Source organism: Pongo abelii, chromosome 5 (assembly GCF_028885655.2).
Source record: "Pongo abelii isolate AG06213 chromosome 5, NHGRI_mPonAbe1-v2.0_pri, whole genome shotgun sequence".
NCBI classification, from domain to species: domain Eukaryota; kingdom Metazoa; phylum Chordata; class Mammalia; order Primates; family Hominidae; genus Pongo; species Pongo abelii.
In genome coordinates, this window is record NC_071990.2 from 12,614,393 (window position 1) to 13,767,825 (window position 1,153,433).

Genomic DNA, 1,153,433 nt, shown 5'->3' on the forward strand with positions numbered 1-1,153,433 from the left:
ATGTCCAGCCTGTTTTTATTTGATAATGTAAATATTAAAACAGAGAGAGGTGGGAGAAGTTGTTATCAAAAAGAATGTTTCTATATCTACTCAACTAGTGACTGAGTGGTCATTTTTTTTCATGGTTTTGATCAGTTTTGGTTTTGGTGATTTTGATCAGTTTTGGTGGAGCAATATAGCTGTAAAACAGACATAAGTAGGGTGAAGTGTGAATGGGAAAGGAGAAAGAGGAAAGCACAAGTATAGATAACTCTTTCAAGAAATAGAGGCCGGGCGCGGTGGCTCACGCCTGTAATCCCAGCACTTTGGGAGGCCGAGGCAGGTGGATCACGAGGTCAGGAGATCAAGACCATCCTGGCTAACACGGTGAAACCCCGTCTCTACTAAAAATACAAGAAATTAGCCTGGCATAGTGGAGGGCGCCTGTAGTCCCAGCTACTTGGGAGGCTGAGGCAGGAGAATGGCGTGAACCCAGGAGGCGGAGCTTGCAGTGAGCCGAGATTACACCACTGCACTCCAGCCTGGACGACAGAGTGAGACTCCGTCTCAAAAAAAAAAAAAAAAAAAAGAAATAGAGCTGTGAAGGAAACTGAGAGATATGGCAATACATAGAGAGTTACTTCTAGAAAGGAGAGAGAAGTGTTTAAATGCTGCGGGAAGCAGCCAGCAGAGAGAGGTAAAAGGATATAGGGGAGAGACTCAACGGCCAAAACTTAAGAAATTTGACAACTAAAATTAATTATCATAGAACTAGATAATCCATTTTTAAAAAAAGTAAAACCCATGAGTCTATGGTAATATCATTCATTCATTCACTCAATAGAGGAGGAGAAGGGAAAGCTCTTCCTTCTAGTAAAATGTCAACTAATAAATGTGGAAGGAATGGTAGAGTTGGAAGGTAGTGAGTGAAAGATTAATGCAGAACAGAATATTAATATAGTCTCAAATTATCCCCCAACAAATACCTTATTAATTACAATGGGAAAAATAATAACTTTACAGTGTAGTAATATGGCAGACATCACTTTAACCAAGTGAATATTACCAATATTGGACTGGAGCAATCCAGTATCAAGTATCTTCTGTAAAATATAGTGAAAGAGACACAAAATCATACTGGTGATATCCCTGCCAAAAATGAAAAACTTAAATTCACATCATGAAGAAGCCACAGACAAACCCAAATTAAAGGACATTCTAAAAATTAATTGGTATTTACTCTATAAAATTGTTAAAGTCAAGAAAGACAGAGGAAAAGATGAAGAACTATTGAGGAACTATTTCAGATTAAGGAAACTAAAGCTATATTAGACAATTAAATGCAAGAGTCCTCCCAGACTGGATCCTACAGCAAGAAAAGGAAATAACTATAAAGGTGTGGTAATTCCTCAAAGAGCTAAAAGCAGAACTACCATTCAACCCAGCAATCCCGTTACTGGGTATATACCCAAAGGAATATAAATCATTTTATCATAAAGACACATGCATATGTATATGCATTGCAGCACTATTCACAATAGCAAAGACATGGAATCAACTTAAATGCTCATCAATGGCAGATTTGATAAAGAAAATGTGGTACATATACACCATGGAATACTATGCAGCCATAAGAAAGAATGAGATCATGTCCTTTGCAGGGACATGAGTGGAGCTGGACGCCATCATCCTTAGCAAACTAACATAGAAAGATAAAACCAAATACCTAATGTTCTCACTTATAAATGTGAACTAAATGATGATAACTCATAGACACAAAGTGAGACGCAAAGTGAGACATAAACAGGCACTCTGGCCTACTTGAGGCTGGAGGGTAGGAGGAGAGAGAGGAGCAGAAAAAAATAACTGTTGGGTATTCAGCTTAGCGCCTGAGTGATAAAATAATCTGTACAACAAATCCCCATGGCATGACTTTACCTATATAACAAACCTTCACATGTATCCCTAAACCTAAAATAAATGTTTTCTTTAATAAAGAAAATAACTATAAAGGACAGTAACAGGAAAACTGATGGAATTTGAACATGAACCCTGGATTAAGTAATAGCATTATGTCAATGTTAAACTTTGTGATTTTGATCATTGCCCTATGGTTATGGAGAAGAATTTCATTGTTCTTAGAAAAGAAACCTGAAGTATTTAGGAGTTAAGAGCTAAGCTGTCTCTCGCCAATGGATCTGAAATAATTCCTCATGGAGAGAGGGGGGTGCTAAAGTAGATGAGGCAAAATGAAAATAATTGGTGAATTTGGGTAAACGAGATTTTCTTGTACTATGGCTGCACCAGTTTTATAGGTTTGAAATAACATCAAAATAGAAAGTTAAGGGAGAGAAGAGGGATGACTGATGGACTGCGGTCAGTGAGGAGATGAAAGATAATAGGATTTAGAGTTCATGCAGAAGGAAAAACCTGAGATTGGAGGAGAATTCCTTTGACCATTGTAAAAGGAGGAAAGGGAGGTAGATGGGTTTTGATGTCCATTTTCTGTATTGGTTGAGTTGGGGGAAGAAAGGCTTGGTTTTATCATTTTATCAGCAAGGAAATTAATCTCTATATTGGTCACTTCCACTTCTGAAAATCAATGAAAAAAGGAGTAAGCACAAGCTTGGAGCATATGGAACACTGAGTCTTAGGATATGCAAAGGAGAGGTTTAAGTGGACTGTGTGAGCCCATAAGCCTCCTCCTTTGTATGTGGGGAGAGAGACTGGGAGGAGAAGGAGAGCATCAATCATGCAGGAGAGTCCCCCCACTCACTGTTATTGGGGAGAGAGTGGTTCAGAACATAGTAAGGCACTTAATGTCCATTAATGCCTAAGTGAGCATGCCCAGTTTTGGTACTGCTTCTGAGTTTCCCTTGTCAGTTTGCATAGAATGAACTTTTGGGCTCTTTTGAAACTAAGGCATAAAACGTGTTTCACCTGCAAATTGTTTGTAAAACTGCTTAGTCATTGCTCAAATTTAAAACCTGTTTGTGGAAAGATGAAATCTTACAACAAATGGTGAAATATTCAGGTTATAAACCTGGCCTCTGTAAGTACAGAACAGCATTGCTTTCATGGTTTTCTATCACAATGCCCCAAAGAGACCAATAACCAAGATAGATGCAATGCTCTTTCATTGAAAAGTGGGCTTTTCTTCCTTCTGATCGCTCAAAATTTTCACTGTTACCTCTTTACAGCTTGTTATAGCAATGATTCGATCAATGGCAAGATGCACTATAAAGGCTTAAAAATATGACCACCAGAGACATCTTTATCCTTACAGTGGTAAGACCTTTCAAATACAAAGTTTAAATATACTGTTCTCTACACATGGGAAAAGATAATGCTATCAGGTTTTTTTTTTTTTAAATAAATGAGAGTGTCTACCCATTTAAATGAAGTAAAAACCTGTTCCTTTAATTTTAGAAGTTAGAAAATTTATTAACTGGATATTTCTAGATCCTGTTCCTCTCAAAAAATTTTACTGAAACAGATGGGTAGATTCACCCCGGAATCCATAAGAGAAAGAGGTTTGTACAAGTTCTTCCCAGGCTAGGGTCTAGACTAACATTTTCAAAATTGCATATTTGGTGGGTCTTTCTGAGGGGAAACAAAATAATCATCATATTGTTCAAAGAATTATGATGACATATATATTTGAAATAACGCTTTCGGGAGAAATAAATGTGTGGAGAAGAATCGCATATATGTCCTCTCTCAGTCATGAACTCAACCATCAGAAAATATAGAGAAGCCATCAACTTTAAAGCACAGTTTTGTAGGGTTACTCATGGAATTAACAAGTAAAAACCTCTCAGCAGCTTATGTTAATTTTTCAAACCAAAAAAAATCATTTATTCACAAGTTACCCAAAATACTTGTTTTTACTGTTTACCTGACATCTAAAGTAAAATACAGAATAAAATAAATTTCTCACCAATCGTTCATTAGTTTCCTCCTGATGTCTCTTAGCACTCTTTAAAGATTTTGAATAACTTGATTTTATGGCTTAAAATATCTTAAGATGTACTGGACCAGAATGGCTAACTCTCTCATTACCTTGCCCTTCAAGGAGAGTTTTTTTTAAGCTCGGGATGAAGAGATGAACAGGAGAGGGGGCTTAGTGAGCCTCAGAAAGGGGCAGGCTACATCCACCGCTTGGAAGTTCAAGTTTATTATGTGATGCTACACCTGTGAATATGTTTCTTAACTTTCTATTAAAAGTTAAAAACAACCAACTTAAAAAATATTGTTTTACAGTAAGCTATATATAAATAACTTATAACTCTGTCATTGTGGCATGGCTGTTTTCCTTTATGTATATATTCTTCTTCATGAAAATATATTTTTCATATAGTTATAATAACATCACAAGCATCATATTTTTCAATATTTTTTTTCCTGCTTGTATCAGTCATATTAGGATAGAGGAGTCTAGGAATCCTGGCTTGGGAGGCAGTCCATGAGTCCTTCTTACTTTCAGTCCTCTGATGAGATTACTCAGAAAGTTGGACAAGTGACATTGACTACTAGAAGGACTGCTGGCCCCAAATAGCTGGACCTTGGGCTTCCCAAAGATGGCGCAGGCAGCAGGCTGAGGAGGGAAAGTTATGTATGCATTCTTGTATAAAATGCTGGTGGAGAGATGGGGAAGGACTCACAAAGCACAGGAAAATCTGCACCAAGATCTGGGATAAATGAATTTATATTTGACATGGGCTAAAGGCAAATGGGTTTATGCATGACTGTAAAAACTATTAAGACAGTCACTGGAAAAAGAGGAAGAGAGGCATAGAGTAGAGATTTCCATTTGTTAAAATCACTTCTATTAGCCACTTACATTTTTCATACAGTTATAACATTATATGCACTGATATAAAAAATTTCATATATTATAACTTCATGTAGTTATAATAACATTATATGCAATGATGAAAAAATATTCCATTTTTTTCTGCTTAGATAAGTCACATTAGGACAGAGGAATCTAGGAATCCTGGCTTAGGTGGCAGTCCTTGAGTACCAGTTCTGTTAGTCACTTAGTAGCCACTTACTAATTGGCTACTAGTCATTTGTATTTCTGCTTGTTTCATGCCCTTTGCCAATTCTTCTATTGAGTTACAATTGTTCTTATACAGAAGGGATGTTAATCCTTACTGTCCCACTCTAAAATGTTTCCTGTTTATAGAAGTTTTTGTTTTTTATATAGCCCCAAATATTCTAGCATTGTCATTAGTTGTTATTTCGGTTGTTTTGACGTATCAAAAGTTTTCACCACCTACAGATTTATTAAATTGTCTCATAAAATTTTCTGTTGTTTTTGGTGGTTTCATTTTTTTACATTCATTTTTCTTTTTTTAATTTTTAATTTTATTTTTTTATTATGCTTTAAGTTCTGGGATACTTATGCAGAATGTGCAAGTTTGTTAAGTCCATGCAGAGTTTTTTATTTTATAGATAGATAGGTAGATAGATAGATAGATAGATAGATAGATAGATGTAGAGAAAGGGTACATCAGCCTCTTATTATAAATAATAAAGTAATAAAGACCATTAGCATATTTTTGCTACTGCTGAAAAGGTTCCTTCTGATGAATTCTTAGTTACACTAGTCAAAGATGTCTTTGGCTCTTAACTCTATTTTCTAGAAGAATTATATTAACTGAAATGTAACTTGTAATGAATGTTGTTGGCAGGTAGTTCTGTAACGCTTTGTTTTGTATACCTTTTCACTCCCTATTCTGAGATCCACTATGAGAGATGGATATGATTTTATTCATGGGAACCAAGACTGTTTTGATAGGGTCATGATGTCACATGAAATACTTCTATATGCCAGGTTCCTAATGGGAGCCACCCAAAACTAACAGAAAGCATGAACTCGTCTCTCTGGGAGCTCTATAAATACTACATGTATAAATTTTTTGATCAGAACTATGGTAAATTAAATAAAAGGTTAACTAGTATAATGACTTTAATAATATGGAACATACTAATAAAAACTAGAAAAGCAGAATGCTATGTTCACTGAGCTATATACATAGATGTACATATATAAAAGGTAGTAAGGTAATGAGGGATACCAGGTTGGACAACTCCAGATGTTGAATTCTATGTAAACAGTGAATTCACATTGAATTCTATGTAAATGGTGCATCCTGGTGTTTTACAAAACTGTAGATCTGCAGGTAATATACACATCACTGAAATTCAAACATTGCTTTTGGGTGATAGAACTGTGTCTTTTTTTTTTTTTAACTTTTTCTATACAATCTTCTGTATTTTAACTACATCTGAAAATAAAGTTCTGGTGCTTTAAAAACATATTTGAAAGCCATCAACCTAATTATATGGCCCCTTATCATCTCAGATAATGTGTAAACAGAGAATTTGAATTGGAAAATAAATCTAAGCTACCTATTGAGTTTGATAATTAAATATGGAATTTAAACTAGTGAATAGATAACCAAATTTAGCCATTGGATTATGAATTGTTCAATTTAATTATTCACCTAACATTTATTGAATGCCTGTATATCAGGAACTGTACCGGAGGACAAAAGCAAAAACATTCACAAATAAGTATAATATAATATCACATAAGAAAATGTAATACAACACGTAATCAGAACACAATTGATTTTAGAATTGGTGCCCAATTCTAAAAGAAAGTGCCCGATAAATATGTATGAGTGAATGATGGATGATGAATAAATGGATATTATACCAATTTAGATGTCAAAGCAAAAGTGACATTTGGAGTTCACATACAGTTCATTTTATCCACAGGGCATGGGCTAGATGAAAGGTGGAGGAGAGGAGGTTTACTCAAAACCTGATATCGAGCACAAATTGCATACGACAGATACAAAACAATGTGTCAGACATATTGTAGATTTATGACAATTATAACTGGACCATCTTAAAAGCCAGCCATACATTTAGACAGTTCTTAGTAGGAGCCATTCAACTAAATGTCAAATACCTAGCAAGTACTGTGATGCTTTACTCATTCATTCTATAGATAGCACTTACTACGAACAGCCTAAAAGTCAACCAGCAAATACTATGACACTTTATTCATTTTATCTATAAACAGTATTATGTTTGAGGCCCTGTGTTAGAAACTGGGGATAAGGAAAAGAAGCTCATAGCCTAGAAGGAAATACTTGTTATCATCATCGTGATTACAATGGAAGCGTGGACTTGGCATTATGGGAGTGTCAGGGAAAGAAATATAACAAGGCTATGAAGTCAGTCTTTAGGAGTTCGTGTGAGAATATTGAAGGATAAAAGAGACATACAGGGAAAAAAGAACTTACTAGGCAGAAAGAAGAGTATGCACAAGGATGAGGAGGTGACAGAAAGCAAAATGTCATTAGAGGCCAGCAAGTGTGGTCTGACTAGAAGGGGTGATGTTTGTGGAAACGGGATGATGGAGGGCAATTGCTGAATGGGAAAAATCTGGGGCCTCTGAATGTCATGCTAGGGAATCTGAACTGCATCACAGAGAAATAAGAAATCACCAAAGACCACTGTTGCTAGGCAGAGCAAACATCTGCCTGTTTTGAAGGTTTTAGGCTGATTTTTAAATTTAGGATAGAAGATTCTAAAAGGAAATACATTTTAAATGACCTAAGTTTTTACATTGACAAGCTGTGTGTAAAAGACAGTCAGCTTGACCCAAGGAAAATGACTTGCAGAATTTTAGTGTGCAAAATATTTATCTTAACCACTTACTGAAAAGCTTCTTCTCTTCCTTGAAATTGTTGGCATAGTTATCCCTTTCCAGATTACTAAACAATTAATCTTTTTTCTGTTGATGTATTAACTGCCATTTTTCTCTAATAGTCCCATTTAGGATCAAATCCAAGTCATCCATCCCTCTCCGGGTACCAGGAGATAAGTTCCCAGGTCAGGTGGTGCACAGAGGCCTTTGTAGTTTGAAACAATGCCAGTAAGCAGTGTGAAAACTGACACCTCGCCCCGTTAAGACACCTAAGCCATAGAAAGAGACTGATTCATTTCAATTACGTATGAATCTCTCTCCTTCTCCATGGTGGTAGCACCAGCAATGTCTGAAGTTTGGTTTTGTCTTTGGTTTGTAAGTCCAGATTACAGCTTCCTTAGCATCCAAAAGATTATACTAGTTTCTACACAGAAAACTGTTAGTAATAACAGTTTCTACCCTAACAATTTTTGTAAAACTTCTCTTCTGGGCATTCTGTGTATTCACTAATTGGCAATTATTTAGCTCCCCCCAAAAATCATTCTCCTAATTTAATTTCATATACTTGGCATTTTTTAAATGTGTCAAATAATCATGGTGTTTCCCAATTTTTCAGATGAAAATGTTTCTTTACAGAGATGGAAAAAACCATTCCAGATCTGAAAAAGAGTGTAAGCAATGACTCTCAGGAATGAGAGTGTACAGAAAATTCCAGAAGGCCACTGTGGCCACAACGACTGGTACATCTGAGAGGTAAGCCTCCAGCAGGAGGTGGTCTCATACACCACAGAAAGACAGGACTGAGGGGCACTTCCTGGAAGCAGATGGGTGTGAATGAAGGACTTCAGGGTAAGTCAATGACGTGCTCAATTTGAATTTTAAGGATTCATTCCTGTATTATTGAAGAGAATGGATTGAAGAGAGCATTCCTTGGATTCTGGAGACCATGAGAAGCCTATTCAAACACCCAGAACAAAAAACGATGAGGCAGTGGGAATCGAAGGTACAGAAGATACTTACGAGGAGGAAAAAGTGACTAGACTTGATTATTGGCTGGATCTTGCAAAATAGAGAAAATTCAGGAATTTAGGATGACCCCAAGCTTCCTTCATTGTATCCTCTGGGTAATAAAGCGGATTCTACAAAAAAAGAATACAGGAGAAAGAACAGTTTCGAAATCTATAGTGATAACAGCTAAATTTATTGCATGCTTCTTGATCATTCACTGTGCTAAATGCTTTGTATTATCTTATATCCAAATCGACTTTGATTTGGGGCATGATGAGTTTGAGAGGCCCACAACTATCCAGGTCAATATCCTCACCATCGGCACATAGGATATATGAGCCTGCAGCTTAGAAGAGCTGGTTGGTTTGGAATCAAACTTTTAGAGTCCTGACGATAAGAATAGCTAACATGTATTGAATGCTTACCACATGCCTGGCACTGTTCTAAGAACTTATGTAATTTACCCGTTTAATTCTCACAAGACCCATAGGAGGTAGGAATGAATTCATTATGAATCATGAATTCTTTTTCATGAAATAGGAAAAAGAGGTTCAATAATGAATGTTAACTGGCTTGCCAAGGTCACAGGGCTAGTATACAGCTGAGCCGGGATCTGAATCAGGGATCATATTCTTAATTCCTCAACCTTGAGGTTGAAGACTCAAAGAAAGTAGCCAAAGTAAGAACCCTGGACCACACCAGTGCTCCTTTAACAGTAGGTTCACTCTGTGGCATTTTCAATTGTGTACTGATATTCTACAACCCAGGGAGCAAATGTCATGTCCTGTAGGGAATTTAGTTTTAAAAACTGGGTTTGAAATTTTCCTTTGTGTGATTTTAGACAAGTAAATTTATCTTTGTGAGCTTCCATTTTTCCTCTTCCTCTGTCAAAGTTGCATAATATCACCCAAAAGAACTTTTCAAGAATGAAATAAAATGAATTTATTTGAAAGTGCAGCACATAGTGAGCACTCTCTAAAAGTCTATCATAAATTCAACTCTCCTCAGTCTCCAATAGCCTATTCACTTCTGAAAGTAACCACCGTCTCAGAATACAGAGAACAGAAAGTGGGGGAAAGATGGGATTGCAAACTGCTCTCCTTTTACGTCTTTTTTTTTTTTTCATTTTCAAAATTAACACGTTCAGGTAAGAAAGTAAGGCAAGAATATTTTTATCCACCGTATTTCAAGAATTGGAATGAGTAGGTGATTATGTCTCTATCTTAGAGAAAGGAGAATTATGAAGTGTTACAACTTCTCAGGCCAGTACTGACTCTGTGTACTATAGCTACATAATATAGTCATCCCTCAGTATCCACCAGGATTGGTTCCAGGACCCCTGCAGGTACCAAAATCCAGGATGCTCAACCCCTTAATATAAAATAGTATGGTATTTGTATATAACCTACATACATACTCCCTTATATTTTGAATCATCTTTAGATTACTTATAATACCTAATACAATACAAATGCTGTGGAAGTAGCTGTTATACTGTATTGATATTTTATTTGCATTATTTTTATTGTTGTATTATTACTTTTTGGTTTTCTTTTCAAATATTTTTGATCTGCAGTCGGTTGAATCTACTGATTCAGAACCCCTGGATATGGAGAGCTAAGTGTAATTTCTTTAAAATGGTGTATATTAAAACATCTACAGCTGTTTTGTGTTCTCATATCATCAAGAGTATTATTGCTGTCATTTAATCTGTAAAACCTTGAGCTTTCTGACTTTACAGTTTTTCTCAATTTAAGTGCAGCTTTATTGTATCTTGAAAATAGAATATTTTCCCTAAATACACAACTCTCTAATTGTTTTTATTGAACAAAGGCTTAAGTCTCTCAAGTACAGAGAGAATGTCTTGCAATTATTTAATACCATCCTTAGGTACCCAGGACAGTTTGGAAAACTTAACAAGTAGTTATTGAATACAAAAATACATTCTATACACATTTCATAAAGAATCATTCTGCTAGAAGGTCACTTTTGGGATCTCTGCTGTACTTAAATTGTAGCACGATTTGGGCATTTGGGAAAACTTTCCAGTGAACAAGCTTTGAGAAATTTGGCAGAACTATTTTTAAATAGTTTAAAATTTTAAACTATTTTTAAATGCATGGCTTCAGTCTTTCTCCATTCTTGAAGTTGGTTATAATCCACTTGATTAAACTATAATACGTAGTATGTTGATTCTTGAACAACAGTTTAAACTCCCAGGGTCCTTTTATGTATGGAGTTTCCTCTGCCTCTGTCACCCTTGAGACAGCAAGACCAATCCCTCCTTTTTCTCCTTCCTCCTCAGCCACTCAATGTGAAGATGATAAAGATGAAGAACTTCATGGTGATACTTTTCTACTTAATGAATAGTAAATATATTTTATCTCCCTTAAGATTTTTAAAATAAAATTTTCTTTCTCTAGCTTACTTTATTGTAAGAATAGAGTACATAATACACATAACAGGAAATATGTATTAACTGACTGTTTATGTTATTGATAAGGCTTCTGGTCAACAGTAGGCTATTAGTAATTACGTTCTGGGGGATTCAAAAGTTATACACAGATTTTCAACTTCACAGGGGGTTGGTGCCCCTAAGTTGCTCAATGGTCAACTGTACTTTAGAATCCATCAATATTTCCTTCTTTCCAACTTTCCAAGTCAGAGGCATAAAATTCCCATTTCATACTCTATAATTTAGGTATTAATCTTTGACTCATCCTTGACATTCTGCATACACCTACACAAAGTCTTTCAGTCTTGCAAAATGCCACTGTTTCAGGGTTTAGCAAATGTAGGCCTACAGATCTTTCCCACTAGGAGAAAAGTACCTCTTCCGACTTCTTGCTCTTTCCTGCTCCTTCAAACTACTTTAACATAAGATAAGTTTTTATCCTAGTGCTATCTCTACTAACTTTTAAAAATTGTTGTTATAAGTGTTTTAAGTTAATTGATTGAAACTCGCAAGAGCTTACTAAAAACTTGAATGTTTCTTTTTTTTTTTTTTTTTTTTTTTTGAGATGGAGTCTTGCTCTGTCGCCCAGGCTGGAGTGTAGTGGCGTGATCTCGGCTCACTGCAACCTCCACCTGCCAGGTTCAAGCGATTCTCCTGCCTCAGCCTCCAGAGTAGCTGGGATTACAGGTGTGTACCACCACGTGTGGCTAATTTTTTGTATTTTTAGTACAGACGGGGTTTCACTGTGTTAGCCAGGATGGTCTCAATCTCCTGACCTCGTGATCTGCCTGCCTCGGCCTCCCAAAGTGCTGGGATTACAGGAGTGAGCCTCTGCGCCCGGCCTCGAATGTTTCTTAAAGAATATGCCATCATTCATTCATCAGTGAGACCTTCAGAAATTGCCCTCATACCATCCTGCTGCACAGCAGCTGAGGATCCAATTATGAATACACTCCTAGCATTATGCTCTCATTATATTAAAAAATTCTATTCTATTTAAATTGAATTTAGATTTCTGCTTCCCTTTAGGACTTCTTAGTACAATGAATTTTTTTCCCTAGCTATACAATAGAATCCATCTGGGGGAGCTTTTAAAATACTAATGCTTGTTCCTCACCCCTGAACAAATAAATCAGAATCTCTAGGGGAAAAGTCTGAGCTTCAATATATCGTTAAAGGTCTGAAGGTGCTTGGAAGGTGCAGCAAGGGTTTAAACTAGTGTTTTAGCAATTTAGAGGGTACTTAAGTTGAGTCTAGCCAGGTCTGCCCAATTATTTTCAGGGCAATACAAAGGCAAGACTTTGGTCAAGTCTAACATACAATGCAGGATTTTAAACTTTGTTTAAATCTTAGACCAGCCAGGCAACATAGCCAGATCTCATCTTTACAAAAACTGTTTCTAAAAAATTAGCTGAGAATAGTAGTACACGACTGTAGTCTCAGCTCCTCAGGAGGGTGAGGCAGGAAGACTTCTTGAGCCCATGAGTTTGAGGCTCCAGTGAGCCATGATTGCACCATTGCACTCCAGCCTGGGCAACAGAGCAAGACCCCCTCCCTAAAAATTTTTTTTAATAGAAAACAATTACAAAATTTTTTAAAATTTCATTAAAATGCAGATTTAGATTCAGTAGGTCCAGGTGGTGCCTGGGATTCTGCATGTCTAACAAGCTGCAGGTGAATGATACAAATTATGCTGTGTGGATCACTTTGACTACCAAGGATATAATGCATTCGAATATTCCACTTACTGGTTCTTAACTCCTTCTGTATTCTGAGATCCTAAAAAATAATGATGACTGAGCCTAACCCCTGTGCAAATTTAACTGGACTGATTAGTCAGAATCAGAATCTCTGGGGCAGGGCATAGGCTCAAGAAGCTCCTCAGCTAAGTCCAAAGGACAACAAGTGACTGAAACCAGAATGTTCTAGCCTACCTTATGTAACCCTATCTTGGGTAAACGAATTGCATTTGCTGCTATAAAATACTCAATTGCTAGAATTTGGAAGCTTAGACTGTGGCATACAGGCTAATTGGGTGAGTTCCCCTAAGGTTTCATTTCAGATCAAAAGGTGGGAGAAATTCAGGAAGAAGACATTGAAGAATGCTTCACTGACTACTGGCATTAAAAAAATAATCATCATCAAAGTATTTTTACATGGTAGGATAACCCTAGCTACTAATGTAGTCATACCCAAACCAGAACCCTGTCAAGAGATTCTGAATTTGGTAGGCAGAGACTGACCACGCTGATTTGTCTCTGGCTCCTCTGATCATCTGTGAATCCTCAATTGCCCAATCCAATAAAGAATTCTTAGATATGTGACATCTTCCATTCTCCTCTTTGATTCTTCCTTGGTTTCCAGAGCAACCAACCTCTTTCTCCTTGTTCCTCTCAATTTATGTCAAACCCTTCTCTTTCCTCCTTCGTTGTTTTCTTCCTTCAAGGGTCCATCTGTAAACGATTAAAGAAGAGATCAAGAGATCACATTCATTCTCAGTGCTTTGACTTCCAAATATGCTGATTGAGAATCCATATCTTTAGGTATGACCTCTCCCTTTACACCCAAATTTCCTACTGTCTTTAAAACATCTACTCTAGAATGTTTCTGAGGGACTTGAAATTAAAAGTGATTCAAATTGGATTTCACCGTCTTAGTCAAATCCTCCTCATATTATGCCTGGACTCTGTCAGTTGCCTCTTAACAAGATTACCTGCCTCAGTCTTGACTCTAGAGAAGGAAGCCAGACTATATCCTTCACAGCGTGATTCCTGCTTACCTTTTTATCCTCCTCTGCCAATATCTGAACCTCTCCTGTACAAGAATCAGTCCAACTTCTTATTCCTCCTGAGATAAGCTGGACTCTCCCTAGCTTCCACAACTTTACTCAGGATGCCCTATCTGTCAAAGATTCTCTTCCCCACTTTATCTTCCTGTTAAACTCAGTTCCTCAAAATTTAAGTCAAACACTCTCTGAAGTCCAAGATGAGTGGGTTAAATTCCCTCCTCCACGCCTCTGTTAAAAACAGCACTTTAAACTGAGTTGCAATTATTTGTCTTACAAGTCTCTCCTTCCACAGAACTAAAACCCCCCCTTGCCCTCCCCTAGAAGAGGAACTCTATTATTTCTTTTTTGTTTTGATTGTTAGCATCACTAAAGGAATTGCAGAATGAATGGCTTGCACTGAATGATCCCTAATGTTGCCATCTTTGACTCTCTGTAAGAATTCAGCTTGCTCAATAAACATTTATTTGTTTAAGCTCAAATTGATTGCTTAGCTGCCCTAGAGAGCAACAGAATTAAGAGATGTCGATTTAGCAAACAGAAAAAACAAACAGTCATGTATTAGGATGAATTCAAATGTATAAATGATAGTTTTTATTAAGCAATGTGGTAGCTGTTTCTGTATCCTTCATTCCACAGTTTAGTCCTAGGGGGGAAAAAAAAGCATCGTGTTCACCATTATAAAACCAACTGGAGATTTGTCTAAAAAAGGTGTGGCAGTTTCAGGCGTATTTTTATTGTACCATGTTTTACATGGCTTTGCAGCCATTGAAGTTTGAACAATGCCAAATTTCCAAGCTAAATGCTATAAGTGGAAATTGGAGGCTACAGTTAAGTGAACAGAAATAGAACTGACAACCTAAATGCGTCAACATCCATGGAAAGTGACATCAGAAGTTTTGGTGTGCTATTACTTTTTTTTTTTTTTTAAGGTGAGTGGGTGTTTTAAAACTTTTAAATGTTTAGAAAGTGGTTCAGCTTGGTTTTTTTTTTAATATAATGTTTTTAACATGAAAGAAGTTCTCTACAAGGATTAAAAGCCATGTGAGTGCCAATGAATTTAAAATGTGTTTATGGCTAAAAACAGGGATATCAAGAAAGATGGTAGCTATCTCCCAAAAGATCTTATAAGTTGGGGATTATGATAATAATCCCAAGTGTACAGAGGAGGCCCCTGGAGTGTTGATCTCTTCATGACTATCAACAAAACGGACTGCCAGGGAACTGCATCACTGCTCAGTTCTGCATAAATCATTTGATGACAGTCTCCTTGCTGATGTCCAAAAATTTTCCAAATGGATTTGTTAAGAGGACAGAAGAACAGATCAATTTAAAGTTTTTGAGCACAAAAGCTGAAAACATTCCCAGGCAATTATTCTCTATCATTCTACATACAGTTGTTGGTGTCATTACCTTCAGAATGAATTTATGAGTCCAGAAAAGAACATGTAGATTATTCTATTAAAATATTGTACCATTACTGGTGAATAGCAGTTAGTAAAATGTCTGCTGAAGCAAGGTTAGTTTTTCCACCTTCCCTGCCTCTACGCACACACCTGTCTTATAGAACACTCACACTTACCAGATTTTGAGTCTGTTTTCTTCAGTAGACTGAGTTCTTTGAATGCAATAATTTTATTTTTAATCATATTTTAACGTTTAGCACCTCACCAGTGCCTGATGCTTTTGTAGGCCAAGAGTGGTTTAATACCAGTGATTTCATATTGTTTAATCTAATAACTGTTCAATATTTAATAAACAATGCTCAATTACTTCATTCCATTTATCAGAATTGAACTTTTCAAGAAAAAAAGTCATTTATTCCATGACTTTTGTGTTTTATGATGTTTATGACTCGATAACAAACGTCAATTAGTCAATTAATCAAATCTAGCCAGCTTGATACTATAGCGATTGGCCCAGTTTTTATGGCATAAACAATTCAGTTCTCATAGATATCAAATAAGAACTCTGTGCTTCATTTTTTCTGATAAATTAAATTTTTATATCTCTTTTGAATATGAAAATGTTTGTTCTAAGAACAGTTTTTCACTGTGTGTTCATGTTTGTATGTTATATATATACATAGCTTTTGGCTTTTCTCAATATTTCTTAAAGATAAACAAGAAACTAAAATGGATAAACATGTAATTCTGCCGATCTCTAAAAGATATGAGATTTTCTTCTATGTTTAAGTGAGCTTTGGAGAAGATGCCTCCTTCTGAAGACAACTTCAGAGAAGTTCAGACCAGCCAGTAAGCTAAAGGATACTGGAGTCAAAATCAAACTGGATAGAGATATATTTTTTAATTGTGTTGCTCAAGTGATCATATGAGAAATTCTTACTACCATTCAACAACTTGTTTCAACAATAGCTCATTCGGTGACACAAAATAACCGTATAACCATTCCAAAGACCCATTTTCCCTTTTTGATGTATGCGTCTATCTCATTTCAATAAAATTTGGCTTTGAAACCACTATATTTTAATCTAAAATCTCAAAAATGTACTTTCCTTGTTATATTTCCCTCTCTCTGAGAAATACCTTATTTGAGTTTGCTTAGTGCTAAGCCACTCGTGGGTGTACTATTTGACTTCCACTACTACACTAAGGCCAGTTTACTTCTAGCATCAGTGGTCAAGATGGCTTGATGCTATGAAAAATAATAATTACAGCAAGAATTGTTTCATGTCTAATGCAGAAGCTTCACAATCATTTGTACATGTTTAAAAATGAGAAATATATGGTATAACTACTTTCTGAATGGAGAAAATACTTGTAGGCTGAATTAAATCTTCAAAAATCACCTTTCCAATTTCTTATAACATTAACTCAAAGAAATAAAATAGAAAAATGGACATTAAGATAAATTATGGGGCAGTCCCAGTCAAGCAATCAGGCAAAAGAAAGAAATCAAAGGCATCCAAATAGGAAAAGAAGAAGTCTATTTTTCTTTGTAGACAATATGATTCTATATATAGAGAACTCTAAGGACTCTGCCAAAAGGCTCTTGGAATTGATAAATGACTTCAATGAAGTTTCAGGATACAATATCAAAGTATCTATTTCTATACACTAATAATATTCAAGCTGAGAGTCAAGTCAATAATGCAATCCCATTTACAATAACTGCAAAAAATAAAATAAAATAAATACTTGGGAATACATTTAACCAAGGCAATAAAAGATCTCCATAAGGAGAACAACAAAACACTGCTGAGAGAAATCATAGATGACACAAACAAATGGAAAAATATTTCATACACATAGATTAAAAGAATCAATATCATTAAAATGGCCATACTGCCCAAAGCAATTTACAGTTTCAATGCTATTCCTATCAAACTACCAATGTCATTTTTCACAGAACTAAAAAAGCTATTCTAAAATTCATAAGGAATCAAAAAGGAGCCCAAATAGCCAAAGCAATCATAAGCAAAAAGCACAAAGTTGGAGACATCAAATTACCAGACTTAAAACCATACTAAAAGGCTGTAATAACCAAAAGAGCATGGTACCAGTACAAAAACAGACACATAGACCAATGAAACAGAATAGAGAACCCAGAAATAAACCCACACATCTACAACCATCTTATCTCAGACAAAGTTGACAAAAATAAGCAATGGGGAAAGTACTCCATATTCAATAAATGGTGCTGTGATAGACGGCTAGTCATACGCAGAAGAAGGAAACTGGACCCCTACCGTTCACCATATACAAAAATTAACTCAAGATGGGTTAAAGATTTAAATGTAAGACTTCAAACTATAAGAACCTTTGAGGAAAGCCTAGGAAACACCATTCTGAATATCAGCCTTGGGAAATAATTTATGACTAAGTCCTCAAAAGCAATTGCAACAGAAATAAAAATTGACAGATTGGAAATAATTAAACTAAAGAGCTTCTGCACAGCAAAAGAAACTATCTCCCATCTCTACAAAAGATAAAAAAAAATTAGCCGGGTATAGTGGTGCATCTGTAGTCCCAGCTACTTGGGAAGCTGAGGCAGGAGGATTGCTTGATCCCAGGAGGGTCCAGGCTGCAGTGAGCCATGTTTGCACCACTGCATTCCAGCCTGGGTGACACAGAGTGAGATCCTGCTGAAAGAAAGAAAGGAGGAAAAAGAAAGAGAAAGGAAGGAAGGAAGGAAGGAAGAGGGAGGGAGGGAGGAAAGGAAAGGAAAGGAAAGGAAAGGAGGAGAAAAGGGAGGGAGGGCAGGAGGAAGGGAAGAAAAGGAAGGAAGGAAGGAGGGAGGGAGGGAGGGAAGGAGGGAGGGAGGGAAGGAAGGAGTAAATAAACAACCAACAGAGAAACAGAATAAACAGACGACCTATAGAATGACAGAAAATATTTGCCAACTATGCCTCCAACTAAGGTCTAATACCCAGAATCTATAAGAAACTTAAAAACTGAAGAAACAAAAAACAAATAACCCCATTAAAAAATGGGCAAAAGACATTAATAGACACTTCTCAAATGAAGACATACAAGCAGTCAACAAACAGGAAAAAATGTTCAACATCACTAATCATCAGAGAAATGCAAATCAAAATCACAATGAGATACCATCTCACACCAGTCAGAATAGCTACTATTAAAAGTCAAAAAACAACAGATACTATTAAGGCTGCAGAGAATAGGGAACGCTTATACACCATTGGTGGGAATGTAAATTAATTTAGCCACTGTGGAATGCAGTTTGGAGATTTCTCAAATAACTTAGAACTATTATTTGATCCAGCAATCCCATTACTGAGTATTTATCCAAAAGAAATTGTTCCACCAAAAAGATACATGCACTCATATATTCATTGGAGCACTATTCACAATAGCAAAGACATGGAATCAACATAGGTGACCATCAATGGTGGACTGGATAAAGAAAATGTGGTGTATGGAATACTACATGGAATACTACACAGCCATAAACTGTGGCTGCATCCAACATGGATGCTGCTGGAGGCCATTATCCTAAGCCAGTTAACACAGCAACAAAACCAAATATGACATGTTCTTACTTATGAGTGAGAGCTAAATATTGAGAACATATAGACAACAAGATGGCAACAACAGACACGGGACAAATGGGTGGAAGAGGCTGAAAAACTAACTATTGGGTACTATGCTTAGTACCTGGGTGACAGGGTCAATCATACCCCAAACCTCAACATCATGCAATATATCCTTGTAACAAACCTGCACATGTACCTCCTGAATCTAAAATAAAAGTTGAAATAATAAAAGAGAAAACATCCACTATGGTATTACAGTTTCCTTCAATTCTTAAAAATAGCTTTTCTGGAAGCATAACTGACTTACAACAAATGCTATATATTTAAAGTGTGTAATATGGTTAATTCACTCTTGAACTACATACACTGTTGAGACCATCACCACAATCAAGATCATGAACACATCCATTATCCCCCAAAATTTCCTTATGCCCTTTATAATCTCATCTCCCCTGTTCTACCCAACTTCATTCTCAGGCAGCCACTAATCTGTCAGTATGTATTAGTTTGCATTTTCTACAGTTTTATATACACTGAATCACACAGTATGTACTCCTTTTTTTTTGTCTGGCTTCTTTCAATCAGCAAAATGTTTCTGAGATTCATCTGTGTTGTTGCAGGTATCAGTGGTCCATTCCCTATTATTGCTGAGTAGTATCTCATTGTATGAATATACCACAATTATTTTATCCATTCACCTGTTGAGAGACATTTGCCTTATTTCCAGTTAGGGACTGTTAAAAATACAGCTGCTATGAACAATCTTTTTACAAGACATGTGCCTTCATTTCTCTTAGGTAACCTCTAGGAGTTGAGTGGCTGGATCATATGGTAGATGAACATTTATTCAAGAGGCTGTCAAAATGTTTCCAACATACTTGTAATAATTTTACTTTTCCACAAGCAATGTAAGAATCCCAGTTGCTCTACATCCTTGCCAGCACCCAGTATGGTCACCCTTTTTTGCCTTAGATATTCTAATACATTTTAATTTGTACTTCCCTAATGGGTGATGATGTTGGACATCTTTTTATGTGCTTATTTGTCATCATGTGTCTCCTTTGGCAATGTGTCTATTCAAATGTCTTGCCCATAGTTTTATTGCATTTTTGTATTCTTATTTTTAAGGCTTGAGAGTTTTTCTTACCAGATACAATCCCTTTCTCAAATATATGATTTGCAAACATTTTCTCCTAGTATGTGGCTTGTCTTTTCACTCTCTTAACAGCATGCTTGTGATCTTGACTCTATAACAAGCTCAAATCAAAGTGCTTTGGCCTTTGTGTCAGACACCCATTGGCCTACCCAGTGTGCAAGTGGGGCCATTCAAAGAGCAATGCTCCTTCAAGAATCACAAAGAACTTCATACCCATTTGGATTTTTTTAAAAAAAGAGAAAATAGCAAGTGTTGGCAAAGATGTAGAAAAACTGGAACACTTCTGCACTCTTGGTAGAGATGTAAAATGGTGCAGCCTCTGTGGAAAACAGTATGACAGTTTCTCAAAAAATTAAAAGCACAATTGCCATATGGTTCAGCAATTCCACTTCTGGACTACTCAAAAGAATGGAGAGCAGAGTCTCAAAGAGATATTTGTACACTCATGTGTAGTACTTAATACCATTGATCCATACACTAAAAAATGGTTACGATGGTAAGTTTTGTATTATGTGTGTTTTACCACAATAAAATTTTTGTAATAAAAAAATGAAAAAGAATCACCAAGAAGAATCACCAAGAAGGCATCACCAGTTGTCCTGGTCTTTAAGGTAAGCGTGGGCACAGAGCAGCCAGCAGGATAAACACTCTGAATGAGATACAATGTGGAGATGGTGCTGTCACAATGGGCTTGACTCCAAAACATCTGGGCTTCAGCTTTTGTTCTGACACTTACCAGCTCCAACTAGTCCATTAGGTTCTCTAGACTTTCTGTCCTCTTCTGTAGAATGAAGCAGAATTGAGTAAAATGGAGAATCCCTCCCTCGATTTTCATGTGAGGCTGTCTTGAGAATCCAATGATCATTTTTAGATTGAAAAGTACAATGTCAAGTTGGGGGGCAGGTGGGGAAGGCTAGATAAAGGGTTTTATACCAGGAGATGCTATTGTCAATAAACAAGGGAGGTTTATGGTGGACATTCTGAAGAAGACCTGGTTTCTTCTCCCTCATAGCTAATTGGCCACACAAGGAAGTCTATCTTAAATCCACCTCAGCCCAACATCTAATAATCTATTGTGTGACTATAGGCAAGTTACCTAATCTCTATGAGTTTAGGTTTTCTCACCTGTTAGATGGGAAAAAATGATCAGTAATAACATCACCAGGGATATGGGGAAAGTAAGTTAGGGTGCTTGAAACAGTTGACCTTGGTGCCAACAAATTTAGAGAAACACAGCCTCTGTAAGAACTCTCTGTCAGTAGTTTTCACATTTTAATGTGCCCATGAATTTCCTGAAGATCTTATTAAAATGCAGATTCTGAAACAGGAGGTCTGGACTAGGGCTCAAGCTTCTGCAGTTCCCAAGCTCCCGGGTCCCAGTGATGCTGCCCATGTAGGGACACATTTTGAGCAGCAAGACCCCGCACCGTGTGTCTCACGGTACAGTCTGCTTGTACATATCTTAGTCTCGTTTTATAAAAAGAAAGAAATAGAAAGTTTTAATCAGGTCTCAATTCTATTAACTTCAGTTCTAAACTTTTTGAGCAACAGATACCTTAGACTTGGACTTACTTTAAACTTATAAGAGTTTAACATCACTGTCCTACAAATGACAGGAGAAAAGCCCAGAGCTGGGAAGCACTGTGCCTATAGTCACAGAGCAACAGACCTCTCAGTCCTTACACTTGCCACAAATACAATGATTGAGGACAGTCTTCACCCAATTTCCTCTCAAACATACACCCTCATTGAGGAAACCCAGGGACAGAAGGACAGGGATTGGAGTCCAAAGAGAAGCCAATGGGGGTATGATGCTTCTCTGTGATTCAGAATGTTCCTCTGAACCTCTCCAAAGAACCAGAAGCAAACGACTAGTCCATCCACATTGGAATCTATGCAAGACTTTATGTAAAGCATCCCTGGCCATCTCCACCCTGAAAATTATTTTCTTTCTTGTAAATTTCAAAAACAGCCAGAATTTAGACTCTGCTTGTCCTTGATTTTGGGGTCTTTGAATCTCAGGCTTCAGCTTCTGACTAAAAAAAGGAGCCCTCTAGGACAGCATAAAGCCACTGGAGTCCTCCTCGAAATGTAGGTAGTAATGGTGGCAGCCAACCCCCACCACCCATGAGACATGGGTGGGTATTTCTCTATAAGCATGAGTAACCACTCCAGCTTCCTGGGAATGTGTGATAAATGTTCCCATGGCTGTGCTGCAGCACAGTGGGTGCTGTTGGCTCTGTCTCACCACATATGTTATCTTCATGGTAGCTGCTCCCAAAAAGGGTTGTAACTCAAGGGAATCTCTTCACAGATTTGTGTCTGGCTTTAAAACAAGGAGCTCTCAAACATGTCAAATGAGGGAAGCAGACGGTGTCTCTATTTTGGGGTGCTTTTTCCCTTTGGGTTTGTAAAGGTTTCCTCTGGGAGGACTCTTCCCTTTTACATTCATGGGTTTGATGGCTTGCATGTTGCAAGCCAATTCTGCATCTGGAAAAGAGCCTTTTTCCAGGTATACAGTTTAGTGAGGTTCAAGTTGATCCAGAGAGAGGGAGGCAGCAGAAGGTGGGGGAGGAACACAGCACTTAATGGACACAGCATGTTACATTAGTTGAATACTTCTTTGGTTGCCATAGGAATGAGAAGACTTTTGATTTTAAATCATAGTTCCTCCAGAGCTATGTTAAAAATGTGGTGGTAGATTCTTGCCGTTTCCCACTACCAGCTTTTTAAATCAAGGGCTCTTTAAAAAAATGCAGCCCAAATGTTTACCCTGCCAGAGGAGTTTATACTAACCTGAAAAATGTTACTCCCAACGCTCTAAGGGCTAAAGAACATGAACTTCTCCCAAGTACCTTGGGTCCCACAATTCCCAGGCTAGTGAAATACAATGCAGTTCTATTATTTTTCCTCCCAGGAGAGATCTGTGAAATATACAAAAGAGCCTGTGACGGATGGTAACTCACTCAAGGCAATTATCATCGTAGTACTGTGAAAGCACATTTAAAAATCAATTGGTTTAAAACCAACAGCTCTTGAAACCATTTTTAAAGATTATTCGTTTAAAACATGGTGATACATGTTTTTGTTTTGTTTTGTTTTGTTTTCTTCCATCAGTCAGCCCGCTAATCCTTTTTGTTGCTATTCAAAGTTCAGACATGAGAATGCCACCCTGCAATTTCAGCATTAAACATAGTACCAGGTTTGAGTGTCTACTCCTTCCTCCCCTACCATCAACTAAGTACTGTATTCCCATTTAATTTGAAAAGCTAAGGAGAAATTAAACACATTAAAGGTTGAACACTACACAAAGGTTCCCAACCAGCATACCAAAATGCCACTCTCTTGGTCGTTGGTGGCTGAGACCCTGGAGCTGACTGCTTCTAGACATCTCTGCTCATTTACAGATAGGATTGTTTTCAGTGTATGCTTTCACATGAAAAAAACTCAAGAGAATCAAAGTTCAGGCTAAACTGTAATCTCCTGAGGAAGGAATCAAACTAGCTTATTGTATTCCCAGCAACAATTTACAGTGTCTGGCATATATTGAGTGATAAACTATCATCTGCTAACGAAACAATGATGAATAAATGAATAATACCTGAACATTTACAGTGGGCAAGATCTGTGGACCAATCCCTGGAAGAATAGAAACTTCAGTTGTTTTGTTTGTTCATTTTGAGACACGGTCTTGCTCTGTTGCCCAGGCTAAAGTGCAGTGGCGCGATCACAGCTCACTGCAGCCCCAACCTCCTGGGCTTAATCGATCCTCTCACCTCTCACCTCAGTCTCCCAAAGTGCTGGAATTACAGCCATGAGCCACTGCACCCTGCTGGAACATCAGTTGTTGAGCAATTACCCAGTGTATAAAGTGCCCACTCTGTGCCAAGCATCTACATATATCGTGTCATTTAATTTGGCTGAGGAAAGAGAAGATGAACTCATGAAAATTCTGCTCTAGTTTGTCATTCACTGTTGCAAACTTCTCTCAGGAAAGCAGGGTAGTAAAAAGAATAACAGATGTCCTTTTGGTGAAGATGTCTTGGCATGGGTCCTCAATGCTTTCCTACTTTATATGGCCCACCAGGAAAAAAAAAATGTGCCTTGAAGCACTCTCTGTGAAGAAAAATAATGATAATATCTAACACTCCTTGGGTGTATACGAGGAGCCAGGCACCACTCCAGCTGCTTCACACATATTAACTCATTTAATCTTCATGTACATATACATAGTTAACTACAACATACGTTACAGATATAGACAAAATACTACCAAATTTCAGAGGACTAAGAGCTTATTTGCAATTGGAGTGATGGAGGCAATGTCTCAACATATTAGATGGATACAGTTGGGGTGGATAGGAAGGGGTGCTCTGTTCCCTCCACTCCTTGCATACATGTAGGCTGTTCAAAAAATATTGTTAAATACTACCTAACCTATATATTTCCTGTGTTCAGGCTCTGCGTTGTCCCATTTGGCCCTGTTTTTATTCCTCTGCTAGAGATGGAAACTGAGACCCAAGGAGATTAGCGTGCAAGGTTCTGCTACAGAACTAGGATCCTCTAGATGATATTTTTAACTACTTCACTGCATTGTCTCCTGAATGATTAGCTAACATTTCTTTGGTGCTCATTACACAGCAATGAGTGTTTTGAGGCTAAATATGACAGATTATTTTTCTTTCATTTACTGACAATGTTTACGATATATTAAAATGCAGTGAATACCAACAAGGTTCTCTCTGTTTCAGAAAAGACAAATAAAGGCATTCCTCTTACGAGAGAGGAGTTGAGTCTTCTGTTATCTTTAATCCACGAGGAGCAGAGTATTATTATTTGGAAACGTAATGCCTGTGATATGATACCCTTCAATGCCTTCAGGTGACAGATCCTAAAAGCATTTACCTTTGAACAACAAATTAAACTAGGGACTATGTCATGAATATAATAATTGTTTGTTATACAAAGATATGCATCAAATGTCCTTGCACATATACATAAGAAAAACATTGTGTTAATATTTAAGCATACAGACTTTGCTGTAGAATGTGTCAGTGCATTTTAAAGCTAAAAGAATGAGTCACCTATGTCCATTACTATTTAGATACGACCCACACTGCTTCCCTCCCTGTGAGCTCTCACTGCTATGTTCAGTCCTATTTGTTCAATGTGCTTTGGAGGCTCAAGGGCCATATCATTAACGTAGGGTCTATTAGACTTGTGGCTCTTAGAGATTGTTGTTCTTTCTTTCTTGAATATGTATTTGGATATTTTCAGGGTTGCTATCTGGATTTTTAGGGGGACTAGGAAAGGGCTAGTCCTCCCACTAGGGAACTTGTGACTAATTTGTCAGCCTTCTCCAGGAGAGTTGAAAATAAATCACACACACACAGAGAGGGGGAGAGTAAGAGAAAGAGAGAGAGAGAGAGAGAATGAAAGAATTGAGGGCAATGTGATTTTCTTGCCAGAGGGAATAAGTCAAATATCATTATTATGTATCCTAAAATTCATGTAAAAAAATTACTATTGTCAATGTACTTCTCCATCATTAGGTGGTCATTTTAACGTCTTCATATTTAGATATTTGACAATTATAGTAAGTAGAGAGTTGCTAGGGAACTTCTTGTTTCCTTACTCAACATTTCCCCTTTCCCCTGTTTCCAGATGAATGACCTGGGCACTGAGATGGGGACTGAATCTGACTATTTTTTCTTTGAAACAAAAAGATTTTCATATTATAAGTAAGATCAACTTACTAGAATCCAGTTGGCAGAAGGGTAAGATGACATGTGAACTCTTGTTCTTTCCTCTCTCAACTGACCTTTCTAAAAAGTATTAACAGAAGGGAAAGGATATTTTCAGAAGTGGGCAGCGAGTGAAGCCAATGGATGTCCTCTGCCTGGCCCTGGCCCCACCATATTGTCCAGTGTGCACCTCATCCAGCGTGGCTGTCTCCAGGGCAGTTTCAAGAGCAGAGGGCTTTGTGGTTTTGGTGTGAAGACTTTTCCTGCTAACTGAGGATGGCCCAAGGGGAAACTCATTCAGCACAACGTTCTTGAATAGAATTAATGAATCCACCTCTGAATCTATAAGGCAGCTTTGGCCCTGGTTCAAATGAATATGCTAACAAATTTAATGCCCTTTTCTAACAGCAGAGTACCAGGTATCTTAAACTTAAGGAAGCCCTCAAAACATGACTGTAGGCTTACACGGAATAGAATTAAGGTCTCTTCCCTGAGACTTCTTTCTCCACACACTTTCCCAATCTTCCCAGCCTTCTTTAGCTTTCTAAGCATCATCAAAACATTCACAAGAAAGAACTGGAAGTTCAATTACTCTAAAGCAAAAAGAACTGATGATGGCTTAACATGTTTTCTCTGCCATCAAGATTTCAATATGAATAAAGCCTTAGATAAAATACTTGCAGTACCCCTATCAATTAATGACAAGCTTTAAAAGGAAAGGAGGCCACACCTGTAATCCCAGCACTTTGGGAGGCTGAGATAGGAGAATCAATTGAGGTCAGGGGTTCTAGACAAGCCTGGGCAATATAGCAAGACCCCATCACTATTAATTTTTTTAATGAAAGAAAAAAAAAGGAAAGAAATTTCTTTCGAGGGAGGGGTTGGGAGGTAAAGTGACTTATCAAGCAGAGGGAGCCACTGCTATTGAAACATTCTGGGGTCAGGTCTTGGCAAAAATGAATGAATATTGTTTTCTGTGGTTGTCTAGCATGCTGGCACTTCAACAAAGATTATTAATCTAGGTACCAAACCAACAGGTCCAAAATATCATCACACTTTAAGGAAGTCTCTAATATTTTAAAGTTAAAGTTAGTTGGGTTTATTAGCAGGAAAAGAATCTTCTCCAGGATGTCATTTAGGTAGAAGGCCAGACCTCAATAGTCCAACACAAATATAAAACATGGTCTTCTAGGGAGCTCTGGAATATAAGGCAATTAAACAAGGAAAATTCATTGTAAAATTATAAATAAGAAGAACTGCTTTATCTCTTAGCAAAGAGGATAAACCCAGGCTGGTTCCAATGGAAGTCAACAGCATAATATAAAAAGAGCAAGTTACCTACTTACAAATCATGTGATTTCTCCCAGAATGTTTGGGTCTTTTGCCATCTAACACAATAAATAAGCACACCACCAAAATAAACACAAGCTTATATCTTTATTTGCCTCTAGATTCCATCATGAAGCATACCTCTATTTTGAATTAATTGAATATGTCTGCTTGTGTATAGAATATTCACATACGTATCCTGTTCCAACCAAACTAAAAACAGAAAAGTATGTATCTCTCTACCATCTCACGTATTTTTAATAATTCTAGATTATTTGTTTCAACCTTACAGTTCTACACTTTCATATTTTAATGCTATCAATGTAAAACATATGACTCGATTTTGGAATTTTTCAAAATAATATTTTATTTCTAGGTCATAAAGATATGTTAACACTGAATTAAGTTTTGCAGAGCTGAAATCTTGAGGATGTTTTGGGTTGAATTGTTCAGTGCCGAATACGTGTTAGTTTGAATACTTGATGTAACCTTGCCTTCCTCTCTGATTATTTCTCAGAACAATAGACCACTATAAGTGTTGTTTTGGAGCAGTTTAAAGTTACAAAACAGAATTGAGCTAATCAGATTTTGACATTGGCTTTTGAACATTACTATGCTTTACCATCTTTAAAAATAATTTTCGAACACACACACACACTTATATGTAATCTATAGCTATATTCCCCAGAGAGTGAGATCATTTTTTGAAAATCTATTTCAGAAGTTGGTCATATGATGCTACAGAACACAGTGATAATTATTTAGTAAAAGTAAGTCCCTGTTGGCAAATGAATAATCATCACCTTCCCAAATATGTTTCTTTTTCTTTCTTTCTTTCTTTTTTTTTTTTTTTTTTTTTGAGATAGAGTCTTGCTCTGTCACCCAGGCATGATCTCAGCTCACCACAACCTCCACCTCCCAGGTTCAAGCAATTCTCCTGCTCAGCCTCCCAAGTAGCTGGAATTACAGGTGCCCACCACCACGCCTGGCTAACTTTTTGTATTTTTAGTAGAGATGGGGTTTCACCATGTTGGCCAGGCTGGTCTTGAACTCCTAACCTCAGGTGATCCACCCACCTTGACCTCCCATAGTGCTGGGATTACAGACATGAGCCTCTGCACCCAGCCCCAAATACATTTCTTTAAGTTGAAATTTTCCCTCCTGAATTTTCTTAAATTATGACCCTTTCATATTATTTGTTCACTTTGTAAAGTATTTTAAATTTCCCTTTCTTGGTCAACTCTCCAGAAATGACTGACTTCCAAATCCACCACCTGCCCCCTGGGAATCAACTCTATTTTTCACATTTGCAGTTTAGCATCTCTTTCTTCAATCACACATTCATTTGCACTCACCTAAAGGTTTGGTCAGCAGCATAGACTTATACTCTCTCTCTCTCTGTCTCTCTCTTTCTCTCACCTATGAGTCATTACAATTTCAGTAGAATTACAATAACGAGTTCAGAACCTGTCGCCCACAACTCACAGTAAGTAAAAGGAACCAGAAGACAGTTTTCTCCTCTTATAAATGTCAAGTGTTCAGCATGTCTCCAGTGGGTGCTGAATAGAAAAGTAACCTTAAAGAAGTCAGTCCTTGGGTTGGAGCAAAGCTTTGAGAATTCAGAGTCCATAGTTGACTTTCCTACAAGGGCATGTGATTGGTAGTTTCAGCGTCCTTTTTCATGAGGCTTAATTGTCTGCAGCACCAGCTTGGTGTCTGATTTGTTCTGATCGGATGGGAGAGGGAGACCCCACAAAACAAACAGCAGAGGATTTTCAGGTTTGTTTCAAGGGCAGCCAGCCGAGCTGTGTATAGGGAGTCGGGGGTCAGGGGTGGTGTTGATGGTCTTCCTTCCGAGGCTTCTCAAATGTAAATGCTCTTTTCTTAACAAGCTGACCCACTGCACACCACACCATACTAATGAGCAATTCTGCTTGGTCAACAAAGGGTGCAAGAGGTTGTGGAAAACCCACAGTAGGGTTTGCATTTGGCTATCACTATGCCCTGCATGAAGATCTCAAAGTATTGTGCCTAAAAGTCATTACTGAGGTTTGGTAGGAAGGATATTAAACCAGAATAACTTGAGATACTAGCCAAAGTTTATTTTTGTTGTTGGGATTATTTTGTTACATTCAGACAGAGAGAAATGCATTTAGGCAGACTGGCATGATCTGCGCTGGATATTTGACCAGGCAATCAGAAGCAAGGAAAGGAAGAAAGCCAGGCAAGAGGAAAGGGGTGACATCAAACGTGCCCTCTGTATTTCACTCCAGAAAACAGCTCACAATTATGACTACCTGCCTTGTTTTGCAGCTCAGAATAAAAGTGGTGTTGCACCAAACCCTACTGGAGCAGCCTTCGTGATTAGAAAGTATTCCACACCTTGGAGAGCCGAGGAGACAAGAGAATAATTTTAAATGCAAATTAAATTGAGGGGGTGGCAGAGAAGAACACATAAAAGACAGTAAAACAAAACCTTTCAATTTTCTTAAATTAGCAGTCTAATGTGTTCTAAAGAGCAGCTCCACTCAGATCTCTTCTTAAGGGTTGCATTTCATCACAGTATAAATGGGCAAATCCATCACTTCCCTCTGCTCAGTGTTCTTGATGCAAGATTGAAGGGAAAATTAGAAGCTGTTCATTTGGGCTTGTGGGCTCAGAAGCGTCGCACTGCTTTGTTTTGTACTCTACCGTGTCCTGTTGAAAGGGGTCAACAAGTGCCGGTGAGTATCCGCTAACTTCCAGACTCTTCCTTTCAAATATCTTTTTGGCTAATTTTCCTTTGCCGCCGGGGATGGGGGTTGTTGGGGGTGGGGGGTGGATCTCCCACAAAATCTATGCTATAATGCATCTTTCAGAATCTGGGAAATTTCAGACAGCTTTTTAAGCTTCTTCCAGTGACTGATTTGCAGAAGGGAAGAGTTATTTTCAGCCTAGATGCCGGTGGCTCTTCTGTGTATTAATTATACACAGAATATTATGTGTATAATATTATGTGTATAAAATATGTTAGACAGGGGAATGTCTAACATATGCTAAGCTAAAATGGCCTTTCCCTAAACTCCCCCATTCCCTGCCACTCTTAGGCCAGCATTAGGGTAATAACTGGTGCCCCCACAAAAATTTCTAGACAACTTTTCTATATATTAAATTTTTAATCATTTCATATTCTATTCTTTTGTAGCTGCAAATCAAACTAATATTTGGGATTATGAAAATAAACAATGAAGACATAAATCTGTTTTGTTTTTTTTTTAATGACTATGACACTTCTCTGCCTAAGAGATAGGGGGCTGGGGAATAGCCCTGCATGATGTATGCATGTGGATTTGATGATTTTCTGCCAAAGTTTTACACGGGAAACTGGTAATTTTCTTCCTTCGCAGGGGAGGGTGCAGAGGCTGAGGCTGGCGTCACCTTCCGTTGCTAAGGTAACGTGCTCTGGCCATTTTATCTGATAAAGGAAGTCCAGTGGACTGTATGCATTATTCATCACTGTTCTAATCAAACAATCAAAATCGTTCACTTTCACCGGGAATATTTAGCAAGATCAAAGACACTCTGGCTGGAACAGCTCTTGTTTTACCGCTGACAGATAGCCTTTGATTTTTATTTTTTGCAGTAAGTATATTTGCTATTGGGGTACCTTTGGGTATTTTTAAAAGTTTTGTCTTACCGGACTTGGTTTCTTAAATTAAAATACATACTGTTAGAAAGAGAAACCAATTGGATTAGCCTTCCCAGCTTGGTTTTAATGACTTTGTCTTGTTAATTCTTTCCAAAAAAATATTCTGCAGAAATAGAGATAATTCATTTGTGCAAGTATCAGGGAAAGGCTACATAGGCTTGAAAAAAGAACCCAACAGGCTGAATGTTTTCTGGGGAAGTATATTAGCTTTGTGACAGGCTAGTGTATGATAATATCATAGGGATCATTGCAATGCTGCAATCATTGTTGCTGCTCTACCAACCACAATTGTTTCTCAAAAATCAGCCCCTGCCAGGCACAGGCAGGTGACGATCCTCTAGCACTTTATAAAATGTGCTGAAGGGAATCGCCGGGAATGAAGGAATTTAAAGCATTTGTACAGCAAATATGTCAGTGTGTGTCATAAAAGCAAGGCATCTATGAGTGGAGGCTCCGATTCCCAGGCAATCTTCCCTGCTCCAGGGAAATCCGAAAGTCCCAGGATCAGCGGAGGATCAATACACACAACGGCTGACACTTAATGATGCTATTTATCAAATAGACCTTCTGAAAACTGATAGCATGTGAATTTAACAGTATATGTTCCAGAGAATATAAAGCAAGGAAAGGCTGGTATGTTATCTCTCTTTAGATCAGATCATCTGTTTTTCCTGGGTAGAATATATTACTTTTAATGAACGTTGGCTAAATGCTGCATTTTCTCATATGGTGGGAGAGCTATGCTGAGGGGTGGCTTTAGAATTGGAAATGTCAATCCAGTAGTAGAATATTATAATGGGATATTCTTATTCAAACATTTTAAAGTACATCTATATATACACTTTATACTTGACATCTAAAATATTGTGGATTTTTTTTCCTCTTTATAGGTGTTCCAGTGAACATTTTCTCTCAAAACTCTGTGTTTGGAACATCAAGGATGGATTATCCCAAAATGGATTATTTTCTGGATGTAGAGTCTGCTCATAGACTCCTGGATGTTGAGTCAGCTCAAAGATTCTTCTACAGTCAAGGAGCTCAAGGTAATAAAATAAGAAAAAGAAATTCCTCTTATTTGCACGTCGGTTTTATATGAACAGCCATGCAGGCTGTAGCTGTTAAAGCTTTGCTCTGAAAGTTTAATAACCGGTATTTCTAAGTTGATAACCTCTACCAAACTGCTGCTGGAACTGAGGCAGGTATATAACAGAATAAATAAATCCACACTTCTTGGATGTGGTTAAAAAAATGCCCAACTTTTGGTGCAAGTGCCCCTCAGAAAGCTATGTTAGAAATGATTTCTTACTGCCTTGTATCCAACACTTACGTCCAAAAAGAATCAAGAATGCTCTTCCCCTTGGAGAATTTCCAGTTTGCAGCCACTGCACTTGAAATCTTAGGGCATCATGACCCAGTGGACTGGAATTCAGCAGGCTTAGGGGCTCCTGAGAGAAGCACTGAGCTTCTCTGTAGCTGCCTTCTCTATTTTAGCTGAATTCAGTTACTGCCTCAGATAATTACTAGTGTACATTCAGGGAGCAAGCCTGTTGGGAAGTGTGGCTGATGTGTCTGTTTTTATTACATGTTTCAAGATGGTCAGTTAGATTCCAGTTTTCTTGCCCTTCTGTTGGAGTATTTAGAATGTTTTTCCACCACATTAAAGAAGAAGCTGGAGTGTTATATGGGATCTTGTGACAAGGAGGAGATTTTTTTTTCCACATATTTTCTGTTTTCCATGAAATGTTTAAGGTGTTCTGTCAAAGCAACTTGATGATGGGCATGTCCCAAATGATACAGGTGATGCATTGAGGAGGAGGACAATGTCCCTATTTTAAAATAGAAAAGCAGTTGAATTCTTAGAAGTCACAAAGCAGAGCTGAGAAGAGAATGCAGTCAGTTTTTATAATTCTGGCATCTTTCACTTTAGATGGTGACGGGAACTTCACACAGGCCACTGATAATATCCCGTCTGGGCTTTCCCAAGTGGTCCTCTGAATTGCTTTTACCTCCCTCTCAAGCCAACTTATCGTGGTAACCTCACGGGGCTTGCAAGCCGTCTCCTTCTCTGCTTTCATTTCCTAGAGCATGACCCAGTCTTCTTAAAGTCAAGAGGGGTTGGAAATGGTCTGGTTGATTTGCTGAGGTCTGGGTGCTCATCAGCAGAGCTGAAATTAGCAAAAGTGATGTAATAGCAAACTCTCCTCAACCTTCTGGGTGTATGGAGTCAACATGGCTGTTCTCAGCCACTTAAAGAGACATAAAAATGTGAGTGAAGAAGGAAAAGAGTGAGAGACTGGCCAGGACCTCCAACCTCTTCCGGGTCTGCAAGTAAGAAAATGCTGGAAGTACAGGTAGAATGGAGGCTGGAAGGGGGTGGGGGATGAAGTTAGGCTCAATCCTTTCTCCAGTCTCAAGGTCACACATTGCTACATCATTGGTCCATTCGACTGGAATGAGACAATAATGCTCTGTAGCGGGGTCATCCCGCTGAACGGCATAGCTGTTGGCAAAACAGAAAGGGGGGCAGCAGTTAATTATAGAGAATAAAGATGCCCACTTTGTATTGCTGTGGGGATGGTTTAAGCCTTTAAGAAGACCGTGGGCTCCAAGCTCTTACGGAAGGAAAGCAGGCAGGGTGTGGGAGGCTCGGAGGACTCAAGGCAGCCTTCTGGTTTTCAGCAGATGGAGCTGGGGGTGGAGTGGTCAGAATTGTCACCATCAGTGACTGTGGTTTAGACACCGGAGCTGGAAGGACTAGAAGATGCATGGGAGGTGGCAGCATAAGCTACTGTTGCTCCCTGGAGTCATGTTCATATTAGAGTAATCAGATGATGTTTCAATCAAGGATTCCTGGATTTGCAGGAGGGGCGGGGGTTCCCGCACACATTGTCTATGTCAGTGTTTCAAAACCCCCAGTCTTCCTGAATCAGATATCTGGGTGTAAGGCCTGCGAATTTGCATTTTAAGCAAGAGCTCCAGGGATGGCTACCTAGCCAGTTCATCAGTCTAGGGACAGCATTTACGAACCAGTCCACCTAATCCCGTTTTCTCCTCTTCCACCTCAGAACAGGAACATTGTCCTCAACACTAGAGGCAGGATGACATAGTGGTTGCAGGCTCCTCTGCAAAATGAAAACAGTAATAGTTCCTAATTCATAGGTTGTTAAGAGCATTAATGAGGTAAGATTTTAAAGTGATCAAAACAGTGTCTGCCACATAAGAAATGCTACACACGAGCAAATCAATAAAGTAAAAATCCCAGGCAAAAGGCCATCCTCTTTTGTTTAAAACTTCATAATGGGCCGGGCACAGTGGCTCACACCTGTAATCTCAACACTTTGGGAAGCCAAGGCGGGTGGATCACTGGAGGTCAGGAGTTCGAGACCAGCCTGACCAACATGTTGAAACCCTGTCTCTACTAAAAATACAAAAATTAGCCAGGCGCAGTGGCATGCCTGTAATCCCAGCTACTCGGGAAGCTAAGGTAGGAGAATCGCTTGAACCAGGGAGGCGGAGGTTGCAGTGAGTGTGGGTGGCACCACTGCACTCCAGCCTGGGTGACAGAGTGAGATTCTGTAAAAAAAAAAAAAAAAAACTTCACAATGAAGCCACTGCCTTGCAAACAAGAAATGTGGCCTGATAAAAAGTTAAACCTATTTCTAGCAACAACAAAAAAAAATAGAAATTTTAAATTCATTTTAAAATGCAGTGATTCATTTCTTGTCCTGTCAAAACCCAACTCAGGGCAAAACTGAAAAATAGCTCATCTTGCTGCTCCCCATCTGTCTTGTCCTTCATTTCACTTTAAAGATGACAGTCCCTCTCCCTCCAACACCTTCCCTAGATCCCCAGCACACAGGACCTATCACCTTGGAAGGCTCCTTTCTCAAGTTCTGCTTTTACCATTACTTGGGGCTTGGCACTGCATTGCATGGGTTCCTCCACTGTAGCCTCCCTCCCTTTTGCACAGACCCCACAGTCTGCCCTGGACAACCAGCACCCCTTAGGCCTAATAAAGGAACAGAGAATGGGTGAAGGCCTGAGTACCATGGCCGGCACCCTTCCCATCCAAACCAGATGCACACATTGGCCTGACTCAAGCTTCTATCTAACCAACGGCAAGGCTCCGAGGACCAGTGAAGGAGGGCAAGTTGGTGGCCAGCTCTTGAGAAACACATTTGACACAATTAGGGTCTCATGCTATTGCTGAATCACTCCACCACATGGCAGTTCTCTATTCAGCCAGTCCAGCCAGTGCAGAGGATATTAGTAAGGCCGAGTAGCCCCAATTTGATAACTTCTAAAAAGAAGGCCAACTTGAAAGTACAGTATGGGGTTAAGTATCTAAAACTTGGGTGACCTAAGGCTTGGTTGGCTAAACTGTTGTGTGATTATTGCATTTTTGAGTAGTCTATTCTCACTGTCATGCAGATATTTCTATAGATTGATCAAGTGTTCTTACAGATGTAAATGTTTCTAAAGGGGAAAGCAAGAAAATCTGAGTTCCCCTCTCTCATTTCCCACATGACAGCCTCAAATCAATTTATTTACAAACTCATAAAGTTCCAGGAAGATAACACCTTCTGTATTAGTCATGTGCAAAATATTTATCTGAAGCAACAATGCCAGAATTATGTTTTTGATTCCCACAAAGTTGTTTTTTTAGATTTTTCTTGGAAAGTGGCAATAGCCTTCCCTTGAATAGAGAATGTTTTAGCTAGTTAAAGCAAGAGGAATCCAGGAAAGTGAGAAGAAAAAGAAGGAAAAAGGCAATTTATCATGAGACTAATTCTTTTGGAAGTCCCTGAGATTTTCAAAGGTGCCTGATCTATACTTCTGAATAAAGAACCTGTTATCTTCTCCCACCTCCATTTTCCCCTGGTTGGACCTCAAGGTGGGGGAGATCAGCTGCCTCTCTCATGATTCTGCTTTAGAAGGTATGATATGTTGCAGAGAGCAGAAAACATACAGGGTCCTCCTGTTTGCCTCCTGTCAGTGAAGGAGGCTCTCTTGATTAACTAGTGAGTCGTTTGCCAATGGTAAATCCTAGCATGAAGGGAGTTCTGCAAAAGTCCCCTTTAACTGAAAAAGAGAACTCCAGAGGTTAGAGATACACATGGCTTCAAATATCAACATGTCTTGGCATCACATAATTTGAGCTCATCTGTGTTTCAGGTTTCTGACAATGCTACCCCACACACTCCACTTCAGACTCTGTAATTTTGTAGTGAACAATTGAATTTGAAGAGAAGACATATTATAAAATCACAAAATTAATATCATGAGATGTTTAGGTTAAAATGGACATTATAGACCAGGGACTGTCTTAGGTCTCTTCCTAAACCAAGAGAAACAGACCCTGGGAGGGCCAGCCCCAGGCTCCAGTGCTATTTTTTCAACTAGCCCATGGGTTTTTATGATGAATACTGGAGCTTGAGAACCACCGTTATGGATCATCAGTCACTTGCTACCCAGAGTGTGATCCCAGACTGACAGCACCAGCTTCATTCATCTGGGGCTTGTTAGGAATGTAGAATCTCAGGCCCCGCACTTGACCTAGAGAATCAGAATTTGCATTTTAACAAAATCTCCAGGTAATTTATATTAAAGTTTGAGAAGCAACAATTGAATTTAGTGCACGTTACAAACACCACCTGGAATACTTGTTTTGGTCTTTTTTTTTTTTTTGAGAGAGAGGGGATCTGGCTCTGTCATCTCAGCTAAAGTACAGTGACAGGATCATAGCTCACTGCAGCCTCAAATCCTGGGCTCAAGCAATCCCCCAGCCTTATTCTCCCAAGTACCTGTAGGCACATGCCACCATGTCTGGCTGATTTCTTAAGTTTTACAGACAGAATCTTGCTATGTTTCCCAGGCTGGTCTTAAACTCCTGGCCTCAAGCAGTCCTCCTACCTCAGCCTCCCAAAATGCCAGGATTATAGGCCACACCTGGGAGCTTTCACCATCTAAATGCTAGAGTCCACTATGGACCAATTAAATCAGAATCTCTGGGGATAAGCCCCACACATGGTAATATTTTAAATTGCCCCCACAAGATTCAAATATGGAGCCAGGGCTCAGAACTACTGACCTTTGTTTCATAGTAAAAGGTTTTAGCATCATGCAGCTATTCTTCCCCGAATAACTTTCTCTATCTAGGTCTTCCCCTTTAAATGAATTTGAACCATGGGGAAGATGCAAATGGACTTTTAAAAAGGACTATGGGCTGGCGCAGTGGCTCACGCCTGTAATCCCAGCACTTTGGGAGGCCAAGGCAGGCGGATCGCCTGAGATCAGGAGTTTGAGACCAGTCTAGCCAACATGGTGAAACCTGTTCCTACTAAAAATACGAAAGTTAGCTGGGCATGGTGGTGGGTACCTGTAATCCCAGCTACTCAGGAGACTGAGGCAGGAGAATCACTTGGACCCAGGAGGTGGAGGTTGCAGTGAACCAAGATCGCACCATTGCACTCCAGCCTGGGTGACAGAGCGAGACTCCATCTCAAAAAATAAATAAATAAATAAATAAAAATAAAAATAAAAAGGACTATGTATCAAGGGCTTCCCCTTGTATATTCATTGTATCTGTTAATCCTCAAAGGAACTTTGGGAAGCAGGAATCCTATGCTCATGTTGCAGACTAGAAAACTGAAGACTGATGAGGTGAAGTATCTTGAAAGGGCTGTACATTCAGACAACAGCAGAGTCAGAGTTTTCATTCAAATATATCCGTCTCCAAAGCCCAAGCTATTTTGTTTAAGCTATCTCATGCTGCTTGCCAGGCAGAGGCAACCTCTCATCTAGTTAGACTGATCAAATCAACCCCGCAGATCAGCGAAGGTAACTTCCCTGACCAAACCACACTTCCAGGGATGGTCAAGCTGTGGCTCAGAGTCATTCTGCTGGGAACTCAAATCACACAGCTTAAAAGAAGACAGCAGAGACAGAATCAGATCTCATTTTACCACATCCACGCCCTGTCCACTGTGTGAGGTTTCTTTTCTCAAAAACCATCAATATCCTTGGACATTTAAATTACCTTCTAAAGGGAAAATACATTAAAAGGCATACAAATGACAAAAGTCACTCGGCAATCCTAGTGACTCCTGCTAATCATTTCCCCTCTTTTGTCATTTAAAATAACACTCGGCATTAGAACCAGGCGCAGTCGTCACTGTTACTTGTCATAATGCACCTTTTCTGTCATCTACATTGTCTTGTTCAACAAAGGGAAATGCCAGTTTTGACAACTGATGAATGCCACAGTGAGCAGCTAAGAGTCCCTTTAAGTTGTTTTTGGAAATAGAGAGGAATTCATCCAAACCCCCTTCTCCCCTCTCACCTCCACCCACTTCCACTCTTTGCCCACTCTGTGAAATCGGTCAGAACAGCTGACTTTTGAGTCTTTAGCTTTGAGTTAAATATACTCTAAACCTTACTCTAAACCTCTAGGACTTCAAACATGGCCCCAAGAGACAAAGACATTTGGTAGCACTCCATTAGTTCAAAATCAGGAACAGTAGTAACAAACACAGAACGTGCTCATACTATTTCCTTTGCTGTGCTTACAGAGAGACCCAGCCCCATTGTCACCTCCCCTGTGAAGCTTTGCTTAACTTTCCCAGGCCTTCCTCCCATTGTCTATACTACAGCTGTTCACGCCTACACTACAGCCATTGCCATCATCTATGATTCTGCCTCCACCACCTGCTAGATACATGAGCTCATATAAATGGCTTTACTTCTTTAAACCTCAGATTCCTCATCAAAATAGATATAATGCTAGCTCTGAATCTGTAGGAGACTTTGGGAATTAAGTGAGGTATGCCTATAAAGTGTCTAGTACCTTGCCTATTGTTATTGATTAGTTATTGATATTCTTGTTTTATGATTACTTAAGTGTCTGTGACTTACCTCAATCACAGTGATCTCCTTAAATAGCATCTTCTTGGTGCTTAATATCATCCTTCTTATACAGTAGAAGCATTAACATTTATTAAATGTCTCTATTGAAGTGATGGGGTGAGAACGCTTAAATCTACACTATAAAAAGAATTTTTTAAAAAATTGTTATTTTTTAACATTTTTATGGGTACATAGTATAAAGATACATTTTAGACTCCAGGAAAGGGTGTGATTATTCAAGATTTAGAAAATAGAACCTCCTAACACTTTTAAAGAATTAAAATCTTTAGTTGAAAATGGAGCCTGCATAAGACTGAAGGGAAGGACATGCAAAAATAATACTCAAATACATAGAGATATAGGCAATGGAAGCAAGTCATCAACTCTGCTGCATCTCGTATAAGACAGAAGAAATTAAACAAAAGTAAGAATATACAGCAGGGAAATTTAGGTCTATTATTGAAAAAAATCAATCTTTTAAAACAGACTTCCAGGGATCCCTGAGTAGTATTCTTCTGAAAAGGGCTTTTTGATATAGAATAGTCTGGGACGATGGAGTTTTCATTCTGCCTAAAAGCAGAATTATGGAATAGGCAAACACCCAACTCTTACTGCGGTGAGCTTAATTGAGTTGAGTTTAAAAGCTGCTCTGAACATGTCCAGAAAGCCAGCTCTGAGCTGCACCTTGAGATCCCCTTTTCCCTTCCTTCTTAGATGTTTACTGTCCTGTTTTTATACTTTTTGGCTGATTAATCCTCAAACTAGTTACCATCCCACTCATGCTTCTAACCAGACTCGAAGGAAGGCGGGTGTAGACACCCACCTAAACCACACACTGGAAACACACACGTTGAGAACCACTCACTGGAAGCCTGGCCATGGTGTTTTAGGAGTCTTGCATAGTGGAAGTCAGGTTGTCTTCTTCCTCCATGCCTGTCTCCTGAGCCCTTCATGTCATGACCTTACATATGGCTCATATCTGGACCTACAGGTCTGATTTGCCTCAGAAGGTCTGGGGCAGGAACAGTGCTTGCAAGTCAACCCAATCCTCATCTGGACACGATTAAACAACTAGGTTATAACTTTTTCCATTCTCCCTTCTAATGTCCTCCCACCTGCCCCTCAGAGTCCTGCTAGGTAATATCCTATATTTTTGTTGGTTTGCTATCCAAATAGTTGATATGTAATCATACTGTTTTCCGGACCTTTGTCTCTGAGAAGTGCTTCAGATGAGAATTTATTTTTTTTTGTTTCCAGTCTTGGTGCTTGAGCCATCACCCTCAACAAATACTTGTTGTTTTATTTTGTTTTTGTTTTTATTTGTTGTTGTTGTTTTTCTCCATCACTCTAGTCAGGAAGCAGTATATGGCACTTCACACACAACTGACAAACTAACTACCAAGCCTACCCTCCTAACTGCCCACTCATTCCATTTCAGACCTCTAATTGCTCACACCCAGGCTTTCCAAACCTGTGTTTAATACAGGGAACATGATGTGTGAAAAAGACAGTGAAGGCAGATCAAGAGAAAAAATATCGTGGAGCTAGCCAACCTGTCAACTCCAACAGATACATAGATGACCATTGAATCCAACCCTCCTGTTCTGCAGTGTGCCCTGGGAACAGGACAATTCTCTGTACGCAAAGTCTCATTCTTGGTGCTCACAGTTTAACTGTACACAGCCTTTCGATGCTCTTAGTGCCTTTGCCCCCAGCAAGGATCTGCTTTGCCATGTATTGTGATCCAGGACTCATACATAAAGTAGGGCATGGGGATGAGAGGAAGAGGGAGAGAAAATGAGAGAATGAGAGCCAGAGAAGAAGAAAATGATGTGAAAATACAATGAACTAATTTCAATCAATTAATCATTCCTGCTGTCACATACCACACATGAGAGGCAGCCCACACTCACCCAGTGCCAGCCATGACCCAGTTAGCATAAACAATTCACCAGGTGCTGGGGAAATCATTCTCACTCCTCATTTGCCCAAACAAATCTGTTTTCTCAAAAATGTTGGTACCATCCTTTATGCCTGTGCTAGCAGAAGAAAGGATAGGGAGCCTAACACTTCAAAATCAGCCCATGCCAACATCATTTTTAATATTTTTAAGAATTTCTCAGTAAGCAGTTGGACATACACACTTATGCAAAACCACGGAATGAATATTTGTCTTAAATTGGACTTCTGAAATACTAGGACTCAACAAAGTTATCTTCAAGATCTATATATCCTTTTTCAATCATAAAAGCAAAGCAAGGGGAGTGTTAATGCCTTTGGCCAAAAGGGGGAAAAAAGGGAGAGGGCCAGGCACAGTGGCTCACACCTGTAATTCCAGCACTTTGGGAGGCCGAGGCTGGTGGATGGTTTGAGGACAGGAGTTAGAGACTAGCCTGGGCAAAATAACAAGATGCCATCTCTACAAAAAATATATATTTTTTTAATTAGCTAGGCATGGTAGTGGACACCTGTAGTCTCAGCTACTCAGGAGGCTGAGGCGGGCGGATTGCTTGAACCCTGGACTTCCGGGTTGTAGTGAGCTGTGATCACGCCACTGTACCAGCCTGGGCAATGGAGCGAGATTCTGTCTTTAAAAAAATCAAGAAGAATAAAATCAACCCTACACAACTATTTAATTTTTTTGTATTTACTTTTAATTTCTTTCACATACCTTTGGAATTTTACAAGGTTATATTTATATTTATATTTATAAAACTGGGGGTATGAATAAGATAGTTTCCCATATTAGCTTAAAAATATCATAGTGTTTAGGACTTGAGCTTTAGAATTGCACAGCTCTGAGTTCAAAGGATGATTTTCACTTCCTAGCTTGTGACTTTAGGCAAGTTATTTAATCTCTCTCTGCCTCACCTTTCCCTTTTGAATGCAAATGACAGTAATAAGAATTCTTAACCCGACAGGTTATTTTGAGGATTAAATGAACCATAGTTTCACAAACTGTGGTACGATATATAATTTTCAGGTAATACGTAACTCTTTCATAATAATCATGTATTTATTTTATGGTGTTTTAGAAAAACATAAATAGAAAAACTAATTAAAATATAAGAATATATAGCCAGCACTGCACACTTACAGACCACTGCTTAGAGCAAGCAGTACAAGAAAAATAGGCTGATTAAGTCCATTTAAGTAGTAATATTAAGTAAATAATAGGCTAGATGGCACTCAGCTACAGCAAAATACATAAAAAGTCATATAGGAATGACTAAAGTTTAGAAACAGACAAATATAAAGCACGAAGCAAGACGCCAAGCACCTGATACATGTTTAATAAATGTCTGCTCTTATGTTAATTATGCTTTAGTTTTGTCAAGCCTCAGAGGAAATAGGCAGGGCTTCTGCTTGCCAAGAGAGACCCCCACCCGCCCCATCACTTCTTTTCTCTGATGCCATTTCTTTCCGATTCAAATTTCTAAGCCCTTTGGAGACACGAAACAGCCTTAAAACACAAGAACAAGAACAAGCAGCACAACTTTGATTTTAAAATAAAATTACTAACAAATTTCAAAAGTATCCTCTGTATCATTCTGCCTCTGGGTAACATTAGCTAAACTGATTGATTTTCTCTGAAATCAGAGCAAACTCTATAGTTTATCACCGATGCAGCTTTGTTTCTAAGTTGGCTTCAAGGTGAGATGACAATTCGCTTGCATTTGAGGGAAGATAAAAAAGAATACTCTGGGCTGTGTGAAGTGGCCTGTGATAAGGCACGAACAGGCATGGGAAGAGGGTGATCCATCTGGGGAACTGCACGTGTTAGACTCTGCCTAGGCTGACAGGTTATATTGTAGAAGTGGAGAATGGCATAAGAGAAGACTAGAACAGCAGGCAGGGGTCATGGCACGTGAGGCTGTTCCATGCCAGACCAAGGAATCCCAAAGCTGATACTGAATCCACTAAAGCAGCGAATACAGAGGAGATATTATCAGGTCTGCTTTTATAGAGATCATTAATATAGAGGACACACTGGGGAGGAAGACCAGAGGCTAGGAGAGGCATAAGGAGGCTGTTGCAGTGACTCAAACAAGAAGAAAGCCTAAAGAGGGAACTGACTGACAGAATTCAAAAGGGGAGAGGATTCTAGAGATATTAAGAAGATTTTTTTCCTGATTATGTGGTGACAAAGTAGGTAGACAGAAAGTGAGAGAGAGGTTCTTTGAATGCCCCCCACATCCCGATGTTACCTTTGGGCCTGCTGGGTGAATGATGCAGCCCTTCCCTGAGAAGAATGCAGGAGGATGACCAAGAAGAAGGTAGGAAAAAGAAATTCCATTTAAAGCATATTGAGTTTGGAGATCCTATGGAATAGCCAAGCGTAGATTACCAGTATGGAATAAGTTCCGTGGATCTAAAGCTTGGTATGGAGATCTTGGAAAACCATCCAAAATATTCTATATTCCTCGGCAACTCCTAAAATAATTTCACTAACATGTTTTACATTGGCCTCTGAATATGTGGTTTTACTGGGCCTTTTATTTTCCTTTCACATTATTTAGAAGATTGGGAGATTGTTTATAAAAACATATTTTCTAAATGAAAAGTTTCTTCTATAAATACAAAATTTTCTTCCTAGCACCAGTACTTACAATTAATACTCTATTTGAAATATTTATATGAGCCAAATGTTTGAATTCACTAAGATTATTGCAAATTCTGGCTTGTATTTTTATAATAAGCAAAATTCTCAGTTAACACTTATAAGGTCATTAAAAAACACACACGATTTAAAAAAAAAAAAAAAACTCAATGCAGCTCAATCATTGTATATAACTATAGCTTGTTCCAAAATGCTGTAAAGGAAGAGGAAAAAGGGAATTCAGCTAGAGCTGGTTAAAAATAGACCTTCCTTTTTAAAAACATTTATTTTAAGTTCAGGGATACATGTGCAGGTTTGTTACATAGGTAAACTTGTGTCATGAGGGTTTGTTGTACAGATTATTTCATTACCCAGGTATTAAGCCAAGTATCCACTTGTTATTTTTCCTGACGCTCTCCGTCCTCCCACCCTCCAGCCTCCAATAGGCCCCAGTGTGTGTTGCTCCCCTTTATGTGTCCATGTGTTCTCATCATTTAGCTCCCACTTAAAAGTGATAAAATGCGGTATTTGTTGCTGCATTAGTTTGGTAAGGATAATGGCCTCTAGCTCCATCTATGTCCTTGCAAAGGACATGATCTTGTTCTTTCTTATGGCTGTGGTGCGTATACACCATGGAATACTATGCAGAATATTACCTTTTTAAAATTAATTAATTAATTAATTAATTTGAGATGGAGTCTTGCTGTGTTGCCCAGGCTGGAGTGCAGTGGCACAATATTGTCTCACTGCAATCTCTGCCTCTCGGGTTCAAGCAATTCTCCTGCCTCAGCCTCCCAAGTAGCTGGGATTACAGGTGCCCGCCACCATGGCTGGCTAATTTTTGTATTTTCAGTAGAGATGGGGATTCACCATGTTGGCCAGGCTGGTCTTGAACTCCTGACCTTGTGATCTGCCCGCCTTGGCCTCCCAAAGTGCTGGGATTACAGGTGTGAGCCACCATGCCCGGCCATATTACCATTTTAAAACCCAAGCAGTAATATATTCTGTTTCATTTAGTTGATTATGCACTGTTTTGTGACTAAATTTGATAGGTGACAGGCAGAGAAGAAACTACTTGGCTTAGCCCAATTGAATTCTTGTCTCTGAAAAGCAAAACCACATTCCAAACATCACACTGCAAGAGACATTTTTGCATTAGCCTTATATCTGATGCTAGCTTAATAATCTGGATATGTACACTGAAATTGCAAAAGAAAATGAGAGTAAGCAGACTCAGACCATGTGCCAAGGGCTTTGTATTTATTGTCTCATTTTATCTATAAAAAGGAAATTTATTTGGCACATGATTTTGACCCCATTTTACAGATGAAGCCATCTATATTTCTAACAATCAAGTGACTTCCCAAGGTCACAGCTATTAGTAATGGAGCCAGAATTATAATCTTGAGCTTTTGGATTCTTCCTACTGCAACTGGTGGTCCTATGTTATTCTGGACACCATGGAAATACTAGCAAAGACATCCACATACAGGCATGTGGGGACGGACAGATGCTCACATGTCGCCACACATTCAAAGGAAGAATGTCTCAATGTTGTGTGATACAAATGTGGCAATGGAGACATTTTATGTTATTATACTCAGGTTCAACTTTTTAAAGGAAAGTTTTACCTTTTTTTTTTTTTATTTGGGAAACTATCAAAATGGAATGATGGGGCCTCTAACCCTTATACTGAGTTGCAGAATATGTGATTTGCTTGCAGTTCCTGGGAGATGGGGGAGGAGGGAAACCTGCCCGAGTCTCCATGGGAGTTTCTTACGATACACATAACTTGTTTTTCCCTCTCACTAGCAATGCAACATATAGTAATTATAGAAAATTTTAAAATATATAGGCAAACAACAAAACAAAACTCAACTAGCCCCATCATCTAAAAGTAGGTATTCTTTACAACCTGGTGAATATTCTTATATTCTTTTTACACACATGGGCACGCACAGATTTTTGTGTGTGTGTGTTGTTTATTTTAAGACATTTTCATTATTTATTTATTTTTCTTTAGTTCTAAAAAAAATGGGGTACATGTGCAGAACATGCAGGTTTGTTACACAGGTATACATGTGTCATGGTGGTTTGCTGCACCTATTGACCCATCCTGTAAGTTCCCTTCCCTCACCCCTCACCCCAAAACAGGCCCTGGTGTGTGTTGTTCCCCTCCCTGTGTCCATGCGTTCTCATTGTTCAACTCTCACTTATGAGTGAGAACATACAGTGTTTGGTTTTCTGTTCCTGTGTTAGTTTGCTGAGGATGATGGCTTCCAGCTTCATCCATGTCCCTGCAAAGGACATGATATCATTCCTTTTCACGGCTGTGTAGTATTCCATGGCACACACAGATTTTTCAAACTTAAATCAAGCTCCTCAGATTTATTGCTTTTAATTTTTCTATATCTTAATTTAAACAATAAAATAATTCTTTTTACCTTGAAGTAGTTCATTCTAACTGAATTATGAAATAATCAGACACAGTTTGGGCTATGATGGAAAGGTCAACCATGCTTTGCTTTTTCCCAACGGGTGACTTTGCCAGCTGGGTTGATGTCCCTGGATCTGTTCTGCCATTATTTACTAGACAGAGTCTCTGACTAATACCTCATGATCTAATCACTGTCATCAGCCCATCTGTAGACACAACAGAATGCAAATAAAATATCTATGTAATCTATATTGGATGGTTCTTCCTTCTTAGACTCATACATTTAGAAATTTTTATGTTCTTTCCCCTCCACAAGCACAATATGTCTTCTCCTTATTATAGACAGATGCATTTTATTATGTATCACGAGCAAATGCCAGATATTTGTTATGTTTCATTTAATAGGATATTTGTAATGTTTCCTTTAACAGTATAATTACTACAATAATAGGACATCAGAGCTGGAAGGGACTTAATTTAATTAGCTCATTTTACAGGTGGTAAAACTGAGGCTTAGGGAAGACAGGAAAAGCAAATGCTGTTTATTAAATACCTAACATATAACAGAAACTATGCATACTTCTTTCATTTGAAACTACAAACCTATGAGTTAGATATTATTGCCCCCAATTTATAAGAAATTAAACCTCAGAATGATCAAAAACTGACCGAATACCACAAAACTATGAAGAGGTAAAGCCAGGATTCAAACATGAGTCTTTCTGGCTTCACAGCTTTCCCCTGCAATATCCTGCCTTTCTGGAGAGAAATAGCTTAGCTAAACCAGATGGAGGTAGATGGTAGCAGAGCAGGAGCCAGAACCCAGTTTCTCAATGTCTCATCTGTGCCCATATTTCTGCATCCTGTTGTCTTCTTGTATATGGGGCTCAAATAGGATTAAAGCCCCTGCAGCCTTTGCCTCTGAAGTTATTTTGCAAGTAACCAAGCCCAGGAGTTTGCCACGCAAAGATATGTCCAAGTATATATCACTTGTGTGTACACTGAATATGAATTAGAAATACTAGAACCTTTAGATTTCAAATGATGTCATTAATTACAGCAACTATATTGAAAATTAGCCACGTGGAAGACATAAAATCAAAATATATGAATCTTAATGCTACCTGTACTATCAAATAAGATTGGAAAAGTGCCTTCTATATCTAAACGAGGAATGCTCAACATTTAAATAATAGAAATCTTCTTGGGTCTCTGCCCAACTCAGTTCAACATACAAAGCCTGAAGCACATTTTCTTTTTCTGCATCTAGCATGATTTAGCAGCCAGCCCCCAGCCCCTCTGCACAGTGTCTACTTTAAGAAACTGGGAGGAAAGGAAGCAATGAACATTTGTTTCCCGCCTACCATTTGTCAGGCTCTATGTTAGGTGTTTTGCATTTATTACATAATGTTTTATCCTCCCAAGGCCCAGTGAGAGAGTTTATTTTATTTCTAGTTTACATATAAGGAAACCAAAGCTTGGAGAGCTCACTAACTTTTTTACAAGGTCTAATAAGCTTGGGAATTATGCCAAGGTTTAATTTCTCAGCCACAGCCTTGCTTGGAGCTGGCTAGTAATAATAGTCTTAACATAATAAATGTTTATCAGGAATTTCCTTTGCCAAAGACTGCTTGAATTATATGTCTGAATTCTTGTAATGGCCCCAAGTTGTGGGTACTATGTTAGTCCCATCTTATAGATGCATAAGAGGTAAGTGACCTGCATGGAATCATCTAACTATTAAGTATGACATTTGGACACAAACTCAGGAAGGCTAACCTCAAAGATTGTACTGTGAACCATTACTTCCTATTGTTTGGAAGAAAAATAATATCCACATTATTTTGTTAATATATTCATACAAGTGAAAATTATAAAGTGCCACAAGGTCAGCAGAGACAAAGGAAGAGAAAGTTACTGTAGTCTTATGGTGGTACTAGAGACAGGAATAAAAACATTTCAGCCATAGAGGATGGGCGGAGTTTAGATATGTTAAGATGGGGAGAAGGAAAAGAAAGGTTTTTCACTGGAAGGATTTGTGCTGTCATTTAATTTTTGTTTTCTGTCTTAAAATTTGCTAATAGTTCAATCAAACTGGTTAAGATTTCAGTTTTCTGATAGACATAGATAGTATTAGGCATTAACAATTGATGCTCTGAGTCCATTGTGAACCCACAGTTAGTACTTTTCTATTGCTGTGTATCAAATTATCCCAAAATTTAGTGACTTAAAACAACAAACACACTATCTGACAGTTTCTGTGGGTCAAGAATTAAGGAGAGTCTTAGCCGGGCTGTTCGGGTTTAGGGTCTGAGGTGACAGTCACGAGGTTGGCTGGGGCTGTAGTTAGCTGAAAATTTAACTGAGGCTTTCAAGGTGGCTCATGCCCATGACATCTAGCAGGAGGCTTTGAGGCCTTGCTGCATGAGCCTCTCCATAGGCTGCTGGTGTGTCTCATCACGTTGCAACTGACCTTCCCCAAAGCAAGATCCCAAAAAGGAAGCAAGGCAGAAGCCACAAGACATTTTATGACCTAACCTCAGAAGTGATATACTATCACTTATAGCATATTCTTGTGGTCACAGAGACCAAGACTAATTCAGTGTAGGAAGAGACTACACAAGGGCATGAGTGCCAAGAGTCGGGGTTCATCAAGGGCCATTTTGGAAGCTGGCTACCGCAATACACATGTTTTTACAGGGGCAGGACAATTTCAAAAGAAAGAGGGAACATAGCTCATACCCTTAAACAGTTTTTGTTAATATGTCTCACATCATCAAGTGGTTTCAAAATTAGGCACAATATTGCATAATTATGTAGGCTCTCTGGGAGAGAAGTCACCATACCAATGTTAGGTAGCGATTGAATTGTCTTGCATTCATCTATATACAGGCAACAAAAGCTAGGTATTCACACTTTAAAGAAGAGTTAGAGCAAAGTCAATATTTGACCCATATTGTTATAGGAAACAGGGCTGGCTTCCATCTCTTTGGGAGCTATGTCGTTCAACATATGGCTGCACAAGTTGTAGACCTGATTCTTCCTATGAAGTGAATGATGTATCCCTGAAGCTGTGCAACATTAAAGACCTAAGTTGGGGCCCAGAGGAACACAGTAGAGCTGGAACCCTGAGCTGCAATAGTAGAAACAAGGCAGCCACCTCCTCTCCCTGTGTAGCCCACAGAATCAGCCACATATAAAAGGGAACAAATATCAGAACTTTGTGTAGTGCACAGCTCCTTTAATGACAAGTTTAAGCAGAGAGAACTGAGATGTACCAATAACATTTCCTCAGATGTTTTGTTTTCTAGCAAAGTATTCATATGCATAGAAAAAGAAAAACGTTCCAGGATCTATGTACTAAATTTAGTTGTAATAAAAAGTCCAAAAAACTTTTTGGTATATTTTTGTGAAACCTATTTAAGATTAGCAAGTTATTACTGAAAGTTGGGTTATTATAGTTAATGATATTCATCCCCATCATTTGCATTTTGTAGCTTTTCATGAATGATTTTCAATATTGCCACTATAATTAGTGATATTGTACTGGGTTTAATTGTGAGGTGTGAAAGTTCTTATATTTCTAACTCATGTTAGATGTGCAAAATGGTGAGATATAATTTATCTATACAGCCCAGATTCTAAATCTGCCTGACTATAATATACCAGAATCAATACAAAAATTCAAAGACTGCCAGTAAGTCTAGGACATATTACCCTTAATATCAATATTGTCCACAGTATTATCAATCTGCGGGCAATATCTGTGGGCAAATATTAATATCAATATTTGTCCACAGCCTGTGGGACTATCTGACAATTATAATATTTCAGAAAAACTTAAAAGTAAGGATGGGGCATCATCTCTAACCTTTGGAAACTCTCCTAAATAGAAAAGAATAAACATTTTTTTACAATCACTTTTTAACTTAAAAAATAATAATTTAAAAATACAAAAATTTGAAAAAACGATATAGTACAAAGAATAGATATGTACTCTTTTCTCAGATTCACCTATTAAAAAATTGCTTCTCGGCCTTTTGGCTAAGATCAAGTGTAGATTCACCTATTAATAACGTTTTACTCCATTTGCTCTCTCTTGTCTCTATTGATCTATTCATCTAGAGAGGAGTGTAAAATGTGTCTGTGTGCGTATCTGTGTGTACATACACACATAAAATATATACACACATACACACTCATTTTTACACTGTGTATATATGTATATGTATATACATATACACATATATACTTTACACATATATACACACACATTCACATGTTTCTTAACAATGGGGATATATTCTGCAAAATGTGTCATTAGACAATTTTGTCATTGTATGAACATCACAGTGTACTTAAACAAACCTAGATGATATAGACTACTACACACCTAGGCTATATGGTACAGCCTATTGCTCTAGGCTACTAACTTGCACAGCACGTTTTTGTATTGAATAGTTTAGACAACTGCAGCACAATGGTATTTGTGTATCTAAATATAGAAAAGGTACTGTAAAACTATGGTATAGTTATAGGACCACCATTGTATATGTGATCCACCATTGACCAAAATGCCATTATGTGGCACATGATTGTATATATAGAGAGGAGATATTGTTTTATACACACACACACATGCACACATATGTGTCGAGAGAGATGAGGGAGGAAACATATATGTATGATTGTGTGTATTTTTATATGTGATTTTATATATGACTATATATATATATATATATATATACATCTGATTTTTTCTGAACCATCATAATCCTTTATTCCTAATACTTTACTGTGTATTTCTTTCTTTCCTTTTTTTTTTTAAGAGACAGGGTCTCTCTCTGTCACTCAGGCTGGAGTGCAGTGGTATGATGATGGCTCACTGCAGCCTCAAAGTTCTGGGCTCAAGCGATCCTCTTGCCTCAGTTTCCTAAGTAGCTGGGACTACAGGCGTGTGCCACCAAGCCCAGCTAATTTTTTAAATTTTTTTTATAGAAACAAAGTTTCATTATGTTATACAGGCTGGTCTCAAACTCCTGGCCTTAAGTGATCCTCCCTCAAAATGCTGAGATTATAGGCATGAATCACCATGCCTGGCCCATTTCTTAAGAATGGGAATAGTGTCTTGCATAACCACGGCGCATCTATCACCTGAAATAAATTTCACATTGATACTTTAATTTAATCTGCTCCTTGTATTTCAATTTTGTCAGTTGACCCAAAAATGTCCTTTAAAGCACTTTCCTCCTCCAGGACAGGAAGTAGTCTAGGGTCAATTCAGTCTAAGGTTAGAATCCAGTACTGGTCTAGGGGCAGTCTTCTTTTGCCTTCTTTAATCTGGAATACTTTCACACCCTTAATTTGTCTTTAAAAACATTGGCATTTGTGAGAAAAATATGGTTTCCTTTCCCTTTAATTTTGTCTAACATTTTCTCATGATTAGACTTATGTTTATGCATTCTAATCTGGGGTGCTCCAAAGGTGGTTATATATTTCCCTAGACATCACTTCTGGAGGCATCCAATGTCCATTCATCCCTCAGTGGTGATGATAATTTTAATTGCTCAGTGAAGGTGCTGTCCCGTTTCTACTTTGAAACTAATAAGTGTATGGGGGGAAACTTTAAGGCCATGAAAATATCCCGCCCATCATTAAAAATTTTCACCTAGAGTTAGCATCCCTTATCGGTTCGTGCTTGATCTTTACTATGATGGCTGCAAAATGATGATTTTTCAACTTCTGGCACTTCCTCCACGTTGACGAGCCAGCTCTCAGCGTTCTAGTATAAGCGGGAGCCAGGCTGGGTGCAGTGGCTCACTCCTGTAATCCTAGCACTTTGGGAGGCCGAGGCAGGCTGATCACTTGAGGTCAGGAGTTGGAGACCAGCCTGGCCAACATGGCGAAACCCTGTCTCTACCAAAAATACAAAAATTTGCCAGATGTCATGGTGTGTGCTTGTAGTCCCAGCTACTCAAGTGGGCTGAGGCAGGAGAATCCCCTTGAACCTGGGAGGCGGAAGTTGCAGTGAGCCGAGATCACGCCACTACACTCCAGCCTGGGCGACAAGAGTGAAACTCCATCTCAAAAACAAAAAGAAACAAACAAAACCAAGAGCCTTCCCCTATCCTGAATTTATTATATTATTTATGTTTTTTTAAACCAGTTTTAATCTATCCATTTATTATCAAAACTAATGAGTACCCATATATAATGGTTTATTATTCACTAGTGGACTTCATTGTTTTTGTGTTCAAATTGTCACAGATTTGGCCCATATAAGCCCCTTCAAGCTGAGTGCTGCGTTCTTGTGACATGTCCTCTGCATTTCGGGGAATGCTGTTTTAACAAGACATAGTAAGGCTTAACTGTCCACAGCAAGAAGCCCACCGTCATCATTCTTTTCTTATGCCTTACATATACTTCCAATTCAGTTATCTGCTGTTCTGTTATTTTTAATGCAGCACAAAATGCTGGGACCTGAATCTTTAAAAGATCATCATTATCAGAAATAGATATGATGATAGCCTAAAAATGAGGGTGAGACACACCAAAAAAAGACAGAATTTTGAAATAGTGAAATGCTGATATGTATAAAGATAGCCCAAGTCATCAATAGATTATTTTAATTGATTAATTAAATTACATATTTATTAATACTGTGGTTTTCTAAGTATTAGTACTTACCTTAAATGCAGTAATTCTCAAACTGATTTCTGCATCTTAATAAGCTAGAAGCTTTTTATAAATAAATTAATTTATTTATTTATTTTTGAGACAGGGTCTCACTCTGTTGCCCAGGCTAGAGTGCAGTGGCACGAAAATGGCTCACTGCAGACTCAGCCTCTTGGTACAAGTGATCCTCCTGTCTCAGCCTCACCAGTAACTTGACCACAGGCACGTACCACCATGCCCAGCTAATGTTTAAATTTTGTAGAGATGGAGTGTTGCAATGTTGCCCAAGCAGGTCTCAAACTCCTGGGCTCAAGCAATCATCCTGCCATAGCCTCCCAAAGTAAATCCAAAGGGATTACAGGCATGGGCCACTTTACCGTGCCTTATTTTTTAGTGATATATAACATGTGTAGAGCAACATGCACAAATATAAAATATGTGACTTGAACTTTTACAAAAGTTATCACCTTTTCTAAAAAGTACAACCACGACCCAAATCAACATACAATTCCCTACATTTCCAAAGATTTCTTTGTGCTCCTTCCAAGACATCTCTCTCATCAACCTTCTATTATGGTATATGAGATTTGCTTATTCTTGAACTTCATGTAAATGGAATCATGTGGTATGTAGTCTTTCAGGGCTTGCATCTTTTGTTCGACATCATATCTAAGAGATTCGTCCTTGTTGCTGCATGTAGCAGTAGTTTTTTTTTTTTATGTCTGACACTGTATGAAGACATTACAATTATGTTTATACATTTTCTTGTTGATGGATTGTTCCCAGTTTGGGGTCATTATGAATAAATCTGCTGTGGACATGCTGGTCCATGTCATGGGTCTAGTATGTTTACCCATGTTTATGTAAACAAAGTCTTCCAAGGTGATCTTTACAAGTGATGTTCCCGTCAGCATTGCGTGGGTGCTCCAGTTCCTCCTTATTCTCACCAATACTGGCATTAAGTGATTTTAAAATTTTAGCCAGATTATAGCCTCATTGAGGCTATAATTTGAATCTACCTCTAAGTAATGTCGCTGAGTATCTTTTCATATGCTTATTTGAACATTTGAAAATCATTTTTTGTATGAAGTGTCTGTTCAAGTTTTTGGTCCATTTAAAAAAAATTGAGTTGAGCTATCTTTTTGTTGCTGTTTAAGGAGATCTTTTACATATTCTGGTTATAAGTCCTTTGTTAAATATGTATTGAAAATATCTTCTCCCAGTCTGTGGCTTGCTTTTCCAATCTCCTAATGGTGTCTTTCTCATTTTTTTTCTTTTTTTTAAGTAGGCATGTAGTTTATTTTTACCGAGTTCTTGAATATATAAACAGAAAGATGCTTGTAATATTCTCTTATTCTCTTATGTCCTTTTAATTGTTTTAGGATCCATAGTAATAACTCCTATTTAATTCCTGATATTGATGATTCATATCTTTTTTTAATTTTACAAGTCTTGCTGGAGTTTAATTAATCATTGATTTTTTTCTTTGGAAAAGTGATATTTTTGTTTCATTTATTTTTCAACTCCTAAAATTTTTAATTTCCTTTACCTGCTTTTATCTTTATTAACTCTTACCTCCTGTTTGCTTTAGATTTATTTTTTCTTCTTCTTTTAAGTTTCTAAGATAGAAACTTACATTATTGATTTGAAATATTTTATCTTATCTAAATAAACATTTAGTGCAATAAATGTCCCAACCAGCACTGTTTATCTCACATACTTTAATATGTTACATTTTTAGTGGTGTCTTATGATGAACAGAGGTTCTTAATTTTAATGGCATCAGCATGTCTATCTATTCTTTTGTGATTAGTGATTTTTATGCCCTGCTTAAAAATTTTTTGAAGGTCATAAAAATACTCTTTTATGAAAATTTTTCTTTTAGAAATGTTATTATTATTAACCTTTAATTATATTTTATTATTAACCTTTAATTATATTTTATTATTAACCTTTAATTTTACTATTAACCTTTCATATTTAAGTCCATGATCCATTTGGAATTTAATTTTGTGTGAGGCAGGGATCAAGGTTTATTTTCTTCCACCATATATATACTTGCGTAACCACAAACTATTTCTTGAAAAGTCCATCCTTTCCCCACTATCTTGTAGTGGGACCCTTGTCATAGCCAAGTGACTGTTCATATCTAGGTCTGTTTGTAGGTTCTGTATGCTTTTCTGTTGATCTGTTTATCTTACTTTCTTTTTGTGTTCTATGTCTTTATAATAAGTCTTGATATCTTCTACTGTAATCCTCCAACTTTACTCTTATTTGTCAAGATTGTGCTGGTCTTCTCCCTCTGCATTTTCATATACATGTTAGAATCTGCTTGTCAAATTCCAAAAAAAAAAACCCACTGAGATTTCGATTGGAATTACATTGAACCCATAGGTCAATTTGACAAGATTGATGCCTTGATAATATTGTGTCTTTCAATCCATGAGCATGATTATTGCATATTATCTCACTTTTCACTTACTTAGGTCTTCTTAGTTTTTTTCAGTAATGTTTTATAGTTTTTCATGCAGAGGACTTGCTTATCTTTTTAAAAATTTATTGATAGATATTTGATGGTTTTGATGCTATTGTAAATGGTACTTTAAATTTTTCATTTTCTAATTTTGCTAATATATAGAGAAAATGATTTTGGGGGGATTTTTTGTCTGTTTTTATAAAGGGAAAGCAAGTTTGTTAAGAAAGCAAAGGAATAAAAGAATGGCTACTGTATTGGCAGAGGCATGGGCCACTCAGCTGCTTATACTTACTGTTAGTTCTTAATTATATGCTAAACAAAGGGTGGATTATTCATGAGTTTTCCAGGAAAGGGGTGGGCGGTTCCCAGAGCTTAGGGTTCCTCCCCTTTTTAGACCATATAGGATGACTTCTGGATGTTGGTATGGCATCTGTAAACTGTCATGGCTCTGATGGGAGTGTCTTTTAGCATGCTAATTCATTATAATTAGCGTATAATCAGCAGTGAGGACGACCAGAGGTCAATCTGGTTGCCATCTTGGTTTCGGTGGGTTCTGGCTGACTTCTTTACCACAACCTGTTTTAGCAGCAAGGTCTTTGTGACCTGTATCTTGTGCCAGCCTCATATCTCTTCCTGTGACTTAGAATGCCTAACTTTCTGGGAATGCAGCCTGGTAGGTCTCAGCCTTATTTTACCCAGCCCTTATTCCAGATGGATTTGCTCTGGTTCAAATGCCTCTGACATTTCCCCCTCCCTTTTTACAAGGGAACCCTTAATCCTAAGGGTTGTAGAAGGACAAAGATCCAGCTTCCATAACTGCTTCAGGTTGAATAGGGGTGATGATATTCCTAATTATTAGGGTCTCTGGTACTCAGGGTAGAGAGGAGCTCAGTTAGAAAGCATACATATGGCAAGGGTCATTCATAACTCTCAGATCTGGCAAAAGATGATATCTGGAAGAATAATAAGTGTTCAATTTAAGAAAATATTCAGTAAGCTTATCCGGCATTCCTACACAAAGAGTACAACAGCAAATATATTCCACAACAGTAAAGGAAAATTATTCCAAGTAAACTAAATAAGAAGGCTTTCCATGAACTGGGCAATTGTTGGAACCAACCTGATATGGAGTCACTAGCTGATTCCAATATGTGCCCAGAATTAAAAGTATTAATCCAGATTGTTGCATTACCCATTCCCTTTTGTTTCTTCTGAGCAGCACCCAGAGATTACTTGTTAGTTCACAAGCATAAGCAGGGTTAGTCTAAATTGCAGGAAAAAAAAAAAAAAAAACAAACGTAAAAACAACTGATGAGACTAGAATCTAATAACAGGTGAACCACAGTTCTTGAAACATAATTTTTCTCTCTCCAGTCTCCCACTTTTGCTAAAGACAAATCATAATAGAACCAATTTGTTTGCAAAAGTAAACCTTAGTCTTATACTTGCCCTGATTATTTGTATAAAGTGCAGCAAGAATAATTACTTTTCACATAGGCTTTTAAATTGGCTTTGATGGAACTTTATTCCATAAAGAAACTCAGATAAGAGTTTTCTAAAGCCAAGCCCAGCCATGGCTTTGTATCATTAAATATCTATATGATTCCTCTCCTCTTGAGGTCCCTAGATAACCTGGGGTTGCTGGGCCTGTCAGAAAGTGTTATTCTTAGGGATCAATGCAATAAGAAGAGCTAACTATCTTAAATATATATGCACCCAATACGGGAGCACCCAGATTCATAAAGCAAGTCCTTAGAGACCTACAGAGATTTAGACTACCACACAATAATAATGGGAGACTTTAACACCCCACTGTCAACATTAGACAGATCAACGAGACAGAAAGTTAACAAGGATACCCAGGAATTGAACTCAGCTCTGCACCAAGTGGACCTAATAGACATCTACAGAACTCTCCACCCCAAATCAACAGAATATACATTCTTCTCAGCACATCGCACTTATTCCAAAATTGACCACATAGTTGGAAGTAAAGCACTCCTCAGCAAATGTAAAAGAACAGAAATTATAACAAACTGTCTCTCAGACCACAGTGCAATCAAACTAGAACTCAGGATTAAGAAACTCACTCAAAACCGCTCAACTACATGGAAACTGAACAACCTGCTCCTGAATGACTACTGGGTACACAACGAAATGAAGGCAGAAATAAAGATGTTCTTTGAAAGAAAATGTTATTCTTTACTTACCATAGGTCAGGAGCCCTGTACAGGTACTGTGTAGACAAGGTATGAGGCCAGTTTTCCCAAGGGGCTTTTATTGGCTCTATAAGTCAAATTTGCTTCCTTAAAGGGAACCACGCCAATCCCATCAAAGCCTTGGTAAAATAACCAATTTCTCCAATTGTGTCCTGTTGCAAAAGAATGCAGATTCTTATTGCACTTATGCAAACAACTATATTGCCATAAGTTAAGAATATTCACAAATAGTTTCCAAATTTTGGAGAAATCAGGAAGAGAGAAAGAAATGTGCTCCAAATTTTGTTCACAGGAGTACACTTTACTCAATTGTTAAAAGTTGTCAATAAAAACAAAAGTTTCCTTGACTCCAAAATCGGCCAATCAGTGCTGCAATCTATTTCCTTTGGGTCTGGAGTCTCCTCAATATCATCCTTTCACGGTTCATAAGGAAGACGTTACTAGAAAGGGGTCCCGATCCAGACCCCAAGAGAGGGTTCTTGGATTTCACCCAAGAAAGAATTTGAGGCAAATCCATAGAGTAAAGTTAAAGCAAGTTTATTAAGAATCCAAAGGAATAAAAGAATGGCTACTCCATAGGCAGAGCAGCAAAAAAATGATGATTTATACTGACATTATATCCAGTGACATTGTGAAAATTACTTATTTCTAACAGTCTGTGGATTCTTGTGAATTCCATAGGTATAAAATCATAACATATATGACTAACAACAATTTTATTCTTGCCTTCCAATCATTATATCTCTGGAAATTTTTTTTACTTGCCTTACTTCCCTGGCCAGGACCTCCAGTATAATGTTAAATAGAAGTGATGAGAGTGGATAGAGTTGAGAGTCTTTTGAAAATCTAGGTATACAGGTCTCATCTCCTCAAATTCTGATTCAGTAGGTTCAGATTGGGGGCCTGAAAAACAGACATTTTAACAAGTATGACAAGTTATTCTGATGTAGGGGTGTCCTAGAAACACATTTTGAGTAATATTTTTAAAGGGTAAGGTTTACTTACTTGAAAAATTTTCTTAATGGGGATGGGATATCACATCCTTCTTTCTCCCTCCCCTTCTCACCTCCATCCTCTTCCATAGCAGATGGATGTATGAAGTGTAATTTTCCTGAGCACTCTGTTGGGCTGCTTCTTTTTCTTTGGCTGTAGTTCTGGATATAACACACATTTAAGAGTCTACAGTGTTAAAATGTTGACTGGTTTTCGGAAAAGAAAAAGAGAAAATGCCTTCTTCCTAAGTCAGGAGTCATATTTAGAAAGAAGCAATCATGGGTGGCAGTGGGGTGGGGAGGGTGCATAAAAACTACATTTAGAAGTCATTGAGGTCACAGTTGAATTCAATGCTTCTGTACAGATGCCTATATCCACATATGCACACATATAAACAATCATGTGGGTGTTGTCACATGATGGAAACAGCATGAGGGGGAAAAATAGATTCTAAAGGATGCAGAGTTATATCAAATAGACTTAAAAAATAGGAAATCACCTGGGTAGAAGTATGGATGTCATGTGGTTTTCTAAATATAATTCATTACAAAGGACCGATGTATTTTCTTAGATTAAGAGACAAAATACACCACAGATATTTATGGAAAGCAGAGATACAAGAATAGCTACAAATAACGCTTGAGTATTGGAGTTAGGCAGCGCCTTTAAGATCATGATATCTGACCCTTGCATTTTTATAGCGGAGGTGACTGGGACCCATGCTGGTGACTTGCCCAGTGTCACTTGTGTGGGGTAGTAGCACTACTGGCAGTGGCATCCACCATCTTGATGCCTACCCCTAGCGTTCTTCCACTGATGTCACGCAGCCGGATGTTTTATGAAAAGAGGTCATGAATATGAAAGGAGTCCCAGAGATTAAAGAATGTGGAAATTTTGGGACAAGCCCATAAAAATGAGTCCTTTGTATAGGGTAGCAGGGGATACATGAAAAGGGACTGACTGTGTGGAACTGTTATGAAGACTAAGGAAGGGTGTGAGAAAAGAAAGGCAAAGTAAAAAGAGAATAGAAAAAATTAGATGAAAGACAAAGAAAAAGAAAGTAAATCACAGAAGTCAAGAAATGGAAGATAACAACTAGAAATAAAAATGTGATAAAAGAATTCAAGGCTGGACACAATGGCTCAGGCCTGTAATGCCAACACTTTGGGAGGCTGAGTTGGGCGGAATGCTTGAAACCAGGAGTTTGAGACCAGCTACGTCAACATAGTGAAACTCTATCTCTACAAAAAATATAAAAATTAGCCAGGCTTGGTGGAGGCATGTAGCTGTGGTCCCAGCTACTTAGAAGGTTGAGGTGGAAGGATTGCTTGAGCCTGGGGAGGTGGAGTCTGCAGTGAGTTGAGACTGCATCACTGCACTCCAACCTGGGTGACAGAGTGAGAGCCTGTCTCAAAAAGAATACAACAACACAGAGATAAATGTAGTATTTCTATGCCCATTTTTGTCAAAAGTTTAGCTATCTGGAATTATTTCAATAATAAAATAGCCTATAATGAAATAATACAAAAGTGCATTTAAACTCCTTTGAAGAAGGATAAAGCTAAAGTGGTAGCAATATTGAGTTCCTAATCCTCTAAAATGTTAAATGAATAAGAAACAGAAATTCAAAGATGTACTTCTCTGAAATGGCAGAGCTAAGTGTAGATATTCCTCCAGATGACTTTATCATTTTTCCAGAGACATGGCTGATGAATGAGAATACAAAGGAATGGGGAATTCCAAATTCTGAACAATCAAATAGATTGCATTAATTCACAGGAGGCACCATTTATACAGTATTTAGAATTGTTTATTTCCTTACATTTTGCACTTCCTTAAGAACCTGAACCCGAAAGTTGTAACCAATAGATTGGTTTACAGCCTGTTAGTCCTTTAAAAGTATTAACTTTCATAATTCATTTGATGAGCCATAGGACTCCGTTGCACCCTTGGAAGAGGAGGCCTTCACTTTAAAACTATGTTTAACAGTGATAAATGGGACATAATAATGAGGCATATGTCATAGAAAAGTGAATCTGAAAGGTGGCTAATCAGTCAAATATACATACTTAGCAAATCCAAATACTAGTTAAGGGCATAGGATTTGAAATCAGGCATACATGGATTTGGTCCCCAGTTCAGCCACTCATTAGTTATGAGTACTCACAACCCTCCTTCACTTCTTTTCTTTTTTTTCTTCTTCCTTCTTCTCTCCCTCCCTCTCTTCCTTTACTTTATTCAAAAATAAATGTTGGTCAGCTGTGGCGGCTCATGCTTGTATTCCCAGCACTTTGAGAGACCCAGGCAGGAGGATCCTTTGAGGCCAAGGATGTGAGATCAGCTTGGACAACATATTGAGACTGCATCTCTACAAAAAAGAAAAAAAAATTAGTTGGGCTTGGTGGTGCATGCCTGTAGTCCTAGGTACTCAGGAGGCTTGGGTGGAAGGATTGCTTGAGCCCAAGGAGGTCAGGGCTGTAGTGAGTTAAGGTCATGCCATTGCACTCCAGCCTGGGAGACAGAGAGAGACCTTGTCTCAAAACAAACAAAAAAGACTTGCCGAAAATTTAATTACTATATGCTGGGTTCATGCCATAAACTAATGAGCTAGTCCTTCACATTTCTGAGAGAGAACAGGAAATGTTTATAGTTAAGAAATTTGTGGTGTGTCACTTAAGCAAAGGTGCAGATACAAAAATGAGCCAGATTTGTTGGGGTGGCTCCAAGCAGACTGGAGGTAAATAATGGGAGATGAGGATGGGAAAGACAGGTTGCAGAGGGCTCTGAATGCCGGAATAACCAGTTTCAGATTAACATAGAGAACTGGCCAACAATTAGAAATCAGATTAGGGAGATAGCCTAGCAAAGGATGGGATTATTTCAAGAATGATGGATTACTAAGTATTTCAGACAAGCCAAGAAAGAATTAATTTTGACTATTAGAAGGACATGGATAGAAGGCTTTTAAAACAACAGAAACCAATGACGGGGATGAAAGGACGAGATTGGAGTGTAAAAACAGAGACTGATGGCCAGGAGTTCCATGGGAAGGTTAAACAGAATGGGAAGGAAACATTATGGTACAGATAGAGGAAGCAGCAAGGCCAAAGGCAGGTATATTTTTCCTAAAATGAGTAGTTACTATGCATGTGTGAAAGTAAAAGACCAATGAAGAGAGAAGATTCTAGAATGAGAAAAGGCAAGTGGAGAGTTAGAAGTGACCGCTGAAGTGGAGAGGGAGGGCTTGCACAGTCAGATCAGCACTTCCCCTGAGTCCACACTGAGATGCCCTTTGTAGCAGGGAGGGAGCCAAGGTACGATTTAATCTGTGTACTCCAGGTGGGCACTTATTAGATAGAAGAGTGGTAAACTCAGGCCACAAAAAGACTAAGTACCTACAGCTGCAGAAAGACAAACATTAAAGGGTTTAGCCCATCAATAGGTTCAGCAGGAGCATCAAACCATTCTTATTCACACCCTAGAAACCTTTCTAGGTTCTTCTGCTGTGTTACAGGGAGGGTTGCAGGGGGCAGTGCAGGCGTTCAAAGAAATGTAAAGTCCCCTTGATCATCTCTCCTGCAGAAACAATGGTGCCAGGTTGTAGAGGCTACAAGTCCAACCCAAACACTATTATTTGTGCTCTAAGTGACCAAATAAAGAGGAATTCGGTTAAAATGAATGAGTACTTATGTAGAGATAACACATCCCAGAAGTTAGTGGTTAGAAAAGGCCACTCAATTCTGCATGCATATGCCTACTTTACATTCAAAATACCAACTCTAGAAACCTTACTGCCAAACTGCTCCCAAACTTGTAGACATTTTTCCTCCACTCCCCACCTCTAAGTTGTAAGGGGGCAGATAAGAAAACTTCTGAGGATTTCAGATCTAGTTCTCTTTCTGTTTGAGCTCTTGGCTGACAGTAAGGGAGTAGAGAGGGCTGGGCTGGGCACAATGCCCTCCTCCATGACCAGCGGGACCAGGGCTTGCACCCCAGGAGTGGTAACTCCACGCAGGGAGCTGGGACCGCTGGCGCGGCACGCTCACATAGAGCAGCCTGTGGGTGAAGGAGACCGTAGTGTGCACTTGGGCAGAGTAAGCGCGTTTGGCGGGAGAGGGCACAGTGCTGACTGGGCATCTCTGCGTTGGAGTCGTCCCTTTCGCATGAGCCTATCTGTGCCAAGGGCTGGAAACTGGGGCCGCAGACGGGAGGCGGGGTGTCAGCCGAGAGCACTGGCCCCTCGGCCCTGTGGCTAGGAGAGGAGTTTAGGGGAGCCCCGGGCGCCAGCCAGGGATAGCCTGATCTCTGCTCCAGTCCACAGATCCTTAACGGATTTTCTTTCTCTCCCTTCACCCCTTTCTCTCCTTTGCTCTCTTTCTTTCTCTCTCCCTCTTTTTTTTCCTTTTTCCCTCTCTTTCCCACTCCCTCCCCACCCCTTCCCTTCCTCTCCCCTCCCCCTTCCCCTCCCCCTCCCCCGTGTGCGAGCCTCTTCCTCTCCCCTCCTCCCCCTTCCGCCTCTCTCCCTCTCCCTCCGTCTCCTTCTCCCTCTCAGCTCGCCGGGCGACCCTGCTCCTGCCTCCCACATTAATGGCGGCATCCTCGGAGGATGATATAGACCGGCGGCCCATCCGGAGAGTGCGCTCCAAGAGCGACACGCCGTACCTCGCGGAGGCCAGGATCTCCTTTAACCTGGGGGCAGGTAAGAACGCTCTCGGCGCCGCGCCCCCGCCCCCGCCCTGCTCCCTCCCTCCCTGGCTGCTGCGCCCCCGCCCCTCCCGGGCGCCCTCCCCGCCGCCCCCCGCAGTCGGGCGCTCAACACTCGCGCTCTTTGTGTCTCCGGTGCGCAGAGGGCGTGTGTGCGAGCTACGGGGTGGGGGAGGGCGGCGCGTGCAGCCCCGCATCCGCCTGAGTCCCACGCGGGCTTCCCCGGCACGGGGAGGAGGAAGTGCTGTCAGTGACCACAGTGATCCCCGGAATAACCCGGAGCCCGGGCCGCGCGCCCATGCGCAGGCTGCGGGCGCGGGGTCTGGCGAGGCTCCCCAGGCGAGGTTGGCTGGCGCGGCTACTACGGGGTGGAACTTGTTGGTGACATTCAGACTCTGTTGGCTTTGACGGGTTGACGCCGCCGCTGCGGTGTTGGAGTGGGGAGAGGGGGCGGGGCTGGCCGCCAGGAACGGAACCTTTTCCTTGCACCAAGCAGCTGGGAAGCTACCGTGCTGGTCATAATAGCATGGTCTGGAGAATGCACATTAGGTGACTTGATGCTGTCCCTGGAACTAGTGCCCAAAGTGGCCCAGATCGAATTAAGTGAAAAGGGTAACTGAGGTACATGAAGGAGAGAAGAAATGAGAAAGGAAGATAGGGAGGAAAGGAAGGAAACAAGGAGGGAAGGCAGTGGGGTGCCAGGGAAGAAAAGAAGGGAGGGAAGGAAGGAAGGAAAGAAGGGGGGAAGGAAGGGAGGAGGGAGGGGGAAGGAAAGCAACAGAAGGAGGACTGAGGGATTCAGAGTCAAAAAATGCCTCAGTTGAGTCCACTGACGGTTACTCAATGAGAAAAGTCCAGCGTCTACTGTTCCCTCTGTTGCCGCTGCTCCCAACTCGCCTCTAGAGTGCCTTACTCGTGTGTGGTCACTATCACTGGGAAGAAGTTGTTCACTACTAACTTCATAGCTCTGCCTTTTCTGAATGACTCCTAAGCTTCCATCCTAGTTTGTTTTCTCTTCCTGTCCAAGGTCACTTATTATTCTAGCAACTACAATAAAAGTGAGGGCATTTTCCTGAAGACTGCCTTTCAAAATAAGTTTAAAAAGCAGATGATACCTTTTACTTTAGGAAACTAAACTCTTGGAAATGGGACTAAATCAAACAAAATGTGTGTGTGCGTGTGCGTGTGCGTGCATGGTGCATGTGTTGGAGCAAAGAGAACCTTCAGATGATGGGTATTTATGCCCTGTTGAGAAGTTTCGACAAAAGAGAAAACTGCGTAGAAAAACAAGATGCACTGACTAAGCAACCATACCCTTATGGCTGGAAGAATGGTAACTGAATGTGCCAGAGTGGCCAACTGCCTTGGAATATAATTTTCCTGTCTTGATGATTTGTTGTTTTAATCATGTATATCTTGTCACTTCTTAAATGTTTGCCTCTAACTTTGGAGCTGAAGACAAGACAAGTTTATTTAGAAAGCTTTGGCATTTTCTATGGCATGCTGTAGTAGTCCATGGCTCCCACTTTGCAATTGTTAATCCCCTACTTCTGTGTTCCAGATTCAGCATATGGTTGTGAGGGGTCTCACAAAGGACCGATAACAGTTTCTTTTAGGAGCAATATTGTTTTCCCAACCAAGTGATATTAGAAATTATTAGTCTGTCGACCCCTTTGCTTAGCCCAGGAGGAACAGAGCCAAAGCAGCAGTTAGTAAGTGTTGTTTACCTTCTACTAGTACTTTTCTCACAAAACAGTAAAATAAAGTGCTAAACAAGAGTTTCAAGTTTCAGCTGCTACTTAATTACATTGAGCCACTTTGTCACCAGATTAAACCTAGTGACTTGCAATCTTTTATTCTGGTTAAATTGCTCTGGAGTCCAATTTAAAGATTGGCTCAGACAGGACTTTTCTCTGTTTCATCTGGAAATAAATAAGCCAGACAAGCACTCAGTCCCTTCTATATGTCCCTTAAAATACTCCTAATGTAAAGTGTCAAGAAAGACACCAGTAAGAGAAATGCAGAGAGGATATTGTTAAAGGAGGAAGGGCGTTAGCAGCCTGCTCTGTACTGCACTCAGGGGAGCTGTCCTCCCTTGGTAGTGCTGAAGCGACACAGAGAAGTGACTGTAAGGTGGACAGTGGAGGGATGGGTACCCTTTCCCTCCTGTGATGGAATCCCAAAGAAAATGCATAAGATCAGGCTACCAAAAACTTTTTCATCCCTCTCCACCTACATTTGCTGCCTATTTACTACGCATCACGCCTACTGCTCCGCTGCTCAAATCGGGTGTTTATGCTCTAATTTTGCGCCAACTGCTCACTCCTGGGGCTTGTTTATTTCCAGCTGGTTTCTGGTTGCTTCCCTAACAAAGTAAGATCCACTCACAGATGTGCCTTTCTCCCGCATTTAAGAGTAATTGTAACTCCTGGTTTTAAAAGCAAACAGCCTTGTTTATCTCCTTAAGCAGCAAGTTGTAATTAAACTATTAGTGTTGTTATCAGCATTGCTGAACAGAGAAGCATGCACACTCCCAATAAATTACATAATCTGGGCATAGAGATAATTTTGTTATATCTTAACCACAATTTATGAACACTTAAGCAAGGAAGCAGTCCTGTGCCCTTTCTTTCCACTCCTGCCCCCAAACAATTACTTATTGTTTATTCTTTCCAGAGAAAATTTTTATTGGCTTAAACTATTTATGTTTAATATTTGCTTTCCCACACCACTAATTATACATAAACCCATGTCTGATATTTTAGAGGTTTAGCAATGCTTCAAGGAATATACATATATTCCTTTTACTTGGCTATCACTAAATCTTTAAACTAATCGTCCAGTTGCCAAATAAAGTGGACTGGGCATTTTGAATACTAATTAAACACTTAAGGATTTTTCAACTGCACCCTATCTCCAACAGTACTTAATAATATCATTTCAGAAATAACTCCACAGCTTGAGTGAAGGATATACTTCTTCACCTACAGTGGCAAATCAGTCAAAGAATAGCACCAAAATGTGGGTCTTTCATCAATGTATGAAGATGCTAATTTCAAGTTTCAGCTAAAATGGAGAGCATAGATAACAGAAATTTTCTGAACCATGACTTTTATTTTTCTAAGAGTCCTTTTTCTAGGTTTTTAACTTCTGTTCAGCGTTTAGTAGACACAAACATTGATAGATGATTGAAGATGGTATGAGTGCAAAAGAAAATTAAGTCAATATATCTGTTGAAGGTTACCCAGACACATCAAAGATTAAAACATTCAAAAAGGGATTTTTCCCCTAAGGAATTCAAATGTGTTAAAAGGACATCCTGGAACAGAAGAGTCTGTTCACACTATTAGTAGCAAGTGTTTCTAATTGTATTCTCACTTAGCGTGAACCCATCACTGACATTTATCTTGTAAGAGTGTAGCCTGCCTTATGAGGTCATTCATTCACTGCATTGCAGTCAGTGCAATGAAGAGTTGCAGCTCATCTGGCAGGTACTTTCACATGGGCTAGTGTATTCTATTTATCTTTATATTGACAGTATATGGAGGATTACCTGATACATAGAAGTTGCTGAAACTGAAAAAATCTATAATTACACACTAAAGTGAATGAAAGTAAGTAGAAAAATTAAGCACATCTTATATTTCTTAAAGGGGTGTCAAAAGAAGGAAAGAAAGTCATCCTGATGATTTAGGATAGTTTAAAACACAAAACCAATATTAGGCACTATTGAGAAAAATGTGTCCTTTTCTAATCATGAGGAGGTTTAACTACTGTTGATATATCAGAATTGCTTTGTATGGGGGAGAATTTAAATTAACAGTATGGTCAACACCAGCATAATTATTATCTTTGGAAAGCTGAGATCTGTTTTGGTTCTGGATGTCCACCAAGGATAGCTGTTTCTGGCCTTCACTGGTCTCTTTCACCCTTTCAGGCCCAGAGGACAATGGCAGTCAGAACTGGCTTGGTATGGTTTCCTATAAGGATGGATGGGTCTACAAAAAGAAGTTATAAACTAGGTCCCAGGGTACCTCTCTTCCACCCTTATCGCTTAGCTAAATAATGGAGGCCCATGATATAGAGAAGTGGCAGCTCAGAATGTGCCATCGTCACTTAGCAATGAGAACTGTCCCTAGGCAAATTGTAAATATATATATATATATTTTTTTTTTTTTTGAGACAGAGTCTCACTCTGTCACCCAGGCTGGAGTGCAGTGGTGCCATCTTGGCTCACTGCAAGTTCGCCTCCCAGGTTCGCGCCATTCTCCTGTCTCAGCCTCCTGAGTAGCTGGGACTACAGGCACTCGCCACCACTCCTGGCTATTTTTTTTTCTTGTATTTTTAGTGGAGACGGGGTTTCGCTTTATTAGCCAAGATGGTCTCGATCTCCTGACCTCCTGACCCACCCACCTTGGCCTCCCAAAGTGCTGGGATTACAGGCATGAGCTACTGCACCCGGCCTGGCAAATTGTAAATATTATTGCCATCCTGATCTGAGATTGCTTCACCAACCTAAAGGTTTTGATAGGCATCCTCCTTCACTCTTTTGCTGAAGAATGCCAGTGTGTTCCTCACTATATTTTTTGTTACTGATTGTAAATTGAAGGCAGACCATGTGGGTCTGGCTTTTATTTGGTGGCCCAAACTCTTAAGTATTGCTTCCTGTATTTGGTAGGCAGAATTCAAATGGTGGATCTCACAGCTCACCAGGAGCCTCTAGTGTGGAAGCCTTCCCTCCTTCTGTGCTATATATAGTTAGAACTAGCTAACCTGATAATCTCATTATGTCATACATTAAGATGGTACCAGTGAAGATCACCCCAGATAGTGTAATGAATATTTAAAAGGTACAAGAAAGTAAGTACAGTTGGCCTTCGGCATTCATGGGTTCCACATCTGTGGATTCAACCAACCAGGGATGGGACATATTTTTAGAAAATGAATGGCTGCGTCTGTACTGAACATGTAAAGAGTTATCTCATTATTTCCTAAATGATACAATATAACAACTATTTACATAACATTTACACTGTATTAGGTATTATAAGTAATCTAGAGATAATTTAAAGTATACAGGAGGATGTGCGTAGGTTATATGCAAATACTACACCATTTTATATAAGGGATTTGAGTATCCACGCATTTTGTTATTCGCAGGGGATCTTGGAACCAATCTCATGATTACCAAGGGATGGCTGCAATTAACACTATGAGTAAATGGGAAGCCCTTTCCCATAAATATTTAATTTGTGAAACAACTTGAATACAGAATCTATGTTGGGTAATTAAATTTTCTTAGAATCTTTGGTCTGAGCATCATTATTATTTTTAAACATGTAAGTATGGTATTTGCAATTATCTTGTGGCTACATGGTAAATTACTTTTTTGGTTTGTCTATATATGTCTATATAATTTAATTCTGTAAAATCCCACAGAGGCGTGTTTTATAGGAAATATGTGAGGCAAGAGTCAGAAGAATTTGATTCTAATGCATCACTTTCCTAAGACCATGGGCAAACCATTTAACCTTTTGGGGTTTGATTCACTCAGCTCTAAGATGAGGGTTTTAGATTTAAAGTCTCTGAAGTCCCATTCAATCAAAAAATAACTGATACTTCTAACTCTAGCTGTATTACTGGATACATACTATACCTGATTTTATAGACAGTCTTATTTGTTGTATAAAACATATAAAATAGCCTCATTACAATAAGAATGAAAATATTTGATCACAGCAAAGTTATGGAAATTTTTGAGTTAAAAGAAGAATGAATCTCTATTATATAGGCACATTTATATACAAAATATTAGTTAACATATTTTTAATTTGAATATTCAGGGATTAGAGTCTTAATACAGTTGATGATCTCTAGATATTTGTTGTATAATAGAATAAGATATTAAAGAAATTTTAGCAATAAATGGAGAGTGGGGAAACTAAATACTAATTCGGCTCCTAATTGGCATTTCAAGTCTTTTAACCTGTTCTCCTTTATAATTAAAATTAAACGGGTATGTAAGATCTATATTTCCCCTTTACCCTTTTAGATTACCAGGGAAGGTAAACATGTGGGCAGACCAGCTAAATGGCAGAATCCTACAAAGCAACAAAGTATCTCTTTGGAATTCACTGAAAGAAGGATCCTAACCTCTAAGCACCGACCTAGCCATGAACTACAAAGAAACTTCTTTCCCTTTTTCTTCACGGGCATATAAACTGACAGGTTCATCACCTACTGGTCATAATAAATGCAGCAGAGGCACATTAATACATTTTCATACATAGATTCTAACACTAAAGCAAAAAAAATGTAAAGTTATTTATGGAGTTGCTTTTTGACATATGCAACTTGAATTCATGATCATTATTTAGTGTACAAGAATTAAAATTCAGGTGGGAACAGAAGACTATTTGTAGAGCTTTGTTTCTCCTTGAGTTCATGGGGTGAAAAAGGGGACATACATTACAGCCAATGTCTTGTAAGGGCCTGAAAGAACAGTTGATTAACATTTTCTTCATTGTATGGTACAAGAGAAACTCTAGTATTTCATATTTTGTTCCTCACTTTCCTTACCCACTTTGGTAGGTGCTAAAGTGGATGTGATTTCGGGGTGGGGGAGTGGGCAGTGTTGACATTTTAATTGCTTTAATTTACAAGTCTTCTATATAATGAAGGGTAGTTAAATAAAAGACAATCAATTTTATGGCCTTGTTGAATGATGACAGATTAGCATGACTTTCTACACAGTTACTGAAGGACAATAGGAATAATATCACACTAGTAGTTGTTTAACATTTGTGAATGTAAGTGCGGTGTAAAAGCCTGTAGGCTTTCTATTGATCCTTTTTGCCACATTTGTATACATTAAACTAGCAATTGAGCAGCAGAATCTTTGATAGCAAATACTTGGGCTGTAACTGTAGATGAGACTTTAATATACATCTTGGTTTTGAGATAATTCTGAACTTTATCAATATGTTCATTTGCCATTTGTAGACATGGAAAGGCCATTAGTGCCAGATCTCTATCAACCAAACACTAGGTGGTCGAATATTAAATCATGGTTTAATCAAAGGTACAGAAAAACCTGTATTATTCATGAGTTTCTCTCTTATTCCACCTGGGCCCTTTTTTAGACCATTTTTTAAACACTTGAGATACATCAGTGATCAAAACAAATAGCATCTTACTTTCATGAATTTTTACTACCAAAAGTGGATTATGAGCAAGAAACATTAGAATATATCAGTAAATTGTATTGTATGTTATAAGTCAATGTGTTAAGACAAAAATGAATAAGGCAGGCTAAGAGGGTACGGCATATGGGAGCAGGAAGAGGAGAGGATTTCGAGATAGGCAACGTGGAGGAGAAGGGCTTTGAACACAGTTCTTCAGTGCAGGTAAAAGAATGAACAATGCCAATATGGGGTGGGGAGCAGAGTGAGAGAGAGCTGAGGACAAGCAAGTGAGAAGAACCTAAACCAGAGTGTTCCTGGCATGGCAAGGAGACCAGTGTGGCTGGAGAGGAGTAAGGAAGGGAGACGAAGAGGGGGATTAAGAAGGAATGGGGACCAGACAAAATTTGGTGGACCTTGCAAAGACTTTGACTTTACTCTCATTGAAGTGTGGAGCACTGCAGGGATTTGCGCATAGGAGTAACACCATCTGACAGACTTTTTAAAGGATCACTGGGGCTGTTGAGTTCAGAACAGACTAGAGAGGGGCACTGAAGAAGTAGAGAAGCCAGTTTGGAGGCTATGAACGGTTGTGGCTCATCAGTGTGGTACAGCAGAAACAGTGAAAAATGGTAAAGGTCCTTGTGTATTTGAAGATACAGCCAGTATGCGTTCATGATGGATTGAATGTAGGTTGTGAGAGGAGAAGAGCAAGCAGTAATTCATAGGTTTCACCTGAGCAATAGGAGGGATAGAACGATCATTTGGGGGCACGGAGGATTGGTCAGGAGCTCAGAGACAGACATGTCAAGTGTAAGACCTCTATCAGACATCCAAGTGGCTACATTTAAAAAGCAGTTATGGCCAGGTGTGGTGGTTTACACCTCTAATTCTAGCACTTTGGGAGGCCGAGGTGGGCGGATCACCTGAGGTCAGGAGTTCGAGACCAGCCTGGCCAACATGGTGAAACCCCGTCTCTACTAAAATACAAAAAATCAGTCTGATGTGGTGGTGTGTACCTGCAGCCCCAGCTCCTCTGGAGGCTGAGGCAGGATAACTGCTTGAACCCGAGAGGCAGAGGTTACAGTGAGCCAAGTTCAAGCCACTGCACTCTAGCCTGGGAGGCAAAGCGAAACTCTGTCTCAAAAAAAAATTAAAAAGCAGTTATGCAAGTCACAGGTTAAAAATGAGGTCTGGGCTAGGGGCAGTGGCTCACGCCTGTAATCCAAGCACTTTGGGAGGCTGAGGCAGGCAGATTACAAGGCCAGGAATTCGAGACCAGCCTGACCAACATGGTGAAACTCAGTTTCTACTAAAAATCCAAAAGTTAGCCAGTGTGGTGGCACACACCTGTAGTCACAGCTACCTGGGAGGCTGAGGCAGGAGAATTGCTTGAACCTGGGAGGCGGAGGTTGCGGTGAGCATAGACCATGCCATTGCACTCCAGCCTGGGTGAAAAAGCGAGACTCTCTCTCTCAAAAAAAAAAGGCCCAGAAATAAATATTTAAGTTGACATTATAAGCATTTTCTCATTTATTTCTCACAATGACCCCATGAGATTGACATTATTATTATTATCCTAATTTTATCTACGTGTAAATAAATCACAGAGAAGTTACATGACGTAATGAAGGTACTACAGCTCATAAGAGAAAGAACTGGAATTTGGATTCTGTTTCATATGACTTCAAAACCTGTATACTTAATAGACATGATTTACCACAAGACAGCAAGCTTACATTACTAGCTTTTCTGTGGGGTCACATTTAAAGCTGGGCATTGCTAAAGGAAAGAAGAGATGGAACTAGGAATGTATCCCACCCTAGTATTAAAAAAAGAAAATTGGGGCCGGGCGCAGTGGCTCACGCCTGTGATCCCTGCATTTTGGGAGGCTGAGGTGGGTGGATCACTTGAGGTCAGGAGTTCGAGACCAGCCTAGCCAACATGGTGAAACCCTGTCTCTACTAAAAATACAAAAAATTAGCCAGGCATGGTGGCACGTGCCTGTAATCCCAGCTACTGGGGAGGCTGAGGCAGGAGAATCGCTTGAACCTGGGAGGCAGAGGTTGCAGTGAGCCAAGATCACGCCATTGCACTCCAGGCTGGTGAAGAAGTGAGACTCCATCTCAAAAAAAAAAAAAAAAAAAAAGGATGGCTGGAACTCACTGTGAGAAATGCACTTTATGGCACCCCACATAACACACATACATATTTATTATAATTGAAATAAAATTTTCTCCAAAATACCCTTAAGGTGCAAATTACTCTGATGTTTTCTATGTTATCCTATCTCATCCCTTGCCACTCCACTCCACTCTAATATATTTTTATTACAAAAATGTTAATTATGATCTACCTAAATGACTTTACAACCTACAATTTGAAAAACATTTACTTAATTGGTGGATTTCTCGGGGCTAATTCTAAACTCAGAAAAGGCATTTGCAAAAAAAAAAAAAAAAAAAATCCTACTTTGGTACTGAATGGCTGGGAGTGTGGTAAATTTATTCTCTTACCTAGACATGAGTCAAGGTGAAAAAGAAAAATCCCAAAGAGTAAGTACCGACCTAGCTCTTGGGCACAGTGGGCATGGGGCCACACTGATGATAAGTTTAGGGGCCAAGAAAAACGTTTTAATTTCTTTTACAGTCAGAAGGGAAAAAATGAATATAATCCAACCCATGGATTATATTTGTCTTTTTACCCACACAGTCATAAAATATAGTTTTTGATACTTTGTGTAGTGAAAGGGGCCCACAAAGGCAAAAGGACCTAGGACCATGGAAGTCATCATGGGCCCTGCAAAGAGGGAAAGAGGAGCAGTGACAAAGACCATTCTTTTCCGAGGTAGCACAGTGGTTATGAGGATATACCCTAGAGTCAGACTTCCTGGGTTCTGATCCTCACTCTGCCACTTACTGGCTGTATGACCTTGAGCAAGGCATTTAACCTCTCCCTTCCTCAGTTCTCTCACTTGTAAAATAGGACTAGTGATAGTAATCATCTTAGAGAGTTGTTCTAAAGAGCAAATAATTAAATAAGTGTAAAGCACTTAGAATAATGCCTGACACATAGTGAGTGTTTGTTAGCACAAAGTGGAGAATGAGGTCCATTATGTTTCTCCTTCTGCTTCATGCTTGTTCTGTTCCTCCAGGAGTCTACCAAAATTTTAAAAAGTGATTCTTTTCTGATGACCACATCTTACTCTTCGGAGCAGACCAAATGAGTTACAAATTCAGAAACACTCACAGAAGGAGAAAATTTTCCTGCCGTTATATTTTACCCCTATTCAATCCTTCTTACTTAGACAACAGAATGAATATGAGTAGCCCCAAATGAGAAAGGAAGTCACCCCCAGACTTAGAAAGTTAGGAAAATTTACATTAAGAATAGGTCATCCTCTGAGTAAAGTTGAATGAATCAACCTTGAAATACCTCTTACAAATGGCCACGTGGAAATGAGAAAGACCTACTGGAAATTCCAATAATCCTCTGAACTTAGAGGAAGTGTTGTGTGGGGAGGGAAACAAAAGAAGAGCAGAGAAAGAGATACAGGGAGAAGAAAAGAGGGAGGCGAAGAAAAAAGGGAGGAGAAATAGAACACAACCTTCCAGTTTGGGAGGCCATACATATTGGTCAGAAGATCACATCAAAAACCACAGAGGCCAGGTGCGGTGGCTCACGTCTATAATCCCAGCACTTTGGGAGGCTGAGGCGGGTGGATCACCTGAGGTCAGCAGTTCGAGACCAGCCTGCCCAACATGGTGAAACCCCATCTCTACTAAAAACACAAAAATTAGCTGGACGTGAGGGTGCACACCTGTAATCCCAACTACTCGGGAGGCTGAGGCAGGAGAATCACTTGATTCCGGGAGGCGGAAGTTGCAGTGAGCTGAGATCGTGCTATTGCACTCCAGCCTGGGCAATAAGAGTGAAACTCCATCTCGAAACAAACAAACAAAACAACAGAATCGTAGCTTTCTGAAGTCCAGTGGAGCATCTTCTCTTGTCTGAATAACGGACAAAAGCGTTCTGTGAATGGGTTTGGAGACCTGCTGGTTCCAAAACCCAAGTCTGCTGCTTGTGAGCTGAATCATCTCTCTGAACCTCTGAAACTTGTAACGTGTGGATAACACTTTCTGCCTAATTTTCATTGCTACTTTGAAAACCAAATGTGAAAATGCTTTGCCAACAGCCAAGTGCCATACAAAGGCAAGAAACAGATGTGGTCTGGGTGAATGGGACAGCTTTAGATGTCTAGCTCTGGCAAAACTAAGGCACTAAAATAAAAATGCGAAACATAGACTGATTTCCCCTAAAGTGTTGCCTTTGCCATGGCCAAAAACTCAATACAGCCTAGTAGACCAGAAACACTGACTCCAGCATTTAACAATTTGTACATTTAAGCCATTTCCATGCTTCCACTGTCAACTCTCATCATTATATGAAATGTGGTCTCAGAATATTATGTTCCATTAGTAAGAGACAAAGTGCTTGAATTTTACAAGTGTTTTTGAGTCACAGACATTTTTAACTTCTTAGTGTGGTCCTGACCTCACTTCATCTTTTTACTTGATAACAGTCATCAAAAAGGCACTTGGCATGAAGCAACCGTAGAAGCAACTGTACTTCCTACTAGGACCATGTGATTTGCCACGTAGGCTGCTAGTCCAGCTTAGCCCAAGGCAGACACTCAGCCAAGTAACCAGGGAGCATCCTTCTTTTTCAATCACCTCTCCCTTTTTCTTCACCCTCTCCCTGTTTCCCCAACTGAATGCCCTAATTATTTGTTTTGACATTGCAAAAACACAACCCAAGGTTCAAGGCAAACCTTCCTTTCTGAAGTGGGGAGACTTAAAGATCCCCTGTGGATCTGCAGAAGTCTAGGGCCGTTCACTACCTCCCACTCAAACCATAGAATGACACAGTTCGCACAGCTGTGAAGCCAGCTGCCCTGCATTTCTTCCACCAAACCTCGCGCCACGCTGCCTTCCAGCAACATCCTTGCTCTAGCAGCTCGTGACCCTGGCTGTAATCAGTGAAGAAGCAACTCTTTCAATAACAAAAGTGATTTCTCCCAACAGTTTTGGTGCGGGACCTATAAATGCCTTCCGGGTGTAAGGAGACTTAGTTCTTGAAACAGTTTCTCCAGGTTAAAGTTATTCAATTGGAATAGAACAGGCAGAAGCAAATTTATGACTGACTGGGTTTTTACGTATTTATTTATGTATTTATTTATTTATTTGGTCTTTGAGTTTTACAGTTTAGAAGACCCTCCTAAACTATGAATTTTATTCATTAAAAAAAGCAAAATGTTTCAGCCAATTGTCTGGGGCTGGCGCTGTGATGGATAATGCAGACCATACCAAATTTTGGTTAGTCACTGCTTCTCTGTTATCCATGATTTGTGATTCCACATGATTTTCATGGCTGTATTTTACTGCATTTGACATAAATAACACTTGGTTAATAGGCTTTGAGCAAATTAGATGCTTGATACATTATTACAATTGTGCAAAATTTCACAATGGCTAAATCTTTTTTCAAGCTGTAAAATGCCTGAGGTAGTTTTCTTTTAACGTATCATGTAAGAAGTTCATTTTAAATATGCAGGAATAAATCATTAGTGTAGTTTCTGAAATCTTAGCCAAAGATGGTCCCTACACTCTAGATACCACTCTATCCTCACCTCAGAACTCCTCCCTGTGCCATGAAGCAACCAGGCAGCCTTGACAACAATTACTGTAAATGACACTTGGTTTGCTGTCTAGTGGATTAGAAAATTCTTCTTTGTTTTTAAAAGTTGATATATATGTTTGCATCTATAGGTCAGGTCCTTTCAGGTATCTTAAGAACATTTAAATTTCTAGAAATAAAAGATTTGCCCTTGTTTTTCTTGACTGCCAAAATCTGAGTCAAACCATGTCACCACTTGTTTCATAGAACAGCAGTCAGGCCGGGCGCGATGACTCACGCCTGTAATCCCAGCACTTTGGGAGACTGAGGTGGGAGGATCACCTGAGGTCAGGAGTTCGAGACCAGCCTGACCAACATGGAGAAACCCCGTCTCTACTAAAAATACAAAATTAGCTGGACGTGGTGGCGCATGCCTGTAATCCCAGCTACTTGGGAGACTGAGGCAGGAGAATCGCTTGAACCTGGGAGGCAGAGGTTGCAGTGAGCTAAGATCGTGCCATTGCACTCCAGCCTGGGCAACAAGATGAAACTCCATCTCAAAAACAACAACAACAACAACAACAAAAAACAGCAGCCAAATAAATGGCAACATATATTAAGTCTAAGACCAAGTGAAACCATCCACAAAAATAATACCAGGTCAACACAAAGTAAGCTCAAATCAGCCTTAAACTCACTTCATTGAAGGCCTCTGGGTTATGGCTCATATAATATGATCTGTATGAACAATTTCTGTTGTAAAGCTACCTCGTAAAGAAATATATCATCTATGGAGTCCTTTCATAAACCCAATTATAGGAACAATTCAGCAGAGTTATAGCTACTGGGATCTGTGTTCTGTCTCCTCCATGGTTCTGCTTATTAAGGACAGTGAAGTGAAAATATTGAGGTGGGAAAGAAACAATGACTGAATTTAGCCAACACAGAAAAGGCTGGCATAATTACTCAATCAGGCATAACTTTAGTTCTCTCCTATTGCTGTGTTGCCAGATTCATTTATTATAGATGTTTCATCCTAAGTAAAAGCTATAAGCAGCCCCTTTATACACAAATATGAATGTAATGTCAATATCTCACCAATTTATTTGCACAAAATTATGCATGATTCATTAACAAATCAACTGATTATTTAGTTTAAATTTAACCATCACAGTACTTTGTTAACTAAGACCTTTGGTGGCAAGGGGCAGAAGGAAAATAAGAATAGTGATTAATAAAACATATTATTAATTAATAATTAATAAAAATATATTGTTTGAAAAAAAGCCCAACTGAGAAATATGTGATTTCTTTTAACCTTATACCAAAGCTCAAAGCAGAAGGTATTCATACCAAATTTGTTGTTCCACACAGAGTTGAAATGGTAACACTAATTTGGAGAAGAAATCACATGTTATAATAAAAAGGCACAGAAGGGGCCCAAGTAGAGAAGTAGATGTTAATGTACAAATGAAAACTTTTCTGCTACCAAGACTCATCATTCAGAACTAGAAGGAAATGAGAATCTTGCTATGAATGCTAGTGCATTGATTCAAGTTTTTAATGCATTTGCTGCACACAAAGTATTGTGGAGCAAATGTGTATTAAAGCTAGTATTACTGTGTATTAAGGCTAGTGCAATTTTCTTTCTAGTTGCTGGTTGCCACAGGTCTTTATTCTCTGTCAGCTTCTGAAAAGCTCAAATAGAACCCAATAGTCACAATGAATCTTGAGCACAGTCTTGTGTCTTTTCTAAATTATAGCTAGTTTCATTTATCTTGTGGTTTTTCTTGGTGACTTGAGAGAAAATAATGATGTTATTTATGTGGGTTCATAAAAACATTATTATTTTTTCCCTGAAGTCCTTCATTTCTGTAAACCTCTTGCTGAGGTTCAATTATTTTTCTCCCCTGAGTGGGAGAACATGGTTTCAAGGCTTGGGTTCTCGTAACTTCTTTCATTAATTTCATGGCCCTGCCTAGGATATGGATAAAATTCCTTATGGTGGTGAAGGGTTAGAGGCTGTACTGTCAGAAGCAGATGAAAATAGTGGTGTTGAAAGTAAAAGGTAGAGCTCTAACCTTCCTTGGGAAGTGGGGCTCGCACCAATTTGCAATCTATCATCATGCATAGAAGGAGAAAATGTCTAGAGTTCATGGATACATATGGGAGGTGCTCTGGTCAGGTAAAGATGAAATGATGGTCTGAGTGCTCTTGGTGGTGCTGGGAAGCATTGCAGTAGCAGAAGAAGATAAGTGTGGATTTGAGGCACAGATGTGGGTTTGAATTCTGACACTGTTAGGCAATTTTAGAGCAAGTTTATTATCTTTCTGAATGTTAGCTTGCTTACTTGTATGATGGAAATACTCATATTTCAGAGTTATGAGAATTTAGTTAAAGGGGGATAGGAAGTGAAGTACCTGGCATAGTCAGTGCTTTATAAGCAGCTTTCAAACAACTCAGGCAAGAAGGAGGCTCAGTTTTGTTTATCAATATAAAACCTTGATATTGTATCACCGTGATAAGGAAAGATGACTTGCTATCTTTTATTTTGACTTATGGCATGAAATATTAATCGAACAAACATTCATCAGAAGCTTGCTATGTACGCAATACAAGTTAACAATTTCATCAACAACTAAGTCTATCAGTAGAAATATCAACATCCGTGAGAGAGATTTCCTTTCCGAGGCAAGGGACAACGTCTGCCTAATTCACCTGTAAATCCTCAGTGGCTAGCAGAGGGCATGGCCTGTAATAGATGCTCAAAGATTCATTGAATGAAGGAATGCATAAGGGTATTGACCACTTCCCCTTGAGTCCATCTTTCGACCAGACTTATTGGATTTCTTTTTCATTATCTAGTAATATCTACAAACATCTTCATATATCTGGTCCTTGATTTATTCTGGCAATTTCTGTATGCAGAAGCTCTAGAGCAAAGAGACAAACTTTTCCCCTCAGAGCTGCCTACAAGCCCGTCAGGCCTCTTAGCATTTCTGTTTCCACTCCTTCAGCCCCTGGAATAATGTAGACACCTGATGTTCTCTATGGAGTTTGTGTTTAGGTCATATGGAAAGAAAGGGTTATTTTGATTTTTACTCATGTTATATTATGGTTGCAATATCACTCGCAATGATACGTACCATTAGCTTTTCCTCATCAATATTCAACTCATGGCCTCCTCCCAAGTGACTTCCTAGACATGAAGAAAAATTTAACATGCAATTCTTGCAAAGAATACTAGATGTTACTTCCCCTACACTTCAAAAATAAGGATGCCTTTGAGTTTGCCAGTTTTGAAAATGCAGAAGTTGAAATGAAGCAGGTACAGCCTGACCATAGTGTGTTTCTCCTCATTGACTCAGAAATTTTTTTCTTTTTGACCTGGACCCTAGGAACTATCATCACTGTGACAAAAATCATGGGTGCCTCCCATTTTATATATTTCTGAAAACGATACCTGAACTTTTAAAAATAAACCTTACTGAAATGGAAATGATGTGCTCCACCTCAGAGGCTGTCCTTTAACTCCATGTACTGAGAATATAAACTTGGATGAAATGGAATTTTTCTTTCATTCTGTCGTCATGCTCAGGCTGCCTTACAATGAATAGAAGGAAAATTATTATTAAGATATTTAAAGAATTGAGCAGAAAGAAAGCTGAGAGATTACCTATTCCAGTGAACACACCTTGCAGGTGAGGAAGTTGTGGCCTACAGAACTCTGAGGTCCATAAGAAGAGAAAAACAAAGTGAAAAGGAAAAACCCCTGGAATCTAGAAATTTCATAGTAACTTAGTTCCAGGGATATGTTGGGCTGACTCTCTAGGTTCATGAGAGCTGACTGTGCATATCTCTTCCCAATTTCAAGATTAGTGATGTCATATTGGTAGCTTGAAATCAGTCATGGAGGCAACACGTACACTGTGGAAGTCAGCAAAAACAGTTATAAATTAGAGAGTTGGTTGTTAAACATTTACCAGCATACCAGTGCTCAGTTCACAGAGTTGAGTATGATATTTAATAGACATACTGTCAGCACTGTCTAAGTACACGTACAAATAGTTTAGGCATGTTTTATTTGCTGCTAAAAATATTGAAAGAAAAGTATCAGAATGGTTTTGCTCAACCAATTTAATGTGGCAACTTAATGTTCAAATGTTTATTTCAAAGGATCTAGAAGCGTGTTGATGGGTAACTTTATTATTGCTTTACTGCTATTTTAATATGGAAAAATCAGTATGGCTAAGGGGAAAGACTGTAAGCATGTCTATTGAAAATAGGCTTCCATCTTTAGAATACATATAAATCTGTATGATATAGGCATATTCAAACAATTTTTCATAGGAGATATTTTATCCCCTCACGTTGTATTTTGGTCATGTATGAAGATGAAAATGGATGGCCTTTTGCAGTCCATTCAATGATACGTCAGATGGGTCAGTGTCCCAACGTATTACACAGCATTTCCACATTTCCCAGCTAATGTGACTGTAATACATTAACTCTGTTTGCAATCCAGTTTCAATCAAATAAATGGTGAGTCATTTGCAGCGCCCCCACACAAGGCTTGCCAGCTGGCAAGGTGCATCTGGAAGCAAGAAGTCAACAACTGTTCAGAATTCCCCCAGCCTCGCTTTCCTCAGCACCATTACTTGACTAGATCAGAACTTTAAGAAAGTCATTATATGTAGGCCTTCCAAAAGAAGCCTCTATAAATCGTATTTCAGTTTCTGCAAGACACATGTGTTTTTTAAGCAATGGAGAGAAAGGTTTCCTTCATTCATTTGCTTTCCAAATAGTTGCTAACTTAGAGTAAATGCAGGTGTAGATGAAATGGGGGTTCCAGGTGAGCACCTGACTTGCTGCAAGGAAGGAGACGTGAGAAATCTCCTTTACACTTTCTTTTTTAAAAAAATGTGACTTGATGATGACCATAAAGGACTACCTGTGCATACACTAAGAAACCAGATTGGAATTTTACATTTATGCACAAAGATGGTGTAGGTAATACATGAGACTATTTGCCCTCTTGGTGTGTTTTAAAGCTCTCCAGGACATTTTCGGGCATTCTGACATACAGAGGAAAATGGTTCAGAGTGGAAGATCGTTGATGAAGAAAATATTCACAGGATGGAGAATTCCAGGAAAAATGACAAGCCAAACTTAAAAGACATGGATAAATCGTGTTTAAATTACTGTAGCATATTCTACCTGAACAAATGAATCAAGCAGAAATTTTTAGTGGTACTTGGCTTAAATATGATTGCATAATGGGCTTGGCATTTTTCTTTGATGTAGAAAGTGAGACCTGGCGCATTAGGATAATTAGGTTTGTCAACTGGGAACTACAATTACCTGATTTTGACAAGTTTGATATGACTAGGTACAATAGCATCTCTATGGGGACAATCTCTTAGAACACTATCAAATCCTTTTTTTTTTTTTTGAGATGGAGTCTTGCTCCATTGCCCAGGCTGGAGTGCAGTGGTGCAATCTTGGCTTACTGCAAGCTCTGCCTCCCAGGTTCACACCATTCTCCTGCCTCAGCCTCCCGAGTAGCTGGGACTTCAGGCGCCCGCCACCACGCCCGGCTAATTTTTTGTATTTTTAGTAGAGACGGGGTTTCACTGTGTTAGCCAGGATGCTCTCGATCTCCTGACCTCGTGATCCACCCTCCTCAGCCTTCCAAAGTACTGGGATTACAGGCGTGAGCCACCGCGCCCAGCCGAAATCCTTTTTAAGAAACAGATCCTGGAAGAAACAGTTATCACCATCAAACCCCTATGGTGTAACAGATCCTGCGAAGAGAGACCTTTAGAATGGAGATTGGATTTTACTTTCCTTAGGGATTTGGGTGGGTGGATTAGTATGAAGGGGCAACATTTTTTTTCATCTGTAGCTGGGCATTTAGGTTGACTCCATATCTCAGCTATTGTGGTTACCACTGCAGGAAACATGGGGTACAGATATTTATTTCACATATTGATTTTATTTCTTTGGTATATACCCAGAAGGGGAATGCTGAATCCTATGGTAGTTATATTTTTAATTTTTAAAGGAACCTCCATACTGTTTTCCATAATGGCCCACCTACAGATGAATGGATAAAGAAAATGTGCTATCTACACACGCACACACACACACACACACAATGGAATACTGTTGAGTCATAAAAGGGAATGAAATCCTGCCATTTGCAGCAAGATGGGCAAACTCGGAGGACATTATATTAAGTGAAATAAACCAGGCACAGAAGACAAGTATCAACATCATCTCACTCATATACAGAGTCTTAAAAAGTTGACTTCGTATTAGCAGAGAGTGGAATGGTGGTTACTAGAGGCTGAGGAGCATAGATGAGATGAGGATTGTCATTGGGAAGGACTGGGAGAGGTTGGTCAATTGGTACAGTTACAGTTAAACAGGAGGATATACACAGTAGGGTGACGATAGCAAATAACAGTGTATTGTGTATTTTAAGACAGCTGAAAGAGAAGATTTTGAATGTTGTCACCACAAAAAAATAAGTGTTTAAAGTGGTGTATATGGTAGTTGCCCTATTTGATCATTCATGCTATGTATACATGCATTGAAACATAACATCTCATAAATATGCACAATTATTATGTGTCAAGTATAAATTTAAATGTTAAATTAAAACATTTTCACCTTCTTTCTCTTTTTGAGGAAGGAATGAATTCCAGTCTTGATTTGAGTTGGGGTCTGTGGGTTTTACAGAGTCTAGCCCACTGGGTTTGAATCCCACCTACAGCCTCACTATGTATGGGACCTTGAGTTAATTGATGAACCCTCTGTGTCTTACTTCTTCTGGGATAAACTGGGGATAATATTGGAATAGCATCTATTTCACAGTTGTGAGGATTATAAGGCAATATGAATAAAGGTCTTAGAACGGTCGTGGGTACATAGTGAGCACTGAGGAAATGTTCACTGGCCCAGTCAGCCCAGGATGCTAATAAGCTTTAGAGACTCAGCACCTGCTGGGAGAAGAGTCACAGACAGACTCGGGCTGTGCAGAGCCAGCTGGCTCAGCTGTGAGATCCCTCTGTGAGGCGATGTTTTTGCGTTGCTTCTCCTTCTGTACAGATCTGTGTACAGGCTCAGAGGAAAATATCTTTAACCCCCCAAGTCGAGCCTTGGCTGAAGCAATTTGTCCCATGCCATAGTTCAGGCTGTGTTTGGGAAGACTCAAATCTCTTTTAGGTAACTCAACTTAGTGGGTAAATCATTTAACTCAGGAGGCACATAAAAGATGTGATATACCAGTGTTTAGTCACTTATAATTCTGTTTGGGATGCTGATGCGATTTGAAATGTCACAGGATGTGAGAAGCAGGGTATGAGTCAGTGAAGACTTCGGGTCCTCTTGCCCTTTCCTTTGGAAAGCCTCCTTGCTGTGCCCTCCCATTATGGGGACTCTTAAACTGATTTTACAATTATTCCTGAGTGGGGATAGCAGGACTAGCATTCCAGGTATTAATACATCTGTTTTCACAACAGTCATCTATTTAGCATCTCCTATGCCCAGACCCTGTGTAGACACTATGGGCACAAAGATAGGTAAGCATGCCCCTCGTTTTTGGGAACATGAGTCTGGCTGGGTAGAGGGATTGTAAACAGATGGTGACATAGTTGAGACATAGACAAAGCATCACTGGACACAGGAAATGAAGAGGCTGGCCCTGTCTGGGAGAGTGAGGGATCTTTAGAGAGGAAAGCACTGAAGTTGGTCCTCAAAGGATGAGTAGGATATTTCCCAGGGATGAAGCCATGTGTGGAGGGACATGGAGGAGGAGCTTCAAGAGTTGAGGGGCATTCTAATCAGAGAAGACAGTCTGCACAAAACTCATTTGGCATTTAAGTCCCCCTGGTTCACAAGATTGTATATGTATTCCTTCAAAAATATTCATAGATGATGTGCAGTGCACCGAACTGGCCGTGGCAAGACAAAGACATCTCTGCCGTTGAGGAGCACACATGAGAGGAAAGACAGGTGTGGAAGGTGATTGTGATGTAGCATAAGAGCTTGAGCAGCCTCTGTACTGGGGGGTTAGAGGGAGCGATAGAAAACGGGGAGCCTGTCCAGCAGAGCCTGGGGACCCAGTGTGGCTTCTCGGTGAAGGCTGTGCTTGAGCAGGGCTTCAGGAAAGAGCAGTTTCCCCCAGAAAGGCAGAGGAGAGAGTGTGTGTAAAGGCATGAGTGCAAATCACATGCACACATTGCAAAGAACAAGAAAGCTGGTAGGACTGGAACCTGTCGTGGGACCAAGGACATGCAGAGGATGAGACTGGAGAGGGAGCTGGACAAGGCAGGGCCCCAGAGGCTTTTGCTCCAAAAAGCTCATGATAGCAACATGAGGAAGATGGATCAGAGCAGCCCGAAACTAGAGGCAGGGAGGTACTGGGTTGATTTTAACATTTGGCAAGACATGATAAAGGCTTGAGTTAGAGCAGTAATAGGAACGGAAAATTAATTTAGGATTAAGACATTTTTAAGAGGTGAGATACCCAGGACCTAGTAAACAATGACCATGAAGGATTAAGGAGAGGGGTAGATGACCTCTCAGTTTCCACCTTAGGTAGACTAGTGGTTCTACTTACCAGTTCAGAAATCAGAGAAGGGGGCAGATGCTCACAGGATTGGTTAATGAGCTCACACTTACACAGGGGAGTCTTGGGGTGACATCGTTGTGAAGGATTCAAGCAGGCAGTGAATACATGGATTGGGAACTCAGGAGAAATATTCATCCTCACTAAAATCATAAGCAGATAAGATCTCGGTCAAAGATTCTTGGTCAGTGGATTGAATTGTGTCATCCCTTCAAAGTCTGGATCCCTTTGTGTCATCCTTTCAAAGTGGAAAAGTGTGCATCCCTTCAAAGTCTGGATCTGGGATGCTCCAGTAGGACCAGCTCAAGTTCCCATATCAGGGTCTGCCATATACAATCAGGCAATGCTTTACCCTACTGTACCTTAAAAATACCACCCTTTCCTATATTTGCCATGACATGGCAAAAAGTTAAGGAAGCTCTATGCTAAGGAAACCATGGGGAGAGATGGAAGGGAATTGGGATCAGACTCCCACGGAACATCAATTTTAGAGGACTGCAGAAAAATAGCAGCCACTACAACTGCTGGGGAGGGATAGAAGTTGGACAAGGGCAAGGCTAGGGGAAGGGGTGTTCTGGGGAAATGGAAGAAACAGCAGGTTCAAATGCAGCAGAGAGACCAGGGAGACCATGTTCTTGTCCCTTGGCAGAGAGAAAATGGCTAGTGACTCCATCAGATGTTCTTTCAGCCAAGCCGTAGACGCCTAGTTTCAGTGGGTAGAAGAATCAAGAGAGGCGAGAAAGTAGAGGCACTAAAAGTTGATTTCCCATTCCAGGACATCGGCTGTGAGTGAAAGGTGAGAACAAGTGCCCTAGTTAGAGGGAGACAGATGTCAAGAGAGGTTTGATTTCGTTTTTCTGTTTTCACAGAGGTGTGGCTAATCTGATTTCCCCACTTAGGTTACATGCTTTCCAAATGAGATCCTGTTTTCTAAGGTTCTGGGCATATTCAGATGCTAATTCAGGATATGCAGGTTCACATACTGATTTTTGTCACAGAATTATTCAAACAGCATTAATTATGTGTGCACCATTCCAAATGTAATTTCTTGATATGTTTGTACATATGTTACATATACACATTTCATAAGGGGAGAGAACAGATTTGATTATTTTAGATAGCAATAAGGAATCTATTAAAAATACTGAGATTCAATGGACAATTATCCTCTTTCTGTGGAGATTTTCTTTTGCCTAGATTTATTTTAAAGATATTTTGTGCCTACTTTACTCTGCACAATGGCCTTTCTCCTGCATTCATCTGTTAAGTAACATTTTCTCTCCCATAGTACTCAGACCATATGGTCCCCTTCTGTAGTGTTTTTGACTTTTTTTGTGAGATAAATGGTACTTGGGGGTGGGTCTCATCATTCTCAAATACTGAGCAAATATACTAATTGAGCTTAAGTGTAAGATCAGCTCTTCCGACAACTTATTGATCAAAAATACCACCCTTACCATTGCATTTAAATGGAAAGGTCTATGTTAATTTATATTGCGTAAAGCATGCCAAATAAAACATGATAGTCCATGTTTAAAGTTTCTGTTTGCACTAGGATGTGTCGTTGAATCGCAGAAAAGTGTTAGAAGTGATTACAGATCATAACAAATGGACTCTATTTTCAACTCCCATTTTTAATTTAAACTTCTAGCAAATCCAGAAGGATTTCCAGACATTTATATGAAGATACAATATGGATGTGATAATAACAAGACCTTTAAATAAGAAAATATGCCCTTTAAAATAATGAAAGGAATAAAATAATTCTGGTGAATTGATTGAGCACACAGCAGAGGTATCTCTTTTGTAGAAGTGGCAGCCAGTCATTGGTGTTCAATGATTTCTGTTCGCATTTTTCTGAAATAAAATTTTGCACAGAGTTTTTTTTTTAAAAAGTTTGTATCTCCAGATAAAAAAAAACTGGTAATTTCAGCTTAATTTTATTTGATGCCAGGATTTCTTAATGGACACGCAAGAACTGAAGTTTCACATTTGGGAGTTGCCCCTTGTGTGAACCAAGGGATGTTCACACCCTGCGTCAACTCAATATTTTAACAATAATGTGACAAATGGTATATTTTCCCCAATTAACTTCCAGTTACTATAACTTGTACCATCTAGCCTCACCTGATTCACTAGTGTATTTTTCAGAGTTTAAACAATTTATCGCTTTCCTGAAGGTATAAGAAATGCAATTTTACTTATTCTGTTACTTAGTTTTAAGTCATACTTGAAAAACACACTTTAAACTATCCCCAGTAATCATATATAATAGAACCAGAAGGCTGTCAGTTAATCTCACGGCCCAATTCTAATATAAAACCTAAGATTTCAAAGATCTCATAATATCTGAGCTGTGAATATTTGCTTCAGGCAACAACTTGGCATTTAAAAAAAATATTTGAAACCACATGGATGTTTCACTTTGCCAGAATATCTACTTCCCATATTATGCTTAAAAATACCAAACTTTGACAGAAATACCTAATTTTTTTTTCCCATTCTACAAGTCAGAAATCACTTCTTGTTTGGTGAGCTCATCTTTTCTTTTTTTTCATTTCTAGGGTAGAACATAGTTGTCACTCACTTTGGATTGATTGGTTAATCGATTTGGTAATTAAAATTATTGCCCAGAAAGTATATTCTAAACTCCAACAACAGTTTCCTCTTAGGATTTGTGCGTAAGGGTTTCACTCTGGGAATATAAAGAGTACATCTGGAAGGAAAAAGAACAAGAGAGAGTAAGATGGGTAAAAATAAAGGTGTTCAACTGGAAGGTCAAAGGGTTAATAAAATTTAAAATATTGGTAGTAGTGTTTTGTCCAGATGAGACAGATACATAGTTTGTATTGGAAATATTCTTTATTTTAGCCTTTCATATATTTTTGGTATTAGTAGCTATCTTTGTGTATAATATTCATGATTAATGTTTGCTTAACCCTCTACAGTTTGTAAAGTGCTCTCAGATCTTGTCTTCTGAACAGCAGAGTAAACTCCTTGAAACCTAGAGGCGTGTATTTCATTTCCCCAGTACTTCAAAGGAAATATGTTCAAATCTATAATTTGAACCCTTATATATTAGTGAAACCCTTAAGCTCAAATCCTAAGAGGAAACTGTTGTTGGAGTTTAGAAAATACTTTCTGGGCAATAATTTTAATTACCAAATCGATTAACCAAACCAAATCTATAATTTGAACATATTTGGTTTTTTTGTTGTTGTTTGTTTTTTTTTTGAGATGGCATTTTGCCCTTGTTGCCCAGGCTGGAGTGCAACGCTGCAATCTTGGCTCACTGCACCCCCCGCCTCCAGGGTTCAAGCAATTCTCATGCTTCAGCCTCCCAAGTAGCTGGCATTACAGGTGCCCACCACCACACCTGGCTAATTCTTTTGTATTTTTAGCAGAGACGGGGTTTCACCATGTTAGCCAGGCTGGTCTCGAACTCCTGACCTCCTGACCTCCTGATCCATCTGTCTCGTCCACCCAAAGTGCTGGGGTTACAGATGTGAGCCACCGTGCCTGACCAATATTTGAATATATTCAACGTATTTGAATATATTCAAAGCAATACTTCGTCAAGGCTTTAAGTATCTGTAGGATGTTTAAATGAAGTATCACATCCACAGACACAGACACATTACTTCTGATAGTCAGTTTTCAGGAAAGGGTATAGAAGCAAGAAGTGCAGGCCTTGGTGTCAGATCCAGTTAAGTTTTTAAAAGGCAAAGCCATTTCCAAATAAAGTGAAGTAAGGTGTTCCTATGAAGTTCCTGAGTCACTTCTAGAACATGGCTAGAACTGAGGGACCAGAAACATTTTATTTTCTTTCCAAGGAGGTGTCCAACTTGTGAAGTGTCCAGGGGATGAGGGTGTTGGGCAGGAGCCTCTCAGGGCCTCACTAGCTGGAGTGGCCTGTGAAGAGGGTGAGCAGGGAAAGTTTCAGTGCCCTCACTGTGTCATCCTTCCAGGATGAACCTAGTCTTCCTTCATCTTTTTGACACATTAATTTATCACTCAGAGACACACATGCTGTACCATATTTTATTCACTTTTTCAAGTAAAGAGGTCCTTAATACTTGTAACCCTATGATAAATCAATGTTCTACTCTCAAAAAATACCCCTAATGAAATAACACTTCTTATTTTTAAAAGTTAAAATAAATATCTTAATTGTTTTTAAAAAATATTTATTTAGACAAAGTTGGATCTGGCCATCTGTTGCCACATAGTTAACTAGTAATGTAGTAAATACAGTATGAGAACATACATCTGTTTCCACTCACTGAACTCATTAATCATGTGGCCTAATGTGACTGCACAGTGCCACTCACATTTTAAATTTGTACCATGGTGGCAAAGGCTAATCCTGGGATATTTCATTTATTTGTGATTGCCAAGCAATAAATGAAAATAAAATTTAATATTGTGCTTTATAGAAAACCCATTGTGGTGGAGAAAATATGCAAATTTATATGAGATACAAAATGGGATGAAATGCAATTGGTACATATGGGAATCTCAGAGCAGGTGGTCTTCTTTTGCTCTAACTCTAGTATATTTTTTAGAAGCTTGGTATTTGAGGATTTCACATTCCAAGATTCTCTCCTGCCAATAGCTTTGCCTGGAACATACTGTACAACCAGGCTTACCTACCTCCAGACAGAAGACAAATTATCAACCATTTTCATTGATTCTATGGATGAGAAACCATTCATTAATTATATACATAAATTAATAAAAATAATTACTTTATTTAATGATTTATTAAATGCTTACTTTATACCAGGCATTCTGCCAGGAAATGTAAAGATAATGGTGAACGATGTAGTCATGTTCTTTGTTCTAAGAGATCTTCCAGTCTTAAGAGTCCCCTCAGTCTGAACGCTTAAGTGATGTTTGAAAATTTAAAGAAATAAACAAACTACTGTCTAAAGATGTTTTCTCTTTAAAATGCATATAATATTTAAGCAAACCTGAATTCATTTCTGTATCTTTTGGCTTTAAATGGGATATTTTTAAAAATATACAAATCCACATCAGCCTAGAAAGTGCTGATTATGTAGCCAACACTGTCTTTATTTTCCTTTTCCTTGTTGATAGAAGAAAAACATGAGAATTTTTTTCTGTTGTCTTAACACCCTCCTCATTACCATTTACAATTTAATTTGGTCCAAAATAAGAAAATAATCTTTCTACTTCTGCTGAAAAAGCTTACTCTGGAGAGTTGGAATCAGTAGTTTCAGCAGCCTCTGATAAACCAGAAACTTAATCACTCGCAGCAGCTGACACTCCTGTCCCTGGTGATCTGAATGCCACCATCCTGCAAAGACTTCCACTTGGCTTTGCAGAGCGTTCCACAGCCATTGTCATTGAGCAGATGTGAGCTCAGCTTCTAAGGGGAACTCAGAAATGGCTTGTGTTGCTTAGCATCAGTTCTAGTACTCCATTTTAATATTTGGAATTTCACATATCCTAAGTAAAATCCCACTTAACGATTAAGCAGAATGGATGTATTATTTTAAAGTTTGTTTTTATCTTCATTAATCATTTATACGTCTCTTCCCTAACTTAAGAATATAAGAAACCTCAAGTACTAGTTATGTAACCAAATGGATCCTTACGTTCTTCTTACTGCTCACTTATAGATTGAGGAAATAAGACGTTCAATGATAGAATAACATGGAAGAGTCTTAAATTCTTTAGCAAACGTAGAAAACTAGTTAGGACTCTTTACATGATATAGCTCGTTACAAAATACCACCTTTAATACAATCCTTTTTCCGTTGAGTCAAAATAATAGTGGTGTATAGAAGCCTACAACAGCAGTAATTTTCATTCATTTTAAAATACACTCATGTTCAAGGTTAGAAATTTTCAATTGTCCCACAAAAATGTCTGTGGTGTGCTCATAGCATCTATGTTTAATATCCATTGATTGCTGGAAATGATGAAGAATTGGGTAATATGCAAACATTTTGTACTTTATTCAATACGTCAGCACTTGCATACTTCTGAAGAATTATAGTGTAGACACATTTGAGGTTTATTCAGACTACAGTTATATATATATTTTTTAATTTTTATTTTAGGTTCAGGGGTACATGTGCAGGTTTGTTATATAGGTACATTGTGTGTCACAGGGGTGTACAGATTATTTCATCACCCAGGTAATAAGTATAGTACCCAATAGGTAGTTTTTCAATCCTCAGCCTCCTCTCAACCTCAGCTCTCAAGTAGGCCCAGGTGTCTTTCTTTGTGTCCATGTGTACTCAGTGTTTAGCTCTTACTTACAAGTGAGAACATGTGTATTTGGTTTTCTGTTCCTGAGTTAGTTTGCTGAGGATGATGGCCTTCATCTTTATCCATGTTGCTGCAAAGGACATAACTTCATTTTTTTTATGGGTGCATAATATTCCATGGTGTATATATACCACCTTTTCTTCTTTTTCTTTTCTTTTTTTTTTTTTTTTTTTTGTGAGACAGAGTCTTGCTCTGTCACCCAGGCTGGAGTACAGTGGTATGATCTCAGCTCACTGCAACCTCTGCCTCCCAGGTTCAAGCGATTCTCCTGCCTCAGCCTCCCAGGTAGCTGGGATTACAGGTGCCTGCCACCATGCCCAGCTAATTTTTCTAGTTTTAGTAGAGACGGGGTTTCGCCATGTTGGTCAGGCTGGTCTCAAACTCCTGACCTCAGGTGATCCACCTGCCTTAGCCTCCCAAAGTGCTGGGATCACAGGCGTGAGCCACCCCACCCAGCCCCACCTTTTCTTTATCTAGACTACAGTTGTTAACTGGTATGGGCATATGAACGGGATGACTTCTCTCAGTGACTGTGTTAGCCCCACAGCAGCTCACAAGCTGCAGGTGTGGTGCGGGAGGTACAAGGGGAAGTCTCAAGGTTGAGTCAGGTGTGGATCCTTTTAAAAGAAAAAAAAAAGAATTATTGTATCTCTGGCGTTGACTTAATTATTTTTGTTACACACATATGTGACATAACAAACATGTTAAGCATGTACATATACAAACCTGGTTATAAACTGATTCTGAGAGCCCTTGTGAAACCATAAAATTCAAACAAATTAAAATCAAATATAGGCTACAAAATCACTTAAAATCAAGTGAACAAAAGTAATTTAATGTGGCGGAAGATGTTGTTTGGCTGAATTAAATTAATGCTTAAAATGTGAATATGGTACTAGACTGCTGTGGGAACAGTGCTTTTGAGCTCAGCGTGCCTATATATTTCAAGTTTGGGGTGATAGTTTTCTGGAAGAACACAGTAAAGTCTTCATTTATTCTTTAGATTTACTTGGTGCAAATCAATCATTTATTTATTACGTCCACTTTTTAATTCTTGCCTGTACTACTTGTTGCTGTTACACACAAAAGGGTTTTTTAGTTTATCATCAAAATAAAATCATAAAGGTATTATAAATCAAATCCCTTAGATAATGTGAAGAATCTTAAAAACATGTCCAAGCACTTCCTCTTTCCCATTTCTGATGACCGTGGACACCAGTTTGAAAAGAGTACCTTGGAAGATAGTAAAACTTATTATGAACCTGTACTATATGAAAGAATAGTCTCTACATAATGGCACAAATTTTTGAAATTCAATGCCATAAAACACTTAACCGCAGTTTGATTTTTCTATATAGTATATTACAGGGTCACTACTAACCTACATTGTGCCTTTGTGCAAATTAGAAAAGGGTCCCCCCTCCCCTGCAGACACAGCCCCACGCCAGGGCTCATGGCTTAAGCCACAGGGGCCAGGTAGGATTTCAGCCCTACTTGCCCTTGGCTCAGTGCCCTCGTGGTATGACATCCTGCATAACTGTACATGGAAGACACTTTATATTAAAAAGTCAGAGAAGTGGTCGGGCACGGTGGCTTATGCCTGTAATCCCAGCACTTTGAGGGGCCGAGGCTGGCGGGTCACCTGAGGTCAGGAGTTCGAGACCAGCCTGACCAACATGGAGAAACCCCATCTCTACTAAAAATACAAAATTAGCCGGGTGTGGTAGCACATGCCTGTAATCCCAGCTACTTGCGAGGCTGAGGCAGGAGAATCGCTTGAACCTGGGAGACAGAGGTTGCCCTGAGCTGAGATCGCGCCATTGCACTCTAGCCTGGGCATCAAGAGCAAAACTCCGTCTCAAAAATAAAAAAGTCAGAGAAGCAAGTTTCCTCTTTTTTCATTTGATTTTTCAAAAAAAGAAATCCAGACTCTCAAATTGACTCATTAGCTAAGTTAAACTTTTTTGTAATGTCGTATTTACTTCTGTTAATTACAGCAAAAGCTTTGGGAGGTATTTCCCTTGGGAAAATATTCCTGGTGACCTCTTCTTAGATAAATAAATAAAAAACACCTTCTAACCTATTCGTTCCATTTCCACTTATTTCCCTAACTTCATGGCAATCTTCCAATTTTAACCCATTTGGTGTAATTGATCAAGTAATCAAACCCTAATTTCAAGTTTCCTGACCCCTTCTTGATCAGTTTCTGTTTATTGAAAAGGCTATTTTCTTGTTATGCCATAGGGTCTAGAAAGAAATATTTTTGGCATCTTCTATGGCAGAGTTGCCCAGCAGCAATGCAGCTATATATACTCACATTCTCATTTGCTTACTATATATATATATATGTAGCTTAATTTAAGCAAAGCCCTTTCCATATAGATAGACCATCTCAAGTAGGAATACGTGATGGTGAATTATGTAATGCTGTTTTCATGAATATTACTCACTGAGCTTTAAATGCTATTTAGAGGTTATTTCTGAATATGCAAGTCCTTGATGAGGTCCATGTGTATGCCCACCCTGCTCTAGCCTAGACAAAAGGAAAGAGAAGAGAAATGTATTAAGAACCTGTGGCAGGAAACTGGATGATGCTGGAGGTGGAAACCAGGAAGTTTAGGAGAATTTAGGGACTCAAGAACCTGATTATATTTTAGGATTATTGTTATTGTTGTTTAAAATTTCAAATCTTTGGCAGGTATGTGCTTAATAAAAGCCCAATATCTAGAAGATAGCGTAGTGGAAACATATCTCTCCCTCTCTCTCTCTCTTTTCTGTCTCTGTCTCTCTGTGTGTGTGTGTGTGTGTGTGTGTGTGTGTGACAGAGAGAGAGAGAGAAGCCATTCCATTGTGTGTGTGTGTGCATGTACATACCTAAGTATTCTGCAGACACAGCTTCATATAAAAGAATCAGGGCCTGACATACAGAAACAACTAATTACTGTTAAGCAATTATGAGCTTAAATTGTAAATCCACTCTCCTCTAAACTTCATACCCAGCAAAATTATGCAGAGGCAATTTTACTTGGTGGATTAAAGCCATTTATCACAGAATAAATCTTTGCCAGATCCTTGTGAAAGGAATAGAGCACTAGGGGCTGCCATCTACCTAAAGAATCAAAGCCTAGTACACATCCCTAATACCTCTCTCAATTTGCATGCATAATGACCAACTCTGAGCATAAACAGCGACATGCTCAAACCAGGTGCTTTTGTAAGCTGCCTGCCCTGTATTTAAGGGCATGCATTCAAGCTGCCTGACGGTCACCTGAAAAAGGCATCCAGGTACTGTTTTGGAATGTGATCCCAAAACTCTAAAAACATACACAAAGCTTAAATGGACAATTTCTGAAATACTAGAGTGCAAACTGACCTCACTCATGCTTCATCTCTGTCAGCCCCTCTGTGCTAGATGGCTTTGGAGGACAGATGAAGTGGGGGAAGGAATGGGGAGAGACATGTTAGTGCTTCCCCCTCAGCTCTCCTTTCCTCTCTCTTTCCCCTTCAGCTACCAGAAGAGGCTGCTGAAGGACCTTTTGCACAATTTGGCAGTCATACTATTCTCAGGCAAATTACTAGTAGTCATTTGTGAAAAACTGAAATTCTTCTTCTCAACTCAGGATGCAGAGCCTGCCCATTCCTTGTCACTCCTCACTCTGGTCCTGTGGAACTTGAAGAATGAAAAATCAATAAATTCTTTAAGTGGTTTTGAGTCCCTACTGTGTTCTGTGCACAGACCTAGAGGCATCCCCTGCTGAGCTTCTCCTTTCGCCCACATACTGGATCTGGGATGATTCTGGCTTCACTGTGAGTCCCCTGTTCTGCGATAACTTTGCAGTACAGAATCCAGACCACTTGTGCACCTGCTGTCAGTGATAAGGTCTGTGATTGCTCCTTCACTACTAAATACTCGTTCCACCCAGGATGTGAATCTCTAGCACTGGAGCCATTTTCAAATCAATGCCTGTGGTCATAAGGAAGTGTTTGCTGCCCTCAAATGCTTAGCGAACTATTTTCCAAATGGGCCTACACGGGCTCTAGGGTTTTCCACTTTGAAAGAATATTTTCATTAAGCATGTCCACTGTTAGATAGGCTTTCCACTGGGAAGGAACAGAGGCTCAATGTTGTCATCCTAATCCACGGGGGCTTGAAAAGTCTAGCCACAGGGAGGGAGATGTCACATGGCAGAGATCAGCCACTGTCTACACATCTTTAACGTGGGCTCCAGGACCCATCACATCACCACGTTAGAGGCAAGAGTGTTCCCGAATCTTTTCTTTGGTGTTCTGCTTCTGACTGTCTTGACCTCCTCCTGGAGGGAGGGAGGGTGGCAAATGTGTACTCTTCTCTCACTACCAGCCGACTGCTTATTTTAAAATTTTCCTTTCAAAATCCCAAGTGAAAGAATGCCTTTAGCCACACCATGACACAGTGACGGAGAAGAAGCTGGAAACGTGATGTGGCAAGGATCTCTGTCACTCAAACGACGGCCTATCTGGCCAAGTCACCCATTTGACACTCATTCCCAAATGCCCATGGCAATGGAATTGTGCTGTCTCCTGCCTGGGCTCTGGCCTCTGCTCTGTGCTCCCTCTTGCTCTGTCTGCCATGTTTCTGAGGGGCCTAGATGCTTCTTGGTCTGGCTCAATGTTTTCAACAAAGAACATTTCCTAGTCCATCAGGGATAAACTTTTAAAAAATTGAGGCTGAGCTTTTGTATCAAGGCATCTCATAGGTTTCTGGTCAACCCAAGGGTTGGCAGTCAGGTGCCACTTCTTGATCAAATTCATTAGATCTGTGGGTTTAAAACATAACACGGAACATGACGCCTTACATAGCATACTAGCTCTGGCTACTTTCTTCAGCAGGACAAGCAGGTTGGGCCGGTGTCTAGAGAGGACACATTCAGCATGTCAGTTACCTTAACTGACCCTTCCAGTATAATGTCAGGCCATAAGGAGGCAGTATTCACAGGGACAAGCTGTAATCAGCTTGCGTTTCTCATGTTTGCATATAGATCTGCAATACTGGGGATATGATTAATGTTTTCCATAGAAATATTGGCTGGAAAATGTAAATTTTCCCACCTAAGTCTTTAAATCTATTATTTTACATTTTATGAGCTTGGATTGTGGTGGTACATGGGATAATTATAGGAAAAGAACTAATAACAACTTACAAGAAATAAAACGAGATGTGTTTAGGCTTTAGGGAATGTTAGATAAGGCTGGATAATGGCCAGCCATAGAATTAAAAAAGAGGACTACTATTAATTAGACAGGCAAAGTAACAGAGAAACAGAAAATATAGGTTCTGGATGGCACCCTGATTACGGGAAATGAGGGGCCATGTAGCTATCAAAAAGAATTATTCAAGTAGACACAGTAATTACCTTATTGCCTATCCTGTTATGAAATATATAGCCACTGGAAACTCAGTTGGGAAATTTAGAGGGGAGAAAAAAGGATAAATATTTGTGTTCAACCTATATTATTCCTGGACTCAAACATTTACCATGTTCGGTTATGAATCTTCCTTGTGAACTATGGCCCTGTATGTTTAGTTTAATCGTGATTTAAGCAAGACAAATGGAACACTTTCAGTTTACATGAGTTAGGAGAACGTCTGAGCTGTTAACAGAAAATGAAAGGCTGTCAACAGCCTGTTGCTTTGCTTGTATATGACTTGCTTAATGTCAGAACCCTGTTTTCAAGTCACAAGTCATCATGTTGTATTGTCATCTCCCTGCATCCATTGCCCAGGTAGATTGCCCGACAGGCACATACTCTTTTTGTTGTGCAAAGGTACATACTGTGTTTGCTGTGCATCCTAGCAGATATACAGGAATACACTGATCAGAATCTATATGAGGGTCAAATGCCTTTCATTGAAAAAAATTGGATTAATGTTGGTTCGAAGTATAATAACAACATTTAATAACACTCATTTATTAATTTGCTCTTTTAAAGACACATTTCTTTGCTCTTTTGTGCATAGCAATACATGGGGCTCAATGACAGCTGAGGTGCAATGTTTAGGTGACAAGGGCACAAGGAACATGAATGGGTTTCACTTATGTCCTTATGAGATAACTGTTTACCTCAACTTTAAACTTACTTAGTTCCAGTCCAAACAATATGGATTTTTCAAGGCAAGTAAACATATATTTCTAGAGGGCCATCAGGTGCTTGCTGCTCTGATGAGCAAATTCATGGTGGACTCCAAATTAGCAGTTTTCAGCCTCAGGGAGCTTTTGATCACATTGTGAAGAAAGACAATAATAAAACCACAGCAGTTTCTGTAACAGTTAACATTTATTGCATGGTAGATATTTTACATATATTTCAAACATTATACAAAAATCTTGGAAATTATTACCTCCTTTTCACAAAGGAAGAAATTAAAGGTTAGCAGGCTTAAGTGCAAGTAACTAGACATAGCACTCAAATTTAGGTAATTGACTTCAAATCCACATTTTTCTATTATATCATGTTAAATAAATAAAATAGTGAAATAATAAATATCAGCACTGTAGGTAATTGCTGTAGAAATTCAGAGAAAGGGAAGATCAACACAAGAGACCAATTAGTTTTATGCTTGTTTGGTAGACACATGCACTCACATGCATACATGATGATATATACATATACACACATATATCTATACACATACATATACATGATGATATGTACATATGCACACACGTATCTATACACATATGTGCATATACATGATATATGCATACACATACACATATATCTCTACACATACATGATGATATGTACATATACACACATACATATGTATCTATACACATATACTTGATGAATATACATATACACACAGATATATATACATACCTATACATGATGATATATACATATACACATACATATGTATCTTTACACACTCACAGATACATAATATATACATGCACACACAGATATACATATATATCTATACACACATATACACGATGATATATACATATATGCATACATATATATCTATACACACTCACAGATACATGATGATATATACATATACACACATATCTACACACATACACATATACATATACATATATACATATGTATCTAGACACACATATACATGATATGTACATATACACATGTATATCTATACACATATACATGATGATATATACATACACACACTTACATGTATATACAAATATATGATGATAAACATGCATATATACATAATGATATATACATATATGTAATGATATATACATACACATCCACACGTGTATATATGTATATTTATACATATTTTATTTTTATTTTATTTTATTTTTTGAGACAGAGTTTCGCTCTTGTTGCCCAGGCGGGAGTGCAATGGCACGATCTAGGCTCACTGCAACCTCCACCTCCCGGATTCAAGCGATTCTCCTGCCCCAGCCTCCTGAGTAGCTGGGATTACAGGCATGCACCACCATGCCCAGCTAATTTTTTTTAGTAGAGACGGGGTTTCTCCATGTTGGTCAGGCCGGTCTCAAACTCCCAACCTCAGATGATCCGCCCACCTCAGCCTCCCAAAGTGCTGGGATTATAGGCGTCAGCCACCGCGCCAGGCCATATTTTATATTATACATATATATTTATACATATATATCTATACACATGTACACATATATATTATGCTTATATATTTATACACATACATACACACATATACTACAGCAAAAGAAAGAGAAAAGGAAGATTGAACTCCCCATAGGAGTGTATAGTCTAAGAAGAAATGTAGAACATACCTATGTGAAAAATGCAATTCATCAGAGCTGCCATATAGACAAATACTGAACCTCACCAACAATAACTGTCATTGTAGTTTTTATTTTGTATTGTTATAGAAAAGGTGGCTGTATCCACCACCAGTCTGATTTCCACTCCATGGTAGAGCTGTGATGGAAGATAATAAATGGAGGTACATGTATTAGGTTGACACATATGGATAGGCAGAGCTTTTTCCCGTTTTGCTCAGGAAGGAAACCTTAGACATAGTTATGTCTTATGCCTGGATGTCTTGAAGCAACATACTGAAGTAGTGCAAAGGTTGACTAATCACTACAAACCTGCCAGGCCAGTTGCTGAAGGGAGCAGAAAACCAGAAGGAAAATTCAGATTTCTTCTCTTGTGTTGAAGCAAAAGTAGTTTTGCAATGTGTTGGGTCAAGGCTCTCTGGCATTCCAAAACTAGTTAGAGGTTTTTTAGAAACTGGACATCGTAGAAAATAGATCCTTAAAGCAGGCCTGATCTCCCAGGTAAAAGGTGCCCTCTAACACATTCTGTTAGAATAAACTGTTTTTGCTTTGCTAATATGGTTTCTTCATTTGTTTATGTTATGTGTACCATATACAATATGTATTACATTACTCACATTATATTCATTATATTATTCACTCATCATAGCTTTATTTATTTATTTAGTGAGGTGTGTCCACTGAATGTACTCACCCTCTTGCTGAGATTTATTCTGACATTCCTCAAGGGAATTCTTTCTTGAAAAGCCGACCTGTCAAATTTCAAGGGTTATATTGTGCTAATAACATCATTTTGAGTTGTTAAACCCATTAGTCAAAGGGAAAATAAAAACTTCTTCCCAATGCGTTTTCTCCCTCTGCCCTTGGATACTCAAAAATATCAACATAGTAATTAGAAAGACTGCATGTTCTTCCCCAGTGAATGGGACCTTTGTAGTAATGGCCTGGCTAGATAGCTTTTTGTGTATTTAAACATAATACAATGTTCAATTTTAAAAGAATGTAACTGGGTTTCTTGTGCTATTCATGAACTGATGGCAACCCCACACCAGGAGCTTCTCTTTCATCTTGTGTTTCTTGCACATTCATGCATGTGTGTGTATACATCCAGCATTACAAATTCATAGCTTTCTAAGATGACTCTTGAATAGGAAAATAATTAATACAAATTCTGATCTTTTGTTAACAATCAATTTCAAAGCATCAAATATGCAGATTAATACAGTCCAGAGTGGAATGTCTGCCTGAGATTCAGAAATCAGTACTCAAGTAAGAGGAAGCAGAAGGGGAAAAATTGAACTCTCTGAGTTTCTGGAAAGTGCGAATTGTTAATGGTTGTGCGTGTGTGCTTCAGGTTTTCTTGTAATCAGAATTAACTGACAGGTTCTTCCCACACTCTTTGAAGAATTTAAGTATCACAGAAGCTAGAGACCTGGAAATTGTTGTTCTAAAGTTGAGTTCAAAATGACAGCTGGTTCAGGCGTACAAGAGCAAAGCTCTTCAAGGTCCATCATCATCAGCCTTGGTAAAAGCAGTCATTTTGTTTGTTTCTTCTACTTCAAAACCACTTAACTGAACTCTTATGGCAGAACAAGGCATGCTCGAAACCATAGTCACGTATAAAAATATTCCATCTGTAAAATTACATATTTTATAACTCCTGGTTAAATCACTGATAGTAGTGAATTTTGGGAAACAGAGAGCAGCAAGGACACTATGCCCTACCTTCTATTACTGAGGGAAAATTATAAGTTTTGTATAAATTCAGAGCGGCTAGGAAAGACACTGTTAAAGCAGGAGCAAAATACTGCCAAGGAAAATATTTTAATCACTGAAGCAATGGAATGTCAGGACCATTTTCCAACCGACTGAAAAAGAGATGATTTGAATGGAAAGTTCTTATAAAATATTAGAATCGAAGGGAGTTTAGAGAGCATCCCATCCTGAAACAGCTGGTGAAATTAGGACAGTGTGTGAGGCTGAATCAGGGTTTGCTGCTAACCTTTAATGCCAGTTTCTTTCTACTAATAAAGTTATCATTTTAAAGTTAGAACTTATTACTGTTATTTCAGGTTAGAGCCAAGTAGGTATGAGATTAAAAGCAAGTGTAAAGCATAGGCATTTTGAATATTTACTTCAGTGCTACACAGTTAAACTTTACCCATAGAAAAATACTTCCTTAGAAAAAGACAACAATATCTTCCCATGACTTGAGTGTGAAAGGCAGAAGGCTCTTTTGTGCGGCAAATCTTATATCTTGGAGGCCAGCGTTGGAAAAGTTCTGATGTGTCCTGAGCAAATGGTTTCCCAGGATGCTGATCAAAAGAACAGTCAGAGATAGATTCTGGGAGTTTATTCCAACTTGCCTTTTAACAAAAGTTAGGGAGACTATGAGGGAAAGCTCAGCGTGGCTCTAATTTGCAGTTCGGCTCCTGCTCTTGGAGGGATTCTGGAAGGCCAAAGCTGGTGTGCTGACCCAACGGGTTCCCGGGACCTTTCTTAATTGTGCTACCTGTCCAGAGTGACCCTCCTAGATTCTGAACCAGCCTTTCAGGATGAGTATGGTGGCAAATTGTAGAGACCATGGCAGCAACTTCTGCCCCAACCCAAGCTCTGGCATTCAAGAGGGCACTTGGGGCCATGCCCAACAGCCTTAGGCAAACTCAACAAAGAAGGCCAGGCACGGTGGCTCATGCCTATAATCCCAGCACTTTGGGAGGATGAGGCAGGCAGATCACCTGAGGTCAGGAGTTCAAGACCAGCCTGGCCAACATGGTGAAACCCTGTCTCTAGTAAAAAATAGAAAAATCAGCCAGGCGTTGAAGCACTCACCTGTAGTCTCAGCTACTCGGTAGGCTGAGGCAGGAGGATAACGTGAGCCTGGGCAGCGGAGGTTGCAGTGAGCCAAGATCATGCCACTGCACTCCAGCCTGGGTGACAGAATGAGACTCCATCTCAAATTAAAAAAACAAAAAAATGAACAAAAAAAACCCCAAAAAACCCTAAACAAAGGAAACTGAGCACCACAGACCCACGCTCCCCTCCCCAAGTTCCCTACCTCATCAGCTGATGTAACTAGTGGTGATATTTCCAGTTTGTACCACTTAGCAAGATGAAGGCTTTGCTTTGCAGAAATGAAAATCTAGAGGCCATGCTCAGGAGAGAAATATTATCTTATCAGAGTTATTTCTGAGGATTTTGAATGACTTAGTGATGATATACAAAATCATCTATTTTTAATGAGGACCTCATAGGTGATGGAGGGGAAAGAAATATAATAAATGAGAATAAATTCATCAGGACACTGAGAATATATTGGGCTGTAAAATGTTATTTCACCTTGATTCACTGTTCTGATTTTTAGATGGAAAAAGATTCCAACATTAATTTTGCAATGGTTGTTATTATCCTTACCTATCAAAATATTAATGAAGTGAGAAATTAATTAATTTATTTAAGGATATCAATAAATCTGACAGAGAAAAGTGGCAAGGCCTTGTCTGGGTGCCCATTGTGCCCATAATATTCTAGTGATCATTTCTAAGAACACAAAAGAAATCTAAATCATTGCCTCTGCCTTCTAGGAGCTAATAATTCTGGAGGGAGATAAGACACGTAAGAGAACAGTAGAGTAACAAGAGGAGGCAGATTTGATTAAATTCTGCATTGAAGACTTGAAGGCATAGGAAATAAATGCCAATGCAAACATTGCAAGATGAGAGGAATAATGTGAGTTAGACTTTGAAAGGAAGGTAGGAGCTGAAGTAGAGAGAGTATTTGGAGAAGAAAGGAAGAAATCATTCAAGGAGAAATGAATGTATGGCATTTGCGTCAGCTGAGGTCATTTGGAAGATATAACCACCATTTCTTTGTTCTTCTTTTGTATGTCAGTTTTGCGCACAATGCCTCTGCTCTCGTTTCCTCTTGAATTACCCAGGTTTAGGTTTTTGTCTTCCTGCTTCCCTGACACTGATTTTGCCGAGATCACTAATGACTTACTTCCATGCTATTAAATCTAAAGTGAAATTTTCACACCTCATCTTACTTGACTGGTCAGCAACATTTTGTACTACAGACCCTCCCTCTACCCCATTGGTAAACCTTCCTCATGTGCCTGGTTTCCAGGACAGCCCCCTCTGTCAGATTCTCTCAAGCTATCGATTACATATTCCAAGTCCCCTCTCACAGTCCTCATTCCTATCCCTGATTTTTTTTTAACATTGGATTATCTCAAGGCCAGGTCCGTGGTTCTCTCATCTCCTCCATCCACACCAACTCCCTTGATGATCTCAATTGCTATTATGATTTTTAAATACTATATATGAAGAGACAACTCCAAAATTTATATTCTGAGCCCATAACACTCTTCCAGACTCTATACTCACACATCTGACTCCTTTTTGACATCCTCACTCAAATGGCCAACATTCATCCTAACCTGGACTCTTCATTCCCACCAAAATTTGCCCCACCCTTAGGTTTCCCATCCCAGTCAATGGCTACTCCATCTTTCTGCGTACTTGGACTACAAACTTGGAATCTTTCCCTACTATTCTTCTTCTTTCACTGCCTACATGTGGAAATTCTGTTGGCTATTCCTTAAGAATATTTCCAGTATCTGACCACATCTTACCACCTCCATTGCCACTAACCTGGTTTACTCTGATAACCTCTGAATAAGTCCCTGTTTCTACTTTTTTCCATTCCATTTTTTTTCTCAACATCTATTCTCAAAACAGAAACCAGAGCTGTCCTTTTTAAATGAAAGGCGGGTCATATCACTCCTCTGTGCAAAACCCCTTGGTCAATTCCTACTTTCACTTAGAGTAAAAGCCAAAATCCTGACATGACCTCAAGGCCCTTCATAATCTAGGAGCTTATTAACCTCTCTGATGGCATTCCCTGGAATTGCCCTGCTCGCTCACCCTGTTGGGCCACAATGACCTGTTTCCTTTTCTCCAGCACATCAGGGACACTGGTGCCTTAGAGGCTTTTCACTTTTGTTCCTTCTGCCTGGAATGCCCTTTTCCAGGTATCATGTATCTCACTCCTTCTCCTCCCTCAAGTTCTTGCTGAAGTAAGACCTCCTCTGACCACCCTATTTAAAATTGCAGACTGACCCATTCCCAGCCCTCTTGCTTTTGCATTGTTCATTGTCTATCTCCCTAATAAAATGTAAGCTCCTTTAGACCAGTGATCCTTGTCTGTTTTGTTCGGTAACCAAGATGACATAGTGTGTGCTCAGTAAATATTTGCTGGTGAATGGAGAGAGACTGATCATGGCCAATTTATGGAAAAGAGGATATTATTGGAAGTACATAGGATGGATCAGAGAATCTTAAGGAAAATGAAGAACTAGGTTTGGGAAAGGATTAGAATCCATCTCTGTAGGTCCCTGCCATCAGGCTAAATCAGGAGGTTTATCCAGCTCAATGTTGAAATTCCAGGAAGAGAGCCTTGCTGGTCTAGCTTGGTCACCTGCCTGATCCTTGGCCGTGGGTGGGTGGAACAACTTGATTGACAGTTCTGTCAAGGTTGGATCAAATGAGGAAAGACTAATTCCCCCCTTTAAAATCAGTGTGCTGTTATTAAAAGAAGGCAGAATGAATAATGAGAAGGCAAACACAATAGACAGCCTATTCAGTCATCATGCAACCCACATTCATTGAGCACTAATTATATGTCATACATTGGGATACACAGAGGAGGTGGCAGGATAAGGACAGTCATGTAAGCAATTTTGTATAATAGAAAAGACAAATGTCCCAGAGGTGTATACAAAATGCTATGGGAACACAGAAAAGTGCGTGACTGCTTCCATCTGCAGAAGGAGAAGGAAGCAGGTAGAAGTTTTTAGAGGACATGGAGATGTTTTTTGAATGAGGATCTTAGCAATCTCAACCTTTAGCCTTCTCATCTATAGTTGCTGAGGAGCCCATCTGAGGTCCTTGCTACTATTTCCTGCCCTGGGTTGGAGGAATATACTAGAGGAAATAGATCAGCCCAATTGTTCAGAGATGAATAATACCCCAGGAACTCATCACTGATCCCACTCCACAATGAAGCGACCGGAACAAAGCCTTACAGTGAAGTATGACCATGGTATCCTCAGAGTGAAGAAGCCAGTCCTTCAGCAAAAGGAGATGCACACTCAGTAACCCTAGCAAAGGACAGAGAAATGAGGCAGAAATTATGCGTGGTGAAATGCACTGGCAGGCTGGCTTTGAAGCCTTATGCTTGAGAGAGTTTCTTCACTGCTCTACAACTCACCTCTAAAAAGGATACAGTAATGCACCAACTTTTATTCAGAAGATTATATGAGACCATGAATTACTGTGTGTAGAATAAATAGCACAGTTCCACCACAAAATAAACAGCCGTTAAGTGTTTGTTCTTTCAGTGAATTCTTGCTGATCACCTCTGCGTCCAGATCTTGTTCTAGGTGTAGCAATGAATAAGACAGAAAAAAATCCCTGCTTGCCTGAGGGTTGCACCATAGTGGGGAAAGCAGACAGTAAATACATAATGTGTTTCATAATATGCAGTTGGTGTTAAGAGTCATGGAGGAAAATAAAGCAAAGCAAGAGGGATATAAAGTAAATGGGTGATATCTAATAAATGGTGTCAAGGAAGGCAGCCCTGACAATGTGACATTTGAACAGGGTCCCAAAGAAGATGTTAGTATACATGCAGGTATATATGTATGGATATGAAAGTAGACATAAGCATATGTGTGTGTGTTTTCATATGTATATGATTATATATCAATGCAATTGCACCATAATTTGTGGTTAGAAATAAGAAAATGGGCTGGGCGCGGTGGCTCACGCCTGTAATCCCACCACTTTGGGAGGCCGAGGAGGGCAGATCACCTGAGGTTGGGAGTTTGAGACCAGCCTGACCAACGTGGAGAAACCCCGTCTCTACTAAAAATACAAAATTAGCCGGGCGTGGTGGTGCATGCCTGTAATCCCAGCTACTTGGGAGGCTGAGACAGGAGAATCACTTGAACCTGGGAGGTGGAGGTTGCAGTGAGTGGAGATCACGCCATTGCACTCCAGCCTGGGCAACAAGAGCAAAACTCCATGTCAAAAAAAAAAAAAAAAAAAACAAGAAGAAGAAGAAGAAGATTTCTGACATCATCCTGAAAAAATAAAAATATATAGAGTGGTTTTATTACTAAAAACTCAAATGCAATGCTATAGACCTCACAATCATGCCCATGCATTTCAAGCTGTCCAGAGTTGCGAAAATTTCAGTGCTATTGGTGTCTTAGAAACTACTCCACTGTGATCATGATCTTCCAATTTTTGTCCAAAATCCTGGAAATTTAACTTGCCCTAGTATGTCTTTTGGACTCTGAGGCTTTTTACATTTCATTAAAATGAAATTCAAGATTAAGTGATATTAAATAGAGCTGTAGATTCTTCAAGCTTGATGTTTCCCACTATGTTTGTGCTTTAAAGAGAAGCTTTTTTTTTTTTGGAATAATCATCAAAGGAATTCTGAAGCATTTCTGTCTTGACTACACCTACAGGCTTGCTATTTTCAGCAAGCTCTCTCCTAGTCAGAGACATTGCTTAGATTTTACATTTTGCTTGCTCCCAGTCAAGTTCGTGAGATTTGCCATTTTAATTTTATCTTCAAAGCTATATTTTCCCCTAAAGACATGATCAACCCTCACCACCTGTTAGAATTAAATAAAAGAACAATTATTAGTAGCGTTCACATTAATGTTTTTATTCTTTGCTGTGGTATTTCTCAAGTGCTCTGAATGGGAAGTTATTAAGTCAGTATTTTATGAGTGTTTCAGAATTAAAGTTGAGCAAATGTCGAGTGTTTCCCTTATGTGAGAGTTGGCAACCACTCCCGCTAGTAGCAATTCTTGAATTTTATTGGGTTATAAAATCTTGTAACTGCAAAGCTTTGCATATTTTTTCTTTATTCAGATTTGTTATTTTTTTCCCAATTGGCATTTTTTGAAGAACGCTATTTGGCAAGGAACAAGTCTTAACTGAATGGGATATTGCAAGATTTCTGTCCTAGTGCTTTTTTCTCCATCTTTTTGTATATCAAGTGAACGAAAGGAAAATTTAATAAATGATGTTGTTCTTTATGCTTCAAGATTTGAAAGGAAATGCAAAATCACAGAGAAAATAAAATTTTTGTGAAATTCTGAATTGGAAGATACCTAGTGCTGTAAGCTCTGATTATGTTAAGAAACCAAACTCAGAAAAGAAGAATGACTTTTAAGTTACTGGTGGAATTTAGTGGGGGGATGCACATCAGAATCCAGGATTTATGATTCTCAAATCATAACACTCTGTTTTCCAAAGGCTATAGATAAATATATGATCTGAATCAGCCTTTTGAAATAGACTCATGTTTCTGTTTTCTTTAATGAGTCATCAGATTTCCAATGTAATCAATGTCACTTTCCAAAAGCATCCTCTCAAACTACCCAATGGCAGCTAGTAATCTGAGTGAGAGTATAGTGTGAATTCATGTGAACTAGAAAGAAATTTAATCCAAAAAGCATTTATTATGCACCAACAAAATGCCAGGCACTCTGCTAAGTTCTGGAGCTATAAAGAGAAATAAAATGCAATGGGTGCAGAGTTTAAAGTCAGAGAGCTTTCAGTTGAAATCCTGGTTCAATCACTTAGCAGCTGGGTGACCTTAGAAAAATAAGTTAATCTTTCTGAGCCTCAACCCATTTGGCCTACTTATGAGAACAAAACGGAACATAATCCATTGTAAAATTCTTAGCACTTTGCACACATAGTAGTTGCTCAAATATGAGACCCCTTCTTCTTCCTTTAAGTCATAGATAATTAATCTAGTAAGAGAGATCAAACTATGAACAGGTGACTATGATACCATTTTATAAAAATATAGTGGAGTTACTGCTGAAGTGTTAAGGGTATCCTTGCTTTCTCCTGAAAGGAGGTGCCAGGGAAAGCAGAGGAAGTACTTGGATGGGGAAGAAATTTGCCAGGCAGACAGGGTAAGGAGGATAATTCCAAACCAAGGGAACTGCCCAAGCAGATCACGAGCCGAGCCGGAATATGCTGGGCATAGAGCAGCCCTATGCAATACAAATTCATGAAACTTTATCTTTTTGACTAGCTACATTAGAAAAAGTAAAAGAGAACAGTTGGAATTAATTTTGATACTACATTTTACTTAGCCTGATATATATGTAAAATAGTATCATTTCAACATGTCATCAGCATAAAAACTTCAAGAGGTATTTTACATTCTTTTCCCCATACTAAGTCTTTGAAATCCGATGTGTGTCTTCCACCTCCAGCATGTCTCAATTCATGCTAGCCCCCTTTCAAGTGCTCAGCAGACACATGTGGTGTCTACTGTTTGTCTGGTAGCTGCCGTATTGCTCAGCACAGGCAGAGTAAGTGGTGAGAGTGTGAGCAGCATAGGGATTAGAGAGAGTGGGGAATGTAGAGGGGAGAAGGGGGCCAGATGACAGAGGGCATTGTAGGAAGAGTTATGGATGACCAGATCTGTTTTTGACAGAGATCACTCTAAGGGGCTGTGAAGAGAGAAGGGGGCCATCACTCAGGAGGTTGTCACAAATGACCTAGACAGACTCTTGCTTCTTCTTAAACTATACTGTGTTCATCACTCATCTGAGGATCTTGTTAAAATGCAGATTCTGATTTTCTAGGCCTGGGGTGGAGCCAGGGGTTCTATATACCTAACAAGCTCCTGGGTGATGCTCATGCCACTGGCCCATGGACCACACACTTAGAGTAGCAAGGATCTAAAATAAAAACCAAGAAATAATTTACAAGATGATATTTCCTAGAGAGAGAAGAGAGAAATTCTAGTTGATAATCCCACTGAAAACAAATGACATATGTACTTTGCAGTCTAGAGGTAAACTACTCTTGGCAATGAGCCCTGCATTGAAGTTGCCCTTCTCAGGTAACTAGCTGTGTCAATTAAGGATGTGAATGACAACCATTATCTTGCATTGTAATTTTTTTAACCTTTCCAGGAAACTCATTAATTTATGTTAAAAGGATAAAGACATTTTGAGCACAAAGTGCCTGTGATTTAATGCTCCTGGGGAAGAATTTTTTGATTCACAAATGAGTTGGGAACCATAGGACTGTAACAAAATTGGCCATCTGAAGGTTGGATGTATGATTAATAGGTGCTACTGTTTGAGTCAGGTAACATCCAACCAAACAATGTGGGAAGAAGAGAGGGCGAGAAGGGTATGGAAATAGAATCAGTGAACTTTTCATTGTACCCATACATATTAAACAATTTGAGAGAAGTCAGTTGATCTATATAAGGAACAACATCATGGTTTTATTGGGGTGTTTTTTTTAATTCTTCCTCTTTTTAAATACTTAGGTAACTTAGCCAAATGTATTAACCTTTTTTTGGAACAGAGTGAAAATTTTCTTCAGGGGAAGTCTTGATAGAATACTGTCTCCTCTTAGCCAGACCTTACATTTTAAGAAAAGAATCAATTCCTTTTCTTAAAATTTATTGAAGACTCTTGGCCATTCAATAAATTTAAGTAAATAAAGAATTAATATTCTAAGTTAGAAAATTTTCAACATATACATCTGTGTTTCTTTAGAATCCAAAGATTTTAACTCTGTAGCATGCTGAAACTTTGCCAAAACCAATGAAGTTGATTTATTTTTTTCTAGGTTAAGTTGAAAGGACTTGGGAAAGAAGGAAAAAGAATAACATTTGGGGGTATATAGGGTAGGGAGATTTAATTGCTGTCATCTCTAAATATGCATTTGCCTTTACAATATTTGAGTGCCCTTTGACTTATGTAAGCATGGGCATGCTGTTTGTTTTATAGCAATTATGTATAATGCCCAATTTGAATGAAAACGATTTGAGAAATAAAACATAATATTTCTCCCAGGGCATGCTACTTGGAAGACTGCTTGATGCCTCAGACTGTCTGCTATGTTGCTATGTATTTCATGAGACCTTGTTCCCAGTACAGACTCTGAACCAGCAGCAGTATTTATCCTGACTGTTAACTGAGTATCAGCATAGTAATGCTATGCACAGCAAGATGGATCTTTAAGATGCCTCTGCAAAATGAACACTTGAGTTTGGATGTCTTGATTTTTTGACTTGCGGTCTTTAATTGATAACCAATTTGATTTCTAATCTTTGATTTTAAGGTCGGATTCCCCACATATCTGCTAGGCATTGGTGTGCAGAGTCTCTGCAGACACTTAAGGAGAGAAGTAAGGTGGGAGGTGTGGTTTGCAGTAAATGAAGGTAGCATCACACAGAAAAGAGCTTTTGTTGGACCACACGGCAGATGAACAATGGAGAACCCCAAAGCTAGAGTCCATAGCAACGGATAAGCAGATACACAAAGTGGCAACTAACATCCATCTTTTCCCATTAATTTCCAGATGCCATGCTGGACACTTTTGTAAAATTCTCACTTACTCTGTGTGCTGACACTGAAGAGCAGTTATTATTGCTCCATTTTACAGAAGAGAAAATTGAGACTCAGAAATGTGCTAACAAACTTGCTTAAGGACACAAAGTTTGTCAGTGGAAGAGCCAGACATTAGGCCCAGGGTGTCCAACTCCAAAGCCTAGGAGTGTGTGTGTGTGTGTGTGTGTGTGTGTGTGTGTGTGTGTATGAGAGAGAGAGAGAGAGAGAGAGAGATGTGAATAATGTAGGACTCCAGTTGGAGAGAAGAGAACTGATCCTGCAAAACCTGAGGCCTTCCAGGAGCAATGGAGATGCCTAGTCTAGGTGTCCACAATAGATGAAGCAGGACAGATTGATAATGTGAAAACCCCACTGCAAATTCTGTAGCAGTCCACTTGCAAGCAGCTAAAGGGCAACCAAGTGCTTCCAGTGGCTCCAGGGAAAAGTCTCTATAACAAAGATCAACAACCAAAAGGCATACATTCATGGGCTGCATATTGTGCAGTGATTCAAAGGCAAGTACTTCCACTGAGTTTTCAATCTGGTCATCAGTACATTTGTCACTGACTGACCCTGCAGAGTTTGATAATTGCAGTGGCTCTACCTATGGGACATGCAAGTGGAAGGTAACTCATCCATTACTTCTTTCTAGCAGTCATTCCTGTGCACCTTCTCCATAGTATTTTGGAGCCTACAGACTAGGAGGAAAAGGAAATAAACAATAATGCAGGAGGATAGCTGCTTTGCTGGAGGAGGTAGCCAGTACAGTGGGAGCATAGGGGAAAGCACGTGTAAGCTGCACCCTCCCATGGCCGGTGGAGACTCTGGACTGCCTCACCCACCTGCCACACCAACCTATTCCTGGACCCCTCTCTTCCTCACTCGTCACACTCCAGCCACACTGTCTTTTTTGCCTGTCAACTCATCAAGCTCATTCTTCCTTGGGGATTTTGTGCCACCTGTTCCCTCTACATAGAACACTTCTTCCTTGGATGATCACAGGAGTTGGAGTGGCTTCTTTCTGTGATTTAGGTCTCATCTCAAATGTCACTTCATCAAAGAGGCCATTTCAAACCACCATATTGAAAGTAGCCTCTCTCTCTTCTCAGTTTGCATTACATATTTATGATACCTACCGCTATTTAACATAGTATCATTTCTTTATATGTCCATGGTTATTTTCTTGGACTGTCAATGTCTCACCATTTCCTAGACACACACACACACACACACACACACACACACACACACACACCCCTACATAAGCTCTATAAGGGTAGGGACTTTGGTTAATTACTGTATCTTCAGTGTCTGGTACCATACTGTGGTTAGCACAGAGTCACCCATCAATAACTATTCACTAAATGAATGAGGGAAGGAGAAAGGAAAGGAGAAAGGAAGGGAGGGAAGGAAGAAAGAAAAAGAAAGGAAGCTTTCACTCCAGAAATCTGGAGGTTTGAGTGGATGTTTGTTTAATTACATGAGCACAGGGGGAGAGCTGTCCAATATGATGGATGGCAGTGATAGAATAGTGTAGGTGAAATTGAACTTGAGGGGTGGAGATTACAACTGCATGAGATGGTAGGAGAAACCTAGGGAAAGAGGTAGGAAGTGATTTAAGATTTCAAGGGATTAATGACTCAAAAAGGTGTGGATATTGGTAAGGCATTCCAGACTCAAGGAACAGCCTAGACAGCACTACTTAAGTCTTAAGTAAATAAAGCATGATAGAACAATGAACGGACTGAGTAACGAATGACCAATTTAAAGTCAGTGCCAGGGTGATGCCACCAGCTTTTTACTTCTGAAGGTTTGTCAGAAAGAGTGCACATCCTGCTTTCTAAGTGGGGGTGTGGTGACTTGTCCTGTATGCTTTGGATGGTCACTGAAGAGGTCAGGGAATCACAAAGGAAGCTGTTTGTCATGCTGGATTATCTTTCAAAGTATAGCTTTCAATTGGCTTTTAATTTTTGATGCATAATCAAGATGCATACCATGATGTGGTATTTAGAATAAATTCATATGGTTTCAAAATGCAAACAGCTTATGGCCCTTGCCTGAATCTATATAGTAGAAGGGAACATTCTCTCTATTCTTTCATTATAGTTGATTGTGTTTCTCCAAGAACCAAATTCCACCAGTTGCACCCAAAAGTATATTCAGATTCTTTCTTCTCTGAAGTTGTTCTCTTTTCTTTCCTTTGTGAAGATCTCTAGGTAGCAAATGAAAGCATTTCACTGACTTAAGACTATGTCAAATAGTGAAAAGGCTAAGTGACAACTTCTAAATGTCATATTCTACCTTAGTCACTTTTGGGAAAAGGAATATCTATTTTTTAATTTGACCTTTCTGTGGAGCGTGTTTGGTACATGTGATTCAAATCAGTTTTGCTCAAGTCATAAGATTCATAAAAGGATCTTTACCCATCGGATATGTCATCATGATCTACGGATAGGATGGATGCAAGGCGAGGTCATACATCAAGCTGGGTCACAATAGGTGGTCAGGAACCAGCTGGGCTCTGGTGTGTAATGCGACCAGAATCAAGATGAATATGTCAATGAGACATTGTTGGCTTTCAAAGCTAGAGCCAGTTACTAGGTTTTTAAAATATTAGATTTTTTTCAAATTACTTTTCTTCATGAAAAAGGACTACATTGTCTTCCTGCTAAAATGAAAAAAAAAAAAGGCATTCACGATACCAGGTGCTCTGATACTTACCAACATTCAAAGTAATTTCACAGGAAATGAAAAAACTAATTACATTTCTTTTGGGTTGGACAAGAGATCAGTGAGAAGGGCACCTGCCTCACCTAACCCAGACACCATTGCTAGAAACTGACATATTACAAATTTCTGATGTGTCAATAACTTTGGTAGTCTGGCCAAGCTGTACAGCCATGTGGTTAGACTTTATGATAATCCAGTGTCATTGATGTTTTAACCTGAATTTAGTATGACCTTGAATATAATGAAATAAAGGTGGATTCTTATAGAATTTTTGCTAGGCAAACTGTTGCAGATATATTCACAACTATGAATAGACATAGAAAAAATGTGGTAAAAGATGACGCTGGTATAACCCAGAACTCAGAACTAATTTTGCACTAACGCTATAGCATGTTACACTCTTTTGCAATTACAAAAAATTTTGACAGACATTATTTACTTTAATTTTTCCATCAACACTGTGTGATAGCTTTTCATTATTCTTATTATTTCCATTATATTGCTAAAAACGTTGAAACACAAATAAATAAATGACAGGCACAGCAAACCCAGGTCTTCTTATCTCAAACTCCATGTGTATTTCATTACCCCATAGAAAAATGAAATAGAACAGTCATATAAGCAAGAAGCAATGGCAAAGAAAAATCTCAAATCCAACCATTTTCTAGGCTAGATGTTTAGTCTTTTCTTTGGTTAGAATGAGTTTCAAAGGATGTAAATCTCTGGAGTTCATTTTTAAAATATAAAGATTATCATTCCATATGTGCAAGAGAAAAATCTCCAAGTCTGGGCACTTCACCAAAAGGCTACAACGCAAGAAGATGAAGAGTGAGTGGGCAACACATGCAGGGAGACTAACTTTATTTTTTCAGTATTTTCTCCCTATTACAAACTTTTTCCTAGACTTCAGTTAAACGAATTGATTTTATGTCTCATTGTATGCCATTGTTTTTTCTCTTAAAGTTAGCAGAGTGACTCCTAATGTTAATATGTGTAGAGTTCATTAGGGAAGTCATAATGAAGAGAGTGAGCTATTCAATCTAGAAAATATTGAGTTAAGAGAGGTTGGAAGTTGAAGCCAGGTGCCGTGCCTCATACCTGTAATCCCAGTACTTTGGGAGGCCAAGGAGGACAGATTGCCTGAGGCCAAGAGTTCAAGACCATCCTGGGCAACATAGTGAAACCCCAGCTCTACAAAAGTAAAATAACATTTAGCACAGCCTGGTAGCATGTGCCTGTAGTCCCAGCTCTTTGGGAGGCTGAGGTCAGAGGATCACCTGAGCCCTAGAGATCCAAGGCTGCAGTGAGCCCTGATCATGCCACCGTACTCCAGCCTGGGTGTCAGAGTGAGACCCTGTCTCAAAAGAAAAAAAAAAAAAAAAAAAAAGGAAGGAAGGTAAAAAGCCAATTTGATTAGTTCATTTTCTAAATGGTGAATTATGCCAATACATTTTTGAGTTTAATAATTTTTTAAATAACATGAAGTTATTGGGAAAACAGTACAATATATGGTAATTATTTACTGGGATTCTTTAGGGCCTTTGATTTTTGTTCTCAAGATACTAACGCTGAAAATAGATGTAATGATATGTGCCTTAAATTAATCATTTGTATTGGTGAAGTAACTTGGACAAAGATTTAGAGCATGTTAATATATTTTGATAATAATGTAGAAGGGGGAATGTATTATAAAAAGGCTGAAGAGGTCATTGCAAATGAATCGTAGAAGAACACAATCTAACTTGCTGATAAAGCCTCATTGTGCATGTTAAGTTAGTGAGATGGTCAACAGTGGCCACGTGCCTCCTAGTCTGCCCAGCAGTGTTGTTGCCACATACTCTCTTGAGCAAAATGTTGTCAGTACTTCACTACCCAACTATGTATGGCTTGGCCATCTCATTATCAAAAGAATGTAGACAAACTAGAGCAAGTTCAGAAGGGGCCATGAAAGTGATTATAAGGGTTCACGCATAAGAATAAAAATAAAAAAGAACAGAATATTCTCACTGCTTGGCTGATAGACTATGACGGGGTATGGATGGCAGAAGGGGGAGGAATTAATTGCAGAGAAGGAGCTAAGAAGTCAGTAGAAGTTTAGGAAGGAAGCATTTAGTAGAATCTTGGGATTTTAAAGCTGTAAGGCATCTTAGAGATCATCTGGAGATTTGGTTGGAATTAATGAGGCTAAATTAAGCTGAGAAAGCTTGACATAAAAAGCAAGAAAAACTGTCTGCAAACGAGAATTATTTAATATAGCCTTACTGAGCAAAGAAGAATCTCTGCCTCAGTTCTTCTCCAATATGTTAGATTCCTAGAATTTGAGGTCCTCTTGCAACATTTCAGCTAATGCCTTTACTCATAGGAATCAGGAATTAGGTTTCCGAGGAGTGACTAAATAAATTGTCACACATTGTCTTTTGATGACCTTGTTTACCATTACTTATATTGGTGGCCTCATCTGATTCAAATTTAGAAAATTGCATAGGTTTGGTGTGATAATTAAACCTTACAGAACCCTTTGAATTTATATGCCCTTTAAGTCATAGGAAAACTGAGCTACATATAAAACTGAGCTACATATTTTATTATATAAAATAAAATTATTTTATATAATAAATGTACTTTATTATATAAAATAATATGTAGCTCAATTTTCCTATGACTTAAAGGGCATATAAATATAACTGGCATTAATAGCCAGTTAATGCCAAAGGTGATGAGTAGATCTGACTTCCACCTATGCTTTTCTTTTTCCAACACAATAACTTATTGAATAAAACAATTATTTCTTAGTTCTTATAAGTTCATACTCCTCATTAGCAATTTACCATAACATAAAAGAAAAAGGAACAGTCTTAGGAACAAAAAGCTACACACAAAATTAGTCATTTTTGTGTGCAGGCAAATGGAATATATAATTAGGCTAAAATAAAAGCAGAACAGGAACAAATTAAAACAAGAAAAATGATGTATATACAAGTATCAGAAGAGGAGCAATTAGAGATGACCTGCCAGATCAGAGTGATTCTAAGAAATGTGGAATGCATTTTCTTTATCACACTGAATCTAAAATGCCATCAACTGTAGGATGTACCATTATTTTCTCTGCCACCAAAAAATAGAAAACCAATTAAACTATGCCGCAATGCTTTTTCATCCCATCAAATACAAGATACATTCTGATTTCTTAAATGCTAAAATGTTTTTACAACTGTGAATTTGGAATCTATAAAATATAAAATTTTAAGCTTAACTCCATTGGAATGGATTACCTCTCTAAGCTCAGTGTTTACGATCTTGATGGAAAGCCCCTTGACACCCGAGATTCTCATCTCTATCATTTTATTCCTAGAGAAGACGTTTTAAAAATGACTGCAAGTTTTGAGTTTGGTTTCCCATTTTAAAAGAAAATCAATTCAGTGTATTCCTTACTCTTGAATGACAGAAGTGGCAAGATAAAAACCCTATGTGAAGATAGCTAATGTATGTGACTTTGTAGAGGAGCCACCTTCCATATGAAGAAGGGGAACACGTGTGTTAAAATTCCAGGCTTCCATAACTTTTCCCCTTTCAAAGTTTGTGTGTTAAACTGTGATCTGATGACAAGCCACACTGTCTTATCTGTGCACTGCTTAAGCACTGCACACTGCTTCTACTTGGTCCTATTATTGTGTCGCTTCTCGACAGGTTCTCTTGTTTGAAAGTTCTATGTGTCAACCCCACTGCATTCAATAATTTACAGATCTCTGGCACCCTTGAGCCAAAAGCTGAGAGGAGGCTGTGGCAGGACTGAGATTGGTGGTGTCTCTTTTTCACTTCTTCCCCTCTCATCCTTGCACCTGCTCCATTCCTCTGACTGAGTCCACAGCCCCTCACAGAAAAGGAGGAGGAGACACATTAGGGAAGGTGAGGAAGACTAAAGAACACTCTACAGCAGGTTGGGCCTCCCCAAACGAAGAAGAGGAAATTAAGGGTCACAAAAATGGGTCAAAATCATGCTACTCTCAAGCAGCCTCACCTTACACTATACTTCTTGCACTCTTAGAGTGTAAAATGTGCTTGAATAAATAGGACAAAGAAATATTCCTGTTTATTCGTACCAAACAAAGCCACACATATCAGGAATGCAACTATTTCTTTTTTCTAAATTCCTCTGAACTGTGCTGCAATCTAGAGTTTCTCAACTTTGGCACTGTTGACATTTTGGGTGGGATAATTATTTGGTGAAGGAGTGGAGCTGCCTCGTGCCTTGCAGGTTATTTAGCAGCATCTCTGGCCTTTACAGACCAGATGCCAGTAGCAGGGCTTTCCCAGTTGTGACAAACAAAAAAATTTCTTCAGACATTGACAAGTGTCCCTGGGAGACAAAGCTGCTCCTCAACCCCACCCCATTTGAGAACCCGTGCTTTAATCTCTTCAGAAAGAAAATCTCCAGGGAAAAGAACAAAATTCAAAATAGTAACAAATTATCAATTGGTCCTCGGCAAAGGGCTAAATAGGATTCATTTTTCTAGAATTCTCCAAGGCCATGCATAGAGAGAAAAATTCGGCTTAGAGGTGTTTTATACCATTCATCTGACCTTAGCATGACTAAATTCACTCTATTTCAGAGAAGATCAACACCACCTACAAAACATTATCTGGTACCATCTTGTGGCTATTAGACTTCTTTTGCCTTTTTAGTTTAAAACCAAATGCCCATGGAATTATCTGCTCATTGAATCATCTAATCATAATTATATTTGGATCGAAGACAACAATTCTGCCTCTTGTTCAGTGACTTGTGGGAGGCTCTTTTCATTGTTGACTTATGTTAGATGGCTTTTGTCCCATAAATTTTTCTGATTTCTTCTCATATGTTCTTTCTTACTTGGAATGGCCCAGCAGGTGATAACCTCAGAGATGTGGTAAAACAGAGTGTTTGGGCTTAACTACTTGAAAGGGAACAATTCACTGAAAGAAGATGGCTGGTCCCATTACAGAATGATTATTTGAAATATAAAACATTTTCTTATAGGAATTTTATTAAATATTATTTTATCAGGCTGGGCCCAGTGGCTCACGCCTGTAACCCCAGCACGTTGGGAGGTGGGTGGATCCCTTGCGCCAAGGAGTTCGAGATGAGCCTGGGCAACATGGTGAAACCCCGTCTCTACAAAAAGTACAAAAATTAGCCACATGGTGGCATGTGCCTGTAGTCCCAGCTACTGCTGGAGCCTGGGAGGGTGAGGTTGCAGTGAGCTGAAATCATACCACTGCAATCCAGCCTGGGTGACAGTGTGGCACCCTGTTTCAAAATAAATAAATCAATATTTTATTAAATCATTTTGTGAAACTTTGAATAGACCTCAACTGAGCATACTAGTAACTTACGTATATGAAAATAAATACTCCAAAAATGGACAATAATTAATCTATAGACATATATTCAAAAAATTGTATACTAGTGATTACCACTACAAAATTGTACAAAACAGCAATCACTGCTTCATATGCTGTTCAGAATTTTACCCCTCTTTTATCCTCAATGTATGCGTTACAAAGGAATTTGCCTTTTGGGTTATACGTGGGTTGCTGGGATTTGGCTTTTTAACATTTTTTGGTGAAGTTTGGGGCTAAAACCTATCAAGTTATCTTGTTAGCTGAGTTAGAAATTCTTACCACGAAGGAAATGACTCATCTGTGCGTTGAAAATATCACACTTGAAATTCATCAATTAACACATTGTATGGAATTTATTTAACAATACATTTTTAGGTGCCAAACTCTTTAACTTCTCCTTAAAATAATTGTCTTCTAAAATAATCTGGTTTACTTGAGGTCATAATTCTTCAAATAATTGTCAGTTCCCTATCTCACTTTTCTAGAAGTGCGACACATTTGTGTAGCTTTAAATTCTGTCTCACTTCTCCCGTCTCAAACAATCCTCGTCACCACTCAGCAGCCTCCACTTAGTCACCTCCCTTTCGTTGTACTTCCATTTCTGACGTCTGCCCCACAATATTCCTGGAATGGGTATTCTCTGAAAGATACGGATGACCTACTAATTGTCAACTTGAATCGCCTCTTTCTTTCTTTCTTTCTTTCCTTCCTTCCTTCCTTCCTTCCTTCTTTCTTTCTTTCCTTCTTTCTTTCTTTCTTTCTTTCCTTCCTTCCTTCCTTCCTTCTTTCTTTCCCTCTCTCTCTCTTTCTTTCTTTCTCTCTCTCTTTCTGTCTTTCTTTTTTTTTTGGATGGAGTTTCACTCTTGTTGCCCAGGCTGTAGTGCAATGGCAGGATCTCGGCTCACTGCAACCTCCACCTTCTAGCCTCAAGCAATTCTCCTGCCTCAGTTTCCTGAGTAGCTGGGATTACAGGCACCCACCACCACTCCTAGCTAATTTTTGTATTTTTAGTAGGGACGGGGTTTCACTATGTTGGCAAAGATGGTCTCGAACTCCTGACTTCAGGTAATCTGCCTGCCTCAGGTTCCCAAAGTGCTGGGACTACAGGCGTGAGCCACCTCGCCCGGCCTATTTTCTTATCTTCAAATTTCTAGCAGCATTTGCCAATGTTGACTACAACTTCTATCATGAAGCTTTCATTCCTTGGTGTCATAATGCTGCATTCTTGTTATTCCCCCGCTTCCCAAATCCCAATTTTACACTCTCCTACCCCTTTTTCCCAAATATAGCTCAGTATTCTGTATTTGATTCAGTTCTCTCTCTACACTGTCTTTTGTAGAAATCCTCTCCAGTCTCAAGGATTTAATACCTGCCTCCAAAATCTATACCTTCTGCGATCCTCATCTGCATTTCATATCCTAGATGGGACTCCATTTTCAACCGCAGTGTCTGCCAGTCTACCATCCTCTCATTTAAATATGTGTATTTTCCCTCTATTCTGGTCCCATGACATCAGCACCGTCTTTGTCATCACACGGACTTTCAATCTGGAAGAAAACGTTCATTTCTCTTTTTCTCTCCTACTGTACATTGTATCAGTTGCCAATCATGTATGAGGCACTTTTGTAAAGACTCTAATTTCACTTCCCTTCCTTTTAGGTCACAGAATCCTAATTCAGGCCCTTATTCCCTCTTTTATGGACTAAGCACCTCCCTAATTTTCTCTTTTATAATCTGTTAGAGAGGGGGTCTTGTTATGTTGCCCAGGCTGGCCTCAAAATCCTGAGATCAAATGATCTCCTGCCTCAGCCTCCCTCCTAGCTGGGATTACAGGCTCAGCCACCTCGCCCAGCTATAATCAAATGTTTTAAAGCCTTTTTTTAGAGAGTATAACTTCTGCCATTCCTAGCATGCTTTAATACTAGAAAATTATCTTTTATACAGTATTATTTAGTGAAGCAATAATTTTTTTATAAAACAGATCTGCATTATACATTTTCACCAGTAATAGCTATAAATTTCAATCTTTAGGATGATTAAAATACTTTACATCAAAATCCCTGGGCAAAATGGCTGTCCTTAAAAAACACAGCCAGCAGGACATATATTTTCAGAATTGTGAATTTGTTTGCATGATAGCTGCAATTACAAATCTGGAGTTTTTAATCTAGCAATCAGATGACAAGTTGAGCAATTACCATTTCATGCATAACTATTTTTATGATGACATTTTTTTCAAAGCAGCTGTTGTGGTTAAAAACACAAAGATTCTTATTTTTTCCTTCCATGCTACAGTATTTTGGCAAACAAATCTCTGTTTCCCAAAACATAAAGAGCCTGATTCTGAAAGATGATGTTGTAACACATGTGTACTTTCATAGATTTTTTCAGTGCTTAATTATCTCATAGAGATGGGCTTTTAAAAAAAATCTCACACAGTACTTAGTACAGAGTGGGTACCCGATGAGTAGTTCATAAATGGATGTGGGAATGAATATTATTTGGATTATTTAATCATATCTTTCTAAAATGGATTTTTTGTTTATGTTGGTATCAACTGGAAGAGAAAAAATAAAATATTTAATTATTCCATTTTCTTTTATTCCCCAACAGGCTGATGGCATTGAAGAGGTAGATAGTGCTACTTTGGAGAATTTTTCACCAAGAGGGATGCTAGTGTACATTGAGAAGTTGATTCTCCATGTTAATTATTGTGCCAACCCCAGGAAATATAAGGACCTGAGAAAGATAGGGCAGAGAGTAGATAGAAGGATCCTGCTGATCAGTGCTTATTTCAGATATTTTAGTTTGTCAGCAGACTGTTTTGTTCAGAACGGAAGCATGTGAAATTCTTACAAAGAGCGGATAAGAACTCTAATCAAAACTCTCGTACCACCCAGTCTGCCCAATGAACCCATCTTAAATTGTCCTTCCTTTGTAAACCTTCACTGAGCATCACAGGCATAGCTTGTTGCTTCCTCTTCTCCCTAGATCTTGAGCTTCCTTACATCCATTCTAGTATTTGTTACCCTGAACACCCAATAGCATTGTGATAGCTTTAAAGGCTGAAAGCACATTTCAATATTCTTTGCATCACTGTGTCTTGTAAAATGTTGCCCAATAAAGTGTTTTGAATTTGCTTTGAGGAGAGTAAAGATTTAGATACTCACACCTCAGCTTTGGTTATTTTAGGCAGATTTACAGTCAACAAGTGTAATCTAGAGATTGAATTTTCCACTTAGTCTACTGGACCTAATGAGTCCACCTAATGAGTCAGGATACTCATGACAAGCAGGTAACTTTTCCATTATATCTTCATGTTTAAAAAAGTATTTTGTCACCTATATAGTTCTTAATATAACATTAATATGATTCATTGTAAGCACATGAACAGAAACCAGTTTTTGGAGCACTGATTACTAATCTATACAACGGGATTCTTTATCAGTCTCTTAAATCTTATTCAGTCTTTGGGCACTATTTTTCAGTCTTTGATAGATTTAAAAGTATATATTTTAGCTTTTAAAAAGTTAGTAGAGAATAAATTTTTGAAACATTTCAGAAGAGCTATTCATCAGTACATATTGAAAGTAATTTGCATTCACTTTGTTCCAACAAATCCACCCATAAAAATTTATCCCAATTTAAAAATGTTGCCGGAAGATTTGGCTACAGATGTTTTATGGAATTGGGGTAATTAAAAGAGTAAAAATTAGAACCCATCATAATGTACGAGAATAGTGGTAAAACTACATAAAACTTATACAAAGGAATACAAGGAAGATATTGTAAGTGACATAGAAAGGTTTTCATGAGATAAGGTGAAGATTTAAAAAATCAGGTTATAAAACTACATGAGTATCCCACTTCTAGAAAATAATAATTCAGTGAGAAAAGAGAATACCCATCAGTGTTGTTTCCACATCTCTAGGTGATAAAATAGTAGTGATTTTTAGTTTCTTCCTCCTCCTCCTCTTCCTCTTCCTCTTCTTCTTCTTCTCCTTCTTCTTCTCCTCCTCCTCCTTCTTCTCCTTCTTCTCCTCTTTCTCCTCCCCTTTCCCCCTCCCCCTCCTCCTCGTCCTCCTCCTCCTTCTTCTTCTTCTTCTTTTCTTTTTTCTTTGGGGGCAGGGGGGTGACAGGGTCTCTCTCTCACTCTGTTGCCCAGGCTGGAGTGCAGTGATGCAATCTTGGCTCACTGCAACCTTCACTTCCCGGGCTCAAGTGATCCTCCCACTTCAGCCTCCTGAGTAGCTGGGACTATAGGCATGTGCCACCACTCCCAGCTAAGTTTTTTTTCGTGTGTATTTTTTTGTAGATGTGGAGTTACACTGTGTTGCCCAGGCTGGTCTCAAACTCCCGGGGTGAAGCCATCCTCTTGCCTCAGCATCCCAAAGTGCTGATGTTACAGGAGTGAGCCACCATGCCCAGCCATCTACTGTCTTATTTTTAAGCTATCTGTGTTTTCTAACTTTCTACAGTGAAAGTTATTGCTTTGATAATATGGAAAATAAAGCTATTGTTGATATTTACATAGGTGCTTTTATTATGACGTTGAAAAAATCAATCACCCTAGTGCAGAAATATAGATATTCCACACCCAGCCCCACTCCTGTGCCCACAACAGATATCACTCATCAATCCTAGTACTCTGCCCTGAGAGGCCCCAGTGAAACCTCAGTTATTCACAGCATTGCTCTTGGCAGCCACTATCTGTTTATCCAAACTGGCGTGAGAGATGAAACCTATTTATCAACCCTACTCTATCAGATAAAACAAAACAAAACACAACTCTGTTCCCAGGAATTTAGATTTAAGGATCTTCTTTCATTCAGCTTTTCCTCTAACAAGCATTTCAGTTTCTCCATTTATAAAAACTTCTATTTACTTCTAGGGAATATTATGCCCACTAATAAAATGGTAGATGTGAGCACAGGTGTCTTACTTAGAGAAAAAAAATGATGCTTTAAGTAAGCTCTATAGTTCAATTGTCCTTACGAGATCAGATACATACGGAAGGCCTATGGATTGGAACTTTCCCTCCATCCAAAACAATAAAAAATAAATTGTATCAAAAATTATCTTTTTTGGACAGCAAAATGTATGATTCTGTTATTCTAACTAATGGCTAAAACAATAAATGCATTTTAAAATAATTCTTATCATCTTGATATTAAAGTCTAAGGCCTCATACTCAAAAGGAAGGTGTCCAGGACTCTAATACTAGGAGATGAAACTACGGAATAAATGAACCAAATTTTCTTAAAATCTGTGTGTAGATAGATCCATTGCCTGGACAGTTACATTTGCTTCCCAACAAGTCTTTTAGGTCTTATTCACATTCAGTTTTGGTGGTTACAGAATGAAATTAATCAAATGAAATCTATATAGGTTGAAAATGAAATGTCACCTTCAGATTATTTTTCTTTTCATATAATACACACATTTCAAAGTTAGGTATTTTTAAACTCATTTTTTTCTCACTGACAATAAGAGACAAAGGGGCCAAAATTGCTTCTGGCTTCATGCCAAGGTATTCTTGTTTCTGCATTGTGGTTGGTTGGTTTGTTGTTTGTTTGTTTGTTTGTTTGTTTTTGCCTAAGATGAATTATGCTGCTCTTCCATCCCTCCACATCCCCTGGCATCTAGAAAAATGCTCTCTTTGAATTGTAGATAAGGCAGAATTGTGTGAAGCTCTTCAGTTTTCCAGATGCAGAGATGCACTGTGTTCTCTCAGTGGATGGGGTTTCTGGTACCCTATCCTTGGACTCTAACATGAGACCCCATCCTGAGACTCCATACCTGGGAGGTCTCAGCAGCTGCAGGACAGGGAGGCCGTTCCACCTGCCAGAAAGTGACAACAAAGGCTTGTGTTCCGGCATCCTCCCCATAGTGACCAGGTAGTGACTGCCGTGGTGTGCCTTGCTCATAGCTGGGGTGGTTGACTCTGCTCTTCTCATCACTCATGCATCTTCTTCCTCCTCTCCCACCAACTACCTCCATGTATCTAACTCCTTTCTCCTGCTCCTTTCTGCTCACTTCCTTTTCTCTGTGCTTCTTTGCCCCTGCACTATACTATTGTATGTCTTCTCCCTATGTTTCTCACATTCTAACTCCTCAACAAAGAGCCTGCTTGGTCACCCAGTTGCCCGTGAGTATCAGGCAGGGCACACTTGGGGAGCAGTCCATTTCTTCATAGGCGGGCTTTGTGTCAGTTGCCTGTCTTCACTCCTCTTAGATGTTTCTTTGCCTCATGTGTAGATTCAGTGGGTGCTCTGAGGACTTCTTCCATAGCCTGTCCAATACAAGATTGATTTCTTAGGTTATTTCGTGGGCTTTAAAGTGACATGGGATTTAGCATGATAGAGGAAGATGTTCCGTTAGCTTGTTTTATTATCAGTCATAGATTACATGAGGGAGTTTCAGAAATCACAGGAGGAAGGAAGTGTGATAGTTTGAAGACAACATTGAAAAATGTAGTAGATTACAATTTTCCTGGTCACGTAAACCTCCTAAATAAATGCAATTGAAATTGGGCAAGATGTAGCACTGGGTTTATTTAAAACCATTACGTAAAATGAATCCTTGATTATATAAGGCTACACTGGAGAATATAGTTTCATTGCTGAAAATAACTTGTGGGTTTTAGTAATTTGACTTGTTGAAAGTATACACGTTTTCTTACTGGAAATGCTGTATATCTTGACACGGTGGTGGTTACTAGGGTATATAAAAATGTAAAACCATTGAACTGTGCACTTAAGATTAGTGTACTTGATGTATTTTATTTTATGTTTGCTATCTTTCAATTTAGAAAGATATGGTTTGATTTATTTCTTAGTTTCTATTCTTATCTTGACCAAACCTTCTCCAGTTTGAGGCTGTTAGCCCAAATACATCCCACGCTGTGTTGTTTTTTGCCTTTTTATTCTACCCCACACGGATCACCCTTTCTGAAGCAGCTCTGGTCTGGGCCTGTCTTCATCAGGTACCGTTGTTTAAATAACTCGGTGTTCTGCCTCTGACTGCCTACTTAGTAGTAGACTTTCTGAAGGCAGGCACCATACTCCGTTTCCTTTATGTCTCCATGGCAGCCGACACAGGGCTTAGCTCGTGGTAAGATTTCATTAAGGATGTCAAAGAGATTCATGGTCCTTTGTTTTTTTCTGAAAGGGGAAGTTGATCTACAGGGTGCCTGGGGAAGAGACAAGCAAGAGCTACTTTTTTTTTTAATGAGGCAAATGCACATAACATAAAATTAACCATTTTAAACTGTGCAATTCAATAGCATTTTGTCCATTCACAGTGTTGTGCAGACACCATCTCTGTCTAGTCCCAAAATGTTTCCATTACCCCAAAAGAAAACCGTGTGTCCACTTAGCAGTCACTGCCTGTTGTCCCTCACCCCAGTCCTAGCAACGACCACTCCCCTTTCTGTCTCTGCAGATTACCTATTCTGGATATTTTATATAAATGGAATCATACAGTATGTGACTTTTGTGTCTGACTTCTCTCACTTAGCATAATGTTTCCTAGGTTCATCCACATCGTAGCATGTTCTCAGTGCTTCATTTCTTTTTGTGGCTAAAGTGCCAACATTTTTTAAATCCCAACAAAGCACCAGGTTTGATATTTTAAGTGTGTCATCACATGGAATCCTTGTAACAGCACTAAGATAAAGGAATTATTAACCCTATGTTACTGATCTGAAAACTAAGGTTAAAAGAAGCGAAGTGTCTAGCCTAAGTTTATAAAGCAAATAAACCACCCAACAAGGTCTAGGATCCAAATTCCTGACCCCAAGCCCAGTGTTTCTGCACTACACTGAGTTGTCTCTCACAAAGCTTGTGAACGCCTGTAGCTTATTCAGTCCTGCTGTCTATAGGCTCCTTATTTCCCATCCTCATGCCTTTCTCCATTCTTTGCTGATATGTTAGTGATTCGAGCACAACATTTCAGAGTAGTCCAAACAGACCCTTGCTTGTGGTTTCCTGTGTTTGCAGTCGCATGTTTGTTAGGACTCAAAAGAGAGACTTATTACAGAAATAAGCTTTGCACTTCAGCGGTGTGTAATTGGACTTTCATCAAATTGAAGCCCATAAGCAATTTTCTTTCATGGCCTGACAATCCTCAGAGAAGAAGCTGTGTTGAAACCATTGAGGAGAGGGAGTACCTTGAATATGCATGAGCATGACCGAGGCAGCAACAGCAGAGGTGGATTTTAATAATTAATTCATTAGGCCAATTTATTTCTCTAATTGGTTGTGAAGCTTTGTCAACTAGGAGATAGTAAAAACAATTAAAAATTCAAATTATTTTTTACAACCTGGTGGATCTTAGGTATTAAGGATGCACAGAGAGAGAAAAAGACAGGAAGCCGCAATCATCTCTTCAATAAGTGTTTAAATATTTACAAATTGCCCTTCACTGAAACTCATTTTTATGTTTATAAATGTGTGTTGTCTAAATGTGTGCTAGGATATCGGTTTCACACACAAGTTCTGAGAGCCCTTTTAGAGTTGAAGGGCCTTGTACTTAACCTCAGCTTCATGAACCAGCTTCAGGGGGGTCTATGAACGCCTTGAAATTACCTGGAAAACTTTACACATGTGTGCAGTTTTCTAGGCTAAGCGGGCAGAGCTTTTGCCAGATTCTCATGGGTTAGGAACCACTACTCTACTGCATTATTTCCAATTATCTGAGTCATCAGCAGACCACAGTCTAACAGTTTAGAGACACCAAGTCCCTCTGCCATTAGAGAAGGTTGCATCCAGAGTGTGTGAGTGTGCTCCTGCCATCCCAAACCGCTAATGACCAACCAGCCCCTTAGCAGAGGCTCAGAGCCCTTCCTGTGATAATAGCCTTGGAAAAGTCACTCTGTAGTTTCTGCCTGTCCCTCTCTTACTAGTAAACTAAACTGTACAATCAGGCCAGAGACTGCATCAAAAACTAAGAGCAGCTAGATGAAGGCCAACACTAGGCTCAAGTCACCACTGGAACTAGTGCTCTAGAGGTTCAGAAGAAGAAAATTATGAGAGCGTTGCCACTCCGAGTGTGGCCCACAGGTCAGCAGCATCAGCATCCTTGCAGAGCTTGCTAGGAACACAGGATCTCAGGCCCTCACCCCAGACCTACTGAATCAGAATCTGCATTTTGACAAGCTGCCCAGGGGATTCATAAACACCTTAGTTAAAGAAGCATCGGTTCAGTAGTTCTGAGCACCGCTATTCATTCTCAGTTCAGCTCCTTCTGTTCCATCTCCCCTGTGAAGACACATCCCTCCTTTAACTTTACCCTGGTTTTAGCTCCTGGGTGTCAGGTGGAATTTCTGTTCTCTCGTGTTCCCTAAGGAAGCGGCAATTTCTAGTGCATGTTTCCTGTTTGGCCCCATGATCTGACCTCCAGCCCATTTCTGGAGTACGAACTCCTCTTGCTGCACTATGTTGATGGTGTTGTGATGAAACAGGAAGGAATCCAAAGATCAGGGTTCTCCAGTCACCTTCCTCGTGAGCCATACAGTCATGAGCAAGTTACCGCCTCCTGTGCCTCAATGTCCCGCTCTTCATTAGCTTGTGGCAAGAATTAAACAAAGACATTTATGAAAAGTGCTGTGTGCCTGGCACAGAATAGAGGCTCCAAAAATGTCTCTTTGCTGTTTTAGTCATTTGGCAAAGGCCACAGATACTCTCTGGAAAGCGCTCTGAATTAGGAGCTAGCCAATCTGCTCTTGCACCTGATCAGACTTTGCCTAGTTTTGTGTGAACTTGAGTAAGTCCCTTGCCCCTCAGTTTCCCAACCTGTAAAGTGAGGCTTTGACCACAGGACTTGCTAAGATTCTGTATTATACCTCTACCATATTTTATATATATATATATATATTGCCTTCTAGAGAAAGCCATCACCCACCAGATGTTCTACAGATGGAAGAAAAAAAAAAAGCTATACTCAATACAGTTAGTCTAACACTTGAAGGTATCCCTTGAGACAATGTGTTTTAATTGTTCCACTTCCATGGACATTAATCCCCCACCATTAGTGATTCTGCGTTGCTGGGGGAGGCTGCTTTATGCAACCAAGAGCCCAAATCCTTGGTCCTTTGTGAGAGATCCTCCATTAAGTCTGTCTCAAAACACAACATGCTTCAAGTGAATTGAGCGCAGTTGCAAATTCCTCTGTGACAAAATGAAGATTAATTTTGAGCTTCAGTACTTTGTGTTTATCCATCATGGTGCCAACTGTCATTGTAATGATACAGTCTCCCATGCAGACAATTAAAAATCATGCTCAAAGAATCTGTTCTAATTGCTTTGCTTTGAGTTACAGTTCAATGTAGAAACACCCCCATGCCATAAGGAGGGCCACCACACTGTTTGCAGTTTCGGAAAAAATTTTAACAACCTGTAGATACTGCTTTTTCACGCTAAAACATCTCAAGAGGCCTCTTAAAACTGAAGCAATACAAATGGTTGTTTTGTTTTGATAGTGCCTGTATTTCTTTTCCCTGTATTTCTAGACCCTGGAACTGCCCCTCCCCACTACCAAATATGCTACCCAAGATTTGTATCTCTGTTGAGAACCTCATACTCTGGAAGTTTCTCTATTTGCATCCCCCTGCACCAAACTTACCTGTTTTGATCATTCCCTCTGAAGCCAGATCACTGCGACTAAACAGAAAAGGTGACAAATTAATCTGTTTCCGTGCACTCAGTGGTTGCTAATGAAGCTTACTCTTACTTTGTCCTTTAGAAATGGGAAAGGAAGAAAATAATCATCCTCCCCTTTTTACTGAGTGTGAGTTGGCAGGGCGTGATGCTACTTAACTCTTTCACCTTCTCTCAAATTAAGTCACATTTGTGAAACTACAGCTCACATCCAAAACGGGGAAAATGCAGTTCTCTGGGAAAAGCAGTAAAGGATGGATCTGTTTCCTTGTCTTCAGTTATTTTCTTCTTCTCTCTGTATAAACCCTTTGTCCTTTTCCCCAGTCTAGCTTGCTTTTATTACTTAACTGAACACCAAATAGTAGGTAGTGCCTTTCCACAAGAAACTAGAGGTTTTCATGAAAAAAAGTCCTTTTTCTTCTTCTGGTGTATGTCCATCTTCTAGGGAGCAAGGCAGGTTGCTGTGGGCTTATGCTTCGTTTCCAAGTGAAAGAATCAATATTTCCTGGGCATGTACTCAGCTTCCAAAGAGAAGGATCCCTCCAATATGGGCAAGGCAAGAGAAAGTTAACTCACCACACCTCTTCACCCCTGCAGGTGGATCATATTGGAGAAGCAAACAACAGTTGCACAATATTACCAGATTCTGGAACTGTCCACCAATGCTACCTTAAATGGCTCTGAATTGGAACTGCATAAAAGGCTCTTAATTTAGAGATTCACGAACATTGGCATTAATGTAAAGAAGCTGTTAATGTATCTCCTTAATGTACTTGATGATACCTGATATATGCAAAAGAGATGTGAACCCCTTACCCTCTTGTGGGAAGCCCCATGCTTTTTGAGTTTCAAAGAATGATGTCATCTCTTAAACATTTTATCCGTCTCTTAATCTGAAGTTCTCTCTAAGGTAAATTCAGTTATTCCCCTTAGTCTTTTAGTCTTATGTAATTAAACTCTGTGGGTGTGTATCTAGGGTTTCATGTCAGGGAGAGATAAAGTCTGATTAGGTTTGCTCCCTAGGGGGAAGAATCATTACTCTGAGACATGTTACTCTTTGTTCTTGAGGGCCCTGCATTACACTGCATCATGGATGGGAGACATTTGTCAGTGTGTCATTGTCCAGTGAAATTGCAGCTTATACCTTTCTTCTATTCTCACAACTTTAGGGTATCATACAGTTTTTCAGAAGCAATAAATCTTGTTTTTGTCTATAAAAATGGCAATAGACACAGCCTGGAAGACAGGCTTTGATTTTTGTTTCCTTTGTTTTAAAAATCTTCCCTATCCCAGTAACAAGCTAGAAGGGGTCAGAAAGATGTGTTGACAAGTGTCAAAAGAATTTAGGAGTCCCATTTTGAGGAAGATGACCAAATTATCAGGACAATATTTAGATTAAAGAAGGATGTGCAGTAGAATTATGGCTTGTCTTTGCTGTGAGCATCCACACTGGGTCTAACCACAAAGAAAGGAAAAAAACACTTTGCCAACCCGGAAGGACACTTATAATTTTTACTACAGAAGGGAGAGGAAGAAGACACAGAGTTGTGTGTGGGGGAGTGTGTGTGTGTGCCTGCCTCTGTGTGAATCTATTAAATATATGTGCATGCATGTAACGACAGGATTTTTATGGTGGTAATATGGCTTCTTTGATTGTTGGGAAGATAGGATTAGGATCATACTTGTGAAGTTGCCTAAAGATGATGATCATTTATAAACCTTGGCTGCCTTTTCTTATTTTTAGTGAATTTTGGGAGAGTGGACTTTTTTTCAAAGGGGACTTTAACCAAGGAAAGTGATAGAAGGTAAAATTACGAAGCAGGTGAAATTTATCATCACATCCTATGTATCCCTCTTCTGGTAACTTTTACTCCTCTCTGTACCTTTTCCAGACCTTTCTACCCATCAAAACCAAGGAAAGTTATAAACATATTCATAGCAATAATAAATGGCTTGGGAAACCATAAGTTAAACTGGTTGAGAGTCAGATCTGAGATTGAAACCGGGCTCTGCCATATACTGTGGGACCTTGGACAATTTTATCTTTCTGATCCTCAGTTTTTTAAACTGGAAAATGGAAATAATGAAATCATCTTAGTGCTATTGCTACAGTTGAGTGAGTTAATGCATCTAAAACACTGAGCACAGTAGCTGGGATGGAGTAACTGCTTATATAAATGATAGTGTTTATTACTGATATATCCTCCTGAAGTGAGAGAAAAGAGCTCAAAATCTTTGGACTTTTTCTAACAGTAAGGTGGAAGATGTGGGTTATATTTTTCAGGAAAGATGGGTACTGAAATCATTCTACCCTCTATTAGTAAGGTAAACTATATATTGTGGAAGATCCCCACCAATTAAAGGTAAGCACTTGTTTACTTTAATTTTTTTTTTTTTTTTTTTTTTTTTTTTTGAGACGAAGTCTTGCACTATCACCCAGCCTGGAGTGCAGTGGCACCATCTCAGCTCACTGCATGCTCTGCCTCCCGGGTTCACGCCATTCTCCTGCCTCAGCCTCCTGAGTAGCTGGGACTACAGGCGCCCGACACCATGCCGGGCTAATTTTTTGTATTTTTAGTAGAGATGGGGTTTCACCGTGTTAGCCAGGATGATCTCGATCTCCTGACCTCGTGATCCACCTGCCTCGGCCTCTCAAAGTGCTGGGATTACAGATGTGTGCCACTGCGCCCAGCCTTAAATTGTAATTTTTAGGGGAGCCAGGTGTGTATCAGTTAGTGTTTGCTATGTAACAAACCTAACCAGAAGTTAGCCTAAAACAATATTTATTATTTCTCAGGAATCTGTGACTTGGCTGGGTGGTTCTTCCAGTCTAGGACAGTCCTTTTTGGGCTTGATGGTCAAGGATGGCCTCACTCATGTGTCTGGGGACTCTGCTGGGTCAGCTGAGATGTCTGGGCTAGCTTGGGCCTGTATCCAGGTAGTATTTCATCTTCCAGGAGGCCAACCCAGGCTTGTTCATATGATGGCAAAAGAGTTCTAGCAGCTACAGAGGGCAAACTCCAGCAGGTAAGTACATTTCAAGTCTTGGTTTGCTAATCAGCCAAAGTCAGTCACATGACCAACCCAGATACAAGGAGTGGGAAGTAGATTTCACGTGATAGGAGTTGCTGCAAAGAATTTGTGGTCACTCAGATTCTACAATATGAGGAGTTTACATTGGCCAGTCTTCCTCATGTTCATACACAGCTATGAAAAGAATTCTTTAGTATATTTTCTAATGAGTTGACAGCTTTGTTCCAATAAAAAAATCAAAACCTTTAGGAAAAAGTACATCACTTCTTAGAATACAGAGTCATCATCTGCATCTGATTCTTGGCCTCTCACCCTTACCAACATAGGTATAAAATTTCCAAGGTGATTGTAGCCAAAACAGATTGGTCCAGAACTCTCCATACAAGTCAGCTTCCTTTTTACTGTTTGGAAATCTGTTGGAAAGTACAGCAGTTCTGTATTTCCATGTTTATTCAAGAAAATGCAGGCATAGGAAATGCCAGAAATGTCTTTGCAGGAGATATGAGCTGGAAATAAAGCACAGAGTTTGGAAAACATTTGAAGCAAACAAAACAACACTACAACTGCACCTTTTGCAACTTCTCAGTCAAAGCATTGACTCATGGTGACTTGAAGACCATGAACACGGGGCATGTCACCGCCAAAACCTCGGCATCTTCCAACTGATTAGTGTGTCTCATCTGCCACTCTATTTCCATACCATAATCCTTTTCTTTTGTTGAATTTTGTGGATTTTTATAGGTCTTTTGGGGCTTCTCATTTAATATCCTAGAGTGACAATGAGATAATGGGCATTATGTAATTTTGAAAGGGAAATTCTCTGCAATTACAATGTATTGCTTTATTTTCTGCAAGCAAAATATTTCATGGAGTTACTCGGTTTGCTCTTTTGTTCTACAGTAGCTCTTGTGGTGAACACTAGAGCAGCTCAAACAGCTGGTCTGAGTCTCTCATATATTTCAACCACACAGGATGTTTATTTGATATAGGTGATAACATCACACTTAACGCGGTAAGATAGGAGTTAAGAAAAGCCGTGGGTTCTTCTTCTCAATGCACCCCTTATTTGTTGTGAATTTGGGCAATAAAAACAACTTCACTGTGTCTCAATTTTTTCTTCCATAAAATGGAAATATGAATTCTTGTCTATCCCAAGAAGTGTTGTTTTGATGACCAAATAAAATCATTGTCTATCCCAAGAAGTGTTGTTTTGATGACCAAATAAAATCATGTTTGGGAAAGTGATTTGTAATTTAAAAAATCTGTATAGAGATGATATTATTATTATTTTTAGCCTCAAAAACGCCATGTCCATAATCATTCAAAGCAGTGAGGGACGCAGCTCTGTTTCACTGATTTGATTTTAGGATGAGTAATTACTCTAACATCAAATGCGAGCAGAAAGCCACTTCTATAGGTCAGGTATCCTCGATTCCAGTTCAGTAACCATCCTCATTCTAGCTTATTCTTGGGATTATCAAGGTACCAGAATTTACAGTTATTTAGAGACTAATCACCCCAAGCATGGATTACTTCCTTTCTGCTGCTGCCTAAATACGTAGCAACTCATTTCCTAGGAAACAACTCTACACCCTAGCAGCACTTGATTCAAGCATGGGAGAGAAAGTAAAAACTGAGAACTTAACGATTTGGAGGAATGGGATGGGGGTGATTATTGCATACAAGTGTAAGTCATTTATTACTTCCCTAACCTCTTCTGCATAAATATTGAGTATTCACTCATCAGTAAACAAGTTTTTTTGTTGTTGTTGTTTCGTTTTGTTTTTTGAGATAGAGTCTCGCTCTGTTGCCCAGGCTGGAGTGCGGTGGTGGGATCTCGGTTCACTGCACCCCCTGCCTCCAGGTTCAAGTGATTCTTCTGCCTCAGCCTCCCAAGGAGCTGGGACTACAGGCGCACGCCACCACGTCTGGCTAATTTTTTGTATTTTTAGTAGAGACAGGGTTTCACCGTGTTAACCAGGATGGTCTCAATCTCCTGACTTCATGATTCGCCCGCCTCGGCCTCCCAAAATTCTAGGATTACAGGTGTGAGCCACCGCACCTAGCCAACTAGTGTTTCTAATGGTCTAAGTACAATGAAAACTTGTTTCAGAGCAAAGAGATGCTTTATATAACATCCCTCTCCTCCTGCTCTCCTCTCTTCTCGCTTTCTCCTCTCATCCTCTCTTATCTTGGAGTGCCTTGTATACTTTGAGTGTCTTTACATAAGGGTTACTCAACCAGGAGATTTACAAATGCACAGGTTCTACTTTTGGAAGAGAAAACAGAAATTAATTGGAAATCAAAGCATGAGACATTTAATTGAAAACTTGAATTTGTTATTGTTTCAAACTTAACATATTCAAGTGTACCTCTTGTGATTGAGAAAAGAAGCTGAGTTGCTAAGATATGAGAACTCTTTATATAAACTCTTTATTAACAAAAAATCATCATTACCATCACCAAAACCGAGCCCCCCAGGAAAGGAAAAAATAGACAAAAAGAAACCTGCCCTATGTGCTGTTGAGAAATGAGAACAATGCCTTTACTTTTGTTTGTCACTTTCACCTTTTCAAACTACTTCCAAATATTTTCTTACTGAAAAACCTGGTATGGAGATCTAAGATTTTCAGGAAGGACCTTTAGTTTACTTGTATTTGTGTAGGCTAGACACAAAATCTTTCTGAGGCCTACCAATGTGGTTATTCAATGTATTTGTGTCTTCAATACTCAAATATAAAGGAGAAGTGCATAAGAAGCTGACCACTGGTCAGGCACGCTGGCTGACACCTGTAATCCTAGCACTTTGTGAGGCCAAGGCAGTTGGATGACCTGAGGTCAGGAGTTTGAGACCATCCTGGCCAACATGGTGAAACCCCGTCTCTACTAAAAAATACAAAGATTAGCCAGGCTTAGTAGCACATGTCTGTAATTCTAACTTTTCAGGAGACTGAGGCAGGAGAATTGCTTGAACTTGGGAGGCGGAGGTTGCAGTGAGCTGAGATTGCACCACTGCAATCCAGCCTGGGTGACAGAGTGAGATTTCACATCAAAAAAAAAAAAAAAGAGAGAGAGAGAGAGAGAAGTTAAGCATCAGTGAATGTGGCTCAGCTCCTAAACCACAGGCTGAAACCCCAGGAAGTTTCATACCTCTATCATCCTACAATCCATTGTGTAGTCAGTCATTTAGTCTTTCAATGTCTCTGTATGAACAGAAGGGACTCACAGGATATTTTCTGGGGAAAAAAATCAAGGTTTTTTAAAACGATAATATATGTTATCTGTTGACTGCCTATTCTGGGCCAGGGTATTGGGTTAAGGGCTTTATAAATGTTTTTGTCAACTTCTAAAACATCTCTAGATATTATTGGCACATTGGATTTAGAAATAAGAAGGGAGGCTAAATAAGTTGTCAAAGGTCACACAAACTGGTCCAGATTCCAGCCCAGATATGTGAGCAAATGACTTTGGGTCACAGGCTTGACTGCGTCTTTGTAAATATTGTTCGGTATTCTGAAAACTCCTTGAAAGGAAACTTTGGGGAAAATCATTTTAATTGTAAGCCCTATGAGGAGACCATAGTTCAAACACATCCCCTCAGCCTGGGGCCAAGTAAGAGGAGATTTAAGAAACCCCCAGGGGAGTTTATCATGTGACCTGTAGTGTTGGTAGAACACTCTGGGTTGCTGGAGGACACAGGTCTGGAAATATAAGGGACAAGAACCTGGCTGTGGCAGCATGACAGAGGTTTTGGAGTCACTGGACTCCTGTTGACTAAAGGTCAAAGGCATGTGTTTTGAGAGGAGGAGATGTTGGCAGAAATAGAAACTGGCCTGGAGCTGTTCTACGTGGTCTTTGCTACAGAGAGCCACCTGGAAGGACAGAGTCCCCAACAGGGAGAACCTGTGTGACAATGGACTTCTAAGAACCAGAGACCTAAGGGGAGGCCATGAGGAGCCATCCAGACATTCTAGTCAGGGAGGTACAAGGGAGCGATACCACATGAATGAGGGTTGGGAGCCAGCCAGGTGCTAGGGGACGCCTGACAATCCACCAAGCCCTCCATGAGACAGAGTTGACTATAAGTATTTGCCACGGTCAGAAGAAACCACAGCCGGCTCCTAAAAGTTCTAAGCAACTAATACGTTCCTCACCCCAGGTCTCCTCTCCCTTCCCTGCTCTTCCAAGTGTTAGAGGAGCCGGGGCATCTAGCGAGGGTATGGCTGGAGGTTGAGGGCAAGGGCAGGACAGAGGGACAGAAGCCCATCAGGAAAGAACAGAACCAGACCTGCTTTCTTTCCCAGAATAGGCTTCTAGCCAGCAGCAGCCCAAAACCACAGCTTTAACATCATTTAACATGCATGGATTCTGAGGCAAAAGTGAGAGAAGGATTTTTGCTTTGTTTCGTTACCTCTGAGAAGGTAGATGAGCCGTAAGGCCACAGAGAAAGTTTGCAAGAGAGGTTAGGGCAGCAGACAATGCCTTTTGATTTTACTCTTCAAGTCCTCCTTTAACAATAACATCTGGGTCAGGGATATGAGTGGGCTTAGCAGTAACAACAGATAAACCCCATGGTGCCTCATTAATAGATTTACTGAACAATATTGTGGTAATGGGGCTTCTGATTAGAAAAGGATTATATATCGAAGCAAAATTGTAAAACCTAATTTTCTGCAGACATCACCTAATTATGGGGCCTCTGTCACCTACCACTCATGTAAACAGGGGCAAGTTACTTACATTCTACATGCTTAGATTTCTACATCTGCAAAATGGGAAGAATAAGTCACTTTGTCCTAAGATTTTGGGAAGGAAGTAAATAAGTCAATATATTTAAAGTGTTTAGAAGAAGAAATGACACATGGTGAGTGCTTAATTTGATATTTTAAATGAGCTTTATTAAAATCAACACACAGTGAATTCAAGCAGTTAATTTGAAAGCACCCATTCATTAAGTGAATAGTGAGTTTTAAAACAATAAAATACAAGAAATGTTCCAATAGTTCAAAAACTAATAAGACTCGTGGAATTTTTTCAGTGAAGTGAAAAAAATTAAAGGTTAACTGTATTTTCTTGGTTATTACAAACATAGCAAGCCCATCTCTGGACTTGGACAGATCTGTCTTGTAGATTTTCATAGCAATTGGAGATCCATATGGAACATGAAAGTCCTGGAACCAAATGACCCTGTTACAGTTTCAGAACACAGTTTTGTATTGAATTATGCTAACTGATTTTTATAAAATCCCTTTATCAGTTGGAGCTTCAGGTTCACTCTACATTTTGATTCTGTCGGTTGGTCTGTTTTTATAATGGGGCAGAAGTCATTTGCTGCCATTTTAGAAGCTTCTACTTAGTGTTAATTCATCATATTCATTTCCTTTATTCTGCAAACAAATATAAACTCAAGTTCATTAGCTACTGGGGTCATTCACTGCTTCATTGGGGTGTGACTACATATTGATTTCATACATTCCTGAATTACATTTTTCCTTCCTTTAGAAGGAAAATTCTATTGCCTGCCTCAGAGGTCCCCAGCCCCCGGGCCAGGGACTGGTACTGGTCTGTGATGTGTTAGGAAGTGAGCTGCACAGCAGGAGGTAAGCAGTGGGCAAGCAGGCGGAACTTCATCTGTGTTCACAGCCGCTCCCCATCACTGGCATTACTGCCTGAGCTCCACCTCCTGTCAGATCAGTGGCAGCATTTGATTTTCATAGAAGTGAGAATCCTATCATGAATGGCACGTGCAAGGGATCTAGGTTGCATGCTTCTAATGAGAATCTAATGCGTGATGAGCTGTCACTGTCTCCCATCACCCCTAGATGGGACCATCTCGTTTCAAGAAAGCAAGCTGAGCACCCTCACTGATTCTGCATTATGATGAGCTGTATAATTATTTCATTATATATTACAACATAATAATAATAGAAATAAAATGCACAATAGATGTAATGCACTTGAATCATCCCAAAGTCATCCCCCCACCCTGGTCCATGGAAAAATTGTCTTCCACGAAACTGGTCCCTGGTGCCAAAAAGGTTGGGGACTGCTGGCCTACCTAATGTCCCTAATGACATTATAAATCTGCATACTATTAAAGAAAAGAAAAGCCATATAAAGACTTTTTAGTTTACCTTTCTGAAAGAAGATGACCTAAGAATGGAATTCAGAAAGTTTAGAGCGGGATAGTGAAGAAAGGCATGGAAGCTAGAAATAAAGTAGATAATGTTGTTCTTTTCCCAGGACTATTTTTATTGCACACTTCATTTCTTCTCAACCATGTCACAATGGGATCTATTAATATATTAGTTGGGTCCTAACATTTCAGGAAATTAACTTTAGTATCTGTAGTTCTGTCCATGTATGTTTCAGTCTAACACAGAGTGTAGTGGTGAACAGCAAGGATCCTGCAACCAAAGTACTTGGGTCTGAAAGGGGCTCTATCCTGGCTCACCACCTTGGTGACCTTGGGCAGTTGACTTGTGCTCTCTGTGCTGGGGTTTCCACATCTGTAAAATCAATGGAAAAGGTATTAAGTTCATATATTTAAAGTGCTTAGAAAAGGGCAAGGAGCAGTAGCTCACACCTGTAATCCCAGCACTTTGAGGGGCCAAGGCAGGAGGATAACTTGAGGTCAGAAGTTCGAGACCAGCCTGGGCAACATAGCAAGACTCCCATCTCCACACACACGCATGCACACACACACACACACACATTTAATTTAATTTAATTTAAATGTTAGCTGAGTGTGGTGGTGTGCACCTGTACTCCTAGCTACTCAAGAGGCTGAATCAGGAGGATTGCTTGAGCTCCAGAGTTCAGGGCTGCAGAGGGCTATGAGTGTGCCTCTGCACTCCAGCCTGGGCAACAGAACAAAACCCTGTCTCAAAAAAAAAAAAAAGTGTTTAGAAGAGTAAGGGGCACATGGTGACACTTAATAAATCTTAGCTCTTACTATTTCTTTTATTTTTCTGCTCATTTCTGAATGAAAGGACAGCTTCTTGTTTAGTGTGGTTTCTCCATGTTATTTGGAGACATATCAGCATATTACAAAGGAACAGAATAAGTTAATTTAAAAACCTAAGTTTGTGTTAATACAGCCAATTTGTATTTTGAAGGTCAAGTGCTGGTTGTGATGATCAATCTCATCATTCTTGTTTTTATGTTCGGATTGTGGAAGTTGTACCCAAAGAAGCAGTGAATCTCAAAGGCCTGTTTCCTGCCTTTTTCCTTTCCCAGTCATTTGCCTCTACCACATTCTCCTATACAATTTCTTTCTAGAGTGTCCTTCTGTCTCCATTTTTGCTTTTTCCTTCACCATCAGTTCCTCTGCAGGTCTGGTTGTCTCATTCTTCATCTCATGAAATTCAGGTTTCCCAAACTCACCTTTACTCTTGGTAAACTCTCCACTCACAAGGAGATAAACATTACAAATAACACAGAAAAGAAAAGAAAAGAAACATTTAGGAGGACACTTTTAACAACTCCATGTGTTTTTCCTAGATTACGGTTTTGTTTGTATTTTAATTAATCATTTTAGTAGATTGGGAGTGTTTCTCAGTATGATTTTGTGTATGCACATAGATGACAAGGTTCTGTATTGTAGAGACTGAAAGTAATTTTTCCCCGTGGCTAACTCCAAAAATGCAGACATTTTGCTGAGTGACTTAGAACCAAGAAAGCCAATAGAGGGTATATTTAATGCAGTATTTCCATTCATGTACTTACCACTTTTTTTCTGGAAAGGAATTGAGAGCTTACAAGGATATATACTCCCTAATAAGATAATGTGAATTTAAAGTGTGTCTCCCCCTACACAAAAAAGTAAAAATAAAGTATTGGGCAAAGTAGAGCCAGGGAGACTAAACATTTATATCATGATGACCCACATGTCTTTTTTAGATGCAGTTACATAATTGGCTAGGAAAATTTAAAACTCGATCAAATTTAGCAACAATTCCCAATGTTTTCCCTACTTCAACTTGTAGAACAGATGATTTTTGCCTGTGAGATTATCATCTCCATGGGGAAATAGCTGTAGCCAGTTTGCCTCTTGTTATTCTATTTTTTCTGCCTCTCAGGAAGAAAGCATACAGGAGTTCAAATTACTGTGACATTGTTATATGGTGTCCTTGAATCTTTTCTAATTTATGTCTTAAGTAGGTAATTTACAAACTTCATTACTTTAATAGTAATAATAAAAATCCCTTACAGTGCATCTGAAATATACTGTGCTAGAGAACTTCTAGGTTTACACAATTCACAATGTCCATAAATCAATATAAAGGAAATAATAACTCAGGTTAAGGACAATTAATCTTGAAATGAAGATCAAGCAGGGATTTCTCCTGGGACTCATTATGGGCACTCTTTGTTCAATGAATCACTTTCTCCATGACACCCTGACTGCCTGTAAAAGGACCAATGAGTTCCATTGGACTAATTTTAACAGTCTTAAGAATTGAATGCTAAGAACATCCTAATAACCACCTAAATTTTATTTATTCTGTGGGATACCCACTTTCCCTCACTCGTTATTGTCCTTCTTGGTTGTTTCTGTGCATAAAGCTGATAGTCATTATGCTATTGATTATTTAAGAAAACAACCCATCTTGAAATAATGTTGTTGGCTAACATTCCCGGAGTTTTCTTGAAAGGAATTTTTCTATCTTTTACTTAATTACTTTAGAGATAAGAACTTCCCAAATAGCTGCTATAACTTCACCACATAGATAAGAAGGCAAATTCGCTCAATTGTATTTAATGTAGGGCAAGTATTCTTAGACATTTTGGGGTCACAAATCCATTGCGAAAATGATGAAAGCTATAGACTCTATCCCTAGAAAAATGCACTGATTCATAACATTACATTTTATGTACCATTTCAAAGATTTTGTAGACCTCTTAGAGCTTACACAAAGGCCTTCTAATCCAAAGATGCCATTCATTCTAACTTAAATAATACAGCTCTGCTTATTTTAAGATATATCCATGTGAATGAAAGCCTGTGTATGGAGAATCTACCTCTGGAAGATAATTTGAAATGACCACCACATCAGTGCCCATAGACAGAGTCAAGAGAGGTATTTCATTCATGAAAAAGGCAACATAAATCCTCACACAGATGCAAATCCAATTTACTAGGATTGGCAGAACCTGATGTTTATGACAGATATTCTTGGAGCTGACAAAATCTAGTATTTTTGTGGAAGCACATACCAGCTTCAACTTGTCCACTTTTCTTGAAAAGACTGGCCCTTGGCAAGCATACTGATGATATAAAGAAAGCAGAAGTAAATTTTAATGTAATTTCCTTCAACCACATTACATGATAATATGAAAATAACAAGAAGAGTTTTCTTTTCTGTCTTATGTGAGGGTGAGGGGGGTGGGGCTTGCAATAAATAGAATATTTGGATAAATTATGGCTTGTTAGTTGGGCTTTTTTGATACTCATTAGTCACTTTGGTTTTCAGCAATTGTTTAACATCCTTCTTTTTCAGTAAAAAACTTAATTTTGGAATGTGATTGTCAGGTTAATCAGAGCTAGAATTATCTATACAAAGAAGTAGCTGTGGGCTTTGATTACCTACCTAACCTTAACCAATCCCAGTTGGCTGAGTGGGTAGGCAATAGAGTTGTCACTCTGTGATTTTGCTGCGTATGATGCCAATGCGTCAAAAGGATTTATTTATAGATCATAAAATTCTCAGCTTAAAGTGGGACATTTTGCTTCTCTATTCTTCCCACTAATTATGAATTGTCACTGACTTTTGCAGTTACCTACTTAAATAGCATTGATTCTTATACAGTACATTTCCTATAGCATGTTTATATGTATTCAACATAAAAAAACTACACATGAAAATGCAGAGATTAAAGTAAATTTTGATTTTGTATAGAAGGATGTAAAATTATGTAGATGTGTTCTTTTTATAAGAAAATCATCAGAAGTAGATATCAAGTATACTCTATGGTGGAATTTCTATTCTTTTTGTTTCTTTTATTTGTAATATTGAGTGACTTGTAGTATTTTAAATCCACACTAGAGACCTTTGTAGGGTATAATATGCTTGCCAAAAGAGAAGGAGTTACATGAGAATTTTACTGTAGCTGTCTTTGAAGGAGTAGGATTATGGATGATTTCTGTTTCTCTCTGTTTCTTTATCTTTGTTTTCTTTTTCTGGAATGAAAATGTATTGCTTTTGTAATAAACAAAAACCGACCAAACAATTATTTTGGGGGAAAAATAATGCTTCTTTGTAAAAAAAAAAAACACAAGCTCTTTTAGAAAGCAATTTGTATGGTTTTTAGAGGCTAGGAAGTGGGGTGGGGTGGATACGGAGAGATTGGTTAATGAATACAAAATTACAGCTGGATAGGAGGAATAAGTTTTAGGGTTGTATAGTACTGTAGAGTGAATATAGCAAACAATAATTTATTGTATATGTTCAAAAATCTAGAAGAGAGGATTTTGAAAGAAATCGTGAATGTTTGAGGTGATGGATATCCTAGTTGCCCTGTTTGTTCATTTACACATTATACACATGTATTGAAATATCACTCCGTACCCCATAAATGTGTGCCATTATTATGTGCCAACTAAAAATAAAAGGAAAATAATGAAACCGAAACAAAACAAAACAACAACAAGAAAGCAATTTGGAATAGAAGCAAGACATACGTTGTAGCTCTTGGCCCAGGGGAGTTATTATCATAGCAAGGCAATGCCTGATCACAGTGCGCACGAGTGGGATTTCTGTAAAGGAAAAAGAGAAAAACAACAGTATAGAGGCTAGGGAAAAAGCTCTTTCTAGTAGCAGAAACAACTGTTTACATGAAGTTGTACCTCAGCCTAGCATAGCCTTGAGGAACTCTTAGGTTTCATAGAGGAGCAGTTTGGAACCAAATTGTTGCCTCGAGTACAAGACAAAGGAGTTTTGTGCTTGACTTAGGAGGTGATGAAAACTCCTTTGACGGTATTTGAGGAAGTGAGTGATCAGATTACTACTATGCTTTAGAAACGTTGACTGGCAACCTGGATTAGTGGCTTGGAGTATGGAATAAGAGTAGAAAGGGTTTAGTAGTTGAAACTCTTTAAAATAGCCCAGAAGAGATCTTAAATTAGGCTCCAATTTTATGAGTGGAGTGGGTAAGATGAAGAAAAGATAATAAAAGAAAATGAGGCCAGGCGTGGTGGCTCATGCCTGTAATCCCAGCACTTTGGGAGGCCGAGATGGGAGGATCACTTGAGGCCTGGAGTTCAAGATCAGGCTGGCCAACCTGGTGAAACCCTGTCTCTACTAAAAATACAAAAAAAAAAAAAAAAAAGCCAGGTGTGGTGACTGGCACCTGTAATCCCAGCTACTGGGGAAGCAGAGACAGGAGAATCGCTTGAACCCAGGAGGCGGAGGTTGCAGTGAGCCAAGATCGTGCCACTGCACTCCAGTCTGGGAAACAGAGCAAGACTCCGTCTAAAAAAAAAGAAAGAAAGAAAGAAAGACATCTTCACTTACTTAAGACACTCCATGTATTTAATTCACAACTAAGTGAAGGCTGAAAATTGAAAATGAACTAAAAACTCCAGTCAAGTTTGCTACGCAGTGGATCTGAGTTCCCAGACTCTTACTCTACTCCCTTAGTGGATTGCCCTTAAGATAAGATTCAAGGGCTTTAGAAAAAAAAAAAAAAAAATCTGTGAAAAAGGCATTGATGGCAAGGTACTTGTTTCTTTCAATTTCTGCTTTATGGAATCCACATATTTAAGCTCACCTTGATGAATTCTATATTGAACATGTTAATAGAAATAATGACTAGAGGGAGAGAGGGGGAGGGAAACCAAAGAGCCTTCCCACCAGTCTATTATCACCTAGGGTCAGAATATGCTAACTGAAGACTCATTTCTTCTGAGTAATACATATTTTTAATTAAAAAAAAAATTTTTTTTTTGAGACAGAGTTTCACTCTTGTTGCCCAGGCTGGAGTGCAGTGGCACAATCTCGGCTCACTGCAACCTCCACCTCCTGGGTTCAAGCGATTCTCCTTCCTCAGCCTCCCGAGTAGCTGGGATTACAGGTGCCAGCCACCATGCCCAGCTCATTTTTTTGTATTTTTTTTTTTTAGTACAGATGGGGTTTCATCACGTTGGCCAGGCTGGTCTCAAACTCCCAACCCCAGGTGATCCACCCGTCTCGGCCTCCCAAAGTGCTGGGATTACAGGCATGAACCACCATACCTGGCCTCAAAAAATTTTTTTATTTTGAAAAAAATGTTTATGGATTTAGGGGGTACAAGTATACTTTTGTTACATGGATATATTGCGTAGTGGTGAAGTCTCGGGTTTTAGTGTTACTATCAACTGAACTGTGTACATAACTTTAAAAAGTTGAATTCCGGAAACCTAAAACATACAAAGTTATCAAAGAACTACTGTATTTGAGCTTCTTCTAGAAAAAGAAAATAAAGATGAAATATTTCTCTATGTTTTCTTATTAAAAATCATTGCTCTGTGCATAGTAGTTGCTCAAGAAATATCCATTGATAACTGGCTACATGAACAAATACATGAATGAACATTGAAATTACGATGCATTTCTGAAATCTATGTGAACACTGGAGTCTATAGTCTTTGCACTTTATAGACATTAGGTTTGTCAGAAAATAGAAAGGATCATGGTACCCAAATGAGAAAAATCATCCAGACAAGAACCCGTCACTCAGGACCTCAGGTACACATTGATTACAGTTTGCACTTCAGTGACCTAAGAGCAAGGGATGGGCTTAAAATAGAAGAAAATGTCATCTATTATTTCATAACTCAGTAGCTGAAATGTAGGCCCTACTTGGATAGAAAGACCTACAGCCTGGGTCAGAAGTCTGCCCCCTTGTTTAAATTCACATTGCACTATTGCACACTCCAAGTGTGCCTTCTCTCGAAGTGTTTCTTACCTCATAGGAGGCCTTGGCCAGTCTGAAATTGTTCTGTGTTTCATCGGATTCCTTGACAGACACAACAAGAATGACAGCTGTGATGTGATTTGGAACCACCTATGTTAATGCTCATACAGTAATGACTTTTCTTCTTCTTAGCTATTTGGAGATATAAGGGAAGAGAAGATTAAATCTAAGAGTTGGAAAATACGCTTCTCATTAATATGGTCTCAGTCTTTGCAGACACACACACAATTTTTAATAAGTTCTTAAATAGTTACTGTGTATTTTGACTTGGGAGAAGGAAGAAAGGGATCTTAGATTGTGTGATCTGAACACCCTCCTCATTTTATGGAGGAGGAAATAAAAAAACAAAATTTTAGCCAGGCTTGATGGTACATCCATCTGTAGTCACAGTGACTCAGGAGGCCGAGGTGGAAGGATCACTTGAGCCCAAGAGTTTAAGGCTGCAGGGAGCCATGATTGTGCCAATACACTCCAGCCTGGGTGACAGAACAAGACCCGGGCTCATAAAAATTATGAAAAGTAGACATTGAAAAGGTTTAATGAGTGTGCCAACTAAGGTGATGCTCATCTCTATCAGAACTATGGTGAAATCTAGGGGTTCTCTCCCACGTTCTCAAGATAGCAGTCTGAAATTCCAGGGTACAGCACTTATTATAAGCAGAACACTTGGAAAGAACATCTTATGTTAGCTAAGAGTCTGAAATGGAATTCATTTCATATACCGTAAAACTGAGCTGAACGTTCTGATACATTTAGCTTTAGAATGCTGCTGTCCTTGCTAGGTCAGCATATTTGTCACACTGTAACATGAAAATAAAAAACAAAAAATAAGCCACTCTAGAACTGTAGGCATTACAAAATAATTTATGGCCTAACATGTCTCATATAATCAGACAATTCATCTCTTGTCAACAGGAAGCACTTTGGGGTTTTTTTTTCAACCTGGCCTTGGTAACTGGGACACAAATACTAAGCTCTTTAGGGAGTCAAGAACTTCTCATATGAAAGCCAATGAAGTCTCACAGCAAGCAAAACTGGAATGTTTTTATTAAATATGGTGTAATGCTCAAGATTTCACTTACCCCATTGCTTGTTTCAAAGCCCTTTGCCTCAATAAATAATTTAGTTTCAGACCTTTAAGCTGGTATTTGGAAGAGAACAGCCCCCACCCCCCATCTTTTGTTCCTCTTATGTTGTCAGGCACACAGATATATCAGTAATAGACACAGGGGTGTAGAATAATATGCTAAATGCTAAAATGCCTTCTCTGAGCCAAGACATTTGACTTCTTTTCCATCACAATCAGTCTTAGGACACATGAGATAAGCAACCTGCAGCTTTAGACTATCAACAGTAATGTGATCAAAAGAGCAAATTCCAAATTAGCAATGGTTCCAAATATGATGAGGTAGATAGAATATAAGGAGACGGTCTCAATTGTGGAGCCAATTGATTGTGTGTCCATGAAGAAGTCACTTCATCTATGAGGTTCACTGTCTTCCCACTGTGAGGTGCCTCCTACCTCTGGAATGCTATTATGTAGAGGAACTATCCATGTGCTACTTGGGTTTTGGCTTCCTTTTCGTGTTAAACCTGGGCACATCTAAGGAATCTTTGATATACTAGATAATCTGTGCTCCAAAAACCTGTAGTTCTTTTTTTGTTTTTGCTTTTGAGATGGAGTCCTGCTCTGTCACGCAGGCTAGAGTGCAGTGGTGTGATCTCAGCTCACTGCAACCTCCGCCTCCCAGGTTCACGCCATTCTCCTGCCTCATCCTCCTGAGTAGCTGGGATTACAGGTGCCCGCCACCACACCCGGCTAATTTTTGTATTTTTAGTTGAGACGGGGTTTCGCCATGTTGGCCAGGCTGGTCTCAAACTCCTGACTTCAGGTGATCCGCCCGCCTCAGCCTCCCAAAGTGCTGGGATTACAGGCGTGAGCCACCACGCCCAGCCAAACCTGCAATTCTTGAATGACATCTGAATATCTGCTTCTGTCCATGTTCATCACCACGTTCATTGTATTTGAAAACATCACCTTTCTCATCCCAGTTATTTACTGGTCTCCTGCTTCCGCTCTTGCATATACACACATGGACATGCACATGCATATGGACACAGTTTATTCTTCATAGGGCAGCTGGGGCGAACACTTTTAAGTATAAATCCTCTAATGGCCTCCTACTACATTGGAATAAAATCCCATCCCCTAGCCTGCCGTGGACAGTGCCTGGGCTGGCCCAGCCTCCCTCTCCTTCTACTTCTGCCCGTACTTACCATGCTTGGGCACTCTGATGTTTGCACCAATAACTCCCTCCAGCTGGAATGGTCTTCCCTGATTATCCTGTAGCTGGGTCATTTTTGTCACTCAAGGTCTCAGTTTGGAGCTGCCCCCCTTAGAGAGACCTTCCTGAACCCCATCCTGACAGTAGGCTGTGGTCACTCTTGGCTCTGATCAACCAGCTATAATTCTGCAATAGCACTTATTGTTCTCTGAAATCATAATTTTATACTTGTCCACTGCTTTTATTCTCACCCATTCCCCTAAAATATTTGACAAGACTTTGCTTATTCTTTCCATTGATGTGTATCACTAGAACAATGTCTAGCATATGGGTACTCAATAACTATTTTTCAAAAGATTCTGGAAGATAATAAAAATACGTTCCCTTTGGCTGAAGTAATTGGATTTTGTCAACCTTGGGACCTGATTGGCATAATACATCTATAGATATGAGTAGAAATGTCTCAACCTTCTTCCCTGGGGAGTTTGAGCTTGTGAAGTCTGATTCTCTAGGTTGACATTTCTGCAGATTGGGTAGAGTTAAGTAGGTTTAAATTGATAAAGTGAAATGGCAGTGTTATCCAAGAAGTTAAAATAGAGAATGAAGGGTATCAGCACATAACTTACATTTTTAAATTACACAAAGGTATATGCAAAATGTGCACCCATGAATAAAATTTATATAGATGTAGCTATGGCCAGGTGCACACACAAGTCCAGATAACTATAGCAGTGGGTGGAAACAAAAACTTGAGTAATACAAGCAAAACCTAATACCAAAAATAGTTTACCCTATTTTAGAGATGTAGTAGTCAGAGTCATAAGGTAATGAGATAAAAACAAAACTCAGAGTGTGTACATCCAAATAAATATTTCTCTCAATATTATCTTCAGAACACCATACAATATATTCTGCTTAAATACGCACATGGATTGATTCAAGTGACTTGTTTTTGATAGGTTGCTAGAACAATGTAGAACATTCTAGAACCTCCTAGAACAGAATGATTACTATCAGTGGTGGAAGCATCTGTACCTCTTCAAATACCCACTTCGTAAAAATGTATGCTTGAAAGGCAAAATGATTTATTTGTGCCTCACAACCAATTAGTAATGAAGATAATTCAGAAAAAGGGACCAATGAGCTTAGGATGAAAAGCTAGAGAAGAGATAATAGTTGACCTGGATGGGATGTGAAGAGCTGGCAGAGCAAAGGCAGGCATCCCAAATGGAGAGAACCTGAGGAGAGTGCAGACCTCTTGTGGAACGTAGAACTGAATGTGGACAAGCCTGGAGTAAGAGGTGAGAAGTCAGGTGGGGAACCTTGGGTGAGGTCACATTATAAAGACATTTCTTCCTTTCCAGCAGTGAGAAAAATGTGGGCAGAGGAAAATGAGGTATTTCTGGGGACACCTGTGTCAGAGTGTGAGGCTTGGGGAGCAGTTGTGGATAGGACAGAGGAGGGTTGGACTGCTCCCTGGCCTAACCCTTAATCAAGGAGACGACTGTTGCAGTGCGACAGGCCTGAAGGATTTGACCTTGAGAAGAAAGGCCAGTTGAGGAAATACTTTTAAGCACTTATTTATTGGCTTTAATTTTCTTTCCTTATTTTTAATAGACTGTACATTATCATTCGAAATTCAATAGTTTTAAAAGGGTATTCAGGAGAAATAAGCCTCCCACCAACTAATATCACACATTTTTTTGGATACCCATTTTAAGACATATTTTAGAGAAGAAAGTATGAATAGGGATGGACTAAATATTAATAATTTGCTATGTTTTATATAATAGTTTATTCTTCACCATAGTTTTATGTTATCAACACCCTTTAAGGTAGATAGGACAGATGTTTTATTTCTATTTTGCTGACAAGGAAAGAAGATCAGAAAAGTTAAGTAACATAAAAAGTTAGTAGCTTTTTAGTGGAAATATCTAAATTAAGATTCAGGTTTTTGGGACACACACAAAAGAAAATACTTAAAGATAACTGCAAATGAAATTTCACATATACTAATTTCATCCTCAGTTTTTGAATAGCTACAAAGCACAAAGTTTTAAATTCTTTTTGAAACAAAAATAAAAAAATTTAAATCCTCAGTGTGCCCACATTGTTTCCTTATAAAATCCTGTAAAACATAATGGCCTTTTATTTAAAACCACAAAAGCAACAATAATAATGGTTGCAATGCTTTTGAATTAAGTACCGAGGACTTTGTTTCAGCTGGAATTACTTTCTGAAACCTGTAAGGAAGCCATCAGCCTCACCTGACTTCTAAAGGCATCAGAAAGTGCACCCACAGAGCCTTAAAATATGAAGTATCAGCCTGGTACTGAGTTTCAACTGCTGTCTCCCTCTTCTCTCTCCTGCCAACTCTGTTTCTTTTTTCAGTTTCAATTTCAGGACAAATGATGGAATAAGATTTTCTTTTTCCATTGGACAAGCAATTTACCTGAATTCTTTTGGTGGCACCGTTTGGTAAACCTAAAGAAATCAAAGTCAAAAACTTGGATTCTTTTGAGTATTTGTTATCAGGATTATTCCCTTGTTGTATCCTTTTATTGATGTCAATAGCACAAACGATACTAGGCTAAATAGATGAATGGAACACCTCCAGCAATATTTAGAGAACTGGAAAGTGAAGAGGCATCTTCAAGTATTAATCAGACTATCATTGAAACTGACCCTGTAAACTTCATTAAATTAATCAGGGAAGAAGAGAGAAAGAAAAAATAAAAATAATCCAAGCCTGCAGCACATTCAGCATTAATTACTAGGTCAGCTGCTCCCTGACCTGCGTCCTCACAGTTGTTTGGTGCCTGTTGTCCTAGCATCATGTAGACCCAGCTACAAAATTATAGTTTCCTTTAACTGCTCCATAGATAACAACCTGAACATCACGAAATGTTAAGTTTTCCCTTTGAGATGTTCTTTCAGGTCCTATATGCCAGTAAAACTACTGACATCAGCTGGTTTAAAGGACCCCACCAGAAGCTGGCTCATCAAAGAATGCAGTTTCCACATTCTGGTGATTCCATCCCTCTTACCCCAACCAATCAATGACCTCAATTTTCCAGCCCCTCCCCCTCTATGTTCCTCTTTAAAACACCAGCCCAGAACTCCTTGAGGAGATGGATTTGAGAGCTTCCTCCCATCTCTTTGCTCAGTGTCCTGCAATCATTAAAGTCTTTCTCTGCTACAAACCCTGCTGTCTCAGTGTAATTGGTCTGTTACAGTGCAGCAGGCACACAAACCTGTTGGTCCTGTAATAGTGTCTGCAGATTTTCCAGAACCAATGCAGTAAAGAATGATAATAAAAAATTACAAATACCAGAGTTGGACTCATTTAGCTTAAAGGTCCATTTCTAGAAATGATAGTTGAAATACTATCTGTGTAATATTGCTAGAGATATAAATTATATACTTTTAAAATTACTGTCTTTTAGTTACAAAGAGGAAAGAATTGTTCTAAGAAAGCAAGCACCTCCTCAGTAATTCACTTTATAATTTAAATCTTCAAAATTATTTCAAATATTAACTGCATTAACAAGCCTTTCTCCAGGGAGCCAGGAGTTTCTTAAAGGCATTGTCTCATCAGTCCTATTAGTTCCAATGTAATGAAAAAATGAAGCAGATATTTAGCATCTTTTCCATTCTACTTCTGAAAAATAAAGATAAGGAAGAGATATCATTTGTCCAACTTAACACAGTTTACCTAAATGAGACAAACAAACCACAAAAATCTCTTTTTCTCTATGAATTGCAGCCCTACCCCAAAGTAGCTATGTGGCCCTGGGCAAGTTTTAACAACCTAAGCAGCAACATTCTATATAAAATGTGGATAAAACCTTCACAAAATTATTGGGAGTACTACAGAGATATATATGTTAAAGTAACAAGCCAGTGATGACAGTAATAGGTGTGTGTTTTAGTCTTCCAGTGCTGCACAGCAATGTGGCCTCAAACTTAGTGGCTTAAAACAACGTATTTATCACTTCACAGGCTTAGCTGGATCCTCTGCTTCAGTGTCTCACAAAGCTGCAAAGGTGTTGGCCAGGGCTACATTCTCATCTGAAGGCCCAACTGGGGAAGGAGCCATTTCCAAGCTCATGTCATTGTCAGCAGAATTCAGTTCCTTGCAGTTGTAAGACTGAGGGACTTGGTTTCTCACCTGCTGTCAGCTGAAGATCCTCAGTGGCAAGAGGCCACCCTCAATTCTTCACCAAGTAGGCCACCCCAACATGGCTACTAGCTGCATTAACCAGCAAGTGAAAGTGTCTTCCTATATTGTATAATTGCAGAAGTGACAGCCCATCCCCCTGGCTAAAACATACTGAGTAAAAACAAGTCACAGTTTCTGCTCACATACAAGAGTTAAGGGTCACATGAGGGTGTGAAAATCGGAAGGCAGGGATCACAGAAGCCACCCTGGAGCCTGGTTGTGTCTGATGCCTGGTTCCTCCAGGCACTGTGTCTGTGTTTAATGCCACTGTATCTGATGCCTGTTTCCTCCTTTCCTATCTCACCACCCTTCCTTGTTTCGATTCCTAGATTGAAAGGCCATACATAACCCCTGCTGTCCAGCAAAATCTTGTCTATTCAGTTAAAGGCAGTACTTTAGAATTTCATAGAAATAAAATAGGAGAAGAAAATTCATGCTGGAAAATATTAAAAGTAGTAGTTTATAGCAAGTTAAGTTGTCTTTGGTAAAATAAACAAGTAAAATTTCATAAAATGGGAGGCTCTCATGTTCTCTTGTTTGTGCTTTTAATGCCATTTTGTTGGATGTGTTTGGAAAATGATTGCAACTCTAAATCAGTGAGTACAAAAGCACTCATGAAATATGGGCAATACAAAATAATTTCATTCCATAGCCTCAAAATGGTTGTGAATTTGTGTTCCCCTGAGTATGGTTGAAAATAACGCCAACCCCCACATGAAGCAGAATGACATTAATGCAGGTGTGAGTCAGCCTGGGCAGTTTGGCCATGTTTGATAAGCCTTATCTGCATCTCAGGTCTCTGGTCTCTGGGGTCTTCAGAAAATGTTGGGGTCTTTAAATTATTAAGGCTGTTGCTGCTGCTGCTGCTGCTGCCAACGATGATGGTACTAGCTAATATTTACTGTGTACTTACTGCATGTCATTTACTCTAAATGGTTCATATATGCAATTTAATACAACCCTGGAAGAAAGGAACTGTTATTATTTCTATTTCACGAATGTAGAAACAGCCTTAGAGAGAATTAGGTCACATGGCTAGCAAGTAACAGGGCCTGGATTCTAACCATAGAAAAGTTCAACCTCAGAACCTCAGAATTTGCTTTGAGGAACAGGGAACTTGAAGATGCAAATAAGAAGGCTAACAGTGGGTCTAAATACTCTTTTCAAAATGTCACAGGACTGCATGTTGAAGATGCATACATTGTATCTGTGACCAAGGAATGGTGTCAGCCCTTGCTCCTGTACTTGCCCCATCCTTGCTGCTGCCCAGGTATCAAGCAAGCTATCATTCCTTCCCTTCAAGTCAGTCAGCAGGGAGTAATCAGGATATTTTTCATCCCCCTCCACCCCACAGCAAGTCCTTTGTAGGGACTGACTGATCAAGGGGATCTGATTACAGATCACTGACTTTAAAAATTATTTTCAAAAATATAAACCATTTTTATTTTATACTTTTTTTGATCCTAATTCATTCAAGAATGCGTGGTATGGATCTTTATAGAAATTCATCTAAAAATGCAAAGCAACTGGCTTTAGTCAAGCCATTATCTTGGCATATCTAGCTTATTATCTTTAAATACTGCCCATTTGTTCTGTTAACTTGCTCCATCATGCTAACAACCTAAACATATCAGAAAAGAAGATTGTGTCCATGAGAAAGGGGCTAGTGGAGCCTGTGTCCAGGGATCGACTTGTAGAAAAAGAGTCCAGACAGGAGAGCCTGCCAGAAGCTCTTTTCTGTATTGCTGCCTGGACCCACTCTCTCATCCAGGAAGAGCAACAGCAATGTATCACAGCAGTGGAACTTTCTGGGACCTTATGATGCAGCTCTCAGTAAAATCCTAGATAGAAAAAGGGTAATTTAGACATAGGTTTCCTATACCCATACATCAGCACAATTCTCACTATCTCTACCAAAAGGAAGGTACATAGGTCTACACCTCCACCCCCAAATTTATGTCTATTCAAAGGTAGTGACCATTTTCTCTTGCTCTTTATCTTCAAATTTCCAGGGATATTATCACTGCTTTAAAGGAGAGTACTATGCATAAAGGAAGTATTTAAGCGATGCTTGTTGCATTGAGCTGATAAGGACGTACTGCTACAGACTCAGCAGTTGAGTTGATTTTGTGGATGGCACGGTCACTCTGTCAGCCATGCTGAGGCACAACCTTAAATAGGATTCTAAGTGGGAACATGGAACTCACAAAAGTGACACTCCTCAGGACAGGGTCTCCTGGCTGCGTTAAAACAGGGTCTCCTGGCTGCATTAAAGCAGTGAGAAATACAAGAACTAACTGCGTTTTTTTACTGTCTGTTGCATAGTAGGCACTGCATTAAGCTCTTTGGATAGAGTTACTTTACTTAATCCTCACAGCAATTCCTTATGGTATGAGATAAGAAAACTGAGGTTTGGAGAAGTTAAATGACACATCCAAGGTCACACATTTAATAAGTTGTCAGATGAAGCCCTGACCAAGACCGTTTCTTCCATTAGACCAATGTGTTGCTTCCTCCTTTTTGTTGTTTGCTGTGCAGAATCACATCATTCTACTTAAAGAGTGTGCCCCTACCATAGTTGCACTAGGATGATTTGAGAGGCCACCAGCTTGAACCTGTTAAATTCTAGGAAACTCTCATTAAGATTAAAATGAGTGGGGCTTCACAATATCTCAGCTCCATGTACTTCTAATGCACAGGATAAGAGCATTATACAAATGAATTGAGCATCAGATACAAAGATTTTCTTTTTTGTTACATCACTAGGAAGATAAGAATTATTTTTTAAATGCTGATGACTAAATGGAAAATCAAATTTCCAGCATGCTCAGGGAGAAATATTAGTCAAACGGAATAATTCAGCATTTCAATGTTTACTGTAGCTCTCTAGCTATCAAAAAGGGAGACTAGAAATGATAGTTTTAAAAATCAGTGTTCTATTTAAAGAATTGAAAGAGTTGGCCAAGAACAAGTACAGTAAACATTTCAAGTTTATACCAAAAATCATTCTGATAATTATCCTGCTTTATCTGCAGTATCTGTTGTGGGAATCTTAACCCCTGGCAATGTTCTTTTCTATGATATTATCATTTAATTAAGCAGCTTATTTCAGTTGTCCAAGGGCTTCTTACACCTTTATTTAAAAAAAAGTAAAGAATGCCCTTTAGAATCTTTTGATCTCATCTTGAATCTATACAAGATTGTGGCATCACTCAAAACAATCATGTTATTTTTATGCCACTAGTAATAAGTAGATTCATTCTAAGACAACTGTTTTTCTACCTTTTAATATAAGGCATATATAAATAAAATAAATAAAAATAAATCTGTAAAATAACATTGGAAAAAAATCTATATTTAATGAGAACAAATGATGCCTGTTTTATGTTCTACCCTTAAAAATTCTATTGAAAAATCTCTGAAAACATCCCGATGAGTAATTTGTATTATTCAGATACAGTTAACTTGATTATTTAAAGCATAATTTCATGACTCATGAGTACCACTTCTCTCAATGTGACACACTACATAGACAGTCTTCAACTTTGCCAATGTTACTGGGGAAAACATACGATAGTAACGGTGTCATATTTTCCTGTAAGGACAATGTTGTAAGTAGGAGGCTGTGTAATTTTGCCCAATGGGTCAATGTCATAAATTACTGATGAACTGTTGAAATGATGTAATTTATAATTTTGAAATTATTTCAAATAGTAAAACACTGTTTAATCGATGCATTTAAACAGTAAAGGTTTTTTGTTTTTTTTTTATTTTGAGACGCGGTCTCACTCTTACTCAGGCTGGAGTGCAGTGGTGTGATCAAGGCTCACTGCAGCCTCCACCTCCTGGGCCCAGGTGATCCTCCCACCTCAGCTCCCTGAGTAACTGGGACTGTAGGCAAATACTATCATGCCCAGCTGATTTTTTGTTGCTGTTGTTAGAGACAGGGTCTCACTCTGTTGTCAAGGCTGGTCTCAAACTCTTGGCCTCAAGCAATCCCAGGCCTTGGCCTTCCAAAGTGCTGAGATTACAGGTGTGAGCTACCACACCTGGCCTGAAGGTGTTTTTTTCTAAATCTTGCAAAATCAACATTAATGTAATGTACCTATTGATTATTTAAAGAATGTCAGTGTAACCATTAGGTGGACATCTAGCACATAATTATAATTGTTTTGGAGGTCGCAATTTGACTTATCTCCCCTTTATATGCTAGCTAAATTAAACATTTTCTTAGCAGTTTCTTTTTGTGATTGGAATGTAGGAAGACTTTGAGTTGATGTTTTGAAGGTCCAAGTATCTTAATGTGGGAACTAGGACTCTTTTCTCTTGTTAAAATTCCCTATAGCAAGGAGAATATTCAAAACTTTTCTATTATTACTTAAGAGCAATAATCACTTTGAGATGATCTTTGAAGACATGAAAATAAAAGTTATTTCTGTAGCTCCAATAAGGACTTTAGCTCTGGAGGTTTGGACAGCGGTGCCTGAACTGTCTAGTCTTTTGGTTCACTTTCTTTTCATTGTTTCCCATTTCAGTGACAATTTTATGACAGCCTAGAAGGAAAAAAGGAGACACAAATGAGGAGGTCTAGAATCTGGTGTAGAAGCTTGAAGGTTGGGGGTGGCAGGTCAGGAGAGCAGATCCCAGAGAGTGGAAAATAGCAGTTATGCACGTGTGTGTGTATATAGACAGATAAATAGATAAACAGATAGAAAGATGGCTTTACCTAGAAATACCTATTTCTTTTGAAGCTGATGAGCAAAACAGTTGCTTGGAAACCATTGATTCCTCATAAATAATGTGTTAAACCATGCATCATAAATTGACAACTTCTTCTCAATGCCATTGAGAATAAGATGAAGGATTTCAGACCCACATGGGCAACTTGAGCTTTGCAGATATTCAAAGATGGTAAACTGACATTAAATGCAGGAGATGGTATGAGTAACAGACTTCATAGTAGGTATGACATGTGGTAGACTATCAATCAATAAAGTTCCCTTTACTCTTCACTGAAAACAGGCCAAGTCTGCATTAATATTTGTATACAATGTTTTAGCTGGTCATAAAAGTCATTTGTTTCTTTGCATTGATGGAGTGCAGTAGAAACAAAGTAAGTTTTAAAGTCAAACAGACATAGGTGTGAATTTCAGCTCTATCCTCACTTGCTACGTGACCTTGAGAAATAATCACTTTGAGTCAATCTTTGAAGACATGAAAACAAAAGTTATTTCTCAGTTGGTGTCTCTGATCCCCAGGTTCCTCTTACATGAAATGAGATTGAAAATTTAACAAGAATCAGGCCAAGCACAGTGGCTCGTACCTGTAATCCCAGCACACTGAGAGGCTGAGGCAGGATAATCACTGAGGCCAGGAGTTTGAGATCAGCCTGGGCAACATAGCAAGAATCCATCTCTACAAAAAATTTTAAAACGTTAGCTGGGTGTAGCAGTACACACCTGTCCTCCCAGCTACTTGGGAGGCTGAAGCAGGAGAACCCCTTGAGTCCAGGAAGTTGAGACTGCAATGAGCTGTGATCACACCACTGCACTCCAGCCTGAGTGACAGAGCAAGACCATATCACCCCCAAAAAAATAAACAAATAAAACATTAACAAGAAGCAACTATTGCACTGTGAGGCTCAGAGAAAATGTAGGTTAAGGCGCCCAGGTCCTGATGCCTTTTATGATGTACTGGGCAAGGTTCTATGCGTACGGGACACTGAGGTAAAGCATACAAACCAGTTCCTTGCTCTAGGGAGTTTATATTTTGGTAGGCAAGTGTTCAATAACTGTTAGAGTTTATTGCTATCTGCAAACACTGCATTATAAAGCATGGAGAAATACTAGATGGAACATCCGCTTTCTGGAGCCTGCAATGTTTCAAGAAGTATTTGAGGTAGGAAGGAAAGAATTAAAGGTGAAAGAAAAAAAGAAAAGCAAGCAAGCCAGCAGCAGAAGGTACCACTAAAGAAACGATGGGAAAGTGGCTTGGGGAGGAAATTGGGCTACTGTTAAAAGCAATCCGTGGGCCTAGAAGAAAAACCTGTCCCCTCTGCTTAGCCCTCTAGTGGTGGGAACAAATAACAACATAAATACTTGAGCAGCAACAGACAACCACAAATTAACTGGTTACAGAAAGGCCACCTATTATGTTTCCATTCTCCCCTGGTATAAGATTTTGAAGGAAAAAAATTAAATAAAACCATAATGGTATACATGTAACATGTGTGTGTTTTTGTGATTATTTATGCACATCTGCATCTGAGTGTTGGATAGACATTTTTCAAAATTGTGGGTTTTTAATAAATTTACAGCGTGATTATGTGTTTGGGCTGCTTATACATCAATGCATGATTTATAAGAGGGAAAGTGGAGAAGTGCCCTCAGTTATTTCGGTCTCTTTTCTTCTTCACCAGATCTCTTGATGCATAAGTGTTACCCATCAAATAGGCCAGCAATCTTTTGTAAATCCTTCCCCACTCTCTCCTTTGCATTTCAGTCTCCACTGCCAGGTGCTTGCTCATTCTTTTGCAGAGAGAAAGGAGAAGAGTGTCAAGATGTCATTGTGAAAACCCCCCCTCCATGCTGGGCAGTCTTTCTGCTGCTTTGCAGCATCAGATGGCAGCATTATCATCCATAGCACGGCAGGTATTTCCCCTCAGGGATTACTATTTCTGTTCAGCATCGAGACAGTCTAATGTGCTGAGATTATTATCATATAGAAGGCATTTGTGTACTGTTTACCAAAAAAATACCTCCAAAAGGAAGATAGACTGAGGTTAATGCATCTCTTTAGTGTGCTCCCTGTACATCTGAGTGCCAGAATTCTGTGCTTTACTAAGTTCCTTTTGTGGGCTCTGATACGGAATTGTGCACATGCGTCCCTGCAATGTACGTTATCTTATTCCTTTTAAAAGGTGATTTGTCTCACCAGAAGGCAGTATTTTCTTAGGCTCGGCAAGAGTAACTTTGACTTCTTTGTTTAAAATAGCTCCCTTATTGTCCTTAACATTTCATCTGACAAAGTAAGCAATTTAATTAGGTGCAGATTTCATGCACCTGCTGAAAGTATGCATCTCTTCCCTGCCAATTCCTAAAGCCAGCCGGCAAGGTAAATAGTTTAAATGTAATTTGTTTGCAGTTAGCAAAACTGTGGAGAGGAGGGAACTGATAATGATACTGAAGCCATTTCTTTAAAAACAAACAAACAAACAAACTGAGTTCCAAAAACATAACATGAAGACTTTCACTCTCCACTTGGAAGGATGACTTTAGCCACATGTTGATATTTAATTGTTGGTCAGTGTGCCCAGTGGACTGCTTGGCACATAATGAGAGCTTAGTAAGAATGTGCATTTATCAATAGTTATCAATGAATGGATTGATAAATGTTGATGGCTGATATAGAGAATATAATCTTAACTATTCTGTAAATGGAAAATTTTAAGTTGGTACCAACACATGTCAGATACTTTTCTTGAGACAATACTGCAAATTTCCTTCAAAATAGTGACAGTTTTAAGGTCTCTGTGTACTAATAAGCCGAATTTCCTTTCAGCATCTTAAGGATCCTTACTGTTAGGTAATAAACTTTATGGGCAGATGTTTCCTAACAAAACTGAGTAGACCTTGAGTCTAAGATTCAGAGCCGCAAGGCATGCGCTGATGTTACTTACAAACCAAACCAGATTTCTTACATGTAAGGTGTGGTAGGAACATTTGGCTGTTGTTGAGCTTTTTAGTCATATATTTGCTTGTTAATTTTTGAAGTAATATTAATCTTACAGGAATTTTGGAAATATAGGAATGTATAACATCATCACCTTAATAATTAATGCTTCTTTCATCCTTTTTTTTTTGTAGCCTTAGGAGATATGTGGTAATTGCAACTACAGTTTATATACCACTTAGCAACTTACTTTTTTATTTTTATTTTTATTTTTATTGAGACAGGGTCTCACTCTGCCACCCAGGCTGGAGTGCAGTGGCCCAATCTCAGCTCACTGCAGCTTCTGCCTCCCAAGCTCAAGCAGTCCTCCCACCTCAGCCTCCTGAGTAGCTAGGACCACAGCTAGGACGCACTCCACCACACCCTGCTAATTTTTTTCTTTGTTTTTTTTATTTTTTATTTTTGGAGAGATGGGGTTTCACCGTGTAACCCAGGCTGGTCTGAAACTCCTGAGCTCAAGGGATCTGCCTGCATTGGCCTCCCAAACTGCTGGGATTATAGGCGTGAGCCACCGCACCCAGCAGCAACTTGCTTTATTATTATTATTATTATTATTATACTTTAAGTTTTAGGGTACATGTGCACCATGTGCAGGTTAGTTACATATGTATACATGTGCCATGCTGGTGTGCTGCACCCATTAACTCGTCATTTAGCATTAGGTATATCTCCTAATGCTATCCCTCCCCCCTCCCCCCACCCCACAACAGTCCCCAGAGTGTGATGTTCCCCTTCCTGTGTCCATGTGTTCTCATTGTTCAATTCTCATCTATGAGTGAGAACATGCGGTGTTTGGTTTTTTGCCCTTGCAACTTGCTTTTTTTTCTTTTGTTAAAGATAATGTTCTCTTATAAGCATTTTATGTTGCTGCATGGTCTTCATAGTTGTAGGTAATTCGACCACACCTGGCATAATCACATTCATAGATGTCATTTTTAACACCAGCATTATATACATATATGTATAAATATACAGATATAGATAGGTAGGTAGGTAGATAGATACAGATAAATAATAGCCACTCACTATTTGTAAACTAAAGATTCAGCAATCTCATCTATGACAAAAGAGATGAGTCAAAAAACCAAGAAACAAACTCTAAAGGTCTTTGAGTAGTCAACTTATATGACACAAAGCTCATTAATCTTAAGCATAGTACTTCTCAATACTTACTGAGAATCTATGAATGTTAATTTACATATAAATCCAACACATTTGGTTATTAGTATTGATTTTAGTATTAGTATTAATATTTGCAGTGGTTAGAAACTGTTAGCCCAAAGAAAACAGAAAAACTATGAAAACAATTATACTACCTCAATGAGAACAGCAGCTTGCAGCCATCTAGTATAAGAAAAAAATTGCTGAATACATCCCAAGATGTTTCAGTGGCACGGTATCCTAATTAAGATTCATGGTAATAAACTATTTAAAAAGTGCTACTTTACATTCAAGATGCTGTGTTTCCAAAGGCAGGAAAACAGCTAATATATCTTGAGATGTTTCCATCCAAAATTAATTTTAAAAAATTAAAGCTAAGACTTAAAGGAACAAAACTCCTCAAAATTTGCCCCTTTGAAACAATTTCTATCTCATTGATACCAGTTAACTGAGGTTTTGAAAATATTCACTATTTCCTGTATATTATCTTTTATTTGAACTTTGATATATTTCACCATCTCGATGTGGTTAGAAGAACAGCCTTTCCTGAGACAACAGCTGATCATTGGGCAGTGCTAGAATTGAACATCATAAAGAAGAAAAGGATAATAAGTGATCCATGATAACCAAATATTATCCTCGATGCAATGCACCAAGATTTTCATTAATCCATCCATAACTAGGCTAGATCAATAGCACATATTGGTTATAAACAGAGTAACTAACCAACCCACACAAGAAATCAAACCTGTGTGCTAACATTTTTATCTTAACCATCAGAAATGATCACTCGCTAATGGAAGATCAAGATTTGTCCATTTTCTCTGACATACTCTTACCAATATACATATATGTGCATATACCTATGTTAAACTATAAGATTTTCTATAAACACAAATACACATAAGGGTACTTGCTCATTTTTCTTTTCTCCTACTATCATTTTTTCCCAAGCTTCTTTAGGCTCCATTAGACTGAATCAAGGCGCCAATCTCATTTCTATTAAAAATCTAATGTAACTCGTAGAGACTTTTATTTGGAAATTTAATAGCATTTCATTTAGAAAGGGCGGGAGGGGCATTTGATAAAAGGTTTCTCAAGACAATTGGTTTGCAACATGCCTGAAGATTATGTCACTTTAAATGACATTTAATAGGTTTTTCTTCCACATCCTGATAAACATTTCAGTGTTACTGATCACTTTGAAAATAAGACTTGGGAACTTGAGCAAAAATGAGGAAAATAGCTAGGTTTCTGGTTCTGAATGTTTTTTCAAATGGCTTTCTGCTGTCAAGAGAACACTAAATGAACTCCCCTGAGAAAGAAATCTACCTCAATTTAAAGGAAGCAAAATTTTTTTTCTTTTTTTAAGAAAGGGTTGTAAATTCTTAGATTAATGGCTGACAATCAAAGGACATTCATTAGAACTACTAAAATGCCAAGGAAATCAGACTTTTTTTTTTTCATTTCTCAAAGCACATTTAATCTTATTGCCTCCCAGTATCAATGATTGTTCTTTCTTGAATTTCAAAGACAGGCACTATTCTTCTTAAACAGAAGTCAAATGACTTTGCAGATGGCACCTGATTCATCTCACAGTGCAAGTTCTCTAAAGGTGACATGGATGCCCCCTCTCCGCAGCAGGAAGTCTCCAGTGTGGCATAAGGAGACTGCTCTGAGTTAGACACTGCAGTTTTCCCAACGTAAGAGCAATGACAGAAGCTCCCTAGGAGCGTGTGAAAGAATGAGCCAATTAGGAAGGCCTTGCCACATCTCCAGTAGTTCTGGAAGACTTAACAACAGAGCCCTCACAATGAACAATAAAGCGCTTAGGCTTCAGTGTGGTGAGGTCCCACGTCAGTGATTCGGTCAGCCAGACCTTCATTTCCTTGTATGAACACGTATAGTTGCCAGGAAGAGAAGGTACCCTATGTCGGGGAATGAGGGGATGCTGAGAGGTCTGCAACCCCCTGTGGAAAGGAGCTTCAGGCTGAACTCTTTGGAGACATGTATGATGGGTCTGACTGGAAGAGAAAAAATAGTCTAGATAGCATACAGTAATGGTAGTGGACAGACTGTGAGCATGTAGGTCAGACAGCCTGGGGCTGGCACAGAGTCCATTTGGGCAGGAAGTGCAAGAGCTAGGGAATTTTGAGATTTTGCTGATGTTATGATTTCATTGCTTTGCAGAACCGATGAGGCCTGGCATAGTTCAGGTCCCATGAACTATGATGTCATAAACCATCGTCTGTGCAACATTTAGTAGTTTTCCCACCCTCCAGATAATGAAATAATAATGAGGGAAATGTCTGTCTTCTTTTCCCCCTGGAATTCCTAGGAATATTTGAAATATAAAACAAAAGTACACAATTCATACCCCCAAGAATTATATTAATTAAACCATTAATTAATTATTTATTAAACCTTACAGTAGGAGGTTTTAATTTCCAGAAAATAAATAAAGCCATATTTATTCAAAATTAGGTGAGTCATACATTGCTTCGTCACTGAGATTTCCTGGGTGACTCCACGCTACAAAAATTAATGCCTGCTTCTTTTCCCTGCTCTGGCTTTGAGATCTTATAGGATTTCTTGTCTTCTACGTCCTTTGTCCTGTCATGTCATGGTATTTCACTGCATGGACTGAAACTTGGAATCGTCATGAATTCTTTTTTCCCTCTTGCCCCAGGCAAATTTTACCTCTTCATCTCTACTCCCTATTCTTATCCCAAAGCCTATGCCAGATATTGGATCTCCTTCTTCCGTCACAACTTCCAAGAAGCCACCAGAATAGCAATGGTTACTGCTGCCCTAGCCTACAGTCTAACTCCTACCTCATCTACATTCACCACAGATACTGCTGATCGATGCCTGCACTCTTGCCCACCAGGCCCATGTGCAGGTGCAAAGTCCTCCTTCACTCTTGCTCTAGGGAGCCACTGCTAGTTAATCAACTTTGCAAACAAGGTGAAATTTTTTGCCATCCCTTCTGTATGGCATTGCCTGGGGAAGGGAAACTTTACTTCTTCATCATTTGTTCTCACTTTAGCAGAAAATCACTCTTTCCCAGTTGGGTCTCCAGTAGCCTTTGGCCTCATTCAGTCTTGGTATTTGTTTCCCAGGACTGCTGTAGCAAAGTACCAAAATCTGAGTGGCTTAAAATCATAGAAATGTATTGTCTCAGTCTGAAACCAAGGTGTCAGCACGGCCATGCTCTATCTAATGGCTCTAGAGGAGGAGCCTCCCTTGCCTCTTCCAGCTTCTGATGTTTGGCAGTCCTTGGCATTTCTTGGCTTGTAAATGCATCATCCCAGTTACATGGCTTTCTTTTCCCTGTGTGTCTTCACGCCCTCTTCCTGCACGTGCCTCTGTGCCTCTTCTTCTCTCCTTATAAGAACACCAATTGTATTGGATCAGGTCCCACCTTCATGACCTCAACTTAACTCCCTTAAGTCTGCCAAGACCCTGTTTCCAAATAAGATCACATTCCAAGGTACTGGAATTCAGGACTTCAATATGTCTTCTTGGGGTGGGGGACATAATTAAACCCGTAACTATATTCCAATGTTTTCATACACCTATGTAGTATATCTAAATCTTCCCAATTTTAAGAGAGTTCATGTGTTCACACATCTGAAAAATTCTGCCTCACTCTGATTCCACAAACTGGACATAATTATTGCAAACTCATACAAAGGCAATAGATTTAGAAAATCGGACATGTCCTTGGCCAGACTGATCAAAAAGAATTGTACCAGGGAAGTGGGTGCTTAGCAACAAGTATAAAGTGAGGAACAAGTATAAAGTATAAAGGATTCAACAAGTATAAAGTGAGGCTTTGAACTTTAAATAACCTAGTTCAAGAGAGGCTTGGGAAACAATACACAGGTGAACATTTAAATAACAATCTAGGACATTAATAAGGGAATGCAAGGAAATGCAGTGCTATTGAGAATAGCAGTGGGTTTTGATGACATTAGAAAATGTTACCACAAGGGAATCCAACAATACTCAGATTTTGCCTTTCAATCAGCCAACAGCCTACAAAATTTCCTGAGTAACAGACATGAGTAATAACAATCTAATGCAATAAAAGGTTCCATTTTATCCTTAATTACACAAGCACCCAGTAACTCATCATGCACAGCAACAGGAAAGCTGGGTTGGAATAGAGTCCGGCATATATGTAATTACACAGACTTCACATGCTTCTACTTTGATTTCCCAAATCCTCAATAATCTAATAGATTCTACATATTCTAAAGCGGGTGGAATTTTAAACTCTGAATTTTCCTTTAAAAAATAAAAATCTTAAACAATCAGGCATTGCTCTGATGAATGTTTTCTTTTGTCATGTATTCTATGATCTTTGGTATTACCACTGAAAAACAGCATTTTTATTTTATTATTTTATTGTTTGATTTTATTTATTATTATTATTTTAGACAGAGTCTCACTCTGTTACTCAGACTGGAGCTCAGTGGTGTGACTTCGACTCACTGCAGCCTCCGCCTCCTGGGTTCAAGCGATTCTCCTACCTCAGCCTCGTGAGTAGCTGAGATTACAGGTATGCGCTAACACGCCCAGCTAACTTTTGTATTTTTAGTAGAGACAGCGTTTTGCCATGTTGGCCAGGCTGGTCTCAAACTCCTGACCTCAGGCGATTCCCCCTCCTCAGCCTCCCAAAGTGCTAGGATTACAGGCGTGAGCCACCGTGCTAGGCCGAAAAACATTTTTATTATGTTCTAATATGTGGTAAGAGATATTGAGGCCCTAAGAGAAATAATTGTGAAGCCAATTTAAAGTACCAGTAAATTGACGAGGGCCAAGCAACGGCCCAGAGCTGGGGTGACCCATGCCTTTCTCCTTTTCTTCCTCCCTATCCTGTAAAAACAAACACATCTAACAACAGAAAACAACAAAAATCTTACCAAAGAAAGTCATAGTCTCAATCAGAAGAATCCAACTTAAGAAATAATAATACCAGACATAGAAATATGGAGGAAGGCAGAATGGGATGGTACAGCAGAAGTCAGGAACCAGATTCTGAATCTGCCATTACTCAAAGTGGCAGAATTGAGCAAGACAGCTCGCTTTCCTGGGACGCTGTTTCCTTCACCTGTCAAACAACAGAGTCAGACCAGACAATTTCTGAAATCTCTTTATATTTATATTTTCTGATATATTTCTAGGCAGCATACAAAAAGCCTGAAAAGCCCCCTAGGTCTGTGGCCTAAAGCCTTCCAATATCCTGCAAAGCTTTCTGTGATATATGCTTCTCAATGGATCACAAAAGCACACAATCATTGCTGGTAGGAAATGAAAAAAGTAAATGTTGCTCAGAAAGTATTCAAAGAGGGCACTGATGTTACAAAAAAACCATTCCTCACTCTGATAGTTTATGACAGCAAAGCTTATAGAACTTGCTTTTAGGATACAAACTCCTTATCCAAGCATGCTGAAATCATGGCAATCTCTGGAAGTCATTGACTCTCGGATCTGGTGAGTACCCAAATTCATCACCTTCCTTTCTCAGCACTGGGTATAATGCATCCTATGTGAAGAAATTGTAACCTAGGTCGTAAAATATCTAGGTGCCTTCGCTCCTGTGAGAATCTTTGCTATCTTATTGCAACCTGAAACATCAATAATCCAGCCTTACTTCTAACCTAAGTCTCCAGCACTGCCTATTTCAATTCAATTTATTCAAAAGGCACATATTAAGTACCTACTGTCAAGAAACATTGTAAAATGTATAAAATTGAATAAAAAACAATCCTGGGCTCAAAAAGTGTAGTCTCTTGCAGAAATGGTAAACCTGCGTCACATGTGCTGCCACTGCCCTGCTCCAGTGTCCCTTGCAGACTTCTTTTTCTTTCCTATTGATGGACGCAGCTTCAGAATCTCCAACGAAACACCTAGACAGGCAAAAGAAGCTGATCAGATTTGGCACAGGAGATAAGATTTATTTGTTAACTCTGGTTGGCGTGTCATGTCGTGAGTCAAGATAATTTTTTAAATGCTAAGTAGGGATTCAAATAATGTGCTGAGAGAGTGAAAATGAAGGACAATTTATTCTGAATGAAAGGAACAGAGAACTTGTATTAGTCCGTTCTCACACTGCTAATAAAGACATACCCAAGACTGGGTAATTTATAAAGGAAAGAGGTTTGATTTACTCATGGTTCCTCTTTGCTGGGGAAGCCTCAGGAAACTTACAATCATGCTGAAAGGCACCTCTTCACAGGGTGGCAGGAGGGAGAATAAGTCCCAGTAAAGGCGGAAGCTCCTTATAAAACCATCAGATCTTGTGAGAACTAACTCACTATCATGAGAACAGGATGGGGGAAACTGCCCCCCTGATTCAGTTATCTCTACCTGGTCCCTCCCACGACATGTGGGGATTATGGGAGCTGTATACGATTCAAGATGAGATTTGGGTGGGGACACAGCCAAACCATATCAGAGGGCTTCATGGATGAGAAGGTACTTACAAGAGACTTTACAAAATTAGTATGATGTCAATAGGTAGATGTTTAGGGCCTGAGTATTCCTGACTGGGACAACAGCAGGAACAAAGACATATAGGAGTTGTCAATATGTATAGGTGGAACTACATGTATTGACAACCCCAGGTGACCGGGTTATGGGTGTATATAAGGCTATAGTGGGAAACAAAACGTAACCTAGAGTTATGCCATGAAAAACCTTCAATGTCTTAGGAAATTTAACTTTTTATTCTGAGATGATGGAAATCCTTTTGAGAGAAAGTAGCAATGTACTACTTTGATCAATTCACTTAAAATGGAAAAATAAATGCCCAAAGTACCCATTTCTCCAAAGAGTTGCCAAGCACAAGGTTTCTCCAAAATCTGCTTAAAGCTTTGTCATGGAAATGTGTATGTTTCTTTTTTATTTCATTCCCTCAGATGTAGGGTAGTAGGCCAGGCTAATAGGATGTATTTTTGGTTGAACAATTTGTCTCAGAGGATGTTTGTACCTTGTTAGCATTTTCCCTTATTTCTATCAAATCAGGATAGAATGCTTTGTTGTGTACCTGAGGAAATATCACTGTTAGATGGATGAATTTTTGTCCAGGGACTTCCTGAATACCTAATTTTAAAAATTTTGCTCAGTTTCTACACAGCAAAAGAAACTCAACAGAGTAAACAGACAACCTACAGAATGGGAGAAAATATTTGCAAATTATGCATCCAACAAGGGTCTAATATCCAGAACCTGTAAGGAACTTAAACTAATCAACAAGAGAAAAACAAACAAGCCCATTAAAAAGTGGGCAAAGGATGGGAACAAAGACTTCTCAAAAGACATACAAGAGACCAAGAAACATATGAAACAGTGCTCAACATTTTGACTTGCATCAGAGAGATGCAAGCCAAAACTACAATGGGATAGTATCTCACACCAGTCAGAATGGCTATTATTAAAAAGTCAAAAAATACCAGCCGTTGGCAAGGTTGTAGAGAAAAGGGAATATACATTGTTGGTGGGAATGCAAATTAGTACAGCCCCTGTGGAAAGCAGTTTGCAGATTTCTCAAAGAACTAAAAATACGTAGAACTACCATTCGACCCAGCAATCCCGTTACTGGGTATACACTCAAAGGAAATTAATCATTCTACCAAAAAGACACATGTACTCATGCTTATCGCAACATTACTCACAGTAGTAAAGACATGTAGTCAACCTAGGTGCCTATCAATGGTGGACTCGATAAAGAAAATGTGGTATACATACACCATGGAATACTACACAGCCATAAAAAACAAAATTGGCCGGGTGCCATAGCCCACGCCTGTAATCCCAGCATGCTGGGAGGTCTAGGCAGGAGGATGGCTTGACTCCAGGAGTTTGAGACTTGCTGGGTGTGGTGGTGCATGTCTGTAGCTCCAGCTTTGCAGGAGGCTGAGGCCAGAGGATCTCTTCAGCCCAGAAGTTTGAGGCTGCAGTGAGTTATGATTATACCAATGCACCCTAGCCTGGGAGACAGGAAAAGACCCTGTCTCTATGAGACAAAAAACAAACCCTAAAAGTGTGTCTTTTGCAGCAATATTGATGCAATTAGAGGCCATTATCCTAAGCAAATTAACACAGAAACAGAAAATAAAATATCGCATGTTCTCATTTATAAGTAGGAGCTAAATTTTGAGTTCACAGGGTCATAAAGATGGGAACAATAGACACTGGGAACTCCAGAAGAAGGGAGGGAGGAAGAGAGGTAGCAGCTGAAAAGCTTCCTATTGGGTACTATGTTCACTATCTGGATGGTGGGATTAATAGAAGCCCAAACCTCAGCATAATGCAATGTACCCTTGTAACAAGCCTGGACATGTACCTCCTGAATCTAAAATAAAATGGAAATTAAAAATAAATTAAAATAAAAAAATTGGCTCTGAATCTGAAAATGTCGTAAGAACAGTATTACATGAGAATAAAAACATTAATTAAAGATTTATTATTTGGTTACTTCCTGGCAAAATGGCTTAGAGTGAATCCTGGTTCTTTTAATTCCAGAGCCTTACAGCCCGGGGTATGTAAACTTTAAAATTAATAGTCACAAACAAAAGCTGCTAAATTAGAAGATTGTGACTAAAGGTAACATATATCCTTAATAATGATGGTTTTAAGAGAGGCAAGCAGTGGAAAAGCTCAGTGAATTTAAATTCAACTACAGCCCTATCTTCTTGGGACCCTAGGGGAATAGAATTGTTTGGTCCATTCAATTCATTAAGTCACTGTCTGCTTAAGCTTAAATCTAAAATTCACCCTTTCTTTTTTTTTTTTTCTTTTCTTTTTCTTTCTTTCTTTCTTTTTTTTTTTTTTTTTTTTTTTTTTTTTTTTCTGAGACAGGAGTCTCTCTCTGTCGCCCAGGCTGGAGTGCAGTGGCGCGATCTCGGCTCACTGCAAGCTCCGCCTCCTGGGTTCAAGCGATTCTCTTGCCTCAGCCTGCCGAGTAGCTGGGACTACAGGCGCCCGCCACCACGCTCGGCTAATTTTTTGTGTTTTTAGTAGACGCGATGTTTCACCATGTTAGTCAGAATGGTCTTCTCGATCTCCTGACCTGGTGATCCGCCCGCCTCGGCCTCCCAAAGTTCTGGGATTACAGGCGTGAGCCACTGTGCCCTGCCCAAATTCATCCTTTCTTAAATTATCTGAAAAATAATTGCAGGACCAAATGCAAATCTATGATCAACCAAATATACAGGAGTCCTGTGATTACAGCGAATCCCACTTTCTGCTGGTTTTTACTATAACCATCACCAGCACTAAGGCTGTCAAGATCCTACGTTCCCCGATCGGCTGTTCACTTCAACCAACTCTCAGCAGCTGTGGTGAAAGAACAGTGATATGCCCTTGGCCAATCTAAACAAAATGCTGGTTTTTATTTGAGAAATAAGCCAGAAGTACCCAGAGGATTGTCATCTTCACTAATGACCAGAGACAGAGACCTTGCTTTCCTGAACAATTTGCCTGCAGAAAAGGACCCTGCAGCGGCAAGGAAAATCTCAGAATTCCAGCCTTTGAAAATTGAGGCCTCCGGGCCGGGTGCGGTGGCTCACGCCTGTAATCCCAGCACTTTGGGAGGCCGAGGCGGGCGGATCACGAGGTCAGGAGATCGAGACCATCCTGGCTAACACGGTGAAACCCCGTCTCTACTAAAAATACAAAAAATTAGCCGGGCGTGGTGGCGGGCGCCTGTAGTCCCAGCTACTCGCGAGGCTGAGGCAGGAGAATGGCGTGAACCCGGGAGGTGGAGCTTGCAGTGAGCCGAGATCGCGCCACTGCACTCCAGCCCCAGCCTGGGCGACAGAGCGAGACTCCGTCTCAAAAAAAAAAAAAGGAAAAAGAAAATTGAGGCCTCGGTCATTTCCATTCTCTTTTGAAAAGGAGTGTTGTTCTGTTTGAGGAATACTGTGTTTCAGATAGATTCAAACAACCAACTAAAAAAAGTATGACTCCTGAACACAGAACCTGGAAAAAACAATTTCCTCTTCTCAATAAGGACCTCTGTGTATGTAGTAGATCAAATGCTCGTTTTCTTCACAGGTTTGTTTGTCTTTATTTTTCCTATGAGCTATTTTCCGCCTGCAGGCCACAGTGCGATGGGAATTCATTCCTTAGATAAAAATTAGGTCAAATGTTATTCTACAAGAAGGATCTAAAATTTACACTTAAAGTGAGATTAATATACGTGCATGCTCATTAGAAAAAGATCAACATTCTCGCCGGGCGCCGTGGTTCATGCCTGTAGTTCCGACACTTTGGGAGGCCGAGGCCAGAGGATCACGAGGTCAAGAGATGGAGACCATCCTGGCCAACATGGCCGTCTCTACTAAAAATACAAAAATTAGCTGTGTGTGGTGGCGTGTGCCCGTAGTCCTATCTACTCGGGAGACTGAGGCAAGAGAATTGCCTGAACCCCGGAGGCGGATGTTGCAGTGAGCTGAGATCATGCCAATGCACTCCAGCCTGGCAACAGAGTGAGACTCCATCTCAAAAAAAAAAAAAAAAAAAAAAAAAAAAAAAAAAAAAATCATTCTCCCAGGCAGAAATAGAACTCATTGGTGATGAAGACGATCTTGCTGAATGAACTAATAGTATGAATTTGGGTTATTTTGTTGTTGCTGCTGTTGTTGTTGTTTTCTGTCACCAAAGTCTTGGACTGTACTTTTCAGCACTTCATCAGGATTAATGTCTCCCAGGACTAGTAATGATTCTCCCACCCTTAGGTAAAGAAACGAGACTCAATCGCCTTGCTTCAACCAAAGTCTACAGAAACGAAACAAGGGATTTGTAGTCACAAGATCTGGGTTTAGAGTCGGGAATTTACCACTTATTCACAGTCACCTTAGTGAGGTCATTTCAGTCATTCAGCAGACATGTATTGAATGCTTCATCTATGCCAGATACTGTTCCAGGCATTTGAGAGGTAAAGATTAACAGATATAGCCTGTTCTCAGTAAGTTTACAGTAGAGCGGAGAAACAGATATGTAATCTCCCTGCAATATGAAAGTTAAAATAATGTAAATTGCAGAAGTTGGAGTGCAAGGCACACAATGAGTTTGGCAGAAGGCTGGGAAGGCCGTTAAGGGACCTCACGAGGTGACATTTATATTGACAAAGTCTCCGGCAGTCTGCATCTGACCCTTATTGTTAGAGGCACAGAAATTCTTTCTGGTCAGGGTCCCAGTGCACGTCAGGCTTGCGGAGGCTGACGCTTGCTGATTATACTCTCAAAAGGCTGAAATATACAAATCATAAAACCAATTTGTTAATTTAGAGGTAAATATATAACTGTCCAGTGCCCTAGTTATTTATACTTCCAGCTTTAATTTCTCATCTGTCAACATAGCAATAATGATAATAATGGCACATTTGCTGTATACTTCATAAGAATGTGGCTAAGTTTGGAGATAAAGTCTAGCTATAGGCTGGGGTGCAGTGGCTCACACCTGTAATCCCCACACTTTGGAAGGCCTAGGTGGGAGGATTGCTTGAGGCCAGGAGTTCAAGACCAGCCTAGGTAACATAGTGAGACCCCCATCTCTACAAAAAAATTTTAAAAATTGCAGGACATGGTGGTGTGTGCCTATCGTCCCAGCTGCTTGGTAGGCTGAGGTGGGATGATCCCTTTTGCCCAAGAGTTTCAGTATGCAGTGAGTTATGATCATGCCACTGTACTCGACTGTTTTTATTTTTCTTTAAAAAAAGAGCCAACACATACATACACACACACACACACCACACACACACACCACACACACACACACACACACGAAGTGCAGCTATCAAAACATCAACTATTCATTGAGTGTTTAATTTGCATTTTTTCTATTGTTAAGATGTTCAGTGTTCTTCTTCAATATTAAGATGTAGATATTACGATGTCAGTTTCATAAGAGAGAAAACTAAAGCTTGGATAATTTAAATAACTTAATCAAGACCAGACAATTAAGATTCACATCCAAGATTTGAACCTGGCTGCATTATTCCGAAACCTGTGTTGTTGGACCCTAAATATACAATTTCTCATGAAATCATAAAAATAAATCTGAAAGAACTTTAGGAGCTGCAAAGATCTTTACAAACATGACTTAATAGGATATGTCAAGAAACAAGGGTAAGCCAATGAAAATAACGGCTGGTTTTAAACCCTACTATCACAAGTTACTAGCCGTTCTTTTTTAATACCTTACACATACTTTTTTTCCTAATGAAATGTACAGCACTTGGGATATAACCATAAAAGAGCTGGCCAACATGCTCCACATCAGCGAATGATACTTACAGCTAATGTGTGTATTATAAATATAGTATATGTACATCATGTATATGTAGCAATTTATAGTTTTTCTTTCCTATACATATTGGTAATTTTCACCATGGCTTGAATGTTTCAAGCATATTTCATGAACTGAATATTGTACCAATGATGCTATGCTAAGTGATATCTAAATTTGACACTTATGATGGGTTTTATGAAGGTAAAAGTCCAGAGGCAATGAGAAAAGATAGCAGTTGAGGATTTGAAGGGTTTTTTAAGTAGCAGCAGCAAACACATCTCAAGAACCAAATGTGCAAGGTTGAGTCTTTGAGAGCAGGGCTATGAACTAGGCCATTACCAAGTAGCCTGCCTGTCCCTCAAATGCTCACTGAGCTCTCTTCTTGGTTAGGGATGATACCTCATCTTTGTACCCTTGCCAAAAACCAGTGTTTTCAACATCATTAACTAACATGGGCTCTAATACATGAGGACAACAGATGTTAATTCCAAATACACAAGAAATTCTCCAGAGAAAACCTGTAAAATGGTGCTGATATTCTGCAGAGGGTTTTTAGAGCTAGGCAGCACCAACCCCACTAAGGTACCATTGCGCTTCCTGTAAAAATTCTTAACTAATGGCTTAAGAAGGACATCTTCATTATTATTATTATTATTATTATATTATTAAGTTCTGGGACACATGTGCAGAACGTGCAGGTTTGTTACATAGGTATACATGTGCCATGGTGGTTTGCTACACCCATCAACCCGTCATCTACATTAGGTTATTCTCCTATTGCTATCCCTCCCCTTATCCCCCACTCCCTGATAGGCCCTGATGTGTGATATTCCCCTCTGTGCCCGTATGTTCCCATTGATCAACTGCCATTTATGAACATTTATGTGGTGTTTCGTTTTCTCTTCCTATGTTAGTTTGCTGAGAATTATGGTTTCCAGCTTCATCCATGACCCTGCAAAGGACATGAACTCATTCTTTTTTATGGTTGCATAGTATTCCATGGTGTATTTGCCACATTTTCTTTATCCATTCTATCATTGATGGGCATTTGGGATGGTTCTAAGTCTTTGCTATTGTGAATGGTGCTGCAGTAAACATACATGTGCATGTGTCTTTATAGTAGAATGATTTATAATCCTTTGGGTATATACCCAGTAATGGAATTGCTGGGTCAAATGGTATTTCTGGTGCTAGATCCTTGAGGAATTGCCACACTGTCTTCCACAGTGGCTGAACTAATTTACACTCCCACCAACAGTGTAAAAGCATTCCTCTTTCTCTACATCCTTTCCAGCATCTGTTGTTTCCTGACTTTTTAATGATCACCATTCTAACTGGTATGAGATGGTATCTCATTATGGTTTTGATCTGAATTTCTCTAATGACCAGTGATGATGAGCTTTTTTTTCATATGTTCGTTGGCCACATAAATGTCTTCTTTTGAAAGGTGTCTGTTCATATAACAAGGATATCTTTAGTGTACTGTTCTTCCAAGGTTATGATATAAGGATTGCTTGACAATTACAAAATTCATTGATGATGTATTATACAAACTCTACTAATTTTTATGGGCAAGTAAGGCAACACTATAAATTGGTTTTATAATTTCAGACCATCCTCAAAATGTCATTGCCCTGGACATGTGGTCCATAGACAGTGCCATCATAGTGGCCACGCCTTTCTTCCCAAAACACTCACATACAATTTTTGATGTGTTATTGACTGATCAGTATTTCCTAAATAGATTAGTAATGAACTACCAAAATGTAAACATTTTTGGTTGTGTTGACATTTAATAGAGAACACACTTTGTTTGTTCAGGGACTTCACTTGAGCTGCAGGGACTTGCCTGTTAGGCAATTGTGATGGTTCTAATTTCTTAAAAGGAAGATTCCATAAAAAGGCTTAGCAAGTCACTCAACACTACTATTCAGAAGACAAAAGGGAGTTTTCTCTGTGGTTTGCCAATCTGGATATTCTTTAGACTACACACAGGTCCTGTTAACCAAACAACAACAAAAAAATAATGCTAACTCCATAGTCTTCCTTAGACTAGGACATCCCATGCATAAACCTCAAGTTAAAACAGGCATTTTGGCCATGTGTTGTAATGAAATATATACTGAATTGAAAAGAGGAAACAGAGAAACTAAACTCCTTTACCAATGATTTCCCATCACTGTATTGCTCTTCTGCTGTTAGAAGAATAATAGCTCATTGAAACAGGATAGGGGCTCTGTGCTGTAAGTAAAGGAGGAGCAATTGTCCTCTTTGTTTTAAGTAAGTCAGTTATGAACATGTAATTTACAAAAGCTTCTCTTTTCAGCTCTTGTCTTTAGACTGCAATTAACCATACTCTCCAATGTATAAATAATATGTAGGACATGTAACCGTATCATTTCTGGCAAGAAGTACACATTCTGACCAGAGCCAAAAACTTGGCTCTATACCAGAATAGCTCATTTTAATCAGTTCGTTTTTTTAAAAAAATTAACATTGGAAATAAATACATATATGTACACAAAAACACACCTATATGTAAATATATATGAATGGATGTGGGCATATATATTAGTATATGTAAAGTACCGTGTATGTATTACAAAATGTGTATGTGTGTGTGTGTGTGTGTTTCATAAAACAATGATTACTATGTGTAAGGTGCTATGCCAATAATTTATGTTAGTGGAAGTAAAGGTGAGTGATCTACAGATAAATCTTATATGTGCTTTCAAAGAAGCTTATATTCTAGGAAGAGAGACTCAACATGAATTCTAATATAATATGGAAATGTGAAAGGAGAGAGCAGATGGAAGGAGAAAGACTTGTGTGTGGACTGACTATAAAGCAGCCAACCTCAATATTCCAGATGAAAATACCAGTATTGGGGTATAGGCAGCGAGAACACTTGTAAATTCAGCACGAGTTGCATGGTTGGCCAATGTTGGTGAGTCCTGTGGAGATCTGGAGCCAGAATGGTCTGACCTTGAGCACAGGGGATCCTACTGAGACATCAGGAAGAAATAATGCCCCTGGAGTCACAGTCTAGGTCAACTAGAAAGCACTAGATCTGGGGGACTATGAGGAAGGAGGAAACACATCTCTACTGTCCATCTCAGGGTCACCGGCATACACTGAGGGATGGCTCTTATCACAGAGATCCTTACTGTTTAGGGTCACATCCCTCTCCCTTACAAGCCCGAGACAAGAGGAGAATGATCAGTGGTAACTTACTACTCATGCAGCCATTAAAAAGTCCAGCAGAGTTTCAGCGAATACTTCTGCTTTTTCATACACCACAGGGATCGTGATGCACCATGCTTTTCGTGGTCAGCAGGGTCTAGGACAAGGAATAAAGGAAACTGAAAAAAAAAAAAACACATCTTCTCTGCTGTGTGTGCACAACTGAGAAACTTTTGGAACCAAAAATATATCTCCATGCACCTTCTACTACTAATTAATTAGAGCAACCTACAATATATAAATAACCTTGTACCAGATTTTATATGTAAGAGTCTAGAAGTGGCCAGGAAGACCCCTGTGCAATTGAAGCAACTGTGTTGCATGGACAGAACAGTGACCTCTGCTTTGGAAGACATGGGTTCCACCCCAGAGCTACCCCTTACCACCTGTGTCCTTGAGCAAGTCATTGAAACTCTCAGAACCATAGTTTTTCACCTTTAAATGGGGACTCTGATAAATACGTCACAATAATCCATTAAAGGGCTTTATGAACTCTACAGCTGTATGATTGTCAGCAGCATTTGCTAACATATACAGTATGTAGAGAAGTTATGAAGTTGGAGTCTTTACTGTATGGATTAGTCTGCTCAGGCTGCTGCAACGAAGTACCACAGACTGGGTAACTCAAAGAACAGATATTTATTTCTCACAGTTCTAAAGGCTGGATGTCTAAGATCAAGGTGCCAGCCCCCTTGAGGGCCCTCTTCCTGGCTTGCAGACAGCTGCCTTCTCATTGTATCCTCATGTGATGGAGACTGAGTAAGCTCTGTTCTCTCTTTCTCTTTCTATAAGGCACCAATACCATCAGGGGGATTCCACTTTCATGACCTCCTATAAACCTGATTACTTCCCAAAGGCCCCACCTCTAAATATTGTCATATTGGGGTTAGGACTTTTGAGGGAGACACAAACGTTCAGTCCATAATACTGTAATATCGAGATGACCATTGTTTTTATTAAATCAGCAGAAAACAGATAAAGAGGTGAGATTATGAAATGCCCTGAATGAGCTTTTCCCATTCAAAGGCCAGGATCTGATCACAGAAGTGCAGTCCTGGGAGAACATTCTCAGGAAATAAATGTGTTTTTCAAAAGTTAAGAAAATCAGGTTTGGGTAATCAAAATTTCATGCTACAAAATAGGATGATAATTGATTTGATGCTTACCTTCTCCATAAAATGTATTTGTTATGTTTGACCAGCATTTCAAGTAATAAAACATCTTTGAAAATAAAATAAAAAGGCCCAGGTGATTTTTTTTTTGTAGAGCCACAGGAGCAACAATTCCTGAGGGTCAGTTCAGTGAAGGTAAATTCTGTAGCAATTCATGATTCATGAGATTAACTTACAGCAGACGTAGGAAAGGTAAATGGGTAGTAGAGAGGATACTGTTGTTCGAGTTTCATGCACCGACGCTAAGGTGTTGTGAATCTGGTACCATGTGAAATAGTTACCATTGCTGTTTAATTTCCTGATCTGGCATAGAGTGGTAATAGAAAAGCTAGACTCAACACCCGATTTATTGGACTGTCTTAGTAATCCACTGAGTGTCAATCACAAATAAGGAAGTGAGGATGTGGATACACAAATTCAGTGGTTCTCAAACTTTTACTGCATGTATGTGAATTGCCTGAAGGGGTTGTACAAACAGATTGCTGGGCCCCATCCCCACAGTGTCGGGTTCAGTTGATTGATGTGGGGCCTGGGAATTTCCATTTTTAATGTGCTCCCAGGTGATATTGATGCTGATGATTCAAAAGGGTGTTGCTGTTTGCGAACTCCATGTAATTAAGAGGGGAATCAGGCCAGGCGCGGTGGCTCATGCCTGTAATCCCAGCACTTTGGGAGGCCGAAGCGGGAGGATCACGAGGTCAGGAGATCAAGACCATCCTGTCTAACACGGTGAAACCCCTTCTCTACTAAAAATACAAAAAATTAGCCGGGCATGGTGGCGGGCACCTGTAGTCCCAGCTACTCGGGAGGCTGAGGCAAGAGAATGGTGTGAACCCAGGAGGCGAAGCTTGCAGTGAGCCGAGATTGCGCCACTGCACTCCAGCCTGGGCAACAGAGCGAGACTCTGTCTCATAAAAAAAAAAAAAAAAGGAAATCACACCCCCACAGTCTTAAATTCTAAGAAATAGTTCCTTCAGTTAATTTGTCCTTTTGAAGAGATTCAGTGAAAATCCATGAGACAAACATGGAGACCTCCATGGACTGGAGCATAGGACTTAGTTTCCAGTGTGGATTTCTTCAGTAGCTTAAAGGATTTCATGGTTGACTTATACAGCCCAGCATTTATAATCCACTTCATTCTCTTCTTGATTTTCTTGTTTGTGGCCCTAATCGACTGTTCTTCATCTCTATCTACACAACTAAGTGTGGAGTGTTAGTGCCACTGTGTTGGTGCTGGTTAGCGCTAGCCAAGGGCAAGAAGTGGAGGGTAGGGAAGAAAAGGCAAGAGACAGGGTGACCAATCCTTCCTGGTTTTCCTGGGACTATCCCAACTTTTAACATGGGAAGTTCCTCATCCCAGGAAAACCCCTAGTCACGGACAAATATGATGGATAGCCACAGTAGCAGAGGCACAGCTTCTGTGGCACTGGGAGGACACTGTGGGCACTGGGAGGACTAGGCAGAGGGAGGAAGGATAAAGGCCACTGATAATGTTATTTATACTGACATCTTGACATCACTGCTTCAGACTAGCGAAATGCCTTAACAATGATGGTATCATGGGAGCAGAAAAATATCCTTCAATACTGATGCACTAATTTGACAAATACCAGCAAGGTCATACCTGCTGCCTTCTGTCTAGATTCCAATATGAGGCTATTGCTGAGATACCATGTAATTGTTTAATGGGTGTGTGTGTGTGTGCGTGTGTGTGTGTAGACAATCTTTCATCCCCAGGCTCTTTTAATCTTCGATTCTCTGGTCTTTTCACTCTCTTTAATGGGCACCTTTGTACACTATTCCTATAGGCAGTGGCGTGCTCAGTAGTCTGAAGCTGTAACAAAGCTTCACCATTGTGAAAGCTCTGTCATCCTCTGCTTATTAGAACCATTCAAATATAATAGTTTGCAAAGCTGTAAAATGACAGGTTTGAACTTCTGGATGTTCCAGGACAGTCCCACTTCTAGACAGCCTGCTATGTTGTTCCCACAAATGTCCTTGATCTTGTTGGATGTGGGGGATTCATTTCTTGCATGAGGAGTTTGGTATGTTTTCTTCCAGCTATAAAACCTAATGATTCTCTTCCCGTAGGGAATGCAGATGGCTCAGTGATGAAGTTCAGTGGGAGAGCACTGCTTGGCCCTAGGTTCCATCCTTTGCTTTTTATCTTTTCCCTCCTCCCTCCCCACCCTAAGAAAGGCACCACCCCCAACAGGAACAGCTGAGGGAGCCTCAGAGTCATCCCCTTTCTGCCTGAGAGAGTGATTCTGGAGGGAGATTTACAACTCTTTCAATTATGTTTTATGTTGTATGGGGATAGGCATGGTACTCAGCAAATTTCAGCCCAAGCAACAGTTTTGGGGAAGAACCATAATGATAATAATGCCAGAATTTATTCTTTCCCTGTGCCTAAGTAATTCAAGCTGATGGTGGTGTTTGTGATTACAGACTGAAAGCTTTTCGCTTACTCTCATCCAGAACAAATGGTATATCAAGCCAGCAGATTGCACATATTATAGGACCTGAGCTTTTCCTGGTAAAGAAAAAGAGAGAAAAATATTTGGGTTGCATTTTAAACTTAACCTATGGGCTATTTTAACCTCTTCCTCTCTCCCCACCGTTCCACCCACATCCCTGGTAGAGGACTGATTCCCGGCAACTCTGAAATTCTCTCATCGATTTCTCTCTCCCTGAAAAAGAATGGAAAAGTTTCAAGAATTTTCCCCCTGCACCCCAGGACTGCTATTTTTTTTTATGTCAGAAAGAATTGGTACCTACAAGGCTCTGCCCACTCAATCTTCTTTCCTCCCACACACATGCCATGTCTTTGTAGGCTGATTTGGGGTAATTGAGAAGTCATATTCACAACGTACCATTTATATTCACAATGGTTAAGGAGGCTCTGCAGGGTGCCCAACTTCCCTCTGCAAATAAAATGTTATGCAAGTTGCCTTGCTGAGAAGAGACTTTGTGCGTGCTTTGGTGACAGAAAAGAAATACCAACAATAGATGGGAGGTGTTTTCAGCAGGCTTGTATGCTAGGAAACCAAGTGGCCCGTAGGTGCTAAACTAGCATTCTGTTTGTCACTGCTGTTGAACTGAAACAAAGCTTTCAAAGGAAATATGTGGTACCCTTATGGATTTCAGGGCTATAATGCCATTTTGCAAAATGCTTTTTTATCCTCCTCTCTCCTTCCCCCCAGCTGCCTGTTGTGTTTGCTAAGTTTTAAGCTTAGCTAATAGTTTGGAACTTGTAGTGAAGAGAGAGAGAGAGAGAGAAGAAATAGAGATACAGAGAGTTGTGGAGAGACAGACAGAGATATAGATATAAAGAAGAGAGGTAGACATAGAGATAGATACAGGGTGAGAGAAGAGAGAAAGAGAACTAGGGAAACAGAAAGAATAGACAGAGGGAAAGTGAGAGAGATAGGAGATAAAGATATAGAAAGATAGAAGTAGCGATGAGAGAGAGATAGAGATAAGATACAGAGACAGAGACATAGAGGCAGAGGTAGAGGTGGAGATAGGGAGGTGGAGGAGAACTGGACATGAGTTTCTTCTGTCCTGGGGATGAGGGCTGACGTCTATGGGAACAGTCTTCTAGGGAGAGTAGGTGGGAAGTCAACCAGGCAGCACTGAATCTGACTTATGTAAATACTAGACTAAAGAACCACAGAACTGGCGGGGCGTGGTGGCTCATGCCTGTAATCCCAGCACTTTGGGAGGCCAAGGTGGGTGGATCACAAGGTCAGGAGATCGAGACCATCCTGGCTACCACGGTAAAACCCCATCTCTACTAAAAATACAAAAAATTAGCCAGGCGTGGTGGCACGCACCTGTAGTCGCAGCTACTCAGGAGGCTGAGGCGGGAGAATCGCTTGAACCCGGGAGGCAGAGGTTGCAATAAGCCAAGATTATGCCACTGCACTCCAGCCCGGGCAACAAAGTGAGACTCCGTCTCAAAAAAAAAAAAAAAAAAAAAAAAAAAAAGAACCACAGAATTTACAGGTCAGTAATCCAGTTTAACAATGGCTTTTAAATCTGAAATGAGAAGATATCTTGGAGAGATTTCATGGTTTGTCTGGGGTCACACAGCTAATTGAGAGAGGAGTTCACCAGGCTACAAGCTGCATCAGGCACTGGTGAAAGGAAAAAAAATCAGGCCTCCAGCAAAGGGGGGTTTGCAACATACTTAGGCAAAGGCTCAGTTTTGGACCTCCAGCCTGGGTATTTGTACTGGTCTCTTCAGTTCAGAGGTCAAGACCAAAACCCAGGTCACTTGATCCCCATCCTGGCACTCTAGCCTTCACAGTAGGCACTTGACTGTCTTCTGCATTTTCTGTGGTGGCTGCTTCTAGGAGGCAAGGGAGAGTTGATCCTTACTAGGCTCATTGCAAACTGGATATAACAATACCTAAATGATCAAGTTCTTCCAACAATTGAATTACATAATGTACAAGTTATTCCTATTTGTTATGCTCTTTTCTAAATTCTTAACATGCACCAATTCCTTTATTAGTAACCATAATGAATTCCAGCTCAGTTATTATCCCCACTTCATTGAAAGGGAGAATGAGGTACAGAGACGGCAACTGACTTGCCCCAGAGGTTAATTAATTCGATGTTTGACAAGGCACTAATGAATGGAGGAATTAGAATTTTAACACTAGCCCTCTTGCTGGAGAAACCCAGTTCATTATCAGAGCCCTCTCCCAATGCCTAATACATAGCAGCACTTCACAAAATACAAATTCACTGTCATTATCAGTATTAAGAATTTTAAAGTCGGGTGACTACATTGCAAGATGGTGAAATATCAAGAGTTATTTGTTGGGTTTTTTTCCTCCTTTTGTTTCTTGCATAATTTAACTAGATTACCAGAGGAATGAAGTAAGGGGAAGGGAGGAACTGGCCTATTGTCTGTGTGTGGGTAGACATATAAGACAGTCTGCCTAGACCCCTCTATTTTTAGACTAACATTGCCACAGTTCCACATCAATCCATAGATACATTTGCTGGGAATAAGAAGTTCAGGTGCTAAGGCCAGGTGTGGTGGCTCACGCCTGTAATCTCAGCACTTTGGGAGGCCAAGGCAGGCAGATCACAAGGTCAGGAGATGGAGACCATCCTGGCCAAATGGCGAAACCCCGTCTCTACTAAAAATACAAAAATTAGCTAGGCGTGGTGGCACATACCTACAATCCTAGCTACTCAGGAGGCTGAAGCAGGAGAATCGCTTGAACCAGGGAGTCGGAGGTTGCAGTGAACCAAGATCGTGCCACTACACTCCAGCCTGGCAACAGGGCGAGACTCCATCTCAAAAAGAAAAAAAAAAAAAGTTCAGGTGCTGACCAGTGCACATGTCAACCCTTCTAACCCTTCCATATTTCTGAAGTTCCTTAAAGAATGATAACCATCTTTTTTTTCTTGTTGTTCATGATGAGATGATATGCATTTCTAAAGATGCATTTGGCATGAAAATACATATTCTGGAGATGTCAACCCCAGTAGAGAAAGGGGAGAGGAAACGTGAAGCCAGGATTGGGTGGGAGACAGTCCACAGTCTTATCAAGATGAGTGAATCAAGACTCTTTCATCGATTTCACCAAAATAGCACTTGGGGAAGAAGATGGAGATATTGCAGAGAAACACATAATAGCAGACAGAGAAAGAAAGGAGCAATGGGAAAGGGTGAGGAGAGGGGAAAGAGAAGAAAGTTGTCAAATTCTTTCTCACTACTCTGAAAATAGCAAAAGGCATATGTCCTGGCCTTTTCCCAGAGGATCATAGAGAGAGTGTAGCAACAGTTTATGAAAACTTAAGGACAGTTTAAAACATGGCCAGGACCTAGACCCCAGGCAGGCATTCTATTCATTTAGAACAAAAAGAAATTAATTGCTTCATATTGTCTTTTCAGCAAAAGCCAGGAAAATATAAGAACCTCAATTCTGCTTGGAGTCTCCATTTTAGAGAACCCCTTTTAGGTAAGAATATCCTAAAACTTGCCCAGTAGTCAGTTCCAGGTCTTGGGTAGCAGGTCCTTGTGAATTCTGCTTTACAATCAGTAGCAAAGTTCAACATACTCTTCTCTTCATCCAAGCCCCTTTCTACTGCCACCCACATCCTCTTCCTAATCTGCATGCCCCTCAGAGCTGACTGTGCTTCAGGTAGAACAACCCTGGGCCACGAGAGACTCACAGGGCATTGATATATTCCCAGCCTGTGGCTGACGGTGGTTCCCCAAGATATACAGAATGAGGGACAAATTTAGAACATGTAGATTCCTCTATCACCCACCTCCACTTCATAGTCCAACCCTATTTCCCACCCCTAGCACCACCTGCCTACTAATCCAGTCCTGTCTCACACTCCATGCACCTCTACCTAAGAGTCCAGCCCTATCCCAATCCCTTGCACCTCCTCCTGATGATCGAGTCCTAGCCTCAACCACCTGTGCCTCTTCCTAATACTCCATGTTCTGCACCTCCACCTTCCTGTCTAGCCCTAGGCCCCACTTTGTACCACAATACTGGTCCTCCTGCAGCTTTCCCTGATGGACCAGCCCTATCTACCACCCCCTGCACCTCCCCCTGATGATCCAGCCCTATGCTTGACACTCCAACTAAACTGGGCTCTTTACCACATTGCAAACCGGTCCTCCTCCTTCCTGCTGACCATAGTGCTTTTGTTAATCACGTTCACTCTGCCTGAATGTCCTTCACAGTCTCTATTCTTGAAATCTCCCCACCTACATGAGATTCTTTTGGATCAGAATTTCTCTATCTTCTCTGTCTGTGGCTGTTTTTAGCCACCTCTCTTTGAGTACTTAGCACGTTCTATTTTGTAGTTCTATACATTTGAGTGTATCTTTCACATATACGAGAGTGTAAAGTCAATGAACTTGAGTACAGTGCCACAGATCTTTTTAGCAATAGTTCCTGAGCTCTTCCTCTGTGTCAGGCATCGTCCCTGGTGCTAGGGTTATAAGGTGACTAAACCGTGACCTTAGATGACCTTATGTGATAGTCTGATTATTTATATCCCCCTGCAGCACCTCGCTAAGTGCCTGTAACAAGCCCTCATACATTTTGTTGGATTCAATGAAAGAGGAGAAGCAAATTAGCTGGCTGAATGATCACTGTGGCTGAATAAGGGCATGGAAGAAAAAGAAAAAACTCCAATGCTTCCCCTGTATCAACAACATCTCTAATTGGCTCAAGGCAAACATGCACATTTTCTTCAATAAGATGTCAGAGAATGCAGCAGTACATGTAGGTGTAATAACACAGTGCTCTGTCATTCAAAGACATTCTTTGACACCCTCATTTCAGGCAAAGAAATGTGTATCTTGCTTAGAATGCTTTTCTTTTTCTTCTTTTTTTTTTTAGACTATTGCTATGTAATCTAATTCAATTCTTTTAAATGGAAGATTCATTAATGTATGATTACATGTTTCATCAAGGAGATTTTATCAACTCCCCATTTGGAGAGGGATTTGGTAGAATGATTTTTACTAGAAAATGTCAGCCTGTGAAACGTTTAAAATTACAGTCATCTAGAAAACACACTGGAGCCTGATTCCTTGGGAATTTTATTTGAAGGGTCTGTGTCTCTACATCAGGCACATCTATAATTGCACATATACATATAATTGCACATCTGTAATTGCACATATACAGATACACAGGTACACACAACCACATGCATTTTTCTCTTCCTCCACCTTTGCATGCTGAAGTACATTAAGCCTCTCCTTCTGGGTACATCAAAACCTCCTAAGCCCATCCTCATACTTCCATTTCCAGCTAGGAGTCAACAGCCACATACACTCAGTGACAGGATTGCCTTGGACTGGTGAGTTGGGAAGCTGACTTTTATCAGCTTCTAAAAGGTTTCACCAAAGCAGCTTTGTTTTTGTTTTTTATAAATTAGCTCTACAAAAACAAGAGCTAATATCGTACATGGGGAAAGTAGTTAATCCTCATACTCAGGAAATAAAATGACTGTCTTGGGACTAAGACTCGAGTAATCATCTGTAATCAATGAGTTTAGGCTTGTGTAGAAGTAATCTAAGAGACTTTTAGCAAATATGTGGCTGCAACTTTATGGAAAGACCCAAATCTAATCTATCTAGGAAGGGATGAAAGGTATATGATAGCATTTAAGAAAGTTGAAAACTGATGAAGAAGAAAGACTTCCTAACAGAAAATGGACTTCATAGATTCAAGGAAAGGGGGCCAGATGAAAAGAATGTGTTGGTATTTGCTCACCACTATGTGCTATTGGACTTTGGGACATAAGTATGGATCACACACCTGATTCACTAGACATTTACATGTCCCATCCCCACCCTAAAAATGCCTCAAAACCCTTTCCTGTGTCCAAATGTTCTAATAATCTTACAAATGGCTTTTTACAATTGGTTTCTCATAATCATGATCCTAAAAGAGATGCTCACAGTGTGTTTGACTTACAAGCTTTTTAAGTCTCAATGTATGAGAGTTCCGCCTTTGATTATGTGGTTTATTATGGAAAAATTGGATCCTTTAATCTGCAGCATTTCCTGCATTCTAGATTTAGCTTGTTTCATCCCCATAGTGTCATTTACCATGCTTCTCTGTACCCGATATTTTCTGAAAACTGGCCTAATAAGATTCAGGTTCAGTTATTTGCCAAGAATACTTCATGGGTAGTCATCTAAGGTCTGATTGCCCCGTTTGGTGATGTGAAGGTTGATTAATGGGCTTAGTTAGGTAGTGTCAGCCCGATCCATCCATTCTGAAGTTCCTCACCATTCTTTCACCTAAGCATTTTCACAGCTGTTGATGATTGTCACCTAGATTCACTATTTTATTAGCAGTTAGAAATGGTCATTTAATAATTCTCCCATTTCCTCTGCATTGATTAGCTGGTATTGTTCTACAAAGAAAAATATTCCCTCATCAAACATTTGGTTAACCTGAAATAGTTTGTATGTGAAAGAGAGGACATGTGATGGATTTTTTTTTCCTTTTATCTACCAATTTTCAGAATGAGTTAGTGACCAATGAGTTTTTTACCATTATGAACATGAGTTTTATTTATTTGTTTAGTTATTTATTTTGAGACAGAATCTCACTCTGTTGCCCATATTCTAGATGCTAAGGGTTCTGATTGCTACTGGATTTCCATTGCCTCTAAGCTTTATCAGCTAGGTCTAAGCTAGAAATACATAAGTGTATTGTGGCTACATTAAAAGAAGACTTATCTGTTAGCAGTACATACTGCAATAACTATTAGTGATACACGGAACAAGAGCATGGATTTGTTTTTAAATACTCTAACTAAAAACTAGAAGTAGAAGAATGAAAAAAAATAAACTTGGAAAATGTTAGAGATGGATGATGGATGCATGGAAGTTTATTATACTATTAACTCTACTCTTACTGGATGTTTGAAAATCTCCATGATAAAAAGCTTAAGAAAGGGATAATATCTCACAAACACACAGACACACACACACACATATATGCAAATATACACCTGCCTTTTCACTTCTTTGCTCTTTGATTTTATGTACGTATGTACATAACCACTTAATTACTGAACTCTCCATGTATGTTGATACAAGAAAGAATATAGAGGATATAGGATGTGACTATTTAAATTTCAAAAAGGAGAAATCCCTATTATACGGTAATCAATTGTGAGCCTGGTTCCTTTCAGTCCTGTAGTTTGTAGTTCAACTTCTTTCCCCGATAACATCAAATGCCCCCCGAAGTTTCTCATCATTCGTGTTCATCACCACAGTCCTTTAGACATGCTGCATCCAGGTACATCCTCCTCAAGAGGGCAGGACCCAAATCCTTGTGCCATCAACCCCTGGCACTCCTGTGGTTGTACAGCTCTTCCAGGTCCATTTTTCTCTTTATTTCTAAATATATATTTTTAGTTCCTGCCTTACATCAATTCTTTCTTTCCTTCCTCCCTTCTTTCTTTCTTTTCTTTCTTTCTCTTTCTCCTTCCTTCCTTCCTCTTTCTCCTTCCTTCTTTCCTTGCTTCCTTCCTTCCTTCCTTTTTCTTTCTTTCTTTACTTTCAATGGGATCTTGTTTTGTCACCTAGGCTGGAGTGCAGTGTGGTACAGTCATGTCTCACTGCAGCCTCAACTCCTGGGCTCAAGTGATCCTCTTACCTCAGCATCCTGAGTAGCTGGGACTATAGGTGCACACCACCACACCCAGCTAACTTTTTTGAAAATTCTTTTGTAGACATAGGATCTTGCCATGTTGCCCAGGCTGGTCTCGAACTCCTGGGCTCAAGTGATCTTCCCACATTAGCCTCCCAAAATGCTGGGAATACAGTCATAAGCCAACTTGCCTGGCCTAATATCTTTCTTAAGATAAGACCAGTCTGGATCAGAGATGAAAAATGCAATAAACATTTATCAATATATGCTGTGTCACTGTGCTGGCCACTAGATATGCAAACATAAATAAAACTCAATGCCTGCTCTCAAGGACATTATAGTGGGAGAGAACGATATAAACACAAAAGTGCATTACTGAGCCTTTAAGTCCCTCAGAAGTTAGTGGAAGAGAAAAAAAGTTTCAATGCAGGTAAGTATACGTTTTACATCAGAAGTTCATGTACAGGGATTTCAAGCCACAAAAAAGGAGCAATCAATTCTGGGGAAACCCAGAAGAGGAAGCCTAGAGAGAAGAGGTAGCAAGTGAATTCCCCAGAAAATGAAGGGGCCTGGAGTCAAGGGAAGAGGGAGGAGATATTTAGGGACAGGAAAAAGTAGATGTACAAAGGCCAAACAGTGTGAATGGGCAGAGAAGGATGTAAGGGAGAGGACTTGGTTTTCTGCTTTGTACAGTAACAACATATGTGTGTAACTCTGGGCCCTGCAGGCCAAATGCAGCCTCTACTTGGTTTTTGTAAATAACACTTACTGGAACACTGCCATGCCTGTGGGTGTGCAGATCGTTCATGGCTACTTTTGCACTAAAAGGCAGAGTTGCGTGGTTGCAACAGAGACCTTTTGGTCTTACGAGCCTGGTATATGTACTGTCTAGCACTTTACAGGAAATGTTTGCCAACTCTCTCTCTCTCTACAGCAATAGTTCTCAAACTTTAATGTGCATATAAATCACTTAGGAATCTTGTCTAAATGCAGATTGTGATTCAGTAGGACTGGGTGGGCCTAAAGTTCTGAAGTTCTAAGAGTTCTGAAGTTCTAAGATTCCTCCTTCTGTCACCTTTTGTGATGAACCAGGTGATGTCAGTGTTGCTAGATGGCTTGACACACTTTCAGTAGCAAGGATCTAGAGAAACTCTGGATCCTCAGGGCTTGTTCCTCCAGAATGGCAATCCAGTAAGGGCATCTGGGAATTGAGAATAAGGGGAGAGCTGAACTCATGGCTAGACACAACTTGGCTTACTAAAGTTCAGAGATGAAAAGCCTCATTTCAGTAATTACAGTTTCGTTTTTTAGAACAGCTGTGTAAATACCAAATGGCTATTCATCATATCTTTCTTCTTCCTCAAAACAAGGGTTATACCGTAGACACCCTAGGACTTGCCTCTATTCTTTGCGTCTCCATTTCTATTCCTTTTAGCTAAAGATCTAATTGGTAGGCTACATAAGGCTCCCACAAGTTCCTAATCCCCATCGAGCCACCACCATCTACGTCCTCCTCCTATCTGCAATTAAATGTGATCAAACACATTTCCAAATGTGGTATCAAACTGAAAGAACCTCTCGCAAAACACAAGAAGAGCAAATTCAGTGGGTCTTTGCCTTGAACCAACAATTATAAGAATAATGTCAGTTTCCTCCTCCCCCTCCCCAAATCCTTATAACATTGCTGGAAAATAAGAAAACTCACTTGAATGACTTAAGGTATGCTTTGCTTATGTCAGCTTGTCATTTTGAAGGTTGGAGTTGGGAATACCCCCACCCCTCCTTTTATTAATTATTTAGAGGATTAGAACTAATTCATCTGGCAGACTTTGAGTTTCAGAGAAAATTTTGAATCATCTGGTATTCAAATGTGTTTATCCTTGGCAAAGAAGAATTTCCTGATTTTGCACCAAATAAATAAATGAACGAATAAATAAATGAGGCTTATGTAAAAAGAACCAAGTTTACAGGGCACATTGGACATCAAATAGCTCTCAAAAGAGTAACATTTACGTGAATTAACGCCAAATGACTCAGAAACATAAGGATTGAATTCCCACAGGAACTTTACACATGGACATTGTACTTAATGTATTCAATGGCGTACATGTTACAATTTATCTGGAAAAATCATTTATTACTCATCGTGACTCCACAGGGTTCTTCGTGCTCCATGAGCCCTGGGCCAGGAGTCAAGACTGAAAGTCCCTGCTCTGCTAACTCAGCGACATTTCTCAAGTCACTTAAACTCGTCACCTCAATATTTGCGTTGTGCCCAGTAAGGCTCTTGCTAGCTCTGAAAAGCAGAATTAGGTGAATTTGCCCAAGATCACCCAGAGCCGAACAGAACCAAGAGTCAGCCTTGGCCTTTTGATCCCAAGTGAAAGGCTTTTTGCAATTTTTTGAGCTGCCCCTCTAAGTAAAAACCATGTCTTTATTATCTTGTTCTTGAAAGACCAGTAAAAAAAGGTACCCAGTCCAATTTGACCTAAACCTATAACCCCAAACATTGTTCAGTTGCTATGCTGTTTTCTGCCGTAACATTTGGAAATCACTGTTGTGGAGATTTGTGTGAGCTCCCAGGCAGCGCTGAAGATTTGTAGTTCCTTCGAGTTAATGGAGAATCTGCTAGATAAACCTGGCTTGTGTTGTCAATCTTTTTCGAGCTTTTCTGAGAGGGACTGCAGAAACTAAATGTGACCATGTGACAACACATGCCTTCTGTGTTGCTTATGAATCTCCACCATGCTGTTTACAAGTGTGTGAAGAGGAGGACCAGGGGCGCTGTGTGGAAAAACCAAGTCTGCAGAAGGCATGACTGAAAGGTCTGCTCCAGCATTCTTGGCCCGATGTTATAATAAAGCTAGGGAGGTTAGGAACACGAACGGGAAGATGGGGACACTATAATCAATCTATTGAAGCTTTTACAAATATTTCTCGATTAACTCAAAGAAAACAAAAGGCTGTGAGCAGGTAAGGGCAGATTCATCTCCTCTAGAAGAAGGGCTACTGTAGCCTATCGAACACCTTTGTACCACTTAGGAAAAGGTGCCTCACTGCAGGACACAGGGCTTAGTGAGCAAAGCATAGGCGGATTTCAGTCATGCCTTCTGCAGAGCCTCCTGATACAAGGAACAAATATTTATACCCTGCTTACGATGTGCCTGAGACTGTTCTAAATGTAAGCATATATATTAATTATGTAATCTTCATAATGATCCAATGACCTGATTATTAAGTACAATAGTAACAATACTCAAGTTAATATCATTATCATTCCCAGTTTACTGATAAAGAAGCTGAGACTAGAAACAGTTAAGAGACTTACCAAGGTCACGCAGCTAGTAAACTGCAGAGTCAGAAATCTGCTCTAATGAGAAATTGATCTTCTAAACTTCAGCTTACTTCTGCCTTTGGAGCATTAAAAACATATCACTGTCTTCTCAGGGAGGACTTCTCCTGCAAGGCCAAGCATGCAGATATTTAATCTGCATTATCTGACTTAAAAGACTCTACACAGACTAAGAAGCACTGATTCCAAAATACACATCAACAACAAAGGAAGTCCTAAACTTGCATCATCCTTAGGTAAGTATATTAGTCAAAGTTCTCCAGAGAAACAGAACCAGTAGGATATATATAGATATAGATTAGATATAGGTAGGTTTATTATGAGGAATTGGCTCATAGGATATGGAAGCTGAGAAGTCCCGTAATTTGCATCTGTAAGCTGGAGACACAGGAAAGCTGGTGGCGTAATTCAGTCTGAGCCTAAAGGCCTGAGAACCAAAGGTGCTGGTGGTATAAATCCCAGTACAAAATCAAGAGAAGATGAGATGAGATGTTTCTAGCAGTTGTGCAGGAAATAAAGAGGGGATGCAAGTTCCTCCTTCCTTCACCTTTTCTTCTTCTCAGCCCCAAACAGATTGGATGATACTCTTCCACATTGAGGAAAGAAATCTACTTTACAGAATCCACTCAAATGCTAATCTTGTTCCAATGCACCCTCACAGACACATGTAGAAACAGTGTTTAATCTGGGCGCCCTGTGGCCCAGTCAAGTTGACACACAGAATCAACCATCATGATAAGGTTCACAAGAAAGCAAAGCCATTGGGGTGACCACTGAAAGAATTGCGGTAGAATGACTTGTATGTATGCTTTTTGTGTGATTGTCACACCTGTAACGTGGATGCTTCAGGGTATATGAAGCCATCGCCTTCTGAAGGTCAGTATATGATCAACAAAGGCTTTGATGGCCATTTAGGGTGACAGTACAGTAGTTTTTGAGATAATGCATCTCCTTGAAGAAAATACTGGTAAACACTATGTCAGTGAACTGGATGCACATCATCCAGCCCTAATCAACTAAGAATAGAGACTGCCTACTGTGTACCGGAGCATCCAGCATACAGAACTGGAATGTGCCCAATCACAGCCGTCTGTTTACTCCTGAGCCTGTTCCACCCCCATCATCCTGCCCTTGCCTGCAGAACTCTGAAGGGTCCCCAGGTGTGCCCCGGGCTTCCCCATTTGCATGGCTCTGCGTTTGCTCCCACCTCTTCTTGGAATGATCTTCTTGATTGTCTATCTGGCAAGCTACTCCTCCTTTATCAGAGGACTCATGTCCCCATGCTGTGACACTTTCTGTAATTCCCCCAAGATCTTCCTTCCAACATAAGTTCTCAACTGCACTGTGTGCTCACCTTCATAACAGCAATTTAGGCTCAGTGTCCACAATTCAGGCTTTGGAGTTTAATGGAATTTTCTCCCTCCTGGGCTTCTTGACTCTCTGGCATCAGCTGACTCTTCCTCAGATGAAGATGATCAGAGTCCCCCTCTCACAGTGGGGAAGATCAAATGATACACTCACTTAAAAGCTCAGAAAGGCTCCAATATGCGTTTCCCACTCATATCATGCTGAGTTGCAGTTGTCAGCTAAGTGTTAGTTGCTCTTTGAGGCCAAAATCATACTTTTTCCACCTCAGATTCCAGCGCACTTAGCAAAGTACCTGATTAGGAGAAGCCTTCAGTGAATATGTATTAAACAAAGGAATGAATAAACATTAGAGCAGCCAAGAACCTTACAGGGGCTCTTAGCTGATGTTTTGCCATGAGTACAAGGACGCATTTCAAAAATATAATTTGATGGTCCCCACAAAATCATAGCTATTTTTAATGTGTGCGGATTGAGAATATAATAAGCTGCTATGGATTTGATGAGCTTTTGAAAAAAATCTCTGCTACCCACCAGGGGCTTACAATCCCCAGCTTGGGGCCACACATCTAATTCAACTCCTGTACTTTAAAGATAGAAAAATGTAAACATTGCAATTGAGTATTTCTTAGGTCACAGAACCAAGTGACTGTAGAGTCAGAACAAGAAAGTCAGTCTCTTGAAGCCCTCGCCTTTGCTCCCAAGGAGCTTATTATCTTACAGGGGAACCCCAGCTAGCTCATATATCAGATACCTTGGAAGAAACATAAAGCTGTCTGTTACCAAGAGCTGAGTGGTGAGCCAAAAATCGACAAATGAAGTTGGAGCTCAGGCTGGTAATATAGTGGTTGCTCTGGGGATTTTTTAGTGGGCTTCTGACAAATATTGAAAAGTGAATATTTCACTTTTGAAATATTTAGAGCACCAGTGAGCAGCTCAGTGTCACTAAGTTGCCTTGTCTCCCTTTAAACTTCCTTGGGTCCTGAAAGTATTTATATTATACTTTGAAACTGTTGTCTAAAACAGGAGGAGGTAGATAAAGAGGCGTGAGACAGATTTAGTTGCACTCTTTTCAGTGGACTCATTTGGAATTTATGACTCCATGCAATCATCACCCGTTTAAAATTTCACCTCTGCCTCTGCTTGTATCAACAGCATTGAAATGGCACGTGGAGCACTGGGGGTTGTTAATAGTCTGGAGATGTAGTGTGATGGCTCACCATTTCAATATTTTAATACAGTTCTTGCTCACAGTCATGTTTCTCAAGCAGGTTGGTTTTGCTCCTGTGGAGTGTGTTACAGAGGCTATTGCTGGAGGCGATGAAAATTTTAGGAGGCTATGACAATCACCTGAGCAAGAAATGTGAACCTTAAGTGTGACCCAAGGGAGAGACGTGCAGTGGTGCACACGGGGAAAGGATAGACCTGAGAGAAGATTAATCTCTCTGAAGAAAGAACATGGGTCTGTCTTGCCCAGTTGAGTGTGGAAACTGAGAACGAGGGTGGAATAAAAAATAATACCATTGCCCAAGACCACTCAACCCATTTAAATGTCACCCTAAGTAGGGAAGCCTTGTAGGTCAGGCAACTGGGGGACCCTCGGAGACCCCTTGGCTTTTTTTCTGCATTTACACTCACCTTCCCCAGGTACCCAGTATTTTCTAGGAGCCATCAAAAGTAGCAGGTCTTGTCTTCTTATTCTTTTTCTCTCTGGCTTTCTTAGACCTGACTTGTGACCTTTTTCTCAGGAGCTTTGTGTCCCTGTTAGAGACTTGATGCAGGGCTAGGTCAACACTAACTCGTGATTATATCAATAGCCAACATATACTGAGTATTAAGTATTTTCCATTTATTTTCCTATTTGGTCCTTAACAAGAACTCTCTGAAACAGATAAAAAACATCCCATTTTTTCAGATGGTAAAATCAGCAACACAGAAATGAAGTGTCAAGATTTGAACCTAGACAGTTTGACTTCATAACCTTTACTTCTCTACCTCACCTCTTCCACAAACAACAAGGGATGAATCAGATCCACAATGGCCATTATCCTACTCTCATATGGGCACTTTCCTCTATCCTTGTAGTAGCTAGGACACTGTTATACACATATCTAATAATTTGAATAGATCACTAGTAAAAGGATACTCATTAAGGCCACGTTATTCCCAGAATATGAGGTGCAAAGAGCTAACATCTATTGAGTGTTTATTATGCTCCAGGATCACCACATGCTTATGTGCATGCATTCACCTAAACTTCACAGCAACCCTTTGAGGTAGGTACTATGATCACCAACTCTATTTCATAAATGAGGAAATGGAACTCCAGAGATCACATGCCAATTCAGGGACAGATTTGGGGATTCATACTCTCAGATTGTCTCTAGAACTCATGCTTTTTTTTCTTTTTTTTTTTTTTTTTGACAGGATCTCACTCTGTCACTTAGGCTAGAGTGCAGAGATGTGATCTCAGCTTACTGCAGCCTTGACCTTCCTGGCTCAAACGATCCTCCCACTTCAGCCTCCTGAGTAGCTAGAACTACAGGACCATTGTGTCCCTGTCAGAGACTTGATACGGGCACACACTACCTGGCTAATTCTTGTATTTTTTGTAGAGAAGGGGTTTCGCCATGTTACTCAGGCTCATCTGGAACTTCTCAGCTCAAGTGATCTGTCCACATTGGCATCCCAAAATGCTGGGATTACAGGTGTGAGCCACTGCACCAGGCCTAGAATTCTTACTTTTAACCACCATTCTCTGCTGTAATACAGGTGTGCCCACAAAGAGTTCATAGTCATATAAAGGAAATGTATGCATAAATAAGAGCCCCAGAATGGATCCCAAAATATATAATACGGGTTTTTATGACCTAAGCAAATGTGGAATGAAGTGCAAAGATTAGGCAAGATTTGAACAAAGGAAAAGAAAAAAAAGAAAAGCACTCCAGGTATGGAGGTCAGCATGAGAAAAGACAATGGGTAAAAGCAAATTGATTCATTTATTGGCAGGGTCAGAGGTTTCCTGTTGGTGGAACAGGTAAGCTGTGGCTCAAAAGGAAATTTGGAGCTTTTGATTATCAGGCTACGAAATGTGATCTTTTATCATGTAGATTTTTAAAAAAGAAATGAAATGGCCTAGTGAAGGTCATTATCTAAGGGGGATATTGAGCCTCAGTTTCTTCTCTGTAAAATGGAGCTATTAAGAGTACCTGACAGGTAGTCTGGGCAAAGGTGTGTAAAGTACCAAGCACAGTGCCAGGAATAGTGTAAGTCTGCAATAAATGGTAGTTATCTGACTGTGGACTAAGAGCTGAATTGTGTAGGGAAGAACTTGACAACAGGGAGCTGCGTGAAAGGCGGCAGATGTAAAAAAGGAAGGACAGTGGGGGCTCTTGTTGCCGTGGTGAATATTAAGGAAGAGGGCGATGCTATATGCTGAGTGACTCTTAAGTTTCCAGCCTAACTGGCACTCATGGAAGAGGTGGAGAATTTAAGATAGAGTGAGCCGATTTTTGTGGAAGGGTTGCATTTGGCGCTGAACCTGCAGGGACAATGGTGATAGCTAGGAGGCGAGTGGAGATAAGAAGAGCTCTTTAAAATGTCACTACGCGTGGTCCTGAGTTTGGAGTCATCTATATAGATGTCACGTATCTCCTTGCTCCACTCCCTGGAATACTCTTCCCCCCAGACATGCCCATGATTGGCTCTTCTTATCATTCAGGGATTAGCTCTAATGTCACCTCTTAAGAGGGAACGACCTTCTTCCCTCTCCATTTCATCACCCCAATTTGTTTACTTCATAACATCATCACTCTTCTTCCCCCAGGAGAGTGTGAGCTGCAAGCAGGCAGGAGCTTGGTCCTGTTCCCCACTGAATCTCTAGGGCCCAGAAAAGTGTCTGGAACACAGTAGGACTTGTGATATCCTAAGTAAATGGTACTAAACACTATTAAACTCAGTAAATAGACATACTCTTGAATGCGTGAATAAATAAAGCTATGATGTCACATGTAGGCAGAGAGTGAGAAAGAAGGGCAAAAGGTCAGGATCCAACCCCTTGGAAATCTCCACAATGCAGGAGGCAGGAGTGGGATAAAGGAAGAGTAAAAATGAAGTCAGAGAGGTGGGAAATGAACTAGGGTACAGAAGTGTCCTGAAGACCAAGGGCAGAAGGTATGTTAAAGACAAATTCAATATGGTCAAATGCTGCAGGAGAATTAAAGAGAATGAACGATAAGAACAGGGCATTTGACTAGGGGCCGGGGCTTCGTTGACTGTGAGGATGAACCCGAGGCTGAGAGGGACAGGGGGATGGAGGGAAGCAGGTGCTACTACCCACCTATCGCCCATTGTTAGGAGTCTTCACATGGGAAACGGTGAAAAATAAGATAGTAGCTTAAGAAAGGAAGAATGAAGGTGAAAGTGGCTCCTCGATTGGAGAGAACTTGGCCTGAGAAGGGAGAGATTGGAGATGATTAAGAAATAGGGACGATGATAATAAGAAGACAACTTTGCCCCCAAGAAGAGGGAAGGCAGATTGAGCAGATCCATGAAATTGACTCCCAGATCCACATAGTGACTTTTTATGACTTGTGGCAATTTATCTCATTACCATACAGTCACAACTTCAAACCTATGAAATGAAATATAAAAATACAAAAAAAAAAAGAAGAATGCTAACTAATACCTTGGCAGTGTGGAAAGAAATGTTTTCATCTGTTTAAAATCAATTTAGGGGCAAAATAAGAGCATCTGAGGCAGAATGTGAAAATAATCGGAGAGATGAAAATGGTTAAAATTTTTAAAAATAAAATAAAAACAAAAAAAGAATAGCAATGTATGAGTACTGGCATCACCATGGAGACTAGCCCCCAGGTTGGAGCAAACCCTATCTCCCTTCTGGAAGGGTGGCTGTCTACTCTGGAAAATTGGATGGTTTCCTGGCTTCTTACCCTCCTTGTGAGGTAGTTGTGTGGGTTCAATAGAAAAAATAATATTCTGTAAAGCACTTAGAAGTATGTTATAAATGAGTGTGAGCTGGTGTAGTAATGCTTGAAAGTGATTTTATTATCCCAGATATAACACGACAGCTTTATGTGCACCCATGGAGAAGTGATTAATGGGGCCCCAGCACCCTCCTGCAAAGGTCTTTAAAAGCACCTGTTTGAAGGAGGTGTTAGGCCAGCAGGAAGTTTAATGATGCTAGTGATGCTGCTGCCCTGGGGGAAGTAATCAGAGGCTGCCAGCAGCATGGTCCCCACAGGTAGGCTGAGATAAGTCAGAGTTATGGAGTTGGGAGCTTGACAAGAGGACCCCCCACCCCACCCCAGCCCCTGCCTGAGGGAGAGCCAGCTGGATTGTAGCATTCTCAGGTATATCAAAACAAGAATGTCAGGCTTTTTTTTTTTTTTTTTTTTTTTTTGAGACAGAGTCTCGTTCTGTCACCCAGGCTGGAGTGCAGTGGTGCCATCTCGGCTCACTGCAACCTCCACCTCCTGGATTCAAGCAATTCTCCCTGCCTCAGCCTCCCAAGTACCTAGGATTATAGGCGCTCACCACCACACCCAGCTAATTTTTGTATTTGCAGCAGAGAGAGGGTTTTGCCATATATGCCAGGCAGGTCTCGAACTCCTGACCTCAGGTGATCTGTCCTCCTCGGGCTCCCAAAGCGCTAGGATTACAGGTGTGAGCTACCGCACCCGGCCAACCCTTTTTTTTATTTTATTTTTTTAAAGGTAGAAAGTCTGAAAAAATAAAACCACACAGAAGAGAAAAAGAAATACCCCAACTCCAGGCCCCAGGAGACCTGAGTCCTGAGTCCTGTGCTGTCTGGGGATGGCTCAGGTCCTGTTTTCTCCTTCTCCCTGCAGGTCTGAGAGCTGGAACAAGTTGATAAGATCTGGCTCTGGGACTGAAGGATACTGGCATCTTGATAGTGCTCACATTCCATTCTTTATCTTCTCCTACTCTTTTTCCTTTCCTCCTGCATACATATCATCATTCTCTTTTCACTAGTACCAGTCTTTGGCCTTATTAGGTATTGTCTTATAAGATTCCAGTATATGTATTTCTTCATCTGCCCACTCACATGCACACACACGCACATGCACATACATACACATACATGTACACACACGCACATACATACACATACATGTACACACATACATACACACATATACATACACATACATGCACACACGTGCACATACATACACATACATGTACACACACGCACATACACCTACATGTACACACGCACATGCATACACATACATGTACACACACGCACATACATACACCTACATGTACACACGCACATACATACACATACATGTACACATATACATACACATACATGCACACACGTGCACATACATACATATGCATGCACACACATGCACATACATACACATACATGTACACACATACATACACATACATGCACACACATATACACATACATGCACACACGTGCACATACATACACATACATGTACACACATGCACATACATACACATACATGTACACACACAACTACCCACATACACATACATAAACAAATATACACACATAACCACACACATGTACCCACATACACACATGCATATATATCTATGCAAGCACATATACATACATGCATACATGTTCTCCAGCGTATCATAAGCACTTAAGGGCAGGGACCTGACCCATACATTTTTATTTCCCAATACCTGTCCCACTACTATGCTCAGTCAATATTTATGGTTTTTATTTCATTTTTCATGTCTCTCTGTACATTTGTAACTTAGCACAAACTTTGGTTAAAGGGATCATATACACACAGAGATGGGCATCATGGTTCAGTCCAGACAAGTACAGAATTGGTTTACTGAATTTTTTGAATTCTTTTTTTTTTTTTTTTTTTTTTAGACGGAGTCTCGCTCTGTCGCCCAGGCTGGAGGCTGGAGTACAGTGGTGCAATCTCGGCTCACTGCAAGCTCTGCCTCCCGGGTTCATGCCACTCCCTTGCCTCAGCCTCCTAAGTAGCTGGGACTGCAGGCGCCCACCACCACACCCAGCTAATTTTTTTGTATTTTTAGTAGAGACAGGGTTTCACCATGTTAGCCAGGATGGTCTCAATCTCCTGACCTTGTGATCCGCCTGCCTCAGCCTCCCAAAGTGCTGGGGTTACAAGCGTGAGCCACCACACCCAGCCTTTGGAATGTTGTATACGTCAAAATCATCACAGGCATCAATGCATCATTCATTCATTCACTCATTAAACACCACTGAATACCTGGTACTGTGTACACTGTACACACACACTCACAAACACACACAAACACTTACACACACACAAATCCTTGCTCTCTAGTAACTCAATTTTGAAAAAGACTAATCATAAATAAACACTTACAAGATGGCTTACTTTAATAGGAGAGCTGGATAAAGGAACCACTGGCGTTGTCTCGATAATTTAGCAATCTACTAAATTATTGGAGTAGAGTTCTAGAGGATGAACAGGACCATCTACCTTGTGGAAAGCCTTCTTTGTGCCTAGTAATGCTAACACCATCCCTCTTCAACCCACTCAGAGACAGTGCAGAGCTGAGGGCACCACTGATGCTTGCTTCTGCCTGCAGCCTAGAGTGAGGTTGCCACACATCCCTGCGGAATGCAGGGAAGGTCCCGTGGAACTGCCTTGCATCGGACCCAGACAGCCCCATGATAAAGAAATGCTTTCATCCAGCTCCAGAGTGGCCTTTCCATGTGCATCTGGTACTGTTGGAGAAAACTTCTGGGGGAAGGCTGTCCTCAAGCATCTGTCCACATCCCTTGCAGGCTGTCAGAATACTGATGAATTTATTAACGTGGGTGTTCCTGTAGGCAATTATCATTTGACCCACTTAAAGGGAAATGCCTGCATGCCTTTGATCAAAGAATCCCTATTATCTGGAAAATTGGTTTTCTAGTAAGCAGGGATAGAGGATGTTTGAGGCTTTGGCTATTTTTTCCCCCTTTGAAGTTGGAAATTGCAGTCTGGCTTTAGAAATAGCAAGGATGCATTTTCTTTCTGTCTTTCTGGCCGTTCCCTTACAGGGTTTGTTTAATGAACCATTTCACCAGGAGGATTATAGTTTGAAAGTATCCTCACAAGGACACAGCCACTGCGTGTAGCTTTATTCCTAGAAAAAATACTGTTCTTTATTTACACCCTTACAAACGTGGAAATCAAGGGGGCAGTTCTCATCTGATGCTGGCGATGGCAGGCACAGGGAATAAGATCTGGGAACACAACTGGCCATTTAAAATCCTGTCCAAGAGGCCGGACACAGTGGCCCACGCCTGTAATCCTGGCACTTTGGGAGGCCGAGGCGGGCTTATCACCTGAGGTCAGGAGTTCAAGACCAGCCTGGCCAACATGGTGAAACCCTGTCTCTACTAAAAATACAAAAATTAGCCAGGCCTGGTGGATGGCGCTTGTAATCCCAGCTACTCGGGAGGCTGAGGCAGGAGAATGGCTTGAACCCGGGAGGCGGAGGTTTCAGTGAGCTGAGATCACACCATTGCACTCCAGCATGGGCGAAAGGGCGAGACTCCATCTCAAGAAAACAAACAAACAAAAAAACAAAACAAAACAAAAAACCCTGTCCAAGGAAGCTTCATAACTGACTCTACCTTTACCTCAATATATTGGCTCATTGTTGCCTTGTTATGAAGCAAACCACAAGTGCATATAATCCTCATGTTAAAGTTGTTGTCTGATTGTTAAAAAAAAGAGCAACTTAAGAAAAAACATTCAAAGGTCACAGACTTACACTTTCCTGACAATGAAGGAAAACTTTTAAAAGTTAAAAGGTCACTCTCAATGAGAGCAATTCCCATATCAGAGAAAAGCATTTCCATCTTACTTTTTGTTATTATACACATTCTTACTTGTTTCTACTAACCGCTTTTAATATTTTTTTCATATTAAATGTTCGAAACAACTCTTTGGAGTCATATTTTATGCCCATTTTACAGAAGAGTTACTTGAGACAAGTAGAGAGATTAGATAAGTTCCCCAAGGACATGCACCCAAAGGATTAGCTGAACTTGAACTCTCAAATGTCACATCTGCTATTCCCACATCGGTACATGGTTGGGGAAGAAAAGGAAACACCACAATCCAACAACACAGGACCCAACAGAGAACCTTCCGAAGGAAACCCATTCACAGCTCATGGAGACACCTGATGCTGAAAGGAGAGAAGACTGCGGAGAAGTGCTCTTTCATTTTTTGTGTCTGGTACTTCCTTTCTGGAGGGACTTTCATGATTAGGCGGCAGGTGGAATCTTAAGGAATGCAGATCCAAAAAAAAAAATGCCTTAGCTGTCACTTCAAAAAACAGTAGCAAGAGGGATGGGAGGTGTGAATCATGAAGCAAAAAAGTTTGATTCCAAGCATGGGATCCCAACAGAAGGTGGTGGTCGGTTTCAGAGCAGCAGCGTGCAGCTCCAATGTGATAAAATGGCTCCTCCTCCCCCTCTTCCTCCTCTTCCCCTTGTCCTCCGCCCCCTCCTCCTCCTTTTCTTTTTAATGAGCTGGAGACTTTCCCAGCCAGCCATGTGCTGTTCCACTCAGTTGGCCAGCACCAAGGGGCCTCCTTTTACTTTGCTTCAGCCAGACCCTCCCAAGTTTGGGAGAATCAAGGCCCCTTCCTGTGCTCCTCAGGTTCCACTCCAATTGTTCTTCTCCTTGGGCAATCCTCTGCTCCTTTGAACATGCACCAAAAGGAAGAATGGAGGGACTTTCATGCTAAAATGCCAGGCACCCGAAGACAGTAAAGGGAGGCTTAACTTTATAACAGGCTTAATGCATTGCAGCTTTCTGCTGAGTCCTTATAGGCATGGAATGCAGCTCACGTGCACCTGTTCTTCGTTTCTCCAAATCTTCCTGGTGAACAGAAAACCTGCCGGCTAAGCTAAGCACTCATAGCCTCCTTCCTCCATCCTATCACTGACCCTTGTTATCTAGCAGCGTCTATCCACGGAACATCACCTTCTCAGTCAGAAAAGTTGGAAACCCCAAACACAGAGCATGATATTCGCTCTTTGTTGTTTTCTCACTCATGCCCTCATTTGCCAAATGCTTTCAACAAACATTTATAGAGTCCACTATGTGCCAGGCATTACTCTAGGTGCTCAGGATACACAGATGGGTACAACACTGTCTCTAATCTCAAGAAGCATATTGTTATGGTCTGAATGTCCCCCCAAAGTTATGGGTTGAAACTTAATCTCTATCATAGTAGTATTAAGAGGTGGTGTCTTGGCCAGGCACAGTGGCTCACACCTGTAATCCCAGCACTTTGGGAGGCCAAGGCGGGTGGATTGCCTGAGCTCAGGAGTTTGAGACCAGCCTGGGCAACATGATGAAACCCTGTCTCTACTAAAATACAAAAAAAATTAGCCAGGCATGGTGATGGGCACCTGTAGTCCCAGCTACTCGGGAGGCTGAAGCAGGAGAATTGCTTGAACCCAGGAAGCAGAAGTTGCAGTGAGCCAAGATTGAGCTACTGCACTCCAGCCTGGGCAACAAAGTGAGACTCCATCTCAAAAAAAAAAAAAAAAAAAAAAAATGGCTGGGTGGGGTCTTTGGGGAAGTGATTAAGTCATGAGGGCTCTGCTTCCATAAATGGATTAGTGCCTTAGAATGGGGCTGGAGGGAAGCAGCTGAGGCCGTTTTTGCTCTTCTGCCATATGGGGATACAGCATTCATTCATCCTCTTTTGCCCTTTTGTTCCTTCTACGACAAGAGCATGCCTTGCTGGTGCCATCTATTAGGAATGGGCCCTCACCAGACACCAAACCTGTGGGTGCCTTGATTTTGGACTTCCCAGCCTCCAGAACACTGAGAAATATATTTATATTCTTTATAAATTACCTAGTTTCAGGTATTTTGTTACAGCAGCACAAATAGACTAAGAAATGTATCATTTAACAGAAAAGTTTTGAATGGAAATCCAAATTTTAATAAACTATGCCTATGTTAGCATTTATAATTAATCATAATTTTTTAAAACCTCAAGTCATGAAAATTAGTTTTATTTAACTCTTTTAAATGCCCATTAATGGAGCAACTTTTGGATTTTCTAAATAAAATGTGTTTTTTTAAATGTTTTGTACTCTAAGAAAGAAGCCATTCAGCTACCTAGAGAATGCACCCATCAAAAATGACTTCATATTAGTCAGTTTTGCTGCAGTAAGAACAACTCCAAAATTTCAGTAATTTGCAATATGTATTTCTCTCTCATGTTATATGTGGGCTTGCTGGTCACCTATGGCTCAGTCCCATGGGTCTTCTGATTTCAGAACGGCTGCCAAAGGTATCTGAGAGGGAAAGAATAAGAAAACTGATGGAAATGTACAATGCTTCTTGAAGTTTCTTCTTGATGAAATGTATGTCATACCCAATTATGTTTCATTGCCCAAAGCAGGTTACAAGATCAAGGTCAAAGTTAATGGGGTAAGGCCAGGCATGGTGGCTCACACCTGTAATCCTAGCACTTTGGGAGGCCAAGGTGGAAGGATAACTTGAACTCAGAAGTTCAAGACCAGTCTGGGCAACATAATGAGACCCTGTCTCTATAAAAAATCAAAATAATTAGCCAGGCATGGTGGCTTGAGCATTGGGAGGCTGAGGTGGGAGGCTGAGGCAGGAGGATGGTTTCAGCCAGGAGATCAAAGCTGCAATTAGCTGTGTTTATGCCACTGCACTCCAGCCAGGGCTACAGAGCGAGACCCAATCTCAAAAACATACAAATAAAATCAGTGGGATGGAGTACACTCTTCCCACAGACAAGGGTGAGAGAGGAAAGCGAATGTTTACTTCAGTAAGATGAATGAGCCTCTATCTCTGCCTGTCTCAAAGACATAGAATGATTCAACATGTCCTAATCAATGTGTGCTGGGAGAATTACAAATGTAAAGAAAACATGTTATTTGGGAATGTATAGGCTTGGAAAGGAATTAAAATGATTTTGTCGGCCTTCTCTCAAATTTCAGTGACATTTGGGAGTAGTTTGGCAGCAAGAAAGATCTACCAATGAGCTAACCAATCTTTCTTTAGCTAGTGTTTCAGTGTGTTTTTTTTTTTTTTTTGCCATTTTGATGCATTTCAAGTTTTTATGTTCATAGATTCACTCATTTAACAAATGATGTAACTGAAAGATGGACTTGAAATTTGATTAGAGCAAAAATCTTCCAAGGTTCAATTTTCTTCTTTCTTCTTTTCTTCTTTCTTCTTTCTTTTTCTTCTTCTTCTTCTTCTTCTTTCTTCTTCTTCTTCTTCTGCTTCTGCTTCTGCTTCTGCTTCTCCTTCTCCTCCTCCTCCTCCTCCTCCTCCTTCTTCTTCTTCCTTTTTTTTTTTTTTTTTAACTACTCCCAAACTGGCAGAGATAGATTGGAGTCAAGCTGTCTGGGGGCTTGTAAACATGTAGTCCCACCTGGGAAACCACATCCTGCCAGTTTACCTTCACTGCTACTACCTGGTCCAGGGCACCCTCAAATCACCTGTGTTCTTCCATGATCCCCTAACACATGGGTCCCCAACCCCCAGGTCGTGGACCGGTACTGGGCCACGGCCTGTTAGGAAGTGGGTGGGGCAGCAGGAGGTGAGCAAGGTCAAGTGAGCATTCCCGCCTGAGCTCCACCTCCTGTCACATCAGCAGCAGCATTAGATTCTCATACGAACGTGAACCCTATTGTGAACTGTGCATGTGAGGGATCTAGGTTGCGCTCTCCTTATGAGAATTTGACTAATGCCTGATGATCTGAGGTGGAGCAGTTTCATGCCGAAAACATCCCCGCCCCTAAGTCCATGGAAAAATTGTCTTCCAGGAAACCGGTCCCTGGTGCCAAAAAGGTTGGGGCTCGCTGTGCTAACAGGCCTCCTACTATGCTTTCCTTCCCTGCAGTCCCCAGTACTACAGCCAGAGGGAGCCTTTTCAGTTGCAAGGTGGACTATGAGCCTCCTCTCCTCAAAACCCTGAAATGGCTTCCATTTCACTCAGAGAAAAGCCAACCCGCCCCCATTATGTGCAGGTAATACCTGTTCTGGGTCCTGATTCCCCATATTTCTGTCCTTTGTCCACCCCGACTCGCTTGACCCGGGCTCATGGGCCACCTGGTTCCTGAACACAAACACATCAAACACATTCCCTTCTTAGGGCCTTTGCTCTAGGCGTTCGGTTTCCCTTTGCCTGGAGTGATCTTCCTTCAGATATCTGCTTGGTTAAATCCCTCACTTCATTTAAGTGTTTACTCAGATCTCCCCTTCTCAGGGATATACATGTGGATCACCATTTTTAAAAACGAACACTTCCCCACCATGCTTCTGGTCCTTCCAACTCTGTTTTACTTGTTCTTTTTTCAGTATCTCTATATTACCTTTTAACCTTCCTAATAATTTGCCTATTATATTTACTGTGTAATATCTATTTTCCCCTCACTGATGTAAGTTTGATGAGACCAGATACCTTTGCCTATTTTGTTCACTGATGTATCCCAATTGCTGATAATAATGCTTGGGACAAAGTAATGCTCAATAATCATTCCTTAAATGACCAGTTGAGCCCTGATCTTCATTCCTTGAAATACAAACTTGTAAAAAAAGATTTTTTAGGTCACTAGGCTGCTTCCTTTATCATTTTACTTGCATTTCAAATGAACATTAATTTTTTTTTTCTCATTCATCATGTTTGAGGAGGTAGTAATTTGCAAAGTAGTATCAATTTTTCTTGGGGGGATAATATCACCATTTTTAATATGATCATGTAACATTTGGGTGATCAGTGTGAAAAGCTAGTCAGTACTCCTACCATTTTTTTTTACAAATTATGTTAACATGCTAAAGTGGGTAACATGATGTTGTAGTTTAATCCATATCTTGTCCCTGACAGCCCCCTTTCCATGAGTTATTCAAATGTGAGTTGGAAGTCAAACGTACAAAGGAGACCTCCCTAAATGTTCTGACTTCCTTATAAATATAGTGCTGTCATTACTTAGATTGAGACATGTTTGCATTTTTATCATGAGGAAACAAAGAAATGAAGTTTGAAGATGCTATGTGAATCAAAGCCTCAAGTTGGATAAACCTTACCAATGGCTACTCCAGGTTACTCCTGGTTTTCATGACCTCACTTATGCTCCTGTCAAAAAGCCTTTATGATCCCCCTCCTCCTCTGACCAAGTTCCACAATGCTTGGTGCTTCCATTAGAGTATTTGTGCCCTGTGGCAGCATTTTTCAGAGTCTGTGTTTTATGAACATGTAACCTATCCTTGTTTACATTATGAACAGCAAACCAGAATAACTCAGCTTTACTAACAGCCTGACAAGGTTTTGTACATAGTAACAGTTTACTCTGAGGTCAAACCAGCCTTGAATTCATTTCACCTACATTCTGTGTAACTCTCAGCAAGTCTTTTAAACTCCCAAGCTCCAGTTTCCTTATCTGTAAAACAGGGATAATAATAGGGCCACCATAGAGGGTGCTCAGGATGATTGAATGAGATAATACTTGTAAGGCTGCTAGTAGCAATTCCATCAATCATTCCCAAGTAAAATGTAAAGGTTCTATATTAAAGAGACATGCATTCCCTAGGAAGCTACTAGCTTATGCTAAAAATCCATATTTCATACATTAGTGATATTGTGCTCCTCATGAACTCTCAGCCTTTCCAAATATGTTACTAAAGCTTTGAGATCCTCTTGTCTTGGGAGACCCAATGATATGAGACAGCAAGCAGTTTCACTCAGTTTGAATTTTCTTGTCAAAATTAGTAGTCTTTGCCAAAGGAGGACATTAAAGAAAATTATCCTCTTTGTAAAAACTGAAAGGCCTGGGGCAGTGTCCAGCTCATTTATCATACAATGCATTTAGTGAAGAAGAGTTTCACTTTATGTAAGTAGTAAGCTACACATGCATAACTTCTTTTGCTTGGATAGTGGCTCTTCAGACCTGGATTTAATTAATACAGAGCTGCATCTGGGTCTGTCAGAGGGAAGTGATGAAACATACGCTCCCATATGGATTTATACCTAGTTAGAGTTTTTGCAGACTCAACTGCAAAATCTTCAAGTGAAGGACCGTGTTTGGTTGTTGACATAATAATATGGTCTTATCTAAATGTTTTGTTTTCTTTGACCATAACTTGAGTTAATGGTCAAGCACAGCAAAAACATTGGCAGTTACTGTTTCAGACACATTTATAGACATCTTTTCTCCCCCCATGGAAGAAAGGGAACAGAACAGTGCAACTGAAGTTCATTCTTCCATTTATTCAGAGATATGAAGAGATGTAAGACATTGTCATAGCTCATGCTACGGGAACACATAATGTGGAGTAAAGGAGGATGGCAGACATGGAAACTATTATCTCTGATTAAGCAGCATAAGTTCCACAAGAGATATCATCACTGATAGGGAGAATAGACTTCATCAGAATGCTCTTTGGCACTGGGGCAGTGGGGCTCTGAGGAACACCTTTACTTGAACCAGACCTTGAAGTAATGGTGGGATTTCCAGGACAAAGAGGAAGATAGAGACCTCCAGAGAAGGAAGAGAGAGAGAAAGCACACAATCTTGGCAATATAGTGTCCAGGCAACACTCAAAAGTAAAGTGGCTGAAGGTGAGATTGGAAAGAAAGAAAAATCATTTTATTTGAACCCCTACTATGTGCTGGGCCATGTCAGACACTTTACAAACATGATTCTGTGATTCTTCCTGTAAGCCATATCTTACAGGCATGAACACCAGGGCTCTGGAGGTCAAAAGGGTCACATAGACAGACGCATACAAAGCTGAAGCCAAACACAGCTGTGCGGCTCCAGGGCCTATGCACTTCACATCAGGCACACAAACGCTAGGTAGACTGGGGCACAGAAATCCAAAAAAGAAAGTTAACAAGAGCAAGATTTTTGTATTTATATCTTCTAGTAAGCCTTCATCCATCAACAATGTTTTAAAATGCTGCTTTAAGGTTCACTTGCTTTCATTCATAAACTGGAAAGCGAATCCCTGGACAGGTTTTAGATATATGCAAGATGACCCTGTGAATCCTTCATTATTACATACTTTATGATTTTTTTACAACTTGTATTTTTGGGGGGCCCTTCTTCCTCCTCCCTTGGACCTGCTGTACCCCCAGCCTCTGAAGCCTGCAGGCTGATCACACTATTATTATCTTTCAACTAGTCTGTCAACCCCTCTTTTCCAGCCCTCAGACTGACCAAAGGCAAGAAAAACTATATATATATATATATATATACAGTTTGGTTTCCTTTTCTCTTCTTCCAGCATGACTGCAGATGCTACTTCTCCCTCAGGGACAAGCAGCTCTCCATACAGGCAGTTCATGCAAGGCTAAAGCCTTTTGCTAAGTCAAGTGTCACATGGGCTTCCATATTTAGCAAAGCAGCCCTGTTGCTGCAAGGAGAGAAGATTCTGGAACCCCTCTATTTAACTGATGTCAGGTGCACTCTCTGCTGAGCAGGGGCAAAGGAGACAAGACACCTTAGGCTGATGATTACATGTCTGTCGGTGAGCTCACGTTAATGGCAATTTGCAAGGGAACACATCACCCACTGGCTGTCTGTGGGATTTTTGTCTCTTTACTTTTTAAGCGTTCTCGCCATCTTGTGGCTACTTTCAATATTGCAGTTGAATGATTGGGCACAGGTTCAACCACCTTGCAAATCATTAACTTATCTATTCAAGTACTTTTTGAGACTCTAATATCTCAAGTACTTACACAGAAAAGCAAGCAGATAAAAGCAAATAATTAAAAAAAAAAGCCTAGGAGAATTAATGAAATTATTTTTCACTACACTTTAAACCTCAGTAGCCAGGCTTGTCGCTGCCAGAGGCCATCAAAACTTTTCATTTGGGCGGGGCACAGTGACTGACGCCTATAATCCCAGCAGTTTGGGAGGCCAAGGCAGGCAGATGACTTGAGGTCAGGAGTTCGAGACCAGCCTGGCCAACATGGTGATACCCCATCTCTACTAAAAACACAAAAATTAGCTGGGTGTGGTGGCACACGCCTATAATCCCACCTACTTGGGAGGCTGAGGCATGAGAATCGTTTGAACTCGCGAGGCGGATGTTGCAGTGAGCCGAGGTCACACCACTGCACTCCAGCCTGGGTGACAGAGCGAGACTACTTCTGAAAAAAGAAACAAAAAAACTTTTCATTGACTTTTCTGCCCAGCCATGCTGTCACCCCTAACCACATACTAGAGTTAGACAGGTCCTGCTACATGATAAGTCACTTAACATGTTTCCATTAGAGCTATAAGATATCTGAGAAATGGAATCGAATGTCTATTTTATATACCTAGAATTACATGAGGAATAAATGCCCAGCATAGAAAAAAATATCCAAAAAGGAAAAAATTAAAATCATTTTAATTTCATCACAGAGATCTTGATTAATATTTTAATGTAGATCCTTCCATATTTTTATGCTTATATGTTATAAAATAATATGCATGCTGTTTTTAAACCTTCTCTTTAAAAAATGTGAGTGTCTCTTTCTTGTTCACTACTATATCCCTAGAGTCTAGAACACTGTTTGGCACACCAGGGTTTCTCCGTAAATACTTGTTAAATGAATGAATGAATGTAAATAAACCAACCTGCAGAATTGCTTTAATATCTGTATAATATTCTACTCTTAGGATATTCTATATATATTTAACTAATCTACTCTTGTCTGATATTATGACTCTTTCTTTCTTTTTTTTTTTTGAGACGAAGTTTCCCTCTTGTTGCCCAGGCTGGAGTGCAATGGCATGATCTCGGCTTACTGCAATCTCCACCTCCCAGGTTCCAGCGATTCTTCTCCCTCAGCTTCCCAAGGAGCTGGGATTACAGGTGCCCGCAACCACACCTGGCTAATTTTTTGTATTTGTAGTAGAGATGGGGTTTTGCCATGTTGGCCAGGCTGGTCTCGAACTCCTGACCTCAGGTGATCCACCTGCCTCAGCCTCCCAAAGTGCTGGGATTACAGGCATGAGCCACCGTGCCCAGCTGATTCTTTCTATTTTTACTGTGAACAAAACTATAATAAGCAAAGGTAGTGGAGTTTGATGAATTTTACTAGATAGTAGCATGGTAAAGGGGTCCCTCAGTCAACCCTGTGATTATGAGACCAGGTGCAGCAATGGTGGTAGCTGCTTTCTAAACAAAATACAAGCTCTGCTACAGAGGATTACATACTCCACACCTTTTATCCAACAAAATCAAACCAAAGTGACACCATCTTCATCAGAACTCTACATATTGATTCTTGAGCCTAGCTGCAAATTAGCATTGCCTGCGGGAATTTCAGAACTAGGGATGCCCCAGAGATTCTGCCTTCATTGGTCTGGGTAGGTCTCACCCACAAGGATTTTCCAGAACTCCTGGGTAACTCTAATGTGCAGCCAGGACTGAGAAACTCTGCTTTAAATAGAATGATCCACAGGGATCATATCAGGGAGACCTCATTAAAGTACTTGTTTCCTAGTGAAGAAGCCTTCTGAGTGTGTGCAGCTCAAGATAAACACATGATGCCATGTGTATTGTAGCTTCTCAGATCCAGTGCTGCAAGTTCTGCATGCTAATACTGACTGGAACCCTTCAAATCTACTTTAGGGAATTAACAACAGAATTACTGCAAATGGAGCAAACACCTAATAGATAACATGCCAATACCACAATGACTTTATGTACATCAGGCATAGCCCTTGTGTACGTAAAGACATAAACTACACATTGCTATTGTAATACAGTAAACCCATTAGCAGGCATTACCCTTGTAACTCAACATGAGTATCAGAATAGGCTTCAATTGTAGGGTAGGAGAAATTAACTTGGGAACTGCAAATGCATGCTGTAATCGATTTAGCACCATTTGATAGATTTGTTAGGGTGTTTCTTCTCACAGATTCTTCAGAAATATAGACCACATATTCTCTTGACAATTCCCGTCACCTGCTTACTCTCAGCTCTCATTTTATGTTTATCAGATTTCTGAGCTATCCCCTCTGAACTGAGCATGTCCGGATCACAAAACCCCAACCCAACCCTAAGGTACAATCAAGTGCTTCACAGGGGATTGAAATGCCAGACAGTCCCATGGGACAGAAAACACCATAGGGCATTGGATGGGATCCCTGTTCCCTGGGAGATTCTAGTTAATAATAAAAGTAAACAGCAGAGAAACATTCTCCAGTGCCGAAAGCCGTTCTAAACATATTTCTTTAGGGAATAAAGTGTCTCCTTTAGAAAACTACCGTGAATTGACAGTTCGTTATATGTTTTTCTTCCCACACAACTGGTTTTGATCCGTGTGGTTCTTTCTTGCCTTTTAAGTGTCCTTCTTGTATTTTTTTGGAGGGTCAGTGGGTCTCTCTAGAGAACTGGAAAGGTCAGTTATCTCCAATGTACTAGGGGTAGAATTCAAAGTAAGGTAGCTGGAAATTCTATTGATCCCTTCTTGATAGTGAAGTTTAAGCTCCCAGTATGCCTCCTTGAGCAGTTCACTGTCACAAAGAGTTCCACCTAAATCCATCACTTGGATCAAGGGCAGACGTGGAAATGTTGGACCAAAATAAAAGTTCCCTAACAGGGATGATCACACACGTCCTTTTTAAAGGGGCCATTTCTGAAAACAACACGTAATTAAACTGGATAATAATGAGACTCCTCACCACCCTTGGCTTCTGTGTCCCTCTGTTGCATAGTGGACGTGGAAATATGTCATAACCTTGTCTCTTATTTTCACTTCATCTCCATGTGAGGAGGAGATTTAGCGGTGTCTATAAGTCAAATAAGCCCGTAGAAAATACTCATTCCTGCAGTGCAAGAGGTTCATCCTCCTGCTTTAAGCCAATCCCACCCCTCTGGCCACAGACTCCACCCATCCGGCCTTTCTTGGGGACCTCCTCTATCATCCCTCTGCTTCTACTAGTGTTTTCCATTGACATGAAACATGCCCAGTCTCTCCCATGCTACAAAATAAAGCCTCCACCAATCCTGCATCCTCTCATTAATGCCATAGGCTATCACCCTAACTCCCCCTACTCTGGCACACACAGACTTCGCCTAATTTATAGCGTCCACTTCCTCTCTTTTATTTATATCCTGAATTTGGCTGTAGCCTCTCCCATTCCACTAAGCCCTCTCCAGCCAAAATGACTTATTGTGTCTTTGTTCTAACATGCAACAGGCACTTTGTAATCTTTCATTATTATTATTATTATTATTATTATTATTATTATACTTTAAGTTCTGGGGTACATGTGCAGAACATGCAGTTTTGTTACATAGGTATACACGTGCCATGGTGGTTTGCTGCACTCATCAACCCATCACCTACATTAGATATTTCTCCTAATGTGGTCCCTCCCCTAGCTCCCCACCCTCTGACAGGCCCTGGTGCGTGATGTTCCCCTCCTTGTGTCCATGTGTTCTCATTGTTCAACTCCCATTTATAAGTGAGAACATGTGGTGTTTGGTTTTCTGTTCTTGTGTTAGTTTGCTGAGAATAATGGTTTCCAGCTTCATCCGTGTGCCTGCAAAGGACATGAACTGAAATCTTTATTCTACTGAACATCCAGAGCAGCATTTAGCACTGTGGACCACTGTCTCCTTGAATCACTCATTTTATTTGACCTCAGGCCACCTCATTCTCTTAGGATTTCTCTTTTTCCTACCTCTCTGTCCATTTTTGCCACTTCTCCTTCCTTTTGTTCTCCTAAACCTTATGTTTACACACTGTCCTGCCCTCTACCATTTTCTCTTCTCCGGAAAGCCTCTCTGCCCGAGAGGGATCCGTCCACTCCTTCATCTCCAAATACTGACTGGGAGCTGATGACTCTAAAAGCTCCACTTCATTCGAGAGCGCCCTCCTCAATTCTAAAACCATGTGTCCAACAGACCCCACAACCCCAGCATGTCCCCAGCTCAGCCTCCACTCGCCCTCAGCCCACTTCTATAGATCCTGTCTCCATCAGCAGCAATGCCAAGAGCCTATTTACCAAACCAGAAACCTGGCAATCCTCCTTCACGACCAAATGGCCAACTCCTGTCAAGTCGACTTCCTAAATGTCTCAGACATATCTGCCTCCTTTTATCTTGGCTGCTGCTACTTTTAATCCAGGCTACTGAAATTGACTCGTGCTGGGACCACCTTGGCCAGCTCCTGGCAGGACTCATTGCTTCCATTCTTTCAGATCCAGTCTCGTGCTGCAGCCAGAGCACTCTTTCTCTCTCTCTCTCTCGGCCGCAATCTGTCCTTGTTGTCAGGACTTCCCCATCAATGTCAGAATGCAAATTCCTTAGCTTATGCTCTGTGAGGTTCTCTGTAATCTACTGCTTGCCTTCCACCCTTCTATATGTTGATCAGCTCCCCTGCACCGCACTGTAGCCCTGTTCCCAGTACTTGCGGTTCCTTCAACTTGCCTCGCTGTATCTCACCCCTTGCCCTTTGCACATGCTGTTCCCCCAGGCCTGTCTGAAATGTGCTTCCACGAGCAAAGCTACCCCACTCCACTTCTGGCCTATGCCTCCTCATATGCAGCTTCCCTGGTAAAGCCTCCTTTGGTCCCCAATATCTGTGACAGTGGCCTCCCTGCATTCTCCCAGAGCACCTGTGCGTGCTTCCCTCACATCACTTCTTACATTGGACTGAAATTGCTGCTTGTCTGTGGTCTCCCCACTTTAATAGGGCTGTACCTTCCTTACAGTAGGGGCCAAATCTTATTCATGATTTGCCCACACCTATCGCATGCCTGACATGCAGTAAGGGATCAAGAAATATTCATTGCAGCAAGGTTTTACTTTCCTAATGCAGGGTTGTTATGGGGAATAGTGATGGAAATAATCACTTTAAAGGCATTAAAGTAATAAAAGCACCCCCAGAGAAAGACAATAGATCAGCCTTTTACCTGTTAATATAATTTTTAGACATATCTGTATGCCATAAACTGTTAAAATAGCCCAGCTAATATGGTTCCTTTAATTTGTCTGAGTGAATGAATAAAACTATAATTAAAAAGGTGTGCCTTGTAGTTACTTGCAAGTATTCATAAAAATCAGACACTAAAGTAATAAAGCAGCCAGCAACAAGAGAGGCAAGCTGCAATTTCCAGGTACTGGGGTCACTGTGTGTTTGCCTGCACCCTCTTCTGGGTTGACTGAGAATAGCTTAAGCATTGAAAAGACTCCCAAAGGACAGCTTTATGCTTAGGATAAACCCTGCAGTGTGGTTTCACATTCAGATCAACTCTGTCTTTCTAAATGAGAAGGAATCGTTGAGGAAAGTGTATGACATTACAATTGATCAGGAAACTGCTTTTTTCAAGTACGGCATGAACTCACTGCACAGGAGACTGCACACCCCGGTCTGTGCTGTGTGGTGCCTCCCTGTGTCCATCCCACTGAGAGGGATGGGTTCCGTGGTGGTCAGAAGAGGGCCATCATCACTGGGGACACAGCTTGCCCCCTTATACCACCAGTGGCCCCTGCCCTGGCAGCCAGAAAACCAAGCTAGGGGACCTCCTCTGTCTAATGGACCCTCCCTGAAGCACATTGGCCAGATTTAGCAAATATTTAACAAATATTTTATCTGGCAACCCTGTCTCTGACATACCTCACCCCACTGTATCGCCTTCTGGTCTCCTTGCTTCACTTCTTCAAACCACTTGTTCTTCCTCTTAAAGATTGGCCTCCTAAATTGCTTGAACTTAAGATTTTTTACTTTATTATTTTTAACTTGTCTGAATCCCTCCTTCCTCCTCTTTCTGTTGTTTTTAAACAACTTCCATTTAGCTCATCATTTTTTTTTTCTAAGCGGATACCTTTATCTTGTGATTTATTATTACTTTCATCTTACTTTAACTCCCACTCATCTTGTGCTGAGAGGCTTTCAAGCTTTACATTTTCTGGTCTCTAAAATTGTTTGTTCTTTTGCATTGTCTTGGCTTATTTTAATATTTTATCATGGGAAGCTGAGGTGAGTGGATTGCTTAAATCCAGGAGTTTGAGACCAGCCTGGGTAACATGGTGAAACCCTGTCTCTACAAAAAATACAAAAATTAGCCAGGCGTAGTGGTGCGCACCTGTAGTCCCAGCTACTCGGGCGGCTGACGGGGGAGGATTATCTGAGCCGAGGAGGTAGAGGCTGCAGTGAGCAGAGATTGTGCCATTGTACTCCAGCCTGGGCAACACAGTGAGACCCTATCTCAAAATATATATATATCAATTTTTATATTAAAGTTCATGTTCAGTGTCTGACTTGTATATGAATTATTCTTTGCCTCATTTTTACTTTATCTACTTTTCACTAATCATTCCTAACTCTTGTGTGTGTGTTTTCGTTTTAACTCGATGTTTCGCTTGATGTTTAAACCTCTTTGGCTTGTTTTTTCTTTCATTGCTCAGGTAAGTGTTACCTTCCATTTTTGTGTTTAAATGTTATCTTTTTCTTTTTTTACGAAGGGCAGTTGAGGAAGCATGTTGATAAAGGGACAATCTGAAGGCGGCCCTGCTCTTGGGAGGAATGTGTGTTTTCTTGCTGAGGGTACCTCCTAGGGGAGAGGGTAAGGGGATCAGGAGCCCATTCCAGGCACGTTCCTTCACTTTGTTCCTTTGTAAGTAAAGAAATAAGAAGCACTGAGTCAGGAAGTGAGGCAAACCATGGGCTGATGGAGGCCCTGTTGGGCTACTGGAGAATAAGGATTCTATTTTCTGCTTATAACAGTGATTTTGCAACAGTATCTACACACCAGTACCAAAAACATTACTACAGCCTATTTCTGCATAGACAGCTGCTTCTTGGCCTTCATTGTAAGTGAAGAAAGTAGAGGAGACCTAAGAACAAGAGGCTCGTCTTGTAATCCTCCCCGAAGATGGTAATGTGATCCAAAAAGCTAATGCAAAGGAAGAAAGCAGAGAGAAAGGAAGGAAGGAAAGGTTGGAGGAAAGGAGGAAAGAGGGAGGGAGAGAGGGCAGAGAAAATAAAATGGATTTCACGCATTTTTTGGTTTGTTTGTTTTGAGACAGAGTCCTGCTCTGTCGCCCAGGCTGGAGTGCAATGGCATGATCTTGGCTCACTACAACCTCCACCTCTGGGTTCAAGCGATTCTCCTGCCTCAGCCTCCCGAGTAGCTGGGATTACCAGCACCCGCCACCATGCCTGGCTAATTTTTGTATTTTTTAGTAGAAACGGGGTTTCACCATGTTGGTCAGGCTGGTCTCGAACTCCTGACATCAGGTGATCTACCCGCCTTAGCCTCTCAAAGTGCTGAGATTACAGGGGTGAGCCACCGCACCTGGCCCAAGCGTTTTTATATAAGCTTTCTTATTGTACAGACTAAGACAGAAAAAAGAATCAACCACCTTAGACAGCCTGGAATCCCTGAAAAATAAACTCCAGTGTCTATGCTTGACAGTGGTTTCTCAACAAAGGAAGTGGGGGGAATTTTGCTCTCCAAGGGACATTTGGCAATGTCTGGGACGTTTTTGGTTGTCATAACTTGGGAGGGGCTGGAGAATGCTACTGGCATCTAATGGTGTAGCCAGGGAGTTGCTAAGCCCCCTACATGCACAGGACAGCCCCTTGCAGACGATGCAAACGATCCAGCCCTCAAGGTCAGTAGAACTGAGATTAAGAACCTGCTGTAGGCCAGGCACGGAGGCTCATGCCTATAATCCCAGCACTTTGGGGGACGGAGGCGGGGGTGGATCACCTGAGGTCAGGAGTTCGAGACCAGCCTGGCCAAAATGGTGAAACCCTGTCTCTATTAAAAATACAAAAATTAGCTGGATATGGTGGCACGTACCTGTAATCCCAGCTACTCAAGAGGCTGAGGCAGGAGAGTCACTTGAACTCGGGAGGCAGAAGTTGCAGTGACCTGAGAGCACACCACTGCACTCCAGCCTGGGCAACAGAGCAAGATCCTGTCTCCAAAAATAAAGAACCTACTATAATGAGTTTTCCCAACAATCTTCCCCTTACCTTCCAATACTTCTAGGCTCTTCCATTGGATGAACATACAACATCTCCTCAGGTAAACATAGTGTCAACTCCATCAACCAACAGTGTCCCAGTTCATCTCTGTGGTATCACTTTTCTCCACATCTTTCCTAGGCTGAGGGGCATAGACCTAGATTTTCTTTTCCCAGCATTCATTTTCTTCCTCTTGAAAGTTCGATCGCTCCATCAATCAACTGTCATGAAGAACATATAACTGGCCTGGAGAATGTGCAGATTCGCTCACTACTCTCTCAAAGCAGGATGAACTATCCATATTTTGATAAAGCTGAACAAACCCACACTGTCCATCTCAACAGGCCACTTAGGCCCCCAGCAGCCAGGTCCCCAGAAGACACTCAGCTTCCTTAGGGCAATGACACCATTTGTCCAGACCCAACAGGCCCCTTGTGACTGCCTTCCTCCATGAGTTCCAAACATCCCTGGTGGCTCTTTCAACTTATGAATTTGAGGTGAAGGAAGAAGAGAAGCAAACCTCTTCATGGGAGGTGACAAAGTGTGGTGGTGAAGAGCGAGGGTCCTGCAGCCAGACACCTGCATTCAGCTCCCAGCTCTGCCGTGCATTACCTGGGAGACTTGGCCACCTTCCTTAACTAGTATGTTCCTCAATTTCCTTATTTATAAGGTGGGAATGCCGTCAAGGGTTCCTGAGAGGATCAAATGAATAAGGATAAGGAAAGCACTTAGAACAGTATAAGGCACAAAGCAACTGTGTGGTAAAGGGTGGATATTATTAAAGGGAGACATGTCTTCAAGTAGGAGCCAAGAAGTGAATGTTCCCATCACTAATACCAACCTAAAATAGCATTAGTCCAAATGTATCATGCACGTGGTCAGCATAGCCAAAGGTTGCCTCACAGCAAGGTTAAAGAAGAAGCTAAACAAATTTCACTTCCTTACAAGGGCAACAGGACCGGACTCCATCCTTCTTGACATGTGTTGTTTCCTCTTTCCTATTTAAGAATGAGCACATTGGGTGCAGTTCTCCAAGGCTCCCCACTGGTTTATTCTGCCCTCCTGGTCTTTGCCCTTAGAAAGGTTTATAGCCTTCTCGCTAATGACTCAGTGCATAATCATTAAGAGGCATGAGTAAAATGGGATTTTCATTACTTTATTAAAGGTAATAAATATGTCTATGCCTTTGAGGTCATATGAAACAAAATAGTTTAAAAATCATTGGCCATAGTTACATTTTTCCACAAGCTGAGTTTTAAAATATGTGTAAAGTCTGTGGTAAATTAAGAGAGATTTCAGCCTACTAACAATTCCTAAACCATTCTAAATGGGTCAGGAATTCAACTGGAATATCTATGGTTTTTTTGTTTCTTCTTATTTCCTGATAATGCCATATGTTTTATAATTTAGCACATTATTAAGGAGGTAAGAGCCTTAAAACTTTTAAAGTCATTTCCTGTTTTTAACTATGAAAAATAGTTTTTAGTGGAGAGTTTGCTTATTATTATTTTGACAGAATGCCTACATTCATTTTAAGATTTAGGGGATTATTGAGCTATTCTTTTACATATCTGCAGCATATCATGCAGCATCTGGAACAGAGAGGACATTTTCATTTATGTTTATTAAATAACCAAAACATACATATGAATTAACAAATAAACTATATATAAAGGCAATAGTTAGGGCTTTCTTTTTAACATTTCCTTTTGTCTTTAAACTAGTCTCTTTTGTAGAAACTACTCATTACGGCTGGGTGCAGTGGCTCACGCCTGTAATCCCAGCAATTTGGGAGGCCCTGAGGTCAGGAGTTCAAGACCAGCCTGCCCAACGTGGTGAAACCCCATCTCTACTAAAAATACAAAAAAAAATAGCCAGGCATGGTGGCAGGTGCCTGTAATCCCAGCTACTTGGGAGCCTGAGGCAGGAGAATTGCTTGAACTGGGGAGGCGGAGGTTGCAGTGAGCTGAGATCTTGCCACTGCACTCCAGCCTGGGCAGCAAGAGCGAAACTCCATCTCAAAAAAAAAAAAAGTGAAGAAAGAAAAGAAACTACTCATTATAGTAGTTTACCTGCCATAAGAATCACATCGAACATTAAACCTTTCCACCTTCATTTTCCTAACACCTCTTTGACTTGGGGAAGGATAAATGACTCTTCATCTGCAGGGTGAACCAGCTACATGCCCCGAGGCACTGACCAGGACTCAGTCTAGCATAATCAGAACCCCATCCAACCAGCCTAATACATCATGTAAAGGGTACGGTCTGGCTTCTGAGAGCGATGGATCTCAATCTCATCGCTGCTGCTTCTTAACCCCTTTGAGCCTCAATTTCTTTTTGTATAAAAGGGGAACAATAGTGATTTTGTTGAGATGAGGTATGCAAAGTTCCTGGCATGCAGTGAGCACTCAGCAACAAGTGCTGTTTATTGGGCCAGGATTCCAACTACTTTCATAAAAATAGCAGGAAAGTCAAATGGAAAGCAGACTTGATGGTAGGGGAGGCTTCTACCCACCAACTAATTCCACGTTTCTCAACCCTGCACTGAATGTCAAAATCACCTGGGGAACTTTTGAAAAATTATAATGCCTGGTCCCAACCCCATGGAGCCTGGTTTAAATGGGGAAAAGATAGCTATAGATTTTTAAAGTTTCTCCAGGGGATTCTAATGACCACCCAGGGTAGAAAAGCATGGAGCTAATGGGGTGCAGGACCAGTGTCCTCATAGGAAGTCAAAGGTTTGGTGGTAAACAACCACTGAAGCACATTTTCAAGGTGAGATCCATTGGAATGTATATTCCTGTCCTTAAACTCAATCTAGTTTAAAGTGATGGGTATCTTTTAATAAGACCTTCAGCGCTGGTTCTAGAGCCACCTGTTCCCATACTATGTGTCTAATCAGCAGCCATATATTCATTTAAGTACAAAATTTGTCGAACACATCCTATATGCTAGGAACTGTGCTATTCTTCTGGGGTCCAGAACTGAGGGTAACACAGTCTTTGCCATCATTTCCGGTCTAGTGAAGGAGATAGAGGAGAGTGACAGTTCTATGTGACAGACAGCAGGAGAGGGATAACTAAAACAGGCTCAAGAGGGAAAGGGCATGACAGCACATCCAGAGAAGGTGATGACAAGGAATTAAGCAGGCAGAGAAGAGAGGTCCAAAGACAGGATTTTGGTGGCTTGAGTGAGGAGGAGTGTTTGCCAGTTTCATATAACAACCATAAATTCATATTGCTTTATATTTAACTTATTAGTTTAAGTCAGTGGGCACCTTTTGTACATTTAAGATGATATTAGCATAATGGGGCTTAGAATATTCCTACATGGCAACATCTCATTAATTAAATTTCCTGGGATGCATGTGTGACAATGTCCCAACATAGCATATTAAAGGGGTTGAATGAATAACTTTTAGTATTGCTTCTAGCTATTTTAAAGTTCTAGAACAGAAGTGGAATGGTTTTGCAAGTTGCCTTTCTCTCACTTTATTTCTGCTTTTCTATTTATATAATAGACTAATTAAGGCACATTTTGTCTGTCTGTCATTGTCTATATATGAGATAGTCAGATTCATGGAAATGTCACTTGTGGTCTGAGTGTAAAATTAAATCTCTGGCCTATTGACAGCTCTGGTTTTAACCAGTTAGACAGAATGACTTAAAAATATATTACTTCTTATGCTCAGTGGCATTCGACTATAGAATTATTGCAATCTAGGGATTTGGGAGGGATAGCAAAACATTTCAGAATTGATACTTGGCTTACAATACACATAAATTATGTGTTTCTATTTTCTCATTTCCTATGATCATAGAGCTAGAGTGCTCAAGGGGTCAGCCTTTTCTCCCTCCAAAAACCTCACGTTTAAAGATGCTTTCAGAGCTTTCAGTGAAAAGTGCTCTTGATAATAAACTAAAATATTTCCTTCTCTCAGATCATCTGTATGTTTTTAGCTTTGAGAACTAAAAAGCACTATTCAATGCAGGGTTTGAAATCAGTCAGTATTCTCTCCTTTAAAATCCAAAATTAACTAAAAATAAATAAATACATAAAAGGAGAATTTTTTGGCTCTAGGGATAGTACTAGCTCAGGCAAGAATGAACACAGACCCTCAAATGTCATCATGACCGTTTCTGTGTGTCTCTATCTCTTGGTTCTGTTGTCTTCGTTTTCTAGCAGGATCTTTCTACACAGAAGAAAATGAATACATTTCATGACCTTTGAATGGGAAACCCACTCTCAGTGAAGCTTTCCAGTCCCCCAAAAGAACTCCAGTTGGCTCTGGTTGGGTCACGTGCCCACTCTGGATCAATGATTACATTTAGATAAATTAGGCTTTCTGATTGACACTTGGCTCGACCACCATGGTTGGACAGCACACTTGAAGGATGGACCCATCAGAACCACATGAAGAGGCACAGAGTAGTTCCCTGAGAAAAGAATTGAGGCAGATAAACTAAGAGTTGGCCAATACTGGTAATCATGTTATTATAAGGTTTCTCTATTTCCTCCTTCAAATTTTTAATATTTCCACTAGATGAAAATGAAGATCTAATTTAAAATATTAACTAGATTCTATAGTTGGCATTTCCTCCTTTTAAAGTCCTTTCAGCTACTGACATATTTCCCTTCAATGAACAATTGGCTTTTCCTATTACATTACAAAATTCTCTTTGGTTAGTCAACTGTCTGGGCAACTCTTAGAAGCTCATATTACTAGTGCATCAGAAAAATAATTATAGTTTGAAGTAGAAATAAGTTAACCAAACCTAATCAGCTTGAGTTTTTTATTTCTCCAGAGAACCAGATAGGGGAAGAAGAAGAGAAATTTGAAAATCATGAGCAATTTCACTTACGTGCTCTCCACTATATAAGACTTCTATGAATAGTTGCTAGTGTCTTTTATTTCTATGTAGTTATTGCAATTTGAAAGCATTCATTTCCAGTTAAGGAGCCTCTAACAAGGTAGAACTACTTGTGGAGGTCATTTTGATCCAAGGTTGGTCCTCAGTTTTGAAGATCTAGAAATTTCATTGATTTTTCCCCAGTACATTCAAACATGATCACTATCTCCAAATCGGCCTGGTGCAAACTCACAGAAGGAAACTGGACATCTTTCTTGAAGAAGAAGGAGTGGGTACTCATTTAGAATATTAGAAGAGTAGAACCACAGTCTAGGTTGGAGATTGCGAGGGCCTCTATACACCAGAGGTAAAGGGGTTAAATAAGAGAGGATGAAAATGGAAGGTGTTAAGAAGATAGAATTGGGAGGGCTTGGTCACTATTAAAGTTTGTGAGCTTTCAAGAAAGACATCCAGGTTCCTTCTATGAGTTTTCTCTTCTACCTTGTTAGAAGCTCCTTGAGGACTTTTCTTATGATGCAGAGAAGTAGTATAATGGAACATCAATGTCGTGTTTTAATTATTATTTCACAATATAAAAAGACAACCTGTGTGTCCATCTATGTGATTCTTGAATAATTCCCACAAAATCTCCAGCTTAGCCTATGTAGCTATGAGATATTCACCAACTAACTCAAGAGACAGCTGATTCTTTTTTTGAACAGTTGACATTTAGGATGTTCTTCTTTATATTGATTTAATATCTATCTCACTATGCCTTCCATCCATCCACCAAGAATCGCACCTGGGCCTGGTAGAACAAGCCCAAATCCTTTCTCATATGACAACCCTTCAAATTCTTCAAGATCGTTATCTAGTTCCCCTTCATCTTTGCTTCTCCAGACCAAACTTTTCCTGTTTTACTTTATGAGTTTATGTAAAGAAAATAAACCAAAATTAAAAATAGAATTGGACAATAATATGGAGACTGCCTATTATAGATGAAGCAGTGAGCTCAGTTCCGGGGATAAATAGGACAGAAAGTTTGGTGGCTGTCTTTAACGCATTCACAGTCTAGTGAAGAAGCCAGTGCATAAGTGGAAAGAATAATAAAATGTGCTAAGTTCAGTTGCAGAGATTTAAAAAAAAAAAGGATGCTGTGCAAATATGATGGAGGAGACAATTCTGCCTTCAGCAGTCAAGGAATGTCTGGCAAAGGAGGTGAAGTGTGAGCTGAATCTTGAAAGGCAGATAAGAATGGGGCAGGTGACTATGGCATGGAGCTGGGTGGGGAAGTGGGGCCAGTCTCTGTGTGGTCCTCCACAAAGAGGGAGCACAGGCACATGCAAAGGTTAAGAACAGTGTGCTCACGGAACTGCAGGTCAGCCAGGTGCTGGATGCCCAAGTGGTAGGAGGAACAGGAGGAAGGAGATGACCTATGGCAGGCAGGAAGCCGCACATCTCTTTGTAGGTCCTTGCAGGTTTGCTTGACAACATGAAAACCGCTATCCTGCTAGCCATAAAGAGCCACTGGATGATTTTAAGCCTGGAAATGACACCGTCAAATTTCAATTTAGTAAAATGCATCAGGTGGCTGCATAGAGAGAAGAAGATGGCATGAGGAGACGGAGAAAAACAGAAATGATCAGTGCATAGCAGTACTTAGGCAATGGAGGTGGAGAGGCAAGGTGAGGACCCACACTGTCACAGAGGTGAAGTCTCCAGGACTCCTGTACTTGAGTGGATGTGAGTGAAACAAATGGTCAGGAAGATTAAAAAAAAAAATTTTTTTTTCTTCAAGACTCCAACTTTTTCAGTCATTTCATGTCATACTCTTGCCCATCTCCTCACCATTTGGTTACATATTGATGGAAACTAGTGACCCTTCCCCCACAATTTCACTGCAACCTATTCTTCCTCGTGGTACAGTGATCTTGCAATAATAACGATGTCACTATTTACATTGTGGTGCCATCTTAAACTGCAATTAATTCACAGTTCCAGGCTATTAGGAAGTATTGTCATAACAGCTATGGTTTCCTTTATCTGCAAATGCTGAGTTGTGAGATATATAATGATATGCGGGAGTAATTAGTTTTAAATTTATTTTTGTAATTATACTAATGGAACATGGATGTGAATTTAAAAATATGAAGGGCATGGCATCGAGCCTGATGCAATGTCTTCATAAGAGGTAGATGAAAGAAATGATTGTTATGAGTAGGTGAAAACGAACCTTGCTCATTTGTAAAAGTGCAGTGTAAATACAATGACCCATGTATCCCCTCCAGGTTGAATGCCAGTGTAGTACGGTTGCCATGTGGAGTCTTCATGAGAGTTCATTTGAAACTGGACCAATGCCCAAATCAAGGGGAGAGCATCCTGGCTGCTGCTGTGACTTAAGATCGACAGCATTCCCTTGGACCTGCCCCATGAATATTTGAAATTTCCCTAGAAGACATGCCCAGTAGCATCTAAGCTCACCACTCTTGCATACCCAGGGCTTACGATTCCCACTATTCTTCAACTTCTAACAAACAACCATTGGTGATCTCTCCAAGCCCCACACCTAAGATCCCAGTTGCCTTCAGTATCTGTCCAGCCCTGCCCTGGCAAACTCCGCAGTCTTCGCCTGGTGGTGGCAGTGAGTTTTAGAGAACAGAGCTGCTTAATCTCCCTTGGCTCAGCTCCTTTATATGAGCCCATCTGCTCTTCAATTCTGTGTAGATCAGAGCCAATTCCAGGCTTTGTGTAAAACACTTGGTGCCCCAGACCAGCCAAGAGGGAAGAGTAGGCAGGTTTTCTGCTGCACATCTTCCTAGACGAGCTCTACTGTATAAGCTGATAGACCAAGGATTATATCAGGCCCTTTAGTGTATCCATCAGCAGCAACGTGCCATAACCACTGAAACTCTATTAATGGCCCCCCAGGATGCATTTGTCTCCCACTTACCAGTTCATGTCTTATAAAACCTTAGGTGTCTAGTGATAGGTGCCTAAGTATAATCATAGGAGGATACCAGGCCAATGAGAATTGGCAGACTCATGCACTAACAAAATGGGTATAGTACTTGTTTTGAAAAATAGGAAAAGAAAATCTGCTTGATCAAATTCTTTTTTTCTCTGGGAAAATGTATTGCTAAGAAAAACAAACAGGCTTTACCACGTGAAAATAAATACCTTCAACTTTTTCCTCTTTAAGTAAATTAGGAAACAGTAACCAAGAATCCAGTTTCAGCTTTGTTCATCAGCACCATGAGCACGTACATATTATTATTGACAGAAATCCCCTTTTGTCAGTAATACCCGTCGTCTACTGGATGCCCACTATGAGCAGGCCATTCTCTAATCTTCCACATAGTCATGAAGATGGGCATTTTCCCATTTTGCAGATGAGAAAACTAAGATGCAAAGACAGGTTAAGTGGCAAAGCCTGGATCTGAATCAGATCTGGCTGGCTCTGCTGCACTATGGCAGTTCAGCAAGTGAGTCTCTGGGAACCTTAGAGATGGGAAGATGGGACATGTACACATAAAACTGTGGCGCATGGTGTCATGTGGCAGGCATCCCAAGGGTGGCAAAGTGGCATAGGAGCTCAGAGGGAAACACCATTTCTGACTGGCATGAAAGCTCAGTTTGGCTGGCAAAGGGGCTGCATGGAGATGGTGAGGAACAGTCCCCAAGGTGTCCAATCACAATCTCACAAACGGTTTGCAAGCCAATCCCCTACAACACTTAACAAAGCTGTGCAAAACTGGTGCTCAGGAAATCCCTGTTGACTTAGAAGGCTCACTACCTTTCATTTCCTAACTTCCCATGTTGTGGATTCTGCCTAGCCATAGATCTCATGGCCATATGTGATTTCCAGACTCTTTGTAGGTTCGTTTCAATTTTCTGTGTTTCTTCTAGTTTCTGCAGAAATCGACACTGGGGACTTTGTGTCTCAGAAATCAACATTGGGGCTTTGTGTCTTCCAAAAAGAAAGAAAGAAAGAAAGAGAATTAGAATATATATCACACCATATCTTACTTTGGAAAAGAATCCCCAGAGGAAAACACACTTTTAAAAATATTGCATATCCTTACTCTTAGTTGGTGAGAAAGTCTAGCCTTTCCGTGAACTTGCCAGAGAGCTGGTAAGTAAAAACAATTTCTGAATAAAATGCTTGCAATACTGAGGTGTCTGCTAGAGGGCAACATATGTTAAATAATAATGTGGCTGTTTTTCTGCAGGATGGCACAAAGTTTATCTAGTTCAAAAGCAAAGTCCAGAGCCTATGATACTCAAATGATTTTTTGTTTAAAAAAAAAAAAATCCAGGGTGACCACTGGCGTCTCAGCTGAAAACCAGCAGCCTTTGCAGTTTTGCTACCTTTCAAGGGGTTTATAATGGATATCTTTATAAGTGCCTTTGTACCCTTTCCAAACAGCTTTACAAAATAATCTCCTTTTCATTAAAAGTAGCTAAGTCTTCTCCACCACCAACTGTGAAATCCTCTCCAGAAAGCTCTATTAACTTTATTACCTGAAAACAAACCAATCAAAGAGGAAGGTGAAAGGAAAATACATCATCTAGGACAGAGAGACATGTGATGAGTTGTTGTACCTCAAAACAGCATTTTATTTATTTATTTATTTATTTATTTATTTATTTGAGACAGAATCTCGCTCTGTCGCCCAGGCTGGAGTGCAGTGGCGAGATCTAGTCTCACCGCAACCTCCGCCTCCCGGGTTCAAGCGATTCTCCAGCCTCAGCCTCTCGAGTAGCTGGAATTACAGGCATGCACCATCACGCCTGGCTAAATTTTTTGTATTTTTAATAGAGACGGGATTTCGCCATGTTGGCCAGGCTGGTCTTGAACTCCTGACCTCAGGTGATCCACCCACCTTGGCCTCCCAAAGTGCTGGGATTACAGGCATGAGCCACCGTGCTTGGCCCAAAACAGCATTTAATCTCAAGAGCAGACAAGGGTAGGCTTCCAGGGGACCCCATTTGTAACACTAATCAGAGGGCCTATGTTGGTAATTTTTTCCATTATCTGTGGTGCCCACATTGTGTTATCCAAAGAGAGACTCCGTTGTCCAGTTTTGAAAGGTTTTTCTGGCTGGTAATTTTAGTGTATACCTCTAAAGCGAGGCTATGCCTGGTATAAAAGTAAACATGCAGGGGATGTAGATGTTACTCACGTTGGGCCTGTCTCCCCTACGCCTTCCACTCCCCCACCCTGATAGCATACCTTCGCTAAAGAATAGGTTTGTTTCATCCTCATTTATCTAAGAAATGAAGGTTCTAAAAAATTGGCTTTTAGGCAGGGCACAATGGCTCACGCCTGTAACCCCATCACTTTGGGAGGCTGAGGCGGGCAGACTGCTTGAGCCCAGGAGTTCGAAACTAGCCCGGGCAACATGGCAAAACCCTATCTCTACTAAAAATACAAGAAATTAGCCAGGCGTGGTGGTGCATGCCTGTAGCCCCAGTTACTCAAGAGGCTGAGGTGGGAGGATCACCTGAGCCCCAGAGGCAAAGGCTGCAGTGAGCTGAGATTATGCCACTGCACTCCAGCCTGGGCAACTGGAATAAGACCCTGTCTCAAAACAAACAAACAAAAACCTGGCTTTTAAAGCCATCATAAACATATTTTGTAGGAGGGATTTGTCATGCCTGAAAAAGCTTCATACCTGTTCCCCTGTCTCCCAGCATGCATACTTTAGCAACATCAGATCAGAAACCAAATTTCCTACAGAAAAACCCAAGGCAGACATACAACCAAAACATTCTAAATTGTTCCCATCTGATAAAAGCACAAAGGATGATGTCTCCTTGGAAAGAGATCTTGCAGAATATGTAACAGCACTGGCTCCAGAGGTCATCAGGTGACTAGCCTGTGAGGCTAGGCTGTCAGGCAAATTGGCCGTGAGCTCTCACTGTGTCCCAGGAGCACTTAAAATGTCAAAACCTTCACTCAAATTTTAGCACACAAAGTCCCACGACCCCGTTGCTGCAAATCCAAAGAGGCTTACGGCAGTTAGGCACTGAGCAACCTTGAACTTGGTAGGACTGATTAAACGCTAACAGCTTCCATTTGAGACCATGTCTCCCCAGGAAATGCCTGAATGGATAAAACTGTTCTCAAATCATATCGGGGCTCCCAGCTGACTCCAGAGGCCCACCCTGCATGCCCTCTAGTAGGAGAGAACTCCTTAGAGGTGGGATGATTTTTCTGGTATCCTTATCAAACTCCAGCTCTGGAGTAGCATAATGCATCGCACGTTTATCTCAGCCCGTCTCAGAATCAGAGAGGATCTCAGGGCCTTAAAGCCTGAGGGGGCTGATGATTTTTGTGGCCCAGAATCATCAGTAGCTTTGCTGCAAACCTTTGGGCATGTTTCATGATGAAGAAGAGGAAGCGATATCTCAGGTGTTCCTGAATAACACGTCACTGTTCACACACAGGAGGTGGTCACAGAGGTGACCTGTTTACACCCTACTCATTTTTGACACTTTTGAAGATGTTGTTTCTGGGAACAACCTGAAGCAGACTCTGAAGACACTCGATTCCACTGAGTGGTCTGAGACAACTTCTTTTCTTTTCTTTTTCTTTTTTTTTTTTTTTTTGTTTTGTTTTTGTTTTTTGTTTTTTGTTTTTTGATAAGGAGTCTTGCTGTATTGCCAGGCTGGAGTGCAGTGGTGCAATTTCAGCTTACTGCTACTTCCGTCTCCTAGATTCAAGCAATTCTCCTGCCTCAGCCTTCCAGGTAGCTGGGATTACAGGCACAAGCCTCCCAGGTAGCTGGGATTACAAGCACATGCCACCACGCCTGGCTAATTTTTCTATTTGTAGTAGAGACGGGGTTTCACCATGTTGGCCAGGATGGTCTCAATCTCTTGATCTTGTGATCTGCCTGCCTCAGCCTCCCAAAGTGCTGGGATTACAGGTATGAGCCACTGCGCCCGACGGAGACAACTTCTTCTTCCAGCTTCTGCTAGGTCTCCTCCTACCTCTGAAACTGCTCCTTCTCACCTCTTTTGCTCACTCCTTCACTCTGCCTAGTCCTTAAACTTGGGGAATCCTAAGGATTCCATTCTTGACCTTACTTAGCTCTGAATCTCTATATGTCCGCACTTAACTTCAACTACTACACATGTGTTCAAGATATCTGTATCACTAACCTGAGTTCTACATTCTTGCCCTAATCACTTATTTGATTTCTCTGCCTGGAGGTCCCCCACACACCTTAAATGTAGCAATTGCAAATATGAATTCATTCTCTTTACCACCAAAAGGTTTTCCTCCTTCTCAGTCTCAGTAAGGACCACCATCCACTCAGTTGCTCTCTCAGGGGGAGCAATTAGGAGACAGAAATCACACGGTCAATTGAAAAAAAGAAACAATATTAAAAAATCATTAAACTATGACAGTGGAGTAACTATGAAGAGGACTTTCAAGGGCAGTCTAGAGCTAAGGAAAAGTACGCAAGTCAGGACAAATTTGGAACTGAGCCCCTCCTAAGGACTGAGGTTCAGGTCCACTGGAGAAAGTGTTCTTGAAGTCCACTGGATGATGGAGAATTTGGCTGGGTTGTCCACACCAGAGCTGATCAACAGTCACTAGGCAGCAGGAACTGGCCCTCTGTGATGAAGGTGAGCCTAGGTTGATGGGCAGTTCACAAGGGAGTTGGAGCTCAAGTCCTGGAGTATGTCTTGTCTGCATAAAGACAGCTTCAGCAATGTGATGTGATGCCAAGCCAAGCCAGAGCAGCGAGGTGACCAAGGGACTGCATATTCTGGGTGTGCAGCTGGGGTAGGGAGCCTTTGGATGTCCACACACACACATCTGCACCACCAGAGCAAGAGCAAGAAAATGCAGAACTCAGCATCAAAACCAGGAGGAGCCAGGGGCAGTGGCTTACGCCTGTAATCCCAGCACTTTGGGAGGCCAAGGCAGGTGGATCACTTTGAGCTCAGGAGTTCAAGATTAGCCTGGGCAACATGGCAAAACCCTGTCTCTACTAAAAATACAAAAATTAGTAGGGCGAGGTGATGCGCACCTGTCATCTCAGATACTTGGGAGGCTGAGGCAGGAGAATCGCTTGAACCCAGGAGGCAGAGGTTGCATTGGGCTAAGATCACTCTGCTGCTCTCCAGCCTGGGCGATAGAGTGAAACTCTCTCTCAAAAAAACAAACAAACAAACGAAAAAAACAGGAGGAGAAGTGCCCTTCTTCCTGCAATGTCCCTCCAGTACCCTCCATGGACACAGTAGAAGAGAAATGCTTAGAGTCCAGTTTATTATCACAGAGCAGGTACTAAAAGGTGAATCTGGAGCTGAGCTATAATAAATCTGACCAGCACAGTTGCCCAAACTAAATTCCTTCCTACTCACTTCTCACAGTTAGTTGCCAAATCTTGCTAACAACTTAGCAGATAACTGTCTCTAGAATTGAACCCATCTGCTTCGTCACCCCTACCACCTCTGAGTTAGTTCATCCTCTTCTTTGCTGTCATGTGGACTTTGACCACAGCCTCATGACTGGTTGTCCTGCCACCAGTACATTCTTATTCCAGCCCCATACCTGCATGACTACCAGGTAGCTTCCTAAAATAGGAAAATTATCTTTATTATGCCCTTGATTGAAAACCTCTGGTACCTGATCGGCTAGTGCGAGATGTTAATACCAGGAAAAACTGTGCATGGAGAAAAGGGTAATACATGGGTATCTCTGTAATGCATGGGGAAAAGGGTAATACATCAGTATCTCTGCCTGCTTAGTTTTCCATAAGCCTAAAACTGCTCCAAAAACTAGTTTACTAACTTAAAACAAAACAAAACCACCCTCCCTCTATGACTTCCCTTTTCCAAACTCCTCATCTTCGCAGCAGGTTACTCACAATCTTCATGTCTGTGCAGCCTCATCTTTCAGTTCCCATCACACTGAATTTCTCATACAAAACCCTGAATTTCCACAGCTCTACTTCAAACCAAGTCACCCCCCTTGTGTGGAATACCCTTCCTTGCTTTTCTCCAGTGGAAAACTTCTATTTATCCTTCAAGTTCCAGCTCAGATGTCAATTCTTATTAAAGTCTTTCCAGCCAGCTAGTTATTTTTCTCTCTCTGCTCCCATTTTATGTCTTAACATGCAATATTTTAAATGACTTGTTTATATGTCAGGCTTTGTCATGTGTTTATACACTAGAGGGCACAGACTGTTTCTTTTTTGACAATTTATCCCCAGCACCTGGTACTGAGTAGGCACGCTGTATATGTTTGTTGAATGATGAATGGATGAATGATGAAAAGAGCACCAGCAGCTCTTATGACAAATTTATTGCCATGTCTCTGCAGCTGGGAGAGCAATATCATTTAGATCTGGTCAGGATACCTATCTTGTAGGAGACAAAAATAGATCAAAATTAAAGTGCTAGATCTTCCAATGTATGCACCCTTAATATAAAGCACAATGTTGACACTCACTAAATTTTCATTTGCTAACTCAAAATGATTAATAAATCTCAGGAGAATTGGATATTCCTGGGCCTGGGCTCTTGAGTAGAATAAATTGTCGAAGTGATGAATGACTAATGTTTTTTTATTTTCAACATATCAGCATTCAAGGATACTGTAGTGCTTCACTCATGCTCACTCAGAAATCCAAACGACTTCTAGTTGAAGGATACTATTACCTTTCTAAGGTTGGTTGTAGCAGAGGTGAGCTGTGATTATAATTGTGGCTTCCAAAGCAAGTGTGCCAGGCTCCAAGTTCAATGCTGCACTTGGATTCTTCACTTAATCTTCATGTTGGCTTAATCAATTCTGTTTTCCATGGCTGGGGACAGTTTTTTAAGTTGTACACCAGTTTATGTTTTTCAGATCAGCATGTCTATTAGTGAGGGTGCTAATAAGTGTTGTTGAGTGAAGTTGTCGCAAGACCTGTAGCATAGCCTGGATTTTTCTCTAGCCAGTCAACATCTCATGATGGCCTTGCTTGGGATGGGTTGGAGCCTAGCTCCAGACCTTCAGTTCAGGTTGACCCTCAAGAGGGATCATGCCATCCCGGCAGCATTCATGTTCATGTTGTGCTTGCTCCCTTTGGTCAACCCCAAGTAGAGTCATAAATGACAAGCAGGCCAGGCGCAGTGGCTCACACCTATAATCCCAGTGCTTTGGGAGTCTGAGGTGGGAGGATTACTTGAAGCCAGGAGTTTGAGACAAACCTAGGCAACAAAGTGAGGCCCTGTCTGTAAACAAATTAAAAATAAAAATTAGCCAGGTGACATCATGAGCCTATTGTCCCAGCTATTCAGGAGACAGAGGTAGGAGGTTTGCTTTAGCCCAGGAGTTTGAGATTACAGTGAATTACAACTGTGCCACTACACTCCAGCCTGGGCAACAGCAAGACCCCATCCATAACTAAATAAAAATGAACAAATGAAAAAACAAAGGAAAAGCAGCTCAAACCGGGAGGTGGATATTTCCCCTCATGTCAATAGTGACCCTCACTGAGTTGTACTCAGGAACTCAGAACTCAGGAATTTAGGGTGACTGGTAATTCAGGCACCACTATTCTGATGGTGCACTAAACATAGAATGCAATTTGTGTTCAACGGTAACTAAAAAGAACCACAAAAACGCTATCCTGCCTTCTGTGATGTGGAGCTTTGGCACCATTCATAGTGATACAAAACAGATGCAATGACAACAGGAATGGCGTGTCACTCTTAGCTTTCATCCTGTGCTCTCCCACGCTGTGTTATTCCCAGGCAAACAAAAGCATTGCATCATGGATCACCTTTATAAGTCATTCCAGGTAACCATCCCTATAAAGAGCCACAAATATATTTCCACCAGACAGGACTTGCTTAGTTAGGTTGAGGGCTGGCTATTTGGCCCATTTGCAAATCTCCTTGACACTTTCCTCCTCATCTAGGAATCATCAGAGAGTTCTGGGGAAACACTAGGCTGACATTTTAAAATTTCCATTACTCTTTTTGAACAGTCTAGAGTTAATTTTTATGCTGTAGCCATTGTAATCATGCACACATATCTGTACTTCAAATTGCAAACACAATTTTGTTTTATACTTAATTGCATCTCTACCTAGTGAAAGGACTTGAGCACAAATTTTGGCAGTGCATTTATAATCGTATTTGTTGACATTACTCCTGTTGTCGTACGTAAAATTAGCCATGTGTTGTGAGAGATGCCATCGTTATCATTGTTTCATTAGCATATAGAGTATTTTTAAACATTCATTAATTTGAAGTGATGTCATTCTGAGCATAAAACAATGTGTTATATGTCATAGGTGATTAAGCTCCCTAAATCTGCCTCATCATATAAAATCACTAGCCAATGCCTAAAACCATTGCAACACATTATAAATCTAAAGATAGAAGCAAAAAGCACAATCCCAGTCAGACCCCTAGAAGTGGACCCGGTGTCTATTGGTGAAAGAGACCATTTGAATATAATTTGCACTCAGGATGGAAACAACCATTCGTTCAGATCACCTGAGCTTTAACTTTGACCTTTTAGTGGTAGTCCAGGAACAAGAAAAAGTTGCAAAATTTCTTTGATTTTTAAAATGCCATTGTTTTATAGGGCTCACCACTGGCTTTGTAAAGCCTTTTTATTTTTAATTTTTTTGAAATAGAGACAGAGACAGAGTTTTGCCATGTTGCCCAGGCTGGTCTCGAACTCCTGAGCTCAAGTGATCCACTTGCCTCAGCCTCCCAAAGTGTTGGGATTACAGGCGTGAGCTACTGCACGCACCCAGCCTGTAAAGACTTTTTTTTATTTTTATTTTTTGAGATGGAGTCTCACTCTATTGCCCAGGCTGGAGTGCAATGGTACAATCTTGGCTCACTGCAACCTCTGCCTCCCAGGTTCAAGTGATTCTCCTGCCTCAGCCTCCCGAGTAGCTGGGACTACAGGTACGCAACACCATGTCCAGCTAATTTTTGTAGTTTTAGTAGAGACAGGGTTTCACCATGTTGGCCAGGCTAGTCTCAAACTCCTGATCTCGTGATCTGCTTGCCTCGGTCTCCCAAAGTGCTGGGATTACAGGCATGAGCCACTGTGCCCGGCCTGTAAAGACTTTTAAGGAAAAAAAGAAACACAATCACATTGGATGTGCACACTGGTACTAAGATCCTACAGGATCCCTACAATCTAGAAGTCGTGTTTCAGAATCAAGGAAACATGATCAATATTTTACCCAAGTGCCTTCCAAAACTTAGAATTAATTTTCTCATGCAGAAGGTTCTGGAGAGTTTTTCCACTGTGATGCTTCCCATGACTTTGGGCTCTGGTGCACTTGGCATTCCTCGCTGCAATCTAATTCCAAAGTCAAGTTAAGCCATCATTTTATGTGTAGAGAGTTAAATATGTATTATGCCTATAGTCAGTGTTTTTGTCCCTGCTGGTCCCTGATCTTAAGGAGAGAGCCCTACATCTTTTGCATCTTTTGTTTTTATTCCTGGAATCCAGCACTGTGCCTGGGACTCTAGGAGCCCTGGAGTACAATGGAAAGAGCAATGGTTTTATTGTCATAGGGGCCTAAATTCAATTCACACCCATCACTGCCTGTGTAACATTGACAAAATCACTTTTTGACCTCAGTCTATATTGTTTTTTCCGTCTTCAAAACATTGTAATATCTACCTTGAAGGATAATTATCAAAAAGAGACAGAGAAACTAATATGTAAATATTTTGCCTGAAATACATTATTTGCTCAAGAAATATTGGTATTATTATTGCTGTTGTTACTATTAACAGATAAATATGTGCTCAAATTTGCTGAAAGTTTCCAAATAAACTTAATGGATGGTGAACAAAGAGAGCAGAGATTAAGAGAAAAACTAAACTTGTTTTTGTCCTGCCTCCAATTTACCTGACAATGAGTACAGTGAAGCATAAAGTGTTTTAGTCTCATAAACCTGTGAAAATTTCCAATAAATTGTAGAAGGCTCAAAATCCACATGGATGGAACATTTCATACCATTAGCATTGTGAAACTTAAGCTGCTTCTTTCTTCCCCAGTGTGAATCACTCATCAGTTTAACAGAGCAGATTAAGAACTTTTAAAAATCTGTCATCTGAAACAAACTGTCAAAGCGTCTGACTTTGCAGTGATGTTAATGAATGTTTTTCATTATCTCTTCATTAATGGTAATCCATTCATTATTAAGTTTTTGCTTCTCTTCCTGTTCCTATTTTCCCTGCCAGGCACTATAAGGAGTGAGGCAGAATGCAATATTGAAATAAATTTGTATCTACATTATAATCAATAAATTGTAGAATTATGGTGAATGTAAAAGTACTGTCATTATCAAAGTGCCCCTTTGAACAAGCCCAAGGCCAGGCCAAGGTGAAGCAGGAGCAAAATAAACAAAAGAAAGAAAGTAGCTGTAAGAAGGTGTGTATTTCTATGTCAAGCAGCTTTTGGGGATGGGTGGGGATTATGCTGTAAAATTCAAGGGACTGGAAAATAGAACCCCTAATAATAACTGCTACCACTTTTGAGTGATTAATCATGTTTCAAACACTGTACAAAACATCTCATTTAGCTATAAGTCAGCCTTTTGAGTTGGACACTGGGTTTGGCATTTGAGTTTGGTACTACTATCCTTGCTTGATACATGAAGTTTAGACAAATTAAGGCACTTGTCCCCAGTTCTGGGTGAGACAAATGAGGCACTTGGGGTGCAGACTTTCAGGATGTGCCCGTTCTCAGGTTGGTGCAGTGCACCTGGGAATGGGCACCTCCTTAAACCAAGCACCCTAAGCTTGTCACTTGCTTCACTCTATCCCTGCCCTGCCACGATCACACAACTAGAAAGAAAATGACCAAGTAATTTTTTAGATCAGATCCAAAGTGCATGTTCTTGACCACTTTGTTAGGAACCAGCACAGGCATTCACACCCAGCTTTCTGGATAATAAATTCGATAACTAATGAGTATCTACCAATGCTGGGCACAGGGCTGGGTGTGCAGGGCACACAGAAAAGAAAAAGACAGTCCTTGTCTTCAAGACTAAAATGCTAGTGCACTGTGAATCACTGACATCCTACCCATGCTGGAGGGAAGGAGGGAAGGAAGGAAAGAAGGAAGGAAGGAAGGAAGGAAGAAGGAAGGAAGGAAGGAAGGAAGGGGAGGGAGGGAGGGAGGGAGGAGGGAAAGGAGGAAGGAGGAAGGAAGGAAGGAAGGAGGGAAGGAAGGAGAAGAAGGAAGGGAGGGAGGAAGGGAGGAAGGAAGGGAGGAAGGGAGGAAGGAAGGAAGGAGAGGGAGGGAGAGAGGGAAGAAGGGAGGGAGGGAGGAGGGAAAGGAGGAAGGAGGAAGGAAGGAAAGAAGGAAGGAGGAAGGAAGGAAAGAAGGAAGGAGAAGGAATGAAGGAGGGAAGGAAGGAAGGAGAGGGAGGGAGGAGGAAAGGAAGGAAGGAAGGAAGAAGGAAGGGAGAGAAAGAGGGAGGGAGGGAAGAAGGAAGGGAGGGAGGGAGCAAGGGAGAAAGAAGGAAGGAAGGAAGGAAAGAAGGAAGGGAGGGAGAGAGCAAGGGGGAAGGAAGGAAGGGAGGGAGAGAGGGAGGGAGGGAGGGACAAAGGGAGGGAGGGAGGGAGGGAGGGAGGTAGGCAGGCAGGCAAGCAGGCTGGTCCATGCATTGCTGTGTATTGCATCTCAGTGTTGTCTGGCTCTAGTGCCAGCAGGCCTTGTGAAAAGGGCCCTTACTCTCTCTCAGATTCATTCTCCACATCTGCAAATAAGAATGGTGGTGCCTGTGCTATCCACATCACAAAGTCACAGTAAAAACAAGTATCAAAAGGAGATGATCACTTTGCTTTGTGGCACTATAAAGCAGAGAACATCTGTGAGCTACTTTTATAAGGAATACCCCATGTCATTTGCAGAACATTGAATGGGGAGTTGAGATCCCTGGGTTCTAATTTCTGGGTTGCCTTTTATTGGCAGTATGACCTCACAAAGGACTCTTCTCCTTGCAAGATCTTGCTTCCTCATTCATTAAATGGGAAAATTGGAATAAAAAATGACTCTAACACTTCAGAATTGTGACTGAAGTATTGAGGGTAATGTTTAGTAAAAGCATGTAAAATTGTTCATAGCTCTGTCTTATTTTACGTAGATCAGTACACATTAATAATATTGGCTTTAGAGAACTGCATGCAGTGTATGGTGCTGGAGCCCAGGGAAAATAAAGCAAGGGCATGTGAGTTAGCTTGTGCAAAGCCATCAGCATCCATAAAGGAATAAAGCAAAGTTCTCATCCTAACCTAAAATAAGAGTTTGAATATGCATGGAACAGCTAGATCGTGTTTAGAAGTCACATCCATAAACATGGAGATGGAAACAAGAATATATATCTCCTAGCTGATTCTCCATGCATTGATTTCAACTTTCCGTTTCACTCCTCCTACTATCCTTTACCCATTCATTTTCAATAATGTGCATTCCTAGTCAGTGGGTGGTATAAAGGAGTATGGAAGTAAATACCTTCTAAGTAGATCTGATGGACCTACTAGTTGCTTACTAATTCACTAATTCTATGAAGAAATTATCTGCAGCTCTGACGAGGTATACATTATCCACTGAGACCATTGTCTATTAAGATTGGCATTGCCTTTGCAGTCAGGGTACAGGAATTAAAAGGAATAGCACCTCCTCCCACAACCCACCCTATTCCTAGAACTCTGCATCAGACCCTGGAGTAAATTGAAAGAACTATATTCCTTTAGTAAATACTTACTGAATGTTTTCTACAAGACACTATGTCAAGAGATATGTAATCTGCCATAATTCTGATTGCAAAAATCCCGCATGCAATTTTGATTACAAAAATAGAATCAGAAACAGAGCCTTCCTCCATAAATCTATTGCCTGTGCAGCTAGGAATAGTTACAGAGACTTCCAGTAACTCAAAAGTTAATGCAAAGGAGACTAAGGATGTGCCCAAACTAGAAGAGAGGAGAGGGGACAGGGGTCTAGATATGACAGACAAGTCCTTATCAAAGGTCATGGAAATGAATCTACTCCAAAGGACCTATGCTTTAATAATAAATAGTAAAAAAGATGTATGATTGAGAATTTGCTTTGAAAAATGAATCTATGTAAGTTAATCTCATCCTCTATTTAATGAAATTTAGGATAAAATATTACTATGCTATAATTCATAGAATACAAAATAATATTCACTAAAAATAATTTTGCAGCAAATATTATGATAGCACAATGCAATATCCTTGAAACATATATGACTTCTGCAGCATGATCCAAATGAGAATCACATTTGCTAAATTTTTTGAGAACCCCCTCCATTTTCTTAATACCAATACTTTGATATTGAAATTATTTCCATGGAAGCATCAATCTTATCATTATCCTTGCCAATTCTTTTTTTCCTTCTCAGTTACAAAGGAATCTCTTTCAGAAGCTCATGATTAACTAGTTTTGCAGTTCTCCCCCATCATTTTCACTAACTTCAAGAAACCGTGCATTCTTCACCAGATTCGCTCTTTCCCTTTGCAATTGATTTTAATTGTGTTGTCAGGTAACATTAGACATGAATGAGAAAATGATCTTCAAAGACAGGATAGGCCTGAAGAGGCAGTAGTGTAAGGAAATGAGAGAGATGATGACTAATTTTATAAGCAGTAGGTTCATGTGTCACATGTTGATATTACAATGATTGTTTGCCTCTCTAAACACCACCATAAAGGTGGAGGTTTGGATAATGAAGAGCTTCTGTTCGTGGTAATAAGGTAACATTCTAAAGTAAACTGAGCATCAAACACTTTAATTTACTAATTCAATCTTGAAAGACATGATCTCCAAATACAAACTGTGCTTTTTGTTGCTGTTGTATTGGGGTAAGTTTTGGAGGCAGTAGTTTAGATGATATAAAATATTTGCCCTTAAGGCTAAATTGACCTACTTTACAAACTGCTGAGACTATGTGTTTCTAGATAATACATGTGTATGTATGTAAATAGATATATACATAAATATATTTACATATAGGTACAGATAAACATGTGTGTCCACATATAGGCCAACATGTGTTAATTTGTAATTATATTTAGGTTATTTAAAGTAAATGCAAACAACAATTCAAGCTTTAATATTGGTCTTATGTGTGTTTCTCCAAGCAACCATCCCAAACTGGTTAAATTTTCTATTGACACTGATTTGCCAATCTTTTGGCAATACACTAATTTCCATGAACTCTTAATGAGATATACAATGAGATTTAAAATTTTAAACTATAGGCCGGGCGCAGTGGCTTACGCCTGTAATCCCAGCACTTTGGGAGGCCGAGGTGGGCAGATCACAAGGTCAGGAGATTGAGACCATCCTGGCTAACATGGTGAAACCCCGTCTCTACTAAAAATACAAAAAATTAGCCGGGCATGGGTGGCGGGCACCTGTAGTCCCAGCTACTCAGGAGGCTGAGGTAAGAGAATGGCGTGAACCCGGGAGGCAGAGCTTACAGTCAGCCGAGATCGCACCACTGCACTCCAGCCTGGGTGACAGAGCGAGACTCTGTCCCCAAAAAAAATAAAAATAAAAATTTAAACTATAGTAAGTAATCATTTTTGGCAGTTGCTTACACTCATTTGGACCCATCTTTAAAATGAAGAAGTGGTTTTTCTTATGTATTTGTATTGCAAATTGATGATCATAATGAAAATAGACATATTTTCAACTCATTTCATTAGCATTACCCCTCAATACATACCATTTATGACAGAAATCATCTGTGAGAAGCTCATTATGCCAGCATGGATTGTTTTTCTGGTTTTGATTCACATTCAGATCCATCACCTAAGTTTCTTATTTATCTTGGCATATGCTTTCCTGGCAGTAGCTGCTAAAATGCACACACAGCAGATGTCATTTGTATTTTATATACAATCAAATATCTCATAGGAAATGTGCAATGCAAACTTCAAGAACAAATGTCTCCCAACAACTCCAACAACTTTATCACCTTTCTGTTGAGGGCTCAACTGACTTGTTGATTCAACATGGTTATGTTGTGATATTAGCTATAGGTTCAAAGTAAATTTTTTTCTGCCATCTTTTTCCTCTAGGTTATAAATATATTGGTCATCTAGGTCAACAAGTCTTAATATTTTGGACCCTATTCATCATCTCATTAAACCTATGAACACTCTTTCATATGACATACACACAAAAAGTTGGATAAAATTTTAATAACTTAATGTCTTTCTAAGGTAAGAAACTGTTCTAAGAATACTTTCTATATCATATAGCAATTGTGAAGATTATGTTAGATGATGTACATAGAAATTCTAGCCCATAGAGTGGGATTTAGCAGGTTTGCAATAAATATTGGTACATTTTCCCCATTCCTCTTGTTATTCAGAATTCATATTTTATTTCAAAGGTCCTGGATTTGACTGGTAACTAAATGCAATTCCACTAGTAAAACTTAAAAATAGTTTCCCGTCTTGCGATTTACACTGATATTACAGACAGCCCAGAATTCAACTCCAAAGGTGAATAACATCAAGTATCAGAGAATTAAATGGCCTGGGATCTCCCGTTTCTCTGCTCCCCCAAAAACAGTCTCCCATTTTCTTGCAACTCAAAGCAGAAATAGGAAAAAAAAAATTTCAGGGGCCTCTCTTATGTATCTTCAAACTCCGCCACTCCACTGTCCATCCTAACATCAACCCTGCCTGGCCCTCAAGCCATTATCACCTATCTCTTTTCCTTTCTTCACTAATATCTTTGAAAATAGGCTATATTCCTTCTTCCACGTTCTTCCTTTAAATTCACGTGCCATACTCTCTGCAGTGTGGCTTTTGCCTTTACCTTGCTACTGAAGCTTCTTTGGTTATGTCCCCTCTGAACTCCTAAATGCTGCCTCTCAGACCTCTTACTACTAGATAGAACTCTGTGCAGCTAATGGCCCAATGCCCTGACTTCTTCCTCTTCTAGAATTATGGCTACCATTGATGCCTTCATTCTTTCCAGTCTCTCCCTTGGATCTTCTCCACCATTTGGGTTTTACATTTTTTTCCCTTTGACTCTTGTCTTTTCTCTCAGCCCTTTGTTTATGTTTCCTGAGATTTTGTCTTAGATCCTCTTCTCTTTTGGTTACATACCCTCTCTGGGGAATGTAGTCAATTCCCATGGCTTCAGTTCTACCTTGTTAACCAATGACTTCCAAATCTATAACTTGATTCCTCACATGAATTCTAGATCCATATCTATGTTTGGATACCCTACAGGTACTTCGAATTCCTTATTCTCCCAACTTGTGTTACTTGTCCACAGTCCAGGCTCCACCTGCTCCACCCTGTCTCACAATATCAACATTCACCAAGCCTCCTGACTCATATCCTTGTCCGCATAGAAAGCTGCCCACCAAGTCCTGAAGATTCTGCCTTTGTAGCATTTCTGGCTTTGGCAGCTTCTCCATCACAATCTGGTGTGGACCCTCATTCCTCCCAACAGGATTTATAGAGTGACTTTCTCTTCTGATTCTCTGTTTACAAATCCATCTTACAAATATCTAGCAGATGCTGTGCTCCAGCAGAGCTGATCATGAGCTCACAGTACTTACAGACAAAAGACCAATCTCTTTTGTGCAGCATTTAAGTCCCTACATGCGCTGGTCCTGCCTGGCCTTCTCATCTTTGAAGTCACCAAGTCTTTTCATGCCTCTGTGCCTTTGTTTAGCTCTCATTTCGGCCAGCTCCTGCAAGCCTTGTTAAATCTAGTCAATTGCTTAAGCTCCAGCTCGGATGTCACCTTCTCTGTAAAGATTTATTTCACTTTTCCACAAGCAATACAGTAATCACAACTTTGCTAATGCTGCTGGTATAGCACATATCACATTGGGTCATCATGCAGTTATTCGGATTGTTTGCTGAACAAGGACACCTAGCCTAGAGGGCAAGGGTCTAAAATCCAGGCCAGTGGCAGAAGGGAGTATCTATTTTTCTAATTCACATAAAAGTGCAATATAGAGTATGGTGACCCAGTGCCAAAAGGGACTTCAGTTTAGTGCTCCTTGAGGACATCTGTCTCTCTAGACCATAAACTCTTTGGGGCTAGGTCTTCTTTGTCTTTATATCTTCAATGTCTAGCACACTTTCTTGCATAGGCTTGCAAAGATGATCAATTTTGGAAGATCAACAACAACAACAATAATAATACTGTATAAGCATGAAAAAATCTCTTATATTGTAGGAACAACTCTAAGTGTTTTGCATGGATCATCTCAGTTGCCACATTAAGCCTATCAAGAAGGTACTATTAGTATTCCCATTTTGTGGATTATAAAACTGGCTTGAGGAAACTCAGTTATTTGCTTAAAGTCACACAGCCAGGATTTGAATCCAAGCCTGTCTAATTCCGGAATCTGGGCCTTTAAACACTATAGCAAACAGCGTAGGTACCATACATGCATACACCAAAAAAGAATTCACATGCCTGTGATGACAATGCCTGGGGCTCAGGACGATTTGAGAATCTAAAGTGTTTTTATAGAATCCAGTCTGCCGAAGAGCAAACCAAGAGGCATCCTGATGTCCACCTATAAAAAGACAGACATAACCGTTCTGCACAGGAACAGGGCGAGCTCAGCCCCTGCTGTCTCATGAGAGTCTAAGAGGAATTATCCTCCCGGCAGGTTAGCACTGCACAGAGTTAAGAGGGCTGCACCTCCGACTGCCGACCGTGGGTGTCTCTTGCTCTGCCACCAGCATCGTTTCTCTCTCACCTGTTTTGAACGGCAGCCAGGTTGTCGGCTCACATTCAATTTCTGGCATAGCCACTGTGAATAAGCCATGGAGCCCCTCTGTCAGACTCAGAATAGGAGGGGCAGCACAGCTATCCATCATCCCAGGGTGATCATGCCAGTCCCAGCATGCCCCCCGATTTCACCCAGGGCTCATTAACACATAGAACAGGAGATGCGGCAGACACCTCCTGAGAGAAAGGCCTGCTGAAGGATGAGCAATCATCTTCAAACAACCATAGGAGAAGGGCAAGATCTCTTTCCAAAGCTGTTTCGCTACGTGTGTTAGAAGCCATGGTTGGTCCTTATGGCAGGCTGCCCCCTCAAGATGCCCGGCGCGTTCAACATTCATCCCACTACCTATGAACGGAACTGGCTTGAAATTAACCTCTAGGGTTCTAGGTAGTCCTAGAAACTAGGGCATGATGGGATTTGTCTTTCTTTTATCTTCAGAATCCTGGTTTAATTTCTACCTTTTCCTCAAAGCCTGCTCCAGCCCTGAAGGATTGCTTCCACTTCCGAGTTCACAGAGTATTTGCATCTGTGCAACTTACTTGAAAATTGCAATTCATTCCATCTGTCCATCCATGCACCCACCATCCATCCATCCATCCATCCATCCATCCATCCATCCATTCATGTGATGAGCCCTGAAGTTGTCCTATGTGGCAGGCATCGTGGTAGGGGGCAGGACAGAGAGAAAATTAAAGCTCTATTCATATTCTCAAAGGGAGAGCCCAGCCCCTAGGCAAGGCAGATGGGTAGACAGGAATATTCAACAGAGGGTGTTTGATTCTATAACAAAGACAGGCAAAGGTGCTATGTTCATCGCCCAAGGCAGGACTAAAGAAAGGTTACACTGAGGAAGGATACGTGAGTCTCAAAGGAGAAGAGAGGGAAGTGAGGTGGTTCAGGCAAAAGCTCCTTAAATCAGAATGTCTGAGTGTCAGAGCAAGGCATTGGTGTTTTTTCAAAGATCTCCAGGCAATTCCAAAGTGCAGCAAAGTTTGAGAAATACTGCTTTAGAGAACTATGCTAAGCAAAGCAGGATCAGCTCCATTTGGGAGTTCATGTTCCACCCTTTACCTCCAATCCCCCTCACCCGGGATGGCTCACAGCCAATGCATGATCAACTGGCACAGAGGAGCAAAAGGAGGGACCCCTTGCCTAAAGCTGGGATCAACTCTGAGAGGCAATTGGTGCTTCAGAGCTTCCCCACGTGGTTAGGCTGCAGCTAGAATCCAGCTAAGATCTCATCCTTGGTGTAGCCCCTTCTCCTGCCCTAACCTACTCCTCCTACCTACTCCCTTGCTTTCAGAGCGTTTATCTAGTAAGTCACATTCACCCGAATCTCTGTTCTGTCCTCTGCTTTGGAGCACCTGACTCCAGAGACCGCAGTCCTTCAAACTGTTCATTGCAGAAATCTGATGTGGATTTATTGGCAGTGATGGTTAAATTTCCCAGAGAGAGGAACTATAAGCTCTCAAATGTTATCCTCAGATGATGCATTGGCCCTTTATTGGAAGAACTTGAAGGACCATGGTTTAATCCAAGGAAGACACAACAACAAGGTGACTCTCAGGCTTGAAACAGACAAATGCAAAGAACAAATGACTCATTGTTCCTCAGTCACACCACTTCAATAGCTGCCAATCTCACCTCTTTTGAGGACTATTTATTCACAGCCAAAGCCTGGAACTTCTTCACTGTGTTATCTTGGTTTAGAAAAATACACCCAGCATCCCCAGATAATATTTTGGAATAGTTTCTAACTAATCAGCCTCTACTGAGATTGCTCCTTCATTCAAGCTTGTCAGAAATAATCATTTTAATTTTCTGTGAATGCCTCATGGCACTTCCTGCTTGTGTAACCATTGTTTTAAGATGTTATTGCAAATGACAGTCTTTTGAGACACCAGCATGGCTATTGTCTACACAATTTTTTTGCACCACTTTTTAAAAAAATAAAATATTTTATCCCCTAAATACCACAATATCTTAATTAATCTCCAAACACTGCCTGTAAACAGAAAGAACTTTTTTTTTTTTTTTTTTTTATATGGGGATCTTGCTCTGTCACCCAGGCTGGAGTGAACCTGGTGCAATCATGGTGCACTGCAGCCTTGACCTCCTTGGCTCAAGCGATCCTCCCACCCAGGCCTTCTGAGTAGCTGAGACTATAGGTGTGTGCCCCAACACCTGGCTGATTTGGGAGGATTATTGTGGAGATGGGGTCTTACTCTGTTACCCAGGCTGGTCTCCAACTCCTGGGCTCAAGCAGTCCTCCCACCTTGGCCTCCTGAAATGCTGCAATTAGAGGTGTGAGCCACTGCACTGGCCAAGAGAATTTTTTGGGGTGTGTAGAGAACCTCTTTGGGGATACATGGAAAGAAAGAGAAGTTCCTAAGAGCTGAGGCCAGGTCCTCAAACAATTACACCAGTACTTGGATAATCATTGTCTTTGTGCTGTTATAACAGAATTGTGTACAGTGTTGCCAGCCACATCTGCCCCCCAGTGTTAACTTGTTCCCCAGAAAGTTATTGCATCTTATCCTAGGTGGTGAGTCACTGCAGAAGAGAGCACAGGAGCCTGAATCCAAGACTCTAACTGGTTGGAAGGGGTGGAAATAAACATCAATTCAAGGCCAGTTGGCAAGTAATTCAGTAGGAGAAAGGGTGTATGGGTACCATCAATCTAAAAGGGTGTATTAATACCATGAATCTAGACGTTTCAGCTGAATCTTGAGTCCAGAAATGTGACAAATGAGCCGGGTGCAGTGGCTCATGCCTGTAATCCCAACACTTGGGAGGCCCAGGTGGGCAGATCACCTGAGGTTAGGAGTTCAAGACCAGCCTGACCAACATGGTGAAACCCCATCTCTACTAAAAATACAAAAATTAGCTGGGCATGGTGGCACATGCCTGTAATCCCAGCTACTCAGGGAAGCTGAGGCAGGAGAATCACTTGAACCTGGGGCAACAAGAGCAAAACTCTGTCTCAAAAAAAAAAAGAAGGTTCAAATGCACAGGACAGCCATGTAGGCAATTTTAGTGGTCAAGGTAAAGGCTAAGCTTCTATAACAAAGACGCTTTAAAATATAGTGACTTAAGATCGAAATTTGCTTTTCTGTCACATAATAGCCTGGAAGAGAGTGGTCCGGTGCCATCCTTAACAAGTGGCTTCTGGTATTTCTCCAACTATTGTGACTTTTCAGAGAGTGAGAAGGAGGTAAAGGAAGTTTGGGGAAGTATCTTTCTCCTTCAAGAAGATAACCCAAAAGTTACATACATTATTTTGGTTCATCTCCTTTTAGCCTAAGTTTAGTCTCAGGGTCATACCTACCTGCAGGGAAAGTTGGCAACTGTAGTTATAAGCACAATAGCTATGTGTCCAGCTAAATTCAGGGGACTCTGTTATGCAAAGAAAGAGGTCAGCGGTCGCTACCATGGCAAGTTAATATAAATGTCCAGAGACCCAAAATAAATCCAGGAGAAAACTGGAGGTGCAGTGTAAGTGAGCTCATACTGTGGGGCATTGCATATGTAAGTAGCAAATACATTTTTTAAGTCTGGATTGATGGGTGAATGAGTAGATGATAAATGGGATGACTGCTCACGTCAGCATCTGGGGACTTTAATTAAACAGCGGTGATAGTCACAAAGCAGAATCACACAAACATTCACATAAGTAAAAAAGGAGGGGAGTGTATGCCCTGAATTGCCCTCGTATTCTTTCTGTTAGTGCAGGCAAGCAGAGGATGGCAAATGTGTGCTGAGGAAAGGGCTTAACATGCATTTCAATTGTGGTCTCAACATCTCACAGCTGAGAGGTTCAGCCAGCTGAGACCCAGGCCAATACCTTGGTACTCAGATTTCACTCAGATAGTAAGAGTCTTCCACTCTCAGTATCTCTTCCTCTATAGACCGGTGGTTCCAAGACTATGGTCCCAGACCAGCTGTATCAGCATCATCTAGTAATATATTAGAAAAGCAGATTCTCAGGCCCACCCAAGACCTACTGAATCAGAAACGCTGGAGGTAGGACCCGAAATCTGCGTTAAATAAGTCTTACAGATTATTCTGATGCACATTCAGTTCTGAGGACCACAACTCTGGACAGTGACTTTGCTTCAATAACCTGTTTCTCCTGCCTGCTACTGAGGCCATTACCACTTTATATCTTCGGAGAGAAACAGTGAAGCCCATGAATGTAGCTTGGTTTCTCCTGGATCTCACAAGAAGAGACTGACAGATCCAGTCCTAGAATCCTAGTCTAGGAAGGAATTTGGAAAAAAAAATTTCTCATTCATCAGCCTGTCGCTAGGCCAGTAAATATGTAAGCCCTCCAAGATAGCAAGTATGGCCAATGCTATTCCCAAATATCTCCAAGGATAAAAATCATTAAGTGTTCCTTGTTATCTACTTCCAATGTGTAGTCAATATATAGGCCTTTTTAAAAAATAACCAAACTCCTTCTACTTATAATATAAGTCTACTTATTCTTGAATAATCTTGTCAAGAAATCCTCAATCTTAGATCATTCTGGTTATTGTTTCTATACACAAAGATGCATTAAATCATTGTCATATACACAAAGACACATTAAATCATTGTCATATACACAAAGACACATTAAATCATTGTCTATTCTTCTCTCTTAAGCTAAACAATTCTGACCCCTTAAACAATATCTTTCTTTTAATTCCGAATGATCCCAGTGGTTTCCTAAGCTTTTGTCTGCATTATCTCATTAATCCATAGAGTAACCCTAAGAAGTAGAAGCTGCTACTTTACCCCATTTTATACATGAAGAAACTGAGGTTCAGTAAGTTAAACAACTGACCTTGGTTATGGAGCTTAGAAATGACTGGGCCAAAATTCACAAGCAGAGAGTCTCTACCTTTGCTATTATGTATCTAACTATACAGCCAGCATTTAATTTATTCCAAATCTTTTTTTTTTTTTTTTTTTTTGAGATTGAGTCTCACTGCGTCATGTAAGCTGGAGTGCAGTGGCACCATCTTGGCTTACTGCAATGGCCGCCTCCCGAGTTCAAGTGATTCTACTGCCTCAGCCTCCCAAGTAGCTAGGATTACAGCATGCGCCACCAAGCCTGGCTAATTTTTGTATTTTTAGTAGATATGGGGTTTAGCCATGTTGGCCGGGCTGGTCTTGAACCCCAGACCTCAGGTTATTCCCCTGCCTTGCCCTCCCAAAGTGCTGGGATTACAGGCATGAGCCACTGTACCCAGCCTTATTCCAAATCTTGGTGAAGTAATGGTTTCATATTTTTCTTAGTGTAGGAAATTCAATGGTAAGTTATATGCTTTAAATATCCTACAAATAACTGCATACAGAAGAATAATTATATAAATTGAAATGTTCATGGAAAATGACATATTTAATAAACTAGATGTTTAAAGGGATAATGTTAAAAACAATCTCCATATAATCATAACATGAGGATCCAAATGACACCAAAACGAGGAGAAACTAGAAGACGGACACAAAGGCAGCAAACAGATCGGTTAGAACTGATGGCTATTTAATATAATGGATCTCACCAGGATGATTCTTCTTATCTCTTTGCTATCTGACCTGGGCTCACACCTTAATGTCTTCGTGTTCCCACAATGTCTAGGCGTTTCCCTTTTTGGGGATATGGATGAAGCAAGAATGGGACCAGCAGTGCCAATTCTTGGGCATCCTCTTGGGCTCGAGCTGTGTTCCCTGGAAAACCACAGCCTCCTGAAGACAGCCCCTACATACACTACATCAGCCCACATCTGCTTAGGCCCCAGTACAGGTGGACAATTCTCTACTCAGGGTATGAGCCCTGTTCAAGGAGCTAAGAGAAGGAGGGTGGTTTGGCTGCCTTTAGAGGGGGAAGAGTTTGGCTGAGAGGACATTTACTCTTTGGTCCATATGGGAAGGGAAAATGCGGGTTGGTGTGTTTATTCATTTCCTAGAGTTGCTGTAACAAAGTACCACAAACTACATGACATAAAACAATATCAATTTGTTCTCTGATGGTTCTGGAGTCTTGAAGTCCCAAATCAAGGTGTTGGTGGGGCCATGCTCCTTTTGCAAGCTCTAGAGAAGAACCTTCCTTGTGTCTTCCAGCTTCTGGCAGCAGTTGGCAATCCTTGGTGTTAACTGGGCTCAAAAATGCATCACTCCAATCTCTGACCCCATCATCCCATGGCTGTCTCTCTCTATGTGTTCACATTGTCTTTCCTTTGTCCAGGTCAGTCTCTGGGGCTCTTCTCTTCTTATAAAATCACCAGTCAAATTATATTAGGACCTAACCTAATGACCTTGTTTTAACTTGACTATATCTATAAAGATGCTATTTCCAAATAAAGTCACATTCACAAGTACCGGATGTTAGAATGTCAACATATCTTTTAGGAGAACACAATTCAACCCATGTCAGTGTATAAAATTTACTCCATGGCTCTGGAGTAATGGTTTTGAGGAGCTATCAGATCTGCATCAACTCTCTCAGGACCGTAACAGAGCATGCATTTACTCACTAGATCTGTTAAAACTCCAGTTAGTAGAGCTGGGTATGGTGGCTCACACCTGTAATCCCAGCACTTTGGGAGGCCGAGGCAGGTGGATCATTTGAGGTCAGGAGTTCGAGAATAGCCTGACCAACATGGTGAAACCCCGTCTCTACTAAAAATACAAAAATTAGTCAGGTGTGGTAGCACGCGCCTGTAATCCTAGCTATTCAGGAGACTGAGGCAGGAGAATCGCTTGAGCCTGGGAAGCAGAGGTTGTGGTGAGCCAAGATCATGCCACTACACTCTAGTCTAGGTGACAGAATGAGACCCTCTCTCAAAAAAAAAAAAAAAAAAAAAAACTTTAATGAGTACTTACCAGCTGATAACTGGGTACATGTTTGTACTGCACTATAAGAGATTGCTCAAGATGTACAAGATCCTGTCTCTATATTCAATCCCAGCTCTATCCCTCACCAGGTCATGTACCATCAACTCTCTGTGCCTCACTTTCTCTATCTTTAAAATGGGGATAGCTGTGGCACTTTCTTCGTGTGGTTGCTGTGAGGATTAAATGAGATAATAGACACTGTGGGGGGCCATAGCAAAGCTCAATAAATATTACCAGTTGCTATTACTATATTCTAAGAGCCTATAATTTAATGTGTGAACCAAACACCTCCACGGTTTGAAGAACAAACAAGGACCAAAAGTATGGTGTAACTTATACACTGATGTTATTTTATTTTTATTTTTATTTTTTTAAGACTGAGTCTCACTCTGTCGCCCAGGCTGGAGTGCAGTAGTACAGTCTTGGCTCACTGCAACATCTCCCTCCCTGGTTCAAGTGATTCTCCTGCCTCAGCCTCCCGAGTAGCTGGGATTATAGGCGCCCAACACCACACCCAGCTAATTTTTGTATTTTTAGTAGAAATGGGGTTTCACCATGTTGACCAGGCGGGTCTCAAACTTTTGACCTCAAGTGATCTGCCTGCCTCAGCCTCCCAAAGTGCTGGGATTATAGGCATGAGCTATTGCACCTGGCCTACAGTGATGTTATAACAAAGAAGTTCAGACAAAGAAAATAGCATCTCAGACAGTGACATAGTATGTTATTTATGGTATGCCCACGTGTGTGTGTGTATGTGTGTGTGTAAATGTATGTTTTGGGGTTTTGGGGTAGTGTGGTAGGGGAGCAGTAACCTGGAGGAAGGGATTCTTTCCTGAGACTGATGAAGAACCTAGGGCCCTTTCTTTCTTATTGTATTTCCATCTAACCACATGGTTTTTGCAAAGCCCCAAGGACTAGCTCGGTTCTGTGTTTGGTCCTTCACTCATGGGAGCTGTGAGCCTGTGTGCATTGCATGCATAGACTCCTGAAAAATCTGTTAGTCCTGTGCATTGAACCGGGAAGTCATCTCATGGCTGGGAGGTATGTTTTCTCATTTTGTCTGAAACCTAATGTTCTCACAACCTACTAAAATTCCCTGCTCACCTAGAGCTTTTGATCAAGGCTACTGCCTAATGATTTCAGCTTGAGTGTCATTAAAAAAAAAACAGATAATCTTGTTGCCCTCTCGAAGATATATACATATTTGCAACAAACAATGAGTGTTGATATAGCACCAAAACAAACAAAATCCATCCAAATCCCTTATGTTACTTTAGGATTTTAGGAAGAGTCTCATTTTTCACTTCAAAGTAGTCTAAAGTAATTTTCCACAGCTAGAATTTCTTTATTCAGAATCAAACATGGATCTGGAGTTGTGCTAGCCACCTATCCACTTATCTATACCAGTATAATAATAATTTTAATATTAATTGATCAATCTAGCCTGAGGCACTGAAGTGTCTGCACACAAAATTAGAATGTAACTGCAACAATAAAGAAATGAAATGAGATAATTAAAACATAAAAGATGACAAATGCTAACTCAGGAAGTCTTTTGTACGCACTGAAACATTTGCCACTCATTTATATGGCGTTGTTTGCAGATTGCTAAGGAGAAGGTTCAAGATAGAATAATTTAAGTGACTGTTTACATCTGAGTGTGTTACACTCACATGAGGATTGATGGCAGTACAATTTTAGATCCAAGCACATGTGCCATAGAATATTGTTTTGATGCATTAATGCACTTTTCACATTTTTCCTAAAGCAACAAACTTGAAGAAATAGCATCTATAGGAAACGCGGCAGCAGGAGGACAAGGCAGGCGACTGGAAGCAGGTCAATAATTAGCTCCTTTGAGATTTAGGCATGTAATTTGCATTCACAAAATTAAAAAGAAGGAAAAAAGACAGCTGTGGTAAGTCTTGAGTAACCCAAAACAGAACAAATTGGCTGCAGTTTCGAGGGCCACTGGAGGCCTGGGATGACTTTTTGCCCTGAACTTAACTTCCTTTCAGTCTTTTTTCTCATTGACTATTTCTTTAAAGGGTCCGAGGATGAGTCACATCAGAGCCAACATGTTTCCAAGTTTCCAGCGTAAGATTTCTGTTCTTTGTTTATCATTTAAGGAACAGTTTCAGGCCCCGATCTTATTTTCTCAAATATCTTATTCAGCCTATGCAGTCTCTTACTCCCACAGAGCCAGGAATAAAATGAGATTAGGACTTCACTGATTTAACTGATTTCAGGTCTTTTTTTCTGCCCAGCCACCTTTCTGTGTTAGGCTAGCTGCATGGAATCATAGGGGTGCATAAACACATGGATACCTTCAGCAACAGCACCACACAAAGACAATAATAAAAATGGCCACAACCACACTGCCACCATCTCAAAGGAAGGCCCTTGAAGATAATGCAGTCATTCATTTATTCAACACCCAACACATACTAATGGAGTGGATTTTTTTTTTTTTTTTTTTTTTTGACGAAGTTTCACTTTTGTTGCCCAGGCTGGAGTGCAATGGTGCAATCTCAGCTCACTGCAGCCTCCACCTCCTGGGTTCAAGCGATTCTCCTGCCTCTAATTGAGTGAATTTTATATTTCAGTGAGCCAAACAGACAAAGTCCCTAGCCTCAGAGGGCTTATGTTCCAGTGGAGGGGTATAGAGAGTAAACAAATAAGCAAATATATAATATGTCAGGTGGTGGTAAGTGTTATGAAGAAAGATAAAACAGGGGCAAGGTCTAAAGAGTGACTGGGAAAGGGCTACTAGTTTAGAGAGTGTGGGTAGAACAAAAGCTCCCAGAGAGGTGCTGAGTAGCAATCTGGAAACCTGTATGAATTGCTTTATGTTAATATTCTTTAAATAGACTGATAAACTTAAATTTTATGAAAACATAATGCAATGCAAAAGATAAAACAGAATCCTGGCTGGGCTCCGTGGCTCATGCCTATAATCCCAGCACTTTGGGAGGCAGAGGCATGCTGATCACTTGAGGTCAGGAGTTCAAGACCAGCATGGCCAACACGTGAAATCCCATCCCTACTAAAAATACAAAAAGTAGCCAGGCGTGGTAGCACATGCCTGTAATCCCAGCTACTCGGGAGGCTGATGCGTGAGAATTGCTTGAACCTAGGAGGTGGAGGTTGCAGTGGGCTGAGGTCACGCCACTGCACTCCAGCCTGGGAAACAGAGTGAGACTCAGTCTAAAAAACAAACAAACAAACAAAACAGAATCCTTTCTCGGTGTTCTGGGAAAATAATAATATAAGTTAACTTTTATTAAGCACCTAACAAACATTAACTTATTTCATCCTCTAGGCAACTTCATGAGGTAAGAATTGTTATTTCCCGTCCTACTGTTTTTCAGATGATGTTTATAACTCACCAAAGGTTACACAGATAGTGCATGGTGAAACCTACAGAACCAGGAAAAAATGAGATTTGCCTTCACTAAGCTAACTGATTCCAGGTCTTCTTTCTGCCCAGCCACCTCTCCATATTAGGCTAGCTGCATGGAATCATAGGGGAGCATGAACCCGTGCACACCATCAGCAATAGCACCACACGATGACAATAATAACAACGACAATAACACGGCATGGCCCCATCTGGTTTTTCAACACCAAGCCCTATCTAGTGTTTCTAGTTTTTATTTTTTGGAACAGCTAAAATAAGGTATAATTTGGTATATAATAAACTGCACATATTTCAGGCATATAATTTGAAAGCTTTTAACATATATATACACCCATGAAACCATCACAATCAAGATAATGAACATATCCCTCACTCCCAAAACTTCCTCCTGCTTCTTTTTCATCCCTCCCCAGACTCCCATCTCCAAGCAACAAGGATCTGCATTCTGTTGCTATCGACTAGCCTACATTTTCTACAATTTTATGTAAATGGAACACTAAAGGATGAACTTTTTTTGTTGTTTGGCTTCTTTCACTTGGCATAATTATTTTCTGATTTATTCACGTTGTTGCAGATCTCAACAGTTCATGTGTTTTTAATCACTGAGTAGTGTTTCATTGTATGGATATATCACAATTTGTCCATTTACTTGTTAATGAACAGTGGGGAAGTTTCCAGTTTTTGACTATTACAGATTAAGCTGCTATGAACAGTCATATACAAATCTTGGTATTAAGCCCATACTCTTAATTATTACATAATACAGCTTTTCTGAACAAAGATAAACCTAGGACATATAGATGCTGTATTGTGTGGCAAAATCATGCTGAACCAGAACTGAGACTGCTGGATTCCAGATGCTGTCCCCTAGTCTAAGAATAATGAGTAGCCATTGGAAAATACAATGGTAAAGCCTTTAATTTAGATGTCACTTGGTCTCTCTATAATCGAAGGAAAGATTGCCTTAGGTAACTGATGCCTTAGGTAAGTGATGCCTTAGCATCAATTAATTCAGTACATTTGCTTGTTATAAAACTTGAACAATCAACAAGAAGCAGTTTGGCATAGGAGGAAGAGTTCTGGACTGGATGTCAGAAAACCTGGATTTGAGCCCACCTAACATAGAAATCCCTGGTTTGTACTCTGTCTCCCACATTTACCAACAGTGTGACTGTTAACCAGTCACTTCTCGTATCTAGAACTCTTTCCTCATCAGTCAAAATCCCAGCCAAGTCTAAGGCTGACGCATGGCTCGTACTAATTGGAGAAAAGCAGTAGATTATACAAGTAGCTGTATATTCATGATATTCACACCATTCCACTCTTCTTTATTGATGTAGAATTCTACATCTCAGAGCTGTAAGCAACCTAAGCGAGCATAAAAGAGAACCGAGACCCCGGGAGCTAGGGGGTGCCAGAGGTGCCCCACTAGTCACTGGCAAAGGGGCTCAAATCCAGGTTTTCTGACATCCAGTCCAGAACTCTACCTCTAATGCCAAACTGTTTCTTGTTGATTGTTCAAGTTTTATATCCAGCAAATGTACTGAATTAATTGAGTGCATTTTTTCCACTTTATAATGAATTTGGGTGGCAGTCACCTGTCTCAGAATGTTTACTATACAATTTGTGATCAAATCCCAGATGCTTCTGTCCTCAGGACCCAGAGTAACACCTGGCCAGCTAGGTAAATGCAGCAAGAAAGGAAACACTTTTGGGGAGAGAAGCTGTAATAAGAGAGACAAATACATGATTCATTTCCCTCCTGCTGTTAGTTTAAGTTATAATTACCCAAACTTTAAAAATAAAACCTGAACACCATCACAGCCTCTGCCACACAATGGCAAAAGCACACCCTCTTGCAGCAGCACCAATCACACATTTAACAACTGCTGTTTTAGATTTAAGCTAATTAGGGAATGATTTTTGGTACATGTATTCCTATTGCAATTAAATAACTCACAGTGTGGGATGGCATTGTGAAGAGTTCTTAAAACTGCTTTTCAGCTTTTTGTGTTAAAAGATGAATTTCGTATATATAACACGGTTGTAAGGGGTTTATGTTTTAACTCTTGAGAGCCTGCATATGTTGGTTTAGAGTTACTTTTCTTTAGGGCAACTTCAGCAACAGGATAAGAGGTGGAAGAGTTTCTATTTAGAATGGTGAAATATTCAGTGGACATAAAATTGCTTTATGATATTTGCCCTAGAAGTCAGTTGAGAATTCGTAATAGATGAAAAGCCTTGACTTTAAGAAGGTGGAATTCCTCACAGAACTTTTTGCTAGGAAGTTGCTCAGACGTGATGGAAATATACATTCTCGCCTCTGTGTGTCATGTCCTACATACATCTCATCCTGGCTTTGACATGGATAAAGCAAGCAGGTTGGAGATTTTTATGTTGATCTTCATGTTTAATGACTCTCTGAGTGCTGTGGTGCTCATCTGTGCCATCTATGTTTCTCAGACTCCCATTAGTGGGACTATTCTAATGTTTGAACACACTTGTCCCTTAATATGTATCATTTGGACAGAGACACTTACTGTCTGCTCATGACAGATGCTAAGACAGAAAAATCGGGACAGACAGAAATGATTCTTACTACTGTCACCCCATGTAGCAATGGCTTCAAGCTGTCTGTATAGATTGTCCTTAGTAATTACCAATATTATTGGAAGGAGAGCCTGGGGGCTTGGCCTTGAAGAGGTGCTTGCAGAGTAAGCATGTGATTTTCACTTGGACGTTATGTTTCCTGAGCTTTTTATGGCATCAATCTCATATGAGCAATCCTTTTCTACCTACCAGTGAGGCTCAGGGTCAAGGGCACTCACCCTTGTAGTTCACCTACAGAAAACCCTTGAGTCCCAATACAGTTGGGTAAACTTTCTTCATCTGGTGAAAGGCTAAACCAGACCAGCAGTAAAGTCCTCTTTAAGAAGTATCCTCAGAGTCGTAGCAAATTACTGACAGGTACTTGATATTTAACCTACATCACATATTCTGTGTCACATCTGGTGCTTGGCCCACTGCAGTTGTGGCACTCTTTATGGCCATTTGTTATGGCATAAATCACCTCTGTAAAATGATGAAGGATCTTTCTTACAAGTCACAACTGTGAAGAGAAGCAAGCAGAAAGCCACAGTAGTACCAGGCTGATTGTAAGTAAAGAAGAGGTGGAGGGGTCTCATCACTCAGCACATTGCTCTAAGACCTTTCCTCAGCGGGGAGAGTTCATGACCAGATGTCACTACCTCTCACTCGCCACTTCCTGCCTCTCCACTTGAATCTGCTCCTACCTTCAGTGAGTAGGAGCCAAACGTCCTTGAAGTGTAGCATTGGGGTTCTGGGAAGCTGCAGAGTTGTGAATTATGGGCGTACGTCAGGACAGGCAAGCCTCGAAGCAGCATGAGTCAGGGATACAGCACAGTCAGAGCCCAGGGCAGATTCTCAGCCAGAAGCAAGCATACAAGCAAAAGTATATGCAACCTGATGTTTGTAACGCTGAAGGCTTGCACTGGCATAGAAAAATATGTAAAGTGAACTCAAAGGTCATTATATGGGGCTTGCAATGAAAACATCATGAGTGGACCTGAATTAACTAAAATGCATTTTCTAATACAGACAGAGAGTTCTTTGATATTTCCTTTTGGAGAAGCTCCTCCCCAAGGTATGAAAAACTTTGAGCAGGAAATAAATGGCTCATCAATTCCCCCATTCTGCCAACAACTGACCTCATCCAGAGTGGGATTAAAGGAAAGGTACCCATAAGAAAATCTCTGCCTACATTCATTGATGTTGACTTTCCAATGCCACATCCCATCTTTTGCCCACCCTTCAGGAATAGAATATTCCAATAGACATGCAACAACAAAAAAGAAGGAAAAAAGAGAAAAAATTGATAATCCTCAAAATGATCTAAGTCATTTCCCATTAAATATGCCGTTATTTCCATATGATTACATGCCTTTTAGTGTGCCTAGCACTGTGCTACTTAAACACCACAAGGATATCAAGTAGTAGAAACACAATACGAGCTAATACTTTTTGAGTATTTATTGCCAAGTGATATACTACACTTTTGAAATACCCTGCCCTGTTTAAAGTAACCACAACTTCATGTTGTAGTTAGAGCTAGTTCTTTGTTTTACAAGTGATGAAACTAAGTCTTAGAAGTCAAACAACTAGTTTAAGGTCACACAGTGGCCAGGCTCGGTGGTTTACACCTGTAATCCCAGTCACTTGGGAGGCCGAGACAGGAGAATCGCTTGAACCCAGGAGGCGGCAGGTGCAGTGAGCCAAGATCATACCACTGCACTCCAGCCTGGGCGACAGAACGAGACTCTGTCTCAAATAAATAAATAAATAAATAAATAAATGTAAATAAGGTCACACTGATACATGAAAAGCCTGGGATTGGAATTCATACAGTTCAACTCCAATGCCCTAGTGTTTGACAACGCAGTTCACTGAAGAAAGTAGCTTATGAGCTAGTGGAGAAATGAATCATCCAAGTCAATCTTCCCGACCCATGCTGATACAAGCACATATATTCCAAAGCTCCATAGCTCTTTCACCCAGGCATTTCAGCAGGTATAGATCTGCCCTACCAACCACATTGAATCTTTAGAGAATCCTGGTAATATTCAATAAAAAAGTATTATTCATTCCTCAGTAGGTTAAACATAGAATTACCATATGACCCAGCAATTCCACTCCTAGACAGATAACCTAAAGAATTAGAAACAGATGTTCAAACAAAAACTTGTACAGGAATGTTCATAGCAGCATTACTCACAATAGCCAAAAGGTAGAAACACCCACAAATGTTCATCGATAAACAAAGTGTGGACAAACAATATGTGGCATATCCATATAATGAAATATTATTCAGCCATAGAAAGAAAGAAAGTACTGACATGTGTACTTTATGGATGAACCTTGAAAATACTATGCCAAGAGAAAGAAGCCACGTATGTCTGATTCCATTTACATGAAATGTCCAGAATAGGCAAATTCACAGAGACAGAAGGCAGGTTGGTTTTACCAGGGGCTAAGGAAAATGGGAGAATGAGGTATGATTGTTTCTTGCCTACAGGGTTTCCTTTTGGGTTGATGAAAATATTATAGCACCATGTACTGTTGATGGCTGTACAACACTGTGAATGTACTAAATGGCACTGAATTATACACCTTAAAATGGTTACAATGGTGAATTTTACATATGTGTATTCTGCCACAATGGAAAGAAAAGGTTGTTATGGACCTGGAATAGTATGTTCCATGTGGCATTTTTAGGAGTTCATAGATGTGAAAGACACATTCTCTATCCTCAAATAATTTAGAAATACACTGATGATGAAATTAAAATGCAAATGTCCTTCTCGCTTTTATATGAATGGGAAGGTAGCGTTGCTTTGGTGACAAATGGTATATCCAAGTAAATAATTGCTTCACTGTGGTTGAATTGACACCTGTCAACATGTAATGATGTATAAAGCTTGTAAAACATTTAGAAATTCATAAGATCGGAATGGCACACGTAAATTTATTTTATATTTGAGATAATACTTAAGAATTTATGATGTTCTAAATCTGTAGGCCTTGCATCTAGTCTTGGAATTTTCTTGCTTTTGCTGGAACAATAGAAAAATAATGGACAAAAGATGACTCTTCTGCATATTTAGGTCTCAGGTCATTTTATGGATTATTAACTTTGCCAAACTGTGTGTGGGATTAATTGGAAACAATTGCAATGTTCTTACTACATTGCACCACTTCCTTTTGTTAATTAAGAGACATTACCCTCTGTTCTACTGATAACAAAAGGGATGACTCTTTTATTACCCGACAGCAGACATGGAAGGAAAGGCAGGAGGCACAGTGTGTCTGAGAATTAAGGCAATGATCGAGGGCATGCATCTCAGTATGGTGGCTACCAAGAGAGACGCTGAGTCCAACTCCTGGGCTGTTAAGTATGCTTAATTCTAAGCTTCTAGTTCAATCTGCCCAATTACAATTTGGCCTGTCTGTTTGCTAGTTGACAAAAGCAAGCTGCCTAAAAATGCAAAACATACTAAGGAGGATAAAATAACAATGGGGTTGATTAAGAAAATCCCTCACCATCCACAATTACATACCTCTGCTAATCCTTTCATTTAAAAAATAAATTAGAAACAAAATTTATACAACATCTATAAGTGCCTTTTAACAGTAAACATTTTACAAAATAAACCCTTATTCTGACTTTACTGAAAGAGTTGGGAAGTGGGTATGTGTGTAGCTCTGTGCTCCAAAAGATCATATCTGTCCCCCTAAAATAATTGTTTGATCAGATTACTGTAATGCCCAAGCGTGTTCTGAACACCCACTTTGCAAGCTTGATAACATAGAGAAGACAGAGGAAGTTCCCGTGAATGGGGATGAAAGGAGCAGTGAAGACGTCGTCACCTTTTGAATTAAGATTTTTTTTTTTTTTTTTTTTTGAGACGAGCCCAGTCTGGAGTGCAGTGGCACGATCTCGGCTCACTGTAAGCTCCACCTCCCGGGTTCACGCCATTCTCCTGCCTCAGCCTCCTGAGTAGCTGGGACTACAGACACCCGCCACCATGCCCGGCTAATTTTTTGTATTTTTAGTAGAGACGGGGTTTCACCGTGTTAGCCAGGATGGTCTCGATCTCCTGACCTCGTGATCCACCCGCCTCGGCCTCTCGAAGTGCTGGGATTACAGGTGTGAGAGTTAAGATTTCTTTCAGTCCCTCAGACATGCCATGCTCTCTGGTTTTAGCAGCTTCATACGAGCAGTTGCCCCTGATTACACTCTTCCCCTTTTGCCCCCCTTATTCCCATCTGACTAACTCCTACTTCTCTTTTAGGTCCCCATATAAAACCACTTCCTCCAGGAAGCCCTCCCTAATCACTCCCCCAGATTCATTGTCTTTCTGCTATGCGCTGCCACAGCTGTCTCTGTTTCCCCTATGATAGCTCTTACCGCATTTTGTGGTCATTGCACGTTTACTTATCCACTGTTCAGTCAAAACTGTAAGTTTCATGAAAGCAGGAATTATGTTCATCTTGCTGTCAAGAGAATATTTTCTCAGTACATTGTCCAGTGCCTGGCATGGTGCTCAATAAATATTTTCCAAGTCAATGAATAAGGACAGTTGAAATAAAATGTGAATGAATGAAGAAGATTTGAATAAATCAGGGATTCCCAGAGTACGGTCATTAAATGCTAGTTCTTACGGGTTTCTAGAAAAAGAGGAATCTGGTGTTTAGGAAACACTGGGTAGCAAAGCCAACCTGATTTACTTGCTGCAGGACTTCTCAGAGCATTTTAAATGCTGAAGTTCAGCTGGGTACAGTGGCTCATGACTGGAATCCCAGCATTTTGGGAGGCAGAGGCGGACAGTTCACCTGAAGTCAGGAGTTCGAGACCAGCCGGGCCAACATGGCAAAACCCCAACTCTACTAAAAATACAAAAACTAGCCAGGCGTAGTGGTGGGTGCCTGGAGTCCCAGCTACTCAGGAGGTTGAGGCAGGAGAATTGCTTGAACCCAGGAGGTGGAGGTTGCAGTGGCCAAGATTGTGCCATCGCACTCCAGCCTGGGTAACAGAGCATGACTCTGTCTCAAAAATAAATAAATAAATAAATGCTAAAGTTCATGAAACCTCCAAGGCGGGGGTGGAAGTGGATCTAGTATACAGTATTACAGCAGATTACCAGATTCCTTTTCTTCAGTAGACATCTCACAAGACCAGTATTCTGAGGAGCATATATTGGGAAATGCCACAAAAGATAAAGAATGAAGAAATGCATTGTCCAGTGAGAAGGTGGGTAGGGAAAGATGAAAAGTGTGTAGAATACTAAGTAGACTATCATAGCAGAAAATGTCGCATCAGGGAGGGATGGAGTGAAAAATGAACAGGAATGTAGTGAAGGAAGTTGGGTGCCACGCTAAACAACTTGAACATTACGCTGTCAAGGGAGTGATATTAACCTTTGAGAAAGGGTGTCATGTACTAACCTGGTTTTAGGAAGCCAATTCTGGTGGCAGTGTGAAAAACAAAGCTCCGATATATGAGCAATTTGCAAACGGGAAACCAGTTAGATTATTGCAGCAGACCTGGTAAGAGAGGGTAAGGATGTGAATTAGGAAAATGGCAAGTGGTGTAGAAGAGAAGGCTCTAGAAAAATAGATTAAAAGATCAGAAGTGAGATCATCCAGGGAAAAGTAAGGCCTAAAAATGGCTTGAGAGAGAACCCAACGTTTAAGAAGTAGATACATGGAGAAAAAACAAAGAAGTACAGTTTAAGCAAACAAATGAAAAAGTAGCTTAGAGTAGTAAGTGGTATTGCAGAAAGCGAGAAAAGAATTGCAGTGTGGTATCCAATATGGTAGAGGGCTCAGAGTCGAGAAAAGCATTACCCATACAATGCAATGATGGTGCTGGATTTTTTTTTTTTTTTGAGACGGAGTGTTTCTCCGTCACTCAGGCTGAAGTGCAGTGGCACGATCTCGGCTCACTGCAACCTCCACCTCCCCGGTCCAAGCAATTCTCCTGCCTCAGCCTCCTGAGTAGATGGGATTAAAGGCACCCGCCACCATGCCTGACTAATTTTTGTATTTTTAGTAGAGATGGGGTTTCAACATGTTGGTCAGGCTGGTCTCAAACTCCTGATGTTGTGATCCGCCCACCTCGGCCTCCGAGAGTGCCGGGATTACAGGCATGAGGTACCACACCCGGCCGATGGTGCTGGATTTTTAGTGGAAGTCCCCTAGATCATTCATATAATTTTGTAACATTCCAATTTCTAGATTAAAAAAAGGAATACCCATAAATTACTGCGTGGCAAGCCAAGTTCTTTCTGCTAGATGCTTGCTATGCCTCTTTCTACTGCACTGTTGAGATAGGATGGTCTGCATAACCCAGCACTTTATCTGGCTTCCCAAGTATAACCTGAAGAAACATAACTATTCTGCTTTTTTTCTTTTTTCTGCGATGACAACAGTTGCCTCATGATTTTCACATCAGTTAATGTAGAGGGAAGTGGTTTACTGCAGAGGGTTCAGTGAGAAATAAAGAAGACATGGGAAAAACATCTGAAAAAACAACGTTCTTATTTTTGAATGGATGATGAATTGAATTAGTGACTTGGGAGGAAAAAACTAAATCAAAAGTAGTGAGACTTAAAGGAAATATTTAGAACATTTCTTTGAAAGCATAAATGTGGGAGCCAGACGCTCCTGGGTTTGCATCCTGACTCTAGTGGCTACAAATTATATGACCTTTGGGGAAAGAAATGGTAGATCTTGCCAGAGGCTGTGGTAAGCAGTAGACTTCTGTGAATTATTTAATCCTCACAATCACCCTAAGGAAAAGTGAGGATCAGAAAGGTCTAAGCAATTTAAATATGTAGTAAGTGACAGAGTCAGATTCAAACCCAGGGTCATTTGATGACAAAGCGGTTATTTTCCACCAGTCTGAAAACTTTATGAGGCAGAAATCACTTCTGTTTTCTTCACATTTGTATATCCTACAGATCCATAGCAGGCTGCTAATAACTATTTGTTGAATGGATGAATTAATATATAAATGAATAAGTGAATGAACAACTAATCTATAATGTTATTTGCAATAGACTTTATCTTTTTCAACCCTAATGTTCTCCTCTGTTGGCTCATTGTAGGTGCACCATGAACCTTTCCATATCCCTAAAGGAAAGGCCAAGCTGATTGGCAACAGACTTAGGAGCTGGATGGTTCTGCGTCATTAGTCAAAACAGACTTCCTGTTCTAGGGTAATCTGGCCAGTAGGTGATGCTGACTGAGACAGTTGAAAACACCTAGTGTCAAGTCATGGCTGGGTGTTGGTAAGCTGTACAGAGCCCCTGAGATTATTTGGATTGTTTGAAACAATCATGATCATGACATTAACAGAAAAGCTGAGAAATATAGTTGAGTTCAAGGGAAAATGTCTCAGTGGAAGGAAAGGTGATTAAATAAAGAAAGAGGTATATCCCAGCCAGCTCTAAGGCCTTAAGAGCAAAACCCATCATGGTGACTAGGATAGGGTTGTTGGTGGTGGTCATTCATGGTGGTGATGCTGATGATGACAGTAAACTATAAGATGTATACCTTCTCCGTGCCAATTATGATGCTAAGTATTTAACACAAACCACATTTATCTTGACAATAATCCTATGATCTAGGCTTTATTTTTATCCCCCTTCAAGACTTGTGAACTTGTCAAAGGTCACACAGTTAAAGTAATAATGGTCAAGATTTAAACCCTGACCCTGCCTGATTCCGGTACCTAAGCTTTGAATACCATGTTATTTTCCTCTAGGAGGAGGTAATTGAGGCCATATTTATCTTTCAATTAGGTTTTTTTATGTGTTCATCATCTACATTTCATTCACGTGCCCTTACTCAAAGTTGCTCTCACATTCTGAAATATTTGAATATTCGACAATTTAGTAATACATTAAATTTTACTTCCAAGCAATTTCTATCTGTTTTTCTTTGTTTGCATGGCAAGTCATAAAAGCATTTCAAAATAAATTTTTATAACAAACATGCTTGAAGGTCAGATCAAGGAATCCTTGTGACAATGGGGTACAAAGAAATAGAAAAATTGGGCTGGGCGCAATGTTTCACGCCTGTAATCCCAGCACTTTGGAAGGCCGAGGAGGGCAGATCACCCGAAGTCGGGAGTGCGAGGCCAGTCTGACCAACATGGAGACCCCATATCTACTAAAAAATACAAAATTAGTCTGGCATAGCGGTGCATGCCTGTAATCCCAGCTACTTGGGAGACTGAGGCAGGAGAATCGCTTGAACCCAAGAGGCGGAGATTGCGGTGACCCAGATCGTGCCATTGCACTCCAGCCTGGGCAACAAGAGAAAAACTTCATCTCAAAAGAAAAGAAAAGAAAAATGGTCCACATTCTCCAGGAATTTTCACCACAGTGGAGATACAACCTATGTCAATGAAACACCTAGGAAAGCCCAGTAAACAGTAACTCAAGGGCAACATCTTCCAGCACAGACACCAATCTCTTAGCATAAGTGCTCATTGGGAGGAAAGACTAAGTAAATAACCCAAATCCACTGTGGTTGTTTGGGGAGCTTCCTGGAGGAGGTGAGTCTTTGGAGGCAAATGTGGTATAGACATACATTGGCCAAAAAGGCATGGGAGTTGGAGAGGATATTCCAACCAGGAAGGGGGTCTGAATATAGTGCTGTGGTGGTTTATTTAAAATAAATTTAAAGAATATATAAACCCTAATATAAAACACTTTGAAAACTGTTTAGTATTAACGTCCTTTTAAATCAAAAATGGTTTGGTAATGTTAAGATTTAGTATAAAAGTAAACAGCTTCTGTGGTTTGAAAAAAAATCACGAATCAATCTGGATCAATGGTTGGATTTTCTCATACCACTACACACACACAAGTACACAGTGCTCTGAGGAAGAGAAGGATTAGATTACTACTTGAAAATGGAGTTTCCCATCCCCACAGCTGATAGAATGACTAAGAGGCCAAGCTTTATATAAGAGGCCTGCTGTCTCACACCTAATGCTCCAATCCTGGGCTGCTTAGGATTTTTATTAAATAGCTACTGGAGTGTCCCAAGTCTCTTTCACTCCATAGCAAATCACCCCAGCATTTAGCTGTTTAAAACAATAATCATTTTGATAATTTCTCATGTTTCTGTGAGCCAGGATTTGGAAGGACTCACCTGAGTGGTTCTTGTTTCAGTCTCTCATGAGGTTGCAGTTCAGGCAGCAACTGTTGAAGGGTGGGGCTGGAGCATCTGGGAACTCTCTGGTCCCTCCATGCGGCTAAGTTGGGCTTCCTTATAGCATGGCGGCCTCAAAGCAGTTAACTGCTTACCTGTCATCTGAAGGCTTCAAAAGCAAGAATCCCAACTAATTGGAGAGAAGCTACATTGCCTTTTATGATGGCATCTCTGCAGTCCCACAGAATTACTTCTACCATACTGTGTGTAAGCAAGTTCCCAGCCTACTCAGATTCAGAGAGAGAGGAATTAGATTCCACCACTTGATGGGGGAGTGGTAGGATTCTAGAAGACCACGTAGGATTGGAGATATGATTGTGTTCATCTTTGGAAAATACAATCTGCAACTTGGAGGTTTTCCGGGAGAAGGGAGGAGGAGAGGCACACACATGTGGTACTCACCATTTGCTGGAGAGCTCATTTAATTTCCCCCAAATAACTCCACAAAAGGGGCGTTGTTGTCCTTCTCCGTTTTATACATGAGAAAAAGGAGGCTAAGAAACCAACCTGGCTAGGATCATTCAGCTCCTGCTCTGCCCTAGGCCCCTGACAGGTGCTTTACAAACATCACCTTAGAACTTCCCCCCAGTTTACGAAACAGAGGCTAACTCACCTGCCCCCAGTGAGCAAGTGGCAGAACTGGAATTCCATCCCAGGCCTCTTCCTACTGCAGTTACTACCTTGTAACACCTCATTCATTTGCGTCGTTACCTAGGCCTCTGAGTTCTTGTATCTTCCCTGGCCTTGGTCCTATTTGGGCACAAGTCATGACAAAAATTCCACATGGTGCCTTGGAGAGAATTAGAGGGAACAACAAAAGGGCCTGATCCTGCAGGAAACTGCCTTTTTCTGTTGCTCTCCCTAAGTAAAGCTGTCGTGTAGATTTTGTGCTGAGCTGGCCAAAAAGCAATTTGAAAAATGGCTTCCGAGATTGGCAGTGGCATTGACTTGGCAGGGTGGAAGGTAATAACTGCTCTGTTATAGATTATGCCAGAGGCCTCCAGTCTCATTCCGGTCAGGCCCTGCCTTCATTCTGGGAAGCTCTATGTGAAACTGTCCCCTTTGCTCAGAACAAGAATCCTTTGACCTCAGACCTTTCTTGTTTATGGTATCGCAGACCTTCCAAGGGAGAGCAGAAACGGGCTAGTCTAAGTTTAGCAACCTGGTGAGTTTAATATGGCCTTGGCAAAAAGATCTCCATACAAAGACCCTTAGTTAGTCGGCCAGGGATAGCAAGGAGACAAAATAAACTCATTTTTAAGATAATAAAAGAAAAGGGGGGAGTTAAGGAAAAAGAGAGAGGTAAAGGAAAATAAAGAAGAGGGGAGAAAGAGGTAGAATGAAGAAAGAGGGAAAGAAGGAAGACAAGTTGTAGAAGTCAATAAATTCACCGTCTTAATATGTGCCAACAGCAGGTGGGATAGAGAGAAGGTGGGGTGAGATAGGAGGAGTTCACACCCTAATTCCATCTCCAACACTTTATTATGATCATGAAATGTCTCCTAATATTTAATATTGAGAATAAACAATTTCCGTTCATTGACACTCACAATAGCCAAGCACTTTATAGACATGATCTCATGTAATGCCCAGAGTAATCTGCAATATCCTCATTCCCTTTTTACAGATGAGAAAACTGAGGCTCTCAGAGGGTAAAGTACTTTGCCCAACAGAGACAGCTCTGCTCTGTGCAATGTGTTGTAAAGCCAGGCAGTGATGGCCAAGGGCTGACCCTTGGAGCACACAGAGCAAAAAGCCTCTTCCTGGATCAAGTCCCTGAGGGAGTTAGGCTTTTTCAGAACTCAGCTTCTCCTTTAGCCCTGAGCGTGGCCTCTGAGCACCATGCCCTGTGCATGTCTGAGGCTATCCCAGGCTCCAGAGCCTCCAGAAACCCCTTTGGTAATAGTTTTCTGTTGACATCAAGGCTATGATACTGTTTAAGTAGGTGAAAATACGTATTTATTATGTGAAGCACCAAGTGTATTTTCTCTTCATTTCATTTCAACAAGAGTTTGTTAAACCTTTAGTACATGCACTGCCGTTTATGTAGTGGCATTGTGGAAACAAAATGCAGAAAGCAATGAATACTCTTGAGTAACTGACGATCCAGTGAAAAACAATTGGTGCATTGCACTCGAGCCAGTGAGCACAGCCCTGGGCACCCGTGAGCAAGACGTTCTCTGGTCCCTTCATATTTTAAAAAAACAGGCATATGCTTTAGAGCAGTTTTAGGTTCACAGCAAAGTTGAGAAGAAGGAACAGAGATTTCTCATATACCTCCTACCCTAGGAGTGCACAGCCTCCCTGTCGATAGCCCCCAGCAGAGTGGTCCCTTGGTTACAATCAATGAACCTACATCATCATCACCCAGAGTCCACAGCCTGCATTAGGGTTCACTCTTGGTGCTGAACATTCTGTGGGTTTGGATAAATGTTTAATGACATGTTCTCACCACTATAGTATCATCTGAGCAGAGTAGTTTCCCTGCCCTGAAAATCCTCTGTGCTCCACTCATTCATCACTCCCTCCCCCAACCCCGATCTTTTCATTGTCTCCCTAGTGTTTACCTTTTCCAGAATATCATGTAGTCAGACTCAAACAGTGTGTGGCCTTTCCAGGCTGGCTTTTTTCCATGGAGGCATTTCGATTTCCTCCATGCCTTTTCACAGCTTGAGAGCTCATTTGCTTTTAATGCTAAATAATACTCTATTGTCCAGATGTACCAGTTTATTTATCCATACGCCTCCTGAAGGACATCTTGATTGCTTCCAACTTTTGGCAATTATGCATAAAGCTGCTATCCTTGTGCAGATTTTTGTGTGGACATGAAGTTTTCAACTCCTTTGTGTAGATACCAAGGAGCAGGATGTCTGGATCATATGATAAGAATATGTTTAGTTTTGTAAGAAATTTCCAAATTGTCTTCCAAAGTGTCTGTACCATTTTGAGTCCCCACCAGCAATAAATGAGGGTTCCTTCCTGTCCTTGCCAGCATTGGATGGTTGGTCTGTCCATTTTTTAAAGCACCAATAAACTGAATTATGGTAGAAACTACTAGAGAGCCAAAAATAGTGCCAAAAATGACTCTGAGAAAAAGGCTGAATGTCAGGTCCTGTGACATCCACATGGCAGTGCCCCTTGTGCCCTTACTCAAAGCTACAATATTCTTGCTGGGTGTGGTGGCTCATGCCTGTAATCCCAGCACTTTGGGAGGCTGAGGCACGTGGATCACCTGAGGTCAGGAGGCAGAGATTAGCCTGGCCAATGTGGTGAAACCCCGTCTCTACAAAAAACATAAAAATTAGCCGGGCTTGGTGGATTGCACCTGTAATCCCAGCTACTTGAGAGGCTGTGGGAGGAGAATCTCTTGAACCTGGGAGGTGAAGATTGCAGTGAGCCGAGACTGTGGCACTGCACTCCAGCCTGGGCAACAGAGCAAGACTCCATCTCAAAAATAAATAAATACATAAAAATAAAATCAAAGCTACAATATTCTCATTCTACACAAAATGCTAGTAAGCTAGTTTTCTATTTTCCCAGCCCACTAAAATTTGGAAGCTTTAAAGAGTCAGAGACACTAAAAATATAAAACAAAAACACATGCCTTAGGCTGTTTACAAATAAGTTAACAAATATGTAACCCTGTGCACTTTGGAGACATAACTACACATCAACTTGTCTAAACAGGTGTTTATAAGAATGACCTAAAAACACTGGCTGAAAGAATGAAACTATATTCAAGATGCCACAGCTATTAGAAATTGGGGATATTATAGGACCCTGCCTTACAGATTTTTTGTTAGAATTAAATGAAATCTGTGTACAATGCTTAGCACAGTGTTTGATACCTAGTAAGTGCTGATCATATTGGCTGCTGTGTAATGACGAGAATGATGATGGTGATAATGATGATACACCAAGGGATTAAAGAATCAGAAGGAGGAGTAGAAAGGAAGAGTATTGGAATTCCTCAGACATTTATTGAAATACTCTTATGTCCCAAGGTGAATTCACAGGTAAATGACACACACAATTCCTATTCTTGGAAAGGTCCTTGTATAGCATATTATAAGATTATAGTTGAATGTGATAAAAGTTATAATACATTGACTAATAAAAGTGGCATGATGACATAGATGAGGAAGCTGTTAATTTTGACTATAAGATTAGGAAAAACTGCAGGAAACAGTTGAGGTAGCCTTGAAAGATTTTGCTATTTGGTAAGGGGTAGGCATTTCAAGGAAGAACATTCCAGGCAGACGAAACAGACTTTAAACAAAGGCAGGGAGACCAAAAAGCCATGCCAGTTAAGCATGTAGACTAGGGTAAATTCAAAGAATGTGCAGCAAAGAGCTGAGCTGGAAATGCTCCCAGGGCCGGTTTATGATTGCCTAGCATATCACTGCAAGGAGTGTGGATTTCATTTGAAAGGCGGTAGGTTGCTATTAAAAGTTTTAAGCTGAGAAGCTATATGATTAAATGTCTGCTTTGACACATGCTTACACTGAAGGCAGGGTAGAAAATGAACTCAAGTGGTCAGAAAGTGGAGTCAGGAGGGCCAGGCAGGGGTGCTCGTGATAGTTTGGGTACGGGCTGAGGCCCTGCCACTTGAGAAAAGGTGACAGGTAGACTTCGTAAGATTGAGGGGTCTATTAGGAGGGCTAGGGGAAATGGGCAGAGAGATAGGATGTGTAGAAAGTAGAGTCAAGTCAAGACTTTGGGGGCCTGAGCTTGGGCAACTGGGGCAACACAAGGAAAGAACTTTTTACAAACCTGAGATTGATGTTTTAATCTTCATGATCCTCTAGTGGCAAGAAAGAAGTTGAATCTTTAATACTATTTCAATTCCAGACTTATTTGATGTTCTCTTGTTCCACCCAAGAGATTACCACTTGAATTATGCCATAGGGCTAGAATCAAATTAATGCAATTTATTTTTCTAAAATGTGCAAGTAGGGATAGACAAATTGATTCCCCTAAAATAAATTCTAACCTCAAAATGGCCGTATATAATCCAGGGCTTGGCCATCTAATGTGATAACCACTAACCTCATGTGGCTACTGGGCACTTGAAATGTGGCTAGTCTTATTTGAGATGTGATGAGGGTATAAAACACTTACCAATATTCAGATATTCAGTATGAATAGAATATGTAATATTTCATTAATTTTTATATTGATTACATATTGAAATAATGTTTTGGGTATATGGGATTAAATAAGCTATATTACAAAAATAATTTCCCTTAAAAAATTTTAATATGACTACTAGAAAATTGAAAATTACATCTATGGATCTATGGCTCACGTTGTACTTCCTTTTTTTTTTTTTTTTTTTGAGACAAAGATAGCGTCTTGCTTTGTTGCCCAGACTGGAGTGCAGTAGTACAGTCGTGGCTCACCGTAGCTTTGACCTCCTGGGCTCAAGGGATCCTCCCACCTCAACCTCCCCAGTAGCTGGAATTACAAATGCACACAACCAGCTAATCTTTTAATTTAAAAAAAATTTTTTTGTAGCAATGGGGTCTTGCTATGTTGCCCAGACCGGTCTCAAACTCCTATTCTCGCCTGGCCTCCCAAAGCGCGGGGATTACAGGATTGAGCCACCATGCCTGGCCCCACATTATATTTCTATTGAACAGTGCTGGTCTAAGAAATTTGAGTTTTGCAGTGCCAGTATTTAATGACTATGTACAGGCCAAGGGTATGTTTTTTATTGCTGCATCCTCCTCCCATTACTGAGGAATGTCTCATCATCTGATGTTTTCTAACACCTTCGTATGTGTCTTTATTCTTATTAAGAAAGAAGTTACTATAGCAACTGCCACAATACCTTGTATTTACTACACCTGGAGGGAGAGACATAAACAGACATCAATCTGTCATTCAGGTTTTCAGGTTTACACATTTATATTTTTCTCATGTCTATCTGGGTTTTCCTCTGCAAAGCGGAACACCAAGAGTAGGAGACCCGTCTTCTGACTCCTGCCTGTGACACTGGCTTCTCTGGGTCTCCATAAGAAAAGTCATTATCCCATGCTGACCTCAGGGGGGTATGTGGATAGATAGTTACAAAGTATTTTGAAAGTGATTCTTAGGGTACAGTATCTGTCTAATGTCACATATTTTAACATGAAAATAGTATCTAACATTACTTACAATAATGGAGGAAGCAGGAGGGAGAAAGCAGTCTCTTCTGGTGATTACGGGTTGGGAAGATCCACGAGAGAGAAAAGGAGTGAGATTAGAAAAACCCATAGAAGGCTGACCAACATTAGCATTTGTTCTCATCAACATAAATAGTTCTTTTCCTGTATTCAGCAACAAGGCTCCACTGGCTGGGAGAAGATTGGGAGCCCAGAGCTATGCAGATAGTTCATCTTGGCTTTGACATGGAAAAAGCAAATGGATTGGAGTGTTTTTTAACTTGATAATCATATTGTGTGATGCTTTAGGTGTTACCCTCATTGACTGCCACTGAAGTTCCACTCATGGGTCGATTCTGTTTGAACATGCTTGCTCCTTAGTGGGTATCATCTGGACAGAGGTAACAGATGCTAAGACAGGGACTGGGGGCATTGAGGAATTATTACTATTACCTTCACCTAGGACAGGCGTGGCTTCAAAATGTCTATATAGAGTGGCCTTATGGGTTGCAATACAGTTGAAAGTGGAGACTGGGGGCTTGCCCTTTCAGAAGTGTTTGCCTAGCAAAGCAAGATGTTGTCCCTTGGGCATTATGCTTATTTGAGGTGGCTGGAGAGGGTTTATGAGGATCGAGGTCAGGGCAGGGGTTTTGGCTCAAGACCCCTCAATCCAAGCCACCCCTTTGGCATTTCACGGAAATGTGGCAAAAAATAATAAAAGATTCTCGGTTTTAGGTTTTATTTGCACATGTTTTAAAAATCTACCGGAAGCTTTTCAACTGATGATGCACTTGATCATTTGAAAATCCATTCAGCGACTTATCCCACCTACAGAGAACCATCCTAAAAGAAAATCAAGAAAGCTGCTACCGTCCCATCCTGAGAAATTCCCACTCACTCCTCATGGGCATTTGGGAGGTCCTCTACTCAAGAATTGAACCGAAGGGAACTAAAGTGCATTGCAAAAATGCAGTCCTTCCGGGGAAGGTTCAAGGAAAGTTAATTGTCATTGTGTCATGTTTTGAGGTCTGCCTCCCTCTTCCCTTCCTAGGGGGCGGGGTGGGGTGGATGATGCTGGGGAGTGGGGGAAAGGGGAGGCAAGTGTGGTTTTCCGATCAGAGATCTAATAGCAGTTAGAATTATATAATGGAACTGCCCTGAGTCAGGTGACGGGATCACTGAGTAATTCCCTGCAGAAGGAGACAAACTGCATGTTAAAAAGCTCAACAAATACTCAAAAAAAAAAAAAAAAAAAAAAAAAAAAAAGCCCAGGCTGTGAGTTCCAGACTTCCAAGCTGCATTTCCTCTGAATCCTCTCCAGGCTGAAACAGCTGTACGGGCTTGCTGAGTCAGAAGACTCCCAGAGATTGGGGACGGCCGAGGCAGGTCGGGGGTCTGGTTTGGATCCCCGGGTTACTTTCTGTTTCATTTTGAAATGTTCCCTGTTTCTGAAACCGGTTGCCTCCGATGTCAAGTAAAACGCAGGACTCCTTGGAGACGCCAGCTGGGCTTCTAAGGACTGGGGCTCTGTGAAGGTAAGAGGCAGTCTGTGCCCCACCGGCTGCCACTTTAGAGAGGTCTGAGTATCCGCAGGTCACACCCAGGAGGAGTTGGTGTGCCTGCCAACTGTTCTGGGCTCTGAATGAGGCTGGAGAGACCATCGTGGAGGCGGTTTCAGGTTAGAAAAGGGATAAAATGGACCCTTCATGCCAGATGGGTGGCCACCTAGTCCACGGTGAGTTGAATCCATCCCCCGACTTTGGTTGACACCCTCCCCTTCTCCATTCCATCCCACGTGGGAGCTGGTCAGCGGCCAGGGAATTGGCACGGCTGGGAAGGAAGGCGAAGGGGCTGCCTGGCACCGAGAGGCTGCATGGGCGTGTGTAGCATGTGTATTTTCAGAGCCCAACACTTGAGGAGACTGTTGCTCAATTTAAGAAAGCACAGCTATTGGAAAGCCAGGAAACAGACTCAGAGAGGTGGATGCATGTGGGAGTAAAGAGCTTTGGGCAGCCTTTAAGGTAGGCATTGGCATCTGAAATCATGTTATTGCCTTTTGTTTATTTGTTAGATGGATTTTGTATTGATTTTATGCTTTGTTCGGTTTAGAGAATTTTCCTTTGATGGATCTGCCAATATCAATAGATTTGGTTTTTGAAATCCTCAGACCGGGTTCATAGGATATCTTGGAGCCAACGGTTTTAGTGTAGATGCCTCAAAGTCAGAGGAAATGGATACAAAACTGGTGATGATTTTCAAAGGAGATTCACTTGCAAATCTCACTGCAATGGAGACTTGCTGGGAGTCCTGGTGCCTGCTGAGGCAGGCAGCTCTTAGGAACCTCAGGAAGTTTCTGACTTAAAGAGACAGGAAAGGAAAAATTGAATCCGCAGCTGTTATTTTGGGGAAAGTGGGTTCAGGGAGAATTTGTGGCTGAAGAAAAAGGAAAGAAGACTTGGAAAATAAACGGAAACATAAGGGATAGGCTTGGTGGGATTCCAGCTTGGGGCAGTGGCATTTTGAGGTTTGCTGCGTGGAGATAAAAATCAATACGGGAACTGATAACTCACTCAGCATGAATAAGAAATGCTACATGGATTCTTTTAACACTGACTTCTAAAGAGCCTGAGAAATAGACAAGATGTTGGTTTGAAAGAGTTCATTTCTAATTGTTATTTGTTTTTTATTGTTTGGCCCCATGAGCTGCTCTAAACAAAATATGGCGATGTTAGAACCAAAAGGAAAGTGTCCTTAGAATAATATCTACAAAGAGGCATTCAAGTTTTCACTGCCTTTCCTTCTTTTTCTGCCTTTCTCTCAGTTTGGGCAAATTATATGAGTTGAATGTATCTGATAGAAACGACTCTTTAAAGAGGGGTCGGGCGCGGTGGCTCACGCCTATAATCCCAGCACTGTGGGAGGCCAAGGCGGGTGGATCACTTGAGGTCAAGAGTTCAAGACCAGCCTGGCCAACATGGTGAAACCCTGTCTCTACTAACAATACAAAAATTAGCTGGGTGTGGTGGTACACCTGTAGTCTCAGCTACTGGGGAGGCTGTGGCATGAGAATAGCTTGAACCCAGGAGGCGGAGGCTGCAGTGAGCCCAGATCTCACCACTGTACTCTTGCCTGGGTGATGGAGTGAGACTTTATCTTAAAAAAAAGAAAAAGAGAAAGAAAGAAAAGAAAACAGAAACAACTCTTTAAAGTGGTACAATTATCTTTTAAGAGGATATTTGAATATCGGAATTAAAAAATGATCTTAAAGCTGTGGTTCTTAAATCTTCAAAACCATGGTCCACATTTGGGAAGCAAAAAGACTGTGGATCATGAATTTCTAGTTTTTTCTCTACTGTGGCCCTATGACTCCCGTCTCTTCTGATGTTCAACAAACAAAACTAAACAACAAAGCTAAAAAAGCATAACAAAGTTTTTCACTAAAGCCCATACTTGAAATGTAGATGCTATAGTATTACAAATATTCATAATGTAAAAGAACAGCTCATAGAGCCCCTTTTTAAGGCCATGGCAGTCCCTGGAGAAAACATTGCTGAAATAATTAATATCAGCAGAGTGAGTTCCTTTTATCTGGATTTCCATCTGTTGAAACTTGCTGGAAACCTACCTTTCTACACTTCAATAATATCATGAGGACTGAGATTCATGAGGATGACCTCCAGGTACTACAAGGCTCTTTGGTGCCTCCCAAATCACAGAAGATAACAAGATGCTCAAAATAGTTTTGGTTTTGAGTGCATTGCCTTCCACTCTAATTCTCTAAAATTTGCTCCTCTGCATAGATCATGGTGCCCACATTTTCTATATCAAGGACCAGGACTTGTGATCTTACAGAGGACTTTTATGTTGCTTTCAGCATGAGAAACAGTCTGAGAAATGCAGTTTGGGTGCCAGGTTTTGTTCATTTCTGGGATAGTCCAACAGTTTATGGGACAACTGGTGAAATAGGACAGATTTTGAAAATTCAGTCTTTATGGAAATCAAGTTGCTTTGATTAAAAACTTAAGTTTTTTTTAGTTAGGTTGACTGAGGTTTCCATTCCAATTCTGCTACCTTTTCAGTGAGTGACATTGAGCAAGTTTGTTGACCTTTCTAAGGCTCAGTTTCCTCATCCATAAAATTGGAGAGTAACATTGCTTTACCTCGCAGGCTGTATGGGAAGTAAATTATATAGAACATCGCGTAGTGCTGTGCCTGGCACACTTAGTGCCTGAAAAAGTACCTGCTATTATATTTGTTATCATTTATGGTGTCTAGTGACCACAAACTACTTGATAAACCAGGTCACTTTTTCCCTTGAATGTGCCAGTGAGTAAAGAATATGTGTGAAATTTTAGCTCACATTTGTTCTCCTACAAATATTTTGGAATTAATTCAATAACACTTGTATTTCTCTAGATGAGAAGGCACGAGTGTCTGCGTGTTTTGGACAGAAGGGTCAATTGAACTGGTTTAAGCCATGGAGGGCATCAGTGGCAGCACCAGATAAACAACATTTGTCCCCAGACTCCCTGCACTCTACCACTGGGTCACAGCGACCCCACACCAGGGAGGGTCCAACAAGGACAAAGTAGCCCTTGTCTCCGGACAGCCCCAAACACCTTCTAATGGATGTAGTGGGTTTGATTTTTTCCTGCCTCAGCCATGCTATAAGTTGTGATTCTTCTCTTTTCTCATCCTGAATCTGATGGGCTCAGGGCTTCTGTAGGCTTTTACCCCACTTGGAAAATTCCCGCAGATGGGCTATAGTGATCCATGACTATACAATTCCAAGCCTCCACTAGGGACAACACAGAATCTGCTACCCTTATATGGCCCCTTAATGACTGTGTTTTTATTTTCTTTTTGCAGTCTCCTAACATGGGGATTTAATGCCTCCCATAAAGCAAACTCCTGATCGTATACTGTAAAGTCCAAAGACAGTAGCATAATTACTCTAAAGGGTAAAGATGCCAAAGGCCCTTAAGTTTGGCATTCTATGAGTATTCACCTTCCTACAAAGTTCAGGATCCATGGTTGCAGGGAAAGGGTTCCATAAAAGGTTCTCTAGGTATAGCTTGAGCTTCTCTAGGAAACTAACTGGATTAAAAAAATCTCTCCTGGAACTTGTCCTAAAGAAGGCAGAGTGAAAAATAGTGTAGGGTGTCTTCTTCTTCTAAGAAATCCATGACAAAGATAACACAAATGTCTAAAATTAAGAGAAACAGAAAAAAATAATCCAACAGAATACAGAAAGATGAGACACAAGTTTCAAAAACAATTGAGATGGAAAAACACCCAAACTTGGGTATATTCTAATGCTAGGGAAAAAGAAGAAGGAGTGGAATGTTGGAGAAGCAGCAGAGAACATGGTATTGAAAGACTTGGTTATAAATTCATGTGCCCTGGGTAAATCATGCCATTGAGTCAGTTTCTTCACTTATAAAATAGTAAAAATAATTCCTACCCTACTGTCAGAGTATCAAAGAGGAACATATGATATCCTGTGTCCAAACTGAAAGGAAGACAAGAACCTAAAGTACAAACTTGTGTTAATAACTATTTGGGATTAAAGAAATTGACCTCCCAAAAAAGGAATATGTGTGTTACTGAAAACCAGGATTTTCTTATAGATAGTAATGAAGAAAATCACCTTGGATAGTCCATAGCTAATGTATTAGTTGGCTAAGGCTGCCATAACAAAATACTACTGGGTAGCTTAAACAATAGAAATTTATTTTCTCACAGTTTTGGAGGCTGGAGGTCCAAGATTGAGGTACTGGTAAGGTTGCTTTTTCCTGAAGTCTTGCTCCTTGGCTTGTAGATGGCCACGTTCTCACCTCATCCTCCCACATAGTTGCCCCTTGGTCTGTGGGTGTCTGTGCCATAATCTCCTTCTCTTTTTTTGTTGTTTTTGTTTTTGGTTTTGAGTCAGGATCTGTCTCTGTCACCCGGGCTTGGGTGCAGTGGTGTGATCTCAGCTCTCTGCAGCCTTGAGTGAACCTCCCACCTCAGCCTTCTGTGTAGCTGGGACCACAGGGGTGTGACACCACCTTAGCTAATTTCTTTATTTTTTAATTTTTTGTAGTGACAGAGTCTTGCTATGTTATCCAGGCTGGTCTCAAACTCCTGGGCTCAAGTGATCTTCCTCCTTGGCCTCCCAAAATGCTGGGATGAGCCACTGTGCCTGGCCCTAATCTCTTCTATAAAGATACCAGTCATATTGGATTAGTCCCCATCCTTATGACCCCATTTAACCTTAATCATCTCTTTCAAGGCCCTTTCTCCAAATACAGTCACATTCTGAGGTCACATACTAGGGGTCAGTGCCTCAACATATGAATTTAGGAGGGAGCACAATTTGGCCCCCAACAGCTATCAAGTTAATGAAGAAAACTCATTAAAAATGCATTCTTCTTGTTTTAGGAATTGATCAGATCCATTAGGGAACATGGTACCGCCTTAAAAGAAAATGGTATCGCCAAACTGCTGTGAGGAGACTCCAGGAAAGGCAGCCTGGTAGACCTGGGCCAAGCTTCCAGAGAAGCTTAACTCTCTAGAATATATTAATCTCAAGGGAAAGGGAGGACCTTGTTTTATTGACTTCCACCTGGGCATTCTGTCAAAGCACTGGTAGATTGTACCTAACAAGTTTTGCAGCTCTGTGGTGACAGCTGTTCTTGGAGAATGGATTGAACATAGTTTTGAATTAGATGTTCCTTTGAGGTCAAAAGGATTACGGCATGTCTCTGGATAATTTCCCACTTCCTTTCACTGTTTCATCACTTAAAGGAAGATTAATCCTGTCATCCAGGTTCCTGCCATGTTCTGCAGAATCATGCATGGCCTTCTCCATTTCTTCAGTCAGTCCCCAGCTCTCCCTGTCTCCATTCAGCATGAACAGTGATATTCAAGGATATGGTTACTTGAAATACACACACCTCAGCACATGCATGCACACACACACATACACACTGATTTATATATTTTTGAAACAGAATTGGTCAGTACAGAGGAAGATGATTTGCAAGTGGTATTTACAAGTCACTTCCTTTCTAAATGTTGGGTCTCAGAATTCAGAGAAAGAGACAGGAAGTCCAGCTCATAACTGAGGTATTCTCACAAATATGGGAAGTGCAGGGGAACTGACACCTCTTCCAAATTAACAGACATGAAAAGGCATGGACGAGAAAGTAATAACAAGAGTAGAGCAGGTGATTTGCAGGCGCCCACAGATGAGGGTGAGCCTGCTCACTGCTTCCTCTTCCCCTCCACAGCTGCACCGTTACCGGGACCATTTGCACACTTTGGTAAGGCATAGACCAGTTCCCTGGTAGCAGCCTGGATCCTCCATTCAAATAGGAAAATGCAACATAAAGGGGGAAATCATTCAGGCAAGACATGTACTTTGATTTTCTTTAAAAAAAAAAAAAAAACTGATGAGGGTGAAAAAATATATTAGGAGGAACAAAGGAGCACACATTTAGTAACTTGTAAAATGCCCTGCCATGTCTTTCTTCATTAAAAATACGATATGCCTCCAGTGCCCGAGAAGGATTTGTTCCCTGGGCGTTATGATCCGGGCGTTTTGATTCCCACTTCCTGATTCTCACAAACAGGAACACACTCAGTCATGAGTAGACAGACTTACCCTCTACCAGGCTCCATTTCAGAGGCAGAGAAGCAACAGGTTAGTGTACAAAATTAGTTTGCCCAAGCTTCAAGCTATTTAGATGCAGTGAACTCGCCAAGTGTGAAGTGCTCTTGTTGTTATTAGAATGAGGCTGTTGAAAGACCCTGTGATGTAATTCGGAGTATGTTGGCACCTGTATTATTTAGCTCTGATTTCACGGTTCATGACTTGCCCAAAAAAGGGCCTGGAGGCTGAAAATGTTTAGGACAAACGTTCAGAAACAAGTCACCAGACTTTAAGAAAACTAGTTAGTATTGGCTCCCTTTGGCTTTCATACAAATCACGAACTCTCTTTTTAATTTAAAGTTGGTTTGTTCATATGTAGCATTTCTCAGGTAAAAAAAAATGTGTTTTTATAAATATCATGTCTTTCTCAGTAAAGCAAAACCAACTACCTTGTGAGTATTTTTGTTATTGTATTTAATCAGTAAGCATTTATTATCTACTGTTCTAAAGACAAGGTATTGTGCAAAGAGTTCCGCAGTATATGAGAAAAGGAATCAAATCTACCCAAAGCTATTCAGGGAAATAAAACATGTACATAAAAGTTTTAACAAAATATAGAAAATGAAAGCTTCCATAAGAACAGAAAAAAAAGATTATTGAGGATGATAAGAGGGAGATATTAATTCTGGCTAGAAAAGGCTTTAGAGGTGTTTTTAACCTAAGAGTCTTGAGAGCTGAATAGATATATTTTAATATAGGTGAATGGGGGAGGGAAGGAGGGAGCAGGAGACATTTTCAACAAAGGAGGGAGAGTAAGTGGAATGCCAGTTCATAAGGGAAGGCACGCCTGGAGTGTACATGATGCATGGTGGCCAGGCCAGTTTTGTTGAACGAGAGGGTAGAGAGAAAGGGACCGATGGTAGATGCATTGAAAAGAATTTGAATACCAAGCCCAGAAGTGACATGGTCAGAGTTAAGTCTATGTGTTAGGTGGAGTGAATGGAAGTTGATGGGGGCACCATCAGTTACAAATGCAACTGCAGCAGTGGGGAATATATTGGTAATAAATAATAATGATAATAAATAATAATAATAGCTCTCACTTGTTAATTGCCTAGTAGTTATTTCTTAGATTATGTCCTTTAATCTGCACAGCAAGCCTGCATGGTAGGTACAAATACAGCTGTTCCTCATTTTTCCAAGATCTGTTTAGGTACAAACACAGTCGTCCCTTGATATCCACAGGGAACCACAGTGCAGGTTCCCGGACACCTCCAATCTGTCCCGCAGCTCCCCTACCCCCGCCATGCCCAAGTTCCTGATATAAAATAGCATAGTATTTGCATATAATCTATGCACATCCTCACACATAGTTTAAATCATCTCTAGCTTACGTATAATAACTAATAGAATGTAAATGCTATGTAAATAGTTGTTATACTGTATTGTTTATTACATTTGTGTTATTTTTACTGCTGTATTGTTATTTTTTATTTTTTCCTCACATTTTTAACCCCCCCATGGATTGAACAGAGGGCTGACTGTACAGTCAATCCTCATTTTTCTTGGAGTCTGCTTTTGCAAAATTTGCCTACTCACTAGAATGTATTTGTAACCCCAAAAATCAGTCCTTGTGGCATTTTCACAGCCATTCACAGACATGTGCAGAGCAGCGAAAATTTGAGCTGAGATGGAACAAAGTGAGGCTCTGCCTCCCTGTTTGAGCTCTCATCCTGTTGATGTGTCTTTTTTGCAGTCTATTTTGTGCCATATTTTTTTTTTGCATTTTGGTGCTTTTTGTTGGTGGTTTTGCTGTTTAGAATGGCCCCAAGCATCATGCTGAAATGAGATGCAGTGCTTCTAGCTTCAGGGAAGCTGTGACGAGCTTTATGGAGAGCATACAGTGAGCATGGCTCAGGCGTGAGTGATAGTGCTGTTGGCCGTGTGGCTTCAATGTTGATGAATAAACAGTATGTGTTAAATCCGTCATGGTTCAACAGAAACAAACAGAAAACCAAAGGTATGTACAGGTGGGCTGAAGAAAACGTGCTCACGGAGACGTCACCTTGCATTTCCTCCAGTAGCAATGGTTCAGTATTCACTAATTCAGTGTTCACAGAGACTCTATGAGACAAAACTGCCATAAATAGTGAGAATCCGTTAGTTATTTGCTTCCCACAGAAAAGTAAACTGAGGCTTGGAGAAATAAGAAACTTGTCGGAAGCTGCACAGCTAGCGTGAACTCAGACTGGAATGTCATAAATGGCACACATTTCTAAAGACATTAAAGGGCCCGGACATGGCGATGGCAAGGAATGGAAGAGAGGAGGCAAAGTATAAATGACTGAGGGAGTAGAATCAATAGGCTTTGGCCACTGACTGCACAAGTGGAGGCCTACGAGGAGGAAGGGGTGCAGGAGGACCCTGAAGTCAGGTGAAGGTGATGGAAGGTCGAGTCTGGAGGTCCTGAGAGTCAAGGTGGCCGGGAGGGTAGGAAGCAGCTCCAGCAGCAAGTAAGGACTCAGGCTGGGGGCAGACGGGCCAGCTGTTACTTCCTGAGCATTCACTATGTTCTAGATGCTGCTGAGAGACTCTTGCTAAATGATGTCATTGAATCATCACAACCCTATAAGAGAGACAGAGGGACTATTATACCCATGTTACAGATGAGGACAGTGAGGCTCAAAGAAGTAAAGTAACTTGTCCCTGGACATCCTGCTGATAAAGCGCAGAACAGGGAATGCAAACCCAGGCAAGGGGACCCTGGCTGGTTGTGATCACAGTGAGACATTTTGGAGTTTCAGATCTTGGAGGAAGAGAAGCACTAATGTTAATGATACCTGACCTTGTTCTCTAGTTTCTTGTTTTTATTTTTACTTTTTCCAACATTCTCCTTACACCACATATTTTTCTACCTTCATGTTTTTGTTCAAATTCTTTTCTCCCACAGGAAGGTTGTTGTTCTCTCCTGGCCTTTAGGTTTTCCTGTTTTGTTTTGTTGATATTGCAAAAGGGTGGTTAAAATTATTTGGTAGCTAAAAAAATTGGACATTTTATTTGTGTTATGTTATATTGTGCTGTTTAGTAAAAATATGTGAATATTTCAGTGTTTCCTAGAATATAATATATATTACTGAGAAGTTACTCTTGCATTTCACATTAATGGAGCTACAGGTGACTTACAGATGTGCTCATGAACAGAGGAGAAGCATGGTTATGCTATTTTTCTACTAGATTTGGATAATCTGGAATAAAAAGATACAGTCCTCATTTTACATTTCATCTCTGATATGAATTATCTCTGAACCTTTTTAAAGACCTGAAGTCTTTCTTTACGTTTCCCAGATTCGTATTGCTGAGAATTATTTGCCTATGTTCCTGAGATATTACAAAATTAAATAATCCTCAATACTTAGGTATTAAGGGCTGTTCCCACAGCCCTCTTAGTACTGTTCTTATGGATAAAAGTGTTTCCAAATACAGCAAATGTTTCATCTTCGTATATTAAAAAATGTGGACAATACATAATAGGGAAAAACTCTTATCAGAATATTGGGCTCCTTCCTTGTTCTCAAATGGCCCTCCAAGATGTCCAAGGAGGTGAGGATTCTTTCTGACCACATGGAAGGTGCTCTCTCCAGCGCTGTGGCACTCCATTAAAACAACTCTGCCCACAGAGTTCAAATGCTGAGGGCTGCAAGAAGAAAAGTAAGCTTGAATCTTTGTAGGTAAGTGGAAAAGAGTTCTCCTACAAGGGAGTCTCTATTCTTTGAAATAACCCAAGTCTGAAACGCTTCATTTATAAATTAAAGAAGAAACCTGCTGAACTATACTGAAACAAGGGAGAGAGAGAAAAGCAATGTTGCTGGCAACTGTGCTATCTACTCAGTCAACTGTAACTCGTAACTCTTAGGTGAGTAAATTCTGCATGTGTGTAGAGATCAGGTAGTGTAAAAACAAAGGCTATGACAAAGAAACCTAAGAAATCTTTGATCTCTTCTTAAACTTCCATTCCCTAGAAATGGAACTGGGAAAAGTGAAGCCGCATTTGATTCCACAAACACTTGCAACCATCTTTCAAGTATCCTGGATGAAATCAAGTCCAAAGTGTGCTTTGCCAAACCCAAGGGAAATTCACTCCATATGTTTCTGATTCATTTATAGTTTAATCATCAAAATATTGTTTTGCAAGGACTAGTTTTGTCCAAGAAAGCTTTTATGAGCCATTTTAAAACACTATCTTGAAAACAGGAAGTTCCGTTTTGCCAAGAGCTAACAGACGCCTGAGCAGAGGCTCTGGATTTGGTTGTTGGGGCAGAAGCCCTGGATACCGAGGTTTCCAATATGGCAGAGCTGGCTTTATAATTCCTTCAGGGAGTCTGTGTTGTGTGCCCTCTGCACTCACCAGAATTATAGAACTCTTTCAGGGAAAAGAACCCAAGGGAAGGGTGATCACCGGCTTCCATGATTTCCACTCAAACTCATCGCCCTTCATGGAATCACATGCCCCCTTCCCCACATTCCATTTGCTAAATGATGGTTCAGAGATAACTTCTCCACTGAAATCATGTTGGCATTGTAGCCGTTAAAAGCCTAAGGTAAAATTTCACAAAGGAGCTTGGAAAACGGCAGCTTCAAAGGAGCTATTGACTCCAGGAAAAGGAAAAGCAAAATTCTCTTTCTTCCTGAGTTTCTTTAATTTTTTTTCATGGCAAAATACACATAACATGGAAATTTAGCATCGTGACTATATTAAGTCTTCAGGCTTGTGACATAAAGTACATTCACAGTATTGTACAACCATCACCACCATCCATTCCTCTCCAGAACTCTTCATTTGCAAGAGTGAAACATTTGCCTGTTAAACAATAACTTTTCATTCCCCCTCCCCTAAGCCCCTTGAAAACATCATTCTACTTTCTGTCTGAATTAAGGAGTAACTAAATTCATCTGGTGACGTGAGCTTTTTTTGTCACTAAAATGCTAAAGGACTTTTGTTGCGTGGATTCTTGTACAAGGGATATTGGATATATAGTAGGAAAATGTCTTTGATGATTTGATGAGAATTGTATAATTGGCACAAATGGTCTCCACTGATCCCCAGGCAAATCATGAAACTAGAGTTCAATGAAGGCATTTCGCCAGGGAGTTCTGCCGCTGTGCTTCTTTTTGATGATCTGATAGTAAAAATGTATAGACTCTTCTTTAAAAAAAAAAAAGAAAGTGGTTGTCAAACTTTCAAATGCATTAGAATCTCCCAGGGATCCTGTTAATCCACAGATTCTGATTCAGCAGGTCTGAAGTGGGGCTCAAGATATTACATTTCTAACAACCTCCCAGGTGATGGTAATGCTGCTAGTCCATGCACCACACTTGGAGAAACAAGGTTCTAGAAGAGTGATTCATGACCCTTGACAGCCTTTTAAAAATTCTAACTCAGATATTCTGGGTGGGACTTGGGCACAGGTATTTTTAAAGTACCTCAAGCAATCCCAAAATATAGCTAGCACTGAGAACCTCTGACCTGGAGAAATTGAGCTAATATTTTTAGTCTGCCTCTCTTAAAATCAGATCTCTCATCTGAGTCACTGAGTATTAGATTGCAGGGAATTCATACTTGACTTCTCTAGTAAGAGCCTTAAGTGGCTATTTCTGTCTTCCTGATAAAAGAAAGAGCCAAATGCCTTAGATTCCAAATACACTAACTACAGAGTGGACATTCAGCTATGAAAATCTAGCAACCTGCCTTGTATTTTCACCCCTGCAGAGGGTATTCCTAGGCCGGATATGGTGACTCATGCCTGTAATCCCAGCACTTCGGGAAGCCGAGGTGGGAGGATCACTTGAGCCCAGGAGTTTGAGACCAGCCTAGGCAATGTGGTGAAACCCCATCTCTATATGTATTGAGCATATATAAAAATATATGCTCAAATACTTAGACACATAATTGAGAACTCAGAATCTTGCACCAAAAAAAAAAAAATCAAGAGAAAAAGTTATCTTAAAAATGTTAAGAACAGGACAGGTGCAGTGGCTCATGCCTGTAATCCCAGCACTTGGGGAGGCCAAGACAGGCGGATCACTTGAGGTCAGGAATTGGAAACCAGCCTGACCAACATGGTGAAACCCCGTCTCTACTAAAAATACAAAAAATTAGCTGGGCATGGTGGCATGCACCTGTAATCCCAGCTACTCAGGAGGCTGAGGCAGGAGAATTACTTGAACTCGGGAGGTGGAGGTTGCAGTGAGCCGAGATCATGCCACTGCACTCCAGCCTGGGTGATAGAGTGAGACTCCATCTCAAAACACACACACACACACACACACACACACACACACACACACGCACAAATGTTAAGAACAAATGTTACAATCCACTTGCCTCTAGCATAAAATAAATGTAATATTGCTTCTGCGGAACATCTGATTCTGCTTTTAACTGCATCCTGATGGATCTTCTTGGATGAGTCACCTGCAAAGTGCACCTCTAAGAAGCTGAATGTGCTGTCTGTGGTTGGGGTAATTAAATACTGTGGACTTAAACATTAGAGAATGCCTGCCAAAGACAATTATGTCAGTTTAGCTTAATTGAGACTAAACTTCTCTTCCTAACAATAATTAACTAACAGGAGTAGTTATTTTAAGGCCATTCCTAATTTCTGATAATAAAACTATGGCAACATAGAAAAGAATGTGTCCCTGTTTATTCTGGCAGATGGATGCAGACCCAATTTAGCTAATAAACACATCAACTTATTTAAATATTAAACCCAAAGGGAGAAGACTTCAGTGCACAGCAGTATTTTAGAATTTAAATTTAATCCACCAAAAAGCCATTCTTGACTGGGCATGGTGGCTCACACCTGTAATCCCAGCACTTTGTGAGGCCGAGGCGGAAGGTCAGGAGATCGAGACCATCCTGGCCAACATGGTGAAACCCTGTCTCTACTAAAAATACAAAAATTAGCCAGGCATGGTGGTGTTTGCCTATAGTCCCAGCTACTCGGGAGGCTGAGGCACGAGCATCGTTTGAACCCGGGAAGTGGAGGTGGCAGTGAGCCGAGATCTCGCCACTGCACTCCAGCCTGGGCGACTGAGCAAGACTCTGTCTCAAACAAACAAACAAACAAAAAGCCATTCTTATTTACCCCATCTTTTTACCAGTAGTATTATGATGACAGGCTTTAATTAAACATTACAATTAATTAAAAATAAGAATGAAAGAGGTTGATGCCACATGAACATTTCCCATTTTATGCCATGGGTAGCTCATGTGCATGAACCGAAGGCTGGCCAAAAACAATCATCATTGCCAATGTCTTCTTAACCATTTTCTCCATAAGCTGAAACTGTGTAGTAGTGATAAGCAGTAGAATGATCATTAATAGAATAGACATGGCCAGGATAGTCATGAAGAAGTGTTTCCTGTTATTCATTGCAGTACCCTGTTTTGAGACCCTGTGTGCTCTGACCTGGCCCTTTGAATTAATGTAACCCACTCATGTCCCAGGGCTGAGCAGCACAAACCAGCTAGGGCTGGAAGAAACAAATCAGGGTCCCTCTTGTTAGTTTCTTCTCCGATTCCATCTTCACCCAACACTAGCCCTAGGGTTAGTCTTTCTTTGTTGTCCTCTTTGCACCATCTTTCTTGGGCTCTTTGCACATCATACTTAGCTGTCTTGTTTGATACCTGAAGGATGCAAAGGTTGTTCCAGGCAAAGGCACATGCACGTAGATAGGGCTGAAGGCAGAAGGGTGGGAACTGTGAAAACTCAAACGACTAAAAGTAATTACAGTTTTGCTGCCCTATCATTGAGGGATGGGAAATTGGTAAGGTAAGCCTGGAAAGGTAAATATGACCCAGGACAAAAGTCCGCATATTGTATGATTCCATGTATATGAAATGTCCAAAAAGACAAATCCACAGGGACAGAACATGGATGAGTAGTTACTGAGGGGTAGGATGGGAATAAAGAATGGTGGTAAATCACCACCCGATTCCTTTTTAGGATGATGGAACTGTTCTAAAATTAGACTGTAGTGATGGCAATTCTGCACTATACATAATACAATTTTGCAAATATGCTAAAAAAACCCATGAAATTATTGTGAATCACATACAGGTGAATTTTATGATATGTAAATTATGTCTTAATAAGCTGTTAAAATACAAAAAGCATTTCACAAACCCTGCTAAGGAGTTTTGTTGTTATCCCAGTTGAGGCAGGAAGGTATTAATGATGCAGATACAAGCCTTTACATTTTAGAAAGCTCCCTGGGGTATTACACACAGCCCCTGCTATGTAAGGTTGAGGTGAGAGGAGGAGAACTGACTTCTCTTGAGCACCTACTGTATAAGAAACACTGTGTAGAGACTCCTTACACAAATTATCTCATTTAAACTTCACAACAACCTACTGATACCTTTTACTGTATCTGGATGGTTTGTTGCCATTGCAGTAGGGTTGTGATTCTATTGGATGTGATATAGTATAAACAACTACTGCTTTACCTGTGAGGTAATTAGGACTCAGAGAGGTAAGTAGCCCAGAGGCACGCAGACCAGACGGGAAGTGGCAGAACCAGGACTGGAACTCAGGGGATGTCTCATCTAAAGCTTTGCTCTTTCTACTCCACTCTGCTGCCTTGAAATTGGGTGAATTCACGTGCATAGCATGATGTTGAACTGTTTGATAGATTGTCCGGCATTAATTCCTACACATACCCCTTGTGTTAGTTTTCTGTTGCTGTTATAATAAATTACCACAAGCTTGGTGGCCTAAAGCAACACTAGATTTATTCACAGTTCTGGAGGTCAGAAGACCAAAATCAATCTCACTGGAATTAAGTCAAGGTATAGGCATAGCTGGATCATCTTGGAGGCTCTAGAAGAGAATCCATTTCTGTGTCTTTTTCAGCTTCTCTGGCCTGCCTGCGTTCCGTGACTCATGGCCCTTTCCTTGCACTGGTATCACTCTAATCCTTTCTCTTTTTTTTTTTTTTGAGACAGAGTCTCTCTCTGTCGCCCAGGCTGGAGTGCAGTGGTGCAATCTTGGCTCACCACAACCTCTACCTCCCGGGTTCAAGCGATTCTCCTGTCTCAGCCTCCCAAGTTGCTGAGACTACAGGCACACGCCACCACACCCAGCTAATTTTTGTATTTTCAGTAGAGACAGGGTTTCACCATATTGATCAGGCTGGTCTCGAACTCCTGACCTCAGGTGATCCACCTGCCTCGGCCTCCCAAAATGTTGGGATTACAGACGTGAGCCACCACGGCTGGCCTATATCACTCTAACTTCTGCTTCTGCCATCACAACTCCTTTTTCTCTGACTTTGGGCCTCTTGCATTCCTCTTATAGGGACCATTGTGATTACATTGGGCCCATTTGGATGATCCAGGATAACCTTTTCTCAGGACCTTTAATTTAATTACAGCTGCAAAGTCCCTCTGCCATGTAAGGTACCATATTCACAAGGTCGGGATTAGGCCACCACCCTGCTCTAGAAACCCTTTGTTTAAAAGGAGTCTGAGAATAAATGTAGTCTTCCACATTTTGACCTTGAACATAAGCTCAAAACTTTTTCTTTATTTATAACAACAAAAGCAAGACTAGATTAAATAATACTATTATTTATTTGCCTCCAATTTTAAATCTCCTCCACTCAAAATTTTAGAGGAATAAAATAAAGACTTGATCATGTGCCATGAAGAATATCATTTTCCTTGGAAAGTATTATTATTATTAGTTAATAAATTACAGGATAACTTTCATATGTTCAGCCCTCAGAGAGGTCTCATGACAAAGGAATGTGGAAATGTGGACAAATGAGAACAAACAGGCATGTAGAATAATGTTTACATTGCATCATAAACTGTTTTGAGGCATACTTTCTCTTCTGCCATTTCATTCGAGACAAATATAAGCTTCATAAAGCTCTTTTTCAACAGGTCAGTGTGTTGTTTTTTAAAGGATCTGTGTTATCTATTTTGCTCTAGGGTTGCTTGCTTACTGCCAGAGCTGTAAATTGTCAATGTCAAGGCACTAACAGAAGAGGAACAAAACCAGAGGCCATGAGACAGCCTTGACTGTTCTGACCAAAGGCACGCTGCAAAGAAAGGAGCTTATTGTTATTTAAGGGTCCTGGGTTCTAAGGGGTTGTTTTTTCAAGGTGGGAGAACTAACCATCTTTAAACAAACAAACAAACAAACATATATATTAGGGGTTGAAGAGGCTGGGATTTTTTTTTTTTTTTTTGAGTTGGAGTCTCGCTCTCTCACCCAGGCTGGAGTGCAGTGGCACGATCTCAGCTCACTGCAACCTCCACCTCCAGGGTTCAAGCGATTCTCCTGCCTCAGCCTCCCGAGTAACTGGAACAACAGGCATGCGCCACCATGCCCGGCTAATTTTTGTATTTTTAGTAGAGACGGGGTTTCACCATATTGGCCAGGCTGGTCTCAAACTCCTGACATTGTGATCCACCCACCTCAGCCTCGCAAAGTGCTGGGATTACAGGTGTGAGCCACCGTGCCCGGCCAGGAGTGTGAGATTTTTTAAGCTCCTTTTCAGAGTTTCCCTATATATTCTCATTTCTCCTTGACCAATGGAAGCAATGCCATTCTCTGTAACTCCCGTCACCTTCACATACTGTATCATCCTCTTAATCTTTTGTTCTCTTCTTACACTCAGCATATCACCATGGACTTTTTCTATCCTTCAATTCAAATCTCATGACAGGCTTCTGCTAGAAGTAGTATTTTAGCTCACAAATGTCCCGGGCCGTTAACCAGATTTGTCTCACTCACAGTAAAAAACTGGTGGACTCAGGATATCTGCTCTCTGACATTAACTACTCATGTGACCTTGAGATCAGTTTGTCAAGATCTCAGTTTTTCCAAATAAAAATCAATTCACCAACATTATCTAACTGGGTGACAACTCAATTGCGGTGCCTTTCAATTCCAATCTCATAAACTCAGAACATTTGGTGGATACAGGAAGTATGTGCTGGGTCTTGGGGTTTGGGGTTTCCAAAAGGCTGACCCAGAGGTAAGATTTTGAGTACAAGCAATATTTTCAGAGGTGCACACAGAAAATCCCAGCAGGGATTTGGGGAAGTACGACAGAAAAGAGAAGAAAGTCAGCAAAAGGTGTTTTCAAGCCACTGACCACTGTGTGAAACATGCCTCCAAGTTATTCCGATTTAAGTGTGTAGAAATTGGGGTGTGTATTTACTTACTTCCTCTCCATCACTGGATGATCACTGCTTCATTGAGCATTGTCTCCCATACTCCTACGGTCAGGGAAAAAAGCCCTCTGTATGGTTGTAGACGTTCCCAGTAAGCTTCTAATTAGAAAAGTAAGTGCTACTGGGTTATGGACCGAGGGAGTGCTGACTCTATCTGTTACAATGAGTGTGAGAGGTGTGGGGGAAGTATGGGAAATGAATAATAAATTAGGAAATAGGAAAGCCCATGGCCTGTGTTTTGCATTCTTTTAAACTTGCTATGACATTTCTAGAGATTACAAGGCATTGTTCTGCAATGTTTAGCAGCATAAACATGCTACCTCCATCAGGGACATGGACCAGAAAATTAATTTGCAGCTACACGTTAAAGAAGAGCTCACTAAGATCCTGACCAGAGTGAAAAGGGTGATATGTTAATAAATTATGGCTGCTCTGTATTATTTATATGAAAATACTCTTAAAACTTTGTAAAAATCTGCAATGAATTTCTTTCTCTATATCCATTCTTCAGAAATGACATTAAAATGTTATAGCGCTAAGACATTTTAACTGTTAAGGAGCTCATTTTCAATTGCTTGGTACAGAAGGTTCAGTTTGGCCAAAAGCCTTTCTTTATGTATTTTGGGTCTTTCTTTTCTTTTATGAGACAGGGTCTCACTCTGTCACCCAGGCTGGAGTGCAGTGGTGTGCTCAACTGCTCACTGCAACCTTGACCTGCCAGGCTCAAGCAACCCTCCCACCCCAGCCTCCTGAGTAGCCGGGACTATAAGAACACACCAAAATGCCTGGCTATTTGTAAATTTTTTTGTAAAGACAGAATCTCACTAAACGCTGTTGCCCAGGTTGGTCTAATTTCTGGGCTCAAGTAATCCTCCTGCCTCAGCCTCCCAAAGTGCTGGGATTACAGGCATGAGCTACCTTGGTAGGCTGAATCTTTCTTTAAATGCACAGCCAGTGCTATAGGTAAAATGGGCCGATTGGTCTTATGATCATCCATTGAAAAGATTTGGCATTTAGATATGCTTTTAGAAATATATGGGGTGGGAGGAATGGGATAATTCAATTCCTTTTCCCCCTTCTGAACTTTATTTCTGAGAACTCAACTTGCCAACATCTATGAAAAATAGAAGAGGCTTAGCAATCAATCACTGGGGGAGGGGATGATGGAAGGGGAAGGAGACAGCTGGCCAAGGAATTCTAAGCTTCAATCATTTTGTAGTTCAGAACAAGAGAGCAGGATTGCTGACTTTTAGATTTCTTTTGAGAGGTGGTGCGTGAGCGGCATATGAAATATTCTAATAAAGTCAAGTATAGGTTTAACTCCTTTAGGAAACAATCAAACAGGTAAAACCTGAGTCTTTGGGTGAATTTTAAATAAGGTTTGACTCATGTGTAACCTGGGATCTTAGAATAAAAAGGGACTTTGTAGAGCATCTGATTCAACCCTTCCATTTGACTCAAGAAGAAACCAGGACCTTGAAAGTTTCAGAGATTTGGCCACCAGGACTCCAGAACTTGTGGACTAAAGTGTTCTCATACATGTCCAGGGCTCCTTCTGCCCTACCCCATTGCTATAGTCTTTCCTGCTTATCAGCAATTTTACTTTCTGTGGTTTTAGTTACTCATAGTCAACCATGATCTGAAAATATTAAATGGGAAATTCCAGAAATGAACAATTCATAAGTTTTAAATTTCACATCATTCTGATATTGTGATGAAATCTTGCTCCGTCTACTCTGTCCTGCCTGGGTTGTGGATCATTCCTTTATCTGGTGTCTCGCCTGAAGATGCTTCCCACCTGTGAGCCATTTAGTAGCCATCTCAGTCATCAGATCAACTGTCCTGGTGTCACAGTGCTTGTGTTCACCTAACTGATTTTACTTAATTGCTGTATTTTATTATAAGTAATTATTGCTAATCTCTTACTGTGTATAATTTATAAGTTAAATTTTATTATAGATATGTATGTATAGGAAAAAATGTAGTATGTATAGGGTTCGCTGTGATCTGCAGTGTTTGTTTGTTTGTTTGTTTGTTTGTTTTGAGACAGAGTCTCGCTTTGTTGCCCAGGCTGGAGTGCAATGGTGCAATCTCGGCTCACTGCAACCTCTGCCTCCTGAGCACGAGAATAGGTTCAAGCTATTCTCCTGCTTCAGCCTCCTGAGTAGCTGGGATTAGAGGCTCCCATCTAATTTTGTATTTTAGTAGAGATGGGGTTTCACCAAGTTGGCCAGGCTGGTCTTGAACCCTTGACCTCAGGTGATCCACCTGTCTCGGCCTCCCAAAGTTCTAGGATTACAGGCTTGAGCTACCGTGCCCGGCCAAAAATGATCTGCAGTTTTAGACATCCATTGAGGGTGTTGGAATGTACCTCCCTGCAGATAAGGGGGGACTGCCATATATTGCTGCTGTTCCTCTTCCTCCTCTTCCTTCTACTTCTCTCTCTCTCTCTCTTTCACACACACACACACAACACATTTAAACAAGACATTCAACTTGAAAGGACAACTATCTAGGACCCATTTCTTTTAGCTTATCCCTATATGTAATAGCTTCACACACTCTCTCCCCGTAAAACTTATAAAGTTATCCTTGGCTTTACAAGGATGGGAGTAAAACACTGGAATCCTCCATTCAAACAAGGCCTGCAAGGATTTGTGTGAATCATTTGTTTAGCATTGAGAGCTCAGTAATTAGTGTAATGTAAGGATCGAAGTTAAATGAGCATGCCACTAATGGGGAAAGGTGATGTTTTCATGGAAAGTCTTTCTCTAGACCTTTTTCTAGATCTCCATCTTGAGAAACACAGTGGGCCATTTAGCTTTTAAAAGTGAGGCTTTTAAAAGTGTGGCTCTGTCCTGTTTCTCTCAGCTTCTCTTCGCCTGATCTGTTCCAATGTCTTTGTCATTTAACATCTCTGAACCTCAGCCTCCCCCTGTTGAAATAACATTTCTTGGCTGGGGTAGATCTTGTTTTGGAGGAGGTCTTCCTAAGGAAAAATATAGAAATATCTGATTTTGAAAATTTAGGAAAAACATATGTGCATGTGAACACATGGCTAGGTCCTCTCCCAAGGCCTTTGGAAAGGGGCCCAGGCCTAATTTCAGCTCCCATATCTTCAAGGCAAATCTGCCTGTATGTTTCAGCATCCTGCATGATATTTCCTTCCATCTCTAGAAATCCAACCGCATCCTGCCTGGCCTGGTTTGCAGCAGCGCTCTTGGCTAGGCCCCTGAGTCCGATCCACTCCACTGCTCCATCTCCCACTGGCCGCCAGAGTCAGTGTTCAAAATCTGAATCTCATCATGTCACCCCCCGACCTTGGGCAAATCCTCTGTCCCTGATTTTCCATCATCTTAAGAATAATCACTAATTCCTTAGAAAGGCATCCAAGGCCTTCCAGAAGGGTCCAGTCCTTACCCTTCCAATACTTGTTCTTGCCAGGCTCTCAGGACCACGTCCACACCCCAGCCACTCATGCTGTCTGCTGTTCCACGCAGTCAGGGCTCGCCTACCTCCATGCCTGCTGTCCTGCTCTGCCTCCTCAGCACTCTGGCTGCCATATCTCTCTTTTAAGACTTTGCTCCCAAGACACCCAATATGATGTCTCTCTGGGCTCCCCAATAAAAATAAGCATTCTTTCCCTCCCTGCACCCTATGTCTTAACATCTGGGATACGTTGTTACTCTGATGAGCTTCTCCCGCCTACAAAGCTTGACAATAGTCTTATATGTCTTCTTTGTATTTGCAGTGCCTGCTAGGACGGTGCTGGCTCATAGTTGATGACACGTGTTTGCTGCATGGGGTCGACTTCATATTAACTCCTTACTTACCACAGCAGTATCAAGTCTCAAGGGAAAGAAGTGTTTTCCAGCTTTTCAGACTGAAATTAAGTACTAACAAGTTATGAAACTCAAAATGCCTCCATCTGAGTTGTTTGACCACCAGGATCATTATAGATTTTAACTAGAATATTCCTAGTGATTACTGGGCTTGGTCTTCTGCTTTTGTAGACCTTTGCAGCAGGAATAAGAAAGGGCAGGTGGTGAAAAGAGGAAGGAGATGCTCCTAGCACTGTTTTGTCCTTAATATGCTCAAAATCATTGTCGATTTTAAGGCCCTTTCTTTAGAAGAAGCTGAAGAGAGTGGCCAGGAGACCACTCCCCTCCCACCTCCAAGCCAGCCACTGAGCGCATTGGCCCTGGTGGACCAGGGTCTGTGTTGGCCAGAGACTGTCATATTTAACGTTTCTTCAGGTGGAGGAGGCGGAAGAGTGAATTCTGCCTTCTTTTTGCTGCTTGAAAAGTTCACCTGGCCCCTTATTCTTCACTTTGGGCAGATTCCCTCTAATGGTTATCATAATCATTAAGCATGTCTCTGAATCCATTAGGTGCATCTCTAAACATGGCACTGCTGCACCAGGCATTGAACAAAGGATGCAAGTCAGCCAGAAGATTCTACCTTCAGGAGTTCGCAGTGCACTTGTAGCTATGAGAGAATAGTTGGCGAGGTCCAGAGACCCCTCCTGAGCTCTGTTTTGCAGTTGCAGTGGGTCTCTGGTGGTCTGACATTCTGAAGAGACCCTACTGTCATCTACAGAATGGTGGCATACCCAATTAGAATGCACCTGCACATTTTCATTGCTTGCATTGTGTTGTTTTGGTGTAACTTTGTAGCATTGTGGGCCTCACACACAGGCATTATTGTTTAGAGAAACATTCCCTTTCTATGTTTGTATGCGGAGGACCTCCAATGCAGTGAGTTTTCCTTTAAAGAAAATGACCCACCCTCCAAAAAAAAAAAAAAAAAACCCCACACAACAAGTGTTACAGTGTATTTGGGGAATTCTGTAAGTCACTGTGATTCTTTCTAGAACAAAATCAAACACTAAAAGGTTGTTTCATCCTTTCGTTGTTGAATACCTGGTAAATAACAGTTTATTTGTAATGACTGATTTAAGAAGACCTGCTTTTCATCCAGAAAATGGCTCTCCAAAATGTTCTTTTTTGTTTGCATAAGGATGAAATCACTTTCACAATTAGCATGCTTTGTTAGCCACAAGTGGAGATAGTTCTCTTCATGGTATATAGAAATGTTCAATCTACTGATGGAAAAGCTGATGACATAATTATGAGATCCTGGTCAAATTATTTTGTTTTGTGTCATAGCAAAAGGAGGGTGGCGTAAGTCCTCAAGATAACAGTTTTTATCTAATAGTGAAAACTTGTTATTCTAAGTGCATACAGAAAAAGAAGCATGGAGTATGTGTGTATGTATGTGTGTATACGTGTGCATGTGTGGACGTGTGTGACAAATGACAGATGCTAAAAGGTTTATTATTTGGCCTGTTCATTTCTATTTGCTCTTGCAAATCCAGCTGCCCACTACCCTTAAAGAGACCAGGATGAGAGAAGGATTCATTATCTCCCCTCGTCACCATTCCAGACCTAGACTCAGGGCACCAGGATCTGGCGTGTCAAGCATGTCCCATACAAGTGACATTATATGCTCCCAGAGAGCCAAGTATGTTTTGTCAAATAGCACGGTGACTCGCACTTACCCAATAGTGCCCAATAGACATTGGAATGAATCCATAGGAGAGTTAGGGTTTAAGATTGTGGTGAGTTTAGATTCACTATTTTTGAGTCACAAACAGAATGACTTCTATGTGTGATTGTGGCAAGGAGGATAGGATGAAGTGGGCAGTTTTTTAAAAAGTCTATGAAAACTATTTGAGACTCCCATGTCCTAAGACTTAGAAAAATTCTTTTTACTCCATTCTAGAGACACTGGTGCAGACCAAAGACAAAGACAGCCCGGAAGAGATATATCCTTGCTGTTATTTATATATTTTTATGAAGTCTTTAATTAGTCATATTTTCATTTTTCAGAAATCCCCAAGTAGGACTGAATCTGCCTACACGATGTCTTTAAAATTAAACTTGTGCATCAGTATTCATAGCTCCGCCTACTCTTCCTCCCATTTTTGAGGTGTGTGCGGGTTATACAGATGCCTGGGAATGTGCTTCCATTCTCCTTGACATAAACCTGGTCAGCTTCCCTCAGGATAACTGGTGGGAATGCTCGCCAAACAGGATTACAAATCGGAAGTCCTCAGCTATGCAGCCTGCAACAGTCGGCTTATTCCTGCAACATTGCATTTAATCTATCTTCTTGCATGAGTGCTGCATTTAGGAAACTGGCCTTTTCAATAGATAAGTGTGACTAGAATCGTCAAGAACTTCATAATTTTTTCAGAGCTGATTTCATAAATATAATAGTATAAAATACTGGTGAAAAAAGTAATCCAAAAAAGGATGCTAAAGACAATAGCATAAAAACTGTTCACCATCCCTGCCTCCCTTGCAAACCAAGCTAATCGGAACTGTCCAGCCAAATGTCTTGTTACTGATATGATTGCGTGCCTTGGCATTTTCTGATTACTACCATGAATAGGAAGAAAACCTTTAAATTAAATGAAATAGTATTTCCCTTCTTTCTCCTATTAGAATGTGAACAATCTGAGAAGATCTCACATTGGAAAGATTTTTATCATGCTTATGTAGGAAAAATTCCACAAAGCATCCCCAGATGTAGGCACTTTTCTTTACCTGTTATTTGAATTGCCAAATCTTTTTTCCAGGTTAAGAGGTTAGGCGTTCTCCCATTCAGAATTTTATCATGGGATCACTGTCTTGACTCATATTCATTTCCCATCCTCGATTGGGCATGACATGACCAGCAAACTGGTTGAACCAGGAAGTATCTGAACTACAAGGAAGAAAACTTCAGGGTACAAACCATGTATAAGTGGGCAGTTTGTAGTAGGTAGCTTAAATGTATGCCTCAGCGTATCTTGGCATATATATTTTTATAATGTATTTTCAATATTTTCTGCTTTATTCCCAGGTTCTAGATCAGGTCCAAACGAGTTGGCAGTTACTTGAACTCCATCAAATTATTTGTATCTCCCGAATCCACCTGGGCTTGCTTTCTTTCTCTAAGCCCCTCTCTGTCACCAGTTTTATTTCTTATTAGACGTTTCTACATCTTTTTTGCTTACTCTCTCCCTTCCCAAATCCCAGTGAGCCTCTTTTACTAATGATCTTTGAGAGGAGATTAGATGTTTGCATATTGACTTTAAATTCCAGAACTGAAACAGGTAACTTGTAAGGTTGCTTTTCACCTAATCAACAGGTCTTAACATCCTCGTTCTTAGGCTTTCCTCATGTGACTTCCCCCAAGTTAACTGGCCCCTCCTGGCAGCTCTCTGTAGCTCCCGACAACCCTAATAGTCCTCTAGCTAGAACTGCCTAGGTTCTAGTCCCCAAAGCAACTTTTTCCAGCTACTGCTTAAAACTCTGTTTAGTCCTTTCCTCTGAGACATGAATGACTTTTCTACTACTTGTCAGTTGTTTACTCACTGTTAAAATTAACCTATCAGCCAGGCACGGTGGCTCACGCCTGTAATCCCAATACTTTGGGAGGCCGAGGCGGGTGGATCACGAGGTCAGGAGTTCAAAACCAGCCTGGCCAACATGGTCAAACCCCATCTCTATTAAAAATACAAAAATTAGCCAGGCGTGGTGGTGAGCCCCTGTAATCCCAGCTACTCGGGAGGCTGAGGCAGAGAATTGCTTGAACCCAGGAGGTGGAGGTTGCAGTGAGCCTAGATTGCACCACTGCACTCCAGCCTGGGTAACAGAGCAAGACTATGTCTCAAAATAAATACATAAATAAACAAACAAACCTATCTAAAGTTCCCTTTCCAGGCTTGCTCTCAAGAGTCAGTTTACTTTCCCAAAAATCGCTAGACTCGAAATTGAACAACTGGGGTCCAAACTCCCAGCAAACACTTTTAGAGCCTCTGTTTTCTCATCCATCCAGTGGATCGGTTCCTGACTCTCAAAAAATGCTCTACTTTTCTAGCTATAATTAATGAGATGTATATTCACAATAACTATGCAATTAGAGATGTTACATCTGGTGTAAATGAGAGAATTTTTGAATTTCTTCTTTGATCATTAAGGCTAAGACCCCTAAAGATATGAAGAACAATTTCTTGATTTTACATATGAAGAAAGTGCTCCTCCATACCACAGCCATTTAGTTAGTAGAAAAGCTGAGAACAAAACCAATGCTTGAGATTTCCATTCCCTTGATTTGTTTTTCCTGTATAACATGTTGAATTTGCAAATTCAAGTAAATACAAATTAATTTCGTGCTTGCTGCAAGGAACTGTGGATAGCACTGAAAATACAAAAAGAAAGCCTAGTTTCTATTCTCAAAAAGATTATGAACAAGTAGAGAATAAAGATAGGTCACTAACTAATTAATACAGGGCAGAGTGAAGTAAATGCTAAATAAAGCAAAATCTGATTGTAATTTAGCTCATTCAAAAGAGGAGGTGGCATTTAACCTGGGTTTTGACAATTATGAAAGATTTAAAGACATGGAGAAGTAGAGGGCAGGAAGAGCACTCCAGACAAAAATAATTACAAAAGTAAAACCAAAGAGTCTTGAAGGTACATGGTGAGGACTTGGAATATAGAAGAGGATAATGTTAAGTGAAGGGTAGGAATTCTAAGGAGATGTATTTATTATTTATTTATTTATTTATTTTTGTTGTTATACTTTAAGTTCTAGGGTACATGTGCACAATGTGCAGGTTTGTTACATATGTATCCATGTGCCATGTTGGTGTGCTGCACCCATTAACTCGTCATTTACATTAGGTATATCTCCTAATGCTACCCCTCCCCACTCCCGCCACTCCACGACAGGCCCCGATGTGTGACGTTCCCCTTCCTGTGTCCAAGTGTTCTCATTGTTCAATTCCCACCTATGAGTGAGAACATGCAGTGTTTGGTTTTCTGTCCTTGTGATAGTTTGCTGAGAATGATGGTTTCCAGCTTCATCCATGCCCCTACAAAGGACATAAAATCATCCTTTTTTATGGCTGCATAGTATTCCATGGTGTATACATGCCACATTTTTCTTAATCCAGTCTATCACTGATGGACATTTGAGTTGGTTCCAAGCGTTTGCTATTGTGAATAGTGCCGCAATAAACATACGTGTGCATGTGTCTTTATAGCAGCATGATTTATAATCCTTTGGGTATATACCCAGTAATGAGATGGCTGGGTCAAATGGTATTTCTAGTTCTAGATCCTTGAGGAATCGCCACACTGTCTTCCACAATGGTTGGACTAGTTTACAGTCCCACCAACAGTATAAAAGTGTTCCTATTTCTCCACATCCTCTCCAGCTCCTGTTGTTTCCTGACTTTTTAATGATCACCATTCTAACTGGTATGAGATGGCAAGGAGATGTATTTAGAATTTAGATTAAAACATAACTAGTCTGGGGCCATATAGTCAAGAGTATGGCCTTTTTTTTTTTTTTTTTTTTTTTAAATTGATAGCCATTGGAGGTAGTTAAGGAGGCAGGCGACGTGAGATAATTTAATCTTTCAACAAAGTAGCTCCTTCCAGAACTGACGTTTGGATAAATTGAAGAGCCAGAGGGAATGGATAGTGGGAACAGAAAGAAGGGCTGGTTCTAGAAACATGCCATGTCAGGGCTGGATTTAAATCAACAATTCTAACCTTAGGAACTTATATCATTGTTCATTTCTAAGTTATCCCTTCTGGTGTTCCAAGAAAGAATCCCTTTTAATATGGTCACCACTTTCGATTTTGTCATTCCATGGGTACTAACCTGGTTACACCTTTCATTTATAGGGTATTAGCTAAAACTAGCTTTAAAATAATTTTGGGATCATTACTGGGGAGAGGATGGGTCATGTTGTCTACACCTTCCCCAACTGAGCAGTTGGTTTCATAAGGAAAAAGCAAACCGTCTAATGATGAATCTATAATACTGGAGTATTCATCAATCACAGTTTCAGAACATGCTCTTAATAAACAGGAAGCCCAGGAGATTTTTATAGCACATTCATGGAAATGTAAGAACAAAATTTGAGCAAGACCAAATGACTAAAATAGTTATTTTGAGTTTGAAACTTCTCACTTACAAGTTTTGGAACTGCTTCTATACTTGGCAAAAGCCGGGTTGTCCCTTAAGTTAAAATCATCTAAACCACAATATTCCACTAGTATATATGGATACAATTTCATCCAACTGAAACCAACTAAAATTTATTTTTATTAATAGAATATGAGGTTCATAGGCATCATCATCATTCTAAGTTGATACTTTAGGATGCACTTTGAAAAGTACTGTTTATAATTTCTCTATTTCACACCTCATCTCCATAAATTATCTCAATAATCCAAATTTTCTATGGTTCAATTTTCTTGAACCATAGGAAAAAGATAAGCCTAAGGTCTTACTCCAATTGAGAAATTAACCTGTAGAGACTAGATTTTGCATGGGCTCAAATAGCAGGCATACGTTTAAAATTGATTGAAGATAGATGCAGTTGGATCTCCTGTATTCCAGTAAGTACCTCCTGTAATTTTCTTCCCAGTGAAAAACAAATTCTTTTGTACTGTAATGTATTTAAATGTGGCTACTGTTTATATTGACCATACTACATCATCAGAGGTTTGTAAAGTACTACAAATTAAGATATATATATATATATATACAGAGAGAGAGAGAGAGAGTTACACACACACTTACACAAACACAAATATGAAAGTTATGGTATTTTTTATAAAGGCTAAAACCTGGAAACAACTCAAGGTCCATTAAGAGTAGAATGGATAAATTAATTATGGTGTAATCATGCAATGGTATAGTTCAAAGAAGTAGAAGTAACAAAATCACAATTATATAGATGAATCCATAAACATAATATTAAAAGAAAGAAGCTAGAATATGTATTGTATAATTCAATTTATATTGAGTTCAAAAACATGCTATTTTTTTTTTTTTTGAGATGGAGTTTCACTCTTGTTGCCCAGGCTGGAGTGCAATGGCACTATCTCGGCCCACTGCAACCTCCGCCTCCCAGGTTCAAGTGATTCTCCTGTCTCGGCCTCCTGAGTAGCTGGGATTACAGGCACCTGCCACCAGGCCTGGCTAATTTTTGTATTTCTAGTAGAGAGGGATTTCACCATGTTAGCCAGGCTGGTCTCAAACTCCTGATCTCAGGTGATCCACCTGCCTCGGCCTCTCAAAGTGCTGGGATTGCAGTCATGAGCCACTGCGCCTGGCCTAAAAACATGCTAAATTAAACTGTAATGTTAGAAACAACTTGCCCTGAGCTTTCAGGAGCAGGGGTGGGTAGAGATTGGCATGAGGCATCAGTGGGGGCTTCAGTGACGCTGGCAAAGTTTGTTTTCTTGATCTGGGTGATGTCTGCATGGGCATCCCAGGACCTTGCACTGGTGAGGCACATAGTTGTGTATTGTGGAGCTGAAAAAGTATTGCCTAGAGTCTTTTCAGACCGTTCATTCCTAAATAGACAATAGTTCTAACATAAAAGATCTGATGTGCTAGAAACACAGCTGACAACTATTCACGGAGTGCTATGGGCCTACTACTGTATGGTTTCAGTCTTCAGCTTACTGGATGAGTAGCCATACGTAGTGCTCTTGTGTTCATTATTCCCCCAGTGTTTGTTTGATGCCAGTTCTATGCTAGGTAGCATGCTAAAGAAAGGGGTGGATAAAACACGCTTTGCCATCAGAGAGCTTCCAGTCCTGTTTGGGCAACAGATATGTGTGCATGCCAGATAGAAGTGCATATGCATGCCAGACCCCACGATGCCAGCATAGAAGACACCTATGGAAGATTGGTGGGGAGGAGGATCCGTCTTACTTGTGAGGACAGGTGTATGGAGAGCTTCGAAGGGGAGGCAGTATTTGAGCAGTCCTTGATCCATTAGTATGCTTATCAGAGAGGACTCAGAAGGGCAATATAGTTCAGAGAGAACAAGGTAAGCAAAGGTTTAGAGAAGTGAAAGCCTATGGTTTGCTAAGAAACGCATCTTAAAGACACCTATCAAGATGCTAATAGGGGCTGCCTCAGAGTGGTTGATTTGTAAATGATTTTTCCTACTTTATATAAGACTGTCATTTGTGCATTTTTTACAATAGAAATGTACTGTATTCACAATTGGAATATATATATCCACACATCTATATATGTATACACATATAAGTGCATATAATTTTAAAAGAAATGTAATATGGACAATTATGATTATAGCCAATAATCTATTATGACTAGGTTTAGAAAGATACAGAATATTAAGGATTTTTATTTTATTCTGCAGGTGAGTGGGAGACAAGAAAGGCCTTTTTACAGCAGAATGACTTAGAGAACAGCTCAAAAGAGTATTTGATTCAGCTCCAAAATATGTTACATCAACATACGCAACAAGTTAGAGAAGAAAATAGCATTGCGGACCAGAACGTTAATGAAAGGCTTTGTAGAAAGACATGAGATCAGAGCTCAACTTGGAACAATTTGTAATAGTTAGATAGAAGGAGAAGGCATTTTAGCTGAAGCAAAGCATGAGCAAAAGCAAAGTGCTGAAGACAAATGTTTCTGTTTAGAAATGAGATCTGGGGATGCACGGGTGAAACCATGGGAGATTAAGGAAGCTTCTAGTTCCAAAAGGATGGCTTTGGACTTGATTGTGTAAGCCAGTGGAGATCTTCAAGCAGAATGATGGGATAAAGATAGTTCTTGAGCAAATAAAGCTCATTCAGCAGCAGTGTTTAGGGAGATGCAGCAGGAGAGGCACTTGTCTGTATGTGGGGTGCTGACAGTGGAAGCAGTAGAAATAGAACAGCAGAGTAACCCATTTTAAAATTTAAAAATCAGTAGAAGGGTGAAGATTTGCTAGAATAAGAGGGAAGGGTTAATGGTGTTTCTACTGTAGAGCAGAATTCTACAGTCCTGATGATAACTATAAATTGCCAGAGAATCTCACTCACATGAAAATGGCAACACCAGTCCCCACTATGACTGCATGGATGTTGTGAATTTTCCAGCACTTGTGCTAGATGGGACTAACCACTTACACTCTCCTGCTGGGGCCCCTTGGCAGCCACTGGTGCACATTTCTAAGAGGGTTGGCTAGCCTGTGGCCATGGGAACAGTCAACTTAGCTGATCACCGGGGTGGGCCTTCAACTCTAATCTTAAACATATCATGTGGCAGCCAACTAAGGTCATCAATGTGAATTAATATTGGAAATTGAATGCCTTAGGGTCCATTTGCAGTACATATTGGCAGGTAAAAGACATAGAGGAATAAGAGTACCATTTCCGTCAGAGCTTTTTAAAAGATGGAAGAATTGTCATAAGCAATTACAAATTAAATAGTCTTCATCCAGACTGATTGCTGGAGCTGACCTAGAAATCATCTCAAAGTATTATGTGGCACGAAGCCACATCACACTGATCACCAATTACCATGGGTAGGTAGCAGAAGTGTGTGAAAACTGTCTGGATGCCATGCTAAATATTCATAATGAAGTATTGAAGCAGAGGCTCCCCTTTGATCCTTGGCTACAAAGTTATCAGTGATGCTAATAGAGGTGATGCATTATGAATGAAGATATGTCCATCAGGCAATCATGGAAAACCACCAAGATGCAAAAGTATAATGTTCGCAAAGTACCTAAGCATCTTTTAAATTCCTTGATCTTACCTCCCCAGTGTGTAGAGCATATTATTCCTCTTTCAGATAAGAAACCTGAGGCTGAGAGGTTAAGCAATTTGGCCAGCATCATGGTGGTGAATAGATAGTGGGAAAAACACTGGTTGGCCAAGACAGTCATGTTCGAATTTCAGCACCGCCCTTATATGTGGAACCAGAGATGCATCACTTCACCAGTCCACCTTGCTGTCTCCTGCTGTAAAATGGTGATCACAGTAAGAGCTTACTCATCTCACAGGGGTTTTGAGAGGATCAAAGAGATAATAGACGTGAAAGCAGGATTTAGGTGCAAGGTACCGTCAGTGTGACCAGAAGGTAAAGCGCCTATACATTTTTGAACTTGGCAGAGTCCTCCAAGGAATACAGATCTCCTAGAACAATGTGTGTCTCACTCTGCCTGTTGCTGCAACAAAGATTCAAGAAGGAAATTACTGTATTAACCACTCAAGGTGAATATTTACCCTGGCATCATAATGCCTATCTTATAACTTTGAATCTCATACATGGTAATTAGTAATCTGCCTATGAAATACTAATACAAAAGGTGACTTTCAGGTAGGCGAACCATCTATTCACTAATTTTCCAAACATCACTGCTATTCATGTGTCCAGGAGCTAAAGGCACAAATATAAAGAAGATATAATTGCTTTCCACAGAGTCTGAAAGTCTACAGGGGGAGACAGAGATATAAACGTATATTCACAAAGCCAAGTGAGAGGTGAGGCATGAAGAAAATGCTTCAGGGTCACTGAGGGTAGAATGAATAACTTTGTCTGGGTAGTCAAGAAAGTCATCATCAGGAGGTGCTATCTGAGTTGCAGGTTATACCAACATATAGTCTGGGAGGCCAGCAAGATAGATGTTGGGTTTGTTGCTCATTCCAATGCAACTTCAGAGTTTCTGACCCAGGCCAGAAGCACCTCAACCCTGCAACTCCCATTTTGGAGAGTTTCTCTTGATGTTTTCTACTGGGGACCAGTCTAAACACCGCCCGTAGGGTATCCAAAGTCCGGTGGCAACAAAGGATTGAGAAGAGACAAGTTAAGAGTTTATAAAGGTGGGAGCCAGGGGGCCAGTTGCAAAATGGAGGCTGCAAAAGGCCCAGAGTTTTGGTCTCCACAGTATTTATTGAGTACAGTCACTTAGATCTAAGAAGCAGATGTTCAGGATGAAACAGTGAAAGAGAGGCAATGTGTCATAGGCGTAATCTATAGCAATAGTGGTTTCAATGAATCTCCTTTGTGCTCAAACAGCATGTCTTTAACTTATCGGAGAGTAGCTAGTAGCTGGTGGGAGCAGGCTTAACTGGGAGCCTGTACGTCTGTCCACATTTCAGTGTTTTAAAGGAGTGTCTTTCTCCTTGAACACAGTGTTTGCAGGTAAGAGAGCGGGTCTCGCTCTGAGCATGGGAACATGATGGCAATTAGGAGGCTTTCCTCCACAGAGGACTCTTGTGGCTTTCCACAACTTATTGTCCCATATTTTTATGGCCAGTTTATACAGGCACCCCACAAGCCCTTTTCCCAACAGTTTTCTAAGGTCTTATGAGATGCCTGGATGGCAAAGCAGTAGTTGTCTTAGCTAGGAGCCCTGGGCCACCCTTACACCCCTGTTTCTTCTTTTTGGGATACTCTTCAACCTTCCAATTCCATTCCACCCACCCCCAGGCTTGAGAGTTGATCAGATGTCCCAAGGAGCTCAGCACTCCCACCTGTGGTTGGCCTTGGGCCCTGTTGAGACTGAAGAGTACCCTTGACCTTTTCGTGGGTGGGAACTGGAGTGCACTAGCTCTGGGACCAGCCGACCACTTCAACACCAACAGGAATGAATTTCACTCACTTGAACTCGCTAGGCTGAAACCCTCACAAGAGGGAGCACACAGGAGAGTGGGTGCCAGGGCCGGGCCAAGCACTTTTGGGCTCCAGCCCCATGGCAGCATTCTATGGGTGTGTTACAGTTTTAGCTACAATTTTAGCTTTGCTATCTATGGATGGCTAAGTGTTGACAGCTCAGTGGTAGGTCAGGGTGACAGCCTTCTGCACCTGCCCCTTTGATACCCAAGTTCTTGTTTGCCATCCAGAAGAATCAGATCACATGAACTATTTGAAAGGTGATGAATGCAGAGGATTTTATTAAGCAGTGGAAGTGGCTCTCAGAGAATCAGGAGCTGGAAAGGGGATGGTGTAGGATGAAGGTGATCTTTCCCAGAGACGACCGGGCTCCTCTCTGAAGTCATGTCATCTAAAGTTAAGCTACATCTATCTTAGTCTCCAATGCTCTGTTGCTTCTTCTCTTGATGTTCAGCCACTTTTCTCTTTGCCAGCTGGGGTCTGGGGTTTATATGGGCACAGGATAGCAGGGTGAGGCAGGCCAAAAAGGCAACATTTGGGCTGGAAAACAGGGATAACTGTTCTCATTTAGGGCCATAGTTTCCAGGCTTGAGGGTGGGGCCTTTGCCAGGGAACAACCCTCTTCTTCCCAGTATTTCCCTGCCTCCTGTCCATATCGCTATTACCAGTCCCTTGTTCCAGGAGAGTAGCCTGCCAAGCAGTTTATCCCTGCTGACCAGGATGCCATTTCTTTTATAAATCAGGTGAGATCAGTGCTAACACACTGACCCAGGGTGACACAAATTGCTTCTATAGACAAGGACCCTGGCACCCAAGGGGTGGCCCTAGTTTTCAGGGCAGTAGATGGGCATGTTTAGCTTGTATCTCCACAGGACTGCCCCATACTGGAAAATTTTCCCCTTACAGAGCTGATCAATATGTCAGTGCTCAGTGATTACAACAGGTCATTCCGTTACCTGCCAACTGAATACTTTCTAAAGAGGCCAGCAATACAGAAAAGTGATCTTATGCAGTTTCTCTGATGTCATTAAAAATATTCCCTTCTACTTTTTGGTTTGTTCTTCTCTTACAAAGTCCTGTCCTACATCATTTTCTTCTTAAGAAAACAATGACTATAACTGAACTGAAACTTCCTCATCAGCATTTTGTTGCCATATGGAGAAATAAGCTGGATGATGAGGACCACTGTTGACAGAGGCCAGCGCTCTTATGGTAGGCACTGAGGAAGAAACGGAAGTAGTTTAATTAGATAAAACTATAATGGTTTTGTATTTGTGGAGGAGGAGATCACGTGCACAGTACTTTCTAAACACACTTTATTTAAAGCTTGCTCAAGACCTCAGATAATGAAAATGTCAACTATTCAATGTGATAAGCCTTGCAAATTTCCAATCAGAATACACAGCCTTACTCAATTGTGGCACTGACTTAAGTATGTTTCTGTGTCTTTTTTTTTTTAACATTATGAAAGGTCTTTCAAAATCCTAATTAGTATCTGCTATTTTCTCACACCCCAAATCCACTGACAACACACACATTGTTATTTTACCATGTCCCGAAGTTAAACCACTGACTTAAAGGAAGCTGCAGAGAAGGATGAGCTCTAGGTTAATAGAAGACAAGGCCTTTCTTCCTTCTTTCTCCCTTCTCCAATCCCCTGGCCAAATCCCCAGTGATAAATGTTGAAGGAGAAATCAGAGTTTCCTCCTCTTACACTGTCAATAAATTGAAAATGAAGCCCCTTCATGGGGCTTCATATTTTAAAAACTGAAAATCTAGAAAGATGTTAATTAAATTGTCAAAAAGCTTCTTGCCTCATTTCACTGCAAGGCATAACCAGGTAGCCAGAAGCTAAATATAGCCTCTGAATGCTATTCTTGGCTCTTAATATAGTGTTAATTATTTAGTTTAAACAATATTTCAAACAGTGAGGAAGAAAACCAGTTGAAGAAGAGGTCAGAGCAATCAGGTTCCATAGACATCTCCCAATTATTGCTATCCAATTCTCTTTATTCTCTGACGTATCTCTTATCTGTGTCTTGGACACCATGTTGCAAGTGACAAGTTGTACAGAACTTTTTAGTAGATGTCAAACTCACCTAAATTAAATTCATTCATTTACCAAATATTGAAGCAGTGCTGTTTTTCATTGCCTTATGCCAAGGAAATTGAGGACACAGATGCACACAAGGAATGCATTTAAGAGCAGAGGTTTGATAGGCAAAACAAAGAGAAAAGAAAAAAGCTTTCTCTCCTACAGAGAGAGGGGAGCTCCCAAGTGGGTCTTCCTGTTCTGTGGTGAAATGCATGGGTGAGGGGGGAGAAGGCAGCTTCTGATTTACATAGGGCACAAAATATTGGTCAGACCAGGTATGCCATTTACATAGTGCGTGAAGAAGCTGGCCTCCTTAATCTTTTATTCTGCAAATGGGTTCTTTACCTGGCTGGCGCCACGTTGCCTGCTTCTTTACTGCACACATGGTTGACAAAGAAAAAGGAGGATAGAGCCTCCATGTTGAACATGCCTAGCCTCCAGGTGGCCTTTTCTTATTGGTACAGCTGCCAGCATTCACCTGTGTAAGCTTCAGGCTTGCTTATCTATGCTTGCAGCTTGATTTTTCAGGCTGTTTTTTCTTAGAAAAGAAATGATTTTGGGGCTGCTTTTTATTAAAAGGGAATCTTACTGAGGACTCTCTTACCCTCACTATCTGCCTAAATAATTTATTTCTAGCTCTTCTATCAATATTAGCCATGCTCTTGTTTACTGTCTGCCAGGTTTTTTGCTAGGAGTTGGGATAGTAGAGCAGAGAGAAATAATGGTTAATAAGTTGGTTCTTGCCTTTGAAATGCTCATTCATTAGTTAAGAGAGACAAACACGTAAAGAAATAATCAGAAGAACTTTCAGCAGCATAATAGACTGAACTGACTTTACTGTGGGGTGTCTGACCTGGATACATACCTAAGACATGGAGGGCTGGAGTTTCAATTCTCAATTTAAGGGCAGAGATGTAACAGGCTTGCATTTGCTTAAGGCCAGATCTAAGACTCTGATTAAGGGAAGCCTCCTCGAAGCCCTGCCCATAGATAAACCTGGAAATTGGGAAAAAAGACAAAACAATCACTTTGCCTATAAAGTCAGGAAAATAGGAAGGAGCTGTAAGCCCAGAGGATCTCTGTAGAGGCAGGAAAGTCCCTATGAGAAATTGAAACTGAAAGCCTATGTGATCCAAATTTTTAGTACCCAGAGGATTTGGGAATCCTGGAGCTAAAAGTGAACATATTTTTCCCTCTCCAGGCCATTAGAGTCATTGGAATATTGATAGAAGCAAATAAAAAATCACTCTATAAGGAGTGGAAAAGCATCCTGTTAAGTATAAACTCACAATGAAAAAACTCCAAATCACATGAAGAAATAGATTAGAATAAAGTCAGCAGATTCAACAAATGAAGAACTAGAAATAAGATATAAATATAAAGGTTTCTATCAAATACATATGCTTACAATAAGAAAAGATAGAGAATAAACAGGAACCATAGCGAAAAAGAAACCACTATGAAAAACAACAGTAAAAAAAGACAGACTAGAAATGAAAAATATAGGCTTTGAAATTAATCACTAATTAAATAGCACAGTGGACACAGCCAAAGAAAGAATTAATAAACTGGAAGATCAAAGAAAATCAGTCAGAATGAAGCCCTGAGAAATGAGATGAAAAATATGATATATTAGGTGACACAAAAGATAGTAAAAGAGGGTGGTGTAAAGCAACTTCTCTGTCCCTCCCTCAAGAGATGGTATTTTTCCCCCCCTTGGAGAAGTTAAATCCAAAAGCATCTGGATTTAGGCACATAATCATAGCTCCAAAATGAGGCACCCTGTCTGAAATATTTGGCTGACTGGGGTGTTACACTGAGAAGCTATTGAAGGGTGTGGAAAAAATTAGAGATCAGTTCAAAGAAGACTCAGGAAAAAAATTAAGTGATTACTAACTCCAGGAAAACTGAAAAGTTGTTTAAAATAGGAAGTGTAATCATAGAATTCCAAAGAACCATTTTTAACAAAATTGAGGTATGTAAAAATTGAATATTTTACACAACATGATATAAAAATGGAGGAGGAAAAGGGGAATGGGAAGGCTTAAGAGAGCTCAGTCTGCTACTATAATATACAGTTAATAAATAGTATTGTAAATTAATGAATTAAGAGAGTATTATAAGCATACTATTTATAAACTTAGAGCTAAATACCATATGGAATAGCTCAGAAAGAAAAAACAGTTGGAAATTGTTATGTCTGGGGAAGTGATGAACAGGAGACTACTACTTTTAGTACTATTTAAATTTTTAACTACTTACATACATTTATTAGATAATAATAATTAAAATATATAAAGATTCATGCTAGTAAACTCAGGGTCTGAGTTTGTTAATCATAGACCTTCACTAAACAAAGGAATTGCCTGCTCTTCAGAAAGAAGAAAATTGAACCAAGAAGGAAGGAGTGACATTGAAGAAGCAGATGTGAAGTTGGTAAATATGTTTGTAAAAGTAAAACAACATAAAACAATGATGGAATGTTTTCTAAAGGAGTGGGATTACAGACAAGGTAGAATTGAAAGCAAACCTAAGTAACAGAGAGGGGTGATCAGATTTCAGCATTCTGGGCTTGTTCAGGATATACTGGCCAGAAACATAAGAATATGTTAAAGTTGTAATGACAACTATTTAAAAAAAAAAAAAAACAGAAACAAAATATATAACTTCCAAATTAGAGGAAAGGAAAAGAAAGAATAAAGAAAACCCCATCAGTCAGAGATCAAGAGGTGCAAAGACAAATGGAAAACCAAAATAATATGAAACAAATCAGTCACAACAACTATAAATAGATTAAACTTCTCTGCTAAAAGTAGAAAAAAAAACATGATGCACCAATGAAACAATAGGCAAATATTAACCGAAAGTAAACCAAACTAGCATACCAATATCACTATTAAATAAAATAGATTTTAAAGCTAATAACATTATTAAAGATAAGGAAAATTGTTACTTAATGATACTCGTTAATACTTAATTATGTATTAATACTTAATGGTAAATGATTATAGATAAATAATTATGTATTAATACTTAATGGTAAATGATTAATACTTAATGATTTCCTTAATACTTAATGATAAAGGTAATATTTCATAGGAAGATGTAAAAATTTAACAAAATAGCCTCCAAATATAAAATGCATAAAAGATTAAAATTACAAGGGAAAACTAATCCAAAATTATAAATGAATATTTTTTAAAACACATTTTTCACAGTAACTTATATATTAGTTAGCTTAGTAACTTTAGTGGCGATTTGAACAACTCAAACTATTAATATACAAAGTATTTTCTCTAAAATGCAATAAAGCTATATATATGTCAAAGATATTGCTTAAAACATATGTTTGGAATTAAATAAATACCTAAGAAATTCATACATCAAAAGTAAATCATTTCTAAATATGAAATATTTTGAACTGAACAATAATTTAAAACTACTTACAAAATACATGAGATTTGCAAATAGTACTTTGAGGGAAATCTGTAGCCTTGCATTAGGAAATAGATAATATTGGAGAGGAGCCAAGATGGCCGAATAGGAACAGCTCCGGTCTACAGCTCCCAGCGCGAGCCACGCAGAAGACGGGTGATTTCTGCATTTCCATCTGAGGTACCGTGTTCATCTCACTAGGGAGTGCCAGACAGTGGGCGCAGGTCAGTGGGTGAGCGCACTGTGCGTCAGCTGAAGCAGGGGCGAGGCATTGCCTCACTCGGGAAGCGCAAGGGGTCAGGGAGTTCCCCTTCCAGGGGTGACAGACGGCACCTGGAAAATCGGGCCACTCCCACCCGAATACTGTGCTTTTCCGACGGGCTTAGGAACCGGTGCCCCAGGAGAGTATAGCCCGCACCTGGCTCAGAGGGTCCTACGCCCACGGAGTCTCGCTGATTGCTAACACAGCAGTCTGAGATCAAACAGCAAGTTGGCAGCGAGGCTGGGGGAGGGGCGCCCGCCATTGCCCAGGCTCGCTTAGGTAAACAAAGCAGCCTGGAAGCTTGAACTGGGTGGAGCCCACCACAGCTCAAGGAGGCCTGCCTGCCTCTGTAGGCTCCACCTCTGGGGGCAGGGCACAGACAAACAAAAAGACAGCAGTAACCTCTGCAGACTTAAATGTCCCTGTCTGACAGCTGTGAGGAGAGCAGTGGTTCTCCCAGCACGCAGCTGGAGATCTGAGAACCGGCTGACTGCCTCCTCAAGTGGGTTCCTGACCCCTGACCCCCGAGCAGCCTAACTGGGAGGCACCCCCCAGCAGGGGCAGACTGACACCTCACACGGCCGGCCAGGTACTCCAGCAGACCTGCAGCTGAGGGTTCTGTCTGTTAGAAGGAAAACTAACAGAAAGGACATCCACACCAAAAACCCATCTGTACATCACCATCATCAAAGACCAAAAGTAGATAAAACCACAAAGATGGGGAAAAAACAGAGCAGAAAAACTGGAAACTCTAAAAACCAGACTACCTCTCCTCCTCCAAAGGAACGCAGTTCCTCACCAGCAACGGAACAAAGCTGGACGGAGAATGACTTTGACGAGCTGAGAGAAGAAGGCTTCAGACAATCAAATTACTCTGAGCTACGGGAGGATATTCAAACCAAAGGCAAAGAAGTTGAAAACTTTGAAAAAAATTTAGAGGAATGTATAACTAGAATAACCAATACAGAGAAGTGCTTAAAGGAGCTGATGGAGCTGAAAACCAAGGCTCGAGAACTACGTGAAGAATGCAGAAGCCTCAGGAGCCGATGCGATCAAATGGAAGAAAGGGTATCAGCCCTGGAAGATGAAATGAATGAAATGAAGCGAGAAGGGAAGTTTAGAGAAAAAAGAATAAAAAGAAACGAGCAAAGCCTCCAAGAAATGTGGGACTATGTGAAAAGACCAAATCTACGTCTGATTGGTGTACCTGAAAGTGACGGGGAGAATGGAAACAAGTTGGAAAACACTCTGCAGGATATTATCCAGGAGAACTTCCCCAATCTAGCAAGGCAGGCCAACATTCAGATTCAGGAAATACAGAGAACGCCACAAAGATACTCCTCGAGAACAGCAACTCCAAGACACATAATTGTCAGATTCACCAAAGTTGAAATGAAGGAAAAAATGTTAAGGGCAGCCAGAGAGAAAGGTCAGGTTACCATCAAAGGGAAGCCCATCAGACTAACAGCGGATCTCTCGGCAGAAACCCTACAAGCCAGAAGAGAGTGGGGGCCAATATTCAACATTCTTAAAGAAAAGAATTTTCAACCCAGAATTTCATATCCTGCCAAACTAAGCTTCATAAGTGAAGGAGAAATAAAATACTTTACAGACAAGCAAATGCTGAGAGATTTTGTCACCACCAGGCCTGCCCTAAAAGAGCTCCTGAAGGAAGCGCTAAACATGGAAAGGCACAACTGGTACCAGCCACTGCAAAATCATAACGAAATGTAAAGACCATCGAGACTAGGAAGAGACTGCATCAACTAACGAGAAAAATATCCAGCTAACATCATAATGACAGGATCAGATTCACACATAACAATATTAACTTTAAATGTAAATGGACTAAATGCTCCAATTAAAAGACACAGACTGGCAAATTGGATAAAGACTCAAGACCCATCAGTGTGCTGTATTCAGGAAACCCATCTCACGTGCAGAGACACACATAGGCTCAAAATAAAAGGATTGAGGAAGATCTACCAAGCAAATGGAAAACAAAAAAAGGCAGGGGTTGCAATCCTAGTCTCTGATAAAACAGACTTTAAACCAACAAAGATCAAAAGAGACAAAGAAGGCCATTACATAATGGTAAAGGGACTAATTCAACAAGAAGAGCTAACTATCCTAAATATATATGCACCCAATACAGGAGCACCCAGATTCATAAAGCAAGTCCTGAGTGACCTACAAAGAGACTTAGACTCCCACACATTAATAATGGGAGACTTTAACACCCCACTGTCAACATTAGACAGATCAACGAGACAGAAAGTCAACAAGGATACCCAGGAATTGAACTCAGCTCTGCACCAAGCAGACCTAATAGACATCTACAGAACTCTCCACCCCAAATCAACAGAATATACATTTTTTTCACCACCACACCACACCTATTCCAAAATTGACCATATACTTGGAAGTAAAGCTCTCCTCAATAAATGTAAAAGAACAGAAATTGTAACAAACTGTCTCTCAGATCACAGTGCAATCAAGCTAGAACTCAGGATTAAGAATCTCACTCAAAACCGCTCAACTACATGGAAACTGAACAACCTGCTCCTGAATGACTACTGGGTAAATAATGAAATGAAGGCAGAAATAAAGATGTTCTTTGAAACCAACGAGAACCAAGACACAACATACCAGAATCTCTGGGATGCATTCAAAGCAGTGTGTAGAGGGAAATTTACAGCACTAAATGCCCACAAGAGAAAGCAGGAAAGATCCAAAATTGACACCCTAACATCACAATTAAAAGAACTAGAAAAGCAAGAGCAAACACATTCAAAAGCTAGCAGAAGGCAAGAAATAACTAAAATCAGAGCAGAACTGAAGGAAATAGAGACACAAAAAACCCTTCAAAAAATAAATGAATCCAGGAGCTGGTTTTTTGAAAGGATCAACAAAATTGATAGACCGCTAGCAAGATTAATAAAGAAAAAAAGAGAGAAGAATCAAATAGATGCAATAAAAAATGATAAAGGGGATATCACCACCGATCCCACAGAAATACAAACTACCATCAGAGAATATTACAAACACCTCTATGCAAATAAACTAGAAAATCTAGAAGAAATGGATAAATTCCTCAACACATACACCCTCCCAAGACTAAACCAGGAAGAAGTTGAATCTCTGAATAGACCAATAACAGGAGCTGAAATTGTGGCAATAATCAATAGTTTACCAACCAAAAAAAGTCCAGGACCAGATGGGTTCACAGCCGAATTCTACCAGAGGTACAAGGAGGAGCTGATACCATTCCTTCTGAAACTATTCCAATCAATAGAAAAAGAGGGAATCCTCCCTAACTCATTTTATGAGGCCAGCATCATCCTGATACCAAAGCCTGGCAGAGACACAACAAAAAAAGAGAATTTTAGACCAATATCCTTGATGAACATTGATGCAAAAATCCTCAATAAGATACTGGCAAACAGAATCCAGCAGCACATCAAAAAGCTTATCCACCATGATCAAGTGGGCTTCATCCCTGGGATGCAAGGCTGGTTCAATATACGCAAATCAGTAAATGTAATCCAGCATATAAACAGAATCAAAGACAAAAACCACATGATTATCTCAATAGATGCAGAAAAGGCCTTTGACAAAATTCAACAACCCTTCATGCTAAAAACTCTCAATAAATTAGGAATTGATGGGACGTATCTCAAAATAATAAGAGCTATTTATGACAAACCCACAGCCAATATCGTACTGAATGGGCAAAAACTGGAAGCATTCCCTTTGAAAACTGGCACAAGACAGGGATGCCCTCTCTCGCCACTTCTATTCAACATAGTGTTGGAAGTTCTGGCCAGGGCAATTAGGCAGGAGAAGGAAATCAAGGGTATTCAATTAGGAAAAGAGGAAGTCAAATTGTCCCTGTTTGCAGATGACATGATAGTATATCTAGAAAACCCCATTGTCTCAGCCCAAAATCTCCTTAAGCTGATAAGCAACTTCAGCAAAGTCTCAGGATACAAAATCAATGTGCAAAAATCACAAGCATTCTTATACATCAATAACAGACAAACAGAGAGCCAAATCATGAGTGAACTCCCATTCACAATTGCTTCAAAGAGAATAAAATACCTAGGAATCCAACTTACAAGGGATGTGAAAGACCTCTTCAAGGAGAACTACAAACCACTGCTCAAGGAAATAAAAGAGGATACAAACAAATGGAAGAACATTCCATGCTCATGGGTAGGAAGAATCAATATCATGAAAATGGCCATCCTTCCCAAGGTAATTTACAGATTCAATGCCATCCCCATCAAGCTACCAATGACTTTCTTCACAGAATTGGAAAAAACTACTTTAAAGTTCATATGGAACCAAAAAAGAGCCCGCATCGCCAAGTCAATCCTAAGCCAAAAGAACAAAGCTGGAGGCATCACGCTACCTGACTTCAAACTATACTACAAGGCTACAGTAACCAAAACAGCATGGTACTGGTACCAAAACAGAGATATAGATCAATGGAACAGAACAGAGCCGTCAGAAATAATGCCACATATCTACAAGTATCTGATCTTTGACAAACCTGACAAAAACAAGAAATGGGGAAAGGATTCCCTATTTAATAAATGGTGCTGGGAAAACTGGCTAGCCATATGTAGAAAGCTGAAACTGGATCCCTTCCTTACACCTTATACAAAAATCAATTCAAGATGGATTAAAGACTTAAATGTTAGACCTAAAACCATAAAAACCCTAGAAGAAAACCTAGGCATTACCATTCAGGACATAGGCATGGGCAAGGACTTCATGTCTAAAACACCAAAAGCAATGGCAACAAAAGCCAAAATTGACAAATGGGATCTAATTAAACTAAAGAGCTTCTGCACGGCAAAGGAAACTACCATCAGAGTGAACAGGCAACCTACAAAATGGGAGAAAATTTTCGCAACCTACTCATCTGACAAAGGGCTAATATCCAGAATCTACAATGAACTCCAACAAATTTACAAGAAAAAAACAAACAACCCCATCAAAAAGTGGGCGAAGGACATGAACAGACACTTCTCAAAAGAAGACATTTATGCAGCCAAAAAACACATGAAAAAATGCTCACCATCACTGGCCATCAGAGAAATGCAAATCAAAACCACAATGAGATACCATCTCACACCAGTTAGAATGGCAATCATTAAAAAGTCAGGAAACAACAGGTGCTGGAGAGGATGTGGAGAAATAGGAACACTTTTACACTGTTGGTGGGACTGTAAACTAGTTCAACCCTTGTGGAAGTCAGTGTGGCGATTCCTCAGGGATCTAGAACTAGAAATTCCATTCGACCCAGCCATCCCATTACTGGGTATATACCCAAAGGACTATAAATCATGCTGCTATAAAGACACATGCACGCGTATGTTTATTGCCGCATTATTCACAATAGCAAAGACTTGGAACCAACCCAAATGTCCAACAATGATAGACTGGATTAAGAAAATGTGGCACATATACACCATGGAATACTATGCAGCCATAAAAAATGATGAGTTCACGTCCTTTGTAGGGACATGGATGAAACTGGAAATCATCATTCTCAGTAAACTATCGCAAGAACAAAAAACCAAACACCGCATATTCTCACTCATAGGTGGGAATTGAACAATGAGAACACATGGACACAGGAAGGGGAACATCAGACTTCGGGGACGGTTGTGGGGTGGGGGGAGGGGGGAGGGATAGCATTGGGAGATATACCTAATGCTAGATGACGAGTTGGTGGGTGCAGCGCACCAGCATGGCACATGTATACATATGTAACTTACCTGCACATTGTGCACATGTACCATAAAACCTAAAGTATAATAATGATAATAATAATAATAATAATAAAAGAAAAAAAAATAAAAAAATAAAAAAAAGGAAATAGATAATATTTAAAGTGAATTAGCCACGCAGTCAACTCAATAAATAAGAAAAGATACAGCAGCACTATCCCAAAGACTGAAAAAAGAAATTATAGAAATAAGAGGTGAAATTCATGGAAAGAAAATCCAAGATACAATGGACACTCAAAAATCAAAGAAAACAAAAAGTTTCTTGTTTTGAAAATGTTAATAAAATAGGCAAATCTCTGGCAAGAGCCATCAAAAACAAAACAAAAGAAGGCACAAACATAGACTATTAGAAGGACACAGTTAACAGATAATTTTAAAATAACTGAAGGAAATATGATCAACTTCATGCAAGTAAATTGGAACACTTAAATAAAATGGAAAATTTTCTAGATAAACTATAAACTACCAATATTGACTGAAGAAGCAATAGAAAATAAATCACTACAATCACTGAAGAAATCAGATCTACAGTAAAAATCAATTAGGCTGATGAGTTTTAATAAACATTTAAGAAGGGTTACCCTTAACTTATATAAGCTATTCCAGAGACTAAATATGTGACCTCTACTTTATATAAACTTTTGAAGACAATAGAAAGAGGAGGAATGTTTAACAAATCTTTTTATTAGAGTGATACAACCCTTGATCTAAAAACTGGAGAAGGACCATATAAGAGAGAAAACGTACAGATCAATCTAATTTATGAACGTAAATTAAATGCAGAAATGCTAAATATAATATTTTAACCCAAGCCAGCAAACTATTTGATAAATTTTTAAAATTTATAAATGTGTGGCCAGGTGCGATGGCTCACCCCTGTAATCCCAGCACTTTGGGAGGCCAAGGCAGGCAAATCACGTGAGGTCAGGAGTTTGAGACCAGCCTGACCAACATGGAGAAACCTCATCTCTACCAAAAGCACAAAATTAGCCACGCGTGGTGGCGCATGCCTGTAATCCCAGCTACTCGGGAGGCTGAGGCAGGAGAATCGCTTGAACCTGGGAGGTGGAAATTGCAGTGGGCTGAGATCGCCCACCATTGCACTCCAGCCTGGGCAACAAGAGCGAAATTCCATCTCAAAAAAAAAATTATAAAAGTATTATAAACTTATAATACATGTATATATGATTTATTATATAATAAATATATATTACATATTTATATAGAAGTAAATATGTATTAGTATATAAGTAAATCTATATATAAGTAAATGTATATTATATATTTATATATAAGTAAATATATTTTATGTATAAGTAAATCTGTATTATATATAAGTAAATATATATTTAAAGTAAATATATAGTATATATTTATATATAAGTAAATATATAGTATATATTTATATATAAGTAAATATATACTATATATTTACATATAAGTAAATATATACTATATATTTATATATAAGTAAATATATAGTATATATTTATATATAAGTAAATATATAGTATATATTTATATATAAATAAATATATGGGGGATGGGGAAAAAAGACTCTTTTTATTCTTCTGCCTGCTATTTATTCAAGTTTTATTCTATTTTTAATTGACACATAATCATAGCATATATTTATGGGGTACAAATGAGATGTTTCAATACATTTATACATTGCGTGATGATTAAATCAGGATAGTTAGCATATCCATCACCTCAAACATTTATCACTTTTTGTGTCGAGAATATTCAAAATCCTCTCTTCTAGCTATTTTGAAATATACAACACATTGGCCGGGAACGGTGGCTCACGCCTGCAATCTCAGCACTTCGAGAGGCCGAGGTGGGCGGATCACAAGGTCAGGAGATGGAGACCATCCTGGCTAACAAGGTGAAACCCTGTCTCTACTAAAAATAGAAAAATTAGCCAGGCATGGTGGCGGGCGCCTGTAGTCCCCCAGCTACTCAGGAGGCTGAGGCAGGAGAATGGCGTGAACCCGGGAGGCAGAGCTTGCAGTGAGCCGAGATCGCGCCACTGCACTCCAGCCTGGGCGACAGAGCCAGACTCCATCTCAAAAAAAAAAGAAAAAAAGAAATATACAACACATGATTATTAACTACAGTTACCTTAGTGTGCAAAGAACACCAGGACTTATACATAAAAATATATTTAAAATATTCAGTATAACTCAGTCCATTGGTACATCACAAAAGTAGCTTTATAAATCAGTATAGGAAAAATCAACTATGCAATATGCAGTACTCAGGAAAAAAAAATTATTCTCCATATTGTAAAAAATAAATTGGCTTCCTGGCTCACATCATATATAAAAACAAATTCCAGATGGATTAACAACCTAAATATGTAAAGCAAAGCACTGAAACTTTAAAAAGAGAATATAGGTGAAGACTGCATAACCTCATCATAGAAAAGAATTTATTTAAAAGTCCAAAAATAGGCTAGGCACAGTGGCTCATGCCTGTAATCTCAGCACTTTGGGAGGCTGAGGCAGAAGAATCCCTTGAGCTCAGGAGTTAGAGACCAGCCTGGACAACATAGTGAGATCTCATCTCTACTTAAAGAAAAATTAGCCAGGCGTGGTGGTGCACACCTCTGGTCCCCACTTACTCAAGAGGCTGAGGCAAGAGGATTGTCTGAACCCTGGAGTTCAGGGCTGCCATGAGCTATGATATTGCCACTGCACTCTGGCCTGGGCGACAGAGCAAGACCTGGTCAAAAAAAAAAAAGAAAAGAAAAGAAAAAGTAAAAGTCCCAAGACAGCACAAAACATCGAGTCAACAACTGATAAGTTTAACTTTAAAAAAAATCTATATGACAAAGGATTCACAAACAAAATTATGACTGAAAGACTGGTACTACACATAAAGCCAAAAACAATGGTTATACTAGAAGAAAAAAGAGTCTATATAAATCAATGAGAAAAAAAAAACTCAATAAACAAGTGGACAAAATATGAGCAAGTAATTTGTAGACACAGAAACCTGAATACCTAAAAGGTAATCAAGATATAGCAATTAAATCACCCAGCATTCTGAAAACCCAAATGAAATAATGGTAATACCAAGTAATGATGAAGTGGAAAGAGAAACTTTCATACACTGCTGATGAGAGGGTAATTGTTACCATCACTTTAAGAGCTATCTGTCAACATCTAGTTAAGGTAAAGTTGCGCATACCCCATGACACAGCAGTTCTACTTATATTCTTTAGAGAAACCTTTGCACAAGGGTACAAAAGAGAATTGATTAGGATGCTCACTGGAGGATTGTCATTGCTAAAAATTTACATGCCAACTAAATAACCCTCTGTAAGGGTTGAAGAATCTTGTGATATAATCATCTGTTGGAATACTAATGCAACAGGAAATATGAATGAACTAGATTTACATGAACCAACATGCAATAATCTTAAAATACGTTGAGGCCGGGCGCGGTGGCTCACGCCTGTAATCCCAGCACTTTGGGAGGCCAAGGTGGGTGGATCACAAGATCAGGAGTTCAAGACCAGCCTGGCCAAGATGGTGAAACCCTGTCTCTACTAACAAAATACAAAAATTAGCCCTGCGTGGTGGTGGGCCCCTGTAATCCCAGCTACTCAGGAGGCTGAGACAGAGAATTGCTTGAACCAGGGAGGCAGAGGTTGCAGAGAGCTGAGATCGCGCCACTGCACTCCAGCCTAGGTGACAGGGCGACACTCTGTCTCAGAAAACAAAAAACAAAAACATAGTGTTGAATTAAATATAGAATGTTACAAATGATTCTTAAAGTGTGATACCATGTATGGACATTGGAAGCTTATGAAGCAATATTTTATATTAATGCTTGCATTAATATAAGGTGAAAGTACAACAGGACACACAAACATTAACTTCAGGGTAGTAGTCGCCTCCAGGAAAAGGTGTGGGAAAAGGGAGCATCCATGATGTTTGGCTATATCTGTAATTTGTATTCCTTTACATTATTTTTGAAACACTAAAGCAGCTAGGACACAGTGTTAACATTTCTAAACCTAAATAATGCCCAGGTGGAGAGTATTATATTCATCATTTTTTGTCTTGTATTTGAAATATTTCATGAAGAAAAACTTAAATACTTACAGGATGTTACAATAAATGTTCAGTTAGTAGTACGTTCCAAGGTGGCACAAGGACTGAGCAGGGAACTCTGTCGGTCAGGGTGTGCTGCAGGTGTCTTCCAAAATGGCACTCTCACTGCTATGATCAGAAGAACAAGAAAGAGGCTCCAGAAAGATATGAAGAAAGGGCATGTGGGAATCCACGACAAGGCATGGTGTTGTTGAGGAACTGTAAGTCATCTGGAGCAGCTAAGCTTGAAGCGGTGGCAGGTACCAAAGGCGCCGGATGGTCCTGTGCTGTGGCTCACACCTGGAATCCCAGCACTTTGGGAGGCCAAGGCCAGAGGATCCCTTGAGCCCAGGAGTTCAAGACTAGCCTGGGCAACATCGTGAGACCCGTCTCTATAAAAAATTTAAAACTTAGCTAGGTGTGGTGGTGCACATCTGTGGTCCCAGCTACACAGGAGGCTGAGGTGAGAGGATGTCTCGAGCTCAGGAGGTCCAGGATGCAGTGAGCCAAGATTGCACCACTGCACTCCAGCCTCAGCGACTGAGTCTCCAAAAAAAAAAAAGTAGGGGAGAGATAGACAAAGAGAGAGGGGGAAGGGGAGAAAGAGAAGAGAGGGAAGAAAGGCAGGAAGGAAAGAGGAAAGGAAGGAAGGAACAGGAGGAGGGAGGAAGGAAGGAAGGAGAGAAAAACAAAGGTGGTGGAAGATGCAGCTATAGAGGAAGATTAAGCCTGTCTTGGCTGCAGGTCACCATTTGATATCTTAGAAAGGTAAATGCTCACGGCAAGCTCTCACTTCAATCTAGAGTGTCATTTTTCCTTTTCCAACAAGGTTATTTATGTTTCTTTCTTCCCCAAGATAATCTTCCAGTTGCAATTTAGCATCTATTACAGTAAAAGAATTACATTTTTGGAAAGCCCTTAGCAATCTTCTACTAGTCCAATGCCCTCATTTTACCAACCGAAGAATGCATTGATCACTGGAGTATGGAGTATATAGACTATATAGAGTATAGACATATACTGTCTCTATACATACAGTATATATCTCTCTATATATATCCACGTGCATCTATACAACATACATACAACATGCATATATTGCTATCCTACCCTTAAGCTCCCTTTATATGAGCTCCCTTTAGACTCCTCTTAGTTTTTGATTTACCCTTTGATTCTTGCAGACAACATTGCTTTTACAAGTAAAATGGCTACAAACTGTTATATTAACTTGTGTGGGTATAATATGTATCACGGAGGAAGAGCTCTATTGAAATATAATGTATAAATATAAATATCCTTTCTCTTCAGCATGGCTTCTGTACTGTAAAAAATTGGTTTGAAAGCTCAGGGATCACAGGACCCTGGAGTGCTGGAATCAAAATACAACCTGCCTTGTTAGAAGTAGAGGTGTTCCTTTGATCATTCACTTCACAAGTCTTAGAGCATATTCCATTGCTTTCCTTGGTGAATTAGACGTCATATTTTCCATGGAAGAAATCAATTGTATGTCTCACTTTAATACACCAGTGACATCCACTTAAAATCTTCCCAGAGCTGACTACCTACAACTCCCTGCCCCACCCCACCCCCCACAATTATGTTGCATGTGTAACTAAAGTTCTCACACTTGGAAAAAGGGCCACTCCACTCTCCATTTCTCACCAGTGTTACATTATCCTATTACCTTGTTCCAGCACCTGCTCAGTACAAACAATTAGGATTCTGTCCTAAAGGCCAATTATCATTAGCTGATGGTGAGCTTTTGTTAAACAGCCCTGAGGGACTCACCACAATGTAGATACAATCCCAGCCCTAAAAGGATCACATCGGCCAGTACACAACTGCAGTGTGTTTTAAAGATTAAAAGAGCAGGATCTGCCAATATAGATGATAGATAAGAACCTATGCATCCTATTTTTATCCCTGTTCTATTTACTACCAGCAGCGATGCTCGGCATGGCAGCCAAGGTTTCTGTGTCCTGTGCCTGTAGTCCGATAACCTTTCTTGGTTGTGTTTTATGATGCCATATGCTCTATCCTAAAATAGTGCTGAGGGTCCTCTGAAGAAAAACTACCTAGCCGCTTTCTGAATGTCAGTGGAATGTTTAGAGACAGAAAGGTGAGCTTTGCCATAAACTCATTTTGACTCAGAGTTCTACTTGGCCAAATGCTAATTGTGTGACCTGGGAAATTCATTTAATCTCACCGAACTTCTGTTTTGTGAAGTATAAAAAATGGAAATACTACTTCTATCTTATGATGTTAGTATGATGTTTAAATAAGGTGACACATGCACACCTTATATTAAATAAGGTGATATATACACAACTTATATTAAATAAGGTGATACATACACAACTTATATTAAATAAGGTGATATATGATACACACACACACACTTCTCATTGTTTTATTAGTCTCGATAGGCTAGATTGTGTGGCAGTGAAAACAACTCCCAAATTTCAGCAGCATGACACAACACAAGTTCGTATCTCATAGTGCAGGACTGCTGTGGGTCGTTAGATAGGCTGAGCTCATCACTGCGTCACTTCACAACCCAAAGGGAAGCCGTAGCTGCTATCTTGAACTTCAGTTATCTTTTATAGGTCAGAATGGCCCCACTCACAAAGGGTTCTGGCTGTGCCAACTGCAATCCTACCATGTGCCTGAAGACAGCAAGTTAGAAATATTTGGAGAGCACTAGTAATGTCTACAATATTTGTTTCACAAAAATGAGATCATATTATAGTCAGTTTTGTGAACTTTAATTTTCTCATTTAACAATATATTGTGGAAATCCTTCCAGGTCCACTTATTCAGGTCTGACTCATTCTTTTTAGTGGCATCATGCTATAAATATACCACAATTTATGCAGTCATTCCTTTATTGCTGGACTTCCCCGCTGGTTTATTTTATTTTATTGTAATGTAAACACACTTAATAGCACCTTTATGTTCTGGTACTTTTATGTCTATAAGACAAATATCTAGAAATGTCTAAATCTGCCAAAAAGAAGAATGATTTTAAAAAGAAAACATAAGGCTATGTTTATCAGTCTATAAATCTCATTTAGAATGGGATTTATAGTTTGGAACAAAATGTAAAGAAACTGAATACTTTGGAACAACTAGAAGTCTCACTAATCTCTGATAATTTTCAGCCTCTACCTAATCTATCCCCTATTTATCCCCAGACATGAGCAGCAATACCTGATCCTAAATTTTTTTAACTTAGAATAAGAGTCTTCCTTGGATATTAGCAATACAGGTTTTAGAAATGCTTAATGTTACAAGACTTTGCAGAAAAATTTCCACCAGACCTGATCTTCTTTCTGTCATGTCCACAACAATGATATTCACTTTGAAAACACAGCCTATTTTGGAGATCCTTTTTTTTTTTTTTTTTTTTAACTTAAGAGGTAAACTACCCCAGCCCTCTTCTCATCAATGGTAATGCAGAAAGAGAAAGCAGTCTTGCAAAATAATGCTGTAATCAAAAAACTACAGGAATCATATTCTGGATAGTTCTCCTTCAATCACCTCTTTCTCCACCTGTTTTATCTAAAATGATTCCAATCTTCCTTCTCATCATGTTGCTATCTGCTAAGTGTTCACAGAATAATTTTCACAGAGCAATCCCCTTAGTAAGCATAATTATCACAAGCCTAGAAGTAAAACTACTTTCCATTCAAAGTTTTAGGGAAACAACCCTCAGCTAAAATAAACAAATAAAAAATAAAAAACAAAACCCCACAAAACACAAAAAAAAACTGCTCACACATTTAGATGTTTCAACTAGATTGTTTTACGGAATTGTTTCTGTAAACTCCTTGTCCACTAACCTCTCCCTGGAGCTTATATCAAAAGTCTGCCAGATTTGATCAAGAGATAATAAGGGAAAAGCTAAAGCCAAAGGAACTTTTGCTTTAGGCTTCAAAACACAGTTGGCAGAAAAACACTGTGGTAGAAAAGCCTCACTTGCTTGTCAATCATATGCAGGAGTGACATTCAAGGTATAACTAGACGTGCAAGAGTCAGAATATTCAATCTATTAGAACAGATGCCAGCCATAAACAATTCATCCAGCTGGACCATTGCTCAGGCCCTGAATATGACCTCCACTAACATACCCCTAAATTTCCTAAAGAATTTTCAGTAGCCATTCACAGCAAGCTCTGATCACATCTCCTTGCTCGAAACATAAATGTATTATATCAAATATGAGACAGCCTGGAAGCTATATCTCCTCTTAATCAGTCTTCTCTTCCATTCCATTCCATACTTCCAGTCTAGCGTTTGCAAAAAACAAACAAAAAACTCAAACCGAAAAATACCCCCAAAACAACAACAACAACACACACACACACACACACACACATAGCAGCAGTGCTGCACCATTCTGTCCATGAACCATTTAGAAGTACTTTTTAACCTTGTTCTTAATCTACACTTTGTAGATGAGCTTGCAGTTCTGGTTTTAACGTACTGCACATTTACAGCAAACCTGGAAAAAAATAGATGCTATTCTTGTAATAAGAATATCACATATTGTTGATGTTTAGGGAGTGTATTGTTTCCTAGGGATGGTGTAACAAATTATCACAAAGTTAGCAGCTTAAAACAACAGATATTTATTCTCTCACTCAGTTCTGGAGACCAGAAGTTCAAGTTCAAGGTGGGCCAAGATCCCTTCAGAGGCTCTAGGGGAGAGTCCGTTCTCCCCTTCCTCCAGCTTCTGGTGACCGTTGGCATTCCTGTGGCAGTGGTGTCACTCCCATCTCCAAGTCCACCTTCACATTGTCTTCTCCTCCTCTGTCTGTGTCTCTCCTCTGCATGCCTTTTATAAAAAGCACTTCTCACTGGATTTAGAACCCATGCAGAGAATCTAGGATGATCTCCTCATCTCAAGATCCTTAACTTAATTAAACCTGCAAAGACACTTTTTCCAAATAAGGTCACACTCACGTGTTCCAGGGATTTGACAGGGACATATCAATGGGAGAGGTGGACACCATTCAACCCACTGCAGGGTGGATAGGAACACGAAAGGAGACATAGAAGCAGGGCAGAAATTGAATGAATAGCTTGAGTTCAAATCAAAGAAAAAATACTGGGGGAGGAAAAGAAGATTTTTATAAAAATCTTTTCTTACATTAAATATGAGTAGTAATTTCTATTTGAGTACACTTCCATTGCTTTGCCCTGTGTTGACCTTAATATTTTGTATTTCTACTGTGTCTTTTTCCATAAGAGTTAAAGCACTTTTGTGAGCATTTTTAAATTTCTACCCTTAATTTTGATTGTAGGTTTCTTTAAAGTCTTATAACAGCTGGGCTTTAAAAATGGGGAGGAGCATAGGCAAGCAGAAAGCAGAACAAAGCCTCAGTTCACAGGAGATCACACACTACCTCTCACATTCAGACTTGGGGGATTTCAAGGTCTGCAGTTGCCCTCACATCACCCTAATGGTGGGATCTTCTGGAAAACTCCATTTGCTGGCTATAACAGGCCCTGCCAGGCCAATGGCTGCCCATCCTTGACCTCCCCACCCCATGAACTCCTAGTCTGCGAGCTTGCAGTCTCCCTACACTGCCACCACCACCATCACCACCACCCTCTGCCCCCTACTGCTTCAGATCAACTTTCCCGGGGGACTCCTCCTGCATATACACCATCTCTTCCACAATAATCACTGCAGAACTCCCTTTAAACATGGCCCACCCCACCCCACACCCCCAACGTTAAATGCATAGATCTCTGTGGCTACTCTTGGTTACAAACTTCCACACATGTTTTCAGCTGGCTGTCTTCTGTTATTCTTATATGTCCTTGTATTGAGTGCACCCTCTTTCCCATTAATTTTTTCTTTTTGAGACGGTGTTTTGCTCTTGTTGCCCAGGCAGGAATGCAATGGCGTGATCTCGGCTCACTGCAACATCTGCCTCCCGGGTTCAAGCGATTCTCCTGCCTCAACCTCTCGAGTAGCTGGGATTACAGGTGCGCGCCACCACACCCGGCTAATTTTTGTATTTTTAGTAGACACAGGGTTTCACCATGTTGGCCAGGCTGGTCTCAAACTCCTGAGCTCAGGTGATCCACCAGCCTCAGTGCCCCAAAGTGCTGGGATTACAGGCATGAGCCATCACACCCGGCCCTTCCCATTAAGTTTCAAGTTCCACGAGATCAAGAGTCCTATCCATGACTTACTTTGGAATGAAAATATGTGTTCCTCTGGTAGGCTGATTTCTAGAGTGTGCATCTGAAACCTCAATATGCATCCAAATCACCGGAGGTCTTGTTAAAATGCAGATTCTGGGCAAGAGCTTGAAGTGCTGCATTTCTAACAAGCTCTCAGGTACCTGGGATCTGCTGGTCCTTGGGGTCATATTTTGGGTAGTGGGGTCTTAGGGCACCAAACAAGTTTCAGAAGGGGATCTGCAAGTTAAATGTATCCTGAATAAGGGATGGGAAGAAGACTGTCATACAGCTAAGTGACACTAAGCATAATCACAGGAACTCGTCGTCATTTAGATCAACTTGGTTAAAAAAAAAAAAGCTACAAGGAAATAATAATAATGGACACCAGTAGTAATTCTTCACTGAGGCAACATTCAGGGTATGGAGCAGGGTCAAGAGGAAAAGCGGGACAGTGTGCACATCAGCCCTGCTGCCTGCTGAGGCAAGGAGGTGGTGCTGGAAGCTGCCAGATTCAGCCGTCTTCCAAACTGCTGCCCATACTAAGCTATATTCCTTCCTGGGCCCCTCACACACCTTCTGTTGTGACAATAAGAGATGGCACTTCTTAGCTTCTGAAACTTAAACTAATAATTCTCAAATTCAGTCTGAGACACTAAAATGCACACATCTGCTAAGAACAGCATGGTCTCATACAGCTTTCAATGGTGATGGAAATATTCTATAATCTGCCTTACCCAATGCAGTAGCCACTAGCCACATGCGGCCATTGAGCATGTGAATTGTGGTTAGTGCAACTGAGGAACTGAATTTGAATTTTATTGAATTTTAATTCATTTAAATGTAAACAGCCACATGTTGCTAGTAGATACTATATTGCACAGCACCATCAGAGGCTGCAAACTCAGGGAGGACAGTTCAGAAAGATGGATCCTCAAACAAGAGAAATGACTCTCCCAGGTAAACTTTATGCCTTTTATACACTTAACTTGAACAAAGGGCCCCTACAGCCCAGGGCACATCCTTTAATATTTGAGGCTAAGCTGGTGGCTGTGTCAGTGTTTGGTATGATACAATCACAATGCCCGTTGGCCAATTAAGATAGAAACATACAGAGCCCTTTAGTATTCTGCAAGGGAATAAAAGATTGCTTCAGTCTTAGTTGCTTTAATGAGGTCAGATGGGGTTTCTGCAGGTCCACTGTTCTAACCTGTGGGGCAGAGAGTAAGGCGGAAAAGGCATGCAATTTAAAATACACATTTAAGGAAACATGTAATTTGCTGGTAAATACACAACCTCCTCTTTTCAGAAGGGAGTTAAGGGGTGATAGTTTGGAGAAGGGACCCAAGGAATTACAAAAGAGAATAACAGATGTTTGCTCAGAACACAATGCAGTAAATTCCCTGGTGCACTCAATCAATATAACAAACAGGTCCTTTGTAATCTCTAAGATAAGGCTTATAATTAGCCAGGGACCGAGTGACACGAATCTGACATGAGCAGACATAGTGGATTCACCTGTGGTTGGCCTGGCTGGTAATTCAGCAAAAGGGGGGTGGTTGCTGAAGCCCTCAGTTGGTACCAAGAGGGATCGAGATCTAATTACAGAGACCTGCATTCTACATCCATCCCCCTCTAGGGGAGGCAGTGGCAGCTGGACACCTGACTTTCCTAACTCCAGAATGAAGATGAAGCTCTTATTGTGCTGATTTGTGCAGACTATTTGCAGATGAGAAGTAGTAGAAATGATAGAGCGGTAGAATTGGAGTGATCAGAAGCCTATTGTAATACAGTAATTTAATATCCTCAGTGGATCGTTGACCCTGTTACCTGTGAGGCAACTGTATGTGTAGAATTCACCCAGTTGGAGGAGAGACTAGCAAAGACCTGCCTTTTGTGGAAGAGGCAGTGACAGGGAATTGTGAAATAAGCTTTGAGGAAGTTCCTAGAAACAACTGGTAGTGACAGTGCATTCTTTAACTGACACTATTCCAGTAGGTTGGAAAAGAGGACAAGGGTGTGACTCAGAGTAAATGCAGTAGGGTGGAAAGAACACAGGCTTGGGGGCAGACACACCTGGCTATAAACACCTGTTTCTCCATTTATGCTTTGCATCAAAGTCACCTGGGGAGCTTGTTAAAGGTACAGATTCCTGGACCCTGCACTGACCTACTAAACCAGAATATCTGGATTTGGGGCTCTGTAATCCCTATTTTTAAAATAAGCACACAAGGTGATTGTGATATAGGGCTTCTCTAAGCCTTAGTTCTCTAAAAGGTGATATAGGACTAGCGATATCTGAGTCTTGGGATTGTTGTGTGAATTGGTGGTTTATTAGAAATAGCATGATTTTAATAAGGCAAATCCATGGCTGAAGAATAATAATTACAAGTTATTGAGCTTTGATTTGTTCTGCATGGTTTGTTAAAGGCACCATTCTCCCTGCAATGCCAGCTACTCAGGAAACTGAGGCAGGAGGATCGCTTGGGCCCGGGAGTTCGAGGCTGCAGTGAATTGTGATTGTGCCACGACACTCTAGCGATAGAGTGACAGCCCATCTCTAAAAACAATTTTTTGTTTTGTTTTGTTTTGTTTTTTAAAGAAAAGACCCTGTTCTCCCTTTGGAAATCCTGGTAGATGTCACTCGCTTTGCTAAGCCTTAGTCACTGTGCTAAAACAGCTGGAGAGTTATTTGGCCAAATTAGCTGACAATCCCAAAGTCGCAAATTGTTTCTGAGTTTTGATAAAATCAGCGTTTTCTTTTCCTTTTTAATGACCCTGGCGTTAAACAATCTCCTTCGGGTCGGAGAATTTCTATGGGAGGTGAAAACATCAATTATGTTGTAACAGGTTGTCTGCTCCAGTGAAAGTCAAGGGCTACGGGTTGGACCCGCCGGAGAGGGTAATTTGCTGTGGCCCTGGAGGGGCGCTTGCACCCGAGGGTTCCCAGCGCAGCGCTTTCCGTGTGAAACATTTTGCTTTCATTCGGCAGCTTTAGGCGTGAAGAAAAGGGGGAGGGGGTTGGCGTTCCGCCCTGGAGCTCTTGAGAGTGAAGGTAGCTGCAAACCCAGCAGGCTCTCAGCAGCTGCTGCTGAGATTTCCGGAGGGGTGGGGCTGCCGGAGGAGGATGTGCACGTGAGACGCCGAGAGAGGTGGGAGTGGAGCTTCTCAGGTAGGACCGAGCAGCGCCCTGCCTACCCCCTCCTCCGGCTTCGGGATCCGGATTGGCTCGGGCAGCGAGGTCGGCGAGGTCAAGACCCTTTCGGCGCCCTCCCCGACCCGCCCCGCCGCGGCGGTGCTTATGTAGAGCGCCCGGCGCGGGCGGGGCGGGGGCATGCTGGCGAGGCCGAGGGGCGCGAGTGGCAGCGCGCGGGGGCCGGAGCAGCGCCCGGCCCCGGGCGCCCGGGGGCCGGATGGCGGAGCCCACGCGCTCAGCGAAGCCGGGGAGGTTTGCGCTCCGTTCGCCGCGCTGCAGGGAGGGCGCGGTGCCAGGCGCGAGCGCCGAGAAACCCAAAAAGAAAGCTTTTTATTTGCTGAGGTTGAAGCCCCTGAAGGAGCCCGCCCCCAACAACAACAACAACGTGTCCTTTGTGATCCACTGTCAACTAGGCAAGGAGATCAAACACATTTGCAGCAACTGCAGCCGGGGGGAGGACGCCCGGGACGGTGAGTGCCGGGGCCCGTCGGGGCGGCGGCGGCGAGCGCGGGAGGCGGGGTGGTGGCTCGGGCTGTCTCAGTTTGGGGGCACCGCCGGCGTCTGTCGCCTGGAGAACTGCGGGGACATCCGCACTCCACCCAGACATGACAGCCGCCCGCCGGGCACTTTGCAGAGTGCCACCCACAGCCCAACCCGGGCTCGCAACCCTGCACATCCCATTGACGTATATGGTCCCCAAAATGAGGGTTTTGAAACAGTTAAAAGAGCAAGTCTGGGATTTTCATTTGGGAAGCCGAGGCTTAGGGGATTTGTCGGTGGCAAAAGCGCTGACTCCTGCTTTTTCCTTCCATGGGCTTCTTAACTGTTGCCCCGTCCTGGTATTATGATGGGATACAGGGTTTGCTGGACTGCGTTATGGATATGGGCTTCCTTCGGGTGGCATCAGTTTGGAGAGGCGGTTTGGCGGCGGCGCCCAGAGCCCTAGAGACTTGTGGAGTTGTTGAATGACGCCTGTTTAGAGTAAAACATGGCTGTGATTTTTGGAGTGCGGCTGCTGGTCCCTGCTGGAATGATGCCCAAAGGCCAAAATGTGGAGAGGTGGGGGAGGGGGCGCGCAGCGGCATCTTCCAGGTGAGCCTGGGCGTGTGCGAGCCAGAGTTCCCGCAATCCAATCTGAAGCAGAGCAGTGAAGGGGTGCCGGGCTGCCAGCGACTCTGGACAGGAGGAGCCCAGAGCGAGGGACCGCCGGCGCGGATCAGGCAGAAGCCTCTGCAGCTGTGGACGCCCCTGTGTGGCTGTGCATTCGCGCGAGCCTCCAGGCGGTTCCCGAGCAGCTCACCGAACAGGCTCTGCAGGGCCGCTGGAGGTCATGGAAAAGTTTTAGGCAGCAGATTTTACATTGAAAGCCTTAGCTACTGGCCGGCCTGAAGCTCATCTCCATGCCTGACACGCACACCTGCTTGGGCAGGCAGATTTTCCTATCAGCTAGTCAGGTTTTGCTGTTCCTTTTGGAAGAACAAACATTACTTAGGATCCCTCCCGTTCTTAGTCGGCCTCTGAAGTGCAGAGTAATGAAATGACTCTGGCTTGGCTAATGTCTTTTCAAAATTAGAGTCCTGCTAGCGTCATTATCGTTTTCTTTGATTAAACTGCAAGAGAGGCTGTGCAGGACAACACCAGGCATCCAAGAGGAAAACTGGGACGGCACTGGAGGAAGGCGCACACACAAAACACATGAACGCCCCTGCTGTTAGGTGTAGGGGGGATATACGTTTCTGAGAAGCACACACTGACTGACATGTGTTGGTTACTACATCAGCTGATAACATCGAGACCTGTGGAATACAAATGGATTAATCAGATGACCCAAAGCCAGAGCTTTCCCATGTAACGCAACAGAGCTTGAGACGCAGGCTAAAATGGTTGTTAAATGTCAGTTGCTCTCTTGACTGAATTGCTACCCAGATGGGCTGCTTCCACAACACTGGGAGTTTATTTAAATTAGTGTCTGTAAATGCTGCTACAGTAAGGAAAGGTATATGTCCATACTCAAGGATGTGTGTTTACAAATGTCATTATGAGTGCTGTCACTGGTAAATGCGGTATACCCTGTCAATGGAGACAGGTACATATTTTAACCTACAGCACGTAGTTCTTCTTGAAACGTGCGTCATCTCCACAGCCTCACATACTTCCAAGGAGCTATGTATGGATGCTCACATATCACCTGATAGGATTATTTACCCTCAAAGGATTCTTAAATAGGGGAGACCGAATGTTATAGTGCCTAATTTTTGCCTAATTTTGTGCTGCTAATCCTGCCAATCTATTGTGTGGTGCACTCATTTAATCACCAAAATGGAACGAGGTCAGGAGTTTAACCCTTCTTCTTTTACTGCCAGAAACCAAAGCAGCACTGCCCACTGTGGAAGTTCCAATAAAATTTCACTTTGGGCAAGATTGCCCTCCCATGATAGTCTGTAGGGAGTGGATGTTCTTTTAGATAAATTCTCTGGAAGCGATTTGCAATTTGAGTCATATTTTCTACATACCAGGAGCACCAGCTATTTTAAAACATTTGTATGCTCAAGATCATAATGAGCCAAACAGATTTCCCCAATGTCCTGTTTGGTCAGGCTCTATAGAGGAAGGTGCTTCTTAAGGTGGGGCACACCTGTATTATGTTCAGTACCATAAGTGTGCCTGGTTCCTCATTCATCACTGAAGAGGCCACTTGGTGGCACCCACAGAAAATTCTGATACAGCTTGAAAGACCTTCTAGAAATTTTACACAGATTAAATTTTACAAAGGTATTGTTCACTGAGTTTCTTTCACACTTAATTTCTTTGCATATGAAATAGTTATTTAAAGCATATTTTAATAACTTGCAGTTTCAAGACAATCTATAACTAAATAAACTTTAAAGGATAAAATATTTCTGGTTATTGAGAGGTACGTAAAAGGTGAAATTACATTTTAGCAATTATCTTTTTACTCAAGAGTTTTTTTTTTCCTGGTATCTACTAACTAGTATTAAAGATGTTTTGCTAAACTTATTTTAAGTAATTCTCTGTTGTTAAGAAACCATAGAACACAATTCACCATTAATGGCCAAAGACAGTTTTTGTTTCCTTCCATCTTTGCTGTTTTGGTTCAATACTAAAGCTATTTTCAGGTGAGGAAACAAGCTTACATAGGAAAGCCACAGAGTAAATACAGGGGAAAACAAAGACTCACACCCTCATCTATTTCACTTTAAAACCAAGATGCGGCTGGGCGCAGTGGCTCACGCCTGTAATCCCAGCACTTTGGGAGGCCAAAGCCTGTGGATCACTTGAGGTCAAGAGTTTGAGACCAGCATGGCCAACAGGGTGAAACCCTGTCTCTACTACAAATACAAAAATTAGCCAGCATGGTGGCACATACCTGTAATCCCAGCTACTGGGGAGGCTGAGGCAGGAGAATTGCTTGAACCCCAGGAGGCGGAGGTTGTAGTGAGCCAAGATCACGCCATTGTACTCCAGCCTGGGTGAAGAAGTGAGACTCTGTCTCAAAAAAAAAAAAAAAAAAAAAAAAAAGCAACAACCACCACCAAGACGCTTTCCACTATACCATCAAGTTGATTTTTTTTAATGGCCATTTATCTCTGCCACCTACACTGAATGTGGAACATTAGGTATTGTGGTGTCTGTTTATATCTGTGTGCGTGTGTGATGTATACATGTGCAGTCTCAATAAGCTAGGTTTATTATGGTAAAGAATGAGAAGGAATTGCAGAATTTTCTGCTGCATTTAATTTTTTTTTCCCTTCTTACCTACTTGATAGAGAGGCTGACTTTAGTGGGGATAGAGGGAGAGTAATTTACAACCAGGTAGATTAGAAGTTATGGACATCGTAAAGCCATAAGAAACACAGCTAAGTCATCGCTGAACTTATATTAGAAGTTAATAGGAGAATATGATTTAATTTACAAACAGTTAAAAATCAAATTTAGAGAAAATCTATTCTAGAAAGTGAAGTATTTTCTATATTTAATTTCAAACATTTCTATTTTCATTTGAACTCCTTTTGAGTCCATTAATAGTGAAGAATAATTTTAGGAATTATAATATATTTAATAATTATGTATTAAGATGTAATTTCAATATAAATAAAATATTTTAACAGTTTTTAAAAATATCTTGAAGCCTCTCAGTCTTATTTTATAGTGACACTTAAAAAGTAATAAAATGATGGATTTAGAAACAAGATGTATTGATTGCAACTGCTACTCAGTGCCTTTTACATGTAATTAATCAGTAGATCACAGTTGTCTTCATTTTACTGTATATGATTCCTATTTTTTAAACATTTATATAGAAATTTACTAATCCATGGACTTGCTAGATGTTTTCCCAAGTTTTGTTTTAGGGATTAGAAATATTTAGCATATTTTCTAATGGATTCCAATGTGAACTTTAGGAATAACGATTTGTCATACTAATTCTCTGCTGTACTGACTGTAGAGTTCATCCATCGAGACAGCCTTTTAGGAGAGAATGCCCTGTGAGTTTCTGTGGATCACATCCCTCATTTTGCAGGTGAGAAAATGAAGATGCATAAGGATTAAGCGAGCAGTCTACTGAGGTCAAACCACCATTTGGTGTCAGGGCTGCTAACAGAACCTGTCCTTGAAGAGGGAAGCAGTTTTCACTTGGGGTTCAGAGCTGGATTCTGGAAACGTACTGCCTGTTTTCAGTGTCTCCTCTGCTTGCTGACTGGGTGATTTGGGATTACTATATTAGTTGTGAGGATTAAATGAGATATTTGGTACAAAGCATTTAGCATGGTGCCTTGCAAGAGAAAGTGCTTGAGAAATATTAGCTGGGATTGCTAGCGTTTGTATTGTTACCCCCCAAGTCCAATTTTGCCTTGGGCATTTCCCCCTGCTATACTGTGCTGCTCTGCCTCTTCTGTAATTAAACTTCCTTGGATTGAGTCCAAGATGAGAGCACCCACTTCTTCTCTATATTTAAACATATATTTCTAACAAGACAAATAAGGTAAGGGTCAGACTGAGGACAGAGTGGTAGGTTCCACCTCGGGCAAGAGAAGGAAGGTCAGGAAAAGCCTCTTTCAGTTTCAGAAGCAGTTCAGATTGCATCCACTTCCACAGGAATTCAGATTGCAAGTACCAAAGATGGCACAGGGTTTTTAAGCAGAGGCGATGTGACCAACTCATCTATCTGTTTGTTTGTTTATTTATTTATTTGAGATAGGGCCTCACTCTGTTGCCCAGGTTGGCGTGCAGAGGCAAAATCATGGTTCAGGCTATCTTCCCACCTGGTAGCTGGGACTACAGGCATGTACCATCACATCTAGCTAATTTGTGTGTGTGTGTGTATATATATATATATATATTTTTTTTTTTCTTTTTGTAGAGACAGGATTTCCCCCACATTGCCCAGGCTGATCTTGAACTCCTGGGCTCAAGCAGTCCACCCACCTCAGCCTCCCAAAGTGCTGGGATTACAAGCGTGAGCCGCAGTGCCTGGCCCAAGATGCCCTTTAAAAAAAGTTTATTATGAAAAATTGTACACATATGCAAAAGTAGACATAATAGGATAATTAATCCCCATAGACATATCACTCAGATTTCCCTACTCTTGTATTATGTTACAGCAAAATTGAGTGAGTTTTTACAATGCTGTTGCTGTTAGTGCCTAGGCAAGGACCAGACAAGACAAGGACCCAGGTCCATGCTGCTCATAGCTCAACAAAGGATGTTTCAAGACCTTGAGCAGCCAAAGACCAAGATTCTGCAATATTTGTTTCAGGCTCAGAGTGTGTCCAATAATACACTTTCAATCACCAGCAATTCAAAGTCAGCTTGTCTTATTTTTAACATAACTTTGAGCTCATATATAATTGTACTAATAATTTCCCCTCTGTTCTAATATTGCTCTGACACTTTATAGACATCTGTAAATAGTCACTTAGTTTAGGAGAAGACATATTTAAACAATTTGTGAAATCTATAGCTTGAAATATCCTAATTTGTCTAAAGGAGATAAAAACACTCACATTGAAAATGGTAATAGATAAAATATATCCATAAAACTTTAATGGGGGTGGGTGGAAAGGATCAGTACTTGTTTCCTAGCCCTAAACTTCAGTTTCTTTGGTTCACTAACTTATATATGAATGGTGAGAACTTTTTGGACTTGACTAGGCTTTGGGGCCTTCTAGAAGTGTCTAAAAGCCTGAAGGGTGGTGGTCCATTGAGCCAGTTAGGAGCCACCATTGATGATGTTCAATGTGGTACTGCCGGTGGACAGGCTACCTGTGCCGGGGGACAGCTGAGCTGAAAGCCAAGAGATAAAGGTGAGTTTGTTGAAGGCCAGGTAGCCAGAGAGAGGGACAGAGGTGACCTTACTTCACCCCACAGGTTGTAAGGGAGAAAAGGTAAGTCCAAGGAGGCAAAAGTTGCAATAGAACCAGGAACTAAACAAGAATCCAGTTGTTGGTTTGGAAAAGAAGAAATGAATTATAGAGATTTTCAGCCCAGGGAAAAAAATCAGCCAGAAGGTTAGCAGTACACCATTCAAGAGAAGTCATATGATGATTGTTTTTAGTGTTGTATTGTTTTTATACCCAATGCCAGAGGAAGGATAGAACATGGTCTTTTGTTTATTCATGTATCAAGCATTGATGCCTACAGTGAACTTACGTGTGAGTAGAGAGGTAAAGAATGAGTTTCTGCCCTGAGAGAAACAGTCCAGCGAGGGACGTTGCTGTGACAGGTAGACTCAGGATGTCACGGACGTGTAGGTAGGGAACCCATCTCCTCCCTGGGGGAGAAGGCCAGCAGGTCATGTAGGAGAAGATGGTACTTGGGCTGAATTGAGTGGGATGAATAGGGTTGGGCTGGCAGATACCTGAAGGAAAGAGTCACTGGAAGCAGGACAAAGAGCAAGGGTAGAGAAAGGTCAAGAGGCCAGAGGAGGGCATTGAATGCTGCTTTTCCAGCGAGGTCTGTCCTATCTCCTCATGACTGCTATGTTTCTAGTGCTGAGAACAGTGCACAGGTATTATCCACTAAAGATATGTTCAATACATGAATGTACATGTTCGTTTATTATGGATCTAGTCGATGAATGTGTGTCCCTTTATTACAGTGGCTGTAAGGACAGTGGTGTGATGTGGCTGGGGGATGGTGAGAAGGGCGCCTGGGGAAATGGACAGAGGCCACATACCAAGGGCCTGGGATACCACACTAAGGAGCTGGGACTTGCTCCATGACGGGTTGTAGTATTCCCTGGAGGATTTTTTAAAAAGCATTTTTATTGAGATATAATTCATGCACCATAGAGTTCACTAATTAAAGGTATGTAATTTAATAGCATTTAAGTCATAGAATTGTCATCCATCACCACAATCAATTTTAGAACATTTTCATTACACCTAAAAAGCAACTGTTCCCCTTAACCTATCCATTCATTATTCCATTCCCTACACCCCATCCCCAAATCCCAGGCAGCCACTAATCTATAGGTTTCCCTATTCTGGACATTTCACATAAATGGAACCATGTAATATATGGTACCTTATATATGGTAGCCATGCAATATATGGCTTCTTTCACTTAGCACAGTGTTTTCAAAATGTATTCATGCTGTAGCATGTATCAGAATTTCATTGCTTTTTATGGCTGAATAATATTTCATTGTATGGATATATCACATTTATTCACCCATTCTGTTGATAGACATTTGGGTTGTTTCCACTCTTTGGCTTTGCTGAATATGCCACTATAAACATTCATGCGCGAGCTTTAGCATGGACACAGGTTTTCATCTCTCTTATGTATGTACCTGGGAGTGGAATTGCTAGATCACATTGTAACCCCATGTTTAACCATTTGAGGGTCTGCCAGACTCTTTTCCAAACTGGCTGCCCCATTTTATATCCCCCCAGCAATGAATAGTATATAAAAGTTCAGTTTCTCTACAATTTTCCCGACACTTGTTACTATCTCTTATGGATGATAGCCACCCTGCAGGACTTTTAAGAAAGAAAGTCAGAAGGTTCTAACTGAGTTGGTGGTCAAGAAAAAGAGTTAATTCAGTCCACTTAAGAAAACTAGTGATTTTAGACACCTTACATAAATGTATTTATATTACACTTTATAGCTTGTGTATCTTATTTCCTTGCGGTCATCAGAACCACCTTTTACAGTTGGAATTACTCTTGTGACCATTTAAGAGAAGAGGGTCAGAGAGTCAGAGTAGCTCATGGCTTCCTAAATGTCACCTGCCCATGCTGCTGCAGCTGAGCTGTCTCTCCGGCTCTGGCTGCCACCTTCGGGCCATCAAGCCACTTTCACCTGCCTGGAGATTCACACTTTACTGAACCTCTGAGGAGGAACTGTTTATTTTGGCCAATGAGGTTTAACTTCTTAAAGCAATTAATTAAATGTGAATATGATCATTCAGGGAAATTTGGGCAAAGATGAACACACAAAGCAAACCGTCAATTCATTGAAAAGTTGAAGTGGAAATTATCTGATGAAGAGGGTGGTTGGTTAGAATGAGGAGGCCGAGGGGACCTCCAATGCCTCTATCTGCTTTTGAGTTTTTTCCACCTGTTAAATGAATTTACTTCCATTCTGCTGGAGGTGATAGAACCTATCTAGATCAGGGGTTAGTAAACTATGGCCCATGGGCCCTCTGCCTATGTTTGTAGGTTGAGAATGTTGTTTGTGATTTTAAATGGCTGGAGAAAAATCAAAAGAAGAATAATAATTCATGACACAAGATATTTATAAGAAATTCAGCTTTTAGTGTCCGTAAATACAGCCTTATTGGGAAACAACCATGCACAATTGTTTGCACACTGTCTATGGCAACTTTCAAGTTACAACTGCAGACTTAAGTTGTCACAGAGACTCTCAAAGCTTAAGATATTTATTCTCTGGCCTTAAAACAAAACAAAACAAAAGAACTTTGCCAACTCCTGGTGACATCAAAGTTGCTGTAAATAGAAAGTATCTCTCCTGGCTGGGTGCGGTGGCTCACACCTGTAATCTAGCACCTTGGGAGGCTGAGTTAGGTGGATCGCTTGAGCCCAGGAGTTCGAGACCAGCCTGGGCAACATGGCAAAACCCTGTCTCTACAAAAAATACTAAAATTAGCCAGGCGTGGTGGTGCATGCCTGTAATCCCAGCTACTTGGGTGACTGAGGTGGGAGGATCACCTGAGCCCAGGAGGCAAGAGTTGCAGTGAGCTGAGATCACACCACTGCACTCCAGGCTGGGCCATAGAGGGAGATTCTGTCTCAATAATAATAATAATAATAAAAAATAAACAAAGTACCACTCCTGACCATTTTAGCATCATAGTCTGATTTTAGAATTGAAAAGGACCCTGTAGATTATCCAGTGTCCAATTACATATCTGTGTCGTTCACCTGAATTGCAGCGTTGGTCTTTTCAAAAGCTATTTGATATTGTGGTGTACTCAGAGGCACAGGTTTAAAATTATAATCAGCCTACAAAGAAATAACTGATCTGAATTCAGTTTGTGGAGTATCTTTAGTGTTCCCACTCCCAGCCTGACCTTTATGTGGGCTTCAGGCTGGCACATGTTACAAAGAGGGATGGGTTTTCTAATCCCCACCTAAGAGTTAACCAACTTGACTCTGTTATTGTTTCAGTGTGAACTTTAGAACAATTGCCTCTGCTATTTTGGCACATGGAGATTTGCCTCCACAGTAATTATTCTGCAACCCACAAAAGTAATTATAAAATCAAATAATTATCTTCTAAACAAGCTGTAACCTCAGCAGAGGCTCTTGGGGGGAAAAAGTTCCCGTTCTTTCATTCTCATTTTTAGGGCTGTAACATTCTGCTTCCCTTGTCCCCTTACCTCAGTTCTGAGGTTACTTCAAGTACAATAGCAATCTGTAGTGAAGCACCATCTTCTTTTGATGCAGTCTCCTCGAAACAGTAGCACTGCTCCATGTCTATGAGTGGAAGGAGTGAGGAACAAGTAACAGAAGGGGAAAGCAAAAGTGAATGGAATTCTTCTGGCCACAGAAAGTAAAAGAAAAACATGGGGCTGGGCATGATGGCTCATGCCTGTAATCCCAGCACTTTGAGAGGCTGAGGCAGGCAGATTACTTGAGGCCAGGAGTCGAGACCAGCCTGGCCAAGATGGCAAAACCCTGTCTCTACTAAAAATACAAAAATTAGCCGGGTGTGGTGGCACTTGCCTATGATTCCAGCTACTTGGGAGGCTGAGGCTGGAGAATCACTTGAACCCCGGAGGCAGAGGTTGGAGTGAGCTGAGATCAAGCCACTGCACTCCAGCCTGGGTGACAGAGCGAGACTCTGTCTCAAAGAAAAAAAATGGGAATAACAGCCTACCAGACTCAATTGCATATTAGTTTGAATTATTGAGAGATGCATTATAGGGAGATGTTGCTGATTCTGAAGGGTTCTCAGTAAGATTTGGCACCAGTATGTCCTCGCACAACTTGAAGGCTGAAATCTGCCGCACAATTAGGGACCATCCCTCTCTGACAGGTTAGGCATCTACCAGAATTAGGTTCTTTCTTGAAAGACTTGAAGTCTGCTTATGGGCAACTGTTTGTCTGACATATCCAGTGGAAACTATAGATTGTGTTTATTTATGTTTGGAAACTGTCACCGGTCTGATGAGCTGACCCAATCCACATGATGAGAGGATGTGTAGAGAAGCAGATCTTGGCCGCAGGGACATTGCTGATCTGCTACATTTTCAAGAATCACATCAGCAAATTTCAGTAACTCACTGATTTATGCATCCCTTTACCATCCCCCTGAAAAGTCAAACAGGCCACCAGACAGGAGCTCATCATCCTCAAAATGAACATACAGTGAACCTTTTTTGCCTGCCCAAAGCCTTAATGTGCTCATATCCAGAACAAATAGTATGTGGCTGTTTTCTACTAGTCATGATATGAATTATTCATGCACTATTAAGCAGCCTGTGGTCGGAACACCACTACCCAAAGTAAAACTGAATACAAAAGAAGAGGCTTTAATATCTGCAGCTGAAAATGCCCTTTGCCGTGGGAGTAGAAATGATGGGCTACTGGACCCCTCCCATGCTTGTCCCAGGTCTTTGAGGTTGAATCTGTGAATATCAATGCAGATTCCTGTGGTAAGACACTAGAAATGGCTTGGAATACCTGAAAAGTGTAGTAGTCATTGGGCTGCATGCCTAGGTTAATTATTTTAGTTTTTCTAGAGGGCAAAAGAAGGAGAACTTATACAAAAAGGAGTATCAGGCCAGGCCCAAGCTGGTAGACTGCTTGAGCCCAGGAGTTCAAGACGAGCCTGGGCAACACAGCGAAACCCCATCACTACAAAAATACAAAAATTAGCCGGGCATGGTGGTGCGTGCCTATAGTCCCAGCTGCTTGGGAGGCTGAGGTAGGAGGATTGCTTGAGCTGGGGAGGTTGAGGCTGCAGTGAGCCAAGATTGTGCCACTACACTCTAGCCTGGGTGACAGAGCAACACTCCATCTCACAAACAAAACAAAACAAAAAGCAAAAAAGAGTATCTATAGTCAAGAAATAAAAAGTAAAGAAACGTATAATAGAAGAGTTATTCTTTGGAAAAAGAAAACTTCACAAGCATCTTGGAAGACGCCCATATACAAACCAGATAAAAGGGAGATTGCTCTAGTTTAGGCCAGATTGGTGGGCCTGCCCTGACATAGTGCCATAGAGTCCTGGAATTTTTCAGAACTATAGTTTAAAAGTTGTTCCCTGCTGTCCTCCATTTCGATGAGATATACTGTATTGTAGGGTGACACTTGCATCTCTAGAATATAAGCATCACCTCATAACAGTGGACATTATATCCCAAATTTAATTCTAGGAAGACGACATCTAATAGAATAACCTGTGATGTAAGTCAGGTATAACCAGATAAGTCATATGTTATTCATGTGTGTGCGTGTGTGTGTGTGTGTGTGTCTGTGTGTATGGGTGTGTATGGAATGTCCTAGGGCAGAGTTAGTTTTGGAAACATGTATGTATTGGCTAAAGAATTACATTACGTCATATAGAAATTGGTAGGAATATAACATTTTTAGATTCAAATTATTTCCAGAAGAATGTTTAATCTCATGCCAACATGAATAATCACCTCTTTAAAAAAAGCAACTGCTCAGAATGAAGTTGGAGCAGTTGTATAGTCCCTGTGCTCTCCTCTTAACATTGTTGATGGTTCCAAAATGCACCACTGGTTTTATAAACAAGAGTTGAGGACCAGACAGGAATGACATTTCGCTTTTAAGCCATAATTATGACAGATGGGTCAGTGTGCATTGCTAACTCCAAATGCATAATTAGCCATAATAAAATGGTACAAATTTACTTTGAAAATATCAGAGCCTAAATCGCAGTCAGATTTAACTGGGAGAATTTCCACCATGATTTTAGAAAGCAAGTATGGCTTATTTTTATTGCAGAAATCTAAGAGTGCAATTCCTGGCAGTGTTTACCAGAGAGAAGGAATTAGCAGCCTCTGGGGAGGGTTAGGTAAACAGAGCGCCCCTGGGAATCAGGCTCTTAAGTTTCAGTTCCAGTAGCCTCCAAACCAACTGGGCTCAGACAGGTCATTCAGTCTCCCTGAATTTTAAAATTCTGTGATATTTTAAAATTCTCTGTTTTCCTTCTTGCAAACAGGGCCCAGGTACAGGAGGGTCAAGCTTTTTTTCCAGAGGGTCTTGAAAATATGTAGGAGGTATCTGGAGACTTTTCACAAACAAAAAACACAGGGAGTCTTGTGCTTTTATATCCATAGTGCTGGCTTGTAGAGAGGGAGGAAGGAGATGGATGTCTCTTTTCTTCCCATCTTCTCCTCTCTGTTCATGGTGGTGGTGGGTGGGAGAATGGAGGGCCAAACAGGCATGTGTGTGTGATCACAGGGCGGGAGGATGATAGTCCTTTCATCTCAAGGTGAAAGCGCAGAGGGAGCCCCAGAGCTAGAGGAACAGATGGCAGCGTTGTTGCTGCTACATTGCTTCTGGCTGTGCATGTCCTCACCCCGTGCCCAGCCAAGCCTCTTCAGATTGTGCAGGTCACAGAGTAATGGCCAACTCTAAAGATCAATGTCCTGAAGGCTGCTCTAGACACCAGAGTACCTTGCTGATGACCAGTCCCCTGTCAAACAAACAAACAAACAAAAAAAACCCAAAATAACAAGTCTGCACGGTCTTAAGCAAAGGTGGTTGGGCTGAGGTCTTCTAGGAAGTACAGATCCTCTTCAGAATTCAGTCCTCTGCAGTACAGCTAAATCCATAGATATCACAGAATTTTAAAAATGAACAACTGGGTCTATGACTTAGGGATATAAGGGATTAGAGAGGATTAGGGACTGGTTGGGAAGTGGGTGGGGAGAAACAGGGTACCGAGTACCTGCTCCTTTGGTCTCTTGCAAATGCTCTCTTACTTTGCTTGCTTAAGGATATTCAGAGTCACTATTTGTCGGGGTTTTTTCTTTCTTTGTCCTGCAAAAGTTTAAATTAGCCTTATTGCTTGGGAGAAAATAATAATTTTCTGTCTAGTGTTTAAATATATTGAGGTCAGTACTGTTGTATCCAGTCCAAGGTGATAAGGCAGAAAAGACAAGTTCCTTCATTTGTCTTTTATGCCAACGGGAAGTGTGGTCTGGCTAGTCCTCGGGTCCATGTTACTGCAACAGAAACCAGCAGAAGCAGTGCTCTTCCTACCAACACTTCTGAAGTTAAGGGGGCTATGTTATGCTTCTTTGCTATTTAGTGTCCCAGAGCAGCTCTGATTACACTGTGAGAATCTATAATTCAAGTTCTATGGTTCAATGTTGAGGTTTTTGCCAACTTCAATGAGATGTTTTTCAAAATGTGTTCCACCTAACACTTGCTGCACGGGATGGTAACAATAATATGTGGAAATTTTCTTTTTTTTTTTTTTTGAGACCGAGTCTCACTCTGCCACCCAGGCTGGAGTGCAGTGGTGCAATCTAGGCTCCCTGCAACCTCCGCCTCCTGGGTTCAAACGATTCTCCTTCCTCAGTCTCCCAAGCACCTGGGATTACAGGTGCCTGCCACCACACCCAGCTAATTTTTTGTATTTTTAATAGAGACGGGGTTTCGCCATGTTGGCCAGGCTGGTCTCGAACTCCTGACCTCAGGTGATCCACCCGTCTCGGCGTCCCAAAGTGCTGGGATTACAGGTGTGAGCCACCACACCCGGCCTGATATATGGAAAATTTCAAGATCACACTAGGGTGGAAAACTGAGTGGAACAAAGTTAAGCAAATGTTTTTATCTCAGAGCCCCTGGTGTGAAAATGTGCATTGTACATCTCTAAGAACAGGGTATAGATGCTTCTTTACCCAAATGCATTTTATCACACATATGTCTTGTTTTTTGTTTGTTTGTTTGTTTTGCAGAGTGCCACAGGTGACTAATGTCCTAGAGGAAAATTAATGTGCTGCGTTAGAATCTTCCAATAGAAAGTACTGTATTGATTGACTACATTCCCACTTGTGAGAGATAAAGAAACACACACAACGCTGAGATTCTTTTGTGATTTGTTCTTTTCTACCAGAAGCTATTAGCTTGAAACTATAGCATAGTAATTGAGAAGAAATGTTTCCACTGATGCTGGACATACTTATTCAGTGATTTTTAGTTAACAGAGATATACATGCAAATTAAATTATTATATCAATCATACTTTTGCTTCAATCAATCCAGGAATCAGGAGCTTCCTCTTTGCCATAGCAGGCAGTATGACAGAATGATAGGGCAGGGTTGATGCTTCTGAAGACCTTGTGATTGCAATGCGTGAAATATTTCGGGTCAGGGTTTTTCAGGCTGAGGACTGTTGACATTTTATGCTGGATAATTCTTTACTATTGGGGAGTGTCAGGTGCGTCCTATGCATCGTAGGATGTTTAGCAGCATCCCCGGACTCTACCCACTAGATGCCAGTAGCACCCACCTCCCATTTGTGGCAACCATAAGTATCTCTAGACCTTGCCAAATGTCACCTTGGAGACAGGATTGCTCCTGAGTTGAGAGCCACTGAATAAGGAGCAAGGTGGGTACTGCTGACCACGAGTGAGTTCACCAAAGCAAGAGATCAGTGTGGACTAGTGCCTAGGAGGAGGCTTTGTGTGAAGAGGCTGGTTTGGATTAGCAGGATGAGGAAGGGAGAAATGCTAAGTGGGGGGAATAACATGAACACTGGCAGAGGGAAGGAAGGAAGAGTAAGTGTACTGGCTTTTTGGATATTAGCAGTAATAACATTGCTTATTCACTTATTATATGCCAATTATGAGAATTAATCTAATCTTCCCGGGATAGATACTATTTATCTCAATTTGGTAGAAAAGGAAAATGAAGCTCAGTGGAACTAGAGAGTATGCCTAAGTCTCACTGGTAGTAAGTGTTGGGATTAGAGTTTGAAACCAGGTTTCTTTTAATTACAAGATTGTATTAAAATGATATGAATTTGAAAGAACATCAGGTAAAATTAAAGAATGTTAAATTACAGACAGACATGTCTGGACTTCAGGGGATGCGCTGCATAAAGTAATGGCAGAGTCTTCAGCAGAGGAATGGTTTGGTGAAAAGGGCATATTGGATTCATCTCACAGCATCAACAGTGCAGAAGGGATGGGGAATTGATTGGAAGTGGGCTGAGATGATGTGGGGCTGAGCAAGCTATAGTACAGGTGTGGAGGAGTGGGGCTTGGCATGGCTAGTGACGGCAGAATTTAATGGGCTTCACTCATATAGTATTGCCATCATTCAGCAGGCAAAATACAAAGAAAAGGTAATTACTAGCTCTCAAGATGGCTACAAAAATAGATGGAGGAGCATACTGAAATGAAATGAAGCTACATAGCTAGGAGTACAGTGTTGAGTTGACATTACGTATTATTGAAGAGTTTCAACAGGTGTTGTCAAACTTTTTCTGTAAAGGTCAGATAGTAAATATTTTAGGCTTTCACCATATGATCTCTGTTGCAATGACTCTACTCTGCTGTTCTAGTGCAAATGCAGTGAGAAGCAGTGCATATGTAAATAAGAATGGCTGTGTTCCAATAAAACTTTATTTATAAGGAGAGGCAGCAGGCCAGATTTGAACTGAAGGTCACTATCAAGTGTGACAGACAGAACAGGCACAGACCCCAGATGTGCCACTTGCTAGTTGTGTGACCTTCTCAGACTAAGCCTCAGTTTCTGCGTCTGTAAAATGGTGAATCTGATAGCGTCCACATTTAGAGTTGGTGGTAGGATTAAGTGAGATAATGTGAAGTGCTTGGCACTGACCCTAGCATATAGTAAGTGCTGAATAAATGCTGGCTTTTATTGTTATTGTGGTTACAAGTATTATTTTTATACTCCTGGCCTTTTTTCCTTCTTGATTTTCATTGTATTAAATGAATTCACACTGAATTCATGCTTGTGAGTGCAACAGACATTTTGTTTGCACTTGTTATCTCTAGATTTCTTGAGTTTGAAGAATAATATGGAAAATATCTGTAGTTCCTACCAATAGGATTGTTATATAATTCATGTGAAGAAACTTACACAGAGTTTCCTGTCACTTAGCACTCAATATATTATAGCTAATGGGGAGGAAGAGAAGACGTTGAAAAATAAAGTATTAAAATGCAGAACATAAAAAAATTAATTACTTACAAATCTTGTGGAATTTCAATTAAATAGGAAATCTGATGGGGGAGATTTTAGCATTCAGTGTACATAAACAGTTTAGTTTTTCATGTTTGGAATCAATTAATTGCTTGGCTTTGTTAATTAGGGATTCCCTGAAGTAGAATCCATTGCTCATAAACTAGGAATGTTAAAGCCAGTCAAGGCATTTGCTTTTCAAAATGATCTGTTTGTATTATAGCCGAAACAAGATAAATCACACATGTGAAACAGCTGTCTGTTGGTAGTGAAGAATAGTTTCTGTTCTACACCTTGAGAATACTCATTACAAACACTCATTCATGTGCTGAGACAATGATCATTCAGTAATGTATAGAAGAGGTGAAAGCAGAACTCACTCAACTAGGTCTAGTTTCCTTAGAATCATGTGTTCGGAGGATACAGAAAGCAGGATTTATTAGCCTGAGCACTATTGACATTTTGGGCCAGATCATTCTTTATTATGGAAGACTGTCTGGTGCATTGCAGGATGTTCAGCAGCATCCTGGCCTCCACCCACTAGATGCCAGTAGCAGATGTCCCCCACCCCACCCCAGTGGTGGCAATCAAAAATATTCCCAGATATTTGGCCAAATGTCTCATGGGAGGCGAGATTACCCCTGGTCCAGAACCACTGATGTAGATTGATGTTTAACAGTGCCTGGAGACATTATGTCCCAACATATCCAAGCAATAACAATTTATTCATATTGGAATATATGCCTGATTTCTCAGTATAGTCTTAATTTTGGGTATTCTGCCCCACTGATCTAATGTAATTGGAACCCCATGTATTCTGATATTTTTTCAACTTGAAAATAGAGTGACCATCCCTATGCAGTGTTTGTCTATTTTAGGACTTAGTTGGAATACTTAGTTGGAATATGTTTATTGTGCCACCATTCACTTTTAGACTTTGTGAATTTTTCTTAGACAGATAGTTGATGTACTTCATACTGGTTAGCAACACTGAATGTGGTTATATCCCAAGAGTGATGTAAGTCTACCACTAGTTTAATTGAAATGAATTCTATTAAAACTTTAAGATGCGGGGTGATACAATTTTTTGGTCTGATTCTTCTCATATGAAAACATGGTCATTGATTGTTTTTAGTAATATGCCACATTACATGTGGCTGGGAAGGGATGACTTTTTAGGTGCATGAGGGAGGTACTGTTCTACCTGTCTACCGGGACACCTTTCCAGGTAAATTCTGGCACGTTGGTTATATTCCCTGAAACAAGTTCATTTATTTTTAGGATGCATTTCATTTGTAAAATAAGATTGACATTACTCATGTCTTTAAAACAAGTATTAAAAATTGCCACTTTTCTTTTTGACTCACCTTTGCCCAAGGAATACAATAGTAGTAAGAAAAATGAAATCAAAGTTTGCATTTCTTACTAGATTGACACCAAGTGCTAAATGGAAATGTTTGTTTAACCTGTATTAAGATGGTCACTTACAGAGGATATGGAGAAAGATGTCAGTATTTAAATTATCTTGAAAATATTTACAGTAAGAACATATGTAGTTTTCTATATCACTATTCTGACCCTTATGGAATTTACTAGTGTAATGAAACACCCGAATTTCAGCATCAGGAAAAGCAATTCTAGAATATAATATTTTACCTAATGCTGCAGAATAATTAGCCATAGAGATATATTTCAGATATTATATAGCCTGTGAATAACTTTGCCAACTTATTCCTTAGTCTAGTCTATATTTACCATTTGTTAAAGAGACACATTATATACTGAACATCAGTACCTTGAAAAATAATTGTGGCCCATAGTATTTTAAATGTTGGCTATCCTAAAACATTAAGTTCAGCTTATTTATTTTATTCGGAGTCTGTTTATATGTAATAATGTGCTTTCATTCTCCTCTCCATTTTATTTTATAGCATTTTACTGTAACAGAAGACCTATATAAACAAATGACAAAGCATCTCTGTTAGCTTTGAGCCCTTAGTCCTTGTGAGGTCATGATTATGCAGTAGAATAAATCCTATTGTTGCTATGTTTACAGCAGTGTTTTCTAGATTCTTTTTATTTGTGCATACAGGATATCCCTGTGCCTTATATATTTATGTGATATTTACTTTGTCATAAAATTTTTATTGTTTGAGAATATGGAAGATGTTATGAAAGTTTTTTTTTTTTTGACATGGGGTCTAGCTCTGTTGCCAGGCTGGAATGCAGTGGCACCAACATGGCTCACTGCAGCCTTGAACTCTGGGCTTAGGTGATCCTCCCGCCTCAGCCTCATGAGGACTGTAGGCATGCACCACCATGCCCTGCCTAATTTTTATTTTTTTGTAGAGACAAGGTCTCACCATATTACCCAGGTTGGTCTTGAACTCTTGGGCTCACGCAATCCACTCGCCATGGCCTCCCAAAGTGCTGGGATTACCGGTATGAGCTACTGTGCCCAGTGATATGAGAGATGTTTTGTTATTCTTTTATGTTGTTATTTTTAGTTTTGGTCAAAACTTCCCGTTAGAGGAAGTCTCAATTTTGTGAAATTAAAAAAAGTTCTGCCTCTATTTCTGAAAGTCATAAAAATGAACCTGACTTCTCTTTTCCCACTCTGGTGATTTCATTGTTTTTCCAGAGTGCTAAGGCATTCATCCTAACTTGGAACTACATATATAAGGAGGAAACTCTATGAAGAATACCCCAGCCAGACCCCCCAAAATCAGGAATTATACAAAATTGCCTTTAAACTCTCTTATTTAAACTTTAGATTTTTAATGTCAACAAAATTCTCCTCATTGCTTTTTGGCAGGGCTATGATTTGGAAGAATGAAATGAGACTATTTTCCCCTCTGTACCTGTTTCCAGCCCTAACCAAACTGTAGACATGCAACTGTTTGAAGTGACTTTTCATTTTCACTGTGCAATGACTGCATACACTTGACATATTCTAGCTACCAGGTTATCATCATACTATTATACATGAGAGTATTACTGCCTGTTTTATGGACAAGCTGTCTTATATGGCCATGCTCTGTTAAAATGCACCATTACATCTTGATTCCTTCGATAAACAGCCATACTTAGCAGTTATTGGCAATTAGATAAAGAAAAAAGAATTTAGGCAACTGTATAATGCTGTTTATTTCTAGCCGTTTATCCTAGCTGGTCAGCCTGAGAACCAGAAAGGAAAATGCTATATACAGGATTGATTCAATCTGTCAGAATTTTGAAGCTTAATTCATGCAAACATGGCTACTGGCATAAAAGTTGTTTCAACTTTTATAGTATGAACTATTCTAGAAAAGAACTTTCTCAGTGCTATAAAGATAGAACTGACTTACTTTCTTCCTGTCCCATAGAATTCCCTAAACAAAGAGCTAGTTTATGACTTTTAATAAAATTGTTCATACTTTACACCAAATATAATAAAGCAAAATGGTCCTAAGAAATAATTCTTTTAAAAACCTCCGTATGAACTTATCTTCAAGAAAATCTGAAATTGTTGTCTTGCTAAGCCAATAGATGAGTGTGTGTCCCACAGTATTTTGAGTACTTGTGAAGGACAGGACTTTTCTTTTTCTTTTTTCTTTTTTTTTTTTGAGACGGAGTCTCGCTGTCGCCCAGACTGGAGTGCAGTGGTGCGATCTCGGCTCACTGCAGGCTCCGCCCCCCGGGGTTCATGCCATTCTCCTGCCTCAGCCTCCCGAGTAGCTGGAACTACAGGCGCCCACCACCTCGAGCGGCTAATTTTTTGTATTTTTAGTAAAGACGGAGTTTCACCGTGTTAGCCAGGATGGTCTCGATCTCCTGACCTCGTGATCCGCCCGCCTCGGCCTCCCAAAGTGCTGGGATTGCAGGCGTGAGCCATCGTGCCCGGCCAGGACTTTTCTTTTTCTAATCCACAAAGCTGTACACAGAGCAGATGCTCAATAAATGGTTGTTGAATTAAATTCATAAAAGGCAGTTTGTTGGAGAAACCAACTTTTGTTAAAGTACTTAATATAGATTTTTCCCCTCCAAACCACTTCCTCTCATATTTTATCTTGGAGGTTCAGTTATTACTCTCTTGGTGAGCTGAGAAAGAGCTCAAGATGAAAAGCTACTGTTTCTCCCCCAGTGGATATGTGGCTGAGTTCTGCAGATAATTAAAAGAAAAATTCCTGTTATTGGTATTAGGGTTGGGACTGGGTTGTTATCTGAGTGTTATAGAGAGGACTTGTTTGCCAGACTTAAATTTTCTGACTATGGCTTCTGTATTTGCAAATAAAGATTTCCTTAGCCTGGCTCGTCTTCCTGAATTGAATCTTTCTTGAATCAGCTCAATCCTGTAGGTGCAACTAATTTTTATAAGTATCAAAGTGAACAATTGTATTTGCATTTGAGGCAGTATAAATGGCACACAGAAAAAGTCCTTTTCTGGTAGTGAAAAGCCAGGAAATAGATAAATTACTTTCAATGTTTCTTGTAGGATAGTTCAACAAATATCAAATGCTGTTAGAAGACCTATGAAAATATTGACTTCATGTTGTCTAATTTCTTTCTGCTTAGTGGATCTACACCAGATCTCAGGCAATTTCTATTTAAATAAATGCCTTAAAACCTTCAAAGTATTCATGGGGTGTTTGCTTTGTGCCTGGCATGATAATATTGTGAATGTATTTGAGTTACTCTTGGCTTTGTTAGTCAATTTAGCTATAAGATTAAAACCTAAATTATTTTATATTCCCAAGACAAAAATTAATCATAGATATGTCTTATTACACCAGCTAATGGGCTCTGTTGTTGTTATTAATCTACAAATACTTCCATTTTTCATTAGAGTGCCATTTTCACATAAATTAAATCCTAACAGATAAAAATGAATTTGGCATCCAATTAAGCCTGAACTTGTTTTATTATACCCTCCTCTCAGAATCTCCTTATTCCCCCCTCCCATTTTTTAGGTAGGGGTTTATCTTTTCAAAATATAAATATTCCAGAAAAGTTCTATATGATTTTTTTTAACCTAACAACCCATTTTACTGCATTGTTCTAGTTTCTGTTTAAATAATTCCTGCAACCTTATTTTAAAATGCAAGCAATTCTCTAGGTAAAAATAAAACTAGTGGAATGTCAAGGCAAAATTTATTATACTTAAAGGATTATTTTATGATGAATTATAATACTAATATTTGCTGGGCACTTAACTATGTCCAGGAACTGTGTTCAGTATTTAAGTACATTATCTTTTGGAATACAAGAGCCCTATGAAGAGACTATTATTATTCTCATTGTAAAGTGACGAAATTTGCCTTAGGTCATGGGACTCATGACTCTCCATGCTGAAGCCATGCTTTCACATGCTGCATTGCACATACTTCAGTGATAGCCTCGGGGAGGAAAGGTCATATTCAAGGTCATCGGTCATTCCTTTATGCCCTGCACATTCAAACACAACTTCCACTAAGTACCATCTGTAGATTTGTTAGGCTTAAACACAAACGTAATATTTATATTACAATGATGATATATACTTTTCATATAGTTAATATTTATTAGTGCCTACCACATGCTAAATCCATTGCTAAATGTTTACATATATTCATTTCTCATAGCAATTTAAGAGATAGGTTCTCATATTTTCTCTATTATACAAAGGTGGCTACTGAGGCTTAGCATATGGCTAGTAGCTGACAGTGATGGGATTAAATCCACCCCCTCATTCCAAAAAAAAAAGAAGACTGAAGAAAAGAAAATTATAGAGAAGCTTAAAATTGTCTATAACTTTATCACCCAAATAGAACCACTGTCAGCTGAGTTTCTTCTTCCAAATCCTATCCCTATGCATAAATAGATATGAAGATAGGCAAGTAAGCCATTCTTGTAGAAAAATAGAATTATACATAATATTTGGCAAAACTAAGCAACAAACTATGGCAATTTTTCATGCCAATGATGAGAGCTGTTTACAATTTTTAATGGCTGCATAGACACGCATTAAATGGTTGTTCATTAATTTAATCAATCTGTCATGGTTGAACATAGGGGTCATTATCTTTTTACAGTATTAAATACAAATAGAGCTTAAGTTGTGATGTCACTCTTCAATAATATGTCAAACTTAACGAAAATTAGCAAATCCTCTTGTGGCATATGGGACAAACTCATGTGAAAAGCCAATGGTCACCTTGAAACAACAGCCTCAGTTCAAACTTGAGATAAACTTACAACCAAGACAAATTTCTAAGGAAACATGGTAGCCTCTAATCTTACCCTGTCATGCGAGAAAATTCTCCACATGTCATTTCTTGCCTGTGGTTTGGAGGTAGATGCTGTCTCTTATTCCATAGCCCCACCTCCAGCCATGGCTCTGCCTGGAAGTAAATAAAGGATAAATCTTAACTACAGTGGTTTGTCCTAACCATGAATATTCCAGGAGATGGGAAATATTATACATACTGAAACCAGAGCCTATCCTTTCTCTGAGAGACATTCATTCATTTATCAATTCAAAAAATAATCACTGATTACTTCCGATGTGTCATAAACGGTCCCTGCCCTCCACAGCAAATGTGGAGGGTAGGGTCATGTCAATTAGGATGCCTTTGGCTGCAGTCACAGAAGTTCTCCTGCATCTTGGTCCAAAAAGTAAGGTCACTTATTATCTTATACAGCAAATGTGTCAATGAGGCAGGCTCCAGGCCTGATTACCCCATGATTCTCTGCTCTGCCCACCTTTGCTTCAGCTTCAGGACTCTATCCTCAGGCCAGTTGCAAGGTGGCTACAATAGTTCAGGCCTCACATCCTGACACCATAGTGATCAGAAGCAGAAGTAGGACTTAGAGATACAGAATAGGTGTCTCTCTAAGTGTGAGGAAGCCATTCTTGGAAGCCTCACTACCTACAGGCACCCCCCCCAATCCCCTGTTAACCTACCCATTAACCAATTCCTAACCAGAGATCCACCCACTAGAGCTTGGGTGGGATCAACCTCTAGGAAGCTCATGGTTTGGTGAAGAAGCTAAATGTTGGAGCACAGTCTGGGTTATATTAAAAAGGAAGATGGACAGATAAGGGTGCAGCATTGTCTTTTACAGAGGAAACTAGCATGCATCAGTGACTGGCTAATTAATTAGCCAGGCAGACCGAATGGCCTTGAGGCAGAAATGATGGGTTTCTTGTGTCTGAAGACTAGAGTGAGGAGTAGAATTGGAGCCAGTGAGTGATTGGAGATGGGACAGAACATGTCCTTCTAAGCGATGAGGAGACTCCAGGGCCTTAAGAGCAAGGAGGAGCTATTGGGGGAATCATAGAGGAACCATGGCATGCTTTGATTCATCTTTAGAAGAGATGTTCCTGGCTGCTGTGTGGAAGACTTGAGGGCAAGTAACAAAAGTCAGAACACAGAAACTTATGATATGGATAACCGGTCTACATGAAGAGAGAAGTGGGAAGAGTTGGCAAATAGTTAAGAGTTACCTTTGACCAGTTTTGATGATGAGTTAGAGCTGGTGGCCATAAGGGAAAAGGTGGTATCAAGGACAACTCGTTTGTTTCTCTCTGAGCAATTACATCACTGGCATTGCCATTACCGAAGAATGATCCAGTTAAGGGTAAGAATAATTCACTTTAGATAAAGTGAAGATGAGGTGCCTATGAAATGTTATTTGGAGATGCAGAGTCATGATGAGACTAGCAGTAATTGAGATATTTTTCCAAATATTATTTTGTATGAAATAATATAATTCTCACAATAACCCATGAAGCAGATGCTGTTATTATCCCCATATTCCAGATGTGGTAACTGAGAGCTAGAGAAGTTAAAAACTTGGCTGGTGTTACCCAGCTAATAAGAACTGTGTCAATGAGAAGAGCCTTCTGGGCTGGAAATATAAATTTAAAAATATTAAGATTAACAATGGTAATGAGAGCCATGGGTGCAAATGAAATGGTCTAGGGAGAACTGAACCATGGGAAATTCCATAATTTAACTCAAAGCCTGAGAGGTACAAAAGTACTCTAGAGGAAAAGGAAAGGGAGGAAGCCTCCCTGGGGATCAGCTTCTTTTGCATGAGTGTTCAAGTGTTAAAAAAAAAAAAATGGAAGGACTTGGCTCCTTTACAAACTAAAAAGCAGCTTATAAAAGGTTCTGAAATTCTGCCAGAGAGAGAGTGTGAAATATGGACATGTATGTTAGCACTTGATGTTCTGCCACTTACAAACTATAGAGTTTGTATAAACTCAGGCAACTTACTTCTTTGCATTAGGATTAGGTTCAGCTGCATAAAACCAACTCAAAATAGTAGTAACTAACGCAAGATAGGGATGAATTTTTCTCTCATATAAAAGAAGCACAGAGGCGGTCAGTTTAAGGCTGCTATGTCTGATGGCTCCACAAAGTTCTTAAAGACCAAGATGCCTCCTAGCTTACAACTCCATTATTACTATGAAGTGGCCCTTGTCCTCACAGTGCCTGCCATGTTCCAGCCATCACTTCTCTGATCTAGAAAACTGGATTAAGGGAAAAGCAAACCAAAGAAAGGGCACATCTCTTATCTTTAAGCAGATTTCCCAGAAGTCACTTGGAACACTTTAGTTCATATCTCATTGGTAAAAGCTTTATAATAGGCCACACCTACCCTCAGAGGAGGCTGGGAAACATTCTTTTAGTAGGGCAAAAAATCAAGATGTATTCACTAAATAGAAGAATGGATTTGGCAGGCGGCCAGTTTTCTCTGCCATTGTCAATTTGCTCTTTTGTAAAATAGGATTTAAAATATTCACTTCACCTTTCTTATTGGTTTGTTGTAGGGATCAAATGATATAATAACTAGGCAAATGCTTGATAAATGATAGAACACTATTCAAATAGTTGCTGTGAGGATGACCATTTACTCCTCTTGCACACAGTAAGCACTTAAATATGTTTTCAGTGAGAAAAACCTTAAAAATATTTTTTATTTGTAGGGTCTAAAGCAGGAAATGTGGATTGATAAGAGAGAATTGTTTTCTGCAAATCTTGCATTTCAGTGACAAAGCCTTTCTTTGCCTTCAGAATCAATTTCAGGACAGCCAAGATTGATATTTGATTAGCTCTGCAGTAAAGTTCCCATCAATATTGCCTACTCTCTGCTGAACACAGGCACTCTCCTGAGTTTTTCTGGTAGATAAAGTAGAAGAATTATTTGTGGGGATTGCAGCTCATGTCATTAACCCACCTGGTCCTCACAATTCTGACTTACTGGCAACATAACAAGGATTCCAGACCAAGGTCCCCTGTGGTGACTGTTTTTAAGGGAATGGCTCTTTAATTCAGAAACCAGTTGAAATGATCATTAAGAAACAGAATGCAAAGATAGCAGGGCACTCTGGAAACTGTAGCTACTTATTGTGCTTAGAGATTCCCAAGCATGGATAAAAGTAAATGAAGTTTCTTTTCCTATTAAAATAAATCTGGGGTAGTCGGGAATTATCTGTGAATACTGATAATCTTTTTAACTTTTGAGCTTGACCCCAGAAACAGATGATGCTTTTGCATTAAATAATGACCTTTAAGATTATTTCACCACACAGGGCAGTTTCTATTATCTTTCATTATATACATGCTTTATATGTTAATTCCTCTAAAAATAAAATAACATTTTCCTTTGTATGGTACTTTGCATTTTAAGATTTTAAAGAGTAGAAATTTCCTCTTCTCTTTCTTCAAAATCCCTACCCTCATAATTTGAGTTGTATGTACAATAAATGCTTAACTAATTTTTGCCACATCAATACATCATAACCTCCTGCACTCATGGGCCTTAGTATTTCCCAAAAGGTCCTGAAGGGACAGGGCTGAGAGCAAGACCTTGACATCAGCCTATTTCTCTATTTCTGTATTTCTTGTGACTTCCCTTTTTTCTTTCCTTGACCTGTTGCCTTATAATTTAATGCTTCAATTTTGGAAAGGGAAAAAGGAACAAGCACAAATAGAGCTAATTTAGTTAAGATGAGTTTCATTATGTGGCCTAAAGGAAAACTGAAAAGATGCTATATACTTTAAAAAACCATATTGCAAGTAATGCAGGAAAACATATTTGACAGATGATAAGCCCAAATTGTAGCCAACAATTCAACTTGGGGAAAATTCCCACTGAGATCTGGTGTGGCTTGGTTAGTTTCATTGATGAGTCTGATTGGATAGTCATTAGCTGCTCTTTCTCATACCCTCCAGCTGAGACACAGGACCCTGCCCACTAGCCACCACCTTCCTGTGAGATTCAAGGAAAATCAAGAGTGTATACAGACTGAAGCAGTTATAAGCAATCAACACTCTAAATTTGGAGTCAGGAAATCTTTAATGAGCACCCACAAAATGCCACTTATTATACTAGAGTTTCCATGTATTAATATAATGGTTATATATGCAATCAGAGAGCTAGATATTGCTATTCCCATTTTTTATAGTTAAGGAAATATAGTTTTGAGAGGCCGATTAACTTGCCTGTGGTTACATAGCAAGTCATGATTAAATGCACTTAAACCTGATGTTCAGAGTCCCAATTCTAGGCTCTGAGGTCATTATATCCAGACATTTGGAAGAAAGAACTTAAAAATAAGGAAAATAATAATTTAAAAATAAACACTAAATCAAATGTGAATTCAGAGCTTCCTATGTGGCAAAATTAATAGGTGACTTTCTCTGTTGAGACCTCTTTAAAAATTTAACATCTTTCATGCAGAAGAATAATAAAAAGTCCCCAAAGGAATTAAGAGGACAAAAATAATACGACATTTACCTCTGAAAAAAGACTAATGGAAGTCAATTTCTGTGTTCTGAGACAAGGAAAATTAAGAATTCCTTGTGAAAGTCTTGACAAAGATATGAGCAGGGTTCCTTACTTTCTGAGTAATAATCAAAACAGGTCCAAGTTAGAGCCACTGGTGGTAATTAAAATACACACACACACACACACACACACGCACAGAAGAGAAGAAGAAAAGAATGTTTTAGCAAGGATCAACACCCTTGCAAAAATATTCACTTCAGAAGTACTATTTGGATTTCACCTCGTCACTACACAAATGATAAATGGCACTGAAAAACTCATCTGGGAGGTAATGGGAGCTACATAAGGAAACAGGGTAATGTCATCAGAGAGAGAAAATGAGAAATCTGAGCTTAAAAGGAAGTAGACTCAAGAAATGATTGTCAAATGGAATGTAAAGTTTCATCAGGTTCTCTATCATCCTACACTTAATAGGTAACAGAGTGGCTGTTATCATGAGATTTTGGAATGAGTTCAAGAGAGAAAAAATGTCCAGGAGTGTATTAACCTTGACAGTATTAATGGAAGGAAAGATTTTGCAAAGGTTGAATCAAAAAGCCTGCACTGCCTGGTCTTGAGCATCCTCAAACCATTCACAGGAAAAGATGCGTGAATGACATGTCTCTAGACTCAGTCCTGGACCATGGCAACTTTGTGTGACTTGCCACATTCTAGGCAAATCCCTTGACTCCTCTGTGTCTCGGTTCCTTTAACTATAGAAGGGTACAAAAAGATACTCAACATTTGATAAATTGTGTTTCATGGAACACAAGTCTATGAGACCTTAATGGTGTCCCACAAAAAAACACCATCCAACCATATTTGTGATTAAATTAAGTTTGGAAAATCAAGGGTTCAACAGAGTTTAAAAGGTTTATTGTAGACCTTCTCAGAGCCATTAAAAGGCTAAATTGTAATTCGATTCTTTGAGAAAATAGTACCATAGTCATATATAGAGAAACAAATGAAATGTTATACCCCACCTACATAATGGGGGTGTTGTGAAGATCTAATGAGATAATAGATCTAACAGCACTTAGAATAAAGCACTACATGAACATTAGGCATTTTAAAATTATTCCCAGTGATTTCACGTTTTAGGGACTGGCAGGCAGCACTGAAGTATGATGGAATTTTCTACACTAAGGATCTTTCTTCTTAGCCAGCCACCTGAAGGCAATGGATATAGCTGGGAAGTAGGGAGTAGGATCCTAGGGTTCATTAGGAATGCTGCAGTTCTCAAAGAGTGATTCTCAGAACACTGCCATCAAAATTACCTGGGCTGCTTATTTATGCATTCATATTCCTGGTTCAGTAGGTCTGAGATGGATTAAAATTCTTAACAGGTACTTCAGTTGATTCTTATATGCACTAAATTTTGAGATCCACTAGTCTGAAGAGACAGCACAGTTGAAAGCCTCCAAAACTGTTTAAATTCATGTAAGTCCTTAAGGGATATTCTAGTGGTGACGTGGTAACGAATTTCACCCCTAGTGGAACGCTTATTAGCCAGGTGGTAATAAGCTGATACCAGAGGAGACTTTTCACTTTTGGATAACTTTAGTTGAGCCCATGTTCTGTGCCCCAAAAGAATGCTTTTAGTATATGCCTATTAATCTTTATAAGTCTGTATTATCCCCATTTCACAGAGAGGAAGCTGATGGGACTTTCCTAAGGTCACACAGTGAATTTGTTAGAACGCTTTTAGTTGCAAGTAAAAGAGAACCCCACTCAACCTAGTGTAAGTAAAAAAGAGAATTTATTACTTCGTGTAAGGAAAATATTCAGGGTTATAATGGTTTCAGGCAGGGCTGGATCCAGAAGACCAAGTGATGTAATGAGGTTTCAGTTTCATTGAGTCATCTGTGTTCTCTTTGTCCCTGTTGTGGCTCAATTCTCAGGCAGCCTCTGCCATTAAAGTGGCTGAAAGGGCTGGGCATGGTGGCTCACGCCTGTAATCCCAGCACTTTGAGAGGCCGAGGTGGGTGGATCACTTGAGGTCAGGGGTTCGAGACCAGCCTGGCCAACATGGCAAAACACTGTCTCTACTAAAAATACAGAAATTAGCTGGGTGTGGTGGTGTGCGCCTGTAATCCCAGCTACTTGGGAGGTGGAGGCACAAGAACCGCTTGAACCTGGGAGGTGGAGGTTGCAGTGAACGGAGATAGAGCCACTGCACTCCAGCCTGGGTGACAAAGTGAGATTATGTCTCAAAAAAAAAAAAAAAGGGGCAGGGGGTGTTGGGGAGGCTGAAAGATTATCCACAGCTCTATAGGACAAGGTTGACAAGCTATGGCCATGTAGGCCAGATGCTTGTTTTTATAAATAAAGTTTTATTGGAATACAGACATGCCCATTTGGACATATTAGTCTACTGCTGCTTTTACAGTGCATCAGCAGAGTAGAGTACTTCAACAGACTCTATATGGTCCATAAAGCCTAAAGTACTTACTATTTGGCTTAACAGAAAGAGTTTGCTTACCCCTGCAGGGGAAACCAGGCTTTGTTGAGGTGGGATTTGAGTCTGTAAAAGGCACTATTTATTTAACTGCAAGAAGAATATCAGACCCTAGGGTCTAAGGATTTAAGATGAAAAAAGGGTCTACGTTATTTAAAGATTGTTGCTTTGGATTAACACAAGATTTGGGAGTTTATTTACAATTTAAATAAGTTCTGTTGCCAACACAAATGTATTCTATAGATTAAATGAACAACAGAATGTTTTATAAGTTTTTGTAGTCATTATATATGTTAGTGGTTGAAGGATACATTCCTGGGAGATAAAACAAGAATTTTGTGCTGAATATCTAAGGAGGAATTTTGATAATAACATCTATTAGCTCAATAAGTCTAACAGTATAGAACCTGTATAATTTTAAATTTGAATATTTTAAATTTTATAATTTTAAATTTAAATATTTTAAATTTTATAATTTTAAATTTAAATAGGAACTTTCCCCCCTACCTGTCTGGTCCGTTCACAATGTGCTCTCTTCATTGCCTTGTGTTCATGGAATAGAAGTATCTTCATCCTTCCAACATAGTTCTTAGGAAATATGAAGTATTTGACATAATAGCACTGTTTCTTCTCAATGCTTATGAATCATCATTGTGACGTGGAGATTCTTTTAATATTAACCAAGGCTAAATGAAGATGTTTTAGTTTGTGACTCCTACTTTGACTAGGCTTAGAGCCTATGTAATCTGCAATCCCAGTTGAAAGAGCATGTTTATCAGTAGTTCCAACAAATTCCAGCATTGAGTCTCATTGCCTGGCCAAGCTCAATGACTCATCCCTGAATTAATTACTGTGGGTGGAGGGTGGAGATGCAATGCTCTGATTGGCCAGCACTGGGTCACATGCCCACCTCTAGCGTCAGGACGGAGATGAACTTCCTGAACCACCCAGAGTGCGAGGAGAGGAGGAGTGACTCTCCAGAGGAGAATTGGGAAGCCCTTGTCACCTGGTAGGGGCCAGAAAGAACTCACCTCCACCAGCAGCTATTAGGTGGTAGATTCCGGATCTGGACCCACATCCTCCTGGTTTCATAATATTTTTCCCCTATACACCATGGTTAGCATTTTCTAAGTGAAGCAGATCTGAGCCTATTCCAGGCCTGACTGGCACCCACTGAGTTCATAACTGTAGCTTGAGCACAGGTCCTTAGTAGATAATGTCCTACCGGTTCTTCTTGTCCGAGTGATCTAGGGCGGGTATTCTCCAGGTCACCTACAGGCAGGTGTACATCTATATTATGACATTTTATGGTAAGACAGCTCCTCTTTTCTCTTGATACAGTAGGATCAATTTATAATTGGCATCTGTTTTGCAGCCTTTTCAAAAAAGCGGCTCATCTCCTCCCTCATCCCTGAAGCCCTCCTATGACTTTAGTGAGTAATACAAAGATTCAAAAAGCCAGACTCTCACACATTGAGGAGACATTCTTGCAAATAGGCAAATCTTAATTAAAAGCATGTGTTTCTCTTCTTTCGAGAATCACTTTTTCGTATTCATTAGTCCCTTCTCAATTTCTCCAACTCCAAAATGGGGATAATATATAGCCCTAGCTCACAAGTTTAATTTGAGGATTATATAAGGTAACACATTTTAAGTGCTTAGGTCAGTGTCTGGAATAGACTTAGTGACTGAAAAATGTTAGCTGTTATGAATGCTGTTATCATCAATGATCATCTTTACCGTCCTAATAGTCATCAGCACCGATACCTAAGGAAGCATTGTACCGTTTACAATCCCCGCTCCTGTTAGGAGGAAACGAAGAGTCCCATAAACCACATTAGTCATATGGCCTCTTTCTGATACAGTGGCCTACGATTCCAAAACCAGTAGAGCTACCCTCTTGCTTTCTTTAAAATTAGTACATCTTAGGGCACCAGGATTTATGGATGTTCTTGTATTCTTCTTGGCTGTCAATTCATGCTTCAGGAGCAAATTAACAGAAACATGACTTGGGCCATCTTTGGACCTATTGATCCCTGAATTTCCCTTCCTTCCCATCTCCCCGCATTGTGTGTCAGCACAGTGTTTTCCCAGGGGGCCACCAAAGGGCAGCTCTGCCTGTTCACAGTGCAGGAGGCAGCAGTACACCTATGATGAAAGCATCCCTAGGGACTTGCCCCCCGGCGGTGAGGAGAGCTGCCTTTACCAGGCAGAACTCTGTAGAAGCCAGAGACAAAGGAGGAAGTTGGCCAAGAGCCTGAGCAAATCTGCTGAGAAGTTTGGGTCCAGGTATATGCAGCCTCCCTCCTTTCTCCCACCGCTCCCAGCCCACAGGACTCTGTCATATAGGCATGCACACACTATTGGTTCTTCCCCCATGAGGACTACCATTCTTATAAGCAATAAGATTGATAAGCAACTCTCTCAATGTAAACGTTGACCTCTCCCTCCAGAGATGTAGTGGGGAAGACTGCCAGATGTCATGATGTGGCGTAATGGTTGCGTCTGGGGTGTGAGTGTTGTTTTGTGTGGAATGTAAGTGGCATTTCCTCTGATGGTTCCTAGGTAGAAAAGATAGCCACCTGTGTGTCCAAGCAGCTGAGGAGCACCAGAGCTCCCTCCTCCTACCCATCCCCACCGGGACTTGCATTACTCAAGTCATCCAGTCTTTGGATTCAGACAAATAAACCCTTAGTTAAATGTTGCTGTCTCATTACCATATGCTCAGCCAGTATCAGTGTCCACAGCCTGGTGCTAATACATAAATTGGATCCCTCTTTGACTGGATGCTAAGGGATGGGGTGGAGGAGGGTGGTGCACAGAGGCGCAGAAGAGCCTGAAAGGAGGAAGTGAGGGCAGTGAAGGTCAGTGATCCTCGTACTCACTGATGTTAACATGAGTACTCTCTCAGGCATCGTGTCTGTGTTTAATAGCTCTTGGACAACACGGCCTTGTTGATTTATCTCCCAACTCCTTCATGGTGTATATTTTTCCTTTAACCAGGCAACCTCTCTGTGCTAAAAGAGTCTCTGTTGTCCCCATCATTTTCCCTCTTTAATGCCCAATCTTTGTCCCATCCACTCCCCACTTTACGTCCCCATCCCATTCCTAATGAAACCAGGTAGGCACTCTGGATTTTTAGAATAAACATGTTTTACTCTTCAAAAAAAAAATCAAAAAACAACAACAAAAAATCTTCTAGTTAATCAATTCTAGGTTGTCAGAAACTCTTCCAAGAGATCCAGCCTCTATAAGTGTATGGCATGACTTATTCTAGAATGAAAAAGGAAAAATCGTGTCCTCATATGCCTGATAATTCATATCAACCCTTCATTTATTTATGATAAGGTAGCTCTGAAAGTGACAGTACATTTATAAAAGGGACCTTTCTGAATGGTTGGGCACCTGTGTGGCATCATTTTGCAGGGCAGGAAAAGGCAGCGCAGGCTGGCCGTGGTGGCTCACACCTGTAGTCCCAGCACTTTGGGAGGCCAAGGTGGGCAGATCACATGAGGCCAGGAGTTCAAGACCAGCCTGGACAACATGATGAAACCTTGTCTCTGCTAAAAATACAAAAATTAGCCGAGTGTGGTAGTGCACGCCTGTAGTCCCGGCTACTCGAGAGGCTGAGGCATGAGAATGGCTTGAACCTGGGAGGTGGAGGTTGCAGTGAACTGAGATCACGTCACTGCAATCCAGCCTGGGTGACAGAGCAAAACCCTGTCTCAAAAAAAAAAAAAAAAAAAGGCAGTGCTGCTTCAGCGTAGTAAGCTGACAGCCTACCTTACCTCCACTCTGGTTCCCATTCCTAGAGTGGTGAAATAAGTGGGGTATATAACCCCTTCTAATTGCAAGCAAAAGTGAAGGTTATCAGATCCTGCAACATAAACGTTCTGTTATTGAGTTCACTTAGGGTTAAGAAACAAGAATCCAATCTATGAGAATCTTAGGTCCTCCAAAAACCCTAGGAGCATTTAGCACATGGAGAGATCTCCACTGGGGTCCCAAATGGGCTGCCCTCCTGCCTCTGGTGCTGACTCTGACTAGACATCAGATGGCACAGACACCATGCTTCCTTCATTCCAGGTTGCTCCCTGGGATACTGTGTGACGAGCACTTTCTAGGCCAGCAGGAAGCCAAGGTGGTGCCATCCGTGCACGTGCCTTTTGAAAGCCAAACCACCGTGAGAAATATGGTGTACTTGAGGAGCGCCCCAAGCCCCAGCCCAGCTCCTCCCACTGCATGCCCTAGGAGCCCACTAAGAGTAATCCCAGGTTGCCACAAGGGCTGAGGTTCAGAACACCATCCGGCCTAAGTACTTTGGTTCTTGTTCATTAAAATCATGCATACATCAAATATTTTCTTTCTGGCCTTTCTAAGGAGAAGGAAAAATCATCTCCCAATCATTTCGACCCTATGGATAAAACAAAACCCAGTTTTGTCATAAGTGGGAGCTGAAACTGTGTGGTCCTTTAAAGAGTGTTCTCTTGGATGGTAGAGCAGGAACGACCCCAGGAGTTTGCTTGCCCATGGCTCGCTACTCACTTCAGCCTTCTGAAGGAGCTCAGCTGCCCAACTTCCAACATTTTGATTCAACATGCTCAGTCCTGGCAGTTGACATTCAAGCTGATTCATGTGTGGCTCAGCATTTTCTCCAGACAACATGAGGTAGCCACCTTTGAGCAGGCCAAAGTGAAGCTGTCTTTACACGCTCCATTTCCAAAAAAGGCTGTTTATGATTCCAAAACATGGCAGGCCACGCCCTGCTCTCCCACTTGCCTTCATCCCTTTCTTTCTCTGGTTCCTGCAGTGGGAAACCACTTTATTCTGAGCACTGTTTTTTTGTTTCCCTTCCTTTTTTTTTTTTTTTTTTTTTTTTTTTTGTGTGTGTGTGTGTGTGTGTGTGTGTGATGGAGTTTCATTCACTTTTGTCACCTAGGCTGGAGTGTAATGGTGCAATCTTGGCTCACTGCAATCTCTGCCTCCTGGGTTCAAGCGATTCTCCTGCCTCAGCCTCAGTAGCTGGGATTACAGGCACATGCCACCACACCCAGCTTATTTTTGTATTTTAAGTAGAGACAGGGTTTCAGCATGTTGGCCAGGCTGGTCTTGAACTCCTGACCTCAGGTGATCCACCTGCCTTGGCCTCCCAAAGTGCTGGGATTATAGGCGTGAGCGACCGCACCAAGCCTTCCCTTCCTTTTCAAACTGTGTTCATAAGTTGGCTCACTCTTGAGCCATCCTCACACTGAAGCCTTCCAATATCATTATCTGATGGCAAAGCTAGCCCCCATCATCAAATGAATTGGAGAAAAATGTAATGGGGTGATTAAAATATAAATCAACTAAACCTAATATGATCCAGTCTGCTCAATAATCTACTGAATTTAAGAGCTAAACATCATGAATTTCATAATAATACTTATTAAGGATTCATTTAACTATTGAGTTATAATTATACCTTTATAATACCCTCTGTTCGTTGCCACTCTCGGTTTTTCAAAGGCACTTCTAATTCCATATCATTATTTTAATGGGGCAATTTCAGAATAATTTGTATCCATTTCTTAAAGATGTGATTATGGAAAAGGCTTTTGGTTCTCATGGCACTTTTTTTTTTAAGACAAATAACGATACATATTTTCATACCTCTGAAGATGTGAGTGAATGAACTGAATCAAATGCAGTTATCCAGTTATCTATTTAATAAGTCATTATTGAGTGTCAACTATGAGAAGCAAACTCAGTATCAACCCTGAATAATTACTATCTTGATTTTTTAAAGGATTCTGTATATAATTTCTCTTTAACCTTTAGCAGATGTTTTATGTTGGCTGAACTCAGAGAATTCTCAAACTGAATATTTTTAAAACTTCACTTTTGTGTCTTAGGCTGTTTTGAGAATCAAAGAATGATAGAAAATCTTGCAACCAAATGTGGATACCCATCCCCTTGAAGCCCACTGGGATCCAGAGATCCTGGGATGAGTGCTTCTACAGGGAGTATTTCATTTTGGCTATAACACGTGTTTAGAGAAGTACTAGAAGATCATTCTGAGCAGCTTACTCAGGTTGAGAGTAATAAGTCAGGTTGTTTTAATATAAAAAACAGGTTATTTCATGGAGGAAAAATCTTGAATAAGTGATTCTTGGCCTTGTCTGAAGGCCAATACAGGAAATTAGAACTTCCTACTGTATGCTGTGGGGAGGCACCTGCAGTTCCTACAAGGAACAGGCTTCTAGTAAAAGTATCCAATACAGGTTTGAAGGCAAGAGAGTAAGTCTGGGAATATAGGTTTGGAGATTTGTAAAATCTGGACAAAAGCAACAAGACTATACATCAAGATAAGGGATGAGGGGAAAGTACTGAGTATGAAAGAGGAAGTGACCTGTGAGAATCAGACCTCTGGACTATGGTGACTTTGCTTCTCTCCTGGACTCAACACCTCTTTGCTGTGGTTTCCCGCAGTTATCACTACTTGTGTGGCTCTGCTGACATTGTTGAAGAAGTACCAATTCAAGAAGCTGATGCCATTTAAAAAGCAGAATGCTCATATTCAGTGTTACTTCTGAGGCTCTTTACTTGCCTGATTTCATTTCTTTTTTTATTCCTTGTCGTAGCTGTGTTGTGTTATTGTTACCACTCTCCTCAGCCATTCCACAACCCGTACTTAAAACCTTCTGAATCTTTTATCTTCCTCCTTTAGCCTCCAATAATCTGTTATTTTACCACTGCTGCTAAATTAATCTCCCTGAGGCCCACATCTGATCTATGCCATTTGTGATCAGAGACCTCAGTTCAAACTTTCAATCACTCAGCATAAAATCTCCTGATCAGTAATACTTTTGTGCACTTTTGATCCCACTTCTTCTCCTTCCTAAGAACCATGTTTCATACATTTCTCAGCATTTTTTCTACATCTTCGATGTCTCACTTTTCCCTGGCTCTGGCAGCTCAGCCTACTGACCCCCAAATCAAGTCTCTCCTTCCTACCTTGGCAAATTTCCTCTCAATAGTTCTTCATTACCTCAGGAAATAAAGTTCTAACCCCTAAAAAGCCTTTGCAAAATTACTGAATTATCTGGCTGCAAAGTTCTTGTCCCCATTGAGCTGCCATCCTATTCTGCTTCTTCCTTTATCATCAAATTCTTTAAAACATGTAAAATCATCACATTGGCCTAGTCACGAAAACTAAAAATGTTAGCCATTCTTGCTTCCTGGTACTTTTTCATGTTTATCCAGAGAGTTACCAAATCTGCTGATTCTCCCACCTGGCTGAATCCCATCTTTTCTTCCTGTCCTTCTGTCATGCCTCTGCTTGCAGTGTCCTCCTGATTGTTCTCGCTGTCAAGGATTTCCCCATATTCTGAGTCAGGTTACCTTTGCTGCTGCAACGATATTCCTAAGAAACAGATCTAATTGCATCCTGATCACGTACCGTCTCGATCAGGCCGACCCCCCCATTCTACCCAAAGTACTCTTGATCTATTTTACCAGGTTCCACTCATTATTTTTTTCCCCAAAGCAAGTATCTTCTGGCATACTCTATAATTTATTTGGTTTCAGTGTTTGCTGTCTGCCCTTCACCCTACCTCTGCATGTGAGCTGTATGAGTTCGTATTTTTATCTGTTTTGTTTACCGTCATAGCCTAAGCATCTGTACAGAGTGGGCATGCAATACATTTTGGTTGAATGTGATAATACCAGTTTCCCATTTTCAAATTTTCCTTGTCCCTCTGCTCAGAGGATGAACCCCAAATGCCAATTCATTTCAAGAGCTTATGTGATCTTGTTCTGGACCCTCCAACCCCTGTATTCTCCACTAGTGCTTCATCTCACCTAACGTCACTGAGGCTGACAGTTGACTGAGTTCCTTGAAGTCCCTAGACGTTCCGTGCCTTCAGCCCTCTCTGTTCCTGTTGGGTCTGTTTCTCCTCCCAGGGATCCACTTCTCCCTCTTCTCCTTGCCAGGAGAACAGCCCCTCCTCTTTCAAAACTTAAGCCCAAAGTGACCTCCCTCGAGGTCTTCTCCAATGCTGTGAAGCAGAATTAGTTGCTCTCTCCTCTTCACTTACATTGAGTTTTACATTGTAGCTCTGTTGTGGTATGTTCTTACACACTGATCTCTCTATCTCCTCCTTGGGACTCTGTGCTCAAGACCAGTTTTCCTGTGTGTCTTCCCCAGAAGTGATCATCGTATCTGGCAGAGATTTAAGTGGCCACTTAATTAAATGATTGAAAAGAGGAGCTCCCAGTGCATTGAACCAGGTAGTAAAGGTTTAAGTGCCGTCTTCATTGCAGCATGTCCAAATCATCACTGCCCTCACCCCTAAACCTGTGCCCTCCCCTGTCTTCCTTATCTCTATGAATGAAGGGTACCACTCTGCTGACCTGAATCTGGGAATTGCCAATGATCTGCCACCACTCCTTCTGGTCACTCAATCAGTCACTAAGTTCTTTTGACTTTACTTCTGACATGTCTCTCAATTCCATGTACTTTCTTTCAGTCCTGCTGTGGGGAGCTCTTACTAGCTTATCACATCTGTCACCAATACAACTGCCACAGCACACACTCAATATTCCATATGTATTGAATGAATGGATCTCCTCCGTTAAAACTATGTTGAGACAACAACAAGCTGACTATCATTTTTATATGGTCATTGGCAGGTTGAACTTGCAAGGAATGCATAGGTTGCAGAAGTCTGGATGATTTTTTTGAGGGAAGAAAGTGGTTTGGGATTTGCCACAGCTTCAGATATCGTTTTGCTTTCTGGGAAGTTGAATTCCTTCCACGCCCTCAATTTTGCCAAAGAGCTTATTTTCTCTGATTATTCCTTTCTTAAAAATTCAAGTTGGGGTATTGGAATCTGTAAATTTGGAAAAGAGTTTGTTTTATTTCATGTGGTAAAAAGAGGTTGGGATGACTGTGGCCTTTAAGGAAGGGTCCACTAGGCATTATGATATTGAAAGTCTGAATATGTTCAAGTGTTCCATTATTGGGATTAGGATAGATTTTCCCTAAAGATACCCCCAGCTCTCAATTTCTGAGAAGTTTTTTTTTTAAGCAAGACTCCAGGAAAAGAAAAACTAGTGGAATTAAGACAATTGTAAAATCTAATGGAAGTGTGAGTGATTCCAACATCGATCAGTAATCCTAAAGTACAGTCACTTGCTTAACATATTTCAGTGCTGCTGAAGGTCTAGGTAAAGCCAGGTAGTAGGAAGTAGAGAGCAGTGGGTATTGGAGACATTGGCTTTGGAATAGACAGTTGATAAATGTTTTCTCCCTTCTTTTTTCTCAGTAGACAGTGCTGTAGTGATTACGTCTGCCAAGTCTTATTTGAGAAATTGCTGGACCAGTAGTTGCACTGACTCTCATTTGAATCTTCTGGTGGCCTCTCCCTGTTTTGGGTGGTAGTCCCTGGCTTGTCCAGAGAGCTCTCCTCCTCTTTCTCTTCCTCCTCCAGCCTATGTAGAAGTTGAGCAAATTTGGTTGGGGTGTTTTGAATCTCTAGGGGTTGGCCAACTGTCCTCAGCCTTCAGAACACACTGGTATGACTTCCATTCCAAAAGGCAAAGAGAAACTCTAGTCACGTGGTTTCTGTTATCTGTAACCATGGAAAACATTGGCCATCTGTGAGGCTCCCATTTTAACACTTTTTTTCTCTCTTTATTTTCATCTCTTTCTTGGAAATAACAAGCTGAGGAAGTGGAGAGGCTGGCGGCGATGCGTTCTGACTCCCTCGTCCCAGGCACCCACACCCCACCCATCCGCAGGAGAAGTAAGTTTGCCAACCTGGGAAGGATTTTCAAGCCTTGGAAATGGAGGAAGAAGAAAAGCGAAAAGTTCAAACACACGTCAGCAGGTAAGATGCTTTGTTCTTTCATTTCCCATTTGGTGTTTGTTGCCTTCAACTCTATTATCTTAACAGAATTTGATTGCAATAGGCTGTTTGAACCAAAGGAGAAAAAATATCAAGCCTTGGAATTGTTCTTGTCTTTAAAATTTTTTCAGTGTGATCAAGAATGACTTTTATATCCTATGTGTTTTCTCCTATCTCATGGTTTTTTGTTTGTTTTTAAATTAAAGAACCACCCTTTTAATTTGATCTATGAATAATCTGAATTTAGACCTCCGCCTTTTCTATAATTGAATGCTTTCATTCTGGCATTGATGATGCATTTATTATATTCATTGTTGTCTTTTTTTTTTTTTTTTTTTTTTTAATTGTTCATTAAAGTTTATTTCAATTATGCCAGAGAAAGGCCTGTCTTCACTATTCCAGTAAAAGTGAACACATAGCAGAAAACAAGTTATATGGTTACTGGCAGATAAGAATAGGTTATTTCATGAAGGAAAAACCTTGAATAAGTGATTCTTGGACATAGAGGAAAACAAAGAATACAAATGAATCATTGTAGTGGCAAAGATAACTGTATGGTTTGTGGCTCAATGGACAGCAAAGAAATGTGGGGGAAATGAGCACAGCTGAGGGGTTAAGAGCACAGATCCTGGAGCCAGACTTCCTGGGTTTGAATCCCAAATCTGATACTTGCTGGTTATATGATCTTGCTCAGTTTATTAATGCTGTGCCTCAGCCTCCTCATCTGTAAAATAGAAGTAAGAATAATACCTTACATAAGTTAATATTTGTGGAGAGTTTGTATGGCATCTTAGGTGGATATTTTTTAAATAAGTAAGGGTGTGCAGAGGGAAATGTGCTACAGGGAAAGACACAGAGTTTTGACTTTGCCCCGTTGGGTCGTGATCAGATAGTGGAAGAGCTATACAGATTCTCTTTGATTTTGGTCTGTTTGGGCTGCCATAACAAAATACCACAGACTGGGTGGCTTAAACAACAGAAATGTGTTTCTCACAGTTCTGGAGGCTGGAAGTCCAAGATCAAGTTGCTGGCAAGATAGGTTTTCTTCTGAGGACTCTTCTCTTGGCTTGTAGGCAGCAGCCATCTTGCTGTACACTCACATCACCTCTTCATTTTTGTGTGCGCAGAGAGAGCATGTACGTAAGCAAGTGTGAGCAGGCTGTCGAGAGTCTCTCCTTATAAAGACACTAATTCCATCATGAATGCCCTACCTGCATGACCTCATCTAATCCTAATCACCTCCCAAAGTCCCCTTTCTCCAAATACCAGCACATGGGGAGTGAGGGTTTCAACATGTGAATTTGGGAGAGACACAACTAAGTCCATGGCACTTTGTTTTGATTTTTCTAATCACGTGTCCAGTCATTGCCAGGGCTACCCCAAGGTTTTCGTTTCCTTCTTCCCTCTACATCCTCAAAAACTCAACCTGCCTTCTCGCCTGCTCAGAATCATCACCTCTTCCATTTCTTGGGTTTCCTCCTCTTTGCCTCACCCCCAAATTAACCTTGAAATAGGAGATGTGCTTCTTGTACCTGAATATCAGTCCACAGATCTGAGAATCTTAATGCTAATCACTTTTGGGAAAGAAAGAGAATAACATAGAAAAGCTGCAGAGTCTTGAAATCTTAACTCTCATGATAGCCGTGTTTTCTGACTAGCTCATGTTTTCTGACTCTGTTTCTTAGATGGAAGCCCCACCATCCTGATGTTATATTTGTTAATTCCTGAGATAAGAATGAATCTCTGAATTTCATAAATTTCTAAATCATTACCCATATAAGTCCCACCACTCTGACTCTGCCTTCTCCACTCTCTCAGTCATTGTGCTGGTTCCTTAAGGTGTCGCAAAACCTGTAGGTCATTTGTGCATCCTTAAAAACAACTGAGTGATTTACAAGTTAGCAAAACTCCAAATGTGTATCCTCCACTGAGACAGAAAAGGGTACTTAGGTCATTGTCTCAGAGAGAAGAAATCTAAATGAAATATATTCTTTAGGCAAAGTAAGATGTAAGACACTGAAACAAGAAAGAAAATGGGAGTGTTTTGTAAGCATTGAAAAAAAATATATATATATATATAAAACAAAGATGCCATAAGGTCTCTTCCTGACTTTGCTAAGCAAAATGGTTTGTACACACATTTTGGTAATTGTCATTTGTCACCACGAATCCCTGAATGATGGAGTGGTGGATGCATTTCCTCCTGGCAAGTCAAGGGCTTTGTTTAGTTCATTTGACAAGGCCACAAGGCAAAGCCCTGAGGCTTCTCACATGACCCATTATGCCAACTTCTTCAAGACATTGGAAAACATATCCCCTGATAGGTGCAAATACAATGGCATCAGATTACTCATGAATTATTAAACATCTTCAAAAATTTCATTTTAAGCTCATTTGGGAGAAAGAATGGAAACATATGACAAGCAGAGTTGCTAACCTTAAATCATTCTTATCATTAACGATCGTAGCAAGTTCTTCTGACCTCTATGGCCAGATTGATTAACGTGGCAGTTGAATGTGATATTTGTATGCAGTTTTGTTTTGTTTTCTTAGAGACATTCCACTCCTGAATTAGAGAAAGTAGAGAATACACTACAGAATATCTTTATATCATGATAGATGGATGGGTGCATGATATAACTAAAGGTATGCTAGTTTTAAAAAGTTGGCCAGGCACAGTAGCTCACTCTTGCAATCTCAACATTTTGGGCAGCCCAGGTAAGAGGATCCCTTGAGCCCAGGAGTTAACAACCAGCCTGGGCAACATAGTGAGACCTCATCTCTACAAAACATAAAATTAACATGGGGACACATGTCTATAGTCCCAGGTACTTAGGAAGCTGAGGTGAGAGGATTGCTTGAACCCAGGAGTTTTAAGACTTCAGTGAGCTGTGATCGTGCCACTGTACTCCAGCTTGGGTGACCAGCTGAGACCCAATCTCACACAAATGCAAAGCAAACTTTTCCGTGTGTGTAAGAGTCATATCTAAGTAAATATACATGAGAATTGGTTGATTGAGGGAATGTTCATTGGTTAGCCAATTTTAGCTAGTATACCTATCTTTGTCTTGTATGTATGTGTTATTAAAGGAAAAGTTATTCATTGACACTTGTTGAAGATAAGGCAATCTTTATTCAACACCACTGAGAGAAGTATAGGGACCACTGCAATAGGGTCTTGCAGTGGGAGAAATGGTCAGGACTCAACTCTGATACAGCATGGGCAAGTGGGAATTTACAACCAAGGAGCAGAGTGAGGGTCCCTAGGTAGAAAATTACTAAAAGGAAACATCAGGAGTAAGGGGGATTCTGGCTAAGCCAAGCTAACAGGATTCTTGCTGAAGACAGGCCAGGGTGATCAGATATCACCTGGGAGATGGTGGGGCCTGAGGAACCTAATGATTAGATAATGAGAATTATCTGATATTGAGGATGGGGAGATTCTGGTTAAACTGACTTACCAGGATCCTTGCTAAAATTGGACAAGGGAAAGAAGAACATGGAAGGCCAAAGTCAGGCTCAGTTGAAAAGGAGTTCAGGGTGGGGGAAGGGAGAACGAAGAGAAGTTGGTTAATGAGTACAAAACTACAGTTAGATAGAAGGAATAAAGTATAATATTTGATAATAGAGTAGACTATAGTTAAGAATTTTTTATACATTTCCAATAGCTAGAAGAGAAGAATTGGAATGTTCCAACAAAGAAAAGATAACTGAGATGACGGATATTCCCAATTACCCTGATTTGATCACTACACATTGTATACCTGCATCAAAATATCACATGTACCCCCAAAATATATACAACTATTGTGTATTAATTTTTAGAAAAAGGAAAAAGGAGTTCAGGGGAGCCTGAGTAGAGCTTGGTTAATGAGAAAATCTTGCTCAGTCTATATCATATCCTTTCATATGTACAATATTATCCACCATTTTAAAAAGAAAGAATAAGTCCATATATTCATATTATTTATTTGTATTTAAAATTATATCCTTCTTTGAACACACAAAAAGACATCAATACAATGTTTACTTTGCTTGTTATTGTTTACAGACTGGGTTACATTTATAATTTGCCACGATTAGGTATACTGTGGTTTAACTGTAACTTGTTACAGGGGCTTATGTGTCTCTTTGTAATTAAATTTCTGGGTGTACCTTTATACAAGGAATAAATTACAGTATTTGATAGTAGATAGTGTACCTTATACAAGGGGACACTCAGAAATTTTATTTACCAGTTGTATAGCAATAAGAAAACTACATTGGAAAATTATGATTTCAACGTTTCCCTCAATTTTGACATCAATGATTACATGGATGTTTTGAACGTAGACCTCCACTTCGAATGCTACTCTTACATCCTTCCTGTTCTAAGCTGAAGGCTGCCATCCTTAAAAGGCTCTGAGCATTAAGACCCAGGGGCTGAGCTCCAAATGGTGGTAAAAGCACTATTAAGACACGGAGTAGCTCTCAGCAGAAGTCCTGCATCACAGGATGGCAGGAGGAAAACAGGAATGGATGGAACATAAAATAATGGGTCCTCAGGGAAGACGATCCTCACATGCCTTTCAGTTTGCCCTCCGAGGCCCTGCCCAGGGCTTGTGAACCTACGAGCCTGATACATTCAGCTTCTTATGTGAATCTGCAATGGGGTCCACAATGCATCTCCACACCTGCCCCAGGAATGAAGACAGATGATAACATCCCCTCTGAAATAGAATAGGCAGTGCCTCCCCAAAATAGTCAACTGCAGCGATCTTATCCAAATTCCTTGAAAATGAGGACTGTATTTATAGAAAAGTAGAACTGGCAGGGAGAAACTGTGAAGACACCACTGAGTTATGCTTTTATTTCCTCTTGACAGAAAATCATAAGCTGCAGGGATTGGCCGTGGAAATCTACAATGTGTCAGAATTCCCTTTGTGCTTCTAAGATTTTCCGCACACCTAGGGTCTTGGTTGTCGCTGGGGAGAGAAAAACATGAAAAACTTTTAGTGAGTGTCTACCACATGCCGGAATGTCACCTGGCTCTGGGTATATAGCCGTGAGCCAAACCAGACCTAGTCGCTGACCTCCTGGCATACATGATATAATGGAGAGACAGCTGGTCAAATGTTGAAATTACAAAAATAAAGGTAAAGTCTCATCTGTGATAAGGGCAATGAAGGAAAGGTACTTGCAAGAAGGAGAGGGGGGACTTCACTTAGTCTTGAGGGGTCAGGGAAACTTTCCTAAGGAAGAGAGGCTTGGGCTAGAGTCTGAGGAAAGTGTAGAAATGTAGAAAATGAGCAGCAGAAAGAGCTTGTGCAAAGGTCCTGTGGTAGAAGGAGGAGAGGTGAGCAGTCTAGGAGAGCGAGAAAGACTAGTGGCTGGAGAACGGAGAGCTGAGTGTGGTGTGGGTTGAGGCTGGAGAGGTAACCAAAGACCAGCTCCCCACTGATTCTGCCTCATTTAGAGCAAATTCAGGAGTGTGAGTGGCTGCAGACAGACCAGTGGGAGGCATTATGCAGATGATAGTAGCCTGAACTAATGTCTGGTGGTAGAAAAGGATGGATTTGGGAGAATTTATAAGGAACAAATGACTTAGAAATGGGCCAAACATGAGAAGGAGAGATAGAAGCAGTGTCGCCTTTGGCATGGAATGTTCCATTTTGACATTTGGAGGCAATATTATTTAGTCTTAAAAAAGAAGGAAATCCTACCATTTGTGACAAAATGGGTGAACCTGGAGGGCACCATGCCAAGTGAAACATACCAGGTACAGATGGACAAATGTGGCATGAGCCCACTTCCATGAGGTATCTGAAGAGTCAAGTAGAAGGGTGGTGGCCAGGGGAGGGGGAAATGGGGAGTTGTTTCTTAATGGCCATAAAAGCTCAGTTATGCAAGATGAATAAGTTCTAGAGATCTACTGCATAATACAGTGCCTCTAATTAACAATCCAGTATTGTGCACTTAAAAATTTAAGACGGTAGATTTTATGTTAAATGTTCTTATCATACACACACACACACACACACACACACACACACACACACACAAAACCCACAGAGGAACACAAGGAAACTTTTGAAGGTGGTGGATGTGTTTATTACCTTGATTGTGGTGATGATATCATGGTTGTATGCATATGTCCAAACTCATCTACTTGTATATTTACATATGCAGTTTGTACATAATTATACCTCAATAAAGTTGACAATTTTTAAAATAAAAAAAATTGGTTTTAAAGTGTAAAGTTTGACACCCTAATGTTGGTTTATTGTGGTGGCTTTACCTGAGATGAGTGCTTTGGAAGAGTGACAGGTTTGGGGGTAAGATTCCAATTTTAGATGTGTAGATATGTATTTGAGTCAACTTTGTGATATCCAGAGTTGGCAGTTGAATATGTGGAACAAAAAAGAGAGGTCTGGGCTGGCTATGTAAATTTCAGGTCGTTTGCATATATATAATAATTAGAGTGATGACTACATATAGGATTGGCTAGGAAACAAGAACAGAATGGAAAGAAAAGAGGGCCAAGGACGGTCTTATAGACAAGAGAATATTATTGTCCCTAAGACTCAATAGAGGAGGAGGAGCCTGTAAAGGAGATGGAGAGGCAGTGGCCAGAAAGGTAGCAGGAGAACCAGAAGCCTAAGACGTGGTGGACACCAAGAACAGAAGGCATCCGGGAGGCCACAGTTACCCGTGTTTAATACCATGAAGTCAAGTGGAAGAAGTACAGAAAAATGTCCATTGACACTAGTAGCTCCACTCAACCAGAGATCATTGGTGACTTAGCAAGAGCTGCCTGGGTGGATTGTTTGGGGCAGATGTCAGATTAGTGTAGAGTGAGAAGTTAGTGGGAACTGGGGTTAAATTTTTGAGAAGTTTGGCAGCTAAGTGGGTAAGAGATAGGACAAGATGGGTGATGGAGGAAATCTATGTGTGTCTATAGGGGGTCGTATGTGTGCCTTCTGATTTGTCACCATTGTTTTTTGATGCACGAGAGATAATAGGAAAAGCAAATGTGAAAGAGGCAGTAGAAGGAGTTAGAAAATATGAGATGGAAGAGATAGGGTGAGGGTGCTGAGAAGTGAGGAGTAGGTGGGTTACAAGGCACAGAAAGAAGGGCTAGTATCAGAAAAGGAATGAACTCCACTGCAATCAGAGGGAAGCTGCAGCAGTACATAGAATAATACATTTGGTGACCTCATCCAATGGTGACTGAGTTTGTCTAGGTAATAAGCGAGGTTATCTCCTAATAGGGAGAGGAGGAGAAGAACGTACAGGGTGAAGCATTCTAGATTGATGATTATGACTCTGCATGGTACTAGTGACTTTTTTTCATTGGCTTTCGGCTGTCCTGGTACAGCTAATAGTTGGGTCCATCCAGAACTGGAGTTTTTCCAAATGAGTAGAAAGAAACGGAGGGCAAGGGAGATTGGGTTCGTTTCCTAAGCTGCTATAACAAATTGCTGTAAACTTGGTGGCTTAAAACAACAGAGCTTCTCCTGCAGTTCCGGAAATCTGAAGTCAAGGTATTGGCAGGGTGGGTTCCTTCTGGAGACTGAGGGAGAATCTGTTCATGACTCTCTCCTCCCTACCAGTGGCCACTGGCAATCCTTGGTGTTCCTTGGCTGGCAGCTGTATAATTTGAATCTCTGCCAGCACCTTCACATGGCATCTCTGTGTGTCTCAAGTCTCTCTCTTTCTCCTTTTCTCTTATAAGGGTACCAGACATTGGATTTAGGGACCAGCTATATATCCAGGATAATCTATTTCAGATATCCTTCAATTTGTTGTATCTGCAAAGACCTTATTTCCAAATAAGATCACATTCATGGGAACCAAGGATTGGGACTTGGATGTATCTTTTGGGGGACACAGTTTGGCAGGGGACCCACTGCAGTACTGAATTTTAGATAGGAAAGGAAAGGTCCAGGGGGTTCAGAGGAATTAGAAAAATCAATAAGTATTAAGTTCCAAAGAGGTCAAAGAAGTTTAAATTGGTCAGTGGGAGCAATTACAGAAGCAATACAGAAGATCACGAGCTTGTGGGTAAGCAGCTGCATTCTTAAATTAGTGGTTTTTAAGGCGGTACAGTTATGGAGACAAGATACAAACTCAAACCATGGGAGTGGACAGCTGAGGTGGAGGAATAAGTTAGGAAACTGGAAATTGCCTTATTCAAAACATGGTAAATGATCCTACTTACTAGTAGACTAACAACTATATATCTTATTTGCTGAGTTTTGTGCTGACTTAATTTGCCATTTTCAATCGAGGAAAAAAAGGAAATTTCCTGTTTGGTTTTTGCATTAAACTAATTTTGAATTGATATTTTCTTGGAAAAATTTTGTTTTTCCTTTTCCAAATTGAGATGTTTTGGTCCATCATATTTCTAAGCAATAAAGTACTGCAGTTCAATTGATTCATAGAAAATCAAAACCAAAATTTGCTTTTGAATGTTTTGCTCCAGCTATTAGCAGACCCACCTAATATAGGTAAAGTAGTACGATAATCAGGCAGCAGCTTCAGATACAAATAATTGATTGCTTGTTCATCTTCCATGCAGCCGGGAACCTGTGAAACATAGCCTTAGTCTGCTTGTGTCAGCCTCACCTAAATGATGATAATGATGAAGCGCTGGGCAGGAAATACGTTGGGAACTCTCCCGATACTCGTGACAGCATCCAGAAACAGTCTCCTTGCTTTTGCCCTGTATTTTATTTGCAACACAAGACTGATGTAATAGTATGTATGCACAGGACAGTCTTAGGTACTCAGGTGAGCATAGATCTCCAGCCCTCTCCCTAAGCCGCTTCTGCCTAATTGTCATTCTGCTATAGGTTCCACTTATCCTGAAATCCCCCAATCAAACAAGAACCAGCCCTTAACCCTGGGCTGTTAGCCAACCACTTCGCCTAGTTTCCTGGCTTCCCCTTTCCTACAGGGCTAGACTCTGCTTCCTTTATTTGTTCCATCAATTCACCCAGAGTTGCTTATGACTTTAACAACCACTATGTCCCAGGAATCACTTCCATGGAAGCCCGTGTTCCTAGAATTATTCTTCTTTAAATAAAACTCCTTGGATAGTCAAGGCAGTCTACATTGGATTCTGCCTTTGGACCTGATGGTGATAGGCTTCTGGGCTGTTCTGGAAGAGTCTGTCCCTGGTGTCCAAGATGGTTGCCTTCCATGCTAGCCCCAGATTTCTCATTCCTCTATCAGGAAACCCTAGCATGCCATGTCATTGACAGAGTACATTTGCAATTCTTGGAGTAGAGGAATAAACCCTTAGTTACATCACATTTTGTCTTGACATCTTTGTAGTGTGGGATGGAAGATCATTGTTAGTAAAGGGAAACATGGCCTCTTATCCAGCATAAGACTAGCTGTGTCCACCATGAAGACTCTATGGCCCATCGCTGGCATAGCTCTTGAGCTGGAAGCTTAAAGCAAAGAGACAAAATTGATAGGTTGAAAAAATGGATGATTTTGAATAGGCCCTTATGGGCTTGAAAGATGGAGGGTTACAGGCCTTGCACTCTAACTTAAGTGCTCCCTTGGTGTTCCTATTTCTCATTCTAACAGAGTAATATAGTCTACTTGTTCAGAGTCTAGGCTGTTGGACTTCTATAAACTATAGGAAATTCATAAAGGATACCAGCTTACCATATTGAATGTATTTATGTGCCAGATGCTGCCATTGTTCATAGGAAATCCATACCATTGCAACAGTGAGGACGGACATGGCCCCTACCTCCCAAAGGTTATGTCTTCAAGGGAAAACAGACAATAAAGCCAGTAATTACAATAAAGTAGAAGTGAAGTGATAAGAGATGCAAAGGGGCTTTGAGAGCTTGAAGGAGACAAACCCAACTGAGTGGCAAGTTACCGGGAAAGGTTTGCTAGAGAAGGGGATGTTTAACCAACGGGTTAGCAATGCATGTGAGGAAATCTCTCCTGGTGGGCAGAACAGAATGTAGGAGAGCCAGGGAAGAGAGGAGAAGTTAACAGTCTACAGCTTAAAAAGAAATTATGGCCGGTCACGGTGACTCATGCCTGTAATCCCAGCACTTTGGGAGGCCAAAGCAGGAGAATTACTTGGGCCCAGGAGTTTGAGACCAGCCTTGGCAACACGGCAAGACCCCATTACCACACACACAAAAAAATAATAATAAAAATTAGCTGAGTGTGATGGCGCATGCCTGTAGTCCCAGCTACTGGGGAGGCTAAAGTGGGAGGATCACATGAGCCCAGGAGATCAAGGCTGCAGTGAGTCATGTTTGCACTACTGTACTCCAGCCTGGGCAATGTAGTGAGACCCTGTCTCAAAAAAAAAAAAAATTACGACTTGAAAAGGATTATTGTGGGAAGGGACAGAGAGTAGTGAGAGATGGGGCTGAAGAGATGGACAAGAATCTGCTCATGAAGGGTCTTATGAGGTATGTTAAGGAGTCTGCGTGTTATCCTAACGCAATAGGAAATTATGAGAGGACTTGCATTTTAGAAAGATTATTCTCTATATTATGGGAAAAGCTTGGAGTGGCACCAAGTGGTGTTTACAAGTTTATAATATAACAACTTCTATAAATGTGGTGTTGGTAATGAGAGAAAATTTACTTGTGATAGAATTAAGATGATACCTCATTCCTATCACATCAAATGGAATATTGTGTCCTTATCAATTCTGGTAACAAGGAGACTGGTTAGCAGGTGGTTGATTATAATGTTGGGGGGAGAGGGAGATAGCCTAGACTAAAATAGTGACATTAGGAACTGAAGACTGTGAACAGATCCAAGAGATATTTAGGAGACAGAATGAGCAAGACTTGATTACAGATTGGATGTGGAAGTAGGGAGAAGAATAAAAAACCACTCTTGGATTTCTCACTGAGCAATTAAATGGATGGAGGTAGGTTCTGTGCAGGAGATGCATGAGGGGAGAAGAAAAGACACACACACAATACCTTTAAGGGTAAACAAGCTTTATCCCACATAAATGGCAATGCAGATATAATAAGCAAATGATATAATAAGCAAATGGTATAATAAGCAAATTAATATAATAAATTGCAACCGGAAGGGGAGAAGGGAAAAGATATATATATATATATCCACACTTGCCAGACTATGGAGGATTCACCACCAGACCGGGAAGCAACAGCCTGGGCTCCAGAGTCAGCCACTTGTCTCTGCACAGACGAGGAGAGGTCTCATGAAGCTTCAGCATGGTCCAGGACCCTAGGTCTTTTTGTAACAAGTTGTTTGGCATGAGGCCCAGTCACGAAGGCCCTTCGCGACTGGGCTCAAGGAACACAAAAAGTCAACTTGATTTTTGCGATTGTCAATTGTTTTTCAATAACTAATATATAGGAATAGATTGAAATACAAATTTCTTCAAAACAGTGCTGGATGAACGCATCAACTCATCTGTTCCGGGACTTGGTTACCATTGTTTGTGTCCATGTTCAATTGAGTTCAAATTTAATATTTAACTTTTCCTCCACATTGTACCATTGACTAAGTCAGGGACACTGAAGAGGAGCAGATTTGTGAGGGGAAAAGATGAATTTATTTGGGGGCGTGCCAGCTTTCATGTGCTTCTGAGACATTCAGATGGAGGGCTCCTTGGGTATAGATAACTGGTGTCAGGAGAGGTCTAAGAAACGCAGATTGGAAGTCATCAGCACCTGGATGATCGTGGAAGCCCTGGGATGAAAACTCCAAAGAGAGAAAGTAAAGTGTGAAGCAAAGTCGAGGGTACAGTAACACCCTGAGGGCCACCAGCCTGTGAGTTCTGAACAGGGGCAGCAGAGCCTACAGAGAAGACAGATGGCCCACTAGAGTTTGGAGGAAAACCAGGAGGAACTGGTGGTCTCGGTGAACCAGAGGAGGAGAGAGTTCCAGAAAGAAGAGTCCACCCTGGCAGATCTTGACAAGATGGTGTCCAGTGGGCATAGAAAATTCATCATTGGTGTCCTTTGGGATTATGACTTTAGGGAAGCCACGTGGCTGGGATTTAGATAGCATATGGTTGAGGAGTAAATGAGAGGAGAGGAAGTAGTCGTCTTCTTTTAAGATGTTTGGTTGAGAGGGAAAATGAGAACTATATAGTAAACACGAAAAGGGGATGTGAGCTTGAGGGGGATGTTTTTTTAAGATTGATTAGATTGTGTCAAGCAGCAAAAGTTGCCTTAACATGGCTGTGGCATTCTCAGGGAAATTGAAACATCAGCAAAGTGACTGTTAAGCCAAATAAATATATTTGCACACATTTTTCAGCAATGACAATTCTCGTGACTAGGAAAAACAAACATGCAAATAATCAGAGCACTAGTTAGCATCTGATTTTAATAAGAAACTATCAAACCAAGTTGAATAGCCTTCAGCATCTGGCCAGATCACATATTCGCTTTGGGTGAATGATTAGAGCATTTCATTTCTTCTTTAAAAAAAAAAAAAAAGATCCAGCATAGATAAGCATGGAATATTCTTAGTTGTGTATTCATCATGACCCACAAAGGGAACATCTAGTGGTTAGAAAGCAAAGCAGACTTAACGGTCCTGTTTTATGTTTTTAAAAAATCTCTAACAGGTACAGACTAAAGACTATGGAAATCTGTTACCTTCTAGGGCTGGATAAAAGATGTAATTGTTTCTTCTCAAAGTGAACTTTATCCAGCACTCTCTGCGTGTAAGTCCAGGCTATGAAATCCTTAATAGCATTGACTCTGCTGATATCCTTTTGTCTTCTAGTGTTGAGCAGAGCACCTGGTACAGAATAGGTACCGGATAAGTACATATTGAACTGAAAGTCAATAAGACAGCCAGCCATATATTAATATATTTTTAAGTTTCTCTGCTTACTAAGATCTGAAAGAGGAGAGGAGGTAGGGTACTTATGGATGCATAAGATGGAAGGTCCCAGACTTTGAAGAATTTGCCATCATTCATGATTGTTTTTCAGTTTTTCATAGTTGTGCACAGTTAGGCTAAATGACAGCGTGTGTTAAAAGCTCAGGTTGTTTGGACAGCATTATTGTTTGGGTTATCTATTGCTGTCTTACAAAACCCCCTAAAACATAATGGCTTAAAAACAGCAACCTCTGTATTATCTCTTATGGCTTGGGGATTGACTGGACTCAGTGAGATTGTTCTTCTACTGGTCTTTCTTGGGGTCTGTCTTGCATTTTCAGGTAGATTGCACTGAAGTCATCTGGAGGCTCAGTAAAGTACGAGGAAAGCTGGGCCCCTTTCCCTGTTTATGTTGTCTCAGGGCTTTTCCATGTGGTTTCTTCCTGTGGTCTCTCCAGCCAGGGAGCTGAGGGCCCCTAAAAGCACAAAAGAAGATGCTTCCACGCCTTTTAAAAGCTTACGTGCAACATGGGCTTAGTATTACAGTCACATTATTCTAATGGTTAAAGCAAGCCATGGGACCAGCCCAGATTCATTGTTGGGTGGACTAAACAAGGGTGTGGATGCCAGAACAAGGTTCAGTGGGGCTCATCTTTGGAAGCCAGCTACTACCATTGTTCAAAGTGTGGCAAGACAACAGCTGCTCCTTGTTTCCTTCTTCCCAGGTAGAATGTGCTTCAACAATGTTATACCTATGACAACAGCAGGAGCAATCTTCTGTTGTGCTCTGCTCGTATTACTATGTAATATGAAATATACTTGACCCTTTCCTTTCCTTATGGACTTGAATCTTGCATCACACCCATATAGTATTATTAACTTCACTTGACAGGCAAGGAAACTGAAGCTTAGGTAGACTCAATAATTGCCAGTTAGAAATAACAGAGCTGGAATTTGAACTTAGCCTGCAGTCTTCTCAACTATATTGCATTTCAGATCCATGAGGGTGGAAATCGATAATTCAGATGCTTTAAAACATTATTCTTCTACACATAACAGTGATATGACAAGATACTTTCCTTTTTTGACATATCTCTATAAAGAAATGTGAAGGAAGAGAAGCTCATAAATAAAAACTGACACTGGAAGCCATGATACGAGTCTTTACTGAAAGCCTTTAAAGAGGAAAGTCAAGGTGTAGCACACTCATCTTTGTATGAACCCCACAGTATCTAGTTCAATGCCATGTACTTGGAGGATGCACTCTATTTGTTGAATGGCTAAGAAAGAGTAAATTGATACTGGCATGAAACAAACCTTTAAAATCATTCCATTTATGTTTTCAATATAACTATCTCTTTCTGCTGTATGATATATAGGAACAAAATATGCATTGATTAGGTAATCAGACAGTAATCACACAGGCCTCAGTAGTTGCTAGATTTGGGGCTAGATAGGCACAGAAATATTTCTATAAAAAGATACAAACTTTTTATTGTATGATGTATGTGTAGCTACTTACTTCTAAGATAAGAAGTTTTATGGGAGAGGTGGTATAGACTAGTGGTTAGGGGTCAAACTCTGGAACCTGACTGCTGAGTTACCTTGGCCAAGTTTTTTGTATTCTCTCTGCCTCAGTTCCTTCATCTTTAACATAGGGATAAAACTGGCACCTTAGGCCATGCACGGTGGCTCACGCCTGTAATCCCATCACTTTGGGAGGCCGAGGCAGGCAGATTACTTGAGGTCAGGAGTTTGAGACCAGCCTGACCAACACGGCGAAACCCCACCTCTATTAAAAATACAAAAATTAGCTGAGCATAGTGGCGTGCACCTGTAGTCCCACCTACTCCAGAGGCTGAGGTGTGAGAATTGCTTGAACCTGGGGGACGGAGGTTGCAGTGAGCTGAGACGGCACCACTGCACTCCAGCCTGGGTGACAGAGACTCCGCCTCAAAAACAAACAAAAAACAACAAAAAACTGGCATTCTATAAATTTTTTTTAAGGATTCAGAAAGAAGTTAATTGATGGGAAGCTCTTAGAATAGTACCTTGCGCTAAGTTTTATCTATGATTATTTTTTCTTCTATAAATGCATTTGAAAAACACAACAGACATCTAAGAGTAAGGAAAGGTTTATTTCCTATTTTCAGTCTGTGGATGGTGTATGGATAACTTCATGATTCTGATAAGCTTCTCTTAGATCTAGGCAGTGTTCATTTCAGTGCTGAGTTTAGGAGCCTGCCTTTAGACACATTGTACAATTCCACAAAGCTGGAGTTTTGTTCCGTATTTTTCTGGGTACCAGCAAGTTTCTTCACTAAAGTATTTCCTTTTCTCTGTGAATTTACAATTAAGTGAACAAACACAATGGCCACTGAGGAAGTGCTTTATCCTGTTTCTCCTTTGCTATGTCATGGGCAGAAATATGCACGATAGAGGAAGAGATGTTCTTGGGAGGGAAGGTGAGCACAGTATCCTTTCGGAAAGCAGAAATTGGTGGCAAGTCAGAAGGCTCGAAAATAGAAGGTACTTAAATGAAGCAACCTTCTACTTTACGTTCCAAACCTGGGCATTTCCGAGAGTGAAATGGGGTGCTATAACTACTTAGGCTGAACGATAGTCTAAACCAGGCCTGAGCTAAGCAAAGCAGGGAGAATATGGTCACCCTGTACAAAACCACAGAGACAGATGTGCAGGCCCCGAGGCCAGTGCTGTTTTACAAACAGAAAAGAAGTGCCAGTTAACTTTCAAAAGAAAACAAGGGATCACTGGATCCCAGACACAGAGGAACATTAACATGGCCCTCCACCGTCTACCATCTCAGTTAAATTAATTAATGGAGGTCGAGTATCTTTGCTTCTGTACAGAATTGAATTTCTTTGTTCCCAGTCCTCACACTGTTTCTGCCACCTCTCTTGCACCTCTTCTGCTGAATGTCTTGTCTGGAAATTCTGTCCCAGTGCGATTTCTTTACCAATAATTTATTTTCTATTCCTTTAACACTTCTTTTTCTCTCTAAAGTTCTGACGGCTCCTGTCATCAGCTCCCATGCCACCAGGTCTAGTGCTTCTGCTCCACTTCCAGGCCCTCTAGACCTGCATGACACACACGTCTTACCACTGCCTCTCCTTGGACCAGGCCTGGGAGTCATGCCTGACTCTCCTGGAGTACTTCTCTTCATGTTCAACACATTGTTCTTTCTTTCTTCCTCTTCCTCGGCTCTGATTTTCTTTCCATTCTTTCCCTCTCCTTTTCTTCTTGGAACACTCATTTATTCCACCTAAAGCTTAGATGTCTCCTAAGTTCATTTGGTTTCCTTCTTCCCAGGTAGAATGTGCTTCAACAATGTCATATCGATTGACTGTAGCAGAAGCAATCTTCTATTGTGCTCTGCTCGTATTACCATGTATTAATAATATGAAATACACGTGACCCTTTCCATGCCTTATGGACTTGAATGTTACAACAGACCTATGTAGTATTATTAACTTCATTTGACAAGTGAGGAAACTGAAGCTTAGGGAGACTAAATAATTGCCAGTTAGAAATGACCAAGCTGGAATTTGAACTTAGCCCGTAGTCTAAGGCTACAGTGCTGGCTTCCGACTCCATGGTCGCACTGGACTCAGATCTCTGTTGGCAGGTCCAACTTCTGCCCTGAGACCAGCCCTCTGCAGAACCTCAAATAAGTACGTGTACACCAAATGCCTCATTTTCACCCTAGCAGGCTTCCCCTCCAATAGCACCCTGACTCTATGAAATGATTATCATTGCCTTTGAGGACACTTCTGAATTAAGCCTCAATTTCATTTCCTTATCTAGTCGAATTACAGATGTGCCCTTTCATTTCTTCACTGTCACTTTAATCTAGATATTCATTGGTGTCTTTTGGGTTTCCCCGGAATTATTTGACCTTTTCCCTTTGACTTTTATTCACTAAAAACTTAATAATTATGTTATTAATATACATTAGCACTATGGTAGCAATGGTAGTAGCTAGTGCTTGAGTGCCCACCTGACAAGTGTGAACTAGCTGCAGTCTGGCTCTCAGTGCCCCAGCAGTCCTCTGAGGCAGTTACTTAGTTATGCCTAATACCTGTTTGATAGGTGAGGGTAATGAGGCTTAGGAGGGGCCAGTAACTTGCCCAGGATCACAGGGCTGGTTAATGATATAGCCTTAGAGGATTGGAATTGCAAGGCTGTCTCACCCCAAAGTCTTCTGGGCTTTACTTGGAAATATCACAGTTATCCATGACTTGAAAACATACAGAGTGAAAAGGTTAAGATGTATGCATATCTGGGTAGGTAAGTTTTAAACATATTTGAATTCAGAAATCTAATCTCATTAAGAAAACAGAAACTATTGGAAGTAGGACTTGGCGATTTTGGTGACTAATTCCGGATTCCCAAGGCAGAGAAAGATACCTATATGATGAATATGAATTTGCCTGCTTAAAAAAAAAAAAAAAAACAGCAGCAACCAAAAAAAACAAGGTTTTGGTTGGTTGGTTGGTTTTGTTGATGGTGGTTTCTTTGTTAAGTTGAAGGAGATAGAGAAATAACATTAGGCAATGAATTAATGAGGATTTGGAACTTGTTTGACTAAAACAAATATAAAGTAACCTTAATAATTAAAAAAAAGACTGAATCAAATAGTTCTGGAAGGTCAGGTTTAAAGGTCTTTCTTCTTTTTGTTACCCTGAAGGAGAGTTGGGTGAGGGCAATTTGTGAATCTAAAACGTGTAGAATATTAATGACATCATATGAATGAAAGAAAGTTGTGCCAGGCACAGTGGCTCGTGCCTGTAATCCCAGCACTTTGGGAGGTCGAGGCAAGCAGATCACCTGAGGTCAGGAGTTCAAGACCAGCCTGACCAATATGGCAAAACCCCGTCTCTACTAAAAATGCAAGAAATTAGCCAGGCATGGCAGTGTGCGCCTGTAATCCCAGCTACACGGGAGGCTGAGGCAGGAGAATTGCTTGAACCTGGGAGGCGGAGGTTGCAGTGAGCCAAGATCACGCTACTGCACTCCCGCCTGGGCGACAGAGTGAGACTCCATCTCAAAAAGAAAAGAAAGTTGTATACCAAGAACCCACATTGCGTGGTATTCTGACCTGAGTTAGGAGGATGGGGTGATAACCTCAAATGCCTCTGAGGACTTTTCCTGTCAAATCAAATTAGCACAAAGCTGGGAGAGGTCTGTGTGGAGTAGAAGTCAGAGCGCTAATGATGTTCAGATGCAGATGTAATTTGGCCGTAGAAGACTATTGTAATGTTCGGTCTATTTTGGTCCTCAAATTAACCAAATGGGAGTTTCTAAAATAAAAAATCTCTTCTATGGCATAGCAGCATTTTTAGGTCCTCTAAATAGTGGTTTTGTTCCATATTGCTGGGGTTTACCTTCTCTGAAAACCTCTGTTAAAATGTAGGAAGCTTCCTGCTACCACTGCATGCGATTGTGGGGAAAAGGGGCTTCTAAATGCTTCCCAGCATACAGGAAGGAGTTGTTTAATGCTGTAGTTTGAGCCTCATGTTAATTATATTTCCAGATGTTTCTAAGAAGATTATACGAAGCAACTATGAACTGTAATTCAGCAGCATCATTTTATAATAATATGTTTATAAAAAAAATGTTATACAATTTATCCGTTGTAGCACAAAACTCTATTTCATCCATGGACAACTGAAAAGATTCATTAGCAAATCTGTTGTTACAACAAGGATGATCTTTGTTTTCCTGATGAATGGCTGAAACATCACTTGACAGAAGTAGGTCAGATATTTACAAGGATACCCATAATAACGTGCCATTCCCCAGTGCCCATTATCACATCTGTTTCCAGTAGTTCTGAAAAGACTGGGCTCTTGTAATGTTGAATCCTAATCGTGGATACATTAATTAAATGCCTTTAAATCAGTCATTTAACTTGTTTGTCACCAACAGCATGCCTATGGAAGGTCTTTACTGTCATAATTTGGTATGTAGATTCTGACTAGAAGAAAACTTGAGAATTTTTTAAAAATATAAATAATCGATACTGAAGTTTGAAAGCAGAGACAAAAATGCACCCTTAATTCTGACAGTCTTATACATTATGATCATTTATACATACTTGCTTTCATTTTTTCATAATAATTCCACATAGTTGAAATCAAAATATAGATCTAATTTTACCTCTCTCTTTTTTGTTTTTTAACAAAAAAGAAACTCTAGCTCACTGTCGAGTAGTCACCCTCCTAACTCTAAAACATTTCCTTGGTTGTGTGCCATTATAAATAACCTTGCCACAAATATGTATGTGTTTCTTTTCTTTATTTTTTCTTTATGCATTTCTCCTTTATTTGTATTTTTTCCTTTAGGGTAGAGATCTGGTTCTGGAGTGCATTGGGTGTGAATAGTTTTGTGGTTTTATGGGCCCTTGCTTTCCAAAAAGGTTGTAACAATTTACACCTCCTGCGATATAGAGAGTAATGACTTCACACTCAGCAGGGCTGGAAGATAGAGATGTATAATGGTGTGAAGTTAAGGTGGTTAGTGAGAAATCAAGTAGGGAAGTAGGATGTTCCAGCATTAGACAGTCTGTCTGGAGTGGCCTCAGGGAAGCCGTGATCATTGGCCTTTATTTAGACTGATTTCGTCTTTTGTAGTTTATTATACTCCTGCTGTGAATGTTGCAAAGGACCAATCCACTGTAGTCCCACATTTTCCCTATCAGAATAACTGAAGTTTAGTGTGTGAGAACTTTAGTAAGAGCCAGCTGGAAGATCTCTGGATCATAAACAAGCAGAAACCAGAAAAGACATAATATTTACAAATGGTATCTGATAACGGAATTAACAAAAAAAAGAAAATACTTGAGGAAAATAGTTGAATGTTTCTTAGGTGGTTCCTTAAGATGAATTATATGAAAATTGGAATTCCTTCAATGAATCATTCCATGAATTTTTTTTTTTTTTTTTTTTTTTTTTGAGACAGAGTCTCACTCTGTCACCCAGGCTAGAGTGCAGTGGTACAATCTTGGCTCACTGCAATCTCCACCTCTTGGGTCCAAGTGATTCTTCTGCCTTAGCCTCCCAAGTAACTGAGACTACAGGTGCAGGCCACCACACCTGGCCAATTTTTGTATTTTTGGGAGAGAAGGGGTTTCACCATGTTGTCCAGGCTAGTCTCGAACTCCTGACCTTGTGATCTGCCCGCCTCAGCCTCCCAAAGTGCTGGGATTACTCGCATAAGCCACCACGCCTGACCCATTCTATGAATTTTTATTGACAAAGAGATCTGGGACCACAAGTGGCCAGGTGTTTCTGTGCCAGCAAGCTTGAGACAAGAGGAATAAACCATTGAGAGAAGTGGCATAGAGGGGACCAGATCACACACAAGCCCCATTTTTTCGTATTAGGGATTCCAGACTATCCCATAGGCAGTAGGTCACTGTGAAAGGCTTTAAGCAGGGAAGTAGTAGAGTTCATATTTTCTTTTTCTTTTTTTCTTTTTTTTCTTTTTCTGAGATGGAGTCTTGCTGTGTCACCCAGGCTGGAGTGAAGTGGTATGATCTTGGCTCACTGCAACCTCAGCCTCCCAGGTTCAAGTGATTCTCCTGCCTCAGCCTCCCGAGTAGCTGGGATTACAGGCATACACCACCATGCCCGGCTAATTTTTGTATTTTTGGTAGAGACAAGGTTTCACCATGTTGGTCAGGCTGGTCTCAAACTCCTGACCTCATGATCCACCCGCCTTGGCTTCCCAAAGTGCTGGGATTACAGGCGTGAGCCACTGCACCTGGCCCATATTTTCAATTCAAGACAAATTGTCTGGGCAAAGGATATGAACCAGCAAGTCAAAGAAAAATGCAAATGTCCCATAAACATAGAAAAGATCTTACCCTCACTCATACTATAATTAAGGAAATACAAATTGAAACTGCTGAGATACCATTTGTCACTTATGACTTTGGCAAAGATAAGAAATTGATAACAACACTCTGTCAGCTGGTGTTAAAGTAGAGTGGGAAACAGCTACCCATACAGCACTGGTGGAAAGAGGAGTCAGTGCAAGATTTTTGGAATACAACGTGGCAAAAATAATCAAAATTTTAGATGCATTTACCCTTGACCTTGTAATTCATCAACCCGGCAAAGGATAGTAAGACAGGAAGAGCATTCCACATGCAGGAAAAAGAGATGCTGCAAAGTTTCAGATTTGAGGAAGGCCATGCCAGAAGAAATGGTAAATTGCCAGGAATTTAACCTACATATATATACTTGCAGAAATATAATAAGAAGGATGTACAAGGTTGTTTGTTACAGAATGTTTATAATCACACACAAAAAAGCTGGAAACAAGGTAAATGCCATCAATGGGGGCTGGTTATACAAATCATGATCTTTCTACACAGTGGAGTACCAATGAGTCATAGAAAAGTACGAAGAAGACGTATATCTTCAGATACGGAGAGGACTTTAAGATACACAGTTAATGGAAAAAAGCAAGATGAGGTGGAGAACAGTATGAATATTGTGATCCTATTCATTTGAAGGGACAGATTGTATATATCCACCTGTTGATTTCTGAATAATTTTTTCTGCAAAAACATGAAAGAAACATTTAAGAGTGTGGTGATCATTGGGAAATAGAATTGGGTATTGAGATTAGAATTATTTGAATCATTGTCATATGTATGCGTTGCTTTTATAAAAAGTAATTACAAAAGACGTTTTCACTGACTATTAGCCACACATCACCTTTGCCTAATTTAATCTTGGTTTATCAACATATATATTACTTATGTGTCATTCACTCTTCCAAGTTCGTCACATATATTAACTCCTATTATCACAAACCCATATGAGATAAGAACTATTCATATAGTCTCATTTTGCAGAAGAAGGAACTGAGACACAGAGAGGTTAAGCAACTTGCCCCAAGGTCACGTGGCTCTTAAAGAACAAATCCAGGATTTGAACTCTAGTAGCCAGGCACCCCAGCCCACTATAGCTTCCCTCAATGATTTTGATTTGCCGCCGTTGAAACAGGAAGCTGATCCCTTGAGTAAGGTCTTCGTAATGACCCTGGTACTGTTACTTGTTACTGACTTGAGGTTCTTTTAGTTCAGTCAGTGTGTAGTTGTATTTAGTAAGGGGTTAAAGTTGCTTCTGGCACCTGCTCCAACAAGTGCCTCTTTTCTCCATGCAGAATTTGCTCAGCTTTCATCTGAAGACAATGAATCCAATACATAAAGGCCACAGGTGCCCCTTGCAGCCCTCCTTCTTTCTCAGTCCTAGTTTTCCTTTCTGAAAGGGAAATACACAGAGGATTTATCCCTTTCAGGCATGCTGAGAGCCAGCAGTTGGCCAGGCTATGTTCAAGTTTTCTAGACTCCCAGCCTGGGTTCCCTGAATACCCCCTTAGCAGAATGCTTTATAGCTCAAGGTCATATGCCAAAGGATCTTTCTGCCCTCCGACTCCCTGCAGCAAGCTTGGAAAACAAAATACTGTAAGTCAAGCTAGATCCAAAGCCAGGATAACTAGATTAATACAGCTAAGAATTTTTCTCTTTTCAGAGTTATGTCATGGAAATGACAATAGGATTTGATCAGAAATACCTTCTCAGCAATGAATTATTTGAAAAAAACAATGCAAGGGAGCATCTTTTTTTTTTTTTTTTTTTTTCCTGATTGGCTGATGTTACTTAATGGCTCATAGTGCCCCATTGTTTGGCTCAGTTTTCTGAGCAAATTCCTTTGTTCAACAAACACTTACCTAAGATCTCCTTAATGCCAGGTACAAAAAATAGAGAGCTAAATAAGACACAGTCACCCACACTGAGCACACACTAATGGAAGAAATAGAACTGGCAGCCAATAATTACAAGGCTGCAAGATAAGTGATTATGAAGCATATAAAAAGTGCTCTGGAAGCACAAAGTAAGTAATCCTTTAATTGTCTTAATTTAGTCCCAATTGATAATTATTTCCCAGGGAAATGGCCTCAGTCTCCACTGGGAAATACGAATGCCTTGGGTTATTTCAGCCCTTCACCTGTTCATGCATGCATGCAACAAACACAGAACACCTAGCAACACTGGCCCTGGTGGCTGCATAGAGAAAAATGTGATAGAGTTACGTTCATTGGGGTATTCACACCAACATTTAGTCTTCTGCATGTTTTGCAAGCATTCATTTTGTACATACTAAGTGCTAAACCCTGAATTAGGCCCTTGGTTACAAATATGACAAAATGCAATTCCTTCCTCTGAGAGACTTGAGCGTGGCCCAGTTGGAGCTGGAATGGAGATGGCAACAGAGCACTGAGAAGCAAAGAAGACGGAGTGAGGTTCCCTGGGGCTTTTGAAGCTGGTGTTCAAGGTTGGAAAGAGAGAAGGGACATTCCAGATGCAGGAAGAAATGCTGCAAAGTCATAGAGTTAAGGAGAAGCATGTCCAAAAGGAATGATAGAAGGAACTTAAGTGCCAAAAGAGCAGATTAGTTGGAACGCTCTGAGAGGTCAGGGCAGAGGGTCATTGCTTTCAATAATAATAGTTGAAAGTGATTTCATGCTTGTGTGTCTAAGTGTGGTTTATGCATTCACTTGTTTAATTCTCACCCTAGCCCGATGAGGTATTATGTACTCCCATCTTGCATTTGTGGAAACAAACACAGGAAAGTTTGATAACTTGCCAAGCTCGTATCTCAGTGAGTTGATCTGGTTCATTGCACTCCAGGGCCTGCACACCTAACCGTGGCACCACCACAGCTACAGTCCTTGCAGAATGGCCAGGATTTTGAACAGCAGGATTAGGGAAGAGGATATTCAAACACAACAAGTGGCATAAACAAAGGCACAGATCAGAAGTGTGTTTTGGAAGTTTGACTCAGTTGGATCAGGGGTTATAACAGGAAACTGCTGGGAGATATAAGTTGGGTTTAGATCATGGAAAGCAGTAACAGCTACAGAGTTGGGCTTTCATTCCACTGGAGGCTTTTAAGCAAGGAGGTGACATGATCACAGCTGGCCTTTGGGTGACTCACTGGCAGTTAGAGATACAACCAACAGAAACAGCAGGAGCCTGGCCAGGGAGGCTAGTTAGGGGGCTATCGTAATAGTCTAGGCAAGAGACATTGGAGCCAGCATGAGGTGGTGGCATCTGGAATGAAAGGAAGCCAAGAAATAGAGGCACAGAGGAGGAGAAATAACAAGACTTGCGAGACAAAATGTCGGGGTGAGAGAGAAGGAGAAATCAAAGATAGCCCAGAGGTTGTGACCCTGGGTGACTGGGTGCTTTTTTAACAGCCATGGATAAGAGTTGAATTAAGATGAGAAAAGAAGGGGAATCTGCTTATGACAAGGAACCCTCAAGGCCAAAGAGGATCCAGGGGTCCCCCATCACACAATGAAGGAGAGGTCATCTACTGGGAGTATAGGATGCCAAGGCTGGATTCTACCATGTCTCAGAAAGGACGGGAACACTCTTAACCCTATGGGGCAGTTGTATCAGTTTCCTAGAGCTGTTTTTTTTTGTTTTGTTTTGTTTTGTTTTTTAGGGCTGTGAGGAAGAATCTGTTCCATGTATCTCCCCTAGCTTCTGGTGGTTTGCTCACCATCTTGGTCATTCCTTGGCTTGTAGAAGCATCACCCTGACCTCTGCCTTCGGCTCCACATGGCATTCTCCCTGTGTGCCTGTCTGTCTTCAAATTTCCCTTTTTTGTAAAGACACCAGTCATATTGGATTAGGGACTTATACTATTCCAACATGACCTTATCTTAATCCAACTGGTGACATCTTCAACAACCCTATTCCAAATAAGGTTGCATTCTAAACACTAGGGATTAAGGCATCAACATGTGAATTTTGGAGGAATGTAGTTCTAACCATAACAGCAGTGAATGAGATGACGGACTATTGCTCTCAAAAGATAGCCAGGTTTCTAATTTCCTTAGGCATTTTCTGGAGGTTTGCGAGCAATTCATTATTATCTTAAAAATATTATCAAGAGCTGTGGTCTATTAGCAACTCATTACCAGACTGGCAGATACGTTTAATCAGCAAAAGAATTGTTCCTGTGATTAGCATCCTCCTGGTTTCCCAGCTCAAGAGTTCTTCTGAGTAATAGTAATCCTTCCCCCAGAGATCATATTCCAGAATAGTTGTATAGCCGGGAGCACATGCCCAGTGGCCAGAGAACTGCTTAAGAGAAAGAACAAGTAAAGGCGAACACCTGAGCTGTGGGTAACCGGGCCATTCAGGTGCAAATAAAGTCCCACCACATTCAGTTCCTATTAGGAATAGATCTGTGCCCATTTTGCTGTTTGGGGGGTGTCTAGCTTTGTCAATAAAATAGTTTACAGTCTTTAACCCAAACTCAATTTTTTTCTTCTTGGAAAATGAATTTTATCGCCTTGTTGAAAAGAAAAAAAGTTTTCCAAGAGCAAATTTTTTTAGGATATTTGATTTTTCCAGATCCACCTTCATCCTCACAAGGCGTATAGGCTGTTGTGCCCAAGCAGGATCAGAGAAAATCACATTTGAATCATGATCACGGCCCGTTCTCATGAAGAGGCAATGCCAACTCATGGAAACACGGACCTTACTGCTTACATGCGATGGCTGGAGGTTTGGGCATCACAGAGATGGACAGATACCCATGAGTGAATCACAAGGAGCTCTGCCCTGGGTGTTTATAATTCAGATCCGGCCCTTCCCTAAATAGCTCTTAGGTGACATTCCATTTCCATGTGGGCATATTTACGTTTACACTCCATTTATGTGATTTGTCAGAGCTTGAGGCTGATAGCTTAAAACCTTTCCCTTCCCTTCCAGTTTTCATTGCCCTCCCAATCTCTATAGCCTTGAAAATGAGCTTTTCTGAGCTTCTCATTAATTTTTCACTCCTCTCGCTGCAGGAGACACGCAGATATACGGCACTGGGATTGCAGGCCAAAGAATGCTTGGCAAGCCACAGCTGCATCCAGCAATAAGTTTCAGAAACATACCTCAAGGGATTTTGACAAGTAAAATGCCCAGTACCTGCTTGCATTCTAATTATGGGGTTCCCATGAGACCCTGAGAAGGTTGCATTATGTACCAGTCTCAGGGTGTGCAGTGATTTGTTCATTCTTTTTTAATTGGATGTTAAATTAAAAGTAGCAGTATGATATACTAGCAAGATCACCACTCTGGCTATAACTAGCCATATGACCTTGAACAAGTGAGTTCACCTCTTTGAAACTTCTCACTTCATCTTCAAAATATGTATCCTAGGCTAGACCACCTCCAAGATTTTATCACATCTAACCTTCCTCTCGTTTTGACAGCCACCGAGCATTCTTTTCTACAAATACAGAGAAACGGCATGTAACCAGTCTCCCTTGATGTCTGTTTCTCTAGCCATGAACAGGATTTGTGTGTTGGAAGGCTCAAAAATTCACCCACACCCAGTTTTGTATAAGAAACATGCCACACAGGACATGTGTCTTCCACTTAGGGTAACCCTGTCATCCAATGTTGTGACATCGGATGCTGTCTCTGAACTTCACTGCCCCTCCTTTCCACCTGACCCCTGACCCTCACCCAGCACAACTATCCTGATTTAGAAGATTTGAATGCATTTCTTTAGGAGCCTTTAAAAAAGTCATTTCAAGTGGTGGAGTTTAGAATTTTGTAGGACGAGTCTATCTAGAGAGCTCTGTAATAAGCCTAGAGTCTTGGTGAGCATGAACTTATTCAGCTGGCAAAATTAACCCTATCGAAGTTTTTACCCAGCTGGTTTAATTGGAACTGGGGTGTGTAAGGGTCAAAATGGATAAGACTTTTCATTGATTTGTTCATTAACCAACTAAACCCATGGTGCATGTGATTTGCTTCGGCAAAGTCTTCTAAAATGAAATAACCTTCTGAATGTATAGATGGTCTTCCAAGAACTAATAATTCAAATAACCAGTGAGCAAAATAGGATAAAAGCCGGGTTTTGTCACCTTCTGTGGCCTGTATTTGCTGTCTACAAGTAATTATCTTGGGAATGAACTCATTTGATCAGCAGCCAGGAATGCTGTCTGTGACAAATAAATTCCCTTACATTGTCCTTGAGGATAATAAATGATGTCACAAGAAGGAAAATATAAAAAGAAAACCTGGTAGAAAGGACAATAAATATGTGTTAGGAATTAAGTACTACAGTAATGATAGAGCTTTCTCCACCTAAATTTTATGTCATCCTATGAAAGAACTTTTTGTAAAAGAAAAAAAAAGTTTTTAATGGCTTGCTTCCATGACTAATAGAAAACCAGAGGAATTTTCAGGCTAAGCTAAAAAGGAGAATATTTTTGGAAAAATACAGCAAGCACTTGGAGTACAGACAATTTGCTACATCAACATTAAATCAGAACATGTTGAATAACCAATGGATTGTTTTCTTCATAAGAATAGAGAGTAGTCCAGAGCGCAGTATTTAAAACACCAAGCATAAAAACCCTAAAAGTGTCAGTCTTTTCATGTACCCCAAAAGTTGAAAAATAAAACAGTGGGTTATAGTAGTAATTACTTTGAGCAGGGCTCTGCCAGTATTTGAAGTTCTTGGCGTAACTCCATTGTACTTTCTGAACTGGGTTCTACTAGAAGATGAACTCCCCTAGAGCAGTTTCCTCATGCATGAAGTGATGGGTTTAGAATAGATGGTTTCTGAGGCTCCTGACAATCCTAATATTCTTGGATTTTAAAACAACGAATTTAAGAAAAACAGGTCAAATTTTATGTTTTCAGTTGCATTTAAATATAGTAGCAGCAGAAATGATAGACGCAACATGTATCTGTTCTGTTAGCAAAATCTCTTTGCACAATGCCCTTCCGAATCAGTGCTCCTGGTTACAACTATTTGAAAGCACTGTGTGATGTTATCTAAAAGTTTACTGAAAGAAGCAGCCAGGCTGGGGTCATGCCTGTAATCCCAGCTCTTTGGGAGGCCAGAGCAGGAGGATCACTTTAGGCCAGAAGTTTGAGACTAGCCTGGGCAACATAGTGAGACCCCATCTCTAAAAAAAAAAAAAATTAATTAATTAGCCAGGTGTGCAGATGTGCACCTGTAATCTCAGCCACTTGGGAAGCTGACGCAGGAGGATCACTTCAGCCCGGGAGTTTGAGACTGTAGTAGGCTATGATTGTACCATTGCACTTCAGCCTAGGTGATGGAGTAAGACCCTGTCTCTAAAACAACAAAAATAAGAAGTCAAAGGGAAGCGTGGTTTGTCCTGTTTAAATGCTACAGCAATATACTTCATTTACGGGAATTTAGGAATACTAGAACAAGTGTTGTCTCTTTCATCATTGCTGTTTCTTTCTTAGGTTAACAATTCACAAAGAATTGCAGGTAAGATCAATCTGGCCACACTTTCTTTTCAGCAAGAACAGATGTTAATACTTAAAGGAAAGAACAATTAAGGGCCTAGGTGGGATCATTTGGTCTAGGTGCAGACTTTGAGGATTTCGCTGATGGCCCCCTCTCTCTCATTCACTCCATGTCATTCTGCCTCCTACTTCCACTCATCACGATGCCTTCATCCTTTTTCCTTCCACCGTTAGGAATGTATGCTGGTCTCTGTATGTTTCCTTCTCCTCCACTGAGTCACCAATGGCTCCAAAGGGTATCACTTTGCTCAAAGTCAACACACTGGAGATGGCTGGCCATAAATATTATTATATCTTCAGTGTGCAGAAGGCAAATACCATTAGCCAACAGTTTTGTGCCTAGGTAAACAAGCATTCAGGTAAAATAAAGATGTGTTAGCCATAGGAATCTGAAAGAGCTGACCATGAAGAGATAGTCCCCAAAAGAAATGTGGAAGAAACAGTTCAGGAAGAAGAAAAATGGTATTTCTAGTTCTAGATCCCTGAGGAATCACCACACCGACTTCCACAATGGTTGAACTAGTTTAGAGTCCCACCAACAGTGTAAAAGTGTTTCTTTTTCTCCACATCCTCTCCAGCACCTGTTGTTTCCTGACTTTTTAATGATCGCCATTCTAACTGGTGTGAGATGGTATCTCATTGTGGTTTTGATTTGCATTTCTCTGATGGCCAGTGATGGTGAGCATTTTTTCATGTTTTTTGGCTGCGTAAATGTCTTGTTTTGAGAAGTGTCTGTTCATATCCTTCGCCCACTTTTTGATGGGTTTGTTTTTTTCTTGTAAATTTCTTTGAGTTCATTGTAGATTCTGGATAGTAGCCCTTTGTCAGATGAGTAGGTTGCAAAAATTTTCTCCCATTCTGTAGGTTACCTGTTCACTCTGATGGTGGTTTCTTTTGCTGTGCAGAAGCCCTTTAGTTTAATTAGATCTCATTTGTCAATTTTGGCTTTTGTTGCCATTGCTTTTGGTGTTTTAGACATGAAGTCCTTGCCCATGCCTGTGTCCTGAATGGTATTGCCTAGGTTTTCTTCTAGGGTTTTTATGGTTTTAGGTCTAACATGTAAGTCTTTAATCCATCTTGAATTAATTTTTGTGTAAGGTGTAAGGAAGGGATCCAGTTTCAGCTTTCTACATACGGCTAGCCAGTTTTCCCAGCACCATTTATTAAATAGGGAATCCTTTCCCCATTTCTTCTTTTTGTCAGGTTTGTCAAAGATCAGATAGTTGTAGATATGCGGCATTATTTCTGAGGGCTCTGTTCTGTTGCATTGATCTATATCTCTGTTTTGGTACCAGTACCATGCTGTTTTGGTTACTGTAGACTTGTAGTATAGCTTGAAGTCAGGTAGTGTGATGCTTCCAGCTTTGTTCTTTTGGCTTAGGATTGACTTGGCAATGCGGGCTCTTTTTTGGTTCCATATGAACTTTAAAGTAGTTTTTTCCAATTCTGTGAAGAAAGTCATTGGTAGCTTGATGGGGATGGCATTGAATCTATAAATTACCTTGGGCAGTATGGCCATTTTCATGATATTGATTCTTCCTACCCATAAGCATGGAATGTTCTTCCATTTGTTTGTATCCTCTTTTATTTCCTTGAGCAGTGGTTTGTAGTTCTCCTTGAAGAGGTCCTTCACATCCCTTGTAAGTTGGATTCCTAGGTATTTTATTCTCTTTGAAGCAATTGTGAATGGGAGTTCATTCATGATTTGGCTCTCTGTTTGTCTGTTATTGGTGTTTAAGAATGCTTGTGATTTTTGCACATTGATTTTGTATCCTGAGACTTTGCTGAAGTTGCTTATCAGCTTAAGGAGATTTTGGGCTGAGACGATGGGGTTTTCTAAATATACAATCATGTCATCTGCAAACAGGGACAATTTGACTTCCTCTTTTCCTAATTGAATGCCCTTTATTCCCTTCTCCTGCCTGATTGCCCTGGCCAGAACTAGAAATACCATTTGACCCAGCCATCCCATTAGACCCAGCCATTCCGTTACTGGGTATATACCCAAAGGATTATAAATCATGCTGCTATAAAGACACATGCACAAGTATGTTTATTGCAGCACTATTCACAATAGCAAAGAGTTGGAACCAACCCAAATGTCCAACAATGATAGACTGGATTAAGAAAATGTGGCACATATACACCATGGAATACTATGCAGCCATAAAAAATGATGAGTTCATGTCCTTTGTAGGGACACGGATGAAGCTGGAAACCATCATTCTCAGCAAACTATTGCAAGGACAAAAAACCAAACACCGCATGTTCTCACTCATAGGTGGGAATTGAACAATGAGAACACATGGACACAGGAAGGGGAACATCACACACCGGGGACTGTTGTGGGGTGGGGGGAGGGAGGAGGGATAGCATTAGGAGATATACCTAATGCTAAATGACCAGTTAATGGGTGCAGCACACCAGCATGGCACATGTATACATATGTAACAAACCTGCACATTGTGCACATGTACCCTAAAAGTTAAAATATATAAAAAAAAGAATTAACATAAATTAAGAAAAAAAGAAAAATGAACCCATAATAAAGGACTTGAATGGAGGAAGCAATAATGAGCAAATAAATTGGCAACATTCTTTTATCAATATAAATAAGTGCCCCTTATTTAAAAATAGTAAAAATAATTATTATGAGCAATTTTAAAAGGAAGAACCAGTATCCTACATAACAACGTATAAGAAGAGGGGGTGGCGAGAATAATGACATTCTAAGCTCATTGTATTATTCTGGAGGAAGGTGGTGATAGGGATTCATTTTGAACTTTCTGAGTCAAGTAAGCATATTAAACATTTAAGGCTAACTAGTAAAAGAATAGAAGTAGAGCATGTAACTTAAACCAGTGAAGAGGGAACAGGATAAAGAAAACTTTATCATTCTAATAGAAAGTAATGAAAACACTAAGAAAATTATGGCAATTAGCATAGAATAAAAGGGTAGAAATATTAATAAATCCAAATATGTCAGCAATTACAATACATGTAAGTGTTCAATATATACCAATTAAAAGATGGATGTTAAAAAGTATACAACAAAATTCAAATATATCCTGTTTATAAAACATACTTTAAACATAAGGACATAGAAAAGTTTAGAAGGTCATAAAAGGATAGACTAATATTTTTTAGAAGAATGCTAACTTATCTATGTAAATATTAATCAAATATATTTTCAGGCCAAAAGCAGCTATAAAGTTGATAAAAGGAACAGTTTATTAGGAAGATGCAGCAATTCAAAATATGTATGTATCTAACTTTATAGTCTTAAAATATATACAGCATAAATTGGCAGGATACAAAGATAAATGAACAAATCTATTAACTTATACCTCTCAAGAATTAGCAGATCAGGCAGACAAAAAGAAGTGAGGATATAGAAAGCTAAAATGCGTGATTAACAAGCTGTAAGACAGCCAAAACCTATCGTAGGTTTGGAAATTTAAAAATGAACATTAAAATGTTTCATGGATTAAAGAATAAATTATACATTCAGCATTAAACAAATATTTAGAACTGACTGAAAATAAATATATTATGTGTCAAACATATGTGAGATATAGCATAAAGCAGTATGTAGAGGTAAATTTATCACCTTAAATGTATACCTTAGAAAAGAAGAAAGATTGAAAAGAGCCAAAATTAATGAATCAAAAACAATTAAAAAAATAAGATCCATAAAGCCTAAAAACAGTTATTTGAAAATATTTCTAAATTGGATAAAAATCTAGGAAAAGTAATTGCCTAAAAATAAAGAAGATACAAATTTCTAAAAAAAAAACAAAACAGAAAACTAGAAGGAAAAGAACATAGCTACAGATAGAACTCAGAGTTTTTAATCAAAAGGAAAAACTGAGAACAATTTATGCCAAAATTGAAAACCTAGTTTAAAAAGAGTTTCTATAACATAATATAAATTGCCTAAATGCATACTAGTAGAAATAGAAAAGGCAACTAAACTCTAGCCAGTGTGCAATTAAATTAGTAGTTTAAAAATCTTTATCTTGTTTTAAAACATTTTTTATTGAGATGTAATTTACATTCAGCAAAATTAACCCGTTTTCATGTACAGTTTTAGGAGTTTGGCAGATATATACAGACATGTAACCCCCTCCACAATCAAGATACAGAACAGTTTTATTGCCCTAAAAAATTCCTTCATTTCACTTTGTAGACAACTTTTCTTCACCCTTAGGCCCCAGTAACCAGTGCTCTCTTTTCTGCCACTATGATTTTGTGCTTTCCAGAATGTGGTAAGAATGGAATTATATAGTATGTAGCATTTTGAGAATGCATTACAGATTCATTTGTGTTATGGTGTGTATCTGTCGTTTATTCCTTTTTCTTGCTGAGTAGTATTTCATTACATGGATATCCCATAGTTTACCCATTTGACCAGTTGAAAGACTTTTGGGTTGTTTCTAGGTTTAGGCTATTATGTACATACATGTTTTTATTTCACCTAGGTAAATAACTAAGAGTAAGATTTCAGGGTTATGTGGTAAGGGTATGTTTAACTTTATAAGAAATTGTCACACTGTGTTTGTACCACTTTGCATTCCCATTAACAAGGTGATAGAGTTTCAGTGGCTCTGTATTCTTGTCAACACTTGGTATTATCCATTCATTTATTTTAGCCATTCTAATAGGTATGAGTCTCACTGTAATTCAAATTTGCATTTTCATAATGACTAATGAGCATCTTTTCATGTTCTTATTTGCCATTTTTGTATCTTTGTTTAAGTATTTTGACCATTTTTTAAACTGGGTTGTTCATTTTCTTATTGAGTTTTCACACTGTTTTTTTAATATATATGTATATATGTTATATATATATGTTATATATAACATATGTTTTATATATAACATATGTATAAAATATATGAATATATATATATTTTAGATATCTAAAATATATTCATATTCTGGGTAAAAATTACATACAGTAGCTTAAAATCATCCTTCTTTTTAAAAAATGAAGCCTTAGGTGGTGATGATTTAACCATTCTACCAAATCATCATGGAAAAACTACAAATTATTCTAGAAAATGAAATAAAGCTCCTCAATCATTCTATTGTATAACCATGGTACCAAAGCACATAGTATGAGAAAGGAAAATTTGTAGAGCAATTTTACTTGCAACATAGATGAAATATTATCAAACTACATTCATGTTCAAGTGAGTTTTTTGCATCCAATGATAGGTTAACATTAGACAATTTATTAATGTAACTTACTGCCTGACCATATTAAGAAGAAAATCATATAATTATCTCAAAAGAAGAAAAAGCACTGAGGATATCTAATATTCATGATTTAAAGAAAGAAACAATATTAGCAAATTACAAATAAAAGCATACTTTTTTTTTTTTTTGAAACAGGGGTTCACCCTGTTGCACAGGTGGTGTGCAGTAGTGTGATCACAGCTCACTGCAGCTTTGACCTCCTGGGCTCAGGCGATCCTCCCACCTGAGCCTCCCTAGTAGCTGGGACTATAGGTGCATGCCACCACGCCTGGCTAATATTTTGTATTTTTTGTAGAGATGGGATTTCACCATGCTGCTCAGGCTAATCTTGAAGTCCTGGGCTCAAGCAGTCCTCCCACCTTGGCCTCCCAAGGTGCTAGGATTACAGGCATGAGCCACTGCACCCAGCCAAAAGCAGACATCTTTAACCTGGTAATGTGTCCCTACAAAAAGCACCATATTGAAGGGCGAAACACTAGAAACCTTCTCTTTGATGACAGGTAAAAGAGAAGAGTGTCCATCCTTACCACCTCTATTTAACATAGTTCTTGAGGTCCGACCCAGAAAAATGAGACACAATTCCTGCACAGAGAGTGCAAGAGAATCTAAACAAACTTAGAACTAATATGTAGGACTTGGCAAGTTTGCTGTGAATAAAATATAATAGATTTTAAAAACAATTGAATTCATATATAACAGCTACAAGTAATAATGAAACATAATATTTTTTAAAAGATTCTATTCTTGACAGTTCTATTTCCCCCCAACATGCCCCACCCCACCACAAAAAAAAAAAAAAAAAAAAAACCCTCAGTACTCAGAGCTGTGCTTCTGGTTTCTGTAGCTGATTCTCCATTTCACGCTGGACCTGGCTCTTTATCTTGCCACCTGGGAGAAATTTGATTCTCCCTATACTTTCTAACTTCAAATATCTACCTAGGTGGTTCTGTACTCCGAGTGTTTATTGATCCATTTAATTATATTCCCAAACTTTTTTGAGTAACGACTATATTTCAGGCATTTTCTCTTGGCCAGCATCTATTTAGCAGGTTTTCTTTTTTAGATCTGGGAAATTTGCTCCCAATAGCTGCTCTCCAGAGCCCCCTAAACACGGCTCAGATAGGCTTTGTTTTGACCCTAGTTTCTGTATAAGATGTTCCTTTCTCCTTATTTTTGCTCACCTTTGATTCTCAGCCTTTTGGATGTCACAAACTTGTCCCCATAGTCACCTTGAAGAGCCCTTCTAAGGTCAGCTTTGACATTTAAATGACCCTTGTCTGTAGGAAAACAGGGATACAATGCAATGCACATGGAAATATTTCCTCCTGGGCTCTCAAGAGTACGAACAATCTGCTGTTCAGTTTTGTATCCTCTGAGCCTAATAGACAGTCTTGCAAAAAGAGGGTGCCAGTTATATTTAGAAATGGATTATACAAAACTTCAAACATCCAGAAAACAGAAAAATTTATTTTAGATTTGCCAAGAGGTGATAGGAAGGGGCTGCTTCATCTACTCTGTCTCCTTTACCTTCTCTGTCACTGTGCAATCATACAGGGACCTTCTACAGGTCCTCCACTAACAAGAGGACAAACTGGACAAGATTACAAACACAGTCCCCTCCCCTTTAGCTCTTGATTTGCCCCCATCTCTTCCTGCCCTGGGCCCATCCCTCCACCGCAAGAAGCCCCTGGGGCACAGGTAGGGACACTTACCAGTACATCTGCTCAAGCTCCATCCCCTGGAAGCTCTTGGCCATCTGGGCAGAGAACCCGGGGGTCCCGAGTACACAGAGTGGGATTTCTGAGAGGGTGCAGGCTCCTGGGGGGTGCACTCCATTGGCCCAGACATCTCACTTTGTATAGAAGGGCAGGTCTGGGGAGAGGTCTTCTTAGGTGCCTGGCTCAGGGCAGGCTTTCTTGGGTCTCAAGACAGGAACGTGTGCAGACAGGAACACGTCAGCTTGTTTCCTGAAGAATTCTGACTCGATATGCTATCATCACTTTTTAGGTAGAATTGTAGCATTTGAGAACTTGAAGAGACTTTAGAAATTGCCTCATCCAAAGTGTTCATTAAGTGGGGAAACCAAGGCCAAAAAATAACGAACTCATTTACTAATGGTCATGTGACAGGGTCAGCATTAGACAATTAATAGAAAACCAGATTTCTGGAGTCCGGATGATGCTTCTGGTTCGTGTCCTACTAGCTGTATATTCACAGCACCTATCACTGGAGTTCCTGAATGGGTTGACAAATTTATGTTGCAAATTTTGTTGCTAGTGAATAAAACTGACAAACGGTAACCACAGTGGAACAAACTGGTGAGAGGAGGCCAGAGGAAAATGCAGCCACATGCCCCGTAGCATCTGCATCACTTGGATTTGTCCTCCTTGTGACATAATAATTTTCCTGAAATGAATAGGAAATGTCATTTAGAATCAGAAGTGGACAACAGCGGGCTATCAGGTAAGCCGAAATGCCAGAAGCTAGGTAATATAATAGAAGGGAACAACAGCACTGCATTGTTTTGTGGTTTTTTTGTTTTGTTTTTTGAGACGGAGTTTTGCTCTTGTTGCCTAGGCTGGAGTGTAATGGCGCGATCTTGGCTCACTGCAACCTCCGCCTCCTGTGTTCAAGCAATTCTCCTGCCTCAGCCTCCTGAGTAACTGGGATTACAGGTGCATGCCACCATGCCTGGCTAGTGTTTTGTATTTTTAGTAGAGATGGGGTTTCACCATGTTGTCTCGAACTCCTGACCTCAGATGATCCGCCTGCCTCGGCCTCCCAAAGTGTTAGGATTACAGGTGTGAGCCACCCCACCCCACACAGCCAGCACTGCATTGTTGACTTCTACTGAAGTTGTTCTTTAGTAGTTGACTCAACTGCAACCTCTGCCTCCCGGGTTCATGCCATTCTCCTGCCTCAGCCTCCCGAGTAGCTGGGACTATAGGTGCCCACCACCATGACTGGCTAATTTTTGTATGTTTAGTAGACAGGGGGTTTCACTATGTTGGTCAGGCTGGTCTCGAACTCCTGACCTCTTGATCCACCTACCTCGGCCTCCCAAAGTGCTGGGATTACACGCGTGAGCCATCATGCCCGGCCTAAAGTTGTTCATTTTTATCCCTGCAAGTTTCCCTTCAGAGTAACTTCCCCAAGACGACTATACAGGACCAAACCTGGCCTCTTAGGTCAGCCAGCAATTGGCCTTGAATACTGCAGCTGTAATTCACTGAGTTTGTTTTTTAGTAAAGTGAGATGAAAATAAGAACACAGCCTAGGGCAGCGGTCCCCAGCCTTTTGTTGTTTGGAAGACAACATTTCTGCAGTCTGGGGGCAGCAGATGATTTTAGGATGATTTAAGCACATTACATTTATTGTACACTTTATTTCTATTATTATTACATTGTAATATATAATGAAATAATTATACAACTCACCATAATGTAGAATCAGTGGGAGCCCTGAGCTTGTTTTTATTTTCTTTTTTTTTTTGCGGGGCAGGGGGGGTGGGGTGCAGAATTTCGCTCTGTTGCCCAGGCTGGAGTGCAATGGCGCATCTTGGCTCACTGCAACCTCTGCCTCCTGGGTTCAAGCAGTTTTCCTGCCTCAGCCTCCCAAGTAGCTGGGATTACAGGCATCCAGCTAATTTTTGTATTTTTAGTAGAGACGGGTTTTCACCACATTGTCCAGGCTGGTCTTGAACTCCTGACCTCGGGTGATCCACCCACCTCAGCCTCCCAAAGTGTTGGGATTACAGGCATGAGCCACTGTGCCTGGCCAGCACTGCGTTGTCGACTTCTACTAAAGTTGTTGAGTAACGTCCCCAAGATGACTATATTGGACCAAACTTGGCCTCTTAGGTCAGCCAGCATTTGGTCTTGAATACTACAGCTGTCATTCACTGAGTTTGTTCTTTAGTGACGTGAGACAAGAATGAGAACATAGCTTAGGGCAGCGGTCCCCAGCTTTTTTGGCATCAGGAACCAGTTGTGTGGAAGACAATTTTTCTGCCAACTGGGGGTAGCAGATGGTTTTAGAATGATTTAAGCACATTACATCTATTGTACACTTTATTTCTATTATTATTACGTTGTAATATATAATGAAATAATTATACAATTCACCATAATGTAGAATCAGTGGGAGCCCTGAGCTTGTTTTTCTACAACTAGTCACTCCCATCTGGCGGTAATGGGAGACTGTGACAGACCATCAAGAATTAGATTCTCATAAGAAGTGGGCAACCTAGATCCGTTGCATGTGCAGTTCACAATAGGGTTCACACTTCTTTTTTTCGAGATGGAGTCTCCCTCTGTCACCCAGGCTGGGGTGCAATGGCGCAATCTCGGCTCACTGCAACCTCTGCCTCCTGAGTTCAAGCTGTTCTCCTGCCTCAGCCTCCCAAGTAGCTGGGACTACAGGTGCATATGACCACGCCTGGCTAATTTTTTTTCATCTTTAGTAGAAACCAGGTTTCACTGTGTTACCCAGGATAGTCTCGATCTCCTGACCTCATGATCCGCCCGTCTCAGCCTCCCAAATTGTTGAGATTACAGGCATGAGCTACCGTGCCCAGCCGTTTCGCACTTCTGTGAGAATCTAATGCCACTGTTCTGACAGGAGACGGAGCTCAGGTGGTAATGCAAGTGATGGGCAGTGGCTGTAAATATAGATGACGCTTCACTCAACTGCCGCTCATCTCCAGCTCTGTGGCACAGTTCCTAACAGGCCACGGACCAGTCCTGGGGCCTGGGGGTTAGGGACCCCTGGCTTAGGGCCTCCCAATTTTCATTCTTTTGTATACGATTTGTTCTTTTAACAAGTATTTCTTGAACAGTTGTCATTTACTAAGTCCTGTGCTGGGTACTAAAAATATAGAGGTGAACCAGGCAGATGTCATTCCTGCTGTTAAGTAGCTTCCAGTCTAATGGTAAAGAATCAATTGAGAGCGTCAAGATCTCAATGTCAGAAGCCAGACAATTCTTCTGTGGACTGGGGACAGCAGGTGGCTTTAGGATGATTTAAGCACATTAAGTTTATTGTACACTTTATTGCTATTATTATTACATTTCTATATATAATGAAATAGTTATACAACTCACCATAATATGGAATCAGTGGGAGTCCTGAGCTTGTTTACCTACAACTACTCAGTCCCATCTGGCGGTGATGGGAGACAGTGAGGGAATGGGAACATGGAAAAGAGCTAAACCAAGAATGTAGGAAGCCCCTGATGGAGTAAAAAAGCAGAAGGGAACTCTACCCATTAGCACAGTGTGGCAGAGATGCCAGAATACATGCTTTGCTATAGAACATGGATGAAGACTGATGCTTTTTGCCTTCACTGAGAACAAAGTAACTCCAGCCTGAGGGATTCAGGCAGGAAAGCAACATTTCCATGTTTTTGAAAGTTTTTATAATAGAAAATAGGCATCTAGAGGAGATTATGGAATATTGTCTGAGGATCTTTACAATAGACCCGCAGGCCTAGGGTGGTCTAGCGATGATCTTGTTTGTGTCTGTGAGTGACAAATTGGGAAACTCTTCAGGGTCAGTCCAAGCGTGATTTGCATTCATATGGTTGACAGAATTCTTAGTGATCTTGGGCAATATGTATCTACTTTGTTATTTAGAAACAGGTATTACAATATTTGAAACTGATACTAGGTTTTATGAACTATAGGCAAGATACAAGTAAGTCAAATTTTATTGAATTTAGTTTTTAATGCATTAATATGAATTACAAAGAGGCATCTTCTGAGCCAGCCATGCAGTTTTGCATATATTGCAACAACTTAAAAATATGTTAGCATTCAGCTGTATTTAGCCAGAAGAATACCAAATGTATCCAAGTCCATAAATTGAGAGTTGAGCCAAATGTTCTGTAAGAAAGATCATTCCGATTATTCGAAACGATCAGCCTCCCACAGCCATCATCATTCTCCTTATCACAGTTGTTACGGTTCCATCCAGCATGCTACTCTAACACTGGGTCAGCAAAATCGCAGTTGTATTACACATTTCAGGCCAATTTAGTTAGTGGTTATACCCTCCGCACTAACATAGACAACTCAGTACAAATAAGGTATTCGGGAGACTGATAACTGGGCCTCCTTGCCTCAAGTGAATTCCTTGTAGGTTTTGAATAAAATGTGTTCCAGTCCTTATCCTCCATATTGGGTTTTAGTGCAGTTCTTTATTAAGATTATATTTATTCACTTCTGTTCAGCAAAGACAAAAGGTATCAAGAATGGGCTAAACACTAGGAGTGAAAGTTACAGTAGTCCAGTAAGTAGATAGCCTTGAATGCTGGACAGAATCTGATTTTGAAGAGCCATTCTTTCACCAAGGTCAGATATTATGATTTTCTTTTTATTTTGAGACAGGGTTTTGCTCTGTCACCCGGGCTGGGGTGCAGTGGTGCAATCACAACTCACGGAAGCCTTAAACTCCCAGGTTCAAGTGATTCTCCCTCCTCAGCCTTCCGAGTAGCTGGGGCCTCAGATGCGTGCCACCACACCTGGTTAATTTATTTTTGTTTTTATAAAGACAGGGTCTCAGTATGTTGCCCAGGCTGGTCTCAAACTCCTGGGCTCAAGGGCTCAAGCAGTCCTCCCACCTCCCCTCCCAAAGTGCTGGGATTACAGGTGTGAGCCACCACACATGGCCAGCTGTTTTTTATTTTAGGTTAAAATTAGCTAAACAGATTTCTATTTTAAAATCAAAATATATTACCTGTATTATACTTTTTCCGTGGTTCTATTATTTTTTAAAAATGATAAAGTATCTCTTTTTTTTTGAGATGTAATCTCACTCTGTTGCCCAGGCTGGAGTACAGTGGCACGATCTCGGCTCACTGCAACCTCTGCCTCCCCGGTTCAGGCAATTCTCCTGCTTCAGCTCCCGAGTAGCTGGGATTACAGGTGCCTGCCACCACACCTGGCTAATTTTTGTATTTTTAGTAGAGAGGGGGTTTCACCATATTAGCCATGCTGGTCTTGAACTCCTGACCTCAGGTGATCTGCCCACCTCGGCCTCCCAATGTGCTGAGATTACAGGCATGAGCCACCACACCCAGTGATAAAGTATCTTTCTGGTTTAGAGAAGGAAGCAGGAGACAGCTAAGGAGCCCAGGAACGAGGCTGAAGGCGACAGAGATGGGAGCATAAAGTTGATAGGTGTGTTTGACAGCACAATTATACTACAATCTTTTGATGCAGAAGAGAGCATAAGATTAAGTACATTTGATTATTAGCTATATATATTACACTAACATAATACAAAGTTTGGAGAAAAAAATATGCAGCATTATTTCATCACTCACCCCTTCTTTCTCCCTTTTATGGACTGAGCGTTTGTGTCTTCCCACAAATTCATACGTGGAAGCCCTTACTACCAGCGTAGCTGTGTTTGGACATGGTACCTCTAAAGAGGTTATTAAGGCTAAATGAGGTCAAAGCAGGGCCCCAATGTGGAAAGGATTAGATAAGAAGAGTCACCAGAGAGCTTGCTAGCCTAGTGTCTCTCTCTCTTAAAAAAGAGGTCATGTGAACACACAGCACGGTGGCTGCTACCTGCAAGCCAAGAGAAGATGCCTCAGAATGAAACTTACCTTGCCAGCAACTTGATCTTGGAATTCCCAGTCTCCAGAACTGTGAGAAATAAATTTCTGTTTTTGAAGCAGCCTAATCTGTGGTGTTTTGTTACAGCAGCTTGAGCAGACTGATACACTATTTCCAATGTCACTGCTAAGAGAGGAAGCCCTGTAGAAGATGTGGCACTGTTAATGGGCTATTAATTTATAAAATAAGCAAAGAGAGAACAGAGCAGATTACTTTTCAGGGTGAGTGATTTAAATTTTGAGTAAATGGCAGCCTGCGTCACCATCCTCAGCACTCACTTTTGTTCACTTTTGGGTGATCTTCTGCTAGGTCTGCAGGATGCAAGTAAAATAGACATGGTCTCTGCCTTGCAGAGTATTCTGTTGATTCATTTTAGGTTTGATAGTTTCTGTTTTAACCAGAAAAAAAAAATGTGTATTGTAGGATCCTCCCACTATCCTAACTTTACTCTGGCATGCCTAAATAGGAATAGGCAGACTCAAAACATAAATCTGCTCACAGCTGGAAGGTCATACAAAGATTGAAGCGAATGGAGGATGCAGGCAAAGGGTGGAGGAAGGGACATCACCTTGAACTTTAGAAATGTAAATTGATACTAAACTTTAAAGTGAATTATTGTGAAGGGTTTTTTTTGTTAGACCAGGCTTGTAAAGCTTACTGGGTAACCTATCAGGAGGAAGAACTGGGCTTTGACCCATTGGCTTATCACATTTCACGTTTTATGTGTTAAGTCATGAAGTACAAGAAAATAAGTGGATTGGAACAATTGCAGGTTTTGAAACCCAAAAGGTAGCAGGGTGGTCCCTTTTGATCTGTGTGCCGTTTCTTTTAACTGTGTGCTTTCCAGTAGTTAGAGTCTGAAATTATTACAACTGGGAATGACCTTCTTCTCCTTTGAGCTCCCCTGTTTTTTTAACCACATCCCCACAAATGTTAACTTTTGAGTTTTATGTCAGTCTACATAGACAGCCTACAGAGGTTAAAATGAGAATCTTTCCAAACCACAGTTCCCCTCACCCCTCCTTTTTTAAGCAACAGACTTTTCTGGATAGAAATCAAATTGATAGCTAAAGGAAATAAATTTGATCATTTCTTTTCCAACCCCTGGTGTTAGTTCTGGTATCCTAGGAGCCAAACAAGCGATTGGCTCATTCACAAGCCTCTCTAAAGGTACAAGAGAAATTCCTTCTCTGATTAGAGATTAAACCAATGCTTCAGATCTTTCAAATACACATGCTAATTAGAAATCGTTGGGCAGCCATAGCGGGCAAAGCTTCTTACATTTGTGTCTTCTTTTCCACTCTTTAACCTTGGGGAAATCATACTTGGGAAGCTTCTTAGGAAAGCAAATCAAGTGTTGGTGACACTGTGAGTACAGATTAATATAATATTAGTAATTACACTCGGGAGGCTGTGGACACTTGAAAAATATGTCATTTTGTCCTATAGGGAAAAGAACAAGTGCAAAGACTGAGGATGTGATGAGACTCAGGGAATTGAAACTCGTGAAGAAACGCCAATGGTCTTAGTTTTCTGTTTGTCTTTAAAGCATTCTGATTTGGATATGTCAGCATAGTGACAAATTTATTTATTAAGCATAGCTTTTGCAAGTGTTATTTTTAAGGAAGGTCTGTGTGTCTAGAGATGCCAGGAAAAATAACAAGGAGAGATTGGATCTATTCTATGAATAGTTTCAAGAGGCATGTAGCTTCTCCCTCCTATCATGCGTGACTTCTGGAATACAGAAAGGGCCTTTAATTGCATCTGTGTACAATAAGAAAAACCAAAGGTGACATAGAAAGGCAGCATAGTATAAGTTTTTAAATGTGTAGTGAATAATTAATCTGATATTAAAAAAGAAGAGGACTCAAGTTCTCTGTTACTATAAAAATAAGGTAGAGGATAAATAATTGGAAACATAAATGCAGATTTTGACAAGTCAGGTTTACACTCTTGTTCCAGAACAAAGTTAACTCCTTGTAACCCACACAGTTATAGACAGGGTCAGTTTGAATTCCCTTGAGGCTCTGGCATTCTAGCTAAGGAATACTATTTCTAGATCTTCAAATGGTCTACTGGTTTTATGTTTTCTATGGAAAATGGAAAGCATTGTGCTTATTTAAGGTGGATATATTTCTTAAAAAAACATTATTCTTGTCAATGCAAATCAATTCATGTCTTGGCCTCCTGCCCCCACCCCTCTTCACCTCCTGCCCCTAGTTCCACCAGAAATAGTATAAAGCAATTCTTGTATTCTAAAATAATTCATTGTGGTAATTTATTTTTGTTGTTACACTGATCGTGAGTGATTTGTAGTAGTATTCTGACATTTTCTTGATTGTAAGAGCACAGGAAAAGTTATTTTACTTTTGAGCCTTACAAAGCCATTTAACTTCATGCAAGGAAACTAATTTAAAGCTGAAGAATGCCCCTTTTGCCCTGGCTAACCATCTAGCCTGTCATAGAGTAGTTAATAACCAGATTCCCATTCAACCATGGTACATTGCCCTACTGCAAACTTGGCAGCCTCAGTGGGGCCTCCATACCACTTTAGCCATCCTACTATGTTTGTCTAGAATATTCACTTTCCTTTTGTACCCAGAGACTTATTCCTCCTCTAGTATCCTCAGATCTCCTCCTTTCCATTTTCAATTTCCTACTCCCATCCCCACTATATGATTTGGCCTTAGGAGCCTAATATAGAAAACAGCAGTCCTCAGACAGGAATGCCCCCAACTTCCCACCATCTAATCTACCTTTTCTCTGGGTCGCTCCTCCTGTTGCAATAGAAGAAATGTCCCTCTGCTTTTTAAAGATTAGCATGCGTCCTGTTCTCCCACCTACTCAGAATCCCACATCCTCTCCTCTCGTCTCTCTTATGGATCTCAGTTTTCATTACTGGATCCTTCCTCTACTCAGTCAAGCATACTGAAGCACCTCCCATGTTAGAAAACACTCCTTTGACTTTATGTTTTCCTCTGGCTACTAGTAGTTTCACCTCTCATCATGGAACTTCTCAAGTTGCTCACTGCTTTACTGAAACTGCTCTTGTAAGGCCCACACTCTCCATGTTGCTACTTGAAAGACTTCCTCTTACTTAGCATCACAGGAATATTTACCCAATTGAACAGTCCTTCTTATTTAAGGCCCTCTTCTCTTGGCTTCTGTTTCACTGTGCCTTCCTGTTTTTCCTTCTCTCTCCCTTGCTACTCCTCCACCTCTCCCAAACCTCTACCTGTTACATCCCTGTGGGTTGCTTTCTAGGCCTTCACTTTGGGACTCCCTCTTTTGAGGATTTTCATCACACATTTGGCTTCAACTATCATCTACCTGCTGATACAACCCAAGTTTGTATTTCCAACAGGATTTCCTTCTAAGCACCAGACCCCTACTTGATATCCCTAGTCTGTGTTGTGAGGACCTCAGATTCAAGATGGCCAAAAGTAAACTCATCATTCACTTCCCAGACCTGATCCACCTTCTGTGTCTCCTTCCTCCATAAATGGCCTGACGTCCACTCTTTACTCAGGATGAAAACAGTAATTCTGTACACCTCCCTGTCTACCATCTCTCACATCCAGTCAGTCTCTAAATCCTGCTGATCATAGCTCTTAATTATTTCTGGGATGTGTTCACTTTTTTCTAATTCCAGTGACTCCTTCCTAGGCTATCCACTAAGGTCTCTTGCCTGAGCCATCACAACAGCCTCCTGTCATCTTCCTACATCCACGTGGGCAACCTGCAATCAAGTCTCTGCCCTGTAGCCATGGTAGTGGATGAAGGCAAAAACATAGTCATATCATTTCCTCTTTAATACACTTTAGTAACTTACAACACATGAAGTCCTTGATGTGGCCTATGAGGCCCTGCCTGCTTCCCTGGCTTGGTCACTCCAGCCACACAGCCACCTCAATGCTCTGTGTTTCCGGCTCTGTGGCCTCTGCACATGAGCTCCCAGTCTTCACCTGGGTAAAGTCTTAGTTATCCCTTCCATCTCTGTCTAAATGTAACTTGCTCAGACATCCTCTGAATTAAATCAGGCACAATTATCACAGTTGTTCATCATGCCTTTTAGTTTCCCTCGAACTTTTCTCCATTCACCATCATATGTCTCCTCTTCTGATGATCTAACATTTGTCACCTCCAGCAGACTGCAAGTTGTAGGCTGTCTGTCTGTTCAGTCTTACACATTCCTGGCATGTGGTGGATGCCCACTGATAGTGGTCAAGTAATCAGTGAGTGAGTGATGAATAGGAACATCCTCTGGAATGGACTGAATTCTCTGGTCACTCAGACTGGATCTTTTAGAGCCACTGGTGATGGGACAGGCTCCCATTCCCATGGGGTGCAGCTTGCTCATGAGGAAGAGTGTTCCTGTTTTCCATCAAAAATCACTCCTAGTGGAGTTACTCTGTGGGTGTGGGTGTGGATGTGGGTGTATACCCTTTTACCTCTAAAGAGTGTTTAATCTTGAAGAATTCTACATGAACATGAAAGATAACTTAGGTAGAATCCAAACATAACTACATTGACCCAATAAAATGACATTAACTTGGAATGTTTCAACAAGAGATATTAATGCATAAACACACTTTTCAGCTTTCTCTTTACCAAGATTGTTTATAGTTTGTTTGCTTGTTTTTTAAATTGAGAAACAAGACACACATTTAAAAATTAGCACTTGCCTCAGTCAAAGTCTTCTGTAATTTGTAAGCCTTATGGATGATAGTAAATCAGGAAGGGTTGTTGATTTAATGTCACAACAAGGGCTAGTTTTAGTCTGCTTGACTGCATAATAATCAACAATATTCAAACAAGCAAATATTGAGTGTGTTATGAAACCCTGGTGGTGAGGGAAAGAATAACAATAAAACTAGAAAAGGAAGCCAAGTACTGTAGGAGAGGAAAATATCTAGTCCTCAACCATCACTAGGTTTATGGCTGATGCCCCTATATCAATCAAAAGATAGATTCACAAGCAAAAGAACATACAAATTTATTTAATGTTAAGTTTAGTATAAGCTTTGGGGGATAAAGACCCCAAAAAACAGGTAAACTTGTTATTTTTATGCTTAGGTTTGATGAAGAAGTGGATAGCTATAGGGAAATATGATTGGAGGCAAAAGGATCTGTAGTGATTTTTTCTAGTATTTGCAAGAAAGAACTATTTATACATGTGTATAAACCCCAACCCTTAAACTTGATAAATTGTCTGCCTGTAGTAGGTATGTCACAAAACTACGAAGACACACCATTCAGTAAAGGAGTGGAGGAAAAATTTTCTTTTTTCAGCTCTCCACTCACTCACCTCCAAAATTCTCTGTCTCCATACCTGAGTACCACACTGTTGTACGTTATATTTATTCAGTTATTCCTCTCTTACCTTGCAATGGAAGTCTTGGTATTTCCATCTCTTGGCTTCTTAAATTCCCAAATTGTAAGCTAGCTGGATGGTTGTGTTTTAGCATGATTACCCTCACCAAATTGTGTGATTATTAACTTTAGGAAATCCTCTGTGGAGTTGAATTAATCAATCAACAAGCATTTATTTAACTATGAATTAGAGGAAGGATTCTGCGGAATGTAAGACGATTGATGCTTGTGCCCTGTTTATACCTCCTCAGTTACTTAAGGAGGCTAAGATAATGCTGATAATAAGGAAAGGGTAAAGAGAAGAGGTGACCAGGTGTTCCAGATTGCAATTTCAATGACTAGCTTGTTTAAGCTAGTTCTCAGATAGTAGTATACGGTACATTAGAATTTCTTAAAGATTTTGTTAAAACTGATGTTCCTGGGCTCAACTCCCCCAACCCTCCAGAGATCCTGATTTAGTAAATCTTGAATAGTCCCATAAACTTTCATTTTTATAAGTGTCTTAGTCCATTTTATGTTGTTATAACAGAATACCAGAATACCACAGACTGTAAGTGATTTATAATGAACAAAAATGTATTTGGCTTATGGTTCTAGAGGCTGGGAATTTCAAGAGCAAGCTGCTGGCATCTTTTGAGGGCCTTCATGCTGTGTCAGCCCATGATGAAAGGCCAAAGGGCGAGTAAGGGCAAGAGCAAGAGAGGGCAGAACTCACTTCTATAACAGTCCACTCTCACAATAACCACATCAGTCCATTCGTGAGAGCAGAGTCCTCATGACCTGATCACTTCTTATTAACCCCACTTCCCAAGACCATTGCACTAGGGATTAAGTTCCCAACACATGAACTTTGGGGGACACATTTAGACCATAGCAGTATGCTTCCAAGAGATATAGATGTTGCTGGTCTGACCACACCAAGTAGACCTGGTTTAATCTAGCCAACAACAGGAGCAGCTGACTCATATGATTTCCGTCTACCACTTTTGCAATAAACCTGTGTTGTAAGAAATGAAAGAATAGCTGAAAAAATATAGAAGAACCTCTAGTTATGTAACTCACAGAGTGATGTGGTCAGAACGTGGTGGTTATAGTACTCAAAACAGTATATTGAGTGGTGGACAGTATTTCACCATTGGTACAAGCAGCACGTGGGCTGACCAGATGCAAAAAGTATGTTGCCAGAATCTGAATAAGTAGGAAAGGACAAGACATTACTGAAAAGATAAAAAGGAGCTTAACTTTTGCAATAAGAATGCCAATCACAAACTCAATGGTACGTCTCAGTGGTGCTGCTTATAATCAATCAGTGAAGAGCTCTTAACTCAGGAGAGACCCACCTATTCATAGAGGGAGCCTCGTGGATAAAGCCAGATGCATAGAATACTGGGTTTCCCTACAGCATGCTTACTGCTCAAGGGTTAATACCACTAGGTTTCAAAGAGGTCTTGCTGAACATCCATTCTCTAGATACCCCAAAAATTATCTGAAAAGGCTTTCCTCCCTAGCCAGAGGATGCTTGTCAAAATTTGGCTAACTTAAAAAACACTTGCATTGCTTACTGACCCAGAGCTTCACCTCTGTAATTAGAATAGCACTTTTCTTTGTTTTCCCAGAGGGCAAAGGAGTTGCCAAGTATTTAGCAATCAGCATCTAACAAGCCCCATGGAAGGAACTATTGATTGGGCTAGAGGAAAAACAAGTACAATCAAGTTTCAGACTAATCATCAGAATTCAACATTGACCAAGTTGTCCTGGAGACTCATTAAAACCCCTCTCTTTGGCTCGGAGTAAGGGAGTTTCTGGGTTTTTGGAGAAGGTCATTGGCCTTATGAAAAACCATGGTTCTGAAATTTGGAATATTTTCTTACTCTCAAGGAACCAAAAACACAATGAATAAAAATTGTAAATCCCCACAGTAGGTTTTATAATTATAAATGAAAGACACGGAGAACTTTAGCATTTAACGTCATAGCCAGTCCATTCACAGCAATTCCACTATGAATTGTGCATATTTTGGTGTCAATTTTGGTATGGTTTCTTTTGGCTTGGTAACATTACAGAGCAACCAAGCCTGTTGCCACATCTCTTTTAGGTACCTAGGTGGACTGTGTGGGACCTCAAGAATGTACAAAATCACCCCAGAAGAAAAAAAATGTTGCCATTGTTTCCAGTTTCTAAATGTCTACATTAGTAGTGAAAACTGTTCTTATTTTGAAAAGCTCACAAAACATCCTGGTGTGATAGCAGTGTGTACTATTTTGAAAATGTAGTTGATGTTGCATTATGTTATTCATATGCAAATCACACCTTTAAAAATAATCTCTAACGTGACAGACAGACCCCCATTGCTTCCTTTATGGCCAGCCAACCTTGGTCCAAGAAGCCAGCTTGTAAAAGGAGCTCACAACCTTTGCTTCGTTCTTTGTAGTGTGAGGCTAGAAAGCCTCATTTTATGATACCATCAAAACAAAAGGGAGAAATTTTTCTACTTATTTCCACCTATTAAGGTTTGTCGCAAATGTGGCTTGGAAACATGCAAAATAAATTACTTCGTCCTGTTGGAAAAAAATGCCATACTGTTAATTGCATTGCTTTTCTGGCAAGCATATTAGTGTTCAGCAGTAGATATAATTGGAGGCACATTATAAATTAGAGATGAGATGACCACTACTAAGCATGAGATCTCTAATAGCTTTGGATACTGGGTGGTATCTGAATTCTTTTCCAAGGAGAAACAGGAAAGTTGCTAAAAAATGCTGACTGTGGTTTGTTATTGTTGTGAAAATTTGCAAATACTTTCTTAGTGTTTGCATGGTGATTATGTTACTTTTATGAAAAGAAATTATTCTTGAAATAACAGGTGTTGAAATCTTCAGGACTACTATTATTTCAGTTCATCTCCCAGTACCTGTAGTAGCTTCTTGAGATGAGCTTTTCTCTTTCCAAAACAAAAAGTATATATAATTGTTAATATGGGGTAGAAGTGTTTCTTTGTTCTGAACTTTTAATTTTGAACTAATTTTAAACTTACAGAAAAGTTGTGAAAATAGCACATAGCATCCTTATACCCCATACCTTGTGACACCCATTGTTGGCATTTGACAAAACCATAGTAAAGTGATCAAGAGCAGGATCTTAACAATGGTGCCGTATTATCAACTACAGCATTCATTAAAATGTCACCTATATTGGCAGGGTGCAGTGGCGCATGCCTGTAATCCCAGCACTTTGGGAGGCCAAGGTGGGTAGATCACTTGAGGTCAGGAGGCCAAAACCAGCCTGGCCAACATGGCAAAGCCACATCTCTACTAAAAATACAAAAATTAGTTGGGCCTGGTGGCAGGCACCTGTAGTCTCAGCTGCTCGGGAGGTTGAGGCAGGAAAATCGCCTGAACCCGGGAGGTGAAGGTTGCAGTGAGCTGAGATCACACTACTGCACTCCAGCCTGGGAAACAGAGTGAGACTCTGTCTCAAAAAAATAAAAAATAAAGAAAATTTCTTTCGAAAAGAATTTCACCTATTTTTTCCATTAAATTTTATTCTCTTTCTTGGATCCTATCTAGGACTTCAAATTGAATTTAGTTACTATTTCTCTTTCTCTTTAGTCTCCTGTAGTCTGTAACAACTTACCAGTCTGTTTCATTAAAATATTTCCTTCAGCACCATAGGAAAGGTAAAAAAGAAAAAAAAATTTATTAAAGCAAATGTTTTATGTAATCTGGTGAAATATATGCAAGATCATACCTCTGTGTGTGTTGAGGGGTACACATGGTGACTGAACAGGAAACATCTGAACTCCTTGTTTGCTTTAAGAGAAATAAGACAGGGACCTTGCCAATATGTTAATGATATATGACAACTTAGCCTAATTCATCAGACTTTACTAATTCAGGTTACTCGAAAAAAGCCACTAAATTTAGTTTTTTTAAAAGAGTCTGAATTTTACTTTAAATTATATTTTGCAAATAGATCAAGTTTTATTCCATTAACTTATAAAACTCTTAATTGATATAGCCTTTCATTCTCATTGTTGTCTAGGAGATCCCATTGAATATATAAGGCCAATTTAGAATTAGCGTAAGTATTAGTTGTATGTGGTAGATTATGTCCACTTCAAAAAGTAATTTTCTTCCTTAAATATTCTCCCTAAGAAGGATCTTATCTTTTTTATTCCACTATAAAAAGGTATTGGCTATGCAAAGATAAACCAAAGCCTGAATCTTACCTATATTCTATAAATTTCAAATTAATATCATTCAAATTAACAGGTTTTTATTGTATCAGAATCTTAAAGTTTTGTTACCAGAATATGATTTTGGAGAGCATTTGAACTATTTATAAACTAATCTACTCTTAGGACATTATCCTCTGTCCTTTTTCCACCACAGTCATGTGTATGCAAGAGGATCGTGAGCATGGTCTGGTAGGTAAATGTGGCAGTAATTCTCAACACTTCACCTGTCTTTAAGAATGACTGTTGGTGCAGCATGGTGGCTCACACCTGTAATTCAACCACTTTGAGAGGCCAAGGAGGGAAGATTGCTTGAGCCCAGGAGTTTGAGACCAGCCTGGGCAACATAGGGAGACCTTGACTCTACAAAAAAAATTTTAAAAATTAGCCGAGCATGGTGGTGCACACCTGTAGTCCCAAGTACTGTGGTGGCTGAGTTGGGGGCATCACTTGTGCCCAGAGGGTTGAGGCACAGTGAGCCATGATTATGCCACTGCATTCCACCCTGGGTGACAGAGTGAGACACTGTCTCTGGCATGTGTGTTGGGGGCAGGTGGCGGGGGGCGGTGTGGAGGGAAGTATGCCTATTAAATGGAGATACACATGCCCCAGTTCCAAAAAGGTTTTTTCCCCCCTTTAATTCTGTTTCAACAGTTCTGGCACTGAGTATACAGCAGTTCAAGTCTGACACTAACCATCCAGTTAGTGCAAACCCCACAAGTTGTAAGGTATGGTTGTGGTCCCTAACAAGACTGCCCTTACTGAACATGCTGGCCACAAGTGGTCCCCCAGCCACCCATGCTTCTGACTGACGGCCTACAAATCTAAGGGTTTCTACCTTTGGCTCAGTAATTCTCCAGAAGGACTCACAGAACTCAGGGAAGCACTTACACCTAATTAAAGGAAAAAGCTGAGACAAAATTAATGTAAGTAGAGAGTTTATTTGGGCCAAGCTTGAGGATTGCAAGAAGGAGCATAGATTCAAGTTGCTCTGAATATAGACTCCATTAGCAGCAGTTACAAGTGGATTTTTAAAGAATAAAAGGGTAACAGGGAGTGGGCTGATATAAAGTTGTTTATCAGAAATTCTCAATGGTTTACAGAAATAACATTGATTAGTGATTGGCTATCTGTTGTTAAGCTATAGGGTGTGAGTTGTAGTGTCTGGTGCAGCATTAGTAGGTTGATTTATGACTACTTGTGGCAACAGCAAACAGTTTTAAGGATGAATATATAGTTAAAGGAGGAAGTAGGATATGATTGCTGTCTCATTTTAACATTTCTATGGGCCTGATAATTTAGAAGGTCTCACATTCCTCAGATAAAAGTTCTTTTCTTTTCTCATTGACATTGTTTTTAGGATATTCTATATAAACAATCATATTGCCTTATATGATTTCTTTCTTCCTTTCCAATCTGGATTCCTTTTATTTATTTATTTTTATCTTGCTTGATTGTGCTGGCTACTGAGGATATTTTTAAGAGCATTTTATAATACAGCACAGTGTTAAATAGAAGTAGTGAGTGGGGACATCCTTGCCCTGTTGCTGTTCTTAGAGGAGAGTTGTTCAGTCTTTCATCATTAAGTATGATGTTAGCTACAGGTTATTCGCAGGTGCCCTTTGTTTATTTTTTATTCTTTTATTTCTTAAAAAACAAGGTCTTGCTCTGTCACCTGGGCTGGAGTGCAATGGTGCAATCATAGCTCACTGCAGCCTTGACCTCCAGGCTCAAGCAATCCTCCCACCTCAGCCTCCTGAGGAGCTGGGACTACAGGCATGTACCACCATGCCTGGCTAATTATTTTATTTCTGTAGAGATGGGGTCTCACTTTGTTGCTCAGGCTGCCTTTGTTAAGTTCAGGGATTTTTTTCATCTCTAGTTTTCTTTAAAAATCATGAATGGATGTTGAATATTGTCCAATTTTTTCATCTTTTGGGATGATCAGATGATTTTTCTCCTTTTTTCTATCAAAAAGACGAATTGCAATTCAATGCCTTTTGAATGTTTCACCAACCCTGCATGACCGAGATAAACATCAGTCAGTTTAAATATTTTGGTTTATACTGTATTATACTTTCTTTATATATTACTGGATTAAATTTGATAATATTTTGTTAAGGATTTTCATGTTTATGTTCATGAGAGATAAGGCCTGTAGTTTTCTTGTAATGTCTTTGTTAGGTTTTGTTATCAGAGGAAAGTTGACATTATAAAATGAGTTAGGAGATGTTTCCTTCTCTCTCTCTCTCTTTTACTCTCTCGCCCCTCTCTCGCTCTTTCCAGACAGACTCTTGCTCTGTTGCCCAGGCTGGAGTGCAGTAGTACACTCACAGCTCACTACAGCCCTGACCTCTGAGGTTCAAGCAAGCCTTAGTCTCCTGAGTAGCTGGGATTATAGGCACATGCAACCATGCCTGGCTAATTTTTAAAGATTTTGGTAGAGACAGGGTCTCATTATGTTGTCAGGACTGGGCTCGAACTCTTGGGCTCAAGGAATCCTCCCACCTTGGCCTTCCAAAGTGCTGGGATTATAGGTGTGAGCCACCATGCTTGGTCTCTTTCTCTTTGTATCTAAATAAGTTTGTGTAAATTTGTTGTTATTTATTCTTTAATGTAGAATTCAGCAAAGAAGCCATCTGGACCTGGAGTATTCTTTGTGGGAAGGGTTTCAATTTCAATGTCACTGTCTTCAGTAGCTATAGAACTATTTGCTCTCTTTCTTCTTACGTTGCTTTTGATAATTTATGTCTTTCAAACAATCTCTTCATCTCATGTTAGTTGTTGGGTTCATTAACCAAAAGTTGTTCACAATATTCCATTATTATCCTTTTAATGTCTATAGTATCTGTAGTGATGTCCCTTAGGTCTTCTTCCATTCCTGATATTCATAATTTTTAAAATTATCTTTTATTCATAATCAGTTTTCCTAGAGGTTATCACTTTTTCTCATCTTTTCAAAGACACAGCCTTTAGTTTCATTCATTTTTCTTTCTAGTGGTTGTTCATTTCCTTTCTCATTGATTTACAGTCTTTATTATTTCCTTTTCCTCTATTGGAATTCAATTTGATTTCACCTCTTCCATTTCTTTAAAGTGGGATGTTTGTATCATTGATTTTCTTTATTATAAAAGGATTTAAGGTTTTCAGATTTTCACTTTAAAGCACTGCTTCAGCTGCATCTCATAAATTTGGTAGTTTACATTTTCATTATTATCCACTTCTGAATATTTTCCAGTTTCTTTTATGATTTCTTCTTGGACTCATTGATTATGTATGTTAGTGTTGTTTAATTTTGTAATACATAACTATTTTTCAAATATTTTTGGTTTTGATTTCTAAGGTAATTTCATTGTAGTCATAGAACGTATTCCATATGATTGCAAACATTTTAAATTTAACGAGACTGTTTTTATGGCCCAGTGTATAAAATAACTTGGTGAATGTTTTATGTGTCCTTAAAAAGAATGTGCATGTTTGCAATTTGGAGTAAAGTATCTGATAAATGACAATTAGATCAAGCTGGTTTAAAGTATTCTTCAAGTTTTCCATGTCATTACTGTGTTTTTGTCTACGTTCCTAGAAAATACTGAAAATTTCTCAGTATAATTATGGACTGTGTTTTTTCCTCCTTTCATGCTGTCAGTTTTTGATTAATGTATTTTCAAATTCTGTTGTTTAGGATTATTATATATGTTGTCTTTAAAAATTGACTCACATTATTATGTAATGATATTATTTATATCTGGCACTATTTCTTGTCATGAAGGTTATTTTATCTGACATTAATATAGCATTCCAGCTTTCTCCTATTAGTGTCTAAATAGTATATCTTTATTCCATTCTTTTACTTTTAACCAATCTGTATCTTTACATTTAAATTATGTTTGGTTTCCAGTAGATAGCATATAGTGATCAGGATTTTATTTTTTTGCAATTATCAATATGGTTGGATCTCATCTACCATTCTTGCTACTTATTTTCCATTTGTCTCATCTGTTCTTTGTTCCTTTTCCCCCATTTTGCCATCTTTTGATTTGAGTTTTATTTTTAGTTCTTTTAAAGAACATTTTATGTACTCTATTTGCTTAGTAGCTCTATTCCTTTGTTATATTATTGATTGCTCTGGGATTTACTACATTCATCTTAATTTTATTGCAGCCTACCTTCAGATAATATACTACTGTATGTGTAATATCAGTGCCTTAAAACAGTAAACCTCCATTTTCCTCCTCACTCCTTGTGCTATTGTGGAAATGCACTTTATTTCAACATGTAAACCTCACAATGCGTTATTACTTTTTTTATACAGGTAATTATCTTTTAAATAAATGTAAAACTGAGTAAAAGGTATTTTTTCCATCCTGCTTTTTATTTTTATGTAAATCTGAGTTTCATCTGATATTATTTTCTTCAGCCCTAAAAAACTTCCTCTAATATGTCTTATAGTGCAGACCTACTAATGATAAATTTTTGTAACTTTTGTTTATCTGAAAAGTTCTTGATTTTACTTTAATTTTGTGGGATATTTTCTCTGAGTATAGAATTATAGGTGATGTTTTTTTTCTATAATATAAACTTATTCACTTATTGCCTTCTGGATTACATTATTTCAAATAAGAAGTCAAAGATGATTCTTATCTTTTTTCACCTGTATCTAATATTTTTTCTCTCTGGCTACTCTTAAAATTTTCTTCTTATCACTAATTTGGAATAGTTTGATTAAGGTATGCATTGGAGTCATTTTCTTTACATTTATCCTGCTTTAGGTTTGTTATGCTTTTTGGATATGTAGATTTATACTTACATAGTTTTTATCAAATTTTATAAATTTTAACCATTATTTTTACTAGTTTTCTGTTCCTCCCTGTCTCTCCTTTTCTTTTGGAATGAAAATCGTATGTATGTGATGACCATTCATATTGTTTCAGAGATCACTTAGCCTCTGTTCAATTTTTTCAGCGTGTGTGTGTGTGTGTGTGTCTGTGTGTTTCGGTTTGGATAGTTTCTATTCTTGTGTCTTCAAGTTCGCTGATCTTTTCTTTCATATTGTCTAATCTGTTATTCTCATCCAGAGAAACTTTTAATTTAGATACAGTATTTTTCAGTTCTATATTTCTTTGTTGATTTTTTTAATCTCTTAAGCTTCTCTCAGTTTCTCTTATGTTCATATTTTAAATCCTTGGGCATAAATAAAACAGCTGTTTTTAAGTCCTCATCTGCAGATTTCATTATCTCTGTTATTTCTGCATCTGTTTCTATTGACTGAATTTTTTCCTGGTTATGGTTCACATTTTCTTGTTTTTCTGCATATCTTGTAATTTTTTATTAAATACCAAGCATTTATTTTAGTTCTGCATAGAGTATTAAGTTTTGTTCTGGCTAGCAGTAATTTGCATGATCCCTCCAAAGCTTGCTTTTAAGTTTGTTTTGGATGGATGTAAGGTAGCTTTTCCTCTATGTGTAGTTTAACCCTTCTATTAAGGCATTCTGGGGTCTGTGCACAATGCTGCATGTGTTCACTGAGTTTTCCTCACTTTTAATGGTCAGAATTTGAATGACTTCAGCTTTCTGGTAGTTTTTCTTTCCCCAAAGGTTGTGATGTGCTCAACAGTTTTGAATCTCAGCTAAAAACTCAGGAGGATTTCTGTAGTTCTGCTCCGTGCAGCTGTCTCCTCTCTAGTACTCTGTTTCTCATATTCCAGTTACCTTGGTCTCCTTGTGAACTACAACCTCCATCTCTTCAACTCAGTAGGACTGCTAAGCTCTTTGGTATTCCCGTTCCTGTACCACAGACCGGAAAGTGTCTCCAGACAGGAAACTGGGGAGATCATAGGGCTCACTTCATTTGTTTTCTTTTCTTATGTCTCACAGAACTGCTCTGTGTGTCTGAACTATCTGAAAATAGTTGGTTTTTAAGTTTTGTCCAGGTTCCTACTTTTTTTACAGTCGAAGGTCAGATCTGGCTACTGTATCATGGCTGGAAGCTGAAATTCTGTTCTTCCTGCAGAGTTTTGTGCCCTGGGTTTTTGTTTTTTGTTTTTTGTTTTTTGTTTTTTTTCCTTTTCCCTCTCTCTTTTATATTTTAAGTCTTTTCTATAATATTCAGGAATTCTCATGTTAATGACTGGAGAATAGTCCTTTGAATGGATATACCACAATTTACATAAGAATCCCCACAATTCAAATAAGAACATAGACCCTCAGTTACACTGCATTAGTATTAATGTACATTTTTGTTATATCCATAGGATAAAATGAAATTACTGTGTCAAAGGAAGGAGATATTTGACTAGCTCTTTGTACAAATTACCATATTGCCATCTAGATAGATTATTTTAAACTCAGAGGGTCACTATATGACAGTGTGCATACCACAGTGATCTCTTTAGTAGTGGATACTCAATTTTTTTTTTAATTCACAATTTAAGTAAAAATTTGTGTCTTATTGTTGGAACTTTATTTGGAACTCCATTTATTTTATTATTGCTATGCTTGAATTTGCATGTGTCTTCTGGTTATTTGCATTTGTTAATTTAAATTCTGTCAAGTTAAAATATGTATGTGTTTTATAATATCAAATAGTAGAGAAAATCTTACAATGAAAACAGCCATTCCCTATCGCACACCTCATTATTTTAGTCCTATTGCTCAAAGGAAACCAATTTTAACTCTTTAGATTTCTAAATTAGATCTTATAATGTCACAACCTCGGTTATTAATTTGAAATGTTTACTTCCTACTCTTAGGTTAGACTCTTACTCCAACTCTCTGTGTTCCTTCTCCCATCCTCTCAATATAGGTATATAGTTAAATCAATAATGCGTGTTCACATCACTGTGCCTGTGATATTCTCTACAGAGCTAATAATCATCTCATTACAGTTCTATTCTTGCATGGTTTTTTCTTTCCAGAAGCGTTTAATAGTTTTTCTTTTCTTCCTGCAATATTTCCCTTTGATTTTCTTTTTTAGCTCTAGGATATTTACTAAGTGCCTTCATTTTTTTTAACTGTTAAGTTCAGGGCATATGTACAGATTTGTTATATAGGTAAATTTGTGTCATGGGGGTTCTTTGTACAGATTATTTCATCACCCAGGTATTAAGCCTAGTACGTGTTAGTTACTTTTCCTGATCCTCTCCCACTTCCCATCCTTCACCCTCCAATAGGCCCCAGTGTGTGTTGCTCCCCTCTGTGTGTCCATGTATTCTCATCATTTAGCTCCCACTTATAAGTGAGAACATGCCATATTTGGTTTTCAGTTCCTGCATTAGTTTGCTAAGGATAATGGCCTCCACTTCCATCCATGTTCCTGCAAAAGACATGATCTCATTCTGTTTTGTGGCTGCATAGTATTCCACGGTATATATGTATCATGTTTTTATCCAGTCTATCATTGATGAGCATTTAGGTTGATTCCATGTCTTTGCTATTGTGAATAGTGCTGCAGTGAACATACGTGTACATATGTCTTTATAATAAAATGATTTAAATTCCTTTGGGTATACACCCACAAATCGGATTGAGTCAAATGGTAGTTCTGCTTTTAGGTCTTTGAGGAATTGCCACACTGTCTCCCACAATGGTTGAACTATTAAACAATTTACATTCCCACCAGTAGTGTATAAATGTTTCATTTTCTCCGCAACCTCACCAGCATCTGATATTTTTTGACTTTTTAATGATAGTCAGTCTGACTGGTGTGAGATGGTATCTCATTGTGGTTTTGATTTGCATTTCTCTAATCAGTGATGTTGAGCTTTTTTCATATAAAAAATATGTTGGCCACTTGTCATTTTTTGAAGTGTCTTTTCATGTCCTTTGTCCACTTTTTAATGGGGTTGTTTTGTTTTTTCCTTGTAAATTTAAGTTTCTTATAGTTGCTGTATATTAGACCTTTGTCGGATGCATAGTTGCAAAATTTTTCTCCCATTCTGTAGGTTTTCTGTTCATTCTGTTGATAGTTTCTTTTGCTGTGCAGAAGCTCTTAAGTATAATTAGATCCCATTTGTCAATTTTTACATGTGTTGCAATTGTTTATGGCATCTTCTTCATGAAATCTTTGCCCATTCTTGTATCGAGAATGGTATTGCCTAGGTTGCCTTCCTGGGTTTTTATAGTCTTGGATTTTACATTTAAGTCTTTAATCCATCTTGAGTTAATTTTTGTATATGGTGTAAGAAAGGGGTCCAATTTCAATCTTCTGCATATGAAGTGTCTTGAAGTGTGAGGATCACTTGAGCCCAAGAGTTTGAGGGTGCGGCAAGCTATGATCGTGTCACTGCACTCCAGCCTGAGTGGCAGAGCAAGATCCTGTCTCAAAACAAAACAAAAAAACTTAGATGAAATAAATTTTTAGTAAAAGATAACTGGTCAAAACTGATCCAAGAAGAAATAGGAATCTAAGTAAGTCTGTAACCATTAAATAAATTGAATCATTGGATAAAATTCTTTCAAGGGAGAATACATCAAAGATTTTAAAACAAGTTTTACCAGACTTCCAAGAAACAGATCATTACAATTTCAACCAATCTCTTCCAGAGAAAGGAAAAGCAAGGGATGCACCCTGCCTCATTCCATTAGACTCCATTAATAATTCACATTAACAAAAGAGAACATAGATATGATCATTTCAGTAGACACAGAAAAATTATATTACAGAATTTAACACCTGCTCATGATTAACAACCAATGCAGCAGAAGTAGAAAGGGAGATTCCTTATCTTAATAAAGGGTCCTGATAACAATAGAAACAAAACCAGATACCACACAAAATGGGAGGAAGCATCATTTTTAATGCTTTTCAGCATTTAAAACAAGACAAGGCTCCCAACTAATCAGGCTTCTATCTCACCGACGTACCCATGGCCCTGTCCGGTGTAGTAAGTCAAGAAAACTATTTTACAATTATGAGGACTGGAAAGGAAGGAACCAACTACTATTATTCGCAGACTCTATGATATTTCTAAGACTAAAGTTGTAAGGCTGGTTGTTAGAAATATTGAAAGTATTGAGCAAGGTAACCTGCAAGTATCAAAAACCAGGTTCCAACTGGAGAAAAAGCAATAAAACTGTATTAATTTTAGAAACATAAAATGCTAAGAAAATCCAAAAAGAAAATATAAAGGTCTGCAAAAATATTTCACTAACAGCCATGCACAGGGCAGATTTCTGGTCCTAAAAGTAGCTGAATGCACACAGGTTCCTGGTGCTCCTTCATCCGTGGCTTCCCTGCCCCCCAGTTCCCAGCCTCCCAGAAGCGGACTCGCTCTGATGGCTTTACTTTCCCTCCCTGTCCTCTGCCAAGACCTGCTCTAGCTGCTCTCACTAGTTGGCTCAAGATCAGAAAAGAATACAGTTATTTTTTTTTTCCTTTCTAAAAACTCCATGTTTCCTGGAGACCTCTCAGAGTTTAAGTCTCTGGAGTGGAGAGAGAAGTCATCTGGTCTGAGTTCATCCCTAGTGCTCATATTCTTGGTACAGACTCAGGAATAACGGATAGTCTCTCCAGGCTCAGGTGATCCTGTCTGACTTGATCTGCAGCATCGAGTCAACCCTGCTTTCCCCCAGGGAAATGTTCTATTAGAGGATGAGAGCTTCAACATAGCATAAATGTAAAGTAACAAATATACATATATACCATGTGATAAGTTAAATTTCAAAACAATCAGTAATCAACAGATTTAGAGTTAAAACGTAATTTCTCTAGCTCAGCAGTTCTCAATCCAGGGCATTTTTGCCACCTACTCCCCCGCCCCGCCAGACATTTGCCAATATCTGGAGGTACTACTTGTTGTCACTACTTGTAGGGGATGTGCTACTGGCAAATAGTAGATAGAAGCCAGGGATACAGCTCAACAGCGTACACTACATGGGAGAGACCTGCCCCCCAACAACAAAGAAATATCTGGCCCAAAACGTCAATAGTGCTGAGACTGAAAAGCCCTGGTTTAAAAGTTATAAATCTAATACATCATCACAATAATAACAGTGCACATTTTTTGAGCACTTACTATATCCCAGACTTGGTGTTAAGTAAACTGCATGCATATTCTCACAGAGCTAGTCTTATACCAATTTTACGTATAAGAAAACAGCCTTAGGGAGGTTAAAAAAGTTATGTAAGGTCGCTTAGTGACTGATGCATAAAGCTGGAATTCAAACTGGTCTGACTCCAGGACCTGAAATTTTAACTAGGCTAAACTGCCTCCCAAGTTGGGATCAATGCCGTCATTTTATAGATAAGAGAACTGTATGAGATCTTAACATAGGTTTGTTTCTCTTTCCGTCCTTATAGTTAAATGCTATAATGACTTGGGACAGGCTCAGCCCAGAATTATTTTTACACTGCCAGAGAACTGTTTGGTTGAAGACTTGCATATCTCTTATTTTACTGCAATCCAACTCAACATAAAATGACCAACCTACGGCTACACAGTACATTCAGGAAGAACTGAGAAAAACCCCCTTTCTCAAACCTTCAACACAAACACTCTCTCTCTCCCTTTCTCTCTCTCTCTCACCAGTTATCGGTCTTCATTGCACTTGATTCTGCCTCCTAAAGGGGTTCTTTTTAAGCTACACCTTCTTCTCCCTTCTACCCATGTCTTACTTAGCATTGGCCTGAAAACAGAGCCTGAGATGAGGGTTTGTATGCAGATAGTTTATTTGGGAGGTGGTCTCAGGAAACAGGAATGAGGCAAAGTCAGAGAGGGAGAAAAGCCAGTATCAAGATGCGTTTAGTTACTAAGGTTGCCATGGTCGAAGCTCCCATCCTCATGGCTTTAAACCCAGGCATTTCCAGGTTCCACTTAGGCTGTGTAAAGGGCTTGGGGTCGATAATGGAAAGATGCATGTGAGTACTGCATGCTTGAGAAGGGGTGCTTTCAGTGAGATTGTGTCTGTGCTCATGCAGAACTGTCCACCACAGCTCCAGCTGAATTCAGAGTTAAGCCTAAGGGATGAGAACCTATTTCTTCTAAAAAGGTTCCCCAAGCCCAGTGACAGAACAGCAGGTGCATAGGGGATTTCTCAACTAAGCTGTCAATCTTCTGCTTCAGATGACTAGAGAAAGATGTGCTGGTGTGACAGGGATCTGCCATGTATGTGAACAAGTGGCCCTGGGATGCTTAGTGTGCTGCAGACTGACTCTTGACACACTGGTTCTCTACTTTTTTCTTCCAAAATTATACTGGAACTATCTGGTTTTTCTGTAAAAGTTCTAGATGAATTCAATCAACAAGATGCAATCGTTATGGCTCCAGTCCTCATGGACACTATTGAGGAGGCTACCAATAGGCAGTTAACTGAACCGAAATTGGAGGAACATGCATTAAATTAACAAAAGCCAGCATTACAAATCCAGCATGGTGTGAAGTCCCACAGCCGTGTGTGTGGAGTGATAAATGCAAACTGCTTATGCCCTGAGACAGGCTAAAAGTGAGAAGCGTTGCATGTAAGTGCGATTATGAAGTGAGAGCAATGTCAAATGAGAAAGTGGTAAACTTCTTGAGTGTACCTTATATTGTCTTTTTAAAAAAGTAGCCGACATTTATTGAGCACTTACCATTCCCATGCATTAAGTCATTTAAGGCTGCCTTGAAAAACTATTGAAGTATTTTAGAAGACATAACAGTGTTTACTTTTCGGGAGGATGGAGGAAATTGGTGGGGATGTGAGGCTCTTCTGGGGAACTGGCAGGGTTCTATTTCTTATTTCCAGGTGATGGATACGGAGGTATGCCCTTTTAAATAAACATACATCCGCTTGCTATATACTTTTTTGTAAGTGTGTAATATTTTGCAATTTAAAAAAGGTTAAATTATTAAGTTTAATGACTAAGTGGAAAAATAACTGCTGGAGAGAGAATAATAATGGTGAGAAATTTTTGAGCCTTTTATTTAAGAGTGATCACATTTCATCTTCACAGTACCCTGTGAAGTACATGACAGTATTATTATCCTCGTCAGATGAGGAAATTGAGGCATATAGATTAAATTACTTGTCCCAGGTGACACTGCTAGTAGGTGGTAAGGCTTGATATGTAGACATGTTATTTTCACTTTTTAAAGTGTCAGAGCTTGCCTATTGAAGTGAGGTGCTCAATAGCATCTTGGTTTATTCAAAACCTGAGTGAGGTCTGAGCTGACTTAGTCACTGAGACCGAGCCTTAGATCTGCAGAACATTGAAGCCCAGAAATGCCAAGGACAAGGTGTCCCATGGGAAGAAGTCAGCCACCATGTTGTTTCAGAGCTGCTGACACTTTTCTTTGGAAACCTGCCTCTTTTCCCCAGTCTCTTGGATTCTCCTTTAAATTAAAAGTCACTGGTTATTTGTAGCAGTAAAGACAAGAGACCACTTGGTTTCGTTTCTGCAGGCTTGACCTAGGCAAGATGCCATGTTTAGTGAGTTTAGGGTTTGGTTTCAGTTGATATCCTTTTCATTGTATGTCATATCTGGTCGTTTTTTGAAACTTGGTCTCTTTTTCAGTATTGATGTCGTATGGATTTGTTTGGGAAATGGGTATCTATGAATAATCTCAGTGGGCTATTAATAAAGGGCATGAAATGTCAAATTAAAATACACCCTTGGCTAGTAAAGGGCTAAAATTTGAATTCCCATCACCATCTGACCTGCTTAATTCAACCAAACAAGTTTTTATTTCGCACCTGTTGTGTAACCAGTTAGTACACACTGTAAGTTTCACAAAAAATGTGGTCTCTAGTTAAGGAGCTGGACTATATGTGAATGTGTACATATTTTAAATCCCACTGAGACAGGCTTTTAAAATGGCATGTAACATAATTTGCAGTAATTCACCTTATAATTTTAGCCTGCACAGATCACATCACTTTCTCTCTCCATTATGTTCATCAGCGATAGTAGCACCATATCTATCCATCGTCCCCCAGCGATTGTAATCTCCTTCCTTAGCCATCTCCTTTCCTATGCTTTTATCCCACCTAACATAGAGCTCTGCATGTGCTAAGCATGCAACAGATGTCTCAAATAAATTAGTGCAACCATACCCTCTCCACTCAACTTTTGATTTTTACAAGCCGGAGCATAATTTTAAATATTCATGTTGCACACAGAATCTCATATTACTTTCCTCCTTAAACCAATATTTAGTGCTCAATGCTGGTCCTAGAAGCTAGATGGAATCAAATAAGAAATTCAACATTTGGTCTGTTTCTACCGATGAATTAAAGCTTCCGAGAAATATTTTAAGCTTTTCTAAAATGGAAATGGATTGTAAGCTGGATGTGTTGATGGGTCTTCTGCTTCCTCCATCGTTCCTGCCAGAAGCACCTAGGCTTGAACATGCGCTATTGTTCACATACATCCAGAAGCACCTAGGTTTCATGGATGTATGTGAAGATGGCACTTGTTCCCCAGTTATGCTTGGGACCCGTTCACGTCCTCAGAAAGGCCAGAACTGTACTGGCCTCAGGGAAAGGAATCAAGAAGCCACTTGCCTGGGAGTTTTACCCAAGTCCCGCTGGCTTATCAGATAACATCCTCGTGAAGCTTCTCTATGAGTTCATTACTCTGAAGCTTGCCCAACCAGGGCCCCCTTTTTTTTTTTTTTTTTTTTTTTTTTTTTTTTGAGATGGAGTCTCGCTCTGTCGCCCAGGCTGGAGTGTAGTGGCATGATCTTGGCTCACTGCAACCTCCACCTCCCAGGTTCAAGCTATTCTTCTGCCTCAGCTTCCCAAGTAGCTGAGACTACAGGCATGCACCACCATGCCCAGCTAATTTTTGTATTTTTAGTAGAGACGGGATTTCACCATGTTGGCCAGGTTGGTCTCGAACTCCTGATCTGGTGATCCGCCCTCCTCGGCTTCCCAAAGTGCTGGGATTACAGGTATGAGCCACTGTGCCTGGCCCAGGGCCCTTTCTAAGAAGGGCAGTATGGCACAGTGGAAAGAGCCCAGGCACTGCAGCTAGAACTACCTGGGTTTGCAACTCTACTTAGCTACATACTAGACTCACTTTTGGATGATTCTTGCGGTGCTCTGAGCCTCAGTTGCCTCATCTGTAAAATGGGAATGATACTACTTCTAATGCTAGGTACTACTGAGAGTTTCTATGAGTCAAAAAGCACCTAGCACATAATAGACCCTGAACAAAGGTTTCATCTCGCCTTATTAGAGGGCTTACGAAAAACCTCCTTTCCTTGTCTTCTCTTTTCAACCTCTCTCTTTCTCTACCTCATAAAAAAATAGTTTTTTTAAACTTCATTTCTGTTTCTCCCCAAGCATATTTCTCACATGGTGGAAGATAGCAAATTAGGCCTTGTGCATGGTAAGAAAAGCTTCTCTTCCAGAGCAATATCCAAAAGAGACTAGCGTCATGTAATACACTTTGGAAAACCCACTGGGATTAATTTAAACTTCTAACACTAGTTGGAAAACAGCATTTGGTTTCAGAATTGACTTGAGATTTTTCATGTATAAAGTTTACCAATTTCATGATAATTTGGTCACTTTTCTCATAATATCAGAAAGCTACCATATAGTCCTACACATACTGACCTCACTAGTGGGAAAATGAATTTTCTCCACATTAGAGGAAGGTGAGGCTCTGTGATGTATGGGGAGTGCTGAGGGTGTTCCCTAAGAAGGCCTCTCAGGGACCCACTAGCCCAGAACAGACGCTGGGGGAAGAGGCCCCCAGAGCTCCCAGCCCCTGCAGCTACAACTCACATCCCAGGTTTGTTGCTTTTGCATTTCTCCTTCCTACTGAGGAGGAGATTCAGACCTCTGCCTGTGCTCCAGCAGGTCATCCCTGAAGGGCAGGGCCTGAGAGAGGCTGAGCGGATAAATGCTTCCGCTAAAGCTTTAGTGCCTGGGGTCTCAACAGCTCACCTTCAGCTCCGGGAACACTTCCAGCAGAACAGATGTTTCCATGAGAAGCCGACGGGTGTTCTTTTTCCCACTCACCCTTCCCTGTGTCATTTCCCAGGAATCCAAACTTGTAGAGACAAAGTCTGAGTGGTAAAAGCATGTGCCACAGTTTTTTCCTTGTATGGAAACATCCAACTCAAACCCATCTTTATTTATTAGGGAGTTGCTTCCTGGAGATGCACCCTGCCTGTCACATCAAATCGACCTGCTGGGTGAAATACGTGGTGAAGGGGCCCACGGACACATGGTCCGTTAGTTCTGGAAATGCCTCTCCTGGTGCCTCCTCTTCTCTGTGGAGAAAACACTTTCCCTTGCCGGTGTCTCAAGAGTTTACAAATATTTTATTCATTCTTGCCACATATGAAGGACTTCCCTCCTGGTCTGCAATCCAGCTTTGCAAACTAACTTTTCCTTTCCTCCTTCTTCCTTTGTTCTCCCACCCTGCTCCTCCCTCTCTCCTTCTCTTCCTCCTCTCCTTTTTTTTCCTGGAGAAAAACATTCCATTTAAACAAAGTAGGAAAACAGAAGACCCAGTGAAATTGAACAACAAGGGGCCCCACTGTGGCATCCTAAACCCACACTGCTAAGATAGGACATCTTGGCCTGGAGAGTTAATAGGAAAATGATGATCTTAAATGAGTTAAGGATAGAGTCCAGGAAGGCTGACTTTCGAAGCAGGCTGCTGGCCACTTCTGTCTTCACAGGTTGGGGAGGAGAAAGTGTGGGAGTGGTTTGGGATGGTAGCAATTTAGAGGAGGCCGAAGGTGGGGATGGCTGGTTTTCTCTTTTCTTCTCGCTAGCCCTTGAGTGTGGGACCTCCTTGCTTCCTTGACAGATTGTTAGGCTCATTTCTTTTATGTAATCCTGCAAGCCGGGATGGCTGTGGCTGCAGAGGGCACGCTGCCCTTCCTCTCTTCTCTTCCCTGCCCCCACTTGTAGGAAAAACAGGGGGCATGGGGAAAGGCAAGACATCATCTGCAAGGACTCCATGCAGTCCTCATTATTGTTGTCATTTTAAAGCATATGTTTGCCTCTTGTAGAGAAAACTTTTACCCAGCATTGCAGTGTGTGATGCCTCTGTATTTCTTCACATTTGTATCATTAAACTCAGTGACAGGGTGATTGGGAGCTCTGTGCCAACCCCCAGATGACAAAGAACAAGCCTGGCACCCTAGTCTAAAGAACATGAGGTCTGCCGGGCATTCAGATAGGTGCAGCTGACAGCCAGCTACACAAGACAGAACCAGATAAGGGTGTAAAGGAGGCGTGGGCACCCACCATGTGGAGGGAGTGATGTTAACTTAGGTCTTGGGTGGTCTGCAGAAGGAACTTTCACTAGCTGGAGATGGATGCGTTTTCCAGGTAAGGGAAGCGATGCCAGCAAAGAAGTACAGTGTGCCTGGAGAGAATCACTAGAATGTGGATGGGCTGGGGATGGAGGCACTTAGAAGGGAGGTCTGGCAGGGGATGGAATGGTGAGAGGCACAGACTCCAGAGCCAGGCTGCCTGGTTCCAACTCCCAATCCTGTCACTTAATAGCTAGGTGACCTTGGGAAAGCTACCCAATCACTTTCTGCCTCAGTTTTCCCCTCTGTAAAATGGTAATATAGTACTTCCTTCAGATAGGTCATGTCTTCTCATATTATTGACCATATATACTAGTTATATAATTATAACATATAAGTCTATATAGTTAACTATTAAACAGGAGTTAATGATTACACTATACTATGCAGGATATTATCGTAGCTATTATTATTTGATACATTGTTTGCATGGGGTCTCATGTGCCAATTTGATGAATGTGAATTTATTCTATAAGCAACGGAGAGACATGAAAGGGACTCAAGATACATTTTATATGATCTGACATGGTTTCCAGCAAATAGATCTGGCAGCTGTATGAAGGCTAGGTGGGAACAGGTAAGGCTGGCTGCAGGAAGACACATCAGATGTCTCTTTCAATCTAGACAGGGCCTCGCCCAGGGCTGCAGCAATCTTCATGGAAAGCAGGCTATGCATGAAATGATGGTGATCATATGAGCAAGGCTTCACAGTGAATCAGTTTGGGAATCTTGGGAAGAGGGACTTACTGAGTTCAGAAAGTGCGTCATGCAATGTGAAGTTCAGGACTGCATGAGTTTTAAATATATATGTATATATGCATATATAAGTATGTGTAAATATATACATAAAGTCTTGTAATAAATATTATAGGCAGTATTATGACATGCCACACATTTATAGTGTGACTGCCTTTGCTTCTGTGTGATACTGAGGCAGTCTGTTCCTGAGCCCAACAGCCACCACTCTTCAATAAAGACTCATCCTCTGTAATAGAATACTTGCCCTCACTTTCCAAATGGTAGCCAATCCAATGAGGATTGAAATAAGTGTTGTAAAAAAACATTTTTAAGAGTTTCAGTATGTAAGGACTTTGTTTTTTACATCTAGGTATTTTCAAAGGTTATTTTTAATTGGTATTGCATAACCTGCTACTGATTAATTCCCCAAATTCATATTCAGCTTATGTCTGTAATTAGGTGAAGTTGAACCCTCCCAAGGGAAGGGATGTGGTGAGCTTCCTCCACACCTGATCTCAGAAGAGCTTCGTAACTGCCAGAAGAAGTAAAGCTTTAAAAATATGTGTGCACATCAGCATGGTGCTTGTAGGTTAATGTGTCCTGACAATATCAAGCTATTGATATATTGTCTTACCCAATACAGGACTTTCCCGCTAGAACGAGGGCAATTTGTTTGTCAAACTTGTAAGAATTTTAGTGACAGTTGTTGAAATGGGGGATGAGTAGATGGGGGTTCATTGTACTGATCTCTCTACTTTTAAATACTTAAATCTTTTGTATGTGTACTTTTTTTAAAGAGAATTCAACTTTTGGAAATTGGAAGATACTGTTAGGTATAATTCCCTTAGAGAGTACATGGCATGATTTTAGGGCCATCGGAAGGACCACTTATCCAGTCTAGCCTGATGCTCTCAGCATGAGATCAACTCTGTTAGTTAAAGTCACTGTCTTGAGTTATTTTAAAGACAAACAAGGGTTACTACCTATGAGCTTGCACAGTGCCATACAAATTCATTCGAGGCAGCACATATTCAGTGTTTTTTGTTTCTTTCATTTTGTTTAATTACCTGGCTTCTTAGAAACCAGGGAGGAAGTGTCTCAGGAAGTGCTCACAAGATGAATTTGGAAGTAACATAAACAAAAGTCAAGAACGTAGCAAACTTCCCAGAGTGTGGCTCTCAGAACTTGGGAGGAGAAAAGGGCCCCCCGAAAAAGAGTGAAAGAATAAATAGCTTGGATATGAAGATAAACATTTCTTATATGATTTCACCTAAAGCCAGCTCAGCCTGTATCCAGCTCCTGGGTGTAGGTAATGACTTAGGAGAGAATCCCATTGCCTTTCTCCCCTCTGTATGGGGAAATCGCAGCTGAGCTCCCCAGGGATCAGATTTAGTAGTGGGAACATTTTAAAGGTTTTGAGGGAATCTCCAAATCTGTATATTCTTATAGTGAGGAGCAGAGTTAGCATTGAATTGGGGCTGTCATAGGAGTATAAATGAAGGACAAGAAGGAGAGCAAGAAGCTTAACAGCTTGGCCCTTTCTCTCACCCAGGTGCAAAGCATTAAACATTTAAAGGCTTATAATGGGTGTGTATATTAAAATGGGAACAGGAAGGCCACCTAAATTTAGGTCCTACAGCCAGCTTTGATGAGGGAAAATGAAAGTCATTAATATCCTCCATGAAATTAGAAGCTATCTTTCATTCTTGCTGATTTGAGGGTGGAGGGGTATAGTTCGGGTGTTTTGTTGTTGTTGTGAATCACTGAAATTTTGACAAGAGTGCCAATGTGCATAACCATTCTTCTGAAACAGAAAAAAGAACAGCAGGTTGAAATCAAAACCATGATGAATTGTGTTTGTATATGTTGTGACTCACACACACTAGAGGCTCCCATCACATCCCTTGTGTTACCTGTGGCCCGGGCCAGGTAGGAGTTACATGCTTTCAGGCTTCACAGTGGTGTGTGGTCTGAGGCAGAGGCTGGGGACACAGGCAGTCCCAAGGTGCAGTGTTTCAAATGGCAGGTCTGAAGATGAAGAACCCTGCACCTGAAGTCAGACAGCCCAAGTCTCAAAGGAGTCAGGGAGCTTGCCATCTTAGCTGGGCGAGGGATGCAGTTCCTCCCATGTGCAGATGATCCAAGGAAATAGAATGCCCCCACTATCCAAAAGGCGGAGCCAAGATCCTCATCAAAAGAATCCAAGGGACATGGGAGTATGAACTGCAGAGAGCTGGGTTATGAGCACTGCTCCAAAATCTAAGCAGGTATCCCTCCCCACAGCGTTTTAACCAGAAGCTACCATTGGGACCTCTTGGTGCTAGGAGAGCGATGCATCCCACCCAAATTGGCATGCCACAGAGCACAGCTTCCCATACCATGGAGTTCCCAATAAATTGTGTTCCTGGGGCTCATGTCACTGAAGGCTATAATAACATCCGTTTCCATTTATTTTCTGAAATGAGTCAATAAAATAACTATGTATGTTCCCTATAATACAAAATCATCTGAGAGCATTTAGGTGTGCACATGCAGTAGTTGGTGTCCAATGAACAGGCTCACATGACTCAGTCATTTGGTCATTTTATTGTTCCTTTGTAACCCCCTCACCTGTGGACATTTTGGCCACTAAGACAGTTCAAAATTGCCTTTATCCTTAGTCAAATATTGTTTCATTCATATCTCTAAAGGTCTTTTGATTAAAGACACAAACCCATGTTGGTTAGCTTGCGCTGCCATAACAAAATACCACAGTCTAGGAGGCTTAAACAACAGAAATTTATTTTTCACAGCTTTAGAGGCTGGAAGTCTGAAATAAGGGTGCTCGCATGGTGGGCTTCTGGTGAGGGCTGTCTCTTTGGCTTGCAAACGGCCGCCTTCTCACTGTGTGCTCACGTGGTGGAGAAAGCCAGCACGCTCTCTGGTGTCTCTTCTTATAAGTATCTCTATGTCTCTTATGGTGTCTTTTCCTATAATCCCATCTCCCATTGGAGATTAGATCTTAAATATAGGAATTTGAGAGGACACAAATGGCCAGTCCTTAATATGACCCAAATCTTGAGATTCAAGCTAAAGATGTCCAGGTAGGGTGTTGAACACAGAACTTTGTCTCCATCTACTCCTGAAGCATCAGTAAAATGATAAAGGGGGATAGAGGCATGAATCCACAGGACAATGAGAACAGTGGAAGAGGCAAAAGGAAAGAGAAAAGTCTTCAAACTTTCATGGCTGGGAAGCAGGTGAATTGACTGAGCAAACCAGAGAAAGTTGAAAACCAACTGCTGAGGAGTGGAGAAGCCAGGGACAGATGAAGAGTAACAAGAATCAACTGTAATAATTTCCTGCTATAGTGGCAGTCTTAGATGGTTTTAGAAGGGATTTTTCCTGAAAATTCTCAAATGTCTGCTCTGCTCTAATTTGTATTTGCATTCTGATTTGTAAATACAATGGTAGTCTTTCTGTTGCGCTGGATTTTTTTTGTATGTAGCTAGATTTTATCTGTTTTTAAGACCAGCAGCTTTTTGAAGTTGTTCTCATTTACCTTTTAGTCATTTTTTATGCTAGCTTCAATGGAAGAAACCTATTGAAAAGTAATTTATAGTTTCTACTCCTATGACTTTATCTTCTCTCTCCCTCCAGCAAAGGAAAAAATATGTCACTCTTAAAAATTCATAAAAAATTAAAGAATTTAAATTAAAAATCCCCAATATCTAGTGGTATATTTCTTGTGCTTTAAAAAATATTATGTTTCTGGGCATGGCAGCTCATGCCTGTAATCCTAGCACTTTGGGAGGCCAATGCAGGCAAATCACTTGAGCCCAGGAGTTTGAGACCAGCCTGGGCAACATGGCAAGACCCCATCTTTACTAAAAATACAAAAAATTAGCCAGACTTGGTGGTGCACACCTATAGTCCCAGCTACTTGGGAGGCTGAGGTGGGAGGATTGCCTGAGCCTGGGAAGTTGAGGCTGCAGTGAGCCATGATCATGCCACTACGCTCCATCCTGGGCAGCAGGAGTGAGACCCTGTCTCAAAAAAAAATAATGTTAAACATAGTCCAAATTAAATAAATGCCTTTTGTATGAAGATATTTCCACATGGAAGATGTCCAGATTGTGCATCTGTGCTTGGTTAATATTTGATATTAAGAATTTAATAATATTTAAAAACATTTATGTTATTCAAGTAAGATTTCCTTCTCGGGACTCAGACCAAATAATGGTGCAAGAAGAAAGAAAAATGGTTCAAATCATACAACTGAATTGGCTGTGTGTGAGTGTGTGTAAATTAGAATTTAGTCAGTTCACTAATTGGCAAAAGTACTGCATTTACATTTAAGTAACAATAAGCATCAGTGTATCTGGAACCTAGTAAGTGCCAAATAAATGTCTGGAGGGGCAGGGAGAAAGAGAAGGGGAGGAAAGGAAGGAAGAAAGAATTTCACTATTTACTTCTTACAGTTTGCAAGAAGGACAAACCCAGATGCCCATAAAATATTACTTGCTATTGAAAGTGTACTAAATGCTAGCTGAACCTCTGCAAGTTAGCAGAATGGAGAGATGGTTTGCATCAAGAAACCAAACTCTTCCCACTAAAGAATGGCCTTGAACAAGCCTCTTAGCCCTAGAACCAAAAAGGTGGCCCACAATGGTATCCAGGCTAAATATCTACCACATATTAAGTGCATTTCTTGGCGCATTTAAAAAGGTGACCCACCATGGTATCCAAGCTAAACATCCACCATGTGTTAAATGCATATCTGGGCTCATTTAAACATCACACCACCTTATGTGATAAATATTTTTTCTACTCTACAAACAAGGAAACCAAAATGCAAAGAGGTTCAGTAACTTTCCCAGGATCACACAGTTAGTAAATGGTAGATATGGAATTTGTGCTCAGGTCTATTGGACTACAGAAATCTGTACTTCTAACCAATTGTCAAAACTTTACTATATACATCGTAGGAGAGGCAAATTTTTACCTCTATTCTTTTCAAGTTTTTTGGCTGGGCCTGTGAGTTACATTGATATAAGACAGAATCAACAGGAGGAAAGCATACAAATGTATTTAATGCAAGTTTTACAGTGGGAACCTTTGTGAAGAAATGAAAATTAAGACACAGAAATCAACGCTTATATGCTGAATTGGACAGAGCAGTAAATTATGAAAATATAACAAGGTAAAGCGGTTTGGGCTAAGGTAGTTAATTGGGTAGACAAGTGGCTAGGAAGATAAGGGTTCATTTAACAAGGCTGGTTTAAATAGATTTCTCTGGGCCTCGATCTCCTTTGCTTGACGATAAGAATACTTTCCTTCTGGTGTAAGAAGGACATCTTTCACGTGGAAATTATCACCCGCTTTTAAGAAACAGAAGGAAGAAGCCTGGAGTGGTAGCTCACGCCTGTAATCCCAACACTTTGGGAGGCAGAGGTGGGAGAATTGCTTGAGGCCAGGGGCTTGAGACCAGCCTGGGCAACAGAGTGAGACCCCATCTCTACCAAAAAAAAAAAAAAAAAAAATTAGCTGGGTATGATGGCACATGCCTGTAGTCTCAGCTACTCAGGAGGCCGAGGCAGGAGGATCACTTGAGCCCAGGAGGTTGAGGTTGCAGTGAGCTATGGTCATGCCACTGCACTCTGGGCTGCGTGACAGACAGAGACCCTGTAAAAAAGAAAGACAGGAAAATAGAAGGAAGGTCACCAATGGTCTTTGTGTACCTACTGGTTTTTAAGTGCCTTTAACTCAAAATAGTCAATATGTCAGAGTGGCATATTTTGGGGGTGATATATTCTCAACCCCTTCAGCACCCACACGTTTTTCTAGATGCCCATTTGATTCACAGTGCTTCAGTATTGTTTGCCCTTTCTATCTGTAGTGGAAGCTATAGTTGGCAGCATAGCATAATGTATTTTTTCAGTGTTTCAAACATATGCATTGTATTAGTCCATTCTCACGCAGCTATAAAGGACTGCCTGAGACTGGGTAATTTATAAAGGAAAGAAGTTTAATTAACTCAGTTCCACATGGCTAGGGAGGCCTCAGCAAACTTACAATCATGGCGGAAGGGGAAGCAAACACATCCTTCTTCACATGGCAGCCGGAAGGAGAAGTATGAGCAAAAGGAGGAAAAGCCCCTTATAAAACCATCAGATCTTGTGAAAAGTCACTCACTATCATGAGAACAGCAGCATGGGGGTAATTATGGGAATTACAATTCAAGAAGAGATTTGGGTGGGGACACAACCAAACCATATCATGAAAACAACTGACACTATTTCTAATGAATCGTATGGAAGTTGGCTGTAGAAGTAAAGCATCTAACTAGAGGTTTTTTAGGTTTTGGCAATACTGACTACCTGGAGAAATTTTTAACCATTGACTATCGGAAAGTTCCTTTTCCCTTTTCCATTTCTCCCACCTGACTCCGTGATGTAAGGTCCATATGAAATATCTATGAGGTTATTTTGAGGGAATAAGATTCAAAGAATAAAATGCAAAGTGAGAGAATTTTGTGTCCAGCATGTTAGTGTGCATCTGACATTGACAGGATTGATTCACAGTGTGGTTACTAGAGTTTAGCTTTTGGTCTTAGTTGCACACTTTGCTAAGTGTTAACCTTAAGCGTGTGCTTTACTGAATGAAACCTCTCACAGCCTCTGTGGCTCAGAAGATTGGAATAGAAAATCCTTGATTTCTCACTTATTCAAAAAACATTTGATTTCATATCTCATTAATATTTACCATATATTCATATAGTGTGAAGATGTGCACTATATAATGTACAGAAAGAATTTAGAGTGACTTTTTTATACAAGAATATAAACATATATGTTTCTCTAATGCTGTATTGTGGGTAGATGATATATTATGCTTGAAAGCCATGACATTTTTTTCTGTACTAGATTTTGCCCTGTCTTTGGGTTGGATGGTTTATACAAATCTTGGCTTAATTGGAGCCATATTTATATCCTCTCGTGTTAGACCAAAGAAGATATGACTAAGAATTAAGAGACCATGTGGGACCCGCCAGAGTATCCTCTTCTTCTCTAAATAGTAGAATGCTCTAATGACAGCAGCCAGAAATTTTAGACACGGGCCTTTAGAAATCTAGATTTAAATGAAGTAGGTTTGAAGGACATAATGTTATAAAATTAAGAGAACTGTGTTCTGGCCTCATCACTTTGAAAAAGTCATCATTCTGAATTTCTGAGAATATGTGTTAAAATTGTTGAAGTGCTTTGAAAATAGTAGCATAAATCCGCCTTTATTAAATGTTTAATTTCTTTGATGTCTTAAGCACAGTTTTATAGCTTTATGGATAATCATGTCTCCCTATGATTTATGTCAGTTTACGTCATTATGGAAATATAATGCTTCATTAAGCATTAGGAAATTAGATGTTCTGTTTTTACCAAAGGACTATCTTTTTTAGATGCGTTAAAGAATTTTTAAATTTCCAATCTTCAATAGACATCTCTTTAAAATATGGAATTTCCCATTTCTCCTTAGTGTAAAGTAAACCTAGTTTTATATTTTCCTAATGCTTCAGGGTCCTTATTAAAATGTTTCTTACCATGCCATGCCCAGAATAATGATGCTCACAGGGGCTAATAAATGGTGTAGGAGGATTTTGTCTTTTTTGCTTTAAAAGCCCCTCACCCGTTTTCATATCTGCAAGCTGCTGCTTCTCCTTTCAGCCAGCCTCTTGCTTTCTAATTTATGTTTCTAAGTAGATATGGGCTGGGAAACCAGACTACAAAGCCTATTTAAATTGCACCTAAAATTAAAATAAACTAGCTAAGAGTGGGAGCTGGGGGAATGCTCAGAATGCTTTAACTAGGTGAATTTTAATGCATAATTTGTGCTGCCAGCTCCTTTGCTTCTTGGCTTTCTGCTAGCTAGAAACTTGACTATGTGATTAGATAAGTGAATGCTACGGTGACTTAAAACTCCTGAAAGCATTTTGAAGTAATTCCTGGGTTCACATAGAGGAAGAAAATTTGTTAAATCCATTTCAAATTATTAATAACAATGAAATCCCTCTAATTTAAAATACAACAATAAAAAAGAAAAAATATTAACTGAGTTTCAAAATCATTCTCAAAATTAATTGGATCACCTATTCCAGTGGTTTCTTTGAATTGGGAAAAAATGGACTCAGTGGGGAAGAGTTTTTCTTCCATTCGCTTCAGCTCACATTCTGGAGGATTTTTTTTTCTTGCATATTTTTGTTAAGCAATTATGAGCTCAGTATACATTTTGTAACTCCATTGAGGCAAATTAAAATTTTAACTGAACTTTCTCATAAACTAACAATATGAGGCTTGAAAATAGTTTCATGACCTCATTTAAAAACTCATCAAACCTGTAGTTTTGCACAGGTGCATTTTAAAATAAGTTTTTAGGTGCATTCTAAATTAACAAAGACTGATATGCCTTAAAATAAAGCCAGTTCTGTCAAATCCCCACCTCAAGTTTATAACCTGAGACTTAAAGTTCTTTAACCCCTTTTTCTTCTACAAATCTGTTTCTTATCTTTGGAGTCTTGGTGGTAGAAGAAAATTGTGTTTTCCCTATATCAGAGTAAGTTTGTTGCAGGCAGTTTTCGTAAATGGAGTCTCCATACATGTTTTTGAATGTGAAAATTCCTTACTTGGAAAATTAAAATGCCTTTTCTTAACTACACAAATTAGGAAATAACAGTAACTTTAAAATGAACATTTAAAAATCTAAAAATTATACTTTTACTGGTGATATAGTAAATCCCACTAAAGGTGTTCAAAATAGTTACACAACCCTTATTACTAGTATTCCTTACATATAACATTCTAACCTAAAATATGTTAAAGCAACAACTTTTTCCCCTGTACTTTCTGCCGAATGTTTTTCAACCAGCCTCATCACTATGGTTGCCTCTAAGACTCAGTCATTGCCCATTGGTTGTTTCTCATCTAATTTCTTTCTCTAATTTCCTTCTCCTGATTTGATACTGAACTCTGTTTGGTTGTCTCTTTTCTTCTGATTTCTTGCTGTTTCTTCAAATATATTCAGTTGACCATAAAAAATTTTCATTTGAAAATCCCAATTCATCCAAAAGATAATATGACCTCCTTCATCCCACCTCCAGCCCAAAGCAGACCTCTTTTCAACCTCCCCATCATGGTTGGGGCATCACTCAATGTCAGTGCAGTAAGGGATTGAAATATAGAAAATTATGTGCTTATGTGATTAGGGGAATGGAAAAATTATAGACAGTTGCCTGAATGCAAACAATTAGAGTATAATATAGGTGGGTGGGTAGTCAGGGTTGGGGAGATACCCAGTAGAGACTCAGCCACAGGCCTTTAGCTTCAAGTACATGATTGCATTCTCAAGCAAAATCCTCAGGAAAAAATACTCTCTGGCAAACATAGAAGAAATAGGAGGATCTTAGTCCCTAAGAATAGAGAGTTCAAGAATGAAACTAAGGAAGACACTGAGTTACTGAAACTGAGGTACCAGAATCAGAATACTTGAAATATTAGTCCTGATTTGCTCTGCATTTTAAATGCCAGAATAGGTGTCTTATTCACCACTCAAGCTCCAGGACTAGGTCTGTGCTAGGACATGGGATGTGCTAAAAACAAGACAAAAATTGTTGAAAGAATGAATGAAATGGCAACTCATTCAAAATGTGCTCACTGACTTCAAACAGAATGGAGAGTTGAGGTCTGGTTGCCCTTCCTGGGTGATGTGAAGTCCTGGAACCAGGGCAGGATCAGCCTCCTGTTTGGGCTGAATCTTATGGAAGTAAAGCAAAACTAGTGAGACCAACCCCCGATATTCCTGTAAAATTAACTTAAGTCACAAGAGAAGAGATGTGGGTACTGCATTTAATTTCTGTGACTCTTAGGAGGGGGAAGATGGCAGATAGGAAACAGGGCTAACGTGTAGCTCCCACATGAATAGACAGAACAGCGTGTGGAGACTCACACGTCATCTTTTGCTCCAAGAACCACTGCAGGAATGTACTAGGAAAACCAAAATAATTCACAGAACCTTTGAAAGAAATGGCACAGCACAGTGCCAAGGGAATACTGTGGGAGCGAGACCAGCCTCACCAACTGCATGGGAGCTGAATGAGGCTTCTTGATGCCTCTTGCTACCGGCTATCCCCTGTGCCCCTGGCAAACTGTATGACACAGCAGAGGTGGCCAAGATCCCCTCTGGAACGTAACCCCATTGGCCTGAGAACCACTCCGCTATCCCCCACAGTGGCCTTGGCAAGCCCCACCCAAGAAGAGTTTGAGCCAAGACTCGCCTAACCCTGCCCCTACCTGATGGTATTTCCCTACTGGCCCTGGTAGCTGAACACAAAGCAAGAAAACTCTTGGGAGCTTTATGGCCCCACCCATCATCTGAGAAACCAAAATACTTACCCTGGCCATCTTAGGGCAAGCTTAGAGCCCCCTACTACTACTGCAGGTGATAGTCTTTTGAAAGTGCCACCTCCTGACTAGAGGCCAACCAACTTAGGCCATTACAGCAACTCAGAACAAAATTACTCTGATTCCAGGAAGGAGAAGACAACATCTAATTCCACTGCCTGCAATATCCTGGCTAACTAGAGGTCCTGCGGGTGTACACTTGACAACTTCACCACTAGCATAACCAGCATTCAAGAAAGCCAGCACACCAGACATGTTTATAACCAAAGACTCTCATAGAGTCTAATTTACTTCCCTGCCACCTCTACCAGAGCAGGTGCTGGGAGACCTGAAGAAAAATCACATCACAGGACTCTTTGCAGACATCCCCCAGCATCAGCCTGTTGCCCTGCTGAGTGGCTAGACCCAGAAGAGCAATAACAGTCATTGCAGTCCAGGTCTCTGGAAGCCCCATCCCTAGGGGAAGGGGGAGAGCAGAACATCAAGGGATCACCCCTTGGGACAAGAAAATCTGAACAGCAGCCCTTGAGTTTCAGACTTCTCCATGGAATTAGTCTACCCAAATGAGAAGAAGCCAGAAAAGTAGTTCCGGTAGTATGATAAAACAGGGTTCTGTAATACCCCCTGATCATACCAGCTTCCCAGCAATGGATCCAAACCAAAAAAAATCTGAATTGTCAGATAAATAATTTAGAAATTTAATTATTAATATGAAGCTACTCAAGGAGATAACAGAGAATGGTGAAAACCAACTTAAATAAATATTTTTTTAAATGTAGCATATGGATGAAAAATGCCCCAGAGAAACAGATATCACAAAGAAAAAACAATCACAACTTCTGGAAGTGAAAGATACACTTAGATAGATACAAAATGCAGTGGAAAGTGTCAAAAATAGTCTAGAAGAAGTAGAAGAAAGTACTTCTGAGCTTGAAGACAAGGCTTTTGAATTAACCCAATCAGACAAAGACAATGAAAAGAAATTTTAAAAGAACAAAGCCTCCAAGAAAATTGAGATTATGTTAAATCACCAAACCTAAGAATAATTGGCGTTCATGAGGAAGAAGAGAAATCTAAAAGTCTGCAAAACTTATTTGAGAGAATAATTGAGGAAAACTTCCCTGGCCTTGCTAGAGATCTAGACATCCAAATACAAAAAGCTCAAAGAACACCTGGAAAATTCATTGCAAAAAGATTATCACCTAGGCACATATTCATCAAGTTATCTAAAGTCAAGATGAAAGGCAGAATCTTAAGAGCTGTGAGACAAAAGTATCAGGTAGCCTATAAAGGAAAAACCCATCAGATTAACAGCAGATTTCTCAACAGAAACCTTACAAGTCATTAGAGATCAGGGTCCCATCTCCTGAAACAAAATAATTGTCAGCCCAGGATTTTGTATTCAGTGAAACTAAGCTTCATAAATGAAGGAGAGATAAAGCCTTTTTCAGACAAACAAATGCTGAGAGAATTTGCCACTACTAAGCCAGCACTACGAGACATGCTAAAAATAGTTCTAAATCTTGAAACAAAACCTCAAAATACAGCAAAAAAGAACCTCCTTAAAGCACAAATCTCATAGGGCCTATAAAACAATAACACAGTGGAAAAAAAACACAAGGTATTAAGGCACCAACTAACATGATGAATAGAACAGTACCTCACATCTTAATACTAACATTGAATGTAAATGGCCTAAATGCTCCACTTAAAATATAATGGCAGAATGAATAAAAATCCACCAACCAAATATCTGCTGTCTTCAAGAGACTTATCTAACACATAAGGACTTATGTAAACTTAAGGTAAAGGAGTAGAAAAAGATATTCCATGCAAATGGAAATCAAAAGTGATCAGGAGTAGCTATTCTTGTATCAGACAAAACAGACTTTAAAGCAACAACAGTTAAAAAAAATAAGGACTTACATATGATAAAAGGAATAGTCCAGCAGGAAAGTATCACAATCCTAAATATATATGCACCTAACACTGGAGCTCCCAAATTTATAAAATAATTACTACTAGACCTAAGAAATGAGTTAGACAGCAACACAATAATAGTGGAGGGGCTTCAGTACTCCACTGACAACACTAGACAGGTCATCACAACAGAAAGTCAACAAAGAAGCAATGGACTTAAATTATACACTAAAACAAGTGGACTTAACATATTTACAGAACATTCTACCCAACAACTGTAGAATATACATTTTTTTAATACATGTAGCATTCTCCAAGATAGACCATATGATAGGTCACAACACAAGTCTCAATAAATTTAAGAAAATTGAAAGTACCCCAAGTATCCTCTCAAACCACAATGGAATAAAGCTGGAAATTAACTCCAAATGGAACCCCTAAAACTATACAAATACATGGAAATTAAATAATCTGCTCTTAAATGCTCTTTGGGTCAACAATGAAATCAAGATGGAAATTTAAAAATTCTTTGAGCTGAACGATAATAGTGACACAATTTACCAAAACCTCTAGGCTTCAGCAAAGGTGGTACAAAGAGGACAGTTCATAGCCTACGTCAAAAAGTCTGAAAGAGTGCAAATAGACAATCTAATGTCACACAAGGAACTAGAAAAACAAGAACAAACCAAACCCAAACCCAGCAGAAAAACAAAAACAAAAACAAAAAAAACAAATAAAGGTCAGAGCGGAACTAAATGAAATTGAAACAAAAAAATTACAAAGGATAAATGAAACCAAAAAAAACTGGTTCTTTGAAAAGATAAACAAATTTGATAGACCTCTAGTGAGATTAACCAAGAAAAGAAAAGATCCAAGATCCAAATAAGCTCAATTAGAAATTAAACAGGAGATATTACAACCAATACCACAGAAATACAAAAGATTATTCAAGGCTGCTATGAACACCTTTACACACACAAACTAGAAAATTTAGAGGAGATGGGCAAATTCCTGGAAATATACAACCCTCCCAGATTAAATTAGAAAGAAATAGAAACTCTGAACAGACCAATAACAAGCAGTGAGATTGAAAAAGTAATTTAAAAATTGCCAATAAAAAAGGTCCAGGACCAGATGGATTCACAGCTGAATTCTATCAGACATTCAAAGGAGAATTGGTACCAATCTTACTGAAACTATTCCAAAAGATAGAGAAAGAGGGAATCCTCCCTAAATCATTCTGTGAAGCCAGTATCACTCTAATTCCAAAACCAGGAAAGGACATAACAAAAAAAGAAAACTACAGACCAATATCCCTGATGAATATAGATGCAAAAATCCTTAAGAAAATACTAGCTAACTGAATCCAATTGCATATCAAAAAGATAATACACCATGATCAAGTGGGTTTCATACCAGGGATGTGAGGTTGGTTTAACATATACAAGTGAATAAATGTGATACAGCACATCAACAGAATTAAAAACAAAAATCATACGATCATCTCAATAGGTTCAGAAAAAAGCATTTGACAAATTCCAGCATCCCTTTATGATTAAAACTACCATATATATACACGTATATACGTGTATATATATGCACACACACACATATATATACACATATATATACACACACACACACACACCATGGAATACTACTCAGCCATAAAAAGGAATGAAATAATGGCATTCACAATTACCTGGATGGAGTTGGAGACCATTATTCTAAGTGATTTAACTCAGGAATGGAAAACCAAATACTGTATGTTCTTATTTATAAGTGGGAGCTAAGCTATGAGGATGCAAAGGCATAAGAATGATATAATGGACTTTGGGGACTTGCGGGGAAGGGTTGGAGGGGGATGAGGGGTAAAAAACTACACATTGAGTACAGCATACACTGCTCGGATGAATGGGGGCACCAAAATCTCAATAATTATCACTAAAGAACTTATCCATGTAACCAAAAGCCACCTGTTCCCCAAAAACAATTGAAATAAAAAAATTTCTGTAACTCTCAATAAGTTAAGAGCAATGTTTATTTTTAAATTCCTTCAGTTCAAAATCCTGTTTAAATTTTTGAGAGATTTTATCTTCCTTTAATTTGATAACGTGGCATTCTGCTTTGAAAATGGTTAAAATATTTTTAAAGCTTGCTCAGAATGGTTGGCTAGACCTGTTAAATATTTTAGAGGATGCATTTCAATCATTTGACCGTACCTCAAACACAAACATAACCTCTCTTAATCCTTTCCTGTTATTTTATTAATGTAGAAAGGGAATTCACAAAGCTGGAAGTTTAGAAAAAGAAGCTGAACTCAGCTGTCATTCAAAATCTGACCTTCATATTTCCTAATCTCCTTTTTTCCAGCATCCTTTCCAAGAACCACTGTAAGTAAAACAGCGCACTAGACCCCTTTAAATTTGAAGAAATTCAAATAGTCACCCACTCCATGACTGTAAACAATTGACTCTCATCTCAGGCATCAAATTCATCTATTACAGTAGAGGTTTAAGTACTAACCCATTCAAAAGAATCTTTCAGATTTAGTAACTCAGAGGAGTTACAGTAAGTCAGTGGGAGAACTGGTTGAGGTCTTTGTTCTAGTTCTGATGAACTAGTGGAACTTCCTGGCTCAGGTCATCATGGAGCCAAACTCTTTCCCTTCCAGTTCCAGCGCAAGTCTCACCTACTGGCACCTGCCTGTGGGGACTGCTGTCTCCTCTAAGCCTATAGCAGCCCCTAGTCTCTCTCCTCATCACATGGCCCTCAGCTTATCAGCTTTCTCTAGAGACTGTGCCCTAGTTAGATTGCGTGTTCCGCAGACACCCGTGCTCTCCCACTGTCCTCCAATGTCTTGCCCATAGCAGATGCTTAGCAAGTGTCTATTCACGATGTCATGGTTTGTGACATAGTGATGGTGATTACTATTTTTAGAGAGACCACTGAGATGTTGCAGGCTTGGTTCCAGACCACTGAAATAAAGTGAGTATTTCAGTAAAGCAAGTCACACGAACTTTGGTGTTTCTCAGTGAATATAACAGTTATGTTTATGCTATACTGTAGCCATTAAGCATTATGTCCAAAAAACAATGTACATACCTTAAGTTAAAAATACCATATTGCTAAAAAAAAATGCTAATGATCATCTGAGCCTTCAGCAAGTCATAATCTTCTTGCTGATGGAGGGCCTTGCTTCTATGTTGATGGCTGCTGACTGATCAGGGTTGCTAAAGGTTGGGGTGGCTGTGGCAATTTCTTGAAATAAGACAACAATGGAGCTTGTAGCATTGATTGACTCTTCCTTTCATGAAAGATTTTTTGGCACTATGTGATGCTGTTTGATAGCATTTTACCCACAATAGAACTTTCAAAATTGGAGTCAGTCCTCTCAAACCCTGCTGCTGCTTTCTCAACTAAGTTAATATAATATTCTCAATCCTTTTTGGTGATTTTAAGAATGTTCACAGGATCTTTATCAGAAGTAGACTCCCATCTCAAGAAACTACTTTCTTTGCTCCCCCGTAAGAAATCCTAGATGGCATCTTCCAATAGAAGGTTATTTCGTCTCCATTGAAAATCTATTGGTGTAGCCACCTCAATGCTCTTAGCTAGGTCTTCTGAATAACTTGCTGCAGCTTCTCCATCAGCACTTGCTGCTTCACCTTCCACTTTTATGTTATGGAGACAGCTTCTTTCCTTAAACCTCATGGACCAAACTCTGCTGGTTTTAGACTTTTCTTCCACAGCTTCCTGACCTCTCTCAGCCTTCATAGAATTGAAGAGAGTTAGGCTTTGCTCCGGATTAGTCTTTGGCTTAAGGGAATATTGTGGCTGGGTTTGATCTTCTATCCAAACTATTTAGACTTTCTCCATATCAGCAACAAGGCTGTTTCACTTGTTTATCATTCATGTATTCACCGAAGTAGCACTTTGGCCAGTTAGCCAACTGGCGAAAGAAGCCCTGGCTTTTGGCCTGTCTCAACTTTCGACATGCCTTCCTCACTAAGCTTAATCATTTCTAGCTTTTGATTTAATATGAAAGATATGCGACTTCTCCTTTCAGTTGAACATTTAGAGATCTTTGTAGGGTTGTTAATTGGCCCAGTTTCAATATTGTTGTGTCTCAGGGAATAGGGAGGCCTGAGGACAGGGAGAAAGACGGGAAATGGCTGCTCAATGGAACAGTCAGAGCACACACTTCATTTATCAATTAAGTTCACTGTCTTATATGGCTGTGATTTGTGGCACCTCAAAATAATTACAATAGTAACGTCAAAAGATCAGATCGTCATAATCACAGATCACCATAACAGACCTAATGATGATGAAAAGTGTGAAAAATTGCAAGAATTACCAAAATGTGACACAGAGACCCAAAGTAAGCACATGCTGTTGAACAAATAGCGCCGATAGACTTGCTCAATCCAGAGTTGTCACCAGCTTTCAGCTTTCAATTTGTATAAAATGCTGTCTTCTAAGCACTAAGACAAGGTATGCTTGTATTTTGTTACAGGGGAAAGCTATGTTTGGAGAGCATTGGGGCAAATTAGTCACTAAGGCAGCTTGAGTTAATCAATGAACAGTCTTTTCTTCCCAGAATATGCAAGGATCTTTTCAAAGCCTAGAAACAGGAGGCGTTTGATTTTGGTTTGGTTGTTTCTGCTCTGTTGTTCTTTTTATAGAACATAAAAAGTAATTTTTCAAGATGTACCTAGGCATTGAGTTAATGGAAAGTGCCTATTACCTAAACCTATTCCAATGTCTTAACTATGAAGAAACTCGGTATGTGGTGATGGAATAAATGAATAACTGAACTGGTTTTGGAAATGTCAACTTAATTCAGAAATTCTACATTCAAAATGGAATTTTTGAAAGTTAAACTATTTGAATTAATTCATCTATGTACCGTTTTCTGTCCTCTGTTATCTAAAATAAAGATTAAATAACATTCCAGTTTCTATGTTTAGCAGTTCCTGTTGTTTGAATCCCATGCAACTGTTTTCATGCTAAGATGTGTTTATGCTTCACAGATGACCTGTGCATTTGTGCGCTGGAAGGTGGAAATGATTGAGGCCATTGCTGGCATCATTCACTAGGGAGAGAGTCTTGTTTCTCCAGAAATACAAAACTGAGAGGACCAGCTCTTGGTAGAAGAGAAAAATATGTCTGTTGGGCTCACCTGTAAAACCTCATTCAGAAAGTCAGCTTGGGCCTTCTGGAATAGGAATGGTGCTATAACTCAAGACATGCTAAGGAAAATAGGGGAGGGAATTCTCACCCTCTTGTGTCCTGAGCATTAAAGATAGAGCAGTTTCCCCTGAAGGCAGAATGGAGCAGCAACCACTGTCAAAGGGAAAGAAAGCCAGATGATAATTAAAGGCAGTGAGATGGATTTTCTCCAGTACTACTGCAGTAGGAGAGAGACCCCAGTGTATACTGAGCTCAACTCCATGGAAACTAAAATGTAGGAGTCCTCATAAGCACTGGGAGCTACTAAAGGAAACATACTGAATGGCCTTAAGGGATGTGATGAGGCCATCTGTGTGTGCTAACTGGTGCTTATTGAAATTAGGTTCCTAGCCTCCCCCAAAGACTGGAAGATGGGGGCTTAATACTTCTCGATGATTACATGTCAAAGAGATAGCTTCCAGGTCTCTGGAACGACATTCGTGGGTTGTGGAAGATACATGTACATCTCAAAGGCACAGAGAAACGATTTACAATTGTAAGCTTTCTAAAGTAAATGCTCCAAGAAAAGGGAATTTAGGGGTCTATTTTCAAGTGTTGATTAGAACAAACAGCAAATATTTTTGGTGGTATTGAACCTTCTCAGGCAGGCATTTTAAGGTTACTGGGATTATCTTCCTAGGGACATGGCTTTGAGCTGCTAGAAACTGTGGTAGTGTTTGTTCAAGTCCCTTAGTGTTGAAAAGTGGGTGAAATCATTTGTACTGAATATTGTAGTTCTTACAGGCCAAGGTTGAAGCCTAGTTGGAAAGAGACCTCAGAGGAACTGACTCAAGTTTGTTCAAGGAGAGAGTCTTTGTCATCACCTTGGGAGAAACTCAAAGGGGAAAATGAGATGGTTGTCAGAGGCACCTTGGCCCAGCCACCCACTAACTAGGTTCGTTTCCTTCCAGTGGTGACCTTGGAGCCTTCGATTGTATGTTTATGAGGAAAATATTGTTTCCTTATATACCAAAAAGCATTCATTGAGTGACTTCTGTTCAAGGATGCACTTCCTGGCTGTCCCCTGACATTTTCTTGTTTGTCAAGTTAAATATGATCTTGCAAGGAAGAGTTAGGACTTAGGGTTTCACATATAAGCTTATGTTGATTTTGATCCATCTTGAGCTTCTTTAGATCAAGGATCAGAAGCTTGAACATGACATGGAGCCATGAAATTTTTTTTTTTACGTGAAAGCCACAGTTTTATACTTAGTTAAAGAAATCATATCAAGAGGGTTAATTTTGCCATTTGCCTTTTTTTTTTTTTTTGCCACAGAGTTTGAAAGCTTGTTCCTCTTCCTTCTACTTTTGAAAAAAGACCCCAATTTTCAAAGTTCTTTCCTTTGGGTCTTCTACAACAGGGGTTAACAAACTATGACCCATAGGCCAAATCCATCCCACCACCTATTTTTGTAAATAAAGTTTTATTGGAACACAGCCACATACATCCATTTGCATACTGTCTGTAGCTGCTACAGATGAAGTGAATCATTTCCACAGAGACAGTGTGACCCGCAAAGCCTTAAGTATCAGCTATTTGGTCCTCTTCACAAAAAGTTTATCTACACCTGCTGTATTTATTCACAGACAAATTGTTTTTTCCATTATATTTATATTTTCTATTTGAATCTGCTTGAACTAGAAGGCTTACAGAACCCGTATTGCTACCTTTGTATTCCCAAAAAACTTTCATTTGAGGAACTGAACTTGAAGAACAGCATTGTTTCAAGCCCCAGTGAAGCTTCAAAGACAGAGGTCAAGTCAAGTTACATACCAAGCTAAGCTAAGCAGGTTTCCTCATAAACTAGAAACTTTGATTGGCTCACATAATTAAAGACTTTCATCACACACAACAGAGGAAGATATAAATAATTTCAGCAAAGCTACTGTTCTTCATTAATTATAAAGAAATTTGTGGCTGAGTCTCTATTTTGAAATTAAAAATAAAACCACGATAATAAAAACCTTCATTTCCTTTTCTGGAAAAAAAAATGTAACTCTTCCTCCTAACTTACTCATGCTTTTGACAAGATTCATCTCCACTTTCCCTCTGCAGAGAATTCAAAAGTCTTATAATCCAAAAGGGTCAAAGGAGGACTTTAGTATGTAATATTATTGTTTCTGTGCTCTGAGATGAAGAAAGGGCAACTTTTAAAAGTATTTAAGCTCACAGCCAAATATATATAATGTTAGATTCTCATGATCTTTCTCTCTCTGAATTTTGACATATTAAAACTAAGTGATCACTTCATATCCCCAGGATGGTTAAAAACACAGATAAAACAAATATTGATGAGGATGTGGAGAAATTTGAACCCTTGTATACTGTTGCTAATCAAAATAAAATGGTGCAGCTGCTCTGGAAAGCAGTGTGGCATTTCCTCAAAAAATTAAAAATGGAATTAGCATGTAACCCAGCAATTCCACTTCTGGGTATATATCCAAAATAATTGAAAACAGTATCTCGGAGAGAGAGTTGCGTATCCATGTACATAGCAGCGTTGTTCACAAAAGCCAAGAGGTGGAAGCAACCCAAGTGTCTATTGACAGATGAATGGATTTTAAAAATTGGTCTATACATACAGTGGAGTATTACTCATCATTAAAAAAGAAAGGAAATTCTGACACATTGTATAGCATGGATGAACCTCGAGGACATTGTATTAAATGAAATAAGCCAGTCACAAAAAAAGACAAATACTGTATGATTCCACTTAATGAGATACCTAGCATAGCTAAGCTCATGGAGACAGGAAGTAGAATGGTGGTTGCCAGGGACTGGGTTGTAGGGGAATGAGGAGTTACTGTTTGGTGAATACAAAGTTTTCGTTTTACAAGTTGAAAAAGTTCTGTAGATAGTTGCACAATGATGTGAATCTATTTAACACTACTGAACTGTGCACTTATAAATGATTAAGATGATAAATTTTGTTATTTATAGTCTACCAAAATGTTTGTAAAAAATGAAGCTGTCAGTACCACGGAACTAATAGTTTTGATATAATGCATGACAGAGTCCAGACAAACTTTCTATTTAGCCTCTATCTTCATGATTTCACAGAAATTAATTTGTCTGTTTAGCTCTGTCAGGTGACAGGATGTTTTAATGAGGGGAGAAATCAAATCAAGTTGATTGATCTGTTTTCATCACTTGTTCCTGTAATATTGTGTAGAATATAACCTTGGGCAAGAGTTTCTAGTAACCCAATGGTGAGGACCAGCAGAGTCCCTTTTATGAGTATGCCAGGAAGAAAAAGAAAATGGGTTTGACAGTTTGCATTTGCCTTTGGAACACCATTGAGATCAGCTGGGTTCCCGTCAGCCCCATGGCGAAATCCATTATCCCCTCCCTAACTCCAGCCAAGATTGTACTAAGAAGCAGAATTTGAATTCTAAATTGCTGCCTTGGCTCAGACCTTTACTCAGATCAACCCAACTCAAATCAACTGGGGGTCAGTCTCTAGAACTAAGAAACTGCTGGACAATATTATGGAACAAAGCTCCATTCATGATGTCCTAAAGAACCTGACTCAAGCAAATGAAAGAAAATGATGTCTGCTATTTTTATTTGTGAATTAAGGATTGTCTGTTCGTCAGCTTCCACTATGCATGTGACATTTATTTCAAAATAAGTGTAAAAATACTTGTCAAAAACAAAATCAGAAGTTGCAGTCACAAAAAATGAGCGGAGAAGTCTGGATGCTCATTTAAGGGAGCGGTGTGCTTCCTGCCCTGTCTTGCTGCCTTGTCATTACCGTGAGGATGATGGCGTTCTGTAAGATCAAGAACGCCTCAACCAGAGCTTTGAGTAGCACTGTGCTTTTAGACCTTTCTTCTCTATTTTCTTTATTCCACACATTTTTAGATTTCTTCTTTCTTTTTTTTTGTTGTGCTTGTTTTTCAGTTTTTTTCAATTGCAGTTAGGGTAAACATTTGATTCTCAAACCTGCCACTTAAATATTCTGGGATTGTTTTTTTCCATAATAGTATGCAGTTACTAAAGGTTGATTTTTCCCAAATACGGAAGAATAATTCATTGTCCCTGTTTGAAGATAATGGATATTTTCCACACTATTTTTATCATTAGGTGACAAATGCTTGGGTGCAATCCAGCTAAACCTAGACCCTGCTTCTTGTTGAAACGTCTTGCCATGCAAGGGGAGAGGGCTGAGGCGGAACAAAACACGATATGCTTAGTGTGCAGAATGGGAAAGCACATTTCTAAATTACTTGGACATTAAGGTTGAAGGTTTCATTATTCAATTAAAATAAAAGCAGTTTAAGGAAATTTAAGAAGAAATAGAAAACATGACCACTCTCTGCCTCCTGGGTTCAAGCGATTCTCCTGACTCAGCCTCCCCAGTAGCTGAGACTACAGGCATGCGCCACCCACACCTGGCTAATTTTTGTATTTTTTGGTACAGACAGGGTTTCACCAAGTTGGCCAGGCTGGTCTTGAACTCCTGACCTCAAGTGATCCACCCGCCTCGGCCTCCCAAAGTACTAAGATTACAGGTGTGAGCCACTGCATCTGGCCGAGAATCCAATAGTTTTACTTTGGGTATGTGTATGTACTTGTCCTTTAGGTGTCGTATCTAAAAAGCCATTGCCTAATCCAGGGTCATGAAGATTTACACCTGTTTCTTGTGAGAAGTTTATGGTTTTTGCTCTACTGTTTAGGTCTGTGATTCATTTTCACTTGATTTTTTAATATAATGTAAGGTAGGGGTCCAATTTCATTATTTTGCATGAGGATATTCAGTTGTCCTGGTACCATTTGTTTAAAAAGTTCTATTTTTCCTCTTTGAATTTTCTCAGTACCCTTGTCAAAAATCAATTGACTGTAATATGAGAGTTTATTTCTGGATTCTCAATTCTATTCCATTCATCTCTATGCCTGTTTTTATGCCAGTACCGTACTGTGTTGATTACTGTGGCTTTCTAGTAAATATTAAAATTGAGAAGTGTGAAAAAAAAAAAAAAGAAAACACAACTACTATACCTATTGAACAAATTGTATTGGTAATTAAAAACCTTGCCAAAAGAAAACTTTAGGCCCAGCTTGCTTCATTAATGAAGTCTCCCGGATATTTAATAACGAAATAATATTAGTTTTACACAAACTGACTCTAGATAATATAAAAAGAGGAAAGTGCCTGGCACAGAAAGACACACTACACATGTTCTCACTTATTTTGGAGAGCTACAAATTTCAACAATTGAACTCATGGAGTTAGATAATAGAATGATGGTTACCAGAGGCTGGGAAGGGTAGTTGAGGGTAGAAAGGAAGGGAAGTGGAGATGGTTAATGGGTACAAAAAAATAGTTGAAAATAAATAAGAACTAGCATTTGGTAGCACAACAAGGTGACTATAGTCAATAATAATTTAATCATACATTTTAAAATAACTAAAAGTATAATTGGATGGTTTGTAACTCAGAGGATAAATGCTTGAGGTGACAGATACCCATTTACTCTGATGTGATCATTACATATTGCATGCCTATATCAAAACATCCCACATACCCCATAAATATATACACCTACTACTTATCCACAAAAACTTAAAATTTAAAAAGATGTATAAATCCTTTTCTTCTCAAACTACGTGTGCAGATATCTCCTGGGGATCTTGTTGAAACACAGATACTGATTCAGTAGTTCTGGGCTGGGGCCTGAGATTCTGCATTTTAAAAAATGTTTTTACGTTTTCAATTGTGGAAATTTGCATTTTAAAATAAACTATCAAGTGATACTGATACCCCTGGTGCTCAAACACTTGAGTGATAAAAATAAATATAAATTAAAAAATAAAATGAGGAAAGACTTCTCAACTTGTTTTAAAAGACTAGCATAAATTGGATTCCATAACATGGCAATGATACCATAAGACAGAAAAATTGTACGCCAATATCTCTCATTATATAAACATAAAAAATTTATATAAAATATTAGGAAATTGAATCTGATGATATATTTAAAAGGATAATATGTCACAGTTAAAGTTGGATTGGTCCTGTGAATGCATAGTTTTTTTAATATTCAAACTCAACCAATATTATTTGTACTGTTAGCAGAATAAAGGAGAATATCTATGATCAACTCATAGGTGCAGATAAAATTTAATAAAATTTTACATTCATTCTTAAAACTTTAAGCAAGGTAGAAATAGAAGGGAACTTCTAAATTCTGTTATAAGTTATTTGCAAAAACTAAGAAGAAAACTCACAGTAGATAACAAACTTAATTGTGAAATAGTGAAGGATATTCTCCTGAAATTAGAATAAGAAAAGATGGACTGTTTTCACCTCTTCTGTTCAGCATGACACTAGAGGACCTAGCCAGAGCAATAAAGGACGAGCAGGTAATAAAGGTTTAAAGATTGAAAGCAATAAATAAAACCATTATCTGTGAATGACATAATTATGTACCCACAAGATACAATAAAATCTACTCATAAACTATTAGAACTAAATGAATTTAGCAAGATCTCTGGATACAAGGTCAATATATAAAAATAAATTGTATTGCTATATACCAGCAACACATATTGAAAATAACTTTTAAATCTTATTTTTAGCCACATAAAAATAAAATGAAGAGATGGAGCATGTTCATAGACTAGAAGACTCAATATTGTAAAGACGCCAGTCCTCCCTAAATTGATCTCAAGATTCAGTGTAATTCTAATAAAAACCCCAATAGGTTTTTTTATGGAAATTGACAAACTGATTCTAAAATATGTGTGAATTAGCCAAATGTGGTGGCACATGCCTGTAGTCCCAGCTGCTCTGGAGGCTGAGGTGGGAAGATTGCCTGAGCCCGGGAAGTGGAGGCTGCAGTGAGCCGTGATCATGCCACTGTACTCCAGCCTGGGCAACAGAGTGAGACCCTGTCTCCAAAAAAAAAAAAAAGTGTGTGTGGAAATTCAAAGGACCAAGAATAGTAAGAGCAATTGAAGAACCAAGTTAAAGGATGTATACTACTAGATGTTCAGTCTAATGATGAGGCTACAGTGATTAGAACAATGTAGTACAGGTGCAGGATAGACAAAGATACCAGTAGAAAATAAGAAAGTGCCTAGATTTCGATTCAAACATATATAACCATCTAATTCAAGGGAAAATTACTGTTGCAATGAAATAGGCTCTGTAAAATAAATGATGCTTAATCAATTGGTTATCTATTTTTAAGAAGCAGTTATTATGCATATCCTCCATGAGCATGTCTATTCTGCTTTGGTATAAAAGTCTTGTTATAGCTCAGTATTTCAAGGATAGGCATCAGAATCAACAGAAAATCTGCATATTTCTTTCCTGTGTAGTTCTCACCACCTGAAATGACTCTTGAGAAGTAGCTGAGCAAATATTTGCCTTCCTAAATATGGATATTACCTTATCATGTACATATACAAGAAGAAAGTTAAATTATACGTTTGTCACTTATTTCCTCTGAATAGTTTAATTTTTTCCTAAAGTAGGAGAGTGTTAATAATAACAGTCACAGCTGATTAAGTTTTATGTTTAAGGCGCTGTGCTTGGTCTTCATATGTGAAATCTCGTTCAATGACAATTAACTGCTAAACTTAATAAAAATGATTTAAGAAGTGATCACAGTTTATAAATGTTATAGACTGAATGTTTGTGCCCGCCCCACCACCAAATTCATATGTTGGAGCCCTAACCCACACGTGGCTGTATTTGGTGTAAGGAAGTAACTAAAGTTAAATGAAGTTATAAATGTGGATCTCTGATCTGATAGAATTAATGCCTTTGCAAGAAGAGACACCAGAGCGCTCTCTTTCTCTGAGCACACGAACCAAGGAAAGGCCTCGTGAGCACACAGCAAGAAGGCAGCCATCTGCAAGCCAGGAAGTGAGACCTCATCAGAAGCCAAAAGGGTCAAGATCTTTATCTTGGACCTCTGGTCTTTAAAACTGTGAGAAAATAAATTCCTGTTGCTTAAGCCAGTCTATAGTATTTTGTCATGGCAGCCCTAGCAGACTAATATATCAAGCCAAAATTCTGCCTAGGAGAGAGAAAAATATTGTATCTTTAGTTCTTCTGTATATACATGAAAGCCTGTCTGTACAAGTTTGTTTGTTTGCAGATCAGCTTGACAAACTGTGGGCCATATCCCTAGCTTGTAAGGCTTAAAAAGGCAGTGATAATGTCATCCTTAAGTGTTCTCACACTGGAATCTCATGGCTTGGGTTCAAGTGCAGCCCTGCACCTTGGGCAGGTCATGTAACATCTTCTTTATCTGTCATGTGTAGATAATACTGCCAACCTCTCAGAGTTGTTGTAAGACTTACATAAAGTACTATGTGGAAAGCACAGAGTGCATGGTTCCTAATACATAATAAGTGTTACCATGGTGATGATGGGGGAGAAATCAAGTCTTCACACAAAATGTCCCCTTCAGGCAAAATATTTGTCTGGATAGACATCTGACATAGCTATGCATAGTTAGGATTTTTTAAATTTTGGTTCAAAATTATTAGCTAACTGTCTTCTAACCATAGATGATAAGAACAACCAAAAACCCTCAATCTAACACTGCTTTCTCTGTCTGATAAAAAGTCAAAGCAGTAAGAATGTAAAACCTGACTATCTTAACACTGTCTTCTGAAGACTTCATTGCAGCAGGGTTGATCCAACCATGAGTCGAAAAGCAAGCCGCCAAGCAGGCAAGCTTATTTCCATTAACTTGGCACCACAAAACACTTTGAACAAGGGCACTATTATCTTTTAGGTAACAGGTGGTAGCTGGGGTATTAAGCCGTTCTGGGCAGGATTTCAGATTTCCATTCTTCAGTGCTTTGGGCAATACACTTCTATCATAAAGCGATCAATAATAATTAGGTGTCTGGAATGAAATACAGTACACCATTATACTTCCTACATCTGGAAGGAGAAACCCACTTCACTAGCTCTGAATCAATGAATTTTCTTTTTATTCCTGTGGGGAGTGTTAAAGGCAGCAGAGAACAGGGTGGAAATGTGAATTGTGGATCTGAGCGCAATCACAAAAAAATTAGATGTTATGATACACCCTTTTACAAGTAATAGAAGCAAGCCCCAGAGCATCGAGTGTTTGTGTCTAACATCAACACCTTAATCACATGGCATTCTCTTTCACTACAGGGTCACCTGTTTCACATTTAATGAAAAAGTCTGTCCTAATACGTGATAAATAGGTGAAAGGACAAAGCGAAGGTTGTACGTGGGGCTTAACATAGTTTATTTTTCAGATCTTAGTTTTATCAAGTCATGTTTTACCACGTTCCCGTAACAAGGGACCAATAAATGGAAAAGGAATTATTTCTCTTGTGTCTCATCGTTCTCAGAAAAGACAACTGATATTTATTCTGTTCGAATTTGATTTGAAGTTCTCTGTATAGGTTGGTGCAGAGAGATAGAAAATGGAATCTGTAAGTTGTAACATAAATTTTCCTCAGTGCACTCCCAAGAATGTGCAGCCTGATCCTTGCAAAGCTATCTTCTCTCAGTGGCTTCTGACTTGTCACTTTAAGCATGGTCTTCAAGGATAGTCAATCCTATTTTCCAAATTCAGAATCCTTACTTCTGTAAAATTACTCACCTCTAAAACTTTCTGCTGGCTTTCTTCCCCCAATACTTCAAGTTTCTGTCTTGCTCTCTGGAGACTTGGAAAGAGACTAAGCAAGTGTTTGTTAAGAGCAACCCTTCTACCCTCTTGTCTGACCTATTTGAAGAAATGACCAGGAAAAGACTTATTGTGGCATTTATTGCCTTATAACCACCCTTTCTTTCATTAACAGGAGTTAGTTTACTGGCCAGCTGCATGATTTTATTATATGATGACTGAGTGTTTTATTCCCCCTCAGAAACTATTGCAATAGTACAAAGAAGCAGAATTAGTAACAATGTCGTTTATTTTTTTTTATGTGGGAAATAAAATATAAATTGAGAAAATGGGTTAGGCATCAATATACAGTTTAACAGTTGGTCGTAAAGTGAACACCGTATAACCACTGCCCAAGTCAAAAAAATTAAATATTGCCAGCACCTGGAAGCCCCTTAATGTACCTTTCTAATTGTAATTCCCCTCCCCACCAGAGGTAGCCACTGTCCTGATATTTTATTGTAATCATAGCCTTCCTTTTCTTTGTAGTTCTAAAGCTTAGAGATACATTTCTCTAAACCATATATTGAGTTTTTCTGGTTTTTGAACTTTATATAAATGGAACCATACTATATGTGTTCTTTTGCCTTTTTTTCACTCAACATGGCTTGTAAGATTCATTTGTGTGTTTACTGGTTTTTTTTTTTTTAATTTGCAAACATAAGAGAAGTTGAGAGAATTGTATAATGATATAACTATATATTCTATAATTGCATTGCCATCACATAACTAAGATTTGCCTATATCTATTGCTTTTTCCTTCTGAAGTGTTTTAATGTAAATTACAGACATCTGTAATCATACGTCTCCAAAAAAAATAAGGAAAGTGTTCTGTATAATCCAAGACCGTTATCATATGTAACAAAACTAATTATAATTCCCTAATATGATCTAATACCCAGTTCATATTCATATTTACCTAGCTGACCCCAAAATACTTCAACAGCTGGTTTGTTCAAACCTAAGATCCAATCAAAATTCATGAAGAATGCACTTTTGACAGCATGCTGAAAATGAGGCTGTTTCCCTTGCTTTTTTTTCACATATACCTACTCAGTTAACAGAGCTCCCATAGGACCTGGCTTCAGGTACTTATCCCGTAGTCAAGAGGAAAACAAGTAGCCTCTTCTACGTTAATGACGTGGTCTACCTCATACTCTATCACTCCAGAGGAAAGTATGCTATCTGAATTACTGTCAGAAGACAAGCCTAATAGAAATGAAATCAAAACCAAAATTGTTATCTTGAGGAGATACTCCGTAGTACTGGGCTACTTGAGCTTCTTCAGGAAGTCTATAGCTTTCTTTATTAGGGGAATGCACATGAGGGCCGGCCCAGCCAAGGGAGCTCATTGGAATGCAGGTCTCTACTGACTGAAGTTTCTACTGAGACCACAGGAGTGCAGGTAGATAGATGGTTGGTCATTCTGATCTATTAGGATCTTCCAGGTCATCGTGTCTTCCTAACTTGATATTGCTGGACTTACGGTTTTCGGTTGTGTTTGTTTCAAATGTTTACCAGAAAGCTCTTGATGAAAGAGCACGGCCCCTGCTGAGCGAGCTGACCTCCCTGGTGCCTTTTTACAACAGAACACCTCATTTGCTTTCTGCAATCTGGTATTTAGATCAGCATCTCCCAGAGGCTTTTTCTCAGAGTACCAGCCCCATGGTGCTCCATGAAAGGGTCATATTGTCCAACGAACTGGGGAGAAACGGTGAAACTGAGTTACACTGCTTCCTTTATTCCAAGTCTTCTCGGGGCCTTCAGTGTGCTAATGAACACGGTGATTCTCCAGCAGTACATGGCATTTCCCAAAATTATTTGTGTGCAGAAGCCTTTTCTCAGAGCATCTCTGTGGGTTACTATTCTGCAAAAACAGACTTTAGAAAGTGCTGATGTAGATGACTTGGATATAATTGCAAACCATAGTAAATAAAGTCTCATCTCCTACCTCATGGGCCATGAAGAATTTATCCAGGCTCACTATGTAGCTTTCCACAAGTAGAGTGGTTGGGCATCTGTGTTGGAAATGAGGAATTTCGTTCACGTAGACTCTGCTAAAGTTCCTGCTGTGATCATGGGGGAGGGGCTAACATAGAGCAGCGATCAGAATCTATGCTTATTGTCTTGCAACAAGGACAGTGAGCCCTCAGATTTCAAGCTTGTCCAACCGGCAGCCCCTGGGCCACAGGCCGCCCAGGACAGCTTTGAATGCAGCCCAACACAAATCCGTAAACTTTCTTTAAAAGTTACGAGATTTTTTTTTCGCGATTTTTTTTTTTTTTTAAGCTCATCAACTATTGTTAGTGTTAGTGTACTTTCTGTGTGGCTCAAGACAATTCTTGTAATGTGGTCCAGGGAGGCCAAAAGATTGGACATCCCTGATTTAGATAGAAGTTCCATGTGGTTTGGATTTTTAGAGGGCAAAAACGTTCTAAACTGACCTGCCTCTCTGCTTTCGAGGATCACTTGGCCTTAGTTGCCAAATACAAAAAGAATTTTCTGGCTGGGCATAGTGACTCACACCTGTAATCCCAACGGTTTGGAAGGCCGAGGCGGGCAGATCATTTGAGCCCGGGAGTTCGAGACCAGCCTGGGCATCATGGTGAAACCCCACCTCTACAGAAAATACAAAAGTTAGCGCGGTGTGGTACTGCACGCCTGTCCCAGAAACTTGAGAGGCTGAGGTGGGAGGATCACTTAAGCCTGGCAGGTGGAGTTTCCAGTGAGCCAAGATTGCACCACTGCATTCCAGCCTTGGCAACAGCGTGAGACTCTGCCTCAGAAAATAATAATAATAGTGATAATAATAATAATAATACATTTTCTTTCATTTTGAATTAGTGATTCGGTAAGTTTCCTTGGATTATCAAGTAATGGAAAACCTTCTTACCTAGTAATAACTGAGTTACTGGCAAAATGTTTAGATATTCATGGTACCTGAGGTAATGAAAGACCCAATATGTGGTACTCATACAAATTGCCTCTAGATTAAACTGACTTTTTATTGAATATGTTTAGCATATCATGTTGTCTAAAATTAGACATTCAGAGTTGCATTCTTTTTTCTTTTTTACATTCCTTTCCATTTTCAACATATCATTAGATTGACAACCTTATTTCTTTTCTCATTAACTTCATTATGAAATAAAAGATCAACTGATATTTGCCACCTGGTCTTTTGAAATGGAAGACTACTAGGTTTTTCTCATTGCTCCCCTTTCTCCTCTTTTATATATTGTTTATATAAACTTAATTTTGAAACATCTCTTTATCTTAAGAAAGCATTTTTCTCTAGAGATAGCGTAAATGTGGATTGATTGTTTCATTTGGAATCCTTCTAGGCTATAGGTGTTGCATCATACTAATATGTGGGTTGATTATTATGTTTTGAGTCTTTCTAGGCTGCAGTTATTGTATCATATAAATAATTCTCATTACTCATGAAGCCAGCTGGGAAGTGGAGGCATGTTCTAGGTTCTGAAGTCTCATTGCATTTCTCACTTGTAGATTTCTAGCCTAAAAAGTTCCTTTCACTGGAGTTGTAAGATTTACAAAGGATAAAAGCTATAGATTTTACTTGCAAGTAAACTACTCAGCAGTAAGCTACCACAAATTTCATCATTTCTCAATTGCTTTTCCCCCTTCAACTTTCTATTCCCTTCAGAATGTAATTTAAAGGCAATTGAGCAGAGAATTCAACAGAGATAGATTATTCTGGAGAGAAATCTAAATAAGTTTCTGCTCTGGTAATCTGAGCAGGACCAAATGACTTGTTCTGACATCAATATTGCTTTTTCTCCACGTCTTCATCTTTTTTTTTTTAATGAAAAAAGCAATACTTAAAAGTTATAGAACATAAGAGTTTCTTTCTTCCATCAGTACTGGGAGCACATAGAAAATACCCGGCCCAGAAATTCTACATCTAGCTATATATTCTAGAAAAATCTTTATACATGTTTACATGAGAGCCTGAACAAGTATGAACACAGTAGCGATGTTTGTATGCCACAATGTAGGAACAACTTAACTTGCCTTCAGCTGCAGGCTGGTTAAATAAATCATAGTATCTACATCCCATGAAATGGCATGCAGTACTCAAAAAGAATGAGGTGGGAAGAGCTATGGAACCATTTGATAAGTTAGAGGAAGAAAAAGACTTGTAGAACAACATGCATAGAATGATTTCATTTATGTTTTTAAAATGGTATTTGTGTATGGTGTGGGAAGGTATGACTGTTGCAGGGGAGAGGCGGGGAAAAAGATGGAGGCAGTAGTGGATTTGATGAGTTAGGCTATGGAGGGAGAGAGAGTGAAAAGGACTGTTTTCTCTTTATTTCTTGAATTTTTTACAGTAAAATATTTTCATGTATTATTTTTATAAATTAAGTGTGTGCGTATGTGTGTATGTGCAGGAAATTTTTTAAAATGCCCTATTTTTAACAAATTCATCTAACCTAGGTATTCCACCAAGGAGAATGAGTCCATCCAAGAAGCTTATTTTAAATTCATCAATGTCAGGCTGGGCGCAGTGGCTCACACCTGTAATCCCAGCACTCTGGGAGGTAGAGGTGGGCGGATCACCTGAAGTCAGGAGTTGGAGACCAGCCTAGCCAACATGGTGAAACCATGTCTCTACTAAAAATACAAAAAATTAGCCAGGCATGGTGGCAGGCGCCTGTAGTCCCAGCTACTTGGGAGGCTGAGGCAGGAGAAAGGCTTAAACCTGGGAGGCGGAGGTGGCAATGTGTCAAGATTGAGCCATTGCACTCCAGCCTGGGCAACAGAGCAAGACTCCATCTCAAAAAAAAAAAAAAAATTCATCAATGTCAAAGAGGCATAGGATTCCCTGGCTCATCACAAATTCATGTGGAGAGGGAGACTGGGAAAATACATTAAGGAGGTATCATGGGGAACTGGCTTTCAGTAAACACAGCATAGACTGACATGGTGGCTCAGAAGAGGAGTTTAAAAAATGACTAAACTAGAACTACTGTCACTATTATTAGAGGTGGTCTTTGGTCTTTTATCTCCAGACTGCTCATTTCTAAAGTACTGGCTCACATGCAGACAGATTTCACAACAACAAAGCGGAACAGAAAGCTATGAGAATTTCCCTAGTTTTCCTGTTTTTTTCCTTCCTTTACAAACCAGTGCAAAGATGGGTGTGTTTTAAACTGGATATTTGATTATTCTTCAGGTATGATGAGGCCAACAGATAAGAAGACAACTGCCATTGAAAAGATTGTTTTACTCCAAAATCCCAAGAGCAAGGGGCATGCCACCCAAGCAGGGCCACACAGGGGGAGGTATGGGAGGAAAATGTGGGCATGAGCCTTTTTTGTGGGTTCCATGGGAAGGAACAGGCAAGACAGAATAAGCAGGCTTAGGATTGGCCAGTGGGAATACTGTCAGTGGGCTCTGTCACATAGGGGTGGTCTCTAGTCATCTAGTACCGGCCCTGGAGTGCTGAGGACAGGTGCACAGTGGCTGGGAATGTACTAGCTCATTAAAGGACGTGGTCAGGACTGTGGGCTCTGAATAGATTCATTTGGATGTGAAAGGCACATTCAAAGAATTCCATTCACTCTCTCTGGGAATCAGCCAGCCACAGGAGAGGCAGTCCATCCAGGGTCGGCAAGGCTCCGAGATGTCAGAGCATCGGTAATACAGAATAAAAGTGCATGGTGAATACACAGTGGTAAAGATGCAAGAATAGTCATGCATTTTGAGGTTTCATGCCTAGTTTTTATATTAAGGCAGAGTTTGAAGGCAAGTTTAGAGAGCCTTCCTTGGACATGCCAACCTTTAAATACAGTTTCTTGGGGCCATTTTTGGCTATGTTTGGCACTCTAATTGAGAAATCATTCTCCCAGTCATATTTCAGGCAAGGGAGATATGCGAAATCTCTTTTTTTACATGTCTGGATGTTCTCAGCTAACGTTGTTGGTCTATAAAAGCAAAGCACAATTTGCTTTTTTCCTTTCTCTCTTCAGGCTATTTCATATGTTGGTTTTGAATTGTAAACTAGATGTTTCTAGAAGTAGTCTTTGCACCTTTGCTGGTTTATGTAGTTTTGTTTTGGTGTTCCAGTTGCCAGCATCACATTGTAAAGCCTCTGATGGTTTTCTGCATTGACTGCAGGCTGGAAATTTGGTTATTTTCTAAAGATCAGGGAGTTGCATTGGCCACCTTCTAAGCCATGTATTCATTTTGGGGAGAACCAGACTCCTGATTTTTCTATTTTGGTTCTACTGATCAATTAGGTGTTAAAGGTTTAAAACATTGCTGAAAAGAAATTTACCTTTATATGCTATATTTCTAGTTTTTAAATTTTAATGTTGGCCTCGTAGCTTTCTGTGGCCTAAAGTTTATTAATTTCTTAATTGTCTGCTTAGATTTACTATTTTCATTTTTTTAACTAATGCTTTTGCTATTACATGCATTTTTCTTTAACAACTTTATTGAGGTGTAATTTACATACCATAAAATGAACCCATTGTAAGTATACAACTCAATGATTTCAGTAAATTTAAAGGGTTGTGCAGCTATCACCGCAATCCAGTTTTATAACCAAATGGTTTACACTGAAACTTCCCCTATGTGGACACTTGGATTTTATACTGCCCTGTATTTTATTTTTTATTTTATTTTATTTTATTTTGTTTTTTGAGATGGAGTCTCACTCTGTTGCCCAGGCTGGAGTGTAGTGGTGCAATCTCAGCTCACAGCAACCTCCACCTCCTGGGTTCAAGCAATTTTCCTGCCTCACCCTCCTGAGTAAGCTGTGATTACAGGCCACCATGCCTGGCTAATTTTTGTATTTTTAGTAGAAATGGGGTTTCACCATGTTGGCCAGGCTGGTCTTGAGCTCCTGACCTCAAGTGAGGCCCACCTCAACCTCCCAAAGTGCCGAGATTACAAGCTTGAGCCATCGTGCCCAGCCTGCCGTGTGTTTTAATAGCTGTATAATATCAGAGTGATTTTTGGATTTCAGAATAGGTTTTCTTGTTTTAAAATAAGTCCTTCTGACTTTATTTTTTTATATAAAAATAATATCTGCTCTCATGCTTTTCCAGCACCTCTAGCAATACAGATTTTTGCATAAAGGGATGGATTGCTTTGTTCTGTTCACTTTCATTTTCTACCTCCCAAAGACCAAACACTCCCAGGCAGTCAGCTCACCCTCACACCTCGGTTCTCATTTAGCTGATTTATCTTATCCCTGCCATCCATCGGGCTGGTGCACGACACACCACACCTTCTCTCTTTCTCAGTGGCTCAGTCGTCTTCTAAATTCTTTAACTTGTCATAATTCCTTCTTTTTTCTTCCTTTTTCGTGTTTGTTCTACCCAAAGCCAAAATTATTGAAGAAGGAGGTTCAGACCATACCTGGTTTGTGAAGACAGAAACCATTGTATTTTCTTTTTTCCACATATTAACCCCATTTTCCCCTGTGTTTTACGGGTTAGTCATAAACCAGGTCCAATGGTTGTCCCTTTGCAACAGACAGCCCACAGTATTTTACTTCCTGGAGCAGTGGTGAGCTTGTCGTAGTTTAAAAGTTAAAGCAGCTTCATCTTGGATGTTAATCCACCATGTTGGCTTCTGATTAACCCCAGGTCTTAGAAGGCCTCTGAGATTTCCAATTTATCTACTGTTCTTTGTGCAAGAGCATGTACTTACCGTAAGTGCTGCCCTTAGGTCAAAACAACCTTGATGTTACCATGCTTTGATTGTCCTACACTTTCTTTTCAATCATGCAGACCCTTTCTGTATGGTATATAAGCCCTGGGTCTGGGAGAATAATGGCCTGGGGATCTACTATCTCATCTCACTGCTGCCCAAGACCCAGCCATGGCTTCTGTTTGTGAGTCCCTACTACAAATTCAGAAGATGAATTTGTCAGCGTTTCTTTGTCCTCTCAGCTTCCTCAGACATGGGGGGTAGGTGTGCATACACCTGCCTGCTGCAGAACACTTTGACCCCACTTAAACTTAGCTCTGACTTTGGAAGAGCTGCTGAAGGTAAGACCAGAAGAGAGGCATTGTGAATACCTTGTTAAGAGAGATGGTAAGAAGAGAAGAGTTCCTGGCTGGGCACAGTGGCTCACGCCTGTAATCCCAGCACTTTGGGAGGCCAAGGCGGGCGGATCATGAGGTCAGGAGTTCGAGACCAGCCTGGCCAACATGGTGAAACCCCATCTCTACTAAAAATACAAAAATTAGCCAGGCGTGGTGGCAGGTGCCTGTAATCCCAGCTACTGGAGAGGCTGAGGCAGGAGAATCGCTTGAACCCAGGAGGCAGAGGTTGGAGTGAGCGAGACCATGCCATTGCACTCCAGCCTGGGTGACAGAGCAGGACTCCCTCTCAAAAAAAAAACCAAAAAAACCCAAAAAACTGAAGATTTCCTTACAAGGAAGAAACTCCTGAGAGTAAAGTGGAATTATGTCACTTTACTATGACTTTCAACCCAAGTAAACTAAAATCAGATTGCCTTCGGTTTTTAGAGCCTTGCTGTTTTCCTATACATTATAATCATTCTTACAACGATGTTGCATCATGGAGAAAAAGGGAAGAGCATTAAAATCTCTGTCTGCCCTTCCGCTTACTGCTGTGGACGCTGAGCAAGTTCATTTTGCTAGGCCTCAGGTACCTCATTGTAAAATGGGAATGATTATACTTTACAGGATTGTGGTGAAGATTAAGTTAAGTAACAATTTTTCACGCTTCTCAAAATGATCTGTGCATTCGCTGTGGGCTCAGGGTTCTATACCACAAATGGACAAAGCCATAGAAGAAATAAGGCATCTCTTTCCAGCATGTCACTTTAACTTGGAAATTGGTGGTGATGGAGCGGGAGTATTTTCTTATTTAAATTAAAACAGATATATTATGTGATTTCTACATTTACTTTTAAAGGAAACTTAGTACATTAAAGAAATGTACTTTCTTTAATGCTTGGCATGGGCAACTTTGAGTCATACCCTTGGAGCCCCTAGTATTCTCCCTTTGTTATAAGGAATGTTTCCATGGAAAAGTTTGAGAAGCATTGGTGCATGAAAGCATCTGGCGTAGTCTGTGCCACGTAGTACATTCTCATTTAACTTCCCATGTCTGTTTTATAAAGTATCCAACTGTATTTCCCTAGCACATGCTTGATAACGTCTCTTGGATGTGGCTAGCATTGAACTTGTCATGCATCCTCCAACCCCGATTCTCACCCCATATTCCCTGCCTTAGTCATGGACAGCACTGTCCATTGAGTTATGCAGATCAAGAACCAAGGCATCCTCCTTGGCCTTTCTCTTTCCTGCATATCCCTGTCCAAGCCTTAACATCTAGTAGTGTCTACATTGCCACCTTCACATGTCTTGGGTGCAGCTTTTGTCACTGTCAACAGCATCTTCGTCTCAGCTACCATCATCCCCTGCCTAGATGCCTGTAATCACCTAGTCATTGGCCTCTTTCCAATCCCTTCTCTATATTAAAGTGAATGTTCATCTTTCATGTCCTCAAAGCTGATCATTTCTTCCCATTGCTCTTAGAATAACATGGTCCATGAGGCTTTTCGTGGCCCAGCCTCCTACCCCATCTCAAACATTCTTCATCTGATGCTGGCAGCTGCAGCCACACCAGCTTGCTTTCTGTTCCTTCCTGGTACCATGATTTCTCCATCTGGAGCAGGCTGCTCTATCTGGAGCATTTCCCTCGGCCCCTGCCCAGCCCCTCTCAGCTCAAACATCTCTTCTTCAGAAAAGCCTTTTCCAACACCCCAATCAGGGACAATATGTACCATATGCTCTGATAGGAACTTGTCCCTTTCCTTAAGGAGGACTGATCTCAACTTGTGATCACACAGTAAGTAATATCATCATTTGATGATGGTCTGAATGTCACATGAGTCTGTAAACTCTATCACGGCAACGGCTGTCTCTTTGGTCACCATTATTTCCAGCTCCAGCCGGTGCCTATGACTGCGGACAGCGGATCCACAGTTGTTGAGTGACAGCTGATGTCCAGACGGCTGAGTGCTTAGCCTGAGAACATCCACGTTTCTCTTAATAGCTCAGGATCTTGGACCTCCAAGTCCAGGGTTCTGCTCACCTCATTGCAGATCTTCCTTTAGTGCTGTAGACCAGGTCTCTCCACTTTAGTCTGTGGTTTACAACACCTAGGAAACCTCATTTTGTTTAAGAGAAATCTGTTTTATTTATGTGGTTAAGTACAGAAGGGGAAAGCATCTCTTTATATTCGGATGGCTTTTTGTCACCCAAACATCTGTAACAAACCCCATACTTAAAGCCCCCCGCTTCACCTTACCTGTCCAGTCTTCTTCCATTGTGCTACTGTGCTGCTTTTCTTTTCTTTTTTTTTTTGAGACAGAGTCTCCGTGGGTTGCCCAGGCTGGAGTGCAGTGGCGCAATCTCGCTCACTGCAACCTCTGCCTCCCGGGTTCAAGCAATCCTCCTGTCTCAGCCTCCCAAGTAGCTGGGACTACAAGCATGTGCCACCACGCCCAACTAATTTTTGTATTTGTAGTAGAGATGGGGTTTCACCATGTTGACCAGGCTGGTCTCAAACTCCTGACCTCAAATGATCCACCTACCTCAGCCTCCCAAACTGCTGGGATTTTAGGTGTGAACCACCACGCCTGGCTGCTTAGCAGATCTTTTCAAATCAGGCAGAACTTTCTAACCTAACCTAACTGCATGCAATTCCCTGTCCCTTCTCCAGCCCTTCCCCAAGCTCTGAATAGAACATCTTTCTGCCTTCCTGCCACCATATAATGTCATCTGGTTTGACAAATAAAACTCTTGAACCCCACACAAACACTGTTTCCGTGTTTCCTGCACCCAGCTTTCCCCCTTGTCCTCCCATACAGCCCTCCTGCCGTCTCTTCTGTGGGTACAGATTTATGTCTCTATTTTAGGATTAATATGTTCTCCGTCAGCTCTATGTGAGTGCATCCTAACCTAACATTTATTTTTCTCCCTCATACCACTTAGTTCATTATAATTTAAGAGAGGGAGCTAGAACGTAACATTTTTAAAATAGTAAGTTCCAAAATATATAATTAGTGATTCTCAGCCGAGTCATGCCTGAAAATAACCCAGAGAGCTTTTTTATCACAATGGAGATGTCCTGGTCCCACCCTGGACCTATGAAATTGGAATGGCTGGGCTGAGGCATCAGTGTTTTCCCAGTGTGGCAAAGTGACTTGACTAAGGTCACTCGACTCATGTCCCATAGCTTAGAGGGTGGCAGAGTTAGAACCACAATCCTTGTTTGGTTGCTTTCTTTCTAGTTCTTCTTCATATTCTTTGGACTAAATTCCGCTGAGGGCAGTGTGTGTTTAATTAATCTGTATCTGAATTTGTCTGCATAAAGTAGTTTCCTTATTTTATAGCTGATGATTTTCCCCTGAATATGTTTTCAAAGGCTGTGGAGGTTGAGTCAGTGTGTACCAGAGACTGTGCCAGCTGCTGGAATAGCCTTCTTTCCTCCCCATGTTCGCCCGTGTCCCTCCTTTGAGCCACAGGCCTGCTTCTTGGGCAGCCCCTGACTTCCTCACTCCTGGGCTGTTTCTACTTGATTTGCCCCCCAGCACACCCACTGTTACCTCTTCCTTCCTCCAGCCCCGCTGCCACCTTCCCAAGCACTTGACCTAGGTGCATGGTGGCGCCATGGTGGAGGTGCACTGGGTAACTGAATAGTTCCTTCTCCACTTGGCTGTTGCAGCTTGGAACCTAAGAGAAGAAGGCAGTGGAGGGGCCGTGCCATGGAAGCCACCCCTACCTTTAGACAGTGTCACCTCCGGACCTTGGGAGGCCACACCAGAGAGCTTCTCAGAAGATATTTTCACTCCATTTTTTAAAATAGTTGGAAAGCAACGGAATCCTCAGTGAGGCATGATCTGTATAAACTAGATCATTGAAACAGGAGTCCCTCCTGGGAGGAAGTACCATGTTCAGGAAAGTTCAGTAAGACATGAGGTTCGGCTGACATCCAAGGTGGCATTTCTAGCATTGAATCCCAGTTCCTTTACTCAATAGCGATGTGACTCTGACAAGTTGTTGAGCTTTTCTGTGCTACAGGTTCAACCATAAATTGGGGTTCAATTAAATAAGAACGCCTACTTTGGCTGGGCACAGTGGCTTACGCCTGTAATCCCAACACTTTGGGAGGCCACGGCAAGTGGATCACGAGGTCAGGAGATCGAGACCATGCTGGCTAAAACCATGAAACCCCGTCTTTACTAAAAATACAAAAATTAGCTGGGCGTGGTGGCATGCGCCTGTAGTCCCAGCTACTCAAGAAGCTAAGGCAGGAGAATCGCTTGAACCTGGGAGGCAGGGGTTGCAGTGAGCTGAGATCGCGCCATCGTACTCCAGCCTGGGCAACAGAGTGAGACTCTGTCTCAAAAAAAAAAAAAAAAAAAAAAATGCCTACTCTGTCATAGGTGGTAATTTGAAGATTATTTGGAAGCTTAAATGACATAATCTGATTAAAAGGCTTATTATGATAGTATCAAAACATATTAACTCGTATGTCTCATTAGCTCACATTAGCAAAGCACAATTTACAGAAGCTTTCTCGTACATTACATTGCCATATGTGTTAACATAGGATCCTTTAGAAGACAGCTTTGTTACCTACTCACATCTGCCTCCCTGTTTGTCTTTTGTCTGTAGCCCTGGAAAGGAAAATATCTATGAGGCAAAGCAGAGAAGAGCTGATAAAGCGAGGAGTCCTGAAGGAAATCTATGATAAAGGTAAGGAGGATTGGTCTGCCGTCTCCGGGCCAAAGATTCGTGCGTGGAATCTGCATGCATATTGCTTGGAGTTCCATTTCGTTTTCTGCATCACCAGATATCAAGATTTGAACCATTAAAACTCCAGACAGTTCTGGAGAGAAAAGAGAACATAGCAGACAGTGCTGAAGCTGTCAGCATCATATGAGACGAAGGAAATAAAACTCCCTTTTCTGAGCATTGGAATCAAACCACAGGAGGCTAAGCAAAATGATGTGGCCCCAGGAATGATGCAGGCGCTGGTTGTGAGTCTGTCGGTGTGCAAATACACACAACCAGGGTACAGTCAACTGTTTAGGCCCTTTCAGCAACTAGGGATTCCCAAGACAAATGTGAGAAATCCATACTCATCTAGGATTTTCTTAACATGTTTTTTTTTTTTTTGGTGGTCCATCTCGCCTCAATAGAATAAATTGAAGGAGATAAATTTGTGATATGTGACTGTACATTTAAGATATTGTAAATGATAATATTATGGTGCTTCAAATGCTCTGTGAATGTGTCCACAGATATTTGCTGGTGAATACCACGTGTCCTTTGCTTATTGAATTATTGCCTTTGAATATGAATGTATGCAGTGATCTACATGGCATATCAAGTATCCTTCACTCCTCTTTTCTAAGAGCTTTGTGGTATTTTATTTTATTATATATATATTTTGGAGACAGGTTCTTGCTCTGTTGCCCAGGCTGGAGTGCAGTGATGCGATCACAGCTCACAGCAGCCTTGACCTCCCAGGCTTAAGGGATCCTCTCGCCTCAGCCTCCTGAGTAGCTGAGACCACAGGTGTGCATCACCACACCTGGCCAATTTTTGTATTTTTGTGCAGACAGGGTCCCACTGTGTTGCCCAGGCTGGTCTCAAACTCCTGAGCTCAACAATCTTCCCACCTCAGCCTCCCAAAGTGCTGGGATTACAGGCGTGAGCCACCGCTCCTGGCCTTTGCAATTTTCAATTGAACTTGCATGCATGCACCTTCTCTTCTTGCTCCTCCCTCGTCTTCTTCCTCCTCCCTTCTCTCTATCTTATCTCTCTCTCTCACTCTGAGGACCACGTTCCCTCTGTTAGCGCTTTAAGTGAAATAACAGACTGTCACTTCCAATCTTGTTACAGTCATCAACAGTGATTGTCTATGTCAGGTTTTCTGATTGTTTCAGGCAGGTGTTACCTGGTGGGCCAGATTATTAAATAACATAATATTCTACTTTCATGATCCATCCTGATAGTCAAAATGCTCCTGTAATCTGCCGATGCAGTCCATTTGCTGTGTTTTTGTAGGTCTTCTACATGCCGCATGTGTGTTCTACTACAACAAGGGCTGGTGGTATTTCTGGGTTCTGGCGCATCTTTCAGACTCTACTGTTTTGTGGGTTGGTTCTTATTCCTCTGGTGAATCTGACCTCCTTCATTCTTGTCATGGGCCTTCCCCGTGGTACTTTTGAAATATTTTCTCTTAGCACAAATTACTAGCCTGAAATACAAGAGAAAAGTGGCCTAGCTCTTGCCTTGCCTTGGTGGCAAGGCATAATGGAGGCAGAATGTGAAGGTGCATGATTCCAAACTACGTTCTGTCATTTATCAGAACCTCCTGGGGTCAAGCAAGCCCTATGGTAAGCCAGCTTTATCCATTGACTTCTGTGTACGACCATACCAGCATACCACTTTTTTGATGGATTAAGCTCTCCAGGAAAAGAATCCATACTTTTGTTGCATTTCTTCAATGTCTTGCTGCCTGTCTGATCCTCCAGCCCTCCCTTGTTTTGTTGTTGTTGTTGTTTTGAGACAGAGCCTCCCTCTGTTGCCCAGGCTGGAGTGCAATGGCACAATCTCGGCTCACTGCAACCTCCACCTCCTGGGTTCCAGTGGTTCTCCTGCCTCAGCCTCCTGAGTCGCTGGGACCACAGGTGCGCACCACTACGCACGGCTACTTTTGTTTGTTTGTTTGTTTGTTTGTTTTTTTAGTAGAGATGGGGTTTCTCCATGTTGGCCAGGCTGGTCTCAAACTACTGACCTCAGGTGATCCACCTGCCTCGGCCTCCCAAAGTGCTGGGATTACAGGTGCAAGCTACTGCACCAGGCCCCTCCCTTGTTCTGACTTTAAATCTCCATGCTTCATCGTAAGCTCCTTTCCCCATATTCACCCCCCAGGAGTGATGGAAAATGTTTAACTAAAGGTATAATATTATATAATAAGCACCCGAGTGCTTAAATAAATATTATTGTTACAGCCAAAACTTGTTCAGATCCAGTTAAACAATCCCTTTTCTCCCTCAGGAATATTCTGAAGTAGAGAATACATGTACTGTAGCATTTATTATTTCTGTTACATCTAATAACTGGGTTAAGATAAGAATTGCCTAAGTGGCTTCCTGACTTATAAAAAGAAGTCACAAACTGTTGGAGCAAAAGCCTCATTTGATAGGGAAAGAAACAGAGGATCCCTGAGACTGGAGGGTCCCTGAGGCTGCTCTCAAGCAACTCCTGACTGTTGGCGCCCCAAGTCCTCACCAACAGTTAGGAGTTCCCTGAGAGCAGGTGCTGTGCCTCTGTCACACTTGCTTCTTTCTCCATCAGCACACATGGAGCTGACACAGGACCTGCACTCAGTAAGTGGCTGCAGGCCAGGCGCGGTGTCTCACGCCTGTAATCCCAGCACTTTGGGAGGCCAAGGTGGTGGATCACTTGAGGTCAGGAGTTTGAGACCAGCCTGGCCAACATGGTGAAACCCCGTCTCTACTAAAAGTACAAAAATTTGTCGGGTGTGGTGGCATGCGCCTGTAGCCCCAGCTACTTGGGAGGCTGAGGCAGGAGAATCACTTTAACCCAGGAGGTGGAGGTTGCAGTGAGCCAAGATTGCGCACTGTACTCTGGCCTGGACAACAGAGCAAGACTCTGTCTCAAAAAAGGAAATAAATAAGTAAATCTGTACATACATACATAAATAAGTGATTGCAGAGAGAAGGACCAGTCTAGTCCCCACCTGTCACTTGTCACCACAACTTCCTGTTTTACTTTGATCCTTGCACTTATCACTGTCTGTTCTTTCTGTTGTTTGTTGACTGATTTTGCTCACTAGCACATAAAGTGTAGGAGAGCAGGGACCTCAGAGGCTGCGATTCCCCAAGCCCCAAATCATGTCTGATATAGTTTAGATGCTCAAAAATGTTTACTGTTTGGATGATGGGAAAAGGAGAAGAAGAGACAGGCTAAAATGAAAACTTCATTGCACATAGTAGTGTATAGGTTTGTGTTTTCTATGGGATTTTCTGATAAAAGCATTCATTTTGTATCTCTGTGGATATTAATCTCATTGCCTCATATTATAGTATATCTACAGTTAGGAGCATGAGCCCTGGAATCAGTTTCAATTCTAGTTCCACTGTTGACTAGCTGTGTAACTTTAGTCAAATTGCTTAACTTCTCTGTGCTTCTCTTTCTTTATCTGAAAGTATGGGTGATGTGATGAGGATTACAGGAGATAGCACATATGAAATAGAACAGTGACTTTTTTGTAACAGTGACTTTATAGCAATCTATAAATTCTCAATAAGGGTCAACATGCTGTGATTGTTATTACTCTCATCATCATCATCATTGTCCTTTATATTTTCTTCAAACCCTTTATGTGCCTCACCCTAGGTGACCCTATCAACAGGCCCAAGAATTCAGAAGGGTAGACATCACTGTCCCCTGTTGTCTGAGGATTAAAAAGGTACAAAGATGTATGACCTCCTCAGAATGGCCTTCGTGTCAGTGTCCACCGAGAACCCAGTCTTCTGTATCTGAATTCGGTTCCACCTGGCTTTCCTCTTAGCCTCTAAGCAAGTCATTTTCCTGTCATTTGTTCTTTCCTTTCTATAATATCATTCTTTTTCCTGTATCTGAGATTCTGGGGGGAGTAAAGCAAATAAAATTGTATTGCCACAACCTGATGAACAGCAAATGGCAAAGAGACTTTGTTTTTTTAAGTTGTTCATTTCAAGGATAAATCTCACAGATTTGGAGCAATCATTCCACATTGCCTGGCTGGTAATTCCTCATTTTGCACCATCTCCTTGTGTTAGCGCACATGACTCTATCTAGCTACTGGCAGCAAAATGGTTTCCACCAGCGATGCATGGACCCTGACAGCTGCCGCACTGATTTGTAATGATTATGTCAGCCCGTCCACCAGCATGCAGCCTGCAGGCCCCACCTCTGTTTGTGCTGCAGTTATGCTGTTTGTGTGCACGATACTACTAATGTGGTGGAAGATCATTTGTCTTTAGTAGGTAGAATTTTCCCTTCCAGTGCTTTTTTCATTATTGATTTTGACTGATAATGCCCCACTTGTTCATAGAAACCATGAAAATAAACTAGTGATTAGAGAGTCATAATTATTTGGACAGAGTACACACAAAATTAATGAGGTTTTATTACTCTGACAGTTCTCAAAATTCTTTCCATTTTTCTTCGTGGGTTAAAATCCCAAACTGGTCAATGAATTTAATTCAGGCAAAATGCGAGCTTGGGTCTAAGAAAAATAATCTCAAATGTCAACTGAACCAGCACAGAGATTCCTCATTTAACAGAGTTTGTTAGACAAGAAGAGCATAGTTATTCAACAGCTTTTTTTGTTTATTATTGGCTTCCATATTGAATCACATAATTTTACAATCCAGAGATTTAGATAAAAGTTTTAAAATCAGAGGAAATAGTTTGATCTCTAGAAATATTGAGGCCAGGTAAGAATGCAGCACACTTTGAAAACCACATACAAAGAAATTTTAAATTATGTTAGTTGTGATGGTAGCACGGACAGAAAATTGTAGGTTATTTTCTCTCATTTTCCTGATTTTCTACAATATGATTGTTTTATAAAGAACACAACTTAAACGTTAAGATGAACTGCCAACACTATAAATAGTAAAAATGTTAAACCAATTAATGGTGTAAAATAATCTATAGTTTATTTTTATTTATTCCTCAATCTTACGACCTATTTGCTTAAATTTGAACTTAATTTAAATGAACTAAACAAAGTTTAATTAAACAAAGTTCTCCTTGGCTCCCGGGCTATGCATGTATTTATTCATTCAACAAATTGGCACCAGGTGCTCCCTCTGTGCCAAGGAGTTGCCTTGGTATGGAGCTACAGTGATAACCAAAATTGCAAAATCTTACCATTTCAGAGTTTACCTTCAACTCAGAAATAGGAAATAATACATATAGTATCTGTTGCCAAGGAGTGATGAGCGCTCTGAAGAAAAACGAAGCAGCAGGATAAGGAAATAAAGTCAAACGAAGGGGAGGGGGTTGTGATTTTAGGTCAATGCAATCATGGAGGACCTCTTGTGGGAGGTGATATTTTCACAGAGACCTAAATGAAGTGACCGAGTGGCTCAAACAGGGGCATGGGCACCCAGATTCTGAAACTTGGTCCTACTATGACTTTAAGGCAACTTGTAACTTCATTCATGAGCCCTTAAGTTCTTCAGATTGCCCTGGGATATTTCTTTTCAATGAAGGCCTCTCTGTGGCATTTGCTTCTCTCTCATTACCCGGTAAATCAGAGCATGTCACTCCCTGCTCAAAGCCTGCAGTGGCTCCATATTTCACTCAGAAATTCCAGGTTTCTACAACAGCGTAAAGCCCTGCATGATCTGCCCTCCAACCCCTAACTTTTGTTTTCACTCTCTTCATCCCTCCTACAAACTCCCTTTCCCTGGTGCCACTTCAGCCCTGCTTCCTGGCCCTTGAGGTTTGCGCTGGCTGCACCCTCTTCCAGAAGCCTCTTCCCCCAGATATCCAGATGGCTGGCTCCTCTTTCCAGCCTTGGCTGAGGTGTCACCTTCCCAGTGAAGCTTACTCTGCGACCACCAAGTTTAAAATTGCTGCTGCCTTCTCTAAGTTCTTAGACCCCTTACCCTCCTTCTTCCTTTTTTCTTCTACCTCTTATCACCTTCCACCTTCAGACGCCTGTAAATTATGTATTTATCATGTTAATTTTTTCTTGCCTATCTCTCTTCACTTCATAAGCTCCACCAAGCAGGGCAGGGGTCTTCATCTAATTTGTTCCCTGTTGTAGCCCAAGTGTCTATAGCAGTGCCTGGGACAAATTTGATGTTCAGCAAATGCTAATAGAAAGCAACGAATGCAGGCATGAGGTAATTTCTGCATGTTCACATGACTTGGTTTATTCACTGCACCGGCGAAATCCAGAATACTAAGAATACTGATCCCCCTTATTTATTCAGTTTTATGGTCCATAAAACTTTATTGCCAGTTATTTAAATAGGTAATATTATATTATGTATATATTTGTATACATGGATGGCAAATGCCCTACTTTCAGATAGTGTCTTTAAGTGGTATGGGAAAAGTATAGCAATGTCAGTCAATAGTATAGTCATCCCGAGGTATACGCAAGGGATTGGTTCCAGAACCACCTCCCGTACCAAATTTCGCACATCCTCCAGTCCCATAGTCAGCCCTGTGAAACACATGTATACAGAACATCAGCCCTCCAAACACAGGTTTTTCATTCTGTGTTTGGTTGAAAAAAATTCACATGTGAATGGACCTATGCAGCTCAAACCCGTGTCATTCAAGGAGCAACTGTATATTGTTTGGCCATTAGTAAAATAGTGATAATATTTCTCACACTTGGCGAGGATCTCAAGAAGTCACCTGGCTAGCTACTGATTATTCCAATGTAGGCAGGAAGCAGCTGAAGCCCAGAATGGTTATTGATGTAACCTAAGTCACAGCCAGTGAGTGTGAACTCTTAAAACCCCTGCTGAGATCATATGTTCTTCATGTGGGATTTATAGGGACACAGGAAAGCTATGCACATTGGTTGTCTGAGAATCTTAATAAATATTGCTATTACTGGCTGTTGCAAGTAATCTCTACAAATAAACATGATGCTGTATTTGTAGAATGTTATGGATAACAGTGGTGATTGTGCTATTTCCATCACTGAATTTCTCTATGAAGCCTCCATTCTGTCACAATGTCACTCGCTTTGTATGGTATGGGTATGTTTAATTCACATGGATGTATCTTTTATTGGGAGGATGGGGAGGGAAAAGAAGACCACTTCTCTATCGTCCGATGAAATGACATTTTCCCTGCATGTTAGACAATTCCACACCCTAAATGTGGCAGCCTGCCGTGAGATCATTGAAGCTGCCGCAGCTCACCTAGTAGTTTCCACTGCAGTCCTACCTAGACCTGGGGGAAGAGGTAATCCCACAGGGAGGGGAAAAGAGATAAGGAGGGCATGTATCCTGCAAGGAAAGAATAAAAGTGACAGTATGCCAGTGAGCAACTTTGCTTTCCATTGTGTTCTGGAAATTAGAGATAACATGCCACAGCAAGTAATAAAGTGCATTGAGGTATGTTTTTTTCCTTAATCAGGTTGGAGCAACCTTAATCAGGTTGGAAGGTGTTATTTTTAATTACAAACACAAACAGAAGCTTCCTGAAATGGACAACTCTTTTACACAGGGATCGCATTTTTCCTCTTCTGACATTCAAGATGAAAAAGCCCAATATTTAAATTAAAAGGTCATCATATTTTAAAAATAAAAATAAAACTTCTCCTCTGTATTAGAGGAGACAAATGTAGACTCGAGCCTTCTTAAATCCCATAGTTTATCTGGTATTCCAGGTGCATAGACTTTTAAGTCTTGACGTTTATAAGAAATGCTTTTCACAGCCTTTACCAGGCACTGTTGTTTGTCACGTTTTTAGCTGTTTTTGATGTCTCACCTAGAAATGGCATTTTCTGAAAGCTGTGATTTGGAGTAACCATGTGAAAATGAAAAGAGTGTTTACTTTCAGCATCAACAACCTACAATCATTTGTGTAGCACCTAAGCACTTAATACAATAGGTTTACTTGGACTTGCTTTTTAAACAAAATCCACCTTTTAAAATGTAAAGGTGTTAAATTAAGACAGATGGAAAGTGGTTTAAACAATAAGAATAAAGAACAATTGTGATAACAATTCTCTTAAAGAACACTGTTCTCTCAGAAAACCACTGTCCCAAACCTAAAGAATTAATGAAATAATAATTATTATTGTAATGAGTAAGCATTCCACATAAATGTATTCATTCATTATATATCTGTGAGTACCTGTTGGGTTTCAGGCACCATCCCGGGCACCAGGAATACTAGGAAGGCCAAGCCAGGCATCTCTGGCTAATAGAACTTACAGTCCTGGTGACGGGTTTAGGCTGCTTGGCAGTTACAATAGAGAAAGGATAGGATTTTCAGGTGCATGTGGAAGCATCACCCACCCAGGTCTGGGGACTTAGGGAAGGCATCTTGGAAGGAGCGGTATCTTAGAGGAACCCTGCGGGGTGAGTAAGAATCATGCTAGAGAAGATAGGAGGGGTAAGGGAATGTTACAAGCCGAAGGACCAGTACAGTTGGAGGCACGGAGTCAGAAATAAATGAAGAGAAGGGGTAAGATTGCCCAGCATGTCTGTAAGGAAAGGGGGAGTCAGGACAGCTCATGCAGGCTGGAAAATTATGTTCATTGTTTATTCTTCATCTTGAGAACAGTGAGGTGCTTTGGGAAGGTTTTCCGCATAATCAGATTTGCAGCCTCATCACACTGCCTGCAGGGAGACTGACTTGCAAGGAGAGCAAGACATGAATCAGGGATACCAGCTAGCTGACTGTTGCTGGGATTCAGATGATGTGACGGTGGGTGGTGGGGAAAAGGGTAGTAAGCATGGGGAAAAAGAGAGGACAGACTGGAGAGTTCTAGGAGGTGAGGTCTAAAGGGCCCTGTGACCACTTAGATTTGGGGAGGTGAGGAAAGGGAGTAGGCAGTGCTGAGACTCAGGATTTGGGCGTGGGCAACTGGGTAGACCATTCCCTGAGCTGGGATCCCAAGAGAAGTGAGTTTAGGTGGTGATTTGTCCCCACTGAGTCTCAGATATCCAAATATGTAAGTAGACCACTAAATATACAGACATGAAACTCAAGGGAGATCTGGGCTGGGCTGGGCTGGAGATGGTTTGGACTGGTCAGTGTATACATCCTGTAGTCATGTAAATTGATGGTCTTTCTCAGAGAGAACGTAGAGTAGGAAAATGAGGTGGCCCTGATAGAAAACTCCATGGAACCCCAACATTTAATGTTTGGGGAGTAAAAAAATGATCTAGGAGTAAGAAGGACCCTCAGAAACTAACAAGTGGTCAAAAAATAGGAGGTCAACCAAAAATGTGTAGCATTATGGAAGCCAAGGCAAGAGACTGTTGCTCAGCTGGGGACAAAATGGCCCACACTGTCAAATGCAGACACATCAAATAAGACAAGGAATGAGAAAAAGATCGGGAATAAAAGTGACCTTTTGATTACATTTATGCTATTATATAGATTTTTCAGTTACCTGTGAAGCCAATATGCAGGCAGCAGGGTGTAAGTTAAGATGCTCTGGATGCAGGTAATAAAAAGGGTAAAGAGACTGAAACAATAAGCAAATTTAGAAAGTCCTCAGGCTAATAATTTTTGTATGTTTGTCCTCTAAGGTGTCCCAAATGCCTCAAACAATCTTAGCGTTTGTTGGTGCTCATTTCATATTTATTGCGTGAAAGAATGAAACTCACATAATAAAGTCCAATGGTAGGGCAGCTCCAGGGCTGGTTCATTCATCAGCTGTATACCATGGCTAATGGATGCCATCCTCTGGCTGTAACTCCTCATGGTGACAAGATGGCTGCAGTAATTCCTGCATCACATGCGTATACCACAGTGTACAGGGAAAAAACGAAGGCTATATCTTCTTGGTATCTTGATGACAGCAAGAAAATTTTGCACCAAAGGTTTTTCAGGATTACCCTCATGTCTCATAGATGAAAATTTGGGCAGATAACCATCAGATATTTTCCCCTAATTTTGACAAATGTTTCCATAAACTTAAGTATCGCAAGTACAGTCAACTCCCTCAGTGCTGCTGCATAATGTAAATTCATATTGGAATATCCACCATGAAACCACCCTTTCTAACTGCTTACCTGGACTCCTCCTGTGAACTCATGGCAGGGCAGGGTACGTGCGGCATGGTAGGCATCAATGCCTCATCCACGTGTCCCCGGCCTTCCAATGCTCTATTACTCCCCAGCCACTGACATGCATTGACCTTTATAACTGGAAAGCCAGTCAAACTTTGGGAGTCTAGTAGCTGATGAAGGAAAAGCTGGAAATAGCTTAAAAAATGTTCCAGATTTCATACTTTTGCCCAAGACTTGTGTAAAGTTAGACAAGTCAATGGGGCATGCCACCCCATTAATAATATCTAAAAGAACAGTACTCTTGAAGGAGTCCTGAGCCAGGCGTTTCGGTTCTGGCTCCCTCGTGTTCTGTCTATGGAAGATACAGAGCATCTTTTCATCCCTCTAGACTCTGGTTTCTGATTGGATATAACCCCAGGACCCTAGACTGCTGCTGCCAGCAAGGCCATGCTTTCCTTTGATCTCCTCTCGCTATTCCCAGGCCCCAGCCTGCTTGATTGAAGGCAGTCTGTTACCAACCGGGTGATCCTCCTAGAGTCTCTGGGAATCATTCCATCCTCCCATGGAATGATGAACTCTTCAACTCCATTCTGGCCCTTGCCTGTTATCTCATAAAGGACATAATCCCGTTTGGGCTTAAAGGACATAATCCAGTGTGGGAAGTTAGGTCATCACCTGCTTAGAGCAGGTACTCAATTAAGGTTAGCTATGGTCTCCACCAGCCACCTGCTCTCCCTGCTCTTCTGCTCTCCTTTCATGCTTTTCTCAAGTCCTCTTCACAGTCCCCACCCCCCCCCCCCACTTCCACCCAGGTAGAGCCGAGATCCACTGAAGGCTCAGGACTCCTCCAAGGGCCATGTCTGCCTCTGTAATTCCGCCTCACTGCTCTCAGGGCTCCCACTGTCCATGTGTGCCCTGGAGCTCATCCCCCATCCCAGCACTCCAGGTTTCCCACAACTGCAATTTCTCCAATAGGACTACAGTACACTGAGCCAGACACTCATTATGGTGGAGATCAGTGTAGCAGCATCATTTTACCCTCTCTGTTCCAGAAATGGATTGACTTTTGCATACATGTAAGGCCCGCGGTTGTGATTTTCAAGTCTACCTTGAGCAGTGCTCTCCCGTAGAACTTTCAACAGTAACAGAAATGTTCTGTCATCTGTGTCGGCCAATGCAGTAGCCTCTAGCTACGTGTGGCGGTGAAGCACTTAAAACGTGGTTACTCTGATTGAGGAACTGCTTTGTGAATTTTATTCAGTTTTAACGAACTTGAACACCACTACATGTGTCTAGTGAATGCCCTATTTGAGAGGCCAGCTAGAGAAACAGAGCTGTGCAAATTTTGAAATGGCCATCCCCTATAACTTCCCTCCCCCAACTCTAGCCATTTTTTTTTTTTTTAGATGGAGTTTCACTCTTGTTGCCCAGGCTGGAATGCAATGGCACAATCTCAGCTCACTGCAACCTCTGCCTCCAGGATTCAAGTGATTCTCCTGCCTCAGCTCCCAAGTAGCTGGGATTACAGGCATGCGCCACCACGCCTGGCTAATTTTTTGTATTTTTTGTAGAGACGGTTTTTCACCATGTTGGCCAGGCTGGTCTTGAACTCCTGACCTCAGGTGATCCACTCACCTCGGCCTCCCAAAATGCTAGGGTTACAGGTGTGAGCCACAACGCCCGGCCAACTCTAGCCTCTTCTACAATCTTGGATGCTAGGCTCAGTTGGGCTACCCTATTAATGATGAAAGAGGCCCCTTGCACAATGATTGATTCTGTGAGATTCAGACTATCAGATTCCATAGGAGAGAAACTGTGACATTCTGTTCATTTATATTCAATCTCTGTCCCAGTTGCTTTTTTATATCAAAATGCCCAGAAATAGCAAGATGGTAACTCCTCTTTCAGCTACAAACCTTGGAGCCAGAGTCATTATTTGGAAATAGTGGTCAGAGCCCTAATAGTTCATGAGGATACATCATCTGAGAACCAATGCACTTGGCGTGCAGACTGCTGAGGAGGTATAACCATACCCAGGAGACAGGCACCACACAATTCCATGTAATGAGGCGCTCAGGTTACCAGGAGGCTGAAGGCAGGGGAAGCAGCCCAGACTCCACGTGAGCCATGGTTTATTGACCATGAGGTGCAGTCAGAGGCAGCAAATACTAATAAATCCAGCAGGAAACAGCTCCAGGGAAGTGCAGCTGAAACAAGCTACCCAGGGTCAATGTCTTTGCCACTCTTGTGATGGAAAGTCATTGCATCTCACCTATTTCATGTTTTAGGCAAAGGCTTCTCGGCAAGAAGGAAAAGTCTATTAAAATCAAAATAGGATAATACACTCAGAACAGTAACCACAAGAACAAAAAGCAAGATGATTCTTTGAGTACAAAAACAGGTACCATTTCATTCCTTGTGTGAAAATATCCACTCCAAGTAACACAGAATCAATTAAATTCTGAGAATGAAAATACATTTTGCACAGATTTTCAAGGTAGTTGGATTCAGAAGGATTTTGTGAGATGCCTGCGTGAGACAGAAAAGAACATCACGGCTCTTGCCAGATTGTTCTTGCATATATATACTGGTCAGAATAATCCAAAGACTTCGCTGCAGGTAGGGGTAAAAAAACTGGAAGATTCTCTGACTTGTGGATTCTGAAAATATAGGTTCCCTGGTCCTACAGACCCCTGTAAGTGTCTGCCTCAAATCCTGACAGTGCACAGGGACTTTTAAATACACACACACAAACAAAATGACTTTTCCTCACTTGGAAAAGTCCAAAAGTGCCAAAGAACCAATGTATTCAGTTGGTACAAATGTAATTGCAGCTTTAATGAAAAGTCATGACAAAAATTGCAATTACTTTTGCACCAACTTAAATAGTTTTTTGTTTTTTTCTTCTTCCAAGTAAGACTATCGAGTCTTTTTAAACGCCCAAGCATCAAATGATAGTAACACTCATTAGTAAATAGGCAACATTTAATAAGAATATATTGCTTTCTATGCTCTACGTTTAAAATTCTTTAAAATGACAACTATGGCACCATGTAATCACACCAACTCCCTAAACTCAGGCAAACTGGAGAAAATATCTCCAACAGAGATTGACAAATGCCACAGAAACATTTCCAGCTTCTTAGGCTTAGAGTTTTTAATCCATCGAGGAAATCCTTAGATAAATTATTACTTAGTTAACTGTTACTCAACACATCATTTTACATCATTTTACTGACTATCAGGGCAACTGGCAGCTTCGATTGCAGTAATTTAAAAGGTTGTTGGGATTAACAGAAGCTTTTTCAAAGCTCTGCATCTTGTTGCTAAAACGACACCTCTCTGAGATACAAAACAATGGCTATGCCCCCTTAATGAGTGGATTTTTTTTTCTATTCACATAGAAAACATATATCAATGTCAAAAAAGTACATAAGACGAAGTCTCTATTTCAGCCTCACTAATGTTAGGACCACTAACACCAGAATGACACTTGTGTGGGAAGCACCTTAGACTCTCCATTTGAGATGCACAAAGGGCATGTCTGGGAAGCTAAAATGGGAACACAAAACATGCTGAACAGCAGCTCTTGTCTCAGAGAGAAAAGGCAATTAGCAAATGCTTGTGTTAGGCTCCTCTTCTGTGTCTTCACAAGGATGATTATTTGCTTTAACACAGGGTGGCTCGACTTCTTTATTTTGCTAACTATAGCCACAGGTGATCATCAGTAAATTAAAATGTGTTTGAATTTTTGCAAGCATGCATGTGTAAATTCAACACATTTGCATTACCAACAAAGATGCAGTGTAGTTAATTCTTCTTATGATTTTTGGTCTAAAATTGTCTCATGGCACTTCACTTACATAATGTTTCTTTACAATGGAAGCATAAATGCAGCCATGGTTTCATGATGTTCATTATTCTCTTCTACAAGGACTAACAGTTAAGAGAGTTTGAGTTTTGTTAATGACAACTACATGTCTTATTTATAAAAGATTCTATATTGTTCTTGCCATCCTTAAGGAATTAAAATTTCCAAATAAGCTATTTTAAATTAAATCACATACTCTCTCTCTCTCCACCGCGCCCCACCCCCACCCCCACCCCCACCCCCCCGCCCGCCCCGCTTAACATATAGTACTAGCTCAGCATCTACTGAGCTAGGGACTTCACACGAGTTATTTAACTTTCTAATGCTCACTTTTCTCTAAACAATGAGAGTGATTTTGGTACTAACTTCATAGGATGGATGGATGGAAGGAAGGAAGGAAGGAAGAAAGGAAGGAAAAAATAAACACAGCCTGGCACATAGTAAGTTCTCTGAAATATTGTTTCAGAGGTTGTTATTATTACTATCATATATAAAAAGTCCAACATAATGCTGGACACCGAAGACACTCCAGAAATGTTTCTTTCTCCTTTCATTTCTTCCTCCCTGTCTCTCTGCTGTGTACAGAGACTTTTTGTGCAGAGCACAGATTTCTAGATCTATGTGAAAACTTTACTTACAAGTTTTTAAAAAATAAAAATATAAAACTTTATTTAGCCAACAATAAAGCAGAAATTCATTCATTTACTTTCTAGTTCTTGCTGTAATAGGTCTAAACAGTATGTCAGACAAGAAAAAGAAAACCTGAATATAAAATGCTGTGCTGTGTTAGCTCATCTGATATTTCAAGATGATTTGCAAGTTTGGGTGGGGGCGCTTTTTCTCATCTCTTCCAGCCCTCAGGCAGAGAATACTTTGATCTGCAAGGAAGTCAGGCATCATCCAACACAGTCCTTTTCTTTTCAAGGGGCAGACACTAAGGTCCCCAGAAGCTAAGTGGCTTGTTGCTAGCTAGTGATGGCCAGGATAACAGGGCTCTCCCTGTGCTCTGAGTCAGGGCTTCTTTCCACTGCAGCTGCGCTTCACCCCACCTGTCTCTCCTGAGAATAAATTAGAGGTGCTCACCAGCACACCTCTGTTAACTGAGGTTAGCAGGTCCCCCAGGAGAGCATGGTTCCTAACACCATCCTTTCTATCACCTGTCAATGCCTCTTTCGATTTCTTTTTACCTGAGGCGGAGAAAGCATTCTCTTCCCTTGAGTCTCCGGACTGTTAAGGATTTGAGAGGCCCTCTATTAGCACTCTTCTTCTGTCTCTGAGTTTCTGAACCATCTTCTATCTCTGAGTTTCTGAACCATGTGAGAAATAAGACAAATGGGAGATCAAAGGAGGGGATCTCCTTTATCACTGGCAAAAGCTGGGCTGGAGGAAGTCATTGATGGGTCTGATCATGCTCCTCCCCTAGCCTTGACCTCAAATCAGCCCACCAACTGGGAAAGTCTGAGTCTGGAATCAACACGGGTCCAGAGCAGAATGGAAAGGATGGATTGGCTCCCCCAGTGGAGACAGAGGGGCCAGTGCTTATACCCCAGCAATGAGGCAGCAGTGGAGAGGAGCAAGAGGGTAGGCAAGCAGGAGCCCTGGAGAAAATGTCTCCATGTAGAAACCAGAGGAATGAGGAATGGGTTTCCCCTCTAACCAAACTATGATTGTTTTAATGTAACATGGCAGCATGCAATTTTTTGGTATTTTTAAAGATAAATGTAAGCATCTTGCAGGGGAAAAAAAGTGAATGATCATTAAGTTGTATATCATGCCAGATTCACTTCAGAGCTTTGCCAACCTGCACACCTATTTCATTTTCATGTCATTGTAATCCACATGTGCATACTGTCCTCCATTCCTGCTTTTGTACTTGATATTATTTCAAACACATTTCATGCATCCACATCACTCACATGGTCATTTCACTTGCATGTCTCTAATTCCTAGCAAGGTTATGCATTTTACATGTGGCACCTGGGACTTGATTTTTTATTTACCAAAACAAACACTCTTCCTACTTGGAAGAGTTTGTTCTTTTATTAGATCTGTGTAGCACATATGTTTCCATTATGCTGCTTTTGTTCTTCTGTTTGGTGTACAACATTTCCTTTTGCAAATTAAAAATCAGAAAGTTTTATAAGGAAGTCAGAACTATCCATCTGGCTTCCCTCTTGAACAACCTGAATAAATAAATAAATATATATTTGTTTCTACTATTCTATTTTTCATACATTTTTATTCTGGTTTTAAAGTTTTATTTTTAGTTTTTGGATCTGTGTGAAATGTATTGCCATATTGGTTCAATATATAGATATAAAGCAATTCTTCATAGTCATATTCAATGGTTATTTATTAAATAAGGATTTCTTAGCTCACTAGAGATACATTTTAAACATGGGTTTTCAAAAATATGAACCATAATTCATATCATAGAAAATCAGATTTAGTGGTGAGCTTACATTTATTAATGTACTTTTGTGTTTCAGAATTAGAGTTGACACTTTTAAAAATCCTAAACTCCAGAGAGTCCTGAACCCTGAGCCTTTTCAGAATAAAATGTCCTTCCTTCATACAATATTTTACCAGATATGGTGGCTCATTCCTGTAATTTCAGCACTTTGGGAGGCCGAGGCAGGAGGATCACTTGAGCCCAGGAGTTCAAGACCAGCCTTGGCAAAATAGCGAGACCCCATCTCTAAAAAAAAAAAAAAAAGCCAGGCATGTTAGTGTGTACCTGTAGTCCCAGCTACTTGGTAGGCTGAAGTGAGAGGATCACTTGAACCTAGGAGGTAAAGTCTGCACTCCAGCCTGGGTGATGGAGCAAGACTCTGAGAGCAAGACACTCTCTGTCTGTCTGTCTGTCTCTCTCTCTTGCTCTCTCTCTCTCTCTCTCTCTCTATATATATATATATACACACACACAGACATGCACACACATATATGTATATATATGTGTGTGTATATATATATTCATATCAGATTTTTATATCTATTTCTAAATAGAAACTCTTGTTACATAGGTACCCATGAGAGCCTGAAAGAATTCCTGTCACCCATTCTCCATAATGACAGTCATCTACAAAAAACAACTTTGGTTAACCATGAGCTTTGAGAAAATGTAATTGAGCAGAAGTTGATATTGATCACCCCAAAACCAGGGGGTGTCCCTAAAGCCAAACAAAGAACAATAATGTAGCAACAAACCATTTTTTTAAGCCACTTGGACAAGATCCATTTGAGGTGTTTGGCTCATGCCTCACTTATGGGAGGAGAGGCAGGCTGGGGTGTGGGTAAGCTCCAGGGGCCTGGCAGCAGCCTACTGGGCAGTTGTTTCTACGAGTATCATAATGAGCTAACAGCAAACCTCTGGCTTCTCCATGAGGTCGTTGTCGGGGGGTTGGAGGTTTCTGGTAGATGATGCATGTTGTCATCAACAGGTGTTTGTCTATTGAATGAGTTTATTCATTCTCTCTGATTTGGTGTTAACTTTGAATCTCCTAACATCTTTGTTTCTTATGCATCGCCAGAAGAGGCAAGTAAGGCTGGCACAATCTTGGTGGCCAGCTCTATATCTTAGATCCATTGCTTTCTATGTCTCATGATTTAAGACTTACGACATTGACCTACACTGACGTCTGCATACTATTCTCTGCTGCTTCTGTAACCTGCTTCTACCTTGTTAGACCTGTCTGCCTCTGAAACACATTTTTCTTTTCCACTTCATCCTTCTGCTCTCTCCAGCCCCATTGTCCTTTGTGTCAGATTCATATTCATGATCCATGGTTAGACAATGCAACTTCCTGCTTCCGCATGCTGTCTGTCCCATGTTAGCCACACAGCCAGCATTTCCTGCCCTAAACCTCATCAGGATGAGGCACAATTACACTGCAGTTTCTCTTGGCTCCTTTACTCTTTATCCTTAATTCAGTGTTTTCTCAAAGCGTGGTACCCTGACCAGCAAAAGGAGCACTAACATCACCCAAGGACTTGTTAGATGTGCACATTCTTGGGTCTCACCCAGAAACTACTGGGTCAGAAGCTCTGGGGGTGGAGCCCAGCAATCTGTGTTTTAATAGCTTCCAGCGGGTTGCTATGCCAGCTATAGTTTGAGAACCACTGTCTTAACCCATGTCTCATCCTGCCGTCTTTCTTCCTGCTGTTTGCATTTTATTAATTCTAATAGGAAGCAGCTCATGATTGGAGGTTATTGTGTACCATTTTTCAAAGCCATTATCACAGATGACTTTAGAAGTTTATGTAAAACGTCAGCATAATTTCCAACACTCAGTGAACACTGTCTCATCCACACTAACAAGGTGGCGATGACCTAGCTAGATGGGGATACAGGTAATGCCTAAGCCTCACCTTAGTGAGGCAAGTTACATTCTTTCTGGGGAGAATTTTTTAATAATGTGAATTTTTTAATGCTGGTAAGGATGCTAATAAACATTATCGATAGGCTGGGCGCGGTGGCTCCTACCTGTAATCCCAGCACTTTGGGAGGCTGAGGTGGGTGGATCACTTGAGTCAAGGAGTTCCAGACCAGGCTGGGCAACTTGGCAAAACCCTGTCTCTACAAAAAATATAAAAATTAGTGGGACACGGTGGTGTGGGCCTGTGGTCCCAGCTACTCTGGGGGCTGAGGTGAGAGTATCACTTGAGGCTGGGAGATGGAAGCTGCAGTGAGCCATGTTCATGCCACTGCACTCCAGCCTGGACAACAGAGTGAGACCCTGCCTCAAACAAACAGCAACAACAACAACAAAAAACCCAGTACTGATAAATACTAGCAGGACATGGAGAGACTAGTCTTCAAATTCATAACACTTGGAATTACCAAGCATTAGGAATTCCCAGATAATTCCTTAGCTTAATGATGGGTGTATACAGCCCATTACATTAATGTTTCGTGTGTGTGTGTGTGTGTGTGTGTGGTGTAAAAATGTCATAATAAAAAATTTAAAATATTACTTAAAAGTGGCAGTATTATTCCATCCTTAAATGAATCCAGGTAAAATAGTTTTTACTTTTGTTGCTACCCATCTTGGTCATAAATGATATTAATAATGAATTTGTACTTATTGAATGGTTTTCATTTCTTTCTACTATATATGTATATACATATATGGACGGATGGGTGGTTGGTAGATAGGTAGGAAGATAGGTAGGTAGGTAGATAGATAAGTAGATAGAGATAGATAGATAGATAGATAGATAGATAGATAGATAGATAGACAGAACAAGGTTATCCATATTAATGTTGAAGAAATTGCCAAAAGCTAAAATATGTGTATGGTCTGTACATTTCTTCTAATTGTGTAAATTGGAAAATCCTTTAATAAAACAATTTCACAGGATCCATGTATGTATCAGTGGACATTGGAATATTAATACATGAAAATTTCATTTACTGGAATTTATCCTAAAGGGGGAGAATTCTAATTGCAGAAAAATTGTATGCAAGACAATGGTCCTCACTGCATTTTTTTCACAATAGCATAAGTCTATCCCTTTGTAACCAACCAAATGGGAGCTAGCCAAGTAAATATTGATATATAGTCATCCAGTATAATCATTAAGATGATAGTTATGCTTATAATAGTAAGGGGGAAGCAAGACACAAAATTTGGCACACAGTAAGATTACAATCTTGAAAAAACGTGTTCAAAAAGAGGAAACTGTTTCTGTTAGGTAGGGTGGTGATATGATCAGTGTCTTACACCTTCTTCTCCTGTTTTTACTTTTTCAAAGGAAATGTGTATTTAGCAATTATAACAATGGAGTTCCCAAGATTATTTCCTCTCCAAAGTGGTTTGGGCCTTTGTGATTTAGCCACATTACTTTTAATCTATAGAGAGCCCAATTTTTCAAGAGTTAGTATGTCCCAAGAGGAGCAAGCAATATTGCTTTTCTGTTACCAGCCAAGCCCAGGATTCATGGAGAGAGTCTAGAGTCGTCCAACCACAGTTACATCTCTTTTTTCTAATGTTGCTTCTATGGTACTTTTTAACTGTTAAAATGTATGGCAATCATTTGATTGCATCCTTCCCCCAAAGAAGCAGAACTTGGCAAGAGCCCTGAGACCTCCATCCCCTCTGGTTGTCTCGTCCAGCACTTTTATTATACTTTGGAACATCAAGAATCAAAGTGGTTTCCTAGAGATGTGTTAGGCTGAATGGCAGCTGCATCATTATTCCACCAACTGGGAAATTGAAGCAGAGCTACTTCCCACGGCATCTGTTTGAACGTGCTAAATAAAGGCACGTTAAGAAGACTGGGGAGCATCCATGATGTGATAGCGACATACTGACGCTCAGCCCTTCCCATCCCAAAGACTCCCAGTTCAACTGTGTGATTTCCATTGCATGGGCTTACAGTCTGCACTGCTTTTGCTTTCTTATTAATGAGTAATCATCATATTATTGATCCCAATTATAATAACTTTTACTACCATTTTGGGCATATAAAAAAGCAGAATTAAAAAAAGAAAAAAAAAACAACACACTCTTCAAATGCTGGTGCTTTACACTGTCTGCTTCAGATGATTTTTTTTTGGCATTCATTATATTTTTTTCTACGCTTATAGAAGATTCAGGTCAAACACCATATGCCCTTGAATCATATGCTGTTTCAGGCCTGTTGGTTTGTTGATTATTCTGTTAAACAGATATTCACTGGACGGACTCTAATTGGGGGTGGGCCATGGAGGGGTTCTGTGCCACCATAGATCACTGATTTATAAAATTAAACTAGAGGTGGAACATAGCAAAAGGAAAGGATTATTTACCCAAAAATCACCCTGGAGTCACTTCACTGTTTCTTTTCTACGAGTCGTCATCTTGCTTCTGGTTTTAAGTCGGGTAATTGCTCTGCTGGTTTCTGTTTCTGACTCCGCAGAACTTAGTCTTTCATCTGGTGTTTATTCATCTCGCTGGAACAGCTTTCAGTCCTCTTTAAAAATTAATTTGACTTTAATGTCTAGTTATCTAAGACTCCCCTGGGCTAGGATGAAATCACACAGGGGGAATTTTGATTTGACAAATGGCCATTGTATGGGAGCCTTTGATCCTGCACCGTGGTCCTTGTTTTGCTGAGCTTTAAGCAACATCAAAGTCTGCACTATGCGGCGTGGTTGGTGGTCGGCACCGGGAGAATTCTGGCACTTCCCAGCATTGCTGAGTGGCTGCAGCCTGTTAGGTGCAGATGAGAGCTGTCCTAATCCTTTATCCAAGTAGAGAAATTGGACGAGGGTGGAGGCAAACAGAAGACAGGACCTTGGTGCCTGTTGAGTGACATGAAGCCCTTTGCTCCTTGAAGTAGGAATTCCCAATCCTGGTCTTCCAATCTCTGAGGCTTGCTGAGTTTTTTCCCAAGTTTTTAGAAATTATGAGAAAAAAATAATTTTAATTTACTTTTTATTTTTAAAAATACATAGAAAATGGCCGGGCGCGGTGGCCTATGCCTGTAATCCCAGCACTTTGGGAGGCCCAGGTGGGCAGATCACCTGAGATTGGGAGTTTGAGACCAGCCTGACCAACACGGAGAAACTCCATCTCTAATAAAAATACAAAATCAGCCAGGCATGGTGGCACGTGCCTGTAATCCCAGCTACTTGGGAGGCTGAGGCAGGAGAATCACTTGAACCCGGGAGGCGGAGGTTGCCGTGAGCCAAGATCATGCCATTGCACTCCAGCCTGGGCAACAAGAGTGAAACTCTGTCTCAAAAAAAGTAATAATAATAATACATAGAAAATGTGATGGATTCGGATTAGAAAGGCACAGAGAAAACAGGCAAAATGCTGAAGATCATTGGAAATTGTTGCCCTGATGATTAGACAACATATCTCTAACAATGAAATAAATGTCTTAAAAGCAAAAGAACAGATGTTAGTTTTAGAGGCTGACCTTGATAAAGATTGTTCAGCAGCATCTAGACTCAGCAGGCAGTAAGTGCCACTCTTTCTTGAAAGGCAGACATTGTCTAACTCTGCAATCTCCTTTTCTCTCTGACAGATGGGGAACTCTCTATATCCAATGAAGAGGACTCCCTAGAAAATGGGCAGTCCCTGAGCTCCAGCCAGCTGTCTCTGCCTGCCCTGTCCGAAATGGAGCCAGTCCCAATGCCCAGGGATCCCTGCTCATATGAGGTGCTCCAACCGTCAGACATCATGGATGGGCCAGGTAATGCCCTGGCAGGATTGTAGAGCAGGTCTCAGACACCAAGTCCAGCCAGGCACCAGAGATCTTTGGCCTGGCTGGACTTGGAATTCTATTTTGGACTATCCTGAGCATGAGGATCTGGAAATTTAGTGAAACAGATTAGTTTTTAGTACATACTGAGTATTTTTAAAAATGGAATATACTTACACTTATTATCCTACAGTGTTTAAAAAACTCTTTACTACCTTAATCTCTTTAAAGGCAATATGGCTTATTTGTATAACATTGATGATTTAAAATATTATTATTTTGTTTTTTTAACATTCATCTCTGTGAAGATAAAGCTGAGGAATCCTACATTTCTATATGATACCTATCAAATTCGTCTGTCTGAAAGGTCCTTTAGTCTTAGTTCCAGTATGCCAGTTAATACTTGTATCAATTTACTGGATATAGTCAATTAATTTAATTGTCTATGAAACTGTATATAATTTACTGATTGAATTGTATCCTGCTGATAGCTGATTTTTGATGCCCTCTGACTGTCATCTCCTTCTTTGGTCCAAAGGTGGCTGAGTGGCCAACACTCATCCTCTCAGAAGGTTTGCAGAGTGGTCCTAATTTGCCCCAAAATAGGTCCCTCCTGACAGCTAGTGAGCAGTGGTACTCATCAGGAGATGAGTCTGGGAGAAGGAACCTCTTGCAATATCCAGAGTATAGATAGAGAGGCCTTTGTCCCCATCATGTGCAAAATCCACATCCACAGGCAGTCACGTGGGAGGGTGGGAGGGATGGGGTTTCACAGGGTTAATTCCCATGCTTCGTTATGGGACCTGGTGCGTCATTGCTCCATCACTGTGTGCCACACTGACAATAATAGTGTCCCTGAGGCAGGAGAATGTAGTGCTCATGAGGATTTTCTGCAGGGCTTTGGTGCTGCACAGAACACCTGATCAGGCAGGAGGAAGGAGGGTGGGGAGGGGAGGAGTCCCTTACAGGCTTTCTCACTGAGGCAGTGGCGGAAGGTGAGAGGAGATGCAGTGGAGTTACACCCTCCAACCTCAGGGAGGGTTTCCCAATGAAAGCAGTGCTTTTTTAAAAAAAGAATCCAGACTTCCTTGTGACATTGAAGTCAGATAGATTTGATTGTTATAGTAAAAATCTGTCATTCCAGCAGAATCAACAGAGTTTCAATCTGTCATCAGCAAGCTACCAGCATGGCAGGAAGGTGTGTGCCACCACCCAATGACAGCTCTTCATGAAAGCCAGTCAGGGGTTGCCCCATGAAGGAAAGGAAGAGACGGGTCCCGACGGGTCCAATGCAGTGCAAAGAGCAATGGAGGAACTGACAAAAGAAAACTATAATTGTGGTGAGCAAGAAGAGAGAGGAAAGGGGAAGATTAAAAGGTTGATTTAAAGCATCCTTCGCCTCGTCAAAGTTTACAGGAGCTGGTGGGGGCAGGATGCTGTTGCTAAAACTACAGAATTTGGGCTGAGAGGCTGCTGCTCAGCGCCGGGCACTCCAGAACCTGGAGGAGCAGCCGTCCAGTGCCTGGGGGGGCAGCCTACGTGGTGTCAGCGTTCCAGGCTGTCATCTGTACCCAGTGTCGCAGATCTGACAGCAGAGACAGAGCGGACCCAGTGGACAAAACTGAGCCCCTCCACTTGTTTGAATCCACTCCCTCTTGCCCCTCAGCAAAGGGCAAGCAGGCCCCAGCGAGGCTGCTGGCATTCAGCAGTTCTGGTTTGGCTTAGAGGGGCTCTGCACCCTGAGCCTTCTGTACTGGCCATCCTGGTGATTCCTGCTGTGCCCCATGAGTCACATCTTAGAGCATGCGTAGGGTTTGTATGACCAAAGCTGAGTTTGAAATGGTCAAGTGTTTGATGGTTTTGAGAAAACGTCCTCCTCCTCTTTCTCCCTGTTGCTCTTCCCGCCTCCACTCTCTCTCTTCCTCTGCCTCCTCTCTCTGTCCCTCCTGCTTCACTGGATTTCTGGTGTCCTCGCTATAGCTCTCTACACATGCGTGGCAGCCTGAAGCATCGGTGCTCCGCTGTGTTGCCAACCCGAGTCCCTGTCCTGTGTTCCCCGCTGGCCCCGCCTGCACTGCGTTTGTGTAATGTCTCCTGTGTATCATGTGGTTGTCCCCTCAGTGTCTGAAGAGAGTCCCTCTGCCAGTGAGTCTGGAGTCCTCCTGTCCCAAGATCCTTCAGCCAAACCAGTCCTGCTACTGCCCCCCAAAAAACCTGCTGCTTTCCCTGGAGACCATGAAGAGACCCCAGTGAAGCAGCTGCCCCTTCTCAAGCAGCCCCCGGCCCTGCCTCCCAAACCCTCTACCAGGATTGCCAACCACTTAACAGGTGAGTGCAGACGTCTTCTGGGGCAAGCAGTCCCTCCTTCCCTTCAAGGGATTTTCTTTTTCTCTTGTTTTTTTAACTGAGGCCTAAAGGCAGCTCTCTGGGGAGGTTGCCCTGTGGGATGTTTGGGTGTTTCTGTGTGTGTCTTGATATCTGCAGTCATGACCAGGGTTTGTGTTTTTGTGTCAAGCAGCATTTGATATCCACCTACCAGCCATATGCCAAGAGCTTTCAGTCATGTGTATCTGTAAATGTGTACATTGTATTTAAGTGACTAATTCAAGATTATTTGCTCATCTAGGCGAAATCGATTCAATGTCAACATTTTTGCAACGATAAGGAATAGTGCCTTCTTCATATGAGTCTGTCAAGGTTTTAAATTTTTTGTCTTTAAGTTATTGATCTGAAGCCCAGTGTATTTCACCTATTAAAATTCATGTCAGTGCTGTCTGTTCTCTTAGGGGGAAAAAAAAAAAGACAATCTGCAAATTATGTGGTAAATACTTTTAAAAGAAGAGTAAGCTTAGCAATGTTGTCCTAAAATGATTGCGCACGTACTTTGCAGTGTTTCTGAAGTGTTACTTAATGAATGTATCCACAGGTATTAAATTGAGCACTCGGTGAAATTGTACTTCACTGCACTTTGGCACATGAATTAGATACCACTTTGTGATTTAAGGCTGTGGTATAATCAGAGATTAAAATATTTCAGAGGGTCATTTCTCCAACTTTGATAATAGTTTCACCTGATGCTGATCGACTGCCTTTTTAAAAAGCACTCGGTATTTTGACAAATACTACCTAGGTAATCATTATAACATTTTGTAACATGTAATGGGGGTGGAATTAGGGAAAAATATTCACCTATCTTATAGGAGAAACACTGAGGTTCAAGAAAAGTAAGTGACTTCCAGGGCTGACAGGAATTCTGTAATAGAGGCACAATCGATGCTATATTTCTCAACTCCGAGTTCAGCTAATGTTGTTTCCAGAGCAGGCTGTCTTTCACGTGATACTGAGTTCCATAAGAGTCCATCTTAGACATGGGCTCATGTCAAACTAATCTATTAATGTGTGTGTCCATCCAAGTCAGATGTGTATGGCTTGAAAGAGCAAATTTCCATCAACGGAACCATCTAACATATCAATAACACTTTTGTTCGATGTCCAAAAATTGAAATTCACAGAAAACTACAAAGGAGAAAAGGTCCCATAAGCCTCCTTCTAGGCAATATCCACTGTCCATCTGTCTGTCTATTGAATAAAAATTGAATGTTGCTGTACGTATTGTTTTGTCACCTGCTTTTTGCACTTGGTGATATGTTGTAAACTGATTTTCATGTTAGTAACAATTCCACAACATGATTTTATTAGCTGCTTGGATGGATCAGGGTTTAATTGACTGACCCCTTAAAGTTTTTCCATCTTCCTTATTGTTAAATCACAACAGCAAACAACTGCAACAGCCTGCATATGTCTTCATAAGCACTTCTGAGTTTTCTGTAATTTATTTCTAAAATTAGAACTGTTGAGTCAAAGATTATGCACCCTTTAAGGTTTTGATGTCAAATTTCCCTTAAGAAAGATTAAACATTGTACAAAATAAACCCCTACATGTAGTACGTATTTATTCAACACATCTACAATAGGCAGAATACTGTACTAAGTATCAAAGTAGATAGGAATATATAACAGTTTAATGCAGCTATCCTCAACCTTTCTGGCGCCAAGGACCAGTTTTGTGGAAGACCATTTTTCCACAGACCGGAGGTGGGGTGGGAGAGATTATTTCGGGATGATTCAAGTGCATTACATTCGTTGTGCACTTTATTTCTATTATTATTACATTGTAAAATATAATTAAATCATTATACAGCTCACCATAATGTAGAATCTGTGGGAGCCCTGAGCTTGTTTTCCTGCAACTAGACAGTCCATCTAAGGGTGGTAGGAGACAGTGACCCATCGTCAGGCAGTGGATTTTCATAAGGAACACGCAACCTGGACTCCTCACATGCGCAGTTCACAATAGGGTTCGCGCTCATCTAATGCTGCTGTTGATTTGACAGGAGGCAGAGCTCAGGAGGTAATGGTGAGCAATGGGGAGTGGCTGTAAATACAAATGAAGGTTTGCTCACTCACCTGCCACTCACCTCCTGCTGTGCAGCCTGGTTCCTAATAGGCCGCGGACCAGTACAGGTTCATGGCCCTGGTGGTTGGGGACCCCTGGTTTAATGAATGCATATATATACGTAGAGAGAGAGTACTAACATAACTACTGTTAGCAGTAACACTTACAGTTCAATGCAGTCTGATAAAGAGAAGGCTGAAGCTTGAACTGACTTTTCAAGCATGAAGGACATTTATAGAAAATGAGGGAAGAGTATTCCAGGAAAGAAGACCCTAGACAAAGCCTCAGAGGTGGCAACATTTTCGGTCATTGAGGAGTTGGCTGAGTAGGGGTGGAAGCTTCATTCTGAGGTATACTGAGAGACAGGACTCACTAGAAAAAGGCATAAAAAGATTTAGATTTTAATCCCTAGGTGGTGAAAAGACTTTGGAGGTTTTTAAGCAGAGGAGTGATATGATGAAAACTAGCCTTTAAGAGATTGTCTTGGATCACCATGTAGAAGGAGCAGAAAGAGGAGCAGGTTGAAGGCCTATCAGAGAAGCCACCACCGAGGCTAGCTCTAGGCCACGCACTCCAAAGTCAGATCAGTTAAATGGACTGAGCCATGGGATACCATTGGGCCAGGGATACCCTGAGCCACGGATACCATTGAAGAGGCTTCTCCAGTCATTGAAATATGGGCTAACAAGTATCTGACCGATATCAGTGAGAAGAGAGAGAGCAAACCAGTAGATAAGACATTGTAAAAAGAAGAGTCAGCAGAATTTCTTAACTAACGACACCTCCGATTTATCTAGTTATCTCATTAATGGAGGCAAACTTGAGTTTCATCTATGAGCCCAGGAGCTCAGGTGGCCTTGTATCCACAGGGTTCTTTACATATGAGAGACCGAAGATATCTCAATTGGCCCCATCTCTCTGGCTTCCCTGGTCCTTTCCTGAGAGAGTAGACTCTATTATCTATATGCCTTACCTCTATACAGCTTGGATCAAATGAATAAAAATACACAAAAAGCTAATATCCTTACTATGTAGTACCTGGTAACCTCTTAAACATGATAAAGCAAGACAGGTGGAGAAGTCTGTGGACTGCAATCTAGCGCTATCCTTTTGGGCTTAAACTCAATTAGACTTGCTTAATTTTTATAAGTGAGCAATCAGTTATAATGAATCTGCATCACCATGAGGTAGCTACATTAACCCTGTTCTGTTACTAATTGCTCTGAAGACATCTGGGCCATGTCAGAAGGAATTAATAAACTAAGAATTCCAGAACTCTAAATTGAGACTCATGAGTTTTAGTCTGTTGTCAGTGTCTGCTGCTCTGTTGACATGTTTGAAAGGAAACACAGGACAATTGAAAGACACCAAACATGATTAATGGGGAGTGACAGTGGCTAATGATCTGGTAGAATGCTGGAGGAAATGTGAGGCTGAACTGGAACTACTTCCAAATTCACAGTCAAGGAAAGTCATGCAGAAATACCTCTACTGTGGCATTTGCTTCCACTTTATCAGGAAAATGTAATTAATTTGGAGAGTATTTGTCTTACAAATTTCTTCTGTTCATCAGCCAGGTGGGGAGAAGTTCTCTCATTCTCCCTGTCTGTCTTGCTTCGTTTCTTGTTAAAATCTCTTTCCATCTCACCTCCTCCAGCATCAACCATGCAACAGCATGTGATACAGGGCCAGGGGTTGTTGGCATCAGTTTCCTTTGTTTCCAGAAGTACAGTGTCCGACAGAGCTTGTTGTGTAATGAATGTGATCTGAAGTGAAATGCATCCTTCTTGGAATCCTTGGAGTGATGGGTGACCCCAAAAGGGTGATGAAGGCAAAAGCCACTCTCTCCTGCCTCTCTAAGTCATCATCAGTCACTTCTCCGTGGCATTCTGGCTCCAGAAGTCAGATGTTCTACGCCGCATGAATAACCTATGCCTTCTGTGTAAGGTACCTGTGGCAGGTGCCCCTGGCATGCCAGTTGAATGAAGGATAAATCAATTTAGCTGGACTTCACAGTCAGATGTTCACATTTGGGTAATAATAATGTCGTTAGCCTTTTTTGAGAACTTTACCACATACTCTTTGATATTGTTATCATTATTACCTCTTTTCACAGATGAACATGAAATTTGGAGAAATTAAAGGACTTGGTCGTAGTTACTTAGCTAGTAAGTGACAGATAAGCATGAACCTATTTTGTTTGACTCCAGAATTCTCATTTATAACCATTTGTTTATACTATCTCCACCAAGATTCCCCGCCCCCCCCACTTTTTTTTTTCTTTTTTTGAAACAGGGTCTCACTGTGTCTTCCAGGCTGGAGTGCAGTAGCGCAATCACGGCTCACTGCAGCCTCCACCTCCCAGGCACAAGTGATCCTCCCACCTCAGCCTCCTGAGTAGCTGGAACTACAAACACATGCCACCACGCCTGGCTAATTTTTGTATATTTTGTAGAGAAGGAATTTCACCAAGTTGCCCAGGCTGGTCTGAAACTCCTGGGCTCAAGTGATCCGCCCACCTCTGCCTCCCAAAGTGCTGGGATTACAGGAATGAGCCACCTTGCCCGGCCTATTCCCAAATCTTAAAAAAAATCAGCTTTCTTTGTGTTTTAGCATTGTATGTTTTAATCTGCTTAAGAAGGTAGAAAATCGGCCCCTTTGTTTTATAAGTTGTGTTATTCTGCTTGGGCTGCCACAACAAAAGAATGTAGATTGGGTAGTTTACACAACAGAAATATATTTCTCTTAGTTCTGGAGGCTGCAAAGTCCAAGATCAAGGTCCATAGGGTTTGGTTTCTAGTGACATCTCTTTTGCTGGCTTGTAGACTGCTGCCTTCTCTCTATGTTCTCACATAACAGGGAGAGAGAAAGAGATCTCTGATATCTCTTCTGCTTTTTTTTTTTTTAAAAAAAAAAAAACAGTTTCTGCTCTGTTGCCCAGGCTGGAGGGCAGTGGCATGATCCTGCAACCTCCACCTCCTGGGTTCAAGCGATTCTCCTGCCTCAGCCTCCTGAGTAGCTAGAATTACAGGCTTGTGCCACCATGCTCAGCTAAGTTTTGTATTTTTTTTTTTTAGTAGAGGTGGGGTTTCACCATGTTGGCCAGGCTGGTCTTGAACTCCTGGCCTGAAGTGATCTGCCCGCCTCGGCCTCCCAAAATGCTGGGATTACAGGCGTGAGCCACTGAGCCCCGCCTGATGTCTCTTCTTATAAGGACATTAATCTTATATTAGGGTTCCATCGTCATGACCTCATCTGACCTTGATTACTTCCTTACTCCAAATACAGTCACATTGGGGGTGAGGGTTTCAACAGATGAATTGGGGGGGGGGACACAATTCAGTTCACAGCGTGACTCAAGGACAAAAATTATCTAGTTCTTCAAAAATTAGTCATATACTCAAGGCAGTTGGTTATAAAGAGGAGGATCTGAGTTCAGTTGGGTCGGGTTTCAAAGAACAGACCCAAAGGAGACAGCTTGTGTAAGAGTCAGGAGGAGGGGCAAACCACATAGGAAGCATCTGACCACACTTACAGATTACTGACACTTCAGCAAAGAAAGGAAACTGAGGCTTATCCTTAAAGACAAGTCCCACTGATAATACACACCTACCCAGGACTTATTTGCACAGTGGTTAGAATTCAAAATACAAGGAAACTTAATATAGTCTCAGAGCTTAGTTGACTGCTCGTTTCAATGTTACCAAAGTATTTGCTACTACAACTTTGCTTGATGAATGGTGTCCATGCCCTGTGTTATTCTCAGCCCTAGCATGTGTACCTATGTAATGAGAATCCTCTCTCCACGCTTGACCAATATTCCTGGTTATAGCTGTCTCTCTAGTTTTGCAGACTTTTTCACGGTTCTACAGTCACATGCTGCTGCATGATTTCATTATGTGTCTCTGTTTTTCTCCGATGTTCTCTCTCTCCCATTGATCCCCACATTCCCCACCCTCCATGTCCTCGTCTCCAACCCTCCAGAACCACCTGGCTACTTCTGCCTCTGTCCCTGCCTTCCCTCCCAGTAATCCCAGTGCAATGAAACCAAAGATTAGACCACTGTGAACTTGGACTTTATCTATGCCTTTAAATGGAAAAAATGAATGTTTGCATAGAAGTCTCAGAGGTTTAAGATTTACACTCCCTTGGTAACCGATACTTTGAAGGTGTTCTGTGTTCTTTATGAAATGGTCAGTCAAGTGCAGCCGTAAGGTTTATTATACTCACGGGCCCTGGAGACGGGAGGCACGGCTCACCACACAGGGCATGTGGGGAAGCCTCAGGGTGGTCAGGAGGCAGAAAGCAAGGAGAGGGGAAAGCCGAGGCTAGAGAGTTTATTGGGGTTTCTGCAGAAAGGCAAAGCAGGGCAGACAGAGCACTTTAGGACTGGCTAGTTTGCATGGTGTCAGCAGGCTCTAAGCTCTACAAATGTTCTATAGTTGCCTGGTACCTGGCCATGGGATGATTAAGGCAGAGGAATAATGCATCCTGGGGTGGACAGGCCTGATAGAGGAAGTCTGGCTCTGGACTGGTTTGTTTCCATATCAAAGGGCTGCTCCTGGCTTGGCCCTTGCTAACTCTGAGAATTGGCCAGCCCCAGGAGGGACAGTCTCCCCAGCCAGAAAGGTTTTTAAGATGTCAAAACTCAAACAAAAAATAAGAAATGGAAACAACACAGAACGAATGGGGGAGTTAGCTGAATTTACTTTTTATACTCACTTTTCTACCCATTTCTCCATGTTTTTCCACTCTTGTTTCTATTCTCAAAATGCAGAAGTTTTTTTCTGTAGTGCATACAAGGACTATCTGTTGATTAAAACAGTTTTTAAAGGATGCTTTCTGCTCTGATTTCTATAACCAGGGCAAAGATCGTAGCAAAATACCTGTCTTTTTTGTAGCACTGTTAGGTTGGAGATTTAATTCACTCAGCACTTATGTTTTCAATGCCTGCTATGTGCAAGGTGTTCTGCCAGCCCTCATACAATGTACAAAAATGGTTAAGGCCATCAGCGGGAGGAGCTGCAGGCTGTGATAAGCTACAGAAAATGTTTAATAGGAGGAGATGTAAACATGCCTCTAAATAAATTCAAGTATAACAAGTCAAATCCTTTTGGAGGAATCAAGAAAAAGCATTATTGAGGAGGATTTATTTAAGACAAGCCTTAAAGATGAGTAGGATTTTGACAGGTAGGATTCGAGGAGGAGGTTGTTCTTAAACAAGACGCAAAGGACACACAGGCACATGGGTACAAGGCTTATTATGTTCAAGAAATAGCAAATAGTCCAGTCAGCAGGGATGTAGGATTCTTGTGGTGTAGTAAGGAAAATTGGGGCTGAAAGTGGATTGTGGTGAAACTGTGGAGTGCTGTGAATGTCACGAGGAAGGATTTAACTTTGTAGGAGGAAGTTAGCATCTTTTGTGCACTTTTTAGCAGCAATTGCTTGATTTCAGCTAAGCATGTCTCCTCAATTGTTCTTGTGAATAAGATGGACAGTAATGCTGTTCGATGGATTTATAACTGGATGTATAAATAAACTGGGGCATGTCCAACATCAACATGAAATTGCAAAAGGCACCAAGCTTCCTTCCTTTTGGATATTTTCTAAACATCCCAGGGGTAAGTTTCATGAGGGCAGGGATTTAATCTGATGTGTTCCCTGCTGAGTCCTTAGCTAATGCTGAACAGGAGGCTTTGTGAGGGAGAGAAGCCCTGTTGCTGAAGGAGGAGTTTGATGATCTTTTGCCTGTATCTTCATAACAGGATACTTACATTTTAGGGAAGTTAGCAAAATGTTCTCCAGTTCTAAGTTCTGCCATAAATGAACCCTGATTCCCCTGTATTCTGTAGTGTTTGAAGGAAACATGATAACCTAGATGTAAAAGCAACCCCTTTAAAGAGTAGCAGTTAGAACATGACAGTCACCCATATTGATCAAACTCATGGTCCAGCCGTAGGTCTCAGGCCATGCACTAAGAATTTTGGAAGGAAACAGGCATACTTTTACACACACCAACTACAGACAGTTAGACCAGCCATTAACATCATTGTAAATGCAAAAAATACGAGTGTGACCTCCAACAGTGAATAAATATCATCGTGCATCCAAGGTAAGAGATGAGCTGCAGTTGTCCTTGTTTTTTCTTTGAAGTATTTATGGATCTAGCTTGAACTTACACTGTCACCATGAATATTCTACCTCTTAATAGCTCTGTGTGTATATATATATATATATAGTTTTGGGGAGTGTATGTTGAGATGCGGTCTCACTATGTTGTCCAGCTTGGGGTGCAGTGGCACGATCATAGCTCACTGCATCCTCAAATTCCTGGGCTCAAATGATCATCCCACCTCAGCCTCCCAAGTAGCTGGGACTATAGGCATGCACCACGACTGCCAGCTAATTTTTAAAAACGTTTTTAGAGACAAGGTCTCTCCATGTTGCCCAGGCTGATCTCCAACTCCTGGGCTCAAGCAATCCTCCTGCCTCAGCATCCCAAGTAACTGGGACTACAGGCGAGATCTGCCACATCCAGCTCAGTATTTTCTTTTATATGATCTCAATTTACTTTCAAACTTCATACGTATATCTCCTATTTTGCGTGTTTTGAGAGCAGATGAATGTGTTGATGCTCACCCTGATGACGTGGTGACTTTGATTTGATTCCCTATCCGCTTGGATGAATGAATGCTCCTTTCATCTCTCCATCTCTGCATTTCTCACCCTCCTTTATGCCTGTCCTGCAGAAGGTCCAGGTTCAACAGCACAGTGATCAATTGAAGGGCATTCTTCTCTTCCGTTCTCCCTAGGAACAGCAGCACTAGTTCGTGGCTGCAGACGTAAACAATATGATGTGTTTTTATGTAGGTGATTTATAATTTCTCACAAAATACTTACCGATCCTCTCAACAGGTGTTTGTTCCATGATTGGAAGGACATCTACCATTTTAACTATCTGAGAACAGTTCCCTGGGCTGGGTGCGGTGTCTCACGCCTGTAATCCCAGCACTTTGGGAGGCCCAGGTGGGCAGATCACGAGGTCAAGAGATCGAGACCATCCTGGCCAACGTAGTGAAACCCCGTCTTTACTAAAAATACAAAAATAAGCTGGGCGTGGTGGTGCGTGCCTGTAGTCCCAGCTGCTCAGGAGGCTGAGGCAGGAGAATTGCTTGAACCCAGGAGGTGGAGGTTGCAGTGAGCCGAGATCACACCACTGCACTCCAGCCTGGTGACAGAGCAAGACTCCGTCTCAAAAAAAAAAAGAAAGAAAAAAGAAAAGAGAGCAGTTCTCTGGCAATGAATGAATAACGTGTAATTTTATCGAAGAAAAAAAAACACTAACTGAATTACATGCCCTGCAAGGTGGACGTGCCTAAGTGACTCAGTTAGCTGGAGAGTGACTCTCATCTCCAGTCCTTCCCTACTCATGGCCATCTTCCCAGGGTACATTTAATAATGCATTGTATATTTCAAAATTGCCAAGACAGAAGATTTTAAATGTTTTCACCGCCAAAACATGATAAGTATGTAAGGTGATGGATTTGTTAATTAGCCAGATTTAATCATCCCACATTACAAATATGTATCAAAATGTCATCCCATGAATATCTACAATTATTATTTGCCTAGTAATTTTTTTTTTTTAATTTAATGTTTCTTTATGGAAAGTGGCTCTGAAACTAAGTCAGCTGAGGATGCCAGGGTTGTGTATGTTATCATCGCCCTTGAGGTTACGATTCCAGATCTGAGGATGGTCCTCACAGAGGCCAGATATCTGCTGTGGTTTTCACATGCTGACCTGGCTTGGAAGGGAAAGCCAGGTTTGGGGCATTTCACAAAAATAACATTTTTTCCATTACTCTTGTTTCCCTCAACATCATCCCTCTCACCACAAGGGGTCAGTCAGCACATTTTGCCTTTGACCAAGGCAAAACTCCAGGCGAGTGATCATCCCTAGGCGGGCCTGGTGTTCTGAAGGAACTGATGGAGCTCCTGTTGACCTCTTTCTTGCAGCCAAGGGGAATCTGATTTAGTAGATTAGCGATGCTGGACTCTCATTTCTGTTCCAAATATACTGCCAATAGGCCATTTATTATAGTCCACCATCTTCAGATGGAGTGCCTATATCTAAGGTTAAGTAATTAAAGGAGATAAGTAATTCCAGCTCACTGCAACCAGTTGGCAAATGACTGAGAAAATTTTGCAACACCTTTATTCATTGGGCACTAAGTGCTGTGCTCATTGACAAGTAACTGCCGATACAGCAGCAGTTACAAATGGGCCTCTATAGCAGGTGCTGATTAAAAAGTTCATTTGTGGCCTGGTGCGGTGGCTCATGCCTGTAATCCCAGCACTTCGGGAGGCCGAGATGAATGGATCACTTGAGATTGGGAGTTTGAGACCAGCCTGGCCAACATGGTGAAACCCCCATCTCTACTGAAACTACAAAAATTAGCTGGGCGTGGTGGTGAGCACCTGTAATCCCAGCTACTCAGGAGGCTGAAGCATGAAAATTGCTTGAACCCAGAAGGCGGACATTGCAGTGAGCCCAGATCGCGCCACTGCACTCCAGCCTGGGTGACAAAGAGAGACACCGTCTCAAAAAAAAAAAAAAAAAAAGTTCATTTGTGGTGGTAAGAAGAGAGGCTAGAGGTGTATTTATTTAGCCCACACTTATTCCATGTGTAGGCTACAGCCATACGGCACGAGGACCAACTTTAGAAGTCATCTTTGCTTTTTCTTTCCTTGTCTGAAGTCATAAGCCAGGGCTGTGTCGTGTTTGGAAATACAGCCCTCTTGGGTTTTATGGCTCTGTGACATTCACGGTTTGGGTTTATTTTCCTGTTCTCTGGAACTGGTCATTTTGGCTTCTTCTACTCCATCAACAGAGACAGTTTTATGAATACACTGCTTCTCAATCAGTCTGGCTGCAGAAATAAGTCAGCAAGCAGAGAGCTCTGTGTGTGTCCCAGCAGGAGCAGCCACCATCATCATTAGAAAGGCAAGAGGTAGCGTGTATCCTCCAACAATTAATAAATATCATGCATCAGATAGATGCAAAACCATTTATTCAGTGAGGTGCTGTCAACGGAAAGGAGGCATTTTTATCCCAGGAATCAAGGGAAAGGAGGCATTTTTATTCCAGGATATTTAGAGGTAAAGAGACGAAATCCCAGGAAGGTTAGATGTCTTCCTCAGGCAGTTAAAAGCAAAGCACGCAGGTTTTCAGACTCCTAGGTCATCCACTGGTTTTCTTTCTTTTTCTTTCTTTTTTTTTTTGAGACAGAGTCTTACTCTGTTGCCCAGGGTGGAGTGCAGTGGTACAATCTTGGCCCACTGCAACCTCCACTTCCCAGGTTCAGGCAATTCTCCTGCCTCAGCTTCCCGAGTAGCTGGGACTACAGGCACGCACCACTGCGCCCAGCTAATTTTTGTACTTTTTTAGAGACAAGGTTTCACCATGTTGGTCAGGCTGGTCTCGAACTCCTAACCTCGTGATCCGCCCGCCTTGGCCTCCCAAAGTACTGGGATTACAGGCTTGACCCACTGCACCCGACCCCATCCACTAGTTTTCAATACTGATGTAGTGCGGTGTGCATCAGAACAATACACTGAAACCTATAAACCTCTCCTGGAGCGTTTTGTGGTGGTGTTTTGTTGCAAGCATGGAGAACTGCCATGGAAGTCTTTTGCAAGCCTCTCTGCTCTATTACTTGATTCACTTTCCAATCACCTCTGCTCTTTTCCACTGCTTACTTATGATAGTACCACCACATATTAAACACTCTCTGTTGTTTTTTTGGCTTCTACCTTCCCACCCAAGGCTGGAAAGCATCAGGATAGGTGGATTTTCAGAAGTGTGGTGAAAGCCCTATTAGCAACACTGCAGCTATATAAGGTACTTTGCAATTTACAAAGCATGTTCACGTGATCCTGTCTGACCCTCCAAACAACCTATGGCAGAGGCGGGGAATGTATTATGATGTTTGTCTGAGAATCAAGACTGCATTTGTTGATCTCCTGTGATGCATCAAGGACTGTACTAGGGGTATTTTATACTCAGGCCTTCTGCTAACCTATATGGAGACTTTGTAAAATTAGAAAAAGTGCCCTGTAGAGGATGCCCCTTCCTCTAGAGTGAATCAGCCCCACACCAGGGCAGGCCTCAGGTTAGATTTCAACCCTAAGTTCCCCTCAGCACCTTGCATGGAGCTGTGTAGTTATTAATCTATTTACTTCTCATTACAGATCTATACTCTGGGCAATACTCCCTTTCTATAGATGAGAAAACTGAGGCTCAGGAAAGCTAAATGTCTTAGGAAGAGTAGCAAAGTTTCTTGGTCTTGGAGCTGTACTTCAACCCCATCTCTTCTGAGTTCCTTTTTTTTTTTCTTTTTTTTATTATACTTTAAGTTCTAGGGTACATGTGCACAATGTGCAGGTTTGTTACATATGTATACATGTGCCATGTTGGTGTGCTGCACCCATTAACTCGTCATTTACATTAGGTATGTCTCCTAATGCTATCCCTCAAGGATCTAGAATCATTCTTCTGAGTTATAAGCCAGTGGTGGTATCACCAGGACATTCTGCCCTCGGCCCACAGCAGAAGCCTCTGCACCTCCTTCCCAGCCCTCCCAGAGCAGTGCTGGGATAATCTCCTCCTCCAGAAGGCTCTGGGCATTTGTCATTTTGCCTATGGAGGGAGTAGCCTCTTAGGAAAGGAATGCCTCTTTCAGGGGTGCTTCTCAGACTTGATAGATCAGAGTCCCCTGGAGATCTTGCCAGAGGGCCTGGGCTGGGCCCTGAGCATCTGCCTTTCTGATACAGTCCCAGGCCATGTGGCTCCTGCTAGTCCATTGACCACACTTTGACTAGCAGACCCTTAATATAGCAGAAACCAGTCACTGAGTTCCACCTTTTCCCGTTGCTCTGAAGACACGATGAAAAGGTAAACAAATGTTTATTGGGCATCTACTATGCTCTAGGCTCAGTTCATTCTAGCAGGTAAAATGGGAGGAAATAGCCACGCTCACTGAAATTTAATAATTACTACATCACACATAGCCCTTGCAAGGAAAAATCAGCAACAAGTTAAGAAAAATGAAAGGGATTGAATTGACTCAATAGGCAATGCTGTGACACAGGGAAGCACGAAGCCTTGGGGGTCCCATGGGCAGGCGCCTCAGCCAGCCTCGGGAGGATGGGCTTCCTGAAGGAGGCAATTAATAATGAGGATGGTGATAGCATCAAGAATTATGGTTACTCTCTGTGGAATAACTGTCTGGAGTGTCTGGAGTGTCAGACGCTATGCCACACAGTTTATGTACTTTATTTAATTTTACAATTGTCCTGTAACACAGGGGTGTCCAACTTTTTGGCTTCCCTGGCCCACATTGGAAGAAGAAGAATTGTCTTGGGCTACACATAAAATACACAAACACTAACGATACCTGATGAGCAAAAAAGAAAAAAAAAAAAAAAGAAAGAAAAGAAAAAAAAAAGATCCGTGCATAAATCTCGTCATGTTTTAAGAAAGTTTGCGATTTTGTGTCGGGCCACATTCAAAGCCGTCCTGGATGGCATGCAGGCCGCCGGTTGGACAGGCTTGCCATAACACATGATTTCACAGACTGGAAAACTGAACATCAAAGAGATTAAGCAATTTGCTGACGCCAACAGAACTGAATCAGTGCATGATTTTATAGTTTATCTTATACTTTTTAGACCAACAAATGTTGGTAATGATTTTGTGCCTCTTTGCCCAATAAGAACTTGCAGCAGCAGGTGTCATTTCCATCCAGGTAGATCGGAGTGATCTGGGAGTTTGTTTACAAAGTCCTGGGCACCACTGTGGACTTACTGAATCTGAACTCTGAAGGTGAGGCCCGGGAATCTGCCTCTCCCAAGCTTCCCTAATGAGGCTGATGGAAACACTACTTTAAGAAGTTGGCTGCTGGGAGCAGTGGCTCACACCTGTAATCCCAGCACTTTGGGAGGCCGAGGCAGGTGGATCACAAGGTCAGGAGTTCGAGACCAGCCTGGCCAGCATGGTGAAACCCCATCTCTACTAAAAATACAAAAAATTAGCTGGGCATGGTGGCGTGCGCCTATAATCCCAGCTACTCGGGAGGCTGAAGCAGAATTGCTTGAACCCGGGAGGCGGAGGTTGCAGTGAGCCAAGATCACACCACTGCACTCCAGCCTGGGCGACAAAGTGAGACTCCATCTCAAAAAAAAAAAAACTGGCATCTTGAAAAGTGGATGCCATGCAGTAGAATCCTGATTTACCCAATTCCCTTTGTCATCCTCGCTATACAAATGTAATTGCCTCACTAAACCGAAATGGGTGCTAGATATATATTTCTTGGTTTGTTTAGTAAATTTACAGAGTGCACATAGGGTAAATAAAAAATCAGCAAGAAGGCAGAAGAACCTAAATGCTTTGAATCAACTATGTAGGAAAAGCTAATCGTTTGATGAAGTACTTATTGCTTGACACAAAGTTTTGAAGAAAGGCTCTTTACGCAAACTTGTCTAAAACATCCTTAAAAGTTTAGACAAGATATAGATAGAAATAGAATAAAAGATTTTATTTCTATAGATAGAAATAAAATAGAAAAATTCACCTACAAGGATATAAGACATCTTATCATTTACAAAAGGCTCAATGACAAATGATTTTTATAAAACTCAATTGGAAGTGCCATTAGACAAATTGGTTTAAGAAGTATCCTTTAATTGCACATTCTAAATGTGGACAGGATAATCATTAGGTGAATAGATTTTAGGCAAATTAGCTTTTGGTAAATTGGTTTAGGGAAAATTGGTCTTTTACTTTTTACATGTTGGGGGCATAGAAATAGAATCTGGAAATTATCCCAATGACCGCCCCCCCCAGGATGGACATTGGTCCAGATGCTGGATGGAAATGATGCATCCTGGCCTCAAGTGCTGCAGTATCCCTGCCTCAGGCAGCACCATACACCAAGCGATCTAGCACCCCAAGCCAGTGATTCTCAGCTCCCTGCATATGCTGAGCATTTGGGAAGAATTTTTTTTTTTTTTTTTTTTTTTTTGAGATGGAGTCTCACTCTGTCACCCAGAATGGAGTGTAGTGGCACAATCTCGGCTCACTGCAACCTCCACCTCCCGGGTTCAAGTGATTCTCCTGCCTCAGCCTCCTGAGTAGCTGGGATTGCAGGCACGCACCACCACGCCCAGCTAATTTTTATATTTTCAGTAGAGACGGGGTCAAAGTGCTGGGATTACAGGCATGTGACACTGCACCCGGCCAGGAAGCATCTTAAATCCAAATGTCTGGCCCAAAGATTCTGTTTCAGCAGGTCCAAAGTAAAGCCCAGGAACATGAAATTGCATCAGGCAACTATTGCAGGTGTTCCAAGGACTCTGCTCTAAGAAATGGTGCCCTTTTGTTCAGAGAAAAGGACAAAAGTAAGAGGCCAAGAATTACTTTTGACTGTGGCTTTTTAGAAATGCAATGCTGGGCCAGGTGGCCAGCACTGGGTGGCCACCCATTTTGGGAGGCCGAGGTGGGTGGATCACCTGAGGTCAGGAGTTTGAGACCAGCCTGGCCAACATGGTGAAACCCCATCTCTACTAAAAATACAAAAAAAAAGAAATTAGCCAGGCATCATGGTGGGCACCTGTAGTCCCAGCTACTCGGAGGCTGAGGCAGAAAATCACTTGAACAACCCGGGAGGGGGAGGTTGCAGTGAGCCAAGGTCGCACCATTGCACTCTTGCCTGGACAACAAGAGTGAAACTCTGTCTCAAAAAAAAAAAAAGAAAAAAATTTAAAAAAGAAAGAAATATAATGCTGGACCCCAGCCTAGAATCCCTGAGAAGAGGAATGAGCATCATTGTGATTCTGATGCACCCCCAGTCCTGGGCCTGAGGACCACAGGGCAGTGAGCACATTCCATCACTGCCCAGCCTCAGAGTCCTGCTGCAGCACGTATAGGAGGAGCCATCCGGTAACTAGTTGGTAAGACAGGGCTCACCCAAATGGAGCCAGCAGTAACCAGCACAAAACAGAGCCAAATCCACTGGCACTGCTGCCTGGTTGTAACTCCTACAACCAGGGTTGTAGGAGTTAAAGGAGGAAAGGCTGCCAGAGGAAAGTGGGTCTTCATTTGCCGCTTGAAGGGCGAATGCAATTTTTATTATCAAGGAACAGGAAGGCATTTCAGGAGGTGAGTACAACAAAGGCCCTGAAGAGGAGAGAAGGAGCGTGGTTATCGGGAAACCCAGAGGCCAGAGTGGACGAGAGATGTAAGTGGGAGACTCGTAGTAGAGTCCAGACAGAGTCACACTTGGACTTGCAGCATGGACTGAGCATGGAGCCATCATGGACCTCACGCATGCCCAGCAGGTGCTGTAGGGAGATAGATATCTGGTACAGAGTGGGGACAGATCAGAGGGCCGGGACCCCATTATCCACACGATAAGAGGAGATGAGTGTCCCAGGCTGGTGTAGTGGTCAAGCAGCCGGAGAATACAGAAGTTTGAGTGGGAAAAGGAAGATTAAAAGCTTAGATGGAAGTTCAGAATGACAGATAATATGCAGCTGGTTCCAAATCGTGCCTCTAGTTATGTTATGGGGAATGACTTGGTGTTAAGATTTGTAAAAATATACAAATAGACATTGCCACTCTAACAAAGACATGAGCTGCCCAGCCTCTCCTCAGTTATCCACAATGTTGGGGAAAGATAGAGACTGCATGGCTAATTCAAAGAAAGCAGGTAATTCTACCTGATTTTAGCCCTTTTCTTACTTTTGTTCATTTTTATGAAATCCACTGAGCCAAAAATGATTTTAAATGATTCACTTCTATTCATTGCCCTTCTTTAATTCATAGCTATGTGCATCACAACAACCAGAAAGGAGATGCAGCAGGAAAGAAGGAGGGGGGTTCCCCACGGCCCCAGCATGCCTTTCCTGGAACAATAAGAATAACCGTCTCCACTAACTTGGTCCGGCTGGCCTCTTCTTCCTTGCCTGTTTTCATAGAATTTCTGGGCTCACTTGGCCAGTTTTCTAGTGATGAAACCAAGTAGGTTTTGCTATGGAAGTAGTCACAAGAAGTGGTGGAATGTTACAAGAAGCTATTGATTAACAAGATGGGCAGAACTCAATATAATCACTGCCCCTTCCTAGGCAGAGAATTCCATTTTGCCCTCCTGGTTCTTTCTCCTGACCAAGCAAATGAGCACCTACTTGCCTTAGAGAACCAGAGTCTTCAAATGAAAATACGGGTTAAGGGTCCTGGAGCAAAATGCTTGACACCTCAGGACATATTGCATTTGCTAGGTTTGCACTGAAGCTTTTTGTTTGTTTGTTTGTTTTTTATTTTTTGTTTTTTGTTTTTGAGACAGAGTTTCAGTCGCTCAGGCTAGAGTGCAATGGTGCAATCTCAGCTCACTGCAAAGTCCACCTCTCGAGTTTAAGTGATTCTCCTGCCTCAGCCTCCCAAGTAGCTGGGATTACAGGCTCCTGCCACTACACCCGGCTAATTTTGTATTTTTAGTAGAGACAGGTTTCACCATGTTGGTCAGGCTGGTCTCGAACTCCTGACCTCAAGTAATCCACCTGCCTCGGCCTCCCACAGTGCTGGGATTACGGGCGTGGGCCACCGCACCCGCCTGCACTGAAGCTTCTAAGAGCTGGACCCTTCACTAAGAGGAACTGGACAATGCTGTTGAGTTTTTCTGTATCTCAGCACTTTGGAACTAGCTAGCACTGCCTGTTAAGTTCCTGAATGTGGTGACCTTGCACCATGTGCATGAGGGGTCACAATGAACAGGACAAGCCCTCAGGAACGAACATGCGGAAGCCTGTGGTTAGGACTGGTTTGCATTCTGGTGTTGGGGAGCAATCTTATCAGGCCCCCTGAAATGATTAGAATTTTCTGTGTCTTAGCAGTAGGATCAGAAGTTTAGTGTCCATATGCCACAACTGCGTGATCCTAAAATTGTAATCCATTTCAGGCTCACATCTCCCTCCTAGAGTATCTATTTCTGGGGAAGGTGTGAATTCATCCCACAGCAGATCATCATAACTTTGGCTCATCCTGTAAACACGATTTGCATCTCTTGTGATGTGAGCTGGGCACTGAACAAGATGCTGAGGTTTGAGGTACGATAATAAATTACACACTGTCACTCTTCTCCGGGAGAGGAGACAGTTATGTAAACAGGAAGCGCAGCATAGTGTCTTCAGAGACCCTGTTTCGTCATCTGTAAACATGAGATAATAATGGTATCTACCTCAGACTTGTTGTAAGGATTAAACTGGTTAGAATACAAAGAGCCCTTAGAACAGTATCTGGCACATAGTAAGCATGATAGAAGTCTTGATTATCACAACTGTCGTCATTCCTGCTATCATCATTAACACGGACATAATATGCATCCACGTTCCCACTCTCTTTCCACAGAGTGGGAAGAGGGATGTAATGATCAAGGAAGGCTTTTCAGGGGTGATTGTTTGTGAGCTGGATCTTGAAGGGCGACTAGTAATTGACCAAGAAGACAAAACAGAGGAGAATATTCCAAACTGAGGGAAAGTGACATGCAAAAGCCTAGGGTTATGGAAACATCAGGCAGTTTAGGAAACTCAGCAGTTCAGGAGTGAGGGTGGATGGTCTGGGTAATGGTGAGAAAAGTGGGCTGGAACAAAACAGAAGGTGGGGAAGCCGTGAGTGCCCCTCTTCAGTTCCTTACTGGGATAGGGAGAGGCATCTGTGGAAGGTGAGGATCCTGGAGGAGGCTGGGGAGGATTGCAGCAGCTCTTGGGAGAATGGCCAAGGCCACCTGGTCAACTTTGTTGAGGATGGAGACCCTGAATCCTTGGGCCACCAAATAGGTAGAATCCACAGGAGAAAAATGATCTGGGCCATAGGAGAGATTCTGCTCCAGCTTTTCAGGTGCCATAGGTAAGGTTATTTCCAACTAGGGGAACCAGAGCAGACTTCATAGAGGTACAATGTGGACATGAAGAGATGAACCAAGCAGCAGCCAGCCCATGGAAGGCCTTGAATGATGTATCAGGAAGGTTTAGTCCATGGATGGGTTTTAAACTGGGGAGCTATGTAATCAGATTTGTGCTCTAGGAATGTCATTTTGGCAGGACTGTAAGTTAGACTGGAGGAACGCCACGTTCAAGGCAGATAGATCATTAGAGAAGAATCTATGGCCTCCGAGATGGACAGTCAGAACTGCGTGGTGTTCCCCAACAGGGAGTGCCAGTGGGGCAATGAGACTCCCTACTCCTCCCTGCTGTGCTGTTCCAGACCATGCTTCTCCCAGGCAAGCCTGCAACCCATAGGGTTCAACCAGGTTCCCCTCCAGTGCTAGGTGATTTCCAGAAATGTGGGGTACAGCAGCAGACTACATCTCCCCAGAAATGCCCTGGGGTCTAGTCTGACCCTGAGCCCCTCAAATGTGGAGCATCTCTAGGAAGCTCAATGGCATTGTCATGGAACCCAGCAGTTGGTCCTAGGTAGGTTCCAGCAGCCTGGAGTCCCCTGTGGGAGCCTCCTTACTGTTTCAGCAGCCCACACTTGAATGGGCCCACCAGTCCTGCAGTCACTCTCACTCCTGCCCTACTCATGCACCCATGCATCCATGCCAGGATCTGCAAAAACTAATCTTCACAAAGCATCCTCTCAAGGCAGGATGGTCGTCCCTAGGTGACGGAAGAGGGAATTAAGGTTGGCAGCAGTAAAGGCACTTGCAGAATGACATGCTGTTGGTGGACTTGACCCTAGGGCTGGATTTAAATTTCATGCCTGTTGGGAAGTTCCAGCTTTGAAAGATCTGTTCACATCATAATGGCAAAATTGTAGACACATATTGTAGACTGGCATATCTTGGTCTGTTTTGTGTTGCTGTAACAATACCTGAGGCCAGGTGATTTATGAAGAAAAGAGGTTCTTTAGCTCACAGTTCTGCAGACTGGGAAGTATGAGAAACAAGGTGCTTCTGGTGAGGGCCTCTGGCTGCTTCCACCTATGGAGGAAAGCGGAAGGGGAGCTGGTGTGTACAGAGAGCACATGGCAAGAGAGGAAGCAAAGGAGAGAAACTGAGGAACCCAGACTCTTCTTAACAACCCACTCTCCCTTGGGAACTAATCTGTTCCTGGGAGAGCTAGAACTTGCTCACACCCACCACTAATCTATTCATGAGGGATCCACACCCGTGATCCACACCAGGTGCCTCCCACTAGGCCCCACCTGTTAAAGGTTCCACCTCCTGACATCCTTACATTGACAATTAAATTTCACCATGAGTTTTTGCAGGGACAAACTGCATCCAAACCATAGTTTGGCATATCCTAGCAAAGGTTTCCTTGACGGTCCATAGGTGTCCATGAGCAGAAGAGCTCATCACATGCCTCCTTCCTCCTGCCTCACTATCTGGGCTGCTCCCAAGTCTCTGTCTGACATACTGTGCATTAGACACCACTAATGTCTGGGTTCCTGAAGGCCCTTATGGCCAGTGCAAGTGCACTTGGAATAGGAAACAAGAGTCAATGGATACTTGCTGAGTAGCACTCATCACGCTGGTGTCTCCAATTGACACATTTTACCTAAGAGGCTCAACTCATTGGCCACAGTCTCCAGGTGAGCGCATCTGGTGTTCTGGGTTTCTTCTGATGCCCCCAAACTCACATCTGCCTCTTGCCCTCTTTCTGCCACAGATCCTGGCGCCCCTGTGAAATTGCCTTGTCTGCCAGTGAAACTGTCGCCTCCGCTACCTCCAAAGAAAGTCATGATCTGTATGCCCGTGGGAGGACCAGACCTCTCACTGGTGTCCTACACAGCCCAGAAGAGTGGCCAGCAGGGTGTGGCCCAGCACCACCACACTGTCCTGCCCTCCCAGATCCAGCACCAGCTGCAGTACGGCAGCCACGGCCAGCACCTCCCCTCCACCACCGGCTCCCTCCCCATGCACCCCTCGGGCTGCAGAATGATAGACGAGCTCAACAAAACGCTGGCCATGACCATGCAGAGGCTGGAAAGGTAAAGGTGGGCACCAGGAGGGAAGACGGGAGGAGAGGGGTTGGCTGGGGAGGTGGGCTTAGGGATTTGGACCATGACTTAGGAATGTGAACAAGGGGTCATCCCCACTTGGGGGGAAAATGTTGGAAAGTAAAATGAGACAAAAAACTGAAGGTCAAAGCATGGAAGAAAAAAAATGTTGCCAATTGAAAAGCTCTGGAATAATCACATTTATCGGAAAGAAAAACTAACGTTCATATATATATGTATATGCTTCTATATACACACAGTCCTCAGTGTCATCAGTAGGTTCGTGAAAATTGCAACTTCAGTAAAATAAAATCTAACAAAACCAACTTAACCATAGACTAATTGATATAAACAAGACTTAAGTTCCTATAGCATATTTCTGGTCACAAAAATATCACCAAACTTCTAAATAAAGACCACAACACTTCTAATATTAAACATTGAAATAAATGTGAGCTGTACATACGTTTAAGAAAGATTAATAAAAACAAAGAAGATAATTACCCAATTATTCCAGTTCAGGGTGGTGGCTAGCCAGAGCATGTCATAGCAGCCCAAGGCACAAGGCAAGATCTGGCCCTGGTCAGATATCATCCCCTCACAGGGCACACTCACACCCACACCCACACTCACTCAGACCTAGGACAGTGTAGACATGCCATTTCACCTGACACGTACATCTTAGGGATGTGAGAGGAAACCTGAGTACATGGAGAAAACCCATGTAGTCGTGGGGAGAACGTGCAGACTCCATACAGACGATGGCCCCAGCTGGGAATCAGTTTTTTTTTTTCTCATCAATGTTATGGCAAAATGACATTGAATGAAATGACCTTATTCAAGGACCTGCTGTATATCCATCTTTGCATACGTGTGGGTGTACACACATACACATGTACACACACACGCATGCACACACACACACATGCACATGCATGCACATATTGTGTCTCTATAAGCGTTAATGTTTTGTGGAAAAATGTATAGGTAGTCATTAATAGCATTTATTCCTGGGGTGGTGAAATGGGGAGAAAATACTTTTATATTTCATATCTTTCTATAGTACTTTCTAATTCTGTGTATATTACTTTTATGATACTCAAAAGAATTAAAATGTAAAATAAGAAAAGATGAGGGCTGGCAGGTGTTGGAGGGAAACAAGAGGGTGGGGGAAGGTGGGAAGATATACCCTGTTCTTGCTGATGGAGGAAGCAGAGTCCCAGGCTCTGATTATATGCGCATGTGCCGCTAATATTTGGCCACTACCAAGGCAGTTCCCTCTTTCACCAGAATATGCCTCCAGTTGCTCTTCAGGGAGAGCTGCAAAGATGACCCCACAGGCAGGCCTGCAGCCACGAACCTAACTCCTCACCACCTAGGAGGATCTCTCAAACTGGTTCTCAATTACTCTTGTGTGTGCACGCATGATCGTGTGTGTGTGTGTGTGTATTCAAACACCGCCACCTACCTCACATCCAAGAAGGCACTGGGATTTCCCACTGGGGCTCTGAGGCACATTGCTTGACTGAGTGCCCTGGTGTGACAAGGAGAAAGTGTGTCTATGAGGTGCAAAGGGTGTGTCTGACTGGGAGCTGAATGCTTGTCCCATAGTAGTGGCTGTTGGTCATTGGGTCCTATGGATGGAAAATGGCAGTCTGGAGGTCCCAGCGAATCACTAGAGAGCCAAAAGCGAGATGCACAGGTGGGAGCTTCGGGTTGTGTTTTCCTGACTCTCGGTGGCTTTCTCTGCTCCTGCCTGTCAGCTGAGTATTCTGCATTTGGGAAAGGAGTGATTCAATGGGAGGTTGCTGTGTCTAGGAATTCTGACTTGATTTCTTGGTGTTAACACCTGCCCTTGCTGCAAAAGGAAAAAACAAAACTTAATTTGGCCCATTGCTATCATTGGTAACTATTCTTGTTATTAATTAGAACAATAATAATTTAAAATGTGGGTGGCACCTTTTAATCTATTACACATACACATTGTCGTCGCTGTCATTGTCATCTTATTGAATCCTCACATCACCTACAGAAACTGAGTAGATGGAGAAACTAAGGGAGGTTCACTAAGTTCCCCAAAGCCACCTTCTCAAAGGGTGGCCCACAAATTGCTTATCTCACGTCTGCAACCACGTAAGTGCAGACATTGAGAACAAGCTTTTAGATACTCTTACAGCAATGTGACAGAATAATTTCATGTCTGTTGAATCTTGTCATTAAAAAGGGCTTCATTATTTTTACATTTGTATTATATTTTACAAAAGCATCAGTTTGTGATGGATTGAAAATGGAAAGAACTAAACACTAAGAACTGTTTCTTCCCTGTAGACGTTTGGAAAACACTGCCCTAGGGAGTAAGTTGAGAGGCCAAGCCTCCAGCCTGGATCTTCCCTCTCCAAGTCCAGAGCTCTTTGTGCTAACACACAGCTGCTTCCTAAGGACAAGTAGCAGCCAAAGTCATTGCCGCTCCCTGCCCAACCCCGTGTCCACATGCACCCACTAAGTTTTCATATCTCTCATGAGCTTCAATCTTCAGAAAAGATACTTGGATAGCATATTAAATAGGATATTGCTAAATATGCTTCCACTTAAAAGAAAACACCATAATAAAAGGTTCAATTAAAGATGCTAACTGACAACTTTTATAATATCTGTGGGTATATTTGTGGGATATTTCAGTTTAATTTAGACCAATGGGTAGATCTAGTGGGATATGGGAATTTTTGTGGGGGGGCAGAGTATGCAGCATGATCTCGGCAGCAGAGCCAAGGCAGTCTCTGTGCTTTGTCCCAACTCAGATTCTTTTCCTCCTTCTTTCTCCCTCACTTCCCACTCGAGGTCAAAGCATAGGGTTGTCCTAACAGACCAACCAGGATGCAGAGATTAATGCATGCATCAGTTTGACAAGATTGCCACCCCAGAGAAAGAGAAGCCCTCTTCCCAAACAAAGACCATCCCGGAGGCCCTCTTCCCAAACAAAGATTGGAGAGATTTTTCTGAGTGTCCCCAGTCATCTCCAGGAAGAATCTCAGAGTAGGCCAAGGTCACAGGCCCCACTTTTCAGTGTAGGGAGGGAATCACCAGCTGTCTTGGGTAATTTCCCCCTGATTTTTACTGCCTAAAAATTCTCCCTGTTGCCTGTCAACATGATTTCATTCTTGTTCTAACCAAGTTTTATACAGAAAGAAAGAATCATGTCTCTATCCTCCTGGCATTTTCCAGTGACCCCAAAAAACTCTGCAAGAAGGGAGAGTCATTACCAAACACTCAGGCATCCTGCCTTTAAAGTTCCTTGGACCGACCCCCTGTTTGGGCCATTGCTGCCCCCTGAAATCTCAGAGAATGTCACACCATAGGCCATCGGTCCAGACAGACAGTCTGATCCTGATGAAAAAGTTATCGGTAATGTACAAAGTTGAATGGTGAATTAAACAGCATCAATGCCTGACACTGGACCATACATTTGCACAAGTCATCTTATCATTGAAAGGGGCTTGGAAGACCATCCAGGCCACCAAGCTGCTGCTCACAGCAGTGTTCCTGACCATTTATCCTCTGATCTCTGCTCCAACAGGACGTTCTCCGGGTCCCAACATAGCTTGCTTCATTGTCAAGAAGGTCTGACTGTTACAAAGTTCCCTCTCTATTAAAAGTTTTACTTACTGAAATTTGTATCTGCCCCTTCCCGATCTAATTTCTAATCTTCCTTCTCTGTAAAAGGCTTTTAAATCTTTGAAGATAGATGAAGTCCTTCATCTAAGGACTTCTCTAGATCTTATACCATCTTGTTCGTGTTCCCCTGAGATTATACCAAATCTGCTCTGATTTATATGGAGAAGTTATTTTTTATTTATATTTTTTATTTTTGAGACAGCATCTCACTCTGGCACCCAGGTTGTAGTGCAGTGGCATGATCATGTCTCTCTGCAGTCTCGACCTTCCAGGCTCAAGCAATTCTCCCACCTCAGCCTCTTGAGTAGCTGGGATCACGGGTGCATGCCACCATGCCCAGTTAATGTTTTTTTATTATAGTTTTTGTAGAGATGCAGTTTTGCCATGTTGCCCAGGCTGGCATCGAATTCATGATCTAAAGTGATCCTCCTGCCTCAGCCTCCCAAAGTTCTGGCATTATAGGTGTAAGCCATGGCACACGCCTGCAGAGAAGTTCTTAGACATTACCTTGCCTAAGCCTGCTTGATGGCACTAAACAATGGCGTGGTTATTTACAGCTTTGGCTCACAAGATTTGGGGGAAGGAGCTAGAGTCCACTTGAAGCAAATGTAAAGGGTCATATTTATTCAAAATCACAGGGTTGCCCTAGGCAGTGGGGGCTGAGCTGGTGGCATCACACACCCCTACTTCAGGACAAAGTGTGTGGGTTCCAGAATTAACTGCCAGAGTTTGAGTCTTAGACACACCACGTATTAGCTGTGTGACCCAAAGCGTGTGGCTCAACCTCTTTTTGATTTTCATGCCTTATCTGTAAAATAAAAATAATCATAATGCCAGCAGCCTCATTAGGGTCATTTGTGAGGATCAAATTATTTAATGAATCCAAATCAGTGGGGCTATTGCATGTCACACAGTAAGCAAATGATGTTGAACATTAGCCAGCATGGAAAATTTGTCTTCAGTGACCCTAGAATGGTTTTGATCCAACCTTGTTGGAGATTTCTGTTTGTTTGAGTAAGTTTCCTCAAATTAGATTATCTTCATTCCCCTCACCCTGGTGAGCCACATCTTTTGGAAGATGATGTTTTATCATTACTTTTTTTTTTTTTTTTTGCATTTAGATTTCCCCTCAACTTTCCATTCTAATAAATAACACTGCATTTTTTTCCCCATTTTTGTACTTAAATCTTTGCTAGCCTTTACTCTTGTTCTTAAGAAACAAGCTTTTCTTAAAGTCATTAAAGAGTTGAATTCATGGTTGTTTAGTGACCCTGTTGTGGAATGACTTTTTATTTGTTTATTTTTATTTTTATTTCAATAGTTTTTGGGGAACAGGTGGTTTTTGGTTACATGGATAAGTTCTTTAGTGGTGATTTCTGAGGTTTGGGTGCACCCATCACCCGAGCAGTGTACAGTGTACCCAATGTGTAGTCTTTTATCCGTCACCAGCCTCCCACCCCTCCCCCAAGTCCCCAAAGTCCCTTATATCACTTTTATGCCTTCGTTATCATTTCAAAGATGATACAGTGTTTTTATTGTTAATATCTGCAGTAAGCTCCGTGATCTAGTTGGCATTGATCCTAGAAGTCAGATGTAAAGTCCTAATCAGGACTCCTTTTCTTTCTGATCTTAATTCGGCTGATCTCTGTATTCTAGTCTCCTATTAGTAAAATGAAGGTGGAATGTGGACCCATGTTGACCCTGAAGGAATTTTAGGAAGATTCTTAATGGAATGCACTTTAAAGAAGTCTTTCCCTTCTCAATTAAAGGCAACTTCACACTTTCAGTCGCTCATGCCAAAAACCTGGAGTCACCCTTGACCCCTTCCTTTCTCTTGTTCCCCACATCTGACCATCTGCAAATCCTATCTGGTCCACACGGTACATACACAGGGATAAGATCAACACTTCCATGTGCTCCTTCTTCCCCCGCCTGAGCCTCAGTCAGCCTTGCCTGGCTTGCTGCAGTTTCTCCCACCTGTTCTTCTGCGTCCACACTTGCTCCGCAGCCCATCCCCACCAAAACAGTCCAAGAGACAGGGTTTGAGGAAAGTCAGATCATGACTGTCTTTGTCTACAAGGACTGCCTTTTAAAAAAACACACACACACAGAATGCGTGACTTAGATGACAGAAATTTATTGTCTTTCAGTTCTAGAGGCTAGAAGTCCGAGATCAAGGTGCCAACAGGGTTGGTTTCTCCTGGGGCCTCTCTTCTTGGCTTGTAGGTGGTGTCTTCTCTCTGTGTCCTCACGTGGTCTTCCCTCTGTGTGTGGCTGTTCCTCATCTCTGCTTATAAGGACACCAGTGATGGTGGATTAGGGCCCACACCACTGACATCATTGTAACTCCCTCACCTCTTTAAAGACCCTACTTCCAAATACAGTCACATTCTGAGGCACTGGGACTTAGGACTTCAACATATGAATTTATCTGGGGACACAGCTCAGCTCTTAACAATGGCTGTGCCCAAAATGCTCCTGTCACTGTCCAGCTCACTAAGAGTAAAAAGCAAAATCCTCCCCATGGCCCAGAAGCCTACACCCACTCCAAGTTCTTTTGCAAAGAAAAATCTACTTACTCTTCAAGACATTATTAAAATACCAGGTCCTCTGTGATCCCTTCTCAGATTCTGGTACAGAGCTCTGTCCTCCTACACACACCCCTTTTGCATACTTGCATCAGGTTATGTGTTTCTCTCTCTATTCTCTCTTTAATGTGGACAGGAACCATCCTTGTCTCCTCATCTGCTATGGTTTGAGCGTCTCTTCTCCAAAATTCAGGGGTTGAAACCTGAGTATTAATGGACTGCCCCTGTTGTCTCCCTCGCTTCATCGGCTCCCCTCTGTGTTGCTCCCTCCTGCCTCACACAGCGGCCTTCCCACCATTCTCGGACATTCTCGGACATGCTGCACACCTCCTGACGGGGCCTTGGCACTGGCTGTTCCCCTGGACGGATTGCCCTTCCCTCAAATATCCTCAGGGCTCCTACACTCACCTGCCTCGGGTCTCTACTCAAATGTCACATCCTCAATGAGGCCCTTCCCGTTCAATATTGCAACCCTCCTCGCAACACAGCCTGTTCCCCAGCTCCTTTTATTCTTATCAAAGCATTTTTCACCATCTAACGTTTTGTGTCATTTGCCTTTCATTCGGTTTGTTGCTCTTCTCACCTAATAGAACATACAGTCCACAAGGGCAGGAACTGTTTTGTTCATGGCTGTATCCAGAGTGCCTACAACAGGGCCTGGCTTATAGGTTTGAGTGAGTGAGTGAGTGAGTGAGTGAGTGAGTGAGTAAGTGAGTGAAAGAATAACTGAATGAATGGAGAGCCTCTCATACCTGCAGTGATATTCTTTCGCTTATTAATCTGCTTCCTATTGATGGATTGAGTTCTCACAAGGCATATGTTATATAAATATTAAGCAGTATTAGTGGTCTTTAACCTTTTATATTTTTATTCTAACAATTTGAACTGTTCCCTCTGTTTGGAATGCAGTCTCTTCCATCCTGTCCTCTACCACCCACAGCAGCTTCTTTCACAAAGAAAAATTCTTGTTCTTCAAGACGTTATTAAAATACCAGGTCCTCTGTGATCCCTTCTCAGATTCCCATACAGAGCTCTGCCCTCCTGCACACACCCCTTTTGCATACTTGCATCAGGTTATGTGTTTCTCTGTATATTCTCCCTTTAATGTGGATGGGAACCATCCTTGTCTCCCCATTTGCTATGGTTTGAGTGTCTCTCCTCCAAAATTCAGGAGTTGAAACTTAATGGCCAATGTGATAGTATTAACAAGTGGGGCCTTTAAAAGGTGATTAGGCCATGAGGGCTCCTCCCTCATGAATGACATTAAGACCCTTGCAAACGGTACTTCACACAGCAGCATAAAGCTCTCTTGGCCTTCCACCATGTGAGGGTGCTGCGTTTCTCCCAGCTGGAGGATGCAGTCCTCACCAGACAGCCAAACCTGCCAGCGCCTTGATCTTGGACTTTCCAGCCCCCAGAACTGTGAGGAAATACATTTCTGTTCTTTTTAAATTACCCAGTCTTGGGTATTTTATTATAGCAGCACAAATGGGCCACAATCTGCCATAGTACCTGTCATGTAGGAAGTATTCTGAAACTATTTATGGAGTGGGTTTCATTAAAAGTTACTCTAATCTTTGAAATAGAAAAATATCTTACTTTTATGATCAATGTTTTGTTACAAACTGTCTCAATTATAGAAATAGGCTTTTGCATACTTACCTGGCAGTGGAGATACCATGATCACGAAGGTGGTTTTCCCAGGGCGAGGCTTATCCATCGCACTCCGGATGTGCTGACCCCTGCGTTTTTCCCAAATGTGGGAAGCTCGACTGCATAATTTGTGGTAGTGGGGGACTGTGCTTGTGCTTTCCCCTGAAAAAAAAAAAAAAGGAAGAAAAGAAACAGGCTTTTGCTGTGGATCCTCTCCTGCTTCCCCTGTTGGGCCATTCCTGTTGTGTTGTGTTTGATGTTAGAAGCAACGTACAAAGTTCCTCCCTTAAAATTAAATCTAGATCTTTGCTTGTCATGTCCGATAATATCAAACTAGAGCTCCAGATACTATAATTTTGATTATGAACCTTAGCCATCATTGAAGTACATCATCCCTTCTTAATTCTCTTCGAGCAAATCCTTCATGAATGATGAAATGGGAGAGGGGTCATCATCCTTAGCTAAGGTAAGGATGCTAAGATTGCTAAGGTGTGGGGAATCGTATTTGGTAGTTCAGCTCTATCCAGTGTCCTCAGACTAAACCTGAAAGTTAACTTCCAGAATTTTACGCTGAGACCTGAAAAATAGGAGCAATCATGTAAGGAGGAGAAAGGCAATGCGGGTACATTCTAGACGGATTAGAGGAAGGAGTGTGTTGGTAGACCAGCTGAGTTCACATGGGAAGAATAATTGAAATCTCTGAGTTTGATCTAAAAAGGCAAAATATGAATGAGTTTTTGTTACTAGTATCATTCATGCAAGCTATCAACTGATGCAAAATATCAATAGATATTTTTAATGATGCCTTATTTACACTCAGTGAGTTTTAGTTTAGGAAAATTTTAAGTACCATACATTTAGTTCTGATGGAAATTGCCACCTATGGGCCTTAAAAATGAAAAAATAAATACGTTTCTAATGAATTCATTCTTTATCTACCTCTTCCTGTCCCAAAGTCCCTGAGCAGCTAAATGAAGAAGGCTCTGACATTTGCCAGGAAAAAATTTCAGGCAATTACTGACTTGTAAACCTTGAATGAAAACAGGCCCTGCAAAAAGAAAGGATGGTACCTGTGTTTGCTTAGCAAACGGAAGATCCACCAATTCTTTGCTGAGTACATTTTCTGGACCAGGCTCCGTGCTTGGCACTGGGGATGTAACAGTGAACAAAATACAGAAGATACCCTCAGTACAGCTTAGAACCTGCTGGGAGTATAGAGTGGGCAGATCAGTACCCATGAGAGTGCAGGGAGGGAGAAGAATGTGCAACAGGAATGTCAACTGGTCTATGAAATTCAGAGTTGTCTTCTCTGAAGAACTGCATTTAAACTAAAAGCTAAAAGAGAGGAATAACCAGATGGAGAGGAGAATGGGAATGAGAGAACATTTAGGCAGATTAGAGGAAGGGGTGATATACTGTCTCCAGATAGAGAATGAGGTTTTTAATAAGAAAAGAGAGTTCGCATTTATTCTCCAGGTTTTTAGAAGACATAGCATAGAGAATGAGATGGATGACATAACATTGTAATCAGATATAAGAAAGAACCCAAGAGCCAACAGAGAGGACACTGAAGATTTTTAAGAAAAATCAGGCCAACAGGAGTCCCAAATGGTTTACTCATGTACTTATGTAAAGAAAAACCATACAGGTCGGATCAGCTGCTAAGGACATATCCAATTCTAACTGTAGATTAGATATATTGAAGTAGGTTAACTGTAATGTGAAATTTTGGAGAAGCAGAATGGCTTTACCTCTGCTGGCATAGTCGATGTACATCTGTGTTAACGTGGATAAGCCAGTCCAATCTGGATGGTCAACTAGATGCAGGAAAGTTCCGGAATCGTCTTGAACTCTTAGCAACACCCATTGATCACTGCATGCCAAGCATTGTGATAGGCACAGAATAACAAAGCAATCTTTCCTTTAAAATAATAACATTGACAAGTTTATACAAATAGTTTATTATTTCTTATAATGTCCCCTTTTTACATTTACATATTAGCTAGAGATGAATTTGTCAAGAATATTGAAAAAGGAATCATTTTTACATTGAACAGAAGAAATTGAAATCAGTGGACCCTCAGATCCCTCCAAGCTCTAGAATTCTATTATCCCATGATTATTTTTAGGCCTTTCAAAGAGCACAATACAATTTATAATCCTTGGATAAATACATTTCATGGTTACAATTACTTTTCTTCATGTTGCCTCAAGGGTCACGGGAAATTCTAAAGAATAATTCTTCCTCCTAAACTAGATGATCCCTAGGGTTTCTTTTAGACTTAACAGTCTAAATAATTATTGTATTGGCTTATGTCTGTAATGTTTCACCTGCTAATTAGGGTGTTCCCTGACAATACACAGATGTGAATCAGTGCCTCAGCAAGAATGAAACTCTGAACACCTAGGTGTTGTTTGCTTGTGAAGTGGTGTTGCTTTGTAGTTCCATGTTTCTTCATGACATAACAAAGGGCCTACATTGTTAAATGAAATATTTTTCCAGGGAAAGATTCTCTTCTTATGGTGATGATCATCTCTTCAAAATCTCACACAATTCCAGTTAGACATTTGTCCTTGCCCCTTGGAAGCCAGCACTGTCAATCTCTTACTTTAGGTCAGTTCTTTGATTTTAAAGCCTATATTTATCATCTTTAGTTGGCTACACATACATGTTGTTTTTCAGATTTAACTGCTACTCCAAGGTACATGATGTGGTTTTAGTGCAAAGTAATGTCATTATGAGCAAGACCCATCTTTCCCTATAAGGTTGGCAAGGAAATTGTCTAATCAATTTCCTAAGTTGTTTAACTTTAAAAATGAGACGTACAAACCATCAACACCTTTTTAAGGCTTAAGAGAATTAAAAAAAGGAAGTGTATTTTCAAAAGAAAGGGAATCTGCTTTTGATTTTTTTTGCTTCAATAGAAATCCTGCCCTTTTCCAATGCACAAATATTGACGCTTTGATCTTCTTGGAAACCATCATCCAGAAAGTTTTGCGGATCAAAAATATTAAAACACTAAAGAAAATATTTTAATAAATTAGTGGGTAATATCTATAATGACTAATTTATGATAAATTGTTGGTGTTGACATGCACTCCTAGTTAAAACAGCAACTCTCAGCGTTGATGTCCAGGAAGCACACTGCACCAGCATTGCCTTCTAATTTCGCAGCTGCCTGGGAGGTGGGCACCTAGGTTTCTCCATTTAACTGATGAGGAGCCAAACACCAAGAGACAAGGTTAGCAATGGCCCAGCTGGGACTCGCACCATTCTGCTGACTCCGTTTCCTGCCTTTTTAGTACCCATGCTCAGCCAAGCATGCTAGAACACTCACCAGTGTCTAGGGACAAAGTCAAGTAGAAAAGCCACCACTGGTTTCTCCATCAGAAATAGAGAGTGCTGGGAGGGATGGGCTCTTGGTCAGACTCTGTGTGTCTTATGGTTTTGTTCATCACATCCCAATCCCAGATAATATTTCAGAAATGTGGGTCATTGGTCCCTGAAAGGACAGAGGCTGTGAACAAATTAATTTAAATCCATTACCACTGCTGGAAAAAAAAAAAAAAAACTCAAAATACAGTTTCTATTCAGGAAGGCTCAGTACCCTTGTCTATATATAGAACAGCATAGTTTCCTGCTGACTAAAGTTCAACAAAAAACAAAAGCTTTAATGTTACATGTCTTATCTTAGAAGGCTAATCCTAGGCCATGATAAACCACACAATGTATGCCTGCTTTCTTAAAAAGAAGCTGATTAACTATTTTCTTAGGCTACATTGGTTATTTCTGCTATTTTTCAGCCTCAGGCACTGCAATTTGCAGCATAATTTCTCACACATTTTTGGTCTCCAAGAGGAAAGTGGCTGATTGTTCTCTCTCCCCTCTGAAAACTCTCTTCATAACTCGTGCAGACTAAATTACAAAAGCTGTTCCTGTTGAAGTTTAATTTGGTTTTCAGTGTCATATTTGTAGATAATAAATTTTCTCTCTCCTTTGAGGAGATTAATGTCTTTCTTTTTTTTTTTTAACAGTGGATGCATTTAAAATCAGATACCAGAAAGCAATATTCCCTTTATTACATGTTTTTCTTTAGAAATGATGGTGAAATGGATCCACCTATTTTAGAGAAAGATTAAGGATTTAAAAGAGACAGTGATTTTCAATTTTATGACCTGCCCTTGATTCCCTACAAGAGTTTCAAAGGTGTTTGCCAGCCAGTAATTCCCCTCCCATGGATGGGTCACAGTGATTTCCTATTCATCAGCCTGTACCATGGAATGGAGATAAAGTGATGATTACAAAGCTCCCTTGAAAAGGGAGTGACTCTTATAATGACCCGGATGCACTGTAGATGTCTTGGCATTCATTCCTGTATGAAAGACTGAAAGTAAGGTCTGGGCCTTACCCTTATCCAGTAATGAACATGAAAGGTAAGTCAGTGTCTTCATTTTTGAAGTCTAGAGATCCCTTAAAAATATTCGGCCATTGAAGGTAGGAAAAGGCCAGGCACGGTGGCTCACTCCTGTAATCCTAACAACTTCGGGAGCCCAGGAGTTTGAGACCAGTCTGGGCAACATAGTGAGACCCCATCTGTACAAAAAAATTAAAAAATTAGCCAGGTGCGGTGACACCTGTTAGTACCAGCTACTCAGGAGGCTGAGGCGGGAGGATTGCTTGAGCCCAAAGGTCCAAGGTTGCAATGAGCTATTTAAAAAGAAGAAGAAGGAGAAGCAGGAGAAGGAGAGGGAGGAGAAGGAGAAGGAGAAGGAGAAGAAGGAGAAGAAAAAGAGGAGGAGGAGGAGGAGGAAGAGAAGAGAAGAGAAGAGAAAAGAAAAGGTAGAAAAAGGGAAGGGAGGCAGAAATGGTTATTTACCTGGGCTCTCAACCTATGCATCTCCTACTTAGTTTAACAGAGTTAAAGAGGAGAGTTGAGTTTTCCAAAAAGAAGGCTTGGTAAAGATTATTCTTGGTGGGAACAAGACCAAGGGAATAGAGTACAGCTCTTCACCTCCCTAAGGCATCCAGTAGATGTGATGAGAGGAAGGCAGTTTTAACTGTGTGCCTTTTATTGACTCGAGACTGCCATTTTCCTCTCAAGCTTTCCAAATACGTCTCTTTTCAGTGTTTCTTGTGTAAATAGCAAGCTTTCTGTTTTAGGGATACTTCTGTTCATTATTTTCTGTTCATTTAAGCTGTTCCATCCTCAAGGGGAAAATGAGGATGAAACAAAGTCCTCATCCTTGTGAGCTTACTTGTTAGTGGGAGCGACAGGTAATAAGCCTATGAATGTGTAATGTGATGTCGGGCAGGGACGGGGCACTGAAGAACCACCATGCAGGGTCATGGGAGGAGTGTGGTGGTGATGCCTCTCTATCCTCAAGGAGATGTGTCATTAAAGTGGCCACAATAGATATGAAACCCACTGCATGCCCCCTTTTTATCAGCAGCGCTCCATTGTGCAAGGCTGGATTATCCAGCCTGGTAATTATTCTGTCCTTCCTCTTGTCGCCTATTCTCTCTGCACACCTACTCACCCCCAGCCATGTGCTACTCACACAAAACTTGTATCCCCAAGCCTAGAATTCAAACCCCCTCCCTATGTGTTCCATAATAGCCCTCATCATGGGACTCTTCACAGCAAAATTCATAGCAAGAGAGTAGCTGGATTGTGTGAACATCTGTTATCCTTGCTTTTTGTTACAAAAATATTATAGTCCATGGTTTTTAAAATTTGCGGTATAAATTGCATTTCATAGTCAGCATATACATCTACAGAAAAAATGATGGGCTTTGCTGATTCTCCAGGAGAAAGCAACATGGTTCATGGAAAGAACACAGGCCCTGGGTGGGAAGACCTAAGTTCACATCCTGCTGTGATCACCGCCGAGTGAGCACTGTGTTCTCAGAAACTTCATGTCCCCATTCATAAAAAAATCAAGATAATAACAATACCCTTCTTAACTCTGCAAGTTTTTGTGGCGATTAAATGAGATGATGAACATTTACAACACACTTTCATAGGGCACTAAAGGACCATCTGTGGTAGCCATGTGGTTGTTTTGAAAGATGCTGCTGCTCCTTCATCCTGAGCTGTGGAACCCGCTGGTATCTTTAAGACATGGTGTGGAAATATTCCGAAATGGTGCATCTGTCCAACATCTTGTGAATATCATGGAATGCTGTTCGGTTTCTGCATGTTCATCCCTCTTACATTTGTCAAGAAAATGACATTATTTGGTGCTACCTAGAAGATAGGGAGCAGAAATTCATCTGTTTTTCCCCTGGAAAATAATTTAAGGCCTTTGGTCTTTGTTTAAATTCATTATAGAATGTTAGTATAAGAGGAAACCGTATAGATCTCATCAAGCTCAATGACGTCACCTTACAAAGCAGCCTAACTTTGGACAGTCTGAATTAAAGTGGGCTGACAGCCTGTGAGTATAGAATTGGAAATTGGAATATCATAAGCTCTCTCTGTTACCTCTTCTGTGCACACACAGTCCTGGAATGAAGGCCACATGGTACCAACGTGCTCTTGCTTGCATAGATCTCTGTGCCTTAGCTCCTCGAGTTGTCTTCTTAGGAAAAAGAATTCTAGAGCACTATTTCCAAAAATCCTAATGCTCCTTTCACAAAGATAATTTCCCTACAACAGCAAGACTCTATCTAAGGGTCAGGGATCCTAATTTTAGCAAATTAAGTAATTGGAAATGTAATGTGGTGTATTCTGATTGTGTGTGACTTCAATTTAAATATTTGATCAACTTATCCATCAGTTCCAAACACATGTGTGCAATGAGGAGGTAGAGGCAGGAAGATCATCAGCCTCTGTCTTGGAGAGGCTCACAGTTAATTGGGGTGGGGGTAAATGCTTAGCCTGTAATTATAACATAATGTGGCAGATGCTAGAACAAAGCTGGGAACAGAGGCTATGGATGTGCAGAGAAGGGACTGGTTTCCATTGGAAAAATCAGAAAAGGATGCTCAAATGAAATGAGATTTGAGTCATCCCTGAAAGATAGGCAGGATACTCTCTCTAGGCCAAAATCTGAAGGGTGAGTTCTGGGGCGGAGCAACTGCAGGAGCAGAGGGAGGAGGCAGGGAAGTCCACAGTGTACTTGGGCAATGGTAAGTGGTCTGATATGGCTGGAACACTAGGAAGATGGTAAGGAATAATAACAAATGAGATTGAAAGGAGTTGGGGGGTCAGATCATGAGGCACCTCTTAGTCCATGCTGTAGAGGGTGGAGTTGATCCAGTTTACAATGAGGCCTTTCCTGGCTCTTTTGATTAGGAGAATTACATGATTAGACCGGTTTGACAGCAGAATAGAGGGTGGACTGTGTGGGTGGGGAGGGGGAGGGTCTGGAAGAAGATTAAAGTTTGCAACCATTGGGGGACCACTACTTCTACATATGCAGTGGTATAGTGACATCAGTAGATCAGGTCCTGTAGTCTGATGGCCTGAATTCAATGTCTGCACACCTCTGGTTGTGTGACCTTGGCCACGTGCCTTTGCATTTTCCCATCTAAAACGGGAAGATCACAATAGTACCTATCTCTTAGGATCCTTGTGAGGCTTAAGTGAATCAACACGTGGGACAGTGTAAACATTTAGAAATGTTAACTTCCATCATCATCTGCAATAATCCAGTTAGAATGAACAAAGGTGGCCGGGCACGGTGGCTCATGCCTGTAATCCCAGCACTTTGGGAGGCCAAGGCAGATGGATGGCAAGGTTGGGAATTCAAGACAAGCCTGGCCAAGATGGTGAAACCCTGCCTCTACTAAAAATATAATAATTAGCCAGGCGTGGTGGTGGGCATCTGTAATCCCAGCCACCTGGGAGGCTGAGGCAGAGAATTACTTGAACCCGGGAGGCGGAGGTTGCAGTGAGGAGCAGAGATCACGCCACTGCACTCCAGCCTGGGTGACAGAACGAGACTGCGTCTCAAAAAAAAAAAAAAAAAAAGAATGAACAAAGGCTCCATCTCGGAGGTTAGGTTGAGATTCCTCATGTTTACCTGCAGTTTTAGAAGCTAATTAGCCCTTAGGAAGAGGGAGGGTGAACACAACCCATGTGCAATGAAGTCCATTTGAATTTGAAGCCAACTAAATGCTTAATGCCAAAGAATGTTGATGTGAGTGGTCTAGAATAGATTTTATTACACAAGTCAGCAATTCCTCAGGGAGGTTGACAGGTACTCTGGAAGATGTGACTCTCTCAGGCCACTGAGTGTCATTCAGTAAATCACTGATCTGGGCAACAGAATGAGAAAAACTATTTCACTCAAGCATCAGCCTGGAGCTCTTGCATTCATGAGGTAACAGCTTAGGAACTGAAGGCAGGAGTGCAAGTAACTGAGTTAAGTAGAACCCCACGAGCATCAGCATCTTGGTGCAGCCCCCAGAATGCCAGCCTCAGACCTGATAAGTCAGGAACTCACATAAGAGGATCTGGACAGCTCTTCATCATTCAGCGAATGCTGAAGACTCCTGATAATTAATACCTAAATGGCTTTTGAAGAGACTCACATGGTACAGTGCTGAGAATGTAGCAAGCAGCAAAGCCACTGTGGATGCTGTAGGCCAGTGGCTCCTAATCTGGGATGATTTCTGTCCCCCTGTCCCCCAGAGGACATTTGGCAATGTCTGAAGATTGTTTTGGCTGCCACAGTTGGAGGAAGTGCCGCTGGCATCTGGTGGGCAGAGGCCAGGGGTACTGCTAAGTGCACTACAATGCACAGGACAACCCTCAAAGCAATGAATTATCTGGCCAAAAATGTCAGTCATGCCTGTGTTGAAAAAGCCTGGTCTAGACCAACATTTAACCAAAACGTGATATCTGCATCATTGGTGGTACAGAAAATGAGTTTAGGGCAACCTTTTATTAGTTTTAATATTTTATGGAATATTGTATGTACTTATGCATATATCAATATTGAAAATATATGTATTACAAATATGAAAATATATCTTAACATGTTATAAACCTATACGATTTACATATAAAACCTGTTATTACAAAGATGTCATTTGCTTAGGATGAGGTTACAATAGTGTTTGAATTTTTTAAAAAGTACTGTACAGACTTAAAAAAATACAAAGTAAATAATAGTGTAAATGGACTTCAAAGATGCCATACACAAAAAAGATTAAGGAGGTGGGAGTATAATCAAGGTTTAGAAAACACTGGTTCAGATCAGGGCACAGAAAATTTTTTCTGTAAAGAACCAGATAGATAGTAAATATTTTCAGCTCTGTTGCAACTACTCCACTCTTCCATTTTGGTGCAAAAGCAGCCAAGGTGATTGGTGAATGGATGGGTCTCCTGAACGCCCTGAGTATTAAACTCAGTGAACCAGGAGTGGCCTGGTCGTCGCAGGGTAGAATACTATTACCTACCCTAGTTAGTAGGACTTAAAATAGTTATAAAGTAATGATGCCCATTTTTTACACACGTTGACAAGGTATGATATTTCCTCCATCTCGCATGGGTACATTTAGTCAGGTGTGTGTCTTATCAAAGGACACATCTCATAAGCATCACAGTTCAACTTTTGCATGCGGAATTTGTAATAGAGTAGGTTCAAATGTCAAGCCCTTCCTTTACCAACTGTGTCCTTGTGGGCCTATTCATTACCCTTTCAGAGCTTGAACTTCCTGCTTCATAAAATGGGGGGAACAGCACCTGTCCTGTACGGTTGTTGGAAAGGTGAAATGCAACACTGTGTGTGAAAATTACACATTTAGTGAATGTTCTCTCTATTCACTCCCCCTTCTTTCCTTCTCTCCTTCAATTCTTCCACTTATTCATTGAGGATGCCCTTTTTGTCATTGCCATTGATAAAGATGCTAACCAAGTCTAGAGCACCACATCCCTGCAGCACACCACTGGATGCCTTCCTGAAAATTAAAAAACCATCCCTTAGTTAATGCCTTTTGAACATGTTTTACCGACTGCTTACAAATGTATCTAAACATCAGTCATTCCAGCCCGTATTTCTTTCATTCGGCTAAAGCAATAGACAATTACTGAGCATCTACTTTGTGTCAGGCACGATACTAGGCACTAAGCATGGTAATAGGAACCAGATACAAACAGAAGACGTGGCTTCTGCCCCACAAGGAGCCTACAGCCTTGGGAGGCGAAGAGAAGATAGTAAGCAAACAGATGATCATGGTTTTCACACTAGAGGACTCTCCGGTAAACACAGGCAAGGCATTGACTGAGACAAGTATTGAGAGAGAAATAGGAATGAATAAGGTGAAGATGGCTTGGGAACACATTCCAGGCCAAGAGCATTGAATGCATAGCTGCAGGTGATCAAGGGGTCAGTTGTTTGGAGACAGAAGTAAAGAAGTGGGAATGAATCTGGGTTAATAATTTGGGCCAAATTATGTAGGGTGTGGCAGGCATGTGACACTATGTTTAAGCTACTGTTTGCAGGCTAATGGTTTTCACCTTCCTTTCAGAATGAGAGTCTGTATTTAGAGCAGATCTAGGTGATAACTATATTATATAAAACTCGTGCTACAGACACTGATGTTCTGCCGGCTGTCTGTCACCAGCGGGGCAGAGGCCACGTGTCATAAGATGCTGCATTTGAGTTGATTGGGTTCTTTGCCTCAAATAGTACAGTTCATGAGGCGTTAACTGAATTTTCATTTGCATCACTCCTAGAGCAGTAGTTTTGTAGACTTGAGAGGCATTCAAAGTTCTCAGGGGTGAGGCTCTTAGATCCAAGTTTTAGAAAGTCACTCCAACAACTCTGGAGACTGGACTGAAACCGAGCCTGCTATGAAACCACTTGGAAGGCCATGTCTGTCAATAACCAGTGAGGGTCTCATTTGAGGCCGTGTCAACAAGCGACTTCACATGCACCAGCCCTACAAAAAAGGCATGATTTACCCAGTTTTGCATTTAAGGAAACCAAGATTCAGAGGTTAAACAATTTGGCCAATGTCAAGAAGAGAGTAAGTGGCAAAACATGGACTCAAATCTGTCTTGACTCCCCAAACTGAGGCCACATATTAACCTTCCCAGCCTCCTTTTCAGCTAACTTCTATACTCTCCTTTCTTTTCTTGCTCTCCTGTGGTTCTCCATAGTTACAAAAGGGGTGGGTTTATCAGGGCATTTGTCTTCTCAGGACTCTTCCTGATGCATAGTTGGCATTCAGTGGATATTTATTAATAGGATGTTTTACAATTCTTTTGGTGGATTCACCTAGCTTCCTGGAAAACTACCTCCTTCATTCTTGAGGAAAATTAGGCATTCAAGCACATGCTAGGGTTCACACGTCAAGAAGATGACCTGATTGGACCCAGAGGTCTTTAACTCTTTCTCTAGTGCCCCAACAGGCAGTCATTGGCCACCTGACCAATCCCTATTTGACAAACCCAGTAGCATGGTACCTGGTGCCTTTCAAAGTAGCCAGCTGTCCTCCATTTAATCCCATCCTATGCAAGAAGGTCTCACCCTGCCCACGTATCTTTGAAAGACAAGAAAGCACAGCCTCTTGTTGATCACACACTACCTATGAGGTGGAGTTTCTTATCTTCCTTTGCATTTTTCTCTCTTCTTTATCTTCTTGAATCAACTTGGAGACTTCTACCTTAAGGAACTCATGCTCTCTAGTTTCCAACGTTTTTCCTTAAAAGATTCTTCCCACCAAACAAGACTATCTATTGACTGCTTTCATTCCCAGCTCCCGGCTGCCGTTATCCCCAGCTCTGTGCCTTTATAGGAACCATTGCTAATTAACCAAAAAGTGGAGAGAGGAAAAGACAGGATTCAGGCAAAACATGAGCCATGGAATTACATTTTTTGGCCTCTTCCATCCTTACTTCCTATAATACCCAATGTGGAAATCCAAGCGCAGTTGGAATGGAGTGGCTGTCACTGATAAAAGGGCTGCTTTGCAGGGTGGGCACCAAGTCCCCAGCCCCACTTTCATCACCCTTCACCACCCTGGAGGCCATCTATCGTGTACTTCACCCTCCTGCTCCCATTGTCATTTGTATTAAATTAGGTGGGAAATGGACCAATGTAAACCACTAATGTGGTAAATCACTAATAAGGTGCTGCATTTTGTAAATATGTGATTTAATCCTATTCAGTAGTTGGCTTTTTTTAAGTTGATTTAGTTCATTGCCTTGAACATCATAGCTCATAATGTGTTAACTAGATTTTTCCATTTGTGTCACTGAAGAGTTATGTGAAAAATACAAAGAGAAAAACAGCTCTTTGGAAACAATGGAAGGAAGGAAGTTAATTGAATTTACATTAGGCATAGCAATAATTTAAAGCGTAATTGAAAGTTTCAAAGGAGAGGCATGCATTCATATGTCATAAGTCAGATTTCTTTTGGATAAAATATTCAAATGTAGAACTTACTGATATATAATATAACCTCATGCTCCATTTCCTTATGCATGTCAAACACTTTTGGATGGTAAAATGCATTGAGTTTCCTGTGTTTAAAAATTCCTTAAATGAAAGATATAAATTCCACTTCCAGTTAATCTGAAAAAGAATTACAAAATTTAACTGTGGTTTCTGGCTTCATATTCTTATGATTCTTACTAGATTTAAGTTACTACATAATCCTCAGCTAGAGAATTAAGAAAATAATTATTTTCTTTATTTTTGATGACATGCATTTAGTAACTTTCGAACAACAAACTTGTATAGTTTTTTTTTCTTTTTGAGATGGAGTCTCGCTCTGTTGCCAGGCTGGAGTGCAGTGACACGATCTTGGCTCACTGCAACCTCTGCCTCCCAGGCCCAAGCGATTCTCCTGCCTCAGCCTCCCAAGTAGCTGAGACTACAGGTGCGTGCCACCACACCCAGCTAATTTTTGTATTTTTAGTAGAGAGAGGGTTTCACCATGTTGGCCAGGATGGTCTTGATCTCTTGACCCCGTGATCTGCCTGCCTCGGCCTCCCAAAGTGCTGAGACTACAGGCGTGAGCCACCACGCCCAGCAGTATAGCTTTTTTAGTTAACAAAGATATTCGATCCAAGTTGGTTCAACTTAAGAGGTAGAACCAAAAACATCATCCTCTATGCCTCTTAGAAAACTGACCTGCAAAATATCCAGACTGGCATTACCTGTGGCTCCTTGTGGGAGAGAACTTTCTCTAGGTCATCGCTAACAATGTCATGCATGGGTGTCCAGCCTTGTGTCCATCCCCCTCTTCCCTTTCTCAGCATCTCCAGCCACAGCATTTCAGTCTTTCACACACTCAGTCCCTATTAGTCGCCCTGTGTAGCTTTAGAAAACTAGAACCTCAATTATTATCTTTCTCTCCTGAATCTGTAGCTTCACTATCAAATTAATCCTTTACCCTTGCTTTTAATTTTTTTTAAATTATGGTAAATACAGATAACATAAAATTTGCCATCTTAACCATGTTAAAGCATACAGTTCAATGGCATTAAGTACATTCACATCATTGTGCAACCATCACACCACCCACGAGGAGCTGGATTTATTATTTCCTATCCCACACCACTATTCCCATCAGGAAACCGTGCCATCTTAAAATGATTCCCTATAAGATGAGCAATGGAACTTTACTTGCCCAGTAGACCCTTTGTCTCTTAGGACTGGACAACTGAGTTTTAAAATGGTTTTGATGCATTTGTATAGCACGTTAGCCAAAGTGAATTTCCTATTTCCTCCTTGTCTTTAAACAGCTCTGAGCAGCGGGTCCCCTGTTCCACTTCTTACCACAGCTCTGGGTTGCACTCGGGTGACGGGGTCACCAAAGCAGGACCTATGGGCCTTCCAGAAATAAGACAAGTGCCAACTGTTGTGATTGAATGTGATGACAATAAAGAAAATGTGCCTCATGAGTCAGACTATGAAGACTCTTCTTGTCTGTATACAAGAGAAGAGGAGGAAGAGGAGGAGGACGAAGACGATGACAGCTCATTATACACCAGTGCGTTCATCTTAACTCGTCACCAGGGGTGGGGAAGCATGCTATTGTGGAAAGAGAGCAGAGAGCAGACCCAGCAGCCCAGCAGTCTGGGTTCTAATCCCGCTCTGGTGTTGACTGGTCCTGGGTCGTAGGGCAGCTTAGTCTACCTCCTGGGGCCTCAGTTCCTACATCAGTAAGAGGAGAGGGTAAATGTCCTCTAAATGCCCTCCTTAAATTCCCTCCTAGCTCTAAAAATTGTTGCCACCTCCTACCTCTTTAAATGGCTTCTTTGTTGCTTCTCTTAGGATGCAACTTCTCCCCCACCCAAAAAAAACTTTAAGAAGTTTAAAACTCTGTCCCTGTCTAGCAAACACTCAAATACTACCCACTGTGTATGCAACAAATTCACTTTTTAAGCATACCTCAGCATCTTTAGAAGGCCTCAATTTAAATTTCTTATTTATGACCTTTAAATGTGCTAAGAGACAAGAGAAGAAATGAAGAAAGCAAAGTTCAAAACCTATCACTCTGGCCATGAACAGTAAATAAATTTTAGTTACGTGAGTACAGCCTGATATTTGGCCAACTTTTTAATAAATGAACTTATGAGAATAGCAACCATGCATTGAACATGTACTGTGTGCCTGACAATGGGCTACGGTTTTAATCTCTCACCTACATCTCACAACAACCCTGAGGCATGGACGCTAGTGCCTCGTTTTACAGATAAGGGCAGAAAATGGAGAAACAAGGCGCTGGCCCAGGGCCTCACGTCTGCTAAGGGGCAACGCTGGGGTTTGATGCGGGCTCTGTCACATTCTGAAGCCCATGTTCTAAAATTAGCAGAGGAAGAAAGAAGAAAAGCACTACTCAATAAAGCCCAAAGCCATCCTCAGACTTGTTGCCTGCTGGTGATTTCTCTTGCTCTCTACTTACCAGGCTTCAAATAGCTGGCTCCAAGTGAGACCTGGCGAGCTATGAAGGGATCCAAGTGATGTCAAGGAAAGAACCACACAGGGCAGCCAGAGACCTCAATGATCCATGAATGGAAGGAGCAGCTGCTCAGCCCCTGTTTGCTGTTCAGTATCCAGAGAATTAAATGTTTTATACAGGGGTTTCTCAACCTCAGCACTCCCGGCATTTGGGACCAGATAATTCTTTGGTGTGGGGCCGTCCTGTACACTGTGGGATGCTTACAGGCATCCCTGGCCTCTGTCCGCTAGATGCCAGTGGCACCCTCTGCCTGCCACCTTAGTTTTGACAAACAAAAATGCCTTGGGAGTTTGCCAGGTGTTCCCTGGGGAGCAAAATCTCCACTGGTTGAGAACCACTGATTTATATCAGATGTAGGGAAGCCCTGCCTCAGCTGCTCAGAAACCCTGGGGTTGAAAAGAAAAAACCCATCCCAGGATATTGCGTGTTTCAAAGCCCTCACTTCCACTCCCACCCCCAACCAGCCCCACTTTGTCCGCCTACCTTTTTTCTCCTTCATGTCCCCCCAGCTCCAGTGTAGTTGATCTTTTCTGTCTCTTGAGATTTCCTGGTGTAGCCTTCACCACTGAACTTCTGCAGACGCAGATCCCCGCCCACCTGCTGCCTGTTGGACTCTCATCTCTGCTTCAGGTGTCAGCCCTTCCTCCTCGTGAAACTTCCCCTAGTTGCTAAAGGCCTCTGTCCTGTCTCCCCCTTTGCAGTCCACTGCACCCCACAGCCAGTCCTGCCCTCCTTTGTGATGTCGCCTGCATGCTAGACGTTCCTGGAGAGCAGAGACCCAATCACAGGTTCCCCGTGTGCTGTCCATGTGCCCCACACAGTGTTAGGGGTAGAGTGTGTGGCAATGGCAGGACCTCTAGGAACTGAGGCATTAACCACTTTCAGGTGTTAAAACCTTGATGACTTCCTTCCTGCCTTGTATCTTATGGCGCAGGGTTGGCCCTGTGGGAGCCCAGGCAGATATATAAGCCTTAATTGACTCATTTCTGTCTCCTACAGGCTCCCTGGCCATGAAGGTCTGCAGGAAGGACTCCTTAGCCATCAAACTCAGCAACAGGCCCTCCAAGCGAGAGCTGGAAGAAAAGAACATCCTTCCCAGGCAGACGGATGAGGAGCGGCTGGAGCTGAGGCAACAGATTGGCACCAAGCTCACCAGGTAGGACAGCGGCACCCTCTGCCTCCCTGGCAGTGGGCCTTTAGCTCTCCAGGTTCTAGCAAAAGAATTCAGTCTCGGCCGGGCGCAGTAGCTTATGCCTGTAATCCCAGCACTTTGGGAGGCCAAGGCAGGTGGATCACATGAGGTCAGGAGTTCAAGACCAGCCTGGCCAACATGGTGAAACCCCGTCTCTACTAAAAATGCAAAAATTAGTCAGGCCTGGTGGCCTGTAGTCCCAGCTACTCGGGATGCTGAAGCAGGAGGATTGCTTGAATCCAGGAGGTGTAGGTTGTAGTGAGCCGAGATCGCGCCATTGCACCCCAGCCTGTGTGACAGAGCAAGACTCTGTCTCAAAAAAAAAAAAAAAAAAAAGGAAGAGACAATGGAAAACATCCCATTTTGTCTCCAAGGTTGTTTCTGTAGTGCCCTCTCTTTCATTTATCCAAATCTTGGAAAATTCACTTAATTTAAGGTTCAGGGAGAAATTGAGAGGCAGGTTTCCAGGGAGAATAATCATCTATAGAAAAGCCTCCATCATCGGGCCAGGCACGGTGGCTCACGCCTGTAGTCCTAATATATTGGGTGGCCAAGGCGGGCAGATTGTTTGAGCCCAGGAGTTTGAGGCCAGCCTGAGCAACAAAGTAAAACCCCATCTCTACATAAAATCAAAAATTAGCCAGATGTGGTGGCACATGCCTGTGGTCCCGGCTCATGGGAGGTTGAGGCAAGAGGATGGCTTGAGCACAGGAGGTCAAGGCTGCAGTGAGCCATTATTGTGCCACTGCACTCCAGCCCAGGTGATAGAGAGAGAGAGAGAAGGAAGGAAGGAAGGAAGGAAGGAAGGAAGGAAAAGAAAGAGAGAAAGAAAGAAAGAAAGAAAAGAGAGAGAGAAAGAAAGAAAGAGAAAGAAAGAAGGAAAGAGAGAAAGAAAGAAGAGAGAAAGAGAGAAAGAGAAGGAGGGAGGGAGGAAGGAAAGAAGGAAGGAAGAAAGGAAGGAGGGAAGGAAGGAAGGAAGAAAGGAAGGAGGGAAGGAAGGAAGGAAGAAAAGCCTCCATCATGTAATAGAATTGAGGACCTATGGAGAGATAAGGTGTGGTTTGATTAAGCACAAAGCAATCAGATAAACACACTCTCTGCTATATGGTTAAGTGGTTGGTAGTGATGCTTCATTACTCCACTGGGACTCTTTTTGAGTGACTGCCCTTTATGTATGGATATTACAGACATAGGCATAGCTTTATGTTATATTAAGATATTAACCACCCATGTATGTATTTGTAATCAAGGGCATGTTTATGTGACATTAGGTAACCTTTGTTGAGTACTTATTATTTGCCACCATTCTCTTAAACATTTTATATATATTAAATCGTTTGTCTTTGAGCCTGTCTATAAGATACACATTTGTATACCCATTTTACAGATGAGAACACCAGGCATAAAGAACTTTGGTTACTTTGCATAATGTCACACAGCACAGCCCTGGAATTCTCTCTCTCGAGCCCTTACTTTGTACCAGACACTGTTGTGAGTGCCTGGACATAATGTGTGGAAATCTACCAGGGCTTAATTCTGATTCTCCCTCTTACTAGCTGTATAGCCTTAAGTAAGTCACTTATTCTCCTTACCTGTGTTTCTGCATGTGTAAAAGAGTGAGTTGTGAAAATTAAGCAAGTTAATACAAGTATTTAAAACAGTATCTGGCCCATAGCAAGCAATCAGTCACCTGTTTTCACCATCACCTTTGCATTGTACAAGTGAGAAAGGTGGTGCCTAGAGGTTATGTAGACATAGGCGTCATCCAGCAGTATGCCAGTATTCTTCCCTCCCACCTGATTTATTTTGCTACCTAAGGGCAGCTTCTTTTTCAAAATTAACTTGGTTTCCTCTTGGAGGATGTTGTAATGGTACAGGGCTTTGTAAAATGGTCAACACTGATGGATGATTGGACCTAGTGTTATGCAGTCTTTAGAGTCATAGAATGAAAACATCTAACCACCTGCCACACACACACATACATACTTTCTGTCATTGACTGAAGTAACATGGCCTTCTCTTTTAATACCTCAGTGATAGTTACAGCTCTCTAGAGAGCCTGTCCCATTGTTGGACAGCCTTATTCTTAGACATTCTTCCAATATTGAACTGAAATCTGTCCATGCCACTCCCACCCATTGGTCTTATTCTGTGTTTTCTGCACCCTCATCCTCCATAACATGGCATGCTTTAGCATACTTGAAGACCATGATCCTGGCTTCCCTGAGCTCTCTCAGGTTACATAGAACCAGATCTCAGTTCTGAGGGTTGTTGGGGTGGGTGGGTGTGGTTCTGGGCTACTCCTGACCCAGCTTGTTCAAGTTTACACATTATCCTCTAGGGAATTAGAAAAAAGAGAAGGAGCAGATCTTTTATCATAGCTCCTTCCCCTCACTTCTCATTCCTCCAGCTCTGCTACAGTACAAGGAGAGCCCCAGGTACGTGAAGGGCAATTGAAGATTTATCTGCAGATGGGAGTGAGATGCCAGAGCATCTGGCTGCCCCAGTGACTTCTTCTGTGGCAAGTGTGAGAGAGAGATGGGAAGCATAGGAAGTCGGCCTGTGAGGCTGGCCACCAGCTTGTTCACTGTGGGGTCCTTGCACCTGGTTTAGACTAACACAGTAAAAAAGGGCACCATTGCCCCAGAGCATACCCTAAAAAGAGAGGCAATCCCAGCCTCTCCTGCCTGAATACATACCACAAGCCACCACCATGATTAGCTAGCAAAGGCAGCCACAAAACCCAGAGGTGGGAAGAGACATAAACCATCCATGCCCTGAAAGAAGTTATCTGCATCTGAAATCTTATCCTGGTAAATCAGCCCTTTCCCAACTCTTCCCCTTATAAGGATGCTTAAATACTGCTTGGAATTTGTAACATCCACTGAAGGTTTACCATAGTATACATCATTCCCAGCCCTCTTTCATTATGGCGGATGGCAGGTGTATTATTCAATTTGCTGCTATGAAGAAATACCTGAGACTGGGTAATTTATAAAGAAAAGAGGTTTAATTGACTCACAGTTTCCCATGGCTGGGGAGGTCTCAGGAAACTTACAATCATGGCAGAAGGCACCTCTTCACAGGGTGGCTGGAGAGAGAATGAGTGCAAGCAGGGGAAATGCCAGACGCTTATAAAACCATCAGATCTCGTGAGACCCACTCATTATCACGAGAACAGCATGAGGGAAACTGCCCCCATGATTCAGTTACCTCCACCTGGTCCTGCCCTTGAAACATGGGGATTATGGGGATTAGAATTCAAGGTGAGATTTGGGTGGGGACACAGAACCAAACCTTACCAGCAGGAGAAGACACATCAACTAGAGACAGAAAGACAAAGTAGAAAAGGCAGCATATTCAAGCCATTGAGATGGCCTGCATCCTTCCTCTGAATCCACTTTGTCCTTCACTCTTTCAACTAGGGAGTTTCTTTCTTTGTGGTAAGACCTTTGGAGGCTGTAGCCAGATTGCAGGGACTGTACCTAAAGGACGGACTGTCAGGCATGCCTAGCAAATTGGCAGAGTTGTACAGAGTTCAGCACATCAGGCAGATAGGCCATATCTATACCTCAAGGTCATTTTTGAGGTAGCACAGCCATTAATGCAGACCCAAAGAGTTTTAGGGACTATTCCCTTTAGAATTGAGAGCTCAACTCTGTGCTTCTAGCCACCCATTCATCCTGAAGCCAGGGCAGAATGAAGGGGAAATCTGAGAACCAAAAAGTGACTGTGGTAGAGAGCGAGCTACTCTGGAGTCAGGAGTTTGTGTTCTGACTCTGATTCTTTCATTCCCTAGTCATTTGCCCTGAGGGCATTAGACTAGGTCATCTCATTACTGTGTGAAAAATATGTGCTTTATGATCACAAAAAGTAACTAAAAGAATGTAGACGTGTGCTGTAGAGTTGGCATTTCTGAAGCTACAAGGCTGCAGTGTTCTCTGGCTATTAACGCACTGGAAATCTTAGGCTCTTTGAAAAGCATGTGGCCAAGTCTGTGGTCCTCATGGAGTCAGCAAGATAGAAAACATAATTTTAGCCTGACAGTTCCAATAACATAAGAAAAAAAAAAAAGACCACGATGTGGAGCATTCTAAGAATAATCCCAAATTGAGGGTGGGGAATGGGAAACAGAAACACCAAGTAAAATGATGTCAACCTCTGCAGAACCTCCCAGCATTAAGGCAGAGTTTCTACATAAAAATGCCAAAATTACTGTGCTTCCAAAAATGTTTACTTGTTGAGGCTATTGGGCAGACTCTACTAAGTCTCAATCAGCAAGTCATCTGGATTTTGTAATAAATAACTATTTCAGTCAACTGCCATTGGAGACATGTGGACTGCCTCAGGGACATGAACATTGGTCAACAGGGTTCACATGGCTCCTCCTCCATATGTAGACAGACTTTGAACTTCAGGATGGCACAGAGGACCAAGGGGTGGTGAATGATGCCATCCACTGGGGTGCCAGGCAAAAATCGTAGAGCTTCTATTTACATTCATTTCATATCATCCTTTTTAATATGGTTATTTGTGCCTGAATTGTAATGTGCACAGTGTATCACTGCAGTAGTACCTGTGTCTTATACATAAAGAAATGGTACATATGGGGACATGTGCTATGGGGACATGTGCTCAGATTCGTATTGATGAAGTTCTCTTAGAATCCACTGGTTTGAGGGTCACTTCTCAGTGCTACATGAGTAGCACTTTTTATCTCCAGTGGACACACAGAGACCTCAGGGCAATCCCTTACCCCACCTACCCCGCCCCATGGGAAGCCATTCTGCATTCTCTCTAGATCTCCTCTTGGGATTCCACATCCTGAACCCTAGGAGGTGCCCTGACTATGGGATCTTAGCCATGAGATCTACTTCTAGTTCTGTTCATTTGCCAAGCTTTTTATTCCCACAAGAGTAATGTTCCCTCATGACTCCATTTTGTTTATTTGCAATATAATTGAACATACTACTCCAAAAATTCAGTATTAAAAAATTAGACACAGAGCCATGCTTCTCAAAGTTCATAGTTAGGGTGCCCTGTCAGGGCAACCTCGTAATCTGCCAGAGACAGCATGCTCTGGCACTTCCTCACTTCCCAGCCTGTGTCACTGACAGATTGGTGAAGTGAAACCCCCAGAAGTTGCAGCTTCAGATCACTAGGTATGGGGTGTTCTGGAACTAAAGAGTAACCTAATGCCTAACAAGTTGTGCTTTTGATTCTGAAACATCCTATAAAAAGTCAGTCATTCAGTAAGTTGATAGGGCTACTCATTTTTAAAGGAAGGGACTAAGACTCCAAAACGTGACCTATTTGTGGTCAGACAACAGCCAGTCTACTTGGGACCTCACCTAGGGAACAGCTAGCTCTTCAGACCCAACAGAGGATCGACTGGCCCAGTCCTCTCCAACTGAGGTCCTCTGTCCCCACCCATACCCTCTTTGTTGTTTGGACCAGATGAAAGAAAAAGCCTGCAAAAGAAAAATAAAATGGAAAGTGCCTCACCATATACACAGGAGTTTATCATCTCAAGTGAGCTCAGGAGTAAATGAGGATTGGGGCCGTCTACCTCCCTGACATACTCCTTCCCCTAAAATATCCCTTCACCCTTAAAATATCACCCTCCTACTCAGGAATGAACTATGGGCATTTTTTTTTTTTTGGCAGTCAGAGTTGACCAGAATTTTTTCATCACCTGAGCTGGAGCAGGCAGACTCCCCACTTCTAGTTGGATGCATCTCTATGTAGAAGCTCTTGGGAGCCTGGCCACTTGGTTTGGGAAAGAACATTTCTCCTTGTGATGTCCTTTTCCTAAGCTAGACATAGCCAATAATGCAGACCACTCACCTATGATTATTCCCAATGATCAAAGGAAGATACTGACTTCATTTAAGCTACTTGGTGTATTCATTTGCTGGGGCTGCCATAACACAGTCCCACAAATCAAGTGGCATACACAACAGAAATGCACTGTCTAGGAGTTTTAGAGACTGGAAGTCTGAGATTCAGGTGTCAGCAGAGTTGGTTCCTTCTGAGAGCTGCGAGGGAGCATCTGTTCCGGGCGTCTCTCCCAGCCTCTGGTGTTTGCTGGGAATCTTTGGCCTTCCTTGGCTTGTGGATGCATCACCTCAATCTCTGCCTTCGTCTCTGCATGATGCTCTCCCTCTGTGTGCATCTCTGTGTTCAGATTTCTCCTTTCTATAAGGACATCAGTTATGCTGGATTAGGGCCCACCACCCCACCCTAAAGACCTCATTTTAACATGATTATCCCTGTAAAGACCCTGTCTCAATAAGGGGACATTCTGAGGTTCTGGGATTAGGATTTCAACCTAGAAGTTTTAGGAAGACAGAATTCAATCCATAACACTTGGAGAAGTGTCAAGTGGGTTTACCTAGAGAATGGACCATGACCCCAAATGCATGTGGGAACAGACAGATGTTGCACAGAAGTGAAGCAGACAGTGAGGAGATGAATAGGGAGTGTTGGGAACAGGGGCGAGATGAAAAGTCCACCCTTGAATCAAGAGGCCATCACTGTTCAGCTTCAACCCCCTGTTGTTTTGCAAAAATGAAGGACTAGTTTGTTAGCTCTTCTGAAAAAAATTTGGATTTTTAAAATGACAATTTCAATTTTTTTAGACTTTATAGGACTGGCACAGTGGATCACGCCTATAATCCCAGCACTTTGGGGGGCCAAAGTAGAAGGATCACTTGAGCCCTGGAGTCTGAGACCAGCCTGGGCAACACAGACCCCATGTTGACAAAACAAATTCTTAAAAATTAACTGGGCATGATGGCGTCCACCTGTAGTCCCAGCTACTTGGGAGGCTAAGGTAGGAAGATCCCTTGAGCCCAGGAGGTCAAGGCTGCAGTGAGCTATAATTGTGCCACTGCACTCCAGCCTGAGCAACAAAATGAGGTCCCACTTTAAAAAAAAAATGAGATAGGCAAAAATACATATTTGTGGACTGAATTCAGCCCAATGATTCCATCTCAGTCCTGGGCCACTTGTTTTAAATATTGGACCTGGATGGTATAGTTTATTCTAGAGTATATTCATGAAGTCTGTGTGCGTGCACTGCACATGCCGAGGAGACAATGACACAGGAATAGTAGGTATGTTGTAAACGTAAATGTGAGCACATGTATGTGTGTATCAGTAGCAATTTAAAATTAGCATCTGTAGAATCCAAATCAGTTTGAATGTACAGTCATACATTGCTTAATGATGGGATTACATTCTGAGAAATGTGTCAGGCAATTTTGTCATTGTGTGGCCATCATGAAGTGTACTCACACAAACCTAGATGGTAGAGTGTACTACACACTAGGCTAGATGGTAGAGCCTACTGCTCCTCGACTACAAACCTGTATGGTATGTTACAGTGCTGAATACTGTAGCAATTGTAACACAATGGTATTTGTGCATCTAAACGTAGAAAAGATAGAATAAAAATACGGTATTATAATATTTTGGGACCACAGTCCCATATGCAGTCCATTACCCAAAGGTTGTTATGAGGTGCTTGACTTTACTTATTTGTGTGGATTGATTGTTAATCAGTATGCCATATTCCTAAAAATGAGCACTTGCTCCAGGTCTTTGTTTTAGGAATTTAGTTAGGTTGCTGCAGAATGTCTACAATTGACTCCTGAAGAACACATTAATTTGGATGAAGCTGGTGAAGTAGCTTCACTGCTTTCTTTTCCTTAACACCCACAGCCTGGGAATCAGAAGGATGTAAGGTTAAAGCACCTAGTGACGCTGATAGCTTGAATCTACACTTAAGGCATGGCAACTGGCACTAAGCCCCAGGTGGTAGATCAGATGTAGTTTTCTCCTTCGTAAAGGACCAAAATTCTTCCCCTTTTCTCTCCTCCTCACTACTTTATCATTACCATGACTTAAAAAGCTGGCAAGGGGCAGGGATAGTGAATGAGATAGTGAGATAATAGTCTGATCATCTCCATGAAACCTAGTATGTTACTCTGTCTTATTTAGAATTTCATAATATGCTAGATAGAAAAAGTATCCTAAATCTGTATTTTATACTCCTAAGTAGTCTACACCCTTGTTGCTATAAGCAGAATATGAGATAATATGTACCAAGGATTATGCGCTGCTTTAAATCATGATATGGTGTTCAAGAGAGAAAATTGAAATCCATTTTTTATGCTTGTAGCACAGGCAATAAAATACAGTAATCTTCACTTCTAAATGTAGTTTGCGTAGTGTTTATGGTTGGGGAAAATCGGTGCGGTGAGTCTGACACACCGACACCTAGCTCCAAAGTACCAAATAGTGTCTCCCCAGGAATCTAAGGACTAATGCTGAGTGAGAGCTGGCATCTCCCCGGGCTAGGTAATTTCTTCTGCTGCAGAAACACTTTCTAAAAATAGGAATAACAATAAAAGGCTCTATGATGTCAATTCAACTTGGACTTACTTAGTGTCCCTGGATACATGTCACTGTGAATTACCACTCCAAAGAAAAACGGAAGGAAAATAGACTGGAGTGAAGTTTTGGAGGCCATGCTTGTAGGCCTAGCCCTTGCGGTTGTGCGCCATTATCATCACCATCATCATCATCATCAACATCATCATCATCATCATCATCATCATCATCTTCATCTCAGCTGTGGAGGAGCAAGGAGTGGGGCACAGCTTAGAGGGCACAGGAAAGAAATGGAAAGACGGCCCTGGTATTCGCTCATCTTCAGATCCACAAAGCCTGGGTGGGGGTGGCTCAGGCCAGGGAGACTTCCCATAAAACTGGGAGGATTCTGAGACCTCCCATAAAACTGAAGGAAGACGCCAGTCACCAAACTGAAATTGTGCGTTGAGAACAAGTCAGGTCAGGGTGAGCATGACTTGAATGTATTTATTGAGTCCTACAACATTTGTACCACAAATGCATGGACTTACTGTAGCTAAACTGCTTTCAGATAATTTGACATCTTTTATGAACTCACTGCACGCAATAGAAAATCCTTTTTGCGAGCCCTTCGGGAATGCTGACATCTTCTGAAAGGTGCTCAGATGAGCTCAGGCTATAGCACTACCTGTTTGATAGAAAGTTAAAGAAACCACATGTTCACTGGGGCTTATTTAAAAAAAAAAATCAATGAAAGGTGAGAAAGCTGTCTGGATAAGAAGATTTGAGCAAGACGCATTGGAAGGAGGTAGAATAAAACTTCAAAACCACACATGTAGAGGTTCTGGCATTGAGCCATGGGTCACAGCCATCACAGGCACCTACAGCCATTGAACATGTCTCAGAGCCCTTGCAGGGATGTGCACGGCCTCGCCCTCTCACTCCAGCCTCCAGCTGTTAAGAGCTGCAGCAAAGACTGCACTCTTGACACCCTGTTGCTAGGACAGAGTTTCTGAGCCTTGACTCTGTGTATGTTTGTGCATGCCTGTGTGTCAGGAGGAGAGGAGGCCCAGTCTGCAAGCCCAGTACTACATGTTAAGGAGCAGAGCCACATCTTGGAGAGCATCGTTAGTTCTCTGCATCTGTGACTTGCGGCTGCCCCTGCAGTCTGTACATTTTTCAGTGATATAGTAAGTGTGGTGGACAAAGAGCTGCCTTTTACCCAGTGGGAACACAATCGATCTTAGTGTTTAAACTTGCAAAGGTTCTTTAAAAAAAAAAAAAGTGGCCATTCTTGGAGGTTGTGAGTCTTACTTTGTTTTATATTTCATAGCTTTTTTAAACGACTGATTATTCCAGCAGCATTTCAAATTTCGGGTGCAGGGGGTGGGGAGAGCACAGCTATACTCAACTGCAGACTAAGCAGGGAATGGATGAATCTTCTGGGCTGCATGGTCCCATTTTAAGAGGCTCTTCTTAGGGTAGATGAAGAGGAAGCTTCAAAGACTGAGCTGTTTATTACTCACAACCCCTTTTTGTTCTCAGGTGATTTTCCCCTAATCTGTAATGATTGTTCTTGTTTGTGGTTAATCTAAGCAGATGGAAGAAAGAAAGGCTGTGTTTCTTAGGATATTCGTTGTGGGTTTTTTGGGGTTTTTTTTTGTTTCGTTTTGTTTTGTTTTGAGATAGAGTCTGACTTTGTTGCCCAGGCTGGAGTGCAGTGGTGCAATCTTGGCTCACTGCAACCTCCACCCACCCCAGGTTCAAGTGATTGTCGTGCCTCAGCCTCCCAAGTAGCTGGGACTACAGGCGTGTGCCACCACGCCTGGCTAATTTTTGTATTTTTAGTAGAAATGGGGTTTTGACATGTTGGTCGGGCTGGTCTCAAACTCCTGGACTCAAGTGATCCACCCACCTCAGCCTCCTAAAGAGCTGGGATTACAGGCATGAGCCACTGTACCCAGCCAGGATATTTGGCTAAGTGAAAGAAGAATCAACCCATCTATATTTAAAGACCTCTCAGGGCGAAGGTCGCTGATACATGCCATTTATAACTTTAAAGCCTGTTGCTGTAGATAAAGTGTTTCCCCATCAGCACCTCATCTAATAATCTCCATGCAACCTGCAAGGCAGCCGCTACTGGGAATCCCATTCTGTAGATGAGGAAACTGAACCAATGATCTTAGAGATGATAAAGGGCAAAGAGAAGCACATCTTCTAAATCCAGGGTTTTCCTATTTCTGGCAAACCCACTGGAAAAAATGTTTAGTTTGGTTGAGTTTTTATGTTGAACAGAGCTTCCCTCCCAAGGACCTGTGGTTTGGTAGGTATCTTGGTGGACTGTAGAGTTCTAGAGCAGTGGGTCAAGCTTGTATGTGCAAATATCCTCAAGGGAGAGATAAGGCATGGAATGAAGAAGAGGAACGGAGATGTTATTCTATCTTGGGCTTAACTGGGCTTTTTTATTGCATTTCAGTAATACCTGTGCCTGTTGCAATGTGGGTAACAGAGGTCCAATGCAGTGGTTCTCCTGGTGTGGCCCTTGGGCTAACGGCATCAGCATGCCCTGGGAATTTGTTGAAAATGCATATTCTCAGGCCCCGCCCCAGACCCAGAATCTGAAATTCTTGGGCCAGGTGGGAGGTGGTGTGCAGGAATCTGCATTTTAACCAGCATGATTCTGATGCACACTAAAGTTTGAGAAGCAATGGGCTAGGAAGAAGAGAAATCAAAGACTTTGGAGCTGGACCTGAGCTTGAAAGCTCTTCACCACTTACTAGCTGGGCCCCTGTCAAGCCTTAGTTTCCATGTCTGTAAGATGGACCTCCCACACAAGGTCATCCAGAGCACCAAATGAGTAAGACTTTCAATTGTAGTAGATAATGAATGCTAGTTCCTTCCCTCTCCTGGTGAGTGTGAATACTGTATCATGCTAGACTCTTATTAGAATAAGTAATGCTGGGTGGGTGCAGTGGCTCACACCTGTAATCCCAGCATTTTGGGAGGCCGAGGCAGGTGATATCAGGAGTTCAAAACCAGCCTGGCCAACAAGGTAAAACCCCATCTCTACTAAAAATGCAAAAAAAAACTAGCCAGGTTTGGTGGCACAGGCCTGTAGTCCCAGCTACTTGAGAAGCTGAGGCAGGAGAATCGCTTGAACCCAGGAGATGGAGGTTGCAGTGAGCTGAGTTTGCACCACTGCACTCCTCCAGTCTGGGCAACAGAGTGAGATTCTGTCTCAAAAAAAATAAAAATAAAAAAAAAATAAGTAATGCTAGTTGCCCTAACAGGAAAATCCTAAATCCCAGTCACCTAAAGCAGCAAAGATTTCTCACTGGAGTTAAGCCTAATATGGATCTGGTAGCCTTGATCCATCAGATAGCCATTACACACTTCTAGAACACATGCCTCCAATCTCAATAGCAAGGGAAGAGCAGGTAGAGGAGGCACACACATCACTTCTGCTCACAGTCCATTCATCAGAATCCAATCTCACTTCAAGGGGGTGTGGAAAACATAGAGAAGCACACGCAGTGTTGGATGAGCGTAAAGGACCTTTTCCACAGTTCCACTGAGCCTACAGTTGCCACATAGGTCTTTAGGTCATGGTTCTTGCAGTTGTGTAAAGGGACTGTCACAGCTATAAGAGACTTGATTAAAAGACTTTCCACAATTAGCAGTTGGAATTCAGGGGCACCAGGTACATCTGAATGGAGCATATCACCTGGATTGACAGAGGGGTCTGTCTTGGGGCGAGTACATGGAGGTCACTAATGCCCATGGTCTATATCAATGAATTTGCACCTAAGGCTAAGTTTAGTAAAGCAACTTATGGAAATCAAAATGATCTCAATTTGAGAAAACAGACTCAAAAAAATCAACATTGCTTTTGCTTAAAGGAAAAACTAGCTTAACTACAACTGAGAAATCACAAAAAGGAACAGTGGACCTTGAGCTCGAGTGAGTTTGTTTTATATGAGTTTAAGGTTAAATTTCCAGGGAAACAAGTTACTAAGGGAGAACATGGAAACCTCAGCTTCAGCCAGTTGATTCAATTGGAAACTATTGATTAAGCACCAATGGTGTGCACAGCTCTGTAATGGGTGTTATTTAAAAGGTAGCTAGATAATTATGCTTCTCAGAAGGTTTAGATGAGTGAGTCACGGTATGCTTACTGTTTTCTGGTTTCATCTGGAAAAGACACAGCAAGTTCCGTGAAGAAGGTGCAGATCTCTCTGCAGCAAATTCTTTTATGGGTGTGAATGTATTTTAGATTATTTCTCTTGCCATTTTTTTTCCTTTAAAATATCCCCCAAAAGAATGGGAATGAGTCAGGGCTCTGATCATATAAACACTGAATAATCTAAACATCTGATTCTGAGGTTTTTTTCCTCTTAAACTTGTGCATTAATGTGAACAACTTCAATTTGAGTTGTCAGACCACTTTTTTTTTTTTTTGCAAGATGTTCTTTTTTTCTTTTCTACAAACTTTTAACCACTTATAACCTTAAAACAGCCACAAAGATGTGTCATTTCTATCATAATTTTACCATGAAAGGATTTCTCAGTCACTTGTGAACTTACCAGGAGGCAATGAATAAACTCTGATTTAAATCATTTTATGAAGCATTCAAATAATGGCCTAAACCTTGGTTAAAAGGCAATTTTACTGCATGGAATATTCAAATATCTCATCTGGGCCTTTCAGACTGGCTCAGAGATTTTTGTCACTGTGTGGACCTTGGGCCTATGACTTGTTGGAAACTCTTTAATGAGTTTCTTTTAAAAGAAAAAAAACCTTAGGTTCAAGGGTACATGTGCAGGTTTATTATAGAGATAAATTGCATATAGTGGGGGTTTGGTTTACAAATTATTTTGTCACCCGGGTAATAAGCATAGTACCTGATAGGTAGTTTGGTAGTTTTTTGATCTACAACCTGCTCCTACCCTCCACCGACCGTCATGTAGGCCCCAGTGCCTGTTGTTTCCTTTCTTGTGTCTTTGTGTACTCAGTGTTTAGATCCTACTTATAAGTGAGAACATGTGGTATTTGGTTTTCTGTTCTTGTGTTAGTTTGCTTAGGATAATGGCCTCCAGCTCCATCCATGTTACTGCAAAGAACATGATCTCATTCTTTTTTATGGCTGCATAGTATTCCATGGTGTATATGTACCACATTTTCTTTATCCAGTCTGCCATTGATGGGTATTTAGGTTGATTCCATGTCTTCACTGTGGGCAGTGAATAGTGCTGTGATGAACACACATGTGCATGTGTCTTTGTGGTAGAATGATTTCTCTTCCTTTGGGTATATACCCAGTAACAGGACTGCAAGGTCGACGGGTAATTCTGTTTTAAGTTCTTTGAGAAATAGCAATTGCTTTCCACAATGGCTGTTTACAATCCCACCAGCAGCATGTAAGCGTTCTCTTTTCCCCACAACCTCACTAGCATCTGTTATTTTTTGACTTTTTAATAATAGACATTCCGACTGGTGTGAGATGATACGTGGTTTTGATTTGCATTTCTCTAATAATTAATGATGTTGAGCATTTTTTCATGTTTGTTGGCCACATGGATTTCTGTTTTTGAAAAGTATCTGTTCATGTCCTTTTTAATGGGGTTGTTTGTTTTTTGCTGGTAAATTTAAGTTTCTTATAGATGCTAGATATTAGACCTTTGTTGGACATATAGTTTGCAAATATTTTCTCCCATTCTGTAGCTTGTCTGTTTACTCTGTTGACAGTTTCTTTTGCTGTACAGAAGCTCTTTGGTTTAATTAGGTGCCATTTGTCAATTTTTGTTTTCATTGCAATTGCTTTTGGCATCTTCATGAAATCTTTGCCAGGTCTTGTGTTCAGAATGGTATTTCCTAGATTATCTTCCAGGGTTTTTATAGTTTTAGGTTTTAAGTCTTTTAATCTATCTCGAGTTGATTTTTGTATATGGTGTAAGGAGGAGGTCCAGTTTCAATCTCCTGCATGTAGCTAGCCAGTTATCCCAGTTCTTTGGTGAGTTTCTTCACCCACTTCACAACTGTATCATTAGGATCTCAGAGTGTAATAGAACATTTTAGAACTTAAATGGACATTTACTATCACTGCATCTAGCCTTAATTTTACAGGTAAACAGCTGATAGAGGCTACACCACTAGCCAAGTTCACACAGTAATTTCTGACAAACTAGGATTTAAAATAAAGTCCTCTGACCCAGTCGGTGCTTAAAATTAATATCTGTCAAAAAAGAGAGAGAAACAGATCACGTTTTACTGGAAGAAACAGGCCAGTTGTTTGTTAACAACCATAACAACTCATATATCTTCGCTGATTTTCTCAAGAGAAAAATAAATAAATAATGTGGAGGTTTTGAGTGAAATCTTTAAAAAACATATTCAGTTATCAAAAGGCCCATGTAAAAGGAATCCTTGAATTCTCTCATAGATATATTCTTTCACGGCCACCAAGATCTTCCTTGATCCCACTTACCCAAAAGAACACTGAAATTAAATGTGCGAGCGAAAGATGTTTCCCTACATGGATGGCTGATGGTTCATTACAGCTGAGCAAAGTCTCATTAATCATTTTGAAAACTAGGCAGGTACTCTGGAAAATTCTTTTCCTGGCACCTTAATTTAGAGTTGGCCTATTCTTGTGATTCTTTCAAATGATAAGTGAAGCTCTAATCATCTATACTTATTAAGAATTATCTGTTCTTTGTTTCAGTGGTGAAGTTGGCATTTCCAATCTATAATTTCCATTGCATATAGTGCTCCTTCTCCCTCACCCACCAAATTTGGCTTCAGGCTTGATGGGATGTGATTTTTCTGTAGCCCCTATACAGGGCTTGCACATGGACCTGAATATTTAAAGAGCAGAACGAGATTACAACTGAGAAATTTGCAGTACAGTTGTTCTTCACGTGTCCCCATGTATCTTTGTTTACTGGCAAAACACCTCGAATCTCATGCAAAATGCTAATAGGAGTAATTCATTTTATTTATCTTCATTATGTTCATTTCACTCCTCTTGGGATGCCAAGACTTTTATAATGGCCTCAAAAATTGCATACATGCCTAACTAAATAGTAATTTTGAGGCAGAATGTAAACAGGGAAAAGCATCCAAAGATACAACCCTGGAAAATCGCTTTTCCTCTAATTCTAAAAGCAATTCCTTTGAAATATAAGTGAATACACTTCTATTTTAGGAAGTGTGTTCATGAAAATTTGATCTTCTGTGCCCTTCAACTCATTAAAACAACAGTTATTCAAAATGGGCAGCCTCTTTAGTGTCTTTGAAAAGAAATAGGTAGACAGATAAACAGTGGGTGCAGACAGGTCATCAGTGTATTGAAAAGAGGTTTGCCTCTCCTGTAAATCCAACTGTCCTTTTGCCTGTTAGGATTTTCCTCATCTTCACATTGTAACTTATCAAGTTCCCTCGTGTGTGTGTGTGTGTGTGTGTGTGTGTGTGAGATGGAGCTTCATTTTTGTCGCCCAGGCTGGAGTGCAGTGGCGCCATCTCAGCTCACTGCATCCTCCGCCTCCTGGGTTAAAGCGATTCTCCTGCCTCAGCCTCCCAAGTAGCTGAGAATACAGGCACTGGCCACCATGCCTAGCTAATTTTTGTATTTTTAGTAGACACGGAGTTTTACCACGTTGGCCAGGCTGATCTCGAACTCCTGACCTCAGGTGATCTGCCCACCTTGGCCTCCCAAAGTGCTGGGATTACAGGCGTGAGCCACTGCGCCCAGCCCAAGTTCCCTCTTAAAAGATGCCAAGACAGATAATTGCATCTTCCTATACATTAACATGACATTGTGGAAGCTAGGCATGCACCTATAGCCCCAGCTGCTTGGGAGGCTGAGGCTAGAGAATCACTTGAGGTCAGGACTTCGAGGATGTAGTCTGTGATGATCACACCTGTGAATAGCCACTGCACTCCAGCCTGGGCGACATAGTGAGACCCTGCCTCTTTAAAAAAATAACAAAAATTTTAAATGACATTATGAAGGAGCTACTGTCTACAAATTTGGTTCAACCAATGAATCTAGCACCTGCCCATTCTACCCAAAGAAGCCTGGTTAATGTGCCATTTCAGGTGAAGCCCTCAGCACATCCTCCTTCAGTTACTCGGCGCTGCCTTTATATTCATGGAACTGTGAGTGGGCAGCTTCTCCCTGAAGCCTGCCATATCAGTACAGCACATCCTTGAAGCATCTCTGCTGAGCAGCCTTGGCCCTTGCTCTGTGGTGGTTCTCTGTCAAGTTTCCCTCTCTCTTCACAGTTCTTAATGAACAGAGCCATCTGGGGCCACAGCCTGTGAAATCTGATTCTCTTCACACAGTCCGCAAACAGAGCCACTGGGATATGCCAGGCAGTTCAACGGAGGAAACCGTGAATGCATATAGCTTTGTCTAGGCAAAAATGAAGTGAGCTCATTCATTAAAACAAAACAATGAAAAATACTGTATCATGTCAGCTGCAGGCTACCTAATTAGTTAAAATGTATTATAAATGTATATCACATATTAAGTGATCTCTATGCATTAATTTGTTTATAATATAGCATCGAGGTATTTGTAAAATTCTATGGAACATGTTTTGAACGTGAAAACTCGTCATTTCTATAAAATCTTTCAAACTGCCTGTTTGGCAGATAAACTTGATATAGGGGGACATTCTGGTCTCTTGTGTGTGATCGTGGTTATCCTCATGTTGAGGTGATCGCAAAGCCCCAAAGTGAGAGACCCTGTTAGAGGAGATAAATCATCATTGTAAGGCCAATTAGTAGACGGGGCAATAACTCATACTGGGAGAAGCATGCCTTTAGCTGCCATAAGTGGAGGAACTCACAGCTGCAGCCACATCCCTGCAGCTCTGATCTGACTGCAGAGCTACCAAAAATCTAATCTGCATGTGTGGGCTAAAGCACAAGCGAGGGACAGAAGACTGGAAGGCACAGCAGAGAGAAAGTTGGCATAAAAAGCACTCTGCAAACATCAAAATCGTGTGCCAACTAAGCAAAGCCAATGCATAACCTGTAATGTCTTCTAGATATTTTATTGAGGATGATAAAGATGATGAAGAACAAGAGGAGAAGTTAGGTCTTCCGAACTCCCTTGCCAGCCACAGTTCCTAACTGTACCATTTTTAAAGGTTTGATTAACTGTTCGTGGCCTATCAGCATTATTCTTTGCAGCCTTTTGGCCATGCTCGTGTAGGGGTCCCCAACCCTCAGGCTGTGGACAGGGATCAGTCTGTGGCCTGTTAGGAAACAGGTCCCACAGCAGGAGATGAGTGGCGGGAGTGAGCATTACTGCCTGAGCCCCGCCTCCTGTCAGATCAGTGGCGGCATTAGATTCTCATAGGAGCGCAAACCCTATTGTGATCTGTGCACGCAAGGGATCTAGGTTGCACGTTCCTTATGAGACTCTAACTTATGCCTGATGATCTGAGGTGGAATCACCCCAACCCCTGAAACCCCCTTGTCCCCAAACCCCCATCCATAGAAAAATTGTCTTCCATGAAACCAGTCCCTGGTGCCAAAAAGGTTGGGGACACCTGGTCTAGTGTGTTTAAAGGCCCCAGCAGATTACATCTTTCTGGTCAGGGTTATGAACTACACTAAAATGTATGGTGACTAGGCCGGGCGTGGTGGCCCACGCCTGTAATCCTAGCACTTTGGGAGGCCAAGGCAGGTGGATCACCTAAGGTCAGGAGTTCAAGACTAGCCTGGCTAACATGGTGAAACCTCATCTCTACTAAAATTACAAAAATCAGCCGGATGTGGTGGTGTGCACCTGTAATCCCAGCTACTCAGGAGGCTGAGGCAGGAGAATTGCTTGAACCTGGGAGGCAGAGGTTGCAGTGAGCCAAGATTGCACCACTGCACTCCAGCCTGGGCAACAGAGCAAAACTCCATCTCAAAAAAAAAAAAAAAAAAGTATGGTGACTAAAGAATCACCCATTTCATTTTTCACTGGGGAACCAAAATAATTTCCATCTTGTAAGTTATGACCATTTATGTGGTTCTGCTCCACTGGCTGATGCTTCAAGGAAATAGTTTTCAGACATTGGTGACACTCCATGGTAGGGGCCCACCAGTTGTGGCCCACAGACTGAACCCACCCCACTGCCTGTCTTTGTCAATAAAGCTTTATTGGAACACAGTTACACTCATTCGTTTACCTACTCTCTGTGGCTGCTTACACACCATAATGGCAGAGTTGAGTAGCTGCAACAGAAACTGTATGGCCCACAAAGCCCAAAGTATTTACTATCTGGCCCTTTGAAGGAAAAAGAAATAAGACATTTAAGGACCTAGACTGAGGACATTAGAGAATGTGGCCTTGCTCTCACAGTGTTGATCCTAGATCTATTTAGAAAGTGCATGTGCCTGAAATATCTCCATTAGAGAAAGAAACTAAATTCATCCTCACACACATAGGGATTTCCTTTGTGCTCATTACTCTAATCATCAAAATGATCCCATTTACCTTTACTTCTTAGTCCAGATCCGCCTGCGAAGCATCATGTAGCATACAGATTATGCTGGGAATATGGTCCAGTTTTTCAAACTTGATTTATTACCTGAGCAGTTAGAAAAGCTACTTCAAGGACAACCAGGTATCATTGAAAGCAGCTCAGCTCAGCTGCCGGCCAGATAAGAAGGGGCTGGCTGTGCAGACAGACTGAGAGAAGGAATCTGTGTAAGCAGAAAATGTGTGTTGTCCTTAAGAAAGGAAGGCCACAGCCATGCCAGGCAGGCTTAGCTTGAAAATAAATATCAGCAGGCGTGAGAAGTATGTTCCTGTTTTTGCAGCTGAAGTTAGATTCCAAGTCCTGCAGGAAAAGGTGGGGGCTGGAAGGAGGGTTGCCAACGAGTAAGAGCCAGATACTAAAACATGACTCCTTGGGCGCAATACAGGTCTAGCCTCAAGACAGGTGGTGCACAAATGGAGTGTCACACAGATAGGAAGAGATGTGGCACGAGCTCTGGCAAATTGCAAAACCGTGGAATATGCTTGGGATGTGTGTAACATTGCGGTGAAGAGAGGCTGACAAATCCTCTACATGACACTTATTGTATGAAGAAAACATATCCATTTTACACACACACACAATTGATCTTCTGATCAGTGAAAAGAGCTACTGACAGTGGTCCCTGTGCGTGGTCCACGTGCCTCTCCCGTGAGTGGCAGCCAACTGAGGGCAGCTTTCAGGGCCCCGAGTGGCTGTGTGTCCCTGTCTGCTGTGTGTAGGATTCTGCCTGCTAGGCACGCCCAGCCTCCCAGTGACCTCTTGTTAGAGACACATCGGGTGGGATGCTGGCCATAGGCGGGCGCTCTCCTAGAAGGAGGAGATGGCTCCTGTGACTGAGGGGAACGTTACACAATCAGTCGTTCCCTCAGGATGGAGGCGGGTGTTTATTTTCACTGCAGGAGTTGGTTTGGCTGGTGCTCCCTGAGAGGGACATTACAGTCACGGGTACAGGGTTGCAAATAGGATCTGTCCAGGTTCTCCCTGGCCTCCAGCTGGGGCATTTCAGTATCAAGAAACTGCCTGCCCATGTGCTGGGGTTGCTGTGGTCTCTGATGTCTGTCTGGCCTCGTATAGGGGAGGGTGGGGATGTATGCATGATGCATGTGTGTGTTGAGTGTATTTGATGTGACCGGAATGTGAGAAAATAAAACAAAAAAAACACAAGGAAGGGAAGAGAACAGGGACTAATGTGTGCCAGGCTGAGATCTAACAGTCCTACGGCAGATACCAGCTCTAAATTCAGCCTCTCTTTGCGTCTCCTATTTGAAAGCAGTTATCTCCGCTCTCAAGGGCTCTCTCAAGCCATTGAGTAGATTAGCTGAAGAACTAGTGAAAAATCATTTAAATGTATATATAATAAGGGGATTGAGAGGCTGAGGCAGGAGGATTGCTTGAGGCCAGGAGTTCAAGACCAGCCTGAGCAACATAGCAAGATCCTCATCTCTACAAAAATTTAAAAATTAGCTGGGCACAGTGGCACACACTTATAGTCCCAGCTACTGGGAAGGCTGAAGTGGGAGGATCACTTGAGCTCAGCAGTTTGAGGCTGCAGTGAGCTGTGATTGCACCACTGTACTCCAGCCTGAACAACAGAACAAGACCCTGCCTTAAAAAAAAAAAAAAAAAGAAAGAAAGGAAGAAAAGGTCAGGCAGGGTGACTTATGCCCATAATCCCAGCACTTTGGAAGGCTGAGGTGGGCAGATCACCTGAGCCCAGGAGTTTTAGAACAGACTGAGCAGCATGGCAAACCCCTGCCTTTACAAAAAAAACAGAAAAATAAAATTAGCCAGGCGCCTGGGAGACAGAGGTTGCAGTGAACCAAGATCGTGCCACTGCACTCCAGCCTGAGCAACAGAGCAAGATCCTGTCTCAAAAAAAAAAGAAAGAAAGAAAAGAAAAAAGTCTAAAAAAGAAAAAGGATAAAATCTATTTGAAACTTCCATCTGATTCTCCATTTTCCATTCTTTTCCTTCTTTCCCTTTCCCAAATAAATAGATCCTTTCCTGGATAAATAACTCATTCCATTATTTCCATTATTAAAATTCCATCTATCCTGATCTCATTATAATTAACCAATTTTCAAAGAATGCAAAAATACAAATCTACACTGGTTAGACATTCCTAAAATCTGCCATGCTGCTGTTAAAAAACAAGTTTCTGGGGAGAGGAGAGGGGTCTCTTTGTTGTCGTGTCACATCTGCAGAAAAATGTATTTCGTGAAAGAGTATCGGGCCACAGGAAAACACTTAGAGATTAATGAGAGTATCTATATTCATACCATTCCTTTGGGCTACAAGGCTATTGGCTTAAAAATGAAGCTTTATGTTTAAATTTATGGACCATGGGTCAGGAAAGAGTAGGGAAAATGAGACTTTTATTAAAGGAGAATCATAGAAAACTTAGCAAAATAATGCAGCCAAAACCCCCCTCCACTTGAGCATCTGAGACTCCTTGGGGTTTCTGTGTTTTAGTTTCCAGGTTTCTAAATAGCATGAGATCTCATCTGAACTTGAGTTGTTATTGTTCCCAGAAACAGAAGTTCAGAAGAGACTTTGGGAGACAGCTGGAAGGAAAATAGCTGTGGCCCCACTGAATGAGGAGGGAAAGGATCGGGATTCCTGCCACCCGTCTCCTGGCTTCTTGCCCACCCTCTGTCCCCAGCCCTCTCCTTGGGAAGTGTGATCGCCCCAAAATGAGAGATTGGCCCTTTGTGGGTGACATTTAAAAAACATGAGCTGCACATGTTCTGTAGCTCCTAGGAGGAATCCATGTGTTGCAATCAGAGAAAGACATGGAAGGAGGCACCTTGTTGCCTATTTTTAACGTTTCATCCCTTGCTTATCTTTGAAAAATGATTGGTGGGTGCATGTGTTGTTTATTGAGGCCCAACTAAGCACAGGCATTGGAGAAATCTAGAACCATGGTACTTTGTGAATAAATGAATGAATGATGACATTTTTCTGTTGTCTGGGCTGCGCATATCAACCTAACCACAATATTGCCCATGACAGTCCCTCTCTATAGTGAATGCCAGAACTTCCTCTCTTTATTTGATCACTCTTTGTCCTTGCCCCAGAGTTCTATAATCATCAGAAGCAACACTGCTTAGAGAAGTAAGGACAATAAGTACAGTGATACCTAGGGTAAGCCTTCAGTTAAGAAAAGGAAATCTGGATGCCCACCACCATCTGAATCTCAGCAAAAGACCTGCTTTAGACTCAGCAGAGCCTAAGCATGCCCACAGTGGTGGGCATGTTTGGTGGGTGTATCCTGGGTCCACCAGCAGTCTCCTTTCCTGCGGGAGGTCAGCTGCATGGACGTGGACATCTGTGCCTCCACACTGGGCAGTGGCAGTGATTAGTCATTGCTGGGAGACCTCACTGAAGGGCTAAGACAGTAAAGGAGGAAAATGCCCAGTGCCATTTGATAATTGCAGGACTTGAATTGGGGCACACATTGGAAACCAACTGGGATGGCTGAGTGCAGTGGCTCACGCCTGTAATCCCAGCATTTTGGGAGGCCGAGGCAGGCAGACGGCCTGAGGTCAGAAGTTCAAGACCAGCCTGGCTAACATGGTGAAACCCTGTCTCTACTAAAAATACAAAAATTAGCCAGGCGTGGTGGCACGTGCCTGTAGTCCCAGCTACTCGGGAGGCTGAGGTGGGAGAATCACTTGAACCTGGGAGGCGGAGGTTGCAGTGAGCTAAGATTGCAACACTGCACTCCAGCCTGGGCAACAGAGCAAGACTCCATTTCAAAAATAAAATAAATAAAATAAAATAAACCTTAAAAAAACCAACCGGGGTATCCCAGAATTAATTGAGGTAATTTACAGACATTAGAGTTATGTATTTTTGTGACATGGAAAATTGTTATTTATAAGTCATCTGAATATTTTTTGGCTTAGTCCTCTTAGTTGGAGTATTGGGCCCAGTGTAACTCTCTATCCTTAAAGAGAAATGGTGCAAAGATCATCTAATCTGATTGCCATTATCTGTCACTGTTGATCACCAGGACTGATGTGGTTACATGACTATCAAAGCAAGTGTCTCTTTCCTCTTTGGATATCCTTAGTGTCTCAAATCTGAATACTTTCATCAAAAAGGAAGACGTTCTCTATCATGAATTCCCATCAGTCAAGGTTCCAGCAGGAAACAGATGGTTCCTAATTACGATAACCTGAGGAGGGTTTATTTACAACAGAACTAATTATAAAGGTGTGGGCAGGCTTCAGAATCCTTCTCAACGCAGAGCTCCAGGCTGCCTTTACCAACCAACCAGAGTTGACAAATGAACTGTACCTGTTTTTCAGTGTGACTTATGTAGATTACTGTTAGTTGCATCTTCCATAAGAGCCAAGAAAGCAATAGACTACTTATCTATTTTTATATAAAGACATTATAGATAGGCAGGAAATTCTTATATGCAACAAGTTAAGAGAGGACATAAATTCTGAACTGAGAAAGACCCACCTCTTAGCTCCCCAAGGCAGGAAAGCAACACATCTCTGTATTAGTCCATTCTTGCACTGCTATAAAGAAATGCCTGAGACTGGGTAATTTACAAAGAAAAGAGGTTTAATTGGCTTCTGATTCTGCAGGCTGCACAGGAAGCATAGCGGCTTCTGCTTCTGGGGAGGCCTCAGGAAATTTCCAATCATGGCAGGAAACAAAGTGGGTGCAAGGTGTCATATATGCTAGGAACAGGAGCAAGAGGCAGTGAGGGGAAGATGCCACACACTTTTAAACAACCAGATCTCATGAGAACTCATTCACTATCAGGAGAACAACACCAAGGGGATGGTGCTAACCCACTCATGAGAAACTGCTCCCATCATTCAGTCACCTCCCACCAGGTCCCACCTCCAACACTGGGTATTACAATTGAACATGAGATTTGGGTAGGGACACAGATCCAAACAATATCATTCTGCCCCTGGCACCTCCCAAATCTCATGTCCTTCTCATATTGCAAAATAAAATCATTCCTTCCCACCAATCCCCAGTCTTCACTCATTCCAACATTAACTCAAAAGTCTCATCTGAGACAAGGCTAGTCCCTTCTGCCTATGAACCTGTAAAATCAAAAACAAGTTAGTTATTTCCAAGATACATGGGGGTATAGGCATTGGGTAAATACTTCCATTCAAAAAGGGAGATATCAGCCAAAAGAAAGGGGCTACAGGCCTCATGTAAGTCCTAAACCTAGCAGGGCAGTCATTAAATCTTAATGCTCCTAAATCTCTTTTGACTCCGTGTCCCACATCCCAGCCACACTGGTGTGGATGGTGGGCTCCCAAAGTGTTGGCCAGTGCTGCCTCTGTGGCTTTTCAGGGTTTAGCCTCCACAGCTGCTCTCATGGACTGATGTTGAGTGCCTGTGGCTTTTCTAGGTACAGGGTGCAAGCTGCCAGTGGATCTTCTGGGGCCTAGAGGACAGTGGCCCTCTTCTCACAGCTCCACTAAGCAGTGCCCCAGTGGGGACTCTGTGTGGGGGCTCCAACCCCACCTTTTTCCTCTGCACTGCCTTAGCAGAGGTTCTCCATGAGGGCTCTGCCCCTGCAGCAGGCTTCTGCCTGGACACCCAGGCTTTTCCATACATACTCTAAAGTCTAGGCTTCAGCTCTTGTACTCTGAACACCCACAGGCTTACCACCAAGGCGTACAGTTCACACCCTCTGAAGCAGCAGCCTGAGCTGCACCTGGGACCCTTTGAGCCATGGCTAGAGCTAGAGTGACTGAGATGTGGGGAGCAGTGTCCCAAGGCTGCACAGGGCAGCGGGGCCCTAGGCCTGGCCCATGAAACCATTCTTCCTTCCTAGGCCTCTGGGCCTGTGATGGGAGGAGCTGCTGTGAAGGTCTCTGAAATGCCTTCCAGGTCTTTTCCCCATTGTCTTGGCTATTAGCACTTAGCTCCTTTTTACTTATGCAAATTTCTGCAGCCTACTTGAATTCCTCCCCTGAAAATGGGCTTTTCTTTTCTACCACATGGCCAGGCTGCAAAGTTTCCACTTTAACCCTGTTTCCCCTTTAAATATAAGTTCCAGTTTTAGGTCATTTTTTTGCTCATGCATGTGAGCATATATCGTTAGAAGCAGCCAGGCTACATTTTGAATTTGGCTGCTTAGAAATTTCTTCTGCCAGATACTCTAAATCATCACTCTCAAGTTCAAAGTTCCACAGATCCCTAGGGCAGGGGCACAGTGCAGCCAAGTTCTTTACTAAAGCATAACAAAAGTGACCTTTGCCCCAGTTCCCAATAAGTTCCTCATTTCCATTTGAGAGTTCATCATCCTGGCCTTCACTGTCCATATCACTTTGAGCATTTTGGTCACAGCCATTCAACCAGTCTCTAGGAAGTTCCAAATGTTCCCTCATCTTCCTCTCTTCTTCTGTGTCCTACACACTCTTCCAATCTCTGTCCATTACCCAGTTCCAAAGTCACTTCCACATATCCAGGTATCTTTATAGCAATACCCTACTCCTCAGTTTCAAATTTCTGTATTAGTCTTTTCTCGAACTGCTACAAAGAAATACCTGAGACTGGGTAATTTTCAAAGAAAAGAGATTGAATTGGCTCCTGGTTCTGCAGGCTGTACAAGAAGCATAGCAGCTTCTGCTTCTGGGGAGTCCTCAGGAAGCTGCCAATCATGGCAGAAAATAAAGGGGGAGTGAGGCATCCTACATGGCAGGAGCAGGAGCAAGAGAGAGAGGAGGAGGTGCCACACACTTTTCAACAACCGGATCTCGTGAGAACTCATTCACTATCAGGAGAACAGCACCAAGGGAATGGTCCTAAACCATTCATGAGAAACCACCCCCATGATCCAGTCATCTCCCACCAGGCTGCACCTCCAACACTGGGTATTACAATTGAACATGAGATCTGGGTGAGGACACAGATCCAAACCATATCGATCCCTAACTTCATAGAGCTTTATTACACATCATAATCTTCTTTCTAATTCCCACCCATCCAGCACCTTATCTGGAAAACGTTCAACAGATATATCTGAAATCATATTGAATTAAGTAAAATGGAAATAAAATGAATACTAAATAAAGGTTAAACCCATTGGTCTAAATCATAGCTCTTGACTCCTCTGGGATCTTCTTATTTCCACAGGATAGAACACAAATCTCACTTTTTCCCTTGTAGATAGAGGCTGACACTTTGCGCATGCTATTTCTTTCCTTATTGCTCAGTGACCTCCGTCTTTTCAGTAGAGTCATATGCAGGCTGTCTCCAAACCTTCACATCTCTCTAACCTTACCTGTTTGCATGTCCACCCACCTACTGAAGCAGCCTCCTTCAACCTTTTATGATAGCATCTAGAGCTGTTGTTCTCAAACTTTAGCATGCACGTGCATCTCCTGGAGAGAGCTTGTAAAAACAGCACAGATGGCTGTGCCCCACTCTCAGACCTTCTGATTCAGTAGCTCCGGAGCCCAGTGGTTTGCAAGTTAGAGAGCACCCAGTTGATGCTGATGCTGGGGACCACACTGTGAGAAGCACTGACTCGGGATTCTTCACAATCCTCAGTGCAGGTTTGAATTACCTGCGAAGCTTAAAAAAAAATAAATAAATACAACAGGCCGGGAGCAGTGGCTCATGCCTGTAATCCTAGCACTCTGGAAGCCCGAGGTGGATGGATCACCTGAGGTCAGGAGTTCGAGACCAGCCTGGCCAACATGGTGAAACCCCGTCTCTACTAAAAATACAAAAATTAGCTGGGCATGGTGGTGCGTGCCTGTAATTCCAGCTTCTAGGGGAGGCAGGAGGATTGCTTGAACCTGGGAGGCAGAGGTTGTAGTGAGCTGAGATCGCACCACTGCACTCCAGCCTGGGCAACAGAGAGAGACACCGTCTTAAAAAAAGAAAAAAAAAAAAAAACAGTGCTTAAGCTCTACTTTCATACATTCTGATTTAATTGGTTAAGAATGTGGCCCAGGTTTAAGGTAACACAGGTTATTCTAAGGTGCTATGGGATTGACAACCACTGACATAGAAACCATGGGAAACAGCAAAGATCAGGAAAAGAGACAAAATGCTGGAGGAAGAGGACCAGCAATGGGCTTGAAGTTATAAGTTCAGTGTGGTTTTTGTTCCCACTAGTCTAGTGAAGTGTGATGATTAGCAGTGGTGGCCCTGCACCAGTTTTGCCTCAATCTCAGTCTTTTCCCTTGATCAGATCATGTCAAGCTTGTTGAAGACTCTGACAGAGGGTTATTTACAAAATACTTTGTGCTCCTAGAAAGAAGGTTAATTTTTTGCCAAAGGTACCTAGTAGAGCTCTTTATTGGAAAGGAGCAGGGAAAAGCCAAGGCTAAATTTTAGTTTTTAAGGTGTGAGGAGAAGCTAATAGCAAAAGATAAAACATGGTCTATATTTGATGGCAGAGCTTTTTAAATCATCTGTGCGTGGTCATTCTTGCTTATGTTGTTTTTATATATAGCTCTAACCGAAAGCCTAGCCCAATTTCTGGCACATAATACACACAGGGATGGTTGGAGGAGTTAAGCTAAAGGCGACCAAATCTCCTGAGTCACTTTAAAGTGGCGGAGCACTGGACATTTGTCTTTTATTCTGTATTTCCTAGCTCTTTGGCATCACAATGTTTTGGCACTCGTTTTGATGGATTCTTCTTGTAAAAATAGCCTTGTTGAAATGACTGTCTTAATTTGTTATAATTAACTACCTTAATTTCTGTTGTAACAACTCAGATACTCCTTCAAAGTGGAATCATCCTGACATGGGGTTTATGTCCAGTAATCCTAATAATCCTGAAAATGTTCACCGTGCAAGCTCTCAACCATCTTACTGTTTTGTTTTTTAATGGATTTGATGCCTAGTAATACACACAGTCCCATCATTACTCCAAAAGTGATTTCCACTCAACATGACCAGCAATATTACAATACTTTTTTGGGTTATTATCTCACAGTGTCTCATCTTAGCCACAGGCCATTGCACTGGGGTCATAGCCTCCAGAGAATAAAGCCAAAAATATTCTTTTAAGCGTAACCTGTTTATCTATTTCAGGTGAGGGATTTTTTTTCAAGTTACCAAAAATAGTATTTCATGCTCTGTACTTATTTTTAAAAGGGACTTTCACATCTAATTCTCCTTTGATCCTCCTGACAGTCCTACACAGCAGGCGGGCTAGATGTCATTATGACCATTTGTCATATCGTGAAATTGGGCATGGAGGGGTAAGGGGATGTCATGTGCTCAAGGGACCTTCTGATGAGTGGCGCAGGCAGGCCAGGATGCGGGCCTCAGGGCCCCAGTTCATCTTCCCCTCTCTGTGCTCTGTCCTCTAGCCAGGCTCACTGTTCTTAGCTTGAGGGGAATGACAGAAATTTGAAAATCATTGATGGAAATGCCTGGGAAGAGCTGGGTGTGCGGACCAATAGTATTAAGAGTTGTTCTGCTCAGTTTGCAGAGAGAAAAGGGCATAGTACTGAGGAATAAAAGCAAAACTGCTGTTCAGCCCTCCCAGCAGCCCCTCTTCTGTGGCAGGAGTGCCTTCCCATATGCCCAGCATTCTCATTCATCCCACGGCCACAACTCCAGGGGTGAGAGATTATTAATTTGTTTAACATAAAAAATCAAATGAGCCCCTGTATGTGCCAGCCGCTGTACTAAGTACTAAGAACACAGAGATAAATAAGATGTAATTGGTGGTTTTGGAGCATTCATCGTCCAACTGAGAAGATCTTCACGTACGCAGGTATCATCAATGTAATGGATAAGGCCATCGTCAAGATGGGGAACTCCATAGACAGAACCACTACCTCTGCCTGGTAGAATCAGAGGAGGCATCTCAGCTTCCCTAAACCATGAATGTGCTACTGGGTTGTCCTACTGTGAATAAGGGAGTGAAGGTAAATGAGGCATTGTGGCCAGGATGTGGTGTGGAGTGAATTCAAGCATTATTCTTAGCGCAATGTCAGGCGGTGGAAGGCTGTTAGCAGAGGAGTAAAACAACCAAGCTATGTCCTCCCCGCCTCCCAACTTCTCCTCTGCCCCTTCTTAGCACTAAAATACTAGGAAGTTTGACCAGGACTGGCAGTTAAAGCATTCTCTTTGTTCCATCGCACAGAGATGAAAAAGCTGAGGCTTAGAGAGGAATGGCATCTCATTCAAGATCTCACACTTGTTAAACAGCAGGCTGACCCAAGCTGGTGACTGGCATGCATCATACTGCCCAAAGCCACTCTGAAGGATAGGGCACCCCTGGGCTTTTATCACACCTGCGATCTGCTAAGTAGCAGGAACTAGGAAATATTAAGAGAGAAATATGAGACTATTGGTCAAAGGTATCATATAATAGAGAAAGGTTTAGTAAAATAAGGGCTCTAAAAGGCCACTGGATTAGACAATTAAATCATCGATGACCTTATCAAGAATTGATTCAGTAGAGCAGGGCTTCTCAACCCAAGCACTGTTGATGCTTTGGACTGAATGGTCTTTGTGGTGGGAGCTGTCTCACGCATTGGAAGATGTTTAGCACCCTGGCCTCTGTCTACTGGATGCCAATAGCACCCTCTCAATCGCAACGACCAAAATAACTTCAGACATTACCAAATGCATCCTAGGAGGCAAAACCACCCCTGTTGGAGAACCAGCACAGTAGAGCTGTGTGAACAGAAGCCAGACTGGAGGGTTATTGAGACCTCAAGCCTGGACCACCCTTTCGAGAGGTCTGGCAGCCAAGAGCAGACAGGTGAGAGGGGTAAGCTGGAGGAAGAGGCTGGCGTAGGACAGCTTTGTTCGTTTGTTGTTGTTTTAATGAGTTTTATTTCTAATGGAGAATACAGTTGTTTGCCCTAAGGAAGGAACCAAGAAAGCGGTAAAGGTTAAAGGTAAGGAAAAGTCACCGAGTAGCATCCATTTAATTATTTCACAAACATTAAGCACCTCCAGTTACCAGACTCTGTGCCAGGCTCTGCAGATGTCATGGTGAACAAGTGAGAGGTTCCTTGTTCAAAAGATCAAAAAATAATGAAAAGTTTGAAATGGCAACAGAGCATTAAACCCCAAGCACGAAGCCCTTCTGTGCAGGTGTGGAGTAGGAGGGTGTTCTGTGCACCTGCTCAGATTCTATGGACAGGAAGCTATCCCTGGTTGTCTAAGTGAGGCAGAGGTGGCCCTGGCCTCACAGAGCATAAGCCTTGTTGTCTGGTGAATAGGATAGGCAATAAAAGAAAGTAAAACAAGCACTGGGGTATGGAACATGCAGGAATATTGTTGCACACTGTAGGACACCTAAACCAAGAGATTAGCAGACAGAGGAAGTGATACTGAAGCTTTAAGCTGTAACGTTAGGGACTGTTGTCAGTTAGCCAGACAAAGAGGAAGAAAAAGAATGGTAAGGCTATGAGGAAGGGCATGCAAATCTGGAAGGAACCAAGAAGAGATCATTCTGGGTGAAGGAGAGAATGGGCAGATTCTTGACAGGCAAGTAGCCAGATCATGAAGAATCTTTCAGAACATTGAGTGTTTTGACTCTGTCCTGTGAGCACTATAAAGGCATACTTACTTTTCAAGCACAGAGTGGTGTGATCAGATCAGTCCCTTAGAAAGATCGTTCTGTATGGGCTGGAAGAGGACCAGAGTGGGATAGGCTGGCAGCAACTGGGAGAGATGCTGATGGACTGCTTTCCCAAGGTGGTGGTAGATGGAATCAGAGATGGTTTGGATATAGGACTCTTGGTGGTTGATTGGCCATCAAGAGTGAAGTTCAGACAGGATGATTCCCAGTTTCATGGCCTGGGCATCTCACTGGGACTCCATGCAAGACCACTTGGAGAGGAAGATGTATGGGGGAAGAAGATGAACTAATTCATTTGGGACCCTTTAAGTCTGATGGCCCATAGGACTACAAGACCGCAGTTAGAAAGGTGGCCAGGAACTCAAAAATATGACTGGAGGTTTAGATTTTGGAATCATCAGCATATTGATGCTATTGGAAGTCATGAGTGTTGATGAGATCATCCAAGGAGCATGTGTGGCATCTGAAATGGTGGGATCTGGGTTAAATAGTTACTAAATGAGCATCTATTATGCTCTCTATGCTCTCTTAGGAACTGGGGATGTAGTAATAACCAAGGCCAGACAGAAATGCCCCAATCCTCATGGAACTCATAGGTTCTCAGGAGGAAGTTTCCAAAGGATGTAGAGGGGATAGAATTCAGCGCTTCTCCCTTTCCCCTGATCCCACCAAGCCCATCTACACTTGTTCAGTCTTCCTTCTAGGATACCTGTTAGAAAACCCCATCTCCTCCTACTTTTGAGAGAGGATCTTATTTTCTGTCATTCTCTATGAGGACTTTTGCATTTCCTCTTTCCATCTGTCTGAAAATGCAGTTACCTTTCCTGGTGCTGAGTTGCAGAAAAAACAAGTTAATTCTGTTTTTCCTTTGTCCTGAAACGCAGATAGTTTCAGAGATCCAGACTTTAAAAGCAAGGCCCTCAAAACAATAAGCAGTTGTAAATGCTAATGAAAGCTGTGACCTTGGTGTTCTGGAACCGGCAGAAAGCCCATTAGCTCTGTGCAGCAGAACTAATCTCTGTCGGCCTCAACAAGTCAGACCAACAAAACCTACAAGGGTTTTGTCACTTCTCTAGGGAGATGCTGTAATGTGCAAAGACAATGCTGCCTGCTCTGCATACATTTAAAGCATCTTGCCACTACATTCTCTACCAGTCTTCTTTTTCCAAGGTCAAAACTGAAGTGTCCTTTATTTTGGGCTTTTATTGGTTTTTTTCAGTCTTTCTATGCAAAAAAGAAAACTTCAATTTATTTGATTATTTCTTATGGTCACCAGTAGAGACAGCATTGTTTAGACTGAAAAAAAAAGGCAAGATCCATTCTTAAATTGTTAAAGAAAATAGAAGGCTCACATACGGCAATTGATGGCATGTGGCATTTAAACAGGAACCCAGAGATTTGTTCAGTTCACTGTAAATGGAGAATCTTCTAGCCATAGTCCGTGGTAAAGAACCATTTGAGGCATGGAAACCATTTTGCCGCTCAGACATATTTTATAAACCAGGGTCACATATATAGTAGCAAAGCTACTTAAGATCCCTTGAAAGTACATTAAACATTTAATTTTGAATGATTCATTTAATGTAAAAATTTATCTCCAAAAATCATTGTCTTTGACACCTAGCAAAGTGATCACGTTTAGATATATAGTCAGGAATTTTTTTTAATTTAATGTTAGTTTTAATCAGATACAACTAGCAAAGGAGATACAGTATATTCAGAAGGCGTCTTGACTTTGATTCTTGGAGTTAGCAGCTCCTTGGGATGATTCATACAGGTGACCACGTCATCGTGCTCTGCTGCTCAGCTTTGTATGTTAACCAATACTTAATAGATGCACCAGGTACATCAATCATAAAATGAGCCGAGCAGATGGCTGCTTTGCTTGGTGAAGATGGCAAGATGCCCTGGGGGTCCCCTGAAAATTTTGATGACTAGAATTCCAAAGCTGGAGCTTTATGCCCTGGGTTTGTGAATTTGTCTCTGTTCAAAGACAAATCTCCCAATGAAAGGTAACATTTTAAACTAAAATAAGTCATCTTCAGTGTATCTCAACTTGAAAGAATAAGCAAAAGCTATCAATTGGGAACTCCTCTATAATTCCAATACAGAACACTGCAAATCTACATGCAACCCACTCTGTCCTGCTTCCCCACTGTCCCACTAAAGAGCTGTTCCTCTTCCACTCAAAAATAACGCCACCTCCATCCCTTGGATCCCAAGCCCTCCTACCTTCTCAAGACTCATGCACTATCAATTGGGCCTCTCCCTTTTTATATGTTCAGCTTCTCCCTCCACCCCGCACCATCTAATCTGGATTATTTCCATTAAACACGCCCCATTTTCTTCCATTAAAAAAATAAAATTTGGGCCGGGTGTGGTGGCTCACACCTGTAATCCCAGCACTTTGGGAGGCTGAGGGTGGGTGGATCACCTGAGGTCAGGAGTTCGAGACCAGCCTGGCCAACATGGTGAAACCCCATCTCTACTAAAAATACAAAAATTAGCTGGTGTGGTGGCACATGCCTGTAATCCCAGCTACTTGGGAGGCTGAGGCAGGAGAATCACTTGAACCTGGGAGGCAGAGGTTGCAGTGAGCCGAGTTTGCGCCACTACACTCCAGCCTGGGCCACAAAGTGAGCCCTCGTCTGAGAAAAAAATACAATACAATTTGGCCAGGAGTGGTAGCTTATAATAGTAATCCCAGCACTTTGGGAGGCCAAGGCAGGAGGACAGCTTGAACCCAGGAGTCTGAGACTGGCCTGGGCAACATAGAAAGATCTTGTCTCTACCAAAAATTAAAAATTAGCTAGGTATGGTGTTGCATGCCTATAGTCCCAGCTGCTCAGGAGGCTGAGGTAAGAGGATTACTTGAGTCCGAGAGGTTGAGGCTGCAGTAAGCCAAGGTGGTGCCACTGCACTCCAGCTTGGGTGACCAAAGTGAGGCCCCATCTCTGAAAAAAATAAAATAAAATAAATAAAATTCCACCACAGCCTCCTTCACTTCTACTTCTCTCACCCCCTTCAAAGCCAGGCTTCGTGCCTAAGTCCTCCACCTTCGGTGCATCCATTTTTCCACCCCTGTCCTCAGCCCTCTCCAATCTGGCTTCTCTTCCTGCCACGCCACTGAAGGGGCTCTAGGTGTTGTCAGTAACAGCCTCCATGGTGCTAAACCCAGTGGGCATTTTTTTCAGGCCTCATCTAACCTTACAGCAGCTCTCAGCACTCTTTGTAGGCCACACCTATCATCTTACTGTTAACGAAAAGATTGAAATGCAGGTCAGAGCAAATAGCACTTATTTGGGAAACAAAGAATGGCAGCAGGGGTACACCGGATCAGGGCAGCCCTGAAGAGTACCCCATAAGGCAGGCTGCAGGAGAGAATTTTTTAAATAGAGGATTGTCATAAAAAGTGATCTTCGGAAGTAGTTCATTGGCCAGGCAGAAATCCTAAATCACAAAGCCGTTGTGATTGGTTAGTTAATGAGAGTACTCTCAGCTGAAGTGTTGAAGGCCAGCAGATGCTGACTTCAGTTGTTTGACCGAGTATATTGGAACATCCCCTGGTTTGACCTTCAGCAGGTGTGAGTGCGATCCTCTTGCAACCTTCGACTCCACTTCAGAAAACCTTAGCATTAGTTACTATATTTTCTTTCCCATTACGTTGCTTCCATGATATGACATTTTAGTCCTCATCCTACCTCCAAGAACTGCCCTTCCCCAGAATCCATGGCAGGGTCATCCTTCTTAGTCCATGCATTAAATACTGGAATTCCGCAAAGTTCCATCCTAAGCCCTCTCCTCTTCCCATTCTCTACTCTTTCCATACTCATGGCTTCAAATATTGTCTATATTGCAGACTGGTCTCAGATTTCTATCACTGGCCTAGTCCTCTCCTCTCCACTAAGCTAAACGTATCCTGCTGCCTACATGGCAGCTTCATTCGTATGTCTCAGGAGCATTCTGATGTAACAGATCCAAATTCAAATTCATGGTTTTCTTCCACTCTTCCTTCACAAACACCCTGGTTCTCTTGCAGTGTCCCTGCCTCAGTGAACAGCATTCCCATCCATCTAGTTGCATGAGTTAGAAAACCTAAGGAGATATCCTGTACACCTGCTTCTTCCTGCACATTCATGTATGCTGTGGCTACAAGACTTCCTAAGAGCTTGCACATCACCGCCACAGGCTCGCCCAAGCCTCCACCATTTCTTACCAGGTGTGCCAAGCCTCCCAAAGCCTCTCCTCAGGTTTCCTCTTGCCTCCCCCAATCCCTTCTCCGTATAACAACCAGCATGATCTTTTTCCACTGTAAGTCTGATCATTTCATTTGCTCTTCCCCTCTTACACCCTGAAACTTAAACTCTTCAGCGGCTTCACATTGCTCCTAGAAAAAGAATATCGAAGTCCTAGAAGCAGCTGTATTAGGCCATTCCCACACTGCTATGAAGAAATACCTGAGACTGGGTAGTTTTAAAGAAAAGAGGTTTAATTGGCTCACAGTTCTGCAGGCTGCACAGGAAGCATGACGCTGGCATCTGCTTCTGGTGAGGCCTCAGGAAGCTTCCAATCATGGTGGAAAACAAAGGGAAAGCAAGGTGTCTCACATTGGAGGAGCAGGAGCAAGAAGGAAGGGTGCTACACACTTTTAAACAACCAGATCTCGCGAGAATGCACTCACTCTCACTAGAACAGCACCAAGGGGTTGGTGGTAAACTGTTCATGAAAAACTACCCCCATGATCCAATCACGTCCCACCAGGCTCCACCTCCAACACTGGGGACTACAATTCAACGTGTGATTTGGGCAGGGACACAGATCCAAATCACACCCACAGCATCTGGCCCCTGCCCTCCTTCCCACCAACCTTCTCTCCTTACTCTCTGCCCAGAAGGAGCATCCTTCTTCCATCCCTGAGCTCTGGGCACAGTGTCACTCCCTCCTGGAAGCCTTTCCTGACCTCCCGATTTGGTCAGATCCAGAGATCCCTGCACCAAGTGCCTCACCATGGAAGCCCTTACTCCAGCTACATTTTGCACTCATTTCTGTGACTGTTTGATTAATGGTTACCCCCCATCCTCTTCCAATCTTCTCTGTTCTAGAAGGGCAGGGACTAGTTTTGCTCATCACTGTACTCTGGTACCTAATATAAAACCTGACACAGCACTGGCACTAATAAGTAACTTGCTAAATGAATGAATGGGTTTACATTTGAATGTAACTGAGTCTCTGGCACCCATTTCTAAAGCAAGTTTTGACAGGAATGAGACAGAGCAAGAGTGATAACAGAATTCTAGGAACTCAAGAGGGGAGGACTCCATGGAATAGAGTCAATGCAGAACCACAGACACATTATCTCCTTCACAGTTTTGCCTTGTGCCCAGCGAGCCCCACTTCCATGTGGCTGCTGAATGGTTTTTTTCTGACTCACCTCTTGCTGGCCAACTGAGATGCTGCAAGAATGTACAGTGCCTTCTACATGGGCAGTGAATGTCTAAGTCACGCCCAACTTGCTTATTGTTTTGAGGATATTTTATTACATGCCAGTCCTTGGAAACTGTTGATCCCGTTTTACCTTGCACATTGTAATCACAGATGTGCACCTCTAGGCTGTGAGCCTCTTAAGAACGTGTCTGGCCCTCCACGTGGCCCGTGGTTCATGTTGGGTAGATTAGCAGATGAAAGACTTAGGAAAACAAAAATTGGAATTCTTATCATTTGATGATCTCAGCCAGCATCTCGAACTCAAGAGACCCTCGGGGTCCAGGAATGATCTGAAAAAAGAAAAAAAAAAAAAAAGCAGGACAGATGTGAGCGTGCTCACCTGTATTATATAAGTGAGGCCTGGGGAGTGGGCTAATTTGATCACACACACTCTGTCTAAAGGCATTCAGGCTCAAAAAAAGTGTAACCAGCTGGGCTCAGTGGCTCACACCTGTAATCTCAGCACTCTGGGAGGCCGAGGTGGGTGGATCACCTGAGGTCAGGAGTTTGAGACTAGCCTGGCCAACGTGGTGAAACCGCATGTCTACTGAAAATACAAAAATTAGCTGGGCGTGGTGGCACGCACCTGTAATCCCAGCTACTCAGGAAGCTGAGGCAGGAGAATCGCTTGAACCTGGGAGGTGGAGGTGGAGGTTGCAGTGAGCTGAGATTGTGCCACTCCACTGCAGCGTGGGCGAAAGGGCAAGACTGTCTCAAAAAAGAGAAAAAAGTGTAACCTCTGAGCATGCCAAAGAGAACTGATAGAGTCAAATCCAGCGCACCAGGCGTCAGTTTGCAACCTCTGACTAGTAAAGTATCGTGGTTATGGCAGACAAAATATTGGCCACCTTTCCACAAGATGTCCACATCCTCATCCCCAAATCTATGAATATGTAACCTCCTAGGGCAAAGGAGACTTTGCAACTGGAATTCAGTTAAAAATCTTAAGATAAAGATTAAATGAACTAACATATGTACAGTGCTTGGAACCATACCCTTACATTATAGGCATTAAATCAGCCTTAGCTTATTAAATTAGTATTTATGATTTGCAGAGAAAAGAGCACAGGCCTAGCAGGATCTGATACCTTGTCCGAGGTAAATAGGTTCAGAGCAGAGCCAGGACTAGAACCCAAACCTCCTAGCTCCTGAGCTACTTAGTGCTTTGTCCTTATAATACCACCATATCATTTTCCTCCCAAATCTCATTTTCAAGGTCAAAACAACTAACTATAGCACAGGCCCTTCTGGCGGGCTCAGCTGCATTTTATAGCTATGATTAGTCTTGATGTTCTCAGTTGCTTTCCAGAGAAATGAAACATAAACAGAGGAACTCATTTGAAATTATGAGTGTTTGACTATAAAGCAGCCTAGTTAATAACAGAATTTTCTCTGATCAGAGTCTAGTCACTCAGTTTTGCCCCCTCCAAATATGACCACCCATTAAAAAAAAAAGGGGGCCACCACAGAGCCAGTTGTCATGTTTGCTAATGAGATCAATGGGATGGCACCGTCAAAGCTGATGAGGGAACAATGTAGTCTGCAGACACTTTGCATAAGACTCCAAAACACTGGCCTGACCTCCAAGATGTAGGCGCCACCCACATTTACAAGGCTTTCTCAAAACATTCTGCCCCCAAAACTTAGCTTGACTTAAAGCCTGGGTATTACCAAACCATTCCATAAAAGTGGCTGCGCATCTCTTATAAAAGAGGCAAGTATTTTTAGGGAAAATAAACTGGCAGGTGAGAAAGAGCTGTTAAGATCTTTCAACATGGAGTTGGTAAGCTGCATTCCAGACCTCTGACACCGGCTCACTCAGTTGTATAATCATCACTTTCCTCCTGCAGCGTGAGAATGCTATTTTGGAAAGAATTCAAAGACTACTGCATCCAAATTTAGACCCCCTAATATTGTGAATTTCCAAATACACAGCTGGCCCTTGTCAATGGGGATGAAAAATATCTTAATGGGATTGCAAAGAAAAAAAACAAACTTTGACTGGGAGCCGTGGCTCACGCCTGTAATCCCAACACTTTGGGAGGCTGAAGCAGGTGGATCACCTAAGGTCGGGAGTTCAAGACCAGCCTGGCCAACATGGTGAAACCCTGTCTCTACTGAAAATACAAAAAATTAGCATGGGGCATGGTGGCACACACCTGTAATCCCAGCTACTCAGGAGGCTGAGGCAGGAGAATCGCTTGAACCCGAGAGGCAGAGGTTGCAGTGAGCTGACATCGTACCACTGCACTCCAGCCTGGGCAACAAAAGCTAAACTCCATCTCAAAAAAAGAAAAAAACAAACTTTTTTCACTCTACTCTCACACTTAACACACTTCTGTGTGAGGCAGTTCCCCACACACCAAGCAATTCTCCAGCAGACACGAACTGGGCATCCTGTAATTCAATTTGATTCTGACCCTTTCTACTGGGACAGTGTCAGATCACACAGGTTAAGGACTCAGTCCCACAGAACTGCCTCCACTTCAGATGCCAATACCAAGTCGTAGGTTGTCACCTATATTATGACCCACTAGCTGTAAATTGGGCTTCTCACAACTCCCTCTTTGTGTTCCAATAATTTGCTAAGACAGCTCACAGAACTCAGGGAAACACTTACTTTACCAGTTTCTTACAGAGGTTACAGATGAACAGCCAGATGAAGAGATGGACAGGGCAAGGTATTGGGGGAGAGAGGCAGAGCTTCTGTGCACTCTCTGGGTGCCACCCTCCCAGCTGTGCCCCCCAGCCCTGTGGTCAGCAACCTGGAAGCTCATCTAATCTTGTGGTTTAAGAGTTTCCATAGAACTTCACCTCCAGCCCCCAACCCTCCTGCTTCCCAGCTGAAAGCTCCAGGCCGCTAACTATGTCTTTCTGGTGGCCAGCCCCATCCTAAGTCACCTAATTAGCACAAACTCTGGTGTAATCCAAAGGGACTCATTCCAAGTAACAAAATACACTCCTGACACCCCAGAAATTCCAGGGGTTTTAGGTGCTCTGTGATAGGAACTGGGTCAAAGACAAATATGTTTTATATTATACCACAGGGATATTTTGAAAAGGAATAATAAATATGAAAATGTTCTTATACTCTTAAAAACACTTTGGAATGCAATTTCCAACAGTTTCAGGGTGCTATAGGCTTTATAAGCAGGTATATGACCAAAAATCCTTTCTCTGACGTTGTATTAAGCCATTCTTGCGTTACTCTAAAGGAATACCTGAGACTGTGTAATTTATAAATAAAAGAGGTTTAACTGGCTCATGGTTCTGCAGGCTATACAGGCAGCATGGTCCTGGCATTTGCTTGACTTCTAGGGAGGCCTCAGGAAACGTCCAATCATGGAGGAAGGTGAAGAAGGCACATCACATGGCAAAAGCAGGAGCAAGAGAGAGAGAGAGTGGGCAGGGAGTTGCCACATGCTTTTTTTTTTTTTTTGAGACAGTCTCACTTTGTCGCCCAGGCTGGAGTGCAGTGGCACGATGTCGGCTCACTGCAACCTCCACCTCCCAGGTTCAAGCTATTCTCCTGCCTCAGCCTCCCAAGTAGCTAGGATTACAGGCATGTGCCACCATGCCCGGCTAATTTTTGTATTTTTAATAGAGACGGGGTTTTGCCACAAAGTTTTAAATGATCAGATCTTGCAAGAACTCACTGTCAAGAAGATAGACCCAAGCCATGAGGGCTCCCCATCCAAGCACCTTGCACCAGGCCTCACCCCGAGCAATGGGGATTACCATTCAACATGAGATTTGGGCAGGGACAAATATCCAAACTATATGAGACATTGAAGCCCATTCCCTATATAGGATGTGTGGTGGTGACACGGGAATGTCACAGAAGCAATTGATTCTGGCCCAGCGCAATAGAGAAAAACACAAATGACAACAAGCTTTGAATTAAAAATATAGTCCTTTCTGGGAGATTGATTCCAGGACTCCCTTGGATACCAAAATCCAAGGATGCTCAAGTCCCTTGTATAAAATGGCGTAGTATTTGCAAAAACTATGCATATCCTCCCATATCCTTTAAATCATCTCTAAATTACTTATATCTAATACAAGATAAATGCTATATCAATAATTATTAGACTATTGTTTTTTGTTTGTATTTTTTTAATATTTTCCATCAGCAGTTGGTAGAACCGAAGAACGTGGAACTCATGGACACAGAGGACCAACTGTAGTTAGGTTTGGAGACTCCGTTGACTTGATATTTTCACTCTAGAATCTCTCTTTAGATTTCAAGATGTGAACATCTTGCCAACTATAGACACCGGTTTCTAATACCCAAGGAAGGACTGCAACTTCCACAACTAGGAGAGCATCATTTCTACCCCTTAGATCCCAACAGAGGAGCCTGAGAAGCCTAAAATTTCCTCTACAATGATTCAATCTCTCACACACCTCATCCCAGTGGGTGAAGTGGAATGCTGGATAATTGCAGGGTTGTTAAATAATTACCAAAAGCTTCAAAGGTACAGATGTCTCTGTTCCTGCTCAGGCTCCTGAGTCCGTGTCAGTCATTCCTGGGACCTAATGCAGGCATTCTCCCCTCGGATGCCATGCCCGTTCCCTGGCTACTTCTGTCACTACGTGCCATCCACTGCCTGTCCCGCCTCCACCCATTGCGTCATTGCAGGCTCATGCCCTGGCTATGATGTTTCACGTACGGTGGCTAAATTTCATGCCTGGCCACAGGAGTGTCATTTCTGTGCCTTTGCCACTCATGTCTTCTACGCCTCCGAAATAAGAGGAGCAGGACCAGAAGAAGAGCAGCCATTGTTCTCTGCAGACAGACACACTCTCTCACATGTCCCCGGGGCCACAGGCCTCTTTATGTTCTAACTGGGTCTGCCCAGAAGAGACAGGAGACAGGCTTTAGCCTCAAGGGAGGGAGAGAGAGGCAAGAGGCCACAGTCCCCAAGTTAGGAGTCCACAAGGAAAGAAAAGGACTTCTGTGAAGAAAAGAGTCCCGTCTGAGTTGCAGTCCACTTGCCTGGGGGCACTGGAGGAGATGGGGCTGGGGAGGGGCCGTTGCAGGGAGGAGGGCGGGGGTCAGCGGCAGTGACATGACGCACGTGCCTCTCCTGGGCTTGAAATTGAGGAACTGAGGAGGCGGTGGTGGCGAGAGTCAGTCTTTCAGAGCACAGGATGGAACAAGAACTCCAGCTGACTGTCTCATGTATCTGCAAGGGCCGAGGAGATTAATGACCCAAGGAGGCTATGATATGGTCCAAAAACTTTTCCTGGATTTTTTCCGTAGGCGGCTGAGCCAGAGGCCAACTGCAGAGGAACTGGAACAGAGGAACATTTTGAAACGTAAGTGACTAAGCCCATGGCAATCCCTGATGTTTCGTGGCAGCTTTTGTTATTATTTAATGGTAGGCCACAAGGTTTCTACCTTGCGCCTCTGCAGAAAGCATTGAAAACCTTTCTAACGGTTGAAGCTTCATCCGTGCATGTTAGAACACCAAAGACGACCTCCCCAAAGAGAAGGCAAATTTTATTCCACTTTATTCTTTAGAAGCTCACGGGCAGCAGGCAGAACCTTCCTTTTAGTGAGTTGTAAAGTCAGAGAGAAGCTGAAAAATTAGAGTGAGACCACTTATTATTTAATGATTTTTGAGAGTAGGGTCACCTTTAAACCAAAATTGGCTTGAAAATGGAGACTGTGATATCCGCGGCTAAAATAAGGGAAATGTCCATTTGAACTGATACTAGAAAGCATGACTTTGCATTGCAGCTGGCTGCTGTTAATAAAAATCCCTCATCCCTTTGAACGTTAAATTGAAAGACTAAGAAAGCATTTCCAAGCGAAGTGCTTCATGTCTGTCTCTCAGGATTCCCACAGCTGGTCCCGGGCATGCCTGTCTGATGCTCTCATTCGAGGAAAACTGCCTTTCACCATTGCTGCAGACAGAAAAAAATAAATGAGCCCCTTGTTTGGTTTAGGACACAGAGACATTTGAATATGTACAGAGGATCCACTTGGTGCTTTAAAAAAAAAAAAAAAAAAGAGAAAAAAAGATACAAAATACCGAAAGAGATCAAGCATTTGATGGACACCAGTATGCGTCAGTTTAGTGGTGGATATTAAATAACTTAAAAATCAAACCATTCTATTCATTCATTGCTACCATTCTCACGAACACTGGCCTCAAGATAGTGAACAAATATTTCTGGCTTAATTCATGACCCTGTTCCCCCTACCCCACAACACATTTCTAATTTCTCTCCAGAAAAGAAAGATATATACTATGCAGAGTTTTCTAGAAATGCTATGTTGTACAGACTGACTCCTCAGCTCCCCCAGCTCCCCCGCCCCACCCCGTGCCCAGTAAATCACATGCAACTGCATTGTGAGTTTGCCGGGAATTTCCACTGTAACCACACTAAAATATTCTTGACTTTACCTTTCTACCGTGCTGTGGCCTTGTGACTTGGTCGGCATTTCGTAGTCTGCTGAAGGTGGGTGCTGGGTTCCGCTTTGATGGGGAGGCCTGTTGCCTAGAGCACCCACCCCCGCCCGACGCCCCTGCATGTCCGTTTATGTCAACTCTGCCTTTTATCAACGTCTTGCCTCCCGTCCCCACGCCAGCCGCCACTTCCTCAACTCTCAGTAGAAGTTATTTTCAGGATTAGCCTTCCTCAGTCCTGGGGGAGCCCTACACATTGCCTAGATCTCTAGGAATGTGTGTTTACTTTTTTCTGCCCAAGGGGTACCCTTAAAAGTTTCCAAGCTGAATATTCTATATAATGAATTTAGAGCTTTTTCAAAGCATTTCCAAAGTCAGGGAAGCATTTGGCTTGTAGGATGTCTTCCTTTCGGCCCAATCTGATACCTGAGCCATTATAAACTTCCCATTGTTGGAGAGAAAGATAAACAGCCAGGTAAACCTGTACAACTTACTCACAGCCCCCTGCTGTACTTGTGGCCTCTGACCTGAGACCTAAACTCAAAGAAGCTAAAAGCCTCCGGGGGATTATTTAGGTTTCAGAAAATAGTGCTTATCACACCAGGAGTACGGTTTCTGGAAAGAGATCTAAAATCCCCTAGCTCAGCTCTGGGTTCTCTCAAAGATATCAGATCCCCGCTGTGGCTTGTCCAGATCCCTGGGAGACTACAGGTCCTTTGAGCTTGGGTTTTTACCGCCAGCAAGCAGGGAACTTAGATTCAGGGGACCAAAAAGTTGTGAAAGATTGTTCCCATGGTTCTCTTTTATTCTCTTCCCTAATCCCTCTTGTCCTGGCCACATAGTTGCAAATTAAAGAACTACTTGACCAATTCTAACAGGTTGATCATTTCATAGTTTTGAAACTTTTCAGAAATCAACTTGTTTTCCCATAGGTTCTTATTTTTCCCTGTATTCTGGAACTATGTTCTCCTAAATATTTTTTTAAATTTAATCTATTGCGATTGGTAAACAAAAAAAATATCTAGTGGTATAAGAAAACATCCTCCAATAGTTTGTTTTAAAATGGATTTTCTGAGCTTTCAGCCATTTGAGGAACTGCTCGGTGTTAGGGTGGTGGGGAACAGGGCACAGAGACGCCATGGCTCACCCCCGGAGCTTTGAGAGCCTTGGGTTGGTTTCCAGCCCCACCCTGCCTGGTCCTGGGAGCAGCCCCTGTTCTGTCCAGCAGCCAGTGAGGCCCTGTGCACCTCTGAGCACATAATGAACCCTCTGATGGTGGCAGCTGTAATGATGATGACATCGTAGGCCTTTCCTGGCCTGTCTTCCCAGTTGCCTAATGGGGTTGTCTTGGTACCTTCTGCCTGAAAATTCATGAACCTGGGTTGGTCGATGGCGTTGAACTAAAGGTATCAATTCTGTAGGTGGTAGCTTGTGGCCCCACCCCTCAGAGTGACCTAAGAAAGGCACATAGGAGATGAAGGCTCCACGCTGTGTCAGCTGTGTCACAGGATGCCCGCCGTCACGGCTCTGAAGGGACCTGTAGGATCAGAAGTCTGAGGCTAGTAATGAGGAGGAGAGCCGGCCCCACGCAAAACATGACCACTGGAAAAAACCTATCTGTGTAACCACTGAGCCAGGTAGGGTGTGACTAGCCACTTAACACCCCTGAGCCTTCAGATCCTCAGTTATAAACCAGGAATGGTAGACGAGGTGCTCACTAGGTCCCCTCATGGCCCTAATATTCTGTGCTTCTGTAAATTTTCACCATGTGTCCTCTAGCTGTCCCTGGTGACCCAACATCCAGACCACCTTTTCTTCCATCCGTTTTCCCACCTGAGACATCTCCAAATGGGAGTTCCCTCCTTCTGGTTCTTGCTGTCTGCCTCCCCATTTATCTGTGCTAGATTAATTCATACTAAGATATTAATGGCTGACTAGTTTAATAGGTTTTATCCCACTGAAATTTGCATTTGTACAAATGTCACTGTCTAGGGGCTCCCTACTTCCGGGTTTTGCTGTCTGCCCCCCCGTTTATCTCTGCTAGATTAATTCATACTGAGCTATTAATGGCTGACTAGTTTAATGGGCTTTTATTCAAGAGAAATTTGCATTAAAAAAAAAAAAAAAAACCTCCGGGAGGGAGATAGGATCTCTAAATCCAAAGGAAAGCACACTCATGGTGACGGTTTCAGGCACTGTAGAGTAGGCTAGAGCAGGGACCTCTGGTGACCTCAGCCCACAGCAAGATGTGGCTGTTTCTTGTGCTGCCTTTCTACAAAGCCTTATGCATACCACAGGCAGTCAGGGAGCCAAATCAGGCCCGTGAGGGTGGCCCTCAAGGGCCTGAGTTCTGCTCTGACCTCACACCAACTTGTGCTAGTGGGAGGTATAGTCACCTTCAGTGTAAAGGTGACACAGTTATCAGATGGTCCCCAGCCCTTTCTAGGCACAGGGGGTTTCCTTCCTTTAAAGACCTGTCCCATACCGAGACAATCAGCAACCATACCTGAATTGCATGTGTGCACCAATACAACAAACTAATGAAGTTACCAAAATATAATTCAACAACTATGATTTTCAAAATGAGCCAACTAGTGTCCTAGGCAGTCGTGATGCACCCTATGCCAAAATCAACGTGTTTGCTTTTACTAACGCCATTTGAAATTTAACGGCTGAGAATCACAGGCCTTCATTGATACAAGCTGACTTCCATAGTTTTTTCAAGTCCAACAATGCTACGCTGATATCTGTGCTTCCATAGATATCAAGGAATTCTTCCAAGGTTCAGAAGGGAAATGGTCTACCCCAGGTCATCCAGTTAGCTTAAAAGGAGAAATAAGGCCAGATTCTCTGCTCTTCAAGTATCTGCCCCCTTCCCCAGACTCTCCTATGTACAGCTATTTAAAAATCTGATGAGTAAATCACCCATATATTAAGCCAAGAGCTTTCAGGCTCTGCAGTCTACTCTTCTGAGCCACTCCTAAAAAGTCTACACGCAGGCAATTGTATCCCACACTCTGGCCTCACCCATGCTCTGTGGACTTCTTGGAAGATTCAAACAATCGATGGAATCAGGGCTTGTGAAAGGTGAGCGTTTTGAAATTCCTCCTGCCTTGTCTTGTTCCTGCAGCAGGTTGAGGCCAGTCTTCTGCTCTCTCTACCCCCACAGGGCACCAGACACAAGGACTACACCACAGTGAGCCTCCTTCAGTGTCTGGGAGGCTCAACAAAGAATGAGTGAGCCCCAGTCTTATCCAAAGAAAGGAGCCTCACATCTCCCCAAATGCCTGTGTATCCCTGTGTCAACATTCCCACCCACCTCCTTGGGCTGTGCGGTGGCTCGCACCTGTAATCCCAGCACTTTTAAAGGCCAAGGCAGGAGGATCTCTTGATGCCAGGAGTTCAAGACCGGCCTGAACAACATAATGAGACCCCCATCTCAACAAAAAATTTTTTAAATTAGTCAGGTGTGGTGGCGTGCATGTGTAGTCCTAGCTACTCGGGAGGCTGAGGTAGGAGAATCACCTGAGCCCAGGAGTTCCAGGCTACAGTAAGCTATGATTGTGCCACTGCACTTTAGCCTGGGAGACAGAACAAGACCCTGTCAAAAAAAAAAAAAAAAACCTACCTTCCTGCCTTGTAGCCACATTTCTCAACCCAGCATCTCTGCCTGGAGACCTAAAACCCCATGTGATGTAAAGAAGGCAAAATGACAAGGTCAACCTGCTCAGTAGCAATTTGAAACAATGCAGGTGGTTTGGAAAACAATCCCCATAAGGAGAAGGGCAGCTGGGGGAGGGGACAGGAGCACTCTCTTCCCTTTATTAAAATGAGATGCTCGGCCTAGAGCCTGCCAAGCTCCAAAGGATGCACCTGTACACAACACTGTTTACTGAAATAAAAAACACCTTCAATATTTTTTTTAGCTCGGAATGAACAAGAGGAACAGGAGGAGAAGAGAGAGATTAAGAGGAGGCTAACCCGAAAGGTAGGTGGTTCTCCATGCCAAGAGCTGGGACAGGAGAGGGTGGGCTGCCTGCCACACCTCTGCCCTCTGCTGGCCTCAGTGGCCTTGCCGCGGCCTGGTTCCTCTCCTCCTGTGTCAGAGAACGCCACTCTCTTACTCGATAACATCTCTCCCCTCAGCTTCATGACCCTCAGTCCTTTCAGCTGGTGACATTCAATGTTGTTTGATGTTGTGACACCCACCTACTCCCAAACAGCTTGATGGCTATTGCGTTATATTTTTGATTATACTAAATATTTTGTTTTAAAAAATTCACTATAATCCCATTAAGCAATGGGAAATTCATCATCAAAATCAGTAGTTCAAAGGCCAGGTTCAGTGGTTCATGCCTATAAACCCAGCACTTTGGGAGGCCAAGGTGAGTGGATAGCTTGAAGCCAGGAGTTCGAGACCAGCCTGGGCAACATGGTAAAATGCTGTCTTTGTCAAAGGAAATATACAAAAACTAGCTGGGCATGGTGATGTGCACCTGTAGTCCCAGATACATGGGAGTCTGAGGTTGGAGAATTGCTTGAGCCCAGGAGGCAGAGGTTGCAGTGAGCCGAGATCGCGCCACTGCACTCCAGCCTGGGCAACAGAGCAATACTCTGTCTCAAAAAAAAAAAAAAAAAAAAATTACTAGTTTGAATATTACACAATTATTTGCTATGACCCTGGGAAAGTATAGACTTTTTTTTTTTTTTTTTTTTGCTTCCCCGACACTATTCTTTCCCTAGGAATTAAGAACTATGCAACTTTATTAGGCTAAATTACGAAAGTACTGACAAATTTAAAGCAGATGTTTGAGAAGCACATAGATAAAAGTCATAAAACTGGAATTTTAATATAGTCTTAACCCCAAAAATAGATGATTTGGCAATGCACTGTAGCCTCGCATGCATCTCATTCCACACGAGTGTCCTCTTTAATAATAAACGCATTGTTAAGGCTATTCTTGGATAATGCTGAAAAGTTTAATTAATTGATGACGTGCAAGATATAACACTCCCTTCTGTCTGACGAAGTCAAAGCGTTTTTAATCAGCCTCCTACAGTGACCATCTTGAGAGAAAGATACTCATATCTTAGCAACAGTTAAGAGGCCCATTAATATTAATTTTAAAAAGGTTTATTAGTGGATTTTTCTCTCCCGAAATATCACACAAAGGAAGAAATTCAGAGATCCTGAAATATCATACCAATTATTAAGGTGATGGTTTGTATTTCTCAACACTTTCCCTGCGAGCATCCCAAATGCCTGGTGACAAGCCAAATGCCAACCCAATTAGCAAGAGCAGGATAAACAAGTGCCTGAATGGCCAGACAACTGGCTGGCGTCACCCTGGTGGAGACTAGAGCAAGAGCTAAGTGACTTCACCAGCCAGTCGCTGTCCCACCCGTCAAGGTTGGACCCTTTACATCCTTAAGCCCACTCACTCTTTGGATGCAGGGCGCAGTTTTTCCTGAGATTGAGTAGTGAGAAGAGCAGGAGAGATGCATTAGCTTTTTCTCATCATGTCCTTGAAATGACAGGGGCTTGAAAAAGACACTGTGATAAACCTTCATTTCTGATACAGAAAGGTCTAGACACTTAGAAAAAAAAGTTGTTTAAATCAGATTTTCATCAAATTTTTCGGAATTGGTTGCTGGAACCCCAAAATTCCCCCAGTTTTAAGGTTGCTTGCTAAAAGACGGTCATAGAGAAATACTTAGACATTTATTTAATTCCTATCTCTTAACAAAGTTGATATGATTTTGTGGAGAACTTGATTAATTGCATGATTTGGTAATGAGCGAGTAAAGAGTCTTCCTTTCCACACCCATCTCCCTAGGGCTGGTAACACTAGGGATGGGGACCCCAAATAGTTCATAGTTTTTCCAGGTCTCCACAATCAAATAATTGCCTCTTTGTTCCTGCTTACCTCTCCTTTCTTCTCCCAGGGAAATGGCCTTGGAATTTTAGCATTTGCCCTCCCCTGGGACTGGCTGGGGGGATTAGAAATAAGGAGCTTGAGAGGGGATAACTGCTTCTAAGAGAGAGAGACTGGAAGAACAGAGGGGCAACTTCCACATCTGCTTTTGCGGGCAGAGATGTGGTGCCTTCCGGCAGGTGGGGAACCTACATCATCACTTCCTGGCCCTGTGTAGATCCTTCTCCTCTTGAGCATTTTTCACACCGAGACCAGATGCCAGTGATGGTGGCTGCTTTACAGTGACTTGCCTTCAGCCCAGTAACTTCTTCAATAAAGTTCTATTTAATTGTAATGTACTAGTAAGAAAAATAAAAAATAAAACGTAGTAACTGAGGCTGATAGCAACAGACCAGTCATTTTCTTTGACCAAACTGAGACTAATATAAAAATTACATGCTTTGTCTTTTAAAAAAAAACATGCCTGCGGCCAGGCGCAGTGGCTCATGCCTGTAATCCCAGCACTTTGGGAGGCCGAGGCGGGCCTGACTTTGGCTGCAAAGATTATTTTTGCAGCATTCAAGGAAGGACTTCAGGATCCAGATGCCCTGAGGGCTACAGGCAGCACCAGGCCAAAGGTGCATCTTCTGAGCCTTTCGTGGTCAGGGGCGTGAGCCCATGCACACGGAGGAGCATCCTGGTGGCCGTTTGTTAGTGCTGGGGTCCGTGCAGCAACTGTGACTCTCAGAGGCAGCAGCCAGCTGCATCCTCGCTCATTCCCTCTGAGCACTTGTGCTCTGTGCCGTCTTGATTTGGAAAGACGGTGTCCAAGGCCCCACGATGTTCAGGCATAAGAAACAGCCCCTGACCTGCAGCGTTTATGCTTAGTCTTTGGTTCACTCCAGACTCTGCCATAGATAGGATATTAGTAAAATCCAGGTCAGTTTCCAGGAAGATAAATTTGAAAGCCAGGGCTTAACAACTTTTCTCACATCATGGGTGCACTTAGAAAATAACACTTTGGGCCGGGCTCGGTGGCTCATACCTGTAATCCCAGCACTTTGGGAGGCTGAGAACGGCGGATCATTTGAGATCAGGAGTTCGAGACCAGTCTGGGCAATATGGCGAAACCCTATCTCTATTAAAAATACAAAAATTAGCCGGACAAGGTGGCGCATACCTGTAATCCCAGCTACTTGGGAGGCTGAGGCAGGAGAATTACTTGAACCCAAGAGGCGGAGGTTGCAGTGAGCCGAGATCATTGCACCACTGAACTCCAGCCTGGGCAACAGAGTGAGACTCCGTCTAAAAAAAGAAAAATGAAGAAAAGAAAATAACACTTTGTCCGGCCCCTTGGGGTAAACCCAGCAAGTCCTGGGGAACACAGACAGGTTTCTGAGTAGGAGTCTGTTTATCTGGAGTAAATGTGGCAAATGTTGCATGTCTTTATGTATTTTAATTATAGCACAAAATCTCCCTGCACTCACATGGTGGAGAACACGTTTTGGAGTCAGGATGACCGCTGTTTTTGTTTATGGTGACCACAGCCATAACAGCCTGGGAAGCCTGTGGGTTCCCGCGACAGGCCCACACTGGTGCCAGAATGTTGTCCTGTCTAAGAAAGCCAAGGGAGGCCTACATGCAGTCTGGGCAAGGGGGCCGGCGCCAGAGGCGGCTGAGCCCCTGATCCCCACAGCTTCCTGCCTTGGGCTGAGAGGGAGCTGTAGGCCTGCCTTGGCCCTGTCCAGGGTGTGCCACCACTCTACTTGATACCTGCCAGCCATCCTCTAACTGTGCTCTGCCAGCGTGGGAGCAAGTTGCAACGTTGTCGCACCAGCCAAGGGTGTCTGGAAGCTGCCTGTTGCAGAGTCGAAACTGCCAGGGTGGTTTGGACTCCATTGTGTTTGTTTCATGGGCCTGAGTTGCAAGATTCTATGAGACAGTGTCTTCTAATAACAGAATTACACAGAGTCTAGGGCTCAAAGGGAAAATTGCTTTTAAATAGCATTGGTTGAACATCATTTGACAGCATCTTAAAGAGAGCAACTGTGTTGCTCCAGGAGAAATAAACCTGGTGACAGGAAGAGATAATAGAAATGTCAGCCTTATGTTGCTAAAGTAGAGGAAGGGTCCTCATGGCTAATATCGGGAGATGGCAAAATACATATGAATCTTCCTTTTACTTGCTTCATCCCTCATTCCTGCAGTCCTTCATCATGGACCATCCAAAGGGCTGGTCCCGAGTCTCCCTTGGCATAAATGTGGCCTTTTTCTGTACTTACTCAACTCCACATTTGTTGACTGACCTTCCCCTTGAACTTCTTGCAGAGGGCCGTCAGCAGTGTTTGGGATGACCTCTTCAGCCAGCAGATTCCTATCCCTGCATACCCCAGAGTTTGCATACCATTTGCACATACGCTTTTTTGCATCTAAAACCCACACAAAATGTACTGCAAACCCCCCTTGCAGAAAGCACTCAATGTGACACAGATGTGGACTCACAAATCCAAAATAAGACAGAATCATTGTAGAATGTCCCTGTCACCTGGTGGGAGTAGGACAGATAAGAAGAAATCCACAACAGGCGCCCACAGCCAAACAGAAAGACAAGCTTCTAGTAATGACTGGGACTCAGCAATGTTATGAAGATAGGGACTGCTTACTATCGATTTGTATAGGTGTAAAAACAGTAATGTGAATATGCTTTGAAGTCCTAATCTTTATGTATTCTATACTGAAATATATACAGATAAAATGATATGATGCCTGCGATTTGTTTCAAAGAAATCTACATGTGGATGTAGTCAGGAGTTGATCATTGTTGAAGTTCGTGATAATACACTAAATTCATTATATTAGTCCCCTTCCTTCTTTTGAAAATTTACATAATAAAAGATTTTTTTTAAGTTTAAAAAAAAAAAAGAGCTTGGCCTAGAGGGTACGTAAGGGATAACAAAGCTCTCTCTTAGGACCTAGAAAGGTCCCAGTCCCAAGAGTCAGGAGACTTGGGTCCCCCCGTCCCGGCCCTCCCCCTGCCCCTGCCCCTCACTCACTATGCGATGCATCCATCGCCTCACTGAACCTTATTTTCCACGCCTGCAAGTTCACAGACAGGACCAAGTGCCATGGTCAACCCTTCTGGCTGACTGGGTCCATCTCTCTCCCTGCCTGCAGCTCAGTCAAAGGCCCACGGTGGAAGAGCTTCGGGAAAGGAAGATCCTCATCCGCTTCAGTGACTACGTGGAGGTGGCTGACGCTCAGGACTATGACCGCAGGGCAGATAAGCCGTGGACCCGCCTCACCGCTGCAGACAAAGTAAGCAGAGGGGAGTGCTGGAGAGTGGCATGCAGGACCATCTGCTGGGTGTCTCGCTGGGCTCACCGCTGGGGAGCATGTAGGGAGACCTGCAGCCAGGCCTCAGCCGCAGTCCCCATAAAGGAGTGTTGGGACCCCAACACCTTTCCCCAGGGGCCACAGATAATCTGCGGAAAGGCTGCTGAATCGGAGAAAACACAAGGCACATAATACTGTGCCCGTTTTACAGGAGGAGGAGCGGCAGCCTGGGAGGCTGTGCCCAGAGAAAGAGAATAGCACTGGATAGGCGTAGACAGGTGAAGGCACGAAGCTCCAGGCTTCGTATAGGGGACGATGCTGCCGGCATCCAACAGGGGATTCACCAAACCAAAAGAGAAGACAAAGTGGACGCATAACCTCAGGAGGGAAATAGGGCACAAATCAAAGAGACGTCGCAAAACGTATCTCACTGCACTAGCCCCTCGCCGATTTAGAAAACAAAAACAATAATCTGAAGTTCAGTTTGTTTTTTAGGAAAAGCAGTGATGCCAATGAGAAATCATTTTCTCTGTCCACCAGACAAGGTATCAGAATGAACCTCTGTTTGGTAATCCTCTCTGATTCTAGTCTGGTCACCATGAGGAGCTGGAGGGTTAAGGGCCTTTTTAAAAATGTAGTCTGTGCGCCATGCACAGTGGCTCATGCCTGTAATCCCAGCACTTTGGGAGGCTGAGGCGGGTAGATCACTTGAGGTCAGGAGTTCAAGACCAGGCTGACCAACACGATGAAACCCCATCTCTACTAAAAATACAAAATTAGCCGGGCGTGATGGCACGCACCTGTAATCCCAGCTGCTCGGGAAGCTGAGGCAGGAGAATTGCTTGAACCCAGGAGGCGGAGGTTGCAGTGAGCCAAGGTCACACCATTGAATTCCAGCCTGGAAGACAACAGTGAAACTCTGTCTCAAAAAAAAAAAATATATATATATATATATATTCTGGAATAATGATTCTGCCCAATGTGTAGGTAATGATAGAAACCATGGAGTGTGTCAGGGGCCTTTCTGCTCAACAGTCCTGCCTTCACTCTGTCCGTTTCAGGGGCCCAGGGTTTTCTTATATGATACAGCAGGAAGTCATCTATGGCCCAGGCTGGCTACATTATCACCAACCCTGGATCCAGGAGGTGCAGAAAACATGTATGCAGGCACATTGCTGCACTTGATTGGGACTGAAGCAGCAAGAGGCAGATAGACTTCCAGAGACGACCTCGCCTGTGGCAGGTCAGCCCACAGACACAATGTGTGGAAGACTATGCCCTCCTCTGTAAACACAGCATTCACATCTTCCCTGCATGGGAGTTTGTAGGAGCAAACCGGGAGCTGACACTGACATGCCGCAGACAGACAAACCCAGCTCCCCAGGAGTGTGTCATCTAAATACGAAGAGGAAGGGGCTTTCACTCTTGTCCTTTCCTGTCCACACTCTCTCTACGGTATACTTGCAAGGATAAGGATATTCACAAGTGTGCAAGGAAACCACAGACATCTCTACTTGCACCCTCATAGAGTTCTGAGTAGCTCTTAGGCCGAAAACATATCCAGTTTCTCAATGGCTGTTGGGGACAGAAGACAGGAAGCACGGGGTGACCCCTGCCCCCGCCCCCAAAGCTGCTACCCAGGCACTTAAACCTAAGCCAGCCTTCTTTTCCTAGGGAGGGCCATTCTGATCCTACATGAAGACTTTTCTATCCTCAAACTCCTGGGGCCTTGATATTCCCATCAAAGCAAGTATCGGCCATAGAGCTGTGCAAGAAGGCACACGTTTGCAATTTCCACCCTTGAGGAAAGAGTGAGGTTGTCTCCGGCCCCAGCAGCCTTCTCTACCAGCCCCTCCTCCTCCCCTGCTCTCTCATGGCCTCTCTTGGCTGTCTGATTCCAGGCCCTGCCTCCTCAGTGGCAGTATTATAAGGATGGGGTGATTTGGGATCATCTCAGAACGTGAGGTTATTCAAAATGTTATCTCACATGGTGAAATACATCACTGAAGAGTCAGGGAAGTTGTAAAAGAGCAAAAGCAAAGGGTTGGTAGGGAGCTGGCCATCACCTGTCCCCCTAATTTGGTTGGAGAATTTGATCCACGCCTTCTGGAAGTCTCCACCTCGAGGCATCGCTGTGCCTGTGCTGAGCTTCGTTTATTTACGGAAGATGAGAGGTTGACATTGAATGTGTTCTTGGGCCCCCAGGAGTGTGGGGTAGGTGTACACCACCATTGATGCCTCAGTGCCACAGCTCTACGAAAAGAGGAAGAAAAACACACTTTGGGCAATAGCCTGTCATCATTTGCAACTTAGATTTAGGGAAGGAAGGGAATCTTTGTTTTAAAGGACATCTCAGGTGATTTTTCTTCCCCCCAATGAAAGAATTCATCTTAAACTTGTTTGTCTGTTAAAGAAGAAAAATATGTTGCTAGGGATGAACTGAAAGGGGAGTTTTTTTCTGTCTCTCTCCCATTGCACATTGATGGGCTTCTGTTGATTCCAGGCTGCCATCCGAAAGGAGCTCAATGAATTCAAAAGCACTGAGATGGAAGTTCATGAATTGAGTAGACACTTAACAAGGTTAGTATTAAGGGGTTTTTTTTCCCCCCTTTTTTTCCCTCAAATTGCAATATTTATCTCCAAATGAAGTTCTCCCACTTGTGGGACATGAGTGGGTTGGTGGGTGCTGTGGGAGGGAAGACGGTAGGAAGGTAGGCATGCGGTTCCACTTTAGGTTACTGAAACGAGGAAGTGGAACACAGATGGCCCGGGCTAAAATCAACTTTCTGCAAAGTCTGAGTTTCACTCATTTAAACTAAAGGTCTGATAAGCACCAGACTACCAACGACCCCAAGGTGGGTTTTTGTGAAAACTTAAGTCAAGGAGAAAAGATTGTTGCCAATTTGCAACCAGTCAGCAGAGGCCAAACCTGAACAAAATACCAAGTCCATGCGGGACTTCCAAAGTGGACCACTTCTGTTATTCCCTGACATTCTCCCTGACAATCCAGCATGATGATGATATTTGGGGAAACTGAGGCACGGAGTGATTAAGAGGCTTATATAAGGTTGCATCGCTAGTTAGCAACAGAGCCACTGATTTAATTTTGACTTTCTTTTGGGGGGAACATTTAGAGAAATAGGACATACAAGTATTTAGTCTAGAGACTCAGAGACACAGATTGGGTTCTGCACCTTGCTGCTGGATCCAGGTTGATGGCAGGAGGTGGAGGCCACCAGGGCTGCCCCAGATGAAACTATTTCAAAACCAGGTGTGTGTTCAGTGGCACTCCTGTGGGGATGACGGTGGGAAGCTTGCACCTCCGTCTCACGGTCAAGAACCTCCCTGAGGATGGGAGATTGGACTGTTGAATCCTGCACCTTTGGCAGCCCCTTGGTCTTGATGTAATTATTTGTTTCCTTAGGTTTCACCGACCTTAACAGTCGAATTCCTCTTGAGTGCTATGCTGTCTTCAAAACATAAATTTATAAGAACCATAAGTGCTGGTATTTATTCACTTCCCCATTACGATGTAAATCTTCTGAACTGCCTTTTTTTTAAAAAGAAGAAGAAAAATCAAGGAAACACAATCGGGATTTTATGTGTGAAAACGCAAAAGTGATGGCTCGGCGGTCCGAGCTGCTGGTCCCACTTCTGACACCAAAATGCATCCCAACCCCCGGCAGTGCCAAGGGCACCGGCAGGGCCCTGACTGAAGACTGTCTGGCAGGTGGAACGGTCCTTGTCCTCTCCAGCCAGGCCCAGCAGGCATTGCCTTCATGAAGTCTCCAGCAAACCTCTTCCTCACAAGTGTCTGTCACCAGAGTCCAAAGAAAGCTGAAGGGGTGGGTTTGTTTTGTGGGGTACTGTGCAAAGCTAATTATCTGGTTGGACTTCTACACTTGGCCAAATGTACTGGCTCCAGACATGACATTTTGTTTGGGGGCCCTTTGAAGTTGATGCCAAGAAGGAGGGAACACTTCTCAGTTGCCCCTGGCTTTTCCCTCCCTTCAGCCACCACCCACACAGTGACAAAAAGGGAAGGGCCCATTTCTGGGGGAGTCTGGCTGCCTCTTGGCTACGAAGGCTGGCACTGAGCACCCATCCTGCCCCCTCTGCCTGAGCTGAGCTGCCTTTCAGGAAGCTCTGGTTTAGAAGGGGAAAGTTGTCATATGCTCAGTTCAAATAATCAACCCATCATCTGTGTTCAGAGAGTCCAGTGTCATGAGTGACCCATGCACACACACAGCCATTGCTAAGGTACTCCTGTGCTGTTTATAAGTCTGAGTGGGAGGACCCTATTGAAACCTGTGGGGTCAGAAACTGCTTGGCTGACATTTATTTTCTCTGTGTGCCTCGAAGCTGGTGATTATATGGCTTGGGAGTTCTTAGCTTCTGTGTATAAGACCAGTGCATGCAGGCCAGAAACCATTCCTGTAGGACTGGCTTTCCAGCCACTGAGGGACTTGGAACCACTCCATGGCCTTTTTTTTTTTTTTTTTTTTTTTTTTTTTTTTTTTTTTTGCACTGAAGAGTTTCTGTGAAGGAGCCCCAGAGTTGGGCATGTGCCAGAATCAGGCCAACACCAGCCACACCTGTCCACAGTGCCCCTTCCTGCTCCAGTTGATCCAGAGAGCTCCTCCCTCTATCCTCATGATGCCAGGGAGCATGATTGTGGGTGTGTCTCTGACTAGGACACCCAGGATAGGGTGTGCAATGAGGCCTGGACCCTCCTAAACCCTAACAAGCATCCTAAAGAGGCCCATTGCAGCTTTCGTTTTCCTTCCTAACAGAGCTCACAGGCCCTCAGTCGCAGAGCTCTCTCACCTTCTGGAGTGACTCCATCATTACCCCAGTCTTTCTAGGTGGTGGCACACTCTCCACCACACATGCCATTTAGAAAGATGATGCCAGCTTGGCCTTTCCAAAAAGTTAACCAGTCTCCCCACCACAAACCCTGTGGGAGCAGGTTACTCTTAGGATGCACACCCGTCAACGAGGCCATTGCATTTTTTTGCAGGCATGAACGGCTCCCATGTAGGCACTAACCCAGGAGCCGGATAACTGCTGGGGAGAGTTCAGGGCAGCTCTTTGGGCGGTGCCTCCAGCTGCAGCTTTGCCTTGCCACCTGGAGCCAGCACGCCTCTGCCCGACCCAAGGAGGATGACATCACTAGATCCTATTTTTTTTTTTTTTTTTTTTAACTCTTGAATCTGAATAGTTCCTGCCGTGGGGAGAGGTATTGTTCAGGGAAAATGTGATCGGGATTTTAGTGTGGCTGTAAACACAGTCTTCCCGAAAGGCTTACTGACGTTTGAATGTGCAAATGGTATGACGAAAGATGTAGGGCTCTTTCGTTGAACTTCTCTACGGCGGGTGGGTGGGCACGTGTTCCAGGTGGAGGTGCCTGCCGGCCAGGCTTTGAGTCTGAACTTCCTCTAACTGCAGCTGGTCTCCTGGCACACGCGGTGCCCTGGCATGATGATGGTCCTCCCTGGCCAGGAGCGAGTCCTAAGGAAATTCATTCCATTGACCGGACTCCTCCCATGATAGGCCCATGGCTTCTCTGCTGGCCTTAGTTCTTGGCCCTTCAGATTCCCTGGGGATATAAGGCCCAAGCGGATCTCCCTGCAGCCAGCCAGCAAAACAGCCCAGGGTTTCTGCCCAAAGTGCCCTCATGTTGCAGTCCACTTTGTGCATGGAAGATATTGAACACAATTTCCACTGCTCTTCCTGCAGGGCCTCTTTTCCAGCAGTCACTTGCTCAGACTGAGGGGTGCACCTCCCCTGCCATTGACAGGTCCTGCGCCTTCAGGATGGGCTATTTCAAGCCCGTTTTAAGTGGCTCTTACACAGGCTCAGCAACCTCTGTGGCCTGCAGGATGGGCCTTCTGCTGTCTCTTTCCTTTCTTAAAACCTTAAGGTCTTTCTAGAGACCTATTCAATTTTCTTTTTTTTTTTTTTTTCGCTACAATGTCATGACAACTGCAGCAATTTGTGTTACTTTCCAAGATGACAATTTGACATTAATTAAGGGAAAAAATAAAAAGGTGAGCTAGATGACTTAAAATGCATCTCTTTTTTGCCAGTGCAGCTGGCAAGTCGAAGTTTATTTTATGTGTGTAAATTCCCAGTTGAGCATTTTTTTCATTTGGATTAGCGTAAGAGGAAAAATGTGAAATGTCTCAAATCAAATGCTTCCTTCTAAAGATCAGACATTGCCCGACCCTGCCCCCTGCCCCCAATCAATGACAGAAGAGACCGCCATCAGCCTACTAGCTTTTTTTAAATGGCTGATAAACTCATCTCCAAAGGCCCTCAAAGCCCTGTAAAACTTTTAAAACTTTAGCCTTTATGTCAGATTAGAGAAACCAAACAACGTGACAGTAAATGTGATGAAAAGCTCTGAGTTTATTTTTCTCCCGCTTATGAACATGTATTTTTATTTGCCGAATGAAAATCGTGGTGTGTTGCTTCGATGAATGGAATTTCAGGCTCTCCCTGTGCACAGCCGGTGGGCAAAGGTCACCTTAAATGACTTTTTCTCCCTATCTGTCTGTTAATCCCCAGACCGGTTGCATTTTCCAGTTGCTTCCTGGGTGTCTGTACATAGTTTGTCTTTGTATAGGAGTGAGTGTGGTGACCGCCAATCCCCTAATCTCCCAGGTTCTAATTTAACAGATGATGGCTGTATGAGGAAAACGATGTAAATAGAGAATACAAATTAAACTGGATCTCTGTGGCCTAGGTTTTGTACATACAGAAACTGCATGGTATTTAAATTATTGTTTGTCTCTGATGATGTATGCAGTTTCTTTAAAAACAAACCAAAAAAAAAGTAAAAAAAAAATTCTTGACTCGTGTGTTTTGTTATCAACCAGCAGCAGAAACCACCAAAAATGCTTTGACTGGGAAAGGGAGGTTGCAGGAATGGGAGAGGTCAGCTCATCTGCAAAATACATAGTGAGAGTGAGTGGACATACGGGACAACTGCATGTCTCTGGTATTATTGGGGGAAGGAAGTATTGTAGCACATACATTAACTTTCTAGAAGACTTTTGTGTACTAGGATTTTTTTTCCTCAACTTTTTTTTTTTTTGAGACTGAGTTTTGCTCCATTGCCAGGCTGGAGTGCAGTGGCGCGATCTTGGCTCACTGCAACCTCTGCCTCCCGGGTTCAAGAGATTCTCCTGCCTCAGCCTCCCAAGTAGCTGGTATTACAGGCACGCGCCACCATACCTGGCTAATTTTTGTATTTTTAGTAGAGATGATGGGGTTTCACCGTGCTTGCCAGGATGGTCTTGATCTTGACCTCGTTATCTGCCCACCTCAGCCTCCCAAAGTGCTGGGATCATAGGCGTGAGCCACTGCGTCCGGCCTTCCTCAACAGTTTCATAAGAATATCTAAAATGTCAACTGTCCTTCTTTTAATGATCTGGGAAGGCTGGAGATCTTGGCTCACTGCAACCTCTGCCTCCCTGGTTCAAGTGATTCTCCTGCCTCTGCCTCCCAGGTAGCTGGGACTAGAGGCGTGCACCACCACACCTGGCTATTTTTTTTTTTTTTTGCATTTTTATTTTTAGTAGAAACAGGGTTTTACCATGTTGGCCAGGCTGGTCTCAAACTCCTGGCCTCGGGCAATCCACCCTCCTCGGCCTCCCAAAGTGCTGAGATTACAGGTGTGAGCCACCGTGCCTGGCCTCTATCTCCGTTCTTGAGAAGCCTGAGTATCTGATCTATAAAGCAAAGAACTTCATTGCATAATCTTCTGGTTACTAACTTGTCGCTTTGAAGGCTTTCAGCGGAAGCAGAGGGGCTGCATTTTAGGTGGGGGACGTTGCTGGGTAGCATATCCTTGGTCCAGCAGTATAGAAAGGCTGTTCTGGGAAAGGGCAACCTCGCGCCGTGCTGCTCAAACCACCTTGCCTAGGAATCACCTGGGGGTCTTGTTAACATGCAGGTACTGAGTCAGTAGTTCTGAATGGGGCCTGGGAGTCTGCATTTCTAATAAGCTCTCAGGGCCTGCTGATGCTGCTGGTCCAGGAATCCCACTTCTGAGTCTCAAAGGCTGGGAGAAGAATCCCCAAAGGGAGCCACCTCTCCTTTGCCTGAGATCTCCGAGTGCCCCCATGTACTGCTCATATCTTTGCTGGGAAGCAGCAGTGAAGCCCTCCTGGATGTTCAGGTCCTGCAGTATTTGCATCAGAGTATCTGTGCCCAGCGCTCTCACCTGTGCAGCCAGGGGGGCCCCTGGAGCAGCAGTGGCTATGACAGAAGGGGCAAGTAGTTTACAAAAAGGTTTTCATATTTCAAAAATCCATCAGTTTTTCTTTCTGTCCTTTTGCCTCCCTTGCATTTTTTTTTTTTTTTTTTTTTTTTTTTTTTTTTTTTTTTTTTGAGACAGAGTCTTGCTCTGTCTCCTAGGCTGGAGTGCCACGGAATGATCTCAGCTCACTGCAACCTCTGCCTCCTGGGTTCAAGCGATTCTCCTGCCTCAGCCTCTTGAGTAGCTGAGATTACAGGTGCCCACCACCACGCCTGGCTAATTTTTGTATTTTAGTGGAGAGAGGGTTTCACCATGTCGGTCAGGCCGGTCTCAAACTCCTGACCTCGTGATCTGCCCGCCTTTGTCTCCCAATGTGCTGGGATTACAGGCGTGAGCCTCTGCGCCCAGCCACTCTCTGACTGTTGATAAATTAATCTGAGAACTTGATTGCAAGTTTTAGGGCAGTGAAAGGACTAGAAAGAAACAGCTTCGATAAAACTCCTAGCAGACTGCCTGGCAAGAGGTAAGGAAACTGGAGGGAGCCCTTTCCCAAGGAAACAAAGGTTGTGGCTACACATGCTCTGCAGGAAGGGGCAGCCTGGTGTGTCTATCGCATCTGTTTATCTGGGCCTCAATTTCCTCATGTGGAAAACAGAGACAGTCAATTAGATGTTCCTAATATTCTTTGGAGCATCAACTTGTCCATGATTTGGGAATATTGGAATTTTTAAAACATTCAACTTAGTCGTTAGGAAAGAGTTAACTTTAAAGTAAGTCCTGCTGAGGCCTGTCTCTCTAACAGTTTAGATTCCTCTCCTTCAGGTCACCACAAATCTGCCATCTGTCCCTGCGGTCCCTCCCTGCCATGCACTGCCCTCCTGGAGAGCTGGGTGGCCCTGGGACCTACCCTCCCAAGTGCCTTCATGGGGCCTCATCCCGAAGCTGCCATCAATCAGGTTATCTGACATCCTTCTGCCTCTCCCTGCCCTTGGGCAAAACACCCTGGAGTGCTCTTGGGTCTTGATGGGTGATGTCTACGACACAGTGCATTGTCCCCTACAGCAGCGCAGGTTTGAGGGTGCTCTATGGATGTAGCTACTTAACCTGTTAAGCCAAAGGACACGTTTGACTCGGGAAACGCTCCCTGGCTCACTCTCCACAGGTCCTAAGTGATCTCCTCCATGGGTGTGGCTTCAGATGACTCCCTGTCTATGGCTGCAGCTCAGATCTGTCCCAAGCCCCTGGCCCAGGTTTTCTAAAAAGCAGCAAGGTATCGTAGAGTGTCCTGCAACTTGGATGGAGCTAGAGGCCATTATTCTAAGTGAAGCAACACAGGAGTGGAAAACCAAGTATCGTATGTTCTCACTCATAAGTGGGAGCTAAGCTATGAGGACACAGAGGCCTAAAACTGATATAGTGGACTTTGGGGACTCAGAAGGGGGAGGGTGGGAGAAGGGTAGGAATAAAAAATTACACATTAGGTACAATGTACACTACTCGGGTGATGGGAGCACTAACATCTCAGGATCAACTACTATATACTTTATCCATGTAACAAAAAGTCACTTGTGGGGCCAGACACTGCGGCTCACACCTGTAATCCCAACACTTTGGGAGGCCGAGGCAGGTGGCTCACCTGAGGTCAGGAGTTCGAGACCAGCTTCGCCAACATGGTGAAACCCCATCTCTACTAAAAATACAAAAAATTAGATGTGTGTAGTGGTGGGCGCCTGTAATCCCAGCTACTTGGGAGGCTGAGGCAGGAGAATCACTTGAACCCAGGAGGGAGAGGTTACAGTGAGCTGAGATCATGCCATTGCACTCCAGCCTGGGCAACAAGAGCAAAACTCTGTCTCCAAAAAATAATAAAAAGCCACTTGTACCCCAAAAGTTATTGAAACATAAATAAATAATAAAATAAAATACAGATATACTAATTTTTGAAAAAGGTTCTCCCACCTGGATGACGGCAGCCATGGTCTTTCTGCCTGTGGCCTCAGCATCCAGTCCTGCAGCCAGAGTCATCTCTCCAAACTCAGATGGGCTCACCACCCCCTCCCTCTTGGTACCCGCAGTGGCCTCCACTGTCTTACCCATCAAGCCCCACTCTGCAGTGTGGCATCCGTAGTGACAGTGTGGCCTTTGCTCACTTCCGCCAGCCTCACCTCCTGTCCCCTGCTACATCACTCTGCTCAGGCTTCCCGAGCAGACCCTTCTGGTGTGTGTGATCTGGGAGTCCTGTGAGGGATGCTATTGATGTGGCCATGTTGGGACCACCTCAGGGACAACCAGGGTTTAACAAGGGCCCTCGGGCACTGAGCAGCTAAGCTTCCCTGAAAGGAGTCCAAGAGAGGTCTCACGTAGGCAACCTTGGAACTCAATAAGAAGCATACAAAAAAAAAAGTATGAACAAATAGCTGTCTCCTCTGACACCTGGCAGGTGGCGGCCCTGATTTCTAACTCTGGCTGACTGGTCACTTGATTCCTACCAACAGCACCACTAACAGCTCCCACACAGTAAACACTTATCGTACCCCAGGCACTCTGTTAGGCCATCTTCATGCACATTTTCCTTAACCCTTACAACACCTTGGTCACCGATGAGGAAACTCAGGTCCCCAAACAACAACGTGGGCAAAGTCACACAGATGGTAAGTGGCGGAGGGGCTTCCAAACCCAGGTCTGCCTGACTCTAAGGCAATGCCCTTAACCTCCCTGCTACGCTGACGTGTCGTGGCTTTCCCTCTACCTTCTTGAGTTCACACTTCCTCAGCATCCATCCAGTTATCCCATTTGCCTGTCTTGAGTGATTACATAGTTTTCTGACAATGAGGATCACAGACGGAAAGATCATGGACTGCCTCCAAGCCCCAGCTCCCAGCTCCTCCCTCTCGCCTCTCATGCACAACTTTGTCTGTGGTTAAGCTGAGCCTCCCCCTTCCCCACTCCGTGGGTAACTCCCACAAGCATTTGACAGTCAGCCAACATTTATGACTTCCTGCAACGGAAGCAGAAGTCACGAATGAGGCACTTGTACAGTGTGGGTCCTACCTAGAGCTGTTGCAAAGGCAGGAAGAGAAGGGCATGCTACCTAATGAGAGGGAAGAACACCAGACACTTCTTCATCGTGTGTGAGCATCCAGTCCCTTACCTAGAAGCTATTTTCTGGGGGAAAAAAGGGTTCTGCTCCTAATCAGATAATGCTCTCCACATTTCATAATAGGGAGCCATGATCATCCACTATTTCCATGGGCAACACTGCAGAGGAAGGCAAAGGGCTCTCATTAATTAAACTAATGAATTCATCTGCAGAAGACAAGAAGAGTAAACCACGGAAACAGAACTGACTAATTCTTCTTCCATTAAGATGCATCTACTCTGAGCCAGAATTCCAGAACAGTTCCCTTCCTCATCCATGATGAAGACGTTGCATCTCATGTGGTCACAAAGGCTTGGTGTTTCCTATGTGGAGATACCATTGCTGTTCTGCCTTTAATAAAACAAAACAAAACAAAACAAAACAAAAAAACGAGAAACAGAAATGGTAGAGGGAGGGAGGAAAATGCTGTCTGTTCCTTAATCACCAATCACCAACCTGGAGGGGTCACTGACACCTTGTCCAGTGTGGCGGGGGGTCCCTGGGGTCCATGGTCCTGGGGTCCATTCAGAGCCCCCACCCAGAAGAGGATAAGTCAGTCTCCAGCTACACAGGTAAAAAAACACTTCACACATGGATTGAACTTCTTCTCTCAGACAGTCCTGACCAGGGACGGCATCAAGTTAAAGGCTTTGGTCTCATGCAGCAACCCTGTGGCCAGTCCCCGCAGTGCAGCAGGCCTGCCACTGTGCGACCGAGGCCGTCATTCATGAAGCACATCTGGGGCTTTATGGTTCAACACCTGAGCCTCCTGGAAGGCCTTGGCCGCCTCACTGAAGCCCCAGCGTACTGGCTCTGCAAGGCCCTGGGGTTAAAATAGCAAAAATGCCATCTGGCAAGAGGCTGGCTTTGTTCAGACTGTGTGCTGCGTTGTTGCTGGGGTGGTGGGGACATTTTCCAAGCCACCATTAGAATATGAGCTGTCACCTGGGCCAACCCCATTCCCCCATGCCCCCAGCCCACTCATCAGCATCCACGCAATCATGGCAGGAGCCCCTGTGGCAGCTGAGCCACCTTGGGTTTTCCTCAATTCCATCTCACTGACTTGGTGATGACAGCCCCAAAGCAGGCAGGACAAACCCCTTCTTTCTTCCTAGACAAGTACCTGAAATAACACGCTCATTGTTAGACCCCAGGAGTTGGTGCTGAGGAAAGGTCCTTGGGGCTGGGACATGGAGAACAGCCACCAGTCACTGTAGACCCTTTTGTCCTGGCTGCCTTTCCCCTCTGTTGGCACATGTACCTTTTCCATCAACAAATTTAGTTACAATTATTTTTTTAAAATAAGAAGACCAGAAAGAACACACAGGGCTGACTGCCTTTTATAGGACAAAACATGAACAGGGAAATTTAACTTGTGTGTAACATGCACACCCAGACAGACCTTATTTCAATCATACCCAATTTTAAAATCCAGGAACCGGCCACAGCAAGAAAAGGCAGGAATGTTTCAGGCTGTCCAGCAGCTGGGCAGAAAAACGGAGACCCACTGGGCCAAACAGAGAGAGGCCAAACATGGTTTTTGCCCTCCAGGAATCAGCTAGCTATGCATGAGCGGAAACCCCGCAGGTGCCGAACGTAACTGATTGGAGTGGGGAGGAGGGGAAGGACAAAGAGTGACAGCTTCAGGTTTGGACAGTAGTTGAGTGATATTAGAAGCAAAAAGCATCTCTGATTTGGACAGCAGAGGTTTGCACAGTTCTGCTGTGGTTTCAATCTTACTATAGGCCCCAGTCAACAGGACAGCACAAACGCTCTTTTTTTGACCGGACATTTGGCTGGCTCAGAGCAAGCAGCAGGGTAGAGTCACTTAGATTTCAGCAGCAAAGCTGTGCGGGGAGGCAAGATGTTGCCTGGGCTGCCTCCCAGGGCTCAGCATCACGCCTAGGTGGAGGAAGACGCCAAGGCAGGTTTCTCGAGCCCAGTGGAAAGCTTCTTGTGCTGCCCCCAGCTCCCTCCCAACAAAACCAAAGGCCATTCATGCTAAAAGGGTCACTTAGTCCAACCCTTCTGGTCACAACAGAGGAAGGTGCTCTGCTGCCCTCAGCACACCAAGGGGGGACACCCCTAAAGAAAGCACTAGAAGGTGGGGTGCAGTGGCTCACGCCTGTAATCTCAGCATTTTGGGAGGCCGAGGTGGGTGAATCTCTTGAGCCCAGGAGTTCGAGACCAGCCTGGGCAACATGACGAAACCCCATCTCTACAAAAAATGCAAAAAACTAGCTGGGCATGTGTCTGTAGTCCCAGCTACCAGCTACCGGGGAAGCTGAGGTGGGAGGATCACCTGAGCCCAGGAGCTCGAGGCTGCAGTGAGCTGTGATTACACCATTGTACTCCAGCCTGGGTGGCACAGTGAGACTCTATCTCAAAAAAATTTTTTTTAAAGCAAGCAAGGACTAGAAGCTGCACTGCTGCCGACACCCAAGCTTCACCCCACGAGGCCCCTCCTTGCCGCATTAGCACTGGCCACTGCATCACATCCCCACACCATCATCCTGAGACACCCCGCCCCCAGCACCAGCGCAATGAGTTTTGCACCCCAGCACTGTGCTGGTCACTTTCATCTCTCATCCCCGTTTTACAGATGAAGGGGCTGAGGCCAAGAAAAAACAGTCACACAGTTAGGAAAAAAGCAGAGATGAGCAAAGAACTCTCAATCCAGTTCCCTTGACCCTATACCACTAGTGAATCCCAGAAAGGGCAGTCAGAAAGATGATAGTTTTAGACATAGATTTAAACCCTTATCTGCCTTGCTAAACTGCATCTGCTCTGGTACTGTCAGTTAGCATTAGGTCCAACAGTCTTCACATAACCAAAAACTCAAATAATAGTGGCTGAAACAAATCGGGATTTTTTAAAATGTAAAAGCAGTCTGGAATGAAGCAGAAAAGAGCTTGTGTGGTAGTGACACCATCAACGTGTAGCTCTATTTTTCGGCCCCACCATCCTTATCATGTGGCTTCCATTCTTGATGTTGCCTCACATTCCAAGATAGCTGCTGCAGCTCCCGCCATTATGTATGTGTTCCAGGCAGAAAGTAAGAGGAAATACCAGGAAGAGGAAATTTACCTGCCAGCTGAATAAATCCTCTTTAAAAACCTTTTCTGGAAGTCCTACCTAATGACTTTACCTTCCATCTTATTGGCCATTCCTTTCAGCAAGAGGGCCTGGGGAATAAGGTTATGTTAACACACTCCTGCCTCAAATAAAATTGGGGTGTCGTTAGTAAGGAAGAGAGAGGATGAAGAATGAGTAGGCAACTATAAGGTAGTTGGTAGTTGGTGAGCTGCCACAGAGCTGTCCTTGGTAATGAGCTGATTTGTAATAAGGTTAGAGTGACACCACTTCCTAGCCTGGAAAGGGAAAAATTTGTGGAAAACATTCACATTTCAGTATCGAGATTTTATTCCAGGTTTGATAAACTATTCCAGTGTTTTATAAACTTTAGCAATAGCTTAGAAACGAGGTCAGACTAGTTTAAAAATGAGAAAAAGGCACAGGCAAGTGGCATATTTCTTTCTTTTGCAATCAGCATTAAATCTGTCATCATTAGGTGAAATCTACATTCCCTGGGCCCTTGCTAGTCAAACTGTGGTCCCCCTGGACAAGCAGCATCAGCATCATCACGGAACTTGTTAGAAATGCAGAAAGCCAGGCCCACCCCAGACCTACAGACAGAATCTGCAGTTCACCAAGACCCCAGGGGCTCCCAAGGCACATTCAAGTTTGAGAAGCCCTGTTCCAATTCAACGCCCTAAAGAGTCTACAATGGGCCTCCACTCTCCTAAAAACCTCTTCTCAGGAAGCAGTGTGCTCTAGGACTCTTAGTCTTTGGTGAGACTCTGCATCACAGCGCCACTCTCTGAGGAGAATGCACATTAAAACACTTGTAGAACTATAATACCTAATATTTACCAACTTCTGTGCCAGACACTGGTCTAAGGATTTCACGTCTGTTTCTGTAGCTCATCCTTCTAACCACTCTGTGAAGTGGGAGCTCTTACTCTCATCCCCTCCCCTGGGGTACAAATAAGGACATGGTGCTGAGTTACCCAGCCAGCCAGCCAGCAATAGGTCTAAGCAGATGCTGCCTCTCTGGAATGTTTTGCCCAGATGGAGAGATTTTAAGGCTCAGAGAAAGATGGGTCAGTGTTTCCGAATGAGGGAGCAGCTTGGTGAAATACACTCTGGACAGGCAGCAGGGATGCCTGGGTTCCAGAGCTTGCTCAGCTACTGTGACCTTGTATAAATAACTCACTAGACCACCTGGAACCTCACTTTTCTTATCTGTGTATGGAGTGATCTGCAAGCTCCCCTCCAGTTCTGACGTCCCTCGGGTCCGGACGTGCCTTCCGTATAATCGGAAAATCAGTCAGCCTTAGCAGCTGCCTCCCCTAACTGGCTTTATTTAGGTTCACTCAACTGCCACCCAGCCTGGCCACAGCCCAACTTGGTCTGGACACCCAGATGTTGGACGCCCTGCGGGTAAACTATACACCCTCCCGAGAAATCAGAGACAAATAAACACGGCTGCTGCCAGCGAAGCCCCCCAGTTGACCCAGGTGGAGAGGAAGGAGCTGGGCAAAGTCGACTTCCTCTAGACTTTCAGACTGAATTAGACTTGGTATGAAAGTTCGCAAAGGGAGCACCTGGCCACGTGAGTCAGTTCACCAAGGCTGCGGGTGTGATAATACCCCTCTGCCCGCCCCCGTCGGAAAGGGCTGGCTGTCCACCTGCCTGGCTGGCAGAAACCAGAAAGAAGTGGTGCCGGAAAAGTCACTGAGACTTAGTCGAGGCAGAAGGCTTCTTGTTGCCCCCTGCCCCTTCTGCAGGGCATTTATCTGGTCAACAGATCTAAGTGGAGCAGAGAGTCTTTGACAGTCTCTTCCCAGTTCACAGTGGACCCGTCCACCATGCCCCTTGCTCACCACTCCCTGCACTGCAGTAGACACAAGGGAGGCTCCTGGTGGCCCTGCGTCTGCTGTGGGATGCCTCCACCCACTCGGCTCTATGTGATTGGCTCATAGGCAGCCCCAAGCCCAGGCCAGACCACAGCCTCTTTCCCATGCATTTGGGAATTGCGTCACGAGAGTCTATCTCCACAGGCTGGACCTGTAATGTATACATTTAGTGTCTTAGGGTGGGGCATCTTCTACCAGAGTGATCCAGACTGCAGAGACACAGACTCTAGACAGAACCCACACACTGTGTGGATCATAGATAAGAGGACGAGAGGGTCCAGGGTCTCTTTAGTCCCATCCCAGACTCCAAGCCCTCCCTCTTTAGGTTCTCAGCCTCACCCCCTGCATCCTATAATAAAATCTCCTTTAAGCAAGCTTGCTTCAGAGCAACTCTACTACTTGTCAATGGAGGCATCTTAATGCTGAACCAGGCCTTCCCATATTCAACAAATATTCATGAAGAGCCCACGTGGGCTAGGAGATGTGCTTGACACTGGGGGAACAAAAAAAAGAATAAGTCATTATCACTAACCTCAAAGAGGTCACATAAATCTGGGACGTAAACAGATCATTCTAAACCAATGTATTAGTCTCAATGTTTGTCTTCCCCTAAAATGTGTGTGCTGAAATCCTAGCCCCCAGGGTGATGGTATTTGGAGGTGGGGCCTTTGAAAGGTGGTGAGGTCTTGGGGTGGTTCCTCATGCATGGGATTAGGACACTTACAAGGGGCTGAAAGACCAGAATTCATTCCCTCCACCAGGACACAGCAGGAAGGCACCATCTATGAACCACACGGAGGGCCCTCGCCAGACACTGAATGTGCCAGTGCCTCGGGTGTGCTAAAGGCAGCCCCTGGCTTCAAGAATCTTGCATCTTAGAGGGAAACCACATGGAACACTTAATAAAAGTTCAAGACAACCGAACAAGAGACTTCCAAACAATTATTGCTAAATGAGTGGTCCCTAAAATGTTACAGAAGCTCAGAGTTAGGAAAATGCACTTTGAGCTTGGCAGTTAACAAATTTTCAGAGAAGGTAGAGCTGAGTTAGGCCTCCAAGCATACAGTAGATTCAAATAGAGACAGTGCCTAGCCACACTCTTGCAAATGATGCTCTTGAAAATACTAAATATCCACAGAGTTCCATGCTTCTAAAAGTGCTTTCACAGCCAACTCATGTGATGCTCACAAGCATGCTGGGGAGGAAGGGATGTAACAGAATCACTGTTTGATGATGGGGAAACCAAGACACAGACTGAGTGATTGGCTTGGTTTGCAAAACTAGTGAGTGGGGCAGATGCTCATGCCCCATCCCAGGTCCAAGGCTCTTCCTGTCACCTCTTCCATTAATAAGGGAAGGGGACACAGAATCACACATCTCAGAGCAATTCTATCCTTCCTCTGGAGCTTCTGGACAGACTCAGCCCACCTTCTCCCTGGTGTGGCAGCACAGGAGTTGAGAGTTTCTCCTAAAGACGTCTGGAACAAAACATCTATCTGTTAAATATGTCTTCCCTGCATGCTCGCACACTCCGAGAGGGCAGATACCATGTCTTGTTCAGCAATTAAGCTCAGTACCGGCCCATAATTAAGAGTGTATTCACATATATTTCGTGATTGAATGAAAACAAATAAAAGGACAAATGAACCAAACATATCGGTCAGAAGAGGGAGAAACGGGAGGTGGGAATGCAGGCCCACTGCGGTATAGCGTGCAGCCACCTGATGTTTAGGAGTGAATCTTCCAAAGCTTCTCTTCTTTGCTGCCCCCCTCTCAAATCTTCTTAGTATTATGTCCAGAGGGCAGGCAGAAGCAGGGAAAAGAGAGATGCTAAAATGTCCAGCAAGTACCAGCTTGCTACTTACTAAGACTCTAGGAAAGGATGATGGAGAAGAGCAGGAAGTGACTCTGTGATAAAGCCAGTGCTTAGCGTGAGCTCTGGCAGTCCCCAGTGCCTGCCATGTAAGTTCCTGGTAAACTGCAAAGGAAAACCTCAGTATTAGGTATGAGTTGGAGGTGTGAACCTTAAGAGCTTGCTACAACATTCAATTTGGAGTTGTGCTTAGGATGAGCTTCTAGGATTCTTGTGTGTCCTTCTCTGATGACATTCTCCAACTCCCTTTGTCATTGTACTGGAGCAAAATCAGCCCCTGGGAGGGGGCTCCCCTTATGGGGAGTTATCACCTCATCTAGAAACTGTCCACTCACTTTTTAACCTCCCCAAGGCAAGGCTGACAGAGGGACCAAAGTGGAAAGGGCGACTGGTTGGGAAAGCTGTGAAAGGCCAGCACCCCCACTGTGGTCCCCCAGAAATCACTACCACCCTCTGTTCTCCACGCCGCCATCCCTCACCCCTCCGTCCTACTCAAACTGGTGCCAGCTCTGGAGGAACATCAGCTGATCCAGGAGCCATGGCTTGTGCCAAGAGCCATGGACAGTTTCATTTGGCACACAGTCTCAAGGAGAAACAGCTCTTTGTTTCCACCAACAGAGGGAATGCCACCAACTCCTGCTCCCCAAATTCCCACACTCCTTTCCCTCTCTGTCAAGGGCAGAAGAAAGCACCTTCTGGCCCTTCTAGACCCAAAACACCCAGCTAAAGACAAAAGCTGCTGACCCTATGTGACCTGGGCAGATTCACTGTCCATACCCCACATCCCTCACCAGGATCCCCAAAGGCTGCCTTGGCTGGAGAACTTGGGGATGTCACTCTGCTGCTTATGGTCACAGAGCTCGAGCAGGTGCTGTCACTTGGGCCATGTGAGCCAGTGACTCATTTTGGTCCTGGGCATCTAAGCTCTTTGCTTACCCTCCTCATCCCCACTGGCTTCCCTCTGGGTTCTTCATTTTCAGAAAGAAAACATCAAAACCTTGAGTCACCATGGGGAGGTGATGACCACATGACAGGAAACTTACGCAATTCAAGACAGGGCAAGTGCCTGTCACACCCAGAGCTACAGTGCAAGGAGGTCCTCAGAGCTCCTTCAGCGCATCATATGATTTCAGTGTTGCCTCATAATTTTCAGGCGAACTTTCCATTAACAAAGAAAGTGCTCCATTCTCATGAACCCTGACCTCATTTCCTGAAACAGCCTTGACACACAAGCCTGTGTACACACAATCCTCTACACAATTGTACCTCGACGCAATCCAACCATTCGATTTGTCAGCAGGCCAAAGCCACACCCCCAACACACACACACTCTCCAACCTTCCTCAGCCTTCCTTTCTCCTGGCCAAGAGGACTGAGATCTTCTCTCATCTGTGTTTAAGGCAAATCTCTAGAAGGGAAAGAGCAGAAACTAAATTTGATCATGTTAAATTCCAGCTTTCCAAGGGCGAGGAAGAATCCCACATTTTAACCGCAATAGTTTGTGACAGGAACCGTGGGTTGTAATATATGAAGGAAAAATTCTGCAGTATCCTGACAAAATGTTTTGAAGAAAAGGCATATGGATGTATTTTTATCAGGAACTGCGCTCCTCACTCAAGACAGCAGGCACAAACATTTTCAAAACACTTAGCTCTCAGCAAAGTGAAATTCTGCTATGAAGTGAAACTTGATGCTCATCCTCTCCATCCACCACTTTCTCAGGGTGGGCCTTAAAAAAAATCATTCCGCCAATCAGTGTTTTAATGAGGAAAAACTCTCAGATTGACTAACTTCAAGAAAAAATTGCCACCCCACACCCTACAGCCAGAAAGGTTTTACCAAACTGGGTTTGACAGAATATACTTGCAGAATATTTATTTTTAGATCTCTTAGCAGTACAGTAAGAGTCTTTCATTTCAGATCAGCTGGCCTCCAGCCAAAGCAGCGAAGTAAGAGGAACTTCAGCCCCTAAGACTTCCTGCTCCCTAAGAGTACCAGCGCTCCTGCCTGGCTTCGGCATAAATGGTTGGCAATAAGTCATTTTTTATTAAAATTTTAACTTTAGGCAGCAATTTTGCTTTAAAAGGTTTTTCTTTGGAGTGCATTTTTATTTTAAAAAATTAAATACTCTTGGATATGTTAGCATTCAGAGGCAGCAGATTTCAAAAACTCACACTTTCTCTGAACTTTTTTTCAACAGATATTTCACACACTAGGGAGGGCCTGAATTCTCAGAATTGTACCTCTATAAGTTCATAGCTGCCCTCGTCTTTTAGCGGGTGCATGGAAAATCCAACTCACCACTCAGGCTCTTGCAGGTCTGAAGGCTGAACCGGTGTGAAACAAAGGGACTCCTTTCACTCACTACTCCCAAAGCCAGGAACTCTCCAGTGAAGAGTGGCCATGCTATTTACACGGCACAAGGTGGCCCAGGGGTGATGAGCTGTTCACCTTCACCGGCCATTTCTCTCACTGCTTTAGTGTGTGGCACAGTGCGCCCTAACATCCTACATTTAACGCCCCATCAAGAAAAATGTGAGTGCAGCAAAATATCCAACAAGTACTTGCTCCTAGGAGCAATTCAAACACATTTTGTTCAATAATGGTTTCATTCCAACTGGCCCAAAGAGAAAAAAGAGTAAGGAATTGTTTAAAGCCTGTTTAGCAAGATGAAGCCTCAGAAGGCAGTTGGCTTGGATTTAAACACGTACTGCATCAACAAAAGCCAAATCTGAGGTGTCAACAAAAGGAAGTCACTCTTATTCTAGAAACAGACCTTGAAAGTAACTAGCTTGGTGCTAATTAGAGACAGGCAGGGCAGGCTTAGTTACGCACTGCTGGTTAACGCACCCACTCACCCTGACTAAACCGCTTTAAAATCAGGGAGCTATTTTCTAACAACCCTTTTGAAATGCTATTCAGAGATGAACTTTACATTTCTATGTAACTGCAAGATGCTGCTCGCCAACACGGCAACAGCAGGCATTTCAATTAAATAATTTTATTGGGGGAAAAAAACCACTTTGAGCACCAAAGCAAGAAAAGTGTATTATTCAATCAGTTTCCCAGATCATATGCCAAGAACACAATGCTCACGGTAGGCCTGGCAGACGGTCCACAACCGGCGGGTGCGTTCAGCTTGAATGGACCGGGGTCCCACAGTGTTTGTGCCACAAGTCAATGGCCTTGCTCACGATCGCATCTGAGCTGTCCTGGGGAATCTGTGGACAAGCAAATCAGTCTTTGTGAAATTTCAGTGTTGACAACTTCAGTGTCTTCCCTCATTCACTGTGGCATGAAATCCACTTCCATGGGAGTTTTCACTGTTTTTCAGAAAGTGATAGCATAAAAGGCTTGCATCACATGCTACCTAAGGACATGAAAGGGCCCCAGTGTCAGCCTGCCTGGGTTCAAATCCTGCACTGCTCACTAACTCTGCACCCCCGGGCAGGTTACCTAAGCTACCTGGGTTTCAGATCCCCATCTCTAAAATTGGGGAAATGATAGCCTGACTTCGCAGAGCTGTTCACAGTAGGACATGACATAACCCATGGAAAACACTTAGCACAGGCCTGGCACTGCTAGCCGCTTCTGGTTATAATGATGATTATTCATTTATTCAATACATATTGACTCAGTACTTTATTATAATTTACCAGGCCATTTTTCAAATGTTAACACTATTTTAAAAATGAATAGATTTTGCATTTTGTGAAAATCATTCAGGCATAAGTCTCTTTAATCCTACTTCTTGCCTGGTAAAGGGTATTCCAAGATACATAGCGAGGGAAAAGTTAATTTCATTACCATTGCCTTTTTCAGCAATATACTAGGTTAATACTGTATATTAATAAACCCAACTGGGATTACACCAGAGACAGTAACAGAAATGAAATGGCTTACAAAATCCTCCAAAATACAGAACCCCTTTTGAACTGACAAAAATTACTCATTGTAAAATGACAGATCCCACCTATTCCTTTTCCTGACATGCCTGCTGATAGTCACATGGAGGATGAGACTCTGGTTCTAAGTGGACACATTCATGAGGTGGTCTCAGACCATCATTTCCCAAAGACAGGATGCAAACTAACCCTCAGGCCAACTTTAGGCCAAACTTTTTCAGGGAAAAATGTTTCTTATAATGTAAAAATATACTGTATGATTTCTCTGAAATAACCTAATGTAACAGGAACATCTGACTTGCTAAAGTGACTTCATTTCTAGATTCAAAATCAAATCAAATTATTATTTCTCTTAAATAATTTCCCTAAAATAATCATTATTATAATTATTCTCTGAAACATTCTAAGGTATTATTTCTCTGAAATAATGTAATTATTATTTCTCTGAAATAATCTAATGTAACAGGAAAATCTGACTTGCTAAGGTAACTTCATTTCCAGATTCAAAATCAAATCAAAGCACACTTACATTTTCCAGAAACTTTGTTATCTTCTCTGCACTGTTCAGTGCCATAACTTTTATTTTAAAGGTTAATAAAATTTCGACAGCTACAAAAACTAGGATCTTACAGGATCCACTCACAACTTTATCCCAAACCCTACAAAAATAAGGAGATATAATCAAATTATATGAGTTTCAGAATTATGTTTAACCTAGACATCTCAAATTACAAAATAAAATCAAATTTCTCCAATTTTATGTAAAAGCTTCAAAGAACAACTTTTATGAAATAATCATCAAAACAACAACAAAATACAGAAGCCATTTGAAATCTATTCTAGATACAATCAGCACTAGAAGGAAAAAGGAAAGTTCACTAAAAATTACTGTTCCACTAGGAATCTACCAAAATCATATTCCCTCATGTTGTGAACCTGACATTTTTGAGGAAGAAAAAGAAAATCCTAAACTAATGGTTCATATTCTGCTAATATTCTGTAGTGCTAATATAATTATAGCCTACTAAAGGATAACAAAAGATGTATACGAAATGAGATAAATTCAATTTCATTGCCAGTGATTCTGGGAACAGACTCCTTAAACTTCTCTAAGGGCTTAAGGAGCCAGTTACTGATCTATAACCACTCTAAAATAATAATTCTGATCATTCCTATAACTCTTAAAAGTTGGTATTCTACTTCATACACTTAGTTACATATTATCTTATAATGTTCTCTGTGTACTGCACTGTTCAGTGCCATAACTTATTTTAAGAGTTACTATTCTACTACATCACAAAGTCTTAATGGGTGGCACCTGGACTCCGAAATACCCAGACATGTCTGAAACTGACTGGAAGAACTTAGTTTTAGTCTCAAATCTTTGACTGCCTTCAGCTTCTTTAAAGATATGATGATGAAACTAATACTAAGATTTCTACTACAGGAGGATCTGTCACATTTCTGGAAAAAAGGAGCTGATGCTTATATAAACTTATGGAGACCATTTGAGGTGTGACTACTTCACAGCATCTAATGCACTGAGGGCCCTTAACTTTTCTAATTGTATATTCAAGAATAAGCAGAATCATGTGCTGTTATGGTAGCTGCTGGAGGATTGAGCTTCAAATTACTGTATTGTCCTAAAGCAAATTTATACTCTGAGGGATGACCACATGAAAGGCCAGAACTCTGCTCTAACGCCAAGCCTTCAATATGTCTTCGAAAGACATACTTGCCTCTGTAAACTGGATTCAGGCAAACATCCCGCAAAGCACCTCTTGAACCAGAGATCATAAGGAAGTTTGGGCGCTGCGGAACACATCTTCAGATGAGTCAGCAGTCTGCCATCTTCCAGATTCAAGTATTGTTCAAACGCTTTTGGCTAAAGATTAAGCAAGAACAGAGATTATTCATTTCCTGTGTCATAACATCATCTGATATTATAGTCGCTAATGAAAAAAAGTACATGCTGAATTCAAGGAAGTATTAGAAAACAAAACTTCAGAATTATCCAAGTCACTTGTGACACAGCAGTTTCCCAGGTCAGCCCTAACTAAAGTAACAAACCATCCAGGACCGAGGAGTTTCCCAGGACACAGGGCTCTTTCAGTGCTGAAACTGGGGCAGTCCCAGGCAAAATGGAATGGTTGGTCACCCTAATACTAACTTCACTAGCCAGATTCGACAGCCAAAGGCAAAAGTCCAAAGCAAAATTCAATTGTTCTGAGGAGCTAAGGAAGGCCCATTATATTACTGGCTGGTCTAGAGCAGTAGATTATATACTAAGGAAAAAACGGGGAAAGAGGAAAGGTAAAACCAAAGAAATAGAGTGGGATTAGAGTGGGGAGAGGGCATTAGGAAGAATAAGGCAAAAAGTGATGGAGATGAGAAGGGGCTGACCAGTCACTGACCATACATACACTGCCCTGGATTGAGCACCACTGTGCACCACTGCCAAGCAGGCTCACACAACAGGGATGTCCAGAGGGTGAACTCTCTATTCAACATAAACGTACACAAGAATTTCTTAGAATTCAAGAGATAACTCAGAGGGAACAAAGCACCTGGATTCCACTTGGTAGCCTCTCTCTCATGAGGTCAGGTGGCAGCCAACACTAGAAGACTTGAGAGCTAATAAAGCCAGCTCCCCAAACCTGGCCAAATCCATCTTGCATTGGCTGCTATATTTAGGTTGGCTGCTATATTTAGGGTCCACTGGCTGAGAATGGGCTCTAAGAGTCAAATTCTAAAGTCCACACTCACTATCTGCAGGAGTACAACCAGAGCCTGCATCACTTAAGCAAATGTAAATGTTTATTTTACTCAAAATCTATAACTCTCTGCTTCTGTCAAAGAGGAAATTCATCACCTTTACAATGTCCACTATAGTCAGAGACTGTGCCACATACAATGAATGAAGTGAAAGGTAAGAGAAAATCCCTGCCTTCAAGGAGCTTACAGCTTGAGACATACTAGTAAAGAGGTAACTACAATACACTGTAACGCTGTGATGCTATGATGGGAACAAGCACAAGATGTTGGGTACATCCAGGAGAAAATCCTAACCTGGGCTGTAGGAGGCAGAAGCAGTTTCTCAGGAGAGGTGACATTTGAGCTGACCTCTGAAGAACAGACAGGAGTTGGCCAGGCAAAGAGGGGCCCACATCATAATATCTGGTCCAGCTTTCCCCTTTCTGTTTCAGGATATCTCTTTTTCCTGTTTATCCAACCTCCCTATACTGCTCAACGGTTCCTAGACTTTCTCAGTAACACTGCAGACAACTTCCCAAACAAGGAACTTTGGCTGGTTTTGCAAAGGGGATATATGCACTTTTTTCCTATTGACTTGGTTGAAAACACACACACACACAGTTATATATTATGTCTCAGAGCAAAGAAAATTTCATCCAAAAGTCAGTACAAATAATAAACAAGATGGAGATGTGTGAACATTTTAAAACTATGTATTGTCTTTTTCCTTTATCAGACAATAAGCTCACGGGGGGAAGGTACTGTATCTGTTTTGTTCACTGCTGGTTCTTCAGTACCTAGCACATCACTTGGCATGGTAAGCACTCAATATATAACTGTTGAGTGAGCAAATCAATACTGTGAATTAATATAAAGTTTTGAATACATCAATCAACATCTTAATAATCGCTCAATATACATCTTTTTGCCAATATCTAATTAATTTTTTAACCTTTTTCCTGGTTTATTATAGCCTATTATAAGAAATCTTGAAACTCTATTAAAGAATAAAGAGGATATAGACAGCAAGTATAATCACACTCCCAATGATAACTATTGGTAATACTTAGGTTATAGAGCATCTATCTTGCATACATACAGACACACTTCTCTTTCTTTTATTAGTTGAACTCATACTGAATACACGATTTAGTATTTTGCTGTTTGCACTCAACAAATTGTGGACATTTTCCCAGGTTAATGAATAATCTTAAAAGGTTAATATCCCTACCTAAAGAGAGCTTTTTAAAATGGAGAAGGAAAAAACCCAAGAACTCTATAGGGGAAAAAAATGCACCTGCCTCTTACCCATATAAAAACATGCTCAACCTTGCTTACAACAAAATAAATGCAATATAAAATTACACTGAAGTATCACTACCTACCTATCAGAATGGCAAAAATTCAAGACTAATGACATACCATGTTGGCAAGGCTGTAGGGAAACAATCTACTGGCTGTGAGGATGCAAAAGACTATGAGCTCTATGAAGGGGAATTTGGAAATATTTAGCAAAGTAATTTATGCATTTACCCTTTGATCCAGCCAATCTATTTTTAGGGAATCCAACTCAAATATACTAGCAAACACATGAGAAGCTGCATGCACAAGTCTATTTACCTGTAACACTGTGTATAACAGCAAAAGGCTGAAAACATCCCAAATAGCCAACAATAAAGACAGGCTGAATAAACTATATTCACAATAGAACAGTATGAATATACTAACCTGAGAATATTTTGTAGGCTGGGCGTAGTGGCTCACGCCTGTAATCCCAGCACTTTGGGAGGCTGAGGTGGGTGGGTCACTTGAGGTCAGGAGTTCGAGACCAGCCTGGCCAACATGGTGAAACCCCATCTCTACTAAAAATACAAAAATTAGCTGGGCGTGGTGGCATGTGCCAGTGATCCCAGCTAGCTGAGGCAGGAGAATCACTTGAATGTGGGAGGCAGAGGTTGCAGTGAGCTGAGATTGCACCACTGCACTTCAGCCTGGGTGACAGAGCGAGACTCCGTCTCAAAAAAAAAAAGAATATTGTTTAAGAATATACACAGGACAGTAGTATGAAACCATCACAGGGAATAAGGAGTATCTCTGTATACTAATACGGCATGATCTCCAGCACATAGCAGGTAAAAAGAGCAAGATGGGAAGAATGTGTACTGTATGCTACTGCTTCATCTAAGAAAGAAGGTAAATTCAAATACATATCTGTATATATATTTTTTAATGGAAGGAGCTAATATTTATATTGCCTGACCTTTTTCATACTTAGCAAATGATAGATACCATAGATGTGATCTATTATAGATAGATGTGATTTATTATAACCATAATTATGTTTTACTCCTAAACATTATGGTTATTTTCAATATTTCTATGACCCCCATATTCTTACTTCATGAAGACAATATACATCATCAACAGAAGGCAAAACGTGACAAAAATATGTACTTAATCACTCTGAGAGGAATTTATATTAAACTTAGCAAGAAGCTGCTAATAGTGCTTATTTAAAAAACCTCTTTAGCAGAGCTTTAAAAAACTGTGTCAATAGCAATAAAACAAAGATCACTTACTTTAATGATTAACACAATTAAGTTTGAGATGGTTTAAGAAAAACCTTCCATGCCATACAATTGAAGTTGGCCTTTATTCTCATTTGGATTTGGATTTGGATTTGGATTTGACAATGAGAGACCTTGTCAAAATGCAGAATTCAATTTGAAAAGCTTGTAAGGAGAGAGGGCTATGATGCAATCCTAGGAATCAGGATAGTATGGCAGAATAGACACATCACCACTCAGGGGCATCGTTATCTTCTTCTGAGCCCATCATTGTCCATCATACACACATTTCCATAGAACTAAGCAGCAACCTAAACTGTGTGTTATAAGATAGACTAAAGACGGTTTCACTAGAGAGAAAAGTTTAAGCAAATCACTTGATGCCTAAATCAAACAGCAAGCAACACAAGGAAATTTAAGTTTTGTATACATTCTGGATAACTTTTTTGAGAACTTCATAACTACTTAAAACTACTTGCTAGGCACTGTAATGCATACACTAAAAGAAGCTCCATTTTTAAAGATGAGGAAACTAAGGTTTAAGGGACATGAAGTGTCTTGCTGATTCTAAAATTCATTTCTGAAAAGAAAAAGGCAAGTTCAAGAATAGCCAAGACATTTTTGAAAAGGAGCAACAATAAGAGACTTTCCTTATCAGCTATCAAAATACGCTAGAAAGTCGTATTAAATAAATCATGTGATATTGACCCAGGAATAGACAAATACCTCAATGGAATAAAAAGGAGTCCAGAAAGAGATACAAATACAAATATAAATATATACATATACACACATATATGGAAATCCAGTATATGATAAAGGTGGCATTTCAAATCCGTGGAAAAAGGATGAACTGACAAATACACAGTGTAAGTGCTGTTCTACTGCTTACTAACTGAGACCTTGGTCTTACTTAACTTCTCTGTGCTTCAGTATCCTCATCTATAAAAACAAAGATAATATGCTTGAATGAAGTGCTCACTAACAATGTAAATTTAGCACTGCCTGACATGAAGTACATTCTCAGTAACACACAAAACAGACGGGGGGAAGAGGAACAGGAGGAGGAGTGATGTGTTGGTAGAAGCAGTGGTGTTGCAGGTAAGCATAAGAGTGAAATCCAGTATGTGTCTGATGCCAATCAGAAAGATAAATCCCTGACAAAGAGCTAAATGTAAAATGTTTAAGCATTTTTAAAAGTTATGAGAAAACAGGCTGGGTGTGGTGGCTCACATCTATAATCTCAGCACTTTGGGAGGCCGAGGGGAGGCAGATCACCTGAGGTCAGGAGTTCGAGACCAGCCTGGCCAAAATGGCAAAATCTCGTCTCTACTAAAAATACAAAAATTAGCCAGGCATGGTGCCACACTCGTGCCTGTAGTCCCAGCTACTCAGGAGGCTGAGGCAGGAGAATCCCTTGAACCCAAGAGGCGGAGGCTGCAGTGAGCTGAGATCGTACCACTGCACTCCAGCCTGGGTGACAGAGCAAGATTCCATCTCAGAAAAAAAAAAAAAAAGTTAGGAGAAAACAAAAAAATATATATTTTTTTAATCTTGGGGTTGGAAAGGGCTAATTAACCAGTAAGACACAAAAAAGCAAAAAAAAAAATGCTGGCAAATCTCTTTGCATCAAAACCTAAAATTTTGTACAACAAACAGAAACTGTTTTCAACAAACATAAGGGATAAGGATAAATATCCAGTGTACAGTCGACCCTCATATCCATGGACTCAACCAACCATGGGCCAAAAATATTTGGGAAATAAAAAATGGATAGTTGTGTCTGTATTGAACAGACACAGATTTTTTTGTCATTATTCCCTAAATAATACAGTATAACAACTATTTATATAGCATTTACATTGTATTACGTATTATAAGTAATCTAAAGTATACAGGAAGAGATGTGCAGGTTCTATGCAAATACTATTTGCAAGTCCCATTTTATGTAAGGGACTTGAACACCCATGAATTTTACTGTCTCAATGAGCCCTAGAACTAATCCCCTACAGATCCAAGAGTGACTATATACGAATAACTCTTACAAAGAAAAAAAGTCAACAAAACAATAGCCATATGCAAACATACTCAACTTCGCTAGAAACTGAGGATAGGTAAATTAAAATGAGATACCATTTCACTATCAGATGGATAAAAATGTAAGACATTGATACTATCAAGTATTGGCAGTGGGGTGGAAAAATAGGAAATCTCATCATCTGTTTGGTGGGAGCATAAATTGATATGGCCTTTGGATGAGCAGCCAGGCAGTTTAAATTTTAAATATGTCAAAAATAAATGAATAGATTTTAAATATGTCTCCCCTCCGCTTGAGCATCTGCTCATAGGTACCAAGCCCAGAGAGATACGCATACACACAGGGAGCCTGTACAAGGGCATGCTTACTCTCAGTATGGATCTCCTAGGTTTAAATAGAGCAAATTCGTAACAGGAAATGCTAGGAGTAAATATTTTTTAAAAGGTGGTTCTAAATGAGTGCCTTTCAACCCTTAACTACACTTCAGAATTGCCTGGAGCTTTTAAGAAATTAGAATTCCAGGGCCCTACCTTCAGAGATTCAGATTTCACTTGTCTAGGTGGAGGAAAGGTGATGGTAATTTTTAAAGGCTCCCAGGTGGTACTAATAGGAAGTCAGGACTGAAAACTAGTGATTTGTCTATACTGCCTTGGAAAGTTCTCCAAGGCAATAAGTTAAAAAACAAAAATAGAACCATAGGGCCACATGTACAGTATAATACTACTTAACGTGATTAATCCCAGCACTTTGGGAGGCCGAGGGGGCGGATCACAAGGTCAGATCGAGACCATCCTGGCTAACACGGTGAAACCCCATCTCTACTAAAAATACAAAAAATTAGCTGGGCGTGGTGGCGGGTGCCTGTAGTCCCAGCTACTCAGGAGGCTGGCATGAACCTGGGAGGCAGAGCTTGCAGTGAGCTGAGATCGCGCCACTGCACTCCAGCCTTGACAACAGAGCGAGACTCCGTCTCAAAAAAAAAGAAAAGAAAAATCATATCATATATGCATGCACATAAGAGAATCTTGAATAATACAGACCAAGCTAATGACAAATGTTTACTTCTTAGAAGGGGAAGTGGGGAATTGCAGGGATAGGGGGTGGTTAGTCCAGGTCTAGGGAAGCATGGATTCATTTGAATTGCTTAATTTCTTTTGAGAATGCATTCACCGCTTATGTTATGAAAAATAAAGGATGAATTTTTAAAGAATAGCATAAACTATCAAAATGCTACTGACTTACTCGAATATTAAATAAGAAAAGCTAATTAGATCATGGTATGATATAACTGAGACCTCCTGATTTGATTAGACAACTGACATATTTACTTAAGCTCCATTTCCAGGCTTAAATTATTTTTATTGAAATCAACGAAGTGGATCAAATTTCAAAATCTTAAAAATCAAATTTTACTTAGTTGAAATATATAAAAACTGCTCTTGTAAGTGTTCTCAGAAGCTGAAGGGTCTTGCACATTGTCTTATTAATAATTAACTACAGTGATCCTCAATGCTCATCCAACCATCATCACTGCCCTGCATCTCATCTTGCACCCTGTTCCACAGTTACCACTTTCAGTAGAATTTTAAAAGGAAATAACCCAATGATTTAAGAAAAAAAGGTTTATTTTTATAAATGAGACAAATAAGGGGGAAAAACTAGAAAAAAAGAAAATGGCAAGGAAGACTAGCTTATGCAATGCAGCAAGTACCATTCAGTTCTCTGCCTTCCCAAGCCAGGCTATGACAGAAACAGCTTGCTGCCTGCCACACTCCCATGTGCCCCTCCTATGTCACTCACAGATCCCGTTTTAGTAGGAGATCACAAGGCTTTTTTTAAAAAAAGAATACCTTTCCCAGCCTCTACTGCAGACAGGGCAGCCAAGTGACACAGTCCTGGTCACTAACATATAGTTGACCCTTGAGCAACATGGGTTTGAATTGCAAAGGCCCCCTTAAACGTGGATTTTCTTCCACCTCTGCCAACCCCTGAGACAGCAAGACCATCCTTCCCCTCCCTCCTCCTGCTCAGCCTACTCAACATGAAGACAATGAGGATAAAGACTTTGTGATGATCCACTTCCACTTCATAAATAGAAAATATATTTCATTTTCCTTATGATTTTCTTAACATTTTCTTTTCTCTAGCTTACCTCATTACAGGAATACAGTGAATACACATATAACAAAATATGTGGCTGGGTGTGGTGGCTCATGTCCGTAAATCCCAGCACTTTGGGAGGCCAAGGTGGGTGGATAACTTGAGGTCAGGAGTTCGAGACCGGCCTGACCAACACGATGAAACCCCGTCTCTACTAAAAATGATACAAAAATTAGCCAGGTGTGATGGCAGGCACCTGTAATCCCAGTTACTTGGGAGGCTAAAGCAGGAGAATCATTTGAACCCAGGAGGCAGAGGTTGCAGTGAGCCGAGATCACGCCATTGCACTCCAGCCTGGGCGACAGCATGAGACTCCATCTCAAAAAGACAAAAATGGAAACAAAATATGTGTACAAAATATGTGTTAAACGACCATCTATGTTATCAGTAAGGCTTCCAGTCAACAGTAGGTTATTAGTAGTTAGGTTTTGGGGGAGTCAAAAGTTATATGCAGAGTATCAACTATGCTGGGGTTGGGTCAGTTTTCCTAACCCTACACTACTCAAAGGTCAGCTGTACATGCAGAGGGAAAGCCTAATGGGCCACAGATGTGGCTGGCTTGTCCCTCTTATTCGTTTGTGTTTACCTTTGCCTTCCCTTTCCTTCTGCCTAGAACACAGATGTCATGGCCGCTGGTCCAAGAGCCACCCTGTGAGCACGAGAGGAAAGATCATTCCTACGAATACTGGAGCAGAATGGCAAGAGTCTGCAACCCTCTCCATACTGTGGGTCTGCAGCGCCAGCTCTGCACTGCCTGGATTCTTAGCTTCTGGTATTTGGGCTTCCCACTATATGCAGCCAAATGAAAACCTTAACTTATACAGAGGGATTACTCTAAACCAGCAGATTCTAGACCAGAATATGGGATACTACAGAGCAGGACTGGCCACCTATGGCACCTATGCAGCAGGGCAAATCCAGCCAGGAACATTATTTTATGCGTTGTCTAAGGTTGCTTTTGTGCAACGACAGCAGAGTTGAGTGGTTACAATAGAGACCATCTGGCCCACCAAGCTGGAAATATTTAGATTATACGGACTTTTACAGAAAACACTTGCTGAGTCCTACTATAAAGGGTTATTCATAATTGTAGCAGCCCTAGGAGGTAAGAGCACTCCCTGAAGACCCCCACTACCATTGTTCACTCTCCAATAGCCAAAAAAAAAAAGCCCTCACCAACTGGGGCAAAGAATCCCGGTACTTGGTATTTAATTGGTTCACGAAGCGTCGGGTGATCCAGTAACAGTCGACACTATCTTCCACCATTTCCTCCATGGCTTTAGCTATGGCAAGAAATACTTCATCTTCTGGCTCCTGAAAGATTAATAATAAATCTCAAGAGGAAGGCAGTGAAAGAGAGGAATACATATCTCTTTAATAAAAAATGAAACCTTGCTCCCTAAATTTTGAAAAGGCTACATTAATAAATCAAAGTAGGATCAAAAAGCACAGAGTCCATCCCTGAAGAGGGGAGCAAGGGGGAGAAAAAGATGAGTAACTACACGGTCAGTGCTGCTTATGAATGACCAGGTTTCAGGCTGAGTGTACAGAGACTCTCCAGCTTCTAACATTAAGCCCCTCACAGAGTCAACATAAATCATAAGCAAGTCACTGACTCTCTCCACCCAAAAATATTCTCAGTACTAGGTGAGAATGTCTTTGAAAAGGGTGTAATAAACAGCACCATCAGTAACTGGAGACATTTTTCAGCACAGTAATTTGCAAATATTGAAGAGCTCCAAAAAGACTAATAAAGCATTTGCTTTATTTCAAAGCATTCATGCATACCTTCAGAATTTTGTTCTATCTTAAGCAGTAAAAAAGTTAAAATGTTCCTAGAATCAGAATTTTAGGAATCAAAAGAATGGCATTTCTCAAACCTTGTGTCAATACTCAGAATGCGAAAGTAAACTCTCAAGTAAATTTCAACAGAGAAATGTTAGAAAAACTGGGACCTTATTTGAAAACCTCTTCTGTTTTCAAACACCATATCATATAAAAAAGCTTTACATTTTCATCTATGATTTAATAGCTGAAGGATTTTAATGTTAAAAAGAAACTAAGAAGTATCACAGTTTCCCCTAAAAAGTACTGACTTAAATCAAAATTGTTATTTTAATGTATTATTTCATTCTAAGCCCTTCTTTCAACTTGTTAATATTCTATAAAATGTCAAGAAAAACAGAATTTAAATCATAGGGAATAAATTTTCTCTAAGCATTTTATTAATGTGTCAGAGGAGAATGGAAAATAAGTAGGAAGAAAAGGGAAAGGAAAATCTCCTTTCTTGGACTCCCGTGCAGTTCTGTGCACTGTGCTCGACACCCCGAAAGGTGGCATACCACTGACTGCTCCTGACCACTGACAGGTCAAGGCAAGAGGACCCATGTCGTCCTTCCTGGCCCTGTGATGAGCACTGCTGCACCCTCTTATTAATGGATTAAAAAATGAGGCAGAGTGGGCGCTAAGTAGGTGCTATGGTTCAAATATCTGTCCCCTCCGAAACTTACGTTGAAATTTAATCCCTAATGTGGCAGTATTGAGAAGTGGGGCCTTTAAGAGGTGACTGGATCATGAGGGCTCTGCCCTCATCAGTAGGTCAATTCATAGATTAATGGGTTATCACAGGAATGGGACTGGTGGCTTCCTAAGAGGAAGAGAGTCCTGGGTGAGCACGTTGGCATGTTCAGCCCCCTGTGCCACCTCAGGACCCTGCAGACAGTCATCAGCAAGAAGGCCCTCACCAGATGTAGCCCCTGAATCCTGGACTTCCCAGCTTCTAGAATTGTAAGAAATAAATTCCTTTTTAAAATAAATCATCCCATTTCAGGTATTCTGTTATAAGCAATCAAAAACAGACTAATACAATGAGGATCATGACTGGGAAGATGTGGGGTGGCACAGTCCAAAACACACACTCAGAAGCACGTCTGCCTGAGGCTGCAGTAAAGGTGTCTCAGCTTGGAACACAGACAAGCTGAGTAGCGGTGAGGGGGAACCTATACCCTATTATCACAATTCCTTCAACTAACAGATTATCTAATTTAATTTGATATGTAATTTAAGAACTTGTGTAGTACTATCAACTCCACTTTGCCAATAAGTGAAATTTAAAGATGATTGCTTAAATTATTCCAATTATTTTTTAGGGACCTTTTCTCTCTTGATAAATGTAATAAATATAAATGATTTTTATTAGCTCTAAGGTTTGTCCATGGATACCCCATCATTAACTTCAAAAAAAATAAGATCTGCAATAAAAATAAATTTTGTAAAATAGGAGTGTTCCAGCAAATCCATTTGAACAATTCACTGTTTTAGCCAAACAAATAACACTTTAATTTCATACTGATATAAATAAAGAAGGGAAAACTCTTCCTTTGAGAAGAACGCCAACTAATACATGCAGAAAGAATGAGGGAGTTAGATCACCATTTGGCAACCAGCATAGTAAAAATTGGTTCAGGCAAGAATCATTAGTGGATGGCTATTTACAAGTCTCAAAGTACTTCTCCACAGTTACTTATTAATTACAAAGAGGAAAATAGTAACCTTATAGTGGAGAAACTCCACAGACACCATCTTACCCAAGTGATCAAAGTTAGCAGCAACAGTAATGAGTCCCATACTTCTGTGATATTCCTGCCAATAATGCGTGACCAGAGTTTAATCATGGAGAAACATGAGACAGACCGAAATTGAGAAATGCTCTACTGGCCAGGGCTCTTCAAAAGTGTCAAAGTCATGAACACAAAGACTGAAGAACTGTTCCAGGCCAGGCACAGTGGCTCACGCCTGTAATCACAACACTTTGGGAGGCCAAGGCGGGTGGATCACTTGAGGTCGGGAGTTCAAAACCAGCCTGACCAACATGGAGAAATCCCATCTCTACTAAAAATACAAAAATTAGCCGGGCGTGGTGGTGCACACCTGTAATCCCAGCTACTCTGGAGGCTGAGGCACAAGAATTGCTTGAACCCAGGAGTTAGAGGTTGCATTGAGCCAAGATCGCACCATTGCACTCCAGCCTGGACAAAAAGAGAAAAACTCTGTCTCAAAAAAAAAAAGAACTCTTCCAGATTAAAGACTAAGATGTGGCAGCTAAATGTAATGTGTGATCTGGAACTGGATCTTGGATCAGAAGAAGAGCATCAGTGGGACATCAGCAAAATCCCAATGAGGCCTACAGAGTAGCTCTCAGTATTGTGATTCTCTGGTTTTGATCATTACATTATGGTTGTATGAGATGTAACATTTAAGGACACTGGGTGAAGGTATTTCAGAACACTGTACTATTTTTGCAACTTTTTTCTACATCCAACATTATTTAAAAAGTTAAAAAATAAAAATTTTTTAGAAATCGTCAAATGAGAATACTCACGAGCAAAAGTTTAATAAGGAATAGGATGTTTACACAGCAGTTTTAAAGTGTCTCCCCACAAAGAGAAATAGTAATTACAAAGGGAAAAATAAAAACTTTCCAGTGGAAAACTCCAGCAGGCACCACCCTCGCCAAGTGATCAAAGTTAATACTACCTCTTATGGGGCAAATCCACACTATGTGCCTCCTGATAAGAGACACTGAGAAGGACACAGATCACCTACCTGGTATCCCTGCCAAAAATGAATAACCTGAATCTAATCAGGAGGAAACACCAGACAAACCTAAATGGAGGGGTTTTCTTCAAAGCATCTGATCCTGCCCTTCAAATATGTCAAAGGCATGAAAGATTAAAAAAAGACAGAACTATCCCAAGTCAAAGGAGACTAAAGCAATATGATAACCCAGTGCAATGCCTACACCAGGATCTAATCCTCACCCAGAACTTTGACTGTCTGATTATTTGTGAAGGCATTATCGGTCAAATTCAAATGGAGTTGGTAGATTACATGTTAATATTGTATCAAGGTTAATGTCTTAGTTTTGAGGACTGTACTATGGCTATCTACAGGGGTGTCCTGTCTTTAGGAAGTGTACACTGAAGGAATCTGAGGTAACAGGGAATCCTGTCTGCATCTTACTCTCAAATGATTTAGGAAAAAAAAAATGTGTTTAAAAAAATATGTTTTAAAACGACAAAGCAAAACAGATGCACATAATGTTAACTGGAGAATCTGGGTAAAGGGTATATGCAAATTCTTGGTAGTATTCTTGCAACTTTTCTAGAAGTTTGAAATTACTTCAAAATAAAACATATTTTAGAAAAACAAAAAATAAGAAGGTTGGGTCAGAATGTGCATGGCCATGAATGCCAAGTAAAGATGTGTCACTTTTATTCTAATAACAATAGGGAGCCACCAAAAGTTTTTAAGGCAAAACATGATGTAATCAAAGGCTGGCAAGGTGGGACAGTCTAGAGTTGAGCTTAGTGTCAGACAAAAGTGACCACTAACCAGTGGAAAAGAGGGACTTCGAGGTAACTTCCCAGACTCCAGCTGATACATGCGGAGATAGACTTCGGCCTGAGGTGTGGCATCACTAACAAAGCGAACAACTTTCAGGGCATGAAGGACATCCAAGTACTGCTCCTTACGATACATCATCACCTTGGCATGGGACTCATGGTGTGGAGGCAGGATTCCTAGAGAGAATAGGAAAAATGAAAAAAGGACAAAATACTGAGCCATCACTCCAAATCCCTCATCTATGAAAGAGGATGCTGTGAGAAGCGACCAACACAATTAGGCTAGAATTCACACAGACATTCAAGTACCATATAGAATCTCTTTTAGAAATTCTCACTATAAAACAATCTCAAACGTGAAATATTATCAATGTTTGAATGCTGATGCATCATTGATATGAGAGAGAAATGAAACAACACTGGCAAAGCCCTTGATTAAGTGTGCCGCATACTTTCAAGATTAACAACCACATCAATCCTAACAATGGTTTAACTTAATTTGTGGCAGCCTCAGGCTGCTTTTAGCTCCTAGAGGTCTCACCCTAGTCTTTGTACTTGGCCCCTACATCTCAGAACCACCAACAGTCCATTGAATTCTTCTCTTCCCCAACAGTTAAAACTTGCTCACTAAGTATCCTATCCTCCAGGTCACAAAAGTCCTTAATCTTCATTGGTGAGGTCACCTTACAGGACATTTCTATGACATATTAAGCTCATTAACCCATTTAAACATGGTATCATATCTTTTTCACAAACAAATGGCTCTGAGAAAACATAGTAGAAAGACCACTAGACAGGCCAGCCATCCTGGATTCTAGCCTCGGATTGGATAATACTAGGACTCTCAAATGTGTTTGTCTTTCTAGGCACTTGTTTCCCCACCTGTCAGTCAGGAAATGGGATAAGCATTTCACCAAATGCTTCTCCACAGAATGCTAACCCCAAGAGAAGAAAAAAATGCCCTCATCAAACAGATTTGGGAAATGGTGACAATGAATTTTCATGGCACTAAGTTTTGCCAAAAAGAAAAACATTTTAGGCCAGGTATGGTGGCTCACGCCTATAATCCCAGCACTTTGAGAGGCCAAGGCAGGCAGATCACTTGAGCCCAGGAGTTCAAGACCAGCCTGGGCAACTGGGTGAAGGTATTTGGGAAACCCTGTCTCTACAAAAAATTAGCCAGGTCTGGTGGCACATGCCTGTAGTCCCAGCTACCCGGGAGGCTGAGGTGGGAGGCTGAGGTGGGAGGATCACCAGAGCCTAGGAAGTCAAGGCCATAGTGAGCTGTGATCGTACTACTGCACTCCAGCCTGGGAAACAGAGTAAGACCCTGTCTCAAAGAAAAAAAAAAAAACATTTTATTTACTCAAGCCTCATTAAACTTAATGAGGCTCTACAGAAGCACAGACTCTGGAGCAAAGTTCCTGGGTTTAAATTCCAGCTCTACAATTAACTGGCTGGGTGGTGACCTTTAGCAATTACTTTATCTCCCTATGTCTTAGCTTCCCCATCTGAAAAACGGGAATAGTAATACCTAATATCATACAGTTGTTGAGATGAATAAACAAATCAACACACACAAAGCATTCAGAAGAGTACTCAGCAAACACGAAGCTAGTATAAGTGTTAGCTACTACATTTGACTATGAATCCCTCTTTGGTGCAAAATGCCACAGGTTTAGTATTCTAAAGAACACCCCAGAAAACAAAAACAATAGTAGCTAACATGATACCAGTTAATGTTACAAAAAAAACTTGCTTAAATGTTCTTTTCCCTGAAATAAATCTTTACTCATGGTAGCTAGCTATGAGACTGTGTGCCAGCCTTCCAGAAAAGCCAAGGGAACACACTAAAGTGTCTCCTACATCTCGGCTAATACAGATTAAATAGCTGTGACCGTACCCTCATCACACTGCTAGAGGCAGCACATTAACCCTTAAACCTGTTTTCTAAGAGCTGGTCCTAAAGAGTCTCTTTTTGATATTTAACTAAAATAGTATCAGGAAGTAGCCATTTGAAGTAAAGATCCCTAAGTAATCAAAACTCTGTGCTAGGAAGAGTCAGGCTGTGTCCTACACAGCGCGACAGCTCTAAACTTCCAGTGCCTTGTCCTCAAAATATAACTATGACATGATAAAGAAAGGTGGGCCAGGCGCAGTGTCTCACACCTGTAATCCCAGCACTTTGGGAGGCCGAGGCAGGTGGATTGCCTGAGCTCAGGAGTTTGCGACCAGCCTGGGCAACACAGTGAAACCCCATCTCTACTAAAATACAAAAAATTAGCCGAGCGTGGTGGTACGCACCTGTAATCCCAGCTACTCAGAAGACCGAGGCAGGAGAATCACCTGAACCTGGGAGGCGGAGGTTGCAGTGCTAAGATCACGCCACTGCACTCCAGCCTGGGTGACAGAGCAAAACTCCCTCTCAAAAAAAAAATAAAAAAATAATAAAAAAGAAAGAAAGGTTAAGAAGAGTAGAAGTGAGGAATAAGCCAGATAGGCTGTAGCACTCAAGAAGTGAGGGAACGCACAACTGTACAACTCCCATTAATCCACTGGAGTTATTAACAGACACACAGCACCTCTCAGATATCGACACTGTTGACATTACCACTTAAAATGTACCCCAGAAGGCACTGAGAACAGTAACATTTAAAGAAAAGTGCTCTAGGAAAAACTAAAATAGTTGTCACCACTTCTCCAGATTAACTGCACGTTGACCTAACAGACATAAAAGTGCACAGAGACTGCCAGGATGAACAAGAAACAAGTTATTCTGCAGGGCTTCCTAGTACCGCTTATATTCCCTCGCTGCCTCCATATTACATAACCAGACAGGGCTGCAGGCTTCTCAAGCCCTGAAAAGATACTACATTTTGGGAAGAAAATGAGGTCCACAATCTATCTTACCTTCAAATGAGTTCCACAAACGTAAGCTCAAATCCTAGCTCTGCAACTTACAAGCTATAATGGCTTAGGCAAGTTATTTAGCCTCAGAGTCTTTTTCCCCACCTGCAAAATTAGGATACCAATACTTGCCTTACAGGGATTCTAGGATTACTCTGTATAATCTATGTAAACTACTCAGCCTACTGACAGGCACACAGGGATGCCCAATAAGGAGCAATCATAGTTTATATTCTTCAGGGAATGTAGTCCTCGCCACTATCTTACAGTTAACAGTTAACAAACTGTATTTTTTTTTTTTTTTTTGGAGATGGAGTCTCGCTCTGTCACCCAGGCTGGAGTGCAGTGGCACAATCTCAGCTCACTGCAGCCTCCGCCCCCCGGGTTCAAGCGATTCTCCTGCCTCAGCCTCCCGAGTAGCTGGGACTACAGCACGTGCCACCATGCCCAGCTGATTTTTTGTATTTTTAGTAGAGAGGGGGTTTCACCGTGTTGGCCAGGATGGTCTCAATTCTCCTGACCTCGTGATCCGCCCGCCTTGGCATCCCAAAGTGCTGGGATTACAGGTGTGAGCCACCGCACCCAGCCAAAAATACTTTTCTTAAGAAAGAAAAGGAGGATGGTAATGGATAGGAATTATATACTCCAGCAGGCTCAGCTGTGATAGGGGAAAGAAAATCTTGGGCTCAAAAGGGATGCTGCCAGTTACTCATGGCACTTAATTCACGTTTTCTTCCATAGAAACTAAGTAAGATCAGTTTTCCTTCTCATTCAGCCACTCACCACTGGAATTTAGTCATTCACACTTCTAGGGAGTAGTAAGTCTCCAATTCCTCTCTGACAGATTAGGAAGTTATACCTCTATAGCTGAGAATCACAAAATCTTACAAATTTAGAGCTAAAAACTAGGAGTAATTTAGCTCAAAAGCCTCAGTTTATAGATGCAAAAAATGAGTCCCAGAGGGGTCGCCTTCCTCCAGGTTACCCAGCTGATAGCAAAGCCTAAACCTATTCTCGTTTCTCCTAGTCCAATGCTCTTCCCAGATCTTGTCGCAGGAACATATACTATTTTCTCTTCTATAGTATCATTAATAGAACAGAAAATAATGAGTGGTAATTGAACCTCCTGGGGAAGATCCAATATTCAGTAAAAAGCCTAAACAAATTTTCCTTTTTCTGATTGGTAAGATAGCAAATGATCCCTTTATTCAATATTTTTTAAGATAAATCTTCCAACTCCTGGGTCTCATACCTAGAAGCACCTTCCATACCAATGCACGGTACATGGACGGGAGAGGGAACCTCTGACTAAAAGTACAAAGTTTCTCAGTATCTAGAGGAAGAAGAAAACAATTGTTAGAAGCTTTTCATGCTGATCACAGTATGTCAAAGCACATTTCATTTTTTAAAACTCAAAGAATAGTTAAGACATTTCTTCAGGGGAAGTCTACCATATGGTCAGTAAGTTTAGGAGAGGCAATACCAGTCTGATTTCTAGCCCAAGACTTCTGCCAACTAAGTTATTTAAAAACAATTTGCGGCCAGGCACGGTGGCTCATGCCTGTAATCCCGGCACTTCGGGAGGCTGAGGCAGGCAAATCACTAGAGGACAGGAGTTTGGGACCAGCCTGGCCAACATGGCGAAACACCATCTCTACTAAAAATACAAAAATGGGCGGGGTATGGTGGCACACACCTGTAATCCCAGCTGGTCAAGAGGCTGAGACAGAAGGATCGCCTGAACCCAGGAGGCAGAGGTTACAGTGAGCCAAGATCGTGCCACTGCACTCCAGCCTGGGCAACAGAGTGAGACTCTGTCTTAAAAATAATAATAAAAATAAAAACAATTTGCATTTTACAGCATTGGAGATGCATTTTGCATATATTACTACATTCCCTATAACAGTGGTAGTTATTAATCACAGGGTTTATTTAATTCACACTGCAAGCCTGTTAGGTAGTTCTTGTTCTAAAAATGCAGAAACTGAAGTTCAAAGCAGTTAAATGACTTGATCAAACTAACATAGCTATTAAGTGGTACAGTCCGCCTTCAAATCCCTACATTTTCCAATAAATTACAGTGACTTCCCTGACCCTCAGTTCCTCTACTTATCAAAGGAGAATACCAGACATACTAAAGCAAAGACCGCACAGTTGAAGATCAAAGATAAGGTGAGAAATGTTTCAGAAACTTTAAAAGTACTCTATGCAAATAAAGTATTATCTTTAACTATGGTTTAGTTTATTTTACTTTAGTCAACAACAGACCTTATTCAGACTGGCTTAAAATAAACTAAAATGTCAATATAAAATGCACTCTTAGTATTTCCATAAAAGAAAATCATGGGCTGGGCACGGTGACTCATGCCTGTAATCCCAGCACTTTGGGAGGCCGAGGTGGGTGGCTCACTTGAGGTCAGGAATTTGAGACCAGCCTGGCCAACATGGTGAAATCCTGTCTCTATTAAAAATACAAAAAATAGCCAGGCATGGTGGCACATGCCTGTAATCCCAGCTACTTGGGAGGCTGAGGCAGGAGAATCGCTTGAACCCAGGAAGTGTAGGTTGCAGTGAGCCGAGATCACACCACTGCACTACAGCCTGGGCAACAGAGTCAGACTTGGTCTCAAAAAACAAAAAAGAAAATCATGACCAGAGTTATTGCAAATTTACCCAGAAGCAAATTTACCTAGATAATACATGAAAACATATGGGTTCAATAAAAAATTACTACTGACTTTCTTAAGAAACCTTTCAAAAACTTCTGACGCTCAGTGAAATATAAATTTGAAAAATCTTAACTTTTCTCAAAATACACCATTCTGCTTCACCACATCACTAAAAAATACAGCAAGTAACCAATGCTTCTGGATGTCTTTTAAGAAAATATTTACTTCAGAACATGTGGAGTGATTGAGAACCAATGAGATTAATTTTAAAGAGTACTCACCCAGACGGTCATCTTTTAGGAGAATTTCTAATGATTTCTTTTCTTCAACTCCACGAAACCCCACTTTCTCATAATATACTGAACGAAAGTTTCTCTGAGAGTCCTCAGTCATATTTCATTCTTGGAGGAAACACAGAAAGAGAGAGAGAGACGAAGGGGAAAAGTGAGTCTAGAAACAAAGAGTCAAGAATTAGAATAATTTTCAATGATGTTCTCCACCTTTTCAATAAATCTGATGTACCCTTGCATAGGACCCAATATTAAATTTTTCCTTTAACTCAGTTCTACAACCATCTCACCTATGCATCTTGGCTAAAAATCAAGATATAAGTTAAAAGTTCTCTGAGCTGCTAAAATAGATGGCACAAGGTTTATGCACTAGGTTTCCCACTATACCTATGAGTGCCTAGCACAATAGAACATTCTGTAGCTATTATAAATGCGCAAAGAAAAAAAATAAGTGAAATGGAAGCCAGGCAAGATACGTCAAGCAAATTATACTCGAACAGTATACACTATGATTTCATTTTCTGTTTTTTACAAATTTCATGTATTTTAAAACAACACTCTATTCCAAAATGTTAGCAATGGTTATCTTTAGATAGTAGAATTCTAGATTATTTTAATTTCCTTTCTTTTGCTTAGCTACGTTTTTTTAAATGGGCATTTTGTAAAATGAAAAATTAAGTTATATAAAAGTAAAAAGCCACGAGTTCCTCACTTATCTTTCTTTTAAACACAATTCTATTAAGTATAGCTATCAAAATTCAAAACCCGCAACAAATAAATCGCGTTAAATTATAACTAGAAGAGGGTAAACAATGTAGCCAATTGACAGTGATCCCAAAGTCAGAGTTGAAGACAGAAAAACTATTTAAAATCTATCGCAAGAACTCAAAAAGTTCAGTGGTCTCAGGTTCCTTCACAGTAACCTGCATAATACTGGCGGTAATTCATCCAAAAAAAGACCAAGTTAGATTTGGCGTTTCAAGAACAGAAAAGATGTGATGCATTTCCCAAAAAGCACTGCACTGCCTCACCCAAATGCTTCCAGTGTCTGTGCACAAAAGAGTAAATCTTTAGGTTTAAAAATCCTGCGACGTCCCCAGTGAGCAGGGGAGGGCTTCCTTCCTTATTGAAAAGATATCCTCTGAACCGATTCAGTCACAGGAAAGATTAGGATTCGTTTAGAAAATGAAATGCTAAAGGGCTCTGAGCTTTCGGGAGCAGATGTCTTAAAAATTAAAAAGTCAGCAGCATAAAACGCGTAATGAGTATGGGGATTTATTTTTTTTAAAGCATCCAAACAGCTGCATGACGATTTGGTCGGTCCCTGTTGTCTAAGGACACCCATTCTTAGATTGCAATACAATGACAAAGGCGTCCTCTAGGAGGAAATGCTGCAAATAATATCTCCTGCCCATGCGCGTCCATCTGATGGGAAAAGTAAAAACACCCCGGTCCAAGACCCCAGGTCCCATTCTCTCTATGATGGATGCTTCACCTCTAGTAGCGGAAACACACCCGGGTTGAGACTAAGTGGTCCGGGAGAAGCAGAGGAAGCCGTGCCCTGTGCGCTGGCCGACCGCCGGGCAGGCGGGCACCGTTGGGGCCCAGGGCCAGGAGGGGCGAGTCCTGCGGGAAACAGGGAGGCGGCGGGACACCTGGGACACCTGGGACACCTGCGCGTGCCCCGACAGCCCGGGAGACAAAACTCAGCGCCGCTGCCGCCGCCGCCGGACGTGACATCAACTCCAGGTCGTGGGGCGGTCGCCGGGCGGGCGTCGGGCGGGCGCATGCGCAGAGGGTGTGGGCAGGAAGCTCCACCCTCACTCCGGGAAGAGGGGATGAAGGGCTAGGCTCGCCTCCAGAGTAGTGTAGTTTCTCCCGCCATGGGTACCCGGCCTCTTGCTACCCCGCAAAATGTCGCGACCATTTACTCCGGCCATCGGAAGGCGCGTGCCTGGGTTGCACTCCCGTCTCCGGCCCTGGAGGTTCTTGCCTAGGGGAGATCCGAGCCCTAGGGCCGTACTTAAGCTGCCGGCGTGCAGGACCCGGGTTTTGCTTTTGCTAATTTCCTCCCCCACCCCAGGTATGTGGGAATAAATGAAGACCATCCGAACGAGAAGAAAAAAGGCAGGCAGAGGAGTACAAGTCTGATTTAGAGCAGGCAGGCTCCCTGGGGTGGTTATTGTAGGTAACTGACTGGTTTTCTGGGCAGGTTGCTGCAGGTTGTGGATTAGAGGTCTATTTTTATATTAGATTTGGCCATTGTCTTAGTATATTCAGCCTTTCAGGTAAAACACTATAAAATAGAAGAAAAATGAAGGTTTTTTAAAAAAAAAAAAAAAAAAGATGTGCTAAATACAAGCTCCCGATTTGTTATTAGTAGGTCTAACGGAACAGTTACTCTTTAAAGTAGCTACTAAACCTTACAAATGCCTTCTATTTCCGTGCTTGCCTCCCTGGTGCTCGGGCCGGCTGAGCAGCAGTGCCCAAGTAGGTTTTTAAACCGCCAGAGTTTGAGAGAAATTCCCAGTGACGGGTATCGTCCCTTTGAAAGTCCAAATCTTTACCAAATAAGCCACACAGATGCCAAGCTTTAAAGGAAACTTAGGACCATCAACAGTGCAGAAGTCCAGTTATAGTGCAGACAAATGTGTGTATAATGGCTAGACAGAACTTAAAAATGAAGAAACGTGTGGTGGTTGAACTCAAACACTGATGCCCCTCCCCACCTCCCTACCACCACCATCTTTAGTTCCTCAGTACTGGGGTACTAAACCTTACTTGAGTAGTGTTCACATGAGTAAGCAGAGTTCTTCAAGTTACCTTACACAAGTTCCATTTACTTCATCTAAACCTTGGGCCGGTCACTAACTTTTACAATTTCCTTTTCTTATCTTTAAAATCATCACCAGGGCTGGGCGCAGTGGCTCGCGCCTGTAACCCCAGCACTTTGGGAGGCTGAGGCAGGCGGATGGTTGACCTGAGGTCAGGAGTTCGAGACCAGCCTGGCCAACATGGTGAAACCCTGTCTCTAGTAAAAATACAAAATTAGCTGGGCATGATGGTACACACCTGTAATCCCAGCTACTCCGGAGGCTGAGGCAGGAGAATCGCTTCAACCCGGGAGGCAGAGGTTGCAGTGAGCTGAGATGGTGCTGCCGCACTCCAGCCTGGGCAACAAGAGCGAAATTCCATTTCAAAAAATAATAATAATAAAATAAAATCATCACCAATAGTGGTGATTATATAGAAGGTGGGAAGGGTTAAATGAGAAAGTATGTAAAGTGCTTGGCACGGTGCCTGGCATGTGGCATAGTAGGGATATATGTGAATTGGCTGTGTCAAGATCAATTAAAAATGCAAAGATGAGTCTCTAAGGCATTTTATTTGGGAAAACAATTGCAGTTCAGGGCATACACACAGACTGGGGTGGTCTTCAGAAGAACAAAGAGATAGTTGGAGGTTTCATTAGAGAAATGTTATGTATTGCCTTGAAAGATAGCTCATTGACCCTAAGCAAAGTTTTTAGGAGCAGGCAAGCTCTAATTTGTGAGAGAAGGTGGTAAGTAAAACTAGTCTGAAGAGTTACAGCAATTGGTTTCAGCAGCTACTGGGTGAAACTGGTCTTCAGGTTATAGCAGGTCACCTTGGCAGCTGGCTTTCAATATAATTCCTGGTCAGGCACTTTGTGCCCCAACTGCTTTCTCTTCTCCCTCATCTCTGGACTCTTAATTTAGCTGGGTATGACAAGATAACTCCAATTCATACAATCAGTTTTCAAGGCTGCTGTTCACTGAATGGTGACAGCAACATGGGTGCCTTCAACTGCCGTTCATTCTGTTTTTTGATGAGCTGATAACAGAATATGTGGAAGCTTCCCTAAGAAATAACACTCTGAGACTTTTGTCAACTCTGCAGCCAGAATGAATCTAAAAATATCCCTCCTCTACACAAAATCCTTCAGTGGCTCCCCATTTCTCTCAAAGGAAAAACTGAAGTGCTCACAACAGCTTACAACACTTCAATGGTCTATCTCCTCTTACCTCAATCTCAACTACTATGAGTGACTCCCCTGCCTTAGGACCTTCTCATGTTCCCTCTGCCTGCAACACGTCATCCTCTGCTAGCCGCATGGCCCACTCACTCACCTCTGTCTGGATCCATCCCCTCCCTGAGGCTACTCTCCCCAGCCTACCTAAAATTGCAACACTTTACCTGAATCCCGATCCTCTGTATGCAGTTCTACTTTTTCCTTCTTCTACAGCAATGATCCCTTTTTTTTTTTTTTTTTTTTTTTTTTTTTGAGACAGTTTCGCTCTTGTTGCCCAGGCTGGAGTGCAATGGTGCGACCTCGGCTCACTGCAACCTTCGCCTCCCAGGTTCAAGCGATTGTCCTGCCTCAGCCTCTGTAGTAGCTGGGATTATAGGCACCCGCCACTGCACCCAGTTAATTTTTTGTATTTTTAATAGAGATGTGGTTTCACCATGTTGGCCAGGCTGGTCTCAAACTCCTGACCTCAGGTGATCCACCCACCTCGGCCTCCCAAAGTGCTGGGATTACAGGCCTGAGCCACGGCGCCCAGCCAGCACCGATCACTTTTTAACACACTACATCATTGACTTACTTATTTTAGTTTTTATTGGATCTGTCCTCCACCAGAATGTCAGTTTCACAAGGTTAGGGATCTTTGCTTCAGTAGCTGATGTATCCTGAGTCCATAGAACAGCGCCTGGCACACAGTAAGTGCTTAATATAGACTTCTAAACAAATGAAAAGGGCAATCACACAATGTGAACAGGTGGCCATTCGTTCTTACAGTTGCATATTTGAGTTGTGAACTCAATATTAGTTCACATTATTAGTCATTATTAGCATTATTAGTTAGCATTATTAGTCACTGGACTCTTAGCATAACACAGATTATAGAATGGAGTTGTCAGGCAATAAAATTTTGTGGAATTTAATTGAAATAAGAATTGTAAAAGTCACAGGTGTACTTCACTGTAGCAGGCATCGCTCCTTTCTTACTTGTAATATTTCTGCCCTCTAGTGGTTAGCCTTTTTTGCTAAATTTTTTTTTTTTTTTTTAATGCACCGTACTGCTAGTTACAGAATCAAATCTCAAGGTTGAAAGGGACTTAAAGGTCAGCCAGTCCCATTAAGTGCGGCGCAGAGAGCTAAGCTTCAGGGCATAAAAACAGCCGCATATCTTTAGAAGTGGCATCCTATCTTTCAGCTTCTAAATTTACTTTGACAGAATAGTAATTGTCACATACCGCTGGCCTCAATCCTTGCGCCTCGTTTTCTAGAGATAAGGAAATGGAGATGGAGTGAGGTTATGGCTGTAGGACAACTGTCTTCACGTTGAGGAGCCATTAAAGTGAATGTAGTAAAAATCCCATCACAGCATAATCGGTGAACATATACATTCAGATAGTTCATGGGTCAAACCACATCTCCAAAACATCTGAAGAGAGACAAACCTGGATGGTCCTGGACACTCATTTCTTCTTCATTTTGGTAATTTGGCAGAAAACTGGCTCAGCAGGTCTGTGTTAACTCAGTCAGACAGGCAGAACCACCTCATCGCTATAAATATTTACAATATTAAGGGCATGGAGATCAGTCTTTATTGGAATGTTGGTCACAGCGCATGTAAAATTCTATGCCTGGTCTAAGCTGAGGGATAATTCAATTCCAGGGACGGCATGCACGCTACTGCTTTCTGCTTGTATGTTTTTCCTCTAGTAAACCCAAACTTATACCTGTATCACTGAACACAGTGGTGTGTTTTCATGGCCCTTCCTAAGCATGCATAACTGTACCCCAGAAATGTCCTGTTACAAAGAGGAGACATTGGTTCACCTGTCAAAATGGGTGGCATATGTCTTATGTACATGTGATTATAGACTTCCAATACTGTCCTGGTATATAGAAACCTCTGGTTACAGCCATAGGTTTCCTAGCGCGTATGGGGTCATTTAACAAATAATGATTCCATTAACCACTGATAATTGTCTGACCTCGGCCCTGTCTTCTCTTTTGCATGAATCATTGATAGTTCTAGTGCCAAAACAGTAGGTACAGTCAGCGGGGTAGAAAAGCAAACTCTATTTTCAGTGAAACTAGAAAATAATATATCAAGTAGGTGGAGAAGTTTCCGAAAGCAGTGGAAACCAAGCAGGGCATGTGTAGGAAAAAGCAGAGAGAGAGCGTTCCAAAGCTGCAGATCTCAGAAATAGCCAGCAAAACACACACTTCTCAAAGGTGAGGGGTTTACCTTGAGAAGCAATATGTATTTCTGTTTTGCGCCATCTTAGGAATAGAACAACCAGGCTGGTGATGAGGGCATCTCACAACCAAGTTAGATTCTGTGATGCAAAACACAGGCCACTCTCCTTAAGATAACAGTGATAAAATATGGACGAAATATAAAAAACAAGTACTTGCAGGTGTTTTAGTGTAACTGAGAGCAGGTGGATTCTTGTGGATGTCGAGATTTGGAAGAATGGAACAGTATCAGGTGAGTTTCCCATTTTCAAAGCCACTGGAGCGCTCACCCCTTGGCCCTGGGGGTGTAGTGGTTGTTTGCAGGGGCTGTGCCTGAAGCTTGGGCCTGCAGTCTGGGGTGTCTGTACACAGGCACAGGAAGTCCCAGTCGTGGAGCTGGAGGCAAGAGGAGAAGAAGGGTGATGGAACTGGTAGAAAGTGAACAGGTTCTGTATTCCCTCCTCTTCTGTATTGTGGAACGGTATGTATAGATTGGTATTGTCTCTTCCTTGAATGTTTGGTAGAATACACCAATGAAACTATCTGGGTCTAGAGTTTTCTTTGTGAGAAGGTTTTAAACTATACATGCAATTTTTTCAATACATAGAGGCTATTCAGGAGATCTGTTTCTTCTTTATTAAGATTAGGTAGTTTAGGGCTGGGCACGGTGGCTCACGCCTGTAATCCCAGCACTTTGGGAGGCTGAGGCGGTTGGATCCCTTGAGATCAGGAGTTCGAGACCAGCCTAGCCAACATGGTGAAACCCCATCTATACTAAAAATTAAAAAAATTAGCCAGGCGTGGTGGCAGTTGCCTGTAATCCCAGCTACTCAGGAGGCTGAGGTGGGAGAATCACTTGAACCTGGGAGACGGAGGTTGCAGTGAGCCGAGATCGCACCATTGCCCTGCAGCCTAGGCGACGAGAGCAAAACTCTGTCTCAAAAAAAAAAAAGATTTGGTAGTTTAGGTCTCTGAAGAAATTTTTCTATTTCATTTAAGTTTTTAAAAGTAATGCATTAAATTCAGGAACACAATACATTGTTATTAACTTTAGTCACCATTATGGACAATAGAGCTCTTAAACTTATTCCTGCTGTCTAAAATTTTTTACCCTTTGACCAACATCTCTCTAACACCCACCCACCCCAGCCCCTGATAACCTCCATTCTGCCCACTGCTTCTATTAGATCAATGTTTTAAGATTCCACATATAAATGAGATCATGCAGTGTTTCTCTTTCTGGGTCTGGCTTATTTCACTCAACATAGTAAGTCCTCCAGGCTTATCCATGTTACTGCAAATGGCAGGATTTCCTTCTTTTTAAAGGCTGTACATATATGTACCACATTTTCTTTACCCATGAATATACCCGTGATTGGGATATTTCTCACACTGTGAGCTTAGGAAAACTTCATTCCTAAACAGTGGTTGGGATTCTGCCTCCACCAACTGACAGTAGATGTTTATCCATTAATCTGTTGCTGTACACTTGAGTTGTTTCATGCATTGGCTATTGTAATTAATGCTGCAATGGAGATAGGAGTGCAGACAGCTCTTCAACATACTGGTTTCCATTTTTGTGGATATATACCCAGTCGTGGATTGCTGGGTCATATGACAGTAGAAAAAATTTTAAGAAGAAATATGCCCAAGTAACAATGTGTTTGATAAGGGCAACCCAGGTAAGACACAAGAAATGTCATAGAAGTTAAGGTACTCCCTGGAGTGTTTAGAGAAGGAACTATATAGGAAATAGCATTTGAGCTGTGCAGTGAATAATTTTTATAGAAAAGAGTACCTTTTCAACACAAGAAAGAGCAATCACTAAAATACAAAGGCAGGAAATGACAATGTGTATGTGGATGATGGGAGCCAGCCTGGCAGCTGTGTTGGGATCATGAGAGATAAGGCTTGGAGCTGGCAGGGTCGGTTGCAGGAGGCCCAAGGAGCGTGGGCCAAGCATGGGCTGTGGAGAGATGACTCAGAGCAGAGAGAGCCTTTGAACAATGGATTTCCATGACCTGTAAAAGGGAGAGGCTTGGAGGCAGGAGTGCCTCTCTTGAGGTGCTAAAAGCTTTTGCAGAGGGAGGGAGGGATTGGTTTGAGCCACTGAGAGGACTTGAAAAAAGAGAGGTCACAGCTACTGGGGGCCTTAAGTCTCTGGGAAACTGGGGTACAGAAAACCAAAATGAGAAAGTCAGAGAAGAGTAGCTTGGAGAATTGGCCATGCCGGGCGCGGTGGCTCATGCCCGTAATCCCAGCACTTTGGGAGGCCGAGGCGGGCGGATCACAAGGTCAGGCGATCAAGACCATCCTGGCTAACACGGTGAAACCCCGTCTGTACTAAAAATACAAAAAATTAGCCGGGTGTGGTGGCGGATGCCTGTAGTCCCAGCTACTCGGGAATCTGAGGCAGGAGAATGGCGTGAACCTGGGAGGCGGAGCTTGCAGTGAGCCGAGATCACGCCACTGCATTCCAGCCTGGGTGACAGAGCGAGACTCCGTCTCAAAAAAAAAAAAAAAAAAAAAAAAGGAGAGAATTGGCCATGTTCAGAAGCCTGCTTGAGGTAACATAGAGCAACATTTGATGTCCAGGCGTAGTGGCTCATCCCAGCATGCTTTGGGAGGCCAAGGCAGGAGGATCACTTGAAGCCAGGAGTTTGAGATCAGCCTGAACAACAGAGACTCTGTCTCTACAAAAAATAAAAAATTTAGCTGGGTATGGTGGTTGGTTGCATGGCTGTAGTCCCAGCTACTTGGGAGGCTGAGGCAGGAGGATTGCTTGAGCCCAGGAGTTCCAGGTTACAGTGAGCTATGATTGTGCCACTACACTTCAGCCTGGGTGACAAAACAAGACTGTCTCTAAAATAATGATAGAATATTTTTTTAAATGGAAAATAAGAAATATTCCATGAAAATGTCCAGAAACAGTTATAGATTATAAAAATGCAGTGCTATGATGTTAAAGTCACTGTGAAAAATGAATTCTGGGATATTCAATGAAATCCTAAACAAAGTCCGTACAGGTTGAGAGCACCCCTAATCTGGAAATTGGAAATCGGAAATGCTACAAAATCCAAAACTTTTTGAGCACTGACATGATGTCCCCAGTGGAAAATATTACACCTGACCTCATGCAATGTGTTTCAGTCAAAACATAGCCAAAACTTTGTTTCATGCACAAAATTATTTAAAATATTATATAAAATTACCTTCAGGCTATGTGGACAAGGTGTATATGAAACATAACTGAATTTCATGTCTAGACTTGGGTGCCATCCCCAAGATACCTCACTGTGTATACGCAAATAATCCAAAATCTTAAAAAATCCGAAATCCAAGACACACCTTGTCGCAAGCATTTTAGATACGGGATACTCAACCCGTATTGCTAATTCCCCCCAGATGAGGTTAGATTTTGCTAGTCTTGTGGCAGAAACTCGGTTTGGTGTAATTCTCAATAGCAGCAGCAGAGGGCAGCAGCAGTAGACGGTTGGGATATTCCTCACACCGAGTTAAGGCAAACTTCATTCCTTAATGAGGTTTGGGATTTTGCCTCCACCCACTGACGGTAGATGTTTCCAGATGCTGGGGAAGAGACGACTCGCCCTGGCTTGCCAAGTAAAACGCAGTTTCATCTACACCTTCCAGATGGAAATACTGAGCAAAGCAACAGGGATCTCTTTATTCCACGAAGCAAAATGAATAATAATAGGCCTGGCACGGTGGCTCACGCCTGTAATCCTAGCACTTTGGGAGGCCAAGGCGGGCGGATTGTCTGAGGTCAGGAGTTCGAGATCAACCTGGGCAACACGGTGAAACCCCGTCTCTAATAAAAATGCAAAAAATTAGCCGGGCGTTGCGGCGTGTGCCTGTAGTCCCAGCTGCTCGGGAGGCTGAGGCAGGAGAATTGCTTGAACCCAGGAGGCGGAAGTTGCAGTGAGCTAACATGGTGCCACTGCACTCCAGCCTGGGTGACAGAGCGAGACTTGTCTCCAGAAAAAAAAAAAAGAAGAAGAATTCAAGGCATTGAGTGCCTATTCTTCTAAGAGCTGCATGCATACTATGCCATTTAATTGTCTTAAGAATCTGGCATTATTGTTACCATCCACATTTTATTGTAAATGAGTTTAAGTGGAAGCAACTTATAAATGGTTGATATCTGGCTCCTGAGTCCATTGGTTTACTTAACCCTTCCACTGTATTACCTGTCTAAAGTGTTGTTATTTGAGTGTGTGTACATGCACACATGCTCTCTGGTGCACAGAGAGTTTTTGTTAGCTTATTTAGATTTTGGGGAAAGGTGAAGAATTTATGCATGTTTTCATCTCCTCTTTTTTTTTTTTTTTTTTTTGGAAACAGTCTCGCTGTGTCGCCCAGGCTGGAGTGCAATGGTGCAATCTTGGCTCACTGCAACCTCTGCCTCCCAGGTTCAAGTGATTCTCCTGCCTCAGCCTCCTGAGTAGCTGGGATTACAGGTGCCCGCCACCATGCCCAGCTAATTTTTGTATTTTTAGTAGAGATGGAGTTTCACCATGTTGGCCAGGCTGGTCTTGAGCTCCTGACCTCAGGTGATCCACCTGCCTCAGCCTCCCAAAGTGCTGGGATTACAGTCATGAGCCACTGCGCCCAGTCTTCATCTCTTCTTTTAAACCAAAACACTGTAAGGTGTGAACAACATACTTTGCTGGAGCAGTGCTGTTTCAAGTGCAGCCCCCTCTCTGGTGCTGTCCATGAGCTGTTGGTCAGGGGCCTGTGAGGTAAGTACAGAAATCGAGAGCATTTAGATACTTTGATAGCAATTTGACAGATTCATTTTATGTCTGTTGAATCTAATAATAAAAATTATGGGCTTGTATTTTATATGTCTTTTTCATTCGGTTTTTCTAGTAATTTGTAGCTAGTTCCTTGCCCACAGGATTGCTCGAGAAGCACTGCAGTTGAGTTTATAGCACACATGTAAAAGTCTAGAGAATTTTAGATAGTTCCTTTCACAGGGGAAACGAAACCCAGCACAATTATTAAGACATGGAGGGGCTGCTCCTCTAAATCCTCCAAGAGCTTCACTGATTGTCAAGATTAAAATACAATAAAGAGAGAGAAAGCGGCAGAGAGGGAGGAATGGGAGAAGAGGAACACGAGAAGGGACAGTCTCGACAACTCTCGCAGGAGGACTTGGGCTACGTCACTGCGATGCGTACAGGAAAAGCACAAAATTAAAAAGAAGCAAATGGAATAAGGAATACTTTTTCTAAAAAGAAAACCAAAACAAAACCCTGCTCTTAGATATGACTGCTGCACCTTTTGCATATACATTCGATACAGCAAATGATCCTGAATTCCATGTACTAGGCCAGGCTTCCGCATTCATTTATTCCATTCACTTATACAAATCAATACTTGATTTTCAACAAGCTGCAAGTCAGAAGTCGCCATTGAGGGTGGGGTGAGGCGGCTCACACCTGTAATCCCAGCATTTTGGGAAGCCAAGGCAGGCAGATTACTTGAGCTCAGGAGTTCAAGACCAGCCTGGGCAACACAGCGAAACCCAGGCTCTACAAAAAATACAAAAAATTGGCTGGGTGTGGTGGCGCACTCCTGTGGTCCCAGCTACTCAGGAGGCTGAGATGGGAGGATTGCTTGAGCCCAGGAGGCCAAGGCTGCAATGAGCTGTGACTGTGCCATTGCACTCCAACTTGGGCAACAGAGTGAGACCCTGTCTCAAAGAAAAAAAAAAGTCACCATTTAGGAATAAGAAAGAAAAAAGTTCTTTTAGGAGAAGTAGCATGTCTTAGGGAAAAACAAAAATCAAAACAATAAAGGAACTTGTCACGGCAAATGAAAAATTTTAAAATGGGAGGGAGAGTATGTTAGAGTGAAGGAGTCAGGGGAAGCAGCGTTGTTCACGTGCAGGCGCTTTCTTTCTCTGAAGCTATAAACTGAAAAATGACTGGCTCGGTTTTGACTCTGGAGTACTTGCTTAGCAGTGCACAGAGATAAAGGAGATGTCCAACTATATAATACGATTTGCCAGGCAGTCTTCCCCAGTTGCCCCCAAATCTTTCTTCCCTGCACCTCCTCTTTATTTAATACCATGTCCTTGGCTTAAGGCTCTCTCCACTATTAAAAACCAAAGGAAGGCGTGATACATTCAACCAAATGGATCATTTGGTATGAGTTTACCAGATCCTCTCCAGAGAGCTTTATTTGATAAGAGGGATAGAGGGGACTGCAGGGGGCTCCGGACATTCCTTCTTCAGCAAACATTTGAGTCCCTACATGCCAAGCACTGGGAACTCACGCCCCTACCCTCAAGGAGTTTGTGATCTACTGAAAGAGATGTGAGTGAATCCAGAAAACCATGCAGAGATCCAGCGCTTTTATGTGCACAGTAGGTGATTACATAAGGGTTAGAGAAGAATGCATTTAGACTGTGAGAGGTAGTAGAAAATGAGAAAGAATTAACTCGCTAATGCATACATGGGGGATTTCAGAGCAATGGGAAGCCATTGCTCAGATAATGCCAGGAGGTGGTACAACTGGAATAAAAATAAGAACATGAGACCCTGCACACCAGCCAGTCTTGGGGCTGTGAACACGAAGCCCGGGATGATGTCAGGCTGTTCTGACTTGGCTCCCATTGGAGTCTATTAAGACTGATTAAGGACTGTTTACTTTGGAAAATCACACTTTGACTTCTATCCCTTCACAATTCAGCTCAAAACCAATGTTTAATTCAAGTTCAAGTCAGATTTAGCTCCCTCCAAATTAGTCATTGTCATTTTCATGACATAAAACTGCATTTTGGCAACAGGGCACAGACACATTCCACCTCCTCAATGTGCTAGTTAAGCAAAATACTAACTTGTCAATGCCTCATTTGTCTCTTCTGTAGAATGGGCATATTGGCACTATTGCCTCACAAGGTTATCATGAGGATTAAAATAAATAAACCCGTAAAGCACCTATGATTACTTTGATTGCTAATCCACGCCTGAAGTTTTGATGACCTGAGGGGCTGTTGGGGTGGGAAGGCCTCTTCTCTCACTGCGCATAAGAGGGGCTGGGATGAGAGGGTTGAAGGGAAGAAGTAGCATGTGAACACCTGAATGGATCTGCAGAGAGAGCTTGGAGCCATGACAGAGGGATGGAACAAAGGTGCTCCCAGATCAGAAGCAGGCACTTGAGAAGAGGCTTCAGTAGAAGCACAAGCTTTTAACAGGAAGAAAAAGTAACTTTCTTCAGGCATGTAGGAAGCTGGCAGGAGGTGTGGCCACAGGACACCATCCTCTGTTGAGGATGCACAGCTAGATCTTCAATATTCACCTAATGTTTCTTGAGCTCCCACTATGTTCCAGGGGCTTTTCTAAGTGCTTGGGTATGTCCAAATACATACATAAAACATCCCTGCCCTATGGAGGATAGGGATATATAGTCTGGAGGGGCAAACAGGCAATGAACAATGGATATAATAAATAAAGACATTTATTTTTCAGAAAGAAAAGAGTTGACAAGGGAAATGCTGATTGGGTATTTGGGGGTGAGGTTGCATGTCTATTTATTTCAGAAATGACAAGAGGAACAGTATTGAACTGGAGCCATAGAAGGACAGAGTAGATGTGTGGTGGCAGAAGGGTTACAGGGTGGGAGAGAGAAGTTAGATCACTTTGGTCACTGTGAGCACTTTGGCCTTTTCTTTAAGTGAAATGTGGAGTTTTAAGCAGAGAATTGATATAATATGACTCATATTTTCAAAGAACTGCATTTGTTGCTATGTTGAAAATAGATGTCAGGGCACATGGGAAGAAACAGAGACAGAGAGCTATTCCTGCAATTCAGGCAAGGGATCATGACAATGACCGGGACCAGGGGGACAGCAGTGGGTGGAGTGACAAGTAGTGGGATTATAGATATATGTTTAAGGTAGAGCCAATAGGTGTTCCCCACAATTTACAGGTGGGGTGTGAGAGAAGATGGGAGTCAACTGTGACCTCTTTTATCGAACCTAAGCAGCCGGAAGAACAGGGAAAGGTGTACGTAGAGCAGACTTGGACTTGGTGCTTCTGAGATTATAAGACATCTAGTAGAAATGTCAAGTAGATGGCTGGCCCCAACTCTGGAGTACACCAGTTATCAATTAACTACCTCTCAGCTCCAGATCCAACTTTCATTATCTGCTCTGTGGAAATGGAGCTGGGCCATGTAAATATCTTGACTTTGCCCTCTGGAATGATGTGAAAGTTTCTCAGCAGAGTGCACTGGAGGGATGCTGCGGGAGGAAAGGATTATCTTCCCAATCCTGGTGAATGCTTCGTGGCAGGCCCCTGCATCGTGCATAGTGTGTGCAGCACCCAAGTCCTACAGTGAGCTGCAGCCGGTACCTGGCAGCTGGCAGCATAAGACACCTCTTATGGATGGCTTCCCTCCATACCTTTGCAGCAAGTTCTGAAGCACAGCACCAATCAGCAGACTTTGCAGCAAGTTCCAAGGTGTAGCACCAACCAGCAGGCAGCTCCCCCAGCACCAGAGAGGGCCGATTCTCAGTACCATCAGTGTAGCAGCTCAGCAAACCTTTCCACCTTCCCATGAGCCACAGCTGCACCCTTTCCAATAAGATCTGGATTTCAGCCCTAGAGTATGAGTGGAGGTCCTCCTCTTCCAGATTTGTTCTTTTCTTGAACATTCTATCTCAGCCTTATGGATGGCAGAAGCTCCCTTTATCTGCTATTTATGTATCCTTTGGCATTTTCTTTACCGATTGCTAGCCCATCCTCCATTAGTCCAGTCCCCGATTATAATTATATTAAACTGCTCCTGTGCAAACTACTCTGTGGCTTTTGCCTCCTGAGTGGACCCTGGCTGATATCTGGGGTTCAGCAGAGAGCTTCGGGCAGAATGTATATCCTTGGGAGCTGTCAGCAAATAAAGGCACATGGAGCCATGAGATCACTAATGGAGTGGACAGATGGAGGAGGAGAAAAAATAGACCCCAACATTAAAAGATCAGGGAGAAAATGAGGAATTTGCATAAATGACAGGGAAGGGGCAACCGTAAGGTAGGAATAAAATCAAAAGATTTTTCTGGCAACCAAGTTTAAAAAGTGTATCAGGGAGGGAGTGATCCACCATGTCAAAGTCTGCTGATACATCAGAAGTTCTGAGAGATGACAATGGGACGCCATTGTGACCTTGACAAGATCAGTGAGGAAGAAGACTGATGGAGGTGTTTTTAAGAGAGAATGGAAGGGGAAGAATTGAGACAGAGACCTTCAGAAATTCTTTTGAGAAGTTTTGTTGCAAAGAAAAGCAAATAAATGGGTGGTAGCTGGGTGTGGGAGGCATAAGGAGGTAGTGCCAAGAGGAAGAAGCAGCACGTTTCTGAGATTATGAAAACGGTCTGGTAGCAAAGGAATAATTGCTGGTTTGGCAAGAAGGGGAAGAAATGCTGGAGCCTCATTTTTGAGTAGAGGATGGTTGGCCTAGAATCAGGAGTGCAAGTGAAGGGATGATACACAGGGCCTTCGAGGTCTGCCCAAGGGCCAGATTGAAACAACCAAACAAAAAGTTGGGCTTATCCATAGGTGGAGACAGCCTAGACAAAGGGAAGTGTGACTTGGGAATGGAGCAGAATTGCCAGGAAGCCATGCCCTCCAAGCCAACTACAGCTACTGACCAGGCAGCTTAGCCAAGGAGAGCATGCCCCATGAGTGCCTGTCTTCATGCTTTGGTGAACAGGGAGAGAACGAGACCTAGAGAATGGAGACCTGGAGAATGAGTACAGACTCCAGAGCAGATCACTGGGATTGAATCACAACTCTGCTCTCACATGCTCTATGACAAAGGATAAAAACAAAACAAAACAAAAACTTAATTTCTTTCTATTTCACTTATAAAGAATGATCTTGATAATTATTATACATGCACCACAGGCTGTTGTGAGGATTAAATGAGTTAAGTATCTAAAACACGTAGAACAGTAGCTGACACTATATAAATAATGAGCACTAGATCATACCAGTATTTTTAATGTTGCTTTTCCCTTAGTTTTAGTTTCCTTTTTCATTGTTTTTTGTTTTTTTGTCTTTTTTTGTTTTTTTTGAGATGGAGTCTTGCTCTTGTCGCTCAGGCTGGAGTGCAGTGGCGCGATCTTGGCTCACTGCAACCTCTGCTTCCCAGGTTCAAGCGATTCTCCTGCCTCAGCCTCCTGAGTAGCTGGGATTACAGGTGTGCACCACAATACTCGGCTAATTTTTGTATTTTTAGTAGAGATGGGGTTTCATCATGTTGGCCAGGTTGGTCTTGAACTCCTGACCTCAAGTGATCCACCCGCCTTGGCCTCCCAAAGTGCCAGGATTACAGGCGTGAGCCACTGCACCCGGCCTAGTTTCCTTTTTCAAAAATGTCTTATTTGAATTTAAAAAAAAATTTTTTTTAAGGGGGATATATCCATTTCTATTCTAGGATCGCTGAAGTTGGGTCTTTAGGGAGTGATCTAAATGGAAAGTCAAGTATGGTAGCGACTGAGAACGTGGAAGTTTAGGTCAAAGTGGCCCAGAATGGGGAAACCTCTTGTGGGTATAATAGGGTGACATGGTTTGGATCTGTGTCCCCACCCAAATCTCACATCAAATTGTAACCCGCAGTGTTGGAGGTGGGGCCTGGTGGAAGGTGACTGGATCATGGGGGCAGTTTCTCATGAATGGGTTACACCATCCCCTCAATGCTGTTCTCATGATAGTGAGTGAGTGAGTTATCATGAGATCTGGCTGTTGAAAAGTGTGTAGCACCTCCCCCCTCCCTCTCTTCCTCCTACCCCAGGCTTGTGAAGTGCCTCGCTCCCCCTTTGCCTTCCTCCATGGGTAAAGGCTTCCTGAGGCCTCCCCAGAAGCAGATGCCTGTATGCCTCCTATACAGCCTGCAGAACCGTGAGCCAAGTCAGCCTCTTTTCTCGGCCTCCCCTGCAGGTTGCTGTGACCACGAGACTAAGTCTTGGTCAAAGGATGGGAAAGATGGGAAAGGGATGTTTTACGTGAAACTTTGGGATCATACTCTTCAAGGGAAGGGACACTCCCTTCTCCTTTTTCCTGATGGCTGGAATACAATCACAGGGGTGAGCCATTCGGAACCATCCAGACAAAGATGACTCCATAGGGAAAATGGGACAACCAGATAAGTCCAACCCCCAGCAGCTCGTCAGAACAGCCGCCATTCAAGCTTCCCCTGCTGCATGAGGGAGAAGGAGACCTGTATCTTGATTCAACTTCTATTACTTTGAGGCTCTGTTTTATGCAACCAAACTTATATCCAAAAAAAAATTGATTTCCATAAAAATATCTCTGCAGGACCACTTATTTGAATGCCATGAAACCCCCAGAACAGAGATGTGAGCAGATGTAAAGGTGCCAATCTTACGTTCATAGGAAAGTGCAGCTGCAGAGGGCAGAGAGCCCAGCTCTTTGCCAATTAAGAAAAACAGACTTCATGAGAGGCCCTGCTGCCCCAATCCTGGGCACCTTTGGCCTTCTGGTCCTGTTACATTCATTCTTGATCTCATCCTCCTCTCCCTTCTTCGTTGAGAAACGTATACTTTCTTCATTGTTCTACCCAAGCCTAAGCTATCTTGCCACCATCCCACCTTCAGAATGCCTGCAACACAATCTAATTCCTCGGTTCTTTGTTTGTTTGTTTGTTTGAGATGGAGTCTCACTCTGTTGACAGCCTGGAGTGCAGTGATATAATCTCAGCTCACTGCAACCTCTGCCTCTTGGGTTCAAGTGATTCTCCTGCCTCAGCCTCCCTAGTAGCTGGGACTACAGGTGTGTGTCACCACGCCCAGCTAATTTTTTGTATTTTTAGTAGTTGGCCAGGATGGTCTCGATCTCTTGACCTTGTGATCCGCCCACCTTAGCCTCCCAAAGTGCTGGGATTACAGGCGTGAGACACCGCGCCCAGCCATTCCTCGGTTCTTATACTTGACTCAATTATCCTGAGTTTAAATCAGAGAAAACTTAACTCTGGTCTCCTGAAAAACTTTGAACTCATTTCCTCCTCTGCATCTTCTCACTATTCTGGATTTGGATTCCTCTGGTGCGTAGTTCCCAGAAGGGCCCCGAAATTACTTTCTAAACCAACAGACATTTTTTTCCTAATACACGTTCACCCTATCTTCCTCTCCCCACAAACATGTATTAGGCTCTTATTTATTCTCTTCCAGAGATCATACCAGGTTCTAACCTATGCAGACACCCACCCCTACAAGTGCAAAGCATGAATGATCGTGGGAAAAACTTTCTTCATAGGATGGAATCAGAATTTCAACACAATATAAAGAATTAAAGTCTAATTTCAAACAGGTAGTTGGCAGGTATCCATCAAGGAAAGCTAATTTAGGACTTAGAACATTTCTGGAAATCTACATGCTAGTACCCTAGCGTGTACTCTTCATCCTCAAACTTTCATTTATTTCCTTTCATTAGCAGTGTTACAGACTTCAAGTAAGTTCAATAGGAAGCCAAACTGACCTGATTAATTATTTTAAACAAACAATACAAAACTACAGTTTGCATGTTGGAGATCCCAAAGAAGCTTCTTCTCTTTGGATCACTGGAGTAATTTTTCCTTGGCTGTGGTCTCTCAGGTACTGCATGAAGCTCCATGTTTCTTGGCCCTTTGCCTCATCACCAGGACAGTGGGAAATTCTCGAAATTGATTAGATGAGTGATGTTATAAGAAAAAGGTAGGATTGTGTCAGAATTAACTGGCATTTCACGGTGGTATCTGGCTTCGTGTTGAGATATGGGTTTAGACACCACCTGTATCATTTGCCATCTGTGCTACTCTTAGTAAGTTAGTTAACCTTTCTGAGCTTTGAATTTGAAAAAACAAAAAAACAAAAGCGGGGGCTGGTGGGGGGCGGTGAGTTAAACAATAGCTGCTATGGTGGTGAGGATTACATGAGGGCATGGCCACACTCCCCTGGCTGAATAGGGCCCTATCTCAGGCCGTCTCTGCATAAACCATGCTCTTGCCCACATTTCCCCACTTTGTAAACCGGCTCTCAAGTGGATGCCATATTGAAAAGGATCTGATAAATAAAGTATCACTCAGGCAACATCAATAAGCTGCTTTCTCCTGAGATATTTGTACTTTAGGATGGATATGTCATTAATCAGTAGGGTGGAGTTTCAGGTATGAATGACAGAATGGAAGAGAGGAATATTGTGCTTGGGAAGTACCAGAACCACTGAATCATACCAGCTGGACCAGTTTATTTCACTGTGATGCAGGTTCTACTCATTGTAGAATTGTACACTGAGGTTGACACCTAAGTAACTTTGAAAAGGGTGCCTTAGGATGCACATATTATTATAAAACCAAAAAGATGGAGAAGTTGTCTTGAAGGTACTGTGTCTGCTCAGGGTGTAACAACGGTTACAATTTAAAATTCCCCCTCAATTAGAAAAAAAATGGAAACAAAGACCCAACCAAAAAATTAAACAGTATACAAAAATCCCTTTAGTCATAATGGCTGTAGAAACTCTAAGAATTAGTGTGTGGCATCTGCACATCTAGACATTTCTCTATAGTCCTGGGAAACTTCCACATGGCATGAGGGGACAACAGACCTGGGATCCGGAATATGCATACATCTTTCCAGTAGCAAGGGAAGGATCCGGAAAAGAGAATAAAAGGCTCTCATCTTGATCAGAACACACCTAATCCCCTGTGGATAAAAAGCATGACTGTCATTCTTGGCCAACTGCACTTGAGTCTCCCAAATTCAGGCTGGAAAAGGACTAGAACTTATACAGCCCAGTGCCTGTTGAAGCCCTTTCCTGCACCTCTCCTCCAGAGAAGGGATGAGTGTTCCCTGATTACAGAAATGGAGTCTAGAGTGGGCAGAAGAATTGAAGTTGGGACACCAGCATGTGGAACCCATTCCTGCCTCTCCGTGGTGAACCAGACCATGGGAAGGCTTGGCTATGTCCTCTAGCCAAATTCCTGGGGTCCTTATATAGTTTTTTTCTCTCTCTCTGTGAAGAGATTCCTAGAAATTACAGGTTTACTTGACTTTTAACGTAGTATTGAGGACACACTATCAGCTTGGAACAACTTATCATCTTCTCTCAGCCTTCTAATCCCATTACTTCCTCAGGTGGGGGTATAGGAGGGAGGGGAATACCAAACTATTTTGTTTTCAGGGAAGAAAGTGAATATGCAAAAAAAAATTTTTTTTTTTTATTTAAGCAACTGACTCAGGAAACTCTTGACCTATTCACCTTCTCCTTCCTGGAACACTCGACTTGTTTTTCATAGGAGTCTTCATGTTAGTAGGGTTGGATGGATGAGCTCCGTGAAGATAATCACAGGCTGATTATTGTAGTCTTTGCAGGGCCAAAAAGAAAAGCAAAGAGGAGCCGGGCATAGTGGCTCACGCCTGTAATCCCAGCACTTTGGGAGGCCGAGGTGGGCGGATCACTTGTGGTCAGGAGTTCAAGACCAGCCTGGCCAACATGGCAAAACACCATCTCTACTAAAAATACAAAATAAGCCCGGCGTGGTGGCGGGCACCTATAATCCCAGCTACTCGGGAGGCTGAGACAGGAGAATCACTTGAACCTGGGAGGCAGAGGTTGCAGTGAGCCAAGATCACACCACTGCACTCCTGCCTGGTTGACAGAGTGAGACTCCGCCTCAAAAAAAATAAAAGGAAAGTGAGGAGGAGTCAGGAGGAAGGGTGGGTAGCTAAGTGGCAGTGAAAGGATGAGGATGTCTGTGAACATGGAGGGTGGCAGTGGGGGCACACTGAGCATGGAAGTCTCTCTCCTGAGCAGCTGCGGAGTGCCCATTGGAACATTCTAGGGCACGGAGCAGGAGTACAAACATACCACTGTCATGGCTTCCTTCTTGGCATCTGGGTGCTGAGTGCCAGCCTCTTTTAGGCTTGGCCCATATTTGTGAATACTGGAAAAAAACACAAAATGGACTGGCTCACAATATTTTCTGCTCATCCTAAAGGATGAAAACTCAATATTAGCAATTCTATGCTGAAGACAAGTTCAGACCCTTCAGAAGCTATTAGAACCAAAGATTTATTTTTTTCCTGGAAAAGACCTTAAGAGACTATCCAATAAATGTTAATATAATTCCTATTTTGTAGAGGAAGCCACTGAGGCCTAGAAAGATTAGATGATTTAATTTTCCCAAAGGCTTGCAGCCAGTGAGGGGTTGGGTTAGAAATCCAAGTCTCTCCCTGAACCTGGCAATGCTGTGTCCTACGTTTTGTTACCTCTCTGGCTGACGAGTGATCATGATGAATTGCAAAAAATAAATTACTTCTGTGCTGGGAGGAGGTGGTGAGGAACAAATGGGTGGTTACTCGCAAGGCTACCAAACTCTGCATGGAGAAGCTTGTGAGTGGTTTTTTGTTTGTTTGTTTGTTTGTTTGTTTTGAGATGGAGTTTCGCTCTTGTAGCCCAGTCTAGAGTGCAATGGTGTGATCTCAGCTCACTGCAACCTCTGCCTCCAGGGTTCAAGAAATTCCCCTGCCTCAGCTTCCAGAATAGCTTGGACTACAGGCGTACACCACCACACCCATCTAATTTTTGTATTTTTAGTAGAGACGGTGTTTCACCATGTTGGCCCGTCTGGTTTCCAACTCCTGACCTCAGGTGATCCACCCACCTCAGCCTCCTAAAGTGCTGAGATTACAGGCGTGGGCCACCGCGCCTGGCTGTGAATGGTTCTTAAAGCCCTATCTGAACATTAGAATCACCTGAAGAGCTGTGACCCAGCAGATGAATTCAATCAGAACCTCTAGGTGTGAGGTCAGGGTATCTATACTTTATAAAAGCTCCCCAGGTGATCCGAAGATGCAGCCAGGGCTGAGAGCCACTGTTCTAAAACTGTGACTCTTTTTTTTTTTTTAAATTAGAGATGGGGTCTCGATATGTTTACCAGGCTGGTCTCAAACTCCTGGCCTCAAGTGATCCTCCCATCTCAGCCTCCCAAAGTGCCAGGATTACAGGCATGAGCCACCTCGCCCAGCCTAAAACTATGATTCTTATAAGACAGCAGTCTGCAACCTTTTTGGCATCAGGAATAGGTTTTGTGGAAGACAATTTTTCCACAGACCAGGGGTCAGGAGGCATGGTTTTAGGAAGATTCAAGTGCATTACACTTATTGTGCACTTTATTTCTATTATTATTACTTTGTAGTATATAATGAAATCATAATACAACTCACCGTAATGTAGAATCAGTAGGAGCCCTGAGCTGCTTTTCCTGCAACTAGATGGTCCCATCTGGGGGTGATGGGATACAGTGAGAGATCATCTGTCATTAGAGTCTCATAAAAAGCGTGCACCTAGATCCCTCACATGCACAGTTCACAATAGGGTTTGCACTCCTGTGAGAGTATAATGCCAGTACCTGTCTGTGGCCTGGAGGTTGTGGACCCCTGTGATAAGGGACAGGTGGAGGGCAAACAAAGCCTCACCTAGAGCCGTGGCCCCAGTGAGCATGCGTTAGACTCAGCTCGGGGGCTTGCTGGATCCAGCCTCAGATTCGACACGTCTGGGGTGGGACTGAGGATTTGCATTTATAACAAGTTTCCTATGTGATGCTGATGCTGCTGAGCGGGGGCCATACTTTGAGAACTGCTGACCTAGAGGTAACTTTCCACACCACACCTGTCCGGTCCCCATCCTTAAAGACTGCTGTATCAACCAGGTGGACTTGGGGTGCACAGGTGGGGAAGATGGTAGCTCTGATTGAGAATCCAAGCAAAACCGATTACAGAACACACAACTCTGATGGTGGAGGGTGTGACATCTTTCAGGAGTCTCAGAGCAGACAAAAGCTGCCAGCTAGCAACCCAGAGCATGAAAACTGGAATGAGAAGCTGATACTTGTTTCCTGTGCTGAAAGTAAAGTTTCTTGAAACGCACACTAGAACTGGTTAATTTTTGGAAAACAGCCATGCCATAAGAAGGCTGTAAAGGGCCTATTTGGCACCATGGCAAGCCAGCAACCAGGAGCAAGACCTTTATCTTAGGAAACCCAGTTGCCAGGAACTTGGGGGCCTGTTTTGACCTACACAGGGCTTGTTCCCAACTCCCATACCTTGGTATAGAGCAATTGCCAGGATTTCAGCCATAGGATGGAGTCTGAGACGTGTGATCTCAGAGGGAAGGCAGCAGGAAAATGAAAACGCGTCGAGAATGGTGGCCCCTAGTTCTCCAAATAGAACAGCCAGATCTTACCACTCCCTGGATTCCAATTATTAAAGATGAACCAGGCCTGCCAGGCAAGGCCACCATAGCTGAAAGGAATGATGTTTGAGCAGGTAAAAACCTAACCGAAGGGACAGTTGCTGAGTGCGTGGACACAGCGTTGGCAGTGCAGTGGGTGGCAGTGGTGCACGGTGAGAGGCTCCAGTGAAGCGACTATTAGTATAGTGGCTGTTGTGTAGGAAGGAGAAAATGAAGAAGAATCTTGAATGAACCTATGAGATGAGGTCAGAGCTACACCTAAGAAAACTTCCACGAAATGATGAAATGTTGGTATGTGCAATGACCTGGGAGAAACCAGCCGGGGAGAGGAAAATCCTGGGTCTCCAATGGAGTCATCTCCCTGCCAGGACCCAACTGATGAGACTGGGACAGACCTTAGAGCCACGCTGCGTGAATGTGGAAAATATCAAGACAGATCCGCCCAGACATTCAGTGATTCCTTAACAGGCAGATGCAAGAATTTTGCATACCACAGTAACTTGTCCAGGTCACAAAATCCTCTTTGTGAAGTGTCTGCCTGTAGCCAAGGCAACACTTCCATGGACTTCTGTGACGCAGAGTTCCCGAGGTGCTGGGAGAGCCTGTCTGTGGGTTGAAGATTTGACAACGATGTCTTTGGACCAGCTTTTGTTCCCTCAGATCTGAACTGCTCCCAAGTCTGTGGATCAATGGAACGACGCTAAACGGCACAGATACACCACGTCACGCAGAATTTCAGGGGATTTAACTTATCTGAACATATCACGTGTGAAAAGGCTTTTTCTGAGCCCTGTAGCTGGGTCAAGGATGTGAAAATGCAAATGAAAGAAAGTACAAGGAGGCTTTAGCAGGGACGGGGAGGGTAGGTTTCCATGCAGACTTCTGCCACAGCAGACTCCTGCCACAGCAGACTCTTTGGGCTGTTTAGGCCTGGGCTTGAATCGCTTCACAAGCCCTGGCCTGATTTCTACAGAGCTTTTCAACACGGAGGATGAAAGGCATTCCATAGCTGAAAGGGATTCTGTCCTCCCGGAGTACTGGGGCTGTCGGTGGCACCAACAGCATAACAGCCGTCTGCCGACTCCTGACAGGCTTAGGAAGGAGCCCTTTCATACCACTACAGCTCCGTGTTAGCAGCCGCCCGTGGAGAGGAGGGAATTGTTTCCATGAAGAAATACAACTTGTCTTTTTGCTTTTAATTTCTCTAGAATGAGTGGACTCAGAATGGTGGCAAAAGAGGCAAAATGAGAGTAGGCGTCTCCAAAATGTCAGGCTGGTGACGGAACCAGGGGCAGGAGGAGCAAAGCAGCTCAATTACCTGGGGGGCTTCAAAAGTTTTTTTTTGTTTTTGTTTTTGTTTTTTTAGTTGTGGTAAAATGTATGTAACATAACATTTACCATTTAACCATTTTATTTATTTATATATTTTTGGAGATAGGGTCTCTCTCTGTTGCCCAGGCTGGAGTACAGTGGTGCAATCTCTGCTCACTTCAACCTCCATTCCCCAGGCTCAAGCGATCTTCCCACCTCAGCTTCCCAAGCAGCTGGGCCTACAAGTGCACACCACCATGCCTGGCTAATTTTCATATTTTTAGTAGAGATGGGGTTTCACCATGTTTCCTGGGCTGGTCTTGAACTCCTGGGCCCAAGTGATCCACCCACCTCAGCCTCCCAAAGTGCAGGGATTACAGATGTGAGCCACTGCAGGTGGCCCATTTTAACCGTTTTTAAGTGTACATTTCAGCAGCATTTGGTACATTCACATGATTGTGCAACCGTGACTACTGTCCATCACCAGAACCTCAGATTTTTTTTTTTTTTTTTTTTTTTTTTGAGATAGGTCTTGTTCTGTCACCCAGGCTGGAGTGCAGTGGTGTGATCTGGCTCTCTGCAACCTCCATCTCTTGGGTTCAAGCGATTCTCATGCCTCAGCCACCCGACTAGCTAGGATTATAGCTGTGTGCCACCATACCCGGCTGATTTTTAATTTTTGTAATTTTAGTAGAGATGGGGTTTCACCATGTTGACCAGGCTGGTCTTGAACTCCTGGCCTCATGTGACTGCACTCCTTGGCCTCCCAAAGTGCTGGGATTACAAGTGTGAGCCACCACGCCCAGCCCCATACATATTTTAAATTATAATTTTTTAATGCAGATTTCATTCAGTAAAGCCATTGAAAAAGAATGAGATTGTTCTGTGCTGATGTGGTGAGATGTTAAAAATCCTTATTTTTAAAAAAAAAAGATTTAAAAAAAATCATTATTATTTAAAAAAACAGCAAGCCACAGAACAGTGTGTATAGTACATATAATGGGTGTGTATGCACTCAGATGACTAGGAGGAGAACACAAATTGTCGATGGTGATAACCTCTAGAAATGGGAATGAAGCTCTGGAATGGAAGGGATTTTAACTTTCATTGTATACTTTTTTTTTTTGTACAGTTTAGGCATTTTAACAGGTGCCTGTGGTGTTTGCATTTAAAAGTTTTCCAGCCATCTATTCTCCCTGAGATCGATGCAGATCGTATGGTGCAGTGCCTCAGGACCTGCTCATGTTGGGATGCCTTTTTGATTCTGACACACTGCTATGTTTAGAAACACCTCTTTGGAACAAGATCTTCCAGACAAAGGTTTGGATACCCAGAGGTATCAGAGTATCTATTTTAAACGAATTACATCGTTATTCAAATCGTATTCAATAAGAATGGGAAAAATTTTATAGTTGGGAGTAAGGATCAAGACAAGGCAATTTCTACTGTACGCAGGGGTTCTTAACTTTTTGTGTGCCATGTTTACTGCTATGATTTGAATGTGTCCTCCAAATTTCATGTGTTAAAAACTTAATCCCCAAATTCATATTTTGATTGGAGTTGGGGTCTTTGGACAGTAATTGGGATTAGAGAAGTTCATCAGGGTGGGCTCCTTATGTCGGGACTGGTGGCTTTATAAGACAAAGAAGAGAGCCCTGAACTGACACAAATGCTCTTGCCCTTTGTGATGGTTAATTCTGTCAACTTGATTGGATTGAAGGATACAAAGTATTGATCCTCGGTGTGTCTGTGAGGGTGTTGCCCAAAGAGATTAACATTTCAGTCAGTGGGCTGGGAAAAGCAGACCCACCCTTAATCTGGGTAGGCACAATCTAATCAGAAGGCTGAAAAATGTGAAAAGAGAAACTAGCTTAACCTCCCAGCCTACATCTTTCTCCTATGCTGGATGCCTCCTGCCTTCGAACATTAGACTCCAAGTTCTTCAGTTTTGGAACTCAGACTCGCTCTCCTTGCTCCTCAGCCTGCAGACAGACTATTGTGGGACCTTGTGATTGTGTGAGTTAATACTTAATAAACTCCCCTTTATATATGTGTGTGTGTGTGTGTGTATGTATATACACATATATAAACTTTTTTTTTTTGAGACGGAGTCTCACTCTGTCACCCAGGCTGGAGTGCAGTAGTGCGATCTCGGCTCACTGCAAGCTCCGCCTCCCGGGTTCACGCCATTCTCCTGCCTCAGCCTCCCGAGTAGCTGGGACTACAGGTGCCCGCCACCATGCCTGGCTAATTTTTTGTATTTTTTTTTAGTAGAGATGGAGTTTCACCGTGTTAGCCAGGATGGTCTTGATCTCCTGACCTCGTGATCCACCCGCCTTGGCCTCCCAAAGTGCTGGGATTACAGGCGTGAGCCACCACACCCGGCCATATATAAACTTATAAAAACTTAATACTTAATAAACTCCCCTTTAGATATATATATGTATGTGTGTATATATACACACATACATATATACACACACACACACACACACACACATATTCCATTGCTTCTGTCCCTCTAAAGAACCCTGACTAATACACCCTCTCATGGTGTAATGACCTTTGCCAGGTTATGCCACAGCAAGAAGACTCTTACCAGATGCCAGTGCCATGCTGTTGGACTTCCCAGCCTCCAGAACTGTAAGAAATGAATCTCTGTTCTTTATAAATTACCCAGCCTCAGGTATTCAGTCACAGTAACACAAAACAGACTAAGAAATGTATCTTTGGCAGTCTGGTGAAGCTAATGACCAATTTTGGGAATAATGGCCCCCCTCCCTGCCTAATAAGGTTTTTTTTAAAGAAATTATTTTTATTACTATTATTTTTGAGACAGGGTCTTGCTTTTTCACCCAGGCTGGACTGCAGTGGCACAATCATAGTTTGCTGTAACCTCAAACTCCTGGGCTCGAGCAATCCTCCCACCTCCACCTTCTGAGTAGCTGGGACTATAGGCACACACTACCATGTTTGGCTAATTTTTAAATGTTTTTTATAGAGATGGGATCTGGCTATGTTGTCCAGGCTGATCTCAATCTCTTGGCCTCAAGGGATCCTCCTGTCTTGGTCTCCAGTAAAGTTTTTAAGTGTGCAAAATAGTATGCATATAATTACAAAATAATAAATTATATTGATATATAGTTCTCCAAATTTAAAAAGATTATCAATAAAACAATGTATAAGCCTTTCACTGAAGTATTAAATAACAAAAGCTGGTTGTGGTCTACTGGTTTCCATAATCTCAGAGAAGTAATGAGTATAAATGCCACTTCAAGATATCGCAAAACCAATAATGAGATCTGAAAATAGATGTGAAGCCTGGGCAAGATGGTAAGACCTCATCTCTACAAAACATTTTTAAAAACATTAGCTAGGCATGGGTCCACATTGGTAGTCCCAGCTACTCAAGAGGCTGAAGCAAGAGAGTTGCTTGAGAGCAGGAGTTTGAGGCTGCAGTGAGCTGTGTTTGCATCACTGCACTCCTACAGAGCAAGACCCTCATCTCTAAAAAAAAAAAAGATGAAAATAGATGTGATTTCTATTGGTGATAAAGTCACAGATGTTGCTTACACAATTGTGATTTGTTGTCATAATTAAAGAAAATACTGAATTTCACTTACAGTTAGTGAAAATAAAGATGCGTTTTTTTTCCCCACCTAAGTTCAGAGACACCCCTGCCCCCAGATTCATATTCCAGGCTGGGAGCCACTGGCATAACTGACGGATGGAAGGAAGAGAAGAACGGACACAGAGAGATTGGAGGTGGAGAATGAGAGCAGGCTTGGAAGGAATGAGATCCAGCATTAGAAGGGAAAGATGTATCTTTCCCTCTGACTTGGTTTCCCCATGCAAGGAAGAGGAAGTAGGTGGGTACAGCATATATTAGGTCATTAGGAAAACAGGTAAAGAAGCTTTCCTCAGATGGCCTCAGAGTGAATGAATGCATGAATGAAAGCAAGAGGTTGTTGTAAGCAAGTAAGGGAGAAATCCGGATGTACAGGAAACCTAAGGAGAGAAGATCCAGAACTGATCTGAGGACTGAGCCAGGGAATCCAGGAGAGCAGAGGCCGGGGGCTAGATGGAGCGGGTGAGCATCCACTTCTGCTGGCCAGGCTGGTTCACCTAGAGACTTTCTTCAGAAATTCTATGCTGCAGGAGGAGACAGTAGATTGAAGTGACAGCCTAGTGGGTGGATTCTTTGAAGGATGAGGAGGAGTGAGAAGCTTTGTGTGTGCATCAAAAAATAAATAAATAAATAAATAAAGGCTAAATGGTAGATTTCTGAGTGGAGAGTGTGTTTGAAGGGGCCCAGGGAGGGGACTAACACATGGTGAAATGGCAGATGCTGAATCCTTGAAGACTTCAGGTTTGGGGGATTTGCAAATCGCAAAAGCAACAAGAAAGGAGGAGGGGATCCAAGGTGTACTCGGGGTCTTAGGGATGTTGCTCATTTAACACAGTTGTTGGCATTAAAGAATTTCCAGGAAATGTCAACAGTTTGATAGCTTTGAACAGCCCTAAAAGTGACTCAGCCAGATGGTTCCTGTAAGAATTCTTCCCTCATTCCTCCTTGTCTGCCGTCCTCCTCCTCATACAAGCTGTTTCCAGAGTGCAGATTAAGGCTTGTCAGCCAAAAAGGAACCATACTTCAGCTATCTCAGGCAACATTTACTTATCTTCACAACCTTTCTTATTTTAAGTGCAGAGCCGTCTGACCTTTCGTCTGTTTGTTCCCCTTCATCTAATTTACCCTACGTGAACTACCGCTTTTCCTGCTCCCCTCTCCTTCCCTTGCTGGTCCATTAATGCCAGCTCCTTCCTCTCTTTTTTTTTCTCCCCATCCTTTCCTCTCTCCTGTTTCCTCAGGGAGATGTCGAGTTTTAGCACTTCACAGCCGGAGTGATACAGAGCTGCTCTTTCCAGGCTAGCTCTGTCTTTTGCTTCGTGGCGGAAACTTGACTGTCAAGTCCGGATCCCTTGGCCTAGAACTCTGAAGAGTCAGCCTCATCTGTTAGCTCCGAGACAGGCAGCTTTGGGAAGCTGAGAAAGCGCAGATTCTGGTCTTGCTCCTCTCCCTGGAGTTTCACTAGCTCTCAGGCCTGCTTGGCCTTTGCTTCTGAGGAGTCTGGAGTGATTTGCCCTTCCCACAGGTGCCTCAAACAGCCTATGTCTGACTTAAATCTGATTTAGACCCTTTCGTTCTTCCTACAAGGGAGTTAGTGACATGGGGAAGTTCAACACTGAGCCTGAACCTGTGGGTTCTGTGCACATGATCTGCACATCAGCTGCAGCCCCTCAGGCCTTCCTAGGGTCCCTCCTTCCCAGGGCATTGATGGCCAGTGATGAGTAGGTCAGAGACAAAGGGGCATACATACACATGTATTCCAGACTGTTGTTCTAGGATTGAGTCCCTTCAATGAGCGAGAAATGAATTAATCTATAATTGCCCAAGAAGGCTTCTAAAAGTGACTTAATCTTTCACTTTCAGTCATGGCTGAAGAGAAGCAGTTAAGGTGATTAGAATCTGTATAAAATCAGGAGAGAAAGGTGGTTCTATAATTAGAATGACATTTTAGAGGAAGTCCAACAACCAGCTTAGGTAGTTTATCTTACAGAGTTGTGGTTGGACCACAGCAATGCTACAAAAGCTGTCACAGCTCAAGTCATCATTCAGGAGTTTACCCAGCAGATGTAGACTCAGAGATAGGATTCAAAAGGGAGCCTCACCTTGAATGCACAAGGCAAAGGATTTTGAATAGTTTCCATTTGCATCAGCTTTTTGTAGCAGTCTTGGCTTAAGTAAATTGTAACACTGCGCTTCTTGCGGTGACTTGGCATAAACTCTGTGAAGTGATGTGCCTTCTTCATCTCTGTCATCTAGACTTCTTGGACAACATTCCCTGCAGGGGCCATTGCTACTGCCAAATGCATAAGGGCTGGGGTGGGGGAGTGAGGGCGCCAAGCCTAGGGGATATCTAGGTAGAGGGATCTTTCCTGCTTAAGCAAAAGTTAGGTAAATAAGGGTCAATAACATGGCAGCCTATGACTTAGAGTGAGGTGAAGTTATTTTTGTTTTCATTTCTATACAGAGTTCTGCATACATCATGTATCTGTAATTCATTCTTACAGTAATTGTAACAGTCATTTCATTTTTTAGATCGAGTCACCCAGACTTGTCACAACAGGTGCTAAAAATGCACAAGATAAAAGAAGCAGGAAGTGAAACCGGAAAATGGTTCTGTGAATCTGGGAGGTGGGGTGTGCAGACAGACATCAGAGGACACCCAGGTTTCTGTTCATTTCACCAGTAAAGAGCAACCTGAATGACTTACCATGCAATTATATCTGTTCTTTTTAAGCAACAGTTCAGAGACTATGAAAGCAGCACTGATCATATCATGTGGTTTACTAGGAGGCATATAATCCCAGGTTTACAAAGCAAGAAATGGGACTAAATTGAGACAAACCAACATCACAAAGAGAATCCAAAACCCATGAAAGAAGAACTAGCTCCTAGATTTAAATTTTATATAACTGGTTAGGAGATTCGAGTTTTCATCGAGGGTTGGTTCTCAGGTCACATTGCTGAAAGAAACTTAGGGGAATGGATGCCATCGTGATGACACTTCACATTTGGGTGGATGGTGCTTTTAGTTTTGACAAAGCACTCTCCTTTTTGGCCTTATTTAGAACTGCTGTTAGATTTACTGCAGAATCATGTGGTATGAGAATGTCATATGTTCAAGATAATAATCTATGTGGATACAGGGGTTGCTACAATTTTATCTAATAGATGGACTGAATTCTGGACGTATTTATATCAGGACCTGCTCATGAAGGAGTGAATGAGATTTCAGATTTTGTAGTATTAATTCTTATTTTTAAGTGAAGGGGAAACCATAGACCAGAAGGAACATTCATGAGCATTCTCTAAGACTCAGCAAAAGATAGAAAGGAAAGGCCAGCCCCTCCATAAAACACTCTGTGTCATGCAAATTTGAAATTAGGCTGAGCTCAATCTGAGATGTTGCCCTTAAACACCGCTAAGAAGGAAGTAAGCAAAGATGCTCTTTTAAATATGGTCAGTGCTGGGCGCAGTGGCTCATGCCTGCAATCCCAGCACTTTGGGAGGCTGAGGCAGGCAGATCGCTTGAGTCCAGGAGTTCGAGACCAGCCTGGGCAACATGATGAAACCCCATCTCTACAAAATACAGAAAAAAAAAATTAGCTGGGCGTGGTGGCATGTGCCTGTAGTCCCAGCAACCGAAGAGCCTAAAGTGGTAGGATCGCTTGAGCCACAGGAGGTGGAGGGTGCAGTGAGCTGTGATCATGCCACTGCACTCCAGCCTGGGTGACAGAGTAAGATCCTGTATCAAAAAAAAAAAAATTGTTTTTCAGTGCTTGGTGTGAAGTATTAGGTTACAGTGTTAAAATACTAGAGAATTCTAAAATTTGCTCCCCCAATCTAAGAGCTATGTTCTCATCCTCTTGTTGTCTACACTAGCTTTGGACACACAAACATATACCCAGAGGCCATAGGTAGGTTACTTGCCTTTCATTTTCACATTTCCAAAATGAGGGTTTGAACCAGATGGCTTTGAAATGCCTCCAGTTCTCACATGCGTTGGTTTTCAATCAAAATTGTAGGTCTGTTGATTTCCATTGTTCAGCTTCATGGATGCTGACTCATGAACAGCCTCCCCCAGCACACGCACAAACACCACAGGCACCCACACCCCTCTACCTTGGATGCACCCATTCATGCTTCAGATCCCACAAACTGATCAGGTGCCTATATTGAAAGCAGCTGGGTGTAAAAAACAGGCAAAGAGCTGGAATTGTATTTTCTTTTAAATCTTTATTTATCCTTTTCATTCCTTTATCCCACCAATGCAAATTGCGGAGAACAGCTGGAAGCCACGTCGGAGCGGCACAGGCCAGCTGGCTGAGTGATGCTGACCGCTGGCTCTGAGCATCGAGCATTGCAGAGGTCACAACGGGCATCAGCTCTGGAGCTCCTAGCGGCAGACACAGGGCTGCTGGAGGCCCGCAGGGAGGGCCGCCTCCCAGCTTCCACAGTAGTTTGGCCTTAAAAACACTAAGAACAGTTGCATTCATTGTCTTTTTTTTTTCTTCTTTTTTTCCTTTAATAATAAAAAAGAAAACCAAAACCTCCTATAATTTATAAGCTATGTTTGACTATCTACATTATATAGAAAATATAGACTCTGTTTACTTTATAACACACATCTTTTTCCCTTGATAAATAACTCTTTAAAATATCTAGTATACATGCCTTGACTTCTTATAGATATAAGTTTGGTTTTATACATACACATATACATATACTCATGTTTGTAAAACACAATAAATATATACTCGACAATGACAGCCAAACAAATGCCGTTTTGGTTAAAAAACACAACAACAACAATAAAAAGCAGATGAAGTACTATAAAAGCACCAGGCAGCAGACAGAAAGCCATATTTGCTAGAAACTTCTCCCTCCCCTGGGCAAGGCACAGGGCAGAAAACTAAATACGTCCAGGTGCCTGAAAGAGAAGGAAGGCGGCAAAGGAATGGGTCAGATCACAAGCTTTTGTTTTGTTTCTTAGCCTGGGATTAGACTAAGAATTACAAATAAGTCATTGCATTTATAAGGAAAAACCAAGGGGCTCATTCAACAGCTTAGCCCTTGTGGTGGCTGCAGGGGACAGTAGAGACCTGGAAGGGGAAGGAGAGAGACAGTGACCTGGTGACAACTCCATGACTATTTTCTAGCCCCTGCCTACATCTGCCCAGGCAAGCTTTTGATTGCCACACTAAGCATCAAGCCATTGCATATAATATGTTCTTTTCATTACTCTATTCACTGCTGGTGTAAACAGAAAGGAGGATTCAGTAGTGCAACACTTTAGGAGGCTGAATGAGAGCCTCAGTTTCGGTGGCCCCCTCAAGGGCTCCAGCAAATGGGGACTGTGACGTGGGGGAGAAAAAGGCCAGTGGGCCATTGCCTTCCACTCCTGAGACAGTACCGGCTTCACCTCCAGATGCCAATGGGAACACTGAGCCCATCACCTTTTAAAGAAGCGCAGGAGGTCTTGAATTCTATGAGAAGTCCCAGAAGCCCCAGTCAGTCTGGGTGGGGGTCCCCTGAAACTCAGAGCACACTCCAGCTGCTGGCTCCTGTGCCTGGCAGGGAGAAGGTGGAGGGACAGGCATGCCTGCCACTGACAAAGACTGATAATAACTCTCTAGCTGCGCACCCCTTTTCTTCCATGGCCCTCCTCTTTCTCCCCAAAAGGAAATTAAAATGTGGGGTTCTGATCATTGATTTTTAAACAAGCTCCCCAATGTCATGACCTCTGCTCTGTAAACTCCAAGGCTCTGATGGCCAAAGAAAGTAGGCGGTGGTGGAGCAGTGGGCGGTGGTGGAGCAGTGGGCAGTGGTGGAGCAGTAGGCGGTGATCAGGGCTAGATCTGTATTAATATCTAGGAGTGGGGTGGGGATACGGGTGGAGGGTGAGCCAAGTAGAGCAAGTCTCAGGAAATCCCAGAGGTGAAGATGTGATGCACATCCCCCATCCTTGCCAAATAAAATACAAGTTAGAGATCATTGTTCACATTACAGTCACAATGGGACATTTTAAACAGCTCGTTTTCTGAGTACATTCAAGACATAATTGAGTTTATTTTAAAAAATGGATTTCCTGGCTGGGCGCGGTGGATCACGCCTGTCATCCCAGCACTTTGGGAGGTCGAGGCGGGCGGATCACAAGGTCAGGAGTTCAAGACCAGCCTGACCAATATGGGGAAACCTTGTCTCTACTGAAAATACAAAAATTAGCCAGGCATGGTGGCACGTGCCTGTAATCCCAGCTACTCAGGAGGCTGAGGCAGGAGAATCGCTTGAACCCAGGAGGCGGAGGTTGCAGTGAGCTGAGATCACACCATTGCACTCCAGCCTGGGTGACAGAGTGAGACTCTGTCTCAAAAAAAAAAAAAAAAAAAAAAGGATTTCCAGATTTCCCTGCACCTGCTCAGCGAATCGAGGTCCAATGCAGGTCTAATTCCAACTTCTCCACCCACTAGCCACAGGACTTCAGACAAGTCACTTCATCTTTCTGAGCCTCCTTTCCCTAGAGCTCTGGAGGTGCTGTGTGAGGCAGCATGAGACTTAAGAGGCAGAAAACCTGACTTTTCGTCCTGGCTCTCCCACTAAAGATGTGGGTGGCCTTAATCATTACTCTCTGTTATGTAAAACAAAGGGACGGCTATTAGACTGTGAAGCCCCTTCAGATGCAGCTGAATTTACTTTCTGCCCAGAAAATCATGAACAAAGCTGATTCTGCCCCCAGTACCCACCAGAACGCAAGAGATCAGATCAGAAACCCAACTTATGATCACAGGTCAAATTCAATAGCTGCGGCCATGAGACAAGATGAGGAGAGTAAGGGTGTAAAGGTGCAGTGCACAGCTAAAATTTGAGTGACAAACTTTAAAGCCCCACTCCCTGAGAAAGGACGTTTTCCTACGTTATATTCAGACCCCCAAGAGCAAATTCCAAGGCCATCTATAATAGTCAGCCAACAAGATTTTGAAAATCCCCAGCCCTGAGGCTTGCTGCATCACCTACAATCAAAATCAACATAGGAAGTCAATTTTAAAAGAGGCTGAGTGATATTTCCATTTTGGAAGGGGAAGAAACACTGGCTACTTCTAAGTGCAGCTCTACAGCCTCCTGGCAGAATATCAGATGTTGCATCCTGCTGAACAGGAGGGTGCTGACAGCAGGCTGAGTGGAGCCGCAGGCCAGTCCATGCTTGTCACAGTCCTTCCTGGGTGTGAGAGCAGACCCCTGTAGACATTGATAAGGAGTGGTTTCCTGCCTGGCAAGAGCGGGAGGTGCCCACATCTCTTCCTGGGAGGCAGTGTGGTCTGGAGGAGAAGATTATGGATTTGAATGACCTCATTTCTGCCTAACAGTTGTGTGACTTTGAACAAGTTCCTCTTCTTCTTACTGCCTCAATTTTCTCATGTGTATAAAAGAAATAGCAATACCCAACACTATAGGGTTGTTTTTATGGATTGTATGAGATAACATACTTAAAATACTCTGCACACAGTGGACAAGTCTTGGAGTTGGCCAAGACCACCCTAGAGTCCAGATATACCTGGCACAGTGGTATTTGTTGCCATGTAGGCTAAGGGGGGTCTGGGGTGCCCTACAATGCAATTGTCTGTTGAGAGGAGAAGTCTTGGAGGAGCTGACAGTGATCACAGATTCAAACTTTTCAAATAGGCCCAGGGCACTCCCAAACATTTTTTAAATACCAGGTAAGAACGCTGACCCACACCCTCCCTCATAACTTGGAATCTAGGCCATTCACACATTGATGGGAATGAAACAGGCGTGCAGGAACTAAATGGGAAGACTCTTAAAGCACTGCCTCCTTACATCAAGGCCCTTGAAACACATTAAACAAAGCAGAAAGGAGCCAAAAGATTGCTGGGTTTTAGTCCTAGGTCAAAGTCAGCTGTGGGTACCCAGACCCCTAAGGGCATGATGAACGGTGCTGGGCTGAAACAAAGTCCTTCTGCAGAACGCTGTTGAAGGCTAGAGATTTCAGCTTCATATAGCTACCCCAAATTAAGTCTTTGCATGTGGTGGGATAAGGGCAAATGGAGCACTAAAGGAGTATCTCAAACCCATTTGCCACATTTTATATTTAAAGAAAATGAACTATCCAGTTCTTTTCTTTCTCTTGTTCCTTCATCTACCTACTACATGCATTTCAGTAAATAAAATTTGAGTACACTCACTAAAATATTTTTTCATGCCTCTTTTAAAGAATATATGTTCTTTCTAATACCCCAGCTTCAAATGAGATTTTTTGTTTTAGACATTAAATATTTATTACAGAGCTTAGAGGCCTTTGTGGGGACCTCTCTCCAAAACCCCAAGTATTGGGAAAAGATTTCCCAAGTATTATGGTTTAGTACAGAAACATACAATTGAAACCCCAGGAATATCCCTATTTAGGTTATGAATGACTTAGAAAAATGAAACCCATTGAATCATTTTGTTTGCTTTCCCTTCATCCTTAATCGGAGCCCTTCAGGCTAGCTAGAAAATAATAATAATAATAATTCCAATGTTTGCCCAAAAACTACTTTCCCAGGGAGCAATTTAGAAGAACCAGAACCAGCTGGGTGTAGCGGCTCATACCTGCAATCTCAGCACTTTGGGAGGCCAAGGCAGGCGGATCATGAGGTCAGGAGATCGAGACCATGCTGGCTAATACAGTGAAACCCCGTCTCTACTAAAAATACAAAAAATTAGCCGGTTGTGGTGGCAGCCACCCGTAGTCCCAGCTACTCGGGAGGCTGAGACAGGAGAATCACTTGAACCTGGGAGGCAGAGGTTGCAGTGAGCCAAGATCATACCACTGCACTCCAGCCTGGGTGACAGAGCGAGACTCCATTTAAAAAAAAAGAATGAGAACCAAAGCAATCCATGACATGGGCCTCTGTTCAAACTATTACTGGCAGACTTCCATTCCAGCAAATCTCTGGTTTGGAACTGATAGCTGCAAGAGCTGGAATGCTGACCATGAAGTCTGTCAGCAACAGGTCAGGGACCACAATGAACCACGCATGGAGTTTCAGCTGACCCACCCTGCAGTGCTGTAGCAAAGCCTCAGGAAGCACGTTGACTCCTTCCAGGAAGGCAGTACTTACTTCTCTGTTCTAGAAAATGCCCAGCATTCCCCTCGTGTTTGGACACACCACACTTGTACCTACGAGTAGCCTGGGCTTCAAAGAATATTGACCCTAGGGAGGACAATGAAGGATGCAACTGATTGGACTGTTCATTCTCAGATTTTGCCTACACAGGCTGGGGGTGGACTCCAGGCCTCTTAGATTCCCTTCTAGTTCTAATGGCAGCTATCTGAAAAGAACTCTAAACCTCAGTTGCATGTAAAGACACCTGTTGGACTTCAGTGAGCCTGTGAACAAAAGCTACGTAGACTTAGGAGGAATGGCTTCCATGTCCACACTTGACAAATGTCTTACGTGGGGTGAAGAATTAAACAAAGATAACAAAGGATAATTCCCTGTTCTCTGAAAGCACTTGATTGGATCTTTCTTTCAAGACCAGATCTGAATTTTTTAAGAATGGTTTCAGCAACATTTGTTGGTAGCAAGCATTCAAAAATCTGTGTGTGTGTATGTGTGTGTGTGTGTGTGTGTGCATGTGTGTGTGTGTCTGTTCCCTTTTGGCACTGCCTGCTCCCAGCCCGCAGTTCAGCATCTCTAACAAAACTCTGTAAGCAGAGTGTTCAAGGACAAGACAGACAGGAGACCAATTAGAAGAACATATTTTTTCCAACATTAGCCTTCTCAAGCCTAAGTATGGCCCCTTAGGGGGTTCTAAATCCCCATTTTAGAAACACTAGAAATAATGTTCCTTGTTGTCCTTTTGTTTTGTTTTGTTTTGTTTAGTACCTACCCCCAAATTCTCAGGTGTCAGAATCCTGAAAGCAAATGCTGGAGCTAAGGAAAATACTTTTTTTTTTTTTAAAGGAAAGAGGATTCTGATTGGAACTGAAGGCTTCCTTTTTAAATCCACAAAGCTGGATGAATCTCCTAAAAGCTCTTGCCCAGCTTGGTAGGAGAGATGGGTGATAGAGCCCCAAACACCTCCCTGGCTAGGCTCACTTTACCCTCTATTTAGGAATTCACACTGCAACACTGAGGCACACAGTTCTCCCTAGTCTTTGGGGGCAGGATATGAGCTTATGGTCAAACCCATACTTTGTGCTGTCTCCTTGGCCCTGCCTGGAGAGCCACGTGGCATGGCTACCTTAACACCTCAGTAATCCCTCTGATACTCAATTCCACCTTTACTGGAAATAGTGTTATAAGGTGACTCCTTGCAGTTTTTTAATTGTTGACAAGTTCAAAGAGATATTTTATTCTCTGCTGCCCCTGCTTTGCTGCAGCCTGTGCTCTTTCCTTGTGGCTTCTGGGAGTCCTGCTTTTCCCTTGCTATTTCTGACCTCTCTTTCTCCACCAGGTGAAGGGCAATGAACCAAGTACAAAGACACACCCTCAGTGCTTCCCATGAGGAAGCCCAATCAATCAAAAGGTGGCCACTTTGCTACTAAGCACTTTTGCCTTTAGATACCTTACATCCAATAAAAAGTAGCTTCCTGGAATTTGAACTTTCTCACCAGCCCATCCCACCCCCAACCCCAGCCTAACAGGCTTCTGTGGACTGTGAAAATGGGCCTTCTCCTGCCATCAGTGGGTGTCCCAGGCACTGAGCTTGCCATCTGATACTAGTGCCTTGACCTTGCAGAACCACTTGGCTTGCAGAAGGCCAAGGTGTGTGGGATGGATGAGGTAGGGAGGGACGCAACCCCTCCTTGCTTGTCACAGTAAAGGGCAGCAGAGGCAGCTAAACCAAACAACTCTCCTGCAAATACCCAGCAGGGATCCTCCCAGGGCTCTCTTGAATGCTTCCAGGCTAGGAGCTCAGCCCACCAACAGTCTGGTTTGGGGTGGGTCACCGGGACTGGAGTTCACCTTCCTAGATGCCATTTATTCACACTGTCCCTCCACCTCCCTGATCCCCACATTCCCCACGGCCACCCTCTCCCCTCGGCCCTTCCCTCTCTGTGGACATCTCCTGCAGAAGGCTCAAGTCCCCGAGGTTCTCAGTCTGTGCTAACAGTAGAGGGACATCCTGCTGCGGCGCATGGCCTCGCTGATCAGGTAGGCGGGGCTCAGCTCCGGCTCCTCGGTCATGATGGCAATGTTCTGCCACTCGCCCGTCTGGCTGGATCTCTTGATGGTGTCCACCACGCACAAGGCATACAGGCAGTCGTCGAAGGTGGCGGCCATGGTGAGGGGCCGCCCGTCCCACGTGCGCCGGTCGTCCTGGTCCTGGAAGGCCTGGCGCACCGCCTGCATCATCTTGATGGTGCCGCGCAGGTAGGGCGAGGGGATGTCGCTGAAGGCCTTCTCCGGAAGCAGGGAGTTGCTCACCGGCGTGGCGTCCTGCACCAACAGCTCCTGCTCCGGGGCGCTGTTGCGCTGCCCGTACAGGTCGGTGCCCACGGCCAGCAGGCGCCCGGCTGAGCCCACCACAGTGACATCCTGCTTGAACTCGCCGGGAACGTTGAAGTTGAGGGTGACGGTGCAGCACACCCCGCCCTCCAGCACCATCTGGAAGGTGCAGAAGTCATCGCTGGTGATCTGGCGGATGCCCTTGATGTGGTCAGTCTGCTTCACGAAGGTCTTGAGCAGCCCGTGGACCTTGACGGCCTTCTGGCCGGTGAGGAAGGTGAGCAGGTCGATGATGTAGGTGCCCACGGAGTGCAGGCCGCCGCCGCCCATCAGGTCGTCGCAGCTCCAGTTGTACTTCTTGCCCAGCAGGCTGCCGCCGTGCACCTGCACCTCGCACACCAGCGGCTCGCCCACGTAGCCCTCCTCGATCAGCTGCTTCATGCGCACGAAAGCCGGCAGGAAGCGCAGCACGTTGCCCATGATGCTCATGAGCTTGGGGTAGTAGTGAGCGGCCGAGGTCATGCGGAAGGCGTCCAGCGGCGTGGCCGTGCGGTCGCAGATGACGTTCTTGCCGATACCTGCGGGTGGGAGGAAGACAGCGGTCAGCGGGGCAGGACCATGTCCGAGCGCGCGTCCCTGGGTCAGATCTTAAAATATTTCACATTAATAGAAAAAGAAGGTCAGATGTGGTGGCTCATGCCTGTTGTCCCAGCACTTTGGGAGGCCAAGGCCAGAGGAGGCCTTGAATCCAGGAGTTGGAGGCCAGCCTGAGTAACATGGAGAGATCCTGTCTCAATAATAATAATAATAATAATAATAATGAGCCGGGCGTGGTGGTGCACGCCTGTGGTCCCAGCTACTCAGGAGGCCAAAGTGGGAGGATCACCTGAGCCCAGGAGGTCGAGGCTGCAGTGAGCTATGTTCTGACCACTGCACTCCAGCCTGGGGACAGCAAGACTCTGTCTCAAAAAATAAAAAATAATGAAAATAAAAAGAAGATATTCTATATATTTCAATATTACTTTAAATATTTATGTTGCATTACTTAATTTGTTGTTTTTTGTTTGTTTGTTTTTGAGACAGAATCTCACTGTTCCCCAGGCTGCATTGCAGTGGTGCGATCATAGCTAACTGCAGCCTCAAATCTCTGGGCTCAAGCAATCCTCCTGCCTCAGGCAGTAGGTGCCACCACACCCAGCTAAACTTTTTTTTTGAGACAGATTCTCACCCTATCGCCCAGGCTGGAGTGCAATGGCACCATCTCGGCTCACTGCAACCTCCACCTCTTGGGTTCAAATGATTCTCCTGCCTCAGCCTCCCGAGTAGTTGAGATTACAGGCGCCTGCCACCATGCCCAGCTAATTTTTGTATTTTTAGTAGAAATGCGGTTTCACCATGTTTGCCAGGCTAGTCTGGAACTCCTGACCTCATGATCTGCCCACCTCAGCCTCCCAAAGTTCTGGGATTACAGGCGTGAGCCACCGTGCCCAGCCATTTTTTTTTTTTTAAAGAGATGGGGTCTCCAATCTTTTTTTTAAGAGACAGGGGTCTCCTTATATTGTTAAGGCTGGTCTCAAATTCCTGGTCTTAAGTGGTCCCCTACCCTCTAAGTCCCCAAAGTGCTGGGATTACAGGTGTCCTGGTCCCAAAAGGCCCTGAATTACTTAATTTTAATGTTAAATGTCTGGTATTGATTTAAATAGTAAGGTTTATTTTAAGATATTTAAGTAACCTATATTTTAGAAATGTTTAACAATATTTCCTAAGATAGTAAAAATGCTTCATTTAATATTTTATTTATATAAATCTATAACATTTTAAACAGAAATAGATTATGCTTTTATATTATTTAAATACAAAATATAAGATAGTACTATTAAAGTATACAATATAATCTTTTTACATATAAAATATATTGTTACAGTTATCTTATATATAAAATGTTTTATATGTTGTATTTTATATTTAAAATATTTTTAGTAAAAGTGTATTATTATTAAAAATCATATAGTGAAAGGAGAAGAATGCCTGTATTTGGACAGAATCAGAATACATAAACTTAAATCCTAGCCAAGGTAAGTCTAATTAAGTGTGAAGAATTTCTTAATGATACCCTTTGAAGGTCTAAGCTTTTGGCTGACGTCTTCCCCTCTCCACCCCCCACAATTCCCCAGGATTGTATTTTGAGCATTATCATGCTTGTTTATTTTGCATTCCGGATTAGGGCTGGCAGTGGTCACAGATGTGTTCATTTAAAGTTTTTCTTTTCCTTTAAAGAGCGGATATCACCTAAATCTGAGGAGTTGGCAGTGCCTGCTTCCTCCCTGATCCCCATCTGCTTCAGGGTGGGGTATGTTGCTTTTGGCCAGTGGAGGTCAGGCCAAATAAGACTTAGTCTTATGTGATGACTGTAATGTGTGTATAAACTACACAGAGACCAAAACGCCTCTCTGAGCCTTTTAGGAGACTAAGTGGTTCTGGGTCTGGGGAAAACAAAGGATCAAAGGAAAGGAGAGTGGCAGGGAATGAGAAAGGGATTTATTCCATGGAAGCCAAGAGTCAGGGAAGAAGAAAAACAACTCAGCTGGACCTGGAGAAACAGCCAACTGGAGGGCAAGAAAAAAAAAAAAAAGAATGACACAGATTTGTTAGCAAGTCAGATAAAACAGATGCTAGGCAAAAAGACTTGGGAGTCAAAGCACCTGTCCTGGGGCAGGTCTCTGTGGTCTAGGCATGCTCACCCATAGACCCTCTAATGGAGACCTGGGCACTCCAGCCACAGATGTGGGAGAGACCCCAAGAGAAATGGGGTGATGAGACACACACCACCCTATCCCACTTGTCCTGACTACAGACACTCAATTGACAAAATCCACCAACCCTTACAACGTGCTGAGCTAAGATGGGGTTTTGTAGAAGTTGTGAGATTACAGATGTCTGTCCAGGGCCACAGCCTGGCACATGGCTTTCTCATTTTCCCACTGGAAGAGCTAGCCAAATCCTAGAACTGGTCAGTGCAGATTGCAGAAAGGAAATACAAACGATGGCTGTCAGTTTCCACGTGCACATCTAGTTCTGGCCCTGAGTGAAAAGCCTGGAGGCTACAGAATGACCACACCTCCTTGCTTTTTTTTCTATGTTGGCAGAGCTGGGCTGGTGCCCCTGATGGCCATGAAATAGCAGTGAGAAGCTCTTTTAGTGCTTAGCAACCAGATGAGGACTGAGGCTCTGGCAGAGAGATGAGATAACATTGGTTTGTATCGCCAAAAGCGCCACACACCTGTGTAACATTATGTTCTGACAATATGATCCTGTAGGCATAAGGCTCATCTAACACCAGCTCATGCTACCAGGAACAGATTTATATGTAAATGCAGTGGTAGGTAACTGCAGGGACAGGTGACAAATACTGCCAAAATCTGCCTCACACCCATTGGGTGTAGGCTCTGGCCTCTACCACACCCTATTTCAAGGTCCCCAAAAGCAGGATCCTGACTGCCATCTCCTTAGTATATGCTATTGGTCATATTAATGGTACTTAAGAAAAGTTTTTTATTTTTTTCTATTATAAAAACTATAAAGTAAAATAATAAAAGAAGAATAATTAGAGAAAAATGACCCATATCCCTTCTCTACACACCCAAAATAATGATTGCATGGAATTCTTTGCAGCTCCATAGATAAAGAGATTTTGATGAAAGCTCCAGAAGATGTAAAATGAACATGACATGATACACAAAAATGCAACTCCATCCCGAGACTCATGTGTGGATTCCCCAGGGATCTGGGATACAGACATCTCTTCAGGCTATTTATTAGGTTGGTGCAAATGTAATTGCGGTTTTGCCACTAAAAGTAATTGTGGTACCCTCTTTTTAACAGTGAAACTGCAACTACTTTTGCACCAACCTAATATATATGATATGGCTCCACATTATACAGTAAGGTCCTCGAGGATAAGGGCTGGGTCTTTTAATGCTTAAGTCTCCATTGATACCCACAGCACCTTGTGGTGCACCCAATGTGCAGCAGGAACCCAGCAAACCTTGTTGCCTGCCCCACCTTTTTGCCCACAGTCTTTTGCAACATTCACGCTTTACAGATGGGTCTCAGCAACATCTTAACACACAATGTCTTCAAAAGTCAAACGAGACTTCTAGGAATTTATCATAAAGAACTAATCCAATATGCAAGCATGGCTTCTTGCCCAAAGATAGTTTTGACTGCATTATTTATTATAGCAAAAAACTGGGAACAGAGGCTGGATGCGGTGGCTTCACGCCCATAATTCCAGAGTTTTGGGAAGATCACTTGAGGCCAGGAGTTTGAGACCAGTCTGAGCAACAGAGTAAGATCCCATTTCTTAAAAAAAGCCAGGCGTGGTGGTGCATGCCTGTGGTCCCAGCTACTCAGGAGGCTGAGGTGGAAGCATCACTTAAGCCCAGGAGTTTAAGGCTACAGTGAGCTATGACTGTGTCACTGCACTCCAGCCTAGGTGACAGTGAGACCCTGTCTCAAAACAAAAAAACAAAACAACTGTGAACAACGCAAATACCCAACAGAAAAAGGGGTAAGTCAACTGTCACGCAGCCATATAATCGAATATTGTGCAATCATAGAAAATGATGCTTATGAAGACTTTTCAATGGCAAGTAAGAGGATTATGATGTAATGTTAAATGAAAAGGGCTCTATTCATAGACATATATGGTCTCAACCCTCTCTAAAATGACAAAAGAAAAAGAAAAACCCTAGGAGGTTTACTCTGATTAGCAGGAGTGGTTGCATTAGTAGGATTATGATTGATTTTATTTTCTTCACTACATTTTTCCATATTTTCTAAATTTGTAATTTTATGGTCAGAAAAAAAAATGCTAATTAAAAAAATCCACAAAGAGACAGGAAGACCTTTGAAGGACAGCACTCACAATAATGGGAAAAGGGTCCTCCAAAGTCTAGGGGAGCTGGCAGGTCCCAGCTCTCATGGGCCCATCCCAGTTCCTGAGCCCCGTAGAGCTGGTAGAAGGCTCTGCTGACCCTGAATCTTGAAAGCTTCAGAGTCCCGGCCTCTGTCGCCAGGTCTTCTTGCTCCATTTGCTCAAGACCTCTTTATGATTCTTAGTGAAAGCTGTGGACTGTCTCTCCAAAACATGCAACTCAGACAGATGCACAAAACTCTGCCACAACCTGAAACCCATGCACGGATCCCCTCCAGTTCTGAGGCCCAGGCACCATCATACATTGTACAATAACTTCTTAAAGGCTTTGGGACATATTGTTAAAAATAAGATAATCCTTCCAGTTCTAAAAGGAACCCAAAATGCAGAGCCAGCAGACCCTTCACAAATTGCTAAGCAAAGTTTGTTTTCTCTGCAGTCTTCCCTTACCCTACCTCTCTCAGGGGGCTTCTGAAAAGCCCACTCTGAGATCCTCAAGATCCTCAGGTTTTTTTCTTTTTCCAGCTTTTCCCCACCCAAATCTTCGCTATCAAAATGTTCTTGCTAAAGGGGCACAATTCTAAGTATAGACGTCTAGTCAGACACTGTGTGTGTGTGTGTATGTGTGTGTGTGTGTATGTGTGTAGGTGGATTAGTGTGGCACAGAGCATTCCCCTCATCCCTAAAACCACATGCAACGTAAAGGGAACTTGCATTGTCTGAGTGTGTGGTTGACATACCCCACAATCCTGGGTGTGTCAGATGCCATTCACTGTATGCTGGGATTTCTCCCTAAGAAAGCACACAGATACCTGTTCTGCAAACTGCCTGTCTGTCAACCTGGGCTTTGGGCTCGGCTCTCCAGCAAATACCACAGGTCTTTGATGTTCTCATGACAATCATCTGCCTTAGCATAGGAGAAAGCACCAAAATGGCTCTTTAGAGAAAAGCACTCTCTCTCCATTTAATGTAGGAAATAAGTAGAGGCAGTCTTGCACTCTTCCCTAAGCACGTGGCTATGACATTTCTTTGACTTGAGGGTAAGTAGATTCTACTGGGAAGACAGAAAATGAGGGGTTCAGGCAGAGGCAGAGGCCCTTTTTTTAATAAGCTCTTTACAGCCATGGCTAATTTTCTAATGGAGAAACCTACAAAGGCTTTCCCCCTTTTGCCATGAGAAAAGAATACTGCTCTAGGTCACTCTGCACAGCCTAAGGAGGCTGTCTGCACTTTCTTACTCCTAGGTGAACAACTTCCCTGAAAGGACGAGGGAGCCACTTGTCCCATGCTGTGTCCACACGCCTCTGGGAGCACCAGGCCAACACATGTTCTTTAGGTCTCAGGTTTACATCCTCTTGTGGCAAAATGTGGTGCCCTCTTTCTAAGGCAAAAAGATCAAAAACTTTGGGACTTCAAACAATTTCAGAGATAAAAATCATGCTGCAGAGAATTAGGCAAAGGGACTTGGAACATATGGACTCTCTTTCACTCCAGATTAACAGGCAGTGAAAAATGAAAACCATGAAAACAAGAAGTGCCTGAGAAAGTATGTTTTGTGTTTTGCCAAGCCCCAAACATTCCCCAAGTGGTGGCAGAGGTCTGGCAAAGTCCCCTGGTGCTCTCAATGGTGGTAGAGGAACGGGAGGGGCTTTCTGTGCACATGCGGGTATGATGGATGAGGGTCACTCCGCTGCATCCATCCAGGACTGTGAGCCATCACGCCACGGCTCCATGCTCAGCTCGCCCCCGTGAGGGCTCTGTCCCTGCATCCAGAAATGGCTGTCTTGGAGGGTTGCCGCATTTGTCAATGTGATGCAGTGTGACCACGGGTGAGTGGCAGAGAGCACACGGGGACTGGTCTGGGTCTTCTGGGCAGGCCTTCACAACTCACTCCACAAAGACCAGGCAGCCCTTTGTGTGAGAACAAAGAGCTAAAGCTGGGTCTTTTGGAGGCTTTGGGGCTTGAACCAACCTAAAATTTTAAGACAAGATCCTCTCAGCAGCAAATAAAGCAAAGCTATCTGTCCTTAAAATGGTGGAGCTGAGAGATACCTTCCAACCTATGTCGCCGTGCTGCAGTTAGGAGCAAAAAGAGATCCGTGGGAAACTTCCGACGGGTGAGAGTGCTATGTGCAAGGCAGTGTGCCTGCTCTTCGTCAGAAGCTTTTAAGTTAAATAATTTCAGAAGGAGCTTTACTGCCCTCCTGAGATACCTCACGGGGAAATGGAAAATCAGCTCCCTCCAAAGCCTGCTGAATGTGTTCTCTGTAACCAAGCCAAAATATTCATGGCCCTCCTGAGAAATCTGTGCTATAGGGAAGAGTTTCCAGCCCAGAGACCCTAAAGCCCTTCAGGCAGCTGCTCCCCTTATATCCTCCAAGCTCAGGGTCTCCAAGTTGTGGCTGAGTCTCTGTTCCTATCTCAGGACAGATCAGAGCTTTGGTGGGACTGACACTTGATCCAAATGGTACCCCTGGGAGTCTGGGCAAGGGGCTTCCCATTCACACCTCTAGGGAAAGATGGAGCTCTGTTGTCCCACAGAGCAGGTACCCATTGCTGCCCTTCATCAAGGAAGTTATCCCTGGGTACCTGAAGGATGGCTGACACCTGGCCACCCAGGGACCAGGGCTGTTCCCTAACATAATCAGCCTGGAACCTCAAGCATCCCTCCCCGTGAGCACATTTCCAATCACATACTCCCTGATCTAATCATGGTGGAAATCTCGGAGGCAATGCTACTTTCCACGAGTTCCTCCCCATCATTCCACTTGTGTTGACAGCCCCTTATCTTCTCGAAGCCAAAACGGATGCTAGTTCTGCAGGCTGGCTTGCAGCTGTCCCAGCAGATTGGCAGAGCCCCTGAAAGAAGTCCCATCAGATACGGCTTCCTATTTTTTCCTCGCATTTGCAGAAGGTAGAGACGGCTTGCTTTGCATTTCAAGTAGGGAACTCATTATCTTCATTTATACTCTGTTCCTTCAACATTTCTGTGCTAGGCACTGGGACCAAAAAATAAGTAAGAAAGATGAATAAGAGCTCACAGTCTAGTAGAGGAGACCAATCAAGAAAGGCGTGATTATGGAATGCAGATCTCAGAAAGTGATAAACAATGAAACCATAAAGGAAGGGCTGCCCAACCAATTTGGGCACGGAAGAAAGTTTTGCTGGAGAGGGAACCTTTGAGCTGGGTTCTGAAGCATGCATAGGAGCTTGCCTATTCATCATTCAGAAGTTTGGGTCAGGTATAAAAAATGGTCTAAAATAAGATTAATGGTGTTTAATGTAGAATCTGGGAAACTGCTAATACTGGACTGTTTATAAAAACTGTTGTGTGTATGGCCAGGTGCGGTGGCTCACACCTGTAACCCCAGCACTTTGGGAGGCCGAGGCGGGCAGATCATGAGATCAGGAGATCGAGACTATCCTGGCTAACATGGTGAAACCCTGACTCTACTATACAAAAAATTAGCCGGGTGTGGTGGCGGGTGCCTGTAGTCCCAGCTACTCAGGAGGCTGAGGCAGAAGAATGGCATGAACCTGGGAGGTGCAGCTTGCAGTGAGCCAAGATCGCGCCACTGCACTCCAGCCTGGGTGATGGAGCGAGACTCCATCTCAAAAAAAAAAAAAAAAAATGTTGTGTGTATATCCTGATGAGCAATTTTCTGAGAGAGGTTCATTAGAATCTTAAAATAATCTGTGATTCAAGAAAGAGTAAGCAGAACTGGAGTTTAGAGTAAAGAAAAAGAAAAAAGTCAGGTCAAAGACAAATCTCTGGTTTCAACAGAACTAAGCATATGAACAGGCAGAGCTATTTATAATCCCTCCATCTCTGCACCCTGAGACATGGGACATTTAGTCACTTTCACTCTCTCACTCACTTACTGCAACACTCCATTTAGGCCAGCTCTTTTTCCTCTTTTATTTTTCTTCCTGCAATCTCCTTCCTGCTCCCCCAACACACACACACACACACACACACACACACACACTACGCTTTTTTTTTTTTTTTTAAACTTGGAAACTGCAAGAGAAGTAGAAGTATTATCAGGGTTGACTGGTCTAAATTCCACTCTTCCCTCTGTCCCTTCCTCCATATACATTAAAAGAGGCCATTTGGAGAGATTAAATCCCCGATTTTCAATCCCCATGAAAGTTCTTAACATAAATACAACTTCCCAACTCAAAAGACTAGTCTGATCAGCTCATAGTACAAATGGCACAATTTCAAATAGCAACAACAGTCATTTATTGAGTACTTACTTTGTGCCAGAGGAGTCTGAGTATTTTGCATGCATTTTCATGTTTTAGTCTACACAACCAGGTACTTGTCCTGTTCCCATCTTACAGATGTGGAAACTGAGCCTCTGAGGGGTAAGCAACTTGCCTCTGATTCCACAACTCAATAGTAGTAGAGTCAAATCTGGAATTTGAACCCAGATTGTCTAGCTACAAAGCCAGCCTAGTCTTTTTAAAAAATATGTTTTTGTTTTTGTTTTTTTTTCTTTTTGAGACAGAGTCTCGCTCTATCGCCTAGGCTGGACTGCAGTGGTGCAATATCAACTCACTGCAACCTCCACCTCCCAGGTTCAAGCCCTTCTCCTGCTCAGTCTCCTTAGTAGCTGGGATTACAGGCATGCACCTGTAATGTACCTGGCTAATTTTTGTAATTTTAGTAGAGACAGAGTTTCACCATGTTGGCCAGGCTGGTCTTGAACTCCTGACCTCAAGTGATCACCCGTCTCGGCCTCCCAAAGTGCTGGGATTACAGGTGAGAGCCACCACGTCCAGCCAAAAATAAGTTTTTTTAATTGACACATAATAATTATACATATTTCTGGGGTATATAGTGATGTTTCAATACATATAATATATAGTGATCAGATCAAGGTAATTAGCATATTCATCATCTCAAATCTTTTTTTTTTGAGATGGAGTTTCACTCTTGTCTTTTGTTGCCCAGGCTGGAGTGCAATAGTGCAATCTCAGCTCACAGCAACCTCTGCCTCCCGGGCTCAAGCAATTCTCCTGCCTCAGCCTCCCAAGTAGCTGGGATTACAGGCATGTGCCACCAAGCCCGGCTAATTTTGTATTTTTTAGTAGAGACGGGGTTTCTCCATGTTGGTCAGGTTGGTCTTGAACTCCCGACCTCAGGTGATCTGCCCACCTCGACCTCCCAAAGTGCTGGGATTACAGGCGTGAGCCACCGCACCCATGCCAAAGAAATCAAATCTTTATGATTTCTTTGTGTTGGGAACATTCAGTATTCTCCTTATAGCTATTTGAAAATGTACAATAAATTATTGCTAATTACAGTCACCCTACAGTGCTATAGAACGCTAGGACTTATTCCTCCCATCAATCTGTGCTTTGGGTCTGATTTGAACTTTTGCACTCTTCCTGCCTTCTGACCACCCTTCTCTTAAGGCTGGCTAGGTTATTCTTTGCACTCATGTCACCCAGAGATACACGCTCCCATTCTTGCTGGCTACACGTACGTGCCTGTGCACATATGTGCAATGTCTGCAGCACATAGCACAAAAGGAGGGCTCTGAAGACAATCATGCGACTGACTGCAATGAGCTTCAGAAACCAGGGTGGTGGGGATGGGAGGCCTGATGTTCTGCTGGGTGACATCTGAAGTCTCAGGGCAATTTGATTAAGTTTCCATCCTAATTTCACACTTGAAATGGAAATGGGTCAGAGTGACTCATATTCAGCTCCTGTGTCAAAACTCCTGGGGCTATCAGTGGGCTCTCAAAGAGGGTCACAGCCAATGAAAGGAAGTCAGGATGGCTGATGGTGATGGGACTTAGTGTTGAACTGAATTAATTGCTCAAGTGCTTTCTACATTCAACCCCCACATAAGGCCAAGCCCCTATCCCACCAACCCCTTTGTGGACCCTCCCCCATGACTCAAGCCTGTTGCCTGGGCCCTCTTATTGCCCAGGAACCCCCATCAGCACAGGGATTTTCTCAGATTGCTTCATGTGCATTTGGTCATCTAATGACAGAAACTATCACATATGTAACAAGCATTTATTCCTGAAACACTTTCCAATTTCTGTTACCAATTTCTGTTTCCAATGTTCTGGTATTGGTAAATCCCATACATCTCCATCTCTACAGCTTATATTTGAGGCTACAGTTGAGAATGCAGATGTGATATTGGGGAGTCACTAGCCAGCTCCTTCCAGCAGGGGCATTCCCCAAGAGAGAAAAGAAAAGTTTGCTACTTCCAGCCCAAGGGAGACCAAGGGTAGAGGTCTAGAAACAACAGGTAGGTATGTAGAACCAAGAGACCTTCCAAGCTAGTGGCCAGCTTCCCATGCAGGGAGGCCTGGGGCAGCCCTCCTCTTCGTGTTGGTGGCACATACAGACCAGAGTGTGAGGGGGCAGGGAAGTCGGACGAGGGCAAGAGGGCCCATGGGAGAACAGAGGCTTGGAGTTGGATACAGTGGTGACAGTGGTCAGGGACTTGGGGACAGAGGAGAATGGCCAGGACTGTGAACTCCAGCAGTTGAGTCCTGCTATAATTGGTCCAAAATAGCCAAATGACAACCACTGTACCTCAGTGGTCACTACTCTAGAAAGTGGCCTAGAACAGCCATTCTTGAGCCTACACCACCATTCCATGCTTGGACAAGCCAGGATTCAGAGTGTACCCCCTGGATCCAAGGGACAGAGCCAGAGTCTCATAAGCCACACTATCCCCATAGAAAGAGCCAATTTCTGGAGTGGAAGAGGAAAAAGCAGAATGCCAAACATTGGGTCACCAGAGTCATGTAAAAGAGGCTGAGATACAAGAAAACACAAATGATTGGGTTGGGTGAGATTGCTGGGTTGAACTACAATTCCATTTCCTCCTACCCACCCACCTAACAGGATGGAGGCCTAGAATGGCGGTCAGCCTGGCTGTCAAGAAATAAAGGAATCTATGCTTTCTCTTCCCAAGTATGGTGTGAAACCTCATCACACATCCAAAAAGCTGGGAACCTCCTGTCATCTCCCAAAGCCCCCACGTAGTCCCCAACAAAACTTCAGAATCTCCTTGTTGATTGCAAGTCAATACTTCAAGAGAAACACTATCCTCACTGTGTGCACAGTGGGAAGGCAAGATACTTTAAACTAGGCAACATCTCAGAATAAATGTAGGAAATTCTCTATTCAAGGCAGGTTGTGCTTTAGTGAAGGGATCACAAGTGTATTTACCCAGCAGATACTTTTTTTTTTTTTTAAAGCCAAGATATTTCACACAGTCCTAAGTTTTGGTCTCAAAAAATGCAAAAATCCAGAAACATTGGGTTTCTTCTGCAGAGCCTCCTGCATGACAACACTCAGTTGTAGCTGTCTAGTGGCTTCCACAGTTAGATGGCATGTACATCTCCAGTATACCACAGTCCTCACCAGTCCCTAGTGCATTGCTGTCCTGTATTAGTTTTGTATTGCTGCTATAACAAACCAGCACAAACTGAGCAGCTTAAAACAACACCCATTTACTGTTTTTCGTTCTCTAGAACAGAAGTTCAGGTGGGCTCAGCTGGATCCCTGATTAGGGTTTCACACAATCATTCTGGAGAAGAATCTGCTTCCAAGCTCATTCAGGCTGTTGGTTGAACTTGGTTCCTTGTGGCTGTAGGACTGAGGTCCCCATCTCCTTGCTGGCTGTCAGCTTCTACAGTGCCCACTTTCGTGCTGTGTGCCCTGCCATCTTCAAGCCAGCAACAGTATGAGGAAGTTGGATCCTTCTCGTGCTTGGAAGCCCTCGGACTTCCTCTTTTGCCACCAGTGAGAGAGACTTTGCCACCTTTCCAGAGCTCCTGTGATTAGATTAGGCCCATCCAGATGATCCCCTTTTTGCCATAGAACTAATCACAGAAGTAACACCAAGTGGCAAAGGTCCTCTTAAAATTCTACCTCCCACAGTTCCTCCAGCCCTGTCCACTCATTGTGTTACCTGCCTGCAAGCTCTAGAAACCCCCACAGAGGAAGAGTCTCAAGTATTCTCAGACATATGTCTACATTCCTTCCAAACCTCTCTTTGTTTCTGAGTTCCTTCAGTAGTTTTTACTCCATCAAAAAGAAAGACTCAGTGAGGTGCTCTAGGGTTTTTAAGATCAATTTTTAGTCCCTTGTTATCAATGAGATTGTGTCCCCAGCTCTGGGCTCCCTGTAGGCAGTAGCAACAGAAACAGGTGCAGAGCAGGGCCAGAGCCTCAGTCTTGGGGCAGAAAAGAGCACAAGGAAGAGAAAAGGAGCTAAAATTTTATGTATCCACTTGGCATCAGGGGCTTCCCTTTGGCTCACTTAAGCACCACTCCAGCGCCATCACTCCCATTTGTAGAAAATGGTGAACTAAGGCTTAGAGATTATGATTGCCCAAGGTCAGAGATATGTGCAGATCCAGGGTGCAAATTCAGTTCTGTGGTCCCAAAGCCCCGCGTTTTCCATTTTTCACATGAGTGGAGTGGGGGATAGGATGAAACGACTGAGCCTCAGAACTACCAGGTGGGTTAATAAAGGAAGCGCCAACCCCTCAGGCTCCACCCCCAGCAGGCCCCAGCATTGTATTGAGAAGATTTGGGAAATCAATGAAAGGAGGGCAGAGTCTAGAGCTTGAAGATGAAAGAACTGGAAAGCAAGAAGGGCTGGAGGCTTGACATAGGAGAACACAGTGGCTCTTCTCTTTGAAGGCGAATAGCTGGTTGCTCCATATCCATGGCAGTGAACCTGCCAGGACAACTGAAAGATTATTATCAAGAAAGAGAGAGGCTGGGGAAACCAGCCATTATAGTGCTGGGGTTCCTACGGGATTCCCACAGCTGAATAAAGGAAGCCCTCCCAGGGCCCCAGCCTTATGCAAGTGGGCACCTCTCATCTCAGCCAAAGGAACCAGCCAGTGATGGGCATGCCACATACTCCACTTCTGTAAACCTAGGTGCCAGCAGGAAAGCCACTGCGGGACCACGCTAACTCCACCTCCTGCAGCCTAAGAACGCACATCCTTGGAGGGATAAAAACACCTAGAGTGGCCAAAGCCTGCCCAAGAAAGGAAAGCAGCCCAGTGCTCCATGCTTCCTCCCCAAGAAACAAGAGATCCTCCTGCTTCAGCCAGAAGCAGAGGGAAACAATCAGCTTTTGAGAACCCCATCTGCTGCTGGCGTGGCCTAACAGAGGCAATAAACCCCTCCTGCAGCCAGGAGGCAAACCAGCTCCAGGGCTCCACGCACAGCAGTTGGTAAACATGATTAACGTGCTACTTCCCGGAGCACTTTCACCTGCACCAGCTCTGCATGATAGACGCAGTCTGTGCCAAGGCCCAGGGAGTGGTGGGAAGACGGTAATCGTAAAAACTGACAAGTAACCTACAGTGCAATAATTGAGTGTTTGTGTGTTTGGGGGAGGAAAGGTAGTAGAGATGTGTGATTTTGGGGAGCTGCCCAGCCCCTGAATCTCCTTGCTGTGATTGGGAAATTTCCCACCTGAGAGTCTTGGTGGGCGGTACAGCCTCCCCCCATAGAAGACACGCCAGCTGTTTGCTTTCCCAGAAGGCTTTGCAGCAAAGCCATAGGCACACACCTGGGTTTGGCCAACCAGGGACACCACTCCGGCCTGGTACATGAGAATGGAGGAAGGTGGAGATCTGTGCTGGCAGTGGGGGTAGCAGCGTCTAGTTTCTAGGGCTGTGATGCCCGTGATGCAATGACGGCTTCTATCACCCAGTGCCAGCACCACTGCAAGCAACCGAGTCTGTCTACACCAGATGGGTTCTCTGGTGTGATCTGGACTGTGGTTCCAGCTGCCAAGCCTTTCTTTGTTCCTTGCGTTTTTCAAGCCGACTTCCCCAGCCTCTCATACATTTCCGTGAGGAACTAAGGTCCTTTCAAATAATTCCCTTCTGCTAAAATCAGCCAGGTAGTTTCTGTTGTTGGCAACTTAAATGCCTCTTGAGTACAACAGGTTTCCAAGCTTTCTGGACCCCTTTCTGAAAAGATTGATTTGGACATGGAGGAAGCTCTGAGTGCCTATTAGTAAAGCAGCCCAAGATCTAGTGTGATTTGTCAGACAGGGAAGTGAAATGAGGGTCAGCGGACGTGGATTGAAATTCTCACCTGGCATTTGCAAGCCATGTGGCCCAAAGCAGCTTAGTTCACTTACCTATAAAATTGGAATAATAACGCCTTCTTCAAAAGGCTGCTTTGAGGATGAAAGGACAGATGGGCACTGTCCTGACCCATGAAAAGTGCTCATAAATGTCTGCTCAAGTCAATAACAGACCCAAATAAAAACTACACAGGTCAGCTCTTACAGCTGCAAGAATTCAAAACAAGTTGGTGGCAGGGAGGTAAGTGCGTGGCAGCACAGGGGATGGGAAAGATACAGACTCAAAAGCTATGTGGGTTCTAGATCTGGCTTTGCCACTCATTCCATGTGCAAAAACCATCCGTGAAGCAGAGCTGATATCTGGTCCTTTTTGTTAAGACTACTGACAGTATGAAATGAATAGTATATGGAAAAGTTTGTGGAAGGAATAGGCCTACTGTAAGAAGAAAGTTATTACTGAGATGTAGTTACAAATAAAACCAAAGAATACACTTACTGTAGTGTTCTCTGCCAGGGATCCCTGGGCAGATGCTCTTATGAATGAAAACAAAATGCAAAACTGCAGCCCCCAGATCTGCCTACGTGAATATCATGATGGGGTGCTGGCGGGAGCAGCTTAGCAAATGTCAAGTTCAATTTATGCCATATACACACCCCTGGCGAAGACTTGTGTTGGCATTGCTGGCTGGCTGGGGTGGCCACAGGGAGTCAAGGCTGGAAAAATGGAGGGTAGAGGTTCCCTGAGCACTTAGCTGCACACATTATTAACTGCTCCCAGGAAATAAGGAAGGCTTAGCTAGCTATGGAAGGCTGTAGATTAAAACTCCTCTTTCCAAATCACAAAACCTCACTTTTGGTTGCAAGCTGATATTTTCATAGGTCTATGCTACCATCCTCACTAGGCTGAGGATTGCTGGAAAATTCGTCTTATCAAGAGAGCTCAGAAACCTCAGAAAAGGACAAGGCGAGACACAGAAGTGAGGAGTGTAAGGGAATGTTTACAAAGCATCTGACCCCAGAGAGCCAAGGTTTCCTCCTGCAGCCCAGAAGCCAGTGGATTTCTTCCCTCCTACAACCTCTTATCTCCAAGGGACAGTGCTTAATGTTTCACCTAGGGACCCAATGACAACTGCTGAGCTGAATGAGATGGGGTTTCAGCAAGCCCAGCCATCCAAGGCTGAAAGGCTGAAATACTGCTCACTCCTGGGGGTGGAGAGCAGTCATGCTGCCCCTGGTGCTGGCTGGGCTGAGTCCTGGTGCTTTGTTTACTTTTGCAACAATATGCAAAAATAATGCAGACTGTTTTTGAAGACAGAAACCCAGTTGGCAAGAACTCCCAGAAAACTGGGCGCACCTGAATCTGTGTTGGTCCCAGCAACACTCGTTCAAAATCTGAAAAGCTGGAAGCCCACAGCCTGCCTTGGTGGTGTCAGGTGGCAGCAGCCCCATTTTACAGACAAGGAAATGGGCTAGGAGTTAAGTTTTCATATTTTCTCTTCCACATAATACCGTGAGGCCCTAGAAGAGGCCAGGATACAGGTAATAAAGGCTCCAGCCCCTGAAAAAAGGGTCCCAGCAGAGCTGAAAAGTTTCCCTTCTACATCCTGGGGATGCTTCCATATGGAAAGGACTCACTGATTCCCAGGAAATGGTTCTGCATGGACGCAGTGCTGGAACAAGTCTGGCCTGGGGCTCCTGGACAATCAGCCACTCATCACACTTGCACAGGACTTGGGTGGAGCATGTGGGAGATGTCTAGATGTCTCAGACACAGCAATGCCCTAAAGGTGTGTCAGATGCAGAGAACAAGGACAGAGGCCCAAGTGTGGCTTGCTTTGTGCTCCAGTGGGAAGGGGAGTGGACAGGTGGTTTATCCCCTCCCCTCCTCCTCCCCTTCAGCCCTCAGCCACCCTCCTCTCATGAACACCTCCTCCTGAGACAGGTCACCATGCTCAATCACACTGAAGTCTAAAAGTGCCCCCTGGAGTAAGAGAAATAAAACACACACACACACACACACACACACACACACACAACTTGCTGATTGAAGCAGTAACTACCACCACATACCTGCAAAGTGCTTTGTAGGAATCATCTCATTGAATCCTCCCAAAACCTGAAGAGGTTATTGTCCTTCCCATTTCACACACAAAGCCAAACCCTCAAGAGTCAAGGCCCAAGTTCACATCCTAGTAAGTGGTTGAGCCAGGATCCAAACCCCCATAATCTGGCTCTGTGTATCTGTGCTCATCTTGATTATAATATATTACAATATTGAATGCAATCTGGCAGCCAGTCAAATATGATGGTGAAGAAATCAAGTTGTGATATGGTCTGGCTGTGTCCCCACCCAAATCTCATCTTGAACTGTAGCTCCCACAATTCCCAGGTATCATGGGAAGAACCCGGTGGGAGGTAATTGAATCATGGGGAGGGGGGGTTCTTTTCCATCCTGTTCTCATGATAGTGCATAAATCTCATGAGATCTGATGGTTTTACAAAGAAGAGTTACCCTGCACTCACTCTCTTGCCTGCCGCCATGTAAGATGTGACTTTGCTTCTCCTTCACCTTCCACTATGATTGTGAGGCTTCCCCAGCCATGTGATACTGTGAGTCAATAAACCTCTTTCCTTTATAAATTACCCAGTCTCAGGTATGTCTTTATTAGCAGTGTGAGAACAGGCTAATACAAGCTGGAATTGTGGATTTTCATGTAACCATTCAACTCCAGACTTTTTAAAAAAAATTTTAAGTTCCAGGGTACATGTGCAGGATGTGCAGGTTTGTTACGTAGGTAAATGTGTGTCATGGTGGTTTGCTGAACCTATCAACCCATCACCTAGGTATTAAGCCCAGCATGCATTAGCTATTTTTCCTAATGCTCTCCCTTCCCCAACCCTACTCCCCAATAGGCCCCAGTGTGTGTTGTTCCCCTTCCTGCGTCCATGTGTTCTCATTGTTCAGCTCCCACTTATAAATGAAAACATGCGGTGTTTGGTTTTCTGTTCCTGTGTTAGTTTGCTGAGGATAATGGCTTCCAGCTCCATCCATGTCCCTGCAAAGGACATGATCTCATTCCTTTTTATGGCTGCATAGTATTCCATGGTGTACATGTACCACATTTTCTTTATCTAGTTTATCATTGATGGGTATTTGGGTTGATTCCATGTCTTTGCTATTGTGAACAGTGCTGCAGTGAACATATGCGTGCATGTATCTTTGTAATAGAATGATTTATATTCCTTTGTAATCCCACAAACATTTATTAAGAGCCTACTGAAGAAGAGATGGGGGGTCACCCAGGTTGCCATCAGATCTAGTATTTTCCACAACTATTTTCTGTGCTTTAGAACCATGGTTCCCAACTTAAGGCATCCAGAGGTCCCATGGTGAACTCAGGGTAACTGCAGTGTGTTTTAAAATTTAGAGGGAAACATTCTGTTACTTGACATCTATTGGATACTGCAGGAACCGCTAACTGGAGAAAGTTCACAGTTTCAACACTGGGTTATACGAGATTCCTTTCAGTGACAGCCTATCTCTGTGAAGCTGAGTTTTTGGCAGTTGCTGTGATTAGAACAAACACACACCAGGAAAAAATCAAGGTGTGGGATGGAACTGTGGGTGGCAGAGTTCTATCGGATTCCAAGTTTGAGAAGTTGTGCAGTGCCCCACAGGCATACACATCTCATTGTTAAAATAATTAATGGGAAGGCCATTAGGCTGAGATGGCTCTCACGCCTTGGGTTCCTATGTAAGCAAATCAAAACCCAACCCTATGTAAACAGTAAAATGAAACTTAAGCTTAACCAATTAGAAATGCCAACTAACATCTAATAGGGACTTTCCACTTTAACCAATCAAATGTTTTCTTTGACTTGCTTCTTCACACCCCTGGGTGGAGCACTGAACCACTTTTGGTCTGGTACTTTTGGATTCATGAATTGCTGAATGTTTAAGTAAGTGCTTTAAAATGTTAATGGGCCTATGTTTATTTTTTAACACCATTAACACTGTGATTAAGAATAAAATAAAAATATTGGTAGGGTGCGGTGGCTCACGTCTGTAAATACCAGCACTTTGGGAGGCCGAGGCAGGTGGATCACCTGAGATCAGGAGTTCAAGAGCAGCCTGGCCAACATGGCAAAACCCCGTCTCTACTAAAAATACAAAAATTAGCTGGGTGTGGTGGCATGTGCCTATAATCCCAGCTACTCAGGAGGCTGAGGCAGGAGAATCACTTGAACCCGGGGGTGGAGGTTGCAGTGAGCCGAGATCACGCCACTTCACTCCACCCTAGGTGACAGAGTGAGACTCCATCTCAAAAACTAAGCTAAACTAAACTAAACTAAAATAAAAATATTCTTACTCTTTCAATTTATGAGTTATTTTTTAAAGCACCTGCTAAGTTATTAGGATTAATACTTATTATTTGGACTTAGTCACTTACTCTATGAACTCGTGAAGTCTTTCTTTTGGTCTAGGAGCACCATGAAAAAAATTACTGAGACATTAAAGGCAGTGTGCATGGAGAATGTTTGGGCACCTCTATTCCAGAATGTCTGCGTCCTCCTACTCCCAACCATAATTATAAGTTCCTGAAAGGCAGGAGCCTTCTCATACTGGTCAATACTTTGGTGTCTCCTCTGCATACTTCACTTGCTGTAGAGACTTTTTAGTACTCGTTGATGATTTACAATAGAATGTGGCCATGAGAGGCCCTCAATGATCCACAGCAGCACAGTGAGGTGTGAGTGATTACAGGGAGACCACTGACATGTTAACTCACAGGTTCCACAGGCTGGGAGGCAGAGATGTGCACAGTGCCTTTCTGACCTCGAGAATAAATCTATTTTTCTGAGCTCTCTGATGCACTGTAAAATAATCAATTGCCTCTTAAAGGGCTTTTGCATACAAATGAAGATAGAAAATTCAGGTATAAATCGGTTTAAACTCCTCTGGATTTAGGAGACTTCCTTGCCCAAGAGGTTGCAGCTCCGTTTTATTGAAGCTTGAATCTATTACCATTTCATCTATGTAGATGGTTATTTCCATTCTCAAAAGGCAGACCCACAGATCCAGAAGGCAGAGACCCTTAGGTCACAGGGGAGGATTAGCTGGTGGCAGCAGAGTTCAAGTTCCAGCCCCCTGGGGTATCTCACAGCTGGACCCTACCAATGAGAGTTGCAGGCCTGTCTTCTGTATCTGCTCACTAACTGGGAGAGTGCAGATAACCTGGTTGCTTGGCAACCACTGATATCCAATACTGGGGCCAGCAGAGGAGGTGTGTGTCCAATGTGAGGTTGACAGTCTAATCTCGGGCATGTGCCAGCCTTCCGTGTAGGTATCTCAAGACAGGACAGGCAGGAGAGATTCCACCCAGGTACCTGCTCCCATGGAGCTCTGGTCCTACTAAACTGCAAGATGACATCCATAACATAAAAGTGCCATTGGGAACCATGTGACACAGTTAATGGAACTGTCATTCAACACTGGCAAATAGTTATGGTGGGAGCCTCCCTTAAAGACCAACCAATCTGCAACAAGGAATAGTAGCTGTTCTGCTGGGGCTGTGGACAGAAGATAGGAATGTGAGTCCAAAGAGAACTCTTGTCCTGTATTTTTGCTAGACAAGGGAAGAAAATCACAGAATCATTTTTCTGCTTTCTCAGTGCAGCAAGACGAGCCAATCATCAAGGGTTTTATGAGTAGAACTTGCCAAATTATTCTGTTAGCTCATTGAGCAACTTTTGTATGCAGGTTAATTTCTATTTGAAGAATAAAAATAAATGTAAGTATTTATTTAAATAGAGTATAGGTGAGGTATAGGTAAAACACAGTGACAAAAACCAAGCTACCTGCCTTCTTCAAGGGCTTAAAGCCCACAGAATGTACTCATGTACTCTGTGGAAGTCAAAGCACTTATAGAGTATATTAAATTCCAACTTCTAAGGATAAAACCAGTGAATTATTCCCCTTCAGTTCCCTCTCTGCTCTACAAAAAAGTACTCAGCACAGAAAACGTACTCAGGTCTAAGCAACTCTCTTCTCCTTTAGATTTCCTTTCACTCCATCTTTCCCTCAATCACCAGCTTATAAGACTCCATTCCCTTATCCTATCTGTTGCCCCAGGCCAGGCCAGGGAGTTTGGGTAATTCCTTTTTTTTTTTTTTTTTTTGAGACAGAGTATTGCTCTTGTCGCCCAGGCTGGAGTGCAATGGCGTGATCTAGGCTCACCACAAACTCTACCTCCCAGGTTCAAGCGATTCTCCTGCCTCAGTTTCCCGAATTACTTTATTTTTTTAAACAACAGCCTCAGTGTTCAGAATCCTCTGTTCCCTTGTATTTCCAGATCCTAAAGGATCATGACGTCGAGTTGTTCTAAGGAGCCTCCTATCTGTCAGGTCCAAATCCCCCTTCTCATATATAACCAAGCAAACTGATACACCTGTGCATTAGATACACACCGCATGGGTGAAAGCTGACTCCAGGTAGCACCTGGCCTGACTGCGGAGGAATCTCGCATACCTCGGAGGACATGCGGCTGTCCCTGCCAGCAGCCAGAGTCAGCAGAAGTGCCACTTGCCTGGGCAGGCAGGTGGGCTAGAGTTTGGGGCAGAATCTCTTCTTCCCAGCCATCATTGGCTCCTGCGCCAGTGAGCACCAGCTGCCCACAAAGCTCTGCTCCCCAACAATCCTCATTCTGCCATTCTTCCTGGGGGCTTTCAATGGGTGGTGCTCACCTCAACACACACCCTTACTTTCAGAGGCTGAATAATCAGCATATATGGGCATGTGGCAGGTGTAGACTTCACGTGCACCCGTGGTCCCATGTCCCAGTCCTGACTCAGCTACCATCTGTGTGGTCTTGGGCACCATTTCCTCATTGGCAAAGCAAGGAGATGGGACTACAACAGCTGTTCTGAAGCGTTTCTGAGGAACACTGGCCCTACAGGGGGTTCAAGATTGTGCCATGCAAAAAAAACAGAAGCTAGGGTCAAGAAGTTTGGGAAATGCTGGTGAAAAATGTTAAAAAGCATCAATTCTGCATTCCATCCCCATTACCAGCCTCCATTTCATTTCTCACAGTCCCAGGATAGATGATTAGACCAATGATACCCTCGCCTAATAGGTGTACTTCTGTGTGCTTCTGTTTTGATAGTTTTTGAAGCAATTTTAAACACTCAGTTACATAGGCATACACACAAGAAATTGAAATTGCAAGCAGCTTTCCCACATGGAAGAGGTTTCTCTAATGCAGCACAGTACTAATACTTCTCAGAGCCATTAATGTTTACATGAGCATCCAAGCAGCAAGATAGAGCAATGCCCAGATGATCTGACCACTCCTTTTCATAGTCAAGGGAATGTCGGATCCTGATACCAAAGCCTGGCAGAGACACAACAAAAAAAAAGAGAATTTTAGGCCAATATCCCTGATGAACATCGATGCAAAAATCCTCAATAAAATACTGGCAAACCAAATCCAGCAGCACATCAAAAAACTTATCCACCATGATCAAGTCAGCTTCATCCCTCGGATGCAAGGCTGGTTCAACATACGCAAACCAATAAACGTAATCCATCACATAAACAGAACCAACAACAAAAACCACATGATTATCTCAATAGATGCAGAAAAGGCCTTCGAGAAAATCCAACAGCCCTTCATGCTAAAAACTCTCAATAAACTAGGTATTGATGGAACATATCTCAAAATAATAAGAGCTATTTATGACAAACCTACAGCCAATATCATACTGAATGGGCAAAAACTGGAAGCATTCCCTTTGAAAACTGGCACAAGACAAGGATGCCCTCTCTCTCCACTCCTATTCAACACAGTGTTGAAAGTTCTGGCCAGGGCATCAGGCAAGAAAAACAAATAAAAGATATTCTATTAGGAAAAGAGGAAGTCAAATTGTCTCTGTTTGCAGATGACATGATTGTATATTTAGAAAACCCCATCGTCTCAGCCCCAAATCCCCTTAAGCTGATAGGCAACTTCAGCAAAGTCTCAGGATACAAAATCAATGTGCAAAAATCACAAGCATTCTTATACAACAATAACAGACAGAGAGCTAAATCATGGGTGAACTCCCATTCACAATCACTACAAAGAGAATAAAATACCTAGGAATCCAACTTACAAGGGATGTGAAGGACCTCTTCAAGGAGAACTACAAACCACTGCTCAACGAAATAAAAGAAGACACAAACAAAGGGAAGACCACTCCATGCTCATGGATAGGAAGAATCAATGTTGTGAAAATGGCCATACTGCCCAAGGTAATTTATAGATTCAATGCTATCTCCATCAAGTTACCAATGACTTTCTTCACAGAATTGGAAACAACTACTTTAAAGTTCATATTGAACCAAAAAAGAGCCTGCATAGCCAAGACAATCCTAAGCAAAAAGAACAAAGCTGGAGGCATCACACTACCTGACTTCAAATATACTACAAGTCTACAGTAACCAAAACAGCATGGTATTGGTACCAAAACAGATATATAGACCAATGGAACAGAACAGAGGCCTCAGAAATAACACCACACATCTACAACCATCTGATCTTTGACAAATATGACAAAAACAAGCAATGGGGAAAGGATTCCCTATTTAATAAATGGTGCTGGGGAAACTGGCTAGCCATATGCAGAAAGCTGAAACTGGTTCCCTTCCTCACACCTTATGCAAAAATTAACTCAAGATGGATTAAAGACTTAAATGTAAGACCTAAAACCATAAAAACACTAGAAGAAAACCTAGGCAATACCATTCAGGACATAGACATGGGCAAAGACTTCATGACTAAAACACCAAAAGCAATGGCAACAAAAGCCAAAATAGACAAATGGGATCTAATTAAACTGAAGAGCTTCTGCACAGCAAAAGAAACTATCATCAGAATGAACAGGCAACCTACAGAATGGGAAAAAATTTTTGCAATCTACCCATCTGACAAAGGGCTAATAGCCAGAAACTACAAAGAACTTAAACAAATTTACAAGAAAAAAAAAACAACCCCATTAAAAAGTGGGCAAAGGACATGAACAGACACTTCTCAAAAGAAGACATTTATGCAGCCAACAGACACATGGAAAAATGCTCATCATCACTGGTCATCAGAGAAATGTAAATCAAAACCACAATGAGATACCGTCTCATGCCAGCTAGAGTGGCGATCATTAAAAAGTCAGGAAACAACAAATGCTGGAGAGGATATGGAAAAATAGGAACACTTTTACACTGCTGGTGGGAGTGTAAATTAGTTTAACCATTGTGGAAGACAGTGTGGTGATTCCTCAAGGATCTAGAACTAGACATACCATTTGACCCAGTGAACCCATTACTAGGTATATACCCAAAGGATTATAAATCATGCTACTATAAAGACACATGCACACATATGTTTATTTCACTACTATTCACAATAGCAAAGTCTTGGAACCAACCCAAATGTCCATCAATGATAAACTGGATTAAGAAATTGTGGCACATATACACCATGGAATACTATGCAGCCATAAAAAAGGATGAGTTCATGTCCTTTGCAGGGACATGGATGAAGCTGGAAACCATCATTCTCAGCAAACTATCACAAGGACAGAAAACCAAACACCACATGATCTCACTCATAGGTGGGAGTTGAACAATGAGAACACATGTACACAGAGCAGGGAACATCACACACCGGGGCCTGTTCGGGGGTGCGGGGTGGAGGAAGGGATAGCATTAGGAGAAATACCTAATGTAAATGACAAGTTGATGGGTGCAGCAAACCAACATGGCACATGTATACCTATGTAACAAACCTGCAAGTTCTGTACATGTACCCTAGAACTTAAAGTATAATGATAATAAAAAATCTAACACCCCTTTCCAAACTACCATATTATTAATATTTTCCAAATACTGACACATGCACACACATACACACACCCCTTCTGTTTAGAACTTTGCTATTGCCCATGATATGCGTTTTTTACTTTCCCATGTTGACCATGATTTACCTCTCCAAAAGGATCCCCTGCATTTCCTCTGCTCAGTCATCAAGTTCAAACAAGTTCAGCCCCCCATGCACGTTCCCACCTTCCCTCCTTTGCTCCCTGCCTCTCCAGTCCCCATTGTGCCACTCTTCTCCAAGGTCCAACTTAAGTCCCACTACCTCTGGGACATCCCCCCTGAGGACCCCAAGCCTTGGGTATCTCTCCTTCTCTAATACTTGCTGCCTAAGCCAGTTATGACTTCCCGAGCCTTAATCATATGACATCTGGAATTCTTAGGCATATTTTCCTGTGGAATATTGAGGTCCCCAACCCCTTGTAAACTCTATTACAGTGAGGTAGTTCCTCCAAACCTCTGGGCTTCCATTTTGTTGTTGTTGTTGTTGTTTATATAAAATAGGGGCTAGGCATGGTGGCTCAGTCCTGTAATCCCAGCCCTTTGGGAGGCCGAGGCAGGAGGATCACTTGAACCCAGGAGTTTGAGACCCGCCTGGGCAACATAGTGAGACCCTGTCTCTAAAAAAATACAAAAAATAGCCAGGTGCTGTGGCATGCACCTGTAGTCCTAGCAACTCTGGAAGCGGAGGTAGGAGGATTCCTTGAACCCAGGAGTTTGAGACCAACCTGGGAAACACAGCGAAACCTCATCTCTACCAAAAAATTAAAAAATTAGCCAGATGTGGTGGTGTATGCCTGTAGTCCCAGTGGCTAGGGAGGCTGAGGCAGGAGGATTGCTTCATCCTAGGAGTTTGAGGCTGTAGTGAGTCATGCTAGCACCACTATACTCCAGCCTGGTGACAGAGTGAGACCCTGTCAAAAAAAAAGAAAGACAGGAAGAGAGAGAGAAAGGAAGGAAGGAAGGAAGGAAGGAAAGAAGGAAGGAAGGAAGGAAAGAAAGAAGGAAGGAAGGAAAGAAAGAAGGAAGGAAGGAAAGAAGGAAGGAAGGAAAGAAGGAGGGAAGGAAAGAAGGAAGGAAGGAAAGAAGGAAGGAAGGAAGGAAGGAAAGAAGGATAATAAGACTATCTACCTCAAAAGGTTGTTATGAGGATTGCACGAGGCAATGCATGCAAGCTACTTAGCAGAGTGCCTGGCACAGGAAGTGCCAAATAAACACTAGCTCAGCAGCTTTTAACCAGCTGCTGAAACCCTTGAGCACAACCAGGAATCATTTCTTGGTGTCCCCTTCTGGCCCAGCAAAACGACCATTTTCAATAAACCTCTGTTGCTTGAAGTTAGCATAACAGGGAAAGGAAGAAAGAAGCCCAGAGAAGGAAAGTTTCACAGGACACTTAATTAAGATTTTCAAGGATATGACTGGCTACTTCACAGTGGATGGTGAACATTCGATTTTTTTGTTTGAGTGAAGGCAGAAGGTGAGAAATGGACTTCAATTCCAGTAATCCTGGCTGGAACTATCTGACGGTGCTAGCTAGCTAGCAAAATAACTATACATTATTTAAGAAATTGGCCATTTGAAACCCGCCTGGCCAACATGGCAAAACCCCATCTCTATTAAAAATATAAAAATTAGCTGGGCGCAGTGGTGGGAGCCCATAATCCCAGCTACTCGGGAGGCTGAGGCAGGAGAATCGCTTGAACCTGGGAGGTGAAGGTTGCAGTGAGCCGAGATTGTGCCACTGCACTCCAGCCTGGGCAACAGAGCGAGACTCCGTCTCAAAAAAAACAAAAAAAGAAAAGAAAAAAGAAAGAAAAAAAGAAAAAAGAAATTGGCCAAGGAAAATAATGTACTATTTGGTAGAGTCCATATCAATTGAATAGGTAACAACTCCATTTTTTCTTTTCAAAAAGAAAAAAGAAAGCTTCAGTAGAGAATATTGGGAAAGGATGCCAGCAGGGGAGCCAGACCAAGGGCTGAGTCTGACCTCAAAGCTCTACCACGTATTTGGACAAGTAACTTAATTTCCCTAATCCTCAATTTCCTCATCTGTTACATGGGGACATAAGGGTATCGACTTCATTGGAGTGGTGAGAACCATCTTGAGAGCTTAGCACAGGGTCTGGGACATAGTCCATGTTCAATCAATTCTACCGATGGTCATTTTGTTGTTGTTACCAATGGCTGTTGTGGGTTATTCTTTAAAACAGTTGATAAACAGTTACTTGTAGTAGACAGTTGGTGAACAGGCCTGCCCATGGCATAGCAGAGAACTACTCAAGGCTCTGAAATTTGTAGACCAGGGACTACCCTGGTAGACACGAGGAGACAGCCCACTTCCTGTTGGCACACTAAGAGCTGCTTCCTAGGCTGGGTGCACTGGCTCATGCGTGTAATCCCAGCTCAGGAGGCTGAGGTGGACAGATCCCTTGGCCCAGCAGTTTGAGACCAGCCTGGGCGACATAGCAAGATGCCATCTCTACTAAAAAAGTACAAAAATTAGCCAGGTGTGATGGTGTGCACCTGTGGTCCCAGCTACTTGGGAGGCTGAGACGGGAGGATCACTTGAGCATGGGAGGCAGAGGTTGCACTGCACTCCAGCCTGGGTGACAAAGCCAGACCCTATCTCAAAAAAAAAAAAAAAAAAGAAAAAGAAAATCTGTTTCCTCTGGTCAGTGTGTTTTGAATAGGTAACAACTCCTCCACCAAAAAATAAAAAGTTGTTTTTAATTAATTTTTTTTACTTTAAAAACTCAAGCACTGGTTGGCAGTATTGAAAAGAGTTTTGGTATTTCAAATATTTCAGCAAGTTTTTGTATCATCACACTGGAGAAATGATAGAGGAGGAGCCTGTCTTCAGCAGACCCTGTTGCTGTACCCTGATGGAGAGAGAGCCTGCAGGAGCTGGCCTGTAGCTGCTGCTGCAGATCCTCTCAGAAAACTGACTCTTGTCATTTCATATTGTGAGAGAGGGGGTAAGCAGATAAGCCAGGCAGGTAGAAACAAAGAAGTCAGGAAGATTTCCAGAGAAGAAGAGAAATAAGAAGGGCTAGGTGCAATGACTCACACCTATAATCCCAGCATTTTGAGAGAACAAGGCGAGAGGATCGCTTGAGGCCAGGAGTTTGAAGCCAGCCTGGGCAACATAGCAAGATGCTGTCCCTACAAAAAAAAAATTTAAAAAGCCAGGCATGGTGGCATGTGCCTGTAACCCCAGCCACTTGGGAGGCTGAGGCAGGAGGATTGCTTGAGCCCAGGACTTCAAGGTTGCAGTGAGCTATGACTGTGTCATTGCATTCCACCCTGGGCAACAGAGTGAGACCTTATCTAAAAAAGAAAAAGGGCTGGGTGTGGTGGCTCATGCCTGTAATCCCAGGACTTTGGGAGGCCGAGGTGGGTGGATCACTTGAGGTCAGGATTTTAAGACCAGCCTGGGCAACATGCTGAAACTCCGTTTCTACTAAAAATACAAAAATTAGCTGGGCGTGCTAGTGCATGCCTGTAATCCCAGCTACTCAGGAGGCTGAGGGAGGAGAATCACTTGAACCCGAGAGGCAGAGATTGCAGTGGGTGGAGATCATGCCACTGCACTCTAGCTTGAGTAACAGAGCAAGACCCCATCTCAAAAACAACAACAAAAAAAAAAAAAAGGAAAGAAGTGAGAAGATGTGACAGAAGCCTTTGTAGTCATGCCCCTTCCCCTGCTTGCCATCCTTGTAGAAAGGACCACGGGCCAGTCCAGAGAGACCCTGCAGTCACAGCAACAGGGCAGCTCCTCTAGAGCTCTCCATCACGGTACCATAACAGGGGTTCCTGAAAACAGAGTCTCCTCCTCTCATTTCTCTAGTCTGGTGATAACAAAACTTGCTGAACCATTTCTTTTCAATAGTGCCAACCAGTGCTTGAGTTTTTAATTTTTAAAAAAATCATTGATTACAAACAACTGTTTTTTGGAGAGGGAGTTGTTACCTATTCAATTGATATGGACTCTACAAAATAGTACATTATTTTCCTTGGCCAACTTTTCTTTTCTTTTTTTTTTTTTTGAGACGGAGTTTCGCTCTGTCACCCAGGCTGGAGTGCAGTGGTGTGATCTCGGTTCACTGCAAGCTCTGCCTCCCGGGTTCACGACACTCTCCTGCCTCAGCCTCCCGAGGAGGTGGGACTACAGGTGCCCGCCACCACGCCTGGCTATTTTTTTGTATTTTTAGTAGAGATGGGGTTTCACCGTGTTAGCCAGGATGGTCTTGATCTCCTGACCTCGTGATCCACCCACCTCGGCCTCCCAAAGTGCTAGGATTACAGGCGTGAGCCACTGCGCCTGGCTCCTTGGCCAATTTCTTAAATAATGTATAGTTATTGTGCTAGCTAGCTAACTGATAGACTCATTTAAAAAGATGTAGCTTGTTGTTAGTCACACATTATCTTTTTCATAATTTTATATAAAATTTGTACTTCATATGAAAAATGAGAAAGTTCTTCATGTATTATATGACAAGTTAGACAAAAACAGGCAAGATGCAGAAGAATGTGCATGGTATACTATCATCTGTACAGAAAAAAGAATAAATATATATTTGCTTGAATTTATGTAAAATATCTCTTGGAAGGAACACTGATAACTTTGGTCATCTCTGGGCAGGAGAATGGGTGTCTGGCCGGGGGAAGGATGGAAGGAGCTTTTCAGCAAATCTGCTTTTGTACTCTTTGAATTTTTTTTTTTTTTTTTTTTTGAGACGAGGTCTTGCTCTTTTCCCCAGGCTGGAGTGCAGTTAGGTGATCATAGCTCACTGCAGCCTCAAACTCCTGGGCCCAAGCAATCCTTCTGCCTCAGCCTCCCAGGTGACTGGGACTACAGGTGCATGCTACCATACTTGGCTAATTTTTTTTTTTTTTTGAGACAGTCTCACTCTGTTGCTCAGGGTGGAGTGCAGTGGCATGATCTCAGCTCACTGCAACCTCCACCTCTTGGGTTCAAGTGATTCTCCTGCCTCAACTTCCCAAGTAGCTGGGATTACAGGCACGTGCCACCATGCCCAGCTGATTTTTGTATTTTTAGTAGAGATGGGGTTTTACCATATTGGCCAGGCTGGTCTTGAACTCCTGACCTCAACTGAACCACCAGCCTGGGCCTCCCAAAGTGCTGGGATTACAGGCGTGAGCCACCATGCCTGGCCTTTCAAACCTGGCTAATTTAAAAAAAATTTTGTAGAGCTAGGGTCTCACTGTGTTTCCCTGGCTGGTCTTGAACTCTTGGCCTCAAGGAATCCCCCCACTTCAGCCTCTCAAAGTGTTGGGATTACAGGTGTGAGCCACTGTGCCTGGCTGGGTTTCTTTCTTTTCTCTCGTAGAGACAGTGGCTTTGCTATGTTACCCAGGCTTCTTTTAATTTTGAACAAGGTGATTACATTGCCAGTTCAAAAATACATAGATAAAATTAAAATTTGTACTTAAAAATGAAAAAATTGCCCTCACAATGTCCCTTAGATGGGAAATGGGGGCTAAAGTTTCAGGAAGGAGGGGCAGGCTGGATTAAACAAGGAATGGCACATCCATCAGCATGACAGCCATGGCCTTGGCATGGCCGTCTCCCAAGAGGCACTGGATCCATGATAAAGAGCCTATAAACCACCCGATAAAACTCATATATCATTCCCTTGCCTCTGATAAGGGGATCTTGTTTTTCCTTTCTTGCAATACAATAGAGATTCATGAATTAGCCAGAAATTCAGATACTGCTGTGTCATGGGCTGGTTGGCTTAGAGGCTGGACAGATGCCAGCCCCTTCCTAGCTGTATGAGCTCAGATAAGGGAGTTAAGCTCTCGGGGCTCCAGCTTCCTCATCAGTAAAATGTAGACAGCAATATCCTGATGGATCAAATAAAGATAACTTATGTAAAGCAACTGGCTGCCAGTACTCAGTCAGAAATGTTAGCCCTTTTCCACTTGAGATAAAGAGCCCAGAGGCTTTATGAGTTCCCTGGTCTTTGTTCCCACTGAAGAAACTTCCTTGGCATCAATGCTACGGCCACTCCACCGTGTACCAGTTAGTTCCCAGCCATAAGCACAGAAGCTGAGGACCTGCCCCTGAGGGTCCCACTCAGGCCGTGGTAGCCCTGGTTCAGGGCACTGAGGCAATTCTAGTCTAGCTGCGCTTTGTTCACTCCGTGGGGGATCTGAGCCTGGGATGAGCAGAGGGCAGGCGGAAGGGGATACAGGAACGTCATCCTTGTATGTCACTATCATCTGCCCTTTCCAAACTTGTAGCTCTGGGTTTTAGAATTTGGAGGCCTGGGGAACGCATTTACATGTTTCATTTGTTTGTTTTTAGTAACCATGTAATTACCCATGCGAACCAAGCTGAGGAACAGTGTCACTTCTGCTTCTATGTAGCTCACTAGAAATCCTCCAAACAATTATAGCCATCATTTGTTGAGCACCTACTGTTTGCCAGTGACAGTACTAGATGCTTTATCTTCAATCTTCCCTGCAGATCTCTACCTCCATCTTATGGATCAGAAAATAGAGGCTCTGAGATAGCATATTTAATCTGTGCCAGGTCAACAGAGCTAACAATTGGGTCAGGATATGAACTTGGGTCTGAGGGGCCATGTGCTTTCCAATGCACCTCTCAAAGTGAGTGCCACACTGAGTTACAGAGAGCTGTGCCCATAGCATCATCACCTACAGGGCAGGTGGCCTTTTCCTAGGAGTTGGTGCCAAGGATTCTGAGTTCCCCTGTGTGGCAGACTGAATGGCAACATCCCGATCCCCAGAGCCTGTGAATGTTTTCTTACAGAATGGCAAAAGAGACTTTGTAGGTGGGATGAAGGTTAAGGATCATGAACTGGGAGGATTATCCTGGATTAGCAAGGTGGGTGGGATGTAAGCACCACTCCTACAAGAAGGAAGCAGGAGATCAGAATGGGTCATAGGATATGTGTCCTGGAAGCAAGAGGTTGGAGGGACTTGAGAAAGGGGTCATGAGCCAAGGCAGCTTCTAGAAGCTGGAAAAGGCAAGGGTATGGATTCTTTCCAGAAGCTTCCAACAGGAATACAGCCCTGCCAGCACACTGAGTTTAGACTTTCTACCTCTACAACTGTGAAGAGAATAATCTGTATTGTTTTAAGCCACTAAATCTGTGACAATTTATTACAACAGCAAGGGAAACTCATATACCTGGGGATGTTTCAAGTCAGAGGAAGGGATATTTACCTCCCAGGAGGAAGGTAGGGCTTCCTGAGTGGCGGTGATCACAGGTATGCAGTGACCGACACCTTCAGAGCCACAGAGAAGCCAGATGTTGGAGACAGTGCTCAGAGAAGGGACAAGAGCACCCAGAACCTTTGCTTAGGGAGCAGGAGCAGACCCACTGTGGGTGCCCACAGTGTTCTTGAACTCCTGGACTCAAGTGATTGGCCCGCCTCGACCTCCCAAAGTGCTGGGATTACAGGTGCAAGCCATGACGCCCAGCAAGACAGATTTTTAATAAAGTAAAACAAAGGCTTACTCTAAAGCCCAGCAATTCCACTCCTAGAAATTTACCAAAGAGAAATGAAAACATATATCTACACAAAAGATCCAAATGTGAAGCCACCCTCAAAATGAAAAGCGGTGTCCAGCTCAGGCCCCTAGTCTCTCCATCTGAGGACTGGGGCCTGCCATGAGAAAGTGATCTGCATTTTCACTTTTCACTTCCTCTTTCACCTCCAGACCCTCTATCATCTCTGGGGCAGCCTCTGCCATAACCTGGAAGGGTGGAGGCCCAACCTTGTATCATAAAACCCAGGGGCCGGCCCACTGGGGAGAACAGAAGGCCCTGATACCACCTGGGATGGTAGATATTTGCCTCCACCTGCTTCCACATTAGAAGTCAATGCAAAACAGGAGAGCAGGGTGGAGAATGGGACAAATATTTGGCCAAGTACCAATTCAGTCTTAGGAATGAGCAGAAGATGGTGGTGTCTTGCAGTGGGCATACCAGGAATAACACACAGCCCACGTGGCATTATCCTGGCACATTCTATTACTAACAATTTGAATGGGGGCAGGGGCAAACCTTTGCAAATGAAACATATTTTATATGAAAATAAACACTGTCACATTTGGAACTGAAAACAAATTCTGCATTAATTTTTAAAAGAAGACATTTCCGACTACAGGCCACATCCCCAGATACTCCCTCTATCTTCCGAAGTATGCATCTTCTTTCCCTGTCCTTAACCGCTATTGCAGAAGGAAGTCTGAGAAGCTGTGTATCGGGGAAAGTGCAAACCTGGAGCCTCTGCCGCTGGGTTTGACTCCAGAGGCTGCCAGCACGAGCTGTTTCATGTCAGCTACTGTACTATACCGTATATTATGTTATGTACAATGTCAATTACTGCTCTGAGCCTCAGCTTCCTCATCTTCAAAATGGAAATGAGAACTATTACCTCATAGGGCTGTTCTGAGGATTAAATGAGATCAGGTATGTACATACCTTGCACATTAGTCAGTTATTACTGTTAACAGCATTCACAGACACCTAACTTGGATCTGTTACGAGGCTCACTTCCTTAGCAGGGATCAGGAAAATGCTGATACAAGACCAGGTAGAACCTCCGTTTCATGTTTATCCTTTTGAAATGTTCCAAATCTTGATTGGTGGTGATTTGAGTGTACTTGTTTAGCAAAGCTCATTAAAGTATACACTTACTGTCTACTTCTTTCACAGTATGTAAATTTACCTGAATAAAAAATTGTTTCAAAAAAAATTGCTCCTCTGTCCTTAAACACCTATTTTGTATATTTAACCCAGAATGTGCACCCCAGTGCACAAATGCAGCGTCCTAGGAGCTCACATCGGGTGTCTAGTTTTGATTAATGGGCTTTCCTGGACTCAGAAAGGAGGTAATTTAGGATCCCAGCTGCCTGCAGGCAGAAAGAGGCTCTGTTGAGCCATCAGCACCTCACTGCCGCTTGCTCAGCCTCCTGGGCTTCTCAATAAATGGTGACTCCACTTTGCTGCAAGTCAGGGCTCAGACCAGTCAGTGGCCACCACGGGGCAGCATCCCAAAACAGGAGGTAGGGAGGGACATCCAGGGGCTCAGCTGCTTTTGAAAGCTCTCTATTGACAAGGACGCCACAGACACCAGTTGATTTGATTCGTTATTTCTTCTAGCACAAATCATGAGCCAGTTACAGTAACACTGGGCATTTACAAGGCAGGAGCTAGACAAGCACTTTACTACTTTGGAAAACAGATTTTTTTGTTTTGTTTTGTTCTGAGACAGGGTCTCACTATGTCACCCAGGCTGGAGTGCAGTGGTGCAATCAAAGCTCACTTCAGCCTTAACCTCCCGGACTCAGGTGATTCTCTCACCTCAGCTTCCAGGAGCACACGACCATGCCTGGATTAATTTTGGCGGCGGGGGAGTGGCGGGTGGTGTGAAGAGACAGTTTTTCCATGTTCCCCAGACTAGTCTCGAACTCCTGGACTCAAGTGATTGGCCCGCGTCGGCCTCCCAAAGTGCTGAGATTACAGGTGCAAGCCATGGCACCCAGCAAGATAGATTCTTAATAAAGTAAAACAAAGGCTTACTCTAAAGCCCAGCAATTCCACTCCTAGAAATTTACCAAAGAGAAATGAAAACATGTATCTACACAAAAGAACCAAATGTGAATGTTCATTGCAGTTGTATTTATAATTGCCAAAAACTGGCAACGACTCAACATCCAACAGCAGCTGAATAGATAAATAAATTGTGATGTCTTCATAAAATAGAATACTACTCAGCAGTAAAGATAAATGAACTACTGAGACATGCAATAATACGGAGAAATCTCAAAAATGGTATGCGGAGTGAAAAGAAGCCAGAGGCAAAAGGATGCAGACACTCTATTTATCTGCAATTGTAAAATAGGCAAAGTGAGCTATCAGGGCAGAAAGCACAGCAGTGGTTACTGGGGCTGGGACGGGGGCTGAGGCTGGGAGGGTAGAGAATGCACCAAAAAGTCAACTAAGGCAACTATCTGGTAAATAGCCACTGCCCTGAGATGCCCGAATATCTCTCCATTATCCAGGAATCCTCCCCATCTCTCCAAAGCTCAGCAACTTGAAGAGTTGGTGGCTACCACAGCGGGAGCCACCAAGATCCCACTCCAGCTCCGAGGCACCTCTGTGCTGATGGGTTGGTGCCTGGCCATACTCAATAAAAAGATATTTCAGACGTCCCACTCCTCCTGAGAACAATTTAATTTAGGAGTAATTCGAAGCAGATAGTGATCAAAAGAGCACACATTTCGTCAGAATGAAGTGCTGCCGATGGAAAAATACATAAAAGTGGGAGAATCTTTTCCCACTTTTAAGCTCTGCTTGGACCCTACTCACAGACTCATGTCTCACATGCAGATGAACATTTCAAACCAAGAGGGAAGAGTCTTGGTAGACCAGAGAGAACACCGTATCTGGTGACTAGAGAGTAAAGATGGTGAGGGAACACAGGAGGCCCTGAATGACAAACTGTTCTGTGGGACAGGGGAGACTGGTTCTCCACCCCATTAAAGAAAGAGGCACAAGAGTCCTCTCCACTATTCTTTATAACTATTAGTCATTGACTCTCAAGTACAGGGGGTGGGGACAGGAAACAATGATGTTCTGTCAATATCCTCAGCAAGGATTACTTCCCCTCAACAGGTGCCTGGAGAGCCAACAACAGCATCACATACTTGTGAAGACCATAAGTCTATGTTTCAAATTCCTTTCTATAAACTGAGGTGGAAGAAAGCCGAGACCCATTTAAGGAGGATGTCTGACTACAGATGTTAGCCTATGTGAGGTGACAGACTCATTGCACTTGAATAATATGAATTTAAACCCTTAAAGCACAAAAAGGAAAAAAGAGGGACTCTTAGAAAACAGAGGAGACTTGAAAGGTCTAATTGCCAGGCATAAGGTGTGGGCCTGTTTGGATCCCTATTCCAAAAGGCCAACCATGAGAAGACATTTTATAGATAATCCAGGATATCTGAATCTGAGCCGTGTAGTAGATGAGAGCAGGGAATCCTTGTTAATTGTCATGGGTCCAGTAATGGAAAGGGAAGGGAAGGGAAAAAGGGAAAAACGGAAAGGGAAGGAACCAGTCCTTATTAGTTAGAGATGCTAGCTATGGTATTTACAAATGGAATGTCATATAAGTATTTATGGATAATGGGGCACTATTTACTTTAAAATTTTGCAGAAAAATGAACAATCTGAATATGGATTAAGAAAACAAGTCCATTTACAACAGTATCAAACAGAATACTTAGAAATACATTTAAGAAGTATAAAATGTGTACTATGAAAATTAAAAAATATATTTGAAAAAAATCAAAGAAGATCTTAATAACTGGAATGACATCCTGCGTCCATGGATCAGAAAACCTAATATTGACAAGACAGTAATATTATCCAAATTGACCTACAGAGTCAAAACAATTGCTATCAAAATTCCAGCTGCTTTCTATGTAGAAATTCACAAGCTGGTCCTACAATTCACATGAAAATGCTAGGATCCCAGAATAGCAAGCGTAATCTTGAAAGAATATCCTCTTTAAAAGTAGTAGGAAGACTACTTTAACACTTCATGATTTCAAAACTTACCTCAAAGCTACGGTCATCATGATGGTGTACTACTGGCATAAGGATGAGCAAATAGATCAATGAGAAGAATTAATTAAGAGTTCGGAAATAAATTTTATCTTACGATCAACAGATTTTCAACAAAAGTGCCAAAAAATTCAATGGGAAAAGAATAGTCTTTTTAACAAGTGGTGCTAGAACAACTGGCTATCCACATGCGAGAACATGAAGTTGGAGGCCTATCTCATATCATATGCAAAAATTAACTCAATATGGATCAAAGCCTAAATGTAAAAGCTAAAAGTATAAAACTCTTCAAAGGAAACACAGGAGTAAAAGTTTGACATCTCGGGTTTAGGCAAAGCCTTCTCTAGATATAATACCAAAAGACAAGTGACTATATATAACATACATAACTTGAACTTCACCAAAACAAGAAACTGTACTTTAAAGGACATCATCAAGATGTAAAACCACCGACTGAATGAGAGAATATATTTGCCAGTCACAGATGTGAGAAGAAAAACGGTATCTATAACATGTAAATAACTTAACAATTCAATAAGAAGACAACTCAAATGAAAAATGAGAAAGGATCTGAATGGACATTTCTCCAAAGAGGGCATATAAACGGCCAATAGGCACATGAAAAGATGCTCAACATCATTGGTCTTTAGGGAAATGCAAATCTAAACCACAATAAGATGCTACTTTATACCCATTAGGATGACTGTAATAAAAAAGACAGAAAATAACAAGTGTTGGCATGGTTGTAGAGTAACTGGAACCCTCAAACACTGCTCGTAAGAATGTACAATGGTGTAGCCACTTTGAAAAACATCCTGGCAGCTCCTCAAAAAGTTAATCATAGAGTGACCATACGACCCAGCAATTCCAATCCTAGGTATATAGCCAAAAGAAATGAAGAAAGGTACTCAAACAAATACTTGTACATAAATATTCATAGTAGCACTGTTCACCATAGCCAAAAGGTGGAAACAACCCAAATGTCCATCAACCGATGAATGAATAAACAAAAGGTGGTACAGTCATGCATCATTTTCTCATGGGAATATGTTCTGAGAAATGCATCATTAGGCGATTTTGCTGTGCAAACATTATACAGTGTATTTACACAAACCTAAATGGTAGGGTTTTTTTGTTTTGTTTTTTTTTTGTGCATGTGTGGTTTTTTTTTTGTTTTTTTTTTGGTATTTTTTGTTTTTTTGAGATGGAGTCTCGCTCTGTCGCCCAGGCTGGAGTACAGTGGTGCGAACTCAGCTCACTGCAACCTCTACCTACTGGGTTCAAGCGATTCTCCCGCCTCAGCCTCCTGAGTAGCTGAGATTACAGGCATGCACCACCATGGCCAGCTAATTTTTGTACTTTTAGTAGAGACGGGGTTTTGCCATGTTGGCCAGGCTGGTCTCAAACTCCTGACCTCAGATGATCCACCTGCCTCGGCCTCCCAAAGTGCTGGGATTACAGGCGTGAGCCACCGTGCCCAGCCTGATGGTAGGTTTTTATGTGCTTACCATACACCTAGGCTATATGGTACAGCCTATTGCTCCTAGGCTACAAAGCTGTATAGCATGTTATTGCACTAAATACTGTAGACAATTGTAACACAGGGGTAAGTACTTGTGTATCTGTAAAAATGTACAGTAAAAATTATAATACTATGAGACCACCATTATACATGCGGTTCATCATTAACTGAAACATTGTTATTTGTTGCAAGACTGTATAGCCATACGATGAAATATATTCAGCCATAAAAGGAATGAAGTGCTGATATATGCTGCAACATGGATGAACCTTGAAAATATTACGACATGTGAAAGAAGTCTCACAAAAGACTATTTATTGTATGGTTTCATTTATATAAAATCTCCAGAACAGGCAAATCTACAGAAACAGAAAAAAATAGTGGTTGCCTAAGGTTGCAGTGGAAGGATGTTGGAAGAGTGATTACTAGTGGATATATGGTTTATTTCTGGGGTGATGAAATGTTCTAAAATTGATTATGGAGATGGTTGTACAACTCTGTGAACACACAGCATTTTTGGCAAGAAAGAAGTGGGAAGTTATAGATGAAATATGAATAAATAGCAAAATGTTTGAATGTTTATATATTTTTAAAAGTTAAAAAGTAAACAACAATAGTTTGAAATCAGCCTAATTTTAAATGAAACTTGGAATACATTTCTGTGATGTCTAAAATATTGACTATCATTTTAATGCACATAGAAAATTACTGGAAAAGACTGTGCAAGATATTCTGAGATGGGGAACAATTTAAGGGATCCCAAGGGTCCAAGTCTGATCCAGGCTCAGCCTTTTCTTGCACCCGGAAGTCACAAAGCTGTGGACTCATCAAGTAGTCATCTAGTCCAGCCCCTTCTCAGAAGTGAGGGAAACTGCAGCCAGCCAGGAAGACCGAGGAACTTGCCTAAGCTTCCTGCCTTTCATGAAATTCTTTTAAGGATCAAATGAGACAGTGTGTATGATGAAGTTTTATAAATCCTTTGGATTACAACTGTAGTATGTGAAATACGTGAGCCTGAACCTCAGTTCTGCTGCTTTCTTGCTACGGCCAAGGGGGTGGCTTAATTTCCTTGAGCCTCAATAAAAATGAAGATACCACCAGCCTCAAAAGGGTGTTACAAGAACTAAATGAGGCAACACTATCCCAGCATCTCCCAGAACAGGAACTCTGTGTGAGTTAACTGCTAGCCATGTTCTTAGCAAAAGTACATGTGAACTACACAGTGGAGCCTGCATGCAGACTTGGGTGCAAAATTTAAAGTAATGTCATTTTGAGATGTAAAGAGGAAATTCTCATTTACAAAACCTGGTTTGAGTTGTCTGCATGAGTAATTTTCAAGGGATCTGCCATGTAAAATGGTTTGTTTTTAAAGGTTCCAAGAATAACATTTTAGAGTCTTCTGTGCCAAATTCCACCTTTGGGTCAAATTCCACCATTGCTTTATGAGGCACCCAGTGTTTAAAAATTTTTGAATTTAAATGTCTCTATGTAGGGCACCTCTCTCCCCAGTGCACCACAAGCCCCACCATTCTCTGTTGTCTATCCTCAACCCCATCTCACCTTACATCAGTACCTGGTCCCTGAAGGTGATTAAGTTTCTAGACCCTATCTCAAATGCTAGGAACTCTCTTTGTTGGCTATCCAACTTTCCTCTTATAAAGGTTTGCAGAGCCTCTTCTTTTCTTTTGAAGTCTTTTCAAGCTTTAGAAGGTTTTTAAAAGTTCAGTTATTTTCAATAACTTAAAAAAGCGCTACAGTATTTTAAAAGATAACATAGACCAGTACTTTCCCAATAGGAGAAAAATACAAGCTGCAAATGCAAGCCACCTGCATAGTTCCACATTTTCTAATAGCTATGTTAATTAAGGGGAAAAAACAGGTGAATTAATTTTAATAATATATTTTCCTTAACCCAATATATCCAAAATTTTATTAACATGTAATCAGTATAAACATTTCTCTTTCAAACGAAGTATTTGAAATCCAGTATATGTTTTATATTTACAGCACATCTTAATTTGGACTGGCTCAAGTGCTGATAACTAGCAAGTGGCTAGTGACTCTGAATGGGACAGCACAGATTGAGACGACCAGTGATAAATCATCCAATATGAGGCCTTGAAAGAAGATGTGAGGTTACATAGGAAAAGAACCTCTACATTAGAAAATACGTAAGTGGCAGATTCCAGGGCTTTGGTGGTCTTGCTGGTAACCATGGCTATACTAAAGCTTGAGATGGAATGAAACTTAGATCATATTATTCCAGCATACAGGAGGAGGGGAGGACATTCACGGCTTCTATTTTTGCTGCTGTTTCTCCTTCTGTCTTTCCCGCTGTATGTGTATTGTGGGTGGGATAGGGCAGAGTTGAAGATAAAGTGAACAAAGAAGCATAAAAGACGGGATTGAGACATTGCCACTCCTGAGAGATACTCGCAAGCCCCAGCCTCAACTCATCAGTGGCTTGAAGGGTTCCAGGGCCAGGAGGAGCCTGGGGACACTGGCAAGGATTTTCCTTTCATTCTTGGCCTCCCCACCCCAACTTCTGAGGCAGCATCCTCTATCTCTAAAGAACAGGCCTCCCGCCTCTGCTATTCAGGGAATATTATGTTCTCCCAACTGTTATATTTTGGGTCCTTTTGGCAGGAGGTGGAGATGGGCAGGGGTGGAAAGAACCCACGAATGTTCTCGGAACAAGGAACCAGTAAAGTACAGACATCTGGCCCCAGGATTTTGCTGGCTCCAGCGACGTCACTATAAACCCACTAACACTAATTGCTTTCACGTCTGCTCCCATTTCTAGTGGAAATAAAATGCCTCTCTGGCTAATGGAAAATGAAACGCCGTTTGCTGTTTGTTTACCACATTACATAAGAACTCTCTGCACCACCCCTCCTCCCCTGGTCCCTGCCCTGAAACCCTCTGAAGGACAGCTTGTGCAAAGCCTGCAAGCGCTTTACAAGTACAAGGTAACACGGCTTCAGAAAGGGCGCCTGTATTCATGTTAGGACTGTACAACTCCTTAATCCTAAACAGACGGGAGGGGAGGGCAGAAAGAAGAGAGCGGGAGCACAATCGAGAGTGAGAAGAGAAGAATTCTATTTGCTTTAAATTCATGCTTCCAGGAATATTTTCCATCTCCTTACTTGATGCTAAGTGCGAAGATCTAGAGTAGCTCATCACACCTCAACTTCCAAATTCAATTTCCCTGATAAAGAAGGGGAAATACAGGTCCAGCTGAAACTGGGGTTTAAGAAAGTGGACTCTCATCCATTGGGCCTTTAAAGTGTCTGACAGTAGGTGATTGGGAAGCCTTCTTTGACAGTCCTGTTCTGGCTGACTGCCTGTGTTTATCCCCAGGTTGGCATTTTGTACACAGTGTGATAGCAAGTATAAAGACCTCTGGCTGTCCTTCCTCTGCCCTTGTCAGTTCTCTCCTTCTCCAGCAGCAGAACCACTCATTTCAGCTGGACCCATGATTGCCAAGAATAAAAAACTCCATTTCCCAGTCTCCCTTGCCATTAAGTGTGGCCATGTGACTAAGTTCTGGCCAATGGGATGTGAAAGGAAGAGCTGTGTAAACTTTTCCATGGTGCATCCTCCATTTCCCTTTTCCTGTGTGACAAGCATAAGGCTATATTGCACCATGCAGGCAAAGACAATACTCTAGGGGTGGTGGCGCAAGACAGAGGATCCTGGATCCCAAACACTGTAGAGCTGCCAGACTGCTTACAGAGGGACTGCTATGGGAGGAAGAACTTTTTATTTTGGATCTGGGTTACTGCAGCTGAAATTGTATGCTTGGGATCTATTTGCTGAAGAGGAGAAAGGAGGATACCCTTAAAATAGATGACCCCACCATTTGGCTTTCACATTGAAAAGCCAGCCTCAGCTCTTCCTACTTTTCTTATTGATGAAGAATCTTACATCCCTACCAGCTCCCGGGCCTTGGAGACTACATCTTCCTCCTCGCCTTTCTTTGTCCCCATTTTCTTCTGTATGCTGCCTACTCCCAGGCTGGCACAAAGCAGCACTCCTTGACCAGAATGGCCCAGACAGTTGGAATAAAGGATGACATTAAAATAGAGCCCTTTGTTATGTCTCCAGGGAGTGTCTTCAAAACACTCTGTTACAATGGCCGAGAAAATTGCCTAAGATGGCCAAGTTCAAAGGGCTTACCTTTGAATCAAAAGCGGGAATGGGGTTTTGTGCAAATGTCATCTTCTGCCCAGTTCTGAGTTTCTATGTAGCAAACTTGGAGTAAAGTTAAGATCAAATGGGGCTCAGAGGATCAGCTATTACAATAGGCCTCAGTCAGATGGCTTTTCTTGAGCCACTGGATTTCAACAGAAGAGAACTGCAAACACAAACCCTTTGTTAATGTAGATGGTGATGAAATAAACAGGGTGACTCCATCTCAACCACCCTCCTCCCGGTACTCACCCAACTGACTGTCGGAGATTGCCCAACCAAAGAGCAGAAGTTCACAGAATATCTCTTCTTGGGTCAGCACCCAAAGGTGGGAGCACTTGGCTTTGCTCCCAGAAAACTATAATCTGGTGAAGGCATGTGAGAAATGTGCCCTTCCCTACGGCACACTGCAGAAGAACGTGCCTGAGAGCCCGGCCATGGTAGCATCTGTCCTCCACATAGAGTCTTTACGAACTGACACCTTCTCTCTCCAGCTCAGGCAATAGCCGCTGCCTGATCAGAACACAACTGAATGTGGCCTTGGGCCAGACTACGGCAGGCAAGGGTTAATTTCCTTTCCTTCTTAGAGCAGGACCTAGTTCCAATTGCCTCGCTTTGCCTAACTCAATTTTCCACACAATATAGCAAGCTCCTTATCTTGGGCAGCAAGGTAAAAGCTTCCCCTTGTTCCTCCTTGTGGTTTCCAGTGGAACTTTGAGGAGGGGCACATTTTGCTTAAAAAACAACATTAATTGTGAAGCAAGAATAGCTTTTCTACTGATGGCTGCTTTTCTAGTAAAAATGTCTGCCTGCAAGGACCTCCCCATGTGACCTGGCAGGGAGAAAAGATAATGAGGAGCTCAGGTGAACAACTCAGGACCTGAGGAAAATAGGCCAGTGGGTCGAAATAAAATCCAGCCACAAGCAAACAGAAGAGTTAATGAACAGGAGATCACCTGATGCCCGGGCCCCTCTACCTTCAGCGATTTCATGTCCGAAGGTACTCTGTGCTCATCTGGGTAACACAGCTTTGTTAAGGGAATAGTCAGGCTGATAGATTCGTTCACTTCTATAGTCCCTTATCTTGGAAGGACTCCATTGTTTTTAGAAAAATGACAGTTCAGTTTTTAAAAATTAACACAGGCCAGTGCGGTGGCTCACGCCTGTAATCCCAGCACTTTGGGAGGTGGAGGCGGGTGGATCACTTTGAGGTCAGGAGTTTGATACCAGCCTGGCCAACATGGTGAAACTTCTTCTCTACTAAAAATACAAAATTAGCCAGGTATGGTGGCGTGTGCCTGTAATCCCAAGTACTTGGGAGGCTGAGGCAGGAAAATTGCTTGAACCAGGGAGGTGGAGGTTGCAGTGAGCTGAGATTGTGCCATTGCCCTCCAGCCTGGGTGACAGAGTGAGACTCCATCAGAAAGAAAGAAGGAAGGAAGGAAGGAAGGAAGGAAGGAAGGAAGGAAAGAAAGGAAGGAAGGAAGGAGAGAAAGAGAAAGAGAGAGAGAAAGAGAGAAAGAGACAGAGGAAGGAAGGAAGGAAGTTAGGAAGGAAGGAAGGAGGGAAAAAAACAATGAAATAAAAGAGATAAATCCTAAGAAAATGAAATGCCTCCAAAGCCACCATCCGTCAAGTAACCATCATGAGATTAGGGGACTGCAATTTTAGTTACATCTTTATGCACAGAGATAATAGGAAGGTGGATACATTTACAAGCAGAAATAATTTAAAGGGAGTATAACACATAGTTTATTTAATAAAGAGGATTCCACTATTTGAACTTAACAGATAAGAAAGAAACTGAATTGCAGCCGGGCACGGTGGCTTATGCCTGTAATCCCGACACTTTGGAAGGCCGAGACGGGCAGATCACGAGGTCGGGAGATCGAGACCATCCTAGCTAACACGGTGAAACCCCATCTCTACTAAAAATACAAAAAAATTAGTCAGGCATGGTGGCACACACCTGTAGTCCCAGCTACTCCAGGAGGCTAAGGCAGGAGAATGGCGTGAACCCGGGAGGCAGAGGTTGCAGTGAGCCGAGATCACACCACTGCACTCTAGCCTGGGCGACAGAGCGAGGCTCTGTCTCAAAAAAAAAAAAAAAAAAAGAAAGAAACTGAATTGAAATAGGATCTGCTACTGAATTTCTAAAATGATACAGATTTTTAGTTTTTTTTTTTTAGATTGGCAGGGTAACCCTCTAAGGCCAACTGAGGTAAACGACATCAGAAAAGCAGGTAACATAGGGAAATAAAGCCCCAGATGATGCAAAAATGTTTTCTTTGGCACTCTGGGAAGATGCCTTAACTTCAGATAAATATAGCAAGCTACTCTGGAATTTGTGTTCTGGGAGGCCTGGCTCTGGCAACGCAGCTGGCTTGCTCCTGTGTTTGGATGGGTTATCTCATCTTTATAGGAAGGAGGCTCTACCTAATGCTTGGTAAATCCTGACAACAATGAAAGTTGGGAAGAAGGTTTGGGAGGCCAAGGTGGGTGGATCACCTGACGTCAGGTGTTTGAGACCAGACTAACCAACATAACGAAACCCCATCTCTACTAAAAATACAAAATTAGCCGGGGGTGGTGGTGCATGCCTGTAATCCCAGCTACTCGGGAGGTTGAGGCAAGAAAATTGCTTGAACCCAGGAGGCAGAGGTTGCAGTGAGCTTAGATAGCGTCATTGCACTCCAACCTGGGCAACAAGAGCAAAACTCTGTCAAAAAAAAGAAAGAAAGAAAGAGAGAGAGAGAGGAAGGAAGGAAGGAAGAAAGGAACGAAGGAAGAAAGGAAGAAAGGAAGAGAGGAAGAAAGGTGGAAAGAAAGGGCATTAATTACCCAATATGCTGGCAGAAAAAAGTGGAGAACAATTTGTAAGCTCAGAGTCAGTGTCATGGGATCCCAGGACAGACCAATATAGGTCTGACCAATTTGGATGGAAGGAGAAAAAGTGAGGAGAAAGAGGAAGAAGGAGGGTAGAAGAGAAAGACCTGACTCCCTACACTAACGCTGAGAATCAACACCTTACCTGCCCTTACACCTTACCCCTCACCCTATGCCTCAGCATGGAAGGGCCACACAATTACTCACACAGCAATACAGAGTTTAATTTCACGGATGCAGAAGGAAAGCTTTCAAAGTAACAAGGAAGCCTCACATAATTGTATGGTAAACTTGAGCTTTCACCAGGAGGAGCCCAGCTCCTGCAAACAGCCAGCATGTATGCAGACCTTTGAGTATGCTGTCATTGCGTTATAGGACAAATGAGACTGTCAGCAGGAAGGGTGAAAAACAGAAGAAGCCTCCAGGCAAAGGGACACCTTGAAACACAGAGGAGAACAGAGAAGCCAGCTGTGAAGACAGAGGGCTCCAAACCCCGACTGAATCCAACCCGTGGCTCCAGGGCCTGCCTCCTTCATTACCAAGTAAGGATCCACAAAGACATCGGCTGTCCATTTTCTTTTCTTTTTTTTTTTTTGAGACAGAGTCTCACTCTGTCACCCAGGCTGGAGTGCAGTGGCGCGATACCGGCTCACAGCAACCTTTACCTCCTGTGTTCAAGTGATTCTCCTGCCTCAGCCTCCCGAGTAGCTGGGATTACAGGTGCATGCCACCATGCCTGGCTAATTTTTGTATTTTTAGTAGAGTCGGGGTTTCACTATGTTAGCCAGGCTGGTCTCGATCTCCTGACCTCAAGTGATCCACCTGCCTCAGCCTCCCAAAATGCTGGAATTACAGGCGTGAGCCACCGCGCCTGGCCCTCAGCTGTCCATTTTCATCCAGCTGTACCCTGCAGCCTGGTTTCCTCAGACGCAGTAACACTGTGTCACCAGAAAGGCCTCCTTCCTGTACAGTGGCTGCACTGATGAAGGCCTGCCATCCAGTCTGTGATAGGAGCCAGTCAGAAGCGGGAAGGAGCACCTTAACTTTTCCTTCTCTTCAAGGAATTAGGATGATCCATTTCTACAACCCACTCATTGACGGCATTTCCAGTGAGAAGCCCAAGGAAAGCCTTTACTTCAGAGACCAGAGCAGGAAGCCCAGAGCACGAGCTTTGGAATGGGACGGCCTGGTTCAACTTCTTGCTCTGCCTCTTTCTAGCTGTTGCGGTCAAATTACTCAACGTCTTTGTGCCTCTGTTTCCTTAACTGAAACATGAGGGAAATAAGAAGAGCTACTTTAGAGATATTGCAGGGATTAAAAGAAATAATCCACAGCAAGTGCTAAGAGCAATTCCAGGCTTAGCAAGAGCTCCAATATTAGCTATGAGGGTTAGACTACCACTTAGCACATTATAAGTGTTATGAGCTGAAGTGTGTCCCTCCAAAATTCATATATTGAAGCTCAAACCCCCAGTACCTCAGAATGTGACTATATTTGGAGACACGTTCTTTATGGAGGTAATTAGGTTAAGAGGAGGTCATTGGAGTGGGCCCTAATCCACTAGGACTGGTGTCCTTAGGAGAAGAGGAGATGACGCAGACACAACAGAGGAAAGACCCTGTGAGGACACAAAGAATACACCACCTACAAGGCAACGAGAAAGGCCTTAGGAGAAACCAACCCTGCTGACACCTTGATCTTGAACTTCCAGCCTCCAAAACTATGAGAAGATAAATTTCTTTGTTTAGGCCACCCAGCCTAAACAGCCTTAGCAAATGAATACAAAGGTTGACTGGTATTTATAGCAGAACTGATATTCAACCAGGGTGGAAGCAGAGCCAATGTCACTTCTGGTTGGCAGTATCAGTTATGAAATATTTCAAATGTCTTTAACGTCCACTCCCTTCCCCCCGTTGTTAGTGTTACTCCAGGGGTGTCGACCCTGGGGTGGGAGAACCAGCGTGGGCTGCAGAAATCAGCGGCAACAGGCCTGCCTTCTGCTCCCTTCTTTTGCCTTCCCTTCTGGGCTAACACAACTCAGCATGCCCTGTGCTCTGAGCGCTTCCCCCGCCCTCCTTTGGAGCACAAAGGTTGTAATGACCAAGTGTAGTGATGGGGTGGAGGGGGCTCCTCTGAGCAAAGCTATTATCAAATGCTCATCTGAGAAGGCCTTGGGGATCCTGTCTGCCTCAGAGTGTGTGTGTTGCTATGACGATAAGCATGATCCTGTTTGCCCAGCATCTTCAGTCTTTCAAGTGGTCTCAGTGGCAGGTACTGTATACACAAGAGGCCCAAGGAAATCTGAACTGGGAATGAAGTTTTGCCCAGGCAGATGGCCCACCCTCTTGGCTCTGCCACTGAGTCAGCCTTTGCCAACATGTTCCCCTGGAGTGCCTGCACCCTAGACTGAGGGGCCACTAGTACCTGATGTTTTGCCCTCTTTTTTCAGTTACCAGCCACACAATTTGTCACTGCATCTGCCCACAGGGCCTTGACCCTTCCACACTCTCCTGGGAGGCAGGAAGAAGGAACGGAGGTGACCTGCCAGTCTTAAAAATCTACCTGGGGACTGGCACTATGGGGAGTAGGCCACCCACTTGCGAGGGGTTGTTCAGCCTGTCATTGGCCTCCAGTTTTCTCTCCTGCCACCAAGGCACATCAGCACAGCTGGAGTCAGCATGCACAATGACAAGTAATGAGCACACACGCCTCGTCCAAAGGATAATCAAAAGAAGAGGTCCGATCCAAGAAAAACCAACGTGATCCTCTCTAATGAATGGTCCCCACAGTGGCATTCAGCTCTAGAAGGGCAGGGAACTTCCAGCTGGCTGTAGTTTAGCTCTGTACTCTCCTTACCCAAGGTAAGCCAAGAGTGAGGCAGGCTGAAAAGAATGTATGAGCATTCCCTGGCCAAGATGGGACAAAAAAGCACCACTCTGAAGCAAGAATTGACCCTGCCCTCCAAGGCTGCCCCAGCTACCACCCCCTGGACCATGGGACAGCCTGTGCTGCCTTGTCCAAACAAGCATGTATGCAAAGCAACCCACAGCAAAGCCAAACAAACAGCTTGGCAGATAAGACCCCAAGGCTCTACCAAGCAAACCAGGTTCAATCTCAAAGCTTAGTTTGGTTCCATCCCTTGCACAGGTTAATGGGACCAAGAGTCACCTTAGGAATTATGCAGCACAGAGATGCCTGATATAAAGAGGCCAATATAGAATGCATAATAGGGCCAAGCCCCTAAGACTCTCTCAGAAATCAGTTTCTAGATTCTACAGATGATGCTTTCCATCTGCTTTACAGTTGCCAAAGCAAAGCACGTTTATTCTAAAAACAGATAAGGGCTTGCTCATACCAATCAAAAGCAAGTTTTTATCTACTATTAGTAGGCTGTCTCTTCAGCAGAGACTATCATGTTCCCCAGTCAGGCTAACTGGCATTAAACCACTTATAAGTACCCACTAACAAGCTAGGTACCCTGGGGAAACTGGACACAAACAAAGCATGAGCCCTGTTCCTTAGCATCTTGCAATGTGGATGGCGAGAAAAGATGCGCATATTTGGAGATGACTTGAGATGGCAGTGCAGTCACACTGGCTGGTGTGCCAGGCTTGTGACGCAGGTCTGTGAGTGCTGGAAGCACTGGGCAGAGTCAGCCAGCCCCCTGCAAATCCAACCAACAGAACAAAACTAGGCAGCAGAGGCTTAAGAGGCTGAGAAGCTGAGCTGTTTGTCTTAGGTCGGGAGTGTGATGCATTTGGTAGCCCAGGGTGCATACAGCTATCTCTGGCCAGGCATGTAGCACAGCACAGAGTTGATGAGATCAAGTCCAAGAGCTACTCTGCTTGGGTTCAATTCCTGGCATGGCCACCTAGGTCCCTCATGTGATCTTTCTGTGCCTCCATAGCCCCATCTGTAAAATGGAGACCAATAAACAACATGCATATCATAGGCTTGTTGGGAAAAATGTCAGCACAGTGGCTGGCATGTAGGAAATGCTTGATAAATGTTGGCTATTATCCTGCACCTAAACTTCTAAAGGGGTTCCCTTTTGTTTATGGCAGGAATCAGAATATCCACTCTAAGTCCAAGACAGATTATGTAGCTCAAAGTAATTTTCATGTTAAATTAGATTTTCTTGGGTGATAGTGGGGGAGGCCTTAAAATCCTATGAACATGGCATAAGTCAAAAGAGACGGTGACTCAAGGTAAAGGCCATTGTAATCCCAACAAATGCAAGGGCTAGAAACAGAATGAGGCCTGCTTTTCCTGCCAGGGAACAGCAATTGTAGTATCCGAGCAGGGAAGGGAATTAGGCACCAATGAGAAAGCACATCAGCCATGATATCCCAGAACAGCTAGCAGCAGGGCACAAGCCCAACTCCCTGCTGGCAGGACCCCCTCTTCATCCTTCACTGCTATATCCAGGTTCCTCCCCAGCACTCGTGCCCTGTCTGGGGAGGACACTTAAAATATTCCTCACAGACCAGACACCAACACCCAACTTTTCTCAGGTCCTCCTAAAGCCAATCCCCTCCCCTCTTCCACTCTTTCCAGAACTTGAGCACATGGGACAGTTCTAGAATGTGCTTGACTGTGGAAAGCACAGTCTTTCTTTGCCTTCCAGTTGGGCTGCCCTTCTGCCCCCTTCCTTTCAACATCAATGTCCCTTCTGAGGGAGGGCATTGCCATTATGGGAGTGAAGAAGGGGTCGTTGAGTCACCCCCACCTCCTCCACCCACCTTGCCTTGGCCTCTCCAGCTCAGAACACAACACAACTCTCAAGAAGTGGATGCTACTGGGCACAGTCCAGTCCTGGGGGTGGCTGCAGATTTCAGAAGCCTTTCTACCTCTCATTTTTCCTTAAGGGGAGGCATCTGCCCATGTCCTGGGTCAGGGGGATGTTTGGGTTAAGTTCCACAAGGCATCCAGTGACAGCAGACCTTCTATGTGTCTGGATTCACTAGCTGGGCAAGCTGACCTCTTCAATGGTCCACTTACTCATCAGATGGATATGTAGAAATGGTTAAATGAGATCATGAATGCGAAGCACATAGAGTTTGAGCCATGATGGCCATCCGCCTAACTGGCCACCATTATTATCTATATGGCTATGGTGATTGGTGTCTAGTTTTCTATCCATTCATTCAACGAACATTGACATATTCTTCTAGCATCAACCATGTTTCTGGCACACAGTGGTAACAGACAAATGTGGTCCCATCCCTCGAGGAATTTAGGGTCTAGTTGGGGAGTGATATGGTTTGGCTCTGTGTCCCCACCCAAATCTCATCTCAAACTGTAATCTCCATGTGTCACTTCCCTGGTGGGAAGTGACTAGATAAAGGGGTTGGTTTCCCCCATGCCATTCTCATGATAGTGAGTGAATTCTCATGAGATCTGATGGTTTAAAAGTGTTTGGCCATTCCCCCTTCATGCTCTCTCTCTCCTGCCGCCTTGTGAAGAAGGTCCTTGCTTCCCCTTTGCCTTCCACCACGATTGTAAGTTTCCTGAGGCCTCACTGGCCATGCAGAACTGTGAGTCAATTACAAATGGACTTTTCCTTTATAAATTGTCCAGTCTCAAGTAGTGCTTTATAGCAGTGTGAAAATGGACTAATACAGGGAGACAGCCAGAAAACGATTAAAGAAAGGAAGAAACATCATTTCAGGTTGTGAAAATGCTATGAAAGAAACCAATGGAGTTTGTGACAGAGGATAACAAGAAGGAACTTCCTTTAGAAACAGCAGTCGAAGAAGGCCTCTCTGAGGTGACATTTAAGCTAAAAAAGGAACGATGAGAAGAAGCTAGCCATGTGGAGAGGAGGGGCTTGATGGGTCCAAGAAATGAAAAAGTCAGTATGGCTGCTGTGCCATCACAAAAGGGATAGTGTCATTTGGTGAGGGGGAGAGCTGGGCAGGGGCTAGGTCTGTAGTCCTTGGTAAGAAGCTTAAATTTTATCCTAAGGGTAATACAAAGTCTCTGAAAGGTTTTAACCAAGAGAGGGTATCTCATATAGATGTATCAGACTTTCTTTAATTATTCACAATAAAAATTCCTATTTACTCCCATCGAGCACTCACTGTGTTCTAGGCTCTAGGCTAAAAATTGTGCATGCATTATTCAGGCAGGGCATGGTAGCAATGGGGACTAGAGTGATGGAGATGGGGATGGAGAAAAGTGCAGAGATTTGAGAAGTGAATAAAGGAAAAGAAAGTGGTCAGGCTTTGCTGACAGAGTGAAGAGGACCCAGGGTAGAGCCTGGCTCAGACACTGCCACTGGCTTCTCAAGCTATCCCACCATTATCATTCTCATCATATCCCTATCAGAACTATCATTTAACCAAAGAACAAGACAAAATTAAATCAATTAGTCAACTTCTTTAAAACCACTATAAACACTGCACAATGTGCTAAGTAAGAAGCACATGCTAAGTTATTCTGTACTCTAGAGAACTCTAGTACTCCATGCTTGGGGACTTCGGAGTCTTGCTCTGTCACCCAGGCTGGAGTGCAGTGGCGCAATCTCGGCTCACTGCAAGCTTCGCCTCCCGGGTTCACGCCATTCTCCTGCCTCAGCCTCCTGAGTAGCTGGGACTACAGGCGCCTGCCACCACGCCCGGCTAATTTTTTGTATTTTTAGTAGAGACGGAGTTTCACCGTGTTAGCCAGGATGGTCTTGATCTCCTGACCTCATGATCTGCCTGTCTCTGCCTCCCAAAGTACTGGGATTACAGGCTGGGGACTTTTTATTAACCTATTTCCAATGGCTGAGTCTAGAAATATTTTCCAAAAGAACCTGACAATTGCTAAATGAGCCAATGGACTTAAATCAGCTCCAAGGACAAGACCAGAGAATTAACCTAGAGACCCAAAGTCCTAGTGCTATTTAGCAACTACAACAGTGCTGCTAGTACAGTCGGTGTAACCAAGCACAAAGGGCTTCTTACTGCGTCACACAGCCTGTCAGGCACAGACGCAGAACAACATCAGGCTCAAAACAGTCACAGAGCCTTGAGCCCAGGAATGGCTTCTCGTAAGTGCAGCAGGAGAATAATTCCCGGAACATGGATTCTTTCAACCATAGCATGAGTAACAATATCAGTTGCCACGTTTTTGTGGAAACAACAATGCATGTCTGGGTTCAGAACCTGCTGGGAAAAGATTAAGCTGAAAAGGTCTAACCCACCCCTCACCATGGAGAGCACGTACACTCCTGCAGGCATTCTGGAAAACCTTGGCCATTTTCATCAACGCATGGGTGAATTTCAAAACCATATGCAACAGTCCAAGTGAGAAAACAAAAACAAAGTGAGAGGAGAAAAACACTTTCTAAAGCTGAATGCCTTGGGTCTGTTATCCTCCTGTACCTGGAAAGAACGTGTTAACTTGCAGGTAAGAAGAGAGAAAGGTATCACGCTTATCTGACCTGGCCTCAGCCCCAGACCTGGGCAAAGGTTGTCATTTTTGAAAGCTAGCCATTCACCTACTTAGTAAAAATCTTACACCGAAGCCACTGCAGGGGACAGGCAGGATCATAAATCATAACAAGATGGAGAAGGGACAAAAGAAAAATGAAGGCTGGAACTGGAAGAAACAGTCACCTCTTGGAAGGGGAATTGCCCCATTCTCATTAATTACCCTCCGGAGCTGCAAAAATCCAATCTGGGCACATGGTCTGATTGACACATCACTGATCAAACTAGGTCCGTTTGCAGAATATGCAGCCATCAGGGATGATTCTCCTTGCATGAAGAAGTTTTATTTTTTTATCTCAGCCTTCAGTTTGCTCATGTTTCCTTTAACGGAATGAATCAAGTTATGCAGCCTGTGAAAATAATGAACGCAGAGGCCTAAAAGGTGACACATGGGAGCTTGCTCTGAACTTGAACCTGAGACACCACTTTAAGGAATCACCCGAAGCCCAGAGTATTGGTGTCATCTGTCACCTCTGCTCCTCATTTCTTATTCATACTCTTAGCTTAGAACTGTGAGATGTTAAAGCTGGCACACATCTTAGAAATCAAGCTTTCTGGGACTCATGTTGAAGATAAAGAAGCAGTCCCAGCAAGGATGGATGCCTGTTGCCACACACCTGGCCAACGGCAGAATTGGAATAAAAAAGGTCTCCTGAGCGCTGGTTCAGCGAGAGCCTTCCTGCCACACTGGGAAATGTTTCTCAGTCCTTTTCATGAATATAATCAATAATGCAAAGCCCTAGAAGGAAGTCAAACAGGTGCTGGAGCTAACAGATTTCAAATGCATCCTGCCAATTGTCTGGTCGGTGTTTCCTGGTCAGACCATGGAGTTTGGGGGCCCCAGCAGGTGGTTCCTGGCTTTGTGTTTTTCTCAAGTTCCCATTAAGCAGAAGGCTCGGCATGGAGGAGAAGAAGCAGATGGTTCTTGCTGAAGTCCAGGTTGCCATATTGGACTTCCAGTGCATTTCCTGTTGATGAAAGAACTTGGAAGATTCATGCCCATTTGAGAGGTGAGCGTCTTTCCAAAACGAGATGGAGGCAAGGATTACTAAAAACTATGACCGAGATCTGGAGATCAAGATTCCAAAGAGGGAACAGACTATTTTTAAAGTTTCTACTCTTCCCTGGGGGAAGGAAGGATGCCAGAGGCCTCTAAAGGCCACAGATTTCCTCCCAAGGGATGAGTGAAAGCAAATAACATTGATTGCCCTACAATATGTGCTCTTAAATGGGCCACTTCTCACTCTCCACAGAGACCGCCATCCTCTCTCTCCTGGACTGTGGCAGTAGCTGCTAGTCTCCTTGCTTCTATCCCTGCCGATGGCTAAACCAGAGCTACAGCCAACCTCTTAAAACACGGCATTGGATCCTGTGACTCTCCTATTACCTGCCTTCCGATGGCTTTGAATACATTTGATGTAGAACCCCGAGTCAGTCCTGTGGTTTGCAGGGCCCTCCATGATCTGCTTCCTCCTCCGCAGCGCCCAAGACTTCTGACTTCTGCCCCTCGCTCGTTTCTTTCCAGCTCACCGCCTCCTCACCGTTGCGGGACACAGAAACCCACTCCCACCCCTTTTGCACTCCCTGTTGCTTCCACCTGAAACCTGCTGTCTGTAAATGTTCATGTCTCCCTCCCTTGCTTCCTTCAAATCTCTACTTAAACATCCCATCTTCGGATAGCCCTTCTCTGCCCACCCCATGAAGGCTGGCACTTTGCTCACCCCTCACCCCTATCACCCCTGTGCCCTGCCGGCCAGGCTTTGGGGCAATGTGCTTATCACCTGCTGAGGGGATGCAGTCATCTCTCTCCCCTCCGAGAAGGTGTGTGAGCTCCATGCAGGCAGGACGTGGTCTGCCTGTTCACTGCCCTGTCTCCCTCCGGTGTCTGAGACAATGGCCAGCATAGAGAAGGGGCTCAGTCCATACCTTCTGGCTCGCATGGGATCCGTGCCTTCGAATGAGGTCTGGATGGAGAAAACACAGTTTCTAGTGGAAAATCCAAGGCCAGTGGGCCCTCTAGTTTCTTTGTATACACAGATTTGTTTCCAAATAGATATCCTCCCACATATCCATGCAGCCCTGTTTTAGAGAGTGACAACCAAGCCTCAGGACACATCACATGGAGGCCTGGCAGGGGTCCGAGGGCGAGGGAACAGCAGTTGAATTCCGGCAGGAAGAGGGCATCCTACTCTCAGATCCCAGGCGTAGTCCAATTCTTGGGCATCTTTCCAAGGAAGAGCTCATCCCACCCACTTCCTAGATACAGCTAGCTTGAGAGTGGAACACTAAGGGAATTAGGAGCGGAAGAGAAAAGCAGGGGAAAGAGAAAAGCTGTCACCAATCGAGATGGATCCCAGAGCCCTCCTGAAAACTCCTGACCTCCCTGAGACAAAAGGCACGTGTTTTCTCTTTCGTGTGCAGTACCTCGAAATGTATCCAGTGAAAACCCAGTCAAGAGCTGCTGTCTTTTTTCCTAAGTCTCTAGAATAAACTGCCATGTATTTATCTTAAATTAGCAAGACTTCTAGTTATCCAGCAGGCCAATGGCTCTACTTCAACAAAGGACTGATTTTTTCCGGGTCTTTGAGAGGACATACGCCTAGGCACCTTCTTCCTTTGTGTGGGAGTATAACATGGCACTGAAGCAGGTTGTGATGTGTTTCAAGTGTATTTAAAATAATTCCATGCCTAGTAATTGTACATAGAAGTATTCACTCTAAACAGGATGTCATACATCAGACAAAATATTATCTGCAAAGATATTCATCTAAGCACTATTTATAGTGGTGAGGGGGAGCCACAAACCACCTAAATGTCTAAAAATAATAATAATAATGCATGTAAAATTCTTAGCCCAGTATTCAATAAGGGGTAGATATAACATTGTTATTTTGAATAATTAAAGAGAGTATGGTACATTTATATGATGGATATTTTTGAAGCTTTTGTTTTTCTGTTGGTGTTATCACATGCATATAAAAATGTGAGTAAAAAATAAACTGGCCAGGCATGTTGGCTCATGCTTGTAATCCCAGCACTTTGGGAGATGGAGGCAGCAAGATCGCTTGAGCCCAGGAGTTTGAGACCAGCCTGGGCAACACAGCAAGATCCCATCTCTATAAAAAGTTAAAAACAAATATTAGCCAGGCATGGTAGCATGCACTTGGTAGTCCCAGCCACTCTGGAGGCTGAGGTTGGAAGACCACTTGAGCCCAAGAGATCAAAGCTGCAGTGAGCTGTGATCACACCACTGCACTCCAGCCTGAGACCCTGTCTCAAAAAAAAAAAAGAAAGAAAAGCTTAAAAAATTATACTTTCTGCAGGATATCCATCCATATTAAAAAAAAATCAATATTTCTACACTATCCCAACCTCTATATTTGACAACTGCACAAAAGGCATATGCCACCCACCAGATACTCTCTCCACCCTACCACTGCAATCTTTATTAGGCTTCCCTCCCAGAGGCAAGTGAAAAAAAAAAGTTCTGTAATTCAATCAGCATTTTTAGGATCTATTATGTTCTAAGGCCTGACTAGGATGAACATCACAGAAGGGACTGTTGAGAAGATCAGGCCGGAAGCTCATCCCGCCTACGGAGGATCTCTAGTGAGGGAACAGAGGATTTGCCGGGCATGCAAGGCCTTTCCTGGGGGCTGGAAATCAAACAGGCACAACAATCTGTGATGAATAAAGCAACGGCTGGGTTTTTTCTCTGGAAAGCATCACTGAGCCAAAATCTGAAATCATGAGCTATATAATTCCTTTGGGGGAGAAACATATCCACAGCGAAGGAAGAAAATAAATCAACAGGCTTTCAGAAAACTAGGGGTTGGTTGGGTCCCCTCCCCTTTTTCACCTTCATTCACACACACACTCACAAACACACACACACAGAGGACAAGAACACATGCAAAAACACACACTCTCTCCCTTTCTTCTAATCGTGCCCTTTTCCAATTAAGGTTGCCATTCAATCCTTAGGTTCTGGTGACAACAAAATGAACAAGAAGCTCATTTGTATGTTTTGTTGTGTTGCAAAAACCCCAAGTGGAGTCAAAGAACCCTAAAACACATGCTGCCTGAACGGATTCTCAGGAGAGAAAATCTGACTCTGCAAATGCAGAAAATGGCACAGCTGGAGGGGGCCTGAGACCCCATCCACCCCATGGAGGAAACTAGGGTCCACCAAGTGACACTTAGTGTCCCCAAGATGCTACACAGAGAGTGTCCATTTTCTCCCCAGCTTCAATTTCATTCAACAAATCCTTCATCCTCCACTTTCCTGCTTATTCAATTTATTTAAAATAACGCCTTGACAAGACAGAAGCAGAAAGTCATCTCCCCAAAAGTCAAGATGTCTTTTACGTGTCTCTACTCCAATCCTTTGCAAGTAAGTCACTAGCGTTCAGGTGGATGACAGGGAAGAAAGGAAAGAAAAAAGAAACCCGTGTCCCCTTCCATTCAGATAATTTCCATCTAAGTAGGAAGCCTGTGTTCACCCAGATACCAGTAGGCTGGTTCCTTTGTTTAAACAAAAACTTTCCTGAAAGCTGCAGGAAACCAGAGGGCAGGAATTCTTAGCAAGAATTTTCTCTTAGTGAAACAGGAAGTGCCCTGGTGGGAATGTCTTGGCCTGGTTTGACAATTCTGGAAATTCAGTGTGGCGAGGTAGGCTTTGTGTGAATGTGTGTGACTAACAGGTTCACCCAAGGAGCTATTTTAAACCCAGCTTGCTTTAACTGGCTATTTCTCCTACATGTACCTCATTTTACACACACATCCTCCAGGTAGAAGAGCAAGTCCAGGAATGAACAGGGCACTTACAAAGTGCTGCGTGTCCGAGGGTGGCCGAGACACCCCTTGCAGCTGGGTTACTGAACACATTCTTGAAAACCAACCAAGTGAATGCCTTTGAAAGTCTGTCTCATTTCCAAAAGACATTAAGGGAATGAAACCCCAGACAGCGTTAGATTTCAAGATAAATATAGACAGTCCCCTACTTAAGAACAGTTTGATTTACATAGTTTTGACGTTAAGATGGGTTTATTGGGGATATTAAATGTATTTTCAACTTAACAATATTTTAACTGACAATGAGTTTATTAGAATGTTGACCCCATCTTAGGTCAAGGAGCATTTATCTGTGTAATGTGCCTGATACCGTACCTGACACACAGGAAGCAATGTATAAATACCCAAACTCCTCACCCCAGCATTGAGGCCAGATTCCCAATGACAGATGAAACTCATGCACCATGACACACACACAGACACTCCTGAAATATATGATAGTTGGTCTGTTCATTGAGGACCTGCCATGCGCAAAGCTCGAGGCAAGCCGCTCTCCATGAGTGCCACAGGTTGCCCTGAGAATGTGGTCAGGTCCACTTTACCATACAGAGGAGGAGGGTGTTTAGGATGCAGGTTACTGAGCCAAGGGCATTCAGTGAGTCAGTAGCAGAACGGGGGCTGGGCCCACTTTGATATGGAAGGTATGGAACATCAAGGTATGGAAGGCATCCTCTTCGCACTACATGGCCCTACATGAAGTTCCTTCACTTGAAGTATTTCAGAGATGAGTCCCTCCTTAGAGATCCTTTTTGATCTACCTCCCGCCCAAAGCAGGAGCATCCTCAGCAGATGGTCATTCACCCTTTCTTTTTTTTTTTTTTTTTGTTTTTTTGAGACAGAGCTTCACTCTTGTTGCCCAGGCTAGAGTGTGATGGCGTGATCGTGGCTCACCACAATCTCTGCCTCCTGGGTTCAAGTGATTCTCCTGCCTCAGCCTCCTGAGGAGCTGGGATTATAGGCATGTGCCATCATGCCTGGCTAATTTTGTATTTTTAGCAGAGACGGGGTTTCTCCATGTTGGCCAGGCTGGTCTTGAACTCCAGACCTCAGGTGATCCACTCGCCTCGGCCTCCCAAAGTGCTGGGATTACAGGAATAAGCCACTGTGACCGGCCCGGTCATTCACCCTTTTTTAAAATAATTATAATGGGCTCAGAGAGTCACCACTCCATCGCTGAGCTCAGGTCTAGTGGCCAAAAATTTTGCCTCTACACTGGGTTGGAGGCTGCCCTCACATAACCCTGATGCATTGGTTCTGGGTATGCTCATTTCTTTAACAGAGTTGCCAAACATTAGGAAGATGATGATGATGACGATGATGGTGACCACGGTGATCACATCAACGCTTATCTTAAATCCTCTTTAAACAGAGAAGCCATATTTCAAGGGATTCCCTCTCAAACTTACCCCATTGAGTACATACTGGACATGTGGAGGTGAACAAGAAAATACTTTAATACTCATCCTAAATAATGGAACATCATAAAACTATTAAAATCAGGTTTCAAAGAAGACTCCATACCATGTAAAGATACCCACACGCTCTTAAGGAGAAAATTGGAAAAACAGTATAATCATTATTTTGTTGCAAGAACTATGTGCATATAAAAATGTATAGAATATAGAAAGAAATGCAAAAATATTAATAGTGGTTATTCTTCATTGATATAAGGGTTTTTTTTCTTTCAAAAAGTCTTCCTTTTATATTTTTGCATCATTTTGAAATTTTACAAAGGTTTTAAAAACAAATTTGGAATTATCCATCCAATCTAGAGAACTTCTCATGAGAGGACAAATCATATAAACATTATAATAATAACAACAATAACTGCAGCAGCTCCAAAATTTATATTGCACCTAGCATATGCCAAGCAGTATTCTGAGGGCTTTATATATATTAACACATTTAATTCTTTTTTTTTTTTTTTTTTTTTTTGAGATAGGGTCTCATTCTGTAGCCCAGGCTGGAGTGCAGTGGTGCAATCTAGGCTCATTGCAGCCTTGACCTCCTGGGCTCAAGATATTCTCCCACCTCAGCTTCCTAGGCAGTTGAGACTACAGGCACACGCCACAATACTGGGCTAATTTTTTGTTTATTTTTTGTAGAGATGGGGTCTCGCTCTGTTGCCCAGGCTGGTCTCAAACTCCTGAGCTCAAGCAATCCTCCCACCTCAGCTTTCCAAAGTGCTAGGATTACAAGTATGAGCCACTGAGCCTGGCCTAACACATTTATTTCTTACCACACCCTGTTGAGTTAGTTACCATTGTTGCCACCATTTTCAAGATGAGAAAACTGAGATCGGAAAGATTAAGTCACTTGTTCCAGGTCCCAGAAGTAGTAAGAGGAAGAGCCCAGGCTTAAATCCAGGCAGTCTGGCCCCAGGTGTCCTGTGTTCTTGGCCACTACCCTGGGGCTGATGTTCCCCAGGCTAGAGCTAAAATAGACAGGATTAGGAAGACTGGGAAATGGCTCAAAAACCTATCTGAAAATTGTGAGCTTGTTAAAGTTCCTCATGGGGTTGCTCAGAGAGATAAACCAGAATTGGCAGTCCTCATTCAGATCTGAAAGCTTCAAGATCTTCATCCCATGCAGCTTCCTCACCAGTATACACAGTCTGACATCTCCCATCCTGGCCTCTGTGAAATCTCACCCAGAAAGCCAACTAAAAATAGTCTCCATCCGGCTCTGACAGGAATGATGATGACAGCCAGGTTCAGGAAAAGGGTCTAGGCCAGGGGTGTCCAATCTTTTGGCTTCCCTGGGCCACATTGGAAGAAGAAAAATTGTCTTGGGCCACACATAAAATATACTAATGATAGCTGATGAGCTAGGGGGAAAAAAAAAAAGAAGAAAGAAAGAAAAAGAAACTCGCAAAAAGAAAAAAATTCACATTTTAAGAAAGTTTACGAATTTGTGTTGAGCCACATTCAAAGCCGTGCTGGGCTGCAGGTTGGACAAGCTTGGTCTTCCGCCATGCTGCTCACACAGGAGCAGGCTCAGGCCAGGCAGTGCCAGTTGGGTTTCTGAAGTAGCTCTACCTCCAAGTCTCCAGGGCACATGATGCGAGATGCAAACATCACAGAGCTTTCTAGGCGGCCAGCAGACATGGAAAGCAGGTTAGTCAGGCTACGATTCAGTCTCCAGCTCTCTCCCCTCTCCCCTGGCTTGGCTGTGCCTCCTAGGAGGGAGTTCTGGGCCAAGAAGGCCACACACGCCCCCAGGCAGGCCACAGGCCCAGACTGCCTGGTCCTACAATACAGAAGATATGAGAGCCAGGAAGCCACAGAAATAGCCGTCAATGGGGCTTGGTGTCCCACACACAACCCCAGAATCATCAGACTCCAGCTCTTACTGTGTCATCTGGGTCACAAGGGAAACGGGAGCAGTGAAGTGGAGCTGGACCAGGAGCCAGACACGAACCTACCTGTTCCCAGGAAAGTAACTATGACCTCTCCTTCACTGTCCTTAGGTCTCTCAAGGATCCCACTTCTATTGCCTGTCCCTTAAAAGCCCAGGAAGTGGCCTCTGCCCCCTAAGAAGGTGAATGAATCCCCTGCTGGTGTTCTGAAGGCACCCTAGGTAGGTGAGGCCCAGGGAGCGCCTGGGACAAGCAGAGGGAACAATCCCCCTGAGGATGCGGAAGCAGAGTGACCAGACCCATCGCAAGGCAACCCCTGAGCAAAGGATAATGCAGGACCTTATGAGCAGAAGGGGGGCTAAGAACCAGCAAGGCCAGAGGACAGGGAGCTCTTTGCCAAAGGTTTCAACTTTTGCCCAGCTTTCTCTTGTTTTGGCAACGGCTGTCAGTGTCTATTGGTGGAAGAACATGCCCCTGGTGCCAGAAGGCTGGGGTTTGAGTCTCATCTCTTTCTCCTATCTGTGTCTTGGGAGAGGTTACTTAACTTCTCTGGGCCTCAGTTTTCTCCTCTGTACAGCAGAAATATAATCATATCTATCTCACAGTTATTGTGATGAGCGTGGCAAAGCATTTTTTGTAAACTACAAGGAAGCTGGCAGTGGCTCCGATGTTGTGTGTGATTGGACCTCACAGGACAAAACTGAGGTAACAGAGGATCACAACGCACCTTTTTCAGTTTGATATAATCATCTTGAAATTACATTTATCAGGATCATACAGAGTCTTCCCAAAACTGAAGGCCATGCATAATTTGTCCACCTCAAGCCTTTGAACAGAGAACATGCATGTAGAGACTTCCAGAAAAATCCAATAACTGTTATCCAAATAGTCAAAAATCCAACTGGGCTCAAGTGAGATAACAGACATAGAAAACTGTGAAGAGTTAAAAACTTGATGATAAAAAAGGACTTTGTCGGCCAGGCGCATTGGCTCATGCCTGTAATCCCAGCACTTTGAGAGGCTAAGGCAGGCGAATCCCTTGAGCCCTGGAGTTTGAAACCACCCTGGGCAATATGGTGAAACCTCATCACTACAAAAAATTAGCATGGCATAGTGGTGTGCACCTCTAGTCCCGCCTACTCAGCAGACTGAGGCAGGAGGATCGCGTGAGCCCAGGAGTTCAACGCTACAGTGAGCTGTGATTGTACCACTGCATTCCAGCCTGGGTGACAGAGTAAGAGCCTGTCTCAAAAAAAAAAAAAAGGCTTTGTAATAAACTTTTCTGATGTTTTTCAGAATTCATTTTGTATAAATTTGAGACATCTACATTTCACAAATGTGATTATCCCATGCGATAATAAAGGAAGGTTTATCCCACTATTTCCTACGCCTGGAGCTTCCTTAGACTTGTACATAATTCCTGGTGCCCCTGACAGGCACCTTTCCAGCCTCTATGGAATCTTTAGCAGCCCCACGACACCAGGCTGAGCCTCGTGACATTGTGGCCACCAAGCGTGGGAAGGAACTACTAAACTTCAAAGTTGACTCAACCAAAAGAGAAAAATCGCAAGTCCCCGACGGAAAGGTGTTGATGGCTCTCTTTTCAAACACCTCCAAGCCTGGCCGGGCACAAAGGCCTGACAGTGCCCCGAGCTACATCAACACAAGCTGGGTTCAAAGACTCACAGGTCTAAGCATCCTGGGTACCACAGAGATACGAAAGTCCATGTGGAAACAGAGCGCCTTTTCTATCAACCATGTGTGAATTCTGAACTCCTTTTCTTCTCAGTGTTAGAAAAGGAAAACCAACCCACTTTGCAGTCTCTCTGCAGTGTCTTTAGAAGGCCAGTTCCTTTCTGTGCCTCTCAAGCCCATGCTGAATTTCTCTGTTCTCGTCCTAGTGCCTCTTTTGACAAGCCACGAGCTCACTCAGCTCAGAGTGACACTTATCACTGGGCCGTGTGAAAACTGGGGGGCCGGGGAGGAAGTGAGAAGGATGCGAAAGCTGAGGCGGGAGGAGGGGGTGCCGCCCGAGGCCCTTGCGGCCAGCAGTGGAAACGCAAACTTGACATTTCCATTTTCCATCGCCTTCTGATCTCAGGCCCCCACTGCGATGCGCTGGCTTTTCATTTCCACTCCCTTTCACACCCAGCACATTAAAGGCCGCTGCAAGAACAACAATGGAAAAAGGCTGAGGGCTTTAAATCATGAAGCCTGGGGAAATTCAACAGTTGCTGTCTTCAGCTTCTCTACCCAAAGCACCAAAAAAGCCTTCTCTGAGGGAGTCCAGGCCCCCTCCCAGGGCAGGCGGCAGGAGTACTGCTTTTGATCATCTGTACTTCTGCGGCCATTCTCAAACTTCCCTCCCCAAACACCACAGCCCGGCTGTGAGCTGAAAGAGCTCCCTTTGGCCCTCCATCAGAAGCGGACTTTCTGACCATTCACTAATTCTAGTAAGAAGGTCCACTAAGTATTGTAAAATGTATAGCTTCCCGCCTGCTTTTTCTCTGACCTAGTTAAAAGCACTGTGTTGGACATACATCTTCTCAACCATATGAAAAGTGGCAATAAATATCTTAATTGGTACCAAGTCCCTGAGCACGTGAGCCAGCTTGCTAGATGCTCAGACAGGACTCTACAAACATGAGCCCAGGTCATATATTTACTAAGATGTGCTCCCAGGTGGCTCTCAAATGGCACAAAGAGGAAAGACCCTAGCAGAAATCAAGATGGGTGGGGAGCTGTTCTTTTCACGAGAGTGAAAAGACTGGAGCTATCTCATTTTGGGCTGAGAAGCCCTGGCTGGCCATAGCACAGCTGCCAGTAAAGGGAAACAGTGACACAGGCTGCCTGGAGGAGCTGGTCCCCTATGCAGCAGACACTGGCTGTCAAAGGGTTGTGTGGCCCCAACATGAAATAATGGCTGTACTTATGAATTGGTTTGTTTATATACCATCAACCAGGATGCTCTGCCAACTTGCTGCTTTAAGAATGACAAACTATTGAATGCAACTGAATGCCTATCAAATGCAAGACCTCAGGGAATTTCAGACACAGGGAGAGAGTGAGTTCCATGGTCCTCTCAGACAGAAAAGTTTGGGTTTACTGCTAGCCAAAAACCAGGAGTGCATCAGGAACTGCTGATGTCATAAAGCTTGGCCAGAAACGTAGTCAGGTAGTGCTCTGAGCACAGCCCAGACACTGGCGCTCTAAGAAACAGCCCTTTGCCCAAGGCTATCTGGAAGAAATAGAACAGGGCACAACACAATGTGTGGAGTGGGTTGGCAAAGAGCATCTTTCTTAAAAGAATAGAAGAGGACATAGAGTGTACGCTGGGTAATAAGGGAAGTATTATTTTGTAAAACATTTAAGTTTTATATATTCATATGTATGAATATTATGTAGATATGTAATATATACATTATTATACGAATATGCTACTATACATATATATACACACACATGCATGTATAGAGTGGTATGGCAGGTTGTATTTTTCAAAAGTGATCACACTACTTCTCATCTCACATGTTCTTCCAGAACCTTGCCACTTCCTGATGAAGAAGTGAAATATATGTCCTTCCCCTTGAATTTGGATGGGTCTTTGGGACCAGCTTAATGAAAAAATATGCAGTGGAAATGGCACCATGTGACTTCCAAGGGTCAGCTATAAAAGGTGATCACAGCTTCCGTGTAGCTGCACTCTGTAGGAATGCTTGCTTTTAAAATCCAGCCAGGCTGGGAGCAGTGGCTCACGCCTGTAACCCCAGCACTTTGGGAAGCAGAGGCGGGTGGATGACTTGAGGTCAGGAGTTCGAGACCAGCCTGGCCAATGTGGTGAAACCCCCCTCTACTAAAAATACAAAAATTAGCCGGGCATGGTGGCACACATCTATAATCCCAGCTACTCGGGAAGCTGAGGCAGGAGAATCACTTGAACCCGGGAGGCAGAGGTTGCCGTGATCCGAGATCACACCACTGCACTCCAGCCTGGGTGAAAGAATGAGACTCCACCTCAAAATAAATAAATAAGTAAATAAATAAAAATTAAAAAATACAATCCAAACATTGCATTGTGAAGGAACCCAAGCCACATATGGTATGGCATCAAGCATAGACAGAGGGAAGGGACTGGCCACAGTGTTACCCATATTCTCAACACTCCTATTATGGGGTTCCCATAGAGACAGGCAGCTTGTGTACAATGGGGAAGACTTAATGAAAGAAGCTCTTGGAGTCCACCTATGGCAGGAGTAGTGGGACAGCGGGTAGGGAAAAGTATCCTTGTGGCCTCCAGCACAGCCTCCAGACAGTGGAAACCACGGCTATCTGTGGGTCTCGGGTGGCCTGCGCCACTCCCTCCTCCTCCTGTCAGGCTCGCTACCAAACTCTACTCCTCACCCTCTTTGTCTCCAGGACTCCCTCCCATCAGGATACCTACCTGAGGACACTCCATCTCCAACTTTTCAGGTAACCTTCTCCTGCTCTCTCTACAGTGCAGCCATCATACGAATGCCTTATATGTGCTTCATCTCATTTGATATTCACAGCCATATTTATACATCGGGAAACCGAGGCATGAAGAAAGCAGTGAAGGCATTCATCTCAGGTCAAACAGCTAATAAGTTTGGGTTTGGGACTGAATCAGGGCCATTTAATTTTGCATTGCTTATTTTGAATCACTATGCTATATTCTGCAAAGAAGAATGAGTTGGAGAAGGGAAACTGAAATCTATGGGCCTGAGGTTAGTGGTGGTGGGGACTATGATGATAGCACCTGCTCTGCCATGGTCTGTGCTGTGTACCACACGGTCATGGTGTCCAATCTTCACCACTCTCGGCAAGTAAGATTATTACTATTGCCCGTTTTGCAGATGAAGAAACTGAGGCTCAGAAATGTTAAGCGATTGTTTCAAGGTCATTTAGTCAGAGTCAAGATTCCATCTTAGACCTCCTATTCTTTCTACTCTACCACTCATATTCTCTCCTCGCCCAAAAGGAGCATGATGGTCCCACCTTGTCTTGACTAGCCGCACTTTCACACAGGTTCATTTAGACTTTTACTTTCTCTGTGATCTTTCTTTAAAGTCATACGCTGAAAGAGCCTTCCCTCCAGATAATTCCACACTCATCAATAGGGCCAAATGCCCTTTTAGCTACAGAGCTTGATGGCACTTTTCTAACTAAAAAACTGCACCCGCTCTTTTCTCTGAACGGCCCTACTCCAATTAGCATTATGCAAATTTTATTTTAAGAATGAAGCTTTTCATCTGTGATGAGAAAAAACCCAAAGCAATAAAGGACCCAGCACCTCAATACAAACTTAAATGACCACTGACATTTAGTTGCCAGGTTGCACCAAGTATGAAATGTCACCAGCTAAAAATCTCTAATTAAAGTCATTTTCCCAAAGTCCCTCCTTCCTTTTACCTGCCTTCAAAATCCAAAGCTTGGCAGAAACAGCTGATTGTTCAGAGCCTGTGCCTCTAACGGCAGATTTCATGAAAAAAGCAATTCTCTCCACCCTCGGTATTCAAAATCACTAAGAGACCATTTCCTCAGCAGCATTCTGCCTCTACTCTGTTAACGTAGTTCAGGGAGGAGAGGGTTGTCATTCCCCAGTGACTCAGCCCCAGCAAGGCCCAAGTCTCACACCACATGGCTTCTGAACCCACTCTGAGCAGGCAAACATCAAAACAAAAATCCAACAGGTGTAACAGGACAGGTCCATTCAGAAACAGAAGACAGCCATTTTCCACACAACTAATCACCAGATTTCTTCCTGGTCAAGTAATATTCTTTTCTTTTCTTTTCTTTTTGAGATGGGGGCCCAGGCTGGAATGCAGTCGTGCAATCATGGCTCACTGCAGCCTCGACCTCTTGGGCTCAAGTGATCCTCCCACCTTAAACTCCCAAGTAGCTGGGACCACAGGCGTGCACCACCATGCCTGGCTAGTTTTTATCATTATTATTATTTGTAGAGATGGCGTCTCACTAAGTTGGTCTCAAAATCCTTGGGTCATGCGATCTTCCCACCTTGGCCTCCCAAAGTGCTAGGATTACGGTGTGAGCTACCACGCCCAGCTTAATGGTATTCTAAACAGACAAGAATCTTGGGAAGAAAACAGAAGAGGGAGACACGGTGAATTTCCTATTTCCACGTCAGCCAAAGATGACACTTCTGCTAGAGGGAAACTTCAGGAAAGGGCATCAAAAAAGAAAGTAACCCCATCCAGTTCCTTACCTTCCTCTTATCACAACACCCAGCTACACGGTTTCCCTTGAGGTTCCAGCCTGTGGCCTGTGTACATCCTGCCATATCACTATGGCTGTTCCCTGAGCGGGCAGCACAGAGGCTATTGCAGCCTCTCCTCACACCTTGCTCTGTCTCCTGTGCATCTATCTCCCCTTCCTACACTGTAACTTAGTATCCCACCAAACCTTCAGCCATGCAGTGACAGAAGACAGAGTGTCAATAAACAAAGCAGCAACTTGCCCCAAACCAGCTTCCTCTCCTATATCTCTGGTCATATAACACTGCCCATAGAACATCACTGGTCACATGTGCAAGTTAATTAGAAACATCCAACATTTACTCATGCAGCCCCAGTCTACATGATCAACATGTGGCTAAGCCACAGTCTGCCTAATTTAGGGTTTCTCAACGGCAGCATGACTGACATTTTGTGCTGGGTCCCTTTTTTTTTTTTTTTTTTTTTTTTTTGAGATGGAGTTTCGCTCTTGTCGCCCAGGCTGGAGTGCAATGGCACAATCTCAGCTCACTGCAACCTCCACCTCCAGAGTTCAAGCACTTCTCCTGCCTCAGCCTCTCAAGTAGCTGGGATTACAGGCACCTGCCACCACGCCTGGCTAATTGTTTGTATTTAGTAGAGATGGTGTTTCACCATGCTGGTCAGGCTGGTCTCAAACTCTTGACCTCAGGTGATTTACCTGCCTTGGCCTCCCAAAGTGCTGGGATTACAGGCATGAGCCACCACCCCTGGCCTTTGGGTCACTTTTTGTTGTAGGGAGCTGACTGTCCTGTGCATCATAGGATATTTAGCAGCATCCCTCGCCTCTACTCCTAGATGCCGATAGCTCCTCAATTGGGACAACCAAAAATGTCTCCAGACATTGTCAAATATTCCCTGGAGGGCAAAATATCCCCCAGTTGAACATCACTGGGTTAAGCTAAAGGAGGACTTTCATGGAAGAAAGCCTTGAGGGGAGTCTTCATGTGGGGTTGGGGTGGGAGGAGTTTTCTTTTGTCCTCCACCACACCACATTGCATTCCCTCTCTCTTCAGTGCACTGCCAACACCTTCACCCAGAATGCTTACAACTTCCTCTCTCCTCTGCTCAAACCATGAGAGTCAGCCAGAGCCGACTCTTCCATCAAGGCTGCCTCAGCCCGTACAGATCACCTGTTCCAGTTCCCAAAAGTGCTTATCTGCAGACTACCATCTCAACAAACATGTTCATAGTCTTATTGTAAGGCCTGCTCCAGGCCCCTGAATACTAAGAGGAAGTAAACACAGTCCTGAGAAGCACCACAACTTATGAGAGCATCAGAGTCACAGCCAGTGTTACAGCCAGTGTGGGGCAAGTGGAGGGCACAATGGGAACAGGGAAGTCAAGTACAGGGCATTCTGGGAACACAGAAGTCAGGTGCAAGGCATTAGGGGAATACAGAGGTCAAGTGCACGGCATTATGGGAACACAGGAATCAAGTGCATGGCATTATGAGAACACAAATCAAGTGCAGAGCATTATGGAAGCACAGAAGTCAAGTGCAGGGAATTATGGGAACACAGAAGTCAAGTGCAGGGCTTTATGGGAACACAGAAGTCAAGTGCAGGGCATTATGGGAACACAGAAGTCAAGTGCAGGGCATTATGGGAACACAGAAGTCAAGTGCAGGGCATTATGGGAACACAGAAGTCAAGTGCAGGGCTTTATGGGAATACAGAAGTCAAGTGCAGGGCATTATGAGAACACAAAAGTTAAGTGCAGGGTACATGGGAGCACAGAAGTCAAGCACCTAACTCTTGAACTGGAAGGAGAAGTAGACATCCAGAAAAGCAAAACATAAAAGACCAGTAAAAATCAGCCAGGCAAATGAAACAGGGAAGGTACTCCTTGAAGACAGTAAATAGAAGCATAGTAGGTTCTCAGAACAGCAGGCTACAGGCCAGAACACAGCAGAAGAACCAAAAACAGCAAGGCAAAACGTGGTTGGAAAAATCAGAGGCCTAGAGAATTCGCTACATGTTCAACCAGCATCTGACTCTTCAACAGGCCACTTGCAGCAGCAAGGTCACCGCACAAACTCACACATCCTGAGGGGCACATGTCTCAAACCAAACACCTCCAGGGCAACCGTAGACCTGCCTCTTTCTAGAGCTTTCTCTTTCTGAGCACCTCCAAGCACATTCTGTGCTATACTCACGAACATCCCAGTCTTCATGTCCTTACAGAAGGGGGTTTGGGGACTGCAGCCTTGAGCTACAACTGCCGTCTCTATTTACCTACCTGGGAATAGAGTGCTAATAAAGAAACAACAAGCAATGGAACTCAAACATAGAGCAGCAGAGAACCCTTGAAGAATGTGTCTTTGACTTGTAAAATATTGGTTGTGGTAGAGGTGCTAATTCCCTACTTGCATCCTGAACAAGTTACCTTTGCACGTGCTGTTCCCTCTGCCGGGATTACATTTTTCCTCCCTCTCTAATTTCCTATTCATACTCTCCTCTCAAATAAGACTTCCTTTACTCACGAACTACTTCAGACCCCTGGCATATGCTCTTATTTCTCTTTCATCTCTCTTATTATAATTATAATTAAATAATCAATGGTGTGTTTTCCTGTACTAGACTGTTGGCTCCAAAGAAATTATACCGGTCACGGGCACCATCCCTCCAGGTGGGTTTGCCCCAGTAAGACCCCCAGTACATCCAAGCAGGTTGTTGCATTGTTGAGAAACTTCTGTGCTGGTTGATAAACAGCTACTGCTCCAAGCCCACTGCATGCCTTCCCCGGAAGCTAGACTCGATCCAAACTATGCAATGACTCTTTATAATATGGTTTCTTAGCATTTCCTGTGCACAAAGTGTGGGCCCTAAGTAACAGGCTAGCCGGGAACTTTGAACTTTTGCCTGCTGTTCTTGACTAATAAACTTGGAAAAGTTGGGTTTCTTCTCCAGCTAGCTATGTTTTTAAAACCCTAATATTATAAATATAGGAATGGAAGAGAGGGGTTAGGAGTGATGGTCAAAGGAGATGTTAGCACACATTCATGTTTACAAATATAATTAGAAACTAACTTTAATGAACTTTCTCTTACATGAGTAGAATGTCTGGAAGGATTTACAAGATACAAGAATCACAGAAATGAAACCCAATTTGCGTTCTTGACTTCTAGAAACATTCATCTCTGTTATCGGGGAGTAACAGTGGTTTCTCCAAGAAGGGGAGTTGGGTGACCAGAGGATGGAGAAACAGGAAGATTAACATTTCATACTTTACTCTTTTGTGCCTTTGAATTTTGAATCACATGTGTGTATTACCTGAGCTAAAAGTACACAAACATGTTTTTAAAAATTAAATTTTGAAAGCCCATAAATAAAACTTAATTTTAAAATGAAAGTAAAACACGAATATGTTCCTTGTTAAAAAAAGTCTAACACTACAGTAGGAAATAAAATGAAATTAAGTTTTTCCCTTGCCAACTCCTGTTCATTCCCCAAATAAAACGGTTGTAAAAGTTTCTTGTATATTCTCCTGGAATATCTATCTTTTAAACATAATTAACACAAATGGATCATGCTCTGCATTCAATTTCACATATTAAGTTTTCACTTACTGTATCTTAGAGATCTTTCCATATCAGCATATGCAAATCTAAATTATGGTTTTATAGGCTGCATAATAGTGTGTTGTATTAATATGACACAATTCACTTAACCCATTCCCCATTTACATAGACACATATGGTGTTTCCAGTTATTCAGTATTATAACCAATGCTGCAATAAATAGTTGTGCTAATATAGCTAAATGAATTCCCACAAGTAGATCTGCAAAGGTGGAGGGTGATGATTTTCACCTTGACCGTTATTGCTGAATTGCTGGGCACATACTTCGTCATTCTGTGCTTTATCTTCTCCATTTCGTATATCAGAAAATTATTGATGAGCTATCGGATTACTCCTATAAAAGGCTCGGCTAGCCTGAGAAATAGGAAGCGAGATCATTTTATGTGACATTCTGTCAAAGGCACTGTGTTCATTCAGAACTCCAATTCAGAGCTTTGTACAGAGCCAGATCATATGGACAGCCCCAGGCCAAGCTGCTGTCCAAGCTGGTCCAAGCTGGTCCAAGCTGCTGGCCCAAGCCTCAGAGGCTCTGGGAAAGCAGGGCCTGGATATCCCATGGCCAAGTTGTGTTTACCTCCTAAAACCACTTTCAGAGGGAAAGTGTGAGTAAGGTATGAGAAAAAGGGAAAGGCTGACCCAAATGAGGTGGGTCTTGGTGAAGGCAATGATGAAAAGCCAAGAAGTTCCACCCTCAAAGCCCCGAATTGGTATTGGGTTTCTGCCTCTCCCTGCCCCATCATCAAGTTCCCTTAATGACACACCAAGCCTCGCTGAAGATTTTATCTTTGAAATCATCCTTTCTCTAACCACAGCAAATGCAGGAGACAGCCTTGAGTAGGACCCTCTCAACTCTAAAAGTCACCTGAAATCCCTTCACACTCCCTCACATGCAACCAATAGAATTTTCTGCAAGGCTAGAATTGCTCTTTATCTGTGCTGTTCAATATGGAAGCCACTAGCCACATGTGACCACTGAGGACTTGAAATGTGATTAGTGCAACTGAGGAAAATTTTTCATCTTATTTTCTTTTAATTAACTGTAAATAATTGCTTGTGACTAGTGGCTACTGTGTTGGGCAGAACAGCTATCATTGTTTTTAAAGTACAGGTGCCTTTTTAGTTCAAACCTCTTATAATCAGCCCGTTCAAAAAGACAAACCCACCCTCTAGCAATCATGTAACAGATGGATGTGTACAGATACACAGCAATGCATACACCATGGGCCAAAATACTGATCATGACCTTTGGCAGTCACTGGTATGTCTGGTCAGCCCTATACCAGACAGAAATCATTACTGGTGGACTTGAGTTTGCAAGAGTAAAGATACTTTACTCATTCTTTGTTCAGCAAACACCTATTTCAGCTATGCTGTGCTGGGCCCTGGGGTTACAGAGAAATAAAATGCTGAGGGAGAAAATGGGTAAAGGAAGAAGGAAGAAAAATAAAATAAAATATGGAGAGAAAGAGAAAGAGAAAAATACAAACTATGTGGTTAGTGCGCACTTTTTAACATGTTATTTCATTTATTTAATTTAGTGGATGAGACATATAAATGCCAAATGGCCATGTTATATGATGAAGGGTTTAGTAGGCTACACACAAAGAATTCGGGGAGGACCGAAGGGCATACACTAATTTGAGCCTCCTCTTCCATTCCAAAGTGAGATTTTGAAGATTTAGTGTTGATGAACCCAGCCCTGAATACCCCCCAGTGCACAGTTGTGATCGTTCTGTTAAAACTTAGAATACAAAAGCTGTGTGCATTGTGTTTACGTAAGAATGAAGAGAAAGGGAAGTTCATTTCAACATGGAAGGCAAGAAGGCAACAAAAATGTTGAGGAACTGAGGATGCAATTACCCTCTTTACAAACAAAGCCAATTGTAATCACACACAGACTTTTACTATAGCCTGTAACCGCTCAAGAGTAGTTCCCAAGCCTCACAGAAAATTCAGTACCATCTCTGCATGTAAAATTATACCTTCTCAAAAATGAATGAAAAAAATTAAATTTGAAAACATGAATGACTAGTCTCTCAATTAGTAATATATTAATATTAATATATATTCATCTACCCTGCTGAGCGCTTATAATGGACTCGACATATATATTATTTATATCATCTCTAATCGTCATCACCCATCACCCTGTAAAATGAACACCCACTGTTAACATTTTATAGACAAAGAAACCAAGGTTCAGTGACGAAGTACTGATCTAGGATTCAACCCAAACCTTCTGAAGTCTGAAGTCCATACCCCAGCCCAGTGGTGAACATCCTAGCACTTATAAATGCCAGTAAAAACCCCTGAATAAGTGAATCTGTACTGGAGCTGGTACTTAGGTGAAGGTGTTAGCTGGTAATGTTCTGAGAGCAGAATTGTTAATCCAGACACAATGGATTTTATAATTAATGCTTATGAAACATTGACAGAAATTGATATCCTATAAGTAGACATGATTTTATACCAGTGAATGAGAACAGAATCATAGAAATGAAAGCCAATTTGCATTACTGACTTCTAGAAACATACATCTCTGCAATCAGGGTACTCAGGAATTAACTGGTCTAGATGTGCTAGATAGGAGGTTAGAGATACATTCCCCAAACCTTCCTCACATTTAATTTTCTCAAGACTGCCCCTTGTCTAACACTACAATAAAGTCACATTTTAAAAACTTATCACAATAAGAAGAAGGAGAATCTGGGAACAAACAATTGAAAATTGAAAGAAGATCATGTGTTTCTGTAATTTCAAGTGGATTTGGGTGTACCCGTAGGTCTAAAAAAGTGGCACAGTTGTCAGAAGAGGCTCTGATGCTCAGCCATTTCCCTCAATGCTTCTCTGCAACAACACCATAGGCTTAGAGTATCTGACTGTCTCTGTCAAACAAATGCAAGAATTGCATTCCCTTGTCTCTCTTCTAGCATATGTGGGAACCACCACATTTGCATTTCAGAAGTTTTCTTTGCAGGTAGAGAAACTGAGCTCACCCGGCACAGTAGCTCATCTTGTAACCCAGCTACTCAGAAGGCTTAGTCAGGAGGATTGCTTGAGGCCAGGAGTTCAAGAAGCTGAACTAGGGATGTTGGTTGTCATTTATTGAGCATTTACTATGTCCTGGCAGTGAACTAATCACCATGCATGTATTATCTCTTTTAATCTTCATGGGAAACATGTTTGTTAGATAATACTATCCCCAATTTCTAGATGATGAAACTCCACTATTGAGCTATGAAACTTTTCAAGTTTTACTTAAACAGTGGCTCTCAACATGTTTACTCAGAGTGAAAAGAAGGGAGAATACTTTCAAAGACACCAATGTCTATGATTCACCCCTAGAGATTGTTACGCCCTTGCTCTAGGATACAGCCTGGGCATCCAGAGTTTTAAGAATTTCATGGTCGGTTCTAATGTGCGGCAAAGACTAAGAACCACTGCATAAAAGCAAGTCAGTAGAGGAGACAGGATTTGAACCCAGGCCTCTCTAATCCCAGAACCTGAGACCTTGACTGCTTGCCCTATACTGCCCTAAAGCTGAAATTAAGAATACTGGATGTTGGCAATCAATGATAATTGTTATAGGAAATCTAAGCTTGATCAATCCTAGCATTCCAGGCTGCTCAGTTCTTCCACGGAGTGCCAGGTCTTTCCATTTAAGGGTTAATATTAGTTCTTTTTTTTTGTTTTTTTTTAGGTGGAGTTTTGCTTTTGTTACCCAGGCTGGAGTGCAATGGCGCGATCTCAGTTGGCTGCAACCTCCGCCGCCCGGGTTCAAGCAATTCTCAGCCTCCCAAATAGCTGAGATTATAGGCACCCGCCACCACGCTCAGCTAATTTTTGTATATTTTTAGTACAGACGGGGTTTCACCATGTTGGCCAGGCTGGTCTCGAACTCCTGACCTCAGGTGATCCACCAGCCTCAGCCTCCCAAAGTGCTGGGATTACAGGCACGAGCCACCGTGTGTGGCCAACATGAATTCTTTATTTGTGAACCATGTACACCTCCTGGACTGTAATCAGTCCATCTACGATGACTGCTCTCAGAGCCCTACCCTTGGGCAGCACTCCTCATCTCTAGAAAACCAAGAGTTCGGACTTCCTCCCATTTCAGGACTGGCTGGGTCTCCTGGCAGCAATTTTGCTAACAAATGTTTTCAGAAATCAAAACCAGATATGTTTCCTATTAAATCAGAGAACAGCTTTCAGCGTAAACAGTACTTGGGTAATTACCCTAACATCCCTAGTTCACTTCAAGAAATGCAGAGCTCTTTAAGTACTTTAAAACGTGCTTATTTTGTTATTTTTAAAGCCCCGGCTTTGCCAAAATTTCCCTGGTGTGTGTCTGTCCTGCTCTGGATACATTCTCCACTGCTCTTCTCCTCCTACTGTTCCTCCCCACAGACAGAAGGAACTGCTGCAATTAGCTGTGTATTCAGATGGATGGGAATAAAAAGAATAGGGTTTGGCCTATTACACTGATTACTTCATCTGCTAACCTAAAAGTCCATCAGATCATCGTGAAGAAGTCATCACACAGTCTACATCTACTAAGGTTGATATAATTTGGTACAATAAGCATTTAACAGTAAGATCTCCTTCCCCAGCCCTTCCCACAGAAGCTAGGGTAGTGCGGTGCCCACACTGGGCCCAAGTTTATTTCTGGATTCTGAGACCTCCCTCCAGCTCTGAAGGTGCATTAGGTCCACCATGGACGTCTGCCCTTCTTCATCCTCCCACATCCACGCTGCCACCACACATTTATGGGCTCTGACTTTTCTTCTTTCTAAATGAGTGGAGTTTGGGGTGAAAAGCTCCCTATAAAATGACAAATCTGAGATCATTGCAAGTGATAAATCTCTTTCAAATGAAATGTGGCACACGTAACTTACGCATCACACAGATAAACACTTATCCAACAAAAAGGAGAAAATAACTGAATCTAGAGTTCTCTCCAATTTCATATGTTGTATTAAAAAATGTATCTTTTCTTGAAAACTGGTAAGATAGTAGATTTTTAACTGCTCTCACTGCAAAAATAAATGTTACGTATAGTAAGTTCTCCCTTCATCAATATGTTCTTGGAAACTGCAACTTTGCACTTAAAGTATATTAAGTATATTGTATTGGTATAACAACATACCAATGTGAAACCAGTTTGACACAGACTAATTGATATAAACAAGAGTTAAGTTCCTATGGCATATTTCTGGTCACAAAAATATCACCAAACTTCTAAATAAACACCCAAAACACTTATAATATTAAATACTGAAGTAAATGTGATAGATAGATAGATACATATTTAAGAAAGATTAATAAAAACAAGTAAGATAATTATTTACCCAATTATTCCAGTTTAGGAGCATGTGTGGCTGCAGCCTGTCCTGGCTGCTCAGGATACAAGGAGAGAACCAGCCCTGGACAGGATATCATCCCATGGCCAGACACACCCACACACACACCACCACACTCACTCAGATGGGGACCGTGTAGACACGCCAATTCTCCTAATAGCACAGCTTTGGGATGTAGGAGGAAACTAGAGCACCTGGGGAAAACCCAGGCAGACACGGAGAGAGCATGCAAACCCCATACAGAGAGTGGCCAAGGCCGGGAATCAATTTTTTTTCTAATCGTTATAATGAAAGGATGCTGAACATTGTATGTGAGGTACTGCTTATGTTAATTAGCTTGACTTAGCCATTCCACAGTATATACAGGCACACCGCACTTTATTGTGCTTTGCTTTATTGCACTTTTCAGCTATTGCATTTTTTTTTTTTTTTTAACAAATTGAAGGTTTACGCGACCCTGCGTCAAGCAAGTCTATCAGCACAATCTTTCCAATAGTATGTGATCTCGTTATGTCTCTCTATCATATTTTGGTAATTCTCACAATACTTCAGACTTTTTCATTACTGGTATTATGAAACATAGTGATCTAAGCAACAGATTTTCAATGTAGATGAAACAGCCTTCTCTTGGAAAAAGATGTCATCTAGGACTTTCATAGCTAGAGAGAAGTCAATGCCTGGCTTCAAAGCTTCAAAGGACAAGCTGACTTTCTTGTTAGGGGCCAAAGCAGCTGGTGACTTTAAGTTGAAGCCAAAATTCATTTACCATTCCAAAAGTCTTAGAGTCCTTAATAATTATGCTAAATCTACTCTACCTGTGCTCTATACATGGAACAATGAAGCTTGGATGACAGCACAATATTTTAAGCCAACTGTTGAGAGCTACTACTCAGAAAAAACGATTCCTCTCAAACTATTACTGCTTATTGACAATCCACCTGGTCACCCAAGAGCTTTCATGGAGATGTCCCAGGAGATGAATGTTGTTTTCATGCCTGTAGCCCATGGATCAAAGAGCAATTTTGACTTTCAAATCTTATTATTTAAGAAATATACTTTGTAAAATGATACCTGCCATAGATAGTGATTCCTCTGAAGGATCTGTGCAAAGTACACTGAAAACCTTCTGGAAAGAATTCCCTATTCTAGAAGCCATTAAGAACATTAGTGATTCAAGGAAAGAGGTCAAAATATTAACATTGACAGGAGTTCAGAAGAAATTGATTCAAATCCCCATGAATGACTTTGAGGGATCCAAGACTTCAGTGGGGGAAGTCACTGCAGATGTGATGGAAATAGCAAGAGAACTCAAATTAGAAGTGGAGCCTGAAGTTGTGACTGAATTGCTGCAATCTCATGATAAAGCTTGAATGGATGAGAAGTTGCTTCTTATGGACGAGCAAAGAAAGTGGTTTCTTGAGCTAGAACCTACTCCTGTTGAAGATGCTCTGAACATTGTTGCAATGATAAGGATTTAGAATATTACATAAACTTAGTTGACAAAGGCGCAGCAGGATTTGAAAGGAGTGACTCCAATTTTGAAAGAAGTTCTACTGTGGGTAAAATGCTATCAAACAGTATCACATGATATTGAGAAATCTTTCTTGAAAGGAAATCAATCAATGCAGCAAACTTCATCATTGTCTTATTTTAAGAAATTGCTGGCCAGGCACGGTGGCTCATGCCTGTAATCCCAGCACTTTGGGAGGCTGAGGTGGGTGGATCGCCTGAGGTCAGGAGTTTGAGACCAGCCTGGCCAACATGGTGAAACCCCATCTCGACTAAAAATACAAAAATTAGCTGGGCGTGGTGGCCCTCACCTGTAATCCCAGCTACTTGGGAGGCTGAGGCAGGAGAATCGCTTGGACCCAGGAGGTGGAGGTTGCAGTGAGCTGAAATTGCGCCATTGCACTCCAGCCTGAGTGACAAGAGCAAGACTCTGTCTTAAAAAAAAAAAAAAATTGTCACAGCTACCCCAACCTTCAGCACCCTAACCAGTCAGCAGCCATCAACATCAAGGCAAGACCCTCTACCGGCAAAAGGATTACAACTTGCTCAAGGCTCAGATGATCATTAGCATTTTGGAGCAAATTAAAATATTTGGGACCCAGCAATCCCATTACGGGTATACCTAGAGGAATATAAATCATTCTACCATAAAGACACATGCACACAAATGTTCACTGCAGCACTATTCACAACAGCAAAGACATGGAATCAACCCAAATGCCCATCAATGACAGACTGTTTAAAGAAAATGTGGTACATAAACACCATGGAATAGTATGCAGCCATAAAAAAAGAATGAGATAATGTATTTTGCGGGAACATGGATGAGTTGGAGGCTATTATCCTTAGCAAACTAACACAGGAGCAGAAAACCAAATACCACATGTTCTTACTTACCAGTGAAAGCTAAATGATGAGAATTCATGGACACAAACATGGTAACAACAGACACTGGGGCCTCCTTGAGGGTGGAGGGTGGGAGGAGGGAGAGAAGCAGAAAAAATAACTATTGGGTACTAGGCTTAGTATCTAGGTGACAAAATGATCTGTATGACAAACCCTTGTGACATGAGTTAACCTAACAAATATAAATATACTCCTGTTAAAAAAATAAAAAAAAAAAACATTTCCCTAGAGTTTAAAAAAAAATCTGGAAAATTCTTTACCCTGACGAAAATATATGTTCACATCTAAGATAGTGCTTTATACTTACGTTCAATACTTTTATTGGACTAGAATTTCAATTATTTAATCTAGAACATTTTATGTCTAAGTAACTAGAAACTTAAAAATAAAAAAATTTAATGGAAGTATGTACATTGTTTTTTAGACATCATACTACTGCACACTTAACAGATTACAGTGTAGTGTAAAATGTGTCTGACTTGCTTTATTGCAATATTTGCTTTATTGCAGTGGCCTGGAACCGCACCCACAATTCTCCAGAGTAAGCCTATACATATTGCAAAACAACACATTGTACATGATCGATATATACAATTTTTATTTGTTAATTAAAAACAGAAAAATTAAATATGTATCTTTTCATCTCCCCAGCTCCACCATAAAAATCAACCCCCTCTAAGTATTAAATGAATCCCCTTCTAAAGGAAATTGATTGAGAATACAAATACCAGTCTGGCAGTAACACCACATTAATGATCAGTAACACACCAACTTCTGCATACACTGGCGGGGACTAAACACGGCAAAGGAAGAGGGCTCAGCAGCCAGCTACAGGCGCTGAGGCTGAACAGGGAGGAGGGAGGAGTTAGCATTCCGGTGAAGGTGCCGGCTGGCAGCCTTCCAAACTTGCAGATGTTCACCAACTCCTGTCTTCATCAGGAGCCAGATTTCCTGATGCTCGTTGAGCACCGCTTCTCATATTCATATTTGAATACTAAGGAAATAATATGCATCTAAATGAGTTCCAGAGACTGCCCATGGCTATAATCTCCTATTGATCACAGTAATAATGTTCTGTACTTGTACTGGGCCCTGAATCTGAAGAGACCAAGATCCAATCCCACTGTTTCCCTATCAGAATAGCCATAGAATTAAAACTATTTAGGGAAACAAGCTCTTGTTTCACATTTTCCAGAGCCAAGGACAAACAGATCTCGTCATTTGGCAATACCTGGCTTCTTTCCCCTCCGAGTATGGTTCTGAAGTGGGAAGAAGATTCTTACAGCCAAAGAACCAGGAGGAAAAGACAGCTGGGTCTGGCATCTCTGTTCTTCCTAACAGGCTTGCTTTCAAAAGAAAGGCAACATTTTTTCCCTTATTTCTGCAGAATCAAGAGGTTTGCTCTAAAACAAGAAAGCTTAATGCTGCCACTTAGAAGACACACAAACCAAGTAAAACTCGGGACTAATCTTTAAGCGATCAATAGCTTCTGGCCACGTGTGACACAGGCTTGTCCTGCTGGGTTGCACAGTCCAGACGTCCAACCTCAGCTGTCCTACACCTCTCGGGTGGACGCCACAATGTAGGTCTGATCTTTTCATAGAGCATCACACCACAGAGTGGGCTAAATGTGTCAACCTTGATCAGAAGGAGTGTGCTGGGTGGCAGGAGGAAGGTTAGAGAATGTCTGTTTGTTCAACCTCAAAAGGAAAAAAATGATGCTGGCAGGGTCAAAAATAGACTAGCAGAGGGAGATGGGATCTCAAAACCACCATGCTGGAGTCTGAACCAATCGTTCTGTCCACTTTGCTAATAATCAGAGCCCATTCCTAGCCCAATAACAAACTGAAAGTTAACAAAGCTGCACCTCTGGGGATTCTAACATGACAGGGACAGGCTTTTGAAATAGCCACATCATTAAATGGAATTTGTTTCAAATCACCTTTAAAACCTCCAAACACAGGCCTGTTCACTTGCAACTCCCAAAACTGAATCCCAAGAACAAGCATGCCCAGGCTGCCCCAGGAGAATGAGGGGGAAAGCATCAAGACAGAGAACTGTATGTGTTAGAACCCGGGGGACCACTGGGGTCATTAATTATATCGACTGGTGGCTGTGATCTCTAGTTTGGAGGTTGTTACAGCATGGGGAGGATCCACATCCTGAAAAGCCTGGAAAGAGCCTGGGATTCAGACACAGGACACGGTGAAGCCGGGAGAGTCTGAGCAACAGCCAAGGGTTACACCAGGCCCACTCTGGCCTCCTGCTAATCCTAAAGTGGCTTATCAAGCAGTGCCAGCAAATACACCCCTGACACTGGCAGTGAATCACATGTGTAGGCCACATCCACTGCTCCAAGCACATGTATGCAAGTGGCCACCAGCTACAGCAAGGGGAGCCTTGCACGGAAGCAGAGGTCCCAAGAAAAAGGGTAAGGGCCAATGTGATCCCACTCATCTGTCCTGCTGATGGTGGAAGGGGATTTTAGAGATCAGAAGCACATATCTGAGCCTTTTCTCCTTTTACCAACTGGCAGCAACACATCCTTCATCCCCACCAGACATTTCTCTGCCCATCTTCTAGGTGTCCAAAACAGAGATGGTTTCCCCAATTCTGAGTCCATCCAGCTCTAAGTAACAATAAGTATTGGCAAAAATGGGCTCATCTGTAAGGGATGCTTTTGGAACCTATCTGACCTCCTAGATGTTAAAATAAACAAGCCACTGATTTCACCACCATCCCAAAAAATCAGAGAAGATTGGTGTTGGAAGGCTTATTAGTGTCCTAGGACTGCTGTAACAAAGGACCACAAAGCAAGTGGCTCAAAAAACCGTTACTGTCTTAGCTCTAGAGGCTGAAATCCGAGATCAAGGTGTGGGCAGGGCTGGATGCTTCTTAAGGTTGGAAAGGAAAATCTGCTCCAGGCCTCTCTCCTATCTCCTGGTAGTTTGCTGGCAATCATTGGCATTCCTTGGCCGGTAGATGCATCAGCCTACAAGCCAGGTGTTGGTGCTCTCTCTGTGTGTCTGTGTCCAAATTTCCCCGTTTTTATAAGAACATCCAACATGGTGGATCAGGGCCCATCCTAGTGAACTCATTTTACCTTTAAGATATTAAAATATTAACTTAAGATATTCTGAGGCTGAGTGCAGTGGCTCACGCCTGTAATCCCAGCACTTTGGGAGGCCGAGGCAGGCCGATCACTTGAGGTTAGGGAGTTTGAGACCAGCCTGTTCAACATGGTGAAACCCCATCTCTACTAAAAATACAAAAAAAGCTAGCCAGGCATGGTGGTGAGTATCTGTAATCCCAGCTACCTGGGAGGCTGAGGCAGGAGAATCACTTGCACCCGGGAGGTGGAGGTTGCAGAGAGCTGAGATTGTGCAACTGCACTCCAGCCTGGGCGACAGAGCGAGACTCCATCTCAAAAAAAAAAAAAAAGAAAGAATGCATAGGCGTTTTCCAGTCAAAGTCATTAGGGATAAGGCACCAATCAAAAAAGTAAAGAGAACAAAGGTATAAAGCCTCAAACATCTGAGGGTAGGAGGTGAGGATGAAAGAGGCACAGAGGGCTGAGGAGAGCTGGAACTCTACCCTGAGGGTGAAAGGGAGCCACCGGAAGCACTGGGCATTACTGGCCACAATGGAGAGAATGGAGGGGGTAGAACTTGGGGTGGATTTGGAGGGAGGAGGGAGGTGGACATCTAGCATGGCTTCCAAGTCTCTGGTGTGTGCCTGGGTGGAGGGATGGAGGGGGCACTCGTGGTGCCCTGAACAGAGGCAGGGAAGAAAGGAGCTGAGCAAGCTGACGCAGCAGGGAACAAGACGATGCTTGTTATAAAGGTCTGGCTTCAGCAGTTCCTCCAAAAACCTCATTCTTAGCAACTTCTCTAATTGGCCACACCTGACTCTGGGGACAATCATCTTATACATGGAACGCTAATGTACTCGTTCGTTTACCTGTTGTTTTGTAAGTGCCCATCAGTCATTTCTTGCAAGTGACGGTGAGGGCTTCAGTGTTGCCCTCTCATGCAGCCCATGGGATGCTCTGGAAGGGAGCCCCTCCTCCCAATTGTTTATCCTCCACCCCTATAAGGCACAGAGCACAGCACGTTCTCTGCACAAAGGAAGTGCTTGACAAAAGTGGCTGGCTAATGGTTTCCTTTTCTTGCTTTAGCCTCAAGGAAAGGGTAAGCCTCAGGTCCCCTTCACTATTTGTGCTCTTATTAGTCTTCCACCTGATAAGGATCTGGTGAATAATTTTGAATAGAAAATGGAAGTTTCCAAATGCCATTGCAACACTCAGTCTTCCTCATAAGTGTCAAGAGCGGCACAATATCTGCCTACTGCCTGCATGTTGTTTGCAGCAGCTCCTGGGCATACAGCTAAAGTCAGTGTCTCACACCATTAAACCACCAAGGAATTTATAAACTTTTCCAAAACAGCCTCTGAGGGTCATGCTTCTAGAAACCTGGTGGACAGAGATCTGGCTGTACCTCCTGAGATGCTCTGTTCTTAAAGCTGCTGACTTCTAGCCCTAGCCCTGGAGACAGAGCCAAAAGTCTCTCTAAAGCAGGGGCTAATTTTAATGCTGGAATACAGAGAGGTGGGGTGACTCCTTCTGCCCTTGGAGAGCCACCTGGGCAACCTAGCACAACTGCAAGAAGAAGAAAGGGCTACTCAAAAAAACAAAAACTGATTTGGTTCCTGTAATCCCAGCACTTTGGGAGGCTGAGTTGGGAGGATCGCTTGAAACCAGGGGTTTGAGACCAGCCTAGGAAACCTAGTGAGACACCGTCTCTACAAAAAAAAAAAAATTTTAAATTAGCCAGGCATGGTGGCACATGCCTACATTCCCAGCTACTTGGGAGGCTGAGGTAGGAGGATTGCTTGAGCCCAGGAGGTTGGGGCTGCAGTGAGCTATGACTGCCAGTGTAGTCCAGCCTAGGTGACAGAGGGAGACCCTATCTCAAAGAAAAACAAACAACAGCCTTTGTTGCATTCTCATGGTCCATAAATGATGCGACAGCCAAGCATGACAGTGCATACTCTCCTCTTAGTTACAGACCCACAGTTCTTGCCATGAAGGGTGCAAAAACTCTGCCTTCACAGAACACAACTCTATGGGTACCTAAAGCATTCAGAACAAGTTATGTGGTTTCTATTCAAAGCTCATAGAAACTCTAAGTATGCTAAGTGATATGGTTTGGCTGTGTCCTCACCCAAATCTCATCTTGAATTGCAGTTCCCATAATTCCCATGTGTTGTGGGAGGGACCCAGTGGGAGACAACTGAATCATCGGAGCAGTTTCCCCCATATTGTTCTCATGGTAGTGAATAAGCCTCACGAGATCTGATAGTTCTACAAGAGGTTTCTCCTTTTGCTTGGCTCTCATTCTCTTTTGCCTGCCACCATGTAAGATGTGCCTTTTGCCTTCCACCATGACCGTGAGGCCTCCCCAGCCACATGGAACTGGGAGTCCATTAAACCTCTTTTTCTTTATAAATTACCTAGTCTCGGATATGTCTTTATCAACAGCATGAAAACATACTAATACACTAAGGTTAAGACTTTGTACTTCCTCTCAAATAATATTTCCTCCAGCAGTAAATTTTCCCAACTTCTATAAGACTAACTGGCTTTCCTGACTTGGTTCTGGAGAACTGTCACCACCATTCAATTAAGGAATGATGCTGCTGCTCTTCCCGAAGCACGCTGCCAGAGCTGCCCAGGTAAGAAGGCACACCAGCCAAATTCTGTTCCTGAGAATTTCCTCCATATTCCAGAATGTCAAACCAGGCCAAGATTTCTGTGATTTTTTACTCCTAGACCACGAATGATCTGGCCTCTCAATGGACAGCACAACATTTGGATTCTAGGTGGGGCTGAGGGGGACATAAGTAATCATGATGCCACAGTTGCAGATGTTAACTAAGCTAAAGCTCCTCTTAGCACAGGAAGAGGGGCCCAATCCTCTGTAGCATGAATTAGCACCAGGGAATTACACTGGGCTTATCTTCACTTGTGCTTAGTCACTTTGAAAATCCATGAGTGTGTTTGGGGTCTCCAAGATCACCCCCAGGTTTGGTAAGAGGTGATCTGGTAGCAGGATTCAGCATACAGCTGTTCCTATGGCTAAGATTTATGACAGTGAAAGAGGATGAAGCACAACCAGCAAAGAGAAGGTACACGGGATGAAGACCGGAGCACACCAGGCCCACGCTCCCAAGAGTCCTCTTCCAGTGGATCACACTGGGTGTGCTTAACTCCCCCAGCAAACAGCAGTGGCTACAGATGTGAAGTGTTGTCAGCCAGGGAAGTTCGGTAGAAACTCATCACCCAGGGACCTTATGGTGGGGCTGCTGATGTAGGCAGCCTCTGCCTACCATGTCCCAAAATCCCAGACTCCCAAATGGAAAGCAAGTGTTCAGTATAAATCATACTGTTTGCACAAACAGCTTTGGCACAGCAAGCCCATCTTATGATTTAGGGAAAATTGTATATTGGCGAAGGAAACTGTTTATCAGTTAAGTTGCCAGACACCAGCCAAGGGTCAACTTTGCAGGCAGGCCCTTATAAGGACAGCAGCCTAGGGCCTGCACAATGAATAAACCAAGACTCCGGTGGGGTATGTAAATCCCAGGCCTCGTCTGCTTTGTGATTGGTTGTCCTTGTTAAGGTTTCCTACCACACCTTGACTTTAGAGTAGCCCTCACCTCTGGGCTGGCCCCATGTGATGCAATGGTGCTCATTCTTTGTACACTTCGGGCAACTCCTGCCGGAGTTTTTAGTGACATCACAGAATTTCTTAGAGCCACGGGGCCCTGAAAGAACATTTGGGTCATTCCCCCTTGGAATACAGATGTGGTGAGGTTTAGTGACTTGCGCAGACTAAGTCTGGCCTTGAAAACCTTCCTCTTCCTCCAGCCTCTACTGGTCCCAAACATGGGAAGGACTTTGACATTGATGAGGCCTTCATCCACGGCCCTCATCCATGACCCATAGGCCTGAGAAGAGGGAAACAGACGAGCAACACAGAGGCCCGAGCCTAGGGAGTGGCCTGGCTGTGCAACCAGGCCTGGTGAGGTCAGAGAGGTCTCGCCAGCAGTTCAATCACGATGCACGAGAGCTCATAGAGAACACAGGCTCAGGGCCAGTCCACTCTGATCAACACACGGTCACCTTGAGGTGTCTTGAGACTTCTTCAGCAAAGCCCTCCAAGTAGCTGTCAAGCAGGTGGTGGCATGGGTGCTCTAGGAGTCCATCAATTTGAAACCAGTAGCTTGGGGGAGAGAGGCGGCCAAAGACCAAGCAGCTTGCCTTGGCCCCAGGCAAACGGGATGCACCATCATCTCAGGGGAGCAGGCGGGCAAGTCAGCAATTGCAGGTGGCAGCCTGAGCACTTAAGGACCAGGGTTGGGAATGCTCACCCCAAAGACACGCTGGACACCAGGTTAAGGTCGGCAAATGAATGATCCTGGGTCAAATGCACCACAGGAGTAAGAGTTTCTGCTGCATTCATGTGTGTGGTCCATATCATGTTTTCTTTGACTAGGGCCCCATTCACCACCACAATTTTCTATCCTCATGCAAAACGGAAGCAGACACATGGGGATTTGGATTGGATTTAAAAGACTCCAGTTCAGCTCAGCACTGTCTTAAATTGAGGAGATAAAAAGTCAGGTTTGGTGGGTGGTAGCTGTTTTCTATCACGTGGACTGGGAAGCAGAAAAAGTGAATGGTCAAAGAGAGATGCTCAGGTGGGAGGCAAAGGAAGAAAACTCCTGGGTTCCCTGTGTCCCTGATTCTGATCCTTCCTGAGGCTAAGCCACGGCTCTGTCTGGGGCTCCATGAGATCCAACCAAATGCAATGCCTGACCTGAGACTGGATCATATTGAGAGGGGGAGGATGCTGTAGTGGATCAACTGGAGACACTGGCATATGGACGGTGAATTGGATAAAAGCATTGCATCGATATTAAAAATCACTAAAGTTGATCATTCTCCTGTGGTTATGTAAGAAAACATCCCAGTTCTTAGGAATCATACACTTGAAGTATTTCAGACTAATGGATGGACTAATGGCATCCATCCTGGCTGTTATAACAAAATGCCATAAACCGGGTGGTTTATGAACAACAGGCAGTTGTAGCTCACAGTTCTGGAGTTGGGAAGTCTAAGATCAAGGCGCCTGCAGATTCGACGTCTGGTGAGGGCTCGCTCCCTTCCTGTTTATAGGGGGCGCCTTCTCACTGTGTCCTCATGGCAACATATAAATTTTGCGAGGATACAAACTTTCCAACCAGAGCACCCCATATCCTAATCATACCTTACCCACCTTGCCCCCTTTTTGTCTACTCCTCAAGCCGACTTCTGTGACTTGTAAGCAAAGCAGGCCTAACATCTACCATTAGGATCGGCTGAGCCAAGCAGGCAGACTTAGCTTCTTCACTCTTTATGACAAATAAAGCTTGTGGAAGTGTTCCAGATGAAAGGAGACTAAAGACACAATCGCACTGCTCCCAAGCTTCGGGACTGGAGCACACCGTCTAACTCCTCTGAAGCTCAGTGTTCCTTGGCTGTAAAATATCTAGTTAGACAGTCCCACCATCCCTTTCCCAGGGTTTCTGAGCCAGATGTGAAAGGGAATCTGGTGATACACTTACTGGATGTTACATATCATCCCTGGGGTCTTTCAGCAAACTTTGTGAACATTCACATGCTAGGAAAGAAGATAAAACTATTGCCTCGCATCAGTTCAGCTCAGGTTTTGTAAGCAATTGAGTTTGCACCAAACCTATCAAAGAAAAAATTCAATTTTCAAAGGTTCATTTCATTTTGTTTTTCAAATTCAGAATTGAAGATAAGGAACTGTGTTTATCTCCTTGGGTTCTTTTGAAATTTCCATCCTGCTTCCAGGTCGATCCAGGTGCAGCATTTTGAAGAATGCCTGTTACCTTCTATTATTGCATCATTTTATGTCTCTGTCTCTCACTGGGCTGCAAGCTCTTTAAAACCCAGAGCTATTATCACAGTCATTTTTGTATGCACCTCACTACCTAGCAAAGTGTTTCATGTACAGCGAGGCTTGAATAAATGTTTATCAAATGAATAAATGTGGTTTCAAAGATAATTTTTCAGTATTCAAAACACAATGAATAGTTGCAGATTTCCTAGAGTGAGCAATTATTGAGTCATTTGAAGACACATAAATCTAAAAATTCAGGTGGCAATGTCCTTATTCCTTTCAATTCACCCTTTTTCAAGCATCCTCAATAAAATTATATTCCCATAACTTTAAACAAGCAAGTGAAATAGAGGTAGTAGCAGAAGTGACAGAAGCAACTTAGATTTAGTGAAAGCTACAATACGCCAAGTATTCTTTAAAGAACTTTATGTGTATTAAATTATAACCTGTCAACCATATTTTAAAAACTGTTCATTTTACTGATATGAAAACAAGACAGGCAAGTTGCCTAAAGACACACAACTAGTAAGTGGCAGCTGTCAATCCCAGGCCATCAGCCTCCATAACCTATGATCACATGACCTCTCACATAAGGGGAACAAAAAACCCCCTTTTGCTTTCATTATGGGTTGAATTGTGTCTCCCCAAAAGATGTCACAGTCCCCATCTCCAGTACTTGTGAATGTGACCTTATTTGGAAACAGAGTTGTTGCAGATGTAATTAGTCAGGATGAAGTCATGAGGGTTGGCCCTAATCCAATATGACTGGTGTTCCCACCTATATAAAGGAAAAATTCAGACACAGGCACGCACACAGGCAGAACCCCACTGAACATGAAAGCAGAGATGAGGTGATGCATCCTCAGGCCAAGGAACATCAAAGACTGCCGGCAGACCAGCAGAAGCCAGGACAGGCCTGGAACAGACTCCCTCACAGCCCTCAGAAGGAACCAGCCCTGCCCACACCTTGATACCTCCAGCTTCCAGCCTCCAGAACTGAAAAAATTAATTTCTGTTGTGTAAGCCACCAAGCTGATAGTACTTTGTTATGGCAACTCCTGGAAATTGATATGAGCCCATCAAACTGCTAAAAGACATTAGCTGGAATCAGCAATGCCAATACATAATCCTGCAGAAGGCTTGTGCATACCATAATAATCGCACCCTTGTTGGACTGAAGAGCTAAAGATCCAGGACATTAATGGGGCTTCTAACTCACTGGCGTGCCCCCAAGTCCTACTTCCTGGCCTTTCAGTAGCTATGTCTTTAAAAAAAGAAAAAAGGAAACTAGAAACCCAAAAAACCAAGTGAAGACACATTTCCATGCTACCCACCAGCTCCTCGGAATGAGCAATGCCACCACTCCCGTCCAGGAGCACACACGTTCCCACACTCACACATCAGCCACAAAGCAGACACTTCCCACTCTCTGCCCCGCAACCCACTGATGATATTCTCCGCCCTCCCACAGACAGTGCATGAGTCAGAGACGGCAGGTGGCAGCTGGGGACCGCTGTCAATGCTTCCCAGTCCTTCTGTGGGCTGCAAGAGGGAGAGAGAGGTGGCCCCACAAATGGACACCAGAGCAAGAGTTTCGTAGAGGGAAGGGAGGAATCTTCAGACCCCAGGATATTAGCGTCACCCCCTGGCTGTCACTCACAGCAAATCTCTGGTTGCCTTGATATCAAAAACCTCAAATAGACTGTAAAGCCATTTGGATGAGATTTTCCACCATCTGATGCAGTTGCTTCCGCTAGAGTTTAGGGTTTCGTCATCTGAGGTCTCCTAATCTAAATCTCTCTGCACGTGTGCCTGACACACCAGGGCTCTACACACAAACACACACACACACACACACACACACTGGCTCCTGTCCCTGCAAGAACATAGCCTCCTGAAAGAGCCCCAAAGCCTGGCAGTGAGCGACACGCGCAGAGAGGTGCGGGGTGGGTCAGGTTTCTGACCCAACCCGAACAGAGTTTTACGCTTGGGGTTAGTTCTTTTAGAAGTCCCTATCACTAAATCACCTTGGTAATTCCAGATGCCCATCAGGGATTTTGTTTCCTGAGAGTGAAGCCAACCCTGGACTCACAGAAACCGTGGGGAATGGTCCCCAGCAGGGTGGCTACCATGAATGGGAAAGCCACCTTGTCATTGGTTTGAATGGAGTTATAGAAACACCTGAGACGCGAACACAGGTTATTCTAAAGAGAAAATCCTATGATATTCATCAAGGGTTGACAGTTTGACAGAGGGATGCCTAAAACTGCAGGCAAAGGAGTAACATTAAGCCAAAACGGTAGCCCACCAGACACCCTGCTACTGCCTGTCAGCAGCACCCCACATGGGCCAACTTTCTGTGTGAAACAAGGAAGCCCATTCAGAAGAGAAATAAATGTTTCAGCCAAATTAAGCACAGACACCCACACAAAGAGCTCTATTAGATCATGACAGGCACAGAAGGTCACCTTGCCCCGTGACCTGCCTGCACTTAGGCGCTGGAACACCCACCTACTGGAACTCTGCTAACAGGGAGGGGGACTCATTATCCGGAGCATCCTCAACTCCCAGTCGGTCACAGTTTAACACTGGCCTCGTCAGCCCTCTTGGGACAGCATTGTCCAATAGACAGGATGGGAGTTTACTAGACGCACACCTCTATCTTGACTGCTGTTTATTCAGACAAGATTGCGGGGCATGATTTTGCTATAGCAGGCCTGACAGGCTGGGGGCTCTCTCCTCATTTGGCTAAGCTCCATCATCTCAAGAAGGACGTGGGTCTCAGAGGTGGGTTTTAAAGTGCAACAGCCCTACCTTGAAGCAAGATCTCAGAGGGTTGAAAGGAAATGAGGCTTCTAAGAGACTCCTTTAGCTTTTTAATGTTTTTATCTTTTATTTTTTGAGACAGGGTCTGGCTCTGTCACCCTCTCTCATGCCAGGCTGGAGTGCAGTGGCATGATCTTGGCTCACTGCAGTGTCCACCTCCCGGGCTCAAGCGATCTTCCCACCTCAGCCTCCTGAGTAGCTGGGACTACAGGCATCCACCATCACACCCGGCTAACTTTTGTATTTTTTGCAGAGATGGGGTTTTGCCATGTTGCCCAGGCTGGTCTCAAACTCCTCAGCTCAGGTGATCCACCCGCCTCGACCTCCCAAAGTGCTGGGATTACAGGTGTGAGCCACCACACTTGGCCTCCCTTAGCTTTTTAAAATTTCTCACGAATATTGTCATGACTACAGATGCAAGCTTATTCCACTTTCTTTTGACCATTAAATTCAGGTTAATTTTTGAACTACCCATCACGGTCACCTCTAATCCTTTCTAGACTAAAGCAAGAATCTAAATAAACATATAGACAGATTGGACAGATGATAGGTCCTGACATACAGCCTCCTAGAGCTGCACCATATAGAGTGGGCAGCCTGCACGCTGCTTGTCTTGGCCCCGCACAGATCTGTCTTGGGAGCCAGGAGGTCTGAGCCTCCTGGGAATGAAAACCTTCCTATCCAGGCAATCACAGGGACATTGTTGAGTAGAACAGAAAGTTCACGTGAACTTTTCAAATAAGAACAAGAGACCTCATAGAAACTGCGGTGCCCTGCAGGAGGCTTTGAGCTAAGCCACTCTGCAACTCGGGGGCACCTGAGCAAAGAAGTCAGGGACAGTTTCAGAGCATTCAGGTGATTTCAGTGGCCCACCTGGGAAAATCAAAGATGGGGCTTTTCTCTCATAAACAGGAAGCAAATGGGCAATGCTGCCCACAGCCCACAGCTAGCAGAGCAGGTCCACATCTGCCCAACATGGAAAGTGAAAACACACTGCAAAAGGAGCTTAACCTTCCCAGAAAACAATCCCTCCTGTGGATCCTGAGTCAGACCTTGCAGAAGCAAATGGGCACCTGCCAGGAATTTGAGAGGTGACCTGGACTTTCCGAAATTTTCCAGAGTCTAAAAATGGAGGAACGGTTTCTAGAAAGTTCTACAATATCCCAAACTGTGCCCTATAGATAACAGGCACTCAATAAACATTTGGGGATGATGAGAAATCAGCCTGCCATAAGCAGAGAGCCAACCAAGAAACTTGGCTCACACAGCACCAGGAGCACCCAATATTCCGGGGCAGGACCCAGAGTCTCCCTCTTACCCCCAACCCAGGGTCCTCCTGAAGTGGTCCTCAGACACACTTTGAGAGACACTGATCCCGACATGTCACACACCCAGGGATGATGGAGCTGGGACTAGAACATGGTCAGATAATGCCTCACTCAGTGCTGCTTCTCTTGTGCCAGAGCATGACTGATTATTGATAGAGACCGGGTATTTCTCTCTAAGTGCCAACAACCATCTGTAACAAAGTTCTGCAGTTGGATGTGATTCAGAGTAAGCAAGTCATCCTTAACGCAGTTCTAAACTAGACTCTATGACAAATGCTCTTTGAAAGTGGCTGCCGGCCTGTTCTTGCAAGAAAAATGAACTTGGGGGCTTCCACTGGCTTGGCTCAGTGTGCTCTTCATCATTCGCTTGACCTGTTCCAGCGGCAGCCTGCAGCTGAAATCAAGAAGCATCTTCCAACCCCCCAACAGCACAGGTCCCAGTGCGATGCCTGGAGCTCTGCCTGGAGGCAGTGGCTCAAAAGGATTATTTCATTCCTTCTCATCAACCCAGAAGTCTTACCTCATCCAAAAGCTCGTTTGAACTAATGACAATTAAAATGCAAAAGTACTGTTTCCTAGTCCCTTAGCCCTGTTTTCCTCATCCATAATTTTAAACCCTCTTTGTATTATACAATTTTTGTTGTTGTTGTTGCTGTTTGAGACGGAGTCTAGCTCTGTTGCCCAGGCTGGAGTGCAGTGGTGCGATCTCAGCTAACTGCAACCTCTGCCTCCCGGGTTCAAGTGATTCTCCTCCCTCAGCCTCCCTAGTAGCTGGGATTACAGGCGCCTGCCACCATGCCCAGCTAATTTTTGTATTTTTAGTAGAGACAGGGTTTCACCATGTTGGCCAGGCTTGTCTTAAACTCCTGACCTCATGATCCGCCCCCCTTGGCCTCCCAAAGTGCTGGGATTACAAGCATAAGCCCCCACGTCTGGCCTGTATTACACAATGTTTTATATACTATTTCCAAACCCCTTTGAAATGAAGATGTAATCAATAATGCTCTCCGCTGAACTCATCAGGTGATCTCGCATGGTGGAGGAGGCACACTGACCTTGATTTCAGTCCCAGATCCCTTCCTGTACTATCTGTGTGACCTTCAACAAGTGACCTAAACTCTCTAAGCCCCATTTTCCTTTTCTACAAAATGGTACTAATACCTGCATTATAGGGTTGTTGGGACCTTAGAGGGACAAAAATAAGCTGATATGAAAGTGCTTTGTGCAGGTGGTATTGTCACTAAGGCAGCCAACAAAAAGACTCCATTTCCCCTTGGGCAAAAAAAAAAAAAAGTGAGAGGGGGATGAAGAGCATTTGGGGCATGATTTCTTGTAAGAAGTGATGACAGAATAGTGAGAAGAGAAGCCTAAAGAACAGCCAGAATTGTAACTGATAGATAATGCCCGTATTTGTTTATCAAAGGCAGGTGGACAGCAAGAAGAAAGGCACATGCAGAAAGGATCCAGAGATTTTGTCCTATCTTGCTGCGGTTTGAATGTTTGTGTGCTCTCCAAAATACATGAATTGGAAACTTAATCCCCAATGCAAAAGTGTTGGGAGGTGAGGTCTAATGGTAGGTGCCAGGGCCACAAGGGCTCTGCTCTGATGAATGGGTTAATGCCGCTATCAAAAGAGCTTGCAGTGGTGCTGGCACCAAAATAGACACATAGACCAATGGAACAGAATAGAGATCTCAGAAATAAGACCACACATTTCCAACCATCTAATCTTCGACAAACCTGACAAAAACAAGCAATGGGGAAAGGATTCCCTATTTTATAAATGGTGCTGGGAAAACTGGCTAGCCATATGCAGAAAACTGAAACTGGACCCCTTCCTTACACCTTATACAAAAATTAACTCAAGATGGATTAAAGACTTAAATATAAAACCCAAAACCATAAAAACCCTAGAAGAAAATCTAAGCAATACCATTCAGGACATAGGCATGGGCAAAGATTTTATGATGAAACTGCCAAAAGCAATTGCAATGAAAGCAAATATTGACAAATGGGATCTAATTAAACTAACGAGCTTCTACACAGCAAAAGAAACTATCATCAGAGCAAATAGACAACCTACAGAATGGGAAAAAATTTTTGCAATCTACCCATCTGACAAAGGTTTAATATCCAGAATCTATAAGGAACTTAAATTTATAAGAAAAAAACAACCCCATCAAAAAGTAGGCAAAGGACATAAACAGACACTTCTCAAAAGAGGACATTTATGCAGCCAACAAACATATGAAAAAAAGCTCAACATCACTGATTATTAGAAAAATGCAAATCAAAACCACAGTGAGATACCATCTCATGCGAGTCAGAATGGTGATTATTAAAAAGTCAAGAGGCTCATTACAGGCATGGTGGCTCACACCTGTAATCCCAGCACTTTGGGAGGCTAAGGTGGGCGGATCACCTGAAGTCAGGAGTTCAAGATCAGCCTGGCCAACGTGGTGAAACCCCATCTCTACTAAAAATATAAAAATTAACTGGGCATGGTGGTGTGTGCCTGTAATCCCAGCTACTCGGGAGGCTAAGGCAGGAGAATCACTTGAACTCGGGAGGCGGAGGTTACAGTGAGCCGAGATCGTGCCACTGCACTCCAGCTTGGGAGACAATGTGAGACTTCATCTCAAAAAATAAAAATAAAAAGTCAAGAAACAACAGATGCTGGCAAGGCTGTGGAGAAACAGGAACACTTTTACACTGTTGATGGGAATGTAAATTAGTTCAACCATTGTGGAAGACACTGTGGCGATTCCTCAAGAATCTAGAGCCAGAAATACCATTTGGCCCAGCAATCCCATTACTAGGTATATACCCAAAGGAATATAAATCATTGTTATAAAGATACATGCATGCATATGTTTACTGCAACACTATTCACAATAGCAAAGACATGGAATCAACCCAAATGCCCATCAATGATAGACTGGATAAAGAAAATGTGGTACATATATACCATGGAATATTATGCAGCCATAAAAAGGATCAAGATCATGTCCTTTGCAGAAACATGGATGGAACTGGAAGCCATCATTCTCAGCAAACTTCTGTTCCTGTGAACACAAAACCAAACACTACACGTTCTCACTTATAAGTGGGAGCTGAATAATGGGAACACATGGACACAGGGAGGGGAACAACACACACTGGGGCCTGTTGGGGGTGCGGGGAGAGGAAGAGCATCAGGATAAATATCTAATGCATGCAAGATAAATATCTAATGCATATTAATACCTAGGTGACAGGTTGATAGGTACAGAAACCACCATGGCACACATTCACCTATGTAACAAATCTGCACGTCCTGCACACATATCCTAGAACTTAAAATAAAATAACATTTTTTAAAAAAGGGTTTGCAGGAGTCAGTCCACTCTCTTCTGCCCTTCCACCATGTGAGGACACAGAATTTGCCAATTTTGGCCCTATTCTGCCACGTGAGGACACCTCAAGAAGGCCCTCAGCAGACACCAGATGCTGGCACCTTGGTCCTGGACTCCAGTCCTCCAGAACTGTGAAAAATACATTTGTTTGCTATCAATTATCCGTCCTGTGCTATTCTGTTACAGCAGCACAAGACTGTCTAAGACGTATCTTTGTCCATTGGCATGGGTTATGAGTGCATATACTGTCTACCTTTAACCTTCCACACTGACTCCCTAGAAGCCCAGAGTCCACCTCACCATGTTTGCAGTCTCCTTCACAGCCCTTGGTGGGGTATCTTGTACATGGTGGGTCCTCAGTAAGTGTGCTGCTCTCTTGATCAGGAGCAGCCCTCGGCCCTCTTTGTAGTGTCATTGAGCCAGAGCTGCTAGGGAGAAGGAGGGACACTGAGTTTGAAGGGGAAGGGAGGCATCCAGCCTTTACAGGCCCAGCCCCACACAGACCCTTGCTCCAATGCCATCTGAAACATGCTGGGGCTCCCAAGTCAACTACCACAGCTGGGATTCCTCCAGTGCAGACTTGTCACCATCACCATGGCCTCAGTTGGCTGAGCCCAAGCCGCCGGCCCCCGCTTGTTTTTACATCCACTGTCAGCTCATACCTTCCACCCTCGGCAGCAGGGCGGCACCACTCTGCCCCCACATTGCCCGGTCACCTCTGTGGCTGTCTGCTGTCAGCTGCATCTGTGAGTGGTGTGCTGGTGTTTTTCCCTTAAGCTGGTGTGTACCAGGGTTCACTCTCTCCGTCACACAAACCCCTTGCCTCTGACTTCAGAGAGAAAGGAGGCTCTTTCTCCATCATCCCACCTCACTCCAGGCTCAGCTCTTTCCAGAAAACACACGAGCCAGGCTCAGCCTCTACCAAGAGAGCTGGATTGTGGAGGACCAGGGTTCCCACCTCTCAGAGTGATGGGCGCCAAGAACGCCACTTGCACCCTGTGTACCAAGCATGGTGCAATGAGTCACCAATGCCCTGGGGCAGAGCAGGCCACCTCCAGCTGGTCAGGCCTCAAGTTGAGAGGCAGCACAGCAGCGCAACAGCACAAATGCTGGGAGTCAAGCTCTGACACCACCAGCTCCTAGTTGTGTAATGCTGGACAAGGTCTTTAACCTCTCAGTTTCTCCATGTGCAAGTGAAGAGTCACTTCCTCAGACTGTATTGGTAAGAATTAAGTGAAATGCTTGGCACATGGCAAATACCATGGGGTTTGCATTTATGTCGCGCGTGAGGAAGGATCTGATATAGCGTGTCTTCAATACTATTGCACTATTTTTTTAAAATGCCCCTCATTATCTCTATACAGAGAGAATAAGAAGCAAACAAGGCCCTAGCAACCTTGGACCGCTTCATTCTAATCAGGGAATGGATATTTTTGTTCCCAATCTGTGAATGTCATAAATTAGGGTTCTTCCTAGGATTTCTGCCCCTATTTGTACCCCACCCATCAACGCCACAAGGGATTGTCAGAACGTCTCAGATCACTTCTGGGCTCAGCACAAATCAATGGGCTGTGAGCCTCACACCCAATTCATCTTCAGTCCGGTCAACTGTGAGCACCTGGGAGAAGGAACTGCTTTCTGAGAAGTCAAATAAGCCAAGTGATACAGTCTGCCAAACCTACCTCCTCCGTCAAGGTTGACTATCATTACTTTTCTTCTTGCTGACAGTGAGGAAGAAATCACCCCTCCCCCATCCTTTCCTGGGCCCCTTAATTTTCCCAGCAGGGTCCTGAAGTCAGTGAAATCATAGGTCCTTTCTAGGTCCAGCGGCTGGAATTTAAACAAATCCTATCCGCCAAACCTCCAACAGAATTACTGGCTTTACAAACAACATACAACAAAAACAAACTAAACCCAACCCGATAGTTAACCTATGCACCAAACTCCCACTGTCATCTCTGTTTGGAACATTCCGCCTCTCTGCTGAGAGAGTTCTTAACCTTGAGAAGAAAGCAACAGAGAGATAAAAGTGAAGCATCTCCTGTTCAGGTTGCAAATGCCATCCCAGAGCTCAGCAAGTCAGCGAAGATGGGCTGCTAAGATTTCACGAGGCAGAGAACAGCTCTCTTTTCAAACTGTCAAGGCATAGAGGTGAGCAATTAAGCAACTGAAAGGGAAGAAGGACCCGGCTTCTTAAAGAGCATTTAAAAATGCAAAGCACATTATCTGTGACACCGCCCAGGGTACTTGATTAACTCCATGCCCAGCTGAAAGCCCAAAGCCTGGCTTTCCAGACCACCGGAATGCAGAAGCGTGGGGCTGGCAGCCCCTGGGGAGATGACTGAGTCTGGCCTCCCAGTTTACAGATGCAGCACTTGGAAAAAGGGGTCTCACTGCCAATTAGCGAGTTAGGGACAGGCACAAGGCAGCAACTCAGATCTGTGCTGTCCATCACAGGAGCCACAAATTAATTAAAATGAAAGACAATTTAAAATCCAGCTCCTCATTCACACTGGCCTCAGTTCACATGCTCAGTAGCCATACGGGGCCAGTGGCTACCGTGTTGGACAGCGCAAAACAGAATATTTTCATTGTCTTGGAAACTTCTATGGACAGGACTGCTCCAGATGACAAGCTCTTTCCATGTCACCAGGGTGTGGGTCTTTTTTTTAACCCACAGTTATCCGTCCATTAAGCACTGTGAAATCAGTTCAGTGGGTCACAGCCAGCTTTTCCTCTTCTTGTTAATGAAATGAAAGAAAGAAAATACAATAGCATTTCACGTGCCAATGAAACAAGGGTGAGCATCATATCATAAACCTTATGTTCATTTTTATTTATATTTATACATACATATGTAGGTTATCTGTAAATATTTTTAACACTGATACAGTATATATATGCTATATATGTATACTATATACATTAATTATGATCCAATATATAAATATAAAGGTAAATATCTATCTATCCAGCAGGGTCCTGAGGTCAGTGAAATCATGGGTCTTTTCTAGTTCCATCTGCTGGAATTTAAACAAATCCTATCTGCCAAACCTCAAACTTAATCACTGGCTTTACAAACAACATATAACAAAAAACAAACCATATATACGTATATACCGGATCATAATATAAAATTTGTTCTCCCTGTAAGTCAGGGTCAGAAAAAGTTACTCTGCTGGCCTGCAGATCTTTGGGTGATTTACCCCCACTCATTTTCCCCTTTCTCAGATCACGAGAGAGTGAGGCAAAGTGTCTGCTCCACAGTGCCACACATGCGTTTTCCTGCAGACCTGACTTTCCATGCACTCTTCCCTGTAAATCCATTTCCTCTGAGCACACAGCCAGGCAAGTAGAAGGCTCCAGATGCTCATCTGGGTTCCAGTGCCCCCAGCACAAGTAAGGGCAGAAGCCAGTGGGCAGGGAGACCACAGCTGAGCCAGCGTCCATGCTAGGGCTTGTGAAGTCCTGCTCTTCTATCCTTACCACAGAACAAAGACTTGTTAGAATGTCAACAGTGTCCAGAAATCATTCTTGCTCCCTAGGACCACAAGCTCCTCCCTGTCCAGCTATAGTTCTATAGTTCTTAGAGGTCAGAAGAAACGGAAGTACTCTTTCCCTCATTGTGATGGTTAATTTCAATACGTCAACTTGGCTAAGCCGCAACAGCCAGATATTGGGTCACATACTTTTCCGGATGCTTCTGTGAAAGTATTTTTTAAATGAGATTAACATTTATATCAGTAGATACTAAGTAAAGCAGACACCCTGTATAATGTGCTGGGCCTTATCCAATCAGTTAAAGGCTTTACAAGAAACAGACTGATTTCTTCTGAAGAGGAGGAATTCCGCCAGCAGATTGCTTTGGACTTGAACTGCAACATTAACTCTTCTTTAGGTCTCTAGCCCACTGGCCAGGTCTACCCTGCAGGGCTTGCCTGCACCCTCTCTTCCTCTTTCTCTCTCTCTGTGTGTGTGTGTGTGTGTGTGTGTGTGTCCTTTTGGTTCTGTTTCTCTGAAGAAACAGAAGTTTCCTTGACTACTACCTTCCTCGTCATTCAAGGCTCTCTCAAATGCTACCTCTTCTGTGCAGCCACACCTGATTTCCTCTGCCAGATATAATTGCTTCTTCTTCCGTGCTCATTCTCATAGTATATTTCTTGTGCCACATTTTTGCAAACAATTACTATGCTTGTACTATCATTAACTGATCATCTAAAGCAGGGGTATCCAATCTTTTGGCTTCCCTGGGCCACGCTGGAAGAATTGTCTTGGGCCACACATAAAATACACTAACGATAGCTGATGAGCTAAAAAAAAATGCAAAAAATTTTCATAATGTTTTAAGAAAGTTTATGAATGTGTGTTGGGCTGCATTCAAAGCTGTCCTGGGCCACATGCATCCCACAGGCAGGGGCTGGACAAGCTTGATCTAAAGCTTAGATTCTACATCTTGTTGCTCAAAGCTTGGTCCGTGAACCAGCAGCATCAGCATGCCCTGGATGCTTGCTAGACATGCAGAATCTCAGGCTCCACCCCAGACCTACAGAATCAGAATCTGCATTTTAACAGATGGCTAGGTGATTCACATGCACATTAAAATTTAAGCAGCACCGCTGTAAACAAGTGCTTCTTAACATGGAGGAGCTTTAAAAAATACGTATACCTAGTTCCTACCCTCAGAGACACTGATGTAACTGGTCTGAGTTGCGGCCTGGGCTTCAGGATGTTTGACACCTTCCCAGGTATTCCTAACTCACAGCCAAGCCTGAGAACCATCGTAACAAACCGCTTGTCTTAGAAGGAGAATTGAGCCCAGTGAAGCTGAGGGACCCCTGTTAAGGTCATAAAGTGAGTTAGTATCATCAGGAATGAGAATCCTACCAAGGTTTCCTGTCTCCCTAAAAATGTTTTAAGGAAAGAGGAAAAAGATCCATGTGCACTATCAGCACATTTATAATGAAACCTGGGTCATCCAACACCCAGCTGACACAGGAAACTGTCATCATACCAAATATCTCCTCTGTAGGGAGGAACCAGCAGGATTCTCTAGAAATAAAAGAAATGACTCAGCCTAGGTTGGATCTTAGGAACACTTCTCATTTAAAATGACTGTCAAACACCAAATTTGACAAATTTACACCAAGGGTAAAGTTACTGCTAGGGCAGATGGGTGCCACCTCTGATCTCGGAGGACCCAAAAATGTCCCATGTGGATACAGGCAAGTCTCCACTGGCTCCTTCATTCTCTGCTGATCCTGGGATGCTTTGGTTATGTCACTTCTTTGGAAGGTACAAGATGATGATATAGTGCCTTCTCTTTATTGCCATATGGCATGGAGTTTTGATCTGAGTTAGAAGATAACAGACAGAAAAGAAGAGAGAAGTAAAGTAAACAGATTTCTTTTCCTTTCAAGACCCTCTCTGGGTTTTACATTTATACTGGCCTGGTGAGGTCCACTAATTCTTCCGTCAGGGTTATGACCAGTAACAACAGGCTTTCCACCCACACAGATTATTAATGTCACATCCTCTACCTTTGAATAAGGGTGACTACATGCTGAGGGAGGCTGTCAGTGGCAGGCACCCACATAAAAAGTGGCTGTACCCGCTAGTGACTCAAGTGTGACAGGGTGACATTCTCAATCACCTCCCTCCCTGTGGCCTCCTGTGAGCTGTCCACGATACAATTTCTGACCTGCAGTTGCTTGGGATGGATAATATCCCCTTGATCTGCTGCTGACGGCGCAGTACTTCTTCTTTGGCAAAACTACATCTTTCCTTGGTGCAGTGGACCACAACCTGCTTCACGAGGCATCTGCAGAAGGAGCTAACCCTAAACGCCCACTGTGCTGATAAATTTGTGCTAGAAAATTATACCCAACCCCACTGCTTTGCCAGCTTGACAGTTGGTATTAGCAGTTATTCATGCAGATGTGTTCTCAGCAGTGCCATTAAAGAGGGGAAAAAAACAAGGCACGACACATTGGGCAGGTGTGCACACACACCCATGGGCACACACATACACACATGCACACATACACACACGTACACATACACACACTACTGGCAAGCAGCCATCCCACTAACCCACAATGAGCCATGCTACTTTGCCCTGGAATATATCTCCTCCCTTACAGATAAAAGTAAGAATGCTTCCTGGTGTAAAGGAGAGCTGTGTATATTTGTGTAACTGATTTCAAAAAAAAAAAAAGAAGCAATAGCAGAAGCCAAGTGAACCAACCATATGACAGCAGTCATAATAAAACAGCACATAAAAATATTTACCAAATTAAATAATTTGGCTAAGTCAATACCAAGCTTTTAAAGTGAGTTATTAGAATAAACATAAAAGGTGGGTGCTAAAAGGAACTCTTAAAAATTGACTCTGGTGCCTGTCTTATATAGGTAACGAAATGAAAGAGCAGGGTGAAGTCACTTGCCCAAGGTCACACTGCTAATTAGTATGGTGTCAGGACAAGAACCGCCTGTCCAGGCTCTCTGGCCAACACCCTTTTGGCTGCACACCACCACACACACAGCCCATAAAGAGATTCAAGCAGATGGTGATGAATTTTCTCAGGCCCAGGGTTCTAAAACTGCTAACCATTTATACCAACACAGGTTTGACTGAAAAGAAACCTGCCTGCAAAGAAAAGGGGAAATAAAAAATGGTAATGTTGCAATTGTACATTTTCTTTGGAAGGCTGAATGAAGCCAACAAGAGCTTCACTTCCCACCCTGGGGCAAATGCAGGAGGCAGAGAAAAATGATAGGACTGTTCCAGCTGTCTCTGCCATGTTTGGGTTTTGGGCACACAAGGTTAGAAATACAAATAAATTACCCTGCAGCCAGGAGTCTATGGTTTCTCCCCAAATTCAGCATCATGCCCAATTACTCTCCTAAACAACGGGAGAGTCCCTAGACCTTTATTCAACCACTTCTACTTCCTAGAAGACTGCCTTTTTCCTTTGGCCAAGGCTAAACTCATTTTTGCCCTATGAAAAACATGTACCTGCAGCTGGGAACAGCCAGTCCAGAGCCAAAGGATCGCAGAATGTAAGAACTGGAGAGTCACCCCAACCAAACCATTTTTTCCCATCTTATTGTCTCTTTCTTTTGAAAAATATATTTTTTCATTATGATATTTTTTAAAACAAGAAATTTAGAGAAGAAAAAAATTTATAATCTCATTATTTAATAACAAACATCATTAGGATTTGGGCTCCTTACCAGACTTTAATTTTCTAGGGGGATGTGTGTGTGTGTGTGTGTGTGTGTGTGTGTGATTTTAAACAAGGCTATCATCATAATATACAAATGCTTCTGTGTCCTTCTTCTTTACCTAAAATATAGGAAATTTATCATAAGAAAATGTCCTATATTGCCAGTCTTCCTACACATAATTCTAATGGCTATTTAGTATTTTATCAATTATATTTATCTTATTTACCTAACTGTTCTCCTGTGGAACATTTATGTTGTTTCTAGTGTTTCAGTAATCATAAATAAGGCTTCACTGAACACTATTGTGCATGTAGGTGTTTTCATTGTTGTTATTTTAGGTTATTTCCTTCAGAGACTTCCAAGAAGTCAACTGCCTCGTTTTCTTCATTGTTGGAAAAGCACAGTTCCCCAGTGATTAAACAACCTCATAAGGTAATAGGCACACTCTGCAGAGACCTCAGTTTGGTCCTGACTTAGCTGTCAGTGATCAGCTGTGACAACCCAGATAAGCCACTCAGTTCCTCTGAGACTCGGTTTCCCCTGGGTGTTAGGAGAGAGGGAGCTTCCAGCTTGTCCTGGGTGTTCTGATTACCAATGGTGTTCTCTTTCCACTATTCCCCACAGCCTCCCATTTGAGATATCAAGGCCCCTGACCAATCCCCCTTCCAGTTCTCTGCTTTTCACATCAGCTGCTCGGGAAAATGACTTAATCAAAGACCATTATGGAACCAAATGTGTTTAAGCATATGGGAGCCAGGCAGATCAAGCCTATGGTGTGCAAAAGCCAGCAGCAGGATCGGCTGTTTCCTCCCCCATGGAGCCCTTGCTACTGCTTTCTGAATCCAGGTCATTCATGGAATTCAACAGACCTTGCTTCTTCTCTGCAAGTGCTGGCCACAGGGCATTGTGACAATAATAAACACACATGGGCCTGCTCTTGGGGACTTCCCAGAACGCAGTTATGTAGGAGAGGGAGTCAGCCTGTGTCTCCTATTATGGCCCTCCAGAACCGTAAAGAGGCCACTTGTCACATCCCCTAAAGAATCCCTGTTGGTAACAGCACCACACTCAGCCTGGAGCACACCAGAACAGATGGAGGAAGACATCACACTTGCCTTTTATATGTTATCCATACAAGAGTTTGCCATTTATTTTGCCCTCTTCAAAAATAAGTTATAATCAACAGAGAAGTGAAGACCATGAAATAACATTTTCTCAATTTTTTAACATCCTGTGGGATACATGCAGTCCCCAGGCTATTGTCTCCTCAGTTATGGAATTAGATGATGCAAGTTCCAGTTCAGTCACCATTTCCCCATTTTTATACTTTCTCAATAAAAATGATATGGCCTTTGTTCACACAGACCATTGATACTGCAGCACATTATACTGGAAAACACATAAGCTTTGGAGTCAGGCAAACTTAAGTTGAATTCTGATTCCACTTGTTCTTAGCCATGTACACTTGCCAAAATGCCATATTTCACAGAATCTAAGACACTACTGCAAAGACCTACAGTTATATTACTACCAAGAAAGAAAAGCCCTTTTAGACATATCTATATTTCAGATGTTCAAATGTGAAAATAATACATGTCACGGAATCAATGACACATGATATTTAACCTCTCTACAGTGAAATTTCTCATTTGTAAGATGGAGATGCTAAATGTCCCCATTGGAGGTTGGCCATGAGATGTAAATGAGTAACACTTGTACTATGCCTCACTCCAGATCTGGCACATAGTAAGTACTCCATTGAATGCTAGTTTCTCTTCTCTTTCCAAATGTGATGAGTAGGTTCTGGATAGATTATGAGTTCTCTCAGAGTACATGCCATATCTTATATGCCTTTGACCTTTTCTAACTCCCTCTGACTGAGAATATTGCCTTACACATTGTAGCCACTCAGTAAATGGGTGAGGAATACAGATGTTGAATTTGTTTGAAAAACCGATGAATACTGAAGTTGGAAAATCCTGTTGGTGAATGTAGCCAGTGATGTCCCACTGGCTTCCCCAGTACCTGTGCGTGATGAGCACATCTATCTATAATCTTGGCTGGGTCTGGGGACTGGAAAGAAGAGCAAATGCCGGCTCATGAAGCACATCCCTCCTGGAATCCCCCATGCCAGCAAGCTGTGGCTGGAGGCCTGCTGCATTCAGGCAAGAATGTGCAGCTAAATCTCAGTTCCACAGACAAATGCAGCATTGTGGTTCCCGTGGGCCTCCAGGGAAAGCCAGGCTGCCTCTGTGCCCTGGATGTGAACGGCTGTGCATATTAAGTTAGACAGGCTGCATCCCCAAGGGCTTGAAACCTGTCCCCTGGGACTCTCCCAAGAGCAGCATCATGGGGGGTAAACAAATGTCCCACGTGGGGGTGCTGGAGGGAGCAGAAGCTCAGCTGAACAGAACCACGTGGCATTTTTTTCCCCAATATTTTTCTGCCTGCTGATTTTCTTCCTCTGATGTCCCGGTTCTGCTGGAAAGGGAGAAGAGACAGAGAAGAGGAACACATCTCATTTTCCACCACCCACTTTTGATTATTCATATTCATGTGGGAGATAAGAAGAGCCTGCCAGGGACACATTTAAATAACAAGTACTCTAAAATCATTACTTTGCCCTTGACAACAGTCAAGAGACATTCTGTGGGCAGCACACTGTAGTGTGTGTGCACTCACACTCTCACAAATGCACACTCATCTCTCCCTCCAAGCCCCCACAAGCTGGAACTTAGCAGTCCCAGTTCCCTAAAGATTGCTCACACAGATGGATGTGGCTTTCACGTTAATGGGACTCAAAAGAAAAAAAAAAAAAGCAACAATAATTAGCAAAACAGTAAGTACGTATTAGTTGAGGTTTCATGCTTTAGTATTTATGTAGCCTCTCCCCTCGGCTGGAGGAAAGGACAAGGGAGGGGAGAGAGGAGGAATAAAGTTGGAAACTCCATTGCCCATGGAACTGCACAGCATGTTGGCAGTAGGGCAGAAAGCACCTTATTCTGAAGTCAAAATTCCTCCTCCTGGCCCAGGTCCTCAGGAGCTAGCTGCCAGGTGTTCTTGAAAGTTCTTGCAGGACAAAGAGGCCTGGCATATACTTCCTTCCCCTCACCACCTTCCTGGGCCATCTACTAAGACCCTTTGCTTCTTGGTGCTTTGAGGAGGGAAAACGTCTTTCTTACCTCCCCCCAGAGGATGGCTGAGAGGGTTAAGGAAGATGCTACCTGTAAGCAAAGGCAGAATTCCTGCCCTGGCATCACCCCACCCAGCTCCGTGCCATCTGCTACCTAAAGTCCTGTAATAAACCTGAGGGAAGGCGGGTGGAGCAGGGAGGGGCACTGTCATTTATCTTGTTTCTCAGTCCCTATGTCTAATAAAGAATTTAGGAAACTTCCCACAGCACATCTTCTTCTCATTAATAATAGAGTCCTTACTAATAAACCCAGAAAGCAGCACCCAGACCTTGTTAAACCTCTACTAATTAGTTTTGAGACACCCACAGCCCAATGTGGAGACTATCAACACATTCCCAGGAGAAAATGAAACACACCCACAAGTTGGGGTTGCTCAAAAATCCATGTTTGGATCTCACATAAGTGACTGATTTGCCCATTGCTATATCCATTAATGCTGTCCAGTAGAACTTTCTGCAATGATGGAAATGTTCTATGTTGCATGGTCCAATATGGTAGCTACCAGCCAGCCACATGCGGCCTTTGAGTGCTTGAAATGCGGCTAGGACAATTGAGGAAATTGTATTAGTCTGTTTTCAAGCTGCTGATAAAGACATACCCAAGAGTGGGAAGAAAAAGAGGTTTAATTGGACTTACAGTTCCATGTGGCTAGGGAGGTCTCAGAATCATGGTGGGAGGTGAAAAGCACTTCTTACATGGTGGCGGCAAGAGAAAATGAGGAAGACAGAAAAGTGGAAACCCCTGATAAACCCATCAGATCTCATGAGACTTATTCACCATCACCAGAATAGCACAGGAAAGACCGGCCCCCATGATTCAGTTAACTCCCCCTGGGTCCCTCCCACAACACATGGGAATTCTGGGAGATACAATTCAAGTTGAGATTTTAGTGGGGACACAGCCAAACCACATCAAAACTGCATTTTTCATTTTATTTAGTTTTATGTAAATTTAAGCAGCCACATGTGGCTAATGGCTACCGTACTGCGTAGCACAGACCCAGAGAGCGTCTGGTATGTAGCTGGCACTCAATAAATCTTTGTTCAAGGAAAATCATAAATGGACAGTATTTCACCATAATAAGTTCTGATTAAGCAGGATTCTCATATGTATTGAGTCCTCATTTTAACAAAGCCCTGTTTAGGTCAACAACCTTCTGAGATGGGTACTTTTATTATCCCCATTATACAGATAAAGAAACTGGGGCTTCAAAGAGTTAAGTGAGGAGCCCACACCCACATAGCACATGGCCAGCCAAGGATTCAACCCCGGACAGTGCCCACACATCCATTTCTGCAGTGTCTCCAGCTTTCTGAAGTCTGATGGGACAGCCTCTTCAAACTGCCTTTTCCATTGACCAAAAAAAGCCTTCAGGAGCATCACTTTACTTTCACCAGAATGACATCAAATTAGCCAAGGAACTTTTCCTTTTGAAATAGAAAAAATGAAGATAGACAATTTTTGTCACATCTAGGGATCTTTTAAAAGCCTAGCCAGATAGTAACTTTGCAAGGCTCTGTTTTCTGACTTCTGGATCCCAAGTCAAGAGTTAGCTATTCATTCCACCACTGTGGCTTCTTCCTCAAACCGTCTCCCAAGACGGCAGACTACTCTGAGAGAGCCTCGCAGTCAACATTTCCATGAGCTCTCACTTCTGAATGCTGAGAGGTGAGAAAGGGAAGAGAAAGGGAGGTGAGAAAGGGATTTGAAACACCAGTGACCCAAATCCAGAGTTTGTAGCCCCACCCACCATGAAAGATGGGAGAGGCATGTCCACATGTCATATGCAAAAGTCCTTCTCCAAGGAGATTATTGCATCCTTGCTCATCTAGTAAATTATAGCTGCAGCCAGCCCTGACCCTTGCACCATCAGGTCTCAACTGTATAACAAGAGAACATGCACGCCCACCACCATCAGATGTAAGCACCAAACCAGGGGCTGGGCACCCTTCAAGGCATCCTCTCAACAGCTGACTCTGTTTACCATAGCATGCCCCTGACTCCATCAGACACAGAGCAGTCTTGACAGCATTACTAGCTGAATCAACTTTTGCAGTTCTTCCCACGCCCTCTAAGGCGGCCATTTGGGCTCCTCTCAACAGGGTCCTTTCCAACACTCCAGCAAGCTGTTTGCCTTGACTGACCCCAGAGCTCTGTCATTTGTGGCTGTCACCATTTGAGATATGAAGGGAGAGAAAGATGCAAGTGACACTTACTGCTGATGAAGAAAAGTATTTGTAGAATTTCAGACATTCTTAAACCATTCTAACTTTGCCCTAGGAGGTCAACTGCAAGCCACACAGTTTATCTCCCAGAACCAGTGGTTCCCTGAGGAGGACTTTACATCACAGAGCCTCCCATGTCTTCCTTTTCAATTATTTAAATCCTACCCCCTCTTCTGAGCCCAGTTGAAGACCAACCCACCTTTTCCAAGAGGTCTTCTGGGATGCTTCCAGCTCTCAGGAATGCCCCTTTCCTCAGCTTTCAGGCAGCACCCACTCTCTGCAGTGCCACCTTTTCAGCAACCCACCAAAGAGGGGAAGGGCGCCCGGGACGAGTGGCGCCCCACTCACTGGCCCCACTCATTTTATCTCTGATGTCAAGCTTATGTTCCCCACTCAACAAAACAAATGTGCAGCAGTAAACTGGAAGCAATAATTCACCAGCTCTTAGAGGAAGCCCCTTCCAGGCCCCTTGTGCTGCAAGTGTCTCATTCAAACACACAACACATTTTATGAGGGGGATCCTATTAAAATATTTTTGCAGCCAGGCACAGTGGCTCATGCCTGTAATCCCAGCATTTTGGGAGGCCAAGGTGGGTGGATCGCCTGAGGTCAGGAGTTCGAGACCAGCCTGACCAACATGGAGAAATCCCGTCTCTACTAGAAATACAAAATTAGCTGGGTGTGGTGGTGCATGCCTGTAATTTCAGCTACTGGGGAGGCTGAGGCAGGAGAATTGCTTGAATCTGGGAGGCAGAGGTTGTGGTGAGCTGAGATCATGCCACTTCACTCTAGCCTGGGCAACAAGAGCAAAACTCCGTCTAGGGAAAAAATAAAATAAAATAAAATAAAATAAAATAAAAATAAGAATGCTATTTTTTTCCCTTTGCCTTAGTGCCTTTTGTAGACTGGCTCTGGGAAGCTTACCCCAGTGATTGACCCTTAATCCAATAATGATTTTTGAGGGATTACTCAACTGCCTCAAGCAAGCTCTTCCTGGCATTGCAGTACAACCATTCCCTCTGAACTTAGTCATGTATCTCATTGCGTTGCTCCATGTTTGCCTATGCGCTCTTCTTTCAAGGACATAGACCATGTCTTACTTTATAGGGCATTTCTCACCACAGCTAACATAGTGCTACAGGGATTCAAAAGGTATTTACTAACTAAAAATAAATGGAAAAAAAGAAACACTCTCCAGACACTGGGCAGAATAGGTGGTTAGAAAACCCTACTGGAAGACAATCTTCAAGTTGGAAACACCCCTGGCAGAGGATTCAGTGCATTCTCACAGCCCAGGGCAACACCAGAGCCCCAGGCATGAGCACCCCTCACCTGGTAGTCTTGCTCTTCTACTCCATGAACCATGTCAATGAACACTTGGCAAAACTAATTTTACTTGGGTTGGAGAATTCGTTCTGCTGTACTATTTCCAAAATCAAAAATAAGAGGAAGTATATGAAAAACAAAAACAAAAACTCTACCCCTTCCCCCAAGTGAAATCTGCTACCTCAACAAAATAAGAAAATCACAAAACCAATGCTTACAAATCAATAAATGACAAACAACCCAATTTAAAAATGGGTATGAGATTTGAATAGTCATTTTATCAAAGAAAAATGTGACTGTCTAATAAACACATGAAAAGCTGTTCAACATCATTAATTATTATTAACAAAATGCAAATCAAAGTCCTAACAAGATACTTCTACATACCAACTATAATGGCTACGATCAAAAAGACTGACAAGGCTGGGCACGGTGGCTCACGCTTGTAATCCGAGCACTTTGGGAGGCTAAGGTGGGTGGATCACTTTAGATCAGGAGTTTGAGACCAGCCTGGCCAACATGGCAAAACCCCATCTCTACTAAAAATACAAAAATTAGGCTGGGCGCGGTGGCTCACAACTGTAATCCCAGCACTTTGGGAGGTCAAGGCAGGCAGATCACAAGGTCAGGAGTTCGAGACCAGCCTGACCAACATAGTGAAATCCCGTCTCTACTAAAAATACAAAAAAAAAAAATTCAGCCGGGTGAGGTGGCAGGTGCCTGTAATCTCAGCTACTCAGGAGGCTGAGGCAGGAGAAATGCTTGAACCCTGGAGGCGGAGGCTGCAGTGAGCCGAGATCACACCATTGCACTCCAGCCTGGGTGACAGTGAGAGACTCCGTCTCAAAATAATAATAAATAATAATACAAAAATTAGCAAGGCATGGTGGCGCACATCCATAATCCCAGCTACTTGGGAGGCTGAGGCAGGAGAATCACTTGAACCCAGGAGACAGAGGTTGCAGGGAGCTGAGATCATGCCACTGCACTCCAGCCTGGACAATGGAGTGACACTGTCTCAAAAAAAAGATTGACAATACCAAGTGTTGGTGATGATATCAGAAAATTAGAACTCTCCTATGTTGCTAGTGGGAATGTAATATGATGTCACTGCTGTGGAAAACAGTTTGGTAGTTTCTTAAAAAGTTAAATATATACACACTATACAACTGGGCAATTTCAGTCCTAGGTATTTAACCAAGAGAAATGAAAACATGGCTCCACAAAAGACTTACGTGCAAATGTTCACAGCAGCATTATTCACAATCACTAAACACTGGAAACAATACAAACATCCATCAGATGGTGAATGGATAAACAAAATGCAGTATATCCACACAATGGAGTATCACCCAGCAATAAAGATAAATGAACTTCTGATCCATGCAACAACACGGCTGAACATCAAAAACGTTATGCTAAGTGAAAGAACTCAAGTACAAATGACTGCGTACTTCATGACTCCATTTATATGAAAGTTCTAGGAAAGGCAAACTATAGAGACAGAAAGTAGATTAGTAGTTACCTGGAGCCAGAAGTGGAAGTGAGGATTGACTGCAAATTGGCATGAGGAAATGTTTTAGTGTGTTGAAAATGTTCTAAATATATAAATTTACTAAAAATAATGGAATCACTTACAATGGGTGAATATTGCTAAATAAAAAGAATGAAGAATTTTATGGTATATATAGTTCAATAAAGCTATTTTTTTTAAAAGTAGTGTTAAAACTACAAACCAACTTAATTGGAGCTTTAAAATTTTGGAGAAATTCATACTTTCAGTTTAAGGACATTAATCAAAGAAGCATCTTAATACTCTAAGGGCTATTAAAATTAGAGACTGGAAAATTTTTTTAAATCATAACATTTTAATGTAAAGTTATTTTTCCTGCACTTTTTAATTCTCCACAGTAGGATATCAACAATTCTCAAGGAAAGTCTAAACCCCAAGGCATCCCAGACTTGCCCAAACCCTGGAAGTCAAAGACATGTAGACGGGTATAGAATTGGTCACGGTGAAGTGTCACTGCGGCTCTCAGTGGTGAGTATGACAGCCTCTTTCCCAACATTCTCCTTAGCTCAAGTCTGAACCCAAAAGAACGCTGGCTTTCCAGGTCTCCTGCTTTGAGGACAAGTGCTCAGAGGCCTGCTGCTCTCCTAGGGGGCCCACACCCACCAGCAGAACCAACCAGAGCAGTTTCTCCACCGACGCGTCTTCCAGGTGTCTCCTCGCTCAGCTTGCCTAGCCAGGTGGCCTTGATCCAGGCAAAATCTGTATTAGTCAGGGTTCTCCAGAGAAACAGAACCAATAGGGTGTGTGTGTGTGTGCGTGTGTATATAGATGAGAGATTTGTTTTAAGGAATTGGCTCGCACAATTGTGGGGTTGGCAAGTCTAAAATGTGCAGGGCAGGCAGGCAGACAGGCAGGCTGGAGACCCAGGGAAGAGGTGATGTTGCAGTTTCCAGTACAAAGGCAGTCTGGAGGCAGAAATCCTTCTCCCTCAATCTTTTCCTGACTCCTGGCTCCTTCAAGCCCCTAAGACAATACTTGAGCAGAAACGGCTATGTCTCGTGGCACTCCTGTGACCTGCTGCACACACTGCCCAGGAGGCTCTTGGTAAAGGTCTGCAAACCTACCAGGACCACAGAACTCCATGCGGTTGGTCATAGTTTATCTACTTTCCCATCACACTCTTCAAAATATATATGTCTTAAATTTAATAATAATTTAATAATAATAACAAGGTTGGTATTAATGGATGATCACATCTATCATTTCTTTCACTGTTTTGCTATGGTTATTATCAAAACAGTGAAATGCCAAATGTGTATTTCACAAAGTGGATAAAGAACCTACACAATCAGGCCAGGCATGGTGGCTCATGCCTGGAACCCCAACACTTTGGAAGACTGAGGCGGGTGGATCACTTGAGGCCAGGAATTCGAGACCAGCCTGGCCAACATGGCAACCCCATCTCTATCAAAAATACAAAAATTAGCCAGGCGTGGTGGCACATGCCTGTAATCCCAGCTACTTGGGAGACTGAGGCACAACAATTGCTGGAATCTGGGAGGTGGAGGTTATAGTGAGCTGAGATCACGCCACTGCACTCCAGCCTGGGCAACAGAGTGAGAATCTATCTCAAAAACAAAACAAAACAAAGAAACAAAAAAAACCTACACAATCAAGAAATGTCTACATTTGGTTTGTTGTTTGTTGTTTTTGTTTTGAGACAGAGTTTTTTTCATTTTGTTGCCCAGGCTGGAGTGCAATGGTGCAATCTCGGCTTACTGCAACCTCCACCTCCTGGGTTCAAGCGATTCTCCTGTCTCAGCCTCCCGAGTAGCTGGGATTACAGGTGCACAACACCTCTCCCAGCTAATTCTTGTATTTTTAGTAGAGACAGGATTTCAGCATGTTGGCCAGGCTGGTCTCGAACTCCTGACCTAAGGTGATCCACCACCTCGGACTCCCAAAGTGCTGGGATTACAGGCGTGGCCATCACGCCCAGCCGAAATGTCTATATTTGTAATAACTTCCACCATCTAGATTCTTAGAATCAGCACTTTTTTTGGAGAGTGCAGCCCAGATCACAATAACTGCTCTTAACAATCCCTCCACCCCTCCAGCAGGGTGGTCTCGGCAGCATTTGGTGATGTATCCCCCACACTGTGGGTAACCACAGGAAAGGCTGAGCAGGGAGAAAGCATCTGGTACAAACAGAGACAGCTGGGTGCAGGGGCAGGGCTGCACCTTTCAGGTGGCTGAACCTGTCATGTTCATATTTGGGAGCTGTGTGTGGACAATCTTTCACCCACCACATGAACCTGTGAAGCAGAGGATGCTGGTGTAGAGAGGGGTGAATGAGGAAGCAGACACACAGAGAGAAGCAGAATAAAATTCAGAGGGTTTCTGGTTTCCAGGTATCTACTAAAGCCCTGCTGCAGCCCTGTTCCTGCGTCATGTGGGAACCCCCCCAAGCACCCCCACTGCAAGGGATAGTAAATCTTCACAGCAGCATGGCAAGCTCTTGGTAACCCCATCAGTACCTTTGAGTGATCACGTAGCTGTGAAGCAAGTACTGGATTCACAGCAAATATGACACCTGAAGCTTGGCTTAGGTACCGCCCCTTTACAAAAAAAAGAAAAAATTTAAATATATTCTCTGAGTCTTGCAGGAGGGAATCATCTCTTCAAAAAATATTTTTTAAAAATCTTCAAAAGCACCATTTGGAAGAGTCTAAAGAACTACTCATTTAAAAACTTTTAAAATTTTTAAAAAGAACTAACTGCATTAGGGCAAAGTAAAAACTACTGTTTATTGAGCTTGATGCAGAGAGCTGAGGGCAGCCACCAGGTAGGTCTTTATATTTTCCCCCTCATTTTAGTTATCACACCAACCCTATATGATAGTGTTAGCTGTGTGTTATTGGTAAGAAAACTGAGGCTCAGGAAGGATGGTTACGACTCCCAAAGTCACACAGTAGTAACCTGTCAACCTTTCCTTTCATTGATGAGTGTTATGAAGCACAAGATCTTATATAATGATGCTCTTTCCTGGGCTATGATTGCCCTGAATCAAATATATAACTAAGTGCCTGTATATTTCATTCTTGGTGAAACCCTTAAAACATGCTATTGACTTCCACTTTTTGTTGTTGTTCTTCTTCCCCAGTTTAAGGTATCAAAATGTCCAACTTCTTCATTTAGCTTCTTCTCCCTCCAATGGAAACTTCTGCAGAATTGCACGTTATCAAAGCCAGATATCATCAACAAAATAATTGTTCAACTGCTCCTAATTTCAGTTAGATGAAATGAGATTGGTGATGCTTGACTTTTCCTAATAATAAATTGAGTGATTTCTTTCATTTACCTAATGCCCAAGGGCTTCCTCGGCTCTATGACAAATTGATAGACCAAAAATCATTTCACTCAGTGCTCAGGGGCAGGAACCCAAAGAGAAAAATGCAATCACCTTTTTCACATAGATCCAGAAGAGACCTCAAGCAAGAACTGGAAATGCAGGGTTTGCTAGGATGTCAGAATGGCTGCTGTCAAGTCCAAGTGCATCATGAGCATTATCTGCAGCCTTATTTCTGCTGGTGTGGCAATGCTGGCCAGCAAAGTCCTCTCTCAACCCCATTTCCTCCTTGCTCCCTCACCTCTGTTCCTAGCAGCCCTATTCAACATGAAGCAACTGCTGACACCATGAAGAAGGACAGAAAAGGGCCAATTGCTCCAGGTCCTCAGCTGATGACGCCAAACAAGTTGGGACAAGATCAATGTGCAGCAAGATCAAAGCTCAAGGAAACCCTGTGGCCTTACTCACCACCCCAAAAGAGCCTTGCACTCCCATGGAGAAACTTCACCAAGAGAGTCTGCACTGCTGTCTCCAAATACACAGATCATGAAAACAGATGTCATCACATTCCACACAAGGCAACAGGTATTTTAGCACGGTTCCCCTGCCAAGTTAATTACTCACAGGAGGGTATGTCTTCTGTTCCCAAAGGCAGAGAGCTATCTCATCTCTACTGTCTGACTGTTCCAGCATCCACACTGCCTGAGGGCTGGATAGAAATTCTGAATCTCAGGTCCCACCCAGGAATCTGTTTTTTATTTTATTTTGAGACAGGGTCTCACTCTGTCACCCAGACTGGAGTGTAGTGGTATGATCTCGGCCTTGACCTCCAGGCCTCAGGTGATCCTCCCACCTCAGTCTCCCAAGTAGCTAGGACTACAGGCATGCACCATCATGCCTGGCTAGAGACAGGATCTCACTATGTTGCCCAGGCTGCTCTCGAAGTCCTGGGCTGAAGCAATCCTCCTGCCTCCGTCTCCCAAAGTGCTGGGATTATAGGCGTAAGCCACTGTGCCTGACCTAGAATCTGTTTTTTGATAAGATCCCCAGGTGATACAACCACACATGAAAGTTTGAGAGGCATTCGGCTACTGCATACAGGAGGATAAGAATACTGTGTTAATTGACACATTCTGTTTAGAACCATTTGCCTTCCCCCAGGCATACTTGTATTCAATGAAAATGCATTCATTTGTCATTCAATAAATATTTATAGTGTGTCTACTAGGTGACTAAGTGTCTGGCACTGTCTAAGGGAGATAAGGGTACCCTGGTGAACCAAGCAGACAAGGGTCCTACCTCCAAATAACTCACATTCTAGCTGGGGAAACAAATAGCAAGCAAGAAAACAAACAAGCAAATGAAAGAGATCATGACACACCATGAAGAGTGTTACCAGGAAGAGAAAGAGGATGACAGAAGCAGGACTGAGGTTGGAGGAGAAACTTTTAATTGGGAGGGGAGGATCCAGAAAGGCCTCTCGCCCAAAGTAATCTGTAAGCTGAGACTTGAAAGTGAGAATGAGCTAGCCATTCCAAAAAGCGAGGCAAGAACCTTCTGGGCAAAGGGATGAGCTGGTGCAAAGGCCAAGAGTCAGGAAAGAGATTGGCATGTGAGGAACAGAAAAGAGGCCAGGTGGCCGGAATATGGAGTCCAGGAGTGTGTGAAGCCTTCCAAGAAGTGGGAGAGATGGATAAGGCAGGGCCATTTCAGGCCAAGAAAGTCATGCCAAGGAGCTTGGATGTTATTCTAGGTGCTGTGGGAGCCACTGAAAGTGGAGAGTGATACCTTACACATACACACACACACACACGTGTGCACATGTGCTCACTTTCCCCACTGTACAGAGTAGACTGCATGAGAAACAAGACTGGACCCAGGCAGGCTGGCTTGGGGACACAAAGGTGAGTGAGGCTTCTTTGCCTTGTCTGCGTCCTGACCGTCAAGACGCTTGCTGGGAGAGGCAACAAGGAAATTGACAAAAAATACACTGTCATTTTAGGTGCCAGTTAATTAGGCAATATCTTTGTTAAATGTAATCAGCATGTACTCTCTGACCAGCAATTTACACATCTATCCCACAAACAAGCTGGCATGTGTGCAAAATGACATATGCTCAAGATTATTCATTACATGTTTGTATAAGCAAAAATTGGAAACAACCTAAATGTTGAGTAACAGGGAACTGCTTAAATAAATATTGACGTATCCATACAATGAAATACTAGGTAGCCAAAAATAGGAACAATAATACTTTCACATTCAGAGTTTCATATATTTGTGTATATGTAAAATATATGTATATATTATATGTTATATATCATAATATATATAAAAATGTGCATATATGTATATCTATAAATATGTTAATATATGTATATATACAAATGTGTATATGTATATGCTGTATATGTAAAGATATAAAATAATATACACAAATTTAATAATCCATATTAACTGATTAAATATAATTAATTTATATTAATATTTATATCGCTTAACATTGATCATATTGCTATATTAATTTATGTAATAAATTTAATACATTTAATATATTTTTTAAATAATATTTAAATTTTAACATATATAAATTTTCAAGCTAATATTGTTGCATGACAAAAGCAAGGTCCATAAGAATGAATGGCATGCTACCAACTGTGTAAAAGGTTTTTAAAATTCCCACACAGGCCAGGCGTAGTGGCTCACACCTGTAATCCCAGCACTTTGGGAGGCCAAGGCGGGCGGATCACCTGAGGTCAAGAGTTTGAGACCAGCCTGGCCAACATAGCGAAACCCCGTCTCTACTAAAAAATACAAAAATCAGCTGGGTGTGGTAGCACACACCTGTAATCCCAGCTACTCGGGAGGCTGAAGCAGGAGAATCACTTGAACCCAGGAGGTGGAGGTTGCAGTGAGCCAAGATCGTGCCACTGCACTCCAGCCTGGGCAACAGAGTGAGGCTCCGTCTCAAAAAATAAAATAAAATTAGATTAAATTAAATTAAATTCCCATACATATACTTGCCAGGATATACCTTGAAAAATATATATTATTTTTAATACTTTCACATTCAGAGTTTCACATATTTGTTTATATGTAAAATATATGTATATATTGTATGTTATATATACATATATATTTGTGTATATGTAAAATATGTGTACATATTATATGTTATATATACATCTATATATTTGTGTATATGTAAAATATATGTATATATATGTTATATATCATCTATATATTTGTGTATATGTAAAACATGTGTATATATTATATGTTATATATACATCTATATATTTGTGTATATGTAAAATATGTGTATATATTATATGTTATATATACATCTATATATGGCCTTGAATGGGAGACATAAACAACCGGTAATAATGATTGCCTCCTGTCCAAAGACAGGGACTGGGGGACATTCGGTCTTCACTGTGTACTTTTATAGCATTTGAAACTTGTACCACATGAATATATAGCCAATTCAAACTAACTAAATAAAATTTAAATGTTAAATGAATGCCTTAAAATAGGTGCTAGGCAAGATGGGGGTACACAGTGCTGAGACAACAGAAGGGTATGTAGGATAGGGGGTTTGAGGGAGAGGAAGCGGTAACTCTTGGGCTGAGTATTGAAGGGCGAACATGGAAGGAGATGTCAAGGGACAAGGAAGTTCCTGACACAGACCTGGACATGTGCGCCAACAGGGCCCATTCAAGGAAACCCCAGCAGTGTGGGCTCACTGAAGCCCTTGGGTTCGGGAATGGCCACCAGGACGTGAGGCTGGGCTCACTTCAGGATGTGAGGCTGGGCATGTCATGCCAATCAGCTGGGGCTTTTCCTGAAAGGGGAAACAATGACATGACCAGGTCTCTAGCACTGCCAGGTACTCCATACCTGGCAGCAGTGTGGATAGTGGCTAGAGGCAGGGTTGGGTGAGGTGGACTGGAACCTAATTCAGAAACTACGTAAGGACCTGACTTCTATGGGGAACAGACACAGAGAGTTTCAGATGGCATCAACCAGGTTTAGGAACCGATTCCAGGGCTCCGATGAAAAAGGAATAAAGGACAACTCCAACAGTCTCACCTGGGCTGCCATGATCTATGGCAGAGGAACAGGTGCAGCTGATGAAGAGGAAGAAATGACTCTGGGGGAGGTAGAGTGCTGGGTTCAAATCTCTAGCCATAGGTCCAGGAGCAATGTGACTCAGGTCTCTGAATCTCAGTTGCTTCATTTGTGAAATGGAGCTAATATCTATCTTAGAGGATTATTTTAGTCATGAAATGAAATGCTTCATACACAGCACTTACCATGCTGCCTGGCACACAGTATATACTTAATAAGAGGCAGCCTTGGACAGCGTAGAAAGTACACTTGGTAGAAATGTCTCTACAACAGAGGAATGCCTATTCACTAAGGTAGGGATTTTGAGGAAATTTTTAAAAATTAAAGGAGGATGTGTGTGAATCAATTGATCTGAAGTTTCATTTCCCTGTGGTCCCTAGACCAGCCCCTTACTTTGACAGGCCTATGACCACTTATGAGTGTGGATCGAGGGCCACAGACCTGTCACCCTCACTGGGCAAGCAATTCAAAGTCCAGGGCTTTGCTAAAAGGACAATTTACCAGGACGAGTCAGAGTAGCTAGTTTCAATTCCAGGCAAACACTCGTATCTATACACTCCCAACAGCCAGATCAGCCTGATAACTGTTTGGGGTTTTTCACTTCCTATGTTGTATGTGTTGAACCTTCGACAGTGACTGTAAAGCAAACCAAGACGACCATCCCACTGTGCACTCGCAGGGGCACCCTGCAAAAGAAGGAGTTAAAAAAAGAAAGAAGAAAGAAGCTCAAAACCTACCCTAAAAACATGAACAAAACCCTATTCTGTCATCACCATTATTAAACTAGGTCTATTATGCCTCTTATCGTTGGTTTTGAAGAGGTAACAGACATGTCTTGTTAATTAAAGTCACAAGGATATTTGAAAAATAAGAACAGAAGAAGTATCCAGAAATGTCTAATTTGTGTCACATCTCCTGAAACCAGAGCCCCCAGACACTTTCATGGCCAAGGTCCCAGAGACAGCCAGAAAACAAGGTCACCCTTGTTCCCCAAATTGCCACCCTCCTGCTCTAGGTTTGCTCTGTGGGTCTGAACCCAGGACAGGAACCGCCATCTTTATGGTGGAGAAACGATGTTACAACATGGTCTTTCAGATATGACCAGTCCTAAGCTCTCCAGTATACGCAGGGCTCATGAGGGACCAGTTTTGTACAAATTGCACTAACAGAATTATACCATAAGATGGTTATAAAATATCTGATATGCAAAGAGGCAATGTAAACAAGGGAGTTATCCACCCAACATACATGTTCCATTAAACAGAAAATAAATATTAGCCAGACTCAATGGCATTCAGTTCAAGGCCAAAGAAACAGGCCACAAAGGGCAGACACTTAATAAAATTAATTGACAATTAAAACTGACAATGTGGGCAGCCTCCTTAGGAATTCTCTCAGATGTTGCATCTGAGTCAATAGCCAAGTGGCCTGATAAAAATGCCTTTCTATGGAGAAAGAGTTTTACATTCTGTTCATAGCTCTTCGAAGACAGAATTAAAACACACGTATATTTCACCTACCCTGAATCCATACCCATTTTTAAAAAATAAAACAGTCTTCCCAAGACTACATAACTTCCGGTTGGTTTCTGGATGGGTTGGTTTCTGGATGTTGTCTCTGTTCCTTCGCAGCTCCTCCCTTCTAATCTGTTCTACTATTTGCTTCATCTGGTTATAAGCTTTGTGTTTTTCCTCACCAATAGAGACTTCAGCTTTCAAAGGTGAGCTGCTAATTTTCTTGGAATTGTAAGATCAAGCAAGCTTCCTGGGATTGTTTTAGGATATGTGTAAGAACTGATGATGAACAAAACATGCCCTTCTCTTTCCCCTGAGCATAGGCTGAGAGGCTGCTACTCTGTCCTCAGAGATTGTTCAGACTGCCTGGGAGTTGAGGGGAGCAGGGACCAGATGGTGAGGCACCCTGAACTCATCTCCAGCCCGCGGGTCAACACTGTGCCTTCTGAAACTATTCCTGAAGGCGATTAGGGAGGGCCTTTTCTGATGCAAAGCATCCATGCCTCTGGAGCCACTGCGCCCATCCTCCTAAAAATTTAAAATCTATTACTCCAAATTAGGGCAGAAGACATTTCCCGGGAGGCTGCAGTCAAAAGTTAAAACCCCCTGGTTTTACCAAATCAGTCTTTACTAACCTATGACGCCTCTGAAAACATTCTAATACATCATCACCCCCATCCAACCACTCCCACCATCCTTGCCTCCAGCGCAGACGAAGTAATTCCAGCCGATGGTCACAACTGCAATCTCACGCTAAACTAACTCACAGCAGAAAGAAACAAACGACCCTAGCAGGGCGCCACAGCTGCTGAAGGGCAGGTCCTCTATCGCACCCAAGAAAACCCGAAACACGTGTGCGGCCCTTTATTCAGGCGTTTCTGGGCGCGCACTCGCCTCTCCCAGGCGCGCGCGCGCACAACCCTCCTCCACCCCCCACCCCCCCACACACACACACACACTTGGACACTACACACACAGCTGAGGACTAACTTTCCTCTTCTCGCGGAGCACCCCATCCCCTGTTATCGGCATCTGATCTTCCTAGTTCGGATCCCCGGAACATATGCCTCCTCCAGCCTGCAAGCTACACACGTGGGGAAGCGCGTCCAAGTGGTGCCAGGAGGCAGGAGGGAAGCGCAAAGGTGGGGAAGACCGGGGACGAGGAAGGAGGGAGCTCTGAGTCGGATCTGGGATCTCAGATCCCCGGGGCAGCGTAGATGCAGGGTAAGCTTCTGGGATGCGGAGAGAGAAAGGCAGCGGGGAAGGAACCCAGAGAAGGTTAAAGGGCGGAGGTGGGACGGAGGATGCGGGGTAGGGGTCGCTCACCTAGGGTTTTGACAGCGATCTGTCTGGTGAGGGGCGGCGGCAGGTTAATGCACACCAAGTCCACGTCCTGATGCAGCAGCACCTCATCAATGCGGCTAGTGTAGAAGGGGACACTCATCTCCTTGGCCAGCTCCTCCGCTTCTTCCTGCGTGCGGCCCCACAGAGCCTTCACCGCGAAGCCCTCGTCTTTCAGCAGCGGGATGATGACACGGGCCGTGAGGCTGGTGCCGAACACGCCCACCCCGGGAAGCATGGCTGCTCAGAGCCGCCTGGTTCTGCTTCTACTCGGATCTCCAGTCCAACGCGCGCACACACCCGCCTCTAGCCAGTCCTGCACCCGGCTCCTGTAGCCAATCTAGCCGCGGTGCGCCAGCCGCCGTGCACCGGGCAAGGCGCCTGGGTGCCCAGAGCGCACCGAGCTGCAGGCGGAGCAAGCTCGGGGCGCCTCAGAACGGTGACTGCGGCAGTGTCCGCCACGCGGGGCTCGCGTCCTTCCTGGAGTAGGCGGCAGGGACCCCCCCAGGGCGCCGGAGGCTTCGAAGCCCCCTGGAGTCCCGGCTCAGGCTGCGCTCCCGCGGCAGCGCCAGTCCGCTGCGTGCGCCCCGCCAAGGCCGCTCCATGGCCGGCTCATCCCCGCGGCCGCGCCGCCGCAGCCCGGGACCGGCTCTCTCCCGCGTCGTTTGCGCAGCCGGCGAATCGCACACACAAACGTCTACACCCTGCCAGAGCACGGAACCGCTCCGCTGGGGAGTCTCCTTTCTCCCTCGCTCTCCGTTGGGAATGAAATAATCCCGCGGCCGCCAGGAGGCCGGCTAAGGATGCGGCCCGGAGCGCGCCGGACTGGGATCCCGAGCTGCAGCGCGGCAGCGGCGGCCACGACCCGGCGCCAGCCTCCTCATTCTGCTGCCATGTTCGCTCGCTTCGCGGCTCGGGCGGCCTCGGCCCCAGGCCGGCTCGGGCTCTGGGATCCCGCGGGGACGAGGGCGGAGTTGGCGAGTTTGGCTGTCAGCGGCCGGTGTTCCTGCACCGCCCTCGCTGCAGCGCCGCGCGCCATTGGCCGCCGCGCGCCGCCCCCGCCCCCGCCGCCGCTAGCTCCGGGTGCGCGCTGCGCCCGGGCCCCGGGAGCCCAGCCCGGCTCCTCCCCCGCCCCGCCTCGCTCGCCTCCTGCCCCTCCGCTTCTTCCCTTTCTTTGCCCTCACCATCTCCTTCTCCTCCCTGCTTCACTCCAAACCCCGCCCCAAGCAAGCAAATACATCTATCTAGGCAGAGTGCGCCCTAATAGGTTAGTCGCCTGTCCCTTGGAAGAGAGCAGTGGGCGCCTTGGCCTGAGGTAGGTGAGGGGACCCGGCGAGGTGCGAACAGCCGGTAATAATAACCTCGGCTCCCGGAGCGTTTTTTGCGTGCTGAGCATCATACTAACGCCTTTCCAGGCATTGTCCCTTTTAGTCCTCGCAGCAACCTAAGGTTATTGGAAACCCATTTTACCAGTGATGTGAATGAGCCGCAATGAAGGCTAAGGGACTTGCGCAAGGTGACATATGTAAGCAACAGGCCTGCGATTGGAATCCAGGCCCCAGAGTCTGGGCACGGAACCGCAGACTTCTACGGTCTCCTTCCAAGCTAGCCTGCTCCAATCGCGCGCCCCCGCTTCGGCCGCGCACGCAAGGTTCAGCCGCCTTCTTCCAAGACAGTCCAGTCTTGGCGGGCTCCCATCTGCCTCCCTCCTCCCGCGCCCCTAGGCCCGTGCCCGCCCCCGCGTAGACGCTGTGGTGTGGACGGCCGCAGCGGGGCAGGGGTCTCCGAGGCCGCTGCGGCACGTGCGTCTCGTGTCTAGCTTTCGAGACGGATATGTCGCCCTGGCCACATGCCACGCCCGCCTCTTGCTTCGGCTCTTGTTGCCGTCTCCACTTACCGCAGCCTTTACTTCTCCCAGCTTGCCCCCACCTCCACCCCCCTGCACCCTTGCCAGGCCCTCGAGGGGGCACTGAGGGGGACTGGCCAAGGCTGGCCCCGCACCTCTGGAGCCATGGGGACTCTGCGTCTGTCTGGTTTTGCGCCATATCCTTGGCACCTGGCGCACTGCCTGCCCTGTATGTAGTAGGCGCTCAATAAACATTTGCTAAATAAATGAATGCATATTCATCGAATGCCCGCTTCGCACCCATTTGGTGCAGGGAGAGGGGACTAAAAATTGAAAGGCACGTCTTCTAGCTGAAGGTCTCTGGAGAGGTCATGGGTCAGGTCATGTTCATCTCCTGTCTTCAGCACTGGGCTCAATGTAGCACATGGTCTGCCGCAGCACGAGTGGAAAACGTGATACTTGCAAGAGTTTAAAACAACTTGTAACAACTGGCAGTGAGGCGGGGCGCGTGGAGAGAGCAGGATACCAAAAAAGCTGTGTGTGGCAATGCGGGGTGGAGGCTGACCTAGGGCATTAGAAGAAAGGCACAAAGGACACAGTGCTGGGTGGCTGGCAGCAGCCTGGGGAGGACTGAGAGACAAAGAGGGGTGTTGCCCTCAACACTAACAGGCTTCTTTTGAGCAGGGGTTTTGTAAGAACCAAGGCAGGACGCCTATCTGGGCACAGGGGCAGACAGTGGTGTCAGACCCAAGGGACTGGATACACCACAGGCTTGTCACATGTCAGAGATGGCCAAGCTCTCAGGGAGCAGAGGATGTGCAGTAGTGGTCGGAGCACAGCCAGAGCCACTGGCGTTGACTTCTGGCTCTGCCATTTACTAGCTGTGGGACCTTGAGCAAATGACTTCTCTGCGGCATAGTTTCATCTGTAAAATGGGTGGGAAATAATGGTATATACCACAAGGGGTTTTAGAGGATCGTATTCATTAATACTTACAAAGTCCTGAGAATAAGGCATGGTGCATAGTAAGTTCTATATAAATGTTAAATAAATAAATATAGAGAATGGGTCTGTTACCGATGTCATTTCTTGATGAGAGAGACCATTGTACAGTGCAGCAATATCTAGCTAATAAGACGGAGTTTTGTTTGTGTTCTTTTAAAAAGAACTCTACCCCTAGCTTGAGTGTAAATTAAAAAATGGACCTTCTAAGCCTGCTGTAGTGGCTCACACCTATAATCCCACTGACTGGGGAGGCCTAACCAGGGGTATCACTTAAGCCAGAAGTTCTAGACCAGCTTGGGCACCATAGCAAGACCTCATTTCCTAAAAAATTAAAAAATTAGCTGGATGTGGTGGTATGTTGTGTGTCTGTAGTCCTAGCTATTTGGGAGACTGAGGTGGGATTGAGCTCAGGAGTTCAAGGCTGCAGTGGGCCTAGCCTTGATCATGCCACTGCACTCCAGCCTGGGCAACAGAGGGAGACCTTTTCTCTAAAAAAGAAAGAAAAGAGACCTTCCATCTATATAACATCAAAGAAAATGATCACATTTTATTCTCATTAAAATTTATAAGTAAACATTATTATCTCCATTTCATAGAAGGCAAAACTGTGTCCTGCTGGCAAGTCCAACTTAAAGGTTTAAAACAGAACACTTCATTTCCAACCTTACTCTCAAGCCATTCCTCCCTCATCAATAAATAAAATCACCAGTTCACCAGTTGGCCAAAAGCCTTGGAGTCATCTGGTCCTCATATCATTTATAGCCAACCATGAGCAAATCCTGTCTGCTCCACTTGCAGAATGCATCCAGAGTCTGCCCACCTCTCCCTGCCATGGTTGGGGAGTCCAAGTCACCATCATCACTATCAGGACCACTGTCCTTACTGGTCTACCTGCTTCCAGTGATGCCCCTGGAAGCATAAAAGATAAGTTGAATCCCATAAAAGATAAATTGAATCATCACCCGTCATGCTTGGCACCTGCCAGTGAATACTCATCACACTTCAAATCAACTCCAAAGGCCTCAGCATGCCTGAAAGACTCTACCTGGCCTAACCCATAGTGCTTTGCATCTCACAGGCCTATTGCATACAGCCCCATACCCTGCATTCCAGCACTCTGGCCTCTTTGCTGTGCTCTTTACAGGCTGAGTTTGTTCTTGCCCCAGGGCCTTTGCACTTGCTGTTTCATTTGCCTGACACCCCATTCCCCCAACCCCAAACACACACACATACACACACAAATCCATGGGGCTCCCTGCTCACTTTGCTCAAGCCTCTGCTCAGACTGCCTGGCCTGACCATCTCATCTAAAATGACACCTCTGTCATATTTCATCCCTTTGTCCAGCTTTATTTTTCTTTATACCTCCTGTCACTGCCTCACATTATATTATATGCCTGCCTATCTCTTTATCATTCATTTGCCTTGACAGGTTACAAACTGAGAGATAAGAAGTTTGGGTGTCTCATTCACTTCTGAATCCCCAAAACCTAAAATTGTACATGGCACCTGCTAGATATTCAGTATCCATTTGTTGAATGAATGCTTGCACATTCTTCTAACAATTGTGTGTTGTTATGGGTTAATATGTATAAAGTCATCAGAACCATGTCAAGTGTCATGTGCAAGAATGTGCAATGGAGATGCACAGTGGAGTAGGACAGAGCCCCTGCCCCCAGATTGCTTACGCCTGGTAGCCCATTGGTTGATGACATGAACTGTCATCAACATGACACGAACTGTCATCAACATGACACAACATGACGCACCCATAAGACTGGTCTGCATGGGTTGATTCAAGAGCAGAGGAGGGTTCTGAAATCTGAATGGGAAGACTGTGAAGACATGCACTGAGAGAAGTGGGCTGGGCCCAGGTTTTGAAAGACTTGCTGGAGTTAGCCAGAAGAAAGAGAGGAGAATAGTCTAGACAGAGGAAGGCTATGAACAGGCTAACTCAAGGTGGAAAGGTGTATGTGGAGGCCAGAACATGGTGGGGAGAATGAATAATTAGATTGGTGTTTTAGAGCCATTACTCAACTTCCAGTACGGAGGGTGTCTTGTGAGGGGCCACTAGACCCAGCCCTTCAGGGAGCCCACTGCAGTGACCCCAGAGTGAGAGAAAGAGGACTAAGAAAGGTGGCAGCTATGGGAATGAAGATACCAGCACAGAGATATCATGAGATAACAAGGAGATGAAGACTCCTGGGCCTGGCAGCTAATTGGACATGGGAGGAGAGTAAAAAAATGTTGGCGTGATTTCTCAGCTTGAGGCTAGTGGAGAAGCTGGGCGTGCACTTGTGTCCTCACTAGTTAGGCAGGTCTTGCTTCATCCGTCCTGGGCGTGGGAGGATAACTCTGAGCATGCATCTATTCTGAGGTTCTGATGATAAAGACCTTTGCACACACAGTGCCTGTGCACATGGTCCCCACAGACGAGTCTTACTCTTCAAGTTCTTCATGTGAAACCCTCTTTTTTTAATTAATTAATTTATTTATTAATTTATTTATTTATTTTGAGACAGAGTCTCCCTCTGTTGCCCAGACTGGAGTGCAGTGGCACGATCTCAGCTCACTGCAAGCTCCACCTCCCGGGTTCACACCATTCTCCTGCCTCAGTCTCCCCGGTAGCTGGGACTACAGGCGCCCGCCACCACACCCGGCTAATTTTTTGTATTTTTAGTAGAGATGGGGTTTCACTGTGCTAGCCAGAATGGTCTCAATCTCCTGACCTCATGATCCGCCCGCCTCAGCCTCCCAAAGTGCTGGGATTGCAGGCGTGAGCCATTGCGCCCGGCCCATGTGAAACCCTCTTAAACCGTGGATCCTGAATCCCAACCTGTAACACAACCTGAGGTTTTGACATTTTAAAACAGTTCTGAAAATAAGCCTAAAATTTTCTTTCCCTCCATCCATGATTTAGCTGCCAGCCTCTACTATTTGAATTTGCGTGAAGATTTTAGGCCCACTTGAATGTCACTGAAAATAAATGTCCAGCCTGGGCGACATAAAAAGGTCCTGTCTTTACAAAAACTTTTTTCAAATTAGCCAGGAATGGTGTGCGTGCCTGCAGTCCCACCTACTTGAGAGGCTGAGGGAGAAGGATTGCATAATCCCAGGAGTTGAAAGTTGCAGGAGCTATGATTGACTGCACTCCAGCTTGGGAGACAGAGCAAGACCCTGTCTCAAATGATAATAATAGTAATAATAAAATGAAATAAAATAAATGAAATAATTGTATTCCTATCTCTAAGATGATGATAAAATGGAATTTCTTCTCATATTAATTTAGTTTAATGATAATTTAAGGTATTTTTCACTGGGAGAGTCATTTGTACATATTACAGACATTTTAGAAAATAAGATGAAGTCAGCCTTAATCATTCTATCCTTACACAGCCGCTGTAAATAGTTTGGTTTACTTGCTTCCACAATATTGGAAATATGTTACTATTTCAATGAAATAGAAAAGTTTTGCTCTTTAGTTAGATTTGTTTATTGTTCTTTATGACACAAAGTAGAAACAGGCTTTGATTCTTTTTAGTTGACTGTCCATAAATGCCCATTGTTCCCATAAATCATAATATCTGTGGAATGAAATACTTTTGCTTTTTGTGGAATTATAGCTTTGCCATCCTGAAAAACTTGAATAGTTATGACTGCTGAAGATCTTTAAGCAGGCCTATAAACAGTCTAATATTCATAGCACTGAGATATGCTCCAGAACTAGTTTTCATTAGGAGAGTTTTAAAAGCATCCATTCGTCATTATATATGCAACTCTTTGTTCTTTTTGTTGTTAATAATAGGTGCCACTTACTAAGTGTTCATTATACATGATGCACTAAGCTGAGCACTTTTCTTTTTTCTGAGAGATGGGATCTCACTATGTTGCCCAGGCTGGTCTCGAACTCCTGGGCTCAAGTGATCCTCCTGCTGCAGCCTTGCAAAGTGCTGGGATTACAAGCATGAGCCAACACGCCAGGCCCAATTTGTTTTTAAGCTAAGCACTTTGCATATATTTACATTTAGCTCTTTCAGGAAGATACAATTATCCCCATTATTACAAAAGAAACTGATAGATTTTTTAAAGTTAAGTAATTTTCCTGAGATCATAAAGGCAAGCATTTGGACTAAATCATCTGACTTCAAAATCAGAGTATGTGACCACTGAGCACGCTGCCCTTGAACTTACATTGTGGTACAATAGGGTACCACAGCCCCTATTTTCCCTTGCAAGCACTTGGTCCCCATAGGGAAGGGAAGCACACTTAATTCCCCTTCTAACACAGGTCAACAGGCTCCCTAGGCAGGGGGTTACTAGAGCTGCCGTCCAGGTCAGGAAAAGCAACAGTGTGTTTGTGGTGCTGCTCCTCGGGGACAGAGGCATGGAACGGTATCGGCCACCATCACTCTGCCTTGGACTACCACAGTAGCCTTCTAACATGACTCACTGTCACTCTCTTGCCTTCTGCAATCCATAGGTAATCAGAGAGCTTTCAAAAGCATCACTCATGAAACTGACTTGTTTAGAGCCCTCCCCTGCTCCCTGTGCTGCACTGACAATGCCATCTAAACCCTCAGCATAACCCAGGTGGCTCTGTCCTCTGCACTTCTAGTGCCGCCCACTCTTGACCTGATGCCCCTTCTGCCTCAGTCACACTCACCTCCCCTTGGTTCCTTGGTCTTGCCTGGATCTTTCCTGTCTCAGGACACTTGGACTTTCTGTTTTCTCTTCTGGGAAGTGCTCTTCCCTCAGCCCCTCATTCTCCTGGCTGGAGAGGCCATTTGGGCTCAATTCGCATGTTGCATCCTTCCTACCCTATTGAGGTAGCCATCCTTCCCAAACCCCTGCTGTTGCTCTCCAACACTACCCTGTTTAATTCCATTCACAGCACTTACCACAGTCTGCTTTGAGTTCACTTCCTTGGCCCCTGGCTGGAATGTAAGCCTATTGGGGCAAGCGATACTATTGGTTTATTTATTGCTATATCCCAGGGCCTAAAACAGTACTCGGTACCTCACTAATACATAATAAATATTTGTTGAATGAACAAATTAGGCACAAAGGCATGAAAACTTTTTTTTTTTTTTTGAGACTGAGTCTGGCTCTGTCGGCCAGGCTGGAGTGCAGTGAGTGGCATGATCTTGGCTCACTGCAACCTCTGCCTCCTGGGCTCAAGCAATTCTCCTGCCTCAGCCTCCCAAGTAGCTGGGATTACTAATTTTTGTATTTTTAATAGAGACAAGGTTTTCACCATGTTGGCCAGGCTGGTCTCGAACTCCTGACCTCAGGTAATCCGCCTGCCTCGGCCTCCCAAAGTGCTGGGATTACAGGCGTAAGCCACCGCACCCGGCCATGAAAACATTTTCTAATGTCATGTAATAGCATGACAAAATGCTTATAGCATGACATTGGGTTTACAAGGCCAGTCAGTATTGTATATATAATATGATCACAACTACATATTTTTGTCTTTGTGTTATGATAAAATATACATATGTATATGATAAAATATACAAAAGCTACCATCTTAATTATTTTAACTGTACAGTGACATTAAGTAATTCACATTTTTGTGCATACAACTATAAAATTTTAAGAATAAATAGCCTAGAAAATGAAAAGTAATACACCTTTGTCTACATTTCTGGTTTTTCCTTTTTTTTTTCTTACAGTCACAATAAGGAAAAGAAACCATTTAAATGTGTAAGTGAACTAACAGTTCTGGTCAGATGCTTAAGTATCTCTTTCCTCTTCCATTCTGAGTACATGAACTTGTCAAGACCTAAAAGTGTCTAGCTAGTCACTAGTCCTCTGAAATGCCAGAAATAATAGTTGACTCAAGTAGGTTGTACTGCAACACGTTCCTTATCTGTGTCACCCACCAGGCCAAGAGAAGCCTAGACACTCTTTGACTTACCACCAGCCAATCCGTGGCTCTTGGAGAGTGGGAATGCCCTTACATCAATGCATAGGAGTTTAGGCACCACAGAAGCTTCTGTGCAAAATACATAACTTTTCTTTTTGGTGTGTGAAGGTCTCAGGGTGCTTGGCCTCTTCATGCACACAGCTTCTCTGGAGTAATGCTGTTCAGTGTACGTTTCTGCTGCCTCTGTCAGCCTATTAAGGTGTGTAGGGCAGATGATATAATTGCGCTATAAATAAACAGACAGCAAGGATGGTGCCCTTTCCAGGCAGATCAATAAGCACATAGGAAAACTATTTAGCGTCCCAAGTCATTAACACACTGCTTATACACACAGATTTAGCACACCAGAAAAATAACCTTTATAACAGTCTGGCAGAAAGTAAATAAATACAATTTAAATTTTTAATTTCCAGTTGAGAGAGGAGAATGACATGGCATCTGCAATTCAAATTAAGAGTACTATTTTAGGCCCTTAGTTTCTGGTTTAAAGAATAGATATATAAAACAATACATGCTCCATTTCAAACATCTCACCTGTTTATTAATAGATGCATCATGCAGAATCCAAGATAGATCACTTGACCTGGAAGTATCCAGACAGTAACACCATATGTAGGCTATGGCCTTGTAATTATAAGGTCCAAAAGAAAGCCACTCAAAAGGCTGAGAGACACTGGGTCTGTTTTTAGATAGAAGTAACCAGGGCCAAAGTGCAGCCTGGGAGAAGGATGGCAGACAGAACACATCACACAACTCAGCAAAAAAGGAGTAGAAGGAAACGAAGACTATTCATTTCTTCAACCAGAGATTATAGAAAAAATATTTAACAACTGGTATGCCATGGGCACCGACCAATCAGAGCAAATATGTATATTTCTGGAGCAGAGTCCTGGAGGTTCCTTGCTAGACCAAGCCTCAACACTTTCATTCACTAGATCACAGTAAGGCTTGGGGGATCTTGGGAAGAGGTCAAGGCAGTGGGTGGCAAAGCGGTACTCAAAGCTCAGGGCAGCAGCTGAATATTTCACCAAGCAGCACAATCATACCTGGTACTTGTATACCAGCTGACCAGCAGCCCTACCTTCTTTCCACTTCTGTTCATTTACTGCCTGCTGTGTTTGAGTCCTGGAGATGCTCACTGAGAATACAGAGCTACAAGCTCCATCCTTAAGCTGTCCCTTAAGGAACTCATGGCTTTGTGCATCAAACAAGCAAACAGATAACTGCAATATAGTGTGTGAGAAGTGCAATCACAGAGGTAAGCTACAGTTCTATGGGAGCCTCCTCTCTGTTTCTCTTTCACACACACACACACACACACTGCAAACCATTAGCTTTCTTGGTTTCCCAGGATATTATTCAAGTTCTGCTTCTGCAATCCTTCTTCCCTTTCTGATAAGACTAGATTGCTGAGATGTAGACTCTTTCTCTTCCTATTTTCCAAACAATAAACTTACATTATATTTAAAAACCATAATAGATATTTAGAAAAAAAATCTTTACCCAACAAAGAATACACATTTTTTATAAACCCACCCAGAACATTTATACACTTGACAATTTATTGGGCAACAAAGGAAATCACAACAAATTCCAAAGGAATGAGGTCATTAGGTCGTGTTCTTTCACCACAGGGCACTGAAGATAAAAACCAACAGTAGGAACGTATCCCTTCACCCCATAAATTTGACAATTAAAAATATTATTCTAAGCAATTTCTGGATTAGAAAATAAACCATGATGAAAATGGAAAATATTTAGAAGTGAAACACAATAAAAGCACCCATATAAAAACATATGAGGTACTGCTAAAATTGTACCCAAGTGGAAATTTGGAGCTTAAATTCATTTTTTTAGATAACAAAAGAGATTTGAAATTTAAGGAATTAAGCATTCAACTTAATGATCTGGAAAGAAACAATAATAAAGAATCTAGAAAGAAAAAACTAGAAGAAAAGAGAAATAAATATAAAAGCATAAAAAGAATCTAAAACCAAGAATATAAATATTATTAATAAACCAGAAGGTTGTTAATAAAAGGACAAATAAAATAGATAAATTTCTGGAAAGACCAATTAGAAAAAAGAGAAAAGGCTAAAAACAATATTTGGGATAAAAATACTATAAATAAATATTTGCCTATAATTTTGAAAACTTTCCTGAAATGAACAACTTTATAGAAATTATAAAATTGACTCAAAAGGAAATAGAAAATCTTAATATGCCAATAACTGTTAAAATAATTGAATGGCTAGTCAAATACCTCTCCTCAAGAAAGGCAGTATGTTCTGACAACTTTACAGGCAGGTTTAACCAAACTTTCAAAGAACAGACAATTTTATTTTAGGCAAGAAGTTCCAGGTAATAGAACGAAAGGGAAAAGATATCTAACTCATTTTTTGAGGTTACTATAGACATAAAAGTATGTATTTTTTAATAAAAACAACAAAACGGCCGGGCGCTGTGGCTCACTCCTGTAATCCCAGCACTTTGGGAGGCCGAGGCGGGCGGATCACGAAGTCAGATCGACACCATCCTGGCTAACACGGTGAAACCCCATCTCTACTAATAATGCAAAAAATTAGCCAGGTGAGATGGCGGGCGTCTGTAGTCCCAGCTAATCGGGAGGTTGAGGCAGGAGAATGGCGTGAACCCGGGAGGCGGAGCTTGCAGTGAGCTGAGATCGCGCCACTGCACTCCAGCCTGGGCGACAGAGCGAGACTGTCTCAAAAAAAAAAGAAAAGAAAAGAAAATTATAAGTCAATAGCATTTACGAATATAAAGAATTCTAAATAAAACCCTTACAAATCTAATCTAGCAGTATATAAAAGTAATCATAACTCAGTGGGGTTTATCCTGTAAAAAATCCATGACTCAACATTAGAAACCTGTATTAAGTTACTTTAAAATATGAAGATATTAAAGGGAGGACAGCCATAAATTGTTGGCAATAAAATTCAACACCAATTTATTTAAAAAATAGTAAAACTTTTAGCAAACTTGGAATAGATGGAGATTTTAACTTGATAAAGATTTTTTTTGAACCTGCAATAAAATCATAATAACTGATGAAACTTCAAACACATTTCTACTTAAGCCAGACTACTCATTATCATTCCTACTACCTGATATCACACTGGAGGTTCTTCCCAAAGAAAAGGGACAAGAAAAGAAAAGGCAAAAGAATCACGGAGGAAAAGATAATACGGCCATTTTTTTTTCTTTTTTTTTTGGAGACGGAGTTTCACTCTTGTTGCCCGGGCTGGAGTGCAATGACGTGATCTCGGCTCACTGCAACCTTTGCCTCCCGAGTAACTGGGATTACAAGCATGCGCCACCACACCAGGATAATTTCGTATTTTAAGTAGAGACGGGGTTTCCCCATGTTGGCCGGCTGGTCTCAACTCCTGACCTCAGGTGATCCACCCACCTCGGCCTCCCAAAGTGCTGGGATTACAGGCGTGAGCCACCGCGCCCAGCCGATATGGCCATTATTTTCAGATTGTCTACTTGAAACCCAAGAGAATCTTCAGGCAAAATTTAGAGGATTCAGCAAAGTTTCTGGATACAAGATCAACACATAAAAATCAATAGCATTCCTTGATACCAATTAGAAAACATAATAAAAATATTCTCATTCACAATAGCAACAGAAATGATATTGATCCTGAGAATAAGTTAAGCAAATTACGTTCAGGGCTTTATAGGGAAAATATCAAAAGTTGCTGAAAAAGGAAAAAGAAAAGCTGAATACATGAATAAAAAGAAAGACTTAATACTCTTTCCCCAGATGAGTCAATAGTTCAATAAAGGTAATTTGGAAAAAGAAGTACAAGGATGGGAAAAGAGCTGTTTCAATTATCTATTGGTGTCTAACAAACCTCCCACAACTTAATGGCTTGAAGCAACCATCATGATTCTGCAGTCTGGAATGGGCTCAGCTTTGCAGTGCTGTTGTGCTTGCAGGCGGTCACTCAGGTGGCCACATTTAGCTAGGGACCAGTCAGCTGGGTTGCTAAGATGGGGGTGCTCCTCACTTTGCCTAGGATGTCTCAGGGCCTATGGTCTCTTCCTGTGGGTCTCTCCAGCAGGGTAGCCAGACTGCTCACACACTAGCTCAGGACTCCAAGAATGCAAGGCCCTGCCTAAGGTTTATTTTTTATTTTTATTTATTTATTATTATTATTTTTATTTATTTATTTTTATTTATTTATTTATTTATTTTTGGAGACAGAGTCTCGCTGTGTCCCCCAGGCTGGAGTACAGTGGCATAATCTCGGCTCACTGCAACTTCCGCTTCCTGGGTTCAAGCAATTCTCATGCCTCAGCCTCCCTAGTAGTTGGGATTACAGGTGCCTGCCACCACACCAGGCTAATTTTTTTTGTTTTTTTAGTAGAGACAAGGTTTCGCCATGTTGGCCAGGCTGGTCTCAAACTCCTAACTTCAGGTGATCTGCCCCCCTCAGACTCCCAAAGTGCTGGGATTACAGGCATGAGCCACAAGGCCCGGCCCCTTGCCTAAGGTTTAGATCAGGAACTGACATATTATTACTTCTAGTTCATCCTAAGATTAAAACAAGTCACAAGGCCAACCTAGATTTGAGGGGAGGGGACTACACAAGGGTTTGTATACAGGAGGTGTGTTCATCATTGAATCTGCCACCAGGGGCCTAACACCCACCAAGATTTGTAAAGTTACGGTACAGTGTTTGTAAAGTTACACTGTAGTAAAGTTATATTGTAGTGTTGGTGCAAGACTAGATAAATCAGTCAACGGATCAGCACAGAGACCCCCGAAACATTATACATTGTACATTGTCATTATACATCAGTAAGGAAAGGATAGACTTTTAAAAGTAGGGGTGGGACAAATGGTACTTTGTACCCATGATGCATTTCAACTGCTATAATTCTTTGATACTCCTCCCTTTAAGATATGGAGTGTAATTCCCCTCCCATGGACTGTGGGCTAGACTTGGTGACTCACTTCTAATGAACAGGGTAAAATGGAAGGGACAGTGAGTGACTCTAGAAACTGTCATAAAAGGCACTGCAGCTTCCTACTTACTCACACTTTCTCTCTGTCTTGCCTCACTCACTCTGGGGGAAGCCAGCTGCCATGTCATGAGGACTTTCAGGCAACCTTGTGGAGGAACCGAGGTCTTCCACCAACAAACATCTGAATGTGCCATCTTGGAAGGAGATCTTCCAGCATGGCCTTCAGATGTGTCTTAGTCTGCTCAGGTTGCTATTAAAAAAAAAACTACAGGCCTGGTGTGGTGGCTCATGCCTGTAATCCCAGCAGTTTGGGAGGCCGAGGCGGGCGGATCACCTGAGGTCAGGAGTTCAAGATCAGCCTGGCCAACATGGCGAAACCCAGTCTCTACTAAAAATACAAAAAATTAGCTGGGTGTGGTGGCAGGCAAGTCTAATCCCAGCTACTCAGGAGGCTGAGACAGGAGAATCGCTTGAACCCAGGAGGCAGAGGTTGCAGTGAGCCGAGATCACGTCATTGCACTCCAGCCTGGGCAAAAAGACGGAATGAAACTCCATCTCAAAAACAAAACGAAACAACAACAACAACAACAAACTGGATGCCTTAAGCAACAGACGTTTGTTTCTCACAGTTCTGGAGACTGGGAAGTCTAAGATCAAGATGCCAGCAGATCTGGTGACTGGTGAGGACCTGTCTCTTGACTGGCTGTGTCCTCACATGGCAGAGAAAGAAGGAGCTCTGGTCTCTTCCTCTTTTTGTAAGGGCACTAATCTCATCATGAGGGCTCCATTCTCATGACTTCATCTAAACCTAATTACCACCCAAAGACACCACCTCCAAATACCATCACACTGGGGATTAAGGCTTCAACACATGAACTTGGGGGGACACAAACATTTAGTCCACAGCAAGATGACTGCAACCCTGCCCCACAGCTTAACTGCTGAGCCAGAACCACCCACTAAGTTGTTCCCAGATTCCTGACCCTCAGACACTATGAGATAATAAATGTTTATGCTTCTAGGTTGCTAAACTTGAGGATTGTTTGTTATGCAGCAATAGATAACTAATATAATGCCTTATCCCTAAAACAAAGTAAAATTGGATCACACCTTATACAAAAAACTTTAGAACTTCTTAGAAAATAAAATAAGAGAATATCTGTGGTTGTAGAAACTGTTTCTTAAATCAGACACATATCCACATACACATAGACCCATGCAATAAAGAAAAAGACACGATGAGCAAGGTTAAAAGATGAATGACAAACAAGGCGAAGATATTTGCATCCTACAGTATCCAGAACATAAAAAGAATCAATTATTAAGTAAAAGACAAGCAGCCCAATAGAAAAACAAGTAAAATAAATAGATAATCCACGGAAGAGGAAATCTAAATGACCATTAAGCCATCTGTAGTAACAAGAGCAATGCCAATTAAACCAGGGTGAGATTCTATTTCCCATCCATCAGACTGACAAAAATTAACAAATATAAAAATATCGAGGGTTGATCAGGATGTGGGAAAATGGGAATTCTCAGACATTGCTGGTGAGAATACATATTGTTATAGCCATTATGGAAGCAATTTGGCAGTATGTAGTTAAACCTAATATGTACATACTCTGTGAACTGACAAGTCCAGTTTTAGCAGTTTCCAGAGATTCCATCGAGCATTTCTGGCACAATAGCACAAGAAGACCCATACAAGGTAGTTATTGCTGAATTGATTACAGTAGGGAAATATTGGAAACAACCTAAATGTCCATTTATAAAATGAATAAATAAAATACAGTATATTTAAGGCTGAGCAGAATGGCTCATGCCTGTCATCTCAGCACTTTGGGAGGCCGAGACGGGCGGATGACTTGAAGTCAGGAGTTCAAGACCAGCCTGGCCAACATGATGAAACCCTGTCTCTACTAAAAATACAAAAAAATACCTGGGTATGGTGGTGCATTCCTGTAATCCCAACTACTTGGAAGGCCGTGGCAGGAGAATCGCTTGAACCCAGGAGGCAGAGGTTGCAGTGAGCTGAGACCGCGCCACTGTACTCCAGCCTGGGCAACAGAGCAAGACTCTGCCTCAAAAAAAGAACAACTTAAAAAAAAAAAGATAGTATGTTTAAACCAATACTATACCAGACTAAAAGAATATACCACAGTTGTATGTGTCAATATGCATTGGTCTCAGAAACATAACGTTGATTAAAATAAAAATGTGATTACTTTTATATTGATGTTAAAACCACATGCAAACAATTCTGCATTTTAATGAATACATATGTGTGTGTCTGTCTGTGTAAAACAAATTGGAAGAACTCATAGGACTGTGTGCTAAAACTGTATGTAAATTAAACTTCAATACATGGCTTAAAAAATAGACTGGGAAGATAGCGGTGGTTAATTTTATATGTCAAATGTAAAAATGACTGGGCCAGAAAGTGTCCAGATATTTGGTCAAACATAATTGTGGATGTTTGAATAACAGAATAACATTTAATGAGATGAACATTTGAATCCATAGACTGAATTCAGCAGATTGCCTTCATCCTGGTAGAGGTGGAGGTTGGCCTCATCCAGTCTCTTGAAGGCCTGACTAGAACAAAAAAGCCAGCTCTCCCCTGAATAAAAGAGAATTTCTCCTCCCTGACTGCCTTCAAACTGGGACATTGGCTTTTTTCCTGCCTTTGGACTCAAACTGAAACATCACCTCTTTCTGGGTATAGAGCCTGCCACCTTCAGATTGGAACTATACCGTCAGCTCTTCTGGGTCTCCAGCTTGCCAACTCACCCTGCAGTTCCTGGGACTTTCCCACCTGCGTAATCATGTGATATTATATATATTATATATAAAATATACATATAACATTAGTAAATTAGTATATATATTATATATATACATTATAATGCAACACATATACAGTATATATACATTAGTATATTGTATATTTGCATCATACAATATCCAGAACATAAAAAAAATCCATTATGAAGTAAAAGATAAGCAGCCCAATAGAAAAACAAGTAAAATAAATAAATAGATAATCCATGGAAGAGGAAACCTAAATGACCATTAAGCCATCTTTAGTAACAAGAGCAATGCCAATTAAACCAGGGTGAGATTCTATTTCCCATCCATCAGACTGACAAAAATTAACAAATGTAAAATGTATATATACATTATATATACTAATGTGCAACATATATACATTAGTATATATAAAACCAGAGTAAAAGAATATACTGCAGTTATAGATGTATATGTTAGTAGTATATATGTAGTATATATTAGTAGTATTATATATGTAGTATATATGGTATACATGTAGTATACATTAGTATATATAATGTATACATGTTGCACATTAGTATAGACAATTACATGTACAATATACATTAGTATATATAATGTATATATGTTATATTAGTTCTATTTGTTTTTTCCCTCTGTGAAACCCTGACCAATCTCAGTGTATGTCCTCTGTACATACACTAAACACCCAGCAGCAGTTGGTTCTCAGATAAGGAAAGGGGAATGGGAACGACTACTTAAACTTCAATATTTCATTTCTATTATTTAAAAAGTCTGAAACAAACGTAACAAAGTGCTAATGGTAATCATTTCTGGGTTGTGGATTGACAGCTGTTGTTATATTATTCTTCATACTTTGCTCTGTTTTTGAAATTTCTCTAAAAAGAAATAAACTGCCCTCTATACAAAATTCAGGAAGTAAAGTATATGCAGAAAGTAAAAATTACTCATGATTCCACAATTGTTGACATTTTGGCATATATATTTCTAGACCTTTTCTTTACATATACATAGGGCATACCTGCATATATATATATATACTCCCTCCTCCTTATAAAAATAGCTGTTTTATAGCCTGCTTTTATCAATCAAGAGTCTTAACAAGGCCAGGCATGGTGGCTCATGCCTGCAATCCCAACACTTTGGGAGGCCGAGATGGGAGGATTGCTTGAGCCCAGGAGTTCAAGACTAGCCTGGACAACATGGAGAAACCCTGTCTCTAAAAAATAATAATAATTTTAAAATAATAATTTTTAAAAAGTCTTAACACATCTTTCCACATCAATATTTTGAAACACTGAATAATGTTTTTCAGAGAATGGTTGAAGTCCAATTTGTTTAACCAATCTCTTATTTATAGCTATTTTAGTTGTTTCTAGATTTGTTTGTTGGGTTTTTCTTTAACAAATATTATTGCAATGAAAATCCTCAAATATACACATTTTTATCCCTTTATTTCCTTAAGCATAGATTCCTAAAGTGAAATTGCTTAATCAAAGAATAGCTATATTTTAATGACTTTTGAAACACACTGGCAAGCTACCCTCCCTTCCAGAAAGGTTGTCCCAATTTATACTTTCCCAAACCCTCGCCAACACCAAAAGCTAGACTCTTCAACACTATCTGGACCGACATCTCTGTGGCTTTTGTATTATCTCCAGGAAGCATCTAACTTCCTGGAATTCTTAATACAATCTCAAATCTTTAACCAATAACATAGTTTTTGTTTGTACCAACACCAACCTGAAAAATCTTTAAAATACTAATTTATATTTTTAATATACATATGTTTCAAGAATGGATGGATGTGTATTGAGTAAATGTGTATTGAGTTAATTATATGTGTTCTCAATGGTCCTAAGGTCCCATTTCTCCTTAGCCTAATGGAATTTCCTCTTGTTTAGGAGGAACATATTTTCATTTCAATCACTCTTGGAAGGCACCCAGAATTGCTAACCAAATTCTGGCTCCTTTTGAAATGAGGCCTGCATTTGTGGAGGTCATGGGACATACAGGTGTTCACATCATCCTCTGTGTAAGTTACCTGGCCTGGCTCCTGCCAGGGCTGTGCACCAGTGACCACTGAGCCCCCAGACTAAAGGCAGGAACTTGCCCCAGGAATGGCGTTCCATGCTATTTATTCAAGGGACTCTGGACTTAGAAGCACCAGTTTTATTTGTAATTAGTTGGCCCTTCAACTGCTCAGAATCTCTTCCTTCTCTGGATAAGTTTTGCTTTCAATTTTCAACTTGTGAAGGATTCTGTTCAGACTGAGTGTCAAGCAGGTGACCTGTCTCTTCTTGCCCAGGTTGCAGAAACACAACGAGGCCACGGTTTTATTGTATAAGGGTCAGTAGAATAGTTCAGAGTAGCAGGGAAAAAACACTCACTAGAATGAAACCGGGTACAAAGTCGAATGGTAATCACAGCATCTATTGAGAATGCTCAGTGGAAATAAGAGTGTAGGACTTTTACTGGCAACTTCTGAGACAGTGACTTGAAAGCCAAGCTTTGGAAATAGAAGCACAGAGTAGAGCCCTGGGATGGAAGAGTGAGACCAAAGGAACAGTCTTCTCATAAAAAAGAACGAGATGGTGTCCTCTGCTGGGACATGGATGGAGCTGGAGACCATTATCCTTAGCAAACTAGTGCAGGAACAGAAAACTGAATACTGCATGTTCTCACGTATAAGTGGGAGCTAAATGATGAGAACACATGGACACATAGAGGGGAACAACACACACTGGGGCCCTTTGGAGGACGAAGGGTGGGAAGAGGGATAGGATCAAGTGAAACAACTAGTGGGTACTTGGCTTAATACCTGGGTGATGAAATAATCTGTACAACAAACCCCCATGACAGAAGTTTACCTATGTAACAAACCTGCACTTGTACCCTGAACTTAAAAGTTAGAAAAAAAAAAAAGGAGAGATTTCTAAAGGCAGGGACACCAAGTATGAGTGGGTGGCAGATGACGAGGGCTAAGAAACCCTGTGCTGTGACCTTAACCTGTTAGAACATATATATTATATCTATATATAACCTGGTCTTACTCTGTCGCTGAGGCTGGAGTGAGTGCCATGGCACAATCATAGCTCACTGCAGCCTCAAACTCCTGAACTCAAGTGACCCTCCCACTTCAGCCTCCCAAGTAGCAGGGACTACAGGCCCACACAACCATGTCTGGCTAAGTTTTTTTTGTTGTTGTATTTTGGAGGTTTTTTTTTTCGGTTGCTTTCTCTGAATTTTTTGTAGAGACAGGGTCTTGCTATGTTGCCCAGGCTGGTTTCAAACTCCTGGCCTCAAGTAATCTTTCCACCTTTGCCTCCCAAAGCCCTGGGATTACAGGCATGAGCCCTCAAGCCCGGCCAAGAATGTACTTCTTAAGTCCACACATATTCATTAGTCAAGTGTTTATTGAGAACCTTGTATGGGCTGGGCACCGTGCCCAGTGCTGGAGAGAAAAGTCCTGGTTCTTTGATCGGCTTCCCGACCCAAAGTTCTGCTAAATAGTGTAACAGACATATGCCCAACTCTTCCAGGCAGGGGGTCAGCGAGAGAACTAGACAAGAAGCAGGGAAACCCGCAGCCTCTCTGCACCTGTACGTCCAGTTACCCTCAAGGCTGTTCTGGCCGCAGTTTCCTTATCTGAAAAATGAGAATTGTGCTAGTGGGTGCCCAAGGTCCCGTCCAGTCCCTGTATCCCCTGCCTTGTATGCATTCATTCCATGAACAGTAAATACCTGCCAGGTACCGTGCTGGACTATTTTGGAAATCCAAGCTTGTGCCATAGGGGAAAAGAGAAACTGTAAAAGTCACTGACTCAATCGATTTTTTAAAAATGTACAAAGAAATAAGGCTGGGCGTGGTGGCTCATGCTTGTAATCCCAGCATTTTGGGAGGCCGAGGCAGGCGGATCATCTGAGGTCAGGAGTTCAAGACCAGCCTGGCCAACATGGTGAAACCCTGTCTCCATTAAAAATACAAAAATTAGCTGGCTGCGGTGGCGGACGCCTATAATCCCAGCTACTCAGCAGGCTGAAGCAGAAGAATCACTTGAACCCAGGAGGCAGAGGTTGCAGTGAGCCGAGATTGTGCCACTACACTCCATTGTGGGCAACAAGACCGAAACTCCGTCTCAAAAAAAAAAAAAAATTATATAAATATATATATATATATGTATATATATATACACACACGCACACACACAGAAATAAGTGTCTGTAGTGGAAGTTCAGATCAGTCCAGATGTTGCTCTGGAAGGCAGAAGGCTGCCTTTGCTTTTCTTCCCTCTCACTCCCTCTAACCATCGCATATTCTTTATAAAACCTGTGTGTGCACAGGCTTTGTAGTTAAGCAGAACACTCCCTGAAAGCTGGCTCCAAAATGCAGTAGCCACATTTTTTTTTGTCTGAGAACAGTGGAAGCACTTATCACTGTATCCACTACATGGAGACCTAACTACCTAAATATACCCATGCTGGACACTATACCAACCTCATTAATATTCATAACCTGACTAAAGACCCAGGAGGTTTGAAGGAAAATCTGGGTGGTTGGTTTTAATCCTTCAAGAACTCAATTCACAGTTACTCTTAGCAGGAGCATGTAACTCATTAGGAAGCAAATGAAATGCACAGAATATATTTTATCATGTGGAGACGTGGAAAGTTTCTACACGTATATTTCTATACATATAATCTCATGTCAAAATTGTGTCACAATTCAAAAAACCATATTGCTCTAGAAATGAGGAGCTGTCTATAGTGGAATTCTTTTTAGTTTTTATTTTTTAACTAATAGAGAAGTATTTTTAATGAATTATAAGAAAACCATAGTTTATTTGTAAAGAGAGTTGTAAGGATCTTTCATCTGCTCCAATCAGGAGACCAATTGATGAGATATTTTTGTTATGACTAAACTGTTATACTGATGGTACATTTGGGTATTGCAAATGATTAAGGTACATAACTATGTACTTTATAACGCAGGCTACCTTCTAATTAGATGAAGTAAAGAAGATGTGATGTGGGGGGGTGGGGAATACATATATTTTCTCAGAGTTAGATTACTGTTCAAAACTATTAAAATTCATGAGGTTTAGCCTGCATTTATTCTCTGTCTTACTTTTAAAAACTTGTTTATTAGAAAGTACACTAACCAAAAGTGATGTTAGTGAATTATCACAGGGTGCTCACGTCTGTGTAACCACCTTCTGGGTCAAGAAATGGAACATCATCAGCACCCAAGAAGTCCCCTTCTAGCCCCTCTATCATTATCTGTTCTCCTCTCCCCAAAGGCAACCACTATTCTCACCTCTAATGACAAAGGTTTTTTTAACATCATATAATGGAATGATATAATATGTATTCTGTTTCATACGACTTCCGTTATTCAACATGATGTTTTGGAAATTCAGTCAGTGTGCTATGCACAGCTGCATTTCATTCATTTGATTGCTGTGTAATATTCCATCATATGACTATACCACAATTTATTCATTGATTCTACTATTCAGAGATATTCGGCTTTTGTTACAGTTGGAGGTTTTTACAAATTGGGCTGGTATGAACATTCTGGCACACGTCTTCTGGTGCGTATCTCTGCATGGATTTCTGCTGGGTGGATACCCAGGAATGAAATTGCTGGGTCATAGGTTATACAAATGTTCAATTTTGAGAAATAATGCCAAATAGTTTTACAAAGTGGTTGTACAGCTTCATTTATTCTTGGCAGCCACTCTTTCTATTTCTGGCAAGGGAAAGTCAAGTGAGTAGGATTTTTAATGTCTTACAGGTTTCTTGGAACAAGTGTCTTTTTACAAACACCATTTGAATGAGTAAGTTTAAAATACTATAATTAGGGGTTTCGAGATTAAATTACTTTCTAAACTACAGACTTTTTAAAAAAAGAAGTGCAAAAGTGCTTGGGGCAAAATACATTGGGGATTTCCTTGTTGCCAAAATAGCTGAAAAGGAATTCCAGATGCTAAGCTCAACTAATTCACAGCTGGGCTGGACAACCTCTGACTTTCTTGTATCATGGGGATCTCAATAAAACAAAATACTGAGAAGCTAGACTCACCACTATCAAGCAATGTCACTCACTGGAGCTTAAGTAAATAAGCAAACATCTTTAATATAACCATAGTTCCCATAGTTCCACCAAGAAGGACAGGTTTGAAGATTAAAAAAATAAAATAAAAAATAAACCTCCACAGTATCTAAGGTTGGAAGCTTCCTTCTTCCTGATGTGAAACAAACAATTGTAGTTGGAAATACAGTGGGCAAGGTTTCCAAAGGACACTAAAATACCCACTGGGGCTGTTCCCCCCGCCCCACCCGAAACTTGATTTTTCCGTGTACGGCTGTATTTCTCACCTCTGTAAAGCTTTGAATTTATTCTCTGACAGGATCGTGAGAGAATGGGCTCAACCGGCGCCCCTTGGGTTACTTAACCTATTTCTTGACAAGTTTAGCAAGGTCTCATGGTTAAGATACTAACTTTTTTGTGTAAGTACAAAGTTAAATAATCTACGGCGACACGGGTCAGAATCACGTGCTAAAGGCAGGGCTGCTTGGGAGGGGTTTCGAGCTCCTCTTCTGGGTTACTGGTCGTGTTTTTTCATCTGGATATTGATCACATGGGTGTATTTATTTTGTAATAGTTTGCCAAGCTGTGATGATTAGCGCACTTCTGTTATATACATATGTATGTATTTTAAACAATCTCCCTGTAATCCAGGGTGGAGTACAGTAGTGCGATCTCCGCTCTCTACAACCTCCACCACCCAGTGTGTCTGGAATCGGTGGGCTCTTGGTCTCACTGACTTCAAGAACGAAGCCGCAGACCCTCGCGGTGAGTGTTACAGTTTTTAAAAGCGGTGTGTCCGGAGTTTTTTCCTTCTGGCGGGTTCATGATCTCACTGGCTCAGGAGTGAAACTGCAGGCCTCTATGGTATTATAGCTCTCAAGAGGGCGCATCTAGAGGTGTTCCTTCTTCCTGGTGAGCTCGTGGTCTCGCTGGCTTCAAAAGTGAAATTACAAACCTTTACGGTGAGTTACAGCTCATAAAGACAGTGTAGACTTAAAGAGTGAGCAGTAACAACATTTATTGCAAAAAGCCAAAGAACAATGCTTCCACAGAAACGAAAGGGACCCCAGCGGTTTGCCACTGCTGGCTCGTGCAGCCTGCTTTTATTCTCTTACCTGGCCCCACCCACATCCTGCTGATTGGTCCATTTTACAGAGAGCCGAGTGGTCTGTTTTGACAGGGCGCTGACTGGTGCATTTACAATCCCTGAGCTAGGCACAAAAGTTCTCCATGTCCCCACTAGATTAGCTAGATACAGAGTGTCCACACAAAGGTTCTCCAAGGCCCTACCAGAGTAGCTAGATACAGAGTGTGGATTGGTGCATTCACAAACCCTGAGCTAGATACAGGGTGCTGATTGGTGTGTTTACAAACTTTGAGCTAGATACAGAGTGCCCACTGGTGTATTTACAATCCCTTAGCTAGACATAAAGGTTTTCCAAGTCTCCACCAGACTCAGGATCCCAGCTGGCTTCACCCAGTGGATCCCCCACCGGGGTCGCAGGTGGAACTGCCTGCCAGTCCCGCGCCCTGCGCCCGCACTCCTCAGCTCTTAGGTGGTCGATGGGACTGGGCGCCGCGGAGCAGGGGGCGGCGCTCGTCGGGGAGGCTCGGGCCACACAGGAGCCCACGGAGTTGGGGGAGGCTGAGGCATGGCGGGCTGTAGGTCCCCAGCGCTGTCCCGCAGGGAGGCAGCTAGGGCCCGGCGAGAAATTGAGCGCAGCGCCGGTGGGCCGGCACGGCTGGGGGACCCAGTACACCCTCCGCAGCCGCTGGCTCGGGTGCTAAGCCCCTCACTGCCCGGGGCTTGCGGGCGGGCCGGCCGCTCCGAGTGCGGGGCCCGCCGAGCCCACGCCCGTCCGGAACTCGCGCTGGCCCGCAAGCACCGCGCGCAGTCCCGGTTCCTGCCCGCGCCTCTCTGTCCACACCTCCCCGCAAGCTGAGAGAGCCGGTTCCAGCCTTGGCCAGCCCAGAAAGGGGCTCCCACAGTGCAGCGGCGGGCTGAAGGCCTCCTCAAGTGCCGCCAAAGTGGGAGCCCAGGCAGAGGAGGCGCCGAGAGCGAGCAAGGGCTGCGAAGACTGCCAGCACGCTGTCACCTCTCACCAGATTCAAGCGATTTTCCTGCCTCAGCCTCCTGAGTAACTAATTTTTGTATTTTTAGTAGAAACCGAGTTTCGCCATGTTAGCCAGGCTGGTCTCCAACTCCTGATCTCAGGTGATTTGCCTGCCTTGGCCTCTCAAGGTGCTGGGATTATAGGTGTGAGCTACCGTGCCCAGATAGACTAAAGTGTTCTAAAAAAATAAGATTGCTGTTTAGAGAAAGTGTCGTCTATTAGCATGATTGTTTTTTTTTTTTCAACAGTCCAGTAGCTTAGAATATTAAATAGCTCATTCCTTGCTCAGGAGCACAAAGCCTCCTGTAATCTTTACCAAGAATGGTTACGGTTTTATGGCATAACTGTATATTGGGGCTTTGTGTTAGGTCCAACACATAGATTAACTCCAGTCCTTAAAACAGACACTCAAAATAGCTAACACTGTCCCTAGCTCTCAAAAAAATAAAGTTGAGAGATGTTTAACATTTGCCCAGAGCTAGGCAGCTAGCCAGCATCTGCTCCAAAGCCCAGGCTCCTTCCTGAAGTCCTAGTGGGACAAAATTCCACTGTGAGGGCCCAGTGCTCTGTTTCCCACTGTGAGGAACTTCCTGCACAAGCTCAACAACCAGGGCCATCTTGAAGGGGGCTGGACTCAGAAGGTCAAGCATGCGATGGCAATGTCTCATGTGATGACCGGTGGGGGAAAGGCTGCCTCACTGGTGCTGCAGAGACCTTAGGTCCTCTTTTTTTTTTTTTTTTTTTTAGGTGGAGCCTCGCTCTGTCTCCCAGGCTGGAGTATAGTGGCGTGATCTTGAGAGGTAACAACGTGCTAGCAGCCCTCGCTCGCTCTCGGCGCCTTCTAGGCCACGACGTCCACTCTGGCAGCGCTCGAGGAGCCCTTCAGCCAGCCGCTACGCTGTGGGGGCCCTCTCTGGGGCTGGCCGATGCCAGAGCCGGCTCCCTTTGCTCGCGAGGAGGTGTGGAGAGAGAGGCGCGGGCGAGAACCGCAGCTGCGCGCGGCACCCCCGAGCTGGCTGGCCCCTGCTGGGTTTTATCGGAGGCTGGCTCCCCTGCGTGGACCGCCTTTCTCTCTTCACGGGGTCGTTGGCCACAATGGGGAATCTCTGTCTCTTTCTCGTTTGCCCTCTTTCCCTCTTGGTTGTCTGGGACGAGCTCTCTCTGGGCTGCCGGAGTGCCCGGGCTAGGTACTGCAAAGCTCCCTGGTGAGTACCAGTGAGAAGTGAAGCCAGCTGGGTTGGGATGGGTGGGGACTTGAATTTTTTTGTGTAGCTGAAGGATTGTAAATGCACCAATCAGCACTCTGTGTATAGCTAAAGGTTTGTAAACTCACCAATCAGTGCTCTGTGTCTAGCTAATTAGGTGGGGACTTGGAGAACTTTTGTGTCTAGCTAAAGGATTGTAAACGCACTAGTCAGTACTCTGTGCCTAGCTAAAGGTTTGTAAACATACCAATCAGCACGCTGTCAAAAATGGACCAATCAGCTCTCTGTAAAATGGGCCAATGAGCAGGATATGCGTGAGGCCAGATAAGGGAATAAAAGCAGGCCACCCGCTCCAGCAGGATAAACCTACCTGGGTACTGTTAAAGAGTGTGGGGGATGTTTTTTGTGTTGGTTTTTGTGTTTTGGGGTATGTGCTGGTTTTTTTGAGCTCTAACGGTTACCGTGAGGGTTTGCAGCTTGAGCTGTGAAGCTAGGGGGACCATGAACTCACAGGGAGGAACAATTTAGGACGTGCCACGTTTTCGGGTTGTAACAATCTCTGAAGATCTGTAGCTTCACTTCTGTAGGCTAGGGCAGACCACGAACCCACTGGGAAAAATGAACAACTCCAGATGCACCACCTTTAAGGGGTGTAACACCGCGGTGATTTGCACTTTCGCTGTTGGAGTCAGCAGCTCCATAAACCCACCAGAAAAGAGAAACTCCAGACAAACCTTTTAGAGTAACCTGTAACACATCGCGAGGGTCTGGCTTCATTCTTGAAGTCAACGAGACCAAGAACCCGCCAATTCAAGATGCAATCTGGGCTTGCTGCTCTTCCTCTCTTCAGGGTTCAAGCAATTCTCTATGCCTCAGCGAGTAGCTGAGTTTAGAGGCACTTGCCACCACAACTGGCTAAGTTTTATGTCTGTGGTAGAGATGGGGTTTCACCATGTTGGCTAGGCTGGTCTTGAGCTCCTGACCTCAAGTGATCCACTAAACTCAGCCTCCCAAGGGTTATGATTGCAGACATGAGCCACTGTGGCTAGCTGCCCCTCCCCCTTTTTCTTCCCCACATCTAACAGTTTATTACCTTCTTCATTAACCATTTAAAGAGGCTTTTCAGCTCACCACAGATGCTGGGCAAAGGGAAGTAGGCAGAGGGCGATTCGCTATGCAGAGTGGGCCTGGCCATGGGCCAGTGAAGAGGCTACATTAGACCGTGTCCATTCATAGAGGCAACATCAACTCAGAACTACTTTAGCAATTGGATTCTGGTGAACCACAGCCCTCTACCCAGGTGCTGTCCTCACATCCTAGAGCAACTCGATCTCTTTAAACCAAACACACACCACCTCTTTCAGGAAGCCTTCCCAGCTGCACAAGGCCCCAGGGCACTCACTCTGGCATTTTAGGGAGTCCCTTCCACATATACAATTCAATTTAATCTTCACCAGGTGCCAGTAAGTGCTGTGTGCTTTCTTCAGAGGAGGAAACCGAAATTTGGAGAGGTTAAGTGGTTCACAGAAGGATAAAACATTAGCAGCAGAGGTGAGATTGAAAGTCGGGTTTTGTCTTGTACCCATCCTGTGGCCCTATGACCTAACTCTCCCTCCTCTTTTACCCCCCCAGCTCCCTGTGTTACTGTATCTTTGAATTGTCACAAGATCCTGTAGTCATTGATTTGCATGACTCCCTGACTAGATGGTGAAAACTGGAAGTGTCTCCTTTGATTTTATATCCCAATTCTTAGTAAAGTTCTTGATAAATAGCACATGTTAGAAAAGGCTCCTGAAAGAACGAAAGGAAGAGCTATGCCTATAATCCTGCTTCTCTCTTAGCTGAACGTTAGGGACCATGCGATCTCTCCTGCCCTTGGTTTCTATATTTGTGAAAAGCATATAAAAATGCTTCCCATTTCATGAGGCTGTTGTCTTAGTCCGTGTTGCTATGAAAAAAATACTATAGACTAGGTGCTCTAAAAAACGTTTATTTCTCACGGTTCTGGAGACCGAAAGACCAAGATCAAGGTGCTGGCAGATTTGATATCTGGTGAGGGCTCTCTTCCTGGTCTGAGGATGGCCGCCTTTTTGCCAAATCCTCACAGAGGAAAGAGAGTGTTCTAGTGTCTCTTTGTCTTCTTAGTCCTATGATGAGGGCTCCACTCTCATGACCTGATGTAAACCTAATGACCTCCCGAAGACCCCATTTCCAAATACTATCATATTGGGAGTAGGGCTTCAACATATGAATTTGGAGGGGAACACACAGCTGTTATAAAAATTAAATGGATTAAAATATGTGAAGCACTGGAGCGATACCTGGTACAAGGTGAAATTAGCCAAGTCACCTCAGCAGCTTACAGGCAAAGCGCCTGTGGGAATACAAAGGAAAGAATTCTCCCCTTCCTTGGATGCACACTGGACGTCAGATGCTGTGATTTACATGTGTGTGATCACCACTCGAACACTGTGTGGCAGTACCACTGTGGTATTACCAGTGCTGTTACCTCTGTTTTATGGATGAGAAAGCAGAGGCTTCTAGAGGTGAGGAGACTCACCCAAAGCCACCCAGCTAATCAGTTGTGCAGCTGGGATGTGAGCCCAGCTGTGTCTGCCTTCGAGCCCTGTGCTCTTAAACAACAGGTCCTAGGAAGGCTGACTAGGGGCATTGCAGATGGCTTCAAGGGTGAGAGAGTATTTGAGACAAATTTTGAAAATGAGTAAAAATTTTTAAGAGTGGAAATGTCTGCAGACCTGATTTTGGCCCTTGATGTTCGGTACTGTGGTTTTGGCTCATTGCTTTGGCTGTGTCAGGGTTTCTCAGCCTCAACACTTCACATTTGTCATGGAGGGCTGTCCTGCACATCGCAAGATGTTTAACAGCATCCTTGGCCTCCACCCCCAGGTGCCAGTGGCATGCCACCCCTGCCACCAAAAATGTCTCCAAATTTTCCTCCTATGTGGGGCAGAACCCCCCGTGGCTGAGAACCACAGGGCTGTGTGTATATGTGGTCTCTAGAGCTCAGTTGTCAGCAGCAGGAAGCCCAGGAATATAATGTGCCTTTTTGTTTTCTCCAAATTGACTAATAGCCCAACTCCAGAAACAGACATTGCTCCATTAAATACTTATTGAAATGGATTAAGTTGTCATCATAGCCACCTCACACCTTTTAAAGTACCTCCTGTTTGTCCTTCAGCTCTCACCTCCAAGGTGCCCTCTTTAGAGATGCTTTCCCCAAATATAGACTGGCCAGGCACTCTTTTGTTACCTTCAGTGAAGAAGTGCTGCTGTATTATCTAGTTAGTTCCTCAAGCGCCAGGGCATGGTAGTGGAGTGGCACGCCATAAGCCCTATATGGTATTCTAATTAAGGAAACGAAGGCTCAAGAGCCAATGCAGTATGTTTGAGATCACACAATAAATAAGGGACAGACTAAAACCCAAGTAACATGATAGTGGAGGAATCCCCTGGAGGGACAGGAGAGAGGATGCTGAGCAGAGCATCGAGTGGGTTGACATTTGGGGCAGGGTGCCTGTCACAGAACACTGGATTTAAGGAGGGAACTCTATCAGAAACCAGGGGCCAACATGGCAGAGGTAAGAGTAATGAGCATGGTACCCCAAGAACACACTCGATCCCAGCTTCAGCACAGGACTAACTAGGATGAAGGATTACGCCCCATAGATAAGCCAGCTGGTGGGTCTGAGGATGCTAATGAACTTCTGGCCCAGGCTTAAGGGGTGCTGAGCTGCAAGAGAGGAAAAGAGAATCTGGGTGAGGCTGAATTTGCCCCTCATATGGGCCCCCATGAGCTGGTTTCCCAGTGTGCCACACTCACTGGCCTCTCTTGGGCAGACGTCAGTCATTCATTCAGGTACTGACATGGGTAATGGGCACCTACTGTCATCCCAGTTTCTATGACAGGCACAGAAGATAAAAGGTGCACATAACAGAGGGGGTCCCTATCTCTCAACCCTAATCTAATTATCTCACAAATAAATGTTTAATTATGAACTGTGACAGGTGGTGGGAAGGAAAGGTGCAGCATGCCATGAGAACGTAGAACATCGCCTAGTCTGAGGGTAGGGGAAGTTTTTCCCAAGAAGGGATAATTGAGTCAAGACCTGGAGAGTGACCAGGAGGTGGCTGTGTTAGAGTGTATGTTGTAGGTGGCCGTGGATGGCTCCAGGCCAAAGCGTGCAAAGACTGAGGTAGAAACATGGAGGAATGAGGCAGAAGAATGCAGGGCCACAGCACACACAGTTACAGTCAACATATTGGAAACAAAGAAAACAAAGCTAATGCTCCATCCATTGTTCTAAATGGTGACAGCACCCTCTCCTAAAAGGACCAAAATAATGTACTACCTTAAAAAGAGAGGCAAGCTGGCTTCATAGGCAGGACTTCCCCAGGATGGTGGAATCTTGGTGGGGTTGTCAGTCCAGAGTTTTATTTGAGAATGTCCAAAAATCCAGTTTTTCCAGTTCATCTGATCAGTTAGATTCAGAGGATTGACTCACACTGACCAAAGTCACAGAAAACAGATATATAAATCAAAATGCCTATGTATAGTTTTGTCGCAGGAAATACGACTGCCTAGCAGATTGAAATATTCAGGTCTGTTGGTCAATGCATTCCTTTCCCTATGAAGAAACCTGTAGGGGAATGCAAATGATGATCAAAAGGTTAATGTGTGAGTAAAGAATTGAAACAACAGCTACTGGTCAAATAATCCAGCTATGGTCGTTTTGATGCACCATTCTCCACTAGAGGTTAAGCATATGTCTGAACCCCAAATCAGAACACACGGCTTGACAAACAAATTTAGCCTGATTTATGAGTGTCATTCATGCATTTAACTGTCATTATTGGGCCTTTACTAATAAGTATAAATATTTAATTAATATTTTGTTATGTATTGAATAAACCACCATTATTAGAAAGAGTAAAATAACATGAAAAAAACAATATTCAGAAAAATATATTTAATATTTGTGCCATCATTTGTATCCAACATTTATCTGTCCAAGTTGATACTTTGATTTTCTTTTAGTACTTATTTTCTACCAGTGCTCAGTTTTCTCAATTATTATTTCTTTATTTCTTCTCTCTCTCTCTCTTTTTTTTTTTTTTTTTTTTTATTATTATTAGATGGAGTTTCACTCTTGTTGCCCAGGTTGGAGTGCAATGACACAATCTCAGCTCACCACAACCTCTGCCTCCCGGGTTCAAGCAATTCTCTTGCCTCAGCCTCCTGAGTAGCTGGGATTACAGGCATGTGCCTCCACCCAGCTAATTTTGTATTTTTAGTAGAAATGGGGTTTTTCCATGTTGGTCAGGCTGGTCTCGAACTCCTGACCTCAGGTGATCCGCCCACCTTGGCCTCCCAAAGTTCTGGGATTGTGGGTGTGAGCCACCATGCCTGGCCCTCTTCTCTTAGCAAAATGAAAAATCGCTTAAGAAGTCTTTGATTGGGCACTGTGGCTCACACCTGTAATCCTAGCACCTTGGGAGGCAGAGGCAGGAGGATCACTTGAGTCCAGGAGTTCGAGGCCAGCCTGGGCAACACATCGAGAACCTATCTCTACAAAAAATAAAGAATTAGCCAAGCATGGTGGCACACTCCTGTATCCTAGCTACCTCTGGAGGCTGAAGCAGGAGGATCACTTGAGCTCCGGAGTTCAAGGCTGCAGTGTGCCATGATTGCAGCACTGCACTCAGCCTGAGCAACAGAGTAAGACCCTGAATCAAAACAGAAAAGTCAGCCCAGCGCGGTGGCTCACACCTGTAATCCCAGCACTTTGGAAGGCTGAGATGGGCGCATCACGAGGTCAGGAGATCGAGACCATCCTGGCTAACACGGTGAAACCCCATTTCCACTAAAAATACAAAAAATTAGCCGGGCGTGGTGGCGGGCGCCTGTAGTCCCAGCTACTTGGGAAGCTGAGGCAGGAGAATGGCGTGAATCCGGGAGGTGGAACTTGCAGTGAGCCGAGAGTGTGCCACCGCACTCCAGCCTGGGCAACAGGGTGAGACTCCGTCTCAAAAAAAAAAATTTTTTTTTTGAGCAATTTACTAAGTTTCAAAGAGCTATTTACAGTTTCATTGGTGATGGAAGACATTTGCAATCCTCAGCACTGTCCATCAGACCTAGAAGCAATGACAATTCAGCAGCAATGAGCAACTCTAGCACCAGATATGATTTCTAAATACTACTTCTTACTAAAAAGACACCAGGGATGCTTGGAAAAACAACTGAGTCATGGTCTGGGACAGGAGTTTTTTGATATAAGGCTAGAACATCTTATTATGCCCCAAAGCAAAGGCACTGTGTGAAAGAATCCTGAGATGATGGCAAAAGAATGCAGAGGCTAACTCAAAGGGGTTCTCTCTGGCAATAGTTGGGTCAGTTTCATGGAAAAAGATAATAGAGTGAAACACATCAAATATGTAAAAATCCAGTAGTTCACATAATGATAATTTAAAAACAAATCCATGGTCACCTGTGGAGATTGGAAGCGCACCAACTCCTGACAGGCTGATAAATAAAAGGAAAGGATCTTATCCTGCCTTTTTCTGTATAAACTGTATTTCAGTATAACTGAGTAGTTGATATGAGAAATTTCTTCTTTATAGAAGGATCACAGCTGAGAAAGAGAAATGACAGAACTAGAAAATTATCATTTTCAAGTCCTTATTGAATTAATGGATTCTGGCAATGAACTGCAATGGCTGCAAAAACCATTAGATGATGGGTAGATGAGGATCTTTATTATGGATGGATCAGGCTGAGAACACCTAGCACTAACCCATCAACTTAAACCTGTAAAGGTAGAAAAATCAGACATCATATTTTTCCTGATATGATACAATCAGAATGCATACCAAACCACCTTTAAGTCCTACCAAAATGAACCTAAATCAAACCAAGGTCTATCTATCTGTTCACAAGAAATACAGGGGTCGAGAAACAAGTGACACTGGGAGAATAAAACCAGTGAAATCTGGAATGTGGGAATTTCTGTAGGACAAGTGACCCAGTTTCTCTGATGAATGAATGGCATAAAAAGGGCGTGAGAGTGGGGTAATGTAAGAGACTTAAGAAGCATATTGTATTGGTTTGGCGGCCATAATAAAATACAACAGACTGGGTGGCTTAAACAACAAAAATTTATTTCTCACAGTTCTGGAGACTAGAAGTCTGAGCTCAATGTGACGACAGGGTTGGGTTCAGGTGAGGGCTCTCTTTCTGGCTTATAGACGGCTGCCTTCTCATGTGTGCTCACATGGCTTTTCCTCAGCGCATGCTCGTGGACAGAGCAAGATCTCTCTCTTTCTCTTCCTCTTATAAGACCACCAATCCTATGGGATTAAGACCCTTATGACCTCATTTTAACCTTAATTGCCTTCTAAAAGCCCTGTCTCTAAATATAGTCACGTTAGAGGTTAGGACTTCAACATAATGAATTTAGCATGGACACAATTCAGTCCATAGCATGTATCAGCCATATGCCATGTATGGACCTTGTTTGAATCCTGCTTGTAAGAAATCAACTGTAAAAAGACATTTATGGGACAATCAGGGACATTGTCTTTGTTGTTGTTGTTTGTTGTTGTTGTTTGAGATAGGCTCTCATCTGTTACCCAGGCTGGAGGGCAGTGGTGTAATCATGGCTCACAGCAGTCTCAAACTCCTGGGCTCAAGTGATCCTCCTACCTCCGCCTCCCAAGTTGCTGGAATTATAGGTACACACCATCAGGCCTGATTAATTTCTTTCTTTTTTTTTTCTCTGTAGAGAGGGGTTCTCCCTGTGTTGCCAAGGCTAGTCTAAAACTCTTGGGCTCAAGTGATTCTCCTGCCTTGGCCTCCCAAAGTGCTGGTATTACAGGTGTGAGCCACTACACCTAGCCTCATCAGGGAAATGGTAACATCACCTATTGGATACTGGATGATAGTAAGGAATCATTAATTTTTTGTAGATATAACGAAGATGTTGCAGTTGGTTTCTTAAAATTCCTTATCTCTTAGAGATACATACAGAAGTATTTACATTTGAAATTATATAAAGCCTGGGATTTGTTTTAAAATGACATATTAGGGGTAGGAGTAGAGGTTGGAAAGGAGATATAGATGAAGCTAGATCATCCATCTATCAATAACTATTGAAGGCCAGGCACTGTGGCTTACGTCTGTAATCCTAGCACTTTGGGAGGCCAAGGTGGGAGGATCACTTGAGCCCAGGAGTTCAAGACCAGCCTGGTCAACAAAGTGATACCCAATCTCTAAAAAAAGACATATAAAAATTAGCTGGGCGTGGTGGCTCACACCTGTAGTCCCAGCTACTTAGGAGGCTGAGCTGGGAGGATTGCTTGAGCCCTGGGAAGTCAAGGCTGCAGTGAGCTGTGATTGCACCACTGCACTCTACCCTGGGCAACAGAATGAGAACCTGTCTCAAAAAAACAAAACAAAAAAAACAATGAATTTCTATGTGCACCAGAAGACTGAGGCTAGCTTTCCTTGCCTAACACAGCCATGGCTTGTGGTCCCAAGAAGCATCTAAAGCGGGTAGCAGCTCCAAAGCATTGGATGCTGGATAAATTGACCAGTGTGTTTGCTCTTCGTCCATCCACCAGTCCCCACAAGTTGAGAGAGTGTCTCCCCCTTATCACTTTCTTAAGGAACAGACTTAAGTATGCCCTGACAGGAGATGAAGAAGATTTGCATGCAGCAGTTCATTAAGATCGATGGCAAGGTCTGAACTGATAAAACCTACCCTGCTGGATTCATGGATGTCCTCAGCATTGACAAGATGGGAGAGAATTTTTGTCTGATCTATGACACCAAGGGTCGCTTTGCTGTACATTGTATTACACCTGAGGAAACCAAGTACAAGTTGTGCAAAGTGAGAAAAATCTTTGTGGGCACAAAAGGAATCCCTCATGTGGTGACTCATGATGCTCACACCATCCGCTACTCTGATCCCTTCATCAAGGTGAATGATACCATTCATATTGATTTGGAGACTGGCAAGATTACTTGATTTCATCAAGTTACACTGGTAACCTGTGTATGGTGACTGAAGGTGCTAACCTGTGAAGAATTGGTGTGATCACCAACAGAGAGAGGCACCCTGGATCTTTTGACGTGTTTCACATGAAAGATGCCTATGACCACAGCTTTGTCACTCAACTTTCCATTTTTGTTATTGGCAAGGGCAACAAACCATGGATTTCTCTTCCCTGAGGAAAGGGTATCCGCCTCACCATTGCTGAAGAGACAGACAAAAGACTGGTGGCCAAACAGAGCACTGGGTGAAATGGTCCCTGTGTGACATGTTAGATCTTTGTACGTAATTAAAAATAATGTGGCATGATTAATAGAAAAAAGAAAAACAATTGAAACTGGGTTATGGGCACTTGGGGCTCTACTTCACTATTCTTTCTACATTTGTGTACGTTTGAAATTTTTCATTATAATAAAAAATCTTTTTAATGCAAGAAGGGGTGGAAGGGAGAAATACTCAAGAAGTATTTCGACCATACACAATGTGTAGCTCTTGTTAAACCCCGATTAAAACACACCAACTGATAAAAAGACTTTTTGAACAAATGTAACAAATTGACCATGATCTGTGTTAGATGATATTGTAAGTTACTGTTAATTTTGTTAGGTATAATTGTGCGTGGGTCTTTTTTTTTTTTTTTTTTTGAGGCCCTGTCTGTTAGAGATACGTATCAAAGCATTTAAAAGCATTTATATATGCTGGGATTTGCTTTAAAATACTGGAAAAAAAAAACACACCAAAACAAGGAGGGTAGATGAAACATGATTGGCAGAATGTTGATAATTGTTAAAATTGGTCAACAGATTGGTAGAGTTTCATTACATTATCATCTGAAATTTTCTATCATAAACCACTTAAATAAATATTCATGAGACCATCGTGTTCCAACCAAACAATGACAGGAAAAATTCATACATCCTCTTCCAAGTATCCTTGGAAGATTAATGTTTTCATGATAAAATTTTTAAAGTACTTTTTTATAGCTCTGATTCGTAGCTTCCTTTTTCCTAGTCAGCAAGCAATTTCTCATTAGGATATGACTCAAGGACATACGGTTCATTGCAATGATCATCAAATCACATAGTGGGAAGACACTGTAAAAAAAAAAAAAATTCCCTTCCTATGGCAGAGTGTGTCATTCACAGTTTTCTGCAACTGAAACCCTGTTTTGAGATTTGCCTTCCAAAGACCTTGATAGTGTACCACATTATCATATGCATCCTGTAACAAAAAAGAAAAATATATTGGGCCGGGCACGGTGGCTCATGCCTGTAATCCCAACACTTTGGGAGGCCGAGGAGGGTGGATCACCTGAGGTAGGAGGTCAGGAGTTCAAGACCAGCCTGACCAACATGGTGAAATCCCCTCTCTACTAAAAAATACAAAAAAAATTAGCCAGGCATGGTGGCACATGCCTGTAATCCCAACTACTTGGGAGGCTGAGGCAGGAGAATCACTTGAACCTGGGAGGCAGAGGTTGCAGTGAGCCGAGATTGTGCCATTGCACTCCAGCCTGGGCAACAAGAGTGAATCTCCATCTAAAAAAACAAAATGAAACAAACAAACAAAAATCTATCTATCTATCTATCTATCTATCTATCATCTATCTGTATATAAAACGACCAGAACCAAAGTTGTTATTTTGGATCTTTGATTTTTTTTTTCCTTGAGAATAATGGGAGCCTTTTAATCTAATAATAAGTGCATTCTTGAAGGTTGGAGCATTTTAATTATTTTTAATTATTTATTTTCATTATTTTAAGCATAGGCATTTTCAGGAATCTCATAGTCCATATTGAAATATGCAGATGAAAAAATCATTTAAAAATTTCACCCCAGCCAGGGCTGGGTCAGAGAACACGTTGAAGTGGACAAAAAGAAAGAGTTGCTCACCTGCCTGGTGCCCCTAATAATTCATAGGTGGTGCCCAGTGGGCTTGAAAGACGGGACTAAGCAGAATTGTTTCTAAGTGGAAGTGGGAATCAGGGTGCGTGAATTTTTTGGTAGACAACCACTGGGCTCCCTGATTTAACATTTCAGTCTGCTATTCCACTCCTCCAACTGCCTTCTGTTCTGAGAGGTGTGGGCTGAGCCAGGCGAGAGCCCAGGTCCCATGTCAACTCATCTGGGCTGCAGGAAAAGGCTGCCTGCGCTCTGGGCCCTCCAGACTTGACAGCTGCAACCCCGAGCTGGTGTTTGACAAACAGACCAGGCAGATGCCACACAGTGCCCTGCAGTGTCTCTGCCAAGTGACACAAAAAACCAAACCATTATAGGAAGGAGGAGCAGGTCAGTCAGTCAGCTTCTAAAAATACCCAAATAGGAGCATAGAAACATCCCATCACCCCATGTCAATCAAGAGAAAGTCACAGAAGAATAAGTTTGCCAGCAAAACAAAAAAAAAAAAGGCAGAAGGAGCGGGTAGGAGAGCCTCGAGATGAAGAAAACTTGTATGAGGGTCATTTAAACGCTGGTAGGATGGCCTTTTAGGAGGCAGCTGCTTGGAGAGTCTCATAAATGGCCTTTGGGTAGTGGTAGCATTTGCATCAGGCCACCAAGGCGCTGCTGCTAGCTGGCCAGGCTTAGGGAGGGCTGTGGGCTCTGAGTGTGCTATGGGCCTCAGGCCATGCTGTGAAAAGTCAGCAAGATCACAGAGGAGCTGAGCCGGCAGGATTTTCCAGAAATCACCTAGGGCAAGAAGACCAGAGCAAATTATATGTGGGTGGTTGGAGCCCAGAGCCAGAAACTGTAACAGCAACCTTTTTTCTGCACCTCTGTACCAAAAACAGCCAGAGACGTGGACAAGGACCACTTTTGGGAGTGGGGAGCACGATCTATCTAAGCAGCATCCCATATACTGGCTCCTGTAGAGGGAGGCCCACTTAAGAGGAAATGTAAACACAAACATCCTGGGACAGCCTTAGGCGCCCATGCAGTCTAGTGTCGCACTCCCAGGCTGGGCCCTTCAGATAAGCAGTGGTGGTCTCTGTAGCACCTCAACTCTCCGTCCATTCCAGCCCAGCTGCACTGTCTCTTTTCTCATGGCTGAATATTCCAGTTTAGCCTGAAGTTGCCTCCTTACATAGTTTACGTTCAGCTTAAAGGTGTCTCCATACACAGTGAACTGTAACCCAACTAAAGATATAAACAGACAGTAAATTACTCTAAGAACAAGTAGTGGAGTCTCAGCCAATCACAACAAGCAGCCAGCTGTTCACACCGTGTGCAAATAAGGCAGAAGCCAGGCGGTAACCAATCTCGCTGTTTCAGTACTCACTGTCCCTCTCATTTTTCTGTCCCTAAATCCTCTCCAACCACGTGGAATTGCCAGTTTCTCTCTAAACCTTTTCTGATTTCGGAGGCTGCCAGATTTGCAAATCACTCTTTGCTTAATTAAACTCCATTAAATTTACCTTGTCTAAAGTTTTTCTTTTCTTTTTTTTTTTGAGACGGAGTCTTGCTCTGTTGCCCAGGCTGGAGTGCAGTGGCACAATCTCTGCTCACTGCAACCTCCGCCTCCCGGGCACAAGCGATTCTCCTGCCTCAGCCTCCTGAGTAGCTGGGACTACAGGTGACAGCCACCATGCCCGGCTAACATGGTGGCTCACATCTCTAACCCCAACACTTTGGGAGGCTGAGGTGGGTGGATCATTGGAGGTCAGGAGTTCGAAACCAGCCTGGCCAACATGGCACAAGTTTTAACACAGGTCTTCCCCTGCCTTATCCTTCCTTGTCACTCAGGTTTCTAGGCATGCCTGCCTCCTAGCCAGGGAGTGCTGGCCTCAGGCTTTTGAAGAGCATCACACTTCCAGAAAGCTGAAAAATAAATTATACCTCCCTGACACATGCTCATTCCTCCTGCATCCCCATGACAAATTCCCTCCAAAATCACCACACTGCCTTTCTCTTCTCTTCCCCGGATAAAACTACATTACCCATAATGATTAGAGGAGAAACAAACACGCATTTTTCCTTTAGAAAACCCTCCTAACTTATGAACCAGAGCAGAGACCCATGCAGGACAAAAAGGAATCTTCTACAATGTGTAGATCAGATGATCTTCAATTTGTACTTCGTATTTGTGCTTTAGAATTTACAAAGACCAGTTGGGCATGGTGGCTCACACCTGTAATTCCAGCACTTTGGGAGGCTGAGGCAGGCAGATCACTTGAGGACAAGGGTTCAACACCAGCCTGTCCAACATGGTGAAACCCCGTCTCTACTAAAAGTACAAAAATTAGCCAGGCGTGGTGGCGGATGCCTGTAATCCTAGCTACTCGGGAGGCTGAGGCAGGAGAATCACTTGAACCCAGTAAGCTGAGATCGTGCTACTGCACTCCAGCCTGGGCGTTGGAGTGAGACCCTGTCTCCAAACAAAACAAATATTTACAAAGACCTTTCTCACACATGATCACATTTTGGTCTGACAACCACTAAGTGAGACAAGTATTACTAATCCCATGTAGATGTTTAGACTTGAAGAGTTTAAGAGTTTAAGTTAAGAGTTTAAGCAATAGTTCCAAGGTCACCCATCTACTCAATGGCAGAGCTGGGATTCTAACCTTATCATATAATTCTGAGTAAAATCCTTCCTCCAATAAAATAATAATAAGAACTACCTGTTTTGAGCATTTACTATGTGCCATGCCCTATGCTATGTACTTTACACACTTAAATTTAGTTAACCCTCAGGAAAACCCTATAAGGTTGTGCTATTGTGATGCCCATCTTAGGGATGAGGAAAACTGAGGCACAAGGAAGTTAAGCAATTGCTGAGGTCACGCAGCTATACCACTCTATCCTATAGCTTCCTAAATTTTTGCTATTCCTACTTCACTGCAAACCGCAAACTCAGGCTAGGAAACAAAATAATAAGCACCCCTATAGAAAATTTGGAAAGTACAGAGTCAACAGTTAAGACCCTGGCAAGAGGGGCTCATTTGTAAGCTCAGACCTAAAACAGCAAGCTGCAGGTGTTGGCTACTAAATCCGTGTAAACAGGCGTCACCAACTTATTTGAAGCCTCAGTGAAAAGGTTAGTCACAGTAGCAGCCAGAGCCGGGCAGGAAACAGATGGCACACTCCAAATTGCTCAACTGAAAAAAAAAAAATGTAATGAGGGGACTATTTACGGAAGTGCAGGCAGGATGAAAGGACTCTACCAGGGGCGGTGTGGCACCAGGGGCGGTGTGGCACCAGAGAAAACAAACGCTGGGAGTGGTTACCCCCTCTAGCACTGCAGGGGCAAAGGGACAGAATATGGTACCGCAGCCCAGTGACCGCCAGAGCTGGGAGAGGGACTGCTTCCCAGGAGCTGTGGTACAAAGCCACTGCCAGGGCGGCCTTCCTCCCTTCCAACCCCGCCAGGTGCCCCCATTAGCCAGGAATGCCCAGAAGCTGTCAGGCAAAGAGCTCTGGTGAAGCTGTCCCTAGAGATGCATCTCCTGGGCCACAGTCTGGGTAGAGAGAGGTGGAGAATGAATGGGGATGTCCCCTCTCATCCTGACTCTGCCCACACAAGGGCTTTAGCCAAAGCCGCACAGTGTTTGAGCACTAGTTGCTTCAGCACCAACATGCTCTGGCTCATGTTTTCTCTAAAAATGCAACTGTGGGCCGGGTGTGGTGGCTCACACCTCTAATCCCAGCACTTTGGGAGGCCGAGTAGGGCAGATCACCTGAGGTCAGGAGTACGAGATCAGCCTGACCAACATGGAGAAACCCCATCTCTACTAAAAATACAAAATTAGCTGAGCGTGGTAGCACATGCCTGTAATTCCAGCTACTCAGAAGGCTGAATCGCTTGAACCTGGGAAGCAGAGGTTGCGGTGAGCCAAGATCACGCCATTGCACTTCAGCCTGGGCAACAAGAGCAAAACTCCACCTCAAAAAAAAAAAAAAAAGAAACTGCGTTAAGCACACCAAACATTAAAAGGAGCACCAGTATCTTTTCCCAGAGGCTGTGCCATCTTCCCTTTCTTGTGGCATTCAATCAGTGACGGCAGGGCCTTACTGCCTGACCTCATATATTAAACAGGACTTCCTTCTTGGTTCCTCACCTTGATCAAGAATGGGTTGGTTCCTCAAAAAATAATCATAGGACTGCCACATGATCCAGCATTCCTACTTCTAGGTATATATCCACAAAAAGTGAAATCGGTGTGTGGAAGAGATATCTGTACCTTTGTGTTCATTGCAGCGTTAGTCACACAGTAGCGAAGATGTAGAAACAATCTAAGTGCCTATTAACAGAGGGATGGTTAAACAAAATGGGACACACACACACATTTTTTTATATATATATAAATATATATTCATATATAATATAAATATATATATTTATATATATTTATATATATATGAATATATATTTATATATATATAAATATATATTTATATATATAAATATATATTTTTATATATAAATATATATATTCATATATATATAAATATATATTTTTATATATAAATATATATATTTATATAAATATATATTTATATATAAATATATTTTTATATATAAATATATAAATATATATTTTTTATATATATGTATTATTCATTCATAAAAAGGAGGAAATCCTGTTATTTGTAACATAGATGAGAACATTATGCTAAATGAAATAAGCCAGACACAGAAAGACAAATATTGCATGACCTCACTTATATGTGGAATCTAAAAATGTCAAACTCATAGTAGAATGGGGTTTGGGGGACTGGGAAGTGAGGGGAAATGGGGACATGGTCAAAGGATACAAACGTGCAGTTGTAAGAAGAATCAGTTCTGAGGCTCTAACGCACAGCCTGGTGGTTATATTTAATAATCCTGTATTATATACTTGAAATTTGCCAAGAGAGCAAGTGGATTGTTTTCATCACACAAAAAACCAAACAGTAACTATATAAGGTGACATTTGTGTTGATTAACTTGATGCTAGTAGTCATTTCAGAATATATATTTATATCAAATTATCATGTTGTATGCCTTTAATTTATATTTTTTATTTGTCAATTATATTTCAATAAAGCCAAGGGAAAAGAATCCCCTCCCCCAAAAGAAAGATGAGTCGAAGCAAGATCTGAGAGCTGTATTTCTCTTCTGCATCTGTCTTTTTACTTTTAGCTTCTCTCACTTTTCTTTTTTTTTTAAAAAAAAAAAGTGTAATTCAAGAGGAAGGCAGTAACAAAGAGCAAATCAATTTCCAGACTGGCTGTGCTTACACAGTCCTGGAGCAGACAGCGTCTAGTTGTCAATGTAGGCAGAGGTGACAACTTCTGCACCAACACCTCTGATAGGGAGTTGTGTCTGCCTGCCAAGCATTTAGAGCGGGAAAGGAGGAAAGGAGAGGGCGAGAAATGCACGCACAGCTCAGGCTGTCACCGTGGAAGCGGGAGAGGAAGGGCTTTCTCCTGATAATCAGGAAAACAGAGAGGGTAGAAGTAAGCAAGCTTGAAAACAAAAAGCAACCTCCAGGGCCCCAAAACAATACAGGCAATGGAGGGCCTGCTTATGGCCAAACTGTGAGGCCCACAGCAACCTGGGGCGGCCCTGTCAGCCTGCTGGGCCATTTAGGAGACCCAGAATCTCAAAGCCCAAGTGACAACTGCTTTGTAACGTTTGGGCAGGCAAGGGAGAGTGCCTGACTGGAAAAGGAATTTATATATATAGTTAGCAATAAAAATGGGTTTTATTTAACTTGAATGGGGTTGGGGTGGGGGGCTTTCCTGCTTCCTGTATCACCTGTCAGTCAGCTTCATCTCCCAAGGCACTTTTAACATCAAAATCCTGATACTGTTTGACAAGAACTGCTCTCAAGTGAAGAACGATTTCACAAAATGCCAAATCAGGATGAGGCCCATATTTAAAGATTGGCGTGTCCCCAAAACACTGGAGTATGGGAAAAGGTGGGATGAGGAATTGTAAATGGCCAAATCCTTGTTTCTTAGCCTTGTCTTTGGGGTCCCACATGTTTTTCCTTACTCACCGTTTTCACAAAGCATCCATGGTAACAACCAGGGACTCAGTAGAGAGAGAAGTCAAAAGGATCACCGTAAAAATGCCCAGTGGGGTCATAGGTCTGGGCCGTCCCACCTCTAGTTTCACTCTGCTAATGGCACACTCTTCAACTTGGTTGCTCACTCAGGCCCCAAACCACGAAGTCATCTTGGATTCTTCCCTTTCCTCACCATTCCGCATCCAAGTCATCAGATTTGTCTTAAAAGTCAAATAAAAAATACTTATGGCCAGGCGTGGTGGCTCACGCCTATAATCCCAGCACTTTGGGAGGCCGAGGGGGGCGGATCACCTGAGGTCAGGAGTACGAGACCAGCCTGACCAACATGGTGAAATCCCGTCTCTACTAAAAATACAAAAATTAACTGGGCATGGTGGCGGGCACCTGTAGTCCCAGCTACTCAGGAGGCTGAGGCAGGAGAATCGCTTGAACCCAGGAATCGGAGGTTGCATTGAGCCAAGAACTTGCCACTGTACTCCAGCCTGGGCGACAGAGTGAGACTCCATCTTAAAAAAAAAAAAAAATTTAATGTGCAGCAACAATGTGCCAAGCACAGTCAAGATACTGGGGGATTGCAGCCGGGTGCGGTGGCTCACGCCTATAATCCCAGCACTTTGGGAGGCCGAGGTGGATGGATCTCCTGAGGTCAGGAGTTCGAGACCAGCCTGGCCACCATGGTGAAACCCTGTCTCTATTAAAAATACAAAAATTAGCTGGCGTGGTGGTACGCACCTGTAATCCCAGCTACTCAGAAGGCTGAGGCAAGAGAATCGCTTGAACCCAGGAGGTGGAGATTGCAGTGAGCTGAGATCTCGCCATTGCTCTCCAGCCTAGGGGACAAGACCGAGACTTCCTCTCAAAAAAGAAAAAGATAATGGGGGATTGCAGGCATAAGGGCCTCACAGTCAAAGAGTTTCCAGTCTTATCAGGGGAGACAATAATAAGCACATAAATAAATAAAATTCCCTCAGATTATACATAAGCCTGCTCTTATCTGTTAGGTAAAAGAAACTGGCTTAATTCTAGCTATGGAAAAGACTTACAAGGGGTTATGCTTAGTGGTTCAAAAATGTCATCAAGGACTGGAGTTCTTTCCACCTCTCTTATTTTGCTGTATCCTAAGATTAGAAGCAAGATGGCTGCAGCAGCTCCAGGCATCCATTCAGGTATAACCACGGCCAGAGAGAAAAGAGGCCTTTTCTTCCTGCGGCTCCCCAAGGAGAGAGGGACTGTTCGCTAAAAGATCTCACAGACTTCTTTTCATGTCTCCTTAACTAGAATTGGGTCACTTGCGCATCCCAGAACGAAATACTGGCAGAGGGAATCGAATTAACTTTTGATCAAACAGGATGGAGTCTCTGCCCCTAGGAGGTATGTAGGAAGATGAAATCTGACCAGAATTAGGGTTCCTTTAAGGAGGAAGAAGAGGGAAACAAATTCTGGGTTGGCAGCCAACGGTATTGACAACACTAAGAGGGCATTTAAAAACCCAATAGGGAAATGAGACAGAGGGCTCGGGAAAGGCTGCCCTAGATCTTGTCCCCGTTGCCACTGCCTGGGGCTATGGCAGGAGCCCCCTGACTGGTCTTCCAGCACTAGCCTGCTCTCTCCTGCTCTCTCTCACCCCCTGTACCCATTTTCCACACCCTCCCATTGGATCTGCCTAAAATGCAAATCTCCTCACGTTATTTTCTTGCTTAAAATGCTCCTGTAGCATTACTTCATGTGGAATAAAAAGGCAAACTTTTTAGCAAGAGATGATAATTTAGTACTTCCCAGATGCAGGGCACTATTCTAAGCACTGTCTACTGTGTTATTTAACTTACCTCTCAGAACAGCACTCCCATGGAAATGCTATTCTAGCCCCATTATACGAGAGGCAATCGGGCACTGGGATGTTCATCTTGTCCGTATGTGAGTTTCCTATTGCTGCTGTGACACACTACCACAAACCTAGTGATTTATTTATGTATTATTATTATTATTTGTTTGTTTGTTTGTTTTTGAGACAGAGTCTCACTCTGTAGCCCAGGCTGGAGTGCAGTGGCACGATCCTGGCTTGCTGCAACCTCTGCCTCCCAGGTTCAAGCTATTCTCCTGCCTCAACCTCTGGAGTAGCTGGGATTACAAGTGTGCACCACCACACCCAGCTAATTTTTGTATTTTTAATAGAGACGGGGTTTGGCTATGTTGGCCAAGCTGGTCTCGAACTCCTGGCCTCAAGTGACTGTCACCTCGGCCTCCCAAAGTGCTGGGATTACAGGTGTGAGCCACCGCACCCGGCCCAAACCTAGTGCTTTAAAATAACGCAAAATTGTTATCTTACTGTTTTGGAGTCAGAAGTCCACAGTCAGTTTCCCCGAGCTAAAATGAAGGTGCCTGCAGGGCTGCACTCTTTCTGGAGGCTCTAGAGGCAAATCCATTTTCTTACCACTCCCACCTTCTAGGGCTGCCTACATTCTCAACACAAGGCTACAATCACTCGACCTATGATTCCATCATCATTTCCTCCTCTCCTTTGACTTTCTGCCTCCTTTTTTTAAGGGCCATTGGGATTACATTAGCCTCGCTCAGATAATCCAGGATAATCTCCCCTTCTCAAGATCCTTAACTTAATCACATCTGCAAAATCCCTTTGCTGGGTAAGGTAACGTAGTCACAAGATACAGAGATTAGGACGGCAGCATCTTTGGAGAGCCGTTATTCTGTCTTCCACTCCTCAGCTCATATGGCAAGAAAGGAGTGGAACCAAGCTTTGAACTCAGCTTCTGCAGGCTCTGCAGCTCCCAGAAGGAGCCATGGGAGTTGGCTTGCTGCACCCTCTCCCAACCTGGTTGTTTTGTCTTCCACCTGGAAAGCCTTTCTTGCATATCCCAGCCCCTCCCAGGGCTAATTCCCACTTGCCCTTAGGACTCAGCTCAAAGTGAACTCTTTTAGAAAGCCTGCCATGGTTATCCCTTTACCCTTCAGCTGGACTGTCTGTCTCTCCTCCAGGCTCCCAGGTCACCAGAGCTTCCTAACTTATAACTTATATTATATATCACATACCTAACTTCAAATGGGAATGGGCTTCCCACAGAGTGCCTAGAACTCAGGAAATACTGGTTAGTTGTTGGGTTGGTGGGTGGGTTGGTTGGTTGGTTGAATGAATGAATGATTGAGCTGAGGGTAAGACATTTGAAAGGGGAGACATATGATAACAGCTAATAGACATTAGGGAAGGATTTTTTGGCAATCGTCTTTTGAAAACTGTTCTAGGGTAGAGGTACAATTCAGGGTATAGAATGACTTTTACTTTCAGGAACCAAAAGGGATCCAGGTGGGGCCCCCAATAAGGAACCAGTAAGTGGATATCTCAGGCTGCTCTAGTTTTTCAACTCAATTACCAGGTGAGAAAGAAAGCAAGTTTCAGGGCAGGAGCTAGGTTTCAGAATAAAGAGTGAGTACCTGGTGGTGGTGTGTCTTTTGGGACAGGCGAGTGATAGACCAGGCATGATTTCAGAACCCAGAAAGACAAGCCGTTAGCCACTCCCCACCTTGGGAACTTTCAATTCATTAGAGCTTAGAGCTTGAAGCCTACATTACCTACACACACATGCACGCACACACATGGAAGCAAAAAGAAATTAAGTTCACTGCCACAATCATAGAAATAGTCAGTGGCAGAACCAGGCTGTGAACCCAAACTGGCTGAGTTCAGCTCTATGTGCTTACCATTGCCTGTCACTGCCTATCACGCTGCCTGTCAAATACCAGTTGTATTCTGACCACACTGCCTGTCAAATACCAGTTGTGTTTTATTTTTTTATTTCAGATTCAGGAGGTACATGTGCTTGTTCATTACATGGGTATTACATGCATAATGGTGGGATTTGGGCTTCTAGTGTCTTCATCACACACATATTGGACATTTTACCCAGTAGGTAATTTTTCAACCCAGGCTCCCATCCCGTTGGAGCCCCCAGAGTCTATTTTCTCCATCTTTATGTTCATGTGTACCACCAATTACATTTTATTTTTAAAGTAAAGCAATATCTGGGGATTTTGGAGCCTGACCTAGTGGACATAAAGCCCACAGAGAGAAATAAAGTCAAGGAGAAGACAGAGGAAGAAGGAGTGAGTACTCACTGCAAAGAACATGTCTCAAAACCAGAAATCAGAAGGCCCAGGGTATCAGGCCGGTCCTTCATGCTCTAAGTGGATTTCCTTCTCAAACTCCACAATGACCATTCAGTGAGTGTTAGAGTTTTGATCGGCTGGAAAGGATTCTTATATGTAAAAAACATTGGCCAGGAACAGTGGCTCACGCCTGTAATCCCAGCATTTTGGGAGGCCGAGGTGGGCGGATCACCTGAGGTCAGGAGTTGAGACCAGCCTGGCCAACCCCATCTCTACTAAAAATACAAAAATTTAGCTGGGAATGGTGGCAGGTGCCTGTAATCCCAGCTACTTGGGAGGCTGAGGCAGGAGAATTGCTTGAACCCAGGAGGCGGAGATTACAGTGAGCCGAAATCATGCCATTGTACTCCAGCCTGGGCGACAAGAGCAAGACTCTGTCTTAAAAAAAATTACGTTATAGTTCTATCTCATTAGGTCCTGTAAACAAGAGGCAGGATGAGTTCTCACCCAAAAGAGCATATTTATGTCAACTCTGGAGTTCACCAATGCATTGAATAAATCGAAGCTTCCTAAAAGGCTCACCTAATATTCTGAACTATGTTTTTATCAAAATAAATATAAAACACTCCTGTGCTAGGAAAGTTAAAGTGCCGACATATATTGATACAAACCAGGGCTCTCTTAAGCAAACCGAGTACGCTTCTGTTGGATCATAGAGGGACTAGGGCTTTAATTCTTATTTTCCCCAAAGAGGTATTTATATGCACCACAGGTGGAGAGTGGCAAAGGTGCAGGGGCCAGGAGAGGCCTTGGAGGAGCAGGGAGCAGCCCGACGTGGCTGGCATGGTTGGGGCTGGGCAGGAGAAGAGGCTGATGATCCAACGAGGCCATGCATGCCCAGATAAGGAGCTTGGACGTCTCTCACAGGAAATCTGGAGCCCTTGAAGGTCAGGGCAATGCAAGGACCCTTGGCCCTTCCAGCTGCCAACAGTAGATGCAAAGCAAAGTCGTGGAATGATGAGAAAGTGCAGAGTAAGTGAGCTCAGTATCCACTGCTCAGTCACTGCTCAGCTCTGAGAGCCAGGGTTTGTCACCTCACTTCTAGAGTCTCAGGTACCTGGTGAAGTGCCATAAAGGCAGGGATGTCAATAAACTATTTAGCTGCCAGCGGAAAATAAGACATTCTCAAACATGAAACATATAGTGATATGTAAAGGTACATCATGTATGTGATACTAACCTTGCAGACTTACTTAAAACAATCATGAATCATGTTCTATATTCCCCAGTTCTTTCCATTCCTTCGTCTAATAATAGTGATTCTTGGTAATGAGAAAAATACCCAGGCAGGTTATCAATTCAATTGGTGTCAGTTGTATTTTCAATTTTCACTAGCATATGTCCAACCTACTTAAGACACTTCAAAAATTAAATCTTTTCCTGAAAAGGTGAATTTTTAGTAAAGAACCAAATAAACTTTCAAATTGTATTATCTCCACATTATTGTTACGGTAGCTGGAATTCTTGATAAAAATTCCAGGAAACCTAGTTGTGAGGCGAAATGGATCCTGCACATTGGGAGATAACCTGGATCACTGAGAATCACTCTGGACTTTAAAAAAAAATCCTGATGATCCATCACACTCCAGGCCATTTATATGCAAGCCAGTTGGCTCAGCATCTCTGGGGGAGGACCTAGGCATCAGTATTTATTTCCTAAAACTCCCAGGTGTCTTCAGTGAGCAGGTAGCAACCAAGCTGAATATAGAATCACCTGGAGATTTTTTACACTACTGACATCTGCCTGCACGCCCCCAGCCCACCCCCTACCCCTGCCGCCCCCGTACACACCACACCAGAGATTCTGATCCAGTTGATCTGAACAGGGACCTGGCTTTTCTTTTTTTTGTTTTTTCTTTCTTTTATTTTTTTTTTTTTTTGAGACAGGGTCTCACTCTGTCACTCCAGCTGGAGTGCGGTGGCACAATCACAGCTCACTGCAGCCTTGACTTCCCTGGGTTCAGGCGATCCTCCCACTTCAGTCTCCTGAGGAGCTGGGACCACAGGCATGCACCACCACATCCGGCTAATTTTTGTATTTTTTGTAGAGATGGAGTTTCATCATGTTGCCCAGGCTGGCCTTGATCTCCTGGGCTCAAGCAATCTGCTCGCCTTGGATGGGCATTGTTTAAGGTGCTGGCTGAGGAGTCTACTATGCAGTCAGGGTTGAGGTTCTCTGGCCTAAAGCGACCTCTCTAATAAATCAGTCCAGGCCAATGAACCATCTCTGGATCTTGCCTTTCCCACATTCTCCAATCTTTTGGCAGCCAGCAATGATATGGAGAGGTGAAACTCTACTTTTTCCCTTTCTAATTTGCAAGTGAATTAAACCCATCACCATCTTGAGCTGTTAACGATTTCTACCTTGGTGCAAATTACCTGTGGGGCAGCAGCCCTTTGGGAATTTATCCCAGTTGATTGTTAGCTGGTATCGGAAATGTATCAACCCAATTCCTTCCTCTGAATCATTCCCTTCCTTCTTGGAATCCACAGAACTTTCTCATTGGCTCATACGCAGTTCACCTGTGGTACAATTAGCTAAGGGTTCAGTGGGAGAGTGGCCTTGAACAAACCAGGTATGTGGCAATCCCCAAAAGTGGTTGGTTGTAAGGATGAATGAAGGAAAAGATACCTTTGTGAGTGGAGGTGCAAGAATATGAAGAAGTTTGCACCCTGTGCAGTAATAGGAATTGTGTATCAATCACTTGAGCCTTTAGAGAAGTTAAGTAGCTTGCCCAAGGCCACAAGGTAGATGGACCACATCTGGATTCAAATCCAGGTATCTATGAATCCAATGTTTGTTCATTTTTCTCTGAGTCGCATTGGCATCTTGTAGAAATAGGCCCTAAATCATGTTATTTGAAACCCCTGGGGCTAGCGTGGCTTGGAATTTAGAACATTTTGGATTTTAGAAGGGTAAATACATTAATATCTGTACAGCAGATCATATAAATATTTATCCCAAATGGGATTTAAAAAAAAAAAAGCCTCCCATCAGCCTCCTGTCAATTCAGAACAGATCGTACCAGCAAGTTTGGGGTTTACAGAGCTTTTTTTGGATTTGGGAAATGCAGATAAGGGATTGTGAACATGAGCATCAAAGAAAACATAGTGGCAAACATCTACTGGACGGTGAATGTTTGCCAGGCTTTCTGCAAAGCTCTGTACATGTGCGGCCCTCGCAACCAGCTTGTAAGGTAAGTGCTATTGATTACTATCCCCATTCTAAAAATCAGGAAACTGAGGCATGGATGGGCTAAGTAACTTGTTCGAAGTCATATGACTAATAAATTCACTCATTTGTTCCATCTCCATTGAAATTGAAAGCTTATAGTTGAAAATTTTTGTAGAATCATCCACTCTAGAGAAAACCTTTTTTTCTTATGGAATGATTAAAATATTTCCAGAATGAGTGGCTGGCACTGCACTCTGATTTGAAAGTCTTTGCTTTACAGCTTTAAATTTGCCTTCTCTTTTTATTGCCTGTCTTGTTTTAACAGCAGCCGATTCACACAAAACAGCTGTAGGTTCTCTCCTTTGCACACTGATAAAAGTCTCAGGAGGTTTCAGGGGAAACCTTGTGCAAAGCACTGGTTCCATCAAAATGAAAACCACTTCCAATAAAGCAGGATACAAGGTGGATTTCTATTAAAACAGTATTGTAAAATTAAAGTTGGATGATTGAGGAAGGCTTTTGCTTAGTAATGAGACTCTGTGGCGATGCAGAAGTTGGCCACAAACAGTGTTTTTTGTGGGAACGCAGAAGTTGGCCATAAACAGTGTGTTTTGTCTTCTGCATAACTCAGTTTCCTCTGTTCTGATAACCTGTACCTTCCCAAAGCAATCTAATAAAATTTACAGGAGTGGTTTCCTACTACTGTACCAAACATTGTTTAGAATGCACTTTAAATACTCTCAAAGATTTAAAAGAAAAGCATCGATGTTCTAATAATTATTAAAACACATCCTCAGAATCCATATAGTCATTAAAAAGTCAAGGAGAACAATGTCCTTTGTTTAGTTAACCTTTCGCCTTTTTTGCCCATTAGAACTTAAAACTATTAGGCAAAACATATATAACCCTAGTGACATGCATTTATTTTGTGATTAACTGAATTTTTTTATTATTTCAGAATATTAGAATATTGTTGTTTTTTCACAAATATGTTCTTTAAAGGTTTGTTGTTATCTTAAGAGTGATTTTATTAAGCCTGTGTAAAGAGAATGTCCAGATAATGAAATCCAACAGGAAGAAGGATTTGTCTATAGGAATTCCGTGTAAAAGCAGCTTTGAACCAATTTATTCTTAAATAAATAAATAAGTGTCCTTATGCTGGGTTGGCTTGCCCTACAACATGGGCTGCTTTCTTCTTTACAAAGCTCCCCCTGCTGTTTAATAAAGTCGAACTTTCCCCAATTCTTTCTGAACCTGAAGTGTTTCTAATGATCCTACAAAGTTATCTACTGATGGCTCACATTTTATTACCAAAGCCAGAGCATTTGGCCAAATTTTGCAAAATGTTGAGAACACAGTAATTCTTTAACAAATGCTTGTTGAATGAATTAGGATATTCCTGTCAACCTCACACCATAAGCCCGGCAACCAAGACAGAAAGAGGTGATGTAGCTCTTAGCCTTCACCTACTGTCCATGTGACCTTGGGCAAGTCACGGCCCTTCGTTCATTTATTTATTTATTCAACATTTATTGATTGTTAATCCATATCAGGCACCATGCCAGGTGCTAGGGACACAATGGTGGGCAGATAAGTGTGCTTCCTACCCTCACAGACCTTCTGAATCAAGGGGCTCTCAAACCTCGGTGTGTGTCAGATTCACTCAGAGGCCTTGATAAAATACACATGGCTGGGCCCCACCTCCAGAGTATCTGATTCAGTGGGCTGGGATGGGGTCTGAGAATTTGCATGTCTAACAAGTTCCCAAGTGAGGGTGATACTGCTGGTCTGCGGGCCACATTTTGAGAACCGCTGGCTTTAAGAGGAACAGTCACAATAGTATGATAAATGCTGTGATGAGTCCTGGGTGAAACAGGGACACAGAGCAGAGGATTAATCTAGTCTATGGGGATAGAGAAAGTTTTCCCAGACACATGCATTTAATCAATCCTAAGACCTTAACATCTCAGGCGTTGGGATACAATAAACACTGATCCTTGCTTTTTACACTGTAACATCTGCAAGATCACAATGCGTTTGATGAAATACTGTAACAACATTTAAGCAGAAAAGATAATCAAGACAATGTGGTGCTGGCACACGGAGACATGCATAAATCAATGGAATAGAATACAGTCCAGAAGTAAATCCATATACCCATGGTTAATTGATTTTTGACAAGGGTTCTGAGATCATTCAATGGGAAAAAGGCAGTCTTTTCAACAAATGGTGTGGAGATAACAGGATAGCTGTATGCAAAAGAATGGAGTTGGATCCTCTACCCAAACCATATCCAAAAAATTAACTCAAAATGGGTCGAAGACCTAAATGTAAGAGCAAGAGCTATAAAACCCTTGGAAGAAAATAGAGGTAGATCTTCATGACCTTAGGTTTGGCAAAAGATTCTTAGATATGACAACAAAATCATGAAAAACAAAAGAAAAAAATAGATAAATTAAATTTCATCAAAATTAAAAGCTTTTATGTTTCAAAGGACACCACCAGTAAAGTGAAAAGATAACCCACAGAATGGGAGAAAATGTTTGCAAATCATACACCTGATAAGGGACTTGTATCTAGGGTATTTAAAGAACTCTTATGAAGACAATCCAATTAGAAATGGGTAAAATATCTGAATACACTCTTCCTCAAAGAAGATATACAAGTGGCCAAAAAGCACATGACAAAATGCTCAGCATCACTAGACACCAAGGAAATTCAAATCAAGACCACGATAAGATAATACTTCACACACACTAGGATGATTATGATTTTTAAAATGGCAGATAATAACAAGTGTTAGCAAGATGTAGAGAAATTAGACATTCGCACATTGCTGGTAGGAATGTAAAATGGTGCAGCTGCTTTAGAAAACAGATGGCAGTTCCTCAACCGATTAAACAGAGTTACTATATGACCCAGCAATTCCACTTCTAGATATATATCTAAGAGAAATAAAACCATCTGTCCACACAGAAACTTGTACAAGAATGTTTACAGGGCTGGGTGCAGTGGCTCATGCCTGTAATCCCAGCACTTTGGGAGGCCAAAGCAGATGGATCACCTGAGGTCAAGGGTTCAAGACTAGCCTGGCCAACATGCTGAAACCCCGTCTCTACTAAAAATACAAAAATTAGCCGGGCATGGTGCCAGGTGCCTGTAATTCCAGCTACTCAGGAGGCTGAGGCAGGAGAATTGCCTGAACCTAGGAGGCGGAGGTTGCAGTGAGCCGAGATCATGCCACTGCACTCCAGCATGGGCTACAAGGTGAAATTCCATCTCAAAAAAAGAATGTTTACAGCAGCACTATTTGTAATAGTCAAAAGCTGAAAACAACCCAATTGTCCAGGGTTACACATGGACAAATGGAGAACCAAAATGAGGCATGGAATATCATTCCACTATAAAAAGGAATAAAATATCGATACATGCTTCAACAAGGATGAACCTTAAAAATATTATGCCAAGTGAAAGAAGCCTGTCACAAAAGACCACATACTATAAGATTCAATCTGTATGAATATCCTAAACAGGGAAAGTTATAGAGACAGAAAGTAGATTACTGGTTGCTTAGGGTTGGGAGTGGAAAAGGGAGAGGCAGAGAGGTGATAGCTTAAGACTAAGGGATTTATTTTCAGGGCAGTGAAAATCATCTAAAATGGACCATCGTGATAGCTGCACATACCTGTGACTCTACAAAAACCACTGAACTGTGTACTTTAAATGGGTGAATTGTATGGTATGTGAACTCTATCTCAATAGATTTGCTTTTTAAAAATAGATGCGCAAACATACACCCAAAGATAGATACCTGCAGGATGAATGATAATTAACCAGGCAGAACACGGGGGTACAGAGGAGATTGTAGGAATGGAGAAAGAAGAGTGTTCCCGGCAGACAGAACTTACTAGATGACGGCCTGGGGAACATGAAAAAAAAATGGATACTTTGGCAAATATTCTATTTGAAGGACAGACGGGCAAGAATTAAGACAGTAAGACCAGGCCACAAAGAGCTGTGCTCTCCCTGCTTACATGTAAGGACAATGGTTCTCAAAGTGTGGTCCCAGAATGTGAATTGGCCACTAAAGAAAATGGTTTGGAGGTTCCTCAAAAGATCAAAACTAGAACTACCATATGATGCAGTAATCCCACTCCTGGATTTATATCCAGAGGAATTGAAATCAGTGCATTGAAGAGCTCTCTACACTCCCATTTTCACTGCAGCACTATTCACAACAGCCAAGAGATGGAATCAACCTAAGTGTCTGTGGTTGGGTAAATGAATAAAGAAATTGTAGTATGTACATTAATGTCATATTGAGAGGTGACAGAGAGCCCTCGCTCGCTCTCAGCGCCTCGTCGGCCTTAGCACCCACTCCGGCCGTACCTGAGGAGCCCTTCAGCCCACCGCTGCACTGGGGGAGCCCCTTTCTGGGCTGGCCAAGGAGGGAGCCGGCTCCTTCAGCTTGGAGGGAGGTGGGGAAAAAGAGGCGCCAGCGGGAACCGGGGCTGCGCGGGCGCTTGCGGGCCAGCTGGAGTTCCGGGTGGGCAGGTGCTTGGCGGGCCCGGCACTCGGAGCCCCCGGCCGGCCCTGACTGCCCCAGGCAATGAGGGGCTTAGCACCCGGGCCAGCGGCTGCGGAGGGTGTGCTGGGGTGCGCCCAGTCCCATCGACCACCCAAGGGCTGCGGAGTGCAGGCACACGGCGCGGGACCCGTAGCTAACTCCACCTGCGGCCCGGTGCAAGATCCACTGAGTGAAGCCAGCTGGGCTCCTGAGTCTGGTAGGGGCTTGGAAAACCTTTATGTCTAGCTAAGGGATTGTAAATACACCAATCGGCACTCTGTATCTAGCTGAAGATTTGTAAACACACCAATCAGCACCCTGTGTCTAGCTCAGGGTTTGTAAATACACCAATGGACACTGTATCTAGCTACTCTGGTGGGGACTTGGCAAACCTTTATGTCTAGCTAAGGGATTGTAAATACACCAATGGGCACTCTGTATCTAGCTCAAGGTTTGTAAACACACCAGTCAGCACCCTGTGTCTAGCTCAGGGTTTGTGAATGCACAAATCCACACTCTGTATCTAGCTAATCTAGTGGGAACGTGGAGAACCTTTGTGTCTAGCTCAGGGATTGCAAACGCACCAATCAGCGCCCTGTCAAAACAGACCACTCGGCTCTCCGTAAAATGGACCAATCAGCAGGATGTGGGTGGGGCCAGATAAGAGAATAAAAGCAGGCTGCCGAGGCGGCAGTGGCAATTTGGTCGGGTCTACTTTCCGCGTAGTGGGAGCCTTGTTCTTTGTCTGTGTGCACTAATTCTTACTGGGCTCACATTACGTCCACGTTGCTTTTATGAGTTATAACATTCGCCATGAAAGTCTGCAGCTTCTCCTTTCATGTCAATAAGACCGCAAACTTACTGGGAAGAACAACTCCAGGCGTGCCGACTTAAGAGCTGTAACGCTTATCCCGCAGGTCCGTGGCTTCACTGTTCAGTCAAAAAGACCATGAATCCATCAGAAGGAAGAAACTGAACACATTCGAATATCAGAAGGAGCAACTTCCTGGCACGCTGTGTTTAAGAATTATAACGCTGATTATGAGGGTCTGTGGCTTCATTCTTTTTTTTGTTTGTTTGTTTGTTTTTTTGAGACGGAGGCTCGCTATCGCCCAGGCTGGAGTGCAGTGGCGCGATCTCAGCTCACTGCAGGCTCCGCTCCCTGGGGTTCACGCCATTCTCCTGCCTCAGCCTCCCGAGTAGCTGGGACTACAGGCGCCCGCCACCTCGCCAGGCTAATTTTTTGTATTTTTAGTAGAGACGGGGTTTCACCGTGTTAGCCAGGATGGTCTCGATCTCCTGACCTCGTGATCCGCCCGCCTCGGCCTCCCAAAGTGCTGGGATTACAGGCGTGAGCCACCGCGCCCGGCTGTGGCTTCATTCTTGAAGTCAGTGAGACTAAGAACCCAGCAATTCTAGACACTAATTATTTGGCTTTTAAAAAGAAGGCAATCCTGCCATTTGCAAAAACATGGATGGACCTAAAAGATACTACACTGACACAAGCCGAGTAGAGAAAGAAATACTGCATGATTTCACTTTATGTAGGGAATCTAAAAAAGTCAAATACATAAAAACACGAGTAGAATGGGGGTTTCCAGGGCCTGCAAGTTGGGCAGGTGTGGTGGCGGTAATGAGATGGTTTGTCCAGGGGCACAAAATTTCAAGCCAGGCCTGGTCACTCGTGCCTGTAATGCTAGCAGTTTGGGAGGCTGAGGTGGGGTAGATTACTTGAGGTCAGGAGTTTGAGACTAGCCTGACCAACATGGTGAAACCCTGTTTCTACTAAAAATAACAAAAATTAGCTGGGTCTAATGGCAGGCACCTGTAATTCGAGCTGCTCAGGAGGTTGGGGCATGAGAATCACGTGAACCCGGAAGGCAGAGTTTGCAGTAAGCCAAGATCGTGCCACTGCACTCCAGCCTGGGTGACAAGAGCAAAACTCTGTCTCAAAAAAAGAAAAAAGTTTCGGTTAGAAGGAATAAGTTTTGAAATCTATCACACACAGGGGACAATAGTTAATAATAGTGTGTTGTATACTGGAAATTTGCTAACAGTAGATTTTAGATGTTCTAACCACATGTATGCAAAAAAGAACGTGAGATAATGGATATGTTAATTTGCTTGACTGTATTAATCATTTTGCCATGTATGTGTACACCAAAACGTGATATGCTTTAAGTATATACAATAAAAAATGAAATAAAAATTTAAGGCCGGGGGCGGTGGCTCACGCCTGTAATCCCAGCACTTTGGGAGGCGGAGGCGGGCGGATCACCAGGTCAGGAGATGGAGACTGTCCTGGCTAACATGGTGAAACCCCATCTCTACTAAAAATACAAAAAATTAGCCGGGCATGGTGGCGGGCGCCTGTGGTCCCAGCTACTCCAGAGGCTGAGGCAGGAGAATGGCGTGAACCCGGGAGGCAGAGCTTGCAGTGAGCCGAGATCGCGCCACTGCACTCCAGCCTGGGCGACAGAGTGAGACTCCATCTCAAAAAAAAAAAAAAAAAAAAAAACCCTGTGGTTCCAGGATCAGAAGCAACTGAATCACCTGAGAGCGTGTTAGAAATGCACATTTCCAGGCCTCACCCCGGACCTACTGAGTCAGAAACTCTAGGGTTGGGACCTAGAAATCTGGGTCTTAACAAGCCCTCCAGCTGATGGCACTAAAGTCTGAGACCCACTTCTCTTGGTTTCTTATAAATCTGACGTCCCTACAGGAGCCACAGTTTTTTAAATAGGGTCAATCTAGTCATAGTACTCCTGGCTTGAACCTTCCAGCATTCTGCACTTACTAGGCAGAGGGCTGACACAATCCATTTACGTTTTGAAGGTCCCCTCGGGCTGCTCTGCGGAGAATCAATTAAAAAGGGCAAGAATGAGCACAGAAGACAGATGAGGAGGCCACTGCAATAATCTAGGTACAGGCAATGGGAGCTGGACTCACTAGGCCAGTAGCAGTGAGAACAGAAAAGAGCACACAGCTCTTTGAGAGATACGTAAGTCGAGTCAATAGGATTAGATCTTTTTCCCCTAGCAGCCTCCCAAATTTTCTTTTTGTTGTTGTTGTCGTGGTAAAATACACATAACACAAAATTTACCATCTTAACCATATTTAAGAGTACAGTTGAGTGGCATTAAGGACATTGACACCGTTGTGCTCAGTGCCACTCATCCAGAAATTTTTCATCTGTCCAAACAGAAATTCTGTACCCATATTCAACAACAACCCCTACTCCTCCCTCCCCAAGCCCCTGGTGACCTCTATTCTACTCTCTGTCTTTATGAATATACTTAGTCTAGGTTCCTCATGTAAGTGGAATCATACAATCTTTCTGTGTCTGGCTTCTTAGCATAATGTCTTCAAAGTGCATCCATGTGGCATGTGTCACTGTTAGAGTAGGTTGTTAGGTAGACATGAGCAGGGCAGGAGAGGGCTCCCCCACCACCATCAGGAATGTCAGGGAGCCAGCAGACAATGGCCAGGCAGTTGTCATACTGTTTCTCTAAAATAATAATGGGTCACAGCTGGTACCAGGGAAAGGCAGTCTCCCAATTGATAGAAACACCTGAAACTGTGATCAGCAGCTTCCCAATAAGATCTCAGGCGTTAGGCAAATGGGACTCAAGCATTTGCACTAAGAGGCAAAATAGCAGAGTTTAACCGGTATACGACTTTCCTCTAGGAACATTCAACTGGTAAGGGAAAAACGCCTCAAGTGAGCATGCGTACAACTCCAGTAAACACACTGTGCATATGGCCCCTCCCAAGTGCTGGCAGGCCACTGCACATGTGGAATGCCAATGTATAAAACCCCAAGTCAAAGTTCACACCATGCACTTGTATCTCTCAAGTTACCTGTTTGGCCCTCTTCCAAGTATACTTTACTTCCTTTCGTTCTGGCTCTAAGACTTTTTAATAAATTTTCACTCCTGTGCTAAAACTTGCCTCGGTCTCTCCCTCTGCTTTATGCCCCTTGGTCGAATTCTTTCTTCTGAGGAGGCAAGCATTGAGGTTGCTGCAGACCCGTATGAATTCACCACTGCTAACATTACAACTCCATTCCTTTTTATGGCTGAAAAATATTTTGTTGTATATATACACATACGTATATATATGATTATATACATATATACAAATTACAATATACATATATACACATACACCACATGATGTTATATTATATACATATATACATATACCACATGATGATTATTCAATCGTCTATCGTTGGAGATGCATTGCTTTCACCTTTTGGCTATTGTAAATAGTGCTGCTATGAACATGAATGTACAAGTATCTGTTCCAGCCCCTGCTTTCAATTGCTTTGTGTATACATCTAGGAGTAGAACCACTAGATCATATGTTAATTCTGTTTAATTCTGTTACATTTTTTGAACTGCCAAGTTATTTTCCATAGCACTTCACCATTTTCCATTCCCACCAGCAACCCGGGAAGGTTTCTGCTTTTCCACATCCATGCCAACATGTTATTTTCTGTTTTTTTTTTTTTTTTTTTTTCATAATAGCCTTCCTAATGGGTATGATGTGGCATTTCACTGTGGTTTTGATTTGTGTTTCCCTGATGGTTAGTGATGTTAAGCATCTTTTCATGAGCTTATTGACCATTTACGTATCTTCTTTGGAGACATGCCTATTCAAGTCCATTGCCCATTTTATAAATTTAGGTTTTTTTGTTTTTTGTAGGAGTTCTTTATATATCCTGGGTATAAATCCGTTATCAGATATGTGATTTGCAAATATTTTCTTTCATTCTGTGGGTTGCTTTTTCACTCTCTTGACAGTATCCTTTGAGGCATAACAGGATTAGACTCTGGATATATTCACTGCCTTATTCAACTTGTATTAATTGAGTGCCAACTTTGTCCCAGGAGCTCTGGAGGCACTAGGGATTTAGCAGGGAAAAAGGCACGCTTGGTCTCAGGGTGAAAGAAAAGGAGGGTGGATAAAGGCATTTAGAAAATCCCTTTTTAACACTATAGCCTGCCTCCCATGGCTGAAATCTTGCTGCATAATCCTGTTTTCCATGTCAGAAGCAAAGAATTACCTTTCTCTTTGCCTTATTGGTGTTAACAAATTTCACTTCTCCCCAGGCAGAAAGATGGCTTGAGCCACCTGAGGCCCAGATCTTTGGTGATGTTGCAGAAGGCAATAAAGACCTAGCTTTTTTCTCTATGGAATACAGCGAGCCTCTGAAGAGGCCTGCACAATGGAGGAGCTCTAGAACTTAAATTTCATTTGCTTTAAAGTAAATGTACTTCTGGGCTTCTGAGCCACTTTGAGAACTTTTCTGAGGACAAAAATCAATGTTGCCTGCCAATATAGCCAACAGCTGCTGCAAAACAGCAGGGCCTGGTTTTGAAGGAAGGTAGGAGCAGGACCTCCCTGATCCACTGTGGTCTTCTCCTCCAAGAGGACCAACAGCATTCTTTTGACCATAGATTTAATGGTTATGCCCAACAAGTTATTGGAGCAAAATGCTGGGAAAGGTAATGTAAACAAAAAATAAAATTCTAAGCCCTCCAACCATTTAATGGACCCTTCTTCTCAGCCAAGGGCATTCTAAAGTTAACCTGAAAAACTAGTTGAGGCCATGATAGGAAGCGGGAGTTGGGCATGCCTCATTATTCCCTCCTCCCTTTTGTAATTCAGACAGATCTGATCAACAGTAACATTAAAACACATCTTAAGGGTGATAAAAGAGACTCTAAGTCTGATAAGAAATGGTTACAATCTATTCTCTCTGAAGCCTCCTACCTGGAGGCTTCATCTGCGTGATAAAACCTTGGTCTGCACCACCCCTTATCTTTACCCAGACATTCCTTTCTACGGATTGCAGGTCTTTAGATAATAACTCAACCAATTTCCAATGAGAAAATCTTTGAATCTGCCTATGACTGGAAGCGCCCACTTCCAGTTGTCCTGCCTTTCTGGACCAAACCAATGTACATCTTAAATGTATTGATTGATGTCTTATGTCTCCCTAAAATGTATAAAACCAAGTTGTAGGCTGACTCCCTTGGGCACATGTTCTCAGGATCTCCTGACAGCTATGTCACAGGCCATTGATCACTAATATTTGGCTCATAATAAATCTCTTCAAATATTTTACAGAGTTTAATTTTTTTCATCGACAGTACGAGAGACAATCCTTTAACTCCATTTTTCTGGTACTGTGAGGAGGGATTTTTTTCCTAAACAGTCTTGCCACACCTTCCTCATTGATTCTCAGGAAAGAGAAGTCATTCAGCAAAGTGGTGAATTTGATACAAGTAATCCCTTTGTGCCTTTTTCTTTGGGAAAATGATTTACACAGAAGTCATCATCCCTTTTATATTTGGTTTAAGATCAAGCTCAAGATCTCCAAGTAAAGTTTTGTTGCTAATGAAAAATGTTGTGCAATTGAGGAAAATTTTATTTAACCGTGCTAGAAGACTGAATTGTCCTTCTATTCTTTCTACATAAAATGATATTATAAAACCATTGTTTTGTGAAGGGGTAATCAAAGAGTATGCAGCCAAAATAATGTAAAGAGGATGTGAGGGCAATCTGGCTGCGACATCTGTCACCCCACTAATCACCAGGTTGATTCGGCTGATCTGGCTGGCTAGGTGGGTGTCCTCTTCCTCCCTCACCACTCTATGTGTGTCCCTCCTGAAGCTGCGCACCTGGTCGAAGAGGACAACCATCTCCGATAGAGGAGGACCGGTCTTCAGTCAAGGGTATACAAGTAGCTGTGCTCCCCTGCTAGAACCTTCAAACAAGCTTTCAAAATAATGTAGAGGAGTGACAATATTTATTAATATGTATTTAATAAATATATTTTTTTGGTTAAACATAATATTAACATGTTAATTTCTAGATGAGCAGTATTTGTGGTCTTTGTCAGTTTTATAAAATCATAACTTGTTGTGATTTCTCTTTTCTTTTTTTGTTTTTTTTTTTTGAGATGGAGTCTCGTTCTGTTGCCCAGGCTGGAGTGCAGTGGCACTGTCTCAGCTCACTGCAAGCTCTGCCTCCCGGGTTCACACCATTCTCCTGCTTCAGCCTCCCGAGTAGCTGGGACTACAGGCGCCTGCAACCTCACCCGGCTAATTTTTTGTATATTTAGTAGAGACAGGGTTTCATCGTGTTAGCCAGGATGGTCTCGATCTCCTGACCTCATGATCCGCCAGCCTCGGCTTCCCAAAGTGCTGGGATTATAGGCGTGAACCACCGTGCCCGGCTGTGACTTCTCTTTTCAATCTAAACAAATATTCACTTTCATATCTAATTTGATATTCATAATTTTGTTCTTAAAATTTCCCTCATATTGTATACACATCAGGCCTCACAAAACCTAGATCCATGCCCCCACCCCCACATTAATCAAATTAACTCTGAGGTACTAAAAAGCTATAAATCTACTTCCTCTTCTATTTTCCATTTCAAATTGAGTTCATCATGTTGTTCAGTACAGCCTACCAAACGTTCTGCAGTGAGCTCACATGACATCATAATGACAATAAAATGCCAACAACACATGCCTCCTGTCATGAAGTCGCCATGGATTCAAAGTTCAAAGATTAAAATCTCAAAGAAGTTAAAGTCCAGGAATTGTATGTTACAGTTCAAAGGAATTAATCCAATATGTTTACCCTTTGAATTAAAGTGTAAAGTCCAAATCCCTTAGGTTAACTGAAAAAGAAACTAAAGGTGGCACACGCATGCTCTCCCAGCTATTTGGAAAGCTGAGAGGGGAGCATCACTTGAGCCCAGGAATTTGAGACCAGCCCGAGCAATAGAGTAAGAGTCTATCTCTAAAAAAAGGAAAGAAAGAAAGAGATATGGTTTGGATTTGTGTTCCCGCCCAAATCTCATGTCGAATTGCAATCCCCAGTGTTGGAGCAGGGACCTGGTGGGATGTGATTGGATCATGGGGGTGAACTGACCCCTTGCTGCTCTCGTGATAATGAGTGAGTTCTCACTTGATCTGGTTGTTTAAAAGTGTGTAGCAGCACCTCCTCCTTCACTCTCTTCCTCCTGCTCCAGCCATGTCAGACGTGCCTGCCTCCCCTTTGCCTTCCACCACAATTGTAAGTTTCCTGAGGCTTCCCCAGCCTGCTTCTTGTACAGCCTGCAGAACTGTGAGCCAATTAAACCTCTTTTCTTTATAAATTACCGAGTCTCGGGTATTTCTTTATAGCAGTGCAAGAACAAACTAACACAGAAAGAAAAGAAATTAAAATCTTCCCCAATTTCTTCTACTCATTTCCCACCAGAGGGCTGTTGGTGACTGGGCAGATGGAGGTGCTCCTCTAGAAGCCCGGCCTGGGACGATCATGTTCTTTCAGGATGCCCAAAAACATCATTCATCCGATCACTTTTCAGAACATCTGAAGTGTTCACAAGAGGCAAGGCTATGGTGGCACTGGTCCTGTATCTATTAATTGGCAAAACAAAAACAAAAAACCAAGTTAGGCCCTGGCCCTTAGTTATCCAGGCAAAAATTATGATCTAGAAACCAATACCTTGGTGTTGCCAAAGACACTGATAGCTGAGTAGAGCAGAAGGCAGAGAAAGTCTTGGTGTCGGCCACACCAGGCAAAAACTAGTTAATCCTAGTTATACAGGATCTATGACTTGTGCCCTTTAGCTTAATTGGGAGACTCTTCCTACCAAGAAATTAATGAGAACACTCTATTTACCAATGGAGAGGGTTACTTATGTCCATTGTTTCTTTTAAAGAATATTAAAGAGTAGCATTCAAGACATCCCTACTTTCTTACAAAGGTTAGAAATTTACAAACTGCCCCCCAATCATTGCATCTTATTCTTATCTTTTTTTTTTTTTTTTTTCAGATGGAGTCTCGCAGTGTCACCTGGGCTGGAGTGCGGTGGCACCATCTTGGCTCACTGCAACCTCTGCCTCCCAGGTTCAAGCTATTCTCCTTGCCTCAGCCTCCCAAGTAGCTGGGATTACAGGTGCCCACCACCACACCCAGCTAATTTTTTTGTATTTTTAGTAGAGATGGGGTTTCACTATGTTGGTCAGGCTGGTCTCGAACTCCTGACCTCGTGATCCACCCACCTCAGCCTCCCAAAGTTCTGGTATTACAGACATGAGCCACTGCGCCCAGCCTTCTTATTTTTTTGTTTTTTTCTCTGATATATTGAAAACTCTAAAAACCTGTTGTATTTCCCCTGTGAATATTAACCATTTAAAGCTAGTAGTTAATACATAAATACTCTGTATCATACATGGAATTCACCTGTGGTTTAAAGTTCTGACCTGCAGATCTGGCTGAAAAACACAATAAAAGCAGCAAATGATTGTTCCATCCATAATGACTAAAAGTCTGTATATAGAAAGATACTTTTCTTCATAATTTGGTGTTTCTCACCTTTGCTGCCCAATAGAATTGCCTGGGAAACTTTGAAGAAACACTAATACGTGGGCTCCACTCCAGAGAAATTAAATCAGAATTTGGAGATGGGGAGGGTGAAGTGGAGGGATATAGTCATATGCTTAATAAGTTTCCCCAGTCAATTTTAATATACAGCCACATCTAAAAACCATAAGGCCTGCTGAGGCCTGCTGCAGCCACTGACTTCCTTATCTTTCGCTATTCCTTGATTTATTTCCTCATTCTGATAGAGAACATCCTCCAAGTAACCCTCTCAGAAAGGTGTGTGCATCAGATATAAATTTTTCTGAGTCCTTAAATGTCTAACTAAAATGTCTTTATTTGGTTCTTACTCTTGACTAGTAGTTTGCCTGTGCACAGAAGTTTATGTGGAAAATAATTATTCTTCAGAATTTTAAGGCGTTGCTCAAGAATCCTGTGTTGTTCTTAGAAATTCTTCAAGAACCCTGTGGAGCTGTTGAGAAGCCTAATGCCACTGTAATTTTCATTAATTTGATTGTGACCTATTATTTTTTCTGGAAAGTTTTATAATCTTTATCTCTGGTGTTTTCAAATTATTCCTGGGGAGAGGGTGGGAATAAGTAGGGAGAGAGAATGTGTGTTTACATATTGTGTTGGGAATATACTGGGCTGTTTTAGTCAGAAAGCTCATGTTAAACATTTAAAAAATTATTTCCTTAATAGTTTCCTTTCCTTCATTTTCTCTATGTTCACTTTCTGGAATGCCTACTAGTTGATAATTTGACCTCCTGAATTGAGCTTTCAGATATTTTTTTTCTCTCTCAAATTTTATTTTTGTCCATTTTTTTCTGAAAGATTTATTTGATTATTTTCAAACTTCATCATTAATTTTTATTTCAGCCAACATTCTTAATCTGTTTTTAATGCCATTTCAGTAAACATAACCATTTTTTCTGGAAATATTGAAGTTGATTTTGACATTTATCTGGGAAAATAAATAAGCAAGAAAAGCCAGAGAAATTCTAAGAGGAAACACATTGAGAGAGGACAAGTCCTACCAGATAATAAAACACACAAAGCCTTAGTAATAAAAACAGTGTGGTATTATGCATGAAAGACAGACAGATCCATGGAGTAGAACAGAAGGCCCAGAGATAGATTCAACCCTACAGAGAAATTTAATATATGACAAAGGTGTCATCTCCAATCCATGGAATAAAGACCAACTTTTCAGCAAAAGGTATTGGGGTAACTGGTCAGCCATTTGAAATAAGATAGAGCTAGATCCACACTTCACACCATATGGCCGGGTAGACTCAAAATGGATCAAAGATTTAAATGTAAGTAATTAAACTGCAAAATATATGAATATCTAATAAAAGAGAACAGGGTAAACTCCTCTTTAAGGGACAGAGAAGGCATTTTTAATTATGATTTGGAATTCAGAAGTCATCAAAGAAAATATTGCTAACCACATAAAATAACAAAGACATTTACATGGCAAAAACATCAAAAGTGCAATCAAAAGACAGAGTAGGAAAATATTTGTAAATTGTATCACAAAGGGCTAATCTCCCTTTATAGTGTTCCTAGAAATCAAGACAAAAATAAAAAGCAGAAACAATGGAGAGTTAATGGAAGAAAGGACTACAGATGACCCTTAAACATATAAAAATATGAACAATTTCACTTATAATAAGAAAAATACAGATATAAACTATACCAAGCTGCCATTTTTTCCCTAATATGGTAGGGGGGAAAAGAATCCTAAATATTTGACATCACATTTTGTTGGGAAGGCTGAAGAGAAATAGGCACTCTTGTATTTTCTTTTCCTTTCTTTCTTTCCCTTTCTCTTTCTTTCTTTCCCATTCTCTTTCTTTCTTTCTTTCTTCTTTCTTTCTTTTTCTTTCTTTCTTTCTTTTTTTTTTTTCTTTTCTTGAGACTGAGTCTTGCTCTGTCACCCAGGCTGGAGTTCAGTGGCGTGATCTTGGCGGCTCACTGCAACCTCTGCCTCCCGGGTTCAAGCGATTCTCTTGCCTCAGCCTCCTGAGTAGCTGGGATTACAGGTGCCTGCCACCATGACAGCTACTTTTTGTATTTTTAGTAGAGATGGCATTTCACCATGTTGGCCAGGCTGGTCTTGTATTTTCTTATTGCAAAATCATACAACTCCTTATGGAGGGAAATCTGGCAATAGCTACCAAAAATACAGACATATTTTCTGCTCTGAGAATATATCCTACACAATCTCGTACGTAAGTATGAAATAACATATGTACGTGTCTATTCATTGTGGCATAATATGTAAAATTTAAAGATTATAAACAACCCAGGCATTGAGCTGTCAAATACTGGCTGAACAAACTAGGGTACACCAATTTGATGGAGCTGTAAAAAGAAATATGGTAGATCTCATGCTGATGCAAAGAGATCACAGACTGTATTGTTAAGTGATGAAAGCAAAATTCAGAACAGTGTACAGAATATTATTTGATTGAATGTATATAGTATGCTACCTTTAGTGTAAAAAGGAGGGAATAAGAATATATATTGTATTTGGGCTGGGTGTGGTGGCTCACGTCTGTATTCCCAGTACTTTGTGAGGCTGAGGTGGGTGGATCACTTGTGGTCAGGAATTCAAGACCAGCCTGGCCAACATGTCCAAACCCCATCTGTACTAAAAATACACACACACACAAAAAATAGCCAAGCATGGTGGTGCATGCCTGTGGTCCCAGATACTTGGGTGGCTGAGGCAGGAGAACTGCTGAGGTGAAGACTGCAGTGAACTGAGATTGTGCCACTGTACCCCAGCCTGGATGACAGAGCAAGACTTGGTCTCAAAAAAAAAGAACATATATTGTACTTAAAGAAATACTAGAAATGAGAAACTCATAAAAACACTCTCTTTTGGAGGAATGATTAATCAATATTTGATTTCTCTAAGGATGTTACATAGATTTGAGTAAGTTGTGGGTTTTTTTGTTTTTCTGTGTCCTGAATTATTTACTTTGGTCTTTGTATCAGTTAAGAATGCTTTCAGCTACAAGTTACAAAAAACTTAAACAAAAAGGAGTTTATTTTTCTCTTATCACAAGAAATACAGTAATAGGTAGATGTTGGCATTGGTTAATGCCAACCAGATATTGGCTGGTAGCACTAGAGTTCTTTTGGCTTTTTCCTCATGACCATAAGATTGTTGCCATAGCTCCAAGCATCACATCTGCATTCACAGCAAGAAAAAATAATGGAAAAGGGAATGCCAGCCATTTCTGGCGTGGCCCAATGATGATTCATCATCTGGAACTGGGCACATTACTACCTTGAATACATTTAGGGCTTTGTTAAAAGAAAGAAACGAGACCAGCAGGATAGGCTATAGTCTATCTCTGTCATACTGGGAGATTTCCCTCCTAAATCACTGGTTGTCCATTTTTATCCAAGAGTGAGGCATCAAAAATTGCTAGTGGGAAGCAATCTTCCACTGGGTGAGGCTTATTGCAGGGCAGGCCTCTTGCTAGGATGATCAACCAGAGAGTCTGCCCTCTTTTTTTGCAGAATCCCAAATATCAACGTGAAGAGGTGGTTTCTGTGTCCCCAGTCAGTTTCTCCAGAGAGAAATTCTTCCCTGCCGGTCTGCCTTGGGGCAGGGGTGGCTGCGGAGCATGCAAGATGGAGGGGCTCGGGGGTCAGACTCTTCCAATCTCCAGCTTTCAGAATCATTAGATTGGGCAGACGATCAATCCCGCTGATGAGAAACCCAAGCCCCAAGACTGTCCCCCCAGTTCCTGGTATCTTTAAGGCAGTGGTTTTCAAGTGGGAATGATTTTGTTCCCCAGGTAAGGTTGCCAGATTTAGCACATAAAAATACATGGTGCCCAGTTAAATTTAAATTTCAGAAAACAAGAGAAAATTTGTTTGCATAAGTACATTCCAAATATCACATTATTTATCTGAAATACAAATTTAATTGGGCACCTTGTATTTCATCTGCCTCCCGGAAGACATTTGGCAGTGTCTGGGGATGTTTTTGGTTGTTACAGCTTGGGGTGGGGGTTGCTACGGGCATCTGGTGGGTAGAGACCAGGGATGCTGCTAAATATCTCACAACACACAGAACAGCCTCTTAAAACAAATAATTATCTGGCCTTAAATGCCAGTTGTGCCAAGGTTGAGAAACCTCACTCTAAGGCAAAGCTCTTGTGCCTGGGTTGGGGGACATTCATCTACTTTTAAAATCTCAGCATGAGCTCAGCATGGAAAAACATGGTCACAGCAAAAACTGAAATAGTCTTTCTTGTTAGTTTTCCTCTCTATCTAATAGGCACTGCAAGGAAGTGCTGGCCAAGAGGAGACAGCTTTTATCTCAAGTTCAGGGGCATGAAGGCCAGCCTGCCTATGCTCCTTGAGCCTTTTCCTGGTAAATCCCAGGCTCAGAGCCTGCTTCACCAAGCAGCTGGGAAGAGCTGGGCTGGGGGTGGGGTTGGCGCCAGGCTTGCCCAGCTCCTCCAGGTGGGAGTTCTACCTTCCCAGCCCATGGGAGGGAGGGAAGCCACACGCAGCTGCCTTTCCATGAAGAGCCGCTTTCTTTGCAGGCGCCAGGGTGGAGGGGAGCAGGCAGCACTAGGTGGGGACAATATGACATGGCTGTGAATCAAACAACTTTTAAAAAGGCTGGAGAGGAAGGAAGCAATGGGTGGAGAAAGTTCTGAATGTTTTCTGGTTATGAGATGTGTATAAATTCATGGGAGGTTATTTGAGGATATTTATCCCAAGCCTTATTCACGGTTGTCCTTGAAATGAATACCAGAACATTAGAATTCAGGGATAATCGTGACTTTTCTACAATGACTTGCTCCCATTTTCTTCCCTCCCCACAGATCCCTGTATTCCATATCATACCTGTGAGGATATGTGCAAACAGAGTGAGCATGCACCCTTATCCCCAAAATTTGTAGACGATGGCCCTGGGAAAAGAATGACTAGCAGATTTTTTCCCTATATTTTATTTTTCGGTGAAGAATATGACAACTTAAAAACAAAAACAAAAATACCACTTACCTCTAACTCAAGGATAAAGAAGGGAGTTTTTTTGAGAATGTAAAAATAAAAATCCATTTGGGCGTTCATTAAGTAAAGCAAGATGAATCAGGCTTTTGGTTATATAAAAGCTCGGCTTTTTATGGAAAATCTGTCTTTGCAGTTCTCTGCTTGCGGGAGAAAAGAATGCAAGAAGCACAAGAAGACGGGCCATGGAGGCAGCTTTATAAACACTAGAAAAGCCCTTTTTAGGCTCAGCTGTGTCCTGGCATGGCCTAGATAGCAGAGTGGGGGGAGAGGAGCTGGGGGCGTGAGGGTGGCAACCCCTCCCTTTTCCATGACCAGTGAAGTCACTGAATTTACTGCCAAATAATGTTTGTAATGTCTACCTGAACTTTGGTGGCAATCTATTTCTGCCACTCATCTTTGGAAACTATTGTTATAAACTTAACTAAATTTTTAAAAAAAGAAAGAAAAGAACCCAGCTTTTTTCATCCATTATAAAAGTAGTGGAGATATAGAAGGGGGGAGAAAAACTTGGAAAGTTCAAAAAAAGTAAAAAGTAGAGAATATAATAGTTGAAACATATTTGAACCTATAGTTAATCACTTACAGACACCACCCCTGATTTTGACCTGTTTCTTTCTAGGGTTTCCTGTAGGTTTAGCTTTTGAATTTAAATACTTGTGATGACTATTTAAATGCAAGATTATATCTCACTCTAAAAAAAAAAAAAGCTGGCCGGGCACGGTGGCTCACGCCTGTAATCCCAGCACTTTGGGAGGCCGAGGAAGGTGGATCACGAGGTCAAGAAATCGAGACCATCCTGGCCAACATGGTGAAGCCCCGTCTCTACTAAAAATACAAAAATTAGCTGGGCATGGTGGCACATGCCTGCAGTCCCAGCTACTCACTCAGGAGGCTGAGGCAGGAGAATCGCTTGAACCCAGGAGGCGGAGGTTGCAGTGAGCCAAGATGGTGCCACTGCACTCCAGCCTGGCAACAGAGCAAGACTCCATCTCAAAAAAAAAAAAAAAGCTATAATGTATTGAGCATTTGATGTTTTCCAGACACTTTGCTAAGCACTTTGTGTACATAATTTTATATCCATATAGATATATATTTTAGAGACAGTAGCTCGCTCTGTCCCAGGCTGTTGTACAGTGGCACAATCATAGCTCCCTGCAGCCTCAAACTGCTGGGCCCAAGTGATCCTCCCAACTCAGCCTCCTGTGTAGCTGGGACTACAGGAGTGCACCATCAATTCTACTAATTTTTTTGTATTTTTGTTTGTTTTTCCTAGAGGGTCTTGCTATGTTTCCCAGGCTGATCTCTAAATTCCAGCTTCAAACAACCCTCCTGCCTCAGCCTCCCAAAGTGCTGGGCTAATTTTACCTAATGATCAAAACAAACTGATGGAAAGACAGTTTTGTAACTTCACATTTTACAGATGAGAAATGGAGTCTCTTACTAGCCACAGAGCTAGAAAGTAGCACAACCAGGCATATCATGTATTTTTCACTTAATATTGAACATGACCTTTGCCGTGTTATAATAACTCTACTTAAACATAATTGTAGCTGTTGTCCAATGTTTTGAGTTGCTTTATCACAATTTATGAGATCATTCACCTATTAACGGACATTTGGGTTACTTCCCATTTTTTCTGGTTATAGACAATGTTGAACGTTTCCTGTGATTGTGGATAATGCAATGAATATCTTTGAGCAAAACTATATTTAGATTTAGATTTTCTTTAGGATAGATGGATTTCCGAAAATGAAAATGGAATTGCTATAAATGTTTCAAGTAGCTTTACATATAGAGAGTCATACTAATGTCCAACTAGACCCCTTTCTCTCTATCTTCATCAGCAATAGAAACTATTACTTAAAAATATAGTTGATTTTTAAAATAAAGAATTAGTGAGTTGTTTGCACTTAATTGTATTTTATAAGTAATCAGGTCCAATGATTTTTTTTCATTCATTTCTTGGCCAGACATAAGTCTCCTTTTATGGATTGTTTTTGTTTTAATCCAGTTATCTATTGGGGAGTTAATGTTTTTCTAATCAATTTGAATGAATAATTAGATAGCAAATGTTTGTCATTTGTTATAGACTTAGTATTGTCCTCAGGTTGCTATTTCCTATCGGGGGACCTGCCCCGATAATCACGTAGGTTCTTTTCTATTTTCCTAAGCGTCGACTGGCTTGAGAAATAAAGGGACAGAGTACAAAAGAGAGAAATTTTAAAGCTGGGCATCCGGGGGAGACATCACACATTGGTAGGATCCCTGATGCCCCACAAGCCACAAAAACCAGCAAGTTTTTATTAGGGATTTTCAAAAGGGGAGGGAGTGTGCGAATAGGTGTGGGTGACAGACATCAAGTACTTAACAGGGTAATAGAATATCACAAGGCAAGTGGAGGCAGGGCGAGATCACAGGACCACAGGACCAAGGCGAAATTAAAATTGCTAATGAAGTTTCGGGCACCATTGTCATTGATAACATCTTATCAGGAGACAGGGTTTGAGATCAACCGGTCTGACCAAAATGTATTAGGTGGGAATTTCCTCTTCCTAATAAGCCTGGGAGCGCTATGGGAGACTGGAGTTTATTTCACCTCTGCAATCTCGACCATAAGAGACAGGTACGCCCCGGGGGGGCCAGTTCAGAGACCTGCCCCTAGGTGCGCATTCTCTTTCTCAGGGACATTCCATGCTGAGAAAAAGAATTCAGCGATATTTCTCACATTTGCTTTTGAAAGAAGAGAAATATGGCTCTGTTCTGCCCGGCTCACCGGTGGTCAGAGTTTTTTAAGGTTATCTCTCTTATTCCCTGAACAATTGCTGTTAGCCTGTTCTTTTTTCAGGGTGCCCACATTTCATATTGCTCAAACACACATGCTGTACAATTTGTGTAGTTAACGCAATTATTACAGGGTCCTGAGACGATGCACATCCTTCTCGGCTGACGGGATTAAGAGATTAAAGTAAAGACAGGCATAGGAAATCACAAGGGTATTGATTGGGGAAGTGATAAGTGTCCATGAAATCTTTAAAATTTATGTTTAGAGATTGCAGTAAAGACAAGCATAAGAAATTACAAAAGCATTAATTTGGGGAACTAATAAACGTCCATAAAATCTTCATAATCCACGTTCTTCTGTCATGGCTTCAGCCGGTCCTTCTGTTTGGGGTCCCTGACTTCCCGCAACAATTTCCCTTTAACATTTTTTTTTTTTACATTTTTGAAAATATTTACTGAAACCACTTGCTGTTTTTATTGTGAGATTTCTCACCTAGAGTTCAGATATTCATTTCTCTTTTCTCTGTGTAACATGTTTTTAACACTTCTGAGAGATTACTCAGTAGTATTTGTAAAAATTATGGTTCAAAATAACACAGAGAGATAAACAACACAACCCCAGCTTTACTTGGACAATTGATTGCTGTGAGGTGTGGGTCTCAACCCACCCAGAACTGATTAGCAAAACCAGCCCCAGGCCCCCTCCTGGCTGCTCCATTCCCTTGGCAAGCCATTCAGCATTTAATAGCTCCCATTATGTGATGTAGAAAATTCTTCATTACAGCTAATTTGAAACTCTTATTCTGCTATGCAAATCCATTTGCTTTTGTTCCATCCTCAGCAGAGACAGAGTGGCTAGCCATTGTTTTCCAGGTGATGATTCTTCATGTATAACACCTGCCCAGGACATGGTGGACTCTTAATAAATATTTCTTTATTAAAGTTGATACTTAAAATATCTAATTAGAACTACTCTCGGGCTACCTTTCTCCGAGTTAAGTGAGCTAACAACCATTTATTTATTTATTTATTTTTGAGACAGAGTCTCGCTCTGTTGCCCAGGCTGGAGTACAGTGGCACAATCTCCACTCACTGCAACCTCTACCTCCCGGGTTCAAGCCATTCTCCTGCCTCAGCTTCCCGAATAGCTGCCACCACGCCCAACTAATTTTTGTATTTTTAGTAGAGACGGCATTTCACCATGTTGGCCAGGCTGGTCTCTAACTCCTAACCTCAAGTGACCCGCCTGCCTCGGACTCCCAAAGTGCTGGGATTACAGGTGTGATCCACCACGCCTGACCCTACCATTTCTCTTTTTAACCCTTTGGATCATCCTTGTATTTCTCTGATTTCCTTTCAGGTGCTGCCAGGTGCTCAAGGTCCTCTTGAAGTATAGTCTCCAAGCTGAGACAGACAAGAGTCGGTCCTATCACCCCTGCCCCAGAACCCTCCCAGAGGTGGGCTGGTAGCACCCTTGGCAACAGTTTGGCCCACCCAAAAGCAGTGGGAGAAGTGGTGTGGACGACTATCAGGCATTGCTGTCCTCTGGCAGAGATTCAGGCTGAGATGCAGACAGCAGGCCGCAGGAAACAGGGCTGGGACAGAGCTGGGCTGTCAGGCACAGGAGTGCCAGGCACGGGGAGGAATTAATTTGGCTCACAACCTGACACTGGATTGAAGATTAGCCAATTTCAACAATAACATATTGTTGTTATTAATGAAACTATCATTATCACAAGACAATATATTAAAGCCAACAGACAGTCCTATATGTAAACTCTCGACATGATTAAGGTATTTCCCTTTTTCTCTGAGAACAGCATACATTCCCCAGTCCTTAAAACACTCCCAAGAAAAATCAGACTAATAAAAATAACAGTGCTATAAGCCTGGCTTCTAGGTCACCTTATATCTGAGTAATCTGATGACAGAGGTCATCATTATTACTTTGGAATAAAAGAGCTACAGTTTGAAAAAGGGAAGAGTCTTGACTGATGTCTATTGTTTTGCTTCAAAACTGAATGTGTGTGGTTTGAATTTTAAATCATCATAAGTGTCTCCTTCCGTGTCTGACAACCTTAGTTGTTACTCAAACTGAATTGAGAATGAGTGAAATGAGGGCTCAGAGGCTGTGCCAAAAACCTCACTCACAGGTGAAAATCGTTACCAACACAACAAGCCAAACAGAGACCAGAGCTTTGCCCTGGGGTCAGGGCCACTCATCGACAGAATAGGAAGATGCCAGTTTGTTTTTTTTTAAAGGTTTAAAAGTGGAATAGGGCAAAAGATAGGTAGTATTTCCACCAGAAACATGGCCACCAGAAGATAGTAGGAAGGATATAATCAGAATTAATCAAACTTCTAAACTTTATTTTCACTTATGTAGGGTCTTATAACCCTAAAACATCAATTAGTTATACATGTCTAAATTTACTAATAATTCTTGCCAAAATAGACTGATATCTTTAGATAGTTATGGGATTTGAAGCAAGGCCAAAAATAATGAGTTATAATATTAAAATTACTACTGTTAGTATAACTTTATTATAACTACAAGCTTACTATGTGCTGAACAACATAGCAAATGCTTTATACGTTATTTTATTTAATTCTGTGAAACAGATATTGTAATCATATCAGACCACTCCAGTTCAATTTTTATGTAACAATGTTGTAGATTGCTTTTCAATAGCCATAGACTCCCAGGTTGAAGGTGACATATCTGAGCATGCCTCGATGAACCAAGTGTGCAACCACCAGGGGAATCTAAGAGATGGGATGGAGGAGCGGGGTCTCAATTAAGAAGCAGACAATGAATGGCAGGATCCAGGATCCAATCAGATCAAGCTCTGGTGTCACCCCATGGCAGGATCCAATCAGATTATGTCACCTCATTGCAAGATCCAATCAGATTACATCTTATTATTTCATGCTTATAAAACCTGACCCAGCCCCAGCTTGAGGACACAGATTTGAATGTTTCTCCCTGTCTGCTTGCCAGTCAACTCACAATTAAACATTTCTTTTCTCAAAAGTCAGTGCCATTGGCCTCTACATGCATTGGAAAAGCAGCCCATTGATTACTAACAGTATTATTATTATTCCATTTTACAGATAAAGAAACTAAGGCTCAGAGAAACTATTAATAAATAACTTAACAAAGACCACATAGCCAATAAGCAGTAGGAGCAAGATTTAAACTCAAACTTGTCTGATCCCAAAGCTTAGGCTATTAATCTTTACTTAAGTTTATGTGAAGCCTAGTGAACCACCAGCTACATGGCCTTAACCACGTTACTTAAAAATTCTGAGCCTTCGTTTATCTGATGTATAAAATAGACTTTTGCAGTGACATCTGTTGTTTTTGGTTGCCCAGAATCTATTTCTTTCTTGACTTCTAATAGCACGTTAATTTTCTCTGGGATGATCACCCTCTTCAATTCTTATTTAGTACACGCAGCACAGATGAAGCTGACTGACTTCTCCATGCTGCATGGAAGAGCATGTGACCCAAATCTGGCCAATCAGGATAGTCCAGCCTCCTGGCTTAGTGGTTAGTTTTAGGTGGTCACATGACCTAAGCAAAGTTAATGAGATTCAGCCTCTATTAAGAGCCCCAGTGGGAAAGAGGCATTCTCTTCCTGACAAGGGAATGTAAACCTAGAACTGCTGGTAACCATTTTTACCATCACCTAGGGACACACTGCCTGGGAATAAAAAGAGTAAAAGAGCTTAAGTTTCTGCATTTCAACATTTCTAAAGTTTCTTATACTTCTGGGCTTTTCAACTGTACGTGATACATTCTCTCTTTTCCGTAAGCCAGTGTGGAGTAGGTTTCTGCCTCTTGCAACATGAGCTCTGATTAAAGCAATATGTAAAATGCTTAGCACAGTGGTTGACACCTATTAAGTCTTCCATAAATGTTTGTTATTGTTAAGATATGCTCTCAGCCGGGCGCGGTGGCTCACGCCTGTAATCCCAGCACTTTAGGAGGCCAAGGAGAGCGGATCACCTGAGGTTAGGAATTTGAAACCACCCTGGCCAACATGGCTAAACGCCGTCTCTACTAAAAACACAAAAATTAGCCAGGCGTGGTGGCACGCGCCTGTAATCCTATACTCGGGAGGCTGAGGCAGGAGAATCGCTTGAACCCAGGAGGCAGAGGTTGCAGTGAACTGAGATCGCGCCACTGCACTCCAGCCTGGGCAACAAAAGGGAAACTCGGTCTCAAAAAAAAAAAAAAAACAATGTTCTCAAAAGTGTATACAAAATTTTAAAAAATCGGAACTGTCTGTTTTTGTTTTGCTTATTTGGCCTGAAGAAAAACACAATTTCCAACCACCTCCCAGTTTAATATTTTGTCAAAGGGAAAGCGCTTATATGGCCTAATTAAATGAAGCTATGTCAGCTTCATTGCACGCTAAACGTAGCCCCTAAAAGAAAGAATCTTCAGCTTGTATTGCTAATGTTGCATGCCTTCTGTTTTGTAATCATTTCCGTTTATATACATCATTAAATCTGGAACATCCTGCCCATCAGATTTGTGTGAAGGGTTCATTTGAAGAAAATATTCTGCATCTTAAAAAAAAAAAGCTTGAAAATGATATACCCAATCTCTCCCAGTTTAACCAAACAGGAAATGTGCCAGTGAGCTTGGTTCGCTGTGCTCGGCCTGAACTTCCAGCTAAGTGTTCTTTCCAACATCTTCTGACCTTTTGTGACCTGACACTGACATGTGGCAGGCCCAAAAGTCACTCGTTTTCTTTTTGAGCTAGCAACAGGATTACTCAATGGTCGATTTGGAAATGACATTTCAATAGTTTAGCTGATGGGTTTTGTTACTCCACACTCAACAGGCTCCATTCCTACCTGGTCCGGGTCAAATAACTAAATACTTGCCTCCTCTACAGTATTGCATTATGCTGCCTCAGAAATAAATAGCTGACAGTGAAGAGCTCAGAAAATTAGTTGATGCTGAGATGATAGAATGCAAGAGTGAACAAAAAAGTCCATTTAGGCAGAAGCTTTTTCTACTAGGCTGAAGAATTATTGACTCTCTTGGATTCTTTCTTTAGATTATTATTGCTTAATTGTAGGGTTTTCTAGAATGCAAGGAGAACTGAATTTGAATTCCCTTCTAGAGCTTTCCTTCAGCCTTTTTGAGGAAGGTAAAATTGAAAATTGAAAGACAAGCACTCTTCTGGTGCTAAAGCCCAGAGGTAGCAACTATTGATTTTGCATGGCAATGCCCTAGGATTCACTTCAGTGCTTTTAACCTTCCTTGACTGAGAGTCCTAAAAAAGGTGTAGTATTGGCCGGGTGCAGTGGCTCACGCCTGTAATCTCAGCACTTTGGGAGGCCGAGGCGGACAGATCATGAGGTCAAGAGATCAAGACCATCCTGGCCAACATGGTGAAACCCCGTCTCTACTAAAAATACAAAAATTAGCTGGGCATGATGGCACGCGCCTGTAGGCCCAACTACTTGAAAGGCTGAAGCAGGAGAATCGCTTGAACCCAGGAGGTGGAGGTTGCAGTGAGCTGAGGTCACACCACTGCACTCCAGCTCCAGCCTGGCGACAGAGCAAGACTCTGTCTCAAAACGAAAAAGAAAAAGAAAAAAAAAAGTGTAGTATTTTTGTAAAATATATTTTAAACTGACTATGAAGAAAAGAATAATACAATATTAGCTAGCAACTGTGAATAACTGATAGCTTGGCTAACAGCCAAGAAATGACTGCTTTATTTAGGTAAATATTTTCTTTATATCAAGTTTAGTGACTTTGGGTCTAAACCACCTCTTCCATTAACCCCTAAGAAGGTCATGTTGGAACGTGAGTGTGAATACGCAAAAACCCAGGGAGAGATATCTCTAGTGACAGTTTTACTGTCTGTGGTTAAGGCGCTGAGCTGGATTGATTTAGAAGTCTTACAGCAGCAAGGTTTAAGACCCTTCTCAAGCCAGCATTTCCCTAAGCCAAGCTTCCAAAAGAATCAGCTCAGCACTTAGTTAATTCTTCTCTTGCTTTTGACTTTTAAAGTGGCCTGGATTTAGTGCAGCCTTCTACCAATGAATGATACGATGTTGAGATCACACAATCCCAGATTTGACAGTGCCTCACTCCCTAACCTCAGGCCCATCACATAACCTCTATGTCTAAGTAGTTGCACTTAAAACAAAAGATGTTAACATTGACCTGAAGATTCAGGGAAGAATATCTTACTAATGATGTGAAAGCACTTAGGACCTATAGTGTGCTATAAAAATCTCTCCTTCAATAATATATGGATAGCCTAAGTGAAGCATGGTAGCCAGCTGCCATGGTGGAAATGAGCTGCATAGGTACCATTTTGGCATTCAGTGAAATTTAAGACGATGAAGGATATTCTTCCTCCACCACGGAACTTTTGCCAAGGGACAAATATATCAAAGTAAAGGACACTTGCAAACTTGCCTTTTACTCACTTCCCTCTGGGTGTACTGTAAGGACGTGATGTGTGATTCAAAGCTGTCTTTATAAAGTGTCAAAAAGCCTGAGCCCTCCTCATTGCCTTTGGCCTTTATTGGCCAAGGAGGCAGAAAGAAAAGCTTGTGTTATGAAGCATGCTGGAGCAGAAAACGCTAACAGGGTTAGAGTGTGTAAGGGTCTGTCTAGAAACTGTAGTGGAGTATGTGAAAGAAGAGACGCACAGGCAAGTGGATACCTGGTCACTCATCCTCATGTTTTGGAAAACACGTAAGTCTGCTGCTGTAATATGAAGCATTTCCAGACCCAAAGAGGCCAATATAAGGCAACACTTGTAAGAAGGTTGTACTTGCTATTGCAGTGGGCATTGTCCTTCTTTTTGGCTGCTCACTACCTGTACCTCTTTCCCATGTTTGGGGAATTCTCCCACCTTATGAGCTCTGGTGGGAAGCAGAGTCAGTCTTCCACTCCAGAAGGTGAAAATGCAAGATGCTTGCTTTCCCAGGTAACAGCCACAGGACTGATGTTCTGCAGAGGCACCCACCCTGACTTAGAAAAATGACGAAAAGAAGGGACCAAAAATAACTCACTGACAATGGCAGAGGATTCAGAAATTCAACTTCTCGGGCAGCAGAGAGAGTGTGCCTGGGGTAACCTCCATATTCACAATGCGCAGCATCCATGGTTCAAGCTCAGATCTGATCCTGGTAGTTGCTACTGAGGTGTTCCTTCTGCAGCAGTTCTGCAGTGGAATTTTGAGTATTGCTCCTGGCAGGTGGTCCTAGACCTGGCCTCAGTGACTCTGAGATACCTAGCCTCCTTTTGTTGTTGTTGTTATTTATTTATTTATTTAGACACAGGGTCTCACTCTGTCACCCAGGCTGGAGTGCAGTAGCGAGACCAAGACTCACTGCAGCCTCAACCTTCCAGCTCAAGCAATCCTCCCACCTCAGCCTCCCATGTGGCTGGGACTAAGGCACATGCCACCGCACCCAGCTAATTTTAAAAATTTTCTGTAGAGACAATGTCTCCCTATGTTGTCCAGGCTGGTCTTGGACTCCTGGGCTCAAGTGATCCTCCCCATTCAGCCTCCCAAAGTGCTGGGGTTACAGGCAGGAATCACTGCGCCCAGCTGTTAACTGTTTAATATGAACATTTTGAAACATATACAAAAGTAGAAGGAATAGTATAATGAACCCACTTTAGCCATTCTCTATTTCTTCATCCCCTACTCCTCCTGGTGTAATTTATTAACCATAAAATTCACACATTGTAGTTGAACAATTCAGTGAGTTTCAGTAAATTTAAAAAGTTGTCCAACCATCACAATTAAGTCACATTTTTGTTTTTAGTGTACAGTTCAGTGGATTTTGGCATATGCATAAATTTGTGTACCATTATGACAACAAGGGTACAGACAATTTTAATCACTCCAAAGAACTCCCTTCTGCTGTCTATAATCACACCCTTCCCCCCTCCTAACTTCTGGCAACTGTTGATTTGTTCTCCATCCCTATAGTTTACCTTTTCTAGAATGTTATATAAATTGAAATATATAGTAGGTAGCCTTTTATGTCTGTATGGTGTCTTTGAGATTCACCCAAATTGTTTCATGTAGTCCATTGCTTTTTATTGAATAGTATTATGTTGTATGATGTACTACCATTTGCTCATCCATTCCCCTATTGATGGACATTTGGTTGTTTCCATTTTGGGGAGATTATGAATAGTTGCTATCTAGAATCTTTTTTTTTTTTTTTTTTTTTAATGATACTGGGTCTCATTCTGTCACTCAGGCTTGAGTGCAGTGATGTGATCATAGCTCACTGCAGCCTCAAACTCCTGGGCCCGAGCCATCCTCCAGCCTCAGCCTCCTGAGTGGCTGGGACTGCAGGCCACCACAACTGGCTAATTTTAAAATTATTTTCTAGAGACAGTCTCATTATATTGCCCAGGCTGTTCTCGAACTTCTGGCCTCAAGGAATTCTCCTACCTTGGCCTCCCAAAATGTTGGGTTACAGGTGTGAGCCACCACACCTGGCCCTAATCTTTTTTAATGAATTCGTTTTTTAATAGTTCAGTCAGCCACAGTTGGTTTCTGTTGTTTGCAATTAAGAATCAAATGGCTATTCCTCTGTAACTGAAACATCTGCAGATCTCACTTGCTAAGCGTATAAATAAGCTCATTACCACTTACTTATTTTATTAGTCAAATATCCCATACCTACATCACTACAGTATCCCAGGTATTGTTTTGCTTTGATTTTTGTTGTGAAGGGGCATCTTCAAACCCCTTCATGCCAGTGCCCATGTCAGCAGGATGACTCATCCCCATCCACTGCTCAACAGTCTCCTTGGGCCATTGCCTACAGATCATTTTTGCTGTGTGATGGGTAATGACTTGTGAATTCTGCTCTTCTTGGTTTATATTCTTAGAGGCCCTAGGAGAGATCCTTAGACCCCAGGTATCACAGAATTTAATGAGCCAAATGCTTTATTTTTACATAAGCTCTTTCCTCTCTAAAGCTCAGGTGGTGTCAAGGCGACTGGCTTGGGTAGGCTTGGGTCATGACCACTATGCTCTTGTCTACTTAGACCTGCTGCCAGCTTCAGACCTTAGACCTATTGTTGAGACCAGCTCAACACGCCTTCCTGTTTCTTCCCTGAGGATGAATTCACTTCCAGGGTCCCCGTAGTCCACGCTGTGTCTTCTAGAGAGCCCCCTTCCCCATTTCCCTGCCAGTTCACCACATATGCCTTTCTTGGCGGTATCTTGTACCACGCATATCAATCATGGGGAGGATAAGCAAGTTAAAGGGCTGTGGAGCTGGGTGAGGCCAGGACATATGGAAAGTCCCAAGAGTTTCCACTGCTTTTTTCTCATCTTATGTCTCATTCTCCTCCTCTGCTTCCAAAAATCATCAGGTGAATGCCCTCTTGAACTTCCACTGGTAGGTAAACAAGGGCAGTAACTCTCAAACTGTAAAGTGCATAGAGTCACCTTAGGATCTGAAAATGCAGATCCTGATGGAGCATTTTAGAGTAGGGATTTATATTCAGCATTTCTAAAAAACTTCCAGGTGTTGCTGATGCTGCTGGTTTCAGAATCACACCTGTTTGACATGACGGAAATTTCAGAATCTGGTTAATATTCATTTTATGCCTTTCCAAGAGGGTTGATATACGGTTTCTTTTTCAAGGAGATTGATGAAACAGTACAAAGATGAGGGGGTTGATAGTTGCTAATAACTACTCAGATGTTATTTCAAAGTGAAATGTATAAAGTAATTTCATAACCTAGTCCTGGAAAGTAGCAAATGAACAGCAACTGCCTATTGGGTGGTACTGTATGCTAGGCACTATGTTAAATACTCTTCATACCTCATTTCATTTAATCCTTACAACAATGCATTCAGAATGGGCATTATTAGCCCCATTTGAAAGGTGAAAAATCTGAGGTTCAAGATGCTAAGACAGAATTGGTGAAGACTGGATTCTTAAATCCTGTGCTTTTCAGTCCCACAGAACATTGCCTACAACACACTTCTACATGCCCTCCAGTGTTTATCACACACTCAGCGCAGTAAGTGATCAAATCTGCTTATGAAATAAATACAGATCGAATATGTAACAAAATGGACAAATGTCCACTGAAGTAGACTAAAACCCAAGCTCTCTTCTGTGTGTTTCCTGAGGGTGCTTTTTGTTCCTACCACTCTAGTAAAGTGTGATTAGAGACAATGCCGATGCACTAGTTTTGCCTCAACTGCAATCTTTCGCCTTGACCTCTCACCAGATTATACTAAACTTCTTAAAGACTCCGATGAAAAAAAATTTTTTTAATGCTTTATGCGCCTAAGGAAAACGTTAACATTTACAACAGGTACCCTGTAGAGCTCTGTATTAGAAAGGAAGGGAGAAAAAGCAAAGACTAAATTTCAGTATTTAAAGTTTTGAGGAGGGGCTAAAGAAGAAAAATAAAAAGAGTATGTTTGATAGTAGAGTTTTATTATTTCATCCATGCACTGCTAATATTATCAGTACTCATACAGAGCCTCACATTGAAGGCCTAGCCAGTTTTTGGCACATAAAGGATAAATGAATGAGTATATAAATGGATGGATGCTGTGATGGATGTATAGATGGATGGATGGATGAAATTAAACTAGAGGTGGCCGCATCTACCCAGTCAATTTGAAGAATATTGGATTTTTATTCTCATGTTTCTTAGCTTTCGACCTACTGTCTTATCTTTTGCTTTGTTCAGTTTTTCATGTAAAGATGACTTTTCGAAATGAACACATCCTTTGGTTAACTTCCACAACTTAATTTTAATTATAAAATATTTAGGAATAAATTAAATAGGAAAATGTGGAAAATTCATATGAAGAAAGTTGAAAACATTCCTGAGAGATTTACAAGATGACTTGAAAAAATGGAAAGGTAAACATTGTTTTTAAGTAGGAAAGTTCACTATCATAAATCTGTTAATTCTCCTTAAAGCAATTTATACATTTAACTCGCTCCCTTCAAAAATATCAATAGGATTCAGTTTCTAGAGCTGCATAGCTTTTAAAAAAATTCTGCTTCCTTCCCCCTCCCTCCCATCTCCTCCTCTCCTTCGCCTCCCCAAATGCTTGTACAAAGCGAAAGGTTTCTTCATTGGAAAAACTGCAGCACTCTTGGGGACAACTTGGGGACAGCAACCAGAGGAGAGGGAAGGAGAGATGCTGCACTGAAAAAAAAAAAAAGAGGACTAAGAGAAAGTCTACATTTTTATATTAAGGACCTCCCACCCCATCCCAAACCCTCTGCCACAACTCAGTCAGGAAAACTCTGGCAAACAGGCAAATACCTGTCACCAACAGGATACTGTATGATGCTTCTTTAAATACCTGAAAGCCTCAAAGACTGACATTTTTTGTGTCCTCCAATGAACTAGCTCTATCCTTGCCCAACAGTGAAGCCATTCCTCAACCCTCACCCCCACCCGGGATCATCCTATCCATTTTTGGTGTCTTGCTATGAACAGACAGTCAAGGATCATCAGATACTTGAGGAAAGCCTCCAACATGAGAGACCAAAACAAACACAAAAGGAAGCAGGAGAAAATAGAGACAACGTAGGGATCAAAAGAAAAAAATGCACATTTTATATATTACATATAATGTACAACATTATATATATATATATGTTTTCGTGTATCAAGATATTATGTGCAATGTCCCTGGTTGCCTCAGAATGTTGCTTAGGTTCAGAAGGCTGAGAAGAAAAGAGGTGACAAGCACCCCCACTTTTGAAAGAGAGGTGCTAGACTATTCATAGTTGGCAACAGCATGGGCTCAGGAGCCAGAAGGCCTGGGTCCAAATTCTGACTCTGTAGTTAGCAACTCTGTGACCAGGGGCAGATTAGTTCATCTGTCCATGTGGAAAAATGAAGAAAATCAAAGCCTCTACCTCAATGGGTCATTGTGAGGATTGAAGAATACAATAACCCATGGGGAATGTTCAGAACAGTGCCTGGTGCTTAGAGCTCAGCGAACATTAGCTATTGTTACTGTTATGCCATTATTAGCCCCTCACTCACCCAGAGACATGTAAAAGGAAAAAAAATTCTCTGGCTATCATTGTTAAAATGCAGGTATGTTTCTTATCTCTCACTGGGGAGGAGAACAGAGCTTTTCCCTACATCTCAAGACAAATGAGGAGGGCTTCAGAAAGCCACCCAGAGAGCTTGACCTGTGTCCCTGGAGCTGGAGGACCTCAGGGACTGGTAGCCAATATGTACCTGCGAAAACCCACAGGAAAGATGTGGCTAGGTGGGCCTGAGGGAACAGACCCAAGAGAGTTTAGGCTGTGTTAGGAATGCCTCTGTTTCCAGGATTCAGCAGTGAAAAGATTCAGGCACATTTTCCACTGATTTGATGCGGCCCCATGGGAAAGGGAGTTGGCTTTTAGTTTTCTTGGAAAGAATCCTGTTCTACCAGCTTTCTGCCAAGAGAAGGGCCCTCTGCTGGAAAAGATCCAAACCTACCAAGATGCAGAAGCTGAGGAGACGACGTCAAGGGAGCTAAGGTTAAAAGAATCCCCCCCAAACTATACAGGTCTCTCATCAGAGAAAGAATCAGCATTTGGAAACTGCTAGGACTTTGATCCTTATCCCTGAACTATGGTAGAGACCAAGGACCAGGGTGGAAAGGTATCAGAGACAAGAGGTCCTCAAGCATGGACCTTCCCCACTAAACTCCCTCCTACCTCCACCCAATAACTATGGACAACCTTCCATCCAATGGTAAACACTGGGAGAGTAGAGAACTTGGACACCTCATTGGAGATGGATTGGGGTATTGTCTTAGTCCATTTGTGCTGCTGTACAGAATACCATAGACTGGGTAACTTATAAAGAACAGAAATTTCAGCCGGGCATGGTGGCTTACGCCTGTAATCCCAGCACTTTGGGAGGCCGAGGTGGGTGGATCACGAGGTCAAGAGATTGAGACCACCCTGGCCAACATGGTGAAACCCCGTCTCTGCTAAAAATACAAAAATTAGCTGGGCGTGGTGGCACTGTGGTCCCAGCTACTCGGGAGGCTGAGGCAGGAGAATCGCTTGAACCCGGGAGGTGGAGGTTGCAGTGAGCTGAGATTGTGCCACTGCACTCCAGCCTGGTGACAGAGCGAGACTCTGTCTCAAAAAACAAACAAACAAAACAGAAATTTCTTACATTTCCGGGGCCTGGGGAGTCCAAGATCAAGGAGGCACTGACAATGGTGTCTGATGAGAGATGTTTTCTGCTTCCAGGATGGTGCCTTACTGTATCCTCACTGGCAGAAGGCAAAAGGGCAAGAGAAGTGAACTCTCTCTGAAGGCTCTTTTATAAGGGCACTAATCCATTCATAAGGGTAGGGCACTGATGACTTAATTGCTATCCAAAAGGCTCCACCTCAATACCACCACAATGGGGATTAAGTTTCAACATAAATTTGGAGGGGACACATTCAAACCACAGCAGATATGAAAGGAGAACCACATCTGCTGATAAAGGTGGAAACAAAAACAACCACTTGAGAAATTCTGTTCCATTGGGGCAGTGGGGGACACATTGTCATTATTCCATTAAATATCTTCAAAAAGATCAACGTTGTTGCCTCCACCACAACAAACATAAACAACAAACTGGGTGGTATAAATGTGAAAAAGGAAGAACAGAGCTCCTAGATATTAAGAATATGGGGCCAGGCGCGGTGGCTCATGCCAGTAATCTCAGCACTTTGGAAGGTGGAGGCGGGCAGATCACCTGAGGTTGGGAGTTCGAGACCAGCCTGACCAACATGGAGAAACCCCATCTCTACTAAAGATACAAAAACAATTTAGCTGGGCATGGTGGCACATGCTTGTATTCCTAGCTACTAGGGAGACTGAAGCAGGAGAATCACTTGAACCCAGGAGGTGGAGGTTGCGGTGAGCCAAGATCGTGCCATTGCACTCCAGCCTGGGCAACAAGAGCGAAACTCCGTCTCAAAAAAAAATAAAAAAAGAAAAGAAAAGAATAAAAGAATATGGGCTCATTGGCTGGGCGTGGTGGCTCACGCCTGTAATCCTATCACTTTGAGAGGCCGAGGCGAGCTGATCACTTGAGGTCAGGTGTTCGAAACCAGACTGGCTGACATGGTGAAACCCTGTCTCCACTAAAAATACAAAAACATTAGCTGGGCATGGTGGCAGGCGCCTGTAGTCCCAGGTACTCGGGAGGCTGAGGCAGAAGAATCGCTTGAACCCGGGAGGCAGAGGTTGTAGTGAGCCGAGATTATACCACAGCACTCCAGCCGGGTGACAGAGCAAGACTCTGTCTAAAAAAGAAAAAAAAAATATGGGCTAATTGGCTGGTCAGTGGTGGCTCACGCCTGTAATCCTAGCACTTTGAGAGGCCGAGGCAAGCGGATCACCTGAGGTCAGGAGTTCGAAACCAGACTGGCCAACATGGTGAAACCCTGTCTCTACTAAAAATACAAAAACATCAGTTGGGCATGGTGGCAGGCGCCTGTAGTCCCAGCTACTCGGGAGGCTGAGGCAGGAGAATTGCTTGAACCCAGGAGGCAGAGGTTGCAGTGAACCAAGATTACGCCACTGCACTCCAGCCTGGCGACAGAGCAAGACTCTGTCTCAAAAAAAAGAAAAAAAGAAAAGAATATGGGTTCATCATCGAACCATCCAGCCATCGAAAGAACTGTGTTGTTCTCATGGCCCCAGACTGCCTTCTGTTGCAGACTTGTCCTGACAACCTAGCTTTCCTCACTGCAGAGCATGCAAACACCTGCAATCCCCATTTTCCTGTCTGCCACCTCTCATTTATTCATGTCAATTTTATTTCTTAAGATGTGCTGTGTGCACTGTTGCTGTGTGTAGCAGGGTTGGGAGAATGCTGTGGCTACATGTTACATGCAGACGCACTGACCAGCTGATGGAGGTTAGAGTCACAACTCATGGTGCTGCGTGTGACGCTCCATCTCAGGGCAGGGTCATTCTAGGAAATAAATCCCTAGGCATTTATTTCCGTATTTATATTTGCACCAGAAGCTTAAAGAGGACAGTTCACCCCTGAGAGACAGCAGTGATGACCAGTAAAGTGAGAGATCCCAAGAGGACGTAAAACTCAGGATGGAGAGAGATTCTCTTTACAGAGTTAAAGCTTGACATGTCTGAATCTCACCAAAGGATGAGAGTGGGGAGGTATGCAAGCATATGCCGGGAGGAACTCTAGACGCACAGGTGCATTTCATAAACATGCCTCTTCATACAATGCACTATCAGAAAATGGCGGCGATTCTCTTCTATGGGTCGGGAGTTGAGTATATAATGATGTATTAATGATCTAAAAGCAACAAGGGGTGGCTGGTTCTGGTTTTCTCTGGTTCCTAGTAGGTCTTATCTTTCTCTGGTACTTGGCAAAGGGCAGTGAAGCTCCAGGGCCAACCGCAGTTGTTTTAAGCTAGGTTACCTATAGATAAAGAGACTAGGAAAAAACAAACAAACAAAACGGTTTAAGAAACAATGAACATTTTCAGCTGTCTACTGTTTAAGAAAATAATGAGCTCTCAGTTTTGCCTTCTGAGTGATTTCTCCAGGACTGCCCTAGCAACACTACTACTCAACAGTTTTGTGCTTTGAGCAGTCACTTGACCTCCCTGGGCCTCAGTTTCCCCACCCATAAAGTGGGGATAACAGTACCTATTTCATCAGATGGTGGGGACGATTTAAATTGGTTAATAATGTGAAGTTCTTAAAAGTGTCTGGCTCAGAATAAGCACCATACACGTTAGGGGGAAAAAAACAGCAGCCGGATGTGAGGCCCTCCCCAATTTCGTTACTCCATAAACCCCTGAGTTGCTGGTAACACCTGCAGGAGTGAGAAAGGCCTCAATATGGGCTGAATTTCCAGCCAAATTGTGGGAAGTGGCTGAGATTTTAGGTAGGCAAAAAATGTTAATGTAACATTTTTGGCCCCCGAGTTCTCAGACCACTTGCTTCCGTTTCTAGTCCACTGACACGCCCGCAAGCAATTCCGTTCTGCCAAGTGGTGCTGGTGGCAAGCCGGAATCCAAGAAAAGGAAAGACTCCGATTTTAAGGGAACCGGGACATGCGGAGCCACGTGAGTCACCGGGTCCCAGAGCCACGGAAGGCTCTCAGCTCAGCAGTCAGAGTGCACTCGTCATTGCGTTCGAGGTTAGGTGGCCTAGCCTGGGAACCAACTCGCCGTCATTTGAAATCGTTTCAGGGAAAATGACCCCAACACTTAAAATCCTCTGTCCTGAAGTTGTGTGGTCCAGCCGTTTGCTGAAGGAGGAAGCAAAGCCGGTAGTAACTCACTACATATTTGGGCAGTGGAATGAACCCTGGAAGCTGACAAAGTCGAAGCAAGTCACTCCGCCTCCCCCAGCCCGCCGCCCCCCGCCCCCACTCCCACCCCCACTCCCATCCCCACTCCCACCCCCACTCCCATCCCCACTCCCATCCCAAATAAAAACAGAGACAATCCTTCAATTATAAAGAAGACCACGGCGCCCGGGTCTCCGGCAGGGGCCGCTGCAGCCGAGCAGAACGCTGAGCCGCTCCGCCCCACGGCCTCCTCTCCAGCCGTCGCGCCCGCCTCCCGCAGGTGCGTCTCTGCCCGCGCCGGGCCCGAGTCTCCGCCGCCTCTCCCGCTCGGGCTCTGGCTTCGGGGTCCCGACCAAGCACTGCTCTCGCGGGACTGAGCGCACCGCCCAGGACCTGCCGCGGGCTCGCGAACGGAGGTGGCACCGGTCCCCGGTGCGCATGCGCGGCCCGGCCTCTGCCCTGCGGTCCCGGGCTGGTGACGGGTTAGCGGTTGGAGGAAGGGATGTGGGGGATGGTGGGTGGGTACACAGAGCTAGGAGGGAGGCACCCCGGGGGGCGGGGCGTGGGAGACTGTCTTCGGGGGCGCGAGCTGCCCCAGGTGAGCCGTGGCTCAGGTCCGGAGCGCGGTCGGGACACAGCGCCTCTAGGAGAAAGCCTGGAAGGCGCTCCGGGGCGTACCCAGAGCTCTTAGCGGGCCGGCAGTACGTGCGGGGCCCAAGGTCTTCCGGGCTCTGCGTGGGGGTCGTTGCGGCTGGAGACCAGGGACGGGGATGGAAACGGGGTTGGAAAGTAATCCCACCCGAGCAGGTGGGCATGGGGGGCCGCTGTGCTGGGGAGCCCCGTGAGGGCTCCGAACAGAGCCTCCCTTTTCAGAAAGGTCACCCTGGTGACTGCAGCTGCCAGGGTGACCGAGGAAGGTGGCCGGGGTGGAGGCAGTGGGCGTGGAGAGGGGTCGGATTCTGGACGTAGTTGAAGGTGGAGCCGTCAGGTTCTGCTGAGCAGCTTGGCTATGGGGCGTGCGAGAAGGGAAGGCTCAGGGTCTAGTCCCTGGGCACGAGTAGCAGCCGGGAGGATGGTGTCCCAGTGCTTCGGGAGGAAGCAGCTTGAGGACGGCTCTGGAGCTCAGGCTTGCCCGCGTGGAGTGGAAGCTGCCTCTTGGACACGGGGCGGGGAGGGCGCATGCAGTCTGGATCGCTGGGAGGATGGGAGATCCGGAGGGGCAGGGCTGGAGGGGTAGGAGGAAAATCTGAAGAGGGTGGTGCCCGGAAGCCCGGGAAAGTGATGAACTGGGTCAGAGGCCGGGTATCAACAAATAGGAGGGTGGAGACGACCTTGAGGAAAGCAGGTGATGGAACGGGAGGGAATGGGGCCCCCTAGTGGAGACACCTAGGACTGATGTATTGCATTTATTTGGCTCATAGGCGTTCAAAAAGTATTTATTGGGAGCCTGTACAACTTTTTGCAGTTAATTGCATTATACTTAGCATGTATTTTGTTTTATATAAATAAATATATAAATATATATAATTATTTTTTATTGACAAATTTATATATTTATAGGGTACAATGTAATGTTTTGATATACGTATACATTGTAGAAAGATGAACTCAAGCTAACTGACATATCCATCACCTGACCTACTTATTTTTTATGGTGAAAATCTACTCTCCTGGAAATATACAATACATCATCAACCACGGTCACCATGCTGTGCAGTAGATCACTACAACTTACTCCTCTTACCTAACTAAAACTTTGTATCCTTTGACCAACATCCCTCCCTTCCCCATCTGCCCTCTGCCAGGCCCCTGGGAACCATCATTCTACTCTGCTTCTATGAGTTCAACTTTTTTAGACCCCAAGTATATAAGTGAGATCATATGCTATTTGTCCTTCTGTGCCTGGCTTATTTTACTTGGCCTAATGTCCTCCAGGTTCATCCATGTTGTTGCAAATGACAGAACTGCCTTCTGTTTTAAGACTGTATAGTATTCCATTGTATATATGTGCCACATTTTCTTTATCCGGTCCTCAGTTGATGGATACTTAGTTGCTTCTATATCTTGGTTATTGTGAATAATGCTGAAAACAACACAGGAATGCAGCTAACTCTTCAACATACTGATTTCAATTCCTTTGTATGTATACTCAGAAGTAGGATTTCTGGGTCATATGGTAATTCTATTTTTAGATTTTTGAGGAGCCTCCATACTGTTTTCCAAAATGGCTGTACTAATTCACATTCCACCAACAGTGTACCAGGGTTCCCTTTCTCCACATTCTGGACAAAACTTGTTGTCTTTCATCTTTTTTATAACAGCCATTCTAACAAGCGTGAGGTGGTAGCTCAGTGTGATTTAATTTGCATTTCCCTGGTGATTAGCGAAGTTGAGCATTTTTCATATATTTGTTGACCATTCATATGTCCTCTTTTGAGGAATACCTGTTCAGGTTCTTTGTCCATTTTTTAACCGGGTTATTCGTTTTGTTTTGTTTTGCTATTGAGTTTTTTGAGTTTCTTATATATTTTAGATAAGAGCCCCTTATCAGCTGCATGGTTTGCAAATATTTTCTCCCAGTCTGCGGGTTGTCTCTTTACTCTGTTAATTATTTTCTTTGCTGTGCAGAGGCTTTTTAGTTTGATGCAATCCCATATGTCTTTTTGCTTTTGTTGCTTTTGGGGTCCTATCCAAGAAATCATTGCCCAGACTAATATGGAGTTTTCACCTATGTTGTCTTCTATTAGTTTTACAGTTTCAGGTCTTATGTTTGAGACTTTAATCTATTTTGAGTTGATTTTTGTATATGGTGTGAGAAAAGGACTCAATTTTGTTATCCAGCATGTGGATATTCAGTTTTCCTGATGCCATTTATTAAAGAGACTTTCCTTTTCCCATTGTGTGTTCTTAGCACCTTTGTCAAAAATGAATTGACTGTAAATACTTGGGCTTATTTCTGGGCTTTCTATCCTGTTCCATTGGTTGATGTGCCCATTTTTATGCCAGTGCCATGCAGTTTTGATTACAATGGCCCTATAATATATTTTGAGATTAGGGAGTGTGATGCCTTTGGCTTTGTTCCTTTTGCTCAAGACTGCTTTGGCTATTTAGGGTCTTTTGCAATTCCATATGAACTTTAGGATTTTTTTTTCTATTTCTGTGAAAAAATGATATTGGAATTTTGATAGAGATTACATTGAATCTGTAGATTGCTTTGGGTAGTATGGACATTTTAACAACCATTAATTTTTCTAATCCATGAACATGGGATACCTTTACGTTTATTTGTGTCTCTTTTCTCACATCAGTGTTTTATGGTTTTCAGTGTACAGGTCTTATATCTTTGGTTAAATTTACCTGAAGTGGTTTTTTCTTTAATGCTATTATAAATGAAATTGTTTTCTTAATTTCTTTTTCATATAGTTTGTTGTTAGAGTATAGAAACACCACTGATTTTTATATGTGATTTTGTATACTGAAACTTCCCTGAATTTATTAGTTCTAACAGTTTTTTTGGTTGAGTCTTTAGGGTATTCTGTATATAAAATCATATTGTCATCAAACAGGGATCATGCTGATAACATGATCTTATATATAGAAATCTCATATATCTTATATGTCACTATATATTATATATATTTTATATATCCCTATATATCTCTCTGTATATCTTATATACATAGATATTATGTATCTATATTTTATATTTTATATTATTACATAATATATAAGTATTCTATATATAAGTATATATATATTCTATATATAAGTATTTCTATATATAAGATCTATTATAAATAGATCTTATATATAGAAAACATATATAGAAAAATTATTCCCTTCCTATTTGGATGACTTACTTCTTTTCCTTGCATAATTGCTCTGGCTAGGACATCTAGTATTACACTGAATAGACATTGTGAGAGTGAGCATCATTGTCTTGTTCCTGACCTTAGAGGAAAAGCATTCAAGTTTTTATTGTTGAGTATGATTTAGCTGTGAGTTTGTCATATTTGGTCTTTCTGTGTCACAGTACTTTCTTTCTATACTTATTGAGAGTTTTTATTATGAAAGGATGTTGAATTTTGTCACGTGCTTTTACTGCATCATTTTGAGGTGATCATACAGTTTTTGTCCTCCATTTTGTTAATATGGTATATCTCATTTATTGATTTGTGTATGTTGAGCCATCTTTGCATTCCAAGGATAAATCTCAATCATGATGAATGATCCTTTTAACGTGTCAGTGAATTAAGTTTGTTAGTATTTTGTTGAGGATTTTTGCATCTATGTTCATCAGGGATATTGGTCTGTAGTTTTTCTTCTTGTAACGTCCTTCTCTGGCTTTGGTATCAGGGTAATACTGGCCTCCTAAAATGAGTTTAGAAGTGTTTCCTCCTCTTTAGTTTTTTAGAAGAGTTTGAAAATAATTGGTATTGGGAGGCCAAGGCAGGCGGATCACAAGGTCAGGAGATCGAGATCATCCTGGCTAACACAGTGAAACCCCGTCTCTACTAAAAATACAGAAAATTAGCCGGGCGTGGTGTCGGGCTCTTGTAGTCCCAGCTGCTCGGGAGGCTGAGGCAGGAGAATGGCGTGAACCTGGGAGGCGGAGCTTGCAGTGAGCGGAGATGGCACCACTGCGGTCCAGCCTGGGGGACAGAGCGAGACTCCGTCTCAAAAAAAAAGAAAAAAAAAAGAAAATAACTGGTATTAGTTCTGCTTTAAATATTTGGTAGAATTCAGGTCATCAGTGAAGCCATCAGGTCCTGAGTTTTCTGTAAATTTTTTTCCCTCAAATTTCTGATATAATCTTTCACCTCTATCTTTCAGAATTGGTAGGGTGCCCCCCTTTTTCACAGAGAACATACAGGCTTTTAAAAAAAATCTGTTAGGTGAGTTTCAGATTTCTTGAAAAGGCATCATTAAATGACGTTACTTGGATGAATGTCAATTTATAAGAACCTGCCTAGCACCCAGAAAGCTCCCAATGACTGATCAATGAGTTTATTTCCTCCCTCAAGGCCTCTTTTCCCACCTGGAAGATAAAATCAAGGCAGGAGTCTTCACCCAGGGTAGCTTTCACCCTGAGTCCTCTTTCCTCTTAACTCTCACAATGGTGCCCTGTCACCCTTCTGACATTGCTTCTAAATTTGAACAGGGTTGTAACCTTGTGGAAACTGGAACCACTGCCTGCCCTGACCCCCTAGAAAAGCAGATACATGTTGGCACAAAGGATGTTTTCAATAAAGACTTTGTAGTAGTATTTGAAAAGACTATTTAGTAGCAAATACTAAATTGTATTTAGACTTTTAGTCTTAAAATACTTCGTAGTCACAAATAAAGACTAAGAAAATAGTTTTATGTTATGAACATTTACGATCTTGGGAATAATTCCAGGTGACATTGTTCTTAATTTCTTTTAAATTCTTAATGACTTTTACAATCCTACCTTCATGCCTGGTAAAAAAAAAAGACAGTTTATTCAGTAGTTTTTTTGAATTCTTTTACAGTAAGTGGAAATGTTTTCTAACATATAAAAACCTACAGAAGAAGAAAATAATTTTCTGGATCAAATTAGAAGTCTGTATTATATTGATGACTCCAGATTCAAATCTATTAGAAAGCAGCAGTGGAGACAGCCATCTTCATCTTTGGGAGAAATAACTAAAGGTATGTATTAAGCTCAAGATGATAGCCTAAGTAACTTCACGCAGCATGTAAGAAGCTTTTAGTTACGGTTAGGCAGTATTCAGTTTTAATCTTCACAATTTTCAAGACATGCAAGTTTAATAATTGTCATCTGTAACGATATTTTTAAAACTTCATGCCCCTAATTATTGAAGCTGAGTGATGAGAATATAAGAGTTCCCTATACTACACTGTTTATTTTTGTATATGTTTTAAGTTTTTCCAGATTTTAACAAAGAACCCACAAACTATATTAACACCTCATTTGTTCCTTACCAAGTTTTCCAGGTAAACTGAAGTTTGTCAAAAGTTTATCATGCCCATGCTAGTTGAAGATCATGGCAATCCATTTTCCTCAAGCTTTCTTTAAATCAAACACTGGGGTGATATTCATGTTGGTTGGATGTCACCATTGTCACTGAGTCTGGGAGCTGCTCACCAGAGTGGCTGCTGGGGCCCATGAGTCTGTTCACTTCCCTCTAGCAGCCAGTCTGCCTGCCTTCCCTGCAGAAATGACTTTAGGCAGCCAGACAGCCTTGTCCCCTGAGGTTGTTCTGGAGACACTACACCATGTTTCTCTAACCTGTTCTCTTTTTCAGTGTCAATCTTCTGCAGTCTTTTTGATTGCAGAAGAGACAGGGTACGTTGAAAACATGTTGACTTGCTTATTTGTAGGTGAGGTTTATCATATTACTCCTTACACACTATAAAATTCACTCTTTTTATTATACAGTTCTATGAGTGTTGAAAAAATCACAAAAATAAAGATAATAGACTTTTACATTGCTCTAAAAATTTCTCTGCTCCCCTTCACTCCCCCAACCCCTGTCCCTGGAAACCACTGATGTGATTTCTGTACCAACAGTTTTGCCTTTCCAAAATGTCTTTACAAATGGTCTCAAAAACTATGTAGCCTTTTGTATCTGGCTTCTTTCACTTAGCATAACGCTTCTCTCTCTCTCCCTCTCCCTCCCTCTGTTTCTTCTCTTTTTCTCTTTCTCTCTTTCTCCCTCACTCTTGCTCTCGCTCTGGCCTTCTCTCCTTTCTTTGACAGGGTCTCACTCACCCGGGCAGGGAGTCCAGTGGTGCGATCATGGCTCACTACAGCCTCAACCTTCTGGGCTCAAGTGACCCTCCTACCTCAGCCTCCTGAGTACCTGGGACCATACGCATGCACTGCCATGCCCAGCTACTTTTCTGTAGACATGGGGTCTCACTTTGTTGCCCAGGCTGGTCTCGAACTCCTGGGCTCAAGTGAGCCTCCTGCCTCAGCCTCCCAAAGTCCTGGGATTACAGGTGTGAGCCACCATGGCTGGCCCCTTTTTTTCTTGTTGTGAAGCAATTTTATTTTGAAATAATTTTAGGCTTACAGAAGTGTTGCAAAAATAGTACACAGAGTTCTCATATACCATTTACCCAATTTCCTCTAATGTTCACATCTTACCTAACTAGAGTGCAATGATCTAAACCAGGACAAGTACTACACCTAGACATTTACATATACAGTACTAGTAACTGATTTACAGGCTTCATTCAAATTTTGCCATTTGTCCTACTAATGTCCCTTTTCAGATCTTGAATCCAACCCAGGACCCCACGTAGCATTTACTTGTCATGTCTCATTAGGACCTGGGACAGTTTCCCCAGTTCTTATCTTTCAAAACTTTGATACTTTTCTGAAGAGTATTGGCCAGTTTTGCTGTAGAGTGTGTAGAATGCCCCTCAGCTTGAGTTTGGCATTTTCTCATAACTAAATTGCAGTCATGAATGCCACACAAGTGATGCTTTGCCCTTCTCATTGCATCATATGAGGAGGTAGGTGGAGTCGCCATGTCTTATTACTGGTGATGTTAACTTTGATCACTTGGTTAAGGTGGTAGCTGCCAGGTTTTCTACTATAGAGTTATTATTGCATAACACTTTTAAAGATTCATTCATGCTGTTGAAGGTATTAGTAGTTTGTTCTTATTGCTGAAGAGTCTTCATGGTATGGATAAACCACAATTTGTTTACCCATTTATAAACTGATGGACATTTGGTTTGCTTCTAGTCTTGGGCCTGGCACTATCTGATAGGCCTTGGTGTTCTATTGAACATAAACCACGTCACAGAGCACCAATATCAGACAGGGCCACTCTGTGACCACGATGGGTCAGGACAAGAACAAGGCCACTCAGTAATCACGTCTGAACTGGGACCGAAACAGGAACATTGTTGAAGCCACAAAAATGACCAAACATCCTCCCATGCCGCTAACATGAGGGACTCCTGCTTCTTGGCCACTCACAGCTCTCGCCTCCCTTCATTCCTTCCACCTTTTAGATAAGATCCATTACAGCATCCAATCCAGAACGAAGCCCCACTTCCATGAACCTCTCCCCAACATGATCTAACACAAGCCCAAATCCTCTATCAGTCCATTCCAGGTGCCTAACAGATGCTGCAGTTCTTCATGGCGTGTTCTATCTCTCGCAACTTGCTCAAGTACAAGTGTGTTCCTTGGACTGGAAGGCATTGATAATCCAAACAATATAGAAACACATATATTGAAAATCCTTGCTCAGCTCTAATCTCCTTACATAGCGTTTCCCACCCTATACTCAGTTCTTTTTACTAATTTCTTGTGAATTCTTTTTTTGTTTTTACAGCAAATGCAAGAAAGTTAAGGTATATCTTTTATCCCCTTGCCTTTCTCTTACAAAATACAATTGTGGTAAAACACATGTAACAAAATTTAGCATTCTAACCATTATTAAGGGTACAGTTCAGTATATTCATGTTGTTGTGCAGCTAATCCCCTGAACTCATTTCATCTTGTAAAACTGAAGCTCTATACTCATTATTTTTAAGTAAAATATGTGTCTAATAAAATTAACCCTTTGTTAGTATTGAGTTCTATGAGTTTTGACGATACAATCATGTAACTAGCACCACAATCAAGATATATAACAATACCACTGCCTCCCACCAAAAAAAAAAAAAAAAAATTCCTGCATGCCCCTTTTTAATCACTCCTCCCCTTTCTGCCAACCACCATTATATTTTCTGCCCCCACAGTTTTGTTGGACAATCAGTGTCATTGTTCCAAATGTTGTCTTTCTCTGTGTTTGTTTTCCTTTTATAAAATTCCTCAGGTATAGACAAAGATTTACTGAACGTGCCTTAAGATCCATGAGTTTCTTTGACACAATGTCATCTTAATACTATTGTCACAGTACACTTCTTCCCTTCAGAATTTAGTTCTCAGTTAGAAATTACATTCTCATAGAAACTACTTTGGGCTGGGCGTGGTGGCTCATGCTTGTAATCCCAGCACTTTGGGAGGCCTAGGTGAGGGGATGGCTTGAGCTCAGGAGATCAAGACCAGCCTGGCCAACATGGTGAAACCCTGTCTCTACCAAAAATACAAAAATTAGCTGGGCATGGTGGCACGTGCCTGTAGTCCCAGCTACTGGGGAGGCTGGGGTGGGAGGATCGCTGGAGCCCAGGAAGTCAAGGCAGAAGCGGGCCGTGATCACACCACTGCACTCCAGCCTGGGTGACAGAGTGAGACCCTGTCTGAAATAAAAGAAAGAAACTGTACTTTGACCACAAGTTGAGAGACTAGTGGTGGTTTTCATACCTTTTTTTTTTCTTCTTTTTTCTTTTTTTTTTTGAGATGGAGTTTTCGCTCCTGTTGCCCACGCTGGACTGCAATGGTACAATCTCGGCTCTCTGCAACCTCTGCCTTTGGGGTTCAAGTAGTTCTCCTGCCTCAGTTTCCTGAGTAGCTGGGATTATAGGCATGCACCACCACTCCCAGCTAATTTTTTGTATTTAGTAGAGACAGGGTTTCACCATGTTGGTCAGGCTGGTCTCAAACTCCTAACCTCAGGTGATCCACCCATCTTGGCCTCCCAAAGTGGTGGGATTATAGGCGTGAGCCACTGCACCTGGCTTCATACCTTTTGAAAAGCAGCAAGTTTTCAAATGAATTCTCACATTTAACCCTTTCTCGTGCATTTTAGTGGTCCTCAAACTTGAGTAGTTACTAGAATCATCTGGAAATAGATGATGGGGTCCACCCCCAAAGTTTCTGATTCAGCAGGTCTGAGCTGGAACCAGAGGCTGCATTTCTAACAAGATTTCAGGTGATGGCGACACTGCTGGTCTAGGGAACACGCTTTGAGAAGCACTGCTCCAAGGCACCTCTGCACCTCTAGGAGCACGTGAGAACACAAATGGAAAACAGCCAGTTTAGAGGATGATCTGTTACTAAAGATTTTTTAAAGGACATTCGTGTATGTGTGCATGTGTGTAAAATATAATATACACGATGTGTTTCTGTAATATATAAAATATAAATATTTATATATATTTCCATATATAAAAATATTTGTTGATTGTTTCTACAATATTTGTTTTTGTGATTTTTCTAAAGCCCACCTCAAGCATTAGAACTGCAAACAAACCCTGATGCGACCTCTCCAGATTGTCCCAAGTCGATTGATTTCCCAGCTATATTGTGGCCTGAAGCCTCCAGCCTCCACACGAAACCAGATTTGCCTGAAAATGGCTCGGCCAAGTTCAAGTAAGTCATTCTTACCCATTGCCTCACCTGTAGCCAAATGTGAAGTACCTGAAAGTCCTACACTTCGAGAGGAATGTCTCTGTCAAATTAGGTATTGGGCAAGGTTTTGGAGAAAGCCACTCTGTCGTCTTCTCTTTTTTTTTTTTTTCGAGACAGAATTTTGCTCTGTCGCCAGGCTGGAGTGCAGTGGTGCGATCTTGGCTCACTGCAACCTCTGCCTCCTGGGTTCAAGCGACTCTCTTGCCTCGCCTCCCGAAGAGCTGGGACTACAGGTGCATGCCACCACACCCAGCTAATTTTTGTATTTTTAACAGAGATGGGGTTTCGCCATGTTGGCCAGGATGGTCTCGATCTCTTGACCTCGTAATCTGCCTGCCTCAGCCTCCCAAAGTGCTGGGATTATAGGCATGGGCCACCGTGCCTGCCTGTCCTCTTCTATTTTAGGTAGCCCCTTCTAGGGCACCTTCAGAGCCTATCTCCTTAATACTCAAGTCCTTGTAGGACATTTTGTTGCTTCTGCCAGAATATTTGCATTTAAGCTTTTTACACATGTTTTGTACTTAAAAATCCTTATCTCTCTGCAGAGGAGGAAAACTGGTGATTGACCTATAGGGCAGTATGAGGTTAAATTTTCTCCTGGACAGAAATACTTTGTAGCTCTACCTGGCAAAAACCTACAAATTAACCTATCTGGACCCTTAGTCTATAGTGAACTCAGAAGAAGAGTAGGCTTTTTCCTCTCTGGCTCCATTCATGTTTTGGCAGCACAAGGCTGAGAGAAATTAAGATGGTCACAATGGAACAGAACAGAGGCCTCAGAAATAACACCACACATCTACAACCATCTGATCTTTGACAAACCTGACAAAAACAAGCAGCCTATCTCTGGAAGGGATGTGAGTTCAGGTAGAGCTTTAGCGTGATTGGTGGGGTAGTTGGGTTGGTTGCAACCTCACGAGAATGGCGTATTGTGACCGTCTTTTGTTATTTCTTTTACTTTTTTATTTTTTAAATTATTTATTGATTTATTTTTTATTATAATTTAAGTTACAGGGTACATGTGCATAACGTGCAGGTTTGTTACATAGGTATACATGTGCCATGTTGGTTTGCTGCACCCATCAACTCGTCATTTACATTAGGTATTTCTCCTGATGCTATCCCTCTCCAAGCCCATCACCCCCTGACAGGCCCCGGTGTGTGATGTTATCTGCCCTGTGTCCATGTGTTCTCATTGTTCAACTCCCACTTATGAGTGAGAACATGCAGTGTTTGGTTTTCTGTCCTTGTGATAGTTTGCTGAGAATGATGGTTTCCAGCGTCATCCATGTCCCTGCAAACGACATGAACTCATCCTTTTTTATGGCTGCATAGTATTCCATGGTGTATATGTGCCACATTTTCTTAATCCAGTCTATCATTGATGGACATTTGGGTTGGTTCCAAGTCTTTGCTACTGTGAATAGTGCCACAATAAACATACGTATGCATGTGTCTTTATAGTACCATGATTTATAATCTTTTGGGTATATACCCAGTAATGGGATGACTGAGTGAAATGGTATTTCTAGTTCTAGATCCTTGGGGAATCGCCACACTGTCTTCCACAATGGTTGAACTAATTTAATTTACACTCCCACCAACAGTGTATAAGTGTTCCTATTTCTCCACATCCTCTCCAGCATCTGTTGTTTCCTGGCTTTTTAATGATTGCCATTCTAACTGGTGTGAGGTGGTATCTCATTGTGGTTTTGATTTGCATTTCTCTGATGAGCATTTTTTCATGTGTCTGTTGGCTGCATAAATGTCTTCTTTTGAGAAGTGTCTGTTCGTGTCCTTTGCCCACTTTTTGATGGGGTTGTGTGTTTTTTTCTTGTAAATTTGTTTAAGTTATTTGTAGATTCTGGATATTAGCCCTTTTATCAGATGGGTAGATTGCAAAAATATTCTCCCATTCTGTAGGTTGCCTGTTTACTCTGATGATAGTTTCTTTTGCTGTGCAGAAGCTCTTTAATTTAATTAGATCCCATTTGTCAGTTTTGGCTTTCGTTGCTGTTGCTTTTGGTGCTTTAGTCATGAAGTCTTTGCCCATACCTATGTCCTGAACGGTATTGCCTAGGTTTTCTTCTAGGGTTTTTATGGTTTTAGGTCTTACATTTGTCTTTATCCATCTGAGTTAATTTTTGTATAAGGTGTAAGGAAGAGATCCAGTTTCAGCTTTCTACATATGGCTAGGCAGTGTTCCCAGCACCATTTATTAAATAGGGAATCTTTTCCCCCTTGTTTTTGTCAGGTTTGTCAAAGATCAGATGGTTGTAGATGTGTGGTGTTATTTCTGAGGCCTCTGTTCTGTTCCACTGTGACCATCTTAATTTCTCTCAGCCTTGTGCTGCCAAAACATGAATGGAGCCAGAGAGGAAAAAGCCTATTCTTCTTCTGAGTTCATTTTTACCAGGAGTCCATGGTAGGGAAGAGAGGAAGGGAAGGGGAGGAGGGATTGAGCCCTTATTGACAGTCTCTATCCTAGGCTGGGCATAGTGTGTGGCTCTGGGCTTATGAGGACGAGGAAGTTCCATCCCTGCTTAGAGGGAGTCAACCGTACATGAGAAACCAGTAGGATGCCCCTTATGGCTGGGATACAAAATGAGGCCACATTCCCTTTAATATTTAAGCTCACCATCTCTGAGCCCCAATCCCACTATGTTTCTTCCTTGCCTGCTTCCTGCCTGTCCCTGGTTCCATCTGTCAGGCGAGGGTTAGCCTCCCCTCATTCATTCAGTCCAAGGGTTAGCCTTGGTTCCCATTTCCTCAAGAGAGGAAGGCCAGGAAGCCTGCTTAGTCAGCTGAAGAATTCAGTTCCACATTTGCTGGAATTCTTAGTGCTTTAACACAGGTTGGCCATCCTTGGAAGATCTCCATATCCAGGGTGGGGCATTCCCGGCTTCAGTATCTTAGACCTGCAGCAGGCAATGAGGTACAGCACTCGCTTCTCCAGAGGAAGGGCAGAAAAGGGGCTCTCTCTTCTCCTCCTGTCAGCGTATGTTCAGTGTTGTACCCCTTAATTCTGGCTTTCCAGGGCCACAGCGCTTACCTTACAAGGGCCTGCAGAGCTGCAGAGCCTAGGAGAGAAGCAGAGACAAGCTGTGTCCCCAGCCGACCTCCCTTTCCCAGTTTCTGCTGCCCAAGAGAAACAGTGGCAGCTCCCTCATCATGAGTTCCAAGTCTGGCTCCTGCTTCTTGTCCTAGGATGAGGACATTTGTTTCAGGGGAAAAAAATTCCACCTTGTGATCCACGTAAAGTGCTTGGCATAGCACTTGGGGTGCAGGGAGCCCTCACCACCATAGCTACTGTCCCTGTGGGTCTGTGTTCAGGCAGGAGAACTGCCTGGAGTTGGAGGACGGGAGGACGAGCCATGGTCTGTGTCCACAGTTACTTCCTCTCGTGTTATTCTCTGTCTTCAGTTCCCTTTGCTACCCCAAGTCTCTGGCAGTGTCCTGTTGAAAAGTTTGGCTCTTATTTGAGTTGTCAAGAAGAAGGCCATGTGTCCTCAAATAAGGCCCTTGCCCTCACCTTCAGTCACTATGCTGAGGGAAGCTGAAAATAGCAAGATCCCCAAAGGGAAGGTAAACTTGGGGAGGAAGGTAGGCTTTGGGTTCCAGTGGGCCTCAACTCAGCACTCACACAAACATACAGGCTTGTTTTTACTTTTATGAAGGAAGATGGATTCCTTCCCACTAGGCTTTTTTAATCTTTGTAACATGCCTGCTCTAGGGAAGGCACTGCTGTGCACCTCAAAGAGCCAAGGAAAGTGAGGTTGGAGAAAGGTATGTAATTTGCATAAGATCACACATTTGTTTGGGAGGCAGAGCTGTGGTGCAGAGCCAGCTGTGTGTGCCCAAAGCCCCTGCTGCTTTAAAATATTGTACACTCACCCAGCAGGTCACATGGGGATGGTGTTTTCATGGTACAGGAATGATGTTTGTTTATCTTAAAGTATAACTTCACACAAGGCAAGTTTCAAGATACAGACAATTGATACGGGATACAAATGTCCAAATGGCATACTGGATTGATAAAGATTTTACTCTGTTTAGGTATGGCAGATTTTCGGAAGCTTTTTGCGAAAGCAAAGCACATAGTCATCATGTCAGGTGCCGGTGTTAGTGCAGAAAGTGGTGTTCCGACTTTCAGAGGAGCTGGAGGTTATTGGAGAAAATGGCAAGCCCAGGTTTGTAATGTTTCCAGAACATTAAAAGCCTCTGTCGAATGAAACCATAACAGAGTTTGGCTCAAATCCTATACCGATCCCTGAAACCCCGGGGAAATGTCTTTAAGTGAACTGTGACTCTTATTGTCTCATTGATTTTGGCATAAACACAAAGTTCCTATGATTAAGATCAAAATTTAAGCAAGGCTGCCACTTTCCTTTCTAGATAGGTATGGATTGCATTTATTCAGATAACAGTTTCTCCTAATAATTGTGTTAAAGTGAAATCAGAAGACCTTGGTTAGCATCATTCATTACTTTATTCTAAAGTTATTGAACTCAAGTATGACACATAAAGTTTCTGTGAACTTTTCATGTTAAAACTAATGTCAATTATTGAAGGGTTAGGATTTGATATTCAAAAATTTATAGGAAGCCCTTCAGAATGTAAGTTCTGTGAAGGTGCAGATTTTTTAAATTCAATTTTTATTGAGATCTAATAGACATAAAATAAAAGTCACCAGTTTTAAGTGTACAATTTAATGAGTTTTAACAAATGGACATAGTTGTATAGCCAGCACCATAATCACAGTATGGAACAATTCTGTCCCTCCAGAACATTCCTTCATGGCCCTTTGCAGTCCGTGCTCTCCCATCCCACTGGCTCAGGAAGTCCCTAGCTTTGGAAGACAAGGAATTCTTTGATTGTTTGAGATGGAGTTTTGCTCTTGTTGCCCAGGCTGGAGTACAATGGTGTGATCTCGGCTCACTGCAACCTCCGCCTCCCAGGTTCAAGCGATTCTCCTGCCTCAGCCTCCCGAGTAGCTGGGATTACAGGCGTGCACTGCCACACCCAGCTAATTTTTGTATTTTTTAGTAGAGATAGGGTTTCACCATGTTGGCCAGGCTGGTCTCAAACTCCTAACCTCAGGTGATCCACCCATCTTGGCCTCCCAAAGTGCTGGGATTACAGGCATAAGCCACCACACCCGGCCTCTGTTTGTTTTATTCGTTGCATTGTCTCCAGTTTCCAGAACTCTGGCACATTATAGGTGCTTAATGGATTTTCGTTGGCTGAACGAAAGCAGTCATAAATAAATACTGCAATACATGTCTTCCGTGGTTAGTAGCTCATTTCTCGTTGAATGCAAAGTTCATGAAGCTGCCCCTTCCTTCTTCTGAACATCTGAGCCTGGCAGATGTTTGGGTGTTTTGCCTCCTGCCTGCTGCCATCTGGGCGAAGGGTGGGGGTCATTACCTTAAAGGTGAAGTAGGGAGAAAGGAGAGCAGAGAACATTAGGGGCCAGCAAGAAAGAGGGGCCACTGGGCATTCCCTGGATTAGCAGCAGCAGAGGGTGGGAGGTCGGAGGGTGCGGGAGGAGCTTGGAGGAGGGGCGCTTAGTTGCGTCCGAAAAGGCTCATCAGAGTTTTGCAGACAAAGCAAAGAAGTCAATAGAATGTATTTGACTCCAACACCCTTCCAGGGACACCTGTGGACATGTTCCTGTGCCACCTATAAACTGCTCCGGGCCATGTGTTCTAGGTGGAGAGCAGGGTCGGTGTGGGTCAACCTCTCACGTGGCAAAGGCTGGCATTGCCACTAAGCAGAGGGGCCTTTACGGTAGAATGAAATGCACATGTGTTCAATGTAGGCAGCATCTCCTTGATAAAGAAGCCATATTTCTTTTTAAAATTAATGTTATTGAGGTAGAATTTCCTTAGAATACAATGCACCCATGTGCATTGTGTGTACAGTTTAATGAGTTTTAACAGGTGCGTGCAACTGCGTAACACCCCTATCTCCACTATCAAGAAACAGAGTGTTTCAGTCATCGCTGAAAGTTCCCTGTGCCTTTCCCTGCCAGCTCCCAGCCCCAGACAACCCCTACTCAGCTCCTTTACCAGAAAGGAGGTTTGTTTCTCCCAGAACCATATTTAAAGTGTATGTATTTTATCTATTCTGTTTATACATAAAATATACACTTTTTATGTATAGCTGTGTGTGTGTTTAGCTGTGTGTGTAGTTGCATGTGTGTGTGTAGCTGTGTATGTATGTAGATGTGTGTAGTTCTGTGTGTGTAGGTGTGTGTGGTTTTGTGTGTGGGTGTGTGTATGTAGATGTAATTGTGTGTATATGTTTAGTTGTGTGTGTATTAACAGATAAGTGTAGTTATGTGTATGTTTAGTTGTGTGTATGTATGTTGTGTAATTGTGTATGTTTAGTTGTGTGTGTGCAGTTGTGTGTATGTAGATGTGTGTAGTTGTGTATGTAGATATGTGTGTATGTTTAGTTGTGGGTGTAGTTGTGTATGTAGTTGTGTGTATGTATAGTTGTGTGTATGTAGATGTGTGTATATGTTTAGTTGTGTGTATGTAGTTGTGTGTATGTGTGTAGTTGTGTGTGTGTTTAGCTGTGTGTAGTGCGTGTGTGCAGTTGTGTATGTGGATGTGTGTAGTTTGTGTAGTAATGTATGTGTGTTTAGCTGTGTGTGTGCAGTTTATATGTAGAAGTGTGTAGTGTGTGTTTAGTTTGTGTGTGTAGTTGTGTGTATGTTTAGTTGTGTGTATAGTTGTGTGGATGTAGATGTGTGTAGTTGTGTGTGTATCTTTAGTATGTGTAGTTATATGTATGTAGTTGTGTGTATGTCTAGTTGTGTGTATGTGTGTGCAGTTGTGTGTGTATAGATGTGTGTAGTGTGTATGTATGTTGAGTTGTGTGTGTGGTTGTGTGTGTTTAGTTGTGTGTAGATGTGCGTGTATGTAGATGTGTACTTGTGTGTGTGTGTATAGCCATAGCTATAGTTATAAAACTGAGTTTCTCAACCATGGTCATTAGACCTCAATGGGCATTTTGCATTTCATGTTTTCCCTGGGTGTAGGTCAAAATGAGATCCACTTCATATGTTTTAGGGCTGCATGAAAAAGGGGATTCGATCAAAAATACCTTCCTGCATGTTCCTTTACTTCATCTTCACAACTTACTTGGGAGGTAAATGGGACAGGTTGCATCATCCCTGTTTTGTCACTAAGGAAATTGACTGATTTCTCCAAGGTCCCTGGGCAGTCCCAGGATGGGGACGTAGGCTGGTACCCAGACCCTGCCTGGCATCTGCCACGTTGTTTGAACCTAGTGCTGCCATCTCCATCCTGCACCTTCCTGACGCTGCCTGTCTCTGCCTTAGGGAGGAAGGGCCTGTGCCCCAGGGTTCAGCATCCTGGCTGTCTCTGCCTCCCTCACTCCTGCCTCCTCTTCCACCCCCAGGACCTGGCGACTCCCCTGGCCTTTGCCCACAACCCGTCCCGGGTGTGGGAGTTCTACCACTACCGGCGGGAGGTCATGGGGAGCAAGGAGCCCAACGCCGGGCACCGCGCCATAGCTGAGTGTGAGACCCGGCTGGGCAAGCAGGGCCGGCGAGTCGTGGTCATCACCCAGAACATCGATGAGCTGCACCGCAAGGCTGGCACCAAGAACCTTCTGGAGATCCATGGTGAGAGACCCCCAGCCTCACATTCAGGGAACCAGCTTTAAAACACCTGTCCTGCCGTTTCAGCATCACCTCTGGTGCCTTCCCTCCCTCCCTGCTGGACACCCGTCCTGTCCCATAGGATGCTGTGGCATTTCCTTTGGAGACATGTTAGTGTCCTGTGGCACCTGGGCAGCTGCCTTTGGCTGTGGGAGGAGCCCCTGACCCACTAACATTATTCACTTAGCAGTTCCTACATCCTCGCTGCTCAGGGTGGTCTAAGAGCCAGCAACATTCGGCGTCCCCCAAGAGCTTGTTAAAAATTCAGAATCTCAGGCCCCATAGGACCCACCGAATCAGAATCTGCATTTTCCCATGAGCCCAGGTGGCTGGTGTGCTTTTTATAATGGAGGAACGCTGGGGTGCACAGCTGCGTGACCCCCTCCTCTGTGGAGGGGCATGGTGCTGTGAGACAATGGCCTCAATGAGCTGAGGAATAAGAGGCCTGGTCCATTGGACAGCTGGGGCTTGAGCAGGGGCAGACTGCAGCATCTTGGGGTCTCCTGTCACTCCCCCTTCATCCTGGTGGGCACTCCCCACTGAGGCTGTGCTTCTGCCCTGCCCTGGAGCCTCGGAGAGCTGCCAGCTCAGTGCTGGACACTGTACCAAACCCACCAAGCCTGTGATGTCGGTGGACCCTACTGAGGCTGTGCTTCTGCCCTGCCCTGGAGCCTCAGGGAGCTGCCAGCTCAGTGCTGGACACAGCACCAAACCCACCAAGCCTATGATGTCAGTGGAGTTTGTCTTGGGTCCCTCTGGGCTCCTTCCTCTGTCCTGGGTGACCCCTCACCCCTTCGCTCTTGTCTTCTGTCTCCTCCCTTCTTTGCTGTCACCACGAATCTAATACATCCAGTTGTCCACGGTCATAATGGGCAAACTAGGGTTTCCCCCAAGGCCATTTGCATTTAAAGAGTCTGCATTCAAATCCAAGGAATGCATTTCTTATTTTTTAAGCATTTATTTCTCTTAATTTAATTTAATTTAATTTTTTTTTTTTTTAGCAATGGGGGTTTCACTCTTGCCCAGGCTGGGGTGCAGTAGCCCGATCATAGCTCATTGCAGCCTTGAACTCCTGGCCTCAAGGGATCCTCCCACCTCAGCCTCCAGAGTAGCTGGGACTACAGGCACATGCCACCATGCCCAGCTAATTTTTTAAATTTTTGTGGAGACAGTGTCTCACCATGTTGTCCAGGCTGGTCTCAAACTCTTGGCCTCAAGCAATCCTCCCTCCTCAGCCTCCCAAAGTTTTGGGATTACAGGCGTGAGCCACTGTGCCAGCCAAGAATGCATTTCTAAGTGTAGCATTTCCAGAGGCAGTGCACCAGTGGAGGGGTGTTTGTTTTTGAGTGTGTGTGGTGAAGCTGCCTGCTTTTACTTAGATCACCCTGATAAGGAAAGCGAGGCACTACTCCTTTCGACTGTGTCTGTCTTTTGTTCATCAGGAACAGCCAGCCACCTATTAACCGAGCATCTTTTTGGTACCTACATCTGCTGGGTCTGAGCCACTTTCCACGTGCCTCTGCTGATTTCCCTGCAGTGTCAGAATGTGGGCTATGTCATCGGCATAAAACCGAGATGACAATGCCTATCTTACAGAATTGTTGTCGGGATTAAATAAGATCATATATGTGTGTTAGTCAGGACTTTTTAAAATTTCAAATGATGAGAACTCTCTTCTAACTTAGGTTAAAAAAAAAATCAATGGCATCTTCAGTCTGATGAAGGGTTTTTTTAAAGATGCATCATGTTTTTAATGTGGCATTTAGAATATAATCTGCCTAAACCATGATATACTATTTTATTATCCCTTAGAATTATTTTATACTTAGAGAAAGAGCTTGTCAAAACTTAGACACGTTCTTTAGAAATTATATCTTTCCAGGCATACGTAAAGTATGAGTATGATAAACTGGTCCAAATATTTCTCATTATCTAGCTCTTCTAAATGATTCTGAGTGACTCAGAGCATGGATGTCTGTGTTTTCCATGCAGTTTCATGCTCTGTGTCTCGGGAGATGGATGATGCAGCCTTTCCTGAGAGAATGCCCCTCTGTTATAGCTGGGATTCTCATCCAAGCTCCTGACACACCTTCCTCAAGTTCGCTATTGGGCCTGACATGTTCTTACCAAAAGGCATCAGTGGAAAGGCTGTAGACAACAGCCAAAACTTGCTTTCCTTTGTGAAGTGGCCCTTGAAGGGTTTGTTGGCAGAAGGATCCAGGGGCTGAATCTGCTCAGTCAGGCCACGGAGAATAACAACCAAGTCACCCCACTTTTCAGTGTTCTCCTTCAACAAGTCTGTGCAAGCATGATGGTGATGTCACACTCTCATCTGGCCAGTAGCAATTGTAGGACACATCTGAATTTCAGAAATGTGAAAATGGGAAAAAATGTCTATGCTAAAACTGACAAAGTAGGTTTATTGGCTCACAAAACTGAGGAGCCTAGGGGTGCAGCTTATGTCATCTTTCCTCCCGGCTCCTGTCCCCCGCCTTCTCTCAGCTTTGCGCACTCTTTGAGGTGGCCTCCCTTCTCCCTCTGCAATTGATCTGCCTCCACGCGCCAAGGGAGAGTGCCCCCGACGGCTCCAGGCTCTCCAGCTCAGCCACCTGCTCAGAAAATAAACCTCTCGGTGGGCTTGCTTGGTCCACACACCCATCCTTCTGACCAAACACGACTGCAGAGGGATGGGCACCACATGGGGGCCGTGTGCGGCATGTGGCCGAGCTTGTATTTGGGATGTGACCCACAGCCCTATTGGCTCAGCATGCGAGAGAGCAGGGATGGTGCTCCCCAAGGAAGGACTGGTGGGCAGGACGGAGCAGCGCATGTCCACTAGGGTTGAAAGTGCTCTGCACGGCACCAGGTGCCTGGTACCCATTTCATAAACTGTGGCCACCATGATTGCTTCAGCTCAATAAGTGGTGGTTAGTATTAACAATTACTTTTTTCACTTATTAGTTGATTACTTATTTATTGAGGTGCTTTTGTATAAAAGATTCAAGCTTTCTGAAATCAAAGTTAAAATTTTGTAAACATATCCCACGCCATTGAACCTTTATCAGTCATATCAATAAATCATGCCCTTAGATTTAGGTTGAGTTCCCTCTACCCTTTTGGCCACTTCTGCCTACTTGAACACCACTCCGAGGTCATCTGATGGCACATTAGTCATGGAGTTATTTATTTTTCCTCCAGATTATAAAGTCCTTGAGGGCATATGCTCTTGACTGGCTTAAGAGTACTGCATGCCTCTGTTTCCCACGAAAGCTAAAGCTAGGGTAGGCCCATTTGCTAAAATGAAGTATGGCTCAGTGTGGCGGTGCACACCTATAGTCCCAGCTGCTCAGGAGGCAAAGGTGGGAGGATCGCTTGAGCCCAGGAGTTGGAAGCTGCAGTGAGCTATGATCATACTACTACACTCCAGCCTGGGTAACTGGGTGAGACCAAAAAATGAAATGAAGTGTGAAAAATAAAGTATCTTATACCCTTTTAGACATGGAGAAGGTTGCTCTTGATTATACTAAATTCTGGATTTGCTTCATATGTATTTTTCAGGTAGCTTATTTAAAACTCGATGTACCTCTTGTGGAGTTGTGGCTGAGAATTACAAGAGTCCAATTTGTCCAGCTTTATCAGGAAAAGGGTAATTATAGCACACTACAGAATAAGTATGTGTTGTTTTCTCCTTCAGGTTGAACATAAATGTGGGGAAATTGAACATTCATCAAAGATTCCCATGGATATTTATGAGAAATAAGACTAAATACAAGGCTGGGTACAGTGGCTCATGCCTGTAATCCCAGCACTTTGGGGTTATGAGGTGGGGAGATTGCTTGAGTTCAGGAGTTCAAGACCAGCCTGGGCAACACAGTAAGAAACCTGTCCTATAAAAAAACAAAACAAAACAAAAAACCACAAAAATCAGCTGGGTGTGGTGGCACATGCCTGTAGTCCCAGCTACTAGGGAGGCTGAGGTGGGAGGGTTGTTTGAGCCTGGGAAGTCGAGGCTGCAGTGAGCTGAGATCATGCCACTGCACTACAGCCTGGGTGACAGAGGGAGACCCTGTCTCAAGAAACAAACAAACAAACAAACTAAATATAGCCATGTGATAAATATTTTGCTCACAACTTACAGTGTTAAGTGAAAACCACAGGGTCCTAAATTTGTACACACAATGAGTTCATGTATCTGTATATAGTTAAAAGACCAGAAGAAAATACAACAAAATGTTAATAAGGAATATCAGGAGTGGAGGGATTATGGGTAATTTTTAATTTCTTCTTTATATCTTTATGAATTTTCCTACATTTCTATTATGAATATGTACTATTATTACAATGAGGAAAAAATTTGAGGGTAGACACAATATTGAGAAAAATTCCACTCAGCCTTTTAAAAACAGTATAAATTGTATAAGGACTATATAATGTCACTGCAGAGGATACAAATGATGATGATGTATAAGGGTAAACATGAAGTTCCCCCTTAGCACACCCAGCCACTCCAGCCCTCCCCACACACGAATTCCCTCACCGGCAGTATAACCACTGGTGATTTTTTTTTTTTTTCTGAGACAGGGTCTTGCTCTGTTTCCCAGGCTGGAGTACAGTGGCACAATCACACCTTACTGCAGCCTCCAACTCCTGGGCTCAAGCAATCCTCCTGCCTCAGCCTCCCAAGTAGCTAGGACTATAGGCACGCATCACCACACTCAGCTAATTTTTGTATTTCTGGTAGAAATGTAGTCTTACCATATTGCCGAGGCTGGTCTTGAACTTCTGGCCTCAAGCAGTCCTCCCACTTTGGCCTCACCAAATGCTGGGATTACAGGCATGAGCCACTATGCCCAGCACCACTGGTAATTAATGGCTTGGGATCCTTCCTTCTAATGCCCTTCCAAGTGAGCATGTATTAATTAGGAGTTTTATACCACATACTGCCAGGCAAATATACAAACTGAGTTATGTTGTTTCTTTATTTTTTATTATGCCAATAACAATCTTTCTTTTCTAATATTATTTACTTCAGTGCTCCAGAACCTGGAACTCAAGATGCCAGCATCCCAATTGAGAAACTTCCCCGGTGGGTAAAAAACTCTGATTTGTACTGGTGTTCCAGGTTACCAAAAAAAAAAAAAACAGACATCAAAACCTAAACATGTATTTGGCAAGACGCCTCTTAAATCAAATGCACAAATGTAAAAACCAGGCTTGACCTCTGAATCCAAAAGTGAAAGGACAAACGATGAACCAAATTAGGATGAAAAGAATGATTTCTTTCCAACCCCTTTTTGCTTTGTGTTCTGGTAGGATCATTTGAGGTCGGGAAAGTTTCTGAAGCTGTCGTGCGACAGGTGGTTACCCAGTGTACAGAAAGCATAGGGGGGCTGACCTGTAACTGGTCAAATAACATCACTGGCATTATTAATCCAGGGTTAGGGAGGCAATGAAAGGACCTGAATAGGAGAGGTTACAGGACCAAACAGAATGTTCATAGATTAAAAAAAAAAAAAAAAAAGGAAGGTTTTTATGCCAATTTTTCAAAACCAGACATTAAAACAGCACTTCTATAACCTGTAATTGGATTAGAGGTTTTTTTGTTGTGTTTATTTTATTTTATTTTTTTTGAGATGGAATCTCACTCTGTCACCCAGGCTGGAGTGCAGTGGTGCGATCTTGGCTCACTGCAACCTCCGCCTCCTGGGTTGAAGTGATTCTCCTGCCTCAGCCTCCCGAGTAGCTGGGATTATAGGCGACCGCCACCACGCCCGGCTATATTTTCTGTTTTTAGCAGAGATGAGGTTTCGCCATGTTGGCCAGGCTGGTCTCGAGCTCTTGACCTCAGATGATCCACCCGCCTCAGCCTCCCAACATGCTGGGATTACAGGCGTGAACCACTGCACCCGGCTAAGGTAAAATAAAACAGCACTTCTAAAAGTGTTTCATAGAACATTAATTTAATGTTACGTTGAGACAGTACTTGAAAAAAACATGTTAGGCACTCAAGTAAATACGGAAATGTTAGACTAAACAAAGTTAAAATATGTTTGCTTTACTGCAGGACTTTTTAGAGCATTTAATCCACATTGCTGCCTTCTAAAAAGTGGTTATAATACGTATGTTAATGCTTTACTGGCTTATTTAACCACAGAACCTTTTAAATTTTCCTCATGAGGGTTTTAATTGCTGAATATTAAAAGTTTTCTTCTGAAGGAATAGGTAGACCTGGTGGCTTCCTGTGATGCAGGAGATTACTATGATGAATATGGTGTTTGGGGGATGATTTTAGGAGGTGTATAGAAGGTGACCCTGAGGTAGGAGGGAGTGAAAGAAGAGAGATTTTTAGGAATGGACACAGGAAAGCTGGCTACATACTGGGCCAGAGAGACGTGAACCTGAGAGAACATGAAAGGAGGTCGTTGATGAAATTAGGGGATGCTTGGGGTGGGGGGTAAATCTGAGTCCAGTATGACTCCCAGGTCTGGGTGGCTGTGAGCACAAGTGTGAGCATAATGAATGAACTGGGAAAGCTTAGCTGAAACAACGTGTCAGCACATCAAGTACATACAGACAAGATAAAAAATAAGGACAGTTCAGCAGGGCGCGGTGGCTCATGCCTGTAATCCCAGCACTTTGGGAGGGCAAGGAGGGCAGATCACCTGAGGTCAGCAGTTTGAGACCAGCCTGGCCAACATGGTGAAACATGTCTCTACTAAGAATACGAAAATTAGCCGGGTGTGGTCACACACGACTGTAGTCCCAGCTACTCGGGAGGCTGAGGCAGAAGAATTGCTTGAACCCGGGAGGCAGAGGTTGCAGTGAGCCGAGACCATGCCATTGCACTCCAGCCTGGGCAGCAGAGTGAGACTCCGTCTCAAAAAAAAAAGACCATTAAACCTGATGCTTCATAAGCAAGGCAAGTTTATATAGGCTGGGAGGGAGGGTGTAGGGAATAAGAGGCATCAGAGGTGACTCATCTGGATGTACTGGGTTTGGGGCAGCCCCTGGCCTCCCTCCGATCCAGCTGGGCAGACTTGGCTCAGGGTTGGCTTAAGGATCCCATTCTTCCAGGTGTGAAGAGGCAGGCTGCGGGGGCTTGCTGCGACCTCACGTCGTGTGGTTTGGAGAAAACTTGGATCCTGCCATTCTGGAGGAGGTTGACAGAGAGCTCGCCCACTGTGATTTATGTCTAGTGGTGGGTCACGCCCTTCCCTAACCCCAGGACAGGACTGGAGTTTGTTATTTTTTTCTTCCCCCTCTCCTCTTTTCCTTCCTCCCTCCCTTGCTTCTTTCCTTCCCGCCTTCTCTCCTCCCTCCCTTTCTTCCTTTCCTTAAAATGTATGTTGAGAGGTCTTTGTGGTATCCTATAGAAAAACTGAGAAACAATGAATAAGAATTTATATTAAAATAGGAAATCATGCATGTCTTGGGCATCTCAAAGCCTCCTCCCCCAGCCCCACCAAAAACAAAGAAAAGAACATGCTATTGGTTTTTAAAATAATACGTGCTTATGATTAAATTTAATTGAGAACATGCAAAAATTATCACATTATAAAGAGGAAATTAGAAATCGCCCATAGTTCTGCTATCCAGAAATAGTTACCGTTAGCAGTTTAGTATGTTTTCTTCTAGACCAGGAGTGAGCAAACAGCAGCCTTTGGGCCAAATTGGGCCTGCTACCTGTTTTTGGAAATAAAGTTTTATTGGAACTCAGCCACACTCATTCTTCCACACACTGTCTGTGACTACTTTCAAACTACAAGTGGCAAAGTTGAGTACTTGTGACAGAGATTGAATGGCCTGCAAAGCCTGAAAAATTTACTGTGTGGTCCTTTTCAGAATAAGTTTGCCCACCTCTGGTCTAAACCTTTCCTTATGTAGATGTACACGTATTAATTAAAATTCAAAACTGAGTTCATGACATATGTTCTGTTTTGAAACTACTTTATTCACGCAGCAGTTCACTTAGCATATTCCATATCAGTACGTCTAAATCAATAACATCTTTCAATTGACTGTATGGTGTTTTATATGGATAAGGAATGATATATTTAGCTAATTCTCTACTGTAAGACATTTGGGCTATTTCAAATTTTGATATTTTAATCAGTGATATCGTGAATATCCTTAGATAGAAATCTTAGCATGCTCTTCAAATGATTTCCTTAGGACACATTTCCTAAAAGTGGGATTAATTGGACAGATTGTATGCATATTTCAAATTTTTCTTGACACGTCTTTAAAAGCAGAGGCACTTTCTTGTGGTGCATATTCATTCAGTCAGTATTTAAAGAATGCTTCCCAATGTTGAGTATAATATTACTGTTGATGATGGATTGTTAAATGAAAAAAGCCAGTTTACAAAACAGGTCATGCTCTTCCCATCCCTGTAAAGAATGTTTATAAGCAAACAGTTATAAGGGAAAACCTAAGAGGACATACATGAAAATGTTAACAGTGGTTATCTTGGGGTAAGATTATGGATGATATGTATGTTTTTTTCTTCGTATTTTCTACCTTCAACAAAAAGATAGAAAATATGTTTTAAAAAGTTATGAATCATTTGCTTAACTTTAAAAAGCAGAAACAAAACCAGAATTACCCCCAAAACATGTTGATTGAGTCACTTCTATGTCACTCTTTGCATAACTCTCCTTTTCATGTCACATATTCTCGATTCTAGTGATTGATCAAAGGACACCTCTTCACTTTCCCTTGTCCCTTGGACACCCTGTTTTATCCCATCCTGTTTGGCTTTTCTCACACCTGCAACCACAGACTTGCCTGAGTTTGTGTGTAAGGTTTTCTGAAAAAATGTTCCTTCTCCTCATCGTCTGGCCATTTGTCCATCTCCATGTGCTTGCCTTGTAGGTGGGCACTTCCTCTGTGGTGTACCCAGCAGCCATGTTTGCCCCCCAGGTGGCTGCCAGGGGCGTGCCAGTGGCTGAATTTAACACGGAGACCACCCCAGCTACGAACAGATTCAGGTACTGGGATACCGTGATGGGAGAGGGAGATGTGGGAGGCAGGTACAGACATGGTCATCTAAACATAGTTGACTTACTCCTCTAATTTTTAAAAAAGACATAGGGTTTGTGTTTTTTTGTTTGATCTGCAGTTGCTTTTATGGAAGAACAAAATCATTCACTGTAGACTAAGGTAGGGGAGCTCTGTCATTGTACGCGAAATTTGCCGTGGGACTTTTGTTTGTTCACATTTTGAAAGCTCTTCTTTGATTCCTTAGGCTTTGCTTTCCCTTACATTTTTAAGCTAGACTTAGTGATGGCCTTTAGTTGTAGGTTACCCAAATGCTCCGCAAGTAAGCCTGGGAGACGCCCTTGCAGAACCTCATCACCTGCCGTTCTCACTGGGAGGCCACCTGGCAGATTGCCCTTTGGTCTAATTGCCAAGGTTATTTGTATCTGTGGCCATATTATGACACTGATCCGGCTTCCCAAGTTTGGGTGGGAAGTGTAGATTGTCATAGTATGCATTTTTAGTCTTATTCCTGGGTCTGTTTTATTTCTTCACCCTTGTTCTGTCTTTTTTCTCACCCCAACTTTTTTTTGCCTTTACCTCTAATTCTTGTCCATCTAGTTAATTCCTTTTGAATAAGTTAGAATATAAATAAGTAGTAAATTAATATAAATGAATAAAATAGAAAACTTCATTGAAGCATTTTGTCATTACTTTAATCAACAGTTTCCAACCTTGGCTGCATATTTTAAAAATACTGATGCCTGGGTGCCCCCTCATGAAATTTCGATGTCATTGCTCTGAGTTGCAGCCCAGACATCATCATTTTGATAAGCTTCCTAGGTGATTCCAGTGTGCAGCCAGGATAGGAACCACTCTTCAGAGTCTTTGCTGGGATTTAAAAAAAAAAAGAAAAAAGAAAAGGGGCCACAGACACTTCAGTAGGCCCCTTCTCAGGTGAGTGAACTGGCTCTGGGCCTCTTCTTTTCCATGTGTCTTTTTGATCAGCTACAGCCTGTGTTCTTGATCCATAGTTCTTCATTTGTGTGTTGAGTAGTAGGAACTAAGAAGATAGCCTTAAAAAAAAATTGCCTCCTATGCAAAACTTATACTTTGAAAACTACAGAACATTATTGAAAGAAATAAGGAAGGCCTAAATGAATGGAAACATATCCAATGTTCATGGATTGGATTGGACAACTTAATATGATTAAGATGGCAATGCTCCCCAAATTGATCTATGGGCTCAATCAACTCAGTCCCTATCAAAATCACAACCGGCTTTTTACAGCAATTAATTGAAAAGATTAATCTAAAATTCATATGAAAATGCAAGGGACCCAAAATAGCCAAAACAAAATGAAAAATTAAGTTGGAGAACTCATACTTCCCAATTTCAAAACTTACTATATATTAGCTAGGCATGGTGGCACATGCCTGTAATCCCAGCTACTTGGGAGGCTGAGGCAGGAGAATCGCTTGAACTTGGGAGGGGGAGGTTGCAGTGAGCTGAGATTGCGCCATTGCACTCCAGCCTGGGCAACAAGAGCAAAACTCCGTCTCAAAAAAAAAAAAAAAAAAAAAAACTTACTACAAAGTTGCAGTAATCAAGACAGTGTGGCACTGGCATAGGATAGATATATAGAATCAGTGGAGTAGAATTGAGAGTCCAGTAAAAAACAAAACAAAACAGAACAATAAAACAAACCTCACATTCATGGTCAATTGATTTTTGAAAAGAGTGGCAAGACAATTTGATGAAATACAGTCTTTTTCAAGAAATAGTGCTGGATACCCACATGCAAAAGAATAAGCTTGGACCCCTCTGTCACACCATTACAAAAAATAACCCAAAATGGATCATAGACCTAAATGTAAGAGCTAAAAGTATAAAATATCAAAAGAAAATGTAGGAGTAAATCTTTGTAACCTTGGGTTAAAGCTTTCTTAGATATGACACCAAAAGAGCAAGTAACATAAGAAAAATGGATAAATTGGACTTTATCAAAATTTAAAACTTCTGTATTCCAATGGGTACCATCGATTAAGTAAAAAGACAACCCATAGAATCGGAGAAAATATTTGTAAGTCTAATATTTGATATTTGATAAGGGATTTGTATCCAGGATATATAAAGAACTCTTACAACTATAAATAATGAAAAGACAATCCAATTAAAAACCAGGTCAAAATATTTGAAAAGACATTTCTCCAAATGTATACACATGGCCAATAAGCATATTGAAATGATGTTCAATATCATAAAACCACAATGAGATACCACTTCACAGCCACAAGTGTGGCTATAATTTTTAAGATAAAGGAAAATCACAAGTGTTGGTGAAGAAATTGGAACCCTCATACATGGCTGATGAGAATGTACAATGGTGCAGTCATTTTAGAAAACAATGTGGCATTTAAATATAGGGTTACTATATGATCTAACAATTCTACTCCTTGGTATATAGTCCTAGAAATGAAATCATACATCTACACAAAAATTTGTACACAAATGTTCATAGCAACTTGTTCACGGAAAAAGTAGAAACAACCCAAACATCCATTGACTGAAGGATGAATAAATAAAATTTGGTATGTTTGTACAATGGACTATATTTTAGCCATAAAAAGAATGAGGTATCCATATATGCTACTACATGGATGACCTTTGAAAATGTTATGCTAAGTGAAAGAAGCCAGTCATAAAAAGACCACATATGGTATGACTTCATTTATACGAAATATCTAGAATAGGCAGATCAGTAGAGAGAAGGTAGATGAGTAGTTGTTTTGGCTGGGAGTAGGGAGGAATTGGGAGTGGGTGCTAATGAGAACAAGTTTCTTTGAGGTTGTCAAAAATGCTCTAAAGTTGATTGTGGTGATGGTTGTATAATTCTGTGAATACACTAAAAGCCACTGAATTATATATTTGAAATAGGTGGATTATATGTGAATCAAATCTCAATAAAGCTGTTAGATAAAAAGTTAAATGATCTTCTAACTTATCTCCTGAAAAATGCACATTGAGCCTCCGTCTGATTTGTGTTGTGGCACCTATGTGGAGCAGCTTGGCCACTTAGCATGACTAAGAGTAGTAATACCAGAGCTAGGCAGCTCAAGCCTCCTGTCTGTTTGAAAGACCATCAGAAAACTCGAAGAGTGGGACAGGATAAACTTTGTGAAGCAGGACATGAGCTATGTCCCCAGTTTGGATCTTCTAATATGGTTTCTTTTCAGTCATTTGATCTCCATCTCATCTCTAATTATTATAAAGAATTAAAACAAATCGTCATTGTAGAAAAGCAAGAAAATGCAGATAGAGAAAAAGAAGAAAATTAAACTGGAGTATTTCCACAACCCAAGTTTAGAGTTGGCCCCCACCACCCGTGCCATGGACTGAGCAGCAGGGGCCCAGCATCCCTCGGATATGGTGGCTGTCTTCACGTGAAAGAAACTGAACTTGGTGGTTTTTCCTGCCAGTTCAGGAGAGATTCTTGGCATGTAATACATATCATTGCACAAGTCAAGCCTCGTAAAACCACAGACCTGTTTCGGCTGCTACTTCAGCCAGAATTCTTCAGCTTCATATTGTCTTGAAAACCTATGATTGTCTCTAACAAACAGGCTACTTGCTAGTTAGAAATTCTTATCAATTTGACAAGCTACTTATCAACCAGACTGATCACAAGAACTGTCATCTCATCAATGAAGGAGTAACTTATCAATGAAGCCAGCAATGCTTTTTTCTTGGCATCATCAAAGCTGACATTTAGAAGAAATGCTGGTGATAGTCATCTCATCCTACTCAATTTTTCAAAGGCAGAAACCAACCCTGGAGCAATTGAGAGGACTGTTTAAACACAGAGCTTAACAATGGCAGAATTGTATATCTCATGCTTAACATTTTGGTTGAACTTTACCCTAGGTCAGGGGTCAGCAAACTACTGCCTGTGGGCCAAATTTGCCCACCACCTGTATCTGTAAATAAGGTTTCATTGGAACACAGCTGTGGCCATGTGTTTGTATATTGTGTGTGGCTGCTTTTGCACTAGGATGACAGAGATGAATAGTTGCAACAGAGACTGGCTGGTCTGCAAAGCCTAAAATATGTCCTGTGTGGCCCTTTACAGAAAAAGTTTTCTAACCCCTGCTCTAGGTTGAGGAGAAAAAAAAAAATGGAATAATGTTCTCTGCTACTTTTAACCTGATTTTCTTTGTTACCTAAATAGGCAGCTAGAATGCTGCCTATATTTTAATAAGGATTTGGATCTCACAGGACACCTTAGGCCTTACACAAGTTGTTCAGATTCTTTGCCCCAGTTCTAATCTAGAGACAAAGGCATAGAATTCTCCTCCCACAGGAATGTATTTATATTTTCAAGGTGTTAATTAGTTCCAGTTTTGGTTTTGTCGTTTTCCCCATGTCCGATGCTTATATTGGATGATTTCTGATAAACCCTGACTATTCCAACAAACCCTAGGCATTTTTGAATTTAAACCTCAGTGTTTTGACTGTTACTCAACCCCAGGGGGCCTTGGCTTGTAGGATTTGTACATTCGCTGAGGCGAAAATGGGACTGTCGCTGCAGGGAGCTGGTGGCTGGGGCCTTCAAAGCACCTTTGGCCCACTGTGCCCTGTAGCACTATGTTGTGCCCTGTTGATCTTTAAATTTCTCTAAATGTTGGAATTTAATTAAAGTCCACAAATATTTATAAGTATCCACTATGTATCAGACACTGTTCTAAGTGCTTAGGATAGGATATATCAGTAACACAAAACAAATATCTACCAAGGAAAGATTATATTCTAGTGGTGGAGGCAGACAGGTAAGCAGTGAACATAAGGTACACATTCTACAGCACGTGAGCAGGTGCTAAGAGACTGCACAAAGCAAAGATGCACAAACCTCATTAAGAAGAGATTGGAGCAAAGACTTGAAGGAGGTGAAGGAGGCAGCCGAAGACGTGATCTGGGATAAGAGCTTTTCAGACACTGGGACCACCTGGAGCAGAGGCCCCTCAGTGTGGCTGGAGTGGAGTGAGGAAGTCCCAGGAAAGGCGAGCAGTAAAGTAATGGAGTTGGGGGCTCTGGGGAGGGAAGACACCCAAGCTACCTGCTGGTGGAGTTTAGAAGTCTAAGGAATTGTTAGGTAGAAGAGTTTTATAGATCGTTGTGGTTATATAGTTACCTATCTAGCGTGTGAAGAGGTCACTGCTTTGAAGGGATAGTTGACCGTGTGTGTTAGGGAAGTCTAGTGCTCTCCCTGGCTGCGCTGTCAAGGGCAGGTAGGGAAGCCCTCCTAGTCCATGCAGTCAGGGCTTAGTTGGTCTGTTCATTCAAAAAGCCACTGAAAACAAGACTAATAGAAAAGGACACATACATACTTTAAACATTTTGATATAAAGCATAAATCTACCTTCATTTGCTTTTTGTTTGTTTTCTTTGTTTGTTTGTTTTAAGACAGAGTCTTGCTCTGTTGCCCAGGCTGGAGTGCAGTGGCGAAATCTCGGTTTACTAGAAACTTTGTCTTCTGGGCTCAAGCAATCCTTCCACCTAAGCCTCCTGAGTAGCTGCAATTATAGGCGTGCACCACCACACCTGGCTAATTTTTGTATTTTTAGTAGAGACAGGATTTCCCCATGTTGGTCAGACAGGTCTCAAACTCCTGGCCTCAAGAGATCCACCTGCCTTGGCCTCCCAAAGTGCTGGGATTACAGGCGTGAGCCATCACACTTGGCCTGCTTTTTTTTTTTTTTTTTTTTTTTTTGGACTAGAGCTAAAGGCCTTTTGCTAAATCCCTTTTGTAGGGATCTGCTGATTGGAGCTCACCTTTCTTGCATAAATCGTATCCATAATCTTCCTCGTGTTCCCCAAATATCCCTGAAGATACGAATGACTCCAGCCCTTATTTTACAAAACAAAACAGACAACCAGGAAAATCAGATCCCAAGGCCCCAACCTAGACTTCCTGAATCAGAATTTCTTGGGGGAGATGCCTGTTTATCTGTGTAGTTAGCAAATGACCCAGGTAATTCTTATCAAGAAACCTTGGCAAACACTGGATTACAACTTCTGGTTTTTGATATTTGTCTGTTTTTTTTTTTTTTTTCTTTTAAAGGAGAGCAAGAACTTAGGAAAAGAAACATGTGAAGCAGTCTTCCCTCATCTTTTACACCTACACCTAATTTAACCAAATTATATTTAGTGACTCAGTATGTCTTTCCCAAGCATTCAACTAGTTTTCCTAGAAATAACTCTCTTAACAGCTCTATTTTTGCAGTTTATTACATAATTTTAAATTCAGCAAGATGATTACATTAACCAATACAAGTGGCGTGAGCAGATGTGGAACTAACACTGTAGTCTTGGTTGTCCGACAACTGGTGGGGGCAGGCAAAGTGCACAGATGTGCTAGAAAAGAGGCTTTCAAACATTGTTCATGTATGCCTTTCACATTTTAAAAGTTGACATCTAAGGTTTTTTAAATCAAATATATTGTAGTTGGAGATGTGATTCCAAGTGCATTGGAAACACTGCCATTTTATTTATTTATTTATTTATTTATTTTTGAGACAGAGTCTGGCTCTGTTGCCCAGGCTGGACTGCAGTGGCACGATCTTGACTCACTGCAACCTCCGCCTCCCTGGTTCAAGCGATTCTCCTGCCTCAGCCTCCCAAGTAGCTAGGACTACAGGCATGTGCCACCACACCCAGCTAATTTTTTGTATTTTCTTTTAGTAGAGATGGGTTTTCACCACATTGCCCAGGCTGGTCTCAAACTACTGACATCAGGCAATCTGCCTAGCTCAAGCTCCCACAAGTGCTGGAATTACAGGCGTGAGCCACTGTGCCTGGCCGAAACACTGACATTTTAAAATAAAAACTACCATATCATGGTTTAAAATGTATCCAGTCCAATCTGAATGTTATAACTATCTGGTACACACCACCATCCATTTACAAAATAAATATACAGGCCCTTCCTTAACAATTGGAAACTTCGCATTTTTTCTTTTCTCTTTGAACTTGTATTTCCATTCTATCACTACTACAGAATTTATACTAATGTAATATATTTTTATGCATGAAAATCTTTTACTGGCCAGGTACAATGGCTCATGCCTGTAATCCCAGCACTTTGGGAGGCTGAGGCTAGAGGATCACTTGAGGCCAGTAGTTCAGGACCAGCCTGGCCAACATGGCAAAACCCCATCTCTACTAAAAATACAAAAATTAGCCAGGCGTGGTGGTCCACATCTGTAATCCCAGCTACTTGGGAGGCTGAGGTGGGAGAATCCCTTGAGCCTGGGAGGCAGAAGTTGCAGTGAGCCGAGATCGTGCCACTGCACTCTGGCCTGGGTGACACAGTGAGACTCTGTCTTAAAAAAAAAAAAAAAAAAGAGAAAGAAAATCTTTTACTGACTACCTATTATACTTCTACAGCAAAATATCATATGAATTATTTAATTTTTTCAATTTCCTTAAAATGTTAAAAAATGCTTTACTAAAACATCTTCTAGATAGAATTATCACTATAGTAATCTGCAGTGCATAATTGTAAAAACAAAAAATATATATAAGTGTAGATTAATAATTCCAAACAAGTAAAATTTTACTGGATTTTTTTTTTTTTCTTTGAGATGGAGTTTTGCTCTTGTTACCCAGGCTGGAGTGTGGGCTGCAGTCTCACCTCACTGCAACCTCCGCCTCCCGGATTCAAGCGATTCTTCTGCCTCAGCCTCCTGAGTAGCTGGGATCACAGGTGCCTGCCACCACGCCCAGCTAATTTTTGTATTTTTAGTAGAGACAGGGTTTCACCATGTTGGCCAGGCTGGTCTCAAACTCCTGACCTCAAGTGATTCGCCCACCTCGCTCTCCCGAAGTGCTGGGATTACAGGCGTGAGCCACTGCTCCCGGCCTGGAAATACGTCCTTAATAGATGAATGGGGCATAAACTTTGAATTGGTCCATGTTTCTATGGCTGAGTGTTACATATTGTTGGAAGGAGACAGTTCCTCCTGTTCTAGCGCAATCCTCCTGTAGTCACCATAAACAAACCGGTATTCTGTCAAGATCAGATTTATTGATTTAATGCAATGAGTGAGACCGGACCCCTGTAGAACTGAGAAGTGTTTCCCAACAAGGGAAAGGTAGAGTTATTAAAGCAATTTGGGGGGAGGGTGGAGTTTAAGTGAAATTTGAATGAAGTAGTTTTTGATAGATTCAAGCAACTAGCAGGGCTGTACAGTGTACAGGGGTCAACATCATGTCTGGCTGGCAAAGTAGGCCAGGGTCCCACTTCCCCAGAAACTATAATGCAAAGTTTAGATCAATGTGGAATATTGTGTCCAGAAATCCCTTATCTGAAGCTCTGCACCTGGGTTGGAAATCCAGGCTGCTTCTCAGTATCAAAGTGACTTAGATCCTCAAGGCTAGAGGAATATTTCATTCTTTACTGCTATAATTTCAAATAGCAAAGTTTCCAATAGTTTATAATATTAAGGAACAAAATCCAAAAGCAGTAGTCACTCAATGGAATTAAGGCACTTTGCAGCTTATCCTAGGGGAAAATATATTGTTTCCTATTAACTTGGCAGCTGGCTTTACCCATGTCTTTTATTCCGATCCAAAGAATCGCTGGGCAGATTTTGACCAGCCAAGCTAAATTTTACTTTTTCAGTGTCAATTGTAATCCTCAGTGTTCGTTTTTTATAGATGTAAGTACTGAAAGACCTGGACCACCTAAACGCTGGGCACGAGGGAATTATTTTTTTTAAGAGATGGGGGCTCCCTCTGTCATCCAGGCTGGAGTCTGTACAGTGGTATAATCATAGCTCACTGCAGCTTCAAACTCCTGGCTCAAGTGATCCTCTCGCCTCAGCTTCCTGAGTTGCTGGGACTACAAGCTCGTGTCACCACGCATGGTTGTTTTTACTGTTACCTTTTTGTAGAGACGGGGTCTTGCCATGTTGCCTAGGCTGGTCTCGAACTCCTAGCCTCAAGTGACCCTCCTGCCTCAGCCTCCCAAAGTGCTGGGATTCTAGGCATGAGTCACTATGCCCAGCCATGAAAGAAATTTTGGTATAGCCTTGCCACTCCAATTTTGGACCACTTTCCAAGTTATATGCCAAAATACACAGAGTAATTTTGTATCATACTTAGCAATCTATTCACTGAAAATCCTTTCCGACCCTCTTTCAACTTTATTGAAAGCAAGAATGAAACCATCCTACTTACATATGAAGATGTCAGATCTACACCAGTATTCCAGACATCCCTCTATTTGGCACTCCATATGTTTCACACTCCCTCTATTTCACACTCGGGGATGAGGTATCATTGTAAAATTTGGGATGGGTGAGGGGTCCAGCTTGCTTTTGTAAGGCGGAAGAAGGGTGAATGTGGAAAGGGGCACTTGAAATCACTTAAGAAAGAGAAGAGATGGAAATTGAGGATCTGGGAATTCCCTAAACGCTCCCCATGCCTGGCAGTAATTCCTGGATAACCACATACTGGCCTGGAAATTTCTGGAAGTCAGTGCTCAGCACGTGGCAGGGGGCAGACTGACTGGAGATGCCGTGTAGTCTGGGCTGTCCATTAAGTGGCACTCTGTTGATAGAACACAGCATTTGAGGGCTAAGGCAGTCACTATTTGTATTTTATCAAGAATAAATAATATAAATGAGTTGCATTGAGGAAATGCCTTTTCCATTTTTAATTGTGCTCAACTGGTTTTCTTTTAATAATGCACGAGGAAGTCCTGCTTTTGCTTCTTATTCATAGTTTTTTTGAAACAAAAGTCCATGATTTTTCTTCTTTTTTCTCCTTCCTCTTTCTCTTTTTTCTAACTACACCTCAGAGGCTCGTCAGAAAGTTCAACAGGTGGTTTGAGAGGCTCGTTGACTTAGCTGAGATCCCAGTGGTCAGATAGTGCATGAGTATTTTTTTCTCTTGTCCTCAGTACTACCTGTGAATGCTGCTGTAATGTTTTATGTATATATATACACACACACACATATATACACGAAAAAGTATGTATTGTGTATATATATAACATGCCAAACACATGTGTTTTATATATATAGATACACATAAAACATATATGCATACAAAATACATATATAACACACATACATGTATATTTTATACTTACAATTTCAATGAGTTTGGCAGTACAGTCCCAAAATACACTTTACTTGCACAGGTTCTCAGGATTTGAAAAAAACAAACAGAATACACTTTGTAATCATGTCTCTTACGCCTTGAAATAAAATTCTTCTTTATGGCACATAAATTCTAGACATTTGCTTCTCAAAGTTCCCCCAGTCACAGAGGCCAGCCCATAGTGAAGTGTTATAAGTAGAGTTGTTAGAAACTAGTTGAAAGAAGTGGGCATAAAAATTCATAATACCATCTTTATGAGAATTTGGGTTTTACTTTGGGTATTACTTCAGAAATAAGTGCTTGCTGAAGTAGGGCATTCATTTTGCTAACCTGTAGTTCAAAACTGCTGTATTTGCTTCTTCTCTTTCAGGTTTCATTTCCAGGGACCCTGTGGAACGACTCTTCCTGAGGCCCTCGCCCGTCATGAAAATGAAACTGTTTCTTAAGTGTCCTGGGGAAGAAAGAAATTACAGTATATCTAAGAACTAGGCCACACGCAGAGGAGAAATGGTCTTATGGGTGGTGAGCTGAATATTGAACAATCTAAAAATAGCCTCTGATTCCCTCGCTGGAATCCAACCTGTTGATAAGTGATGGGGGTCTAGAAGTAGCAAAGAGCACCCACATTCAGAAGTCACAGAACTGGAAAGTTAATTCATATTATTTGGTTTGAACTGAAACGTAAGATACCTTTGATGTGTATGGTTGGTTAATGGGAGGGAAAAATTTTGTAAATTATTGTCTAAAAAAAATAGTTATCCTGATTATATTTTTGTTATTTGGGCAAAGTAGAAGTCAAAGGGTAAAAACCCTACTATTTAATTCTGATTTTTGCACAAGTTTAACGGAAAATAAAATCACACTCTACAGTAGGTAACTTATTGTATAAAGACGTTACACGGGATATGGCTTTATTGGGGACTTTTTTTTTTTTTTTTTTTTTGAGACAAAGTTTCACTCTTGTTGCCCAGGCTGGAGTGCAATGGGGTGATCTCGGCTCACAGCAATCTCCACCCCCGCCCCCCGGTTCAAGAGAGTCTCCTGCCTCAGCCTCCTGAGTAGCTGGGATTATAGGCATGCGCCACCACACCCAGCTAATTTTGTATTTTTAGTAGAGACGAGGTTTCTCCATGTTGGTCAGGCTGGTCTTAAATTCCCGACCTCAGGTGATCCGCCCGCCTCCGCCTCCCAAAGTGCTGAGATTACAGGCATGAGCCACCACGCCCGGCTTACTGGGGGCTTTTTAACCTTGTTTGGCTACATTACCTCAGTGAACAAGGGGCAGCTCACAACAGGAACTCATGCAAAGAAGCAAGAGAACAGTACCAACAAGGTAGAACATCACGATGAGAATAAAGAACGATGCAAATATGCGGACCCCCAGGATAAACACAGCTGCCTAAAATTGAGCTCTGGCTCCCTTAGACGGGGGGAGCGTCAACAGTGAAGTGTTTCTCAACATCATAAATGCAGAAGCATATGGTTCCTGTGGGGCCTGCCAACTGTTCCCAGATGCTGAACTCTGCTGGGAGTTTTTTCCATGGGACTTTAAAAAATGATGCCCTTATGTTGGGCCAGACCTCTGTTAACTTCAGTCGGGATGGCACCAGGTTCAAGAGGCCAAAGAAGAGACCTGGAGCTAGTGAAGGAAACATAGGGTTTATTTGGGGAACCTTACAGGGTGGTCCAGTGGCCGCGGACTGGACAGAACTGCAACCACTTATAAAAAGCATGCAGTTTACATAGCACTTTCACTCAGCACCTTCCCCTCAGCAACCTCCACGTGGCAACCCTCATTTCTTAAGTTATTGCTGTCAGATGCATCTGCCATACAGGGTCATTCTCGGGATGCTTAAGTTATTTCTGTCAGGTACATCTTCCATACACTTTACTACCTTGGAGTAAAGTAGTAAGAATACGGCTTTTTCCTTAACCTTTACCAGATAACTCAGTGCTTAGGGGCCTTGGCATGCCTGCTGTCCAGCAAGTGTCACCGGCCTGACTGGGAGGCATGGCCATTATCAACAGAGTATGAAAGTCACATATGGCCCCCTGAAGTGATTACATACTTGGACTGCATCACCTCAGCCCCTTGCAAAATTGCATTTAATCTTACAGCCTTGGCTTTTGTAGAAACAGGCAACAAGACACTGTCGTATAAAACTTTGTACTGCATTGCAAGACGTAACCTTTGATAAATCCCAGTGGTCCTTTGTGTGGGGAACGGGGATGCCCATAGCCTATGGGGCGGCTGGAGAACCAGTCAGGGACCCTGAGGGCTCGATTTACACTTTACATGGGTGGGCCGAGGAGTTTACACTGAGGGCACTGGTAATACCTGTAATAGTCTTATAGTACTTATAAAGCAGTTTTGCACATAAAATACCATCATGCACTTACAAGAAGTTTGTTCCTGGGCTGCTCCATGTTAACTTTATTCATTTTCCTAGTGTTAGCACAGTGTCTCAGGGAGTCTGATTATATTTTTGATTTGTAATTTCTATCTGACTAAGGCCTAGGGATTTCGAAACTGTTCTTTGCAATTCCTCTCATACTGAACCTCTGGTTCGGCAGCTTTTTTTTTTTTTTTTTTTTTTTGTTGTTCTTAAGTTTTATCATTTTTCTTCCTATTTGGTTTTGTTGTTTTTAAATTGGGAATTGCTTCTAAAACAGAAGACATGAAAGGAGAATTAAAAATACAACATATGTGTGAGATAGAATTATTCAACTTAGCATTTATTAAACATCTACCAGATGATAGACATTAGAAATAAAATGACTAGCAAAACCTGGCCCTTCCCCTTAGGAGTTCACAGAATGGCTGGAGCAACTGTCATATAAGCTGTTACGCAGTGCAGAAACGACGTCGACAGTTGTGCGGGTTCACACCAGCGCAATTAGAGATAGGCAGAGTGGGAAGGGGTAGGGGGTAAGGTGCTTGAAATTTGCCTGGGTGGGAATTTTTGAAGTATAAAAAGGCTTCTGCCTGGGGGGCTGCGGCAGTAGAGGGGAAGGCACGGTCGGTACAAATGCATGGCAGGTGTGACACAGTTTGATTTGTTCAAAGAATGACGAATCATTTAGTATTGTATAATGGATGGGAGGAGAGAAACACGGCGATCACAAAGGGCCATGTTTGCCAAAAAATAAAATATACTTGGAAAAAAAAGAGTACGTATGTGTATATACCACAAAACTCGGGTGCATTCTCTAGGGACCGGCGAAGCCATTCTTTCAGGAGATGTGCTCAGCATTTGCCACGGGCCAGCTGCTGTTCCAGGTCGTGGGTTGGGGCCCCGCACCAGGAAGGGTGCCGCTTCCACAGGGCCGACATCCTCACCGGCGTCGCTGCGGCCGCGGAGCTGGGAAGGCCGAGAGCGCGGGTCACGTCTGTGCAGGTTTCTTTAGAGTCCAGGTCTGTGGCCCGCGTCTTCGTCGGTGACAGCAGGGCTGACTGGCCACGGCGGCCATCTACTAGAGCGCATTTCTTCCCATGAAACGCCACCTCCTCCGAAGTGCGGAGCGAACGCAGCCAAATCTACACAAACACTGACAAGCTGGATCCACTCGACGGAACCCAAGGCCAAAAAACGGCAGCGAGCAGCGCCTCGGGCCCGCGGTTACCGGTTTTCTGAGCACCGGACAGAGTGAGTCGTGCCAGCCCTGTCTCGCCATCCCAGCCGAGGAAGGCAGCGCGATGGCTCTTCCCTGCCTTGAAACCAACTCCATTGCCAGCCGCTTTCGCCGGCAGAGCATTTTCTGTGGGGTCCATCCGGCTCCACGGCGGCCTCCGCCGGCCACGTGGGAAGAAACACGCCCACTGCCGACAGGCCACGCCCTTCCTCGCTTCGCGCAGGCGCCCCGCCCGTCCGAGGCCCTCCGAACCTGCAGGGGGCGATGAAAGTCCGCTTGCACTTCGCTTGTAGCTGCTTCCGGGTCAGAGGTCAGACGGTCTAGCGCTGCGTGGGCCATGGTGCAGCTCCGACCGCGCGCGTCTCGCGCCCCGGCGTCGGCGGAGGCGATGGTGGACGAGGGCCAGCCGGCCTCGGAGGAGGAGGAGGCGGAGCACGGGCTGTTGCTCGGGCAGCCCAGCAGCGGCGCGGCCGCCGAGCCGCTGGAGGAAGACGAGGAAGGGGACGATGAGTTTGACGATGAGGCCCCGGAGGAGCTGACTTTCGCCAGCGCCCAGGCGGAAGCGAGAGAAGAGGAGCGGCGAGTGCGGGAGACCGTGCGCAGGTTCGGAGCCCGCAGCCGGGCGGGGAGAACCGCCCCTTCTCGTCCAGCTTGTCCTTCCCTTTGCTGACTTGTCACCCTTCCTCCCAGGGATAAAACGCTCCTGAAGGAGAAGAGGAAGCGACGCGAGGAGCTGTTCATCGAACAGAAGGTTAGAGGATAGGGAGGAGGTGTCTTATTAAAACAACCCGGCTGAGGGAGAATTCCCATGGTGGATATAATTTGGGTTGGTAGGATATTGGAGTGGGGAAACAGTCACCAAGATTTCCTCTGACAGTGGTGGAAAGATGCTCGGGCTGGGCGCGGCAGTACTTGAGGGGGACGAGGTGGGCGGAGCCCGGGATGTCGAGGCTGCCGGGAGCCGATATCACACCACTGCGCTCCAGCCTGGGCGACAGAGCAAGACCCTGTCTCAAAAAAAAAAAAAAAGTTCGTCTCCTTTAATGTCCACCAACTGAAAATAAGAGGTTGCTGTGAGAATTAAATGAGGTGATTTGTAAACTGTAAGGGCTGTGCAGACTTAGTGTATGTATGTTTTGCTGTACTCGACACAGAGAACTGGCTCCAGGTGGACATTACTTATCTGCTTTCAATTTATAACAGTGACCTAAGGGTTGGAATACCGTAGGCACCCTTTCCAGTTTTCATCAAGTCTTTCAGAGAATGTGGAGTTTTGTGGACCCAATCTTCCCATAGCTTAGAGGTATGGGGGCAGTTTCCAGCCTAATTCAGTTATTTGCCTAGATGTATGGCATTCTTAAAAGTGGTAACTTCAGAAGCAACTCCGGACATACTATGTACGTGACTTTCTATTAATTTTAAACGTTTTCATTCCAAAAGAAAAGAAAACTCCTTCCAGACACTATTTTAGAGAAGTTAACCACAGCTTCACAGACTAAGTAAGTAATGGATCTTTTTATATTACTTGCTTATATACACCCATCTTTGAATTATATACAGGTACATTTATTTGAATCCATATAACTGAAGGAATTGTAGAACCCAAATTTAAAAGCTACCTTGGTATATGCATTTGGTGGGAAAGACGGAGGTGACGTTCCACTTCTTATTTTACCATTTTTGTTCATTCCCATAGCTAGCTTTTGAATTCCTGATCCCATTGTGTTCATTCAGTACATTTTGTTGACTGCCTGTCATTGTACTAGGGCAGAGTAGGTGGTGGTGAATAAAAAGTGTTTTGAATCATTTAGTGGGGTAGCAGGCACTTATCCACAGGCTCTGAAAACTCGATTTGTCCCATACTTGCCTTACCTGCCACCAACCTGTCCTTCCTCCCTGTTCCCCACTTCATTTAGCATCTTTGGTGTTTTATGGTTTAAAGCGAAAAGCTATGGTCGTCCTTGGGAATCGGTCAAACCCTACTAAATTTAGCCTTCTAAATATTTTTTTTCTATCCTCTTTCTCTCCCCTTAAGGCTTAAAATTCAGAAATTTAGCCCCCTTTTGCTTAGGCCAGTGGCTCTCAAATTTTCAGTAAAAAAAACTTTACCAGAGTTACTCAGATCCTGAATACATTAAACATAAGAGCAAATCTATTTGGTGGCAAATTCGCTTTCATCTTTTAAAAACCAAGCTCAAGTGTCACCTTTACCTTCTCATTTGGCCCCCCCACCTCCCATCACTTCCGCTTTTGTGTGGCCTTTCTCCTGTGCAAATGCTTCTGTATTGTATTCTGTCCATTTACATTTCTCTCTCCATTGGGCCACAGCCCGCTTGAGGCTGTTCCGTCTCCTGTGCCTAAACTATTAAATTAATCCTTTGTGATTTCTCCAAATGAAATGAGACGGGCCTACTCCCATTCACTTCATATTTCAAATACTTTATAACGTGTTCTTAAGTGTTTCACTTGAATCCCATTGCCCATGGCATTTTGCTGCTTTGGAAGCCTGCTAATAGGCTCTCAGATTTTAACTGTGAAGATCTTCCAATGACTGAGAGTTGGTGGCAGTGTACTGGGGAGTGACTGTTGCTTTCCAAACTGATGAGAGCTCCTGAGTAGAAATTGAGGGTGTTGGTAATGAAAGGCGGTGTCTTACTTGTAAAGCCAGATGAAATAATATAACATGTTTTGAGTATCCTTTGCTATCTGCCATTCCACTCAGTGGTTTTGTTTTTTTCTCTTAGCATCAAGAAATCGCCAGGAAAGGCGAAAGAAGGTATGACTATTCTAATTTAGCTAACTTCTCATGTGTCAAGTGCACTTGCACATGTTTCCAGTCAAATATGAATGGCCCTTAGAAAGCCAGCATGGGCCTGGCCAAGGTTAGCTGGGGCCTATTCCCTGTATTCAAACAAATAAAAACTGCATCCACATTGGTGCGTAATGGATGCTTAAAGTGAACTCCAGTAAATTTCCCGATTTATTTTTATGTGAATGCTAATTAGAAAATATAACTCTATTTTTTAGTTAATTTGCAAAAGAAAAATGAAGACTGTGAAAAAGGAAATGACTCCAAGAAAGTTAAAGTACAAAAAGTACAGTCTGTCAGGTAATGAGTCTGTTTCATTTGGGATGTGAAGGGGACCTTTAAGAGAGTTAAAGTATTGGCTAACATGGGAAAATATTCTAATTAGTAGTAATTTCAGATTGGAGTCTCTGTGGAAAAACCAGTTTTGGGCTGGGCACGGTGGCTTACACTTGTAATCCCAGCATTTTGAGAGGCTGAAGCAGGTGGATTGCTTGAGTCCAGGATTTCAAGACCAGCCTAGGCAATATGGTAAAACCCAGTCTCTACACAAAATAAAAAAAGTAAGCTGGGCATGCTGGTGTGCACCTGTACTCCCAGCTACTCCAGAGGCCAAGGTTGGGAGGATCACTTGAGCCCAGGAGGTCGAGGCTGCAGTGAGCCAAGATTGTGCCACTGCACTACAGCCTGAGCAACAGTGAGACCCTGTCTCAAAAAAAAAAATCGGTTTTCATAAAAAAATAAAGATCAGTTGAACACTTTGTCTTTGCAGGTCCTGCAGGTTAAGTTCAAAAACTTTTTTTAGTGGTTTTATTATTGAGAAAACTTCATTTCACCTCTCCCAATAGATAGATGTTTATTTGAAGATACACTGCAGCCTACTGTCAGCACTTCAAACTTGCCAGCCTACACTTATTGAGGCAGTGTAATTTTTCTGGCTGCTGAATGTTCCTCCAGTCACCAACCCTTACGGTGCATGGTGCCGATGCAGACAGCTATTCCAATGGAAAGGTGTTCACCACTCTTGCCAATCATGGCAATTCTTCAAAAGGAGTCATTTTTCACAAAATTCAACATTTCCCTGACAATATGGCCTTATCTTCTATTCTTATGGTCTACAGAAGTCACAGAGAAAGTGGCTATTGCTGTTACTGGAATTTGGCCGATACTGTGGACGATCTCGGTAATACCTGTCTTGAAGTCCACAGGCATTTGTTTGAGTTGCATTCAGTAGCTTGGTGGTCCAAATCATCACTTGGAAATCACAAGATCAAATATAGAAACAAATGTAAAGCAAAGTGCAAGACCATGAGAGGAATTCATCACAGTATGTTGGACTTTTCATTTGGCAACATTTATTTGGTACAATCGATTTGGAAATCATGCTGTCAGTTCTCTTTTACTACATGTATCAGAACAATTTCCTGTTAACGTTATGTTTTGACTTTTGGTTTTAGTATATTTTAGTACAAAAGTCCAGGGACAAGTTCTTCAGTTGAATACATCTGAGATGCTGATTGTTCAATTGATGAAAAACAACACCATGTGCTCTACTAAAATATAAATGTTAGTCTGTTTCTTATAGTCCTGTAATTTAGTTTTATCCTATCTGTGCATATACAAAATTAGTTTCATTTATCACTATGAGACAAATGATAAAAATATTTTAAAGCAAGCATGTAGCCCGGGTACGGTGGCTCACGCCTGTAATCCCAGCACTTTGGGAGGCTGAGGCTGGTGGATCACGAGGTCAGGAGTTTGAGACCAGCCTGGCCAACATGGTGAAACCTCGTCTCTACTGAAAATACAAAAATTAGCTGGGCATGGTGGCAGGCGCCTGTAATCCCACTATTCGGGAGGCTGAGGCAGGCAAGTTGCTTGAACCTGGGAGGCAGAGGTTGCAGTGAGCTGAGCTCGCACAGCCTGGGTGACAGAGTGAGACTCTGTCTCAGGAAGAAAAAAAAAAAAAAAAAAAGAAAAGAAGCATGTATAATTCTTATTTAACCTTTTATATTGATCAACAGCCAGAATAAAAGCTATTTGGCTGTAAGGCTAAAAGACCAAGATCTGAGAGACTCAAGGCAACAAGCAGCACAAGCCTTCATACATAATTCATTATATGGGCCAGGAACCAACAGGACTACTGGTAATTTTTTTATGGACAATTTTTCTCACTCACTTTTTACTGCAAATAAAACTATGAAATGATAAATACCTTTCTTTTCTAGTAAATAAGTTCCTGTCTCTTGCCAACAAGAGGTTACCAGTGAAAAGAGCTGCTGTCCAGTTTTTGAATAATGCTTGGGGTAAGATCCAGCTTTATTCTCCTGTCTCTAATAGCTTTATATGTTGAATAATGTTCTTTTGAAGGAGATAGTTCATAATTATACTTTTCCCCCTTATAATGGCTTATATATTAAGTTACTTGTGAAAAACAGGTCAATGTAGTATGTATATACATCTAATGTATAATACACCCACCCAGTTTTAGTAATTACATTCATATAGAGAATTATAAAAAAAATTTTGAATTATGTTTCTCTAATATACTTACTGCACAAAACTTTCTATTCTAGGAATCCAGAAAAAACAAAATGCCAAGAGGTTTAAAAGACGGTGGATGGTCAGAAAGATGAAAACTAAGAAGTAAATCAATGCTAAATGAAGAATCTGTACTTTGTATGTATAGAATTTATCTAATAAATCATTCATAGATCATTTTAAAGGATCATTATAAAAATCATAAACCTATTTGAGGAAGTACTCAACCACATTTCATTCTTCTGCAGTAGAATTGTGCCTTGCAATCCTAGAGGAAAAAGTGGTTTAAGGAATTGTTTTCCTTTTTAATATATTTAACTGAATTCAAGCCATACCCACACACCAGCAACAGCACCTCTTCTACTCTCCATGGGTTGGAGGGGTGGCAAAAATGGCACAAAAAGAAGAAATGGACATTCCAGAAAAGTCTCTAACTGCAGCCTGTAGACAATTTGCTATTAAAGATTCAGTGCACAAAATATAGCTGACTAACAGCTTTTAAATGTTTACTTTTAACCAGTCTGGGGATTTGCCTGCCTGGTGAGTCTCATATGCCATATTATGAATATGAAAATAATGAAGTTAATTTCCTGTTGCCTTTGTCAACCACAGTATCAGGTCTAACCCTAATCCAGGGATGCCAGTAAACTGAAGGCTGTTTTAGGTTGTAGAACTCAGATTAATTGTAGAAACCATTAATTTTAATTGCTCTAATTAATTTTCATATTAATCATAAAAAGTATGCAAGTACCTAATATATAAACTCAATTGACACTGTATCTGTAGAAGTAAATTTTTAATGGCTGGTTAATTATATCACTACATTTTATTGCAATATAGTACTCATTTAAGCACTTAAAAATGGAAGGTGTAACAAAGATTAAATTAAGACACGGTAAATTGACTAAATATTTGGTTTTTATATAAATAAAGGTCATAACCACACCGTTGACATGTAATACTGTTATAATACAACAGTTAAACTTGTGAGTCTACAACAGAAGTCATCTGTAGTTAAACAGGAAACAAAGTTGAAAAAGACCATGTTAAAACAAAACTACTGGGACTAACAGGTCGGGATTGTAAGTAGCAACAAACATATTCACTCAGCTCCTGAGTATTTCAAGTTTTACAGTACACATTAAAAATGATTTCTTCCATCAACACTATAAATTCAAACTGTCGGATGTTTATGCATTTTGCAAGTTACACTGATTGAATGCTTATATGGGAGTGGGGGTCGGAACATCTCCCAATTTGAAGTTTACATCACCCACATGCTAACACAAACACAACTTGTTCCATTTCCTTCCCCTCTCTCCCCCCTCCCCCACAAAGAAGGCAGGATTTTTGGTTTCTTTTAGGTAATTGTTTTAAAGGATTTGTGATGATCAATTTGAACGTCTGAAATTCAGTAATATTTAACTCTTAGACAACTAAGAGGTTAAAGATGGAAAATAATTTCTCCTAACACTAAGTTAGAAAATCATTTGCATCATGCTGTAAACTAGGAAGCAATGTAAAGCGACAAAAACCTGTCCCCAGTACATAATTTAAAAAATCTAAATTTCAAATCAGCAGAGCTGGTCTACTTCCATGTTGACTATATGCCACAATATAAGTGTGAGCTCTTGAAATGCATAGCTAATGTAGGTAGTCTTCCACCGTGGCAAATGCGCAGGATCCAATTCCTGATCGAGCCATCAGTCCTAGACATTGTGTGGCCTGTCCCATTGCTAGGGCAAGTGGAGGTTGCTTTGGCAGATTGTGGGTTTCTGAGGAAAAATAATTTAAAAATGAGAACAGCAATTAGCAAGACATTTTAAAAAACATTTCAATCAGGAGAATACTGCCATGACTTTAAAAACTACCACTCCCATACCACTCTGAAATATCAGCAAATGAAGGTTTCTAAGCAAAAGATAGATGCCTTGGACATACTATTCTGACAAGGTAGTGTGGGTATTGTGTATTCAACTATAAGATAAACTCGTACAGAATCAGACTTTTAAAGTATCAGATACTAAAATACTTATTTCCATATTAACTATGATGGGAAAGGTACGACTTTTTATCTGATATTTGGAGTGGAGAGTAAGGAATTATTTCCCTTCTGGTTGATCAAAGTCAGTTGATACTAAATAAAACTAAAAAAGGCCCAGGTTTTCATTACAAGTTTCCACCGATGGGTTCTTCCACCTCTGTGGATAGGACCAAACAGGCTGCCTAGCCACCTCCAAGGCATATATAGGTAATGTTATTTGGGCTGGTGGGGAGTAGGTGTTGGTGGTGACAGTGAGAGAACATACAGCAGAGCCACCCCGCAGTTTTGGAGGTGCTAATTGACAGTGGACAGTTCAGACATTTTAAAAAATGCCAATAAGTTTTCAGGGTTCTGCATATCATAAGTTTCTTTGTCAGACATTTGTAGTACAAATGCAATAATTACCAAAATTTGTTCCTTGCCAGAGATGGAAAAAAATGAATGGTAAAAGTGGCCAGATTCAGAAGCTGGTAATTTCTCTTTATGAGAAGGCAATGTCCAAACTAATCAATAAAATTACTAATCAGTTCTTTATAGGCACAGTTGACAACAAAGGGCAAAAACAGTGACACATGGCTAGGAACGCTTCATATGGTTTAACTCCACTCTTGGTTCAGAGGATGCAATTTGATGGTGGGAGAAAGAAGAGGACATTTCCAAAAGGGAAAAAGCACAATATCGGAAAGAAGCAAATTCAGGACTTAAAGGTAGAAGAGAAAACAAAAACAGAATTAAGAATAAAAGTGTGCAAAAAAGGCACGTAGATTGATGAGAAAGTATGGTGTCTTGAGGGTTCACAGGGAAGACCGTGCTCAAAGACAAGCATCTACAGGGAATGTTTTTTTAATTTTATTTTGGCCAAAGGAAGCATCTGGCAATGCATCTTTAACTTTTTTGGATGTATGAAATTTTCGTAACACTATATAGATGGACCTACATAATATAGCATGGTATTTATAAACAAATACATGCCCATCTATAGCAATTTAATAATTGTGTCATTAATTTTATAGGAATCGCATACATTTATATTAATAAGATTAAGCACTATTTATGGCTGAATCTACATAATATAGCACAATATGTAAGAGTACATGTGTCTATAGATAATGGTGCTCAACAATTAAATTCCCTTGAAGAACTCAAGAAATTAAATTGTTGTAAGAAAACTGGTCACTTTAAAGATTAGTGTCATCTAATAATTAGGTCTTAATGATTACCTACAATATAACTTCAAAAAGACATTTACAGTAAACCATAATTTTCCTTACAATTCCGGCATTATTACTAAGTTACTTTTACCAACGGAGCTAAATGAATTTTGTAGAACCAATGAAAATATAACACATTAACCAAAGAAAATTCACATTTATATACAAATCCTAAATTCTGGAGTACTACAACACTAAGGACACTACTCCTATTCCCAAACTTCAGTATTGGTCCTTAACAAATTAATAAATTTTCTAAGGGCAAAGAAACAGACTGAGGCTCAAATATGAATGCTTTTCATTGCTTCCTTTACATTCTTGCCTAAGAGTCCTGGCCTCATTGCAAGTCTCCCTATCTAAACTACTCTTTAATCTACTTTTTGTGGCACTGCCCTCATCTTCCTAAAATAGTTTGAAATATGTGACTAAAAGTCCCTGAACCTTGCAGGGCCAAACAGCACAGCACAAACTTCTAAACTAGACTGGACTCCCAATTACCTGGGAATTAGACTCTAAAGTCAAATGAAAACTCACTCTATATAAATTACTTTTGATGAGAACTGCCCAAAACTCAAACTTGTTTTATGTAAATAATCGACCCTATCACATTTATATAGAAATGTACAATATGTGCAGTTACACTATTCATATAAAAAGTACTTGTTCGGTATATAAATACTATAATCATACACGCTACAGTGAGCTGCTCATAGGAATGGCAACCAAACGAACGTCGAATTAGAGTTTCGCACTTCATGCTCACCCCTGGCTAAGCCTCACCTTTTAAATTGCTTTTCTCTTCCTCACCCACCCTTTTTATTGGGTAAGGGCATGTAGTTGAATCTGGCTAATATAAATGCAAATAGAATTTGACATCAAGGCTTGGTACTGCAGGGTACTCACAAGTTACCAGGAAGCCCCTTGTGCCCATATTCATAAGCATGGTGGGAGCTGTGATACCAGTGGCTTAGGCTGCTGCTACCCATTGCAAATAGCTCAAGCAAAATGGTGGGGAACAAGGTAACGGAAGCACCAGCTAGGAATCCTGCCCTCTACTGGATCAGTTTGAGCTTCTCTGATATTCAAGCTCTTCACTCCCTTATTTCCATTCTCATTCTCTCCATCAAAACCTTTCTTCACCTCTTTTCTTCAAATGTACCCTGTTCCCTTGTAGCCTAACTCTTGTGACAATTATTAATGTATGTTCTTAACATTCTCCGATTCCTTCTACAGCAGCCAAACTAGAGAATGCCACCCAATTCCTAGCCTAGAAATCAGTGGCAGAAAATGCCTTTCACTAAAGAGGGCTGTAAGGAATGTCTCTGGTAGGGTAGTATTTTGAATTATACACAAGGACCGCCAAATCTCTCATCCTAATGAGAGAAGTAGACATTCGTGGCTACCAGAAATGCTTACATACATGCACACAAAAACTTCTATTTCCCAAACATCCCAAGTTGTACCCCATCTTACTGTTTTTATTCTATTTAAATCCATTTGAATCTGGAATTAAAGGAGGGGAGTTTCTATCTTTTAGGTATTTTTATATTTTAAAAATATAGAAAACATTTTCCTGATGATTTTACCGAAGTGTAAATGCCAGTACAAACACCCTCTCTTAAATTTTCAGAGAATCTTATTGAAATTGTGCGTTATTTGGCTTTACTTACCTAATATTGCACTGTTAAGAGCTGAGCACACAGGTTCTCTCTGAATCGGGTCAAGCTGATTTCCAACTGGGCTGTTCCAGGGATCTGAATATGCTAGTAAACTGAATGCATCCTGTTGAAAACACACCGATTTGGTTTTAATTCAAATAGTTCAACTATTATGCTCACAAATGTTTCCAAGTTGAGAGGTAAAATATGGCTTCCAGGCACAGACTAATGTAAACTTTAAACCCATTTGCTCCTAGCACTGGGACGCTCTACATTTTTGAACAATTAAATTATGCAGCAAAGCCTAATTTATTTTCATTTTTCCTGTGGACAGCCATTCTCATTCAACTTTCTCCCATCCCTAAACACAGAACAGGAAAAAAAAAAGTTTTTCAAAGGAATGAACTAGTACTGGTGTAGGGAGAGTGGAAGGCAAAACACTCAGATGTTTTACTTCACAATTTATTACTACTGATATGAATGTGACAGCCAAATGACAGGGCCTGCCTGCATTTCCTTTTTTCAACAGATTTAGGAACTGGACACATCTCACTGGATGTCATCTTCTCAAATTCAGTTATGAAAAAATTAGGCTGCCCTTCAGGACCTCTTTATGCATTCAGTATTTCCAACTACTCTCAAGCCACACCTCTTCAAAACTTAAAATGACTGACAGTCGTCTTCTTTTCAAACAACTACTTTATATTTTTTGTCTTCTTTCTATGGGAGGCACATACTAATGGTGGTTTCAGATACTGGCTTCAAGTCGAAGCTCCACCACTAACTGGCTGTGTAGCCTTTGGCAAGTGACAATCTAAGTGCCAGTTTCATTATCTACATAATGGGGACTATAAGAGGCCCTATTACCTAGATTTGTATGAGAACTAAATGAAATTGGCAGTATCAGTTCACTCTAATCTTTCAATAAATGACGTCTTATTATTATGCCAAAAGTCAATACCCTAATCCAGAGCAATATTATACAAATATAAAAATAGAAATTCAGAACACTCTTCCCAATTTGGAAGGCAGACATGGAGAGTTGCTGCAGAAACTGTCAATTTGTGAGTTCAGGAACATAACACTTTGAAAATACTGACTACTGAAATTCCTAAAGAGCACCATCTCCTAGGTTCAGCTGCTCAAAAAACCAGATTCCACACCTATTTTCCATCATTTCTCTAGTTATCTTACTAGTGTTATGAAAGCAGAGGTGGGGGAGAGGCTTCTGATTAACTGTACTCTTGCCCTTTCTCATCCAAATAAGCCTCTAATATTGTGGATTTACAGAATAACCCATGAAGAAATGCTGTGAAGTCAGTCTGAGACCACAAGGCATGGAATACACGTGCCTCTATGCAAACACACATGGCTCCATTGTTTTATATTGCTGAATATTTCATTCTGGGTAGTTTTCTGCTCCAATTACAATAAAAGTTCTTTGAAGATAAAAATTATTTACTATACTATTTTGAATCCCCTGAAGCTACGCAGGTGCTTGGTACAGGAAGATAATTCATATGCCTGTTGAGAGCAAGACCTGCTTCTTCCAGCACTGAAGATGTTTTATGCATCCCACAAAGCTACTTGGTTCTACTTCCCACGCCTAACCCAACCCACACTTCCCAACCCATGGAAAGAATATATGACCCTTTATCTTGTAAAGCTAACTCAAATCAAACACATTATTTTGTTTTTGGCCGGGTGTGGTGGCTCACACCTGTAATCCCAGCACTTTGGGAAGCAGAGGTGGGCGGATCATTTGAGGCCAGGAGTTCAAGCCCAACCTGGCCAACATGGTGAAACCCCATCTCTACTAAAAATACAAAAATTAGTTGGGCATGGTGGCGCATGCCTCTAATCCCAGCTACTTGGGAGGCTGAGGCAGGAGAATCACTTGAACCCAGGAGGCGGAGGTTGCAGTGAGCCAAGATCACGCCACTGCACTCCAGCATGGACGACAGAGAGAGACTCCATCTCCAAACAAAAAAAAAGAAAAAAAAATCACGTTATTTTTAAGGACTGAGCTTTGCTCAAGACTTAATTTACCCCACAACCATCTGATGAGGGTCCCATACCCATAGTACAGATAAATTTAAAAAGAAATACTGAACAATATTTCCAAGGAATACTTGGTAAACAAAAACTTCAAGTACAAAACTATATTCATAGGCTACATCCTAACACACCACTGAAAATGTGAAATGTCGCACTCCCAAATCTTAAGACTACACTGTCTAGTGCAGCAAACCACCATGGCACACGTTTACCTATGTAACAAACCTGCACATCCTGCACATGTACCCTGGAACGTAAAGGAAAAAAAATAATACTACAATGTAGTGTTTAAAAACTCAGAGAAAAAGTTCTTTAAAATGACAACAATATATTGTGCACTAATATTGTGTGAAGAAGTGTTTTAAGCACTAATATCGATCATCTATTTTAATCCTTACAATAATCATCTAAGGTTGATATGTCTATCATCTAGAGAAGCAAACTGAGGCAGTGAATAGTAAGATGCAGATTCTTTTAGTTACCAATCTAAATGTTAAGAAGAAAAAACGTCTAAAATTTTTCTCTGGTATTCATTTTCAGTACAATCAACATCCAGCTGCCAGATATTGAGGATACAGTGATGACCAGGACCCAGTCACTGCTTTCAAGGGAAAGCTTACATGTAAATAAATAACATACAGTACATTACTATTGACTTCATACATGCAAACTGAGGCTGAGAGAAAGGAGAAAAAAGCATGGTTGGAAACATGGGTAGGGGTTAGATGCTAAAATACCCCAAAAACCATACTAAAAAGCTTGAAGTTTTTCCAATAAGGAAATAAGGTTTTAAATGAAGGAAACCAATATGGATTAGACTTAATTTTAGAAGGATCACAGAACAACACTATAAAACATGGTTTGGAAGTAGAGTGAAGCTGTAAGCAACAAAACTAACAGAGCCTTAAAAATAAGAAATGGTTTATACCATCAAACTCCCAGTCGTAAACATCTAGGACTTTATTCTTTCTTCACAAAGGAAAATGAATGAAACTAGCAAAACAATACTAATGGTTTAAAGCCTGCTGTAAAAGTTAACTGGTGATGATAACCAAAGAAATGCAAATAAGCAATTTTAAGATACTAACATATGTTAAACCCACTAAAGTAGCATTAATGTAGTAGTGCCATTGGTACATTCTTTCATTACTGCTGGTAAAAGTTGGTAAAGGGTTTCTGAAAACCAGTATAGCAACATGCAGTGAGACCCACAATAATGTTCATATTCTTTGACTCAATTCTACTTCTAGAACTTTATCTCAGTGGAATAATTTTAAGAAACAAAGATACATGTATAAAGATTTCACTAAAGCATCTGACATAAAAGCAAATGGAAAAATCCAACAACAGAGCAATGCTGAAATAAACCTATACAGCAACAATAAAATATCATTGAGCCTTTTTGTTTTTTTGAGACAGGGTCTTGCTATGTCACCCAGGCTGCAGTGCAGTGGTGCAATCTCAACTCACTGCAGCCTCGAACTTCTGGGCTCAAGCAATCCTCCTGCCTCAGCCTCCCAAAGTGTTGGGATTACAGATGTGGGCCACCACACCCAGCCTCGTGTAGCAATTTAAAAATAATTGGAAATAATGCATAGAAACTGGGAGGAAATAAATTCTTATGACAATTAAAACAAAATACAAAATAGTGTCACTACAGTTATTAGCTAGTTAAGATACATGCACATGGAAGTTAAGGCACAAAACTGAAAATACCTGAAATATGTAGCATCATGGGTTATTTTAAAGCAAAAAACATTACCTCAGTGGAATAACTTCTGAGGGAAATGTGACAACATTTAGGTAGGATTTTCAAATTGTACTCATATTTGGTTTAGAATCTGGAGCAGTTTCTAAATAGGGTGACTCTAAATGGTTCTATTGCTACTTCAGTTACTAGACTAAAGGGTCCTTGCAGGCTGGGGCTGTTCATTCATACTGGACTTTCCACAGTCCCTACAACAATGCCTCTCCACACTGCAAAAATTCAATAAACAGCTGCTCAACAAACAATTCAATAGTTCTTTTGGGAGCCACTGGAAGACATAGGCAGATAAGGAACAAAGAAAACAGGAAAAGAGGAAAGAAGACTTTGAAAAAACTAAAAGGAAAAAGGTCAAGACAAACAGTGTGCCACCTGACCTTCAACATTAATCAAATCTCTCAATCTCTCTCTCTCATGTCTCTGTCTCTGTGTGTGTGTGTGTGTGTGTGTGTGTGTGGATTTGCATGAACTTCTGAGTCACATGACTTAATGTTTACGCAAACCTAAAAACGAGATTTTTTAAAAATGCTACAATTACAAGTAAACTGAGGTGACAAAAAGAAGTGGAATGATTTCTAAACCTGTTTTCTCTTCATGTTGCCCTCAAATCATCCGGCCTTGTTCTTTGGCTACTTATATATAAGGTGGGTCAGTTACTCACCTTATCCCTATCTAGATCAAGATAAGTTTGGGAAATGAGATGGAAACAGCTCAGAGTATTAAGAAAGTCTCTGAAAGTAGCTGGCATTTGCTTAGAAGTTAGAGGTGCAAAATCAAAGACATCTATACTCTTTAGATGAAGATGATACATCTTCACACAATTCAGTATATAACCAAGGAATATCTTTGAGAATTGGCCATATAATGCCATCTTTCGAGCTTCATGTAAATAAGAATCAAACACAAAGTAAGCTAATGGAGTATAATCTTAAATTTTCAAAGGTATTTCATCCTGCTCAATTAGCATAAAGTTTTAACAAGAAAACCAAGTCAGATGACCTAGTGTAAAAAAAAGTCTTAAGAATTCTTAAAAAAAAAAAAAAATTTTCTTTATTTCCAAATATGCCCTAAAACAACAGTACTCAAAGTATGATTCAGGGACACCTGGGTCCAAGAACCTTTCAGGGGATCTGTGAAATCAAAATTATTTGTATAATAGTACTAAGATGTTCCTTGCCCTTTTCTCTTTCATTTCCTCTGACTATACAGTGGAATTTTCCAGAGGCACATGACATGTGATATCACAACAGACTAAAGGCAGTCTGGTCTGTATGCGAATATGGCTCACCTATTAAACCAAACATTAAAGAGACTTATAAAAAAAATATAAAGCAATGCCACTCTTCTCATTTTTCTTTTTTTTTTTTTTTTTTTTTAAGAGACAAGGTCTCACTATGTTGCACAGGCTAAACCTGCACTCCTGGGTTCAAGTGATACTCCTGCCTCTGCCTCCTGAGTAGCTGGGATTACAGGCATGCGCCACCACGCCCGGCTAATTTTTTTATATTTTTAGTAGAGAAGGGGTTTCTCCATGTTGGTCAGGCTGGTCTCAAACTCCCGACCTCAGGTGATCCACCAGCCTCAGCCTCCCAAAGTGCTGGGATTACAGGCATGAGCCACCATGCCCGGCCCCTTAATAATTTTTAAAGGATTCAGACACCAAGTATGTTGAAAACAACTGCCCTAAAACATCCTTAGTACCTACCAAAGAAGTACTCAGTTTCCAAAAGGATAATTTTAGACACCTAAAATAACTTAATAAAGAGCCTAAACGTTAAGTTTCTTCTTAGCACTCCTAGTACCAGAAAAAGTTCTACAAAGTTGCATAGTAATGAAAATCCCCAATGTGGAAAAATCTATTATACTCTTCAAATGAATTCTACTTCAATTTAATAGACATAGATTGACTACGTTGTGCTACACACTGGAGGCATAATCATTAAGATAAATATTTAAAAGGGGAAGAGTTAAACTGGGGACGGTGGCTGCCTATAATCCCAGCACTTTCAGAGGTCAAGGCAGGAGGATTGCTTGGGTCCCGGAGTTCAAGACCAGCCTCGACAACACAGTGAGACCTCATCTCTACAAAGTTTAAAAATAAAAAATAAATGAAAATGAAAAAGAGGAGTTAAAAGGCAGTCTGACTTCATGGAAATCTTAATCTTCTAAGGCAAATGTGGACAGTCATTTTCCAGATATATTAACGTCTGATGTGACTTTTTTTTTGGGGGGAGGAGACGGAGTCTTGCTCTGTCACACAGGCTGGAGTGCAGTGGCGCGATTTTGGCTCACTCCAAGCTCCGCCTCTCAGGTTCACACCATTCTCCTGCCTCAGCCTCCTGAGTAGCTGGGACTACAGGCGCCCACCACCAGGCCCAGCTACTTTTTTGTATTTTTAGTAGAGATGGGGTTTCACCGTGTTAGCAGGATGGTCTCAATCTCTTGAACTCATAATCTGCCCACCTCAGCCTCCCAAAGTGCTGGGATTACAGGTGTGAGCCACTGTGCCAGGCCTGATTTGACTTTTTAAATTAAACTTGTTTCAATTACCAATTATTTTTTATCTAATGTAAAAATAATTTAACTTTTTTGATAGCTCAGGGTAACCACCAGAAATAGCAGTTTTTATACTATCGAATAGATGAAGTACAAAGTATGATAAATACATCTGTCTTCCCATCTCAGCTAGGGAAAATACAAGATTGCATGCCTTTAACTTGAGGTGCTCTATAACACATCCTAGGCCAGGCAAGCATGTTATGTCCTCCTACACTTGTGCTATGTTTCAGAGTTCAGATTTTTTCAAATTTTAAAACATTTACTAATTAAGCATCTCTCATCTAGAAGTCCAAAATGTTCCAACAAGCATATCCTTGTGCATCATGTCGGCACTGTTAAGTATCAGATTTTGGAGCATTTCAGATTTTCGGATTAGTGATACTCAACCTGTAGTAACTTTCAGTCCAGGTCAGGAAGAAGCAGCGGCAGGAATCTTTTGCTTGCCCTTTCCTACCATACCCAAACATCAGTCTCAAGGCCACTGCATTCATCTCCCCTTTAATTTCAGTCTTCTTCCAAAATATTCAGAAGAAAATGTTTACAAAGAACCAACTGTTAGAGCTGTACATCTCTACAACTGCAATGCTGACTTAAGTTAGGAGAAAGCCCCTCCACCTTCAACTGGTACACAAAACTGTGGCTACTTTACTGAATTAGATTGTATCCATCCTACCAGCTCATGGACAACAATCCAGAAGAGACTTTAAAATGTATTTTAACTACTCTGGCCATGAAAAGTGACCCAATTCTTCACTAATTCCCATCAAAATGACAACCATGTGTTATACATCCAAAATGCTATAACCCTGAACAATATTTACTGAAATAAAATCTCAGCCTTATAGTTTTATCTGCACACCCACATTTCTCCTAGTAACTGCTGATTTTACAGCTGAGAAAATAAAACTAAGAAACTAAGTTAACGAGGACACACAATGTTGATAAGCACTAGTACTGGGATTTAATCCTTTTTTTGTTTGTTTCTGCTTTAGTCCAATGCTCTTTCCAGTAGATCAGAATTGCCTAACTTCATCAAACATTTCCACTCTCAAATGGGCAAGGAGCCAGGGGGAAGGTCAGGTCCAAGTTCCCTAACAAGAATTTCTGGCACACTGCTCAGTGTTTCACAAAACTACATTTTAGTTCCTCTGACATATTTATAATTTTTCAAGAAAAAATATATTCACCTTCAACATTTTTTTATTTGCAGTGTTCTTGCCACAGTCTCTCCTTAGCTGTTCACTCATCGCTTGCAGCTCTCGTCCAAAGTGGATCATTCTTTCTATGGCGGCCTGACTTCCTCCACACAACTGGCGTCTCAACTGACTTGAATCAACTTCTGTAAGAAAAACAGACAAGTATTTTACTACCTTATGGAATGGAGTATAATGAGGACATGAACATACATTTCTTATAACATTTTGTACATTTAGTAACTATTCCCTAATATTTCAACTAAATATGCAGATTGTTAAAAATTCATTTTTAATATGAAACTGCAGCTAAAAGATATACTTTATTTAGCTCTCAAGAGTCTAGGATCCAGTATTCAGCATGTAGTTGAGAGGGGACAACCTTTCAGTGTTACAGGGTACTTATGTCAGAAAAAAATTTTAGAAAAAGTGTAATTCCCTAAAACTACATTAAGCAACATTTAAAAAAAAAAAAAAAAAAAGGAAAACTGTTAATAATGCCACTTAGGCTGCCTTAACTGACATAGTAGAGATGTAATAACATGTTCCTGAAAGCTAAGAAAAGCTAAATGACTACAATAAAAATACAGAAGACAGCATATTATACTAACTGAAAAGATTAAATGCACTTTTAGAAAAATACCACTTTGAGAAAATAATTTTTTTTTTTTTTTTTTGGATGGAGTCTCACTCTGTCACCCAAGCTAGAGTGCAGTGGTGTGATCTCAGCTCACTGGAACCTCCGCCTCCCAGGTTCAAGCAATTCTCCTGCCTCAGCCTCCTGAGTAGCTGGGATTACAGGCACGCGCCATCATGCCTGGCTAATTTTTCTATTTTTTAGTAGACATGGGGTTTCACCATATTGGTCAGGCTGGTCTCAAACTCCTGACCTTGTGATCTGCCCGCCTCGGCCTCCCAAAGTGCTGGGATTACAGGCATGAGCCACCATGCCCAGCTAAGAAAACAGTTTTATATATCTTGATTGATAAAATAACTTAACTGTATTACTTATAAATCATTAATAAGGTAATGATGATGATGATGATGGTTAATATTTCCCAAGCACTTTGTGCTATTAGCTTTTTGGGTTATTCATTTACTTTCACAATAACTTATCAGGTCGTTATTATACCCATTTTACAGATGAAGAAACAGACACAGAGCAGTTAAGTAATTTTTCCAAGGTCACACAGCTAGTAAATGGCAGTTGCAGAAATCAAATCTATGTAATCTGGCTATAGAACTCCTTCTCTTTATCACTGTACTTAAATTACTCTTCAGAAACTGAGGTGGCTGATATTGAAGAGTAAAATAAAGCTGCATTTCTTTTTAAAAAACAATTTTAGTAATACCGCTCAATCTCAAAATAATAAGAAATCTAACATTGCCATGGAATTCCAACAAATAAATGAAAAAATGTATTCCAACAAATAAATTTTCACTCTCCATTTGATGGGATAGTTTGCTGATGGGACAGGCAATTTACTACGTAAGTTGTCTACAAAATAAAATTATGCATGCTAATGTGTCTTGGAGCCACATAATTTTGTTGTTGGTGGTGGGGTTTTTTTTGGTGAGGGAGGTCATACTTAAGCACCTACTATATACCAGGGATAGTACTATGCATAGTCACACAGGTTTACATTAAACCCATTTAAGAAATACTGATTAGAATTTGTAAAATCATCTACCCATTTGGCCTTACTGACTATACTGACATAAATATAAGAAGTTTTATCATCTCCAACCTAAAATAGCCTAGAGGCTCAACACCAGTAAGTCAGTACTGCTGCATTAGCGACAGCACTAAACCTGAGCCTAAGCAATTCAGCAAGAAACACTGCCTGTAGCTGAAAGGTAACTCTACTTTCTCTAGCAGCCCACTCAAACAAGAGTTTAAGTGCTATGCATTACTGTCAAGTCCTACAGCACATACATCTTTAAATCTGGTTTATGCTCATCAGCTGTGAATCAGTACAAGTAAAAACATAACCTTGTAGCCATCATTTTTTATTAAAAATGTAAGAAATATCACTGCAGACCCATTTCGGTGTCACAATCTTCCATTTCGTGGTCATGTTTAGAGCTACCATTTAGGAAACCATTGGATGAAGTTTCTCCAACTCCATTGGAGTAGTGATCTGTTTCCATGTCTACATCATTACTGAAAACGAAAAAACAAACCTAATTTTAGAAATATCATACTTGCAGCTTAGTTTAAATCACTACTGAACTACATAGCCTACAAATAAACTTCTTAAGGCAATAGAAATCTGCAAAAAAGGTATTTAGTTAAATCTTCAACGTATTCAAAGCCAAACATGTCGCTGACTTTTAACAAATTTGTACCCCTGGAGATAAGGGAGGAAAAAAAGTACATATGCTAAAATGTAGTGGTTTTATGACTTTACATCAATATGGAGAAATCATACTTCCGCACAATCCTATTACTTTTCAAACTCAGATCTGTACGTCTTCGTTAATCAACTGCTGCCCCACCAACTCCCTAGCCAGCCCTCTCCCCCTAACCCCAGCACTGATTTCCAGTATGTAAGGGGAAAACCTCACTCTCAAAACAAATACATCTCACTCCTGGAACCCACTTCACCTCGTTCCGGACCTCATACTCAATCCACTCCTAGATTGTTTTTAAATAGCATTCTGGCATTTGTCCTCCCTACTTAAAAATATACATTCTTTCAACGGTAACTGATAACTTAAAAAATGACTGAGCTTCATTCTCTCATCCCTTTTCACCACAGACACTGTTTCTCTCTCACAGGCTTTCTTATTGGCTAAAGTATTGCTGAATCTTAATTTTTAAACTGATGTCCTGGAGAGTTTCCAGTTTTCACTCATTCCACTCAATGAATATCTATCTGCCAATAACTATATTTGCACGTATTTAAGCTGTCAATGTATGTCCTTCAGAACCATCTGCACTCTTATAAGCAACAACTTAAATATCTAATCTTTAGGATTTAGCCTATGAAGGTCTAGGTAATAATTATACAATCTAGAAGTAAACACTCGATGAAATTTTAGGTAATGCTTAGATAAAAACGACATTTCTCATTACAAAAGCAATATATATTCATTTGTAGAAAAAAAAATACAGATGAGCGAAAACCACTATGCGTAATACCACCAGAGGTAACAAATTCTAACACCTTGGGGGTGTGGTGTGTGTGCATGCATACACTCCTGTTGTAAAATTGTTAAGGTAAAAAAAACACACAAGAGATCTAGGGAAAAGGGGGATATGGCCCTACGACTCCAGAGCAGACTTACTCAACCAGGAAAGCTTGTTTATAATCTTAACAAACTTCGAAAATTGATAAGAAAAACCAAACTTTAAAAATAAGAAAATCCTTACCATCAAAGCTTTCAGTGGCCTTTTAAAAAATACTAAACTTTTTTTTTTTTTTTTTTTTGATAACTCAGTTTAGTATTTGAAAGGAACTCATTTATTTAACACACATTTAAGAGCCTCTGAGGTATGATCCCTGTTAGGTGCTAAGGATATTATGAAACAGCCTCTGCCTTCCTGTAGCAAACAACCTATAAAAAGCTAATTAAGTTATTATACTACAGAGTAATTATGATCAGTACTATGATGAAAGTTAATCACAAAACATGACACATTTGATGGGATGTAAATCAAGGAAAACATCCTGGAAGAACTGACATCTGAACTTGAATTATCTCTGCCTGGACAGAAGTTATACTGGAGGTGAGGGATGGCAGGAAGAAGAGCATTTCAGATGGTGGGCGGCATCAGGGAAAAAACACAAGTTTGCAAGTCAAATCCTGAAAAGCAGCCTCAGCTCTGCAACTTACTAGCTACTAATAATTGACCTTAAGAAAAAAAAAAAGTCATTTACTTTTCTGATATCCCGCTCTACATCTGTAAAATGGTTTAAATAGTTAATACTATCTTTGCCTACTTCACAGTAAGGAAAGCCATTACCAACTACAAAATAACTTATAGCTTAAGGCAGTTAAAAATTTTACTTTCTTTCCGTTTTATACTGCAGACAAAGGAGGATGTTGCGTCATCAGACCCTTCCGTTAAGCCTGCTTCCCTGAACTCAGGTAATAATAGATCTGTTTAGCAACTTCCTGCTGTGGGGATAGTATTCAAGAGAAAAACTCACAAATTGACTGCAATCTTACCCTCAAACATTGGCAGAAGCCTTGATCAATGATAAAGTACCAATGCATTTATTATAAAGCATGATGAAGTACTTAACTTTTTAAATTTCCATCTATTTTTAAACTATAATATTTTGATTTTACATTTTCCAATATATCATCTCTGCTGTGAAAGACAATTTTTCTGCTGTTCTCATACACTTTTGTGGTTCTCTATTATAACTTGTATCAATCACACACACTATTACTTCAGTAAATTTTTGTCATGTGTGACAGACAACCCGGAAATTGAGATTAATCTCCCAATTTTCAAATACAGATTTTTTTTTTACATACACTCCTTTCTGCAAAATCATATTTCCATTAAGATTCCATGCTAAAAGTTAGGCTCTCTCTCCTTTAATAAGAAAATGTTGCACTGATGACCATTTCCTGAAAATGCAATGTAACCAACTGGTTTGTTATAGAACAAACCAATATTAAATTGACCCAGTCCTGGATGATTTGGGCAGGGTGAATTCACAATAATTTGCTATTGCACAGTAGTATTTAATTCAAATAATTTCACTTCATGAACTTTTAGGTTTCATAAATATTAAACCTGAGTATGTCAAGGGTCATAGTACACTGACTGAGATATCATCTTTCAAACCTCTTCAAAGTCAGACACCCTACCTAGCAGAATGTTTGGTGCCCAACAAATCCTCAAAACCATCCTCACACCAATGTTTACTAAATGACTTAACCATCTGCTATATGCAAGCTACTTAAAGGCAGGCTTTCAAAAAAGATTATTTGTAAAGTTAGTTTTGAACTTGGAAAACATTCTACACATTTACACCAAAAAAACTCACACACAGAGAAAAAATTAGTTGTAAATTTATCTTATGTCACCGTTCAATATGCTACTGTGTCTTAACTACTGTGAAAACATAACAAATGGCATTTATGTGATCATTTGTATAGCTCTGTGGCTGGCAGGAAGACAATGCATGAAGCCCTGAATTTGTCCTTATAACTTTACTAGAGGGAAGAGGGTAGTAGAGAAGAGGAAGAAACTAAGGAAAGAGCTCATGTGCATAGTAGGAGACTAAAAAGCTTTGGGGAACTGACTCCCTACCCTTTTATTCTCTGGGGGCTTAGGAACTCCTAGAGCCCCTCTGTGGGTCACATAATTCAAGTTCTTTCAAAATTATTACAATGATTACACCTATAACTAGGTTGCATATATTAATGCAGAAGTCAGTGAAATTACTTACCTGGTGAAGTTATTAACTTGCTGTGATCTTGACATATTTATACTGTTCAGTTCTGGTACATTCAAATTGGATGACTGGTGTTTATTACTATGGCAATATGATTGATGTGCTTTATTTGATATTACACCATTACTACAACTTTCAAAACCTGAAGAAAAAGATACCACGTAGAAACAGAAACAAACACTAATTTATTAACACGGTTGTAAACAAGTCTCCATGTTCATTTTGTATTAAGACTTCTAGAACGTAGGAGAGTCAATGGATGATGTAAACAGGTAACTTCTTTGAAAGGATACTAAGAATACTTAATTGTGAGATCTTAATTATTACCTCATCTAACATTTATTGAAGGCTTAATTACACATCTCATTTAATCCTCAAAATCCCCCTAAAATGGCAATATTATGATCATCCTGATTTTATATATGAATACACTGAGGCTCAGAATTTATCCAAGCCTGAAGTGACTGTATGATATTCAAGAGGAGTAGTGGCTAAGAACAGACATGGGAATCACACTTGTTGTAAAGAGTGGTGATGTAAATAAACTGAGAGTAAGTAATGCAGAAAAGAGTATAAATTGAAATAAGAAAAAGCAATGGTGTTACTTCATGAAAGGAAAGGAGACACTATCTGACTTGTTTAAGAATGTTAAATGTACAAAGATAACATCTTGAGAAATGCAGAATTAAAGAGATGGGCAAACAGAAGACTGAGAAGCATCAGAAATAAATCTGTGGCTGGGCACGGTAGCTCACACCTGTAAGCCCAGCACTTTGGGACGCTGAGGCAGGAGCAGCGCTTGAGGCCAGGAGTTTGAGACCAGCATCAGAAACATTGCGAGACTCCAACTCTTTAAAAAGAAACAAAAACAAAAACAAAACCAAAAAAACCTGTAGAAGTGATGTCACAAAAGCCAACAAAGGAGAGAATTTTAATTAAGAGAAGGCCCAAAGTCACAGAGAGTTAGACTGGTGAGCCAAAAAATGGATGGGAGAAAATGAACTAGGCAGAGCTGACTTTTGCAAGAGGCTTGGTTGGGAAAGGTTGGGGGTAGGGGGAGGGGAGGGAGGCAGGGGCAGCCCAGCTAGATGTGGTAACCAGTGGCATAAGATATCACAGCCAGATCACCTTTAAATTTATATTTTATTAAAACACACAATTACCTTTTCACTATTAAAAATCAATAATTTAATTCCAGTGATTACTCATTTTGAATGCTGACTTTCATTTAGGAAGGTCTGCTAATAACCTACTTTCAGAAACAGCTGTTCTTCAAGTGACTTCCTGGTACTGAGAACATGTCAATCTGAACCTACAATTTTTCACCCAGAAAAATCTTAAGTATACACATTTGAAAACAGCTACAAAGGAAACATACAGATTTTCTGAGACAGATGGAGTGTCGCTCTGTCACCCAGGCTGGAGTGCAGTGACGTGATCTCAGCTCACTGCAACCTCTGCCTCCAGGGTTCAAGCAATTCTCCTGACTCAGCCTCCCGAGTAGCTGGGACTACAGGCACCTGCCACCATGCCCAGCTGATTTTTGTATTTTTAGTAGAGATGGGGTTATCACTATGTTGGCCAGGCTGGTCTCAAACTCCTGACCTCGTGATCCGCCCACCTTGGCCTCTCGAAGTGCTGGGATTACAAGTGTGAGCCACCACGCCCAGCTGGAAATATACAGATTTTCAAAAGGAAAAAGGTTTAAGATTATAAAGAGGAAAAAATCTAAAAATAATGTCATAAGTTAAATCTCACCTGAAAAATGTGCAGTGCTTCCTTTGCCTGATGCTAAATTGTGGATATTCATTCCATGGCTGGGGCTCATACTTGGACTACTAAAAGGTCGAGGACTAACAGGATAACTGTCTTGAGACTTTGGACTTCGGCCTCCCAAACATCGTACTTCACTATCTGTACCATTCACCATTTCTATAAACTGACGCACTCTAAAGGAGAAAAGAAAAATTTACTTAGACATAATCTTCAAATGGCCTTTTGTTTATTTAATAGCAACAGATTTCTAAAAATATTTTTAAAACTTTGATTTATCAGTAGGATTGGTCTTTAGATAGTAAGCTAAAAATACTAAATATGGTGTCCTATACTTTATTGCTTAGAATTTTAGAATTTCCACAAAAATGAGAGTATAATGTAACAGACACTATAATAATATTACCCTGTTTAATCAGGATTTACTAAATGGATATTTACCTATAAGAAGATATGAACCCCATTTTTTTGGCTACAAGTAATTTAATCAAAATAACATTTGCACTTGGTAGCAAATCAAATTGTGCCTAAGGACATGATTTTATGTATATATGATACATATAAAGCGTAGCCTTTCTCCCCACCTGTCCCATTCCCAACCTCTTAACCAAAATGGGCCTCATTTAAAATTCTTACTCTAAAGCAAAACAATTCTGTCATTTGACTTACAAAGGATACCTGTTGCTTAACAAGTTGAAATCTGAAGCTCAGTAACATCTCATTTTTGAAGTAACAAAGATTCATAAAACCAATTAAAATGTCAAATCAGGATGGCTATTATTAAAAAAAAATAAGTTAAACACAGAATTACCATATGATCCAGAAAGTCCACTTCTGGGTATATAACCAAAAAAATCTAATGCAGGGACTCAGATATTTGTACACCTATGTTCGCAGCAGAATTATAACAGCCAAGAGGTAGAAGCAAACTAAGTGTCCATCAGTGGATGAATGGATAAACAAAATGCAGTATTATCCAAACAATGGAGTACAATTCAGCCTTTAAAAGGAAGAAAATTCTGATACATGCTACAATAAAGATGAACCTTAATGCTATTACACTAACTAAAATAAGCCAGTAATGAAGAATAAATACTCTGATTCTACTTATATGAGTAGTCAAATTCATAGAGGCAAAATGCAGAATGGTGGTTTCCAGGGGCTAGGGGGATGAATGGATGGTTAGTGTTTAATAGAGAGTTTCAGTTTGGGAAGATGGAGAAGTTCTGGAGTAGGATGGTGGTGATGGTTGCACAATGATGTGAATGTAAAAAATGGTAAATTTTATGTATATTTTACCACAATTTTTTAAAATGCCAGAGAGATGAAATGTAAGGTACTTTTGAGAAGGAAAAATAGATACCCATCTTCTAAATAAGATTTTCACATTTTTAAGCACATAAATAGAATCATAAAAGCAAATACATAGCAAAAGACACCTTCTGCTTATGGTCCTTAACACAAAAGTATTTTTCATAACATGTTACTTAAATGACATTACAAAATTGTATATATTTGAAAAAGGAAAAAAACTAAAATTACAAAAGCATGAAAATGTCTTTTATTACATAACATGAGAAATATTTATAATATATAACAAATATAGCATTTTATGATGCAAACTCACTTTAATGTGAAAAGGAGATTAGGATTTCTTTCAAGTAAACTTGGGTATAACTGTTGTGTTGTTTCAATGGCTTCTCCCATTCTTCCTGCTAATACCAATTTCTGAATTCCTATTCAGTAAAAGAAAGCAAACAATTAATTTTTACAAAAGTAGATAAAACATAAACTTAGTGGACCTCAGAAAAGAGTTAGTAAGAAATCTTTAAATAAATTATGATTAATTTCAATTTCTTTCTCTAACATCACAGTTTCCATTAGGCAATCCAGGAAACATTTCAGACATACTAGAAAATTAGAAAAACAAGTACTGTCACAAATTTTTTTTAAAAAATCACAAACATACAAGTAATATAGTTAAAATACCTATTAAGCAATATTGAAGTTTCAAACACTGAGATTAAAAAGACTGTTTAAAGGGATACTAAAATGCCTTATCAAACATAACCTTCTGAACAAAGGACTAAAAAATGCTAGCTTTTGAGTAAGATTCCAATTTAACAGACTCACTGAGAATTCACTTGATCTGATATTTGTTAAATTAGATGATGAGGATACAAAATGAGTAAGTGATCTCTGTTCAACAGAGCTTATTAAAATAGTAGAAAAGGACAGCACACAATTAACTACAACACAATGTAATCAGTGCTATTACAGCAATTTGACCTATGAAATAGTTGTTTTCATCCATTAATTTCACCCATCTATTTTGTTTTCATTATACTCTTGTCAAGTCATACCCACCCTGATGAACAAACAGCACCAATTTTAGGATGGCTAACTATAGACCAGTTATGCTGACTTGCCATTGTTATACAGAACCTGTTTTATCTCTGGCCACACAGGCCAGCACTAGGATCAAAATAATAAATACTTATGATCAATACTGTATTAGATAGCCATTTAAATTCAAAGATATTTACATTTCTTTCACATATTATCTCCTCCAACTAATCAGGACTACTTTATTATTATTTTTAAATCTTTTTATTAAATGTTCATTTCCTGAAAGCTTAAGAAAACATTTCTTTTAAGAAAAAAATGGTAAAGACATTCCTTCCAAAAATTTCTGTAAAATCTCTCTAGAATTAGAATTCTGACATAGTCCTATGTGAATTTTTAAACTGACCTTCAAAAATGTCAGTGAAAATAAAATTCAGAGGCATCCATTTTAAATTAATATATTTGAAATTTTTTAATTAAAAAAATAAAATTTCTAAAAATTAAAGTAACCAAATCTATAATCTGAAAACAAATGTTAGCCATGCACCACAGTGTCCTTACTTTGTCTATTCTTAATGGAAGCTAATTCTTCTAGAACGGTCTGGTCTGTAGATCTGGCAAAGGCCTCTGCTGTGGCACAGTACCCATGGTGGACTAAATAAGATGAAACCATTCTTAAAATAAAAAGAAGAAACATACATCTTTTAGTGAAGAGAATACATGCTTCATACTACAATTTATACAAACAAAATCTACTCTGGTGTTATAAAAACGAACCTATTTCCTTGAAACAAGGCGTTAAGAACCTCACCTTTAAAGTAAGCTTTTGAAAAACATCATTTTGTTCTATTCATGTACTATTTTCGAAAAGATAACTGCAAATGCTATGTTGAGACTACTCTCCCTAAAATAAATATTACTTGAGAATCAAGGACATTAAGTGACCTTTTCTTTGATTCTTGGACTCTCATTACCCCCAGGTCCCTTCCTATCTTATTATTCAGCCCTACTAACCATAATTTCTATTTTGACTTTATCATATGACTTATTCCAGTATTGCTGGCATTCTGTAAAATAACCAACTTTAAAATAAAAGATTAAATCTTAATGTTCCAGAGTTCAATCATCTTCTTTATACACCGGTTAAATGAAATGGGATCACAAAGTATGTACAGAATACTAAGGTGAATCCAGAGAGACAATCTTCCAGAACATGTCTGTAAGTGTACTACTAATTAAAAGAGGAATCAGCCTTCTAATCTAAATCTATTACTATGGTTTTACCCAAGAGATTTATCAAATATGATTTACATGTAAGTGACACATTTCCAAGACAATAATCTTTTAAAAAGGTACCAGGTAGTCAAAACATATACTTACATCTACCCACAAGATGTGGTTAGAAAAACTGGTGATGCAACAATATTCACCCAAATATCTGTTATCTCCAAACATTCAATTTTTAAACTTGCCTCCACCTGACACTACTAAGGGCCAGTTAGAAAATGGTGGGAAGCAGTGGTTCACCAGGAGGAGACTGAGGCGAAGAGCGGAGGGAGGAAAGGGGGAAAAATGTCTAAGAAACAGATCTGCACCTTATTTTACCCAATTGTTCAAATTAACTTAAGGGGGAGGGGACCTTTTCGAATGGACTTCTCAAGAGTTCATGGTGAACATCAAGTCAGTGAAGAAGTGGGTGGAAGGATCCTGGTTGTAAGGTTAAGATAAATGTTTTCTACTATCTTGCCATGATGCTCAGTGGTAGGCATTTTCAGAGCATTAAAACAGTGTGGCCCCAGAACAACCCATTCTAGCTTCAGTTCATGGTGACTATAGGACTCTGCATCAGGGTTGTCTATTCTCAACTGGGCTGGACAAAAACTAGTGTCCAGTCTCTGTAATACAGATGATAATAGCTCCAGGGACGAAGTGTGCTTTCAGAGTCATCATCATGTCTCCCAATCACTTCCTTTTCTAAAAAATACCCCCAACATTTTATTACAATTTTAAAGTTAAGAATATTCAAAGCAATTATAAGGACATTAAAGATGAAATGTGTTGGACCAACTGTATCTGAAAGTCTGCTATTTTCTTGACCTGGATTATAATAGTGAAGAGAACTTTTTAAATTTAATGGTATTTATTTAAATTTTAAGTCTATACTTAACTACTGCTGATAGTTCAGATATTAAGAGCTTGGACACAGCCAAGTTCATGTCCAAAAACCACAGATCCTGATTATAAAATCTAGATTATCTCTCAACTTTATCTTCTGCATTAACATTATTAAAAGTTAAACTGTATAACCTACAGAAATCATTAAATCCTATTACTAAGAATAGCAAATGAATTAACCTAGCCTAGGTGACCTAACATCATTTTATTTCCTTCATCAAATTAATTCAGACTGAAATACAATCCGTATGTGTGTCAAACAATTGTTTTTAATTTGTTTAAATAGTGGAGTAAATTACTTTTTGTTGAGAGATTAAAATCAATAATATAATAGATATGTCAGTATACAAATTAGTGGATTAAAAACCTTCCATGGATACCAACAGAATAAATGTCTTATAAAAAATATATTCTGAATAGCATCAATTCAAATTTCTTCGCTCTTACTTTTGTATCATGGTCTGCCATTCTCCTTCTCGATCTCCGATAGGAAATCGATCTATCTGTGCCTGGATTTTGGTTCTCCACTCCCGCATATAGTCTTCTATATCAAACACAAAAGGATGTTGCCCAAAATTGGCATCGACCACTTCTCCTGGTGTTTGAAGCCCCACAGTAGGATACAAATTTGGCTGTAAGATAACATATTTCATTAAACGTCTATACATTTTATGTTAGATTTAATAATTCTTTTAATGTTATATTTAAAAGAATAGAACTATAAATTTACTTCATATTTTAAAATCCCAATCAAAATATTAGAAGGCTAAAACAAATGATCTAAAATATATTATATGTTAGATGAAAAAATATCACTTCCTGCAATTTAATCATCAAGAAAAAACAAAGAGACCCAAGATCTCTATTTTATTTATTCAGGGACAACGTTGTATTATACCATGTGGCATTATGCTACTAATATATGTGGATGTAATTCTTGTTCTAAGATTATGTCATATAGTAGTTACAGAAATTCAAATATAAACACATAACTCAGGTTTATCCCAGAGTTTATATATGATACATTTCTATAAACTGCATGTTAAAGCTAGTTATCATAAAAGTATAATCTCAGCTAGTCTGGCATTTAATAGCTTAAATTTACTATTTTCATTCTGTACATCTGGGATGCCTAACTTTACAAAGGGAAGGGGATAAGACCTTAACTATAAGCAAAACACAGTGCCATGAAGAGTGGAGATTCTCTATACTTAAAAAAAAAAAAAAAACCTCAAATATACGTATTTCAAGGGAGGAAAAGAATGAATCTGAATATACCCAAACTCAGAAATGCATTCAGGTACACTCCATGGTTTCAAGGTTAATCAAGATGAAAAAGTGATAACTTCAAGTAAACAAAATAGAGGAGTCATTCTTTTGGCTATGTCACTAATTGGTTGTTACATCTAAAGGGAGAATGAGTTTCTGAGTGGCTACTAAATGCCAGGGTTTAATCATAATTCTGTGAGGCCACTATTATTATTTCTACTACAAAGACAGAGAAAATGAGGATTCAAGGTTAAATAACTTGCTCATGGTCGTTCTGCTAACAAATGGCAGAGATGGAATCAGAGATGGAATTGGAACACAAGTTTGTCTGATACCACATCCAAAACTGATTTTTCCTCTTGCAACTCCAAATCCTACCATATTTTCATTTTCTGTATTTATGTCTTATATCTTTCATAGTTATAACAAGTATTTTTCAGTACAAAACAAGGTAAAGATCAAGAGCAGATAATTTCTGTGTGAATATAAGATGTTAAATAGATTTCACAGTAAAATGCAAAGAGGGTGTGTTTAAAAACAACCGTTCAAAGCAGAACAAATCAGAAACAAAATGTTATGTCAAAATATCAAAAATATAAAGTACTACTGGATTATGGAAATAAATGGTTTTTAAAGCAAAGTATGCAAATGTACTGATTCTTAATAATCAACAGAGCTAACAAGTTTATAAACTTTTAAGCCAAAAACAGGTGAGATAGTACAGCCTTCCCATTTCACCAATGAGAAAACTGAGACCTAAAGACTTTATAGAAACAGGCCAGGCGCGGTGGCTCACGCCTGCAATCCCAGCACTTTGGGAGGCTGAGGCGGGTAGATCACCTCAGGTCAGGAGTACAAGACCAGCCTGACCAACATGGTGAAACCCCGCCTCTACTAAAAATACAAAATTAGCTGGGTGTGGCGGCGCATGCCTGTAATCCCAGCTACTCGGGAGGCTGAGGAGGGACAATTGCTTGAACCCGGGATGGGGAGGTTCTGGTGAGCCGAGATTGTGCCATTGCATTCCAGCCTGGGCAACAAGAGTGAAACTCTGTCTTAAAAACACAAAAACAGAAACAAAACAAAACAAAAAAACAGAAAAACCACTACAGAGTTATGAGATACTTTACCACGAAAGCATATAAGCCAAAAACAATTGAGTGAAAGATAATTCTGTTCATTAAGCAGTTTATAATGATGATATTCAGTATTGTCTAAATAAAGACACTTTTAAAATGATCTGCTCATCTAAATTTTCTTACAAATTCAGAAAAAATAATTCTATCAACACCATCAAAGACAATCAACATTCATGAATTCTCTGATAAAACTATTTCATAAAAATTTAATACTTCCCTATGACAAAACATGCCACAAATGGCAAAGACAAATGACTCTCTAGAAAAAAAAATCTGCCACACATATGGCAAAATGTGTTTTACAAATATAGAAAAAATTTAGGAGGACAAAGACTACCAATTCAAATTCTTAAAAATGGCAATGAATATGTAGGCCATTTGTAGAAAAAATAAAAATGACAACACATAAACAGAAACTTAATCACACTCAACTTTTTAGATGAACATTTTTAATGCGCACTTAAAAATAAAATCAATTAAAAGTTCAAGATTTAAAAACTTTTGCACATCAGATTAAGACCTGAAAGGCTGAGAATACCCAATGTTGATAAGGGCTGGGGAAATAATCCTCTCATCTACTGTACACAGAAATGTAAACTGACATAATCTTTTAATAAAGAAATCTGGAAAAATCTATTAAAATTGACCAAGTAATTTCACTTGGAAGAGTGTATTCCTACAAAAATAAGTATGTGCAAAGATATGTCTTGTAGCATTATTTGTAACGCAAACAAAATTTTAAAATATTCACAGATACGTGATATTATACCACATTCATCAAATCTCAAAATCTAATAGTAACAAACATCACTATTTTGTGTCTAGGAAAACATAATGCAAATTAAACTCTGACCAGTCATTGATTCTACAGTGCATTCTCATTTCAGAAATACTAAAATATGAAAAAAATGTACATTTTATAATTGATCATTTGTGGTAGTAAGTTAATACAATAAGATGACATAAAGCAGGCAAAAAGAACAGAACGAAAAATGTATATATGGACACAGAAAGATGTATTGTATATGGTATGACCCTATCTTTCATATAAACATTTAAAAAATGAACATACTGACTTATATGTGTTTAGAAAGAAGTCTAAAAGGATATATATTCAAGTTCAAACAACATTATAGCCAAAGAGACTGGGATTATGAAGAACTTCTCTTTTGTACATTTCTGTATATATAAACATTTCTCATTTAAGTATTTAATACTATACTTCTGTAATCTGATATAGATTAAAAAAACTTTTAGTAATATTAAGTCAGTTTTGGCTCACTGAAAAGTAAGTATAATTGTTATACCACTTACTCAACCTTAAAACTGGAGAATTGGGAGGATTAAGGACATAGTCCTTAACTTGCTATATTACAGATTTTAAAAAACGACGGCCTTCAGTGTTTTTTAGTATGTTCACAGAACTGTGCAACTACTGTGATTTAATTGTATAACAATTCCATCACCCCAGAGAGAAACCCAGTACCCATCAGCAGCCACTTCCCATTTCCCCGTTCCCCCTGGCAACCACTAATCTACTTTCTAACTCTATGGATTTGCCCATTCTGGACATTTTGCATAAATGGAACAACAAAATATGTGATCTTTTACGACTGGTTTTTTTTTTTTTTTGAGACAGAGTCTCACTCTGTCGCCCAGGCTGAAGTGCAGTGGCACGATCTCGGCTCACTGCAACCTCTGCCTCCTGAGTTCAAGCGATTCTCCTGCCTCAGCCTCCCGAGTATGGGATTACAGCCACATGCCACCACGCCTGGCTAATTTTTGTATTTTTAGTAGAGATGGGGTTTCACCATGTTGGCCAGGATGGTCTTGATCTCTTGATCTCGTGATCCACCCACCTCGGCCTCCCAAAGTGCTAGAGTTACAGGCATGAGCCACCGCGCCCAGATGACTGGCTTCTTTTATTTAGCATGTTTTCAAGGTTCATCCATGGAGCAGGTGCATTGTCACTGTAGATTTATATGTAATAATGTCTTCTAGAAAAATACTCCCGCCCATGTAGAATAGTACATAGACAGAATAGGTTCTTTATGAAAAGAATAGGAAAACATTTCTATTAACTTGCAAAACATACTTTCAATCTAGAAATTGCTTAAAAGCTAAATGTACACAATATAAATTTATATTCTCAATAGCACAGCTTTGGTCTACATTAGATCTTTTAATAAAAATGACTATACAAATAATGTATCCACAAAAAGTAGATTTCAAGTCAGTGCCCAGAATTCGAAAACAGCATCATTTAAAATGAGAACAGCTACTATAACAAAAGCCTTTAAAAAGCAACAGCCTTCAATGTTTTTTAGTATGTTCACAGAACTGTGCAACTATCATAATTTAATTGTATAATTAAATCCCAAACTGAATTAGTTATACTTAATGTCATTTCTCAAACTGGTGAGGTAAGCTGAGGAAAAAAGACTATTTTGAAAAAAATCTAAGGTTTTCAAAGCTGTATAAACACTTATGTTCCATAACAGGTGCAGAACAATCTAGGTAAACTGGTTTTTCTGCAAATATACTTTCTCTCAGGATTCAATGGTATGCGTAGCTTGTGAGAGATCACAGGTATAGAAGATATAAACACTTCCTTGATGCTTCCTTTAAAAGAAAGAATTGATATGAAGCCTATGGAAGTCCCAGAAGATTTACAGTATTAAAAATGAAAAATACTATACTAAAAGGAAACCTAGAAACCACCACTGTACCCATTGTTACAATGAAGTTGCACATGATCATTGGCTACCTGAGGGAAAAAACATAACTGGTGATTCAAAAGTGGGAGAGAAAATAATCAACATGTCTACAACCAACCAAGCTTTTTCCAAATGATCACCTCTATCTATGAACAAGAAAATGAAAGCTAACAACAACAAAAGCTCATGCTGACTAGTTGGTTTTACATGCTTAGTGCCACAACAGAAAAAAAAAAAAAAAAAAGTCACTGAACCCTTTAACCAACTCCAGATGAAACTTACAGCATTCTCACCAGTCTCTTAACTGTTAAAGACCAAATCAACCCACTAACCAGAATCTGCACCTACACACTCTGCCTGTCCCCACACTGCTCTTCTCAAAAGCCCATCCCCTCAATTACACATCTGTCTACCTCTTTCTATGCTACCCCGACATTTTCATCAGCATGCTCAATCTCCTAACTTAATTTTTTCTTCTACTGCCCCCACTTCCACCACTGGCTACTACTCCATTTCTTTACTCCTCACCATGGCCAAAGTCCTCCAGAGTTATCCACTGCCTATAACTCACCTGTTCCTAAAATCCATTCCAATCAGGATGTCTCCATCCCACGGCTGAAACTTTCTTGTCCAGGTCACCAATGACCTCTACTCTGCTAAGTACAATCGTCAATTCTCAGACCTTATGTAATTTTCAGATCCAATCCATTAGCCATTCTCTTGGTTTTCAGTTGGATTTTGAAAAGAATATTTTTTGTTCCTATTACTTTCGGATTTTTAAAAGTTTAACTCTTTAATCCATCTAGAACTTACTTTACACTTTGTCCTAACAATATGTACTCTTTAAAAAATAATACTAATAAAGACTCATTCCATCACTATTTACTAAATAATGCGGCAGGGTTTTTTTTTTTTTTTGGTTATTTGTTTTTTTGTTTTTTGGTAGAGGTGAGATCTCATTATATTGCCCAAAGTGGTGTTGAACTCCTGGCCTCAAGCAGTCCTCCCACCTCAGACACCCAGAGCCAAATAATGCTTCTTGAAGAGTACTTTTGATCGGTAGGGTTCAAATATTCCTTGGCTTAAAATTATTTTCTATTATAATTTTGATTTCTGTTTTTTCCTAGGATTTTATTAAGGGATATAAATAGTCTATAGATTTGGTATCTATTCTCTACCTCTGAATCTTCCATCATCTCTCTCAAAACATCTCTGAAAATTGGAATGCATTTTATAATTGATGACACCTTACTATGGTCAGGCAGCTGTCATGACACAGCTGTCAATGCCTGCACAGGATCGATTTGTTAAAGAATGAGCTCACTGAAAAACTCTTGGGACTGAGTTGCTTTTCCTGATGAAATTTTTATTTTCGTGATATCGGTTAACATCATGAAAGTGACAGTATCAAATGTGCACGATGTAATCAGCAGCTTGGAGATTAATCCCAGAGACATAATAGAGTAATCTTAAAAAATGTTCTTGATGACAGAGAAGGTAGTATCACATAGAAAATCATGGGCATCAGCCTGGGCAACCTGGCAAAACCCCATCTCTACCAAAAATACAAAAAATCAGTCGGGCATGCTGGTGTGCACCTGTGGTCCCAGCTACTTGGGAGTCTGAGGTAGGAGGATCCCTTGAGCCTGGGAAGCAGAGGTTGCAGTGAGCCAAGATCACACCACTGCACTCCAACCTGGGTGACAGAGTGAAAGCAAAGAAAATCATGGTATCCAATCTTAAAAAAACTGATTTAAAAGGTTAGACTCTGAACATGAAATTTTAGGAATACCTTAATCAATTTATATTGCTTATCTCATCCTTTTTAGGTGTGCAACACCTAAAAAGAGACATATTAAAAATCTAAGTTTAAATAACCCTAAGAGATCATTCAGTGAGTATAAAATATAAATGCTAAGTGACAAGGGAGGCATTATGTCACAGCTTGTTAGTTTTCTTCCCCCTTGGTGTCACAGATGATGCAGATTACAATTGAGAGTGCCTTGGGTTTGGCAAATAAGATACGTGGAATCAAACCTCTACTGGAGAGAGCTACCGTAACCCCTTGCTTGAATTTCTGCAATAGTCTTCTCACAGGTCCCCTTGCTTCTACCCTTACTCCCATATAGTTTTTTTTGTTTTTTGTTTTGTTTTGTTTTGTTTTTGAGATAGAGGCTTGCTCTGTCACCCAGGCTGGAGTGCAGTGGCACAATCTTGGCTCACTGCAAGCTCTGCCTCCTGGGTTCACACCATTCTCCTGCCTCAGCCTCCTGAGTAGCTGGGACTACAGGCGCCCACCACCATGCCCAGCTAATTTTCTGTATTGTTTTTTTTAGTAGAGACGGGGGTTCACCGTGTTGGCCAAGATGGTCTCGATCTCCTGACCTCGTGATCCGCCCACCTCGGCCTCCCAAAGTGCTGGGATTACAGGTGTGAGCCACCATGCACGGCCTAGTCTATTTTTCAACTAAGCAATCACAGTGATCTCATAAAAACTGAAGTCCTATCATGACAAATAAAAGTCCGCAATGTCTTTGTATTTCACTCAGAGTAAATTTCCAAGCCCTCCCAATGGCTTGCCCAGGTCTAGATGATCTATTAACAGCTTACCCCCAACCCCATCATTATCTCTGATGATCTGCTACTACATATGCTCTGCCCTCCTCACTCCTCTCTACCACACTTCACACTCTTCTTCAAACAAGCCATGTGTGCTCCTGCCTGAGCACCTTTTCCAACTTCCCTCTGCCTGGAAAACTCTTGCTCTACATATCCACTTGGCAGACTCCTTCACTCCTCCAAAAGCCTCAGCTCAAGTCTCACCTTGAGCAAAGGAGAGCAACTTGTACAACCTTGTGTCCTACCATTGGTATTCCCATTCTCTGTTTTTTCCCTTTCTTTCCAAAGTATACTTAACACCTTAAAATATGTTCTACTTTACTTGTTTTTCATGTACTGCTTATTCTCTAACTTTCACAGCTTGAATACTATAAAGTCCAAGAGGGCAGAGACCTTTACTACCTGTTGAATAATATATTCCAAGCACTTTGCCTGCCACATAGTAGGCCTCTATATAGCTTGGATGAATAAACGATTAGAACTGCTATACAGCCTTCTGCTGAAAAGCCCAAGGAAATACATTTCAAATGAATGAATGGTGACATTTAAAAAGACACTTGAGAATCAATTCTGATTTATTTTCCTTTATACAATGAATCCAGTGCAAGTTGGAGCTTAATTTCTGAGGGTCTACACCCAAGGTGGTTAGAGAAAAGATCTCTTCTTTGCATGTCATATAAACCTAATAAATATCAATAAGATTGTATTTTAAACTTTCTAAATATGCCCAGTATCAGTTTCTTTATACTTCCTTTAATTAAAAATGGAAAATTGCTTTTAAAAAGTCTTACCGGTAGGTCAGTGAAAGCAATACCTAAAAAGAAAAAAAAAGTGGCATTAGAAGCTGTTTTTCAAAGCAGACTATACTGACAAGCTGAATTTCTAACTAAAAGCAGGAAACAAATGGCAAAAGAAAAAACATTAAAGCCTAAATAAAAAATAATAAGACTAATTTTGTATCAATAATACTAACATATGTCTGAGTGAACGAACGCTGTCCCTTTTCAAGATAATCAGCCTTGCTAGTCATACACAAATTTTATTTCTGAGATGCTGCCATTGTCTCCAGGATTTTTGAAATACTTTTAGATATATCTTCAAAGCTACATTAGAAAACACATTAAGAAAGTTGGTTGCAAAATAGTCACTTTATTTTTTACCCCCAAGTTGCAATTTGTAGCCTCACTGTTTAATAATCATCATCTAGATTTAGCTTTTAAATAATTTTAGGTGGAAAGAAAAGAGCTTTTCTGTTATAAAAGGCAAACAAGGGAAAATACAGTATATTTTTGCTTCTTTAAAAAATGTTTCTTATGAAAGTAAATTATTTATGATTTACTCGGGGGAAAAATCAATTCCTCCTTCAAAGGATGAACAAATTTGCACAGTTCAGAATTTCTCTTGAATACCTTTTGACAGTAATTACAACAGTCATGTTCTAGATACAACTTGAGCAATGGCAATATCATTGGAATAAGTCTACTGTCAACCCAACGTGACAATTTAACGACCTCCTTTCAAATATTCAAATATACTACTTAGCTGAAAATAATAAAGTATTTCTGTAGATATATTTTTAAAGATTTAGCTCTAGAATAATGGGAGAGCAGTATTGGTGAGTCAGTCAGCTGATCTCAATTCTTCCAGTCTAAAACAAACATTAAAACCAAGCCAGCATCACTGCTTCTACAGTCTTGATCACTATCTTAAAACTGAGGGAATTTCCATTAAATTGTTTTTAAGGTCTCTTCCTACTTGACATTTTATTCCTCTATGACTGTGCTGTAATAACAGAAAACATCTAACTCTATTTATTAATAAAGTTAAAAGACAAACTGAAAATAAATTTTACACTTTTAAAATAATGTGTAAAAATAATGCTTTTGTAGTTAGTAAAGCCCTGTTTTTATGATTTTTAAAAACTAGTAAATTCATGGTGGCTTCTTAAAAGGAAAGCAAAGTTAGGGTTCCTGTTTTCCCCATGTAAAACACTATCATTACATTTAACTTCATTAATAACACAGAAAAGCAAGTACTATCAGCCCAAATAAAAAATTTCCCCAAAAATTTCACAAAAGTAAAAAGAATACAGAAAGCAAGAGAATATTTTAATATACTATAAACTATACATATTTCTAATATTTTTCATAAAATAATCATTTTCTCAAAGCTGTCTAGTTATAATGAAGACTGTATATTCTATCTTTAGCAAAAATCCTTTGTGTCTGTAATTACTGAAACCTTCACTTTACCAAAAACTCTAACGAAAAATTCAAAATTAATTCCAAAGGTTAACATTTTTTAACACAGCCAAATATAGTTACCACAACATGTTTTTGCTCAATCAGACCACGAAAAGATGCCAGTTTAACAAGATGGCATAACTATTTGAATTTTACACAGAAAGCAATTTTCTATATTCATAATTTCCTGATTTGTCTGGCTTTTTGAAAAGTGATCTTCAATTGGTGAACGATATTCAATAAAACAAAGTAAAAAATTATCAAATTACATTAACCTATATACTGCAATGTTTCTCTTATTTTCTCAAATAAAACCTTTCTATTTTTCTTTATATAGTAAACAAATATATATTCTGAAAATTTTCCATGAGACAGAAACTAAAGATGTATCAGGTTTTCGGTACAGATGATCCATTTAGGAAGTATAAGGGAATAGTAACTAAATATTTAATAGTATTTTATCTTAGAAGATGCCAGAATCTAGACCAGAGGTAGGCAAAGCTTTCCTATGAAAGACTACTAATATATTCTGCTTTCCAGGCCATATGGTCTTTATCACAAATTTCCAACTCTGCCACTGTAACAGGAAAGCAACCATAACAATATGTAAGTAGGTGTGGCTGGTTGCTAATGAAATTTTATTTTAAAATAAACAGGAGGCTAACTTGGCCATAGCTTGTAGACTCCTGTTCTAGAGAAGTAATTTCTGCTCATCAATGGTTTACCAGTGGATCCCAGGAACCTAGCTCAGGGGCTGACAAACAATGATACTAAATAACATTTAATGGTTATTCACTAGATGCCAGAACTGTGCACATACTATTGCAGTTTACTCTAACCACCTTAGTGAGATAGGTATTACAGTGATCCTACTTGACAAACTGAGAAAACTGAGGCACAGAAATGTTAAGTAATTTACATATGGTTACCTGGCATAAGCCGGGAGTCAATCCCAGGTAAGTCTGACTAAAGAACTCTTATTAACCACTGTTATACCATCTCTCTACGTGCTTAATACTTATTAAATTTAAGAATGAATAATGCCAAACATTCAGGTTTACTTAAAATTAAAATGTGGGCTGGGCACAGTGGCTCACGCCTGTAATGCCAGCACTTTGGAAGGCTGAGGCGGGTGTATCACTTGAGGTCAGAAGTTCAAGATCAGCCTAGACAACATGGTGAAACCCTATCTCTACTAAAAATACAAAAACTAGCTGGGGGCGATGGCACGCCTATAATCCCAGCTATTCAAGAGGCTGGGGAAGGAGAATCGCTTGAAACTAGGAGGCAGAGGTTCTGAGCTGAGATCGCATCACTGTACTCCTGCCTTGGCGACAGGAGGACACTCCGTCTCAAAAATTAAATAAATAAATAAACAAAAAATAAAAATTTATAATGTGACTCCATTATTAGGTGCACCTTTTTAAAGACACATCTTACATTTTAAAAATAGCTTTCTTAGCCAAGAGAAAAATTTAATTTAAATATTTGTGAAAATAGGGAAAAAATAAAATCATTATCACCTGTGATTGTCTTATCTCCCAAAATGAAATTTCTTCTCTGGAAAGTTTTAAAAGTTTATGTTAAAGAGATTGTGGTTTTTTAAAAATGTATTTTTTGGTTTTTGAGCCAAAGATCAAACCTAAAAGCAGATTTCTCCAGATTCAAAACTTCCAACATCTTAAGCAGTCAAGCCAACTAAGATTATATGATCAGTCAGAATAGTAACAACGAATAAATTCAAGAGGCCTGTATTGTTCTTAGAAACCAGGTGGCCACAACAATGAAACCACACACAAATATACATAATTTGCATGGGGTCCTTAACATCATTGTACTAGTGAGAAAAGGATCTCTTGTGGACTTGAGAAAAACTTTTAAGTCAGATAATACAGAAGGACTTCAGAATTAAAAATCAGTAATCAGAAATAGAAATGCTAAGCTGAATATGAAAAAAGTTAACTTTATTGAAACACTTTTAAAAGCGTATTGCCAATGCAGCCAGAAATTCAGAATTTTCTTTTATACTATGAAATAACAGAAAAAACAGCTTTTGTGTTAAAGAACATCTATTATATGTCTAAGCATACTACTTTAAGTCTGATTTCTAAATACTATTTATAAGCAGTTTCTGCCTTCTAGGGTTACTTAGTTTATGTTTCCTTTAATTTTACCTCATTAAAAATAATTTGCTTTGAGTCAAAGATTTTTCCAGCAGTAAAAGGTGAAATCTTTTTTTATAAAACAAAAAGCAGTGTTACTATCCTTTATATTTTCTATAGTTAAAAAAAAAAACTGCTAAAAAAAAGGAACATAATGACCACATATAACTTTAAATTTGAAGTGCTATGAGTACATGAATATTCCACTGAAAATCTTAACTTACTATTAGTCTTACAATGTATGGGTTTCAAGTTTTCCATAACCTATTTTATTTGCAGAAGTTTTTTTATTCTCAGTTTTGTCACTGTTTGCTTGTTTAATTCTGCTTCCTTCCATAGAACAAACTTGTAGTTACCAACTTAGCCATCTTTGTTAGCAGATCTGACCTTTGAGTGCGTTGATGCCCTTCATATGCTTGTGGCATCAAGCTTTCCCTTCCTTTGTTACTATTCCCCACACTATCCTAACAACTGACTGCCCCTTTTTCTTAGCACCTGTTACCCAGAGAATGAGATTATACTATGTAGCGTTTTATTTAAAGCAGAAATCTCTTGGCCTTTCTATTTCTAGAATAAGTATCTCAGTGTGGGGATTATTTCTACAGTAACTCCTCTACATATATGTATTATATAGATGGCCTTCACAGAATATAAATATGGTGAATATAAATATTCATCATTTCCTCAGCTTCTGTCTGGGAAAAAGAAAGAACCATTTCCAGAGGCATCTATCTATGAAGGAGAATCACATAATAAATACAACTACCATCCTGGAAGTATAATAATCTCAATATTTGGTTATTTTGCATGCAATATATTATCTCAGTACCTAAACTATGTCCATTCTTGGTGTAAAAGCAGGTATTGTTGATAAGATTAACACAACAGCCAATGACATCACCAGTAGTGAAAGTTGGTCCATAAGGTTGTCCAGTTCCGGAAGAACAAAACGAATGTCCATCATCCCCATGGTAACCATATGAATGCTTATCCCAACCTAAGGAGAAAGTTCCGGCATATTTACAATGAAAAGTAAGGTTCCTCTGTACTAGGTTTATTCACTAAGATTATGATAAATCAGAACAGTACAAGATAATATAAAGATGAAATTCCCAATGTACATTTAAATTCTCAACAATTACACTACATAATTTATTCTATATTAAAATACGGTTTACAAATTTAAGAAAAATAGCTACACAGAACACTAAAACAAATATTAAACAGAGAGAACCCCCTACCAGAAAAAACAAACATAAATGCAACAACCACAGGAGGACACATTTTCTGTGCATATTCCGTTTGCTAATACACCAAAATAATTTTGCTTTGATTTAAAGAAACATATACATGTTTTATATAACATAAGAGATTACATCCTATTCAATCACTGCAAGTTTCTCAAGGCTGTGATCCAAATATAAAAGCCAAACAGAGTGTGAGTCTTACCACACTACAGATATGTTTATATCATCATTAAGAGATTTTTACCTTATCAGTTACTTCTATAAGGAGTTTTCAAATAATAAAAACCTCAATTAAACCCTCTTTCACGTATAATTTTAAGCAAAAGGGTACAAAAGAAAGTATGTCAAGGTAACATATGTGATTACAATCAGATGCAACTACACTGTCTTGGTTTGTTTCTTTAAGGTACTTCATGTAGTTTTACATTGACAGTTTTGCCTTGTACTTCAAAAAGTCTTGCCAAAATTAATTTTTAACTTTAGCAAAGGGAGTATTAGAAGACATAATCCAAGAATCACTTCCTTCTGATAAGTGGTATTGGGCAACAGGTCTGCCATCTCAATTCATCTCTTCCTTAGTTTACTTTAAGTATTAGTTGATATTCCCTGAACATTAAGATGGGTTAAAAGTCAAAAATGTGATGGGTAGCCAATATAACCAACCACATTAAAATATTTAAAGTAGCTGATATTAAACTATGTACTAAAACTTAAAAATATCAAAATACAAAAAAGCATGATATATATACTATATGTTTTACTAAATAGTGTGAAATTTAAATTTATTAAAAACCACTCAGCAGGCTGGGCATGGTGGCTCACGCCTGTAATCCTAACAGTTTGGGAGGCCGAGGCAGCTGGATAACCTGAGGTCAGCGGCTCGAGACCAGCCTGGCCAAAATGGCAAAACCCCATCTCTACTAAAAATACAAAAATTAGCCGGGCCTGGTGGCGCATGCCTGTGATCCCAGCTACTCAGGAGGCTGAGGGCAGGAAAAACTGCTTGATCCCAGGAGGCAGAGGTTGCAGTGAGCCAAAACTGCGCCACTGCACTCCAACCTGGGTGACACAGTGAGACTCTGTCTCAAAAACAAAACAAAACAAAACAAACCCCACTCAGCTTTCACTTAAAATTCATAATGATGATTAAAAACACAGAAAATCAGTATCTTTAAATATTACAATTTCTTACTTGAAAATTTTAACCAGAAAGAGCTACTCATAAGACATAATACTGTAATTCAATTACAGGTGTACCTGGTAGTCTATTCATGTTCACACCTTGAGCAGAAAGACCAATTCCCATGTAACTGTTGGCGGGGGTGGGGGGAGAGAAGAAAAGGACATTATTATAGTCATATATGTATAAATTACCAAACAGTCTCAAACAATATCAGAACCAAGCCCAAGTTGGAACTCCTAAGGTAGCAACAAAAATTTTATTACAATTTATTATGTAACAACAACGGGCAATATTAAGTACCAGTAATACTCAGACTTCACAGCAAACTCATATGGTAATAATTCATAAATACACACAAAGCATTAATATGCAGCTATGCACTCTACTGACACCTATAAAAAATCTCTCCAACTTATTTACAGATAAATGTTTGGGATTAAGATTTCTCACAAAAAAGCACAGAGGGATTGTAGAAGGAAAAAAAAATGTTAAGGAAACAAATGTGTTTCCCAAGGGGCACAGTACAAATTTAGAACACACACACACACACACACACAGACACACACACACACACGGAAATATGGATTCATATTTGGAAAAAATTTCAAACTCACATAAAAATATCTTAATAAAATTACCCCAAGGTACGTATTTTCTATACTAGCTTTCTAAAACTGAGCAAACTGACAAAATCTACCTAAACAGGGGTTCTTTATTATCAATTTACAAAATTAGAACAAAACAATCTCCACACAATACACAAGGAAAGACTATTAAGGTATTCAGTTATTTTTCAAGTGCTTATAAAACATTAACAACAAAACCTGATAAAGATAGTTCAAAGGAAGAAAACATAACACAATACACTTGTAAGTATGAACACAAAAAGAAAAACAAAATAAAAAGCAAACTGAATCCAGTTTGTTAAAAGGCTAATTGCCCATTATTATTGTTATCAAGGTTTTAAATGGCATTTGATAAAATTCGGCCACCATTTCTAATAAGAACTCCAATAAAATAAGAATAAAAGGAAATTATTTAACTATGAGACTTTTCCCCCAAATACAGAAAGCAAGATATTCAACAGTAAAACACACTGAAGGCATTTCCACTAAAATCAAGAACAAAGAGATGCCTATAATTGTTAAATACTGTTTTAGGGGCTTTAGAAAGCTTAATAAAATAAGAAAACTAAATGACTAGCATAAATGTTAAAAGATATAAAAGTACCTTTATTTGTAGTTGGTATGATTATATACATAGAAAACCACAGAATCTACCAAAACCTTTTACAATTATTTAGGCATTCTGGCAAAGTGACTACATATAAGAGGAACATTTTAATATTTCTTCTAGTATAGCCAGCTGGACAGCCACAATAACTACAGAAAACATAAAACAGGAATAAGGTTCTCAAGGAAGGCTCAAAATTACATATTAAAAGCTGTATATAAATGGATATAGTAAACATCTGGATAACTTGAAAGCATAAAAATGGCAATCTTTCAGATAGGCACAGAGGCTCACACCTGGAATCCCAGCACTTTCAGAGACTGAAGCAGGAGGATCTTTTGAGCCCAAGAATTCAAGACCAGCCTGGGCAACATTGGGAGGCCTTGTCTCAAAAAAATCAAAACCATCAGCTGTGTGTGGTGGTGCACACCTGTGGTCCTAGCTATGTGGGAGGCTGAGGTGGGAGGATTGCTTGACCCCAGGAGGTTGAGGCCACAGTGAGCCATGAATGATCACACCACTGCACTCCACCTGAGTGACAGACCAGGACTCTGTCACTCAGGCTGGAGGGCAAAAACAAAAAAAGGAGGACAACCTTTCTAAAATGATGTAGACATACATTTATACATTTCAAGACATATTCCAACAGAAGTTTTAAAACTGAGCAAAATTATTTCAAAGTTCATATGTAAAAATATATAATTTTGATGAAAAGACAAAATTTTAAAAAAGAAAACTCAGAGTTTTCCCTACTAGAAATTAAAACTCAGATTCACAAGAGCAATATTACTACTATGAGCATACGCCAAGTGAGACAAGAGTGACAAAACATGAAGAAACAACACATAGATGTCTAGTCAAGAAGGCTCATTTGTCTGTATTTTGATTCAGCCCCTTTGCTAGAAGTACAATATAAAATGTTAAGTATTACATTTTATTTAAAAAGGCTAAGTCACAAGAAGATGAGAAGAAACACAAGGCTGTGAATGGGGATAAAAGCTGTGGACCTGCAAAGCTCTGAGTCTATGAGCACTCAATGGTTGCTCAAAATTCCCCCTCCTCTGGGTAAACAAGGACTAAAAATGTTCCATAAGAGGAGTATTAGCTATGCTTACTGCTTAAAGCCAAAGGCTGGAATAGCCCTCTCCTCTTGAAAGTGAGGCTAGGAATATACTGATATCACCTGTTGCCTAAGCTAGAGCTTATTTGACATTGTGGTGTAGTTAAGCGGAAAGAGGAGAAACCTCTTAACCAGGATCTAAACCAGTTAGTTATTGAATAGATCCATGACAGAATCTGCAATACTCTCAATTATCATGCTGAAGCAAGAACCTGGAAACTCTAATACAAACCTAGTTTTGGATTGGGAGGAATGAATTGAAAAGCAAGTATAAACTGTAAGAAAGAAAATGAGCATAGAAAAAGACAGATGAGCAAAATGAAGAAAAATGTTGAACTTCCCAATCAAAATAAGGCTGCAAGGACAAAATTCTAAAATATAAGATCAACAAATGTGACACAACAGGCATGTGGGAAAAAAAATGAGGAAAAAAAAAAAAAGACCAATAAAATAAATGGCTGGAACATGAATTCATTCTAGATGATATCACCCAATGGATAGTATGATTTTAAAAATACATAAAAGTAAGTATATTTAGGAATATACTAAAAGAAAAAAAACATAATCACTAAGATATAAGGACAGTGGTGTACCAATATTTGCTGAGATAATTTAGATAGTAATTTTCCAGAATTGAAAAACATGTTGTTGAATTGAAAATACACACTACATACTGAGGAAGATAAAAATTAAGTCACACATAAGACACACTGTAGAATATCAATCACGGGCATAATCTTAAAAGCTACCAGAAAGAAAAGCAGATTACCTAGCAAGAAATGGCAATTAGACTGACTTCAGACTTCTCCCCAGCAACAACTGATGACGAAAAACAATGGCACAATATGTTCAAAGTATTGAAAGTAAAGTAACTGTCTACCTAGAACTTAGGTCCCAGGTAATGCAGCAAGAATGAGGGAAAAAATAAGATATTTTAAGACACATAAAAGCTAATGGTTTACTATACACAGACTGTCACAAAAGAACTATCTGAGGACATACTTTAGCAGCAGGGAGACAAGTGAAAACAGAAGAAAGGCATGGACAAGGAAACAATCAGCACAGAAAATAACAAAATATATCACTAAAAGTCATTATTGATTTAAAAAATACTATTCAGAGTTTTAAAATCTATCATCCATACATAATATGCTAGGACACAATTACCCGACACATAAAGGAACAAAAAATATCCATGTTCAAAAGAAAGCACAAACAGGGAATGGCCCTGAGACAATCCAGATGTGAGAATTAGCAGACAAAAAATTTAAATCAGGTACTGTTACAACGCACAAGATGTAGGGAGAAATACTCTTGCTTTGAATGACAAGAAATTCCAGAAAAGAAAAAGAATCAATAAAAAGGAACTACTATGGTCTGAATGCGTGTGTCCCCCAAAATTCTTATGTTGAAACCCAGTCCCTAATGTGGTGGTATTGTAAGGCGGGGCCTCTGGGAGATCATGAAGGCTCCACCCTCAGGAAATGGGATTTTTGCCCTTATAAAAGAGGCGTGAGAAGGCTTGTTTGCCCCTTCTGCCATGTAAGGACACATAGGTGTTTTCTATGAAGCAGAGAGTTCTCACCAGAAACTGAATCTGCTGGAACCTTCTAATCTTCGGCTTTCAAGCCTCCAGAACTGTGAGCAATAAATGTATGCTGTTTATATAATAAATTACCCGGCCTAAGGTGTTTTGTTACAGCAGCCCAAACAAAAACAAGAACCAAATAGAAATTCTGGAGCTGAAAACTGTATGAAATAAATCTTTACTGATGTACTTAATGGCAGACTGAAGATGGCAAAATAAATAGTAACGTGAAAACAGACCTTATCTGAAGGACAAAGAAAAAAAGATAAGGGTATGGGGGGAAAGAGTCCTTGGAACAGTATCAAAATACATACAACCAATCCCAAGGAAAAAGAGAATAGGACAGAAAAAAAATTGAAAGTAATTCCCCAAATTTGGTAAAAGACAAAAACATATAGATTCAAGAAGCTCAGCAAACATGAATTAAATAAAAAAAAAAACACCACACCTAGGCACAAATCACAGCTGAACTGCTGAAAACTAACAAAAAAGAAAAAAAAATGCAGAAAACAGCTAGAGAAAAACGACATATTACTTTCACAGGAACACTGAGTTGAATTTCCACTGACTTATTAGAAAACATGAAGGCCAGAAAAGACCGTGGAATGGAATCTTTAAAAGTGCTAAAAAGAAAAAAAACCCAGAAGCCTGCCAACACAAAATGTTATTTTCAAGAGAAATATTCTTAAGAATAAAAGTGAAACAAAAACATTTTCAGGTAAAAGAAAAACATAATGTGTTGCTAGTAAACCTACACTTAAAAAAATGTTCTTAATCTTCCTAAAACATGACTCTTTAAAGCAAAAATGGTAACATGTACTGTGTAGCTTATAACATACTATAGATGTAATACATATGACAATTACAGCAAGGACAGGAGGAAGTGATAAATGTAGAAATGCAAGTTTCTATATTTTACATAAAATGGTTCATATTAATTCAACAGGTTATGAAAAAAGATATATAAAATCTAGAATAATCGCTAAAAATAGCAGAGACATAAAGGTCAGTAAATAAAAAGAAATTCTAATAATGTATCAAAATGATAACATATGATTACTAGATAGTGTTTAACCCAAGAACAAAAGATTGGTTTAACATTCAAAACCAATCAATGTATTTTACTATACTAGGGGAAAATTCCTATCATGAAATAGCTGCAGTAAAAACACCTGATACAATTTAACACCATTCAAAATAAATACACTTGGCAAACTAACAAGGGAATTTCCTCAACCTGTACCTACAAAAACCCTACAATTTACATGTTTAATAGTGAAATACTGAACACTATTCTCCGAAGACCAACAAAAAAAGCAAGAAGGACAGTGCTCACCACTCGTATTCAACACCATACTACAAATCCTAGCCATTTCAACAAGGCAAAAGGAGAAATAAAATGCATAAAAATTAAAAAGAAATAAAGCTGGCTCTATGTACAGATGATATGACTGTTTATAAAGAAAATCCTAAAGAATCTACAAAATAACTGGAATAAGTGAATTTAGGAAGGTTGCAGGATACAAAGTTAATATACAAAGTCCACTGTATTTGGCAGCAAATACTAGAAAAACAAAATTTAAAAAACCAATTCTATCTACAACAGCATCAGAAAACATAAAACATCGAACAAAAGACATGCAGCCCTCTCTACTCAAAATTACCAAACATCACTTTGGAAAATTTTAAAAGACGTAAATAAATGGCAAAACATATCATGTCTACGAATTGGGCACCTCAACTGCAATTCTCTTCAAACTGATCACAGAGTCAACACAATCCAAAGCATAACCACAATAGGCTTTTCTTTTTTTTCTTTTTAATCTGAAAAGCTGATTCTAAAGTGTATATAGAAGTTGATTAATGAATGTACATATACAGCTTAATAGAAGAAATAAGACCTAGTGTTAGATCAGTAAGATGACTATAGTTCACAATATTCTATTGCACATTTCAAAATAGCTAGAAGAGAATAATTCAAATGTTTCCAGCATAAAGACAAATATTTAAGGTAACAGATACCCCCAATACACTGATTTGATCTTTACAATTATATGAATGTATTATCACTGTACCCCCAAAACGTGGACACCTATTATGCAGCTATAAAAAATTAAAATTAAATAAGTAAAATGTATATGGAAATGTGAAGGATCTAAAACATCCCAAAAAAGCATGGAAAGCTGTAGAATTTACACAATCTGACTTCAAAACATAGCATGGGCTGAGTAATCTAAACAGTATGGTACTGGCTTAAGGATCAACAAATAGATCAATGCAACAGATTAAGGAGTCTAGAAAGAGACCCAAATTTATAGTCATTTAATATTTTACAAAAGTGCCTAGACAGTCCAAAAGAGGATGAAAGTCTTTTGAACAAATAGTAATAAGATAACTGACATCTGTGTGGAAGAAAGTAAGCCTTAAGCTCTATCTCACACAATACACAAAAATCAAATGAAGATGAATCACAGTCCTAAATATAAATGTTAAAAACTATAAAGCTTCTACGAGAAAACATGTAAAACTATCTTAATGACTTGAGGATAAAGCAAAGATTTATTAGGACACAAAAAGGAAGACCCATAAAAGAGTAAACTCATAAATAAAACTTTAGCAAAATTTAAAACTCAACAAAAGACATAGATGATCCAATTTTCAAAAATGAACAAAAGATCTGAATAGACATTTCACAAAATAAGATACTGTAAACAGCCAAGGAGTACATGAAAAAGTGCTCCAAACTGTCAGTCATCAGGAAAATGCAAATTAAAACCACACTGAGATACAACTGCATACCTGCCAGAATAATTAAAATTTATAAAACCAACAACATCAGTGTTGCCAAGCATATGGCACAACAGGAACTTTCATATGTTTTTGGCGGGAATTTAAAACAATAAAACCTCTTTGAAACAAAGGCTGGCAGTTGCTCATAGGACTGAACACCTGCCTACCCTATGACCCAGCAATACCACTCATAAGAAAAATGAAGATGTGCCTACCAAAAAAATTTGTACAAATAGGTTCATGGCAGATTTCTTCACAATAGTGAAAAACTTGAAACAGCCTGGATATCCATCAACAAGCGAACAGATATACAAACTGTGGTATATTCTACTCAGCAACAAAAACAAAAATACAATTACTGATAAACACAAATGGATCAATCTCAAAAATGTCATGTTGACTCAATGAAGCTTTACATACAGGAAGAGCATATGCCATATAATTCCTTTTATATGAAATTTTGCAACAAGAAAAACCAATCTACGGTAGTAAACAAGTCAAAACAGTGGCTGTCTCTGAAAGGGTGGGTCAAGGGCCTAACTAGGAAGGAGCATGAGGGAACATTTCTGAGAATGATGATGTTCTATACTTTGATAGAGGTTTGCATTTCATGGGCATACGCATCTGCAAAACTTACCAAAGAGTACACTTAAGATGTGTGCATTTCACCAAATGTAAACTGTACCACATACACACACACAAAAAGAGAAGTAAGCTGACACCAAACTCTAGTTAATGATATACATGCTGTAGTGATTAGGGGGTAAGTATACCTACACTGAAATGTATCAAAGATTAAGATGGATCAACTGATGAAAAGAGGAATAAAGAGATACCTTATAAAACAATTACAGTCAGGTCTGCTATATCATGATATACGAGTTTCAAAAAAATCACATTATACAAAATCATGCAATAAAAGCTACAAGGTTTACGAAGGAAATGGGGTTGGGGGCACAGCATGCAAAAACGTCAGTAACACATTTTTGAAAAGATAAGAACCCAATAAAAACAATTTTACACCTATTAAATTATTAAGGAATAGGCCAGGCACAGTGGCTCATGCCTGTAATCCCAAAGGAAAACAAAGCTGGGAGGCCATGGTGAGAGGAGCGCTTGAGTCCAGGAGTTCAAGACCAGCCTGGGACTCCATCTCTCCCAAAAAAAAAAAAAAAAAAAAAAAATTGGCAGGGTGGCGCATTGCCTGTAGTCCCAGCTACTCGGGAAGATCACTTGAGCCTGAGAGGTCGAGGCTGCAGTAAGACGTGATGGCACTACTGCACTCCAGTCTGGGTGACAGAGACCTTGTCTCAAAACAACAACAACAACAAAAAATTGTTGCAGAATAAATACTACAAGAAAGTATTTTACCTTGAAAAACACGTAAGTTTATACCTGGGAAATGGGTGTCATAAGAGTTACCGCTTGTGAGTTACTGTGAAGTGATGAAAGGAGGGTTATCTGACAAAGGGAAATTTGTAATACCAGTTGTGGCTGGGTGTGGCTCATAACTCACAGTAAGCTGAATAGCTGGTAGATATATGAAGGCTATCTGACATATAAAAACAAACTCAACCCAACAGTGAGGGACAGGCAAAATTTATGTGAACAAGAAATTTATTACTGTGATACTATGTGTTTACCAAGAGCAATGAACATGAAGATTTTTCAGATCAATATGTCAACGTAGATCATCACAAATTATGCATTTATTAACAGTTATGTAAGTAATGTTTGTGCCTAACATACAATGGAGACTAACAGCATTCTAGTTTAATTCCTATTATTGATAGGCTTAAGCCTACTATCTTGCTATTTGTCCATCTGTTCTCTCCATCTTTTTCTGTGTTCTTTTTAATTCTTATTTTTGTTTTATGGCCATTATTAGTTTTCTGCTATGCCTTTTGGCAGTATATTAATGACTACCTTATTAAGATTTTAATGCATCTTTGATCTATTACATTCTTAAGTTAGCATATGTATCACATGTTGGCAATGCAAGAAACACTTTTAAAAACCTATTTACAGTGATGTTCCACATAACAAATGTTTCCATCAACAACAGACCACATGTACAACAACGGTCCTATAAGATTATAATGGAGCTGTTCTATACAAGTGTGCCATTTTAAATCTTTTATACCACACATTTTTACTGTATCTTTTCTATGTGATGTATTTAGATACACAAAACCATTGTTACAATTCCCTATAGTATTCAGTACAATAACAAGCTATTCAGTTTTGTAGCCTAGGAGCAGAGCAATAGACCACACCACATGGCCTAGGTGTTTAATAGGCCATGTGGTATGGTCTATACCATTTAGGTTTGTGTAAGTACATTCTGCGATATCGCTACAATGACAAAATCACCTAACAACACATTCTTCAGAACATATCCCCATTCTTACACAACACATTTTTTGTTACTGTTATCAAAAATTAAAATTAAAACTAAATAAAAGAGAAAGATCTCTAATTAGTAATCCAATTTCTACCATTAAGAATGAACTAAACCCAAAGCAGGTAGCAGAAAAGGAATGATAAAGATTAGGGGAGAAATAAGGGGAGAGACTAGAAAAACAACAGAATCAACAAATTCAAAAGTAGGTTCCATTAAGCAAGAAAAATAAAAGAAGACTCAAATTACTAAACATCAGGAATTAAAGGAGTATTACTACTAAACTAAAAAGGATCATAAGAAAACAATTATTAAATACTGTGAACAATGAATTACATAACCTCCTTTAAATGGACAAATTCCTAGAAAGACACAAACTACTGAAACTGCATAGTAATTTTAAAACACAAAGACAAGCCCGTGCTCAGATGGCTTCACTGGGGAAATCTACCAAACATAAAAATTAACATTAATCTTTCCCAGACTCTTCCAAAAAAGCTAGAAATACTTCCTAACTCATTCTACAAAGCCAGTACTACCTTGTTACCAAAACTAGATAAAGGCATCACAAAAAAACTACAGAAAAAAATCCTTCATTAATACAAATGCAAAAATCCTCAACAAATTACTAGGAAATCAAATCCAGCAACACATAAAAAAGATTATAAATCATGACCAAATGGGATTTATCCCAAAAACATGAAGTTCGTTTAACAAACAAAAATCAATCAATGTAATATATTATGAAAATAAAGAACAAAACCCATATAATCATCTCAATAGGCATAGAAAAAGAATTTCACAAAACTCATCACCCTTTCATGATTTAAAAAAAATCATGAAAAATCATGACTCAGCAAGCCTGAAACAGAAGGAAACCTCCTCACACTGATAAAGAACATCTATGAAAAATCCCCAGCTAATAGCATACTTAGTGGTAAAAGACTGAATACTTTGACCTTAAGATTAGGGACAAAAAAAAAGGATGTCTTCTCTCACCACTTCTATTCAACATAGTACTGATATTTCTACCCTGGGCAAGAGGGCAAGAAAAAGACATAAAAGCCATCAGATCAGAAAGCAAGAAATAAGCATCCTCTATTGTCAGATGGCACAATTTTGTATATAGAAAATCCTAAAGAATCTCCTCCCCCAAAATTGTTAAAAGTAATCAAGTTCAACAAGACTACAAGATACAAGATTAATATGCAAAAATCAGTTGTATTTCTACACACTAGAAATAATTTGAAAATGAATTTAAGAAAACACTTTCATTTGGAACAGCATAAAAAAAAGAATACTTAGGAATAAATATAACAAAAGAAGTGCGAAACCTGAACGCTAAAAACGACATTGTTGAAAAAATGAAAGAACTCCTAAGTAAACGGAAAGACTCCCCATGCCATATTAATGGATTTGAAGACTAAATGCTGTTAAAATAGCAATACTCCCCAAATTAATCTAGAGATTCAACACAAACCCTATCAAAATCCTAACTTGCTTTGCTGCAGAAATTGACAAACTGATCCTGAAATCATACACAAATGCAAGGGCCCAGTAGAGCCAAAATAATCTTGAAAAAGAAGAACAAAGTCAGAAGACTCACACGTTCCAATTTTAAAACTCAATAAAAAGCTACAGTAACCAAGAGAATGTGTTGCTGGCTTAAAAACAGACATAGAGATCAATGCCATAGAATTGAGATTTCAGAAACTAACTCTTATATTTATCATCAATTAATTTTGTTGTTGTCGTTTTGCGACAAGTAAGGTCTCACTTTAACCAGGCTGGAGTGCAGCGGCATGATCACAGCTTACTGCAGCCTTTTTTCTCCCCTGATTAGGTGATCCTCACACCTCAGCCCCCGAGTAGCTGAGACTACAGTTGCATGCCACCATGCCTGGCTAACTTTTTTTCTGCATTTTTTGTACAGACAGGGTTTCTCCATGTTGCCCAGGCTAGTCTCAAACTCCTGGGCTCAAGCAATACTGCCCACCTTGGCCTCCCAAAGTGTTGGGATTACAAGCGTGAGCCACAGCATCTGGTTGAACTGATTTTTGACAAGCAGGAAAAAACAATCCAGTGGGGAAAGAAACGTTTTTTTTTTTTTTTCCCCAACAAATGGTACTGGGAAAACATACACATGCAAATGAATGTAGCTGAGGTCCAGCATGGTGGCTCAAGTCTATAATCCCCGCACTTTGAACGGCCAAGGTGGTGGGTGGATCACTTGAAGTCAGGAGTTCAAGACCAGCCTAGCTGACATAGCAAAAGCCCATCTCTACTAAAAATACAAAAATTAGCCAGGTGCAGTGGCACATGCCTGTAGTCCCAGCTTCTCGGGAGGCTGAGGCATTAGAATTGCTTGAGCCTGGCAGGCGGAGGTTGCAGTGAACTGAGATTGTGCCACTGCACTCTGGCCTGGGTGACAGAGCAAGATTCTGTCTCAAAAATAAAACAATATTTTCAAAAAGAATGCAGCTGGATCCCTATCTCACACCATATATAAAAATTAACACAAAATGGATTAGAGAGCTAACTGAAGAGCTAAAACTATGAAACTCTTAGATGAAAACACTGACGTAAGTCTTTGTGATAGTGGCTTAAGACAATGGTCTCTTAGATATGACATCAGAAGCAGAAGAAACATAAGAAAAAATAGACAAACTAGGCCAGGTGCGGTGGCTCACGCCTGTAATCCCAGCACTTTGGGAGGCTGAGGCAGGCAGATCACGAGGTCAGGAGATCGAGACCATCCTGGCTAACACGGTGAAACCCCGTCTCTACTAAAAATACAAAAACAGAATTAGCCGGGCGTGGTGGCGGGCGCCTGTAGTCCCAGCTACTTGGGAGGCTGAGGCAGGAGAATGGTGTGAACCCGGCAGGCGGAGCTTGCAGTTAGCCAAGATCACACCACTGCACTCCAGCCTGGGAGACAGAGCAAGATTCCATCTCAAAAAAAAAAGAAAAAAGAAAGAAAAAATAGACTAACTAGACTTCATAAAATTTAAAATTTTTGTGATTTAAAGGATACTGTCAAGGAAACTAAAAGACAATGCACAAAATGGCAGAAAATATATGCAAATCATATATCTGATAGGGTACCTTTTTCCAGTATATATAAAGAACTCTTACAGCTCAATAAAAGGAAAACCCTACTAAAACGATGGGCAAAGGATCTGAATAGACATTTCTTCGAAGATGTATAAATGTCCAATAAGCAAGTAAAACTATGTTAATCATTAGTAATTAGAGATGCAAATCAAAAGACACAATGAGCTCCATTTTACATACACTAGGATGGCTAGAATCAAGAAGATATGTGTTGACAAGAATGTGGAGAAACTGCAACTATCATAGCTGGTAGTAAGTAAAATGGTATAGCCACTTTGGAAAACAGTCTGGCAGCTCCTCAAAAAGTTAATCATAGGGTATCTATGACCCAGAAATTACACTCCCATTTTCTGCAATAAAAATGAAAACACATAGCCATACTATAATGTTACACAATTGTTCATAACAGCAATATTCATAACAGTCAAAAAGTGTTTCCACTAATGGATAAACAAAATGTGATATATTAATACAATGGAATATTAATTTTGCAACAAAAAGGAATGGAGTATTGATATATGATACAGCATAGATCAACCTTTAAAACATTATGTTAAGATAAAGAAGTCAGAAACAAGAGGTCACATTTTGTATTATTCCATTTATATGAAACATCCAGAATAAGTAAATCCATAAAAACAAAATAGTTAGTTGCTTCCTGGAACTGGGAGGAGTGAGTGTTTTGGGGTTCCTTTTTCAGGTGACAAAAATGTTTAAAAATTAAATAGTAAGGGTTGCATAACTCCGTGAATATAGTAAAAATTACCAAATTGTGCATTTTTAAAGGGTTAATATGTACATGAATTATACATCTCAATACAACTCTCATTAAAAAAATAAAGACAACATCTTTGTTCTGCTCTATTACGTAAACAGCTTGGAAGTCATCACTCCCATCCTCACAAGAAAAAAGCAGAACAACTGAAAATCAACTACTCTTAGATGCACTGGAAAACTGAGTTCACAGGTCACAACACGTCCGGAAAAACTGAAGAAACATGTGAATATAGACATATGGAGCTATATTTACTCTGGAGCCAATAACTGGAAGGAACACTTTAAAAGTAATTAGCAAACTGCTGGAGACTGAGAGTGAACTAACCTGAGCTTTAACTCGTGAGGGCTCAGTCTTAAGGGAGAATATAGGTGAGAAAAGGAGCTCCACCTGGTTTTTATTAGAGTAAAATCCCCTCCATTTTGAGTAGGGAAAAGGGAAAAGTAACCATTTTGAAATCTGACCTAGAGGAAGAGCAATAATTCCAGCCCCCTCTAACCTGCCTGAGAGGAGGGGGAAAAAAGGCTTAAGAAATTCTTTTGAAGGTCCGTTCAGGAACTCTGGTCCACTAAAAAACCCAACAGATTTCATCATATGATTATAGAACACTTCTCCTCTCTACTAAACAGGGCTCCAATATAACAGATTACAACTGAGAAAATTACAAGAAATATACTTTAATTAATAAAAGTTTCTAAGGAAACTCAAAACAAGACAGAAACCAGGAAAGTAGAGGAAAATGAAATGTCTTATACCTACAAACAATATAAATACCTAGTGAACATTAAACACAGCCTAACTCCTAGCCAGATAAACCTAAAATCTCACATTAAACACCTGTTTACCTGAGTTTCTACTACTCAATAAGCCATGTCCAGATATCAACAAAAAATTGCAAGGCATGTAACAGGCAAGGAAAAGATCTGAAGAGACAAAGCAAGCATCGAAACCAAACTCAGATAAGGTAGATTTTGAATGATCAAACTGGACATTTTAAATAACTCATTAAAATGCTAAGGTCTATAAGAAAGAATCAAAACAAAATGCTAGAAATAAAAAACATTAACACAAATAAAGAATGCCTTTGACGAGCAATCAGCAGACAAAAAAAAAAACAACAATCAGTGAGCTTGAAAAAATGGAACATGGTATTTGAGAATGTAGGACAACTATAAAAGGTGAAAAATATTCATAATAGTAATGCTAGAAGGAGAAGAAACAAAGAAAATGAAGTATTTGAAGTAATGATGGTTGATAATTTTCCAAAATTAACGACAGATCCCCCAAACCCCAAATCCAGAAAGCTCAGAGAACACTAAACAGGATAAACATCAAAACATCAACACCTCATCTTCAAACCTAGGTCAAAGACAAAGAGTAAGTCTTGAAAGAAATCAGGGGGAAAAAACAAAACAAAACACTCACCTTATATGAAAGAAGAATAAGAATTATATCAGATTTCTCTTCAGAAATCATGTAAGCAAGAAGAGAGTGGAGTGAAATATTTAACTGTTGGGAAAAAAACCCACCAAGCTAGGATTCAGCATCCAGAGAAATTATCCCTCAGAAGTGAAAGAAAAATAAAGACTTTCTCAGACAAAAATAGAGGGAACTTGTGGCCAACAAACTTGCCTTGCAAGAAATGTTTTACAAGCTCTTCAGGGAAAAGGAAAATGATATAGGTGAGAAAATAGAATCCTTATGAAGAAAGGGAGAGTCCAAGAAGGAATAAATGAAGATACACTCTTTTATTTTTCTTAATCTTAATTGATCACATAGATAAGTATTCAAAATAGTAACAATATCTTGGGTAACTGCTGTTTATGGATAAGTGAAATGAATAACAGCAATGCTATAACGGACAGGAGGGAGGAGTTGGTTATATTCTAAGTTACCTGCACTATGTGTGAAGCAGTGTTAAGTGGTATTTAAAAATGAACTTAGATGAGCTCTAAGGGAAACTATTAAAAAATCTTTTTAAAGAAGTTCAATTGGTATTTTAAATAGAAAAGAAAAATGGAATAATATACAATGCTCAATTAAAATCAGACAATGAGCTAGGCAAGTAGCTCATGCCTGTAATCCCTTCGGAAGGCCGAGGCAGGAGGATCACTTGAGCCCAGGAGTTCGAGACCAGCCTGGCCTACATGGCAAAATCCCATTTCTATAAAGAATACAAAAAATTAGCCAGGTGTGGTGGTGTGCCCTTGTAGTTCTAGCCACTTGGGAACCTGAAGTGGGAGCATCACTTGAGTCCAGGAAGTCAAGGCTGCAGTGAGCCGAGATCACGCCACTGCACTCCAGCCTGGGTGACAGAGGGAGACCTTGTCTCCAAAAAACAAAGTACATTTTAAAATAAGCAACAAGGAACAAGTATAATGAGTAAGAAACAAATATGGCAGACACTAAAATCCAACTTTAACAATACTTTCAATGTGAATCGTCTAAATATACCAATTAAGACAGAACTGACAAGAGTGAACAAAAAGACCCAAATATATGTTGTCTACAAGAAACTCACTCTAAATATAAAGACACAGATAGGTTAAAGGGATGGAGAAATACATACAATGCCAACACTGATAAAAGGCAGCTGGACTAGTTATATTAATTTCTAACAAAGCAGAATTCAGAACAAGGAAAATTATCAGAGAAAAACAGGAATAGTACATAATGATCAAGGATCAATTATCAAACAAGATATAACAATCCTTAATTGTTGAGGGTCGTGATCAACTCAGTATACTACTGGAGGCTATATGTGTAAACAGCAAACTGTTTCTCATAAAAGCAGAATGTTGGCAAACTGACAAACTGTGTCTGCTGCCCAGAAGGAATGCTGAAGGCAGCCACCACCCAGGCACAAGTGTTTCTTATGATTAGGCATAACTGAAGCCTGTTAGCAATAATGTGAACCTGTGATCAATCAAGCAGCTGACCAATCATTACCTCCTCCTCCCTGCTCTTTCTACCCAATAAATACTAAGGGCTGTAGAGTCTCAGGCAGCTGCCTTTGCTCACTAAAAGCAGGGAGTCCTTTTCTTCTTCTCTTCTCTCTTCTCCTTCCCCATGTTACCCTTACTTTAAAATAGTTACCTTTGTCCTAAGTTTTCATTTCTATGTCTGTCCCCCTTGATTCAGTCTCATAATGATGGTCTCAAGTAGTAACACTAGTAACTGTCTCAGTGACAGTCTCAAGTAGTAACTTGAGTGTGGCAGTCAGCCACACTTAATGTGTCTGAGCCTAACAACAAAGTGTCAAAAGATGTGAGACAAAAACTGATAGAGCTACGAGAAGCAGCAGTTAACTCCACAGCTATAACTGAAAACATCAACACCCCTATATCAATAATTGGCAGACACAGCAGGCAGAAAACCAGTAAACATATAGTCAAACTAAAAAGTATCATCCATCAACTGGATTTCATTGACATTTATAATATACTTTATCCAATAACCACAGAATACATATTCTTCTTAAGTTCACAAAAACATTCACCAAAACAGAACACATTCTGGGACATAAGAAAGACACACCTTAACTAAAGTCATACAAACTATGCTCTCAGACTTTAATGGAATTAAACTAGAAATCAATAAAAGAAAGATAGCTGGAAAATCCCCAAATATCTGGAGATTAAACAACACATTCTAAAATAACACATCAGTCAAAGAAGTCTAAAGAGAAATTTAAAAATATTTTGAACTAAATGAAAACAACTTATCAAAATTTGTGGGATGCAGTGAAAGCAGTGCCTACAGAGAAATTTATAACACTCAATGTAATGGTGATCTAAAATCAATAATTTAACTTTCCGCCTTAGGAAACTGGAGCAATAAATACAAACCTAGAGAAAGAAGAAGAAATGAGAAATAGAGATAGCAATAAAAGTTAAAAAAATAAAATAAAAATCAACAAAATTAAAGGCCAGTTCTCTGAAAAGATCAGTAAAATTGATAAACCTCTAGCCAGGATAACCAACAAAAAAAACCCACAAATTATTAATACCAAAATCAAAGACATAAGAAACTATTATTATCAATAATAATATCAATACTGATCTCAGACATTAAAAAAGTATTAAAGAAACATTTATAACTAACTTTATGCCCACAAATTTGATTATTTAGATGAAATGGATTTCAAGGCAATTCCTTGAAAGATATAATTTATCAAAACTCACACAAGGAGAAAATGAAAATCTGAATACACCTCTATAGATTAAAAAATTAAATCAATAATTAATAACCTTTACAGAAATGAGAAAGAAGAGGAAGAACTCTGGTAACTAGATCGAATTGTAGTGTCAAACTCCATCCATTGAAAGAGCCTAGAAGCAATGATACCCAATAGTAGAAAGCACACCCATAATAAATCTATTAAATAAAATTCAAGAATATTTGTTGCATAATGTTTGTCCTCAGAATATATCCAATAAGGGTGTACGATATATTGTGTTCAAAAGTTATCTGCATTCATTCTTTTTTTTTATTGTGGTTATTGTTTGTAAAAGCTAAATAAAAACATATACTCAGAAAAAAATAATAGTAACAATTAATAACCTTCCAAAAAAAAAAAAAAACAAACACTGGGCCCAGATGGCTTCAGGGTAATTCCAACCAAACATGTAAGGAAGAAACAACACAACTGTCTCCAATCTTTTCCAGAAAATACATTCAGAGGGTACACTTTCTAAGTCATTCTGAGTCTAACATTACCCTAATGCCAAAACCAAATAAAGACATTACAAGAAGGGAAAACTACAGACAAATATCTCTTATGAACACAGATGCAAATATCCTCAATAAAGTATTAGCAAATCAAATCCAACAAGGTATAAAAGAACTATACCTCCTTGAAGTCTGGATATTAAAATAAATAAATTAAATTAAAATTTTAAAAAAAGAACTATACACCAAGACTAAGTGGGATTTATCCCAGGTATGCAAGGCTGGCTCAACATTAAAAAAAAAACAATGTAATCAATCACCTCAAGAAGCTAAAGAAGAAAAATCACATGATCAGACCAATAGATGCAGAAAATGCATCTGACAAAATCCAACACCATTCTTGATAAAAACTCTCAGTAAACTAGGAATAGATGAGGAGCTTCCTCAACTTAATAAAGAACATCTACAAAAAACCTACAATTAGTATCATACTTAATGGCTAGAAACTAGACACTTTCTCTTTAAGACCAGGAAAAAGGCAGAGATGTTTCCTTTTACGGCTCTTATTCAACATCATAGGGGAAGTCCTAGCTAATGCAATGAGACAAGAAAAGGAAATAAAAGGTATATAGATTGAGAAAGAAAAAATAAACCTACTTCTGTAGCTGAAAAGATTGTTTATGCAGACAGTATCAAAGAATTGACAGAAAAAACCTCTTGGAAAAAATAAGCAATCATAGCAAGGTGGCAGGATACAAGGTTAATATGCAGAACTCAATTTCCTACGCACCAGCAGTGAACTGGAATTTTAAACACACAATACCACTTATACTAGCACCAACAAAAAGGAAATACTTAGGCATAAACCTAACAAAATATTAACAAAATTGATATCATGAGAACTATAAAACTGCTGAAATAATCAAAGAAAAGCTAAATAAATAGAAAAATAGCCTATGTTCATGGACAGGAAGACTCAAATTTTATAATTTCGAATTCTGAATAGTTTACTCATGTATAAGTTACTGACACAGTAAGAGGGATCTTTTTTTTAATCTTACAAGACCTAAAAATTACTTAATACCTTTGAAATAAAATGTTTTATTTCTGCCAAATGGCATTATGAATATAATAAGACTTAAGAGCACCAAAAGTTAGTTACTACAGCAAGATACACTAGTATACGTATATCTATTTATATTAAGAAACTCAGGGCACTTGTCTATAACTCACAAGTTACCAATCTTAAACATTTAAGCTTATGAACATATTCCCATTTTTTTCTCATGTGAAAGAACAAACTTTAACATCTTTCAACCATCATAAGTGAAATAATATTAAAAGTGATATATACCAACTGGTGATTCACATAGTAGTGCTATAAAATCAAACCAAAAACATTCCATCAACAACTGCAGGCCAGGTGTGGTGGCTCAAGCCTATAATCCCAGCACTTTAGGAGGCTGAGGTGGGTGGATCACTTGAGCCCAGTAGTTCGAAACTAGCCTGGGCAACAAGGCAAAACCCCGTCTCTACATAAAATATAAAAAATTAGCCAGGCATAGTGGTATGTGCCCGTAGTGCCAGCTACTCAAGAAGCTGAGGTGGGAGGATCACCTAAGTCCAGGAGTTCAAGGCTGCAGTGAACAGTGATCACGTCACTGTACTCCAGCCTGGGCAACAGAGTGAGACCTTATCTCAGAAAACAAGCAACAATTACAGATGCTCCTGTGAAAATATTTCTATCAGGTTACATACTTGAGACGTATTTCAGGGTTTAAAAAAGGCAATCACTATCTAAAAGAAATGAGAACTTATAAAAAATAATGAAGAACCAAAAGGAAAGCAATTGTTGAGAAAGCTATGGTTCTCAAAGATTATTAACACAGAAATTATTTGACAAGGTAAACAGAACTTCAGCTGGCCACTGTATTTAAAACATGTTTCTTATTTACTATATTTTATTATGTTTTGGCTTCTTAAAAAGCTTGCAGGCCAGGGCTAGTGCTTTCTTAGAGATAAGAGGGCTCACCGGAGCATGTCTTCCATATACAAACCAACCAATCCTGAGTCTACAGCCAAATCCACCTCCTTATCTAACGCTCACATACGAAGCCAGTATTTCCTGCCCTAAATCATTCCAGAGTCAGGTACCAGGCAACTAGAGACCACCTCTACAGCTCAAAGCCTGCAGGAATCATCCAAACTCATCAATCCTCAACTGTTTACTCTGCCCTCCCTTGCCTTTCCCAAGAAATCCCAATACTCTGGCCTGGACTTTTCCGTGGTTCCTGTCTTCTGCATCCTGACTAAAACCTGTTGCTTCCCCTGGGTGGCATGCAGTGACCCTCCCTGAGACCCGTGAGTATAATAAAATGCTTCCTTCTAAGCCTTATTCTCATATCCCCCTGCAGCTGCCCAGACTTTACCACACTGTATCCAACACCTACATTCTTAGAATAGCCACTATTAATATACAAAATAAATTTAAGTATATGCATGCTCAAAATATTGCAAAGTGAAATATTAATCACCAGATGATTATCTGCATGCACCAATGGAACTGAGGTAAGAAACTTAAAACTAAAGTAACAGAAAACAGAAATCCTTTTTCAATATTACAATTCAAACCTAGAACATTCTGCTTTATCATCTGTGATTAAAAAAAAAATTTGTTTCAATTCTAATTCTATGTTGACAGTAAAGCAGCTACTTATCTCTCTCTCTACACTGCACCTTCTCTACCACATTCTTCCCAAAGCATAAAGAATCATGGAAAACAGAAATTATTTCTTGCCTTCGGAAAGTTCACAATAATATACATCAAGCTGCATCTTTCTTCAGCTGCATCTTTCCCCCATTACCTCTCGAAGAGCTATATAAATATACAATACTTTATATTAAGGCCTGGCTATATTTACTAAGATGGCCTTCAAAGTACCTATTCATTTATCCTGCCTTTTAATAATTAAGACAATAAGGCTCTAAAAACAAGAAAAGCCTATTAGTTTGAGAGTTCCTCTGACAATTCTTTGTCAAATAATTCCATCTGTAGTTAACTACTACAACAACAACAAAACACAAAATAACTTGGTTTCCTGACTTGTTAAACTGTTATGGTGTTAAATGTTAAGGAAAATAATCTATCATATGCATAAAACAACATATTCTACTTTTCACCCAATAGACACGAAATTGTTTATGTTTCTAATAAACTAACATTTTTGGTTAATAAAATTATTTATATTTTAATCCATATTTAAAATCTTGTTTTTCAACATATCCCTATAAGATTAATAAACAATAAAAAGTAGCAACTTTAAATCACACAAATAAGTTCAGAAGAAACTGATTTACATTTCAATTCTATAAACATTACAGGTTCTACTTGTACCAAATGAGATGTACCTATAAAACCATGGAGACTGAGATGTGTTTTACTGTTTTGTTTTTCAACAATATTTCTCTTCACAAGTGCTGTAACTTAAAATTTACACTGGAGGTTCAAGACTTTTTCATAGGAAGTCTCCAATTTTTAATATAAATGGTCAAAAAATAGTGTTCTTATTTACATAAGAATTACAAGAAAAAAAGGAAAATTATTTCAGAAATAAAGACAAGCTAAATGGAACACAAAATAACAGACCCCACAAGAAAAGAGGAAAGAGAATGGAGGAAATTTTCAAAATAACGAAGTTAGTCAAGTGTTACAGCTCCTTTAGAATTTCTCTGGCAGGCTTTCCAGTTTTTACCAAAAACCCTTCAAAAAAATAAAATAATAAAAGAAGTTAGTCAAAGAAGATCCCATATACATTCATAATTAGAGTCCCTAAAAAACAAACCCATGTAATGGAACATAACAAATAGTGAAAACCATCATATGAAAAAACTTTTCTGAAATAAAACACTTGAACCTACTTCTTAAGACCATACCAAGATCAACACCAAGACATAGTCAAGTAATGGTTCTTTAAAGAAAAAGAAAAATCTTTCAGGTAACCAGGCAAATGACCAAATTTCTTGTAAGAAAAAAACATCTGAAGACTTTGAAAATGTCCATGGAGCTCATAAAAAAACGTGGCTGGGTACAGTGGCTCATGTGTGTAATCCCAGCACTTTGGGAAGCTGAGGTGGGAAGATCATCACTTGAGCCCAGGAGTTCAAGACCAGCCTGAGCAACACAATGGGACCCTGTCCCAACAAAAATAAAAAAAATAAATAAATAAAGTTAGCCGAGCATAGTGGTGCGCACCTGTAGTCCCAGCTACTCAGGAGGCTGAGGCAGGAGGATCGCTTGGCCCCAGGAGGTTGAGGCTGCAGTGAGCCACGATTGTGCCACAGCCCTCCAACCTGGGCAACTAAGTGAGAGTCTGTCTCAGAAAAAAAAGCAGAAAAGAAAGAAAGAAAACATGAGCCAGGGATTTTACATCCAATCAAAGCTTCAAATATAATGAGTACAATGGTCACAAGCAAATAGTTTGAACCGAAAGGACTTAAAAGAATATTGTTCCCATGAGCTCACTTGTAGAATGTGAGTTTCAGATAACCAAAAAATCCTCAAAGTATCCTTGGGATAAGGTCTGATGATGAGTATTGAATATAATTTAAAATTAACACTAAGTGATCAGAATAAAGATAACAGTGTAGTGTATGCAAATGTTATATGCTCATAAAATACAGATATAAAACAATTAACAAAAAAGAGAGTTTACAGAAAAAGCAATGACCTACTGATACACTCAACTACCTGGATGAGTATCACATGCATCATGCTAAGTGATAACAAAATAGCCATTCTCAAAAGGTTACATTTATATAACATTCTGGCTTCAAAAGGCAAAACTATAGGGACAGAAGACAGATCAGTGGTTGTGAGGAGTTAGGGGTGGGAGGAGGGTTTGAGATAAAGGGGCAACAAGAGAGAGTTTGGGATGGTTGTTATGTAATTCTATTTGTCAAAACTCACAACTATACACTGAAAAAAATGTATTTCACTGCACATTAATCAACAATACATTTTAAGTGCAAAAAAACCCACAGACACTAGGGAAACGGAAGAAAAGGTGCTGAAGAGGTTACTAGCTAATTTCATTATTGCTCACAATACAAGAGTACCTTAAAAGAAGGGGACTATAAGTATTAGTATAAATGTACCTCTCTCAATGTAAAAACATACCAAACCTCTCAAAAAAAAAAAAAAAAAAGAGCAAACAAAATAGATAAAATAAAAAAATTCAAAAGCAACAAAAATGTTTCAAGTTTCCTTTCACTCCCATCCCCATTTAACCACTTCCTCTACCTACAGCCAACTAGTGTCATCAGCTATTTGTGATACCTCTTCAAACTTTTCGATGGCATATTTACTCCCATTTTTTTTTATTTTTTATTATATTTTATTTTATTATTTATTTTATTATTATTATACTTTAAGTTTTAGGGTACATGTGCACAATGTGCAGGTTAGTTACATATGTATACATGTGCAATGCTGGTGTGCTGCACTCATTAACTCGTCATTTAGCATTAGGTATATCTCCTAATGCTATCCCTCCCCCTTCCCCCCACCCCACAACAGTCCCCAGAGTGTGATGTTCCCCTTCCTGTGTCCATGTGTTTTCATTGTTCAATTCCCACCTATGAGTGAGAACATGCAGTGTTTGGTTTTTTGTCCTTACGATAGTTTACTGAGAATGATGATTTCCAATTTCATCCATGTCCCTACAAAGGACATGAACTCATCCTTTTTTATGGCTGCACAGTATTCCATGGTGTATATGTGCCACATTTTCTTAATCCAGTCTATCATTGTTGGACATTTGGGTTGGTTCCAAGTCTTTGCTATTGTGAATAGTGCCACAATAAACATATGTGTGCATGTGTCTTTATAGCAGCATGATTTATAGTCCTTTGGGTATATACCCAGTAATGGGATGGCTGGGTCAAATAGTATTTCTAGTTCTAGATCCCTGAGGAATCGCCACACTGACTTCCACAATGGTTGAACTAGTTTACAGTCCCACCAACAGTGTAAAAGTGTTCCTATTTCTCCACATCCTCTCCAGCACCTGTTGTTTCCTGACTTTTTAATGATTGCCATTCTAACTGGTGTGAGATGGTATCTCATTGTGGTTTTGACTTGCATTTCTCTGATGGCCAGTGATGGTGAGCATTTTTTCATGTGTTTTTTGGCTGCATAAATGTCTTCTTTTGAGAAGTGTCTGTTCATGTCCTTCACCCACTTTTTGATGGGGTTGTTTGTCTTTTTTCTTGTAAATTTGTTTGAGTTCATTGTAGATTCTGGCCATTTTCAAAAGGAAATAATAAAAGAATAAACCAAGAACTAATGAAAATGGTTACCTGAGGGGGGAAGAAAAAAAGGATGACATGAACCTTCTGTGAAGTGCCTTCTTTCCTTTTTTTTTTGAGAGAGAGTCATGCTGTCACCCAGGCCAGAGTGCACTGGAGCAATCTTGGCTCACTGCAACCTCCACCTCCCGGGCTCAAGCGATTCTCCTGCCTCAGCCTCCTGAGTAGTAGCTGGGATTACAGGCATGTGCCACCACACCTGGTTAATTTTTGTATTTTTAGTAGAGATGGGGTTTCGCCACATTGGGCAGGCTGGTCTCGAACTCCTGACCTCAGGTGATCCTCACACCTCAGCCTCCCAAAGTGCTGGGATTACAGGCGTGAGCCACCGCGCCTGGGCCAAGTGCCTTCTTCAACAGTCTTACTTTGAAACAATGTAAGTGTTTTACTTAATTAAAACAAAAATTTAAAAATCAGTCCCTAAGAATGGAAGATAATTTTAAATAAGTGAAACTAGTATATATCAAGTTGGTGGCAGAAATACAGAAAAAAGAATTACTTCAAGTGACTTTAAAACACAGTATTTTGAATATCCATCCCTAATGGGATATATTCTAAAGACTGAAGCAAAATTTAAAAAAAAAAAAAGACTGCAAAAAAACATACAGTATTCAATGTTCTTAATACGGATTTTTTTTTTTTTTTTAATTGATGAAGTTTCGCTCTTGTTGCTCAGTCTGCAGTGCAATGGCACGATCTTGGCTCAATGCAACCTCCGCCTCCTGGGTTCAAGCGATTCTCCAGCCTCAGCCTCCCGAGTCACTGGGATTTCAGGTGCCCACCACCAGGCCCAGCTAATTTTTGTTACTAGTAGAGACAGGGTTTCGCCATGTTGGCCAGGCTGGTCTCAAAACTCCTGACCTCAGGTGACCCACCCACCTCTGCCTCCCAAATTACTGGTATTTTAATTTGGAAATGTAACAAGATATTCTAGGCTAAAGCAAATAAATATGTTAATATCACTAGAATCAAAGATTCTCAGAATAAGAAAAAAGAAGTATAAAATGAGAGACTTTAAAACTGATTTGGAAACTCTGCAACTCACGAACTCACTTTGAAATGCATTTTAAATAGATGGGGTGTGGACGAACGGACCTGTAATAAAGTAAATATAGCAAAATCTTAATTCTAAAATCTAGGTGGTGTGTACAAGGGTATTCACTGTATTAACTCTGTCTTCTGTATGTCTGTAAATGTTGGGGAGGAAAACTTGCTAGATTCTGTACTATACAAATCATAAAGAATCACTGGGATGAATCTCAACTCTTAACCAATCTGTTTTTCCATCTGACAACAATTACTTCTCAGCAACCATTTTAAAACATTTCAACCACTCCTCCAAAAAACTATCCAGACTACCAAATCATCCACAAAGCCAAAAGGTCTAGGACCAACAGATCATTTCTCCTTATCTTGGAATGTTAATCAACCTAAGTGATTCTAGCAATAGGCAAAGATCAATAACTCAATATATCTGAGATAAACATAAACAGAATGGTTATAAACTGTTTTCCTGGTTCTGAAAAACTGAAATATGATTTCAAGTAATATATTCATCAGGACAAAACTATACAATCTTAAAGTTATATGACATGGGTGCCTTTAAGACATTAAAATGAAATTTTCTCCCTGAATTTTCAATTAAATTTATATTAAAGTATAAGAACTGGTACCCATGAGAATAATATCTTTTTAATCTCTCATGTGACTCAAATACATCTTAAACCAATTTTTCTTTCTCAGACTAATGTTGAAAGCAGTTTTAATAGAGAAAAAAAGCTGGAGAGAATATACTCCAAAATGTCAACTGCCATTAATCCGGGTGGTAGGACTGTATATGCTTTTAAAAATATGTTATGTTTTTTTCTATTTCACAGGAGTTATTTGATTTTCCCTTTTGCATTAAGAATGCATTACCTTGTAATTGGAAAAAAAATTTCTTGAAAAAAAACAACAAAAAAACTACCTATACTTGTTAAGTATAAAATAACTGACAGAGTAAGAGGTAAGGGTGATTTGGGATTTAAACTGCACTAAAGATAACCACCTCAAGAATAATCTGAGAAACATGATGGTTATATATCTCTAGGTCACTTTTCCCATATTTCATACCTTCTTAAATAACCAATTTTTCTCTCCACCAAAAATATGGCTCCTACCATTCTTGATGGTTTCAAAATGTAGGTAAAGAACATATCCAAAATCCAAGACTCACATTCTGTTCATTCCATAAATACTGACTATCTATACTCTGTACTATGCACAGCAAGTGCTAGGGGATTACAAAAGAAAAGATGTTATTATCCCTACCCACCTCTACTCAGTTAACATATTTATGCAGCACCTATTTTGTGTCTGGCATTGTTCTGCACACCATGGATATAGCAGTAAACAAAACAGACCAAAAAAGCCTCTCTGATAAAGACTTCCTTCTCTTGTCTTCCATGGTTATGCCCTAAACTTAGCCAAATGCAGCAAATCCACCTCAGAAATCCCTCTGCATCTCCTTAAAACTCACTAAAAACAGCAATATATAAATCTCTCATTTTGTCTGAGTATATCAGCTCCATACTGATTTCATTTTTTCCCTACCCAGCCTGAACTAAAATGGTCCATTTAGATATTCCCTCACCAGTAACCTCAATTACTACAGTTGTTCTTCCAACTTACCTAACCTATAGTTTCCCATTTTGCATCAATCATACAATTCAACTTTCCTCTCTAACCAGCTGGGTATAGAGTAAAAAATTATAAGTATGTAAACCGCTGTCACAAATTCGTGGTTTTAAATCTCATAGTTCCTCAATACCTTCACTTCTCTGATCAATGAACATTTACTAAATATCTATGTGTAGGACGACACAGATAAAGCTGTGGCAAAGACAAAAGTCTATGCCCTCCCTAAAGGAATACTCTAATAGGCAGGACAGATCTTAAATAAATAATTATGAAGGTGATTAAATGCTATGAAGGGGAAGTACAAGATGCTGTGAAAGTTAACAGAGCCTAATCTTGTTTGGAGGTGAAAAGGCTGTCAAGACAGGCTTCCAGAAGTAGTGATAAGTGCCAATAAATAAATTCCACACAGCATCCCACCTTCCTAATTTATACTTAAATCCCCATATCCCACTTGCTGGGCAAAGAAACTTGCCTCATTCACCTCCTCAGCCTTCTCCTGGACTCACTAGTGATTCCTTCTCCTCAGCATATACATACAACAAGGTCTGTCCCACCCAAACATAAATTGCAATAATTTTTCTGGAGAGTAATTTGGCCATGTGTATCATAAGCCATAAAAATATGCATACCCCTTCTTGTGAGCCATAATTCCACTTCAAGAAATCTTTCCTAAGGAAATAAAGACAAATTTCATGCAAAAAAGAGTATTTAGAATAGTGAAAGAATTAAAACAATCTAAATAACTGGCAACAGGAGAACAGCTATGCATGTGCCTTAATAAACTTATAACAGACTATGCCACAGCCAAAAATAAAAAGATATTCAGAGCTTTTAATCTCATAGAAGAATGCTTATAATTATGTAAGAAATACACTATTAACTGTTACATAGAAATAAATCAATAATAATCCTCTACAAAAAAATTTAAAAATAAGCCAGGCATGGTGACACATCTCTGTAGTCCTAGCTACTTGGGTGGCTGAGGCAGGAGGATCACTTGAACCCAACAGTTTGAGGTTACAGTGAGCTATGAATGTGCCACTGCACTACAGCCTAGGCAACACAGAAATACCGTCTCCCCAAAAATACTAAATAAATCAATGATAAACACAGGATGTAAAAACCTGTATAAAGAGGATACCAGGCCGGGTGTGGTGGCTCACACCTGTAATCCCAACACTTTGGGAGGCCTAGGTGGGAGGATCACGAGGTCAAGAGATCGAGACCATCCTGGCCAACATAGTGAAACCCTGTCTCTACTGAAAATACAAAAAGTAGCTGGGCGTGGTGGCATGCGCCTGTAGTCCCAGCTACTGGGAGGGGGGCTGAGGTGGGAGAATTGTTTGAACCTGGGAAGCAGAGAATGCAGTGAGCCGAAATTGCACCACTGCACTCCAGCCTGGCAACAGAGCCAGACTCTGTCTCAAATAAAAAGAGTATAACTAAGCTTAAAATGTAAGTGTATATGTAACATCCGCAAGAAATGAGCAGAAGTATTGATAGCAATTAATTATACAAAATTATGGTTTAGTTTTCTCCCTTACATTTTTCTGTACTTTTTTTTCTTTCCTGAATTTCCAAAATTTCTCTCTTTTTTTTTCCCCCTGAAATAGAGTCCCACTCTGCAGCCTAGGCTGGAGTGTAGCGACAGAAACACAGTTCACTGCAGCCTTGACCTCCTGGGCTCAAGCGATCTTCTGGCTCAGCCTCTCATATAGCTGGGACCACAGGTGCATGCCACTACACCCGGCTAATTTTATTATTTTTATTTATTTATTTATTTATTTTGAGACGGAGTCTGGCTCTGTTGCCCAAGCTGGAGTGCAGCGGTGCAATCTTGGCTCACTGCAGCCTTGGCCTCCCAGGTTCAAGGGATTCTCCTGCCTCAGCCTCCCGAGTAACTGGGTACAGGAATGAGCTACCACGCCCAGCTACTTTTTTGTATTTTTGGTAGAGACAGAGTTTCACCATGTTGGCCAGGCTGGTCTCGAACTCCTGACCTCAGGTGATCCACCCACCTCGGCCTCCCAAAGTGCTGGGATTACAGGCATGAGCCACCATGCCCGGCCTAATAAACAGGGTCTTGCTTTGTTGCCCAAGCTAGTCTCGAACTACTGGGCTCAGGCAATCCTCCCACCTCAGCCGCCAAAAGTGCTGGGATTACAGGCATGAGCCACCACGCCTGGCCTTGAATTATCAAATTGGCAGTGTATTACTTTTCTAAATGGGTTGTGAATTATTGTTTCTCACAACAGCAACACAGCTACTAAGTTCACTGGCGCATTATCTCCATTCCTTACCTCTCTTTGACACACTGCACCTGCTATCATCCCAATTTTAAGGCAACTGCTATCACAAGGACTAATTAACCCCTCAAATGACAAACCAGTGGAGACTTAGCAGTTCTCCTTTGAACTGACTTCCTTGGCTTCTGAAAACACCTAGGATCTGCCTTCTAATTCTCTGACCATTCTTTTATAGAATCTTAGATGATTATGTAACAAGAAGAAATTTTTTAAAAAAATTTGTAAGTACATGAAAAGAATCTCAGATGAATTTCCTCCTTCTATATGTCCTTTAAATATGGTGTTTCAGGTGTCCACCCTAGGCCCTCTTTTTTTTTTTTTTACATTACATACTTGGGTGATCCTATCAATTCCCATGGCTTTAACAATTTACCTTCTGACAACTCCAAAACCTACCTTCAGCCCTACTCTCCTAAATCGCATTTATTTTTAGTCAAAGCCTTTGCTATTAATTTTCTGGGAGTCCCCTAGCAGCTCAAACACTGTTCTCATCATCATCTTTTTTAAAGATCCACTTCCTGGCCAGGTGTGATGGCTCACAACTGTAATCCCAGTACTTTGGGAGGCTGAGGCAGGAGGATCCCTTGAGCCCAGTAATTTGAGGCTGCAGTGAGCTACGATCACACAACTGCACTCCAGCCTGGGCAACAAACTGAGGCCCTATCTCTTAAAAAAAAAAAAAAAAAATCCCCTTCTGGTATTTTCTGATGTGTTTAGTCACATTACTATCCATTTAATCTTCTAAGCCAAAAGCTAGGGAGTCATTCTTAACACTCTCTCAACAACTATCTTTACATACTTACTACTCCTACTTCCTAATCAAGGAAATAAAGACAGATTTCATGTAAAAAAAATTAAGTCCTAATTAGTTAACAAATCTGTCTACTTTCCTCTCCAACCTCACCACACAGATTAAACCCTCAATTTATTATTACAATAACCCAACTGATCTCTGGAAGTCAGTCTCAGATCTATTTTCCATAATACCCTCAGATAACCTACCTAAAAAGCAAATCCAAACATATAATTCCCTTGCTTAAAACTAGCACCTGAAAGATAAAGGGTTAACACCCACTAGCATTAGAAGTCCCTTCATGATCATCTCCAGACACATTCCTCCCACAAAACTTTATGCTGAGCTTCCTCCAGCAGCAGCAGCAGCAGCAAGCAGTGGCAAGAAGACATGAGTTTGCTGTGCACCAGGCATCTTTTTTCAGAGCAGCATCAAGCTATCCTGAGTTTGCTTCACACCAGGTACTCTAATAAGTGCTTTAAGTGAGTTATGTAATTTAGTCTTATGAGGTTGGCACTATTATTTCCTTTTCACAGACTGAGAGAGTCTGTCAAAAAATACAAAACCACAGAACTAGTTAAGTAGCAGAGCTAAGATTTACATCTCCACTATATTTCTCAACAAAAGTTAACTAGTCAGCTTCTAAAACAGCTACTAATCTTTAAAATCTCTGTTCATATCCTATCTTGTAAAGGATACCTGAGCAACTGAAGGACAGAGAAGCTTATGTTTAACTGTATTCCTCTTCTGTAATTTTATGTAAGCTTCCTAGATAGACTTCCCTGATCACCACCCTGTCTTCCAACAGAGTTGGTTACTTCCTCCAACATACTTCTCTAATTTGTTTATATGTCTACTACTGTGTATCTCATACTGGATATTATTTATTTACATGTTCATTTCCCTTCTTACCTGCAAACTTTTGGAAAGTAGGTACCCTTTCTCAGCCATGTTTACAGCCCTGTCTCCATCTTTGTCAATCCTAGGTTCTTAGCACAGTATCTGGCATATAACAGGTACTCAACAAATTAAATCTCCTCCTCTGTTATTTTCCTCCTGTTATTTTTTATTTAAATCTCTATCACACTCTATCCTCAGGCAACTGCCTCACAACCTAACTCCTAGCCCTAGCCCGTATACTCTGTAGCAGTCTTGCAGACCGCCATCACACACTTCATCCTCTCCCCACTTTGTATTATCTTTCTAAAGCAGGTATCATATATCTTCCCTACTCAAAAAGATTGAAGGCAGTCTGGGTGCAGTGACTCATGCCTGTAATCCCAACACTTAGGGAGGCAGGAGGATAGCTTGAGGCCAGGAGTTCAAGACCAGCCTATGCAACATACCGAGACCCATCTCTACAAAAAAAAAAAAAAAAGCTGGGCATGGTGATGCACACCCGTAGTCCCAGCTATCTGGGAGGCTAAGCTGAAGCAGGAGGATCACTTAAGTAAGGGAGGTCAGGGCTACAGAGAGCCATGATTGTGCCACTGTACTACAGCCTGGGTGACAGAGCAAGACTCTGCCACAAACAAAAACAAAACAAAACAAAACAAAACAAAAAACTGAAAGCTCCCTTCTACCTATAGAGTATATTTCACCCTAGAACTATCATCAAGGCTCTATAACATCTGATTCCATTCTTACTTTTTTTCCTTTTTTTTTTGAGAGATGAAGTCTCACTCTGTCGCTAGGCTGGAGTGCAGTGGTGTGATCTCAGCTCACTGCAACCTTTGCATCCTGGGTTCAAGCGATTCTTCTGCCTTGGTTCCCCAAGCAGATGGGACTACAGGCGTGTGCCACCCCACCCAGCTAATTTTTGTACTTTTTAGTAGAGATGGGGTTTCACTATATGTTGGTCAGGCTAGTCTCGAACTCTTTATCTCAGGTGATCCACTCGCTTCAGGCTCCCTAAGTGTTGGGATTACAGGCATGAGCCACCACGCTCAGCCTGTTCTTACTTTTGTAACTCTTCCTTATAATCCAAGTCCCCAACAATACTGAACCATGTATCTCTGCCAAAGACCACAAAGTTGCACTCTTCCTGTGAGACTATTCTGGCCATTTACCATAGTCCGGAATGTTCTTCCCCAAAAAGGCCTCTCAAATTCTTACTCATTTTGTAAGGTCTACCAACTACTACTTCCTGTATAAATGTTTCCTTGAGCCAAAATTAATTACCCTCTCCTCAGTTTTCCCATACATGGTCTCATTCTTAAGTACTTAGTATATTATGTCTTAAGAGTTGCGTATTTCTGCTTCCTGCCTTGTCCCACCATATCTTCCAAACACCACATACCAACAGTTTAGTCAACAAAGGACTATATATGTAGTCCTTTGTTGTACAGCCCAGGTATGTAGCAGGCTATACCATCTAGGTTTATGTAAGTACCCTTTACGATGTTCATAAAAAAACATCGCCCAATGACTCATGTCTCAGAACATGTTCTGTAGTTAAGCGACATATGACTACACTAAATTTGATCTTCCTCAAGGGCAGGGACCACATTCAGTTCACTCATTGTATTAACTGAGTTTCTACTAAATGTCAGGTCCTCTAGTAAGAACTATGAATAAGACAAATCAATAAAATAATTTCTTAACCCCACTCAACTGCTGACAATGTGATATATCATAGGTGTTCAACATATATTTGTTAAATAAATATATTGCTTACTTATAAAAAATACATTGTTTACTCTTTGTTCACATTTACCCTGTGCTTCCATTTGCTGCTTACAACCAATCAAACCTAGAAGGAAAGATCCTTCTAGTTTTCAAAGCCTTTTAAGGCTAGACAGGAAGAAAGACCTTTGTTCTCCTCCTCCCCCTAAGAAATAAACTAGAAAGTCAGCAAGCATAAAAGGAACACTCTGAAAGAGTGCACTTTATTATCAGCAGAAGAATTTAGGAACAGAACAGAGAGACTGAATTACTTGCCAGTTCTCACTGAAACACTGTCAAAGAGTGGCATCAATATTTTGTTTGAAGAGCTAAAAATACCATTCATAATAAATTATAATTCTAAAAACTTTCAAATAAAAATTTTATTCTCTCTCACATTTAGAATTAACTGTATGTCCACTGCCTCTATTAATATGCATAATTTAAAATTTGAATGAAATCCCTGAACTGAAAGTACCTAAGATACAGACTCCTTAAAGAAATTCATCTCAACAGTCAATGATCACTAAAAAGAAGGGAAAGTAAACACACACCCGTTAAATATATGCCCTAAAGAAGTTATGCAGGGCCAGGCATGGTGGCTCACATCTGTAATCCCAGCACTTTGGGAGGCCGAAGTGGGTGGATTATTTTGAGGTCAGGAGTTCAAGACCGGCCTGGCCAACATGGTGAAACCCCATCTCTACTGAAAATAGAAAAATTAGCTGGGTATGGTGGGGCATACCTGTAATCCCAGCTACTAGGACAGACTAAGACAAAAGAATTCCTTAAACCCAGGAGACAGAGGTTGCAGTGAGCCAAGATTGCGCCACTGAACTCCAGCCTGGGTGACAGAGACTCCGTCTCAAAAAAAAAAAAAAAAGTCATGTAGATAAAGTGATTTAATTTTTCTTATGAAATGCATTAGAATTTATTTTTAAATTAATAATATTTAAACAGACTATTTTGTCCTAATAAATTTATTTAACTGCACATATACAAAACTTAGGTTCAGTTTAAATGAAAACTCATGGCAGAAAATGAAATCTATTCTTTCACTCAATAAAAGGAACTTTCTTCAGGTCTCATTTTCTAGGCAATAAAGAAATACAAGTAACAATCATGACAGTCATATTCCTAATTTTCCAGGGTAAACCTAGAAACAACGCACACCATAGGAATTAAAAGTCTTTATAAGCACATAATACATTAACACCAGTTCTTTCTACCCTATTGAAAGAGGCAATTCACACCCAACTCTTGCCATTTCATGAGAAAATTTGTTGCCAAGGACAATTTATTTTAAAAACTGAGATCTGGGATAAACACTTTGTTTAAAAGAAAACTCAGTGTTTTTGTTTGTTTGTTTTTGAGACAGTCTCGCACAGTCACCTGGGATGGAGTACAGTGGCGTGATGTCGGCTCATTGCAACCTCTGCCTCCTGTGTTCAAGCAATTCTCCTGCCCCAGCCCCTCAAGTAGCTGGGATTACAGGTGCCTGCCACCACGCCCGGCTAATTTTTTGTATTTTTAGTAGAGACGGGGTTTCACTATGTTGGCCAGGCTGGTCTCGAACTCCGGACCTCATGATCCACTGGCATCAGCCTCCCAAAGTGCTAAAGGCTAGAGCCACCGTGACTGGCGAAAATTCAGTTTTAAATTAAGCAGAATAAACTCTCAGATGGGCATACATCATTGCAAACAAAAGGTGCCTAACAGCTACTCTTTCTGGTCCACGCTTTACAAAGATGTTGAGATTTTTAGGAAAGAATCTTTTCTCCAGAAAAACATTAGTTAGCCAAAATTAGCAATACGAGTTGCTTTTTATCATAAATGAATTGTTCTTTGCTTCCAAAAACAATGGGTTGGGCCTAGAACTTTGTTCGACACGTTCACCAGAGAGATAAATGAATGTGACTAAAGAAATACAATAGTTTGGCCGGGCGCGGTGGCTCACACCTATAATCCCAGCACTTTGGGAGACCGAGATGGATGGATCACCTGAGGTCAGGGGTTCGAAACCAGCCTGGCCAACATGGCAAAACACCGTCTCTACTAAAAGCACAAAGTAAACTGGGCGTGGTGGCGCATGCCTGTAATCCAGCTACTCGGAAGGCTGAGGCAGGAGAATCACTTGAACCTGGGAGGCAGAGGTTACAGTGAGCTGAAATCACGCCATCGCACTCCAGCCTGGGCAACAAGAGCGAAACTCCGTCTCAAAAAAAAAAAAAAAAAAAAACAACAACAACAACAAAAAGGTGGGGCACTGTGGCTCACACCTGTAATCCCAGCACTTTGGGTGACAGAGGCAGGCGGATCGCCTGAGGTCAGGAGTTTGACACCAGCCTGGGCAACAGGGTGAAACCCCATCTCTATCAAAAATACAAAAATTAGCCAGGCATGGTGGTACACACCTGTAATCCCAGCTACTTGGAAGGCTGAGACAGGCAGAACTGCTTGAACCCAGGAGGTGGAGGTTACAGTGAGCCAAGATCACGCCACTGCACTCCAGCCTGGGCAACAGAGCAAGACTCTGTCTCAAAACAAAACAAACCAAAAAAAAAACAATAGTTTTCTCCAAGAACATACAAGAAATAGTACTTCTTCTAATCCATTCATTTATTCATACCTTTAAAAGCTACCTATAAATTAAGTACTGAAGTTATAGAAATTAAATAGTCCCTTACTCTTAAATCTGTAGGGTCATGTTGGCAGTAAGCAGACAATTGAAACAATAAATACCATAATTACAGTCTGGCCAAAATGTAAAGGAGGCATAGAAAAGGCATATTCCTACTTTAGGGAGAAAATGCCATAGGAAAGGTACTCCTAAACTAGGACTTGAAGACTAATTAATTAGCTAGGCAAATAGAGAAAGGGATAAGAGAAGGTGAAGGAAGGGCATGCATAAGGAACTAGAAATATAAGCCAGTATGCGTAGTCAGAGAACTCCAAATGGTACCTTATAGGTGAAGAGCAGGTGAGAATTAGGGATTCTTCAACATAATTAGTCATTAGGGAAATATAAATTAAAACCACAGCAAGAAATCACTAGAAACCTATTATAATGGCTAAAAATTAAAAAAAAAAGACGACAATACCTAGTACTAAGATCAACAGGAACTCTCATACATTGCTGGTAGAAATGCAAACTAGTGGGCCAGGCACAGTGGCTCACACCTGCAATCCCAGAACTTTTGGAGGCCGAGGCGGGCAGATCACCTGAGCTCAGGAGTTCAACACCAGCCTGGGCAACATGGTGAAACCCCGACTCTACTAAAAATACAAAAGATTAGTGGGTGGTGGTGGATATCATATCCCTCCACAGCATGGCTGGTTTCTGTCACTCAACAAGCACATGAAACACACGAATATGTCTGTAAGGAACTTACTATCTGGCTCAGGAGAAAAAAATGTATATATGAAAAACATATATACGAAAAAGCTAGAGGCCAGGTGTTGTGGCTCATGCCTGCAATCCCAGCACTCTGGGAGGCCGAGGCAGGCGGATCATTTGAGGTCAGGCGCTCGAGACCAGCCTGGCCAACATAGTGAAACCCTGTCTCTACTAAAAATACAAAAATTAGCCAGGCGTGGTGGTAGGCGCCTGTAATCCCAGCTACTTGGGAGGCTGAGGCAGGAGAATTGCTTGAACCCGGGAGGCAGAGGTTGCAGTGAGCCAAGACTGTGCCACTGTACTCCAGCCTGGGCGACAGAGCAAGACTCTGGCTCAAGAAAAAAACAAAAACAAACAAACAAAAAAAACGAAATGCAAACTAGTATAGCCACTTTGTGAAACAATTTGGCAGTTTCTTATAAAGTTAAAAATACACTTAACTACAATCCAGCAATCCCACTCCTAGATACTTCCTCGTGAAAAGAAAACTTATGTTTACACAAAAACCTGTATATACATGTTTACAGTTCCAGCCAAAAAACTGGAAACAACTGAGAAGTTCTTCAACTGGGGAGTGGGTAAGCAAACTTTGGTTCACTCATCTACACAATTAGATTAAAAAGGACTGTTCTATGAATATATACAACAGGGAGGAATCTCAAATGTGTTATGCTAAGTGAAAGATACCAGACTTCAAAAGGCTATATGATTCCATTTACATGCCATTCTTGAAATGGACAAACTATAGAGACAGAAAACCAGTCAACAGTTACCAGGAGCTAGAGGTGGGGAAGGGTTGTCTACAAAAGGGTATGACAGAATTTTGGGGGATGACAGAGCTGTTCTATATAAAGCAGTCCGCATTTATCTGTGGTTTTGCTTTCCTCAGTGTTTCAGTTACCCACAGTCAACTGAGGTCCGAAAATATTAATTGGAAAATTCCAGAAATAAGCAATTTGTAAGTTTTAAATTGCATGCCATTCTGAGTAACATGATAAAATCTCATGCCATTGGATTCAGTCCCGCCCTGTCCCCACCTGGGAATCATTCCTTTGTCTAGCATATCCACATTGTATATATACATACCACATGCCCTTTAGTCACTGAGTAGCCCTCTCAACTATCAGACTGAAAAAAAACATAGTATATATAGAGTTCAGTACTACCTGCAGTTTCAAGCATCGACAAAGGGTCTTGGAATGTATCCCCCACAGATAAGGGGAGTCTCCCATATCGACTGCGATGGTGGTTATATGACTATACATGTTTGTCAAAACTCACAGAACTGTATACTAAAAAGAATAAAGTTTACTATATGTAAAATATACCTAGTTTTAAAAACAAAAGAAAAAGGATAAGGTATCCTGGCTACAAAGAGACTGAAAAATGACGCAAGAGCTAGTCAGATCTGAGGGGTCCTGTTAAGAAGCTCTACATTTTATCCTTGAAGCAACAGATGTCCCAAATGATCTCAAAAAACGGGTAGAGGCAATTCAGTTTTGTATTACTAAGAACACTGACAACAGTTATAGACTAGAATAAGAGGAAAACAGGCAGCAACTGGAGACCCATCAACCATCTCAGAGTAATTCACCAGATAAATAATTGAGATTTGACAAAGTGAGAGGCAGTAGAGATGAACAGAAAAGTTAAAAGCAGGAAATTCTCAAGTTTCTAGCAATAGTGAAACCACCAACCAAAATTTTTTTTTTTTTTTTTTTCAGAAAAAGATTTTAAACAAGCTAAATTTAAATGCCTGAGGGACATTCAAATGCAAACATTTGGTTAGACACGTTGTCTGGAGCTCAAGGGAATAAGCTAAGATGTAGCATTAGATTCGAGAATCATCAGGGTATTTGCAGCCAAATATGAGGTCAAGTTCATATAATTTGAAGTATAAAAAGAATCAGCTTACTGATTATACAGCTTGTAAAGTGAGAAATGGTGACAATCGTGTGCCTATTTCAATATGGGCCTCTCTCAACCACTCTATCCTTGGCATCTCTGATTTTCTCTTTGGCTTGATTACCCTGAGAAAACTGAGGCAGTTACATAAAAAGCTGTCACTGAATTCCAAGTTTTTATTTTCTGTTGCTCATACTGTTGACATAGAGAATATTCAGCCGATAAAGGAGTAACCTACTGAATACACTTATTTGGTTAATTAAACACAGGAGGACCACTAAGAGGGGTTTGATTTGAGGTCCATCTGACTGACCTCACAGGGCAACTTATCCACACAGCCCAACAGCTTTGTCTTGGTAACTCAACTAATGACCCTATGACTGCTTTAAGAGACCTCTGATATGCAATAAAGTTATTAGGAAATACTATAGGATAGATCCAATGATTCTAGGTAATTAGTGCTTAACCAGGGATAGGCACCAAAATTCAGTGTGGAGCTTTCTCAAAATGCCTATCTTGCCCAAAGCTCTACTTCTGAAAATCCTAATTTAGGAACTTTTGGGGTATGGCCCAAAAATTACTATATTTTTAATAGTCTCATAAGTGATTCTGATATCCATACAAACCACACACCAATCCCAAGCTGAAAAGCAATGATATAAAATTTGGTTCCAGGCCCTACCATGGAATTCTCATTTGGAAATTTCTAAACCACATCCGAAACCTTGAAAATCTCCTCTAGTTGAGAGCATACAAATACACATTTCCCAGCTGAAACCTAAAATTCTAAGTCCAACATCTGTAAAATACCTATGAATCACCAACTGACTATGATTACTAGCTTTGAGAGGATTTAACTTCTTAGCAGAATTCAGGAAAAAGCAGTGTAAGTCATGGAAAATGAGTCACCGTCCCTTCATTCCTTAATTCCAATTCTCCATTTTAATAATAAACCTACCAGAAAAGCTTAGTTAATATCACCAACTCAAGCTTTAACTTCAGCTAGTATTTAAGCACAACCAGATCCAATCTGTTATACTGAAATATTCAGATTCCACTTTTCCAATTACCAAAATTTCCAGGATTCCAACTTTCCAATTACATCATAAACATTATGAATCAAAACAAAAAAACCAGCAAACGATTTTTCTCACCAAAATTTACACTTACCCATCTCTTCCCTTACTGACAATTTTTACTTCAAAATAGTAAATCCCACAGGCTGCTGGTATTGGATGCGTGGCTCGAACTGACGCTGCATCTTTTGGGGTTTTGCCATGACCTGCGTATGAAACAGGAAGGAAAAAAGAAGTCACATGAGATATTCACTGAAAAATGAAAACCTTAAACCATTCAGGAACATATAGGTTTTTGGAATGATGTATAATTTCTGCTCCTATCAGTTCAAATACTCAATAAAACATTTATCATCACCATGAACCCAATATGCAAAATAGCCCAAGTTAACCACAGAACTTTTCACACTATTACTAGTTTTATTAAGATTACAGAATCCAAATATGTAAATTGAACCTAGCAGCCTTTTATGCAAATTAAATAAAAGACATTATAGAGTACATTATATTTTTAAGAGGAAAAAGGATGTATGAAGAACATGAGAGAAAGATCTTAATTTTATCAGGTCTAAATTTGCATATAACTTATATAATTTCTGTACACTCTTGCCAAAGCCCTGGCTCTTTAAACCAGAAGCATCTGTATTGTATATTTCTAAGTGAAATCTTACACAATTAGATTGAATTGGCAAAACAGCTTTCTTAAGAATTTACAATTTTGTTCTTTGATATAGTCTTATTAATTAAAGCTGATTCATAAAATCTCTTGGGCTAATAATAGCCTATTGAGAAATACATCTAATTTCTAAATGTATTTTTTTCTTTTTAAACAACAGAAATAACACCATGCCACTGCTGACATTTTAGAAAATCTGTTAGATAATGGCTTTCAAACTTTTTAAACCAGCTATTCCTCAATTCTAATCCCATAGGGTTTGCTAAACTCACAATCACTTCCCCTGCCTCTCGCCCAAGACACAAATTCCCTTGAAAGCCAGCATGCGGACAATATTAAGAGAAAATACGTCCACAAAACCATGAAGAACAAAGAAAGAAGTTGAAGTAGCATGTCAGAAAGTACTCATAGAGTATGAGTGAGACAAGTCTCCATAATCCCCAAAAGGACTGCATGAGAAACAATACTCTAAATCATTATTTGGGTGTTCCAGTTAAATATGCTCCATGCAATACAAACTTTGCATTAATCTTTCAGTCATACTACAAAATTATCTTCATAGGTAGCAGAATTCTCCTCAAATTTATCATGATTGTTTTAAAACTAAATACCTTCTTGTATGTCAAAAATTGTATCTTAAGATATACAATCATCACACATGAATGAGATCATATCCTCCCTTACCACACACTTGACCAAATTCACAAAATTTCCAACACATGCCTTATTATTAAACACTGAAGTTTACACTTGCAATGCAAATTAGTACATGTTCACACCCCCTACTCCCCCCACAAAAAAATGGAATGAATTCTGCCACTCCTTCCATTACCATGAAAACTTGGGTTATGGGCAGAAGTTCTTTTAGCCTAGTGACCATAAGGAGTCAACAAGCTTGGCTAGGAAGACAAAAATGGAACCAACAATATTTACATGCGTCAAAACTACTTTAACATATGATGCAGGTAATAGATTTACACTGAGCTAAGCAGCAGAAAAGAATTGCACAAATCTGTGCACTAGTCACTTTTTAATAATATTTAATTATGGTGGCAGTAAACCACATTTTTCAGTCAAAATATGTTCAAATAATTAAGTTACCTGAGAAAAGGCCATGGAAACTACATATTTAAAAATTAGATTGTTACAAATAAATCTAGAGAAAACTATCTAAACAAAATCTAACTGCAGTCCTAAATCCACTGATTTTTTTTAAGGGGAGTGACCCAAACTTTTAGGGATAAAGTAATCCCAAAGTATTCTTGATAACAAATAATAGTTACATATATTTAATACCGTGTGAAAGGCACTGTTCTAAGAGCATTAAGTTTATTAACTCATTTAATGTCCAAAACAACCCCATGAGGTAGGTACTATCTATTATCATTTCACAGTTGAGGAATCTAAGGGAAGATAATGAAACTCGCCCAAAGTCATACTTCTAAAAGAGAATTCCAAACCAGGATTTGTGCTGGGATTTAAATTCAAGAAACCTGATCTAGAGTGAGCTCTGAACCCACATGAAGGATTTAGTTACAATGAACATTCGGGGATGACTTCACATATCCCCATGTCCCATTCTGACTACTTCTACGGGAAAAGAGAAAGAAACTAATATTTGAAAGTAAACAGTCTCTCAAAGAGTTAGGTGCTTTTGTATGGATTTTTCTCTTTCAACATTTATGAAATGGGTATTATTTAACCTCACTTTTTGAAATAAAGAAATCTGTAATCTGTCGTGGGCCTACAGAAAAAAAAAATAAAATGTTTACACATTATATACCCTGCCCCAAATTAGTAGAAACATATATTAAATCCATGCATGAATTAAAATCCCATACACTTTTCCATTATGCAAAAATTACTATAAAGTACCAGTTATAAATCTTCAAGTATCCATTATATTTGTTATGATTCACTAATTGCAGATAAATTCTGTAAATGTTAAAACTAAAAAGATTTGTTTCATGTTTAAATTAAAATTTAAATTAGATGTAAAAGGTATAAGGAAAAGTTTAAACACAAGATTATAAGGTTTCATATTATTTCTTAAATGAGACCAGTCCAAGTTGAGTATCCCTTATCTGAGATGCTTGTAACCAGAAGCATTTCAGATTTTTTTCAGATTTTACAATATTTGCACATACTTACCAGCTGAGCATCCTAAATCCAAAAATCCAAAATCTAAAATGTTTCAATGGGCATTTCCTTTGAGCCGGGCGTGGTGGCTCATGCCTGTAATTCCAGCACTTTGGGAGGCTGGGGCGGGCGGATCACTTGAGGTCAGGAGTTCAAGACCAGCTTGGCCAACATGGTGAAACCCTGTCTGTACTAAAAATACAAAAATTAGCCTGGCATGGTAGTATGTGCCTGTAATCCCAGCTACTTGGGAGGCTGAGGCACAAGAATCGCTTGAACTTGAGAGGCAGAAGTTGCAGGGACCTGACAGCGCCACTACACTCCAGCCTGGGCAACAGAGTGAGACTCTGTCCCAAAAATAAAAAAATAAAAAATCAAGTTTTGAATTCTGAAAGCATTTTGAATTTCAGATTTGGGATGCTCAAACTTGTAATATCAGAAGCAAAGGGCCTATTTCTAACAATGCTCATCACCTGAAAGTTTATTATTACCTAAAATTCTGTGGTAATCAAAAAACAACCTCATACTACCAAAGTGTAAACTTTTAAAACTACAAAGTCCTCAGTAATAAGTGTTTTCTATGTGGCTTTAGAAGAAAACACATGTAATACTTCCTAATTATAAGGCTAGCAAGTTTAGCTCTTTTTATTCAAACAATCTGATGGAAAGAGTTTGAATAAACCATTCTACCCCATTCCCACTCCCTTCCACTCGCCAACATGCAGCCAGTGCCTTCCCGGAAATATAAGTCAGCCGTCCTTGCGTCACCAGCCCTCAATACAACTAAGACTCCTTCCAAAGCCTCCTCTTTGGCCTAGTAAAAAGAGACGCTTCCTGAACACCGTGTCTGGCCTTGCTCTCCACCTGCACTTTCCACCTCCTTTCTGCTCCAGCCACATCAGCACTATTTCAATTCTTCACATTGATCAGGCCAGTCTGTACACATGCTATTCCCTCCACCTTTCCTTCTTAGCCTAAGTAGGTCCTACTCACACTTTAAATCTTAGCTCAAGCTTTACTTCCTCAAATATTCTTTCTCTAATCTCTCCAACTTGGTTGAAGCTCCTTTTTACAAGCCCTCATAGCAACATGTATCTCTCCTGCACATTCACACACTTAACACTCAGGTGTAATTATTTTTTCCCCGCGTTTTAATTCCTGAACCTCTTTATTCCCACTAACTTCCACTCTAACTTCAATCATTCCTTTTTGAAGAAGCAAAAGCCCAAGACCCAGAGTCTAAAGCTGCAACAGACCAAGCCACCTCTAATATCGGGCACAGTGAAAATTTAATTGGGCTTTTATTTTACTAGGACTGTAATTTTTGTAGTGTTCTGATTAATGCTTACAAAGTTCCCAAGGTTTTAAGGGGTTGCTCCAGCTTTATAGTTCGCGTAAGTCCTGTTACTTTTAGCACACTGATTTTGTGGAAAACATGGTTTTCCAGCCACGCATTCAGGACATGACTGCAGAAACACCGGTATCTTCCTCCAGAACACACCATCCTGTTCTATCCCCTTTCTAAAGCTTCTCATCTATACTTCCTCTTCAACATCATGGGAACTCTAATTCCTCAAACTCTTCGTGTTTTTTTCTCCCTTTTTCCTCTTCCAGGACAGGCTACATGGTAATCACTTAAAGCTCTCAAATATCCTTGATTTCCCTCATACGCCCATCCTTCTATCATATCCAACCAGCAAAATGACACTCTCAGTATTATAATCTACCTTCCAAACTCCCACACTGGACAGCTGACTTCCACTGAATAAAGTCCAAAATCTTACAAACAGCCACTGCTATGAACTAATGATGTCAACTGAGCACTCTCAATGCTACCAACAATATTTTTAGAAATGTTCAGTCAGCTTATTCCCTATTCCTCTCAATGGCTAGTCCACATTTTCATCATTTACTTTAAGCTTTACATCCTCTACTCAAATTCATGAGCAAAGTACCTCGCCTCTTATCAAGAAAACAGGAGGCCAGCTGGGTGCGGTGGCTCACACCTGTAATCCCAGCACTTTGGGAGGCCAAGGCAGGCGGATTGCCTAAGGTCAGGGGTTCGAGACCAGCCTGGCCAACGTAAAAACCCCATCTCCACTAAAAATACAAAAAGTAGCCAGGCATGGTGGTGCGCACCTGTATTCCCAGCTACTTAGGAGGCTGAGGCAGAAGAATGGCTTGAACCCTGGAGGCAGAGGTTGCAGTGACCCGAGATTGTACCACTGTACTCCAGCCTGGGTGACAAGAGCAAGGCTCCATCTCAAAAAAATGGGAGGCCATTAGCTATGGTCATATTCAATTCTCCACTCTTTTATTACAAAGTGATCTATGTCCATAGCAGTCTTCACCTCTTCCACTATTATCAGAGGAAGAGTCTGTACTCTCCTCTCCAAGACCAACCATTCTGGACTCTGGAACCAGTTTCCTCTCTAGAAGCCTCTCTGTCAGCCTCTCAAGCTTGTATTTCATTATCTTCCTCTCTAATCTCTCCTTCCCCTCAATCTGTAAAGGGACAATGTCCCCAAAATGTACACTTTTCACAAATTCTATGCCTCTGTGCTACATATAAATCATTGGCAGTAATGTACCAGAGTTGATGGTATATAATTTTTTACCTTAAAAGTAGTAACAAGGCCGGGCACAGTGGCTCATGCCTGTAATCCCAGCACTTTGGGAGGCCAAGGTGGGTGGATCACTTAAGGTCAGGAGTTCGAGACCAGCCTGGCCAACATGGTGAAATCCCACCTCTACTAAAAACATAAAACTTAGCCAGGCATGGTGGCAGGTGTGTGTAATCTCAGCTATTCGGGAGGCTGAGGGAGGAGAATTGCTTAAACCTGGAATCCGGCCTGACAAAGTGAGACTCTGTTCAAGAAAAAATAGTAATAATAACCAGGTAGGCTAATCAATTTTATTTGTTAAAATATTAAATTTTGTATACATTTACTGGAACACCATACCTTGGACTAATATAATATAGTATTTTCATTTAATTTATGTCGCTTCAGTTTTACCTACACAACCAAATTAAAACAAGATTGACTAAGAAATGACACAGTGGTCTCTAACACAATACTTTCCAAAGGAATTTTTAAGGACAATTTTGGTTATGTAGGATTTTCATCTTCTATGCTGACGTTAGAAGCTAAACCCTAGGTAAAATGTAACTCCACTATCAGCCATTAAAAATTAGAGGAAAAAAAAAAATCCTACCTTAACCTCCATCCTCCTCTAGGAAATGCCTAATCTCTTCCTTCATCTATATTTCTCAAGGATAATCTCTATTCACTATCCTCTCTACTGGGTCCTTTCATTTACTCTTTCAACCCACTGAAATCTGGTTTTTGTCCCATTACTCAATTCAAACTGCTCTCCCTAAAGTCACAATGATCTAATTTCCAAATGTAGTGGAAAACTATCTGTGCCTATCCTACTAAACCTATCTGTTGCAACAGACACTAAATATCACTTCCTCATTTCTAGGGAGGGTGGGGAGGCTGTTTGAGACAGTGTCTCATTCTGTTGCCCAGGCTAAAATGCAGTGGCATGATCACCGCTGGCTACAGCCTCAACTTCCTGGGTTCAAGCAGTCCTCCCACCTCGACTTCCCAAAGTGTTGGGATTACAGGAGTGAGCCACTGCACCCTCCCATGCTCAGCTTCTGTGACACCAATCTCCTTGATGTCTGGGGATCTACCATTTCTTTTGTGCTCCCTCCAGTCTTCCAATGTTGGCATTTTTCAGGGTCCCCATCTTTGGCCCACTGCTTTTTCTCACTCTATTACATATTCTCCCTCTCTCTCTCAAATACTCTGAGTTTCAACTACCACCTACATGTGACTCCTCAATCAGTCACGACCTAGACCTCTCTCCCAAGCTTCAGGCCAATTATGGTTAACTGCCAACCCTTCCTAGGAGAAACTGGCTCACACATTGTCCCTACTGAAAGAAGTGAGACCCAGACTATCCTTGTACCAGCAGGGTATTTTGTATTTTATAATTACCACCACTCCTGCAGCTGATTCAACACAGGTTAGCACCTGACTTGAAGGCCACCAATTCACAACACAGTCTGTAACGAAAAGCTCTGCCCAACTAAGAATCATAGCAATTAGCCAGGCCAATCTGTTAAGTCTCTCAGGAATTTGACATAGGAAGGAAAGGATAAGCCAGTCAGTAGGGGAAAAGAAATAAGAAAACAACCAGAAACTAGTGATTGGAGCTGAGTCATTTTAATAGAATAGAATGAAGTGATGACTGTTAAGACCATTTAGAGTCCCCTTAACTCCAAAAGACCTGTTCCTGTTCTTTCTGTAAGGCTTGTTTCTTTGGCTTCTTCTGGTTTCCATGAAGTCAGATCACAGGGCTGAGATTCCCATTTTTACTTATCTCCAACTATACTGTAATACAGTCTTCTTCACAATCATTATTTTATTCATGGTTCACTGCAAAAGCCTAACAGCTAAAGACCCAAACATCACCCTAACAGAGTTGGAAACCCAAACACTTTCCTTGATTTCTCTCACCATCATTCCTCATATCCTCTCAGTATTACTTTTAAATATCTCACAAATATATCTGCCCTTCTCTGTCCCTACCACTGACCCAGCTGAGGTCAATTGTAACATGGTCTACTGCAACAGTCTTCTAAATGAATTTGCTGTTCCCACTCCTGTAACCTCTCGAATCTATCTTCCAATCAGCTGCGTAATCTGACAAAAATGAAGACATGAGCCAGTCACTTCCTATTTAAAATCCTTTGATGATTCTCCATCTCCTACAGAATAAGACCTAAACTCAACAAAATATTCCATAGGGCTCCTAACTGGGCCAGTACAGTGGCTCCTGCCTGTAATCCTAGCACTCTGGGAGGCTAAGGCAGGCAGATGCCTTGAGCTCAGGTATTTGAGACCAGCCTGGGCAACATGGCAAAACCCCCTTCTCTACAAAAAAATACAAAAAATTAGCTGGGTGTGGTGGCGTGTGCCTGTAGTTGCAGCTATTTAGGATGCTGAGGTGGGAGGATCACTTGAGCCCGGGAGGCAGAGGTTGCAGTGAGCCTAGATCGCACCACTGCATTCTAGCCTGGACAACGGAGCCAGACCCTGCCTCAAAAAAGAAAAAAACAAAAACAAAAAAAAGCCTCCTAATTGATCTTTTCCCAGATGCTCCTTGTCACATACTCTAAATGCCAACCCAAAATTGCTTGTAAAACCAGACACATAAAGTAATTCTCCATGTTTTTGCTTTTCCTTCATTTGCAACATCTAGCCCCTCCCTTTCTCCTATATCCTACTCATCTTTTAAGACTGACCACTAGCCTCGACTCCTCCAAGAAGCTATCCCTGATACCTACACTTCCTTCATTCTTTCCAATGTCAGCCTGAGTTAGACGCTCCTCCTATCTTCCACAGTACTCTCTCTAATATTTCCCTTACTACTCTATTTTATGTCCTCTGAGCTCTCTGAATTCAATGACAGTATCTTCTCTACCTTTGAGTGTCCAGAACCTAGCACAAAGTAAACATTCACTAAAAGCTCATTAAATAAATGAAGAAATGAACAGTGAGAAACACATATAAATTGCCTAGTCTAGCAGAATATATATCATTAGGCTGGGTGCAGTGGCTCACGCCTATAATTCCAGCACTTTGAGAAGCCAAGGCAGGCGGATCACTTGAGGTCAGGAGTTCCAGACCAGCCTGGCCAACATGGCAAAATCCCATCTCTACTAAATATACAAAAGTTAGCCAGGCGTGGTGGCAGGCGCTTGTAATCCCGGTTACTTGGGAGGCTGAGGCTGGAAAGTCACTTGAATCCAGGAGATGGAGGTTGCAGTGAGCTGACATAGTGCCACCACTGCACTTCGGCCTGGGCGACAGAGCAAGATTCCGTCTCAAAAAAAAAAAAAAAAAGAATATACATCATTATTGTCTACTGTTCTGCATGATTATTAGATTTACTTGATTCTTGCAGTTATCAACTGGCATTTTTAAACCTAATTTCCCAAAATCTTGTCAAATAATTCTTCAATTCCTTCACTTTAAGGAACATTTTTAGGCCGGGCGCGGTGGCTTACACCTGTAATCCCAGCATTTTGGGAGGCCAAGGCGGGCAGATCACAAGGTCAGGAGATCAAGACCATCCTGACTAACTCGGTGAAACCCCATCTCCACTAAAAATACAAAAGAAATTAGCCGGGCGTGGTGGCAGGCGCCTGTAGTCCCAGCTACTCGGGAGGCTGAGGCAGGAGAATGGTCTGAACCCAGGAGGCGGAGCTTGCAGTGAGCGGAGATTGCGCCATGCCCTCCAGCCTGGGCGACAGAGCAAGACTCCGTCTCAAAAAAAAAAAAAAAAAAAAAAAAAAAAACATTTTTATATCACCCCCATAATGCTTAACAGATATTTGTACTTGTAAGCAAGCATGTTGAAATATTTGTTCAACCTTAAAAAGTGCAAGAAATTAGATAAGCAATTATATTTAGGAAGTGTTCAAGGGCTAATGACTGGCGGTACAGGTGGGAAACTCAGAGTAAGTATAACAAAAGTTCAACCTATCACGTCTGTAATCCCAGCACTTTGGGAGGCTGAGGCGGGTGGATCACTAGGTCAGCAGATCGAGACCATCCTGGCTAACACAGTGAAACCCCATCTCTACTAAAAATACAAAAAATTAGCCGGGCGTCGCGGCAGGCACCTGTAGTCCCAGCTACTTGGAAGGCTGAGGCAGGAGAATGGCGTGAACCCGGGAGGTGGAGCTTGCAGTGAGCCGAGATCGCGCCACTGCACTCCACCCTGGGCAACAGAGTGAGACTCAGTCTCAAAAAAAAAAAAGTTCAACCTATTTGGTTAAGATATTGTTCATGACATTTCAATTAAAAAGTGCAATTCTGGCCGGGCACAGTGGCTCACGCCTGTAATCCCAGCACTTTGGGAGGGCGAGGCGGGCGGATCACGAGGTCAAGAGGTCGAGACCATCCTGGCCAACATGTTGAAACCTCCTCTCTACTAAAAATACAAAAATTAGCCAGGCGTGGTGGTGCACGCCTGTATTCCCAGCTACTCAGGAGGCTGAGGCAGAAGAATTGCTTGAACCCGGGAGGTGGAGGTTGCAGTGACCCAAGATGCCGCCACTGTACTCCAGCCTGGCAACAGCAGAGCGAGACTCCATCTTAAAAAAAAAAAAAGTACAATTCAGGCCAGGCGCAGTGGCTCACGCCTGTAATCCCGGCACTCTGGGAGGCCGAGGCAGGCGGATCATCTGAGGTCAGGAGTTCAAGACCACCCTGGCCAACATGGTGAAACCCCATCTCTACTAGAAATACAAGAATTAGCCGGACGTGATGCTAAGTGCCTGTAATCCCAGCTACTCAGGAGGCTGAAGCAGAAGAACTGCATGAACCCAGGAGAGGCTGCAATGAGTAGAGATTGTACCACTGCACTCCAGCCTGGACGACAGAGCAAGACTCTGTCTCAAAAAAAAAAAAAAAAAAAAAAAAATTGCAATTCACTATTTCTTTTTTTTTTTTTAAGATAGGGTCTCACTCTGCCACCCAGGGCATCATGGCTCACTGAATCCTCAACCTCCTGGGCTCAACCAATCCTCTTCCCTCAGCCTCCTAAGTGGCTGGGATTTTAGGTGTGTGCCACTTAGCCCGGTTAATTTTTAGGGGTAGAGCTGGGGTCCCACTATGTTGCCCAGGCTGGTCTAGAACTCTTGGGCTCAAGCGATCCTTCTACTTTAGCCTCCCAAAGTGCTGGGATTACAGGCGTAAGCCACCACACTCACTGAAATTCACTATTTCATTGCTTCCTATAATTCCCAACTTTCATTTATCTTGCATTTCTTCTAAATTGTCCTAAATCAGTAAAATCAAGGTGTCTGGACTTTTCTGAAGCACTGTATTCCAGTTACCTTTTTGCCCCAGAGTAAGTATTTTCAATCTCAACTATTCTTTAAAAGTTCTAAATGTGATCACAGGATTTTATCTACTTGAGATAATTAAGTCTCATATGAACTTAAAGACGCAATACTATGGTGTTGTGAAAAGAACACTAAATCTGGAATTAGTGAAAATTTTCAATCCTGACTTACTTATGACTGGGAAGATCTAACCTCCAGGTTCTACCACTCTCTAAAATTTAAAATGAAAATTCCAGGATCTTGTCCAGATCCACTAGTGTGTGTATATATAAAACACTCTATAAAATATCCAAATAGTGGTAATAACTAGAAAAGTATAAAAATGCAATCTGTTGTTGAAACATTTAGACTAAATCCATTGTCATATTCATTAAAATTATTTTCCCGTTATTATAACTAAGTCTAAACTTGTCACATTTGTACTTATTCAATACCGACAACAATTTCAAAAATAAGAGGGGCTATCCCTGGGTTTTTCAATAGTTGTTCTGTGACTGCTAAGCAAAAGGCCTTTCAAAAAATTTCACATATACTATACATACCCTGTTATTCCTCTGCAATCCAATCAACCTTATCTGCATGTCCAGTATTATTTAACATTAATCTCTTCAAATCATTTAAGGAACAATACTGCTTCCAAGAGCAATAATTTCAATTTTGAAGAACATCTTAAAAACAGAATGCAGGCTGGACACAGTGGCTCGAGCTTGTAATTCCAGGACTTTGGGAAGCCAAGGTGGGAGGATCACTTGAGCCCAGACATTCAACACCAGCCCAGGTAACACAGTAAGACCCCATCTCCACAAAAAAAAAAAATTACAACTTAGCCCAGCATAGTGACAGGAGCCTGTGGTCCCAGCTACTTGGGAGATCGAGGCAGGGGGATCCCTTCAGCCTAGGTGGTCTAGACTGCAATGAGCCATGATCGCACCACTGCACTTCATCAAGGCAACAGAGTTGAAACCCTATCACAAAAACAAAAAAAAACAAAAAAAAAAACAAAAAAACACCAGAACAACAACAACAAAAAACCAGAATACCTTTGGAGCAAAAGAAAGCAAAATACTTCTATTTCAAAGATAAAGAAAATTCTCGTCATTCTGGAAAATAATTATAATCACTCTTTTGAAATTCTGCAATACACGAGTATATGAATAGTAGTTTTTAATGTTAAAAGTGTCTTATAATAGGTAAAATCAATGCAGCACAATGATAGGTTAAATAAAAATTCGCTCTTCTTATTCTGTGACTTTAAAGTATTATCCACTCTCTATGATACTTCTCCTTTGCTAATACTACTGCTACTGGGACAGAGTTGCCCACTACAATCGGCGTGGTCCTCTCAGAAGACACACAGAAAAAACAGTAACAACGGAAAACACACACACACACAGTCTACAGTAACAAGAGGAAGAGGCAGTAGAAAGGGAAAAAGACTATTTCTGACAAGGGGTAAGACAGAGACAAAGGGAAGATAGAAGAGAGGGAAAGAAAATAAAAAGGATAACAACAAAATCTATTCTTCCAGAAATAATGATTTATGTTTACAAAACAGTTATGTTCCCAGAAAGTGAATCTTAGTATTACACAACAGAAAGTAATAAAGAAGCCAAGAATAAAAACTGAGACAGCAGTGTCAGAAATATTCCAAACTCCAACTGATTTCACATAAACGTGTATTTTTCTCTGACCTAATCATCAATTTTATGTAAAAGACTAAAACTAATCAAGACACCTTACAATACTAAATAAACAGTAATCACGAATCTTAGACATCACGGAAATTCAGAGCTGGAAACTTCCTTACCAATCGTCCAGCTCAACTTACACACCACTCAGAGGAAGAAACTGAGGCCCAGTCTTGTAAAATATCTACAAACCACAAACGACTGCAGAACTCAGGAAATCTAGAATTCTTTGTTCATCTACACTGACTCTGACTTTATGAGCAAATTATTTACTGTCAACCATAAATTTAAAATTATAAAATTCTGTCACATCTAACAAAAGCTTTCTGGCAGCCAGATCAGAAGTAAACACCTCATAACATAGCACCGTTCACACAAATTAAAACATAAAAGTTGAAATACTTCACAAGGAAATTAACAAAAGGTCCTAACTTGAGAAAAAACAAAGATTTGGTATTGTGAATGAAATGTTCAGACGTTTAGATTATGGAGGATAACACTTAGAAGTACTTCTTTGGATGTATGGCAAGAATAAAAAGAATGTTCAACAAGGCCTATTTTTGTGCGTGATTCTTTGCAGCCAAATCATTTGGTAGATTTTTATTGCCATTCGCCTTTCTGATTAAATAGTAACTTACTTATCAAGCTTCTTTTCAAATTTCAGTCCCGTATAAGTTAAGAATTTAACCACAAGGTTGTTTATCCCCTCTATATACATGTCACTGGGATCTGAGTAGACCCCTTTACTGCCAATCAAAGTGAGGCTGCCGTGAATGCAAAAGCTCCTGCTTTAGGTTTGGGGCCTAAAACCCTGGATTTGTTTCCAGACAGACTGATACGTTAGGTTGATTTTTTTTTCTTCCACACAAGTAAACTTGATACATGCTATTAAATTGGGCTACATTTCAATAGTTCCCATAGCAATTCATAATTTTATATACAACTGATTTGCTTCAAGCTTTTTTTAAGCTAGGAGAGGTAGGTGAGGGAGGAAAGGAGCAAGCACAAGCCTAAGGTTGTTGTTTTTAACTGCAGGTGTAAAACATAAGCCAATTTTCTTCAAAATACTAAGCTGCATTTTGTTCCATCTTCGTTTTCAACAAGACTTCATGTAATATCAACACCTAAGGACCTGTACAGGGCACTTCCAATCGGGAGTGGTAGGTTTCTGCTCCCCTAAGAAAAAGGGTGCTCCTGGGGTTCCCTTCTCCTACCGTCTCGGTTGCTTTTACTAAGATATATTGATGGCAAACTTGGGCCCCTTGTTCTTTTGTCCCCCTAGACAATCTCTGGCCTAATTTTGATTACTCCTTCCCCTGTGTATTCCTGTTCTCTCTTAATTAGAAATCATACCTCAGAATCGTGCCTCTCTTCCCCCCTTGTAAGAGGAGAACGCCTGACCCACCACCTGGAGAACAATGTAACCCAACTCCGAGTCCATGGATTCCTCTACCCAAGCCCCAAGATTTATCTCCCAGGGAAATCAGAAAGCCAGTTCTGTCCTGTCATCCCGGATTCCCTCAAGGTGTCCTGCTCCTGGCCTAGGATTACCAGCTCCTTCTACCCTGGGGTATTCTACTCACCTTCCTCTTCCAAGAATCTCGCCCCTCACCCTCGGACCCTTCACCGCGACCCCCGCGCCCACCCGGAGCAGCACAACAGGCGGCGAGTGGCCTCCGAGGGCAGAGCCCACGAGGGCGGGGGTCGGGGGCGGGTCGAGAGCGGCGCAGCGGCGGCCGGCCACGTCGGGTCAGTGCCCCACTCCCACCGCAGGACACACGCCCAGTACCTTTGTAGTGTACCCGCAGGTTGTTCTGAGAGAGGCCGATGTAGCTGAACTTGTCCTTCGGGCTCCAGGACCGAGGCAGCGGCGTCTCCTGTTCGTCCACGGCCGGGTAGAGGCGCTTCAGTCGCCGCTGCAACTCCTTCTCCTGCTCGTTCAGGGCCGAGTCCCCGTGCGGGAAGGGGGCCGCGGCGCTGCTGCCCGCCACCAGAGCTGGGCTCGGGGCTCCTCCGGCCGGGCCGGGGCCCGCTGCAAGGCCCGGGGGAGCTGGCGGCCCGCTGGCGGGGGCGGCCGCTGAGGCAGGCGGAGGCGGGGGCGGCGGCGGGGGCGGCGGGGCCGCGGTGGCCGGGGGCGGCGGCGGCGGGGGGTGGAGGAGCAGGGCGGCCGCCGCGGCCCCTAAGCCGTCGCCGCCCGTGCCGCCGCCGGGCGAGCCGGCCGGAGAGGAACCGGTGCTGACGGCCGGGGGCGCCGGCAGGACGACTCCGGAGACTGGGGCCAAGGCCGCCGGCGGTGGCGGCGACAGCTGCTGCTGCTGTTGCTGCTGCTGCTGCGGCGGCGGCGGCGGCTGCCCGGACATCCCGGCCGCGACTCAGCCTGCGGCCACCTCCACCTCTTCTCTCCTTCCTCCTCTGCTTCCCGGGGGCGCTGTCGCTGCGGCCGCCGGCACCAGGCGCCCAGTCCGCCCGCCCCGGAAGCAGGCGGCGGGCCGCGCGTCCAGGGAGACCGCGGCGGTTGAGGAGCTCGGAGACGTGGGAGTGGGCGGCGGGCCCTGGAGGCCGGGAGAGAACGTTGGCCGGAGCGCGGGCGCGCGGCCCGGGGACGAGGCGCCGAGGGCGGGGGCGACGCGGGAGCGCGGGAGGGGAAGGCGCGCTGGCGGCCGCCGCGGCCGCTGCTCTCGCGGCTGTTTCCCGGCGGGCGGGCCGGGCCGGCGCGAGACGCTGCGCGCGGGCGGCGCTAGGCGAGGGGGCGGGACGGAGGCGCGAGAGAGGCGCGAGCTTCGCGAGCGGGGCGGGCCGCGGGGCTCCCGGCTGCGCGCCGCGAGGCGTCCTCCCGGGCCCGCCAGTCGCTCGTGGGCAGGATCGCTGGGCTCCCGGCGCCGCAGGTCCCTTCGGAGGTGTCCGCCTCCTCCCTCCTGGCGGCCGCCGTCGCCCTTCTCGCCGGCGAATCCCCTCCCACTTGACTTCTTTTTGTTGTCGTCGCCCCACCTCCCCACCGTAGGGCTCCTCCGAGCCGAGGCGCCGCTTCTTGCCCAGGCGAGAGTAATCGAGCCCCGCTGGGGCCGCCGCGGGCCCAGGCCCCGGGGCGCTCTAGGACCCGTCGGCCCGGGGCGTGCGGAGCGGCTCAGGCTACCCGCGCAGTGCTGCTAGCTCTCGCCTCAGTCCCGTTCCCGTTTGCCGCCTCCCTCCAAAGAGGAACGCATTGCCTTTGGTACTTCACAGTGTTTAATTCCGTAACGTTGACCATATGGGCAGTAGAAACCATTTCTGAAGGCAGTCTCCCACTTACAATAGTGACTATTTCATTAATTAATTTTACGAGGACTCACAGTGAACTTAACAGTGGTAAAACGTGTCATTAATAAAGACCGGCATATCTTCAAAAAGCAGGAGCAGGCACTGTATGAATACAAGATTATAGTGTGTGTTTAGGAAGGGCTTCTAGAGACGTCAGAACATTTTATAGACTCCTTAATTTTCATAACAGGGTTCTTAGGTAACAAAATTATGCCCATTTTTAAAACAAGGAAATATTTACTGAGGTCAGCAGAGTCAAAAATAGGACTTCCTACTTTGCAATTCCCAATAGAGTGCTTCGTCGACTAATTTGGCACAACTTGCCAAGTGTTGCTCTCTGACCCATCATAACATTACTACTTTGTTTTCACCAGTTCCCTTTGTTTAGCTTATCCCTCCCTAGCTGGCAAAATCGGGCTTTGCATGTGTAAATTATATGATGTAAATTCTGATATTTTGTTTGCTTCCAAAGATATGATGGTAATCATTTGGTCAAATAGGAAATGTTTTGCCGAAGAGAAAATTATTTCGTTTTGAAGAAGGTAGGCCAAAGGCGATTTAAGGCCAAGATTATCTGGCCAGAACAAATAACAGAGTCATTCGGCCTAATTTCTCCCTCAGTTACCCAGACAACTAGATGTTCTGTTGTACTTTATTATTATTATTATTATTATTATTGTTGTTGTTGTTGTTATTGTTTTGTCGCCCAGGCTGGAGTGCAGTGGTGTGGTCTCAGCTCACTACAACCTCCGCCTCCCGGGTTCAAGCGATTCTCCTGCCTCAGCCTCCCAAGTAGCTAGGACTACAGGCATGTGCTCACACCCAGCTAATTTTTGTACTTGTAGTGGAGATGGGGTTTCACCATGTTGGCCAGGCTGGTCTCGAACTCCTGACCTCAAGTGATCTACCCACCTCAGCCTCCCAAAGTGCTGGGATTACAGGCGTGAGCCATCATGCCTGGCCTCTGTTGTACTTTGATAGAAATATCCATTAATTTTAACCTGCTGTTTGATGACTTTTTTTAAACCACTGCACTTTAAATCACATGATGTCACTGTATTTACAGTGTTCTAACACTTTCGTTTATGTTTCAGTAACAATGAGTTCAATGTAAACCAAGCTCTATTTAAATGTACGATAGCCATGGTAGGATAAATGGGCTCCAGACCTCATTAAACTTTCTTGAAAAACTTACGAAGATGTACTTTTTTTCTGTCAGCACACTTAGGAACTATCTAGAACCTTCCATATCTTAGGAACAGCTGAAGGAATAGAATTGTCTAACATTTTGTTGGAAGCATTTTTTAAGGGGGACTTGTGGTTCTCCATCAAGAAATTAATGATTTCAGTTGTGGGGGAGGATGCTGTGAATTGGGTACTTTCTCATATAGAAGGAGATAGAGAACATTGATAACGTCCTTTTGGAAAGCTACATACTTGGTTATATTTATAAGGAGACATAAAGGAGTTCATACCTTTTGACTTATCTATCAAAAAGCCAAACAACACAATCTAAATATGAAAATACTTTAGCCTGAAAAATGTTCAACAAGAAGTATTAATGGTAGATTAAATATAGAAGCAAATCAAATGCCCAACCTGAAGAGACTGGAAGAAATAATCACATACCCCACTCAGTGGAGTTATGCTACAGGAGCACATATAGCACATTCGTGCCATTTTTTTTTTTAAGGTATCCCTTCTGGGCAGTGGAAGTGCCCAAAGAGGCCAAGCCATTAGAAAAAGGCACCCCTTCCTCTTGACTTAGTGGATCTCGGGCCAAACTTCAGACCCACTCTCTCCAGGCTTCTTGCACAAGCACAGCCTGAAACAAATATTTTATGGCCTCTTAAAAATATGTTATTGAAGACATAGAAAAATGATTATGATATGCTAAATGAAAAGAGGCAATATGATAATTATAGCACTGCCAAAATCATTACCAAAAAGACATGAAGGAAAAATTGTAAAATGTTTCCATAATGGACAATTATAACGCATTATTAAAAATAATGTACTTTTATTATGAAAATAATAGAATTGTACATAGATATGTAAATAGTAAAAATCCATTGGCCATGAACATATCCACACCCTTCTTGAACCTATGTTTTCGATCTTTACCATGTATTACTCTAATATTACCCAGTATCTGTATCTGCTGGGTTTCTCAGTATCGAACAATAGGAACCAATTCTGGCTCTCTTAAGCAAAAAAGGAACTTACTGGAAAGATATTAGATGGTTCTCAGAATTGACCAGAAGGCTGGACAAGCAGGCCTGAAAACCGACAAAGGCCAAAGGAGGAGAGGCTGCATAAATAGACTGGCCTGGACCCCAGCACTGATCATAGAAATCACTGCCAAATGTCACCTTCACCACCTGGACTCTCATCTCTCTGACCTCCAGCCTTTACACCACTCACTCAAGTTTCAAAGTCACCAAGCCTAGATTGTGTGCCCATGCCAGAATACACCAGCAAGCAGAGATTCCCAGCTTATCCGGTGACTGGGTTACAGAGATGCTACGTTATTGATAACTTCAGCTCAGGGTGGGCCTTGAGTGGTTACAACCTCCAGAACTGGTCCCTTCCAACAGCGAGCAGTCTTGTGCATTCACAGAGTACCATACGCATCTTATTTTCTGTGCATGGCATAACATGAAAATGTTTAGGACACATTGCCCTAGTGGAAAAGGGCCACTGGTGCCCACAGTAGAGGATTTTCCATACTAGGAAAGATACTAGGAAAGAGGTAAGATGCTGACCAGCCTGTTTCAGTCAATGCCCATGACAGTATCCTTCTGGGTACTGGAAAATGTTATGGCAATGTGTGCCAAGATCTACAGTATGGTTTTAGGGTCAGGATTGGTTATCTATGGCTGCAGAATAAATAATCCTCAAATTTAGTGGCTTAAAATAATGTTTATTATCACACATTTTCTGTGGGTCAGGAATCTGGCACAACTTCACTGGATCCTCTGCTTCAGGGTCTGTCATGAGCATTCAAGGTGTCAGTTGGGGTTGCAGTCATCTCCAGACTTGACTGGGGAAGAATCCACTTTCGCACTCACTGATGTGGTTATCGCACTCATTGATTGCAGTTCCTTGAGGGCTGCTGGACTAAGGGATTCAGTTTCTTGTTGGCTATTGGCCAGAAGTGGCCCATGATGCCTTGCCACATGGGCCCCTTCAACATGGCAGCTTGCTTCATGAAAGCACGCAAGCCAAGAAGGCAATCGTGGCAAGACAAAAGTTACAGTGTTTTGTAACCCAACCACGGAAGTGACATCCCATCACTTTTGCTGTATGTTTGTTAGAAGTGAGTCATTAGTTTCATCCCATATTCAAGGGGAGGGGATTATAGAAGGCCATGAACACGAGAAGGTGAGGATCATTGAAGGCCGTCTTTGGAAACTGACTCATACAGGGTCCTTATAACTTCCAGTAACCCTGGGGAACTGCACTTGCCACATTCACATCAAATATGGATTCTAGACCAGGGATCGGCAAACTTTTTCTGTAACAGGTTAGATAGTGAGTATTTTAGGCTCTGTGGAACATAGTTACCTGTCACAACTACTCAATTTTGCCATTATAGCTGAAAGTAACCATAGATGATACATAAACAAACGGGCATGGCTGTGATCCAGCAAAACTTTATTTACAAACATAGGGAGCAGCCTGGATTTGGCCTACAGGCTTGCCTGTGATCCCTGTTCCAGACTATTACATCAACATTCCTTATAAACCATTTTCAACACTAAAAACGAAGGCCAAGTCACTAGCAATGAAATCCTAAGAGTCAACAAATTCATTTTATTACCCACAATGCATGCTGCACTCCAGTGTTCTAGGCGGCCTGATGCCACATGAGTGGAGTCAGGATATTTCTGCACGTAGAGTGTGGCAAATTCAAATTGATGGCAAATGGCTGAACAATGTTAGGAAACTATAGCAGTAAAGGGTCCAAGTTTGGGAAAGTTCTCAGTCAGCATTTATTAAGCACCTGTTATGCTGGAACCCTGGGTCCTGTCTTCTCTGGGCAGGGAAGGAGGAAAAGAGGCAAGAAGGATTACAAACAAAAACAGCAGTATGGAATCTACTTCTTCAGTGAACATAGTTGGAGAGTGATATGGTTTTAAAGGTGACAGCATGTTGGGAGCCCTCGCTCGCTCTCGGCACCTCCTCGGCCTCGGCGCCCACCCTGGCCGCGCTTGAGGAGCCCTTCAGCCCACCGCTGCACTATGGGAGCCCCCCTCTGGACTGGCCGAGGTGGGAGCCTGCTCCCTCTGTTTCTGGGGAGGCGTGGAGGAAGAGGCGCTGGTGGGAACCAGGGCTGCGCGCGGCGCTCGCGGGCGAGCGCGAGTTCTGGGTGGGCGTGGGCGCACCAGGGCCCGCACTCGGAGCGGCCGGCCGTCGCTGCCGGCCCCAGGCACTGAGGGGCTTAGCACACGGGCCAACAGCTGCGGAGGGTGCGCCAGGTCCCCTAGCAGTGCCAGCCTGCCAGCGCTGCGCTGGGATTCTCGCTGGGCCTCGGCTGCCTCCCCACGAGGCAGGGCTCCTGACCTATAGCTCGCCATGCCCGAGCCTCCCCACCCCCATGGGCTCCTGCACTGCCCAAGCCTCCCCGACAAGCGCCGCCCCCTGCTCCATGGCACCCGGTCCCGTCGAGTGCCCGAGGGCTGAGGAGTGCGGATGCACGATGCGGGACTAGCAGGCAGCTCTGTGGCACCGGTGCGGGATCCACTAGGTGAAGCCAGCTGGGTTCCTGAATCTAGTGGGGACTTGGAGAACTTTTATGTCTAGCTGGAGGATTGTATACACACCAATCAGCACTCTGTGTCTAGCTCAAGGTTTGTAAATGCACCAATCACTGCTCTGTGTCTAGCTAATCTAGTGGGGACTTGGAGAACCTTTATGTCTGGCTAAAGTATTGTAAATACACCAGTCAGCACTCGGTGTCTAGCCAAAGGTTTGTAAACGCACCAATCAGCACCCTGTGACTAGCTCAAGGTTTGTAAATGCACCAATCAGTGCTCTGTGTCTAGCTAATCTAGTGGGGATTTGGAGAACTTTTGTGTCTAGCTCAGGGATTGTAAACGCACCAATTAGCACACTGTTAAAGGGACCAATCAGCTCTCTGTAAAGCAGACCAATCAGCTCTCTGTAAAATGGACCAATCAGCAGGATGTGGGTGGGGCCAGATAAGGGAACAAAAGCAGGTTGCCCCAGGCAGTTGTAGCAACAGGCTTGCGTCTCTTTCAGGTTTGCGAAGGGGTTGTTGTTTTGTTGTTTGTAATAAATGTGGCTGGTAGTTGTTGTGTGGTCTTGTACCGTGTTTATGAGCTATAACAATCAGTGTAAAGGTCTGCGTTTGCATTCTCGAGGCTGGTGTGGTCACTGACTCACTACAAAAAATTAAACGATTCTGGAGAGGAGGAAGGAATGACCCCAGATGCGCCACCTCTAAAGAGCTGTCATACTCTCCACGAATGTCTGCAGCTTCACTCCTGAAGCGAGTGAAACCACAAACCCACCAGAAAGACTGAACACATCTGACCATCAGAAGCAAGAAAACCCAGACACACACCACCTTTAAAAACAGTCAGCAGGAGGGTCTGGTTTTTCTTTAAGTCAGTGGCACTAAGAACCCATCAGTTTCGGACAGTTTGGTGGTGTCCCCACCCAACTCTCATTTTGAATTACAGTTCCGATGATCCCCATGTGTCGTGGGAGAGATCCAGTGGGAGGTAATTGAGTCATGGGGTTAGCTGCCTTCATGCTGTTCTCATGATTGATAGGTCTCACCAGATCTGGTGGTTTCACAACGGTGTTTCTCTGCCCATTTGTTCTGCACTTTTCTTTGCTGCTGCCATGTGAAGAAGGTTGTGCTTGTGTCCCTTTCCATCATGGTTGTAAGTTTCCTGAGGCCGCCTCAGCCATGCTGAACTGTGAGTCAAACCTCTTTCCTATATAAATTACCCAGTCTCAGAAATGTCTTTATTAGCAATGTGAGACTGGACTAATACAGAGTGGTGAGATAATTAACAGTTGTTGCCTCAGTATCCGTAGGGCATTGGTTTCAAAAACTGTGGATAACAAAATCCATAGATGCCCAAGTCTCTTAAATAACATGATGTTATATAAAAATTTGGATAATAAAATGAATTTGCCTGTAACTTACCCACATCATCTCCTGTATACTGAAATCACCTCTAAATTACTTACTAAATATAATGTGATCCTGTGTAGTTGTGATACTGTATTGTTTAGGGAATCATGGCGAGGACAAAAAGTCTGTTCAGGACAGACAGAACAGTCATAGGTCTAACTACATCTTTGGTCTTCGGTTGAATCCAAGGTTGCAAACCTTCAGACACGGGAGGGCCGACTGCACACATGAATTAGAGAGCAGTGCTTTTCAGACTTGAATGTGGGGATTTGCCAAATGAGAGTATATTCTAACAAGCTTCCAGGGGCTGCTGCCACTCCTGATCCATGGATTAGCCCCTGAATAGCAAGGACTGGGAGAACAGGTCTTGCTGTGTCCCGCAGGCTGGAGTGGCCCGATTATAGCTCACTGCAGTCTCCAGAGCCTGGGTTCAAGGGATCCTCCCACGTCAGCCGCTGAAGTAGCTAGGACTACAGGCACATGCTACGGTGGTCAGCTATTTTTTTTTTTTTCTAATTTGTAGAGACGGGTCTTGCAATGTTGCCCAGGATGGTCTCGAACTCCTGAACTCAAGGGAGCCTCCTGCCTTGGCCTCCCAAAGTGCTGGGATTATGGGCAGGAACCACCACACCCAGCCTCAGTTGATGCTCTTTAGAAACAAGTGTTCCAGAGTCCATGGGCAGATAGACAAAGGTCTAGTGAGGGAGGACTCTGCATCAGAATTTGCATGCTGTCTTGAAGAGAACACGAGGGGGGTGCTGGCTGTTTTACCACAAACCAAGAGACTGCATCCCTGGGGTTTAGGGTGCAGGGTGAAAAGGGTCTGCAGGACCACATGGAATAACATAAATATACTATTTCATATTCATGTGTGAATAAAAGTGGTTATAATTCAGTGTTCATGAAGTAAAATCTATGTGAAAAACCAAAAGTTAAATTTAGAGGAAACTTTTATCATCTGTTCTAGAAGAATTTGTACAAAAATTATAATTTGGGCTGAAATAACCTAAGTTAATGACTTTTTGACAAATTAATAGGCTCTCAATCTCCTTCTGATTTTCCTCCTAATTTTCCTTCTGCTTGTTCTAGTCCACTGTAGCCCTTCCTCATTTGCCAGAACTCACATCCTTCCATCCATACTGATCTCTGTGTCTCCTCTTTCTTGTTTCCTTGAGACAGGGTCTCACTTTGTCACCCAGGCTGGAGTGTAGTGCCACAATCATGGCTCACTGCAGCCTTGGCCTCCTGGGCTCAAGTGATCCTCTCACCTCAGCCTCCCAAGTAGCTGCGACTACAGGCATGCACCACCACACCCGGCTGACTTTTTCTGTAATTTTTTTGAAGAGACATGGTCTCCCTGTGTTGCCCAGGCTGCTGTTACGCCTCAAGTGATCCTCCCGCCTCGGCCTCCCAAAGTGCTGAGATTACAGGCATGAGCCACCTGCCTGACCCTCTTTCTTGTTTCTTGATGGTGACATTAAAAGTGCATTCAAAATGCAGTAACGGCAGGGCATGGTGGCTCACACCTGTAATCCTGGTACTTTGGGAGGCTGAGGTGGGAGGATCGTTTGAGGCCAGGAGTTTGAGACCAGCCTGGGCAACATAGGGAGACCTCATCTCTACTATAAATAAATAAACAAATAGTAAAAATAGAGGCCGGGTGCGGTGGCTCACGCCTGTAATCCCAGCACTTTGGGAGGCTGAGGCGGGCAGATCATGAGGTCAGGAGTTTGAGACCAGCCTGACAAACATGGTGAAACCCCGTCTCTACTAAAAATAGAAAAATTAGCTGGGCATGGTGGCATGCACCTGTAATCCCAGCTACTCAGGAGGCTGAAGCAAGAGAATTGCTTGAACCTGGGAGGCGGGGGTTGCAGTGAGCCGAGATTGTGCCACTGCACTCCAGCCTGGGCTACAGAGCAAAACTCTGTCTAAAAAAAAAAAAGCAAAAATAGAGTAACTATAGGGAACAGATAGCAGGAATTCATTTCCTCCCTTGGTGCTATAGTGACCAAGTTCTTGATGGAATCATGGGATGGGAAGCCTACCCCAGAATGTCTCTGAACTCCAGGGAATGCCCCCTGCAGGTCTAGGAAATGCCTATGGGTGCAGTGGCTGGAATATCATGCAGGCAGCCAAAGGCATACTTTGGAGGGAAGAAACAGGAAGAAAGGAAGATGAAAGACAAAAATAGAAAGCATAGAAAAAATAAAAAAGAAGAAAATGATCATTCTTTAAGAAAATGATAAATAGCTCCCCAAGGTGCCAGATATCATTGAGGAGAATAACTCGCCAACCCACTGTGGGTTAGCCTCCTAGTTCCCCAAGATGCAGGCTGCATTCCATTCATTATCATCTACTGAGTGCCTATTATATGCCTATTGTGTGTGCACAGTGCTAGGAAGCATAGGGGAAAACATTTTTAAAGGACACTAACATCTTTACCCTCAACTGGTTTATAGTTTTGTAGGAAATTGACTTACACAACCAGTTTTTCAAGGTAGAATATGAATAGTGTTGTAAGAGAGACAAAAAGTGCCATAGGTTTTTCTTCTTTTTTTGAGACAGAGTCTCACTCTTGTCGCCCAGGCTGGAGTGCAATGGCACAATCTCGGCTCACTACAACCTCCGCCTCCTGGGTTCAAGCAATTCTCCTGCCTCAGCCTCCTGAGTAGCTGGGACTACAGGCGCCCGCCACACACCTGTCTAATTTTTGTATTTTTAGTAGAGATGGGGTTTCAACATGTTGGCCAGGCTGGTCTATAATTCCTGACTTCAGGTGATCTGCCCGCCTCGGCCTCCCAAAGTGCTGGCATGAGCCACCACACTTGGCCAGGTTTTTTTCTAATATCCCAGGAAAAGTAATTGTCCAGCCTATTGTAAGAATGTAACCCATTCTTACAAGTAAAATGAATTCTTCAATCTAAGTTTCTTTATATCTAGGCTACAGCATGGAGATAATTGATACAAATATTTTCTTATCATCATGGTCCTCAAAGAAAGTACAAGGCCTAATTTGCAATCTAAGTAAACATAAAAAGAAAGTTGTTTAGTAAAGCAATTTATTTCATAAGTCACTATTCCTTTCACCATAGTCATATACTATCTTATGCTTAGTAATGAATTTTTAAAAAACATTTTCATTTGTTTTCCTTAAGTGCCTTCAAAGATATGCTGGGAAAAATATGCTCAGCAATACGTGAGACTTCCCAAAACTGCAATATTTCAAAGATGTCAGAACATCTGTATCTTAAAAAGCAGCATAGGCCGGGCGCAATGGCTCACACCTGTAATCCCAGCTCTTTGGGAAGCCAAGGCAGGCGGATCACGAGGTCAGGAGTTCGAGACCAGCCTGGCCAACATGGTGAAACCTCATCTCTACTAAAAATACAAAAAGTAGCTGAGTGTGGTGGTGGGCGCCTGTAATCCCAGCTACTCGGGAGGCTGAGGCAGGAGAATCATTTGAAACCAGGAGGCAGAGGTTTCAGTGAGCCGAGATCCCGCCGTTGCACTCCAGCCTGGGTGACGGGGCGAGACTCTGTCTCAAAAAAATAAAAAAATAAAAAATAAAGGCAGCATAAAGAATAAAATGGCTTCAAAATACTTTTTTAGTATTTTTCTGCTTCAGCTGCAATTAGTTTATTTTGCAAATATTTAACTTTGAAACAGGCATCAATTATTTAAAGAGAGGTAGCATTGTCTGTGGAATTACCGGTCTGGCTCTTAATATCACCAACAGTCCCCCATATGTGCCTTATGCCATTGTCTATATGAAAACTTCTCATAGATAATAGATCTTTGACATTCTTAAGAGGCCCAGATATTTCTGAATCCTTAAACTGTAAATCTCATGAAACAATATTATGTCATCTCATAAAATTCAATAAGTATAATTTGAATAGTCTACATGATTGAAGAACAACAAAGCCACACTGATGTGTGGCTGTTGAGTGGTTGGCTAGGCTACATGTTTCCATGCAGTGCACTAACCTTAACACACATGGGATGCTATTAGCGCTTGGTAAAATTATGGCAAAACAGCCTTCTGCATTGCTTCTAAAGAGTCAAGACTGGCCGGGGCGCAGTGGCTCATGCCTGTAATCCCAGCACTTAGGGAGGCCGAGGTGGGCAGATCACTTGAGGTCAGGAGTTTGTAACCAGCCTGGCCAACATGGTGAAAACCCATCTCTACTAAAAATACAAAAAATTAGCTGGGCGTGGTGCCGGGTGCCTGTAATCCCAGCTACTCGGTAGGCCAAGGCAGGAGAACTGCTTGAACCCGGGAAGCAGAGGTTGCAGTGAGCCCAGATCGCTCCACTGCACTCAAGCCTGGGCGACAGAGTGAGACTCCGTCTCAAAAAAAAAAAAAAATGGAGTTAAGACTGTGGATGTTCAATGTGAGTCTAAATGTACAAGTTAGACTGTACAAGCTAAATGTACAAGCTGTGATCAGGTTCTTCAAATATATACACCCCTCTTTATCTTCCTGTGGTTGTGCAAACCCATGTTTATAAACACTGCGGCAGATCCGAAAATGGCACCCTAAAAAGCTGTCCACCTCAAATCCCTAGAACCTGTGACTCTGACTTTATTTGGTAAAAGGGTCCTTGCAAATGTCATTAAGTTAAGAATCTTGAACAAGATCATCCTGGATTATCCTTGCAGGCCCTAAATCCAATGACAAGTGTCCTTATAAGAGAGAGGCAGAGGGAGATTTGAGACAGAAAAGACACGCAGAGAAGGGAAGACCGTGTGAAAATGGAGCCTAGAGAGATGCTGCCACAAGTCAAGGAATGCCACCAGCCACCAGAACCTGGAAGAGGCAAAGAATGGACCCTCTCCTGTGGAGCTGGAGGGAGTGTAGCCCTATGACATCTTGATTGCAGACTTCTGGCCTCCAGTGCTGTGAGAGAATAAACTTCTGTTGTGGTAAGCCACCAAATTTGTGGCCATTTGTTACAGCAGCCCTTGGAAACTAATCCACACATACACACACTGCAAACTTTTTAGGTTTCAGGAAAAATGTTGCACAAAGTTGTTAAGACAATTAGGTATACTGTGCATTGTAGAAGCCAGAGTGATATAACAATCACAGTTCTCTCATCAAAATCAAAGCACTTTCTATTTGAAAGTACTTTTCTGTAAGATACAGAGCTTGGTTATATAAATTATGTACATCAATAAGCCAATATAGGCTCACTGCTTGTCTTCATAATTTTATAGCTCTCTCTCTCTCTCTCTCTCTCTCTCGGTTCCGGCCACATTTCAGTAAAGGAAGGGGTTATATAAGCACTCTGGTTTGATGGAAAAGTAATTTTATGATTGAAGTATGAAATGAAATGGCTCTTCCACTGGGCAGAGGCATTAATGCCATAAAACTGCCTTTAAGGGACTATTAGAGGGTCACCATGACTGCTAGAGCTCAGGGCTGTTACTTTCTAACCATTACATGCCTAATGTCATGTGTATTATGCTTTAATAACTATTTAAAAATTTGACCCCGTAAGGACAATTTTGTAGGATAGGTTAGGTGTCCCAGATCAGGTTTCCTAGAAACGGAGGCTGAGATGGGGTTTCTGGTACATGTGATCTTTTGAGAGAGTGCTCTCAAGGGAAATCTGTAGGGGAATAAGGGAAGCAGACTAGCACGGGGAGGAAGCCAGGCAAAGACATAAGCTCGGCGAGGTCTGGCTCCAGCCTAACCCCACAGGAAGCTCTGGAGTGTGTGTGCACCATGGAATCATCCCACCTTAAGGCAAGAGTCCAGGGCTTTTAAAGCCTGTATTAACCACTCATTAGCTGCAGACCACATTCCTCCCTGGGGTGGTATAACATCCCAGGGATCTCTGGGCAAGGAGGTGAGGGTGTGGCTATGAGTCACTGGCAACATTCCCTGCAGCCTGAGATGGGTGCACCAGCAGGTGACAGGACGTGCTCAGGGCACCAAGAGCATCCAAGGATGCTTTTTTTTTTGAGATGGATTCTCACTCTGTCACCCAGGCTGGAGTGCAGTGGTGCCATATCAGCTCACTGCAACCTTCGCCTCCCAGATACAGATGATTTTAATGCCTCAGCCTCCTAAGTAGCAGGGATTACAGGCTCCTGCCACCACACCAGGCTAATTTTTGTATTTTTAGTAGAAACGGTGTCTACCATGTTGGCTAGGCTGGTCTCAAACTTCTGACCTTAGGTGATCCACCTGCCTCGGCCTCCCACAGTGCTGAGATTACAGGTGTGAGCCACTGCGCCTGGCCTTCAAGTGACATTTCTAATCACACACCTGATCATTTCAATGACTACATCTGCCTTAAGAGAACTCTCTGAATGTTGGCATTACTGAGCAATGTTGGGATGTCAAAAGTCTTGCAAATGTGTCCATCAAGTAAGTTCACATTTTAATAGGTTTAATCTGGGAAGAGGGTCTTTCATAAAGAGACCATTTTTAGAATACGTGTGTAAGTAGGAACACAAGCCCGTAAGTTTGGCTGTTGCCACCGTGCTCATTACTGACCTTCATCATGTTTATTTTCATGGTCCATACGCCTTTTTCTACTCTCTGTTGACCATGAGAAAGTCTGTCTGTGTCAGCATGGTTTACCTTAGTTCATAAGGTCCTCATAGATATAGGTCACAACTATTTACTGTTCTCTATGTAGCATGTTGCACAATTATGGGTTTAACAACTGCTTCTTGTTGATGTAGGGATGTAACTCTGCTTTTTTATTATGGCAATGATATTCTATTTGATAATTGCCCAGGCCTTAAATATATGACTAAGGCATCATCCTGAGCAGGACTTGCAAACTCAAATACCTCCATGAGACAGGTAGATAATGTAAAAGAGTGAACGAATATAAAACAATATTTATATTGTATAAATATAATAACAGAGTGGAGGTATAAACAATAACAGAGTGGAGAGCATAAAGGAATTTCAAATCAAAATGTTCCAAACACTTCACAGGTCAAACGAAACACCTCTGTGGGTCAGATCTGGCCAATGGTTCACCAGTTAGTGGCCTAAAGGCTAGGTCTGAACTCAAAGCCGGAAATTCAGGCCAATTACAGGTGTCCTGGATCTGTCTTAGGTTTGCCAAAAGCTATCATTACTTGTCCCTGCCTACCGTGGGTGATCTGAAATACCAGAGTTTTCAGTCATGCTGCCCTGCCTGTAGAACCAGACCTGGAGATTTTGAGATACTTCCTGGCTTGCCAGGGAAATCTGAGTCATAGACGCCCCATTTACTTAACACAACCACAAAAAACACCTTCAAAGAGCCTATTTCCTATTGTAGTGCCCTATATCTAGGAGGCACTCCTTAAATACTTCTTGATGACACAAGCAAGCTACTTTCATAATGCTTGATTTCAAGTCTTTATAACCCATCCAGTGGTCTTCATTCTAAGAATTAAGTGTAGGGGCTGGGCACGGTGGCTCACGCCTGTAATCCCAGCTCTTTGGGAGGGTGAGGCAGGCAGATCACGAGGTCAGGAGATCAAGACCATCCTGGCTAACACGGTGAAACCCCATCTCTACCAAAAATACAAAAAATTAGCCAGGTGCAGTGGCAGGCGCCTGTAATCCCAGCTACTCGGGAGGTTGAGGCAGGAGAATGGTGTGAACCCAGGAGGTGGAGCTTGCAGTGAGCCAAGATCACGCCACTGCACTCCAGCCTGGGAGATAGAGCGAGACTCTGTCTCAAAAAAAAAAAAAAAAAAAAAGAATTAAGTGTTCACAGTTTAATTATGATGCAAAGATTACATATACTATACCAAGTGTTGACAAGGATGTGGAGAAACCAGAGCCCTGATACGCTCAGACACTGCAGGTGTGAAAACAGTATGGCAGTTCCTCCAGGCTTAAACTTAGATTTCCCATATGACCCAGCAATTCTACTCCTGGGTATATACCCAAAAGAAAGGAAAACATATGTTCACATAAAAACTTGCACACAAATGTTCATAGCAGCATTATTCATAATAGTAAAAAAGTAGAAATAATCCAAATATCCATCAATCGATGAATGGATAAATAAAATGTTGGCCAGGCACAGTGGCTCACATCTATAATCTCAGCACTTTGGGAGGCCAGATCACTTGAGTCCAAGAGTTTGAGACCAGCCTGGGCAACATGAAGAAACCCTGTCTCTAGAAAAAAATAAGAAAGTTAGCCAGGCGTAATGGTGCGCACCTGTACACCCAGCTACTCGGAAGGCTGAGGTGGAAGGATCTCTGGAGCCCCTGATGTCGAGGCTGCAGTGGTCTGTGATCATGCCACTGCTCTCCAGCCTGGGTGACAGAGCGAGACCCTGTCTCAAGAATTTTTTAATTAAATTAAATTAAACATTTAAAAATAAAATGTTGTCTACTCATATAGTGGAACATTATTCAGCAGTATAAAGGAATGGAGTTCTGGTTCTGATAAATGTTACAACACGGATGAACCTTCATAATATTATGCTAATTGAAGGGTGCCAATCACAAAAGACCACATATTTTATGTTTCATTTTATATGCAATGTTCAGGATAGGCAAATCCATAGACACAGAAAGTAGATTAGTGGTTGTCAGGAGTTGGGGGGAGGAGAGAGTGAGGAGTGACTGCTAGTGGGTAGAAAATTTCTTTTGGGGGTGGTGAAATGTTCTAAAAGGTATGATGGTGATGGTTGCACAACTTTGTGAATATACTAAAAACTGCTGAACTGTACATATTAAATGGATAAATTATGTGGTATGTGAATTATATATCAATAAAGCTCTTATTTTAAAAAAGATTATATGTGCTATGAAGGTTTTTGTCACAAGCACCAAATACTGTGTACATGAATTTACTGCCATGTAACTTTCAGTGCTTTTCTTACTCCTGGCACATAGTAGGCCATCAATAGATGTTTGTTGAAGGAATGGTGAATGGGTTTCTTAGAAGCTAGAATATTCAGTGAATTGGGCTGGAGGATTCTGATTTAAATTTCTGGAAGCTATCCTGAAAATCCATGGATTTTCTTTCCTACAAGAAAGAAACTAGCATGAAGCTTGGCATATGGCATGCTCTCAATAAATAGCAGTTCCTTCCCTCTTTTTTCAAAACAGTTCTAAAATGTATTATTCTACTGTCTTAGTATCAGCCTTTTCAGCTTTATAATGAATTATCAATGGAAATAAGAGTAGAAATTTTAAAAGACCAATCTTATTTATGTCCAGTAGTGGGAGTCACACTCAGCTAAGAAATGGTTTTTTGATGTTAAAATTTGAATAAATGGGCTAGTACAGTGGCTCTCAGTGCATCAGAATCACCTGAAGAATTGATCTGGAGTGGGGCTCAAGAAGCTGCATTTCCAACAAGTTCTAAGAGAGACCAGCATTTCTTCCTTTTAAAAAAATTTTTTTTAATTTTTGAAACAATCACAAAATTACAGGGAAATCGGAGATACAATTCAAAGAACTACTTCTACTGAGCCATTTGAGAGCAAATTGCTGACATCACCTGTGTGGAATTTCTACAAACAAGATATTCTACATAACCGAAATACAACCATCAGAATCAGGAAAGAAACACTGATGCATTAGTACTATCTAATCTTCACATCCCATTCAAATTTTGCCAGTTGCCCCAATAACATTGTTTACAGCTAATGATCCAGTTCAAAACCATGCATTGCAGTTACTTGTCATATGTCTCTAGCCATGAAACACTTCCTCAGTAACTCCTTGACTTTCCTGACCCTGACACTTTTGAAGATTACAGGCCAGTTATTTTTTAGTGTCCTTTAATTTGGGCTTGTCTATTTCCTCATGAGTAGATTCAGGTTATGAATCTTGGGCAGGAATATCATAGAAATGCCTCTGTGTTCTTCTCAGTGTATCAGGTGCCACACAATAGTAATGTGTCGCATTTCTGATGATAACTATCATTTAATAAAGGTGCTATCTGTCAGTCTTCTCCACTATAAAGTTATTCTTTTCCTCTTTGCAATTAATAAATATTTTGTGGAGAGATGCATTGAAATAATCCAAATATCTCATTATTCATCAAACTTTCATTTATTTATTTATAGCTCTATGGATGTGATTTCCAATTTTATTCAATAGGGTTAGAATTCATCATTATTATTTATTTTGATATTCAGATTGTCCCTCAGTAGGCTAGTGGGAGCCCCTCTACCTGGCTTCTATGCCTTTTGACATGTCCCCAACACTTTCTGAGCACTTCCTGACTTTCAGGCACAACAAGATGTTCCAGACTCATCTCGCGCTTTCCATGCTACAGCCCTGGAATCAGCCATTTCTCCAAGAAGCCATAATTCCTTTTAATTGCAAATGGTGTTTGAGGCCAAAATCTAGGTGCTCAGTGTGCTTATTGATATCGGAGTGTTGTTCCTCTAGGCCTTTTCAGCGAGAGCTAAGTAATATACATACATATGTATGTTAGGCATTGATTGCTGTATAACAAATTACCACAAATTTAGCATCTTAAAACAACACACATTCATTACCTCACAGTTTTTGTGGCTCAGGAGTCCTGGCATGGCTTAGTGGAATCCTCTGCTTTAAATTCTCACAAAATGTCAACTGAGGCTATGGTTTTATCTCAGGGTTCATCTGAGGAAAGACACACTTACAAGCTCATGTGGTAGCAAGATTCAGGTCTTTCTGGGTGTGCTGAACTGAGGGCCTCAGGCTTTTACTGGCTATTGGCTGAAGGCTACCCTCAGTTCCTTGCCATGTGGGCCTCTCCATAGGGTGATTCATCACCTAGCAACTTGCTTCATCAAAGTCAGCAAGAAGACCAGATGAGCTGGCTCATGCCTGTAATCCCAGCACTTTGGGAGGCCGAGGCAAGGATGACTTGAGCCCAGGACTTTGAGACCAGCCTGGGCAACATGGCGAAATCCTGTCTCTATAAAAAATACAAAAAAAGTAGCTGGGCATGGTGGCACATGCCTGTAGTCCCAGCTAATTGGGAGGCTAAGGCAGGAGGATCGCTTGAGCCCAGAAGGCAGAGATTGCAGTGAACTATGATGGCGCCATTGCACTCCAGCCTGGGCTACAGAGCAAGACTTTGTCTCAAAAAAAAGCAGAGGCCGGGCACAGTGACTCATGCTTGTAGTCCCAGCATTTTGGGAGGCTGAGGCGAGCGGATCACCTGAGGTCAGGACTTCAAGACCAGCCTGGCCAACATGGTGAAACCCCATCTCTACTAAAAATATGAAAATTAGACAGGCTTGGTGGTGCGCGCCTGTAATCCCAGCTACTCAGGAGGCTGAGGCAGGAGAATCACTTGAACTCGGGAGGTGGAGGCTGCAGTTAGTTGAGATTGCACCACTGCACTCCAGCCTGGGCAACAGAGCGAGACTCCATCTCAAAAGAAAAAAAAAAAAAAAAAAGCAAAAGAGAGTCTCCAAGCAAGATGGACATTATAATCTTATGTAACATACTCACAGAAATGACATTCCATTCTATTTGCTATATTCTCTTGGTTAGAAGTGAGTCATAGGCTCTGCCCACACTCAAGGGGAAGGCATGAATACTGGGGGTGAATACAGGGGGTGCAGATCATTCCAGGCCATCTCAGGAGCATCTTTAACACATGGTAGATGCAAGAGGAGACTCAGGCCTCCCAAAGTGAATAATTGGGGGCCTTCTTAGAGTATGCCCACCACAATACATATATATGGATGTTCATTTATGTTTATAAGTCTATCCATTCATCTATCTTGAAAACTCTGATTCATACTAATACACCCAATTTTAATCGAAAACCACAATATTCATCTTAGTTTTCTTCCTTTCCATATTTTCTAACTCCCCTTTCTGACAGTGAGAAATCTTTATATATATATATATATATATATATATATATATATTTTTTTTGAGATGGAGTCTCGCTCTGTCACCCAGACTAGAGTGCAGTGATGCAATCTTGGCTGACTGCAACCTCTGCCTCCTGGGTTCAAGCAATTCTCCTTTCTCAGCCTCCCAAGTAGCTGGGACTGCAGGCGCCTGCCACCACACCCAGCTAACTTTTGTATTTTTAGTAGAGATGGGTTTCACCATGTTGGTCAGGCTGGTCACGAACAGAAACCTTAATATATTTCTTATTGCATCAATCTCCAAACTCCACAGTTGTCTCTTCTCCCTTATGGATGCTTTTCTTTCTCCGCTCAGGCTCTGATGCCCCATGTCAGGCTGCCCCCAGGTAAGGATGCTCGGATACACACATCAAGCACCCCCGTGAGTGGATGCCCCTCACCCTGTAGGCTGTGACTCCTGGGCTGACCTCCCCCTTGCGTGGAGGCCCCTCTACCTGGTGTGGCTCTGACGCACCGCAGCCCTGCCTCTCCCCTCCCTGTGAACGCCCACCTCACTCTGCCCCATCTAATACTTCAGGACTCAGTCATTCAGGAAGAAAGGGTAGGGATAAGAAAGGAAGGAGCACATTTCCCTTTAATGTTTCCATTTTCCTCATTAAATACAGTTCCCCTGCCCTCCCCCAAAATATGAGAGAGAGGGTACAAAACATTCTCTGAACAGATGGTGTAAAGTACGAGTGGCTATTCCATAAACTTGCAGCTTATTAGCTGGAGTTGAAGGAACTCTCCTGTGTGAGGCAGCAGGGAAAAATATAAAGGAGGGACAAATGGAAATAGTCATGCACAGTGTTTTCATTTCACCTCCATGCTCTGCTCCGGCTCAGCTATTTGCCAGTCTGAGATGCCCACTGTTTGTCCTTTGCATTAGTTCAATTCCTCACTCCATTCAAGGGCCAGCTCTCAAGGTTCCTTCCACAGAAATCCCTCACTAACCTGAGCCTGGCTATTTTCCCCTCCTTTGAAATTCCAACCCATTTTCAGTCTTTGCCACTCACATTCTAGCACTTGATTCTACATGAACTTGCACTGGTCTCTAGCTTTTTCTTTTCTTTCTTTTGAGACAGAGTCTTATTCTTGTCATCCAGGCTGGAGTACAGTGGCACAATCTCGGCTCACTGCAACCTCCACCTCCCGGGTTCAAATGATTCTCCTGCCTCAGCCTCCCGAGTAGCTGGGATTTCAGGCGCCCACCACCACACCTGGCTAATTTTTGTATTTTTAGTAGAGATGAGGTTTCACTATATTGGCCAGGCTGGTCTCGAATGCCTGACCTCAAATGATCTGCCTGCCTCGGCCTCCCAAAGTGCTGCGATTACAGGTATGAGCCACCACACCCAGCCTCTAGCTTTTTCATATATACATTTTTTCTCCTAAGCTAGACAATAACTTCCTTATAAATACACTTCATTGTGTGTTTCACGTGCTTGTTGAGTGATGAAAACCAGCCTTGCTGTGGAGTGATATGATATTGACGGGAAGAGGGGAAGATGGAAACCCTTTCAGAAGGGTGGCCACTAGCTATTTCATCTGTTTCTTTGCTTAGCTCATTCTCTTCACTTGAGAGCAAGCACAGCATTGAGATGTTCAATAAATACATACTGAATTATAATTTAAAATTTACGGGAACCACGATTTCTCCAGAACACACGGACCCCAGAATACATGTGCAACATATTTCAATGACCCCAAATGGATAATCAATGACATGCACATAAAACTGGAGGGATGGCTTTATTTCCATCCCTGTTTTTCTGAACCCTGTACATCATACTAGCCCTGAAAGTTTGAGGATCTTGCTGAATGTGAATGCACAATTATTCCCACAAAGCATTGAAACAGGGATCAAAGGTTAAGATTATGTTCTGATACAGCATCAAACTTTAAAAGGGCAGCAACCTTTGCTGCAATAAGAAAATAGTACGACCAATTTCCTAGTGTGCTGAGTAGCCTTATTGTATCACAGCCAGGGTGTTTAAGGGGATTGTTTCTCACGAATCCTTCAAAGGTATCCAGTGTATGGAGCTACGTGTGATTTGAATTTCAGACTTATTTAAGTAACAACTTAGAAGATTGTCTAATTACAAAGTCCCTAGTAACTATGTAGGGGTTGGATACTAATCATTGTCACAGAAATGTTAAATATCGGCCAGGCGCGGTGGCTCACGCCTATAATCCCAGCACTTTGGGAGGCTGAGGTGGGTGGATCACCTGAGGTCAGGAGTTCAAGACCAACCTGAGCAACATGGAAAAACCCCACCTCTACTAAAAATACAAAAATTAGCCAGGTGTGGTGGTGCATGCCTGTAATCCCAGCTACTCAGGAGGCTGAGGCAGGAGAATCGCTTGAACCTGGGAGGCAGAGGTTGTGGTGAGCTGAGATCACACCACTGCACTCCAGCCTGGGTGACAGATCGAGACTCCGTCTCAAAAAAAGTGTTAAATATCTTGACCCAAATCACTAAAAAGCATCAGATCTGGAAAACCTTGACCTTTTGACCAGTATCTCTTTCTGAAGTCATTGGGGATATTATCATTTTGTTTTTGTTTTTGTTTTTTTGTCTTGTTGGTGTTCACAATGAATAAGAAGACAGTGGCTTTGGCTTGCACATTGTATTCAGGTGATGTTATCAAGCCTTCTCTTATCACCCCAATCTAATATCCAGCTAGTCAAAACAGACCTAGAGCATAACATCACACGATCACAACACACAGTACATCCAGTCGGCAGCTGCTGGGAGGACAGCCGCAGTTCCCCTCGGCTGAACGTGGCTCCTTTAAGGGGCAGCCGCAGGAAAGAATGCATGTGTGCTGCCAAAACAACATGTGAGCCTGCGAAGATGATCCTGAACTTGAGCACGTGAAGAGGATGATGCAAAACATAGACCGCGCTCTTTCTTTTTGGCAAAAACAAGAGACAAAAGACACCTTGCAGGAGAGAGGAAGGGAATTTTTAGATGTGTTAGTTATAGCCATGTTTAGAGGATTTTCTCATCAAGTAGAATATTTGAGTCTAGTTCCATAAGTAACTGGATACACATGTACACACACACACACACACACACACACACAGAGACACACACACACATGCACGCTGGTTTAGTTGCCCAGGGAGTATCTTAAGAAATCAAACTAGCATTTTGACTTTTGTTCCGTATGTCAGGGATCACTCAGAGGTTGACTCTGAGCATTCTTGTTCCTTGTGGGGAGCACTGAGGGGAATGACTGCTTTAGGATAGGGCTTTTTTTTTTTTTAGGATAGGGCTAGCTCTATAAAGAACTGTTTGCTGAAGTCCTTTGTTTGCTTAACTACCATCCTGAATCAACATACTCTCGTGATGAGGACGAGACTGTTAAAACGAGGCTGGACAAGAGCACGCAATGTAAATCTACTCTCAAACACACAAGCGGTTGAAAATGCCCCTATCTGAGAAACTAAGTAACAAATGAGAAGCTTTTGTGCTCAAGAGAGGTTCTGTGATGAATTCCTTTGTTTAGCAAATACCTCAGTTATTTTGGCTATGTATCTGCATTTTCAATTTTCAGGGTGCTTAGTTTAAGTTCCACCTGTACTAATCAGAATGTTGTTTTAAAAAAAATACTGGAAATAACTGCATTTTCCTTTGCCAGACTACTAGGTAGTGAAACAGCAGGGGCTTTGGAGTCAGACCTAACTAGAACCCACCTCTGTCCCTAACTAGTAAAAGCAAAAAGGTCATTTTGCCTCTCTGATTTTCAGTGTCTGTATCTGTAAAAAGGGGACCATTCTTCCAAGTTCACAGAGCAGTGTGCGGTACAGTGCTGGCCTGCAGTAGGTGCACAGGGAGTGAAAGTGATGATTGCGCTTGTTAATTACACAGTCAGAAGTCTACAGAGCTTGCATGTCATAGAAGGCCACCACCTCAGACCTAATTCCTGTCCAGGCCAAGGAGAGGGATAACAGCCAGCTCCTCAGAGAGTTCAAAATTCAGAGCATGGATTCTACAGGAAGGCAGATTGAGAAAACATGTCCTTCGAAATCCATCAGAGGCACGAAAGGACAAATACTATATGATTCCACTTATATGAGGAACCTAGACTAGGAAAATTTATAGGGACACAAAATCGAATAAAGGGTCTCAAGGGCTGGGAGAAGGAGGAGGCGTTGTTTATAGGGTACAGAGTTTGTGTCTGGGATGGTGAAAAAGTTCTAGAGATAGTGATGATGGTTGCATAACCATGCCAATGTACTTAATGCCACTGAACTGAACACTTAAAAATGTTTAAAATGGCAACTTTTGGGCTGGTCATGGTGGCTCATGCCTGTAATTTCAGCATTTTGGGAGGCTGAGGCAGGAGGATTACTTGAGCCCAGGAGTTCAATGCCAGTCTGGGCAATATAGTGAGACCCTGTCTCTACAAAAAATTTAAAGAACTAGCCAGGTGTGGTGGCATGCACCTGTGGTCCCAACTACACAGGAGGCTCAGGCAGGAGGATGGCTTGAGCCCAAGAGGTCAAGGCTGCAGTGAGCCATGTTCACACCACTACACTCCTGCCTGGTGGGCAGAGTGAGACCCTATCTCAAATAAAATAAAATAGTAAAATTTTATGTCATGTATGTTTTACCATAATTTTTAAAAAGAGAAAAAACATCACTGGAATGAGGCAAATTAAGATACATCCACTTGTGGAATTCTATGTAGCTGTTAGAGGGAATGGGGTAGATTTTATTCTACTGACATGGAAAGATGCCCAGGATATACAGCTAAATGAGAAAAGCAAGCTGCAATCGTATGTGTAGTATAACGCCAGTTTGTGTTTTTTTTTTCTGCTTGAATTTCTTTACATGCATTAACTAATCTAATCTTCACAACACACCTATGATGTATATATCGTTATCATGACTCCATTTTGCAGATGAGGAAACTAAGGCACAGAGAGGTTAAGTACCTTGCCGCAGGTCACAGATCTAATATGCAGTAAAGCTACAGTTTTTTGTTTTTTTTTTGAGATGAAGTCTCACTCTGTCGCCCAGGCTGGAGTGCAGTGAGGTGATCTCGGCTCACTGCAATCTCTGCCTCCTGGGTTCAAGTGATTCTCCTGCCTCTGCCTCCCGAGTAGCTGAGATTACAGGCCCCTGCCACCACACCCAGCTAATGTTTTTGTATTTTTAGTAGAGATGGGGTTTCACCATATTGGCCATGCTGGTCTCGAACTCCTGACCTCGTGATCCACCCGCCTCAGCCTCCCAAAGTGCTGGGATTACTGGCGTGGGCCACCGTGCCTGACCGAGCTACAATTTTGATGCAGATCCAACTATCTGGCCCCCAAAATCTGAGTTCCAAACCCTTCAGCATCAGCTTCCCTGGGAGCATTTTAGAGATGTGGATTCTCTGGCTCTGCCCCTGACCTACTGAATAAGAATCTGCAGGGTAACTATCCCCAGATGATTCTTGTGCACATTAAAGTCTGGGAAGACTGAAGCCTAAAGCACCATGCAACACAACGCCAGTTTTATAGTAAGTATTAATACATGCATAAAATAATTTACTTGGAATTCTGTGGCCTTTTAAGTTTTTTAACTGAGCAATGTATTCTAGAAACTAGACCAAAAAATCTGTATTAAATTGGCCATGAACCAGGTTCACATCCTACGTCATCATTGGCTTAGGAGTTATTCTGTCAGAGTTTAGAAATGTGTTTCTCTTGGAGCTCCTGCCTACAGCTTTCCTAATGTAGTCCTTTACAATATAATAAAACCTTATTAAGTTGAACTGAATTCTTTTTTTGTTTTGTTTTGTTTTTTGTTTTTTGTTTTTGAGACTGAGTCTCACTGTCGCCCAGGCTGGAGTACAGTGGAGTGATCTCGGTTCACTGCAAGCTCCGCCTCCTGGGTTCACCTCATTCTCCTGCCTCAGCCTCCCGAATAGCTGTGATGACAGACGCCCGCCACCACGCGCGGCTAATTTTGTTTTTGTATTTTTAGTAGAGACGGGTTTTCACTGTGTTAGCCAGGATGGTCTCCATCTCTTGACCTCATGATCCTCCCGCCTCAGCCTCCCAAAGTGCTGGGATTACAGGCGTGAGCCACTGCACCCGGCCAAGTTGAACTCAATTCTGAATTGTAATGCATTCATTTTGAACATGGTGAAGGCTTTAATTAATTTAAGAATTGTTTAGTAAATAAATTGTTATGCTAGTTAATAGACTTGTAAGGGGACACATTTAACTGCTTAAATAAAGCCAGATCCTTTTTTAATTTGAAGGATTTTAGTACATTCATTATTAGTGATTGTAAGTGAGACGTCAACATTTATTAAAGGAACATGACAGTGCTTCTCCATAGACAGTCTGGAAGTACTTAACTAATTGGTAAAATGTAGTTTAATCTACTAGAACAAATTTCCTTAGAAATAATTCCATAATTTGTACACTTTAAGTAGTGAAGTCTACTACCTTTCCACACCCATTCTTGCAACTGAGCTGGGTTAATGACGTTTTATTTTACCAGGGTTTGAATAATAATTATGTAGTGATCATGAGGTTGATTAAACTCTGAAGTAAGAATGTTCACTTAATACCTCCATGCCTCAGTTTCTCCATCTGTAAAATGAGCATATTAAGGGGCACAAGCCAGGTCACAACATGCGGTTGTGGTGGTTGTGCAGGTTGAGAACTGCACAACTCTAGGGGGCACCATTTACAACCTGCATGGTTGTGGGCTGCTCCTCTGCTTGGAGGGTTCCTGAGAGGATTAAATGAGTTAATACACACAGCCCAAGTGAAATTGTGCCTGGAACAGAATAAGCACTGCTTAAGTGTTTAATGTTAACAGAATAGGTATGGATTCAAGGAGTTTTTGCTTTCACATAAATATTGTAATAAATGTCAAGAGAAATGAACTTGGAGGGTATCATGCACTTTCCTCAATAAAAATCAATATGATAAGCAATTACTGTATTATATTCATATTCTTCCATTTAAACAGTCAGAAAAGCAACCTATAATATAAAGACAAAACGAAAATTTCTGCCTTCAAGGGCCCCATAATCTCGTGTGTAATAGACACACGAGAACAAATTGCTGGGGAGACCGGGCACGGTGGCTCATGCCTGTAATCCCAGCACTTTGGGAGGCTGAGGCGGGTGGATCACCTGAGGTCAGGAGTTTCAGACCTGCCTGGCCAACATGGTAAAACCTTATCTCTATTAAAAATACAAAAATAAGCCAGGTGTGGCAGCAGACGCCTGTAATTCCAGCTACTCGGGAGGCTGAGGCAGGAGAATCACTTGAACCCGGAGGTGGAGGTTACAGTTAGCCAAGATCACGCCATTGCACTCCAGCCTGGGTGACAAGAGTGAAATTCCATCTCAAAAAAAAAAAAAAAAAAAAAAGATTTCTACAGGCCATGGTGGCTTACACCTGTAATCTCAGTCTTAGGGAGGTTGAGGCAGGACAATCACTTGAGCCCAAGAGTTCAAGACCAGCCTGGGCAACAAAGAGAGACTGGTCTCTACAAAAGAATAATAAAAAATGAGTCAGGCATGGTGGCCTGCACCTAGATAATTCCAGGTACTCGGGAGTCTGAGGTGGGAGAATTGCTTGAACCCGGGAGGTTGAGGCTTCAGTGAGCCGTGATCATACCACCACACTCAAACCTGAGCAACAGAGCAAGACCCTATCTTAAAAAAACAGAAAATCAAAAACCAAAACCAAAAAAAAAAAAAGATTTTTACAATTACCAGATACGTAGAATTATTACTGATATAAACAATTATAAATTTAAAATAATTACTCATAGTCCATTCCCAAAGCAATGTTATAAAGCAAATTCTTTCAAAACTATACCACGAAATTATATTTAATTTAGGATTTGGACACATTTTAATATGTCTAATATGATGTGGCGTGGGGTGTCCACAGGCAGTATTATAGGCCCACCTGAAGTCTTAGAAGAGCTTGGTTTCTGTGTGAACCTCTGGGAAAGATGAACAATCAGCTGGGCGTGGGGGCTCACACCTGTAATCCCAGAACTTTGGGAGGCAGAGGCAGGCGGATCACAAGGTCAAGAGATCGAGACCATCCTGGCCAACATGGTGAAACTCCGTCTCTACTAAAAAAAAAAAAAAAAAATATATATATATATATATATATATATAAATTAGCTGGGTGTGGTGACGTGCACCTGTAGTCCCAGCTACTCTGGAGGCTGAGGCAGGAGAATCACTTGAATGCGGGAGGTGGAGATTGCATTGAGCTGAGATTATGCCACTGCACTCCAGCCTGGGCGACAGTGAGAGACTCCATCTGAAAAAAAAGAAGAAAAAGAAAGAAAGAATGATGAATAATCCAGACTTGGAGAGCCAAGAAAGGCCTCCGGGTAATGCCTGAGGGAAGTTGTGAAGGGGAGTTAGGTGGGTTAGTTAGTTTGTTAGAGATGCCTTGACAAGGTACCAAAGACTGGGTGGTTTAAACCACATCAATATATTGTCTCACAGTTCTGGAGGCTGGAAGTTCAAGACCAAGGTGTTGGCAGGGTTGGTTTCTTCTGTGGGCGCAAGTGTGAATCTGTTCTACGCCTCTCTCCTAGCGTCTGGTGGTTTGCCAGCAATCCTTGGCACTCCTTGGCTTGCAGCAGCAAAATTTCAGTCTTCACGTGGCATTCTCTCCCTACATCTCAATCTGTGTCCAAATTTCCCCTTTTCATAAAGACAGTGGTCATATTGGATTAGAGGCCTCCCTGCTTCAGTATGACCTCATCCTAACTAATGATACCTGCAATGACCCTATTTCCAAATAAGGTCACATTTGGAGGTCCTGAGAGTTAGGACTTCAACATAAGGTTTTTTTTAGGAACATAATTCAACCTATAACAGTGGGTAAAGAAGTGATGGGGGGAAGGCCAGGGAAGGAGGACAGAGTAACTCATGCAAAGGTCTCACAGGGAAGAGAGAACACAGGACCTGTCTAAAAACGGAATCAAGAGAGGTGAGATAAGGGATCAGATCACAAAACACTTTGTAAACTAAATATGGGTTTAATCAAAAAGGCAGGATTTTTCAGTGTGATTTTGTTGTTGTTGTTGAGATGCAGTCTCACTCTGTCACCCAGGCTGGAGTGCAGTGGCAGGATCTCAGCTCACTGCAACCTCCTTCTACAGGGTTCAAGCGATTCTCCTGTCTCAGCCTCCTGAGTAGTTGAAACTACAGGCTTGCGCCACCATGCCCAGGTAATTTTTGTATTTTTTAAATAGAGACAGGTTTTGCCATGTTGGCCAGGTTGGTTTTGAACTCCTGACCTCAAATGATCCGCCCCCTCTTGTCCTCCCAAAATGCTGGGATTACAGGCATGAGCCAGGGGGCCTTCAGTGTGATATTTAAAAATCAAAATGAAACGACAGAACAATCCTTATGCATCTCCGCTCTCCCATGCCCTCTCCTTATCAAACTCCCCCTCTCCCAAGATCCTGAAAGCCAACTACGAAAGAACCAAGGCCAGAAGTCTAGGGAGTACTTTGGGTCACATGGCTTGTACCTGGCACAACCCAGGTGAGAATCCAAGGAAGTGACTCCTGTCCAAGTCTCTGCTTTCTACACACCATGCTATTTTTATTTCTCTTACTTAGTAGGTAATTCTTTGGCTGTTATGGAATCTTAGATCATAATTTTTGGAGCAATTTTTAAAATCTGGAGTTCTGTAATCGAGTTAATATCTCTACCTTTATTTTAAAAAAATTCTTTTTTTTGGAGGTGCAGTTTCACTCTTGTTGCCCGGGCTGGAGTGTAATGGTGCGATCTCGGCTTAAGTGCAATGGCACGATCTTGGCTTACTGCAACCTCTGCCTCCCGGGTTCAAGAGATTATCCTGCCTCAGCCTCCCGAGTAGCTGAGATTACAGGCGCCTGCCACCACATCCGGCTAATTTTGGCATTTTTAGTAGAGACAGGGTTTTTGCCATATTGGCCAGCCTGGTCTTGAACCTCTGACCTCAGGTGATCCGCCTGCCTCAGCCTCCCAAGGTGCTGGTGACAGGTGACAGCTTGCTGGCAGCCCTCACAGCCCTCACTCGCTCTCGGTGCCTCCTCGGCCTCAGCGCCCATTCTGGCCGCGCTTGAGGAGCCCTTCAACCCGCTGCTGCACCGTGGGAGCCCTTCTCTGGGCTGGCCGAGGCCGGAGCCGGCTCCCTGGGCTTGCGAGGAGGTGCGGAGAGGCACGGGCAGGAACTGGGGCTGCCGGCGGTTCTTGCGGGCCCCTGGAGTTCCGGGTGGGCGTGGGCTTGGCGGATCCCGCACTCGGAGCCACCGCCGGCCCTGGGCAGTGAGGGACTTAGCACCCGGACCAGCAGCTGCGGAGGGTGCACTGGGTCCCCCAACAGTGCTGGCCCACCGGCGCTGCACTTGATTTCTTGTCGGGCTTTAGCTGCCTTCCAGCGGGGTAGGGCTTGGGACCTGCAGCCCGCCTCGCCTGAGTCTCTCCCTTCCCCCCACCGTGGGCTCCTGCGCGGCCTGAGCCTCCTCGACGAGCACCGCCCCCTGCTCCATGGCGCCTGGTCCCATCCACCGCCCAAAGGTTCAGGAGTGCCGACGCAGAGTACAGGACTGGCAGGCAGCTCCACCTGCATCCGAGGTGCGAGATCCACTGGGTGAAGCCAGCTGGGCTTCTGAGTCTGGTGGGAACTTGGAAAACCTTTATGTACAGCTAAGGGATTGTAAATACACCAATCAGCACTCTGTATCTAGCTCAAGGTTCGTAAATACACCCATGGACCCTGTATTTAGGTAATCTAACGGGGATGTGGAGAACTTTTGTGACTAGCTCAGGGATTGTAAACGGACCAATCGGCTCTCTGTAAAATGGACCAATCAGCTCTCTGTAAAACAGACCAATCGGCTCTCTGTAAAATGGACCAATCAGCAGGATGTGGGTGGGACCAGATAAGGGAATAAAAACAGGCTGCTTGAAGCCCTCTGTGTCCTCTCCCTGCCCCAACCGAGCCATGCAGTAACGGCTGGACTTCCCTTGCAGGCTGTGGGAGGTTTTTTGTTTTTGTTTTTTTGGAAGTTTTGTTTTTTCACTGTGCAGTAAAGCTTGTGGAAATCTTGTGGATGTCCATTTTTTAGGTCCACACTGCTGTTATGGGTTGTAATACTCGTTGCAAAGGTCTGAAGCTAGCGAGGCCGCAAACCCACCGGGAGGAATGAACGACTGTAGACGTGCCACCTTAAGAGACCACAAACCCGCTGGGAGGAATGAACAACTCTAGACGCGACACCTTAAGAGTTATGACAGTCACCGTGAAGGTCTGCAGCTTCACTCCGGAAGCCAGTGAGATCACGAACCCACCAGAAAGAAAAAATTCCGAACACATCCGAACATCAAAAGGAACAAACTCCAGACTTGCCGCCTTTAGGAACTGTAACAGTCACTGTGAGGGTTCGTGGCTTCATTTTTTAAGTCAGTGAGACCAAGAACCCACCAATTCCAGACACAGTGGGACTACAGGTGTGAGCCACTGGGCCCAGGCTATTTAAATCTTTTACGAGATTAGACTTAATCAGTCATAGTAGGAAAACTGAAATGATCTGTGTATGTATCTGTCTCCTTCACTAGTCTATGCACCACCTGGGCAGGGCCATGGCCTACCCATTCCTAAACTACTGCTGAGTACTGAGCTCGGTAAATGTTAACCATGAGGCCAAGGATGCTCTCTTCCTCAGCTCTGGAGACATGTTCTCAGCTGGGTGTGCCCAGGATCAGGCACTGTATACACAGTTAAAGACCCGGGCTGGGCCTTATAAGCCTTTTCAGACTTTATACATTTAGGAGTCCCAGGCTACTATGAACAAAAATCTCATGGTGAACCCCAAACTCAGAAGTGACTCTGCTCTAAATAGAAAAGCCAGATATTTGCACATCAGAAATCCTGAAAAAAAAAAAAAATGACAGAGGAGTTCTAAAGAAAAAAAGAAAAATCCTAAACAAGAACTTTTTTAAAAAACACACAACCCAGAAACCACAAGAAAAACATGGACAGACTACGTAAAAAAATAAATGCAACAAAAGACATGGTTAATTCTTAAAAGGCATATGACAGTCTATAATAAAATATTTACATCATATATTCTAAGGTTTAATATCTTAAGGTACACAAAGAGCCAGAAGAAGAAAAACTCAAAAGGAAAAGGCAAAATAGCTGAATATGAAATTTGTGTAGTGGCAATACAGAGGGCTGATAAAGTGTTGTTGGCTGGGTGCGGTGGCTCACACCTGTAATCCCGGGACTTTGGGAGGTCAAGGTGGGTTAATCACTTGAAGTAAAGAGTTCAAGACCAGCCTGGCTAACATGTTAAAACCCCGTTTCTACTAAAAATACAGAATTAGCCAGAAGTGGTGGCGCACACCTGTAATCCCAGCTACTTGGCAGGCTGAGGCAGGAGAATCACTTGAACCTGGGAGGCAGAGGTTGCAGTGAGTTGAGATCGCACCACTGTACTCCAGCCTGGGCGACAGAGTGAGACTTTGTCTCAGGGAAAAAAAAAATTAGCGGGGCATGGTGGCACTTGCCTGTAATCCCAGCTACTTGGGAGGCTGAGGCAAGAGGATCGCTTGAGCCCAGGAGGTCAAGACTGCAGTGAGCTGAAGTTATGGCACTGCAGTCTAGCCTGGCTGACAGAGCAAGACTCTGCCTCAAAATAAAAGAAGATAAATTTTTTTCTAAAAACCTGTATTGCTTCATCAAGTTGAAATGCTTCAGATGAACTACCTGCATTAAGGGGGTCATCTAAGAGAGGTGATGGGATGTAGAGAGACAAGCGCTGGACTGGGAGTTAGGAGGCCTGGAATCAAGTTTCACTTGTGCTAGTAACAGCAAGACCTTAGGAATACCACAGAACTGTCTAGGACTCAGTTTCCTCATCAGCAAATATTGGTCTTGGATTAGACAACTTTAAAGTTCTCTTCCAGTTCAACTATTCCTCTATTTTTGTTTATAAGATTCTATGTATGTATGTATGTATGTATGTATCTGTCGTTCTATCTACTTAGCTAACTATCCATTCATTTAGGTTAACAATTTTAGCTGGGCATGGTGGCTCACACCTGTACTCCCAGCACTTTGGGAGGCCAAGGCGGGTGGATCACCTGAGGTCAGGAGTTCAAGACCAGCCTGGCCAACATGGCGAAACCCCATCTCTACTAAAAATACAAAAAATTAGCCGGGCATGGCGGTGGGCACCTGTAATCCCAGCTACTTGGGAGGCTGAGGCAGGAGAATTGTTTGAACATGGGAGGCAGAGGTTGCAGTGAGAGCGGAGATCGCACCACTGCCCTCCAGCCTGGGTAACGAGAGTGAAATTCCATCTCAAAAAAAAAAAAATGGGGGAGCAAGTAAAAATACAATATGATAAGAAAAACATTCTAACAGTACGAAAATACACACAGTGAAAAAGTTTCTCTCTCACCCATGACACACAGCACTCTAGTTTCTGCCCTTTAGCCACTCAACACGCTGTTTTATATGCAGATAATTCTCCATCCTTCCTTTTTTCATATAACTATTTAGAAATGGACCTGCTAGGTTAGAAGATATGTGTATCTTATGGTGTTTGTGTGTGTGTGTGTTTCTTGAGACGGAGTCTTGCTGTGTCACCAGGCTGGAGTGCAGTGGTGTGATCTCAGCTCGCTGCAACCTCCGCCTCCTGGATTCAAGTGATTCCCCTGCCTCAGCCTCCCAAGTAGCTGGGATTACAGGCACACACCACCACGCCCGGCTAATTTTTTGTATTTTAGTAGAAACAGGGTTTCACCATGTTGGCCAAGATGGTTTCGATCTCCTGACCTCGTGATCCACCCACCTCGGCCTCCCAAAGTGCTGGGATTACAGGCGTGAGCCACCACGCTGGGCATATCTTACGTTTTAATAGATGTTGCTAAACTGAGCACCAAAGAGGACCATGCTTATTTTTCCAATTCTTCATCTACACCTTATGTTATCAGACTCTCATTTTTGTTATTCTGCAAGATGGAAAAACTACATCTGGTGGTTTTTACCTTGCCTTTCATTTATTGTGTATGAGGTAGAGAATCTTTTAATATGCTTAAAAGCCATTGACATTCATTATTTTATGAATCACCTATTCATGTACTTGGCCCTTTCTTTTTGTACAACCAGAATTTTTCCTGGAATGCAGAAAATGGGGCACCCTTAACACCCCTGTCATGGAGAGATGGAACTTGAAGGACATCACTCTTAAGGCCTGGGTTACAGGTGGGTGTTTGAGGGCAGCAGTTGGTGGAATGGGCCAGGAAGGACTGGCAGAGTGTAAAGGGAGGGCTCCCGCTGGCCAGCTAAGAATGGCTTTTATATTCCAAAGGTTTTAAAACAACAACAATAAACAAAAAATGAAGAAGAATCTGATACTTTAGGGGATCACATGACCCACAAAACCTAAAATATTTACTATCGGGCTCCTTGCAAAGAACATTTGGGTTGAAAAGAGAAAGAAGAGGCTGAGATGGAGTCATCTGGGAGGTGGGAACAGACTCAGCTAGAATAGCATCTCAGAATTGAAGAGTTACAAATTATCGGAGATTGGAGGGGTTAACAGTGTTGAATGTGACCCAGAAATCAGGTAAGATGGAGATTTAAGAATGCTGAGGCGGGCGGATCACGAGGTCAGGAGATCGAGACCATCCTGGCTAACACGGTGAAACCCTGTCTCTACTAAAAATACAAAAAAATTAGTCGGGCGTGGTGGCGGGTGCCTGTAGTCCCAGCTACTCGGGAGGCTGAGGCAGGAGAATGGTGTGAACCTGGGAGGCGGAGCTTGTGGTGAGCAGAGATCGTGCCACTGCACTCCAGCCTGGGCGACAGAGCCAGACTCCGTCTAAAAAAAAAAAAAAAAAAAAAAGAGTGTATTGGAATTGACATTTAGAAAGTAGGTCACTGTGACCACTGAGCAGTTTCGGGGGTGTGTTAATACACAGTCTTTTGAGTCACAAGAAATAAAAACAGAGAGAGAGGGAGGGTGGAGGCGGGGAGGTCGGGGAGACACCTGTAAAAAATGAGGGCTTAGTAAAAGTTAATTGAAAAAAAGTGTCATGATTTCTTTAAGACAGTTAATATTATGAATGCGAATACGTTCATTTCTTTAAAGCACACCTTTGCAAAAATGTTCATTTCTTTTCTTTCTTTTTTTTTTTTTTTTGAGACAGAGTCTTGCTCTGTCGCCCAGTCAGATCTCAGCTCACTGCAACCTCTGCCTTCCGGGCTCAAGGGATTCTTCTGCCTCAGCCTCCGGAGTAGCTGGGACTACAGGCGAGCGCCACCACACCTGGCTAATTTTTTGTATTTTTAGTAGAGATGGAGTTTTGCCATGTTGGCCAGCCTCCTAACCTCGAGCTCCTAACCTCAGGTGATCTGCCTGCTTCGGCCTCCCAGAGTGCTGGGATTACAGGCGTGAGCCCAAAAATTTGGCCGTGCCCGGCCAAATATGTTCATTTCTTTAAAGCACAACTTATTTAAAATCTGTCTGACTTAAGCTATGTATCTTTCCATTTCTAATCTCTCACTCTATAAGGAGGCAAATTCCTAATGGACTTAAAAATAGAGTGTATCAGGACCAGGTGCAAGCCAGCCCATCTCCCTCATGTTATTGGTGAGGCAGCCGAGGCCCATGGAGGAGAAGTGACCTGATCAGGTCACACAGCCACTGTGCAAGAGCCACAATTCTGGTTTTCAGTCCCAACTCTTTTCCACTCTATTGCTGCCATTTTATCTTCTTTAACACTCCAGGACCATCTAACATCTTGCTCGCATCTAGTAGATCCTTCATAAATATTTTGAATAATTATATATTTCATTTCTAGACATTGTATTTTATTTTTTTTCAACCTTCTGTTTTCAATACCTTCTTTCAGTTTTGTAAAACTCAACATCATTGTATTTTAAGAATGCAGTTTATTGGATTTTGATAAGTATAGACTCATGTAATCATCATAATCAATATTTACAACGTTTCTGTCTTGGCAAAATAATTCTCTACTATTCTTTTTCCATCTTTACTTCTGATCCCAGGTAACCACGAATCTGCTTTCTGTTGTCATAGATGATTTTCCCCTTTTCTGAAGTTTCATATAAATGGGATCATACATTATATACTCTTTGGTGTTTGCTCCTTTGATCTCACCTAATGTTTTTGAAATAAAAATATATTCAGGGCTGGGCATGGTGGCTCACGCCTGTAATCCCAGCACTTTGGGAGGCCGAGGCAGGCGGATCACCTGAAGTCAGGAGTTCGAGATCAGCCTGGCCAACATGGTGAAACCCCGTCTCTACTAAAAATACAAAAATTAGCTGGGCGTGATGGTGCACGACTGTGATCCCAGCTACATGGGAGACTGAGGCAGGAGAATTGCTTGAGCCTGGGAGGCAGAGGTTGCAGTGAGCGGAGATTGTGCCACTGCACCTCAGCCTGGGCAACAGAGTGAGACTCTGTCTCAAAAATAAATAAATAAATAAAATAAACAAATAAAAATATATTCAATGTCTTGAATTTATTCAGGTTGTGTACATCAGTAGTTTATTCCTTTTTATTGCTGAGTAGTGTTCCATTATGTTGACATATATAGATAACACCATCATTATCTATTTACTTGCTAATAGATATTTTGGTTATTTTCTGTTTTGTTTTCACTATTATAAATAAAGCTGCTATAAGCATTTATGTACAAGTCTTCTTGTGGACATGTTTTCATTTCTCTTGGGTAAACAACTAGGAGTGAAATTTCTGGGTCGTATGGTTAGTGTAACCTTATAAGAAACTGCCAAACTATTTTCCAAATTGGTTGTGCTGTTTTGTACATCTATCAGCAATGTTCATCCTGGCCAATACTTGGAACTGTCAGTTTAAAAAATTTTAGCCATTCTGGTGGCTGTGGAGTGGTATTTTCTTGTAGTTTTCATTTGCATTTCTCTGATAAATAAAAATGTTAAGCATTTTTCATGTACTTATTGGACAATTCTATATCTTCTTTTGTAAAATATTTGTTTATATCTTTTGCCCATAAAAAAATCGGGGTTTTGTCTTCTTACTGTTTATTTATACAAGCTGTTTATATATTCTGGATAGAAGTCCTTTGTCAGTCCTTTCTGACGTATATGAAGATTGGAAGTTAAAAATTTGGTGGAGTTCAATTTCTCAATGTCTTCTTTTCATGCCTGTGTGTCCCATCTAAGGAATCTGCCTAACCCAAACTTGTGAAGATTTTTTCCTATTTTTTCTTATAGCAGTGTTATAATTTTAGCCTGTAGAAGTAGGTCTTTGATTATTTCAAGTTAATTTTTGCATATGGTGTGAAGTAAAAGTTAAGGCTCATGTTTTTTCATATGGATATCCAGTTTTTCCAGCACGGTTGTTGAAAAGATACCCTTTGCTCATTGAATTACCTTGGCACTTCTGTCTAAAGTCAATTGACTATATATGTGAGGATCTACTTCTGAACTCTCTGTTCCATTAATCTATTTGTCTGTTCTTACACTAATATTATACTATCTTAATTACTGTAGCTTTATAGTTAGTATTGAATTCAGTTAGTGTAATTCCTCCACCTTCATTCTTCTTTTTAAAAAAAATTCTTGGCCAGGCGTGATGGCTTACGCCTGTAATCCCAGCACTTTGGGAAGCCAAGGTGGGCGGATCATCTGAGGTTGGGAGTTCGAGATCAGCCTGACCGACATGGAGAAACCCCGTCTCTACTAAAAATACAAAATTAGTCAGGCATGGTGGCGTATGCCTGTAATCCCAGCTACTTGGGAGGCTGAGGCAGGAGAATTGCTTGAACCCAGGAGGCAGAGGTTGTGGTGAGCCGAGATTGTGCCATTGCACTCCAGCCTGGGCAAGAAGAGCAAAACTCCATCTCAAAAAAAAAAAAAAAAAAAAAGAAGAAGAAGAAGTAGTCTTGGCTTTTCTATGTCTTTTGCAATTGCACAGAGATTTTAGTGTGAACTTATCAACTTCTTTTTAATAATATGCTTAGATTTTGATAGAGATTGCACTGAATCTATTGTCAATACTTTTTTCATTAAAAAGTATCATTCAGGGTTTGCTGGCTTTCATGCATGATGGCTTATTTCCTTGTATGTTCTGAGATATTTTCATTGTGAGCTCATATTCCTTGAAAATCTATCTGTTGTAATTTGTTGAGGCCTGGATTTAAAATCTGTTTTCCAGAGAAGATTTGTATATATATTTCCCAGGCATAATTTACTACCTTGGCATATTCTAAACAAAAACTGAAACACAAATTTTAAACAAAAATGGTTTATCTTTTTGTTGTTTTAGAATGATGGTGTCCATTTCTAATAATTATTTTTTCCAGTTTTCCCATGGATATATGGGTGGGGAAGATTGACCAGTTTATGTCACTATATATGTGTAAAATGAAGAAGTTAAAATAGTGTATTTTCTTCATGTAAGGTTAACCACTTGGCAGAGAGTTGGATTAGACCAACTCAGAAAGGACAATCCTAATGAACTAAAATGGGAATTTCTCTAGAATGATAGAGCAACTGAACTAATTTCCTTCATTATGAAATTGGAGTCAATCAGCAAAAGATTTATTTGAATCCATCTTTACTACAAATTAACCATACAAATGTAAAAATAGATAAGTAGATTCACAATAGTCACTGCTGATGGTGTGTGGAGGTGTGTTTCTGTGTGGCAGTGTTAGACCAGGAGTGTGTAAAGGTGCAGAGAGGGGCTTGACAGTGTTCACAAGTTGGAGGGGCAACAGAAATGAGCAGGAAAATGCGGGTCCACCTGTAGGAATTTTACCTGCATCTATCTGCCCTCTCCAATTTCTTTTTCTTTTTCTTTCTGTTTCTTTTTTTTTTTTTTGAAATGGAATCTCACTCTGTCGCCCAGGCTGGAGTGCAATGGTGCGGTCTCAGCTCACTGCAACCTCTGCCTCCAGGGTTCAAGCGATACTCCTGCCTCAGCCTCCTGAGTAGCTGGGATCACAGGCACATGCCACCACATCTGGCTGATTTTTGTATTTGTAGTAGAGACAGGGTTTCACCGTGTTGGCCAGGCTGGTCTCGAACTCCTGACCTCAAGTGATCTGCCCTCCTCGGCCTCCCAAAGTGCTGAGGTTACAGGCGTGAGCCACCGCACCCAGCCCCCTCTCTCCAATTTCTAATAGCACATTTTCCACGTAGACTGGATGGGCAATTCCAATATCTTGTGCTTCTCTAGACCAGTACTTCTCAAACTCACCTGGGGATCTTGTCAAAATACACATTCTGATTTAGTAGGTCTGGGGTACAGGCCTGAGATTCTGTATTTCCATTAAGCCCCCCAGGGGATCTCAATGCTGCTGGTCCACGTGCAAAATTTTAAACAGTAAAGTATGGCCTTAGCTCATGCCTCTAATCCCAGCTACTTGGGAAGCTGAGGCAGGAGAATCGCTTGAATCCAGGAGACAAGACTTTGGGAGGCCGAGGTGGGTGGATCACTTGAGGTCAGAAGTTCAAGGCCAGCCTGACCAACATGGTGAAAACCCGTCTCTGCTAAAAATACAAAACAAATTAGCCAGGCCTGATGGCACATGCCTCTAATCCCAGCTACTTGGGAAGCTGAGGCAGGAGAATCGCTTGAACCCGGGAGATAGAGGTTGCAGCGAGCTGAGATGGTGCCACGGCACTCCAGCCTGGGTGACAGAGCAAGATTGTCTCAAAAATAAAGTAAAATAGGATAAAGCAAACAGTAAAGTCCTACAAAAATATCTATTCTACAGTTTACACTTGCCTACCTAAAGCTCCACTATTAACATTTTTTTTTTTTTTTTTGAGATAGAGTCTCCCTCTGTCACCCAGGCTGGAGTGCAGTGGCACAATCTTGGCTCACTGCAACCTCCACCTCCCAGGTTGAAGCGATTCACCAGCCTCAGCCTCCCGAGTAGCTGGGATTACAGGCGCGTGCCACCACGCCTGGCTAATTTTTTGTATTGTTAATAGAGACAGGGTTTCACCATGTTAGCCAGGATGGTCTTGATCTCATGGCCTCATGATCTGCCCACCACAGCCTCCCAAAGTGCTGGGATTACAGGCGTGAGCCACCACGCCCAGCTGGAGCAGGTCATTCTTATGAAGACACATGGACTGCATGTTGTCTTCATTATGGTGAGGTATACAAATAGCATTGACAGTGCAGCCTCAGAGGGAACACCCTCTCCTCCTGTTTTCTCTTTCTCTTGTTCTTCCCCTCTCCAGTTGAATATTTGAAATCGTAAATGATGTGGGACCTTGTGAAGTCTTCCTGTATCTTCGTTGTTGCTTTGGTCAAAACCTCATCCAAATACAGCAGCTAAAATCCTACCCAGGAAAGTCTCCATGAAGCAATGGGAAGTTTTAGGGGTGACCTCTATACAAATCGAAGTGCTTCTCAAAGAGAAGTGATTATTTGGACATTCATCTGCAGGAAAACCTTTGGTGATCACTATTTACTTTGGAGAGGGAGGCGTTTCCATAAGACATTTCCCCCAAGATTAATAGAAAGCAGGAAGGCATCTTCTAAGGAATTATATGTGGTGCTACTGAAATTTGTTATCCCATAGAGCAGTAGGTGCTGATGCTCACATGAGCAGCCAGAGCCGGAGGAGAGCGTCCGGAGGCTGCAGTGTGTGAACAGGCTGTTAGGGGCTTGTTTTAATCCAAAAGAGATCAGGAAATCAGACCAGAACAAGGTGAGAGGAGAACTGGGACCACAGGTTCACCCAAACCAAGAAACAAGAGAAGCCAGGAGATCACATCTGTGCTACAGAAAAAGAAATGAAAGAAGGTTGGGTGAAGTGAGGAGGAGTTTCTCTACCTGTAGGCCCAGAGGTACCTGCGCCAGGCTGTGACAGGCCATGTGTGTACCCTGGCAGCCTGCTCTCCCCATTGTCTGACATTGATTGACCAACTCATTCATTCTTTTTTTTTTGAGACGGAGTTTTGCTCTGTTGCTCAGGCTGGAGTGCAGTGGCACGTTGTCAGCTCCCTGCAACCTCCGTCCCCTGGGTTCAAGCAATTCTCCTGCCTCAGCCTCCTGAGTAGTTGGGACTACAGGCATGCGCCATCATGCCCGGCTAATTTTTGTACTTTTAGTACAGATGGGGTTTTGCCATGTTGGCCAGGCTGGTCGTGAACTCCTGACCTCAGGTGATCCACCTGCCTCGGTCTCCCAAAGTGCTGGGATTACAGGTGTGAGCCACCGTGCCCGGCCTCATTCACTGTTTCATTCAACAGATATTACCAAGCACCTACTACTCACCAGGCATTCTTCCAGATTCTGGGGATATAATAGTGAACAAGACAAACTATTTCCTTTACGGAAAGGAGGGGGTCAGCCCAATAAACAAACAAACATGTAAAAATGTCCTGGGAGACTATGGAGAAAAATAAGCAAAGTAAGAGGATGGAGACCGTGTGTCCTGGGTGGATTTGCTGTTTCATATAGAGTGCTCAGGAATGGGGTTTCCAGTGATGGTGAGCAGAACCGAGAGGACAGGAGGGAGCAGGCTCTGCATTCTCTATTCAGGCAGAAACATTATAGACCTTAGTCACAGAGGACCTGGAAGGGCCCAGAACCTTCTATTACCAATAGGCTTTAGTATCCACACCTTTGGCCTAGCTCACAAAATATTTATAATGGCCTCAGTGACACCTTATTTAATGAGATGCTTACATACTTTTTTTTTATTTTAAAATTTTGATTCTAAGGTTATTCCAGAGGAAATATTTGTGGATTTCTAATTAGTAGGCCCCACAACTGAATTAAGATGGAATGAGGCAGCCTGGGGGTTCAGAAAAGGCTCAGAAAAAAAATTTCACCAAGTGAAATTTCAAGTGAGACCTGAAGGTTGAGTGAGATTTAGCTGGGGTGGAGGGAAGAGCTGAGTGGCTCAGAGGAAACAGTATGTGCAAAGGCCCTAGGCTGGCTTGCTTATCCTGAAGATGTCATTTTCAAGATTACACTGTACAGTCTTGAATCTCCAAGCACAGGAAGGATACCTTCTCCTCAGTGTAAGCCAAAGCTATTACGCACCATCCTCTCTGCAGGCATTTTGGCATGTACGCGTCCTCTCTTCCCAGCCCCATGCTGCTATTTGTGTGTTGGGGATCTTGTTTATGTTAGATTCTGATTCTTTAATTTCTTAAAGCCCTCCCCAGAGCCTTGAAACCATTTTTTATGGCGCCTGACATGTATCTCCCTTGGGTCCTGAGGGTGACAGGCCTTCTGGCCCTGAATTCCTGTTCTCTTGATTCATTGCCAGGCTTGGCTGGGCACTTATTCAGTGGCATCTGGAAAATAACTTTCCTGCTCCGTGTTTTAGCTTTTTAAAATTAAAACCATACCATTCTATAATCTCACAGTCATATTGTGATGTCTCCATTAAAAAAAGTTTACAATGATTTGAAGAAAATCTTATATATTTAGTTTTGTACTAGATGGAATAGAGAACTAAAATATGTACTTATAAGTGTACTCAGGTTTTGGAAAAACTGATACATGGAAATTCTTATAGCATAATTCTATTTGGAGAGTATTTTTTCACCTTAAAAATCACTAGTAGTTTCCTTTAAATAATTTTCCCAGTGTAGTTAAAATCAGATCAAATTTTCAAAAAACTCAGTTCCTGTTCAGCCTTTCAGCATCTGTAGGGAGATATTCATTGGATAAGGAGAAGCACATCTATATTGCTCTTCTGCCCTCCTCTACCCACCACACCAGGACTTGCTAGGCCTCTCCCCTCAGAACCATCTCATTTCTAACCTTCAGGTGGACCCCTTTGTGCCCACCGATAGATTCCATTTGGCCCAGATTCTGGAATCAGAGCTGCCCTTGGAATACCCTGTGCTCACTGGTCTTCTCTTGCTCCCAAGTCTACACTAGCTACTGCCCCATCTCTTCACTCCTTTTTCCAACAAAGCTCTTCAGAAAGTAGTCTCCACTGATTGTCTCCAATCCTTCCCCTCCCATTATATCTTGAGCCCTTTTTTTTTTTTTTGAGACAGAGTCTCACTCTGTTGCCCAAGCTGGAGTGCAGTGGCACCATCTTGGCTCACTGCAACCTCCGCTTCCCGAGTTCAAGGGATTCTCCTGCCTCAGCCTCCCAAGTAGCTGGGATTACAGGTGTGCACAACCATACCTGGCTATTTTTTTTTTTTTTTTTTTTTTGAGACGGAGTCTCGCTCTGTCACCAGGCTGGGGTGCAGTGGCGTGATCTCAGCTCACTGCAACCTCTGCCTCCCGGGTTCAACTGATTCTCCTGCCTCAGCTTCCCGAATAGCTGGTACTACAGGCGTGTGCCACCACGCCCAGCTAATTTTTGTATTATTAATAGAGACGGGGTTTCACTGTGTTGGCTAGGATGGTCTCGATCTCCTGACCTCATGATCTGCCCGCCTCAGCCTCCCAAAGTGCTGGGATTACAGGCGTGAGCCACTGTGCCCAGCCTAATTTTTGTATTTTTAGTAGAGATGGGGTTTCACCACGTTGGTCAGGCTGGTCTCAAACTCCTGACCTCAAGTGATTCACCTGCCTCGGCCTCTCAACGTGCTGGAATTACAGGTATGAGCCACAGCACCTGGCCTTGAGCCCATTTTAATCAGGCTGTCACCCGTCTTCCTCCTCTCAACAGGAGATCTAGTGCCTTTGTCAAGGTCACCAGCCAAATCCAGTGGGCACTGCTGAGTCCTCCTGTTCCTATGGAGCTTGTTACTCTCTCTGCTGTCCCCCTGTCCTTGGCCTCTGGACCAGCATTCTCTCAACTTCTCCCCACTCCCTCACACTCTTTCCTGGATCTTTCTCGCCCTAATCCCCAACCACTGGAATATTCCAGGGCCCAATCTTCAGACTTCTCTCCTCACTGTACAGCAACTCCCTAGCTGGCATCATTTAGTCATGTTGCTTTAAATACAGTAGTCCCCTCTTCTCCGCAGTTTTACTTTTCTTGGTTCCAGTTACCCATGGTCACCTGTGGTCCCAAACTATAAGATATTTTGGGGCCAGGCGCAGTAGCTCATGCCTGTAATCCCAGCACTTTGGGAGGCCGAGGTGGGCAGATCACTTAAGGTCGAGACCAGCCTGGCCAACAGAGTGAAACCCCATCTCTACTAAAAATACGAAAATTAGGCTGGACGCGGTGGCTCACACCTGTAATCCCAGCGCTTTGGGAGGCGATAGTGGATGGATCACGAAGTCAGGAGTTCGAGACCAGCCTGGCCAAGATGGTGAAACCCCATCTCTACTAAAACTACAAAAATTAGCCGGGCGTGGTGGCGGGTGCCTGTAATCCCAGCTACTCAAGTGGCTGAGGCAGGAGAATTGCTTGAACCCGGGAGGCAGAAGTTGCAGTGAGTGGAGGTCGCACCATTGCACTCCAGCCTAGGTGACAGAGCGAGACTCTGTCTTGAAAGAGAAAAAAAAAAAAAAAAAAAAGAAAAAGAAAAAATTAGCCAGGCATGGTGGCATGCGCCTGTAGTCCCAGCTACTTGGGAGGCTGAGGCAGGAGAACCGCTTGAACCTGGGAGGTCCAGGTGGCAGTGAGCTGAAATGGCACCACTGCATTCCAGCCTGGGTGACAGAGCAAGACTAGGTCTCAAAAAAAAAGATATTTTGGGAGAGAGAGAGGGAGGGAGGACGAAAGAGACTACATTCACATAACTTTTATTATAGTATACTGTTTTAATTGTTCTAGTTTATTACTAGTTACTGTTAATTTCTTACTGTGCCTAATTTGTACATTAAACTGTATCATGATTATGTATGTATGGGAAAAAACGGAGTATATAGGGTTTGGTAATATCTGAGGTTTCAGGCCCACAGACCCACTGAGGGTCTTGGAAAGTATCCCCCACAAATAAGAGGGCACTTCTGTATATTGGGAAAACTACCAAATTCATATTTCAGCTGGGACTGCTCTTCTGAATGTCAGACTCATATCATATCCAACTGCTGACTTGACATCTCCACCTGAACATTTCACAGGGCATCTCAAATTTAACATGTCCACAATGAAAGTCAGATTCTACCTTGCAAAACAGGCTGTTTCCAAAGTGTGAATAATGGCTCCCCAAATATGCCCACATCCCAATCCCCAGAACTTGTGCGTGCTACCATACAGGGCAAAAGGGAGTTTGCAGATGTGATAAAATTAAAGATCTTGAGAATGAGGAGATGCTGCTGGATTATGTGGGAGGGACCAATGTCATCACAAGGGTCCTTATAAGAGAGAGGGAGGAGGATCAGAGTCAGAAAGAGAAAGATGTGACAGCAGAACCCAGGCTGGAATGACGTACTCTGAAGATGGAGAAGAGGCCGTGAGCCAGGAGACGCAGGCAGCCTCTAGGTGCTGGAAAAGACAAGGAAATGGATTCTCCCTTGAAGCCTCCAGAAGGAACACAGCCCTGCCAACCCCTCGACTTTATCATTTGTTTATTTATTTATTTATTTTTGAGACAGAGTCTCGCTCTGTTGCCCAGGCTGCAGTGTACTGGCATGATCTCAGCTCACTGCAACCTCCACCTCCCGGGTTCAATTATAGGCCTGCTCCACCACACCTGGCTAAGTTTTTTTTTTTTTTTTTTTTGTATTTTTTGTAGAGACAGGGTTTCACCATTTTGGCCAGGCTCGTCTTGAACTCCTGACCTCAGGTGATCCACCCGCCTCGGCCTCCCACAGTGCTGGGATTACAGGCACAAGCCAAGCCACCACACCCAGACTCAACCCCTTGACTTTAGACTTCTGACCTCCAGGACTGTAAGAGAGCATACTAGTGTTGTTTTAAGCCACTAAAGTTGTGGTAGTTTGTTACGGCGTTAATAGGAAACCCATACACAAGCTTCCCCGTGTCAGTAAATGGTGACACCAGCCTTTTAGTTACTCCAGAGAGACACTGGTGTTGTCCTCATTTTTTTCTCTTTCTCACACCCCACATCCAATTCATCAGCAAATCCTATTGGCTCGGTCTTCAAAATATATCCAGAATCCAACAACTGTTCACACCCGCCACCAGCACCACACTGGTCTCCTTTTTCCTGGAGGACTACAGGCACCCCCTAGTGAGCCTGCCTGCTTCCTCCTCACCCGTCTGCGGTCTATTCCACATGGCTGCCAGCATGATCAGGTTAACCCAGAAGCTAGACTTTAGCATTCCCCTCTCAAACCCTTGGACAGCTCCCCGCCTCATGAGGAAGAGAAGCCCATGTCTTTACCATGGCCCACAATGGCTCCCCAAGTCTGGCTCCTGGACACCTCCCTGAGCTCATCTTCTGTCCCTCCCTCCTGGCTGAAGCTCCAATCCCACCATCAGGTGCTGCCTAGAGCGTCCTTCAGGAGCTGAGACGTGCTCCTGGCTGCCACCCCTCGGATGCTGAGGTGGCCTTGGCTGGGGAGCGCTGTCCCCCTCAACACCCCATCTCACTCCCTTCTCAATGTAGCCAGCATCCAGTGGCTGAATGGTTTGGAGGTGTAAGGGCCTGTCCCCTCTCCCCAGCTCAGAGCAGCTCTGAAGGGCCATCCTATCTTCAACATCCCCATGGGGTTGTCTGGGGCTTTAGTTGAGACTGCATCACAGCTCATCTCCCTTTGCCCAGTCTTGCTTCCTTCCCCTCTTTCCCTTCCACGGTTTGATCCCAAGAGCACTTCCTAGTAAGCATCATATGTGTGTCAACCATCATCTCAGACACTGCTTTCCCTGACCTGTGAACCTGATCTCTTTGCTATACCAAAACACCCCAAGTACACTTGATCTCAAAGCTTCTGCGGTGACTGTTCCTTCGGCCTGCAAAGCTCTTCTCCTAGGTATTCAGGAAGTTTACCCTCTCCCTTCCTTCAAGACTCTGCTCAAATGTCCCATGGCCTGTGGCCTTCCCTCACTACCTTATGTAAAATAGCAAACACCATCACCGTCACCAGCACGACGAACTCCATTATGCAGCTTTTTTTCTATAGTATTTAACCTCATTAGATATATATTTCCTTGTTTATTCATCTTCTCTCACTATACTCCAGTTTCACAAAGGCAGAGACTTGATCTACTTTGTTCACGGCTATTTCCATAATAACTAGAATAGTGCCTGCCACATAGTAGAGGCTTAGTACCGAGTCAGGCTGGTGCTGGTCTTGCTGTGACCTAATTCCAGTAACTGGCTCACCACCATAGCCCCTGTGATGAAAGTTTCGCCTTGAGGCTTTTCATCTTGACCCCTTTGATACCTTTGATTCTGTATCAATGCCATCATGGCTTCCTTTATATCCTCCACAACTAAAGGCCCACCTGTGTTTTCCTCAATCTTTCTAGAGTTTTAAATCCTACTCTGTAGTTTAGTCCCTCCATACCTGCCCTTAAGCTGGAGGAACCCCACCTCTCAGGCTCCAGGTGCACTTGTGTGGTGGATTACCGAAACTCTCCCACTCCAAAAAAGTCCCCATTCTCATCAACGTCCCTCCAGGGTCTGGTCAGGCTCCCTAAAAGCCCTGTCCAGACTGTGAGCCACACCTTGACCTTCAGCATCAAAGAGGGCATTGCTACAGGGGAGGAAGCTCCCATAAGAGCCAGAACGACCTGGGTGTGAGTCCCAGCTCTGTCATGTACCAGTGGGGCAGCCTTGGCGGGTCACTCGCTTCCCTGAGCAATGGCTTACTCCCTGGTAAAGCTAAGTCAATGATGTCAGCCTCACACAGTGGCTGTGCAACAAGACATGAACACATATGAAAACAGTCAGTAAATTTCTCCCGACTGAACTGAAATCCTCTGAAGTACCTGCCCTGTTGTGTTAAATGGAAAAGTGTGATGTCCTTAGGAAGAAACTCTGACACTAGGTAGCTCTATGTGCAAAAGAATTTGCTGTGGGAAACCTTTCAGTACAACATGAAGTTCCATGATAATTCCAAACATATGTGAACAATATATAAGCAGTGCAGCAAAATCATATTGTCAGCCAAGTATACTAGGTCTAGGCATGATCTCAAGGATGGGAAAAGCTTGGCTTCACCTCTGAAAGGTAACCTTCAACCAAGAGGTAGCACAAAAGCATAATCAGTGGATGCGTTTCCCTCCCCCATCCATGCCTTGCCCAGATTTAATGGAAACATTTATACTAAACCTTGCCAAATTCACAGAAGTTTTTCCAGTTCCCATTACTTTGCTATTCAAAAGGAAGGGAGTAATCGCTTCAGAGGTAGGGTGTGGTACAGTACACTTAACAGAGTGCTGAAAGCAAGTTCAACACAGATGACCAGTGTTGCCAGATTGCACAATTCTCGAGTTATTTTCGTGATGGGCAATGTTTTTCCTTTTTATTCCGTTTTCCTCCCTCTGGAGTTGGCTAATGATTTCCAATGAATAGAACTCTGTCCAGTACAATCCAGTTAGCCCACAATGAACAGAGTGTCAATGAGAGATGCTGCATTGACAGCCTTTATTTTAGTGGATTCCCTGTATAGTAAAGGTGGAAAAGGAACTGCTGTTGGGGGCATTCATTTGTAATTTGTCCTCTTGGTCTGGAAGTGGGCCATCAGCTCAGCAAAGATAATACAGAAACATACAATAAGGTCACCACTCTTTCTGAAGCCTGATCCATCATCTCTTGGAGAATCAATACATGTATAGACACGTTATGAATGTGTTTAGTCTTTTCCTACGTGACCAGGTAGGAAGCTTCCTGGTCCAACCTGGGTGAGTCTTCATGTTGGCTTGGCAGGTAGTGTCAGGCATCTGGAGATACGATATACATGTTTAGCTCCCTGCAATCAGCAGTATGGTACATTCACTACCAGCTGCATTTTCTCTGTGATACTGCCAGAAAGAATGTGCTTAAAGTCACTATTGATTACTCTTTAATCCACACTATGTTAGGAGAAAAATTGAATCCGACAAGACATGGTATCTCTTTTCCACATACTTTGTGCATTCCAATAAATAGGGCTGTCCTTGAGGGTATGAAGTGTGCATCCAAGAAGCCCGGCAGATTCCTTCGTATTCAGCCCACGGATTGTTCAGAGATTCCCAATTTCCTCCTGGGGAGTTGGGTGCAGGAGTCAAGAGGGATATTTGAGTCAGGGAATATTTCCCAAGAGGAGCCTTAGTATTTAAACATCCGTTTTCTTTCTTTTTTTTTGAGACAGAGTTTCACTCTTGCTCCCAGGCTGGAGTGCAATGGGCACGATCTCAGCTCACTGCAACCTCCGCCTCCTGGGTTCAAGAGATTCTCCTATCTCAGCCTCCTGAGTAGCTGGGATTACAGGCGCCCAACACCAGGCCCAGCTAATTTTTGTATTTTTAATAGAGACGGGGTTTCACCATGTTGGTCAGGCTGGTCTTGAACTCCTGACCCCAGGTGATCTGCCTGCCTCAGCCCCCCAAAGTGCTGGGATTACAGGCGTGAGCCACCACGCCCGGCCCAGTTTTCATTTTTAAAAAATCTATTACATGCTCATGATAAAAAAAAATTAAACAGTGCACAGTGAAGAGTATACCCCCCTCACAGCATTTCCCCCCTGCAGTTCCCATCCCCCCCAGGCGACTACTGTTATGAATTTTTTTGTGTATCCTTCCAGAAAGAGTCTATGCATATAAGAGCAGCTTTGATTTTTGAGATGCATTTTTGTATGTTCAGTTCAAGTGGTTCACAAGATGCCTTTTCCAAATAACTCCATGGCAACGCAACTCTGGAACTCACACGCACATGGACGTATACATGGACACACACAGTCGTTCTTTTGAGCATAAAATGGAGGGGAAATGATGCAACAGAGAGTGAATAGAAGGCATATTCCAGTAAACCACAGTGGTTAGTGGCTTCTCAGATGGTTCCAGACAGCTTTTTGTACAGAAATAGCTCAGTGAGAACACCCCAGCCTACTCAGACTGCAGAACAAATCCCAGGAACTTGCCTTTGTGCAATCTCCCCCTTGAAGCTCAAGTCTAAACACATCAGAGCTTGGCAGGGCTGCACGGGTACGTTAGTGAACAGACAGAACACCCTGGCTCCTCAGGCGCTCCTTGTTTTTTTCCCTCTGGACCAGCAGATTTTTCTTACAGCTTACACCTGCTCCTCCCCCACCCCCAACAACATGCAGAAATGGAAAGCCCCTCAAGTTTTCCTTGATCAAGAGGTTAAATAAAAAACCAACTCTCTCTCACACTCTAAGGGAAAGGAAAATAAAAACCACCAGTAGGTATGAAGCTAAGACACACACACACACACACATTTGGCAGAAATAAATTAAGAAAAATCATTCTATCTATGAGACCATTCTGAAACTAAGTGATGCATGATATTATTCAAATTTGCAAAGTGTATTTGTCCTCAGAATAGAGATGGCTGAATGGGAGTGATAGTGTCTTGATAAATTGTTGTTCTAGAGATTTTCCAGAACTGAAATGTGCAACAGGACATTTGAGAACTATCTTTTATCTAAATACTGATGTATTAATAATTTAGCAGTATTAAAAGCACTGTCATAATTATTAGTAAAATTAGCTCATCTATAAGCATCTGAATAAAAATGTCTCATCAAAAGCCAAATTCTAATATAGGAGCCACATGGAAACCAATAGAAAAGAAACATTTCCACTGCATAGGCTGATATACTTGAAAATACAGGTCTTACTCCGGTCAAAGAAATAGTTGTTTATACAGTTTTGAGGACACTGACAAGATCACTCTTAAGAAAATACCGCCTCACCTTCTGGCTAGTGCCTGAAAATCCTTTTCTAGTTGAGAAAACCTTAAATTCCTCAATAACAGATAAAGTATAATAGGCAAATTCCCTTGAAAAGAACAGCAATAATAATAATAATGCTAATTTCCTGAGCACTTACTTGTGGTAAATGCGTTACTTTCATTCTTACTCAGGACTCCACATGAATGATCTCCTTTAATCCCTGCAGAAGCTAGTTTCCAAGATGGCTTCCTAAGCCCTTGCCTCTGCATATTCATGCCCTTCTGTGGGGGCTTTCCCTTCAATCTGAGTGGGCCCTTTCGTAACCAACAGAATGAGGCAGAAGTGGTACTGTGTGGCCTTTGCAAGGCTAAATCAGGCCTTACAGCTTCTGCCTTGGTCCCTTAGGATGCTCATTCTGAGAAAGTCAACTGCTAAATACAAAATCCAATTACCCTGAAACCACCATGGTGTAAGGAAGCTCAAGCTAGCCATGTGGAGTAGCTGAGTGGAGAAAGAGATGCCTGGCCAGCCCTCAGCTATTCTAGCCAGATGTGTGAATGTAGAAGCCATCTTGGACATCCAGCTCCTTGTAGCTTGTAGATGGTTTGGGGCCCACCCAACTTCTGAGTATAGCTGCATGTGAGACCCCAAGTGAAAACAGCCCAACTGGGCCCAGCCAACACACAGAATCATCAGAAATAGTAACAAATTGCTATTTTAAGTCACTAAGTTTGGGGGTATTTTGTTACACAGCAATATGCAACTGAAACAATCCTGTATTTATGGTACAAGGTTTTTTGTTGTTGTTTTGTTTTGTTTTGTTTTGTTTTCCGAGACATAGCCTTGCTCTGTCACCCAGGCTGGAGTGCAGTGGCACGATCTCAGCTCGCTGCAACCTCTGCCTCCAGGGTTCAAGCAATTCTCCTGCCTCAGTACAGGCACGCACCACCATGCCCAGCTAATTTTTGTATTTTTAGTAGAGACGGGGTTTCACCATGTTGGCAAGGTTGGTCTCGAACTCCTGACCTCGTGATCCGCCCGCCTCGGCCTCCCAAAGTGCTGGGATTACAGGCGTGAGCCACCGCACCCGGCCTGTTTCTTTTCTTTTCTTTTCTTTTCTTTTTTTGAGACGGAGTCTTTCTCTGTCGCCCAGGCTAGAGTGCAGTGGCGCAATCTCAGCTCACTGCAACCTCCGCCTCCTGAGTTCAAGCGATTCTCCTGCCTCAGCCTCCTGAGTAGCTGGGATTACAGGTGTGTGCCACCACACCCGGCTAAATTTTTTTGTATTTTTAGTAGAGCCAGGGTTTCACCATGTTGGCCAGGCTGGTCTTGAATTCCTGACCTCAAGTGATCCGCCTGCCTCGGCCTCCCAATGTGCTGGGATTACAGGCGTGAGCCACTGTGCCTGGCCTGCTACAAGGTTTTGAAGCTCACAATTAACTCTCCAACATCAATTTTACTGCTTCCTCGCTGTGCCATTTGAGGAACTGACCCCAGTCTACAGGTTCCCCTGATTAGTTTGTGCTAGTAGCTCTCAAACTGTGGTAGCATCATTGTCACCTGAGAACTTGTTCTCAGGCCCTTCTCTGGACCTACTGAATTCAAAACTCCGGCCAGCTGGGCGTGGTGGCTCATGCCTGTAATCCTAGCACTTTGGAGGCTGAGGCGGGCGGATCACAAGTTCAGGAGATCGAGACCATCCTGGCTAACATGGTCTCTACTAAAAAATACAAAAACAAAACAAAACAAAAAGCCAGGCATGGTGGCACGCGCCTGTAATCCCAGCTGCTCTGGAGGCTGAGGCAGGAGAATGGCTTGAACCTGGGAGGCGGAGGTTGCAGTGAGCCAAGATCATGCCACTGCACTCCAGCCTGGGCGACAGAGCAAGACTCCGCCTCAAAACAAACAAAAACAAAAACAAAAAACAACTCCAGCTGAGGCGCAGTCATCTATGTGGTCTGATACGTCCTTCAGGTTATTCTGATGCGTGCTCATGTTTGGGAACCACAGGTGTCTGTACCAGTCATGGTAATCCTATCCCTCCTTGCTAGTGACAACCAAAATGAGTGATGGAGGCATAAGTCTCGAATCATTGCGGTTTAGCAAGGCAGCTTAAAGGGAGTGCCCAGGAAAAATGCGAGTCACAGAAGCATCTGTGGCTGTTTTTTCCAAAGAGGGTCTCAGGAGGTTTAGCATTTATACATTTTCCTGAAGAAAGTGGGGCAGGGCATGAGACAAATGATTACATACTTGTGAGACTTTAGTTGGTGCTCATTTTTCCTAAGATAAGGTGAACATTTGAAGAAAAAGGGAATAGAGGAAGAAGATGTCTGAGGAGGAGTGAAGGTGTCTTTGTTCTGTACCTGGAAAGATAAACTAGTAGTCTTTTGAAAGGGCTGCTTTCTGTTTAGCCCTGAGGGAAGAACACCTAATAGCTGTTATAGAGGGAGGGGTATAATGAGGCGTGTCCAATCTGCCATCCCCTCATGGCCGGAAATTCAGCTTGCAAGTTTCCCTTAGCCAAGAAGGGGTCTGTTCAGTCAGTTAGGGGCTTGGAATTTCATTTTTATTTCTTACTCGTGATTGACTTAGGAATCCAGGCTCAAGCCAATCAGCACATAGCATTCCCTTGATGTCAGTTATTAGTTTGTGGTTAAGGGAGCGGCCCTGTGTCTTTGTGGCAGCCATTCTGACTATGAAGGGAGCCAGCCTTAAAAGGCAGCTGACACTGAGGATGGAAAGCAGAGATGCAGAAAGAACCTAGGTCCTTGACACCAGGGTTCAGTCAGCCTGTCCCATCTTTGAACTTCCAGTTACATAGGTCAATACATTTCCTTCTTGGTTAAACTCATTTGAGTTGGCTTTTCTGTTAGTTGCTGCTGAAAGCACGCTACCAGCTACAGTAAGCATTATAATCCCTACTTTTACACAGGAGAGATTAGTTCAGACAACTAGGAAGCAGATGTGCTAGGATTTTTTTTTTCTTTTGAGACAGAGTCTTGAGCTGTCACCCAGGCTGCAGTGCAGTGGCACAATCTCAGCTCACTGCAACCTCTGCCTCCTGGGTTCAAGCGATTCTTCTGCTTCAGCCACCTGAGTAGCTGGGACTACAGGTGCACACCACCACACCTGGCTAATTTTTTGTATTTTTAGTAGAGACGGGGTTTCACCATGTTGGCCAGGCTGGTCTGGAACTCCTGACCTCAAGTGATCCTCCCACCTCAGCCTCCCAAAGTGCTGGGATTAGAGGCATGAGCCACTGCACCTGGCCCATGCTAGGATTTGAACCCAGGTCTCTGTTGTTAAATCCTACTTTTATAATGAAGCCATCAATGGTGAGATTTGTCCCTTTCCAGAAAGTAGAGGGTTTTGGTGGGTTAGGGTACTAAGAATACAGGCGGGCAGTGGGCATCAGACAGAAGAAGGGACACCATGGAATGAGGAAAAGGTCGGGAGAGAGGAGGGAAGATGCATACAAGACAAATCACTCCTGCTGAAGTCTTTTCTGGGCCGGCCCCAGGCTCTGGTATTTCTTTATGTCCTTAAATCAAATGACGTCTTTTCTCTTCTCCTCTTCCCCAAAATGCAAGACCAACACTGGAAGAGTGGAAAGCCAGTGTTCCTTTGAGGAGGAGGCTGATTGGTCCAAGTAGTTCTATAAACTGCATCCACCCACACCACGCTACTCCAAAGACACTTTATAATCACAAAAGAAACAATCCGGAAGATTCCAGTTGTCAATGCAGCTTGAATTGTAGCAGCAGCAGACCTTGCCCAAAAACATATAACATGGCATAAAGTCAGGATTGTTATAACCTTGGGGATCCCAAGGCTCTGTACTCCTTCCGTGGATGCCAGCGTTTGCGGGGGCTTGTGTCTCTGTTCCGCTACACCGCTGCCTCCAACGCAGGTCTGCTTCATCCCTCCCACCACGTTCCTGCCTCCTCTGGTGCCCCCCTCTGAGAGTCATGTGGCTAATTTTAAACCGTAATCTGAAGCCCAGAACCAGGAAAGTCCCATGGTCCAAGGGTGGCCACAGCTAAAGGACACTTGGGAAACATGACAAAATGCTTTGGAGAAACAAGGCAAACCGGAAGGGGACAACTTTCTCTCCAGTGAGGATCAAGAGTTTAAAATAAGAGCAGATCATCCTTGTTAAAAAATATGACAAAGGGCTTTGTGCTAACTTGAAACTGATTGCTAAGAGAAGCAGATAGTAAGCATTTATTGCAGACTCTGCTGTGTGTGGAGCACTATTTTAGTACTAGGAAGGGACACCTAGTCCTTCCTAGTACTAGGTGTACTAGAGGACAGTCCTTCTGATGAGGTTTAATTATATAAACTAATTTCTTTTCTTTTTTTCTTTTTCTTTTACTTTTTTCATTCTTTCTTTTCTTTTCTTTTTTTTTTTGAGACAGAGTCTTGCTCTGTTGCCCAGGCTGGAGTGCAGTGGCCCGATCTTGGCTCACTGCAACCTCCACCTCCCAGATTCAAGGGATTCTGGTGCCTCGGCCTCCTGAGTAGCTAGGACTACAGGTGCCCACCACCACGTCTGGCTAATTTTCATATTCTTAGTAGAGACGTGTTTCACCATGTTGGCCAGGTTGGTCTCAAACTCCTGACGTCAGGTGATCTGCCCGCCTCGGCCTCCCAATGTGCTGGGATTACGGGCATGAGCCACAGCACCTGGCCTAAATAAACTAATTTCATCCTCCTAAGGACCACACGATATAGGTATTACTATTACCCCTGTTTCACTGAGGAGGAGACTGAGGCACTGAGAGGTTAAGTCATCTGCCCACCGTCATACAGGGTTCAAACCAAGGCAGCCTGGCTCTGGAGGACACACTCCTTGCCAGGACACAAGGCAAGGAGTCCTGAGGAGGAGGAGTCCGTGTTAGCTAACAAGGAGTCCATGTTAGCAGGGGTAAGCACAGAGAAGAATGAGTGGGTCCAGACACCTTCTCAGAGGAAGTCAGTTTTGATAAAAAATGAAGATTGGCTGGGCGCAGTGGCTCATGCCTGTAATCTCAGCACTCTGGGAGTCCAAGGCGGGAGGAATGCTTGAGCCCAGGAGTTTGAGACCAGCCTGGTGCAACATAGCAAGACCTTGTTTCTACTAAAAATAATTTTAAAAATTAGCCTGGGTTTGTGCCTATGATCCCAGCTACTCAGGAGGCCGAGGCAGGAGGACTGCTTCAGCCCAGGAGGTTGAGAATGCAGTGGGCCTTGATTGCCCCATTGGACTCCAGCCGGAACTACAGAAGGAGACCTGTCTCAAAAAAGAAAAAAAGAAAAGAAAAGAAAAAAAAAAAAGATGGAGATTCAGGGCAATGTTGAGAGTGAATGAGAATGAGTTATATTTAAAAAAAAAAAAAAGGAAAAGAAAGGTTGCCCTTTTCGGTCTCTGTCTCTTCTCTCTCTCTCTCTCTCTCTCTCTCGTTCTTTCTTTCGACACGGTCTCACTCTGTCGCTGGAGTACAGTGGCGCGATCACGGCTCTGCCTCCTGGTTCAAGGGATCCTCTCCCTACTGCCACGGCCTCCTGAGTAGCTGGAACCACAGGCGTGCGCCACCATGGCCCGCAATCGTCCCGCCTCGCCCTCCAGGGTTTGGGTTACCGGCGCGAGTCCCCGCGCCTGGCCTCGGTGGCTTGTAATGGCTGTGGGGCGATGCGAATTTGCTCACGGAGGGTCCCGTCCTTGTGCGCTTCGGTGTTAGCGCTCCTGGATGCTGGTCCCGGGGCCTGTGTGCCCCAAGCTCCAGGCTCGACGCGCCTTGGGATCAGAGTTGCGGGGCTCAGAGGACGGCGGAATCGCTGGGCTCGCCGTCCTTAGTTCACCGATGAGGTACCTGAGCTTTGCGGAGATTTTGTGGGGCCCGGACCAGAACCTCCACGCTCCGGAGTCTCAGCCTAGGGTCCTGCGGCCACCCCACGACTCCCTGAACGACCCGGCCCAGCGGCCTGAGAGGGCCGGGCCTGCGACAGGAAGCCCGCGGAGAGGCCAGGAGGCCGCCTCAATCGCTGGGTTCTGAGCACAACCGTCTTGCCTGCCTGGGCCTGGGTCTGTCCGGAGTTTGGGGGAGCAGAGAGGAGGTCGCCAGGGCTCTCCTCTGGCGCGGGTGTCTTGGGGTCCCTGCGTGGCCAAGCGCTGAACCTCCCGCCTGGGGCCACGGAGCTGTTGGTGGCGCCCCCTTCTAGCCCCATGCGGACTCGTTCCCTGGAAGAAGGCTCCCAGTGGACAAGGAGCCCCTGCCTGCCACGCGCGACCGCCAGCCCGCGCCCGCTGCAGGGGGCAGTGAGCAGGCCCTGCCCTGCCTTAGGAACCACAGTGCAGCTGGGGATACGCTCATAAACGGATGATTGCATTTTATTACTATTTTTATTTTTGAGACAGGGTCTCGCTTTGTTGCCCAGGCAGGAGTGCGGTGGCACAATCTCGGCTCACTGCTGCCCCCAACACCCAGGTTCAAGTGATTCTCCTGCCTCAGTCTCCTGAGTAGCTGGGACCACAGGCATGCACCACCATGCCTGGCTAATTGAAAAAAAAAATTTATTTTAGAGATGGAGTCTGGCTATGTTGCCCAGGCTATAAATGTATGGTCTGTTTCTCTCCTTGTGCTGATCAGAAGTAGACTTTGCCCCTCGTTGAACATTTTAAATGTAGGGATGACTAGATAGTTTCATTTCGTTATCACTAAATCCTTTTTTTTCTTTCTTTCTTTCTTTTTTTTTTTTTTTGAGAGGAAGTTTTGCTCTTGTTGCTCAGGCTGGAGTACAATGGCGAAATCTCTGCTCACTGCAACCTCCACCTCCCAGGTTTAAGCACTTCTCCTGCCTCAGCCTCCCGAGTAGCTGGGATTACAGGTGCCTGCCACCACACACCGGCTAATTTTTTGTATTTTTAGTAGAGACGGGGTTTGACCACGTTGGCCAGACTGGTCTCGAACTCCTGACCTCAGGTGATCCACCTGCCTTGGTCTCCCAAAGTGCTGGGATTACAGGCATAAGCCATTGCGCCCAGCCTACTAAATCCTAATAAAAAGTGATTTGGGTTTTAACAGCGACGAAAGCATCTTCTTCTAAGGGAGAGGAGTCAGGAGTCATGGAAGGGGACCCACCACGGTGTCATTTGGACCCCACGCTGGGCCTTCCAGCCACCATCTGTGAGCGCTGCAGTGAAGCACAACATTCTCTGGCTTGGGTTCTTCATCTGTATATTGAAGGTGTAGATGGATAGATGATTTCGGAGGTTCCTTTTAGCATTACTACTTGCTCTTTTTCTTTTTTAAAAGAATGGTGCACTTTCTGAAGTTGTATTTTTTTAATGTCAGCTTTATTGAGACATATTTCAACACACAATTTACCCACTCAAAATGTGCAATTTAATGGTTTTTAGTATATTTACTGAGCTGTGCAACTATCACTATGATTGATTTTAGAACAGTTTCATCACCTCAAAAACAAATCCTGCTTGATTAGCAGTCACCCTCTATTTCACCAGAAGTCCTCCAGTTCCAGGCAACCATAAATCTACTTTTTATCTCTACGGATTGGCCTATTCTGGTGGCACTGTCTCATAGACACGGAAACACACCATCGGCCAGGTGAGGTGGCTCAAGCCTGTAATCTCAGTGATTTGGGAGGCCAAGGCGGGTGGATCACTTGAGCTCAGGAGTTCGAGACCAGCCTAGCCAACATGGCGAAACCCCTGTATAATAAAAATACAAAAATTAGCCGGGTGTGGTGGTGCGTGCCTGTAATCCCAGCTACTCTGGAGGCTGGGGCAGGAGAATCGCTTGAACCCAGGAGGTGGAGGTTGCAGTGAGCCAAGACTGCACCACTGAGCTCCAGCCCAGGCAATAGAGCAAGACTCCGTTTCAAAAATCAAAAAAAAAGAAAAAGAAAAAAGAAAGAAAGAAAGAAAGAAAAAAACACACCACCACCAGAATAGGCAAATATACATTACATTTTTAACTCACAAGAAGTTGGGGTGAAAAGATGGTGTGCCCTGCAAAAGTCCCAATTTTTCTTGTGCTTTTTTAGGATCTGAAGTCCTGCTTTGCTTGAGAAGAGTGGAAGACACTCTTCTGGACTTCTTTGATATCTGAGAGCAGGCAAGAAGGGTTTTACGCAAATAAAGCACAGATTTTGGATGAGATGTGAATGCTCTCAAGGGCCTGGTCAGGATTTGGGTAGCCCAACTTTCTGGGGAAGTTTTAAAAAGCTGCTGAAATTTGTTTTACTTTTTCATGAAGTGTTGCAGATGGTCAACTTGGATGATTAGGAATGAAATATCCCAGGCCGGGCAAAGTGGCTCGCCTGTAATCGCAGCACCTTGGGAGGCCGAAGTGGGAGGATCACGAGGTCAGGCGTTCGAGACCAGCCTGGCCAACATGGTGAAACCCCGTCTCTACTAAAAATACAAAGTTAGCCAGGCGTGGTGGCAGGCTCCTGTAGTCCCAGCTTCTTGGGAGGCTAAGGCAGGAGAATCGCTTGAAACCGGAAGGCAGAGGTTGCAGTGAGCAGAGATCGCGCCACTGCACTCTAGCCTGGGTGAAAGAATGAAACTCCATCTCAAAAAAAGAAAATAAAAAGAATGAAATATCTCAGTTAATGATCATGTCACAAAAGAAGGATACTGGAGGCTGGGTGCGGTGGCTCATGCCTGTAATCCCAGCACTTTGGGAGGCCAAGGTGGGTGGATCACGAGGTCAGGAGATCAAGACCATTCTGGCTAACACGGTGAAACCCCATCTCTACTAAAATACAAAAAATTAGCCAGGCGTGGTGGTGGGCACCTGTAGTCCCAGCTACTTGGGAGGCTGAGGCAGGAGAATGGCATGAACCCGGGAGGTGGAGCTTGCAGTGAGCCAAGATAGCACCACTGCACTCCAGCCTGGGCAAGAAAGCGAGACTTCGTCTCAAAAAAAAAAAAAGAAAGAAAAAAAAAGGGTACTGAAGGCCGGGCATGGTAGCTCACGCCTGTAATCCTAGCACTTTGGGAGGCCAAGGTGGGCGGATTTCTTGAGTCCAGGAGTTTGAGACCAGCCTGGGCAACATGGCAAAACCGTATCTACAAAAAATACAAAAATTAGCCAGACATGGTAGTGCGTGCCTGTAGTCCCAGCTACATGAAGGGCTGAGGTAGGAGGATGGCTTGAGCATGGGAAGCAGAGGTTGCAGTGGACTGAGATTGCACCACTGCACTCTGGGTGACAGAGTGAGACCTTGTCTCAAAAAAAGGGTACTGAATCAAACAGTAAGAAGTATTTAAGGCCTAAACTTTGGGTGAATCTAAGACCCAAACGGTGGGCTCCATGTCAACATCAACCCCTTTATATGAAGATTCCCCAATAAAAATATAAACATTCACAATCACCCTGGGATCTGTATGAAAGATTGATGTGGTATAACACTCGAGAGCTTACGGATATGTCCGTGGGTTATCTACATTCTTCTAATACCTACTACAGTCTGTACCCTAGATATTCAAAGAAGACTGTTCTTTTACTAGGATACTGCATCTTTCTCAGTAAATTCACCTTAGTACCCTGGGGTGGTTGCCAGGGAGGGCACTAACAGAAGTTTGCTTGTTTGGTGGTTGGGTAAGTAATATTACTAGTAATTACTAGCAAAGGATTCCAGTTATTGCATGCAGACTACACATTTTATATGTAGGTATGGGGTTTTACTTTTTATTTATTTATTTATTTATTTATTTATTTATTTATTTATTTAGAGACGGAGTCTCACTCTGTAGCCCAGGCTGGAGTGCAGTGGCATGATCTCATCTCACGGCAACCTCCACCTCCCAGGTTCAGGATGTTCTCCTGCCTCAGCCTCCCGAGTAGCTGAGATTACAGGGGCCTGCCACCACGCCCGACTAATTTTTTTGTATTTTTAGTAGACATGGGGTTTCACCATCTTGGCCAGGTTTGGTCTTGAACTCCTGACCTGTGATCCACCCACTTCGGCCTCTCAAAGTGCCGGAATTACAGGCGTGAGCCACTGCGCCTGGCCAGGGTTTTATTGTTTAGAAAATATTTTCATGTATTTGACCTCATTTGATCCTTACCACATGTGATCAGCCAGGTAGGGTATCTATTCCCTGGAATCAGAATGCTTAGGCTTGACTCTGAAGTCACCATTTATTAGCTATGTGTTCTTGGGCAAGTTACTTCAACTTTTTTATTACTTTTTTTTTTTTGAGCCAAAGTCTCACTCTGTCACCCAGGCTGGAGTGCAGTGACACAATTTCAGCTCACTGCAACCTCCACCTCCTGGATTCAGGTGATTCTCCTGCCTCAGCCTCCCGAGTAACTGAGATTACAAGTGCACACCACTGTGCTTGGCTAATTTTTATATTTTTAGTAGAGACAGGATTTTGCCATGTTAGCCAGACTGGTCTTGAACTCCTGACTTCAGATGATCCACCTACCTCGGCCTCCCAAAGTGCTGGGATTACAGGCATGAGCCACCATGCCAGGCCCACTTTCTTCTTTCTTTCTTTCCTTTTTTTTTTTTTGAGTAAATAGAGATGGAGTTTCCCTATGTTGCCCAGGCTGGTCTCAAATTTCTGGGCTCAAGGGATCCTCCCACTTCAGCCTCTCAAGATGTTGGGATTATAGGTGTGAGCCACCTCATCCAGTCTACTTAAACTTTCTATACCTCTGTATCTTCATCTGCAAAATAGAGATCACTATAGTACTTAACTTCATAGGGATGTGATGAAGATTAAATGAGATTGTGATTACTTTAAAACTATGCCTGGGCCGGGCATGGTGGCTCACGCCTGTAATTCCAGCACTTTGGGAGGCTGAGGCGGGTGGATCACAAGGTCAGGAGTTCGAGACTAGCCTGGCCAACGTGGTGAAACCCTGTCTGTACTAAAAATACAAAAAAAAAAAAAAAAAAAAAAAATTAGCCAGGCATCGTGGCAGGCACTTGTAATTCCAGCTACTCGGGAGGCTGGGGTAGGAGAATTGCTCGAACCCGGGAGGTGGACATTGCAGTGAGCTGAGATCGGCCACTGCATTCCAGTCTGGGTGACAGAGCAAGACTCTCTCTCGGAAAAACAAACAAACAAACAAACTACGTCTGGAGGCCAGGTGTGGTGGCTCATGCTTGTAATCCCAGCACTTTGAGAGGCCAAGGCAGGCAGATAGCTTGAGCTGAGTTTGAGACCAGCCTGCGCAACATGGCGAAACTCCTTCTCCACCAAAAAATACAAAAAATTCGCTGGGTGTGGCGGTACATGCCTATAGTCCCAGCTACTTGGGAGGCTGAGGTGGGAGGATTGCTTGAGCCAGGGAGGTGGAGGCTGCAGTGACCTGAGATCTCTCCACTCCAGCCTGGGTGACAGAGCGAGACCCCAACCCGCACCAAAACAAAAAACAAACAAAAAACTACGGCTGGAATACAGTAAATAAATGCTCTATAAGCATTCCTATTATAATTATTGTTGTTGTTTTCGAAACGTAAGGACTAAGGTGCTCTGGACTGAATTTGTGTTCCCCCAAATTCCCGCGTTGAAACCCTACTCCCCATTGTGATGGTATGAGGAGGTGAGTAGGTCATAGGCATGGAGCCCTCGTGATGGGATGAGTGCCCTTATAAGAAGAGACTCTAGGCAGGGCACGGTGGCTCACGCCTGTAATCCCAGCACTTTGGGAGGCCGAGGCAGGCAGATCACAAGGTCAGGAGATCGAGACCATCCTGGCTAACACAATGAAACCCCGTCTCTACTAAAAACACCAAAAATTAGCCGGGCGTGATGGCGGGCGCCTGTAGTCCCAGCTACTCGGGAGGCTGAGGCAGGAGAATGGCGTGAACCCGGGAGGCAGAGCTTGCCGTGAGCCGAGATCGCGCCCCTGCACTCCAGCCTGGGTGACAGAGCAAGACTCCGTCTCAAAAAAAAAAAAAAAAAAGAAGAGACTCTAGAGAGCTTGTTTCCTCCGTCTCTCCACTCCGTGTGAGGACACAGCAAGAAGACAGCCATTTGTGAAACAGGAAGTGGGCTCTCACCAGACACCAGATCTGCCAGCCAGTACCATGATTTCAGATTTCCCAGCCTCCAGAATTGTGAGAAATAAATGTTTGTTGTTGAAGCCACCCAGTCTACGGTATTCTGTAATAGCAGCCCGGACTGACTAGGACTTAGGCTTGGCAAGGTCAAATGGTTTTCCCAAGAGTGCAACAAGTGGCAAGGCGGGGAGCCACGGCCAGGGCTCCTGACTCATTGTATTCGCAGTGGTCAAATATCTGCCTGTAAAAACTGGGTTTTAGCAACCGTAACAAGATATCATGCTGCTAAAACAAAATAATCATGGTTTTGTTAAGTCTCAGGAAAAAGGTAATAGGTACAATTTTCTCCATCTTAAATGTTTTCCCATGGAGTTCTAAGCTTTGGAGATTTGCTACTGCTTGCCTACTAGCACTTGCTGGTGCTTACAACCAAGCAAAGGCATTCACATACATTTTTTCTTTCTTTTCTTTCTTTCTTTCTTTTTTTTTTTTTTGAGATGGAGTTTCGCTCTTGTTGCCCAGGCTGGAATGCAATGGCGCAACCTCGGCTCACTGCAACCTCCACCTCCCAGGTTCAAGCGATTCTCCTGCCTTAGCCTCCCAAGTAGCTGGGATTACAGGCATCCGCCACCACGCCCAGCTAATTTTTGTTTTTTTAGTAGAGACAGGGTTTCACCATGTTGGCCAGGCTGGTCTCGAACTCCTGACCTCAGGTGATCCGCCCGCCTCGGCCTCCCAAAGTGCTGGGATTACAGGCGTGAGTCACCGCGCCCAGCCCACATACATTTTTTTCTTTCTTTCTGTTTTTTTGTTTGTTTTGAGACAGGGTCCTGTTCTGTCACCCAGGCTGGAGTGCAGTGGCATGATCAGAGCTCACTGTAGCCTTGACCTCCTGGGCTTGAGTGATCCTCCTGCCTGAGCCTCCTGCCTGCGTCATCACACCCACTTAATTTTTTTTTTTTTTTTTGAGACAGTCTTGCTCTGTCCTCCAGGGTGGAGTGCAGTGGCGCGATCTCAGCTCACTGCAAGCTCTGCGTCCCGGGTTCACACCATTCTCCTGCCTCAGCCTCCCACGTAGCTGGGACTACAGGTGCCTGCCACCACGCCTGGCTAATTTTTTGTATTTAATTTTTGTATTTTTTAGAGGTGGGGTTTCACCATGTTGTCCAGGCTCATTCACACAAATATTAATAGGGAAAGCTCAAAAAATTAATTCATGACTGCCTATAACCCCTGCCTCCCTGCCTTAAAAACCCTTACCTATACGCCTCAGATCTTAAGCATAAGCTGCCTGATTCTCCTTGCTTAGCACCCTACAAATAAATGCCCCACTTTCTCCCACTACAAGCCTCGATACAGATATTTGACCTTACTACACAGGGCAAGTAGACCCCAGTTCCGCTCGATAACACTCCCTTCCCTTTAAAAGGGGCAGGAGTAGTTCAACAGCTTTTTTGTTTTCATAAGTATCCAACCTTGTGGTTTAATTGCATACTCGTATCATAGCTGTATTTTCTGTTCCTAGGTTGGATGAAGGAATCAGATACATAAGTAATTTGCAGCATCCCACAAATTCAGTAGAGGACACGATGACTTCTAGGTTTACCACCCTATGAATAAGGCCGAGGGCCCTTACCAACCACGAATAAGCCACAGTCATCCCTTACCAACCACGAATTCTACCAAATATAGATTGATTTTAGTACTCTTTTCCCATAATCATGCAAATTTCAGACCAAGTACATATGATCTGAGTTATTCTTGTAGGTGATAGAAAAGATGGAACCAGGAAGCTGGAAAAAGGAGAGGGGTGGTGTGCAGGAGTACATACTTTTGCCATGCACCCACCCTAAGGCAACAGAAGCAAAAGAAACAGGTGTTAGAATTCTACTCTTGCCCCTTTTAAAGGGAAGGGAGTGTTATTGAGCCGAACTAGGGTCTACTTGCCTGGTGTAGTAAGGTCAAATATCGATATTGAGGCTTGTAGTGGGAGAAAGGGGGGCGTTTATTTTATTTATTTATTTATGACAGATTTTTGCTCTGTCTCCCAGACTGGAGTGCAATGGCGTGATCTCTGCTCACTGCAACCTCTGCCTCCTAGGTTCAAGCGATTCTCTTTCCTCAGCCACCCAAGTAGCTGGGATTCCAGGCGCGTGCCACCACACCGAGCTAATTGTTTGTATTTCTAGTAGAGATGGGGTTTCACCATGTTGGCCAGGCTGGTCTCAAACTCCTGAACTCAGGTGATCCGGGGATGTTTATTTGTAGGGTGTCAAGCAAGGAGAATCAGGCAGCTCATGCTTAAGACCCGAGGCTTACAGGTAAGGGTTTTTAAAGGCGGGAAGGCAAAGGTTATAGGCAGTCATAAATTAATATATGGAGGCTACATGCTGACTTCTCATATAAAGGAGGACATCTCGATGTGAGGACCCACAGGTCATAGGTGGATTTAAAGATTTTTTGATTTGTAATTGGTTAAAAGGAGCTTTGTTTAAAGATTTGAGGTCAGTAGAAAAGAATGGTAGCTCTGGCTCGAGCGTGTGACCCTTTGTAGGCTGCTCAGGAAGAAATTTAGAACAAAGAACAGTGGTTACAGTTTAGCCATCAGTTCCCCCTTGTTTGAGGTTTAAGTGCCAGTGGATCCATTCGGTGGGGATCTGAGTTTCTGAAAAACAACCGAGGGATATATGCTCACATGTTATCTTTAGTTTTTGTTGTTGTTGTTGTTTTGTTTTTGTTTTGAGACAGTCTCGCTCTGTCCCCCAGGCTGGAGTGCAATGGTGCAATCTTAGCTAACTGCAACCTCCACCTTCTGGGTTCAAGCGATTCTCCTGCCTCAGCCTCCCGAGTAGCTGGGTTTACAGGCGCCTGCCACCATGCTTGGCTAATTTTTGTATTTTTAGTAGAGACGGGGTTTCACCATATTGGTCAGGCTGGTCTCGAACTCCTCACCTCAGGTGATCACCCACCTCAGCCTCCCAAAATGGTGGGATTACAGGCGTCAGCCACCGCACCTGGCCGTTATCATTAGTTTTTATAGGGAACCAAATATCTCATGACTTTAACTTTTTTGGCTGTTGTTTCTTTAATTTTTTGCTTATTGTTCATTTTTAGGGCTTGTTAGGTGCCTGGAATTTATTTATTTATTTATTTATTTATTTATTTATTTATTTATTTTTTGAGACAGAGTCTCGCCCTGTCGTCCAGTCTGGAGTGCAGTGGCTCAATCTTGGCTCACTGCAACCTCCGCCTCCTGGGTTCAAGCAATTCTCCTGCCTCAGCCTCCCAAGTAGCTGGGACTACAGGCGCATGCCACCGTGCCCGGATAATTTTTGTACTTTTAGTAGAGACAGGGTTTCACCATCTGGGTCAGACTGGTCTCGAACTCCTGACCTCAGGTGATCCACTTGCCTCGGCCTCCCAAAGTGCTGAGATTACAGGCATGAGCCAGCACGCCCAGCCTGGAATTTTTCTTAAGTAACTAAATACTTTAAAAATTTTTATTTTATGTGGAGGTTGGTAGGCCTCTAAGGGGTTCCTGCTCCGTCTTAGGAGTTGTACCTAGGTTATGCTACTCTTATTTAGTTAAAACAATATGGCAAAGCCAACACTATACAAGGGGACTTCAAAAAGTTCATGCAAAATGCATATTATGAAAAAAAAACTATGTATGGATTTTAATATGTTTTTGCACCAACATAAACACACACTAACTTGTTGTAACGTGTCTGAATAGAACCTAGTTTGAGGCACGAAGAAGGATATTACATCAATTTGAAAACAGGCTGGGCATGCCGGGTGTGGGGGCTCACACCTGTAATCCTAGCACTTCAGGAGGCCGAGGCGGGTGGATTACAAGGTCAGGAGTTTGAGACCAGCCTGGCCAACATGGTGAAACCCCGTCTTTACTAAAAATACAAAAATTAGCTGGGCGAGGTGGTGCGTGCCTGTAATCCCAGCTACCTGAGAGGCTGAGGCAGAAGAACTGCTTGAACCTGGGAGGCAGAGGCTGCAGTGAGCCAAGATCGTACCACTGCACTCCAGCCTGGGCAAGAGTGACACTCTGCCTCAAAAAGAAAAAAAAAATTAAAAAATTAGCCAGGCATGGTGGTGCGTGCCTGTAGCCCCGGCTACTCAGGAGGCTGATGTGGGAGCATCGCTTGAGCTCAGAAGGTCGAGGCTGCAGTGAGCCAAAATCTCGCCACTGCACTCCAGCCTGGGTGACAGAGATAGACCGTGTCTCAAAAAAACCAAAAAACAAAAAGCAGAGGCCAGGCACAGTAGCTCACTCCTGTAAATCCTAGCACTTTAGGAGGCTGAGGTGGGAGGATTACTTGAGGCCAGGAGTTCAAGACCAACCTGGCCAACAAAGCGAGACCCTGTCTCAATTTATTTTAAATTAAAATATTAATTAATTAAATTTTTTTTTTTTTAAAGAAAATAGGCTGGGCACAGTGGCTCACTCCTGTAATTGCTTTTGGGAGGCCAAGGCAGGAGGACTGCTTGAGCTCAGGAGTTTGAGACCAAACTGGGTAACATGGCGAAATCCTATCTGTACCAAAAATACAAAAAAGCCAGGTGTGGTGGCACGCCTGTAGTCTCAGCCACCTCGGAGGCTGAGACGGGAGGATGGCTTGAGCCTGGAAGGCAGAGGCTACAGTGAGCTGAGATTGCACCACTGCATTCCAGCCTGGGCAAAGGAGCAAATCCCTGTCTCAAAACAAAAAACAAAAAACCTGTAAAGGGCACCCAATTTTCTTCAGTTAATAATAGAAAAAAGACTGCATTGATATGGTTAAGTTCCCAGGACCCTCAGTTCCTTAAGGATGGACTACATGGCTGGTATCATTGCTTACAAGAGTGTTGACCTTGATGAAGCTTATATTGAGAAATAAAGTTTATACTTTTAATTTTTATCTTCTAGTTCCATTTTTCCACAAACTTTTTGAAGTCCCTTCATATAAATCAGTGAGTTTTGAGAAATGCCCAAGTGTGTATGTGGATTTTTTTTTTTTTTTTTTTGAGACAGGGTCTCACTCTGTCATCCAGGCTGGAGTACAGTGGCACAATCATGGCTCATTGCAGCCTTGACCTCCCAGTCTCAAGTGATCCTCCCACCTCAGCCTCCTGAGTAGCTGGGACTACAGGTGTGAGCCACCACACCTGGCTAATTTTTGTATATTGTGTATACAAATATACAAAAGACAGTGTTTCACCATGTTGCCCAGGCTGGTCTCGAACTCCTGAGCAAAAGCCATCCACCCACCTTGGCCTCTCAAAGTGCTAGGATTACAGGCATGAGCCTCTGCGCCCAGCCTATGTGGATTTTTTTTTTTTTTTTTTTTTTTTTGAGATGGAGTCTTGCTCTTTCGCCCAGGCTGGAGTGCAGTGGCGCGATTTCGGCTCACTGTAACCTCCGCCCCCTGGCTTCAGCCCCCCGAGTAGCTGGGATTACAGGTGCATGCCACCACTCCTGGCTAATTTTTGTATTTTTAGTAGAGGCGGGGTTTCTCCATGTTGAATAGGCTGGTGTCGAACTCCTGACCTCAGGTGATCCACCCACCTTGCCTTCCCAAAGTGCTGGGATTACAGGTGTAAGCCACTGTGCTGGACATGGATTTTTTGGTTAACTCTTTTTTTTTCCCCTCAACCATCTGAGTTAATCCAGAACTATAGTGGGATCCTAGAAACTAGTCATAACATTAAAAAAAAGTGATTTAAGATTCGGTAGAGAGCTGGTAAAATTATGTGAAACAGAATGAACTGAAATTACCACATGACACTGGCAATCAAAGGAGGGGACATTCTGCAGTATTTCCAGCTACTAAGGGATGGCAACTTAACACTTGCTGTATGGTTCTCTTTAGTGTGCAGCCTGTGTTTTATTTTTGTGAACCTTGTAACCAATGCTGATGAGTGCCAATCCAAAAACCACTTCCAACTTTCTTCTTCCTTGTTCACCTCCTACCAGAGAAGCGGAAAAAGCTAAAAATTCCATTTTGCAACCAGTCTGTGTGACCCAATCCTGTTCTATGAGACACGCGGGGGTTTCTGTGGCAGGGAAGATTCTGGAAAAGATTTTTCTCCCTATTTAAAGGAGAGAGACACATGAGAAGGGCCCTTTCACACCTCCCTCCCTTCTTGCTAGCACCCTCCTCTGGGTGCTATCATGTGAGGATGTGATGCCTGGAGCGGTGGCAGCCCCCTTGAGATCAGATAAACCCCCAGCCTGAAGCTGAAAGCTGACACGTATAGGAAGATAAGAATGGAAAGAACAAAGGAGCTCCAATCCTTGTAGGCACTGTTGAGCTGCCAATCCAACCCTGAGGCTCACCCATTTTAGACTTAAGAAACAGAAGTTCTTAGGTGTAAGCCACTGCTCATTTCACATTAACTGCAGTTGAGAGCATCCACAGGATACAAATGTCAACAAAATATATGTAAGTGTTTTCATGAGGTCACTGTGTTATCTTGATCCTCCGGGCCTCCATCTTTTCCTCACGAAGTCTGTTCAAATTTTCATAGAGATTCTTTTTTTTTTTTTTTTTTTTTTTTGAGACAGAGTCTTACACTATTGCCTGGGCTGGAGTGCAATGGCATAATCGCAGCTCACTGCAACCTCCGCCTCCCGGGTTCAAGTGATTTTCCTGCCTCAGCCTCCCGAGTAGCTGGGATTACAGGCACCTGCCACCATGCCTGGCTTATTTTTTTGTATTTTTTAGTAGAGATGGGGTTTCACTCTGTTGGCCAGGCTGGTCTTGAACTCCTGACCCTGTGATCCACCCACCTTGGCCTCCCAAAGAGTTGGGATTACAAGCATGAGCCACTGCGCCCGGCCTCACAGAGATTCTTGAGGTTAGAGAGACACACTGCCTATTACAGCGCCCCTCAGAAGGCTGTGAGGTTCATGCGCTCCAGAAAATACTACACAAATGTAAAAGACAAATAGTAACAAAATACTTCTGTGTTAGGAAAAGACACTGACTTTCATGCTGTAGGGGACAAGATGCTATGAAGCAACTGTGTCTTTTCCGCTGGGGGAATGAGCACTGTGAAGCCTGGAGGTGGCAGAGCAGGAAGTATATTTAAAACCTTTGTTGTTAAGACATTAACTGCAGAAATGCCACACTAAGCTGAAACTGGGTGTGCCTCTTCCTGGCTTTAACATTAAGCTGACCTGAACCTTCAGAATCATGGACAACTAATCAGAGTTTACCGAAACAGAGTATGTGCAAAACAAAAACAAAACCAAACAAACAAATTAGTTTAAACTGAAAGGGCAAGTTGGGACCTTATAAAATGCCTACATGTTTCAACTATTCATTGCGGAAGGTGTTGCCTAAAAATACTTATCTGCATATTTGTGATATGTAAAAGAAGATCTAAATCTCACTGATCTCTATTTAAGGATGCTGATGCTTACACCTTGGTGGCTGACAGTGGCCACCCCAGCCCCTCTGTAGTGTCCCAAAGGCCACCCTCTTTGGGTCCTTGGCAAGAACCTCCTACAGAAACTGCCGAGTTAAGGTGGAGACAAGATGGGCAGCAGAACAACTGGAGGAGCTCTGCTGTGGGATGCCAGAAAGAAAGCTGTTTCTAGAAAATGCCTTTAAGACAATCTTCTTAGTTTTAAAGAAATCAGCCAGGCGTGGTGGCTCACGCCTGTAATCCTAGCACTTTGGGAGGCTGAGGCGGGTAGATCACCTGAGGTCAGGAGTTCGAGACCAGCCTGGCCAACATGGTGAAACCCCGTCTTTACTAAAAATACAAAAAAATTAGCTGGGTGTGGTGGCGGGCACTTGTAATCCCAGTTACTCAGGAGGCTGAGGCAGGAGAATCGCTTGAATCCGGGAGGCAGAGGTTGCAGTGAGCCGAGACGGCACCATTGTACTCCAGCCTGGGCGACAGAGCGAGACTCCGTCTCAAAAAAAAAAAAAGAAAGAAAGAAAAGAAAAAGAAATCATGGCTGTGAGTGGTGGCTCACGCCTATAATCCCAGTACTTTGGGAGGCTGAGGTGGGCGGATTACTTGAGGTCAGGAGTTCATGACCAGCCTGGCCAACATGGTGAAACTCTGTCTCTACAAAAAATACAAAAATCAGCCGGACGTGGTGGCAGGCGCCTGTAATCCCCAGCTACTTAGAAGACTGAGGCAGGAGAATTGCCTGAACCCGAGAGGCAGAGGTTGCAGTGAGCCGAGATCGCAACACTGCACTCCAGCCTGGGCGACAAGGGCAAAACTCCATCTCAAAAAAAAGAAAAAGAAAAACAAATAAAAAACTCAAGGCAGAGAAAAAGTTTTTAGTTTGTTCCCCTACCACTGATGTGAAATGGGGACTTAGGGGAGATGTGGAAGGATGACTAAAATCTAACACATTGCCCACCATTTTTTAAATTGAAGGTTGAGTTTGCAAATCATTTACTGCCTTTGCCTACCTCATCTGCTAGTTGCCTTCTGCAAACTTTGCAGTTCCCCCTCAAGTCTAGTTTATTTGATTCTAACTTTGGTACAAGATTTCTGGTTGGAGAAAATGAGATGTACCTGAAATTTCCAGGCTACCATTCATTCATTCACTTTAGATACAGGGTCTTGCTTTGTGGTCCAGGCTAATCTCGAACTCCTGGCCTCAAGTGATCCTCCTGCCTTGGCCTCCCAAAGAGCTGGGATTACAGATGTGAGCCACCATGCCCAGACTTGTATTTAATTTACCCCCTTTTCTGAGGTGTTCCTTTCCTCTCCTCCTGAGCAGGTATTAATTACACTGAAGATCAACCCACACAGGCTGACTTAAGAAGGGCTCAATTTTTTGGAGGTGGGGAATTTGCTCAATAGGCCCTCAGGGAAGGTGAAGTATGCATCCCTCTGAGGACGCTTCTGCTTCCTGTGACCCCAGCTGCTTGCTTTAGATACTTCCTTCCCAGGCTTTTTCAGGGTGGAGCTCACTAATCATTAAACTGTCAGGGGACGTACTGGGTATTTCCTGCAGACACACAGGCTCTCTGTGCTTGAAGAAGTAGGTCTAGGAGGATTATGCCCTCCAGAGAAAAAGCGAAGGTAAGAGGTGCAGAGGGGAATTCTCACAATGGCATTTTTTTGGTCCTTCCTGAACCTTGGTTACATAAGCCAAAAAAGGATATTCTTTTTTCTGCTCAAGCCAGCCTGATTTGGATTTCCATGAATCCTTATAGCTATTTTTATTTTATTTTGAGACAGGGTCTGGCTCTGTCACCCAGGCTGGAGTGCAGTGGCACAACCACAGCTCACTGCAGCCTCTACCTCCTGGGCTCAAGCCATCCTCCCACCTCAGCCTCCTGAGTAGCTGGGACTACAGGTGTGTGCCACCACATCCAGCTAATTTTTCTATTTTCTGTAGAGACAGGGTTTTAGCCAGACTGGTCTCGAACTCTAGGGCTCAAGTGACTCACCCGCCTTGGCCTCTCATAGTACTGGGATTACAGATAAGACCAACCACGCCCGGCCAGATATTTTTTAAAATTGTGTATTTCTCAGCCAGGTGCAGTGGCTCATGCCTGTAGTACCAGCACTTGGGAGGCTGAGGCAGGAGGATGGCTTAAGCCTAGAAGTTTGAGACCAGCCTGGGCAATACAGTGAGACACCATCTCTGCAAAGAATAGAAAAAAATTAGCTGGGTGTGGTGGCGCATGCCTGTGGTCCCAGCTACTTGGGTCCCAGGCTGAGGTGGGAGGATCGCTTGAGCCTGGGAGGTCGAGGCTGCCATGAGCAGTGACTGCGCCATGCACTCCATCCAGCCTAGGCAATAGTAGTATCTTGTCTCAAAAAAAAAAAAAAAAAAAGAAAGAAAATTGTCTATTTTTAAAAACCTGTATTTAAACCTCATCATTTCCCCTCAAACAAGTAGGTTGTATAAAACTACTCATAACATGAACATGCTAAAGAAATTCTTTTGAATGATGAAAATTTATTTTGTACATTATATTAAAATTTATTTTCTATGTATACCCAAATTTTCAAGTATTAGATTTACTTACAAATTCACCAGTGTTATCATTATACAATTGGCTGGAATTAACAGTTGCAATACAGTTATTCTAGCTTTTCGTATTCAATTTGAATGATCAGAAAAGTATATTAGTCACACAGAATTAAATGTTTTAGATAATAAGAATCTTACACTTTATTAGATAATAAAACATAATTGATATCTGCTTTAAGTAACAAAACAGTCAAGAAATTGTTTGGGTTATAAGCAAAGGAACATAAGTGTAAAATGTGTAGAAAGATAAATATTTTCCAAATAAAATTCTAATAAAAGGCTAAACATTTTCAAATATTTTACATACATGAAGAATAAATTATTTCTGGTTAACATGTTTTTGCCTTAGTGCCAAAAAAGCCAGAACCAATTTGATAAGCTTACATTAAAATCAAAGTTTTCTAGATATGAATTCTATTATACTATCTCTATATTTATTTAGAATTTTGCAAAATTCTTAGATCGCATGTTAGGGTGGGGGAAGATAAATGCTTGCCAATACTGACATGGTTAATTAACAGACAGGCTCAAAAGGAGAAAGCTAGAAAAGAAGAGGGAAGATTATGTCACTAAGCATAGCTACAAAGGGAAAAGCCACATGGAAGCGGAGACAAAGGCAATCCCGGCACACAGAGGCATGTTTGCTGTGGCTCAGGGTTTCTGTTTTTCAAGTGTTCAGAGACGAATTCCAGCAAGACTTCTGGTTTGAGTCAAGCCTTTCAACTGAGGTGCTTGGCATACTTAATGGAAAAAGCGAGTACATTCAGATTTAGTTTTGCTAGATATTAAACTAGAAAATTGGATGACAGTAAAACCAATACAGAAACAAAAAGTCAGGTTTCCAGTAAAGAACCACACACACAAGCAGGTTTTGCTTATTAACGTAGCAGGAGAGCATGGAAATCGGAGTTCAGACTCTTTAGAAAAGACAAAAGGCAGGGGAGGGGAGAGAAGAAAAGGAGGAATGCAGAGGAGCCTTCCAAGAATGACGAGTGATTTGTGCAGGAGAGGGAAATACAGACATTCTGTCCATGTGAGATTCTGCTTCAGGTATTGGACATTGTTCCCTCCACCTGCACCTAGAGGGGTGTGTGTTCAGGATCTCGCTATGGTTAGTTACCCACGTGCTAGACATAGGTTGCTAGCTAGAAGTTTTGCCAGCCATCTTCCCCCTTCCTAGTGCTAATGCCTAATTTCCTAAAGTAATCTGAATCCTTATAAGCCAGGGTAGCTCAGGAGATTCTATTTACTTATTTATTTATTTTGAGACAGAGTATCACTGTGTTGCCCAGGCAGATCTCACCTGGGCGCGAGTCTCGTTGCAGTGGTGTAATCTCGGCTCACTACAACCTCTGCCTCCCGGGTTCATGCGATTCTCCTGTCTCAGCCTCCTGAGTAGGTAGGATTACAGGGGTGTGCCACCACGCCTGGCTAATTTTTGTATTTTTAGTAGAGAGAGCATTTCGTCATGTTGGCCAGTCTGGTCTCCAACTCCTGACCTCAGGTAATCTGCCTGCCTTGGCCTCCCAAAGTGCTGGGATTATAGGCATGAGCCACCGCGCCCAGCCTCAGTAAGTTTTAATATTACGTCTAGTCGGCTCACAGATGCTTGAGCCAGAAGTGGGAAGGGTACACTTGTATTTTGGGCCCAAATGGTTTTCAAATAGAATACATTTGACCAAATAAAGTGAACACAGTCCTGAACCCTCCTCTCTCCAGATATGCATGCAATCCACATCATCAAAAGAAGAGTTCACTGTTCCCAAGGCCAAAAAGAGGCTATGCTGTACTGCAAAGAACTCTATAGCAAAACTGAACACCCAAATTAAGTGCCAGAATGATGCAGCCTGCTATCACCAGGAAGAATGACATGTGAGAAAACTTTTAGCAGATGCAAAAATGTCACCCCACCATGTTATTTTAAAAAATATTTTATCAGGATACAAAAGGACACTTCAGTTTTTAACCTACACAAGGTTAGGTAATGTTTACCTTGAAACATAATTGCATATGGCCCTTTATGCCACTCACCTAGGCCTTTAATTAATCTAATTAATTAAATTAATGAGGGCAACTGCTAAGTGTGCCGTCTCTTCTGGGGACTTTTCTCTGAAAGGGGGACGATATATTGATAAAATATTTTATTAACCAGTTAAGAATTTTTGATCTACTTGAAAAAGATTAAATTATAATATTTCACTTTGAAACTGCTATTGCTCATGCAAAAGTACTTGATTTTCATATTATATGGAGCTCAGAATCTTTGGACTACACAAACATTCTCTAAAAGGGCAATGACTTATATTTTCCAAAGTTTAGACATGACATCCAAAGGACAAAAGGTAACTATTTTTTTTACCAATGTGGTTGGAACAGTGACAATGAGTAATGTATTCACCAAACTGATAAAAAAATCTGCCTGTGGTTCCTCCACTGTACCTGTGTGCATGTGTATGCAGAGAAAGGCAGAAAAGGTTCTATCAATGTCATTGTCTCTAAAATGCTTACTCTTGCCCATGTGTCAGTAATTTGAATAAGATGAGAATGGGCCAGGCGCAGTGGCTCACGCCTGTAATCCCAGCACTTTGGAAGGCCAAGGCGGGCGAATCACGAGGTCAGGAGTTAGAGGCCAACATGGTGAAACCTCATCTCTACTAAAAATACAAAAATTAGCTGGGTGTGGTGGTGGGCACCTGTAATCCCAGCTACTCAGGAGACTGAGGCAGGAGAATTGCTTGAACCTGGGAGGCAGAAGTTGCAGTGAGCAGAGATCACGCCAATGCACTCCAGCCCTGCGACAGCGCGAGACTCCATCTCAAAAAAAAAAAAAAAAAAAGGTGAAAATGTGCTTTACCAGAATACCCCGAGTTGCATCTAGAATTTACTTGTTTTCAATATAAAGGCAGGTATGAGAATGTTTTTAACAACAGAATTAATCCATCTAGATTAGGATGCTGTGTGGCATGACCATTCTCAAATTTTGAAAGCCTGAGCTGGTTGTGGGCAAGGGGATATTCATTAATGACATAAATTTCATTTATGAAATATGTATCCATCATCTAGGTATCTTACACATGGAGAGCTGAGTACATCCCTTGTATAAAAAGTAAATGAAGACTACAAGGAAGCAGACTTTGTCCTGCAAACTGAAGCAGAGTTCCAGCTAAGAATCAGCAGGTTTTCTAGGTAGGTAATGCCACCAGTGGAGGATTATTACAGTTCTCACATCAGGAGGGAAAGAGATGGAGAAGAGGGAGGGAGGAGGGAAAATCTTGCATTCTAAGAGGTAAAAGAGTCCCCGTTACAATTGCAATGCTTCTTTAGACAGCTGATTTTTCTGGCTGGAAGGCACATTAAAAATAACCCTAACAATAACTTACCAAGACAATGGAAATCAAAAGAAAAGAAGGTAGAGGTGCAGCTGTCTTATTAACATAACAACTAACTACAGCTGAAACAATACTCTGGTACAGGGACTAACTCCTGTTAAAGACTGGGTATTTAGGTAAAGAGGATCTGGTGCTCTTGGTTTAGCTTCAGTGATTTTCCAGCACTTATTAAAGCCATTGTGCCCTGAACATGGAGACCCCCAAATCCTCTGTGTGCCAAAGATTAAGTCGTAGAGAATTACACCAATGTTTGCTGTTTGTGTGCACCACAGATGAGACCAAGCTTCCTGGTCCAGCTAAGTGGAATCTTCCATGCACTGTGCGCCGCTCAGTTAGAAAGTCAACTAAGCAGAAAGGAGATGAGGAATGGCTATGGAATACCTGACTTCTTTATCTTGGTTATGTGTCCATAATTTTCATAAAAATAAATAATATGCATTAAGTCAAAATCTGGGCTCAAATGTGTAACAAGAAAACAAAAGGACAACAATCTGGTATCTGGTATTCTTTTTTTTTTTTTTTTTTTGAGACGGAGTCTCGCTCTGTTGCCCAGGCTGGAGTGCAGTGGCGTGATCTCGGCTCACTGCAAGCTCCGCCTCCCAGGTTCATGTCATAGACTCCCGAGTAGCTGGGACTACAGGTGCCCGCCACCACGCCCAGCTAATTTTTTATATTTTTTAGTAGAGATGGGGTTTCACTGTGCTGGCCAGGCTGGTCTCGAACTCCTGACCTCAGGTAATCCACCTGCCTCAGCCTCCCAAAATGCTGGGATTACAGGCGTGAGCCACCGCACCTGGTCAACTATCTGGTATTCTTAAGGCAAAACAGTAGAAATCTCTTTAAATATACACTTTATTAGATCCACAGGCGATAAAATCCCAGAGCTACTGTTAGACATGTAAATATAGACCCTGTAAGAAAAAAACAATTGACAGTACTATTAGTTCTATTAAGAGTTACTTGAGGGAACATCTTTTTTTAAGAAAATCTAAAAAACAAAACCTAGAGACTTAGATTGCTCACTGATGTGCCATATTCCGTGAAACACCTGCCTACTGAAAAAACAAATCCCACACCCCTTATTTATTTTCTTATTTTAGAGACACAGTCTCATCTGCCACCCAGGTGGAGTGCACTATGCAATGGTGTGACTACCGCTCACTGTGCCTCAAAATCCTGGGCTCATGCGATCCTCCTGCCTCAGCCTCCCAAGAAGCTGAAGCTGCAGGCGGATGACACCACGCCCGGCTACATCTTTTTGTAGAGACTAGGTCTCGCTGTGTTGCCTAGGCTAAGAAAACTTTTCAATAAAAGTTTTGAATTGCAAAAATTCTGTGGTCACAAGGTCTATGTATATGCACTATATAGACAGGAACACAGAATTTAATATAAAGAACAACATTTCACTGTTAAATGATGCTATAACCTTAAAATATTTAATTAATCCAAGATGTTAAACCTGACTTGAAATAATGGTTAATTTGGGTGTGGGGTGGTACATGAATGTTAATTCTCTCTTTTGGATCAAAAATCTCGAGAGTAAAACAACTCAAAAGGAGTTTAAGCAATTGAAGCAGAAAGATTACAACCGAAACACCTTCCATTTTATCCACAAAATATTTCCTGTCTTGAATCTCATTAAAATCCCTAATAACTATAGTTCAATTATAGTATCTTATCAAATTTCCAATTCTATCAATTATAAAGTACACAATTACTTTATTTACTACTAAGAAAGAAAAAGTGCCAATTAAACTATGATACTTCATCTACTGGAAATTGTAAGATGCTTTCCAATTTCAGAGATGTTAAAATATTTCAGAAAGTGTTGGAATCAATGAAATGCAGTATCTGTCAACGACTTATTTTATAAATTTATTTTCTTTTCAGGTTGATTTAAATAGATATAAAATAGCTTACCTGCTAAATATTTAATATTATCAAGCTTGTGTGACTCAAGCATGGTTTTGAGGCCAGCAACCTCAGTTTCAATCTTCCTGTCTGTCTGAGTAAGGGCCCGATCTTGCTGGGCATGCTTTTAAAATGAAGAGAGTCACAGCGTTAGACCACAGCACGTCCCCTCTGCTCACCATCCTATAGCTCATTCCCAATGGGGTGCAGTCACAGGGAAACCTGGGTAAGACTATGGAGGCCTGGGCTTTAGTCTCAGTTCTAAAATCCTAATGCTACACTGCATTGGTCAGGACCCTTAACCTCTCTAGGCCTTAGTTTTCTTCTATTTGAAAAAATGAAAACAGAACAAAATGAAACAACCAACCCAGTGGCCCTGCCTTTACCTGGACTGTTTAGAGAATCAAATGCGATAATCTATGTGAAAAAGCGTTTGTAAGCTCTAGGTTGCTACACAAATGATGTGGCATTATGAGGCCAGTCTGTTCTCAAAGGCAACGGCTACATCTCATCCTTCTAAATCCTCCTTAGTCAAAGATAGACACTAAACTCAAAAATGTTTTCAAGAAATGGAGTCTTAGATAATGTAAAAGCAGCAGTGCTTGTCTTGAGCTATTTCTAGTCATATTTTTTAAAAACTTTCTTCTTTCATGTTCAAATATCAAGTGTTTCGTTACTATGAGGCTTGGCTACCCAGGGCCAATTTGTGTCCTTCCCCAAATACAATACAGTTAAACTGGATACATAATCAACCCTCAAAAAGGCAGTGGGTTTGGCCGACGCTATATGGGGTTGTATAACTGCATTAAAGAATAAAAATCGTGGGAATGCTTCACTAAAACTCCTAGAGCAACTAAATTTTCCCCTACGGCTACCAATTCAGGCAGAGAAAAAAAGAAATAAGTGCCTGGATGAGTAGAAAAGTATTCCAGAGAAATATCGCAGGATTCTGGAATTCTCTCATGAAAGCATCTTGGGGGTTTCAGAGGTCCCAGGTTCCATACAGTATGGAAAGAGAGTAATGTATGCTATAAATTAAAAATAGAATAAGACTTCTCCATTCCTATTATTCAATTACTGAGATTTAAACTTTCTTAATAAAACTTCCATTAAGAAAAACAAACTTTCAAGTAGGGTGTGGTGGTGCACACCTGTGGTCCCAGCTACTCTAGAGGCTGAGGTGAAGGAGGCTGCGATGAGCTGAGATTGCACCACTGCACTCCAGCCTGGGTGACAGAGCGAGACCCCATCTCAAAAAAAAAGAAGAAAGAAGAAAAGGAAACTTTAATTAAGAAAGTTAAAATCTTTCATAGGATAACTACCTTCCATTAAGATAACCAAATATTTTGTGAAGTGCAAAAAATCCTGTGACACTCCACTTCTGCATATATACCCAAAAGAACTGAAAGCAGGGATCCCAGCAGACGTTTGTGCACCCACGCCCACTGCAGCACTATTCACAAAAGCCAACGGGTGGAAGCAACACAAGTGCCTTTGACAGACGAATAAAGAAAATGTGGTATATACATATAATGGAATACTAATCAGCCTTAAAAAGGAAGAAAGTCCTGTCATTGCAACAACATGGATGAACCTTCAGGACACTGTGTTAAGCGAAATAAGCCAGCCACAAAAAATGATTCTATTTATGTGAGGTATGTAGAATAGTCAAATTCATAGACAGTAGAATGGAGGTTGCCAGGGGCTGGAAAATGGAATGTATAAAGGGTGCAGAGTTTCAATTTTGCAAAATAAAGAGTTCTGTGATGGACAGTGGTGATGGTTGCCCCAAAATGTGAATGTACTTTAAGTGTACTGAACTGTACACTTAAAAGATGGTTAAGATTCTAATTTTTATGTTATGTGTATTTTAGCACAATGTAAAAAATTCCCATGACAGTAAACCTGCATGTAACTTACTATTATCATTACAAACAACCATGCATGGGACGAAGCAAAGATGAGTACAAAGACAAAGAAAAATCAAAGTCTTGTTTCTTACCAATGCCACTATTTCTGTTCTCAATTCCAGCAGCTTCTTTTCGTTCAATGAATACTGAAATAAACACGTATCATGGGTCAGATTCTGATCTACTCCTCTCTCTTCTCCTCCTCTGGTGCCTTAAATATTCTGGTCTCAGTACCTCCTAGAATATCTAACACCAGAAAGTCACCTCTGGGATTAAGTAGCCTACCTGCCTCTTTATATCTGTTACTTGAGGTTTCCTTTTTTTTTTTTTTTTTTCATAGAGATGGGGTTTTGCCATGTTGCCCAGGCTGGTCTCAAACTTCTGAGCTCAAGTAATCTGCCCACCTCGGCCTCCCAAGGTGCTGGGATTACAAGCATGACCTGCCGTGCTGGCTAAAGTTTCTTATTTATACTTACTCATTCCTCTAATATCTGGATTTCCTTAGTCATCTGTCACTTCTCCCTGCATCTTTCCTGTGATGTCTTTGGGTCCCTCCCACTATTGTAGCAGCACTCCCTGGGGACCAATTTCGAAGGATGCTGAGTCATATGGTTTTTGGTTTTGAGAGGGCCGAAAATGGAGACTCAACTCAATTTAGGAGCTATCCCATCATAACTAGTAGCAAAACAGGTTACTACTTGAGTCTCCACAAAAGACAGAAAAGGTATGAAGTTGGGCAAAAAATAGCTGCCAAGGATTATTATTCTATGACAAAGACATTGTGTTGTGATTATAAAACACAATGTAAATACATAAATACACTAACTCATCACACGTTGGGTTTTTTTTTGGCTTGGTTTTTTGTTTTGAGATGGAGTCTCACTCTATTGCCCAGGCTGGAGTGCAGTGGCTTGATCTCGGGTCCCTGCAACCTCTGCCTCCCAGGTTCAAGCAATTCTCCTGCCTTAGCCTCCTGCACATGTTGGTTTTAATAACAATAAAAAAACCCACTTGGGCATAGTCACAATCCAGTGCTACTAAAGGAACTAATTCTACCCAGAGTTAAAGTATCTCACCTTTTGGCTATTAACGTCAGTGAAAAGATTTAGTGCAGTTTTGTAGACAGTAAGATTGAAATCAGACTTATCTCCTTAGTAGTGGGCAACAGGATTTAATTGAGCATATGACAATCAGTAATTTAAATGAAGACTTTTAAGACCTACATTAACCTTGTTAGAAAAAGTTAATGCTTTGAAGTATATAGAAATTTTCTAGCTATAAAGTGTTCCCCTGGGACTACTGGGAGCTTAGAAGTAGAAAAAAAAGAAAAAAAAAGAGAAAGAGAAACAAAAACAAAAACAAAAAACCCCAAAACCCTAAGCCAAGGAGTAGGTTGTAAAACCAAGAACAATGCTCTTTAAACCTCAGGGTTTCAGACCAGGAGAGCCCTATGCATCAGATCACCACTAGAGGGCGGCGTGGAACAAGATTTTGTCCACCACTAAACCTCAGTCTTCATTAACTCAACATTGACTCACCCACAAAAGAAGAGCCTAAATCTTGACGCTGCCATGGTTTTAAAAATAACATCTATGTGGCTCTATATCCCCATGCCCCAGAAGTTTATATGCCATACTGCTTTTGGAACTGGCTGTAAATATCATAGTTAATTTGCAATTTAATATTTAACATTATAACTTTACTGAAAGAACGAGAGCCAAAAAACTCATCTTCACCAATGCATGTTACAAACACACTCGCTGTATAATTTACTACTGCCTTGTGCTTCAGAGTAATCCAAGTTTATGATTACCAAGAACAACCTCCCAGCTAGGTTACTAAATCACATAAATTCACTGGCTTGATGGGAGCTAAGCTATGAGGATGCAAAGGCAAAAGGATGACACAGTGGACTTTGAGGACTTGGGGGAAAGGGTGGGAGGTGGGTGAGGGGCAAAAGACTACACACTGGGTACAGTGTACGCTGCTAGGGTGATGGGGGCACCAAAAATCTCAGAAATCACCTCTAAATAACATCTTCATGTAACCAAACACCACCTGTTCCCCCAAAACCCACTGAAATTAAAATAATAATGAAACACTAAAAAAAGACTATAAGAACAATTCATAGTCACAGTTACTGTTCAAATATACCACAAAGACACTTTTGTGTCATGTAGAAAAAGTTACTATCATGATGGACAGGATTTAACTGAAACTCTGCATTGGTTGCTTTCTGGAGATTAAGGTCAATATAGTCATTCCAGATAAAGTAATTACATGTAAATTATATTTATCAGCATATTTAACTAATAAATTCAAGTAAAATAAAATCAGGTTAAGTATTTTGAGTGCTGCATTATCAAATTTGCAAAATATTATAAGCTTTACTTTTCTTATTTTATAAGAACACTGAATGGATCCACTCTATATAGCCAATAATTTAAAAATATGAATATTTGCAAGAATGAAATATCATTTTTTTTTTTTTTTTTGAGACAAGGTCTCACTCTGTCACCCAGGCTGGAGTGCAGTGGCGTGATCTCGGCTCACTGCAATCTCTGCCTCCCGGGTTCAAATGATTCTTCTGCCTCAGTCTCCCGAGTAGCCGAGACTACAGGTGGGCCATCATGCCGGGCTAATTTTTGTATTTTTGGTAGAGACAGGGTTTCACCACGTTGGCCAGGCTGGCCTCGAACTCCTGACCTCAGGTGATCCACCCACCTCGGCCTCCCAAAGTGCTGGGATTACAGGTGTGAGCCACCATGCCCAGCAGAAATTTTTTTCATTTTGGTTTAAAGACTAAAACTGTAATTGTGAAAAAAATTTCTGGAAAATTTTTGTTTGCTGGATGATGTCAGTGACTTAAAATGAGTAAAATCTAAATGTTACATGATTGAAAAATGTGCATATATATCAGCCTAGTTACATTATTAAAATGACTCCATATAAAATTAAAAAAAAATTCACTGGCTTTCATCTACATTCATGCCCTGTATTTCCTGATGTCCTTGATGTAGTTTTTCCCAGGTTGGTTAGCTACACACAGTCATTTTCCTACATCAAGTGAATTCAGTTCTTCCTGAGTACACAACCCATAAAGATAAAGGTAACCAAAAGAGTTTCTCCTCTTCCAGACATCAGTGACATGCTATAGTCAGTAACTATTTTAGTAACACTAGGTGATTTAATCTTTATGGGTGGAGACTGTTGTTGTAAGACTAGAAAGACAGGTAACACAGCCTTAATAATTATTTTGTATAACGAAGCTTGGATTAACTCTTGAAATCCAGTGGCAGTTCCAAAACACAAGTAGGTTACTTTTTTGAGTTTCAGTATTAGCTTCACTTATCATTACAGCACATTTTAACTAAAAGCAAATTGTCAAAAATGAGAAGACAACAAACATTTGTGAGTACTCAGTTTCTGCATGTGTATTCAGTTTTGTGTTAGTGCAAGATGCTCTCTCTGCCCTATTTCTCATTATGCTAAGAATAAAAAAGGCACCTGATGTTACCAAATTCAAATAAAGTCTGAGCAAGAAGACGGCTGAATATTCAGACAGGGTTAAAAATCACTAAAGGCAACCCAACACATATCTTTATTAAAACACACTTAGGCTGGGCGCGGTGGCTCACTCCAGTAATCCCAGCACTTTGGAAGGCCGAGGCGGGTGGATCACGAGGTCAGGAGATCGAGACCATCCTGGCTAACACGGTGAAACCCCGTCTCTACTAAAAATACAAAAAATTAGCTGGGCCTGCTAGCAGGGGCCTGTAGTCCCAGCTACTCTGGAGGCTGAGGCAGGAGAATGACGTGAACCCGGGAGGCGGAGCTTGCAGTGAGCTGAGATCACGTCACTGCTCTCCAGCCTGGGTGACAGAGCGAGACTCTGTCTCAAACAAAAAAAAAGAAAAAAAAAAAACACACTTGCCGGCCAGGCGCAGTGGCTCACTCCAGTGATCCCAGCACTTCGGGAGGGCAAGGTGGGCAGATCACTTGAGGTTAGGAGTTTGAGATCAGCCTGGCCAACATGGTGAAACCCTGTCTCTACTAAAAATATAAAAACTAGCCGGGCGTGGTGGTGGCGTCTGTAATCCCAGCTACTCGGGAGGCTGAGGCAGGAGAATTGCTTGAACCCAGGAGACGGAGGTTGCAGTGGGCCGACACGGTGCCACTGCACTCCAGCCTCGGCAACATAGTGAGACTCTCTCTCAAAAAAAAAACAAAAAAAGAAAACAAAACAAAATACCCTCACAACTTCTCACTGCATTTAAGACAACATAGAAATTTTCTTTTTGAGCCAGAGTTTTGCTCTTGTCACCCAGGCTAGAGAGCAGTGGCACGATCTCAGCTCACTGCAACCTCTGCCTCCTGGGTTCAAGCGATTCTCCTGCCTCAGCCTCCCAAGTAGCTGGGATTACAGGTGCCTGCCACCATGCCCGGCTAATTTTTTGTATTTTTAGTAGAGACAGGGTTTCACCATGTTGGGCAGGCAGGCTGCCTCGAACTCCTGACCTTAGGTGATCTGCCCATCTTGGCCTCCCAAAGTAGTGGGATTACAGGCGTGAGCCACCGCGCCTGGCCAGAGATGTTTTAATCTTGAATTGCAGTATATAATTTAATATTATTTAATGTTAATAATTTACTATTATTCAAGCCTGAGATAATCAACTTAACTTTTGCAAGATCAAGAACTATGAAGATTTAAGTCAGTATTGAATAGATCAAGATTGCATTTAATTTCTTTATGAATCTCTATGTAACATATATCTAATATTTCTGAAACAAAGATTCAAACTGACTAATTTGACTAGGATTTTAATTTTAATGTTACTTTTGAAAGCATCAGATTTAAGTCTTAATCCAAAATTATTATAATAGAGAAAATACAGCCTAACACTGATAAACAGATAAATATTTAACAGTCCCTATGAGATGTACATAAACTTAGGCTTAACCAAGCATTCCATTCCAAAAATAAATTAATTCATAATGTATTTTTAGTAAAAGAACGTACCAATTCTTTTACTCTGCTCTTTTCTAGGTTGAAGTCTAATTTGGTATCTGTTCGGACTTTGATCACTTCATCCTAAAAGGAGGGCAAACAAGAAAGAAGGAAAAATCCAAAGTAAGAAACCCAAACTCTCTGAGGACGTGACACTGGGACCACTACCCCCACTGTCCCCATCCTAGGGGAGGCAGCCCAGGGAGGGACAGAACCAGGGGCTTCCAGAGAAGTGGACCTAGGCCTCCTGGCATCAGGGAACTCTGGCCAAGCCACATCTGGAGGCAGCCCGCCCCAGGACTTCCCAGTTAGACACAAATAACCCCCTTCTATGCTTATGCCAGTCTAGAGTGGGTTGTTGCTGTTTTTTTTTTTTTGAGATGGAGTCTCACTCTGTCACCCAGGCTGGAGTGCAATGGCGTGATCTCCGCTCACTGCAACTTCTGCCTCCTGCGTTCAAGCAGTTCTCCTGCACCAGCCTTCTGAGTAGCTGGGATTATAGGTGCATGCCACCACGTCTGGCTAATTTTTGTATGTTTAGTAGAGATGGGGTTTCACCATGTTGGTCAGGCTGGTGTTGAACTCCTGACCTTGTGATCCGCCCACCTCGGCCTCCCAAAGTGCTGGGATTACTGGCGTAAGCCATCACGCCCGGCCTGTTGCTGCTTTTAACCTCAAGACTCCTCATACAATCTCCGAATGGAACTTATGAATAAAGCTGATCTTAAACAACTTTGGAAAGCAAAGATGGACTCAAAGCAGCAAAATATTAAAATCCGGTTTACATAGAGCCTTTTCTCTGATACATATCAAAGCCTTTTTTTCTTTAACATCTATGTTTTTTCTATTTAAAAAATATCAAATAGCTGGCACAGTAAGCATTTAAAAATCACGTGTGATTCTCTAAAGACAGTCTAAGAGAACTTAAGGGTTCCTTCCATGTGGCTACTTTAGAAAAACTTTTACTTAAAAATGACTTAATTCCTCCTAGAACACAATTTTCTTTTTTTTTTTTTTGAGACAGAGTTTCGTTCTTGTTACCACGGCTGGAGTGCAATGGCGCAATCTTGGCTCACTGCAACCTCCGCTTCCTGGGTTCAAGTGATTCTCCTGCCTCAGTCTCCCAAGTAGCTGGGATTACAGGCACCTGCCACCATGCCCAGCTAATTTTTCTATTTTTAGTAGAGATGGGGTTTCACTATGTTGGCCAAGCTGGTCTGAACTCCTGACCTCAGGTGATCCACCCGCCTCAGCCTCCCAAAGTGCTGGGATTACAGGCATGAGCCACCGTGCCCGGCCACAATTTTCTTAATGAATACGGTTATAGACAACAGTAATTCATTCATTGGCTGTGTTCTTAGCTAAATCTTCCAATGTGTACTTTTGAGGCATATTACACAAACATTTCACAAAGAATTAAGTTTTTAAAAACATCTATTTCTAATATTATACTTATTAATAAGTTTATATAATTACAAACAAGCCAACAAACAGGAAAGTGAATCTTACCATTACTTGTTGTTTTAACTGATGTAGTTCAAGTTTTATTTTCTAAAAACATATCAAAAAAAAGTCATTAGAAAGAACAACATAAAACATAGTAATCAACAAATATTACTATATATATATGCACAAGTTCCTCAGGTTTTTCCTTCATTCAGAACACCGTATTGATTGCAGAATGGCATTACAACACATGTATCTTGAAATCAGTTTGAATTCATCTTGAAGGCTACATAAAGTTAACTCAGTTGTGTTTGGCATACACATTTGCCTTCAGTGACCCTGCTTTATTTAGTATCTCCTTCAGTTTATCTTTTAACTAATTCTACCCTCAAATAACTGATTTCAAGGACAACCTAGACAGTCTGAAACTTTACCACTTTAATTTTTGCTAGAAGGTTTCTTACAAGGCTAGGGTCAACAGGCAATAAATGGCCTTCCCTCTTATGGGACTTCAAATAGGACTGAAAATAAAAGGAAAATGCATAGAGAGCACTTATTTAAATGCTGATCCCATATGCTCTATTTAAAGAAACACAAGAGATATTTCACAGCAGCAATTATTTAAAATAACCAAAAACTGGAAACAATTCTAATATCCATTACAATAGAATCATGGGGCCTATTGATGTAAGACTATAGACAATGAAAAAAATGATCTCTTGCTACAAGACACACAGTATGATACCATCAAATGGTTCTAGAATAGGCGAAACTAGTCAATGGTGTCATCAGCCAGGACAGCGTTTCCTCTGGGGCAGGGGCAACTGGGAGGCACGAGAAAGACTTCTGGGACACTGGTCAAGTTTTCCTGCTTCATCTGACTGGAAGTGCACACTGTTTGAAAATTCACTGAGATGTACACTTAACGTGTGCTCTTTTATGTGTATATAATTTATCTCAATGTCTTAATATAATCAACTTTCTAAGTGTGAGTGGCTCTGTTTTACCTCATTTTCTGCTCTGAGGGCTGAAAATTCACTCTTCTCCAAAATAATCATATCCTTTTTCACATTCGCAATCTGAGACATTACTTGCTGAAAAGTGATTTCCTAGGAAAAGAAAAACAGAACACATAATCTAGTCTACCCTAAAAAGTCCACTTCCTATCATCTCAATGTGCTATCTTCTTATTGAGAAACCAGGAGAATGTGAACACAAAAAGAGGTTCAGTAAGGTCATCCTTTATTCCAAAAGGGGAAAAGGAAAAGAAAAAAACAACACATAACTGGCCAGGCAAGGTGGCTCACACCTGTAATCCCAGTACTTTGGGAGGCCAAGGCAGGTGGATCGCTTGAGCCAAGGAGTTCGAGACCAGCTTAAGCAACATGGTGAAACCCCATCTCTACCAAAAGTAAAAAAATTAGCCAGCTGTAGCAGTGCACGCCTGTAGTCCCAGCTACTTGGGAGGCTGATGTGGGAGGATCGCTTGAACCCAGGAGCTCAACAAGGCTACAGTGAGCTGAGACTGCACCACTGCACTCCAGCCTGGGCAAAAGAGTGAGACCCTGTCTCAAAAAAACCCCCCCAAAACACAAAAAAACAAAAACCACATATCTGGTTATTGTTACCAAGTGAATCACAGCTAAAAGGGTGGTGATCTGAAGACTCGAGAACATAATGCTATAATACTACAATTCAGGCCACGTCTCCATTTATTAAAGTATATTTCAGTGGAATAATTTTGAACAGTGAGCTTTCAAGCATAACAATTCTACAACTATTGAGTAAATAGCTCTGAGCAAGTATTTTTTATGTCACTGTAATCTTTTGCCTCTTAATCACGGTAAAAGTTACTATATACTTTCCAACTGGGTATTATCCGAAAAATTACATTAAAACATTACTACAAATAATACCCCATCTTCACAGTCCTAATTTGCTAAACCACCCGACGAGGCTAACCTGCTGCATCTTGGTGACCATATCTTTGTAGACGATGTCCATGTTGGCCTCCAGGATCTTGACCAATGAGGACACAATGATTTCTGCTTGTTGAGTAGCAAACCCTAAGCAAGCACACAAGCAAAAAAAATCATGCTCAGAGTTACAAAAGCCCACAGCAAATGCACACGTTCATGTGAACGTCCAAATCCAGGAGGCAGGGAGGAAGGTACAGCCACAAACTGTGACGTGTTGGTCACTCAGAGCAAGCATGAAACATACAAGTTGGCTTCCCCAGGTACCGGTGGCTTTGCTGACTGATCTGTAAGTCCTTCCTAGCTATCAAAAGTCATGTTTTCAGAGACTATTTAATGACATAGACAATGCCGGCAAAGTCAATGTCAAGTGAAAAAAGGCAAGACTCAAAATTACAGATGCAGTTCTTGTTTTTATAATTTAACAAAGATTCATAGTCATTTTTATTTTCTTCTTTATGTTTCTCTGCATTATGTAGATTTTCTACAGTGGACAATATTTCTTTAATTTTATAATGTGTACATTATTAAAAAAAAATTTCCTTAAATAGGAAAGCTCAGTTGTTTTATGTCCAGCATAAGGCAGTCAAATCATTGACTATATAAATAGTAATCTAGCTGTTGGCTAACTTCATGTTAAAAGACAAAATCAGTTCTTTCATTTTTCCTCCACAATTCTCTTCAGTAACTAGTCTGGGGGACCCAAAGTGGAAAAAATATGTTCTTTGGTAGTCAATAAATGATACTGAATTGAATGACAGAGATTCAATGCAGTACTTGGTATTTTTTTTTTTTTTGAGACAGGGTTTCGCTCTTGTTGCCCAGGCTGGAGTGCAATGGCGCGATCTCAGCTCACAGCAACCTCCACCTCCCGGGTTCAAAGCCATTCTCCTGCCTCAGCCTCCAGAGTAGCTGGAATTACAGGCATGCGCCACCATGCCCAGCTAATTTTGTATTTTCAGTAGAGATGAAGTTTCTCCATGTTGGTCAGGCTGTTCTCGAACTTCGACCTCAGGTGAGCCGCCCGCCTTGGCCTCCCAAAGTGCTGGGATTACAGGTGCAAGCCACCACGCCTGGCCAGTACTTGGTATTGTTTTTAAAAACGTTGGATAGTAACTCCTATTTCACATAAATTCTAATTAAATGCTTAAAACTGAGTGCCTGGGAAATAGTTCTATTAAATGCTTCCAGCTATAAGAATTTCAGAAGAATCTATTGATTCCTGTAATTAATTGTGTATTTTTTGGAATAAAGTAGTACTTAATTAATGGAATTTGTTTGGATGGGATGAAGCATGGGACTATAATGAACAAAAAAACCAAAGGCACAGATTTAAAGGAGAAGGAAAAAAACCTTCAAAGACCTATTCCCATCACTTTCATCAAAATCCTTTAATTTTTCAACATATGTTCTGCATATGTCTAGAAAACAAATACAAAAGGTTACCCACCAAAATGTTAACATTGTTTAGCTCTGACTCTGTTTTCTTTTTTCTCGTCTGTCTTCCTAGTTTTTAAAAACTCAAACTAAACTTTCGCAAATTTTAAAGCTTTATTAAGAAGAGTTCACCGGCTGCGTGTGGTGGCTCATGCCTGTAATCCTAACACTCTGGGAGACCAAGGCGGGAGGATCTTTGAGCCTAGTTCAGAACCAGCATGGCCAACATAGTGAGATCCCATCTCCATTTTAATGTAAATAAAATTTAAAACAAATTTTAATTAAAAAAAAGAGTTCATGTTTAAACATAATTAGGTTTGGCAACTGGACACAGTGGTTCACGCCTGTAATCCCAGTACTTTGGGAAGCCAAGGTGGGTGGATCACTTGAGGTCAGAAGTTTGAGACCAGCCTGGCCAACATGGTGAAACCCCGTCTCTAGTAAAAACACAGAAAAATTATCCAGGTGTGGTGGTGCATGCCTGTAATCCCAGCTACTCAGGAGGATGAGGTGGGAGGATCGCTTGAAACTGGGGGGTTGCAGTAGCCCAAGACTGTGCCACTGCACTCCAGCCTGGGCGAAAGAGTGAGACTCTGTCTCAAAAAAAAAAAAAAATTAGGTTTGGCAATGATGAGGAAAAGAAAAATAAAGGTAGAAAGAGAACTTATGTTGATTGTAAAACAAACTCTAAAGCCATATACTTTATAACCACTTGTGGGAGGAGAAAGGGATAAGAAAAAGTGGAAGTCTTGGCCAGGCGCGGTGGCTCACGTCTGTAATCCCAGCACTTTGGGAGGCTGAGGCGGGCGGATCACGAGGTCAGGAGATCGAGACCATCCTAGCTCACACAGTGAAACCCCGTCTCTACTAAAAATACAAAAACTTAGCCGGGCGTGGTGGCAGGCGCCTGTAGTCCCAGCTACTCGTAGTCTTAGGTACTCGGGAGCCTGAGGCAGGAGAACGGCGTGAACCCGGGAGGCAGAGCTGGCAGTGAGCCGAGATTGTGCCACTGCACTCCAGCCTGGACGACAGAGCCAGATTCTGTCTCAAAAAAAAAAAAAAAAAAAAAAAAGTGGAAGTCTGAAAACCTACCGAGTTATGAGGCAGAAATTAATTTTTTGTAGACTCGAGGGAATAGGACAGAACCAGGGTCAGTGAGACCACAGGCACATGAGAAATTCTGTTAATCTGAAGACACAGGTCTGGATAAAGAAAGGGTAGAAATGCCTTGAAAAGTCCTTCCTGGCCTCCTACTCAGCCAGTCATCTCAGACACCCCCAACTCATCCACGTTGGATTGAACAGCCCCTCCACACCACAGTCTTGAAAGATGCAAATAACCATGGGTTAAGGTTTAAAATCAAGAAAACTAGGAAGACTTCTGCTTATCAATTTTTTTCTTTTTTTTGGTGGAGTCAGGCTCTCACTATGTTGCACAGACTGGTCTTGAACTCCTGGGTTCAAGCCATCCTCTACCTCAGCCTCCTGAAGTGCTGGGATTACAGGCATGAGCCACCTCGCCTGGCCTTAGCAGAGTAACTTTTACATGCTCCCTTCTCACTTCTACTTTTCTCTTTTAAATTCTGTAATGAAAGAAGTTTTGGCAAAAAAAAGCCTACTGCTTGACAGGAAAAGTTGTGAAAATTATTACACAGCATATGACAGTTTTTCCAAAGTTCATTCATGCATATTATCTTGTTTAATATTCAAAAAGATCTTTGGAATTCTTATTACACTCATACTATAGATGGGCAAATGGAAACTGAGAAGGGGAAAGAGGCTTCCTAAGCTATGCAACTAGAAGTCTGCAGAGTTAGGCTCGAGCCCAGAGCTGCTCTCTCCCACAAAGCACAAAATAATTCATTACGTCACTTTGTCTTAGGCATGTAAAGTACCTCTACAGAGAGTAGCTTTTCTGACACAAACATGTACAACTGGACAAATAACTACACAATGAAGTAAAAACACAGGCAAATTTATTTCAGAAGCATAATTTACACTATTTTGAAATTCTGATTTTTGAGAATGTGTCATCATATAGAGAATTATAATCAGTTTATTTGTCTAAATATATTTAGTACGAGAATGTTCCCTACATTCTAAGTCTAAAGTGCATTTTCAATGAATGCCATATATACCAGAACAATCTTTTATCTTAACAGCAATAAGGGAGAATGTTAGCCTGAGTATTAAAAAGAAAAAAGAGGGCTGGGTGCGGTGGCTCACGCCTGTAATCCCAGCACTTTGGGAGGCTGAGGCAGGTAGATCACAAGGTCAGGAGTTTGAGACCAGCCTGGCCAACATGGTGAAACCCCATCTCTATGAAAAACACAAAAATTAGCTGGGCGTGGAGGCTCGTGCCTATAATCCCAGCTATTCGGGAGGCTGAGGCAGGAGAATCGCTTGAACCCGAGAGGTGGAGGTTGCAGTGAGCCAAGATGGCGCCATTGCACTCCAGCCTGGGTGACAGGGCGAGACTCCATCTCAAAAAAAAAAGAAAGAAAAAGAAAAAAGAAAAAAGAACAGTAAGTTGAAATTATCAAGAACTGCTACTCAGCAACATTTCAATTTCACAGGATTTTAAAAAGCACACAAGATGCACAGTAATAAAACTATCACCTCTGTGCTTCAGACACTGTTGTCATAGGAATCATTCCTCAGCTTTGCTGACTTGTGTCTAAATTTTTACCTATAACGCTGTACTTCCATGGTGATGTTACAGAAATACACTTGACTTGGACAAAGAGACAATGTGTGAGAAAAGTCTCCATTCTATTGACGAAGCAAAAATGTCCTCAAGCAAAAAATGAGGACTTAAAAAAATGGAGATTAATTAAAAGATTGCCCATAGGCCTAAAAGTCAAAGAGATATAAAAATCAGCCAGACGTGGTGGTGTGCCTGTAGTCCCAGCTACTCGGGAGGCTGAGGTGGGAGGATGGCTTGAGCCTGGGAGGCAGGTTACAGTGAGCCGAGACTGCGCCACTGCAATCCAGCCTGGGTGACAGAGCCAGAGCCTGTCTCTAAATAAATAAATTAATTAAATACAAATAAAAAATAGAAGTCAAAGAGAAACATGAGAAATTAAACGAAACCATAAGAGAAGTCATAATTTAAAGTGTTTTCCTAAGGCACTAAATGACGGATCAGAGAGGATTACCATTGTCTTCCAGTAAGCACACTAAGGCATGAGTGTCGAAGTAGAGTTTCCTACTCCCAGAGGAGGTGAAATCTCTCCTTTTGCGCTCCAGCTGCAGGGATCCAGCAGACAGGCTTAGCTCTAGGGTGGAAAGGACAGTAAGCTCAAAACAGACTTCATGCCAAACAAAAGCAACTCAGCACCCTGAGAAAATAAGGCATACCCCAAAGCCTACCTGGTACTTTATAACAGCTTCACTGAGATATACAATTCACCCAATTTCAAGCATACAGTTCAATAGGTTTTGGCATACAGTTGTGCTACCGTCCCACAATCAAATTTAGAATATTTTCATCACTCTCAAGACAAACTGTACCCCTTAGCTGTCACCTTCCAATGCCCCCAGCCCTTCTCAACTGCCCCCAGCCATACCCAGGACAAGCACTGGTCTATTTGCTGTCTCTTTTGTTTACCTACTCCGCAGATTTCATAGAAATGGAATCATATAATATATATAGTCTTTTGTGACTGGCTTCTTTCACTTAGCATATTTTCAAGGGTCATCCATGTTGTAGCACGTCAGTACTTTTATTTCTTTGTATTGCTGAATACTCCTCCATTGTATAGCTACATTAAATTTTGTTTATCCATTTACTAGTTGAAGGATGCTTGAGCTGTTTCTACTTCTTAGCGATTACGAATTACATGGATGTTGTTTTCAATGATCTTGAGAATATATTTGGGGTAGAATTGCTGGATCATATGGTAACTCCATGTTCGTTTTAGCAACTGCCAGACTGTTTTCCAAAGCAGCTATACCATTTTACACTCCCTCGAGCAGCGCACGAGGCTCTCAATTTCTCCACATCCTCACCAACCCTTGCAATTATCTGGGTTTTTAAAAAATTATAGTTACCCTACTGGGTGTAAAGTGGTATCTCACTGTGGTTTTAATCAGCATTTCCCTGATGACTAATGATGTTGAGCATCTTTTTATGGGCTTGTTGGCCATTTGGATATCTTCTTTGGAGAAATGTATATTCAAGTCAGCTATGGTTTGAACGTGTTCCCCAAAGTTTATGTGTTGAAAACTTAATCCCCAAAGCAACAGTGTTAGGAGGTGGGTCCTTTAAGGGATGACTAGGCTATCAGGAGGGCTCTGTTCATGAATGGATTAATGCTGCTATCTTGGGGGTAGGTTTCTGATAAAAGAATGAGTTTGCCACCCCTTCCCCGACATGTGTGCTGTTCTGCCTTCTGCCATGTTATGAAGCAGCAAGAAGGGCCTGACCAGATGTGGGCCCCTCAATCTTGAACTTCCTAGCCTCCAGAATTGCAAGAAATGTATCTCTTTTCTTTATAAAGTACCAGTCTGTGGTATCTCCTTATAGCAGCACAAAACAGACTAAGGCAAAGTCCTTTGCCCATTTTTAATAGGGTTGTCTTTCTATTACTGAGCTGTAAGAGTTCTTCATATATTCTAGATACAAGCTCCTTATCTGATTATGATTTGAAAATATTTTCTCCCATTCTGTGGGTTGTCTTTTCACTTTTTGATACTGTCTTTTGAAGCACAGAAGTTTACTTTTGATGAAGTCCAATTGATCTGTTTTTTCTTTTGTTGCCTGTACTTTTTTCTTTGGTTGCTTGTGCTTTTGATAACATACGTAAGAAACCACTAGGTAATCCAAGTACATGAAGATTTACACCCATGTCTTCTAAGAGTTTTACAGTTTTAGCTCTTACATTGAGGTCTTTTCCTCATTTTGAATTAGTGTTTTAAATGGTGTGTGGTAGTGGGTTCAGCTTCATTGTTCTCCATGTGGATATCTAGTTGTCCCAGCACCATTCCCTCCACTGAAATGTCTTGTCACTCTTGTTGAAAATCAGTGGGCTGTAAGCATGAGGCCTTGTGTCTGAGCTCTCCATTCTAATGCATTGATCTATGTGTTTGTCCTTACGCCAGTGCCACACTTTCTTGATTACTTGTAAGTTTGTTTTAAGTTTGACGTCAGAAAGTGTTTTTTTTGTTGTTGCTCTTGACTTTTTTTCAGACAGGGTCTCGCTCTATTGCCCAGGATGGAGTGCAGTGGTGCAATCATAGCTCACTACAGACTCGACCTCAGCCTCCCAAGGTGTGGGTTTTAAACTCTGTTGTTTGTCAAGGTTGTTTAGCTATTCTTGTTTTCTTGTATTTCCATATGAATTTCAGGATCTGTGTGTCAATTTCTACAAGAAAACCACTTGGGATTTTGACAGGGATGTGTTAAATTTGTAGATCAGTTTGAAAAGTACTGCCACCTTAATATTAAGTATTCAGATCAATGAACATGGATGTCTTTCCATTTATTTAGGAACGTTATACTTTAATGTATATTATACATTGCACTTTTTATAAGTTGCTGGATTTGGCTTGCTAGTATTTTGTTAAGGATTTTCTCATCTTTAATCATATGAGGTATCGGTCAATAGCATTCTTTTCTTGTAATGTCTTCGCAAAAGCCTATCTTTAGAGAGCTATGTTCTAACAATTTTTACATTACCTTTTCTATAAGTTTTTGTGCATTTAGCCACAGATCCAATCCATTTTGTAAACTTCTTGTTTCAAGGTACTCATCTGAGGGAGGTGGTATAGTATATGGTACAGTTTCTTGGCTTTTGGATTTTATGAATTGCTAAAATCTTTTTTTTTTTTTTTAATTGGGCCAGGTGAACTAGTTCACGGTTGTAATTCCAATACTTTGAGAAGCCAAGGTGGGAAGATCACTTGAGGCCAGGTATTTGAGACCAACCTGGGCAACACTGCAAGACCTTGTCTCAAAAAAAAAAAAAAAAAATTAGCTGAGTGTGGTGGTGTGTGCCTGTAGTCCCAGCTATTCCCAGCTACTTGGGAGGCTGAGGCAGGAGGATGGCTTGAGCCCAGGAGTTTGAGGCTGCAGTGAGCTATGATCGCACCACTGCACTCCAGCCTGGGTGACAAAGCAAGATCCTGTATTGAAAACAAAAATATTAAAAGGCCAGGCGTGGTGGCTCACGCCTGTAATCCCAGCACTTTGGGAGGCCGAAGCAGATGGATCACGAGGTCAGGCGTTCAAGATCAGCCTGGCCAAGATGGTGAAACCCCATCTCTACTAAAAATACAAAAATTAGCCATGTGTGGTGGCGGGCACCTTTAATCCCAGCTACTCGGGAGGCTGAGGAAAGAGAATTGCTTGAACCCGGGAGGCGGAGGTTGCAGTGAGCCAAGATCGTACCATTGCACTACAGCCTAGGTGACAGAGTGAGACTCCATCTCAAAAAAATAAATCAATTAAAAATAAATAAATAAAACAATATTTGAGTTGCCGATTTTTAATTGTCATGAAAGAACATTTAAATATAGCTGCTTACTACTACTATTAAATATTGTACTAAAAAAGACATTATGACCCTAAAAGAAAAAAAAGATGAACGATCTAAAGAACTTCCATTTAATCAACTTAGTATATGAAAATCTTGCTACATATTTGCCATTACTTTTCTAATTTTGCCATTAACTGGCACCAGTCTGAGGTCCGGTGTTGTAGAAGACTGGTAGGAGCAAGAAGGGTCACCTGCCAACTCAAAGGTCAAAGGTTTCCCCAGCAGGCCTCTGAATGACCAGAAAGATGCTCCAGCTGATCAGTTTCCACTCTCAGTCCTTCACCCCTGATTACCCTATAATGAAATCGACAGTAAACAAAAATATGATGTGGACTGAACCCTACAGATGTGACGCTTTGCTGCAGCCTATGGGAGTTGTTCCCAGCCTACTCACAGCTTGGGAGGGGGAGGGTAGCTGTGGTCATTGTAATCATCCAGAAGAGTGCAAGAGATGCAATAATCCATATCTGTATCAAGAACCATTTGCAGACTGACACAATATGAAGTGCAATGACTTATGTGTGTTTGTGTTTGTTGGTAAAACTGGGCCCTGAGATTCAAAGAAGCACTGTGCTATGACAGGAGGTCCTTGACCTGGCATACAAAGCCCTTGCTATTTATGACTACGCTTATCCTTTCAGCTTTCTTTCTAGCAACCTAAGCTACTCTATTTCCTGCAATTGCATGCTTAAGCATGGCTTGCTCCCCTTTCCCGATCGTTAAACTTTAAGCATTCTTTTTACCCTTCTTCATTCAATTGCCAATTTACTGAGTATACATTATGTTCCAGGTATGGCATTTTCTTTTTTACACTTTATGGTTCTCTCTGCTTCCTCCACCCAGCTAAGGGAGCAACCTTTATTGCGCCCATACCTGTGTTCTCAGCTCAGTACAGATAGCTCATCATAGCACTTACTACATTATTTCCTCATCTGTATCATCTGTTTGTCCAAGCTGCCCAGAAGCAGCCAGTCTTGCTCACTTTTTATCTTTAGCATCTGGCAAGGGGCCTGGCATACAGCAGGCTAGGAATAATTTTTTTTTTTTTTTTTTGGTAATTGAACTGTAATGACTTCCACAACCTGGATTATGAAACTGTCTAGAGGGAAAATTTGAGATGAATTCCTTTCTCCTCAGTTCTTCCCTTTTCACATAAATGAGCTCACTTAAATCTGGTACCTCTTTTTTAGTTTATTTCCAGTCCTGAGACTAAAACTGGCCTCCATGAGAAGAGACCCAGGATGTCTGCCCAACACAGAAGAGACCTAGCTTGAGAAACAGTGGGAGTGAATGAATGAAAGCACTTCTCTAGGGGACCTCTTAAGGACCACCTCACCTGCCCTAGAACTCTACTGGACTGTCCCATGTGTCAGGGAGCTCGAAAACACACCTGAGTTTGGAATGACTTGTGAAGAGTGGCAGGGTTACTCTAGACCTAAATTCCTTGTTTCTAGTAAGAAAATAATCATTCATGTATTTAAAACATAACCTCCTCACCCCCACCCCCACATAAACAAAACAATCACATGACTACTTTGTAATGCCAATTTGGATACTATAGTTTTTTTTGTTATTGTTCTTTTTCAAAAAGATTGGAACCAGAAACACCAAGCTTATTTCCAAGAAATCCTGCCTCTGAAAGGTTGATAGAAGGACTGGCCACTTCCCAGTGGGCACTCCAACCCCTGCTGAGGGAAGGAAATGCCCTCTTGCCTTCTGTCAAAGGGCAGTACCTGAGGACGTGGCCAACTCCCAGACTCCTCACTGATCATAAGGAAGCGAGTCAACTGAGCTGTGTTAACGTGTAACATGCAATTCCCCTTTCTGGGGACCTTCAACCCATCAAGAGGATATTAAAAACCCACAATTACAATAGGGGCCCAAAGTTAGCCTTGGACAAGATGAGGAAACCAAATACAAACTTCCTACTCATGACATCCTTAAGTAGCCCAATTGAGAACCTCAGGCACCAAGCGAACAAATGGTTGGGAAACGCTCATTAGCTGGTTAATGGGCATACACGCTTCCTTAACTGTGTCTCTGCTCTGCTTCTGTTTTTATGCAGCCATACTCATTTTTTATGATGACTGAAGAATGAGATCGCTGACACTAAAACAACAGTACCACCTTACTGACTGGTCAGCAAATCCATGAGAAAGAACACTCTCTTTTTGCCCCACACTCTTGCATTGAGAGAAAAACAAATTGGAAATTACTAGCTTGTCAGAAAAAGCACAACAAAAGGCAAAATACAGAAATAAAGACCAAACTCATGTCCGACTCCTAATTACTGAAGAACAGTGACACCGAGTTCACTACTCATTCCCCACTCTCTGAATATAAAGTTTCCTTCAACTTTATTGCTCTACGAATCAGTTTTCACCCCAGCCGATGATATTCTTAAATTTTAGATATAGTCAACATTTACTGGGCCTATCTGTTGAAGAAAATATGAAAAATGTGTGGTTAGTGATGGCTACTAATGAATATGTATAGACTGCCCAAAGTGATAATTTTGCCAAGTTTGTTGATTATCCGAAATTATTTTTTTCTTTAATCAACAATATGCTATCTAATAAGTTGATTCTATTTACTTTCCTAATCTCCAGGGCAGTGATCTCTCTCACCTCCTTTAAATAGTCATGCGCCCCACAACTACCTTTCAGCCCAGGACAGAGAGGCACACACGACAGTGGTCTATGAGACAATAATACATATTTTTACTGTACCTTTTCTACATTTAGATGCGCAAATACCGTTGTGTTCAGATTGCCTCTAGTATTCAGTACAGTAACACGCTGTTCAGGTTTGTAGCCTAGGAGCACTAGGTTCTACCTGATAGTCTAGGTGTGTAGTAGGCTGTAGCATCCAGGTTTGTGTAAGCACACCCTACAATATTCACACAAGGAAGAAGTCGCCTAATGACTCATTTCTCAGTAGGCGATTGTCCTGAAGGGATGCATGACTCTAATTAAATGCTACCTTCTCAATGAAATCGATTCTGATCACCCTATTTAAATTCACAACCGGAGACCCATTCCACTTCCCAAGCCTTATCCTATTTTTCTATACCATGTATCAAATTATGAATATATAAAAATTATTTGCATATGTAAATTATATATACATCAATTATGCACACGTATATCCACACACACATATTTACTGCGTCTGCTCTGCTAGAATTAAGCCCCAGAGGGAAGATTTTGTGGACTGATGTATCTCACACATCTAGAAAAGCGCCAGGGACAGGGTAGACGCTAGAGCTCCACGAATTAATGATTCCATCAGAATCTGAAATCAAACTGTAAAGCAATCCCTTCATTTCCCAGGGCTTTGCTCCTCAAACATACACACCCCTTCCCCCTGAACGGCCAACAGGCTGGGCGCTGCCAAACAGAACACCTGGAAGGCGGCGCCCAAAAGCAGACCCTAGGAGTGGGCGGGCACCACCTCCCCGCCCTAGCACGCACCTCCCTCCAACTTTAGCGCCCGGAATTCCCAAGAATTCGTCTCTTCTGGGCTAAGCCCCGCCACCGCGGCCGAGCAGGGCGGGCCCGGACCTTCGACCCACGCTCCGGGCAGATGCCGGTGGCCTTGGCTGACCCGCCCTCCCGCCTGCCGGGCCTTTCCTCGGGGAGGCTGTAGCTGAGATCCCCGCCCCACCGTCCAAGCCCGCGAGACGAGCCCCCTCTCCTCTCCCGCCCGGGCCTCACCTCTCCTGCAGGAAACGCGTGCAGGCGCCGGGCCGTGGTACTGGGGAAGGGCGCCGGCGGCAGCGGCGACGCCCGGGCCGAGGCGCGGTGAGCACCTCCACGCGCCGCTGCGCCCGGCCGGGGGTGCGGCACACCCGAGGCGCGAACGCTCCCAGTCCCCGAGCTGCCGGCGCGGGGCTGCGGCGGCCAAGCGCGGGGAGGGCACTAGCAGGAGGAGGAGCAGCGGCGAGGCACGTGACACGCCGCCGCGGGCCGCCGGGGCGCGAGACCGCAGCGCCCCCAGACCGTCGGAGAGCGCAGAGAGGCAGCGGCGTGCTGAGGTTTCGCTGCCGCCCGGTCTTCCGCTGAGGCCCGCGGGCAAGAAGAAAAGCCGCCGGCGGCCGGGCAGGCGCTGGGTCCTCTGGCCGCCGACCGAGCCGCAGTCCATCCCCGAGCCGCTCACTGGCCCGGGCGCGCGCTCATGCCTCTCGCTCGCGGCGCCGGTCACGCGCGGTCCAGGCCCAGAGTCCGACGGCGCGAGCGAGTGTGGGCGGCAGCGCAGGACCGCCCTTTCCTGCCGGGCGCGCGGGCGGGGCTCGGGACGCGCGCCGGGGGTGGGGCGGGGTGTCGGGAGCCCGCGGTGGCGCTCCGGGATGCAGGGCCGAGCCGGGGTGGCTAGTCTCGGGGCTCTGCGGGGACCGTGCGAGCCCCCACCCCATTCACTAGGCGATGGCGGCGACCAGGAGGAGCCTGCGGGCACTCCGGAACTGGAAGGAGCTTGCTGCTGTCAAGATTTGCATATTCACTGCACTGCTGTCCTTAAAAAGGAATTACCCCGGTGCCCTTCAGTGTCCTGTGAAAAGTCCCAGACCGACAGGCTGCCCTGGATTTCACTGATTATCCTAAGTCACCCAACATGTGGTTCTGGGGAGCATTTTAAGGAATTTTTAGCAGGGCCCAGGGAAAGGCCCTCACATAATACATTCAAAACTAAATTTTCAGAGTTTTTGTTCCAGATTAGAGCACCAAAAATATGGGACAGTAGCAATCTGGGAACTTAAAACGTGGGGCATGAATGTTAAAATGAGACCTGTCGGGTATATTTGAAACTGGTAATGTTCAGTTTTGTGGGCTTTTTGAAGGCCTGTTACACCATTCACAGATAACTGATCCCTTATGTGGACTTGGAAGATGTTAGTTGAATGAATAAATGAAATGCATAAGGCACCAAGCTAGGAGATTTTATTAAAAATAAAAAACCGCAAAACAAATTGTTCTTATCCTCCAGAAGCTGTTTTCCTATACAGCCATATGTGTACACATACGTGATGGAAGAAGAATGTGTTATGAGCCATGAGAGATGTACAAAGTGCTGGGAAGAGAGGAGCGTGCATATGGATGTGCAAGATAAGTGTCTATCAAAATTTGAAGAACTAAAAAACAGGATTCAAGTCATAGGCTGGTGCAAAAGTAATTGCGGTTTTTGCCATTACTTGCAATGGCAAAAGCTGCAACTACTTTTGCACCAACCTAAGAGACACTTTTGTAAAAGGAGTATATACATTTATAAAATTGGTAGAAAAAGCAGTTTAGCAATGAGTATCAACAAAAATTTGTAAACTTTTCTCAAGTCACCTAACTAAAAATGGGGATAATGGGAATAATCCAAAATATTAAAAATCTACTAGGTTTGACTATATAAACTTGTCATTTTTATGGGTCAAAATGCTTAATATTGGTAATTTCACATATGCACAAAAAATAGTCATCGTATCATAATTTGTGATTGTGAAAAAATGGGAAAATAGTGCACAACATTAGAGGAACGATTAAACTGTGGCACAAACTTTAATGTTAGTCCTTTGTAATTTTTAAAAATTGAGGTATAATTTGCATACAGTAAATTCCACAGACTTAGGTGTTCAACTTGATGACATTTAGCAGTTGTATACGCCACCCAGTCAAGATCTAGAATATTTTCATTGCTCCAGAAAGTTATTTTGTGCCAGTTTTCCAGACAATCCACCACCACCCCAAGGCAACTATTTTCTCTTTTTTTTTGAGATGGAGTCTTGCTCTGTCACCCAGGCTGGAGTGCAGTGGCACAGTCTCAGCTCACTGCGTCCTCTGCCTCCCGGGTTCAAGCAATTCTCCTGCCTCAGCTTCCCGAGTAGCTGGGATTACAGGTGTCTGCCACCATGCCTGGTTAATTTTTGTATTTTTAGTAGAGACGGGGTTTTACCATATTGTGGCCAGGCTGGTCTCGAACTCCTCACCTTGTGATCTGCCCGCCTCGGCCTCCCAACGTGCTAGGATTACAGGCGTGAGCCACCGTGCCCGGCCAACTATTTTCAAATTTAAATGACCATAGATTAGTTTTGTCTTTTTTTGAACTTCATGTAAATGGAGACCTACAATACGCATTGCCTTGTGTCTTTCTTCTGCTTTGCGTCTGACTTCAATATCAATGAGATTCATCCATGCTGCTGTATCAGTAATTAGTTGCTTTTAATTGTTGAATAGTATTCCATTGTATGACTATACCACAAGCAGTCATCCATTCTATTAATAGGCATTTGCTTTGCTTATAGTTTTTGGTTATTATGCATAGGGCGTTATGAACATTCTTGTGTAAGACCTTGTGTGGACATAATTTTTATCCCTGTTGGGGAAAGTATCTGGGTCAAATTGCTGAATCATATGGTAGCTTAACTTTAGACACTGCTGAATTGTTTTTCCAAAGCGACTGCACCCTTTCACACTCTTAGCAATAGATGAGAGTTTCGGTTGTTCCACATCCTTGCCAAATTTTGATATTTTCCATCCTCATAGAATGGTAGCTTATTGTGATTTTTAACATACATTTCCCTGATGCCTAATGATGTTGACTAACTTTTCATGTATTACTATTACCAGCCATATTGAATACAGTAACATATGTAAAGCACTTAGCACAGTGCCTGGCCTATAATAGGAGTATAATGAATGTCAGTTTTAACTACAGGTTGGATAGCATCCACTTTTCCTTGGATGTGATACCTGTTTTGTTTTCCAAAGCATTCCCTTTCTTTTGGTCTCAGCACCCTAGTTTTCCATGGGCAGTAGCTCTTCTCCAGTCTCATTCCATGCGGTTTGGAGGGACTGATCACTCCGCAGACCACAGGCATGGGCATGTCACCCAATCAAAGTTAATGAGCAGCTGGGCGCGGTGGCTTACGCCTGTAATCCCAGCACTTTGGGAGGCCAAGGCGGGCGGATCACTCGAGGTCGGGAGTTCGAGACCAGTCTAGAGAAACCCCATCTCTACTAAAAATACACAATTAGCTGGGTGTGGTTTCACATGCCTGTAATCCCCGATACTTGGGAGGCTGAGCCAGGAGGATTGCTTGAACCCAGGAGGTGGAGGTTGCGGTGAGCTGAGATTGCACCATTGCATTCCAGCCTGGGCAACAAGAGCAAAACTCCGTCTTAAAAAAAAAAAACCTTCAATTCTAGGATTCTTTTTTTGTTTGTTTATTTGAGATGGAGTCTCACTCTGTTGCCCAAGCTGGAGTGTGGTGGCTCAATCTTGGCTCATTGCAACCTCCACCTCCTGGGTTCAAGCGATTCTCCTGTCTCAGCCTCCCACGTAACTGGGATTACAAGCAAGCACCACCATGCCCAGCTAATTTTTGTATTTTTAGTAGAGATGGGGTTTCACCATGTTGGCCGGGCTAGTCTCAAACTCCTGACCTCAAGTGATCTGCCTGCCTCAGCCTCCCAAATATTTGGGATTATAGGTGTGAGCCACCATGCCTGGCCCAATTCTAGGGTTCTTAATAGGAACTATTGGGAAGAGGTAGTCTTATTTTATTGTGATGTCTAGGTATAGGATGATCTGAACCATGAGCTCCTGGGGCTACCATGTGGCCTAAGACTAAAGCCATTATGAAGAAAAGAAGACTGAGAAATGAAGAGACGGGTCCTTTTGAGTGTCTGATTCTAGCTTAGGCTGAAATTGGCATTTTATGTATGTAATCCAATAAGTTGCTTTTACTTACACCAGCTGGGATAGGGCTTCTGATTCCTATCCCGGATACATTAGTGTACATTAGGATAATCTAGACATGTTAGACTTCTGTCTATGTATAAAGAGACTAGATACAGGAATCTAATGGCCGATGAAGAAGTATCAACTAATTAATGGATCAGGCAGGAGCCAGACAACCCCCATGTGAACCATGACAAAGTTGGACTTTATGACAAAGTTGGATTGGTGAATATACTTGGATCTGGGGCCAAAGTGGGGCCCTGTTACTCTCTTTCCGTATCTAGACTTAGGGACCTCCCATGAGTAAAGCTGGATTCACAGAGCAGACTCAGACTTAGCCACCATCTGTGAGAACTTTAGGTGGCCTTACATGTTCTAGGTGTCATCAGGAGAAAAGAGATGGAAGATGGCCAGAGCTATCCCTGAAAGATCTCCTGGGCCTGTTTTAGCAGGTGGTAACAGAAAGGTCAGGGGCTCATTGTCCCTGGTGCGAGCAGGTCAAAGAGAGAACAAAGGAGTTGGAACATTCCTGGATGTGACCTTTAGCCTACTGATACTCTTATAGTAAACACTGTTGGGGGAATTTCAACTTCCACTAATTAAACTACTATTCTCCGTAATTGAAGACTGTTAAAGGGTGAAGAAAGGATTCTCCTTCTGGGTAAAATGAAATAAGCACACTCCACCGTGTCTTTCTACCTGAACGCAGCCATAAAAGCTGGACAGAATGCACAGAGCCACTATTTGAGGACTCTGAAAAGTACATAATAGCAGGCACATCAGTGCAGAAGACAAAAATCAAAGTACCACTGAACTGATGTTTAGTTTAGTATTTTTTCCAATGTATGAGCTCCCCTAGCTTGACCTGTCAACCCAGAGTTCTATTACTAGCAAAAATATCCTTCAGTAATGAAGTGATGAAATAAAGACATCCTCAGATGAAGGAAAACTAAGAGGAGTTGTTTTTAGTAAGCTTGCACTAAAAGAATTGCTAAAGGAAATTCACCATATAGTAGGGAAATGATACCAAAAGGAAACTTGGAGCATTAGGAATAAAGGAAGAGCAACAGAAATGGCAAATACCAAGATAAGTATAATATTCTTCTCCTCTTTAGTTCTTTAAAATATGTTAAATGATGGAAAGCAAAAATTCAAACAATGTCTGGTGAAGTTTTTAATGTTTATAGATGTAGTATATAGTGACTACCAAATAAAGGGGCAAGGATAAAGAGACTTATATGGTAGTGAAGTTTTCATATTGCACTTATAGTGGTAAAATACTGATTCTAAGTAGAGTTAGAAAAGTGAAACATGTCTCCTGTAATCCCTAGAGCAACCCATAAAGATACTGTACAAAGAGATAAAGGTTGGGCACAGAGGCTCATGCCTGTAATCCCAATACTTTGGGAGGCTGAGGTGGGAGGATGGCTTGAGGTCAGGAATTCAAGACTAGCCTGGGAAACATAGTGAGACCCCACCTCTACCAAAAAAAAAAAAGAAAAAGAAAAAAAGAAAGCCAGACATGGTGGTGAATGCTTATAGTCCTAGCTACTCAGGGGGCTGAGGTGGGAGGATCACTTGAGCCCAAGAGTTTGAGGCTGCAGTGAGCTATGATCAAGTCAAAACACATAATAGATAAAATGTAATATTAAAAAATGTTCAAGTAACCCAAAAGGAGATAGGAAAGGAGAAATAGAAGAACAAAAAAACAGATAAAAACTAAAAGCAAACAATAAAATATTAGGCATCAATCTAAACATATCAATAATTACATTAAGTGTAAATGGTCTAAATCAGTGGTTGATAAACGTTTTTAAAAAGCCGTATAGTAAATATTCGGCTTTGTGAACCACAAGCAATCTCTTTTACATATTGTTCTGTTTCAAAAACAGGTGGTGGGTTGGATTTGGCCCATGGGCCATAGTTGGCCAACCCTTGGTCTCAACATGCCAATTAAAGCAGAGAGAATGTCAGAATGGATTAAAAAAAGAAGGAAGCATAGCCTAGTTATATACTACCTACAAGACACTCACATCAGTTATAATAACATACGTAGGTCGAAAGTCAAGGATGAGGAAAGGAGGATGCTCCTCAGGGGTGAAAGTCTTGATAAAAGTTTTTTCTAATGTGTACTAAGATGGGAAATTGAGAGGAGTAGAAGGGATTCTTCCTGATCCTTTCTCTTCCTTTGTATGAAAGTCAGACTCCTGATAACATCTGTGTTTAAGAACATAGCCCTGGAACTGGAAGTAAAGGATGCCTCTGAGTTTTATCAGTAACCTTCACCAAACCTGAGCTCTTTATGCCACAATAAAGGCCATTAGACACTCATTCTGAGCCTACTTACTCTTATTTTACACATACTGTTAACTATGTTAGCCACTCCACCAGTGTCATGAGATGAGAAAAAAGATAGAAGGGAGGAAAAATGAGAAACTAATGTGTAAAGTAGAGTAAGAAAGGTGTGTGACAATACAATTGCCACTGGACCATGTAATGGTAACCAAGAGCACCTAAGGAAGGTCAAGATATAACTAACTTCTCCTGTTTAAGCATTTAATTCAGTACAAATCTTACTCAAAGGAGAACTTTCTTTTCAATCTGTGAGTTCCATTTTTCTTTTAGAGAATGTTTTCTTTATATATATATTTGCATATAATATATAATATTATTATATTATATATAAAATATATTTTAATAGAGTTGGGGGTCTTTCTATGTTGCCCTGACTCGTCTTGAACTCCTGAGCTCAAGGAATGTACCCACCCTGGCCTCCCAAAGTGCTGGGATTACAGGTGTGAGCCACTGTGCCTGGCTTTGCTTTCACATATTTTTGATAATTTTTCTGTTGCTTCGTTGAATTTTTACTTCAAGGAACAATTATCTCTATATTGGGTCACTTTTTTAAAATGATGTCTTTCATTTTCTTTAATCTAGAACAATCTTTAAGTTATTTTCTGGGAAGGGTGGGGAGGGAGGTTTTATGACAATGACATTTTTGAGGAGTCCAGACAAGTTGTCTCGTGAAATGTCCCACAATTCAAATTTGTCCAATTATTTGCTTATGATTAGATTCAGATTACCCATTTTTGCAAGAATAGCTAGTGTGTAGTGTTCAATTCATCACATTGGGATACATACTGTCTCAGGCTTTCCCATCATTCATTGCACTAAATTTGAGCACTTGGCTAAGGTAAGTGTTCAGCAGATTTCTCCATTGGACCTGGGTCACTTTTATTTTCCGTATCTATTCATTTTTGTTAAACGACTTTTTGGGTTATATTTCCTTATGCTCACTTTATTTGTCTCAAGACTTTCCTTCTTGGGAATAATTTAATTTTTTGCTATATCAATTTTTTTCCTTACTGATAAGCAGTGCTGCTCCTGATATTTGTAGGAATAAGAGCAAGAAAATAAATGCAGGCCCATCCTCCATATATCTAAATATTTAGAAGTTATAAGCCAAACTAAGAAATTATTAAATTAAAAAATATGCTCTATCCTTCCTCTATGACAAATATACTTTCATACTAACAAAATAGACAATATGTGTAAAAGCCATGGTTTTTACATGACTGAAATTTGACAAAATATTAAAGGGTGATGCATGTAATTATAATTGGGCATATTTGAGTGTTCTGTTCATGGGCCAGCAATGGTTAGATGTGTACTAAAGTAAAAACTTTTATAGTTCATATGCTTTTTGTCTATTCATAACATTAATTTTTCTTTCATTTTAGCAAAATCACTCATTATGTTGGTATAACGAAGATTTTCATATAATTTGTTTTTTAAGAACAGTTTTTACGTTTTCTTTTTTTTTTTTTTGAGACAGAGTGTTGCTCTGTCGCCCAGGCTGGAATGCAGTGGCGTGATCTCGGCTCACTGCAAGCTCCGCCTCCCGGGTCCACGCCATTCTTCTGCCTCAGCCTCCCAAGTAGCTGGGACTACAGGCGCCCGCCACCATACCCGGCTAATTTTTTGTATTTTTAGTAGAGATGGGTTTCACCGTGTTGGCCAGGATGGTCTCGACCTCCTGACCTTGTAATCTTCCCGCCTCGGCCTCCCAAAGTGCTGGGATTACAGGCATGAGCCACCGCGTCCGGCCGTTTTTCACATTTTCACATAATTTTTAAAAAACAATATAGAAGAGGCCGGGCACGGTGGCTCATGCCTGTAATCCCAGCACTTGGGAGGCCAAGGCAGGTGGATCATGAGGTCAGGAGGTCAAGACCATCCTGGCCAACATGGTGAAACCCCATCTCTACTACAAAGACAAAAAATTAGCTGGGTGTGGTGGCGCATGCCTGTAATCCCAGCTACTCAGGAGGCTGAGGTAGGAGAATCACTCAAACCAGCGGTTGCAGTGAGCTGCGCGCCACTGCACTCTTCAGCCTGGCGACAGAGCGAGATGCTGTCTCAAAAAAAAAATTTATATATATATATATATATATGATTAAAAATTAAAAAAGAACAAAATTTGAATAATTTTCATCAAAAAATAGATGTAAAAATTTAAATTTTTAAATTGTTTTAATGATTTTTATATTTTTCTTCTAAAATTGAAATTTAAAAACTTTTTTTTTTAAGAGACAGAGTCTTCCTCTGTCATCCAGGCTGGAATGCAGTGGCACAATCATAGCTTACTGCAACCTTGAGCTCCTGGGTTCAAGCAGTTCTCCCATGTCAGCCTCCTGAGTAGCTGGGACTATACAGGCACATACCACCATACCAGGCTAATTTTTTGAATTTTTTTGTAGAGAAGGGTCTCTTGGTCTCCCAGCCTAAACAATCCTCCCATCTGAGCCTCCCAAAGCACTGGGATGACAGGTGTGAGCCATTGCATGCTGCCTGAAATTTCTCTATCAAAAGACAAAACAGGCCGGGTGCAGTGGTTCATGCCTGCAATCCCAGCACTTTGGGAGGGCGAGGCAGGCAGATCACCTGATGGATCAGGAGTTTGAGACCAGCCTGCCCAAGATGGTGAAACCCTGTCTCCACTAAAAGTACAAAGATTTGCCAGATGTGGTGGTGGGCTCCTGTAATCCCAGCTACTTGGGAGGCAGAGGCAGGAGAATGGCTTGAACCTGGGAGGTGGAGGTTGCAGTGAGCTGAGATTGTGCCACTGCACTTCAGCCTGGGCAACAGAGTCACTCTGTCACAAATAAAAATAAAAATAAAAATAAAAATTACATTGAACAAAAATCAAAATTACATAAAAATTTACATAAAACATTACATAAAAAATTACATAAAGTTGATATTTTATTTAGTATTTTAAATACTAGAGTATTTAATACTAAATACTAAATATTAAATACTAGAGTATTTAAATACTAGAGTATTTAATACTAAATAGAGTATTTAGTATTTTTAATACTAGAGTATTTAAATACTCTAAATAATGTATTTAAATAGAGTATTCAAATACAGTAATAGTAAAGATTTTTACATTGTAAAACTATTTGTAGTGTTAATGTTCAAAGTCCACAGTTACCAATGTAAATAATTGAAACGACACTTCACATACGTTATTTCTTGTCTGTATGTATGTACACCTTTAAGAATAATAGGTAATATGAGTTGTTTAATGTTGCAAAATGCTCCTCAGATGCCATGTGTAACAGTTGTGAATATGCTCTAATATTTTAGTACCTTCAAAACCAATGAATTAGATACAAAAAGACATGAGAGAATGAATGCTTGGCCTTCTGGGAAATGATACTTTCTTCAGTAAGAATCTATGGGATTCATGCTGAGACTATGTATCTGACAAGCAAGTGAATTGGTCTATTATCCTTCTTAAATTTTTCAGCTCAAATCTTTCTCATTCTCCTGAGCAGTGTCCATCTCTGATATTGGCAAAGGCGCAAAAACCTTCATGGCGTTTGGCATTCTTCAGTACATCAGAAGAAACCTATCCTTGGGGCCTGAGGGGTGTGAATTATGAGAGTAGGTTTAGGGTTGTGGGTTTTGCTGTGCCAGCACAGAACATCAGAGATGCCCACGCGTTCTTTAATAAATTTATCTTCCTGGTCTTTGTGATCTCCTCGGTCCTCTAAAGAGCAGGGCCCAGAGCCTGGGTCTCTTTTATCTGTGTGTAATGTCATATGTAAGAAGCAGAATCTATGAGTTATGATGAGTATTCTTTTAGTCTTTAATCTGTTTACTTAGAATTATAAGTTTCTCTTTTCCTATTGTTGTTTTGTATTTCATCGTGTCTTTAAGTTCTTATTTATAGAATTCATTTTTTTTTTTAGTTGCTTTATAGAGAAGCTGTTATAGAGAATTTCCTTCTCTCCTTTGAGTTATATTTTCTTCAACACTGAGTTCCATATCTTTTTTTTATTAATCTGGTTGTTTCTTTGTCCTCCTTTTAAAAAAGTAATAGATTTTCATAATGCAGACAGTATTTGTTTTCATCTTCTTAATGTTTAATGTAGGGGAGTCTATCCAGACTTTCAATTTGCTTGGGTGTAATTTCTCCTCAAATCCTTTCTCATTTTTATGCAAGACCTGTTTGTTTTGCCCTCTGGACTGTGGCTGGAGGGCATAGTTCTAGTACTCCGTCAGCTTTTCTGTATCTGTGCATTGGTGGGGAAGAGGTTGCTGGAATTTCCAGGATCCTTTCTTTTTTTTTTTTTTTTTTGAGATGGAGTCTTGTCCTGTCACCCAGGCTGTAGTGCGATGGTACGATCTCGGCTCACTGCAACCTCTGCCTCCCGGGTTCGAGTGATTCTCCTGCATCAGCTTCCCAAGTAGCTGGGATTACAGAGGCGCACCACCACGCACGGCTAATTTTTCGTATCTTTAGTAGAGACAGGTTTTCACCATGTTGGCCAGGCTAGTCTCAAACTCCTGACCTTGTGATCTGCCTGCCTTGGCCTCCCAAAGTGCTGGGATTACAGGCGTGAGCCACTGCGCCTGGCCTCCAGTATCCTTTCTTAGAGAAACTGAGCTCTAATACCTTTTTGAGGTTTTAATAAGTATCTTATGTCAGACTTTCCTTTTCTATGATGGGTTGGATGTGAAGGGGGAGGATATGGAGGGGTAATTATATTCCCATTGGAAGCACAGATTTCCCTGGAGTGTGCATTTCTATTTTAGAGATTCAAAGCTGGCTGCTTAATCTCCCATCTCTTCTGTCTTCTTCCTACCAACAGGTCAAAGATGACATTTTGAAGATTAGTCTTGCATCAATAACCAGGATGTTTTGAAATGGAAGAAACTGGACACAGGGAGACCAAAGAAGCTACTGTTACGGTAATGCATGTGAGAAATGAATTAGGTGAAAACATTGTATATGAAGAGAAAAAGATGAACTCTCATAATTTGGAGAAGAAAAAAACCCATAAACTTATAGTGACAGAAGAGACATCCATAACAAAGGATTGGGAATAGATAACATTTATTTAATCTTAGGGACTGAAGGATTCATAATGTTATCTGTGATATGCTGAAAACTGTATTGATTCTTCCGAATATGCAGAGAAAGATGACCTCAGTTTGGGCATCATATAACTTTTTTAAAAGTGAAAAAGGAAGCAAATAATACTGTATATTTCATATCCTTTATCTTAATTTGAGATATATATGTATGTATATTTAAATTTAGAACCAGATATTAAAGTTTTTGCAGTGGTTATTTCTGAAAGGTGGTTTATAGATGGATTAAATTTCTTTCTTTGTACTTTTCTGTATTTTTCAACTTTTCTACAAACGACCGTAGTAGAAAATAATAGAGAAGCTGCAAAAAAGGGAGAAAAAGTCCTATAATAGAGAAAAAGTTGCAAAAAATAGGAGACATCCAAGTTTATAGTACTATATTTTAGGCAAATTGCCATGAAAAATTGTTAAACTTAAAAAAAAAAAAACTTAAAGAGGTAAGGTTTCGTGTTATTGAGCACTTCAAATGTGGCTAGCTTCAATTGAGATAGCTGTAAGTATAAATTACCAAATGGATTTCAGAGTCTTAGTGCAAAAAGAGAATATGAAATATCTCACGTATTTTTAAACATTGGTTACATGATAAAAAAAATTTGTTAGATTAAATAAACTATATTATTTTCTTAGTCCATTTTGTGCTGCTACAACAGAATGTCTAACACTGGTTAGTTTATAAAGAACAGAGGTTTATTTCTTACAGTTCTGGAGGCTGGAGTCCAAGGTCAAACGGTGGCATCTGGTGATGGCCTTCTTGCTTCATCATCCCATGGCAGAAGGCAGGAGAGCAAGAGAATGTGTAGGGGAGAAATAGAGGGCCAAACTCATTTTTCTAACAAGCCCTCCCTCGAGATAACTAACTTACTCCCTCAATAACAACATTCATCCACTCACAAGGGCAGAGCCTTCATGACCTAATCACCACTTATTAGGCTGTACCCCCAACATTGCTGCATTGGGGATAATGTTTCTGATACATAAACTTTGGGGAACATATTCAAATCATAGGAATTGTTAAAAGTAATTTTATGTATTTCTTTTTACTTTTTAAAATGTACCTATCAGAAAGTTTACAGTTAAACATATGACTGATGTCTGTGGCTATATATGTATTGGACAGTGCTGGTCTAGAATATCATCCAATTTTTAATAAACCCATGAAACCCAAGTGACTTTAAGTGCTTTACCTTTCCCCTAACATCCTCTTCAGTATTATCCAATGAAAAGGCTTTATCCTCCATCCTAAGTACTAAGGAAATCTCATTCCTCTTCCTGTACCTCCAAAGGTTCTAGTGACTCGGTGTATTTGGGAAAAATACAGAATCTATCCACAACACAGGTGGGTTTGCAGCTGGAACCTGTCATCTCATCCCTGTGTAGATTTTTGAAAGTACTGCCACTGATTATTATTATTATTATTATTATTTATTTTTTTTTTTTGAGACAGTGTCTTGCTCTGTCACCTAGGCTGGAATGCAATGGCGTGATCTCAGCTCACTGCAACCTCTGCCTCCTGGGTTGAAGTGATTCTCTGCCTCAGCCTCCTGAGTAGCTGGGATTACAGGCATGCACCACCATGCCCGGTTAATTTTTGTATTTTTTAGTAGAGACAGGGTTTCACCGTGTTGGCCAAGCTGGTCTCGAACTCCTGACCTCAAGTGATCCACCTGCCTCAGCCTCCCAAAGTGCTGGGATTATAGGTGTGAGCCACCACACCTGGCCTACTGCCACGTTTTACTCCTTCTCCAAAACAATGCTAATACAAGGCTATTTCAATTAACAGATGTTTCTGAAGTTTCAGAGAATAATTATAGCATACGCAGAAAACTGCTTCCGATTGTGTATTACTCCTTGCTCTTCTTGTACCTTTTCCTGCCATTCCCCACTAGAGGGGATTTCTCACTGCTTCAAGAGGAAGTGCCCTTCCTCCCCTCCCTTCGTTCTTCCAGAGTCCAGTTCCCTTCTCAGAGCACCAGCTGACAACTCCAGAATTTCTTGAGACCTTATTATGTGGAGCATTTTGGCCAAATATTTTTCATATAGCTTCTGCCTAGGCTACCTTGCACTTCAAAGCCAAATAGGCCCTTTTGGTGCTTTCCAAAAGGCTACCCTGCTCAAATTCCCGTGAGCTCTTTACAATAACACCATTTTATTTGGTTACACTAGTTTTGTTTATACACAGGTGGTGTAAGTATCATTATGAGCCAAGCTCTGTTGTATTGACAGTTCTCAGGTAACAGAAAGGCTTCAGGCATGGAATGCTGTCTGTCCTCCAAAAATTAGGATCAAATGGCTGGTGTTATTTGCAGATCAATACACTGCTTATGAGCATGACACTCTCTGACACTTACTGGGTGACCTTAGGTGAGTTTCCTTGTCTCTCTCATTGAATTATCCCATGCTTAAGAAGAACTCTGTCATAATAATAATAATAATACCATCTATCTCTTAGGTGAGGATTAAAATGAGATCATGGCGGGGTGTGGTGGCTCATGCCTGTAATACCAGCTCTTTGGGAGGCCAAGGCGAGCAGATCACGAGGTCAGGAGATCAAGACCATCCTGGCTAAAACAGTGAAACCTTGTTTCTACTAAAAATACAAAAAATTAGCCAGGCGTGGTGGCAGGCGCCTGTAGTCCCAGCTACTTGGGAGGCTGAGGCAGGAGAATGGCGTGAACCCAGGAGGCAGAGCTTGCAGTGAGCTGAGATTGTGCCACTGCACTCCAGCCTGGGTGACAGAGCAAGACTCTGTCTCAAAAAATAATAATAATAATAAAATGAGATCATGAATCATCAACATTTATTACTGTGCTTGATCTGTAGTATGAGGTCAATAAATAGTACCTATGTTGGTTATTAATATTGCACATAACTCCAAGGAGTCCTAGGTAATAAGAAATGTATACCTCAATAGGGTATCATATCTCTTAGAAATGCTTTTGGTTGCAAATAACAGAAAACTTGACCTTTGGTAGCTCAAACAATTAGGGATTTATTTAATTTTACAGAACATCATTGGAAGTTGGCAATTCAGGGCTGATTCAGTGCTCAGCAATGTCATGAAAGACCCTGACTTCTTCTGTCTTTCTGCTCTATCCTGCTCAGTGAGTGGTTTTCATTTTTAGGCCTGTTGGATTCACAGTCACAAGATGGCTGCTGCATCACAAGGCCCCACAACCACATTCCAGGCTGGAAGAAAAGAGAAAGGTGAAGTAGCCGAATCCTCACACTAAGGCTTTGCCATTTATTTCAGGAAGGGATGGCCTCCCCAGGGCCTTTTTCTCACATTTCATTGGTTGGAACTGTGTCATTAACCAGCCTCAGGTGTAAGCAAGGCTGGAAAGTCACGTTTGGCCTCTCTGCTTCAACAGAAAAGGAAAACAAAGCAAAAGTAGGGAAACGGGTATTGATCAAACCTGTAACATCAGTTAGAAGGAGGCAGTATAATTTGGCATGCCGAGAGGACCAGCTTCTAAGCAAGTAGCATCATTTCCCCTATTGGGGGAACACGCCCCCAACATTTCAACGTAGGTTCTTTCTGTTTTCCATAAGTCGGCCAGCTGAGAAATAAAGAGAGACAGTACAAAGAGAGGAATTTTACAGCTGGGCCGCCAGGGGTGACATCACATATCGGTAGGACTGTGATGCCCACCTGAGTCTCAGACCAGCAAGTTTTTATTAATGGTTTCAAAAGGGGAGGTGGTGTAAGAACAGGGAGTAGGTACAAAGATCACATGCTTCAAAGGACAAAAAGCAGAACCACTGATAAGGGTCTAACAAAGATCACATGCTTCTGACGGAACAGGACAAAGGGCAAAAGCAGAACCACTGATAAGGGTCCAACAAAGATCACAAGGCAAAGGGCAAAGCAGAACCACTGATAAGGGTCTATGTTCAGCAGTGCACATATTGTCTTGAAAAACATCTTAAACAACAGAGAACAGGGTTTGAGAGCAGAGAACCAGTCTGACCACAAATTTACCAGAGTGGAGTTTTCCCAACCCTAGTAAGCCTGAGGGTTCTGCAGGAGACCAGGGCGTATCTCAGTCCTTATCTCAACTGCCCAAGACAGACATTCCCAGAGCGGCCGTTTATAGACCTCCCCCCAGGAACGCATTCCTTTCCCAGGGTATTAATATTAATATTCCTTGCTAGGAAAAGAATTTAGCGATATCTGTCCTACTTGCATGTCCATTTATAGGATCTCTGCAAGAAGAAAAATATGGCTCTTTTTGCCTGACCCTGCAGGCAGTCAGACCTTATGGTTGTCTTCGCTTATTCCATAAAAATCGCTGCTACTCTGTTCTTTTTCAAGGTGCACTGATTTCATATTGTTCAAACACGCATGTTTTACAATCAATTTGTACAGTTAACACAATTATCACAGTGGTCCTGAGGTGACGTACATCCTCAGCTTATGAAGATAACAAGATTAAGAGATTAAAGTAAAGACAGGCATAAGAAATTATAAAAGTATTATTTGGGAACTGATAAATGTCCATATTAAGATGAGATCTTCACAATTTATGTTTCTCTGCTGTGGCTTCAGCCGGTCCCTCTGTTTGGGGTCCCTGACTTCCCACAACTTTCCCCACCCTAGGAACATAAGGACTAGAGCTGCAACATATGGGAACATATGTAAGTGTTCTGCTTCCAGCCAGGCCCTTGAGAGGGGAAAAGGCACTCTGCCCCTTTTTGCTTTTCACTATCACTTATCAAGGGGCTGTTATGTAACTAGGACTGAACAGCTGAATAACATTGATGCAGTCATTGTCTTCAAAGGTGGAGGAACATATGCTTGTCAAACTGTCTATTACATCCATAGAGATATGCATGTGATGCTGTGGGAAAATACAGAAGAGGGGGCCTCTGGCTCAGATTGGGAAATCGGGGAAGCCTGCCCAAAGGAGGTGACACTGGAGCTATGCTTGGAAAGATGGCAAAGATCTGGGATGGTAAACAAGGGAGTCGAAAAATATTACAAGTAGAGGTAACATGTGCAAAGACCCGGAAGTAAGGAGACCATGCAGGTGATTCAAAGAATTCTGAGGAGTTTATTAGGACTGGAGCTTAGGGTTTATGTTGGGGTCTAATGAGAAAGAGGACTAGAAAAATAGGCTGAAGCAGGCTCAAGTGTGCCTTGTTTGCCAAACCAAGAAATGTATATGGCACCAAATGTGTATGGCAGGACTTCAAGTCAGGGAATAATGTGATTAAACTCACATTTAAAATTTTAGCAGGCAATGTAAAAGCTAGACCAGAGGAAGGGAAGATGAGATCAGAGGCAGAGTGATTAGAAGGTAATTGGGAGAACTGGGGAGGAAGGCTGAGTGTCTGAACCGTCGTGGTATTGGAGGCTGTCGCACCTAGAGGAGATTTGGGAGATGCTGAAGAGGTCAAATCAATAGGACTTCATAAGTGACTGGATATACATGTTCATGAGAATTCAGGGATGACACCACGTTTCTGGCTCAGGCAACTGGGTTGATGTGCCGCCTTGTGATGTCAAAGGGATTACTGAAGAAGAACAAAGTAATTTTTGAAGAAGTATTGACTTTGGACAAGTTGAGTTTGAAGTGCCTGTAGAATGTGTAAATGAGTATGTCTGGTAGGCAGCTTGGAGATATAAGTCAGGAGAATGGTCTGGCAGGAGATATGGATTTACCATCTGCAAATAGATAATGCTTGAAGTCTCTGAAATGAGTATGCGCACCACCTCCCACCCCCAGGGGAATTGTAACAGTCATCACAACCTCAAAGCCTCCCTTCCCCTCCTCTCCCCTCCCCTCCCCTCCCCTTCTCTTCCTCTCCTTTCCTTTCCTTTCTTTTTTTTCTTCTCTTTTCTTTGAGATGGAGTCTTTCTCTGTTCCCCAGGCTGGAGTGCAGTTGTGCGATCTCAGCTCACTGCAACTTCTGCCACCCGGGTTCAAGCAATTCTTTGCCTCAGCCTCCCAAGTAGCTGGGACCACAGGCACCCGCCACAACGCCCAGCTAATTTTTGTATTTTTTTTTCTTTTTTAGACGGAGTCTCGCTCTGTCGCCCAGGCTGGATTGCAATGGCGCGATCTCAGCTCACTGCAAGCTCCGCCTCCTGGGTTCACGCCATTCTCCTGCCTCAGCCTTCCGAGCAGCTGGGACTACAGGCGCCTGCCACCAAGCCCGGCTATTTTTTTTATATTTTTTTGTATAAAAGTAGAGACGGGGTTTCGCTGTGTTAGCCAGGGTGGTCTCGATCTCCTGACCTCATGATCCACCCACCTCGGCCTCCCAAAGTGCTGGGATTACAGGTGTGAGCCACCACACCTGGCATTCCTTACCATTTTCTTTAAAAACCTTTGTCAGCTGGGCGCAGTGACTCACACCTATAATCCCAGCACTTTGGGAGGCCCAGGTGAGCGGATCACCTGAGGTCAGGAGTTTGAGACAAGCCTGGCCAACATGGCAAAACCCCGTGTCTAATAAAAATACAAAAATTAGCCGGGCGTGATGGCAGGCACCTGTAATACCAGCTACTCGGGAGCAGCTACGGAGGCAGGAGAATCCCTTGAACCCTGGAGGCGGAGGTTGCAGTGAGCTGAGACTGCATCTCTGCACTCCAGCCTGGGCAGCAGAGTGAGACTGTTTCAAAACAAACAACAAACAAACACCTCTGTCTTCCTTTGCCTCCCTCAATATGCACATGGTTTACGATGGCATGCATATTCCCATTGCAATGCTCTATTCCCAGATAAACATCATTTCCTTTTAGAGCCTCACTCTGTTTGTTATTTAGGTTAATGTTACTTTCAATGTTCAGAAATCTTTGTTGGCTTCCAGAAACAGCATATGCAAAGGATCTGAGGTAAGGAAGAATATGAAATGCTGGGTAATGGCAAATAGTTTGGTGTGACTGCAGCTTATGGTGGAGTGGGAAGCCTATTAGTGAAAGGTGAGGCCAGAGACGCAGCAATGCCTATATGCCAAGATAAGGAGTTTAGACTTTATAATGGTGATGTTTTAGGCAAAGACAAGAGATGATTACTTTGCATTTTAGAAAGGTCATTGTATTTGCATTTGCCTAAGTTCTTGCACAAAAGAGAAGCTGACTCTGGCCGATTAGGCAGAAATAGAGTTAATTAAAATACCATTGCATCATAGAATTATTAGGAACTTGGTCTGACGTTCAGTTTCCAGGAACAGTGTCCCAAACCATGTGGCAGACCTGGTTTGATGACAAAGCTGTCCTTCCACTGTCACTATTGTCATGGAGCATTAGTTGCTATAGTTTGCACTGCTGCCAGCAAGTCAGCACAACTGAAATTTCCACAGACTCCAGCCACTGCAGCCATTTCTGCACCTTAGGAATCCAAGTTTGCAGACACTGCTGCTTCTGAAGGCTGGATACCTTTACCACCAGCAAGGAGATTCTCTGTGGATCCTCCTGCCTACCCTGCTCTACTGCTGAATCAGATTCTGATTTAGACGTCTGACTGGTGGAGCTTAGGTTACAAGGTGCCTGCAAAGAAGCCTTTTGGGTAGCATTTTCTAAGTTAACTCCCCAAACATAAAAAGGATGTTTCAAAGGTACCGGCTGGCTGGAAAACATGATAAATGCCCACATCATAACTTTTTAACGTGGTCTGTTTTTCCAGAAATACACTGTCTGGACCCAGACATTTATCTTGGTCTTGGACAAGAGGGAGAAGGTAGCAATTCTTTTTGCTAAGCACAGGTGTTACTTGTCTTTCCAGTTCCACATTTTAAATAACAATCACAAATTTTCACTCAAATTTCATTGCCAGGCATTATGCCGGGTACTTTTATTACACTCCTCCTCAACTCCTTGTGCATCAACTCCCCACTATTAGACAGATGAGCAAACTGAGACTCAGAAAGTTTAAATGATTTAAAAAGGCCAGGGAACTTGGAAGTGAGGGAACCAGGATTCTAACCCAAGTTTCCTGACTTCAAGTCTTTTTCCATTATACTTTGTTGTGTATAAAACCCTGGAATTTTCTAAAATTAGGAAAAGATTTTAATAAGTTATATGAACTTATTTATTTCCTTATTGCTGGTAAATGGGAACTCATGGATTTAGCTTATATAAAAACAACATCTTTCTTTTTAAGTGAGCACAAGGAGCCTTCTACGCATTCCATGAGGTGTTTTTTTTTTTTTTTTCCAGTTATTCCAGGGCCCCTGGAAACCTCTAGGTACCATCTTTCCTTAGAGCAGATATAAACCCAGCTAGCATCCCTAGAACTGACTAGGCAGTAATCCTCATGGCTGCTGTGGATGATGGGCCTAACTCATGGTAACTCATTGTTGGTGATAACTGAGCCTTTTGGGAGGCACAATTGTGAATGCAAATTTGGGATTTAGTGCCAAACAGTCTCCCACCCTCAAATGTTTATACCCTTATATTTTTGAAAGGGTATTAAATGTTTATACCCTTATACTTATGAAAAATAAGCATGATATAGTAAGTTTCTTATGATAAAAACAATTTATTAATTGCTTACCATACTGACATTTTGGCCTTCCCAACTTGTTACTCTTGACATAATTTTTTTTCTTTTTTTGAGTCAGTGTCTTGCTCTGTCATCCAGGCTGGAGTGCAGTGGCATGATCTTGGCTCACTGCAATCTCTGCCTCCAGGGCTCAAGCCGTCCTCCCACCCCAGCCGCTTAAGTAGCTGGGACTGCAGGCATGCGCCATGGTGCCCAGCTAATTTTTGTATATTTTTGTAGAGACAGGGTTTTGCCATGTTTCCCAGGCTGTTTTCAAACTCCTGAGCTCAAGCAATCCTCCTGCCTTGGCCTCCAAAGGTGCTGAGATTACAGGTATCAGCCACTGCTCTCAGCTGACATAATTTTTTTTAAAAGAAAATCATTGTTTTAGTATATAGTGAGTCCCTTTATTTAACTTTTAAAAAATGTTTTACTGATTTATGAAAACTGAAAGATCATTTTACCTAAAGGAAGGCCTATTCTACTTGGAAGTATTTGTGTATGTTTGTATGTGTGAGACAGACTTTTATATTGCCAGAAAAAGAAACACACACACACTTCCTTAGTGAACAATAGTGCAAACTATTTCTTTTAATCTTGATAATTTGACTGAAGCCGGGTCCAGAAATCTCACTGTTGCCTCCAAGGGCTGATCTGTTCCATTTCAAGGCGCCTGCCTATTGCTTCACTTTAGATTCAGCCAGTTCTAAGCAGAAGCCTGCCCAGATCCCGACTTCCCAGCTGTTACCCAGTTTGGGGTTTGGGGCCTGGAGAAAATGAATGTCCAACAACGCATTTTATAAATGTTCAAGTTAATGTGACAAGTTCAAAATACATTTTTTTTTTTTGAGACGGAGTCCCGCTCTGTCGCCCAGGCTGGAGTGCAGCGGCGCGATCTCCGCTCACTGCAAGCTCCGCCTCCGGGGTTCACACCGTTCTCCTGCCTCAGCCTCCGGAGCAGCTGGGACTACAAGCGCCTGCCACCAAGCCCGGCTAATTTTTTGTGTTTTTAGTAGAGACAGGGTTTCACCGTGTTAGCCAGGATGGTCTCAATCTCCTGACCTCGTGATTCTCCCGTCTCGGCCTCCCAAAGTGCTGGGATTACAGGCGTGAGCCACTGCGCCCGGCCCAAAATACGTATTTTTTAGCAGAGAGCTCAGATGACATCAGGCTGGAATGTATTTCATGAGCATGGCTTCCCCAGTCCCCAGTGTTCTCATGGGATATGTGCGAGGCTGAGTCATGAAATCCTGCCAAACCAGAGCCAGGTTTTCGAGTCCTGGGAAGCTCTGGTGGGGATTTAGCAATCCCCTCTATCACCCCAAGCAAGTCACCCTCAAATGCTGGCACAGTTACCTTTTAGAATTGCAATCACATCATTTGGATCTAATATTTAGGTCCCAACTACTATTTCTTATGATGCTATTAGTGCCATTTTGCTACAGTGTTTCAAAGATTACATATTGTGAAAATGACTAGTCATCACACCACTACATCTCACCTGTCTCAAGATAACCTGTCTGAGACAAGTGCAATAATTACCAGGCCCAGGAGAAACCCAGCACAGCTGGCTTGCCAGGGCATACGCCCTCCACCCACAGTCCCACTTCTTTTCTCGACTTGACTCATCAACTCCTCTAATACTGGGCAGTGATCAGACCAAGGAATCAATTCCTTGCTTATCTACCTAACACTGTTATTTTAAAAACTGCTGCTCTCTCTGGGTGAGAATAAAAGTATCTTCTGGCGATAAAGGTGACTGAAGTGGAATAGATGCGGCTCCAGGAGAATGTCATCTAGAGCACCATTGATTGTAGCATCCTGGTCTTTGAGGAGTTATCTGACCCTGTATACAACCTGCTGAGTCTGGAGGTGGGAAGGAAAGAGTTAACAAAACAGCCCCAAACTGCTATCCTTGAAAAGGTCTACTTGCCAGGCTGGCCCTTGGCTGGTATCTGAGAATTCAGACTTCAAGAGAGTTCCCACTGTTAACTGATAGGAGTGGCTCAATGTGCCTAAGCTGTTTGTAGAAACAATATGGTTTATGACAAATATCTGCTTTGCTTCTGCGAGTCTGGAATTTCAGTACATGTCCAGCAGAGGCTGTCTACATGACCAGTACCCCTCGCAAAAAACTCTGAGCATTGAGTCTCTAATGAGCTACCCTGGCAGGCACTATTTCACACCTGTGGTCACAACTCATTGCTGAGGGAATGAACATATTCTATGCGATTCTAATAAAAGAGGATCTGGAAGCTTCTGCCTGGTTCCCCCCATGTCTCGCCCCATGCACTCCCTTTGCTGATGGTGCTTGGCATACTTTTGCCCTAATAAATCATAGCCATGAGTATGTTTATATTTATATGCTGAGTCCTGTGAGTTCTCCTAGTGAATTACTGAAACCGAGGGTGATCTTGGAGACTTCCCATGCACAGGGCAGTAAAAACTCCTCAACAGCAATGTAACGTCCGCCACATATGCAATGACTTAAAACCTGTCTATCCTATAGAATGCAAGCTCCATGAGTTCAGGGGCTATGTTCTGTTCATCACTATCTTTAGTACACGGTACAGTGCGTATAACACAAATGGTATTGACTAACTTTTCTGAAGAACTGACTGACTAAACAGGATGGGAGGAGCAGGTTCTTAGCCAGTGAACTGTGGGCAACTATATGCTATGGGTTTGAGCCCAAATTTGACTTCATTTTTGAACATGTAGATAAACGACCCAGATTGTGGGACAATATTTTAGGCTAAGTATCGCATCACACATTATGCAGCCATCCCTGGCATAGGCCTAGCTCATATTCTTTTGTTACGAAATGTGATCCCGCCTATTTTCATTCACCTATAATTCCCCCGTGTACGGGGTTAGAATAGTACCTCCCCTAAGTTCATGTCCTCTTGGAACCTCTGAATGTGACCTTATTTGAAAATAGAATCTTTACAGATATAATGAGTTAAAATGAGGTTAAACTGCGTAGGTGCGGTGGCTCATACCTGTAATCCCAGCACTTTGGGAAGCCAAAGCTGGCGGATCACCTGAGGTCAGGAGTTCAAGACCAGCCTGGCCAACATGGAGAAACCCCGTCTCTACTAAAAATACAAAAATTAGCTGGGCATGGTGGTGGGTGCCTGTAATCCCAACTACTCAGGAGGCTGAGGCAAGAGAATCGCTTGAACCCGGGAGGCAGAGGTTGGAGTAGCTGAAATCGCACTGCTGTACTCCAGCCTGCCTGGGTGACAGAGTGAGACTATGTCTCAAAAAAAAAAAAAAAGTGGGGGGGGTGTTAAACTGGATTAGAATGGGCCATAATCCAGTGATTGGTTTCTTTTTAAGAAAAGACAGATGCAGGCAGACACAGAGAGGAGGCAATGTGAAGAGTCGCAGAGGTGCGGTAAAAGGTGGGACTTGACTCCAGAGGTGGGACTCAGACACCAGACCAGCCTGAGGACTAACTAAAACAGGGCCAGGGCAAAAGCGCTTTCAATCAGTCATGACTACCTGGGAGTTACCGCCTCTTTCCATGGCAATGACCCAATGATTACTCCTTCCCTAGAAATTTCTGCATAAATTACCCCCAATCTGCATGCAGTTAAAGGTGGTTATAATTACGACTGCAAAGCTGCCCTGAGCTGCTACTCTCTGCCTGTGGAGTAGCCCTGCTCTGCAGGAACAGTCATGAAGCTGACACACTGCCTCTTCCATAAAGCTGTTTTCTTCTACCTCTGGCTTGCCCTTGAATTATTTCCTGGGTGAAGCCAAGAACCCTCGTGGGCTAAGCTCCACTTTGGGGCTTGCCTACCCTGCATCAGAGGGAGAAGGCCATTTGAAGGGGGAGCTAGAGACTGGAGTGATGCATCTATAAGCCAAGGAATGTGAAGGATCGCTGGCAAATGCCAGAAGCTGAGAGAGAGAGGCATGGAACAGATTCTCCCTCAGAGCCTCCAGAAGGAACCAACCCTGTTGACACCATGATTTCAGCCTCCTAGACTCCAGAAGTATGAGAGAATCAATTTCCATGCTTTTAAGCCACCCAGTTTGTGGTACGTTGCTATAGCAGTGCTAGAAAACTGATATAGCCCTTAAATCCTGAGCCTTTTATGTGATGAAGATACTTCTTTTTCCTTTGCACTTCTAGGAAACAGGCAAGTATTGTTGTATCACACTGGTGTACCTTTTACATTTTTGCTTATATAACTTTACTTAATATTCATATCTGTAAACACAGGCCTTTATTCTTGTATACAAGCTCCTGTCTCTAAATGAACCTGCCTAGATGGTTTTCTTCAGCCAGGTTTGATGTTAAAAAGAAATTACTCTACCAAAACCAATTATCTTGTATAAATATATCTGGACAGCTATTTGGAACTTAAGTATTTTTTTTTTTTTAATTTCTTGTTTGGAAGAAATGGCACAATACAAATCCAACAAGTATATATTCACGAAAGTACATTATAAGTATTTTTGCCTCTGTGAAATCAGTGAAGACATTTGTAGAGGGTGGGAGAAGAATCCTACAAATGCCACAGCAATAAGCAGATCAGAATAAACTTCAATTTGATAAAAATACTCAGGGGCGGCCAGG

At 41.7% G+C, this 1,153,433-nt stretch overlaps 7 protein-coding genes, 3 long non-coding RNA genes, 2 other non-coding genes and 2 pseudogenes across 78 annotated transcripts; 8 read left to right on the forward strand and 6 right to left on the reverse strand.

Annotated features, from left to right (window-relative positions):
- The first annotated feature begins 30,760 nt into the window (after positions 1-30,760).
- Positions 30,761-602,463, forward strand: PHACTR1 (phosphatase and actin regulator 1). Of its 2 annotated transcripts, XM_054557205.2 has the most exons (15): positions 30,761-30,826; positions 31,784-31,936; positions 62,751-62,897; positions 369,731-369,895; positions 477,597-477,677; positions 499,617-499,784; positions 501,915-502,121; positions 522,976-523,297; positions 544,926-545,173; positions 547,145-547,301; positions 588,563-588,618; positions 593,642-593,703; positions 598,805-598,945; positions 601,467-601,543; positions 602,388-602,463. In XM_054557205.2, the coding sequence occupies exons 2-15, from the start codon at positions 31,834-31,836 to the stop codon at positions 602,401-602,403; spliced, it is 1,950 nt and encodes a 649-aa protein (XP_054413180.1). In that variant the 5' UTR covers positions 30,761-30,826; positions 31,784-31,833; the 3' UTR covers positions 602,404-602,463. The 2 variants fall into 2 exon arrangements, with proteins under 2 accessions (XP_054413180.1, XP_054413179.1); XM_054557204.2 differs by lacking the exons at positions 30,761-30,826; positions 31,784-31,936; positions 62,751-62,897 and adding an exon at positions 329,973-330,559.
- LOC112134115 (U2 spliceosomal RNA) lies at positions 49,860-50,018 on the forward strand (annotated as a pseudogene).
- LOC129059881 (uncharacterized) lies at positions 57,990-62,601 on the reverse strand. The gene is made up of 3 exons (XR_008526012.2): positions 60,366-62,601; positions 58,211-58,359; positions 57,990-58,108 (listed from the first exon to the last, which is right to left on the reverse strand). It is a non-coding gene; the product is annotated as an uncharacterized LOC129059881 (long non-coding RNA).
- Positions 531,221-531,384, forward strand: LOC112134099 (U1 spliceosomal RNA). The gene has a single exon (XR_002915672.2). It is a non-coding gene; the product is annotated as a U1 spliceosomal RNA (small nuclear RNA).
- On the reverse strand, positions 537,178-643,689 carry TBC1D7 (TBC1 domain family member 7). Of its 40 annotated transcripts, XR_010140577.1 has the most exons (12): positions 643,411-643,667; positions 641,907-642,026; positions 640,209-640,289; positions 636,039-636,226; positions 631,821-631,958; positions 631,231-631,293; positions 622,865-623,010; positions 621,655-621,784; positions 620,317-620,441; positions 601,030-601,216; positions 589,713-599,861; positions 586,681-589,209 (listed from the first exon to the last, which is right to left on the reverse strand). XR_010140577.1 is itself a non-coding variant. In XM_063725339.1 (10 exons), the coding sequence occupies exons 2-9, from the start codon at positions 642,016-642,018 to the stop codon at positions 620,355-620,357; spliced, it is 945 nt and encodes a 314-aa protein (XP_063581409.1). In that variant the 5' UTR covers positions 642,019-642,026; positions 643,411-643,667; the 3' UTR covers positions 537,178-537,467; positions 620,317-620,354. The 40 variants fall into 40 exon arrangements, 36 of the variants coding, with proteins under 36 accessions (XP_063581409.1, XP_063581411.1, XP_063581419.1 ...); XR_010140576.1 differs by lacking the exons at positions 586,681-589,209; positions 589,713-599,861; positions 601,030-601,216 and adding exons at positions 537,178-537,467; positions 543,622-543,750; XR_010140578.1 differs by lacking the exon at positions 631,231-631,293 and having other exon boundaries at positions 643,411-643,664.
- Positions 643,690-648,956: 5,267 nt separating this feature from the next.
- Positions 648,957-665,970, reverse strand: LOC129059882 (uncharacterized). 2 transcript variants are annotated; one of them, XR_008526016.2, is made up of 5 exons: positions 665,855-665,970; positions 664,433-664,490; positions 661,812-661,909; positions 652,870-652,939; positions 648,957-649,119 (listed from the first exon to the last, which is right to left on the reverse strand). It is a non-coding gene; the product is annotated as an uncharacterized LOC129059882 (long non-coding RNA). The 2 variants fall into 2 exon arrangements; XR_008526015.2 differs by having other exon boundaries at positions 665,765-665,932.
- An 84-nt stretch (positions 665,971-666,054) lies between these two features.
- Positions 666,055-675,362, forward strand: LOC129059883 (uncharacterized). 5 transcript variants are annotated; one of them, XR_008526019.2, is made up of 6 exons: positions 666,055-666,321; positions 667,903-668,090; positions 668,701-668,786; positions 669,343-669,413; positions 670,458-670,639; positions 674,684-675,362. It is a non-coding gene; the product is annotated as an uncharacterized LOC129059883 (long non-coding RNA). The 5 variants fall into 5 exon arrangements; XR_008526022.2 differs by having other exon boundaries at positions 666,078-666,290; XR_008526017.2 differs by having other exon boundaries at positions 666,078-668,090; positions 670,435-675,362.
- A 4,960-nt stretch (positions 675,363-680,322) lies between these two features.
- GFOD1 (Gfo/Idh/MocA-like oxidoreductase domain containing 1) lies at positions 680,323-803,740 on the reverse strand. Its single transcript, XM_009241435.4, has 2 exons — positions 802,686-803,740; positions 680,323-682,426 (listed from the first exon to the last, which is right to left on the reverse strand). Exons 1-2 carry the CDS (start codon positions 802,936-802,938, stop codon positions 681,507-681,509), a joined length of 1,173 nt encoding a protein of 390 aa, XP_009239710.2. The 5' UTR covers positions 802,939-803,740; the 3' UTR covers positions 680,323-681,506.
- A 33,366-nt stretch (positions 803,741-837,106) lies between these two features.
- LOC100461238 (small ribosomal subunit protein eS4, X isoform-like) lies at positions 837,107-838,020 on the forward strand (annotated as a pseudogene).
- A 53,445-nt stretch (positions 838,021-891,465) lies between these two features.
- SIRT5 (sirtuin 5) lies at positions 891,466-929,305 on the forward strand. Of its 17 annotated transcripts, XM_054557025.2 has the most exons (11): positions 891,466-891,571; positions 896,805-896,964; positions 901,403-901,552; positions 905,648-905,781; positions 909,023-909,248; positions 912,843-912,930; positions 914,317-914,370; positions 916,359-916,482; positions 918,159-918,274; positions 918,406-918,446; positions 918,990-919,219. In XM_054557025.2, the coding sequence occupies exons 3-10, from the start codon at positions 901,438-901,440 to the stop codon at positions 918,443-918,445; spliced, it is 897 nt and encodes a 298-aa protein (XP_054413000.1). In that variant the 5' UTR covers positions 891,466-891,571; positions 896,805-896,964; positions 901,403-901,437; the 3' UTR covers position 918,446; positions 918,990-919,219.
- A 1,777-nt stretch (positions 929,306-931,082) lies between these two features.
- NOL7 (nucleolar protein 7) lies at positions 931,083-941,778 on the forward strand. 2 transcript variants are annotated; one of them, XM_054557217.2, is made up of 9 exons: positions 931,083-932,664; positions 932,752-932,812; positions 933,502-933,560; positions 934,806-934,837; positions 935,089-935,170; positions 936,892-937,013; positions 937,096-937,173; positions 937,444-937,546; positions 939,980-941,778. In XM_054557217.2, the coding sequence occupies exons 1-8, from the start codon at positions 932,399-932,401 to the stop codon at positions 937,515-937,517; spliced, it is 774 nt and encodes a 257-aa protein (XP_054413192.1). In that variant the 5' UTR covers positions 931,083-932,398; the 3' UTR covers positions 937,518-937,546; positions 939,980-941,778. The 2 variants fall into 2 exon arrangements, with proteins under 2 accessions (XP_054413192.1, XP_002816484.1); XM_002816438.6 differs by lacking the exon at positions 939,980-941,778 and having other exon boundaries at positions 937,444-938,353.
- Positions 938,188-1,029,857, reverse strand: RANBP9 (RAN binding protein 9). 3 transcript variants are annotated; one of them, XM_024248118.3, is made up of 14 exons: positions 1,029,287-1,029,857; positions 1,015,162-1,015,273; positions 976,264-976,316; positions 974,589-974,756; positions 970,146-970,168; positions 962,058-962,242; positions 959,997-960,109; positions 958,717-958,825; positions 957,075-957,265; positions 955,311-955,458; positions 951,939-952,060; positions 949,891-950,042; positions 942,334-942,445; positions 938,188-939,183 (listed from the first exon to the last, which is right to left on the reverse strand). In XM_024248118.3, the coding sequence occupies exons 1-14, from the start codon at positions 1,029,855-1,029,857 to the stop codon at positions 939,053-939,055; spliced, it is 2,190 nt and encodes a 729-aa protein (XP_024103886.2). In that variant the 3' UTR covers positions 938,188-939,052. The 3 variants fall into 3 exon arrangements, with proteins under 3 accessions (XP_024103886.2, XP_054413190.1, XP_054413191.1); XM_054557215.2 differs by lacking the exons at positions 938,188-939,183; positions 942,334-942,445 and having other exon boundaries at positions 949,935-950,042; positions 951,890-952,060; XM_054557216.2 differs by lacking the exons at positions 938,188-939,183; positions 942,334-942,445; positions 951,939-952,060 and having other exon boundaries at positions 949,935-950,042.
- Positions 997,584-997,644, forward strand: LOC112134033 (U7 small nuclear RNA). Its single transcript, XR_002915617.1, has one exon. It is a non-coding gene; the product is annotated as a U7 small nuclear RNA (small nuclear RNA).
- A 75,936-nt stretch (positions 1,029,858-1,105,793) lies between the features above and the next one.
- MCUR1 (mitochondrial calcium uniporter regulator 1) lies at positions 1,105,794-1,129,644 on the reverse strand. 3 transcript variants are annotated; one of them, XM_024249016.3, is made up of 9 exons: positions 1,128,902-1,129,644; positions 1,121,805-1,121,924; positions 1,117,197-1,117,300; positions 1,116,242-1,116,343; positions 1,115,298-1,115,339; positions 1,113,801-1,113,872; positions 1,108,873-1,108,926; positions 1,106,880-1,106,994; positions 1,105,794-1,105,870 (listed from the first exon to the last, which is right to left on the reverse strand). In XM_024249016.3, exons 1-9 carry the CDS (start codon positions 1,129,326-1,129,328, stop codon positions 1,105,815-1,105,817), a joined length of 1,092 nt encoding a protein of 363 aa, XP_024104784.3. In that variant the 5' UTR covers positions 1,129,329-1,129,644; the 3' UTR covers positions 1,105,794-1,105,814. The 3 variants fall into 3 exon arrangements, with proteins under 3 accessions (XP_024104784.3, XP_054413193.2, XP_054413194.2); XM_054557218.2 differs by lacking the exon at positions 1,108,873-1,108,926 and having other exon boundaries at positions 1,128,902-1,129,624; XM_054557219.2 differs by lacking the exons at positions 1,105,794-1,105,870; positions 1,106,880-1,106,994; positions 1,108,873-1,108,926 and adding an exon at positions 1,108,933-1,109,017 and having other exon boundaries at positions 1,128,902-1,129,624.
- Between the last annotated feature and the right edge of the window lie 23,789 nt (positions 1,129,645-1,153,433).

Excerpts from the sequence above, each read along its gene's own strand:
- SIRT5 (XM_024247991.3), top strand. The coding sequence starts at position 901,438 with ATGCGACCTCTCCAGATTGTCCCAAGTCGATTGATTTCCCAGCTATAT. Across the intron at positions 909,249-912,842 it reads GAACCTTCTGGAGATCCATG|GTAGCTTATTTAAAACTCGA; the intron begins GTGAGAGACCCC and ends TGTATTTTTCAG. Across the intron at positions 914,371-916,358 it reads CCAATTGAGAAACTTCCCCG|GTGTGAAGAGGCAGGCTGCG; the intron begins GTGGGTAAAAAA and ends CCATTCTTCCAG.
- PHACTR1 (XM_054557204.2), top strand. The coding sequence starts at position 330,307 with ATGGCGGAGCCCACGCGCTCAGCGAAGCCGGGGAGGTTTGCGCTCCGT. Across the intron at positions 499,785-501,914 it reads AGACATCATGGATGGGCCAG|TGTCTGAAGAGAGTCCCTCT; the intron begins GTAATGCCCTGG and ends TTGTCCCCTCAG. Across the intron at positions 593,704-598,804 it reads AGAGGAGGCTAACCCGAAAG|CTCAGTCAAAGGCCCACGGT; the intron begins GTAGGTGGTTCT and ends CCCTGCCTGCAG.
- RANBP9 (XM_024248118.3), bottom strand. The coding sequence starts at position 1,029,857 with ATGTCCGGGCAGCCGCCGCCGCCGCCGCAGCAGCAGCAGCAACAGCAG. Across the intron at positions 952,061-955,310 it reads CAAGTTAATAACTTCACCAG|TAATGATGTAGACATGGAAA; the intron begins GTAAGTAATTTC and ends TTTCGTTTTCAG. Across the intron at positions 942,446-949,890 it reads CAAATAAAAAAATGTTGAAG|GATGCATTCAGTTTACTAGC; the intron begins GTGAATATATTT and ends TGTTTTCAACAG.
- TBC1D7 (XM_063725339.1), bottom strand. The coding sequence starts at position 642,018 with ATGACTGAGGACTCTCAGAGAAACTTTCGTTCAGTATATTATGAGAAA. Across the intron at positions 623,011-631,230 it reads GAAGGAAAGGGAAGGCAAAG|CCAAAAGCGTTTGAACAATA; the intron begins GTAAACACAAAC and ends CTTAATCTTTAG. Across the intron at positions 621,785-622,864 it reads CCTGAATCCAGTTTACAGAG|GGTTTGGGATAAAGTTGTGA; the intron begins GCAAGTATGTCT and ends TTATTTTTGTAG.
- NOL7 (XM_054557217.2), top strand. The coding sequence starts at position 932,399 with ATGGTGCAGCTCCGACCGCGCGCGTCTCGCGCCCCGGCGTCGGCGGAG. Across the intron at positions 933,561-934,805 it reads ACCACAGCTTCACAGACTAA|CATCAAGAAATCGCCAGGAA; the intron begins GTAAGTAATGGA and ends TTTTTCTCTTAG. Across the intron at positions 937,174-937,443 it reads GTTTTTGAATAATGCTTGGG|GAATCCAGAAAAAACAAAAT; the intron begins GTAAGATCCAGC and ends TTTCTATTCTAG.
- MCUR1 (XM_024249016.3), bottom strand. The coding sequence starts at position 1,129,328 with ATGGACTGCGGCTCGGTCGGCGGCCAGAGGACCCAGCGCCTGCCCGGC. Across the intron at positions 1,113,873-1,115,297 it reads AGTTAAAACAACAAGTAATG|GATGAAGTGATCAAAGTCCG; the intron begins GTAAGATTCACT and ends CCCTCCTTTTAG. Across the intron at positions 1,105,871-1,106,879 it reads TAATATTAAATATTTAGCAG|GGTCTATATTTACATGTCTA; the intron begins GTAAGCTATTTT and ends TTTTTCTTACAG.
- GFOD1 (XM_009241435.4), bottom strand. The coding sequence starts at position 802,938 with ATGCTTCCCGGGGTGGGCGTGTTCGGCACCAGCCTCACGGCCCGTGTC. Across the intron at positions 682,427-802,685 it reads GATCGCTGTCAAAACCCTAG|GTATCGGCAAGAACGTCATC; the intron begins GTGAGCGACCCC and ends TCCCACCCGCAG.